Genomic DNA, 1,153,433 nt, shown 5'->3' with positions numbered 1-1,153,433 from the left:
GTAGAGATGGGGTTTCACCATGTTAGCCAAGCTGGTCTGTAACTCCTGACCTCAAGTGATTCACCCACCTCGGCCTCCCAAAGTGCTGGGATTATAGGCGTGAGCCACCACACCCAGCTACCCATTTGCATTTTGAAAGGGTCACTCTAACTGCTGTTTGGAAAGGAGGTTTTAGGGGAATGGGGATAAATAAAAATAGACCAAAGAGAAGGCTAATCCAGACTAGAGATGGTGGTGGCTTGCATTAGAGGGTAGGGTAGCAGGTGAAATGATGAGAAAGGGTCAGGTTCTTACTCTATTTAAATAGTAGAACCAAGGGGATTCTATTTAAATAGAGTACTGATGGATTGGCTGTGGATTGTAAGTCAAGAACGGCTCCAAAGGTTTTGGCCTAAACAACTAGAAAGATGGATATGACTCTAATTTAAAAGGGGGAAAACAGAGAGAAGCAGATTTAAAAAGTGAAATCAAAAACGATTTCCTGGAATATTAGCTTGTGCCTGCTAGACATCCAAGTGTCAAATTTGAATAGGGGTTGGCTACATGTCATACAAGTCAGTTCAGGGGAAGAGTCAGAGCTAGAGATACGTTTGGGAATCTGCAGCTTCTTCCTAATATTTGAAGCCACAGAAATGGATGAAAACATCTAGGAAGAAAATGCAGATAGACAAGAGAGGGAGTCCAAGGACTGAGGCTTGTGTCATTTCAATCTTTAGAGGATGTATAGATGAAAATCTAGCAAAGTAAACTGAGAAAGAGGAGCCAGAGAGGCAGGAGAACTCAGTCCAGTGAGGTCACTAATAACCTGAAAGAGAGAAGTCCTTCAGGGAAGGAATTATCAATCACCTACAATGCTACTGTTAGTTCCAATACAATGAGCATGCAACATTGACCATAGAATTTATTTCTTCTTTGTTTGTTTGTTGAGACTGAGTCTTGCTCTGTCAACCAGGCTAGAGTTGCAGTGGTGTGATCTCGGCTTGCTGCAACTTATGCCTCCTAGGTTCAAGCGATTCTCCTGCCTCAGCCTCCCAAGTAGCCAGAACTACAAACAAGCATCACTATGCCCGGCTAATTTTTGTATTTTCAGCAGAGACAGGGTTTCACCATGTTGGCCAGGCTGGTCTGGAATCCCGACCTCAGGCGATCTGCCCACCTTGGCCTCCCAAAGTGCTGGGATTACAGGCATGAGCCACCATGCCCTGCCATAGGATTTGGCATCTCAGCAGTCCCTGGTGATGCCAAGAAGAGCCATTTTGGCAATGTGTTGAGTCAAAAAATTGAAGTGAGTTTAAGAAGAAGGGGAAGTGGAAACAAAGTACAGACAAACCTTTTGTAGAGTTTTGGGGTGGTATCTAGAAGGGGGTATAAAGTCAAGGAAGATTCTGCTTTTTTTTTTTAGGTGGAGTTTCACTCTTGTTTGCCCAGGCTGGAGTGCAATGGCGCGATCACGGCTCACCGCAACCTCCGCCTCCCAGGTTCAAGCGATTCTCCTGCCTCAGCCTCCCTAGTAGCTGGGATTATAGGCATGTGCCACCATGCCCAGTCAATTTTGTATTTTTAGTGGAGACGGGGTTTCTCCATGTTGGTCAGGCTGGTCTCGAACTCCCAACCTCAGGTGATCCGCCCGCCTCTGCCTCCCAAAGTGCTGGGATTACAGGCGTGAGCCACCATGCCCGGCTGCTTTTTTTTTTTTTTTAATGGAAGAAATAACAGCATGTTTGATACTAATGGGAATAATCCACATGTGCCTATTTAAATTAATCAAAATTAAATAAAAATTTAAAAATTCAGTTCCTCAGTCAGATTAGCTACATTTCAAGAACTGAAGAGCCACAAGTAGCTAGTAGCTGCCATATTGGATGGCACACATAGAGCACATTCCCATCATCATAGAAAGTTCTACTGCACAGAGCAGTAGAAAGTGAAGAATTCATAATGCCTGAGAGAGGGAAAGAGAGAGAGAGAATAAATTGAGTAGGCAACAGAGGATGGAATTCAGTTCAAAAGTGATGGGTTTGCTACAGTTAAGAATGCAGACAGTCCAGTCATTGTCACAGAAGGGAAGACAAGGTACATGGGTACAGACATGTTACCAAGGCTTGTAAAGGTAGTGAATGAATGAATGTTCTTTTCTAATTGCTTCTAGCCCTGAAATCATTAATCCCCAACCAACATTCCCTGTGTTGCTATATCAAGCTTCCTCTTGAAGTATGGAGCAACTACTAATGAAATTTTTCTAGTCATTCATTTATTCACTATTTAATGAGCACCTACAACCTGCCAGGCAGTGGGTTAAATGCTACAAAAAAATAGGGTGGGCAAAAGCAGGAATGGTCCTTACAGTTATGGAGCTTATATGCCAGAGGGCAAGGCAGATATTAGTCAAATAATTACCCTAAATGAATTTTACATAGATAGAGGTTTTGAAGGAAAGGCATGTTTCCATTAGAGTATGCCTCACCTAGGGAGTCAGAAAGGCTTCTTAGGAAAGGGATCTTTAGGATGAGGTCTGAAGGATGAAGAGTTGTTAATGCATGCAAGGTGTATGCACACATGTGTATGTGTTTGTGTGTGTGTATATAAGAGAGAAAGTGTAGTTTGCTTGTCTTTTAGTTAATACTTCCCAGGCTCTTCTCAGATTTCTTTAGACATACTCCAGAAGCAGGCTCCCTCAGCTTCTTCTGAACTATAAAATGGATTCAGATGTTGTTTAGAAACCAGAGATCCCTGTCCCAGTGAATGAAATAGCCCCTGAAAAGAATCTTACTATGAAGAACAGCTTAGAAACTAGACTTTGCAAAAATACTTAAATGCTTGGTTTTCTTATGTGTAAAACTGTTGATATTTACACCTTCCTTCCAGGATTTTTTGGGAACATCAGATAAAATAAATGAGGTATTCACCTTACCAGACACATTGGAAGCTCTAAAAAATAAAGTAGCTATTTTTGTTGTTTTGTTGTTGCTCCTTTTCATATTCAAGTCTAACCTGATAAATTTGGGTTCTTCTCCAGTTTCTCCTTAGGGACTGATTTTCATGAAATAGTAATTAGTCCTACTGCATCACCGCATGTGATGCCCTTGGATATTTACTAATCTATTTTCTTCTATTTTATTTGTTTGTTTGTTTGTTTGCTTTTTGGGTTTTTTTGAGAGAGAGTTTCGCCCTTGTTGCCCAGGCTGGAGTGCAATGGTGCAATCTCGGCTCACTGCAACCTCCACACAAATGTGATTCTCCTGCCTCAGCCTCCCAAGTAGTTGGGATTACAGGCACCCACCACCATGCCTGGCTAATTTTGTATTTTTAATAGAGATGGGATTTCACCATGTTGTCCATGTCAGTCTCAAACTCCTGACTTCAGGTCATCCACCTGTCTTGGCCTCCCAAAGTGCTGGAATTACAGGCATGAGCCATTGATGCCTGGTCTACTTTATTTTTTGAATGTTGATTTATCTTAATTTAAGCCAGCTATTAGAAGACATTTTTTGAGACACTCGAAATTTGATTATGGATTGTATAGTGTACAATACTAAGAATTATTGCTAATTTTCTTTTCTTTCTTTCTTTTTTTTTTTTTAGACAGAGTCTCACTCTGTCACCCAGGCTGGAGTGTCGTGTCGTGGTACAATCTCAGCTAACTGCAACCTCTGCCTCCTGAGTTCAAGCAGCAATTCTCCTGCCTCAGCCTCCTGAGTAGCTGGGATTACAGGCGTGCGCCACCTTGCCCAGCTAATTTTTGTATTTTTAGTAGAGACAATGTTTCACCGTGTTGGTCAGGCTGGTCTCAAACTCCTGACCTTGTGATTGGCCTGCCTTGGCCTCCCAAAGTGCTGGGATTACAGGCGTGAGCCACCGCACCCAGCCTATTCTATTTTGTGTGTGTTTAAATATGTTCACGAAGAAAAATAATTTAAATGCTGGTTATATTTTGATTTCACTTCTCACTAATACAGCATGACTTGGAGTTTGAAAAACATCGCATTCAAATAGCCAATACAAATGCAAAGTAGACAAAAGCACCAGCTAAACAAATGTACCAGACTGTACCCTGAGAACTGGAGACCTGTTCATGGGAACATGATTAATTGACTTCTCCAACAAATAGTAGCTCAAACATCAAAACTTGCAGTTGTTGCTGAGCCATTTTACATAAAATATTAAATCTCCAAGGTTGTAGCTCTTACAATCTAAGAAAAAGATTTGCATTTAAGACCAAAGTTTAAAAAGAAAGAAACATTTAACTTTGAAATTCTGAGCCCAAAGTATAGTACTCAGCACCCTAAATCGGAAGCTTACAAGGCAGGTGGCATTACCCTTGTTTCTCTCAGATCAATTTCTTTCTTGCCTCCTAAAAATTTTTTATGACTCACAAAGAATCAGAAAATAAAACTGATTCTTCATAACTGTTTGTCAGCCTTTTTGGAATCTATTCCGATTTTGACACAAGTACATTCAGAATAGTGTGAGCAAAGAACCAAGCGATTGCCTTAAGTTTAAAAGCCTGTTTTGCTCAAAAGACTTAACGTATTTTAAGCAGCAGATTTAATGTTTAGCTGTGATTATGTTTTCTCTTAAGGCAACTTGTCTGATGAATCAAGGGCTTCTCCCATCTGTGACTACATTTTTCATATCCAAATGTATTCATGTATGTAATTCCCAATTATTCAAAAATTATCCTGCTCAGACCTTTGCACACAGCTTCAAGATTCTCACTACAAGTGGAGGTCCAATTTGCCATTGTTACACCCCTCAGCAACACTTCTGTCAAACAGTGATTCTTTCAGAAGCTTACAAACCAGCAAGACAGATGCAGGGTCATTTACTGTAACAAAGTAACTAACGCTGGCAACAAGGAGTTGTTGCTGATATTTTCCCAGTGTTACCATGTGTGAAGGCTGAAAAGTTTATGTGTTTCCCACAGGGCAGATAGTGTCTGGATAAATCAATATAGAATAGTAGTCAAACATAATTGGCATTTCAACGTACTATACAACTGAGTCCCTTTAAGACATAAAATGGATATAATTCTTCATTACTGAAAATAAACTTTAGGACATGTTTGTTGAACAATCATTGTTAATACCTAAAATGTAACATGGATCTCTTAAATTTCCTCGTTAATGGATGGTTTCTGTATGTCTTGTTTTGTTTTTAAGGAACTAGAAAATGTATTTAATTTTCTTTGAGCGGTGAATAATGTGGAATTTCTGTTTTAGCTTGTGTCTCTCTGAAGTCTGAAAAATGATTTACATTGAACACTTTTATGCAACTTGCCTTCCGATCATTTCAGTTTAATTGGGAGAGGGAGGACTAATAGAGTTTACTTGGGCTAGTACATTATGGATTTTCCGGCTGGGTGCAGTGACTCATGACTGTAATCCCAGCACTTTGGGAGGCCGAGGCAGGCGGATCACCTGAGGACAGGAGTTCAAGACCGGCCTGGCCAACATGGCGAAATCCCCTCTCTACTAAAAATACAAAAATTAGCCGGGCTTGGTGGTGGGCACCTGTAGTCCCAGCTACTTGGGAGGCTGAGGCACGAGAATTACTTGAACCTGGGAGGCAGAGCTTGCAGTAAGCCAAGATCAAGATCATGCCATTGCACTCCAGCCTGGGCAACAAGAGCAAAACTCTGTCTCCAAAAAAAAAAAAGAAGTATGGATTTTCCATTTCATTAAGTTGCAAGACACTGATGTGGCTCTTGTTCTTGGCTTCCCATCTTGCTTTTCTTTCTCTTTCTAATAGATCCTACCTCTGAGCCCAGAGATGGACACATGACCAGGCCTGACTAGTATATCACCCTGGTCACAGTGATGGTTCTGTAACAATCCTAGAGATGAGACCCAATCTACCCCGAACGACGTTTTTCCCTTGAACTAAAGGAGCTAGTAGGGAGCGTGTTTTGGTTTTTTAGGTCATGGAGCTTGAAGGAAGTGAAGACCTGCCTGCAGACAGCCTCTTTGCCATGTGAAGACAGCCCATTTTCTGTTTTTTATTTTGTTTTTTTTGAGACAGGGTCTCACTGTGTTGCCCAGGCTGAGCGCAGTGGCACCATCATGGCTCACTGCAGCCTCAACCTCCCGGGTTCAAGTGATCCTCCTACCTCAGCCACCAAAGTATTTTTTTTTTTTTTTTTTTTTAGATGGAGTTTCACTCTTGTCGCCCAGGCTGGAGTGCAATGGTGCGATCTCGGCTCATTGCAACCTCTGCCTCAGCCTCCGGAGTAGCTGGAATTACAGGCATGCAACACCATGCTTGGCTAATATTTGTATTTTTAGTAGAGATGGGGTTTCACCATGTTGGCCAGGCTGGTCTCAAACTCCTGACCTCAGGTGATCCACCCACCTTGGCCTCCCAAAGTGCAGGGATTACAGGCATGAGCCACTGCACCCGGCCTATTTTTTATATTTTTTTGTAGAAACGGAGTCTTGCCACGCTGCCCAGGCTGGTCTTGAACTCCTGGGATCAAGTGATATGCCCATGTTGGCTTCCCAAAGTGCTGGGATTACAGGTGTGAGCCTTCACACCCAGCCAAGAACCCATTTTCAATGGAAGATAAAAAGGTCAACATACAGAAGGATACAGATAAGAGAGGGAGAGAGAAAAAAAGAGAGAACATTCTGATGACCTACTTTGTTCCCCTAGATATAGCAGGACCTGAATTCCATTCTTGGATTCCCCAGTAAAATGAGTTAATAATTTTCTGTTAATTCATTCACCTAACTTGAGTAGGCTTTCTGCTATTTGCACCTGAAAGAGCCCTGACTAATTAAAAATTGGTAGGAAGAAATAGAGTGGTACAATGTGCTTACTAACGCTAGAGTTTCAGGAAATTTTTTAGAGAAAAATATCAGGATAGTAGTGTGTGTTTGTTTGTTTGTTTGTTTGTTTTTGGCCTTCATTAGCATTCTGGAGGATGGGAACAAACTTCACTCCACGCTAAATCAGGAGAATGGCAACAGCTTTGTTGAGCAGTCCTCTCTCCAGTTGCCTCAATCTCAGACCACTGACAGATAAGCTAGGCCTTGGAGAATTACCAAGGCTGAATTCTGTGCTTGAGCTTGCATTTAGTGTGAACAAAGTCAAGGAAGTGGGCATCACAAGAGGAGATTACTGGGTTCCAAGAGGGGTCAGAAAAACAGGGGGAAGCCTTAAAATTCAGGTTGCTCCCAAACCCTCATTTTCTGTACCCATTACCTGATAAAAGCAACAATTTCTCCATTCGTAAAGCATCATCCTCTAAGGTTCATCTCTGAATCAAGTGACGGGTCCATTATTATATTACCAGTTTATAGTTTGGGTTCACAGGGAAACAGAGTCTAAGACTCAAATTTGGGCCCAGGAGGTCTATTGGAGAGTGCTGTAGGGAATCATATTTGAGGGATGAGGGAAACCAGATTGGGCAGAGAGAGAGATCAAATTACGATGCAGTTGCAACTGAGGCCTCCCTCAGATCCTACAGAGAACTTTGGATCTCAGAAGACCCTTCAAAGTTATTCTGCCTTCAGCCGAGGCCGGCAGATTACTTGAGGCAGATCACAGGAGTTCGAGACCAGCCTGGCCAACATGGTGAGACCCCTTGTCTACTAAAAATACAAAAATTAGCCAGGTGTGGTGATACATGCTTGTAATTCCAGCCACTTGGGAGGCTGAAGTGAGAGGATTACTTGAACCCAGGAGGCGGAGGTTGCAGTTGGGCCGAGATTACGACACTGAACACTGGCCTGGGCAATGAAGCAAGACTCTATCTCAGAAAATAAATAAATAAATAAATAAATAAATAAATAATGTCTCAATTACATTCTACACTACACACTACCACTGTCTCCCCAGATATAATTAGTTGCTCTAGAGGCCTTAGTTTCTTCAACTTCCACAGATCCCGTAACATATATAACATATATATGATATGAACTCCCCAGGTGATTCTGTTGCCCACTGAATTACAAATTGATTGAGCATATTATGCAAATTAATTCATGAGAGTTTTATAACCCGAATTCTATTACCAACCACTTTTTACACATGAGGAAACTGAAGTACAGAAAGGATAGGTTGCTCAAGATCACACAGCTTAAGTGGCTGAGCCAGGTTTGAAACCTCGGCAGGCTGGTTCCAAAGCCAATGGGTTTAATCGCTACCAAGTACCGTTTGGAAATAATGGCCTTAATGCAAAGGCACAGCACTAATGGTGACAACTGCAGGTAGGCCAGTAGAAGACACATTTGGGTTCATTTGGGGTCGTTCGTGTAATATTTTATTAGTCCCCCTTTTATTCAGTTAGTCCGGCCTTCTCAACTATATCAGAGCTTCCTGAGAACACAGGTCCAGTTTTACTTCTCCCCTTGCTTATAACACCCCGTGCAGTACACTGTTAGGTGTTGGCCAGATTTGGAAGTGCTCAATTGGCTTCAGAAATCTGTAAGTTGACTGGGCGTGGTGGCTCACACCTGTAATCCCAACACTTTGGGAGGCCAAGGCAGGTGGATCACCTGAGGTCATGACCTCAGGTGGAGGGAGTTTGAGACCAGCCTGACCAACATGGAGAAACCCCGTCTCCACTAAAAATACAAAATCAGCCAGGCATGGTGGTGGTCGCCTGTAATCCCAGCTACTTGGGAGGCTGAGGCAGGAGAATAGTTTGAACCCAGGAGGTAGAGGTTGTGGTGAGCTGAGATAGCGCCATTGCACTCCAGCCTGGGCAATAAGAGCAAAACTCTGTCTCAAAAAAAAAAAAAAAAAAAAAAAAAAAAAAAAAAAAAAAAAAAAAGAAAAGAAAAAAAAAGGAAAGAAAGAAATCTGTAAATTTTAGATTCATTGGGACCTAAAATAATGAGATTTATATTACATGTGATCAGTTCCTACCTTTTTGCAATTTTAGATGTTTAGCTAGATACTTTCTTCCTTTAGTCACATCAGATATCCTTTTGTTGATGTGCATTAACCAAAATTCACATTAATTTTACCAATCAAATTGGTGCAAGAACGTTCCCTTCCTGCAGCTGAAAGCAGTTCTTGAAAGATTTTTCTTTTGAGAAAGCTTCCAACAAGCTCTTTGCTCTTTGACTTTTGTTTGCTTCCTAGAAATGCACATGCTGGGACAAAATTACTTTATCCAAATGCCAGTGATTGAAAAGACATTCTAATTATCTGTTGATGGTAAATCGTAAAAGTTGTTTGGAAACCCATTTGTTGAGCTTGTGAATGTTCAGAGAAAAGAATGTTCTACCTAGTACCTCTGAAATAAGTCTGGTATTTGTAACTGCTGTAGGCTTGATTGCATTGAATTATAAATTGAATCATTTCTAACTTCACCTCTGGGAGGTTTCCAGTGATTGTTTTATTCAGCTTTACCGACTATGCTGCCCATCACAACTCTGGCAATGATTCCCCTAGCAGTACGAAGGGGCTGCCCAGCCCTGCTGCAGAAATTCATGACAGCTGCATTTGCCCGCAGAATTTGGAAGGATCTAAGGTCTTTGGAGACTCGGAATGTGTTTTTTCCTTGTCTTAACTGGCAGTGTGAGCCTCTGGCATTTCAAAGTGCAAGTCATTAGTATCCACCAGGGTGATGTTAATCTGTCTGTGTTTCAGTCTCAGGACATTTTCCAGTTGCTTCTGCCACAACAATCTCTGCCATCTCAGTGCTTTTGATGCCCCTTGTGAATTCTGGAAGTTCCGCAGCGCTGGCAGAACTTCACAAAAACTAGTTACTGACCGATATTTCTCTTCCATCTTTCCTTAAGGAAGCCTTGATGCTTACTTAAAAGGTGGGGCTTTTGTTGGACATTTAAAAATATGAGCTGAGAGAAACCTGTTGTTGTTTTCAGACAGTCTCATTCTGTCACCCAGGCTAGAGTGATGTGATCTTGGCTCACTGCAACCTCTGCTTCCCGGGTTCAAGTGATTCTCATGCCTCAGCCTCCCAAGTAGCTGGGATTACAGGTACGCACCACCACGCCTGACTAACTTTTGTATTCTTATTAATAGTAGAGATAGTTTCACCATGTTGGCCAGGCTGGTCTCAAGCTCCTTACCTCAAGTTAGCTGCCCACCTCGGCCTCCCAAAATGCTGGGATTACAGGCATGAGCCACAGCGCCTAGCCTGTTGTTGTTTTTAAATTCTCAGGGGAAAGGAGACTTTTTTGTTTTGTATTTAGGGCTTGAGTCATGTAGTCTGGGGAAGTTAAGCTGATGTTGATCACATTCAGGAAAAATATAATACTAGAGGAGAAATATGTGGGATTGCCAGAAGTCAAACAAAAACAAGGTGCTTGAATAGTTGGAAGGGACTCAGGAAAGCCAGAGGGTCCAGGTGACACTGAAAATGGGTGTGAGGGGCAGGAATTGCCAGGACATCCTTTCTTCCTCCATCTTCCTGGCACGACTGAGCTAAACCTCCTGCTGTCTGAGCTGTGGTTTGGTGGGGGACTGAAAGCGGAGAGAGTGCTCTTCTCCTGTCAGATCTTTCCAGACTCCCCAGTGTGTTAATATGACATGAAGCCAAACCAAGCCGAAGAGCTAGCTGGCAATTGTGAAGAGCCTTGGCCTTTTATTTAATCATCAGAAAAACCAAGGCTTGTAAGTGCTGGTAAAGTGCCAGATTAATTATTCAGAAATGAGTGCCTGAGATTGGACCAAGTATTGTCTCATTAGCATGCAGTGTCCATGCTGGAGTCTGGTTAGAAAAGCCACAGAGACTATAGGAGGGGTCGATGGGAAGGGAACCAGAAGAAAAATAAAACTTTCTCTTTATTGTACTGTGAAATCTCACACTATTAGAATAGTCCCCTGCCCCCAAATATAGGGTACTCTCCAGTAATGTGCCTTGGCCCAGACCTTGTTCTGGAAGATGCAAGACAATTATCCTCCCAGCCCCTTGCATCTGTGCCCATAAACTTGGCCTTCTTTCCTCTTATAATGCATTGTGTTTAAGGCCAGCGCCCCTCTCATTTACATTCAGATCTCACCTCCTCCTCTTGCCTACTGAAGGACATACTTTGCTTCTGAAATTCTCTTTCTCCTGCACAATTCATTCCTCCTCTTTGTTAAATGATCTCCATCAGCATGCATTCTCATTTTCTATCTTTAAAAAACCTCTTTAGCTAGGTGCAGTTGCACACCTGTAGTCCTAACTACTCAGGAGACAGGTCAAGGCAGAAGGATCACTTGAGCCCATGAGTTCAAGGTTATAGTGTGCTATGGTCACACACCGCACTTTAGCCTGGACAACTCAGCAAGATCCCACCCCTAAAAAAAATAAAATTTTAAAACTCTTTAGACTCTACTTCTTCCTCTAGAAACTCTCTTTTTCCCTCTTTACAATGAAAGTTCTGAAAAGAGTTTTCTATACTGGTTTATCCTCTGCTTCCACTCAGTCTTTTTTTAGGGGGTGGGTGGTGGGAGACAGAGTCCCTCTGTGTCGCCCAGGCTGGAGTGCAATGGCACGATCTCAGCTCACTGCAACCTCTGCCTCCTGGGTTCAAGCGATTCTCCTGCCTCAGCCTCCCGAGTAGCTGGGATTACAGGCACCTGCCATCATGCCTGGCTAATTTTTTGTATTTAGTGGAGACAGGGTTTCACCATGTTGGCCAGGCTGGTCTCAAACTCCTGACCTCAAGTGATCCACCCGCCTTGGCCTCCCAAAGTGTTGGGATTACAGGCGTGAGCCACTGCACCCGGCCACATACATGGCTCTTTCCTTCTCCCACTTGCCCCAAGCAAAAACCTAAAAATCATCTCTTTCTTCCCTCTCTCACACCCGGTGCATCCTATTCTTCAGTCTGTCAACTCTACCATAAAGACACCATTCCATTCCAAAACACTTCTCACCATCTGATCATCATCTCCCACCACTGTCAGCTCTTACCTGGACTCCTGGAATAGCCCCTAACTGCTCACCTACAGTCCGTTTTCCATATGGCAACCAAAGTCTTGTGTTTTGTTTATTTTGAGATGGAGTTTTGCTCTTGTTGCCCAGGCTAGAGTGCAATGGCATCATCTTGGCTCACTGCAACCTTGTCCTCCCGGATTGAAGCAATTCTCCTGCCTCAGCCTCCAGAGCAGCTGGGATTACAGGGACTCGCCACCATGCACAGCTAATTTTTTTTGTATTTTTAGTAGAGATGGAGTTTAACCATATTGGCCAGGCTGGTCTCAAACTCCTGATCTCAGGTGATCCACTCCCCTCGGCCTCCCAAAGTGCTGGGATTACAGGCATGAGCCACTGTTCCTGGCCCAAAGTAATATTTTAATTACATAAATTTAATTATTTTACTCCTCTGGTCAAAACTCTTTTTTTTTTTTTTTTTTTTGAGACGGAGTCTGGCTCTGTCACCCAGGCTGGAGTGCAGTGGCGCGATCTCGGCTCACTGCAAGCTCCGCCTCCCGGGTTTACGCCATTCTCCTGCCTCAGCCTCCCGAGTAGCTGGGACTACAGGCGCCCGCCACCTCACCCAGCTAGTTTTTTTGTATTTTTTAGTAGATACGGGGTTTCACCGTGTTAGCCAGGATGGTCTTGATCTCCTGACCTCGTGATCCGCCCGTCTCGGCCTCCCAAAGTGCTGGGATTACAGGCTTGAGCCACCGCGCCTGGCCTGGTCAAAACTCTTTATGGCTTTTCCATCACACTTGGAACAAAAAGTCCTCACCTAGGTTGCATGAGATGCCACGTGATGTGCTTCCTGTTCATTTCTCCATTCTCATCAACTTGCTAGCTGTTGCCACTTCTTCTTACTCACTGTAGCCTTCCTGTGGTGTCTCCAACACTTAAAGTTTTTCTATCAGATGACATAGTATCAGTTTTCATTTATAATAACAGCATACTATTTGTTGAGCTTCAACTACATGCAAGCCACTATACTAGGCATTTTACATACATAATTTTTAATCCTAACCATGAGTTTTCAGTGTAGACATTACTATCTCCTCTTTGCAAATGAGGAAACTGAGGCTCAGAGAAGTTAGGTAATTTGTCCAAAGTAGCAGAGCTAGACAGACAGTGGTAGAGCTGGAATTCACATCTATGTGTTTGTGGTTTTATTTTATTTTATTTTATTGAGACAGGGTCTCACTCTGTCACCCAGGCTGGAGTGCAATGGCATGATCTCAGCTCACTGCAACCTCTGCCTCTTAGGCTTAAGTGATCCTCCCACCTCAGCCTCCCTAGTTGCTGGGACTACATGCATGCACCACTGTACGCAGCTAATTTTTCAGTCTTTTTTTGTAGAGACGGGAATCTCGCCGTGTTGCTCAGCCTGGTTTTGAACTCCTGGACTCAAGCAATCCACCCACCTCAGCCTCCCAAAGTGCTGGAATTGCAGGCATGAGCCACTGCGCCCAGGCTTGTGTTCACGATTTTAAAGTCTAAACTCTTTCCATTGCATTATACTACCCGTTCGTGACCAGGATACTGACTTAATCCTCTCAGGAAAATTTCACTTTTTTCTTTCAGGATTGGGGGCTGGGCTTATGTCCTGGTGCTCACCATAAAGCTGACCTACAAGCTCTTGAAAGAGGTTGCTGAGGTAATTGATCCTGTTTGTAAACTCCTTGGATCCCCAGGAGAGAATGTGGAGGGAAGTACAGCATCTTCCCACCTGAGTGATGGGGCCTGCAGGACTTGGGAAAACAAGCTCCTGGGGAACAGCTGCATTGAAGGCTCTCTTTTGTCTCTAAATGCTAATAGTTCTGGATTCAAAATCTTTTTTCTTTTTGACTGGACCCAGATATAATAAAACAAAAACCTTACAGCATATAATTTGGCATTTTACTGGTATGGTAGGCTCATACAAATTTTGTTCTCCCTGACAAGGCTCAGCTAATTCTATCAAAATAAATCTCTGAAGGAAAAAAGCTTTCTTTTAAAGTCAATGAGAAGCTTTTTAAAGAACAAAAATAACACTTAAAAACTGATATTCTATGTATCTTCTTTTTCTTCTCTTTTTCAGAAGAAATTCTGCCCTTTTTGATAATAGAAAATAAAAAATGTCCGGGAGAAAAATGTCAAAATTTGGCATGCTATGAAGAGTGGAAATTTCTTCCAAAATTACATTTTGAATTTTAAAGCATTTTGAGCACAGATTATGTAGGGGTCAGGTTTCCACAACCACATGTATCCTTTGTCAGTGACCATGCCCATGAATGGCCTCACAGTATTTTTCACTCACCAGACCTTGATTAAGAACAAAACCATTATGAGAGCCAAGTATTTCAGCATCTTCTCCAACTGGTCTATCTTATGTTTGCTCTCTCAGGCTTCATGGACACTTCTCTGTCCTAAATGTGTTTGATCAGAGATGTTTTTCCTACAGGTGAATCGCACAGCAAAGTTGAGCAGACAAGCTGAATTTTGTATTTCAGTAAAGCCACATTGACTGTGTATGTGTTCAACATTGTGCTAGGTGGTATAGAGGCTACAATGCAGAAGAGGAAGATAGCAAAAACACATTTATTAAGAGTCTGTTGTGTGCTAAATAATTATATATATATATAATTTCATAACATATTGGGCAAACATTATTCTTCATGGTTACAGAAGAAAGGAAGCTGTGACAAATTAACTCACTCAAAGGTAAGCTAGAGTAAGGGGAAATGGAGGAGCTAGGACTGAAATCTAGAATAGCCTGATACAAAAACACCCCACGCTTTCCATTATACTACATTAGTACAAAATTTAAGTTGAGATTCCCTTCCAAATGTGCTATAGTCCAATAAAATTTTGCCAAATGTGCCAAATGCCATTGATAAAGTCTGAAGAAAATTGGAAAAGAGGAAGACACAACATGTCTGGATTTCCAAGGAAGGTTTCATGGAGGAGGCAGGGTAGGGGCTGGGCCTCAAAATCTGGCGGGGCTTGTATGAAGAGGGAGGAAAGTCATAGAAGGGGAGGGGAATTACAGGCTGGGAATCAGAAGGAGCCAAGAAGTAGAGAGGAATTACAGTGGCATGGGAAGAGTGAAGAGGTCATTGCTGTCACTGCTGCTGAGGGTGTGTGCTGAAAGCAGTTGCAGATAAGGATATGCAGGTATTAGGATCAGATTGCAGAGCACTTTCAAAGCCAGGCAGTTTTAAGTAGGGATATGGTGGAAGGTAGTGCAATCAACTGAATGACTGTGTAACTTGCCAATTCGTATGTTGAAATTTAATTCCCAATGTGATAGTACTTAGAGGTGGGGCCTTTGTGAGGTGACTAGGTCATGAGGGTGGAGCCCAAAAGAATGAGATCTATACTCTTTTTTTTTTTTTTTTTTTTGAGATGGAGTCTCGCTCTGTCGCCCAGGCTGGAGTACAGTGGCCGGATCTCGGCTCACTGCAAGTTCCGCCTCCTGGGTTTACGCCATTCTCCTGCCTCAGCCTCCTGAGTAGCTGGGACTACAGGTGGCCACCACCTCACCTGGCTAGTTTTTTTGTATTTTTTTAGTAGAGATGGGGTTTCACCTTGTTAGCCAGGATGGTCTCGATCTCCTGACCTCGTGATCCGCCCGTCTCGGCCTCCCAAAGTGCTGGGATTACAGGCTTGAGCCACTGCGCCCGGCCGAGATCTATACTCTTATGAGAAGAGGCCAGAGGGCTGGGCGTGGTGGTTTAATGACTGTAATCCCCGCACTTTGGAAGGCTGAGGCAGGCGGATCACCTGAGTTCAGAAGTTCAAGACAAGCCTGGTCAACATGGCGAGACCTCATCCCTACTAAAAATACAAAAAATTAGCCAGGTGTTGTGGCATGTGCCTATTTTCCCAGCTACTCCAGAGGCTGAGGTGGGAGGATCTCTTGAGCCCAGGAGGCAGAGGTTGCAGTGAGCTGAGAACATGCCACTGCACTCCAGTCTGGATGACAGGGGAGCTCTATCAAAAAAAAAAAAAAGAGAGAGAGAGAGAGTCCAGAGAGCTAGCTTGCCCCTCTCCACCATGTGAGGGTATTGTGGGAAGTTGGCAGTACACAACCCAGAAGAAGGTCCTCACCAGAAGCCAACCATGCTGTCAACCTTACCTTAGAACTGTGAAAAATACATTCATGTTGTTTATAAGCTACCCAGTCTATAGTACTTTGCTATAGCTTCCCAAACTGGCTAGGGTGTATAGAACATATGCCTTTCAGAGGGGAAAGTTTTATAATTAACTGGACATGATAGAATTCTCAGTGTATGTGAATCTTTTACATACATTAGAATACATATATCATAATTTTGTTTTGTTCTGCAATATAGTAAAGTTATTTTTCAGATAGAATATAAAATATACACAACTACGACCATTTTTACATAAGTGCTCAACAGAACCTTCACCCCATTATCACCCGGGTCCCAGAGTTAAGAGAAACAACTGTGTCTACTTAGCTGATGGTGATGTGTCAGCACCTTGGACAGCGATGCAGTAGCGATAAGCTGCATCTGCAGGCAGAGGAATTTAGACTTCTGTAAGGTAGTAGGTCTTTCACATAAAAGCAGTGGAATGGAATCTTTCAGTGAATTTCAAAGACTAATCTTTTTCCCAGGCTTCCCTTTCTTTGGATTCCCACCAAGGAAAGGAGAACTCCACGTGTGCTGACTGAGGATTTGGTGTACAGATGCATACATGTGAACATGCTAGTGTGTGTACACGTGCAACTGAAAGCTTTCAACAAATTGAAACAAATTCATTTTGCAAAGACTAAGGACCCTGGAGGGAGGAAATAGATTTTAAATTGGCACTTTTGCCCCCCCCCCCAAACACAGCCTTCCCTGAATACCAATGCATGGAAACAAATTGGCCGTGATGTTGAGCATCCTGAGATCAGACAATTCTCCCTGGTTTGAGGCCCCCAGCTTGCCTTTAGCTGAGGCCCAAGATGGAAAAGGACAAAAACAAAACAAAACAAAACTGCAGAGGTTAGGTGGCCTATTTTTTGTTTGTTTGTTTGTTTTTTTAGAGATGGAGTCTCACTTTGTCACCCAGGCTAGAGTGCAGTGATGAAATCTTGGTTCACTACAACCTTCGCCCCCTGGGTTCAAATGTTTCTCCTGCCTCAGCCTCCTGAGTAGCTGGGATTACAGGCGCCCCCCACCACGCCTGAATAATTTTCGTATTTTTAGTAGAGATGGAGTTTCACCATATTGGCCAGGCTGGTCTCGAACTCCTGACCTTGTGATCCACCCACCTTGACCTCCCAAAGTATTGGGATTACAGGCATGAGCCACCAGGCCCAACCTTTTTTCTTTTTTGTTTTGGTTTCTTAAGTCTCATTTGCAAACTTCTCGACCAGGCCTAGCTTGAGGTTGAGCCTAAAGAACATCTCAGGGCTGGAGCTGGAGTAGAATAGTATTCTTCCTTGAATTGTGTAAAATAAAAGGATTTGAGGCCAGGTGCAGTGGCTCACTCCTGTAATTCCAGCACTTTAGCAGGCTGAGGCAGGCAGATTACTTGAGCTCAGGAGGTCGAGACCAGCCTGGGCAACATGACAAAACCCTGTCTCTACAAAAAATACAAAAATTAGATGAACATGTTGGTGCACGCCTGTAGACCCAGCTAGTTGAGGGGCTGAGGCGGGAGGATAGCCTGAGCCCAGGAGGTGGAAGTTGCAGTGAGCCAAGATTGTGCCACTGCACTATAGCCTGGGTGACAAAGTGAGATCTTATATCAGAAAAAAATAAAAATGATTTGAAAGAGGAGTGTAAAGTGATTTACAAGCTACAAAAAGGCATCTGCAGCACATCTCCTTAAAACTTAGGGCGGGGTGGACAATTCTGTCACTGAGGGCATTACCAGTTCTGCTGTTGTTGAAGATATTAACACAACTATGATAGGACCACTTTCTGATAATAAACCCTCAGTGGATAATGCAGTCTTACTGTTTTAAGTCTTTAGCATGGCATTCACGGGCTATTGTTCCAGTCTTTGTCTCCAGGCTAGCCTCATACCCATCAGAAGGTTCTACTACTTTCCGCTAGAGCTTTGCCCCAATCAGACCTTATGGGCCTCCATGCCATAGTTCTTTCTTTTTTCTCTTTTTCTTTCTTTCTTTCTTTTTATTTATTTTTATTTTTTTATTTTTTTAGATAGAGTTTTGCTCTTGTTGCCCAGGCTGGAGTGCAATGGTGAGATCTTGGCTCACTGCAACCTGCGTCTCTTGGGTTCAAGCAATTCTCCTGCCTTAGCCTCTTGAGTATCTGGGATTACAGGTGCCCACCACCTTGCCCAACTAATTTTTTGTGTTTTTAGTAGAGATGGGGGTTTCACCATGTTGGCCAGGCTGGTCTTGAACTCCTGACCTCAGATGATCCACCCACCTCAGCCTCCCAAAGTGCTGTGATTACAGACATGAACCACCTTGCCTGGCCATAGTTCTTTCTCTTTGGCCCCTTTGACTGGCATGGTCTAAATACACCACACCTTTGTCTCTTCATAAGGGTTTTACTCATCTTTTAAGCCTTTTGTTTTCATATACTTTTACTAATCCTTCCACTAAATCAGGAGTTTTAAGGCACCAGTAATACATAGCTTTGCATATTGGTACTTTGTGCATTTGAGTTACACTAGCACTAGATTGTTAACTCTTCAAGAGCAGTAATTGTGAGTTATGTTGTATGTCTGTTGGGAAAGTTCTGTGTATCAAGCTCCATGTTCATACCAGTTGTCCAGTTAGACCTTCAACATAGACTGTGAAAGCTGAGAACTTCTTAGAAGTGAAGGAAAAAGACAGGACCTGAGTGGATTGCCACCAGTCACCCCCGTCTTTCCGCCTCTCTTGAATTCCTTTGTAGCAAAAAGAATGCAGCGTTGGCTTCCTCATTTAATCATTACTGTGGTTTTTGAGGCTCTTAAAATTAACTTTACCCTAATGCTTTTCTAAAATGCCACTTGACAACAGTGTACAGGTATTTTACATAACTACCGTATACTGGAGGTATCTTCAATAGAATGTAGTGATCAAAATCCAGATCATAATTATATCCCGTCAGTGTTTCCATTCTAAGCTCCTCTCCGGAAGGGTTTGTTACTCATTTTTAAATTTGTATCAGGCTCTAGCCTGACATGCAAGTTCTCAGTTCTGCTATAATGTAGGAATCCTTTTCTGCCTCAAAATGTATATTTTAATCACTACTGCAATTCCACATGGAATGCTGTGTTTTTTTGCCAGGGAAGCCAACCCAATCACCCACACCTTCTAGGGGCAACTTTGGTGGTCAAGGCTGTGGGACTGCTCAGGATCCCCTGTGAGGCATCCTGTGGGTTGGATGTCATCCTTGAACCCAAGTGACTCAAGGCCTCTCAGCAACGTGAGCCACATGTGTTTCTCACCCTGAGTCCTCATGGGTTTGTTTTTTGTTTTGTTTTGTTTTTGTTCATTTTTGGGTTTGTTTTGTATTCTTTTTCAAAACAGGGTCTCACTCTGTCACCCAGGCCAGAGTGCAGTGGAACTATCACAGCTCATTGCAGCCTTGACCTCCTGGACTCAAGCCTCCTCCCACCTCAGCCTCTTGAGTGTCTGGGACTACAGGCGCACACCACCATGCCTGGTTAATTTTTAATTTTTTTTTTTTTTTTTTTGTAGAGATGGGGGTCTCACAATGTTATCCGGGCTGGTCTCAAACTCCTGGGCTTAAGCAATCCTACCACCTCAGTCTCTCAAGTAGCTGGAACTACAGGTGCATGCCACTATGCTTGGCTAGTTTTTTCTTTTTCTGTTTTTTTTTTTTTTTTTGTAGACACAGGGGTCTCACTATGTTGCCCAGGCTGATCTCAAACTCCTGGGCCCAAGCAATCCTCCCACCTCGGCCTTCCAAAGTGCCAGGATTACAGGTGTAAGCCACCACGCCCAGCTGAATTCGCATGTTAAAGTGCTAAAGACAAGAGACCGCCAGACATTTCCTGGACAGGAGGCCTGAGCTCTTCTCTTTTGATACCCGCTGACCTGGGTTAGCAGTGGACCCTCAGGAAAACTGGATGCTCTCTGATCCTTACTCCAGGAGTCAGTCTTTTCTTTCCTCTAGGCTTTTTTTTCGATGGTGGGGGGCCTTTGAAGACCGAAGTTTATTATCCCTTCACTCCTCCTAATTCTGAGAACTTTGTCCCCAGCAGGGTCAGGGAGTAAGGAGGGAAGTGCTTGCTCCTCATAGGCCTAGTTTAGGGTCAAGGACATTTCCTGTACCTCATCTTCTCTTTTTCCCCAATCCCTATTCCCTTCTGGTATTCAATTTGTTTTTAGGTATCTCTAGGGGATTTTCACCTTCTTTATCTTTACGTTGACTTTCCTGGGATACCTCTGTGGTATCAGAGGGTAGAGAGAGGCAGGGATTGAAAGAATAGATGGGCCAGTTGCGGTGGCTCGGACCTGTAATCCCAGCACTGTGGGAGGTTGCGGCAACAGATTGCTTGAGCTCAGCAGCTCAAGGCCAGCCTGGGCAACATGGCGAAACCTTCTCTCTACAAAAAATACAAAAATTAGTCAGGGGTGGTGGCACGCACCTGTAGACTCAGCTACTAGGGAGGCTGAGGTGGAAGGATTGCTTGAGCCTAGGAGGTGGAGGCTGCAGTGAGCCATGAGCACCTCTCAGCACTACAGCCTGGGTGACAGAAGAAAAAAGGAAAGAAAGAAGAAAGAAAGGAAGGAAGAAAGGAAGAAAGGAAGGAAGAAAGAAAGAAACAAAGAAAGAAAGAAAGAAAAAGGAAGAGAAGGGAAGGGAAGGGAAGGAAGGAAGGAAAGAAGGAAGGAAGGAAGGAAAGAGAGAGAGATAAAGAAAGAAAAATAAAGAAGGAAAGAAAGAAGAGAAAGAAAGAAAGAGAAAGAGAGAGAGAGAGAAAGAAACAAAGAAAGAGGAAGGAAGGAAGGAAAAGATAAAGAGAGAAAGAGAGAAAGACGAAGGAAGAAAGGAAGGAAGGAAAGGGAAAGAATAGAGGGAAGGTAACATTGGCTCTATTGGCCGGGAGTGTTGGCTCCTGTCTGTAATCCCAGCACTTTGGAAGGCCGAGGCAGGCAGATCACTTGAGGTCAAGAGTTTAAGATCGGGTTGGCCAACATGGTGAAACCCCGTCTCTACTAAAAATACACAAACTAGCTGGGTGTGGTGGCAGGTGCCTGTAATCCCAACTACCCAGGAGGCTGAGGCAGGAAAATCGCTTGAATCGGGAGGCAGTGGCTGCAGTGAACTGAGATTGTACCACTATACTCCAGCCTGGGTGACAGAGGGAAACTCTGTCTCAAAAAAAAAAAAAAAAAAAGTTGGCTCTATTGATTCTTACAACACAAGCCTGCTGTGGGAATTTCTATATTTAGAGGCTTCTTGCTTTGGGAATTTTATTCAAAGACTAACTGTATAGCTAAGGCCAATTACTTACTTGCTTTGTTTCCTCAGATGTCATGGGAGGGGATTCATTATTCGGTGCACTCAACAAACATTTATTGAGTAAGCAAGATACAGACCCTTTCCTTATGCTGCTCACAAGCTAGCCATGGTAATAAACAATTGAACAAACATTGACAATACGAAAAAGGAAGGATAGGCCCAAAGGGAAATGTAACAGGGGCTCTGACTAGAAAAGGTTTAAAGGTGTTTTCCCAGAAGAAATATCATTTTAGCTAAGGCCTGAGGATGAGTGGAGATTACTTGGCAAGAAATGGGGGGAAAAAATTGAGGCTGAGAAAGTCTGTTCTGTGGGGTGTACTTAGTGAGTTGGGTATTCAGAGCAGTTTCTTTTTTAAATGCCCCCTTCTCTATTCAACAAAATTATTTGGCAACAATCATAAGATAAAAGAAAGAAAATAATGGCTAGAAAATATGAAAATAGTGAAAAATTTCTTTTATATAATATCATATATATATAATGATGCCTGTAAATTTTATTTATTTATTTATTTATAGAGACAGGGTTTTTTTTTTTTTTTTTTTTTTTTTTTTTTGAGACGGAGTCTCACTCTGTCGCCCAGGCTGGAGTGCAGTGGCCGGATCTCAGCTCACTGCAAGCTTCGCCTCCCGGGTTCACGCCATTCTCCTGCCTCAGCCTCCCGAGTAGCTGGGACTACAGGCGTCCGCCACATCGCCCGGCTAGTTTTTTATATTTTTTAGTAGAGACGGGGTTTCACCATGTTAGCCAGGATGGTCTCGATCTCCTGACCTCGTTATCCACCCGTCTCGGCCTCCCAAAGTGCTGGGATTACAGGCTTGAGCCACCGCACCCGGCCGAGACAGGGTTTTGCCATGTTGCCCAGGCTGGTCTCAAACTCCTGGACTCAAGCGATCCACCTGCTTTGGCCTCCCAAAGTGCTGGTATTATAAGCGTGAGCCACCGCACCTGGCCTGTAAAATTTAAATAAAGAAAATAAAATAGATACTATGACACAAAAAGGAAAAGAGTAATAAAACGATGTTTAAAATTTGTAATATATTTTTTGAAGGGGAAAAACTTGTACCTACATATCGTTCTGTAGCTGAATAATAATATTATAATTTCTGTTTTTGAGATTTAACTTCTGCAGATTTATCAATAACTGTATCAAAACTGGTTTTATTTGCATATTCCCATCCAACAATCAGTATAGCTAGATTTTTCAACCCATCTTCACTCATAGTTGATCAAAGAACGTTTTTATTGATTTTAATTTTGAAAAGTTTCTTTCGCATGAAGCAACAAAAATGCAAATAGGGTAGAGATTCATTAAAATTCCACTTCATGCCGGGTGCGGTGGCTCACGCCTGTAATCCCAGCACTTTGGGAGGCCGAGGCGGGCGGATCACGAGGTCAGGAGATCGAGATCACAGTGAAACCCCGTCTCTACTAAAAATACAAAAAATTAGCCGGGCGCGGTGGTGGGCGCCTGTAGTCCCAGCTACTCGGGAGGCTGAGCCAGGAGAATGGCGTGAACCCGGGAGGTGGAGCTTGCAGTGAGCCGAGATCACGCCACTGCACTCCAGCCTGGGCGACAGAACTAGACTCCATCTCAAAAAATAATAATAATAATAAAATAAAATAAAATAAAATTCCACTTCATGATAAATTCCACAAGGTGCAATACTTTTCATGTCTTTTCCCCTCTGACTCTAGACACTTCTGAACATTTCCATTTGGAGCTTTTGTGTTCAAAATTGTGTTTCTTAGACTTGACAATCACTGTGCTGTTATTGTTATTTCAAGTCTACTGGCAAGAGAGGTTGGTACTTCGTACATGTGGACAATTTCTCCTTCCACTAGAATATGTAGTAAGATACATATTTCCAGAAATATGTAGTATGCCGGGAGCTGAAGACTTGAGAGCAAGAATGATTCCAAATGGTTATAAACTTACTCTTGAGACAAATACATATAGCTGAGCTCATATACATGTGACTTGACTGTGTACTTGAGTGTTCCAAAGTACCTTTTTGTTTTTTTGGTTTTTGTTTTGTTTTGTTTTGTTTTGATAAGGACTCTCGCTCTGTCACCCAGGCTGGAGTGCAGTGGCCCGATCTCGGCTTACTGCAAGCTCTGCCTCCCAGGTTCACGCCATTCTCTTGCCTCAGCCTCCTGAGTAGCTGAGACTACAGGCGCGTGCCACCACGCCAGGCTAATTTTTTTGTATTTTTAGTAGAGACGGGGTTTCACAGTGTTAGCCAGGATGGTCTCGATCTCCTGACCTCGTGATCCTCCCGCCTCGGCCTCCCAAAGTGCTGGGATTACAGGCATGAGCCACCGTGCCCCGCCTCCAAAGTATCTTTTACAAAGACTGCAATGATAATTATTAAGAGGTAAGTAATAAAATTGGGCTAATTTGAAAGTTTTGTATATATATAAAATATATATATATAATTAAAATTAACAGTAATTGCAGCAATTGCTTAGTACTTAAGGCTTATAAAAGATCTGTTGTTTGTGTTTTATCAATTCCCTTCAGCCAAAAATGACAAAGGACACAAATTAGCTGGGCATGATGGTGCGCGCCTAAAGTTCCAGCTACGTGAGAGGCTGAGACTACAGGCACGCATCATCAGCTAATCTGTAATTGAACAAGTTGGGTTTATTATTTGTTGCATAGAGGGAGGACACATACCATGAGGACCCATGAGATGTCTCAGAAATAGGATATTAGAAAAAACCTATTTGGTTTGGATCTGGGCTTCGGTTGGGTAATTTGCAGGAGGGTCTAAGGAAGCAGGGGTTTACTCTGGATTGGGTGCCATTAGAAAGTGGATGCAATTCTATGATTTGACATTTTAATAAGTCTTATAGTGGGAGAGACTAGAGACCAAAGCTGTAATTGATAAAGAAGCTGAAGAGTGGGATATATGGTGCTCTGTGTGGCACAGTGACGATGTCTGAAGTGGATGTTCTGTGAAACAGTGCATCCCATTTCTGCCCTCACCCAGGCAGACTGCTCTCACCATTCCACTCTTGGTTCACCACTGCTGGTCTGTTTGAAAAATGGATTAAGAAAATGTGGCACATATACACCATGGAATTCTATGCAGCCACAAAAAAGGATGAGTTCATGTCCTTTGTAGGGACATGGATGCAGCTGGAAACCATCATTCTCAGCAAACTATCGCAAGAACAGAAAACCAAACACCACATGTTCTCACTCATAGGTGGGAATTGAACAATGAGAACACTTGGACACAGGAAGGGGAACATCACACATCGGGGCCTGTTGTGGGGTGGGGGGAGGGGGGAGGGATAGCATTAGGAGATATACCTAATGTAAATGAAGAGTTAATGGGTGCAGCACACCAACATGGCACACGTATACATATGTAACAAACCTGCACGTTGTGCACATGTACCCTAGAACTCAAAGTATAATAAAAAATAAAAAAAAATTTAAAAAAAGAAAAATGAATAGTTTCTTTTGTCGGATCAAGAGGTCAAGGAGATGGGGAAGTAGATGACAGAAATTGGTCATGAAGGGCCTAGTCTGTCAAATTAAGTCAATTAAACTACATCTAAAAATAATATGGAACCATCAGAAGGTTTGTGAAGATTATTAGATTAATATTTTAGAAAAATCCCTCTCTAAGGAAAATGGACTGGGGAGGAGGTTAAGACTAGAGGAGTCTTTTCTGCAATAATCCAGGCAGCCAGGTGTGGTGGCTCATGCCTGTAATCCCAGCACTTTGGGAGGCTGAGGTGGGCAGATCACCTGAGGTCAGGAGTTTGAGACCAGCCTGGCCAACATGGTGAAACCCCGTCTCTACTAAAAATACAAAAAAATGAGGTGGGCATCGTGGCACCTGTAATCCCCGCTACTCGGGAGGCTGAGACAGGAGAATTGCTTGAACACGGGAGATGGAGGTTACAGTGAGCCAAGATCACGCCACTGCACTCCAGCCTGGGCGACAGAGCGAGACTTCATCTCAAATCATCATCATCATCATCATCATCATCATCATCATCATCATCATCCAGGCAAGAGATAATGATGAGTTGAACTAAGATGCTGCAGAAATGAGGACAGATTTGAGAGCTGGATGATGGGTAGAATGAAAAAGCCTTAGTGGCTGGCAGTATATAGATTTGGGGGACCCAAGGATGACTCCAACCTGAGCAACAGGTGATTGGTGAGTCTGTTTTCCAAGCCCTGGAACACTGAAAGAAGACACGGTTTGGGCTGAGGTGGGAGAAATGATGAGTTCAATCTTGGACATAAGTTTAAAGTTCCCATGAAGCGTTTAAATAGAAGTAGGCAGTAGGTAACAGAGCCAGGATATCAGAAGCCATTTCCCAACTGGAGAAACATTAATTAATATGACAACTATTTTTTTTTTGCATTTACTATACTATATACCACCCACAGTCTTGATAATGACACAGCAGTAAACAAAACAAAATTCCTATCTTTATTGACAAATAAGCAAATAGGATGTCAGATGGTGATGGAAAAAGAAAGCAGAGAGAAGGGATAGGGAGAATTAGTAGGATATAGGTCTGAGAAAGAAGTTTAGAATTAGTTCAAGAATTAGTGAGAAATACAAATTCCGATGACCCTCAAGAAATGTCAGGATCCAGTCTCCAGTGGCATGGTCCTTTCTATTTTGATCCATAACCGGGTCCACTCCGGTGTTTGCCAAACTTCCCAGATCATAAGAATCACCCAGGAGGCAGAGGTTGCAGTGAGCCAAGATTGCCTCACTGTACTCCAGCCTGGGCAACAGAGCAAGACTCTGTCTCAAAAAACAAACAAACAACAATAACAAAAAAACCTAAAGTGGCTTGGAAATTGCCACATAGTGATTGGGAAGATCCCAGGAAATATTAATTTTTAGGAATATGACATATTCTCTTCGTTTCTTTGTCACAACCCCAAGTAATTTGGCAAAAAATTCTTCCTCCAGGCTAGATCCTATGGTTTGCAAGAGATCATATGCTAACTGCCCTCACATAACTTACAGTGTAGTTGGGAGAAATGACTTCTGCACATGAAACCAAGAGCAGAGCCTAGATTTAAAACAAAAGTAATCACACTTGGACATTGCTGAGTTGTCTCAGTTCCCAGGGGGATTACAATGAAGTGCACCTGCTCCAGAACTAAATGTATAGGACTGAATCGATGAGACCAGCCATCTAGAGACAGACCTTTTAGTCTGAAGAGGGGTGGCCAAACACCCTCAGATACCCTCAGCCTGAAACAGAATCTGCAGAAAAACATTGGGATAGATAGAGCCAATCAAAAAACAACAACAAAAAAGAAAAGCAGTGATTCTCCTGGAATCTGGAAAATGGGATGAGGAGAATGGAGGATATAAAAGATAAATAAATTCTTACCAAGTGCCTACCAAAAGGCCAGGTTTGGGACTACTAGGCAACTGATGTCTGAACCCACGACAAACTGGTGAGGCTGATTGTGCCTTTCTGCTTTACAGATGACGAAGCCACCACAGAAAAATTAAGTAGCTAACCTAAAATAAAGAACTTGCTTAAAGTCTATTTGACTTCAAATGCCAAGGACAAGTAGGTAAGACTAACTCAAAAACAAATTTTTAAAGCTATAAGTCTTTTGTCTGTGATAGTTTCTCTCTCTCCTCCCACCCTCAGACTCTTTTACATATTTTTATTTATTTATTTTTATTTTTTTGAGATGGAGTCTCACTCTTTCGCCCAGGCTGGAGTGCAGTGGCGATCTCAGCTCACTGCAACTTCTGCCGCCCGGGTTCAAGCAATTCTCCTGCCTCAGGCTCCCAAGTAACTGGGATTACAGGCGCCCACCACCATGCCCAGCTAATTTTTGTATTTTTAGTAGAGACGGGGCTTCACCGTGTTAGCCAGGATGGTCTCCATCTCCTGACCTTGTGCTCTGCCTGCCTTGGCCTCCCAAGTGCTAGGATTACAGGTATGAGCCACTGCACCTGGCATATTTACTTTATTTTATTTTATTTGAGATGGAGTATTGCTCTGTCACCCAGGCTGGAGTGCATTGGCGTGTTCTTGGTTGACTGCAACCTCCACCTCCCAGCTTCAAAGGATTCTCATGCCCCAGACTCCTGAGTAGTTGGGACTACAGGCATACACCACCACGCCTGGCTAATTTTTGTATTTTTAGTAGAGATGGGGTTTCATCATGTTGGCCAGACTGGTCTCAAACTCCTGACCTCAAGCGATCAGCCTGCCTTGGCCACCCAAAGTGTTGGGATTATAGGCGTGAGTCACTGTGCCCAGTCTCTTTTAAATATTCTTGATAATCTTATGGCATCTGTTGACAGGCATGCACTTGCTGTGGGAGCAATTCGGAGCTAGGACATGCAGCAGACAGGTTTTCCGCCATCTGAGTTGACAGCCTGGTGGACCCACTTTTCCCATTTGTTTCTGTGGGACCAGTAGCCGTCAGAGACCTCCACCTCAAAAGCGTGACTTCTCATAGGATGAGGCTGCCAGGAGTCAGATTTTGAGATGAAGTTTCACAGTGAGTTGATTGATTAAGGAGTGCTCTCATGATCAGTATTTACAGAAAGAAGGAGAAGAAACTGGGATTGGGTAGAAGTCGTCGAGTTGTAATGCCATCCCAACAAAGGCCTCAGTTGATGTCATGGGGAGCTCTTTAAACACTAGGATGACCTTTCAGAGTTGTCCCAGCTTGGGCTGATCTTAATACCCCACACTGATAAAAAAAAAAAAATCCTGGCAGGAAGTGTGACCTTAGGAGAGGCAATTTTGTTCACTCAAGCACAATCTTCCTAGGGGACTAACAGCTGAGGGCCAAGTTCCAGTAGCACTCCCAGTGGTTGGGGGAAAAAGACCTTAATTCCTGGAGGGGAATCTGGACCATGCATTACAGCATTCACTACAACTTGCAAAAATTGTAGAGGATCGGCCAGAGTTAAGACTTTAGCCCAAATGACTGTTGCCCCTTTCCATCCATTTCCCATCATTTATCAGTTCATATTTGCCCATCTCATTTTATTTCAGAATCAAAGCTGATTTTCATTCCTATGCTAAGAGGAGAGGTGTTGTCCAGAAGAATAAACCATCTCACTGAAGAGAAGGGTGAAAATAAGCGGAAACTATACAAGACTGACCTCATTGTTACGGTTGATTGGTTTACAGTGGCAAGACATCAGAACCACATGATGGGTCCACTTAATGGCTGGGTTATTGAGAATGGCTGGTAAGCGGGTGCCACATTAGTTCTGGGTCAGATTGAAAGGTCATGTCTAGTTCCTTTTCCAGCCACTGTACGACTCTTTTCAAAATATTGAGAAATCATTGGGGGGAAAAGCAGAGAACACACCCTCACACCGTGACCATTCTCCCAGCTGATTGTCAGGGTCCCACTTTTCTAACGACAGGGTCTCCAGTGTAAGCCCAGAGATGAGAGAGAGGAAGAAAATATCTTTTTACAATGATGGTAATAATTCCCCATCTCTGCTCACCCTGGAGGCTTATTTTGAAAATCACAGTGATTTAACTTGTTAGCAGTTTAATTCACTTTTAAAAGATTAACCAGACTAATTATTCATCAGATTTCACCATCTTTGTCAGCCTCAATAAGGATCTTTTGTTACAATGATTAATGTGTTTTAATTGTATCTTCTCTCAGAGCAATAATTCGATCGCACAGTATTTGCCGAATCTATGGAAATCTTGGAAATGCTTTGACAGCTGAGCTATTCTTGGGAAATGAAAGTAAAGGAATATATGTAACTAACAAAAAGTGTTTTATAGCATATCATTAATATAGATTTTCTTCCTCTCTGACAGAGACCTTGCTCTACCAGCTTCAGTCCCTGAAGCTGCCTGCTGTTCCGTCAATTTGCTATTCAGGGACATCAGGAGGTATAGATCAATTAATACAGGTGACTAAACTGTCTCCAGTTGGTGTCTTCAAATATATGCTAGTCATAGTAATACTCAGAGCAAATATATCTAGGTCACAGGGAAAGTCAATCAACTAGCCAGTGTCCATAAATAATCATCCAACTAAGAGACTGGATCCTGTGTTGACCATTTTATTTTCTACCTAATGCTTCATTCTCATTCATTTAACTGGTGGCTACTGCCCAAGTTAAGGGTTTTTAGAACAGCAAAAAGGTTGGAGAACCTGATAGAGAGATTAATTATATGTGGCCAATACTAATTTCAAACTTAAAATGTGTTTTAATATTACTATAATTTTTATTTTTTATTTTTTATTTTTATTGAGATGGAGTCTCCCTCTGTCACCCAGGCTGGAGTGCAGAGGCCCGATCTCAGCTCACTGTAAGCTCCACCTCCCAGGTTCACGCCATTCTCCTGCCTCAGCCTCCCGGGTAGCTGGGACTACAGGCGCCCGCCACAACGCCCGGCTAATTTTTTTTTTTTTTTTTTTTTTTTTTGAGGCCGAGTGTCACTCTGTCGCCCAGGCTGGAGTGCGGTGGCCGGATCTCAGCTCACTGCAAGCTCCGCCTCCCGGGTTCCCGCCATTCTCCTGCCTCAGCCTCCCGCGTACCTGGGACTACAGGCGCCGCCACCACGCCCGGCTAATTTTTTTTGTATTTTTAGTAGAGACGGGGTTTCACTGTGTTAGCCAGGATGGTCTCGATCTCCTGACCTCGTGATCCGCCCGTCTCGGCCTCCCAAAGTGCTGGGATTACAGGCTTGAGCCACCGCGCCCGGCCCCCAGCTAATTTTTTGTATTATTAGTAGAGATGGGGTTTCACCGTGTTAGCCAGGATGGTCTCGATCTCCTGACCTCATGATCCACCTGCCTCGGCCTCCCAAAGTGCTGGGATTACAGGAGTGAGCCACCGTGTCCGGCCAATATTATTATTTTTTAAAGCACAGTGGTTCTAAGAGGCTTGGAATCAGATCTGAATTTTATTCTCATCACTACCACTTATTAATTATGAGAGCTTGCTGGAAATTAGCAGGACCTATCCTTCCTGAGCCTTGGTTTCCTTATCTCTAAAATAGGTATAATAATGCCCACCTCATAGTGAGAATTAAAATGAGGTGTTACATGTAAGACCTAGTATACTTCCTAGACTACAGTAAGCATTCAATAAATTGTTTTTGAAAAAGTGATAGGCCTTCATAGTGCAAGACAATCTTATGTACATGAGCATTTCAGATAACAGTTACCCTGAGACCAGTAGGAAAGGTGTGCTGTTATTGTTTTTGTTTGTTGTTTTCAGGAAAACTGGGCACAAAGAGATGTGGTAATCTTTGTAAATTGGTCATGTATGTTCATCAATAAATTACCTGATCAAGCACAAAGCATGCTCTACAACCCACAGATGCTGACTTCCGTTCTCGCTTTTTCAGCTGCAACCTTGGAGGCGCACCAAGGGCTCTGAATGAGCAGAGTGGTTGAGAACAGAAGTAATTCATTATTCGTTGACAGACTTTAGCCCTGCTGTTGTGATTACATGAGTCTAGTAATGATCGACAAAATCAGGCATAACCTCACTTAACTCATATGGCAAGCCAACGAGGTAAGTATCACTCTTCCCCAAATCCTTTGACAGCTGAGGATTCCGAGGCTTAGAGATATTTAGTAACGTGCTTTGACAGATTCAAACCCAGATCTGTCTGACTCCAGGGTCTGTTTTAACCATACACTATTTTGCCTCCTGCCAGTCCCACTTAACAAAATGCAGTTTTAAACAGGGTCTAACTGAGACCTATGAGGTCTATAGAGTAACCAATGATCATTTTTTCAATTATTGTGCTAGTGTTTCAAATACTATGACTCAAAATTTTCTTTTCTTTTCTTTTCTTTTTTTTTTTGAAACAGAGTCTTGCTCTGTTGCCTAGCCTGAAGTGTAGTGGCACAACCACAACTCGCTGTAGCCTCATTCTCCCAGGCTCAAAAGATCCCCCCACCCCAGTCTCCCAAGTAGCTGGGATTACAGGAGTGCACCACCATGCCTGGCTAATTTTCAAATTTTTTGTAAAGATGAGGTCTCCCTGTGTTGCCCAGGCTGGTCTTGAACTCCTGAACTCAAGCAATCCTCCTGCCTCGGCCTCCCAAAGTACTGGGATTACAGGCGTGAGCCACCACACCCAGCCTAACATTTTCTTTAATTTCAGGGCCGGAGGTTGGGAAACCCATTGTTCCCTCACTTGGGCATCAGCACTGTCTGTGAAAAAGGATTACATGGTCAAACATCAGAAGGTCAATTCTTCCTTAGATATTTGTAATACACATTTGCATAGTAAAGGCTCTGAGAAATACTGTGATTAAAACAAATTGTGTCGGCTGGGTGCGGTGGCTCATGCCTGTAATCCCAGCACTTCGGGAGGCCGAGGCGGGTGGGTCACAAGGTAAAGAGATCGAGACCATCCTGGCCAACATGGTGAAACTCTGTCTCTACTAAACACAAAAGTTAGCCAGACATGGTGGCGGGTGCCTGTAGTCCCAGCTGCTTGGGAGGCTGAGGCAGGAGAATCGCTTGAACCTGGGAGGCGGAAGTTGCGGTAAGCCAAGATCGTGCCACTGCACTCCAGCCTGGCAACAGAGCGAGACTCCGTCTCAAAAAAAAAAAAAAAAGGTGTTAAACCTGATTCCTCAACTTATTTGACCACAAATAAGTTGTGGTCATAACTTATTTTTAGTTATAATAATTAAGAACTTATGGGAACTCACTAGATTCATTTAAATAAAAATCATGGCGAAATTTATTTAGCACTAAGTATACCCCAGACTGCTCTCAGAACTTCATATGTATTAACTCATGTTATAATACTCTTAATGAGGCAGGTATTTTAAAAATAATCTCATGAGGTAGGTATTTTTATTAAGCAGCTTTCCCAAGATCACCAACTAGTAAGTGGCAGAGCCAGGACCTGAACCGAGGTTGCCTCTCTCTAAAGCCTATGCTTCCTCAGCTTCCATGGAAGAGCTGAGAAATAGTTATACGCAAAGGTATGCTGTGTTTTTTCCTACTTTAAATCTGGGATAAATACGCTACACCAAATTACCATCTGATCACATGGACCCAACTAAAGGTGAAAAAAAACAGGCAAGACCACTTCTCTGAATCGGATACTCAAAACCATCCAATTTGTCCGTTTGATTTTAATAACGACATTCTCCCCCTATAGTGTTGTGTAATTCTTAAATACTTTTCATTTGTTCCAGCTATAGATGTCTGCTTATATTTTTGTAGATGTATTTTGAAGCAGAGGTAACACCCTCTTATCACTGTATCTTTTCCTGGGTAATAATCACTTCACTTTTCCTCCAGGCCAAATGGACAAAGATCAGACAGATAAAAATTCTTAGTTAGAAACAATCAGGCGATCACCCATCAGAATTAGGAAAGATATAATTTTCTACAGGAAGGCAAAAGGCACTAGAATCGTCCTTTCTTTTCTCTTCACTCCTTTTCCTTTTCTTCCTTTTCTTTTACTTTATCGGTTTCAGGTGGAATAATACCGTGAGGGATGACAGAGTTTGGGACTCACTCATTTAACAGAAGGTACCCCAGCCTAGAAGGAGGACCAGGAGGAAAGACAGAGCTCCAAAAGGGACAGAACACCCCAAGAAAGCTTTCAAGTACTATTGTTGCCTTTTTCTTTGGATCCTTTCTCCCCATAGAGTGGCTTTTTTTTTTTAAGTGTACTTTTCCAAGTTGTTACATTAACAAATTTGCACTGGTTTCTTTATCCTTGTCATCTAAAAGACCACCTTGTCGGCGGACGGTGAACTTTTTCTTCATGCCAGGCCTGCTGTACTGTCTAATGTCACAAGTGTCTGCTCACATTAGCTCCTGGAGACTGGAGAATATTCCATATGGGGCCTTTCCAGCAAGTTGATTTGACAGAATGAGTCCCCGTGCTAGCTCATGGCACTTATCAGTTAGTCAGCCTTCCGCAGGGACGGGAATTTAGAGTGCACCATATTCCGTTTCCAAATCAACTGCTGTCCCCTCAGGAAGCTGGGTGTTGCATTATTAAAAGAGATGCCTTCAACCGCAGGACCATACTTAAACATTCATCCACATTAAAAAAAAAAAAAAAAAAAAAAAAGTGGAGAGTTGGGGAGAGACAACACAACAATTCCCCAAACGCTTCGCCGTGTTAACTCTTTCCCTCCAGGGTTATGCCTCCCTCAATGAACAGTCCTGGAACTTTTACTAGTGAGCATGAACATTTGTAATATTGTGAATGTTACCTTTATTCAGAAGGAGTGCTTTTGCATTACTTTGGATGGCTACGAAACATTCCCTGAAATTCTGAGATCTTGGAGGTGAGGTCCCCATCATCTTTGACTTCTCCTTTTTGCTGAGCTCCTGTTGCAAAGTTAAATACAAAAATGCAGCTGCAAGAAACAGCAGTGACTTTGATTTACTTGTTACCTACTTCTCCTGGTTCAGATAAAATGAGGGAATTAGTTCTTCATTGAAAATCAACAGATCTAAAACTCAAACTTTAATAATTAAAACTTCAGATCTTTCTAATATTTAAAAACTAAAATATGTGTCCATTTGACCTTTATCTTTCCAAACGAGAAATTGATGAGATTGCTGGAGAAAAAGAGAGATCCTTTTTAAAGCTGTATGTTGATATAAATATGAAAATGGATTAAACTCTGCTTCCAATTTCCAAACATGTGTACTTCAATGAATATTAAATGGCAGGCCCCTATCACCATCATGACTTATTTACTCACTGGAGTTTTTATCAAAAAGGGACTGGAGTTGCCTGTGGAGCGTGAAAGTCTCCTGTAATTGAGTTTAGAGTGGTAAATCCACTAAACAGGCCATGGCCCCAGAGACACCCCCGAAACCCACCTGTCAGCTGGTGTTAGATCACAGCTCAAACAAGGCATGGCTGCCTGCTCCTGCTAAATACTGCTGTGGCCCAAAACAAAAAAAAGAGACGTCATTCCCCAGGGGATGAAGGAGGGCTGGGGGAAGCCATGGGGGTTGGGAGGGCAGGCGAAAAACTCTCATCTAACAGCTGCCCAATGTCAGCTGGAATCATGATCTGAAACTCAGCTTGGGAGGGGGACAGGCTAGGGCCTCGTTTGGTGAGGTGTCATTTCTTTATTTCAACATCCGTTATGTGGGGGCGTAATGGAGTGGACAAGAAGCTTTTTTTTTTTTAAAATCATGATTGAGCCACAGAAATCAAAGCCCAGAATTTCAATGGGGATAAAGATAGAGCAGGCTTAAGACTCGTGCAGAAAGGTTCACATCGGGAAAGGTAGAGAAGCCCCGAATGAAGACATGCTGGGTCAGCAATGTTCAGCTCAAGAGTATGAACATTTTAAGCTAAAGAACCATCATTCGCCCAATAAACATTTATTAATTGTTTACTAGTGCAGATTACTGTATCAGTTGCTGAGTGTATCAAGATAAATAAGACATAGTCCTTGCCCTGAAAGAACTTAAAATGTAGTTGGGGAAAACATACAGGTTAGTCAGCTGAACAATAAAGCGTCAACGACTGTGGGAACAAAACTGTGTGCTCAGGTTGGTAAGTTAGGAAGGCTTCTTGGAGGAGATGGCATCTTTTATTTTATTTTATTTTATTTTATTTTTCTTTTTTTTAAGATGGAGTCTCACTCTGTCTCCCAGACTAGAGTATAATGGCACAATCTTGGCTCACTGCAACCTCCGCCTCCTGGGTTCAGGCGATTCTCCTGCCTTAGCCTCCTGCGTAGCTGAGATTACAGACCCATACCACCATGCCCAGCTAATTTTCGTATTTTTAGTAGAGATGTGGTTTCACCATGTAGGCCAGGCTGGTCTCGAACTCCTGACCTCAAGTGATCCACCCCCTTAGCCTCCCAAAGTGCTGGGATTACAGGCATGAGCCACCACACCTGGCTGAGGAGGTGACATCTAAGCTGGGTTTTTCAGAATGGGTGGGATTTTGCCAAGCAAAGGAGAAGGGTAGGGTGGCTGTGGGGATGGCGACAGGAATGAGAAGCCCTTACTGTATAGAAAAGACATAATACGAAAAGGGATAGAAGCCAGGTATGATAGCTCACAGCTGTAATCCCAGCTACTCAGGAGGCTGAGGCAGGAGGATCATTTGAGCCCAGGAGTTCAAGACCAATCTAGGGAACACAGTGAGACCTTGTTTCTAAAAATAAATAAAATAAAATAAAATAAAATAAAATAAAATAAAATAAAATAAAATAAAAAGGATGGAGTATGGTGCCCTTACAGGACTCTCAGAGGCTTGACATGGCAGGGGCATAGGCGATGGGTATGCAATACAGCCTCAGGGAGATGGGGCTAGAATGGGAGACAGAGAGATGTCAAATGATCAAAGGCTTTAGCAACCTGGCTAATACATTTGAGGTTTATTCTGAAAGCCACACGGAGCAATGGAAGGAGGTAAAGCAGAGGAGTGACATGATCAGATTTGCCTGTTAGGAAGGCCCATTTACCTGCTTTGTGAAGCGTGCTGTTAAAGAGGCAAGGCTGGAAACAGGAAGGCCAGGCAGGAGGCAACTCCAGGAATCTGAGAGAGAGGATGATGGCCAGAAGCAGTGATGGAGGGGAGGGGACAAATTGAGAAATATTACAGAAAAGAGTCAGTAGAACTTGGAAGGCAATTGAAAAGGGGAAAAAAAGGAGGAATCCAGATGGCTCCAAGGTCCCTGGCTTGCCTTAGGATTGCTAGATTTAGCACATGAAAGTATATGCAATATTCGGGACATAACAATACTAAGACATTATTCCTTGTTTATCTGAAATTCAAATTTAACTAGGAATCCTTTATTTACTCTGGCAACCCTACTTTGGTGACTGGTAAATGGTGGGTCATTTGTCAAACTGGGGATGGCAAGAGGCAGAGTTGTGGGAGAGGGGGCCGAGAAGATCATTTTACTTTTATTTATATTGAGTTTGTGGTATCTGAGGGATCTAGTAGACATCCCATTATCCCTCAATACCTTCCTGCCCTTTTTCTATAATGATGGTTTTAACTGCACATGGCCACTCAGCTAAAGACTACTTCCCAGCCTCCCTTACAGAAAGTGTGGCAGTGTGACCAAACTCTGGCCAATGGGATGCAAGAAAAAGCAATGTATGCTTTGCCCTTAGAAGAATTAGGCACAAGCTCCTTTGACCTTTTTCTCCTTTCCACTGGTTGAAAGACAAATCAGAACTAATGCAGCCACCTTGGGCCTAGGGATGAGAAGCACACGTTGAGGATAGCAGTGTCATCTAACTTGCCCTGGGCCACCTACCTCTGAATTTTAGAAATAAACTTAGCCTGTACCCTAACTACAATAAAACATCCGAGAAGAAATGTCCAGTAGGCAGTTGGATATACCAGTCTGCAGCTTAGGAGAAGGCATGAGCTAGAGACAAGGAATTGGGAGTGATTTAGTACGTAGGCACTGAGTGAGGCTTTAGTTTCGATGGGCACTCCTAGGAGGAATGTGTGGTGTGAGATGAATGAAGGACAAGAAAGCCAAATACTATCATCTTTTTTTTCTTTTGATTTTTTTTTTTTTTTGAGATAACCTTAAACTTTATCCTCAAGTAAATACAGATGTTCCAGGAATACTAGAATGATTTTTGAGAGTTTTGTTTTCATTTCTAAAGCCCTTTCCTCTATATAGCCACGCATTAATATTCAGTGCTACTGAATTCATTTGTTTGTTTGCTTGTTTTTGAGACAGTCTCCCTCTGTCACCCAGGCTGGAGTGCAGTGGTGCGATATATATATATACACTTGAGACTAGTCACCTGCCTTTAGATGGTTATAAGCCACAGGGGAAACTCTTTGAGTTCCCACCAAAAACCATTTGGCGTAGAACGACTTTCAGCTGTTTCTAAAAATAAACTCCACCCTGAAATCAGGGTGGTTTGCTCTCACCTCACGATGGTGGGGAGGAGGTGGGCAGCAGTTAAATATGTTGTAGGCTGAGCGTGGCCAACACGACCGTGCAAGGAAAGCTCCTTTGTCCCTGCGTGGCCCAGGCTGGGACGCTAGATGGCAGGCTCACCTTCTAGATGGAAGCTTCTGGCTCCTTCTAGAGGGAAGCAGCCAGCCCTGGCAGCCCTGCGTCTGCTGGCAGTAGCCACACACTCCTGAGAAGTTCCCAGGGGCCTCCAGTGGGCTCCCCAGGGAGGGTGTGACCGGTTCTCAGTAGGAGGCCCCAGAGGTGTCTGATGTGAGAACGGGGAACACCTGCCTGTCTCCTGCAGCTGCAGTGGGATCAGGGTCAGGGCCCACTTGATCCCAAACCTCATGGCTTGTGTCTAGGGTGACTCCACTGGGCTGCCAGCCACACCCTCCTCCCACCTGCCTGTGCCCGTATGGGGCTGAGAAATGTCTCCAGCTTTCTTGGGCTGGCCCAAAGTTCAAGGTCTTTCAGGATGTCCGAAACTTGAGGTTATGCTTTATGCAGCCTGTTATCAAATAGATGGTGTCCAGCGGGTTGTGGTGGCTCATGCCTGTAATTCCAGCACTTTGGGAGGCCAAGGCGGGCAGATCACCTGAAGTCAGGAGTTCTAGACCAGCCTGGCCAACATGGTGAAACACTGTCTCTAGTAAAAATACAAAAAATATATATATATAGCAGGGTGTGGTGGTGTACACCTGTAGTCCCAGCTACTCAGGAGGCTGAGGCAGGAGAATCACTTGAACCTGGGAGGCAGAGGTTGCAGTGAGCTGAGATCATGCCACTGCACTCCAGCCTGGGTAACAGAGTGAGACTCTTTAAAAAAAAAAAAAAAAATAGAAGGTCCTACTCTGGGTGTGGGCATTGCTGAGTGCCAGGAAAGAAATATGCAAGCCTGGGCTGACCACTGGGCTTGGGGTCTGTGGTTTCATTAACGTTCAAGCCTCACAGCATTCTTCACCCTTCTTATTTTGGCTGCCCCTGCCTACCTTCCTCCCACCCTATCCAGGGTTTACCAGTAAGTACAAGTTCTCTTAAAGGGCAAGAACCTTCAAGGACTTGCTTCTGGATTCCTGTGCCTGCTGCATGGTGAGGCTCAATGAATGTCTGCTAAATGAATGATTGATTGAATAAATTAAATGTGGGATCCAGAAATCATCTGGCTTAGCCTCCTAATTTTAGAAAGGGTACCAACTGAATGGAAATGTATTGTGTTTTCTAGGATGCCTGCTTTCATCTTTACCCTCCTTCCCCTCTCCCAGTTGAGATTCCACTCCCAGGATCTCCATTTGGGAGTGCCTGAACCTTTCTTACATGTAGCTGAAATCCCACACACTGCAATTTGAGATGGATCTTTTTGGCTCTGACTTCAGTGTAAGTCAATGATGGAATCAGGGAATAATATTGTTATGAGCTGAACTGTGTCCCCTACAAATTTTTTGCTGGGAAATTTGAGGTACTCCCAGTATCTCAGAATGTGATTATATTTGGAGACAGGGCCTTTAGTTAAGTAAGGCCATTAGAATGTGTCCTAATCCAGTCTGACTGATGTCCTTATAAGAGGAAATTGGGACACTAAAAGATACCACAGAATCACACACACAGAGGAAAGACCAAGTGAGGACACAGCAATCGGGTCGGCACTTGCAAGCCATGAGTGGAGGTCTCGGAAGAAACCAAACCTACTGACACCTCAACGTTGGACTTCCAGCCTCCAGAACTGTGAACAAATAAGTATCTGTTGCTTAAGCACTCCCCTCCCCAAAGACTGTGGTGTGTTGTTAGGGCAGTCCTAGCAAACTAATACAAATATGACATGCTACATGATTATACATGATACCTGATTATAATAGAAGGATACATGATTATAATATAATAAAAATGCTATGATACAGAATACTTTGCCCTTTCGTCAGCATGTCCAGCATCTATAGAGCTATTTTCCAGCTGATGTGATGGTGACTGAGATTTCCACCCCCACCTCTGGCTCCTGGCTCTTGCCAGACAGGCAGAGAGGAGGGAGAAACACATCTTAAGAAAGGAGAGATGTTCACAGCTTTAGTCGGCGTGGGCTGACTGCCTGACTAGGTTGTTTTTTTTTTTTTTTTTAGAAAACCAGGCTCAAATGTGATGAAGAATAGGTTGGTATGGCTCCCAGGAGAGGGAGTTACCAAGTAGGACAAAAGTCAAGCTCCCCAAAGAGGTCAGCACAGCCTCAGTGGCCCAAAGGTTGACACATCAAGATAAATTAGGTTAGTCAGAGAGAGAAAGGAGCAAAAGAGGCTGCTTGTTGGAGATTAAACTAGAGAAGATTGTGTAAAGGCTACACAACCTGGGGACTGAGGAGACAGGATGAAAGAGGGAGGGCACAGGGTTGGCTGAGGAAGTGACAAAGAGAAGCTGAAACTTTGAAGCAAAATCAGCCCAGTGAACACAGAGCGCCTTGGGGTCAGAGATGAGCCAGGGGAAAGCTGTGAACAACAAGGCAATGTCTTTCTCCTACCTGGGTCACATTTAAGTGGTAGGATTTGGTCTTTTGAGAACTGACTAAAAGTAATTGACTCTCTTTAAGGTGGAAATTTTTTTTTTTTTTTCCAGACAGGGTCTTGCTTTGTTGCCCAGGTTGGAGTGTAATGGCGCAATCTCAGCTCACTGCAACCTCTGCCTCCCAGGTTCAAGTGATTCTCCTGCCTCAGCCTCCCTAGTATCTGGGATTACAGGTGCCCGCTACCACGCCCAGCTAATTTTTGTATTTTTAAATTTTTTTTGGTAGAGACAGAGTTTCACCATGTTGCTCAGGCTGGTCTTTAACTCCTGACCTCAGTTGATCTACCCAGCTCGGCCTCCCAAAGTGCTGGGATTACAGGCGTGAGCCACCGTACCTGGCCTAAGGTGGAAATTCTGGAGCACACTGAGAGGGAAGGGGGAGGATGGATGGAGAAAGCTAAAACTGAGACTCTGCTCTCCTGGACATGTAGCCACAAAGACATTTCTGGGGCACAGTCAGACCCTCCCTTTCCCTATGCTTCCAGAGACCATCTCTCTCCTCCCGTAAATGTCATAGTAAGATATCATGGGGAAAAAGAGAGAACTTCCCCAACACGAGCACATGTAGAGGTGAGACCATCATCCACAGACTGTCCCCCACCTGGCACAGACCTGCAAGAAGGAAATCAGGGACAGGGGATACAATTTAGATGTCCCCTTTGTCCATCCTCTCTCCTCTGTCCCCAATTTCCAACATAGCCTGGCTCAGATGAGGAAACAAAGAATGGACCTTGGCTCTGCCTCTCAGTGCCCTTGGTCTCTTGGTCCTGGATTTAGAGAAGTGACGACACTCCCACGCCCCATGCCCTTTCCCTCCTTCTCACCATATTACTCACTCAGGGTAAGGGATGAAGGAAAACCTGGTTTTGCAGCTCCAACCATGTGTGCATGGGTAGCAGAGTTGGGAGGTTCCACTTTAGTTTTAGTAACACTTGGGTCCCTAAGGAAAAAGAACAAATCACGAAAAGCTTAGAGATCATCAAAATAACACCCACATTTTCTTGATAAAGTTGTCCATTTTCACGCTGCTGATAAAGACATACCCAACAGTGGGTAATTTAAAGAGAAAAAGATGTTTACTGGACTCACAGTTCCATGTGGCTGGGAGGCCTCACAATCACGGTGGAAGATGAAAGGCACATCTTACATGGTGGCAGACAAGAGAGAATGAGAGCCAAGCAAAAGGGGAAAATTCCTTATAAAATCATCTGATCTTGTGAGACTTATTTATTACCATGAGCACAGTATGGGGGAAACTGGCCCCATGATTCAATTATCTCCCACTGTGTCCCTCCCACAAGGTGTGGGAATTATGGGAGCTACAATTCAAGATGAGACTTGAGTGGGGACATAGCCAAACCATATCAGTTGTTGAGACCCACAATGGGGAAAGGACCTACCGAAGGTCACACAGGACCGATCATATTGTCCAATAGGTTTTCCTGAATATGTCAAATAAATGTAGGTCATTTAAAAACATGTCTGATAGAGGTCAGGCACTGTGGCTCACACTTGTAATCCCAGCACTTTGGGAGGCCAAGGTGGGAGGATCACTTGAGCCTAGGAGTTTGAGACCAGCCTGGCAACATGGCAAAACCTCATCTCTAAAAAAACAAAAAAAAAAAATACAAAAAATTAGCCAGGTGTGGTGGTGATTGCCTGTAGTTCCAGCAACTTGGAAGGCTGAGGTGGGAGAATCAACTGAGCCAGAGAGGGCAAGGCTGCAGTGAGCCATGATCGTGCCACTGCACTCCAGCCTGGGCGACAGAGTGAGAGCCTGTCTCAAAACAAACAACAATGACGACAAAAACCCAACACCATGTCCCATAGAGTAAAAGCTTAAATCCAGTCTATTTTCAAAAGGCCAGTCCTTGAAGCACATTATAATCCCCATAACTACTTTATGCCAACTAAAATTGTAACATGCCCATGAAAATAGATGGAATCTGCTCCCATGTAACTGCATCTGGGTGAATGTTCTCTTCTGGGCCTTGGGTTTTATAAGGGATATCAATGTGGGAGATGAGGGATGGGCTGACTATGGTGGTGAGGAGTTCAGAAACTAGGTCATACGAGAACACAGAGGAGAAACTAGGGAAATCCAGCCTGTAGAAGAAAATACGAAGAGAACCATGACAATGAGCTGTAGCAGGTGAAGGCTGAATGTAGGAGAGCCATGGCAAAACTAGAAGTCAGATTTGGATCAAGAGTAAAGAACTTTCCAGGTTAGAGTGAGATAGAATGGGATTTTCTTTCTTCCTCATTCCTCTCTGGAAAGGAAAGAGTCTTTGGTAAGATGTAACTGATATTCACAAGAGAAAGGCTGTGACTTTGTAGATGATTCCCTCTGAGGGACACAGAGGCACCTCAGAGACCTCAAGGAACTGCGGTCTTTCCATGGTGGAGCCAGCATTGTGTGCAGAGGGCAGAGAAGGAGATGGCAGAGGAGAAGAGGAGTGGAGAAAGAGGCGCTCCAGAATGTGTGAGTGCTGTGGTACTGCTGAAGCAGTGGGAGCTGGTGGTGCAGTTCAGCCTTAGCTGGAGGTGTGCAGTATGTGAGTGCTCTGAGTACAATGACGTTCCAGTGATCTCTGTTCAGGGACATGGGAGCCATTTTGCTGGGCACATAGATCTCAAGGTTGGATTGTGGTTTCCTTTGTGCATCACGGTTGCAAATGCAGCAGTCAATATCACCCACAGAATATTTTTGAATGGGTTGATGGGGGTTGCACATTGAGTGCCCTCAGCCCTTTTCAGTAGAGTAGAGTGGAGAGGGACTCAGTGGCAGTAAAGGCAAGGCCACCGTTGGGGAAAAAACACCAAGTATTTGCACTGTCATTTTATGTACGCTCTCTTTTGCCTTGAAGCCTGGCTGCAGCATATAGTTGTGTAGGTTGTGCACTGCATCACTCCAGGAGGCATTATTTACAACCTGTGCAACTCTAACTGGCAGGGACTATGCAAAAGTCAAGAGCCAGTCCCAAATTGCCATTCAAAAAGACACATTGCCTTGAGGGGGACAATTAACCTTTTCACAGACATTGGGATGACATTAACAAGATTCCACCCACACCTCTGATGAAAGAGGAGTAGCCCTTCCAGTTATTTTCCCACTGGAGACAACCTTCAGGAAAATCACAATGTCAGTTGTTCTCAAGTTCTAATTATTTTATTTTATTTTTTATTTTTTGAGATGGAGCCTCACTCTGTCGCCCAGGCTGGAGTGCAGTAGCACAATCTCAGCTTACCTCTGCCTCCCAGGCTTAAGCAATTCTCATGCTTCAGCCTCCTGAGTAGCTGAGGCTACAGGCATGCACCACCACGCCTGGCTAATTTTTGTATTTTTAGTAGAGACACGGTTTCGCCACGCTGGCCAAGCTGGTCTTGAACTCCTGACCTCAAGTGATCCACCCTCCTCAGCCTCCCAAAGTGTTGGGATTACAGGCGTGAGCCACCGCCCCCGGCCTCAAGTTCTAACTCTTGATATTTTTATTTCATTTTTTATTTTCAACACTCAGAAGCGACTTAACCAGTATGATATGCAGATGGAAAATGTTGCAGATTCGGATCCCAAAGTATAAGTTATAGGCCTAATTTTAGCCTAATGTGATTTGAAATGGGAAACCATAGTTGCAAATAACCCTTAATGTGATTAAACCCCAATGGGGGTTGGAAATGACAGAGACATGACAGATCCCTCACAATAGCTCACCCCACACAATAGGCTAATGAAATTATGTGCCCGACACACAGTGTATTTTCTGAAAACTGAAAATGCATCTCTGCAGTTCATATGCTGGGTATTCTTTTTTCCTATGGAGAACATTAGATGTCTAAAAATTACTTGTTATATCTTTTTAACTTGCTAGGAAGAACTGATTTGCCAGTTCTGTTTGCTAGAGAATATAGTTCTCCAGAAAAAACGTCTCCCTTCCTTCACAGGTTAATAAGAGAAATCTGGAAGGAAGAATGATAAATTGGCCAGGATGATGGGGAAGGAGAAAGTTCAATGTGGACAAAGCCACAAGACTGGGATTAAAAGAAGGCATAAGCTGGCCTGGTTTTCAGAGAAACTAGGGGTGGAGATTCCTTCAACCACTGAAAGCTCAAGAGTAGACTTAATTTTGGTACAACCCTGACATATTGTGAACAAATGTGTTTTGAAGACAGTTTTTATACCCCATTTTTTAAAAATCCTTTTTTAATCCTACTACTTTATCTCATTGATCTGTTTCTCTGTATTGCAAAGTTTCTCAAAAGTTCACTATTCCTACTGAAACTACTTCAATGCAAGCTTTTGCCTCTACAAGTTCACAAAAACCATGCTGCCTAAGGTCACCAATGGTCACCATGTAATGGAATGTGATAGTTCTTAGTCCCTCTCTTCCTTTTCCCATCTTTTTTTTTTTTTTTTTTGAGGAGTCTCACTCTGTCGCCCAGGCTGGAGTGCAGTGGTACCATCTCGGCTCACTATAACCTCCGCCTCCCGGGTTCAAGTGATTGTCCTGCCTCAGCCTTCTGTGTAGCTGGGATTATAGGCGTGCGCCATCACACCCAGCTAATTTTTGTATTTTTAGTAGAGATGTGGTTTCATCCTGTTGGCCAGGCCTGCCTCAGCCTCCTAAAGTGCTCAGAGACCAGCACAGTGCCTAGTGGGGTGGACATCTGATCTTCATGTTGGGAAATGCCTAGCAAGATAGATTTGGGTCAGATGGTGGAGGCCCTTGAATGACTGTCTCAGGAGTCTGGCCTTGATCCTGCATTTTCCAGTAGGCTTGAGCTTAAGGGGAGTGGGAGCAACTATGAAATTCACTTAGCATAGTTATCTCAGCTGCCTGCCAAATAGTCTATTTAGTCCAATTCACAGGCAGAGCTTTGTTGAGCGTTGAGAAGTCACTTGCTCCATGTGAATCCAATCACCACGGCAGGCACACCTCAAAGAGGGAACACACAGCCGCCTCTGAAAAGCCTGCCCCATACTCTGGCAACTCAATTCATGAATATGCTTTTCCAATGTCTGACGCTGCTGCTTAGCAAAGATATTATGGGACAAATCCTTGATTTGACCTTTTGTATCTCTATCCATCCCACTGTGCTAAAAGCAATTATGTGCATCTTGTGTGTGGCTGTTGGAATGGGGAGTCACTTAGCGACGGGTCCTTTTCACACTCCAACTGTCCTCTCGCTCATTCCTTTCCCTCTCTCAAGCTGGCCCGCACAGCAGGCCTCCTCGGCTGCTTGGCAGAGTCTAAAATGGCATCAGAGGGAGGCGAGCAGGGATGTAAACAGGTGGAAACAGTTCCTGTCATGGTGATTAGCATTCTTCTTGGCCAGGCACAGCTATGGATGAAAGAATGGGGCCACAAGGGGGACAGGGAGGAGAAAGCTGGCTGGGGAGTGGGAGACAGAGGAGGGATGAACTCTTTGTCAAAGGCACAGGCAACTTCCTGCAAAAACTTCCTAGGAAAAAAAGCAATCCCAGTGTCAGGGTGTGTAGCAGTGGTCTCTGCTGGGGACAGATCACTTGTCACTGTCTTCTTTGCCTGCACTAAGTAGACTCATGTATGCTTATGTCTGTGTGATTAAATACGAGGATTGACGTCTGTGTATGTTAGAATGTACAGGTATGTCTGTGCATATCTTATGTTAATAACAATGTTTGAATGTCTGTATACTGCCTGTGTGTTATATATTTATATACTGTGTCTATATACTTATATGCATATGATGCCTATGTCTATATACTTATATGTATGGGTGCCTCAGAGAGCTCCTGTTGGTGTGTGTCTACATATGTGTTGGGGTGTGTATATGGAGCATGCACGCATGACTGTGCACATGTCATTTCCAGATGTGTGAATTCCTTTGTGTATGCGTGTGCATGGGTGTGCATGCTGGAATGAAGTACGAGAAAAGGTCTGAGTGGGAAAGCTCCCCTATCCTCTTGCTGGAGCGGTTCAGCATGACTACAGAGGCCACTCCAATCCTGTCCAGAGAGAGGAGCCCTGATCCTGCTAAACACGCTGAGGGTCTGGTTCTTCAGGAACTGCTCTACTTTACTCAGTTCCCCACTTCCCTCAAATCCAGGTCTAAATGTAGTGGGAAGATGCCAAAGCTAAAGAAGATATCCAGCAAGACAACAGAGGGAAAGAGTTAAAATGTTGGAGGCAAGACTCTGGAGGAATTGGGAGATCAAGGATTTTTTCTGAGCTTTTGAATATAAATAATTTACTATGGGAAAGTGAGCTGGACTCTTGGGCAAGGGGTAAATGCAGGCAATGAAATAATAGTGAGTAAAGTGATCTGCTCTCAACTGAGGCTCACTCCTGATTGAGTTGAGACTTGGCTGCAGAAGGAGAGTAAATGAAACCGGTGCTTGGTGGGGAGTTATCTGAGCTGACCTAGACCATCGCTGCTGTTTGAAAGAGCTGAGGACACAGCAGTTGGTCCCAGGTAAAGTCACCTGATGGAGTCACCATTGACTCTGGAAACTAGGGCGGAAAGGAGAAAATTAGCAATGTCTACACTCAGAACTATTCCTTGTTACCCAAAAAACTTCCTTGGCCAAGAACTCTGGGAGGCTGAAGCGGGTAGATAACTTGAGCCTAGGAGTTCAAGACCAGCATGGGCAACATGACAAAACTCCATCTCTATAAAAATACAAAAATTAGCCGGGCATAGTGGTGCATGCCTGTGGACCCAGTTATTGGGGAGGCTGAGTGGGAGGATGAATTGAGCCCATAAGGTCAAGGCTGCAGTGAGCTGTGATCACATCACTGCACTCCAGCCTGACAGAGCAAGCCCTTGTCTCAAAACAAAAACAAAAACAACAAAAAACCTCCGAAGCACAGCAGATTTTACTGCAATTGGCAGCTTTCTACCACTCCAACTTCCAGCCACATGTGACCTGGCATGATCTTACCACCTATTACAGATCACCTTTGGGCTGCTCAGGTTATTCTCAAGGTAAGAAGGAGGTGATGAGTCTCCAGGGTCAGGCCATTCACTTTCAAAATCATCCTAGAGGCTCATTCAGACAGGCCTTTTATGATCACTCATTGATTGCCCATTGTATACACATTAAGAATGTAGATAAAAAATAAAAATTATCCATGAGTGCCTGCAGTCCCAGCACTCTGGGAAGCTTAGGCGGGCGAATCCCATGAGGTTAAGAGTTCAAGACTAGCCTGGCCAACATGGTTAAACTCCGTCTCTACCAAAAGTACAAAAATTAGCTGGGCATGGTGGCAGGTGCCTGTAATCCCAGCTACTCGGAAGGCTGAGGTGGAGGTTGCAATGAGCTGGGCTCACACCACTGCACTCTGCCTGGGCAACAGAGCAAGACTCTGTCTCAAAAAAAAAAAAAAATTATCCATGAGGATACAACCTGGAAATAACCAACATTTAACATTCTGACAGATAGTTTCCCAGGCTTTTTCCCACCTTTCTTTGTTTTCTGTGTATATAGCTATTCACATGTATATATACATCTATAAGCTATAACTTATTTTCTTCACTTATTAATATGTCAAATATCTTTTCATGTCAGTACAAATATACATTATATTTAATTTATTTTATTTTATTATTTTAAGACAGGGTCTCACTCTGTTGCTGAACCTGGAGTGCAGTGGCCCAAACACGGCTCGCTGAAGCCTTGACTTCCAAGGCTCAAGTGATGCTCCCAGCTCAGCCTCCTGAGTAGCTTGAGCTACAGGCATGCACCACCATGCCCAGTTATTTTTTTAATTTTTAGTTTTTGTAGAAACAGGCTGATCCTGAACTCCTGGGCCCAAGTGATCCTCCTACCTTGGCCTCTCAAAGTGCTGGGATTACAGGGGTGAACCATACACTGTCAGTTTATTTTATTTGTTTGTTTGTTTGTTTATTTATTTATTTATTTATTTATTTTTGAGATGGAGTCTCCTTCTGTTGCCCAGCCTAGAGTGCAGTGGTGCAATCTTGGCTCACTGCAACCTCCACCTTCCGGCTTCAAATGATTCTCCTGCCTCGGCCTCCCAAGTAGCTGGGATTATAGCTGCCTGCCACCACGCTCTGTTAATTTTTGTATTTTTAGTAGAGATGGGGTTTCACTACATTGCCCAGGCTGGTCTGAAACTTCTGACCTCAAGTGATCCACCTGCCTTAGCCTCCCAAAGCGCTGGGATTACAGGTGTGAGCCATTGTGCCCAGCCTTATATACCGTCATTTTAAATGGCTGCTAAATGTCTCATTGCATGGGCACATTATAATTTATTTAACAGATCTTCATTTGTTAGATATTTACGGTTTTTTCTTTTTATTTGTCTGGATTTTTAAATTTGTGAATCATGATAATGAATAATTAAAAAAGAATAGTTCTTTTATAGTCCCCTATGTGATACTGGTGGCAAAGGTGACATTAGAAGCAGAATGTTTGGGGTTTTATCACCCTCTCCTCACCTTGAGAATAATCTAAGGAGGTCTGAAGGTGACCTGGGATGATGATAAGATCATGCAGCTCCCATACTACTAGCTTGAAGCTGCAGTTGCAGGAAGCCGCCAGCCGCCATGCAATCTGCAGTGTTTGGAGGGTTTCAGAGTGATGGATCTTATCTGATTGCAGGCACTGCTACCTTTCTCTAGGAAGCAGCCTTCTTGTTCTGGTGCCAGACACAATGGCAGCATCATTGAGAACCCTATGGAAAACAACCACTCTCTGCCTTCAGCCCTTGCAGACAGCAGAGAAGGCCAGGGCACAGAGCAGAGACTTCAGCAGACTTGCTCAATCTCAGCGAAGTTTCATATAGAGGGTGTTTTTCCTGTTCTGAATCAGTCTGGTTGCTATTTCTACCTGGATCTCCTGAAATTTCTTTTGCCTGCTTTGGCCTTCAAGTATTTTCTGGACAGAAGGAGGAAGCAGAGATTAAGAGATACCACAGCTCTCACTCTTCCAGACCCAGGCAAATGCCTCATGTCTCCATAAATCCTCCCAAGCAGGGGGCAGGACTTCTCCATCTCGGCTCCCACATCACAGCCTGTACTGCTCTTATCACAGGACTGTCTGCACCTGAGGCTGAGAGCCTCTCAAGGCCAGGGACTAGATTCTACTTACCTCCTTGCACACAACACCTGGCCTAGTTTCATACACATGGCACAATGCTTAACAAGTGCTGAGAGCAGATCACTCATGCACCAGGCATAGTGTGCAGTAAGTGGTGCCAAGAAGTACAAAGACAAATCAAGACCCAGAAGTGTGTGGTCCAGCTCAGGAGTTCAGACATCTCCACTGTAAATGCACATGGCACCACATGGCAGTGTTGAGGCTCAACAAATGGATGGCTGAGACAAGCAGGGCTTTGGGTGCTGTCTTCCAGAAAGTTTCCTGGAGGAGACAAGACTTGAGGAGGTGTATTATTCCGTTCTCATGCTGCTATGAAGAAATACCCAAGATTGGGTAATTTATAGAGGAAAGAAGTTTAATTGACTCACAGTTCTGCATGGCTGGCCTCAAGAAACTTACAATCATGGTGGAAGGCACCTCTTCACAGGGCTGCAGGAGAGAGAATAAGTGCAAGTAGGGGAAATGCCAGATGCTTATAAAACCATCAGATCTCATGAGAACTCATTCACTATCACAAGAACAGCATGGGAGTAACCACCCCCATGATTCAATTACCTCCCACCCGGTCCCTCCCATGACACACGGGGATTATGGGAACTACAATTCAAGGTGAGATTTGAGTGGGGACACAGCCAAACCATATCATTCTGCCCCTGGCCCCTCCAAAATCTCCTGTCATCATATTTCAAAACACAATCATGCCTTCCCAACAGTCCCACAGAGTCTTAACTCCTTCTAGGCAGGGCACAGTGGCTCACACCTGTAATCCCAGAACTTTGGGAGGCTGAGGTGGGCAGATCACCTGAGGTCAGGAGTTTGAGACCAGCCTGACCAACATGGTGAAACCCCATCTCTACTAAAAATACAAAAATTATACAGGTATGGTGGCAGGTGCCTGAAATCTCAGCTACTTGGGAGGCTGAGGCAGGGGAATTGCTTGAACCTGGGAGGTGGAGGTTGCAGTGAGCTGAAATTGCACCACTGCACTCCAGCCTGGGTGACAGAGTGAGACTGTCTCAAAAAAAAAAAAAAAGTCTTAGTTCATTCCAGCATCAACCCAAAAGTCCAAGTCCAAAGTCTCATCTGAGACAAGGCAAGTCCCTTCTGCCTATGAGCCTGTAAAATCAAAAGCAAATTAGTTACTTCCTGGATACAATGGGGGTACAGGCATTGGATAAATGCACCCAATCCAAATGGGAGAAATTGGCCAAAACAAAGGGGATACTGGCCCCATGCAAGTCCGAAATCCAATAGGGCAGGCATTAAACCTTAAAGTTGCAAAATAATCTCCTTTGACTCCATGTCTTACATCCAGGCCATGCTGATGCAGGAGGTGGGCTCCCATGGCCTTGGGCAGTTCCACCCCTGTGGCTTTGCAGTGTACATCCCCCCTCCTGGCTACTTTCACAGGCTGGTGTTGAGTGTCTGTGACTTTTCCAGGTGCGTGGTGCAAGCTGTTGGTAGAGCTAACATTCTGGGGTCTGGAGGATGGTGGTCCTTTTCTCACAGCTCCACTAGGCAGTGCCCCAGTGGGGACTTTGTGTGGGGGCTCCAACTCTACATTTCCCTTCCTCACTGCCCTAGCAGAGGTTCTCCATGAGGGCTCTGCCCCTGCAGCAAACTTCTGCCTGGACATCCAGGCATTTTCATACATCCTCTGAAATCTAGGCGAAGGTTCCCAAACCTCAATTCTTGACTTCTGTGCACCAACAGCCTCGACACCACATGGAAGTGGCCAAGGCTTGAGGCTTCCACTCTGAAGCCATGGCCTGAGCTGTACCTTGGCCCCTTTTAGCTACAGCTGGAGTGGCTGAGATGCAGGGCATCAAGTCCCTAGGCTAACACACAGCAGGGGGTCCCTGGGCCTGGCCTAAGAAACCATTTTTTTCCTCCTAGGTCTCTGGGCCTGTGATGGGAGAGGCTGCTGTGAAGGTCTCTAGCAGGCTCTGGAGACATTTTCTCCATTGTCTTGGTGATTAACATTTGGCACCTTGTTACTTATGCAAATTTCTGCAGCTGGCTTGAATTTCTCCCCAGAAAATGGGGTTTTTGTTTCTATTGTATTGGCAGCCTGCAAATTTTCCAAACTTTTATGCTTTGCCTCCTCTTGAGTACTTTGCCGCTTAGGAATTTCTTCCACCAGATACCCTAAATCATCTCTCTCAAGTTCAAAGTTCCACAGATCTCTAAGGCCAAGGCAAAATTCCACCAGTCTCATTGCATAGCAAAAGTTACCTTTACTCCAGTTCCAGTTCCCAAAAAGTTCCTCATCTCCATCTGAGACTACCTCAGCTTGGACTTCATCGTCCTTATCACTATCAGCATTTTGGTCAAAGCCATTCATCAGGTCTTTAGGAAGTTCCAAACTTTCCTACATCTTCCTGTCTTCTGAGCCCTCCAAGTCTCTAAGAGTAAAAGGAGTGGAGAAAGGGGAGGTGACACCAAGGTATATTGACCTGCAGGTGATAAGAAGTCAATATTGATTTCTAGTGGAAAGTTTTACTGTGAATCAAAATCCAAAGTAGAAAAGAGTTGTTTGATGTTTTCTATCACAATGCAGCTCACTGACAGGTAGGCTTGGCTATAATTTCACTTTGCCTCCTGGGGCAAAGTTTATAACAAGCACATTTGAAAGCAGAAACATGTTCTTTTCCCTAGGTGGATTCTTCTTCTTCTTCTTTGTCCTCTTCTTCCTCTTCTTCCTCTCCTTCTCCTTCTTCTCCTCCTTCTCCTTCTCCTTCTCTTCTCCTTCTCCTCCTCCTCCCTCCCCCATCCCCCTCCCTCTCCCCCTCCCCCTCCCCCTTCCTCCTCCTTCTTCTTCTTCTTCTTCTTCTTCTTCTTCTTCTTCTTCTTCTTCTTCTTCTTCTTCTTCTTCTTCTTCTTCTTCTTCTTCTTTTTCTTCTTCTTCACTTAAAAGTAAACTTTAATGTCAAAAATGCAAACTTGGGGAGGACAGAAAGATCACACACAGAGCTGCCACTTCACACTTGGAGGGTTGCACAGCAGCTGGGCAGAGGCGCTCCTCACTTCCTAGACAGGGTGGCCGTTGGGCAGACGCGCTCCTCACTTCCCAGAGGGTGGGTGGGGCGGCCGGGCGAGGCACTCCTCACTTCCCAGACGGTGCGGGGGCCAGGTAGAGGCGCTCCTCAACTCAGAAATAAGCCTTAGAACCAGTCTTTCTCTGTTCTTTCCCCCAACCTCCCTGTCACTCCGGTCCTCTTTCCCGAAGAAGCACTAGAAGGGTTGGACCCTCTCTGGAATTCGCTTATCTGACTTCTAAGAAAGCTTAAATGCAATTGTCTTTTTTTTTTTGAGACGTAGTCTTGCTCTGTCTCCCAGGCTGGAGTGCAGTGGCACCATCTCGGCTCACTGCAAGCTCCACCTCCCAGGTTCACGCCATTCTCCTGCCTCAGCCTCCCGAGTAGCTGGGACTACAGGCGCCCGCCACCACGCCCGGCTAATTTTTTTTGTATTTTTTAGTAAAGACTGGGTTTCACTGTGTTAGCCAGGATGGTCTGGATCTCCTGACCTCGTGATCTACCTGCCTCGGCCTCCGAAAGTGCTGGGATTACAGGCGTGAGCCACCGCGCCCCGCCTGCAATTGTCTTAAGACTCCCTCCCTAGCCAGCTCATCAACTAACTAGGAATGGTCAACCATGAGAGAAGAGACTCAAGTCATCACCATGCCAAGGCTGAGTTTTCCTCTTCTTCTGAGGGTAGCTCCAAGAGATTACCGGGGGCGGGGGCCTTTAGTTGTATAAGACAACCTTTGTTCCTGTGGAGCAACCTCTGTTCCTTACCTTTCTGTACTGGTGGCCTCCCAACGCCATTCGTTGTGGCTAATGGTTTACTACCCCTTCAAAGAATTGTCTACAATTTCCATCTCCCCCCTCCCTTATGAAAAAAGGGGAGCTTCTGAACCGCACTGTTTTTTGAGTGATCATTCTGTAATTTCCTCCCATTCATGTTAATGTTTTTATGCCTTTTCTGCAATGAATCTGCCTTTAGTCAGTTGGTTTTCAGTGAATTTTCAAACACTTCCCTGAGGGAGACATGAGGGCTTTAGGTGGCAACCTAGGGAGGTTACAGGGAGCTGTTCTTGGCAACTATAACTGTAAGGGAGTAAGGACTAAGCAGAGAGAGAAACTGAGCTCTGGCACTGTTAATAAAGGCCTCCATTGATCCCGTGGGGAGTTCTGAAGCTGGGATAGTCTTTTAGAACTGTTCTAAAATGGCCAGGTGCGGCAGCTCATGCCTGTAATCCCAGCACTTTGAAAAGCCAAGGTGGGTGGATCGCTTGAGGTCAAGAGTTCAAGACCAGCCCTAACCAACAGGGCAAAACCCCATTTCCACTAAAAAATACAAAAAATTAGCCCAGCATGGTGACATGTGCCTGTAATCCCAGCTACTTGGGAGGCTGAGGCAGGAGAATCGTTTGAACCCAGGAGGCAGAGGTTGCAGTGAAACAAGATTGCAGCACTGTACTCCAGCCTGGATGACAGAGTGAAACTCCATTTCTAATTAATTAATTAATTAATTAATTAATAGTTCCGAATTGAGGCAAGGGAGCTGAATCCTTGTATCCCTATCTGACCACTCATTCGATGCATTCCCCATCCCCCGCCCAGGAGGGGTATACCTAAGAAAGAACTCAGCTGTACGCCGTCTGCACCCAACATTCCTGGCAGATCTAGGTGGTGCACTGCAGTCTCTTCTATGAGAGTCATCATGGAGAGAGAGGTACAGAGTCACCTGTAGAGGAGTCCAAGCTGGTGACTGGTTGGGAATTGCAGCCTGACTTCAGAAGATCTGCAGAACCAGCATGGGCAGAGGTGGAGCCAAATCACTATGGAGGAGGGGGCAGCGCTCCGGGGGTAATAGGGCTGTCCATTTCCCAAGCGAAGGGAACACACTGTGCTTCATGCCACCCATGATGCCTCAGCAGCAGAGGCAGAGAACCAAAGACAATGCCCAGAGATAAGTAGGAGAAGGGGAGAAGGCAGCTCAGCTGGAGGGCACATGTGTAGCAGCAGCCCCGCCCACAAGGCCATGAGGCTCTGTAGGGCCTTACTGTTCCCAGCTACTATCTCGGGAGGGAGGAAGGGAAGCCTTCTCTAGAGAGATTTTAGGGGGTGATTGGAAGACTGAGCAATTTACATTTGAAAGACTGTAATTTCTCAGCAAAAACTGAGTTAACAACTCTCAATCCTGCCATTATTTTAAAGCTAGATGCAATGGAATTAGCTTATTTATTTATTTATTTTTGGAGATGGAGTCTCACTCTATCAGCAAGGCTGGAGTGCAGTGGTGCGATCTCAGCTCAGTGCAACCTCCACCTTCCGGATTCAAGTGATTCTTCTGCCTCAGCCTCCCAAGTAGCTGGGATTACAGGTGTGTGCCACCACACCTGGCTGATTTTTGTATTTTTAGTAGAGATGGGGTTCACCGTGTTGGCCAGACTGGTCTTGAACTCCTGACCTCAGGTGATCCTCAGCCTCCCAAAGTCCTGGGATTACAGGTGTGAGCCACCGCATTCGGCCAGAATTAGCCTCAACTGGGAAGTTTAAGTCATCATCTCACCCTAACCATTAGAGAAATGGGGGGTCTTTTTGAGTTTTCGCTCTTGTTGCCCAGGTTGGAGTATGATGGTGCGATCTTGGTTCAACGCAACCTCTGCCCCCTGGGTTCAAGCGATTCTCCTGCCTCAGCCTCCTGAGTAGATCAGATTACAGGCATGCACCACCATGCCCAGCTAATTTTTTTGTATTTTTAGTAGAGACGGGGTTTCTCCATGTTGGTCAGGCTGGTCTCAAACTCCTGACCTCAAGTGATCTGCCCAGCTTGTCCTCCTAAAGTGCTGGGATTACAGGCGTGAGCCACTGCACCTGGCCTGAGGAATGGAGTCTTGAGAGAAAGATAAAGTAACTTACAAGGAATAAAGAAGCAGGCCTGGTGCAGTGTCCCCCACCTGTAATCCCAGCATTTTGGGAGACTGAGCTGGGAGCATCCCTTGAAGCCAGGAGTTTCAGACTAGCCTAGGCAATGCAGAGAGACTTTGTTTCTAAAAGAAACTAAAGAATTAGCCAGATGTGGTGGTGTGTGCCTGTAATCCCAGCTACTAGGGAGGCTGAGGGGAGAGGATTCCTTGAGCTCAGGAGTTCAAGGCTGCAGTGAGCTATGGTTGTACCACTGCACTCCAGCCTGGGCAACACAGCAAGACCCTGTTTGAAAAAAAAAAAAAAAACAGGCCAGGCACAGTGGCTCATGCCTGTAATCCCAGCGCTTTGGGAGGCGAAGGCAGGTGGATCATGAGGTCAGGAGATTGAGACCACAGTGAAACCCCGTCTCTACTAAAAAAAAATACAAAAAATTAGCTGGGTGTGGTGGCGAGCGCCTGTAGTCCCAGCTGCTTAGGAGGCTGAGGCAGGAGAATGGCGTGAACCTGGAGATGGAGCTTGCAGTGAGCCAAGATCGTGCCACTGCACTCCAGCCTGGGCAACAGAGCAAGACTCCGTTTCTATAAAAAAAAAAAAAAGGTGAAGAAGCTAATTTTTACCCCCAGCTGAATTCTAATATGTAAATTTCATCCCTCCCAGTTCCCACTTTCCCTCAAGCCTTATCCTAAACAATTACTTCCAAAGTTATCTTTAGGAAACACAGGTTTGATCGTGACGCTTCCCTGGTTAAACCATTGATGGCACTCCAATTGCATGTAGAAAACTACACTTGATTTTAGCCAAAAGGCTGAGTAGCAAATTGCCTATAGAATAAAGTTTAAACTGCTAAGCATACCCTGTCTCTTCCCACCTACCATTTCCAGAGATATCAGCCCTTTGGATCTGCTGTTCAGTTGTTCTGGAATGCCTTTCTCCCCCTTCTCCTGCTTCAAGACCCAGCACAGTTTGTTTGTTTTGGGGGACATTTGTTTATTTGTTTGTTTTCTGAGACAAGGTCTGGCTCTGTTGCCCAGGTTGGAGTACAGTGGTGCTATCACAGCTCACTACAGCCTTGATCTCCCAGGCTCAGTTGATCCTCTCACCTCAGTCTCCCGAGTAGCTGGGACTACAGGTGTGTGCCACCATGCTGGACTAATCTTTATATTTTTTGTAGAGATGGGGTTTCACCATGTTGCCCAGGCTGGTCTCAAACTCCTGGGCTCAAACTATCTGCTCACCTCAGCTTCCCAAAGTGCTGGGATTATAGGCATGAGCCATGGTGCCCAGACGGTTTTTTTGGAGACAAAGTCTTTCTCCGTCACCCAGGCCGAATCATAGCTCACTGCACCCTCGAACTCCTGGGTTTGAGTGATCCTTCCTCCTCAGCATCCTAAATAGCTAAGACTACAGGCATGCGCCACCACGCCTGGCTAACTTTTCTTTTTTCTTCTCTTTTTTTTTTTTTTTGAGACAAGGTCTAACTCTGTTGCTCAGGCTGGAGTGTAGTGGCATGATCTCAGCTCACTGCAACCTCTGTCTCCCGGGTTCAAGAAATTCTCCTGCATCAGCCTCCCAAGTATCTGAGATTACAGGTGTGTGCCACCACACCTGGCTAATTTTTTTATTTTTAGTAGAGGCAGGGTTTTGCCATGTTGGCCAGGCTGGTCTTAAACTCCTGACCTCAGGTGATCCGCCCACCTTGGCCTCCCAAAGTGCTGGGATTACAGGCGTGATCTACCGTGCCTGGCCTTGGCTAATTTTTCTTTAAATTTTTTGTAGAGATGAAGTGTTGCTATGTTGCCCAGGTTGGTCTCAAACTCCTGGACTCAAGCAACTCTCCAGCGTTGGCCTCCCAAAACACTAGGATTACAGGCATCCTACGCCAACCACACCTGGCCCTAGCACGGTTTTTTTTTTTTTTTTACCTCCCTCTTTTTTTTTATTTCCCTAAACTGCCTATAGGATTCACTGCTCCCTCTACCATGATTCTATACTACTTTGTAAAGATCTGTTACAAATCCTAACACACTAAGATCATTTGCTGTGAAGATGCCTGCATCTGTACTTACCCTTAGATTATGAATCCTACCCATCCTTCAAATCCTCAAATCCTCACCTTCTTTTTCTAGTTTTGTTGTCTCCTGAATGACTCTGCTGTTCTTCTCATGTTCCTTGTCCTTACCTTGGCAAACTTAGGCAGGGGAGCAACAGAGTCACTGTAACTGCTATGGGATAAGAGAGTTAATTCCATAGAGTAAAGAATTCGAATTTCCAAAAGAGCTGGGGAAGTGAAGATCCAGAAGAGGAAGTTAGAGAATCAGAGAAAGAGTCACCCACCTGTCCATCCAAAGAGCCAACTATATCTAGTCACCGAGGTAGAGGCATCCATGGGAAGCTGTTGCCTCTAGGTAGCTACCCTCTTTGTCAATTCACAACCAAGAATTTTGTGTTGGGGAGGGGCCACTGTTGGTCATTGGGGCCAGGCTGATCACAGAGAGAGGGAGAGTGAGAACAAGCTGGAAACTGCTGGGTACCTTGTGTCTGTTGGTCATCTCATCTTACCATCAAATGACTCTCAGAGAAATGACTACTCTTCCAAATCTCATGCAAGTTATTTCGCCCAACTTTAACCCAGAACCATACAGAGAAGGAGACCCTGGGAACACCAGTTTAACCAAGTTGACACAGCACAAACCACCACGATACTGCATTATAGCCATCATTTACTTCCGTCTGTCTGCCGCTCAACAAACCTGAGAACTCCCCAGTGTGAGAAAGAATTCACTTACTTTTTTTTTTTTTTTTTTTTTTGAGACGGAGTCTCGCGCTGTCACCCAGGCTGGAGTGCAGTGGCCGGATCTCAGCTCACTGCAAGCTCCGCCTCCCGGGTTCACGCCATTCTCCTGCCTCAGCCTCCCGAGTAGCTGGGACTACAGGCATCCGCCACCTCGCCCGGCTAGTTTTTTGTATTTTTTTTTTTTTAGTAGAGACGGGGTTTCACCATGTTAACCAGGATGGTCTCGATCTCCTGACCTCGTGATCCGCCCGTCTCGGCCTCCCAAAGTGCTGGGATTACAGGCTTGAGCCACCGCGCCCGGCCACTTTTTTTTTTTTTTTTTTGAGACTGAATCTTGCTGTATTGCCCAGGCTGGAGTACAGTAGCACAGTCTCGGCTCACTGTAACCTCTACCTCCCGGGTTCAAGTGATTCTTGTGCCTTGGCCTCCTGAGTAGCTGGGATTACAGGAGCGCTCCACCATGCCTGGCTAATTTTTGTATTTTTTTGTAGAGACGGGGTTTCACCATGTTGGCCAGGCTGGTCTCGAACTCCTGACCTCAGGTGATCCGCCTGCCTTGGCCTCCCAAAGTTTGGGGATTACAGGCATGAGCCACCACACCCAGCCTGTCTTCCTTTTTTAAAAACTTTTTTTTTGGTGTAGTCAAAACCTAGGACATTATCGGCATCGTTGTAGACTAGATATCAATGGCTATTTTTGGAATTAAATTCAAAATGAAATGCACTGAATTGAATAGGCAGCGACTGAGTCTTATCCTTGTGTCTACAGCTTGGAGTACAGTACCTGAGGGCTCAAGCTTCTCAATGGCAAGTGTCAAGTGGATATTTGTTAACACATGGAATTGCCCAGAGAGGTTGTTTCTGAAGGAAGATGGAATACACTTTAAGTGGAGATGAATCTGAGGACAAGTTCCAGCTGTTTCTATTGTTCATTGTTTGATTTTTTGATACTAACCAGTTCTATTAAAAGAAAACATAGGGGATATGCTTCAGAACATAGACTTTTTTCATTCAAGATTAACAGAAGACATGGGCAGAGGGGTATGTGTGTGGGGGTGGAGGAATTGTGCCCTTTTCCATGGAAATGAGAGAATGTGGAGAATGGTGCCTTGTGCAGAACAGAGTTCAGGGAAGAGAGAGGTAATGGAAACACCTGGTGACGTCAAACCTTCATCTCAAGATTTTCTTATTGTCTAAGCTCATGTTTAACTTCCTTTTGGTAATTTGCCTGGGAATCTGCCTCCACGGCAGTAGTTTGTCCACTTAAGTATATCTATATAAAATCAGCAGTGCCTTGTTGTTCTAACAATCTGTTTTACTCTGCCAAATGAAAAGCCAGATTTTCACAGATTCCTTCTTGTTGGGAGGATGTGTGCTGCTGTCTATCTGTAGAGATGGAGAACTGTGATTGGTGTTTTTTGTCTGTTTGTTTGTTTGTTTGTCCCTACAGTTAAGTCATGCTCCTGGCTTAGGAAGGGCAGGAAGCCACAGCGTCTTGCAGCTGCTCCTAAAGACTTCTTGTCCGGGTGTGGTGGCTTACACCTATAATCCCAGCACTTTGGGAGGCAGAGGCAGGCAAAGGCTTGAGCCCAGGAGTTCGAGAACAGCCTGGGCAACATAGTGAGACCCCCATCTCTATTAACAATAATAATAATAGGCCGGGCGCGGTGGCTCACGCCTGTAATCCCAGCACTTTGGGAGGCTGAGGCGGGCAGATCACAAGGTTAGGAGTTTGAGACCATCCTGCCTAACATGGTGAAACCCTGTCTCCACTAAAAATACAAAAAAATTAGCAGGGCATGGTGGTGGGCGCCTGTAGTCCCAGCTACTTAGGAGGCTGAGGCAGGAAAATGGCGTGAACCCGGGAGGCAGAGCTTACAGTGAGCCAAGATCGCACCACTGCACTCCAGCCTGGGCAATACAGTGAGACTCCGTCTCAAAACAAATGAACAACAAAAAATAAAACAGTAATAATAATAAACCAAAAAACTTCTCATTCTGGGTCTACCCTATACTTCCCCTGACCTGCTGTGGAGCTTTCTTCATCTAGGGAAGCAAGATGTCAAAGGCAGAGGAGAGGTCGACTCTTCCTGAAATCAGACTTTGTCCTCATACAGCAACTCTTGCCAGGCCTAGAAGAGAAAAACCTCTCAAATTTTATCTGCAAAAAAGGGAGAGAAAGAGTAAGAGAAAGTTTACTTACACTGGAAAAATGCATGGTTAGCAATGACCAACAAAAGCTCTTCCTGGATTAGGAGTGCAGACCTAGATACTTTGGCCTGACCATTGATTGAAATCTCTTTAGTCTGATCTCTTAGTACACACACACACGCACACACACACTCTCATACTAGATACATAAGAGTATATTGGCCAGTTGCAGTGGCTCATGCCTATAATTCCAGCACTTTGGCTGAGGCGGGTGGATCACCTGAGGTCAGAAGTTCAAGACCAGCCTAGCCAACGTGGCAAAACGCTGTCTCTACTAAAAACACAAAACTTAACTGGTCAAATAATAACAGGCATTGGTGAGGAAGTGAAAATATTGAAACCTTCATATACTGCTGATAGAAATAAATGGTGCCATCACTTTGGAAAACAGTCTAACAGCTCATCAAAAATTTAAACATAGAATTTGCATTTGGTCCGGCAATTCCACTCCTAGTTATATACCCAAGAGCAATGAAAACAGGGCCGGGTGTGGTAACTCACACCTGTAATCCCAGCACTTTGGGAGGCTGAGGCAGGTGGATCACTTGAGGCCAGGTGTTTGAGACCAGACTGACCAACATGGCAAAAACCTGTCTCTACTAAAAATACAAAACTTAGCCTGGCATGGTGGCGCATGCCTATAGTTCCAGTTACTCAGGAGGCTGAGGCAGGAGAATCACTTGAACCTGGGAGGCGAAGGTTTCACTGAGCCGAGATCGCACCACTGCATTCCAATCTGGGTGACAGAGTGAGACTTTGTCTCAAAAAAAGAGAGTATGTTGCCCGTGTTATAAGAACCAGCTGTACTTCTTAAAATAGGCTTCAATTTGCATTTCCTGATGATTAGTAATAGTGAGCATTTTTTCATATGTTTGTTGCCCATTTACATGTTTTTTAAGAAATGTCCATTTCAGTTTCTTTGCCTATTTTTAAATCAGATTATTTGGGGTTTTTTACTGTTGAGTTGTTTGAGTTCTTTGTGTATTCTAGATACTAGCCACTTGTCAGATGAATCATTTTGCCCTACTCTACAGGTTGTCTCTGTACTTTGTTGATTGCTTCCTTTACTATGCAGAAGCTTTGCCATTTAATATAGTCCCATTTGGCTGCTTTTGTTTTTGTTGCTTGTGCTTTTGAAGTCTTAGCTCAAAGCTTTGCCTAGACCAATCTCCTGAAGCGTATCCCCTATGTTTTCTTCTAATAGAATGGCTATTACCAAACAAACAGCAACAAATACTGGCAAGGATATGTAGAAAAGGGAACTCTTATATACTCTTGGTGGGAATGTAAATTAGTACATCCATATGGAAAAGAATATGGTGGTTTCTTAAAAATAAAAAAACAACGACTAAAAATAGAGCTACCATATGATCCGTCAATCCTACTACTGGGTATTTATACAAAGGAAAGAAAACCAGTATATCAAAGGGATACCTGAAACCTCATGTTTATTGCAGAACATTCACAATAGCTATGATAGGTTGGGACAGTGGCTTATGCCTGTAATCCCAACACTTTGGGAGGCCAAAGTGGGTGGCTCACTTGAGGTCAGCCTGGTCAACATGGTAAAACCCTGTCTCTGCTAAAAATACAAAAATTAGCCTGGTGTGGTGGTGCATGCCTATAATCCCAGCTACTGGGAAGGCTGAGGTACGAGAACTGGAACCTGGGAGGTGAGGCTGCAGTGAGCCGAGATCACGCCATTGTACTCCAGCCTGGAGTCAGACTCAAAAAAAAAAAAAAAAACTCACAATAGCTATGATATGCAATCAAATGACCATCAACAGATGAACGGATAAAGAAAATGTGGTATATATACACAGTGCAATACTATTCAGCCTTAAAAAAAGAATGAAATCCTGGCATTCACAGCAACATGGATGAGCCTGGGGGACATTATGTTAAATGAAACAAGGCAGACACAGAAAGATGAATACTGCATGTTCCCACTCACATGTGGAAGCTAAAAAAACTTTTTTGAGTTCATGAAAGTAGAGAGGAGATTGTGGTATTAGAAGTTAGGAAGGGTAGAGAGAAAGGAAGGATGCAGAGAGGTTGGTTAAAAGATACAAAATTACAGCTAGTTAGGAGGAATGAGTTCTAGCATTCTTCAGCACTGTAGAGTGAATATAATTTATTGTGTATCTTCAAAAAGCTAGAAGAGAGGATTCTGAATGTTCACAACACAAAAGATGATAAATATTTGAGATGATGGGCATGCCAATTACCCTGATTTGATCATTATACATTGTATACATGTATCAAAATATCACTCTGTATCCCACTAATATATACAATTATTGCATGCCAACTAAAAATAAAGGGAGCGGGGAAGAGCTTTCATTTATAAGGCACTTTTTGCAAACATCATCTTGCTTCATCCTCACATGAGATAACCGAGGGTCAGAAAATAGCTTGTCCAATGGCACACAGATGTCAAGTGCTAGAGTCTTTTTACTCCAAAACCCATGCTATTTCAGCACCTCAAAGGTGCCTCACATACACACAGGGAGCCAAAGCCACTGGAGGGTTTGTAAGAGGAAAAAAATATTAAAATTATATTTACATGGTTGGGCGCAGTGGCTCACGCCTGTAATCCCAGCACTTTAAGAGACGGAGGCAGGTAGATCACCTGAGGTCAGGAGTCTGAGACCAGCCTGGCCAACATGGCAGAACCTCATCTCTACTAAAAATACAAAAATTAGCTGGGCATGGTGGCGTGTGCCTGTAATCCCAGCTACTCGGGAGTCTGAGGTAGGAGAATCACTTGAACCTGGGAGACAGAGTTTTCAGTGAGCCGAGATCACACTGCTGCACTCCAGCCTGGGCAACAGAGCAAGACCCCATCTCAAAACAACAAAAACAAAAACAAACAAGCAAAAAACTATATTTATAGCTGGGCATGATGATTCTGTGGGGCCTGAGACAGGACCATTTGAGCTCAGAAGTTTGAGGCTGTAGTGCCCTATGATTGTGCCTATGAATAGCCACTACGCTCTAGTCTGGGCAACACAGCAAGACCCCAACTCTAAAGAAGTTTTTTTTAAACTTAAAAAACAATATGCTAGGCCAGGTGTAGTGGCTCATGTCTGTAATCCCAATACTGGGAGGCCAAGGCGGGTGGACCACCTGAGGTCAGAGTTTGAGACCAGCCTGGTCTACATGGTGAAACCCCATCTCTACTAAAAATACAAAAAGCCAGATGTGGTGGCACATGCCTGTAATTCTAGCTACACTGGAGGCTGAGGCAGGAGAATCGCTTGAACTTGGGAGGCAGAAGTTGTAATGAGCCTAGATTTCGCCACTGCACTCCAGCCTTTGCAACAGGTTGAGACTCTATCTCAAAACGCACGCGCGCACACACACACACACACACCCCTACTCACACAAAACTATATTTATAGCTGGCCATGATGATTATGTGGGGCCTGAGAAAACAAAAAACCCACTATGCTAATAGTGTGACCTTCATCTGTATGAAAACATATTTATGTGTGTACATGCACAGAAAACAGGAGGGCACAATACATTGAAATAAATGGGTATATTGGTGACTTTTGTTCTCTTTGACTCTCAGTATAACCTAGAGCAGCAATGTCCAATGGAGCTGTCTGCCATGATGGAAATCTCTGTGTTGTCCAATATGACTAGCCACTAGTGACATGGGTTTACTGGGCCCTTGATGATGTGCTATATCTGTGAAGTACACACTGGGTTTTTAAGACTTGGTCTGAAAAGCAAAATGTGAAATATCTAATTAGTTTTTTTTTTTTTTTTTTTTTTTTTTTGAGACGGAGTCTCACTCTGTCGCCCAGGCTGGAGTGCAGTGGCCAGATCTCAGCTCACTGCAAGCTCCGCCTCCCGGGTTCACGCCATTCTCCAGCCTCAGCCTCCCGAGTAGCTGGGACTACAGGCGCCCGCCACCTCGCCCGGCTAGTTTTTTGTATTTTTTAGTAGAGACGGGGTTTCACCAGGTTAGCCAGGATGGTCTCGATCTCCTGACCTCGTGATCTGCCCGTCTCGGCCTCCCAAAGTGCTGGGATTACAGGCTTGAGCCACCGCGCCCGGCCTAGTTATTTTTTATATTGGTTAAATGTTGAAATAATAGTATTTTGGATGCATTGGGCTAAATGAACCAGTATCAAAATTAATCCTATTTATTTCTTTTTCCGCTTTTAATGTGGCTATTAGAAAATTTTACATTAGGGCCGGGCGTGGTGGCTCACGCCTGTAATGCCAGCACTTAAGGAGGCCAAGGCGGGCAGATTATGAGGTCAGGAGATCGAGACCATCCTGGCGAACAGGGTGAAACCCCATCTCTACTGAAAATACAAAAAATTAGCCGGGCGTGGTGGCGGGCGCCTGTAGTCCCAGCTACTCGGGAGGCTGAGGCAGGAAAATGGCGTCAACCCGGGAGGCGGAGCTTGCAGTGAGCCAAGACTGCCCCACTGCACTCCAGCCTGGCAGACAGACTCCGTCTCAAAAAAAAAAAGAAAAGAAAAAGAAAATTTAAAATTATATATGTGGCATACACAGTATATTTCTATTGAACAGCACTGGTCTAGAGAGTTGTTTTTTGTTTTGTTTTGTTTTGTTTGAGACAAGGTCTCACTTTGTCGCCCAGACTAGAGAGCAATGGCATGATCTCAGCTCACCCCAACCTCCGCCTCCCAGGTTCAAGCAATTCTGCCTCAGCCTCCTGAGTAGCTGGGATTACAGGCGCATGCCACCATGCCCGGCTAACTTTTGTATTTTTAGTAGAGATAGGGTTTCGCCCTGTTGGCCAGGCAGGTCTTGAACTCCTGACCTCAAATGATCCACCCGCCTCCGCCTTCCAAAGCACTGGGATTACAGGCATGAGCCACTGCGCCGGGCCTAGAGTGCTTTTTGTTGTTTTTTCTTTTAGTCAACTGATCATATCTCGTGGTCTAGAGTTTAAGTGTATGAAATTTGAAATCAGACAAACTGGAGTTTAATTCCCAGTCTTCACTTTTCTAACTAGGTGACCTTGAGCTGGTTACTTAATCCGCAACCCTTGTTTTTTTTTTTTTTTAGTTGTCAAACAGGGGTAATGACTGAATCTAACTCAGATAGTTCTGTGAGGATTAAATGAGTCGCTCATGTAAAGGCCCTACTACAGGGAATATCTGCCATATGTTAACTGTTCGATAAAAATTAATAGTTATTCTGGTTTCTGAATTTTCTATAGGGAATATGAATTTTTTATGTAATAAAGAGTAAAAAGAAAATCGAAACAATTAAATTTAATATTAAAGCATTTATTTTAAACCACAATCAGAAGATAAATATGTTGTTCTAAAGCTGTGTAATAATGTTTGCTTTGTCATGTATTGGGGGGGTGTGTGTGTGTGTACAACCCTTGGACGGGAGTGGAGTTGGGGACCGTGACAAGTGACCATTTATTAGGTAATCCCATTCTTCCCTCTGACCCTGGCCCTCTCTATTCCATCAAGGGGAGGGGGTAATTGCATCATGGCTCTCCCTGGCACTCACAACACACCATGTGTTCGCCTATATTTAGCCAACATGAAGTCACTGAAACTCTATGCCCACTGGAGGCAATTTGTGCTTTGTTGTTTGTGGCTCACATGGCTTCTGTCCTGACTGGTCTGCATAGTTTATGTCCTTAGATGAATTTAAAGGACTGAAAACCTTTTGTTGGTGGAAAAACTGTGTTTGGGGAGTAGAAACTGAAATACCAAATCAATGAGATCCTTGAAAGGGCCCCTGAGATGAATACCTGATGTTTCTTGCAAGCCAGGGAGACCTCAATTATCCTCTCCTTTGACAGAAGGAGAAGGACCAGGGTGAGCAGGCTGGGGAGGGAGGAATTGTCTGTATTCCACTCAAATGGTAAAAGCAGCAGGTCCATTCAGTGGCTTCCCATAACAGTGCCAACTCTACTCTCCTTCCAGCAATTAGAAATGACACACGGAGGCCGGGCACAGTGGCTCATGCCTGTAATCCCAGCCCTTTGGGAGGCTGAGGCAGGTGGATCACTTGAGGCCAGGAGTTTGAGACCAGCTTGGCCAACCTGGCGAAACCCTGTCTCTACTAAAGCACAAAAATTAGCTGGGTGTGGTGGCGCATGCCTGTAATTCCAGCTACTCAGGAGGCTGAGGCACAAGAATCACTTGAACCTGGAAGGCAGAGGCTGCAGTGAGCTGCAATTGCACCACTGCACTCCAGCCTGGGTGACAGAGCGAGACCCTGTTTCAGAGAAAAAAAAAAAAAAAAAAGGGCTGGACGCAGTGGCTCATGCCTATAATCCTAGCACTTTGGGAGGTCGAGACAGGTGGATCACTTGACGTCAGGAGTTTGAGACCAGCCTGGCCAATAGGATGAAACCTTCTCTCTACTAAAAATATAAAAATTAGTTGGGCATAATGGTGCACACCTGTAATCCCAGCTACTCAGGAGGCTAAGGCAGGAGAATTGCTTGAATTGCTTGAACCTGCGAGGTGGAGGTTGCAGTCTGGGCAACAGATTAAGACTCCGTCTAAAAAAAAAAAGAAAAGAAATGACACACAGAATGCAGACACATAGCAGCTCAACAAGGCTAATGTTACAAGAGGACAAGAGATGGAGGGGCTGCCCATAAGGTGTGGTTTCAGAGTTTCAACCTGTTGGCTGTTACTTGAATTTTACTCTCAGTGTCTCCTTCCTCTAGCTTGAGGCTCTGAACTTGTGTGTGTGTGTGTGTGTGTGTGTGTGTGTGTGTGTGTGTGTGTGTGTGTGTGTGTGTGTGTGTGTGTGTGTGTGTGTAGGCAGGTAGACATTGGAAACCTCAGCTTAGTATCTCAATTCTCAATTTTTTTGTCTGTCACTTTGGATAAAAATTGTAGAAGAGACTTACTCCTATCAGAGAATACAGTTTTGTTTAACAAACAAAATAGCTCCAAGGGAGTGGGCAAAGAAATAAGGCAAACACTATTATATATATTTTTGAGACAGGGTCTCGCTCTGTCACGCAGGCTGGAGTGCAGTGGTTCCATCATAGCTCACTGCAGCCTCGACCTCCTGGGCTCAGGCAATCCTACCGCCTCAGCCTCCCAAAGTGTTGAGACTGCAGATGTGAGCCAGTGTGCCCAGCCAATAAGTTTTAAATAGTCATTTAGTCATTCATTCAACAAATATTTATTGAGTACTCAGTGTTAATAATACTAGTTACATTTCACTTGTGTCATTGCTTTGTCTGTTTTTATTAATCACAATTCTATTTATTTATATATTTTTATTGCAAATTAACAATTTATAATTGTATATCTATGGGGTTCAAAGTGATATTATGATTTATGAATACAATGTGGAATATGTAAACCAAGCTAATTACCATATCCATCACCTCAAATATTTATCATTTTTTATAGTTAGAACCTTTGAAATGTACTGTCTTAATTTTGAATTAATTATACTCTGTATAGTTTTACTAAAAAACATGTTTCCAGTCTCATTCTTCCTCACTTCCACTATAGATTTGGTAAGCTTATTAAAAATGTATTTTTGGGTAACATTAAAAAGAAAACAAAAACAACCATATAAGCTCAACTCACTCACAAGGCAATTTGAAGAAGGCCCGGCTTTAATGCTGTATCATTATATCCCTATAGGCTGTAACAAAGAGGTTACGGACAATTACCAGCACACCTGTTTTCTCTTACAAAGGAAACAAACAAATAAGAGTCAGGTGAATTCATTTCAGGAGAAACAGTGAGTTAACTCAGATTTATTAAAAAGTACATTATTTCAAACGTCAGCACTTTATTATTAGTAACAAGTTAATTTCCACATACTTCACACTCTAATGAGAATGGCTGTGTTGGACAGCAACCAGTCATCAACACCTCAGTGTGAATGAGGATCTGAAAGTAGATTGTAACAGGTGGAGTGAGGCACAGAAAACAGTGGGTCCTCGGAGTAAGGAGTGGGCAACCTGGGGACAAAATGTCTCTACCTTCCTAATTTTGCACAGGGACCTTGTCTCAGGAGTAACTTCCCTATGTCCTCGTCCTACTGGCCTCAAAATCACAGAAACTGAGTTCTTTAAAATTGTGGTTTATATTTTCCTGCCACTAATTGCTATGATTATCGCTACTAATTACTGTGATAGAAAAGGAAAGTCTGCTTTTTCTGAAGCTTTTATACATTGACAGTCATTATAGTCCCCACTTACGGTAAATTTTTGAATGCTTAAAATGGTTATAGTGGGGCTGGGGGTAAATACTGTTACTATGTTTTTAAGATATAAATACATAAAAATAATAATTCCATTAGTACAACAGTTTAAAATGTGCCACAGTATAATTGTCAATAGCTTTTACTGCTATAACTGCCTAACAGGGTACTTTTTCAAGAATGTTTTGTAAAGATGATGTATTTCAAATCTGTGTAAAAAAACCAGATTATTCATTAAATGGGGTACCCATCTGAAAAAGAAAATGAAGGTGAATCTCTATCTTGATCCTCATAAAATACATTTCAAACAATATATGATTTAAAAATAAAATAATGAATTCTAGAAGGTAAACTGAGTACATATTTTTATAGTTTTAGAGTAAGGACGTTCTTTTAAGCCGAAATCCTCAAGGAAGACTGTCAATTGGGGCTTTTCTTTCTTTAAGTGGAAATGTCTTCACAACAAAATACGTAAACAAGGTTGCATCAATGCTGGAGAAAATATTGCAATATTTGTGACAGAGGGATATGATACAATATACATAAAATATTTACGTATAATGACCACAATAACTTTTACATATAAGAACAAACAGGCCGGGCGCGGTGGCTCAAGCCTGTAATCCCAGCACTTTGGGAGGCCGAGACGGGCGGATCACGAGGTCAGGAGATCGAGACCATCCTGGCGAACACGGTGAAACCCCGTCTCTACTAAAAAAAATACAAAAAACTAGCCGGGCGAGGTGGCGGGCGCCTGTAGTCCCAGCTACACAGGAGGCTGAGGCAGGAGAATGGCGTAAACCCGGGAGGCGGAGCTTGCAGTGAGCTGAGATCCGCCACTGCGCTCCAGCCCCGGCGACAGAGCGAGACTCCGTCTCAAAAAAAAAAAAAAAAAAAAAAAGAACAAACAATCCTGGCTGGGCGCAGTGGCACACACCTGTAATCCCAGCACTTTGGGAGGCCGAGGTGGGCAGATCACTTGAGGTCAGGAGTTCAAGACCAGCCTGGTCAACATAGTGAAACCCTGTCTGTACCAAAAATACAAAAAATTAGCCAGATGCAGGGCCGGGCGTGGTGGCTCACGCCTGTAATCCCAGCACTTTGAGAAGCCAATGCGGGTGCATCACAAGGTGAGGAGATCAAGACCATTCTGGCTAACACAGTGAAACCCCGTCTCTACTAAAAATACAAAAAATCAGCCGAGTATGGTGGCGGGCGCCTGTAGTCCCAGCTACTCGGGAGGCTGAGGCAGGAGAATGGCATGAACCTGGGAGGCGGAGCTTGCAGTGAGCAGAGATGGTGCCACTGTAGCCTGGGTGACAGAGTGAGACTCTGTCTCAAAAAAAAAAAAAAAAAAAAAATTAGCCAGATATGGTGGCAGGTGCCTGTAGTCCCAGCTACTCGGGAGACTGAGGCAAGAGAATTGCTTGAACCTGGGAGATGGAGATAGCAGTAGGACAAGATCCAGCCACTGCACCCCAGCCCAGGCGATAGAGCAAGACTTCGTCTCAAAAAATTAAAATAAAGAACAAACAATGCTAAAAATAGGTGGGGACAGGTGTAAAAAGAAAAAAAAAATCCTAAAAATAAATGGGCAAGGGGCTTGAATAAGGAGTTTGCGGAAGTACAGTGGGCCACAAACTATTCAGCACAGTAAGATGTGAGAGCCAGAAACACTTGTGATGAGCAGCCTAACCCACTGCTTTACCCAGGAGGAAACTGAGGCTCAGAGATGTTTGGTGATGTGCCTCATGTCACCTCACCAGTTGGTGCAGAACTAATTCAACTTCACATTGAAACAGTCTACAGGATCTTTACACATCAAATGTGAGGAAAAGCAGATCTAGTTGCAACCCCCACATTCAGACTTCCCTGTGTCGCCCTTGGAAAGCATCAGGGACAACACCAGGAAAGAAAACGGAGATTCCCAAGGCCCTGTTTGCACTCTTGGTTGCAGAACACATGAGATGTGAGCTCATTTGGCCTGGGCCGTTGGTGTAGCAGCTTCAGAGGCTGGGATGTGGGACGCTGAGTTAAAAAGACATTCCAGGTCAGCCACCATTTGTTTGAATAACAGCCTCTAGCCCAGCTCTGCTAAAGGTCACTACCTGCAGGGCAAGGCTTTGCTGACAATGAATGCAAAGACCTGGTTGGGAGTCCAGGGTTGAACACTGATACAATCTGAATGGAAGTCAAGAGGAAGGCAAAGAAAGCAAAGGATGTGTCATCCTAGTGGCTGTCACTATCACCCACGTCAGGGGTTCCCCAAGTCTGACCTGCACACAACTGAGGGCATGGGAAATAATTATTTTAGGTAGCACCCAGATACTTTTTTTATGGCCTTGTATTTACTTCAATGTGTATGAAACCATAACTGGAACATCAAAATCATTATTTCATATATATGGGTTTTTGTGTTTTGTTTTCTTCCTTCCTTCCTTTCTCTCTTTCTTTTTTTTTTTTTTTTTTTTTTTTTATAGAGGATGAGCCTGCAGTAAGTATTTAGGTTAAAAAGTGACTTTATTTAGGCCAGGCATGGTGGCTCGCACCTCTAATCCCAGCACTTTGGGAGACTGAGGTGGGCAGATCACTTGAGGTCAGGAGCTCAAGACCAGCCTAGCCAACATCATGAAACCCTGTCTCTACTAAAAATACAAAAATTAGCCAGGTGTGGTGGCACATACCTGTAATCCCAGCTGCTCTAGATGCTGAGGCAGGAGAATCACTTGAACCTGGGAGGCGGAGGTTGCAGTGAGCCGAGATCGCGCCACTGCACTCCAGCCTGGGTGACAAATAGAGACTTTGTCGCCAAAAAAAAAAAAAAAAAAAAAAAAAAAAGTGACTTCATTTAAAGAACAATACCAGGCCAGGCAAGGTGGCTCATGCCTGTAACCTCAGCACCTTGGGAGGCCAAAGCGGGAGGATCATTTAAGCCCAGGAGTTTGAGACCAGCTTGGGCAACATAGGGAGACCCCAGCTCTACAAAATAAAAAAAAAAAAAAGTGAGCTGGGTGTGGTGCCATGCACCTCTAGTCCCAACTACTCTGCAGGCTGAGGTGGGAGGATCATTTGAGCCCAGGCTGTAGTGAGTTCAGATCATATCACTGCACTCCAGCCTGGGCAACAGTGCAAGACCCTACCTCAAACAAACAAACGACAAAATAAAGAACAATACTAAGTAATTAATGGTGCAGGTGTTATTTGAATATGGCCACAATTGTGAATGAGGTATGCAAATGACTGAAGTTTGGGAAACACCGATATAGTCCATTTTGTGTAATTTCTCTTTTTTTTTTACCAGCCCTGGAAAGAAATACAGTTTTTGTTGTTGTCGTGGGTTTTTTTTTGTTTTGTTTTATTTTTTGAGACAGAGTCTCACTCTGTGGCCCAGGCTGGAGTGCAGTGGTGCGATCTCAGCTCACAGCAACCTCTGCCTCCTGGATTCAAGTGATTCTTCTGCCTCAGCCTCCCGAGTAGCTGGGACTATAGGCACACACCACCACGCCCAGCTAATTTTTGTATTTTTATTAGAGACAGGGTTTCACCATATTGGTCAGGCTGGTGTAGAATTCCTGACCTCGTGATCTGCCTGCCTTGGTGTCCCAAAGTGTTGGGATTACAGGCGTGAGCCATTGCACCTGGCCAAGAAATACATTTTATAATGCCTGCCAACCCATACGTACATACATGTATGCAGGGGTAACAAAGCTTTTGTGAAACAACATTATTCCTATTTGTGTGATGCACCCTGGACCCTAGATGCGTTTGACTTTCTCTTTCCCTTTCTTTCCCCTTCTCCTCACATTTAATTGTTTCTAAGTCCTTTCTGTCAGTTCTGCCGCTGCTGTTTTTTTTTTTTTCCCCTGAAAAAGAGACTCTGTCGCCCAGGCTGCAGTGCAGTGGCGCGATCTCAGCTCACTGCAACCTCTGCCTCCAGGGTTCAAGAGATTCTCCTGCCTCAACCTCCCAAGTAGCTGGGATTACAGGCACACGCCACCCCGCTTGGCTTTTTTTCTTTTCAGAGACAGATTCTCATTCTGTCGTCCAGGCTGAAATGCAGTGGCGCAATTATGGCTCACTACAGCCTCGACCTCCTGTGCTCAAGCACCTCTGCCTCCTAAAGCACTTAAAATTACAGGCATATGCCACTATGCCCAAGCCAGCTCTCCTTCTAAAAGGTCTTTATTCACTCTCTTTCTCATCTCCAGTGCTTCAGTGCTGGTCTATGCCCCATCACCTTTCACCTGGACTATATCCTAACTCATCCTGTCACTTCCAATCCAATTTTTCCCCTTCAATAAACCCTCCACACTATTGCCAAAAAGGTCTTTCAAAAACTGTGATTTGGTGGGCATGGTGGCTCACCCCTGTAATCCGAGCACTTTGGGAGGCCGAGGCAGGCAGATGGCTTGAACCCAAGAGTTCAAGACCAGCCTAGGCAACATGGTGAAACCCCATCTCTACAAAAAATAAAAACATTAGCCGGGCATGGTGGCACATATTTGTAATCCCAGCTACCCGGGAGGCTGAGGTGGGAGGATCGCTTGAGCCCAGGAGTATGAGGCTACTGAGATCATGCCACTGCACTACAGCCTGGGCAACAGAGCGAGACCCTGTCTCAATAACAAAAACACAAACTCTGATTTGATCCTGTCATGCCCCAAGGCACAGGACAAAGTCCACGCTACTTGGTAAGACTTTAAAGGAATTTGGTTGTTGGTGCCTGCTGACCTTCCCAGACTCAAATGCTGGCACATCAGGACTAGAAACCTTTCCAGATTCTTGAATCTAGTGCTTTTCTCAACACGTCATACTGCCTCCTCAAAGACGCTCTCCCTGTTCTCATTCCACATATGATACCTGCAGAGGTGACTCCTGCCTCTCTGGCACAGGGCATTTTGAGTAAACCCCGTTCTGAAATAAACAGAATGTCACAAAGTAGGTTGGACATGGAGGGTATTATGTCTTTGAACACATAATATAATCAGTGGAGGCCACAGAATGAACTAGTGATCAAAGTGAATCAAAAGGAAATTAAAAGTGGACTGGGCGCGGTGGCTCACGTCTGTAATCCCAGCACTTTGGGAGGCTGAGGCGGGTGGATCACCTGAGGTCAGAAGTTTGAGACCAGCCTGGACAACATGGTGAAACCCCGTCTCTACTAAAAATACAAAAACTAGCCAGGTGTGGTGGCGGGCGCCTGTAATCCCAGCTACTCGGGAGGCTAAGGCAGGAGAATCGCTGGAACCTAGGAGGTAGAGGTTGCAGTGAGCCGAGATCCTGCCACGGACACTCCAGCCTGGGTGACAGAGCCAGAGTCCATCTCAAAAAGAAAAGAAAAAAAAAAAAAAAAAAAAAAAGGAAATTAGAAGAGTTTATTAGGCAACACTGCACTCACGCTGGAGCCAGCCAATACTGCACAATGATCCGTGCCAGCCCCACTGTGCAATTCTCCCACAAGAAGCCAATGTCTCCAGGGAGGAGACAATGACCCACCGCTTAAATTTCAGTCTGGATTAGTTCACAACTGAGCTGTCACTTCCAGCAGTCTTCTCTGGGGTTTGATGTGCCCCCTTGCCAAGGACAGCAATGTGTGAGTCCTGAGATTTTTGGCCCACTGCTGTCCCAGAGGCCTTGGGCATTTCTGGTACAAAGGGTAAGAGTGTCAGAAACCTGTGAGATTGAAAGACCTTCAACTGCTTTTATTAAATGTTTGCTTATTCATTTATCTAAATATTTATCCAGCATATACTACATGCCAGGAACTAGACCACATGCGAAGAAATAATGGTGAGCAAGACAGGTGGGGTCTGGCTTTCGTACTCTTGATGCTTCTAGTTAGCTTAGGGTTTAAACAAGTGATTGTCATAAATCATGATTCCAGCTTTGATAAGGGACCTGTAGGATGGTATGGAAACACAGTGCAAGAACAGCCAAAGCCAGGGGGCTGAGTCAGTAACACTGAGGCCAGGAATTTGAGACTGCAATGTGCTGTGATCACCCATATGAATAGCCACTACACTTTAACCTGGGCACCACAGAGAGACTCTTTAAAAAAAAGTTAGGGATGGGTGCGGTGGCTCACTCTTGTAATTCTAGCATTTTGGGAGGCCGAGACAGGCAGAACGCTTGAGGTCAGGAGTTCGAGACCAGCCTGGCCAACATACAGGCTGGTCTCTACTAAAAATACATGTGCCTGTAATCCCAGCTACTTGGGAGGCTGAGGCAGGAGAATCACTTGAACCCAGGAGACAGAGATTACAGTGAGCCAAGATCGCACCACTGCACTCCAGCCTGGGTGACAGAGCTATACTCTGTCTCAAAAGTGGAAAAAGAAGTAGGAAAAAATATAACAAAAGAATAGTTAACCCAGTGTGGAAGGAGTAAGAGGTGGCTTCCAGGAAGAAATGATTCTTAACCTGAGACCTGAAGGATGGTGTGTAGGAACTCATCAGAAAAGGATAGCGGCAGCTATCCTAGCACCAGTAGAGGTGCTAGCATGTGCAATGTGCAGAAATTGGCCGCCAGAGAAACAATTTCAGACTGCATATCTGATGATATCAACCTACAACCTCATAGTGCACACTTTTTGCTGCCTCTCCAAAAGACCATTTCCTTCTCCCTCCCTCCTTGCTAGCAGAAACCTCCTTCCATAAAACAGGCTCCCTTGTTCCTCCAACTAGGCCTTAGGCACATAACCTAATTTCGGCCAGTGAGGCTGACATAAACTCTTTGCTTGGCCAAACTCTAGTCAGGCTTCTGAACTTTCTCCTAGGCCTATCTGTGTACTTCCTTGTAAAATCCAGTTTTAGCAAAAACCCCGCTAAGCCAATTTGGCAAGAATAACCCCCTCTCGATGTCTGATACACCTTTAATATCTGACTGAGTTCCTCATTCTCCATCATCTTCCAGATGATAATTGATAACCGTCGGCTGCCTTCAACAAGAATTCTGTCAAGTCAGTTTAGTAAGAATTTCCCTTAACCCACCTGGATGCCTTTCTCCCTCCGTCCTTCCCTCCCTCCCTCCCTTCCTTCCTCTCTCTTTTCTTTTCCTTTCTTTTCTTTCTTTCTTTCTTTCTTTCTTTCTTTCTTTCTTTCTTTCTTTCTTTCTTTCTTTCTTTCTTTCTTTCTTTCTTTCTTTCTTTCTTTCTTTCTTTCTTTCTTTCCTTCTTTCTCTTTCTTTTCTTTCCTTCTTTCTTTCTTTTCTTTCTTTCCTTCTTTCTCTCTCTCTTTTCTCTTCCTTCCTTCCTTCCTCCCTTCCTCCCTTCCTCCCTTTCTTCCTTCCTTCCTTGCCTTCCTTTCCTTTTTCAGGGTCTCACTGTTGCCCAGGCAGGAGTGCAGTGACGTGATCGTAGTTTACTGTAACCTTGAACTTCTCGGCTCAAGCGATCATCTCACCTCAGCCTCCTGAGCAGCTGGGGCTACAGGCATGCACCACCATATCCAGCTACTTTTTTTAGTTTATGTATAGATGAAGTCTTGCTACCTTGCCCAGGCCAGTCTTGAACTCCTGGCCTCAAGCCTCCCATCTCAGGCTCTCAAAGTGCTGGGATTACAGGTAATAGCCACTGTGCCCAACTTATGTTTTCTCTTAGTAATTTTCCATCCTCTGCACCCGCACTACGACCCCACTTGCTGTTGCTGTCAGAGTTGAGCTCAATCTCACTTGCACTGGAAAAATCCCATTTCAGTAGTCCCTACACGTATGGCAATGGTCCTGAGTAAAGTCTTCCTTACTGTGCTTTAACAAGTATCATTAAATAATTTTTTTCATTAACAGGGCCTGAGGGCAAGCCTGTTTGGGGATTTCTGGGAAAGGCTTTCCTCCTTTGTAAAAAGTTGCAAGGGAAAAAAATTTAACTTTCTTTGGCTAGATGGAGTCATGTCTATATGTGATACCGGGACTGAAGCAGTTACTTTGTGGCCATAAGGTAACAAACCTACGCACAAGTCCAACAGGCTAAGGATAGTGAAGATAAAAGGATCCTTCATTACAATATTGACCACCCCAAACTACTCTGGAAGCACTTGTCTTTTGTTTTTTGTTATATGAGATAATAAATATCCTTATGTTTAAGTCACTTCTAGTTGGGTCTTCTGTTATATGTAGCTAAAAAACCTTCTCACCAATACAGTCCTTAAATAGTTGGCTGGGCGCAGTAGCTCACGCCTGTAATCTCAGCACTTTAGGAGGCCGAGGCGGGTGGATCACCTGAGGTCAGGAGTTCAAGACCAGCCTGGCCAATATAGTGAAACCCCCATCTCTACTAAAAACACAAAAATTAGGCCAGGTGTGGTGGCTCACGCCTGCCATCCCAGCACTTTGGGAGGCCGAGGTGGGCAGATCACTTGAGGTCGAGAGTTTGAGACCAGCATGGCCAAGATGACAAACCCCGTCTCTACCAAAAATACAAAAATTAGCAGGGCATGCTGGCGGACGCTTGTAATCCCCGATACTCCGGAGGCTGAGGCAGGAGAATCACTTGAACCCCAGTGACAGAGGTTGCAGTGAGCAGAGATCCTGCCACTGCACTCCAGCCTGGGCAACAGAGTGAAACTGTCTCAAAAAAAAAAAAAAAAAAGAGTGTGTATTTATTTATTTTAGTAGACACGGGGTCTCAATACGTGGCCCAGGCTAGTCTTGAACTCCTGGGCTCAAGCAATCCTCCCACCTTTGGCTGCCCAAGCCCATTATTTTTAGAATGAAGAAGGAATTCTCCTGTGACTCACAAGGCCCTACTTGATCCCTGGGAAGTGTGCTCTTCCGCTTTCCCCGCGCTCCAGCACCACTCGCCTTCTTTCACCGCCCTCTCCCCTGCAAGAAGAAGGCTTTCATACCTGCCGCTCTCTCTGCCAGGAGAACCCTTCCTCCTCCATTCTTCTACCTGGTTCTCAGCACTTTGAGGTGGTTTGTAACGCAGCAAAAAGGATCCAAAAGTAAAGTGAGTTTGTGTTTGTTTTCATCCAGTTAAAAACCAACTCATTTTCCTTTTGTGGATCATCTGCAGGGGAAAAGCAATAATGCGCAGTTGACCTTCCCCGACCCCGGGCCCAGCGCATTTCTGGGGCATCTCCCAGCATGCTGCTTGTGTCCTGCAGAAAGCTCCGCAGCCGCCTCCTCGCGTTAGCCTGACGGGAAAGTAAATTAGGGCCATTCCACCCCTGCACTCCCTCCTCCGCCCCAGTCCCAGCGAAGCCCGAAGCAAAACCCCAAATCCGGTAGCCCTCTGCGATTAGCCTAGCTATTCCACTGCTTCTCCCTCCAGGACTGGAAATCTGGGAACTGCTTTCATTAAGGGTGCCCAGCCTTGGGAATTGTGTACCCACTCACTTTTAGCCAGAAGTTTTTCTGGCGAGAGTTCACGGTGTCTGACTCCTTTTATAAAAAAGAATGCTCCCAGGATTCAGAAGCCAGCCGGGACAGCGCAGTAACGCCCAATGGCCCAGATTACTTAGCCCTCGTTTTCCTCTAGCTGAGATCACCGAGGAGCTTCTTGCCCCTCAGTGGGTTTCCTCCCTTCTCCGCGCCTTCCCAGCGCCCACCAGTTCCCCTCCGCCCCCGATTTCCTTCCAGCGGTCCCAGGTCCGCTTTCCTGGGCCCGGAGCCGCCGCGCCATTGAGGACACTCTCCTCGAGGTGGCAGTAGAGAGCCGTCCCCGGCCCAGTCCGCTGACGTCACCTTGTTTACCCGGCTCCGGGTCATTTTTAGATCTAAGATCACAGGATGTTAATGAGGCCAATGATTTCCCATTCGTTTTGGCAAAAGGTCTTCCTAGTGGGCGTTCAGACAAGTATGATGTCCTTCTTGATACATTTTGCTGCGGGGAGTATTTATTTGCAAACACTTGCAGTTTCATCTTTAGGAGATGAGAGTGCTTCCAGTGGCTCCATGCTTTTTAGCGTCACTTGAGTTTTGGAGCCTGAATGAGGGTGGCATTAGCTGGGGAGAGAAGGAAGGGTAGATATTACAATGGTATTTGGGGAGGCATCCTTAGAGCCAGCAGAGAGCCTCCAGAGGGAATCTGCCTTTTTACTTCCCCTTCCACTTATAAAGTAACCACTGTAGTCAGCAGGAAAGCCTTTGGACTTTGGAACTTGGAGGGAAAATGAAAGCAGCTGATTTGGCCTAATTGTGTCCTGATTCATGGTGGGAAGACACCTTGTAGTTTAGGGGCTAGGAGGCCCCTGCTTTGGATGCTCTCACCCAGGAATTAGATCTGAATGCCTCAGAGCCATAAATCACACGTTTCGCACGCTGGAACTTTTCATCCCAACCGCAGCAAGCACACACTATTTCTTACGGGTCACTCCCAGCTACCCAGCTGCGGATGAGGAAAGGTGAGGCACACAGCAGCTAAATGGCCGAGCTCAGTCTCTCATCTCCAGGCCCTGCCTAGTTTTAGCAAAACTAAAAACGTCAAAAGCACCGGGACGCCTGCTCTTCCAACGCCATTTTTGGTGGGTGGGGAATGGAAGGAGCTGGGAGTTTGTCTCTGACTGTTCCAGAGGCAAAATAAGCAAATACAAGCAAAAAGGATCAGCTATGAGATCCTTTACAAGAGAGTAGAAACATCTTATGCTAAGGAGAAGAAAGAGAAAAGCTATAATGTTAAAAACAAATGAGCCTTAAAAGTTTTTAAAGTGCCTGCTCCTTCCTCTCTACCTCCCATCCCCCATCCCATCTTTTTTTTTTTTTTTTTTTTTTGAGATTTTTGAGATGGAGTCTCGCTCTGTCGCCCAGGCTGGAGTGCCGTGGCGTGATCTGGGCTCACTGCAAGCTCCGCCTCCCGGGTTCACGCCATTCTCCCGCCTCAGCCTCCCAAGTAGCTGGGACTACAGGTGCCCGCCATCATGCCCGGCTAATTTTTTGTATTTTTTAGTAGAGACGGGGTTTCACCGTATTAGCCAAGATGCCATCCCACCTTTTTACGTGCTGCTGCAGCTGCCATGTGAAAACCAACTCCCAGAGAGGGCAAAAGTGCCCTTCCTAGTTTGCAGTCCGCTGGAGTGATCAGGCGAGGCTGAAGAGATAGATGGTTTTCATGCAGGCAAGAAGAGAAGGAAAATTCGATTCAGTTCAATTCAACAACCATTTCTGGAGCTCCTATTCTGTGTCAACTACTCACACAGGCAATATAGCTTATGAAAACATGGAAAGATACCATTTCTGCCACTGTGGAACTTTGAGTCTTGATGAGTGTATAAGCATGGGGAACTTTTCGTTCCCTTGGTAAAGCACAGGATGAAAGAAAGATGGAGAGAGACATTACATTGCAATAGAAAGGGAGAATGCCAAGTGAATGGCTTCGAAAAGCATTTCTCCACTCTGCTGTGGCATCTGCTTAAAAGTAGTGTTGAGGACAGAACCTGGAAACAGTGGGAGAGCTGCTTGGCAGAGAACAGGAGTTTGACATTACAGGAACTCGGACCTTTAAGGAGGGCTGAGAGAGGCTGAAAAAGAAGAGAGGAAGCCACTTGCTCGGAGATCAAACTGGACATTGAAGGGCAGGGATTTTGGCAAAAGTCAAGAAGCATCACAGAACCATGCAAGAAAAGTACAGGGGTGTGGAGCATCCCCTATAGCTGTCCCAGGCGTACGTTCAGGAAAAGCATTTAGACCCAGCCGGAGTTTCTTGCATCTGGGAATAGGAAGAAATATGTGACTAGGAAGAAGTAAGTGCCTCCAGGTCCCCTCGTCACCAATAATATCATCTTTTCAAAGGCCTTTTGTCGAGAACCTGGTGATAATTCAGGTCCATCCTAACCACAGGGAACAGCAAACAGGGAGAAAGCAGACAATAAAAGTTTTTATTTTTCATGGTTATATGAAATTTTGAAAATATTTCTAAAGCTCTTAAATTGTTAAATATAAAACAAATACAGACAACAGCATAAAACAAATACACAGCTTCCAAATGCATAAAGCAAATACTCTAGTAACCTTGTCACCACCCATGAAAAGAGATAGGACCATGTCAACCACCCCAGCAAGAACTTTGTAAACCACCGTAACTGCTGTAGGCTCCAAGACTGGGCGGATTACTTCCAGGATGTTACGAAGCCTCCAAGGAAGGAAAGGGCCTTTCAACCATCAATCAAGCAACATGATCAAGTGCATAAAATAGTGTCATATACGAAGTGTAGGACCCTATCCCGACACATTTACCTGAGAGAGGTGAGGAAGGAAGAGGATGAAAGAAGACAGGAAGGAAAGGAAGGAGAGAAGGAAGATGAGAAAGGATTCAGTATTCATCGAGTGCCTACTATATGCTAACTGCTTCACCTACGTTATCTCTCTTTTAATTTTTAAGTTTTAATTTTTTTTTTTTTTTTTGAGACAGAGTCTTGCTCTGTATTTCAGGCTGGAGTGCAATGGCATGGTCTTGGCTCACTGCAACCTCCACCTTCTGGGTTCAAGTGATTCTCCTGCCTCTGCCTCCCCAGTAGCTGGGATTACAGGAGTCTGCCAGCACAGCCGGCTAATTTTTGTATTCTGGGTAGAGACGGGGTGTCACCGTGTTGGCCAAGTTGGTCTCGAACCCCTGACCTCTGGTGATCTACCTGCTTCAGCTTCCCAAAGTGCTGGGATTACAGGCATGAGCCACTGCACTCGGCCTCTATGTTATCTCTAAATGAGATAAACGAAACATTAATCCTCACTACAGTCCTGAGGTTGGTGTTGTTAGGCCCACTTTACAGATGAGGACACTGATGCACAGAGAGGTTAAGTAACTTGTCCAGAGTCACATGGCAAGAACGGGTCAGAGTCACTCCAGAGCTCCAGTCTTCCTCCCCACTCTAAATAGTGTTATGTATTAGCACTATTAGTGTTAGTTACATTAGTTAGTGTTAGTTAGGTTAGTATGCTGGATACTTCGGTTTGCCTTTCTAAATCCACTCTTGATTCTTTTCCGCTCTGCCCTATGCCACTCACTGTATCAAGGGGCTTAGTTACTCTTTGGCTTCTAGTTGGGTTTAGCCAGTGGGTATCCTAGGCAGGAGATCAGAGGGAGGAAAAGGTGTGGGAGCTCTGGAGGATCACCTCTGGGCTGGCTGCATCCTTTGATGCATCGTCACAGCTCTTGCCAGGTGCCCCTAAACATGCAGGGCGTACTCTACAGGTTCTGGTGACTGCACCACCCTTGACCCCTTGAGGCCTGGGGTGGCCAAGAAGCTGTTACTTATTGCACTACCCCTGTGGTTTCCCTACATCCTGCCCGCACCTTTGTAAATAGCCCCTTTATTCAACTCTCCTCAAATTACCCAATTTGAGTGTGCCATCTGTTTCCTGCCCAGGTCTGGCCTGATATAAATAGAAAGTCAGTAAAGCAGCAGCCCAGAGGCCTCCCCGCTAAGTGGGCAGCATTCCTCCTGGGTACAGGACCAGTCACAGGTGAGTCAAGACACCCTCTCAAGTGAAGGCTTCAGGATGTGCTCTGTCTCTCTATTTCTCTCTCTCTCTCTCTCTCTCTGTGTGTGTGTGTGTGTGTATGTGTGTGTGTGTGTGTGTGTGTGAACACATCTTCTTTGGCTTCCATGTAGGCCTAGATATCCTCCCACTGTTCCAGGTTTCTCAATGTTATGCCAAGGAGCTCTTGGGGTGTCTGTTGTGCAGAGATTCATTCATTGATCAGGTCTTCACAGTGTTTCAGGAAACGTGAAGAAACTTCCATCTTTGGGTGACCATTAGATGCATGAGACTGATAAGAATTGGAGAAGGAAGAGGTGGTAAGCCCAGGATAAACACTGGACATGGTGCCGGAATGGTCTCTAATCTGTCTCAACCAGCAGCTCTGGGAGTTTATGGCAGTTGTCTCTGGGTTTTTATGGTCAACTGCCATGGTTGTTTTACAAGAGAAGAAGATGGAAGCTGGAGGGTATGGGATTTATTCATTTCCTTAGTCAAGGCCAACAAGGAGAGGCAGTGCTTGCTAGAGGCAGTGCTTGCTAGGAACTGAAGAAACCCCTGCACTTTCCTACCCGTGTCCTGCAGGGTCTCCAGAAAATAATAACATTCAGTCTATACCACCTTCCAAGTTTTTATGAGAATCGGTCCTGTCTTGAGCAAGCCAGGATTAGAATAGGACCAGAGCTCAGTCCCAAAAGCTTAGTACCACCATTCTCTGTCTTTACTGGGCAGCACGTCTGTGTGTTTTGGGGGAAAGTATCTGGGGAGATGATGGGGAAGGGAGAGGCAAACACAGGAAACAGCTCTTTTTCAGCTTGTCTGCAGAGACTGTATTATGAATATGAGGGACAGGATTTCCCTCAGTGAGAAATGCTTGAGAGAAGCCAGTGTCGGAGTTTAGCCTTTACCAATTCCAAATGCCATGGCAGGGTTTGCAGGACCAATCCAGAGCCCCCGTATCAAAATGTCCAAGGGTGTTTCCTATTTCTCCTTCTTGCTTAGAAGCAGCATCCAGGACCTCTGATGAGGACAATGGCTTCATTACCCATCCAGGCAGTTTCAGGAGATGGGATTTCTCCTTTTTGCTCCTTCTATGCCATACCATCAAACCAACTAGTCTTTTTTTTTTTTTTTTTTTTTTTTTTTTGAGATGGAGTCTCACTCTGTCGCCCAGGCTGGAGTGATCTCGGCTCACTGCAACCTCTGCCTCCTGAGTTCACGCCATTCTCCTGCCTCAGCCTTCCGAGTAGCTGGGACTACAGGCACACGCCACCATGCCCGGCTAATTTTTTTTATTTTTAGTAGAGACGGGGTTTCACCATGTTAGCCAGGATGGTCTCGATCTCCTGACCTTGTGATCCGCCCACCTTGGCCTCCCAAAGTGCTGGGATTACAGGCATAAGCCGCCATGCCCGGCTCCAACTAGTCTTCCTCAGTATGCTTGTCCTCATTTCTTCCATTGTGTGGAAGCTAAGAATAGGCAGAATGTAGAGAAAAACATGGAGGCAGACTAGATCTGGGTTTGAATCTGTGTTGCAGTACATAATAGCTGGGTAACATATAAATTTGCCTATGCTTTTAGAGTCTCAGTTTCCTCATCTGTAAATAGCAAATAATAAAAATCACCTCAGGGAGTTATTGTGAGGATTAAAGTCAATGTTTATATGGTCCTGGTGCATGATTGGTGCTCAGTAAACAGTATCTGTTACAATAAGGTTCCCACTAAGCTGGCCTTTCACCTAAATCCCTCCTATACAAAAAGATCTGGTTAACTAATTTTGTCAATTAGGATGCTTTCAGCTATAAGAAACAAAATATCCAACTGAGAATAGCTTAACAATAAGGAACACAGTATTTATTTAGTAAGAAATCCAGAGGTAGCTTCAGCGTTGGCTGATCCATAGCTTAACAATATCATGGATCCCACATGTTCTTCTGTCTCTCTGCTCTACATCCTCAACATGTCTACATTGTCCCCAGGTAGTCTTCTTGTGGTTTCAAGATAATGGGCACAGTTCTAGGAGTCACATGGAAACACACACTGAAAAGCAGAAGACGGCTGTCTCCCTTTCTTTCTTTCTTTTCCTTCCTTCCTTCCTTCCTTCCTTCCTTCCTTCCTTCCTTCCTTCCTTCCTTCCTTCCTTCTTTCCTTCTTTCTTTTTTGACAGAATTTTGCTCTTGTTGCCCAGGCTAGAGTGCAATGGTGTGATCTCAGCTCACCGAAACCTTCAACCTTCAACCTCCTTGGTTCAAGTAATTCTCCTGCCTCAGCCTCCTGAGTAGCTGGGATTACAGGCTTGCACCACCACACTCGGCTAATTTTGTCTTTTTTTTTTTTTTTTTTTCTGAGACGGAGTCTCGCTCTGTTGCCCAGGCTGGACTGCAGTGGCTGGATCTCAGCTCACTGCAAGCTCCACCTCCCAGGTGTACGCCATTCTCCTGCCTCAGCCTCCTGAGTAGCTGGGACTACAGGCGCCCGCCACCTTGCCCGGCTAGTTTTTTGTATTTTTTAGTAGAGACGCGGTTTCACTGTGTTAGCTAGGATGGTCTCAATCTGCTGACCTCGTGAACTGCACGTCTCGGCCTCCCAAAGTGCTAGGATTACAGGCTTGAGCCACCGCGCCCGGCCTAATTTTGTAATTTTAGTAGAGACAGGGTTTCTCCATGTTGGTCGGGCTGGTCTCGAACTCCTTACCTCAGGTGATCCACCCACCTCAGCCTCCCAAAGTGCCGGGATTACAGGCATGAGCCACCGCACCACTGCAACCCGCCCAGGGCTGTCTCTTTCTATGTCTACCTTTTTAAGCAAGGAAATCCTTCTGGGAATCTCCCCAGCAAACTTTCCATCTTATCTCATTAGCCAGAATTACCTCATTTAGTTATGTTTGATAAAGAAGAATATGATTACTGCAATTGATTGTTTCTATCAGGTTTTATTGCTGAAACAGGGAGCATGATTATTAGATACAAAATGCTAGGGTTTGAGTGTGTCCTCCAGAATTCAAATGCTGGAAATTTGGTCCGTGATGGGGAAGTGTTGGAATGTGGGGCCTTAAGAGATGATTAGGTTGTAAAGAGGGATTAATGCCATTCTCACAAGACTGAGTTAATTCTTGAAGGAGCAAGTGAGTTCTGATTATCACAGGACTGGGTTTGTTACTATGAAAGTGTGTTGTTATAAAGTGAGGCTGCCCCTTGTATGTTGCCAATTTCTTCTGTGCCCACTTCTGCTGCTTCTCTGTCATGTTATGATGCAGCACAAGGCCCTTACCAGAAACTGATCACACATGGTCACCCTGTCTTGGACTTTCCAGCCTCCAGAAACATGAGCCAAAGCACACCTCTTTATTTATAAATTATACAGTCTGTGGTATTCCACTATAGCAACAGAAAATGGACTAAGACATCATTTAACCAATGATCTGCTCCATCATTTGTCTACAACATCACCACCCCCAAATTTATTGAGCACCTATTATGTTCTCAGGCTTTGGAGGTACAGATATAATAGTTTAATGTCAACCACTGCAAATTTAGAATCTAAATACTGGATTTTGACTCACAGAGAGGAGGCTCCCAGAAATTTCCTATGAAGCAAGGAGCTAAAGGGCAAGGCTGAGGTGCCTGGGCCAAGTTCATAAGTATTTATGGCCAGGCAGCTGCAGTTTTGGAAGCATGGCTTGCTAAGGAGGTGAGGAGCTCCCAGTGTTTCAAGCTGGCACTCAGCTCCCAGTTATGATTCCAGAATTATTAGCTTTGATTCTGTGAGAAAGGAACACATCAAAGCCAGAATCCTATGAATTAAAACGTTGACTAATAGAGCTAATTATAGTTCAGTCATCTGAATTTTCACACAATGAGCTGAGTTCTCATGAAAGCCTTCTCTTGGGCAGGAGGCTTTGATGATGAAGTAGCTATTTATGTCCCAGACCTAGTCCTCCTCACTCTGGCCAGGGGATCTTCACTGAAGTGTCTTTGGTCAACTCAATCCCTTTATGAGTTCAGCCCTAGGGTTTCTTTTTTTTTTTTTTTGGGGGGGGGGGCACAGTGTCACTCTGTCACCCAGGCTGGAGTGCAGTGGCCGGATCTCAGCTCACTGCAAGTTCCGCCTCCCAGGTTCATACCATTCTCCTGCCTCCGCCTCCTGAGTAGCTGGGACTACAGGCGTCCGCCACCACGCCCAGCTAGTTTTTTGTATTTTTTTAGTAGAGACAGGGTTTTACCGTGTTAGCCAGGATGGTCTTGATCTCCTGACCTCGTGATCTGCCCGTCTTGGCCTCCCAAAGTGCTGGGATTACAGGCTTGAGCCACCGCACCCAGCCTAGGGTTTCTTAAAAGCTAAAGCAAGCACAGTTGAGGTGGAGTTTACGAAGATGTTGGGACCAAGACTCCCCTCCCTGGAGAAACATCCAACCAGCATGTCAGGATGTCATGATAGGATTCTTTTCATTTTCAATTTTATTCCAGATTTTAAAATACTTAGGTAATTTACATTGCCTAATTGTACTTTAGGGAGAACCTTCTCACTTAACATGTCTCAGTTATCAGATGCAGAGTGGTATAATAAATTTTAATCATTGTTTAGATGTTCTTTGCTGCAGAGTTAATAATATAGACTAAGCCTAAATCTTTGATGAACTAGAATAGGAGAATTCCAGATATAAGGTAGCTCTTCCAAGAGAGAATTCACTAATTTTAAGCATCAGTTGGGTCTAGAAAAAATGATGTGTTAAGGAGTGGTTCTCAACTGGGGAAAATTTTTGTACCCCTCCTCCCTTTACCCCTTGTCAGGGACATTTGTCAATGTCTGAAGACAGTTTGGGTTGTCACAACTGGGGAGGTGGGGGAATACTATTGGCATCTAAAGGACAGGGATGGTGCTAAACATCCCCCCAGTGCATAGTTTAGGCCTTCACAATAAAGAACTGTCTGACCCAAAATGTTGATAGTGCCAAGGTTGAAAAACCCTGTGTTACAGGGTGAGAGTTTTCTACTCAGCTTTAGTCATACATTAAGGTGACAGCATCTTTGCTTAAATGGTGTTACATGCCACCAACAGATATATTTGGGTAGACTTCTTTACATTTAGCATTTCTAAAAGAGAGCTAAGAATAAAGAAGTGGGTTGAATACATGACTATCACAGTCTTGAGTCTTATGGGAGATGATTAATTCTTCCTACTCAATATGCTTGCTCTTCAGGTAGCCTGTACTCGATGAATGACAATGATGTCTGTTTATGGATGCACAGGCCCACTGATTAGGCATTCTTCCTGTCTGGACAATTTTAAAAGTAGATATAGAGAACATGATCCACCCAGTATATTTCTGTCCCCAAAATACCTCTTTATTAAGGAAGTTTTTATTAATCTCTATTATAAATATAATATATAAGCAACAAGAAGGTTTAAAATCACGCAAGGCCTAGGTACAAATAAATACCCTTGCAATTAAACTCAGCTGTTATCAAACTGTGCCTACATCAACCAAGAAATTTTTAGACCTTAAAATTTCTATTCCTATATTCCTATATTATCCATTGTATTTAGAACTTGAAGTTATTTTGCTTTTCTACACATTCTTAACTGTAAAGACTGTTTTACTTAAAAATTGTTTTAATAAATACGTAAATTTAATTTTAAAAGTTCAATAGTATTAAAAGACTAGACTAGTGAAATTCAGCTGTTTCCTTTTTTATTATTTCTCCCTCTCCCCAGTCTTGTTTCTTCAGGCATTTACACATTGCCATATGTTAAATAATATGCATGTACTATTCTCTTTTGATTAGATAATTTACATGTATGGTTTTCCTATTATGGTAAATGAGAATTTAGCACTCTTTTCAGCCATCTCTTCTGTTTTCTCTCCCTAATTCTCCCTACATAATTATATTATAATTTTTGGTTAATTCACTGTGTGTTTACATTATCATACACACGTAAAAAAAGTGGAGCATTGTAGTGTATTATGATTAAATTTCTTTGTTGCATTTTGTTTTTCCTGAAGTTAATAATTGCCTTGTGTTTTCATTGGTGACTACTTTAAATTTCTTCCTTTGCAGTCACTTTGATCAAAAGTATTGTACTGGTGGGTGCAGTGACTCATGCCTGTAATCCCAGCACTTTGGGAGGCTGAGGCAGGAGGATCACTTAAGGTCAGGAGTTCAAGACCAGCCTGGGCAACATAGGGAGACCCTGTCTCTTCAAATAATTTTAAAAATTAGCTGGACATAGTAGCACATTCCTGTGGTTCCAGGTACTTAGGAGGCTGAGTAAGGAGGATTGTCTCAGCCTGGGAGGTTGAGGCTGCAGTGAGCTGCGATCTTGCCATTGCACTGTAGCCTGGGTGACAGAGTAAAATGTGGTCTCAAAAAAAAAAAAAAAAAATTGTACTTGTCACCTAATTTCTCTTTACCTAGCTGACATTTAGCTAACATTTTAAGGTTTTGGCCCCTGAATGTCATCTCCCTCATGAATCACTAAAAATAGACTAATCTAGAGGCACAGCCCATTTGCCATATTAGCTTTATTTTCCTGAAATGGGTCATTCTTCAATCAGAGGTTTTCATTGCCATTTAAAAACCTACCTCTGCCGGGCATGGTGGCTCATGCCTATAATCCCTGCACTTTGGGAGGCTGAGGCAGATGGATTGCTTGAGGCCAGGAGTTCGAGACCAACCTGGGCAACATGGCAAAACCCCATCTCTACAAAAAATACAAAAATTAGCCGGGTGTGGTGGTGCATGCCTGTAGTCCCAGCTACTCAGGAGGCTGAGATGGGAGGATCACTTGAGTCCAGGAAGTTGAGGCTGTGGTGAGCCATGACTGAGACACTGCATTCCAGCGTGGATGACAACAGGAGACCCTGTCTCGAAAAAAAAAAAAAAATAGCATTAAAGAAGTAGCAACCCTCTTCTGGCTTCTGTTTTCATTGAGAATGGTCTATCACATCCTCAGGATTTATTGCCCTATTCCTATAGTCTGCTCTATTATGATCTATGCTGTTGCCAATATCTGAACCCCAAGCTGGTATTCCTGGCCCCAAGTGTGAGAGGATCTGTCACAGAAGATGAGAACTCCAATACTGGGGAGATGGAACCTCACTAAAAATAGGCATGGTTCAATTCATCCGGAGAAAAGGCCTCATTCAGCAGAATATCTCCATCAGAGGAGCTCCTCTCCTGAAGTATGCTGGCCTCTCATGGTACGGATGGCAGCTTCCTGACTTAGCTGATTTAGCTCTGATCTGCCCACTCTTGGAGAATGCCTGATCATGGCAGCTTCCTGGTGATAACTGGCCTTAGTCTGCCAAGTCTGTGTCTATTCCTGTACCCGTTCTTTTGGAATTTCTTCCCATCCAAAATCAAGTAGTTGAGGGAGGAAGTCAACCAGTCTACCTTATAAAATTTTATAGCATCCAGGTCTTCCCCCAAACTCAGTCACCCTTGCTTCTAACAGAACGATAGGCTCATACACACTCTGACGCTCAGTAACACTATCTTTTCCTCAGCGACGACCCTGGCTTTCTACTTCTGTGTCTCTGCTCACTTCTCAACACAGAACAAAGGGATTTTTGTGGGGGCAGATACACCCCACATTCCTAGTTTACAGAATTTATTTTTGGCCAGAGCTGCATTTAGAAATATATGAGCAACTCTACTAGTAATAAGGAGAGGAAGAAGAGAAGGCGTATGTGTGGATTTATCTTCCTAAGGCTGTGTGGCTCAGGTTAATATTTAAAACGGTCTCGCGTTCTCTGAGCACACACTGACTGTCTGATGGGGGAGGTGATGAGGAGAGGGACAGGTGGCCTGGGGAAAGCTGACCTAGGATTAAAAATTAATTGCGCTTTATTTTCAAATTAGATCATTGTAGGCAGATGGCTATGAATTTTAATGTGATTTCATGTTTAACTTTTTTTTGAGGAGGTTTAAACTCTATTATTCACTAGCTAGGCAATTTATGAACTCACATTTCAGCTTTAATTCTACCTCATCACAAGCAGAATTATAGGGCTGGAAAAACTCCACCAATCATCCTCTGTTTGAAAGAACCACACCCAAAGCCAACCAAGGCAACAGGGATCCCTAACACATCTTCTAAGCCTTCTAATTTAAGGTATTCCACAGCCAGTCTCCCTTAGGAGCAAATTCTGGTGTTCTACTTTTCCATTCTGTCAGCCTCTGCTATGTTCCTTCTTCCCCTGCTCCAAGCAGCTGGGTAGACAGAGAAGGCTTCCACCCACCCCAAGGCTTCATCAGTTTCAGCCTCAGCCTTAACATCTGCATGGGGCCTGCCATCCTGTTCTGTGGGCTGTGAAGTCAGGCATGCTGAATCAGGCCACAACTCTGCGACAAACGGGAATGAGAGTAAACAGGGAGAATCCTGCCCACTTAGGGTATAGGACTTGGGCTGGAAGGAACGAACCCAATCCCACAGACTGGCCTCCAATAGAACTTGGTGTATTCAAGATGTGGTACCCAAAGGGCAAAGAAAGCTTGGACAAACAGTGATATTAGAGGGTCCTGTTTGGATGGTGGTGTATAGCAGGGAGAGATTCCAGGCAGCCGCAATAAGGCAGGAATTAGATGCAGCAGAGTTGTGGTTGTGGAAGAGCTGAACACTCGTGGAGTATACCGGCAAGTGGATGAGGGCACAGAGAGAAATATGTTTTTTGTTTTTAGTTTTTGAGACAGAGTCTCGTTCTGTTGCCCAGGCTAGAGTGCAGTAGTGCGATCTAGGCTCACTGCAACCTCTGCCTCCCAGGTTCAAGCTATTCTCCTGCCTCAACCTCCCGAGTAGCTGGGATTACAGGCGCTGGTCACCACACCCACCTAATTTTTGTATTTTTAGTAGAGACGGGGTTTCACCATGTTCACCAGGTGGCTCTCGAACTCCTGACTTCAAGTGATCCGCCTGCCTTGGCCTCCCAAAGTGCTAGGATTACAGGTGTGAGCCACCACACCTGGCTGAAATATGTTTTCTTTAAGGAAAAGAAACTGGCAAGAACAAGGCAGGGTATCAGGGCCCTGAATAAGTAAGCAGGGGATCAAAATAGCCTGCAAGCTCTGGAGGGAAAGTGGGGCCCCTTGGGGCAGTCATTACAGATGCAGTGCTCCTCATCCTGCCTACTCTGCCTGAGTGCCTCACTACATCATTGAAGTCGCTGACCTCCAGGATAACTGCCTTTTTTACATCTCCAGTCTAGGCCTCTTCCTGGACTTCAGACCTTCATATCTAGCTGTCCACTGGGCCTTTCACTTACATGTCCAAAGAAACTCACTCGTTTTTTTCCAACCTGCTCCTCTTCCTATACTCCTATTTTTTTTTTTTTGAGACGGAGTCTTTGCTCTGTCACCCAGGCTGGAGTGCAGTGGTGCGATCTTGGCTCACTGCAAGCTCCGCCTCCTGGGTTCACGCCATTCTCCTGCCTCAGCCTCCGGAGTAGCTGGGACTACAGGTGCCCGCTACCACGCCCGGCTAATTTTTTGTATTTTTTAGTAGAGACGGGGTTTCACCGTGTTAGCCAGGATGGTCTCGATCTCCTGACCTTGTGATCCGCCCGTCTCGGCCTCCCAAAGTGCTGGGATTACAGGCATGAGCCACCGCGCCCTGCCCTCTTCCTATACCCTTTATCTTTTTTTTTTTTTTTGAGATGGAGTTTCGCTCTGTCACCCAAGCTGGAGTGCAGTCCCACGATCTTGGCTCACTGAAACCTCTGCCTCCCAGGTTCAAGCAATTCTCCTGCCTCAGCTTCCTGAGTAGCTGGGATTACTGGCGTGCACCACCACGCCCGGCTAATTTTGTATTTTTAGTAGAGACGGGGTTTCACTATGTTGGTCAGGCTGGTCTCAAACTCCTGACCTCAGATGATCTGCCTGCCTCGGCCTCACAAAGTGCTGGGATTACAGGCGTGAGCCACCATGCCCGTCTACTCTTAAGAGAAGGAGTCATTCTTGTCTCTTCCTTCTTCTCACCCACTATATTTAGTCTTTGGTTAATTTCAGTTGCATTGGCCTCCTAAATTGCTCCTACTTCCCTTGCCTCTCTCCTATTTCAGTACTAATGTCTTCACTCCAGTCACCATTACCTCTCACTAGAATTTGCACTACAACCTCTTAACTGTTCTCCCTGCCTCTAGTGGTGCATGCCCTTTGCCAGTCCTTCCTCCTTAATACAATTCCAATTTGATGTCTCTTTTGCTGAAACTCCTTTACTGTTACCCATTGTCCCCAGGATAAAGCGCAAAACATATTAATTAATTAATTATTAATTAATTAAATTTTTATTTATTAATAAATTAAATATTAAAGTGCAAAACATAGCATGACTTAAATGCTCATGACCTGTCCTTCTTGCCTGTCCATCTTCACCTCTTGTCCCTTCCTACACCCTCCACGTCATTGTCCAGCCATGTCATTGTCTAGTAGGTCCCTAAAGAGCCTTGAAGGCTCCACAGCTGTGCACCTGGGGTTCTCATTGTCTTCATCTGGGCAACTTTTACTCATCTTGCGGGATTCCATGCAAAGGATTATCTTCCCTAGGAACGCTTCTCTGGATAGAGCACCTCCTGTGTGCTCCCATACCTGCTCAGTCTCCCTCTGACCTCATGCCTGTGTCTATCTCCCTGACTAGACTGGGAACACTTTGAGGTAGAAACCAGGTTTTTTTTTTTTTTTTTTTTTTTTAGTTGAGGAGCAGTTCTGCAATGGGGAGACGATGGCCTTCGGAATCAACCAGATCTGTGTTTGAAAACCAAATGTAGGTTAACACCCCCTGGGCATGAGTGTCATCTCAGGATCTCTGTCTCATTAACTGTGAAATAATAACACTTCCTCCTAAGCAGTTGTGAGGATTAAATGTGGTAATAACACAAAGCACTTGGCATTGAGCCTGACACATCATAGATGCTCAATATTGTTGGATGAAAAAGTGCAGGAGGAGAAGCTCCAAATAGGCTTATGGGCTTGTGGTCAGTCATGAGAGAGGCTTATGTGGGTCACCATGGCCTTGGCCAGCAAGGCGGAGAGACAGCAGAGCTGGGTGGAGTTGAGGTCAGAGCCTTTGTCTAGGGAGGAAATGCTAACTGAGCAGGAGCCAGGCAGCAACCAAGACTGATGAAGAACAAGACGGGGAAGATAGAAAGTGAACGCAGGAGGCCTCAGTGAGATTGTGTGGCAGCATCTGACTGGGCCCTTACTGAAGTTTCATGGCCCAGCTCATAGGGGCAGACTTGCCAAGTGTCTTAAGCCAGCATTGGGTATTAGGAAGCACATTCTCACCCTCAGTCTTGAAGCTTTGGCAAACACCCTTGCCTGATCCCCATCTTCAGAGGTTTGGTTTCATGTGCTCTGAGGTAGGCCCAGGATTGGGCATTTTTACAAGCTCTTCAGAGAACTCAGGTGCTTTGAAAGCTAAGAATCATCACTCTAGAGGGAAGGCAGCCTTGTACAGATTGGGGAAGGAAGCACCACATCTGAAAGGCTATGTGGTCACTGGGTCTGCCCCTGGGCCTCTAGGCTGTTTTCACTGATGATAACTGAGAGGATCGAGGGTGGAAGGTGGCTGCTACTCGCTTACCTGCCCTGGTGAGGACTAGCTTAGCTAGATCAAGTGTAAGGGAGCAGAGGAAGACAGGGAAGAAACAACGAGGCTGGGATGAATGCACATTCTTTCTGATCTCAGAATCCCAGCCTGCCTTCGCAGCCCCTCCCCAGAGGAGACCAGTCGCTCTTTGGGAGGTAGGAAGTCTTTGGGAGGTGATGGGGGTGGAGAAACACCTTCTCTTTCTTCGTACTTATTCCAGTGGTAGAGGGGGCGGCTAACAGGGAGCTGCTTTTACTTCTCCTGGGGAATAGCTCAGAGATAGCAGTTTAGAACTCCAGGCCATTCTAAGAATTTAAAGAATTTTTTTAAGATAAGAAATGAATCCCCAGCCAGATGCAGTGGACTTTTAGTTTGAAGAGGTCATAAAACAGAATGAGAACAAAGTTTCATTAGAAAATTAGAATCAACTGACATTTATTTGAGAAATGCCTACTTCTCTGCTCTGTGGGTTTCTACAATCTGTATATCTGTTCTTTTCAAAACTAATCCAGAAGATACATATATTATAGTTCACAAGGAACAGACCCACTAAGAAGTGGCATCACACAGTAAAGCTGTCCTTTATTCAACCACCTTGGTTCTCACTAGACCCTGCAAATGTTTGATCATGCAAACATGCAAACACGATCAAACAGCATTGATCATGGGTCTATGCAATTCCAGCAGTCTCTTTCTCAATCCCAGCCTAGGAAAGATGAAAAGGATGGCCACGAATCAGTAAGAAGTACAAGTGGGCCGGGCGCAGTGGCTCATGCCTATAAGTCCAGCACTCTGGGAGGCTGAGGCAGGTGGATCACAAGGTCAGGAGTTCAAGAACAGCCTGACCAAGAGAGTGAAGCCCCATCTCTACTAAAAATACAAAAATTAGCCAGGCGTGGTGGTGGGCGCCTGTAATCCCAGCTACTTGGGGGGCTGAGACAGAGAATTGCTTGAACCCGGGAGGCGGAAGTTGCAGTGAGCCGAGATCACGCCACTGCACTCCAGCCTGGGCTACAGACTGAGACTCCATCTCAAAAATAAATAAATAAATAAGAAGTACAAGTGGGCTGGACATGGTGGCTCACGCCTGCAATCTTAGCAGTTTGGAAGGCCAAGGCAGGAGGATCACCTGAGCCCAGGAGTTCAAGACCAGCCTGGGCAACATAGCAAGACCCCATCTTTACAAAATTTTTTTAGAAATTAGATGTGATGGCACACACATGTGGTCCCAGCTCCTTGGGAGGCTGAGGTGTGCGGATTGCTTGGGCCTGAGGGGTCGAGGCTGCAACTGTGCCACTGCACTCTGCCTGGCCAACAGAGTGAGATGTGTATCAAAGAAAAAAAAAAAAAGAAGAAGTACAAGTGGCATCCCCTCCCATCAGCTGTCAGTGGAGAGGCAAAGCCCTGAGCAGGAGAGCACATGAAATAAAAAGTAACACAAGGTGTGAGGTCTACTTGTTTCTAACTTCTATGTGTGTTTCCATCTCCCCAGCCCTCTACCCTCAATACCCCTCACCAATGTACACCTATATAAACACCCGTTCCTCTACCTCCTTACACTAAAAACTCTTCTATACAAGAACTATAGGTTTGTGTCAACAAAGCATTCCACCTCTACGCCAAAAACAAACAAACAAACAAAAAAAACCTTAGAAATTTTGTCATGTGGTTCATAATCTTCCTGGAACTTACCTAATTGTAAAAAGACCCGAAAGTGAAAGGACTTCTGTTCCCTGTGGGCAGAGAAGTGACGTAGACTATTTTATAGTTCAATCATCTCTTCCTTTCTGGAAATTAACAGCTCGAGTCTCTATTGATTTAACATGCTGTCCCTGTGATACAGTGGGGGGTTCACACAAGTAATGAGGACAGGCCGTTCTGTGATTATTGAACCTTTCTCGTTCTTTGTTTTGTAATTTTCTCTACATGATAACAACTCCAATACATGGAATAATCTACTAAAGGGAACGAGACCAACATCTGCGTGTCCTCTCGTACTTTAAAGATATAGATTGAAACATACTGTAGAAATAAGAAGGTTTCAGTCTGTGTCATTGCACTGTGCTTCTGAACCACAGATATTCTCATGAAAGAGCAGGTTCTGCAATACATTAGGACAATAAGCAAGTGCCTGGGCAGGAAATAGAGGGAGAAATGAATATATTCCTTGATTTTCTTTCCTGGGTCTCTGACTCTTTGTTTCAGAAGTACTCCGGGGCTGTGTTTGCTGGGGATGATATCAACTTGCTGTGGGTAGAAATTATGACGGTGGCCTAAATTAGGCACCATGACTTCAGTGTTGGGATAAAGAGGAGGAGGGAGGAGAGGAGGCCGGAGCTGCTGTTTAAAGTACAGTAAATGGAGTAACGGTCAGGATCAATCAGTTACTTTGTACCAAATTGAATCTTCAGGGATGATTCTTCCCTTTGTTTTGAGGAAGGAAGAAGCAAAGTCCTTTAGTCCTCATGATTTTAAGGACAAGGAAAAGTCTTCCAAATTGTGAGAGGGGAGAAAATTAAAAGAGAAGCCTCATTACCCTGACCACTTAGCAAATGTTCGATGAGCATCTTCTATGGGCAGAAGCCTAAGCCGGCAGTGCAGGAGAAGCCCTGTCTCTGCTGTGGAATGGGGAATCATGTGGATGGAGGGGTCACCATGACATCCTGGCTTGTACCATGTTTGGAGAGTGTTTCAGTCTCACACACTATTACAAGTCAGTAAAATTGATCTCCGCAATCCTCCTCCCCATGCCTATCTCGTCTGGTGTCATCCCTGTGTGGTATTCAGGTTTTGCCCCATTGCCTCCCAACCTGGACTCTCCCCTTTCATTGTCCCGTCCCTGAGTGCCCCATCGTTCTTTCTCTCACTTAAACTCTGAATGGGACGGTGGAAAGAACATCAGTCTGCCCTCACTGGCTAAACTTTGATAAGTCATTTCATTTCTTTGAGACTCAATATTTCCTGTAAAGAACAATAGCAGCACTTGTATTGTGAGGATTACATGAAATAATGATTGTGAAATTCATTATAGCTAACATTTTTTTCACTTTTTTAACAACAGGCCTGGCACAGTGGCTCACACCTGTAATCCCAGCGCTTTGAGAGGCTGAGGCAGGAGGATCACTTGAGGTCAGGAGTTTGAGACCAGCCTGGTCAACATGGTGAAACCCGGTCTCTACTAAAAATACAAAAATTAGCCGGGCATGGTGGTATGAACCTGTGGTCCCAGCTACTTAGGAGGCTGAGGCAGGAGAATCGTTTGAACCCGGGAGGCAGAGGCTGCAGTGAACCAGACACCACTGCACTCCAGCCTGGGTGACAGAGTAAGACTCTGTCTCAAAAAAAAAAAAAATATATATATATATGTATATATATATATAGAGAGAGAGAGAGAGAGCGCGTGAGAGAGAGACTCACCATATTGGCCAGGCTGGTCTCCAACTCCTGAGCTCAAGTGATCCTCCCACCTTGGCCTCCCAAAGTGCTGGGATTACAGGCATGAACCACACTGCACCAGGCCATGACAGTTAATCTTTACGGAAAATGTGGCACATGTAGACATCATGCTGAATGCTCTATGTACATTATCCCATGTCATCCTCCCAACAGTCAGTAATGCAGGCATTCTCTTCCACATTTACAGTGAGGAAACTGAGGCTGAGACTCAGTAACTTTCTCGAGTCACACAGTCAGTCTGTGGAAGTGTCAGGATTGAATCAGTTTATGTCTTACTCCAAAGTCCATGCTAGTAACCACAATACCACACTGCCTCTGTAAATGACCCTGTAAAATGGTATGTCAACAGAAGATAATTTTACTAGAATCACAGCTAACACTAGTACCATTCCTTATTAGACAAATTTGAATGTACCAAAGATCACATCATTTACAGATTTTTTAAAATGCAGGGCAATTAATTTACATACAACCACAGGCTTTTATGGGTGAAAGGGACCTCTGAGATGATCTAGGCTTGTGGTTTTGAAATTCTGCTTCTCAGAGGCCCCACATCAAGCTCTTCTTTGATCTGTTTTAGAATGCAGTGTTATTTGTAAGCAGCATTTTGTCTGAAGAATGGTTCTATAGCTTATTCTTTTCTAATTCACACTATTGTTGTACAGTGGCCTTTTTTGTGGCATTTTACTGAAACCTTTAAAGAGAAAAAGAGGCTCAAGGTTTCCTGACTTCTGATCCAGGAGTCTCTCCATTACTCAGCCCTATCTGTTGACACACTGTGCCCAGTGCAGTAAAGGGTTGAGAATATTAAAAATTAACAATCAAGAGGGACTTTTGGAAAGAAATCTCTCTCTCTCTCTCTCTCTTTTTTTTTTTCTTTTTGAGACAGAGTTTCACTCTTGCCCAGGCTAGAGTGCAATGGCGTGATCTCAGCTCACCGCAACCTCCGCCTCCTGGGTCCTGGTTCAAGCAGTTCTCCTGCCTCAACCTCCTGAGTAGCTGGGATTACAGGCATGCGCCACCATGCCCAGTTAATCTTTGTATTTTTAGTAGAGACAGGGTTTCACCATGTTGGCCAGGCTGGTCTCGAACTCCTGACCTCGTGATCCGCTGGCCTTGGCCTCCCAAAGTGCTGGGATTACAGGTGTGAGCCACCGCGCCCAGCCCAGAAAGAAATATCTTTTTTTTTTTTGGAGACGGAGTCTCGCTCTGTCGCCCAGAGGCTGGAGTGCAGTGGCCGGATCTCAGCTCACTGCAAGCTCCACCTCCCAGGTTTACACCATTCTCCTGCCTCAATCTCCCGAGTAGCTGGGACTACAGGTGCCCGCCACCTCGCCCGGCTAGTTTTTTGTATTTTTTAGTAGAGACAGGGTTTCACCGTGTTAGCCAGGATGGTCTCGATCTCCTGACCTCGTGATCTGCCCGTCTCGGCCTCCCAAAGTGCTGGGATTACAGGCTTGAGCCACTGCACCCGGCCAAAAATATCTTAAGAGAGCAAATAGGTCTGGCTGATCTAAGTAAAGGCAGTGTAAGTCTCAACCGCAAGAAAATGAGGCATGCTAACGGGAATAAGAAAAAACGATTTTGAGGACGCTTGGAAATGATGGCAGCAATGACTATTATGGAAGTTGTGTCCCATGAGAATAAACAGAAAAATACCATTTAGTTACAGGAAAAAGGTCCAGGTCCAGACCCCAATAGAGGGTCCTTGGATCTTGCGCAAGAAAGAATTCAGGGCGAGTCCACAAAGTGAAAGCATGTTTATTAAGAAAGTAGAGGAATAAAAGAATGGCTACTCCACAGGCAGAGCAGCCCTGAGGGCTGCTGGTTGCCCATTTTTATGGTTATTTCTTGATTATATGCTAAACAAGGGGTGGATCATGTATGCCTCCCCTTTTCAGACCTTACAGGGTAACTTCCTGATGTTGCCATGGCATTTGTAAACTGTAATGGCACTGGTAGGAGTGTTGCAGTGAAGACGACCAGAGGTCACTCTGTGGCCGTCTTGGTTTTGGTGGGCTTTACTTTAGCCAGTTTCTTTACTGTAACCTGTTTTATCAGCAAGGTCTTTTTTTTTTTTTTTTTTGAGACAGAGTCTCACTCTTGTTGCCCAGGCTGGAGTGCAATGGCGCGATCTCGGCTCACTACAACCTCCGCCTCCCAGATTCAAGCCATTCTCCTGCCTCAGCCTCCCGAGTAAGTGGGATTACAGGCGCAGGCCACCACAACTTGCTAACTTTTTGTATTTTTAGTAGAGACGGGATTTCATCATGTTTGTCAGGCTGGTCTTGAACTCCTGGCCTCGGGTGATCCACCCACCCAGGCCTCCCAAAGTGCTGAGATTACAGGAGTGAGCCACCCCGCCCAGCCTATCAGCAAGGTCTTTATGACCTGTATCTTGCGCTGACTTCATATCTCATCCTGTGACTTAGAATGCCTTAACCATCTGGGATTGCAGCCAGTAGGTCTCAGCCTCATTTTACTCAGCCCCTAGTCAAGATGCAGTTGCTCTGGTTCAAACACCTCTGACAATTTCATGAGGCCCTTATGTTCATCCATTCATTCCACCACCATTTATGAACCGTCTGCTGTATGCCAGGCACTGTGGTAGGCAGAGAGACCACAAGGTGAATAAAACAGTGTCCTTGGCTGGGCGCGGTGGCTCACACTTGTAATCCCAGCACTTCGGGAGGCTGAGGTGGGCGGATCACCTGAAGTCAGGAGTTTGAGACCAGCCTGGCCAACATGGTGAAACCTTATCTCTATTAAAAATACCAAAAATTAGCGGGGCATAGTGGCGGGCACCTGTAATCCCAGCTACTCAGGAGGCTGAGACAGAAGAATCACTTGAATCCAGGAGGCAGAGGTTGCAGTGAGCCAAGGTTGAGCCATTGCACTCTATTGCCTGGGCAACAAGAGTGAAACTCCATCTCAAACAAACAAACAAAAAACAAAACACTGTCCCTGAGCTCACAAATGGGTGTGGGGTTGGCCATGAGGCTGCGGGGTTGTGCAGTAAAACCAATGATAGAGATCTACTAAGAATCTTAGAGGTACTTAGAGAAGGAACATCTCATCCAGCCATTGGTGGGGAGAAGGTGGTGGTCAGGAAACGCTTCCTGGAGGACAGAACACCTGAGAGAATTCAAAAGGAAAGGAGATGCACGTGGGTGAGTAGCCTTGTTTTGGCCTTAGGTAGAACAGAATTTAGTTTCTTTCTGCTTTCTCTGATGAGGCAGAGATGGGCAAGATAGCAAGACGCTTGACTACAAGTCACAAACTGATAAACCCAAACCACATTGTCTTAGGGTGATTGCTCACTAGAATTTCTGCTTTCGGCCAGGCACAGTGGCTCATGCCTGTAATCCCAGCACTTTGGGAGGCCGAGACAGGCGGATCACGAGGTCAGGAGATCAAGATAATCCTGGCCAACATGGTGAAACCCCGTCTCTACTAAAAATACAAAAAAAATTAGCAGGGCGTAGTGGCGGGCGCCTGTAGTCCCAGCTACTCGGGAGGCTGAGGCAGGAGAATGGCGTGAACCCTGGAGGCGGAGCTTGCAGTGAGCCGAGATCGTGCCACTGCACTCCAGCCCGGGCGACTGAGCGAGACTCTGTCTAAAAAAAAAAAAAGAAGAATTTCTGCTTTCAATTACTAAAAATAGTTTCTTCTAATTATTTTTTCTCACAGAGATGAAAACAGCTATTCCTCAGAGTCAGAGCTGGGGGTTATCTTCCTCGGTGATCAATTAGATCTTAGCCCCTTTGGATGGCTTCTAAATAAGTGTATGCTGTGGTAGCTACACCGCATATCTATGGGATGCTTGCAAGAATACAAAAATGAACTTTACTGGTTATGAGAGACTACATTGCTGAAGCTAACGGACTCTAAAGTACAATGGTTCAAACCCAGTAGAAGTTTATCACACATAAAGCAGGGTGAATATTCCAAGTCAGCAGCAACGGTTGTCCACATGGAAAATCATGACTGCAAGCTCCTCCATCTGAGATTCAGCTTTCCTAAGGTCTTGAAATTTCTTTAGTCCAGTTAAAGGAAGTGGGGTGGGGAAGGAAGGTGTGGACACTTTCCTAAAGGGCTACGCTAGGGACTGGTGCACCGTATTTCCCCTTGTATTTTATTGGCAAAAATTAATCATATGGCCACAGATGGCTGCAAGGACTGCTGGGAAAGTTAGTTCCAGGTTGGGCAACTGCTTCCAGTCATAACTCTATTGCCATGGACGAGGAAGATCTTGGTGAGCAGCTGTGGTCTTCCTCACAAAAACTGAGAGAAAGAAAATGGATAAAATGGATAAAATGAATAGACACAGAAAATCTAAGTTAAGTCACCAATTAAAATGCCTCTCCGCTCCAGAATATTTTATTATTATTTGCTTGGTAATATCAATACCTGACCAGAAATACCCTTCTTAAAAGCTTCAGATAGAAGCCCATCCATAAATGAGCAACAACCAGGTGATTATATATTGTTCGATAGTTAAAACCCTGGTTCATTTTATTTAATTCGAGAATCTGATAGTAAGATAGGGTTCACAGCAGGAAGTCATGGGAAGCTGTCAGATTTTTCTAATTAGAGCAATTTAAAAATATAAACAAATATTTTTCAATGCCTTTTCTACACTAAATATTTTGGGGTAATAGTTTTAAAAAACACTGACATAAATATATATATTTATATACATACCCACACAATTAAGACTGAAATACAAGTGGCATAACTCAGTGATATTACTGATTGACAAAGGGGTTGTTCAGAAACAAATGTAGGTCAGAAGGCATGGTGAAAGGAAGATTTGTGCAAAGCCTTGAGCTATGCGTAAAATGTTGATAGGTATAATGGATGGTGATATAGATTGGATGTTTGTCCCCTTCAAATCTCATGTTGGAGGTGGGGCCTGGTGAGAGGTGATTGGATCACAGGGGCAGCTCCCTCATGAATGGTTTAGCACCATCCCCTTGGTGGTAAGTGAGCTCTTACTCTGAGTTAACGAGATACCTCGTTGTTTAAAAAGTGTGTGGCACCACCCCCCTCAACTCTCTGTTGTCACCACTCTCACCATGTGAGACGTCACTTCCCCCCTTCACCTTCCACCATGATCAGAATCTTCCTGAGATCCTCACCAGAAACCAAGCAGATGTTGGTGCCATGCTTATACAGCCTGCAGAATTGTCAGCCAATTAAACCTCTTTTCTTTATTAATTATCCAGTCTCAGTATTCCTTTATGGTAACACAAGAATGGCCTAACAGGGGGATGAAGTCTTTACATATATCAAAGTTTCAGAAGCAAATGAGAACAAAGCATACGCAGGGCAGAGGGGACATCATCATCATGAATGCGGAAATTGGTAACAGTGACTCATTATGATGGAGATTTTCCATGAATGAGATGAGGGTGGGAGAACAGAGTTAACTTTCTATTTTCTAGGTGAAGATGAGGCAAAAAGTAGTATGTGTAGCTTAAAAACAGAATGATGACATTCCGTTACTGTCTTCATTGAAACATTTTGAAACATCAATTTAAATATGTTATATTTAATCATTTATTGAAAATGTTTGCTGGGCATGGTGGCTAATGCCTGTTATCCCAGCACTTTGGGAGGCCAAGGTGGGCAGATTACTTGAAGTCAGGCATTCGAGACCAGCCTGGCCACATGGTGTAATCGCGTCTCTACTAAAATAACAAAAACTAGCTAGGCAGGGTGACACGTGCCTTTAGTCCCAGCTACGCGGGAGGCTGAGGCAGGAGAATAGCTTGAACTCGGGAGGCGGAGGTTGCAGTGAGCTGAGATTGCACCACTGCACTCCAGCCTGGGCAACAGAGTGAGACTCCATCTCAAAAAAGAAAAAAAAAAAAAAAAAAGAAAAAGAAGAAAAAAAAGATTTTACTTAAAAAAGTTTCTTTAGCCTGCGGTAGATTTCAGGTTTGAAGCACCTGAAACAACTTTCAGATGAAACATAAAATTCTGGCTGGGCACGGTGGCTCACGCCTGTAATCCCAGCATTTTGGGAGGCCGAGGAGGGCGGCTCATGAGGCCAGGAGTTCAAGACCAGCCTGACCAACATGATGAAACCCTGTCTCTACTAAAAATACAAAAATCAGTCAGGTGTGGAGGTGCGTGCCTATAATCCCAGCTACTTGGGAGATTGGGGCAGGAGAATTGCTTGAACCTGGGATGTGGAGGTTGCAGTGAACGACGATTGCACCACTGCAGTCCAGCAGTCCAGCCTGGGCGACAGAGGGAGACTCCATCTCAAAAAAAAAAAAAAAGAAGATTCCATTTAGTATAACTGTGACTGATGTGATGTACTTAGTAAAAGGCCAATAAATAATTGTTATTTAATTGATAAACATTGACAAGCACCTTAAGATAGATTCATAGAATCTATGTAGTAGGCAGAATTTTAAAGGTAGCCACTAAGATTCCTATGCCCTGCCTCTTCAACCAAGCACAAATCTAGGCAATGCTATGAAGCAATTTTGCAGGTAAAATTACAGTCCCAAGTTAGCTGACTTTAAGATATGGAGGCAGGGAGTTATCTCTGGCTGAGAGCAAAAGATGATGTCAGAGAGATCGACAAGGCATGAGAAGAACTTATTGGACTATCCCTGACTTTGAAGATAGAGCAGACCACATGAAAAAGAATGTGGATGGCCTTTAGAAGCAGCAAGTGGCCTCTGAGTGACAGCCACCAAGGAAACAAGACCTCAGTTGCAAGGAACTAGATGCTACCAACAAGCTGAATGGAGTTGGAAGATTCTTTCTGAAAGCTTTCACATAAGAGCGCAGTCTGGCCAACACTTTGATTTCAGCCTTGTGAGACTCTGAGCAGAGAGCCCAGCTGAGCCCCTCCAGACTTCTGACCCACAGAACTATGAGCTAATAAATAAATGTTGCTTTGAGCAGCTAAGCATGTGGCAATTTGTTACATAGCAATAGAAAACTAATACACACAGATATCTGAATGAGATTCAAGCAGATGGCCGGATGTGGTGGCTCACACCTATAATCTCAGCACTTTGGAAGTTCAAGGCAGGGGCATCACTTGATTGAGGCCAGGAGTTCGAGACCAGCCTGGCCAACATGGTGAAACCCTGTCTCTACTAAAAATACAAAAATTAGCCAGGCGTGGTGATGGGCGCTTGTAATCCCAGCTACTGGGGAGCCTGAGGAAAGAAAATCACTTGAACCCAAGAGGCAGAGGCTACAGTGAGCTGAGATTGTGCCATTGCACTCCAGCCTGGGCGACAGAGAGAGATTCTGTCTCAAAAAACAAACAACAACAAAAAAAAAACAAATTTAAGCAGAGTGTGGTGGCTCACGCCTGTTATCCCAGCACTTTGGGAAGCTGAGGTGGGCTGATCACTTGAGACCAGCATGGGCAACATGGTGAAACTCCATTCTCTCCAAAAAATACAAAAATTAACCAGGCCTGGTGGCACATGCCTGTAATCTCAGCTGCTCAGGAGGCTGAGGTGAGAGAATCGCTTGAGTCTGGGAGTGAAGGTTACAGTGAGCCAAGATCACGCCACTGCACTCCAGCCTGGGTGACAGAGCCAGACCCTGTTAAAAAAAAAAAAAAAAATATATATATATATATATATATATATATGTGTGTGTGTGTGTGTGTGTGTGTGTGTATGTGTGTGTGTATATATATATGTGCAGAGATTGTACAGTTCAAGACCCAGTTTTAATCTTCCGTGAAATCCTTCCTGATCACCCCAGAGTGATCCATTTCTCCCCTCCACTTTTATAGGACTTAGCTTTTTATCATTCTGGAATCAGATATCACATATTACCTGGTACTTTGTGTACCTAACTTGTTTTATCCCCCCAGACGATGAGCTCCTTGATGGCGAGAATCAAGTCTTTGCAATTTGTGCTTCTAAGAGTTTAAGATTATAGGAGGAGGTGGTATGCAAGCCAGATTTTCAAGAATTTTCTATCAAAGAACACAAATGAAATGTTCTTGAGGATGAGCAAATGGCTATTGATTTCTCTCAATAAATAAGAACCTGAGACAATATTCAGTTGCTAAGATAAATGTTAAAGATCTGTGAGTGCTAGCCTGACCAGGGTGCTATTGCTACATAATGGGCAAACCAGAATGACTGGTTTGACTCATAAAGATATAATTGAGACCCTCTTCCAGTTATGAGTCTGTTTTATTCTTAGTGCCAGTTATTACTCCATAACCATGGTTTCACCCTGTTCCTGTTTGCTGCTGAAGCTGTGATCATGGCAGGGTGTTAAAGCCTGGCTTACAAATTCCAATGTTTTTTTCTTAGGTAATCACCTGAAAACAGTCCTACCAGCCTCTAGATGCAATATCATTTATTTCCAAGAAGCTCCTTAATTCACATCTATTTAATGCACATCTATTATAAGTGGATTTCATCCATGTACTTTTTATGCATGAGCCACTAATGCAAATAATTTTAATTTTTTTTAATGTCCTCATGTTATAAACTGGTAGAGGGATTCTGTAAAGGACTGGCAATGCGGCCAGGCGCCGTGGGTCACGCCTGTAATCCCAGCACTCTGGGAGGCCGAGGCGGGCGATCACGAGGTCAGGAGATGGAGACCATCCTGGCTAACACAGTGAAACCCCTTCTCTAATAAAAAATACAAAAAATTAGCCTGGCATAGTGGCGGGCGCCTGTAGTCCCAGCTACTCGGGAGGCTGAGGCAGGAGAATGGCGTGAACTCGGGAGGCGGAGCTTGCAATGAGCCGAGATCGCGCCACTGCACTCCAGCCTGGGCGACAGAGCAAGACTCCATCTCAGGAAAAAAAAAAAAAAAAAAGGATTGGCAATGCACTCACATAGTTCTGCAAGGAGTGTGAGGGCCTGCTTGGAACAGATAATTCATTTCTTCTTCCTTCCCCCATGGGTAGCAAAGGAAGAATTAGCCCTTTTGAGGCACCCTGCAGTGATAAAGGGAGTGAGGGAGTGATCAGATAATCCCTGAAACAGATTTTGCTTGGAACCAGTGGGGGTGTGTGTGTGTGCTTTTTGTCTTTTTTTTTTGGAGACAGGGTCTCACTCTGTCACCCAGGCTGGAGTGCAGTGGTGCAATCTCAGCTCACTGCAACCTCCAGCTCCTGGGTTCAAGCGATTCTCCTGCCTCAGCTTCCCAAGTAGTTGGAATTACAGGTGTGTGCCACCACACCCAGCTAATGTTTGTATTTTTAGTAGAGATGGGATTTCGCCATGTTGGCCAGGCTGGTCTAGAACTCCTGACCTCAGGTGATCTGCCTGCCTCAGCCTCCCAAAGTGCTGGGATTACAGGTGTGAGCCACTGCACCTGGCCAAGGACCAGTGTTTAACCTGAGGTTAGAATGCCTGGCCAGGCGCGGTGGCTCATGCTTGTAATCCTAGCACTGTGGGAGGCCCAGGCGGGCAGATCACCTAAGGCAGGAGTTCGAGACCAGCCTGGCTAACATAGTGAAACCCCATCTCTACTAATATACAAAAATTAGCTGGGAATGGTAGCGTGTGCCTGTAATCGCAGCTACCCGGGAGGCTGAGGCAAGAGAATCACTGGAACCCGGGAGGTGGAGGCTGCAGTGAGCCGAGACCGTGCCACTGCACTCCAGCTGGAGTGAGACTCCATCTCAAAAAAAAAAAAAAAAAGCCTGATTTTAGGAAACTGTCATGGCATTCAATGGTGACTGGACCTGGTAAGTTTAGGAACAAAATCAAATGTGGTTTTCTTTTTCTTTTTTCGGTTAAAAAAAGATTTTAAAATTTGCCAGCAATATTTTTGCTGGATCCTCAGCCTCAAGTGTTCTACTTTTAGACTAATCTATTCACCCCTTTTCCTATTTTGTAGTAATTCAGAAATTATCTTAAAGCCCTACTCAGTCCCTTCCACCACTGTCATATTCAAGTACGTATTGAACAAATCCAGGATATTCTACCTCCAAAATATCTTTCTTTCTGTTTTATTTTTATCTTCTTCTTCTTCTTATTATTATTATTATTTTTTTTTTTTTTGAGACGGAGTCTTGCTCTGTCACCCAGGCTGGAGCGCAGTGGCCAGATCTCAGCTCACTGCAAGCTCCGCCTCCCGGGTTTACGCCATTCTCCCGCCTCAGCCTCCCGAGTAGCTGGGACTACAGACGTCCGCCACCTCACCCGGCTAGTTTTTTGTATTTTTTAGTAGAGATGGGGTTTCACCGTGTTAGCCAGGATGGTCTCGATCTCCTGACCTCGTGATCCACCCGTCTCGGCCTCCCAAAGTGCTGGGATTACAGGCTTAAGCCACCGCGCCCGGCCTTTTATTATTATTTTTTTGAGATGGAGTTTCACTCTTGTTGCCCAGGCTGGAGTGCGATGGCACAATCTTGGCTCACCACAGCCTCCATCTCCACCTCCCGTGTTTAAGCGATTCTCCTGCCTCTACCTCCCGAGTAGCTGGGATTACAGGCACGCACCACCACACCCAGCTAATTTTGTATTTTTAGTAGGTACAGGGTTTCTCCATGTTGGTCAGGCTGGTCTCGAACTCCCCACCTTAGGTGGTCCACCCGCCTCGGCCTCCCATGTTGGGATTACAGGTGTAAGCCACCGCACCCAGCCTCTCAAAATATCTTTCAAAATCATTCTCATGTCTCCATCTTCATCCCTCTCCCTTAGTTAAGGTCTCCTGTCTCCTGGCCTTTCTTCCCTGCAAACTTGAGCTGAAATGATTTTTCTAAAACATCAACCTAGTCATACCTCTCACTGTTTTGCTTAAAATCCTCCATATCATTTCCATCAGGGTATACTTTAAACTCATAAGCTAGACAGACCATGTCTTTGCCTGCTTCGCCAGCCTTATCTCCTGTCTTCTCCCGCTTCTTTTGCTTCAGTATTTCTCAAAATATAGCTTTGGACCATCCCCAAAAGAATGGCCACTTATTAAAATTACAGCAGTGGCTCATGCCTGTACTCCCAGCACTTTGGGAGGCCGAGGCCAGTGGATCTCTTGAGCTCAGGAGTTCAAGACCAACCTGAGCAACATAATGAGACCTCACCTCTACAAAAAAATTAAAAAATTAGTCAGGTGGGTGGCATGCACCTGTGGTCTAGCTACTCAGGAGGCTGAGACAGAAGATCATTTAAGCCCAGCAGGTCAAGACTGGAGTGAGCCGTGATTGCACCATCACACTCCAGCCTGGGTGACAGAGGAAGGCCCTGTCTCCAAAAACATTAAGTAGCCAGGAGCGGTGGCTCATGCCTGTAATCCCAGCACTTTGGGAGGCCGAGGCAGGCGGATCACGCAGTCAGGAGATTGAGACCATCCTCACTAACACTGTGAAACCCCGTCTCTACTAATAAATGCAAAAAAAGAAAATTAGCCAGGTGTAGTGGCGGGCACCTGTAGTCCCAGCTACTCGGGAGGCTGAGTCAGGAAAATGGTGTGAACCCGGGCGGCAGAGCTGGCAGTGAGCTGAGATCGCACCACTGCACTCCAGCCTGGGCAACAGAACTAGAGTCTGTCTCAAAAAAAAAAGAGAGAGAGAAAAAAAAACGAAAACGTTAAGTAAATACATAAAATTACAGATCACTGGGCCCTGTCTGAGGCCTGTAGAATCTGAAACCATGAAAGTAGGATCCAGAAATCTTTCTGGTTAACAAGCATCACCTCTGAATTGATTCTTAGCAACATGAAAACAGAATAGCTGATAGAAGCTACTTCTTCAGTGCCTCACATTCTGTCTTCCTCTTGCCTTTGATGGGACTGAAAATATGCTTCCTCAAAATATGGCACCTTGTCATTTAACCAAACAGCAGAAGCAGGCCATAGAAACTAGAAAGAATTCCCTCTGCCCCTTCTTGCCTGATGTGGGCCATAAAACCCAGCTGACCTTCCCTGAAAATAGGTCATAAAACCTCATTCCAGATATTCTGTAGATAGGCCCATCCCTATACCCGGAAGAGAAGACTATCCTTACTCTGGAAGACACACAGAGATGCCAAGAAGACTCTGAGCAAACAGGCCTTGCTTACCTCCCCACAGTGCATTGCCATTGGCTCATACCTTCTGTCCTCTGATCATATTTCTGCACCACTGTCCATAAAAATACAATTTTTCCTGTTTCTTTGGGTCTTCATTTCTGAAGGCTTCTGTGTCACATAAATTTATATTAAATAAATGTGTATGTTTTTCTCTTGTTAATCTGTCTTGTTATAGGGGCCTCAGCCATGAATTTTGTGATGGGTGAGGAAAAGCTATCACTGGTCTCCAATACCTTTCTTTGCCTGGCTGACTTTGGACTGTGATTCTAGAATAGTCTAAATCCTCCCTAAGAGTCACCTCGGGAGGCCAGGCACAATGGCTCATGCCTGTAATCCCAGCACTTTGGGAGGCCGAGGCAGGCGGATCACCCAAGGTCGGGATTTCGAGACCAGCCTGACCAACGTGGAGAAACCCCATCTCTACCAAAAATACAAAAAATTAGCTGGATGTGAAGGCGCATGCCTGTAATCCCAGCTACTCAGGAGGCTGAGGCAGGATAATCGCTTGAACTTCTTTTTGTCGGGAGGTAGAGGTTGTGGTGAGCCGAGATCGTGCCATTACATTCCAGCCTGGGCAACAAGAGTGTAACTCCGTCTCAAAAAAAAAACCAAAGAAACAAAACAAAAAGAGTCACCTCGGGAAGCCTTCCCTGACTCTGCTAGGCTGTCTAAGGAACTAGCTTCTGTATTACACTTATCACAGAGTATTGCTATTTGTTTTTGTTGGTGATAATTCTTTTACCACCAGATGAGATGCTTATAAGTGGGGACTGTTTCTTTCATCTCTGTCCAGAGTTCTGCGGATGTTGTGGTTCCTAGTAAGTATTTGTAAATGTGTGAATGAATAAATAAATATACAATTTTCAGATCTTAGTATCTTCAGTATCTTCACATACTTTGATACAAGAGGAAAAAAATTAAGAGTTTCTTAAACTTAGGGAATTTTGCTTTTTTCTAGTAGACAATCATTGATTGTAACTCATAGCATCAATAATTCCAATAGTGATCACTGGTAGATTATACTTTTGTAGATAAAAATACCTGTTTCTCTGAATTTTTCATTTTTTCCTGGGATGCCCTGAGCTCTGATGTACTGTGCTATAGGAAAGACAGATGGATCTGGGAGTTAGACAGTCCTGGATTTCAGTCTCAGCTCTGCCAAGCACTAGCTGTGTGACTTTTAGCAAGTTAAATTTCTCTGAGTCTGTTTCCTCATTATGTGAGTCAGAGAAGCCTTTCTACACATGCACAGAAGGAATGATAATATGCAGTCATAGAGGGAAAATAGTATGGAACAAAATGCAGTGTGTGAGACAATAGCAGGTAGTGAAAAAAAAATCATTCTCTTTTCTTTACAGTAAAAAAGGAACTTAAATTGTTACTGTTGTTTGTTAAGTGTTTTGTTAGATATTGGAGATGGAAGAGTAATGGGAAAAAATAGAGAGATTATATACTTTCTAATTCAAGAGATAGTATTTTGAAAGAGCTTATAAGGTATTGAGCATTATAAACAAATTAATAAACCAATTTTATTAATTTTTATACCCAAAAAAGTCTCAGCTACAAGGAGACTGGCAGTTGTCCTCTAGAATCCTTTCTCTCCTTCTTCTACAGTGGTGGAATCCCTAACTTTATTTCATTTTATTTATTTAATTTTTTTTTGAGACGGAGTCTCGCTCTGTCGCCCAGGCTGGAGTGCAGTGGCCGGATCTCGGCTCACTGCAAGCTCCGCCTCCCGGGTTTACGCCATTCTCCTGCCTCAGCCTCCCGAGTAGCTGGGACTACAGGCGCCTGCCACCTCGCCCAGCTAATTTTTTGTATTTTTAGTAGAGACGGGGTTTCACCGTGGTCTTGGTCTCCTGACCTTGTGATCCGCCCGTCTCGGCCTCCCAAAGTGCTGGGATTACAGGCGTGAGCCACCGCGCCCGGCATGGAATCCCTAACTTTAAGCCAAGTACATGGCCACCTGCAATAAAAAGGTTACAGTTACATGTGACTATATGTCTTACTTTTGGCTAAAGCAGTATGAATATAATGTAAGGAAATTCCAGGAAGCATCCTTAGAGAGCAGAATGCTGTTCTTCCATTTTCTTATTTATTTATTTATTTATTTAAGACTGAGTCTCACTCTGTCACCCAGGCTGGAGTGCAGTGGCTCAATCTCAGCTCACTGCAAACTCTGCCTCCTGGTTCAAGCGATTCTCATGCCTCAGCCTCCCGAGTAGCTGGAATTACAGGCACACGCCACCATGCCCAGCTCATTTTTGTATTTTTAGTAGACACAGGGTTTCACCATGTTGTCCAGGCTTGTCACGAACTCCTGACCTCAAGTGAGCCGCCTGCCTCAGCCTCCCAAAGTGCTGGGATTACAGGTGTGAGCCACCTCTCCCGGCCCCATTTTCTTCTTTTTGTTGATAGATGATGGACTTGATAATTGGAGTAAGAAAAGTCATTGGGGCCGTAATGTAGAAGCTATGTGTTGAGGATTGAGAAGCAGCAAAACTCAAGGAGCTTGGTTCCTGATGGTCTCATGACACCATCATATTAGACATATATTGCCTATTTTTATTTGAGAGAGAAATAAACCACTGTTTGGGGGCTTTCCATCACTCATAGCTGAAGTTAATCCTAATACAAACTAACAGGTATTTACAAAACTTCAAGCTGCCTTTCCAGTCTGGTCTCAAACTCCTGGCCTCAAGCAGTCCTCCCACCTTGGCCTCCCAGAGCATTGAGATTACAGGCATGAGCCACTGTGCCTGGCCCCTTTTTTTTAGTTTTTAATGCAGAAAAGCTTATGTCATAATGATGAGTTAAAACAATGCAGGAGACAACATTGTGTGTGCAAAAATACATAGAAGACATATAGGAAGGAAATATACCAAAGTATTAATTTGTTGGCTTAAGATAATAGAAAAATGGGTAGTTTTTTTTTCCAGTTTCATATTTCTCTATTCCCCCCAGTTTTTAATTAAAAATTATATTTTCCATTTTTTTAGTGGATATACATTTCAGTAGTCATTGTACACATCTCAGTGCTTTTGTTATCTTGTAGTTCTAAAAACTTGACGTCATTTCCTATATCTGGAGTTGATCACAGCAAAGTGGTTGAGAGCATGACTCTTGAGTCAGCCAGTCTTGGGTTCAGTATTGCATTCTCGCTGTTTGACCTCTGGCAAGTTACTTATCTGGGTTGGGCGGTGGCTCATGCTTGTAATCTCAGCACTTTGGGAGGCTGAAGCGGGTGGATTGCTTGAGGCCAGGAGTTCGATACTAGCCTGGCCGAATGGTGAAACCCCATCTCTACTAAAAATACAAAAGTAAGTCAGGTGTGATGGCGGGCACCTGTAATACTAGCTAGTCAGGAGGCTTAGGCAGGAGAATTGCTTGAACCTGGGAAGCAGAGGTTGCATTGAGCTGAGATTGCACAACTGCACTCCAGCCTGGGCAACAGAGTGAGACTCTGTCTCCAAAAAAAAAAAAAAAAAAAAAAAAAAAGAACTCAGACAAGTTACTTTTCTGGACCCCAGTTTCTTTAATCTGTAAACTAGGCATGATAATTTTACCTATTTCATAAGATTATGGCCTGAATTAAATAAGGTAATGGGTATAAAAACTGCTCAGCACCATGTGCATAGTAAGCAGTCAATACATCCTGCATAATATAGTTGTTATATCTATTTCTATGTGTCAGTAGAGTCTACTTACTGGCATTTTCACCAGCCACATAAAGTCAGTATTTTATAGCTTGCTTAGCTGTGTCCTTACTACTAGAAATGGATGTTGTTTTCAATTTTTCATTAGTAGATGAAATAGACTTGAATTATTCAAGAGAAGAAGCTTTTCCTAGCCAGAGAGTTATGGGTGAAAGCTAAGGTGACTATCTATGATCTGCTAATAAGAAAACTGCAGCATTTAAAATCAGGACTGTTTCAGAAATCCTGGAACATTATTACTAATAACAATTTAGCAAGTGGTTAAAAAACAAATGGCATGGTGTTCCAATAAATATGTATTAATTTGTTTTACATAAAAAATTGTTTCAGTGAGAGCAAAAAAAGCCTTATTTTCAGAGAAGTAAGATAATAGGCTAAAGAAGGGTGTGTGCGTGTGTGTGTATGTATGTGTGCGTGTGTGTGTGTGTGTGTGTAGTGGGAGAGGTGGGGTGATTATTGAGGAAGGATCTTGAAGGGTAGTCTGAAGAGTTTGAATTAGATACAAAAAGAGTTCTGAGCCAAGTATGGTGGCTCACGCCTATAATCCCAGGATTTTACGGGGTCAGGTCAGGAAGACTGCTTAAGGCTTGGAGTTTGAGACCAGCCTGGGCAACATAATGAGACTGAGTCTCTAACAGCAATAACAACAGAAGTGTTCTGAAATAAATATGAATTCAACTAGTAAGTTTTTCAGTTTTTTCTAATGTTCCCCCTCAGGGTGGTCAAGGGTTTATTTATTTTTATTAGAAATTATATTGTAACAGAAGTATAAAGTAATACATGCTCAATTATAAAAGAAAAATCATAAAAGAAACATCAGGAGGGTTAAAAGTAAAACAAGGAAAGAAATCAGCATGTATTCTTTTGAAACAATAAAAATAATTCCCATTCATTTTAAATTAAATATTAATAAAGTCTTGCTTTCCATAAAGGGATAAATAGATCTGTTACTATTTTTATTAAGAGACAATCTGGATGATTGGAGAGCTATACTTATTTAACCAGATCCTAAGATAAACTAGTAGTTGTTCACCCAGTATTTCATGTTTCCCAATACTTCCCAGCCTCCTTATCAGTTTAGGTCCATGTCACTAGTCCTTCCCGGTAGACTGTGAGCAGAAGTGATTATGTTTGGGCCACTACACTTAAGCCTGGGCAACACAGCAAGACACCATGTCTTTAAAAAAAAGATATACAAGACTTTTATTCATTATGAATACTTTATCATATATATAATGAATTTCCTCCATTTTATAGAGTACAGAGAAAATTTATTGAGAACTTAATTCAGTGCCAAGCCTGTTAAAAATATACCATTCTAATATAGTACATTAAACTCTAAGTGAATTATATGTATTAACATTAACTCATTATAGCCTTAAAATAACCCTACAAAGTGGATGCTATTATTATCCGTTTTACAGATGAGGACAGTAGGCACAGATGGGTTAAAGACTTGCCCAAGAGTACACAGATGGTGAATGGTGAAGCCAGAATTTGAACCTAGGCAGTCTTTCTGGAGCTGCATGTACACACAGCCTTTGCTAATTCCAAGCAACAACGTTTTGAATCTATGAATTTTCTGGTTAGATTTTGTGATTTGCTTTTTTTCCCCTATGTCTTGCATGCAGTGCTTAAGTCACGTTTCCTCTTTGATGCCTTTGAAAAGTGACTCTTTGGTTTGGAAACCAGTTAAAATTCTTGCCCTAAGAAATGATATATTTCAAAACATGAGTAAACATAGTATGAGCTGAGGATCAGTGCTTTAATTGCAACCAATTCAATTCAGCAAAGTATTTGTTGAGTAACTACTATGTGCCAAGCTCTGTATTGTGTACTGCGGGTACGATAGAGATGCTATCCTTGCCTCATAGGACCAAACCACCATTACTGAGGGGTTTATGGTATTTTCCTCAGGTGTGTTAGTGAGGAAAAAAAAAAAATCAGGACCACGATGTTTTCTATCTATACTAAGCTACTAAGGAGGAACTTAGAAATTAAAACTGAGAATTTAACAATGTTTATTTACTCATTTAAAATACTAATAAATCAGCCAGGTGTGGTGGCTCACACCTGTAATCCCAGTGCTTTGGGAGGCCAAGGAGGGTGGATCACCTGAGGTCAGGAGTTTGAGACCAGCCTGGCCAACATGGTGAAACCCTGTCTCCACTAAAAATACAAAAATTATCTGGGCGTGGTTGTGCATGCCTCTCATCCTGGCTACTTGGGAGACTGAGACAGGAGAATCACTTGAACTCAGGAGGCAGAGGTTGCAGTCAGCCGAGATCATGCCACTGCACTACAGCCTAAATGACAAAATGAGACTCCATCTCAAAAAAAAAAATCAACTTACCTATTATGCTTTGAATAAGTATTTCACCACTGCATGATTGTATAATATCACACATTGTTCACTCAGAAAATATTGGTTTATTGAGTTATACAGATCTTCCCAATGTTGACACATCTCACTATACAAAACCCAGAAAAAATCATATTCATTAATATCACCACCAATCTCATTGGAAAGGTCTTTAAATACTGTGAAGCTGTCAAGTTCACAGTAGCAAACACAGGTTTTCTAAAATTCAGATTTTTTACTTGAAAGCTCCAATTCCATCACTGGTAAATTTGGAAATACTGTCAATTGTTTTCCTTGAAGTGACAGGCCCACTTTGTTCATTTTTGAAAAATATCTGCCAAATACCCAAGCATGAATAACTGTAATTTGTCCATCCGTCATGGTTTTAAATCAAAATGGTGTTCCATTAAAAAACAGTTAGTTCACCTGGCGCCTCTAACCACAGGTGCTTTTCCTCAAGATACGTCCCTAGTTCAGTATGCAGCATGAGGGCTTGATGTGTGCTTCCCATTTTGTCACCCAACACATTAAAAAGACATGTATTTTAGGACCAAGGTTTAATAAAATCGAGAATTTTACTGCTTCCCCAAGTACTTTTTTTTTTTTTTTTTAGAGACGGAGCCTCGGTCTGTTACCTAGGCTGGAGTACAGTGGTGAGATCTCAGCTCACTGCAACCTCCGCCTCCCAGGTTGAAGTCATTCTCCTGCTTCAGCCTCCTGAGTAGCTGGGATTACAGGTGCCCACCACTATGCACGGCTAATTTTTGTAATTTTAGTAGAGACGGGATTTCGCTGTGTTGGCCAGGCTCGTCTCAAACTCCTGACCTCAGGTGATCCACCCGCCTCGGCCTCCCAAAGTGCTGGGGTTACTGGCATGAGCCATAGTGCTCAGCCCCCCAAGTACATTCTTAAGTAAAATTTGTATTTTAAATTTAATTAATTGTATTTATTTGCTACTAGTGCTTGGCAATAAACAATGTAATGACTGTTATTACAGTTTGGGACAACTGCCTTCACTGGTGCTAAGGCACCAGCAGTTTTACCCACCATTGGTTTGGTACCATCAATGTTAATATCAACACGATGAAAAAGGCAAATAATGTTTTAGTATAAAGAATAGTTTTGACTTCATGGATTTCCTGAATGTGTTTTGGTGGCCTCGAGGGGGATGCATACCATATTTTTAGAACTATCATGCTGGAAAATAATTGTATTTCCTCACAAAGACTTTAATATCTGAAATAGAACACTGGGGTAGGTCACTATTCATTATACATGCCCTTTTAATAGGATAAACACCATAAAATCACAGACATAAGAAAACAAAAGGATTTAGTACTCATTTAGCTTTTCTAGTGGATGTGCTTAGAAAGCAAACTTAGATTCAAAAGTTTAGAGACTTTAGGCTGGGCACGGTGTCTCATACCTGTCATCCCAGCACTTTGGGAGACTGAAGCAGGTGGATCAACTGAGGTCAGGAGTTCTAGACCAGCCTGGCCAACATGGCAAAACCATGTCTCTACTAAAAATACAAAAAGTAGTTGGGTGTGGTGGCGGTGCCTATAATCCCAGCTACCTGGAAGTCTGAGGCAGATTGTAAAAGTTTAGAGAGTTTAAATTTAGATTAGTTAATTCTTTTTGTTTTTTTTTTTTTTTTTTTTTTTTTTTGAGACGGAGTCTCGCTGTGTCTCCCAGGCTGGAGTGCAGTGGCGTGATCTCGGCTCACTGCAAGCTCCGCCTCCCGGGTTCATGCCATTCTCCCGCCTCAGCCTCCCAAATAGCTGAGACTACAGGCGCCCGCCACCACGCCCGGCTAGTTTTTTGTATTTTTAGTAGAGACGGGGTTTCACCATGTTAGCCAGGATAGTCTCGATCTCCTGACCTCGTGATCCACCCGCCTCGGCCTCCCAAAGTGCTGGGATTACAGGCTTGAGCCACCGCGCCCGGCCAATTCTTTTTGTTTTTAAGCATTAGAAGATCTATTATTGAAATGGTTTTCTCTCTCTTGTTACTTGTTCTCTAAAAAATAATTATATTAATGAGAAAGGATCTGAATGGACATTTCTCCAAAGAAGATATATGAATGGTCAATAAACATATGAAAAGATGCTCAACATCACTAATCATGAGGGAAGTACAAATCAAAACCACAATAAGATACCACTTCCTACCCACTACAATGGCTAGAAATTATAAAGTCAGATAACAGTAAGTATTGGTGAGGATGTGGTGAAATTATAATCCTCATACACTGAATACGTAATAGTCTAGCTACTTTGGAAAGCAATTTGGCAGTTCCGTAAACATTAAACATAGAGTTACTGGCTGGTTGCAGTGGCTCACATCTGTAATCCCAGCATTTTGGGAGGCTGAGGTGGGAGGATTACTTGAGACCAAGAGTTTGAGACCAGCCAATCTGGTGAAACCCCATCTCTACTAAAAATACAAAAATTAGCCAGACGTGGTGGCACATGCTTGTAATCCCAGCTACTCAGGAGGCTGAGGCAGGAGAATCACTTGAACCTGAGGCAGAGGTTGCAGTGAGCCAAGTTGTGCCACTGCACTCCAGCCTGGGCAACAGACCAAGACTCCATCTCAAAAATAAAATAAAATAAAAATAGAGTTACCATATGATCCAGCAATTCCATACCCAGGTACATACCCAAAAGAAAGGAAAACGTATGTCCACATAAAAACCTGTATACAAATGTTTATGGTAGCATTATTCATAATAACAAAAATGTAAAAATAACCAAAATGTTCATCAACAGACAAATGAATGAACAAAATTTGGTATATCCATTCAATGAACTATTATTTAGCCACAAAAAGGAATGAAGTACTAATATATGCTACAACATGGATGAACCTTGAAAACATTACCCTGCCTGAAAGAAGCTGGTCATAGACCACATACTAATATGGTTCGACTCATATAAAAGCCCAAAATAGGGAAATCAGTAGGGACAGAAAGTAGATTAGTGATTACTTCTGAGTAGGGTGGCATGGGGCATGCGGGAGAATGTGTTAGCTAAAGGGATATGTGGTTTCTTCTTGAGGTGATTGAAATGTTCTAAACGATCTAAAAGACGGTTGTACACATCAAAAAAAAAAAAAAACCATTGCATTGTATACTTTAAATGGGTTAATTGTATAGAATGTGACTCATATCTCAATAAAGCTGTTAAAACTAATTACAGTATAGAAAAAATTAGCGATAAATTTTTTTTTAGAGAAACTTTTTTTTTTTTTTTTTTTTTTTGAGACGGAATCTCGCTCTGTTGCCAGGCTGGAGTGCAGTGGCGCTATCTCGGCTCACTGCAACCTCTGCCTCCCAGGTTCAAGCAATTCTCCTGCCTCAGCCTCCCAAATAGCTGGGACTACATGTGCATACCACCACGCCCAGCTAATTGTTGTATTTTTAGTAGAGATGGGGTTTCACCATGTTGGCCAGGCTGGTCTCAAACTCCTGACCTCATGATCTACCCGCCTCGGCCTCCCAAAGTGCTGGGATTACAGGCGTGAGCCACCGCGCCTGGCGAGAAATCGTTTTATAGATGGGAAGATTGATCCCCAGAGAGATGAGGGGACTGACCCAAAGTCACAAAAACCTGGGAAAAGAACCCAACTTTATTATTTTTTTTGAGACGTAGTCTTGCTCTTTCGCCCAAGCTGGAGTGCAGTGGGGCAATCTTGGCTCACTGCAACCACACCTCCTGGGTTAAAGTGATTCTCCTGACTTAGCCTGCTGAGTAGCTGGGACTACAGGCGTGTGTCACCATGTCCAGCTAATTTTTGTAGTTTTGGTAGAGACAAGGTTTTGCCATGTTGGCCAGGCTGGTCTTAAACTCCTGACCTCAGGTGACCCACCCACGTTGGCCTCCCAAAGTGCTGGGATTACAGGCGTGAGTCACTGTGTTCAGCCAAGAACGCAGGTTTCTAATTCCTGTAGTAGAGTACATTTCCTCCCCCAGAATGGTAATACAATGCCCTTTCACTCCTACGGTGAAAATGACAATGATCTTACCAAATGCATTCAAACTGGAGTCAGCCTAAGAGGTGAAAAGAAAGTATCTATAAGTACTCTATCTACAATTCTGCTCTGAACAATGTCACTCTTTGTGGAAAGACATAGGAAACTGCAGAAAAGCTGAGCAGAATAAGAGAGGGGGAAATGAATGTCACCTTCTCACTTTCAACACTCAACCACTTATGGGTGGTCTTATAAATGTTGTCACACCAGTGGCATCGGCTTTTCTCAAATCATTTAAAAATAGCCGTCCATAAAAATAGTAGACAAAATACAGCACAAATATTTTGGTACATCCACTGGGCTAGTAAGTATCAGACCCACTCATGTTCAAAAATATGAAGGACAGCAATAGTGCTTTTCTCACAAATGCTTGGGTTGCAATGCTAATCGGAACCATGGTAATACCTCTGATGTATCATACTTTGAGTTTCAACTTACTTTTACACAATCACATCTGACGCTCAAAACAGCCTTGTGAAATCAATAGGGCAGGTATTATTAGCCCCATTTTGCAGATAGGAAACTATTTTTAGGAAAGTAGGACAAGGTTTATTACCATCCTCATTTTATGAATGAGGAGACTTATTTTACATGAGCAACGTGCTTTAAATAGGAACAGGAGAGAGCTTAAACCTGTAGCTGGTACATGAAAGTTGGGGAACTATTTAAAACTGGAGACTAAGAAAACAGAGTATGCAGCTGGGATACTCATGAAAATGACAGGTTTATTGCTGCTTTTTATTTATTACATTCCATAAACTGCTTTTAGGCAGATCAGAACCTGCACTTCCAAGCCCTGGTATGATAGAGAATGATTGACAGGGCTCTGCCTTGCATAACTTCAGGGGACAGCATTCAGATGAGGTAATGCTATCCCCGTAGCATTTGTTTCTCAAGTGGAGCCTTGACCCTACATCAGAGATGCTATATAGATATCTCAGACATGAATCAGGAAAATCTCAAGACCCATCACAAATTGCTCCTCCTCTGTGAAATTTCTGATAACTTTTCCTGTCCTAACAGAGTCCATCGTATGCATCATATATTTTGGTATTCAAGTATATTCCATTTTAACTAAAATTTATCTTTTGTATTATTCCTCAACGTTTCATCTTTATTTGACTTGTAGTACAAGTTTTATCTTCTTCAAAGATTCTAACTCTGAGGGCAAAAACCATGCTATTTTCCATTTCTTTATGCTTCAAATTTTCTTCTGCCTAACGATAAGCACATTAGTTAGTAATTCAGTTGAACTCATCAATTTGCCTTCAACAATTTAGTCATTTGATACTATAAATAATGTAAAAGAATATAAGTAAATCTAGAACTATATCAATTATTCCATCAATAATATTTGCCTTTGAATTTACTAATTTATTTATACTTCATGTGTATAGCTTTCTGGTGTTTAGATTACTGCCTTAAATCTTTGTGCCCTTATTGGTGAACCATATGGACAAGCAAATTTGAATTCTATTTACTAATGCTATTAAGTTTCAAGAGCCAGCTGCTGGTAGAACAATTACCCAGTCATTCAAAGATATATCTGGATTGCATTTTCTAAGTAAGGAGATGTACATAGCTTATAATTCCACATAGCTTATCTAAAAGCCATGACTTTAAGGAAAAGTCTAAATTAATTTAAAACAAATAATTCTTTCTAAAAAGTGTATCAGCAGCTGGGTGCTCTGAGCCACCACGCCTGTAATCCCAGCACTTTGGGAGGCCAAGGCAGGTGGATCATCTGAGGTCAGGAGTTCGAGACAAGCCGGACCAACATGGTAAAACCCTGTCTTTATTAAACAACAAATTTAGCCGGGCGGGGTGGTGGGCACCTGTTGTCCCAGCTACTCCTCAGGAGGCTGAGACAGGAGAAGTGCTTGAACCTGGGAACCGGAGACTCCGTCTCAAAAATAACAGCAGCTGGGCTCAATGGCTCAAGCCTGTAATCCAGGTATTTTGGGAGGCCATGGCAGGCAGTTAGCTTGAGTCCAGAGTTCAAGACCAACCTGGGCAACATGGTGAAGATCTGTCTACAAAAATTAGCCTGGTGCCATGGCATATGACTGTAGTCCCAGCTACTCAGGAGGCTGAAGTGTGAGGATTGCTTGAGTCGAAGAGGTCAAGGCTGCATTGAGCCATGATCATGCCACTGCACTCCAGCCTGGGCGACAGAGTGAGACCTCGTCTAAAAAAAACAGAGAGGCCAGGAGCGATGGCTCACGCCTGTAATCCCAGCACTTTGGGAGGCTGAGGTGGGCAGATCACTTGAGATCAGGAGTTCAAGACCAGCCTGGTCAAGATGGTGAAACCCTGTCTCTACTAAAAATACAAAAAAATATTAGCTGGGCATGGTGGCGGGCACCTGTAATCCCAGCTACTTGGGAGGCTGAGGCAGAGAATTGCTTGAACCCGGGGGGCGGAGGTTGCAGTGAGCCAAGATCGTGCCACCCCACTCCAGCTTGGGCGACAGAGCAAGACTCCGTTTCAAAAAAAAAAAAAAAGCTGGGCGCGGTGGCTCACACCTGTAATCCCAGCACTTTGGGAGGCCGAGGCGGGCGGATCACAAGGTCAGGAGATCGAGACCACGGTGAAACCCCGTCTCTACTAAAAATAAAAAAAATTAGCCGGGCGCGGTTGTGGGCGCCTGTAGTCCCAGCTACTCGGGAGGCTGAGGCAGGAGAATGGCGTGAACCCGGGAGGCGGAGCTTGCAGTGAGCCGAGATCGCGCCACTGCACTCCAGCCTGGGCGACAGAGCGAGACTCCGTCTCAAAAAAAAAAAAAAAATAGAAAAACAAAACAAAAAATGTATCAGTGAGAGATTGACTTCAGCTGCATCTATTATAAATTTGACGGGCCGGGTGCGGTGGCTAATGCCTGTAATCCCAGCACTTTGGGAGGCTGAGGCGGGTGGATCACCTGAGGGTGGGAGTTCGAGACAAGTCTGACCAACATGGAGAAACCCTGACTTTACTAAAAATACAAAATTGGCCGGGCGTGGTGGCACATGCCTATAATCCCAGCTACTCGGGAGGCTGAGGCAGGAGAATCACTTGAACCTGGAGGCGGAGGTTGCAGTGAGCCGAGATTGTGCCATTGCACTCCAGCCTGGGCAACAAGAGTGAAACTCCGTCTCAAATAAATAAATAAATAAATAAATAAATAAATAAATAAATTTGATGACACTGGTAATCCTAACCAAATAAGGTTTTAGTGTTTTCAAATAACAAGATGTCTAGAGGCAGACAGGGTAGCCAGCTTTAGGAAATAGAAAGCAGTGAACCCAGTTAAATTTGAATTTCAGGTAAACAACAAATAATTTTTTAGTATAAGTGTGTTGCACATACAAGTTTAACTGGGCAACATGCATTTTATCTGGCAATCCTGGAAGCAGGCATGGCTGGTGCAGCTGTTCAAGGATGTCTGCAGACTTTTTTCATTCTATCCTACTGTCCTTTCTTTGTGATTTTACCCTCATTGTTGCAAGATGGATGCTCTACCTTCACATATCAAATTCGTGTTTTAGGTGGGATGAATGGCAAAAGAAAAATGGGAAGGACAGTAGAAGTAAGCCAGGTTTTCTGATCCCAGAAAATAATAGATTCTCTGGAACTCTCTTTGAATCAGGAAAATGTAGCTTCTCTGAAACTCCATGCAATAGACATCAACTTACATTTTATCTGCTGGAACTGGGTTGCATGGCCACTGCCAGCTGCAAAGGTTACCAGGGAGGTAAATATTTTTAACTGGGTACTCTGCCAATCTGAACAAGTTGAGTTTCCATTAGGAAGGAGGAAGAGAAGAGTAGATGGGGGTAGGCAACTTCCAATATCTACAATGAAAGATGAATGTCATTTTCAATGTCCAGTTTCTAATGTTGTATTCTAATATTTTATATTTTATATACACATATATGCATTGTGAATTTTGGAAGATGAAAGACACCCCAAAGGTGGAATTTCCCATTGTTAGACTTAACTACCTTAGGACCCTCTAACTTTCTGAGAAATTATTGCCCACAGTTTTAAGGATAGTCTTGACTCTAGAAAATTTGTGGGAGGTCTGGGCATGGTGGCTCATGCCTATAATCCCAGCATTTTGGGAGGCCGAGGCAGGTGGATCACCTGAGGTCAGGAGTTTGAGACAAGCATGGCCATCTCTACTAAAAATACAAAAATTATCCTGGTGTGGTGGCACGCCTGTAATCTCAGCTACTTGGGAGGCTGAGGCAGGAAAATTGCTTGAACCCAGGAGGCAGAGGTTGCAGTGAGCTGAGATCGCGCCCCTGAACTCCAGCCTGGGCAAAAGAGTGGAACTCCATCTCAAAAAAAAAAAGAAAGAAAGAAAAGAAAAAGAAAAAGAAAGAAAGAAAGAAAATTAGTGGGAAAAAGATCTTGCTGGTAGGCATGACCCGAAAGTGGAAATGGTCTCCAGAACCATACTTCAAAGGCTGTTGCTAGGAAGATGTGTCTGTTGCCTGGAAGACATATAATAACTATGTTACTTTGCTGAAGTCTTTAAAGGAAATTCATCTAAAAAATATCAATTAGTGATTCCAAGTCAAAAATTCTTAGACTTGATAAACTGAAGTCCTCTTATCCTGCACAATTTTACAATGAGACTTTGTCCCTGATCTAAAAGTATCATGTGTATGATTTTCTTATCAAGAGACAATTAACTAACACCAGACATCAGCACCTCTCTCAACCTCTTTAAACAATTAGCATCAGATTATTTCTTTTCTTGTGGAAATTAAAAAGGAAATCACTAACAAATGCTACCCAATTACCAATTACAAGATTTTGTTTTTCCTATTTGATAGTGGGCTTACAAATACTGGTGGGTTTTTTGTTTTTTGTTTTTTGTTTTTTCCTGGTTATACCATCAGGAGTTTGACAATTTTGATGGAACATTTTCCATAACAACAAAAGTATTTGTTCACCTAATTTGACACTATCAAAAGCAGTGTCATGTGATGATCTTAGTTTTGTTTTTTTTTGTTTTTGTTTTTGTTTTTTTTTTGAGATGGAGTCTTGCTCTGTCGCCCAGGCTGGAATGCAGTGGCCGGATCTCAGCTCACTGCAAGCTTCGCCTCCCGGGTTCAGGCCATTCTCCTGCCTCAGCCTCCCGAGTAGCTGGGACTACAGGCGCCCGCCACCGCGCCCGGCTAATTTTTTTGTATTTTTTAGTAGAGACGGGGTTTCACCTTGTTAGCCAGGATGGTCTCGATCTCCTGACCTCGTGATCCACCCGTCTCGGCCTCCCAAAGTGCTGGGATTACAGGCTTGAGCCACTGCGCCCGGCAGTTTTGTTTTTCTGTACAGATAGAGAACTATATGTAAAACAAGCATATAATTTGTGCCACGAGCAATACATTACCATTATTATTACTATGTAAATAAATTCTCAAAGAAAAATAGAAAGTTCTTTTTACTAAGCGTTTGTCCATTTTGTTTTGTTTTTACAACCTGGCTGCCTGTCTGCCTTTATTAAGGTAATACCTATTCAATATCTAGTTAAAATAAAAGATTTATGTCTAACTGAATAAGCAGCATAATTATTTTGTCAGAGAGTCATGAAAGTGAACATCTTCTTAATTTTTTGGAATGGTATAGTTTTTACAAGATATCATTCAGATAAGGTCAGACCAAATAGAAGTTTTGCTCATTGGATTAAAAATAGATCAGCTCAGTGACTCAGCATGTAGCTTATTGCAGTTGCCTACTGAGAACATCCTAATTCTTCCTTGTACTACATTACAGTGGAGTACTCATGTGGCTTTATGGGGATTAGCTTATTTAGCTATTAGAAATAAGATCACAGTATATCTAGGACATTTTGTGAGACACAACGTCACTGAGTATTACGGGTCAAATTCTGGTTAAGTGTACGTAAGGGTATATTCAACCTATCTACTTAAATTCCTTTTACTGAGAGTGTTATGGGTAGCATTTTGGTTAAGTATAAGGAAACACATAGTCAAAATAATAATTTAAGCTTCTTTTAATAAATTTACAGTAACATTATGGCTAAATTAAAAGTATAAGTTGGAATCAGGTTACAGAGAGAACTTGACCGTGCTCTGATTTCTAGAGCAATGCTTGCTTTATTATTTCATGAAACTTCCTACCTGATTCTACTGCTGTGTGGGAAACTTTGGTAGGGAAAGGGGGCTTTCATATCTCTCTCTTTTTTTTTAAATACCAACAAAGGGAATCAGAATATGCCACCTCAATATGCCACTTTGGCGTAAGGACTACTTGAGTTCAACACAATTGAGACACAGCAGAAACAGGAGAAGCTCTTTGCCCTTCCCCCATCTGCCTAAAAGCAGGGCATTAAATTTTCATTTGTAAAAGTGTCCCACTCTCCCATATAAGGGAGAGGAGAATGACTCCAGAGACAACTCTTATCACCAGGGACAACTTGAATCTGCATAACAAACCTTACTGAACAACCCTTATCTACCACACATTTCCTAGTCACCTTCCCACAGTTTACCTCTCTATAACCCAAATGTCCTTTTTCTTCATCTAGTCACTTGTCCACAATTTATTGCCCTTTGTTAAAATGGTATATAAGCCCCCAGGTCTAATCACCTGTGTGGGTTTTCACTTCTTTGCTGTGAATCCCCTTGCACATAAAATAAAATTTGCAGGCCTTTTCTACTGTTGATCTGCTTTTGTCAGTTTAATTTGCATATTCCAAGTAAGGAACCAAAGAGTTCAGAGGAAAATTTTTTTCTACTTCTCTATCCACACTCAGGCAGTGACCAGCAAAAGTTATCTCTAGTCCCAATCAGATAGTCTTATGCACAAATGGAAGTTCTCCTAAAAGGAGACAACAGGAATAGAAGACCCATCCTCCCTCCAAAATATATCCCTCCAAATTATTAACTATCAATAGGGAAACATTGGGCCAAGCATGGTGGCTCATGCCTGTAATTCCAGCACTTCAGGAAGCCAAGGCAAGAGGATTGCTTGAAGCCGGGAGTTCGAGACCAGCATTCACTTAAAAATCACCTTTGGACCAGGTGCTGTGGCTCACACCTGTAATCCCAGCACTTTGGGAGGCTGAGGCAGGAGGATCACTTGAGGTCAGGAGTTCAAGATCAGCCTGGCCAACATGATGAAACCCTGTCTCTACTAAAAATACAAAAATTAGGCAGGCATGGTGGCAGGCGCCTGTAATCCCAACTACTTGAGAGACTGAGGCAGGAGAATCACTTGAACCGAGGAGGCAGAGCTTCCAGTGAGCCAAGATTGTGCTCTTACACTACAGCCTGGGCAACAGAGCAAGACTCCATCTCAAAAAAAAAAAAAAATCACCTTTGTACAGCCATCCTATGTCAGATGCTGAAGATAAAAAAGTGATGCTTCCTTTAGCTCCTGATTTATCAGATCCCTGAGTAAATAGGCAGGTAAGTTGTGATGTTAGGGAAAAAAAAAAGTATGAAGATGAGAAGTAGGAGAATGCAGGTCTTGCATAGTCCTACAATGGAGCATCGTCTTGAGTCAGCCAGGATAGCAGGCCTAGGAAGAGCAGTCTGAGGGCTCTAGAGGCTTTGAAGGGAGGGATAAAATCAACACGGGGTTCTGAGAGGGGCAGAAAATCAGCTTCATTCTCACAAAAATTTGGCCTTGAGCTAACTTTGGAAACATCATCTGGTTTAGTCCATCCTCTCTTAGGTTGGGCCTTCAACAAAACAGAGGTAACTGAAACCTATCGTTGGCAGGCAGTCTATATTCCTTTAGTACGGCTGTTTTTCCTCCAGAATTGAATTTACTGTAATTTCCTCCCACTCCCTGTCACAGGGAGACCTTTCTTCTCTGCTAATATTATTAATTGACAGCAAGAAGTTATGGAAGACTTAATTGATAAGGACTTAAAGTGAGTTCCTGCTAGTAATATTTGCATTTTAACTCTTAAGATTGTTCAAAGGAGACCCCTAAAACTGCAATCTAAAATCAGACTCTAAGGTTAACTTATAGGGTTATTCTTACTCACTATCTCAAGTCTCTGTCTTAGGTCTTAGCCCCCTAAAGTTTCATTGAAAAATGAAAAAAAAGAAAAAGAAAAAGAACAGACATTGTTAAGTAGGTAATTAGGCAGACAGGAGTAGGGCAGTAGAGAGCCTCCCAGACCCCCTACCCAGGAATGTCAGGTGACCATCAGGTGATGGTCAGGTGGTTGTTAAGCTGTCTCTCTGAAATAATAATTGGTTGCAGCCAGTCCCAGGGAAAGGCAGTCTCCCAATAGATAGAAAATACCTGAAACTGGTGATCAGCAACTCCCCGATAAGATCTCAGGAGCTGGGCAAGTGGGCTCAAGCATGCGCACTGAGGCAAAATGGTGGAGTTTAACTACTATGTGACATTCCTCCAGGAACACTTGCCTGCTAAGGGAAAGATGCTTCAAATGAGCATGCATGCAATTTCAGTAAACACACTGCACGTGCAGACAACCCACCCCAAGGGAAGAATAAGGGGAAAAGAGATGTAAGACCTCGGAAGCATATTGATGTATAAAACCCAAGTCACAGAGGTCAAAAAGCAGCCAGGTGTGGTGGTTCATGCCTGTAATTCCAGCACTTTGGGAGGCCAAGGCAAGTGGATCACTTGAGGTCAGGAGTTTGAGACCAGCCTGGCCAACATGGTGAAACCCCATCTCTACTAAAAATACAAAAATTAACTACGTGTGGTAGCAGTCACCTGTAATCCCAGCTGCTAGGGAAGCCAAAGCAGGGGAATCGCTTGAACCCAGGAGGCAGAGGTTACAGTGAGCCGAGATGGTACCACTGCAGTCCAGCCTGGGCAACAGAGCAAGACTCCATCTCAAAAAAAAAAAAAAATCAAATAGCTCAGCTGAATCTCTCAAGTCACCTGCTTGGCCCTCTTCCAAGTGTACTTAACTCCTTTTGTTCCTGCTCTAAAACTTTTTAATAAACTTTCACTCCTGCTCTAAAACTTGCCTCAGTCTCTCACTTTGCCTTATGCCCTTCAGACGAATTATTTTTTCTGAGGAGGCAAGAACTGAGGTTGCTGCAGACCTATATGGATTTGCCACTGCCAACAACATGAGACAGATTGATTAACAGGAGAAAAAGCACACAAATTTATTTAACATGTATATACGTGGGAGCCTTCCCAGTGAAGACCCAACCCCCTAGTGAGGTACAGAAGCTCATATACCATCTTCGAGTTATAGAAAGAATATGGACTCAAGAGTGTGGCCAAAAACAGATTTTAGTGGCAAGATAGGTAATGGGAAGGTGAAAGGAAAAGGCTTGACTAGTAAAGTTGGTCTCGCTATAAAGATGAAGCCTCCTAGGTAGCAGCCCTTAAAGAGAATAGATGGTAAATCTTTTTTTTTTTTCAGATTTTGAAAGGTGTCAGATTCTCAGTTAATCTCTCCTAGATCTGGGAAAGGCCTAGAAAGGAGGGCCTGGATGCAATAATGGAGATTCTCTAGAGATGCACATTTTCCCAGTGAAAAATAGTTTCCGAGGGCCACCTTAGTTGGATGACTTGGCAGCAGCCATTTCAAAATATATTTGGGGGTAAAATATTTTTATTTCCTTCAGCCTCCTAATTTTACTTCTTGCATTGTATATCAGTTAGTTTTGTAAATGACTGAAAACAAAAAACAAAAAACAGGACTCTGCTCTGTCACCCAGGCTGGAGTGCAGTGGTATGATTGTACCTCACTGCAACCTCGAACTCCTGAACCCAAATGATCCTCCTGTCTCAGCCTCACAAGTACAGGCAAGCACCACCACGTTTGGCTAATTTTTTTGTTTTTATTGTTTGTAGAGGTGGTATCTCCCTATGTTCCAGGCTAGTCTTGAACTTCTGGCCTCAAGCAATCCTCGTGCCTCAGCCTCCCAAAGTGCTGGGATTACAGGTGTGAGCCATAGAAATAGAAATAATTTTCTTTCTACCTTTCATAATTATTAACGGGGAGTCCCTGTGACAAAAGACAGACTAACAAGAGAAAATCAAACAGAAGTTTATTAACATGCATGTCTCATGGACACATGGTGGGAGCAGGGGGCAGAATGTGGCACAAAACCCCGAGAAATTAATACATCTTCAGCGTGAATCTCAAAGAAAGTTTAAACTTCAGGCTTAAATATCGTCTTTTTCTGAAACCAAGAAAGAAGGGAAAAATGAGATGGCCGGGGAAAAGCACCTTAAATAAAGGTAGTACTTATTATGCAGATTTAAATCCATGCCTTCTCCATTGTTCAAGAGCCTCTTATGATTTAGTCATCCTTTTCTTCCTGGTGCAGAGAAGGAGACAGTCTTACAAATGGAGATTTCCTTTACAGCTGTAAATTTCTCTTACAAAAGGATAACTTTTCAGAGGTACTCCTATGTCTACAGTTTCTCAAAATAATCAGTATGCTAAAGAGACATATTTTGGGGTGGCATATTCTGGTCTTCTACGTTTGTTAGACTGTTGTGTCCTGAGCCCCATGAGCTGAGTGTAAAAAAATAGTTGAGTAGGTAATTTTCTAAACTTTATTTAAAGGTTTATCTATCTAACTTGCCTGGGAACTACTATTAAGGTAAACTTAAATATATTCTCTGCTCACAAATTTTTTGGGACAGAATTGCTCATAACCTCCAAAGGGCAGACTCATGTGTTATCTTTGGACCCCAGACCCTTTCTCTTGCCTGACTCATTTGGTTGTCAATGGATTGAACTCCAACAACTTCACATTTTGTTCCTAAGTTCTTGGAGCTGAAAGCTGTAATCTTTTCATAAGATTTTCTAAGTCTTTCTTCTTGGCAAAGGAATTACAAGTTTATATAAATAGAGTTTATATCAGTCCAAGAAAATGACTTGCAAAAATTTACAAAGCAACATAAAATTAGACATAAATAAATACAGGGGGAAAAATAGCATATGAAGTAAGTCTGAGAATATTGACTGATCTTTAATGCTAGATGAAGTGTGAGAGCAAATACGAAATTTCCTTCAGTAGAAAAATAAGGAAAGAGTATTTTCTCTTACTTCTTCCTTTTCTTTTGGAGTTTATTTATCTGTCCTTGTCAAAAGTATGTAAATTATTTTAATGGCTAAATAAGCCACTGGCCAGTCTCACAACTCAGGAATGTTTCCTCAAGGACTTGGAGTCATCGCTTTGAAATGTTATCATTTAAGAAGATAACTCTCCACCTGATGCCACCCCCATCTTTCAGTTTTGTAGGAAATGATGGACCTGCCTACATTGTCACCTGATTCCAAATTGCAAAACCTGTCTAACATTTTGCATGGTTTGGGCTGTGGTTCGAATGTTTCCTCCAAAACTCATGTTGAAATTTAATTGCCATTGTGACAGTATTAGGAGGAGAGACCTTTAAGAGGTGGTTGGATCATGTGGGCTCTGCCTTCATTAATTGATTGATGCCATTATTGCAGGAGTGTGTTCCTAATGAAAGGATAAAGTTTGGCTCCCATTCCCTCTCTGTCTCTCCTCCTTGCTTGCCCTTCTACCTTCCCTGGTGAGATAATGCAGCACAAAGGCCCTTGCCAGATCCCAGTACCATGTTCTTGGACTTTCTGGCCTCCAGAATTGTGAGAAAGAAATGTCTTTGCTTTCCAATTATCCAGTCTCTGGTATTCTGTTACTGTAGCAGAGAACAGACTAAGACAGTTTGCATCCACTTAGCTACAGAAAGAGTCAAATTCCTTTCTAACTTTGCAAACCCTTTAGCAGGTTTCTTGTATTGTGCATCACATTCTGGTTTAATGCTTATTCAATAACAAAATCATTTTCTTTCTCTCTCTCTTTTTTTTTTTTTTTTTTGAGATGGAGTCTTGCTCAGTCTCCCAGACTGCAGTGCAGTGGCGTGATCTCAGCTCACTGCAAGCTCCACCTCCCAGGTTCATGCCTTCTCCTGCCTCAGCCTCCTGAGTAGCTGGGACTACTACGCCTGGCTTATTTTTTGTATTTTTAGTAGAGATGGCGTTTCACCGTGTGAGCCAGGATGGTCTCGATCTCCTGACCTCATGATCCGCCCGCCTCAGCCTCCCAAAGTGCTGGGATTACAGGCGTGAGCCACTGCGCCCGGCCTTCATTTTCTTTCTCTTCTCCCTTTATGGAGAGGTTTTCTGGATTGGGAGATTTTGTTTTTAATTGTATTTCTCTCCACACAGGATGAGCTGAGTTTTTCTGGCAGCTGTGATATTGATGCCAGGTAGTTTCAATCATGACATTAATCCTCTCTGTTTTCTCTAAGTAATAGAGAATCAGTGCAGCATGGGTGGTCAAGAGTATGGACTCTGGAATTAAAACCTTTGCCTTCAAATTCTGGCTGTGATTCACCAACAATGTAACTGTGTACCAATCAATTAGATGTTACACTGAACTGTCCCTAGTCTAAATTTTCTCATCAACTCTTCTTAGCCATAGTTTTCTCATCTCTAAAATGTTGAATTATGAATAGTGCTCACTCTATAGGGTGGTTGTAAAAGTTGGGTGAAACAGCGTATGCTTGATGCAGTGCCTGGCATACAGTAAGCACTCAAAACCATGTTAGCTGTTGTTTAAATTCTGACAAGGGAATTCATATTAATTATTGCAGTATAACTTGATGATTCTCAAAATGACATTTTTTATTCTTAAGAAAGTGTTTAGGCCGGGCGCGGTGGCTCACGCCTGTAATCCCAGCACTTTGGGAGGTGGAGGCGGGTGGATCACGAGGTCAGGAGATCGAGACCATCCTGGCTAACACGGTGAAACCCCGTCTCTACTAAAAACACAAAAATTAGCCGGGTATGGTGGCGGGCGCCTGTAGTCCCAGCTACTTGGGAGGCTGAGGCAGGAGAATGGCGTGAACCCGGGAGGCGGAGCTTGCAGTGAGCTGAGATTCGACCACTGCACTCCAGTCTGGGCGACAGAGCGAGACTCCGTCTAAAAAAAAAAAAAAAAAAAAAAAAAAAAAAAAAAAAAAAAAAAAAAAAGAAAGTGTTTAAAATTCATTTTATTATTTTTTAATTTTAATTTTTAACACTGAGCACTAGTGTTAGAAAAAGGAGTAATTGTTTCATCTGAGTAACAAATCTCTCACAGAGATCTAATTAAAAATAGAAACAAGTTTTTATAGTTTTTCCCCTTTTGTACTTTATTCTTAAAACAGGTCTTTTTTTAACACCAGGTTCTAGAGGTAACTATTAACAGTTTGATGTGCATCCTTCTAAACATGGAAGTCCAGTTCCCCACCCCACCTGGATCATACTACACATAGCAATTTGCTTTAAAGACCTAGCAATAGATCATTGATGTATTTCCATGTGAGGTGATATTGTGACTGTAATAGGTTCATTGCCCAATGCGTGGCAAGTCAATACACTGAGACACCAGGTTGCAGCAGAGGAAAGTTTCCTCATAGGGCCACCAAACAAGGAGACAGGAGGAAACCTCAAATCCATTTCCCCAAGGAGTTTGGAGCTAGGGATCTTAAGGGTTTTGAAATGGGCCAAACTGTGGACATCATTGATTGGTTGAAGAATGCAGGGTAAAGTCATGGAACAGGGAAAAGAAGAAACTGTAGTCTCATGCTGATTTAGTTTCTTTATGGGGGTCTTCAAACTGGTTGACATCAGCTGTTCCACTGGAATTCAGAATCTGGAACACATTCTAAATAGTTGTTTTTGGTTTTTTTTCCTTCTTTCTTTCTCTTTTTTTTTTTTTTTTTTTTTTTTTTTTTTTTGAGTCTCTGTCTCTTAGGCTGCAGTGCAGTGGTGCAATCTCAGCTCACTGCAATCTCTGTCTTACAGGTTCAAGTGATTCTCATGCCTCAGCCTCCTGAGTAGATGGGACTACAGGCATATGCCACAACGCCTGGCAACTTTGTGTATTTTTAGTAGAGATGGGGTTTTGCCATGTTGTCCAGGCTGCTCTTGAACTCCTGGCCTCAAGTGATCCACCCGCCGTGGCCTCCCAAAGTGCTGGGATTATAGGCATGAGCCACTATACCCAACTCTAAGCAGTTTTCAAACAAAAGCCTTATGATTCCAACATCAGACATCTTATCTATAGGAGCAATGGGGATCCAAATCATCAGTATCTAGTGCTACATGACTTTTACAAAGAAGTAGGCCAACTTGCAGCCTCATTAATGCTTAATTATAACTATATTTCTGTCCAGAATCCTTGTTAACCCTGTGAGGACAGCTTCAATATAGATAAATTTCATTCTTTATGGCTATATGGTATCCAATAAGACAAATGTACTTTGCTTTATTTAACCATTCAGTATTAACAGATATTAAGGTTATTTCCAATCTTTAGCTATTTTAAACCATGCTACTGTATGTCCTTGGAGGAGCATTTCCTTATTTTAGTTTCCAAGGCCGAGCATTTGAAACCATCTGTCAACTTTACACACCCACAAATTGTGTTTGAACAGAGTGGTTTCCCTTATTGCCATTGCTCAATCTTATTTATTTTCATTGTTGCCAATTGGAAAAACCAATAGTATCTCCTAATTTTTTAAATTTTTATTTCTTTGATTATTCATGATTTAGAATTTTTTGTATTGTTTGGGTTTCTTAATGATTTATAGGTTTTTTTGTTTGTTTGTTTTTGAGACAGAGTCTCATTCTGTCACCCAGGCTGGAGTGCAGCGTCTCTACCTCGGCTCACTGCAACCTCCACCTCCTGGGTTCAAGCAATTCTCCTGCCTCAGCCTCCTGAGTAGCTGGGATTACAGGTGCCCGCCACTAGACCTGGTCTTGAACTCCTGACCTCAGGTAATCCACCCGCCTTGGTCTCCCAAAGTGCTGGGACTGCAGGTGTGAGCCACCGCGCCTGGCCTGTAGGATTCTTTATATAGAACATCATTCATGTGTTATCTGCCCTTTAGCTCTGTTTCTGGAACTGTTACTCCCCCGACTTTGGATCTGTGCTCACTATAACTTTGCAACCTACTTCTGGTCTTCGCTTTTCCTTGCACTCAACTCAGGTTTCCCAACTCTCCCCTCTTGGACCTATTTGGGGCACTCTTTGTGAATTCCCACTCTTGATCTTACCCTTGTAGTTTTCTCACTGAGAACTGTGAAGAAGAGGGAAAGAGTGGGATTATAGAAGGTAGAGATGAAAGTACCAGGAAGGTGGTGAAGGTAGAGATTTGTAATATCTATAACATTGCTCGTGTGACTTCTTTTTTTAATGTGCTTCAAAGATGGCACTTTGTTGTGGTGTCCTCACATGGCAGAAGAGATGAACACTGTGCCCTCGCATGATGGAATGGGCAAGAAAACTTTCTCGAGTCTCTTTTTATAAGGGCACTAAATCTAATTTATCAGGGGAAACCCTCATGACTTAATCACTCCCCAAAAGCCCCGTATCTTATTACTATCACATCGGGTATTAAGTTCCAACATATGAATATTGAGGGGACACCAACATTTAGACCATAGCAGACTCCTTCCTGGAGGCACAGCCTAGAATCTGCATACAATCCCTTCCAGTATTTTTGCAAGCACTTCATTCCCTAGATTATGTTCCATTTCATGTATTACCATTTACTAGTAACGTCACCTCAATTATCTGCAAAGTAAGTCCTGATTAATTCATCCCAATTAATTCATAGAACATAGTAAGAATTTTGGATTTCATTTAGTCAAAGGATGGAAGCTTCTCTGAGGAAGCGATGCTTGAGCTGATTTTTAAAAGATACATACATGTTAATTAGTAAAATGAAAGGGGAAGAATATTCCTGGCAGAGGACTTAGTGTATGCAAAGACGCTGTTGTTTAGGAGGGAGCTTGGAGAGAGAAAAAATGGCTATAAGAAGCCTATGCAGCTGGAGCATAGAGAACGAAAGGGAGGGAGGCACAAAATGAGGATGGACAATAGGAAGAATGGGAAAGTAATAAGGGAGGAGGTAATAATTTGATCAGATTTGCATTTCGAAAATATTACTCTAGCTTTGGTGGAAAAGGAGATTGGATAGAGTCCAGAGATGGTGAAGATATATCAGTGTGTTGGAGTCTCCCAAAAGATACATGAGAAGATTTTGGATTAGCGGTTCGCTAGCAGGTGATGAAAGAACTGGATGGTTGAGGGATTTTGATGAGACTTGGTGATGAGGCCAGGCGCGTTGGCTCACATCTGCACTCCCAGCACTTTGGGAGGCTGAGGCGGGTGGATCACCTGAGGTCAGGAGTTCAAGACCAGCCTGGGCAATGTGGTAAAACCCCCTCTCTACTAAAAATACAAAAATTAGCTGGGCATGGTGGTGCATGCCTGTAATCCCAGCTACTCAGGAGGCTGAGGCAGAAGAATCGCTTGAGCCCGGGAGGCAGAGGTTGCAGTGAGCCAAGATTTTGCCACTGCACTCCAGCCTGGGTGACAAAATGAGACTCCATCTCAAAAAAAAAAAAAAAAAGACTTGGTGATGGACTGGAGATGGGAGTGAGGAAGAAGCAAGTGTTCAGGATAACTCCTCAGTGTCTAGTTTGCCAGTTGTATGGAGAGCAGTGACATTCACTGAGACAAAAAATCCCTGGAGAGCGCAGGGTTGCTTAGAAAGGAATTTTGGGCTTAAGTAACTCATAATTACAGGGGGTAATTTTTGATTTACCTCAGGAATAACTGGCTCCAAGGGCTAGAAAAATTACAGTAGAATACACTATATCTGTCTATCCCTAGGACAGGCTCTCTCTCCATGTGACAGGGACTATTGCCACCAAATGTCCAAGACATGTTCTCTCTCGCTCTTTTTTTTTTTTTTTTTTTCTGTAGAGTTGAGGTCTCACCGTGGTGCCCGGGCTGATCTTGAACTCCTGACCTCAAGTGATCCTTCTGCCATGGCCTCCTAAAGTATTGGGATTACAAGTGTGAGCCACTGCACCCAACTAAGACATGTTCTAAGAGCTTGGTAACCCTAGTGCACAGCAGAAAAGTTCAAGGTTTGCATTGTGATTGGCCTGGCTTGGGTCACATTCCCACCCCTGAACCAATCACTGTAGCCAGAGAAAGATGGTGTCCTTGACTGATCAGGCCTGGATTATGTGTTCAGCCCTTTAATGGTGGGAAGAGGGAGTTTGGGAAGGTCAGTCCTAGATGAATCTTATGGAAAGTATTTTCCAAAATAGAAAAGTAGATGGGGATGCTAGACAGGCCATAACAACTGGTGGCAAGACCACAGTTAATCTTCTACCACTCGGTGTTAAGCTCCTTGAAGGCAGGAGCTGTATCTCACTTAATAGCTTCAATGCCCAACATAGTACCTAATACTTAATAAGTGTTCAATAAATATTTGCCAAATGAATAAATAAGGAATAAATAAATATCATAGGCAATGTTTCAGAGGTCACAAAGCTGGAACAAGGAATGTAGAGAGTAGCAGTGGGAAATATGACTGAGGTATAGGTTAAGGCCATATAGTAGAAAGGCGTAAAAGGAATTTGTGGATTACTATGTAGACGGGAGAGAACCACTAAAGGGAAATAATAGGATCAGAACTAAACATTAAGAAGACTAAACCAGTAGAAGGGTCTGGAATGAATTGGTGGTGGGACCCCAACAAATAGGAAGATCTTTCTAATAGAAGGCTATGGCAATTATTTGGTTAGAGCAGTAGCTGTCAACTGGGGATGAAGATTTTTTTCCTCAGGGGACATTTGGCAAGGTCTGGGGATATATTTGATTTTCACAAGTGAGGGGGGTGCAATTATCAGTGGGTAGAGGTCAAAGATGTTGTTAAACATCCTACAATGCATGGAACAGCTTGTCACAATAAAGAATGATCTTGTCCAAAGTGTCTGTTGCACCCTACTTGGGAAAACCCTGGGTTAGAGGTAATTAGAGTAGATAACAGGAAGTGAAAGAAAGGAGCAAACCTGCATGGCACCATGGAAGTAGAACACACAGGATTTTGAATATATATAGGGCAGAGGAGAAGGCAAGATTAAAAAAAAAATTCCAAGGGTTAGAGCTGATAACTGAGAAGATGATGGTGTCAGGAACAGAAACAGAGAAATCAGAAGGGGAATCAAATCTTAAGGCGGGGCCAGGTGTGGTGACTCATGCCTGTAATCCCAGAACATTGAGAGGCCAAGGCAGGCAGATCACTTGAGGTCAGGGGTTTGAGACCAGCCTGGCCAACGTGGCAAAACCATATCTCTACTAAAAATACAAAAATTATCTGGGCGTGGTGGCGTGTGCCCATCTCCCAGCTGCTCGGAAGGCGGAGGTTGCAGCGAGCTGAGATGGTGCCACTGCACTCCACCCTGGGTGACAAGGCGAGAGTCCATCTAAAAAAATTTTAAAAAATAAAAAAATTAAATCTTACGGGAGGATGACGAATTTGATTTGAGTTTAAGATGGCAACTGGATACCCTAGCGCAGATACAGAGGCAGTTGAAAATGTACTTGCGAAGCCTAGCTAGAGCTTAATACCAGAGATACAGATTTTAGGATACACTGGCATTGAGTTATTGGACAAGGAAGGGGGAGCATATGAGAGGCTGAGAAAGAGCAAAGAGAAGAAGAGGTCTGAGAACAGACTTGTGAAACGCTGGGGGAGAAATGCAAAGATCTGTCAGTCAGTGTAAGGCAGTGACTTTTATAAAATCATATTGCTTTTCAGAATAATTCTTCGCTTCAGTGATTAATTTTTCCGCACAAATTTTTCATACTAATTAGACTACCTGGAAGTGAGTCTTTCCTAACTGTTCCTAAACTCTTGTTAAATCCATATCAAAGAGCCTCTTGTTCTCTTGTTTTTAAATCATGGTTTTATTCAATCCTCAAATCCTCTTATAAATCTCAAACATATTTTTAAGTTTGGTTCAATGGAGTAGTGTTTTTAAAGCATTCTTTTCGTTTTATTCTGTGACTATCTTTAGTATTTAAGAATTGTTTCAAAATTATTTTTAAGGTCGACCCTCTGCAAAATTGGGAAGTGGGTTATTTGATTTCAGAGCATAACAAGCCGGAGGCTTTTTTCCTGTCCATAAAGGACGGGAGGGTGAGCATGAGAGTTTCTATCTCAGCTCTGCCGCCTGTAAGCTATGTGACATTTGGTAGTTTTCAGTCTCTCTCTCTGTTTTTAAAAGCTTTTGATTGAATAATACCACACCTACAAAAAAAAATCACAAACTTTGTAAGAGAATGACATAAACATTTAATGTGGTAGTTTCCCATCACTGTGTAATTTATTGCTTGTATCTTCAGTGTAAATTCCAATGCACAATTCAGAAGCATGACAGATTTTAACAAATTTTCCAAAGTGTTTTTTGTTTTGTTTTCTCTTTTCTTTTTTTAGGTCACCCAGGCTGGAGTGCAGTGGTACAATCATAGCTCACTGTAACCATGAACTTCTGGCCTCAAGGGACCCTCCTGCCTCAGCCTACCTAGTAGCTGGGACTCCAGGTGTGCACCACCACACCCAGATAGCTTTATTTTTTCACTTTTGTGGAGACGAGATCTTGCTACATTGCTCAGACTTGTCTCAAACTCTTGAACTCCTGGTCTCAAGTGATCCTCCCACCTCGGCATCCCAAAGTGCTGGGATTACAGGTATAAGCCACTGCACCTGGCCTTACAAATTTTTTATTTTGAAAAATGCCAAATCTATAAAAAGTTGAAAACAATAGTACAATGAGTACTGATATACCATTCACCTAGACTCACCTATCATTAACTTTTATAGCATTTACTTATCTATCTGCCTCTATACATATTTTTTTTGTTAAATCCCTTGAAAGTAAGTTAAAGATAAAGACATCATGAAACTTTACCCCTAAGCACCAAGTATATACCTCCTAAGAATGAGAACATTTTACTATATAACCACAATATTATTATCTCACACAAAAAATTGCACATTGATAAAGTAGTATTATCTAATACATATTCAAAAATGTTAAATTGTTCCCAGATACCATTTATTTACTTACTTATTTATTTATTTATTTATTTATATTTTTTGAGACAGAATCTCACTCTGTTGCCCAGGCTGGAGTGCAGTGGTGTGATCTTTGCTCACTGCAACCTCAGCCTCCTAGGTTCAAATGATTCTCCTGCCTCAGCCTCCCGAGTAGCTGGGATTACAGGTGCGTGCCACCAGGTCAGGCTAAATTTTGTATTTTTAGTAGAGATGGGGTTTCACTATATTGACCAGGCTGGTCTTGAACTCCTGACCTCAAGTGATCTGCCCACCTTGGCCTCCCAAAGTGCTAGGATTGTAGGCACCAGCCACTGTGCCTTTTAAGACAGTTTTTCCCCAAACTAGGATTTAATCAAGGTTTCTGTTTTTCTAGTCTCTCTTAATTTAGAAAAGTCCTCTCTCTTTTTTTGTTTTTGTTTTTCATTGCATTAATATTTTGGAAGATTACAAACAAATTGTCTTGTAGAATGTCCCACAATCTGGATGTGCCCAGTTGTTTCCCTCTGATTCATTTCAAGTTAAACACTTTCGCAAATATACTACACAGGTATTGTGGTGTCCATCCATTGCGTCACGTCAGGAGAAACATAATATTAGTTTGTCTCATTATTAAGTGATATTAAGTTTGACCACTTAGTTAATGTAGGGTCTACCAGTTCCTTCCTTTGTAAAAGTAGCTTTTCCCCTTTTTAGTTAATAAGTAACCTATGGGTTTGTCAATTATAACTCAATAAAGAGGGGGTAAAGGGAGGAAGTAATCCATGAGTTTTTTTTTTTTTTTTTTTTTTTTTTTTTTTGAGACAGGTTCTCACTCTGTCACCCAGGCTGGAGTGGAGTGGTGCGATCTCGGGTCACTGCAACCTCCACCTCCTGGGCTCAAGCAATCCTCCCACCTCAGCTTTCTGAGTAGTTGGTACCACAGGCACACACCACCATGCTTGGCTAATTTTTTGTATTTTTGGTAGAGACAGGGTTTCACCACGTTGCCCAGGCTGGTCTCAAACCCCTGAGTTCAAGTGATCCATCCACCTTGGCTTCCCAAAGTGTTGGGATTACAGGCATGAACCATCATGCCTGGCCTTGAGATCATACTTTAGGATGGCATAAGTAGTCTATGTGGCAGGCTTGTAATTCTCATGCAGCCTAGCTTTCCGTAGTTCTTGCCAGTTTATTGAATATGGTTCACTGGCATTCTCTTAGGTACAAAATCTACCCTATATTCTTCCACTAATTTAGTTGTTTTGCTTGAGTTAGCCAGAATTTTCCGCCAAGTATCCTGAGCACTACAATGTGAGAAAGCATTCCTACCTCACTGCTTTAGGGAAACCTAGGGTAAAGGGCAACATTATCTTCAGAGTTTCTGGGGTCAAAATACTGCTTTTAGACTGTAACTGTGATTAACTGCATAAAGGCCCATCCCATCTACATGGGACTGCTACATTTATTCTGGAGAGAGAGAGATATATACATATAATTATTTTCTTTAACATTTTTTATCAGCATGGCTACCTGGTGGGCACTGGCCAGGTTTGCTTAGCTCTGTCCCTCCTTGGCCTCCTAGTTAAATAATTACAAAAGCGGTCGGGTGCGGTGTCTCATGCCTGTAATTCCAGCACTTCGGGAGGCCGAGGCAGGTGGATCACCTGAGGTCAGGAGTTCAAGACCAGCCTAACCAACATGGAGAAACCTTGTCTCTACTGAAAATACAAAATTAGCCAGGGGTGGTGGTGCATGCCTGTAATCCCAGCTACTAGGGAGGCTGAGGCAAGAGAATCACTTGAACCCAGGAGGCGGAGGTTACAGTGAGCAGAGATCATGCCATTGCACTCCAGCCTGGGCAACAAGAGCAAAACTGGGCCTCAAAAAATAAATAAATAAGTAAACAAATTACAAATGCCCACAGACTGGTCATTGCTACCTAGATGCAATGAGACTAGGCTACACATTTATGATGCTTAGTCATTACCATCATCCTGTGGACAGTACAGCAAGAGGGAGCTAGTGACTGCATAAAACATATCCAAAACCTAATTGCTGGACCCAGGTGACTTGGCTTGCTTTTATTGAGGCAAGTTTTACAGCCACGTTAGGTAATTTTGCTAGAATTTCAGGGTGACCTTGTGCTATGGTATAAATGTAAGTGTCACCCCAAATTCATATGTTGGAATTTAATCACCAATGTGATAATATTACAAGGTGAAGCTTTTAGGAGAAGGTGATGAGGTAATGAGGGCTCCATCCTCGTGAATGGGAACGTGCCTCTCCCTTACATCATGTGAAGACACAGCAAGAAGGCACCATCTTTTTTTTTTTTTTTTTTTTGAGATGGAGTCTCCCTCTGTCACCCAGGCTGGAGTGCGGTGGCGTGTGGTGCAATCTCGGCTCACTATAACCTCTGCCTCCCGGGTTCAAGTGATTCTCTTGCCTCAACCTCCTGAGTAGCTGGGATTACAAGCATATGCCACAATGGCCAGCTAATTTTTGTACTTTTAGTAGAGACAGGGTTTCTGCCATGTTGGCCAGGCTGGTCTTGACCTTCTGACCTTGAGTGATCCACCTGCCTTGGCTTCCCAAAGTGCTGGAATTACAGATGTGAGCCACTGCACCCCGCCATGAAGGCACCAACTTTGAAGCAGAGAGCAGCCCGTATTGGACACCAAATTTGCTGGCACCTTGATCTTGGACTTCCCAGCCTCTAGAACTGTGAGCAATACATTTCTGTTTATAAACTACCCAGTCTAAGGTATTTTGTTATAGCAGCAGAAATGGACTAAGACACTTGAGTGTGTTTGTTAATGTAATAGCTATGGTAGGCCAGACATAGTGGCTCATTCTTGTAATCTCAGCACTTTGAGAGACCAAGGGAGGAGGATTGCTTGAGCCCAGGAGTTCAATTCCAGCCTGGGCAACATAGCAAGACCCTGTCTCTACAAAAATAAAAATAAATCGCCACTTGGAGTTATCTGCAGTGCTGTAAGGGACTGCAGATGCCAGAGAAGTTGCAGTCACCCAACATCCCCAGGCAGATGTTTTTTGCTGTCTTTGACTTCTTTGGCCTCACTGCTGCAAACTTTCGCTTGTATTGAACATATTTATTGAATATATGTTGAGGAGTGCTACAACCTTTTACTTGAATATATGTTGATGAATGCTACATTTCATTGTGGCCTCAACTCACTCCTCTGCAAGATAACTTCAATAATTTAGAAGCATTATCACCACTTTTGTAATGTTTCTTTAGAAATGTTAAAGGCATCTATAGGTAGTCACTGAATTGTGAAGAGTACGAGATCAAATTTTAGAAGAAGCTGAGCTCAGCATGTGTCATTACGAAAGTAATCCTATTCGTCATCATATATATATACATTTTTTCGAGACAGAGTTTTGCTTTTGTTGCCCAGGATGGAGTGCAATGGTGCGGTCTCGGCTAACTGCAACCTCCTCCTCCCAGGTTCAGGTGATTCTCCTGCCTCAGCCTCCCAAGTAACTGGGATTACAGGCACCCGCCACCATGCCCAGCTAATTTTTGTATTTTTGGTAGAGATGGGTTTCACTGTGTTGGCCAGGTTGGTCGCCAACTCCTTACTTCAGGTGATTCACCCACCTTGGCCTCCCAAAGTGTTGGGATTACAGTTGTGAGCCACCGGGCCCAGCCTCGTCATCACATTTTAAAGACCCTGTCCATGTGAAAACTAAGCCATTATACCCAGTTACTCCAAGATAACAAAAGTCGTTGGGTGTCTTTCAAACATGAAGGGGTCTACTTCAGATTTCCAGAAGTATGTGTGCCCAGTAGAAAAGTGACACAGGTTTGGTGAGTAGTCAAAGGCTGTAAAAGGTTTGATAAATCCCCACTTGGGGTTTTTCCTGGAACAAATGAACAAAAAGCAATATTTAAATATTTTAAAGGTCTTCCTGACTGCTGTGTTACAAGGGAACCTACTGAGGCCTAAATTACAGTGAAAACAGGAATCCTAAGAGGTAAAGCGAGGACCAAAGATGGCTTAGTCCTAAGGTTTCTGAAGAACTCTGGAGACCTTGAGCTTCTACTCTGACGGCTGCACAGAGTTCGGGGGACAGAAGATAATACCTAGGGCCTACCCAAGTAGAGAGTCTACTACAGGATCCCCATAAAGCTGAGACCTCCCTGCTCCAAATCCCAGAGAGAAATAGACTTATCACTTAGAAGTGAACAGCAGGCTGGGTGCAGTGGCTCATGCCTGTAATCACAGCACTTTGGGAGGCTGAGGTGGGTGGATCACCTGAGGCCAGAAGTTCGAGACCAGCCTGACTAATATGGTGAAACGCTGTCTCTAATAAAATACAAAAGTTAGCCAGGCATGGTGGTGGGTGCATGTCATCTTAGCTACTCAGGAGGTTGAGGCAGGAGAATCGATTGAACCCAGGAGGCAGAGGTTGCAGTGAACTGAGATCGTGCCATTGTACTCCAGTCTGGGCAACAAGAGCAAAACTCCGTCTCAAAAAAAAAAAAAAGTGAACAGCAAACAATCTTGCCTATCTTGAACTTGACTCTGGGTAAGGAGAACAAGATAGAAAAATTCCCCCCTGGGCATTTGCTGCCACGGACTGGCCTCTAAGTGGATTTTTAGTACAATGGCATGCTCCCTGTGAGGTTTGAAAACCTAAAATGATCATTTGTATGGTTTGGCTCTGTGTCCCTACCTAAATCTCATCTCAAATTATAATATCTATGTGTCAGGGGAGGGAGCTGGTGGGAGGTAATCGGATCATGGTGGCAGATTTCCCCCATGCTGTTCTTATGATAGTAAGTTCTCATGAGATCTGATGGTTTAAAAGTGTGGCACTCCCCACCCCTGCCCCCACCACCTCCTGCCACCATGTAAGATGTGCCTTGCTTCCCCTCCTGCCATGATTGTAAGTTTCCTGAGGCGTCCCCAGCCATGTGGAACTAAGAGTCAACTAAACCTCTTTATAAATTACACAGTCTCAGGTCTGCCATATTCTCAGGTCTGAGACTGGGTAATTTATAAAGAAAAGAGGTTTAATTGACTCACAGTCGTATAGCAATGTGAAAACAGACTAATAGAGTCATATAACTTGAAGTGGTCCCAGGCTGGGTAGTTCCTTCAGTCAATAGGCAAGAGGATTGCAATTTCAACCTGGACCTCAAAGAAATCCTGCCAATAAAATGCTAAGGCAGGCCAGGTGCGGTGGCTCACGCCTGTGATCCCAACACTTTGGGACGCCAAGGTGGGCAGATCACGAGGTCAGGAGATCGAGACCATCCTGGCTAACACGGTGAAACCCCATCTCTAATAAAAATATTTTAAAAATTAGCCGGGCATGGTGGTGGGTGCCTGTATTCCCAGCTACTCGGGAGGCCGAGGCAGGAGAATGGCATGAGCTCGGGAGGTGGAGCTTGCAGTGAGCCGAGATTGCGCCACTGCACTCCAGCCTGGGCGACAGATGAGACTCCATCTCAAAGGAAAAAAAAAAAAAAAATCCTAAGGCCAGTGATTCAGCTCACAGTGAAAGATCTAATGACATAAGGAAATAAGGCACTCAATGCAAGAAATAGCCAAAACTAAACAGCAAAATTGGCTGGGCTAGGTGGCCCATGCCTGTAATCCCAGCACTTTGGGAGGCCAAGACGGGTGGATCGCCTGAGGTCTGGGGTTTGAGACCAGCCTGGCCAACATGGTGAAACCCCATCTCTACTAAAAGTACAAAAATTAGCCGGGCATAGTGGCGGGTACCTGTAATCCCAGCTACTTGGGAGGCTGAGGCAGGAGAATCTCTTGAATCTGCGGGGCGGAGATTGCAGTGAGCCGAGATCACACCATTGCACTCCATCCTGGGCAACAAGAGCGAAACTCCATCTCAAAACAACAACAACAACAACAACAAAAACCACAACTAAAAACAAAAAAAACTAAACACAAAATCAAATCTGCAAAGACTTCAGATATTACAATTGTCAGATCCAACATCAAATTATTGTTTTATATATTTAAAGAAATAAAAGGGTGGTTTCAAAATATGAGCAAGGAAAAAAAGACTATAAAAATAGTTAAGCCAATATGATAAAGAGCCAAAGAGAATTTCTAGAGATGAAAATTTTAATCATTGAAATTAAAAACTCAATAGATGGATTAAACTTCAGAATAGAAACAGCTGAGAAGAGAATTTGTAGAAGAGTCCAGTCCAGGCTTATAATCACAAAACTCCAGTTTTGTAGAGGGCAGTTTCAAGATTCCAAATGTGTTCAAAGCTAAATCTTTTCTGCTTCTCCAGCTCAGGGCTCCCTCAAACATCAGAGCCAGAGGTAGGGGAGGCAGCCTTGTCAGCCACTCCTCTCTTCCCATACCGCCTTCTGAACTTGCTAACTGCTGTTTCTGACCTCTTCACCCTGTACCAGTGGGGAAAGAGGATTAGGGGAAAAGGCAAACAGTCTTCTATACCTGGTACAGTGTCCTCCAGCATCAGTGGCCTCTGGGAATGGAGAATGCCCAAAGCTGACTGTCTCTCCCAGGTCACCCCTCTCTCTCCACCTACCCTGACTGCAGTTCCCTGATGCAGACAACACTTCTCTGGCTGTCAGCTTTTGATGACTTCCTCAATTTGGGCTTCTGGTGGTTCCTTCACTCCTTGAGGAGCGAGGAGGCAAGATTCCTCTTCAGATCATTCCAGGTACAATGGTTTGAATGTCCCTTCCAACATTCATGTTGAAATTTAATTGCCATTAATCCAGATTAGGTCATGGACTAATGCCATTATCACAGGAGTGGATTAGTTATTATAGGCGTGCAGTCTCCCTTTTCTCTCTGTCTCTTGCACTCTCTTGCTCTTCCACCTTCTGACAAGGGATAATGCAGCAAGAAGGCCTTGACCAGATGCAGCCCCTCAGTCTTGGACTTCCCAGCCTCTAGAACCATGAGTCAAATAAATCTCTTTTCCTGATACATTACCCAATCTGTGGTATTCTGTTATAGCTGTGGAAAACAGATTACAAAAATTGGTACCAAGAAGTGGAGCTGTTGCTATAACAAATACTTGAAAATTTGAAAGTGTCTTTGGAACTGGGTGATGGATAGAGGTTTGAAAAATTTGGAGGAACAGGCTAGAAAAAGTCTGGATTGCTGTGAATGGAGCATAATGGGAGATTCTGATGAGGACTCAGGAGAAGAGCTGTAGGGAAACATCTTAGAGATTAATTGATGGCTGTGATCAGAACGTTGGTAGAAACATGAATGTTAAAGGCCATTTTGATGAGGTCTCAGATGGAAATGGGGAAGAAGGTGATGGAAACTGAAGTAAAGGCCATGCTTGTTATGCAGTTGCAAAAATTGGGCAAAATTATGTCCATGTGCTAGAACTTTATGGAATGCAGATCTTAAGAGCAATGAACTAGGATATCTGGCAGGAAAAAATATCTGAACAGCAAAGCATCTGGGCTGCTATGTGTCTACTTTTAGTCACATATAGTGAGATGCAAGAGGAAAGACATGAACTTAAATTTATAATTTTTTGTTTTTGTAGATGGAGTCTCTCTCTGTCACCCAGGCTGGAGTGCAGCGGCACAATCTCAGCTCACTGCAACCTCTGCCTCCCAGGTTCAGGTGATTCTCCTGCCTCAGCCTCCCAAGCAGCTGGGATTACAGGCACATGCCACCACATCCAGCTAAATTTTGTAGTTTTAGTAGAGATGGGGTTTCGCCATGTTGGCCAGGCTGGTCTCAAACTCCTGACCTCAAGTGATCCGTTCGCCTCAGCCTCCCAAATTGCTGGGATTACGGGTGTGAGCCACCGTGCCCAGTCAGGAATTTATAATTAAAAGTGAAGCAGAATAGAAAAATTTGGAAGACTTGCAGGCTGGTCATGTAGAGAGTGAAAAGGCATTTTTTTAGGAGAGCAAACCAATGCTGTGGCCAGGCAACCGTTTTCTAAAGAGCCTACAGTAGATAGAAGGGAGCCAGGTGCTAGCTATCAAACCAATGGGAAAAATACCCTGAAGGCATCTCAGAGAGCTACAAGGCTGCCCCTTATATCACAGGCCTAGAGCTGTAGGAGGTTTCAGGGGATAGGCCTGGGACACCTCCCACAAGCTCCTTCCCAGGGCTGCCACAGGTCTCTGATCCCAATAGCCTTTCTCAGCTGCCCCAGCTATGGCTCAAGTGGGCTCAGGTGTGGCTCCACCCACTGCTTCAGAGTCTATAACTGGTAAGCCTTGACACCATCCACATGCTGCTAATTCAACAGATGCACAGAATACAAGAGTTATAAGGGCATAACTTCCTCCACCTAGATTCCAAAGGATGTCATGGACAGTCTGTAGGTCCAGGCAGGGACTTGTCATGGGGCTGAGCCACTGCAGAGTCCCCACTAGGGTAATGCCTAGTGAAGCTATGTAAGCAGGACCACCACTGAGGCCCCAGAACTGTAGAGCTACAAATGTACAATGCCAGGCTGAGAGAGTCATGAGCACAAGACTTCAACCTGTGAGACCTGCTGAGTGGACTGAGCCCACAAAAGCCACAGGGGTGGGGCTGCCTGAGGTCTTCGGGGCCAACCCACACATCAGTGTGTCCAGAATGTGGGACATGGAGTCAAAGGAAATTATTCTTTAAGACTTAATGTTGTTTTATTCTGTTGGGTTTTGGACTTGCTTAAGATCAGTTAACCCTCCTTTTTTGTCTATTTCTTCTCTCTGGAATGGGAATGTATATTTTATGCGTGTCGCACCATTGTATTTTGGAAAAAGATAATGTGATTTCCCAGGCTCACAGCTGGAGGGAATTTGCCTCAGAATGGATTGTGCCTTGAGTCTCATTTATATCTAATTTATTTCATTTTATTTATTTATTTATTGAGACAGGGTTTCACTTCTGTCACCCAGGCTGGAGTGCAATGACATGATCTCAGCTCACTGCAACCTCCACCTCCCGTGCTCAAGCAATTGTCCTGCCTCAGCTCCTGCATAGCTGGGACTACAGGCGCATGCCACCACACCCAGCTAATTTTTGTATTTTTTGTAGAGACAGAGTTTCACCATGTTGCCCAGGTTGGTCTCGCGCTCCTGAGCTCAAGTAATGCACTTGCCTCATCCTCCCAAAGTGCTGTGATTACAGGTGTAAGCCACCACACCTGGCTTTCATTCATATCTAATTTAGATGAGACTCTATACTTTGGACTTTTGAGTTGATGCTGAAATTACTTAAGACTTTTGGGACTTTGGTGATAGAATGAAAGTGTTTTGTATATGAGAACGACACGAAGTTTGAGGGGCCAGGGGGAGTGCTATGGTTTAAATGTCTCCTCCAAAACTCATGTTGAAACATTTTTTTCCAATTACCCAGTTTCAGGTACTCATGTTGAAATTTAATTGCCAGTGTAACAGTGTTGAAAGGTGGGAACTTCAACAGGCGTTAGTCCTTATGAGTTGATTAATGAAGATCATAAGAGTGGGTCTGTTATCACAGGAGTTTGACTCCCTTTCTCTGTCTCGCGAACTCTCTTACCCTTTCACCTTCTGCCAGGGGATAAAACGGCAAGACCCTCCCCAGATGTGGCCTCTCCACCTCGGACTTCCCAGCCTCCAGAACCGTGAGCCAAATAAATATTTTTTCTTTATAAATCACTCAATGTGGTATTCTATTGTAGCAATAGACAACAAACTGAGGTTGGGTGTGGTGGCTCACACCTGTAATCCCAGCACTTTGGGAGGCCGAGGCAGGTGAATCATTTGAGATAAGTAGTTTGAGACCAGCCTGGCCAACATGGTGAAACCCTATCTTTACTAAAAATACAAAAATTAGCCAGGCATGGTGGCACATGCCTGTAATCCCAGCTACTCCGGAGACTGAGACAGGAGAATCGCTTAATCTGGGAGGTGGAGGTTGCAGTGAGCAGAGCTTGGACCACTGCACTCCAGCCTGGGTGACAGAGTGAGACTGTCTCAAAAACAACAACAAAAAACAGAGACATCCAGCACTTTTTGTGAATTCCACTTTGTTCCCTGGGAATATTTTCCTTTACCCTCTGTAAATGAAAGTCCACCAGCCTGGCCGACATGGTGAAACACCGTCTCTACTAAAAATACAAAAATTAGTTGGGTGTGGTAGCAGGTGCCTGTAGTCTCCATTACTCAGGAAGCTAAGGCGGAAGAATCGCTTCAACCCTGGAGGCAGAGGTTGCAGTGAGCTGAGATCACACCACTGCACTCCAGGCTGGGTAACAGCGAGACTCTGTCTCAGAAAAGAAAGTCCAGTTTACACCCAATGTGACCTTGCAAACAGGTGAACCTTTGGCAAGGATCAGACCCAAGTCTTTCTTCCTAAAACTCCATGGGACAAATGCTGGGAGGTCTCCTTGAGGCACCTTTCCTTTGGCTTGAGGTGAGGAGAGGAGGCACCTTTCTCCCTGACCACATGTGAAAGTCAGGGGAGGAGAAAGCACTTTCTGAGACGGCGTCTGGCTCTGTGGCCCGGGCTGGAGTGCAGTGGCCGGATCTCAGCTCACTGCAAGCTCCACCTCCCGGGTTTACGCCTCAGCCTCCCGAGTAGCTGGGACTACAGGCACCCGCCACGTCGCCCGGCTAGTTTTTTTGTATTTTTTTTAGTAGAGACGGGGTTTCAACGTGTTAGCCAGGATGGTCTCGATCTCCTGACCTCGTGATCCACCCATCTCGGCCTCCCTAAGTGCTGGGATTACAGGCTTGAGCCACCGCGCCCGGCCGAGAAAGCACTTTCTAAAGAAATCCTCACTCTTGCTCTTTCTACCTCAACCTCCTCATACTTTCAAGGTCAATGATGGGTTCATGAAAGCCATAAATGTGTTTATGATCTTAACAGGTCCAGAGTGACTGTGGGAGTACTAGTCCCCAATGGATTGGTCTCAGCTTTTGAGGCCTGACTAAAACAGAGAGAGAAATGCCATTTGAGCATATGGTTCCATTGGATTTTATCCCAAATAATCAAAATCATTATGTTTTTAAAAGAAGTAGAAAAATGCAAATAAGATGTTTCCATTTCTTTGAAGTCAAAAATTCAAAGCTAAAAATGCAAACCACAGAGGAGGAGAAGATATTTACAATGCATATTACAAAGAGCTTATGTTCAGAATACATAAAGAATTCCTACAAACCAATAGAAAAATGGGCAAAATCTTGAACAGGTTCTTCACAAAAGAGAATAGTCAAATGACCAATGAACATAAAAATGTGCTCAAACTCATGAGAAATCAGGGAAAAGCAAACTTAAATTATATTGAGATATACCATTATGCACTCATTAGGATGGCTAAAGTTAAAAGCAGAAAACACCAAGTGTTGATGAGAATATGGAGCATCTGAAATTTTTCTATATCAGTGGAGTGGAAGTATAAATTCATCCAACCACATTGGAAAACTGTCAGGAGTAGCTATTAAGTCTGAACTTTTGACTTAGCAATTTCATTCCTAGGTATTTACTTAATAGGGCATATATGTGGTGTACTAAAAGACATATTCATGAATGATCATAGCAGTATCATTCATTATAGCCCCAAACTGGAAACAGTCCAAGTATTTATAGATGGATGGAATAGAAATTAATGTACTGTTACCCACTTAAATGCAAGCAAATCTCACATGAATAAAAGAAGTTGAACACAAAGTATCCATAATGCATTATTCCATTTTTTAATATATTTATTTATTTTTTATCTTTTTAATGAATGTTTCATAAATGTGCATGTCATCCTTGCACAGGGACCATGCTACTCTTCTCTGTATGCATGATTCCGTTTATATAAAGTTTGTAAACAGGCAAATCTATGGTATTAAAAATCAAGAAGGTGATTTCCTTTGGGGAAGAAGGAGAGAATAGTTATTGGGAGGGGGCAGAAGGGGAGTTCTGGGGTGCCGGTCATGTCCAATTTCATGCCTTGTTAGTGGTTACATGGTATATACACTTTGTGATAATTCATTGAGCTTTATACACTTATGATTTGTGCACTTTTGGTATCCATTTTATACTTCAATAAAAAAAAACAGTTTTTAAAGGGAAAACAAAAACCAGAACCGCTGCTATAAGAAGACAAAGATGAAATATGAGTACAGAAACAACACTGGTTTTGATTCTGTGTTGTATCCTTGCTAGATTAATGACATTAAACTTGATCAGTGTCACTGATCACTTGATCATAGTTGACGTCGCTGAGCCTCAGTTTTCTTCACTTATGAAATAGGAATGATATCACAATACTTTGTTAGAGGACTATTGTGAAGGTCAAATGAGAGAATGTGTACAAATGCGCTTTGAAAACTAAAATATTTGTTTATGAGTAGGCATGCCAAAAAAAACCTATAACAAACATCACATATGATAATACATACATTAAATGACAAAAAATTCAAGGCCATTTTTCCTTCACAATTTGTTCTCTCAAGAAATCATCTATCCCAAGCACAGTCTTTTTTTTTTTTTTTTTTTGAGACAGAATCTCTCTGTGTCACCTAGGCTGGAGTGCAGTGGCACTATCACGGCTTACTGCAACTTCCACCTCCTGAGCTTAAGTGATCCTCCCACCTCAGCCTTCCGAGTAGCTGGGACTGTAAGTGTGCACCACCATATCTGACTAATTTTTTATTTTTTTAGAGATAGGGTCTCCCAATCTTGCCTAGGCTGGTCTCGAACTTCTGGGCTCAAGCTATCCTGTTGCATTGGCTTTCCAAAGGGCCGGGATTACAGGCACGAGCCACCGCACTCAGCCCTCACAGCTGCATTTTTAAAAAGAAAAGAACTAATCTAACACCCATCTAAGAATCAGGTAACAAAGGCCTCTCATACTATTTAATCCTCATGAGTCACCAACGGATGTACTGTATAGCCATGCAGATACGTGAGTCTACAGATAAATTTAGAAGCTTTTCATGGCCGTGAAATAGTGGCATTGCGATACAACTGACTTGTCTCAATGGACAAGTGCAGGAAGCCTTTTTCTTACTTTTAATCTGGATGTTTCAGTTACAACTATTTTGGTTGCAAATAACGGAAACCAACTCAAGCTAATTTAAGCAAAAAAGAATATGGAGATGTCTCACAAAACTCAAGGGTGTAAAATAGTTGAGCTTCTGGAATCAGAAACTCTCAGCCTTGAAGAATCCAGGCAGAGCTGGCTCCTTTCTCTCAGCCCTGCTCCTTTAAGTCTCTGCTTTATTCTTCTCTCATAACTAACTGGCTCTCTCTCCTTCCCTGGGCACAGAATGGGGAAAGGTGGCCTGAAAGCTCTCTGAGTTGACAGCATTTCCTCTCAAAAGACCAGCTTAGCCTGATGGACATTTTCTTGGTCTCAAATCAAATTTCTCAGGAGAAATAAAAAACCAGTTTGGCCTGACTTAGGAAGAGTGACCACTGTGGTCTGGTCAAATGACCAGACCTACAGTGTCATTTAGTACCAATGTGTCTGTTGCAGACCCATCCCACTGGGCAGTGGGTACAATTCTCAGAGGAAGCGGGTTATGATCTGGAAATATACCCACAAAAGTTTTTTCTCCAGATTTTAACTGTAGTAGTTGCATCGATCAAGTTGCCTGCCTTCTGTGTCTTTTCTGTACTTTGAGGGTTGTTTCCACAACTCTTAAAGCCTATCAGATGGCATAGGCCTTGCTATCCAGGTGACAGCTGATTGGGCCAGGGATTAATATGTAACCCATTATAGGCCAATTATATTTTGTCTGCCAGAAATTTGGAAATGGGATGTGAAGGCTGAGTCAGTTACCCATGGGTCTTGGGTAAGGTAGAAAGTGGATGCTGGAGTAGCCATGCTGATACACATACAGAGGAGAGAAACCAGCCTCCATCTATGCGTGAGGCAGAAGCAGCTGGACAGAGAAATGGAGAGAAGAGAGACTATGTCAGCTTTTAGAAAAAGAGACTGGTTTCTGACCTCCCAGTTCCCAGCTGCAGAGCCATGCAGTCTTAATCACTAACCTGTAGTTGGGTTCTATGAAATCCTCCTGTCTGCTTATTATAGACGCCTATGTAGCTAAACCAACTTAAGTAGATTTACGCTCACTGTAACCAGAGGATCTGAATGAATTTGAAAACATCAATGCCTAGTGAGAGTCCTTTCTTTATTTTTTAGATGGAGTCTCGCTCTATCACCCGGGCTGGTGTACAGTGATGCTATCTCGGCTCACTGCAACCTCCACCTCTCTGGTTCAAGCAATTCCTCTGCCTCAGCCTCCGGAGTAGCTGGGATTACAGGTGCATGCCACCATGTTCGGCTAATTTTTTTGTATTTTTAGCAGAGACGGGGGTTCACCATGTTGGCCAGACAGGTCTTGAACTCCTGACCTCAGGCAATCCACCTGCCTTCGCCTCCCAAAGTGCTGGGATTACAGGCATGAGCCACCGTGCCCAGCCTAGTGAGAGTCCTTTCTACCCCACACAGAAATGAAGTCATTTGCTTTGAGCTCTAGCCATAGTTGTACAAAAGCAATTGCTCTTTCTGTATTTTCCTATAAATAATCAAAAGATATGAATGGGTACCTACCATGTTTAGCATAAAAAGCCATAGCCGAAATATGATACATGGTCCTAGCCTCTGAGACTACAGTCTAGTTGAGAAGAGACTACGTAACATACCTAATACAATTAGAGACTAGCACAAAACAGTATATAATTGGCCGGGCGCGGTGGCTCAAGCCTGTAATCCCAGCACTTTGGGAGGCCGAGACGGGCGGATCACAAGGTCAGGAGATCGAGACCATCCTGGCTAACACGGTGAAACCCCGTCTCTACTAAAAACACAAAAAATTAGCCGGGTGAGGTGGCGGCGCCTGTGGTCCCAGCTACTCGGGAGGCTGAGGCAGGAGAATGGAGTGAACCCAGGAGGTGGAGCTTGCAGCGAGCTGAGATCTGGCCACTGCACTCCAGCCTGGGCGACAGAGCAAGACTCCGTCTCAAAAAAAAAAAAAAAAACAAAAAACAGTATATAATTAAGTATAAAATTGCACAGCATAAAAACATTACTACTGTAGCTCAGGAAATAGAGAGGAGATCCTGTAATCTGTTGTGATCAGCAAAGATGATAGAGGAGGGAGAGAGGGGACTATAGTGAGCAAACCAGCAGGATTGAAGAAGGTGGTTCAGGTTGTTAATTGGTAGAAAATGTGCTTTAAAATATTTCTCTTATGTCTGATTACTAGCTTCCAGTTGGTGTTGAGTTCTGTTGAAGTGCTGGGAAATTATGGGACACATTGCTTTAATTGAAGTTGTTCTTCTCTATAATCTTATAGCATTTTCTATCCAATATACTTTCACTCACTTCTGCTTGATATATAGAGATTAGGTTTCCTGGGGCCATTCAGCTATTTGTCCCCATTGAGAAAGTATTTTGCAATAAACATTAGCAATCATGTCTAATACCTTATGTTGGTTATTCTATATTGTCCTGAATGATGGTGATTAATAGCAAACAAACCATAATACAGTTGCCCAAATATGAACAAACGTGCATATTCATGTAGTAACTGAAATTCACAAAAGTGCTTAACTTTATAATATAATCACCCCACAGTAAGTAAATAAAAGTAACACTGCAAAGTTATTGTAAAAAAAAAAAATTGTTTCAGTGGTTGTGTATAATTTTCTTTCTTTTTTTTTTTTTCTGAGATGGAGTCTCGCTCTGTTGCCCAGGCTGGAATGCAGTGGCCAGATCTCAGCTCACTGCAAGCTCTGTCTCCCGGGTTTACGCCATTCTCCTGCCTCAGCCTCCCGAGTAGCCGGGACTACAGGCGCCTGCCACCTCGCCCGGCAATTTTTTTTTTTTTTTGTATTTTTTAGTAGAGACGGGGTTTCACCGTGTTAGCCAGGATGGTCTCGATCTCCTGACCTCGTGATCTGCCCGTCTTGGCCTCCCAAAGTGCTGGGATTACAGGCTTGAGCCACCGCGCCCGGCCTTGTATATAATCTTCTAAAGCACACAAAGAAATATGACCAGGAGAAAGTAACAAAAATATACATATTCTTTTATGACTTATGAAATTATTATAATTATAGAATTGACCTATACAATTATGAACAATGACCTTTATTTGGTCATTTGCTATAAATTGTATGAATTTGGTATTGACAAAATCACCAAAATAGTTGTCCTTCGTGGGTAGAGACAACTATGATAGAGTTTGAAAATTATACTCAGTTTATTGGGTTTTTTGTTTGTTTGTTTTTTGAGACAGACTCTTGCTCTGTTGCCCAGGCTGGAGTGTAGTGGGGCGATATCGGCTCACTGCAACCTCCGCCTCCCAGGTTCAAGTGATTCTCATGCCTTGGCCTCATGAGTAGCTGGGATTACAGGTGCGCACCACCATGCCCAGCTACTTTTTTGTAGTTTTAGTGGAGATGGGGTTTTGCCACGTTGGCCAGACTGGTTTCAAACCCCTGACCTGAGGTGATCCTCCTGCCTTGGCCTCCCTAAGTGCTGGGATTATAGACATGAGCCACCATGCCCGGCCAGAATTTTTTTTTTTTTTTGAATCAGGATTACGCTTTGTGATTTAGACTAGAGTGCAGTGGTGCAATCATAGCTCACTGTAACCAGACTCAAGCAATCCTGCTGCCTTAGTCTCCAGAGTGGCTGTGACCACAGGTGCACATCATCATAGTTGACTAATTTTTAAATATTTTGTAGAGACTGGGTCTTGTTATGTGTGGCCCAGGCTGCTGGTCTCGAACTCCTGGCCTCAAATGATCCTCCATCCTTGGCCTCCCAAAGGACTAGGATTACAGGCATGAGCCACTATGCCCAGCCTGAAAAGAATTATTCTTTTTCTTTTTTTTTTTTGAGATGGAGTTTCACTCTTGTCGCCCAGGCTGGGGTGCAATGGCACAATCTCAGCTCACTGCAACCTCAGCCTCCCAGGTTCAAGCAATTCTCCTGCTTCAGCCTCCCCAGTAGCGGGGATTACAGGTGCCCGCTACCATCCCTGGCTAAGTTTTGTATTTTTTAGTAAAGATGGGGTTTCACCATGTTGGCCGGGCTAGTCTTGAACTCCTGACCTCAGGTGATCCACCCACCTTGGACTCCCAAAGTGCTGGGATTATAGGCGTGAGTCACTGCACCTGGCCAACAAGTATTCTTTTAATCTTTTTTTTTTTTTTTTTTTTTTTTTTTTTTTGAGACGGAGTCTTGCTCTGTCACCCAGGCTGGAGTGCGGTGGCGCAATCTCCACTCACTGCAAGCTCCACCTCCCGGGTTCACGCCATTCTCCTGCCTCAGCCTCCCGTGTGGCTGGGACTACAGGCGCCCGCCACCGCGCCCGGCTAATTTTTGTATTTTTAGTAGAGACGGGGTTTCACCGTGTTAGTCAGGATGGTCTCGATCTCCTGACCTCGTGATCTGCCCGTCTCAGCCTCCCAAAGTGCTGGGATCACAGGCATGAGCCACCGCGCCCGGCCTATTCTTTTAATCTTTAATGTCTTATTTTATCTTTCCACTTCAAAGATAATGAGGGCTATTTCAGGGCATAAGGCGGACAAATTTTTTTTTTTTTTTTTTTTTTTTTTTTTTTTTTTTGGACACAGAGTCTCACTCTCGCCAGGCTGGAGTGCAGTGGTATGATCTCAGCTCACTGCAACCTCCGCCTCCCGGATTCAAGTGATTCTCCTGCCTCAGCCTCCTGAGTAGCTGGGACTACAGGCATTTGCCACCACGCCCAGCTAATTTTTGTATTTTTAGTAAGGATGGGGTTTCAGCATGTTGGCCAGGATGGTCTTGATCTCTTGACCTCATGATCTGCCCACCTTGGCCTCCCAAAATGCTGGGATTACAGGCGTGAGCCACCGCACCCAGCCTAGCTGGACTTTTTGGTTTTGCCACTAACAGTAATTGTGTTAGTGGAGAGAATGAAAAAGTTGGAAGGAAACATTGACAAAACTGGCTAGATATGGGGAATTATATAGGAGACTGAATGGGGAAACTGTTATGTCTTGACAGAGGTAATAAACTCGAGTGAGCTTTGGGAAGAAAAAATTTGGTTTGGGGTATATCAATCAGGATGCTTTTGGTTGAAAGTAACAGAAAATTCAACCAAAAACACCAGGCAAGTGGCTCACACCTGTAATCCCAGCACTTTGGGAGGCTGAGGTAGGCTGATCACTTGAGGTCAGGAGTTCAAGACCAGCCTGGCCAACATGGTGAAACTCATCTCTACTGATAATACAAAAATTAGCTAGGCATGGTCCCAGCTACTTGGGAGGCTGAGGCAGGAGAATTGCTTGAACCCAGGAGGCGGAGGTTGCAGTGATTGGAGATCGTGCTACTGCACTCCAGCCTGGGCAACACAGGGAGACCCTGTTTCAAAAAAAAAAAAGAAAAGAAAAGAAAATTCAACCAAAAGAGGCACATGTAATAAGGAAAATTATCACACTCAATGAGAAATTCAAGAGTAGAGTGGTTCCAAGGTTGTTTAATCCAATAGCTTGACAATATCATCAATGGTTAAGGTCCTTTCCACATTTTCATTCTTTCATGCATAGTGACTTGCTCTTTGTCCTCTAGTTTGGTCCCTTCATGGTCACAAGATGACTGTCATAGCTCCAGGCATCACATCCTTACAAAATAATAATAATATAACTAAAATTTGCATAGTACTTTTGATAAGCAAAAGACTGCTCTAAGTACTTTATATATATTAATTATTTTGGTCCTTATAGCAACCCTATGAGTTGGTTCTATTATCCCATTTTACAGATGAGGAAACCGAGGTACAGGGATATTAAATAATTTGCCCGGAGTCACTAGGTAGTGAGTGGCTTAACTGAGATACACTGCAGGAATCTGGGTCCAAGAAAGGAAGAGTGGGTATCTTTTCTCATAGTCCTCATTCTTATGAGGACTATGAGGAACTATTCAGGATCCTCCACTTCCAGCATATTTCCTATCAAGTGTCATTAGCCTGACTTGTCTCACTTGCACATTCCTAAACCAATCATCCAAAAGGGGGAATGATATTATCATAGATAGCTTAAACAGATTAAGATTAATCTCTGGGGCTGAGGAGAAACTCAGTCTCCCCCAAAGCATACCTCAGTTAAGTGAGGCTCTATAGCAGAATATAAGATCGAGTTGGGAGGCTGCCAGGAAGGCAACCAACAGGAGAGAAATGCCATGGGATGTTGAAATGGACAAATCCAGTAGGTAGCTGAAGACACATCAAGAGGATGGAGCTGGTGCTCCACATTTGGGGCTCAGATGCATTGAGGCAGTAGTTGAAGTCATGAGAATGGGACACATTTCCAAGGAAGATGATATCAAAATCAGCAGGCTAAAAACTGAACCTTAAAAACATTGGTGGGAGGGATGGTTGAAGCAATAAAACAAAATGTTCATAATTGTTTAAGCTATGTGATCAGTACACAGGGCATATTATATAACACTACTGTCTCTAGTTTTGTGTGTGTCTGAAATTTGGAATAAAACGGTTTGAAAAAAACAAATTCAATCCCAGAGACTTTGCAAACTCTCTCTCAATATGAAGGAGCCCCCTGTCCTTGGTTCCTAACCTCCCAGTAGACTTGTAATTTAACCCTTGTATAAGGTTTGTATCTACCCCCATATTTTGGGAGAAGTTCTGGTCCCAGGCAGGGGAAGATAAGAAGCCCTAGTGTGCCCTCTTACTGGCTCATTTTCCAGCCGTTTTTACTGCTGGTTGGTTCTGGTAACTCAGCTGGGAGTCTCTTGCATCCTCTCCTGTAACCATCTCTAACTGGCCTCAGAGCCTGAACTTTTCAACCCTAATCTCCAATCTTCCTGTGCCCAGGTCCTGATAAGATACCCGCCTCCAGACCAGTTATAATTGCGAGGATCTCTGTTTACTTGCCAGAATTAGGCCTCTATGTAAAGGACATTAAATATGGGCCTTAATACTAAACCTTTTTTATTTTTATTTTTTTATTTTTTTTTGAGACGGAGTCTTGCTCTATCACCAAGGCTGGAGCGCAGTGGTGTGATCTCGGCTCACTGCAACCTCCACCTCCTAGGTTCAAGTGATTCTCCTGCTTCAGCCTCCTGAATAGCTGGGATTATAGGCACCTGCCACCACACCCAGCTAATTTTTTGTATTTTTAGTAGAGATGGGGTTTCACTATGTTGGCCAGGCTGGTCTCAAACTCCTGACCTCAGGTGATCCACCCGCCTTGGCCTCCCAAAGTGCTGGGATTACAGGCGTGAGCCACCACGGCCCAATAAGAAACCTTTTAAACTAATTGCACTGAAGTCTTGCATGACTCTTTCACCAAGAATTTTCCATTTGCAGGTTTCCTACAACTATATCCCTGCATGCTTGTTGAGTAATTGATTTGTGATTTTACTCCTATGTTCATCTCCTTGATGTCTGCTCCAGTCTGAATCTGCTGAGATTCTTAAGATCAGCACTGGAGCCCAGTTTCACTAGCAGGAGAAAAAGAGCTTTCAGACAAGTAAACAGGAAGAATTGCTGCAGATGTGGAAGGAACATAAGGGAAAAGTAGCGCAATGTTGCCTTTAGGTTTTTGAAGCGTGAGCAAACCACCATATTGCATGAGCAAATGGCAATGCTATGATAAAGCAAAAGATGAAGAGTTGGCAGAAAAGTATAGTTTATTGTTAAAAGAAAATAAAACATAACAAAGTGAATGAATAATGTAAATGAATTTGGGCATAAATGCTAAACTGCTTACACAAATGGCTGTTATTAGAGTTTTCCACAGCCAAGCATATTTAAACATTTAGTAGTGTTGCAGCATTTATAGTTGGGCTCCATGTGAATAGTTTTCCTGATACCACCCACTGTGTTATAATCATAATCTCAATCATCTCATGTGTATGACACTCACTTTAAAACACAAAGGAGGCTGGGCACGGTGGCTCAAGCCTGTAATCCCAGCACTTTGGGAGGCCGAGACGGGCGGATCACGAGGTCAGGAGATCGAGACCATCCTGGCTAACACGGTGAAACCCCGTCTTTACTAAAAAATATGAGAAACTAGCTGGGCAAGGTGGCAGGCGCCTGTAGTCCCAGCTACTTGGGAGGCTGAGGCAGGAGAATGGCGTAAACCCGGGAGGCGGAGCTTGCAGTGAGCCGAGATCGCGCCACTGTACTCCAGCCTGGGCGACAGAGCGGGACTCCGTCTCAAAAAAACAAAAAACAAAAAACACAAAGGAGGCTCTGGTTCTGAGGAAGCCAGTTTTGGCCTCCTAGTCTGTGTGGATTGCATGTAAGATGGTGATAGCTTGATCAACTTCCTCTCTAAGGAGGAAGTAGGGTTGGAGGACAGGCTCAGGCTTGAGGTCCTAGCACTGAGAAAAGGAAAAATGTCCAGCAAACTACTTGAGATCCTCCAAATGCAATTCAAGAAATACTTATCAAGCATCTATTGTGTATGATTTACAACAAAAGAAACGATGCCCTTGCTGAATTGGAGGTTATGGTCCACAGCAGGGGTACTACCTCCTCCATGCCTTTTTTTAAGCAAAGGGTCCCTTTGGTGAATCCTGTAGATTTCTTCTCAGAATAACATTTAAAAATACATAAAGCTCATTAAGATTACAAAGGAAAACCAATTATAATTAAAGACAGTTATCAAACTATTAAGTACATTTGTGATATGCTTTTTTTTTTTTGAGATGGAGTCTCACTCTGTCACCCAGGCTGGAGTGCAATGGCATGGTCTCGGCTCACTGCAACCTCCGCCTCCCAGGTTTAGGTGATTCTCCTGCCTCAGCCTCCTGAGCAGCTGGGACTAGAGGCACGTGCCACCACACCTGGCTAATTTTTGTATTTTTAGTAGAGATGGGGTTTTACTATGTTGGCCAGGCTGTCTCAAACTCCTGACCTCATGATATACCCACCTCAGCCTCCCAAAGTACTGGGATTACAGGCGTGAGCCACCATGCCCAGCCTATGCTTCTTTATTAATGCATGAAATAACAAGATCTAGTGATAAGTATAATAATTATAATAATTTCAAAAGAGTGGTGAGTGTAAATGACATCAAGAGAGACTGTGATGCTTGGTAAAGACTGGGAATCTCTGCCCTAAGCAACTTGTGACCTCGCAGTTCTCTAATTTTTTGGCCTCCCTTGCAGCTAAAGGTGATCATGTGATTTCCTCACCCAACTTTTTCTACATTACATTTAATATTGTTTTTATTTAAAGCTATATATTGGGGAGAGATTAGCATTAATAAGAGATTCTAAAGCTCTTCATGTGGCTCTGGAGAAAGATGTTACGATTCCCATTTTGCAGAACAAACCAAGGCTCAGAGAGCTTCGTTACTAGCTCAAGTCACACAGCTAGTTAGTAGCAGAGCACATTATGATGGTACTCAGGGTTTATGACACATTATGTTTATGATGGTAAACACCAGTTTTCTTTTTTTTTTTTTGAGACGAAGTCCTGCTCTGTCACCCAGGCTGGAGTGCAGTGGCGCCATCTCAGCTCACTGCAAGCTCCATCTCCTGGGTTCACGCCATTCTCCTGCCTCAGCCTCCCAAGTAGCTGGGACCACAGGACTCCCACCACCGCACCCTGCTAATTTTTTGTATTTTTAGTAGAGACGGAGTTTCACCGTGTTAGCCAGGATGGTCTCGATGTCTTGACCTCGTGATCCGCCCGCCTCGGCCTCTCAAAGTGCTGGGATTACAGGCGTGAGCCACGGCGCCCAGCCAACACCAGTTTTCAAAGTTGTAAATCTTGTTGGGTTTTCTTTAATGGTTTGGTGTTTTAAGCAAATAAAACATACAACAAAGTTAACTTTCGTATCTGTTTTGGGGTGTCTCCATACTTTTTTTTTTTTTTATCTTAGTGATTGAAAGTGTGAATGATACGGAATTATCAGCCCACCTAAATGGCTGAGCTTTGTATTTGTTTTTGGGTCAACCAAGGGAAAGTGAGAAGGAAGTCAAGCAAGCCAAGAAACTGTTCTCATGCCTTTCTGTGGTTGCTTGTATTCACAGGACAAGGGTCCCTAAGTGTCTTCACTTTTTTATCCTTAGCATGGTTCCCATTTTAGAAGCTGAGGTCTCAGACTCCCTTCTGCTTGCATAAGGGGTGTCAGGCAATGAAGTGTGATTTAAGAAAAAAAAATTTTTTTTTTTTTTTTGAGACGGGGTCTTGCTCTGTCCCCCAGGCTGGAGTGCAGTGGCTGGATCTCAGCTCACTGCAAGCTCCGCCTCCCGGGTTCACGCCATTCTCCTGCCTCAGCCTCCCAAGTAGCTGAGACTACAGGTGCCCGCCACCTCGCCTGGCTAGTTTTTTGTATTTTTTAGTAGAGACGGGATTTCACCGTGTTAGCCAGGATGGTCTCGATCTCCTGACCTCGTGATCCGCCCGTCTCGGCCTCCCAAAGTGCTGGGATTACAGGCTTCAGCCACCGCATCCGGCCGGAGAAAAAATTTTTTATAAGTCACTTCAGTAATACTTCCTGCTGACTGTATAATCTCACGCTGATAATAAAGGGGACAGTGGAAAAGTGAGACATATATATGTTCTCCCAACATGCAAAAGTGAGGAAATGAATTTACTTTACATCTGCCTCCATTATCCTGTGCCAGAGGGTCTCAAACACTGATTCACATAAAAATCATCTGCAGGCTGGGCGCGGTGGCTCACGCCTGTAATCCCAGCACTTTGAAAGGCTGAGGCGGGCGGATCACTTGAAGTCAGGAGTTCGTGACCAGCCTGGCCAACATGGTGAAACCCTGTCTCTACTAAAAATACAAAAATTAGCCAGGCGTGGTGGTTGGCGCCTGTAATCTCATCTACTCGGGAGGCTGAGGCAGGAGAATCGCTTGAAACTGGAAGGCGGAGGTTGCAGTGAACCGAGATTGCACCACTGCACTCCACCCTGGACATCAGAGTGAGACTCTGTCTCAAAAAAAAAAAAAAAAAAAAAAAAAAAAAAAAAAAAAATCATCTAGGGAGCTATTTTAAAATTCACCTTTCTGACCCTTGTCCCCAGAGTCTCTGATTTGTAGGCATGAGTGGACCTGGGAATCTCCATCCCAGAATCCCAGATGATTCGTAGGTTCAGTATCATTTGTGTCCAATTGATTTTATAGTAAAAGAAGGGTTGTTGATCTCGTCCGTTAGATATAGGATGCGCAGGGATAGGAGAGCAATTAAGACTAAAATGATCGCGAGCAAGACCAGTTCAAATGGTTTCTATTTCTTGAGCGTCTGTAATACTGGTGTTGGTTAGTTTTGTTGTGAGGGTTGAGGATAGGACATATAAGACTAGAAAGCTGATTAAGGATACGATTATAAAAGTGTGATCATGAAAAGCGATTAATTCCTCTATAATAGGGGATGTGGCATCTTGTAGACCTAGTTGAACTGGGTGAGCCATATAAGATATATAGGGTTTAACCTATGACTTAGCTTTGACAAAGCTATTAAATAATTTTTCTAATATCTCATTGAAAAAGTTATACAGGTTATAGGGTTGGCTTGAAACCAGTTTTAGGAGGTTCGATTCCTTCCTTTTTCGTCTAGTTTAATATAGGTTGGTTCTTCAAATGTGTGGTAGGGCAGAGGGCAACCATGCAGTCACTCCAGGTTAGTAGAAGGCTGCTCAATTAATAAGACTTTACATTTTGAGGCAAAGGCTTCTCAGGTTATATAGATTATTAATATTACCACTACTAGGGAGATGAAGGAGCCTATAGATGATAGAAGATTTCATGTAGTATAGGCATCAGGATAATCAGAATAGCGTCGGGGTATTCTGGATAGGCCAAGAAAGTGTTGTGGGAAGAAAGTTAAATTTACACCTACAAATATAATGGCAAAGTGAGCTTTGGTCTAGAGTATAGCCTGAAAATAAGGGGAATCAATGAATAAAACCCCCCATGATGGCGAATACAGCTCCTATTGACAGGACATAGTGAAAGTGGGCTACAACATAGTATGTGTCGTGTAGTATGTGTCACTATGCTGTAAGAAACACCATTCTCACACAAACTTGATGAGTAGGTTTTAAAAACCTGACTTGCAGAGGCAGAGCCGCCGCCCTGCCGCGACTTTCAGACTCCGACCATGGCCTAGCGCGGGTGGCAGTGGGCGAGCGGCTGCTCCTGGAGGCCGGCGACGCGGGCCTGGTTCCTTGAGCCTTGCAGGGCCTCCGGGGCCGCGAGCCGGCTCACAGGCGGTAGGAATTTGTTTTGTCTCAGATACCCTATTTCAGTCTTGTGAGGCATTTAACATCTGCCTGTCCAAATGTATATAGTATATCACGGTGTTATCACACAACCCTGGACAGTAAAACACACAGTGGTGAGAAATACACAGATCACCGATCCTTTCAAACTCGGTTGGAGAGACTTGAAAGGTCTGTATGAGGACATTAGAAAGGAACTGCTCATATCAACAACAGAACTTAAGGAAATGTCGAGTACTACTCTGATGGAAAAGGAAAAGCCTTTAGACCAGTTATTGGGGTGCTAATAGCCCGAGCATGTAATATTCATCATAACAACTCCCGATCCGATGTCGTTTTCACAAGCAGATTGCTGAGAAGGTTCTAGGCGGCGTCTCTTAAAAAGCATTGCTTTCTGTTAATTTGACCTGTGCAAGCCAGCCAGCGGGCCATAGCCTTAATTGCAGAAATGATCCACACTGCTTCACGATGACGTTATTGACGATGCATGTTCTCGAAGAAGAAAACACAGTTAATAAGATCTGGGGTGAAAAGAAGATACTTTTTTTGGTTTTTAAAAATCTTTCTTACCGAATTACAAGCTTTTTGGAACGCGTTTGCTTTTCAGATTTGTCTCATTAAAAAGTAAAATGTGCTTGCTCAAAAAAACAAAACAAAACAAAAAAACCCGAATTGCAATTAAGTCTTTGTTCCTGCCGTCCTTACGACGACCTGGACAATTGTCCTATTACTAAATTTGCCCTTTTCCGTAAAACATTGACAGCCCCTAACCTGAATAGCACTCTGTTGGGTCTAAGCTTAAGTTGTCTGCCCAAACCAATTTACACCGAAGTAGGAATTAGGTTTAAGTTCTCTTTTAGGACATTCAGATTATATATCCTAAGGTATTACAATACCTCTATTACACTTCTGTTTCTCGTTTGGAGAATTAACGTGGCAGCATCGTCTAATTTGATACCTGGAGGAGTCATGTCCACTTTCCCCATCGGCCTGTCAAACCCGTATCATTCATTCTTGACTCATCCTGTGACTTTGTGAAGCCTTTCTTGGTAAACCTATCCACAAGGAAGACCCTTTATGTCATCACCAGCCCTTGTGCATGTTTCAATTATAGTACCTATCATCTTGTACTGTGATTGCCTAATTTATTTTTGCATCTCCAGCTCTACATACAGTACCTGGCAAACAGCGGGTGCTCAATAACTGCGAAATGAACGAGTCCATGTGAAGAGACTAGGCCGGGAGTTTTAAAAACCAATGTTGACTGTGAAACAAAATACGGAAATGTCAAGGGCTAGTGTAAAAATAATCTCTAATAGCACAGAATCCTCCTAAAGGGAACACCTGTCCCACTTTCTCACGTTGCTTTCCAGGCTCTTCCGACACCCCAATTTCCCGCCCACTCTTCTCCCTCCGGGGGACAGGTCAGGCAGGTATCCCAGCTCGGCGGCTCTGATAGGTCGGCGATGATTTCATTGTTAGGGAACATCCGGGCCTTTCCCCTCCCCGCAATATCTCCCCAGAGCCCGGCCTTCCCAGTTTCCCACTCCCGCGTGCGCCCCACCCGCGGCTGAAGCAAAACAACTGCCTCTCCCCTGCCCACTTCTTGTCCTCGTCTGAGCCATCCCTTCCCGTCTACGCCGAAGAGAGGCGTTTATTTCCTCCAATAGGGGCCTAGGAGGACTTTCTTAGCCAATCAGTAGCCAAGCCCTTGCAATTCCGGGTGGGACCAGGCGTCCACACCTATAGCTGGACTGCTCGTTGGTCCCTTATGGCGCTTGATTTACGCAAGGCTTAGAGGTCAAATACAAGGGGGCACGGTCCTCACAGAACGGAAAGGATCCGTACAGACTCCCTGGGTTTGACCGTTTTCTAAGACGAACCAATCGCTTTTCAGATACCTCCCCGCCTTTTCCGGGTTCATTTGAAAAAAAGCCGGTGTGACGGACTTGGAAATTGGCTCAGTGACCCGCAAAGAAAGCCAGTGACTGGGGGTTCGGACCACGATTTGGACCAATAAGAGAAGGCAATCGCTGGGGCCGGGGCTTTGCTAGGAGGAGCGCAGGTGGGCGTTATTTGATTGACGGCGCGCTCTACTTATGGCTGGTATCGGGGGCTGGTCCCTGACGTTTGGGAGGTAGGACCTAGCGGAGGCGGGGCCGAATAAAGTAAATGGTAATAAAGGGTTGGGTCTCACTTAGTGGGCGGTGTTTGATGGACAGCTGACCTTGCCAATTGAAAGTAGCCACTGATGTCCAATGGGAAATTAGAAACTCAGAGGCGGGGCCGGGTGGGCGGGGTAAACTAAGTACGGAGGTGTCGAGGGAGCAGCACTGGGAGGGGGAGCGGTAATTGACAAGACTCCCAGCAAACCAGAGGCCGCGACAGGGCGCGCGGCATCCCAGTGGGTGGGAGCTGGAGGCGGGGCTCCCTGAGGGGCGGGGAAGGACTAGGGTGCGGGGAGGGGGTTGCAGAAGGAGCCGAGCGGCTTCTGCTCAATGGCGGAAAAGCCGCCAGTGCTCTGACTGCTTCGTTCCCCTAGCAGTTGCGGGGGAGTTTCCTGCCGGCGCGGCTGGAGTCTCTGATTCTCAGGGTTAGGTGGTTGGAAGATGCTCCAGAGAGACGAGGCTGCGGCGGAGGAGGTGGCGGCGGCCGAGTCGGCAACGGCGCTGGGGTGGAGAGAAGGCAGCAGCGGCGGCGGCGGCGGCGTGAGGGGCCGGGCGGTGTAAACAGCCCCAGAGGCGGCGGAGGCGGTCGGTGGTCGAGACCCCGAGGGGGAAGCGGCGGCTGAATCAGGGTCGCGCCTCCGTTGGAAACTTGGGTTGAGTACCGCGGCGGGCGCGAGCGAGGCGCCCTAGACATCTTCTCCCTCCCTTGCCTCAGGTAAGGCCGCCCGGCGCCCCGCCGGAGGGGAAGCGGCTGACTGGCCGGGCCGCCGAGGCCCCGAGCCCTGGGCAGGTTTTCCCGGTGCCGCCGAGCCGCGGCCGGGGCCTCTGTCCTTCCGAATCCTCGCTGCTTTCCCCGCGGAGCCTAGGCGGGGGCACGCCGTGCCTGGCTCTCGGGTAGGCCCCTTCCCCGGCCGCCGCCTCCGCTCAGCTGAGGACTGGGAGAGGCGCGGGGAGAGAATGGGAGTTTGCTCGAACGCCTGGACGCCAACTGATTGCCTCTTCCCTCCGCTTCAGTCTTCAAGCATCTCTTTCACACGAAAGCGCTGGGGCTACCCCAAGCCTTGGCTCTTCCTGGTGCATGCCCTCTTTGAAAACACTATCTTTTCCCTTTCATTTCCTCATCAGCTTCTGCCCTACTCTGCGCTCCACTTCACTTCCTTGTTAAATCGTCTTTCTCTGCTGTCTGTGCGTTCTACCCTCGCCTTCCCTCCTTAGTGGCTTTAAATTGTGTTTCTCTTCTCATCGTACCCCCGGCATCTCTTGTCTGCCTTCCCTAGCACCATCCTTTTCAGATGTCATTCCTAACAGCGAAGTTATTAATTGAAACTGCCACTTATTTTCAGTACCCCAAATCTACCGGAGCCCCATTAAGAGTATAGACTGACAAGCCATAGATCAGTTTTTTTATAGTTTAAGCCTAACAGCCTTAAAAAAAATTGTATTATTAAACGTAAAGTGTGAAAATAACACCTAAAATGATTTTTTAAATGAAGGACTCAGTGTTGGAAATAGTTATTTCTTCATTTTTTTAAAATTGCATGACCTCTCATGTCAGATTTAGCAGATCTAGGACGTTTGCCCATCTTATCTGGCAAAAAAAGTGCTTCCTAGGCATTTGATAGCAGCCCAAATTCATCAATATTCAATTTCTTCTAAAAACTTCTTTTAAAAAGAGACATTAATAACTAGGAAGCTGTTTTGATAAAATCACAAAGAGCTTTTAAAATAGGCTCCACATGTTTAATGTATCAAAATAAAGTTGGCAGGCATGTTGTAAAAGGATTATTTAGGAATTTGAGTAGTCTTAGTGTTATGTAGCTATTTTAGGAAAAACATTCTTTTTCTGTTAACAAACGTTTACAACGACGGTGATGTGAGAATTACTGAGGCTTATTGTGGGATTAACACAGGAACTGTCTTTATTTGAGCTACTGCATGGATGAAGAAGTGGTAAATTGTTCAGGGTAGACAGTGTAAGTCACAGTATGTTCTAGGAGATGGAGAAACATGCTATGGACACTGAATGTTAATAGATGTTATTTCATTTACTTTCTCTGTTGTGCAATAGCAAAGTTCCTATTGTTGGCCTACTTTTAAATAGAGCATTTCTAAGTAAATAGTGAGACAAGTTATTCTAATTATTATGATAGTCTTTTCCAAGTGAACAGGACTTTTAAAAATATAGCTGAAGTAATGGTAATTTTTTAAGGAAATGTTTTTGTAGGTCTGCCAAATGGACAGTGTGTTGTTCTAATCGAAATTTTAAAATTAAGTATTTAGAACAGAATATTTTAGTCAACAGATTTTCTTTCAGGGATAATCTTTATTTTGTGCTGCTTCTCTCAATGCCTTCTTTGTCTTTTTTTTTTTTTTTCTTAATGGTTGTTGTGTTTTCGCCTCTTCATTTGTTTTTGCTCTCATAAAGTCTTATAACAGTTTCTGCAGTGGTTCTTTTTGTTGCTGTGTATTAGTACGCAGTAGTAGTTTTATTTGAGCTTTCATGCTTTAAGATTTCATACTTTAAGATATCCTCTGGATTTGTTGAAATGATTATTCTCTTTGATGTGACCAGCAGAGCTTTCAACACTGTTTTCTTACACTGGGTGTCTGATTTCTGTGAAGACTCTAGGAATAGGTGAAAGGCCTTTCAGTTTAGTCATGTCAGTAAATACTGTTTTATGTTAGTAATTCACCTAATTACTAAATTCCTTAAGATTACATCATCTGAAGGAATGGTGTAGTGTCCAAGTAACTGTGCTTCTAAGAACAGCTGATTCACAGGTTGACAAGGTCAGAAAAAGTGGCTCTTGTTGAAAGTTATCTTTGCTATAACAAACATTTTTTAATGGAATCTTTTGAATTAAAATACGACGCTGATTATGTCTTGGCAGTCTTGGAATAGTAGAATTGGCCACAGTATCACTTAGTGATTGTGGTGATTTATTAAAAAGAGGCTATATAGGCCAGGTGCGGTGGCTCACGCCTGTAATCCCAGCACTTTGGGAGGCTGAGGCGGGTGGATCACTTGAGGTCTGGAGTTCGTGACCAGCCTGGCCAACATGGTAAAACCCCATCTCTACTAAAAATACAAAACTTAGCCGGGTGTAGTGGCGCATGCTTGTAATCCTATCTACTCAGGAGGCTGAGGCAGGAGAATCACTTGAACTCATGAGGTGGAGGTTGCAGTGAGCCGAGATCGTGCCACTGCAGTCTAGCCTGGGTGACAGAGTAAGACTGTCTCAAAAAAAAAAGAAAAAAAGGCTATGTTTCATGAATATTTTTGTGTGTAACTATTTTAAAGTATTTTGTGACATTACTTAGCATAGAAAGTAGTTAAGTAGTATAATTCTAACTCTCACTTTTAAAAAATGCAGCATGTAGTATTTTATATTTTCTGTGAAATATGCCTTTCACAATTCACTGATTTTAATAAAAATTAGTCAGCAAACAAATAACCAATGGCATCAGAATAACAAAAGTTTTTTAATCCAAAATTATAATAGCAAAATTTATTCAAGTAATAGCATAAAATGTGAAATCATGATTAATGGTAAGATAATTTTTGGGAGTATGATATTCCTGGATTTTCAGTTATTCTTCACATTGTACCTGATTCTTTTTGTTTTTCCCTTACTGAACTAATTTCAGAATTGGAATGAAATGGAATACTGCTATTTATATGAGCAGCTTTGAAGTTTTATTGTAAAATGTATCTTATATATTATTTTAGGAGAATTGATGGTTAAGAGTACTGACATTTCACTATCCTATACTTAAACATTGATGGTAAAATAGTTTTGGGAAATATTTAATTTTTGTAGTTTGTTTTGGCTGTCATAAAATTTGCAGAATGACAACTTTTTAGCTTCTAGTGGCTGATCTAACAAGAACAGGTGAAGAAAAAGATACGTGAGCTTCATAATCTGTATTTTTTCTTTGTTTTTGTTGGTGATGCTTACTTACATCAAAACATTGAGTTAAAAAATGGGCTTTCATCTTTTGGACTAATTTAAGTATGCTATTATCTTTGATTAGCCATTTTAGAATCTTTGCAAGTAAAATGTTTCTAGGCCAGGCACAGTGGCTCACTCCTCTCCCAACGTTTTGGGAGGCTGAGGCAGATGGATTGTTTGAGATCAGCCTGGGCGACATAGCAAGACCCTGTCTCTACAAAAAATAAAGTTAGCTGGGCGTGGTGGTGTGCACCTGTAGTTAGCTACTTGGGAGGCTGAGGTGGGAGGATCACTTGAGCCAGGGAGGTCAAAGCTGCAGTGAGCTGTGATTGCACCAGTTTACTGTAGCCTGGGTGACAGAGTAAGACCATGCCTCTATTTTTAAAAAAATTCTGATGTGATTTAATCTCTTTGTGTCCATTTGATTTAAGATGATTGACACTTTGGAACATTTCCATCTATATTCCTTTTCTTAAAGACTACGTAGAAGACTAACAAGTGTGGCCAGGTGCAGTGACTCACGCCCGTAATCCCAGTACTTTGGGAGGCCAAGGCGGGCAGATCTCTTGAGACTAGCCTGGCCTGACTAACATGGTAAAACCCTACTACAAATACAGAAATTAGCCAGATGTACTGGCTGGCCAAAAAAGACTGTTAGACCAGATAGTTGAATGAGCGTTATGATGAAAAAGAACCCTTTACTAAATTATTAATGATGTTATGAAATTTTCCAAAAGCGTAATCTATATAGTGTACTTATTTTTCAGAGTATTTAAAGATTTTGAGAGTTAGTTTTTAGTAGCATATAACATCCTAGGAAACATAAATACTGTACGATAACTTACATACTTTTTTCTTTTCTGTTTTCTTTTTTCATTTCTTTTTTGCCCCTCAAGATCTCACACTTTGTAGTTTTCATTCAAATTACAGGGTGCTTTATTTCTCCCCTTCAGGCTAACTTTAATAACAACCATAAACACTTTACTGAATTATGGTAAATCATGACACAAAAGAGTGCTTAAGTATATTTTTTCTTTTTGTTTTACTATAACTAACTTGTGATCACATCTACAATATCTTGTTATTGCTTGGCATAACATACACCTTTTTAAATAATACTCTTCATGGCCGGGCACAGTGGCTCATCCCTGTAATCCCAGTACTTTGGGAGCCCGAGGTTGGTGAATCACTTGAGGTCAGGAGTTCGAGACTAGCCTGGCCAACATGGTGAAACTGTGTCTCTACCAAAAAATAGAAAAATTAGCTGGGTGTGGTGGCACATGCCTGTAGTCCCAGCTACCCCGGAGGCTGTGGTGGAGAATTGCTTGTACCCAAGAGGTGGAGGTTGTAGTAAGCCAAGATCATGCCACTGCACTCCAGCCTGGGCGACAGAGTGAGACCCTGTCTCAAAACAAAAATAATAATAATACTCTTTGTAATAACTTGTTTAACCACAAGAACCTTGTAGCTTAATCAATTGTAGTGTTTTAATTTGTTAGTTCATATATTATACCTTTGACGTGGTTTATAACATTTAAAACATATTTTACTAATTTAAAACTTTTGATTTATCACATAGTTTAATATTAAGTTGCTAAATGTAAAATGGATTCAAAGTTTTCTCTTGGAGAATGTTGAAGTATCATAAAGATTGTATTTTTTAGCTTTAAATTGATTCATTTCTTGAAAATTAAAAATCTTGAAGTTTAGAAACATAACACTTCTTGGAAAATTGTTTTACATCCTTGTGAAAAGAAGATCCAGTTAAATCCGATCTCAGAGGAGACAGACAAAAACTTTGGAAGCCATCTATTGACTATTAAGGAACTTGTCTTTCTCTTAGAGATGGTACCAATTACTGGTAGTGATACAGGGAGGATAAGGCCTGTCTCTAGGATTGCTGCGATTATTGTCTACGTAGCATGTCCTTCACTTCAGAATCTCTTGTGAATGAAAAGTACATTTGTGTGCTAGAAATAGGAAAAAACCTTGTCTTTTATAGAAAACTTTTAAAATGCGATTATGTTATCAGGTAGATTCAAACGTATAATACACAAGAAAATAAAACAAATGAGTAAGTGTTGTTTGCCTGAGAGGAAGCGGATTTGATAACGAATATGTAATTTGTAAGAGTTTGAAGGCTTGCGAAGCGCTTTTAAGCTTGAGAGTAATGTCACTGATTCTTAAATCTAATTACATTTTATTTTTTTGATGTATAGGTATTAAGAGCACTCCTCGCATTGAAAAGGGATAGTTAATAGATGCTCTTATGAGTAGTAGAATCTAGGAGTGTCAGTATGGGTGTTTAACCTATTTGGGCAGTGTTTTTCTTTTCCCTTGTTCTGACTAAAGCATTTATCTCTGAGATGGGGAAATGGCATTATCTGTTGAAGACAGGTGGCCCTTCTTAGTCCCTTAAAAAGAGGACATGGCTGGGCGCAGTGGCTCACGCCTGTAATCATAGCACTTTGGGAGGTCGAGGCGGGCGGATTGCCTGAGCTCAGGAGTTCAAGACCAGCCTGGGCAACACGGTGAAACCCCGTGTCTACTAAAATACAAAAAAATTAGCCGATGTGACGGCATGTGCCTGTAATCCCAGCTACTCAGGAGGCTGAGACAGGAGAATCACTTGAACCAAGGAGGTGGAGGTTGCAGTGAGCCGAAATCACACCACTGCATTCCAACCTGGGCCACAGAGTGAGACTCTGTCTCAAGAAAAAACAAGAAAGAGCAGGGGGGACATAATTAATTCAAAGCACTACAAATGTTAGACTATATAGGAGATTTCATTTAGGTTTGGGAGTCTTTCTGCTTTTATTTACTCGGAGCTACCAACCAACTGAGAAGTAAAGAATTCAGAATAGTCTAATAGTATTTAGTCTGTAGCCCTCCAGCCAATTCTTATGTTCACTGAGTGACTTCTGCGTGCAAAGGGACCATTTCATGCTAGTATCTGAACAAAACAGACAAAATCCCAAATCCTTGTCCTTGACGATCTTGCATTCTGTTAACCAACAACTCCCAGTTTACATTACAGCTGAACTCCTTATGTGGCTGGCTTAAAAACTTGAGTGGAGAATTTGGGGTGTGTGTGTTTTCTACACTAAACTTAAAAGCTGTGATTACAGCTTTACTATTTTTAACAAAAGGAAAGGAAGAGGTTTTCTGTAATTGGATAAAAACTAGACTGAAAAGAGGAAAGGGGAAATAGTGTTGTACCTTAGAGAAAGACATTGGTTTAAGATTAAAAGATGACCCAAAGAGAGAAAAAGAGATCCCTGCATTAGACAGAAGTGAGGGAAATCTGGGGGCTTCAGGTGTTTCCATTTACTGTACAACCTTGGATAGATGAGTTCCTGGAAAGGAGGGTGGGAGTAAAGGTGGAACAATAGGAGGAGGGTGAACAGGATTTTTTAAGTCTGATTTAAATAATTGGGATGTACCTATAAAATGTATGTTGTCATTTGTGTTTAAAAAACTTTCTGTTCTTATGTGAGTATAACTGAAGGATTAGTGACTGACCAATAGGGCCTGGTAATATTGTCACTGATTTTAATGGATACTTTTGTGCTGTTAGCAAACATGGCTAATGGAGCCAATTTGTTTCTTGGTTTATTGTGCTCAACTTGGTCTGTATATTTATCACTGCTTCTCCTTCCATAGCTTTGTTGTATTACTTAACGTTGTGCTTTTGCTTTTTCTGCATATGAGATTGTCGCGTTGCACTTAGATGCGTGAATCAGGTGCTTAATTTTTGCTTTCTGTTCTATTGCTTTCCTTTTGAATCAGTTTGGTAAAGAGGTCTCGAGTTTATACAAACATTGCAAACTTAAGCATAAAAGATCTTTCATCTTTTTGTTCTTATTTTAATGCTTGGTGGTCTTCTGCTTTCATTTATGAGTCAGTTTCATTTGATCTTCATTGCTAAAGTGAATCAAAATTGATTTTTTTAATTTTAAAGCAAATCAACTTGCATTTATGTCAGTGCCTCAATATAAAAATGAATGTTCTATTTATGACTTGAGTTGCCTCATTTATTATGCCCAAATACGCCTTCAGATTACTAGTGTATTTGTGTGTGTGCATGTATGTGTATTTTTATTATGTATTTATTTATTTTTTGAGACGAGGTATTGCTCTGTTGCCCAGGCTGGAGTGCAGTGGTGCAATCTCGGCTCACTGCAGCCTCCACCTCCCGGTTCAAGCGATTCTCCTGCCTCAGACTCCCAAGTAGCTGGGGTTACAGGCCTGTGGCACCATGCCCAGCTAATTTTGTATTTTTCATAGAGACAGGGTTTCACCATGTTGGCCAAGCTGGTCTTGAACTCCTGACCTCAGGTAATCTGCCCACCTCAATCTTCCAAAGTGCTGGGATTATAGGCATGAGCCACTGTCCCCAGCCTAGTTTCTTTTTTAATGTATTTTTGTAACTCTGTTACTTTATCAAAATGCTGATGTGCAAGAGAACTTGAATTTTTAGAATATATTAAATTTAATACTATAATTCAGAACAGATTCATTAAGTTGTTCAACATTTGGCCATCTATCTTAGATTTAAAAATAACCAAAAACAACCTTACTTGAATTTTAAAAAATTATCTCTTATAACTGGTTTTGTTTATATAATCTAACATTTTATTAAATCTTTGGTGGTTGCTGGTCCTAAACTTAAGGAAATTGAGTTTATTTCTATTCAGCTGTTCTGGAGTATTTTGAATTGCAATGTGAAAGTGAAATAACTTTTTTTTTTTTTGAGACAGAGTTTTGCTCTTGTTGCCCAGGCTGGAGTGCAATGGCACAATCTTGGTGCACCACAATCTCTGCTTCCTGGGTTCAAACAATTCTCTTACCTCAGCCTCCCGAGTAGCTGGGACTATAGGCATGTGCCACCATGCCTGGCTAATGTTTTATATTTTTAGTAGAGACAGGGTTTCTCCATATTGATCAGGCTGGTCTCGAACTCCCGACTTTAGGTGATCCGCTCGCCTCAGCCTCCCAAAGTGTCAGAATTACAGGCGTGAGCCACTGCGCCCGGCAGTGAAATAACTTTTAGCTTAATATGTAATATATGTAGTCGTTTTCAGTTATGCCCCTCCCACCCACCTTTTTAATAAACTCTAACTCTAGTTAGTAAGGGCATGTTTGGAAAGATGAGTGATGATGTTGACTTGCCTTATTATTCTTACTCTACATCTTGAATCTTCTTCCCAGTGATTATATTTAAGTTTAGGTTACTTACTCTTCAGTTTGCTTTTGCTTTGAGTTACTTTTTCTGCCTATGTCTTTGCTTACTTGATTTTTAAGTACAGGGTGGCCACCAAGTTTGTATACACAGGTGGCTATACAGTAATTGTATATTGATGTTGTGTTACAGAATATGAAAATAATATCTATGGCCGGGGCAGTGGCTCACCCCTGTAATCCCAGCACTTTGAGAGGCCGAGGCAGGCAGATCATGAAGTCAGGAGTTCGAGACCATCCTGGCCAACATGGTGAAACCCCGTCTCTACTAAAAATACAAAAATTAGCTGGGCGTGGTGGTTTGTGCCTGTAGTCCCAGCTACTCGGGAGGCGGAGGCAGGAGAATTGTTTGAACCCAGGAGGCAGAGGTTGCAGTGAGCCAAGATTGCACCACTGCACTCCAGCCTGGCAACAGAGCAAGACTCCGTCGCAAAAAAATCTGTGTTTTCAGACCTTATGACCACCCTACAGAGGGCAGTTCATGTAGCTGGGTCTTTTTGTCTTTGTTCAGGTTTATATTGCCAAATTACGGAGTCAAGTATAAGGCATATTTGAATATAAAGGAGTAGTGATAATTATAGAGAACGTCTGGAATCACATTGAACCTATGTTTTTAAGAGGATTGAAAACAATCTCAAGGTAAAAATAAGTTTGATATTTCGTTGCTTGTCAGATACTTTGGCTAAAGAAAGTTCGGGAGATGCTAGACAGCAGTAGTTTCAGTTGTGTATTTGAAAGATGGACGGCTAAAGAGGCTGTCCATATGGTAATGATAATGGTATTATTTCTCAAATGTGGATAAGGTATCTTCTCAACAGATTTAGAGAAATATTTCTGAATTGTTGCTACTGTGTGCTTGCAGGTAATGCTGTAGGATGCTTAGCACTGTTTATAAGTGTATAAAGTATAAGAAGCCTTTATACTTAGTGTGGGTTATGTTTCTGGAAAAAGGAGGATAGTGGTTGGGAACATTGACTCCAACGTCATATTCTTGGATTTGAATCCCTGCTCCACCACGGGTAGGTTACTTAATGTTTCTAAACTTCAGTTTTCTCATTTCTAAACTGAGAGTGTTCATAAGATTGTTGGGTTGGGATAATCTATGTAAAGCTTTTAGCATAGAGACTGGCACATTATAACAGGTAACCTTTATTGAATGCTTTCGATTGCTATTACTACTATTAATACTACTACTATTATACTGCTAAATGATATATGGTAAGTTGAAAGAGTACTGAAACTTGGAAACAGAAGACTCTGTTTGTGGTTCCTACTCAAGCTTTTAATGGTTCTGTGGCATGTGTACTTACTCTTTCTAGGATTTAGTAGCCTTAACCTTCAATCTTAACATTTTTATCAGGGTTAAGGGAGAGGCCTGGACCATGTGATATCTTGAGGTTCTTTTGACTCTAAAATCAAGAGTCCTGTTCTAAGATTCTCATTTTCTACCAGAGCATGAACCACGTAAGGGCAATGACTGTGTTAGTTTTGTATGCTGATCTATCCGTGTATCTATATTGTGTTCTACAAATTTTAGCTGAATAAATGAGTAAATAAGCTAAACAGCATCTTCTAGGGAGAGGAAAGGAGTAGTGCAGAGGTCCCCAACCTTTTTGGTACCAGGGACCGGTTTCATGGAAGACAATTTTTTCCACAGATGATGTGAGGGTTTCAGGATGATTCAAGCACGTTACATTTGTTGTGCACTTTATTTCTATTATTATTGCAATGTAATATATAATGAAATAATTACACAGTTTTTCATAATGTGGAATCACTGGGAGCCCTGACCTTGTTTTCCAGCGACTCGATGGTCCTATCTGAGGGTAATAGGAGAAAATTACTGATCATCAGGCATTAGATTCTTATAAGGAGCGCACAACCTAGACCCCTTGCGTGCACAGTTCACAGTAGGGTTTGCACTCCTGTAAGAATCTAATGCTGCCACTGATGTGACAGGAGGTGGAGCTCAGGCAATAATGCCAGCCATGGAGAGCAGCAGTAGCTTCACTTGCTTGCCTACTGCTCACCTCCTGCTGTGCAGCCCGGTTCCTGACAGTTCATGGAGGGTACTGGTCTATGGCCTGGGGATTGGGGATTCCTGGATTCGTGGGTAGGGAGAGGGAAAAGGATGGTTGTTGAATGTATGAACAGGCGGAGGTTGTAGTGAGCCGAGATCGTGCTACTGCATTCCAGCCTGGGCAACAGAGTGACGACACACTGTCTCAAAATAAAATAAATAAATAAATAAACACAAATTTCCTTCTATTCATTTTTGTTTAATAAATATTGTCTATAGGCATTAGTCGCTTTGGAGAACAATGATAATTCAAAGTATCTTGTGATTTTTGCCTTGTCCTCACTTTTAGAAATCACGTGCTTAAAAGGAAAAACATCAGGGTCATGAACTTTTGGAGAATTTATTTTGGGTAGATTTTGATATTTAACCTTGAGGACTCTGGGGGAAACTTAGGACCACTTTAATATTTGGGGGGAGAGTAACAAATTTAATAAATTATAAATCATTTCATACTGGATTTTTTGCTTTTTAATATGAAAAATTTTGATGCTGCAAAACATGATAGTAGTACCCTGAGTGTCTATATACCAATCACCTAAATTCAACAGTATTTTGTATTTTTGCCTGTCTTAGTTCAGGCTGCTGTAAAAGAATACCATAGACTGGGTAGCCTATAAAAAACACAAATGTATTTCTTACAGTTCTGAAAGCTGGCAAGTTCTAAAATGAAGGTGCTGGCAGATCTGGTGTTTGATGAGGGCTGTCTTTCTGGTCTGCACATTTCCATTTTGTGTGCTTACATGGTAGGCAGAGCTAGAGAGCTCTTTGGAGTCCTTTTTATAAGGGCACTAATAGTATTCATGAAGGCTCCAACCTGATGACCGAATTACCTTCCAAAGGACCCACTTCATATCACATTGGGGGTTAGGATTTTAACATATAAATTGTGGGGGAGGGGTGGACGCAGATTCAATCCATAACATTGCCATATGAGCCATTTAGAAATTACAGAGATGTCATGTCACTTTACTCCTAAATACGTAAGTATGAATCTCCAAAAAATGATTTTCCTCTATACCTGCAAAATTGTCTTACCTGACAAAATTAATTCCCCAATTCATCTGATCCACAATCCATATTCAGACTTCCCCAATTGGGTTAAAAAAAAAGTCTTATGTAGCTTTCCCCCCACAAACCAAGGTCTTTGAAGATTGTACATTATATCATGTTTGTTATTGAGCCTCTGTTCTCTTATAAATTTAAACACTCAAATGATTTTCTCTTTTTGAGGGCACCAGTTGTCTTGTAAAATGTCCTATATTCAGAATTCATCTGATTATTTCTTTGAGATTTTGTTTAAAACTTATTTCTGTGTCTTCTTAAACTATTAAGTTAGATCTAATGACTGTTAAGTTTAGGTTAACCATTTTGGCCAGGATAGGTTATAGGTGATGCTGCTTTATGTTATATTGCATCAGAAGCACAAACTGCCTGACTTTTTTGCTTGTTTTTTTGTTTGTTTGTTTTTGAGACGGAGTCTCATTCTGTCGCCCAGGCTGGAGTGCAGTGGCGCAATCTCGGCTCACGGCAGCCTCTGCCGCCCATGTTCAATCTATTGTCCTGCCTCAGCCTTGCGAGTAACTGGGATTACAGGCACCAACCACCACACTTGGATAATTTTTGTAGTTTTTTAGTAGAGATGGGGTTTCACCATCTTGGCCAGGCTGGTCTTCAACTCCTGACTTCGTGATTCATGCGCCTTGGCCTACCAAAGTGTTGGGATTATAGGCATGAGCCACCATGCCTGACCAATGCCTGAATTTAACAGTAGTAGTGGTGCTAAGTTTGATCACTGGGTTAAGGGTGGTGGTAAGTGCTAGATGTCTTTGTGGAGAAGGAACATTTTCTCTTTTGTAATTATCAGATGATCGTGGCATATACCATTACTATGCAAATCCATTTCCCTTTCAGACTTTCACTTAATAGACTTACTGATACCTTTTTTAAAGGTGGATCTAGACAGGTGTCATCAAACTGTAACCTCTCAGCCCAATTTGGCCTGCTGCTTCTTTTTGTAAAGTTTTATTGGAAGATAGCCATGTTCATTTGTCTATGGCAGCTTTCCCATTACTAAAGCAGAGTTGAGTACTTGAGAGAGAAACCATATGGCCTTGCAAACCCAAAAATATTTACCCTTTTGACCTTAAAAGAGAAAGTTTGTTGACTCATGATCTAGGATGTATGTTTTGTTCCCTTTTTCTCATTGTAGTGGTATACAATTGGTATTTATATATTTGGTGTTTATATTTTTGGTGTTTGCTACATCTCCTGTACTCTGATGTTATTCAAGGGATAACTGCTTTTATCATGGTTAAAATTGTGCAGTTACTGTTTCATTATGTCCCCCAAACCATAAAGTATACCCAGTTAGTGCTACACATGGTATGTAAAATCTTCTGTTAAAAGTTTGGAAATATTTCAGACATAGAGTTAAAAATATTGAACAATGAAGTACCCACCACCCAGCTTAGTTTAGGTAGTTGAAGCTTTTCTGTAATCTTCCTGAATTCCATCTTCTTTCTCTGTCACTATCCTAAATTTCATGCCTGCCTCATAGATACGATCTTCATACATGTATCTGTTTCTTTTTTTTTTTTTTTTGAGATGGAGTTCCTCTTGTTGCCCAGGCTGGAGTACAGTGGCATGATCTCAGCTCACTGTAACCTCCGCCTTCAGGTTTTAAGCAATTCTCCTGCCTCAGCCTCTTGAGTGGCTGAGATGACAGGCACATGGCACCACGCCCAGCTAATTTTTGTATTTTAGTAGAGACGGGGTTTCACCGTGTTGGCCAGGCCGGTCTCAAACTCCTGACCTCATGATCCGCCCGCCTTGGCCTCCCAAAGTGCTGGGATTACAGGTGTGAGCCACCGTGCCTGGCCTACATGTGTCTATTTCTAAATAGCATATAGTACTGTTTTAAGAGGCTTATGTACATGATCATATACAAAATGTTTTTTTTTTTTTTTTTACAATTTGTTCTTGTCACTTAATATTTTTGCAGTTCTTTTTTTGTTCTAGTCCCTTTTTTCCATAGTATTGCATATATATTGCATAGTATTCCATTGTATGATTAGAACAGTTCTTTTTTTTTATTTTTAATAAGACAAGGTCTGGCTCTATTGCTCAGGTTAGAGTGCAGTGGCTCAATCTTGGCTCACTGCAGCCTTGACCTCCCAGGCTCAAATGATCCTCCCACCTCAGGCTCCCAAATACCTGGAACTACAGGTATACACCACCACATCTGGCTAATTTTTGTGTTTTTTTGTAGAGATGAGGTTTCACCATGTTGCCCAGGGTGGCTTCTAATTCCTGAGCTCAAGTGATCCACCTCCTTTGTCTTCCTAAAGCGTTATGATTATAGGTGTGAGCCACCACATGCAGCTAGAACACATTTTGTCTAGTCTTTTTGGAAGGACATTTGGATTAATTTTTGTAATTTTAATCAATGGTCTAAAACTATTTACATGCCATATATACATGCGAGAATTTCTCTAGGGAGTAAAATTGCTAAACTGTAGGCCATCCTTATAGCCCTAACTAGATATTTCCAAAATTCTCTCCAATGTTGCTATACCAATTTATACTCCTGCCAGTGGTGTCTATATATATATATATATATTTTTTTTTTTTTTTGGAGACAGAGTTTTGCTCTTGTCACCCAGGCTGGAGTGCAATGGCGCAATCTTGGCTCATTGCAACCTCTACTTCCTGGGTTCAAGCTATACTCCTGTCTCAGCCTCCTGAAGTAGCTGGGATTACAGGCACCTGCTGCCACGCCCAACTAATTTTTTTGTATTTTTAGTAGAGATGGGGTTTCACCATATTGGCCAAGGTGGACTTGAACTCCTGACCTCAGTTGATCCTCCCACCGTGGCCTCCCAAAGTGCTGGGATTACAGGTGTGAGTCACTGCGCCTGGCCTGTTTTTTTTGGTTTTCGTTTTTTTGGTTTTTTTTTTTTTTTTTTTTTTTTTTTTTTTTTTTGAGTCTTGCTGTGTCACCCAGGCTGGAGTGCAGTGGCATGATTTCGGCTCACTGCAACCTCCACCTCCCAAGTTCAAGCGATTCTCCTGCCTCAGCCTCGCCTCAGCCTCCTAAGTAGCTGGGATTACAGGCGTGCACCACCACACCCGGCTAAGTTTTGTATTTTTAGTATAGATGGGGTTTCACTATGTTGGTCAGGCTGGTCTTGAACTCCTGACCTCATGAACCGCCCACCTTGGCTTCTCAAAGTGTTGGGATTACAGGCATGAGCCACCGTGCCCAGCCAAAAGTTTCTGTTGTTTTAATTCAGTGCTGTCCTATATAAATATAATGTAATTTAAATTTTTCTAGTATACATTGTAAAAAAGAAACAGGCGAAGTTAATTTTAGTAATGTATTTTATTTAATCCAGTAGTTCCAAAATGATTCAATTTGTAAACAGTGAAGTTAATTAGCTATTTTGAATTCTTTTAATAAATATTAAATGATGTGATTTGGCTGTGTCTACACCCAAGTCTCATCTTGAATTCCCAGGTGTTGTGAGAGGGACCCCGTGGGAGGTAATTGAATCATGGGGACAAGTCTTTCCTGTGCTTTTCTCATGATAATAAGTCTCATGAGATCTGATGGTTTTATAATGGGGAGCTTCCCTACACAAGCGCTCTCTCTTTGCCTGCTGCTATCTATGTAAGATGTGACCTGCTCCTCCTTGCCTTCAGCAGTGATCCTGAGGCCTCCCTGGCCATGTGGAACTGAAAGTCCATTAAACCTCTCTTTCTTTTGTAAATTGCCCAGTCTTGGGTATGTCTTTATCAGCAGTGTGAAAACTACTAATACATTAAATATTTAAAATCCATTGTGTATTTTACACTTACAGCAAATCTCTGTTTGCATTAGCCTCATTTAAAATTCTTACTAGCCCTGAGTGGTTAGTGGCTACTATACCAAACAGCAAAGCTCTGTATTCTTGTCTGCATTTGGTATTGAGAGTCTCTCTCTCTCTTTTTTTAATCTAAGGAGAGAGAAATGGTGTTTTATTTTGACTTTAATTTCGCATCTTCTTGTTAGTTTTCCTGATGACAAAGTAAAATCTTACAGGCATAAATATGGAATTACTTTGCCATTAGAATGCAGGTGTTTATTTTATTAATTGTGTTTAAGAGTTTTTAGATATTAGATATTATATTTAGATGTTAGATAATGTGTCTATAAAATGATGGTGCTAATTAAAAACTAACCTGGCCGGGCGTGGTGGCTTATGCCTGTAATCCCAGCACTTTGGGAGGCTGAGGTGGGTGGATCACCTGAGGTCAGAAGTTCAAGACCAACCTGGTCAACATGGTGAAACCCCCGTCTCTACTAAATGTACAAAAATTAGCCAGGTGTGGTGGCGGGAGCCTGTAATCCCAACTACTCAGGAGGCTGAGGCAGGATAATTGCTTGAACCTGGGAGGCAGAGGTTGCAGTGAGCTGAGATCGCACCATTGCACCCCAGCCTGGGCAACAAGAGCAAAACTTCGTCCCCATCCCTGCCACCAAAAAAAAAGACTTTAACTTCAAGTCAACTCTAAAATATTACCCAAAATGTGTATTTGGATTGACATGAATGCTTGGAAGGATGGTACTTGAATGGTAACAATAGGGGTAGGGACAGGGCAATTGGGTAATACTTAAGGCAAACAATCCTTTGTATATATTTCTTTTCCTTCGTATATTTCTCCCTCTGTTTTGCTTAATCTTCATCTTTCTTTCCTCAGCCCTACATTTGAAGACCTTTAGGAAGAGTTGGCTGAATAGATCTGATCTAGAGCCAAAGATGTTCTCAAAAAGGGCTACAGGGCTAGACTGACTTTGGGAGTTGGGGATACTCTATGCCCATCATCAGGAAACACACCAAGTAATATAAATTCATTAGTGTGTCCTTTGTCCATAGTAAGTTGGTGTAATTGGCTAGGTGCTTTAAATGAATCAGCAAAAGTAAAATTGCTGGAAATCAAGGACTGCTTGTACTTAATAAATGTTATAGTGGATAATAGAGGTTAATCAGCATTCCAGTAGATTTTTAGGTTTCTGCCAATTTAATATTTCTGGGAATGTTGAAATAGCTGACTAGGACATTCTTTCTTGAAGAAGGATCTTTTTAAATTACTCTTTTTTTTTTTTTTTTTTTTTTTTGAGATTGTGTCTCACTCTGTTGCCCAGGCTAGAGTACCAGGGCTGTGATCATATCTCACTGCAGCCTCAAACTTCTGGGCTCAAGCTATCCTTCTGCCTCAGCTTCCTGAGGAGCTAGGACTACAGGCATGGGGCACCATGCCTGGCTAAGAAGTGTTTTTTAAGTTAACACATATTTTATTTAGTACCTACTAGATGCCAAGGTCACAAATTAGGGTAGGAAAGGAGCTAAGAAGGGCAAAAATGTTAAAAGGAATCCAAATGATTTTATAGGAGTGGTGAGATGGTGGTAGGAAGAGTTGGGATGACATGAAGGAGAAGGAAGTGTTTTGTTTTGTTTTGTTCTGGAGACAGGGACTTGTTCTTTTGCCCAGGCTGGAGTGCAGATCACAGCTCACTGCAGCCTCGATCTCCCAGGCTTAAGCAGTTGTCCCACCCCAGCCTCCCAAGCAGCCAGGACCACAGGTGTGTGCCACCATACCTGGCTAATTTTTAAATTGTTTGTATAGACAGAGTCTCACTATGTTACCCAAGCTGGTTGGCCTCCGACTCCTGTGCTTAAGCGATCTTTCCATTTTGGCCTCCAAAAGTGCTGGGATTATAGCCATGAGCCACCATACCCATGATAGGAAATATTATTTCATAGGCACCTTGAAGGATTTGGCTAGCTAAATAAAATGAAGTAGGAAAAACTGACTGTGAGGTGGGAGTGACCATGATGAAGTTGGGCTGTGTAGAGCCTAGGCATGACAGATTAGAGAAGGTTCTTGATAAGGGTGTAAAAAGCCACTACGTCTTTTAGGGACATTTAAGGTGTGTTTTAGGGAAAAACATGATAATCTGTAGGTGGATTAGAGGAAAATGAGATTGAAGTCAGGGAAATCCACTAGGAATAAGTTAGATAATCAACGCATTATGTGATGATGCTGAAACTTAGGGTGATAGGATAAGAGAGACACTGAAAAACAAGATTGATGGAACATAGTGATTTAGTGGTGGTTGAATATATATCAAAAGATTTATGGCTTCTGTCCTGGATTAATACTAGAGGAATGCTCTTACCAATACAAATAGGTAGGTAGGCATATGATGGTGGCTTGGGTGCACAGTTGAAGTTTTTGATTATGTTGTATTTGAAGAGAGAGGTAGCACAGCTAAGCTTTATGTTTAAAATCTAGACTAAAATTCATCTGAGAAGTCAGTGTATACATAGCCTAAGCCATGAGATTGCATCAGAGGGCAGATACTGTGTTTTGGGTTGAAGGTTAAATATTATTTTGGGACCCCACTTCCCTCTTTCAGAGGCTACAGAAAAAAGAATAAAGGCAAGTGATTTGAGAGTGTTTTGAAAGTCAACCCAAGTGTTAAGAGTTTCCAGAATGGAGGAGTTACCAATAGTTTGAAGTGCCACAAAGTACCTTATTTTGAGAAGCCTCTTCTTTTTTTTTTTTTTTTTTTTTTTTTTTTGAGACAGAGTCTCACTCTGTCACCCAGCCTGGAATGCTGTGGCTGGATCTCAGCTCACTGCAAGCTCCGCTTCCCGGGTTTACGCCATTCTCCTGCCTCAGCCTCCCGAGTAGCTGGGACTACAGGCGCCCGCCACCTCGCCCGGCTAATTTTTTGTATTTTTTAGTAGAGACGGGGTTTCACCGTGTTAGCCAGGATGGTCTCGATCTCCTGACCTCGTGATCCGCCCGTCTCGGCCTCCCAAAGTGCTGGGATTACAGGCTTGAGCCACCGCGCCCAGCCCGAGAAGCCTCTTCTTAGGACTGATAGTTGGCTAATTCTACCACACAGGACATCAGTGTTCGAGCTGTTTTGTCAGGAATATTGGTGTTTTGGGTACTGAAATGGCTGTATATCGTGAGAAACATTCTCTATGCATGATACTCCATACATACGGGAAATGCTAGTAGTTTCTTTTTTTTTTTTTAATTTTTATTTATGTATTTTTTTTGAGACAGAGTTTTGCTCTTGTAGCCCAGGCTTGAGTACAATGGCATGATCTTGGCTCATCGCCACCTCCGCCTCCCGGGTTCAAGTGATTCTCCTGCCTCAGCCTCCTGAGTAGCTGGGATTACAGGCATGCACCACCACGCCCGGCTTTTTTATATTTTTAGTAGAGATGGGGTTTCTACATGTTGGTCAGGCTCGTCTCAAACTCCCCACCTTAGGTGATCCACCTGCCTTGGCCTCCCAGAGTGCTGGGATTACAGGAGTGAGCCACCGCCCCGGCCGATACTAGTAATTTGTTATAATTACTTTGTTCTTGATTACTTGATATTTAAGTTTTCTAATTGTGATTTGCTTTTCTTGTTTTACTTTTCTCTTTAGTTTGTTTTGAAATATTAGGTTACAGATTTCCTCTCTTTAATAGGCACTTTTTTCCTAGTGTGCTTTCTTTGACTCTAGGGACTTTAGTTTTCATATTCTTTTTTTTTTTTCTTTCTTATAATTACTTTGTATAGAATTGGACTGTGATATTTTCCTGAACTTTTAGGAAGGTAGGGGGTGTGTGGAATTTTTAGATTTTCTTCTTAGCAGTTTTTTAGTGTAGAGCTTTGTCTAACAAGGGAGCGTTTATTTCAGAGTTTGTAGGCTCTAGATTGCTCCAGCGCTATCAGATCTTATTGTATATTGGTCCCTTTGCATGACCTCAGCAGTTGGGTCTTGCAGAATTCCTTTTCAGTTTTAGCTGTTACTAGATTGTCCTGTCACACTTTTCAGTGAGTAGCTATTTGTGATGTTGGAGTTTCTCTCATCTCAGGATCTTCAGAAGCCTGTTTTCCTCTTGCTTCCTTTTGCACAAATGCTAATACCACTTGGGTCTTACAACAATTTGTAGCTTATGGGGAGATAATACCTTTGTTGTTGGATTGCCTTGTCTGTGTGAGGACATTAAAAACTTCTGCTGCTACCACCACTGCCATCTTAGACTGTCCATGTGCATGTTCTTAACTACCGTGTTGTATTACTTGCCAGGTGATATTCGATGAAATCAGGCCATTTAGATGAGGAATATACACATTTTGCCTTGAATATTCTTCCCATGTGATTTTGGAAACAAATATCTGGATAGAGTAGGATAAGTAAGATGGAATAATAGGTATTTAACCGGTGGGAGAGTCGGTCTCCAGAATCAAGTACAGCTGGATACTGGGATAAGGTTTACATAAGTTGTTGAGTAGGCCTGAATGACCTAAAACCAGAGGAATCCAAAAGGCCTGCTGCCTCATCACCACCCAGTAAAGCCCAAAGCTTCAGCTTCTTTATTACTTAAGTATATTGTATATTGAAGGACATACCAGTGAGCCCCAGGAGGAAGGGAGAGAATTAGCCAGAGAGCTTTTTGACCCAATTGTGAGCCTGAAGATGAGATTTGGCTTTGGAATTGGACTGCATGGGTTAGTATCTTAGTTTTACCACTTGATAGTTGTGTGTCTTTGGCAAGTTCTTAACCTCATTGTATGTTTCCTCATTTGTAATGTAGTGATTATAATAGTACTTTCCTCATAGGATTATTGTGAGGATTAAATGAGTTCATGCCTGTAAATACATTGAAACAATTCCTAGCACATAGAAAATGTCTGCTGCTCTAATAGGTATCCAGCGGTTGTTCTTTTTAATAGGACATTGACTGAATAGCAGCATTTGACACAGTTGATCACTTCCTCTTCTGTAAGGGCATATTTGTCGTCAGGGGTACCACACTGTTGGTTTTCCTCCCACAACTCTGGTTACTGATTCTCAGTAACTTTTACTGCATTTTTTTTCATCTCTTGACCTTTAAATGTTGGAGTGCTCAAGAACTTAGTTCTTTAGTGTCTTCTCTTTTTAAATTATATTTACTCTGTTCTCAAGGGGTTTAAGTGGAGACTTAATTACCATATAAATGCCCCCAAATTTATGTCTTCATTCTTGATCCCACTCCTGAACATCTATTTCTAGATCCACCTGCCTGCAGTATCTCCACTGGACATGTAATAGGCATCTCTAACTGAACATGTTCAAAACTGACTACTTGATAGATTATGCCTGCCTTCTTCATTCTTGAACCCACTCCTGAATGCTTTATTTCTAGATCCACCTGCCTGCAATATCTCCACTGGACATGTAATAGGCATCTCTAACTGAACATGTTCAAAACTGACTACTTGATAGATCATGCCTCCCTTCTTCTCCCCTAAGTTGCTATTGGCACAGACTAAATCAGGGATTCTTAAGCTGGAGCCCACAGACTCACATAGAGATCTATCAATAAAATTCAGGAGGATCATGTTTTTATTTTCACTAATCTCTAATTGAAATTTAACGTTTTCTTCAATTATCAATGTAGTATAGCAATACTTTTTTACATGTCTTCTTTAGAAGTCAGATGTTTCTATATCATATTATAGTTGTTGCAAGTATCTTAAAATATTACTAAACTCACCACTACTTCAGAATTATGACATTTATTAGACCTGCCACTAGATATTATTATTGTGTTAGTGAAGAAGACATGTATTACTACGTCAGATTTTAAAAAATATTTTGATAACGACTTTAATATTATTGGGTTTTATAGTAATCCTAATTATTGTATGCATTGTATGCTTACCTGGCTTCTAACCTGTTATATTAGTTTTGCCTGTTTTTACATTTCATTTAAATGGAATCATACATTGTATACTCTTTGATTTCTAGTTTCTTTCAACATTGTTAATGAGATTCATCTAAGTTCCTGCTTATAGTTGTGTCTTGTAGAATTTGAAAAAGCATGACAAGTGATGCTAAATTAATTCTTGTATGATATCTTGCCCTATGTTGAGAACTGCTACTTTAAAGTTGATTAAGTGGTAATTTTCTGTTTTTGATATAGCCTGAATATATACTTTTCATAGGTCTGCATGTAGTTTGGTTTTTAGAGCACATTGTACATATTCAGTGTGATAGATTTTTTTCTCAGATTAAATTTGTGACTAAAGCAAAATACCACTGTCAACAAAGCTATTTCCATTTTATGAACTATATTTTTCTTATTGAAAGGCTTGGAGAGGGATAAATTATATTGTTGTCCTGAGTTTGAAATTTCTAGCTGAGCTTTTGATTTAGGACAAGAAAATCTAAATTATTCTTGTATCTGGGGTCTCTCAATTATAATTTCAGAGAATCTGATTTGCTGAATAAATTTGTTTTCATAATCTTGCTCTAATGTAGAGCTGTAGTTTCCAGCTTTTGGAGAATTATTAGACTAGCCTATTTTTATCAGTAACATCTCCTTGCCATTGGACCTGGGTGTGGTCAATGCCAATGTTATTCAGCAATTTTAATGAAAACTGTAAAATATCTCTTAAACAATTATTCAAGCCCTTTTGAATATCAGTTATATTTTGAAAATTCTAAGCGAATGTCACTGATAGTACAGTTCATCAGAATTGATTTGGAAGAGGAGAGGACTTAAATAATTTAATTCTGAAAATACTAAGAATTGGAAGAAAGGATGCAAGCTACATGTTCTGTTTCTGTGAGTTTACTGATGGGGTGTAGTTGTTTTTCTTTCGCTTCTCATTCAAGCAGTGTTTAGTATTTGATGCAGGTGTTTGTGAATGAGTATGTTCTGTAAGGTCCTGGAATGTTGTTAGTAGTATGTGACTTTTCAAACATCTCTTTGAACATAAGCTGATTGTTAGATTTTATTACTACTATCATTTATTTTAGCAATGTTTTATAATAATGAAAGCCATTAATCTACACATTGTCTAGGAACAGGCTGGAAGTGAAGAGTACTTGGCTATATCATAGAAATATTTCTTGGTAACCCTTTGGAATATATGTGGCATCAGTTAAATTTTGAAGATAGAAGCATATTATTTTAAGTATTTCATGTGTACAAGCTTTTTTTCTTTTGAAACAGTCTCACTCTGTCATCCAGGCTGGAATGCAGTCATATCATCTTGGCTTACTGCAGCCTCCACCTCCTGGGCTCAAGCAATCCTCCCACCTCAGCCTCCCAGGTAGCTGGGGCTACAGGCACACACCACCATGCCCGGTTAATTTTTGAATTTTTTAAAATAGAGATAGGGTCTCACTATGTTGCCCAGGCTGGTCTCGAACTCCTGGACTCAGGCAATTCACCCGCCTCAGCCTCTCAAAGTGCTGGGATTACAGGCGTGAGCCATTGCGCCTGGCCTGATTTTTAACTAAAAGGTTTATACAACTATTAATGATTTTGCATTTAGACATTATCATTTGATTTTCTGCTATGGAATGTCAAAGAAATTTTCTGTGGTCTAGTTTTGTTGATGAGAAGTCTCGTGCTATTTGGATTCTTCTTTTTGTGTAGATGACTTTCTAACTACTTTTACCCCCAAAAGCTTAAATAAAATGTAATTGTAGTACAAAAAGCACATAAAATAACATTACCATCTTAACTGTTTTTAAGTGTACAGTTCCTATCAGGCCATGGTTGCTGCAAAAAAGAAAAATAAGCATACAGTTCAGTAGTATTAAGTATATTCACATTATTATGCAACAGATATCCAGAACTTTTTCATCTTGCAAAACTGAAACTCTATTCCCATTAAACAACAGCTTCCCGTTTCCCCTTCTACCCCCAGTCCATGGTAACTATCACTTTACTTTCTGTTTCTATGAATTTGACTGTTTTAGATACCCTATATAAGTGGAATCATGTAGTATTTGTCTTTTTGTGACTGACCTGTTGTCCATGTTGTAGCATGTGACAGGATTTCCTTCACTTTTTTTTAAGGCTGAATAATAATTCATTCTATGTATATACTACATTTTGTTTATCCATTCATTTGTCATGGAACATTTGGGTTGCTTCTACCTCTTGGCTATTATGCATAATATGGGTACTATGATCATGAATGTACAAATAGAAATGCCTCTTTGAGATCCCACTCAATATTTTTGGATACATACACAGAAGTGGCTTGCTGGATCATATGGTTGTTTTATTTATAATTTTTTGAAGAAGCGCCATACTGCTTCCAAAAGCTTTTAAGTTTTTTTTAATTCTTGGCCATCTGAAAGTCCATAATGATCTGTCTAAACATGGGATCTCTCCCCTGCTCTGCCTCTCCGCCAAGCAGTAGGCTTTGAGTCTGAGTATTTGTATCGTCCCTCAGCTCTGAAAAATTATTTTTGTTTTATTGTTTCTTTGATAATTTCGTTTCTTCTCTATTTCTGGAATATTTGTTTGGTCCAGCATTGCATTTCCTGGATTGAACCTCTGTGATGTTCACCTTTAAATTTTTTTTTTTTTTTGAAATGGAGTCTCGCTCTGTCACCCAGGCTGGAATGCAGTGGCGCACTCACTGCAAGTTCTGCCTCCCAGGTTCACGCCATCCTCCTGCCTCAGCCTCCCTAGTGGCTGGGACTACAGGCGTGTGCCACCACACCTGGCTAATTTTTTGTATTTTTAGTAGAGACAGGGTTTCACCGTGTTAGCCAGGATGGTCTCGATCTCCTGACCTCATGATCCACCTGCCTGGGCCTCCCAAAGTGCTAGGATTACAGGCGTGAGCCGCCACGCCCGGCCTTTACCTTTAAATTTTTAAATTTGATATACAGTCCAGGAGATTGCTTTGGCTTACTTTAACTTCCAAAAACCATCAAGAATTTTTGGGTTTTGTTTGTTTTTAAGAAGGGGGATGGATTGAGGCAGTCATGTTTAAATCCGAAAGGCTGTTTTTTTGTACTATGTTCCATTTGTTAACATCCTGTTATTCTATGGAAGCAAGATGAAGTATCTTTTTCAATCTGAGGATTCTGATTTCTGATTTAAAAGAAAAAATCTTTTATTTTTTAAGTAGTTTTTTCCTTCTCTTCTCCCACTGTTTATCATGCCTTTAGTGCTGCTCCTTTCCTTTCCTTTCCTTTCCTTCCCCTTCCCCTTCCCCTTCCCCTTCCCCTTCCCCTTCCCCCTCCCCTCCCCTCCCCAGGGTCTTGCTTTGTTGCTCAGGCTGGAGTGCAACAGTACGATCATGTTTCACTGCAGCCTCAACCTCCCAGGCTCAAGCAGTCCACCCATCTCAGCCTCCTGAATTGGCTGGGATCACAGGCACGTGCCAACATGACTGGTTAATTTTTTGATTTGTCCTAGAGACGGGACCTTGCTATGTTCCCTAGGCTGGTCTTCAACTCCTGGCCTGAAGCGATCCTCCTGCCTCAGCCTTCCAAAGTGCTAGGATTACAGGCATGAGCCACTATGCCCAGTTTGCCTGCCTGCCTGCCTGCCTGCCTGCCTGCCTGCCTTCCTCCCTCCCTCCCTCCCTCCCTCCCTCCCGCATCCCTCCTTCCCCCCTCCCTCCCCCCCCCCCCCCTCCCCCCTCCCTCCCCCTCCCCCTTTCTTTCTTCACATGCCTCATTATCCTTAGCTGTTTATACTTATTCTTAAATATGAATAGAGAATTCATGTTAAGTTTCTTGAGAAAAGACAGAACACTTCTGCTTTTTGTCTGTTTGAGGGGAGACTGGGGTTGATGGTTCTCTATAACTTAGTTTCACCCTCATTCTTACTTGCAGGCATGATCCTATTTTCCTACATCTGTGAACGTACTATGTCTGAGTTCTCAACCTGTCTAAGATTCCCTCTGCAGTTCTAACTTGCTAAGCTGCTGGTCCTTCCATTCTTTTTTATGTTTATTTATTTATTTATTTTCGAGAGTCTTTGTTACCAGGCCGGAGTGCAATGGCGCAATCTTGGCTCACTGGAACCTCCGTCTGCCAGGTTCAAGCAATTATCCTGCCTCAGCCTCTCAAATAGCTGGCATTACAAGGTGCCTGCCACCACGCCTGGCTAATTTTTTGTATTTTTAGTAGAGATGGAGTTTCGCTATGTCGGCCAGGCTGGTCTTGAACTCCTGACCTCAGTTTATCCACCCGCCTCGGCCTCCCAAAGTGCTGGGATTACAGGCGTGAGCCACCGTACCCTGCCCATTGTTTTTTTATTAATCACTGCTTCTATCTGCTTTATCGTTTCCAAAGGCTTTTGATACCTCTACCAATTGATGTCATACCTCTTGCCCCCATTTCCTGCTCTTAATCTTTCATTGCTTCATGTTTTACACCTTTTTAAAAATTTTTTCTTTGCTAACATTTTGATGGTGTATTGGGAGGGATTAGAGATAAATGACTTTGTTCCACCTGTCTTGAACTGGAAACCCTTTTATCATATGGATTATAGTGTATGAATGTGAATATTTTCATTACAAAAATATTTCACAAAAGATTAGGCTACCATTGGGCATTTGTGTATAGATTATTGTTTGATACGAGTAGAGAAATTTAAGTATATTTGATTTTTTTTTTTTTTGGAGACCGTCTTGCTCTGTTGCCCGGGCTGGAGTGCAGTGGCCCAATCTCAGCTCACTGCAACCTCTGCCCCCGGGTTCAGGCGATTCGCCTGCCTCAGCCTCTTGAGTAGCTGGGACTATAGGTGCCCGCTACCACATCCAGCTAATTTTTTTGTGTATTTTTAGTAGAGATGGAGTTTTACCATGTTGGCCAGGCTGGTCTTGAACTCCTGACATCAGATGATCTGCTCGTCTCAGCCTTCCAAAGTGTTGGGATTACAGGTGTGAGCCACTGTGCCTGGCCAAGTATATTTGATTTTGAGAAAATATTGAAACTTTCATGTCTTTTTTTCCTATATCACTTTTTGAAGCTTTTCACCCTTTTGCTTGTTCTCACTTTTTAAGGCATTTTTTTTCCATTTCTTTTGAAAGTAATTTTAAAGAACTCTCAACAAATTTAGTAGGCAGATACATTTAAATGAGTTGATCTTTTATTTGTAAGTGTTAGACCAGGCGTCTGTTAAAGCAGAAGTGACATTTATTTTGGCTAAACAGTTTCTGTTCTACATATGTGTTTACATAGCATTTTCACACTCCATAAATTGAACAGAGCAAGTACCCATATTTTTGTTGACTAAGTTTTACTGTAATATTTGTCAAGGAAATGGGCATTTAATGACCATTTAATAATAAAAGAAATTGTATACAATTATTGTATTGAAATAAGATTTTACTGAGACATGAACTGTTATATCAGTGTTGCAGCTTATTTGAATAGTCTTGCAGCATGAACATTTTTGATTCTTAACATAAGGATCCATGTTCTCATCACTAAGATTTAACAGACATTAACATTTTGCTGTTTGCTTCAAATTGATCTCATAGAGAAATGTTAACCAACTTCAAATATTACCACTTCACTATTTCCCTAGAAGTAAGTACTGTCAAGTTGGTCTCAGTAGTTTTAGTGTTTGTACTACTCAAGCATGTTTTTAAATACTTTTGCCACATATTCATGTATGTGAACTAATCTATTGCTTTGTAAATTTTATAATTTTGCATAATGACATCACGCTGTATGTATCATTTTCCAGCTACTTTTGTTTTGATTTACTCATGGGGATACAAGTTAATGTAATCCATACTTTTAAATTCTGTGGAGAATTACATTGTGTCAGCATCATTGTATGCTTCTGCTTGTATATATGTGAAAATTTCTCTAGGTGGATACTCTATAACCAACAATTCTCCAGGAAATTATATGCATTTTTATTCTACCAAATATCACTCTGGAGATTTCTCATGCTGTTCTGGTTCCTAATTCTTTATGTTTGACTTATTTTTTCCCCTTTGTTCCCTCTGAGAAATTTTAGGTTTTATCTTTATCACCAGTGTTTTGAAATTTCAGTTGCTTTTTGTGTCTCTGTGTGTGTATGAGGTTGATTCCACTTTGAATCTTGACACTTAGGGTGTTTAGTTCTCTTTCCTTTTCTTGTTCTTTCTGTAATAGCTATTAGTTTCAGGACTGATCCTGCAGCTTTCTTAGTTTTATTCTTTACGAGTTTGAGTCCATTTGGTTTTTGTGAGGGGGAAGGGTCTGGGGGATTTTACTTTGGATTTTTTTTTTTTTTTTTTTCAGTTTGATTTTCTGACCTTTTATTGAAAATTTTGTCATTTTAATTTTAATTTAATTTAATTTAATTTTGTTTTGTTTTGTTTTATTGAGATGGAGTCTTGCTCTGTCGCCCAGGCTGGGGTGCAATGACATGATCTCGGCTCACTGCAACCTCCATCTCCCAGGTTCAAGCGATTCTCCTGCCTCAGCCTCCCGATAGCTGGGATTACAGCCCACAACCATGCCTGGCTAATTTTTGTGTTTTTAGTAGAGATGGGGTTTCTCCATGTTGGCCAGGCTGGTCTCAAACTCCTGACCTCAGGCGATCTGCCTGCCTGGGCCTCCCAAAATACTGGGATTACAGGCGTGAGTCACCGTGCCTGGCCTGTCATTTTTATTTTTAAAATGTTTTATTTAACTTGACATTATAATCTTACATATTTATTAGGTACAGAATGATGTTATAACATATGTATGCAGTGTAAATGATTAAGTCAAGCTAATGAACATACCTGTCACCTTAAATAATTATTATTTATTCCACCTGTCTAACCACAACTTTTTATCCTTTGACCAATATCTCCTCATTTTGCACCACCCTCCCAGCCTCTGGTAACTACCATTCTACTCTGCTTCTGTGAGTTTGATTGTTTTAGATGTCACGTGCAAGTAAGAATATACAATATTTGTCTTTCTATTCCTGGCTTATTTTACTTAGCATAATATCCTCCAGGTTCATCCATGTTGTTGTAAATGACAGAATTTCCTTCTTTTTTAAGACTGAACAGTATTCCATTGTGTATATATACACCACATTTTCTTTATCCATTCATTCATTGATGGACACTTAGGTTGATTGCGTAACTTGGTTTTGGTAAATAATGCCACAGTGAACACGGGAGTGCAGATACTTCTTCCACATACTGAATTCAGTTCCTTAGGGTTACCCAGAAGTGGGATTGCTGGATCATACGGTAATTCTGGTTTTAGTTTTTTGAGGAATAGATAGTTGTCCAGAATGACTGTAATAATTTACATGCCCACCATCACTGTACAAGGGTTCTCTTTTCTTCACATCCTTACCAATACCTGTTATCTTTATCTTCCTAATAGCTATTCTGACAGGTGTGAGATGATATGTCATTGTGCCTTTAATTTGCGTTTCCCTGATGATTAGTGAGGTTGAGCATTTTTTCACATATCTATTGGCCATTTGTATGCCATTTTAATTTTAAAAAGCACTTTTCTTTCCTCTGAATTTTTTTATTTTGAATTTTTTTCTTTTTAGAGACATGTTCTCACTCTGTCATGCAGGCTGAAGTACAGTGGTCCATCACTACAGTCTTGAACTCCTGGGCTAAAGCAATCTTCCCGCCTCAGCTTCCCTAGTAGCTAGGACTACATGTGCTTGCTACTGAACCCAGTTAATTAAATTTTTTTTTTTTTTTTTCCGAGAGACAGAGTCTTGCTCTGTTGCACGGGCTGGAGTGCAGTGACATGATCTCATCTCACTGCAGTTTCTGCCTCTCAGGTTCACGTGATCCTCCTGCCTCAGCCCCCCAGTAGCTGGGATTACAGGCATGTGCCACCATGCCCGGCTAATTTTTGTATTTTTAGTAGAGATGGGGTTTTACTGTGTTGGCCAGGTTGGTCTCGAACTCCTGACCTCAGGTGATCCACCCGCCTCGGCCTCCCAAAGTGCTGGGATTACAGGTTTGAGCCACTGTGCCTGGGCTAAAAAAATTTGTTTTACAGAGACAGAGTCTCACTTTGTTGCCCAGGGTGGTCTTGAGCTACTGGCCTCAAGCAATCCTCCTACCTTGAACTCCCAAAGCGCTGGGGTTGCAGGCATGAACCACTGCATCACCCAGCCTGGTTGGTTTGTTCATTTGTTTGTTTTTAGTATCTCTTTGGTTCGTGAATACAATACTCTCTTATTTCTCTTGAGGATTTTTTTCCCCTAGTCCCTGCATGATTTTTTCGTTCGGGTTCCTTTTTCTTTGTTTGATTTATTTTGCTTTTCATGTTGTATGTTTCCTTTCAGTATCTGGTAATCTTTGCATAGCTCTTCATATTTAAGTGTAGCCCTGACAGCCTTGACAGGGATGTCATTTGATAGGCCTCACTGTAGGATGATTGTGGAGACTAAGCATTTTATGGAGTATTCCTGTGTGTAAGTAATGTGTGGGTGCTTTCTCTGGGACTATTGAATTTCCTCAGAGAGCAATAGAGCTGTTGCCTGCTTGTGATTTCTTTGATTTCTGGGAGTTGGTAAAGAAGGCTGAGCATATCAGCATTCATTATGCAAATTTATAGTTTAAATCACTGGTTTTCTATAAGGCTTCTTACTCTGGCCCTAAGCTAAATCTGCTGTCTCTAAACCCAGAGTCTCTATAGTTCATCCTTTGCAAGATAAACCTCCAGTCTTTTGCTTTTTTTTTTTTTTTTTTTTGGAGACAGGGTTTTATTCTGTCACCCAGGCTGGAGTGCAGTGGCATAGTCACTGCAATCTTCACCTCTCGGGTTCAAGTGATGTTCCTGCCTCAGCCTCCTGAGTAGCTGGGATGACAGGCGCCTGCCACCACACCTGGGGTAATTTTTGTATTTTTAGTAGAGACAGGGTTTCACCATGTTGGCCAGGCTGATCTCGAACTTCTGACCTCAGGTGATATGCCTGCCTCGGCCTCCCAAAGTGCTGGGATTACAGACGTGAGCCACCCCACCTGGCCTTTCTTATTTTTTTTCAAGAGACAGGGTGTCACTTTGTCACTCAGGCTAAAGTACAGTGGCATGGTTATAGTTCACTACAGCCTCAATCTCTTGAGCTCAAGTGATCCTCCTGCCTCAGCCTCCCAAGTAGCTGATGCTGCAGGCGTACACCACCATGCTAGGCTAATTTTTTCCCCAATTTTTTTGATAGAGATAGGGTCTTGCTATGTTGTCCAGGTGGTCTCAAACTCCTGGCCTCCAGCGATTCTCCCACTTAGGCATCCCAAAGTGCTTGGATTCCAGGCATGAGCCACCGTGCCCAGCCCAGACGTGTATTAAAACTACCAAACAGGCCAGGTGTGGTGACTCACACCTGTAATTCCAGCACTTTTGAGGTGGAAGGATTGCTGGAAGCCAGGAGTTCAAGGCTGCAGTGAGCTATGATTGTACCACTGCACTCCAACCTGGGTGACAGAGCAAGATCCTATCTCTAAAAATAAAAAATACATGTCTGCAAGTTATTTAGTAATCTTCTCCTTTGAGAGATGGGGTCTACGTTCCTTTATCTTCAATCTGAACAGAACTTAGTGACTTGATTGTAACCAGTAATGCAGCAGAAGTGACTTCTGATGGTGGGACAGAAAATGCCATGTAGCTCTGCCTGGGAAACCAGGTGACATGTAAGAAGCCTGACAGTGTTGAGATCCTCAAACTGGAGAGGCCACATACAGATAATCCTTGGGACAGTCTCAGCTAAATTCCTAGCCAGCATCCCTCATCAACTGCCAATCATGTTAAGTGAGCTTTCAGGTGACCTTCTCCCCAGCCAATATTTGTATGCAATAATATGAGAAAACCGAAGTGAGAACTACCCACTTGAGCCCTTACAATTAGTGAGCCAATATTGATACATTGTTAACTAAAGCTCATCATTTATTTGCATTTTCTTAGTTTTTACCTAATATCCTTTTTCTATCCAAGATCCCATTAAGGATGTACCACGTTACGTTTAGTCATCATGTCTCCTTAGGCTCCTGTTGACTGTGGCAGTTTCTCAGGCTTTCGTTGTTTTTTGTCACCTTGACAATTTTGAGGAGTACTGGTCAGATATTTTGTAGGATAGCCTTCTATTGGAGTTTCTCTAATGCTTTTCTTATGATTTGACTGGGGTTATTATGGATTTTGTTTTGGAGGAAGACCACTGAGGTAAAGTGCCTTTCTCATTAGGTTATACCAAGAATATGAACCGTTGATGTCAAGTTTGATTACCTGGCTGAGGTAGTGTTTGTCAGGTTTCTCCACTGTAGAGTTATTCTCTCCCTCGTTTTTATTTTGTACTTTTTGAAAAGAAGGTAACTGCCCAGTCTACGCTTAGGGGGTGGGAAGTTGTGCTTGACCTCTTTGAAGGTGGAAGATCTACATAAATTATTTGGCATTCTTCTGCATTAAAGATTTATCTGGTATCCCCATTCATTTACATATTCAATCCTTTATTTTTATCAGCAAAGACTCATGAATATTTGTAGTATGGGTTATAATCCAGTATTACGTTATTTTGTTGTTCAGATTATTTATCCATTAAAAAAGAAAACGATCTGTCATAGACCAAGAGTGGTTATAACATCTCAGAAATAGAATCACTGGATCAGAGTTTCCAATTATTATATAATCTTGGTATTTTTAGGATACATTTCTAAGCCACCTAGCATGATTGGCAAAATCACAGGTGGAGAGATTTTCCATAGCCAGCCTACCTTGCTTCATCCAGCACTGTACGTGGAATGACTTAACTGAAGCTTACCTTTTAGTTTTCATTTTTTAAATAAACTTTTAATGTTGAAATAATTTCAGATTTACAGAAAAGTTTGCAAAGGTAGTACAGAGACTTCCCCATCTACTCCCCACCCAGTTTCTACGTTAACTTTTTTTCTGAGACAGGGTCTTGCTCTGTCACCTGTCATACCACTGGAGTGCAGTGGTGTAATCAGGGCTCACTGCAGCCTCAACCTCCCAGGCTCAGGAGTTCTCCCATCCCAGCCTCCTGGGCCACCATGTCTGGCTAAGTTTTTAGTTTTTTGTAGAAATGGGGTCTTATTATGTTGCTCAGGCTGATCTCGAACTCCTTGGCCCAAGTCATCCTCCTACCTTGGCCTCCCAAAGTGTTGAGATTACAGGTATGAGCTACCACACCTGGCCACTAATGTTAACTTTTTACATTTACTGTAGTGCATTTATCAAAAATAAAAAGACTTAACATTACTATTCTGTTAACTAAACTCTAGTCTTTGGATTTCACCAGTTTTTCTAGTAATTCTGTTTATCTGTGTCAATATCCAATCAGGGATATGACACTGCGTTGCCTTTTGAGCCCCTGAACATTTATATAACTATTATTTATTTTTTAAAAGGAAGAAAAAAGCTTGTAATACATTAGCCACTGAAGCCCAGAGTTTGAGAATGCAAGGTCTAGGCTAGTCTTAATAGGTTCGATTTCTGATTTGCCACTTAGTTGTGTTGTCTGGATACCCCAGGTATCCCAGTTTTCTCGATGGTAAAATGAGAATATAAATAGTTCTAACCTTACCAGGTTGTTTTTAGAATTAAATGATACAGTGTATATCAGTATCTTAGTGTAGTGCCTGACATATAGAACTCATTAAAAAATGAGGCATTGTTATTGCTATTTATGTTACTTTTCTAGTCAAAAGAGCAACATACTAGCCTTCAGAAACCTTTGGGAAAAATTTTATCCATGAGCCTGAAGCATCCCTAACACCACCTCATTTTCTTTGATAGGAAGCAGATGGGAATGACAGATTGTGCTGTTCTTAAGCAAGGCTTGCCAATGTCCATGTACCCCCTCTAAAAAAGTGTGCCAACTGCAGTAAGGAGGAGAATTTTGAAATATTTGGTTGTCTTTTTTTGAAGTTTTATCATTTCTTGTTTGTTTGTTTTTGAGATGGAGTCTCGCTCTGTTGCCCAGGCTGGACTGCAATGGCATGATCCTGGCTCACCACAACCTCTACCTCCCAGGTTCAAGCAATTCTCCTGTCTCAGCCTCCCGAGTAGCTGGGATCACAGGCACCCACCACCATGCCTGGCCAATTTTTTTATTTTTAGTAGGGACGGGGTTTCACCATATTGACCAGGCTGGCCATAAACTCCTTGCCTCAAGTAATCCACCCGCCTCAGCCTCCCAAAGTGCTGGGATTACAGGTGTGAGCCACCACGCCCAGCCTAAAGATTTTTTTTTTTTTTTTTTTTTTTTTTTGAGACGGAGTCTTGCTCTGTCTCCCAGACTGGAGTGCAGTGGCCGGATCTCAGCTCATTGCAAGCTCCGCCTCCCGGGTCCACGCCATTCTCCTGCCTCAGCCTCCCGAGTAGCTGGGACTACAGGCACCCGCCACCTCACCCGGCTAGTTTTTTTTGTATTTTTTAGTAGAGACGGGGTTTCACCGTGTTAGCCAGGATGGTCTCGATCATCTGACCTCATGATCCACCCGTCTCGGCCTCCCAAAGTGCTGGGATTACAGGCTTGAGCCACCGCGCCCGGCCAAGTCTCCCTGAGAATTGTTTGCTTTTTTGATATTTGTTTTTCTAAAGAGTAGAATTTAAATAAGTTAATGTTTGTGAAGCATTTAAGACAGAGCCTACCACAGAACAAGCACTACAGAAGTATTTGCTTATTCCTTAGTCCCTCAAATAAGATAAAAGCGTAACATAATGTGCCTCTGGTGCAAAAATGAAATAATAAGAGGTACGAGGGCCATTAACTCTCTCAGATTACTTCCCTGGTTGTCTCCGCAGGGGCTTGGTTTCGGACCAGACCTCTCTGCAGTCTGCCCCATCATGCTCTTAAGACTGTTGAAGATTCTTACTTTTGGTCATACGGCTGGTAAAAGTGCAGGTAGTGTCAGCATTTGTAATTACTGGGGAATAAAGGGAGTTTGAATTAGTTTAAGCAGTTTTTTCACTATGTATTTTGCAGTTTAAAATTTCTTTACAATCACAAGTATTCCATATATGACTACTAGGAAGAAATGGTCCTGGCCAGGCATGGTGGCTCACACCTGTAATCCCAGCACTTTGGGAGGCCGAGGTGGGCAGATCACAAGGTCAGGAGATCGAGACCAGTCTGGCCAACATAGTGAAACCCCGTCTCTACTAAAAATACAAAAAATTAGCCGGGTGTGGTGGCAAGTTCCTGTAATCCCAGCTACTGAGGAGGCTGAGGCAGGAGAATGAATGACATCAACCCGGGAGGTGAAGGTTACAGTGAGCGGAGATTGTGCCACTGCACTCCAGCGTGGGTGACAGAGCGAGACTCCATAAAAAAAATTGTTATGGAAAATGTCAGACATACATAAAGGTGGAAATAATATATACTGAACCTCTGTGTACCTATCAATCAACTTTAACAATTATTGACACAGAGCAAATTGAAGATAATATTACTGAGTGTGTAAACTTCCATAACATCCTCAGTCTCACAGCAACCATTTTGGTTTTTGTATATTTTCTGTGTGCAGATTTTCTATTTTAAAATAAGAGTACAAATATTTTTGTTTTTCTTTGTATTATTAATAACTGCTTTGTGTTACCAAATACAACGTATTTTTTGTAAGTAGTATTAACGATAATCCATCATTTTAGTGGGGGATTGAAATTTCTATTTTGTACTCCTTATCCATCCTCTCTTTGTTCATTTGTTCTTTTTTTCAGCTCTGTTCTAACTTTGGCTTGTAAAGGGCACTGTTGCTTTTATGATGCAGTAGATACCAAGGTGATGCATCTTGGTTTCCATGTATTTATAAACAATAGATATGCTTTGATATAGAGGTATCATGGGTTTTGCTTTTTTTTTTTTTTTTTTTTTTTTTTTTTGAGACAGGGTCTTGCTCTGTGGTCCAGGCTGTGTGCAGTGGTGCAATCACGGCTCACTGCAGCCTTGATCTCCTGGGCCCAAGAGTTCCTCCCACCTCAGCCTCCCAAACAGCTGGGACTACAGGCCCAAGCCACCATGCCTAGCTAAAATTAATTTTTTTTTTTGTAGAGACAGAGTCTTCCTACGTTGCCCAGGTGGGTCTTGAATACCTGGATTCAAGTGGTCCTCACACTTCAGCCTCCCAAAATGCTGGGATTACAGGCATGAGCCACCACATCTGGCCATTTTTTTTTTTTAATCCTTCGTGAGGTCAGGTGGAGAATCAGCATGTAAGTTTTAAGATGTTGAGTGATTGAAGGACAACTATACTCCAGTTTTGGGCTTGATTATACCCCTTCTTTCAGTATCCCTAATAAATAATCTTCTTAAAACACGTCTTTAACGTTAACTAGATAACTCATTTTTAATGTAGCATATTTTATGCCTTTTGCTTAATGTAGCAAATATGCCTTTTATCCATTGTTCTAGATCTGCCTTCTGGAACAAATGAATAAGTCATTTTCTTCTTTTAGAAGAATTCAGCGTTCACTATCAGCCCTGTTAGGACTTAATACCACCTCTATTCTAAGCAGTCCCAGCGTCTTCAAACCTTATTTATAGAATGTGTTTTTTGAACTTTATGCTCTTCTCATTGTTCTGCTTTAGGATATATTTTAGTTTTGTCAATGTCAGTTAAAATGTGATTCTCAGAACTGAATATGGTGCTTTATATGTTTGGCAGTTCAGGGAGCTTATATTAATTTAGACTGAAGTGTTTATATTTTCCAGCTTTAATGAGCTTGAGTTGATAACCTTGGTTTACTCATCTTCTAGTGGGCCTCTGCAATGTGAGTGGTAGTGAATGTGTATTTTTTTATAGTAAAATGGATATTTCATTTGATGCTCATTTGTTCATTTATTTGTTTATTCCACAAATATTTATGGAGTGCCTACTAAGTGCCATGGTAATTTTGTTAATATGATAATGAACAAGACAGATGCCCTTCTTCTTCTCATAGAGCCTACATTCTGATCAGGGTATAAAAGCAAAGAATTTGATGAAAAACAATTTCAGCAAGTTATGAGCAAAATAAAAACAGGAAAATGAGATTTGATGGTGTTGGGAGAATAGTCTGGAAGGTTTCTCTGAGTTGACATTGGGGCTGAGATCTAAATGTCAGGAAGGAGCTAGCCATGCAGCTCTGGAGGTGGAGGGATGAGAGTGATTCTAGGAAGAATAGAGCAAATCCAAGGGTCTAGATATGGGAAACAAGTTCGGTATATTGGGGGAATAGAAGGGCCACTGTGGCTAGAGAACAGTAAATGGTAACTGAAGAGTTACAGGAAGTAAGGTTGAAGAACTAAGCAGGGGTCAGATCATAGAGAGATAGATGTACTAAGTTTGAATTTTCTTCTAAATTCATTGGGATGTCTGGAGACATGATTCCATTATGCTTAAGAAAGGTCACTCTAGAGAATGAATAGAGAGGCTAAAGTTAAAGAGGTTATTGTAGTAGATCATAACAACTTTGACTGAAATGGTGCAGCTACTGATTGAGAGATGTGGACCAATTAGGGCTATATTTGGAGGTAAAATTGACAGAATTTGCTAATGAAATACATAGTGTATGTAAAAGAAAGCAGAATCAAAGCTCTTACCTATAAATACATATATATTTGTTCAAGTGAAGAAACAGAGATTTGTCTCAACTCTGGAGGAAAAAGGCTGGCATACTTTTAATATTTACCCTTGTGTGTGTTGGTGGTGGTTAAGTGCATCACCTCCGGAGCCAGACAGCCTGCGTTAGAACAGCTCTGCTACCTACTCAGACAAGTTGCTTAGCCTTTCTGTGACTCAGTGCCTTCATCTATAACATGAGGACAGTAATAAACCTTTGAATATTGTTGCAAATGAATTGATACACATGAAGTTAATGTAGGTTCCAGTGCCTGGTTACAGTAAAGAGACTGTAAATGTTAGCTTTTATTGTTTCTGGAGTTTTGGCAAGGGTAATCTTGAGTCTACATATTACCCATAAGGAAACTTTGTTTTGTGTTTTCCTGTAACTGTATGTTGCTACATAAGAATCTCCAATAACACATTTGTATCAAGGCTCTTTGAAGTATGCTCATACTGCAGTGTCTTAGATTGAAGAAATGTCTTCAATTACTAGACATGTTGGATTTTTTGCTATTATACTTCAAACTGTAGCATTTATATTGTTGTCTAGGGAAGTGTCATTAATCCTATTTCTATAAAGTTATAAAATTTATCACAAGAAATTTGTTCACTTCATCTCTTACAGAATTGCAATTCAGTTAGGAAGAATTTGATGCTTTAGCAGCATTAAATATTTAGTCTTGTTCTACATTTTTTCCAGAAAGGAACTTTTCCCTCAGTTACTGTGATAATATACATCTCTTTTATATGCTTTATTAAAGTTTGATGCTAACTTAACAGAGGCCATTGCATCCCAGTTCTTATTCTGCCTTGAGTGTAGAATTCATGTGTTTTATTTATTATGTTTTTAAGTAGAGTTCACCGATGAATTTACTTCAAGGAAATGATATTCATTTTTAAAAACAGGATGTATATGCTGAGTCTTAATGGCTCATTCACTGTTCCAGTGTGAGTGATTGTTTCTTTGATTTGTTTGCAGAAAAAAAAAAAATTGGGGCATTGATATATTGATATATGATTTTGATATAATTCTTTAGATTTTTATAGATTGTAGCTTCTGATTGCTAAAAAAAGATTCACTGAAGCAATTTTCCTAGTTGAAATAATATTCACTAAATGATCTTACATTCACAGTTTAAAATGGAAAGGTACAAAATTGTATATAATGGAAGGGTATCTCTTTCACTCCTGTCTCTTATAGCCTTCTTTTCTTCAAAATTTCTAGTTGTGGATTAATTCCAGAGAAGGAATACAAATATGTACACACATATAAATAAACAAGTGTGTGTGGGTGTATATATATATATTCTACAAATTGTAGCATATGATGTTTTATGTTAAATAGGTATCATAACATCCTATTAATCAGTTCCCAAGTGAGTAATACAAATATTGTTTGATATGTTTACTTTTGCTAACAGCACTGCAGTGAATAGTTAGTTTGTACAGACAGGAGTAAACCTGTGGGCACATTTTTAGAATTTTGTTAAGTGATATGTGCAAATGTAATTTTGATAGATTTTTATTAAATTAATTTAGCTTTCCGCTGAGATTCTGCCAGTCTGTTGTTATCAGCAATATTAGTATGTTTCTATATAACATCACCAGGAGAATGATTACCAAGCCTTTGATCTTTGTCAGTCTGATACATGAAAAGTGATATTTTGGTATAGTCTTAATTGTCATTTCTCTTATTAATGTAAGGTTGGGCATAATTTAAGATGCATTTGTGAGGGTTTTTTTTTTTTTTTTGGTTCATTTTTGTGTCATGTTTGCTGTTTGCTTATTTATAGGACTGTTTTGTTTATTTTTATTGATAAATGTTAGATGTGTATATTTTCAGGGGACATGTGATAATTGCATACATTAATATAACCAAATTGGAGTTACTGGGATATTGTTTTACTTTATGCTTTTTAAAAATTTAGTTTTTTTTCTTTTAAACTAAAATAAACATTTTCATAATTTAACTAAATGATTCTACAAGACTTGGTGGTTTCTGCACTCTTCTTCTTGGAGAACTTTCTTCTGAAACAACCATTTTGAACTTTTTTTGTTGTTGTTGTTATGGAGTCTCACTCTGTTGCCCAAGTTGGAGTTCAGTGGTGTGACCTTGGCTCACTTCAAGCTCCGCCTCCCAGGTTCATGCCATTCTGGCGCCTCAGCCTCCCGAGTAGCTGGGACTACAGTTGCCTGTCACCACTCCCGGCTAATTTTGTTTTTGTATTTTTAGTAGAGACGGGTTTTCACCGTGTTATCCAGGATGGTCTCAATCTCCTGACCTCATGATCTGCCTGCCTCGGCTTCCCAAAGTGCTGGGATTACAGGCGTGAGCCACCGCGCCCGGCCTATTTTGAACCCTTAACATCTGATTCTTTTGGAATTTATCTTCGTATCTCTAAATAATGTGCTTCTGGTACTGCTTTTTGATTTTTCAATTCTGGGAATTATCTATTGATCTCCCATTTTGGAAGGTGAGAAGTAGGTTCTTTCACTTACCCCCATTACACGTACACACGACAACCCCCACCAACACATTCTCTCTCTTAATCTTTACACTCAAGATTACTTACTAAGCAAGTAATTGTTTTAAAGAAAGTAGTATAGTAGAGGGCATTTGTGAAATAAATGTTTGGAAATGATTTAATGATTTCATGATTTTTGTTGGTGGAAAAAAGATAATCTTTATTACACTGTCAAATTTGCATTATATTGTCTGGGAACACTCATACGTTTGCACCAAGGTTGTTCAAAAGAGCATTGTACATTAAAGAAAAAATGAGAAATATCTTGAATGTTAATTGATAGTAGAATGGATGATACGCACGTACAAGGGAATACAGTGAATGAGCTACAACTCTGCATCAATGTAGATGAATCTCAGAAATACAATGTTGCCCAGGAAAAATAAATATTAACATAATAGTACATACTGCACTTTGTATCATTGAAAAGTGCCAAATCTATAAAACAGAACAACCACACATTAATATAGTTAAACTACAAGGGATACTAATTACAAAATTCAGGATTGTGACCACCTTGGGACAGAGAGGGGTATGATTGGAGAGAGAGGCTAAGTAGTAGGCTTTATAATGTTCTAGTTCTTAAACAGTGTGGTTGGATGCATGTTTGTTTTATTACTCCTTAACTATATAAACACATTAAACTCTTACATGTGTGATAGTTTATAATATTTAAAAAATAAAATCATTATGGGACAACCCCAGATTTAAAATGAGATCAATGTGGAACTTTAAAAAAAAAAATTACCAATTTGCAAAATAATGGAATTAGTGATTCAGCCAGAAGGTGTGCTGGTGACATATGCTTAGTCAATTAGGTGCCCGTTCCCAGCACTTCCCAGGACTCTGCGTCTTGAGCAAGTGACTTTCAGAGAGAAAACCAAATGTAGGAGTCTTTACAAAGATGAGCAGTAGGTAAGCAAAGCCATTGTTGGTGTAACCTTCATTCGGTTTTGCAGCCTAGCCTCAGGGGCTCTTTTGTTTCCTGATGGTTTTCCAGTTGGCCTTCCAGGCTCCCTCCCATTCTTAGAGACCCTAATAGCTTTCTATTGAAGACCCCACCTTCCTTATCTCCTTTATTTTATTTAAAAAAAATTTTTTAAAGTTCTAGGGTACATGTACAGAATGTGCAGTTTTGTTACATAGGTATACACATGCCATGGTGGTTTGCTGCACCCATCAACCCGTCACCTACATTAGGTATTTCTCCTAATGCTATCCCTCCCCAGATGAAAAACAAATTTGGAAATTGAAATTTCTAAACTTTTTAAAAAACTTCTGAATGAAGAGTTCTTGTGGATTTTGAACCTGCTTGTTAAAGTGTAAAAGAGCAGTACCTTAATTGCAGAAGCATCAGGAAAGATGAAAACTGCAACAAAACTTTTTCCCATAATTGATAGATGGGATTGAAAAGTGATTTAAGGCTGGGCACAATGGCTCACGCCTGTAATCCCAGCACTTTGGGAGGCTGAGGCAGGCAGATCACTGGGGGTCAGGGGTTTGAGACCAGCCTGGGCAACATGGTGAAACCCCTTCTCTATTAAAAAATACAAAAATGAATTTGGCCAAGCGCGGTGGCTCACGCCTGTAATCCCGGCACTGAGGCAGGTGGATCACAAGGTCAGGAGTTTGAGACCAGCCTGGCAAATATGGTGAAACCCCATCTCTACTGAAAATACAAAAATCAGCTGGGCGTGGCAGCGGATGCCTGTAGTCCCAGCTACTTGGGAGGCTGAGGCAGGAGAATCACTGGAATCCGGGAAGTGGAGGTCGCAGGGAGCCAAGATCTCACCACTGCACTCCAGCCTGGGTGATAGAGCGAGATTCCATCTCAAAAAAAAAAAAAAAAAAAAAAACTGGGTTTGGTGGCATGTGCCTGTAGATCTGTAGATCTCAAAAAAAAAAAAAAAAAAAAAAAAAAAAAAAAAAGCCGGGTATGGTGGCATTTGCCTGTAGTCCCAGCCACTTGGGTGGCTGAAGCAGGAGAATCGCTTGTGAACCTGAGAGGCAGAGGTTGCAGTGAGATGACATCACTCGACAGAGCGAGACTCCACCCCCACCAAGAAAAAAAGAAAGAAAAGTGACTTAATAAATACAGCCAACAATTCTGTTTCATTTTCATTTAAGTATCTTTTAAAGTTGTCTTTTCAGATGAAATAGCCTATACAAGCAAGCATATAAAAATGTACTTAGATCTAGGCTTTAAAATCTTTGTATCACAGAGAATTAAACCAGCACGTTCAAAAGTAATCAAGCATATTCTGTTACATTGCTCTCAGTACAAAATGCGACATTCTGCTGATAGAATGAAAAATAATTTTTACATGATTTTAATCTTATCCTTTCAGGACTCCTTTTCAATAAATACATTTGTAATTTATTAATACAGTATTATATATAACCCAGGAAAATTATAAAACTGATATATAACTTATAAATATTTACATATATACATTGAGTGGTTCATCAGATTTTTTAAAATGGGGATATGTAATTTTATTTTAAAGTTCAGTAATGATCATACCTGGAAAAAATCTCACAAAGATACCTAGACCTGGATGGAGGTAAATTGATGTAGACCAGTGTCTCTCAAAACCTTAAATCACCAGCATGCTTTTTTGATGATTCCATCTAAGATCTATTGAAAATAATCCTTAGGTGTGGGAATAGGGCTATGGAGTCTGCATTTTGAGCCGCCATAAGAGCAAACATTTTATGGTGTTTATTGTGTTTTAAGTGCTGTTTTAAGCACTTTACATTGACTCATTCTTCACAGCATCCCTATGAGGTATAGGTACAGGTGACTAAGAAATTTGCCCAAGGTCACCTAGTTAGAGTGTAGGGTCAGCATTGTATGTAGAAAACATACCAGATAATTTTTTTGCATACTTTTGGGAACCATTAGTCTAAGTCATTTGAAATTGAGAAAGCTTTATTCAATAAAATAGTAAAGTTGGGTAGGTGGGGAGAGGGTGATGCATAGTAGTACTTTCCAGTTCTGAAGATTTTAAGTCTTTGTCAGTCAACACTGGGTAGCTACTTCATGGATTATAAGTTCAGCAATGTGAAGTCATTTTTTAGCACCAATGTTAAAGGTATGTTTTTAACAGAATCCAAGTAATGATATGGTTTTCAGTTTTGTAGATACATAGTAAAAGTGGTAAAACCAAATGTGTGTAGAATGGAGATTTTTATGTTTTAATTGAATTTTGAGGTTGTCTTCAGGTTCACTGGGAGGAGAAATCTTGATTTCAATACTTGCTTTTGAACGTCTTCTAAAATATATTAGCATATCTTTTTACCTTGATTTATTGAACAAGATGACTCACTGTTTTGAATATTCTCATTGTCCAGTGTTCTATAAACTTACATGTCGAACCCTGGACTCACCTTGTAAATTAAATCAGAAGAAAATTATTAACAAAGTTTTATTTCTTGTTTTTCCTTTCTCCTAGAACAGCGGTCTCAACGTGGCTGCACATACAAGTCACCAGAGAGGCTTTTAAAAGATGATACCTGTGTCCCGTCCCTAGGGTTTCTGATTTAATTAGTCTGATTATTATGTTAGGGCTGAGAGACCACTGTTCTGTAGGATGTAGGGGAGGAAATTTGTTGGGCTTTTGCTGTTGTTCCTGTAAATTAGAATAATACTAAAAAAAATCGAGATAGGAGTTACTAGACTATAGAGGGAATATTGTAGATACACTTTCTGTCAAATTTAAACATTTAACACCTGCATTTTTTTTCCAGATTTATTGCTAAACATGGGTGCATTTTTGGATAAACCCAAAACTGAAAAACATAATGCTCATGGTGCTGGGAATGGTTTACGTTATGGCCTGAGCAGCATGCAAGGATGGAGAGTGGAAATGGAAGATGCACACACAGCTGTTGTAGGTATTCCTCACGGCTTGGAAGACTGGTCATTTTTTGCAGTTTATGATGGTCATGCTGGATCCCGAGTGGCAAATTACTGCTCAACACATTTATTAGAACACATCACTACTAACGAAGACTTTAGGGCAGCTGGAAAATCAGGATCTGCTCTTGAGCTTTCAGTGGAAAATGTTAAGAATGGTATCAGAACTGGATTTTTGAAAATTGATGAATACATGCGTAACTTTTCAGACCTCAGAAATGGGATGGACAGGAGTGGTTCAACTGCAGTGGGAGTTATGATTTCACCTAAGCATATCTACTTTATCAACTGTGGTGATTCACGTGCTGTTCTGTATAGGAATGGACAAGTCTGCTTTTCTACCCAGGATCACAAACCTTGCAATCCAAGGGAAAAGGAGCGAATCCAAAATGCAGGAGGCAGCGTGATGATACAGCGTGTTAATGGTTCATTAGCAGTGTCTCGTGCTCTGGGGGACTATGATTACAAGTGTGTTGATGGCAAGGGCCCGACAGAACAACTTGTTTCTCCAGAGCCTGAGGTTTATGAAATTGTAAGAGCAGAAGAGGATGAATTTATCATCTTGGCTTGTGATGGGATCTGGGATGTTATGAGTAATGAGGAACTCTGTGAATTTGTTAAATCTAGGCTTGAGGTATCTGATGACCTGGAAAATGTGTGCAATTGGGTAGTGGACACTTGTTTACATAAGGTATGTAAATTTTTTTGTCATTAAAATAACATGTTAATTTTGAAAAGGTACGGTGGGTAAAGTTAAGCAAACTTAAAATTTTAAAACTTAATATTTTCATAGAAGCTGTATGTTTTGAAATACTGTCTTTACCAGAAATGAAACCATTGTTTTCTTTGCCATCCCTGTCTGTCCCAACCTTCTAATTTGAAAATTAAGCTTCATAAATTTGAGGCATTTGTTGTCATTTAAGTACTTTATGGCTTGTTGCTGTAGCAGAAGCATTTACACAGAATTGTGACTGTTTCTTGACATTGGCAGTAACCATCTTACGCCTGATTATGAAGCAGCTTGATAAAATATGTATATAGTAGAATTCTGTACTAGATATTACTAAAAGATCAAGAGCCATGTAAAATATTGGCAGATGTACTAGATGCCTAGCCTATATAAAATTTAGTTCTGAGTCTTCTAGCGGTGAAGACAAAAACTGAAATTAAAATATGGGTTGTATATTTCTCATTGTCTTCTAAAAGCAGCTCTTACCTGGCAGTACAATCTAAAAAGGATTTACATGTGGCTCTCTAAGTAATACATGACTTGATGGATACTATCTTTTGTAGAAGACAAAATTCTTTTCATACAGATGTTTGTATTATTTCTGATTAAAAACCAAAGGCTCATATAAAATGTAATCTTGTGAAAAATTCCTGTGGAACACTGAAGTTTATTTAGATTTGTAATTTTCTATGAATCATTTGCTTGATACAGTAATAGAAAAAAAGTCCAGAGTAATAGATAATTGGCAGTCCTTTGAATGTCTTTAAAATACTCAGTTGTTTCAAGTGGGTTTTTGACAGCATCTATATATAATTCAATTAAAATTTGAGTTATCTGGCCAGAGTGTCTGGAGTAAGTATTCTCTAACAAAAGATATCAAGATAAAACTGACCTTTAGTTATATGAAATAAATAAAGGATTTGACTTATTTATTCTGTCTAGATTAGAACCATTCTATCTCCCTACTCCAAAATTTACTGTGGAAGGTAAGGGCATAACCAGACAGTTTTTCAGAAAGGATCTCTGGGTCTCTGGAAATGCCCAGATTTTGGTTAAATACCGATTTATTTTTAATAGAATGGAAAGAGACAGTTTCAAAAACAAAAAATTTAAAAGCTGTTCTTGTCAGTGGACAGCCTTTTTCTGAAAGAATTTTAATGATGGTACCTCTAGCTCCTCTGATTTTTATTTTTAACACACTGTATCTTTTTACTTCTGGATGAGTTAAGTAAAGAAGTATCGATGGTTGTTGGTGATCAAATAGTAAGTGGGTCTAAAATTAATATATTTGTCTTTGAAATCTAAATGAAGCGATTCTGACCTGTAGATTTTTGAGACAAGCATAGGCGTATGTTTGTTGCCTAACTGATGAAAACAGCGTTTTCCCCAATTATATATATATAAAAAGTCTATACTTATTATTGGGAAAAAAATCCAGATGATACAAAAAATATAAACAAACACTCAAAATTTTGCCATTCACCTAAGTCAGCTACTTTGATTGCTGCGGTGTATATCTTTCCAGTCTTTTCTGCCTGCCTGTGAGTGTGTGTATTTTTATAAAACCAAGGTGATTATACTTGTTATTCTACAGCCTGCCTTTTCCAACAATATATTGTAGAGAGATCTCCATGCCTATAAGTATTGATCTGTATAATTTTTCTTGACTGCATAGTATTTTATTGAAAGAATGTGGTTGTGAGGGAATAGCCAAAAAATCTATTAGGTCTGTAATTTGGACTAAGGAAAGAAGTTTGTATTAGTAGATTAACTCTTATCCATTGAAAGGATGCTAGTTTTTGAGAATTTTGACTCAACCCTTTTGAATGAGGTTTAAATATTTCTGGTGGTATATCTTCACTTGATAGCTTTTATCAATTTAGAGTGATTAAATGGTCATGTTGATGATGTTAAAAGATTCTAGATGGCATCCTAGAATCTCAGAAATGAGGAATGATAATAACAGACAAGAGGTTGGGGCCCATGATTCATTCAGTGTTAATGGAAGCTGACCATCATAGTTCCTTCTAATGGAGCTGCGTTCAAATTGAAATCAGTTTGGAGGTTTGAGTTGAAACAAAACAGACTTAAAATTATTTTTGAACTATTGAAAGTTACTTATGACAACCTTCATTTCTGTTTAACTTCATAATTTTGTCTTTCCATTTATTTGTATTGTAAAAGCAAGGGTTAGCAATAAGATCAAATATAATTACTTTGAATTTATTCAGAAAAATTGTAAGTTAAAAATTCATGGAAAGCACTTAGCGATTGCTCAGTAGTTACCTGCTTTAAGAGGAGCGGAAACATTAATAAGTAGATGTTTCCCTGATAAGAGATTTAAATGAAGTCTTAGTTCTTTCTAACATTTCCATCACTTGTCATACCTTCATAATTTATAAGTACTTTCATCTTAACTCATTAAATCGTGGGAGGTTATCATAATCATAATCATGATAGTATTAGTAAATTGTTGCTTTCTGTAAGCCAAACGCTGTTCTAAATATTTTACACATTTTAACTCATGTAATTTTCACAACCATATGAGGTAGTCAGGATCGTGAGGTCAGGAGATAGAGGCCATCCTGGTTAACACGGTGAAACCCTGTCTCTACTAAAAAATAGAAAAAATTGTTCGGGGCCAGGCGCGGTGGCTCAAGCCTGTAATCCCAGCACTTTGGGAGGCCGAGACGGGCGGATCACGAGGTCAGATGATCGAGACCATCCTGGCTAACACGGTGAAACCCCGTCTCTACTAAAAAATACAAAAAAACTAGCCGGGCAAGGTGGCGGGCGCCTGTAGTCCCAGCTACTCGGGAGGCTGAGGCAGGAGAATGGCGTAAACCCAGGACGCGGAGCTTGCAGTGAGCTGAGATTGCGCCACTGCACTCCAGCCTGGGTGACAGAGCGAGACTCCGGCTCAAAAAAAAAAAAAAAAACATTTTTCAGGGTTGCCAATTAATATTAAGCTGTAAGTGTTGGCTTGGTGAGGTATTATCCTATTTAAATTAGGTATTTAACTCGAGGGGAGAATGGTAGCTAAGAAAGCAGCCCTCATTTTATTTCCAATGCTGGCATTTATGGTGTTTACTGCCAACTAACTTCGGGTTATATAGAATATGTAACTGCTACTTGCATAGCTTTTCATAACTTGTAAATTATATGTACTTATTAATCCTCATAGTAACTTTCTGAGGTGAACAAAATAGAAGTTTTTATTTTTCAATTTGCAAGTAAGGAAATGGAGGTTGTTTGATATTAAAAGATATCCATAAGTCATATACTTGATGAGTATTGAGGCTGAGACTAGTTTTCTGACTCAAGTTTAGTATTTTTGTTAGCAATATTTCCCAGAAGGGTCTGACAAAGAAGTGTGTGTGTGTGTGTGTGTGTGTGTGTGTGTGTGTGTGTGTGTGTGTGTGTGTGTGTGTGTGTGTGTGTGTATGTGTGTATGTGTATGTCTGTGTGTGTGTGTCTGTCTCGGTTTTCATGGTCTGAAAAATTTTTCCCCAAGGGAAACATTGAGACTAAATATTTTTTTTGTAACAAATACAAAGATGTTTGAAGTAAAGTGATTCCCCTTGATGTTTCTGCTTTCCAGTCTCATCCCCCTTAGGGAACCACTGCTTATGGTTTGCTGTGTATCTTTCCAAATAGTTCTCTGTGATTATTGATAGAAATGTATAAACATAAAATAGGATTTTCTTTTTTTCTATTTTACTGAAAAAAATCATGCTATGCTTGTTACTTTGTCATCTGCTTTGTTTTTCTTAAATCATAGAAGTCAGTATTCTTTTAAATTGTTCTTTTAAAATATTATTTGATTTTCCAAAATTTCATTTATATACTATCTACCAGAAGCCTATTTATTTTAAAACATGAGATAATACCTCATAGTTGGATAAAATTGAGGGAATTATTATTTTCCAAAGGCAATATCATTCTGTAATAATTTATATAACAGAAAATGTAATCCCCTCAATAATGGTTTAGTTCTAAACTCAGGAGAATTGCTTGAACTGAGATCATGCCATTGCACTCCAGCCTGGGCGACAGAGTGAGACTCTGTCTCAAAAAACAAAAACAAACAAAAAACTATATCAGATTATTTTCTGTTTAAGTTTAGGTGCCCTTATTTATGGCAGGGGCACTGACTTCTTTGATCTAGTACTGTAATTATTGAGCGTGTTAACCGCTGTGCTGTTGTAAAAAGTAAAAAGAACATGTAATGAAATAATCAATTTTTATATGCAGAGCTAATTTCTTTAGTTATCCAAACTGGATTTAGAAAAAAAAAAAACCATGTTTTATTTATGGACTTAGTGAAAACTTTATACTGGTTATACAAGGATGATTTGTCTCTAAAAAACAGAGTGGCACAAAGGAAAGGACCTTTTCTGTTGCTGTATAACAGCTACTGAAACATATTCATACTTGCTGTTTAGGGGAAAGCCATCTTTACCGTAGAAATAGAAGTAAGCCAGGCAAGGTGGCTAAGAAGCAACATCATTGAAATCACACATGCCTGAGGTGTAAATATAAATTATTTCCATTAAATATCTTTGGAGAGCCATAAACTTATTGGAACTCTCTTTCTTTTTTTTTTTTTTTTTTTTTTTTGAGACGGAGTCTCGCTCTGTCGCCCAGGCTGGAGTGCAGTGGCGCGATCTCGGCTCACCGCAAGCTCCGCCTCCCGGGTTCACGCCATTCTCCTGCCTCAGCCTCCCGAGTAGCTGGGACTACAGGCGCCCACAACCGCGCCCGGCTAATTTTTTATATTTTTAGTAGAGACGGGGTTTCACCGTGGTCTCGATCTCCTGACCTTGTGATCCGCCCACCTCGGCCTCCCAAAGTGCTGGGATTACAGGCGTGAGCCACCGCGCCCGGCGGAACTCTCTTTCAATTAATTTTCCAGAAGTATCTGTATTTTATAACTTACAAAAACCTAATGGAGATTAGATAAGGAAATGTTCAAGAATGCTCACGTTGTTGTTACCATAACTAAAAAGGGTTAAAGAAATTAGATTTCTAAAAGTGCAAGGCATTAATTCTGTTTATTCATAAAATTGCTTTATAAAATGTAATTATGCTTGATTCTTTTTTGTTGTTGTTTTGTTTTAGAAATGGGTGTCTCACTATGTTGCCCGGGCTAGTCTCAAACTCCTGGCTTCAAATGATCCTCCTGCCTCTGCCTCCCAAACTGCTGGGATTACAGGCAGCCACCATGTCCAGCTGTTTGATTCTTGAATATCCATGGTGTACTTTAAAATGATTTTTAATTAAAAATTTTTGCTTGACCTGCCCTTATGACATTTATACAAGTATATTCATATAACCAAATACGTACAGTATTTCTAATATAAAAGTTTTGGTGGATTTCATTAAGGAATGAGATTAATTTGGCCAATTTGGAAATTCTTGGTTTTCCAGATAACCGGTACTCTAATGAAATATACTCTTGTTGGTTCCTTCTTCCAAAGCACAACAATCTGTGGCAAGTTAATTTATTTTGAAGTCTTCTGAAGACCCAACCTTCACTGCCTTCAGACTCTACTCCCATTGAATTAGGAGGTGAAGGCAGAAGTTATTCAAGGCCACCTGTCTTTTGGGCTGTGTCATGTGGGTTCTGAAAGGCACAAGTCTGAACCAAGCCATGCCTGCCTAGATTCTGACCATAATAACTGAAAAGACTAGAATGGGTGTGGTCTTGGTTTCTTTCACTTGAGTTGGCAAATTTGGCAAACTCCACTGTCAGACAAAATAGCCTACCACCTCCATTGACTTAGTTTTTTAGAGTGAACAGAAAAAGTTTTTTAAAAAAAATGCATTGTTCTAAGAAGAGTTTCATCTGTTCCTGCTCTTAGAAACTCAGTTAAAGTAATATACCTTTAGAAAAAGTAATGAGAAGATAGTTTTAATTTATTGCACACAATCTCATGGTACTAGAGTAGTATGTGCTTGCTTTCTTTTTTTTATTTTTTGAGACAGAGTCTTGCTCTGTTGCCCAGGCTAAAGTGTAGTGGTGTCATCACGGCTCACTGCAGTCTCCACCTCCCAGGCTTAAGTGATCCTTCCACCTCAGCCTCCTGAGTAGCTGGGACCTGGGACTACAGGTGTGCGCCACCAAGCTCAATTTTTGTATTTTCTGTAGAGATAAGGTTTTGCCATTATGCCCAGGCTAGTCTGGAACTCTTGGGTTCAAATGGTCTGCTCCCCGAGGCCTCCCAAAGTGCTGAGATTACAGCCATGAGCCACAGTGCCTGGTTTTTTGCTTTTTGCTTTTTTTTTTTTTTTTGAGACGGAGACTCACTCTGTCCCCCAGGCTGGAGTACAGGGGCACAATCTCAGCTCATTGCAACCTCCACCTCCCAGGTTCAAGTGATTCTCCTGCCTCAGCCTCCTGAATAGCTGGGATTACAGGCGTGTGCCACCACGCCTGGATAATTTTTGTATTTTTAGTAGAGACAGGGTTTCACCATTTTAATCAGGCTGGTCTTGAATCCCTGACCTTGTGATCCACCCGCCTCAGCCTCCCAAATTGCTGGGATTACAGACGTGAGCCACCCCGCCTGGCCTGTGCTTCATTTTTAACGCAGGTAATTTGTGAGGGTGTGGTTAAAAGGGAGAAATAAAATATGTCCTTAAATTAGCTATTTTAGCCACTTTGTAAAGACTCTGAAACTATTTGCGACTATACAACAATCTGATGTCTTTTCTTTAAAAGTTATTATATGACTACAGTTGGATCTCAGTTGTCCAGTTACAGTCCACTGTTGCTGTGCCCTTTGAATTGTTTCTTGTATTAATAGTTGTGGGGCTGGGTGTGGTGACTCACGCCTATGAATCCCAGCACTTTGGGAGGCTGAGGTGGGTGGATCACCTGAGGTCAGAAGTTCAAGACCAGCCTGGTCAACATGGTGAAACCCCATCTCTACTAAATATAAAAAAATTAGCCGGACATGGTGGTGGTTGCCTGTAATCCCAGCTACTCAGGAGGCTGAGGCAGGAGAATCGCTTGAACCCGGGAGGCAGAGGTTGCAGTGAGCCAAGATCGTGCCATTGGGCTCCAGCCTGGGCAACAAGAGTGAAATTTTGTCTCAAAAAATAATAATAATTGTTCAGTTTAGCATTTTGGGTATTCCACTGGATAACAAGTTTCAGCTATGTTAAATTCACAGAGTCGTAGCATTGCTCTGATGCAGTTTAAAAGCTAAGCTGGAAAACATTTGCATATGTGTTTGGGAGGATCCATTGTGGACTTAAGCCAGTTTGGGAATAGACAGTTTTGAGTGGGAAATAGTTTAGAAGATTTAATTTGTATTGAAGATATCTTCATTTCTCAGACTGGAATGGTGATGGGAAGAATAGTTCACCAGAATTAAAAATACAAAAATACTTACAGATCTACCCATATATAGACACCTTGTTTCTTCAAGTTGTGTTTTCAGTAGTTCATTGGAATAAAAATGTGTTGAACATAAACGTTCTGGATGATTAAATAAACTATAATTGCTTAAAGTATTTTGAAGTAAATGATAGTTGATAGACTGTAGAAATACAATTTTTTTCTTTTTTTTTCTTTAATATACAGGGAAGTCGAGATAACATGAGTATTGTACTAGTTTGCTTTTCAAATGCTCCCAAGGTCTCAGATGAAGCGGTGAAAAAAGATTCAGAGTTGGATAAGCACTTGGAATCACGGGTTGAAGGTAAGACAGATGCTTTTTAAAAATATAGACAGGCCAGGCATGGTAGCTCATGCCTGTAATCCTAGCACTTTTGTCACCTGGGTAACACAGCAAGACTCTATCTCAAGAAAAAAAAAAAAAATTAGAGAGGGAAAGTATTATTTTTGTTTATCAAATGATTATTTTACAATTTCCTGGCCAGGCGCGGTGGCTCACACCTGTAATCCCAGCACTTTGGGAGGCTGAGGGCTGAGGCGGGCAGATCACGAGGTTAGATCGACACCATCCTGGCTAACATGGTGAAACCCTGTCTCTACTAAAATACAAAAAATTAGCCGGAAATGGTGGCACGCACCTGTAGTCCCAGCTACTCAGGAGGCTCAGGCAGGAGAATTGCTTAAATCTGGGAGGTGGAGGTTGCAGTGAGCTGAGATCATACCACTGCACTCCAGCCTGGGCGACAGAGCGAGACTCCGTCTCCCCCCCAAAAAAATTACATAGGACAAAGAAGTATTTCAAAACAAGTCCTTGAAAAAACACATCTGTCTAAAATTTACTATCTTGGACCAATGTGTGGAGATTTATTGACAGGGAGAAGACAAGTATGTCTGTTTCACCACCAAAGAGAAACATAATTTGAAGGTAGTTGGTTAGAGCTTGCTGGGTTTTTTTTTTTTTTTTTTCCTTCTTTCCCTGCATACATTTCTACTAGTAAGTGGAGAATCCACTGAAATTTCCCTTAACAATATCATGAAAACCAAGTACTCTAATTCCACTAATATTAATTCTCCCTTCCTGGTTTAATTATCATTGGAATTCATTACGGTATCCTTTCCCTTTTATTGATAGAGTTAAGATTAGTGGTTCAAAAGATTATTTTACATATTTTTTTAAACTTCATTTGGCAATAATTTTTTTATTTTTTTGAGACAGGGTCTTGCTCTTTTTGTTGCTTAAGGCTGGAGTACAGTGGCGTGATCTCGGCTCACTGCAGCCTGAACTCCCTGGGCTCAAGTGATGCTCTCACCTCAGCCTCTCCCAAGCAGCTGGAACTACAGGCATGTGCCACCACAGCTGGCTAGTTTTCTTTATTTTTTGTAGAGATGAGGCTCACTGTGTTTCCCAGGGTGGTCTCAAATTCCTGGACTCAAGCGATCCTCCCACATCGGCCTACCAAACTGCTGGGATTACAGGCGTGGGAGCCACCACACCCAGCCTAATAATTTTAAACACACAGAAAAGTTGCAAAAGTATTACAGGAGCTCCCATATACATGTAGTATTCTTTACCTAGATTCCTCATTTGTTTATGTAATACCACGTTTGGCGCATCTCTATATATACTTTCTGTAACATTCTCATTTTCTCTCTCCCTCCTTCCTTCCCTCTCCCCCTCTCTCTCCTCTTACTCCCCTGCCCCCCCCATGTTACTACCTTTTTCCTGAGCCAAATCAATTGAAAGTTGCAAATGTGATATATCAGTACTCCTTAATAAAACGAAGATTACATAACACTACATAACTGTAGTACATCCATAAAAATTAGGAAATTGGCCCGGCACGGTGGCTCACACCTGTAATCCCAGCACTTTGGGAGGCCAAGGTGGGCGGATCAGGAGGTCAGGAGTTCGAGACCAGGCTGGCCAACATGGTGAAATCCCATCTGTACTAAAAATACAAAAATTAATCAGGCCTAGTAACGGGTGCCTGTAATCCCAGCTACTCGGGAGGCTGAGGTGGGAGAACTGCTTGAACCTGGAAAGCGGAGGTTGCAGTGAGCTGAGATCATGCCACTGCACTTTAACCTGGATGACAGAGCTAGACTCTGTCTTGGGAGGGGAAAAATTAAGGAATTAATGTTGATACAATATTAATATGTAATCCACAGATCTCATTTAAATTTCCCTGATTATCCCAGTAATGTCATATGTAGGTCCAGGTGCAGTCTGAGCATGTGTGTTGCATTTAGCTATCATGCCTCTTTAGTCTCTCCCTCAATGGAAAAAGTTCTGTAGTCTTTTTTTTATTTCTATGGACCTTTACATTTTTTAAGATGACAGGTTTGTGGAATGTGCAGCTTGGGTTGGCTGATGTTTCCTCTTGATAAGATTTAGGTTATACATTGGCAGGATTACCGTGGAAGTGATTGTAGATTGTTCTCAGTGCATCACAATCAGGGAGGCATGCGATGTTGATTTATAATGTTAACATCTTTTGTGACTTTCTTGGGTTGTTGTGTTTCAGGTTACTTAATTAATAATTATGTTATACCTAATAAGTATTTAATAAGTATGTTATATTTACTCATAAGTATTCTATGGGGATATACTTTTGAGATTGAGATTGTTAATAACCTATTCTCATTAAGATTTCAGCAGATAGTTTTAGCATCCATTTGTGATTTTTGCCTGAAGAATGATAGCCAACTGGTGATTTTCTGATTTAGTCATTCTTTTTTTTTTTTTGAGATGGAGTTTCGTTGTTGTTGCCCAGGCTGTGGAGTGCAATGGTGTGATCTCAGCTCACCGCAACCTCCGCCTCCCAGGTTCAAGTGACTCTCCTGCCTCACCCTCCTGAGTAGCTGGGATTACAGGCACGTGCCACGATGCCTGGACAGTTTTGTATTTTTAATAGAGATGGGATTTCTCCATGCTGGTCAGGCTGATCTCAAACTTCCGACCTCAGGTGATCCGCCCAGGTGATCCGCCCACCTTGGCCTCCGAAAGTGCTGGCATTACAGGCATGAACCACCGTGCCTGGCTCAGTCATTCTTTTTATATGTGTTAGCATTTTACTGCAAGGAAAAATTTTCTTTTCTACCTGTTTATTTATATGAGCACAGACTCACAAATTCCTGTTCTATTCATTGTATTATAAACTGTTTCAGCCAATGAGAGCCTCTTAAAACTTGTTGCAGCATCTTTTTGTCCTGCCCGCAACTGTACAGTATTACAGGGTTTATTGTAGTTTTCTCCCTTTTCATATTTATAACTCTCTTCTATCACGGCTAACCTTCATGCGTATGCCTTCCTCACTCCACATTGCCCATCCCTGTAGCCATCCTAAAGCTATGCTTACTGTGGTTAGCCTTGAATATCCCATTCTGGACCAATTTGTGGCCACTATTTCCCCCTCCACTCCCTGAAAGATTTGTTTTGCTTAACTAAGCAAATCTAATGGTGTTGGACAAAATTATTCAGGAACGAGAGAAGGGAGAAGCTAGTCTGTTTATCTTTAATGTAATTGCTGGTATGTTTGAGTTTAAATCTGCTGTCTTTCTTGTTTCATCTATTTTTTTTTTTAATCCTCCATTCTTGCCTTCTTTTAGATGTATTCCAGTTCATCCTAGGATTTGCTTATTAGTTACACATTCTTTAAAAAATTCCATTTAGTAGGCTGGGCACGGTGGTTCACGCCTGTAATCCCAGCACTTTGGGAGGCCAAGGAGGGCAGATCACGAGGTCAGGAGATCGAGACCGTCCTGGCTAACACGGTGAAACCCCGTCTCTACTAAAAATACAAAAAGAAATTAGCCGGGTGTGGTGGCGGGTGCCTGTAGTCCCAGCTACTTGGGAGGCTGAGGCAGGAGAATGGCATGAACCTGGGAGGTGGGGCTTGCAGTGAGCCGAGATCGTGCCACTGCACACTCCAGGCTGGGTGACAGAGCAAGACTCTGTCTCAAAAAAAAAAAAAAAAAAAAAAAAAAAAAAAAAAAATTCCATTTAGTTAAAAAAAAAATTTAGTGGTTACCCTGATAAATTGAGAATGTATTTTTCAGTCTTAAGGCCCTTTTCTTTTTTACTTTCAACCCTGAGAAGCTAAGTATCATAATCTTAATATAACCTTTTGATTTTATATATGCTGTTTTTAAGATATGAAATTACTTTTTATAAAGTTAGATTGTCAGTCTTTTTTCTTTTCTTTGCGGGAGAACTTTGATATCATACCAAGCTCTTCCACTCAAGGTTATGTAGTTACCTGTATTTTCTCCTAACACTTTTATGTTTTGATTTTTTTTTTTCTTTTTGGGGAGAAAATACATTTGAGTGATATAACTTACGATGATGGTGTAATGGGCTTGTTGAATTTGGCCTGTTGTGAGTCATTTTGTATATAATAGGCCACAGTAATTGGTGAGAGTTTTGAACTGTGAAGATCTGTGATTTCTAATATATAATTACAATTAAAAGTATAAAACCAAGGAGAGTCTTTTGCAAATTTGGAGAATGGGGATTTAGCTTTTCTGTCTCTACAACTATCTAGCTATGCACCCTAAACAATGTGCTTAAAGTTTTTTGTGGGCCTACAATTTCCTCAGCCCTAAATGAATCTTGTTTTTAGGTCTCAGTGCTTTTGAGTCTCAGTGAGTCCTGCTTTGAGGGTGATGGAAACGTGAGAAACATGTAAGAACACATTGAAGATTATGTCAGATACGGTCATATTCCTATTGATAATATTATTAAGAGGAGCTATTTTTATAGGAGTTAATGTTTAATGATAAATTGTAGTACATTGGGGTTGTAGATTGCTGACTATAGTTTATCAGAAGATGGGAGGAATTCTCTTAGTTTCCTTCTTCCTCATTCATAAAGAAACCGGGTAGTTTTTATTTTAGGAAGAACTCTCAAGTTTGGTCAGCTGCCTGTTATGTGATCTTATCCAACTTGCTTAACCCCTCAAGGCTCCAGTTACGTTATTGGAAACTAAAGATAAAAACACCAACCATAGAGGGTTCTTTTTGTTTTTTTGTTTTTTGTTTTTTTTTGATACATAGTCTCGCTGTGTCCCCCAGGCTGGAATGCAGTGGTGCGATCTCGGCTCACTGTAAGCTTCACCTCCCGAGTTCACACCATTCTCCTGCCTCAGCCTCCTAAGTAGCTGGGACTACAGGTGCCCGCCACCACACCCGGCTAATTTCTTTTTGTATTTTTAGTAGAGACGGGGTTTCACCGTGTTAGCCAGGATGGTCTCGATTTCCTGACCTTGTGATCCACCCACCTTGGTCACCCAAAGTGCTGGGATTACAGGCTTGAGCCACCACACCTGGCCCCATAGAGTTTTTTTTTTTTTTTAATAGATTGTTGCAGAAAAAGCTTATTGATGACAATTGTTAAAGATGGTAAGGCAGATATTTTTTTCAGGGGGGCCATGGCAGTAGATATAGGGACCACTATGATAGAATCTTGCAGTGACAGAAAGCAATTAAACTCAACTTGGGGTTCCATAAAGATAAGTGGAATTTATAACAAAGGAGCTGAGTGCTGGAAGGGAGTGTCAGTGGGTGAAAAATTATTACTAAGAGAAAGCATCAACATAAGGAAGGGGTTTCTGGCTAAACTGACTTGATAGGATGGCAGGCCAGGCTGAAATATCCAGAGTGGTCATATACCAAGTATGTGGGGGTTTTCAGTAAACTGACTGAGCAGGATTCTCAGTCAGCCTGGTTTCTACAAGCACAGAGAGGGAGCCCAAAGGTCTCTTAGTCAGAAAGAACTCAAGAGTCTTGCTGAAGGTTTGGTCCAAGGAAAGAGTTTTTGTCAAAATAAATGAGAATTTTGTTTATTAAGCACCTATTATGGTGCCTAGCATGTAAGTCCTCAGCAAACTGTAACTTGTATGAACTCTTAGCTTCTGTAATAGCCACATTTTAATTTCTTAAAGGTGTGGTCAATTCAGTTTAACATGAGTTAATAATATTAATTTTCTTTTGCATAGTTTGTAACTTTCCAAAGTATATATTATATAGGAGAGATAACAAATATGTTATATGATCTCTAGGGCCTGTAGCAAATAGTTATTATTAATCAGGAAACAAAATTGTTAGCTCGGCAGCCACTACAAATTAAGTTGGTACTTAAAATGTAACTTCACAGTAGCTACACCTATAATCCTTGGGATGCCGAGACAGAAGGATTGCTTGAGACTAGGAGTTCAAGACCAGCCTGGTCATCATAGACCTACAAAAAAGTTTTAAAAAATAGCTGGGCATGTTGGTGCACACCTGTAGTTCCAGCTGCTGGAAGACTGAAACAGGAGGATCGCTTGAGTTCTAGGAGTTTGGTGTTACAGTGAGCTGTGATGGCACCACTGCACTCCAGCCTGGGCCACAGAGGAAGAACATGTCTTAAAAAAAAAAAAAAGTAACTTTTTATTTATAAAGCAGTGTTCTTCAGGAGCATTGTGTTTCTTCTGGGGTTTTAAATCATGTAATATGACTTTAAATTTTGTGGTAACTTGGTAAATCTGTGTATATGCTTTTAGTGATGACTGGTCAGGTAGGAAAGGAATAATACTAAAATAAACAGGAAATAGTTCACCTAAATTGATGAATTGTATATTTAATGATTGCTTTCTACATATAGATTTACTCAGTGTTTATTGAACACGTGTCACTGAGAATATAGCAGAAAAAGAAATCTCATGGAATTTGTATTCTAGTAAAAACCTATTTTTTTAATAGAGAAATAGAGTAAGCAGAAAGCAGCAAGGAATATTGGTTAGGAATGTCTCTGTGAGGAAGGACATTTGAGCAGAGACCTGCATGGAGAGAGAATATCTGAGGGAAGAACATTCCAGGAAATGAGAACAGCAAAGACTAGGAGGGAATGTTCTTAGTGAGTGTAGCTGTGTTAGAATGAGCCAGTAGAAAACTAGAGGAAGATTAAGAGGTTTGTAGGAGGCATATCATGTAGGGTTCTGTAGACCAAAGTGAGGACTTTGGACTTTATTTGACTTGTGGTGGGAATTCATTGGAAGATTTTGAGTACAAGAGTGATTTGTTCTTTTTTTCCAAATGATCTCTCTTAGTTGCTGTATGGAGAAGAGATTGTATAAAGGGGAAAAGAGAAGGCAAAATACCAATTAGAAATTAAGCGTTAATACATGGTAGTGGTAAATTGGACTAGAGTAGAGGAGTGTGAAAATGCCTGGAGACATTTTTGGTGTCATAGCTGAGGGGGTGCCACTGGCATCTAGTGAATGGAGGCCAGGGATGCTGCTTGATACTCCACAGCGCACAGGACAGCCTCCACAACAAAAAAATTGTCTGGTGTAAAATGTCAGTGCTGTTGATGTTGAGAAGCCTTATACTATAAGACACAGACTTAAGGTAGAAAACTTAGACCTGCCTGTAATCCTAGCTACTCGGTAGGAAATGTTAAAGTCAATGTAAGGGTCTTGTGAGGCATGGTAAAACAGTTTGGATTTTGTATCTCAAGGGCTGCTGAAGACACTGCCTTTTTTTGTTTTAAAAGTAAGGCCTGGGCTGGGTGCGGTGGCTCACGCCTGTAATCCCAGCACTTTGGGAGGCCGAGGCGGGCGGATCACTTGAGGTTGGGAGTTCGACACCAGCCTTACCAACGTGGAGAAACCCTGTCTCTACTAAAAATACAAAATTAGCCAGGCGTGGTGGCACATGGCCTGTAATCCCAGCTACTTGGGAGACTGAGGCAGGAGAATCGCTTGAACCCAGGAGGCGGAGGTTGCGGTGAGCCAAGATCGCACCATTGCACTCCAACCTGGGCAACAAGAGTGAAAGTCTGTCTCAAAAAAAAAAAAATGCTGTAGAATGTAACTATTTCAGGTAAGTAACAACCTGTAAAAATGATTTTTAATTTCTCCCCTTTTTCTTACAATTCTTATCCAGCTAAACTTTTGTTATCCTTTAGTAATGGCATTCATAACTTTTATATTATTTTTAATATTAGATCAGAAGTATTTTTCCGTATAGCTGTTTCTGTATTCATCGAGACACCTATTACGTAATTTTTAGTGATTATAGACCATTTCACTCAATGGCTACACCAAAGTTTTTTTTAACTGTCCTCTTGTTGCTGAACATTTAGTTTGTTCCAGTTTTTGCTTTTATGAATAATGCTGGAATGAACATATATGTGCAAATAACTGTGTTTTCCTTTTTTTCCCTGCATGACAATGTTTCAGTCAATAAGTAGCTTCTTGTATTACTTTTAAAAAATTTTTTGTGTGCTAATGATAATTTTTTTTAATATATTTTAAAATAGGTACTACCAAATAGTATTCTTGTTTCACTTCTTGGTGAGTACTGGCTTATCACATTAATTTAGGAACCTTTTTTAAAAACCTACAGAGATTATGGAGAAGTCTGGCGAGGAAGGAATGCCTGATCTTGCCCATGTCATGCGCATCTTGTCTGCAGAAAATATCCCAAATTTGCCTCCTGGGGGAGGTCTTGCTGGCAAGTAAGTAGAACAAAAAGAGCTAATTTTGAGTTCGTTTATAATTAGTAATTAAATAATTTGGGGTAAGGAAACTTAAATCAGAAGTACATCAATTATCTAGAGGTGAAATGGGTTAGTGTTTCTTATGCTAGAGAAGAACTCTTAAAACTTCATCCAAAAACGATTTTTTAAAAAATCTATCATACTCTGAGTATGAAGGTCCTTCTTTCCTTGCTAATGAGTACAAATGGATTGTGCAAAATCAGATTCTGAGAGTAAAGTGTAGAAAGTATGTTCTTGACAAGTATAGAGTGTAGCAGTTACTTTTTTAGTGTAGTCAGGATGAAATATTGAGATATTCACAAGCTTAAAATTCTATGTAATCTAATAAAACTAAAGCATGATTTTTTTTTAGGCGCAATGTAATTGAAGCTGTTTATAGTAGACTGAATCCACATAGAGAAAGTGATGGGGTAAGTTTTATTTTATTTCATAAGCATTTGAAGTAATTTCATAATATAAATACTAAATATGAGTACATTTACATTAATGAAGTCTATAATAAATTATAGTCTGTAGTAAATTACTACTGCTTTTCATTTTAAGGTGTCAGTTAAAGTTTAAGAAAATGTATTGAAGGTAGAGATAAAATTTTGTTTTGTGGATAGCTTTGTTGTCACTTTCTGGGCATCAAATGACCTTTTTTATTTGCGCTGTCTTTATTCTCTATATGTCTGCTTTTCCTTCTTCTCCTTTAAACCTTAATTTTGAGGCAAGAATGCTCTTTTAAATATCTCAATTTCTCCTCCAGCAGGCTGCTGCCATCACCAGAAGTTAGCGATAGTGAGTGAGTTATTATTTTATGACCAGACCTTTCAGTACCCCTGTATACCCACTTGGAATACCCGAGGATAGTTTTTTTCTAATATTATTGTTGTGTTATGGGTATATGAGCGTTGAGCTGAGATAACCGTTTCTGTTGTGCCTTGCTGTACTTCATCAGAGCAAGACTCTATGCCCTTACCTTTTATTTTGCTTTCCTTCAAAATGTCAGCGAGCTGCCAGCTGCTGCTCTATGTTGTTTTATTTTGTTTTAGTACTATTACCATGAGACAGAAGTCTCTTTTTTTTTTTTTTAATCCAAGTGAGTTCAAATAAGTATTTTTCTCTTGGGTTTTCAAGTTTTTATGTCTAAAAATAAATTACTTAATTTTTAATATATGTGCTTCAAAGCTTTAAGGGAGCCAAACTTAGAAACGAAACTGATTGGGAGCAAGAGCTCCCCTCCAGTCTCCAGCTCCTCTTGGCAGATTGAGAGAGACAGTATCCATTGGCTAGAAATCATATATCATCTCAGTTGTATTATTTGCTAGGATTCATTATTGCATAGCAATATAATATAGTTTCTTTTCCTTAACAGTAAAAGTATCCTGGCAAAAAGGAAAATTTAACAATTAATATAATTTTAGTGAGTCATATAAAAGTGATGCTATATATTGCTAATTATAATTTATATCTTGGTCTAGTGCAGTAATTCTGAGTTTTTTTTTGTGGCAGGTACCTCAAAGTATTAAGAATTATACCCAAGGCCGGGCATGGTGGCTCACGCCTGTAATCCCAGCACTTTGGGAGGCCGAGGCGGGCGGATCACCTGAGGTCAGGAGTTTGAGATCAGCCTGACCAACATGGAGAAACCCCGTCTCTACTGAACATACAAAATTAGCCGGGCATGGTGGCGCATGCCTGTAATCCCAGCTACTTGGGAGTCTGAGGCGGGAGAATTGCTTGAACCCGGGAGGCGGAGGTTGTGGTGAGCTGCGATCATTCCATTGCACTCCAGCCTGGGCAACAAGAGCAAAACTCCGTCTCAAAGAAAAAAAAAAAAAAAGAATTGACCCAAAGCTGTGAAAATTAATTTAAAAATACAAATATTTTATGTGATCCATCAGAGAACCCTCAAAGAAATGAGTGTAGGATGTTGACATGACTAAAAGGATGGTGGTAATTTGGAAGGTTGAGAGAAGAGAATCTTTCCTTTTCAGCTACATTATAGATTCTACAGGGCATCTACTACCTTGATTAGAGGAAATAAGCCCTCAGAAGACAGTTATTGATTCATTATTAGCCGTAGAAGTACTCCCATTTCCTCAGATGTTTCAAAGTACAACCCTCATGTGTAATCTTAAAAAACATATATATATACCTTGCTGGATTTTGGGGTCCCTCAAGAAAATAGTCTGTTTTTACTCCAAACAAGGTTTTCTGTTTAACATATACCAAGGGTAACCTAAATTTTTTAAAAAGAAAAAATGATTACACATAGTAGCTACATAAACAGGGAGTAAATAGGCAACGGAACTATGAAACTAGGAGGAAATGCTCAATATATAAACCTTACCTTAAATAGATTGTTCTTTGGCTATAGAAATGGGATATATGTACTTAATTACCTTCATACATAAATGTTCTGTTAATATCAGCAGATCAAATACTGACAGTGTGTCATATAGTGGATTCACAGAGGGAGAAGACTAGAAAACATAAGACATGACCCCACTTGTGTGCTCAGTGCAGCTTACACTGTAGTTATAAACACACCTTAAATGATCAAAATATTTCACATAGCTTAGTAACAAATAAATGACAAAATCCAGAATGTGACCATTGCCATGTGAATTGGACAGTGATTGCTGTGAAAGTTCAGCTAAGTAGGGGGAAAGTCAGCTTAGAGAAAAGATAGGATTTGAAGAATGATTTGAATGGTAGAAATGACATGAGGATGATGATCTTTCAAGTGGACTGGAGAGGCATGGACAAAGTATAAGCTGTCTTCAAAAGAAAGGACATCTTTTTTGGCTAAAGCAGAGAACTGCTGTGGTGAAAAATAAGAATTTAGGTTGCAGAGGTATTTGCTAAGAGACTAGCCTTTTGAACATCATTTTAGGGTAATGAACCACCTTATGTTTGGAGCATAAGAATGATAGACTCAAGAAAAATCTGTGGTATTTTAATCTGTTAGAAACATTTACCGTATTAAAGAGATGCAGGCAGTCAGGTAGTTGTGAAATAATTACAGAGACCAAATGGTAACTGTAAACTTATTATCATTACATAGATATATGGATTAAAGGAACTTCCCTTGTTTACTATGAAAACTGACTTTGCAGCCTAGAATTCTAAATGGGGAAATATATGCCTTTCACAATAATCACTAACTTAGAAAAATGTTGAACTATAATTGCAAGTAGCAGAAATGTGCTGAAAAATACCGCAGAAGGAGAAGGCATGAAGAAAATACAGACATGTGATTACATTCTCAGCTCTTAACTTGACCCACTGTAGCAAAAAGCTAGCCACAGAGGTGCTCCATAAATGCTTCTTAACAGTGTGGATGATGTCGCCAGGAGCTGGATATTAACTTGCGGGGTCAGAAAGATGAAAGTATGGTAGAATTACAGAAGAGGAGAAAGTTGGAAGGTATTATAAAAATTAAGTGTTTTTTAAATAACAAAAATTATTTTTGTTTAGATATTTAAACAAAGAATTCTAGCCAGAGTTAAATCGGAGGGTTTTTTTAGGCTCCTGAAATGTCTGCTTTATATCGGAGAGAATTGTTCTGTTGTAAATGATTATAAGTAGTACCACTAGAAATAGGGATTCATTCATTTTTCTTATAATTAAGACAAATCTTTTAAATAAATATTTTTCAGAAAGCAAAGTCAGAAATTAAGTAATTTTAATATATATTCAGAAAGGTTACTATTTAGGGGAAACTTCTTGTTTACTAAATTTGTTTTTTAGTCTGTGTTCCATACTAAACTAACTTTTAAGAATGTGTTCCATCTTCTTACCGCAAGCAATATTGTGGTATTTTCCCAACTTTTAAAATGCAAATTTGTAACAAAGAGTCTAGCAGGGATTCTTAGTCTAGGGATGCACGAATCCCCAGAAATCTTTTGGAAAATCTCCGGCAAAAGCAAAACTACATTTTGCTGCAAGTTGTGTTTATATTAGACAGGGCTCTGGGGTCACACTCCTTCCCTTTTTCTAAAATGCTAGTTTGTGTTTTATAACTAGAATATAAATTTTGTGAGATCTGGGACTTTATCTGATTCATTTATGTCTGTAGTCCAAGCGCTTACAACAATCCTGGCATACTGTGAAAGCTCAGTAAATATTTTTTGAATAGGAAATATTTGTATTTATTCATTTCTAGTAATTTGCTTAAGGCTGTCCTTAAGTCATATATTTAAAAATTAATTTGAGGTTACTAATTGGTATGAAAGTCTGTATTTATAGCGTTTTATATTTTCATGCAAAACGTTCTTCCCTTGAAAAAGACTCATAATGCTTTTGAATTAGTATGCCACTGATCAAGTAGTTGCATAAGTTGGTAATTTTCCAAGGGTAAAGTTGCAAAGGGGGGTGACCTGTATTTACCCAGCTCCTACTTGTGCCAAGCCCCTTATTTATACACACACAGAGTCATAGGTAATCTTCTCAGTACCTTTCTTTTACAGATGAGACTTACAGAGATGAGGTAGCTTGCACAGGTCACAAAGCTAAATAAATCATGCAGCCAGAATTTGAATTAGGCTGACTCCAAAACCTGTTCTCTTTACATTATTCCATGTGGCCTTTTTAAGGTAGTTAGAGATTATGTATGTCTGTACCCCACCTTTGTCTACCATCCAGGAAAAATCATTTCCCATTCTTTCGTAAATATGTTTAATAGTCTTAAGATACTCTGTTTTATTGATTGAGACAGGGTCTCGTTCTTTGTCCCAAGCTGGAGTGCTATGGCACCATCATGGCTCACTGCAGCCTCAACCTCCCAGGCTCAAGCGATCCTCCCAGCTCAGCCTCCAGAGTAGCTGGGATTACAGGCACACAGCACCACACTTGGCTAATTTTTTGTATTTTTTGTAGGGACAGGGTCTTGCTTCATTGCCAGGGCTAGTCTTGAACTCCTGAGCTCAAGTTACCTTCCTACCTCAGCCTCCCAAAGTTCTGGGATTACAGACATGAGCCACTGCACCCAACCACAAGATAATCTGTTTTTAATGGTAAATATTTTATAAAGTTGTTGAAGCAGTCAAGCCCAATTCCTTGTCAGTTATTTTTCATTTAAATACACATATTTATCCTAATCCAAAAATGGTTTAAGGCATTTTGATCTTAGAGAAGGGGAGAAAAAAACAGGACAGATTAGTCTCTTTTTGAGCCCAAAAGAATCTCTGTATTGTTTTTACTTTATTAAATTTTGCATGCATTTTTCTGTTTTACTTCAAACAGATAAATGCAATACCCATAACTGCTTTTACATTTTTATATCACAGTTTTTAGAACTATGTGAATATTAGTTTTTTCATGTTTACTTTTTATTCACTTGTCAAAGCATTGCCATAGAGAAGACCTATACTGTTTGAAAATGCACTAACATTAGTCACTATGTTTTTAGGGTATGATTGATATAACACTTAGCTGTGTGGTCTTGACCGACACCATCTAAAATTATTCATTAAATTTGACATGATTCTTCAAGTAACATCTAATTTATTAGAATCTTCATTCGTTATCAATTGTATCACATTTTGTCATATTCGAGAATTTTTAGTTTTAAAAATTTTTTGTCTGACAAGCAGCGCATAGGACTCCACAAGAAATATTTTTACTAGTGTTTACTTTTTCTCTACTGTTATAAGTAGTCATTTTAAGAATTTTGGTTATGGGCCAGGTGCAGTGGCTCACGCCTATAATCCCAACCCTTTGGGAGGCCGAGGCGGGCAGATCACGAGGTCAGGAGATCGAGACCATCCTGGCTAACACGGTGAAACCCTGCCTCTACTAAAAATACAAAAAATTAGCCAGGTGTGGTGGCGGGCACCTGTAGTCCCAGCTACTCGGGAGGCTGAGGCAGGAGAATGGCATGAACCCAGGAGGCGGAGCTTGCAGTGAGCCAAAATCGCGCGACTGCACTCCAGGCTGGGCGACAGGGCGAGACTCCGTATCAAAAAAAAGAATTTTAGTTATGAGAGCTGTGTTTCAAGAGATAAATAATTGCTGCAAATAAATATTAGCTGGTTAAACTTTATTTTTTTAAATGTGCTTAGATTACCTTCCTTCCCCCTCTTATTACTACACTCTGCTTGATTTATCTAATTTCTATGTCTTATTTGGTGTGAGTTAGTGTTTTCATTATGAGAGATTTGATTTTTAAGCTGTGTTAGTCTAGCTGATAGTAAAACCTTAAAACCTAGGGTGGATGGGAGATGTCCTAAATTCTCATTTCAGTAATTGCCTTCAATTTACTTTACAGAATAATTGTAAACATCCCATCTGATATGATAGTTTAATCAATATAACTAGAGTTCTATGGTATTATTAGTTTTACTATATTAAGGAAATATAAAGTTCAATATGAAATAACCTGTGGTGTTCTATAATTCACCAATATTTCTTTAGTAAGAGTCTTACCTATATGAGGTACTTCATATGCAAAAAATGTTACTCGCCATAGTGTATTCAACAGAGCATAAAGCTAGACATTGATCTTAATTATACCTGTGCACAAATCAGAGCTCTGCCACTTACTAAGATTGTCACTCTGACAAATAACTTAAATCTCTCTGAGCCTTAGTTTCCTCACTTATAAAAATAACTGGAGTTCTTACTTTCTAGGGTACCTGTGAGGATTCAGTAAGATTATGTATGTAAAGTTCTTAGCACAAATATTATTTTTCCTTCCCTAGATGATAGGAGGACATAGAATGGAATATGAAATTGTCTTTACTCTCAAAGAGTTTGCAGTCTAAGTGGAGAGTCTTGTGAACCGTTGCAAGGTAGAGTTAATAGCTATAATAGATGTGTAAAAATAGGTGTGCTATATCAATTGTATGAGTTCAGATAGAGAAAGTGCAGGAACCTAGATAATAGGTTTCTCTTCTAATATTAATGAAAGCCCATGAGAGAGTTATGTAACAGTGTTTGGAAAAATCAAATGTAATGGCTGGGGAAGAGATTTCAGTCCTCTATTGTCTATCCAGAGTGATGAGAAAGTGCAATTTGCCATAAGATAAAATGACTTTTAAGTGTGGTCATTAGCTAAAGTTCTTCTCAATTTAGTGATTCTGTAATGTCAGCATTGCAAATCCATCTCTACTTGATTTATTGGTTTGGTTTTCTTTTGCTTTTAATTTTTTTATTTTTCATTTTTTGAGACCAAGTCTCACCCTGTCACCTAGGCTGAAGTACAGTGGTGCACTCTCGGCTCACTGCAACCTCTGCCTTCTAGGTTCAAGTGATTCTCCTGCCTCACCCTCCCAAGTAGCTGGGACTGCAGGCATGCACCACCATGCCTAGCTAATTTTTGTATTTTTAGTTGAGATGGGTTTCACCATGTTGATCAGGCTAGTCTCGAACTCCTGAACTAAAGTGATCCACCTGCCTCGGCCTCCAAAAGTACTGGGATTACAGGTATGAGGCACCATGCCTGGCCATGGTTTAGTTTTAGTATGCCTTTTTTTTTTGAGTTGGAGTCTCACTCTGTCACCCAGGCTGGAGTGCAGTGGCACAATCTCAGCTCACTGCAAGCTACGTACCTCCTGGGTTCACGCCGTTCTCCTGCCTCAGCCTCCCAAGTAGCTGGGACGACAGGGGCCTGCCACCACGTCCGGCTAATTTTTTGATTTTTAGTAGAGACAGGGTTTCACCGTGTTTAACAAGGATGGTCTCGATCTCCTGACCTCGTGGTCTGCCCGCCCCGGCCTCCCAAAGTGCTGGGATTACAGACCTCAGGTCAGCCACCGTGCCTGACCTAGTATGTCTTTTAAAAAGCAACTTCCCTTCCCAAACTATCACTGCTATGGCAATTCACAGAAATACAGGTGATTAATAATGAAAGTGTCAGTTGGAAAGTGAGAGGTACTTTATATGTTGAACTTGCCAAAACTGACCCAAATACGACAAATAGAACAACCTTTCATCCAACCTTATTAATAAGTCCACCTCCAAATAGAGTTACGCCATTTAGTCTACATCAGTGATTTTCAACCCTGGCTGTATATCCGAATTGCCTGTCAGGCTTTAAAAGAACAACCCAAATCCACTGAATCTGTGTATTTTGAAATAGAACTTTGACGTGTATGCAATTTTAAAAGCTCCACAGGTAATTCCAATGTGGAACAAGGGTTGATAATCACTTCTATGTGTAAGTCTTTGAAGCAGATTTTGTTTTAATGTCCTGTAATGTTTTAAAAATAAAATGGTAGGTTTTTATCCTTTGTTTTTTTCTTTTTTTTTTTTTTTTTGGTTTGGGGGTTTTCTGGGGGAGAGGGTTGTAGGCCCTGCATTAAAAAGTCTTTGTGATATACCATAAAGTAGAACATTTCCTCTTAAAGACTGACAGGTTTATCATTATACTTATCACATTGTTCCATCTCAACGCTTCCTGAATAGATTGAAATGGGAAACTTTGTATTTATTTATTAATGAATGAATGAATGAATGAATGACAGAGTCTTCCTCCATTGCCCAGGCTGGAGTGTAGAGGCATGAACATGGCTCACTGTAATCTCAACCTCCTGGGCTCAAGTGATCCTCCCACCTTAGCTTCCCAAGTAGCTGGGACCAGAGGTGTGTGTTGCCACACCTAATTTGTAAAATTTTTGTTTTGTAGAGACGGGGTCTCCCTATGTTGCCCAGGCTAATCTCAAACTCCTGGGCTCAAGTGATCCTTTCACCTTGGCCTCCCAAAGTGCTGGGATTACAGGCATGAGCCACCAGCCCTGGCTGAGAAACTTTATTTAGGGAAACATGTTTTAAGTCCACATAATAAATTTTGCAAATTAAAAGACAGCTAATATGCTTGTTGTGCAAAATTGGAAAATTCAAAGAAAATAAAGTATCTGAACTCCCTGCCCATTATCATTGTATTGCTGTATTTCCTTTCTTTTCAGGTATTTTTACATATGCTAACATGAACAGATACACAGACGTATATGTACCCAAAAAACATGGGCGATACACAGTATCATCTCTTTTTTTTTGGGAGATGCCTAGACTGGAGTGCAGTGGGTGTGATCTTGGCTCACCGCAACCTCCTCCACCTCCCGAGTTCAAGCGATTCTCCTGCCTCACCCTCCCGAGTGGCTGAGATTATGGGTGCACACACCATGCCTAGCTAATTTTTGTATTTTTAGTAGAGATGGAGTTTCACCATGTTAGCGAGGCTGGTCTCAAACTCCTGACCTCAGGTGATCCACCCACCTCGGCCTCCCAAAGTGCTGTGATTACAGGCATGAGCTACCGTGCCCGGCCCAGTATCATCTCATTTTTTGCCATGAGGACACTTCCCCGCCCCGTTCCCCCCTCCCCACCCCGCCACATGTCTGAGGCAAGAAAACAAGCACTTTGTTGTTGTTGTTGTTGTTGTTGTTGAGATAGTCTCATTCTGTCTCCCAGGCTGGAGTGCAGTGGTATGATCTTGGCTCACTGCAACCTCCGCCCTCCGAATTCAAGCGATTCTCCTACCTCAGCCTCCCGAGTAGCTGGTATTACAGGAACCTGCCACCGCGTGCTGCTAATTTTTTGTATTTTTAGTAGAGGCAGGGTTTCACTATCTTGGCCAGGCTGGTTTTGAACTCCTGACGTCATGATCCACCCACCTCAGCCTAACAAGCACTCATTTGTTTTTTTGTTCTTTTTTAAGAGGGTCTCACTCTGTCATCCAGACTGGAGTTCAGTGGCATGATCATGGGTCACTGAAGCTTCAACCTCCTCGACTTAGCTCAACCTCTCACCTCAGTTCCCAGAGTAGCTGGGACTATGGGCGTGCTCCTTTTAAACATTTTTTGTAGAGATAGGGTCTCACTGTGTTGCCCAGGCTGGCCTAGAACTCCTGACCTCAAGCAATCCTCCTACCCCTGTCTCCCAAAGTGGTGAAATTGCGGACATGAGTCACTGCTCCTGGCCAATGGGGACAACTTTTTAAAAAATAACATTCATCTGCTCTCATTTTTCTAATAAAACATTGCCATTTATTATATGGCTTTATTAGTGTTATCTTTGTTCTAAAAGTGTAGTATAGTGTCTCTAAAGAAGGTTAAGAGTTTGTGTCAGATCAACTGCATCAATAACCTATTTTGTATTTTATTTTAAGATGAAAACTTCCAAATGTATTCAAAAAGGGGATATGATATGTTGGAACAGCTGTACATTGTCTGTCTAGATTCAACAACTTAACATTTTGCCATAGTTGCTTTGTTTTTCTTTCTGTATCTATTGTTTTTTTTCTTTTTTTGACTGAACCCTTTGAGAGCAAATTGCAGACATCATATTTTACCTGTAAACATTTAAGCATGCAGCTCTTAAGAATGAAGACGTGTTTCAACCAGGCGCAGTAGCTCACACCTGTAATCCCACCACTTTGGGAGGCCAAGGCAGGCGAATCACCTGAGGTCGGGAGTTCAAGACCAGCCTGACCAATATGGAGAAACCCCATCTCTACTAAAAATACAAAATTAGCTGGGCGTGGTGGCACATGCTTGTAATCCCAGCTACTCGGGAGGCTGAGGCAGGAGAATCACTTAAATCTGCAAGGTGGAGGTTGCGGTGAGCCAAGATCACGCCATTGCCCTCCAGCCTGGGCAACAAGAGTGAAACTCCATCTCACAAAAAAAGAATGAAGACTTTTTTCTATATAACCATAATACCATTATTATACCTAAGAAAATTAATTTTTTAAAAATTTATTTGTAATTTTTGTGGGTACATTGTAGGTGTATAAAATAATAAATTTTATAATATCGAATATCAAGTTTAAATTTCCCTAGTTGTCCCCAGAATGACTATTGTAATTGTTATTTTGAATCCCAGTCTAATCAAGTTTATCAGTCAAGCACATTAAACAAGTCTTTAATCATCAAGCCCCTCAGCTGTTTTTTTCCCCTTGACACTGACTTTGAAGAGCCTGAGCCAGTTTTTTGTAGTACATTCTGCATTCTGAATTCATATGATTGTTTTCTCATGTTGTGCTATAACTTGATCCTCTATTCACTTTTTCCCTGTAAACTGGGAATTAGCATTATTAGATTCATTCTAAACATTTTTTGGCACGAATACAGGACATGACTGTATAATGCATCATATCAAGAGGCACATAATGTAAGGGTATCTTGATTTTAGTCTGTCAGCTTAACTGTGATCAGCTTGGATGATTAGAGCTTGTTCTGTACAGTATTAAAGTAATTACTATTGTAGAAACCTGTAGATTTTCCAACATTTACTAAAATATGAAAGGATTGAGTAGTTTATTATTCATACTTAAAATACTTAATTTATTTTTATCTAGAGATGTTTTTATCAAAATAAGGGCAAAAAGTAAATACAATTTTTATCCGTGAAAACTCTAAAGTCTTTCAAAGATCTGTTTAAATCTATATAGTTTTATGTTTTGTATTTCCTACTTATCATTTAGCAGAAATGATGAAGAAATTGTTCTGATGGCTTGCTTTTCTGTCCTTTTCCTACTGCTTTAAACATTAATTTTCTTTTGTACTAAATCGTATAGCCAATTATTGTTTTTTTTTTTTTTAAGTCAGTTTTAGGAAATGCTTGTGTTGCTGTTGAATTATAAAAGCTGAGTAAATTTCAGATTAAATTTTAAATGACTGTGAAATAAGACATAAACTAGTTAATGGTAATTTGCTTAAAATGACTTGAGATATTATAATTGGAAGTTTTTATTGATACAGGTAAGAATCGATATTTAATAAAATGTTCTCATGCTTAGACTATATTACTTTTCAGTAGAGAAATTAGTATTTTGCTGTAATGTGTTATGAAATACATGTGATATCCTAGTTTGTCTACTGACACTGGGGTCTTGAATCTTAAAAAAAGGCCTCCGAGGAAGCAGAGGAAAGTGGATCACAGGGAAAATTGGTGGAAGCTCTCAGGCAAATGAGAATTAATCATAGGGGAAACTACCGACAACTTCTGGAGGAGATGCTGACTAGTTACAGGCTAGCTAAAGTAGAGGGAGAAGAAAGCCCTGCTGAACCAGCTGCCACAGCTACTTCTTCGAACAGTGATGCTGGAAACCCAGTGACAATGCAGGAAAGCCATACTGAATCAGAAAGTGGTCTTGCTGAATTAGACAGCTCTAATGAAGATGCAGGGACAAAGATGAGTGGTGAAAAAATATGACTTTTCTTTTTGGTAATATTTTTGTGATCTTTGATGGTTTTTAACTTAGGAAGTGTAATGTATGCATTTATATAACCGTTTTGTTATTTGAATCTTGGAAAACTAGTTTTATTATATTCAGATAGCCTTGTTTTTTAAAAAGGCCTTTGCATACACCTTTATGAGATAGTGTAAAATTGACTATTTATATTAATGAAATTATATGTCATTTCACATTGTATGCCAGAAATTAGGATACCAATTATGAATTACAGTCAGTAGTTAATACTAGATAGGATTAGAAATTTTGATTAGAGAGATTACACTATATTATGGAAAAACTTGTTAATGTAGAATTATACTGCTTCATATTATTTTACCTATTAGTACACTCATAGTTAGCTTTGTAATAAATTTATGTTTTCTTTAATAATTTTAGTTCTTCAAAAAATGGCTGATGCTGGCCTGTAATTTTTCTTTCAAGGATAATAATTTGTGTGTTGTTTGATTTGTTTATATTTTACATCTCTGTAGTTTTATTTTTAGAAGTTGTGAGATACTGGATGTGTGGCTATTTTTCCTTTCTCTGTATTCTTTATGAAACATAACTTTTGAAAAACCTATGTATTATTCATACAGCTTTGGTTTGTATATTCTGTATAGCCTAACTACACACATCAAAATGTATGTCAACCAAGTGTTTAGAATGAAATTATAAGTGTTTAAGTCCAAATAAAGCATGTGATGTGGAATAATCTATGCATGTTGTACTTATTTTTGAATTAATTTTTTAAAAACAACCAAGTTTGGTATATTGGAAGAATACCCATTAGAAATTCATTTGTATTTATATAACATTTAGAACACTTTTGGCTTACCTTTTTTCATTAATAAAAAGGAAAGAAGTTTAATGTTAAAATATATGTGTTACATACTTAAATCTATTCTTTTTCTTATCCATCTTTTGTGGTACAAAATATTAATCTTTGGAGATTATGGGCACACATAGACATGTGAGAAAATTGCCACAGTGAGCATTTTAAAGATTGCAGAATTGTCCATTTTGTTACAAATTTTTATTAGTTATTAATAAATGGAATAATTATGGGCTGTTTTTAAAATAGTGGCAGGTGAGAGTTTTTGTTTAAAGGGATTTTTAAATTATAGATTATTCACATGGGGGAAATATTTAAAAAAATTTTTTATGACTGTAGAACATTAACTTTTCTTCTTTACGTTTATATTTATATCATGTGTCTGAAGTTGCTTTAAGTTACCATAAATTGAAACTTTGGAATCTTTGGATGTTATAGCTGATGTTTTGATGTATTTTTCCAATGCCAGAATATTCTTAAGTGCTTTGAGAAAGGAAGGCATTTGATGGAGAGGGGAGGAAAATAACCCAACCCAGTTATCTATCTATATTAGATACACGTGTACACACACAATATACAATACACAACATCTCTCTGTAAAAGTACCCTTTTCAGACAAAGAAAGGAAGGTAACTTGTTCATCAATTTTGTTTTCTTTTGAAATTCAATCCAGTCTGGAAGTGGTATAGGTAAATAATAATATTCTTCCTTTTCTCTTCCTGTAGGGTGCTGGAGATCTAGAAGACCCATGGTAGCCTTAAAAACCTTCTAAAATGCTTTTGATTCTGAAAATTGGGGGAAAAAACTTTTAATCACAATTTTCTTCAATACAAGGGGAAAATATTCTTGTGGATTCCCAACGTTTTGTGATATGAGCAGAAAATCATTAGCATTTCCCATCATTTGTTCATATTTGTGTTTTCTGACAGTTGCCACTTGTAGCATTGCCTGTACTACAGTATTTTTTGCCAACCTCAGGCATACTCATTACATCTGTATTGAACTTTTGGCCCTAGAAACCAGTGGAGTTATTTCACCACAAATCAACAATGTGCCTGAGGTGCATGGGAAATATAGTTAGCTATACTCTGAAAATACATTATGTTTTTTTCTTTAAACAAAACACACAACATGTAAGCATGTAAGAGTAAAGAATTGTATGATATGTTCCTTTTTTCAGTTCACCAAGTTGGAAGCCTTTTGCAGCTCTGTGGCTTGGAATTTCATTTGAGCAATTTCTATAGGATATGTATTTATTATTGGTTGTTATTTAATTTTTTTCCAATCTTACCTGTATTACCAAACTGGGTTCTCCAATAATGTCCAAATTGTAATGTTGCCTTGCTTCAAGATAAAGTGTATTTGGGAATAATATTATAAACCCTTACAAATTTTATGCATGTATCTACTGCATCCTTCAACTCTCCCTAGAAAATCTTTTGAAACCAAATGGATTAATTTATGGCTATTTATAATTTGCTTTGACATTTCACTGTTGGAAATTTTTTAAAGATGAGATTTGTCTTTATAATGTAAATTGTGATTTTTGTTTTACATGTGGGTTTCTATAGTTTTAATTTTTTCAGCTTTTAAGATACGAGTTTTGTGTAATTTGGTATTTTTAATCATTTATGTTATTTTAAAAGCTCAGAATATCACATTGAAATTACTATAAATACATTTAAAATTATCTATTTTAGATCTAAGGAAATATTACAGAGATATTTTCATGGGTTCAGTAACCTTTCATTTTATAACATTGGGCACGGTACAGAGTGGCTGTCACATAAGGTACTTGAAGATTTATTAGTTTAATTCTATTTTTACAGTAACCTTGAATTCTTCTGAGTTTTGCATGTATTAAATTCAATTAATGCTGAATATGAAGAGTAAAGTATTTATCTGAAAGAAGTTACTGGGTTAGGAGAAGTAATGAATGTATCCATTTGTACATGGTTTACATGTTGTGGATGCTTTGTAAACATTTTCTTATATGTTTAAATTGTGTTTCAGCAGGATGTAATTGCCCTTGTGTATAGTTAAAATGAGTCATCATCTGGTCCTGTGTGAAATGGAATTCATGGTATTTTCTGTAACATTTTCCTGAAGCTGTTTCTGGAGAGCCACACATTTAAATACAGACAGCTTTCCTGATCATTTGATTTATTGTGCACCTGATTTTTGGTTTAAAAGGAATTATTGCCACAATATATTTTATTTATTCTTTAGATTTTAGCCTTGTAAGTTAAAGTGCTTTACATGATGATGTGAAAAGCTGTTTGTCCCTTTACTGGGTTTGGGGGGTTGTTAAAAGATAGGGAATGAAGAATGCAAAATGGTTTATTGTTCAAACTGTCCACTCTGATCCAACCCTGTACTGATAGTACTTTCCAGTATGATATTGTGATGTTTCATACAATGCAGTGAACATAACCAACTTGTTACCTAAATAAAGAATTGATAAAAACAGTGTGACATATTACTATTTGGTATGATTCAGTTTTTAATGTTATTTTAAACTTCTTATGTGGTTGGCATACTTGTGAAAATTTAATTCCAAATAGGAGTTATCCAAACTCTACAGGACAATATTAACCCCTTCTCTACTCCAGAAATATTTATACTCCTTTTTGAAATACTTGCCTTTGGCCGGGTGCGTTGGCTCTCGCCTGTAATCGTAGCACTTTGGGAGGCCAAGGCGGGTGGATCACAAGGTCAAGAGATCGAGACCGTCCTGGCCAACATGGTGAAACCCCATGTCCACTAAAAATAGAAAAATTAGCTGGGCGTGGTGGTGTGTGCCTGTAATCCCAGCTACTTGGGAGGCTGAGGCGGGAGAATTGCTTGAACCCAGGAGGCAGAGGTTGCAGTGAGCCACGATCGCGCCACTGCACTCCAGCCTGGGGACAGGGCGAGACTCCATCTCAAAAAAAAAAAAAAAAAAAAAAAAAACCTTTTTCATTGGGGGTTACTGGTGCTTGAAATAGAAATAATGTATGAGTTAGTAAAAGAAAAACCAATGTTCAGTGTTTACTCATCTGAATTTCCTAGCCTGGGTATTCTCAAGTATTTTGGTCTCAGGACCCATTTATACTCTTACAAATTGTATATTCCAATGAACTTTTGCTTTTGTGGGTACTATTGATATTTACTATATTAGAAATTAAAACTGAGAAATTATACACACTGTTTTAATTTGTTAAATAAAATGATTACATGTTAACATAAACTATTTTATGAAAAATAATTGTCTTATAAGTTAAGATACAAAAATGCAGTGTAAAAAGAAGGACCAGTTTTCATTTTTGTGAGCCTTTAATATTGGGCTGAATTCTTGTTTGTGCTTCTGCGTTCGGTCTGCTACAGTGTGGTGCGGCCCGATGGTTGAAGTATATGAAGAAACCTGGCCTCACACAGATAGGTAGTTGGAAAACAGGAGTATTTTAGTAACTTCAGATAATTGTAGATATCAAAACTTGACAACCGATAGTTTCTTGAAGGTTGGTTGCAATGTGAAATCGGAAAGTTTATTAGAGGACTTTTCTTAGTTTGTTATGTTAAAATCCACTGGGTCTGTCTTGCATTTTTAATGGACCTTCTGGCTATGCATGATTTTGTCACATCATGAATTGGTCATTTGGAAAAGACTGGTTCACTGAATTATGCCGTTCTTCTAAATACGAATCCATTATTCTGCAGTGATTAAAGTTTTTTGTTAAGGGTGGGCATGGTGGCTCATGTCTGTAATCCCAGCAGTTTGGGAGGCTGAGGCAGGCAGATACCTGAGCTCGGGAGTTTGAGACCAGCCTGACCAACATGGAGAAACCCTGTCTCTACTAAAAATACAAAATGAGCCAGGCGTGGTGGTGCATGCCTATAATCCCAGCTACTCGGGAGGCTGAGGCAGAAGAATTGCTTGAACCCAGGTGACAGAGGTTGCAGTGAGATGAGATCGTGCCATTGCACTCCAGCCTGGGCAACAAGAGCGAAACTCCGTCTCAGAAAAGAAAAGACCACTTAGCTGAATGTTGTGGTAGCTTGTGCCTGTAATCCCAGAGGCTAAAGCAGGAGGAATGCTTGAGGCCAGGAGTTTGAGACTCACCTGGGCAATACAGCAAGACCTGGTTTCTACACACACACAAATTTTAAGTACTCTAGCATGGTGTCACATGCCTATAGTCCCAGCTACTTGGGAAACTGAGGCAGGAGGATTGCTTGAATTCAGGAGTTCAAGGCTGCAGTGAGCTGTGATCCAGCCACTGCACAGCAGCCTGGGCAACAGCAAGACTCCATCTCGAATTTTAAATATATGTCCCTTTTATATTGAAAAAATTATCTTAAATTTTAAAATAACATTGTGAATGAATAAACAATCTAAGCAACAAATGCTTCCAAGCTGCTTCACCGTTAGTTTATTAACCTGAATAGAATTTACCACCAAGAGTCATATTTCTTAATGCTAAAGTAGAAATCCATTGGGAGTTGCATTGTCACTGAAAAAAATTATAATGAAGGCCAGGCGCAGTGGCTCACACCTGTAATCCCAGCACTTTGGCAGGCCAAGGCGGGCAGATCACTTGAGGTCAACGGTTCAAAATCAGCCTGGCTAAAATGGTGAAACCTGTCTCTACTTAAAAAAAAAAAAAAAAAAAAAAAAGTAGCTTGGTGTAGTGCTGCGTGCCTGTAGTCCCAGCTAGTCGGGAGCTGGAGGCAAGAGAATCGCTTGAACCTGGGAAGTGGAGGTTGCAGTGAGCCAAGATCGTGCCACTGCACTCCAGCCTGGGCGACAGAGGGAGAACCCGTCTCAAAAAAAGTTATAATGAACTGGTCTCCCTATATGAAAATAATGGCACTGCCTTGCCAGTTGTCATTCTTTCTATCTAGGCTTTAAAATGGTTTTTAATAACAGGAGAAATAGTGTTAGTTGGGGAAAAAAATGTTTCTGTAATCATATTAGCCTTACATTTGAGTCAGGAATTACAGCCTCATTAGTTTACTTTTCAAACTGCCTGATATATTTTCCGAAACCTTGGAAAATGCACAAACCAGAGCAATATATGGTGCCCGAGTCTTTATCCAACTTCAATACTTGAAATTAACCTGAACATGTCCATCAAATATCTTTTGCTGGCCAAATATTGTTCTTCCTTGTCTTGAATTTAAGGTTATATTTTTTAAATGACATCTCACACTGACATTTCCTCTTCCAAATTGTCTTCATTTGTGTTTTGAAGTTCATCTGGTATAAGTATTAAGGGAAAACGTGGTAAGATTTCTTGTGGAACACGTTTTGAGAAGCTAAACAGTATTTAGTGAAAAATAGCAAATTGTGATGTTTTTCACATATTAGAAAATTCCTAGTTGTGCAAAAAATCCATTGTATATGTAAACTAGTCAAATGCTGACATAATTGTTAAGATGAATTCAAGGGATGATTTAATTTCAAAGCAATTCTGAAGTTACTTTTTAAATTCTGTATTAGAAAATGCACTTAAATGAAGTTACTTGCTTTTAGTTCATAATGGGCATTATAACAATTTGCACTCTTGTTTTTATGCTAAATTGCTTTTAAGTTTTTTTCTATTCAACTTTGGGAGTTATTTTGTGAACCCTAAAGAAAATGCTAAACAAGTGTTTGTGTTTGCCCATTGTTTTGATGATTTGTGTATGTTACATTATGGTCTAGAAGTAATAAATGTAGCTACTAATAGAGAATACATTGCTTTTCAGGCAGCATCACCGCCGTTTCTCACTTCCTGCTGGCTTTTCTGGCTGTGGTATTTTCTCCCCCTTATTTTCTGTTTCCGTTTTATTTTGCCTGCAAACACCTCTAACTAGCATACTGTTTTGTGCTCAGATATAACTGGTAGATATGCTCTTCTAATTCGGAGGTGAGGGGCACTTAGTGTTAGGAAGTTAGTATTTCTGTTATCTCATAAGTATCCACAACTCCAGTGGGACACGAAAGAGCCAGACCTTTTATGTAAGGGTAGAATGAAAGATTGGACTTTACTTCTTTTTCTTAATTAATAAGCCTAGTCTATAATATTGGCAACAGTGTGTTTTTAATGAATAAATCTGTACAACAAATGTATTCTTTCCATGTAACATTCACCTATCATGAAAACAGTTTTGCATTTGAGATGAAGAGGACCAGTACCACCCAGGAGTTATTCTAATAGTGGGTCTGATACCTTCTTTCCCTCTCCTGAGTCGTTTACACTTACTTTTTTGGGCAGTGATTATGAAGAGGTGGTTTTGCTTCATTCCTAAGTCTTGAAGTTATGAAATGCAATTTATTATTTATTATTTGAGATGGAGTTTCACGTTTGTTGCCCAGGCTGGAGTGCAATGGCACGATCTCGGCTCACTGCAACCTCCACCTCCTGGGTTCAAGCAATTCTTCTGCCTCAGCCTCATGAGTAGTTGGGATTACAGGTGTCTGCCACCATGCCCAGCTAATTTTTTTGTATTTTTAGTAGAGATGGGATTTCACCCTGTTGGCCAGCCTGGTCTCGAACTCCTGACCTCAGGTGATCTGCCCGCCTTGGCCTCCCAAAGTGCTGGGATTACAGGCGTGAGCCACCGCGCCCAGCCCGAAATGCAATTTATCTTAACAAAATTCCACAGTAACATGATATAGAGCACCATGGGGTTTATTTTCATGAGATTTTGCCTATGAATAATCATAATAAATCGATACAGTATAAAGCTTATTTAAAATATTTAATATTTGCTATTAAAATTGTACTTAAGACTGCTTATAATTGATATGGCACTTTGGTTCTACTGAAGTATACTCTTTTTTTTTTTTTTTTTTTTTTTTGAGACGGAGTCTGGCTCTGTCGCCCAGGCTGGAGTGCAGTGGCCGGATCTCAGCTCACTGCAAGCTCCACCTCCCGGGTTCACGCCATTCTCCTACCTCAGCCTCCCGAGTAGCTGGGACTACGGGCGCCCGCCACCTCGCCCAGCTACTTTTTCTGTATTTTTTAGTAGAGACGGGGCTTCACCGTGTTAGCTAGGATGATCTAGATCTCCTGACCTCGTGATCTGCCCGTCTTGGCCTCCCAAAGTGCTGGGATTACAGGCTTGAGCCACCGTGCCCGGCTGAAGTATACTCTTGAAAGTTTCTGGGTTCAGGCCGGGCGCGGTGGCTCAAGCCTGTAATCCCAGCACTTTGTGAGGCCGAGACGGGCGGATCACGAGGTCAGGAGATCGAGACCATCCTGGCTAACATGGTGAAACCCCGTCTCTACTAAAAATACAAAAAACTAGCCGGGCGAGGTGGCGGGCATCCGTAGTCCCAGCTACTCGGGAGGCTGAGGCAGGAGAATGGCGTGAACCCGGGAGGCGGAGCTTGCAGTGAGCCGAGATCACGCCACTGCACTCCAGCCTGGGCGACAGAGCGAGACTCCGTCTCAAAAAAAAAATAATAATAATAAAGTTACTGGGTTCTGCCGGGCACAGTGCCTCACGCCTTTAATCCCAGCACTTTGGGAGGCCGAGGCGGGTGGATGACCTGAGGTCAGGAGTTAGAGACCGGCCTGGCCAACCTGGTGAAACTCCGTCTCTACTAAAATTAGAAAAATTAGCTGAGGGTGGTGGCGGGTGCCTGTAGGCCCAGCTACTCAGGAGGCTGAGACAGGAAAATCACTCCAGCCTGGCGACAGAGCTAGACTCCGTCTCAAATAAAAAAAAAAAAATTTAGGGGGAGCTTGAACTATACATAAACATTCTTAAGAGTTCTAGTTTACTTCTGACTGTAAGTAATTTTAAAATGTGAAGTCTTCATGAAAGTTCTGTAGGCTCCTAAAGATCCTATACTCCAGGAGTTAATTAAATCCAATAACTTAAAAACATATTTTAAATGGTTGTAATAATATATTTTACATGTATGATCAGAAACCTTAATGTAAACTGAAATTATGTCACTAAAATTCCTAACTGAAAAAAGGAGGGGAGAGGAGGAAGAGGGAGAGAAGGAGAGAGAAAGGAGGAAAACCAACAGAAAATTTGGGTGGTGTGCACCTGTAGTCCTAGCTATTTGGATGCTGAAGCAGGAGGATCCCTTAAGCCCAGGAGTTCAAGTCTGCAGTGAGCTACAAATGCGCCACTGCATGCCAGCCTGGGTAACAGAATGAGACCCTGTCTCTAATGCAAAAAAAAAAAAAAAAAAAAAAATTCCAGTTGGATAAGTATGAGATAGTATTATATAATTTGCATTTCTGATTACATGTGAGAAGAACATCTTTTCTATATATATTGGCCATTTGAGTTTCCTCTTTTCTGAATTGAATGTTCACACCTTTTGTCCATTTTTCCATTGGGCTTGTCTTTTTCTAATTTATTTGTCTGTTTCTATATAGTCTAGATACTAATCCTTTGTTATGTGAGCTGCAAAACCTCTCAGACTGTTTTGTTTGTTTTTCTTTGTTTATGCAGTCTTGCTATTTGTCTTTTTTTTTTTTTTTTTTTTTTTGCTGTGTGTTTTTCTTGTTTAGGAAATCATCCTCATCCCAAGTTCATATAGTCTCTAATTTTTTAAATTTATACATTTTCATTTTCATGTCACATGGATAATGTAACAAGGCTGAGGGGAGGCACATCTCACACATAAGTGTGAAAACCCAATCATCATGCTTGTGAGCTACAGAAGGATCTGTAATGTTACCTTCCAGCCATTTTAGAAATCTTCTACCTCCCAAGCACATATGCTTGGTTAAGTTTTTAATCATTCTTGAATTTCTTGTTACATAGTGTATGAACTAAGGAATCTTTTTTTTCCCATCCAGCTAACTAATTGTGCCAACACCATGCCACCCCTGTCAAATTCCCATTCCCCAAATATGTGTGGTCCATTTGTAGTTTCTTCTGCTCTATTGTTTTTTTGTCTAACCCTGTGGAAATATCACATCATTTTGATTACTATAGCCTCATAAGTGCTAACATCTGGCAGGTATACATTGTCTTCACTATATTTAAATTTAGTTCCTTTTATTTTTTATTTTCAAGACAAGTTCTCTGTTGCCCAGGCTGGAGTGCAGTGGCATCATAGCACACTGCAGCATCGAACTCCTGTCCTCAAGCAATCCTCCTGCCTCGGCCTCCCAAAGTACTGGGGGCACAGACATGAGCCACCGCAGCTGGCCTAAATCTAGTTCCTTCTAATAGAATACAACTAATAATCCACATACTAATATGAAGAGCTTGCATCCATTTGGGGATGTAATATTGAAAATTGTTCACCCTACCTATAATCATTTTGTGTGTTTCTGTTGTACATTTACATTTTTAATTGTACTATGGGACCACGTTGCTCACTCATTTTTATCTATCACTTCCTTTCCTCCCCCTATAAAACAGGGTTAGTAACTACCATGCCAAGCCATGTGGGAGCCTAAGGCAAATGGAAAACTCTGTAGTGATTCTTTTTTTCAGAAGAGCGTAGATTGTCTTATTTAAAAATTTTATATTATGTTCATCATTTTGCATTAGTTTTGATTTTTTTAATGTTGCATTAAAATATCTAAAATTTTAAAAAGTAAAATATTTATCTCGATTACTTGCCATTCCTTAAATTTTGTCCCCAAAGCAAGTGCTTCACCCTAGTCCCAGATGATACGTGAATTCCCGGGCCTTTGAAAAGACCATTTTCCTGATTTAAGGCAGATGTTACCAAGAAGGAATAACTCCTTAGCCTACTAGTACCCTTTAGCATGAAACAGCGTTTTCAGGGGTGGCTCAGTAAAATGGAGGGAGCGCTAAGATAAGAGAGTCCCAAGCTCCAGCAGCAGCCAGTTGCTGTTGGCTTCCTTAGGCAGTGTGCTGTCTTTTAATACTCTGAAAACATGACGCTGAGAGAAACAAAGCAAGTTATAAGGGGATGTCTTGTAAGTAAATTTGTCTCCAAAATTAATTCCAAAACACACTTCATATTTTAATGTCTTTAAAATTGGGAAGCATCTTTATTTTTTATTTTTCATTTATTTATTTATTTTGAGAGGGAGTTTCACTCTTGTCACCCAGGCTGCAGTGCAATGGCGCGATCTCGGCTCACTGAAACCTCCGCCTCTGAGGTTCAAGCGATTCTCCTGCCTCAGCCTCCCAAGTAGCTGGGATTACAGGAATGCGTCAGCACGCCCGGCTAATTTTGTATTTTCAGTAGAGACGGGGTTTCTCCATGTTGGCCAGGCTGGTCTCCAACTCCCGACCTCAGGTGATCTGCCCGCCTAGGCCTCCCAAAGTGCTGGGATTACAGGTGTGAGCCACCGTGCCCGGCCAGGAAGCGTCTTAAATCAATGGCATCTTAACAATTGTCATTGACTAAGGCAGCCATCATGACATAGTTGCACCAGCTTGGTCTATCTCAATTCACAATTGGGTTTTGTACTGTGTCGGGAATACATGTATTATATTTAAGTGCTGTTTAAAATGTCCTCAAGGTCAGGCGTGGTGGCTCACACTTGTAATCCCAGCACTATGGGAGGGTAACGTGGACAGATCACTTGAGGTCAAGAGTTCAAGACCAGCCTGGCCAGCATGGCGAAACCCCGTCTCTACTAAAAATACAAAAATTAGCCGGGCGTGGTGGTGTGCACCTGTAATCCCGGCTACCTGGGAGGCTGAGGCAGGAGAATCGCTTGAATCCAGGAGGCAGAGGTTTCAGTGAGCTGAGATCACGCCACTGCACTCCAGCTTGGGTGACAGAGCAAGACCCTGTCTCAAAATGTCTTCAAATGATTATATTATGATTTGGTATGTAACACAGAAATAACAGCATATGTGAGATTAAAAAAAGATCTATCCTAAAACCCTGTTATAAGTATGAGAAAATAATCTTAAATGTTAACCAAACATTATTTCATAGTTTAATTGGCAGCATTTTTTCTTAACATATAAAAGAATGGGGCCAGGCGCGGTGGCTCGCGCCTGTGGTCCCAGCACTTTGGGAGGCCGAGACGGGCGGATCACGAGGTCAAGAGATCGAGACCATCCTGGCTAACACGGGGAAACCCCGTCTCTACTAAAAATACAAAAAACTAGCCGGGTGAGGTGGCGAGCGCCTGTAGTCCCAGCTACTCGGGAGGCTGAGGCTGGAGAATGGCGTGAACCCGGGAGGCGGAGCTTGCAGTGAGCCGAGATCTGGCCACTGCACTCCAGCCTGGGCGACAGAGTGAGACTACGCCTCCAAAAAAAAAAAAAAAAAAAATGGTACATAAAATAATGGAATCTTAGAGTTTATGAAATATGATAGGTACAATTTATGGATATGTAATATGTACATATAAAAAACACATGAAAATAATACACATTAACTTTAGAACAGTGATTACTTTTTTAAAGGCATTGGGAAAAGTGAGGTTTTTATTTTCTCCTTAAAAAAGGTAAAGATGTCAAAATGTTAAATCTGGGCAATAGGTAAAATTGTATTATTTTCTCTAATTTTCTGTATGTTTGAATTTTTCATAAAATCTTGAGTTAAATAAAATACAAAAACAAAATTCAGTGTCCTAAATTGCCTTTCAAGAAGAGGGTACATACACATTTACAATCTTAATAGTATACAAGAGTACCCATGTTTTTCACTTTCTCACCAATGTTGCACATTGCCAAGCTGCTGGGTAAAATATTGTAACCTACATTTTCTTGATTTAATCCCCACTTACTTGATTACTAGTGAGTGAAAATGTTTTTCTCATATTTGGTTATTCTTTTATGATAAGCCTGTTCACACATGTTAATTGGCAGCATTTTTTCTTAACCTATGAAAGATACTCTGTTTACACATTTTTAATTTTTCTTGAGTTGTGAGAGCTCTTTATATATGTAGGATTTTAACCATTATTCTGTTACATATGTCATGAATTATTTTCCCGAGTTCACCATTTGCCTTTCAATACTGTAATATTGTTTATGGTTTGTTGTTGTTGTTTTTAAAGAAAGATATTCACAGATTGGACTAAGAGCAAAGGACATCTAGCCATACTGAAATCACCTAATTTTTGAAAAAGCCACAATCTCAACCTCATAGGGTTTCCCCCCTCAAAAAAATCACGTCATGCAACTTCTGAGATTTTTCTTACACAATAACTTTTTGTTTTGATGCCAGCTTTTCCTACAAGCAGAATGAGGACTTTCTACTCTCTCTGATTGATGCGGTGCTAGAGAGGGTTAAGATGCTCCGAGCTGAAGAGTCTAAGAGAACTCTTCTTGGTCAAAAATATTCCCTTTTACCCTTCATATACCTTTTTAAATCAAATAGGGTTTATTTTATTTTACATTAAAAGAATTGAAAATTGACGTACAGTAAACTACAAAGACCTTTTGTGTTAAATTTGATATGTTTCAAGAAGTGTCATACTTTTACATTCAGAATTTTCAGAATTTTATTTAACAGTGTCATCAACCTTCAGTTGCATACAAAGACAATTTTTTATATCCTAAGTAAATATTTACATATATTTTCTTTTAAGACATTGGCGTTTTGAATATTTGTACTTTAATACAACTGGAACTTATTTCTGAGGTAAAAATCTAATATAACATTTTCCTATAGATTTTTCCATTATCCCCTTATACCAGCTATTACATAAGCCAATCTTTTCTCATTATTTGAAGTTGTCCTTTATTATATATTCATGTATATGCTTGTATTTTTATAAGCATTCTATTTTATCATTTTGTGTTGTGTGTCAGTACAATGTCATCTCAATTATCATAGTTTTATTATACATTTTTTATTATCTGATAGGGAAAATGCCCCTTATTATTCTACTTTTACAAAAATTGAATGTGTTTATTCTTCCAGATGATTTTTTCAATAATTTGGCCAAGATTTCCCTGCCAAATAAAAATCTCATTAATGTGTTGATTGAATTGTTATATGTGTAGATTAATGTAGGGGTCATTGGTATCTTTAGCCAAGGTGAGTTCCACCAGGAAGATGCTACATCTTTCTATTTATACAAGTGTTTTTAATGTCCCCAGTACAGTTTTGTAGTTTTCTCCGTATGGTCTACACCTTTCTTAAATTAATTCCTTGTTATTTTATATTTCTCATTGCTGTGATGAATGAACGCCCCTCCCCAGTATATTTTAAATGTATACCTTCTTAGACAACTAGTTTTATTTACTTACCACCCCCAATCATGCAAGAAAAAAAAAAATTATTTCAATTTCTATCATTTCCACCAGATGGCAGTCTTGGGCACATCCATTTGTAAACCTGCTGAGAGCTCTGGTGACAAGAAAGGCAGTGGCTGGCAGACCTTCCAAGCACCCAGAAGCACACGGACAAAAAGGTTGCTTTGTAAACCCGAACGAAAAATAAACCCAGCATTATATAATTATAGTATTTGTACTGTTGTTAACCTTTAATCTTATAACCCATTAGTGGAGACAGAGAAGAACTGTCACTGTGACCTTCAAAATCATATTTTTTCCTGTCCATGTGATAAACACCTGTGGCTTCTTGGCAGCACTTTTGGTTTGATTCCAGGGACTCTTATGGTTAAAGGCAGGCTTTAATCTGGCATTGTTTTCCTTATCCTAAAAGCATCATTTAAATCAGAGGTTACTGGATTTCTAAATGGTTAAGACCATCTTCCGACTGGTTTTTACCATTCCCAGATCTCTTCCAAAAGGAGGTGGTGTGCATAGTTAATATGAAAGGAACTGGCTTGTTCTACGTGAATACAAATCTGAATAGCTCTTCTATATTAGACCTTTTTTTTGGCTTTAGTGACTTCTAATATCTATATTTAGAAATGTATAGCGAATTGAGATATATATGTGTGTGTGTGTGTATAGCTATGTGTATATATATACACATATACATACTATTTATTTTGGGGGCTTTTGGCTTTTTTAGGGTGGGACACATGAATCTGGCAGTTGAGACAGAATGTTTCCTATAGCGGTGTAATAGTGTACAATACTAAACTAATGAAATGTCTTTCACCATCAACAATTTACGTATCCATGCTGATTGTTTTAACACTAGAAAAATATGCCAAAATAAACTACATTTTCTAATCTGCTTTCACACCAAAACAACAACACACACACAGCTGCTTGCCCATTTGAGAACAGCCAATAAAGCAAACTCTTTGAATGATTTGTGGTTTTGTGTCCCCAAAAGTTTTAACATAGTAGTTCTGAAGATTTATCGTGTGTGTGTGTTTCAAAGATAGAGTAATAAATTTTATAGCTGGGCAGATCCTTAACGATATAGTTATGAAATCTCAAAGTTGAGAAAACGCTGAATGCCAGATGATCTTTCAGCAGCCTCTGGTCTGAGTGTCAGGAATGAGTTCATTTCCATCTTTGATCAGCTCTGCTTGTCCTATTGCATCTCTGCTTCTTCTACTCAGTTGTCTTATTAGCCCTTGGGGCTATGAAAATAAATATTTAAAAGCTCCTGGAACCCACAAAAAACACTGAGCCTTGAGAGAGATGTAGCTGATCTGAGTCACATATGGTAACAACTTTTTATTTCCCTGATTATTCTTCCTGTTCTGTACAATGACTAGAGAGAATAAAACTACATCAGGTACAAAAACCACCTGCCTTCTTAATTAATGACCTTTGTTATAGATTAACTTCTCCTTTGTTGTCCTGCTTCTCTTAGACCAGATGACAGAAAACCCAGATGACAGAAACACCCTCTGTAAAAGGTGTTCAGTGTACCTTTCCCAAGAGAAACACTGCCTGTAACCAAATTGCTGTAACTATGTGCCAACCTTGTAAGAAAAATGTTGCAATCCTGCCAAAAACTCCTGTCTCTGCCTACGTAAATGGAACCTTCAGCACGCTGACTCCATTCCTTTGGAGCTGGTGCTCCTGGGTGGGCTGTCCTCAAACTCTGCGCTTGAATAATCTCTGTTTAAATTAGATTCTGACCTTTTTGATGATTTTCAGTTGATAGGGCCAAAATTTAACCACAGCTATTAGGATGACTCCCAGCATATTCTTTTTTCTGTCTCACATTATTTCTTTGATTACCATTATATATCCTAACTCCAACTGTCTTCACCATCCAGGACCCTTTTCTCCCAATGTGCTCTCATTTTCTTGATCATTCTTAAAGTATGCAACCCAGAACTGAGCATTTATGTGTAGCCGAACTGTCTCATCCTTTATTCTCATTAATACTTTTCTGTTCTTCTATTTAACACCCAAATATTGAACTAGATTTTCTGGCAACAGTAACTGCATGTTACTGTTTGAGTCCTTCAAGCTTATTTTTACTGCCTGTAAGCAATCTTTTTCCATTCCATACTTGTGTGGTTGGTGTTTTGGTTAACCTATTTTGCAGGACGTTTATTTGTTCCTATTAAGTTTTCTTGGGTAAAATTCATTAACCTTTTGAGTTGGTTGTGGATTTATCTAAGATATCTAAATATCTAAGATATTTAGCTATCTTCTTTCCAGTTACTCAAAAATTTCATACGTAAACCTCCCATACTGAATGAAACAGGTCCAAGTACTCAGGCCCTGTGGGAGGCCTCAGAAACTTCTCTTCAGCAGGATGCAAGTTGACCAATCTTTTACTCAATACCCATTAGGTAAGAATTTCAGCAATGTGTTGATCAACTTATCTGCTCATATTTCTCCAGTGTATCTACAAGGATATAATAGGATTTTACATTCTTCACAGAAGTCACTTGCATATAACCCAACTTATGTGGAGGTTTCACTTTGACCTATTCCTCTAGGTCCTTGCAAATTTCTGGTGTTGGTTTCTGCTTGTGGTATTGCTTGCGTTATTTATGCATTTTAAAAACTCTGAGTTTGTTATAATTCTTTCTGTGTAATGGCTGATTTCTTGGTTTTGTTTTTATTGTTGTTTTATTATTTTTAGGTGCCTCTGCCTTTTTATTCTGTATGTTATACTTCAATTAAAATATTTTTTAAAATATCCCCGATGCATTAAAAAAAATCAACACTACAAGTTGCTCTGCAACCTGAAGGCCAATTGTAGCAGTGTAGGTTGATCAAGGTAGAACAGTGCCTCACCCACAGACACCATTCATATCACAGACATGTGGACTTAGATGCAACCACTCTCCAGCAAGTAGCAGGAAAGTGTTCTAATTCTAATAAAACTAGTACAGTTATATTGCAACAAATACCTGACAGGTGGAAGTAACGTGACTTGCAAAAAAAAGTGCTTTTTTTGGAAGTGGTTTTTCCAATTTACCAAAGACGCCACATGGGCCAGCAGCAGCCCTGGAGCCTTGAATTCCTCTGGGAGAGGAGACAAGATAGCTCTGCACCCTACATTCTCTCCTACCTGATATATATCCTCTTTCTTTAATTAAAAAAAAAAAATGGCAAAAGCCGACACCATAGGACTGTGGCACAGGAATTAAGCAGCATCTGAGAAATCTTAAAGGACCAGCTTTAGTTTCCTAGGCTGGAGTTCAGCCTTTTTGGAAGGGCCTGTGACACACTCAGTATGTCCTTCTACCTCTTATTCTCTTGACTTCCTCAGTCACCAGGGATGAGAAAATAGCAAATGAGAAATAGTGGAAAGGAAGGGAATGCCCCAGATGTAAATAACATTGTAAATTTCTGCAGATATACATATTACGTATAATGTGTATATAGATAGTGTATATTTTTGTGCACATTTCTGTATATATGCTATACTTCATTAAAATTTTATTTTAAAGAACCTTGGATAATGCAATACACCTTCATATATATTTATTTATATGAGGTTTCTGTTAGTGGAAAACATGGAAACAGTTGGATAGGCCGGGCGCGGTGGCTCAAGCCTGTAATCCCAGCACTTTGGGAGGCCAAGACGGGCGGATCACGAGGTCAGGAGATCGAGACCATCCTGGCTAACACGGTGAAACCCCGTCTCTACTAAAAATACAAAAAACTAGCCGGGCGAGGTGGCGGGTGCCTGTAGTCCCAGCTACTCAGGAGGCTGAGGCAGGAGAATGGCGCAAACCCGGGAGGCGGAGCTTGCAGTGAGCTGAGATCCGGCCACTGCACTCCAGCCCAGGCTACAGAGCAAGACTCCGTCTCAAAAAAACAAAACAAAACAAAACAAACAAACAAAAAAAAACAGTTGGATAGATGTGGATATGCTTTGGAGAATATAAATTAAAATATAGATTACATGTATGAAAAAGTCACTTTCAGGGAAGGAGGGTACACCTTCCAAGAGACAGGCAACAGTTTCGTCAGGGTAAGCTAAACTGCTATAACGGAACCAAATCTGTAATGTTCAGACATAATAGAAGTTTATTTCTTGTTCATCTATAGACCAGGCTAGGTGTTCCAGGTCAGAGGCTTCTTCTCTTCTGGGTGGTGACTCAGGTTTGAGGCATTTTGCATCTGGTGGCTACCTATCACCCAGGGCCTTATTGTTATGTATATCCCACCAGCACAAGGGGAAAGAGAGTAAGGGAAGGGGACCCCAGCTTCTTCAAAGCCTCAACCTGAAGGTGGTGCACTTTATTTGTATTCACACTTCATTGATGAGAACATGGCCACACTTAGCTGTAGGTGCAAGGTGTGGGGCTGAGAAACTGTATCCCTGGTAGGTAGCTGCATCACAGCCATTCTTCAGAGCAGGTAAACAGGGTCCATCACTTCAGAGAGATGCGGCATACATATTAAGGCACTGTGAACAGAGAAAACAAATGATTCAAACACAAGCTTCAAAAATGAGATACCTCCACACGCCCACCAGAATTACTAAGATTAAAAAGACTGATGATACCATATGTTGGCAAAGGTGTGTAACAACCAGACCTGTTGGCATTATTGGTGGAAGCATAATGACATAATCATGTTGGGAAAAGTTCTGAGGTTTCTTTCTTTTTTTTTTTAAATTATACTTTAAGTTCTAGGGTACATGTGCACAACGTGCAGGTTTGTTACATAGGTATACATGATGTACCATGTTGGTTTGCTGCACCCATCAACTCATTATTTACATTAGGTATTTCTCCCAATGCTATGCCTCCCCCTTCCCCCTACCCCCCAACATGCCCCAGTGTGTGATGTTCCCCGCCCTGTGTCCATGTGTTCTCGTTGTTCAACTCCCACCTGTGAGTGAGAACATCCGGTGTTTGGCTTTCTGTCCTTGTGATAGTTTGCTTAGAATGATGGTTTTCAGCTTCATCCATGTCCCTTCAAAGGACATGAACTCATCCTTTTTTATGGCTGCATAGTATTCCATGGTATATATGTGCCACATTTTCTTCATCCAGTCTTTCATTGATAGACATTTGGGCAGGTTCCAAGTCTTTGCTATTGTGAATAGTGCCACAATAAACATACACGTGCATGTGTCTTTATAGCAGCATGATTTACAATCCTTTGGTTATATACCTAGTAATAGGATTGCTGGGTCAAATGGTATTTCTTATAAAACAAAACATACACCTGCAATTGTCCCATCATTTTCATGCCTGGATATTTACCTAAGAGAAATAAAAACATATGTCCTGCCTAGTGCAGTAGCTCACACCTGTAATCCCAGCATTTTGGAAGGCCAAGGCAGGCAGATCACTTGAACCCAGGAATTTGAGACCAACCTGGGCAACATGACAAAACCCCATCTCTACTAAAAATACAAAAAATGAGCCAAGCGTGGTGACACATGCCTGTGGTCCCAGAGACTCTGAGGTGGGAGGATCACCTGAGCCCAGGAGGTCGAAGCTGCAGTGAGCCATGATTACTGCTTTCCAGCCTGGGCAACAGAGTGTGACCCTGTCTCAACAAAGTAAATAGGCCAGGCACGGTGGCTCACGGCTGTAATGCCAGCACTTTGGGAGGCCAAGGTGGTGGATCACCTGAGGTTAGGAGTTCGAGACCAGCCTGGCCAACATGGCAAAACCAACCCCATCTCTACTGAAAATAAAAAAAAATTAGCCAGGTGTGGTGTTGGGCACCTGTAATCCCAGCTACGTGGGAGGCTGAGGCAGAAGAATCGCTTGAATCCAGCAGACGGAGGTTGTAGTGAGCCAAGATCACGCCATTGAACTCCAGCCTGGGTAACAGAGCGAGACTCTTGTCTCAAAAAAAAAAAAAAAGGAAAGAAATCAACATATGTCCACAAAAAGACTTGTACAGGAATGTTCTGAGCAGCCCTATTCCTAACAGTGTCAAAAGGAGGACAGCCCAGCTATCCATCAGTAGGAGAATAGATCACTGCAGTATAATCACAAAATGGAATGCTACTCAACAATAGAAAGAAAAGAACTATCACTCTAGGCAGCGGCATGGATGAATCCCATAACATTAAGCTGAATAAAAGGAGCTTTACACAAAGAGTATACAGCATATGACTATGACTACATGACTTTCTAGAAGAGACAGAACTATGACGAAAAAGAATCAGCATGGTGGCTGTCTCAGTTGGGCAGGGGAGCTGGAGGTTGACTGGGAAGGGGCATGAGGGAATTTTCTGGGATGACTGGAATGTTCTGTATGGTGATAAGAGGCTTGGGCTATACACGTAGATGCATTTGTCAAAATGTAGCACATGTTCACTTAAGATGTATTCATTTCATTGTATATAAATTTTATCTCAAAGGATAAAATTTATAAATGAATTTTAATCATATGCTTGTTGAAGTATTTAGGGGGAATGCACTATTACTGAAATTTATCTTGAAACGCATAAAGAAATAAGAGGGCTGGGTGGATAGAGGGATGCATAGATGGATAGGTCTGTGATAAAACGTTATGAGACATCCAGACTGCTCAAAATGGAGAAACAGGAACTGGATTGAGTCTTTCACATTATGCAAATAATGTGAAGGCAGGCAAAGGCCGGGTGCAGTGGCTCACGCCTGTAATCCCAGCACTTTGGGAGGCCGAGGCAGGCAGATCACGAGGTCAGGAGGTGGAGACCATCCTGACTAACATGGTGAAACCCATCTCTACTAAAAAAATACAAAAAAATTAGCCAGGCGTGGTGGGGGCGCCTGTAGTCCCAGTTACTTGGGAGGCTGAGGCAGGAGAATGGTGTGAACCCGGGAGGCAGAGGTTGCAGTGAGCCGAGATCACACCACTGTACTCCAGCCTGGGCGACAGAGCGAGACTCCATCTCAAAAAAAAAAAAAAGAAAAAGAAAAAAGAAAAAGAAAACCAGGCAAAATACGTGAAACAAAGGCTTATAGACACTGGGCTATAGGCAATATGAAAATGAGATTGCTGATAGAAGGTTAAAAAATGAAATGTGCCCTTTGGTTTCACCAGCTTCCTGTCTAGAAGCAGTTTCCAGGCCATAGCACAGAGTATGTGAACCCAGACAGAACTGGGTAGTCTTACTGAGTTAGCAAAGGGAAATCTGAGTTTAGAGAGCCCACAGTGCTATATTTCAGCCAGAGAGCAGTGAGCTGCATGGAGAGAAAGGACCCTAGAAACCTGCAGAGGTTTCCTTCAAGTTTTTACTTTTTGTTTTGAGATGGAGTTTTGTTTTTGTCACCCAGGTTCAAGTGCAATGGCACAGTCTCAGCTCACTGCAACCTCTGCCTCTCAGGTTCAAACAATTCTCCTGCCTCAGCCTCCTGAGTAGCTGGGATTACAGCTACCACGCCTGGCTAATTTTTTGTATTTGGGTTTCACCATGTTGGCCAGGCTGGTCTCAAACTCCTGAGCTCAAGCAATTCTTCTGCCTTGGCCTCCCAAAGTGCTGGGATTATAGGCATGAGCCACCATGCCCAGCCTCCTTAAAGTGTGGCTGAGTACTGAGATCCTATACGGGTGAGAGAAAACCCCACCCAAGATCTGAAACAACTACAGGCAGACCTTGTTTCAAACTTCACTTTATTGCACTCCACAGACCCTGCATCAAGCAAGTCTTATGAATGAGCAAAGAAAGTGGTTTCTTGAGATGGAATCTACTCCTGGTGAAGATGCTGTGAACACTGTTGAAATGACAGCAAAGGATTTAGAATATTCCATAAACTTAGTTGATAAAGCAGTGGCAGGGTTTGAGAGGACCCATTTCAATTTTGAACATTTTACTTTGGGTAAAATGCTGAGAGGTGACAACATGCTAGTAGCCCTCGCTCTCGGCACGGCCTTGGCTTTGGCGTCCACTCTGGCGGCACCTGAGGGGCCCTTCAGCCCGCCATGGCACTATGGGAGCCCCTCTCTGGGCTGGCCTAGGCCAGAGTCAGCTCCCTCTGCTTGCAGGGAGGTGTGGAGGGAGAGGCACAGCAGGAACTGGGGCTGCAGGTGGCTCTCGCAGGCCAGCTGGAGTTCCGGGTGGGCGTGGGCTCGGCAGGCCCCACACTCAGAGCGGATGGCTGGCACCGTGGGCCCCGGGCAGTGAGGGGCTTAGCAACCAGGCCAGCAGCTGTGGAGGGTGTGCTGGGTCCCCCAGCAGTGCCGGCCCGCCAGCTCCGCACTGGAATTCTTGCTGGGCCTCAGCTGCCTCCCCGTAGGGCAGGACTTGGGACCTGCAGCCTGCCATGTCTGAGTCCCCCCTCCGCAGTGGGCTCCCACGTGGCCCCCCGTTTCCTGGCGCTCGGTCCCATGGACTGCCCAAGGGCTGAGGAGTGCAGGTGCTCCTTGGGACTGGTGGGCAGCTCCGCCTGCAGCCCCGCCTGCAGCCCAAGTGCGGGATCCACTAAGTGAAGCCAGCTGGGCTCCTGAGTCTAGTGGGAACTTGGAGAATCTTTATGTCTGGCTAAGGGATCGTGAACGCACCAGTCAGCACTCTGTCTAGCTCAGGGTTTGTAAATACACCAATCAGTACTCTGTGTCTAGCTCAAGGTTTATAAATACACCAACCAGTACTCTGTATCTAGCTAACCTAGTGGGGACTTGGAGAACTTTTCTAACACTCTGTGTCTAGCTCAGGGATTGTAAACGCACCAATCAGCACTGTGTCTAGCTCAGGGTTTGTAAATACACCAATCAGTACTCTGTGTCTAGCTCAAGGTTTGTAAATACCCCAATCAGTACTCTGTACCTAGCTAACCTAGTGGGGACTTGGAGAACTTTTCTGTCTAGCACTCTGTGTCTAGCTAAAGAATTGTAAATGCACGAATCAGCACTCTGTCAAAACGGACCAATCAACTCTCTGTAAAATGGACCAATTAGCTCTCTGTAAAATAGACCAATCAGCTCTCTGTAAAATGGACCAATCAGCAGGATGTGGGTAGGGTCAGATGAGGGAATAAAAGCAGGCTGCTCCTGCCAACAGCAAGGGGCTGTGGTTCAGTTCCACCAGTGGAAGCTTTATTCTTTTGCTCTTTGCAATAAATCTTGCTGCTGCACACTCTTTGAGTCCAGTGCTGCGTTTGTGAGCTGTAATACTCACCGTGAAGGTCTGCAGCTTCATTCCTGAAGCCAGCGAGACCACGAACCCACCAGAAAGAAGAAACTCTGAACACGTCCAAACATCAGAAGGAACAAATTCCAGACACACCATCTTTAAGAACCATAGCACTCGCCGTGAGGGTCCACAGCTTCATTCTTGAAGTCAGTGAGACCAAGAACCTACCACTCCCAGACACACTACCAAACAGCATTGAATGCTACAGAGAACTCTTTCATGAAAGGAAGAGTCCAATGATATAGCAAACCTCATTGTTGTCTTAGTTTTAAGAGGTTGCCACAGCCACCCTAACCTTCAGCAACTCCCACCCTGATCACCCAGCAGCTGTCAACATCAAGGCAAGACCCTCCACCAGCAAAAAGCTTAGGATTCACTGAGGGCTGAGATGATTATTAAAATATTTTAGCAAAAAGCATTTTTAAATAAGATGTACTTTTTTAGACATAATGCTATTGCACACATAATAGACTACAGCATAGTGCAAACATAACTTTTATATGCACTGGGAAACCAAAATGTTTGTGTGGCTCCCTTTATTGTGATACTCACTTTCTTGTGATGGTCTGGAACTGAACCCACATCTCCAAAGTGTGTCTGTATTTGAAAGGAGTAGGCAGAACAATGAATAAAGTATACACAGGTCTAGGAGGAGTTTGTGTTCTCATAAATCAGAGTGAAACAACTTCATAAGACAAGCGGCGTCGAGAAGAATCCTTAGAAGAGCGTGGACTTACTAATGGGATGAAGTTAGCCCTAGACTAAGTGTATCTCTGGATTCATCCTAACAATTCCTTTTTTTTTTTTTCTTTCTTTCTTTTTTTTTTTTTTTTTTTTTAGACGGAGTCTTGCTCTGTCACTCAGGCTGGAGTACAGTGGTGTGATCTCGGCTCATTGCAACCTCCGCCTCCTGAGTTCAAGTGATTCTCCTGTCTCAGCCTCCCAAGTAGCTGGAATTACAGGCATGTACCACCACACCCCATTAATTTTTGTATTTTTAGTAGAGACAGGGTTTCACCATGTTGGCCAGGCTGGTCTCGAACTCCTGACCTCAGGTGATCTGCCTGCCTCGGCCTCCCAAAGTGCTAGGATTACAGGCATGAGCCATCACGCCCGGCAGACCCATCCTAGCAATTCTTAAAATCAAGTCTCAAAAAGTTCAAACCACTGTGAACCAGAACCAAATCTAACACTATTTAAAGGAATACAACAAAACCCAGTAACTACCAATGTAAAAGTCTCCATTTCTGGCATCCAATAAAAAACAACCAGGCATGCAGAGAAGCAGAAAAAATATGACCTATAAGCAAGAGATAAGCTAGCCAACAGAGACTGAGAAATGGCAAAGATGATGGAAGTATCAACAGGTAAGTTAACACGGCTACTATTAAATATGGTCCTTTTGTTCAAGAAGACAGAGGAAAATATAGGCATGATGAGGAGAGTTGCAGAAAAATTTTTTAAATACAGCATTAGAAATTGTAAAGAAAAATATAATATCTGAAATAAAAATCTATTGGAATGAATTAACATTAGATTAGATACTGCAGAACAAAAGATTGGTGAGCTTGAAGAAATAGCAGTAATTATCCAAAATGAAGCACAGAGAAAAATGATAGGAAAAACAAAACATTAGCAACCAGTGAGAAGAAAACATTAGCAACCAGTGAGAAAATATCAAGTGGTTTAACGTATATGCAGCTGAAGCATCAGAAGAAAGGATGGTGAAAAAATAAGGCCTAAAATTTTGTCAAAGCTGAGAACTATAAACCCTCAGATACGAGAAGTCCAAAGAACCATAGCTGGATAAATAGGAAGAAAACAACACCACATCACATCATGATCAAATTGCTAAAAACCAGTGATAAAGAAAGTCCCGTAAAAGACAGTGAAAGACATTATGTATAGAGAACAAAGGAAAGCATGACAGTATATTTCTCACTGGAAGCTTTGCAAACCTGAAGACACTGAAGAGACATCTTTAAAGCCCTGAATAATCTGCCAGCATAGAATTCTTTACCCACCAAAAATAACTTTCCAATGTTATTTGGACAAAGATTCTTTCAGCTAAACAAAAGCTTAGAAAATTCAAAAACTTTATAATTTTTCTCATTTTTTATTATTTAAAAGAAAATTCTTTGTTCAAACAAAAATAATATAGGTTGTATAGCATATTTATAAGTAAAATGTGTGACAAAAGATAGGAAAGAGGAAATGGAGGTATGAGATTCTTACACAATACATGAAGCTGTATAATATTATTTAAAGGTGGAATGTGATAAGACAAAAGTGTATACTGTAAAATTCAGAGCAACTGATTAAAAAATAAAGAGGTATGGCTATATGGCATTTAATGAAGATAAAATTAAATCATACAAATCAATTCAAAAGAAAGCAGAAAAAGGAAAAAATAAAGAGCAGGTACAACAAATGAAAAACAAATAGATTCATAGTGGGCATAAACCCAACCATATCTATGATTAAACCCAACCATATCCATGATTAGACCAAATGTAAATGGTCTAAACACTTCTGTAAAAGGCAGAGATTATCACCTGATGCAGTGGCATATCCTGCGGTCCCAGCTACTCAGAGGCTGAGATGGGAGGATTGCTTGAGGCTGGCAGTTCAAGGCTACAGTGTGCTATGATTGTGCCAGTGAATAACCACTGCATTCCAGCCTGGCTGACATAGCAAGACCCAATCTCTTTAAAAAAAAAAAAAAAAAAGGGGGGGGGCAGAGGTTATCCAGTTAGATAATATAATCATTTATGGAAAGTTCAACTATATGTTACCTACAAGAAAACTTCTTTAAAAATAAAGACACAGATAAAGTAAAAGGATAGGAGAAAATGTACCATAAAAAGTACTAATCAAAGGAAAGCTAGAGAAGACCAAAATTGAAGGACTCATGCTTACTAATTTCAAAAACTTACAAAGCTAACAGTAATCAAAACAATGTGATACTGATATAAAAATAGGCATATAGGCTGGGCGTGGTGGCTCACGCCTGTAATCCCAGCACTTTGGGAGGCCAAGGTGGGTGGATCACGAGGTCAGGAGTTCGAGACCAGACTGGCCAACATGGTGAAACCCTGTTTCTACTAAAAATACGAAAATTAGCTGGGCTTGGTGGTGTGTGCCTGTAGTCCCAGGTACTTGGGAGACCGAGGCAGAAGAATCACTTGAACCCAGGAGGCAGAGGTTTCAGTGAGCTGAGATCATGCCATTGCACTCAAGCCTGGGAGACAAAGGAAGACTCCGTCTGAAAAAAAAAAAGCATATAGATCAATGGAATAGAATTGAGAGTCCATAAATAAACCCATACATCTATGGTCAATTGATTTTCACCCAGGGCGAAAGGGCCATCCAATGGGGAAACAATACTCTGTTCAATAAATGGTGCTGGGACAACTGGATATACACATGCAGAAGAATGAAATTGGATTCCTGTTCACATCATATACAAAAATTAACTCAAAATGGATCAACTTAAATATGAGAGCTAAAACCATAAAATTCTTACAAAAAAACATAGGGGCAAATCTTTATGATCAAGAATTTGGCAGTGAAAGACAGGACATCAAAACACATGAAACTAAAGAAATATAGATCAATTGAGCTTCATCAAAATTAAATACTTTAGTGCAACAAAGGACACCATGAAGAAAGTGAAAGAATCTACGTAATGAGAGAAAATATTTGCAAATCATATATCTGATAAGGGTCTAATATCAGAATATATAATTAATGCTTACAACTCAACAAAAAGACAAAACAGCACCATTCAAAAATGGGCAAAACCCAGTTAAAAGTTTGAATAGACATCTCTCCAAAGAAGATAGTAAATGGCCAACATGCACATATAGGGATGCCCAACATCATTAGTCATTAGGACAATGCAAATCAAAACCACACTGAGATATCACTTCACACCTACAAGAAAGGCTATAATTGAAGTGGGGAAAGTGTTGGAGGATGTCTTAGTCCATTTGTGTTGCTTTACAGGAATACTTGAGGCTGGGTAATTTATAAAGAAAAGATGCTTATTTATCTCATGTTTCTGCAGGCTGTACAAGCAGCACAGTGCCAGTATCTGCTTCTGGTGAGGGCTTCAGACTGCTTCTGCTCATGGTGGAAGGTAAAGCTGAGCTGACGTGTGCAGAGATCACATGGAAGCAAGAGAGGGGGGAAATGCCTAGTTTGTTTGTTTTTGTGTTTGAGACAAAGGACAAGGTCTTGCTCTGTCATGCAGGCTGGAGTGCAGTGGCATGATCACAGCTCACTGCAGCCTTGACCTCCTGGGCTCAAGTGATCCTCCTGCCTGAGCCTCCTAAGTATCTAGGACCACAGCTGCACACCACTATGCCCAACTAAGTAAAAAACAATTTTTTTTTTTTAGAGATGGGGTCTCCCTATGTTGCTCAGGCTAGTCTCAAACTCCTGGGCTCAAGTGATCCTCCGGCCTTGGCCTCCCAAAGTGCTGGGATTACAGGCATGAGTCACCACGCCTGACTCCAAGTTTTTTTTAACAACCAGCTCTTGCGGGAACTAACAGAGCAAGAGCCCATTCATTACTGCAAGAAAGGCAGCAAGACATTCATGAGGGATCCGCCCCTATGACCAGAAACACCTCCCATTAGGCCCCACCGCCAGCACTGGGAATGAAATTTCAACATGAAGCTTGAGGGGACTAACATCCAAACCGCAGCAGGAGGATGTGGAAAAATTGGAACCCTTGCACATTGCTGATAGGGATGGAAAATTGTGCAGCCACAGCAGAAAACAATGTGGCGGTTCTCAATAAGTTAATCATAGAATTACCATATGGCCCAGCAGTTGCAGTCCTGCACGCTTACCCAAAATTGTAGAAAACATTTTGGCTATTCGCAATAACCAAAAAGTGGAAATAATACAAATTTTCATTTACTGATGAAGGGGTAAACAAAATGCAGCATATATATATATGTATATATATATGTATATATATATATACACACACACACACACACACATATACACACACACACACACAAACAATGGAATATTATTCATACATAAAAAGGAATAAAGTACCAATATGTGCTACAACATGGCTAAACCTTGAAAACGTTATAAGTGAAATGAGTCAGACACAAAAGGCAGAATTCTGTATGATTCCATTTTTATGCAGTGTCCAGAAAAGGCAAATCCATAAAGATAGAACGTGAATTAGTGCTTGCCAGGGGAAAGGGGAGTGGGGAAGGGGAGTGCCTGCTAAAAGGGTAGGGGGTTTCTTTTTGGTGTTATGAAAAGATTCTGGAACTAGATAGTGGTGGCAGGTACACAACATTGTTAAAGTACTAAATGTTACTAATGGTAAATATTACATATATCACAAGAAAAAATAAAGCTAGGTAGCTATATTAATATCAGATGAAGTAGATATTAGGACAATGACTGATACCAGGGAGAAAGAGAGACATATCATAATGATAAAAGGCTCAATTAATTGGCTGGGCACAGTGGCTAACACCTGTAACCCCAGCACTTTAGGAGGCTGAGGCAGGCGGTTCACCTAAGGTCAGGAGTTCAAGACCAGCCTGGCCAACATGGTGAAACACCATCTCTACTAAAAATACAAAAAGTTAGCCGGGCATGGTGGTACACACCTGTAGTCCCAGCTACTCAGGAGGCTGAGGCAGGAGAATCACTTGAACCTGGGAGGCAGAGGCTGCCGTGAGCCAAGATTGCACTACTGCACTCCAGCCTGGGCGATAGAGTGAGACTCCATCTCAAAAAAAAAAAAAGCCTCAATTAATCAAGAGGATTATAAATATAAACATGTATGTATCTAATAACAGTTTCAAAATACACAAGGCAAAAGCTGATAGAACTAAGAAGAGAACTGGACAAATTCACATTTATAATTGGAGGTCTCAACACTTCTCTCTCAATAATTGATAGAACAAGTGGACAAAAAATGGATAAGGATATAGAAGACTTGGCCAGACACGGTGGCTCACGCCTGTAATACCAGCACTTTGGGAGGCCAAGGCAGGTGGATTATGAGGTCAGGAGTTCAAGACCAGCCTGGCTAACATGGTGAATCCCCGTCTCTACTAAAAATACAGAAATTAGCCGGGAGTGGTTGTGGGCCTGTAATCCCAGCTACTCGGGAGGCTGAGGCAGGAGAATTGCTTGAACCCAGGAGGCAGAGGTTGCAGTGAGCCGAGATCGCACACTGCACTCCAGCCTGGGTGACAGCGAGACCCCATCTCAAAACAAAACAAAACAACACCCATGAAATATTAAAGAAAAATTTAACAAAATATGTGCAAGACCTGAACCTGGGAAACTACAAGCCATTTTGAGAGAAATTAAAGAAGACCTAGATAAATGAAGAGAGATAGCATGTTCTTGGATGTAAGATTAATATTGTTAAGATGTCAATTATCTACAAATTGATTTATAGATAAAATAAAATTCTTGAGAGAGTCTCACTCTGTCACCCAGGCTGGAGTGCAATGGCATGACCTCAGCTCACTGCAACTTCTGCCTCCTGGGTTCAAGCAATTCTCCTGCCTCAGTCTCCCAAGTAGCTGGGGTTACAGGCACCTGCCACCACCCCCGGCTAATTTTGTGTTTTTAGTAGAGACAGGGTTTCGCCATGATTGCCAGGCTGGTCTCAAACTCTTGGCCTCAAGTGATCTGCCCGCCTTGGCCTCCCAAAGTGCTGGGATTACATGAGCCACCACGCCTGGCCAATTTATAGATTAAATAAAATCTAATGAAAATTCTAGTAGCCATTTTTTTGGGGTAGAGTTTGACAAGCTGATTGTAAAATTTATTTTAAATCTTAACTAATGCAAGTGACCTTGAGTAGCCAAAACAACTTCAATAAAGGGATTAAATTGCTGGATTCATATTACTGGATTACAAGAATTCCTATAAAGTTGTGGCAATTAAGATAATGTGGCTTTGGTGTCAGGATCTATATATCCAGGGAACACAATAGAGAATCTTGAAATAGACCTGTACATATATGGTCACTTGAGTTTTAACAAAAATGACATGGGAATTCGATAGCAGAAAGGAAAGTTCTTTATTTTTTAATTTTTGAGACAGAGTCTTGCTCTATTGCCCAGGCTGGAGTGCAATGGTGCGATCTTGGCTCACTGCAGGCTGGACCTCTGGAGTTCAAGCCATCTTCCCACTTCAGTCTCCCAGGTAGCTGGGACTACAGGCATGCACCACCACAGTGGCTAACTTTTGTATTTTTTTGTAGAGATGCATTTTCCCTATGTTGCCCAGGCTGTTCTCAAACGCCTGGGCTCAAGTGATCTGCCCACCTCGGCCTCCCGGAGTGCTGGGATTACAGGTGTGAGCTACCACGCCCAGCTGAAAAGTCTTTTTAACAAATGGTTTTGGAACAAATGCATAGCCATATGCAACTACAACAGTAACAGCAAAATCAACCTTGACCTTCTTATCTCATGCCACACAAGAATTAACTAGCAATTAATCACAGACTTAATGATAAGAGCTAAAACTAAAATTTCTAGATGATAACAGCAGAGAAAATCTTTGTGACCTTGAGTTAGACAACACTCAGATAAGATACAGAAAACATAAGAATAAGTACCATAAAAGAAATTACTGGTGAATTTGATTTAATAAAAATTAGAAACTTCTACTCTTCAAGAGAAACTGTCGAGAAAATTAAAAGGCAAGCCTTAGGCAACACATATCTAATAAAGGACTCATACTTAGAATAAACAACTTTTACAACTCAGTAACAAAAAGCAGAAATAGATAAAAAATACTGCAAAATTGAATGGGCATTTCACTAAGGAAGATATACAAATGGCAAATAAATGCTAATGTTCAAAGTTATTGGTCTTTAAGGAAGCACAAATTATAATTTTGCTCACTGGAATGCCTAAAGTTACAAAAACTGGCATTGCCTATTGTCAGCAAGAACATGGAGCAAATGGAGCTTTCACGCATTGTTCGTGGGAAGGTAAAAAAGTCCAACCATTTTAGGAAAGAGTAAGGAGGTTTCTTGTGAAGTTAAACATTATACTATATACTGGCCTTATGACCCAGTAATTCTATTCCTCAGCATTTACCCAAAAGAAATAAAAACATAGAGAGGCACGGTGGCTCATGCCTGCGATCCCAGCACTTTGGGAGACCGAGGCGGGCAGATCATTTGAGGTCATGAGTTCGAGTCCAGCCTGGCCAACATGGTGAAACCCTGTCTCTACTAAAATTACAAAAATTAGGCAGGTGTGGTGGTGGGCACCTGTAATCCCAGCTACTTGGGAGGCTGAGGTAGAAGAATGGCTTGAACCCAGGAGGCGGAGGTTGTGGTGAGCCGAGATTGTGCCACTGCACTCCAGCCTGGGTGACAGAGTGAGAGACTCTGTCTCAAAAAATGACTCATGCCTGTAATTCCAGCACTTTGAGAGGCTAAGGAGGGCAGATCACAAGGTCAGGAGTTCAAGACGAGCCTGACCAACATGGTTGAAACCTGGTCTCTACTAAAAATACAAAAAATTAGCTGAGTGTGGTGGTGCACACCTGTAATCCCAGCTACTCGGGAGGCTGAGGCAGGAGAATCACCTGAACCTGGTAGGCCGAGGTTGCAGTGAGCCAAGATCACATCATTGTACTCCATCCTGGGCAACAGAGCAAGACTCCATCTCAAAAATAAATAAATAAAAACAAATAAATAATAAAACATATGTCCATACAAAAACCCATCTGTACATAAATGTTCACGAGACCTATTATTCATAATAGTCCAAAATTAGAAACACACCAAAAATCCATCAACAGGTGAATGAATAAACCACATCTATAACAAGGAATGCTATTTAGCAACAAAATGGAATCAATAACTACAATAATTAATTCAACAACATGGGTGAATCTCAAAAGCATCATACTAAATGAAAGACGACAGACAAAAAAGACTACATACTATTTGAATCCAATGATCTGAAATTCTAGAAGAGGCAAAATTAGAGTGACAGAAAGCAGGTCAATTGTTGTCAGGGGCTGGATTTAGGGGAAGGACATGAGGAATCTTTGGTTGGGGGTGATGGCACCATTTTATATCATGATTGTGGTGTGGTTACATTTATCAAAACTCATCAAATTATATGCCAAAAAATGGTGAGTATGCATTGTATGCCTCATTATCGAAGAAGAGGAAGAGGAGGAGGAAGATGTTAAGGTAGATGTTGGATTTATTGGTATTTATTGTAAAATTCAAATCTGCTTTATATTTGGTAATTTTTATTTCAAAATACGCCAAAGCAGTCAGGATGGCCGAGCTGTCTAAGGCGCTGCATTTAGGTCGCAGTCTCCCCTGAAGTTATGGGTTCAAGTCTCACTTCTGACAAAGCTGAATTTCCTGCTGGGTGGGGTGGCTCACGCCTGTAATTCTAGCACTTTGGGAGGCCACAGTGGGCAGATCATTTGAGGTCAGGAGTTGGAGACCAGCCTGACCAACATGGAGAAACCCTGTATCTACTTAAAATAATACAAAAATTAGCTAGGCATAGTGGTGGGTGCCTAGAGTCCCAGCTACTTGGGAGGCTGAGGCAGGAGAATGGCTTGAATCTGGGAGGCAGAGGTTGCAATGAGCCGAGATTGTGCCACTGAACTGCAGCCTGGGCAACAGAGCGAGACTCCACCTCAAAAACAAAACAAAACAAAACGAAAGCCAAATAATATGAACTTGAGATGAAACCCACAAGAGAAGAATACTCCAAATTTTATGCCCTGAGTTACTTTTCACATGAGCACCTCTAAGTGACCTCCTTAGGGTAAGTAACACAAGAGAATTATTATTAATCTATGTATTTACTTAGTACTTATATACATATGTGTGTGTGTGTGTGTATATGAATGTAAATATTATCTGACTTAATCATTTAATGATTTTCCTGAACAACTGCTGGGGTGATGGTGGTAATGGAGTAAGGAGGAAAGCTAGTATAAAATACTTTGCCAAGTAATCCATTTATATAGGTTGAATTATGTCATATGAAATTGATCAAGCCTGATTTTATTTTATTTTATTTTATTATGTTATTTTTTGAGACAGAGTCTCGCTCTGTCACCCAGGCTGGAGTGCAGTGGCACAATCTTGGCTCACTGCAACCTCCACCTCCCAGGTTCAAGCAATTCTCCTGCCTCAGCCATCCGAGTAGCTGGGACTCCAGGCATCTGCCACCATGCCCGGCTAATTTTTTTGTATTTTTAGTAGAGATGGGGTTTCACCATGTTGGTCAGGCTGGTCTCCAACTCCTGACCTTAAATAGTCAGCCACCTCGGCCTCCCAAAGTGCTGAGATTACAGGCATGAGCCACTGCGCCCGGTCAGCTTCTTTATTTTATAATCCTATCTAATACCCTCACCCAACAATCGGGAAGACCTATTAATAGAATCTTACTTTGGAATGTTGTAAAAGTTACTAAAGCTTTATTGAAATCCGACTATAGAAGATGCTTGTTCTTTTTATTTTTGTTTTTTGTTTTTTTGCTTCTCAAGATCACAGTTTTGTAACCTTTTAGAACAGTCTCTTTTGCATGGCATTCTCACTAATGCAACTGATGTGGTTCGGCTGTGTTCCCACCAAATCTTGAATTGTATCTCCCAGAAATCCCAGGTGTTGCGGGAGGGACCCAGGGGGAGGTAATTGAATCATGGGGGCCGGTCTTTCCCATGCTATTCTCCTGATAGTGAATAAGCCTCAGGAGAACTGATGGGTTTATCAGGGATTTCTGCTTTTGCTTCTTGCTCATTTTTCTCTTGCTGCCACCATGGAAGAAGTGCTTTTCGCCTCCTGCCATGATTCTGAGGCGTCCCCAGCCATGTGGAACTGTAAGTCCAATTAAACCTCTTTTTCTTCCCGGTCTTGGATATGTCTTTATCAGCAGCATGAAAACAGAATAATACAGTAAATGTTGCCAAAGCCATGCACACTTTCATTTGCTACTTACAAGGTGTAGAGTGCCTCCATTTTAATTTCGACTTCTATTTTGATGCCACTTCAAGCTTTAGGAAAGCAGGCTTCTACCTTTTAAGCAAAGATGATTACCTTTCTGGTAAAAAGGGATGCTATAGGCTTAGGATGGCATCCTTTAAGGCTCTGAAAATAGTAACATTGTTAGTAATGATCCTGTAATGTATATGGTTATTGTTCTTTATTCTATGGATCAGAGTCAACAAACTTTGTAAAGGGCCAGAGAGTGAATATTTTAGACTTTGAAAGCCATGTGGTCTCTGTCTCTCAACTCTGCTGTTATGACAAGTAGCCATAGACAACACATCAACAAATTAAAGTGCTTGTGTTCCAATAAAACTTTATATGCAAAAACAGGCTTGGAGCTGGATTTGACAGTTGCTGACGTTTGTTGACCCCAGCTGTAGATTGTAAACATCACTGAAAACAAATGTGCAACTTGTTATGATAGACTGTTTATACAATGAAATAACATAGGGTGCTTTTATGAAGAGAACCAATACTGAATAGTGAAATATCCATCAGGAAGTCCCCATATCCGAAAATTAGGGTCTGCATCTTCTGGGACTCTGCATGATTAACTGGCATGCAAAAATCTCTGATTTATAGAAAATATAAATTTATCTAATATAGTTTAGAAATGTTTCACAGATTAACCACTTTGGTTGCTAATTGAAGTATACTTTAGCTACAAATGTAAAATTCAGAGTAGGTTTTACTTTTACTTTGTCTTTCTAAAAGATTATACTTTTTTATATTTAGCAAGTAATATAAGGTGACAATTATTCTTGTTAAAACATTCCAACAAATCAGATTGACTCCTATTGAAGATTTAGCTCTGCAATTTTTTATTCTTGGCTGTAAGGAGTAGATAAGGACACAGATACCATCTATGACTAGAATTTATGCAATTTGCCGTGTTCCCTTGTACTAAGATCATTTCTCTTGACTTAAAGCAGAATTATTAAGAACTTCTGAACAATCATGATTTGAGCAAAGGCACTATTATTAAATTGAACTTGGGGCCGGGCTCAGTGGCTTACGCCTGTAATCCCAGTATTTTGGGTGGCTGAGGCAGGCGGATAACAAGGTTAGGAGATCGAGACCATCCTGGCTAACATGGTGAAACCCCCTCTCTACTAAAAATACAAAAAAATTAGCCGGGCATGGTGGCATGCACCTGTAGTCACAGCTACTCAGGAGGCGGAGGCAGGAGAATCATTTGAACCCAGAAGACGGAGGTTGCAGTGAGCAAGATCATGCCACTGCACTTCAACCTAGGAGACAGAGCGAGACTCCATCTCAAAAAAAGAAAATAATAATAATAATAATAAATAAAAACAATTAGCTGGGCATGGTAGTGTGCTCCTGTAATCCCAGCTATTTGGGAGGTTGAGGCAGGAGAATCACTTGAACCCAGGAGGCAGAGGTTGCAGTGAGCTGAGATTGTGCCACTGCACTCCAGCCTGGGCGATAAAACGAGACTCCATCTCAAAAAATAAAATAAAATAAATAGAACTTAGAAGAACTAAGAGTCTTTGTCCTCACAGTCATATCAGTTATATTAAACAAATATATTTTAAAGGATGGAAAGAAGGAAAGAGAAACAAAAAAGATATTATGGTGAATATATAATGTTTTGTTGTTCTAGTCTCCTCTTACTCAGTGTTTACTATCGAGTAAAACTAGTATTTATTTCTTATTTAGTGAGATAATTTTCTAGCTGCTTTTTGGGATAAGTGAGGATAGAAAAATTACTTCCACTAGGTGCTCACACCTGTAATCCCAGCACTTTGGAAGCCCAAGGCGTGAGGATCTCTTGAGCCCAAGAGTTCAAGACTGGCCAAGGCAATATAGGGAGACCCGTCTCTACAAAATCAACCAACCAACAAACAACAACAACAAAAAACCAAAAACAATTAGTCAAGCATGGTGGAGTACCCTGGTTGGACGATCACTTGAGTCTAGGAGGCAGAGGTTGCAGTGAGCCAAGATTGCACCACTGCACTCCAGCCTGGGCGACAGAGCAAGACCCTGTTAAAAAAAAGAAAGGAAAAGAGAGAAGGAAAGGAAAGGTAACAGGAAAGGAAAGGAGGAAAGGGAAAGGAAAAGGGAAAGGGAAATTACTTCCAAGGAGATCATTCTTATCTTGTAAAGAACAATTTGAGATGTTCCCTTTAGTTCTGTAAATGTAGTGAGTAGACCCCATTGTCCTGAGATATAGACCTTAATACTAACTGTAATTTTATTATCATACTTATTTTAACAATGACAACTTTTATCCATGATATAGGCCTTGCTATGCAACGCTCTTTGCTGGTGAGGGAGCTGACCAATTTTTACAAGAGGAGCCCGTTACCACTGGGAGGTAGTTTTATGTGGTATTTTATTTAATCTTCATAACAACCTTATAAAATAAGTGTAACAGGCCAGACGTGGTGGCTAATGCCTGTAATTCCAGCGCTTTGGGAGACCAAGGCAGGTGAATCACCTGAGGTCAGGAGTTTGAGACCAGCCTGGCCAACATGGTGAAACCCCATCTCTACTAAAAATACAAAACTAAGCCAGGCGTGGTGGCGTGCACCTGTAATCCCAGCTACTTGGGAGGCTGTGGTAGGAGAATCACTTGAACCCAGGAGGCAGAGGTTGCAGTGAGCTGAGACCAGGCCATTGCACTCCATCCTGGGCAACAAGAGCAAAAATCCATCTCAAAAAATAAAAATAAATAAAAATAAAGTAAGTAACAGATGAAAAAAAATAAAGAGACCGAGTAACTTATCTAAGACTACAAAGCTCGGAAGTTGCTGATCTGAGATTCATACCCATGTCAATCTGGCTCAAAACCTGTACTTTCCTATTTCAACATGCTGAGTGAAGATGAATTATCATGAAATTATAACTCCATCAGCGAGAGCACAGGGAGCACTAGGCTATGCCCTGAAAGCATGAGACTCCGAGCAGGTCATGGAATCTTTCTGGTCCCACTTTTTCTTACCTGTCAATAGGATGGCTCTGATAATCAATGGTTCCCCAAAACCAGAACTTGGGTCAAAGTTTGCACATGTCCATCATACAATTAGAAAAGTAAGGCCTGCCATGTGTGGTGACTCACGCCTGAAATCCCAGCACTCTGGGAGGTGGGTGGATTCCTTGACCTCTGGAGTTCAAGACCAGCCTGGCCAACATGGCGAAATCCCATCTCTACAAAAATACAAAAATTAGCCAGGCATGGTGGTGTGCTCCTGTAGTCTCAGCTACTGGGGAGACTAATGGGTTGAGTCCAGGAGGTAGAGGTTGCAGTGAGCCAAGATTGAGCCACTCCCAGCCTGGGAGACAGAGCCAGAGTCTTTCTTAAAAAAAAGAAAAAAAGGAAATGTAGATTTTCCATAAAGCTACCATTTATTCTACTTAAAAGAGCTATCCTTTGATGTAAGATTATATTTTTTTCTGCATGTTTTATAATGTCCTTCACAAAATAAGATACTGGGAGGAGATGAGATATTATTTTTATTTTATTTTATTGTTATTGTTATTGTTTTTTTGAGACAGAGTCTCGCTCTGTCACCCAGGCTGCCTATTAGCTTACAGTGTTCCAAATACAAAATTTCATTTTCACATGTCTTCTAAGCCAGGCCTAGAATTCTCTTCTATATAAATTCCTAGATTCCTATATAAGAGAATGGGGAAAAAGTCCAAATTTAGCAAGTTCAAAAGCAGTCTGAGAATGGAAAAAAAGACTCCTCAAATATTGGCACAAACTTACCTTCTGTGTTGCAGCTGTACTCTTTCTCAGACCCTGTGCGCCAACATTTCTCACCCTTATTTATTTATTATTATTATTTTAGAGATGGAGTCTTGCTTTTGTCGCCCAGGCTGGAGTGCATTGGCACGATGTCGGCTCACTGCACCTCTGCTTCCCGGGTTCAAGTGATTCTCATGCCTCAGCCTCCCAAGTAGCTGGGACTACAGGCGTGTGCCACCACGTCCAGGTAATTTTTGTATTTTTAGTAGAGATGGTGTTTCACCATGTTGGCCAGGCTGGTCTCGAACTCCTGACCTTGTGATCCTCCCGCCTTGGTCTCCCAAAGTGCTGGGATTACAGGCATGAGCCACCATGCCCAGCCTTTTTTTTTTTTTTTTTTTTTTTTTTTTGAGACGGACTCTCGCTCTGTTGCCCAGGCTGGAGTGCAGTGGCATGATCTCAGCTCACTGCAACCTCCACCTCCCAGGTTCAAGCGATTCTCTTGCCTCAGTCTCCCAAGTAGCTGCAAGTAGCTGAGATTATAGATGTACGCTACCACACCTGGCTAATTTTTTTTTTGAGATAGAGTTTCACTCTTGTCACCCAGGCTGGAGTGCAGTGGAGCAATCTCGGCTCACTGCAACCTCTGCCTCCCGGGCTTAAGTGATTCTCCTGCCTCAGCCTCCCAAGTGTCTGGGACAACAAGCGCCTGCTACCATGCCTGACTAGTTTTTGTATGTTTAGTAGAAATGGGGTTTCACCATGTTGACCAGGCTGGTCTTGAACTCCTGACCTCAGGTGATCTGCCCGCCTTGGCCTCCCAAAGTGCTGGGATTACAAGCGTGAGCGACTGCGCCCAGCTAATTTGTGTGTGTGTGTTTGTGTGTGTGTGTGTGTGTGTGTGTATATATTTAAATTATTATTATTATTATTATTTTTGAGACAGAGTTTCGCTCTTGTTGCCCAGGCTGGAGAGTGCAATGGCACGATCTCAACTCACCGCGACCTCTGCCTCCTAGGTTCAAGCAATTCTCCTGCCTCAGCCTCCTAAGTAGCTTGGATTACAGGCATGTGCCACCATGCCCAGCTAATTTTATATTTTTAGTAGAGATGGAGTTTCTCCATGTTGGTCAGACTGGTCTTGAACTCCCGACCTCAAGTGATCTGCCTGCCTTGGCCTCCCAAATTGCTGGGAGGTGTGAGCCACCACGCCTGGCCAATTTTTGTATTTTTTAATAGAGACAGGGTTTCACCATGTTGGCCAGGCTGATCTCAAACTCCTGACCTCAACTGATCCACCCGCCTCAGGCTCCCAAAGTGCTGGGATTACAGGTGTGAGCCATCACACCCAGCCAGATTATTTGTAAATATCTTTATTGAGCAAAATAAGATGTAGGCACCCTACTTTGGCTTCTAAAATATTGTTGGACTTTTTTGGGAATTTTCCTTGCCTATGAAATCCCAAAATTTGGGAACCATTGTTCTAATTGAATGCACAAACTGGCTGGGCGTGGTGGCTCACGCCTGTAATCCCAGCACTTTGGGAGGCTGAGGCGGGTGGCTCACCTGAGATCAGGAGTTCGAGACCAGCCTGACCAACATGGTGAAATCCCGTCTCTACTAAAAAATACAAACATTAGCCAGGCATGGTGGTGGGCACCTGCAATCCCAACTACTCGGGAGGCTGAGGCAGGAGAATCGCTTGAACCCGGGAGGCATGGGTTGCAGTGAGCTAAGATCATGCCGTTGCATTCCAGTGAGACTCTGTCTCAAAAAAAAAAAAAAAAAAGGCCGGGCGTGGTGGCTCACGCCTGTAATCCCAGCACTTTGGGAGGCCGAGGTGGGCGGATCACAAGGTCAGGAGATCGAGACCATGGTGAAACCCCGTCTCTACTAAAAATAGAAAAAATTAGCCGAGCGCAGGGGCGGGCGCCTGTAGTCCCAGCTACTTGGGAGGCTGAGGCAGGAGAATGGCGTGAACCCGGGAGGCGGAGCTTGCAGTGAGCCGAGATTGCGCCACTGCACTCCAGCCTGGGCGACAGAGCGAGACTCCGTCTCAAAAAAAAAAAAAAAAAAAAAAAAGAACACACAAACTAGCAGGTTGACTATTGATAAAGCCGCAGATTTTTTTTGTAATTAATTTTTTTTTGTTGCTGTTTGAAGAATGCTGTTGTATAAATAAACCCTGGTATAGAGAGACAGTTATAACCTCAGAAGAGCAAAGACTCGGAGTATTATTCCATCACACAAAAGGTCCTTTAAATCAAACGTGGATTTGAGTGAATTGTGTGGAATTTTACTTGTTAATACAGTAACAAGTAAAACATTTAAAATGTGTGGAATTTTACTTGTGAATACAGATTTGCAGCTTCCCTAGAAAAATTAGATCTGGCCATCTTGAGCCCACATGTTGCTGGAGCACAGTGGCTGTGGCCCTGTGGGCATGGCATGAGCCTCTAGTTTGCCATCATCCCCACCATTTTCTACTGCATCTCACCCTGCCTGCTTCATTCATGTGAGTGTGCCATCCCAATCCTGCAGGTTTTTATGTTTGCAACCTCATGCAAGTGCAGTCTAGGGACCACAGCACTGATGTCACCTGGGAGGTGGTCAGAAATGCAGAATCCCAGGCTCCACCCAAAATCTACTGAATCAAAACCTGTGTTTTAACAAAATCTCCAGGAAAATCATATGCACATTACAGTTTGAGAAGTCCTTTGAGAAGAACCTGGAACCTCAAGATCCTTTCCTCAACCAGATTCTGTGACCATGGGCAAAGCTCTGAACTATTCACTGTGGCAACAGGTACAACTCACAGTGCCTAGGGTGGGAAGACAGAACAAAATCATATATTAAAATAGCTACTGCTGGGCGCAGTGGCTCACACCTGTAATCCGAGCACTTAGGGAGGCCGAGGCGGGCAGATCATGAGATCAGGAGTTCAAGACCAGCCTGGCCAATATGGTGAAACCCCATCTCTACTGAAAATACAAAAATTAGCCGAGCATGGTGGCTGGCGCCTTTAGTTGCAGCTACTCAGGAGGCTGAGGCAGAAGAATCGCTTGAACCCGGGAGGCGGAGGTTGCAGTGAGCCAAGATTGTGCCACTGCACTCCAGCCTGGGTGACAAAATGAGACTCCGTCTCAAAAAAACAAACAAACAAACAAACAAAAAACAGTTACCATGCCAGTCGCAGTGGCTTACGCCTGTAATCCCAGCACTTTGGGAGGCCTAGGCAGGCAGATCACCTGAGGTCAGGAGTTTGACACCAGCCTAGGCAATATGGTGAAACCCCGTCTCTACTAAAACTACAAAAAAATTAACTGGGCGTGGTGGTGTGCGCCTGTAGTCCCAGCTACTCAGAGGCCGAGGCAGGAGAATTGCTTGAACCCGGAGGCGGAGGTTGCAGTGAACCGAGATCATGCCACTGCTCTCCAGCCTGGGTGACAGAGTGAGACCCTGTCTCAAAAAAGAAAGAAAGAAAGAAAAAAGCTACTATTATAAGAATGATTGTACAAATATATGACTCAGACTGGGCTGGATCAGTGTCTGCTGGACTGATGTTGGTGGTAGGGGGATGGAGGCTGGAACTGGGCCTCAAATACAGGAGGGAGAAAATGTCCAGAATGAGGTGCTCACGTTCTGTAGTGAGGGACCCCTCGGCAGCACTGACCGGCTGGAGCACAGAGCCTGATTTGGAAATACTAAGAAAGCAATAAGATTGGAAATATATTTTGAGCATAAACTGTAGCTTAGACTTCTAAGCTAAGATATTGGCATTTGTTCTCTTTATAATGAGAAGCCATTGATAGCTTTAGAAGTATGAAATGAGTGTTTTGAGGTTAATAGTCTGACAGATTGTGTAGGGTCAGTGGGTTTTATTTTAAAGACACACATTCAGAATGGTTTTACACACAAGCCTAGATGTGGGTAAAGCAAATTCCTAAAGGTATGACACATTTTGTGTCTTCCCAACCTGTATTGGCATGCGTTTCTCTGATATGTGAACTCAGAGTCCCTGACCCAGCACCCATAGCCATGCTGAATCTTTCCTGGCCTTTTGTCAGGCCTTGCCATGAGAGTGACCATTAAAGGTCAGAGAGTCATACGGCCTCTCCCAGGGATACTGGACTGGCCTGGGAATTGAGGAATTCACTCCGCATCCAAGAACCACATTTCCCCAGCTGTAAGATGGCAGAGAATAATGTTTGTGTCCCGATGAAGTTCTAACACACAGTGTTCTCAGATGACTGGCAGCATTTTGAAAGTAACATGTGACTGTGTAATTTATGCTCTTTGAATTTGCAGTGAGACTATTCGTGGCAGTACAATGTCTATCCATGCTCCTAATTAGAAGTTTTCCAGAACAGCTCATGTATCTGAATTAGAAATATTTGTCACAGGGCATTAAATGTGGCATTTAGCTGTTGGGTGATTTTTTCAATAGAACTTTGTTAAAGACCAGATATAATGTGTCATTGTTTCTTTTGTGATTCTGGATTCTTTTTGAGAACTAAATGTTTAAGCAGTAAAGAGCTGAGACACCCTATGGGTAAGATCCTTTATAAACCAGCCCATTACACCGTGAATTCACTTACATTGTTGGCCAATGACGTCATGTAAGGATCAGATTATGCTTTTCTGTTTGGGTGTGTTTTGTGTTGATTTGTCAAGCCTGGAGGGTTGGCCACCAGGAAGAAGTTGAAATGGCCACTGAAATCCCCTAGCTGTGATTGTCACAAACTTGGGTCTGAGATACACAGAAACACTTGCTTGTCATCAGGCTGAAGCTTTCAGCTCAGGCTGTACCAGTGCCTCTTGGAAATATAAATGAAAGCATTTTTACAACTCAGCAACAAAATATCCAATAGCCTGATAAAAAGATGGGCAAAGGACTCGAACAGACATTTCTCCAAAGATGATATCCAAATAGCCAATGAGGACACATGAAAAGATGCTCAACATCACCAGTTTCATTAGAGAAATGCAAGTCAAAACCACACTGAGCCATCACCTCACACTCATTGGGATGGCTACTATCAAAATACAAAACAAAACAAAACAAAACAGAAAATAACAAGTGTTGATGAGGATGTTGCAAAGTTGAAGCCCCCATGCACTGTTAGTGGGATTGTAAAATGGGGTAACTGCTATAGAAAACAGTATGAACAGTCCTCAAAAAATTAAAAATAGAACTACCATATGGCACAGCAATCTCACTTTTGAATATATATCCAAAAGAATTGAAAGCAGGGTCTCAAAGAAATATTTGCACACTCATGTTCATAGCAGTGTTATTCACAATTGCCAAAAGATGGAAGCAAACCAAGTGTTTGACTGATGAATGGATAAACAAAATGTAGTATATACATACAATGGAATATTATCCAGCCTTGAAAAGGAAAGGCCAGACACAGTGGCTCATGCCTGTGATCCTAGCACTTTGGGAGGCCAAGGCAGGAGGATTGCCTGAGGCCAGGAGTTTGAGACCAGCCTGGGCAATATAGTGAGACCCCCATCTCTACCAAAAATAAAAATTAGCTGGATGTGGTGGTGCATGCCTGTAGTCCCAGCTACTTAGGAGGCTGAGGCAGGAGGATCGCTTGAGCCCAGGAGTTCAAAGCTACAGTGAGCTGTGATTGTGCCACTGCCCTCCAGCCTGGGCAACAGAGCAAGATCTTGTTTATTAAAAAAAATAAAAAGGAAAGAAATCCTGTCACATGCTACATATATGAACCTTGAAGACATTGTGCTAAGTGAAATAAGCCAATCACAAAAAGACAAATGCTATAGGATTGCACTTATATATCTACAATGGTCAATTCATAGAAACAAAGTAGAATGTTGGTTACCCTGGGCTGAGGGGAGGCAAGGGGGCCTTGTTTAAAGGATATATACAGTTTCAGATTGCAAGATGAAAAAGTTCTGGAGATTGGTTTCACAGCAATGTGAATATACTTAACACTCTGAACTGTATACTTAAAAATGATTAAGATGATAAATTTTATGTGTTTCTACTACAATAAAAAATACACAACAGATAATTGCATGAATAGCCCAATTTGTAGCCTCCTGTATCTATGCCCTTGGCCTTGTAACTTCTTTTTTTTTTTTTTTTTTTTTTGAGATGGAGTCTCGCTCTGTCGCCCAGGCTGGAGTGCAGTGGCCGGATCTCAGCTCACTGCAAGCTCCGCCTCCGGGGTTCGCGCCATTCTCCTGCCTCAGCCTCCCGAGTAGCTGGGACTACAGGCGCCCGCCACCTCGCCCGGCTAGTTTTTTGTGTTTTTTAGTAGAGATGGGGTTTCACCGTGTTAGCCAGGATGGTCTCGATCTCCTGACCTCGTGATCCGCCCGTCTCGGCCTCCCAAAGTGCTGGGATTACAGGCTTGAGCCACCGCGCCCAGCCGCCTTGTAACTTCTTAGTCCCTTCACACACTGTCTCTGGGCTTGGCACATAAAGTACAGTCAAAAACAAGCTATGTAAGTTCTGAGGCTAGGTCACAAAAAGGATATCGTTTCTGCCTTGCCTGCTGTCTCAACTGGGACACTTAACATTTGGTACCAAGCCAGCATGCTATGAAGACGCCCACAGTAGCCAACATGGAGACTACATTGAAGCAATACAGGTATTGAGAACAGAGACGCCCCCAGCCCCACTCCCCACCCAGCTGGCTGCCAGCATCAGGTCCACCAAGGAAGACATATGGATGGCAAATAAGCACATGAAAAGATGCTCAACACCATTAGTCTTTAGAGAAGTACAAATTAAAACCATAATGAGACATCACTACCTACCTACTAGAATCACTGAAATTAAACAGACAACAAACCATGTGCTGGCCAGAATGTGGAAGAATTCACACTCTCATAGGCCAATGAAGGCGACACAAAATGATACTGTCACCGGTAGAGGGTCATGGCTGCAAATTGTCCAGATTCTTGGCGTTTTGAACAAAGAATTGGACAAAACGCCCAGCAAAGAAAGAATGAAGCAACAAAAGAACGAAAGCAGCTGTCTTGCCTTTCGGCTCGGAGGAGGCCAAGATGTAACTTTCTTCGTCGTCCCAAATCCGGGTTCATCCGACACCAGCCGCCTCCACCATGCCGCCGAAGTTCGACCCCAACGAGATCAAAGTCGTGTACCGGAGGTGAAGTCGGTGCCACTTCTGCCCTGGCCCCCAAGATCGGCCCCCTGGGTCTGTCTCCAAAAAAAGTTGGTGATGACATTGCCAAGGCAACAGGTGACAAAGGGCCTGAGGATTACAGTGAAACTCACCATTCAGGACAGACAGGCCCAGATTGAGGTGATACCTTCTGCCTCTGCCCTGATCATCAAAGCCCTCAAGGAACCACCAAGAGACAGAAAGAAACAGAAAAACATTAAACACAGTGGGAATATCACTTTTGATGAGATCGTCAACATTGCTTGTCAGATGCGGCACCGATCCTTAGCCAGAGAACTCTCTGGAACCATTAAAGAGATCCTGGGGCCTGCCCACTCTGTGGGTTGTAATGTTGTTGGCGCCACCCTCATGACATCATAGATGACATCAACAGTGGTGCTGTGGAATGCCCAGCCAGTTAAGCACAAAGGAAAATATTTCAATAAAGGATCATTTGATAACTGGTGTAAAAAAAAAACAAAAAAACAAAAAAAAACCACGAAATCAGGGATTTATTGAAAACGAAAGTACACTCCACAGCGTGGGAGCAAGCCGAGCAGCGGCTCAAGGGCCCCGATACAGAATCTTCTCCGGTCCGAATACCCTCTAGAAGTTTCCCATTGGCCACTTCATGCTCACCTCAGGTAAATGAAGTGGTAGCCCACAATCAGTCTGTTAGGTTGCAGAAAGCAGCCAACCAGAGGATGACGTGGTTACAAAAGTTACACTCCTGTGCAAACATATGATTGGTTGCAGAAAGCAACCAATCAGAGGCTAGGGTGAAGTTACAAAGTTACACTTCTATGCAAACGAAGACTCGGCCCACAATCAGTCTGATTGGTTGTGGACAGCAACCATTCAGAGGCTGGAGTGAAGTTACAAAGTTGCAAAGGAAGACTTCACCCACAATCAGTCTGATTGGTTGCTGACAGTCAATTTCCCATGCCTGGCAGAAAGGGTGGGGGATTTGTAAAGGGAGTAGCCTCTGGTTTTTGTGATTTAGGCATGGAAAATTAGGGTTTTCCTTTCAGTTTAGTTCTAGGAACGCTGAGTGAAACAGCCTTACGTTCCCTGCCTTCAAACCCTATTCTCCTGCCTCAATACAACTACTTACCAAAACAGTTTGGCAGTTTCTTAAAAATTAACTATACACTTACCATATTATCCAGCTATTTCACTGCTAGTTGGTTCCTAAGAGAAAAGGAAGCTATATTCTTAGAAAGAGTTGTACGTGATTGCTTGTAGCAGTTTTATTTATAATAGCCAAAAACAAACGAAAAAAATCTCACATGCCCACTTATAAAGTATGGTGTATATTCTTTTTTTGTTTTGAGCCTCACTCACTCTGTCACCTAGGCTGGAGTGCAGTAGGGTGATCACAGCTCACCGCAGTCTTGACCTCCTGGGCTCAAGCAATCCTGCCTTAGCCTCCTGAGTAGCTGGGATTACAGGCACAACCCTCCCCGCCCAGCTAATTTTGTATTTTTAAGTAGAGACGGGGTTTCTTCATGTTGGTCAGGCTTGTCCCCAACTCCTGACCTCAGGTGATCTACCCGCCTTGGCCTCCTAAAGTGCTGGGATTACTAGGCCTGAGCCACCGTGCCTGGCCAGGAGCAGATGTTTAATAGCAAAAGAAGGAGAAAGAGAAAGGAAAATAGCTCTCTCTTTAGTGAGAAAGAAGGGACTTCCAAGAGGAAAAGGTCAGCTGGTGGTGGACACGCCAGATTTGATAGTCCAGCTTGAGGAGGCCATGTCAGATTTAGGTAGGGCTCACAGGTTTTTTGGGTCAGGTGTGACATTTACATAGCACAAATGGAAGGCTGGTAGCCCCACCCTAATCCTATTATGCAAATGAACTCTCCCCTCCGCTGAGGCCATCTTGTCTGCTCCTTACTGTACACGTGGCTGGCAGAGAAGGGGAGATGGAGCCGCCATTTTGAACATGTCTAGGCCCAGGTAGTTCTTTCCTGTGGCATCCACCTGTGCAAGCTCCCAGTTTGCTTGTCTATGTCTGCAGCTTGACTTTACTGGCTGCTCTTTGTTAGAAAATGATTTGGTGCCAGGCGCGGTGACCCACGCCTATAATCCCAGCACTTTGGGAGGCTGAGGCGGGTTGATCACCTGCGGTCAGGAGTTCCAGAGCAGTCTGGCCAACTTAGTGAAACCTGTCTCTACTAAAAATACAAAAAATTGGCTGGGCATGTTGGCGGGCACCTGTAATTCCAGCTACACAGCAGGCTGAGGCAGGAGAATTGGTTGAACCTGGGAGGCAGAGGTTGCGGGTGAGCTGAGATCAGGCCATTGCACTCCAGCCTGGGCAATAAGAGTGAAACTCCTTCTCAAAAAATAAAAAATATTCAGTGGGCATAATTAAAAATAATGAGAGGTATCACTGAGTGCATTCAATGAGCCAAGTATTGGGATTTACTCATTTTTAAATATAATTTGTCCAAGATTAAGTAGCTCCTTCCTCTGTACCTCTATACTATATAGTGCTTCTAAGCCACTCCGCAAAAGAAACACTAAGATTAGGGCCCCAGATAACTATCATCATTTAAAAGAAAAAAAATCTCATTATCAGATCAAATGATTCATAGAGCTGTATGTGCTCCTGATGAGAGGGACATCTTAAATCATTACATTCAATTTTGTTGTTGTTGAGACAGAATCTTGCTCTGTCACCCAGGCTGGAGTACAGTGGCGTGATCTCAGATCACTGCAACCTCTGCCTCCTGTACTCAAGTGATCCTCCTACATCAGCCTGCCTCCTGAGTAACTGGGACTACATGGGAGCACCACCATGCTCAGCTAATTTTAAATGTTTTTCTTTTTTTTTGGGGTAGAGATGAGGTCTTACTATATTGTCCAGGCTGGTCTCCAACTCCTGGGCTCAAGCTATCTTCCCACTTCCTCTATTTAACCACGTATAAGAAAAATAATTTCCCCCCAAAGTCATTTTTCTTATGCCTGGCTAAATAGAGAAAGCTTTAAGCTTTAAAAAAAAGTTGTGGTAAAACATATATAACATTTCAGTGGCATTAAGTACATTTATACTGTTATGCAACCATCACCACCATCCATCTCCAGAATACTTTTCATCATCCCAAACTGAAATTCTCTGCTCAATGAACAGTAACTCCCCATTATCCCCTTCCTCCAACCTCCAGTAACCCCGTTTCTATTTTCTGTTGCTATGAATCCGACTACTCTAGATACCTCATCTAGGTGAAATCATGCTTGTTCTTTTGTGTCTGGCTTATTTCACTTAGCATAATGTCCTCAAAGTTCATCCATGTTGCAGCATGTGTCAGAATTTCAGTCCTTTATTTATTTATTGGAGACAGAGTCTCACTCCCATCACCCAAGCTGGAGTGCAGTGGTGCTATCTCAGCTCATTGCAACCTCTGCCTCTTGGATTCAAGTGATTCTCCTGCCTCAGCCTCCCAAGTAGCTGGGATTACAGCAAGTGCCGCCATGCCCAGCCTTTTTTTTTTTGAGACCGAGTTTCACTCTTGTTGCCCAGGCTGGAGTGCAATGGCATGATCTCCACTCACCGCAACCTCCACCTCCCGGGTTCAAGCAATTCTCCTGCCTCAGCCTCCCAAGTAGCTGGGATTACAGGCATGCGCCACCATGCCCGGCTGTTTTGTACCTTTAGTAGAGCCGGGGTTTGGCCATGTTGGCCAGGCTAGTCTCCAACTCCTGCCCTCGGGTGATCTGCCCACCTCAGCCTCCCAAAGTGCTGGGATTACAGGCGTGAACCACCATGCCCGTCCCGAGATTTTTTTTTTTTTTAAACCTTTGTACTTTTTACCCTTTCTTCCTTGGCTGGACTTTGTCCAGCCAGGTTTATTTATAAACCACACAAAGTTCATTAACAAGACCAAGCATTCAGGAAGCCACTCTTCTACCTCCCTTACTGGAGTAAGGCACTCTGAAGGCATAAGTCAGTGAGACATGGCTGAAGATAAAAGCAAGAGAGACTCCATCGGGATGAATATGAAGGGATGCCAGACAAACAACGGGTTTGTCCATAATGAAGACATTCTGGAGCAGACCCCGGATACAGGTAGCTCAGCAGACAACCTGCAGCACAGCACCACGAGCATCCTTGGCTCCCAGGAGCCGGACTTCAAGGGCGTCCAGCCCTATGCGGGGATGCCCAAGGAGGTTCTTTTCCAGTTCTCTGGCCAGGCCCGCTACCGCATACCCCGGGAGATCCTCTTCTGGCTCGCCGTGGCTTCTGTCCTGGTGCTCATCGCGGCCACCGTAGCCATCATTGTCCTCTCTCCAAAGTGCCTAGACTGGTGGCAGGAGGGGCCCATGTACCAGATCTACCCGAGGTCTTTCAAGGACAGTAACAAGGATGGGAACGGAGATCTGAAAGGTACATGCCCAGAGATTGTTCAGGGTGGGTGCCAGGAAAGATGGGTTTATGGTTCTTTCATTCCTCGGAACCAAATTATGCCTGGGTTGTTCAGTAAGCACATTCCATTATGAATGGTCATGCCAAGTTGCTCCTTGTTTATGATATTCTTAGAAAATCACTCAGCAGAAGCCAGCAGTTCTTTTACTAGCTGAAAGGCTATTTGCTGAAGGCCTTTGAGCCAAATGAGTTGTTTAATTTATTGCCCACTAAGTACATATAGTTGTTCAGTCATCAATTCTAACTTCTTACATAGAGCAGCCTTCTTTCTAAAATCTATGTCCTGTTTCTGGGAACTTTATAGTTGAATATGTCAGGGTGGCAGTTGGGAATTGCTTTCCCAGTATACGATGTGGCTAGTTTGGCTGTGTGGCTGGGAGTTTATTAGTGAATAGAGCATAAATAATATTTTTTTAAAAAATCAAGTTATATCTGTAAAAAGTACAGGCTGAGTCTTAAAGTTTAAATTCTAAAAAAGGGAAGGAAAGGAGAAAAGGTGTAGCAGTATGCATTCGTCATTACTTGAATTAAAGATTGTTTAAAACCATGTCCATATTAGTATGAAACTGAAGTAAAGAATTAACCAGGGGTAGTGGTACATGACTGTAGTTGCAGCTACTTGGCAGGCTGAGGTGGAAGGATTGCTTGAGTCTAGGACCTTTCAGCCAGCCAGCTTAGGCAACATAGGAAGACCCTATCTCCAAAAAAAAAAAAAAAAAGTGAAAAATTATTTTTTAAAAAAGCTAAGTTAATAATTTCTTGGGGGGGGGTTATATATAAAACATCCTTACAATACATTGCTCAAACCAGAACATACCTAAGGGTAAAATTATGCCAGATGGCAGGCATACACTGGGAACTTCTGAGCAAATTGGTTAGTATGGTCACTCTAGTTCAAGGCAACAATACGAAACAAATTAGGAAACTAACAAACTAATGTTTTACAATGATAATTGGTTTGAAGAAAACAAAACAGGATGATATGAATGGGGAAAGTAGAAATGGGCTTAATGTATCTTTAAAATGTTACAAATGAACTCTTGAAACCTGCAACTTTCCTTAATCACTAGTAGAAGGATTTTCTTTTTCACACTGGTCTCATTCTCTCTCTCTCTCTCTCTCTCTCTCTCGCGCTCTCTCTCTCTCTCTCTCTCTCTCTCTCTCTCTCTCTCTCTCTCTCTCTTGAGACAGAGTTTCACTCTTGTTGTCCAGGCTGGAGTGCAATAGCATGATCTCAGCTCACTGCAACCTCCGTCTCCTGGGTTCAAGCAATACTCCTGGCTCAGCCTCCTGAGTAGCTGGGATTACAGGCATGCACCACCATGCCTGGCTAATTTTGTATTTTTAATAGAGACGAGGGTTCTCTATGTTGGTCAGGCTGGTCTCGAACTCCTGACCTCAGGTGATTTGCCTGCCTCAGCCTCCCAAAGTTCTGGAATTACAGACGTGAGTCACCGCATCCGGCTGTATCATTCTCTTTTAAAAAATTGTCCTGCATTGTCACTCATTGAAGAAGAGTGTATCCATCCTTCACGGTGCAGCTCAAACCCATTGCCTTCATTACTCTTTCTTTAGCCTCCCTAATCAGACCATGGGCTCCCCACCCCAGACTCTTTGGCTTTGGATGTGTTTCTAGCATCCTTTAATCCTGCCTTGAATGACTCCCTTTCCCCGACACATGACCTATTACCTGCTGCCTTTTGCACACAGCAAAAGCAATGTTCTGACTGAATAGACCTAAAGCCCTAAATCCAGAGATACACTTACCACTTCCTGGCCCTGCCTTCCTAATAATCTCCTTCTAGATAGGTCCAACATTCCTATAAACATGGTGGTTTCCCTTTTTTTTTTTTTTTTTTTTTTTGAGACGGAGTCTGGCTCTGTCGCCCAGGCTGGAGTGCAGTGGCCGGATCTCAGCTCACTGCAAGCTCCGCCTCCCGGGTTTTTCACGCCATTCTCCTGCCTCAGCCTCCCGAGTAGCTGGGACTACAGGCGCCCGCCATGTCACCCGGCTAGTTTTTTGTATTTTTTTTAGTAGAGACGGGGTTTCAACGTGTTAGCCAGGATGGTCTCGATCTCCTGACCTCGTGATCCGCCCATCTCGGCCTCCCAAAGTGCTGGGATTACAGGCTTGAGCCACCGCGCCCGGCCAACACGGTGGTTTCTAATCAGCTCTGACGTTTGCCATTTCCAATACCTGTTCTTGGAGAAATGTTTTACTTCCTGCAATCCATAGGCATTTGTCTTTGAGGTTGAGAGGATTTCGTTGTTGTTATGATGAAGATCCCATTCCAGTTTTGAGTCTGGTTTTACTGATTGCCCTCTCTCCCCCTAAAGTGTGGGGTGGGATCCCTTGTTTACTTTCTCTCTCTAGCCACTTTGTTTTCATCCTCATGTTCCTTTGTGCCTCATCATAAGATACATTGTGTTGCTGTGCTGGCTGAGATCAAAACTCTTTTGTTGCCTGTTGAGTCCCAGCTACTCGGGAGACTGAGGCAGGAGAATGGCATGAACCCGGGAGGCAGAGGTTGCAGTGAGCAGAGATTGCACCATTGCACTCCAGCCTGAGCGACAGAGCGAGACTCCGTTTCAAAAAAAAAAAAGCAGCCTGTTACAGGGGAAGAGCCCAGATCCTAGGTGTGGAATGACTGTGCTTTGGAATTAGTGACCTTCAGCCTGCTGTGTGGCCTTTGACAGTTTGATTCTAGGAAGCCACATCAGGATTATACAGAAAGTTACTGGAGATTGAATACTAGACTCAAGTTGCTGAATATGCATTTAGGACTCTGAACTAGAAGGAGAAAACACATTATCTGCTCATTATCCTACAAAGTTCCAAATACAAAGTTTCATTTCCACATGTCTTCTCAGCTAAGCCTAAAATTCTCTTCTGTATAAATTCCTGGCTTCCTATATAAGTGAATAAGGGAAACAGGCCAAATGTGGCAAGTTCAAAGGCAGTCTGAGAGTGGAAACAAAGACTCCTCAAATACTGGCACAGACTTACCTTCCGTGTTGCGGTTACACTCCTCCTCAGACCCCGGGCGCTGACAACATTTATCACCTTTTAAAATTAATTGATATATTTACTTATTTATTTATATTTATTATTATTATTATTATTTGAGATGGAGTCTCACTCTGTCACCCAGGCTGGAGTGCAGTGGCATAATCTCACCTCACCGCAACCTCTGCCTCCCACGTTCAAGCAATTCTCCTGTCTCAGCCTCCCAGGTAGCTAGGATTACAGGCATGCACCACCGTCCCCAGCTAATTTTTGTATTTTTTAGTTGGGATAGGGTTTCACCATGTTGGTCAGGCTGGTCTTGAACTCTTGACCTCAAGTGATCCACCTGTCTCAGCCTCCCTAAGTGTTGGAATTACAGGTATGAGCCACTGTGTCCAGCCTTCTCACCCTTTTTTAGACATGCCCTGTCTATGCTTGCTCCCTTCTTTCCTTTGCTGTGCCTGGAAGCCCTTCACTCTGATCCCTCTTGCCCGCACCATCCTGGGCCTTGTCTGTCCTTACCCTCAGGGGTCATCAGCTTCCTCTGCCCCTGGGGGCCAGGGGCTAATGCCCTGATGCCCTTAAAGCACTTTCTGCAGCACTTCCTTAGCTCTTCTCCAGTCTCGTCGTCATGCCACCCCTGCCTGCAGACGCTTCCGAGACCAACACCACCCAAAAGAAACACAATGGGAGTCACATAAGAAATTGTAAATTCTGTAGTAGCCACATTAAGAAAAGGAAAAAAGAAGCAGGTGAAATTGATTTTAATATGTTCTGTTTAATCCAATGTATCATTTCAACACATAATCAGTATAAAAATATATACATATTATTATTATTATTTTTTATTTGAAGACAGGGTTTTATCATGTTACCCAGACTGGTCTCGAATACCTGAGCTCAAGCAATCTGCCCACCATGGCCTCCCAAAGTGCTGGGATTACAGGCATGCGCCACCATGCCCGGCCCAGTATAAAAATATTAATGAGATTTTTACATTCTTTCTTTTTGTACAGGGTCTTCAAAATCCAATACATGTTGTTCCCTTACAGCACAGCTCAATTCCAACCAGCCACGCTGCCCGTGCTCAGTAGCCACATGTGGCACCTGGCTGTTAGAACAGCGCAGTGTAGACCACGTGACCGATGGGGCCATGTGTTACTCTGCTCTGTTCCTTGACACTTAGCTCAGCAGCTGGCATAGATTAGCTGCTCAAAAACTATGTGTAGAATAAATGAACAATACCATAGTCTTGGTTTTAAATATAAAATAATGAGTAAGTCACAGATTTTTGTTAATGCTATGTTAAATATTATCGATTACTGCTAGGTAACTAATTTGATTTTTTCTTTTCTTTTCTTTTTTTCTTTTTTTGAGAAAGGGTCTTGCTCTGTCGCCCAGGCTGGAGTGCAGCGACACGATCTTGGGTCCTTGTAGCCTCCACCTTCCGGGTTCAAGTGATCCTCCTGCCTCAGCCTCCCAGGTAGCTGGGATCACAGGCATGTGCCACCACGCCCAGCTAATTTTTGTATTTTTAGTAGAGACAGGGTTTTGCCGTGTTGGCCAGGCTAGTCTTGAACTCCTGACCTTAGATATCCTCCCTCCTTGGCCTCCCAAAGTGCTGGGATTACAGGTATGAACCACGACACCCGGCCTAATTTGATGTTGTTGTTTTTTTATAGAGCTAGATCTTCCTATTTGAATTATACTCAAATTCAACAAAATTCTATGTATTTTTGCCTTCATGTAAATATTTCCATCTTAGGCATATTTGTTATATTTTTTGTCCTTTAACTAAAACAAAGTAGGATTTGTTCATGACTTTGACTTTTTTCTTCAGGTATTCAAGATAAACTGGACTACATCACAGCTTTAAATGTAAAAACTGTTTGGATTACTTCATTTTATAAGTCATCCCTTAAAGATTTCAGATATGGTGTTGAAGACTTCCGGCAAGTCGATTCCATTTTTGGAACGATGGAAGATTTTGAGAATCTGGTTGCAGCCATACATGATAAAGGTAAGTTGAATGGAAAGTGGGCAGCATGGGGGTGAGGGTTGAGAGAAGCACTTTTTCAAATGTTTACTTAAAGCGTTTCTTCCCTTTAACTGTCGTGTACTATTTCTTTCCCTCCCTCCCTCCCTCCCCCTTCCTTTCTTCCTTCCTTCCTTCCCTCCCTCCCTCCCTCCTTCCTTCCTTCCTTCCTTCCTTCCTTCCTTCCTTCCTTCCTTCCTTCCTTCCTTCCTTCCTTCCTTCCTTCTCTTTCTCTTTCTTCCTTCCCTTCCCTTTCCTTTTTTCCTTTCTCCTTTCCCTTTCCTTTTTCCTTCCCTATCTCCTTTCTGCCCCCCCCCACTCCTTTCCCTTCTTTTTTTTTTTTTTTTTTTTTTTTTTTTTCCAGACAGGGTCTTGCTCTGTCTGCCAGGCTGGAGTGCAGTGGCGTAATCATGGCTCACTTCAGCCTCCACCTCCTGGGCTCAAGCAGTCCTCCCACCTTAGCCTCCCAATGTATTAGGGTTACAGGCGTGAGCCACTGCTGTGCCTGGCCTGTCATATGTTATTCTAATACAACTTTTCCTAGCATTTGAAATTTTTTTTACTCATTAGGTTTAAAATTAATCATCGATTTCATACCAAACCACACCAGTGATAAACATACTTGGTTTCAATTGAGTCGGACACGGACAGGAAAATATACTGATTATTATATCTGGCATGACTGTACCCATGAAAATGGCACAACTGTTCCACCCAACAACTGGGTAAGTATCAACCTGTCTGATTTACAAAGCGGTAAAAGGCAGATATGCAGTGATTGAACTGGTTTAGTAAAACCCTTTTGAGGAAAAAATTAATGAATATAGTTTATGGGAAGGGGGAAGTTTCTGAAAGAAATAGACGTAAGGCTTCCAGTTATTATTTACCCAGACCTCCAATTATTATTTAGGTTTCTGATTTCATCATAGAGGTGATGTGTTCTAGCAAATTCAAACCTATATTCTCTCCTTCCACTCTTGCTTCACTTCCTACCTGATCCAACTTGGATTCCATGTCCCATTAGTTTGATAACCATGTTTCTACTATCCATACCCCTTTGCTTATTTATTTATTTTTTCTTGAGATGGAGTTTTGCTCTTGTCCCCCAGGCTGGAGTGCAATGGCACGATCTTGGCTCACTGCAACCTCTGCCTCCTGGGTTTAAGCAATTCTCCTGCCTCAGCCTCACCAGTAGCTATGATTACAGGTGCATGTCACCATACTCGGCTAATTTTTGTATTTTTAGTAGAGGTGGGGTTTCACCATGTTGGCCAGTCTGGTCTTGAACTCCTGACCTTAGGTGATCTGCCCACCTCAGCCTCCCAAAGTGCTGGGATTACAGGTGTGAGCCACTGCGCCCCTCCCCCTTTGCCTTTCTGACTTTTTGTCTCCTCTGACAAAACCCTAGCCATGAATGAACCCAATTATCTACTTTCTTTTTGCCTAAATCCTGGTAGTTGAGTCTCTGGAGATATCACACCTTCATTGTCCCCACCTGAACTGAGCCATCCAATCTTCTTGGGAATTTTGCTAATTCCAACTGATCAACTTTCCTTCCCTCCGTCTTTTCAAACATCGTATTTGCCTCTGCCCCGATCACTCTCAGCAGCAAACTCGACTTCACAGAGAAAACAGAGGCCATCAAGCCTGCCTGCCCCATTCCCAACCTCTTCCTACTCACTCCTTTTACAACAGAGGCCACATCCCTCCTTTCTGGGGTGACCAGATTTAGCAAATAAAAATTCAGAATGCCCAGTTAAATCTGAATTTTGGATAAGCAGTGCATAAATAGGTTTTTAGTGTGGACCATACCTTCTTTTTTATTTTTGTTTTTCAGAGACAGGGTCTTGCTCTGTCTCCCAGGCTGGAGTGCAGTGGCTTGATCATGGCTCACTGCAGTCTTTGCCTCCTGGGCTCAAGCAATCCTCCCAGCTCTGCCTCCCAAGTAGCTGGGACCACAGGTGTGTGCCACCATGCCCAGCTAGTATTTTATTTTTTTGTAAAGAGAGGGCTTCACTATGTTGTCCAGGCTGGTCTTGAACTCTTGGGCTCAAGTGATCCTCCTGCTTCGGTCTCTCAAACGGCCGGGATTACAGGTGTAAGCCACTGTGCCTGGCCGCATGAGTCATGCTTATACTCAACAATATGTGTTGTTGATCTGAATTCAGATGTGACTGGGCATCCTGCACTTCATCTGGCAGCTCTGCTTCTGTCCCAGGCCAGAGCTTCCCCTTGCTCGGGTTTGTGTTCTCTCCTGCCTTTATTCTGGATCATCCCTTCCTCCTTCAGTCCTCCTTCTCTCTTCTGGACCTTCTCCATAAATATTTAAACGTCAACTTTTAGGTGACCCAAGGACACTCAGAATTGACACATTTCCAGGCCGACTTTGTGATGTGTGATCTTCTCCCTACCTTTCGTCTCCAGGTTCAGTGAATGGTACCACCATGCAGCCTGAGGAACAGGCTGTCAGCAAGCCCTGGCAGTTTCACCTCTTTAATCTTTTCCTCCAGTTCACTGACTTGTTGAAATTGCAATGACATTAGCAAACATTTACAAAATACTAACTCTGTTCCAGGCTCTGTGCTAAGTGTTTTATATTCATTAATTTAGTTAATCCACTCTATAATCCTATGAGTCAGGTGTAATTCCTGTTTTGCAGATAGGCAGACTGAGGTTATTCAGCTAATAAATGACAGGGCTAACGATGGGATCTAGTCATTCCAGCTCCACAGTCTGCTTTTAAAAATTGCTGCTATGCTCAAACCGTATCACTTCTTGCTTATAGAATGGTCACAGCTGCCTTTTTTGTATCTAGTTTTTCCATTGCTTTGTTAGTTGTTCACTATAGTCAGGGTTGCATTTTCTAATGTAATAGTTAATATGTTCAAAAATACGTATCTGTATATGATGGATAAAAACCTTGTAGTATAAAGACTTCGACTCTAAAAAAATTATTTTTTAGTTTCTTCTATTTTGAACTTTATGAAAAGTATCACGCTAGGTATAGTCTTCTGTAACTAACTTTTTCACAATTTATTCATGTAGCTTCAGGTAGCTCATATATTTTCATTGTTGTATATTTCACTGTATGAACAATCCATAGTTTACTTACCCACTCTTCAGTTGATGGGAAGTTGGGCTACTTCCAGTTTTGTTTTGGTTATTTTTTAATGAACGATGTTACTATGAACACTCCCATTAATCTATCTTGGGGTACATGTGCAAGGTCTTCTTTTTTCTTTTTTTGAGATGGAGTCTTGCTCTGTCACCCAGGCTGGAGTGCAGTGGCGTGATCTTGGCTCACTGCAACCTCTGCCTCCCCAGTTCAAGCGATTCTCCTGCCTCAGCCTCCCAAGTATCTGGGACTACAGGCACCCATCACCACGTCCGCCTAATTTTTGTATCTTTAGTAGAGATAGGGTTTCGCCATATTGTCCAGGCAGGTCTTGAACTCCTGACCTTGTGATCTGCCCACCTCGGCCTCCCAAAGTGCTAGGATTACAGGCGTGAGCCACCGCGCCCAACCAAAGGCTTCTTTAAGGTAAATAACTAGGAGTAAAATTGCTGTGCAGGATGTTGCATGCTCAGCTCTGCAGGATAGTGTCAAATTAATTATCAAAATGGTTGTACCAATTTATATCCCCCACAGAAGTATTAAAAAAATACATGTTCTCATTAATTCCTGGTATTGCCCAACTTTGTAATATTTATTTAAAAATTATTATTATCATTATTTTGTGTCAGGGTCTCACTCTGTTGCCCAGGCTGGAGCGTAGTGGCTCAATCATAGCTTACGGCAGCCTCGAGCTCCCGGGCTCAAGCATTCCTCACTGCCTCAGCCTCCTTAGTAGCTGGACCACAGGCACGCATCATCATGCCTGGCTGAGTTTTTTAATTTTTTTTGTAAATATGGGGTCTCACTATGTTGCCCAAGCTGGTCTTGAACTTCTGGCCTCAAGCAGTCCTCCCGCTTCAGCCTCTCAAAATGCTGTGATTACTGGCATGAGCTACCATGCCCAGCCCCGACTTAAAACAATATGGCATTGAGATCTTAATTTTATATTTATTTAATTACTAATGATGTGTCTAATTCTTAATACAGTAATTATCTAATTCCTAATGATGTTGAACATCTTTTCCTACATTTATTCACTTGAGTGTCTATTTCTGCGAAGCACCTGTTTATGGTTTTTTTCCCCTACTTTCTTTTGGATTATTTATCCCTTTGAAATTGCTTTCTTCAGTTCTTTTTGTATTCTGGATACTGATCTTTTATTGATCATGTACACTAAAAATCTCCTGCCCTGGTTGTGTCCAGGCGGGCTGTGTGTTGAACTGGAAGGGGCGCATGTCCTTGAAAGGCAGCAGCTGCTACTCAGCATCTGCCTCTTGTTGCCATGGACATGTGGACCCAGCATAACTACGTCTTCCAACTCAAAAAGATTTATGTGAAACCTCTCAGTTTTTAAATGTTTTCCAGATGTTCTCTTTAACATGAAATGGACAAAAGGCCTAGGACAGAGCCCCATGAAGCTCTCACATTCAGGGGCCCCCCGCGTTGACTTAAGGAGTGGTCAGAGATGTGGGAGGGCAGCTGGGAGAGTCACGCCTTGGGGCCATACATGTGAGCATTTCCAGACAGAGGAGACCAGTGACAGAGTCAACTATTGCTGAGTACCAACACTTGAAGTTGCTTTTTATTCTTGGAGACTGGTAGAGATTTTAAGTGAAGGATTCTAATACTTTTCTGGGGATACAATTTAAATATTCAGTCTATCTGGACTCAAGCTCCAAGATGAGCAGAATGTGTCTTTCTTCCAAATTGACTACCATTTTGCTTCTCTTCACAAACAAGAGTTCAGACCCTGTACAGAAGATTCAAGAAAATACATTATTAATGTCTGTTCCTTAAGTTGACCTTGTCTTGGATTTGAGAGCGCTGGTTTGCTGTTGCAGTTGTTACAAACGGCCTCTACTATAAAAATACATTGCAACTCTGTTTGTTCGGCATTAGGCCAACGGGGTGGGGAGTATTTGGAGGGGTTACTTTAACCTGCTGCTGTCCATAGAGGAAAACTCTCAGGATTTACATACTCTGCCTGCAAAGGATCAGGGAGGACAGTGATCTTTATTTGCTGGCAATACCATTATGTGTAACTGATGTGCTGTTTTCTTTGTTTGCCAGTTAAGTGTATATGGAAACTCCAGTTGGCACTTTGATGAAGTGCGAAACCAGTGTTATTTTCACCAGTTTATGAAAGAGCAACCTGATTTAAATTTCCGCAATCCTGATGTTCAAGAAGAAATAAAAGTGAGTATAGATACCCACACAGACTTCTCCATTAATGGAAGTTTAGGTAGTTATTAAAACACTTTATATTGCACAGTAATTGTGTAGGCAAATCAAGCCTTTAGTTATTTGAAATACTCTATAGTTATTTGAAACACTTTATATTCCACAATAATTGTGTAGACAAAAATCAAGCCTTAATTAAATCCAGGATTCAGCTGTCTGGTGCAAATGTAGACTCTCAGACGTGTTTGTGGCTCCTTCCTTCATCTAACCCAGAGTACCCTAAATGGAAGGAGTCAGAAACACCTGCCACCCGAGCTCCAAGTTGCCCCGCCACCTGTGACAGTAAGCTGTGCGGTGTCTGTGACAGTGAGCTGTGCAGTGCCTGTGACAGTGAGCTGGTGCAGGGAGGTGGGTCATTTGGGGTCTGGCTCCTGCATCTGCAATGGGCCTCTTGATGAGTTATTTGACTTTCATGTCTTAGCTGTCTCATCTATGAAACACAGTTGGTGGCAGTATTTGTTTCATAGGGCTGTTTGGAAGAATAGATGGGATAACCCATGCACAACACTTCTGTACTCATTCAGTAAATATTAACATATTGCCTTCTCCATGCCAGGCCCTGTCCTAAGCACTAGGAATGCAGCAGTGAATAAAAGAAGCCTTACCCTCAAGGAGTCTCCAATGTACTGAGGGGAAAGCAGGCAATTAGCCACTTATATATATATATATATATATATATATGTAAATGTCAGGTGGTGGTGAATGCCGAGGGGAAGGGGCATCGGAGTGCCAGGTAAAAGTGGCTCTTCTGTATAAGGTGTGTAGGAGACGCCTTCTTATGATGAGATGCTGTTTAGACAAAAACCTGAAGTGGGAAGGGAACCATGAGACTATCTGGGGGAAGAGAATTTCAGGCAGAAAGAACCAATGCAAAGGTCCCGAGGTGAGAGTGTAGTTCGTGTGTTTCAGGGATGGCATGGAAACCAGAGTGTAGGGTTGCCAAATTTAGCAAATAAAAATACAGGATATCCAGTTAAATTTTAAATGAATGATGCAACATTTGAGACATACTGCTACCAAAAAATTATTCATTGATTACCTGAAATTGAAATGTAATTGAGTGTCTTGTATTTTATCTGGCAACCCTACCAGTATCCTGGAGTGAAATGGGTTAGGGCGCCGAAGTAAGCAGTGGGGGCTGATCAGTTCTCACAATACAATTCACAAAACGTAACAGCTATGTCCTTCTTCTTGTTCTTGCTGCTCCTATGGCTACAGTGGCCAGAAACTTAGGTGAGTAGGGGAGTCCTCTGAGCCAAGTAGGCGGGGAGGAGACCTGAACAGAACAGGGAGCAGTGGGTGCCTTTCCACAGCTCGCCACATCAGCCAGATAGAGTGGATGTAAGCTGTCATGTTGGAGTCACTAGGGGCACCTAGAACCCTTGGTTTAGTTTAGTTTTATTTTGAAATAACAGTTTAATTGAGATATAATTCACATACCATAACATTCACCCCTTTTGAGTGTGTAATTTAGTGGTTTTAGTATATTCACAGAGTTGTGCAACCATCACTACCAATTTCATCACCTTTTTTTTTTTTTTTTTTTTTTTTTTGAGACAGTCTCACTCTGTCACCCAGGCTGGAGTATAGTGGCACAATCTTGGCTCACTGCAACTTGTGCCTCCTAGGTTCAAGCGATTCTCCTGCCTCAGCCTCCCGAGTAGCTGGGACTACAGGCATGTACCACCATGACCAGCTAATTTTTGTATTTTTGTAGAGACAGGGTTTTGCCATGTTGGCCAGGCTGGTCTCAAACTCCTGGCCTCAGATGATCCACCCGTCTCTGCTTCCCAAAGTGCTGGGATTACAGGTATGAGCCACTGTGCCCGGCCTAATTTCAGAACACTATTATCTTCTCAAAAAGAAACGCCATATCCATCAGCAGTCACTCCTTATGGCCTCCTCCCTTTCTTCCCCCACCCCCTGGAAACCACAAATCTACTTTCTATCTTTTTACCCACCTAAGCCTCAGTTAGATAGGTTTTGCCTATTCTGGCACTTTATACAACGGAATCATGCTGTATCTGTGCATCCCTGGTAGGTATCTATATCTATGTTTATTTGAGAAACTGCCAAGTTGTTTTTCAAAGCAGCTGCACCATTTTACATTTCCACTAACCACGCGTACAGGCTCTAATTTCTCCACATTCTCACCAACACTTGTGACTGCATGTGTTTTTTATTACAGTCACCCTGGTGGGTATGAAGCGGCATCTCACTGGTTGTATTTGCCAAATGCCTAAAGACGTTGATCATCTTTTCATGTGCTTGTTGTTCATTTGTATATCTGCATTGTAGTAATGTCTATTCAAATCCTTTGCCCATTATTATTTTATTTTATTTTAGATAGAGTTTCGCTCTGTCACCCAGGCTGCAGTGCAATGGTGCAGTCTTGGCTCACTGCAACCCTAGTCTCCCAGGCTCAAGTGATTCTTGCACCTCAGCTTCCTGAGTACCTGGGACTATAGGCACGTGCCACCACGCCCAGTTAATTTTTGTATTTTTTGTAGAGATGGAGTTTCTCTATGTTGGCCAGGCTGGTCTCGAACTCCCGGTATGGAGCAATCCTCCCTCCTTGACCTCCCACAGTGCTGGGATTACAGGTGTGAGCCACCGCACCTGGCCCTTTGCCCATTGTTAAATAGGGTTGTCTTTTTATTATTGGGTTGTAAAAGTTCTTTACATATTCCTTTTTTTTTTTTTTTTTTTTTTTTGTGACAGGGTCTCACTCTGTTACCCAGGCTGGAGTGCAGTGGTGTGATCTCGGCTCACTGCAACCTCCACCTCCTGGGTTCAAGCAACTTTCTTGCCTCAGCCACCCAAGTAGCTGAGATTACAGGTGCATATCACCATACCTGGTTAATTTTTGTATTTTTAGTAGAGACGGGGTTTCACCGTGTTGGCCAGGCTGGTCTTGAACTTGTGGTCTCAAGCAGTCCTCCTGCCTCAGCTTCCCAAAGTGCTGGGATTATAGGCATGAGCCACTGCACTTGGCCTCTTTATGTATTCTTGATACATGATTTACAAATAATTTTTCCCATTCTGTTGGTTGTCTTTTTACTTTCTTGATGGTGCTTTTTGAAGCACAAGAGTTTTTAATTTTGATGATGTCCTATTTATTTGTTTTTTGAGACAGAGTTATGCTCTTGTTACCCAGGCTGGAGTGCAGTGGTGCAATCTCAGCTCTCTGCAACCTCTGCCTCCTGGGTTAAAGCGATTCTCCTGCTTCAGCCTCCTGAGTAGCTGGCATTATAGGCATGTGCCAACACGCCCAGCTAATTTTTTGTGTTTTTAGTAGAGACAGGGGTTTTATCATGTTGACCTCAGGTGATCTACCCGCCTTGGCCTCCCAAAGTGCAGGGATGACAGGCATAAGCCACCACGCCTGGCCCAATTTATTTATTTTTTTCTTTTGTTGCTTGTGCCTTTAGTGTCGTATCTAATAACCGTTGCTTAATCCAAGATCATGCAGATTTACTCCTATGTTTTCTTCTCAGTTTCGTAGCTTTAGCTCTTACATTTTAGGTTGTCTGTGATCCATTTTTAAATTAATTTTTATGTAGGGTGTGAAGGTAAGGAGTCCAACTTCTTTTTTTTTTTTTTTTTTTTGCATGTGGCTATTCAGTTATTCCAGCAATATATGTTTAAAAATACTATTCTTTCCCTACTGAATTGTCTGGCAACTTTTGTTGAAAATAAATTGACCATAAATGCATGAGTTTATTTCTGGACTCTCAATTCTGTTCCATTCATCTATCTGTCTGTCCTTATGTCAGTACCACACACTGTCTGAATTACTAGCGCTTTGTACTAAGTTTTGAAATCTCGAAGTGTGAGTCCTACAACTTTGTTCTTTTTCCATATTGTTTGACTATTCCAAGTCCTTTGGATTTCCATACGAATTTTTGAGTCAGCTTGACAATTTTTGCAAATAAGGCTGCTGGGGTTTTGATAGGGATCGCATTGAATATAGCCATCTTATATTAAGCCTTCCAATCCATGAACGTGAGATGTCTTTCCATTTATTTACATGTTCTTTTATTTCTTTCAACAATGTTTTGTAGTTCTCAGAGTACATGTCTTGTACTTCTTTTGTTAAATGTATTCCTACAGACTACTTAGTTTTAAGCCTTTTTTTTAAAAAAAACTATATATGTTTGGTGATTCCAGAATTTGTATGAATTGTTTTGGAATCTGTTCCAGAAGTAAGCACCATGAGTGAGGGCACCTTGTCTCCATGGGGTTGTGGGGTGTAAACATGGTCAGCAGACTAACTAGGGGTTAGTTTTAAACTTCTCTGGTAGCCTGTGGACTCTCCTCTTCTTCATCACCCAAACTCCTTTGCATACCCCCCACGCCTCACGCTCTCCCCACACATTCTATGTGCTAAGTGCTGTACCTGGATAGATAAATGCTCAGAATAAGCCTAATTTACAAGGTTTTGTGATCATTTTACAGAGGAGAAAATTGAGGCTTAGATAGGTAAAGTCACCATCCTTGGGAGTCATGGTGCAGGATTGAAATCCAGACACTGGGACTTGAGTTCATGCTCTTAACCACAATCCTACACCTGCTTTGTATGTGCAGGCAATGTATGTGTTTCCTTCTGCATGCTTCGCTTTTTCTGCACAGTTTTTTCAAGGAGGTTTTCAGTTATAAATTGATAAATGTGAGTGTAAACCAGCTGTTTTACAGTTGGTTTATCAGGCAGTGGATTTTTCCAGTCTCCTTGTGGCAACACTGATGAATTGTCTGGGGATGTTTAGACAAGTGTGATAAATTCTGCCAAAATGTGCCAGCCAATACATTAATTATTTTTTTGACTAACCCAGCTGTGCTCTTCCAGATACCCAAGACTTGGAGTGTGTGGATAGGATCCTTATTTACTGGTCCTCTGGCTGAAATCCCTCATGTGATGAATCATTACTGCCTCCGGTTGAGAGATTAGACTTTATTTGCAAGACTGGTTTAGAAGATTTACTGTTAGAAGTAAATAAGAAATGCTGAGAAACTGAGAGGAAAGCCTCTTTGCTCCCGGAAAGGGACCTTTGGCATGAAGGAGACTTCTGTCACCCTCCTCCCCACCTTACCCCCAGCAGCGCTTGTTTCTGCAGTAGAGTTAAGCAGGTTAATAATTTGCAGCTTAGAGGGTTTGTGTGGAGGAGGCATTTGGAATGACTTGCCTGCATACCAACTTGTACTCCTGGAGCCTGAGCCCACTTCCTCCCCGCTCCTATGAGATTTTGCTTTATCTGCACAGTGGGAGGCTGGCATGCGGGGACATTACAGCGGAGAGCACCCTCTGCTCTCCGTGTCTTTCTCCTCCCCTTTGCACTGGCCATCAGGGGACTTGGCTCTGCTCTGAACCTCTTAGGGCTTGAGTGCTTTACCTGAAGAAGTCAGAAAACCTTCTCTGAGGTATCAGGGCTGTATATTTGTATGCTATTTTATACTTTTCCAATCACTTTGGTTTTTACTGGTCCTCCAAATTTCTTATTTGACAAATGAGGAAACTGAGGCACAGAGAGGTGAAGTAACCCAGCAGGTTAGCAGCATGGCAAGGAAGAGACTCCAGATGGCCTGGCCTCATGTCTGGGGTTTGGAGTGATCCTAGACCTGCCATATGGGAATGCTGAGCCCCACGGTAGGGACTGCTAGGGAGACCCAGCTGAAGAAGGAACCCAGAGCATAGGTGTAGGCTCTGTTCTTTCCCTACTAAGCATGATACTGCTGGAGGCAGCAGCTCAATTCAAAACACAATTCACTCACTACCTGCTTGATTATCTAGCTCTATGCTTGATAATAATACTTGTGCCATTTATTGCACCTCCTCTATGCCAGGCACATTATTATAATAATTCACTCATTTAACAATAGGTATTGTGTGTCTTGACCACGTGCTAAGGGTGTAGGGGCTGGTAAGATAGATACCTTTTGTGGCCATCCTGGGGCTTATATTCTGGACTGGGAGGTGGACAATTAAACAGGCAATTACAATAAAATGTGCCAAGCGGTCATGACAGTAGGAGGTAGGCATACACAGGGCAAGCGTCTGACCTGGACACATTTTGCAGAGAAGGTGAAATACCTGAGGAACAGGCATGAGCCAAATGAAGAGGCATGGGTGGGAGTGTTTCTAGCAGAGGAAAGCATGGATTATGACACATTAGAGGTGCTGGGAGTTGTCCAATATCACTGGGATGTGATATATAGAGCAGGGAGTGACCCGATGAGACTAGAGAGGTCACCAGGGTCCAGGTCAGGAGCACCACTGAATGCCCTGGTAAGGATATGGGTTTAAAAGGTCTTAGGTATGGACATGTTTTTGTTGTTGTTTTTTCATTTTGAGAAATCAGTCTGGTTTTGGAGAAGGGGTTTGAGTAGGGCAGGTTTTGAGGCTTTGGGGCCAGGGAGGAGGATGGTGCAGTAATCGGGAAAGAAACTCTGGTGGCTTTAGGCCAGTGATGGAGGCATAGAGGTCCTGAGAAATCATCAGGACTCTGAGAGGAGTCCCATGTGAATCCCAGGTTTCAGATTTGAATATGGGGTGGGTGACAGGACCATTTTCTGGGACAAGAGACACAGGAAGAGAGAGGGAAGTATCTTCGGTATGGAGAGTTGGAGCTGCCTGTGAGACATCCAAGTGTTCAGTGGACGGTGAGATATAAGGACACTGGGCTGGGCACGGTGGCTCACACCTGCAATCCCAGCACTTTGGGAGGCTGAGGTGGGTGGATCACGTGGTCAGGAGTTCAAGACCAACCTGGCCAACATGGTGAAAACCCATCTCTACTAAAAATACAAAAATTAGTCGGGCATGGTGGTGGGCTCCTGTAATCCCAGCTACTCGGGAGGCTGAGGCAGGAGAATCGCTTGAACCCATGAGGCAGAGGTTGCAGTGAGCCAAGATCATGCCACTGCACTCCAGCCTGGGCGACAGAGCAAGACACTGTCTTGGGGGAAAAAAAAAAAGATATGAGGACACGGAGCTCAGGGAAAAGTCTGGTCTAGAGGTAAAACTTTGGGACTTGTTAACATGGCTGATGTCTACAGAGCTCAGGCAGGTGTTTGGTGAGAGAAGTAGGCTGGGTAAGGTGAGCAAGAGGGTCAGCTGCAACTTAGCTGGAGCAAATTGCTCACGTGTGAATGAGGGCCAGGTGTTGGTAGAGCTTCCCATTAAAAGAAAAAACAAAGGAAGCCAGCCTAGCAAATAAGTCAGAGTGCCCTACAGTTGCAATTCTGCTGCCACCACTTACCAACCATGACCTTGTCAAAGGCACATCATCTTCCTGAGCCACAGTTTCCTCACTGGTAAAGGGGGACAATAATGGTATGTACCTAATGGGGTTACGTGAAGATTAAATGGTTTAACCTTTGTAAAGCACTTAGGATGCTGTATTTTTTACTGTATACAGTACTTGTTAGTCAGTAAATTGATAAGTAAATAAATACTATTGTGAAGTGAAATGTCCAGAGGGTGTAAGATCGAGCCCCAAGGAGCACTGACATCAAAGAACGGCAGAAGAGACAGAGAAGGGAGGCAAACCAAGGGGCAGGGTGTCACAGAGCTAAGGTATCTGAGTGTTTCTACAAGACGAGATTGGTCAACAGTGTCAAATGATGCAGAGAGACTGGGTAACATAAAGACTGAAAGGGGTCCGGGCATGGTGGCTCATGCCTGTAATCTCAGCACTTTGGGAGGCCGAGGTGGGTGGATTACTTGAGGTCAGGAGTTCGAGACGAGCCTGGGCAAGATGGTGAAACTCCATCTCTACTAAAAATATAAAAATTAGCCAGATGTAGTGACAGGCACCTGTAATCCCAGCTACTCAGGAGGCGGAGGCAGGAGAATTGCTTGAACCCGGGAGGCAAAGGTTGCCGAGCTGAGATCACACCACTGTACTCCAGCCTGGGTGACAGTGAGACTCCATCTCAAAAAAAAAAAAAAGAAGACTGAAAAGTCAATTGACTCTGGCAGCAATACCTTATTTACTCCATACAGAAACGCTCCATACTGTGTTATTGATGGAGACACTGAGCCTTAGCCGGTCTTGCAGATGCCCTGTGTCATGCAGCTGGACAGCAATAGAGCTGGGTTGTACCCAGAGGGTCAGATTCTGAAGTCCTTGATCTTTCCTCTACTTCCTGCTTCTGGAGGAGTTAGCAAAGAATTTTTCCAAGGTTTCTGAACATGAGTAGGGTCAGTTTTCTTTCTCTTGTCTCTAAGTAGAGGAATAGTTTCCCCTGTACTCTGAAATACCCTTTCTCATTCCTTCTTGAGATGGACAACCTGGGATTGATGACATTTTCAAGAGGATGTCTTCTGTTTGTTTTTTTTGTTTTGTTTTGTTTTGTTTTTAAGTAGAGACAGGGTCTCACTTCATTGCCCAGGCTGGTCTTGAACTCTTGAGCTCAAGCGATGCTCCCACCTCGGTCTCTGAAAGTGCTAGGATTACAGGCATGAGCCACCATGCCTGGCCAAAGAGGATGTCTTCTCTATCATCACATGTAAGAGTAGACAGGGCTTTTCCCAAACATGGCTTTTAAGGTAAACGGGCCCCCAAATGTCAGCCATCTGAAAAGGAAAGGCTTGGCTTGAGGTTCGGTGCATTTGGATATGTTAACTTGCTTCCTTAATGTTGACTTGCTTTCTTTTCACTCAGAGCAGTGAGTTATTTAAAGAGAAGAGTTAAAAGGTTCCCAGCGGAAAAATCAGGAGTGTGTGATGTCATGGGAGTCAGACAGGAGTCAAGGACGTAGTGTACAGTCCAGTTCCCAGAGTCCACGGCACCTATGTGGGTCACTAGACCTAGCCGACGCAGGCTCTGTGCCCATTTTTGCATCTGGAACCCTGGGAAGACCTTCACTGGAGTAAAGAGGGTTAACAATTAAAATCTGAAGCTCTCTTTTCTCTCCTGGTTGAGAGAATAAATAACATGAAGCAAATATTTTTCAAGAGCAAATTTTGGATTATCTTGGTGATAATCTGAATTATCAGCATTTAAAATGACTTTCAGAAAATGTCCATCAAGCTTTTACTGTTTTGTCTCATTAAACAATGATAATATTTTCGATTATGCCAGGACCATAAACCATCTGTGGGGTACAAGTTTCTCATGTTTAATGTCGGGTCAATATTTCACAGTGCTGAGATCTGGACTCTGTAAAGAAAAGGACTGGCTTTATTTTAGGAAATCAGTGCCCAAAAGCTTGATGTTTACACAGAATGGTGCTTCATGTTTTCCCACATTTTTGTCAGAGGCTGCTTGGATGCCTTCAGTTATTCGTGCTCTGCCCCAACCAATGTTCACACTTTTAAAGAACAGCACCACCTGGGGGTGGACCCGGGTTGCGTGGGGTCTGAAGCTCATAGTAATTTAGGGCCTTTTAAAATAGAGCACAAAATTAAGTACAGAAAAGTTGGCATTTATTTAGAATGAGCAAAGAAGGGGAGTTAGATGGGTGAAAGTGAGAGGTCTTGAAGCTTAAGTTTGGTTAGCTTCATAATAAGGTCACTCCTGAAGCCACTGAAAACCTGTTCTAGAAATGAGGTGCCTTGCTTTGCCCCAAGACTTCTCTAGCCCATTCTCTGATGAATGGCTGCCACTTCCTGCTTGCCAGTTGCAAACCCTCCTCAGGGCGAATTGCTGTTTTACCCTCTTGTATTACCATGTTTCTCTTCTTTATCTCAGCTGTGATTTAAATATTTTTGTGTTGCTATTTGTCTAGCTGGAGATTCTAAAATAATCCGGGAGACCTAGGGCTGTGTCTGTTGTATTTTGCTTGTGGTTGTAGTTCCAGGGCTTGCCTAAGTGCCTGGTATATAGTAGGAGCTCAAATATTTACTGAATGGATGAATTTGGTAAAAGAGAAAGGCACTACTAAGAACAAATTTGTTTTTTATGCCCCAGAGAAAAATTCCACTGGGTAGAGATTACTGGAGGTTATTTGGGTCACCTGTGCCCATGATAAGAGTTATTCGCCCCAGAACCTGCTCTTAGGTATAAAAAATTGATTCGAGCTTCACTGTTCAAAATCTCAGCTTAAAGTGAATTGACGTGAGCAGTATTAACCCTTGCATTTAGCTGTTGAGACCCTTGACTTGAAACCTCCATATTCACATGCAGATAGAAGAAACGCTTCAAGTCAAAACAAGTTGATATGGTTTGGCTGTGTTCTCACCCGAGTCTCATCTTGAATTGGAATTCTTATAATCCCCAGGTGTCATGGGAGGGAGCAGGTGGAGATAATTGAATCATGGGTGTGGTTTCCTCCGTCCTGTTCTCGTGATAGTGAGTTCTGATGGTTTTATAAATGGGAGTTCTCCTGCACAAACTCTCCTGCCTGCTGTCATGTAAGATGTGACTTTGCTCCTCATTCGCCTTCTGCCATGATTGTGAGGCCTCCCCAGCCCTGTGAAACTGTGAGTCAATTAAACAGCTTTACTTCACAAATTACCCAGTCTTAGGTATGTCTCTATTAGCAGCATGAGAACAAACTCTAATACACGAGTGAACTGTAGGATAGTTGTCATTTGGGATCTGTGGCTCTGTTCCCCTCCACAGGTGAAAATTGGTTGTTTAACTCTAGTACTTTACTGATGGTTCTGCTCTAAAACGATATATACATTCCTGTGAAACCTTCCATACAACAAGAGATGAGCCAAGAGAAAAGTAGGGAGAGCCACTGTTCCTTTGCAGAGCTTGTGAGCAGGTGCTAGAGCAGGCCTCGCTGGGAGGGGCTGGCTGGGGGGTTGAGGCGAGTAGCTGAGGCTCAGGCCCTCTGCTTTTCAAGGTCACCTGGTCTTCCCACCTGTCCCAGTACAGGCCAGGCCAGCCTCTGCCTCCATGCTTGGCTCATGTTGTCCCATTCCCACCCTCCGTTGAAATCCTACCAGGTCATCTAGGTCAAGTTCAAGCTCTAGCTCTTCCTTCTCCTGTGGTGCCCACCCACATTATTTTGAAATGTCTTGAAGCTCTTGCAGCCCTGTAGGCAGAGGTATCTACGCTCATGAGGACCTGCATTATTAGGTGACCATCCCTTGTCCCACATGTCCCCAACTATTCTGTAGACCTGAAGCCAGGGAACTTGCTGTACTTCTGTAATGTTTGGTTATTCAGGCTCAATACGTCATTCTTTCATGCTACAATTGGTTCACTAAGTACCAGGTGCTGTGTCAGAGGCCTACAGATGTGTACCACCACGCCCAGCTAATTTTTCATTTTTTGTAGAGACAGGGTTTTGTCATGTTGCCCGGCTGGTCTAGAACTCCTGGGCTCAAGCGATCCTCCCACCTCAGCCTCCTAAATTGCTGAGATTACAGGTGTGAGCCATCACACCTGGCTAGAAAAATCTTTTCAAGGTTCGTCCATGTTGTAGCATGTGTCAGCACATCGTTCCTTTCCAAGGCCAAATATTCATCATATGGACAGACCATTGGGGTGGCTTCCACTTTCTGGCTATGATGAATAATGCTGCTATGAATATTTGTGAACAAGTTTTTGCGTGGACATAAATTTTCATTTCTCTGGGGTATATACCTATGCGTGAAATTGCTGGTTCTTATGGTAACTTGATGTTTAACCTTTTGGGGAAATGTCATACTATACAGTTGATTCTTCACACATCAGATCTTTAAAAAATGTAAGTCAGCCCACAGCCTTTTCTGCTTAAAAATCCCTCCAGAGGTTTCCTATCACTCTCACACAAATCCCAGATCTTTCCTGTTAGCTACAAAGCTGAGCATGATGAGCTAGTTCTCTTTACCTCCTTCTATTCACTTACGCTCCTCTGGCCACACTGTCCACCCCCTACCTCCGCCACTGCCCTTTTTTTTTTTTTTGAAACAGGATCTCCTTCTGCCACCCAGGCTGGAGTGCAGTGGCATGATCTTGGCTCACTGCAACCTCCGACTTTCAGGTTCAAGCCATTCTCATGTTCAGCCTCCCAAGTAGCTGGGACTACAGGTGCATGCCTCCATGCCAGACTCATTTTTGTGTTTTTAGTAGAGACGGGGTTTTACCATGTTGGCCAGGCTGGTCTCAAACTCCTGGCCTCAAGTGATCCACTCACCTCAGCCTCCCAAAGTGCTGGGATCATAGGCGTGAGCCACCGCACCCGACCTAACCACTTATTTGCACCAGTCTTCATCTCTCTAATCTTTGGCTTCAGCATTAAAAATGCCTGGGAACCAGGCAGGCCACGGTGATGTGCTCAGGAGCAGGTGAGGCATGGGAGAGGCTGAGCAGGCAATGACTACCTTCTCTCTAGCAAGGTGTGTTGGGAGAGTAGGGCAGGAGAGGAGAGAGAGCCAGGGGCATTCATACAATAATTGGATTTCCAGCACACACCTTAGGAAGAAATTCTGTCACCAAAGAATAAAATGCAATGTATGAGAACCTGGATTTTCAGGTTTAACTATTTTTGCTTGGGATCAATTTTCTGTGAAATTAAAGCCAGTGGAATAATGTACGTTTCATCTTTTTTAAGAAGGAATTTTGCCCTTGTTGTTCAGGCTGGAGTGCAATGGCCCGATCTCGGCTCACCACAACTTCTGCCTCCCGGGTTCAAGCGATTCCCCTGCCTCAGCCTCCCGAGTAGCTGGGATTACGGGCATCCGCCACCACGCCTGGCTAATTTTTGTATTTTTAGTAGATATGGGGTTTCATCATGTTGGCCAGCCTGGTCTCAAACTCCTGACCTCAGGTGATCCGCCTGCCTCAGCCTCCCAGAGCGCTGGTATTATAGGTGTGAGCCACCGCACCTGGCCTATTTCATCTTTTATTATCTGAGTGTCTTCGAGACAACACTTGTATCTGAGTTTTACCACAGGATCATCACTATTCTTAGTTATTTACTCGGTTGATGGTTGATTCTATTTTGTTTTGTGTTCCTTCCATATTACTCTTAGCAGGAGATCCTTTAATACCTAAGGACTTCACCTCTCATTCGCCTTCCTAGTAAGGACTGAAATATTTAACTATTGAACAATGTGTTATTTTCTTTTAAGTTTGCAGTGACACTTAAGGAGTTGGGCATGAGGGAGATAAGAAACTTTCCCAGTTTATCCTGAGTCCTATCTTTTATTATGGTTTCATTCTTTCATTTCTAGTGGATTCTCTAAGCTTTGGAAACATCCTCATAACATCCATTACAAACGTAACTAATTGTAATTCTGAATTCAAATATGAAGGAGGTGTGGGAGTCACTAAATGCAGTTACTTGAGAGTACATTATAGTAAGGCAGTTATGCTAAATACATAAAAAATAGGCTATGTGAATACGTGAATACTGTGCTTGTTCTATATGTAGATATCTATTTTATGATGCCAAGTCATTAACAGTCAAAACTTTTATGAAACATTGTGATAATAAAGTGTAGTTAATGTAACCAAGCATTTTGCTTCTTCATCTTTAGGAAATTTTACGGTTCTGGCTCACAAAGGGTGTTGATGGTTTTAGCTTTGATGCTGTTAAATTTCTCCTAGAAGCAAAGCATCTGAGAGATGAGATCCAAGTAAATAAGACCCAAATCCCGGTAAAGTTTTATTTTAAACGTTTTTCTTTTGCCTTTTCTGAAAATGTCATCATGAGTGTTTTCTTTCTCAGCCTGAGATACCAATTACAAAGATGAGTTTTGTCCTGTGTCTAGCAAGCACCTCGGTTCATTTCTTTAGGAAATGCGCAAGAGTTTCAAATGCATATGCACGAGGTGTTTTTTTTCCACTGGTTCCCTCCAGAGCGAGGGATCCCTTGGCGTCCTTCAGTGACAAGGGTTCTGAAGACATGGACAGTGTGGCCTCTACCAAGGGCCACAAAATAGAGGACATTTACTCCTGCAATTTTGTCATCTGACATAAGTTCAAGTGAGGAGGCCTTGGCTTGTATGAGATGTTATCTTTTGATTCTAGGAGATTATTGTCATCCTAGAAAGACATAAAAATGAGACATTGACTTAGAAATCCTACAAAGATATAGAAATCAGGAAAAGTTTACTGAAACCCTGAGAAAAGTATAACAGTAAGGAGAAAGGATAGTGGTGGCAAAGAAACAAATTTAAGTGCATGATGTTAATATTTTTGTGAGCAGATAAAGTATAATAATGAGCTCTATAACCACTAAGATCATTTTCTTTGTCTTTAAAAGTGTCTGAAACATTTTGACAATTACATGTTGAGGAGGACTTTGTAATCAATGTTTTGCTTGGTAAAATTTATTTGCTAAAATGGGTGACAGTTTATTAGAGAAATATTGCTTAGTAGATTTATAAAGTTAACAACTTGAGCATCAAATGAAGTATTCTTCTCCATCCACAAAACCATGTTTGAGTGTGTGTCTCGCTTGGCTTGAGCCCTTTGAAGAGGTTGTCTACATTCACATAGAGCCAGCTGTGGGCATGCGATGTATGAAATGATAACCATGTCGTCCTGGTTTTCAAAGGACACGGTCACACAATACTCGGAGCTGTACCATGACTTCACCACCACGCAGGTGGGAATGCATGACATCGTCCGCAGCTTCCGGCAGACCATGGACCAATACAGCACGGAGCCCGGCAGATACAGGTGACCACGGCACATGCTCTCATTCTTCCCAGGCTTAGTGTGTGATCTGCAGTGTATCCCTCACAACCAAGTGTATTTGGAGGTTCAAGTAATAATGTAACAAGCCTGCATAATTATGATTGATTACAGTTTGGTTATACCAGGGCCTGCCATATTCCTTTCCTGTTTGCTTACTTTGCTGACTTTCAGTTTCCTCTTTTGTAAAATGATGCAGATCGATCACACTACTACTTCACGGGAGTTTTGTGAAAATTAGGTTAATTAAAAAGAGATTATATTAGCTAAATGTTAACCATGAACCATTGTTTTTTTCTTTTTTAAAAACCAGCTCCAGGCTGGGCACAGTGGCTCATGCCTGTAAACCCAGCACTGTGGGAGGCCAAGGCAGGCGGATCATGACGTCAGGAGTTCAAGACCATCCTGGCCAACGTGGTGAAACCCTGTCTCTACTAAAAATACAAAAATTAGCTGGGCCTGGTGGTGGGCGCCTATAATACCAGCTACTTGGGAGGCTGAGGCAGGAAAATCACTTGAACCCGGGAGGCAGAGGTTGCAGTGAGTCAAGATTGTGCCACTGCACTCCAGCCTGGGCAAGAGAGTGAGACTCCATCTCAAAAAAATAAAAATAAAAAAAATAAGAACCAAAAAAACAGAACCAGCTCCAGCTGGGTGCAGTGGCTTATGCCTGTAATCCCAGCACTGTGGGAGGTCGAGGCTGGCGGATCACCTGACGGTGTTTGAGACCAGCCAGGGCAACATGGCGAAAACCCTCCTCTACTAAAACTACAGTAATTAGCCAGCCATGGTGGCGCATGCCTGTAATCCCAGCTACTCGGGAGGCTGAGGCAGGAGAATTGCTTGAACCCGGGAGGTGGAGGTTGCGGTGAGTGGAGATCATGCCATTGTACTCCAGCCTGGGCAACAGAGCAAGACTCCATCTCAAGAAAAAAAAATAAAATACCAGCTCCTTCTCTGTAGTATTATTTTTATCATTGTTATTGGATATGTAGTTTCCTTGTACAGTATGAATCCATATGTTTCAGCTAAAGTACCAGGACCACAGCTTTGGAATCAGGTAGGCCTGAAGGAGTCCTGCTCTGTAGCTGTGTGATCTAGGGCCAGTTAATTAACATAAGTCTCAGTTTTCTCATCAATAAAAAAGTGATAGCAGTAACCTCTATAAGGCTGTTGTGAGATTAAATTAGATAATGTATATAAAGTACTTAAAGTAGTGCCTGGATCATAATAAATACTCAATAAAATTACCCATCATTAAGTTTATATAGATCACCCAACAGAATCAATAGGAATTAAATTAAATTCATCTCCTTAAAGTAGGTACTCCGATTACTGTCTCCATTTTATAGATAAGGAAACTGAGGCTCTGAGCATGCAGGTAATGTCCACAGGTAGGAGTGGCAACTATGGGATTTGAACTGAAGCAGTTGGGCTCCAGAGACCATGTACTTATCCATAAATATGCTGCCTCACATAGCTAAAGCCAGCATTTCAGGTGAATGGGTCTTCACCAAACAGCGTTTTGCTTTCAGCAATTGAGAGTGCACACCAATAATAAGGAAAGACTTTATAGGGACTCAAATACAAGGGGAAGTTCTTTTGGAGAAAATACCTCACCTTATTTGCAGACATAAACTTCAGATTCTAAATGGAGTGATGAGAATTGCTAAAGAAAGTCTTCATGGATGTCAATGAGTTTTAGTGTCAGGATGTTACTGATTTTTGATTCTAGGAGATTATTTCTCCTAGGATTTTCTAGGTTTAGAAAGAAAAGAACAGACTGGGCATGGTGGCTCACGCCTGTAATCCCAACACTTTGGGAGGCCGAGGCAGGTGGATCACTTGAGGTCAGGAGTTTGAGACAAGCCTGGCCAACATGGTGAAAGCCCGTGTCTATTAAAAACACAAAAAAATTAGCTGGGCTTGGTGGCGGGCGCCTGTAATCCCAGCTATTCGGGAGGCTGAGGCAGGAGAATCGCTGGAACCCAGGGGGAGGTGGAGGTTGCAGTGAGTCGAGATCACGGCATTGCACTCCAGTCTGGGCAATGAGAGCGAAACTCTGTCTCAAAAAACCAATATAGACTGAGATCCAAATTTTTTTTTTCTTTTTTTTTTTTAAGACGGAGTCTCACTCTGTTGCCCAGGCTGGAGTGTGGTGGCACGACCTGGCAGTCAAATGTGTTTCATTTTTTGAGGGGGGGGGATTTTTCTGCCTTGCATTTTTTATTATTTAAGTTCTAGGATACATGTGCACAACGTGCAGGTTTGTTACAGAGGTATACATGTGCCATGTTGGTTTCCTGCATCCATCAACTTGTCATTTACATTAGGTATTTCTCCTAATGCTATCCTTCCCTTAGCACCCCCACCCACTGACAGGCCTCGGTGTGTGATATTCCCTGCCCTGTGTCCATGTGTTCTCGTTATTCAACTCCCACCTATGAGTGAGAACATGCAGCATTTTATTTTCTGTCCTTGTGATAGTTTGCTCAGAATGATGGTTTCCAGCTTCATCCATGTCCCTGCAAAGGACATGAACTTACCCTTTTTTATGGCTGCATAGTATTCCATGGTGTATATGTGCCACATTTTCTTAATCCAGTCTAACATTTGGTGACAGCTTGATTATGCTTTCTAGAAGGTGCTAGTCCTATATGGTTAATGGTGTGCATTCAGCCCCTACATCTTGTACATGCAAGATAAGCAGCTGTGGAGTACCTTCCCAGTCTTCTGACAGGCCCTGATGACACCGAACCTTGTCAACTCTTACAGGTTCATGGGGACTGAAGCCTATGCAGAAACTATTGACAGAACCGTGATGTACTATGGATTGCCATTTATCCAAGAAGCTGACTTTCCCTTCAATAATTACCTCACCATGCTAGACACTGTTTCTGGGAACAGTGTGTATGAGGTTATCACATCCTGGATGGAAAACATGCCAGAAGGAAAATGGCCTAATTGGATGGTAAGTCCTCATGCCAGCACAGTACATAATGTGCTGCTGTTGCCTTTGCTGTCTAGTTACCTCTAAAATACAATGGACCTTTGTCTCTAAGTGACCATCACCTCTGTCTTATTTCATGATTGTTCAGTGGCCAGGCCTGTCCCAGCCTCTGCCAGGTTCTTTTTGTTAAGGGAGAGACACTGCCCACTGAATGGAATGGATATTGAAGGAGTGCTTGTCTATGCTCAGAACACTGCTAGGCTTTTTGGGGCTGGATATCAAAAAATAATTTCTCCCCACATATCCCAGAGTTTATGATGTCAATGGGAAGAAAGAGGATTTCAGGTGTGGAAAGAGGTACAGTGCAATTCAGGGCAACATAAAACTGTGACAAAACACCCATTTGTGGGGTAGAATGCACTGCAAAAAGCATTTAAATTACAGAGATTCTCAGAGAAAGAATTTCTCCCCCTTCTGCATTAGACTCTTCAGAACAATTTTTGTTTTTTTTTTTTTTTTTGAGACAGGGTCTCACTCTGCACCCAGGCTGGAGTGCAATGGTGCAATCATGGCTCACTGCAGCCTCAACCTCTGAGGCTCAAGCAGTCCTCCCACTTCACCCTCCTGAGTAGCTGGGACTACAGGCGCATGCCACCATGCCTGGCTAATTATTTTTGTTTTTGTATTTTTAGTAGAGGTGGGGTTTTACCATGTTGGCCAGGCTCGTCTTAAACTCCTGACCTCAGGTGATCTGCCCACCTTGGTCTCCCAAAGTGCTGGGAATACAGGCATGAGCCACCATGCCCGGCACTAACATTTTTCAAGACTGGCAATATATTACTTCAGTAAAGAACAAAAGATACAGTGATACATACCTGGGGTAACAAACCAGTATTGTCACTTCCACACCTGTCCGGGTTGCTTTTCCTGATCTGATCTTTCTGTCTTTGGGTTTGAGTTAGAGATCAACATTAGGCCCCTCTGTAAGATGTTTGTAGTATTACAGATGTAAGCCCTGCTGCTTCAAAGTCCCACGGTAACAGTGGTTGAAACAAAATGGAAGTTTCTTTCTCTCATATAAAAGACAACCCTCCTTTCTTTTTTTTTTTTTTTTTGAGACGGAGTCTCCCTCTGTTGCCCAGGTTGGAGTGCAGTGGCGGGATCTTGACTCACTGCAAGCTCCGCCTCCCAGGTTCAAGCAATTTTCCTGCCTCAGCCTCCTGAGTAGCTGGGATTCCAGGTGCACACTACCATGCACAGCTAATTTTTTTATTCTTAGTAGAGACGGTTTCACCATGTTGCTCAGGCTGGTCTTGAACTCCTGACCTCGTGATCCACCCATCTCAGCCTCCCAAAGTGCTGGGATTACAGGCATGAGCCACCACTCCTCGCCCTTCCTTTAATATATTATAAATGTAAATTCTAAAACACCTTTTTAGTCTTGATAATCTTCCATCTCTCTGTATCTCTACCACCTTAGGCTGTTTCTGTGGTCTCATCCTTTAGGTCTCAGGTAAGTGTCAACACAGGAAGCCTTCTGGAGCCCCCAAATGAGGTGTCAGGTCTACCTACTGTATACTGTAGCACCCCTTCATTCCCTTTCCTTGAAGTCCACACACTTCCATGATGTCTGCTTTCCCCACTAGACTGTGCACTGGTTAAGGGCAGAGGCAGGTTCCCAGCATCCTAATACGGTGCCCACCTCACACTGAGGTGCTCAGGCTCAGGGTTTGTTTGTTGCTGGTGTTGTTATTCTTATGCAGTTCAGCAATTTACCAAAGGTGTGCCTTCTCTCATATACACAGAGAGTTGCTCTCGTATAGCGAGTTGCCTTACACTAGTCAATATCTTCTGTGGTACCCCCACAAAACTTGTAGGTTTGATCTGAGCCCTGAAAAGTGGTATGATTTTGATACTTTATGCACAGATCCTGCCAGCTATCTTACACAGCCTGATGAAAACCTGAAAGGATAAAGGAGAAAATGCAGCCTAGGCAGAAAAACACTGGCAGAATCTGTGAACCATGATTAAGCTTATTTCAATCTTTTCTGATGCTTTAATTGGCAGGAATGTGTGTTTCCATTGCCAGAGCCTTTCTCCGTCCGGTGAGGGGAAAGAGGCTCACATTTAGCCATGGTAAAAGCTTTAAATTTAAGTATTAAAACTATACCACAATTTTAAAATAACAACTTTGTTGAGATACAATTCACATACCATAAAAATTACCATTTTTTTTTTTCGAGATGGAGTTTTGCTCTTGTTACCCAGGCTGGAGTGCAGTGGTGCGATCCCGGCTCACTGCAACCTCTGCCTCCTGGAGTCAAGTAATTCTCCTGCCTCAGCCTCCAGAGTAGCCGGGGTTACAGGTGCATGCCACCACGCCCAGCTATTTTTTTGTATTTTTAGTAGAGACACAGGGTTTCATCATGTTGACCAGGCTGGTCTCGAACTCCTGACCTCAGATGATCCACCCATCTCGGCCTCCCAAAGTGCTGGGATTACAGGTGTGAGCTACCGAGCCCAGCCAAAATGTACCGTTTTTAAAGTATATAATTAAGTGGATTTTTGGTATATTCACAGAATTATGCAACTATCACCAACATCTCATTCCAGAGCATTTTCATCACCCCCAAAAGAAACCACATATCCCATTAGTAATCACTCCGCATGGCCCCTCCCTCTCTGTCCTCAGTCTCTGGCAACCACTCACCTACCTTCCGTGTCTATGGATTTGCCTACTCAGGGCATTTCATGTAAATGAAGTTATACAATATGGGCCTTTTGTGTCTAGCTTCTTTAACTTAACGTGGTGTTTTCAAGGCTTATCCATGTTGCAGTACGTATCAGTACATCGTTCCTTTTTATGGCTGAATAATAACTTCCATAAAGCACATTTTGTTTATCCATTCATGAATTGACATACATTTGTTTTCACTTTTGGACTCTTATGAATAGTGATGCTATGGACATTTGTGTACAAGTTTTTATAAAAGCATGTTTTCAGTTCTCTCTGGTATATATCCGGGAGTGGAACTGCTCCACTGGGCATATGGTAAGTCTACATTTAACTATTTGAGGAACTGCCAAACTGTTTTCCAAAGTAGCTACACAATTTTACATTCCCACCAGCAATGTTGCGAAGGTTCCGATTTTTCTACATCTCATCAAGCCTTGTGATGATGGCCTTCCTGCTGAGTGTCAAGTTGTTATCTCATTGTAATTTTTTTTTTTACATTTCTTTGATGGCTAATTTTGAGGGTATTTTCATGTGCTTGTTGGACATTTGTATGTCCTATTTGGAGAAATGTCTATCCAAATTATTTGCCTATAATTACATTTGGTTGTCTTTTTACTGTTTAGTTGTAAGAATTCCTGATATATACTGGATAGGTGATTTGCAAGTATTTTCTCCCATTCTGTGGGCTTTCATGTCACTTTCTTGATAGCGTCCCTCAAAAAGCATAAAAGTTTTTAATTTTTATGAAGTCCAATTGTTTTGTTGTTGTTACTCATACTTTTAGTGTTATATTAGAAACCATTGCCTGGTCCATCTATCCCAGCACCACATGCTAAAAAGGCTATTCTTTCCTTCATTGGATTATCATGGAATCTTTGTTGAAAACTCAACTGATTGTAGGCTGGGCATGGTGGCTCACACCTGAAATCCCAGCACTTTGGGAGGCTGAGGTGGGAGTTGAGCCCAGGAGTTCAAGGTTGCAGTGAGCCATGATCATCACACTACTGAACTCCAACCTGGGTGACAGTGAGAACCCATCTCTAAATATAAAACAAGGCCGTGCGCGGTGGCTCACGCCTGTAATCCCAGCATTTTGGGAGGCTGAGGCGGGTGGATCACGAGGTCAGGAGATCGAGACCATCTTGGCTAACACAGTGAAACCCTGTCTCTACTAAAAATATAAAAAATTAGCCAGGTGTGGTGGCGGGCGCCTGTAGTCGCAGCTTACTGAGGCTGAGGCAGGAGAATGGCGTGAACCCGGGAGGCGGAGCTTGAGTGAGCCGAGATGGCGCCACTGCACTCCAGCCTGGGCGGCAGAGCGACACTCAGTCTCAAAAAAAAAAAAAAAATATATATATATATATATACACACACACACACACACACACACACACATATAAAACAAAACAAAAAAAAATCAGTTGATTAGATTTCCAGACCTCAGTTCTGCTCATCTATATGTCTGTTTCTGTGCCTGAACACCCTGAGTTGATTGGTGTAGCTTAGTAAGTTTTAACATAGACAAGTATGGGTCCTCCAACTTTGTTATTTTTCAAGATTGTTTTAGCTGTTCTGGGTACCTTATATTTCCATGTAAATTTTAGGATTTCCATATAAATTTTAGAATAGCCAACTGGGATTTAAAAAGCCAACTGGGATTTTGATAGGGATTGCATTGAATCTGTTTATCATTTTTGGCAGTCATGCCATCTTAACAATATTAAGTCTTCTAATCCATCAACACAGATGTATCTTATTTAGGTCTTTCGATGATGTTTTGTATTTTTCATTGTATAAGTCTTACACCTTTTGTTCAATTTATTCGTAAGTATTTTGTTCTTTTGATATTGTAAACTGAATTGTTTTCTTAATTTCATTTTTGGATTCTTCATTATTAGTGTATAGAAATACAATAGATTTGTGTATATTGATCTTGTATCCTACAACATTGCTGAACTTGTTTTTCATTTCTAATAGTTTATTGTGAATTCCTGAGGAATTATTATTTTTTTGAGGCAGTCTTGCTCTGTCGCCCAGGCTGGAGTGCAGTGGCGTGATCTTGGCTCACTGCAAGCTCCGCCTCCCGGGTTCACGCCATTCTCCTGTCTCAGCCTCCTGAGTAGCTGGGACTACAGGTACCCGCAACCACGCCCCGCTAACTTTTTATATTTTTAGTAGAGACGGGGTTTCATCGTGTTAGCCAGGATGGTCTCAGTCTCCTGACCTCATGATCCACCCACCTCGGCCTCCCAAAGTGCTGGGATTACAGGTGTGAGCCACTGTGCCCGGCCTCCTGAGGAATTTGTTGTTTTAAAATTATGGCAAAATATGCATAAAACATAATTTTAAACATTCAAAAGTGTGTAATTCAATGCATTAAATACATTCAAAATGTTGTACAACCATCACCATCCCAAACAGAAAATCTGTACCCACTAAACATTAATTCCTCACTCCCACCACTAACCCGATATCCTCCATTCTGTTTTCAGCCTCTATAAATTTGCTTATTCTAGGTACCTCATATAAGTGGAATCATAACAATATTTGTCCTTTTGTGTCTGCCTCATTTCACTTAGCTTAATGTTTCCAAGTTCCCTTCATACACACAATAGCATGTATCACATCTTACTCCTTATGACTGAATAACATTCCATGGTACCTATGTAACACGTTTTCTATTCATCTGTTGGTGACATTTGTGGTTTTGCCTTCTTTTGGCTACTAGAATAATGTTACAAACCAATGGTGTACAAGTATCTGTTTAAGCCCCAGATTTCAATTCTTTTGGATCTATACCATGGAGTGGAATTGCTGGATCACATAATACTTCTTTCTTGTTTTTGTTTTGTTTTTTGAGATAGAGTCTCACTATCACCCAGGTTGGAGTGCAGTGGTATGATCTTGGCTCACTGCAAACTCCACCTCTGGGTTCAAGTAATTCTTATGTCTCAGCCTCCTGTGTAGCTCAGATTACAGGCGTGTGCCACCATGACTGGCTAATTTTTGTATTTTTAGTAGAAATGGGGTTTTGACATGTTGGCCAGGCTGGTCTGGAACTCCTGGGCCTCAAGTGATTTGCTGCCTTGGCCTCCCAAAGTGCTGGGATTACAGGCATAAGCCACCGTACCCAGCCTTTTTTTTGGAGACAGGGTCTCACTTTGTCACCCAGGCTGGAATACAATGGTGTGAACATGGCTCACGGCAGCCTTGACTTCCTGGGCTCAAGCAATCCTCCTGCCTCAGCTCCCACCAAGTAGCTGGGACTATAGGTGCATGCCACCATCTCTGGCTAATTTTTGTATTTTTTGTGGAGATGGGGTTTTGCCATGTTGTCCAGGCTGGTCTTGAACTCCTGAGCTCAAGTGATCCTCCCGCCTTGGCCTCTCAAAGTGTTAGGATTGCAGATGTGAACCACTGTGCCCAGCCTTGGAGCATATAATACTTCTCTGATTTTGAGGAACTACCAAACTTTTCCATAGTGACTTCTCCATTTTACATTCCCATCAGCAATGCATGAAGGTTCCAATTTCTTTTCATCCTCCCTGACACTTTTCTGTCTTGTTTTTAGAAATTATGCTCATCATAGTACATATGAAGTGGTATCTCATTTTCTCATTACTGAATAACAGTTTTGCTGGATATAGAAATCTTGGTTTACATTTCTTTCTTTCATCAGTTCGAATATATCATCCCATTGCCCTCTGGCCTCTATGGTTTCTGTTAAGTCAGTTGCTAATCTTATTGAGATTCCTTACATGTGATGTACCAATTTTCTTTGCTCCTTTAAAGATTGTGTCTTTCAACGGTTTGACTGATAGTGTCTAAGTGTGGGTTTTTAAAAATTTTGTCCTACTTGGAGTTCACTGAGGTTCTTAGATACACAATTTTAAAAAAAATCAAATTTGGGAAGTTGTTGGCTATTTTTTCAAATATTGTTTCTGACCATTTCTCTCCCTTCTCTCCTTTTGAGACTCCCACTTTGCATATGTTGGTATGCATGATAGTATCCCACAGGTTTCTGAGAGTCTGCTCTTTTTTCTGAGATAGGGTTTTGCTCTGTTGCCCAGGCTGGAGTGCAGTGGTGTAAACATGGCTCACTGCAACCCTGACGTCCTGTACTCAAACAATTTTCCCATCTCAGCTTCTTGAGTAGCTGAGACTACAGGTGCATGTCACCATGCCTGGCTAAATTTTTAATTTTTTGTAGACATGGGGTCTCACCATGTTGCCCAGGCTGGTCTAGAACTCCTGGGCTCAAGCAATCCTCCTGCCTTGGCATCCCAAAGCACTGGGATTACAGGTGGCAGCCACAGTACCTGGCCTCATTCTTCTCTATTTTTTCTTTCTGGTTCTCAGGCCAGATACTCTCAATTGACCTGTCTTCAAGTTTTCTGATTCCTTTGCTAGTTCAAATTTGTCAAGTCCCTCTAGTAAATATCTCACTTTAGCTATTGTACTTAACTCTAAAATTTTAATTTTTTCATAATTTCTCTTTATTATCTATTTGATAACTGTTCATATACTTTAAATTCTTTAGACACAGCTCTTTTCTTTGAATATCAAAATATTAGCTGGTTTAAAGTCTTTGTCTAGTAAGTCCAATGTTTGGTCTTCCTAAGCAACATTTGCTATTGACTGCCCCCACCATTATATGAGCCATATTTTCCTGTTTTCTTTCCCTGTTTTGTATATTTGTTGTTGTTGTTAAAAACTGGACATTTTAAGTAGTATGACAATTCTGGAAATCACATTCTTCCTTTCCCAGTGTTTGTTGTGCTCTATGTCCAGAAGGCTTGAGAAATCAAAGGGTTTCTTATCAGAAGATCTCATGATAGAGAAAAGAATAAAAAGATGGAGGCAAAAATTGACCTAATTTTCTGGCCATAAATATCAAAAAATACTTCACAATGGTCTATAAAAACATAAAGATCATTTTCATACATCCTAGGAAGTTAAAAAAAAAAAAAGCAACCTCCTATTTCTTGAATTGTAGCAATTAAGTCTTATCCTAAGACTCAAGTTCAAATGCTAGTTCTGTCTCATACTACTACTTGAATAAATGATGCAATTTCTCAGAGCTTGTTTCCTCATTTGTAAAATGGAGATAGTACTTGCACTGTTGTGTGAAGGAGGGAAATATAGGTGTGAAAGTACTTTTTAAAAAGTAAAATGCCATGCTCAGCCTATGCACGTGAGGGTTTGAGTTGTGGGTAATGGAGAGTTGTCAGGTGATTTAAATAAATTCTTATTTAAACAAACTCTTATTTAAATAAGGGCTAGAACATTTAACATGGAAATATATTTACAAATAGAAAACACTTTATAACATTTCATCTTGGACTATGTAAATTCTTTCCAAAAGTTGATTTACTTTAAAAATTTTGTCTGAATAGTTCATAAGTCAAAACAATTTTTTAAAAGAGAACACATCAGAAGTCTCTCATGCCCGTCCTTTCACCTTGTTCCATTGTCTTGCTCTCTGCAACAGTTTTGTTTCCTTTCCTGTCAATATTCTCTTATCCAGATATGAGAAAATATGACTATGTATGTACCCTCTGAGTTTTATTTGCAATATCATTGTAAATTCTTACCACTCTTTTCTTGCTCATCAGTGGCCAAGATAATAAATTGGTCAGTTACACAGCAAATAGCAGGCCTAGGACTCAAGTTCAGGCTTGCTAGTAACAAGGTACCATATCTACTTTGTTCTGCTACCTGGTGAACTTTCTGTGAAATAGGGTAAATCTTTCAGAAAACTGTGTTATAGAGCTGTGTTCTTAAAAATATCTGCCTTTCAGATTGGTGGACCAGACAGTTCCCGGCTGACTTCTCGTTTGGGGAATGAGTATGTCAACGTGATGAACATGCTTCTTTTCACACTGCCTGGAACTCCTATAACTTACTATGGAGAAGAAATTGGAATGGGAAATATTGTAGCCATAAATCTCAATGAAAGCTATGATACTGTAAGTTGAATACAACTTGACTATTCATCACAGCTATAAAACCAAGTATTCATTTTTTATTTTTTGCCAAATCAGAGAACTTACTATCTCTCTATTCCATTGTTGAAAATCATGGTTACTTTGCTTTTCTTTCTTACTGTTAGTAGGAATTCTCAGCTTTCTTGGTGGTTTGAGAGCTTATTTTAAAAATGCTTTTGGAGCCACACAACTAAATTTCTTGGGTAGGGCATTTTAAAGATGTTTTCTACCTGACAGGCACATTAAAATTAATTAATTAATTTATTTATTTATTTGCCGGGAATACTGTGTTGAGAGGCACACTAAAATTGGAGAACCAGTGGTTTAGTTTAGAATATTATTCATTTCCCTCTACTTGAAATGTGGAGTTAGGAACACTTATTTCTTTAGTTCTCATTTGTCCTGTTTGGTCTTGGGTGACCATAGCACAAAGACCCTTTCTTTTCTGTTATCATGTGCAGTGCACAGCCTCAAAGTCAAGCATTTTTTATTTTGTAGCTATAGATTTCAGAATGGTGTTGCTGTGTAGATGACTGTCTTGCAACTTTAATTTGCCTGGTTAGCCTTCAATTGTATGAGATCCAATTTCCCTAATATTTGATTAAGGTGAAGCTTTTTTTTTCTATTAGCTCCTACATTTGTGTGTGTGCACTCATGAGCAGTAACCAGGCTGAATAAATGAGCAGAATAGAATTCACACTCACTTGTACATGGCAGTGTTCTTAAATTCACCATCACTGTACCACAGAAGTCATGTATATTGGTAATAGCACACTTTGAAATCCTATATTACTGATTTTTAGGAAAAAGCAAAGATTTCAAGCATGTATTAAAGTTCAATTTGTATTGTCTATTCAAACTCAAAATGTTAAATTAGTATTGTCTATTCAAACTCAAAATGTTATTAGGTACTTTCCAGTTAAAAGTGTGAAACTGGTTTATGTACCTATTGTTAAGGCCTTTTCATCACAAATGCTAATGAGTACAGACACTAGCTAAGAACTATAGGGAATTAAATAATTATGAAGTAAATCAGGACCAAAGTACATTTCTTTTAATAACCAAACCACTGTTTTCCCTTTCTGGTCTTTTGATATAGAATACCCTCCGCTCAAAGTCACCAATGCAGTGGGACAACAGTTCAAATGCTGGTTTTTCTGAAGCTAGTTACACCTGGTTACCCACCAATTCAGATTACCACACTGTGAATGTTGATGTAAGTATGAGTGAAAATTTTATGTTGATTTTAGAAACAAGAAGTGGGTTTCTACTGAAAGTACACACTCACCCTGAATGTGTCTAAACCTTCACAGATACTCTTTACATCAATCAAAGACTTCCCTTGTAGTTTTCAATTTGTAAGGAGTTTGTAAATCATGCCTTTGTGAAAATACAAACTGGTAGAAATCTACCAAGTGAAGTGAAGTATCATACAGAATATACAAGTCTTCATTAGAATGACCTTTACTAAGGCCTTTGAGCTATGAAGGAAATTTTATAGAAGTTTTTTAGTTAGCCCAGCTACCCTTCCTCTTCTCTTCCCCTCAAAAGGTGGTGAGAGAGGCGTGTGGGTGGATAGGTAGCCACACAGGCAGGAGGGAGATCATCAACCCAGAGCAAGGCTCAAATCCACACTACTGTTCTGAAGAAACAGAAGCCATACATGATCCTTGAAGTGGTTGCTCTGGCATACTAATACCACTTTGGCTTTTGCCCTTTTTTCTGTTCCCACAATGATCAAGCACTAATATCATTCAGTAGCCAAAACTTCACTGGAAAACAAACTAAATCAATTTAGGGGAAATGAAATTATAGATGCCACATGGAGATGCTTAAGAAATGCATAGCACAACCCCCACCCCCCTGCTGCATGCACACACACACACCATGCCCCATCCCAGTCTACTGAGTATCCCCAGGATATTCAGATATAGAAAGCCACACAAACCCTCCTGCTCCCACAGCTCCCTGCTACAAACACCACTGAGAATTCCTGGACAGTATAAGCTTTGTTTTATATAGCTGTAGGTCTTGAAGACACAAAAAATATATTTAACATTTGTGTTTTGGGTTGAATGCCTCTTGATTTTCATTATGTCTAAAATATTCCCATAGCCAATCTGAATACAGTATGTAGGAAATCCTACATATAAAAATCCATACCAGCAAAGTTGGAGAAAATGTAAATTAAAACTGAAATTTTTTCTTTTTATTTCTTTGAGATGGAGTTTCACTCTTGTTGCCCAGGCTAGAGTGCAATGGCGTGGTCTTGGCTCACTGCAACCTCCACCTCCTGGGTTCAAGTGATTCTCCGACCTTGGCCTCCCAAGTAGCTGGGATTACAGGCGTCCACCACCATGTATGGCTAATTTTTGTATTTTTAGTAGAGACAGTGTTTCACCATGTTGGGCAGGCTGGTTTCAAACTCCGGACCTCAGGTGATCCACCTACCTCGGCCTCCCAAAGTGTTGGGATTACAGGCATGAGCCACCACGCCCAGCCAACAATGGCACTTTTTTCTATCAGATTAACAAAGTCTTTAAAAATGATCATGAGTGATGAGAGATACTAAGTCATAAATCCCAGACAATGCCATTTTAATAAAAATACATCCAAATGACCCTGGAAAGGAACAGAAAATTTACGTAATTTCTAAAATATATAAAATAAACTTAGGGCTGGGCACCATGGCTGACACCTGTAATCCCAGCATTTTGGGAGGCCAAGGCCAGAGGAATGCCTGAGCACAGGAGTTTGAGACCAGCTTAGGCAATATAGTCAGACCTTGTTTCTACCTTCCCCCACCCCTGCCAAAAAAAAAAAAAAAAAAGGGAAATTTGCTGGGCCTGGTGACATGTGCCTGTCATCCCAGATAGGAGGCTGAGCCCAAGAGGTCAAGGTTGCGGTGAGCTGTGATTACCCCACTGTACTCCAGCCTGGGTGACAGAGTAAGACTGTCTCAAAACAAAACAAAAAAAGAATAGAAGGGGGAATCTAAAACACACAGGAGAAAAACAGTTCTAATGGAGAGCAATGTAGGAATTTCCTGAACTCCTGCAATTGGCCGTGGCATAATTTCCCTAAGGAAAAAAAAAATCCCGAACTGTTTGGTGATCACATGCATGGGAGAATGAGTAGAACAAAGCCTGAAACTTCTACAAGTGCATCAAGAAAGAAAAGAAGGAAAATAAGACCTAACTCTAGCGCTGTCCCCTGGCGAGAATTCACTGTGGAATGCTCTCAGAAAGGAGAGCTTTTACTACTCAGCTCAGAGTCAGAGGCCAGGAGAAAAAAGGTGGGAATCTAGCAAGCTTATCACCTTCAAGTAGGAAAAGAACCCAATGTCCCAAAGACAAGTCAGACCCACATCCAATTTGGCTTCTCATTATGAGAGGCAGGAAACCAAAGACAGGCAAACAAGGAAAGTCAAAACACAAAAGCAAACAGATCAAGAATCACACAGTATCTGGGAAAAACCAAGACCATGAAAGGGAGACACCATTCCTGACAGAACATTGTAGAAAGCAGAGAAAATATCGCAAACATAAGACTTAAATATAAGTATAAATACCCCCAGTAGAATGTTAATGGAGCTCCTTGACATTCTTTAAAGAAGTGATTAGGTATCTCAGAAGTGTAGAAGACTGTCAATGAAATTAAAAAGAACATAAGGGCTAATTAGTGTGCTGAAAAATTGATCCAGAGGCTTGTCCAGAATGCACTGAAAAAGGCAAAGAAATAAGAGCATAAGAAAAAACTGGGATACATGGAAGATAGATACAGAATTCCAACATGCAGCAACAATTGCACAGGAGAACAGACTGGAGGAAACGTACAAAGAAATAAAACACATAACCCAGAGATAAAGGAAGACTTTATCTTTCACAACAGCTAGGATAGAGAAAACTCCAAAACTACTCAGAAAGAAACCAAACCTGAAACTAGATTGCCTGAGAAAAGGGTTGAGAATTGGACTAGCATCAGACTTCTCAATTGGATACTACAGCACATTAGAACTCTATCTTCAAAGTTGTAATGGAAACTGAATTCTAAACCTAGATACTCGATATCCATTCAAACTAGCATGTAAGAGAGCAAAACAGATTGAAAAGCAAGGACCCATATTTTACCATGCATGGCCACTTTCTGAAAGAACAGTCAAGGGACTATCCAACAAAACATAACAAATCCAAAACAGAGATACAATGTATTAAAGGAAAAGGAAATAATATAACTTGATTTAAATAATTTTTGATACATAATATAAAACAAGGTATTCTGGAACAAAAATCTTAGTGATCTGATTCTATATGGGAAATATTAGCAGGGAGGGTGTATGGGTGGGAGAAGGCACACAGGAGCAAGCAAGACAGCAGTGTTTGCTTTGCACAGGCAAAAGTAACTAGATTTGAGCTGTTCAGAAGCCATTAACCACTGTGACTATTACATTAAATAAAATTAAACATTTAGTTCCTGCTGAGTATAGTGGCTCACACCTATAATCCCAGCACTTTGGGAGGCCAAGGTGGGAGGATCACTTGATCCTAGGAGTTTGAGACCAGCCTGGGCAACATAGTAAGAACCCATCTCTTAAAAAAAAAAATTACCTGGGCATCATGACACACACCTGTAGTCCCAACTACTCAGGAGGCTGAGGTGGGAGGATCACTTGAGGCTGCAGTGAGCCATGATCATGCCACTGCACTCCAGCCTGGGCAACAGAGGGAGATTTTGTAAAAAAAAAAAAAAAAAAAAAAAAAATTCCGTTCCATGTCATACTAACACTTCAAGTGCTCAGTAGCTGCCATAGCTACTGATATAGAACATTTCCAGCCTTACAGAAAGTTCTATTGGCCAGCATTGTTCTAGATGTTGAGAAAAATTATTTTAAAGTGGTCATAATTTTAATGGTAAAATTAGGACATAAAAATAATTTTCGAAGAATTATTTTCAAGGAACACTACACATAAAATATAAAAATTTTCAAATTTTCAAAACACTAGAAGAAAATTATAGTCAATCCAGTAAAAAGCTTAATAGAAAAAAACCCAAACAATATAAATACAAATAAAATAGGGCTTCAGAATTATGTCTAATTATACAATAATTACAAATATGAATGGGTTAAATTAGCCTATTAAAAGATAAAACCACTCATAACACAGACACAAGAGACACTGCTAACACAAAACACAAAGAATTGAAATGAAGATATAGCAAATAGAAAGCTTGCAACCCAGCTAGTTATGAACACAAAAAATGGTTATCTTTTGACCTAATAATTCCATTCCTACATACTTGTATTTAGAAATATGTGAACATGTGCACAATAAATATTCAAAGGATCTCAACTATAACACTTTTTTTTTGAGACAGAGTCTTGCTCTGTCACCCATGCTTGAATGCAGTGGCGTGATCTTGGCTCACTGCAGCCTCCACCTCCCAGGTTCAAGCGATTCTCCTGCCGCAGCCTCCCGAGTAGCTGGGATTACAGGAGTACATCATTATGCCTAGCTAATTTTTGTATTTTTTAGTAGAGATGGTGTTTCACCATGTTGGCCAGGCTGGTCTTGAACTCCTGACCTCAGGTGATCTGCCTGCCTTGGCCTCCCAAAGCGCTAGGATTATGGCCTGAGCTACCTCACCCAGCCTGCAACACTTGTTTTGAATAGAAGACGTGAGAAATGATTTAAATATTTTATCAACAGAAAACCAGTTCCATCAACTATGGGCCCAGTATGCAGCTTTTAAAAATGAGAGCTGTATATACATTGATATGAGACCATTTCTAACATGTATTCAATAAAGTATAGAATGGCAACATGTCACCAATTGTGTAAAGAAAAATATGTAAACATATTTGCATAGACACAGATACATAAAAACAAAAGAACATATAGTTATAGTGCCTGTCTCCAAGGGGAACTGTGAAGCTATGGAAAGGTGTTGAAGAAAACCTTTTATAGTATGTATTCTTCTTGTAATTGAATAAAAAATAAAATTACAAAAGTCAGGCTTGGAAATATTTAATAGCAGACAAAATATAGTTCAATATGAAAAGCATTATATGAGACAAAGGCAATTTTCAAAAATTGATAAAACATTCCACTAAAAATCATGAATACGCATCTAACAGCTTCAAAATATAGAAAATACTCAAATGCAAAATAGACAAATCCACAATTACAGAAAAAGACTTCAACATACTTCTAGAAAGTAATAACTCAAGTAGACAACAATAGCTAACACTTACTGGGCACTTCTTATGTGAGTGGCACTGAAACATGTGCTTTCATGCATTACCTAAGGCTAGAGAAAATGTTAACTTTGACAAGTCATATACATGTATCATAAATATCTTTGTACCTGACAAACAGAACAAACATTTTTTTCAAACACCCATTATTAGATAATTATTTAAAGACCACATATTGGGAACCCACCCCTAAAGAACAATAACAACCACAATAACAACTACCACCCCAGTAAACATGGTGGCAAGAATACAATTAAATGAACATTATCACTGATTTGGCAACAGCTCTTATGAAGAATAATTTGGCATTGTGTATCAAGTGCCCGTACTCTTTGACAAACTGTCTTTCTGATAATCTATCTTAAATAATACAAAAATGGGGGTAGGGGAATAAAAATAGAAAATATTAGAAACACAAATGTCAAATTGAAAGGGTGTGGTTAAGTATGGTACAACCATTCAACAGAATATTGTCATTTGTCAATGTTTATGGAGGCTATATTATGTAGGCAATAAAATAAATGCACGAAATGTTAGCAGTACATCATCAAATTAGGTATGTTTTATATAGCTGTAAAATAAACCCAAATCATCTTTAATGAACACATACTATTATGGTAAAAAAAAAAAAAAATCTACAATTTCTAACTTTCACCTAAGGCAGCTTTTTATTTTGCATCCTTTTTTCAACTTTCTCTTCTATTAGCTGTGCAAGAAATACATGCCTGCTAAAGTTACGTGATCTTCGCACAACAGCAATCTATACATTATTCTACAAAGGGGAACAAACCCCAATTCCTCAGAAGTCCACTGTTGCTTTCCTTCTGGCCATCTGGCAGTTACAATGCAGCACAGAGTGACTTTACACAAGTTAAATATTCATCATCTTAGACGTGGACATTTGTTTTGGGATTCCTAAAGTGGAGTCAAATTTGGTCTCTACAGAAACTCTACAATGTAGCAGAGCACTGTGTGTACTTATTGACTCCCAGACAAGCTGAAACTCTGAATTTGTCATTTCTATTAGTTTTTATATAAATTGTTCTTACCTACTTATTGATGCTTACAATTTGGCAATTATAAGGGGCAAAATTGAAGCAAGTGTTTTGGGTAAATAACTCCTTAAAATATATTAAAAATGCTTACAAACAATTCTTAGAATCAAACACTTATGTAAATACTTTTTTTAAAAAATAGGTCCAAAAGACTCAGTCCAGATCGGCTTTGAAGTTATATCAAGACTTAAGTCTACTTCATGCCAATGAGCTACTCCTCAACAGGGGCTGGTTTTGCCATTTGAGAAATGACAGCCACTATGTTGTGTACACAAGAGAGCTGGATGGCATAGACAGAATCTTTATCGTGGTTCTGAATTTTGGAGAATCAACACTGTTAAATCTACAGAATATGATTTCAGGCCTTCCCGCTACAGTGAGAATAAGGTTAAGTACCAATTCTGCCAACAAAGGCAGTGAAGTTGATACAAGTGGTATTTTTCTGGACAAGGGAGAGGGACTCATCCTTGAACACAACACAAAGAATCTCCTTCATCGCCAAACAGCTTTCAGAGACAGATGCTTTGTTTCCAATCGAGCATGCTATTCCAGTGTATTGAACATACTGTATACCTCGTGTTAGGCACCTTTATGAAGAGATGAAGACACTGGCGTTTCTTTGGGATTGTAAGCATTTGTAATAGCTTCATGTACAGCATGCTGCTTGGTGAACAATCATTCTTTGATATTTCTGTAGCTTGAACGTAACTCCTTTAAGAAAGGTTCTCAAATGTTTTGAAAAAAAAGTTTAAAAGTAAATTATCGCTTATAGGAGCTTATAACTTTATTGAGAGAGCATCAATCAGGGATGACCAGAACACATTAGGACCCCAGATTATTCAAAAACTTTAACGAATTTTAAGCGGAAGAATTTTATCTTTTCCCTTAAAATGCAATCATAGAAATTAGAGGATGACTCACTGCCACAGTGTCTAAAAGCATTTGCTAGCAAAGAGGCAGGACACTGATGTGTAAACTGCTCAACTGTTCTGACTGGAAGGGAGGCCTAGAGTTCTGCTATCACCAATCCTTCCCTTCCCTCTACTCCACGTCCTTCTAAGGAGCATGATTTAAAAACTACTTTCCTAGGTTAATGGGCATGTGCATCAGTGGAGAGAACAGTGTAAGCAAGTAAGATGTAGACTAAGCAAAATTTAGATGGAGAAGCACATTTTAAAAAATTAATAACTTAAAAATCTCAAGTTATTAATTTTTTTTTTTTTTTTTTGCTACCTCCAAGACTATGAAATACTTCAATATCCAATTCCCAGTTGAATGTAGTGTTTCAGAATTTCAGGTATTTCTTAAGATCCTCGAAAACACTGGTGCTGTCAAGTCCAAGTTCCTCGTACAGGAATTTAATTTGGGCTGTAATCTAAAAGAAACACATTAAAAAAAAAAAAATAGAAGGCCTTTGTAGTAAAATGCCACTGTTTAAGCTTCTCTTTATCCATCTTTACCTAACCCCGAAGTCAGCAATTTATGGCAAGAATACTTTCATTTGGGGCAGAGGCAGAAGGCATCCAACAATTAAGATTATTTTCTTTAACAGAGCTCACTTATCAAGTACAGGAGAGAGACATTTCTCTTGAATGACATTGATTGACACAGTGTCCCTCCCTCCCCTCCTGGGTCTCACCCAGAGATAGGACATTTGTGAAGTAGCTTTGTCATAAACCCTGCTGCAACCACTGAAAACTTGAAAACAACATATATCTAGTTCAGGAATCTGTCCACTAAGAGGGCCTTGATAACATACCTTTTTGTGAGAATCCTCAATTACATGATTGCCTCCAGGCTGAATATCTAGAATAATATTAGGGGCCTGATAGCCTGAAAGAGTTAACATGTAGAACAATTAGAAGACTGTACAGGATCTTCTTTGGGATCTTAGACTGAGACCCATTTCTCCCCATTTCTTTGAGTACTCAGTTCAAATAATAGTAAAGGAATAAAAAGCAAAAACCATCATCATCAACAAAAAGATGGGAGGGGACAAGCAGCAGAAGACAAACTTCTGACACAGGAAAAGCAGGAAGAGGCCATATGGAACAGACTATATGGTGCCACATGGAGAAGGTTGAAACCCAGGAGATCAACCCGCCCTGTGGAATCTGAGAGTCTTATGCCCTGAAAACACCAACTACAGCAATGGATGGGAGGGACAAATGGAGATGAATACAGGGAGACTGACTTGGCATGTAGTTTCAAGGCAAAAAAGAGAGAGTCTTATCTCATAAAGCTGAAACAGCTATCTAGAGGAAATTCAAGCAGCTAAACAGTTCGGGCACTGATGGCCCAAAACAAAAATCTCAGAATCTGTCTTTTAGAGATTCCCAAGAATAATGGCTCAATAAATATTGTTAAATAAATTAATAATTGTATGGCAGTACATCTCCAAGTTATATTTGATTCTTAAATTTCCTTTTTTCTTTGTGTCCTGCCTATTTTAATACTGTCCTTTGAAAAAGAGGGGAGGCAGTGTACGTATAGTTATGTAGTTACATACACTTTAAGCTGGGAGTCAACATAGGAAAATAATTGTTTGCCCTAAATCCTGGGCAGATGATTTGGCTGCAGCCTGAATTATATTCCTCTGAGCCAGTGTGCTGTGGGTAGTAGTCTGACCATGATCCCTGCTTCTAGGGGGTCTCCTACCTTCACCTGTGTCCTTAGCATGCTCCGAGATGGCTTCCTTGAGTTTCTCAGTATAGCTTACAATTCCTTTCAGAGGTACACGTTCATCGTTTTCATATGCCGTTATGTGAACTGAAGGATAATGCTGAAAGAAAATACACGCACAAAGAGTTTACATTATTTCTTATGGTCCCTTTCCACTATAGAGACCATGAAAAATAATTACCTCCAATTTTTCCCTCTAAGTGCTCTATGCTTTTTCTCACTTGCTATCTTGAGAGCGCCTCAGTATTACAGTAGTGACTACTTGTTATCTGGAATAGCCTTTTCTTGACTAAAGGACCTTAGCTAATTTAGTAATTAAGGCATGATGATAAGTCTATTCCCCTGAGGTATTAAACATGGAGCATGAGCAGAGATGGTGCTGAAGATATCTGGGCATCAAAAGTAGAAACATCCCTAAAGCTCCTACTATTTTTGCTTCAGCTGGGATGTTATTTTTTTATTATCTTCTATGTAAATTCAGGATAGTCTAACACAATTGTCTTTCACTACCTGAGGTTTAATATTTTGATAGGGACAGTAACGTTTTATGTAGTTCTTGTGTTTTTCATCAGATGAAGGATTCCCCCATTCTTCTAATTCTTCTAATGTCAGAGGAAGTGTAGTGTCCATCATGGTGTTGAGAACATCCAAGAAAGGTGCCTAAAAAAAAGGCAAAGAAACTTACACTTCAAGTAAGAGGTTGGTAAGTGAGTTTCAGAAAAACATTATATTTTATGAATATACACACTGATATGAGAGAAAATAAGAAGCCATGTAGATTCCCAGGAGCTAGAATACTCAGTCCTTAACCAGGGCCTGTAATTTATAACCTACTTTTAAAGTCTTCAGACTCCTTAAATGATACTTATATAACAAGAAATGGTTTATCTTCTAATTTCACAATATTTATTTTTAGCTTAGTACCTTTTATTCACTTATATAAAAGCAATACATGCTACTGTCTCATACCAATTAGGATGGTTAGTCATTAAAAAAAAAAGTACTGGCAATAATGTGGAGAAACCTGATACACTGGTGGTTGGAATGTAAAATGGGGCAGCTGCTACGGAAAACAGTATGGTGGTTCATCAAAAAGTTAAGCTTAAGATTACCATATGATCCAGCAATTCCACTCCTGGCATAGAATCCCCAAAACGGAAAGCAGGGTCGTGAAGAGATCTCTATACCTATGTTCACAGCAGCATATTCACAACAGCCAAAAGGTGGAGGCAACTCAAGTGTCCATTAACCGAAGAATGAATAAGCAAAATGTGGTATACACACACAATATTACATGGAATATTATTCAGCCTTAAAAAGGAATAAAATTCTGATACATGCTACAATATGGGTGAACCTCAAGGATATAATCTAAGTGAAATAAACCAGTCACAAAAAGGTATATTTTGTATGATTCCACCTATGTGAGGTGTTGAGTAGTCAAATTCACAGAGACAAGAGGTTGTGGGAAGAAGCAAATGGAGAGCTGTTTAATCGGTACAGGGTTTCAGTTTTGTAAGATGAAAAACGAGTTCTGGAGATTGATTGAATAAGCATATGAATGCACTTACCACTACTGAACTATTCACTTAAAAATGGTCGAGATGGTAAATTTTATGTTATTTTACCATAATTAAAAACTTTTAAATGAAAAAAAACACAACAAGGAATAAAGTCTTTTTCACCAGTTGGACATTTTATATTAAAAGTAAAAAACGCTAAGTAAAAAACTCTGGAAAATATCCAGGTGAAAGAAAAACAACCCATTGGCTTATAATTAGTGTTACAACATTTAATAAAACGAAGGCTGGGTCGCACATGGTGGCTCATGCCTGTAATCCCAGCACGTTGGGAGGCTGAGATGAGCAAATCACTTGAGCCCAGGAGTTTGAAACTAGCCTGGCAACATGGTAAAACCCCATCTCTACAACAACAAACCACAAAAATTAGCAGGGCATGGTGGTACATGCCTGTAGTCCCAGACACTCAGGAGGCTGAGGTGGGAGGATGTGTGAGCTGTGTGAGCTGTGTTCATGCGCCACTGCATTCCAGCCTGGGTGAAAGAGTAAAACTCTGCCTCAAAAAAAAAAAAAAAAAAAAAAAAAAACCCACAAAAACAACAAAAATGAAGTCTTTATTTTTCACTTAGCTTTGTTTTCTTCTGTTAACATGCTTTTAGCTTTCCCTCGTATTAACATTAACCAAGTATAGTGAGTCATCTGTAATTCTTTTTGGCTGCCTACCACCTGAATTTTGCATTTGAAAAACCTCCGACCTTGTCAGCTACAGCCTACCTCTCACTGTAGAGATATTAAGTGCTAGACATTCTCTTTCCCATTTTTCCCTGCAGCTTGGGAGTAGCTGTGTGACCCATGTGTGACTCTGGTTGGGTCTACCAACCAGACACATGTGCTCTACACTCTGCATGGGAAGTCGGTGATTCAAAGAAGCAGTGATCACAGATAATTTATTCTGGCAAAAGTGCCACAGCTATATCCAGCTCTAGAAGTTGCACTGGTAGTGTGAGGTGATTTGTGCTTGGCAGAGGTGGCAGTGATAGTTTCATTGGGCCAATTCTATGCCTCTGGCTGTGTAGCCTCTAATACTGGTCTGAACATACCTACATTTCCCTAATGCCCTTTAATCCCTTTTCTGCTTAAAGTAGTCAGGGTTGATTTTTGGTGCTTATAATTAAGAATTTTGACTTATACATGTATAAAAGGTTGTCTCCTATTCTTTACTATAATAAGCAACCTAGGATAAATATCCTTCTCATTATTTCCCTTTAAATTTCTAAAAGTCAAAAGCTAGTTGCTTAAACTATAAATAATTCTGTCATTATTATATTTGTGCACAGGTTTTTTTCTCCACATTTTTCTGTTTTTAAAAAATAGACTTACAGATTACTACTACTATTTAACACTTATTTACAAGCCCACAGTATAAACTCCCCAAACTCAAAATAAAAAATCTTGAAAATAATTTACTCTCTCCCATCTCAGTCACGGGAGTATCTAACCAGGAAGTAGGAGATATTTTTCAGAGCATCTAACCAGGAAGTAGGAGAATGATAGCAGTGAAACCAATTGCTCTAATGTTACTTCATAATTTTTGACACTGGGAAAAGATAATCATTTTCAGAACAGGGTAAGATATTTCAATTAAAATACAGAAAAACTATGCCCAAACGACCATTAAGAATGGACTATCTAAAAATAAAGAGCCTATAAATCTAGGACTGAAATGTTGATAGGCAGTAGCCTGTCAAGGTGACCAGGAGCCAAAGGACTCAGTGCCTTCCAGAGTCACAGCATGCTCTGCCTGGCTTTCTCAACTGGGACTCATATGCTTCAGTGCTTTTTCACCAATTCTAAAGGTGCTTACAAATACAAATGAGCAATGGAAATAGTCATTAATTATCTTTCAGTGGAAATCCTTAAAAATAATAAAGAACACTGTCAGAGAAGAATAAGGGTTAATAGTTGGATTAAAATAACTTCAGAAGTTCTCCTCAAGCTATAATTCTGAGTTTAAAACTTAAAAGCTTTATTATACTCCTATGCTATGGTAAAACTGTAACAGAAATGTTTTTCTTTCCTTTTTTTGACACAGAGTCTTATTCTGTTGCCCAGGCTTGAGTACAGTGGTTCACTGCAGCCTCAGCCTCTCAAGCCATCCTCTTACCTCAGCCTCCTAAGTAGCCTCCCACATACTACACGTATGCGCCGCCACCAAGCCTGGGTAGTGGCGTTTTTTTTTTTTTTTAATTTATTTTATTTCTTGCAGAGACAGGGTCTCACCATGTTGCCTAGGCCGGTCTTGAACTCCTGGAAAGCAATCTGCCTACCTCAGCTTCCCAAAGTGCTGGAATTACAGGCATGAACCACTGCGCCAGGACAAAAATTTTTTTCTTAGAGTAGCCTATGGCTTCACACCTCCCCCATTCCATAAACAGTAGAGACAGAGCATACTCACCTCCAAAGTCACTGCTCTCAGCAGCTCTGGATTACAATTACACAATGCTCCCGCAAGCACCCCTCCAGCACTGAAAGCAGTCAGGGTTGTTAGACTTGGCTGAGAAAAGCCTTGGCCATGAAGCGTCTTAATGCAAGCCTCTAAGTCAGCAAGGCCATTGAGTTTTTTAGTTAGGCGGCCATCAGCGTGCCACTGGAGGCCTAACTCACCACCACCCCTGAAATTGAAGGGCAAAAAAGTTTTAGAGGAAAAAAAACGTTAATGATGTAGGCTGGGGTCAGTAAACTATACCCGGAGGCCTGTTTTTGTGTGGCCCTGGAGCTAAGACTGGTTTTTGCTTTTTAAAGGTTGGGTGAAAACAAGGAATGTGCAACAGAAACTGTATGTGGCCTACAATGCCTAAAATGTGACTATGTAGCTCTTTAGACAAAAAGGTTTGCCAACTCCTGATATAGGCAATCCAGAATTGATTCAACAAATAGGTTTTGAGTGCCTGCCCGTTTATTAGGGATTAAGTACAGACCATAAAAGTAGAAACAAACGAAAATCCCCTACCCTGGAGAAGATAGTAATTTTGTGGGGTAAGAAAACAATGACTTCCCCAGCAATGTGGTCACTGCTGTAACACAAATGTATTTAAGGTATTATAGGAGCAGAGGAAAGAATATCTATCTACCAGGTGAGGGGTACATATACGAGTCAGGAACACAAATGCTTTTATGGAGATGATACCTAAACTGAGTTGTGAAGGAAAAATTTGAGTTTCCAGAGGGCAAAGAAAAGGCATTAAGACACAGATACGACACAGCGTGTGTAAGGGCAAGGAGGTGACAAGCATGTCATTTAAAAGACATGACTTCGGGGGCCGGGCACAGTGCCTCATGCCTGTAATCCCAGCACATTGCGAGGCTGAGGTGGGCAGATCACTTGAGGTCAGGAGTTTGAGACCAGACCGACCAACATGGTGAAACCCCCGTCTCTCCTAAAAATACAAAAAATTATCTGGGTGTGATGGTGTGTGCCTATAATCCCAACTACTCGCGAGGCTGAGGCAGGAGAATTACTTGAACCTGGGAGGCAGAGGTTGCAGTGAGCGGAGATCGTGCCACTGCACTCCAGCTTGGGAGACAGAGTGAGACTCCGTCTCAAAAAAAAAAAAAAAAAAGACAAAATAAATAAAATGAAAGGACATGACTTTGGAAGGCCAAGGTGGGCGGACTGCCTGAGCTCAGGAGTTCGAGACCAGCCTGGGCAACATGGTAAAACCCTGTCTCTACTAAAATACAAAAAAATGAGGCTGGTGCGGTGGCTCATGACTGTAATCCCAGTACTTTGGGAGGCTGAGGCGGGTGGATCACTTGAGGTCAGGAGTTCGGGACCAGTCTGGTCAACATGGTGAAACCCTGTCTCTACTAAAAATACAAAAATTAGTTGGGAGTTGTGGCAGGCACCTGTAATCCCAGCTACTCGGGAGGCTGAGGCAGGAGAATCACTTGAACGCTGGAGGCAGAGGTTGCAGTGAGCCAAGATCACGCCACTGCACTCCAGCCTGGGCGACAGAGCGAGACTCCATCTCAAAAAAAAAAAAAAAAAAAAAAAAAAAGTCAGACGGTGTGGTGGTGTGTGCCTGTAGTTCCAGCTACTCAGGAGCCTGAGGCATGAGAATCGCTTGAACGGGAGGCAGAGGTTGCAGTGAGCTGAGATTGTGCCACTGCACTCCATCCTGGGTGACAAAACAAAACTCTGTCTCAAAAAACAAAAGGATATGATGATAAATGCCAGTACAGAGATCAGTCAGACCATTAGGAGTATTATACTGGGGAATCTGGACTTTGTTCTAGAAATGGGGAGGTGGAGAATTTTAAGCAGAAATACAAAATAATATTTGTGTCTTGAAAACAGCTGAAATAAAATGGAAGTTAAATGGAAAACAGTTCAGATTTAGAGGCTACTGAAACCTAAATTCAGGAGAACTGAATGGAAATAATAATGTTACTAAGTAAGTATAGAGTCTGGTACATCTATGCAAAAATCCTAACAACCTATCCTTTTGCTTTTTGGATCAACTAATCTGTTACAGAATCAAGTTTTACCAGCACTGGTTTAGGAATACACAAATTGAGTAATAAAAATGAAAATATTAAATAAGCTTTTGTTCCCTGATACATTGCTATTCTTGACATCTGTCAAAATGGTCTAGCACTTACATGCCAGGTAAAATATACTGACTCACCGAACATGGCAGTATGCTAATATCCATCCATCATCCACCAGGACCCGCCTCTCAGGCCTGAAATTCATTTTCAAATCCATTCCATAAGCTCCATATACATGTATCAAGAGAGGTTTCTTCTGCAAGTCCTCAGAGTCAGTTTTGTGGAAAACAGTCATTGGCACTAATTTTCCATCCTAGAAATGAAGAAGTACTATGTATGTAAAGAAGAGTCTTTTATAATAACATTTTATCTCAATTTAAAATTCACTGAGGTGCAGTGTCCCCACTTATGTGCTACCTATTGATATTGAGCACAAATTTGTTTAAGAAAAAGAATGATGGTCTCTAAAAATACATCATGGCTTTTGGTTTCAGCTACCTTGCTGTCCTATAGTATTAACCAGAAAAGAGCAGCAAGATTGGCCTGAAAACATTTTATTAAATGCAGCTTTTCATGACAATAATGTAATTTTAAAGAGTTCTTCACCACCCACTATAACTCTAATTTTAAGTTTTCAGATGAAACCAAAATACTTACTAAGGTTAGAATTCCTAGTATAGCATTTTTCCTATGCCTAGAGCTAGATATTGACATTTCTCACTTTTGAGTATCTGACTTTAGTCAGCATATTTGTAGATACTCAATTTTTTATCCTCTGTAGTCAGAATTCTCAACCATTAAGACTTGAAATCTTACTGACGTTACTGATAACTACCACAATCCTCTTCAAAGGCCCATTTAACTTTATTTAAAAAAAAATTAGGCCAGGCGTGGTGGCTCACGCCTGTAAATCCCAGCACTTTGGGAGGCTGAGGCGGGCAGATCACTAGGTCAGGAGATCGAGACCATCCTGGCAAACATTGTGAAACCCCGTCTCTACGAAAAATACAAAAAAATTAACTGGGTGTGGTGGTGGGAGCCTGTAGTCCCAGCTACTCGGGAGGCTGAGGCAGGAGAATGGCATGAACCCAGGGGGGTGGAGCTTGCAGTGAGCAGACATCATGCCACTGCACTCCAGCCTGGGCGACAAAGCAAGACTCTGTCTTAAAAAAATAAATAAATAAAATAAAAATAAAAATAAAATAAATAAAAAAAATTTAAAGTGCTTTTAAAATTTTTAGGTAAAATTCTTTGTAGGGTTAAAGTAAGTTAAATTATTTGTGGAGGTACTAAGTTACTTGTAGGCTATGTAAGCATCCTCCAATTAGCTCAAACTCATCAATTCCAGTTGATTGAAACTAGGCAGTCTCTGAACAGACAAAAGATCTACCTTCCACAGAAAAAAGATAAATTGGTTTTCACTCTGCTTAAACTAATGAAATAGCACTAGTTTACATAAAGAAAATAAATAATATAACCAAGCCACTCTCCGTATTTTCATTCTCATTTTGAAAACTTCACTTTGGGGCAATAACTGGAGACATCAAAATATTATCAAATAAGGAGGAAATCCTCCTCTCATTCTTCTTTAAAATACCCACGTTGTTATGACATTGTTAACTGTCACTTTTAGTAAGATTCACTTTTATAAAACTTGATGTAGATTAATTTCTATAAAACAATATGGGTCTTTTTGCCCCTTACCTCTTTCCCAACTTCAATTATACAATCAGAAAAACTTGCTTGTTGAAAACTTTTGAAAGGAAGAGGTAAAAGAGTAGCTAGTCCTGTGATGGGCTGGATCTGGGTTTGCCAGCAGTACTAAAATGCCTGTGGAAAGGTACAGCAGCTTCCATTCAGCAGCTGCTTCTCTTCTTCCCTCTTGGCTCTCCAAGAACATGGCGCTTAACTGTTCTTTCCATTTCGGGTCCAACAGTTACAACATTTTGATAGACTAGTATAATTCCATGTTTGTAAAACCAAACAAAACCTTATGTAAAAGATAATACACTAAGTGGCTAACAATGATTATTTCTTTTTTTTTTTTTTTTTGAGACAGAGTCTCGCTCTGTCACCCAGAGCTGAAGTGCCGTGGCGCGATCTCGGCTCACTGCAAGCTCCGCCTCCCGGGTTCACGCCATTCTCCTGCCTCAGCCTCCCAAGTAGCTGGGACTATAGGCGCCCGCCACCACCCGGTTAATTTTTTGTATTTTTAGTAGAGACGGGGTTTCACCGTGTTAGCCAGGATGGTCTTGATCTACCGACCTCGTGATCCACCCGCCTCAGTCTCCCAAAGTGCTGGGATTACAGGCGTGAGCCACTGCGCCCAGCCATAATGATTATTTCTAAGAGGTGCAGCAAGCAAATGGTACTGAGAAGCAGTCATTTAAGATTTATTTGTTCTGTATTTTTGCATCTGTTTCAACAAGCATGTATTGCTTTTGTAATATAAAAATATTAATATTTAAAGATTTTCAGAGAAAAACAAATGAATTAAAGAAAAAAATTCCTAAGAATAAAAGGCTTGTGTTGTAATTCATTGTGTCAGCACACGTGAAATTATCTGATATATGATATGCTAAAGTCTGATGACTCCTTAAATTCAAGGCTATAGTTTATATATTAATTTTTTCCCTACTTGCACAAATTTATAAATTCTATATATTGAGTATACCTGGAATATGGATATTTGTTATTTCCTTTTCTATGTCTCTTCTCTCTCTACTCCTCACCCTGCCAATCTTCCCTCTTTTACTTGATTTTGACCATAATGGCCTCCTTTATATTTGATTTTTTCTGAGACAGGATCTTACTCTGTCACTTAGGCTGGAATGCAATGGCGTAATCACAGCTCACTGCAGCCTCAACCTCCTAGGCTCAAGCAATCCTCCCACATCAGCTTCCCAAGAAGCAGGGACTACAAGCATATGCCACCATGCCTGGCTAATATTTTTGGTTTTTGTAGAGATGTCTCACTATATTGCCCAGGTTGGTCTCTAACTTCTGGGCTCAAGTGATCCTCCCAGCTTGGCTCCCCAAAGTGTGGGGATTACAAGTTTGAGCCACTGTGCCTAGCCCTACACTTCTTTTTTTGTTTTGAGATGGAGTCTCGCTCTGTTGCCCAGGCTGGAGTGCCAGTGGCAAGGTCTTGACTCACTGCAACCTTCGCCTCCTGGGTTCAATGGATTCTCCTGCCTCAGCCTCCCGAGTAACTGAGATTACAGGCACCTGCCACCACGCCCAGCTAATTTTTTGTATTTTTAGTAGAGATGGGGTTTCACTATGTTGGCCAGGCTGGTCTTGATCTCCTGACCTTGTGATCCACCTCCCAAAAGCATTGGGATTACAGGCATGAGCCACTGCACCTGGCCAGTCCTACACTTCTTGAATTTTATAATTTCTCCCCAAATTCAGGGCCTCTGTACAAAATGGAATCCCCTGTCTCCTTTCTAGTTTACTCTTAACCATCCTAGTGGTCTTACCTGAGACATAACTTCCTTGGAGAAAACTTCCCTGATCTCTCTAGACTAGGTAAAATCCCTTTGCTCTATGCTCCCACTGTACTCAGTATGTCTTCCTTTGCAGCAGTCAGTACGTTATTAATGACTTTTTAAACATGTCATCTTTCCTGCTAGATGTAAGCTCCATGAGGGCAGGGACTGTATCAGTCTAGTTTACTCTAGCCACCTTCACAATTTTTACCATAACTACATACCAACTCTGACTATTAATTTTTTCTTAAAATCAACTTTAAAAAATCAGACATAAACAACATGTAAAATAAAAAGCTTGACATGCTATAAATTTTCTAATCCATGTTAAAACAAACATGAGTATTAATGTTAAAAAAAAATTCACATACCCCTAAAGTCATTTGGGTATTAACTATGGTCTAAGAAATCTACGTTAGGAAACCGTGCTAATGTAACTCCAACAATTGCATAGCATCTGGCAAACAGTATGCTTTCGGTAAATGGGAGCTGAAAGTGAAGATTACAAGACCTACCTTGCTTTTGGCTTCTAGGCGTAAAACACGACTAGTCTTTGTGATTGGGTCTTCATGCCCAGTTTCCTCAAACAGTTTGCCTTCTGCAAACTTGTACGTGTAATATTTTGGGGGACGTATTGGAGAGCAGAGTTGAAAGGGGCAGTTCTTTGGGTCAGAATTTGTATCCATTATGAATCCACAGGCCCAAGGAGGGAGCTAAAGAAATAAAACAGCTATTTTTATTCTTTATTTAGGCCACCAAGTATCATTAATTAAATTTCTAAGTCTTCTCCAAACAAGATGATGTGGATATGTAGTTTACTTTTTGTTACCACATGATGCCTCATTCAAGGATTACTTTATCACAACAAAGTATATTTCAAATAAAAAACAAAACTGTACATTAATGACCAATAAAATAAGACAAACTGTAGGAAAATGATTTATCATGATTCTAGCTTTACATGAAATTGGCTTTAACATAAAAGTTTATTTTGGGGTATAAGCTTGGATAATAAAATAGTAAAATGGAAGAATAAGAGCAAATCAAATAGTAATTCCAGAACCTACCGACACTGCCAAGATCTCCATTCTCAAAGAACGTGAAATCCCTCACATGAGTATGTTTTTCATAATTTACCCACCAGTTCTTACCCTGCTGCCTGGATAGCCACAGTGATGACAGTTATTATTTCAGGGCTATAAACGGGCTCAGCAGCATTAAGGCATTTGCAATTTGTTTCTAACTTTTAGCTCCTAGGCTAACCATTGTGCAGAACAAAACCTTTTCTGGCACATCCACTCTGAGAGACTCACAGCTATTATACTCAAAGTTCTTAACTTTAAGAAAAAAGGAAAGGAATCAAAATTTATTCTCTTAGAGCAGCAGGGTCCAGCTTCAAGCCTTCCACTAACATCCCTCTTACACCTTTTAAAGAACTCTGGTAAGCAGGTTGACAGAGTGTTAGAAATGGTACCGAGAGGCAGAATATTAAAAGAAAATTGCCTTTCTTTCCCTGAGTAATTGTAGAAAGAGCAAATTCCTTAGAAAATCAGAGGCACAGAAACATCACTGGTGGGCACTATTGAAAAAGGGCAGCCGGGGATTTGTGCATAAAGAGGATACCATTCCACCTGCAGCAACTGCAGCCAGAGTTTACGTTCTCTAAGCAAATTTCTTCTTCTTAATAGAAAAAAAAATCTATTTTCATGAAACACATTAGTTGCAATCTCTAAAAGTTCCTAATGTATGCTTCTCACATTGAGGGTTGTTTTAAAGGATAACTTTTAAAGGCTTTAAAGGATAAATTTAAGCCATAACTGGAGAGTAAAATGTAAACAAAAATTGAGAAATCTGGTAGCAGTTATAAGCAAGCAAACTGAGACTTGAGAGGGAAAAAAAGGAAGCACTGCTACAAACCTCATAACCAGGCCTCAAAGTGAGGGTACAAGGTTCCTTAGCCCATGGAAGCTCAAGTTTTTCTGCCCTTTGGTGAGACTTCAGGACAGTCTCTATGTGACCCATGTAGTAAGCTGTCTTAGCTTTAAAACAAGTGGTTCCAGTAAACCAAAAAGTATTTTTGGTGTTTTTCTAAAACTAATGGGACCAACGTTAATGTTTTAATCATAATAAAAACTGTTTCATGGCTATGGACTTTTAAAAGTTCATCCAGCTAATGCAGATATAAGTATTAACTAACTCAAGGATATCTTAAGTTAGTTTCCTATTGAGATAAGCCTGCAGTGTATCTGTGTATATTAATGGACAGCACCAGAGAGTATGTAGGCCAGGAGAAAGGGAGACATTCCTTAGATACCTGACAGAAACAGGTTCAGTTTTAGCATTCTAACAGCAAACTATAGTTATTTCATCAAAAGAATGATTAAGATATACATGCCAAAAGAAAAGTGGCCTGAGTATGCAGATACCTCCTCTAAATAAAACTGATGTTAGCATACAGCAAAAAACGTCCCAACTGGCCTCAATTAAATATCATAACTTCTTTTTGTGACCAAAAAAAAAAAAAAATACTTCCAGAAAATACTGATGGCATGATGACCAAGGATAGGAGGCAAGTACGTGAAGGGTTTTACATTTCTATTGCTAAGACAGAATTTATTTATTTATTTAGAGATGGAGTCTTGCTCTTGCACCCAGGCTGGAATGCAGTGGCGTGATCTCGGCTCACTGCAGCTTCCACTTTCCGGGTTCAAGCAACTCTCCTGCCTCAGCCTCCAGAATAGCTGGGACTATAGGCGCCTGCCACCATGCCTGGCTAGTTTTTGTATTTTTAGTATTTTTTGTATTTTATATTTTTTGTATTTTTAGTAGAGATAAGGTTTTGCCATGTTGGCCAGGGTGGTCCTGAACTCCTGACCTCAGGTGATCCGCCTGCCTTGGTCTCCCGAAGTGCTGGGATTATAGGCTGAGATTGAATTTAAAAAGATCTTTTAGTCAAGTGCCCACTAGGCAGAGATATTACATATAGAAATATTTTATAATGCACTCACACTTTGGTTAAATATTTTGTCTTTTGTGTATGGCACTATCTGTGGATATTAATTAATATTATCCAGGTTCATAAAAACGGTCTGATCTATAAAATTCTCTTTATTATATACCAGGTACTAACCAGAAAGATCAAGTAATATTTAATTCCACTTGATGATGACTAGAACATTGTACAAGTCATAATAGGTACTATCATTTGGGAAGGGTCAGAAAATGAAGAGATAGAAGATACAGAATAAATTAAAGGCATAATGTTTGTTCTAATGGAATTTAAAACCATGGAAACTGGTGCATATCTTTAAAATAAGAATACAAAAAATATAAAAGGTCATTATTTACTTAGAAGTCAAATCATATAGCAGAGTAAACTCCACATGACATTTCTAGCTTTCCTGACATAGAATTTTGTTGTAACAAGTGCATTGCTAGAAATTATATATCCTCTCCCATTCCTATTCATACAGATTGAAATAAGAATAGATGCTCCACCAGTTTCCCAACTGAAAATGTCTAAATTTAGCACCAGTTAACATGTAAATGGTTAGCCATAGGCAGAAGATGGAAAACTGGATCCCTTCCTTACATCATATATAAAAATCAACTCAAGATGAATTGAAGACTTAAATGTAAAACCTAAGACTATAAAAACCCTTGAAGAAAACCTAGGAAATATAATTCTAGACAAGGGCTAAGATTTTTATGACAAAGATGCCGAAGCAATTGCAACAAAACCACAAATTGGCAAATGGAAACTAAAGAGCTCCTGTACAGCAAAATAAACTATCAACAGAGTAAATAGACAACCTACAGAATGGGAGGAAATATTCACAAATTATGCATCTGACAAAGGTCTAGTATCCAGAATTTATAAGGAACTTAAATTAACAAGCAAAACAGACAAAAACAGAAAAAAACCCCACCACCATAAAAAAGTGGGCAAAGGACATGAACAGACATTTTTAAAAGAAGACATACATGCAGCCAACAAGCATACGAAAACAATATGCTCAACATCACTAATCATTAGAGGAATGCAAATCAAAACCACAATGAGATACCATCTCACATCAGTTAGCATGACTGTAGTTACAAAGTTAAAATATAACAGATGCTGGTGAGGCTGTAGAAAAAAGGGAAAGCTTATACACTGCTAGTGGAAATGTAAGTTCAGCCACTGTGGAAAGCAGTTTGGGAATTTCTCAAAGAATGTAAAACAGAACTATGATTTGACTCAGCAGTCCCATTATTGGGTATATAACCAAAGGAATACAAATCGCTCTACCATAAAGACACATGCACACATTATGTTCATCACAATAGCAAAGACATGGAATCAACCTAAATGTCCATCAGTGATAGACTGCATACAGAAAATGTGGTACAGATACACCACAGAATACTACGCAGCCGTAAAAAAGAAAGAGATAATGTTCTTTGCAGCAACATGGATGAAGCTGGAGGCCATTATCCTAAGCAAGCCAACAGAGGAACAGAAAATCAAACACCACATGTTCTCACTTAAAAGTGGGAGCGAAACATTTGAGTCCATATAGACACAAAGAAGAGAGTAACAGACACTGGGGCCTACGTGAGGGTTAAAGGAGGATGAGGACTGAAAAACTACCTATTGTGTACTATGCTTATTACCTGAGTGACAAAATAATAGGTATATTAAACCCCTGTGACACACAATTTATCTATTAAACCAACCTGCACATGTACCCCTGAAAGTAAAATAAAAGTTAAAATAAAGAAATACTATCTAAAATAATAATATTAAAATTTTAAAAATTAGCAAGTGAAAAGAAATACTTTGCACGCCAGCAGATGAAGACAATAAGGAAATACCTCAAGTCAATCACCATTTTGGTTTTAGGATACTTACATAGTGTCCTAAGAGACCAGACATTACATTTGATCTTCTGATTTTAGGGAGTAGTTGGAGAATTTCAGTTGTTTCAGGTCCTTGTTATATCTTATTTATACCAATAAAACAATCTCAAAACTAGCTTCCTGTCGCTTACTTCTTTTTGGTTTAGTGTTTGCTCAAAAACTTCAAATGTTACCTTTCATAATTTGTTAATAAATTCCTCAAATTGACACTCACAAAAAGTCAAATCATGGCTTCATCCCCCAGAAATGTATAGCGCTTTAATAAAACAGAACAATTAACAGTTCCCCGAACATTTTCTGAATGTCAGAGCATAGCGCTTCATTTGATGGCTTTCTCATCTTGGAATACCATCCCCTCTCTACCTGTCAAAATCCTATCTCTCCTCTTTGGTTTATTTCACATTCAACCAACTTTACCAAAAGCTTGCCTGGGCCTTCTTTCTCTAGTTTGAGCCCCACAGCACATTTTATGTTTTTGATATTACTTATTTAAATCCATGATATACTTGACCTTTGTGTACTAGTCTAATCTTATTAACTATATCCTCCTTAAGGCTAGGATATTCTACTTTAACAGCTTTCGACTCTATAATGCCCGATACAGTATTGTGCACATAAAAGTTCAATAAAAAGCCACTGAATTGATTGAAATTGCATTTTGACAGGAGTTTTAACAATACTGGAGTTAGGGACATATAAGTGGTCTATGCTGTTTGCTCATCAACTGGCTCAATAACTCTTTTCATATCAAACAAAATGGAAGCCATCCTCTTCCCTTCAGTGCCTACTACCTTAACTCACATGTTAATGCTGCTTTAAAACTAGGCAATAAGGTTGTCATTCACCAATTTTAGGAAGTTCACTTGTGAAGGCAGGTTATCTTTCCTGGTAGCCACAAGCAGTATCAACTAGTCAGCTTGCCAAGCAGTCTTGCCACTATTACCCTTCTGTGCTGCTGTAGCGATCACTGCTACTCCTACATTGAAAGAAACCAAAGTTTGCTCGCTGCATTCCCCGTGGATAAGAAAACTGGCAGAGAGAAGATGATGCAGACACAAGCATGTAGTGGCTAAAAACACAGTGGGTACCACTACTGTCCCTCTGGGGATGTGGGACGGGGGAGCAGCAGTCAGTGTTTAGGCACTAGTTACCAAGTTTGGCCTGAGTTATTGCTATACCTAAAGTTGCAGAGATATATGAGGTATAGAGAAATACAGAAAGAGAAATATTAGCACTTAACTCTACTTCTGAAGTCCATGCCATAAGACACTGTTTTAAGTAAAACTGCATAAAAAGCAAGATCCTCTAAGTAATTCTAAGATAACCCTCCTAAACCCAACAGTGAGTTTGCTAAATTCCATTTAAATTAAATTCCTTTTAAGAAAAAGAACACTGCTGCCACTATTCAAAATGTGATGTTCTGTTAAACTAAACTGCATATATATTTTGATTAATAGTATTAACTTCTGAAAATTAAACATACCTTTAGAGACCGAACTGAATCATCAGCCAGACCAATCACATTAACATAAAGGAGATTGCTGTGCTTCAGAAATAGAACACAGTGATCCTTAAACATGTCCAAGTCTATCACTTTTGTATTTCTCTTCATTGTAAAAAATAAATCCCAATTCATAATTGCAGGGGTATCAGCTGCTGTTCTCATTAGCTACATGGAACAAAGTTAGAAGACATACAGGTAAGAAAACATGAAGGCTACAGCATTCCAGAGATGAAATCACTGAGAACTAGACCGTACTAGTCCTCACTATTTTATGAAGAGCTGAAGGAACTAACTCTACATCAGGGATAAAATGTGACCATCACCATATGAATGAGTCCTAACTAGCCTGCTGGGTGGCGAGACAGTATGACTCAGTGCTTAGCCAACCACTGGACATTTGAGTGAGGGCATTGACAGCTAGCTGATTGACTACAGATACATCAGTGAGCTTAGCTGATACCAGCAGAAGAACTGCCTAGCTGAGATCAATCCAAATTGCCAACTCATAAAATCACGAGTTTATAAGTTTGCTCTTTTAAGCTACTAAGTTTGATTTTGATAACATAAACTCAGGACAGAATATGTTTTATTTACTAACTTTTTAGGCACAATGAAAATATGTAGAAGCATTAGCTCAAGGGAAAAGAAATGGGATTGGTTATACATAGGAAAGTGGCATCAATTTATAAAACAATGAGCTCTGGGAGCAAGAAATGTTGTTGATCAAAGTGTGATACTTCTTAACAGCCCAAATGGGAACAAGGAGCATCTAGGATTACCTTAAATTCTGTAGGCTCTCCAACATTAGTGAGAATGTATAATTCATCATCTCTGTGTTCAACATAGTAAAGGACCCCATGTATTCGCTTCTGAATAAGCACTGGTGGGTCCCAAGGGCTCAGGCCATCTATCAACCACACTTCAGAAGTAGTCTTGTTCATAATATTTATGGTGAGGAAACGACTATCTTTTGTAAGATAAAGGAAAACAAAGTAGCTAGAGAGAGAGAGAGAGAGAGAAACATGAGATCACAGTTTATTTCAGATGCATGCTACCTTGTTAAGGACAGTATCTCAGAGGTGGTCGGTATACATGTTGATTTACAATGCAGATAGGAAATAAAAATAATTCCTTAGTGAATATCACTTGTAACTTTAACAGTTAGCTATTATTTTTCTCATTTTCTCCTAAAGGGCATTCAAAATCATTTACTTCTAACATTTTATCATGAATGTTTTTCAAAAATACAGAAAAGTTGAAAAAAACCATCTCAATTCCATCATTGCTAACACTTTGCTATATTTTATCACATATCTATGCATCTATTAATCCATCTTTATTTGGATGCATTTCAAGGTAAACTACAGACGTCATATCTCAATCACAGGAGTAGATAATACAGCTTTTTGCTGAGAAGAGGAGATAAAATTTCTATAGGAGACACAAATAGGGAATAAAAGAGACACGGAGTTATTTTTATTTTCTTCTTTCTCTGTATGCATCTTGGATGGTTTTTTTCCTTTCTCCCAGTTTTCACGACAAAATAGAATAGGAAGAAAACCCCTCACAATCTTACTAATGTAACACATTTAAAACATTAACATAGCTATTTTACTTTTTATATTTTTCCTTCTAAGGTATATTTATATTTCATGCATGTCTTTAAATAGATGTAATTATAATATAGATACAATTTTTGATTCTGTATTTCTTATTTCATATATCAATTTTCTCCCTATGTGAGTTGAAAGTCTTTGTGATTATTATTTTTAATGGCTACCTAATATTATAACAGGTTTAATGGCTACCTAATATATGTGATAATTCTTAAAAATTTAGATTTTAATGTTTCATTATAATAAACAATACAACAAGGAACATATTCATGAAGATATTTTCCCCTTCCATGATCTTCACAATTATTTTCCCAGGACAAATTTTTAGAAATAGAAATACTAATTTAATAATTAAGTGTATTTTTATGACTTGATGAATATAATCAAATAATATCCTAGAAGCACTATACTAACGTACTGGGTGGCTTTAAATGTTATATTTATAGTTTTCCTTATTATAAAAGTAATTTATACTGAAACTACTGAAAAATAGAAAGAATCCCAGTGTCCCCAAATAACAGCTGCTTATAGTTTGGTAAAATTTCTTCTGTATTGGATCACATTACCATGTTTATTTGTCAGTCGTATGTCTTTTGTGAAATGTCTGTATCTATTTTAAACTTGGAATGTAGCTTAAATTATTAATATGTAAATAGTTCTTTATAAATTAAGAATATTGGCTGGGTGCAGTGGCTCACACCTGTAATCCCAACACTTTGGGAGGCCAAAGCAGGCAGATCACCTGAGATCAGGAGTTCAAGACCACTCTGGCCAACATGGTGAAACCCCATCTCCACAAAAAATACAAAAGTTAGCCAGGTATCGTGGCAGGTGCCTGTAATCCCAGCTACCTGGTAGGCTGAGGCAGGAGAATCGCTTGAACCTGGGAGGCAGAGGTTGCAGTGAGCTGAGATCGCAACACTGCACTCCAGTCTGGGCAACAGAACGAGACTCCATTTAAAAAAAAAAAAAAAAAAAAAAATTAAGAATATAAACTTGTCTTTTTGTTGAAAACACTTTCCTCCATTTTGTTATCTAGATTTTAACTATTTACAATAGTTTTTGTAGTTTTTGACTGGAGTTTAATATTTTAGGTAATCGAGACTGCTACTACCCTTTGTAATTTCTTATATTGATTTTATGTTTCAAAAATATTCCAACCAAGGTGAGTAAAAAGCTTATATTTTCATCTAATTTAAAAAATTATTTTTCTCAATGGATTCTTTAAATCCCTTAGGAATGTATGCTGACATATGCAATGATGAAAATTATTTTTTTCCAAATAGTATTTCCCATTGCATTATAAAATAACACCCATTCGTTTTTCATTAGTTTGTGATGCCTTTTATCCTATAAAATTTCATATATACTAAGATCTGTTTTAGAGTTATTTATTTAGGCTCTGTTATTTGTCTATCAATTTTTATTATTTTTACTGTTATTGCTTTATATGCTTTAATATGTAATTGTAGGGCAAGCCCCCTACCCTACTTTGCTCTTTATTTTCAACACTTTCTTTGCTGTTTTTATATATTTTTGTTTATATATATTTGATCACTATGTGATCAAATAGTCGGTAGATATGTGGTTACAGGAAGTGAGAACACAAGTGGCTCTAGGGTAAAATGTGTCTAAAAGAATATAAGAAATGTAAAGAACTAGATGTTAATCTTTTTTCCAATTATTTCTATTGATACTTATTTTTAAATTTAAAATGCATTTTCTCTATGATTATAAAAATAATAATGCTTATTACAAAAAGGAAAGTAGAAAAAAAAAACCATTGTTAGTGCTTTGGGTATATTTCCTTTCAATCTTCTAAAAAATGCATCTTTTTTCCTTGATATCCAATTGAAACCATAACATACATTCAATTTTTTCACCTAGCACAATAATACATTTTTGAATTTTAATTTATAATTTAGTAACAACACATACTTTAAATTCTTCTATATATTACTAAGAATTTAATGGTTAAAAGGTACTCAACAATCATCAGGAACAAGGGTAAAGTTTTAGTTTGAAAGAGAGATGCCTATCTAAGTATACCATTTATTTAAGCAATAGACACTGACTAAATAGCACTATACAAACCTGGCACCCTTATCAATTAACATGCTTATCAATTAACATGCAAAGGTGAAATAGACTCAGTCTGTTCACAATCTAGCAGTTCTAGGTCATCATGAATTTACATGAATGAACTATGTTGTAATTCACAAAATCAATTTCAGTTTTTAATAAAATGGTGGTGACATATTTGTATTTACTCTGATTTTGAATATTACCAGACTCCAATTTTGAATACAAACAACTAATAAAAGAATGATCGTTTTAGCCTTATTATTCCTGGTTCCAACCAAAATAAACATTTTAAGTCAACCAAGGTCAGTACTTTAAATAACTGGAGAAATGTTCTGGAGAAAAAGATTTAATTATATTACTTTAGTACCTTGGGTCTTTTTCTGTGTAAAAACGTTCATTACGTTTGTTATCACCAAAAGTGGCTCGATATACGTCATGACAGCGAAGGTTCCTCTGGAAGGTGTAGAATAAAACATCTTCATCTTCCTCATCCTTTACCCATTCTGAAAGAAAATAATGAGAGAATTATACGTAATCACCTGCATACCATTTAAAAAAAAAAAAGGCACAGCACATTCTAATTCTGAACGCCAATGAGAACATGTACAAGTTTATCCCTGGAAATCTAAATATTTGACAGTATCTAATCTGTGCTGTATATAAGCCAGAGAGCTTTCCTGAGAATAAACCACTACTACACCATTCCAAGGTTTCAAGTAGTTATCAGTCTCAGGGTACTCAAGTTTCTAAATAAGAGCTAAATGCTCAATATTTAGCAAATACATTGATAAAGTCACATTTGCTTTTAGGAGGTGAATTCCCTTTCAATCTACAACTTGAAACTGTAAGTCTGAAGAAATACTGCATCTTTCTCTCATGTGTAAACCACCTTCTCTGTCTGCTTTCAAGCCACAGGATATCTCCAACTACCAAACACAATTTTACGCTGATTCTTGATCCCACCAGAAGCTGTCAACAGAAGTTTGCACACAATTACATCATGACTGCCACCTGGCTGACAGTGATTGTAAATCATTGTATAATATGCACCGTGATTTCACAAGTTAAAATGTACACAATATATGTCTTAGAATTCAATAGTTAGGGTATAATTTCAATTCACTGCAATAAAATTTAAACAATGGAGAAAATGATGGCAGAATATGAAAAGAGAGGACAAAATGTAACATATGTACCACTCGATGCTAAATTTAAAGTTAGTTCTATTACTAAAAATGTCACAGCTTCCATTGATAAATAGGTTAGTTTAACACATACCAAGTTCTTTGGGCAGTGACTTTGGGCAATTTGCTGTTAACAGTTCTATAAAATAACATGAAATTGAAAAAATATATTCAAGCTTAAAGTTGAATAAAATATTAAGATGCGACTTACGTGTAAAAATTTATTCTAGATAATAATTTGGCAAAGAATTACTGATAAATCAAAATGCATTGTATGACATGGACTCTAATTATAACTCTTTCAAAAACACGAGTATTTCAAAATTACCCATCTAGATATATAGTTAAACAAGGCAAGGTTTCCTGAATAAGAGGTACATAGGAAGATGTATAGTGCACAGGGATATGTGGATCAGGCATTCACCTTCTCCCTCACTCACATGGGCCAAAAAAAATGTTTCAAGTGTTACTGTCGCCTTTCAACAGAGAACTATTTGGTTGGTGGCTTACCAAAACTGGACACATTTGGGAAAGAAGCTTCCATTACAGGCTGATCGCTGAGCTTTATAATTACACAGGTAGATGCTTCAGAATCCTCAGTTCTTATCTTGGCAGCCACATATTTTTCATCTGGAGCAACTCTGATACAATCAATGAAGGGCTGGTCTAACTTAAGTTCCTCCAAATTGAATAAAACTTCATAATTATCATTGTCTGCTGCATAAAGAAAAATATGAAAGTGATACTTTCACAGGATGTACTTTAAAAAATTAAAACTGTATTTTAATGTTTTAAATTAGAATTCCCATTCTGTAAGAGGTCATATCCTAGCTTCTTTCAACAATGGCAGCTTAACTTGCACATAAACTGACAATAAGTTATTTAATATTACCTTATGCTATTCAATATTATTCCGTGCATCAACCTATGAGACATTATTTGATATTGTTATAGTCTAGTTTAGTATTTACAGACCATACAGAATCTAGAAAGTGAATATAAATGACAATCAATAATATATGTCAAGTGCCTAGCATAGTACCTAAGACACAGCAGATGCTCAAAAAATGCTAGATGCCGTCTCCATTCTCCCTGCCAAAGCTTCTGAGTCTGTATCTTACACAAACCCAGAGATTAAAAACTAGTCATTTAAATAAATTCAGAAATAATCTTTAAAAAAATCTTTTCTCTATCTTTGAGAAACTAATAAATTTCCTATAAAAATATGAAATCTGAAAATTAGAGCATGTAAAAAGAAAAACTGTGGTGTACCTTCTTCATCTTTGGAACGAACCAAGCAACAACCTTCTTGGTAATAAACAAAACCACCATGTTTAACCTGATGATAAAAGAAACACGCAATTTACTTAAAAACAATTTAATTAACCTTTTCATGGTCTGACTATTCAAGATGAAGATGAAATGAGGCCTCTTACAAAAACAGACCTGTTGAAGTATGTGAATAAATACATATGAAATATAAAATTGACCATTTTTACAATATAGTTGATAAGATATGGTTTTCATATGTTCATGACCACTAGCGGGGTTTTTAATAGATAAACAAGAGGCAATAAAGAAAAGGTATAACAAAATCTATTAGTTCTCACAATTGTACAAACCACTTCTGCTATATTTTAGAAACATCTGATACCTGTACAGTGGGGGTCAATTAACAGAAATCAAGTGGCATCTTTAAGATAATCCAAAATGATGCAGATGAGGAAACTGTGGCTCAGACTAGCCTGAAAACCCAGTCAATAACTTTCTGAAACTCTTTCCTTTAAAATACGCTGTCACCAACAACTATACACAGTCTTGATTTAATACAAACTATTTCATCTGCTGTAGGGTGACAAATACAATTTGAAATTGAGAGAATGAATATTACCAAAATTTAAAGAGTATTCTTGTCTAATGCCTACATATTAAATGTAATTGATTGGTTGATATGATTTCAGTGGCTTACAACACATTTATTATCTGTTAGCGGCATAATTTGAACCTGGAGTTCCTTATTCTTAACCTACTATTTCTATTCTATTATGTATGTGATTTTCACCTATTGTGGTTCTATTTTCCAATCGTATTGAAAATTCAATTCATTTCTTTCTTTCTTTTTTTATTTTTTTTGAGACAGAGTCTTGCTCTGTCACCCAGGCTGGAGTGCAGTGGTGCAATCTCAGCTCACTGCAACCTCCGCATCCTGAGTTCAAGCGATTCTCCTGCCTCAGCCTCCCGAGTGACTAGGACTACAGGCACCCGCCACCATGCCCAGCTAAGTTTTGTATTTTTAGTAGAGATGGAGTTTCACCATGTTGGCTAAGCTAGTCTTGAACTCCTGACCTCAGGTGATCTGCCCACCTTGACCTCCCGAAGTGCTGGGATTACAGGTGTAAGCCACTGCGCGCCGGCCCTCAATTCATTTTGATTGAATATTTATGATTGTGATAACCATAAAATGGTTAAACAGATACTTGGCTTTCATGGTATTATACTACTTAAAGTGAATTCCTTTTATTAAAAAATTTAGACAAAACAATCAAGTAATTTTCAAATAATAACAAAGTATGAACTAGTTTCATTTGAACTTCTCCTTAGAATCATTAAAAAATTCTTAAATCAGGGCTGGGCATGGCAGCTCACACCTATAATCTCAGCACTTTGGGAGGCCGAGGTGGGAGGGTTCCTTGAGCCTAGGAGTTCAAGATCAGCTTGGGCAACGTAGTGAGACCCTGTCTCTTAATTTTTTTTTTTTCAATCAGAACTGATTGTTTGCAAAAACCAGAATTAATATATTACAGTTGAAAATTCATCTTAGTTTCGATCATTACATTTATTGAAAGATGTAAAGGATCACATTGTGTGATCACAATCTGTGAAGTCTTTGCTTTTTAAGTTTTTCAGCACATTTTAAAGGCCAAAAGTAGTATAATCTTGATGTAGATTATGTCTCTAAACCACAAGGTATCTCATTTGCATCGATTGGTAATATAAAAAAATTTTTTTAAAGACATGAGATATCTTACTTCCACATTGATGATTTCATATTCTTCTTGTGGCTGTGTTTCTAATTTTGTTCTCACTTTTTCAAATGCATCCATGTTTTCTGGAAGGGGTTTTTCGTTTTCTTGTTTAACAGGCTGAAGATCCTGGAAAAAGTTTTGTTATGATCAAAATATTTCAAACTAGGGGAAAAAAACTTTTGCTTTTTAAAGATAAGGTCTATGGTATAGACCTAATATTGTACAAAAAATAAATAAGATTAAATAGTATGCATTTCACAGATTTTAAATGTTCTTTCCTAGGCTCATCAATAAAAAGATCTCTTTTTCATTAAAAAAAGTAAACAAAGGAAATAAGATAGACATTTGATGGTTATACGATTATTTTAGATGAGTAAGTCTTTAAGCAGCAGGAATACTAAGAAGCTCAGAAAAATGTTCAGAAATACTATGGGGAAAATTTATACACAATTAAGGAGAAAATAAAATTCCATGAACTTTTACATATTTAATAGGAAAGTCAGGTAGATAACAAAATATTTGGAGTTTTATAAGTACTGAAGTACCTCCTAAAGGAAGGGAAATATCAAAGAAGTGGAAGACATTATCATTACTAGTAAATGTTCACTATTATTTTATTCACAGCCAGAGTGGTAAGAAATAGTTTCCTACTTCATTAACTATAATTTTTTACTTTTTAAATTTTTAAAATTTAAATGGGTCTGAGAACCAAGGGATATAATTTTCTTTTCTTGTGGGAATAACTAACCCCCAAAACAGAACTGTTTATCAAATCAAAAAGTGAACTGGCGAGGCGCAGTGGCTCACGCCTGTAACCCCAGCACTGTGGGAGGCCAAGGAGAATGGATCACTTGAGCCCAGGAATTCAAGACCAGCCTGGGCAACATGGTGAGACCCCATCTCTATAAAAAATACAAAAAAATTTAGCCAGGTGTGATGGCACATGCCTGTAGTCCCAGCTACTTCGGAAGCTGAGGTGGGAGGGATCACCTGAGCCCGGGAGGTCGAGGCTGCAGTGAGGCGTGATCATGCCATTGCACTCCAGCATGCAGAGTGAGACCCTGTCTCAAAAAAAAAAAAAAAAAGAGGAATTAATGCCTAATGAAACAGAGCTCCTTTTACAGTTTCTTTAAGGAAAAATAGTATGTTCACTTTATGAAAGGAAGAACCAGGAAAAATAATACAAAATTAATGAACATGAGTGGAGATATAGATGAAAGCTAAACAAGCATTCACTGTGTCTTATCAAGAGTGACTAATAAGCTAAGAGCTTTATTTGAGTTCTGGTAAGCAAATAAATATCATATAAATCATTACAACTTGGATAAAGCAAAACTTCAGTTTTCAAATTTAAAAACTGTTCAATAATTCAACACTCCAATGATTTGCCTTGTTTAAGCAAAAGAATTCTGGCCAAGATTTTTTACTTCAGCTTTTCTGCCAAAGATGACAATTGTACAGTGATTTGTACAGAGTGGGGACTTAAGTCTTTGGTAAAGACCTCCAACAGCTGGAAAGTATTTATTGCATAAATATGTCCAAGATACTTTACCAAAATTGTAGAGAATGTAAGCTATAAATATAGTTTATATTACAAAGAGTGTACAATCTAAAATTAAACACAAGAATATAACAGAAAAATCACCAAAATAAATTAAATGGAAAATAATCATTTTCACACAGGTTTTCCTTTTAGATTTTTTTGCGATACATTATTATTTGAATTAGATTAAAATTAGCAATAATGGTTGTTATGATAGTCTCAATCATTTAGCCTCTACTTACAATCATATAATATTCTGAATTTTTTTTAAGAGACACGGTCTCACTATGTTGCCCAGGCTGGACTCAAACTCCTGGGCTCAAGCAATCTTCCTGCCTCAGCCTCCCAAGTAGATGGGACTATAGGTGTGTGCCACCTCATTCCATACAGTTAATTTTTTTGAGTAATTATTCAAAGATTAAATATTGGAAGCTTATATTTTTATTTTTCATTCATTTTTTAAAGCATTTCTACAAAATCTATGGTTGATCTTTAAAGTGGTGAGACATGATATCTATATCAATAATCCCCTCATATCACCATCATAAGTCAGAAGATGACTAGAAATCTATCCTGAAACTGTAAAATAGCAATAGGAGCTGCCTTTGCATTTCTAGATTCGGCATTGTCTGTTCTGTAATCTCCATTAAAACTTTTGAAGTAGAGTCAGGATTATCTCTTTACTACCCTGTAGCTTTTAGCACATTCTAGGTCATGGAGCTGGGTTCTGTCACTTTTAAATACTCATTCTTACTGACAGCCAGAGCCAACACAGAGCCAAAAGCAACAGAGCGGGCTCCAAAACCCATCTTCTTAACTTTACATTCCTGATTAACATTTTTTCTGTCCTAAATCCAAATAAACTGAGCTTATCTGAACCAAAATAACTCTGAAAGCAATAGGATTTTTGACTGCCTTAATGAAATTCAAGCAGAACTCAACAGCTTTCTAAGTAACTCTTCCAAAGGAATTACTTCCATGGAAACTGATATTTTATATAATATTCATTAAGTACTCCAAGTTACTTTTGGTTTTTGTTCTGTCCCAAGGACACCTGCTAAGTGTTTTAAGCTTTCATTTCAATTTCAGCTAGCAATATCATTAGGGTACACAGCTAAAGCCATCCATTTTAGCCAGGTATCTTAATAATTTAAGCAGTCCAGTTGTTTCAAAGGCATGTACTACCCCCCAATGGAGCTGAGGTAAGGATGGCTTTACCTTCAGATTTTAAGAAGGTTACTGGTACACTATCACTCCATTACTGGTTAAAAGAAGCACTCCTTCCCACTTCCCAAGTGGCCCACCACTAAATCATTTTAACAATGAAAGCTGTTATAAAATAGGAGAATGTTATGTGTTAACTTTATCATGGCAAAGATGCTGAACTCTAAAGACAGAAAAATGGTGAAGTAGAAAGACAATGGACAGCCCTTCAGTAAAGACTAATTAGCCATTAGTAATATGGCTAATTCTAAGGCTAGGGCAGGGAGAAAATACATGGTAGGTTTGGGAAATCTTATGCCAGAAAATAAGGAGTGCTCAAAGTTTAATGGAGACATGTCAAAAGAATACAAGTGTCAACTGAAGGAGTTTCTATTGGCCACATTTTGGACAATTTGAGCATCAAAAATAATAAATAATAAACAAATAATACATTGAAAAAACAGAAATCCACAGCAATTGAAAAACAGAATGCAATATGAAGCATTTCAATTTAGGAAAACAGAAAAAGAGTAAATCTTAAGGAAGTAGAAGGAAAGAAAAATAATTTTTGAAATTAAATTGATAACAAAGATAATCAAATTAAAAGTTGGTTCTTTTAGAAACCTATTAAAAACAATGCAAAACTGATAGTCACTAACTCTTAAAGAAATTAAATGGTAATTAAGTGTCCCCTTCTTGAAAGAGACACCAAGCGCAGATGCAGAAAGGTAGCTTTCTTGGATCTTCAAGAAACAGCTAATCTTTTCATATGTCAACTATTTAAGAAAATAGTAAAAGAAGTAAAACTACTCATTTTATTACGCTAATATAACCTTGACATCAAAATTAGACAATGATGATATGAGACAATTAAAAAATCAATCTTATTCTAAAATAAAATGTGATAAAATCAATTAATTTTAAAAAGCACAAAATAAAAACAGTAATAGTAATACTTATTAAACTTTATGTGACCAAGAAGGATTTTCTTCCTAAGAATGAAAGGATGGTCCAACATCAGAAAAAAATCTATCAATGTAATCTAACACAAATAAAGGAGATAAATCTTAGAGCCATTTTCAATAAATGCAGGGAAAAAATAAAAAATAATCACCATGCTTTAAAAAAATGATGGCCGGGCGCGGTGGCTCAAGCCTGTAATCCCAGTACTTTGGGAGGCCGAGGCGGGTGGATCACGAGGTCAGGAGATCGAGACTATCCTGGCTAACATGGTGAAACCCCGTCTCTACTAAAAATACAAAAAACTAGCCGGGCGTGGTGGCGGGCGCCTGTAGTCTCAGCTACTTGGGAGGCTGAGGTGGGAGAATGGCGTGAACCCGGGAGGCGGAGCTTGCAGTGAGCCGAGATCACGCCACTGCACTCCAGCCTGGGAGACACAGCGAGACTCGTCTCAAAAAAAAAAAAAAAAAAAAAATAAAAATAAAAATAAAAATAAAAAAAAATAAAAAAATGATAAAACCTTAAATTAGGAATTGAGAGGAACTTCCCTGACTTAATAGTTTCTGTCAGTTATCTTACACAGAAATATACTAAATCTGTAATCAAAATGCCTGAAATCAATTCATATTAGCATACATGGTATTTAGCAACCATGAAACAGCAACGAGATTTCCAAAATTTTAATTATATTCATGTAAAATAACTAATTGTATTTGCTGTTAACTCACTTTTTTAAAAGCAACTGTTAAATGAAGGAAACTTGTTCCTTTCATCTTCTGCCTCCAATTCTTCTCCTTACCCCCTTTCTCTAGAGCCCAGACTTTTGCCCTTCTTATGCCACTGACTGCTCCTGTCAAGGTCACTGAATGGCTACCACATTGCAAAGTGCAAAAGTTAATTTTCAGTATTCATATTACTTGACCTATTAGCATCATGATACAATTGATCACTTCCTCCTCTTAAAAACACTTTTCTTTACTTGGCTTCCAGGACACCTCATTCTCCTTGTTTTCCTCTTATTTCACTAGCCCTTCCTTCTCGGTATCTTTAGCTGGTTCCTTCTCAACTCCCTGGCTTTTTTTTTTTTTTTTTTTTGAGACAGGAGTTTTGCTCTTATTGCCCAGGCTGGAGTGCAATGGCGCAATTTCAGTTCACTGCAACCTCCGCCTCCCGGGTTCAAGCGATTCTCCTGCCTCAGCCTCCCGAGTAGCTGGGATTACAGGCACTTGCCACCATGCCGGCTAATTTTTTTTTTTTTGGTATTTTTAGTAGAGATGGGGTTTCACCATGTTGGCCAGGCTGGTTTCAAACTCCTGACCTCAGGTGATCCACCTGCCTCGGCCTCCCGAAGTGCTGGGATTACAGGCGTGAGCCACCGGGCCTGGCATCTCCCTGGCTTTTTAACACTGGCAGGGCTCAGTTCCTGCACTAAGCGCTTCTCTTCTTTGCAGTCTGCACTAATTCCCTTGGTGATCTCATCCAGTCATGACCTTAAATACTATTTATATCCTGAGGACTCTCAAATTTACAGCTGTAGCCTGAACAACCCTGAACAAGTTGAACTTGTATATCCAACTGACTATCCAACATTTCTACTCAGATGTCTGATATGCCAAAAAATGTCCAAATCTGAACTTTAAATCTCCCCATATATCCCTTGCCCTATTAAAAAACAAACAAACAAACAAACAACAACAAAAACCCTGTTCTCCAGGCAATCTTTCCAATTTACATAAACGACAAATCTGTCCTCCCAGTTACTCAGGCTTAAAAGCATTAGAGTTGGCTTTGTCTTTTTCTCTTGCCACAAACAAGTGGTCTGCTAAACCCTGTCAATTCTACTTTCAACATATATCTAGAATCTGACCACTTCTCACACTTGGACTGGACTACTCGGCTAGTACCGTCATCATTTCTCCCTTGGATTACTGCAAAAGCCCAAAGTTTTCTCTGCTTCTGCACTTGCCTCCCAGTCTATTTTCAACAAAGGTGCTTATGTGAGCCTAAAGTCAGATTACGTTACTCCACTCAAAACCCTCCAATGGTTTCCCATCTTGCTCAAGAGGAAAAGCAAAAATTCTTACAATGGTCTACAAAGTCCTAAAGAATCTTGTCCCATTACATTGCTGATCTAATCTACTACTACACGCCAAGCCCGCTTATTCCAGTTAATCCATACTTGATGTTTCTTGAACATATCAAGCTTGCTCCCATATCAGTTTCTTAGAACTTAGGCCCTATGCCCAAATATCTCCTTAAAGCTATTGCTCAAAAGTCATCTTCTAAGTTAGCCCTTTCCTAACCATTTTACTAAAATAACACCCCTCTCTATCCCCACACTGCCTATTCATATCTTCTCTGTCTTTTTTTTTTCTTCTTCTTCACCATACCTATCACTTCTGACATATTTTGTATTTCATTCATGTAATACTTTTTATTTTTTTGAGAGATGAGGTCTCGCTGTGTCACCTCAGTTGGAGTGTTGTGATCTGGGCTCATTGCAACCTCTGCCTCCTGGGCTCAAGCAATCGATCCTTGACCTCAGCCTCTCAAGTAGCTGGCTAGGACTACAGGTGCTACCATGCCCAGCTAATTTTTGCATTTTTTGTAGAGACAGGGTTTTGCCATGTTGCCCAGGCTGTTCTTGAACTCCTGAGCTCAAGCAATGAGCCCACCTCAGCCTCCCAAAGTGTATTACAGGTATGACCCATTGTACCTAACCTTGTTCATTTAATTCTTTACTCTTTCTCTCTTCCTTTCTCAAGTAGAACGGTAAGCTTCACGAAAGCAGGGATTTTTGTTTATTTTGTTCAGTGTTATATCTCCAATGCCTAGAATGGTGCATAGTAGGTGTTCAACAAATATTTGCTGAGTTGAATAAAATTCAGACAGCACAAAACATAAAATGAAAAAAACAAAAGACATCATAAAGTGAAAAGAAATATTAATAGGACAAACATGGAGAAGATATCTACAGCACATGTGAAAGACAAAGGACATGTAACGAAATCTTATGAATCAGTAAGAAAAAGATAAACAATTAAAAGAAGGTCAAAAGGGGTGCGGTTCGAAGATGGCTGAATAGGAACAGCTCCAGGCTACAGCTCCCAGAGTGTGGACAGAAGATGGGTGATTTCTGCATTTTCAAGTGAGGTACTGGGTTCATCTCACTGGGGCGTGTCAGACAGTGGGTGCAGGACAGTGGGTGCAGCCCACCGAGCGAGAGCCAAAGCAGGACGAGGCATCACCTCACCCGGGCCAAGGGAAACCATGACACACAGCACCTGGAAAATTGGGTCACTCCCACCCTAATATTGCGCTTTTCCAAGGGTCTCAGCAAACGGCACACCAGGAGATTATTTCTCGTGCCTGGCTTGGAGGGTCCCATGCCCACGGGGGCCTCCCCCATTGCTAGCACAGCAGTCTGAGATCTAACAGCAAGGCGGCAGTGAGGCTGCAGGAGGGGCGCCCGCCATTGCTGAGGCTTTAGTAGATAAACAAAGTGGCCCGGAACCTCGAACCGGGTGGAGCCCACCACAGCTCAAGGAGGCCTGCCTGCCTCTGTAGACTCCACCTCTGGGGACAGAGCAGAGTCAAACAAAAGGCAGCAGAAACCTCTGCAGATTTAAATGTCCCTGTCTGACAGCTTTGAAGAGAGCATTGGTTCTCCCAGCGTGGAGTTTGAGATCTAAGAACAGACAGACTGCCTCCTCAATGGGGTCCCTGACCCCTGAGTAGCCTAAGTGGGAGGCACCCCCCAGTAGGGGCAGACTGACACCTCACACGGCTGGGTTCCCCTCTGAGACGAAGCTTCCAGAGGAGGGATCAGGCAGCAAAAATTGCTGTTCATCAATATTCACTCTTCTGCAGTCTCTGCTGCTGATACCCAGGCAAACAGGGTCTGGAGTGGACCTCCAGCAAACTCCAACAGACCTGCAGCTGAGGGTCCTGACTGTTGGAAAGTAAAACTAACAAACAGAAAGGACATCCACACCAAAACCCCATCTGTACGTCACCATCATCAAAGCCCAAAGGTAGATAAAACCACAAAGATGGGGAAAAAACAGCAGAAAAGCTGAAAATTCTAAAAATCAGAGTGCCTCTCCCCCTCCAAAGGAATGTAGATCCTCGCCAGCAATGGAACAAAGCTGGACAGAGAATGACTTTAATGAGTTGAGAGAAGAAGGCTTCAGACGATCAAACTTCTCCGAGCTAAAGAAGGAAGTTCGAACCCATCGCAAAGAAGCTAAAAACCTTCAAAAAAGATTAGATGAATGGCTAATTAGAATAACCAATGTAGAGAAGTCCTTAAATGACCTGATAGAGCTGAAAACCATGGCACAAGAACTACGTGACAAATGCACAAGCTTCAGTAACCGATTCAATCAACTGAAAGAAAGGGTATCAGTGATTGAAGATCAAATGAATGAAATGAAGCGAGAAGAGAAGAGTAAAAAGAAATGAATAAAGCCTCTAAGAAATATGGGACTATGTGAAAAGACCAAATCTACGTCTGATTGGTTTACCTGAAAGTGACAGGGAGAATGGAACCAAGTTGGAAAACACTCTGCAGGATATTATCCAGGAGAACTTCCCTAACCTAGCAAGGCAGGCCACTGAACATTCAAATTCAGGAAATACAGAGAACATCACAAAGATATTCCTCAAGAAGAGCAACTCCAAGACACATAATTGTCAGATACACAAAAGTTGAAATCAAGGAAAATATGTAAGGGTAGCCAGAGAGAAAGGTCAGGTTACCCACAAAGGGAAGCCCATCAGACTAACAGCGGATCTCTCGGCAGAAACTCTACAAGCCAGAAGAGAGTGGGGGCCAATATTCAACATTCTTAAAGAAAATAATTTTCTTTTTTTTTTTTTGAGACAGAGTCTCGCTCTGTTGCCCAGGCTGGAGTGCAGTGGCGCGATCTCGGTTCACTGCAAACTCCGCCTTCCGGGTTCATGCCATTCTCCTGCCTCAGCCTCCCGAGTAGCTGAGACTACAGGCACCCGCCACCACGCCTGGCTAATTTTTTCCATTTTTAATAGAGACGGGGTTTCACCGTGCATGCCAGGATGGTCTCGATCTCCTGACCTCGTGATCCACCCGCCTCAGCCTCCCAAAGTGCTGGGATTACAGGCGTGAGCCACCGCACCCGGCAAAGAAAAGAATTTTCAACCCAGAATTTCATATCCAGCCAAACTAAGTTTCATAAGTGAAGGAGAAATAAAATCCTTTACAAACAAGCAAATGCTGAGATTTTGTCACCACCAGGCCTGCCTTACAAGAGATCCTGAAGGAAGCACTAAACATGGGAAGGAACAACCGGTACCAGCCACTGCAAAAACATGCCAAAATGCAAAGACCATTGATGCTAGGAAGAAACTGCATCAACTAACGAGCAAAATAACCAGCTAACATCATAATGACAGGATCAAATTTACACATAACAATATTAACCTTAAATGTAAATGGGCCAAATGCTCCAATTAAAAGACACAAACTGGCAAACTGGATAAAGAGTCAAGACCCATCAGTTTGCTGTATTCAGGAGACCCATCTCACATGCAGAGACACACATAGGCTCAAAATAAAGGGATGGAGGAAGATCTACCAAGCAAATGGAAAACAAAAAAGGCAGGGGTTGCAATCCTAGTCTCTGATAAAACAGACTTTAAACCAACAAAGATCAAAAGAGACAAAGAAGGCCATTACATAATGGTAAAGGGATCAATTCAACAAGAAGAGCTAACTATTCTAAATATATATGCACCCAATACAGGAGCACCCAGATTCATAAAGCAAGTCCTTAGAGACTTACAAAGAGACTTAGACTCTCACACAATAATAATGGGAGACTTCAACACCCCACTCTTAACATTAGACAGATCAACGAGACAGAAGTTAACAAGGATATTCAGGAATTGAACTCAGCTCTGCACCAAGTGGACCTAACAGACATCTACAGAACTCTCCACCCCAAATCAACAGAATATACATTTTTCTCAGCACCACATTGCACTTATTCCAAAATTGACCACATAGTTGGAAGTAAAGCACTCCTCAGCAAAGGTAAAAGAACAGAAATTATAACAAACTGTCTCTCAAAGTGCAATCAAACTAGAACTCAGGATTAAGAGAAACTCACTCAAAACCGCTCAACTACATGGAAACTGAACAACCTACTCCTAAATGACTACTGGGTACATAACGAAATGAAGGCAGAAATAAATATGTTCTTTGAAACCAATGAGAACAAAGATACAACATACCAGAATCTCTGGGACACATTTAAAGCAGTGTGTAAAGGGAAATTTATAGCACTAAATGTCCACAAGAGAAAGCAGGAAAGATCTAAAATTGACACCCTAATATCACAATTAAAAGAACTCGAGAAGCAAGAGCAAACACATTTAAAAGCCAGCAGAAGGCAAGAAATAACTAACATCAGAGCAGAACTGAAGTCAGAAACACAAAAAAAACCCTTCAAAAAAATGAATGAATCCAGGAGCTGGTTTTTTGAAAAGATCAACAAAATTGATAGACCGCTAGCAAAACTAATAAAGAAGAAAAGAGAGAAGAATCAAATAGACACAATACAAAATGATAAAGGGGATATCACCACCGACCCCACAGAAATACAAACTACCATCAGAGAATACTATAAACACCTCTATGCAAATAAACTAGAAAACCTAGAAGAAATGGATCAATTCCTGGACACATACACCCTCCCAAGACTAAACCACGAAGAAGTTGAATCCCTGAATAGACCAATAACAGGCTCTGAAATTGAGGCAATAATTAATAGCCTACCAACCAAAAAAAGTCCAGGACCAGATGGATTCACAGTCAAATTCTACCAGAGGTACAAAGAGGAGCTGGTACCATTCCTTCTGAAACTATTTCAATCAATAGAAAAAGAGGGAATCCTCCCTAACTCATTTTATGAGGCCAACATAATCCTGATACCAAAGCCTGGCAGAGACACAACAAAAAAAGAGAATTTTAGACCAATATCCCTGATGAACATCGATGCAAAAATCCTCAATAAAATACTGGCAAACCGAATCCAGCAGCGCATCAAAAAGCTTATCCACCATGATCAAGTGGGCTTTATCCACGAGATGCAAGACTAGTTCAACATACGCAAATCGATAAACGTAATCCAGCGTATAAACAGAACCAAAGACAAAAACCACGTGATTATCTCAATAGACGCAGAAAAGGCCTTTGACAAAATTCAACAGCCCTTCATGTTAAAAACTCTCAATAAATTCGGTATTGATAGAACGTATCTCAAAATACTAAGAGCTACTTATGACAAACCCACAGCCAATATCATACTGAATGGGCAAAAACTGGAAGCATTCTGTCTGAAAACTGGCACAAGACAGGGATGCCCTTTCTCACCACTCCTATTCAACATAGTGTTGGAAGTTCTGGCCAGGGCAATCAGGCAGGAGAAAGAAATAAAGGATATTCAATTAGGAAAAGAGGAAGTCAAATTGTCCCTGTTTGCAGATGACATGATTGTATATTTAGAAAACTCCATCGTCTCAGCCCAAAATCTCCTTAAGCTGATAAGCAACTTCAGCAAAGTCTCAGGATACAAAATCAGTGTGCAAAAATCACAAGCATTCTTATACACCAATAACAGAGAGCCAAATCATGAGTGAACTCCCATTCACAATTACTTCAAATAGAATAAAATACCTAGGAATCCAACTTACAAGGGATGTGAAGGACCTCTTCAAGGAGAACTACAAACCACTGCTCAGTGAAATAAAAGAGGACACAAACAAACGGAAGAACCTTCCATGCTCATGGATAAGAAGAATTCATATACTGAAAATGGCCATACTGCCCAAGGTAATTTATAGAATCAATGCCATCCCCATTAAGCTACCAATGACTTTCTTCACAGAATTGGAAAAAACTACTTTGAAGTTCATATCGAACCGAAAAAGAGCCTGCATTGCCAAGACAATCCTAAGCCAAAAGAACAAAGCTGGAGGCATCACACCACCTGACTTCAAACTATACTATAAGGCTACAGTAACCAAAACAGCATGGTACCGGTACCAAAACAGAGATATATACCAATGGAACAGAGCCCTCAGAAATAATACCACACATCTACAACCTTCTGATCTTTGACAAACCTGACAAAAACAAGAAATGGGGAAAGGATTCCCTATTTAATAAATGGTGCTGGGAAAACTGGCTAGCCATAATGTAGAAAGCTGAAACTGGATCTCTTCCTTACACCTTATACAAAAATTAATTCAAGATGGATTAGAGATTTAAATGTTAGACCTAAAACTATAAAAACCCTAGAAGAAAACCTAGGTAATACCATTCAGGACATAGGCATGGGCAAGGACTTCATGTCTAAAACACCAAAAGCAATGGCAACAAAAGCCAAAATTGACAAATGGGATCTAATTAAACTAAAGAGCTTCTGCACAGCAAAAGAAACTACCATCAGAGTGAACAGGCAACCTACAGAATGGGAGAAAATTTTTGCAATCTACTCATCTGACAAAGGGCTAATATCCAGAACCTCCAAATAACTCAAATTTACAAGAAAAAACCAACCCCATCAAAAAGTGGGCAAAGGATATGAATAGACACTTCTCAAAAGAAGACATTTATGCAGCCAACAGACACATGAAAAAATGCTCATCATCACTGGCCATCAGAGAAATGCAAATCAAAACCATAATGAGATACCATCTCACACCAATTAGAATTGCGATCATTAAAAATCAGGAAACAACAGGTGCTGGTGAGGATGTGGAGAAAGAGGAACACTTTTACACTGTTGGTGAGACTATAAACTAGTTCAACCATTGTGGAAGACAGTGTGGCGATTCCTCAAGGATCTAGAACTAGAAATACCATTTGACCTAGCCATCCCATTACTCGGTATATACCCAAAGGATTATAAATCATGCTGCTATAAAGACACATGCACACATATGTTTACTGCAGCACTATTCACAATAGCAAAGACTTGGAACCAACCCAAATGTCCATCAATGACAGACTGGATTAACATGGCACATATACACCATAGAATACTACACAGCCATAAAAAAGGATGAGTTCATGACCTTTGTAGGGACACGGATGCAGTTGGAAACCATCATTCTCAGCAAACTATCACAAGAACAGAAAACTAAACACCGCATGTTCTCACTCATAGGTGGGAAATGAACAATGAGAACACTTGGACACAGGAAGGGGAACATCACACACCGGGGCCTGTTGTGGGATGGGGGGATGGGGGAGGGATAGCATTAGGAGATATATCTAATGTAAATGACGAGTTAATGGGTGCAGCACACCAACATGGCACATGTACACATATGTAACAAACCTGCACGTTGTGCACATGTACCCTAGAACTTAAAGTATAATAAAAAAAAATGATCAAAAGAAAAGAATAGGCATTCAAGAAGAAAACCCAACAGGATCAATAAACATAAGAAAAGATGCTCACTGGCCAAGAGTGGCAGCTCACGCCTGTAATCCCAGTACTTATGGAAGCTGAGGCAGGAGGACTGCTTGAGCCCAGGAGCTTGAGACCAACCCGGGCAACACAGCAAGACTCTGTCTCTATTTTAAAAAAAAAAAAAAGTTTTGGATTTTAGAGCATTTCGGATTTTGGATTAGGAATGCTATACTTGTACTACAAGATATTAAAAAAGAAAGGTACTGTGAATTAGGCTACCTTACATCTACTTCTGACTCTACTAGTTTTCTTACTTAACTTTAGACTCTGTGGCTTTAGTTTCTTCATTTGTTTAGAAAGAATTCACATACTTCCTGATTTTAAAACTTATTATAGGCTGGGCGCAGGGGCTCATGCCTATAATCCCAGCACTTTGGCAGGCCAAGTCGGGCAGATTACCCTGAGGTCAGGAGTTTGAGACCAGCCTGGTCAACATGGTGAAACCCCGTGTCTACTAAAAATAGAAAAAATTAGCTGGGCATGGTGGTAGGCAGCTGTAATCCCAACTACTCAGGGGACCTTGGCAGGAGAATTGCTTGAATCTGGGAGGCAGAGGTTGCAGTGACCTGAGAAGGTACCACTGCACTCCAACCTGGGCAACAGAGCGAGACTCTGTCTCAAAAATAAATAAATAAATAAATAAACTTATTACAAAGCTATAGTAATTAAATGTGTAATACTGGCCTAAGGACACACATATAGAAAAATGAGATAAAAGTTAGAGTCCAGAAATAAACCATCGAATTTATGGTCAGTTGATTTTCAGAAAGGATACCAAGACAATTCAATGGAAAAAGAACAGTCTTTTCAACAAATGTTGCTCAGACAATGGATATCCACAAGCAAAATAATAAAGTTGTACCCCAATCCGTTACACTGTAAACAAAATGAACTCATAATGGGTCATAGGGCTGGGCATGGTGGCTCACGCATGTAATCCCAGCACTCTGGGAGGCTGAGGCAGGAGGATTACCTGAGCCTAGGAGTTTGAGACCAGCCCACAAACAAAGTGAGACCCTGTCTCCACCAAAAAATAAAAATAAAAATAAATAAATAAAATTAGCTGGGCATGGTTGTGGTCTCAGTTGCTTGGGAGCTAAGGCAGTAAGAGAGCATGAGCCCAGGAGGTTGAGGCTGCAGTGAGTCATGTTTGTGCCTCTGCACTCCAGCCTGAGCAACAGAGTGAGGCCCTGCCTTAAAAAAAAAAAAAAAAAAGTATCAAAGGCCTAAAGAAAGAGCTCAGATGGGATGATTTCTGGGATATGTTTTCTAGCAATAAAATTTATGGTTATATGAAAAAAAATTCATTAACTATTAATTCATTCTATAAACACTTATTGCTTATCTACGATGTGGCAGTCATTATGTTATGTGCTGGCAAGATGTGTATTATAAAATTCTTGTCTTTAAGGACCTCCCAAAATAATGGGGAGACAGAAAAAGTTTAAAATGATGTAGTAATAGCAGAGAGGTAAATATAGTGATATGACTCCTATGGCTTCAACTTCTATCCATATATAACAACTCTCCCCAAATTCCAGACTCAAATATCCAACTGCTACTAAAATCTCCACTTTACTAGTGAGTTACATTTATCCTTTCTACTTCTTCATCTTTTTTTTTTTTTTTTTTTTTGAGATGGAGTCTCGCTCCCACTGCACCAGGCTGGAGTGCAGCGGCACCATCTTGGATCACTGCAATCTCCACCTCCCGGGTTCAAGTGATTCTCCTTCCTCAGCCTCCCGAGTAGCTGGGATTACAGGTGTGTGCCACCAGGCCTGGCTAAATTTTTTTGTATTTTCAGTAGCAATGGGGTTCCGCCATGTTGGTCAGGCTGGTCTCGAACTCCTGACCTCAGGTGATCTACCCGCCTCAGCCTCCCAAAGTGCTAGGATTATAGGCGTGAGACACCACGCCTGGCCTTCTTCATCCTTAAGATCTGAATATCAGTAAGGTTACATACATGACTGTGAAATAAGTCCATCTGAAACATAAAGATAAACCAGATGTGTTTTAGAATTTTGAGATTTTTGGAATGTTAACTGGGTACCTTATCTCAGTTTACAGGGGAACAACACTCTGTAATCAAATGCAGTAACATTTTAGAGCTAAACATCTACTGATTGAGATAAATAAAGATCATAATAGCTTTGCGTCAGTTTAGGTCAGGTTTTGCCCATTCTCAATATTCTCCAATCAGTTAAAAAAAATCGTTTGTTTTCTAAGAGGCTTTTGGATTTTAGAATCCAAAGAGATGAGGAATTATCACTCAAGTTCTTCTAGTCTTCCATTAAGATGCCTCAAATAAAATGTAATCAGGGCCAGGTGCGGTGGCTCACGCCTGTAATCCCAGCACTTCGAGAGCCGAGGTAGGTGCATCACTTGAGGCTGGGGTTCCAGACCAGCCTAGCCAACATGGCAAAACCCTATCTCTACTAAAAATATAAAAAAATTAGCTGGGTGTGGTGGCACATGCCTATAATCCCAGCTGCTCAGGAGGCTAAGGCACAAGAATCACTTGAGCCTGGGAGGTTGCAGTGAGCTGAGGCTGTGCCAGTGCACTACAGACTGGGTGACAGAGTGAGACACTGTCTCCAAAAAAAAAAAAAAGCAATCACCCTGTAAAGACTCTCATCTTCACTCATCTGAGTTTCCGACAAGGCTTCCTACTTCCAATTTATTCTCTATTCTGTCAGAGTGATTCTTCTAAAATGCAAATCTGATTGTGCCGACATTTTTCAATAACATACTATTGTTTAAAAGGATCCAGCTCAAACTTTGTGCAAGATATACAAAACTACCTATACATGATCCCGCCCAGTTTGCCTCTTTTGGCTCATCTTCGACCATTTTGTTTTGTTTGTTTTCTTGAGACAGAGTCTCACTCTGTCGCCCAGGCTGGAGTGCAGTGGTGCGATCTTGGCTCACTGCAATCACTGCCTCCTGGGTTCAAGTGATTCTCCTTCCTCAGCCTCTCCTGCCTCAGCCTCCTGTGTAGCTGGAGTTATAGGTGCACACCACCAAGCCTGGCTAATTTTTGTATTTTTAGAAGATACAAGATCTGAATATCAGTAAGGTTACATACATGACTGTGAAATAAGTCCATGGTTTCACTAAGATGGTTTCACCGTGTTGGCCAAGCTGGTCCGGAATTCCTGACCTCAAATGATCCACCTGCCTCGGCCTCCCAAAGTGCTGGGATTACAGGTATGAGCCACCGTGCCTGGCCATCTTTGACCATTTTGGCTCTTCTAATTGTAGTGATGTCCTCCTCAATTCTGAGCTTTTACACATGCTGCTCCCTCTGCCTAATTCCTTCTCTTACTTTAGATCTTGATTAAATGTTACCTCCTAAGAAGGGCAATTCTGACCATAGTAACCAAAGTAACTTCTCAGCGGGTAACATTTAATCAAGACCTAAAATAGGAGAAGGAACTAATCAAGTAGTGGTGAATAGGATTAAGGAATAGTACACAAAGGTCCTAAGATAGATGGGAAAGAGTCATGTTCTTCAATCTGGGAGATGACCATTGAGGCCTACCCAAAGTAAATGGGGGCAATTTGGCATGAAATGAGAGAGGGGTGAGATTGTGCATGGCCTTAGGAGACATGATTAGGAGACTGGATTTTAAGTTTCTGTAATAAAAGTTTCCGTAATAAGTTTTGGAAAGTTTTAATTTGGGAAGTGACATGATTTAATTTATATTTTAAGATCATTTTTCTGATGATATGGAAAATGGGTTGGAAAGGAACAAGAGGGAAAGCCAAGAGCCTGGTTAGGAGTCTTTACCAGTGGTCCAAGTAAAAGATAGCTAGAGTGATGATGGTAGAGATGGAGAAATATGGACAGGTTCAATATATATTTTGGTTAATACATGTTTCTGAAAATATGTTAAACATGATGACATGATGGTATACATAATTTGGGGTGTATAAACATTAGGTTATAACTAGACCATCAAATTAGTGATTTACTGATTATGAATTGTTTGGATGAGACAAATTGATTAAAGCAGTAGACTTGGTGGTATGGAGACATGGCAAAGATCACAAAGCTAGTTAGGGATACACTGTTAATGGACATGATGGCAGGACAGCAGTGTTCTAGCTTGAACAAATGAGTAAATAGCAATGAAATAAAGAAGAGCTGAATCGGGGCTGGAGAAGTAAAGTTCAATTGTAGATAGTTTGTTTGAGAAGTCAGTGAAACGTCCACCTGGAGATTGTTAGGTAAGCAGCAAAATACTGTGTAGCTCAGAGGGGATTCTGGGATGATGACAGTAGCTGCTATGTCCCTTCAATCCACGGCTATGGATAAGATTATTTAGGAAGAAATTGAAGAGAGAAAAAGGACCAGGACCAAGTGCTGAGAAACCTCCAAATTTAGAGGTCAAATGGAGGAAAAGTTTGAAAAGCAGACTGAGGAGAATAAGCTTCTAAGGTAAGAGAAAAGTCAGAAAAAGGTGGAGTCATAAAGCCCAAGGAGAAGAGTCTTCCAAGGAGGAAATGGTCAAATATGTCCAATTGGCTGAGAGAGCTTATTCAAGAGGATGAAAGAAAAACAACCACTGGGTTAAAATATGTAACACCTTGGGGTGACACTGACAAAAGTTTTAAGGAAGGAGTGGAAGCCAGACCCAAGCAGGTTAAAGAATAAATGGAATGTGAAGAAGTAACTAATAATGAAGTTGTACCTGTAAGGTAGTCCCACTCTGAATTATTATGAATTATTATGAAATGAATTATTATGAATTATTATGAAAAATTAATGAGACTACCATTTATTTTTCTTTCTGGCATTCCTGAGTTTTTTTTTAAAATTTTTCTTTCCTCCTTCTTTCCTGACAATGTTTTGAACTTACTAGTTATAACCAGTGGTTCTTACAAGTCACAGATCATAGTGAAGAAGCCAGCTGTCAACCAATCTATTTAAGAGCTTTTCAACCTGAGGAAACTGATTTAAGAAAAAAACAAGATACCCTGTATATATATGTGTATATATATATATATGTGTGTGTGTATATATATGTGTGTGTATATATATGTATGTATGTATATGAGACTATTGCAGAAGCTGCTAATCTCTATTACAGAAATAGGCAAATGACATGTTTGACCAAAGGATTTAGTCTTCTCTCTTAATTATTCAATTTCTTTTTCGTATCTTGTTCAAATTATCACTATTAAAGATTTTGGGAATTATTTTCGTAGGCAGAGCAGAGCAGGATGATGTGGAAGATAAAGAAATGTGATATCTGGATGGATGCTAGTCTTTGAATATCACTAGCTGGCTTGTAAGTATAATGGAGTAAGTTCATCTTGCCATCTGGCTAATGTAAAATGGAAAGCTGAGGTACTTGCCAATAAGAACTGTAGAACTGAATGAATTCAATAAGGTTTAGATCAGCAACACTTGATCATCAAACATTTCCAGTTTCTAAATACAGGTCCACTGTCAGTCAAGCTGTGAGTTCCAGAATTACTAACTTCAAAAAAACAGATCTGGGGCCGGGCATGGTGGCTCATGCCTGTAATCCCAGCATTTTGGGAGGCCAAGGTGGGTGGATCACCTGAAGTCAGGAGTTCGAGACCAGCCTGACCAACACGGTGAAACCCCATCTCTACTAAAAAATACAAAAAAAAAATTAGCCGGGCATGGTGGTGGACGCCTGTAATCCCAGCTACTTGGAAGCTGAGGCAGGAGAATTGCCTGAATCCAGGAGGCGGAGGTTGCAGTGAGCCGAGATCACGCCATTGCACTCCAGCCTGGGCGACAAAACAAGACTCCGTCTCAAACAAACAAAAAACAGATCTGTAGGCCTCAACCATAGAGATTTTCATTATGCAGATGTGAGGTGAGATCCAGGAATCCGCATTTCTAAAAAAGCTCCCCAGGATTTCTGATATACAGTTAGACTGCAGCAGTTGATACTGAAGAGTCCCCAAACTTATAGGCAATAATTTGTTGCTAAGGTAAGAAGACAGAGGTATAGAATCATGAAATTTTAGCACCTGGAAGACTTTCCAGAGAATGACAAGTTGAAACTTGCTTTTTTTTTTTTTTGAGACAGGGTATCCCTGTGTCACCCAGGCTAAAATGCAGTGGCACAATCTTACTGTGCCTCAACCTCACTGCAGACTCAACCTCCAAGGCTCAATCAATCCTCCCACCTCAGCCTTCCAAGTAGCTGGGATTACAGGCGTGAGCCACCATGCCCAGCTAATTTTTAGTCTTTTTGGTAGAGATAGGGTTTTGCCATGTTGCCAAGGCTGGTCTCAAATTCCTGAGCTCGGACAATCTGCTCACCTTGGCCTCCCAGTGTTCTGGTATTACTGGTGTGAGCCACTATGCCTGATCAGAAATCCCTATTTTTTTCAGTCAGGAAGATTAAGAGTCCTGATTAGTTCACAGTCACACCAATCATGGCTAGATCTTTTGCCTTCTAGCATTCCCATTACACATGCTACTTTCTGTTCCTTAACTTATATTAGGTAATAGCTCTTTAAACAGATATATTTTAATTTACATAAAAGCATTAACTACTTTTTCTACTTTATTGCACCCTATAAAAGCGGATAGAGTTGGAACTCAGTGAATGCTTGCTGAAAGAAGGAAATGTGCATTCTTGTCTACAGGTGTTTTCACAGCTGCAGGGACATTTATAAAGCTTCCCCAGGTCTCAGTCATCAAAAAAGATGAAGACCATGGCTTTTATATTACATCATTTCTCATAGAGGGAATGCTTGATACATGACATGCGAAAGCAGGATCACTGTCTCAGGTAAAGGAACTACTAAAAGAACTATGAATACTTGGAGTCACTGAGTCAGGTTAAAGTTTCCAGGTAGTGGGAATCTATAAAAGAGAACTGAAAAGTTGCTTCAGGGACAAATGGAGGGAAAAAATAGTCAACCTTCCATTTAGAACGTGAGCTAACATCACAGCTGTTACTCTGATGGTAATTCCTGCCTACTATTTATACACTGAGTTAAGACAAAGTACAACATGACAAAATGTTCTAAACACAATGCAAAATGAAGTTCAATAGGTGAAATTAAAAATTTTCTTTCTAAAGTAGGAAAGATGTACAAAAACCACAAAAATGAAATAAAAGGAAGATATAAAGAATTTCTAAATGAGTAATTAAGTGCTAAACTAAGGCAAGACACTATGAAAAGGAAAAGAATTTCAAAGACTAAAACATAAAGGGTAAAAGTCTAGGAAGACTAGAGGTCTAACATATAAAAAGTTAAAAGCAAAAGAGACACACACACAACACCTAAATAGGTATCAGCTAAGATAAGTGCAAAAATTGAACAAAAACTAGAAAAACTGAGTAAAATTAGATTAAAAAGTTTCTAAAATGAGAAGAATCTGCCCAAGTGTCCATCAATAGAAGAATGGATAAACAAAATGTGGTTTATACATACAAAGGAATATTATTCAACTATAAAAAGAAATGAAGTTATGATACATGCATACAACACAGATGAACTTTGAAAGCATTATGCTAAGCCACTGAATTGCATACTTTAAAATGGATCAAGTGGAAAAATTTTGTTATACATATATTTTATCCAAAGAAAGGAGGAAGTCAAAACATACTAAAAGAAGAATCAGTATGCGACAAAACCAGAAATTAAAATAAAAAAATAAAAAATATATTAAAATCATAAATATGTGAAATTATTGCAAGAATACCACCCCCAAATATCATTAAGGAACCTAAGGAACACAAGAAGTAAAAGGTAGGAGAGGGAAGTCAAAGCAGCAGCAGCACAATTAGATAATTTAATCTCAAGTAAGTAGGATGACCATATAATTTACCATCCTAACCAGGACATATTTGAGAGGAAAGGGGACACTATTAATAATTACACAGGGACAACAGGTGTAGGCTGGAGCTGTCCCAGGCATAAGTGGATACGTGGTCACTCTCTATATAAGGGCAATCAGGTCCTCAAGGTTGAGTTCACGCCCACAGCTTGGGGTCTGGCAGAAGTACAACACTCCGACAGTGTCTTCCTGAAGGACTCAAGTGGTCAAAAACGCAAGACTGGTTTTCATTTTTTTACAGAGAAATAAAACACAATTCATGGCCTTTACTGAAGTGTACTGATTCGTGATTCATAAAACAATGGGCATATCATGAGATTTTATTAAGAGCTGTAATTTAGTGTTCTTGAAATTTTAGAAGGCTGAATTATACTTTGAAATGCACTGGCAGGCATACTAAGGAAGTCCTGAGGTGAATCATTTTATATAAACCTACATTTTTATATATTACATTAGAGCCCTACAAATATATGTATACACTCTTTTTTTTTTCTTTTTTTGAGACAGAGTCTCCCTGTCACCCAGGCTGGAGTGCTGTGGTGTGATCTCAGCTCACCGCAACCACTGCCTCCCTGGTTCAAGAGATTCTCCTGCCTCAGCCTCCCAACTAGCTGGGATTACAGGTGGGTGCCATGACGCCCGATTAATTTTTGTATTTTTAGTAGAGACAGGGTTTTACTATTTGGCCAGGTTGGTCTCGAACTCCTGACCTCAGGTGATCTGCCTGCCTTGATGGATATACTCGTTTATACTTACATTTGACTAGAGACAACTGAGACTTGATAATTTGAAAAATCAAGTTAGAATTACTGAGAAAATTAGTAGCTCTGATGTTCTACCCATTATTTTTAAACTAAAATTAATCTTAATGACCTACAAATAGGTTAACTTAAACAGTCCATACCTTACATGAGAAGCTCCGACTTGGGATGTTTCTTGCTAACTCTGATATCTTGGGTTTATTCTGAAGACACTTGGTTAGGTGATATTTTTTCAATTTTATTCTATTGTAATAATGATCAGCGAAGTTATAGTGATTCAAATGCTGTTTCTGCATGCATTTTCCAAGGTGAGGAATACTATACTTCAAAGCTTGGAGAAATAATTTGGTCTTCTGCTGCATGATACCAAAGTCCCTGGTTTATGCTCCTTTTGGGGCTGCCAGCACACGAATGATTTTATAGGTATGATTACAGAGTAGTGGGTTCTCAGAGTATCTAAGATCAGCAGTTCTCATTGCTCCTTTTCAGGGCCATGCCCCGCTTAGGTTATGAGTAACTTCAGACAGCTGATAACTTAGGCTAACTAAATCTAAAAACGTGTGTAAGTTAAAGTTTCATTCAAATCATACTTCTTGGCAGATGTGACTTAAATGTCTCATTTGTAAAATTAATCCTATCAGGCTCAAACTATGCAGCACTGATTCTGGCACACATAGGGGCAAACTAAAACAAAAAACAAAACAAGAAACAAAATAAAAATTTGCAAATAAGTACACAGACTTAATGGGATATCTCAGGAACTCAGGGCTGTAAAAGGTAAAAAGCCTTTGGTCTTACATAATTATGAACATATCTTTGGTATGTATGTGGAAGATAAACTGGAAAAGCCTAATTATTTAATAAAGGTGGGGGAGGGAAGATTAATTATTGTTGAGTGTTAACTAAGTGCCAGGTGCTTTTATCTTGTCTAATTTAAATTTTATATGGACTTGATAAATTAGATACTACAATGCACATTTTACAAGTTGCCAAACTGTGGCTGTGGGAGGTTCTAAGCAACTGTTCCAGGTCACTTGGACAGTAAGCTATACAGCAAAAATTCCAATTTGTTTTGGTTCCAAAAATTGGAAAACTCAACTATAGATTTTAACGTTAAAAAGGTATTTAGTGCTTTAATTAAAAACAACAAAAAAACCCTGCAAGATGCACAAATAAAATGTGAGGCCATCTCTGGTTTGTCAGGAGGTAGCTTTTATTAACCTTGAGAGCTAATAAGTAGTTAAGAGTCAGAGAGACCTGGGTTGAGGTCTTAGCTCCAACACTTAACTGTGTCTCTGGGCCTCAGTTTCCTTATCTGCAAAAATGAAATGACAACATTTACCTTCTAGGGTTGTTGTTGTAAAAACAAAATGAGGCAGTTTAATGTTAAGACCATACAGTGCCTGGCACGTAGTGACCACTCAATAAATGGCAGTTGCTGTGATTTACGTCAGGAATAATCTAGGTCTATTGCACACAGCTGAACGTCATTATGGACGTCTTCCACAAAACACCCCCTGGTATCAAAGGTAGAAGGCTGCGTCAAATTTACCATAGATCAGATGCGCTACGACGCCCCCGCCCCCTTTAATCCCTTTCCATGTCGCAGCAAAATAATGGGTGATTGGGGGTAGAGAAGCAACACTAGTTTACTAGCCGACACTAGTAAAAAAAAAAAAAAAAAAAAAAAAAAAAAAAAGGGGAAAAAAGACCCGAATAACAAGGGCCTGCAAAGGTCCTACATCACCACGTCCCCACAGCCTTTATCCATCCTTCATCCTCAAGGAGAAGACAGTATGCAAGGCTAGGATGGGGGTGGGGTAGATAAACGGGTGTTCTCGGGAGAACCTATTCGTTTTCCCCATGCAACTCTCCACCCCAGGGATGAGGCGATCTGAATGCAACAGGGAGAGGGACCAGGTGACACGCACGCAGTGCTGGGCCATGAGTCAAAAAGCGAGGACCTGGGGACTGAGGGGTGGGTGGCTGGGTGTGGGGAGGAAGGGGAGAAGGGAAGAGACCAGTACACTCCCCATACATACGCAAATTGAGAGAATCAGTCCGGCTCTGGACACAAACCAGTGAAGGCAGGCCGGAGAACCTGAAGCTCTCAGAGAGGACCAGATGTCACCGCAGGTACGTCCAGCCGAAGTCTGCGTTCCGCAGCCCACAGAACGACAACCTACCCAGAGCCGCCTAGAGCTGGTTTGCAGCACGCCGAGCTACGTAACCTCAGTCTACCACGAGCAACAGGCAGATTTCGCCATCTTTGTTGTGGTCAAGGATTCTTCTGGCGTTCCTGGGTTCTTTAGTCTCAAAATATATAAGACTCTTTGTTCTTTGCTAGTCGTCTGAGCTCGAGATGAAGCAGAGAAGACTAAGACAATGAGGAACAGCGTTCCAGTAGCCCTGCCACATTTCTCTAACCCTCTGGTCCGCCCTCACTCAAGATGGCTACCAGCAAAATGGTGCAATGACGTGACAGCGCGGCCCTGGTTGCCAAGGAGATGCGAGTACCGGAAATGCGGAATTCGGGGAGGGCGCGCATGCCTGGGTCGTTGCGGTGGGGGGGGCGGGGGGCGGGCGTCACAGGTCCTGACAGGGAAGAAGTTGGCAGGTCCTGGCAGGGGACGAGCTGCGGTGGCGGCACCTCCGGGTATGGAAGGCTCCAGTGAGATGGAGTCGCGAGTCGCGGACGCTGGGGCCGGTGAGACTGCGAGAGCAGCGGGCGGCCGTCCGGCAGTTGGCTGCACCACTCGGGGGCCCGTAGTCTCGGCGCCCCTGGGAGCCGCCCGGTGGAAGCTCCTGCGGCAGGTAGGGGAGAACCTGCTCGCCTCACCTTTGCCTCTGGTCACTCCCCTCTCACGTACCGGGGGAGCGACCGTTCGCAGTTCTTTCCTCTTGGCAGTTCTGGGAGTCCCTTCTCAGTTTGCCGGGAGCCACCTGCGAAGCTCCCCCTCGCTTCACCTAAGTGTCCCATCCAAGAGGAGGAATAGGTGGGGTTGGATGAGGAGGAAGACAGCCAAGGCTGAGCTCCTGGGAAACTCAGATCGAAGTAGAGGAACCCCTTCTGTACATTTTTGTGCGTCTGGGGGACTTTTCCCCTTCTCGCCAGTCTCCGGTGCGCCCGCCGCTCCCCACTGCTCTTTTCCTGCTTCTGTTTTGCCTCCTTCCCCAGGTTTCTTCTAGCTTAACTCCCAGCCTGGTTCTAGTTACTGATGTTCTTCTGCACCCTCTGGCCCCGTCTTTTGCCCAGCGTGGTTGACTGTGCCGGGACTGAGGCGCGGCACGCGTTCCCTTGGCATCTTCCGTACAGCGGAGCGTGCAAGGAGTAGGAAGAGCTGACCTCCTCTCCCACCGAGGTCTCAAAGTTCAATGATTATCTTGTAGTTTGAAGTGATCAGCGAGATTCTCCGTGTCCAAAGTGGTTTAGTCAAAATGTGTTCGTTTGTTGAATGATGGTATCTTCTGGTACTTCAAAGTTTCTGCTGTTACTTAGAACTTCTCTCGTGCAAGCTTGACGGAAGTTCTGATTTATGATCACTCACATTCTTCGCTCACTTCTTGAAGTTAATTTAAGTCTGGTTATTGTTTTTACATACCAGTGTTATGCCTCTGCCTGAAGTTTTCTGCCTAAAGCTTTACTCAGGAGGACATTTTTCCATTTCTGACAGTTGTGTTTGGAAGGGTTTCCCAGCTATTGCCACTTTACTTGAGATTGTGCTTTTAGTATTTTGAGGGTCACTTTGTTTGCAGTTGCCTTGAGTCACCTTTTCATACAGTGGTCTTTTAGCGCTTTTGGAGTTATGAGTTAAGTAGATCATCAGAGTTAATTAAAATTTATTTGCTGATGCATTGACAGTCTTTCCAGACCAGTAATGATCTGGTTTTGCTATTGTTACAAATGGTATTACAGGATAAGAAAATGCATGTCCTCACAGATCATCATAGGAAGTACCTATAATAAAGTAAACATCTGATTTTTTTTTTGTTTTTAATAGTGACCACTGAAATGAGATCTTGGACTCAACCCTCCTCCTCGCACCCCGCCCCCCCGCTTTTTTTTTTGAGATGGAGTTTCGCTCTTGTTGCACAGGCTGGAGTGCAATGGCTGCCATCTCGGCTCACTGCAACCTCCGCCTCCCGGGTTCAAATGATTCTCCTTCTTCAGTCTCCCTAGCAGCTGGGATTACAGGCATGCACCACCACACCTGGCTTTTTTTTTTTTTTTTTTTTTTTTTTTTAAAGTAGAGACGGGGTTTCTCCATGTTGGTCAGGCTGGTCTGGAACTCCCGACCTTAGGTGATCCACCCACCTCGGCTTCCCAAAGTGCTGGGATTATAGGCGTGAGCCACAGTGCCCGGCCCCCTCCCGTTTTTTTTGTTTTGTTTTGTTTTGTTTTGATACAGAGTCTTACTATGTTATCCAGGCGGGAGTGCAGTGGTGCAATGTTGACTCTCTGCAGCCTCTGCCTCCCTGGTTCAAGCAATTCTCCCTTACTCAGCCTCCCGAGTAACTGGGATTACAGGCGCTCACCATCACACCCGGCTAATTTTTGTATTTTTAGTAGAGACGGAGTTTCGCCATTTTGGCCAGGCTGGTCTCGAACTCTTGACTTCAGGTGATTCACCTGCCTTGCCTCCCAAAGTGCTGGGATTACAGGCCTGAGCCACTGTGCCTGCCGCGCCCACCACCCCCCCGACTTCTTTTTTTTTTTTTTTTTTTTTTGAGACAGAGTCTTGCTCTGTTGCCCAGGCTGGAGTGCAGTGGCTGGATCTCAGCCCAGCCATTCTCCTGCCTCAGCCTCCCGAGTAGCTGGGACTACAGGCACCCACCACCTCGCCCGGCTAGTTTTTTGTATTTTTTTAGTAGAAACGGGGTTTCACCGTGTTAGCCAGGATGGTCTCGATCTCCTGACCTCGTGATCCGCCCCTCTCAGCCTCCCAAAGTGCTGGGATTACAGGCTTGAGCCACCGCGCCCGGCCTTTTTTTTTTTTTTTTTTTTTTTTTTTTTTAAATAAATGAGCTAGGGTCTTACTTGTTGCCCAGGCAGGTAACTCCTGGGCTCAAGCAATCCTCCCACCTCATCCTCCTGAGTAGTTGGGATTACAGGGGTATGCCATGATGCCTGGCTTTCAGTGATTCTTAGTGTAGTAAAAGCTACAGCATTTACGTTCATTATAAATTGCGGTCTAAATGAGAACAGTGACAAGTTTCAGCTGTGGCTGTTACATGACCTCCCCACACGTTCTGACATTGAGACTTTTGGTATACATCTGCCTGCTTGGAGTCTTTTTATCTTCTCTACTTGGTGAATGATTGTTCATTCTTCACACTTCCATTTCAAACTACTCTTCTGTGAAGCCATCCCTAATGCCTCTGGGCTAAGTTAAACCCTCAGCCCACTCTACTAGTGAGCCCCTTATATTATTTTATGATCATGTGATCAGGGTCTCTCTTTATTACTAGAACGGGCATTCTCCCTGGGAAAAGGTGATGTTTTATTAGTTTATATCCTCTGCATCTAGCACAGGACCTGGTTAATTGGTTTTTAGTAGATGTTGTTAAGTGTCTGTGGAAAGCCTGAGAGTAAGGTCAGTCTTTAAATGGCGCATAGCACCTAGTCCTTAGTGTATTTTATCAGTAAGTTATTGCTCAGTAAGAACCACAACATCACAGTGGCATACAGCAGTTAATATTTGTTTTGTTGGTGCATGTGGGGACCACCTGGGAGCTGACTGACATAGGCTGTAGTCACCTGGGTATCTCTATGATGCACATGTGGTCCATATGTCTCTAATCTTTGGACTAGTGGGCTAAAGTCCTCATGGTGATAGCAGAGGTATAAGAGCAAGCCCAACCACAGAAACACATTTTAAACCCCTGCTCACATCATGTGTTTACTTCCTATTGGCCAAAGTCAAGGGGCAGGGAAATACAACTCCTTCCTTGGAGGTGACAAAGAGGAAGTGAATCTTTTTCTATTATAATTTAATCAATCACATATATTAAACATTTACAAGCTCTTAGTAAATGTATTTCAAATGAATGAACCATTCCTATCTTATATGCATCTAGTACTGGAAAACTATAAGGGATCTAAGCAGTGCTAGAGATATATGACTCCTTTTCTCTCTCGTGGGACATCTGCAGAACATCTGCTCTGTCTGCTTGTTTTTTCCTTTACAATTCTGTCTTTCCATTACCCTATAGAGCTCCAGTGCTGTCTCATGGCCTTTTACTTTATGTTAACTGTTCAGTATTTTCTGTGTTTTGTAATTAACAAAACACAGGTTTTGAGAGAAAACCTGGTTGACCTAGTGCATCATTTGGTTCCAGGTTACCTGATAAATTGCCAAAATTTGAGTCAAGCGAGTACTTAAATTAGATGAAGTCTGGAAGTTTATTAATCAATATCAGTAGAGGTTATGGATGTTGTTCTATTTTCCTCTTTGTTGAGTCTCATTACATGTTGACAAAGATGGCCACTGGCAACTCCAGACTTTCATATCCATCCAGCTAGTAATCCAGAAGAAATAACTCTTTTCCCCAACATCCAAATCATTTCCTCCAAAGGACTCTGATAGGCCAAGGTTGGACCAATTGCTATGTCCAGAATGGGGCACTTTGGCTAACCTGGGTCATCAACCCACCCTGTGGCAGGTAAGGTGTAACAACCTCACTAGAATTACATAGAGTGAGGGAGGGGCAGTTCCTAAAAGGAGGTGACGTAGGGCAGATGGAAGAGTAGCAATGACTGTTACACGTGTATTTACAAACCACCTACCGAATGAAAAATCTTGCCTAGAGGTGTGACTACCTGGCTGAAGAATCTGATTATGGAATATTTCACAGTACAATTTATATCAAAGCAGGATGCTTTTACCTGGATTGGCTAATTGAAAAAGTTGGTTAAGAGGTGAATTGTAATAACAATACATATTCCAAGTGAAGTTATTTTCTGAGTGTCAAATCTTTCTAGATATTTATAGTTCTTCAAATGTTTGTAGTTGGCTTCCAATACCTAAATTGATAGTAAACTTTTAAGCAACTTACCTTTATCTTTCTAAAACATTCAACTTGGCTTTTAGGGTAGCGACAACTCCCTTTTAGCTCTATGTTATTAGTTTTGTAATATTTAATTAATGACAAGTTAAATATTTAATTGATGACAAATTTAATTTATTTAATGACAAGTTAAATATTTCATTGATGACAAATTTAATTTGTTATTTTGAAGAACAAGTAGAATAAAAAGGTTTGTGAAGAAGCACAGTTAACTTGGCAAGCATACAACTTGACACTGGCATCAGATGCATCTAAATCTTGATCCAGTCCTAGGTCTGCCACTTGCTGTGCGCTCTTCACTGATCTGTATCAAGTATTTAGATTGTTATGGAATGTATTTTTGTTTCACCTTTATTCTTGACTTTGTTTTATATCCTTACTTTTGCTTTCTTTTTTTCTTTCTCACCCAGTTTTCACAAATGGTATCTTGTGCTGTTCATCTTTTTAAGCCATCTTAAATCCTTTTGGTAATAGGTGTGATGTAAGTCTTCTGTAAGTTGTCGGAATTTGGACAACTTTTTACTTTTCTAACCTCAGTTTTCTCTACACTTAATGGGAGCAATAACATACTTTGGAGGGTTGTTTTGAGTATTTGACATAATATTTGTAAAATGCTTAGCTTGGAATCTGCCACGTCATAGACTCACCATAAATAGTAGCTATTATTATTATTATTATTTGAGACAGAGTCTCACTCCATCACCCAGGCTGAAGTGCAGTGGTGTGATCCTAGCTCACTGCAACTTCCATGTCCTGGGTTCAAACGATTCTTGTGCCTTAGTCTTCCGAGTAGCTGGGACTACAGGTGCACACCACCACGCCTGGCTAATTTTTGTATTTCTTTTTTAGCAGGGATGGGGTTTTGCCATGTTGCCCAGGCTGGTCTCGAACTCCTGAGCTTAAGCATTCTGCCCACCTCAGCCTCCCAAAGTGCTGGGATTACAGGTGTGACCACCATGCCTGGCCTGTTGCTGTGTCTTAAAAATGGGAAACAATATAGCTTCTGCATATAAAGGATAAGGTTTTCTGGTTTTTACTTGCATCCCTGAGCATAGATTCATATATAAATATAGGGATCTGTTTACTGTTCTCCTAACTGTAGGGTAACTGGAATTGGCCATTTTTGTTGGGGGGATCCCAAATGTCAGTATCTACAGGTCTTTTTTTCTTGTTCCAGTATCCCAGAAAGGAAACCAGGTTAAGCATCCGTAATCCAAAAATTCAAGATCTTAAATGCTCCAATATCTGAAACTTTTTGAGAGCCGACATGTTGCCACGAATGGAAAATTCCATGCTTGACCTCATGTAACGAGTTGCAATTAAAATACAATCAAAACTTTGTTTTGTGCATAAAATTATTTTAAAAATTATATAAAATTGCCTTCAGGCCATGTATATAAGGTATATATGAAAAATAAATGAATTTCATTTTTAGACTTGGGTCCCATCCCAAGCCTTCTCTTTATGTTTTGCAAATATTTCCAAATCCAAACAAATCCAATATCTGAACAAATTCAAAATCCAAAACACTTCTGGTTCCATTTTGAATAAGGTGTACTCATTCTATATTGCAATCTCTCTGGCAGATATGACTCGCTGCCTATTATCTAGAAGCTAAGCGAAGGAAAAGGATATTGATCAGAATGAAGAGCCTGTTATACTACTTTAAGCTGTACTTGATGTTTAAGATCAGAACTGTCACTCATCTTCTCTAGAAATGTACCTATCAAAGTTCCATTGTGGGGAAGTGTAGTTGCCTGGTGTTGATGATGTAATCAGGGCATCTAGCTACTCTTCTAAAAGTTTTTCAACCAGTACTTTTGTGTTTAGCCTTACTCCTCTATCCCACTGCTACATCTGGTCTTCATAAGTGTTTCCGTATAGTTATGATCAGTTTAGTTAGTTCTGAAGTAAACAAACATTTCAGGTTAATAAATGGGTCTTCGACTTCCATTGTGTTCAGTTTCATACGTTGTTTACCTAATGGGTTTAGGGACCTTAGGACTTGATGCCTTTTTTTTTTTTCTTCTGATACTTAATCTTTTGACATGAACTTACTTGGCATAGCATTGATATTTGACTAAATGGCTTATTGACTTACTTAGGAGAATGAGAAAATGCCTTGACTAATTCCTTCACCCCAGATAATTTCATTTGAATATTATTTAATTATATAACATGGGTATTTGAAGGAGGTCTTCTAAAAGTGGTAGATGATAAGGTTATAATCTACCTTAAGGTTAACTTGATGGGAGATTTGAGTATCCTCTCAGTTCATAAAACTACAAATATTATTGATGGCCTTAAAATAACTGTATCTTCTTTTTAAAGAAACATCAAAAGTAATTTGACTTGATCTCCTATTGTAATTACTTTTACCTAACATGGATTATATAAATGTCTTATTTGTTCTAAATATGTTGCCTGTTACTTTCATTGAATATTAGCTTGTTGTCATATTGTAGATCATATAGATCATGCAGATCATACTAAACTATGAAAGCCCCTTCCAGTATTATACATGTGGTAACTTAAATTATTTTTTACATTAGTGGTTTATGGTGCCATTACCTTGACATCAGAGTACCTTGGTGCCTTTACCTTGACATCAGAGTAATTTAGACTATAAAAAGGTATTTACTGTTTGGAGTTTAATTGGGCAAGATTGAAGACAATTTATAATATCTACATTTTATATTTTTAAAAATTTAATACTTTGTTTTTTCCTAAGAGTAAACTCTGTTGAGTAGTTTGTTTTTCTTCCTGTTGCCCATAGTTGACAGACAATAATAAGACCCTATATTATTATTATTATTATTATTATTTTTAAACAGAATCTTGCTCTGTTGCCCAGGCTGGAGTACAGTAGTGCAATCTGGCTCAAACAATTCTCATGCCTCCTGTGCCTTCTGCCTCCCAGGCTCAAGCAATTCTCGTGCCTCAGCCTCCCAAGAACCTGGGATTACAGGTGCATGCCGTGCACTACCTAATTCTTGCATTTTTAATAGAGATGGGGTTTCACCATGTTGGCCAGGCTGGTATTGAGCTCCTGGCCTCCAGCGATCTACCCACCTTTGCCTCTGAAAGTGCTGGGATTACAAGCATGAGCCACCATGCCTGGCTAGGACCCTGCGTTTGATTAAGGCTTTTAAACAATTAAAAATAAATAAAACCTTCAAAGAGAGGCTACCTTTTCTGATCCTCCATTTAAAAAACTAACCTTCTGGCCGGGCGTGGTGGCTCAAGCACTTTGGGAGGCCGAGACGGGCGGATCACGAGGTCAGGAGATCGAGACCATCCTGGCTAACATGGTGAAACCCCATCTCTACTAAAAATATAAAAAACTAACTGGGCGAGGTGGTGGGTGCCTGTAGTCCCAGCTACTCGGGAGACTGAGGCAGGAGAATGGCGTGAACCCGGGAGGCGGAGCTTGCAGTGAGCTGAGATCCAGCCACTGCACTCCAGCCTGGGCAATAGAGCGAGACTCCGTCTCAAAGGAAAAAAAAAAAACAAAACTAACCTTCTAAAACTTCTACATTGTATATAAAATTTAAACATATTTTTCTTATGAGATATATTCATACTGATATATTTTCTCAATTGTTTTGATCTCAGTTTGCCCTTCTACACATAAGAATTATGCATTGTTGGAATAAGGGTTCCTTTTTAGAAAATACAAACCACTCTAGCTACTTTAAGCAGAAGGGGGTTTAGCATAGTGAATTAAGTGCTTACAAAATCATTGGAGAAACAGTCTAAGAATGAATCCCAGAACAGCCGAGTCCCAGCACAGTATAAAGCTGAAATTGGCCAACCGAGAGAAATACTGCCTCTACCACAATGAAGAACCTGAAGCTGTCTTCAGGATTACATCACTTTAGCTGTGATCTTTGATGAACAGGAAGCTGCTGTGCCATGACTATAGATTCTAGAAGCATACCTTGCTTCTAGATCTGTACCAGGAGAGGTGATGCCACTTGTGCTTCCTCTCACTCTCCATTAAATTAGAGTCAACACTGGGACCTCTGTTAAAGCTGCTTCAGAAAAACCAAGTATCTTTACAACTATTCTAACCAGCACAAGTTGGTGAATTATAGTTAACACCATCTTTCCTCCTTTCAAATCTCATGTTAGTGCATCTGAATAGTTAAACCAAAATCACACCTGAAACTCTGGCTGCTAAGGATTCCGGGAAATACAGTTTCTAACTTTCCAGCTCTATAAAATAGAAAGGTGTCTTGGAAGCTGGAATGGATAGGTGATGCCAGTTTATCATATTCTGTACAAGCAGAGGTATTAAGAGTATAGGGTCTGTAGTCAGGCAGCTTGTATTTTAACTTTAGGTTTGCCTCTTGTGAACTCTCCGATGTTGGGCAAATTACGTAACTGCCCTGTGTTCTAGTTTTTTCTCTCACGTAATGGGTATCTATCCCATAGTGATGTTTGAGTATTTAATGAAGAATGTGGTAAGACTTGCATTAATTCTTACTCAGACATTTCATATAATTTTCTTGTGAGCAATCTGGGCCTGGATTATTCTTTGTGGTAAGGTTTATATGTATGAATTCAGTTTTTGAAATAGTTTAAACTATTGGGATTTTCCATTTCTTCTTGTGTCAGTTTTATTAGTTGTGTTTTTCTAGAAATTTGTCCATTTCATCTAAATTTTCAAAGTTAGTTTTCATAAATATCCCTTCATTATTGTTTTTTAATGTCTACAGGATTTATATTATAGTAATCTCCCTATATCACATTGATACTTCTTCCTTTTTTTCTTATTAGTCTTATTAAGGATTTATCAATTTTATCAATCTTTTCAAAGAAACAACCTTTGGTGTTATTGATTCTCTCTCCTATGTTTGTTTTCTATTTCATTAACTTGTACTCTTTCAGGGATCTAATTTGCTTATTTTTCAAATTTTTGCAATGAATGCTTATTAACTTTTGACCTTTCCATATTTTTTTCTATAAGCCTGGATTTAGCTGCATGTTATATGTTTTGAAATGTATTTCTATTATTCAATTCAAAATTACTTTATAATTTTCTTTGTTTTTTTTCAGAGATAGAGCCTCACTCTGTCACCCAGTTTGGAGTGCAATGGCTTGATCATTGCTCACTGCAGCTTCAGACTCCTAAGCTCAAGCAATCCTCTTGCCTCAGCCTCCTGAGTAGTTAGGACTACAGGCACACACCACCACATCCTGCATAATTATTTTTATTTTTAAATTTTTTTGAGACAGAGTCTCGCTGTTGTCACCCAGGCTGGAGTGCAATGGCGCAATCTTGGCTTACTGCAACCTCCGCCTCCTGGGTTCAAGCGATTCTCCTGCCTCAGCCTCCCTGTTAGCTGGGATTACAGGCCTGCGCCACCACGCCTGGCTAATTTTTGTATTTTTAGTAAGGTTAAGGTTTCACCATGTTGGCCAGGCTGGTCTCAAACTTCTGACCTCTGGTGATCTACCCACCTCGGCCTCCCCAAAGTGCTGGGATTACAGGCATGAGCCACTGTGCCCAGCCTATTTTTATTTTTTGTAGATATGGGGTGTTGTCATGTTGCTCAGGCTGGTCTGGAACTCCTGGCCTCAAGCAGTCCTCCTGCCTCAGTCTTCCAAAGTGTTGGGATTACAGGCATGAGCCACTGCACCTGGCCTATAATTTTTATTGTGTGTTATTTTTCTGGTTCATAGGTTATTTATAAGTACATTGCCTAGTTTCCAAATATATTTGGCTTTTTAAATATCTTTTTATTTATTTTTGTTTGCTTATGAGTCAGAAGTTATTTTATATCTAAGATTTTTCTATCATGGGAAATGTCAAACATGTATAAAACTAGAGAGAAGAATATAATAATCATTCAGGTACTGATAAGCTTCAGCAGTTTTAACTCATGAACAACGGTGTTTAATCTCACTTCTCCCATTGCCCCCCACACCATTATTTTGAAGCAAATCTCACATGTCATTTTTTTCTTCAGATGTTTCATTATGAACTTATAAAAATGACATTAAAAAATCACAATACCACATCAACCCAAAATAATTAATTGATGTCATGAAAGATCTGATCAGTTTTCAAATTTTTCTCATTTTGTCATAATTTTTCTTTATAATTTGATTATTTTAGAATAGGATCCAAATAAAATCCAAACGTTATTATTGGGTTATATCTCCCACACTTTAAAATCTGTCTTTCAGCAACACCAGCAAAATTATTCATTATGCTAAAACATACATACCTTGCATACTCAATATATCTCCCCATTCCTAGGTAAGTTTTGAAATTCAATTTTTCTCTCCTAGCTCCATAGGCTATTAAAGATGCAACTAATCTTCTCGATTCTTTCTTTTGGAATTGACAAATATCCCCAGGAGAAAAGTGGTTGCAAAAGTCAGAGTAACCTTTGTAGGTTTTCTCCTTTTAAAGATATCAGACTGCGGGCGAGGTGCTGTGGCTCACACCTGTAATCCCAGCACTTTGAGAGGCCAGGGTTGGAGATCACTTGAGCCCAGGAGTTTGAATTCAGCCTGGGTAATATAGGGAGACCCCATCTCTACAAAAAATTTAAAAAATTAGCCAGTCGTGGTGGTGCATACTTGTAGTTCCAGCTGCTAGGGAGCCTGAGGTAGGAGGATCGCCTGAACCTAGCTGGGTGACAGGCTGGGTGACAGTGAGGCTGGGTGACAAAGTAGGATCCTGTCTCAAAAAAAAAAAATATATATATATATATATCAGATTTGTAAATCTTCACTATCTTTGCTCTGTGATGTCTTCAAGTAATGTTTTAAAATATTTTGTTCATCTTTTATAGTTATCTTCAGTAGGAGATATATGTGAAGTATCTAATCTGTCATTATTGGAAGGGAAAGTCCCCTTACCACTTAAATTTTGAACATTTTGAACACTTAACTTACTATGTGTTTATATAACATGACTGCAATATTTGGTTTTATTTCAAAGGTTCTGAAGCAAAAACACCTGGATGATTGCCTGCGACATGTATCTGTAAGAAGATTTGAATCATTTAATCTGTTTTCAGTAACAGAAGTCAAAGAAAGGGAAACTGAAAAGGAGGTTGGTGCATGGGTCCAATATACAAGCATCTTCTGTCCTGAATACAGTATCTCCATAAGGTAACCATTATTCTAGTTAAGATTTGTAAAAACTAGATTTCTCTTGGATGAGAAAAACAATCTAATAAGAATCTCATTATTTATTCTATTGAGTTTATAGACAATCTTTATCAGAACTTAGGTTTTACAACTTGTTTTAGGAAATCCTACTGTTTTAACTGGGTCTTGCTGTATTGTCAGACTAAAGAAAAAAATCCTCACGAATATAGTGTCATTTGAAGATAAGGTGGTTGCAAATCAAAGGGTTCATTTAAACATTCTGTCATAGCATATGTTTATGACAAAAAGCCGTGTTTGTTTTGAGGCAAAGAAGGCTGAAAGTGAAAACAGAATTTTTCCAAACTACCCTTCAAGTAGTAATCTGAAAAATCAAGCTTTGGTATTTTTTCCATTTATTTATTTTTATTACTTTCAGAATAGAATCAATCTTAAGACTAAAGGAGAAAATTCAAGTGAAAACACTGATATTATAAGAAGCATATGGACTGTTCTGACTTTAAAAATCATTAGAAAAGAGACAAGAGAGTTGCAGACTGCAGTAACGAGATACCATTTTACTGAATTAATTTTGTCTCACAGTTATATTCTAGCATGTTGCAATATTACTGTAGGTGTTTGATTTTATAAAATCTGCCTTTTCTGACAGGATTTCACATTTTGAAAGGGAGGGAGGAGCACATTTACAGTAACTGTAAGAAGAGCAAAAAACATTTTAAGTGGAAATGTGACTGAATAAGGTTTAGGTGAGGCTAGGAATAATTTTAAGAAAAAATTTTCACAAAGGATGTCTATTTATAGTATATGTTTCTCGAGCTATTTTAGTTTAGAATATCTAAGTTTTAAAAGATATAATAGCTAAACATTTTGGATTTGGATAAAAATTGACTAGGATGGGCAGGAGAGAACAATTAGAATCTGGTTTTATAATATTATTTTACTGAAAATGCCGAGTGGGTACAGTAGCTCATGCCTGTAATCCCGGCACTTTAGGAGGCCAAGGCGGGTGGATCACTTGACCCTAGGAGTTCAAGACCAGCCTGGGCAACATGGCAAAACCCCACCTTTACAAAAAAATACAAAAATTAAATACAAATAATACAAATAATAAAAAATACAAAAATACAAAAAAAAAAAAAATTGGTAGCCTGTAGTCTCAGCTACTCAGGAGGCTGAGGCAGGAGAACGGTGTGAACCTGGGAGGCAGAGCTTGCAGTGAGCCGAGATCGTGCCACTGCACTCCAGCCTGGGTGACAGAGAAAGACTCCATCTCAAAAAAAAAAAAAAAAAGCAAAGCAGTTGGGACATCCTAATTAGAATCTTATAATGAATGTACAGGTATACCCAAAAATCTGTAAGTTTGTATCTTTTATTTGGCATTTTCTTTACTTTTATTTGATTTCTTTCTTTTTTTTTTTTTTTTTTGAGGCAGAGTGTTCCTGTGTCACCCAGGCTGGAGTACAATGGCACAATCACAGCTCACAGCAGCCTCAACCTCCTGGGCTCAATCAATCTTCCCACCTCAGCCTCCAGAGTAGCTGGGATTACAGGCGTGTGCCACCACACCTGGCCAATTTTTTTGTATTTTTAGTAGAGATAAGGTTTTACCATCTTGGCCAGGCTGGTTTTGAACTCCTGAAATCAAGTGATCCACCTGCCTTGACTTCCCAAAGTGCTGGAATTACAAGTGTGAGCCACCATGCCCAGCCTACTCCAGGTTCTACTAAGGGGCTAAGCATTAGAGATGTCGGGCTGGGCACAGTGGCTCATGCCTGTAGTTTCAGCACTTTTGGGAGGCTGAGAAGGGTGGATCACTTGAGCCTAGGAGTTCGAGACCAGCCTGGCCAACCTGCTGAAACCCTGTCTCTACTAAAAATACAAAAAAAAATTAGCTAGGCGGCCGGGCGCGGTGGCTCAAGCCTGTAATCCCAGCACTTTGGGAGGCCGAGACGGGCGGATCACGAGGTCAGGAGATCGAGACCATCCTGGCTAACACGGTGAAACCCCGTCTCTACTAAAAATACAAAAAACTAGCCGGGCGAGGTGGCGGGCGCCTGTAGTCCCAGCTACTCCGGAGGCTGAGGCAGGAGAATGGCGTAAACCCGGGAGGCGGAGCTTGCAGTGAGCTGAGATCTGGCCACTGCACTCCAGCCCGGGCTACAGAGCAAGACTCCGTCTCAAAAAAAAAAAAAAAAAAAAAAAAAAAAAAAAAAAAAAAATTAGCTAGGCATGGTTGTTCATTATAATCCCAGTTACTCGGTGGCTAACCCATGAGAATTGCTTGAACCTGGGAGTGGAGGTTGCAGTCAGATGAGATTGTGCCACTGAACTCCAGCCTGGGTGACAGAGTGAGACTGTCTCAAAACAAACAAACAAACAAACAAAAAAGACACTGGGGATGTTACCGTAATTGTAAACCCCATTTTCACTTTCTCAGTTCTTACCGCCTGAGATCACCTGCCGCAGCTTAACAGAGAGAACACACACAGGGTGATCAGTACTTGTTATCAATACTTATTAGTTTTGTCTATCTTAAACTATTGCTACCCACTAATTTGTCTCCTTAAAGTTTTATTAGAGTTGAAATGAATACCCCCAAGAGGGTTAATACCTAGGTATTTGTGAATTCAAAATACCTACTTGTATCTTGTTTATATAAGCAGTGGCCTTAATAAAAACTTTGACCATTATTTTCTGTCAGCCTTATATAATGATACTTAAAATGAAGGAATAATTTTCCCTTAGTGACTTTTCATCTGAAGCTAAGGTTTGAACAATGTAAAAGTTAGGTTACAAAATTCCCAAGGATTGTTGTCGTCTTTGTCTACCTGTGGATGGTCCACTCTTTGTTTCAAATTAAATGTTGAGAATTTTAAAATGAAAATCCATGGTATGACTCCTGGATTTTGTTTATTGACAAAATATTCTTGCCTTTCTGGTTCTTTCTTTCTTTCTCTTTTTTGAGATGGTCTCACTGTATTGCCCAGGCTGGTGTGCAGTGGCATGATCATAGCTCACTGAACTCTTGACCTCCCAGGCTCAAGCAATCCTCCTGCCTTAGTCTCCCAAGTAGCTAGGACTACAGTTACATGCCACCATGCCCAGCTAAGTTTTGTGTATTTTGTAGAGATGGAGTTTTGCTGTGTTGCCCAGGCTGGTCTCAAACTGCTGGGGTCAAGGGATCTGCCTGCCCTGACCTCCCAAAGTGGTGGGATTACAGGCATGAGCCACTATGCCTGGCATTTGGTACTTTATTTCTTAGAACTTTGTAGAAGAGGCTCTTGTTATTAGATGGATGCAAGTTTATAAACGAAGAGATACCAGGAAATGTTTATACTAAAATTCTTTAATTAAAATTTTCTTTTCCCTGTCTCATAAACTGTAATCTATTGTATAAAGCTTGCTGTGTAGACACAAATTGTTCCTATCTCCCGTATTCCAACTTAATTTCAGCACAGCAGGAGTTTGCATATTCTGGAAGCTTTAAATTACTTCCATTATATATGGAACCATATAAGTGCCTGACTTATTCATTTATAAGTGTATGCATGTCTTAGGTATAGAAAAAGCTGAGAGGCCTGAACTGTCCTCCTTTGTTTGAATAAGACTGCTGTTGCTATGGTAATTGCTGAATTAGAAGGCTAGAACTCTTGACTTTTGGCTTGTCCTGGGAACTTAGAATGGGCAAAAAGTCAAGAATGACTTTGTCTTTGACTGTGTTGCATCTTTCTGTTATAACAAATGCACTACACCGAGATCATACCTTCCATTTCTAGGGAAAGAAAAAGACCAAACCCTCACCTCATTATTTTAGTTACGTAGCTTGTGAATGTTCAGTAAATAAAAACTAGTGATTAGATGGTTTGCTTATGAATTAGATGTATGACATATTATTTTTGTATGTGTGGTATAACCTAGGTGCCTATATAGAGCTTGGCAAGGCTGGCATCTGAGACAAATATGAATACTGCATCTATATTTAAAAGCATAGTTTTAATGTTAGTAGAGATATTAACAACAGAGCTGAGCATTAGTAATAAAACAGCGTTTTTTAGGACCTGTAAAATATGATCCATACTTTCCAGAAAACTGTGAATTCCATTGTGTCACATTTTTATGGATCTTAAATCATAGATATGGGCTACTATAACTTAGTTTTCTAATTTGTTTTAAATCTCATCACAATTTTTTTACGTAGTGTGCTTACATATAAATATACTGTTTCAGTACATTGAAATGTTCCCTTAAACATTTTCCAAATTCCAATATAGTACATGTAGAAACCATCTACTAATTTCCTACAACTCATAGATATAAGACTGGAAAACATCTCTTTAGCTATTTATTTTTAAAATTTTTATTTTTTAACCACTTATTTTTGAAAGAACTCCAAAGCATCTAGAATTAAGTTTATTTGTTTGTTTGTTTGTTTATTTTGAGACAGAGTCTCACTCTGTCACCAGGCTGGAGTGCAGTGGCATGATCTTGGCTCACTGCAACCTCCGCCTCCCAGCTTCAAGTGATTTTCTTGCCTCAGCCTCCTGAGTAGCTGGGACTACAGGTGCATGCCACCATGCCCAGCTAATTTTTGTATTTTTAGTAGAGACGGGGTTTCACCATATTGGCCAGGATGATCTCAATCTCTTGACCTTGTGATCCACCTGCCTCGGCCTCCCAAAGTGCTGGGATTACAGGCGTGAGCCGCTGTACCCAGCCTAGAATTAAGTTTTTCAAACCTTCTGAAAACCTCTCCTCTTTGTTCTTCTGCAGCCTTTTAGGACGCATTCTACTCTCTGGCTTACTTTGTATTTTTGGATCAATTTTCTTTTACTCACAATACAATTTACATAACAAAATTTACTATTTTCATCATTTTAAAGTATGAAATTCAGTGGCTTTAAGTATATTTACAATGTTGTACGGCCTTCATCACTATTCCAGAACTTTTTCATTACCCTGAAAAGAAACCCCATATACATTGGCTATAACTCCTCATTCTCCTCCTTCCCCTAGTCCCTGGCAACAGTAATTGACTTTCTGACTCTATGTATCATCTGTTCTGGACACTTTACGTAAATGGAATCCTACAATATGTGGCCCTTTATGTCTGTCTGCTTTCACTGAGCATAATATTTTTAAATTTAAGATTCAGCCATATTATACCACATATCAGTGCCTCATTCCTTTTTTATGGCTAATATCCCACTGTATGGCTAATGTATTTTGTTTATTTTTTCATCAGTTGATGAACATTTGGATTGTTTCTACTTTTTGGCTATTATGAGTAATAACACTATGAATATGCATGTACAAGTTTTTGTGTGAACATATGCTTTTAATTCTCTTGGGTATGTACCTAGGAGTGGAATTGCTGGGTCATATGGTAACTCTATGTTTAACTTTTTGAGGAATAGCCAACTATTTTTCATAGCGCTGTACGATTTTATATTCTAGGAATGTATGAGTGTTTTAGTTTCTCCCTATGCTTATCAGTGAAGCACTTGTTAATTTTTCTTCTCTTTTAAAAAAATTATAACCCTCATAGTGGATATGAAGTGATATCTCTCTGTGGTTTTGATATGCATTTCTCTATTGTCTAATGATGTTGAACATCTTTTCATGTGCTCATTGGCCATTTTTTTTTTTTTTTTTTTTTTTTTGAGAAATGCCTATTCAAGTTCTTTGCTTTTTTTTTTTCCTTTTTAATTTTTTATTTTCTTTCCAATGGGACTTTTGCACTCCTGTCTTTATCTGTTTTTAGTTGAGCTGTCTCTTTTTATTGTCCGAGTTATTTTTATATATTCTGGATATTAGACCCTATCATACATGTGATATTTGCAAATGTTTTCTCCTAGCCTGTGCATTTTCTTTTCACTTTCTTGATATGTAGTATCTTTTGATGCACAAAATTTTAAATTTTGATGAAGTCTAACATATCTATTTTTTCATTTGTTACCTATAATTTTAATGTCATATTTAGCCATGGCTTGCTTTTAACCTCTAGTTTCACCCTCTTGACACATTTAGGCTTCAGACTTTTCCTCTAGCAGCTTTTCTTTTTCCCTCTTCAAATAATTATCTGCCCCAGTGACTTGTTCCTCAGTCCTTACTCAGCAGGCCATTTTTAGGAAGAAACTCAAAGTTCCTCAATTCTAGGATAGCTTTAAGTGCTTGTGAAAAAAATTGTTAGGCCCTGGGGAGAAGAATCTGGCCATTGGTAATGGTTTGGGATAAAGCTTTGAAGTTTAGGACAAAGATAGAGTGAACTTTTTATACTCTGAATATGTTGGCAAAAAATTGTCATTGTTACATAACATTAATTACAAGTATAATGCTAAGACTGAAGTTTTTAAGGATTTAAGTTTGAGAAGTTTCTTTCGTCATAGGCATTACTATGGAACCACAGAGATCAGACAGGACCTAGGTAAATAGCTGAAAAACTAAGACTAGACAAGAGCTTATAGAGTTGATGCTTGAATAAAATAGATGGCTCAGTGAAAAAGAACAGTCCTTAAGTTTGGAACAAATGAAAGGGAACTTGAAGTAACCAAACTGAATCTTTGTCATACTACATTGATAGCAGTTTTCATATAAGGAGAACTAACTTCTTATAGTTTTGAAAATAGTGATTATTAACATTATTCTTTCATAAGATGCCATCTTCTAGGGTTTTTAAACCCTGATAATTTCATGGATAATTGATTTTATTTTTATAAGTATCTTAGAGGTATAGGATGAGGTTTACTGTTTCTCCACTGCCTACCCCCTTAAAAAGGTCATAGGGTAAACTTTCTGTTTCTTTGCTTTGAGAAATAATGCTTTTGGCCGGGAGCAGTGGCTCACGCCTGTAATCCCAGCACTTTGGGAGGCTGAGGCGGGTGGATCACGAGGTCAGGAGTTTGAGACTAGCCTGGCCAACATAGTGAAACCCCGTCTCTACTAAAAATACAAAAATTAGCCAGGTGTGGTGGCAGACACCTGTAATCCTAGCTACTTGGGAGGCTGAGGCAGGAGAATCACTTGAACCGGGGAGGCAGAGGTTGCAGTGAACTAAGATCGCGCCATTGCACTCCACCCCAGGCGACAGTGCGAGACTCCGTCTCAAAAAAGAAATAATGCTTTCAAGAATGACAAGTTTTGCTTCAGTGATAAGTCTGGAAATCAAATTTTTTATTATGAATAGTGTTTTTAACTTTTAAAACATGTACTTCTATTATCTCAGTTTGTTTTTTAGAAATATAAAAAAATTTACCATTATTACAAAATATGTGCATGTTATTTATACTTGTTGCAGATTTAATTACAAATATTTATTTCATCCTGATATTTGAGAGAGAGAGAGAGAAAGAGAGATGCAAGAGGAAGAGAATATTCTTATTAAAATTAGGCCACAAACAATTCCCCTTTTAGCAATTTATCTTAAGTAAACAATCAGAAATAGATTTGATGTTTTCCACAAGAATGTTCACTGCAGCAATGTGCACAATAGCACAAAATTGGGCACAATCTTAAAATCTAACATAAAGTTCTGGTTCAATAAATTATGGTGCAGACATCCATTGAACTTGGAGCCATTAAAATCATGTTATGGGATATTACTTAACGATGTGGGAAACTGTTTATAATACGTAACATAATAAAACTGTTTATAATTGGTGAATAACAAATTGCAAAACAATATGGACGAGTGCTTTCAGTTCTTTAATAAAAGGAATATGTGAACATAGAATAAGATTTGAAGGCTGCGTACCAAAATTCTAATGTTATCTCTCCATGTTAGGATTATGAGCAGTTTTTTTCTTGAAGGAACCACATACTGCTTTTGTATTAAAACTTTTTTTTTTTATTTCTGTACTGTATTGTTGATAATTTTAATAGTTTCATCTTACTTTTTTTTTTTTTTTGAGATAGAGTTTCTCACTTGTCACGCAGGCTGGAGTACAATGGCACCATCTCGGCTCATAGCAACCTCTGCCTCCCAGGTCCAAGCGATTCTCCTGCCTCAGCCCCCTGAATAGCTGGGATTACAGGTGCCTGCCACTACACCTGGCTAATTTTTGTATTTTTAGTAGAGATGGAGTTTCACCATGTTGGCCAGGCTGGTCTCGAACTCCTGACGTTAGGTGATTCTACCCGCCTCGACCTCCTAAAGTGCTGGGATTATAGACGTGAGTCATCTTGCATTTTGGAGGTTAAATATTTTGCTCCTTTTCATCTTATCTCAGTATTTACTGTAGTTTTCCATATTAGTGTAAATAACCTCATCTATATGTAGAATCTTATAGGCCCAGAGAAGACAAAGAATTATTAAGTTATTATGATTGTTTTATTTGTGATTGGTGACCTTGTTTTTTTAGATTACAATACTTTGGGGCCTAGTGCTTATTTGGTCAGTCAGATTGCAAATAACTTTTTTCATCTCATTTAATCACCCTGTCAAAGAACTGGGCCTCTATGGCAGAAATAAAGAAAAGCTCTATTTTTATGGAAAGGGTAATACAATATACACATATTCTCTTACTATGTTTTAGTTTGCTGGGCTGCCAAAACAAAACACCACATACTAGGGGGCTTAAACAACAGAAATTTAGTTTCTTGCAGCTTTGGGAGCTAGAAGTCTGAGATCAAGGTGTTGGCAGGTTTGGTTTCTTCTGAGGCCTCTTCCCTTGGCTTGCAGATGGCCGCCCTCACACTGCCTTTTCAGAGGCCATTCCTCTGTGCGTGCATGACCCTGTTGTCTCTCTCTGTCCTACCTCCTCTTTTTTTTCAGTTGATAATTTATTTTGTTTTATTTTATTTTTACTTTTTGAGACAGAATCTCCCTCTGTTGCCCAGGCTGGAGTGCAGTGGTGCGATCTCGGCTCACTCGATCCTTTACCTCCCAGGTTTAAGCAATTCTCCTGCCTCAGCCTTCTGAGAGGCTGGGACTACAGGCGCATGCCACCACACCCAGCTAATTTTTGTATTTTTATTAGAGATGGGGTTTCACCATATTGGCCAAGCTGGTTTCAAACTCCTGACTTCGTGATCCGCCTGCCTCGGCCTCCCAAAGTGCTGGGATTACAGGCATGCGCCACCACACCTGACCCCTTTTAAAAATTTTTAATTTTAATTTTAATTTTTTTCCATAAATTATTGGGATACAGATGGTATTTGGTTACATGAATAAGTTCTTTTGTGGTGTTTTGTGAGATTTTGGTTCACCCATCAGCCGAGCAGTATACAGTGTACCATATTTGTTTATCCCTCGCCCCCCTCCCACTCTTCCCTGCAAGTCCCCAAAGTCCATTGTATCATTCTTATGCCTCTGCATCCTCATAGCTTAGTTCCCATATACCAGTGAGAATATATGATGTTTGGTTTTCCATTCCTGAGTTACTTCATTTAGAATAATAGTCTCCAATCCCATCCAGGTCACTGCAAATGCTCCTAATTCATTCCTCTTTATAGTATTCCATTGTATATGTATATACCGCAGTTTCTTTATCCACTCGTTGATTGATGGACATTTGGGATGGTTCCATGATTTTGCAATTGTGAATTGTGCTGCTATAAACATGCAAGTGTCTTTTTCGAATAATGACTTATTTTCCTCTGGGTAGATACCCAGTAGTGGGATTGCTGGATCAAATGGTAGTTCTACTTTTACTTCTTTAAGGAATCTCCACACTGTTTCCATAGTGGTTGTACCAGTTTACATTCCCACCAGCAATGTAGAGGTGTTCCCTGATCACAGCATCCACGCCAGTATCTATTGTTTTTTGACTTTTTGATTATGGCCATTCTTGCAGGAGTAAGGTGGTATCGCATTGTGCTTTTGATTTGCTTTTCCCTGATCACTAGTGATGTTGAGCATTTTTTCATATATTTGTTGGCCATTTGTCTATCTTCTTTTGAGAATTGTCTATTCATGTCCTTAGTCCACTTTTTGATGGGATTGTTTGTTTTTTTCTTACTGATTTGTTTGAGTTTGTTGTAGATTCTGAATATTGGGCCTTTGTCAGATGTTTAGATTGTGAAGATTTTCTTCCACTCTCTGGGTTGTCTGTTTACTCTGCTGACTGTTGCTTTTGCTGTGCAAAAGCTCCTTAGTTTAATTAGGTCTCAGCTCTTTGTCTTTGTTTTGTTTGTTTGTTTTGTTTTGGTTTGGTTTTTGCAGTTGCTTTTGGGTTCTTGGTCATGAAATCCTTGCCTAAGACAATGTCTGGAAGGGTTTTTCCAATGTTATCTTCTAGAATTTTTATAGTTTCAGGTCTTAGATTTAAGTCCTCAATCCATCCTAAGTTGATTTTGTATAAGGTGAGATGAGGATCCAGTTTCATTCTCTGCATATGGCTAGCTAATTATCCCAGCACCATTTGTTGAAAATGGTGTCCTTTCCCCTACTTTATGTTTTGTTTACTTTGTCAAAGATCAATTGACTGCAAGTGTTTGGATTTATTTCTGGGTTCTCTATTCTGTTCCAGTGGTCTATGTGCTTATTTTTATACCAGTACCACACAGTTTTAGTGACTATGGCTTTATAGTATAGTTTGAAATCAGGTAGTGTGATGCCTCCAGATTTGTTCTTTTTGCTTAGTCTTGCTTTGGCTCTGCAGGCTCTTTTTTGGTTCCATATAAATTTTAGAATTGTTTTTTCTAATTCTGTGAAAAATGATGGTGGTATTTTGATGGGGATTGAATTGAATTTGTAGATTGCTTTTGGCAGTATGGTCATTTTCACCATATTGATTCTACCCATCCATGAACATGGGTTGTGTTTCCAATTTTTTGTGTCATCTGTGATTTCTTTCAGCTGTGTTTTGTAGTTTTCCTCATAGGGATCTTTTGACTCCTTGGTTAGGTATATTCCTAAGTATTTTATTTTTATTTTTTTGCAGCTATTGTAAAAAGGGTTGAGTTCTTTATTTGATTCTCCACTTGGTCGCTGTTGGTGTATAGAAGAACTACTGATTTGTGTACGTTAATCTTGTATTTGGAAACTTTGCTGAATTCTTGTATCAGTTCTAGGAGCTTACTGGAGGAGTCTTTAGGGTTTTCAAGGTAAATGATCATATCATCAGCAAACAGTGACAATTTGACTTCCTCTTTACTGATTTGGATGCCCTTTATTTCTTTCTCTTTGATCACTCTGGCTAGGACTTATGTTGAAGAGGAGTGGTAAAAGTGGGCATCCTTATCTTGTTCCTGTTCTCAGAGGGACTGCTTTCAGTTTTTCCCCATTCAGTATTATGTTGGCTGTGGGTTTGTCATAGATGGCTTTTATTACATTAAGGAATGTCCCTTGTATGCCAATTTTGCTGAGAGTTTTAATCATAAAGGGATGCTGGTTTTTGTCGAATGCTTTTTCTGCATCTATTGAGATGATCATGTGATTTTTGTTTTTAATTCTGTCTATGTGGTATATCACATTTATTGACTTACATATGTTAAGGCATCCCTGCATTCCTGGTGTGAAACCCACTTGATCATGGTGGATTATCTTTTTGGTATGTTATTGGATTCGGTTAACTGGTATTTTGTTAAGGATTTTAACATCTGTGTTCATCAAGGATATCAGTCTGTAGTTTTCTTTTTTGGTTATGTCTGTCCCTGGTTTTGGTATTAGAGTGATGCTGTCTTCATAGAATGAATTAGGGAGGGTTTCTTCTTTCTTTATCTTGTGGAATCGTGTCAAAAGGATTGGTACCAATTCTTCTTTGAATGTCTGGTAGAATTCTGCTGTGAATGCATCTGGTCCTGGACTTTTTTTTTATTGGTAATTTAAAAATTACCATTTCAATCTCGCTGCTTGTTATTGGTCTGTTCAGGGTATCTAATTCTCATGCTTTACTGACTGGGCTAGCTGGGTGCCTCAGGGTATCTAATTTTTCCTGATTTAAGCTAGGAGAGTTATATTTTTCTAGGAATTTATCAGTCTCTTCTAGGTTTTCTACTTTGTGTGCATAAATGTAGTAGCCTTGAATAATCTTTTCTATTTCAGTGGTGTCAGTTGCAATATCTCCTGTTTCCTAGTGAGGTTATTTGGATTTTCTTTCTTTTTTTCTTGGTTAATCTGGCTAATGGTCTATCAATTTTATTTATCTTTTCAAAGAACCAGCTTTTTGTTTCATTTGTCTTTTGTATTTTGTAGTTGTTGTTTCAATTTCATTTAGTTCTGCTCTGATCTTGGTTATTTTCTTTCTTCTGCTATGTTTGGGTTTGGTTTATTCTTGTTTCTCTAGTTCCTTGAGGTGTGACCTTAGAATGTCAGTTTGTGCTCTTTCAGTCTTTTTGATGTAGGCGTTTAGGGCTATGAACTTTCCTCTTAGCAGAATCTTTGCTGTATCCCAGAGATTTTGATAGGTTGTGTCATTATTGTTATTCAGTTTGAATAATTTAATTTTTGTCTTGATTTCATTTTTGACCCAGTGCTCATTTAGGAGCAGGTTATTTAATTTTCATCTATTTGCATGGTTTTGAAGGTCCCTTTTGGAGTTGATTTCCAGTTTTATTCCACTGTAGTCTGAGAGAGAGTTTGATATAATTCCAGTTTTCTTAAATGTATTGAGGCTCGTTTTATGGCCTATCGTATGGTCTGTCTTGGAGAAAGTTCCATGTGCTGTTGCATAAAATGTTTATTCTGCAGTTGTTGCACGAAATGTTCTGTATATATCTGTTAAGTCCATTTGTTCCAAGGTATAGTTTAAATCTATTGTTTCTTTGTTGACTTTCTGTCTTGATGACCTGTCTAGTGCTATCACTGGAGTATTGAAGTCCCCTACTATTATTGTGTTGCTGTCTATCTCATTTCTTTGGCGTTAGTAATTGTTTTATAAATTTGTGAGCTCCAGTGTTAGGTATATATATGTTTAGGATTGTGATATTTTCCTGTTGGACAAGGCCTTTTACCATTATATAATATCCTTCTTTGTCTCTTTTAGCTGCTGTTGCTTTAAGGTTTATTTTGTCTGATGTAAGAATAGCTACCCCTGCTAGTTTTTGGTATCCATTTGCATGAAATGCCTTTTTCCACCCCTTTAAGTTAAGTATGAGTCCTTATGTGTTAGATGAGTGTCCTGAAGGCAGCAGGTAGTTCGTTGGTGAGTTCTTATCTATTTTGTGGTTCTGCGTCTTTTAAGTGGAGCATTTAGGCCGTTTACATTCATTGTTAGTAGTGAAATGTGAGGTACCCTTGCATTCATTGTACTCGTCGTTGCCTGAGTACTTTGGTTTCTTTTGTTTTTGCTTTTTCACTTGTATTTTTGTTTCCAGGATTTGTTTCAAGATTTAGAGCTCTTTTTAGCGGTTCTTGTGGTGGTGGGTTGGTAATGGCAAATTCTCTCAATATTTGTTTGTCTAAAAAAGGCTGCAATTTCCTTCATATATGATACCTACATATATGATGCCTAGTTTCACTGGATACAAAATTCTTGGCTGGTAATTGTTTTGTTTGAGGAGGCTGAAGATAGGGCCCCAGTCCCTTCCGCATTGTAGGGTTTCTGCTGATAAATCTGCTGTTGATCTGATAGGATTTTCTTTATAGGTTACCTGGTGCTTTTGTCTCAGAGCTCTTAAGATTCTTTCCTCCATCTTAACTTTGGATAATCTGATGGCAATGTGCCTAGGTGATGATCCTTTTGTGATGAATTTCCCAGAGCTTGAGCTTCTTGTAGTTGAATGTCTAGGTCTCTAGCAAGACTGGGGAAATTTTCCTTGATTATTCCCTCAAATATGTTTTCCAAGCTTCTTCCTCAGGAACACCGATTATTCTTCAGTTTGGTCGTTTAACATAATCCTAGACTTCTTGAAGGCTTTGTTCATATTTTCTTATTCTTTTTCTGTTTGTCTGTGTTGGATTGGGTTAATTCTGAGATCTTGTTTTTGAGCTCGGAATTTCTTTCTTCTACTTATTCAATTCTATTGCTGAGACTTTCCAGAGCATTTCACATTTCTAAAAGTGTGTCTGAGGTTTCCTGATGTTTTGACTGTTTTTTCTTTATGCTATCTATTTCCTTGAATATTTCTCCCTTCACTTCTTATATTTTTCTTTTGGATTTGCTTGCATTGGGCTTTGCCTTTCTCTGGTGCCTTCCTGATTAGTTTAATAACTAACTTCCTGAATTCTTTTGCAGGTAAATCAGGGATTTCTTCTTGGTCTGGATCCATTGCTGGTGAACTAGTGTGATTTTTTGGGGGTATTAATGAGCCTTGTTTAGTCACATTAACGGGATTGTTTTTCTGGTTCCTTCTCATTTGGGTAGGCTCCGTCAGAGGGAAGGTCTAGGGCTGAAGGCTGTTGTTCAGATTCTTTTGTCCCACTGGGTGTTCCCTTGATGTAGTACTCTTCTCCCCTTTTTCCTCTGGATGTGGCTTCCTTCCTATGAGCAGAACTGCTGTGATTGTTGTCTCTCCTGGGTTCAAGCTACCCAGTGAGTCTACCTGGCCCTGGGCTGGTACTGGGGGTTGTCTGCACAGAGTCTTGTGATGTGAACTGTCTATGGGTCTCTTAGCTGTGAATACCAGCACCTGTTCTGGTGGAGGTGGCCGGGCAGGGGAGTACAATGGAGTCTGTGAAGGTTCTTAGCTTTGGTGGTTAATGCTCTATTTTTGTGCCGGTTGGCCTCCTGCTGGGAGGTGGCGCTTTCCAGAGAACATCAACTGTAGTAGTATGGAGAGGAACTGGCGGTGGGTGGGGCCCTAGACCTCCCAAGAAGGCCCTTTGCCTTCAGCTATCAGGGTAGGTAGGGAAGGACCATCAGGTAGGGGCAGGGCTAGGCATGTGTGAGCTCAGACACTCCTTGGTTGGGTCTTGCTGTAGCTGCTGCTGTGGGGGATGGGGGTGAAATTCCCAATACCCCCTCTTCTTATAAAGAAACCAGTCACATTGCTTTAGGGCCCACCCTAATGACCCTATTTTAACTAAATTACCTTTAAAAGTCCTATCTCTAAATATAGTCACCTTTTGAGGTACCAGGGTTAGGGCTTCAGCATAAGAATTTGGGGGAAGTAGGAGGCACACTTCAGTCCATAATTCTATATATCATTTATGACAAATTGTAAATGACAAAGTGAATGTTGAAGTAAATGTTTATGAATTATCAATGGTTATTACAAACTTTTATAACATTCTAAAGAACTCCAGCTGGGAGAGAATGTAGAGGATTGTAGATAGATTAGCACTAATTTGTTTTTTCCCTGAGAAACTCAGACTCTATGACCTATTGCACAATTGAGTCTATTTGTATATAACAAAGAGTATTTTTTATAGGTATTAATCAAATATCAATGTCAAGTCAAATATTTAAGAGTTAAGTGAAGAGGGATTAGAATTAAAGGTGTTAGAATTCAGATTAGTGGGCAAAAGATACAAAAACTTTGCTCACTGACATTCATAACTGCCTGTAGATGGAACAGCAGACCTGAAGATTGGCTATTTCTTTGTGACTGAAGTTCTGAATTTTTTGTGCTGTTATAGAGTAAATTTATGTATTGTTGAGTGTGGTTCTGGAAGGTGATGATTTTTCAACTTGAAGATTCTCTATACTGTGTGGGTTTTTTGGCTTTAAAAAGGTTAAGAACTTCCCTTTATATAATGAAAACACAACAAGTAAATATTATTTGTTAGTACTTTAAGATGTAGATTTATCATTTAAAAAGTCTTTATGTTAAATATTCTGAGGACCATACTGTTTTTCTTTTCCTTCTCCCTCTAGTGGGCAGAAAATATTCTTAAAATATAGCATGGAATAATTTATTGCTATTGGATGTATCATAATATACAGTCTCAGTCTCAGCTTTTTTGAAAACTAAAAATGTTAACTTTTCAGAATCATTAAAGCAAACGCTTTACTTCTTTCTAGGCATAATAGTGGATCCTTGAATGTTGAAGATGTCCTTACCAGCTTTGACAATACAGGAAATGTTTGTAAGTTACACATTCACTCTATATAAATATATTTAGTGTTTTACAAAGTGAATTTATAGTTGATGTTTTCTTCTCACTAATATTTTTTATGCTCACTAAATGTATGCATATATATAAAATAGAAAGTTTTACTGTCTTCAGCTGAAAAATATGTCTTTTATAAGGTACACCGACAAAATGGGATACTGCAGTTTTTACACTTTGCAGGTGTGTGTGTGTGTGTGTGTGTGTGAGAGAGAAAGAGAGAGAGAGAGAGAGAATGTAGGTCAGAAAGGACACTGGACACTGAAGTACTGTCCCTTTTATTTTTGTTTACATTTTGACCTCAGTGAATTCAATAGTGGGGCTGTTTCTTCTTTCTTTGCTTTGTTTTGGGTTCTTTCTTTGCCATTTCTTGCTTGTTTACTTTCACTGTAGAATAAACCCAGAACATATTTTTCTTGATGCTACTATACATTAATACCAGAGTGCTTTTGTTTGATGCAGTATTACAATATTATAGAATATATTGCCTTTTCATCCAAGCTTCTGATTAAGTGGTGATAGATTTGTCCACTGAGAAAATCACTTAAATATTTCTTATAATTCTTGTAATTAATTTCATGTGATGAAAGAAATCAGCCAAGAATACCTTTATGTCACTGAGTTAAACGGAATACCATCGTAAGAGCTATGGACTTTTTATGTTTTTTGTATAGGACATTTCTCTTAAGATAGTGAATTGTCAATGAAATATGACCATTTTAAATGTGAAAATAGTACTTATACTCTTTTTCTCAAAGAAAATTTCGGAAAAGTTAACTATTGTCTGAATTTAGGTAGTGTCTTTGGCTTAACAATGCAGCTTTATCAAATGAATAGATTTGTGTAGAATTATGTTCAGTAATACTCAAAAGTACTTTTGTTCTTATGTCCACATTATGATAAGCTTTTGATTTTATAGAAAAATGCTTGTGATTCACTAAGGAATCTATAAATGTCCTTAAATTATCCTAAATACCTAAAATAATATAGGTTTCTTTTTCATGGATAGTGACAGATGTGCCTTTTTAAAAATTTTCTTTCTTTTTTTAATTTTCCAAACACCAACTTGAACCAGAATGCCTTTTAGTTTCTCCATGTTGGCATTTAGTGAATTCTTTCCCACTTAGGCATATCTCATATTTTTATTAGGTCTAAGCAAGGACTGGGCAAAGCATATCAATGATGGTTGAGGATACATACTCTTTTAGTTCTGGGGTAATGTTAAATATCATTAAGTTAGCCTTACACATATGTAATTTCAGAAAATGATTCTAGAATGTTAAATGTGGAATTTCTGATTCAGTAATGTAAAAGTCAAGTATTGTTCCCAGTTGACTCAGTATGAAATAGGGCCCCTAGCTGGCAGCATTATGTAAAATAAAAATTTCCTAAAGGCATCGATTATTATTTTAGGCATGAATAACTGTCTTATCCTTCTCTAACATTTTTTCCTGTCAACTTGTTCCATACCCCGTGTTGTTGTTGCATGAACAAACGGAAAGGTTGCATATTAAGGGTGTTTTTTTTATTGTTGTCTGTTGTTTGGTAGAAAGGTTTAAGACTTTGGAATGATACCCACCTGCATTTGACTTTTGGCTCTGAAATTCATCTTAAGCAATTTGTGTCATCTCTATGAACCTCAACTGTTTTCATCTTTTAGGACTGGCTATATTATAAAGAAAGTACATAACATACCGCATGGCTCAGAGTTGATATTCAATAAATGGAAGCTATTAATTATTAGTGGCGATGAGTACCTATATAACCTCTTTTGGTTTTTTTCTAATAAAGAAGATAATATTATTAGGGTTATTCTGTTTTATACTATTTTAATTGAACTAACAAGGCAGAAAAATTAGATAAAATTAGCAAAATAGCTGTTTATTAAAATGCCTCATTATAAATATTGTCTTAAAAACCTGAATATATTGTTAAGTGATAGAAGTGGTGACAAAAATAAGACCTATTAAAATATGTTGGTTTGTGTACTTTTTATGTTTACTCTTTTTATTTTAATGGAAAAATCTATATGTTCCATTTAATGATAAATTGGTAAAGTCCTGTTCCAATAAAGTAAATATTGATTATGACTTTTATATAATCTTGGACGTAAAGTAACCATGGACTGAAAAAGTAATTTTTCACTTCATGCCTCAAAAATTTGATTTTCTTATGCCAGTAGTGATATTGGGTTTGTGACTAGAAAACCCAGCAGAGGGCGCCACAATCATAATTCTTTGTCATAGCCCAATATAATTAGGATAAATATCTCAAATAATAACCCTAAGCTTTTACCATGTCGACATATGAAGATGTGTCTAAATATTTCTATTTGATTTATTTCTAATCTAATCTATTCAGTAATTCAAAAATACAAAAATATAGATTTTTCCTGGCTGAGTTTTTAGTTTAATTTTTAAAAATAACAGTTTAATTTTTCTACTTCTAGCTTTAAATAAAGAAGTACTTTTGATAGAGAGCTAAAGTTCCATACAAGAGTATCAGTTTGGAAATCACCACCATGGTAGTACATTAAAGGACAATTAGAATGAGGAAAAAAGTTTCTAATAGATGAGAGAACTAATAGATGGAATTATCTATTTATTTTAGGAATTTGTTTCTAGGTTAATAATGCTTCCTAGTAATAGAAAAAACAGCTTAATTAAAACATTTTCTAGTCACAAAAACCTGATATGTGTAGATAAAGTAAAAACGGTATGGTCATGGTTTAGTAGAACCATTAATTTCAATTTTAAATTCATTTTGAAAATCGGAATGGTTGTATTCATTGTAAATTTTCAAAGATGAAAATATCAGTCTTACCTTCTGAATTGGTTTATGCTCTAAGTGAAAAGACATGGAAAAATCTCTTTAATTTTGGAAAATAAATGAAACCTCTAGATAGCTTATTTCCTATTAGAAAAGATAATTTTTTGTACTTACTTTTTTTGTTTAGAAGTTTTGTGATTGTAAATGTATGAATTGCAAAGTGTTTTATATTTTTGAGGTAACTTTTCATTGCCTGAATTTCCTTGAATGTTGTGGGAAGAAATTAAGAGGAATCTCGTACAGAATGAATCACTTCTGCGTATTGATTTATTGCTGTGTGATATACGACCCCAACCTTCTTTTTATGTATTTATATTTACTATGGTGGAAAACAAACCATTTTGAAAGTGCTTACCTTTAACTAGGAATAGGTATGTGTATTTCATTCTTTGGTTTCTACTACTTGAGAACCTACTTTCTTTTGAGATATCAAAACTTCTTGGTCAGGAGGTTGTATCTACTATTGATTCATTGTGCCTGGAAAGACATGCTGGCAGGCTACCTAGGGAAAAGTATAGGATGACATCTTTCACCTCAGATGAGATACTGGCTGCTTCTGTGTTTCCTTTGATATGTTGCTCGGATACCTTGGATAACAAGGGAGTGCTCTATAAGCATTGTAGCAAATTTCTTGCTTCTGCTTTTTCTGTGGGCACAGGCTCCTTTCTAGCTAGTCCTCTGACCTCTGGTCAAAGAAGCTGCACCATGCTGTCTCTTCCAAAATCATTTTCCTTTTCTCCAAAGTCATTTCTTTCCACTACTGAAAGGAATTTTTACAAATGTAATTCTCCACAGTGCTTACTTGATCCAAATTTGGATATCATAGTATCTAATATAACTATTTGTTATTTATAACATCTCATCTTATGCTTGGGTCTGTAATAGATTCATTTGAACATTTTTAGCACATCCTTCGTTTAGTAGTATGAACAGAAGTGTTAGTACTTCATATAATTTATTATAAACGATGTACAATATAATATATATAATCCTGTAAAGGATAGGAGGTCAGTAGTTACATCATTTCAATAATTATCATTGTGAAACAGGATTCCTGGCAAATGTTGCAGCTTAAGTCTGGGGGATGTATTTGTAAAATTTCTCCACTATTCTTTGAAAACAATTTTTTTTCCTGGTTGAGCTCCATGGCAGGACCCTGTGGTAGTTGGTGTCGCTTTATCTCCTGGAGGAATTTGTAGACCCTCTGCCATATATTACTCTACATGTGACAATGATGATTTTTTTTTTTCCCTAGTGAATTCTAAGACTGACCGGATTTTTTTTTTTTTTTTTGAAATGGAATTTCACTCTTGTCCCCCAGGCTGGAGTGCAATGGTGCATTCGCGGCTTACTGCAACCTCTGCCTCCTAGGTTCAAGTGATTCTCCTGCCTCAGCCTCCCAAGTAGCGGGGATTACAGGCGCCTGCCACCATGTCCAGCTAATTTTTGTATTTTTCGTAGAGACGGAGTTTCACCATGTTGGCCAGGCTGGCCTCCAACTCCTGACCTCAGGTGATTTACCCACCACAGCCTCCCAAACTGCTGGGATTACAGGCATGAGCCACTGTGCCTGGCCTGACCAGGATTTTTAATGCACACAGCTATAGACTTTGCTTCCTAGTCGTCTGATAGCAGGATCTGTTTGTCTGTTTGTGATGTATCTAAAACTGATCTCTTTTGGGGTAGTATCAATTATTATTGAAAGAGAGACTCATTAAAATAAAAGCCAGGTGTGGTGGTATGTTCGGGTAGTCCCAGCTACTCAGAAGGCTAAGGCTGGATGATTGCTTGAGCCCAAGAATTTGAGGCAAGCCTGGGCAATATAGCAAGACTTTTTCTGTAAAAAAAGAAAATCAAATATTTATCTTTCTGGTTTTTCTAGAGGAAAAAAAATTATATGTTTTCACTTTTTACTTGTATTTAGGAAGCCAAAGGTAATAGTTTATTTGGAAATATGGTCTAAATTTTTAGTTTTTCTGTTTCATTGTTGTTACGTTATAAAGTTAGGGTTTGGAATGTTGGTGAAATTATCAAAGCTTCAAGAGTGTCAGCTTGGATTTTCGAATGTTATTCTTATTCAAATAAAGATGTCTATATATGTAGTGCATATGTATGTATATATGTATAAGTAGATATATAATGCATATATGTAGTATATGTGTACACATATGCATTATATATCTACATATACATATATGCATTGTATATCTATATTTATATACAGATATATACATGTACACAGTAAAGTAGTTTGATTAAAAAATGAAAAAGTTGGGTTTTTATGGGTCATTGCTCTGTTTTTAATTTAGAGTGGTTATGGAAGGTACATGGGGTATAAAGTTCAGGTTTTAGCTCTGCTGGTTATTAGCTATGTAATTGTAGACAAGTCTTTGTACAAATCTTAACCCCTTATGTAAAATTGAATAGGAAACAATAACTACTTTATAGTGAGGTGAATATAATATTAGATAATGTGAAAGTACAAAGTAAACTGTAAATAATATTTGTATTTTTTATGGTTAGTAATAATATCATCTGTCTCATTCTTGAGTTTCAGTACCTTTGTTATCGGAAAATAATACAAGATAGAAGATGTTTTTGATGTGTGCCATTCTGCTTTAATATCGTACATTATTTTGTTATGTGAAAACAGTGTAAAGCTACATAATTAAAATAGCGTGGCATTATTGCAGAAATACACATATAAATCAATGTTTTAGAATAAAGGGTTCACAAAGACCTAAATATATGTGACTTAACGTATGATGAAGATACAATTTCAGTAAGAGAGGAAAGGATGAATTCTTCAATAAATAGTATTGGGACCATTGCCTAGGAATTTAGGAAACTAATAAAGCTGACTCCCTCCTATATACTATATGCCAAAATAAATTTAATATGGGTTAAGTATTTAATTAAAAGTCATAACATTCTTAGATATTTCAGATGAATAATTTTAATATATTGAAATCAAGAAGGTCCTTCTAGGTGTGAGTTAAACACCATGAATGTAAAGATTAATAGATTGACTAAATTAAGATTTAAAGCCCATTTATTCAAAAAGCAACATCAAGGCCGGGCGCGATGGCTCAAGCCTGTAATCCCAGCACTTTGGGAGGCCGAGGCGGGCGGATCACAAGGTCAGGAGATCGAGACCACAGTGAAACCCCGTCTCTACTAAAAATACAAAAAATTAGCCGGGCGCGGTGGCAGGCGCCTGTAGTCCTAGCTACTCAGGAGGCTGAGGCAGGAGAATGGCGTGAACCGAGGAGGCGGAGCTTGCAGTGAGCCGAGATCGCGCCACTGCACTCCAGCCTGGGCAACAGCGTGAGACTCCGTCTCAAAAAAAAAAACAAAAACAAAAAACAAAAAACAAAAAGCAACATCAAAAAAGTTGAAATACAAATTACACACTGGCAATTATTATTTATGACATATATTCACATGAAGATGTATTTTCTTTATTTTGTAAAGAGCTCTCACAAATCCATAACAAAAAGACAATCTGAAAACCTGTAAGATAGAGAAAAACATAGCCAAAAAATTAAGAAGAGGTATTTCACAAAAGAAATAGCAATGTTGTATAAGTACATCAAGTGGTTTTTTACTAGGAATTGAGGGAGTGAATTTTAAAAGTGAGATAATTTTTGCTTATCAGGTTGGTGAAGATGAAAGAAGTTAAGCAGTAACCAGTACATTGTAGGGAACTGGGTATTCTCATACACTATTGGTGGGGAGGAGGTAAAAATAATTCTGCTTTTCCAGAGGCAGTCTGATTGTATCTTTCATAATTTTAAATATCCGTATCTTTCAACGAATAATTCCCCTTCTAAAAAAAGAAAAAAAAAATGAAACCAGGAGGGGCGCAGTGGCTCACACCTGTAACCCCAGAACTTTGGGATGCCAAGGTGGGTGGATCACTTGAGGCCAAGAGTTCGAGACCAGCCTGGCCAACATAGTGAAACCCCGTCTCTACGAAAAATGCAAAAATTAGCCAGGCTTTGTACTCAGTTTGGAAGTTAAAGAGTAGTTTTTCAAATGAAAATAGCATTATTTTTTTCCAGTTATAAAAGGAATACACGCCAATCCCTCCTAGGTTCAAGTGATTCTCTCTGCCTCAGCCTTCCCAATAGCTGGGATTACAGGCACCTGCCACCACGCCCGGCTAATTTTTGTAATTTTTAGTAGAGACAGGGTTTTGCCATGGTTTTTTGTTTGTTTGTTTTTTGACACATTGTCTCGCCGTGTTGCCCAGGCTGGAGTGCAGTGGCATGATCTCAGCTCACTGCAACCTCTGCCTCCCGGGTTCAAGCAATTGCCTCCCAGGTTCAAGCAATTCTCCTGCCTCAGCCTCCTGAGTAGCTGGAATTGCAAATTACAATGTGTCAAAAAACAAACAAACAAAAAACCATAGCGAAACCCCGTCTCTACTAAAAATTACAAAAATTAGCCGGCCGTGGTGGCAGGTGCCTGTAATCCCAGCTATTGGGAAGGCTGAGGCAGAGAGAATCGCTTGAACCTGGGAGGGATTGGCGTATATTCCTTTTATAACTGGAAAAAAATAATGCTATTTTCATTTGAAAAACTACTCTTTAATTTCCAAACTGAGTATTTTTTTTTTTTTTTTTGACTGAAAGCTATGATAAAATCTCAAATTGCTTAGGACAGCATTGTGAAAAAAAGGAGCAATTCATTTTACCAGTGAAAAAGTATACAATATTGACTGGGCACAGTGGCTTACGCCTGCAATCCCAGCACTTTGGGAGGCCAAGGTGGGCGGATCACAAGGTCAGGAGATCGAGACCATCCTGGCCGACATGGGGAAACCCCATTCCTACTAAAAATAACAAAAATTAGCTGGGCGTGGTGGCATGTGCCTGTAGTCCCAGCTACTCGGGTGGCTGAGGCAGGAGAATCGCTTGAACCCAGGAGGCGGAGGTTGCAGTGAGCCGAGATTGTGCCACTGCCCTTCAGCCTGGGTGACAGAGCGAGACTCCATCTCAAAAAAAAAAAAAAGAAAAAGTATACAATATTTTGTTTTAAATAATGCTTCTCTTGAAGGAGCTCACAGCATGTTAGATGTTAATGTTATTAGTCCCCCATTACGCGTATGAGATAATCAGGGATCAAATCATTTTAGCCCTTTTTTAGGTTGGGAAAGTACAAAGAGGTTAAAGTCAGTCAGTGGCAGAATATTGAACTTTGGGCCTAGAACATTTAAAAGTTGTGTTAGAAAATAAATACATAAGGTCATCAATGCATTATGTGGTTAGAACGCATGGGTAATGGTCAGCAGCCCTGGGATCATAGTGGACCTGAAAGCCAGTGGAGCGCGGATGTTATGCAGCACAGCACTGGATTCTTAGTCCCTCTTTAGCATCATAATGTACATGTAGTCTTTGATTCTTAGTCTGTGTTAGAATTTCTGGAGGTTGGCTTTGGTTGCTAGATGGTAGTTTCCCTAGCCATGTGTCTCCAACTTCTTAGTTCCACACTTGTCAGGACAGTTTTTTCTTTTGGCTTAAAATTGGGTAAGCGTGCCCCTAATTCGTAAACAGAGCCCTACACATTTGTTATCAATTATCAGAGAAGGAACAAGAAGTCTCTTTTTAATGTATTTTAAAAATTTCTATTTGAAATCAGAAACCGCAGAATTGGAATGGTTCTTTGACAATAGAACTTGTTGCTATCGTGGGAACTGACTGAAATAAACCCTATAATCCTTTGTAGATTCATATGCCTTAATCAGTGCAATAAAATAGAGAGGTAGTCCATGTCTTTGTCATAAACCTGCTAGTTTCTCCCTCCTTTAAATATCTAAAGGGATGTTCCTAATATAGGTACTTCCAAGTTTTAGCACAAAATATGCCAACAAAGTCTTTTTATTTTTCCCCTAAGCAAAAATACTGAGTAGTTTTCCTTTGTCTGTCTTTTAAATAGCTACCATTACTTTTGCATCCTTTGCAGTATTTGTCAGGAACTTTGTAAGTACTGTCCCGTTTAATAATCTTAATGACTTTCCAAGGGGTGAGGAAACTGATATCCAGAACAAGGTAATTTGCTTAAAGATTTAGTAGGTGGTGGCACAGGAATTTAACTATTCTACTTTATTTCTTAAAGGCTACATTTCTCCAAAATGGAGAGAAATGAAATTTAAAAGTTTGTGATGGGAATTGAAACTGAAAGTGGTAACTTGAAGGGCCAGAAAATAACTTTGGCAAATGGAATTCCGTGCAGCAGATTGTGTCTCAGAGGAGACTGATTAAAGGTCAAGGAAAAATGGGCTCTCCAGGGTTTCTGCAAGGTAGTTGACAATCTAATGGAGTAGGGATTTGGGGAGAAAGAATGCGTTTTCTTTTAATAGTCTTAAACCAAATGCGGGCTTTGTTTTACTTCAGTTTCTTTCTTTTTTTCTTTTCTTTTTTTTTTTTTTTTTGAGAAGTGCTGATTTTTGTAACGGTAATACAATAATAATAACAAGTGATGTTTTAACATAGCCCCTTCTCTAAGGTATGTCTCAAACTTACGGCTGTGTATTTTAAAAGTGCTTACATATACGTAAATCACACAAAGAGCTCAACTAAAAGGATATTCTTGATTTTAACCAAGTTGTTTGGATTGTGGATAGTCTTTCCACGGAGAATTGTTATATTTGGACATTTATATGAACTGTGTATATTGCACTACTTTTGTCAATGCTTGATAAGAACAAAATATTTGATGATTGAATGAATTTAGTGTTTGTGTGTATATACTCCATGTTAAAAACATATTCTCTTCTCTGAACTTTTACTCTCCACTCAGCCCTGAGTCTGAATATTTTCATTATATTCTGGGAGGTGGGAACAGTTTGCAGGAAGGAATAAGGAGAACTTTCCAATCATTCTGTGTGTATGAGATTGAAAAGGTGCATGTTTTATGTAATTATAGATATGCCACATGCTCACAAAATGCTTGTCCTAGTATGCTGGATCAGGTGTAGTCTTTGCTGTGAATGGTAAATTCATAGTTTGTCTTTTTTTTTTTTTTTTTTTGAGACGGAGTCTCGCTCTGTCGCCCAGGCTGGAGTGTAGTGGCCGGATCTCAGCTCACTGCAAGCTCCGCCTCCCGGGTTTACGCCATTCTCCTGCCTCAGCCTCCCGAGTAGCTGGGACTACAGGCGCCCGCCACCTTGCCCGGCTAGTTTTTTTGTATTTTTTAGTAGAGACGGGGTTTCACTGTGTTAGCCAGGATGGTCTCGATCTCCTGACCTCGTGATCCACCCGTCTCGGCCTCCCAAAGTGCTGGGATTACAGGCTTGAGCCACCGCGCCCGGCCCATAGTTTGTCTTAAGCCTTTGTCCTTCCAGGGTGTTGAAGATCAGACTTCTGTATCACTTAATTTCTGACTGACTTTCTACAAAAAAGTATTGTTTTTAATTGTGTGATAGTCAAACACAGACAAATGATATTTTGGTTAATCCTGGACTTTGTTTTTATTTTAATATTTGGCGACTTAATCAGAATTTAGTAGGGATTGACTGGACTGCCATTAGATACAAGTAAGAAATGATATGTGTGGGATGAAAACCACAAGTTCTTCTCTGCTTGTGCCTATCCTCTGAATTTCTTTAACAGAGAAATTAGTATAACAAGAAATTTGTTGGGGGAGGGGGCATTGATTCTTATTGCCCTCTTTGATCTTTCTTTTATTTCCCACAGATTTGTTACCATTTCCTTTTTCCCTCTCTTATCTACTGCCATCTCACATTGCTGCTGGTTCTACTCCTCTTAAATACAAAATAATCAAGGAAAAAAAATACTAAGAAAACAATTCTAACTCTTGTATCCATCATAAGAAAATTCTTGTCATCCATTTTATCCCCTTTCCTTCTGATTTTGTCATGATAGAACTGAGGAAGAAGTCTGTCAAGGTAGGATTTTTCTTGCAGGAGGTGAGCCTGGGGTAGGCAAACTGGAGGAAGAAGAGACAGAAACAGACCAAGTTCTTTTAGTTAGGGTGACTATACAGCCTTGTTTGCCTGGCATAGTCGCAGTTGTTCTTATCATAATTATTAACAATGCCTACTTTCACTACCAAAAGTGCTCTGATTTGGATGATAAATTATATGTGTATGTTTAGAAGACAAGGAAAGAGAAAGATTCGAAGCTTAATTATTTATATTCATTTATACCTCTTTATCCCAGCATAGTACCTTTCACAAAGCCTGACCCGAGTGGTATTCAGTAAGTATGCATTGATTCATTTCAATCCCAAGTCATACCCAAACAAATCTGTTCATTCTACACAAGTGTATTTATATTTGATATGTTAATATATTCTCTATAATGGAGAGGTAAATCTAAGTTTCAATTTTAGAGGACATATAAGACAAGCCCTATAAACTAATAGAAACTGAGTTTAGAACACATACATATTTTATTTAGGTAATACAATAATTTTTAAAAATCAGAACCAGGATTTAAAAATCAGAAATATTCACATAAAAACGTCGATTTTTCAGTTTCTTTTAGAGAAAAAAAAATGATCTAGTGGCCTGAGTCTAAGCTTTCATGGTAATCATTATCTGGAATGAGCAGCGTCTTTATTTTGCCTTGGCACTCACCACTCTACCCAAGGACATTCAAATTTGCAACTCCTGATTCATATTGTATATTTGAAAACATTTAAGATGTTAAACTTTGTATATTTAGTTATCTACTTAAGATGAGCCAGTTCTCATTAGTCATTTTGTTTATCAAAGCTATTTAAATGAAATACTTAAAAATTTTTTTGGTGATAAACCTTTTTTTAAAATTCAACAGGTTAATCATTAATCTTTGGGAAATTTTTTTTTCCCATACTATCCTTGAATGGCAACAGCTGTTAACAAATATTTATATTATTTTATTTAATCAAAAATAAGCTAACACTATTTTAAATATTTTTCAACAGCCAGTACCTTCAAGAAAGCATATTTTTGAAACATACTCATTTGAGTTAAAATTGTGAAATGCATTTAAAAATTGAAATTGAAAGTAGAGCTACTGGAGAAGTTTTAAATATTTGTGAGTATATGTGTGTATGTGCATGTACACTTATATGTGTGTATATATATGTATGTATATAAAATACATCGTTAACTTGATCTTCATTTGGTTCTTGTTTATTTATAGATTGGAACAGAAAGAGCAATCTCAACAAGTGTTTATTAAGTTCCTATTATGTGCTGTCCTGCATTTTCAATTCCCAAATGATTTATCAACTTTGAAGTACAAAGGAATAAAACATTCTTTCTACACATGTTGAAGAAACTACTGCATGTTAAATTTGGATAAATATCTCAGTATCTGATGCATCCAGGTACTTGGATGATTTCTGTGAACTATATCTGAAGTCTCACCAGCAAAAACATGTTTTAAAAATAATGCAAAGACTGGGCGCAGTGGCTCACGCCTGTAATCTCAGCACTTTGGGAGGCCTAAGTGGGTGGATCACCTGAGGTCAGGAGTTCAAGACCAGCCTGGCCAACATGGTGAAACTCCATCTCTACTAAAAATATAAAAATTAGCCAGGCATGGTGGCGGGTGCGTGTAGTCTCAGCTACTTGAGAGGCTGAGGCAGGAGAATCTCTTGAACCCAGGAGCCGGAGGTTGCAGTGAGCTAAGATTGCACTGTACTCTAGACTAGATGACAAAGAGAGACTCCGTCTAAAAAAAAAAAAAAAAAAAAAATTTCAAATAGCTACATTGCTTCACCAATGAATAATTTACCCTGCTGACAATTTTTAGAATTTTGGCAAAAAAATGGCTTGACTAACTACATTAAATGTGAATGTAATGGCATGAACATATTGTCTCAGGACATGATTTTATTTGTACATTTTCAAGGTTGAATATGTTTTCAGTTAAAATTATATGTAGATCAATTTCTTGTTCTTGGAGTCTTTTCTGAAGCCTTCTGACCTCTTCCAGTTTGGCCTCTACACCTGCAACAAACATCTTGACATCTTCCTTCACTATCATCTTGAGTATTCATTTCATTGCTTTTGTTTTGTATCTTGTTCTAAATTCCATGGCTTCCTTTTTGTTTACTCTGTTGTTTTGGAGGATTATAAACTCCAATAGCTTCCTGAGAAAGTAAGGGGAAGTAATTTTTTGAGAACTTGTGTTACTTTGGTTGTATATAAAATGATAGAATTTAAAACAATTTCCCCTTCAAAGTTTTACAGTAATGTGTCGTAGCTTCTAGTGTTGCATTTGAGTAATCCAATGCTATTCTAACTTATCTTTTTTATGAAACTTGTTAATTCCCTTTGATTGAATCTTCTGTTATTCCCATTATTCCAATAGTTTATGATAAAGTATCTTTGTGTGGCTCTATTTTCAAACATTGTGTTGGACATTTCTTGGGCACTTTCAATTTAGAAAGTCATATTTTTCAGTCTGGAAAATTTTTTTGAATTATTCTTTTAATGACTTTCTTCCCTCTGTTTTCTCTGTTTCAGTAACTTCTATTTTGGAATGTTGTACATCCTGGACAGTTCTCTAATTGTCTTTTCATCTTTTGCATTTTTTTTTTTTTTTACTTTTTCTATACTGTCTTTTAACCTTTCTGTTGAGTTTTTTATTTCTATTTTATGCTTTTTAATGTCCAAAAGTTCTTTTTTTCTTTTCTTAGATTTTCCCCCCATAGCATTCTTTTCACATTTCTTAATTGCCTTTCTTGCATTTTTTGAAGATATTACTGAAAGTTTTTTTTTTTTTCCCTGTCTTTATAGTCTTTGTTTCCTTTAAATCGCTTTGTCTGTTTCTTTTCTTTGGTCTCTGTTACAGTAGAGGCTTTCATTACATTTCTGGTGATCCTTAAGAGTTGTGTACTATAAAACTGGCTGGAAGGGACACTGATATTACAGTTTCCTCTGTGGGATGATCGATTAGGTTGTTTCTTGGGGAACCCTGGATGTCCATATGGTGTTTCCCTTGAGCTGGCCAGTTTATCAGAGAAAACACTTTTGAGCTTGCTGCTTTGGGAAGTATGTATACCTTAGCAGCTAGCATTTTGGAAGATGGATAGGAAGAAGAGTCCGCAGTTACTCAACCCCCCAATCAGTTACTCAACCCCCAATTAAAAAGTATTTTACCTTCCCTACCATCAACCTCCTTGAGCTGCACAAATGCCCTCCAGTCTGGAGAGACTAGACCCGAAGACATCTGACAGGATGGAGCAGGGATGGTTGCACATATCTTTGGAATAAGAGATGAGATTTCAAGATCTAATTGTTTTGTAAGTAGATTTTCAACGAATTCTTCTGTGTTTAGTCCATCCTTATCCCTACTCATAGACCTGTAACTCCGGTTGCTTCTTAGCTTCTCACGACTGCTGATTTAAGATTCAGCTTTTTGTGCCTTTATGAACCTTCATTTTGTTTTTAAACGTACTTACTTTTATTTTAGGTGGGGTATCAGGAAGAGGGGGAAGCTGATATGTAGATTCACTCTAACATCTTTAGTTACCTCTTTAACGCATATACACGTATGTGCACTCATGTACATTAATTTCACATAAATGCTATAACCACTTAAAAATAAGGTAATAAAATTTTTAATACTTCATTTAATTAGACTACATATGGTTCTTGTCAAATCTACACTAGAACAGCATTTCCAGTTTACATGTATTCAGATAAATCACCAAGGCTTTGCATAAATGTTAGAAATTCTTTCTTCCCTCATTTCTGAATTCTTCAGCCTTCAAGATTCAACTCAAATGTCACCTATAAAGCTTTTCCTGACTCTCCTAAGCTACAGTTCATCGGTCCTTTCTATGTTTACCTGTAGACTTTTTAATTTAATATACCATTAAAACATATCACATTGTGTTATAACTATGTCTAAATCACTTACTAGACTGTAAGCTTCCAGAAGGCAGGAGTGATGTTTTGTTTTTACAGTGCCTGGCATATAATGAATACTCAATATATGCTTTGTGGATTAGTGAACTTATTATTTAAAAAAGGAAACCACACTTTAAGTAAATAAATTAGGATATGATTATTTTAGAAAATATTCACCGTACAAAATAATTTACAATGCATTTAAAATTTCATTACATGGCTTTTTTCCCCCCTCCAAGAACATGCTCACATTAGTGTCACTTTTGCATGTATGTGTACATATGTATGCATTTTGCATTGTTCTTCTTTAGTAGGGATGTTACTCATCTTTTAAAAGACATGTTATTTTTAAAATGTTACGTATTGGCGATATTTTCCCCGCCAGATATCTTTTGCTAGGAGAGCACTAAGTTGCCATTCATCTAGTCTTTTGATCAGTGCAATATATTTTAAGCAACTAGTTCAAAAATACATTCAAATAGCATGCCCTATTCCTCATGAATTGCTATTTCTTTGCTTAAATTTCCCACTCAGACCACCAGCAATCCCTTAAGTACTTTTCCTACCAGCTAATGCTAGCTTTTAAAAATCTACTTAATGTTTCTCTTTTCTTTCTCTTTGTTGCCTCTGTCACTTAATATACCTGTGTGCCTGCCTGATATTGTTCCTTCTCAAGGTCTTTTTATGCTTTTAGGATGATCTTTCCTAGTTTCTTTTTCTACTGTCTTAGATGCTTTGATTCTGCTGTTTCTCCATTGCAAAGAGCTTAGTGGGAGCAGAAAGTGAATATTAAGAGTGTCTTTTAAAAAAAAAAAGTTATGTATAATATTAAAGAGAATATAAATGCTGGTGGTTACTATATAACGAGTGCTCCAAAAAGGATTTTGATAAACTTTTAGAGTCTTTCATGGAGATAGAAATACTAAAACGTGTAGTGTTTAAATTTCTTAGACAAGGGGAAAAGGGAGCATTGAAATTTGGCAATTGTAAAAAATGAACGATAGATAAATGGGAGCTAATTAGTTTCTATTCTCTGTGTTTTTGTGCATATTAAAATCTATCTAAATACAAGGTTTAAAAGAGGTTAAGTATCATTTTTCATTTCTTTTGACCCAATAATCCCACTTTTAGGTATCAGTCCTCTAGCTCGTAAAGACATATGAGCAAGGATGTTAAATATAGCACTATTTGGATTGGAAAGGAAAATAACTTGGGAACAGTCTGACAGCTATACTTCCATTACTAATGGAATTGTTGGAAAAATTATGGTGTGTCCATACAATGGATTATTATATAGCAATCAAAAAGAATGGATTGAGTTATATGCTGTATTCTGGAGGGATGTCCAAGATGTATTTTTAGGTGTTGAGTAATGCATAAAATGTAATTTCATTTTAATAAAAAGAAACTCAATGAATGTGCAAAAAGCTGTGAAGACATATATACCAATTTATCAAAGTTAGTTATTTTAGGAAATTGGAACTTGAAGGAATGGGGTAGAAGAAAAATTAACTTTATCTCTATTAATCTTTGTACTTAATTTGTTTCAAGTATGTGTTACTTTTGGGGAAAATGTAATGAAGATTTAAAAAAAATGTAAAAATAGAATATTTAGAAAATGAATGTCAACTCATCCAAGATAATAATAACTCATTTTTAAAGCTGTAAAGAGACACAGAAAGTGATGTGCATAAGAAACCAAATGATGAATTAGATCATAATTTGCCTTTGGAAAGAAGGAATTGATAGCTCATGCCTATGAAATATATATTGAACTCTGATTCTGTTCCCAAACTTCTAACAGAAATTGCTGGGTAATAATTAGAAAGAAGACTTTGGCTTTTTATATATTAATTCAGTATTGTCCTAAAATTTTTGCCTAAACTTTAAGCCTTTTTTGTTGTGGTAACTGAACCAATCAATTTCATAGTTAAAGATGCCCCATTTTCAACAGACCATATTTAACTTGGAACCAGGGGCATCTAGTTATATCAGTTAGTGTTCTTTGGTTGTGAGCAACAGAAACTGAGTCTGGCCAACTTAGACAAAAAAAAATGTATTGGAAAGATACTACGCAGGTAATAGAATTCATGTTTCACCTGACAGTTGGGCATTTCATTTTGTGTTTTAGTATGCCTCTAATTATATTCTCTGCTTTCAATTAGAGCTTTGCTCCAAATGTTCCTAACCAAGTGTCTTTGTCATTTTGCCTTAAGTCTGTTTTTTAAAAACAATTACCATTTTTTAAAAGGGAAATTTATGTAACAGCTATTGTTTAAATTGTGCCCTAGTAAATGATGAGTTTAGAGTTATAATAAGTTTGATTTATTATAAGAGATATTCCTATTCAGATACTTACAGATAGTTTCAACCTACATATTTTATTTTAGAATTGTCACCTTTGAGTTTCTCTTTAATACCACCCCAGTGTCTTTGTGTGTGTGTGTTTAGCACATTTGTTTTGTTTATCTTTTTTGTTGTTGTTGTTTTAATGGTAAGTTTTCTGGGGAGATTAATTGTAAAATGTTTATTAACATTGAATTATTATTATTTTTGAGACAAGGTCTCACTCTGTTGCCCAGGCTGGAATGCAGTGGCACCATCATGGCCTACTGCATCTGCAACTTCCTGGATCCCTCAGCCTCCCAAGTAGCTGGGACTATGGAAGCGCACTACCACACCCAGCTTGTTTTTTGTATTTTTTTTGTAGAAACGAAGTTTTTCCATGTTGCCCAGCCAGGCTGGTCTAGAACTCCTGGGCTCAAGCAATCTGCCCACCACACCACATCTTCCCAAAGTGCTGGGATTATAGGCGTGAGCCACTGTGCCCAGCCAAATTATTTTTTTATACCTATGCTATTCCTTATAATTTCTGTCTACTTAACTGGAACAGTCTCTTGTGCTTTTTAATTGGATTCCAGACATTGTATATAAAAGGACAGCAGGGACTAAGGTAATAAGAGTCATGCCCAAAAGTGGGCATGCCTCTTCTGTTAGGTCATTAGTGTAGGATATTAAGTCAATTTAGTCAGTAGTGAAACTGAGTTTGGTTTTGTTGTTGCTGTAGTTATCTTCAGTTGTTCTGGTGGGCTATCATTACCTTGTGCTTAGTTTAGAGCCTGGAGTCTTAGAGAGTTTTTCTCAATAATTTTGCTCCCTTCACAGCTTTCAGTAGGCTTGGCACTGCATATGACAGCTCTCTGTGCTCCTGAGCCTCTCTAGAAGTAGACTGTTAAGTTGGTTCAAGGCTTGTAGTAGGGCCTGGAGGGCTCGTTCTTGGCCACACCCTGTGCACCTGAGTCTCAAGGGTTAGACTTTTTCAATGTTCGTGCTTCTTCCCAGATGGTAATACACTTTTGCTTTGTATTAGTGCAGGATCATTGGCATGAGTAGGTTTTCTCCCCTTTTACAGCAGCAGGTGTCTTTTGCCTAGTGTCAGGGCAGGGTAAGGATGAGGTGGAGATTGCCTTGGCCAAGTTTACCTTATGAACCTCTGCAGTAAAATGGAAATGATACTACTATCAGGTGTAGCAGTGAAACATGTAGTGTACTTTATTTGGTACTATACAGATGTTTGTTAATTAGGTAATACTTAATGCAGAAGGGATAGATTGAGCCATGGCTAAAAGGATTAGGACTTAGATGGACAGACTGAAGACATTAGGGCATGTTGGGTAGATTAAGATAAAACAATGATAGGCAGCTGCAATTTGATGTGAAAGTATTTTTTCTTAAATCAGTTGTTCTATACCTCAAAATGTCATTCATTCATTCAGTTAGTCAGTCATTGTCTCTTGCTGTGCTTTACTAGAAGTTGGGACTTCAGAAGCATGTGGCTCAACTGTAACAGCAAGTTGTACTAATAGGTTTCCCAGTATGCTGGGAATGATCAGGGAAATTTAATTGAGGCCTGGTTGTTGGTTTGGAGGCAGAGGATGACAGTAGAACATGTCTTTTTTTTTTTTTTTTTGAGATGGAGTCTCACTCTGTCCCCAGGCTGAAGTGCAGTGGCATGATCTCGGTTCACTGCAACCTCCACCTCCCAGATTCAAGCGATTCTCCTGCCTCCGCCTCCCAAGTAGCTGGGACTACAGGTGCACACCACCACACCCAGCTAATTTGTGTATTTTTAATAAAGATGGGATTTCACTGTGTTGGTCAGGATGGTCTTGATCTACTAAACTTGTGATCCACCCACCTCGGCCTCCCAAAGTTCTGGGATTACAGGCGTGAGCCACCGCGCCTGGCCATTTTAAGTAAAAATAATGACAATGATAGTAAAATGATAATAGTAGCTCTAGTTTGTAGAAAGTTTTCTTGTTTTTTATTGTGTGTTTGTTTTTTTCTAGGCATTGACCTCTTTTATTAAAGGCCTGCAATACATAAATTATTATTTCCTATTTATTTCTTTACTTCCACAGATGAAGAAACTGTATCTCAGAAGGGTTAAGTGAGTTGCTCAAAGCCACTCAGCTAGTTTAAATTAGAGCATGACTTTGACCAAGGTTAGTCTAACTTCAAAGTCTGAACTCATTTTGTTTTATTACTCTGCCTCCCAAGACTCAGAGATCTCGTAAGGAAAGCTAGTATTCAGAAACATCCAATCAAAAAGCTCCTGTATTAAATTTAATTAATTAATTAATTTTTTTTGAGACAGGGTCTCACTCTGTCACCCAGGTCAGAGTATAGTAGCATGATCTTGGCTCACTACAGCCTCAACTTTCTGGGCTCAAGCAATTCTCCCACCTCAGCCTTCTGAGTAGTTGGGACTATAGGTGCACACCGCCACACCTGTCTAATACTTGCATTCTTTATAGAGACAGGGTTTTGCCACATTGCCCAGGCTGGTCTTGAATTCCTGAGCTCAAGCGATTTGCCTGCCTTGGCCTCCCGAAGTATCAGGATTACAGGCATGAGCCACCACACCCAGCCTGCTTCTGTATTTTTTTAGTTGTTATTTCAGCCAAGATATATATATCTCTCTCTATATATTTTGCTACATAAAGACAACTAGCCAAAATTCAACGAAGTATCTAGTCAGTCCTTTATTATGAATCCAGCATTCTTGCAGATAGGTATTGTCTTAATAGTTAGTTGACATTTAGACTCCTAGAGACAATCATGACTGACGGGTAATATCTACCATGACATTTGTTATGTTCTTCAGGCTCAGAAACATTTATACTTTCATATCATGTGGGGTTATGTTATTTACAAATTAGATATTGACTGGTTTTTCATTTCCTCTTGAAATTTCACATGAATCTTGGTTTGATTCTAAAAGTAGATGTTATTGTGTTATCTCAAATAAGTAAATTTGGAATTCTGTCAAGTTTTTATATACTTTTTAGGCCCCAAAGCATATCTTAAAGCCATTTTATAGTAAGGCTAGCAACTATTATAGTGGCACGTTTGGATGGCTAAATATTAAAAAAAAATAGAAGACTTGTCATTGTTGTAAAAATGTGAGATCATACATTATGTCTTAATATGGTAATAGAAAACACTTTATCTTTAATTGTGGAATACTCTGTAATTTATAGAGATTTTAATAAAATAATTCATATGGAAAGTCACTGTTTTTTTTAATTGTTGTCAAAATGCAAAGAAGCAATCTGATGGAGATGTATGTAGGGACTGGGTCATTTGTTCATTCAGTAATTCAGTTAACCAATATTTACCATGCTAGACAATCTGTTAGGTCCTGGGGCATAAAGAGAAATATTGTCTGGTCCTTGTTCTCAAATGGTTTAGAGTTTAATGAAATAGATGAATAATTTGATGAATTTGATATGTTTTAATAAACGTAGGAAATAACTGCTGTGGAAGTATAGAGAAGAGCTGAGAGCTGTGTATAGTTTTTAGTACGTTTTCTTTATGTAGCATGGTTTTTGTATTTCTGTACAAAAGTCTGAAACTGGTAGGGAGTATTTTTCAGCAGTTTCTTACCATGTACTACCAAAGAAGCAGAATGTAAGAAACAAGTAATCCAGTAGTAATATGTGTATCCTTACAAACTTAAGTAATTAGCTGAGCATAAACCATAAATGGAAATGTCATCAGTTCAGTAGATTAGTAAATACGAGTCAGGTATCAGTATATTTTACAAGACTCTTTTTGTGATTTATCAGCATACTTTCATGCCAATGTAAAATGTGTAAGATCTTAAAATTGAGAGCTACAATCAACCCTGAAATTCCAAGTCTATTCAAAGCCCAGTGTAGACTCTGATGACTGTCATTTCACCTAAAGGGAACATACTCTAATTAATTCAAAGCAATGTGTCAGTTGCCTGTTCTTTAATATGCTAAAAGACAGGTATAGTAATTTGGAGAAATAACTTCATTAACAAGTGAAGGATTGCTGAGGCAAAGAGTAATTGTCTGATACTAATGGGATAGCAATATACCGAGAGATTAAAGAGTTTTAAGAGATTAAAAACAAACAAATTATGTTTAAGGATTGGTGAATTTTAGCTCCCCACCCCCGCTCTGAAAATGAAGCAATTACTGTTTAAAATGAAATATATCATTATGTATGAAATTAATTTTTAAAAGTAATTGATAGTTCTAAAGTAATAAATAGCTTTTGGTTAAGATGTTCCTATTGGGGTTATATACCTTAGTAAAGGAAATGTAATCTTTTGAATACCCATCTTGAGTGTTAACAGAAATGGCCTAGTCACTGTCATACCCATTGGTTCCTACTTGTAGAATTTCTAAAAGTTGAAAATTGGATTTAGTTTTTTAAAATACTTCCCTTGTTTGAGCAAATATAATTTGCTGTCTTCGTAGACAAAACCTTGTACATTATACTGCTGGGCATCCAGATTTGTTTGGGTAGGTATTTCTGTGAGTAATATTCTGGCTAGCTGAGCATTCATTCGTTTACTCATTACATATTTGAGTAACTACTGTGTGGCAAGTACTAGGCTAAGCACTGGGGATACAAAGGTTAAAAAAAAAGACATGGTCTTATAGAAGAGTCACATTTGGTTTATAAAGTTTCTGAACTTTAGACTCCAAGGAAATGTATAATTTATACTCAATTGCATGTATTAGAAAATTTGACCTTGGTCGTATGATATCTCTAGATTTTAGCTCCCTCATTTATGAAGTGAATGCATTTGGATTAGGTAACCTACAGATTCTCAAAGAGATTTTAATAGTCTGTCAGTGCCTCATGATTCTGAATAAGGGTTAAAATTAAAAAAAAAAATCCTGAGTACCAGACTTTTTTTCATATTTTATTCATTAGCATATTGAATATGCAAATACATATTGCCTTGGACAATGTAACATTATTGCCTTTCTCTTATATATTGTATCCTTTCCCCAAGTTTTGTCTCAAGTAGTTTTGTAAAATTCCATTCATCAAACTATTTTTTAAATGGTTTCCACCAGTTGCCTTAGTTTTTTTAAAATCATCATTCAAGGTAGTCTTTTTAATTTTTTTTTTAAATGGTCATCCTAGGTGCTTCAATTTCAGCTGAATCTTTAACCTCTCTTTCATTGTTGATTCATTGCCCAAAGTATCATTAACATCATCAAGAAACTTTGGCTTTGGATACGTAGCCAATTAAGACTTAACATGACCATTGTTTTCAATTTTTTTTTTTTTTAAAGACAGTATAGATTTGCACTGAATCCTCCATAATTCTTCTGCCAGGACTCTCCAAGGATAAAGACATTATCAGAGAAAACACAGCATATAAAAGTAACCACAAGGAGATGGAACTGCTTGTCATGAGCGTTATGTTTCAGTGGATTGACTCCAATAGCTGGTGATAACCCACAAACAGTCTGTCCATTTGTTCTGTACATCCCCTGCAATGCCTACTCTACTCCTGTACATACAATGGGGCTTCAAATATGTGTTAAATGAACGAGCAAGTAACCAAAATAATGGCTAGCATATCTTTGACACAAATGGTTTTTGGGCCATTATAATGTTTATTTAAATTTTTTTTGTTTGTTTTTTGTTTTGAGTCTGGCTCTGTCGCCTAGACTGAAGTACAATGGCACCATCAGGCTCACTGCAAGCTCTGCCTCCCAGGTTCAAGCAATTCTCCTGCCTCGGCATCCCAAGTGGCTGGGATTACAGGTGCCTGCCACCACGCCCAGCTAATTTTTTGTATTTTTAGTAGAGACGGGGTTTTACCATATTGGCCAGGCTGGTCTTGAATTCCTGACCTCAGGTGATCCACCCATCTCGGCCTCCCAAAGTGCTGGGATTACAGGCGTGAGCCACTGCACCTGGCCAGGTGAATCTTTTGAATCAATACATTGCATTGAATTACTTACAAGCCTTCTAAAACTATTTTGACACTGAATAAGTAAATAAGCACTAACTTGAGCAATAGGAAGCATCCACAAAATATCCTAAACATTCAATTTGGAATGTAGTTTAAAAAGAAATTAAAGAGGCCGGGCGCGGTGACTCAGGCCTGTAAGCCCAGCACTGTGGGAGGCTGAGGTGGGCAGATTACCTGAGGTCAGGAGTTTGAGACCAGCCAGATCAACAAGGTGAAACCCCGTCTCTACTAAAAATACAAAAATTATCCAGGCATGGTGGCATGTGCCTGTAATTCCAGCTACTAGGGAGGCTGAGGCAGGAGAATGGCTTGAACCCAGGAAGCAGAGGTTGCAGGGAGCCGAGATTGTGCCACCACACTCCAGCCTGGGCAACAGAGCGAGAGTCCATCTCAAAATAAAATAAAATAAAATAAAATAAATAATAAACTAATGGTGTTATCCATTCTGTACAGTTCTCTGGAGGCTGATTACAAGTGCTGAATGGCACTATAGTCTCTGTTGTTTTTCACTTGAGTGATCCTGTACATTAAAGTCATAGCGTACACTGTTTCTCTGCTTGCTTTCTCCTCATCTCAAAATGTAAGGTCAAATGAAAGAGGTAGGTAGATATTTAGAGAAGAGCATTTTGATCTAAATATAACCATCATGTAGTATTAGTAAAGAAATTAAGAGGCTGTGCGTGGTGGCTCATGTCTGTAATCCCAGCACTTTGGGAGGCCAAAGTGGGTGGATCATGAGGTCAGGAGTTCAAGACCAGCCTGAACAACGTAGTGAAACCCTGTCTCTACTGAAAATACAAAAATTAGCTGGGCAGGGTGGCATGTGCCTGTAATCCCAGCTTCTTGGGAGGCTGAGGCAGGAGAATCGTTTGAACTCGGGAGGTAGAGGTTGCAGTGAGCCGAGATTGTGCCACTGCACTTCAGCCTGGGTGACAGAATGAGACTCCATCTCAAAATAATAATAATAATAAATTAAGAAATGGATCCATGGGAAATATATACATTTGTTGAATTGAAAATTATAGCACTTGGCTCGTATCTACTGTGTTGTTCACTTAAAAAGCAGACAAAATGAAGATGATGCTTAAAATGAGTTATAGTTAGAAATCTGGAACTACCATAGTGTTCCAGAAGACTTGATTTCATATTTGGTCATGAGTTACACAATTAATAAATTTTAGACCTCATTAAATATATTTTCATGCCTGATTTATCCTTGATTGAGAACTAAATACAGGATTCACAGTAATATTTTAGCTTTCTAGACAAGATATTTAATAGCCGGGCTCAGGATGGCATTGTATTGGTATGCCAGTTGGTAGGCCTTTTGACTATATGTTGGCAGGATAACTTGAATGATACCCTCTCCCAAACCTGACCCACATCCTCATATCTCTGGCAACTCTATTTTAGAGTAGTTAGCCAGAGGTGACTGCTTGTAGGGGAATATAATGGCTATTTTCTGGTTGTTCCAAAGGAAAGAAAATATTATCTCCATGTATTATTTATTGCTATATAGCACATTGCCCCAAATTTAGCAGCTTAAAACAAATATTTATTATCTAACGAAGTTCCTGAAGATCAGGAATTTGGGTATGAATGATTCCTATGGTTCTGGCCCAGGATATCTTATCAGGTTGCAGTTAAGCTGTCAGCTGAGGTTGCAGTTATCTCAGTGCTTGACTGGGACTGGAAAATCTTTCCAGGGTCACTCACATTGTTGTTGGCAGGCCTCAGTTTCTTGCTAACTGTTGGTTAGATGCTTCAGTTTTTCACCCTGTGGGCCTTCCATGAGGTTCGCAATTTGGCAGCTTCCACTAGAGTGCAAGATCAGAGAGACAGAGAGTGGACACCCAAGATGAGAGTCATAGTCTTTTATAACCTAATTTCAGCAGTGACATACCATCACTGCAGCCATGTGGTGATCATACAGACCAACCCTAATCCCCTGAGAGAGGGGACTACACAGTGTGGAAATATGAAGATGCAAAGATCATTGAGGACCATCTTGGAGGCTGGCCACCAAACTCCTCGTGATGGATATCATCATTGGTGGTTCTCTAGCTGGCTGGCTGTAAGTCTCCAAAGCCACACTTGCACTGTCTAGCATTTAGATTACTACAGCTAGAGGAGCTAAGTTTGAATTAAAAAAAAATTAGCCAGGCATGGTGGCTCATGCCTGTAATCCCAGCACTCTGGGAGGCCGAGGTGGGCGGATCATGAGGGCAAGAGATCGAGACCATCCTGGGCAACATGGTAAAACCCCGTCTCTACTGAAAATACAAAAATTATCTGGGCGTGGTGGCGCGCCTGTAGTCCTAGCTACTCGGGAGGCTGAGGCAGGAGAATCACTTGAACCCAGGAGGCGGAGGTTACAGTGAGCCAAGATGGTACCACTGCACTCCAGCCTAGTGACAGAGTGAGACTCTGTTTCAACAAAAAAAATCCTGGGTATTATTCTTATTAGATAGGTGTCAGATTATCAGATCACTTGGTGTTAGGCCTGGTACAACTGAGTTGCTAAAATATTTCATCAAGTAGGTAGGAGATATTTAGGAAGAGTACTTAAAGAAAATGACTTGTTTTTAAATTTTCCTTCTTTATAGGCCTCAAGTTTAATTCACTACAGAGGATAATTTTGTTTGCTTTGCAAGACAGCCAGACTAGAGGTTAAATGTTTTTTTTGACAGTTTGTGGTTACAAATCAGTCTTGCCGGTCCTATGTTAATTAGTTATTTCCACTGTCTCCAGACTCTGGTGATAGTGATACAAATTAAGATAATCACAAGAATAAATTAGTGGCAATAATTTCTTTGAGTCTTTTTCTTGGCCTTTAAGTCGGTCACTTTGCATTACTTGTATACATTTCTGATGTAAACAGAGAGAGCAAATTGTGTGTGTGTATATGCACATGAGTGAAATCTATAATGAAATCACAGTTTAGAGAAGGAATTATACGTTTAAAGTCTTCAATTTTATGAAAACAATGATTCCACATTTCTTCAAGTGGCTGCCATAGAATGGAAATTGAAATCCCTGGGTGGGAAGTGTGCTAGAAATCATAGTATTCCTTTTCAAAGTATTTTGCATCCCCTTATACATATATTCAGTACTTCATTTCTAACCCCTACACACTAAATCATGCTGTGATTCATAATACTCTGTTATGTTTTAAATTCAAATATTGTTTTTAAAGGGAAATTGCTACTAATGTTGGCTAAGCTCTACATAATAGTTTTGTAAATGGTTGTAGGTTTGATTCTTCTCATGTCAATCTAAATGTGAACTAATATTATTCAAAATCCTTTTAAGATACTGAATAATTGTTTCAGTTAACTAAATGCTTCATCAAGTAATATCAATTTATGAAGTATAGTTGAGTTTAGGGCATTTATTTAAAGAAAAAAAAATAGGTACATGTCTACATAACAATGTTAATGGATATCTTTTGAGTGCTCATGTGTTTGAAGAAAGAGGCATTTTAATATCTTAACAGAACAAGTAAAGTATAGATCATTGAAAAAATTTAAAAGTAATGTATGATTTAGTGTACTCTTTAATTTGTTAAAATATCAGCTTTATTGAGATATAATTTACAGAAATAAAATGCACCAATTCTGATGTACATTTTGATGAGTTTTGAAAGTTTTATACACTCATGTAACCTATGGAACATTTCTGTCACCCCAGATGTTTTCTTCTGTTTTTTTCCAGTCAATTACTACTTCTCGGGTAACCACTGATCTACTCTCTGTCACTTCGATTAGATTAGACTCTTAGTGTTTCATATAAATGCATTCTTATATGTTCTCTTTTTTTTTTTCCCTAACATGTTTCACTAGCATAATTTTTTTTTCTTTTTTGAGATGGAGTGTTGCTCTGTCGCCCAGGCTGGAGTGCAATGGTGTGATCTTGGCTCACTGCAACCTCTGCCTCCTGGGTTCAGGTGATGCTCCCTGCGTCAGCCTCCGAAGCAGCTGGGATTACAGGTGCCCACCACCACACCCAGGTGATTTTTGTATTTTTAGTAGGGACGGGGTTTCGCTATGTTGGCCAGGCTGGTCTCGAACTCCTAACCTCAGGTGATCCACCTACCTTGGCCTCCCAAAGTGTTGGGATTACAGGCATGAGCCACCGTGCCTGGCTGGCATGATGTTTTTGAGATTCATCCATGTTGTGGTGTGTATCTGTTGTTCTTTTCTTTATTCTTTTCACTTTTTTCAGAGACAGGGTCTCCCTCTGTTGCCCAGGCTGGAGTGTAGTGGCCTGATCATGGCTCACTGAGACCTCAAAATCCTGGACTCAAGTGGTCCTCCTACCTTAGCCTCCTGGGTTGCTGGGATTACAGACATGTATCACCATGCCTAGCTTTGTTTTCTTTTTATTCCTGAGTAGTATTGCATTGTATAAATATGCTCACACTTTGGGAGGCTGAGGCACGCAGATCATGAGGTCAGGAGTTCAAGACCAGCCTGACCAACATGGCAAAACCCCGTCACTACTAAAAATACAAAATAAATTAGCTGGGCTTGGTGGTGCACACCTGTAATCCCAGTTACTCAGGAGGCTGAGGCAGGAGAATTGCTTGAACCTGGGAGGCAGAGGTTGCAGTGAGCTGAGATCGTGCCATTGCACTCCAGCCTGGGTGAAAGAGGAAGACTTCATCTCAAAAAATAAAAACTAAAAATAAAAAATAAATATGTCCACAATTCATTTATGCATTTATCTATTGATGGACATTTGGGTTGTTTCCGGTTTTTGGCTGTTTTGCATAAAACTACTGTGAACATTCATATACAAGTTTTTGTGTGTGTATAGACATGTGTTTTTCTTTCTCTTGGGCAAATACCTAGGAGTAGAATTGCTAGATTGTATAAGTGTACATTTAACTTTGTAAGATATTACCAAACTGTTTTCCCAAGTGGTTGTACTATTTTACATTACTACTAATAATGTATGAGAGTTCCAGTTGCTTCACATTTTTGCTAATGCTTGGTACTGTCAATTATCTTTAACCATTCTGCTAGGTGTGTAGTATATCTCATTGTGGTTCTATGCATATTCCTGATGACGATGACGTTGAACATCTTTTCATGTGCTTATTTGCCATTCATATATCTTCATCTGTGAAGTGTATGTCAAATGTTTTGCACATTTTAAAATTCGGATTGTCTTCTTAATAATGAGTTGTAGGTCGGGCATGGTGGCTCATGCCTGTAATCCCAGCACTTTGGGAGGCCCAGGTGGTAGATAACCTGAGGTCAGGAATTCGAGACCAGCCTGACCAACATGGTGAAACCTTGTCTCTATTAAAAGTACAAAAAGTAGTTGGGCGTGGTGGCATGTGCCTATAATCCCAAGTACTCTGGAGACTGAGGCAGGAGAATCGATTGAACCTGGGAGGCAGAAGTTGCAGTGAGCCGAGATCATGCCATTGCACTCTAGCCTGGGTGATAACAGCGGAACTCTGTCTCAAAAAAAAAAAAAAAAAAAAAAATTGTAAGAGCTCATTATATACTCTGAATACAAGTCCTTTGTCAGGCATGTAGTAAGAGTATTTCCTCCTTTGTGTATCCTGTCTAAAAAAATATGAATTTTTTTTTATGTGTTCTTCTGGAAGTTTTATAGTTCTTGCTTTTACATTTTTAGTCTGTGGTCCATTTTGAGTTAATGTATACATATAGCATGAGGTAGAAATTTGGGTTCTTTTGTTGTTGTTTTTCGCATGGGTATTTGGTTGTTTTGGTACCATTGATTGAAAACACTGTCATTTCTCCATTAACTTACTGTTGCATCCTTTTTGAAAATCATTTACCCAAATATGTATCGTTCTTTTGTAGAGTCTGAACTCTGTTTCATTGATCCATCTTTTATGCCAACAGCATTATATCGTCATGATTATTACAGCTTCATAGTGAGTCTGGAAATGGGATAATGTAAGTACTCTGAATTCGTTTTTGTTTTTTCAAAGTTGTTTTGGCCATTCTAGGTTCTTGCATTTCCATACAAATTTTAGGCTAAACTTGTCAATGTCTACTAAGAAGTCTACTACAATTTTGATTGGATAGCACTAAATTTGTGGATGAATTTGGGGATAATTGACCTTTTAACAATATTTGGTCATCCAATCTATATACGTGATATGGTTCTCTCTTTATGTAGGTATTCCTTAATTTCTCTTAGTAAAGTTTTGTATTTTTCATTTTATAGGTCTTGTATATATTTTGTTAAATTTATTCCTAAATATTGCATTTTAAAAATAATATTTTAAATAATCTTTTAAACATTTTAATTTGCTGATTTCTGTTGCTAGAAATCAGTTACCAAAACAAGGAAATATATTTCAAGCTAAATTATTAGAAAAAGCTCTCTTGATTTAAAGTATGTGCTATTTATGAGATCTGAAGAAGCAGGGAAACTTAAACTACTTTTCCAGATTCTGTTGCAGCTAAGCTAAATATGAATTAGGTTGTACCACTTAGATGCACTTAGATGAGATTTGAAATGTCTTGGCCAGCTCTTTCTGCTGGAAAGCACAGTGGTGGACATGTTGAATGTTTCTACAAAAGCATTCCAGTGTTTGGTCATTAGTTTCATGGGTGAAAGTGGAAGGCAGCTTCCTGATCCCTAAATCTCAGGTATGTATTCTTGAACTCAGCAGTTCTAGTGGTGGCCTCCTATTCCCCCATCTGGAAGAGGAAAGAAGGGAGCAGTGAGCCAAAGGATGTTTGCAGCTTCTAGAAGCTTGTAATGGCAAGGAAATAGATTCTCCTCTAGGCCTCCAGAACAGATAGCAGTTTGCATACATCTTGATTTTAACTCACTGTTGTTGTTAAGAGACAGTTTCGCTCTGTCACCCAGCCTGGAGTGCAGTGGTGCAGTCATCACTGTAACCCTAAACTTCTGGACTCAAGTAATCTTTCTGCCTCAGCCTCCCAAGTAGCTAGGACCCAGGCGCATGCTGAAAATGTTATTTTTCCAAGAGGCAGAGGCTTAGGTAGGAGGATCGCTTGAGCCCAAGAATTCAAAGCTGTTGTACACTGTGATCACACCTGTGAATAGCCACTGCACTCTAGCCTGGGTAATATGATGAGACCTCACCTCTTTAAAAAAATTTTTTTTTCTTCTATGGTTTGTAATATCTTTTTTAAAGTGCAAAGAGTCATCTCACAGTCATTAGACACAATAGATGATGTAATGCCATCGTTTCCTTTTTTCGTATTTAGAGCTTTTTGCCATCTGAAAAATACTCATACAAGATCCCAATTCGCCCAAGTTTAGGTGAATACTCAGGAGAGGAAATTACACAATTATTTTAGATAATTATATGTAAAGATTTATTAATTGTATAAATGTAATGTGAGTTTAATAACAGGGTATAGCTTAAATCTCTGGCTTCTATCTGAAAAATTTCTAAGGATCACATCCAGGCATATGAAATAAAAAGATGACATGTTAATCTGTGTATAATTTGTATATTTCTGTACAATTATATGGTCAAGTCTCAGACTGTTTTCTAGTTTATATTTACTGTTGCTTTCATATTGTTTTTATCTTTCTTTAATCTTAGAATCCAACCAATACTTTTCCCTACATTGCTAGAGAGGGAATATATATGTAGAGATAAATAATAAAGTTGACTCTTGAACAATACAGGGGTTAGGAGTGCTGACTCCTCCCTAATCAAAAATTTGCATATAACTTTTGACTATTAGTAAACCTACAGTTGACTTTTATTGATGAAAATCCATGTATATGTGGACCTGTGCAGTTCAAACATGTGTTGTTCAAGAGTCAACTGTATATATCTATTTTTTTCTCTTCCTTCTGTGAAAACTGCCCAGGAGTCAACTGTGTATAAAACCTGGGAGCAGTGAGGCACCTCCCAGATAATATCTGCATTGTTACTAAACCCTAGAAGATAGTGTGGCTAATTTGGAGCTAAAATAATTTAATTATATTTTTAAAAATATTAGTTGATAGGGTTGTACCCAGGCCTGTCATTCAAGATAGAGTATCATTTATTTCATAGCCTATATTCCACTAGTAGAAGCTTACTTTTTTTTTTCCCTTGGGTAATTTTTTTTAATTGTCTAAGGGATTAACTATTACCTCATTATCTTCGTTAATCACTTCCAGAGCTTTTTGCTATTGTTCATCACAGTAGTCAAGAGGATCACAAAGGAAGTGCTAAATCTTTATTTACAAAGAAAATTGATTCTCAGCTTTGCTTATATCTGCTATATATTTCCTCTGAATATTTGTTAGGGTAGCAATGGTTAAAATTAAATATTTATTGAGAAGTGACTTTTAATGTTGTGGGAAAAGATTTTATGTCAGAAAAATATTGAATCTCAAAACCATAGAAAATAGAAAAAAAATCATTATGAGACTTGACTAATGTCTCCTCAGCATGGTTTACAATATTCTCCTATTCATTTACTTTCTTTGTGAGCAGTGTTCTTGAAAGTTTTGAAGAAAGACTTTTGTCTTTTGTTAAATACTTTGGAATTTTTTTGGCAATATGAAGAAATCTTATTTACATGCTTGATAAGAACATCCATGGACTTCTCTTTTAAAGATAAAAAACTTCAATATGAAAATTGAAGTTATAAACTAAAGATCCTCTCTCAGCTAAGAATTCCTTTTTAGAAATGTATAAATACAATTATCCTTTAATAAACATATCTTCAAATTTTCTCAGTAATGTGTCACTGAAACACATTAAAAGATGACATTGCTGCTCACAATAACAGTACAAAATGAAGAAAATAATTGAAACATAGATCAAGGATGTTAAAGATGGGTGAAAAAATTATCTTGCTTTTTATAACTAAAGTTTGTTTAATATTCATAACAGGCTTATAGACTTCTTAATTGTTCCAGGTAAAATACCTAATTTTCTTTGTTTTGAAAGCATTCTCTTTTTCTTACTAGATCAAAAACAGAGAAAACTTAAGAGTACACGAATCAATTATGGTTTTTAGAACAACAATGGATAAGAATGTTTTAAAGATTTAGGAGTCTTTTAATCTCTCTGACTTTTCATCATTTCCATTCTGTGTCGAGTTTTTGGTTGCAAAGTAATAGAAACTGATGTTGAATAACTTGAGTAGAAATAAATTCACTGGATATCAAGCAATTCTCAGAGTCTATGGTGAAGGCTGGAAAATGGGGCTTGGGAAATAAAGAGGAACCGAGGCAGGCTAGGCCCAGGAACCTCTACACAGATCAAACTGCATGATATAGTTTGGATATATGTCCCTGTCAAATTGCACATTGAAATGTAATCCCCAGTGTTGGAGGTGGGACCTGGTGGGAGGTGTTTGGGCCATGGAGGTGGATTCCTCATGGCTTGGTGCCATCCTTGTGATAGTGAGTACTTGCAGAATCTGGTTGTTTAAAAGTGTGTAGTACCTCCCTTGCACTCTCTCATGAGTAAAAGCTCCCTGAGGCCTCACCAGAAGCTGAGCAGATGCTGGTGCCATACTTATACAGCCTGTAGAACTGTGAGCCAATTAAACCTCTTTTCTTGATAAATTACCCAGTCTCAGATATTTATAGCAATGCAAGAATGGACTAGCACATTAATGTTGACTAACTTTTGTAGAAATAAGTTTACTGGATATTGGGCAATTCTCAGAACCTGGGGAAGGCTAGAAAATGGGGCTTGGGAAATAAAGAGGGAGACCCAGCCAGGAACCTCTACATGGATCAACCTGCAGGATCAGTCTTGTAGGGATGCTCCTCTCAGACATACATCAGTGCTATCACTACTGGATTCTTAATGCTACTTCTGCTGTTGCTGCTGCAAATAGTTTATCACCTGCATCTGTATTTTGCCTTACTCCCTCAAGATTCAAAGTCCAGAATTGGACTATCCATATATATTGGTCATTAGTTGGAGCATAAATTTCTTTTTTTTTCTTTTTTTTATTTCAAACATCTCAGCAACCAGATGGAGTATAAATTTTATCTTGTAGGTCAGTGTTTTACTCTCACAAAGTTTTGTCTCCCAGTTGACATTCTAATGGAGTTTCCAGTTCAGCTTCTCTAAGAGGTGAGCTGCTTTTTGATGAAGAGATACATAGAACTAGTGAATTCCCTGGGTTATCAGCCCATGGCTTTATTTTTATCACTGTAAAGTGAGCTCCTTGTTCAGAATCAATGTGGTATGGTTTACCAAATGTCCATTACACCTTTAGTCTCAGCTTTTCTTTCCTTCTCATCTTCACTCTATATCTTCCACCTGCAGCAGTAATAAAAGTATCACAAACAATTATATTTTGGAATTCCTCAAGAGGAATAATATTTATTCTACTGATCATCCTGGTTTCAATGGAATTATCCTAGGAGTGAACAGTAATCATATGCACAGATTCAGACCTCAGGACTCTATTTTATTTTATTTTATTTATTTATTTTGAGACAGAGTCTCCCTCTGTCACCCAGGCTGGAGTGCAATGGCGCAATCTCGGCTCGCTGCACCCTCTACCTCCTGGGTTCAAGTGATTCTCCCGCCTCAGCCTCCTGAGTAGCTGGGATTAGAGGCATGCACCACCACTCCTGGCTAATTTTTGTATTTTTAGTAGAGATGGGGTTTTACCATGTTGGCCACACTGGTCTCGAACTCCTGACCTCAAGTGATCCACCCGCCTGCCTTGGCCTCCCGAAATGCTGGGATTATAGGCATGAGCCACCGCGCTGGACCAAGACCTTTAACTCAAATAGCACTTCAAGCATCAGTTCCCTGTCTCCTTCCTTTCTGTTTTCCTGTGCTGCAGAGATGCCATCTTATTAATAATTCTATGAGCTTAGTTATCACAATGAATTCTAATTTTGTTTTGTATATCATCTTCCCCATGGACTATGAACTGCTGGAGAGTAGGAAGTTTTAATTTGTCTTGGTGTTTTCTGCACTTAACACTACAGTTGGGACACAGTAATGGCTCAGTTTTTAAAAACAAAGTAACATGTACATACGGTTAAAATAAAATATATTGAAGCTTTATAATGAAAATCAACAGTCTCCTTTTCTAACCTGTCCTGCTTCTTAGAGGCCAACATTTTTAATTTCTCTAAGTAGTCTTCTAGCAGTTATTTCCATATTTCTTTAAAAATATTTTTTATCATGGTATTTCTTTTTTTTTTTTTTTTTTTTTTTGAGACGGAGTCTCGCTCTGCCGCCCAGGCTGGAGTGCAGTGGCCGGATCTCAGCTCACTGCAAGCTCCGCCTCCCGGGTTCACGCCATTCTCCTGCCTCAGCCTCCCCAGTAGCTGGGACTACAGGCGCCCGCCACCTCGCCCGGCTAGTTTTTTGTATTTCTTAGTAGAGACGGGGTTTCACCGTGTCAGCCAGGATGGTGTCGATCTCCTGACCTCGTGATCCGCCCGCCTCGGCCTCCCAAAGTGCTGAGATTACAGGCTTGAGCCACCGCGCCCGGCCATATCATGGTATTTCTTGATTCATCAATTTTAGAAAATTTATTGACCACCTGCCAACATTCCTGAGATATGTACGTATGTATGTGTGTATATATAGCTGTTTTTGTTTTTATGAATAATTAGCATGTATATTATTTTAGCTATGCAAATTACATTCATTACAGAGCCAAGCAGTGTTTTGTAATTATATTTTCTGTCTTATACAGCTTTCTTTTCTCATCCTCTTACACTATTTGCTATTATATTTCCCTTCTTGTACCACTTCTGTACCTTATATATTATCTAACGTTTCTGTACCATATGTATTTCTTAATTTTTTTCAAGCCCTCCTGTAGCAGGACCAGTCACAGACAAAACCTCCTGGATACTGGTTTTAGGAAGGAATGGGCTTTAATCAGCTGGGAGCATAGGTAGACTCGTGTCTCAAGGTCCAAGCTCCCGGAAGTAAAGATTCCTGTCCCTTTTATGGGCTTACAACTCTAAGGGGTCCACGTGGAAGGGTCGTGATACATTGTGCAAGTGGGGGCTACATGATTGAGGGCTACATGCATCAGTGATGGGGGCTAGCAGAACAGAACAGAAGATTTCACAATGCTTCCTCATACAATGTCTGGAATCTATAGATAACACAAGCGGTTAGGTCAGGAGTTGATCTTTAACTGCCAGGCCTGGTTTTTGGCACCAAGCTGTTTGGCTATTGATCTCATTTCTGCTTCTTATTAACTTTTTGCTTCCGTTCTGAAACAGGAGACAATGGGAGAAGTGGTCTCCTTCCTTACTCCAGCACTATAGTTTTTTAACGAAATTAAAAAAAAATTTTCCTCCTGTTCTACCCTGGACTAGGTTTTTTCTTTAAGGCCACACCATGGTTAGTAACTAGGACTTCCTTTTATTTTTCTGTGCTGAATCTCATAGTTTTCTTCTTGTGGTCTGTGTCTTTCTCCTTGTACTCCCTTGTTTTGTGGAAAAACATCCTCAAGTAACTCCTTAAGAAAGAAAGAAAAATTTTCTGAAATCCCTGTGTATCTGAAGAAGTATTCAACCTTCATACTTTATTTGACTGGGTATAAATTAGTTAGAAACTAATTGCCCTTTAGAACTTGAAGGCATTATATATTCGCTCTAGCACTCAATATGGCTAATGAAAAGTCTGTTGTTTGTTTTATAGAAAATTTTTAGGATTTTTTTTTGTTCATGGTCTTCTGAAATTTCTCAGTGAAATACTTAGGTATGTATTTTCTGTTGTTAATTCTACTGGGTATGGTTGAGTGCTTTTAATCTGAAGAGCCATATCCTTCACTCTGAGAAATTCTGTGTATTACTCCCTTGGGCATTTTCTCATTTTCATTTTTCTCTGTTCTCTCTTTTGGAACTACTATTAATCAATATTGCAAGTCCTAGGTTGATCCTTTGTTTCTTATTTTTCTCTCTGCCTTCTGTGTGAATGCTGTAAAAATAAAAATAAAAATAAAGTTAAAACAGTATTAAAGAGTGTACAGTGAAAAGTTTTCGCCCCCAATGTCATGTAGCCTAGTTTCCTGAGGTAACCCTATACCGTTTTCTTTATTTTTTATTTTTTTTATTTTTTTATTTTTTTATTTTTTTTGAGACGGAGTCTCACGCTGTTGCCCAGGCTGGAGTGCAGTGGCGCGATCTCGGCTCACTGCAAGCTCCGCCTCCTGGGTTCACGCCATTCTCCTGCCTCAGCCTCCTGAGTAGCTAGGACTACAGGCGCCCGCCACCGCGCCCGGCTAATTTTTTGTATTTTTAGTAGAGACGGGGTTTCACTGTGGTCTCGATCTCCTGACCTTGTGATCCGCCCGCCTCAGCCTCCCAAAGTGCTGGGATTACAGGCTTGAGCCACCGCGCCCGGCTCTTTATTTTTTTTTTTAAGTCTTCCTAGAGGTAGTCTATACATATTGTGGCAGAGATTGTATGCCAAAATACTAATAGGGATACAAAATAGTCCCTCTGTTTTTGGCCCTGATCTTACTCCTCTTCCCTTACTTCTGATACATCCATGCCTAGAAACTCTCTAGGATTCTTAGGATACATTGTCTTCCTTCTTCATTTTTGGGCTCTTTCACCTTGCTTCCCTGTTTCACTCTTCCATCTGCTTTCCATCTTCCATAGTATGGCAGTCTTTTGCACTATCACATAAACTCCCTGTTTTTCTTTGGTGTGTTGATTTGTACCTTTTAACTCCTCTACTATCACTTTAGTGGAACCTCTAGAGGGAGAGGAGATCGGATATAAATGTGTGCTTTCAGTGTTCCAGTTTCTGCTCTTCACTGCTGCTGCACTTTATGTGCAAACTTTGTAGCTTGTTTGAGTAACAATCCCATCAAAAAGTGGGCTAAGGACATGAATAGACAATTCTCAAAAGAAGATATACAAATGGCCAACAAACATGAAAAAATGCTCAGTATCACTAAGGATTAGGGAAATGCAAATCGAAACCACATGGCGGTACTGCATTGTGATATCACCTTACTCCTCCAACAATGGCCGTAATAATAAAAAAAAAAAGATGTTGGCGTGGTTGCAGTAAAGAGGCAACACTTCTACACAGCTGGTAGGAATGTAAACTAGTACAAACACTATGGAAACAGTGTGGAGATTCCTTAAGGAACTAAAAGTAGAACTACCATTTGATCCAGCAATCTACTGGGTATCTACCCAGAGGAAAAGAAGTCATTATACGAAAAAGATACTGGCACACACATGTTTATAGCAGCACAATTCACAATTGCAAAAATGTGGAACCAATCCAAATGCCCAACAATCAATGAGTGGGTAAAAAAAACTATGATACATATATATATACACACACACATATATATACATGTATGTACGTATACATATATGTGTGTGTATATATATACATGATCTAGAACATTAAACAAGAATGCACCCCTTTTGATAAATAGTAAGATTTCATATCCTCCTGTAATATTCATAATTAGAACACATTCAATGTTGTGACTCAAAGTTAAAGAATAAAATGTTGCATATTTTCAAATTGCATGGGCTCCTTTAGAGATTCTGAATCAGAATAATAAAATAATTAAAAATAAACATAAAGAATAATGAAAAGATAAAGCTATCTAACAATAGTTAATGGTCAGGTTTTTAAATGAATAAAACATTATCGTATCATTATCTTACCAAAAGACAACAATACTTCAAATCTACTTATGAAGACATTAATGATATGACTATGTAGTGTCTACTAACCATTATTATAGCAACCATTTTGGTGGAGATTTACTACATTGTTAGAAGAATATCATGATTAAAAGAAGAGAAATAGCAATTGCAAGTTATCCTAAATGTATAAAGACAAGGTCATTATAGACTGATAGTTAACAGAGCAATAAAAAAATGACATTTGACATGAACTGTTTTGATTACAGAAAAGGCTATGACTCATTTTTACATTCATATATTTATAAGAAAATTCCAGGTTTATAAGATTAATCCTTCAATTATTTTTTTCTTTTTTGTAACATACAATGAGTAATTGATGTTACATTTTTCAAAGGGCAAAAGAATTGTTAAATCAAAAACTGTATGTATAACATGGAGACTATTTCAGGGAGACCAGTGTATTATCTTTCTGGTTCTATATAGGATTGTATCTTTTTTTTTTTTTTCTGAGACGGAGTTTCACTCTTGTTGCCCAGGCTGGAGTGCAATAGCATGATCTTGGCTCACTGCAACCTCCACCTCCCGGGTTTAAGTCATTCTCTTGCCTCAGCCTCCCAAGTAGCTGAGATTATATGCATGCGCCACCATGCCTGGTTAATTTTGTATTTTTAGTAGAGAGGTGATCTCACCACGTTGGTCAGGCTGGTCTCGAACTCCTGACCTCAGGTGATCCACCTGCCTCAGCCTTCCAAAGTGCTGGGATTACAGGCGTGAGTCACTGTGCCCAGCCAGGATTGTATCTTTTAAGCCGAAAACTTAATAGCTTTGTTCATGACTTTAAAAAAATACCATGAGAATCACTTTACCAAGTAATTTACTTTATACAAATAATTGGAAATTATGCTATCACTAAAACATAGTTTAAATATTTTTTAAAATAACAGTGTTGTTATAAAATAGAATTGGAAAAGGCAGGTAAATCAACAAAATTGGTAATGGCAGAAGTTTCGGGCATTCCGTCTAAGAACTGGAGCAAGACAAGGATGCCCATTCTTACCACTCCTATTCAGTATAGTAGTACTGGAAGTCCTCGCCAGAGCAATCAGGCAAGAGAAAGAAATAAAAGGCATGTAGATGGGAAAAAATGAAGTTAAATTCTCTGTCTCCACTGACCATGTGATATTGTACCTAGAAAACCCTGAAGTTTCTGCTCAAAGACTCCTAGACCTGATAAATGACTTCAGTAAGATCTCAGGATACAAAAGCAATGTACAAAAATCTGTAGCATTTCTATGCACCAATAACATTCAAGCTGAGAACTAAATCAAGAATGCAGTCCCATTTACAATACACACACCTAGGAATACTTCTAACCAAGGAGGTGAAAGATCTCTATAAGGAGAACTTAAAACAATGCTGAAAGAAATCATAGATGACACAAACAAATGGAAAAAGATTCCATGCTCATGTACTGGAAGAATCAATATCATTAAAATGCCCATACTGCCCAAAGCAATTTACAGATTCAATGCATATTTCTATGAAATTACCAATGTCATTTTTCACAGTATTAGAAAAACGATTCTAAAATTCATATGGAACCAAAGATGAGCCCAAGTAGCCAAAGCAAGCCTAAGCAAAAAGAACAAAACCAGACGCATCACATTACACAATTTTAATCTAAACTACAGGGCTACAGTAACCAAAACACCATGGAACCGGTACAAAAATAGACACGTAGACCAATGGAACAGGATAGAGAATCTTGAAATAAAGCCACATACCTACAACCAACTGGTCTTCCACAATGTCAACAATGGGGGAAGGGTACCCTATTCAATAAATGGTGCTGGGAAAACTGGTTAACCATATGCAGAAGAATGAAATGACATCTACCTCTGACCATATACAAAACTAACTTAAGATGGATTAAGGATTTAAATGTAAGATCTTGAACTATAAAAATTCTAGTAGAAAACCTAGGAAATACTCTTCTGGACACTGGCCTAGGCAAATAATTTATGACTAAGTCCTCAAACACAAATGCAACAAAAAAATTGACAGTTGGCTCCTAATTAGACAAAAGAACTTCTGCACAGCAGAAGAAACTATCAACAGAGTAACAGACAACATACAGAATGGGAGAAAATATTTGAAAGCTACACATTTGACAAAAGACTAGTATCCAGAATCTATAAGGAATTTAAACAAATCAGCAAGAAAAAAAAATGCCATTAAAAGGTGAGCAAAGGACATGAACAGATACTTCTCAAAAGAAGACATCCAAGTGGCCAAACATGAAGAAATTCTCAACTTTGTGAATCTAGAGGGATGCACATCGAAAACACAATGAGATACCAAACCTTAGCACCCTACAATATACTCATGTCACAAACCAGCACAAGTATCCTCTGAATCATAAAATATGTATATGTATTTTTTTGTTAGGCTTCAAATGTAAATTAACATGGAGTCCAAGAGGCCAAAAAACAGCTGCTACAAAATACAGTAGATTTGTATTATAATGAATTTGTGGCCCAAAGCAGACCATATATTTTCCTGCCTGGTAAAAATGTGATAGTGAGATGGGAGAGTTCCTTTGACCCTCTCATGGGACTTGCGACAGGGGTGGCTCATTTGCTAGGCTGCCTTACCCAAATCCCTTGTGGGAAAGGGAGCGCATAGGTGGGGGGGGTGCAGTCTCTGAGGTGAATGCCTTTGGGCACTGGCAGGAACAAACCTCGTACTGGCCTGCAGCAGCCTCTAGGGGTTGCCCACAACCTCTGGAGCCCCCAAGGGTGTGTGTTACAAACAATGCTCTTTTAGCATTTGCCGTCTGCAGTTGGCTAAGCATTAACCAGCTCAGTGGAGGGTCAGGGTGACAACTTTTTACACCCTGCCCTCTTGGTACCCAGTTTCTTGTCTGGTGTCCAGGAAGAATCAGATCACACAGACTTGAAGGATAGTGAATGCGGAGATTTCATTGAGTGGTGGAAGTGGCTCTTAGCAGGATGGAGAGCTGGAAATGAGATGGAGTGCGAAGATAATTTTTCCCTAGAGTTCGGTTGTTCCCAGCCCAACTTCTCTCTGACCAGTCTCTGATGTTCAGCTGCCTCTTCTCTTCTCGATGTTCAGACACGTCTTGTCTTCTTTCTTTCTTTGTTGTGCTGCTCTGCTCCTCTGCCAGTGGAGGTTGTGGTTTTTATGGTCACATGATAGGAAGTGTGGGGGGCGGCAAAAAGGCAACACTCGGGTGGGAAAGCAGAGATGTGAAGTTCTCATTTAGGGCCGAGGGTCCAGGCTTGAGGGACCCCACCCTTTTCTACTCAGTATTTCCCTGCCTCCTGTCCATATCAATAGGGTTTATAGATGTTGGCAGTTCTTTTAGTTAACATAGTCCAAGGTTTTTCTTGAATTTTTGTATGTTTGTATATATGTATATTTTATATGTATGTATGTATGTATATATGTCTTCAATTTTCTCAGGCTTCATAACCATAATAACTCAAATTCCACTGGCTACAACTCCAAATGTAAGTTTATGATGACTCCATGAATTTGTAAAACTGTTACAGACTTTCAAGGATCTCAAAGCACAGGCAGCAGGCATTTGTTTCTAGGCAATGTGCTCTGCCTGTTGGAGTAACACATTTGAACAGAGCAAGAAGTTATTTTGCCTTTTCCTGCCATTTCTCCATCCATATGGGGGCTTTAAGAGTGCTTCGAATCTAAGAAATATTTTTGAAATATAGGTTGTAATCATCTTTGTTCCAGTCATGTTGAACTTAAAGCTCATGTCAAAGAGCCCAACACTTCTTACAAGACTGCTTGAGCCCCACCAGTGAAACAGGTTCTTATCTGACCAGCCTAGACATACCAGGATCTCACTTAGACTCAAACTGACATCTCAACCCTACAAGCTATGAAGCTGACTTTGAAGCAATGTGGAATGTGTTTGCTTTGGTGACTCAGGAGGTTTTATATATGTGTGTGTGTGTGTGTGTGTATATATGTATGTATGGATATATATGTATATATGTATGTATATATGTATGTATGTATACATATGTGTGTATATATAAAAAACCTCCTGAGTCATATATACATATACATATATATGTCTTATGGATGGAGAATTATACTGTTAATTCAAACTAATATTTCTAGATAATACATATTGTCATGCGCGTCTGTGTGAAGAGACCACCAAACAGGCTTTGTGTGAGCAATAAAGCTTTGTAATCACCTGGGTGCAGGCGGGCTGAGTTCCAAAAGAGATGAGGATGGGGCCGTTTTATAGGATTTGGGTAGGTAAAGGAAAATTACAGTCAAAGGAGTTTGTTCTCTGGCGGGCAGGAGTGGGGGTCGCAAGGTGCTCAGTGGGGAGCTTTTTGAGCCAGGATGAGCCAGGAAAAGGACTTTCACAAGGTAATGTCATCGCTTAAGGCAAGGACCGGCCATTTTCACTTCTTTTGTGGTGGAATGTCATCAGTTAAGGTGGGGCAGGGCATTTTCACTTCTTTTGTGATTCTTCAGTTACTTCAGGCCATCTGGGCTTTTACGTGCAAGTCACAGGGGATGCGATGGCTTGGCTTGGGCTCAGAGGCCTGACACATATTACATTCCTACTACTGTTTCCGTTTGTTCAATCTGAAATAGCCCTAGCTGGACCTGTATCTCTTTGCTTCTTTCCTGATCTCTGTGTTATCATACTTACTTCATTTTCATTTACCATAATGGAGCTACTAATGACTCTTTCAAGGTTTTTGTTGTTGTTTGAGAGTGTTACTTTAATGGGACCAAAAGAAGAACATATAAGACAAAAGAATAAAACCTATCAGAGTTAGGTGCTAATTTACCCACGATTATGTAGGGTTCATTATATGATCTTGTTAAATAGCTTGTGATAGTGATTATATATATGTGTGTATATGTATGTATTAAGACAAAAATCTCTAAATAGTAAAAATAATTAGTCATCAAGGACTCTTTATAGAGAAGCTCTCTATAAAGATGAGAGAATTTTTTGGGGGAATTATGGCTTCTTGATATTTTCAATGGGCTTTCAGCTATGAAGGTTTGAGATTCTTTCTCATGGTGCTGGATTAAGTCAAAGTATTCTATCTAAAACAGTGGTACTCTTGGTGGAAGCTAAGGAATAACCTGCCTTGTAGTCTCTGATGTTACCAAAGAATCTGCTCAAACATATGATCTCCATCAAATGTAAAGTTAGGGCCTGGAATCACACCTTTCATTTTCTTTTTGTCTCCTTTAACAGCCCTGAAGAGTTTTCACCAAATTGCAAACTGAGTCAGGTAATAATGTTTGTTTCTGAGCTTTCAGAGGACGCTGTTTATTTTAGTAGGCAATTTTCATGTGTGATGAAGTGAAATGTTGAGAAGGCAGCCTCTCATCAGTGGACAAACAATGCCTAAGAATTTAGCTAATGGCCCCCCTTCAGTGCAGAGAATAGATGGCAACAATTGTACTTGCATACTAGACCCAGAGCTACTTGTTTGGCTGCTAGGTGTTAATGCAAATTTGTTCTTCAGCTCATTCAACCCTGGGGCTCCCATCCTTTGATTTAATTAAATGTAATTGGTTACATTGCTCCTCCCAGGCCCCTGAGGTGTTTTTGTTTATTGCTTACTCTTTGCAATAAAGCTTCAATTCATGGCATAAAATGCTGGATAAATAAGAGTCTTTTTTTCCTGTGTTGGATTTGCTGGGAGATTATTTCCTTCAAATACTTTGGCTTTGCTGTTAAAAGTAAATGACCAGTGAAATAAACTCATTGGGTGGCAAACGTAGCATATCCAGAAGCAAGGAATTAAGTAAGGTAAATTACTTGAGATTAGGAAAAGATATGAAGTTGTAATGTTAAATTAGTAAAGATTTGCAAAAGTACTATAAGAGCTATCAACACTGTAAACAAAGCTTTAATAAGTGAGATTATCATTTTTGTAGCACATTGTTAAAGTTACTTTAAAATTTCAGTTATGAAATACTCGTATTTTGTAATCATACATAATTTTCTTACAAATATGCAGGTGGCATTGGTTCAGGATAAAAGTGAGAATAATATTTATTTAAAATAAGTCAGCACAATTAACCCATTATTTTTAATGAAATTTTTTTTTTCCTCTGCATTAAGTATATATATATTTTCTACCTGAAGATATTATAAATAACATTTTTTGGTAAACCGATACTTTTTTTCCCTTTCAAGTTTTCATCTTAATTTGAGAAATGGGATAAATTATCTTCATATTAACTTCTGAGGAACAACTCAGAAACTTAGGAAAATTAAGAAAATATTATTAGCACTTCCCAATTCAATTTTAAGTACCAAATTGTATAAATGACTTTTTCCCTTTTTGTTACTGTCAGTGGGATAAAATGGCCTCCAGAAACTGCCATTTATTATAGTGTTGCCTGGTTAGTTCCTTTATTGCTTTCTTCTTTCCCTGGTCTTTATTTTTCCCTTTTTTACTGTAGAGGTAACATCAGTGACATTTTCTTTTTTTTTTTTTTTTTTTTTTTTTGAGACGGAGTCTCGATGTGTCTCCCAGGCTGGAGTGCAGTGGCGTGATCTTGGCTCACTGCAAGCTCCGCCTCCCGGGTTCACGCCATTCTCCCACCTCAGCCTCCCAAGTAGCTGAGACTACAGGCGCCCGCCACCACGCCCGGCTAGTTTTTTGTATTTTTAGTAGAGACGGGGTTTCACCATGTTAGCCAGGATAGTCTCGATCTCCTGACCTCGTGATCCACCCGCCTCGGCCTCCCAAAGTGCTGGGATTACAGGCTTGAGCCACCGCGCCCGGCCGCATCAGTGACATTTTCATTAGTGCAATAGACTTTCTAGATCTTGCTGTGTCACAGGCCTAACTCATATCTCTTCTGATGGAAAAAATGAAAAATTCATGATAAGAACCTAGGTATTCTCAGTGCATTATAAAGCTTCAGTTTCCTACAATAGGATTGTTTTGCAGACATTTTTTTTTCTAGGCTCCTCCCACATTCTATTGTTGAGGTACTGGGCTTTTAGGCCTACCATCTTGTGCTATCTGGTTAGGCCTTTCTTCTGGTGGATGCACCTGATGAAAACCAAGTGGTAATAGACAACTAGAAAACACTCCCGTTGGGAAATGGGGAACTAGTCTAAGATGTTAGCTCTAGTCTAAGATGTTAGCTCAATGGTAAGTGTTCAGAGAAGAAATCAAGTACCAAATTTACATTCTGGAAATGAGCTGTTAAAAAGGCTGTGCTTCACTTTCAGAGAAAGCTTTGTTTAGCCCCTACCAGCTCAGGTATAGGCAGAAAACCCAACTGTGGTCCTGGGTCCAAAAATCTTGGATGGAAATTACAGGCTTTCTTGACAGCAAGACCAGGATGATTTAACTTCTTGGCTGGTTTAGTCACAGCTTAAAATAACTCTTGCCCCACATACAGAGAAATAAGAACGTTTAAAATATTATAATGTCGTGGTTACTGAGGGTTTCTTTTGTAAATGGATGTAATGTCATAGACGCAAGAGAGAGAAATGTTCCAGTGGTCTTTTAGATAAAACCAGATACTCTTGTACTTGAGTAATTTTCCTCCCTGCACACGGGTAATAATAAGCCCATTGCCCATCCCCTGACTGTGACTCGCCTGAATCCACAGCTTTGATTGGAAACTCTCAACCCCTGACCAGCCTTGGAGCACTGATTACGAAGGCACCCCACATACTTCCTTCATAAACATTTGGCAGATCAGGAAGTGCTGAAAAGCAATGCCCCTGGGTCTCAGAAGAGAATACTGGTGGGAGAAGAAATAGAACATTTTCCCTCTTGCAGCTGTCAAAGAGTGATTATGTCAAATGGGTTTTCAAGGAGCCACGAAGTAATTACAGGGTAACTTCTTGACATTATTTTCCAATGTTTGACTCAGCAGATGATGATTAATTGATGCGTATTATTTTATGGCTCTCTGAAACTTTGTTTGATACTTCAGATAGAGGCAGGGCTAAGTCTTCACTTAGGCTAACATAACAAAGTTGCCTTAAATTTTAACATGTTAACTCTTTCTTTGTAATAGATGATTTCCTAAACTAACTGGTCTTCTGGTTGCTAATAGAGACTATGTTTGAGCTAACTTTTCATGTAAATTTTAAAAATGTCATGTGCTTTCCAAGTAGTGTTTCATTCTTTTACTAAGATGTTATTGTTAATTTTCTGTGGCTATTGTGAAAATTAAATGAGTTAAATAATGAAAAGAGCTTACTAGTTGGCACATGGTAAATGCTCAGTAAATATCAGCTATATTAAAACATGACATAGTAATCATTAAGCTCAGAAAGATATTTTTTGTATTCTATCTCAAATGTGGTCCTTTTGGCAGAGAGGAATTTGAACACCCAGCTCATTTTCTTATGTAGTTATGTTACATTAGTGCTGGTCTATCTATTGATTTATATCTTTTTACAAATTTTAGTTCAAGTTAAAATAGTTGGGAGTAATTAAATACAGTTGGGGACTTGAAATACATATGTATATATCCTTTTCCAGGGTATATTTTATATATGAATGTCTGTTATTTGATTCCAAGCAAGTAATTGATTCAGGTAAGCCAAGATCTGGACATTCATGACTGATGCAATAGAAATGAAGAAAGATTAATCAATATAGTAAGTAATACATATCGTGAAACTTTTACTGAGTTTGTAAGCTTTAAGAGTATTTTTTTTCAAATCCAAGTTGTCAATGATATGTTTCGTGATCTTAGGGTTTTCATAAGTTTATATACGAAAAGATGTTTTGTAGCCAGAATGTTTCTCGTAAGAAAAATGGAAGTGTCTGACATTATGGGAATTTGTAACACTTTGTGCTTAGCCTAAATTAAAAAACAGTCTTAAGTTTTATTTTTGCCTTTGTTTCATGCAAAGTAAGTTGTATATGCTGACCCTAAACTGTTCATTAAAAAATAATTATACTGAGCATGATAATGTCATATGAATGACTTGGTATAGCATGAACCACTAATATTTGATTAACTTTTGAAAACATGCTTACATATAGCTTATGCAAGTAAGTGCTTTTGAGTAGAAATTTTTTAAAATTCAGGTATCAATATTTTATTCAAAAGTATTATTTTTCCTAAATTTAAGAGAAATCTTTTAGAATCAAAGATCTTGCTATAGTGGGATCCCACCATGCCCTTTTACATACCGAATGCATTCATCTGTCTGGTGGTGTGTCTGTGTGCCGTGGTTTGTAAATAAATGTGTGTTTTGTAAACAAATGGAGTAGGTGAGCTGTTTGTAAGCTGTGCTGCTTCTGCCTGCCAACTAGATATATTATCAACATTCCAGGTACAAAAGATGTTTAACCAGTTCAACTAAATAGTCCTCCTTTGTCTCCACACGTGTTTCACAAAGAAAAGATGCTGCTGCTCTCATGGTAACAGAAGGATGGTAGTCTAGGGTTTGCAGTGCCATCTTCATTATGTGTATGCTGAATGAAAAGAAACCAAGTATTCAACTGTGGGCTGCTGTATGGTTGTGAGGGTTTTTTTTTTTTTTTTTTTTTTTTCTGGTGTTGGTTGAGGTTTCCATTGATATAATATTTTAAACTTTCAAAAAACCATCTGTTTATCGGAAGCACAGGGAGTACATCCGTCTGTTGACTTTAGTAAATGTATTGCAAATAGCAGATGGCTTAGCATTAGGTTTGCTCTTCTGTAGGAATTTGTTGCTTCTAAAAGTAACAACTTCATCTTTCAATATTAACTCATTTAGGACATTTGGACTGAGGTTTGATTTCATTCTAAAATAAAGCTTTCATTGGCAGTCTGACCTAAGCTCTCCATTTATACCCTAATTCTAATATTGTCCTATTGTATGGTAATTATCTGCTTACTTGCCAATGTCCTTAGCAAACAAGGTAGTGACTTCGTCTTATTCATTATTGCCTCCCCAAGATCAATTAATACAAGTATGTTGAATGAATGAAGTAGTTGTGTGTGTGTGTGTGTGCGAAAATCCAGAAGAAACATCCAGAGATGCTGTAAATTCCTCTGATTTAAGGATTGGTGAAATTCAGCTGTTTTGTGAAAGCTCTCCTCCCATTTTTAAATAAAGGTTGCTAATAGGTTTCCAACAAAAAAGGTCAGAAACCTAGACTGCTAATTTACTGTTTATGTTTGCATATATTAAACTAGGACCCTAAATGAAAATATCAGAGTAGCATGTTAATCACAATTTGAGGTCAAGTCAATTAGAAAACATTATAAGTAAGTTTGCTGTTATTTCCAACTTCATATAATGGCATCATTGTCTCTGGGGCACGTATGTTTTCAAATATGAGCATCGTTAGGTTCTTTTGAACAACTGTGTACCATCTAATGAATTTACATACATAAATACCACTAATTAACATTCGGTTATTATTTTGCATTTCACTGCTATTTACTAACAGATTTCAAGACAATAGACAATTTTGTAACCTCGATTTTATAAAAACCACTAGTATTTTTGGTCCCTAGCAACCATTTAGTATGTAAATTAGGTATTCTCAGGCTTAATGTACTTCATTTTTATAAAACAAATACATCATTAATCTGATTAAGTTCTTGGGTGGGAGTGCTGTCCTCAGATCATTGTGGATCATTTATTGTTGGGCATGCATCCAAAAAAAAATTTCAAGCATGGCACTTACAGTCTAGATTTAGGAGAATTGTTGAAACCCCCTAAATGACATTTTCCAGAAGAATAGAAAGGCACTGCTTACTTACAATTGCCAGCATTACCTAAAACTTAATGTTCTTATCCTTAATTACAACTCAGTTTGATGATGATTCAGTGCCTGAAATTATGCCATGTTTTGCTTTGATGTTATAAAATGTATAATGAAATAAAGGTGATCCGAGTGAATCAAAAATAGATTCTGGCTTTCCAGTAGTGACTTAATCACTATGTTTCTGAATTCACAACTTGCTTGACTGTCATGGCTATTATTTGGTATGTCTTTAGCTTTTAGTCAAATTTACTACTTAAGAAGTGAGAATGTTTAATTTTAAGGTTAAGGAAAGTTCATGATGTTTTCATTCACATAGCAGAAGGACCTTTTAAAGAAAACTGAAAATTATTTGAATTCTGCCTTTTTAGTTCATAGTTTACAAAGTTGTATATCTTCCTTTTGGAGGTAGTCTTTGTCTAATGGAGCACAACATAATAATGGTTTTCATTTACTGAATGTCTCCCATAGTACCTCATTCTTTTGCCTAGAAATCCTGTGAAATTGGTTATGTTTATACCCATTTTGCAAATGATTAAACAAAGGCTCTGTGAGGTTAAATAGATACCCAGGGGCATTACAGATAGCTTGTGCTTAATCTAGGAATCAAACTCAATTCTTTTTTTTTTTTTTTTTTTTTTTTTTGAGACAGTCTCCCTCTGTCACCCAGGCTGGAGTGCAGTGGTGCGATCTCAGCTCATTGCAACCTCCACCTTCCGGGTTCAAGCGATTCTCGTGCCTCAGCCTCCTGAGTAGTTGGGACTACAGATGTGTGCCAACATGCCCGGCTAATTTTTTTTATTTTTAGTAGAGGCAGGGTTTCACCATGTTGGCCAGGCTGGTCTCGAACTCCTGACCTCAAATGATCTGCCGGCCTCAGCCTCCCAAAGTGGTGGGATTATAGGCGTGAGCCCCTGCTCTGGCCAAACTCAATTCTTACTCCAGAGCCTCTGCCTCCTCAGATAGGGCAGATAAAGAAAAAGGGGACACCAATTTCCAAGGTGTGCTAGGCTGGGATCATTTCAGACAGGGATTCGGAAACTTTTTCTGTAAATAGTAAATATTTTAGGTTTCAAGGGCCACACGGGGTCTTTGTCAAATATTCTTATTTTTAATTTTTTTTTTTTACAAACTTTAAAACCACTCTTAACTCCAGAGCCATACAAAAACATTCTGAGGGCCAGATTTGACCAAAAGTCCTTAGTTCACCAACCTCAGATTCAGGACAGTGTCAGTAAGCCCTATAGCTATCTATTCTCTCAGGACTATGTGATTATAGTCAATAATAAAATAATTTATATCCATAATAGTGACTTTTAAACACTAAGAAAATGAATAAATTATGGTTCTCTATGCCCTATTTAAGAAGGCTTTCAAGTATTACATCTTAGATTTTCATCAAAAAAATAAAAATAAGGTTTTAGTGTTTATAATGATATTTTAGGTACCTGAAAGATCCAACTTTTTGAAACACTTCATTTCATAACAGATAAAATGAAAGGTATTATTACAAGTGGATTTTGACAGTTACAGAATTTATAACATACCATTTTAGTTTCATACCTGAGTGTTTCTCTAATTTTATTTTTAAAAATCTTACCTCCTTGATATTTGAGTGCTTACTATTTTGTCCACAGATTTTTGATATTGCAGACTGTTGGTTCCTTCCCCCAACCCCAACAGTATACATTTTATTGAAGAATACAAAGGAATAGCTGAGAAAATGGTTCTTTATCCTTCTTAAGAAAAAGTATTTTATAACAATAGGTATCAGTTATCTGAGATTTTTGCTGATAGATTAGTGTTTATATACATATGAATGTTTCTTTTTCCAACTCCTTAATTCATTAACAATGTATTTTTGACAGGCTAAAGTGAATCAGACTTCTGCTTCAATCCCTTTGCTTGAGGCCCCAAGCAGGGTTTCTGGCAGATAGTTGTTCTGTTGGGGAATAGGGGATGGCAAGGGACACGGGGCCGTCAAACCAGTAGTTGAAAATGTTTTTTATTTAATTCCTTTATGTCCATGTTTTTCTAGTTTCTTTGTTTTTCTTCAAGCCATTAATAGTGTTCTTTTGAAAAAGTTAGTATTGGCTGATCACGGTAGCTTACGTCTGTAATCCCAGCACTTTGGGAGGCCGAGGCGGGTGGATTATTTGTGCCCAGGAGTTTGAGTCCAGCCTGGGCAACATGGTGAAATCCCCGTCTCTACAAAAATTACAAAAATTACTTGGGTGTGGTGGTGCATACTTGTAGACCCAGCTACTCGGGAGGTTGAGGTGGGAGGATTGCTTGAGCCCAGGAGTTTGAAGCTTCAGTGAGCTATGATTGAGCCACTGTTCTCTGGCTCAGGCAACAGAGCAAGACCCTGCTACCAAAAAAAAAAAGTATGATCAAACAGGATTCAGATTCAGAGAACTACTACCTTCTCTGAGTCTTCTTTTCCATGTTAGCTCCTCCAGAGATCCACCAAGTAATGTGTGTTTTTTTTTCCTGCCACCTCTATTGGTTTTTTAATAAAGTAAAAAATATAGACAGCTTCTTGTTGAATTGTTCTAAGCTCTTTACATGTATTAATTTACATTAGCTTGGCAGGAACTCTTTGAGGAAGGTACTTATAGCCCCATGAGGAAACTAAGGCACCAAGAGGTTAAGTAATTTCTTAACTAGATCAAGGTCACTGAACTAGTAAAATGGGGAACTGGGATTTGAACTCAGGCAGGCCGGCTCCAGTGTTCATGCTCTTAACCATTCCTCTAAACTCTCTCTCCAATATAACAGTAGACTTGCATCTTCCTACTATTAAATTCAATATCAGTGAATTCGTTTCAGTAAAACAACATTATTCATTACATTACATTGATGACTTCAGTTTGAATTTAACTGGTTTTGAAATTTCGTTTGTGTTCAGTTTGTAAATTTGTTTTGGTTTCATGGTTTATATAAAAGCTATAAATTTGAGCAAGTGTTACTTGTGTTTGTACATAATAATTATAATTACAAAAATAATAAGAGTTAATAGAGTAGTCCTCAACAATTATAAATTTTTTCCTATTCATTTACATAATATTACTTAAGTTTAGGAAACACTAGTCTGTGACATAAAGTTAGACTCTTAATACAGTACAGCGTTCCTTAAAGATATGCTCCCTGCCTGTCTTCAGTTTGATTTCTCACCATTTCCACCTTTATACTTCTTGACACTGAACTACTCAGGTGTGCTTTTTTTTGTTTGTTTTTTGTTTTTGTTTTGAGACAGAGTCTCACTCTGTCGCACAGGCAGGAGTGCAGTGGCATGATCAAGGCTCACTGCAGCGTTTGCCTCCCAGGTTCAAGTGATTCTCCTGCCTTAGCCTGTGAAATACCAGGTGTGCTTTTTTGTTTGATTGTTTCAACTCACCCTTGCATAGGACTGTCTCCTTTTATCTGCCCCTCCTTCTGGGAAAATGGACACGGCATCCCCTTAACCCCTTGCCTGAGCTTGGTTGGTGCCCTTTTTTGGTAACCGCATAGTGTCCTGTGCACCCTTCTCTCATTTTACTCAATACATTGTTTTGTAATTGTTGTACCAGTTTTCATTAAACTGATGACTTGAGCAAAGGGACAGGTACAGAAGAAACAGCTATAGTGAAAAGTAACCATACTTTCCTGTCCAGTTGGTTTCGTTTTCTTGAAGCCACCATCTTTTTTTTCTCACTGTCTTTTAGAACCCAAATTGAAACCACCATCACTTGTTATTAAAACATTAAGAACTCTCATTGGGACACAGTTTATTATACTACATTCTTTTTTGTATGCCTAGATCCTTCTCTTACCACCCCAGTGACTATCCTACAATTAATCCTCTCTCTCTCTCCTACATCCTTAATTCCTCCTTCTCTGTAGAGTCATTTCCATCAGCAAACAAACATGTAGTACTTCCCTTCTTAGAAATAATTCTCTCTTGACCCCATTTCCAATCTAGTTGTTGTTCCACTTCCCTACCAGCCACCTCCTCTTTTGCTTCCTTTTTATAGAAAAACTTTTTGGTAGAGTTGGTTTTGTTGCGTCCCCTCACATTCTTTCTGCTGATGCTAGATTCAAGAAATGCCAATATGCTGGGATGACTTACATCCATCTGAAAACTTTTCCAGGGCTTGTGAGTGCTATAAGTCAGGAAATGTCAGGAGCCAACAACAGAGTTACTGAATGAAACCCCTGAAGATAAACATTTTCTACTTGGAGACAAAGGTCTCATTGGCAGGCTCAAGCCCCTCATCTTTTCTGACAGTGCCTCCATCTCATGGGATATGGCTTCTTATGGCGCAGGTCAGAATGAGAAAGGAGAGTGCTTAGAGGTAAAGAGTATTGAATTGGAAAGGGTTTTGTTTGTTGTTGTTGTTGTTTGTTTTTACTTATACAGGTCTTATAAAAATGTACTCATTTGAGCTGGACTTGGGATGCTGCATCCTCTAGTCTCAAGATTCTAGTGCAGCCCGTGATTTCCTTGAGTTTCCTGAGGTTCTGAAAGCCAACTTGGGCTCTTTATGTAACCTTGGGACCTCAGGGAAATCACACAAAGAGTGGGTCTTGATAGCAGTAATAGAAAATACAGTCTTATTTTATTTTTTGAATGAAGAACCCAACATTCAGGTTGTCCCCAGGGCACCATGCTAGTAAATACTAGTAAATGTCAATGCTGGCATTTGAAAACCAGATCCTACCTCATAGCATGTGCTCTTCCCACACTTCTACCTATAAAAGATACAGAAACACTTGAAGTCTTAAGCTGCACTATCCAATATGGTAGCCACTAACTCTGTGGCTTTTTAAATTCTAAATTTAATGAATTATGATAAAATTTAATTTAAATCAAAATTTCAGCTCCCCATTTCACATTTCAATGCACATTTCAAGGGCTCAGTAGCCACATATGGCTACTATATTGGACAGGAATGATATAGAGTATTTCTATCAGAAAAATATATTAAGACAGTGCTACTTCCCTTCTAAGACATTCATTTTCCACAGAAGTATCACATACTCTTAGAATTCTGTGCTATCGGTATTGATTGTAATTATAGAACCTTTTATCCCTTTTTAAAAAATTATCCATTTTGAATATCTTGGCATTATTTTTCACAGAATCCCTCTTTTACTTGGTGTAGTCAGAATTCTCCATCTTCTTAGCTTACATTTTCTCTTTTCTTAAAATGGCCTGTTTTGAATTAGCCTTGCCACCCCTACTAATTTGAATTCCACATCATGAAATGAAAGTTCATACTTTGTGCTTACCTGGCCAGCACCTGAGGGAATTCACCTGTTAGATCATATTCTTCCCCTTAATATATTCCTTTGGTTCCTCTTCCTTAACATTTTTTCCCCCTAACTTATTTGGTGTCTGTTAAATATCAGAACACTTTTCCTGTGACTCAATATATGTTTATATGCAAGTCTTTTTTTCAGTTTGAGGTGTCTGGATACTTGAAGTTCTTGCCTTTTCATTTGACTTGCTGGAAAATAGTTATTCTTTCCCTGCATCATGAGTTTTCAGGATTAGAAGGTTTTTTGACCTTTAAATTATGACTAATAATTTGCCTAAATCAGTATTGCTGGGTGATAACATCTAGGATAATAAGTGAGTTACAGGTTCACAGTGATGACTCGGAATTAATCCGTAGCCTGTGTCATCAAGCTTGCAAACAGAGGAGTCTTTAGAACTAGGACTCTATCTGCTTTCTCTCATGGCACACGGCATAGTACCAAGCATTTCATCTTGTGCACTCAATAGATGTAGATGATTAACTGTATAAAAAGGCTGCACTATCTTAGGGTAGGGTTAACTATCTCTTGATACTTCTTTTTTTTTTAACCCAACACAGAGTGAATAATATAGTGCCTTTGAATATCTTTCAGATTAGTTCATTGATATGTATAGATATAATTTCAAATTTAGAAAGTGCTTAGTCTTCTGCCATATCACTCTGTAGGTATGTATTCTCCTTATATAACTAGTTGTACTGTGGAAGGTGATTTGGAGCCTTACAGCTTTAAATCGTTCTTGCCTTTTTTCATGTTTATTCTATAAGGAACCACAGTTTTCTGTGCATTTTGACATGGTAACTTTTATACTTGAAATAATATAATGGCAAGGAAAATACCCTCTTTTATCTAGACTTCTAAGGTTTAAGCTATGTTTTTTGTTTTTTCATTTTCTTTCGGCACCTGCAGTATGCAGCTATATACAAGGCTGATGGAGAGCAAAATAGGCTGCCCTGTAGCACTTTAAAGAAAAGATACTGGCCGGGCGCGGTGGCTCACGTCTGTAATCCCAGCACTTTGGGAGGCTGAGGCGGGCGATCACAAGGTCAGGCGATCGTGACCACGGTGAAACCCCGTCTCTACTAAAAATACAAAAAAATTAGCCGGGCGTGGTGGCGGGGGCGCCTGTAGTCCCAGCTACTCAGGAGGCTGAGGCAGGAGAATGGCGTGAACCCGGGAGGCGGAGCTTGCAGTGAGCCGAGATCGCGCCACTGCACTCCAGCCTGGGGGACAGAGCGAGACTACGTCTCAAAAAAAAAGAAAAGAAAAGAAAAGAAAAGATATTGGGTTGGTCTTCAAATTGGCCCTTGAGAAGCAGATAGCTCCCTTGCTGCTAAACAGATGTGCTGGTAGCAGCTTGGGAATAAAGAGCATCAGCAGAGTCTGACCCAAATACTCATCTTTACCCGAGCAAGACTCCAGTCTGAGAGAAAAAGAACTGCTTAGATAAGGTGAATGAAAGAGACGTATGTATGACTCAGTTCTTTCATTTGCCTTGCAAACACATCAGTGGCTCTAGTGGAGCATAGGTCAGAAGCCCAAGAGCATTGGTTATCATTTCCTATGGAGTTGTGTGTGTGTGTATACACACACACACACACACACACACGAAGCAAAACTATATACATAAAAATGATATCTCTCTCTCTATACATACATATACATATACATATTTTACGTCTGCTCATTTTGCTTTGTTAGTCTAATGCCAAGTTTTCTTTGAGTATGGCACCCTTGTAGTCCTTCACAGAACAGACTTGAAACCTGTGATTTCTAGGCACTAAACATCATCTCTTGCTACTAAGCCATATTATATCCCTTACATTCTCAGGTCAAACCTTTTGATAACTCCTTGCATTTCCATATAATGTTACCTCTGCCTTCAAGGTCTCCTCTTAATTCTCTCACAGACTTCTACTAATGTTTCTAAATACAATTGAAATGCTACTTTCTTGTTAAAGCATTTCCAAATTCCTTCAGGCCAGTGGTTCTATCCCTTGTGCTCCCAAAGTACTTAGTTTGTCCTGCTGTTACAGCACTAGGCACCTGCTGTAATTGTCACTTTATTTTTCTGTCATCCCTCTCTCTGATGAGCTGCTGGAGCAGGGATTGTTTTCATATCCTTAACATCTAGCACAGACCTAGACTTTGTAATAGGTGCTCAGTAAATGAGTGACTGCAAGAATAAATGAATGAATAAAATATACCACCTCATGTTTGAAACGTGCTTGAATTCTTCCAACCAGCCTTTTCTTTTGTGCTGCTTTTCTTTATCTTCTTCCTTTCTGCACGTTCTTCTGTCGTACCTGGTAGATTTTAGAGCTTAGGAAATACGTGTTTGAAGATTTAAAATATAGTTCTTTGAACTCCTTAGAGGAAAAGTCTATGAATAAATAATTAGACTCATTTCAAATCAAAATCTAAAGTGTGAAAAAATGTTCGTATCATTTGGTGCTTTATTCACTTGTATGGTAATCTAATGGCATATCCATTGTTAACACTGAACTATACTGAAATATTTTACTCTCGGGGCTTTTCATCTGACAAAGGAGGCTTTTTGAAAATGAAAAAGCACAGTTCCTGTCCCTGGTATGCTACAGGGAAATTTATTAGTTTTGTAGTGCATGGGTTAATATTACCATGTTTTTTTATATTGAATATTACTTGAAAAAAATTACTATTAATATCACTGCAGCATATATATATATATATAAGTCCTGTCATCTTTGGGGTATGTAAATCAGGAATGTTGCTGAAGAACTACTTAGCATTTTCTTGGGGGTGAAGTGCTTAGTTTTGGAATTTAATTGTAGGTTTTACATTTAAGCTGTTCAGTATTACTCTTCTAAAGGTTCTATAAATTTCTTGCTTTGTAGTTTAACAGGTTTAGTCACCACAGTTGAAAGGCATCATCCTCATAATGAAGCCAGAGAAGAATAAAGGTTGATCATGCAGGGCTGGCTGGCTGTGACATTGAACAATAGAGCTTGACTTCTTCATGTCTGTTAAATTAGACTATGGGGTGTGCTTATCTTGCTGCAATGATACTGAATTGTAACAAGAAAATGTTATGTTGTGCAGCTCTGCGAAGGGGGTGCATCTGTTCTCACCTCACACGTATGGCAAAAGCTTTAAAACACTACTGAAGCTGCCTAGTGGGCTTAAAGTCTAATGGCACAGAATTGGGCATAATAATGAAACAAAAATAAAGAAAAAGTGCAAAGGCCTTTAAAGGTCTTGTAAAATTTTATTTATAGCGGTCTTTTAAGGGTCTAAGGCAGATCACAAGAAGGGTGTGCTGGAAAAATTCCATCTTGAAGAGGTCTTTGAGGGAAATAAGTGTTACGGCCTGAAGGAAAAGTAAGAGGATGTGTTGCATAGGTGAGTGATTTATTCTAAACTTTTCTACACTTGTACTTGATACATACAACTCAATTATTTAAATATTGATAAAATACCTATTATGTTCCCAGCACCATGTTGGATACCATAGGAGATTTTGAAAGAGCATTAAATTTAGTTTTGCCTTGAGGAATTTAGTATTTTTTGAGGAGACAGAAGTGAAATCCATGAAATAATTTCTTAGAATTGTTGGATATGTGAATGACAGTATTATAAGCTGTCAAGATCATGTAAAATTTTGATTCTGTTATTATATGTATCATTCCCAGATGTGTCACATGAGCTTTTGATAGGCATACCTTTTATGTTTTTAAGTCTCTAATAAAAATGTTGAAAAGTCAAGGCCATGGTTAGGTTAGGGGCAAGAAAGAGCCTTCTGACACTTCCCATACTTGTTCTTCACACATGCTTTTTGTCTACTTTGGAACCTGCGTTATTTTCTAAATGTGTATAAGCCATAAATTAGTAATCTGTTACAAAATTTTATTGTGGATGTTAAGCTACTGTTCAGGTTATACACACACACATACATGTGGATTAATATTCTAGTTCTTTCAGAGCAATTATCCTGCAAATCCTGCCAGGTGATGGGAATAAATAGGGTGCCCATCACCTAGAGATTTCCTTTTTGAGAAAGTAGGAGCATGGGAGCTAACCAACGCCAAGCACCATGTACCAAAATCTTAGCAAGCATAACTATAGCTACCAGTTATCTGGGCATGTCACAAGACATCCAAGGAGGACTCAATTCCACAGCTTCACCTTAGCATTCGGCTTATGATAAGGAGTCCATGCAACCCTCCAAGACACATTTTTGCCCCAAATTCAATTCCAAGCTTCGGGCCAAAGCCCTAGGAAAGAAAACTGGATCTAAGGGATCCAGAGCAGATGGTGATAGAGGTTCAAAGGCACAGTGCAGGTGAGCATGGCTAGTTTCTGCCGATTAAGCCAAGCCTCCCATTTCATAGCTATAGGTCAAGCTAATATCCATGGCATAGATGAGGTCTCGGGAACTCCAAGGCTACTGACAGTAGCAGGGATAGAGACATAGGTGAGAGCAGATAACTCCTATTCTGTAGGCCCTCCCTGCTTCATGGGTACAAACTGCTTTGGCACCCATGAGTGGCACCTGTTGTGGTTTCCAGCACTCGGGGATACAAGGATGTAAGAGGGAAAAAGGACTCACTTCCTTCTCTCCCTCACATACCCCGGGTCTTTGCTAGGAAGAAAAGGGAACCAGGGATGCCTGCTCCCCTTTTTCTAGATGAGTAGCCATTCATCTTCAGTTTTCACCCCTTTCGAATGCATCCTGAACCCCTGGGACTCCCGTGAAAAATGCCCTCTTTTTTCTTTTCTCCTCCTTGGTTCTCTCTCCACAGAGAGGTAATTGTGTCCTCGTACTATGGGACATTCCCCTAAGATGCACCCTCCAAAGTAGGAAGAGTTAATTTCCCAAACCTTAAACTGGTTGGCTTAGGATTGGGCTCAGGGGAAGTCCAACATGTTGGCAAAAGGGTAGTTTTTTAACCAGTTGGGCTTTTGGTCTTCTTCTCCCCATGCAAACTGGTAAAAGGCCTCAGGATTTTTGAGCTGTTCTCAGCCCCCTCCTCTTGTTTAGTTTTAAATACATGTTTTCTAATAACCCAGTTTGTCTCTTTTCACCTTCAGACCATCAAACTCCAAATGGTCTTGCCCCCGAAGTCTTGAAGTCTGGGACAATGACCCCTTCTGTCAGGAGCGCTTAGATAGGCCTCCGACTGCCGTTTTCCCCAAAACAAGACCCTCTGTCAGCAGGAAGCAGTTAAGCTCTGTCTTCATCCTTATCTTTGTCCTTATTCTAATGTCAGTTAGATGTACTTTAGAGGGGGGAATGTGACAACCAAGTATAAAGGGGTCCCTGGAGAACCTCTGGGACTACAGGTGTGTGCCACCATGCCTGGCTAATTTTTTGTATTTTTAGTAGAGACAGAGTTTTGCCATGTTGGCCAGGCTGGTTTCAAATTCTTGACCTCAGGTGATCCGCCCACCTTGGCCTCCCAAAGTGCTGGGATTACAGGTGTGAGCCACCGTACCTGGCACCTGGCAACAGATATTTATTGAATGCCAGTTATGTGTCAGGTTCAGTTGTATTGATGATTCACTCTCAGAGCCTCCCAGAGTTGGTCTTTCCGCTATACACACACACACACACACACACACACACACACACACACACACACACACACATTTTTTTTTTTTAAAAACAGAGTCTCGCTCTGTCACCCAGGCTGGAGCGTAGTGGTGCAGTCCTGGCCCACTGCAGCCTCCGCCTCCTGGGTTCAAGCAATTCTCATGCCTCATGCACCCAAGTAGCTGGTATTACAGGCACATGCCACCATGCCCAGCTAATTTTTGTATTTTTAGTAGAGACAGGGTTTTGCCATGTTGGCCAGGCTGGTCTTGAACTCCTGGCCTCAAGTGATCCACCTGCCTCTGCCTCCCAAAGTGCTGGGATTATAGGCATGAGCCACCATGCCCAGCCTCTTCCCTTATACTCTCATTCACTTCAACAATGTAATTTCCAACCCAGAGGCCTCCATCTCGGTCTTCCACCACTCTGTATACCTTGTTGTGCTGCCACAGGGTTTGTGGTGTCAAAGCAGGCATCTCAGTCCAGCATTGAGTCCTTTTATCATCACAGTCTTTCTATCTAAAGTTTATCTTCTGTCATTCCTCATTATACCCACAAGATCTGGCCATACCTGTGTCATTACCTTTTTTGTTGTTATACATACACATAGTATGATTTACATCTGGGCTTTTCCTTATTCCTTTTCCACATTAGCATTTATGAAGGCAGTCTATACTTGGTTACCCAGGTATTCTTTATTTAATGTAACTCATATTCCTGACAAGCTTATGTACACAAAATTTTGGTACATTGGACCATTTAAGACAAGAGTAAATAATCAATTTTAATTTATCTTTGTTTAAAGTTGGAGTTTTATTTAGTGGAGATATGATGTATCTATATATTGCTTTGTTAATGTTCAGATAAGGAAACTGAGATTCCTAGTGGTTAAGAGATTGGCACAGGACATTTGGCCAGTAAATAGAGAGAGGAGGATTAAAACTCACATTTTATAACTCATTGTCGAGTATGCTTTTCACTAAAGTAGTTGATTCCTTTTATTCTCCTCGTTTTATGTAATTCTTTTATAATATCCCTAAAGGTAAAAGCTGTATTTTGTATCACACCCCTTCTCCAAATATTTATAACATTAGTGCATATGGTAGTTTTGGATAAACAGATTTAATTGCCATGTAGATGTATGTGAATATATCAGTCATAGTGGGATAGGTTATGTTGCAATAATAAACAGCCCATCCCCCCCAACCTCAGTGGCTTACAACACTAACATTTCTTTCATGTTGCATGTTTATTTTGGGTTTATTGTGGCTGTGTTTCATGTTGTCTGCAAGCGGCAACCTGGGATCAATAAGCAACTTCTTGAACACTTGTAGTGGATAGAAAAATGGCACGATAACCCATGTACTAATTCTGAAACAATAATGTTTTCACATCTTATTGGCCAGAACAATTTACATGGCGAAGCCTGTTGTCAGTAGAGCATAAAAGTATAATCCTTCTGTAGGTAGGGTCAGCAAATATTTTTGAAAAATAACACTCCCCCCAAGAAATCTGTGATCTTAGATACAGAGTGTTGAGCAACTTGTATTTTCCAGTTTATGGCACAGTATCATCATTGGTCCCTGTCTGGCCACTTCATTTTTTAATTCATTTGTCTATTTGTTTTAATGTGTTCTTATAAAATGCATTCTATTGTTTGGGATATGTATTTTAATTTTAAATTTATAAGTGGTATTATGCTAGAGATTGTATTCTGTTTCTTGATTTTTTTTCACTTAACATTTATTACAAGATTTATTCATGTTGCTGCATATTCATCCAGTTTGTTGCATCTGGTGAATATAGTTGTCTCTTGGTACATGTGGGGAACTAACCGGTTCTATACCAAAATCCACACACAGTTACGTCTGAAAGTTGACCCTGCAGAAACTGCCTATATGAAAAACACCCCACCACCCACTGTTCCTTATGCACGGGTTTGCATCTGGGGAATATTGTATTTTCCATCTGCCTTTAGTTGAAAAAAATCCACACATAAGTGTATCTGCACAGTTCAAACCTGTGTTGTTCAAGAGTCAGCTGTCTATAGTATTGCATGATAAATATCCACTACACTTTACCTGTCCACTTTCTTAGAGGGTGTTCAATTCTGTGCTACAATAAATGGTGCTGTGCGAGAATTTCTTTGGGCTGTACACCTAGGTATAAGATTGCTGAGTCATGGGACATACATATATTTAACTATTTAAGTATTGCTTTCTTAATATTTTTACTAAGTCTTCAGAGCTTTTAAGCCTTATTATTAGAGTTTAGTAATTATGTATTCTATCTTGTAAGTTAACCTTACTAATTCTGTAAATAAAGTCTACCCAACTAAGAATATACATGTAACTAATATGACATCTAATTCACCTCTATAAACAGATTTTTCACTAATGATTATGTATATGCATAAGTTATCAACTGTTATTCTGACGCATTATTTTGTATTGCTATAAATCAGTGAATGGATAAGCAAAATGTTGTATATTTATTCAATGGAATATTTTTCAGCAATAAAAATGAATGAATTAATGATACAACTTGGATGAACCTCAAAAACATTGTGCTAAGTGTAAGCATCCAGTCACAAAAGACTATTTTAAGATACCATTTATATGAACTGTCTAGAACAGGCAAATCTGTAGAGACGGTAGATTAGTAGTTGCCTCGTGCAGGAAACTAGGGAGTATGGACGGAATGGGGTTTCTTTTTGGGGTGATGAAAATGTTGAAAAATTGATTGCGGCGATGTTTGCACACCTGTGTAAATACACAAAAAACTATTGAGTTGTACCCTTTAACTGGGTGAACTTTATGGCATGTGTGAACTTTATGGCATGTGAATTATGTCTTAATAAACTTGTTAAAAACAAAACAAAACTTCAATCAGATCATTTTCCAAGAAGCAGGTTAGAAATGAGTTAAATGTTGACCCCTTCATGTAGGGGGAACATTTTCTCCCCTTGTGAGAACCTGAAGGGGAAAGATTGGGGCAGTTTTATTCCCAAACTCTATTCTCAGGTTATTTGAAAATAAACCCATACATGTTATTTCAACTAACCATCTCTGTGCTGATTTACCCTCAGCCCTGATAATTTGTTTAATTGTTTAGTTATCGTCAGGATATTTTTACTTGTTTAACCCACCACCAATTTTCTTCCCAGTTATCCAATTTCTGCTGTCCTTTTGGTTTTTATATCTCAGTAGTTTATATCTCAATAAATCTTGGTGATCTCTTTTTTCTCATTTCTAGATCAACCTTTTATCATGTCATATCATATTATCTTAAAATTATTTTTCAAATGTGCTTCTTTTTACTCATTAGATTTTACACTGCCCAAAAGGAGAAAATAATTTCTTTCTTCAGTGTTTTAGAAACAATAGCATTGGCAGATGTATGGTAATTAATACTTGCTTAAAAACAGCAAGGAAATTTCTTCTTTCAACACTATTAAGGATCTGACATGAAATAACACTTTCATGAGTAAAAGAGATTCTGATATTTTATGTTCCTTAGTAAATCTTTGGAGGGGATTAGTACTAGAAATTTTTCTGCTGTGGAGGACTGGTAAATTCAGTTCTACTTTTTACATTGTTTTACATATGTCCTTTCATGATTTCTATAACATTTGTGTTTATCAAATAAGTTAAACTATAGTAGTTTTTAAGTTAAGTAGCAAAATCCATGATAACCCAGGATGCTCAAGTGACTTGAATGCTTCAGCCTGAGATGGGTCAGCTTTAGGGGTGAAGTTGTGAAGAGAAAGCCATCACACACACTTCATCAACACTGTGGAATGAGGGACCAATGCTTTTACTGAGCAGTGGATTTCCAGTGAGCATATAAACTAATTGGTGGGTGAACATGCCCCAGGAGCAATGATTTTAAGGTCATAGCAGGCTCAGTGAATAATGCTGACTTACACTGCATCTCACTGATAGCTGATCTTACCAATGAGCAGTTTAGAGGCATTCAAGCCTGAGCTCTCTTCCATGTGCCTTGAATGGCATGTCAGTGGTCACTGTTTTTGACATCCTTTATGTTTGTCCAGTCAGCTCTAAATCTTTAAGTTCAGCTTCAGAGTACTCAGGAAAGAAAAGAGAGAAGCAATTATTTTCAGTCATTGAGTTTTGAAGATCTTAGCGTTAATTATGCCAAACATTGTTGGTTCATCAACAAATACAAACCTTAAAAGGGGTTATGAAGCATTCTAAACTTGCTTAAACATAGTTTATGGTGATTAAGAGAATCTTGTTGACACTAATATATTTTTAGGTACATTTTCACCCATATATTTTCATATATAGTTTCAAAACCAAATATTCAAATTAAAGCTAATTTCAATTTTGGTTAATAAATTTTGAAAAGCTTATTCACTTTTAATTAGCATATTCTTTCGTATTTGAAAAAAGAGGAATAAAAAGTGCAATTCACTACTTCTGTGTGGAGTCCAGAGTAATTTTGGGTGTGAAAAATATTTCAATAAAACAAAAATCACAATGTCATAGCTCTAGTAATGCTTTTAAAAAATTGATTTAATAGTGGGCTTTGAGATTTGGAGATATTCTCCCACTTAAATCTTTAATTTATCAAAGATTATTTGAGCATTAAAAATGTGCTTTGCCTATTGTTTTCCAACTCTCTGTGCTCTCTGACTTGTTGAAGTTTTGCAGGAAGTACCCAATCAAAGGATTTGAGGAAGCAGTACTGAACATTCTTTGGAAGTGTTCATCTGAGAAAATGAAAGTTAGAGGCTAAACTGGTATTCTTGTTTGCAACTCAAATTTTAAATCTAATTTCCCATGTAAATAAAATGAGCGAAAAGCACAAAGGATGTAAACTTCCTAAATCTGCCAGAATCTTGTGTGTTAATTAAAAAATAATTTTACTGTAGCAAAAGAAACACATTTAGTTCCTAAGGAAAATACCATGGGTGGTATTCTTTTGTTGTAGTAGAGGTTTGAAGTAGAATCGTTGTTTCTCATAATGTACATGTATTACAGTAGACACGATGTTGAATTTGAATAGTTTTCATTTCTGATACATTAATGATTAGAAAAATCATTGCCCTAATCCTTTTTTTGTTATTCAAAAACAAACTGAAAAGGTTTTTGTTTTTTGGAGGACCTGTTCTTTCCAAGAGGCTGGTGTGTTTCTACCTTTACTGTCCTAACCTTGCCTTTCAAATTAAGATATAGTAGTTAGAATCTACTGTAGAATTAATTTAGATTCAGTTGTCTCTATTAACAGAAAGTGATAAAGTTTTAAAAAATGCAGATGATCATTTATGAGAATCTGGCTGTAATCAAAAGCAGTAACTACTATCCTTATAAGTTCTTTATTCAGTAAAGTATTATCCTCTTTTTGCTATTCTTTGTTTCATTTATTCTTGTGAAATATATTTACCTTTTTATCAAAACTTTCTATTTTACATGGATAGATATGTGATAAAAGAAGCATGGTAAAATGTTAAGGATAGAATCTAGGTGGTAGGTATATGGGTCTTGTAAAATTTGCTTCTCTCACATTTGCTGTGTGTTTGAAATTTTCATAATAAAATTTTAGAGAAAAAAAGCTTTCTATTTTGATTGTAATAGCCCATAGCCAAAAACCTTATTCCATTTTTGAAAAAAAAAAAAAAACCTAGATATTTTAATTTTCTTTTACTTATCTAACAATGAAAATACCATATAACATATATTGATAATATCACACATTTAGTGAGTTAGAAAATACAAAACTGGTTTTTAATTGTTAAATATGTATACTATATACCATTCATATTTTAGCTGGTGGTTTACAAAGCTAACTTAGGCATTATTTAAACTGAATTAGGGTAATTACATCAAAAGTAGATTCTTAGCCAGAATAATTTTCCGTTTTGTTAAAGGAGCCACGATGAAATGAAGTGTTTGGAGAGTTTTAGGAATAAAATGTGGGTGTGTATTCTTTAACATAGAATGAATATGCTTTCCAGTGGACTTTGGAATGGGAAAAGTATCAATAAATAATGCCTATTAAGCTTCTAACCAGGCATAGTACCTATTATCTCATACTTGAGAGAGAATTTTTTCCTTAAATAAAAACAACCATTGCATTTTGGGGGTGCTTTTCTTATTGTTTTCATTCAACTGCTTGCCACATGTGTGCCTGATATATTGTTGAATCATAGAAATAATGTTTAAATATATGTGGGCTCTCCACCCACCCACCTCCTTTTTTAAAAAATAGATATTAAACACACAAAAAATATTACTATTGTTTCTTCCCTGAAATCTTTCATGGCAGCCTTGGCTTACAGAGTTTAATTTTGTTGAAATAGGAGTTTATAAGTCATTTTATCTTTGATATTCCAAAGTTAGAAACCTAGAGATAATTTTTAAGTAAAATTTATCTTTAACCTTTGTATTATAATCTCTTTTTACATGACTCTGCAAGTAGCCTCTCTTTATTAATGAAAGACTAGTGGAAAAAATTTTACAAATCATTAACCTAGTTCTTGCATTCATTAGATATATTTACAAGTCATCTGTAATCAGTTTAGTTACCATTCCTTTGATATCCTGCAGCCATTATTGGATGCCTTTGGGGTTATGATATCATGCTGGGGAAGAATGGTTCAGCTGCAGGTTTTATGTGTCTTTTTATCGTTGTTCACAGTATCCCATGCTAAATCATATGATGAATTATTATACATTAGCTAGTTTAAAAGATGTCTAACTGATTTACTATGCTAAAATATCAAAGACTATATGCTGCAGGAATGATGCTTCCAGTTAACAACTTATCATGTATTCATGGAGACAACAATGCTTGCTCACATATTGGCACTATTGTCTAATTTGGTGTGCCTTGTGTTGTAATTCAATCATCTAGTATTAAAAGTAGATGTGGCTATAGGGAGCAAAACCACATACAAATCCATAAACATACATATGTGCATGTTTACTTATACTCACATATATGTTCAATAAGTTTTTTGTTTTACCTGCTATTAATGTTTGTACTAGTGAGTCATAAATGGAAAATATCTATTAGCTCTAAGGTAAAATAAAATAGGTTTTGATTTAGTTCAAGTGAACCATCTCATTTAAAATTAGCCCAGGGGTCTTGTAAAGAATGCAAGTAATCTAAACATAATAATGCACATTGCCCAATTGCTTCTGTGTATGATACAGGTTCAGTGCTGTAGTGCTTTGACAGCCCATTACTGAATGTAATGAACAGCTATTTTTAAACAGAAGAAATTCAAGTTGACAGCTTGGCAATGAAATTCAGCTAGTGGGATAATTTTTGTCATCTTTAGTATAGAGAATGGATTCAGTTTGGTTTAAGCAAATTTGTATCATGTAGTTTATAGGGCAAACATTTTTATTAAAAGATAATTTTATTGTCCATTTTGCAGAGAGGGGCAGATGTTACTGTTAAGAGTATGTAATCAGCTTTTAATGAATATTTTAATGAATTACTGAAACATCATTTCTAGAACCTAGGTTTAAAATGAAATTTCTCATTTTTCTTTCCTGCCATGGGTGAAATAGTCTAATAAAACGACTATAAGATTAACTCTAAGAGGTGTTTTTCAATGCTACTTTTTAGTCTTTCAGAGTTTAAAAGAAGTAGCTTTTAAGAAATAAGATAGTCTTTGGAAATGGATATAAAGCTTGAGGCAGTGTTGTCTTAATGGAAGTAAGAATTAGACAAAATAACATTGAGGGAGGGAAGGAAAATGTCTGCCTGACTATATTTTAGAGAAATTCTTTTACTAGGAATAAGGAGATGGTAACATCTGATTTTGACAACTCTGAAATAAGTTGAAGAAGCTTCGTCTGCAATTCTTAAATAAAACATATATTTTTAACTCATACTATAAAAAATAATAGGGTAAGTCAGAGTGAGTTATTTCATTCTTTTCTGTTTACAGCAGAAATTGTTTGAGAATTCTAATTGCTATTTTTTCTAAGTTGAGCTAATTGCCAGGGCTTTTGAAATAGAGACTTCAGGTTCAACATTGTGCATTGTGTTAAATGTGGCTTGAAAAATACGTTACTCAATGAAATCTGGGTGAACAAAGTAAGTAAACTGAGTACCGAATATCCAATAATGTTTCTGACCCTACCAGTAAAATGAACTAAATATATAGCGGTGGTGAAAATTTTAAAATTATCAGAAATCCCCTTCCAAATGCATTGCCAGAAAGCTTTGTTCATGGGTCTTCATTACCCCTTCATGCTTCTAGGGCACCTCCTCTGGGTTCCAGGCACTGGGAACTTAAGAGTTAGCTTTGCTTAGTAACTATGCCTTAAAGTAGGATAATAAAACAAATCATCTTTAATAGCCAATAGATTTTTTCCATTTCTGATCTGTTTCTCTATTTTACTTATCTCTTGGAAGGCATAATGGCCCAAACCTAATATAGCAATTAATCTGTGTAGAAGTCAAGCATTTTTGGAGAGGCTTTCATGTTAGGTCACTATTGTACTCTTTAGAATTGTGTTGTATTAGTGAATCAAAAGAATTTCTTGGCATGAAAGAATTGGTACACCTCTATAAACATTTTATTTAAACCTAGAGAGGATATTATTTATCTAACAGAATCCAGCTTATTTCTAGCAACAGTGCCATCAGTTTGTAGCCTGGTCTTTGAACTCTTGATTTTGTTGTGAAGTGACCCTCTTGAAATCTTAATTTACCCATGGATAGAGGACGTTGTATGAGGCAGAAGGGCATCATCACATTAGCTCTGCTTCTCTATGGCATCATGAGATGCTAGGATAAGTCCTTGAAAGGTATTTTAACTTTCTTGATCTCAGAATAGCTTGAGAAGAAATTCATGGTACCCACATACTGGGTTAACAAAATAATTAGTTGCATTTGGTTATTTGTGAGGAGGAAACTGTGAAAAGTGAAAGTAGAACTGGGGATTTCAGAACCAAGCCTAAAGATAGATTTTTTTTAGAAGGAGGCTTATTTCTGAAGATGGGCAAGATGAAAGAATTCACCAGCAATTCCAGTGGATGCTTTCTGTTTTATGTGACTTCATTTTCCTTTCTGCTTGTACTTTGAACTTTGAGGTCTGAGCAGTGCAGGAAGAAGAGAAGAAATTGCGTTGCCATGATACACTGTAAGGGCTTCAGGAAAATGTGATATGGCAGTGGTTTGAAAGATACTGAGAATGTTTCCAACCCAATTGTCATTCATTGCAGCTGCAAGAATTTAATGGGATATGGTCTAATGAAGCATACCCATTGAAAAGTTCTCAAACTAGTGTCTTGAGAGTCAAAATTGTTTGCTGGTTAAGACACAGTCTGTCTGGAGCTTGACTGCCTGGACTTAAGCCCTATCACTAGCTGTATAACTTTGACCAAGTTATTTAACCACTTTGTGCCATCGTTTCTTTATTTGTAACAAAAATCAACTCCCAGGGTTAGTATAAGTATCATATGGGTTAAACATTTAAAATTCTTCAAAAGCTATTTTTTAATGCAAAAAGAGTTTAATTTGTGTAATCTATTGTTGTGTCAGAATTAATTGTAATTGGAATGCTGTGTGTCAAAGACCTTGGTCCTTAATTGAAGGTTAAAGTTATCGGGAATCCTAACTTTGAAAAAGGAAAGTCTAACTGAGAATTCAGTTCCATTTGGTTAATATTTATCAATCATAAATATTAAGTAGCATGGGATGGGATTTATAATATGTTGAAATCATAGCTTCTACCCTACTAGTAAACTCTTTGAGGATAGGGAACATGCTATATGCTACCAGTCTTGTAACCTAAATGGTGTCTTGTGTTATTCAAATATTTGTTCAGTAAAAGTCAGGTCAACATAAATCCAAATATATTGCTAGTACATATTAGATACTTAATATGTAACTTAAGTGAAAGGATTTATTTATGTGTGTGTGAATATGAAAATAAGTGTTTATTATTTTCACTAGATGAAGGACTTAAATTAGAACAAAAGAGTTATAGGTTATAAATAGAAATAGTCTGACTATAGGGTTGGTAAACATCCTAGTTCTTTCCTAAGAGAAATAACAGAATCTATATATTGTAAAGAATAGGTTACAGGTGACATTTGACTGTCTTTATTTGTTGTAGAACAATATTTAGGTCTTTTAGCCCTCTTACCCTCTAATTCTCAGAATTATTATATAAATATGTACATTCTTGTGAAAGAAGGAACAAAAAGACCTTGGAATGAAAAGCTTTAACTACAGCCAAGTTTACCTTTTCTATACATGTCATCCTTTCTCTTTTAGGGGAAGCAACCGGGGGAAAATGAAGATATCACCATCAGTAACTTTCCCTTTTTTGTTTAAATGGTAAATATGCCTGAGGAGATGGGACTTATAAGAAAAGATATTTTGGCCAAGGCAGCCTACCTCTCCTTGTCTTCATGATCTTGATTACAATCATAGCAGAAATCCTCATGCTAAATGTTTTTCTTTTTCTTCTTTTCTGGGAGATCATTAATCAGCTATCCTATTTTCCTATTTTATGATTTCTCCTTCTCCAGCCCAGTTATGTTTTCTACAAAGCTAGTGTCTGGGATACTAACTCTTTTCTTTTTGTTTGTTTGTTTGTTTTTTTTGAGACAAAGTCTCCCTCTGTGGCCCAGGCTGGAGTGCAGTAGCGCGATCTCGGCTCACTGCAAGCTCCGCCTCCCGGGTTCACGCCTTTCTGCTGCCTCAGCCTTCCAAGTAGCTGGGACTATAGGCGCCCGCCACCACGCCCAGCTAATTTTTTTGTATTTTTAGTAGAGACGGGGTTTCACCATGTTAGCCCGATGGTCTCGATCTCCTGACCTTGTGATCCTCCCGCCTCGGCCTCCCAAAGTGCTGGGATTACAGGCGTGAGCCACCACGCCCGGCCTGGGATACTAACTCTTAACTCATTCAAGCAAGCTTCTCTGCTATATCATTACAATAAATTCTATTTAAAATACTTAGTGAAGTACAGTATTCATAAGCCAGTTATTGCTTTAAGTGTAGCTGCAGTGACACTAGTTAGCATTCATCTTAAAGATAGTTGAATATGATTTATTTATATTTGTATGTCAGTATATGTATTTTGAATATGTAGTATGCTCATATGATTCAAAGTTCAAAATGGCCTCAAGAGTATAAACTGTGAAAAGTCTTCTTCCCATCTCTGTCCTTCATCAACCCAATTTCCCTCTCCGGAAGTAACCGCAATGACTAATTTCTTTTGTATTCTTCTAGAGTTATTTTCTGCATACAAATAAAAACATGTATGGTTGCATATATTTCTGTATACTTAAAAAATGGAGATGACTTTTTTTTTGGTTAACATCACTTTCTGGAAGGCAAAAGATCATAAATTTGCTCTCTTCTGAGAGCACCAACTTGCCAACTTGTCTTAAGTCATATTTCTTTCTTTTTCTTTTCTTTTCTTTCCTTTTTCTTTTTTTGAGACAGAATCTTGCTCTGTCACCCAGGCTGGAGTGCAGTGGCATGATCTCGGCTTGCTGCAATCTCCACCTCCCAGATTCAAGCAATTCTCCTGCCTCAGCCTCCCGAGTAGCTGGGACTACAGGCACGTGCCACCATGCCTGGCTAATTTTTGTATTTTTAGTAGAGATGGGGTTTCACCATGTTGGCCAGGCTGGTCTTGAACTCCTGCCCTCAAATGATTCGCCCGCCTTGGCCTCCCAACAGTGCCAGGATTACAGGCATGAGCCACCGCACCCGGCCCTTAAGTCATATTTCTTAAAATTGCCTAGTGTATAAGAGTCTTTGAAACTAGAAATAAGTAAGAAGAGAAAGCAAAGATGGATTAGAAACCCTCAATATTTGTTTTCTTCTTTTGGAAATTCTCAACAGAAATTCCAGATGTTACAAAGTTGAATTAGCTAGTTCCTCTGTGGCTGCTGATGGATAAGCCATTCCCCTGCGAATGAATAGTGAACCCTCAGATTCTCTTGGAAGCATGGAACAGCCTGCACATTAGTGTAAAGGGCATCCCCCATTTTGGAGTCAGATTAATCTGGGTTTGGAGACACAGATCTAGCATGAGGACTTTGCAGCTTTGTGACTTTTTTTTTTTTTTTTTTTTTTTTTTTGAGCCAGAGTCTCGCTCTGTCGCTCGGGCTTGAGTGCAGTGGCGCAATCTCAGCTCACTGCAACCTCCCCCTCCCCGGTTCAAGCCATCTTCCCACCTCAGCCTCCCATGTAGCTGGAATTACAGGCATGTGCCATCATGCCTGGCTAATTTTTGTATTTTTGGTAGAGACAGGTTTTCACCATGTTGGCTAAGCTTGTCTTGAACTCCTGACCTCAAGTGATCCGCCTGCCTCGGCCTCCCAAAGTGCTGGGATTACAAGCGTGAGCCACTGCACCCTGCCAGCTTTGTGACTTTTAGCAAATGTCTGAGTCACCTCATGAGACTCTGTAAATAGAGAATAATCAAACCAAACCTGTGGTATATTTCAGACGATTAAATGAGATCATGTAAGTGAATATTATCTGAAACAAAGTAGGTGCTCGATAAATGTCAGCTTCTTTATTCGCCATTCTGCCAGTACCTTCAAGATGAAAAGGTCTACTTTCAGAGGTTTGTGTTGTTCAGTCTTACTGTGCTTCTCAGAATTGAAAACAGCATTTAGAAAGACGTTTTTATATAATCATTCATCTTGTAAGGATGCAAGTGTCAGAATCTATTTTTAATCTAAAAACCAGCTTTTCTGTAGCGTTTTAACAGTTTACAAATGTTAACTTTCCATTCTCTCTCTAGGGAGATGAGAGAAATCGATGAAAGGTGATTGCAGATGAATACTTCTATAGCAATACTTGATAGATTAAATTATTTAACAAAGTGTTTATTTTTCTTCTTCCTCTTCTTCTAGTTGCAGTAATACGAGGTTTCTAAAGGCCGTACATAACTATGTACATAGAGAGGAAAACTACTTGGGATAGAAAGACTCTCAGATTGGGTTTTAACTTTTTAAGTATAAAAATAAGACAAGTAGGCAAAAATATCACATTCTGAAGTTTTAAGTGACAGATAAATTGAAAATGCACCACCAACTTTCTGAGTTTCAGGTACACTAACTTATTGTGGGATCTGGGCCAGCTGCTATACCTCTGTAGACATTTCTAAGTGGGTAAAAAAAAAAAAAAAAAAAAAAAAAAGATTTAGGAATAGTACCCTTTTCAGATTCTCTCAGAATTATAGTGTAAGCACTATGTAAATTCATAGAAAATAGTTTTGAAGACCAGCTTTAGAATTTCAATAGTTATTGTATATTCAAAACAGCTACACAAGCACTTTATTTTCATTTTAAAGATTTACAATTAAAGTGATTTTGTGTATACCTCACATGCCTGATTATATACAAACCCATTACAGGGTTTATACACACATTAAATCCCTTCTTACTATGGGGTTTTGTGCACATTAAATGCCTGGTTGTTATAGATTGTTGTTTTTCTTCTTACCATTAAATGTAACATTTCCCTAGGTGATGAAATGTATTATTATTTGGAACATTTATTTTAGTGTGTGTTCTGTATTTTAAAAGAGAAAGGTATTTAAGCAGCAAAGATGTAACTGTTATGAAATTTATTTTTATAAATAGCTTTCAGCAGAAATCAGAACAGTGCTTTAAAATTACAGTTAAAAAATCATTTAATCATCACACTCCTTGATGGCTAATAGAGTAGTAAGTGACTCCCTCATATCCCCCACAATAGGCTATTCTTGATATACTCACTAAGTGGTCCTAAGAGTACTAGTATATTTTATGTCAGCAAGCCTTGATAGCAAAGTGCCGAAAGTTCAGGGGGCATTTGTCTCCTTTCTCACAAATTCATTTAAGTCTTGCTGGAGCTTTAACTGGGGCAGACAACCATACAAATGACTTGTGATAAAATGAAAATAATGGACTGAGCTGGGTACTGGGGATGGTGGTTATGCTGAGCACACAGTAAGCTTTGAGTGTGATTCTATGCTAATGCAAGCCTGATAGATCAGCTTTCTCTTTTAGCCTGGAGGACCATTAAGCTCTGGAAGCTGAGTCAAACTGATAGAGTTGGCAAATATAGTCCATCAGTTAGCAGCAATAGTTAACTGACTGTGATTCCTAATATGCGAAACTAACATTGTTTAAAAACCCTCCATGATCAGGACATAGATCAGAAAGGAGATAATAGATTCTGCTTTAATTTGCATAATCAAAGCTTCTCATTTTCCCACCTATAGTTAACATAAGAGGGAAAAAAAAAAGCCATAGCTACTTTCATTTTGTTGTTAGTCTTGAATCATAGCAACTAATTTTCATAAAAATGTAAATAACTTGTTTCAAAATAAAAGAGTATAATTGAAAGATTCTCTATGTTATTTCTTTGGAATTAAACTGTAGGCACAGTTACACGGGTTGGGTAATAAGTGTCTTGGGGATATGAAATGTAACAAAGTTTCAAAAAATTGTGTGTCTTTTTAGTGATCTGATTATTTTCATATATAATTTATAAAGTTCTATGCTTTTAATTGAGGATATTGGCTTTGCAAACTTATCAAAAACATTTAGTTCAAATTTTGTTGAATTCATATTTTTGTGTTGTGACGACTTTCTGTTCATTTAAAAACATTTCTTGAGCACCCATTTATTTCAGGCACTGCGTTGGACACTGGTGATGTGGTTGTCCTCTTGGAGCTTAGTTTTTTTTTCTTAACAGGGGAGGTAATAAACAAGTAAACAAAGACATAATACAGTTTTAGTGAGTGAGTGATTCTTTTTTTTGTTTTTGAGACAGAGTCTTGCTCTGTCACCCAGGCTGGAGTGTACAGTGGCATGATCTTGACTTACGGCAACCTCCACTTCTCGGGTTCATGTGGTTCTTCTGCCTCAGCCTTCCGAGTAGCTGAGATTACAGGCACGTACCACCACACCTGGCTAATTTTTGTATTTTTGGTAAAAATGGTGTTTTGACATGTTGGCCAGGCTAGTCTCGAACTTCTGGCCTCGAGTGATCCACCTGCCTCAGCCTCCCAAAGTACTGCGATTACAGGCATGAGCCACCATGCCTGCCCTGAGTGATAGATTGTTAAGTAGAGCCTTCTCCATCTGAGAGATTCTACTCTGACCATGTTTTTGCCAAATAGACTAAAACATTAAATATGCTGTTTTCAATCACAGGTTTCCAGATGGTCTCAAAAATTTCTAAATGTAAAGAAAATAATAAATAAATTTGTGTTGAAGAAAAATTAAGGGCTTTTGTGTATACCTCGTTGTAATCCAGACCGACATCTCTGTGAAAAACCTAACAAAAGTCTATATGCATGGATTTCTGAGTGTTTAATATGTGCTGGCTCTCTTCTAAGCAGTTTACTCATTAAATATCTCATTAAAAAAACCTCTACAGGAGGTACTATTATTCCCAGATGAGGAAATCGAGACAACAAATGTTAAATAACTTGCTCAAAGCTATATAGCTAGTAAGTGGGTGAGGTGGGATTAAAACCTAGGCAGTTTGGCTCCAGAGTAAGTGTTCTTAATTGCTGTTACTCTGTGGCAACCTGAAGAAATTTGTTTAGCTGAAAATGTATTGCTACTTTAGAATGCAAGGTTTGAGAGGACAAGGAATGCATCTGTCTTGTTCACCTCTAACTCTGCACTTAGCACTGAATCTGAGCTATAGAAGGTGGCCAATAAATATTTGTTGAATAAGTGAGTGTGAATGACTACTATTATATGTTTAAATTGAAAGTAATATTTCATATGAATTCTTTTAAAAATTTATTTTGCTACATATGTTTTGCTGGTGCCCTAAATTAGTGTACGCCTTATGTGTATAATACAGCACCAGTTAGCATGATAATATGATCAATTCCTATGGATGGGGTAAGGGTAGGGCCAGAATTCCTTGACCTACCTCAGTTCCATAGCCTATCTACCCTAGGTATATGGGATTTCTTGGTGGATCACATCAGATTGAGCTCATATTGTGTTCTTGTATAATACCTGCTACCCTTGGTTCACAGAATGTTTCGTGTGATATCAAGTAGCAAATGCTTACATATTTCTACTTCCAATTATGTTTCCTTTCTCCTTGTATCTTTGGAGAAGACAATAACATTATTCTGTATCAAACTGATATTAAATGATTGAATGAATGGGGGTTTCTCCTGTACATGGGTTGTTTTTAGAATATAAAAATGAAAAATAATTTTTCTAAATGTAGTACACAGGAAATCTCATGTAGAAAATTCAAATAATAAAGCAAATGATAATAAAGTAAAAAATCATATTCTCATTACTCAAAATAATTTATGTTATCACTTAAAGGTATTAATTCTCAGTTAACATTTTGGTAATCATCCTTTCAGATAACTCTATACATAGAGACTTACACAAGATTTTAAATAAATGAGTTTATAATATGTATATAATTGGATAACCTGCATTTTTTTCACTCAACAATGAAACTTGGAAAAATTTTTTTCATGTCAATGAACATTATTATAGTTTTTAACGACCTACTCTGTTGTTTGGATTTATGATTATTTAATTGGCCTTATAATAATAAATCTAAATTCCTTTTTTGCTTTTATTTTTGAAGTCCCAAACAAAACTGTAGTGACTACATATTCATATATCTATATGAATTGTTGCTGGGTCAAATGTTATATTTTGTGGGTCATGTATAATCTGACAGTTTAAAATTATACAAAAATGTGCTGAAGTTCTTGCGTTAGTTGCTTAGGGAGTATCTGTGTGCAAGAGGAACATTATATGAATGAATAGAAATATAACTTAGGTCTCAGCTATTTAGAAAAAAATGCTTCTTAAGTCTCTTAATGTAAAGATTTCTTCTTTATCTCCTTTTGCTTTTTCTCCTTGCATTTTGTTAAAGAAACTATTTGTTCTGTAGATTTTCCTGTAGAGTCTGAGTTTTGCTGATTGCATCCCATATTGTCATTTAACATGAACTGCTATCTTCTGTATTTCCTATACATTGATAGTTAAATCTAGAGGCTTGAGACAATTCAAGTTTGATTTTATTTACTTATTTATTCAAAGCTACTTCATAGGGAGAGTTTTTCTTCTCTGCCAGAAGGCCACAGTATCAGTCTTATTGTAATATTGTAGTATTTACAGGCATTCTTGATCAATGCCATCGATACCTACGTTAATGTCTTTGCAGTCTTTTAAGTTGTTAGAGTTTGGATTTGCATAACATACCACTTCAAAACTTAATGACTTACAGTAATGTCAGCAAGAATAGGAAACCCTAGACCTTGTTTTCCCACAAAGACACTGACTTACAACAATATATGACGCAAAAACGTTTAGGATAACTACAGGCGCCAGTTGTGTATTCACAGCACCCTAGGCAGGATCAAAGCCATGAATAGTTTTATTGAAAGAGATAAGAAAAGTGGTTTCATTTTAATGATGTCAGCCCCTCTCTTAAGCCAGCGTAGCTCATAATAGGGAGGAAAAGCCCAACTCAAGGCTTCTGCCTTGAGAGGAAATAGAAAAGTGAAATGTACATGCAATACACTAGCTTTTTAGGGGGTGAAAAAGTAAGTGTTTGGGTGGGAGTTGGGCTCCCCAGAATGTTGATTTCAGTCTTGCCTGACTCAGAGTGCTAGCTGAACCAGCATACCTTGGATACCTGGGGTCTGCAGAGAACAAAAGAGAGCTTAGTAGCTTGTTGCAGCACCAATAACTCTAAGTACCACAGACAGGCACAAGACGGAGGAAGAAATTATAAACTGAAAAAGAAACTGACAAACTTCTCTAATTGGGAATTTACATGCAGAGGACGAGAGAAGACACATACCCATAAAAGGATTGAGAGGCTGTCAGATTCTCTGGCTATGCTGTTTGGTGAAGGTCTTCACCTTTACAAAGACAGTATGTAAAGATTGGGAGAGGTGGCTGTTTTTCAAATTCAAAAATCATGACAAAAAATAACAAGGCACACAAAGAAACAGGGAAATCAGTCAAAGAAACAAAATAAATCCCCATTAACTGACTCCAAAGAAATAGAGATCTATTAGTTACCTGAAAAAGAATTTAATAATAATCTTTAAAAAGCTCAATGTGTTACAAGAGAATATAGACAGACAGCTAAATGAAATCAGGTAAAGCATGAACAGAATGAGGATATGAACAAAGATACGCAAACTATAAAAAAGGACAAAATAGAAATTCTGGAACTGAAGAAAACAACTGATTAGGAAAGTTCACTGTAGAAGACCAGCAAGAGCCTTGATCAAACAGAGGAAAGAATCAGCTAACTCAAAGACAAGTCATTTGAAATTATCGAGTCAGAGTAACAACAACAACACAAGAATGAAGAAAAGTAAAGAAAGCCTAAGGGACTTATGGTATACCATCTGGCTGACCGTTATGTACATTATGGGAGTTCTAGAAGGAGAAGAGAGAATAGGACAGAGCGCTTATTTGAAGAAATAATGGTCAAAAACTTCCAAAATCTGAGGAAGAAAATGGACATTCAAACAAAAAGCTCAACAGACTGTAGATATGATGAATCAGAAGAGGTCCACACTGAGACACATTATGAACTGTTGAATGTCAAAGACAGAAGCTTCAAAGCAGCAAGAGAAAAGCAACTTGACACATACAAGGGAGCTCCCATAAGTTATCAGTGGATTTCTATCAGAAATGTAACAGGTCAGAAAGAGTTGGAAGATATACTAAAAGTGCTGAAAGAAGAAAAACTGCCAATAATAGTATATCTGGCAAAATTATCATTTAAAGATGAAGGAGAAATAAAGACCTTCTTGGATAAACAAAAGGTGAGGGAATTCATCATTTATCACCACTAGACCTTCCTTACAAGAAGTGCTAAAAGGAATCCTTCAAGTTGAAACAAAAGGATGCTAGACAGCAACACAAAAACATACGAAAATATAAAGCTTTCTAGTGAAGGAAAATATATAGATAAATACAGAATCCTATAATCTGTTGTGGAGTGTGTAAATCACTTAATTCCAAAGTGATTCCAATTTAAAATTGGATATTTATCTTTTAAATTGGATTATCTTTTAAATTCCAATTTAAAAGATAAAAGCACAGAAAATAGCTAACTATAAAACTATGTTAATGAATATAAAATATGAAAAAATATGTAATTTGTGACACTGGTAACATAGAGGGAAGAGATGTAAAGGAATGAAATATTTATATGTGATTTAAGTTATCAGTTTAAAAGAGATCATTATAACTATGTTTTATGTAATCCTCATAGTAACTACAAAGAAAATACCTAAAGAAGATGCACAAAAGAAAATAAGAACAGAATAAAAGCATGTCACTAAAAAAAAATCAATGAAACAGGCTGGGCACGGTAGATCATGCCTGTAATCCCAGCACTTTGGGAGGCCAAGGCAGGTGGATCACTTGAGGTTGGGAGTTCTAGACCAGCCTGACCAATATGGTGAAACCCTATCTCTACTAAAAATACAAAAATTAGCTGGGTGCTGGCACATGCCTGTAATCCCAGCACTCTGGGAGGCCAAGGTAGGTGGATCACGAGGTCAGGATATCAAGACCATCCTGGCTAACACGGTGAAACCCCGTCTCTACTAAAAATACAAAAAATTAGCAGAATGCGGTGGCAGGAGTCGTGTAGTCCCAGCTCCTCGGGAGGTTGAGGCAGGAGAATGGCGTGAACCCAGGAGGCAGAGCTTGCAGTGAGCCGAGATTGTGCCACTGCACTTCAGCCTGGGTGACAGAGCAAGACTCCATCTTAAAAAAAAAAAAAAAAAAAAGAATGAATGCTATTTATAAGGCACTCACTGTAGATATGAAGACTTAGATAGGCTGAAAGTGAAAGGATGGAAAAAGATACTCCATGCAAATAGCAGCCAAAGGAAAAAGCAGGTTAGCCCTACTTAGACAAAATAAACTTTAAGTCAAAAACTGTCACAAGAGACAAAGAAGGACATTATATAATGATAAAAGGGTCAGTTCTTCAGAAAGTCAAAACAAGTATAAATATATATGTATCTAACAGCAGAGCACCCAAATATATGAAGCAACCACTAACAGAATTGAAGGAATAAATAGTAACACAATAGCAGTAGGATATTTAAATATTTCACTTTTCATAAGGGATAGATCAACTAGACGAAAGATCAGAAGGAAACGGAGGACTTCAATAACATTATAGTTCAGTTGGACCTAACAGATATACAGAACACTCCACCCAACAACAGCATAACACACATTTTTCCCAAGCACACATAGAACATTTTCCAGTGTAAGTCACGTTAGGCCATCAAAAGCGGTCTTAACAAATTTAAGAAGATTGAAATCACTTTATGTATTTTTTCTGACCACACTAAGATGAAACTAGAAATCAACATCAAAAGGGAAACTGGAAAATTCATAAATATGTGGTGATTAATCAACACACTCTTGAACAACCACTGTGAAAAAAAAAATCACCAGAGAAATTAGAAAACACCTGAAGACAAATGAAAACTAAAACACAACATATTAAGACTTATGGAATGCAGCAAAAGCAGTACTAAGAGGAAAGTTGATAGTGGTAGACACATTAAAAAAGAAGAAAGCTCTCAGATTAACAAAATAACTTTACACTCAAGGAACTAGAAAAAGAACAAACTAATTCCGAAGCTAGTAGAAGGAAGGATATAATAAAGATTTGAACAGAAATAAGTAAAAAGAGAATAAAAAATGATTTTAAAAAATCAACAAAACTAAGATGGCTTTTAGAAAATATCAACAAAATTGACTAGCCATTAGCTAGACTTAAAAAAGTCTTATCTTTAGATAAGACTCCAATAACAAAAATCAGAAACGAAAGAGCAGACAAAACAACTGATGCCACAGAACTAAAAAGGACTGCAAGAGACTACTATGAACAATTACACAGCAACACATTTGATAACCTAGAAATGGACAAATTTCTAGAAACATATAACCTACCAAGACTGAATCACTAAGAAATAAAAATAGGCCAGTCACAGTGGCTCACACCTGTAATCCCAGCACCTTGGGAGGCCAATAGAGGAGGATTGCTTGAGTCCAGGAGTTTGAGATCAGCCTGGGAAACATAGTGAGACCCTGTCTTTACAAAAAATTAAAGCAAAATTAGCCAGGCATGGTGGCACATACCTATAGTCTCAGCTACTCAGGAGGCTGAGGTGGGAGGATTGCTTGAGCCTGGGAGGTCAAGGCTGCAGCAGTGAGCTGTGATCATAACACTGCAGTCAGCCTGGGCAACAGAGCAAGACCCTGTCTCCAAAAACAAAAACAAACAGATGGCTCATGCCTGTAATCCCAGCACTTTGGGAGGCCAAGGCAGGCAGACCACCTGAGATCAGGAGTTTGAGACCAGCCTGGCCAACATGGTGAAACCCCATCTCTACTAAAAATACAAAAATTAGCCAGGCGTGGTGGTGGGTGCCTGTAATCCCAGCTACTAGGGAGGGTGAGACAGGAGAATCCCTTGAACATGGGAGCCAGAGGTTGTAGTGAGCTGTGATTACACCCCTGCACTCCAGCCTGGGTGACAAGAGCAAAACTCTCTCTCCACAAAAAAAAAGGAAAAAAAAGAAAAAAAAAAAAGCCAAATCAACAAACAAAAACTCATCACCAACAACAAAATATACTACAAAGTGATAGTCACCAAAACAATATGGTACTGGCATGAAAACAAACATGTAGACCAATAGAATACAGAGCCTAGAAATACGTTTGTGTATCTATAGCCAACTGATTTTTGACAAAGGTATTATAAAAATATGTTGAGGGGAAGGACAGTCTCTTCAATAAATAGTGGTGGGAAAACTGGATATCTATATGCAGAAGAATGAAACTAGACTCCTAGTTCTCACCATGCACAAAGATCATCTCAAGATGGATTAAGAACTCAGAAGACCCGAAACTATGGTACTACCAGAAGAAAGCATGGGAGAAATACTTCAGGGCATTGGTCTGGGCAAAGATTTTATGGCTAAGACCTCAAAAACATAGGCAACAAAAGCAAAAATAGACAAATAGTATTATATAAAACTAAAAAGCTTTTGCACAACAGAATAAACAATCAATAGAGTGAAAAAACAATCTGAAGAATGGGAGAAAATATTTGCAAACTATCCAACAAGAGTTTAATATCCAGAATATACAAGGAACTCAACAATTCAACAGCAAAAAAGCAAATAATCTAACTTAAAAATGAGGCTGTAATCTGAATAGATACTTTTCAACAGAAGTCATAGTAAAGTCCAACAAGTATATGAAACAATGTTCCACATCACTGGTCATTGGGGAAGTACAAATCAAAACCACAATGATATATCCTCTCTTACCCGAGGTACAATGGCTGTCAACAAAAAGACAAAAAATAACAAATGCTGGTGAGGATACAGAGAAGGGGGAGCTCATACACTGCTGGTGGGAATGTAAATTAATACGGCCATTATGGAAAACAGTATGGGGGGAGCTCATACACTGCTGGTGGGAATGTAAATTAATACGGCCATTATGGAAAACAGTATGGAGGTTCCTCAGAAAACTAAAAATGGAACTATCATATGATTCACCAGTATCACTACTGGGTATATATCCAAAGTAATTGAAATCAATATGTTGAAGAGCTGTCTGCACTCCCATGTTTATTGCAGCTCTGTTCATAATAGCCAAGATGGAATCAATCTGTGTTCATCCAGAGATGGATAGATAAAGAAAATATGAGACCAGGTGTGGTGGCTTATGCCTGTAATCGCAGCACTTTGGGAGGCTGAGGAGAGAGGATTGTTTGAACCTAGGAGTTTGAGACCAACCTGAGCAACAAAGCAAGACCCAGTCTCTACAAAAATTACAAAAATTATTTGGGTATGGTAGTGCGTGCCTATAATCCTAGGTACTCAGGAGTCTGAGGTGGGAGAATTGCTTGAGCTGGGAGATTGAGGCTGCAGTGAGCCACGATTGCTTCATCGCACTACAGCCTGGATGGCAGAGTGAGACCCTGTCTCAAAACAAACAAAAAACAAAACAAAACAAAACAACAACAACAAAAAAAGGAAAATAAAGAAAATGTATGCTCTCATGTGTGGAAGCTAAAAATGTTGATCTCAGGGAGGAAGGGAATAGGAGACTAGGAATAGTAGGGTGAAGGAAGGTATTGGGAGAGGTTGTTTAATGTATACAATATTAAAGCTAGATGAAAGGAATCAGTTCTAGTGTTCTATAGCACTGTAGAGTGACTATTGTTAACAAAGAAATGATATATGTTTGAGGTAATAGATTATGCTAATTGCCCTGATTTGATCATTACACATTGTACACATATATCAAAATATCATGCTGTACCCATAAACGTGTACAATTACTATGTGTCAGTTAAATATAATAATAATTTTTTAAAAATTAGCTTATTTTTTCATTGAGTGTCTTAATCTATTTGGCTGTTGAATCTTATTAAACCTGATTTTTTTTGTTATAAATAATTTGGTCATGTTGTCTGAATATCCAAAGATTGTGGTTTGGTGTGTGCCCTTTCAATGTGTAGCTTTAAGTATATTTCTTCGTTTATAAATTTCAGAAACATTTTCTTGGATGATAGTTCCACATTTGTTTTAATCCATTACTTTTCTTTTTACGTCCCTCCTATATGTGTGTTAAATCTTCTTTGTGTTTCTATATATGTTACTTTATCTCATGTTTATAATTGCTTTCTTAATTTCTTTTCTTTCCAAGTTTTTTATTGTGTTAAAATGCACCTATCACAAAATTTACCATCCTAACCATTTTTAGTATTTAGTGGTATTAAATACATACAAAATGTTGTACACCTCTCATCACCATGCATCTGTCTCCTCTCTTTTTCAGTTTTTATTTTATCTTTGATTGTCTCCTTTTCATTTTCTATTACTTTTAAGGTATTATCAGTTACATTTGTTTGCTCTCATGTTCCTTCTGGTTTTGTTTTCATTTTTGAAAAAAAAAGTCTTTCATTTCTAATTTTTTTTTGCATTTTATCACCTTATTTCTGAGTTTTCTAATTCTGATTTGTGTATTTAAATATCTTGTATTGCTTTCTTAATTTCTTCTAGCTTGTTTGTACATAATAAGTTAGGTTTTCTATATAGATATTTTCTGTATCTATCCATAGATATTATTTTTATTTTTATCCTTTTTTTTTCTCTCTAATAGGAACTTTCCATGAGATTCAACTGTAATATTTCCTGCGGCTCATTTTAATGTAAAAGTAGTTATTCTAAATATTTAGGTAGGAGGGTTGCGTCAATATAGCTTTTGTAACTTTCGAGTTCTAAAATTCTCAATTCTGTTTTTAAAAATACGGCCTCATACTTTGTGAAGTTTCCTGGGTTTTCTCCTCTCCCATTTTTACCTGGGTCGTTTCTTTTCTTTAACTCTATTGCCCCATCTTGCCCAATTTGCTTTCCACTACCAGCCACTTGTCCTTTGTGAGGGCAGCTTCAGACCCTTTATACTCTCACCTGTGAGTTGGAATGGGCAGTGTGTCTCTCATTTTCAGTTGCTGTTCTCAAATTGACCCTCCATGCTTCTCAAGGAATACCTTGGAAGGACTTTGCAATTTGGAGGTGTCAGTGGCTTCTTCCCACCTGTTTGTATTTTGTCATTCATGGAGATACCTTGTTATAGCTTTGTTGTAGATTATCAAGGGGGTTTTGGTTTTTCAACTAAAAAAGCATGTTTACTGTCTTTATTTAAGAAACTGATTATTGAATTTTGCTATACATTAATAAAATGATGTCCAGACAAAGTCATTGCTAATATATATGCATGTCTGCTTTTTCCTTCTCCAACAACCTTGGGTATTAGCTCTCTTTTGAAATTGTCAGTTGGCAAAAAGTAATACCTTATTGAGTTCTTATTTACATTTATTGATTACTTATGAGATTAACCACTTTTCATGTATTTGTGGTACACTTGCATTTTTTGCTATTATAAATTAATTGTTCTTTTGTCAGTTTATCTGCTATGTTTATCTTTTTCTTTTTGGATTTTGAGAGCTCTTTGAATATTAGGAATATTAATCTTTTGTTTTTCATATATTGTTAATGTTTCTTCTCTCTTTTTTTTTTTTTTTTTTTTTTTTTTGAGACAGAGTTTCGCTCTTTCACCCAGGCTGGCGTGCAATGGCACGATCTTGGCTGCAACCTCCGCCTTCTGATTTCAAGCGATTCTCCTGGGTCAGCCTCCCGAGTAGCTGGGATTACAGGCGCCCGCCATCGCACCTAACTAAGTTTTGTATTTTTAGTAGAGACGGGGTTTCACCATGTTGGCCAGGCTGGTCTCGAACTCCTGACCTCAAGTGGTCTGCCTGCCTTGACCTCCCAAAGTGCTGGGATTACAGGTGTGAGCCACCGTGCCCAGCTCTAATGTTTCTTCTCTAGCTGTTTGCTTTTGGTACTTTAAAAACTTGTTTTATAAAATTTTATGTAATGGTCAGGCACAGTGGATCACTTGAGCCTAGGAGTTTGAGACCAGCCAAGGCAACATAGCAAAACCCCATCTCTAAAAAAAAATACAAAATTCAGCTGGTGGTGGCAGTGGGTGCCTGTGGTCCCAGTTACTAGGGAGGTTGAGGTAGGTGGATCGCTTGAGTCAAGGGGGTGGAGGCTGCAGAGAGCCGTGATTGTGCCAATGCACTCTAGCCTAAGCAACAGAGCAAGACCCTATCTCAGAAAACAACAAACTAACAAAAGAAAGAACATGACTTTGAAGTCAAGTAGTTAGATGTATAGCTGAAGCATTTACTAGCTGTGTGAGTTGAGTCAAATCACTCTTCTCTGATTCTTGATGAAAAGTACAGAGTATCACTCTGTCGCCCAGACAGTCTGCAGCCTCCACATCCTAATTCAAGTAATTCTTGTGCCTCAGCCTCTATGTAGCTGAGATTACAGATGTGTACCACTACGCCTGGGTAATTTTTGTATTTTTAGTAGAAATGGGGTTTCTCCATGTTGGCCAGGCTGGTCTCGAACTACTGACCTCAAGTGATTCGCCTGCCTGGGGCTCCCAAAGTGCTGGGATTACAGGCATGAGCCACCATGCCTGGCCTAAAGTACTATTTCAAATAGTACTTTAAGGGGTTGGTATAAATATTTTCAAAAGAATTATTTATGATTCTTCCTAAAAGAATTAAATGGGCAATTCTTTTTTTTTTTTTTTTTTGAGATGGAGTCTCGCTCTGTTGCCCAGGCTGGAGTGCCGTGGCACAATCTCGGCTCACTGCAAGCTCCGCCTCCTAGGTTCACACCATTCTCCTGCCTCAGCCCCCCGAGTAGCTGGGGACTACAGGTGCCCACCACCACACCTGGCTAATTTATTTTTGTATTTTTAGTAGAGACGGGGTTTCATTGTGTTAGCCAGGATATTAAATGGACTTTTTTTTTTTTTTTTTTTTAATCAGGGCATGAAATTTACTTTGAAAGTTTATTTGAATGATTATTTTTTATTGTGAAGAATAAATGAGATAATGTATATAAAGTACATACCATAGTAGTCACCTAATAAATGGTAGCTATTACTACTGTTGCCATGAGGCTCAATCTAATAACTTGTCTAAGGTTTGAACTTTTGCATCAGTCCCCAAAATCCTGTTTGTACTAAAATATACTATCTAAAAATACTCATAATACAAATATTCCATATATCCTTTCATTTTAACAAATATTTATGGATGATGCAATGTAAGCAAGAACCTGAGGATACAAAAAAGTAAGACTTGGTTCCTGTCACCTAGGAGCCCACAGTTGGTAGAGAGGACAGGCAGATATAGGAAAGAAGAAATTGCTTTTCCTAAATTATGCATCGAGAAAATAGCATTCTGGAGTGTGGTTTTGAACAGAATTCTATTCTGCAGATAGCAACACATAAGTTACATGTTGATGAGATTAAATGTCCAAATCAAGTAATGAAATATATTTATTTAGATACATTTAATGTCTTCTTATATAACTATCAAGTTGCATTTTTTTTCTAGCTGCATTTAAATCTATGTGCATTTCCTTTCTACTTCTCCTGAGATTGATATGCAGCCAGCCCATTTCAGTTGCCAGCATGAGGAATAAACCAGGAGAGAGGAAAGATAGTGAAGCAGCTGTCTTCCATTACAACATGTCTAAATGGATAGTTCTACCATGATGTTTCTTTCAATTCCTTCTGGGTTTGGGTGAGAGGGGTGGAAGGAATGTTTCCATTGGTGAAATGGTAGCTGAACTGCCAAATGCTGTGACCTGCTATCAACACTACTAAAAAGAAAACCAGAGACATGGATTACTGTTGGCCAAAATATGTTTTTCTGTGGGCATTTTCTTTGTGTTTCATTTTATGAAAAATGATAGGTATCACATTAAAAAATCAAGTAGTTTATAATAATTGGAACCTCATTAGTAGAGTTTACATTTTATGTACCAAAATGTTAACAATCTATGTTTTAAAAATTAAACCTCGAACCACTAACAAATTAGAGCTAAAGAAATGAACCCATTATTGGAGAAGGATCATTGTGATAGATTGAGTACCGGATTTTTTTTAAAAAACAGTGCTATGTTTAGTACATTTTAGAAATAATTCCATAAAATGGTATATGTTTTATAAGCATGAATTTAGAGATAAATTATCTTGGGAAGGTGTAAGTTAACAAACACAAATTCTGTTTAATATGTAATTACCCACTCTGGACAATGAACCCTTTCCATCCATGACTTTACTCTATGTGGAATTTTTTAGTAGATACCTGAAGTTACAAAATAGAAAAACAATCCTCTCTCCTTGGGGAATTTACAGTTTAATGTGGAATAAGTAAACTCCACATTTAATGTAGATTAAGTATGGTAGAAACCCAATTGACAAAAGTTAAAACAGTTTATGCAGTGAGAATTCAACTACCTAGAGACTTGTGGACTTTCTAGAATCATTGTCTTCTGTGCCTGATCTTTGGTTATTACTGGGATACCTGTCATTTATCTCTGCCCTTCTTTTACAAACCTTTCAATCAGCAAACTGGGACCAGTTGTTCTATTTAGAGATTACCCATGAGGCACCATCCAAATTGAATACTACTAAGCAGTAATTACATTATTTATAGCAGAGATTATTTGGCTATTTGCAGCACAAGGCAAAGAAGAAGGAACATAATCTCCATTCACATATACCTGTGTGTATATACATGATATATGTGCATCATAATAAACATCACAGTTCTTTTTTGGAATTGTGAAATATCCTCCGAACTTAATAGAAATTTAGTAAGCATTGGGCCGGGCATGGTGGCTCACACCTGTAATCCCAGCACTTCCTGGGAGGCTGAGGCATGCGGATCACTTGAGGTCAGGAGTTCATGACTAGCCTGGCAAACATGGTGAAACCCCAGCTCTACTAAAAATACAAAAAATTAGCTGGGCGTGGTGGCAGGTGTCTATAATCCCAGCTACTCGGGAGGCTGAGGCAGGAGAATTGTTTGAACCCAGGAAGTGGAGGTTGCAGTGAGCCGAGATCGCGCCATTGCGCCCTAGCCTGGGTGACAGAGCGAGACTCCGTCTCAAAAAAAAAAAAAAAAAAAAAAAAAAAATGTAGTAAGTATTGAGAGGTAAGTAGTGAGAGAGAGAGAGAGAGAAATAAAGAGAGAGAGCGAAATGCTGGAGTAACTTTTTTCAAAGGAAATATAACGAAGTCAACATGAAAATCATTCTGTTACTATTTAATTCCTGTATGTCTATCAACCCAACTAGACCTATAATCTCTAAGGCAGTGACTGCTTCCTTTCAGACTCAAATTCAGCAAACAACTGTGTTAAATGTTATTCCTGACCTTCCTCACTATGCCAGACCAAATGCTTCTCTCTCTACTCTTGCGTGATATCTCTATTAATTGCACTAACAACACTGTAAATACATTGAAACCCTGTATATTGAAATTCTCTATTTCTGTTTTTCTCTCTACTCTGCTAAAATATAAGCTCCTCAAATGAATAACTTTTTTTTATCCAGTGCCTGGCATATAGAACTGAGTAATATTTTTGACATTCGGTGTGAAAGACTGTCCGGGCACAGGAATGATAAGACCTGAGACATAGTGATAGATGAAACTCGAGAATGTATTATTATTTGAACAAACTTGATTCTAATATTTACGAAAATGATATAGTTGAAAAGTGTCAAAATATAATCTTTCTATAGCATGTGACTTAGTTTAATATCCATGTTCTATTATTTCTTCGGTATCCTCTTGAGTATTTAATAAATTTTATTAATATCTGATTTAAATTTTAAAGTAGATAAATTAGGCTTTAATAAAAACAAATGGAAACTTTTAGTAAGTGGTTGGACTTGTTCTGAGTAAAGGAATATAGAATGGACCTTATTTGAAAAGTTGAAGTTTTTAAATAGTAAGAATATAGGTAGAAATTTTTTTTGAGATGAGTCTTGCTCTGTCACCCAGGTTGGAGTGCAGTGGTGTGATCTTGGCTCACTGCAACCTCCGCCTCCTGGGTCCAAGTGATTCTCCTGCCTCAGCCTCCCAAGTAGCTAGGATTACAGGTGTATGCTACCACACCCAGCTAATTTTTGTATTTTTAGTAGACATGGGGTTTCACCATGTTGGCCAGGATGGTCTTTATCTCTTGACCTTGTGATCCGCTCGTCTTAGCTCCCAAAGTGCTGGGATTCCAGGCATGAGGCACTGTGCCTGGCCTATAGTTAGAAATTTTTGAAAGGAGTAATTGGCGTGGCCAAAGTAGAGCTAGCAACATGGTGTATATTACAAGGATGGCCTTCAAAAGGCAGAGGACTGCTGGATACCTCACTATTTTAAAGATAAATTTTATTTAAAAAAGAAATCTTATGCATGATCTCATTTCAGTTTTGATTTACTAGAAGCATATGATGGACTTACGAACAGGACCCTTCAAATCAAAATGCACTGTTTAGGAATATTCTGAAGGGGAAAGCCTGTGACTGCCTTCTCTGAGAACCATCTTCTGCTCACCTACTTATGTCCCTTAAAATTGAAGCTTTAGGATATCCTTTGAAACCTTTTTGTTTCTTATAATATAATGTATAGTACCATAAATACCATTGCATTTGATTTTTGTGTGAAGCAACAGTAAATCACTATTAAAAAGGAAAGAATGAGGTTATCTTGCTGACAATTTAAAGAAAAGACTTCTTCATAATATATTTACGACATCTAAAATGCCTTTTGTCCTCAGGGTAGCACTGTAGTTCTTTGGTGCTTGAGTTGATACTGCAATTTAATACTGTACCTACAAAGAAAATTACAGTTTTTAAGCTGTTTATTCCAAGTGCTTTCAAAATGAAGACACTACTAAAGTGGTGAAAGCATGTAGTTGGAAAAAAAAGTAGGAGATTATTAATGTCTTAAAGGTAAAGAATATTGCAAATTCAAAAGATCTCACTCATTATCAATATGGGGTCCTTCTACAGTTTTGCATATTACAACATATTCTTAAAATGGGATACATAGTGATTTTGTAGCATCAACTATTTAAATTTTCTAACTCCTGAGTCCTTTTCTTGCTGTGAAATGTGTTCATTTTATTGTGTGATATTAACATATATCAAGAATATAAGTGAAATATTAAAGCTTGTCACATTCAGGGTTTTAGGGTTCTTAAAAATGTATAAAGGTTTTTTTACGACTGGGCGCAGTGGCCCATGCCTGTAATCCCAGCACTTTGGGAGGCCGAGGCGGGCGGATCACAATGTCAGGAGATCAAGACCATCCTGGCTAACACGGTGAAACCCCGTCTCTACTGAAGATACAAAAACTAAGCCGGGTGTGGTGGCGGGCGCCTGTAGTCCCAGCTACTCGGGAGGCTGAGTTGGGAGAATGACTTGAACCCGGGAGGTGGAGCTTGCAGTGAGCCCAGATCGCGCCACTGCACCCCAGCCTGGGCGACAGGACCAGACTCCATCTCAAAAAAAACACAAAAAACCAGCTTTATATATTTGTAAGATTTTGAGTTACCTAATTTTATAAACTAAATTATTTTGTGAAAAAAATGCTTAGAGTCGTACGTTCCATGTAGCAGTTGCTCAATATTTTTTTCTGGAATTGAATTAAATTATATCTACAGTTGCTTTAACAGAAAGAGCACTTAATTTGTAATCCACAGACCTGGTGGTCTTAGCAAGTCACATAATTTCCCTCTCTTTCTATTTCCTCATCTGTAAAATGGGGATAGTAACTCAAAGGACTGGTCTAAGGATCAATGCTTTTGAATAAAAAGCACCTAGTACATGACACATGGTGGGTGCTATATCCCAGCTATTATTATTATTATCCAAATGGCTTATTACTAAAGTAATGAAGGAAAGCTTTTATACAGTTATATCAAAGGTAGTTCTGGGTTATAGACTCAGAGACATCATTACTATGAGGATATAGAGAATTTAGGAAAATTTTAAAAATTATTTAAACAAAATTTGAAAAACACTGTAGGACTGTATTACCACATAGAATTATATCTGCCTACCTATGTATTTAATCACTATCTTTTAGAAAACACACAATAAAAGTTCAATTTGCTATAGTTCATTATTGAGGTAATAGGAGCTTGGAGATTTGATCTAATAAAATGCTCTTGATAGTAAAGCAAACCCATGATGTTATCAGAACTTTTGGAGAAGCCCAGGATTGGGGTGTGCATATGTACCCACCCTGAGAACCAGTGGAACTATATAAGTCTGGTGTAATGTTTTCAGTACAATGATATTTATATACAACTATGTATCAAATACATTTGCTAAGCCCTATTATAAATTAAAACTATTTTAAAGCCATATTTCCTGACCCTGGTTTGGAAATTGATAAAACAGTTTAAAGCTGAAAAACATAAACTATAATGATTCAATAAACAATTTAAAAATAAGTTGTATAGGTAGCTGGAAAAGATTATAAATCTCAAAAGTATAGATTTAAGATAAAGCCCAGTTATCTAGAATTGTAAGGTTATAGTACATTTTTGATTGAGCACATTTAGCTTTTTCTGTTCCTCCACTTTGCCTAGCTGCCATTTCTTAACTATGAAAGGAATTGAAAAGTCCATCAGAGCTTTTGTTCGCAGCAAAGAATAGTCATTTGAAGAAAATAGTGCCAGGCCAGACATGTAAAGATATATAAAGAAAAAAAGGAAGGTGATAGGCCTAAATTCCAGACTATTAGCATATTCACAATGGTACAGGTATAGGCTAAGCCTGGTCACAGGTGAAAGGCAGTAGTGTGAGAACTCATGGAATTAACAAAGCTACTTCACACAAAGGGACGGATGGTACTTCCTCCATGTACATTCCCTTCTAAGATTTCAGTGACAAACAGCCTATGTAAGGCTGCAGTGACAATTTATTTCAGTGGCCCTAAAAATACCTATATGTACCTAGATTTAATGTGTAAAATTAAAAGCAATGTATATTAAATATTTCCTAGGAACCTGTGATTTTGTGACCAAATGTCTGAATATACTTAAAAACAAATCCTAATTTTTTCTAAAGAAACATGATAAATATCTGGATAGCTGGCTACATTTTGAAATATTCACCCAATATTTCTGGAATAGTCAACATTTCAATAATAATTTTATTTGCTTTTTCATGGCTTTGAATTTGGTATTATTTTGTTTCTTTGTGTTGTCCTAAGTTTATATATTTTTTTTCTTGCCACCATTTGCTGTGATTACAGATAGAGGTTTAGAGTTTAGCCTTTGCAATATCATCAGTTGATGGCATGTCTATAGCAGTATAGTGGATAATATTTTTTATTTTCATATATGAGGGCTACTTGACTCTGAGTGATTTTCTGTTACAAGATTTTCTTTGGTTTATAGGCCTGCTTTACCTTGGCTTCTGAATATGCTGAAATCCTTTACTTCTGCCCTTGGTTATAACACCTTTTATTTGTTAACATTTTAAATGCTTTCAAATCTTTAACAATAATAAAGGCATTAGTTATTTTAATTAATTTGTATAGATGGAATAAAACCAAAGGGAAGCTGTCATTTTCTGGTTACAATAAAAAGATATAAAAGTTAATTGCTTTTCTTTTCTAAGAAAATTATGCTAACATCTTTGGTACATACTGCTATTCTTAAAGGTTTGAGTTTACTAATCCTCAACAGTAAATCTTTAAAAATGTATAACCTTGCTTAATATTAATTCCTAAGAATGCCACAAGAAACTAGCATCTTTATAGTTACTTTATATTGCAGAGTGAAATAAATTCTAGAAAGATGGGACTAATTATGGTAACTGACATTCTATACTCAATAAAAACTTTCCTTAATTTCACCCCTATGCAGGGAGTCTCAGCAGAATACCTCGCTTTTGTGTCTTGGTTGGTATGGCATAGCACTAAGTGACATTAGATTAGCAACTGGGGAACGACTTTGTGAAACTGTGTTTATGGAAGTGAATTTTCAGAGTTCAAGGTTGTGGGGCTTTTTTTCCTATCTCAAATCACCTAGCAACTTTAGATTCAGGCAGAAGTTGGAGTTTATTTTACAAAACATGAAAAAGCTTTTAAACCAACATCTTTGAGGTAAATCTGTAGCAAAAGTGAGGCCACCTGCTGTTAAGAAAAGTGCCTACACATTCAGCACATTTCTGTCTCCAATAGAGGGTACTGCTGAGTAAAACACTGCCATTATTGTTCAGATCCTATAGGTGGCAGCAGTTCCTGCAGTTTCAGAGCATAACAATGGCTCGATTTGTGGGTCTAAGAATAAAGCTGTCATGAACTCATGGGATCTTTATACTGTAAGGGCTCTTCTTTGAAATGTGATACATGAGAAAATTACCATTAATTTTTAGTTTCCCTTTTAAGATTTAAGTAGCTTATCTTTCTTTTAAGTTCCATTGTGTATTTGAAATTGTGTCCCCAAACAAGTATTGACAGCCATAATTTTATGGTGTTAAATTATGAAGTATAAATTTTTAGGTAATCTCAGGGAAAGATATGATGTAAACTTTTTTTTCTTTTCCTCCCCCACCCCAGCCTTCCACCCCAATTACAAGAATAATCCATTGTTAATTTTGACTGCTGCTGCAATCTTGAGAAGGAAATCCTAGTTGCTATACAAGCATAATTTTCTTCATATTCAGGAGCTGAGTGGTTAATGGTTTTAACATTGCCATTCAACTTCTAGGAGGCTTTGAACCAAATTGTAGCACCTATCAAAGACAGGTTTTGTAACTCTCTTTAAGAAAAAAGAGATTTGAATCATACTGTAGTTTCTGTCAGACGACACAGAACTGAGGATGTAAGTACTGTACTCTTAGAGCAACTCACTTTTTGCCTCTGACAAGCAGCAGAGTCGCCGTTACTTCAGTTGGTCACTTGCACACACACACACACACACACACACACCCTCCGCCCATCCAGAATAAACTCCATATTAGGTATAACAATTGTAATTCATTCAGTTTTAATGGTCAAATGATCATTAAAAAATTTTTCCCTGCTAATTATTGTGTTTAATTCAGAGAGTTGCAAAATGCTAAATAAAACTAGTTTTTTGGTTCAAGTCAAAATAGAGTTAAGCCTACCTCTAGGAATGTTTATTCAGAAATTCAGCAACCCTTGTCTTACTGCTCAAATTAATTATCCAGAGACTTTATTATGATCGTTTCCTCAAATTATTATGAAAATCTGAGAACACTATCTTTGTTTTAAATTCAAGAAAGACTAGATTCTCTTTATCATTTAAGATAACAAAGTAACAAACTAATGGCAATGTATGAGTATCTTAGCATATTTTGAAGGGAATAGGTTAAACTATTATTCTTTTGGAGCTGATCTCTTTGTATCCATTAGGTACATTTGTAAATTCTATTGAACCATATTTTTGGAACTAATCTAAAGCTATGAAATGAATACATTATTTCAAATTAAAACATACATATTTATATGTATTATACATGTCATACATAGAGATGCATATATATATTTATTGAAGATAAAGGAAATGTAGGTTTTAGGGTTGCAGAACATTTGGATCATGTAAGTAGGAGATACATGCCTATACCTTCTATCATCCATATATGTGTGTGTGTATGTATATATGAATACATTTTTTCAATTGTGTGTTCAGAATGATGTTTTTCATAAAGAATTATTAGTGTCACATATAATTCCATTTCCCATTTGGTGGATATGGAAAGGAAACAGAATTATATAAGCAAAAAAGTTTGCTAGGAGCCTTACATGCTCTTAGTAATTATTTTGTGCATTGTCTGCTACCGAACAAATTATTTGGTTTTAAAGGAACTACTAGGAACAAAATACAAATCAAGTTATTTTTGAATACTTCTAATATTATATGTTTATATAAAATCTATTTTTGATGGCATAATGACAGTTTAATTATGTGCAATTTTTTTGTCCTTGCTATTGTTTTTAGCATATTTATAATAGCTAGCTGAATAGGAAAAAATCATCACTTAAGGCAAGGCTCTTCAGGTCATCTGTGAACATTGTGTCTGTCCTTTCTTTAAAAATATTTTGAACACCAAGATATTATAAAATAAATTCCATTTTTATATTTGCAATTCTCTTTCAGAACCTTATGTTAAAATTAATTTCAGTTTATATTTTCTTATGTAAATTATGAACATGTGAGGATGATCACTTCGCTCTAATTTGTAAATTTTTACAAAGTATTTTAGTAAAATGACATATGTCCTTCAGTGAATTCATATTGCTATTTAACAACATATTCCCTAATGATAAAGTTGATATTTATGTTTTTTTTTTTTTTTTTTTTTTTTTTTTGAGACGGAGTCTTGCTCTGTCGCCCAGGCTGGAGCGCAGTGGCTGGATCTCAGCTGAATGCAAGCTCCGCCTCCCGGGTTCACGCCATTCTCCTGCCTCAGCCTCCCAAGTAGCTGGGACTACAGGCGCCCGCCACCTCGCCCGTCTAGTTTTTTGTATTTTTTAGTAGAGACGGGGTTTCACCGTGTTAGCCAGGATGGTCTCGATTTCCTGATCTCGTGATCCACCCGTCTCGGCCTCCCAAAGTGCTGGGATTACAGGCTTGAGCCACCGCGCCCGGCCTGATATTTATGTTTTGTAAGTAAAATCATTTCGATGAATGACAAAGCTTTTGATGAATCAGGTACTATCAAAGTTTGGAGTTTTCAGAAATTCAGTGTATGTAGGTTTAAAAAATAAACTAAAACTTATTTTAGGTATCATACATATGGGGAAAAAATGAGATATATAGTTAAGTTTGAACAACAGCTTAGACTCATTTAAACGCGGATTTTCGAAATTTCAATTCCTTAAAATTAAAAATTCTGTTGATCTATTTAAAACTGAGTATGCATTTAACTTTCCCATATTTAACAATAGTAAATTTTAATATTAATAAAATATTACCTAAAAGATGTTCACAGAAACTGTTGACATGTTTGAAAGGATAGGATATGATTAACTCATGCATTTTGAGGGGGAATTTTAGGGCTTAGAGAGTTACGTAATAGACTGATAGGGAAAGACTTTCAGGAGAGGGAGCACAGTGACTGATATGCCTGAATTTGAGAAAGCAGCAGATACAATAAATGCCTGATTCTATGTAATGAGTAGTAAATGGAATTTCTCACTAATTGAATTTTTCTGTTTAACTTAGTGTCCATATGTACGTATTGTACATATGACTAGTTTTGTAAGCATTAGAATATAATAAACTTAATTTTAAACATACACCCAAAACAATTACTTCCAAAAATTCTTCAGGAGGTCTGTTGGAATCTTTAGTTTGAATGATTATCATTGTGAGCATCTATTGCTATTTTAGAGTCTTGCGTATGAGGAAAAATAATTTGATAATGATTGGGCTTTCTGATTACTTGGGTACTAGATAAATAAGAGTTTGTTAACACTAATTCTGTACATTTAGGTAAATAGATTTACTTATAAACATTTAATAAAATATTATTATTAAACATAGTTCTATTTTGAGTAATAAAATGCTGGGACCATAAGCACCTTTTTCTCTGAGTGGCCTTCTACAGATTTCTGGGCCCTAGAAATGGCCTTATCATTCACCCTAGGAGGCCCTTTTTTTCACAGGCCTGAAACTCTGTAGAATCCATGTTGGATATTATTAATGAATATGCTTCTTTTTGTAGAGGGGAGAATGATGATTGAAAAGGTAAATTAGTATCATAAACACTTCAGAAATTTCAGCATATGGGAGAAATTATTCTATCACTTCATGGAATCCATTGTCTTCGTGTGCATCTAGTTTCATGACCTGCAAGAGGGGACTTCTGAGCCATGGGCATGTACAATCAGGTTCTGCTTAAAGCCAACATTTCTTATAAAGACACCATCTGTATTATAAATAATTATGATGCCAATGCTGTAGCTTTGAGTGCTCTCAAATTGAATCAACAAGTACACATAGCATGAATGTTGTGGGCAAGACATGTGCTTTGCACGATATAAAAATACAGTAAAGGCTCCTACAACTGACGTTTTCCCATTCAGGCCTGACTATTCAACCCTATCTACTCTCTTACCTAAATAGATATGTCACTCTCTGTCCATGTGGGGAGAATAAAGCTGAATGTGAAATTTAGCTTCCTTAACATTTAAAGTCAACTTCTCATTTAACTCATTTTTTTTTCTTCCATGCTTTCAGAAAAACAATGATGAGATCAAAATTAGTTACTCATTAGTTACCACAATTATTAAACTTTACTATTTTTGAGGTATAGGGATCCAACAGTACCTGTTCTGAAGTTCATTTTAGTCTAATGGACTTTATTAGCCTTAAAGATGTCATCTAGTTAATGCAATATATTATACATAGGCAGTGTAATTGCTCTCCTCTGTTTAGAGAGTGTATATGAGTAGTCATAAATTCTTGATGGCATAACCCAAACTGGTATCCTAAATCCTTGACTTCTAATTTTAGACCATTGTACTTCTAAAGTTTGCTTGTAATTTGAGTATTAAGAATTTAGAGGACAAGAACGTACAAAGGCCATCATATAGCTCAAAGTCGAAGGGAAAATAATGCTGTTTCTGTTCTCAATATAAAAAAAATAATTATATGAGAAATTATTCATTCTGAAAACTGATCTTCAGGTAAAACTGGGCATAATTAGAAAAGGAGTAACCCCTAAAGACCTTTTGCGTTGTAAAATTCTAGCAATGTTGTGATTCCCGTTGATTTTAAAAAGTGATATGAATGGAACTTCTGAATATCCCCTGAGATTTTAGAAGTATATGATACTGGCAATTATCACAAAAATATATTTCTAGAGAAGTCTGAATAATTGACTCTTTAAAAATTATGTTTTCTTGCAAAATCTCTAAGGAACTGAAGAAGTTTCTTAGAATCACAGGCATGCTCTTAAAGCATTACCATGAGCCTTTACTCTGAACTACCTTATATTGGTACCTCATACCTTCTTTGCAGAAATGAATGCCTAAGTCCTAATGGGGAGAAACATACTCCAAAATGATCTGAAGCCATTGGCAGGGAGACAGAAGAGATACTATTAGCAGAGCAGAAACACAAATAGATGGATAGAGCCAATGGGTTTTGTTTTTTTAATTGTAGAAACTGACCAATGATTTTAATATTTATATGAAAATGTAAAGAACCAATAATAATCAAAATCATCTAGAAGAAAAGGAAGAAAGTTGGAAGATTTACACTACCAGATATCAAGGCTTATTATAAAGCTACAATATTAAGATAGCATGGTATTGGTGTAAGGATTGATGAAAGTCAAATAAAATGATATGGAGTCCAAAAATATACCCACATATATGTGGAAACTTGATTTTATAACATAGGTAGCACTGCAAAAACAATGAAGATAGATGGTATTTTTAATAAAATATTCTGATCCAACTGGATAACTTCATGGAAAAAAATTGTGGTCCTCTACCTCATACCATTTACAAATATCAATTTCAGATTTCTATTTAGACTATAAATCTAAATATAGAAGGTAAAGCAGTAAAGTGCATAAGAATATCTTCCTTATCCTGAGTTAGGTGAGGATATCTTAAATAGGACAAAAAATAACTGTATAGAAAAGATTGATAAATTGGTCCATGTTATAATTAGGAATTTCTATTACTGAAGGATACTATTTGAAAGTAGAAATGTAAGTTACAGAGTAGGAGGAGATATTTGCAATGCATATAACTAAGGACTTATTTTCAGAATATATAACAAATTCTTACAAATCAACAACAACAAAAAAGAACCTAATTTCACAAATGTGAAAAACATGAACAGGCACTTCCCAAAGAGTATATCCAAATGGCCGATAAACAGAAAAAGACACTAAACCAAAATAGTCACCAGGTAAATACAAATTGAAACCAAAATAAGATACCAACATATTTCCAACAGAATGGTGAAAACTAAGACTGACAAAACCAAGTATTGATAATATCGTTGAGCAATTGAAACTCATATACACTACTATTGGAAAAACCATTTTGGAAAACTGCTTGACAGTACATCTTTTTTTTTTTTTTTTTTTTTTTTTTTTTTTTGAACAGCTGAAAGGGCTGGATATGCGTCCAGTCACTTCCTGGCAATTTCATTCTCACAGGCGCCCGCCACCTCGCCCGGCTAGTTTTTTGTATTTTTTAGTAGACCACTGTGTTACAGGATGGTCTCGAATGTGTGCACCAAAGTGCTGGGATTACAGACACCACCGCAAGACATCTTAAAGCTGAAAGTATATGCGTCCTGTTTCCTGGCAATTTCATTCTCAGGTATAGTAGACCCTACAGAAATGTGTGCACCAAAAGACACATGCAAGAATGTTCATAGTATTTTTCATAATAGCTAAACATTGGACATAACTCAAATGGCCATCAACATTAGAAAAGACAAATAAATTGTGGTTTATACATATAATGGAATATTTTAAAAGCAAAGAAAATGAATCAACTATTTCCATACACAATATCCGGTACAAATCCCACAAACATAATGTTGAGCAAAAGATGACAGACTCATAATACATATAGTCATGCATCACTTAACAATGGCAATACGTTCTGAGAAATGTGTCCTTAGGCAATTTTGTTGTGTGAACATCATAGAGTGTACTTACTCAAACCTAGATGGTATAGCCTGCTGCACACGTAGGCTATGTGGTATAGCCTACCACTCTGAGGCTACAAACCTGTTCAGGGTGTTACTGTACTGGATACTGTGGGCAACTTTAACACAATGGTAAGTATTTATGTATCTAAACATAGGAAGGGTACAATAAAAAACTGATAATCTGAAGGGACCACCATATATGTGATCCTTCACTTACCAAAACATCCTTATGCAGCAGATGACTATACTATATGATTCCATTTGTATAAAGTCCAAACGATGGCAAAACCAATCTGTGGTGTTAGAAATGCTTACCTCTGGGGAAGAGAGAAAGGGAAAAAGGGAAGCTTCAGGAGTGCTAGTAATATTCCATTTCTTAAACTGGGTGATGACTATGTGGGTGTGTTCACTGTTTTCATTTTTATTTTTTGAGATGGAGTCTCACTCTGTCGCCCAGGCTTGAGTGCAGTGGTGCAGTCTTGGCTCACTGCAACCTCTATCCCCTGGGTTCCAGCAATTCTTATGCCTCAGCCTCCTGAGTAGCTGGGATTACATGCCCGCACCACCACGCCTGGCTAATTTTTGTATTTTTTTAGTAGAGATGGAGTTTCACCATGTTGGCCAGACTGGTCTTGAACTCCTGGCCTCAAGTGATCCGCCCACCATGGCCTCCCAAAGTGCTGGGATTACAGGTGTGAGCCACCATGTCTGGCCTGGGTGTGTTCACTTTGTGATCATTCTTTCAGCCATGATCTTATTTTTTCACTTTTCTGTATGTACGTTGTACTTCGGTAAACAAGTTTAATAAAAAAGAGAGGTAACAGAAGCTGTGTTTTGCTGGTTGTTTGTTTGTTTTTTAGCCTTTCCAATACAGAGCTGAGGAAAAGCAGCCTGGAATGTGGATAAGGAGCTCTGGAAGCTTTTTCTGATTTGAAAGAGGTGGTTCACAGATGAGAAAAATATTTTTAACTTAGCCACAAACTCATAGTGTGTACTGATGTTGGTCATAGAATGCCTTGATGTTGCAAGGTTCTTTGGACTGTGGTTCCTTACCTACATAGGATAGTGTTTATGAACCTGAATATTGTTAAAGGAACTTTAGTCAGAGAGCTGAAAGCCATTGAACGATATGTTGCTCAGCACAGATACCACTTCTTACAGAAGGCCTACCCAGGCCCATCAGTTTGGGCCAAGTGCTTTCATCCTATGTTCCCACAAATCCTTGGTGTAACTCCCAAGAAACTGTAAGCTTCCTGAGTGAAGTTGTCTGTCCTGAGAGACATTGTCTGTATTGTTTATAATTTAGATTCCAGTGCCTAACATTGTGCCCAGTACTGAATAAAATAAGTGCATGAATGAATGTTTGTAAGTCAGTCGTTCATAACATGGAATGTGCTTAATATGTGTTTAACTATTTTATAGATAGATTCGATCATTTTGGAACATGTAATTCTTATCAGCACTGAATAGTAGGATGAGGAATTTGGGACCCTTTTGTAGGCACTAGCCTTTTGTTATTGTAGTTAAATTTTACAATAAACTAAAACTTGAGGACAAGTTGTCAAAATAATAAAGAAAAAGTTTACGATAAAATAGAAACTTACAAAGGCCTGGTATTCCCGATTTTAGAACAAACTACTTTTCTCAGAGTAACAGTGTGCTCATCTTGAATTACTTTATAAAACTGTAAAATCAGCTTTTTTTCCTGATAAAATAGTGCTTAGTGATATTTTGAAGTTGCTCTTAAACCATCTACAGCTTAAAAAGAACTTTCTAGCAAAGTCATTATAGGTAATGATTTCTCAAGTGTTTTGTTTGAGTTTTTCGTATTTATTATATAAAGTTGAAATATGTACTATCATGATAATTATAATCAAATAGAGAAGTCAGACTTGAATTTTGTATTTCTACCACTAATATGCTTTCCCGTCCAATTAACAGGTTTTTTAAAAATAAAGTTTTGACACTGGATTCATAAGGACAGATGTCTGTATCATACTACAAATATAAACTGTTTAATTTAGTGACAACGCCTAAGCCAGGCAACTGGAGTGAAGACAAATGAAATTCTTCCTTTTGTACTGGTCATTGTGTGAAGGCAACCATAGACACAACCTGTGTCCTGGGACGGGATATGTGAAATGGATACACATCCTCAAATGTTACCATTTTGTGCATTCAAATGGATAGTCAGAAGACCCATAAGTTCCCTAATTTAGAAATTCCCACAGTTCTCAATAAAGTGACTTTCCACTAGTTTGAGTTGTCACCTTTTCCAAAGGCTTTGACACCACATCTTCCTCAATGAAGTAATTCTGCTTCAAGCAGGTAGATTTTCATATTCATGGCCTACAGGCCAGATTGCAAAAATGCTCTTTAGTATTTTCTTTATGTCATAGCACACTTGGCTTTAGGGTAGTTTCTGCCTCATTTTCATACTAGCTTTGTAAAGATTTCTGTAGTATGTAAGATAACTCTAAAATTGAGGCTTATGTAATTAAATGAGACATATTTTAGACTTATGGAAGAATGGCATGAAGTATGTGTCTCATACCAATATCAATGGCATTAAGTCTCCATATGTATCAGTTGTCTATCTTTAGGGATATGAAATGTGTAAGTTTGCCAGTATATAATTCAGTAATATTTGAGTGTGTTGGCCGGGTGCGGTGGCTCACGCCTGTAATCCCAGCCCTTTGGGAGGCCAATGTGGGTGGATCACCTGAGGTCAGGAGTTCGAGACCAGCCTGAACAACATGGTGAAACCCCATCTCTACTAAAAATACAAAAAAAATTAGTTGAATGTGGTGGCGCCTATAATCCCAGCTACTTGGGAGGCTGAGGCAGGAGAATCGCTTGAACCCAGGAGGCGGAGGTTGCAGTGAGCTGAGATTGCGCCATTGCGCTCCAGCCTGAGTAACAAGAGGGAAACTCTGTCTTAAAAAAATTTGAGTATGTTATTAATAACTTACTTCTATACAGAAATGAGCCAGGCATGGTGGCGCGCACCTGTGATCGCAGCTACACAGGAGGCTGAGGTGGGAGGATCACTTGAGCCCAGGAAGTGAAGGTGGCAGTGAGCCAAGATTGTGCCACTGCACTCCAGCCTGGGTGACAAGTGAGATCCTCTCTCAAACCAAAAAAACACCCACCCCAAAAAACCCAAACTTATTTGTAAAGTGATGTTCAGTTGCATTGTTACAAAATATGAACTCATAATTTTCTTAAGCACAAGGATACTTATTAAATATTAGAAAAGCCTTAGGGGGTGGGGGTGGGGGTGTGTGTGTGTGTGTGTCTATGAAATGGAGTCCCTTTCCGTTGCCCAGACTGGAGTACACTGGCACAGTCATAGCTCACTGCAGCCTTGTCCCCCCTCCTGAGGAGCTGGGACTGCAGGTATGTACCACCATGTCCTACTAAATTTTAAACATTGTTTTAGAAATGGAGTCTAGCTGTGTTGTCCAGGCTGGTTTCAAACTTCTGGCCTCAAGCAATCCTCCTCCTGCCTCAGCCTCCCAAAGTTCTGGGATTACAGGCATGAGCCACCAACCCTGGACTTTTAATTTTTGTCATTTTTTATTCTTCCTCTAGTCTAATGGTTTTCATATTTATTTGTCCATGGAATACTTTTTTTTTTTTTTGAGACAGAGTCTTGCTCGGTCACCCGGGCTGGAGTGCAATGGCATGATCTCGGCTCATTGCAATCTCTGCCTCCCAGGTTCAAGCGATTCTCCGGTCTCAGCCTCTCGAGTATTTGGGATTACAGGCACTTGCCACCATGCCCAGCTAATTTTTGTATTTTTAGTAAAGACGGGGTTTCGCCATGTTGGTCAGGCTGGTCTCGAACTCCTGAACTCAGATGATCAATCTGCCTTGGCCTCCCAAAGTGCTGGGATTACATGTGTGAGCCACCGCGCCTGGCCAGAATACTTTTTATATTCTGATGTCATGGAAGAACTCCAAAATGAAGTAATGAGGTATAATAGGATATTGCAATACTTGGATTACAATTGACAGAAAAATAAAGCCTTGTAAACTAATTGCTGTGAGAAGTAGCAGTTGTGATTCTTATGCTTTGAAAACTTTAACAGAATGGAAAAAATAATGGTAACATATTAGAAACATTGGATTATTGTAAAAAGAACAAGAAAAACCTAATTTAAAATGAAATTAAAAAACACTTTCAATGAGAGCAGTGTTTTTATGTTTTATCCATATGCATTTAATATAAGGAGAACTACTTATTGAGTTCCATGTTCACTATTTGGGTGAAGGGTTCACTTGAAGCCCAAACCTCAGTATTATGCAATATACCCATGTAAAAAACCTGCACATATACTTCCTGAATCTAATATATATATATTAGATTCACATACACACACACACACACACACACACACAAATGGGCAATGTTTCACTGTTGGATCTGCATACCAGATGCAACATCCAGTTATAGTATTATATATATTTTTAATGCAGACAAATGCAAAAATCCTTTTCCATACAGATATGTTAGAAATGTGTATAGACTTTTACAGTAGTTAGGTACTCTTGAATCAGACCATTCCAAAGTGTTTAATTATTTAATTTTCAGTAGCTCATTTGTCATTTTTCTTTTTCTTCTCTTTTCTTTCTTTCTTTTTTTTTTTTTAGATGGAGTTTTGCTCTTGTTGCCCAGACTGGAGTGCAATGGCGCGATCTTGGCTCACCGCAACCTCCACCTCCTGGGTTCAAGTGATTCTCCTGCCTAAGCCTCCTGAGTAGCTGGGATTACAGGCATGCGCCACCACTCTCAGCTAATTTTGTATTTTTAGTAGAGACGGGGTTTCCTCATGTTGGTCAGGCTGGTCTCGAACTCCCGACCTCAGGTGATCCGCCTGCCTCGGCCTTCCAAGGTGCTGGGGTTACAAGCGTGAGCCACCGCACCCAGCCTTATCATTTTTCTAGAAACTAAAATCTCCACATATTTGTCTTCATTTTGAAGTATTCTGGATTTCAAGTACATGAATATTATAACTTATGTTCTGAGAGCAGCATTATACTAGATGAACAGTATTTATTTCTCTCCATTCCAGCCTAAATAATTCAATAAGATCTAAATTCAGCTTTACTATTTTCTTTATAAAAGGCTTAAAATTTAACAAACAGGAGGAGAAAAAGGAAGAGAAGAAAACAGGGATGAAGCCATTTAGGAATGATAAGCAAATGCGGCCAGGTGAGGTGGCTTTCACCTGTAATTACAACACTTTGGGATTCCGAGGTGGGTGGATCAGTTGAACTCAAGAATTTGAGACCAGCTTAGGCAAAATGGCGAAACCTTGTCTCTACAAAAAATACAAAAAATATTAGCTGAGCATGGTGACATGCCTGTAGTCTTAGCTACTTGGGAGGTGGAGGTGGGAGGATGGCTTGAGCCCAGGAGACAGAGGTTGCAGTTAGCCGAGATCATGCCACTCCACTGCAGCCTGAGCACTAGAGCCAGACCTTGTCTGAAAAAAAAAAAAAAGTAAATGCAGAGTATTCCAGAGATTGTGACAAACTCTTAGCCATTTCTATGTTTTTGAGATTTCCAGCAAAGTTGTGCCAATGGAGGGGATAGAAGAGGTGGTCCATTCTAGGGCAATGAAGTGAGTTAATTTTTTTCAAAAAGTAATAAAATTGAAAGTTGTTCTGCTTTTAATTATCACCATGTGCCTAAAAGTTTTTTTAAATGCCAGTGGTAAAATACCTCTCCCTATTCCTATTCATGTAGAGCACTCCTACCATGCCCTGCTTTTGGTACACCATTGGCTTCCAGGATGTTTAAAAAATGAAGAAAATGCCAAAAACAGGGTTAAAAAATTTTTGGAATATTTTAAATGTTTTAATTTAATAAAGTAACTCTTTGTACAAAAGCAATTTAATTGAGCTATTCATAGGATAATTATATAATATAGAAATATTAACTTACACTGTACTATGATGAATGCCTGACTTTCAGCACTGTCAGGGTATCTCTTGTGACTATATATCTGACCTTTTTTTGATTTTCTTTATGGCTGTGGGGCCAGACCATACACTTTTCTTGTTGCTGTTCTTTTACCTATTGCACCCCCTTAACCAGAATAGGCCCTTTTTAATTGGTAACTAATTGCCTTAAAGGTATGTTAAGAATATAGCATTCTTTGAAGCTATCAACAAATTTATAAGAAAAGTTTGTAGAGCATGAAATTCAGGAAATGTTTTCTTTCTTTCTTTTTTAATCAATTAAGTAATTAGATTTAGTTCTACTAATATTACTGATTTACCTTAAATCCAGATTCCAGCTGATAAACTTTTTGAAATGTGATGCACTGGTTAGGAATTTGAGAACTACAGATGTGAGACTCATCTAGATCTTAGTTATGATTTTATTGTTCACTTCATTTGAAGGACAGAGAAAAAAAGGCAGGGGTTAAACATAAATCTCAGAGACTATATGAGGATTAATGAAATTATGTCCCTTATAAAACATTTGAGTTATTTTTTAGTAGAATGCCAGCATGTGAGAATAAAGGAGGATATTCACCAGTATCTTCTCACATTTAAAATGTTACCAGAAGCAGATCATATTTGAAAATGAAATTTAGTCTATGGTTAATAGTTTATTTCCTCTTAAAATTGTTATCAACTTCCATAAATGTAAATTATATAGTTTTATTTTCATATTTTTTGATGGTCAGTACTTGTTTCCGACATGGACAATATTAAGCTGTAAAGTTTCTGAGGTACTCCAGTTTTCTCGCATGTTCTTATTTCCAGGTAAGAATAAAAAATGTAAAAAACATTTTAAAAGTTAAAAAAGTCATATTGGAAGTAAGCAGTGTAGGTAAGGTGATTTGCATCTGAGAGTGCGTTTGCCCAACTGAACTAATAGGGCAAAAACACTATTGTGTTGACATCTTTGACAAATCTTTCTTGGACCCAGTGTCACTGATGATATTGGTTTGTGGGTTGGGCCTTCTTCACTGCTTGGTTTATCTTCGGTGTCAATCAGTGATGATGATACAAGCCATGACAAAGTATTTTTTGTTGAATACTTATGGTCACTCAAAATGGGATACAGTTCTTTCTAAAGATAAAGGCTTTCTCCTAAGGCATTTGTTCCTACTTTAAGAATTTATTGTAGCAGAATATGCTTCTTGGATTTTAAGTTATCCAAAAAGATAAGTTATCTGATCTTTTGGGGACATATTGTATCTTATTTTATTTTATTTTTTTCTTTTTGAGACAGAGTCTCACCCTGTCGCCCAGGCTGGAGTGCAATGGCACGATCTTAGCTCACTACAACCTCTGCCTTCTGGGTTCAAGCGATTCTCCTGCCTCAGCCTTCTGAGTAGCTGGGATTACAGGCACGCACCACCACGCCTAGCTAATTTTTGTAATTTTTTTTTAGTAGAGACGAGGTTTCACCATGCTGGCCAGGCTGGTCTCGAACTCCTGACCTCGTGATCCACCCACCTCAGCCTTCCAAAGTGCTAGGATTACAGGCATGAGCCACTGGACCCGGCCTTAATATTTTGCTCTGTTAAACACTGGTCAACAGGAAAAAACATGAATTTGCTTTGAATCCTAAATAAGTTATGACTTCAGAACTAAAGTCACCTGTGCCGGGTACCTGAGGCCTCAGAAACAGATATCTGCCTGTATACTGTATATCTGAAAACAAAGTAGCAAAACTTTTTGTTTTTAAGTTTTAGTTCTGGACTTCTACTCTTTCAGCCCATTAGAAATCATTCTGTCTCTCTCTGTCTCTCAAGTCTAAACAACCCCAGAGGATGTACTGTTCTTTTTATTTGCTTTATGAAGTGCTAATCAAACTATTGATGGTTTAAAAATTATTTGATAATAATGATTTTGCTTTTTGTTTTTATTCTTCTTCATGAGATGTTTTTTTCCTGGGGCAAGTTGATGAAGACATTTTTGGCCACCTGATTTTTGCCTGTTGCCATTGACTTTTCCTTTTTGAAGTGTGACTAAGCTTTGAGAGCTCCTTCTTTGGTAATTCATAGAAGAAAAAGCCTTGGAAAAAATATTTGTACTTGATTTTAAGGGGTAACAAAATTTCTTTGTTGTTTGTTTTTTGGAATTGTGTTAAAGAAAATTATGAAATTGTAATGACTAAGTGCATATTTTTGAAGGGTTTTACTTTGTTTATTTCCTTCATCAAAAATATAAGCAAACCAGTAACTGTTAACCCTAAATTATTTTTACTCTTCAAGTGACATTACTTTTAACTGGCTACATTTGGATAATAAAAGCCATGGATTTTAAACCACTTAGTAATTTGGTTTCATTTTTAACACAAATAACACCTTTTCATCCATTTTATATAAACTTCAAACAACATATGTTTTAACTTACTGCCAAATAAGAAGAAATGTGTTACATTAAAGTGCATGTTGTTTGCCTGCGCATTTGGAAATACCATTCATTTTATAGCAATTTTGAGTTATTTTTCTGTCACTTTGTATTGCTATTCAAAGAGACATACAGAAACCCTCACTCAAAACAACTCCCTTAGGGTTTACTCTTGGATGTCAGTAGACATGAACGGGAGGTACCGCATACAACAAGCTTAGGTCATGGAAATGTCAACTCTTGGTGACTTGCATTTATTATTATCCTTTGAATTGTGTCCTCTTGAAATTTTGTGAGTGGTATTTTAATGTATTTCTTTTATGTTTTAGGTGGGCAAAAGAGAAAGACCACCTCACTTTTTTTCCCCCTCTTCCCTCTGTTTATGTACAAAAATGAGATACTCTCATTCTCTAGAATTTGATCCAAATTTTAAAACTGTTGCTAAGGGATAATGGTCATACAGAATGTGAAATGTTAATAACATAAAAAAACTAAGACCTAAAAATGGAAACATTTTCAGTGCTAAGATGCAATTCAAAGTGTTGGATTGTTTTTAAATTAATGAGGAAGTATTTTTTAAAGCCCTTTTTCTTTTTTTTTTTTTTTTTTTTGAGACGGAGCCTCGCTCTGCCGCCCAGGCTGGAGTGCAGTGGCCGGATCTCAGCTCACTGCAAGCTCCGCCTCCCGGGTTCACGCCATTCTCCTGCCTCAGCCTCCCGAGTAGCTGGGACTACAGGCGCCCACCACCTCGCCCGGCTAGTTTTTTGTATTTTTTAGTAGAGACGGTGTTTCACCGTGTCAGCCAGGATGGTCTCGATCTCCTGACCTCGTGATCCTCCCGTCTCGGCCTCCCAAAGTGCTGGGATTACAGGCTTGAGCCACCGCGCCCGGCCTAAAGCCCTTTTTCTTTAGGATCTTAAATTTTACCAAGAGAACGTGGATTCTTTTAAAGAACACAGGTTAGAGTTAGTTAAAACCTACCAATTAGCATAGGAAAGAGAGACTTTATTATGACAGGTAAGGTTTAGATAGAATTTATAATTAGTAAATTGGAAAAATTAAAAACATCCCCAGGAAGCTTTCTCTGACCTCTCACCACCTGTCCTTGTTGGGTTAGGTGCCTGCCACTCCGTGAAGCTGAAGTAATCAGAGCACTATGCTTAGCACATCCTCACTAGTCCGTGAGCTCTTTCAAGGCAGGTACTGTATCTTATTTGGCTTAGTTTTCTCATCCATCTCACACAGTATTTGCTCAGGAAGTATCTGTTGAATGAATATCAGGTGTAGAGTGATGATGGATAGACCCTAATTATGTCCACATCCATGTAATAAAATGAGCAATATATTTAGGTTTGAAAATAATCTCACTACTTTTTTAAAGAAATAAATGCCTCTGCAGTCTTTCTGAAATAATTGATTTTTATTTTTAGACAGGTTCTTGCTCTGTCACCCAGGCTAGAATGGTAGTAGCGTGATCATAGGTCACTGTAGCCTTGAACTCCTGAGCTTAAGCAATCCTCCTGCCTCAGCCTCCTGAGTAGCCCGGAATACAGGTGCATGCCACCTGCCCAGCTAATTTTTAAAATTTTTTTGGTAGTGGTGAGGATCTTGCTATGTTGCCCAGGCTGGTCTTGAACTCCTGGCTTCAAGCAATCCGCCTGCCTTGGTCTACCAAAGTGCTGGGATTAAAGATGTGAGCCACCGTGCACAACCAATAACTGATATTTATTTTGAGGACTGATTAGAAGTTTTAAAATTTAAAAAAATTCATTGCAGTTTTGTAATATGTGAAAAAAAATCATGAAAATATATTATTAAAAATGTCATCACAATTCTGATAACCTAACTTTGGGTTTCTAAAAGCTTTTGTAGTGTTAATGTTAATACTGTCCTTTATTGGTGGCCAAGGATGTCAGTTGGAAACAATTCTTACTGCTAGTTGTTGGCAAGTTAAATGAGCAAGGGAGATTTGGACCCAGGCTGAAATCTCTAGTCAGGCTCCATTCTTTAGCAGCTGTCACAGTGTAGCTCCAGCAGTGGGATGTACATTTCTTGTTCCGCATTATGAGCCCACAAAGAAAGCCACCAGTGAACAGGACCAGCTAAAAGTTTTATTCTCCTTCTGTTGGGTTGCTTTTGAGTAGATCCAGTTTCATTTTTATTAGTGATTCAGTTTCTTCCATGTATAATCACATATCTTTGGCAGAATCTCTTACTTTCTTATGAAATCTAATACCTACTAACTCAAAGTAAAGAACAATGAATAATCCTTAAATACAGAGGATTTAGTTTTTTCCCTCCTGCATTCAGAATAAGGCCATGGTTGCACTAGGCCATACCCAAGTTAATAATTTGTAAAATGCCAAAGCATTTGAAGCTTTTCAGATTTCTGTTGTAAAAGTCCTCAGTACAATTTTACACTATCCTTTATATTGACCAACCTAAAGATTTGACTATTAATTTAACCAGCATTATTGTACTTTTCCTCTGGAATAAATCAGGGCTTTTTAAATGAATTGATCCCTTACTGTCTTATAACAATAAAGCATATTCAGCAGTCATATTTTTCCGATACTATTGCACAATATTGTCAATACTTGAGGAGAAGAACAGCTGTTGTCTAGGCAGTGAAGGTTAAAGGTAAACACTTCCTACCGATTCAAAGAAACACAGGCACCCTATTTATTATGTATTTGTAAGTAGAGCTCAGCAGAGTTTTGCCACGTTTAATGTATGTTTCATAGAGTAACAAAAGGATTTTCCACTTTTGACTAATACAGTTTTTAGAGCTCATCCTCGTAGGTGACTTGTACATATGCCCTGCAGGCACACAGTAAATATTAGCTGATGATGAGAGATGAATATCCTTGCTTTTCAGTTCTGAACATGAGATAACCAAGCCTTTTAGGTAGAGTTAATTAATATCTGGTTGTCTTCTACGTTCCTAAGGGAATATGACTTTGAATTCTCTCTCTTCGTTATGATAAATGTGTAGTCACAAATGTAGTGTTTCAGTTTTGGGCTTGGAAAATGAAGTTTAAATGAATAATGGTAATCCATGGTAATAGAAATGCTTAGTTCTACTGGGTGTTTAAGTCTAATGTGTAGGCGTCTGGGGACTCTGATACACTGATTTACTTGTAGGTAAAAACCTTTAGAGCTGCTGGCAGTGTGTTTTGTTGGGATCGTTTGTTGCATTTTTAGTGTAACAGTGGACTTAGAAGTTAAATGTCAACCTTTGGCTGAAATAATCTGCTAGTCAAAGACCTTGGACATTTAGGGGTTTTTTAATTGGAAGTGGGAGGATACCCTCATTTATTATTCATAGCTACAGTATATTAGTTATTATTCTTTTGTTAAAAATGTGACAAAATTAAAGGCAAATATAGTTTTAAAGTCTCCAGAGTAAATTAGGAAACTGATTTCATACATCTCCAAAAATTTTATTAGCTGATTGAGTATTTTACCTCAATTAATATTGGAAATGTTGAAAGATAACTAGACATCACTGTTTCACTAGAAATATTTTGTGTATGTTTATTCTTTATTATCAGAAAAATAAATACTATAGATTGGACAGTGTTCATTTTTCATAAATGGAAAAGTACATTGTTCTTTTACTAGCCAGGGTTGGAAGAAAGTACTTGGGATAAGAAATAAAAATGAATGTGTACAGTTCAGTATGTGTAGTGGGATGGATTCAGGAAATTCATTCTTTCATATTTCATTTTTCTAAATGTTTTTTTATGTAGGCATGACAAAAGAGAGAGTAAAAAAATCCCATTTTGTAAAAAAGCAAACATATTTGTATAGATATAGTAAAGATATACCTGAAAGTTACATACCAAATTATTAACTGTTCTTTTGGGGGAATAAACCTCTAACCAGGGACCTTTTCTTTTTTAAAATTTTTATGCCTCCTTATTATTTGATTTTATTTTGAGGAGCATGTATTATCCCTGTAATTAAAAAAAAATTAAGGAACCAGGCAAAGAGAGAGAGAGAGAGACAGACAGACAGACAGTGTATGAAGGGCTATAGGCAGCCGCAGAAGAGCGAGAAAGGCAAAGACCAAGTGGGCATCAGAGCTGGATCCCGACATGGGGAGCAATTCAGACACCTGCTGGGCATCGGGGCAGGGTGAAGTCTTCCTACCAGAAGAGGAATCTGGAGCCCAGGCCAGCGGGGAAGTGGGGGGACCTGTGTGGGCTAGGGGGTAGGTCTGTAAAGTGGAATGTTGTGGTAGAGTAAGACTGGAAAGGTAAGGTCATTCATTATGGAGATAGTCTGAAATAAAGACATCAGTGATCATGGACTGTAGTTAGGATATAAGCATTTTGTGCAAGAGTTTGATGCTTGTTTCCTTTATATTTTTACCCTGGGGAGCCCTTTAGAGTTCAAGTGTGTGTCTATTGAGAGAGACCCATCGTAGCCTTTATTTATTTATTATTACTATTTATTAGAAAATGAGCAATGCTTAACCTCTCTAGATAGCTTTCATGCAGTGACATGACTTCATGTTGTAGAGTTTGCCAGTTATATGAACATGTAGAAATGTAGCTATTCAGTTTCTCAGTTTTGGTGTTGACCCATGTCAAATATTTTTTAAATTGTCTAATATGAGATTGGGCTCTTACACTGAGAAACTGAAGTAAAACAAGCTCTTTATTAACAGAGTAGGTTGACTAATCCTTTGCTAGAGTAAATATGAGGAGCTACATCAACACACATGTACATTCTCTATGTAAGGTTAAGATGTGTGTAGCTAAATATATTCATTAGTATCACTTAGGAGATGCTCTTTCTTTTGTCATGTTTCTTTGGCAAAAGCTAGCAGTTCTGTTAGCAGTGGTTTTGATGATAAAATCCTGTAATTCAAGAGGTTGGCTTATTCAACTAAACAACTGCTACCTTGGGCAATACTGAACCAACTGCGAGGGGACTGTTTTCTTGAGACCTGGAAAGCTGTTCTGTTTGCTAAACAAAGGAATTGTTGATTTCAGTGATTTAATTCCCCTTTTGGCTAAAGGCTGCTGAATGAAAACAGTGCTTGTTTGGGAAGGAATCTGTTGCTAAGGCAACTGATATCTCCTTAATTATTGGCCAATATTCCCAAATGAGATTGGTCTCTTTTGATTGTTGGAAATAACCAAATTATCCTGAGCACTTTCAAGTCTTGAATTTTGTGGTAATGGCAGGGGATGGGGGAGGGATTTCTCTCAAGTATATAATCAGATATCTCCCATTTGGGTTGGCATAGTGTGGGCACTATGTTTATGAGCGTAAAAATACAGATGATATTTGCAAAACCTCTTTTATTGTAAGAGACCTTATTACTTAAGACCAGTTGCAGTTCTGAAATGAGTGACCTATGTTCAATCTTTTTTTTTAAAAATGAATTCTTTGATTTCTGTAAGAAAATATAATACATCTAATCATTTATCCTCAAGAATAGGCAGATATACGGAGAAACTTATAAGTATTATTTGAATGATGCTGACAAGGACTGTCTTCAGAAGTGTCTGCAGCCATTTATTTGAGGTTCTTTACTTGAATGTTTCTAGCAGTGCATATGCTGACCTTGGAGAGTGACCTCTTTTCTGTCTATTACTTTGAAGGATCATGTAAAAGACCTATGGTTTCTTGTCTCTTGGCAGTACAATTGTTTGATCACTTAAAATTAATTGAAGCTTTGAATATAGTCAGGCTCAAGTTCTAGTGTATTCATATCATACTTTGTAATTGCTCTCTAGTGTGAAGGATATACTAAAAAATAAGTACAATTCTTACAAAATGGAAATTTGTCTTTATAATTTTATTGTACATCTTTTAAATTCTTATTGTGAATCATAGAGATCACACATTATTATCTCATGTCCTTACAACAAAACAGGAATTCACTGTTCTTTGGTACTTGTCCTGTGACAAGTCTGGTGAGCATTGATGAAATTCTTCTAATATTACTCAGGGTATCCCAGATCTTCCAGTTGAGTGAACATGAGGTTCTGAAGTGTGACTGTTTATGATTTCTGTGTTGTGGAACCACGAGAATTTTGTAGGAGTCTCACATGAAAGGCTTTTGGCACAATAGCACTAAGTAAAATCTGTTTTGTGATACTTTTGAATGGTCATAGTTCTTACTCAGGATTAGTCTTTCCATGTTTCATTCATAGAGATAACATTGGCTTTACACCTTGGGTTGAATTGAATATAAAAAGCTTTGTACTATGTACTGGAACAATACTTGAGTTAAATTTCATGTACATATTTATTATCTATTCTAGAGTTATGAAATTTCACTCTTCATTTTAAATAGCTTCAAGAAGTAAATACAAGATTCACTTGATGAAAATATTAAAATACACGAAAAGGACAATATCCTGCGAAACTGTTGACTAAAATATAGGCACAGAACCACAGAATATAAGTTCAAAGCTGTCCCTACATGTCTGTAGAGTATCATTAATCTAGTTCTCACTAGGATTTTACAGTATCTAAGTAGATTTTACACTATCTACTGAAGTTTTTCCATACCAAACTATAAATATAAATATACAGTTAAATCTGTGATACATTTTGAATTAGCCTCCCTTTTTAGAACTCTTTTGAGCTTGTCTTATTCAAAACATGTTGAAGTATGAACTATCAGACTTCAAAAACATTATTCTTTGAAAACCATTTTTGTGCTGTAATTTAAAATTCCTTGATATTTATAATTATTTCAAAGATTTTTGTTGTAGTCATCCAGTTTATGAGATTAATTTTTTCCTGGATTATTGTAGGAAAAAAACAACTTTTTAAAATAAGGCAATATAAAGAGAATTTATGTATTTACATTTGATTAGATCATAAAAATTTGACCCAAGTTATTATATATGTTAAATTCTATGAATTTATTACTTTGTTTTGTCACATATTAGTTGACTCAATTTTCCATCATTTCCACATTTTGCCCTTTTCTCAGATTCTTTTTTTTTTTTTTTTTTTTTTTTTTTGGAGTCTTGCTCTGTTGCCCAGGCTGGAGTGCAGTGGCACAATTTTGACTCACTGTAACCTTTGCCTCTTGGTTTCAAACAGTTCTCCTGCCTCAGCCTCCCGAGTAACTGGGATTATAGGCACGCACCACCACACCCAGCTAATTTTTGTACTTTTAGTAGAGATGGGGTTTTACCGTGTTGAACCGCAAATGATCCTCCCACTTCGGCCTCCCAAAGTGCTGGGATTACAGGCATGAGTCACCATGCCCAGCCTCAAATTCACTGAAGATCAAAGATATAGAGAGAATATTTTATTAGCAATTTCTTAGCTTTTTAAAAAAAATCTGATATATTTGTTTGTTTGTTTTTTCCCAGAGATTTGTACTTAGTACTAACTTCAGTTTCTATAATATATATTTATATATCCAATGTGAATAATTTATATACATACCTATGACAAATCTTAATTTTTATATACAAATATATGGCGGTGTTCTTTTTCTTTCTGCAACGGTCGGTTTTTTCCTTCAATTCAAGACTAATTCAGTATTTTATTTACCTTTATTTATAGCCATGTGTGGTATCTTTCTTTTGAGAAAGCATTGACACTCTTGCTATTAAACACTTTCATTGGGTGAGATGGAACTGTTGTTGACTGTACATTATGTGTGTGCCAGAGAATATAAAGGAACAATGGAGATATGTCCCATCACAATTTTGCAAGGGTCTATTTTAAATGCTACGTGTTTCTACTAGAATATAGAGCTGTAATTTGGAGCAGGAGTGAAGAAAGAGACTTGTGGAATTTAAGTTTCCTATCTCCTATCTCCTGACCCACTGGGAGGTTGGGTCTTCATTGTGAAGTCTCTCATGCATACCTGTTAAATGAATTTGTATATCTTTTGTCCTATAAAAAATTAATTAATAAAGGACTTGGACAAATTGAAACACTGGGTCTACTCAGGGAATATTTTTATAGGCGCAGTTCAAATGTTTGAATTAGGACATAACATTAGAAAACATAAAGGAGCTGGGCATGGTGGCTTGTGCTTCTAGTCCCAGCAGGAGGCTGAGGTAGAAGTTTCGCTTGAGCCCAGGAGTTGGAGTTGAAGGTTGCAGTGAGCTATAATTACATCACAGCATTCCAACCTGGGCAATAGAGTAGGGGGGTGGGTTGGAGGCGAAACAAGAAGAAAATGATACAACAAAAACAAAAAAGCAAAACAACAAAAAGAAAATGTAAAGGCTATGTAAGTCTTGCCTCAGGCAAAAATGATCAAATAGGCCAGGCACAGTGGCTCACACGTGTAATCCCAGCCTGGTCAACATGGTGAAACCTGTCTCTACAAAAAATACAAAATATTAGCTGGGCATGGTGGCAGGTGCCTGTAATCCCAACTACTCAGGAGGCTGAGGCAGGAGAATTACTTGAACCCAGGGGGCGGAGGGTGCAGTGAGCCGAGATCGCACCACTATACTTCAGCCTGGGCAACAGAGTTGAGACTCTGTCTTAAAAAAAAAACAAAAATTACCGAATAAATACACATTTATCATTAGTGTTTCCCAACTTAGATTTGAATTGTTTCATCTCTCCCCTAACCCCTGCCCTGTGCTCTTGTGTGCCCTGTGACTGATTAGTATCCTTGTCTCTGTCACTCCAGGTCTGCTCTTTTTCCTTTTCCCTTTCTGCACTTCAAGCCTTCCCTACCTCCCATGCCCTTGTACCCTTTCACTTTCTTTAAAAATGGCCAGTGCTTCATTTCAGTCCCACTGTGTCCCTTCTCCAGAAATTAATCTGATTTACTAATCACCATTAAATTGATAATGCTTGATAATGTCTTGCCTTGATCTGGTTTGCCATTTTAATTAGAATTTTAACTTAGCTTTTTAGAGAAGAGCATTTCAAGACATACCACCTTGATTGTTGGACCTGGGTTTCGATAATATTTCAAGCTGGTTCATAAAGGTGTTTATTTTAAAGGAAAAAGAACACTGAGAGCCCAGCATGCATATCCACCTTCAAGATTTAATAACATGAGATTTCAACTGTCCCTTAAGGAAAGCTGATTTTAGAAGAGAGAAGGTAAAACTATTCAATAATTATGATCCATAATAAAATATATTACAGTTCCTTATTCTTAGCCAATTAAAGGAAAATATTATATATTAATAGGATCTGTAATTTGGGGGATAGAAAACATTTTTAACTCATCTAATTATTTTTAGTTTTTGTGATGATGACTACTGATCTGTCCTGTGCTATGTGTAATTCTTTGTCACAGTTTTATTAGCATATATTATAGCCAAATGCTTGCTTGTTATATTATGAAGAGGGCATTTTTATTCTGTTCTGTGTTATTTTTCTTACCAAAAAAAGGAAACAAAAAACTAAAGTCTATTAAAAAAAAAGCTTATTTCATTATTTTAAAAAACTCTTTCCCATATTCCATATTTCTTTTGTTAGTGTAATAACCAATTTTTTTTTCCAGAAATTTAACCTCTCTCCTGCTTGTGTCATTCAGGTTTGGCCCAAAAGCAAACAATGGAAGTACTTCTGACCTACCTTTGTTAGAAACTTTGCATATCTAAATCATTGCTTGCAGGAGTGTGAGGGAAAGTAAGAGTAAAGAGGATAGAATATATAAAAGAGATTGCCTTGTCCTAAGATATTGATGGTCTATTGGGAAATCAGATAACCACATATGACACACTATCAGCAAGGCAGATTAATTTTAAGTTCTAAGATATGTGAAAAAGTTAACAGTACCAGTCTTCAGAGAGAAAAGAGAAATTACAGCAGGCTTGAGATGTCATAGAAGTTTTAGACTAAACTTTGGTGGACAGATAAAAGGGAAGAGGACCTTTGAGATGAAAATCTTAAAATATTCCTGTCAGAATTCTCAGCCCAAAGATGATACATGCAACAAACTGAGATAAAGAGAAAAAAAAATCGCTTCTAGGCTTCCTCATTTGTTCACATGAAGTCTGTCCAAACCCAGTGGACAGAGTTGTAGTTTCAAGCACCCTTGAAGTTGTAGTTTCAAGACTTGTCATAGAGCTTAGGCTGCTGTGACAAAATACCCTAAACTGGTTGGCTTAAACAACAGAAATCTATTTCTCACCCTTCTGGAGGCTGGGAAATCTGAGATCAAGGTGCCCCCAGATTCTGTTCTTGCTGAGTTCATCTCCTGGCTTGTCTTAGAAGGGCTGTCTTTTCCTTATGTTCTTATGTGGCTTTTCCTTGGTGAATTTACTTGTGGCGAGAGAGAGAGAGAGAGAGAGAGGAAAGGAGAGAGGGGAAGAGGGGGTGGTGAGAGAGAGAGAGAAAGAAAGGGGAAGGGGGAGAGAGTGTTGTCCCCTCTTTTTGTAAGGGCACGGATGCTATTATGAAGGCCCTATCTTCGTGATCTTCTCTAAGCTTTATTACTTCCCGAAGGCCCTATCTTCAAATACCATCACATTAGGTTTTAGGGTTTCAACATATCAATTTTGAGGGACACAAACATTCAGACCATAACACAACCCAGAACTCATCTGTGTTATGGCCAGTCCCACCCTTGCCTTAATTCCCTATCTTCCCCTAGTATTCTAGAAGATAAGATACACTGCTCAAATGACTTAGGACTTAGTCCAGACTTAACTTAGGGTGCTCCCTTTAGGGTCATATGTTGTATTAGTTCAGATTTCAAGTATTTATAGATATTTTTGAATTTATGTTTAATTCTTTATTCAAAATGAGCTTTTTGAGAGCTCATAATAGGCTTACCTTATGATTCCATAAAAGTGAATATTTAGCTTTAGACAAATGTAGTTTGTTTAACAACTGTTTTTTTTTTTTTTTTTGAGACGGAGTCTCACTGTGTCGCCCAGGCTGGAGTGCAGTGGCCGGATCTCAGCTCACTGCAAGCTCCGCCTCTCGGGTTTACGCCATTCTCCTGCCTCAGCCTCCCGAGTAGCTGGGACTATAGGCACCTGCCACCTCACCCGGCTAGTTTTTTGTATTTTTTTTAGTAGAGACGGGGTTTCACCGTGTTAGCCAGGATGGTCTCGATCTCCTGACCTCGTGATCCACCCGTCTCGGTCTCCCAAAGTGCTGGGATTACAGGCTTGAGCCACCGCGCCTGGCCAACAACCGTTTAATGGATGCCAATGGTGTGCTGATTTCTGATTTTTTGTGTCTAGGGGTTTGTTCAATTTCCTATACCTCTTACAAGGGCAGAATTGAGGTGGGGCCTTTGAGTTTCTCTGCCTCCTTGCCAGCCTTTGGTGTTGCTGTTATGTTTATTTTAGCCATTTTAATAGATGTATGGTGATATCTCATTATGGTTTTAATTTGCATTTCCTTAATGACTGATGGTGTCAAAGATCTCTTAATGTGTTTATTTTCCATCCGTATATCCTTTTTTGAGAAATACCTGTTCATGTGTTTTGCCCATTGTGTTAGTCTGATTTTTTGTTGCTATGCAGGAATGTCTGAGGCTGGGTAATTTATAAAGAAAAGAGGTTTATTTGGCTCATGGTTTTACAGTATGTACAAGAAGCGTGGCACCAGCATCTGCTTCTGGTGATGGCCCCCAGCTGCTTCCACTCATGACAGAAGGCAAAGCAGGGCCAGTGTGCACAGAGGTCATGTGGTGAGGGGTGGGAGGAGAGGTGCCAGGCTCTTCTTCACAACTAGCTCTCACTGGATCTAATAGACCAAGAACTCACTTATTACTGCAAGGATGTCACCAAGCCATTTGTGAATGATCCCATCCCTGTGAACTAAACACCTCGCGTTAGGCCCCACCTCCAACATTGGGGATCAGATTTCAACATGAGATTTGGAGGGGTCAAACAAACCATATCGAAGCTAGAGCACCCACTTTCTAATTGTTTTTTTTTTTAAATAATTGAGTTTAGAGAATTTGTAAATATATTCTGCATGCTACTCTTTTGTTGGATATGCAGTAGTTTGCAAATGTTTTCTCTTAGTCTGCAGCTACTCTTTTCATCTACTTAATAGGGCCTTTGCTGAGCAAAGGCTTTTAATTTTGATGAAGTCCAATTTATTTTTCTTTGCGGGTTGTGCTTTTGGCATCAATTCTAAGAACTAGTTTCGTAGCTCTAGGTCCTGAAAACTTTTCTTCTGTTTTTATCTAAAAGTTTTATAGTTTTACGTTTTATATTAAGTCTGTGATCCAGTTTGAGTTAATTTTTTATATAAGGTGCGAGTTTTTGGTGGAGATTCACTTTTTTGCTGATGTCCAGTTGCTCTATTCTTTATCATAAAGGTCTTCATCCTCATCATCTTGCCATTGAGTAGGCTGAGGTGGAGAAGGTGGAATAGGAGGAGTTGGTTTTGCTGTCTCAGGGGTGGTAGAGGTGGAAGAAAATCCATGTGTAAGTGGACCCGTGCAGTTCAAATCCCTATTGTCCAAGAGTCAACTGTACTTCCTTTTTAAAATGTGAGCTTGTTCCTGTTACATTGAGGAGAAACAAGGAGTTTATTCACTTTTATTTATTTATTTATTTGAGACAGAGTCTGACTCTGTCACCCAGGCTGAAGTGCAGAGGTATAATCTTGGCTCACTGCAACCTCCTCCTCCTGGGTTCAAGTATCTTCCCAGCTCAGCCTCCCAAGTGGCTGTGCACCACCATGTCTGGCTAATTTTTGTATTTTTTATAGAGACAGGATTTCACCATCTTGCTCAGGCTGGTCTCGAACTCCTGGGCTCAAAAAACTCATTCTACCCTGGCCTCCCAAAGTGCTGGCATTACAGGCGTGAGCCACCACACCCTGTGAAACTAGAAGTTTGAATCTGTGTTTGTTTCAAGGAAAGAAGGAGCAGATGGTAAGTGCTCCTAAGCTAAGTGGTAGGGGTATAAAAGTGAGAAAATGAAATAAGGAAAGTTGAAATTCAAGGAGAATTAGTTGAAGGCTACTTGTATACCTCATCCCTTCTACACAATATATTTATTTCTATTCGAGAATTTTTCTCATGCCTTAAGGATTTTGTAAATAAAGATAAAGGGGTGATTCTCTTCCTTGTATGTGAGACAGTTTTTCAGTGATTTTCATTTAAATATGTAAGTTATTTTTCATATTTCTTTCTGATTATACTTTTTTAAACATCTGGGGATAGTAGTGGTTGGTTTTAGTCAATATCTGTATAATTTATTCTTTATCTTTTGGGATTGATATGTTAAAATCCTGATTATGTTCTGGTCGGACAGAAATAAACACCATTTCTCACTGTAGGGGGACTCTATAAATACAGATACTGGTAAACCCAGATTTTTAGTGCTAATAATGAATAATAACATGAGATATTTCACATGGTATAAATATAGTTCAAGAAATCCATCTCCTTATACCAAATTGGATTTCTGTAATAAGTGTGCTTTACTGACTAATTTTCTTTCAAAATTAACTCTGTTTAAACCGTTCTTGCTTTTTGTCATATTTCAAAATGTGTTAGCTAATATTACTTTAAATAATCAAGGTATCATTTTTATCTTGCAAATTTATGCTGATCAAAAAATCTTCAAATTTGAAATGTTTATAAAAATGACTATGTGACAGAATGGCAAACATACTCTTTAAAACGTTTTAATTCGAAAAGCTCACAAGGCATTTAGAAAGGTAGTGCCTACAAGAATATTCTTATCTTCAATATTATTTACCTGTTCATTTTGAAATTCATAAAATTTGTGCAATCTTTTTTTTTTTTAAATTTGAATATGTGTGTCCTTATCAGAAAGGAATAGAAAAATTGAAGGCAGTTTGGAGCTGAATAGAAGTTATTAATGAGCTTAGCTTTGACTGAAATGACAGATTAATGGCTAAATTTTCTTCTATAGCAAGTCTGTTAGAACTTCTACCTTGCTTCAGTAAATTCTTTTTGTCATTACAAATTGGAGGCAAAAGGCAAAGTAGGTTTAATTTCAATTTTGAAACGCAGACCTTAAGTCTTTAGTGACCTTCACTCAGAACCAGGATTGGTTGTACTTCTTTGGAGCACTTATTTAAAAAAATCTTATGGATAGTATGCGTCATGGAACACATCACATTTTCTCCTTTTTATTGACTGCAAACAAGCACTGAACCAAATTCGTGGCCTACTTCTAATTGGTGTACTGTACCATGTAGTATGCCTTTTTTATACTGACCCTGATTTCATCTCATTTTTTCTTGTCTATTTTCTATTTGCAGTGATCTCCTCATCATTTTAGAAATCCTGTTGTGATAATAGTAAAAGTAATAATTATTCACATTTATTTAGTTCTGTTTATAAGCACCCTACATGTTACATTAAGTTTAATGTTTAACATCCCTTTGTGATAGGTCCTGTCATTATCCCCATTTTACTGATGAAGTAGAGCAGTGCTACTCAAAGCACTAGACGGAGAGGAGTTAAGCAGCTTGTACCAGAATTAAATCAACTTACTGCTTCCTTCATCAAGAAAGTCATGCTGTGAAAAAATTGTCAGCGGAACTAAACAATGTGCTTAATGATCTGCATTCTGATGCAAGAAACTTACCTCAGCACAAACTGGCAACAAACAATTCATTGTCAGCCTAGACATCAAACTTTGAGTAGCACCGTTCCAGAACAGTGTTTCTCAAACTATCTGTGGTAAAAGACTTTTATGCATGTGTTTAAATGTTTAGCACTTATGGCCTGAGACTTTCATAAAATAAAAACATTGTAGTAATGTGAAAAGTTTCTAAGTACTTTAATGTCATTACCTTGTCTTGAACGAGTAACAGTGACTTTAAGGACTGGCATAGGTAGACCCTGTTTTGAGTAGCACTGGTATAGAGTGAAGTAGTGTATCGATTGTGATTGATTCTAGATCCTAGGGAGAATCACAGTGTCTTATTCCGCATCAACACATGCGAGTGGCCTAATTTGCATAAATGTAAACCTATGGCCACATTGGTGGGGAATAGCAAAGCAAATATCTAGGTATTGATCCTGTGGCATCAGCACCTTAGGTTTATCTGGTTTGCATATAGCCAGTCACAGCAAGGGAGTAAGTAGGCTGTATACCTATAGTATAGAACCAGTCACAGGAAGGGAGTCCCCCACTACAGTGCTTAAAAATTCTGAGCTTTCATGCACAATGAAAGCATGTTTCTTTCCTTCCCTCACACTCAAAGGTTGTAAACATCCTATAAGAGACCATTGTAGACATCCACCTAGAGGTTCCAGTACTGTGGCTGTTTACCTTATCCCAAAGGAATATGTATGTGTATATGTAAGACATGTAGTAAAATGAAAGTTTGGCCTAAATAGATTGAATAACTTTCTATGGGATTTTTTTCTTTTAGGTAAATAATCGTATGATATATATATATAAGTAATCTAGATAGAATATCCTTCTTAGTTTCTATATTATTATGTTAAAGGCAGTGGAAAAAATATGATATAACTTGTATGTGGTCGGGTGCGGTGGCTCACGCCTGTAATCCCAGCACTCCAGGAGGAGTGGGTGGATCACCTGAGGTCACGAGTTCGAGACCAGCTTGACCAATATGGTGAAACCCTGTCTCTACTAAAAATACAAAAATTTGCCAGATGTGGTGGCAGGCACTTGTAGTCCCAGCTACTCGGGAGGCTGAGACAGGAGAATTGCTTGAACCTGACAGGTCAAGGTTGCAGTGAGTCAAGATCATGCCACTATACTCCAGGCTGGGTGACAGACCAAGACCCCATCTCAAAAAAAAAAAAAAATTGTATGTCTCAAATTCCTGTAGCTTTAATGTGAGAACACTGAAGCACAGAAAGGTGACAAGAGCTAATGAGGGACTGAGCCAGGGTTTCAGCTCAGCCAGGGTTTCAGCTCAGTGAACTGTCTCCAATAGCCTAATTATTTTTCTTTGTTTTTAACTTTTAGTTATTTTAGACTATTACCAAAAAAAGGTTGTTTTTGTTTTTGTTGTTTTGTTTTGTTTTGTTTTGAGTCAGGGTCTCTCTGTGTCACCCAGGCTAGAGTGCAGTCATCTTGGCTTATTGTAACCTCCGCCTCCTGGACTCAAGTGATCTTCCCACCTCAGCCTTCTAAGTAGCTGGGACTACAAGCACACGCCACCATGCCCGGCCAATTTTTTTGTGTTTTTTGTAGAGATGGGGTTTCACCATGTTGCCCAGGCTGATCTTGAACTCCTGAGCTCAAGCAATCTTCCCACCTCGGCCTCCCAAATAAAAGTTTTAAGATAAGTATAATTCCTGCTGTGGTTTGAGTATGTCACCAGAATTCATGTGTTGGAAATAGGGTCCCTGGTATGGCAGTGTTGGGAGGTGGGGCCTTAAGGTGGTTAAGAGGGATTAAGGCTGCTCTTGCAGGACTCGGTTAATTCTCATGGGAGTGAGTGAGTTGTCGTTATTGTGGAATTGAATTAGTACCAAGAGAGCAAGTTGTTACAAAGTGAGGCTACCCTTTGTGTTTTGCCCACTTCCTTTTTGGCTTCTGTGCTATGTTACAACGTGGGACAAGACTTTCACCAGAAACCAACCAGATGCGGCCACCCAATCTTGGGCTTTCCAGTCTCCAGAACTGTGAATCAAAATAAACCTTTTTTCTTTATAAATTACCCAGGCTCAGGTATTCTGTTATAGCAATAGAAAATGGACTACGACAGTTCTCAAATACTTTTCCCCGGCTTCCCTGAATGTTAACATCTTACATTACCATAGAATAATTATTGAAATCTCAAAATTGACATTGATACTGTTAACTGCTCTATAGAGCTTATTCAAATTTCACCAGAATTTTAGTTTTTCTATTAATATCTTTTTTCTGGTCCATGATCCAATCCAAGAGCACATACTGCGTTTAGCTGTCATTTTATTTTAGTCTCTTTAAATCTGTGGTAATTCCTTAGTCTTTCTCTGTCTTTCATGGCCTTGATACTTTAAAGAGTACTAGTCAATTATTTTGTAGAATGTCTGTTAATTTGAGTTCATCTGATGTCTTCTCATGATTACATTGAGATTTTAAAGTTTCGACTAGAATATTACAGAAGTGATGTGCTCCTTCTCGGTGAATCATACTGGGGCTACATGATTCTAACACGACTCTATTACTGGTAATGTTCATCTTGATCACTTGGCTGAAGTGGTGGATCCTAGGATCCTCCATTACAACACTACTATTTTCCCCTTTCTAATTAATATTAATAAATATCTTGTTGGGAGATACTTTGAGACTATACAACTATCCCATTTCTCATTATACTTTCCCTTTCAGATTTTACATTCTACTGATTCTATGGCCTACATTCTTTTTTAAAAACTTTATTTCAATACTTTTTGGGGTACAGGTGGTTTTTTGTCACGTGGATAAGTTCTTTAGTGGTCATTTCTGAGATTTTAGTGCACCCATCACCTGAACAGTATACACTGTATCCAATATGTAGTCTTTTATCCCTCACCTCCCTCTCAACCTTCCTCCTTGAGTCCCCAGAGTCCATTCTATCACTTTTTTTTTTGTATTTTTTTTTGAGATGGAGTCTTACTCTGTTGCCCAGGCTGGAGTTTAGTGGCACGATTTTGACTCACTGCACACTCCACCTCTTGGGTTCAAGTGATTCTCCTGCCTCAGCCCCCCAAGTAGCTGGGATTACAGGCACGTGCCACCATGCTCACCTAATTTTTGTATTTTTAGTAGAGGCAGGGTTTCACCGTGTTGGCCAAGTTGGTCTGGAGCTCCTGACCTCAAGTGATCTGTCCGCCTTGGCCTTCCAAAGTGCTGGGATTACAGGCGTGAACCACTGTGCCTGGCCCATTATATCAATCTTATGCCTTTTCGTCCCCATAGCTTAGCTCCCACTTTTAAGTGACAACGTACGATGTTTAGTTTTCCATTCCTGAGTTACTTCACTTAGAATAATGGCCTCTAGCTCCATCCAAGTTGCTTCAAAGGACATTATTTCACTCTTTTTTCTTTTTTTTTTCTGAGACGGAGTCTCACTACGTCAGGCAGGCTGGGGTGCAGTTTGGCGCCATCTTGGCTCACTGCAACCTCCGCCTACTAGGTTCAAGCAATTCTTATGCCTCAGCCACCCGAGTAGCTGGGACTACAGGTGTGTACCAACACGCCTGGCTAATTTTTGTATTTTTATTAAAGACAGAGTATCACCATGTTAGCCAGGCTGGTCTCAAACTCCTGGTCTCAGGCAATCTGCCTGCCTCAGCCTCCCAAAGTGTTGGGATTAAAGATGTGAGCCACCATGCCCGACCTATTTCATTTATTTTTATGGCTGACTAGTATTTCATGTCCTACATTCTTAATCATTACATTGTACTTTTGTAAATTATCTGAAAGTAAAAAGATACTTCAACTGAGGGCTGAGAGATCTGTCTCCTAAAACCATCTGGGGCTCTTGCTCCCTCCAGCTGTTCCCTCCTCCTGGACTGTTCTTCCCTCAGATTTTATATTTTGGTTGGGTCCCTCACTTCAAGTGTTTACACCAATTTGACCTTGTTAGTGAGACCTCCTTGACCACTCCTAGGGTTGGGTGATACTGCAACCCAATCTGTCTAACCTGCTTACTCTCCCCACCCCCATCTTCTAATATTACTGTACTTTGCGCTTACCGAGGCTGTCCCTCTTGTAGCTCCTTGTAATTTCAGACTTTAGAACAGCAAGGTATGAATGAAAATGTTCTGAGAACTTTCTCTCCTTGTGGGTGGAGGAAGGAGTGCACAGTGAAATTGTTCTTCCCATTGCATCTTCCTTACGTCAGCCATGGCACTTGTAGTCACCGCTGCTACCACTTCCCAAGGAACTCAGACTCCAGGCTGCCACTGCTTTGCAGGACAATATTATCTGATGCTTGACCATGTCTATGTAATTTTGTACACAAGATGAAAAAGGGGCACAAAGTTTCTGGTTCCTCCCCTTAGCCAACATTTTGACTTTGGACAAATAAGTTCACCTTTCTGTTTCTCATTTTCTTTATAAACTGAGGCTAATAAATCATAGGTTTGCTGTAGGGATGAAATAAGAAAACACATAAAGCACTTAGCATAGCACCTGGCGGGTTGTAAGTGTTCAATGAGTGGCAGCCATTATTATTATTATCTAGCTTTTATGGAAGTATTTTACACATGGCACAAAATTGTACTTTCATTTATCTCATTTTGACAGTATACCTCTTCTTCTGACCTACATGTACCTAAATTTAAAGAACAATTTTTCCTACCCTTTCATTATTGCTAGTCTTTCAAGAGTCTCCTACTTTTTTTACTTTCTCAATTCCTGTATGATGTTTCTAAACTACAATAAATTAAAGCTAGTACTTCTTCTCTATTGGAAGGCCAGCTGGTTAAAGACAACATCAAAATCTCTATACCTAAATCTGTATGAAATTTTGAAAGACATGGTGTATTATCAACTCACAATGGACTTCATTATACTTGCTTAAAATTAAATTTTTATTTGATTTATATTTTCAATGTTTTTTTTTGAGATAAATGCAAACCGACTTCCATTCTCAAAGCAAATAAAATAAATGTCAGTATTCCTAGGATCTCCTGAAGAGCTTGGAATGATATGATGTATGCTGTCCCCCATCTGTATGTATGAGGCCAGTTCAGGAAAACAAAAACAAAAAATCTGTTTAATTACATTTGGTGTTAATCTTATTCACCAGCAGTCATGCATTTTCATGGAATTAAAAAACATTCTGATGAGAGCTTTGGTAATAAAACATTCTGATGAGAGCTTTGCTAATTTGCTGTATGTGTTTATTTTCACATCTCTGCTAGCTATTGATCGCAATTTCCAAGCCATGGAGAGGGAGAAATGCCCTCAGGCCGCTCTTGTGTGTGGCCTACTGCAGACAGCCAAATTACCCCACTGACAGGCCCCTTCCTGCACCCACCCACACCCACCCAATACCTTATTCTTCACACAGAATTAGAGAATGGCCAAAGGAGAGGGGGACTGGAACACAGGAGTGTGACTAGTACATGGTAGTAATTCGATAACTGTTGTTGAATTAATGAATTAACAGATGAACAAATTATGTTTCCAGTACAATATGACTGCTAGTAAGGTCAGAGCTAAATTTGCTATTCCATTGCATCAACTAGGATAGTGTCTGATATACTTTATCTCTATTCCTAGTTGTTTTTAAATTTTTATTATCCTGTTTATAGATGCTTTAATATGATAAGCTCCTTCCCATGTTTGGACTATGAAACTTAAGAAAGATGTTTCAAGTTCTTGGTACCCAAGCAAGGAGAGCTCCTCTCAGGACCATAGGCCAGTTCCAAATGCGCCTTCTTCTAATCATAGCCCACAGAGCTTACTTCTCTTTCCCTTCTTGGGTAGGAGCACTGGAAAGGACATCTTCAATCACTATGGACGTTGACTTATTCTGACACTGTAGAGCAGTGTGCCGTAAAATCTGGGCAGACATTTCCCCCAACTTCCAATAAAGAAGAGAAAAAATTACTAAGAAAATCCTGGCCAGGAACGGTGGCTCACACCTGTAATCACAGCACTTTGGAAGGCCAAGGTGGGGAGATCGCTTGAGCCCAGGAGTTCAAGACCAGCCTGGGCAACATGATGAAACCCCGTCTCTACAAAAAAAATGTAAAAATTAGCTGGGCATGGTAGTTTCAGCTACTTGGGAGGCTGAGGCGGGAGAATCACTTGGGCTTGGGAGGTGGAGTTTGCAGTGAGTCAAGATTGCGCCACTACACTCCAGCCTGGGTGGCAGAGCAAGACCCTGTCTCAAAAAAAAAAAGAAAGGAAGGCCGGGCGCGGTGGCTCAAGCCTGTAATCTCAGCACTTTGGGAGGCCGAGATGGGCGGATCACAAGGTCAGGAGATCGAGACCATCCTGGCTAACACGGTGAAACCCCGTCTCTACTAAAAATACAAAAAAAAAAAAACTAGCCGGGCGAGGTGGCGGGCGCCTGTAGTCCCAGCTACTCGGGAGGCTGAGGCAGGAGAATGGCATAAACCCGGGAGGCGGAGCTTGCAGTGAGCTGAGATCCGGCCACTGCACTCCAGCTTGGGCAAGAGCGAGACTCCGTCTCAAAAAAAAAAAAAAAAAAAAAAAAGAAAGAAAGGAAATCCTTCAGTGCTTAGAGAAATCAGAGGGTGAATGGTTATATAGAGGCCAGCAGGAAAAGCATCATTAGAGGAGGTGAAGAATCTGAATTAATTGTCCAGGGCTAGGACCTATATCCAAGAAGGGCAAATGTGTTTAGGAGTAAGATAAAACTTAATGTTTATGCCAGATAATGTAGGAAAAATACCTTTGCCAGACCTTGGTGACTGACTAGATACAGGGGCTGACAGAGAGGTGAGCCTATTGAATGCAGCATTTTTAGTATGGCATGATATAGGGGGCCCAGAGTGTCTCAAGTTTGCCCAAGCTTTTTGCTCTCAAAGAACTAACCAAGCCTAGTGCTTCTTTGCTTTGGGAGCAGGTAGACATTGGTTTACAGTGGCTAGTTTGTGCTAGGCAGAAAGGCAAAAGAGGGAAGGCCGCACGGATTGATCAAGGATGTCCAATTCCAAAACAAAGGATGCTGAGATGACAAGAAAGGCCAAGGAAGAACTATTGAGACTGTAAATGCCATGAGAGCAGGGACCTTTTCTGTCTTGTTCACTGCTCTGTTTCCAGCTCCTAGACTAGGGCCTGACACATGGTAGATAGAGTAAGTAGGTTTGAATGACTACATTAATAGGAGAAACTTTTGAAAGATAAAATGCAAGGTCAATTATATGCAACGGTTGTTGCTATAGCAATGATATTCATGCCTAGATTCTTCCCCATATCCTTCCTGAATATTTTAAGATAATTAAGTATATATAAAAGGAATATGATGGATACTCATAAATCATAGGATATGGCTGCTATGACTTATGGGATGGGACAAATGACAACTTGGTATATTTACAAGCAAGGGAACTGCATAGCCTCTGAGAAGTTGGGTAATCCTGTGTAGATCACTCACTTATTTGTATCAGGCCAAGAGGCAAATAAAGCTGACCTGATATACTTTTGTGTCTTAATCTCTATGTTTTAACTTTAAGGAGTAGGAGAAGCCAGTGGCTAGGGAAATACAGAAGTTTTAGGATTAACATCATAATATTATCTGCAAAGATTTTACCTAGAAGTAACTGGAGCCTCATTTGTGTTATGAATTTCCGTAAGGGAGGGTTTGATCTACTGCCAGATTAGTGCTGGCTTTGGTGTCTGAAAGCTTTTTGGGAGAGTGGCTCTGGTCACTAGTAGAGGCTTTTCAGTGAGACTGGGAGGAGTTAGGTAGAACTTTGGATTTGGGTGTAAAGGGACTTGTAAAACTCGGTCAAAATGCTTACAATCTGGCAAAGGTAGCTCTTCAGGCTCCGGTAAGGGTATCTGTAACCTCTGTGGAATATCCTAGAACAGATGGGACTAGGGGAGGTAAATGATCAATGGAATAGGCAGTTCTTTCACCTGTCAGTCACAGAGATCTTACTTCTAGGGAAAATCTGAAATTGGAGGACTTACTCTGTTACATGAATCAAAGATATGACCTTGAAAAATGGGAGTAACCATGGCACCAATGAGTGAGTCAGTGATTTGGGAGGGGGAACTGGTTTGGGTAGAAGGATTATCATTTTGGTTTTAGAAATTCTGAGTTTAAAGCTACAGCACATATTGAAATTTGTAGTAGACAGCTGGGAGGAACTAATGGAAGTTGAAGTGAAAAGACAAGTTAGGGGTTGCTAGCTCTGTTTTCTTCTTTGTCCAACTCCTCTGAGAAAGCAGAAAGTAAAGATACCAGCTTTAGTCTGTGGCTACTTGGTTTTTAGTCCCTTTACCTATTTGTAGTCTAAGACTGTCAAGACATTGCTGGGATACATGAACTGGGAGAGCACAAGCAGTGGCTTCTATTTATGAGAAAGAACAAGTCTAAAGAACGAGAGTCACGGAGAAGCAAGTTTCTTTGCTATTTTTTTTTTTAATTTTTATTTTTTGAGAACTTCTCATTATTACCAAAGTTCTGTCAGGAAATATATACTAGAAGCCAAACAAAATTGTTTCATTGCTTATGGTGAAATGCACCAGGGGGGCTGATGGGCAAAAAAGAGCGCCTCATATGAAACATCAAATGTTCCAGTAATCCTGCTCCAAACCATGCCAGTTTACTTAAAATTTCTTTCACAGTTCTCGTTAGACTCATGCAGTAAATAAATTAAGTACCTTTCCCACTGTGAGTTTTTTAGAAACACTTAATGAAGTAAATGCCACAGTGTTAGGCCAGGGGGAAGCCATGCAGTTAAATTATTTTTAGCATGCATTTTCTAGTTTAATTTTTGTTGGTTTCTTTTGATCTGGGCTTGAGTCTTAGCCAGATAGTGTGATTCAGGGGACAGAGGACATGGATGAAGGGGAGGTTTGTCTTTACTGCCTAGTGAATATAACTAAAGGAAGCTTCCTTTTTTCCCCAAAGGTTAAAAAATTTTGTCCCTCTCTAAATATATTTAGGATTGCATCTCTAAATATCAAAATAATTGTATTTGGGATAGTTATAAAGAGATACTATTAACTCATTACCCTTGAATATTTAGTAAAGCTCTATATGTTTAATTTTAATTATATGACCTTTCAAGAAAAGTATTATTAAATACTATTTTTAAAATACTTAAAAACATAAGATTATTTTAAATATAGTTTAATCTTTCTAATTAAGGAAGCTTCTTGTGATTTTTTTGTCTTTTTTTTTGAGATGGAGTCTCGTTCTGTCGCCCAGGCTGGAGTACCACGGCACAATCTCAGCTCACTGCAACCCCCGCTTCCTGGGTTCGAGCGATTCTCCTGCCTCAGCCTCCTGGGTAGCTGGGATTACAGGCATGTGCCACCACGCCCAGCTAATTTTTGTACTTTTAGTAGAGATGGGGTTTCACCATGTTGGTCAGGTTGGTTTCGAACTCCTGACCTCAAATGATCCACCTGTCTCAGCCTCCCAAAGTGTTGGGATTACAGGCATGAGCCACCCTGTCTGGTCTTCTTGTGATTTTGAAGAGCTTGAATCATCATTTTGAGAATTAAATTATTATTATATTATAAATGTGCATGAGTGTTTGTTAATCAAGTTTCTGATTAGTATTTCCTTTTAAAAAAACCAGGAACTATAACCACATTCTTTTAAAAACTAAAAGCATTTGTTAAAGTGACCAAAAATAATTGTTTCAAAAATTTTTTGTTGAATGAAGACAATGCAAAAATGTATCAGAGAGGATACACTGTGTCTGGAAACAATCTGTGTCTAGAAAGAAGTCTTCAATTTTGATTAATATGTTTTATGAGCAACTTAAGAATTAATGCAATATGTTGAGTAAAATACAAGAATAATTTTTCTTCGCTAAATTGTTCAGCAGACTCTTGTAATTTTCAAGGGGTGTGCTATTGTAAGTATGGGATTTTATTCTGAAGGAACAGAAACCGAAGTCAAAAAGATGGTTTTCTTTTTGCACAGAACTCTCTAATACCTCTGTCACTATCTCAACAGGGAGTGGTGCTTCTTATTTTAACTTGAAGCCTATAGTGAGGACTGTCCAGCCTTTTTGCAATCTCCAAGTAATCAGAAAGTATTGAAAGGTGTAATGGGAACAAAGTGGAAAACGGCAGTATCCTCAAGTTACAGGCCAAATTGGTAACCCTAAGAGAAAGATTTTGACAGCCATAAATATTTCATCTCTCAAGGCCCTGATGCTACTGTGTGAGAACAATTTAGTTAGAAAGATCATCAACAATTAGGTGACATCTCTATCACACCTATTACTGAATTGAAATTTCACTGACATGAATAATAAGGGGTCTTGTTTGACATTTAGCAGTTTAATTAATTTGTTTCCTAAAGTGAATGATGTTTTACACTGTGATTTTTCAATATGCCGTCTCCATACACTTGAATTTTTTTATTTTGCTTTTCTTGGAGAAACCAGTTAGTTTTCCTTTTCACTTAACAAATTACCTACCCATCTTGGTTCTGGTGCCAGCCAGTGTTTTGTGGGGCTTAGGGGGTAGGGATAGTGTGGGGAAATTGAGGAAGTGCTACAGATCTTCCTCTGCTACTCAATTTTGGAGGAGAGATAATGTAGGAGTATAGAAAAGGAAAACAAAAACACTTTTTTTTTCCAAGAACATTTTGTACTTTTTGGCATTATTGTTAGCCAGAAATCTAAGTCTTGTCTCTCTGGTCATTCTAGTCATGGAGAATCATCAAGGAAGGAGCCATTATGGGTGGTCATTGCCTGCCATGTGGTGCAACTATTTGCGTTATTCTTTATATATTACTGACTTTATTGGTTTCTGTACACCTTCAAGATATGTTGTACATTAATGTGATTTCTGCAATGTTATTTTTGAAAATAAAACACATAATGTTTGCCAAAGGTCACTTCTAAAACAGCTGCTGTGAAAGTAGGAGGAATAATCCAATGTGACAATAGAAAGCATGAATCTACTGTGTATTCTTACAGATAAAAATAGACTTTTGAAAAATTAGTCAACTCAATTGTTTACTCTAATTACCTCTATAAAAACCCCCAAATCCCTACCTTAAGCTGCTTCCCTTTGCAGAGTTTTCTAAAAAACCTGTGTGGAAAAGCCACTTCTCTCCCACTCCAACCTGTAGGTCATGAAGGTAAATGATATTCTGTATTCTCCAGAGTACAAGTGTCCTTAACTACCTGATGATGATGTATATTTCTGATGGATGGGGCTTAGCTAGGTAGACGTACCCAGATGAAATCAAGTGAGTGCATATTCGTGACACATGTGAGTGGGAAGAATGTCTTAGAACATGTTATGCTGAAGAGACAATGCTGAAGTGTTGAAGGTTGGATATTAAAAGGGGAAGATAGGCTCCAGCTTTTGGAGGAAAGGTAGTCCAGTATATACCTCCCATATGATACTTCTTTCCCTGTTGTCTATTCTTATTTTATAACGATGTCTAAAAAATAAACAGGTACCACTACTTTACTAACCTGTTTTTGGGCCAAATATAATGAAAGTGATACAGAACTGATTTTTAACTATTGAACCTCTAGGATAGATGAACTCTTAAAGCTATCACAAAGCACCATGAGATGCTTCAGCATGATAGAGTGCTAGCAAAGTTGAAATTGCTGCTATTGTGTATCTCAGACTTGTTAAAGCTGTTCCAGACTCATGGTGAAATAGATTGCTTCCTTCTACTGGTGGAAATTGAACTTTTTCCCTCTATACATGTGTTAGTAAACAAACAGTGACATGAACTTTTCCATTGGAACATATTTTGAAGCAGAGATATGTGTTTGTAGAGAGCATTATATGTATCACTTAAATTTTTTTTTTTCCCAAAACAGGTTTCCAGGTCATAATTTTGAACCTGTATAATTTTCATTATGATTTTCCCCTGTGAACTGAAAGGCCATGCAATAAGTGAAAATATTTTATGTTTATTTTTATTAAGTACCTCTCCCTCTCTGCCTTAGTGCAAGGTGTAGCAAAGGAAGAATTAAGGATAATTTCATAAAGATAATTAAACATAAGCCTTGAGTGACTTCTTTCTATCACAAAGACTTCAGAAAGGAAAGAGTTGAATCAGCATGGTATGTTTAAAAACGAAACAAAACAAAAAAGTGTGACATAGGACACCGGAGATGTACATTACTAAAAAGTTTTACTATGTGCCAGGCACTGTGCTTCAAACTCAACATGCATGATTTCATTTGGTCCCAACAACCCAGTGAGACAGTTGTACTATCTTAATTTTGTACATGGTGGTATGATCATAGCTGAGAACTCCTGGGCTCAGGTGATCCTTCTGCCTCAGCCTCCTGAGTAGCTCGGGCAACAGGTGCACAGCATCATTCCCAGCTAGTTTTTAAATTTTAGTTGAGATGGGGTCTCGGTATGTTGCCCAGACTATGTTTCCCAGTTCTAGACTAGTTTAGAACTACTACCCTCAAGGGATATCCTCTTATCTCAGCCTCCCGATCCACCTGTCGTGGCCTCGCAAGTTGCTAGGATTACAGGAGTGAGCCACTACATCCAGCCCTCAAAGCATTTTAAATTACTATGCAATACTTCTACTCATCAACCCTCTGTCATTAACTGGTTATATCGTCATGAGTGAATTACTTAGGCTTTGAGAGAAGTAATTTCTTTCCCTGTTAAGTGATGGTCATTGTACCTTCTCCTCTTATTTCAAATGCAACACGATACAACGGAAAAGCAATGGATTTAGAGTCAGAGAATATAAATTCAAAGACTGACTCTATTAGTTATTAGTTGTATTATCCTGAATTATGCACCTAATCTCTCCGATGTGGTTTGGCTTTGTGTCCCCACCCAAATCTTCACCTTGAATTGTAATCCCCATAATTCCTAAGTGTCAAGGTAGGGACAGGTGGAGGTAATTGGATCATGGGGGCAGTTCCCCCATGCTATTCTCGTGATAATGAGTGAGTCTCATGAGATCTGATGGGTTTATAGGTGTCTGGCATTTCCCTTGCTTGCATTCTTTCTTTCTCCTGCCGCCCTGTGAAGAGGTGGTTTCTGCCATGACTGTAAGTTTCCTGAGGCTTCCCCAGCCATGTGGAACTGTGAGTCAATTAAACCTCTTTTCTTTATAAATTACCCAGTCTTGGGCATTTCTTCATAGCAGAGTGAGAACAGACTAATACACTCTGTAAACTTGGTATCTTCAGCAGGTACCATGGGAATAATATCAGCACAACCTACCTCCACAAGATTGACACTGAAGTTGAAAGTGACATAATGTAGGTGAATATGGCTTGTGGTAAATGGTATGGATTTACATTTATTACATGCTCCGCTCCAGGTAGTACTGTTTTTAACAGCATTTTACACTTTATCTCTTTTATTTTGAATGACTTTAATATTGTAGGCACTATTATCCCAATTTTTTTTTTTTTTTTTTTTTTTTTTTTTTTTTTTAAGTAGACAGAGTCTTGCTCTATTGCCAGGCTGGAGTGTAGTGGCACGATCTCGGCTCACTGCAACCTCTACCTCCCGGGTTCAAGCGATTCCAGTGCCTCAGCCTCCTGAGTAGCTGGGGACTACAGGTGTGCACCACCACACCTGGCCAATGGTTAGTATTTTTTAGTAGAGAGGGGGTTTCACCATGTTGACCAGGATGGTCTCAATCTCCTGACCTCGTGATCTGCCTGCCTCGGCCTCCCAAAGTGCTGGGATTACAGGCCTGAGCCATCACGCCCAGTCTAGTATCCCAATTTTATAGTTGAGAACACTGAGGCATAGCGAGGTTAGGCAACTTGCCTAGAATTATGTAGTTAGTAAGTGGCAGAGCCACTCAGTTTGAATGTAGTAATCTCCCTCCAGAGCCCTTGCTCTCAGCCTTCCATAAAGATAGGTTATGATGTCAGCTACTGGGCTGACTGAGATGGGAGTATCCCTTGAGCTCAGGAATTTGAGGCTGCAGAGAGCTATGGTTGTACCATTGCTCTCCAGCCTGGGCAATACAGCAAGATTCTGTCTCTAAAAATAAAAATAAGATAGAATTGTGGTAAAATACGTGTAACATAAAATTTACCAAGGTAACCATTTTTAAGTGTACAGTTCAGTAGTATTAAATACATTCACAGTTATGCAACCTCTCTTTTCTTTTTCTTTTTCTTTTTTTTTTTTTTTTGTTGGAGTCTCACTCTGTCACCAAACTGGAGTACAGTGGCACGATCTTGGCTCACTGCAACCTCCGCCTCCCAGGTTCAAGCAGTTCTCCTTTCTCAGCCTCCCGAGTAGCTGAGAGTACAGGTGCATGCCACCACGCCCGGCTAAGTTTTTGTATTTTTTTAGTAGAGACGGGGTTTCACTGTATTAGCCAGGATGCTCTCGATCTCCTGACCTCATGATCTGCCTGCCTTGGCCTCCCAAAGTGCTGGGATTACAGGCATGAGCCACCAAGCCTGACCCCTCTTTTTATTTTATATGCTATCTGTCCCTTTCTGTCTAAACTGATACAATTCCTTGAAAAATTTTGTAGGTTTACTGTGTATGTTACAATCTATTACATTCGACAAAAACCACACTCACTAATATGCCCTTCTCTCTCTTGGGCTCCCTGTAAGGCTGCTGTGGGACAATCCCCTTAAGATACTTAGAAACCCTATTGTTATCACAGGAGGTCTTCTACACATGGCCTTAAGATCTTCAGAAGTTCTTTTGTCTGTATGAAAGGGTTTATAATGCACTACCTTAAATCATTCTGGGGTCTTTGAGGGTTTTATAGCCACACTCTGAGATGCTTTCTTGATAGGACCTGGGATTTTATTTTTACCTTGAAGGCATTTCTTAATTTGAGAAGTATTTCCTGTCTGAAGAGTCTGGGAATGAGAAACAAATTTAGTTTTTTAACCCAGCAAGTCCTGGATCCTTTACATTACCTCTAAATTTTGTTTAAAATGGAATAGTTCATTCTTCAGTTCATCTTTCTCCTCTGACATTTTATTATGGGCAGCAAGAATAAGCCAGGTAGCACTTCCAGTGTTCCACCTGCAGAATTCCTTAGCTAGATCACAAATTTATTAAGTACATTTCCTTTTTTCATACTATCGCAGGCCACAGTACTACCAAATTTCAAGCTGTCACACAAGGATCTTCTTTCTCCTAAGTTCCAGTAACATCTTTGTTACATTTTTTATTTATGCTTCAGTGTTAGTGTCTAGAGTACTGTTCCAAAACTAATGCCATGTGTTTTAGATTTTGTTAGAACAGCACCAAACTTTTAGTAATGAAGTTTGTTCTGGTTAGCTTCACTGCATGAAAAAAATAAAAGCCTACCAATATTAATTGTGTAAAGTCACAACTTTTTTTTTTTTTTTTTTTTTTTTTTTGAGACGGAGTCTCGCTCTGTCGCCCAAGGTATAGTGCAATGGCACAATCTCGGCTCACTGCAATCTCTGCCTCCCGGATTCAAGCAATTCTCCTGACTCGGCCTCCTGAGTAACTGGGATTACAGGTGCCTGCCACCACACTCAGCTAACTGTTTGCATTTTTTGTAGAGAAGGGGTTTCACCATGTTGGCCAGGCTGGTCTTGAACTCCTGACCTCAGGTGATCTGCCCGCCTTGGCCTCCCAAAGTGCTGGGATTACAGGCATGAGCCACCACACCTGGCCAAGGGGACCCACTTCTAAGATGATTTCTTTGATCACATGTCTGATAACTGAGCTAGGATGACCTAAAGGTTTAATTGGGACTATAGACTAGAGTACCTATATATGACCTCTCTGGGGCTTGGACTTCTTGCATGATTGTGCTGGGTTCAGAGAGGAGCCTCCAGAGAGCAAACATTTTTTTTTTTTTTTTGAGATGGAGTCTCGCTCTGTCACCCAGGCTGGAGTGCAGTGGCGTGATCTCAGCTCACTGCAACCTTAGCCTCCCAGGTTCAAGTGATTCTCCTGCCTCAGCCTCTCAAGTAGCTGGAATTACAGGCATGCACCACCACGCCTGGCTAATTTTGTAGTTTTAGTAGAGATGGGGTTTCATCATGTTGGCCAGGCTGGTCTCAAACTCCTGACCTCAGATGATCCGCCCGCCTCGGCCTCCCAAAGTGCTGGGATTACAGGCGTAAGCCACTGCGCCCAGCCCAGAGAGCAAGTATTCTAAGAAGATCAAATACAAGTTGTATAACCTTTTCTGACCTAGCCTCAGAAGTCACAGAGCATTACTTCCACTGAACTCTATTGGTCAAAGCAGTCACAAGTCTGCCTAGATTCAAGGGATGGGGACATAGAATATAAAAAAATTAGGGGCTCATGTTTTAAAACCACTACAGGAGTGGTAAAATTCAAGGATAATATAGCCCATCTTCGTAGCCAGTAACATTACTCTCCAATCCCCCCATCCCATAACCAGGAGTTGCTTTTTCCAGGACTAACCTTGGATACTTGGAGATACTATTTTATTAAGAATGGGAACATTTCTACCCAAATGTGCATTATTATTATTGTTTTCCATTTTGCTAATGGTCTTCTCCTTTTTATTTTTCTTCTCTTCTTCCTCTTTCTTCTCTTTTCCTTCTCCTCCTCCTTTCTTTTTTTTCTTCCTCCTTGTTTCCTCTGCCATTCTTCCTCCTTCCCCTTCCCTCATCTTCATCATCAAGCAGGGTACACTGGACATCCCTTACCATCTGTTTTCATTTCGGCTGTGGTTAGCTTTAAAGACAATTTGAAATCTATAACATACCTCAAGCTGAAAAATTTGGTAAGAGGACAAGATTACAGTAGAGAAAATAAATAGAATAAAAAGCTAGAATGAATGTTGGAGAGTATTTTCATTCTGTAAGTGCACTGTATCAGTAAGGAGTAAAGTTGAAGGAAATTATTATAAAACAATATATAGTCTGCTGTTTTAACTTCCAGGGAGATAAAGTATGAGAAGCTGTTTGGACTCCCCAGTTTCCCAAGGGTAGCCAGTACACAATATTTCTGGTACAAATGAGAGAAGGAAACTGCTAACTTCACACAGATATTCTTTCTGTATCAGTGGAGATCATTTAAAATGTAAATAGAATTGAGGGAAGTGTATGGGCCAGAAGAATCTGTGAGTGTTCTATAAGTATAGAAAAACATAAATTTATACTACACCTTCCTTGAGCTCCTAATGGAGTCAGTTGTCAACCATGCATGCTAATGGAGGATTATAGTGGCATGGATACTAAAAAAAAAAAGAAACCTTCGTTTTAGACTACATGAGGGTTATGCTTTGCTTGCTTTACATTATTCAAGCCCATGTCAATTTATAGTGTAAAGAGTAAACTAGGATCTGTCTATATAGCAAGTAAGTAATCAGTCATCATCTTAATATTTAAAACTTTAAACTGATAGTACAATTAGTAGATTTGCTCACAGAAATCCACAATAACTTATTAAATAGTTAATTAACATTATTTATTTATTTTTGAGACAAGATCTCTCTCTGTCACCTAGACTGGAGTGCAGTGGTGCAATCATGGCTCACTGCAGCCTTGAACTTCCGGACTCAAGAAACTAGGACCACAGGTGCACACTATCATGTCTAATTTTTAAAAGTTTTTTTTTTTTTTTTTTTTGTAGAGGTGGGGGTCTCCCTAAGATGCCGAGGTTAAAAATCCACAATAGGCCAGGCGCGGTGGCTCATGCTTGTAATCCCAGCACTTTGGGAGGCTGAGGTGAATGGATCACTTAAGGTCAGGAGTTCGAGACCAGGCTGGCCAATATGGTGAAACCCTATCTTTACTATAAATACAAAAAACTACTTGAGCATGGTTGTACACACCTCTAATCCCATCTACTTGGGAGGCTGAGGCAGGAGAATCACTCAAACCCAGGAGGCAGAGGTTGCAGTGAGCAAAGATCACGCCACTGTACTCCAGCCTGGGTGACAGAGTGAGACTCCATCTCAAAAAAAAAAAAAAAAAAAAGAAAGAAAGAAAAACTACTCCACAATAATTTAAAATGTTAATGCAAATGTATTGTCTTGAGATTTTTCTGCCATCTACTCTCATTAACGCCCATTATGTCCTACTGTAACACTTTTAAGACATTAATGTAATTATTTACATCGCCTACTTTCCATGTTATACTGGAAGCTTCTTGGGGGCATTAGGTCTAACTTGTTTATCTCTGTATCACCAGCACTTGTACATGTTTGGTGAATAAATGAACTAGACATGTAGACTTGAGAATTCTGTCCTTTTCCTAATCATTACCACTCCATGGTGCTGAAGGATTTCTTAGTTTTGCAGTTAGCTATGCCTTACTTTATGCTCCAGAAATACTTTTTATATCCCCTGTTAGCCTTTATCTCATTCTGTTGGAATTATTTGCGTATTTACCTGTATGTCACAGTAACTGGGACTCCTGATGGGCAAAGGCCATGTCCTGTTCATCATTAATCCACCAGGCCTTGGCACACTACTTGGAATCCAGCAAATGTTTTTGTAATGGTTAAATCATTGAATGATTTTTTTTCTGCCTGCCTTCTATGCAATAGAGATTATGCCTCTATACAATAGATATATTAAGATCTTTTCTTTTTACTTTGAGCAGTTTAAGAGCCTCTCCATAAGTGCAAAGTTCATAAACAACCAATTTTGCTTGTTAATCATCCCTTTGTATTATTTTCATTAAATATTCATTTAAAGCCTTTTATTTTATATAAGGGTAAGTGAGATTAAGATAGCACACATTAGTAGTTATAGTAGTAGTAATACTGGAAATTTTTCAGGCATTTATATAAATGTTATAGGTTAGATGACACACAATATATAGCAAATTAGATTATTATTTTAGAACTGTTCATGTTTAGCTTGTTGATGACTGAAATCCAACAGTAATTATTATAAAATTGTCCTAAAAATACTAAAGAGATATTCTTTTTGTGTGTGTGTGTGTTTGTGATGGAGTCTTGCTCTGATGCCCAGGCTGGAGTGCAGTGGCGTGGTCTCGGCTCACTGCAAACTCTGCCTCCTGGGTTCAAGCAATACTCCTGCCTCGGCCTCCTGAGTAGCTGGGACTACAGGTGTGTGCCACCATACTCAGATAATTTTTCGTATTTTTAGTAGAGACAGGGTTTCACCATGTTAGCCAGGATGGTCTCGATCTCCTGACCTCGTGATCTGCCCACCTCGGCCTCCCAGAGTGCTGGGATTACAGGTGTGAGCCACCGTGCTGGGCTGAGATATTCTTTTCTTTTGAAAATATTACTATACATTTTCACAGAATAAATTTTAATGATTTCTAGTTTTTTGAGTATAAATTGGTTTATAACATCATATATCATGCAGTTCTTATCATCATCTTATTAGGTGGGAATTAGTGTACTTATTTTATAGAGGAGAAACTGAGGCTGGAAGACAATTCATTTGTCTGAGGTCAACAGCTAATAAGTAGCTGAGCTAAGATTCAAATCTGGATCTATCAGACCCGAAAGCCTCTTAAGCAATATGCCTCTTTCCCAAGATTTCTTAAGCAATATGCCTATTTCCCAAGATTTCAAAGTGAAATTTTGTCCCAATAAATTGAATATAATCTGGATAATTTTATGAAATTAATAGTTTGCCTAGAAGATGTATAATGCTAAGAGCATTCACAAGTAATTTCCTGGTTTTATACATGTAGATATAAAATTTCTATTAGGATTCTCCAGAGAAATAGAACCAGTAGAGTATATATAGACAGATATACAGAAAGAGTTTTATTACGAAGGCTTGGCTCAGGCAGTTATGCAGGTGGAGAAGGCACAATCGGTTGTCTACAAGCTGGAGGCCCAGAAAAGCTGGTCGTGTAGTTCCAGTCCAGGCCCGAGGGACCAAGAACCAGGGGGCCAGCAGTATAAGTCTGTAAGTCCTGGTCTGAGTCCGAAGGTCCAAGAACCAGGAGTCCTGTTTGAGAGCAAGAGGACGGATGCCCCAGCTGAGGTAGAGAGAGAGCAAATTCACCCATTCCCTGTCTTTTCCCTCTATTTGGGCCCTCAACTGATTGGACGATGCCCACCCACACTGGTGAGGGCAATTTTTTTTACAGTCTACTGATTCAAATGCCAACCTCTTCTGGAGGATTCCCAGGCACACCCAAAAATAGTATTTTATCAGCTATCTGGGAATCCCTTAGTTGATGCATAAAATTAACCATTACAAAAGCCCCCAAATATTTTCTTTGTTATAAGGACTTTAGTAAGATATAGTTCATACATATACCATACAATTAATCCCTTTAAGGTGTATAATTTAGTGGTTTTTAGTATGTTCCTAAGGTTGTGCAACCAGTTTTAAAACAATTTTACAACCAATTATAGAGCATTTTCATCACCCAAAAAGAAACCCTATACCCATTAGCAGTCACTGCCCATTTTCTCTAGCCCCCTTATTCCTTGACAACCACCCCCAGTTTTTGTTTTTGTTTTCTTTCTGAGACAGGGTCTTGCTCTGTCACCCAAGCTGGAGTGCAGTGGTATGATCACAGCTGACTGCAGCCTTGACCTCCTGGGCTCAAGTGATCCTCCCATCTCAGCCTCCCTAGTAGTAGCTGGTACTACTGGTGAATGCCACCACGCCTGGCTATATATATATTTTTTTATATATATATAGGTAGAGATGAGGTCTCTCTCTGTTTCCCAGGCTGGTCTTGAACTCCTGGGCTCAAGCCATCCAGCTTTGGCTTTTCAATGGGATTACAGACATGAGCTACCACTCTTGTTTAATGTCAAATCTTTAATATCCTACAATATTTTAAAGATTTACTCACAGAGACAATAATAGAGCTTTAAGAAGCCACAATAATAGAGCTTTAAGAGCTTACAGCCACACTGTAAGAATCACAGTGTTCTGATTTTGTGCAACATGTTCATGAGTGTTTTACAGTTCCTTTTTTTCCTTTTAAAAATACTTTACTTTTTGGAACAGTGTTAGGTTCACAGGAAAATTAAACACGAAGTACAAAGCATCCTCATGACCCCCTCCTCCCACATGTGTACAGCCCCCCCCATTATCAATATACTCAATGTTTGTTACATTTGTTACAATTGATGAACCTACCTTGTCACATTATCACCCAAAGTCTATAGTTTACATTAGGGATTACTCTTCTTCTTTTGACATTCTGGGTTTTGACAAATATATAAATGACATGTATTTGCCATGATTGTATTGTACAGAATAGTTTCAGTGTCCTAAAAATCTTCTGTGCTTCACCTATTCATTCCTTGTAGTTCTTTTAAAAACTACAGAATTAGAGAAATTCGTCGTGGAAAGGTATTGAGAGATTATTTGGTGCAGCAAACCAGTTGGGAAGGATGTAGTCAAAATTCTCAGTCTCTTCAGCTGAACTTGTCTCTTGCTTTCTTTTGTTGATTGTCATAAATATAAACTTTCTTTTCTTTTTTTGTAGTTTCCCCCTTCTTACCACAAAGGGTCATTTCCTAACTTAGAATGAGCCAGGCAACACATTTTAGAATTTAACAAGAAAACAGTATTTCCTTAGTTATTGTTTTATGAAAAATAAGTTATTTATATTAGCAAAATTTAAAAATATACAAATAGTAGAGAGCACAAAAATAGCTACTCATTCCCCAGTTACCAACACTTGGCCAATCTCTTTTCATTTATCCTTCCACTCGTTGCCACCCCCTTAACTGCGTTATTTCAAAATGATTTATAGACATACCATTTTATTTGTGTGTATTTTAAAAGATACACTTTAATAGAAAACCATTATCATACTGTAATACTAATTCCTTAATATCACCAAATAGTTAATCATTATTCAAATTCCCCCAGTGCTTCATAACTTTTTCTTTATTGTCAGTTTGAATCACATCCAAACAATATCCACACATTGCATTTGTCTCTTTCAATCTACAGCTTCCCTCCCTTGTTTGCTTCTTCTGCCTTACTTCTTATTTGTTGAAGAAACTGGACTATTCATCTTGTTTCTTGCACTCAGGATTTGCTTATTGTATCTCTGTGGTATTTAATGCATTTTTCTCCTGTGAATTGGCAGTTTACTTAAGAAGCTTGATCTGATTCTGGGTTTTTTTTTGTTTTGTTTTGTTTTGGTAAGAATACTTCATTGATGGTACACTGCATTTTAATTTCTACTAAGTTTCTGTTTGTCTGTTTTATGATGTTAGTGGCCATTATTTCATTAGGGGTTTGCAAAGTGGTGATATTCTAATGTGTTTATCTTTTTTCATTTATTAGTTGGACTATTTTTATAAAGAGAAACTTTTTATCAATAACCTGAGGCATAGTTTGTATAGAAAAGGCAGATTAAATGCTTGATTTCTTTCCCTTTAACTACTAGTTTTCAGAAGAATGAATGGGTTCACAAGCATCCTCCAAAGGAGACCAATCAGGTTTTGTTTGGTTTGTTTCTTTAATATCATTATGAACGCAGATTTAACCTATTTGATGTGTTTCAATCAAATACAGTTATTATTCTACTGATACTCAAACTTGAAAATCAACATAAAATTTAAAAATTATATCAGTTAAAGGTGATTTTATTATAACACCGATAGAATTTATGAAAATGAAAAGCTTCCCTGTGTAGTTACACATGAATATTCAGGAGTATATCTACCACGTAAAGCGGGTTGAACTTTCACAGGATTTTATTTATGCATATACACTGAAATAAATGTGTTAGTGTGTATATCTAAGACAGTCTATGATACTCTAAGGAATGAATACATGTTCACCTTTACACAAGAAATCTTGTGTCATGTGCTTTGAGCTAGGGTTGCTTCTGAGGTGGCAGCCATTCTGCAGCAGCCCTTCTGTACCTTAAAAACCAGCACAATCTCCTTGGAACACATTCTTCAGCTCTGACCACAGGAGACCAGCTGGGCTAACGCTCAGTGATTTGTCAGATTTACCTGCATTTTCATAGTATTTCTATCAAAGAAATTTGTCCTAAGTGTCAAATTGCTGATTTTTCCCATGACTAAAAGGTTTCATGGGGACTTCTGTTGTTATTTACATGTATATGGAGAAAATTGCAATCTGTGAGTAATTTGAGAAATTTCAACACTTTCAGCAGTAGTGATCTAGAAATTAAATGGGTTTCAAATACAATATTCCAGTGCAGTGCCGCATATATAATGTATGTGCAGCATATGCTGAGGTCTTTTTCAAAACATTTACATTAAACCTGTCAGGTATTTATGAATAGCAAAAATTAATTTCCCCTAGTTCTGTCATCAGTTAGAGAAATGGATTTTAGCATGGAAGACTGTCAGTATTTCCTGCATACTAGAACAGCTCACTTCAATGTCATCGTATTACACCAGGTGGCCTTCTAAGAGTCAGCTTAATGTGATTTCAAATGATAGGGTAGTGAATGTGAGAGAAATTAAAATAGTATCATACTTATGATTTAAAAGCAAGTTAATTACAAGGGCTTGTTAATAAACAAAGAAAAATTCTGAATGTATTATCTGTTATATAGCATATCAATAACAAGTGTGATGCTTTGAAAACAAAAAACTCTACCACTATGTGACTTTGAGATGACTTAAAAATATTTAATTAAATTGTTGACAAATGTGTTAGTCTACTCATGGCCTTATAGCATTTGAAAGAATTTTTAGATATTCATTTTAGCTCTTAAGGCACTTCTAAAAGCATTGTTTAACTGAAAAGATTAGCTACATTGTTGGCATTTTATCCAGAAAATCACTGATGTGTTTGATATGAGTGATCCTAACAGCACTGTACTTTGTCAATGTTCAGCCAGTGCATTTTCCACAATCGGGTACTTTTAAGGTTCTTAAAGGGCCAAAGCATGTGCAATATCACTATTACTAAAACGAGAGACATTTTATTTGATGAATTATTTAGTTTTTTTTTATGGTTTTGGGTGATGTGCCTCCACAATGCTCCTGTCTTATATATTAGTGGAAAGAAAAGGGAGGCTATCTGATGCATTTTAAGAAATTATTAACATTCTGATTTTATTTGATGAATTATTTTATTGATGAATTATTTAGTTTTTTTTTATGGTTTTGGGTAATGTGCCTCCACAATGCTCCTGTCTTATATATTAGCAGAAAGAAAAGGGAGGATATCTGATGCATTTTAAGAAATTATTAACATTCTGATTTTCTAAAATATCATTGTGAAATTTTAATTTTAGAAAGTATTAAAAATGTCCACTATTAATCTGTGAAAATTTTGTAATATTTTTAAATCTAGGGGTTTAGAAACAATTATTGTTAATAATTTAATAGTGTGGTAGCCTTAGAAGGAACAAGATATGATGACAAAGATCTTCCCCATGGTGCATATGAACTTGCTGGGAGCCTGATATATATATATATATATATATATAAATGTATTAATATGAGGAACACAGGCTGATTTTTTAAATATATGGCTTATGAAAATCTCATTTTCTAGTCACAAGACAAACTGAGGATAATTCTTCCCTTCCTGGATTATACTGTTATGTAGTTAATAAACCTATTCTTTTAAAGATTATTTCAAGGAATTTTAATAGTTTTTGTTCCACCCGGTTTTTAAGATTAAAAATTAAGCACAATTCTTAAGAAGTCGCCTTTTAAATAATGGGTCTAATACACCAGGGTCACATAGAGTTCAAATCCTGGAAATATATGGCTCTACTTACACAATGTTTTATGTGGTTTTTCTTTTAAAAACTGCCCTCTTTAATATACTGTGGAATAATTTGAGTCTGTACAATCCCATTTTAAGGACTTTTTTTGTAAAATCCAGCTGTTTTAAGGTTCTTTAAATGTCCTGGCTTACAGCCACAACTAACACTGCTGTGCTGATGTGGTACAAGAAATTTCATTTGAATGAGAAGGACAGCTGACATTATATTCATAGCTTTATCAGAGGCCATAGCGTTATTAGTCATAGAAGCCAATACTTTGTTCTGGTCATGTATCCCTTTTTTCATGGGGCTTTCCACTTTATGATTATTGTTTGTTAACATTTCATCCTTTAAGTAAATAAATAGTGATACTGCAAATCTCTGTGGTACAAATCGGCATCTGTTTTACTTGAGGATTGTCTATGTTATGGTAATTCTGATACACCTTTGAATCTCATGATATTACACTTGTATTTCCTTGGTTATATACAGATTCCTTTTAAGAAAACCAAGGCAAATATTTAAAAATATATTTAAAAAGAAATAATTTTTGCATGTTTTGTCTTATCACAGTTTTAAAGTGCTATAATTCTGAGGCTTCTTCTAGAGGAGATTAAGCATTACAACACAAAAGGCAGGAAAGGACAATTTTAGAAACTATGCAACTAAATTAAAACAAATATTATATCCTAGTAATTGAGGATTAGGACTCTTGATTCCATTCCTTGTAGTGCTCTCCTATAGACCTCTGTACAGAATGTGTATATGTAGGTATGTACACGTATTTTCTGGATATGGCTACTTGCTGGTATAGTGTCATTTTAATCAACATTTTAATCTAGTTGTTACTAAAATGCTACTTACAATGTAGAGAGAGGCTTTTAAAGTGTCAACAAAAATGCTGGAACAGTCACTTTTTTTGTTGATCAAAGAATGTACAAATGTCTAGGAGATCACAATCACTATTACCATATATGGATTACGTTGACAAAATACATGGGCGTGTGAATTCAAAAGGGAATAAATCTGATGATCTGTTGATTTGCAGACAGAAAATAGTTATGGGAACTATGCAGTTGGAATGAATTCAAAAGTTAAGGAAAGTTTGAATATCCGCTTGCATGCTATAGCACTTGAAATACATTTAGACCTGTGTCACAGACATTGAGTTCCTACTATAGTCAGCTTCTGTATTTGGTGTATTAGATGAGTATGACAATTTGCTTCCCCTCAAACACTTTAAAGCATACTGGAGAAAACTGGCATGCAAATAAATAATGACAATGCGTAATAGCTGTAATAGGATGCATACTTTCCAATGGGAAAGCAAAAAGGGGCAAATTTATTTTTATGTGGAAGCCAGAAATGACTTTACCAGTGAGGCACATTTGTAAGGGAGGCACAAAATGGAAATAATGAAGCTGAAAAAATTTATGAGGACTTCATAAAGTCATGTTAAACAATTTTACTTTTATCCTGAAGGTAACTGTATGCCATTAAAGTTTTTTTTTTTTTGAGACAGAGTCTCACTCTGTCACCCAGGCTGTAGTGTAGTGGTATAATCACAGTTCACTACAACCTCCATCTCCCAGGTTCAAGCGATTCTCCTGCCTCAGCCTCCTGAGTAGCTGGGATTACAGGTGTGCACCACCACGCCTGGCTAATTTTTGTATTTTTAGTAGAGATGGGGTTTCACCATGTTGGCCAGGCTGGTCTTGAACTCCTGACCTCAGGTGATTCACCCACTTCTACCTCCCAAAGTGCTGGGATTACAGGCATGAGCCACCACTCCTGGCCTAAAGATTTTTAAACAGAGTGATAGATCACATATTTGTGTTAGAAATACAACTTTAAGATGGCAGATAACTGCATCTTTTTTCTGAGGAGCAAATCCAGTAATCTCATTAAAAAATAGTAATAATAACAGATTTTTTTTTTTGTTAGGCCAGAAACAAAACATATGTTAGGCCAGAAAACAAATCTCAACAAATTTTTAAGAATAGCAATCATATCAGTATCTTCTCAGATCACAATTAAACTAGAAATCAATAGAAATGAACGATAATTTGAAAACTATACAAATACATGGAAATTAAACAACATGCTCCTGAAAGACCATTGACTAAATGAAGAAATTAACATGAAAATCAAAAAATATCTTAAATGAAAATAGAAACACAGCATAACGAAATCTTCAGAATACAGCAAAAGCAGTGCTAAGAGAAGTTTATAGCATTCAATGCCTACATCAAAAAGTAGAAAGATTTCAAATAAATAATCTAGCAATGCACCTCAAGGAACTTGAAGAGCAAGAACAAACCAAACCTAAAATTACTAAAAGGAAAGAAATAATAAAGATCAAATCAGAACTAAATAATACAGAGATTACCAAAAAAAAAAAAAAAAAAAAAAAAAAAGTAAAAAGGATCAGTGAAATGAAAAGTTGGCTTTTTAAAAATAGAAACTTGATAAATGGCTATAACCAAAAACTGCTATAACCAAAGGGGGGGGGAGAGAGAGAGAGAGAGCGAGAGAGAGAGAGAGAGAGAGAGCGAGAGAGAGAGAGAGAGAGAGAGAGAGAGAGACCCAAATAAAATCAGAAATGAAAAAGGAGATATTACAACTGATACCACAGAAATACCAAAGATATCAGAGACTATTATGAACAACTATATTCAAACAAACTTTAAAACCTTAAGGAAGTGGATAAATTCTGGGGCATATAACCTACCAAGATTGAATCAGGAAGAAATAGAAAATCTAAATAGACCAATAACAAGTAATGAGATTGAATCAGTAATAAAAAGTCTCCCAGCAAAGAAAAGCCCAGGATTAATGATTTCACTGATGAATTCTACCAAATGTATAACGAAGGACTCATACCAATTCTTCTCAAACTGTTGCAAAAAATGCAAGAGGAGGAAATTCTCCCTGACTCATTCTATGAGGCCAGCATTACCCTGATAACAAAACCAGTCAAGAACAAAACAACAACAACAAAAACTACAGGCCAATATTCCTGATGAACATAGATGCAAAGGTTCTCAACAAAATTCTAACAAACTGAATTCTACAGCACATCAAAATGATAATACACCATGATCAAGTGGGATTTAAACCAGGGATGCAAAGATTGCTCAATATATGCAAATCAACAAACATGATTCATCACACCAACAGAATGTAGGACAAAAATCATATGACCATTTCAATAGGCACAGAAAAAGCATTAGATAAAATTCAACACCCATTCATGATAAAAACTCTCAACAAATTAGCTCTGGAAGGAACATGCATCAACATAATAAAGACCATATATGACAAGCCCATGTAACATCATACTGAGTGGGGGCAAAGCTGAAATCCTTTCCTGTAAGAACTAGAATAAGACAGGTTGCCTACTTTCACCACTCCTATTCAACATAGGAACAATCGGGCAAGAGGAAGAATTAAAAACATCCAGATTGGAAAAGAGGAAGTTAAATTGTTCCTTGCGACAAAAATAATTCTATATTTAGAGAAACCAAAGACTCTGCCAAAAAAAACTCATTAAACTGTTAAATTCAGTAAAGTTGCAGGATACAAAATCAACATACAAAATCAGTAGCATTTCTATACACCAATAATGAACTAGCTGAAAGAGAAATCAAATAAGCAATCCCATTTGCAATAGCTACAAAGAAAATAAAATATCTAGAAATAAATTTAACAAAGGAAGTGAAAGACCTCTATTAGAAAAAGCATAAAATACTGATGAAAGAAATTGAACAGAACACAAACAAATGGAAAGATATTCCATGTTTGTGGGTCAGAAGAATTAATATTGTTAAAATGACCTTACTACCCAAAGAAATCTATAGATTCAATGCAGTCCCTATTAAAATACCAACTTTTTTTTTTTTAAGATGGACTCTCGCTCTGTTCCCCAGGCTGGAGTGCAGTGGTGTGATCTTGGCTCATTGCAACCTCTGCCTCCCGGGTTCCAGCGATTCTCCTACCTCAGCCTCCCAAGTAGCTGGGATTACAGGTGCCTGCCACCATGCCCAGCTAATTTTTTTGTGTTTTTAGTAGAGATGGGGTTTCACCGTGTTGGCCAGGCTGGTTTCATACTCCTGACCTCAAGTGATCCACCCGCCTCAGCCTCCCAAAGTGCTAGGATTATGGGTGTGAGCCACCACACCTGGCCTCTAACATTATTTTTCACAGAAATAGAAAAAATAACCCCCAAATTTGTATGGAATCAAAAAAGAGCCTGAATAGGCAAAACAATCCTAAGCAAAAAGAACAAAGCTGGAGTCATCCTACTACCTGACTTTAAAGTATATTACAAGGATATAGTAACCAAAACATCATAGTATCAGTATAAAAATTGACATATAGACCAATAGAACAGAATAGAGAACCCAGAAGTAAATGCACATATTTACAGCCAACCGATTTTTGACAAAGGCAACTAGAATATACATTGGGGGACAGTGTCCTCAATAAATGGTGCTGGGAGAGCTGGATATTTACATGTAGAAGAATGAAACTGGACCCATATTTCTCTGCATGTAGCAAAAAGTCAACTCCAGATGGATTAAGGATTTAAATATCAGATCCCAAACTATGAAACTATTAGAATAAAACATAGGGGAAACAGTTTAGGACGCTGGTCTAGGCAAAGATTTTATGGCTAAGACCTCCAAAGCATAGACAACAAAAACAAAAATGTACAAATGGGACAATATTAAACTAAAAGGCCTCTGCACCGGGCACGGTGGCTCACGCCTGTAATCCCAGCACTTTGGGAGGCCGAGACGGGCGGATCATGAGGTCAGGAGATCGAGACCATCCTGGCTAACCCAGTGAAACCCCGTCTCTACTAAAAAATACAAAAAATTAGCTGGGCGAGGTGGTGGGCACCTGTAGTCCCAGCTACTGGGGAGGCTGAGGCAGGAGAATGGCGTGAACCCGGGAGGCGGAGCTTGCAGTGAGCTGAGATCCAGCCACTGCACTCCAGCCTGGGCGACACAACAAGACTCCGTCTCAAAAAAAATAAAAAATAAAATAAAATAAAATAAAAAATAAAAAGCCTCTGCACAGCAAAGGAAACAATCAACAGAGTAAAGGCATAACCTTCTGAATAGGAGAAAATATTTGCAAACTATTTATCTGACAAGGGACTAATATCCAGAATATACAAAGAACTCAAACAACTCAACAGTAAAACAAACAAACGAATAATTCCATTAAAAAGTGAGAAGGGACATGAATATACACTTATCAATAGAAGACATACAAATGGCCAGTAGGTATATGAAAAAATGTGTAAGCACGGTGGCTCATGCCTGTAATCCCAACACTTTGGGAGGCCGAGGCAGGTGGATCACGAGGTCAGGGGATTGAGACCAGCCTGACCAACATAGTGAAACCCCATCTCTACTAAAAATACAAAAATTATCTAGGCGTGGTGGCGGGCGCCTGTAATCCCAGCTACTCAGGAGGATGAGGCAGGAGAATCGCTTGAACCCAGGAGGTGGGTTGCAGTGAGCTGAGATCATGCCACTGCACTCCAGCCTGGGCGACAGAGCGAGATTCCGTCTCAAAAAAAAAAAAAAAAAAAAGAATGGCTGTTATTAAAAAGACAAAAAATAACAAGATGCTGGTGAGGATGGCGAGAAAAGGGAACTTTTTTTTTCTTTTTTTCTTTCTTTCTTTCTGAGACAGGATCTCATTTCTGTCACTCAGGCTGAGTGCAGTGGTGCAGTTATGGCTCACTGCAGTCTCGACCCCTGGGCTCAAGTGATGCTCCCACCTCAGCCTCCCAAGTAACTGGTACTACGGGCATGTGCCAACATGCTCAGCCAATATTTTATATTTCGTAGAAACAGAGTCTTACAATGTTGCCCTGGCTGTTCTTGAACTCCTGGACTCCAGCGATTGTCCTGCCTCGGCCTCCCAAAGTGTTGGGATCACAGGCATGAACCACTGTGCTGTGTAAATTAGTACAACCTCTATGGAAAACAGTATGGAGATTCCTTAAAGAACTAAAAGTAGAACTACCATTCAATCCCTGGGTATCTACCCAAGGGAAAAGAAATCATGTGAAAAAGGCACATGCACACACATGTTTATAGTGGCACAGTTCAAAATTGCAAAGATATGGAACCAATCTAAGTGCCCACCAATCCATGAGCAGATAAAGAAAATGTGGCCGGGCGCAGTGGCTCACACCTGTAATCCCAGCACTTTGGGAGACCGAGGCGGGTGGATCACGAGGTCAGGTGTTCAAGACCAGCCAGGCCAAGATGGTAAAACCCCGTCTCTACTAAAAATACAAAAACTTAGCCAGGTGTGGTTGTGGGCACCTGTAATCCCAGCTACTTGGGAGGCTGAGGCAGAGAATTGCTTGAACCCGGGAGGTGGAGGTTGCAGTGAGCCGAGATTGTGCCACTGCACTCCAGCCTGAGTGACAGAACGAAACTCCGTCTCAAAAAAAAAAAAAAAGAAAGAAAAAGAAAAAAGAAAATGTGGTTATATATACACCATGGCATACTACTCAGACATAAAAAGGAATGAAATAATGTTTTTTGCAGGAACTTGGATTGAGTTGGAGGCCATTTTTCTAAGTGAACTAATCAGGAATGGAAGACCAAATATGGTTTATTCTCACTTATAAGTGGGAACTAAACTATGAGAATGCGAAGATACAGAGTGATATAATGGACTTCAGGGACTCAGGAGGAGAAGTTGGGGTGGGGGTGATAGATAAAAGACTACATATTGGCCACAATATATACTGCTTGGGTGATGGGTATGCTAAAATGTCAGAATTCACCACTATAGAATTCATCCATGTAACCAAAAACCACTTGTACCCCCAAAGCTATTCAAATAATCATTAAAAAATTTGTTTTTAGCTTCCAACCTAAGGAAAAGTTGCATACCATTTACTTATACTTGTATGCCCTTTATAATAATACCAATTATTACATCTGCCCCATTTATACCAAATAATTGGCATACCAATTATTTGCATCTACCCTTTTTTTCCTCTCTGTCTCTCTCTCTCTCTCTCTGTCTCTGTGTGTGTGTGTGTGCGTGTGTGTGTGTGTAAGTGTATAATACTTCTCAACGGGGCGCAGTGGCTCACGCCTGTAATCCTAGCATTTTGGGAGGCCGAGGTGGGTGGATTGCCTGAGCTCAGGAGTTTGAAACCAGCCTGGCCAACATGGCAAAACCCGGTCTCTACTAAAAATGCAAAAACTTAGCCGGGCATGGTGGCGGATGCTTATAATCCCAGCTATTCAGGAGGCTGAGGCCAGAGAAGCACTTGAACCCAGGAGGTGGGGTTTGCAGTGAGCCAAGATCGTGCCACTGCACTCCAGAAATCTCAAACAAACAAACAAACAAACAAAAAAACCCAAAAAAGTCTCTGTATCTCTTTATATCTTTTAAATATATTTTAATCTATCTGTCTATATTGTTTTTCTGAACCATTTGCAAGTAAGTTGCAGACATGATATCCCTTTACTTATAAGTACTTCAGTGTGAATTTTCTAACAAGAATATCCTCTTATGTAACCACAGCACAGTTATCAAAATCAGGAAATTTGATGTTGGTGCAAAACTGTGATCTAATCCTTAAACCATACTCAGAGTTCATCAGTTGCCTCAATGATAGTCTTTATAGCTATTTTTCTTACACTAGTGTCCAGTTCACAATCATGCCTTTCCTTTGCTTGTCGTGTCTATTTAGTCTCCTTTAACCTTGAACAGTTCTTCAGTCTTCGGTCTCTTTTGCCATTGACAGTTTTGAGGAATAAAGGCCAGTTATTTTGTTGAATGTCCTTCTCATGATCATATTCAGGTTAGGCACTTTTGGCAAGTATATTACCAGAAGTGATGATACACTTTATTGGCACGTCATATCAGGGAATGACATTTGTCTCATTATTGGTGATCTTGACTATGATCAACTGGTGATCACAAAAGTGGATGACTTTCAGGTTTTCCAGTGTACAGTTACTGTTTTTCTTTTTATAACTAGTAAGCAATCATGAGGCAATACTTTGAAACTATTGAAGCATACTGTTCCTCATTAAACTTTCAGTTTTACCATACATTGATAAATAATCATGCCCAAATCAATTATTAATATAATGGTTGCCATATTGTCCCTTCTACGTTCATTAATTGGCATTCTGTTATAAGGAGAAGCTTCCCATTTTCCCTCTCATATATGTATATACATATATATATATGTATGCACATACGTTTTAGTACCGATTAATTGATTCTTGTGTTATTCAGTGGATTGAAATCTTTACTTTCATTATTTATTCTGATGTTCAAATTGTCCCAGATTTTGTCTGTGAGAACCCTTTCAAGCTGGTCCCTTTGTCCTTTTGTCTAACGATTCTTTGTATACTTTTAAACTTTCTAATACAACAATGTGTTCCAGGATCATCTTGTACTTTCTCTGACATAACCATGGAACCAGCAAGTCCTCCAAAGAACACTGATTCTTTTTAGTGGAAGGTGTTATTTAAAAACTCAGATACGAGGCCAGGCCAGTGGTTCATGCCTGTAACCCCAGCACTTTGGGAGGCCGAGATGTGCGGATCCCTTGAGTTCAGGCATTCAAGACAAGCATGGGCAACATGGTGAAACCTCATCTCTAAACAAAACACAAAAATTAGCCGGACATGGTGGTACATGCCTGTAGTCCCAGCTGCTTGGGAGGCTGAGGTGGGAGGAATGCTGGACCCTGGAAGGGCAAGGCTTTCAGTGAGCTGTGATTGCGCCACTGCACTCTAGCCTGGGCAACAGAGCAAGACCCTGTCTCAAAAAAGAAACTCAGATATGGGTTCTAGATATACTCATTGTTACTGAGATGTAATTGCTTTTAGGCCCCCACAGGGGACAAAGCTAAAAAAATTTATGTTTATATATGTGAATCTGTGATCCATTTGAAGTTTATTCTTATCATGATGTAAGATATGTGTCTAATTACATTTTTTCCAAATGGCTCTGCAATTATCCTAGCATCATTTACTAAAAAGTTCATCTTTGTCTCAATGATTTGACATGCCATTTTATTATATAATTTCCATATGTACTTTGTACCTTTTATTCTATTCTACTGGTCAGTCTGTCTATTCGTGTGCCAGTGTCACAGTGTTTTAGTTATAGAAGCTTGATGTTTTAATGTTGGTATGGCTAGTCCCATCTCATAGGTTTTCATTATCAATATTTTCCTGACTAACCTTGCATGTTGTTTTTTCATACGAACTTTAGTACCAACTTAGTTCTGTTAAAAAAAAAAAGTGGTATTTTTATTGAGAGTGCATTGAATTTATAAATCAGCTTAGAGAGAACAGACATCTTTATGCTGTTGAGTCATTGTGTCTTATAGTAGGAGATATCTTTCCATTTGTTCAAGTCTACTCTTGGGGTTTTCAGGAGTCTTTAAAATTTTTCCTCACTTAGATTTTGCACACTTCTTGTTATGCTTATCTATATTTCATTTTCTTTGTTGCTATTAAGAGGAGATTTTCTGGTTATTATGTGTGTACAGTATTTGAAGGCTATCAGTTTCTGAATATAACTTTATATCCTGCTACCTCACTGAATTTTTACTGTTTAAGGATACATATATATAAAAGCCTGGGTAACATGGTGAAATTAGCTGGGCATAGTGGTGCATCCTTGTAGTCCCAGCTGCTCGGGAGGCTGAGGTAAGAGGATCACCAGAGCCCAGGAGGTTGAGGCTGCAGTGAGCCATGAGTGTGCCACTGAACACCAGCTTGGGTGGCAGAGTGAAACTCTGTCTCAAAAAAAGAAAAAAAAAGGGATACATATATATTTCTACTAAGACTCTTACTTCAGAAAAGCTATAACAACAGCCATATTGGCCGGTCATGGTGGCTCACACCTGTAATCTCAGCACTTTGGGAGGCTGAGGCGGGTGCATCACCCAAGGTCGGGAGTTTGAGACCAGCCCGACTAACATGGAGAAACCCGGTCTCTACTAAAAATACAAAATAAACTGGGCATGGTGGTACATGCCTGTAATTCCAACTACTCGGGAGGCTGAGGGAGGAGAATCACTTGAACCCAGAAGGTGGAGGTTGCGGTGAGCCAAGATTGTGCCATTGCACTCAATCCTGGGCAAGAAGAGTGGAACTCTGTCTCAAAAACAAACAAACAAACAAAAACCCAGCCATGTCTTTGTCTCTATCAATACAGTCAGCTCAAAAAAAATCTAAGTCCTCCCCTGTGAACATAAATTATTTTCAGATACTGTTTGGTGCTTAAGTAGGCACTTAATTTCTTTCAAGTCATTTGGAGTGTATTCAGTAAGCACAGAATTGTCATTGTACAAATACATATTTTCCATATAGGTCCCTCAAAAATCAACTGGAAAATTCTCAAACCAATACTTACTATTTCCATACATAAACACTGCTAGGCATTTGGGTGTTGCAACAAAAAAAATGGAAGATGCTGACAGCAAAGACCTCCACTCAAGTTGCTTAGAGTGTAACTCAGGAGATAAGACACACACACACACACACACACACACACACACACACACACACATACTCTCTCTGTCTCTCTCTCCATATATGTATATATTTCTATACATGTATAAAGAAATTTGGCTGGCAGTTCAAGGCGTTATATAGAAAGATCTAAATGAGTTAATTGCAAAATAAGAAAGAGGTCAGAGGAAAAAGGAAGAGGGAGAGGGGAAGTTTCCTGGAAGAGGCAGAACCAGTCAGGCCTAGAAGCAGGGACAGTATTCCGAGAAACTGGGGTCTCAGGATAGCAGTGGTGGGATACTTAAGACAGGGGCCAGATAAAAGATCATGCCAGCATGGCTTCCTCTGGTGAGCTGTGTGTGGGAGATAAAATTGGAAACGTAGACTAATTTAGATCAGATGGCGGGAGATCCTGGGTGTCAGGTTAGAGAGCTTAGACTTTACTTCCCTTCATCCTCCATTCCTCATTATTATTAAGCTTTTAACAGTTATACTTACTTATTAAAATAGAAAACCGAGTTTATGTATCATATAGCTTCTTTGTTGCAAATTATCTTTTACTAGCGTCTTTAACTAGGGGAATAAAGTAGGAATAACCTGGAAATTATGTTCATTTATATTTGATTTTCCTGCTTTTTAAATTAATGCTTTGAAGTGATTGGGGCAAGCTTTCTCCCAATTAAGGAGAAATCTCAGTACTTAATGAAGACCTTAAGAGAAAAGCTGAGAATCTACAGAAGTGCCTTCTTTTAGTGTAAATAGTGGCTCATTTAGTGCCTTTTAGAGCCTCTATTTCTTCCAGTATGATTTCTGCCATGTTTTAAGTGTAGCCACCAGCACAAGTGAAGAGGATGCAAAGACATTTCCCCATATTAAAACAATGAATTAATAAAGAGAGCTCTGTTCTGGATTAGTTATGCTTTTAATTTTAATATAAAATGGTCTCTTTAGAATCAAATGCTCTGTGGGACCTATATCTAGAAGGAGGAAGAATGAGCCCCCAGGATTAAGGCTACAAAGAACTGACTGTGGTGCTCAATGTAAACAACAGCTGAGATTAACTATGCTAATGTTTTTATTAGGATTGTTATTATTTTTCTTTATATTCTGGGTAAAGAGTTTTGAGTGGTTCAACCCAACCCTATTTTTCTCATAAGCCATATTATTATTTTTTGGTGCGTAATTTTTTAGAATGCAAGGATTTTTAGCAAAGCTAGGTGGTTGGTTTTACAAGATATAAAGTTTGAAAATACCAAATTTTTACACAACATAATTGATGTAATGCAGTAATCATGTATTTTATTTCTTTGAAAATTGTATCCTCACTTGTGAAAATCAGAATACTATTTTAGTAGCATCTTATCTAATTAACTTTCATTGTCTGTTGACTGATGTATTTAGAAAATCAAAATTAATGTAGGATAACCTGGTTGAGTTAACATTGATTTTAGTTTCTGTTCAGAAGGTAGCAAATATTGGTTAAACCAAAGCTCAGGAAATAAGATAGGTCAAATGAAGTTTATGAGATTCCATATGCTTTCTGGACAAAAATCTACTAGGCTACTGTTGGAAAAATAATTTGAAAAAGACATGTTTTTGAGTAGGCTTAATGTCGTTAATTTAGTGCTCCCCAAAAGAAGAGTATGAGAAAAACATTTAAATTTTGTTATTATGTTAAATACATCCCATGTTTATACCTAAAATAGTCAATGAAATTATTTTCCTGTGTCAAAGATTATTTCAGTGATTACCTGGACATTTGGGAAAGTTAGCAATTAATGCCAAGGGTTATTTATTTTGTCACTGGTTCAAAAATGCCTGTTTATACAAATCAAGACTTCCAGCAGCTTGAGCCTTCTTTTTCTTTTTCTTTTTGAGCTGGTAGAGTCAATGGTTAAAGGACAGAAATTCTACAATTGATTGAGTTACAAACGAATACAGTGTTAATTAAGTCAGGCCATTGTCTTTAAAGTGGAGTCAGTACATTGCAAGTCAGATTTCTCTTGCTGTTTAGTCAAACTGCCTAAGGCTGCAACTGCTTCCTTATTAGGTTACTGGCTTTGGGGAGATGTCATTGTTTGCTGCTGTAGCTAGGCTTTCTGTTAAAAATCACAGCATGAGGCTTAAACTGCTGCAACCATTATCCAGTGCTAACATGTCACTAAAGGTCGGCTAATAGAACAAGAGGAAAAATATCAATCTTTAATTTTAGATCAGCTAAGTAACCTGTAGCACCTGTTCATTTTCTCTCATCAACCCATTTAAAACAAGACTAGAGTGATCCTTTGATGGGCAGGCTATAAGACTGTAATATTTTTTTGCCTTCTCTTATTGGAGGAAAGACTTTAAGAGTAAAGAATAGAAAAAATAAACTATAAGTACATTTCTTTTAAAAATTGTATTTAGGAGGTAGAATTATCTGAAGTAATCCAATGATGACTAGGTTATTATAAGTATTTTTTTAAAGAATAATTTTGTTTAATTTTCTGAAATTTACTTTTTAGATAAAAACTAATCAATGAGGACGTACTACAGTGGTCCAAAAAGCAAATTTTCCGTAGAGAGCAGAAACTCTTTCAAGCTTTAGATGACAACCAACTTACATTTACCTATTCAAATATAATAAACAGAATCAGAACTTAGCAGCTGCTAGCTTTCCCTTATATAGAGCTCAAGGCTCTGTCACAGTCTGGGGCAAAATTAAAGAAAACATCGTGGCCTGCTCTTAGGAGAGGTGAAAGGAAAGGATTGCTTCTGCAAACCACCATTAGCAAAACATTCCCAGTGATGCTAGACCAAGTACTACACTTAGCAAATAAACATGTAATAATAAGAGAAACATAAAATTTAGTAAACCTTTACAGTCCCCAAGTATATCCATCTTTTATTTAAATTAAAAAGTAAATTACTACTCTGAGGCCTGTCTCTTTACTAGGCATTGAGAACATCAAAATGAGTCATAATATGTGTGTACCCTGCTCTTCCTCGTGGAACTTATGATCTATTATTGATCCTCTGTATAAAACCTTTCTCAGAGCTGCTACACATGCAGTTTTTGTTTGTTTTTGGTTTTGTTTGCTGGTGAGGGAGTTGAGATACAGGGAGGTTGTGACTTGTCTAAGGTCACAAGATAAGTGGCAGAGTAAGGATTAGAAGAATCCAGTGTTCTAACTTAAAGACTCGGTCTTTTTTTTTTAAACTGTATCAAGATGAAGATACCAGAGGGGAGAAGGGGATTATGAAGGCACAGTTTTAATGGACACCTTGTAGAATAATACAAGCATGGAGTGACAGTGTGGGAGCCTTTGATTAAATATTAATTCTAATGATGAAAATCCAGAAGCCAGATATAATTTAAGTATCTTCAAAAGGAGGGATCATCAACCCATTTAAAACAGGACTAGAGTTATCCTTTGATCGGCAGGCTATAAGAGTCTAATATTTTTTACCTTCTCTTATCAGAGGGAAATTTAGACTTTAAGTAAGATTAAAGAATAGAAAAAATAAACTATAAGTAAATTTCTCTTAAAAATTTTATTTAAGAGGTAAGATTAGCAAATTGTATCTTTTATATAGAGAGTTATCTTTTGTCTATAACATTCATCAGTATCTGATCATATTCTTTTGGATCTGGCTATCTTAGACTGCTAGGACACACACACACACACACACACACACACACACACACACACGCTCATACCCCTACACCTATGACCAATTTCACATCTAAGATCTGACATTTAGCCCTAAAATCTCCTTCTTTGCCCAAAGCCGCTGTTGGCCTTGTCCTGGGCATTCCAACTTTTAGCATTTTCTTCAGTGGTCACTTGTGTGATGTGTCTCTCCTGAGGTCTACATCAGAGCAGGCTCAGCCTCATTCTGCCACGACCATTTCCATCATCACAAGTACTTGATCTGTTTCACGTTTTATGGAATCGATAAATCTCATCCCTAAAGAGTCCAGCAGGCCTTTGATTCCTGACCTGACATTTGCTAATGCTATTCCTGATGACCTGCCACCACGGATCTGCAGCACTGCACTCTGTGTTTGACAACACTCATAATATGAATCAATATTCAGCATTCAGTAAGTGAGCTGGGGAGTCATTTCACTGCTGCAAAAGGCTGCGTTGCCCCTGGGCAGCTGTCAGAAATGGGTAGTTATTAATAGCCCTCTCTTTTCACTTAGCATAGTCAGTAGGGGTCAGGCATGAAATGATTTAATCAGTTTATGATATCTGTGACAGAGAGCACTTAAAATGTAATCACAAAATTTAGGTAGAAGTGTCCCTGGGCTGTTGTAATGTTTTTCTCACTTAATTTTCCCTAATGCTGATACAGTGTAGTGCACACTGAGAGACTGACCATACCACAAAATGACATATGACTTGGTGTTGGTTTCATTTCTCCCTCAGTAAAGTTGCCTTTTTAGTGACGGTTTTTACTTTACAACGTAGACCATAAATCCCTAAGGGTGAGTGAGTATAAATCCCTTGGGTTGGCTTGCTTGGCTCTGCAAAATGTGTCCAAAATGTGTTGAGGGGTCTTGAGGGTTGAGAAGAACTTGATTGAGCAGAAAAATCTCAAGCTCACGTTTTTTGTTGTTGTTGTTTTCTGTATCCTCAAAGAAAATGTGAATGTGCTAGGATTCAGAGGACATTGTCCAGGTACACAAACCTCTAGTAGAACATTATCTTTTTGGGTCTTATTGGGTCCTCTAGCAATCACTTGGAAATAAGCTCAGCGGAAGTAAGAGTGAAAACTGTTCTAGGCTGGTAGTTGGAAAGACAGTACCTCAGCAGGGATTGGTCAAGCTGGGAATTCAGGGTTCAAGTAAGAGAAGTGACTCTACAAAATGTTAGATGATGCTGACGTGGTGGTGCATGCCTGTGGGGCTACTCCGGAGGCTGAGGCAGGAGGATCACCTGAGACCAGGAACTTGAGGCTGGAGTGCACCATGATCAAGCCTGTGAATAGTCACTGCACTCTAGCCTGGGCAACAGAGCAAGACCTCATCTCTAAAAAACAAGAAAGATATGATAGGTGAAAGATGAACCTAAACTTAAAAGACAGTGAAAAAAATCATCATCACAGGTGTAAAAGTTAGCAATGTATGGAACAAGATTAGTACAATGTTTGGGTCTTGGAATCTGGAATACCCAGGTTCAAATGCCGTCTCTGTACTATCGTTTCCTCATTTGAAATAATACCCATTTCATAGGGTTATTGTGAGAATTAAATAAGAGCTTATGTAATGTATCTGGCACATAGAAGTTCAAATAATATTACTTCTCCTTCTCTCTTTCCTTGTCTCTAATGGCCTAAATTTGGTTAATTATAATGCAAAAGGGAGGGCAAGTTTTGAGCTGAAGTGGCAGTGCAAAGGGATCATCACGATAGCTGTCCTTGACTGTCCCTCCTGCAGTACTGTCTGCCACTGGCTGCTAGGCCACCAGAAGCACACTAATCACTCTAAATATCCTGGTAAAGGAGTGGGGAAAAACTTGGCCCTGGACATCTTCCTGCAGATTTAGGGAAACTGAAGAAAGAGAAAAGCACAGAATATACTGAGTTCAGATTTGTGATTCTAATGTTAATTAATGCTTGCCTTCAGATGGGCTTAGTTCTTTTATTCAACAAGTATTTCCTTAGCATCCTACTATGTGCTTTCTGTGTGTTGGCAAAGTTTATGGGGACAACCAGCTCGAAGTCCCCTCCTGCCTCCTTCCTGACTCTGTTGGGTGGCATAGGATGAACGTTAGACAAAGACATGCCCCTTCTATATTTCTCTGTGAACCCAGAACCTTAAAAGCTCTGCCGTTGTCCAAGACCCACTTATCTGTAAGTGCTTTGGTTTATACTGGTTCTTTGTCTATCTTTCTAAGCTAGAAAGCCATGGTCTCACATGAAACCACAAGCCCTGACAACAGGTGTCTCCTGTGGTAGGCAGGATTCTAAATGGCCCCCAAGATTCCTGGCCCTTCTGTACACATACCTTGTCCCAGGTATTTAGCCATACAATATCTAGATACTGCTTTGGAAAGATTTTGCAGATGTAGTTAAGGTCCCAAATCAGTTGACCATAAAGCAGCGACATTATCTGAGTGGATCTGACCTAATGATGTAACCCCTTTAAATCTGGGTCTAGAGGTCAGAGACAGGAAGTCAGAGACTGGAAGCAGGAGAAGGATTTTCCGGCTTGAAGATGGAGGCAGCTATGTAGCAAGGAATTTTTTTAGCTGAGAGTGGCCCTTGGTTGCCAGCCAGCGAGGAAATGGGGACCTCGATTCTACAACTACAAGGAGCTGAATTTTGCCAGCAAGAATGAGCTTGGAAGCAGAATTTTTTTGGAGCCTCCTGATGAGAACTCAATCTGGTTGCCACTCTTATTTCAGCCTTGTGATTCCCTGAGCAGAGAACTCAGCCATGCCATACCAGACTTCTGACCTACAGAACTGTGAACTAATAAATGAGTGATGGTTTAAGCTGCTAAATTTGTAGTGATTTGTTATGCACCGATAGAAAACTAATACATCTTTGTTTACATCTTGCCTATTCCACATTTGTTTCCTCCGAGATCAGATGGAAACATGGTCCCCTTTTTCTATTTTCAAATCTTATGTCTCTTTCTGGTACATCAGCTAAGCTCTTCTTTCTGTTGGAGAAAAATGTTCTCTATTCATTTGCCAGAAGAGATGATTGCAATCTTCTGAAGCTGGTGAATGCCTAAGGCTCTCTCACTAGTTTTCCAGCTCTGTCCACTTCTTTGGGCTCTCTTTGGTGACTAATCACTCAAGCATCCACCTCCCCAACCCCCAGGGGAATTCTCTGCCAAATTACTATGATTATAGTTTTATAATCCTAAAAAAAAAAAAAAGACCTGAAAATGTACAGAGTAGCAAACATAATTCACCCCAAGGGAAGAGAAGAACCTCTCTCACACAGCAGGAAGACTCAGTTTTTCCCATCCAGTCACTTGCCACAATCTCTTGAACTAAAAACCACAATTACTTTTGCAACAACCTAAAATGTATATATAAATTTTTTTTTCTTTTTTTCTTAGAGACAGGGTCTCACTGTGTTGCCCAGGCTGGAGTGCAGTGGTGATCATAACTCAGTGCAGCATCGAACTCCTGAACTGCTCATATATTTTAGAAATACTTCTTGGCAGAAGATTATGATACTTTTGCTTATTTATTGGCTTAGGGATCTCCAAAGTCTCAGGCTTCAGTAAGTAAGCCTATGTCCTACATGATGTCCGTAAACTCCGCTCCCTCTTGGACTTACATCCTAGAACAAGGACATTCGGGGCTTCTTCAACTCTGGTCATACATTTTTGTCCCAGACCCAGCTTCATTTTGTTAAAAGTCATGGTGTTATGTGAAGAGCGTCTTTATCCATTCTTCTGTCATTCAGTGTAGAGTTCTGATAGACTTTAGATTCTAGGATTTTTGAAACAGGATAGATTCATTCTGACCTGCCTGAATTGAAGGTCATATTAAAATGTGGGCAGGGAATGGGGAAGGGAACTATGGAGAAAAGGAATGTGTGTGTAGTCATATTCACAGAAATACACTGCTAAAGAGCCAATACCAGCACAAAGAACATCAGCATATATGTTTTTAAGACTGACAGCCGCCGGGTAGGGTGATTCACATTTATAATCCCATCACTTTGGGAGGCCGAGGTGGGTGGATTGCTTGAGCCCAGGAGTTTGAGACCAGCCAGGGCAACACAGGGAGACTCCGTTTCTACAAATCATTAAAAATTTAGGCAGGCCTGGTGACACATGCCTGTCGTCCCAGCTACTCTAGAGGCTTAGCCGGGCCTGGTGACACATGCCTGTAGTCCCAGCTACTCTAGAGGCTGAGGCTTAAGCCTGAGAGATTGAGGATTCAGCGACCTATGGTGGTGCAGTGGCACTCCAGCCTGGGTGGTACAGTGACACTCCAGCCTGGGGGACAGAGTGAGACCCTGTCTTAAAAAAACAAAACAAAACAAAACAAAAGACTAACAGTCATATAAAAGTACATTTACATATAAAATGCATAAATAGAATATTTCTTATATGAAGATGGATGGATAGTAAAGGAATTAAATCAATTACAGAATGTCTACCATAAAGTTATCACTAAGCTGAGCTCTTAGGGAGACACCAAACCCAGGGAATTTATAGGCTCCTTGTATCTTTTTTCTATTTCATGTGGTATGAGAGAAGTCAGTTACCAAGATCTATTGACCATCTATCCACTGTTTTCTGAACCAAAGGCATACTCTAAAAGCTTGCAGTGACTGGATGAGTCAAATTCTGTAGGTTCCTCTTTACCAGTTGTTTTGTGATGATTAAACCAGTGATACGTTGTATCATACATTGATTGAGGAGGCATTTAATACTTAAAGTGAGAACTGTTACAAGTTATCAAAGGAACTGTGGGTATTCTGTATATTCTCTGTATATCTTCATAGAGACTGCCAAGAATGGGGCTTGAGACTAAAGTTTTAAACAACTCATTCATGAATGTTCATCTACCTAAACTTCTGTACACAACGTATGACAACTTACAAGACCTGAAAACCAACTGTTTTTAAAATCGTTTTCTTCAGTGTTTTATTGCAAAAAGTCTCATCTATTCTACTTAGCCACATAATTCCAGGTGGTGTTCTAGGGCTCAGGGTAGAGTATGTGGCAATAATGTAGTCACAAGATTATGCAGTCCTGTTTAATTGGGGCAGAAACCCACATCTGCAAGATCTTTATTCTCTCAGATTGCTGAGACAAAGAACTGGATATAGGGCTTTACAGAGTGTCATGCAGTGGGTGGGCATGCCTTATATGTCACATTAATTGTATTTATAAATTTACTCCAGAAACCTGAGCATGAAGACTCTAAATTCTCATTGTTCAGGTGACTCTAAGCAGATGGCTTATGCATACGATTGGAAGGATTGGAAGTTCTAAAGGGAATTGTGCCTGTTGCCCTTTGTGTTCCATAGGCCATTACCAACAGGCCTTGAAACTCCCTGGAGTTTTATGCATAAGAAAGAAAGATGTCAAATTTGCCTTCTTGAGTAGTTTTATCAGGGTCACCTATGATCTGTATTTAATATTTGGTTGCAAGGGAGAGTCCCCACCAAAAAGATGCTGGAACACAGCCAGTCCATTAGCATTGAGGCCATGCTTTCTTCAAAACATCCTGGCCGGGCTCTAAACCAAAGAATGCTTTTTAAATGGCAGCAGTGGAAAAGATTTGTCGAAAACTCATGTCACTATAGATGAATTTGCTCTGAAGAATAGAGATCATTATCAGCCCAGTAAACTTTGGGACATCAGAGTAAAGCACTGTAATAAGTGCTTTTGTACATGTCACCTCACTTCATCTTTGTAATCATCCTGAGAATCACACAATTATTATTCTCATTTTACACAAGAGAAAACTGAGGCCTATATATGACCTACTTTGTATACCTATGGAGAACTTTCCTTTGTTGGCATTATACCAGAACCAGTTTAGCTTACTCAGGGTGAAGTGTAATATGGTTTTCTAACATACGTTGTTTTTTTAAAAATTTTCATTTTTTAATAGACTTAAGGAGTACAAGTGCAGTTTTGTTACATGGATATATTGTGTAGTAGTGAAGTCTGGGTGTTGAATGTAAGCATCACTTGAATAGTGTACATTGTCTTACCCATTAGGTGATTTCTCATCTCTCATCCTCCCCTCCGAGTCTCCAGTGTCTATTATTCCACTCTATGCCCGTAGGTATGCATTATTTAGCTCCCGTTTGTAACTGAGAACACTAACCTACAGTTTGAATGTGTGTTCACAGTGATATACAATGATATTTTCACTGTACTAGTTACTACTTTTGAATCTTTTAAATAAAATTGAGAAGATAAAATTTTTTTTATAACTGTGGCTTTCTCATTAACAAGACAGGCAAACTGAACCAAGTCACTTACCTATTTAGTGCTTGACATGGATGATTTAAGAAATCCTAGAAATGATTTCTAAAATGGAAGATTTTACTTGGTGATCTTTACAGTCAATAACAACTCCAAAATCCTGGAAGTTTATGCAAATGGAGTCCTTTCATACAAAATACAAAATACTGTGGCAGTGCTTAGAATCTGGTGTGAGGTCTGAGGTAACCACTCACCTCCATATTTTCCATTTATTGAGCATTTATGTTTCAGGAACCATGCTAAGCAATTTACATACATCATCTCATTTAATTCTTACAACTGTTCTGCGAATATTGTTTCCATTTTACATATGAGGAAACCGAGATACAGAGAGGCTTAAGTAATTTGTCTAAAGTTGCATGGTATCTGATGGTAGAGCTGAGATATGAAAACCAGCCTGTTTGACCACCAAGCTAGCCTCTTACCATTGGGCTGTTTACTTTATTTATTCAGCCTTAGGGACAGGATAAGTTTATGTCATTTAGTCAGGACCCTTTCCCCTGATAATCATTGGACAAATCAGCAATAATTTTAAAAGAAAGAGACAAATATTTTAGAGGAAGGGAATAGAAGAATTGGAAAGAAAGTAAGTGGGTACTGTGAAAGTATACATAAGGCAAAAGGAGGCTTAGCCAAAGAGTTCAAAGTCAGAATGCTCCCTTGTGACAGAAATGAAGTACTAGATGTGTGCTATGATTTAAAGTTTCATGGCACATTAAAGTGTTTTGTTGAAAAACCTGTAACATCTTCAACAAGTAGTAGACACTATTTAAGTACCTGTAATTGACCAATATGATACCGTACTACTGGCGCTGTGTTCACTGTTGACCCAGAAGGTCACATGTGTAGATAGCATATGAATCCTCTTCATTTTATACTCTGTTCTCTCATACAAGTGCTCTAAATTGACTTTTAATCTCTGTTATATATAGTTTTATCCATTAAGAGGATATGTATGACATCTTTTCATTCAGAGTGAGACACTTTTTTTTTTTTTTTTTTTTTTTTTTGAGACAGAGTCTCACTCTGTCACCCAAGCTGGAGTGCAGTAGTACAATCTTGGCTTACTGTAACCTCCACCTCCTGGATTCAAGTGATTCTTGTGTCTAAGCCTCCTGAGTAGCTGGGGCTATAGGCATGCACCACCATGCCCTGCTAATTTTTGTATTTTTAATAGAGATGGGGGTTTGCCATATTGGCCAGGCTGATCTTCAATTCCTGGCCTCAAGCCATCTACCCAACTCAGCCTCCCAAAGTGCTAGAATTACAGTTGTGAGACACTGTACTTGGCCATGTTTTTGTTGTTATTAGAAATGTGCTCTGAGAATGGCATTTCCTCTCTGTGTCTAATCAACATTGGATGGGAAGATATTCAACTGTTGTATTCTTTTTCTCTCTATTCTAATTATTGTCATGGCTCTAGTAGAATTTCTAACTGTAATTTTACCACTAAAATAAGAAGAATAATTTATCAAATGAAGCTATTTTGGTGAATTTAAAATGTATGACATCATCGGGAGGCTGAGGCAGGAGAATGGCGGGAACCCGGAAGGCGGAGCTGCAGTGAGCTGAGATCCGGCCACTGCACTCCAGCTTGGGCGACAGAGCGAGACTCCGTCTCAAAAAAAAAAAAAAAAAAAAAAAATGTATGACATCCTTCTCATAAGGTAGCTTGGATTGGTTACTTTTATTGTTTTGTTGAGTATTCTGGTTCTATAAAACAGAACATTTTACAAAGAGGTTGTAGGCATTAATATTAAGTGACGTGCAAATAAAGAAGTATGGAGAATCTTAGGAGGTGGCTGCCTGTTTGTCTCTTTCGAGAACACAGTTTTAGAAATGTTTGCTTTATCCATTATGACCTTTTGCTAACTCATTAATGCATTCAGTAGACATTTAATGTCTGTATGTTCAGTTGCAGTTCCCTGGGGTAAGAATTACACATTCAAAGACAACGAAGATAGAGTTTGTACCTTCGAGAAGCTGACTGTTTTGTGAGCGAGATAGACAAGGGAGGAGGTAAATCCAGTAGTTAGTTAAACATTATGATAGAGGTATGTACTGGACAGTGTGTGAGCACAAAAGTCTTCCTAGTAACCCAGATTGCCTAGGTTCAAATCCTGGCTTTGCCACTTGTTGACTATGTGGTCTTGGACAAGTTACTTGACCTTTCTGTGCTTCATGTTTCTTTTTTTTTTTTTTTTTTTGAGACGGAGTCTGGCTCTGTCACCCAGGCTGGAGTGCAGTGGCGCGATCTCGGCTCACTGCAAGCTCCGCCTCCCGGGTTTACGCCATTCTCCTGCCTCAGCCTCCCGAGTAGCTGGGACTACAGGCGCCCGCAACCTCGCCCGGCTAGTTTTTTGTATTTTTTAGTAGAGACGGGGTTTCACCGTGTTAGCCAGGATGGTCTCGATCTCCTGACCTCGTGATCCACCCATCTCGGCCTCCCAAAGTGCTGGGATTACAGGCTTGAGCCACCGCGCCCGGCCGGTTGTGCTTCATGTTTCATACAGCCCTTAGAACAGTACTTGATAAACAATAAATATTCGCAGGACACAGTGGCTCATGCCTGTAATCCCAATAGTTCGGGAGGCCAAGACAGAAGGATTGCGTGAAACCAGGAGTTCAAGACCAGCCTGGGCAACATAGTGCGACCCTGTTCCTACAAAAATTTAAAAAATTGGTTGAGTATAGTGGTACATGCCTATAGTCCCAGTTACTTGGGAGTCTGAGCTGGGAGGATCACTTGAGCTCAGGAAGTCAAGATCAGCCTTGGCAACATAGTTAGAACTTGTCTCTACAAAATAAAAAATGAAAAAATTACCCAGGTGTGGTGGCATATACCTGTAGACCCAGCTATTTGGGAGGCTGAGGTGGGAGAATTGCTTGAGCCCAGGAGGTCAAGGCTGCAGTGAACCATAATTGTACCCTGCACTCCAGCCCAAGTGACAGAGTGAGACTCTCTCAAAATAAAATGAAATGAAAACACAATAAATACTGCACTAGGGTCTGTTAAATAAGATATTTAAAGGAGAATGGATGAATAAGAAATAACCAGATGAAGGGAGTTTTGGTTGGGGTGGGATTAGGGAAGATAGGATGGTTTCGAGGAAACTGCATATATGGAAGACCTTGGCAAGAGGGATCTCGGAACTGCTGAAAAGGGTAGAAAGGGGGCAGCAGCAAGAGAATAAACAGGGGAAGTAAGTAGAAACCATATTACACAGTCTTGTCTGAAAGCATGGCAATAATTTACATTTTTCATTCAGATTCATATTTTTACAATATTTTCATGGAGGATAGATTGGAGCAGGGTAGCCAGTCAGAAGCTGTTGACGTGGTTCAGATAAAAAGAAGATTGAGACCTTAAACTAGGGGTATTGGTGGTAGGGATAGAGAAAAAGGAAATTGTTTTGAAAGCTGTCGAAAGTGTGGGATAAGGGACAAGGGACAGGTGGGAGTCAGATGTGAGTCACGGTTTCTGGCTTGTTTGACATATTGCTGAAGCAGGGACTACAGGAAGAATGGATTAGGGTGAGGATGGGGAGGGAGGATGGGTTCCAATTTAGATATTTTTGAGTGGGTGGAGCCTGTGGGACAGTTAGAAGAACTTCCCCAATAGGCCTTTGGCTATTGAGAAGGTCTGGGGATCAGGAGAGTGTTCTCATCTGTAGAAATTGATTTGGAAGTCGTCTTCAAATGAATTTGAGTTGAAGCCATGAGAGTGGGTGAGATTAAGAAGAGGAATAAAGAAAGAATGTAATAGAATTTAGGATAGATTCCTGGTGATCACTAATTTGAGGATTGGGTATATAGACTGAAGCAGACTGAAAGGGAATGCCCAGAGAGGAGGAAAATCAGAAGTTGTTGTCATAGAAACCAAAGGAGGAGAAACTTTCAAGAGCAAGAGAGTGGCCAACCATGTCAAATCCTGCAGAGCTTTTGGTTAGGATGGGGACAGAAAAGTGTCCATTGAATTTAGCAACAAAGAGGTCATTATTGATTTTGGCCAGAGAGGCTTCCAGCAGGGAAGAAGGAGTGGCAGCCAGATTGCAGTGGGCTAAGAGGTGAGTGAATGGGAGGAGCGGAAGTATAGCTTGTCTGTAAAGGAAAATCAAGACATGGGTCAGCAGAAAGGGGAATGCAGGGTTGTACCTGTCTGTGTTATAGGTAGAATCTTCATTGCAAAGTGAAAGGCTATTTTAAAATACCTACAATTTATTTTTTATTTTTATTCATTTTTTTTTGAGACAGAGTCTTGCTCTGTCACCCAGGCAGGAGTGCAGTGGCGCCATCTCAGCTCACTGCAACCTCCACCTCCCGGGTTCAAGTGATTCTCTTGCCTCAGTCTCCCAAGTAGCTGGGATTACAGGTAGCTGCCACCACACCTGACTAATTTTTGTATTTTTAGTAGAGACAGGGTTTCACCATGTTGTCCAGGCTGTTCTCGAACTCCTGACCTCTGGTGATCCACCTGCCTCAGCCTCCCAAAGTGTTGGGATTACAGGCATGAGCCACCGTGCCCAGCCAGTTTTTAAAATTTTTTTTTAAAAGGACTAATCTGCTGGGCGCAGTGGCTAACGCCTATAATCCTAGCACTTTGGGAGGCCGAAGCAGGAGGATCCCTTGAACCCAGGAATTTGAGACCAGCCTGGGCAAAATAATAAGACCCCATTTCTACAAAAAAAAAAAAAATTAAAAATTGATACAAGTGAGGATGATGTAAGTTTATTTCAGGGAGAAAATGCACAGGAACTACCCACTCTCTGCTGGAATGCAACAGCATGCAAAACTTTCATCTTTTTTACTTTTGCCTATGTGGTTTGCTTCAACTCTTTTCACTGAGGTAATGCCTTGTTTATTAACTTTTCTAGACATAGGATTCATTCATAATTAATGATAATGTGGTTTCCAAGGATCATTTGTCAGAGAAATGTCCACTAGAAATGATGTTGGTACTAACTGTGTCCTCTTTCTGCCATCACTTTAATCTTACTCCTAGCTCTGTGGGAGGATGGAGCTGAAAGATAAACCTCTGGTACATTTTCTACTTTTGTTTCTGGCTTTTTTTTTTTTCCATTTAAAAATGTTAATACATTCTCTTATTTGAGGAAATAAGACTTAACACATGAAACAAATAGGAAACAAAAATAAGCAGTGCTTGAGAAGGTAGTTAATTTTGTGGTACTATAAGGGCAGGCCTTTGGTTGGTTTCTTTGTTGAGAGGGCAGTCCTTTTTTGAGGAAGGGGAATATTAGTGGAATGGTCTGGTGGTGTTGCTCCTCATCTTGACCTGAGGGAATGTCTTGAACAAGTCAATTAACTTATTTCTTCCTTCTTTCCTCCCTCCTTCCCTTCTTTCCTTCCTCCCTTCTTCTATGTGTGAAATAGAAACAGTAACAGCAGTAATAATCTCTTTAGAAAAGCTTGAGAAAAAAAGTTTCTAAATAAATAGAAGAATGGTTAGCACCATATTTCTGAGTCCTTGTCCATTTTCTTGTTACCAGGAGGTGATCACTTTTTGTGGAGAAATTATTTTTAAGGCACTTTGTATTATTTTCTACATTTTTCTAATTTCATGTTGCTATTTTTAAAATATAAGGAATAGACAAAGAAGGAAGTTTAAAATTAACCATTGCTCTCTGCTCTGTATCAATTTAGGTTGGTCTCCCCTCCCCACCCCACATGTCAGTCAGTTTGAAATATCTGTTATCAGGACCCTGATTGGTATTAAAAAAAACTTACAAATGAGTTTCACCCAGGGATGATCAACTGCAATACTATTGTGAGTTTTATTTATTTATTCATTCATCATTTGTTCATTCATTCATTCATTAATTTGATGAGATCTTGCTCTGTCGCCCAGGCTGGAATACAGTGATGTCATTATAGCTCACTGCAGCCTCAAACTCCTGGGCTCAAGTGATCCTTCTGCCTCAGCCTCCTGAGTACCCACCACCACACTCAGCTAATTTTTTAAATTTTTTGTAGAGATGGCATCTTGCTATGTTGCCCAGGCTGGTCTTGAACTCCTGAGCTCAAGTGAGCCTTTTGCCTTGGCCTCCCAAAGTTTTAAGATTACAAGAGTGAGCCACTGTGCCTGGATAATTGTCAGTTTTCTAAGAGCTCTATTGCATTGCCCCAGCTTCCTTGGTACTTGCTAAGTTTAGACCTTGGGTGGACCAATTTACATATATGGGAATATGCAGGGAATGCTTTTATCATCTGTTGTAGCCTCGAAAGATAGTTCCTAAGGCAGAAGTCTGTCTTCAATAGATAGAGTTCAGAGAGACAAGTTAATTAATTCTCAGAGGTGGATTGGATAAGGAAAATGTGGTACATATGCCCATGGAATACTATACAGGCATAAAAAAGAAGGAAATCATGTCCTTTACAGCAACAAGGATATCCTAAGCAAATTAATGCCAGAACAGAAAACCAAATATCACATGTTCTCACTCATAAGTGGGAGATAAACATTGAGTGCACACAGACTCAAAGATGAGGACAATAGACACTTGGGACTCCTGGGGTGGGATGTGGAAGAGAAGTGAGGGTTCAAAAACTAACTATTGGGTACTGTGTTCACTACCTTGGTGACGGGATTATTTGTACACCAAACCTTAGTGACACCCGAATTACTCATGTAACAAGCCTGAATACATACCCCCTGAACCTAAAATAAAAGTTTGAAAAATGTGTGTGTGTATAGATAGATAGATAGACAGACATTATCTATCTGTCTATCTATCTGTTTATCTATCTATCTATCTATCTATCTATCTATCTATCTATCTATCTATCTATCTAGAATCCAAAATAAAATTAATTCCCAGTTTCTACAGCAGATGATTCTTCAAAGGCTTAGAACCGCAAAAGCGATCCAACTTGAACACTACTGGATTAGGGACACAACTTAGTGGTGGTGCTGTTTTAATTAGGACACACTATTTGCAGAATCACGAAATGATGGTGTTGGAAGGGACTGTATAGTCATCTATTGCAGCTTCCTCTCCAGTTGAGGAACTCCTCTGAGAGCATCTGTCACAGACTTGTGAGCATCTTCACTAACAGGAAGTGCATTCCTTTTGAGGTGGTCCACAGTTAAACTGTTGCAGGTGTGAAGACATGTTCTTCATCAAGAGCCAATATGTTCCTCTCGGTGACAGTGTACGTTCTTTGCTCTGCTCTCTAGAGCACCACCTTATTTTCATGACAGTCTTTCAAGTATTTCATGACAACTCTCATGACTTTTGTAAATCTTTATTCTTTCAAACTAAGAATTTCTGTTTTACCTAACCTATTTTTTTAATGTGGTCTTCAGATTTTTTACCCTCTTCTCTACCAAATCTGTTATCCTTTTGAAAGATGTGTCTTACATGGGGTCTAGTTGAGCAGACTAGTATGTCTGTAGAGCTAACCCCTCTATCTACTTACTGGAGGATAATTATGGAGGAGGGAAAAGAGTCTAGCCCAATGCCTGAAACAGTTAATGATTTAAATTTACATAATTGGTTCATGATAAAGTACTTTATAACTATTCAAAATCACATTTTTTATTTGAACTGCTAACAAACTAGGTCTCCAATTTGTACATGGGACTTAATTTTTGTTTAAGATAAATAAGCTTCTCTGTTTTGACCTTCTCAATTTCATTTGACTTTGAATAATATTGGTTTTTAAACTCATTTTATGCCAATCAAAGTCAATTCAAATCTTTATTCATCATCTGAATTAACTAGCCCTCTTGCTTTGGCTATTGGGAAATGTGTAAGTTTGCCTTTGAAGTCTCTTTTCAAGTTGTCAATAAAATATTTAAATAGGCTAGAGCTAAACACAACACACTGAGTTTCTGTTAAGAAAAACTGACATCCATCAACTGACTTGGCCAGTTTTTCTTAGTTTTGTCTGTAAGAATCTATCTGAGGCTTAGCTAAATGTCTTCTTGGAACTAAGAGATACTCTAACATACTTGTTTTTTAAAATTTATTTATTTTCTTTTAGAGATAGGGTGTCACTTTATTGCTCAAACTGGAGTGCAGTGGCATGATCATAGCTCACTCCTGGGCTCAAGCAATCCTCCCACTCAGCCGCCTAAGTAGCTAGGACCACAGGGGCATACCACTATGCCCGGCTAATTTTTTAATTTTTTTTTTTCTAGAGACAGTGTCTTGCTATATTACCCAGGCAGGTCTCGAACTTCTGGCCTCAAGCAATCCTTCTGCCTTGACCTTCCACAGTGCTGGGATTATAGGCGGGAGCCACCGTGCCCAGCAGGTGGCATCCTTCTAATGATAGCCTGATTGATCAGTCTAAAAAGAAAAAAAGCATGCTCTCATTTATTAATATCTAATATTATATAGTTTGAGGTGGTATATTTAAGCTCTTTGGACAATAGTTAACCTAATTTAATTTTATCCTTAAAAATCATCTGAACAAAGCCTATGCCCATCTCCATTTTCCTGGCAGCTCCCCCGTTCTTTGGGATTTCTCAAAGTTACTAATATTGATTTTGCACACTTGCTCTCAAGTTCTTTCAGTACCCTGGGGTGTAATTTGTCTAAGCTTGAATTCACTTGAAGTGACTTCATGCTGTTTTCCTACTAGCTTATACCTTAGATGGGTCTTTGGGTCTTTCTTTTTGATTCTTGTTCTACCATTTCCAGAGAGAAAATTAAATCTAAGCAAAACAGGAATTGATAAGTACTGCTGCCTTCCTGTCACCCTTTATTATTATGTCATATGGCCTGACCACTGGTTTTGTAATATTCTTGTTTGTCTTCTTATTCCAAACAACCTTCTTAAAATCTTTATCATTTTTTTTTCTTTCTTCTTGCATGCCTCAGCATTCTGGAATTTAGCCTTTCTGACACTGTGTTTTGTAGGTTCCTACCAACTTGACAGCATACACCGGGTGAGGTGAAGCTCCTCAACATTACTATATCTTACCAAAATGATGGTTTTGTATCTAGACTTAGAAATAGATTATCTGAATTCTCCATCTAGCTGGTGGTTTGTAGTATACATACTTCCACAAGACTACCATTACTGTTTTCCTTTCTTAATCTCCACTTTTTCTTTCCTTCTTTGTGTTTGATTTTTACGTAGATAAATATGTTTTTAACATACAGTTTACTTACTATTCATCACTATGAATTGATATATAAGCATGTGACTTTCTTTTCCTTGTTGCTTTCACTTGGGATGACCTGGTGACATTTCCTAATATAATTCTTCTAAGTCATACTTGTAGGCCCTTTTATTAATATTCCCATTGACTCTCAATCAATTCAGCTAGTTTTTTGTCAAACATGTTCTGCTCCCTTTTCAGGAGGTGAATGATATCTCTCATTAGGAGTTTTTTGATCTGCCAGCTTAAGCTATAGATAGACAGAAAGCAATATTATGGGATTTAGAGCAAGTGGTACCTACGACATTGATGAGGGACCTTAAGATCTGGTCACATTGGATCCTCTCACTCATTTCTGATAGAGAAAATAAAGTAGATCTGATACTGCTGAATGGACAAGGAGGTGGAATTATCTGTAAGAGTCTTTGAGGACATGGATGGGTTGGGAAAAGTTGAGGAAATCACTAGGCGATGGCCAAGTAGGGAAGTGAGCCCTGGACAGTGCTGGAGAATATAAGAGGGAGAAAAAAGTGAGCCTCCATTCAGAATGATGGTGGTGGTGTGAAGCAGCTGTGGTGGTGGACTTGCTTGTGACAGGTGGTGAACTTGTACAAAATGAAAATAGAAGATCAAGCTGATGCTTGGAAACTGGGTAGGAGGTTTATTGGGGTATTCTGCCAAGGGCTTTGTAACTTGCCACCCAGCTGCTGTCTTTGAGTAGAGTCCTCTGATGTGGTGAGCCAGTGAGAGGGGCTAACAGCCATGCCCCCCTTCCTATTCTACTCTGTGTTCTACATCAGAATTTCAGATCCAGGGCAGTTTTTGCAAGAAACAAATTCTATTTTTCTTGGCACTATCCACAGTCTCTGTTTACCCTTCTTCCTTTTCTAATCCATTTACTTAATATTATAATTATTATTACAACAGAAGCATAACCATTAACAACAATAATAGCTAACACTTTATGAGCTTTCATTATATGCCAAATACAAGTATTAACTCGTTTAATTCACACAACAGCCCTGGGAGGTAAGTATTATTATTTCTATTTCACAGATGAGGAAACCAAGGCTTAGAGAGGTTGGGTTACTTGCCTAAGGTCACATAGCTAATGAGCCGTATCTTCAAAGCCATACTCTTCTTCTTCTTTTTTTTTTTTTTTTTTTGAGACGGAATCTCACTCTGTCACCCAGGCTGGAGTGCAATGACACAATCTCAGTTCACTGCAACCTCCATCTCCTGGGTTCAAGCAATTCTCCTGCCTCAGCCTCCCGAGTAGCTAGGATTACAGGTGCCCACCACCACACTCAGCTAATTCTTGTATTTTTAGTAGAGACAGGGTTTCAGCATGTTGGCCAGGCTGGTCTCAAACTCCTGACCTCAAGTAATCCGCCCGCCAGTATCTTCCAAGGTGCTGGGATTACAGGCGTGAGCCACAGTGCCCAGCCCAAAGCCATGCTCTTAATACCATATTCCCATCTGCCTCCTCTGCTTAAGAGGACCTTACTGTCTCAGTACTGGTGGTATTTGTGGTAAGATATGGAGAAAATGATAACTAAGTATGTATTTCACAATATGTAAAGGTTTTTTCTTTTTTAACAGACATTACATTACTTGATCTAACCAACAATCCTGTGCCATAACTAGTATTATTCCTATTTTATAGAAGAGAAAAATAAGGCTGAGTGATTAAATTAAAACTTACAGGGCTTACTTTTTTTGAATTAATTTTTAAATTGTTATTATAAAAATCATCCTACAATCCCACCACTTAGAGGTATCTACTCTTATCTCTTTGGGATATATTTCCCATAGGTGCATATAAAAATTTTTGTTTCTTTATTAAAAAATGGATTATACTACCTGTACAGTTCTTTAACCTGACTTTTGTTTACTTCAAAATATACTATGAATATTTTCAGTGTGATTAAATTGTCTTGGACAATATTATTTTAATAGTGTTATTGTTTTGCATTATGTAGATATTACCATTTGTGCTTCTGACACTGTCTTGTGGGGAAAAACAATAAAGATGATAATATTAAGGGAGAGTATAGAGTCATTAGTTTCTTTTTTAAATTATTATTATACTTTAAGTTCTAGGGTACATGTGCACAATGTGAGCTACAAAACAAAATAAAACAAAACAAAAAAATGATGCCTGGAACCTACTCAGAGAATCTGATCTAAGTGACCTGGAGAGTGGTCTGAGTCTGGAATTAAAAACAAACAAACAAACAAACAACTCCCTGGGTGATTCTTCATGGAGCCAAAACCACTGTTTTAAAAGGTTTCCCTTGTCTTATTCACAAGTGATCAATTACTGGTCTTGCCCCAGGTATTACTATTTTGACCCTAAAAATAAGTAGGAAGGCTGACTGCTCTAAAGTTGATGATGCTATTTCAGATCTTTTCACACAGGTGTCGCTTGCCCTCCAATATTGTTTTGTTGTGCCACAACACGTGTTTGTGTAACCGCACATGCATGTGTACGTGGCTTGTAAATCTGTGGGGTAGATTAGATGGCGCTGAAAAGTAATTGAGGATTACAAATTATCTCTACCAGCTGTTGAATATTTTATGTCAATTAAACATTTGCAAAAACCAAGTATAGTATTATGATCTACTCATAACTATTACAAGACTGGCACATCTCCATACAGCAAGAGCCATTGCTAAGGCTACTGTACTACTCTGGCATGAATTGTAATAAATTGGGATCCCCCTGGACATAATGAACAGTAATATAATTTTGTAGTTATTCTCCTAGCATGATGAAGCAGCAAGCCAAATTGAGTTTCTAGATAAATTTTGACATATGGGTCTTATTCCTAAAGAAAAAGAGCTATTGTTGCTTTGGCTTTGTTCCAGAATTCTGCAGAAATCCACATGGTAGCTTATTGTTATATTACAAAAAGGTACTGCAAGTATTTTTTTATGAAAAAGAACAAATTGCTAAGTTCAATTAGTCCTTTGGGGCAGAATTTGGAATTTCTTTTCAGTCAGGCTGCTGGATCGTATGTGAACTATTGTTTGACTCACACAGGGGCTGTCCTAAAGGCCTATGAGCCATAAGGCCACCGTGGGGGCTTCTAGTTGATGGTGGAAGGATCTAGCAGCCCTCTTTGCCACAGCAGCGAAACATGATGTTAGCATCTTTTTTTAAAAAAAATTAGCCATAGGAAGGAGGTTAAGAAGTTGTGGCAGAATTGAAACAAATCTAGGCCTCTCAACTGACAAGCTGCGAACCCTGCTTGACATTTATGAGTGGATGCGTTTGAGGAATTATGTAAGAATAATAAGTTAAAGGAAGCTTTTAATTAAAAAAAATTAAGATAACCTGAAAACACACCTGTAAAAACATTTCAGTTGACACAGTCTCTTATGCTTATAAGAAGGATTACTGTTAATGTGTTTTTGGGGAGTTGGGCTCTGATCTGTAAATATTTCTCAGGGAGATGAGAGTCTATGGTTAAACTGGTTAAAAAGTTAAAGTAGTTGTAGTAGTAGTAGTAGCAGAATTCGGGTGTCATTGTATAGCCCAATTCAGAAGCTTGGGGGAAAAGAATAGCTACCATAGGAACCAGTATTTCAGAAGCAAGTTCTGCTTATGAGAGTTATCAGTTGACTAAGGGATTCCTGTGTAGGTTTGTAAAGAATGTCAGATCTAGCATTCTCAGTATGGAATTACTGGCATGATGTAATGGAGGAACAGCAATTTTTCTGCAGTTCTTTCAGTAGTATTGGTTCGGCCTTGGGTTATCCAAATAATGCTCAGATTGTCCTAATTAACGTTAATTCACTCCCTCTGTCGGGCTTATGTCACATATGCAGTCCAGCCATCAGTCAGTGGCAGATTAAAATGCTCTCCACAGGACCACAGAGCAGTGGGTGACCTCTGCATGGACATGATCTTTGCTGAGCAGGAATACTCATATTTCTGCCCTAAGCACAGAGCAACAGCTATCAACTATGATAGAAAAATTATGTTCATTCAAGAGCCTCTTGAAACATCTTGCTTCTCTCCCATGTCAATCCTTTGTAACAGAGTAAGGGAAAAGCACATACACTTTTGAGTAACAGTTTTCATACAAATGCACTGATGAAAGTAGGGTCCCATTTGGAGCAAGCTCAGTTCAGGGCTCAGCTTGTTTTCTGGAAGCAAAAGACTGCTGTTTGACAGAGACAGATATGGGAAGGATGAGAATTGAAAGAAGATAAAAAGAGAGGCTTTTCCTTGTCGGGTTTCTTCTGCAGTTATGTCTGTTGCCCTGTCACATCCTGCTAGCACAACTTTTGGCAGAATCCAAAATTTGGGAGCCAAACTAGGCATTAACAATGTGTCTTCAACAGCTCAGCCATAGAAGCTGATTTCAAAGTTAACAGTAACTGCTCTCTTTGGATCGAGAGTCACTCATTCAGCAGGTATTTATCGAATGCTTACTTAGCACTGGGGAAACTGGTGAATGAGAGAAAACGCTATTCCTGCTCTTATTTACAAGTAAGTATTGGGGACCAAGGTTAATTGTTTACTTGCAGTTATGATAAGGGTCGCTCTTAGAGCTTATAATAAGGAGCTCTAACTTTGCCAGGGGCTGGGGTGGGGGTGGGTGATCAAAACATGCAATCCTGAGGAAGTAACAGTTGAGCATAAATCTGAAGGACGCACTGGAGAGAGAGATGAAGAAGTAGGGCAAAGTGTTCTAAACAATGGGAAGAGCATAGGCAAAGTCCTGAAATAAGCAAAACAAGCAAAACAAGCTGAGCCTGAATTGAGCTTCCTCCAAATGGGACCCTACTTTCACCAGTGCATTTGTCTGGAAACTGTTACTCAAAAGTGTATATGTGTTGTGTATTTTCCCTTACTCTATTACAAGGACTTCCATAGGAGAGCAGCAAGATGTTTCCATACTCTCCTGAATGAACATAATTTTTTGATCACAGTTGATAGCTGTTGCTCTGAGCTTAGGGCAGAAATACGAGTATTCTTGCTCAGCAAACATCATGTCCATGCAGAGGTCACCCACAGCTCTGTGGTCCTGTGGAGAGCATTTTAATATGCCACTGACTGATGGCTGGATTGGACATGTCACAGGAGCCTGACAGGTAGCAAGGAGATTGGTTTTAGAGGAACTGAAGGTCTAAAAGGGCCACCCTGGCTAAAGCAGGTCAGCATAACAGGAGAGGAAGGAGAAGGGGTCAGACTGTGCAGCACCTCATGGACATGGCAGGGATTTTTTACTTTATCCTAAAAACAATAGGAAGACATTGAAGGTACAAAGCTGGGGAAGTGACATGTGCAGCCCCTCCTTACAGAGGGCACAAAGACTAGGGTTAGAATAGGGTGTGGGCTCTGAGAGGCCCTGTGGAAGCTAGTGCAGAAGCTCAGACCAGAGAACAGGAACAAGGGATATGGCAGTGGAAGAGAAGTGGGAGCATGCAAGCTACATTTCCAAGTTACAAGGGTCAAGTCTTGACTTAGATGCAATGGCAGTGATTGAAATGTCAGTCTCTAGGGCAGTGTCAGAATTCCACCTGACGGCTCTGGCCACCACTTCTCAGTTTCTGGATTGTTTGGGTTAATGCTAGACAGGTAGAGCCCCAAACTTAAGTGTGTGCTCTGAGAGACTCTGCCTCATGAATAAAAATCATGCTGTCCTGTGATTTTTATTCATGGAACAATTGTACCTAGAGACAACTCAATAGGAAAACTATTAATAACTGGTGATAATATCATCTCACTTCTTCAAAATAAATGTTTTTCATTTTCAAAAGTTCTAAGTTCAGTTACTTGCAATATTTCTGCTTACATGGTAAAGGTCTATAAATCAAGATGCAAATATCGTGGGCTTCTTACAGCATATTATAGGAATGGCTATTTTCTAGGAGTTATTTCACTAAATTTGCATATGTAATCCAATGGAATACATTCATTGCAAATGATTCTGAAAATCATTTCCTTTTTTTTGTTTTAAAAATGAGTTTTTGTTTAATAACCTTACATTTCCAATCTGTGTACTATTACTATTGTCATTCTCCTTCAGTAGTTCTGTGAAATGTCTTCCAACTCTCAGATTCCATGATTTTCCTTTGTCCCTGCCTCTCTTATTATCTCTCATTCCCTCTCTTTTCTCAGTGTCCTGTCTTTCTCTCTTTGTGGAGGTAGTAGCTGGCATGATAGATGGAAGTTAGAATGCTCAGGAAGGGTGGTTATCAAGGGAAGCTTGGGCCCTAGTCATCGCCAGTCCTCTGTCCTCAATTTCCTCTGTGCATTAGCTTCAAGTGCAGTCATTACTCATTTAGTCCTCAAATAAAATGCTCTTTGTTGCAATGACAATTTTTTTCTAGTATAAGGCAAAATGGCATATCAGTCTGATGATGTGGATTTTATAGCAACTGGCAGATTTTATTTGTGTAAGGAGTTTTTATAGTTGTTGGTTGCCTTTTTTTTAAGTTGCCATTTGGATCAAGGAGGATTTTATTTCTTAACTAGGATTATTCCTTTATCGGATATTAACTTAGCCTTTTTTCTCTAAATACCAAATTCATAGAGATGCTACATAGTTAATTTTTTTCTTTTTAACTAGATTATCCCCATATCAGGTATTTCATAAAGCCAGGATAAATGTATTTAAGAGAAAATATCCATCTTATAAGTAATATTTCCCCCAAATACAATGAGGTCCATTTAAATGAATGTCTGAAATAAAAATAATCCTAATGATAGATCTAATGCACTTTGTATCAGACCCATTGAGTTTCTTTAAACTCTCTTCAATAAATGCCTGATTAATAAATAATCCTGTTAAACGAATAAAACCCCAGTGTGCCAAATGGAGACATACAAAGCAATCATGATCAGACTTGTTATGGGAGAATGATAGATGAATAAATCTACTGTGCAATTAATTTATGACTGAACTATGATGAAATCCCAGTGGCAATACTAAATCTGTTAGAGGAATAGATTTATCATCTTCTTTCAAACAATTACATTCCAGGAACTTTACAAAAATACTATTATCTGAATCTTATCATAACAGAGATATCTATTCATTTACACGGGGAAGTATTCCTTCTGTGCAGTCAGAAATAAATTGGTGTTTATTATTTTTGATACTAATCAAAACAGAAACAATGTAGGACAGAAACTACTAATGCAGTTAGCTATTCTTATCTGCTTCTGTTTCTTCAAACTTGATCAAAATTGCCTAATTTTTAGACAGTTTTTCTGTTTGAATAATTTTACTTTTTAAAAGATGAAAAGCAAACCAATAAAAAACAGGTTATAGGCTATTTTGAAAGCACTCTGTGTTATGTATATTGTGGCTACATGTAGGTTATGAAAGCACAAATTTAGGGACCGTGTTTTAAGAAGATCATTGGGGGATTGGTAGTATTTCAGAGTGTTGTTACATATTTTAGCTTCAAAAGGCAGTCGACTGTATTTTAGTGCTGTTGTTCTTTTAGACAGGCACTTATTGATACCAAAAAACACCACAATAAAGGAAAACGGAAAACCCAAAGGACAAGAAACATTTTGATTTAAAGGTTAGATAATCTGAATTCATGAGAACTTAGATTCAGAGCATGGCAAGGTTAAAAGAGATTTTATTAGGATCAAGAAACAAACCATGTTGAATGCAGTCTTTTTGTTTTGGGGAAACTAGAGCTGATATTTTAAATCTAGTCATTTTTACCAGTGTAATGGAATTTAAGAGATAAAATTTGAATAAAAAGGTAAGATTTGTATAGTAATTACAAAGGTGTGGTCTTTAACTGAGGGTTTTGTTTTGTTTGTTTTCCAGACAGAAGAATAAAGAATTTGTAAGGGTGAGGTAAAAGAGGAGTCTCCTTAAAAGAGGAGTCTCCTTGAGAGAAGGAAAGAATTTGTCCCATTGTAGTAATATTTGAAAACAGGTTTTATTAATGTTTTAATATGTGTTCAAGTAAATGATGTATGCGAATTAAACTAGAAACTTCTTCGTTTAAATCTAGTCTGCTCTTTACAGTGTTAGTGGCTGGACATCATAAATTTTTTAAATAAATGTAATATTGATAAATAGCAATCCTGTATGTTCTCTTATTTCTCAGACTTAATAACAAATATTTTATAAATCCACATATGTAGTGGGTTTCACTTGTTTGCACGTTATTCATGACCAGTATTATGTACATAGTATTATTCTAAGGCCTTCTTTGATCTAGTCTTGGGTATAAAGAAACAAAAACAAGCTGAGTGAGGTGGCCTATGCTTGTAGTCCCGGGTGCCCTGGAGACTGAGGCAGGAGGATTACATGAGCTAAGGAGTTCGAGACCAGCCTGGCGGCAACGTAGTGAAACCCTGTCTCTAAAAAATAAAAATTAAAAACTAAAAAATGAGACAAAACAAAAGTTATTACTTGCAGAGCTTATACTTGAGATGATATTAACATATGAAATAATAAATTCAAACACTGACACATCACTCATTTGTGAACTACCTTCATGAATTATTACCAAAAATCCTCCACTATTTTAAAATATTTTTTATCATGGTAAAACATATATAATGTTTTATGTATTTTAAGTATAAAATTCAGTGGCATCAAGTACATTTATATTATTGTGCAACCATCACCACCATCCATCTCTAGAACTTTTTCATCTCCCCAGACTGAGACTCTACCCATTAAGCAGTAATTCCACAATCTCCCCTTCTCCCAGTCCCTGGTAACCACCATTCTACTTTTGTCTCTATGAATTTCGTTTTTAAAAAATTTAATTCTTTTGTAGAGACAGGTTCTCCCTGTGTTGCCCAGGCTGGTCTTAAACTCCTGGGCTCAAGCAATCTTCCCATCTCGGCCTCCCAAAGTGCTGGGATTACAGGCGTGAGCTGCCATGCCTAGGCTCTATGAATTTTATATAAGAGGAATCATACAGGGTTTGTCCTTTAGTGAATGACTTAATTCACTTAAAATAATGGCATCAAGATTCATCTGTGTTGTAACGTGTCAGAATTTCATTCCTTTTTGAGGCTGAATATTATTCTATTGTGTGTATATATTAATACTATATTTTGTCAGTCCATTTATTAACTGATGAACATTTAGGTTGTTTCCATCTGTTGGCTGTTAGGAGTAATGCTGCTGTGGACACAGGTGTACACATGTCTGTTGGAGTCGCTGCTTTAATTTTTTTGGGTCTATCTCTGGAAGTGGAATTGGCTGTTAAGAGTAATGCTGCTATGGACACAGGTGTACACATGTCTACTAGAGTCTCTGCTTTAATTTTTTGGGGTCTATCTCTGGAAGTGGAATTGCTGGATCATATAGTAATTTTATGTTTCATTATTTTTAGGAACCACCATAGTGTTTTCCACAGTGGCTACATCTTTTACATTCCCACCAGCAGAGCACAAGGGTTCCAATTGTATCTCTTGTGGTTTTGGATTTGCATTTTCCTAATGATTAGGAATGTTAATCTTTTCATGTGCTGTTTGGCCATTTGTATATCTTAGTAATAGTAATCTTTTCATGTGCTGTTATCAGTAATAGTAATCTTTTCACGTACTGTTATTAGTAATAGTAATCTTTTCATGTGCTGCTTGGCCATCTGTATATCTTCTCTGGAGAAATGTCTATCCAAATTCTTTGTCCAGTTTTCAATCAGGCTTTTTTGTTGAGTTGTAGGAGTTCTTTATAATACTACGAATAGTAATCTCTTGTTAGATATATGATTTGCAAATATTTTCTCCCTTCCTGTAGGTTGCTTTTTCACTCTGTTTTTTTCTTTTAGTGTATATTATCTTTTATTTACCTATGTAATGACTTTAATCAGTACTCATTATTTCTTTGTGTGGATTCCATTCACTCTGTTGATAGTGTCTTCTGATGGACAAAAGTTTTTAATTTTGATGAAGTTTAATTTTTTAATTTTCTTGCTGCTTGTGCTTTTGGTGTCATATGTATTTTTCATTTTGTAGTTTCCTTTAAGTCTTCTGGCTTTTGTGTTTTGTTAGGGAGGCCATCTCCATCATGAGATTATAAAAATATTCTCTTAAATTTTCTTCAAATACGCCTGTAATTTTTTTAAACATTTGGTTCTATAATCTCATCTGGAATTTAGGTTTGCATATGATGTGAGGTAAAATTCCAAATTTATTTTTTCTATATGGATATTCATTTGTTCAAACCAAATATATTAAATAGTTTATTTTTTCTTCATTGTTCTGAAATACAACCTTTACCATATACTGTATCCACATATGTAAGTATGTCTATTTCTGAATACTCTATTATGTCTCACTGATTTGTCAGTTTCTGCTTTAATTATTTTATAGTTATGTTTTGATTTCTGATAGGGCAGGTCCCTTCTGATTATTCTATGTAAATTTTTTTCTTGAATGTTTTTATTTATTCTTCCAGATGAACATTTGAATCTACATATTGGATTTTTAGAAATATAGTAGTATATTACAGTTTACCCAGGATTTGTTTTAATCAGGTTTGGTAAGTCATGAAGACATGGACATAATTATCATGAAGGAAATGTTTAGACTTAACAAATCCCTAGAAATAGCTGTTACACAATGCCACTCAGAGCCACATGGGGAAGACCAAGATTGGGCAAGAGGCAGAACCAGGCAGCATGGCCCAGTGCCTTTATTGGGGTTTTCACAGGATTGAATGGGTGAGGCAGGGTAGGTAAGTTGAATAAGTTTAGGATTGGAGAGTTTGAGTAATTTTGGTGGGCTCTGGGTTATAGCTGTGGCCCCTAGTTATCTGATATCTAGCCCTTGGCAGATTTAGGGGCAGCGGGAATATTGGCTTGGTGTGTGAGAGTTAGATACAGGAGATGGTTGGGCATGTGTGCTCTGGATTGGTTGATTTAAGTATCAGAGGTGTACTTGCAAAGAAATCCTTTGTCTTCTGTAGGAATTAGCTAGCCCTGAGAGGGACAATCTAAGATGAAGACTCCACAATGCCAGAGTATCAAGAATACGGGGGAAAAAAAAGTCAAAACAAGCTATGATTTTTTTTTGACTGAGGTTGCATTGACTTATAGAGTAATTTGATAATGAAATGACATCATTACCACATAGAGTGCTCCCATCTAGGAAAATGATATGTCTTATTAATTAATAATTTATTTATTGAGACAGAGTCTAGCTCTGTTTGCCAGGCTAGAGTGCTGTGGTGTGGTCTCAGCTCACAGCAATCTCCGTCTCCCAGTTTCAAGCATTTCTCCTGCCTCAACCTTCCAAGTAGCTGGGACTACAGGCATGAGCCACCATGCTCAGCTAGCTGGCTATTTTTGTTTGTTTGTTTTGTAGTTTTAGTAGAGACGAGGTTTTACCCTGTTGGCCACACTGGTCTCAAACTCCTGACCTCGAATGATCCACCCACCTTGGCCTCCCAAAGTGCTGGGATTACATTGTGAGCCACCACGCCTGGCCATGTCTCTCCTTTTATTTATTTTTTATTTTATTTTATTTTTTGAGGCAGAGGTACTCACTCTGTTGCCCAGGTTGAGGTGCAGTGGTGCAATCTCAACTCACTGCAACCTCCATCTCCTGGGTTCAAGTGATTCTCCTGCCTTCCTGAGTAGCTGGAATTACAGGCACATACCACCACTTTCGGCTAATTTTTGTATTTTTAGTAGAGATGGGGTTTTGTCATGTTGGCCAGGCTGGTCTCAAACTCCTGACCTCAAGTGATCCTCCCACCTCGGTATCCCAAAATGTTGAGATTACAGGCATGAGCCACCGCACCCAGCCCTTCTCCATTTATTTAGATATTCTTTTATATTTTCAGTAACATTACATATTTTTCTTCATATGGATCTTGCCCGTTGTTGTTATTCTTATAAATATTCCTAAGATTTTTATTGCTATTCTTTTTTTCCCTATGGCTTCACCAAACATGAAACCCTTAGAGATCTTGTTCAATATTCAATCATTCATTTATTTTCCCAGAAAATGTTTGTTGCCAGGTGCAGTGGCTCATGCATGTAATCCCAGCACTATGGGAGACTGAGGCAGGTGGATCTCTTGAGCCTAGGAGTTTGACACCAGCCTTGACAACATGGCAAAACCCCATCTCTCTACCAATAATGCAAAAATTAGCTTGGCATTAGTACCAGCTATTCAGGAGACTGAGGTGGGAGGATTGCTTGAGCTTCGGAAGTCAAGGCTGCAGTCAGCCATGTAATTGCACCACTACACTCCAGCCTCAGTGACAGTGAGACTCTGTCTCAAAAAAATTTAAAAAATTGTTAAGTGCTTGTAAAGTATGAGTCAGACTCTAAGGTAGCCACTAGGCAGTCCGCTTCCTAGTGACTTATTATATCCTGAACTGGGAGATGCTGAACATAGAGAGGGCACAGGTGGTGAAGTTGGTCTCAGAGAAGTTGAGAACACATGGGTTCAAAAACACAGGTGGGAGGCCGGGCGCGGTGGCTCACGCCTGCAATCCCAGCACTTTGTGAGGCCGAGGTGGGCAGATCACCTGAGGTCAGGAGTTCGAGACCAGCTTGGCTAACATGGTGAAACCCCATTTCTACTAAAAATACAAAAAATTAGCCAGGCATGGTGGCACACGCCTGTAATCTCAGCTACTCAGGAGGCTGAGGCAGGAGAATCACTTGAACCCGAGAAGCGGAGGTTGCAGCGAGCTGAGATTGCGTCATTGCACTCCAGCTTAGGCAACAAGAGCAAAACTCTGTCTAAAAAAAAGAAGAAGAAAAAAGGAAAAAAGAGAAAAAGAACACAGGTGGGAGAAAGGAGAAAAATCAGAAGCAAAGAAAGACACAGGGAATCTGAAGTAAAGAGTATAGAAGTTGTGAGACATAGTGTTCAGTAGCCTCAATATATTTCAATAACTTGGGAAGCAGTCATCTGCTAAAAATGAGAGGGCAGGTACAAGTCTTCATGGTGGGGAATAATTTGTTGTAATAAAAGCCACTTTTTGGATTACATGAGGGTCCAGCATGAATGTGATCAGTGGTCAAAGTCAATGTGATTTTTGACTTACACTGATAGCATTCAGCAGTCACAGGAGCAGGTGAGGACAGTGGTTGGTGAGATTATTCAGGTCTGAGGAGTGGCATGTTAGGATTAGTTAGAGAAAGGTCAAAAATAAAAGTAAGTGCACTGTTGAGGCTAGAGTGCTACCATTTGCTCAGAAATAGCCTCACTTGCACAGTTTTAAAAATGCAACTCAAAAGATAATTATTGACAATTACATAGCCCCATGGCTTCAACACTAATCATAACAAAAAAAAAAATACTGCAAGGAACGTTCATTCATTCCATTTTTTTTTGTGGAAAGAATACCTGTGTTAGATACTAGAACTGTTTTCAAGTAGCTCATTTCTAAAAAATTTACTTTCTTGGACCATTTATCCAAAGAAGAAATGCCGTTTCTTCAAAGGTGTGTATTATTCAAATCTGCACTATCTTCTGCAAGCATTCTGGTTAAATAATTCCCCGGGATAGGAAAGTCACTTTGATGCTGGTTGTACAAGGGAAATGCCATGAATTCCCAGATGCTCTTAAAATACAGGTAGGTTATAATGACAAAGGTAATGCAACTTTTTGAATGTCTTATTTTTAAATTATAACTTTCAAAGGAGTGAAGGACTTGCCATCCCAAAATATGTCAAACTGGTACATTAATTATTTTGAAAACACTGGAGAATTGTAGTTTCAGAAAGGGGTAGCTGACCTGCATGCAGCAAGCCATCAAGCTTCTTCTGTGGCTCATGCCTATAATCTCAGCACTTTGGGAGGCCAAGGCAGGAAGATTGCTTGGGTTTAGGCATTAGAGACCAGCCTAGGCAACATGATGAGACCCCATCTCTACAAAAAATATGGAAAATAGCTAGGTGTGGTAGTACATGCCTATAGTGGCAGCTACCTGGGAGGCTGAGATGGGAGGATCATCCGAGTCTGAGAGGTCCAGGCTGCTGTGAGCTATGACCACACCACCACACTCCAGCCTGAGAGACAGAGTGAGACCTTGTCTCAAAAAAAAAAAAAAAAAAAAAAGAAAAAAAGAGGGGAGGGGAGGAGAGGAGGATGGGGAGGTAGAGGGAGAGGGAGAGGGAGAGGGACACAGAGATGGAGAGGAGATGGAGAGGGAGATGGAGAGGGAGACGGAGAGGGAGAGGATTCCTCTGGATGAGATCCTCCCTTTACCAGAGCCAGGAAATCGCTCTTATCACCAGAGACTGGGAACTGGGGGCTGCAGTGGACCCAAATAAATACATTTCCCAAAGTAACTCTTATCTTCTATTAGTTTTACACTCCCCATATATCTCCTAGTGACTCCCCTAGGAATTTATTGCCCCTAGACAGATAGCCTTTGTCCTATCATTTCTTCTTAAATTTATTACTCTTCATCCAAAAAGTATAAAAGTATCTTGCTTTGGCCACTTCTTCAGTCTTCACTCTCTTGTGAAGATCCCCATGTACATGTAAAACTAATAAAATGTGTATGCTTTTCTCTTGTTATTCTGCCTTGTGTCAATTTGGTTTCTAGATCCAGCTGAAGGGCCCACATAAGAGCTCAGGGGGGTTGGAGGTGATCTCTCATTACCTACATGTTATATAAATTCAGCGTATGAATAATGCTTGAGGGTAAATTAACATTGTTAAAAAGAATACACCATAACATAAAGTACTTTAACATTTATAATATGAGACCATTTATTAAAGAAAATACCATTATATAATAATGAGGCTAATAATTTCATATGGAAATAATACTGTATTAATTTGATGTATTCATACTAACAGTGAACATGATATTTTAAATTTTGCTGTCACATAATTATGCTGCTGCTTTATGAAATGTTACACTGTCACCTAGAAAAACCCTTATTTGAGTGTAGATCTGCGATCTTCAGCCTCAGATGGCAGGTTGTAATGTGTTACTGAGGTATTTTTAAGTGAAGAGGTGGGAAAAACTCCTGGCTGAGTCATAAAGATGAGGATTCTTTCTTTCCTAATCTGCCTGGAGCAAAGCCGTCTAGGATAACACTGGCCTTTAGCAAAGAACTGAAACCCTTTCCTAGTTCTACAAGGCAAATTGGGTAATGGGATGTGGTATTGGGTAATGGGATGTGGTGTTAGGTTTGGAATGAGGAGATATCTTAAGGTTGTGAGTCATGGTCTGTATTATTTTTAAGTTGTTGCTTAAAAATAAAAAAGCAACAAAAAGCAATCAAAGGGAAAGTGAGAGTTAGAAGTTGAAGACCAAATAATTTTGTACTGGTCAGCAAACAGTAATATTATGACTACAAATGACTATTTGGTACAGGCATCTTAGCTCCTCAGCTCTGTTAGCACTGATTAAAAGTGGAAAAGTTGATTCATTGTGCATTGGAATAAATAATGTCTCAAAATTTACGCAGTGGTGGAAGTGAAACCAAAATACAAAGCTCCATTTGTGACTGAAGTTTGCTAACATTTCAAGAAGTAGGTTGAAGTGACAGTGGGTAATAGGAAAAGCAGACATATTTCTTGCCATGATATTTTATAACTGTCATTGGCAGTGTGTTTTCTTAAACTGCTATCAGCTACCATTTATACACTTAGAATTTCTGGTCAGATTAGGGCAGAAGGTTGTGGTACCCACATATATAAAATAGTATAATAATGTTCTAATTTTTTGGAACAAATTTGTTACATGAAATGTCAGATGAGTCATTTTGCTCATGTCAGATATTTAAAAGTAATGGAAAGATGCCAACGTGGAAGCCCAGTAATTCATGCACTGGTGTAATGGAGCAAATGAAATGCAAAGCTCTTCTACAGGTCCAATTTCAGCACCAAACGCTTACCTGTCAGTCAGCAAAATTGTCCCTGAATAAAAATGAACCCCATCTGAGAGGCAAAGCATTTTAATATACATCACATTCTTTGACTCTATTGCGAGGTGGAAGCTGCATGGAAAGAAAGAGAATGCTGTTGAAAAAGACATTTAACAGCAACCTCTGAGCATGCTGAAAATCTTGCTCGCACTACTGCCCACAAAAGGTTTTTGGTTTGCCCTTTCTCTCTTGAGCTATTGACAAACTCTTCAGCATTGCTGCCCTCCCTGGCTCTGTGTCTTTTATCTACATGGAAAGGCAGCTGATTTACCCCAGACAGTGAGAGATTTGGCCACTCAGGGATGTGGAGACCAAGTTTTAGACAGGTAACTTTATTGCTGTCTGGGTGCAGCTGGGGGATGTATTTATGGACGTGACAATTAAAAGTGTATGTCGCACAAATTGCAAGTCAGACATACCCTCGTAGAAATGATTATTGTGGTCCAAAGTGACTGCCATTCTTTTGGAAAGCCTTTCATTTGGAATCAGTTCCCACTTTTCTATATGAGCGAGCATCTTACGGAAATGAGGTGTCCTAGTTTTTTTTAGACCCAATTCCTTGTGGTTTTTAAAAAGCAAATGGGAAAGTTAAGAATTTGTGTGCTTCAGTGCCCACGCACCCAGGGATTCTTGTACCCTACCTCTAGGAGTCATGATTTGTTCTACCTTTGAAATGTCTGTTTTCCATTTCTGTGTTTTAAGACTCTAAGTGCTTATAGGAACCCAAGCAGCTATTGAAAACCAGTAATGACTAGTTCTTCTAAATGCTAATGATTGAGAATGAACTAGCAATCAGGGCTCAAAAATAAAATAAAATAAAATAAAGTGTGCTGAATTAGAAACGATAATAATTAAATCAAGCCAAGGTGCCCTATACTTATGACTGCACTAATGCTTGAAAAATTATGAGTACAGAGAAAATTTACATAAATCCTCTTTAAATGATGTATGTGGAAAAAAAAGAAAGAAGGAAAAACCATGGTCACAGGACTGAATTTATTTTAATCCCCTGGTTCAAGTGGTCCTAGAAATAATCATACTTGTATCAATCTATATTGCATGACTTTGTAAGATGTGAAAATAGTGTTTTTCACTAAATTGTCACTTATTATTGTTCATTTAGGGCCACTAACATAGAAAAATTTCTCAGCTACAGTGTCAAAAGAATAGGGACAATTTGATGTTTTCTTTTGATGCTGTTTGTTGATATCTAGACCACTGTAGCTTGATTGCCTAACATTAAACCTATAATAACAGTGCAATCATAGCAGTATCATCATGAATGTCGTTACAATAGAAACAACATTTACACGGCTTCAGAATGGTAATTATCAAACTTTTTGTCATGAAGCGCTTATTTGCTAGCATTGATCTGCCCCGGTCAGTTGTTAGCTCTTCTCATCTGAGGTGTATTGATTGTATAATCAGTAGATAGAGGCTGTGGGCAGATGAAATTCAGTGTTGTTGGGCAAATTATCGGCTGCTTGGCTGTTGACCTGGACCCTGCTGGTTGTACCTTAGATGCTGGTGGGATTATTACTCATTTCAGTGACCCTACTTTATGACAGAGCACTCTGTATTATTATAAAAGATAAATGCCATCCTGCTTGCTGTGGTTGTGGTTGACTACACAAATGTCAGAATAGAGCTAGTCTGCAAACTAGGCAGTACAAGTATGTTTCAGATGAGATAAAAAAGAGAAATTTTCAAAGACTTTACCTTTTCAGAATTTGTCTCTCCATAAGAATATAATAATAAAAAGCCTATGTGTATCTAGCTGATGATAATAATGAAACCTTTATGTATACAGCACTTTATCATGTGCTCAGGATTATGACAAATCACTTAATATTTTGTTTTACCAGTAAGAACACTGAAGCCTACATTAAGCTAAGCAAACGGGCTAAGATCACATGTCAATGAGCAGTAGAGCTTGGAATGAAATCTGTTTCTTCTGAGTACAAGTCAAGTTTGTTATGTTCTACTGCTCTGTCTTATTAGGTTATCCAGGCTGACCATTAAATATGTGTGTACTGAGAGATCTAAGGTTTCATCCAACTGGATTGAAAAATAAAGACCTCAATGTTACTTAAATAAATTATTGCATTGGGTAATTTTTGAGACTATTTGAACTATTAAATAATTATAACAATCCAAAGCCCAAGGTCTAACATGGGATTATTTTTACAGACAAAATCTTTTTAAAGAGCAATGTAAGTTTTATAGCTGGTGGCTGTTTTTAAAAAATCTAGATGGTTTTGGCCGGGCGCAGTATCTCACGCCTGTAATCCCAGCACTTTGGGAGGCCAGGGCGGGCGGATCACAAGGTCAGGAGTTCGAGACCAGCCTGGCCAATATGGTGAAACCCCATCTCTACTAAAAATACAAAACTTAGCCGGGTGTGGTGCCACGCATCAGTAGTCCCAGCTACTTGGGAGGATGAGGCAGATGAATCTCTTGAAACCGGGAGGTGGAGGTTGCTTGAACCCGGGAGGTGGAGGTTGCAGTGAGCTGAGATTGCACCACTGCACTCCAGCCTGGGCGACAAAGCAAGACTCTATCTTAAAAACAAAAACAGAAACTAGATGGTTTTAACAGAATGTTTTGTTTATATGAGAAAATTCTTAAACGTTATTTATGTTACCATGTCCTATTTTCCTTGCACTTTAGGATCATTCTATCCATCGTAGGTAAGTACAGGATGGCATCACATCCTAATACCTAAACTGGGCCTTTCTGATACTACATGGAAGAACAGAAAGAATGTCTTTAGTCTATTTTGACATTCAGATTGCTTCACAAATACATATATGTGAACTTGACAGTGTTCATAGTGGCGTTTTTACTCTTTCTCTCTGAAAAGAAAAGAGCATAAAAAGGATGTACCTCACTAACAGTGCAATGCCATAAAGATATTAATGTTTTGGTGCTGATAATTCAAATTCCCAAATAATAAAATAGATGAAGCAATACTTAAACCTAATTCTCCATTTCTAAATGCACTCAGTTGTGCCTGGTAAGCTATCTCATTCTTTCTGCCAACTTCTGGACCATTGTTTTATGAAGGTCAGTGGTTACCTGCTCATTGTATTTTAAAGGCACATTCACAGCAGATAGTCCAATAAGCAAGTCCAGCAGTACCACATTCCTCTTTGGTCTTAAATTCTGCAGCTGTTGAATCATGATTGGGCAATGATTTTTTTCCTCCTAGTGAGCTACTTGATGTTCTTACTTTTAAAAGACTAAGTGACTGATCTCTTACCCAAAATATTGGAGGAGATAATGGGTGGAGTACATGAAAGTTACATGTAGAGGTGGCTTAGAGTTGAGATATTTAGTAGTTTTCCTCTTTGTGAATATGAAAAAACACAGCTGTTTGAGTACTCCCTTAACGTTGCTTACCTAATCTGGGCAAATAACTAAGAAAGTGACTCCCAGTTTCTAGCATTCTAAGCTTTTTGAGAGAAGCCTAAATTTGTGTGTATATATTCCTTTCCTTTATCTTTTGGCTGCTGAAATACATACTATTAGCATAGTATTTCAACAAAAATGATGATCTTTTTTGGAAATTCGAATTGTTCTGACACTCTCCACAAAAAAATGCTAAAATACATATAATACATAATAGTCATTGTTTGGGTACTGATCCTATTATATGGTTAGCTCTTCATATCTGACCTATTTTAGTATTTCCTGCATTGCTTATTACTATGCTTTGTGTATAGAAGGAACTTTATTGATTAAAATGGACTGGATATTCATTCAACAAGTACCTATTGGATGCCTACTAGATGTGAGGCTTGGTGGGAGCCATCAGATACAGTAATCAATGAGCAAGACACACACACAGCCCCTGCTCTCAAAGAGCTCATGATTAGAAAGATGTAAGACAGGCATTAAGTGACCAATTGCATAATTTTTAATACAGGTTTTACTTTAATATTATATGCTTAAACAAAATTCACAATGTTAGAGGTTTCTTCAGTAAGAAATCAGATCAAGTTTATGCTTCTCCAGGACAGGGACCGTTAAAAATCAACACTTAAAACTCAATTTTTTACATTTAAAAATAAAATGAGGCCGAGCACCATGGCTCACCCTGTAATCCCATTACTTTGGGAGGCTGAGACAAGAGGGTTTCTTAAGACCGGGAGTCTGAGACCAGCTTAGGCAACATAGGGAGATTCTGTCTCTACAAAAAATTAAAAATTAGCTGGGTATGATGGCGCATGCCTGTAGTCCTAGCTTCTTGGGAGGGCGAGGGGGAAGGATGGCTTGAGCCCAGAATTTCAAGGCTGCAGTGAGCTATGTTTGAGCCACTGCACCACATCCTGGGCAACAGATCAAGACCTTGTCTCTGAAAAGAAGAAAGAAAGATAAAAAGAAGGAAGGAAGAAAGGACACAAAAAATAAAATGCACACATTGCAAGTGTACATTTCAATGAATTTAGACAAGTGTATACAAATATCCATATATAAGTGACTGTATTATATAGGTAGAGATGAATATATATATATGTATAAGCATATACATATATAACTGTACACATGCCGACACATCCCCTCATGCAACATATAGGATGTTTACATGACCCCAAAAAGCTTCCTTTGTGCTCTTTCCCTGAGTACAACTCATGATTTTCCCCAGGCTCCTAAATTTCTTTTCTAGAGTTTCAGATAAATGAAATCACATAGTATGCACTCTTTGTGTCTGACTTCTTTCACTCAGCCTGATGTTTCTGACATTCATCCATGTTCTTATGTGTATCACTGGTGTTTTCCTTATTATTACTGATTAGCATTTTATTTTATAGATATACCACAGTTTATTCATTTATCTACTGATCGACAAAAATAAACCTTAATCTATTGCTCATAAGGTAAGATGAAAGTAGTGATACATTTTTATTTGTGAGCTGTGAAAATGTACCAGAGGACCTGGGATATTACCTTATATTCACCACATATGAATACTGTTGGCCCACATTGAAGTAATTTTTATCCCCAAATGAGTCTGTTATAAAGACATGTCCTACCTGAAAAAACTATTTCATTGATAATTTATGGATAATATTAAGTGCTTCCTAAGTTGTTGAGTAGAATGCTGAACTAACATGTAAAACACTGAAATTAATCTCATTCTGTGTATTGTGGGCTACTTACAGAATGCAACAGTTATTTTTGGAATTCAAATTAAAGTGAAACAAATATTTGTGAATATCTGCTATACATAAAGCATGGTATTCAGTTCTACAAGGCAATAGAAGATAAGCAAGATGGAGTTCCTTCCTTGGAGGTCCAGTGATCTAAAGTGGTAAATTGGGTGTCTGCATGAAATTATTAAAAAAAAAAAAAGTAGGCCGGGCGCAGTGGCTCATGCCTGTAATCCCAGCACTTTGGGAGGCTGAGGCGGGCGAATCATGAGGTCAGGAGATAGAGACCATCCTAGCTAATACAGTGAAACCCCGTCTCTACTAAAAATACAAAAAATTAGCCGGGCGAGGTGGTGGGCGCCTGTAGTCCCGGCTACTCTGGAGGCTGAGGCAGGAGAATGGCGTAAACCCGGGAGGCGGAGCTTGCAGTGAGCCGAGATCACGCCACTGCACTCCAGCCTGGGCGACAGAGTGGGACTCTGTCTCAAAAAAAAAAAAAAAAAATTGTAAAAAGGCTTGTTGATTAAACCAAAGTAGTTTTAGTGCCCAGCTTTTTAAAAAAGGAATAAATTATACCTCCTGTAACCCAGTCAAGTTAATTTTGATACCTTTAAAGATTCTGCGCTAGATGAAATCATTGAACAATCAATTAGTCACCACATAGGAGAGCATGAAGCACTGGGTAGTCACTGTCTTGGCTTTGCAAAGAGCAAATTGTACCAGATCAATTTAATTTCCTTCATCAAGAGATTGACAGGTTATACAGACATTTAGGAAGCAGGATATGTAATTCATCTGAACTTGGGAAAGGATTTGGATTCAGCCACACATGGCATTTTAGCACTAACTCAAAGGATGTGGTGTAGTCCAGACCATATTCCTGCAGGAAGGGGACTGCTTCTCTGAGGGGTTATATTTGAAAAGTGTTATGAAGGGCTTAGTGTCAACCATGAATCTTGTTTCATAAATACATATCCAAATGCTGGAGTTATTCTGAGTTTCTGTGTCATGGATACATAATTGAAAATAAACTCATATGTTGGCAAAGGAAAACCTTGATATGAGTACTCTGGAAGATTGTTATAAATTAAATGAAGTGATCTTAAACCATAAAAGTGACAGTTGTATACTTTATGAAGGGCTGTACGATCAAGTTCAAGTAACATGCTATAGTGATCCTAAGCTTTACCAAAGATAGATGCAAGATGGGAACAGCTAGGCCATAAATAAGACAACAAGAGACTTAGGAGTCATAGTGGAATTCAATCCATTATATTACTGATCAATTCTGTGTTATTATTTATAAACAATGCATAATTTTAGAGTGTGTAAAGAGGAATATGATTTGCAAGCATATGGAGCCCAAAGGTCATTATTCTGCAATAGTCAATTTTAATTACAACTCTCAGACTATTCTAATTTTACACTACAGGGAAGCTAGAGGGTCCAGAGAAAAACATTCTAAATATACAAGAAGATAAATAAATGTTTCTTTAAAGTTCAGACTAGAGAAGAGAGACCACTCTTCAAATTGTACAGAGGTATCATTTCATTTCACAGTCATTTATTGTGTAGCCAGCTGTATCTCAGCTTGTCATGATAAGTTTATGGGGCAATTGTTTTTTGTTGTTTTAATTTTCATAGCGAAGAATATAGAGCAAACAAGCTTAAATGTAGCAAGACTTTAGTTAGGTAAAGGAGGAACTCTTACTATTGAAGTCATTAAGCACCAAAACATGTCATCAAAGAGTTTCTGAAATGCTTTTTCTTTTCTTCTTTTTTGTTTTAGTAGAGATAGGGTTTCACTGTGTTGGCCAGGCTGGTGTTGAACTCCTGACCTCAGGTGATTCACCAGCCTCAGCCTCCCAAAGTGCTGGGATTATAGGCGTGGGACACTGCCCCCGGCCCTGAAATGCTTTTTCTTCAAAGCTGTTTGGAAACAGAATAGGCAGCCCTCTGCCCAAGGTGGCATAGGTGTTAAAGGCTTGGTTTAGTTTGAGGGTTCCAAAATCTGATAGGGTTTCAGGATCACTTGGATAGAATTTTTTGAAACACAGTTTTACTGAAGTATAATTGATTCACTATACATTGCACGTATCTCAAGTGTACAATTTAATGTTTTAACATATGTATACACCCATGAAACTTACCACAATCAAAATACTGAACATATTTATCACCCCCAAAAGTTTCCCCCTGCTCTTTTGTTGTCCTTCCTACCCTTCCCTAGGCAAATATTACCTGCTTTCTCTCACTATAAATTCTTTTTCATTTTCTAGAATTTATGTAAATAGAAGCAAACAAATTGTATTCTTTTTCATCTGGCTTCTTTCACTCAGCATAACTATTTTGAGCATACTTTCACTCAGCATAATTATTTATATTTGATTCATGCATATTGTAGTGTGTTTCAGTCGTCCATTCCTTTTTTATTGCTGAGTAGTATTCTCTTGTGTGGATTTATATGCAGTGTATTTATCCATTTATCCACTGATGGACATTTGGGTTGTTTCCAGCTTGGGATTATTATATATAAAGCTGTTGTGACATTTATGTACAATCTTTTATTTAGACATTTGCTCTTATTTTTCTAGAGTAAATACATAGGACTAGAAATGCTTAGATCATATGATAGGCATATGTTTAATTTTTAAAGAAACTGCCAAACTGTTTTCCAGAGGGGTGGTTCTATTTTACATTCCCAGCAGCATTGTGGGACAGGTCTGTCAACACTTGGTTGGTGAGTCCTTTCTGTTTTAGTCATTCTAATAGATGTATTAGAATCTCAATGTGGTTTCAATTTAAACTTCCCAAACGATCATCTTTTCATTGCTTGTTTGTCATCTATGTATCTTCTTTGGTGGAGTGTCATTCAGGGCCCACTTTTAAATTTGATAATTTGTTTTCTCATAATTGAATTTTGAGAGTTATTTAATCTGAATACAGGTCCTTTAGCAGATTCTGATGAGAATTACATTGAATCAATAGCTTAATTTGGGAAGAAGTGACATCTTAACAATATTGAGTCTTCTAGTCCATGGACATGGCAGATTTTGCTGTTAATTTAAATTTTAAACTTCTTTCAGCAATATTTTGCAATTTTCAAAGTACAGGTTTTACGTATCTTTTGTCAGATTTATCCCTAAGAATTGTATATTTTTAAATGCTATTGTAAATTTTATTTTTTAAAAAATTGAATTTCCAGTAGTTTGTTGCTGGTACATAGAAATACAACTGCTATTTGTGTATTGATTGACCTTGTGTCCTGCAGCCTCACTCAACATACTTGTTAGTTCTAGTCAGTTTTCTGTACATTCCATCAAATTTTCCACATGGATGGTCATGTAGTCTGCTAATAATGGTGTTCCTTTCCCATCTAGATGCTTTTTATTTCTTTTCTTCCTATACTGCATTGGCTGGAACCTCTAGTATAATGTTTAATAGAAGCAGTAACAGAATATCTGTCTGTGCGGGATATTGGTCTGTAGTTTTCTCTGATGTCTTTGTCTGGTTTTTGTATTGGAGTAATGCTGTCTTCATTAAGTAAGTCGGAAAATATTCTTCCTTTTCAACTTTCTGAAAGAGTTTGAGAAAGAATTGGTGTTATTTCTCCTTCAATATTTGGTAGAATTCACCAGTGAAGCCAGCTAGGCCTAGAATTGTCTTTGTGGGAAAGTTTTTAAACTATAAATTCATTTTCTTTAATGAGTACTGCTATATTCAGGTTATTTCTTCTTGAATAATCTGTGATAGTTGGTGTCTTTAAAAGAACTTGTGCCTTCCATTTCACCTAAGTGTCAAATTTATTGGCATAATGTTATTTATAATTTTCCTTTATTATCTTTTTACCATCTCTAGAATCTATAGTGATACCATCTTTCTTATTCCTTATATTGGTCATTTTTATCTTTTCTGTAGCTGTCTTGGTTATCAGATTAATGGTCCTCAGTGCTTGGGTTCAAGTAACCTTTATTTTACTTAATAATGGCTCCAAAGTGCAAGAGCAGCGATGCTGGCATATTGTTATAATTGTTCTATTTTATTTTGCTATTGTTAATCTCTTACTATGCCTAATTTATAAAGTAAACTTTATCATAGGTATATAAGTATAGGAAAAAACATAGTGTATATAGGGTGCAGTCCTATCTGCGATTTCAGGCATCCACTAGGACCTTGGCATGTGTCCTCCAAGGATAAGGGGGGACTACTGTACTTTGTGATCAGAGAACATATTTTGCATGGCTTAAATCTTTTTAAGTGTATTGTTTTGTGGCCTAGAATATGGTCTAGCTTGGTAAAGCTTCCATTGACATTTCAGAATACTGTATTCAGCTCTGTTGGGTGGTGTGTTCTATAAATGTCAATTAAGTTGGTTGGTAATGTTATTCAAGTCTTCTATGTCCTTATTGGTTTCTGTATAGTTGTTATATCAATTATAACATGCTAAAATCTCTGACTATAATGATAAGTATTTATAATAAATATTCTTGAGTTTTGAGAAGCAGATATGTTACTGGGAAACAGCTTGATCCTTTCAGATCTTGCTTTTAAGATTTGTTAGGTGGGACCAGCAATATTTATGTAGGATAAATTTTTCCACCCCACTGAGGCAAAACTTTTTTGTGTACTCAACTCAACGTTCAATGAATTAAGAAGTTTTTCTTGTCAGACTGGCAGAAACCTGCACAATTTCCAGTTCTTTGTGAACACTGGATACTATTTCCTCTAATCCTTTCTGATAGGTCTTTCCCTGGCCTCCTGTAGTTTTCTCAGATACATATGCTTATCAATACTCTGATGAATACTCAAAGGGAGGCACTTTTCAGATCTGCTGGGTTCTGTCTCTTTGCAGCTCTCTACCCTCTGATACTCTGTCCTTTGAACTCTAGCCATATTGTTTTTTCCAGACTTTCAACTCTGGTACTCTGCAGGGCTCCACTTGGGTTCCCTGTCCCAGTGCCACAGCCCAGAATCTCTCTTAAACTTGAGACAATTGTTGGGCTCACACACCTTATTTGTATTCTGTCTCCCAGGGATAACTGTCCTTCATGCCTGCTGCCCACTGTCTTGAATACTATAGTTTAATTTATTATGTTTGATTTGTAGTTGTTGACGGTGAGGGAGTAAATCTGGTCCCTGTTGCTCTATCTTGATTAAAAGTAGAAGTCTCCCTGGGGAACTTTTGAAAAAGACAAATTCTTTTTTTTGAGATGGAGTTTCGATCTTGTTGCCCAGGCTGGAGTGCAATGGTGCTATCTCGGCTCACCGCATCCTCTGCCTCCTGGGTTCAAGCAATTCTCCTGCCTCAGCCTCCCGAGTAGCTGGGATTATAGGCATGTACCACCACACCCGGCTAATTTTGTGTTTTTAGTAGAGACGGAGTTTCTCTGTGTTGGTCAGGCTGGTCTCGAAATCCCGACCTCAGATGATCTGCCTGCTTCAGCCTCCCAAAGTGCTGGGATTACAGGCATGAGCCACTGTGCCCGGCACTTCCTGCAAAGAGAATAAAATACCTAGGAATACAACTTACAAGGGTCGTGAAGGACCTCTTCAAGGAGAACTACAAATCACTGCTCAAGGAAATAAGAGAGGACACAAACAAATGGAAGAACATTCCATGCTCATGGATAGGAAGAATCAGTATTGTGAAAATGGCCATACTGCCCAAAGTAATTTATAGATTCAATGCTATACCCATCAAGCTACCATTGACCTTCTTCACAGAATTGGAAAAAACTACTTTAAATTTCATATGGAACCAAAAAAGAGCCCGTATAGCCAAGACAATCCTAAGCAAAAAGAACAAAGCTGGAGGCATCACGCTACCTGACTTCAAACTATACTACAAGGCTACAGTAATCAAAACAGCATGGTACTGGTACCAAAACAGATATATAGACCAATGGAACAGAACAGAGGCCTCAAAAATAACACCACATATCTACAACCATCTGATCTTTGACAAACCTGACAAAAACAAGCAATGGGGAAAGGATTCCCTATTTAATAAATAGTGTTGGGAAAACTGGCTAGCCATATGCAGGAAGCTGAGACTGGATCCCTTCCTTATACCTTATACAAAAATTAACTCAAGAGGGATTAAAGACTTAAATGTAAGACCTAAAACCATAAAAACCCTAGAAGAAAACCTAGGCAATACCATTCAGGACATAGGCATGGGCAAAGACTTCATGACTAAAACACCAAAAGCAATGGCAACAAAAGCCAAAATTGACAAATGGGATCTAATTAAATGAAAGAACTTCTGCACAGCAAAATAAACTATCATCAGAGTGAACAGGCAACCTACAGAATGGGAGAAAATTTTTGCAATCTATCCATCTGACAAAGGGGTAATATCCAGAATCTACAAAGAACTTAAATTTATAAGAAAAAACCAACCCCATCAAAAAGTGGGCAAAGGATATGAACAGACACTTCTCAAAAGAAGACATTTATGCGGCCAACAAACATGAAAAAATGCTCATCATCAGTGGTCATTAGAGAAACACAAATCAAAACTGCAATGAGATACCATGTCACACCAGTTAGAATAGCGATCATTAAAAAGTCAGGAAACAACATATGCTGGAGAGGATGTGGAGAAATAGGAACACTGTTACACTGTTGGTGGGAGTGTAAATTAGTTCAACCATTGTGTAAGATAGTGTGGCGATTCCCCAAGGATCTGGAACTAGAAATACTATTTGACCCAGCAGTCCCATTACTGGGTATGTACCCAAAGGATTATAAATGAACTCCCGACCGCAGGTGATCTGCCTGCCTCAGCATCCAAAGTGCTGGGATTACAGGTTTGAGCCACTGTGCCCAGCAATTGCTACAAAGACAATAAAATACCTAGGAATACAACTTACAAGGACCTCTTCAAGGAGAACTACAAACCACTGCTCAAGGAAATAAGAGAGGACACAAACAAATGGAAAAACATTCCATGTCATGGATAGGAAGGATCAATATTGCAAAAATGGCCATACTGCCTAAAGTAGTTTATAGATTCAATGCTATCCCCATCAAGCTGCCATTGACTTTCTTCACAGAACTGGAAAAAGCTACTTTAAAGTTTAAAAAACTACTATAAAGACACATGCACATGTATGTTTATTGTGGCACTGTTCACAACAGCAAAGACTCGGAACCAACCTAAATGCCCATGAATGATAGACTGGATAAAGAAAATGTGGCACATATACACCATGGAATACTATACAGCCATAAAAAGGATGAGTTCATGTCCTTTGCAGGACATGGATGAAGCTGTAAACCATCATTCTCAGCAAACTAACACAAGAACAGAAAAACAAACACCACATGTTCTCACTCATAAGTGGCAGCTGAACAATGAGAACACATGGACATTGTGGGGGGCATCACACACTGGGGCCTGTTGGGGAGTGGGGGACTGGGGGAGGAGAAATACCTAATGTGGATGATGGGTTAATGGGTGCAGCAAACCACCATGGCACGTGTATACCTATGTAACAAACCTGCATGTTCTGCACATGTACCCCAGAACTGGTATAATTTTTAAAAATAAAGAAAAGAAAGAAAAAGACAAATTCTTGGCTGGACGCAGTGGCTCACACCTGTAATCCCAGCGCGTTGGGAGGCCAAGGTGGGTGGATCATTTCAGGTCAGGAGTTCAAGACCAGCCTGGAAAAATTAGCTGACATGGTGGTATGTGCCTGTAGTCCCAGCTACTTGGGAGGCTGAGATGGGAGAATCACTTAAACCCTGGAGGCAGAAGTTGCAATGAACTGAAAATGTGCCACTACACTCCAGGCTGGGTAACAGAGCGAGACTCTGTCTCAAAAAAAAAAAAAAAAAAGAGAGAGAGACAGAGAGAAAGAGACAAATTGTTAAGTCCACCACAGACCTATTGAAATTCAGTCTATGGATGAATCCAGAAATCTGTAACAAGCTCCCCATCTGATTCTGCAGTAGAAACATTTTAGAACCACTGATTTGATCAAATGTGATCTCTTAAAGTCCAGTCCAATTCATCAAGCAGCCAGGGCAGTGGCATTTCTCAAGAGACAATGAGGTCGTGATCAGTCTCTCAGTTTCAACTCTGAATTGTGCTTGCATCATCACAGACCTACACCAGTGAACCGTGGAAATCTCACCCCAAGAAAATCTCATGCAAAAAACTCTGTCAGGAGACTACTGGTTGTAAAAATTCTAAGGTTTACTCAGTCATTAAAATTATGCATATATAATAGATTCCTTTCTATTTTCACTACCAACAGAAAATTGAACATTTGCTTCAACCTTCATGAAATCAAAACTTTTAGAGAAAAATGATCTTTTTATAAGGAAAATGAGTTGTTCCATGTTACCAATTAGATCTTAGCTTTAAATTTTGGAATGATTAAAATCCTTTTCAATAATTGCAAAATTTCCTTTGATTAAGTCACCCTAGAAGTTGATTATGCAGTGTAGTTTCAAGTTCGTCATGTTCTCTTCTTGGGAACAACTTTCTGTCTGGGGTTGTCAGTAGTGGTAATCCCCTAAGTGCATGTTGGTTGTTGGGTTGATGTAGCCATGAAAGATTTGATGAACTGTGATTTGACTGTCTTTACACAGGTCCAATTTCCACATAGACCAGTTAACTCTCTGTATAACTAAGTTCCGTCCCGTCCTTGGCAGATGGATTATTTTGTGAATAATGAATTTCCCTTAGCTACCTCCATACCTCCATTTTGGTTTACTAAATATAGAATCATTTAAGAAATCTGTCCACAATTATTTGCAGTGAATCCACAATCAATAATAGCATCAGCCAGTGATATACCAACTTACATAGGGAGCATGTCACTTTCTGAACAACTCTTTGTTAATCCTATTTTACATTCCAGTAAAAATGGAAACATAATATTATGTGGTAGATGGTGTGTAAGTATGCATATTATAATCCCTTTAGCTCAGAGGTTCTTAATCCTTGCTGTGTCACGAGCCCCTTTGGTATCTTGTGATTCTGCTTATGGATCCTTTCTCAAAATAATGTTACAAGTGTGTTAAATAAAATAGAAAAAACCAATTACATTGAAATACAGTTATCAAAATATGTTTAAAATACAATTGTGGTATGGTAACATATATGCTTCCTTATTATTTTTTGTTTGTTTGTTTGTTTTGAGACAGAGTCTTATTCTTCACCCTGGCTGGAGTGCAGTGGCATGATCTCGGCTCACTGCAAACTTCGCCTCCCAGGTTCGCCTGCCAAGCGATTCTCCTGCCTCAGCCTCCTGAGTAGCTGGGATTACAGGCATGCACCACCATGCTGGGCTAATTTTTGTGTTTTTAGTAGAGACAGGGTTTCACCATGTTGGTCAGGCTAGTCTTGAACTCCTGACCTTTTGATACACCCGCCTCGGCCTCCCAAAGTGCTGGGATTACAGGTGTAAGCCACTGCACCTAGCCTATGCTTCCTTATTAATGCCATAAAATAATAAGATCTAGTTGTAGCTCTAATAATTATTATAATTTTTCATTAAGAATGAGCTACTAAATATCATTTCCAAATAAACAATGGCAAAAATTATAATGTTACATGAAAATATTACTGTTCATAGCCTATACTTGTAACATAAGGAAATGCTAAATTTGGTTAGTTTGGTAAAAATAAGAATATTTTTTCCTTGCAAGTTCCCGAACCCCCTGAATTCGTTCTATGAATCCTAAGAACCTCTGCCTTCCTTCTGTTAATTTTTAATGAAAATTTAGATTTTAGTCACAAAAACCAAGTTATAAAAGTAGATTATGAAGGAATGTGGGAGAAAAAAATGAAGTTCCAGTTTTCTCATGGAATTGGTTGAAAGAGTTTATTCAACATTAAGATATATACACTGTGCATTTTTTTTTACATTCCATTACTTCCTGCTGGAATTAGCATTGTCCTCTTCAATGAGTCACTAATGAACAGCCTGACAAGTATGACTTAATCATACAGCACTTTTAATCTATGAAACCTACTCAGAATGTTAGCACAAAGTAGAAATATAATGATATAAGGCGAGACTTATATACTATAATGAAATCTTAGCTCAGAAGAACCTGATTGGCAGCAAGCTTAGGACCTTTAAAATCAGAAGTCCTTTGGGTCTTGTCTTAGCAACTTACTTGTTAAAGGCCCTGGGTGGGGAGGTGGTTGTGAGGAGATACAAGAAAATGAAAAGAAGGAATAAATAAAGTCATGGATTTCACAATGTGAAGTTCAAAAAGGCTATACGCTATCACAGGTGTTCAATACATATAGCAAACCTCATATTTACAAGTTGCTAACTGGAATTGCATGATTAGATTGAGTAATTGCACGTGTCGGTAAAAAGCTGTGATTACCTAAGAAAAATATATTCATTTTTGTCTGTGTAGGGCTCACCTATTTCGTATATCTTTAAAACTTTGACCAATTATAAGTCTGTTAGCAAGGTAGAGAGTAAAATCCTATATTTTCTGTGGATCTTGACACATGTATGTTCCTGATCGTTATTTACTAAACAATTAGCTTTAACATGTAAGATGGAATGGGAAAAATATTTAAACCTAGTGTGAATTGCCTAGGTATGAGAAGCCTTAGAACTGTTAGAAATTTCTGTTTTCCATTTCTCAAATACTGTGACCATAACTCGTAGTTTATTTATAAGTGGAAAGTAACACTTCATAATACCTGGCAGCGCTTTCAAAACTAGATTATATCTGTCTTTGCCTGAAGGGCTCTAGTAACACTATTGTACAATATTTTCTTCTGACCATCTGGCAGTTCTTAGGAACCAACCTCTGTCAACATTTTATAGCTACTACACTGGTTACAGCTAATCCTTTCAATGAATGAGCTGGAAAAAATGTAGATACATCAATATCATGTTCCTTTAGAGCCCATTTAATCCATGCCCTGTTATTATTTTGTTTAATAGGGCCATTATCTTCTGTGAGAATGAAAAGTAATTTGTCAGAATCGTTTTTTAAAATTTAAAGATCAATCTATGTAAATTTTTCTTAAATAAAAGACACCATAGTTTTTTTAAAAAAAGAACCTCAAACATAATCATTAAGAGTCTCAGAAATGGGAACTTAGGGCTTAGATTCCACACACATTTTTAGGTATTGTTTTCTAATCTTTCTAACGTGTTTAGTCTAATAACCAAGCCTGGATTGGGCTATTTCTGAGAGTTTATGTTAACAGCGGAGTTGACACCTCAGCAAGGTTAAAAAAACAAACAAAAAAAACAAAAAACTTGTATGTTTCTCTTGTTGTTTGCTTTAAGAAACTAGGAAGCAATTCATTCCAATGAGGGATTTTTTATGATTTTTTCTTCAAAACAATTTGGTACTCTATGGACTTTGAATAACTAATGATTTTAAAATACTTTATTTTGTAGTTAATGAATAAAAGTTGTGGAAAGTTTCCAGTGTTCTCATTCTAACCTATCTTTATTTCATAAAAACTCGTGTTGGCTGAAGAATTTTCTTAGAAAGGCTGTTAGTTATTTCTACATTCTGAAATTTACATTTATCATTGAATTGAAATGGGAAAAGATATTGATCTTTTTTTCAGATTCAGAGTTTAAAACTCTGCTCATAATACAAATGATAAAAGAGATTCTCCTCAACTTCATTATTCCACTACACACCACCACTATCATGAGACCAAGATTTTTTTTTTTTTTTTTTTGAGACAGGGTGTCACTCTGTTGCCCAGTCTGGAGTCCAGTGGCACCATCATACCTCCCTACACCCTCGAACTCCTGGGCCCAGGTGATCCTCCCACCTCAGCCTTTCTAGTAGTTGGGACTACAGGAGCATGCCAGCACGCCCAGCTAATTTTTGTCTTTTTGATAGAGAGACAGGGTTTTGCTATGTTGCTAAGGCTGGTCGCAAACTCCTGGGTTCAAGCCATCCTCCGACCTCAGCCTCCCAAGTGCTGGGATTACAGATGTAAGCCATGGTGCCTGGCCAAGATCAAGTTTTTGACAGAAATCTTTTCTCTGTAAATGTTTTGCACTTTCATATTTAGGTGCTTCAACTTGGGCAAGGTTGTTCAGTTAACATACACAGATATAGACACACACACATATGTGTCTGCACAAACTGTCCCTAGGTTGTTGGATGAAATTAATTTGTCATCCCCATAGTTTTTTGGTAACAAAATTAATTTTAAAAAATTCTTTAGAGAGTTTTATGGTGACTTTTAGAAAATATTTTCCCTTTCTTTTCTATCAGATGGAGATTAAAACTACTGTAATTATAGTAGAATGTTGAGTAGACTCGGGAATTTGTGTAAGATGTGGCTAACAATTTCGATAACTGTACATTAGAGTGTGTTAAGACAATGAGCCTTCTTTGATATTGTCTTTTCTTCTTCCAATTACCAGGTTTCTGTCATATCCTAAATTTAGGCAGGGAATAATATTCATCTCCAAATTAAGTATAACATCTGGCTATATTTTGGTACTTTTTAATTGAAATATATAACTGGTATCAGTTTAAAAGTACCAAAATATAGCCAGATGTTATACTTAATATATATAAAGGTATGCCATTACTCTTAAAAAAAAAAAAAAAAAAAGTCATATAGTGGCTCACGCTTGTAATCCCAGCACTTTGGGAGGCCGAGGTGGGCAGATCACCTGAGGTCAGGAGTTTGAGACCAGCCTGACCAACATGGAGACACCCCGTCTCTACTAAAAATACAAAATTAGCCAGGCATGGTGGCACATGCCTGTAATTCCAGCTACTTGGGAAGCTGAGGCAGGAGAATCACTTGAACCCTGGAGGCGGAGGTTGCAGTGAGCCAAGATCATGCCATTGCACTCCAGCCTGGGCAACAAGAGTGAAACTCTGTCTCAAAAAATAATAATAATTAATAAATAAATAATAACAAAATTTTAAAAAGTCATAAAATTGGAAGAAACCTAAAGAGGTCGCTAGTATAATTTATTTTCTTGGAGATACGATGTTTCTGGAAAGAGGAAAGCTATAGCCTCTCTTCTAACATGTAGTGACTTTTGTTATCAAATAATTCCATATATGTAAATAAACTCTTTCTTACTATTCTCTAAATTCCACTTATTATCTTATTTTTTTCTTGCTCTAAAGCATTGAATATCTTTGTTTTTCTTTAAAGTTATTTTTAAAACCAGAGGATTTAAACTTACTATTAAACATTTCCTCTCAATTCTCTTAATTACTTTTTAATTTTTCCTATTAAGAAGGACAGTTTGGAAAACACAAAGCTAGAAGGAAAAGTAATTGTAATTCCATGTCTAGAAGTAATAGCTTAGCCTATGTCCTTTGTTTCTTTTTTCTCTATATCTGTACTGTTTTAAGTTGTGTTTTACAAAAGTGATACCATATTGCATATACTATATTGTAGTTTGCTTTTTAACATTTTATTTATTTATTTATTTTTTGAGACAGGGTCTCACTCTGTCACCCAGGCTGGAGTGTAGTGGTGCCATCTCAGTTCACTGTAACCTCCACCTTCCAGGCTCAAGTGATCCTTCCACCTCAGCCTCTCTAGTAGCTAGGACTACAGGTGCACACCCTGACACCTGGATAATTTTTGTGTTTTTTATAGAGATGGGGTTTCACCATATTGTCCAGGCTGGTCTCGAACTCCTGAGCTCAAGTGATCTGCCCACCTCAGCCTCCCAAAATGCTGGTGTTACAAGTGTGAGCCACCATGCCTGTCCCTGCTTTTAGAAAAATTTATTAACCAATTTTGTTAATAAACATTCCTTCACTCATTATTTTTAATGACTACCTAGTATTCTGTAGTGTGAATGCACCATAATTTACTCAACCTGTTTTCCAACATTTTTTTAAGAGAACAACAAAAATGTTAAAATAATTTTATGGTAAACACACATATATCCACCATTTAGATTTTACAACTAACATCTTATTATGCTTGCTATTAGTCTGTTCTCACACTGCTATAAAGAACTACCTGAGACTGGGTAATTTATGAAGAAAAGAGGTTTAATTGACTCACACTTCCACAGGCTTAACGGGAAGCATGACTGGGAGGCCTCAGGAAACTTACAATCATGGTGGAAGGTGAAGGGGAAGCAAGCGCATCTTACTATGGCAGAGCAGGAGAGAGAGAGAACAAGGGAGGAAGTGCCATACTTTAAACTATCAGATCTCAGAAGAACTCCCTCCCTAACATGAGAATAGCATGAGGGAAATTTGCCTTCATGATCCAGTCACTTCCCACCAGGTCCCTCCCCTGACACCTGGGGATTATAATTCGACACGAGATTTGGGTGGGGACACAGAGCCAAATCATATCACCTGTTTTATCACATACCAGTCAAACTAGCTATCTCTCCATTATTTTTTATGTATTGCCAAGTAAGTTGTAGACATTAATATACTCCCCCCACCCAAGTATTTAAGCATCATTAATTAGACTTCAGTATATGCTTATGTACTGAGCCTATATATATATACACATATGTATATATATACACATATATACACATATCTACATATATATATATGTATGTTTGTTTTTTGAGACAGAGACTTGCTTTGTCACCCAGGCTGGAGTGCAGCAGCATGATCTTGGCTCACTGCAGCCTCTGCCTCCTGGCTTCAAGCAATTCTCGTGCCTCAACCTCCCGAGTAGCTGGGATTACAGATATGTGCCACCACACCTGGCTGATATTTTGTATTTTTTTACTGGAGACAGGGTTTCGCCATGTTGGCCAGGCTGGTCTTGAACTCCTGATCTCAAGTGATCCACCCACCTCAGCCTCCCAAAGTGCTGAGATTACAGGCATGAGCCACCAACTGGACCCCCAACCTGTATTTTAAAGGATTCTTTTACATTTATTAATTATATTTATTTATTAATATAACTGGATCAGCTATATATTGCCACACAGCAAAATACCCCAAAATTTAGTGGCTTAAAACAAACAAATACTTTATTTGCTTTTGATTCTGTGGGTCAGCAACATAGGCTAAGGTCAGCTGAGTGATTTTTCTGCTGGCCTCACAAGAGTTTTTAATGCAATAATAGTCATCTGGCTGTTTCACTAAGGCTGGATGGAGCAAGATGGTCTCACTTGATAAATTCCTGGAATTGGAATTACTTAATAAAAAGGTATACATACACATAGTCAAATTGCCCTCTTTAATTAATTAAAATGTTTTCCCCTACCCCAGATGCTATTTGCATTCTTTCCACTCAAAGTCAGGAATTTTTTGAGATGCTGGCTGGATTCATTTTAATGAATATATTGAGTATCTCTTGGCTAGGTGTTGAGAAGGATACAAGAGAAAGCAATACAAGATATTGTCTGTTCTTCAGGAATTTATAATCTAGTTGTATAGATAACACCAACACTAATAAGATAGTCAAATCGAATTGTAAGACCTGGTACAGTTGTCAAATTGCTGACCTCTTTCTCCTCTTCTCACAGGACAGGCTATATTAATTACTTGACATCTAATAAGTATTCAGTAAATAATTGTTTAGTGTTTATCACTGAATTTAAGAGAAGCTCTGAGTTAAAGTCCTCTAGATATGAGGGATTTTGTTAAAGAGGTAGGCCTTGATATGGCCCTTGAATTAGAGGTACAATTTAGAATTAGAACAAGGAAAGGCATACAGATTTAGTAATCATTTACTTTAAATCTGTTTTATTTTGTATGTATGGCTAGAAATTACCTTTCTTGTTTGTTTACTATAAACACAAGACTATCTGCTAAATATTTCCCTACTGCATTCATAACTAGGATTGCCAAAGTACCATTTTTAATTTCTGACCATCCTTTATCATACAAGGTGTGACTAGAAGGGAAACAACCCATTTTCTCAAACAAATTCAGAAACCCTTATCTGAAAACTCCATGTAGTAGGAAGATTTTCAACATATTAGAGGAAATAGTTAAGGGAGGGTTATGGGTATAAGCAAATCTATGAAAGCCAATCTAATTTTTTTTTACATTTTTTAAAGTAAAATATCAATTTGGGCACCCTAAATACACATAGTAAAATAGTTACAATGAGATTCTGAACCATTAGTATACATTTACTATTTTTTCACTGTAAACTTTCAGGCTGTGTATCTTCCTTGATTTCCACTCTGCGCTTAGAAGTTCAGGTTGCTTTTTTGTTGAGGGTGCTTATACTAAAGGTTTTTGCTTTTTTTGCTGAATGTAATTGTCAATCCTCCAGAAAATTTTATGACACAGAGTTGTTGACTTCCATTGTCTGATTCCCACCGTGGTCTCAGAGACAAAGAAAACTGAACAAATAAGCTATTTGTGGCTCACTGTCTTTAACCATTGAACAAGTATTTCTTTCTCCCCATTTCAATGTGTTATTTTGCCTTAGTTCCAAATGGAGTGCCATCAGTCCCTGATGAACTGAGCTAAAAAGTTGAGGACATGCAATTACAAAACCCTCATATACTTCTTCTCACCTTCTGTCTCTCTTCCAAAAATTTGTGGTAGTAATTCTGTTCTCTTCTCCTTTATTTCCCTTTTCTTTTTCGTAATTATTTGTGTAATAGGGAGACAAAAACTCTTGAGGATGAAGAAGCCACAAATAAAAGTGAATTTCACTAAGGGGAAATCAAGGTCGAGAAATTATTATTATCTAATGGCACTTCTCCATACAAATGAGTGTTGCCCTCTTCACATTTTTTATCTTAGCCCAACTCTGCTGCTGTTACTCAAAGTATGTTTTTGTTATGGCCTTTACAAACTGTAGCACAGTTTTTTTGAACATACTTGGTGGTGGCACGTCTTTCGTGAGGGTGAGTTTTGTTTTGTAAACAAGTTATTTACTATCAAAATTGGTGATTTCGGCAGATGGAATCATGCTGCATAATATGTCTACACATAAACACATTCATATACGCACAGGCATATCATCACACATATGTAAAGTAATGAGAATAACTCAGAGTTTGTCTATCATTGAAAAAGTGCCATTTCCTAAGTGTTTGGGGACAACATTTTTTATTTTTAAGAATCAAAAAGAACTGAAACAGCCTTGGAGGTCATTTATTTCAATACCCCAAGGAAACTACGACACAGAACAGGAGAATGACTTGTCAAAGTCTCATGGGCAGTGATTGAGAACTCCTTAGATTTCGGTTTCTTTGTTGATGATCACATATCTTGCTTGTCCTAATTCCTTTGAGAGTGAGTTCTGAGGGAATACAGATTAGAGTCTTGCATGTAGAGATTCCTAGGAAATTATGTTGGCATAGAAGAAATAAAACCACTTATACATAGAGGTTCTTTAAAATATTTTAAAAGCTCCAAATTTTATTGATAGAATTATAATAATCTATAGGCAAAATTTCCTTTTAATCAGAAACATATTAAAGAAAGTAAGAATTCTATATAATTCATGAACCATTTGAGTAATCTGAGCCTGCACCTAATAATTCATGAGTATTGTTCAAAATTAACTACTCCAGGAACATCAGTTAAATGTTTTTGTGTTTTGTGAGTATTTGTAGCTGTGTTTGCAAGCATATTTCTTTTACAAAATCAGCTGTCTACTACTTTCCCCAAACTGGATTTCTAAAATAGCCACTAAAGTATTAACCAAAAGTGATCCCCATTGCTGTCATAAACTATGTATCTAAAATACCTATTTTGTTTGGAAAAGAAAACAGCTCGTGAGGAAATTAAATGGTAATATATGATCATTCAGAGAAATGGATTGGCTGAAACAATTACCTCTCAAAATGACAAATATCTTTTTCCATATAAATAACCTAGTCAGTCTAACATTTAGAGAGTCAAAGGTCTTTTAGACCTTATGATTCCCAATCAATGTTGGAAGAGGCTGGAGTAATGGCATTCAAACACCAGGTCCACAGACTGGTACTAGCCTGTGACAAGGCGTCTCTGACAGCATTTTAGCCTATCAGTAGTGAAATGAGGAAAAAGAAGATGATATAGTGAGCTTATTAGAAAACTAAATATATCCAGCTTTTTATTATTGAAATATCATTTTTGAAATGGTAGTGATAATAGATTTTTTTGTTGTTTGTTTTTATCATGTTCTTACCTTAGCAAAGTTGAATCCCCAAATTTAAGAAGTCATCCAATTCAATGTTCTACCCTTTCAGAATATAAACAAAGTGCCTGCTACAGAATTTGAGTTATTTTATAAAAGTAGAATAAATGACTTACAAGTTTCTTAATGTGACACCCCCCCACCAAGATTACTGCGAGAGTTCAGTTTATCTATAGTTTATCTTTAAAAGTTTACTGCAGCTGGTTCTAAGTAATGATTCCCTACTCCCCTTCTATTTTCATGACCATCCTGAACCTTTCATTGAAGCTCAGGCTGCTTATATAGAGTCTGAATTGTTTTGTCAGTATTAGTAGCTCATAATTAACATTGTGATTTGTCACGTAGCACCTCTTACTGCACTATTCTGTGGTTTCAAGAAGTTATTTTGGTAGCAGTTCCTTTATGATCAGAAGGAACATTTTGCTACAATAGGAAATGCATTCTGTGCAGACAGGCTGCAAATTCCCATGACAGGGCAGGCTCATCTGTCAAAGAATATTTTTTATTCCCATTTACCTCTTTGATTACATTCAGAATGCCCCAGTAATGCTGATGAGATCATTCTAACTCTTAAGAACATTTTCCTCATGTTTTCTATCATCTCCAATAACATTAAAATGTTTATCACAGTGGAAATGGTAGAGAAATCTGTTTTTCTCTTTGGGAAGCTAATTTGGGGAAGGAAGGTTGGTATATGAATGTCTAAAAAGTATTTTTTAAATTATCCGTACCGGTGTTTATTATTTAACTGAACACTAAATTGCTCTTGCATGTATCACATTTGCATATACTATGGGTTCTAGTAGTGAACGTAAAAGCTCCAGTGATTTACTCAAAAAAAGATATTTTCAATTCTACCTATACTGTAGGCGAGGAAATACTATGAATTATTGATACCTTTTTTAGTGAAATACGGTGTTTTATGTACCATAATGAAAATCAAAATAGGTAAACACGTGGTTACAGTGATTTGAGTGCAGAAATGTGTAATTGATGCAATTAGGTGCTTTATTGGCATTTTAAATGAAGTCTGTATTTGTGCATATGTAATTATAATTTGAATATATTCTGATTTTTTGTCCTCTACTTTTTTCCAAGTTATAGTCTTATATATGCTCAGCACTTTATTTTTAAAAACTTTTTATTATGAAATGTAAACGATTCAAAAAAGTAAAGAAAATAGTATAGTGAGAGCAATGTACCCATCACCCAATATACCCATTAGCATGACTGATGTTATTCCACTTATATCTCCATTCACCAACCTTCTCCCACCACTAGATTGTGTAAAATCACATACCGGGTATCATTGTATCCTTAAATACTTTCATATATAAACTATATACCAACAGATATTTAAAATATATTTTCCTTTTTTGTACTTTTAAGTTTTATTTAAAAAAATTGACAAATAATAATTGTACTTATTTACGGGGTACCTGTTGACATTTCAATATCTGTAATGTATAGTAATCAGATCAGGTATTAGCATATCCATCATCTCAAACATTTATCGTTTTCTTGTGTTGGGAACATTTAGTGTCCCTTTCTAGCTATTTGAAACTATATAATGTATTATGAAATATATTTTCTTCATACCATCAAATATTCAAAGAGTTAAGTTTTCCTCCCTCTTGATTATCTCTCTCTCTCTCTTTCTCTTTTCAACAATTTGTTTCAATTTAGATCCAATCAGAATCTATTGTATTTGGCTGATATTTCTCCTGAATCCTTAAACTTAGGTTTCCTCCTCCTGCCTCTTTTATTTTCTTACCAGTCATTTTTTAAGAAAACAGGGTCATTTGTCCTGTAAAATTCCCATATTTTGGATTTTCCTGATTATATTCCCTTGTGGGTATTGCTAATAGGTGCCTCTAAGCTGTTAGTTTCAGTATTTTAAGATTATTTTCCAATTTTTATTTTGAATGTAAATCTCAACATGTCTTCATTTTTCTATTCAAGTAATTTAAATCTCTATTCAAGTCTAATCCAAAATCTACCTTTTTCTTGCCATACCAGTCAATCACATTTGCAGTATTTTAAAAGAAGATTGCATATGAAAAGATTGCTTTTCCACTTGTTCCTAGACCTCAGAGAGATTAATTTAAAGACATATACTGTATGATCTCCCTCATATCCTAAGAAAGTTGATCTCACAGAAGTAGAGAGTAGAATGGGGATTGCCAGAGACTGGGGTGGTTAATGTGGAGGGAGAATGGGAAGATGTTGGTCAAAGAACACATAATTACAGTTAGTTAGGAGGAATAAGTTCAAGAGACATACTGTACAGTGTGGTTACCATAGTTAATGATGATATATTGTATTCTTGAAAAATGCAGAGTGGATGTTAAGTGCTGTTATCACAAAAATGGTAACAATGTGAGGTAATCCATTTGTTAATTAGCTAACCATCCCATAAGGTGTATATACACAATTTTCTGTCAGTTTTTTTTAAAAAACACTTTTTAACAGAAAAAAATAGTTTAATCAATAAAAATTTGAGTTTATTAAGTTATGCCACATATGAGTGGCATAAACTGCTACAAGGAATACAAAGGCCATTTTAATCCCTGTGAGTAAAAGTCTTCAAAACTGACTCCTAATGTGGTCATAAATTCTTCATTACTAAGTGCTTCTTGACCATTGTAATTTTATAGGATTTGATTTCTGAAATTACGAACTTTGTTCTGATGAACTCATTCTCTCCTCTTCATAACTTCTAATTTAGTGTTTTTCTGCTTGCTAGGGAGGGATGGAAGAAAAATGGCTCATTTCCAGAAGGGTGGATTGGAATCACTCATAGGGCTCTTAACGCCTCCTGCTGAATTGATGATTACTGTTGGAGTGACCCACTGCTACTAATGGAATTATAAAACATCTTTCAGATGTGCTGGGGTGGAAAAACAGTTGAAAACCACTGTCAACAGTCTAAGACTTTCATGAGAAAGTTGCTGTATAAAGTTATAATACACCTAGTTGACTTTCAAAGGCATCTTAGCCTAAGACATTGACTGTTAAGAAAATAAAAAGGTCACAGAACATAATGAACTCTTTTTCCCCACTAAGGAAGCAGATTTATATTATATTCCTAGATTATTAGGGAAGAGGCCACATTTCTGAATATAGAAATGTGCTCAGTGAGAAGGGATTTCTTGAGCATCTATTTAATTGCATTGTGTAAGTCTCTGAGGAAAAAAGGAAATAAAAGTGTAAAGTGTCTCTTGGTTCCATGAGAGCTTATAGTCTATTCATAGTTGAAGAGAAAGGCATATAGGGTTAAAAGAGTTAAATAAAAATGAAAGATACGATTAGATTAAGCATTAGAATTTGGGATGATAAAGTCTTAAGGAAGCAAAATAAAGGGAAGAATAAGGACCATAGAGGGTTTCTGAAGAAGTCTGGGGTCTCTCCTATTTGGGAGGTGGCACTTTTATCATGTGGAGTGAAATGGGTGACCCTGTCCAAAACCTCTAAGTTTCCTCCATATTTGTGATTCATACTAGAATATTATCAAAATCTAAAGTTTCAATGGACAAAAACTGTCAGTATGACCAAAATAATGTAACCTTTCAGTTAAACTGACAAGCTACATTTGCAACATATTTGCTAAAAATAAATGAAATATCTCAAAATAAAAATAAGTATCAGCAGTAAGCCCCAACTGTGTCATTATTTAAGTGAAGTTAAAAACATATGAGTTCTTAAACTTTTTGTGTTGAGTCTGTAGAGAATTGATGAAAGATATAGAACTCTTCTCCTGAAAAATACTTATATTTACGTACAGAATATTGTACATATTTCAGGGATTCATGGACCCTTTAAAACTGATCCATTTACTCAATTTTTGAGAATTTTGACATATAAGAATAAAACAGAACCAAACTTTCTAATCTCCCTCAAGTGGTGAGAACAGAAGGGCTTAACGCTATAGACATTTAACAAATTGGGCCTAAGAAACAGTGTTAGTGGGCAGAATAAAGAGAAGTAGGTACAGAAGGGCTCATCAGAGCAAAAGCAGGAGTGGTCCAGGGAAGGTAATAGTCTCAAGATAGTATCTGAGATTGGGTTTTCTTATTCCCGATTTGCTCTTGAAGGCATATTTTATGATTAGGCTGAGTCCATTTAAAGAGTTTCTACTCAGGGCGGGGCGCGGTGGCTCACGCCTGTAATCCCAGCACTTTGGGAGGCCGAGGCGGGCAGATCACCTGAGGTCAGGAGTTTGACACCAGCCTGGCCAACATGGTGAAATCCCATTTCTACTTAAAATACAAAAAATTAGCTGGGTGTGGTGGTACAGACCTGTAATCCCCCCTACTCGGGAGGCTGAGGCAGGAGAATCACTTGAACCAGGAAGCAGAGGTTGCAGTGAGCCAAGATCGCACCATTGCACTCCAGACTGAGGGACAAGAGCAACACTTCGTCTCAAAAAAAAAGAGTATCTACTCAGATACTTTAAGGAGAATATAGAACAATTTTGACTACAATTAATAGTGAAAAAATGAAAAATTACAAAGTAAGTCACACCATTCCTAGCAGTTTTAATTTAAGAACTTATGTTCTGGAGCACCCACAAAAGGGAGTTTAAATAATATTTTCTTCAGCCCTTTAAGCATGGTGTATTAGGCCATTTTTGCACTTCTATAAAGAAATACCTAAGAGTGGGTAATTTCTAAAGAAAAGAGGTTTAATTGGCTCATGATTGTGCAGGCTTTACAGGAAGCATGGTGCCAGCATCTGTTTGGCTCCTAGAGAGGCCTCAGGAAGCTTCCAATCATGGTGGAAGGCGAAGGGAGAGCAGGCACATCACATAGTGAAAGCAGGAGCAAATGAGGTGGGGGGAGGTGCCACACACTTTTAAATGACCAGCTCTTGTGTGAACTCAGAGCAAGAGCTCACTTATCACCAAGGAGATGGTCCACGCCATTTGTGAGGGATCTGCTCCCCGTGATTCACACACCTCCCACCAGGCCCCACCTCCAGTATTGTGGATTATGATTCAACATGAGATTTCAGTGGGGAAACATCCAAACTGTATCATCTGGATAACTTTCTAATAAACTATGTATGCGATGTCCTCTGTAATTATCATATGTAATTTTAAAAGCCTTTTACTTAATTTTTATGCACTGGAATTGTGTTTTAAACCTAACAGGAAGCTGTTATCATTAGAATGATCAAAACCTGATAATATTAAACAAAAGAGAAAGTTAATTTATGGGAATAATCTCTCAGGAAATAGAATAACCAGCATATATTGCTGTCTTAAAGAGGAGTAGCTGTCAACATGTGTTACCAATAAAGGTTTCCAGAAAATTTTCAGTATCTCCCTGCCAATCAATAAAGATAGCATCACACTCATCACCATAGCTTTAGTTGTCAGAAATGATGTATTTATTGACTAAATGCAGCACTTTGAAATGGCAAAAAGGAGAGTTAACTTTGAGGAAGTAGTGATTACGGAATTTTAGTAGTAGTAATTTCCTCTCACTCTGAATCATATTACACTTATGGATATTTACCTACTCTTAGGACTAAATACTTATTTAGTAGTTATATAGCTTTGGAAATACAGCACAATGCTTTATTAGTTCCTATCATTAAAAGGTCCATGAATAGAAAATGGCTTAGTTGGATTTGAACCAGCCCACCAAAAAATCAGTTATAACATTGGCCAAACGCAGATGAAAGGTTGATTCTGGAGTTTAAAATGCAAAGTTTATTAAGTAACATGTTTATTAAATTGTAACAGGGACTCAAAAGTGATATAAAAACTCATTGAATAACTAGTAAGACTATTTTAATTATTGTTAAGCTTACTTTTCAATCCCCCCCTTTCCTTCCTCTTTTTCTCTCTCACTCATTGATGTCACTGACTTTTAAAGCCTAGGTCAAGATTTTCTCTAGACTTGAATAAGTGTTTGCCAGTCTACAATTTCTGTTGTCTGCATACACATTTCTTCCAGATACATTGTCTGGCAATATGGGTAATGGTGAAAGGAAACGATGAATGGGTATAAGAATATAAAGAATCTATGGTACTCTCTTAAATTTGCATGAGATTTCAATGAGTCTTTTGGGAAGCAGTAAAAGATTTCTGTATTTGACATTATTTTGATAACATGGAAATGTCAATGACAGAAAATTTTAACTCTTATGTTTGTTTTTTATGTATGGAATTAGCATTTGAGTGTCTACTATATGCAGCAGTCAGCTGGTATACAGCAGAACAAGGATACCAGTTGTTAAAATATTGAAATATTTCTATACTGGTAGAGAAATAGCACTTTCTTGAATGCCATACCCCATCTCTCATTCTCTGGAAGTCCTAGATTCTCCTCCAGAAACCTCCAGATCTCCCTATGACCCAGAAAATAAAAGGAAAATGGACAGCACAGCAGTGGGGCTTCAGGACCCTCATCTAGTGCCAGGGCAACGTCATTCTGATTGGTCAGGACTCTGTGCTGTGCCAGTTGTTAAAATATTTAACATTTAATATTACCTTTGGCTAGATGCAAGGCACTGTGCTTAACTCATCAGGGAATAAAAAGGTGAATAAGTCACATCCCCTGCTCTCAAGGAGCTCACAGATGAATCAGTAGTAATAATTATACCAACGGCTGACATTTACTGAGCACTTACTAGCAGCATTGTTCTAAGCACTTTTCATATATCATCTCATTAACCCTTATGATATCCTTAGGAGTTTATTTTATCTTTTACAGAGGGGAAATCTTAGGTATAGAGAGATTAAGTCCGTATCAGCCAGTCTGACTCCTTAAAGAGTATTGGAGGAAGCACATGGAGTTCTAATTTGTCACTAGTCATGTGATCCCCTTGATTTTACGTCCATCCTCTATGGAATGAAGAGGTTCAATTACATGATGTCTAACAGTCTTAAAAACCTATGATTCCATAAGAGTAATAAGACAAATATTAATTAAGGGCAGAAATCATAAGCATAACTCAAGGCAGAATATGAAAAGCCCTATAAAATAGATGAATACAAATGTAGAAGGGGCTATACATAATTTGTTTCCAGAAAACCTATAATGCTTTTCTTTCTCCCATTTCTCCTTTTCAATTAAAATAATTCTTAGAAAAAAATCACCTATAGTTTCTTGTAAAAGGTCGCATTTGGACTAGATATTGAAAGTGAAACACAGAAGAAAGGCATTTTGGGCAAAGAGGATAGCATGAACCAGTAAGTGTTTCACAGCGGAAGAGAGAGATGGGTTTATGGAAACTTGAGTGTCTTTCCTGTGCCAGGGACTGTGTTAAGTGCAAGGAACACAAAACTGACTGAAATACAGTTCCCTGTCTGGTGAGAATGACAGAGAAGTAAGCCAACAGTAATGATACTGTGACTGGGGAAAAGTTGCATTGCATTCTTCATATTTGTTGAAGGCACATATTTATTGAATGTGCCTGTTTTCCAGGCACATGGAAGATGTTAGAGATATACCAGAGAACAAAACAGACCAAAATCTCTGCCTTCATGAAGCCTATATGCTTATAAGCAAGATAAGCAGAACATAAATAAATAAAATATAGAGTATAACAGATGGTGATAAGTGCATTGGAGAAAAACAAGTCAAGGAAGGGGATGAAATCTGCTGGAGTTGGGAGAAATGAGTTGCAATTTTAAATACGGAGGTCAAAGAAAAGCCTCATTGAGGAGACATTTGAATAAAATGCTGAAATCCACAAAGAGGTAGCAAGTCCTGTGACTCTAGAGTGGAAGATGTTCCAGGCAGAAAGCTGTGTCCCCTCCAGAGTCTTGTCTCAGTATGCTTCACACACACCAGCAATTTGCTCCTTTTTCTTTTGCATCATCAGTCTGCTACTACTGTCCCATACACCACCCAGTCTGCTACTACTGACCCCTATTCACTCTAACCAGCAATTTGGTCTCCTTGCTTTTTTTTTTTTTTTTTTTGAGACAGGGTCTTGCTCTGTTGCCCAGGCTAGAGTGCAGTGGTGAGATCATAGCTCAACTGGGCTCAAGCAATCCTGCCATCTCAGCCACCTGAGTAGTTGGGACTACAGGTGCACCACCACACCCACCTGGCTAATTTTTAAAAATTATTTTAGAGATAGGGTCTTGCTATGTTGCCCAGGCTGGTGGCAAACTTCTGGGCCCAAGTGATCCTCCAACCTCAGCCTCCTAAAGCACTGGGATTACAGGTTGAATTACTGTGCCCTGCCTGGTTTCCTTGCTATTCTATGAACACGCCCGATGACTTTCACATCAGGGAGTTTGCATTTGGCTGGTAAAATAGAGAATGAATTAGAAAGATGTAAGTCCAAAGTCAGAGAAACCATTTGGGGTCGGGGAAGAGCAATAATCAAGGAAAATGATGATTAGGAACTGAATTATGGCTATGACTAAGGGAATCAAGAAAAGTAGACAGATTGAGAGAGATTTAGAAGAAAAAAAATTACTAGAACTTGGTGACTGCTTGGATATGGTAACCAAAGGAGAATGGAGACGCAAGGTAATTCCTGGGTTTCTGCCTTGGTTAGCTGGCTAGATGATGATGCAATTCACTGAGAAGGATACAATTTTGGAGGCATTTAGGTGAGATGATGAATGTGGTTTGGGGAATATTACATTTGAGGGGCATTGGGCATGATTTGGGTTGGTATACCATACAGATTAATTTCTTGTCAATATTTTTTAAGTATTGTAATGTGTTTTTTTAACCACACCCTATAATTTAAGTAACAATAGGATCTTGAGAATGAGAATAATAGGGGGGACCCATTCAGAGATGGCCTCTCAAAGGCCTTTTGGTGGGATCTGAAAGATGAGAGGTGCCAACTGTGCAGTTAGGGAAGACTCCAGGCAGGGGCACAGCAGGCGTGCAGGCACTCATCCCATGTCACCAAAACATCCAGTATATTTTCAGCAAATGCCGAAAACTGAATTTACAGCCTATTCTGTGTCCCTTGCTCTCCCTCTAGTTTCCCTAGATCAGGGTGGAAACCTTCCATCTAGCCAACCGTGCACTTCAAAAACCCAGAGCCTGGACACCTCTTCTCCCCCGACCTCCAGTCATAAGTCCTGAGGATTGTCCTTGAAATCTGACTGTCACTCTGCCTCCATCCTGTCCTAGCTGCCATCTTCTGTCTCTTGAACTGTGCAGCAGCCCCCTGCTGGTGCCCTGCTTTCATTCTTGTGCACTTCCAACCCAATCTCCATATTCAGCTGAGTGATGTTTGAAAAACACAAGTTTGCTCCTGTCATTCCCTGTGGCAATGTATTTTTACAAACATATCCTAAGATAGTTAGTCACGTACCAACTTTTAGACCTTTAAAAATTGCATTTATCTGCCAAGCAATTGTTCCCCATGGAAGAAGAGCTCTAGTGACTACTTTGTTCTTTTGTTGTCTCTAATTTTAATATTCCAAAACCCACATTTTTTTTCACAATTGTCATTTGATTTAGACGAGTTAAAAGCTTTTTATTACAAGCCATATATATACTAATAGAACAACCTTTAACAACATTTTTTTTATTCACCAGAAAAGGTGATCATTTCTTGATCACAAGCAGTAAGGTTTCTTGTCCTCAGCTCAACCTCATTATAACTATATATTTGAACAAACTAAGATATCCTCTGAAATGAGTCACCTCATCCCAGGGTTCAACTGACATGGGGAATTACCTTATTTTAGTCAGAAAACCTTAATTAGATTAGGTTGGCCTTTCTGAACTTTATGTGTTGCTACATACAGGAGTTAAAAACCTTGATCTATACATATCACACAAATCAGGAGAAAACAAATGAAAGCAGAAATGAACTCATGTTTCTATATGCAGCTTCTTTGATGAAGACATTTCAAATAGAAACCAGAAAACCAAAAGCACAAAACTGAGGAGATAATAGCCAATGAAGGGGAGAAGTGATTAATTCAGATCAGGAGAAAAAGCTGCAGAGTTCAAAGAGACTATGATGAAATTATTAGGGGCTGTTGGAGATGTAATCCATATCTCCTTGTCACATGTGTCCTATGTGATAGTGCCATGAATGTCATGGGAGAAAATTAGTGCCTTACAAAATAAACATGTTTAAACTTTGTGAAAAATACCCACACAAGAGACTGATATACATACATTATGTGATAGTGCCATGAATGTCATGGGAGAAAATTAGTGCCTTACAAAATAAACATGTTTAAACTTTGTGAAAAATACCCACACAAGAGACTGATATACATACATTCAGAGGTGGACACATTTGTCCCTACAGGGAAATTCATCTGCTATGTGGTGAGAGCAGCTGATAATCAGGAAACTCAAAGTCACATTCTAGTAGAACCTTTTATTAATATTGACCTGTAATTGTGGCGCTACAGGAGTTTTTAATCTCATTGTATTTATATAGTGTCTTTTGTAATATGATAACACATTTCAAAAGTATTATTGTTGAATTGCCAACAAAATGCATCCTAAACACACACTCCTTAGGTAAGGGAAGAGACCCCATGTATGCTGTTCTCTGCTATTGGAAACAAGTGAAAAGGAGTTATCCAATCATCTTTTTCTTAAAAACAGTCACAAGATCTTGATGATATTGATTCAATTGTAAATTATTTTGGAATAATTCAAACTATAAAAGGTCTAATCTTCAAGATGGCAGGCTTGAATGTGGGAATGTAAGCACAGATGTTTCTCTAATTTTATCCAATAGTTTTTACTGCACAATGGGCTCACTGAGCTTTATTTCCTCACTTTGAAGTTACCTGGAGTTCTGCCTGGTCACAGCCTTGCCTGGTGTATGTGAGTGAGCAAGGAAAAACACTTAAATGAAGAGTGTGGCTTTAAAGAATATAGTGCATTTTCTCTGAATGAGCATTCATGACTTTCTGCAGGAAGGTACATGGCATTGGACAACAGATTACTTTGTTTTGGTTGAAGATTGAATTAATATTACAACACCAATGCTTTGTCTGTTCACAGGCAACAAATAAATGAGTGTGTGACACTGAAATGAAAAAAATAGGATATAGATGGCTTATATAAGAGCCAAATATAGCAGAAGCATACAACTATCAAATTTTATTCAGACATCAAGAAAGCATCATATCTGAGCTATTTTTTCATCTCCTTCCTGTTTCTTTATATACACTTCTAATAGTTAAACTAATTTTAATGGATGAATTTTCATTTAAAAGTAAAAAAAGATGTTCTCTGCTTCAAGCAGCAGGTGTGTTTTTAATCTTTAATAGGTCACCTTCCCAAGTGCAAGCAGGCAAGCTGTTATTGATCAAAGAGGTTTTGTTGGGTAGCTCTCAGATTATTGAGTGACAAACTTTATTGAATTTGACTTAACAGAAGTCAGAAGACAGCTGAAGCATAAGAGCCTGCACTGCCATCAGAGTCATTTTACGACAGCCAGGGAGCAAAGCTCAGAGATGGATACTGAGCTCTTTGCTGGCCCTTGGAGATTAACTGAACAGCCTTCCTACCAATTCCCAAGCCTGTCAGCAGAACCAATTAGATTTTCAACCAGTAGACAAGAAGGGTGGCACTTGGGGACCTTTTTGCTTTAGGTCGAAGGCTTTTCAGACTGCGATGAGATGACATTGATGATGACACGTTGAGCATTGGTTGGTTTTAAGACAAGTTAAATTAGCAGTCTTGAAATGATTCCAACTGTCTCCTGACTTCTCACTGTTGCCATATTCAGTGGATCCTGTCAGGAGCAAGTTGATGACTTAATAGTCTTTCTTGAGTGGATTTGAGCACTTTGGCTGTGTGTTTATGTGTAGTTGTCATGCTTAAAATATTCATATGAAGGTTTGAAATATTTATTTGAAGGCGCCTTCTGCAGAGTTCAGCAGTAAGCCTCTCAGTGCTTCTACCTACTTTTTATTTTTTATTTTTTGCTTCCCTAAGCAGTTATTTTGTACAACTACCTTTTATTCTATTTCATGTATAATTGATGACAATGTTTCATGTAATTATTGATAACTTCATTTATGATAAACTTAAAAAGCCTTTCTGACATCATGCATTTCTCCCAGACTAGTGTAAATTCAGATCTACTCATAAATAGTTTGGGAATCACTGGGGATTAGGAAGGGCACTATTGTTTTTATTCTGTGACCTTTGGTCCAAGAAGACTGAGGCAGATTTTCATGGAAGGGATATAAACAGAAGGATGGAAACACAGATGTAGTATAAATACATGTAAGATTGCCTTAAATGATGGAAACAGGATATCTTTGAGAAGCTTCATTTTTGGCCTTGAAAAAGTTCTACAGGATACTTATTTGAGGTATTGAAAACACTCAAGTCTGCATTTGAACTTAAAGATTACTGAATAGTCTTAACATCTACTAATATCAGGAAATTGTTATGAGTGTACTTCTACATTACATAAATAATTGAGATTTTAAATTCTCAAATTTAAAGTTTTTGGTATTAAGCAGGGTTACCTGGTATATAACTTATCTATAGTAATGTGTAATTCACTGCACCTCCTCTTGTACATTTTTATAAGTGAGAATAATTTTAGCTGATTATGTGTATATATATGCATCTGCAAACACATATGTGTGTATATATAAATAATTCATGTTTTGTAACAAAGTTCTATATTTTCTACAGTTACATGCTGGTGCTATCACTTGGCAATTGCTGATCCTTCAAAAGGCATGAAAATGAAAATACTTTACATGTATAAATTCTTTCAGGCTACTAGAAAATACTTTTTGCTAAACTAGACTTGAAATATTATAGCTAGCTCCTTGGCAACCTACAATGGTTATGTCCTTTTTGAAGAGCTTGATTTATAAACAGGGCATTCTTGGTGTGTGCACTTAACATTGGATTTAGAATTCTGACCCTATGGTTTCATACCTATACAATGCTGTGGATAGCAATGATGATATGTAGGAAATAAATATTTCAACATTAGAATCATGTTTTCACAGTGGATTCTTCTAGATGCTTTTTAAGATAGCCACATTTGGCCAGAACCCCATGTAATCATCACCCAGTCCCAACAAGCAACAACCCATGGCCAATCTTGCCCATTGAAAATCCCATTCAGTACTTATTTTATATTGTTTTGGAGTAAACCCAAGATAATCATATCATTTTTTCCATAAATATTTCATTGTCTATCTCTAAAAGATAACATAACCACAATACCATTAACACATCTAAAAAGACTAATTAAGGTAGAATTAGTATTCAGATGTTACTTATTGTTATTCAGAATTACCAGTGGTTAAGATTTTGATAGATTTTTTTCTAAACACACCTATTTTTCCTCCCAAATCTGTTATCCTATTGTCCTTTGATACTTTTTTTTTTAACTCCTTTTCATCTTGCCCAGCCAGGACCCCATTGTTGGGCATTTCAACCACACTCTTATCACTACCTTTAATTCTTTCACCCCTTGATCCTCTTTTATGCTTACTCATCCTATCGTTAACCCTATATAAAGCTAAAATTGGTTTTCTCTGCGTCTGGGCTGCCAAATGCTATTGAAGAAAAATGCGTAACTGTTGATGGCACACATTTATGGTTTTCAGCCTCAGGTGGCCCCTTTGTACCACCTGGTGGTCATTTTACCCATTCCCCACAGGAACTATTTCAAATCCATACCTCTTCCTTTAATTCCTCAACCTAGCCTCTAGCCAATTTCATCAGGCATCATAGATGACTTGAACTTCTATTCCGTGAGAAAGGACAATAGTTGTGAGTTATTTCAAATTTCTTTCTTCTTCTATATTTATCTTTAATTCCTACCCTCTGTTTCAAAACAAACTTATTCTTTCTTCCAAAAAAGTTAATGTTTACTACCATGGATTCTGGTGCCAGATTGCCTGTTTAGAATTCAGGCTCCACCCCTTCTTAGCTATGTGTCATTGGGCAAGTTATTCAACTCCTTTGTGCTTCAGTTTCCTCATGTGTAAAATGACAGTTATTCCAGTTCTTGTCTTTAGGATTGCTAAGAAGATAAAGTGGCAATATATGTGAAGTTCTTAGAACAGACCCTGGAAGGTAAAAAAGCACAACCCATGTAACAGTTGTTGTTACAGTTACATTTCCAAAACTCTACTGGTGTTCCTGACTCAGGGTCTTTCCAAGGCTCTACCTGTGTTCTAATTGTGAAAAGTAGCATACAACAAAGGCATGGGGGAGGCTGCTTCACATTGGATGACCTGGCAGGCTTCTCTGAGGAAGTGACATTTGAACTGAGGTCTAAAGGATGAGAATAGACCAGTCAAGGGGAAAGCTGGGAGAACATATTCTAAGCAGAGGAAACAAATGCAAAGGCCCTGAAAGAAGGAATTTGTTTAGTATGTTTGAGGAAATGAAAGGAAACTAGTTATGGCTGAAGTGTAGCAGGAAGGGTGAGAATGGTTCAAGATGAAGTTGGGGAAATTAGCTGGGTCCAGATCATATATTGCCTTGTAGGGCAGAGTAAAGTGTATGGATTTTATTCTTAGTGCAATGGAAAGCTACTGGGGAGTTTTAACCAAAGGAATAGCATGATCTAATTGATATCTTGTGAAGATTATTCTTTTTGCTCCATGGAAAATAGATTTTTAGGACAAGAGTAAAATGGGGAAAAGTTGATAAAAGACTACTGCATTATTCTAAACGAGAGATGATAGTAGATTTGGATTGTGGTGGTTGGCAATAGTAATGGATTGACACAGATGAATTCAAGATGTAATTTGGAAGTAAAAGGTAGGACATGGTGATGGATTAGATGTGAGGGATGTTGAAGGAAAGATAAGAATCAAGTATAACTTATAAATTATTGGCTTGAACAATAAGGCTGATAGTGGTTTAATTTACATAAATCATTCTCTAGGAGAGTCAACAATGTCCAGGCACCCAAAGGTATTTGGTAAGGAATAATACAAGGTCAACTACAAAGTTACTCATTTTGGTTTCAAAATGGCCTTAGTTTCTCATTCCTCACAGGTTGGTAAATCTTGAGGAAGACTTCCACTTATTTATTATGTCTAGTGTCTTTTTAGCTTTTAAAAAATCAACTCCATAGAGGTACAATTTGCATATAATCAATGCACCCATTTTATTTTTTTACTTTTTATTTACTTTTTAATTTGAGATTCTGGGGAGTATATGTGCAGGTTTGTTACAAAGGTGTATTGCATGATGCTAAGGTTTAAAGTACACTTGAACCCATCACCCAGAAAGTGAGCATAGTACCTAATAGGCAGTTTTTCAACCCCTGTCAACCTCCTTCCCTCCTTCCTCTTCTATTCCCCAATGTCTGTTGTTCCCATCTTTGAATCTGTGTGTGCTCAATGTTTAGCTCCCACTTATAAGTGAGAACATGCAGTATTTGGTTGTCTGTTCTTGCATTGATTTGCTTAGGATAATGGCCTCCAGCCACATCCATATTGCTGCAAAGGACATGATTTATTTTTTATGGTTGCATAGTATTCCATGGTATATATGTACCATATTTTCTTTATCCAGTCCATTGTTGATGGGCTGGTTTGATTCCATGTCTTTGCTATTGTGAATAGTGCTGCAATGAACATAGAAGTGCATGTGTCTTTTTGGTAGAATGATTATTTTCCTTTGAGGATATATCCAGTAATGGGATCGCTGGGTCAAATGGTAGTTCAATTTTCAGTTCTTTCAGAAATCTCCAAACTGCTTTCCATGATTGTTGAACTAATTTACATTCCCACCAACAGTGTATAAGCATTCCCTTTTCTATGCAGCCCCCACCAACATCTGTCATGTCGTTTGCCTTCTTCTTTTTTTTTTATTTTTTTATTTTTTATTATTATTATACTTTAAGTTCTAGGGTACATGTGCATAACGTGCAGGTTTGTTACATATGTATACTTGTGCCATGTTGCTGTGCTGCACCCATCAACTCGTCAGCACCCATCAACTTGTCATTCACATCAGGTATAACTCCCAATGCAATCCCTCCCCCCTCCCGCCTTCTTAATGGGGTTGTTTTTTCTTGTTGAATTAAGCTCCTTATAGATTCTAGGTATGAGGCCTTTGTTGGTATAGCTTACAGATATTTTTCTCCATTCTGTAGGCTGTCTGCTTACTCCGTTGATGGTGTTTCTCTTGCTGTGCAGAAGCTTTTTAGTTTACTTAGGTCCCATTTGCCAATTTTTGGTTTTGGTGCAATTGCTTTTGAGGACTTAGCCATAAATTATTTGCCAAGGCTGATATAGAGGAGGGTATTTCCTAGCTTTTCTTCTGAGATTTTTATAGCTTGAGGTCTTGTGTTTAAGTCTGTAATCCATCTTGAGTTAATTTTTTTATATGGTGATAGCTAGGGGGCCAGTTTCATTCTTCAGCATATATGATTAGCCTGTTACCCCAGCACCATTTATTGAATAGGGAGTCTTTTCCTCATTGCTTATTTTTGTCAACTTTGTTGAAAATCAGATGGTTGTAGGTGTGTGGCTTTATCTCTGTGTTCTTTAATCTCTTCCATTAGTATTAAGTGTGCATTTTAATGAGTTTTAACAAATGTATATACCGGCGTAAATACTACTCCAATCAAGTTAGTGTTTCTGCTGTATTACACTGAAAAGTTCCCTCATGTCCCTTTTCAGGCAATCCCCAACTCCACCCCCAGGAAACTACAGATCCATGTATTGTCACTGTAGTTTAGACTGTTATAGAATTATATATAAATGGAATTATACAGTATGTAATATTTTGTGGATGCCTTTTTTCCCTCAAATCATTAATTTTTGAGATCCATTCATGTTCTTTGTTTTCTATTAGTAGTTTAGTCTTTTTGAATTTTGGAGTAGTATTCCATTGTATGAATTTACCATCACGGATTTGTTCATCCATTCAACCCAACTGTTGATAAAACAAAAATTGGCAAGTGGGACCTAAGTAAACTGAAGAGCTTCTGCACAGCAAGAGAAACACCATCAACAGAGTAAGCAGCCTACAGAATGGGAGAAAAATGAAAACTACTGTTGATAAAGAGTTGGGTTGTTTCAAGCTGGAAGCTATTGTGAATAAAGCCGTTAGGCACATTTGTGCACAAGATTTTTTGTGAATATACATTTTCATTATTCTTGGGCAAATATCTAGGAATGGAATGACTGGGTTTTATGGTATGTATGGTATATGTTTGACTTTGTAAGAAACTGCCAGACTGTTCTCTAAAGTGATTGTACCATTTTACATCCCCCTAGCAGTGTATGAGAGTTTCAGTTGCTTCACATCCTTACTAACACTTGATATGGTTAGTCTTTTTAAATTTAGCCATTCCAATGGCTATGTAATAGTATCTTACTGTGATTTTAATTTGCATTTCCCTAATGAATGTTGATGTTGAATTTTTTTCATGTGTTTATTGACCATTTGTATATATTTTTTGGGACATGTTCAAATCTTTTGTACAGTTTTTAGTTGAATTGGATGCCTTCTTTTTATTAAATTGCAATAATTCTTTAAATAACCTGTACAGATATATTTAATAAATGATTTTTTTTCCAGTCTTTGGCTTGTCTTTTTATTTTATTAATACTATCTTTTTAAGAGCAGAAGATTTAGTTTTTATAAAATATAAGTTGTCTTTTTTTTCTTTTATGGCTAGTGCATTTTGTGTTCTAAAATTTTTTGCTCACACAAACATCATGAAGATTTTTCTCCTATGTTTTAGTCTGGATATTTTAAAGCTTTAGCATTTATGTTTAGGAATGTGATATATTTGAATATTATTTTTAATATAGTGTGAGGTAAATGTCGAGGTTCATTTTTTTCCACACTGATACCAGTTGTTCTAGCATTATTTGGTGAAAAGACCATCTTTTCCCCCATTGAATTACTTTTACATATTGTTGAAAATTAATTGATCATAAATGTCCAGATCTCTCACTGGAATCTCTTTTCTATTCCCTTAATCTGTATGTCTACCCTTATGCCAATACCATACTGTTTTGATTACTGTAGATTTCCAAGTCTTGAAATCAGGTACTGTAAGTCATCTAATTTTGTTCTATTTTTTCCACATTGGTTTTGGATATTTTAGGTCCTTTGTATTTCATATAAATGTTAGAATCAGCTTGGCAACCTCTAAAAAATCAAAAGAAGAAGGCTGTTGTGATTTTAATTGGAATTGCATTGAATTCATAGATGAATTTAAAGAGAAGATAATTCACATCTTAATAATATTGAGTCTTTTGAGCCATAATAATGATATCTCATTCCGTTTATTTAGGCCTTCTTTAATTTCTATTAGAAGTGTTTTGTAGTTTTCAGTGAACAGGTCTTGTACACCCACTCCGATGTGCATAATTATTCCTATTATTTTGTTTACTTTTTAAATGCTATTGTGAATGGTATTGTATTTTTATTTCATTTTCCAATTGTTTAGTGCTAGTATATAGAAATACAATTGATTTTTATGCTAACCTTTAATGCTGTGACATTGCTAAATTCACTTATTAATTCTAATAGCTTTTTAAAGGATTTTATAGAATATTTTATGTATAACAGTGATATAGTCCAGTTGGGCTATTATGTCAAAATACCATAAACTGCGTAGCTTATAAACAACAGAAATTTATTTCTCAATTTTGGAAGCTGGGAGGTCCTCAAGGCACCAGCAGATTAGGTGTCTGATGAGGGCCCATTCCTTCTCAACTGTATCCTCACATGATAGAAGTGCTAGCTAGCTCTTTGGGGTCTTCTTTATAAGGGCACTAATTCCATTCATGAGAGCTTCACCCTCATGACTTAATCACCTCCTAAAGGCCACACCTCCTAAATTCATCATTTTGGGGGTTAGGATTAACATATGAATTTTGGAGGGACACAACATTCAGGCGAGATCATGTCCTCTATAAATAAAGACAATTTTACTTCACCCTTTCTAGACTGTATGTCTTGATTTCCTTTTCTTGCTCTATTGCACTGGCTAGGAGGTCCAGTGCAGCACTGAATAGAAGTGTTTACAGTGAATATCCTTGCCTTGTTTCTGATCTTAGGATAGGGATTTAGTGTTTCATCATTAATTAAGATGTTAAGTATAGATTATTTTTTTTTTTTTTTTGGTAAATGTCCTTTATGAGAGAATGTCCTTCTATTTCTAGTTTGTTGAGAAATTTTTTCATAAATGTATGTTAAATTTTGTGAAATTATTTTCCAGCCTCTTTTGAGATGATTGTATAGCTTTTCTCCTTTACTTTGTTAATGTGGTAAATTACATGATTTTCTAATGTTAATTCAACCTTACAGAATAGGGATTAAATTCTATTTTATCATAAGGGTATTATCCTTTATAGATATTACTGGATTTGATTTGCTATTTTGTTTAGGATTATATTATTTTGTTAAGGATGATGTCATCTATGTTCATACTAGTTACAATTTTTTTTTTAAAAAAGTTATTATAGTTTCTTTTTGTCTGGTTTTGGTATCAGAGTATTGCTGGACTCATAAAATACATTGGCAAATGTTCTCCCTTCTTACCTTTTCTGGAAAAATTTACAGAAGATTGCTAATAATTCTTCCCTAAATGCTTGATAGAATTAATCAGTGAAGCCATCTGAACCTGGAGTGAGTTTGGGAAAAAAATTTCATTGACAGATTCAATTAAATAGACATAGACCTCTTCAGATTTTTGACTTCTTCTTGTGTCAGTTTTTACAATTTATATCTTTCAAGGAATTTATCTATTTCATGCAATTTTTCAAACTTATTAGCATAAACTTATTTATAATGTTCCCTTTTTATCCTTTTTTTTTTAGATGGAGTCTCACTCTGTCACCCAGGCTGGAGTGCAGTGGTGCAGGCTCAGCTCGCTGCAAACTCTGCCTCATAGGTTCAAGCGATTCTCATTCCTCAGCCTCCCGAGTAGCTGAGTCTACAGGTGCATGCCACCACACCTGGCTAATTTTTGTATTTTTAGCAGAGACAGAGTTTCACCGTATTGGCCAGGCTGGTCTCTTAACTCCCAACCTCAGGTGATCCACCCACCTTCTCGGCCTCCCAAACTGCTGGGATTACAGACATGAGCCACCATGCCTAGCGCCTTTTTATTCTTTTAATGTCTATAGGAACTGTAGCAGTGTTCCCTATTTCAGTCCCAACAGTGCAAGTAGCTGGGACTACAGACACATGCCACCATGTATGGCTAATTTTTATATTTTTTTTGTAGAGATGGCATCTCAGTATGTTACCCAGGCTAGTCTCAAACTCTGGAGCTCAAGCAATCCTCCCACTTTGGGGTCCCAAAGTGCTGAGATTACAGGCAGGAGCCACCGTGCCCATCATTAATTTGTGTTTCATCTCTCTTTTTCTTCTTGAGCAGTCTAGCTTCTAGCTTAAGGTTTATCAATTTTATTAATTTCTTCAGAGAACTGGCTTTTTATTTCATTGTTTTTCTCTGTTGTTTGTTTTCTATATCTTTCTTTTCTTTTATCTTTTTCAATTCCTTATTTCTAATTACTTGGGGTTTAATGTAGATTTTTCTAGCTTCCAAAAGCTAATTATTTGGGGCTTAATGTAAATTTTTCTAGTTTCTGAAAGTGAAAGCTTAGGTCATTGATTCCAAACCTGTTTTTCTAAGATGCAAGGTCTCACTATGTTGTCCAGGCTGGTCTTGAGCTCCTGGGTTCAAGTGATCCACCTGCCTCAGTCAAATCTTTTTTCTTTTCCTTTTTTTTTTGAAACGGAGTCTCCCTCTGTTGCCCAGGCTAGAGTGCAGTGAGGCGATCTCTGCTCCCTGCAAGCTCCACCTCCCGGGTTCACACCATTCTCCTGCCTCAGCCTCCCGAGTGGCTGGGACTACAGGCGCCCGCCACCACGCCCGGCTAATTTTTTGTATTTTTAGCAGAGACGAGGTTTCACCGTGTTAGCCAGGATGGTCTGGATCTCCTCACCTCGTGATCCGCCCGCCTTGGCCTCCCAAAGTGCTGGGATTACAGGCGTGAGCCACCGCGCCCAGCCGTCAAATCTTTTTTTTAATGTAAGCATTCAAAGCTGCAAATCGACCCCGTAAGCCCTACTTATCCAACGAATTTTGATATGCTATATTTTAATTTGGTTCAACATATTTTTAATGTTTCTTATGATTTATTCTTTGACCTATACATTTTTAAAGCAGTATGTTGTTTATCTGCCAAATATTTGAGAGTTTTCAAGACATCTTTTTTGTTATTGATTTTCAACTTAATTTTAGTTTGGTCAGAGAATAGAGTCTGGATAATTTTAATCTTTAAGTTGTTGGAGAATCGTTATATAGCCCATCATATGGTTTATCTGGGTAAATGTTTCATGTACACTTGAAAAAAACTTATATTCTGCCCTTGTTTGAGGTACTGTTTTGTAAATATCAGTTAAAACAAGTTGGTTAACAGTGTTATTGTCATATTCTACATCCTTGCTCATTTTATGTCTACTTGCTCTGCCAATTACTGAGAGAGGAGTGGTGAAATCTATATAACATATATGTATGTGTCTATATTTCTGTTTATTTCTGTCAGCTTCTGCTTCATGCATTTTGAAGCTCATATTTGTTGCATACATATTTATGATTGTTATGTTGTCTCTTTGATGATTTGACTCCTATGTCTTTATGAAACATCTCTCTTTATCTTTGGTAATATTCATTCTTTGAAGTCCACTGTGTCTGATCAACACAGCTACACTAACCTCATGATTAGTGTGCCCATGGCATATCTCTTCCCGCTCATTTATGTTTTACCTACCTATCTCATCATATTGTGTATGCATTTCTTTCTTTTTTTGATTTGTTTTGTTTTGTTTTTGAGACAGGGTGTCACTCTGTCACCCAGATTGTAGTGCAGTGGCCTAATCTTGATTCACTGCAACCTCCACCTCCACAATCTTGGCTCAAGCGATCCTCCTACCTTGACCTCCCAGGTAGCGGGGACTACAGGTGCACAACACCATGCCCGGCTAATTAACAATTTTATTTTATTTTTTATTTTTGTAGAGATGAGGTCTCACTTTGTTGCTCAGGCTGGTCTTGACCTCCTGGGTTCAAGCAGTCCTCCTGCCTCAGCCTCCCAAATTGTGATTAGTGTCATGAGCCACTGCTCCCAGCCGTGTATGCATTTCTTGTGGACAGTTGTATAGTTGGGTCTTGGATTTTGAGCCCATCTGACAAATTTTTCTTTTTAATTGTACTGCTTAATTGAATTGAATTGAATTATTGATATGGTTATGTTTAAGTTTTCTATCTTGCTATTTGTTTTCTATTTGTCTTATTTGTTCATTGTTCTTTTTTCCTCTTACCTGTCTTCTTTTGTATTATTTTTTATTTCAGTTTTCTCTACTTTTGGCTTAGTGGCTATAACTCTCTGTTTAGAATTTAGGGGTTCCCTAAGGTTTAAACTATATAACTTTAACTTATATTCACCTTCACATAATATGATACCATTTCACATATAATATTAGAAGCTTTAAGAATGTACTTCCACTTCCCCACCCTCTCCTTTATGCTGTTATCATACATTTTACTTCTACAGATGTCACAAACCTCACAATACACAGGCATTATTCTTTCTTTAATTTTCCTTGAAAGCAACTTAAAAAAAGAAAAATGTTTGTATTTACCCATATATTTACCATTTTCAGTGCTCTTCGTTGATTTATATATATACCTGAGTTTCTATGTAGTATTAATATCATTTTCCTTTCACTTGAAGACCTTGTTTAATTATTTCTCCCTGTGCAAGTCATAGTATCATCTTTTGTTTGTCAGGAAAAGTTTTATTTTTTCCTTTATCATTGTAGTATCTTTTCAATGAACATAGTACTGAGTTGATGTCATTTTTTAAACACTTCTCTGGATAAATTATTTTTTATTTTTTGAGGTGTTAGTAAGTTTATTTTTCAAAATAAATTTTATTGTATGTATTTGAGGTTTACAACATGATGTTATAGATACACAGATAGTAAAGTGGCGACAATAGTGAAACAGATTAACATGTCTATAATTTCATATAGTCACTTTTTTGTGTGTGACAAGAGCAACTAAAATTCTACGTCTCTAACAAAAATTCCTAATACAGTACAGTGATGGTTAATACTGAGTGTCAACTTGGTTGGATTGAAGGATGCAAAGTATTGATCCTGGGTGCGTCTCTGAGGGTGTTGTCAAAGGAGATTAACATTTGAGTTAGTGGGCTGGGAAAGGCAGACCCCCCCCTTAATCTGGTGGGCACAATCTACTCAGCTGCCAGTGTGGCTAGAATATAAGGCAGGCAAAAAAAACAAAAAGACTAGATTGGCCTAGCCTCCCAGCTTACATCTTTCTCCTATGCCAAATGCTTCCTGCCCTCGAACATCAGACTCCAAGTTCCTTAGTTTTGGGTCTCAGACTGGCTCTCCTCGCTCCTCAGCTTGCAGGTGGCCTATTGTGGGACCTTGTGATCATGTGAGTTAATACTTAATAAACTCCCCTTTCTATATATATTTAGCCTATTAGTTATTTCCCTCTAGAGAACCCTGACCAATACAAGTACAATTTTATTAACTGGATAAGGAATTTACTTTGTTTTTTTCCTTTAATACTTGAAAATTTTCATTCCATGTCCCCTGGCTTCTATTATTTCTGACGAGAAGTCAAAAGTACACTCATTTTTGTTATTTTGAATGTACTGTGTTTGGGGAGTGGTGATTGTAAAATTTTCTCTTTATCACTGGTTTTCAGTAATTTGATTATGATGTGCCTTAATGTTATTTTCTTTGTATTTACTGTGCTTTGGGTTTGCTGGCCTTATGTATCTTTAGTTTTCTGATTTTCACCAAGTTTTGGGCTTATTCCTTTGAATATATTTCTGTGCCATTTCTTTCCCCGTTCCTATGGGGCATCAATTATGTATATGTTAGGCAGATGTTATCTAATGTGCCACCAAGGCTCTGTTGTTCTTCATTTTTTACCCCTTTCTCTCTCTCTCTTTCAGTTTGGTTAGTTTCTATCACTCTTACCAATATTTTCATCTGAACTAACTAATCTGATGTTAAGCCTATCCAACAAACTTTTCATTTCAGTTATTATATATTTTTTACTCTAAGAGTTCGTTTTCTTTCTTTTTGGTTTTCACTTCTCTTTTCATTTTGTTTCTATTTTCCTTTAATCTTTGAATATGTTTGTATTATCCTTTTATATACTTGTTGTTCTGCTAAATCCATCATCTTTGTCACTTCTGAGTCTGCGTCTATGGTTACATTTTCTTGAGTTTCTTTTATCATACTTTTTTTCTTCTTTAAAAGTCTAGTAAGTTTTTGAGGATGCAGGATATTGTGAACATTACATTGTTGAGGGTCTGAATTTATTTTTTGTTTTGGTAGTCAGTTAAGCTACTTGCGGATCAGTTTGGTTCTTTCAAGGCTTAGTTTTGGTTTTGGTTTTTGGGGTTTTCTTAAGCTTTTGGGGGACATGTCTAGTGTGACCTTTACTTTATGCTAGTTTAACCCTACTCTTAAAACCTTACCTTTTGGTGTTTTCACTGAATGCCGCTGTTATTTAATAATATCTCTCCACTATGGCTAGAAGGAACTGGAACATCTTACAAACTATTGTTTTTCTGCCTAGCCTCATGGAGTCTCACACTGCAACACACAGCTTAGTGCTCGGGCAAAGATTCAAGGAGGACTCTGTGCCAGTTTCTGAAACTCTACTTATGCATAGCTCCCTATTCTCTGGAATTGTGCCCTGAAAATTTCAGCCACCTCAGCCTCCCCTAATTTCATCTCTACCTCATCAACTTAATGAGTCATCCACTTTCTGCTTGGAGTGATCTTAAGGCTCACTTCACTTGTTTCCCTGTTATCAGAGATCACAGTCCTTTGCTGCCTGTTGTCCAATAGCTGAAAACAATGGTTCCATACATTATGTCCAATTTTCTAATTGTTTATAGTTGGAGGTCAACTCTAGTACCAGCTTTCAGTCATCACTAGAAGCAGAAGCATTTTATTGCCTTTTAAATATAATAGTTTATTGTTTAGAAATTTACTTATACATCATACTGCAGTGATTTATTGAGTACCTATGATGTGCTAGGTACCATGTCAGGATTTGGGGATACAAAGGAATAACTCTTTCTATCTTCAGGGAAGCTCACGGTCTATTAGGGAGGACAAACATGTAATATAAATAGTTAGAAAGGTGTTTGGGAGCTCAAATGAGGTCATAAGTAACTATATGGGTGTGGGGTAGAGGTATTTATGAAGCAATTAGTCTGGTGTTATAGGTGTTCTCCAGGCTGAGGGCTGGCAAAAAAAAAAAAAAAAAAAAAAAAAGCCATTCCAGTTAGAGCAATAAATGGAAAGATACAGAGTTATAAAATAGCACAGTGTGTTTATAGAGCTAGTTTCTTTAATCATTCATTTAATAAATGTATCTGTAGGGCTGGGTGCGGTGGCTCATGCCTATAATCCCAGCGCTTTTGGAGGCCAAGGTGGAGGATCGCTTGAGCCTGGGAGTTTGAGGTTACAGTGAACTATATTTGCACCACTACATTCCAGTTTGGATGACAGAGTGGGACACTGTTTCAAAAACAATAAATAAAACAATAAATATTAGATGCTGTGCAATGTGTTAAATGTTGGGCATCCAAAGGGGGAGTAAGATGTTCATGACTTCTGCCTTCATAGAGCATACAGTCTACTGTTTAGTATGAATGGAGCATAAGGTGCCTAGATAAGGATGGAATTTATGGACAAGGTGGCAGGAATGGCTAGTTCAATGCAGATCGTAAGCTACCTTAATACTGTCCTAAGGGGCTAGTTATTGTTCTGAAATCTACTGGCCTCCATACAAATTTCACATATTTACCCCAACATATGTATATATTTATTAATAAACTCTATAATGTATACTACTGTACTGATATATACACTGTAAAATATACAAAAAATAAATATAAATGGGATAATTTAAATGTAAATAGACATGCTAGTGTTCTCTTCCTGCATTCTGTGCGCCATCTTGCATATCCTGGGTTCACGCACCTTACTTTGTAAACTAGTAGGAAATGGGAAGCATTCAAGCTTCTTATGCAGCAAAAGGATTTGATCAGAATTCTGATTCATAAAGATTCTGAATATGACTTTTAGTTGTGCTGAATAATGTTTTTAAAAGCATAGGAGAAGCTAGGCTCACATGATTCCTTCCAGTTCCAGAGTTTTATAGCTCGGGGTGCTCCTTAGAAGAGGTTAGCAATCTAACCTAGTGTTGTTGATTAGTTGTGTTATTAAGATACAGTACACTAAACTAACCAAGTGAATTAAAATAGACTCTTCAGTATGGAGTTGGTATTCCCTGCAGAGAAACTGACTTTGTTACTTGTAAGCCACCACTTTATAAATAAATGAGTCACAGCAAACAATCCAACTGGTTTCCTATATAGATATTTCAGTGGGATAGGTCTCAGTTTTCATAGATATGCTATACTTTTTTTATGAAAAAAAAAAAAAAAAAACAAAAACAAAACCGGCCGGGTGCAGTGGCTCATGCCTGTAATCCCAGCACTTTGGGAGGCCGAGGCGGGTGGATCACGAGGTCAGGAGATCAAGACCATCTTGGTTATCACGGTGAAACCCCATCTATACTAAAAAAAAAACAAAAATTAGCCGGGCATGGTGGCGGGCGCCTGTAGTCCCAGCTACTCAGGAGGCTGAGGCAGGAGAATGGTGTGAACCCGGGAAGCGGAGCTTGCAGTGAGCTGAGATGGCGCCACTGCACTCCAGCCTGGGTGACAGAGTGAGACTCTGTCTCAAAAAAACAAACAAACAAAAAAAAAACCAAAGAACTTGATTTGTATAAGGCAGTGCTTCTTAAATGGAAGTAATAAATCTGACAGAAATATTTTTTTTCCTAAACAAACTTTGGCAAATTACTTTTTGATTCATCCATATTATACCTAGAAGTGGAGAAATAAAGGTGGGGCACAGTATCCAAAAAGCTGGACTAAGGGAGCAGAACTGGGCAGTTTTAGAGGTTCCAGAAATCCATGGTACAGGGTAGCAGGCAAGTTGCAGTAGGGCAGCTGAAGACATAAGGCAGATGAGATGCCAGGTTGTTTAGAAGGCTAGTAACTGGGAAGACAGAATTAGGACCAGTTACTTCCAAATCAGGAAGACACAATTACCAGAGTTAGGACCCAGATGTGCAAGAGTTTGGAGAATGCATGTAAAGAATCAGCCCCAAGGAAAACCTCAATGACTGAAGAGGCGGCTTGCTTCAGCTCAGCAGGTCTCTGTGCAAACACTAAGGCGGTTACCAGGGTAACTTAGGTGCAGCTGAGAACCTGACTGGAATGGGACACAAAAAGGCTGAAAGAAAGATGGTTTGCAAGTAGTCAGTGTGCCCCAAATTCATCTTCCTAATGAAACATGTATATTACTTATTTCTGAACTTCCAACAGTTCTTTTATGGTTTTAAAAATATTCTCTCATAGAATAAAGGGAAGTGTTCTTCCTAAATTATATGAGAATGTATTAACTGTATCTTTATATATACATTTTCTGTGCAGTTTAAGAGCAACAATACATAAACCATTTTACCAATTGGAAAACTATGACAAGAAAACTTAGGTAGGAGAGGGTTCGGTTTGTTTTTGTCGGTTTCCCCCCAGCTTTGATTTTGTTCCCTGCCTAAATACTGTAATTGCTTTGTAGCACATGCACCTTTCTCTTGCCCCACTTTACCTCATCTCTCTCAAACAACTGAGGTTACATCACATCACAAGCCAAGAACATTCTCATTCTGAGTTCACTTGGCAGTAGATAGAACAGTACTCCAACTTGACAGCCATTGTAGCAGGTAAGAGGGAAAAAAAAAATGGGTTACCAATTTGACACACTGCTGTTGAAAGCTGTCCTAAGGCTAGTGGGTGTTCGCTAAAACCAAAATGGGCCATGGCTAGAGGCACCTGTAGAATAGTTAATGACAGTCATTTAGCTTTCATTCATTTTCCAGTTCAAATTATTTTAGAATACTTTGTTAGTTCAAACATGTTTGCTTAAGTCATTTTAGTAGTAATGCTTTTCTACAGGAGGCAATTAGGTATTCTTCATTTTACAGCTCTTGAATAATAGCCGAGAAAACTGCAATTGCACAAGCAAAGTGCAGATAAACACCAGATTATCATATTAAAGTTCTTATTAGTCTGTCAGAAGAATTTTTTTGCACTGAATGCTTTTTAGTTTATTATCCATTTTTTTTTTAAAGTCAGACTTTTCCCCAATGTTAGTTTAGTTTTAAAGAAATTAATCAGTCTACATTTTTACTAGGAAACTAGTCTTTACTTCACGTCCCTGCCACAATTAACTTCAGCCTAAAATAGCAAATTTCCCTTTAAAATTTTAAAAATATGTATAATTTTAATTTTTTTTTCTGGGCTACCCCGTGGCTTCTCTACTACAAGCTGTATTAGAAAAGGTGAACCTCTTCCTATGTCAGATGTGACTGCATTGTTAAGAAGCCTATCAGTAATCCCAAACCCAGTATGACAGTGATTGTTTAAAATAATTGTAAGTTTTCCATGTGTTTGCAGAGTTTCCTCGGTATTTGAAAAGCCACCAGGCGGGCCCAGTGGCTTACGCCTGTAATCCCAGCACTTGGGGAGGTTGAGGCGGGCAGATCACGAGGTCAAGAGATTGAGACCATCCTGGCCAACATGGTGAAACCCCGTCTCCACTACAAATACAAAAATTAGCCGGACATGGTAGCACGCGCCTGTAGTCCCAGCTACTCGGGAGGCTGAGGCAGGAGAACCACTTGAACCCAGGAGGCAAGAGCTTGCAGTGAGCTGAGATCATGCCACTGCACTCCAGCCTGGGCGATCGAGCGAGACTCCATCAAAAAAAAAAAAAAAAAAAAGAAAGAAAGACAGAGAGAGAGAGAAAGAAAGAAGAAAAACCCCCAAATTAAAGTATTCTTAAATTTACATGGATATTTATGTTTTGCCTATCAAACTACATATGCTTTCTTTTCAACTGTGGTTTTGTCTTCTGGAAGGGAGAAACCATGTCTTTGGCAACTATTTCTCTTGTTTCATTCAACATTCAGGGAAGTGTTAAGAAAGTTGGACTATCAGTTAATATTGCTCAGTTTCTATTTGAAATAGGGTGTTTTTTCCCCAAGATCTGAAGAGAATACACAGAGATTCCCCCTTGTAAAATCTAAAAGCTACCTTCCCTTTGTTGCGGGCATTATTGCAGGTTAAAAACAGAAGGAAAGAGACTGAAGTTACCTTCGAGTGTCATAAAAAATTACCAAGAAGTCTAAAATCCTGCCACCTGCTTTACGTGAAAACTCTCCTAGTGGGAAACCAAAGCAAAAACAGTGTTTCTTCTATAATAATTCCTCAGAGTATCTATTGTCTTTCAAATGGGGCCAAGGCCTCTCAAGGGAAAGGAAATACTCTAAAATTGTAGGGTGCAACATAATTTGTGATTTGTTTTCTTTTATAAGTAAAATTACATGGTATTTTTGCCACCTGTTTATAACTGTGTGGGTCCTCGCATGAGGAATATTGTTGGGTCCAGAAGAAAAATAGACAAGTAGGAGGCATGCACCACTCTTTCAGATACCATCTGATTAATTGCCTCTGACATTCCGTGACCTTTGTCTGCTCCAGCACGTGTGGTCAGTGACAGAGGCCTTGGACTGCCAGTTTTGCTATCTTCACTGGCAGAGGGGTAGAACCGACACTTTTGTAGCCACTGGCAAGACTAAGCCTTCAAGTGGGGAAGAAGATTATTTCTGGGTTGTCTGAACTGCCAAGTTAGCTCCCCAAATGGTTTGTGCCACAGCAGGTTTGATCTTTTCATTACATCCTGAGTTACATTGATTTCCTTTGGCTTTTTGACATGGAGAAAACAAGACACAAGAAAATGAACCAAGACCAGTTCTTTAGTATTTAAGAACTATTCCAATCAAAATGAAATAGTTTGGGTGTATTGACAAAGCTAGCTTGGAATATTAACAAAGTTAATTCAGGTCAGGATACCTGACAGAAAGGACTAGTCAGTGGGCAAGGAATTAATTTATTGTGTTCATCTGAACTTCCAATGAGCTTATATCAATATAACCAGATTATGGTTTGTCTGTTGCACAAACAGCAAATGCCATCTTTCAGATTTCCTGAGGGGTTATATTCAGTTCTTATGGACAGCTTAGCATAGCAGTTAAGAGCACAGATGCTGAAGTCAGACTGCATAGGATTCAATTGCAACTCTGCCACTTTCTAGTAAATTTGGGCAAATTACTTAATCTATGTGCTTCAGTTTCCTTATCTTTAAAATGGGGATAATTGTGGTACCTACTTCCTAAGGTTGTAGAGAGTTATAATCAGTGACTTGCTAGGTGTGAAAGCACTTTAGCATAGTGCCTGATATTGGGAAAGCACTATACAAGTGGAGTGATAGCAGCGGGTGGTTTATATATGACATACATGTCATTGCAACAACTTTTAGCACCAGCTCCTATCTTTTGTGGTTGGATATTGGATATTTTGAGGACATTTGGGGAGTATGTCAAGCCTGGTTTCTTTTATTCTATTCAACCTATTTTTCAGGGTGCCTTATTTAATAAAAGTTGATTTGGTGCTTTGGAAATACAAGCTAATTTTATGAATTATATAAGGACATCAGGGTAACTTAAAAGCACATAACGCATTTGTAAATATTTGGGATTGGTTTATGTTTTGGATTGTCGGAACAGCTACCCTTGACCCCAACTTGGTTGACCCAGTGAATGCATGTGAATTTATAGCAGTCTTGGGTTTTTGCCCGGCGGGAAGCCTCTATCAAGTACCCAGCAAATACTCATTTCCCTCCTGCTTGAAAACAGCTTTTCTTGTGGAACACATATTCTTGCACTTAATACCTGGGTTCTGAATATTCACATTAACAGACAATTTGAGTTATTTTACTATTGATGTGTCATCAAATATGAAGATGACTATCAATAATATGACTTTTGGTTAAATGGAATAGAAGGAGTGCTTTAAATAGAAGCATCATTAGAAAAATGAACAGTGGTTCTTAATACTTAAAAAATACCGGTTTTAACAATACAACACAAAGAAATATCGCCTATGATTTTGTTCCCCTTTTATGTAGAGTGTTATGTTGAAACGCCCCATTTTGAGTATTTGAGAGACTGAGCTCTTCTGCCTGGATAACCTCCAGGTGCAAAACATAGGAATGTCTGTGAATACACGCTGGGTTGCACATAATTTAACAGCATGGGCTTTGGAGTTACGCTGCCTGTCCTCATATCCTGGCTTTGCCACTCTCTGGCTGTATGGTTTGGCCAAGCTACCTAACCTCTGTAGTCCTCAGTTTCCTCATGAATCACAAGGTTGTGAGAATGAAATCAATTAACAATATAAATGAAGCACATCACATACCGCCTAATTGTTAGTAAAAGTTAGTTACTGCTACTGCTACTTTACTATTACTATTATTGGTGCTTTGCTGTTACTATTACTACTAATAATAATGTCATCATTCAACCCAGGTTTCTTTCCCTAACAAAATCACCAAGAAGTACTGTGTGGAGAGCATGCCCCCTGTAATGTTGCTATTGAAAAGATTAGAGATATTCTCAAGCTTCCTTTAATACCTCAATGTTAATCCACCAGCCATGATTTTCCCAAAGCCTTTTTGAACATCTGAACATGTCCAGCTAGTGCTGCCTCTTGAAATCATGAGTTCCAAGATCTTCCTGGGCTATGCAGAAATTGACATAGAGTGACCAAGGCCACTTAGTTCCAGCATCATGAAGTGGTGCCTCCCTCCTTTTTATGTTACAGACTTGGTGAACATATCACTTTTGATCTCCTTCAAACACACTGAGAGTGATTTTTTATACATCCCTGTTGCCCCCCTTTTATCCCACACATTATCTTCTAAGCCTAAAGAATCTTTCAGGTAATGGTATAAATATATAAATATCTTCTTAAATGGCAACTTTTTCCCCAGTAAAATGACATTCAAGAGTAAGGCAGTGGTTGTTTCTCTATCATCATTTCTAATTTTTCTAGATTCTAGCATAGATAACCCATAGTTGCCTATTCTTTTTCTAATGTACATCTTTTCAAGCTCCTTTCAAATAATTATAGAGAAAGATGGTCTCTTGCACCCATTCAGTCTGCCCCTGACTTGGGCAAACATGCCTTCTATGTATTAGGAACAGCAGTTTTCCCAGCTGAGATGATAACACAGTCCTAGTCTTGCAAAAACCCAACCCCAGACCTAAGGCAGTAGACTCAAACACATGCATGTGACAGTCATTTGTTGTTGCTGTTATAGAGCCAAGTTGCATTGTTCAGAATGTTTATGATATTATATTTTTATATATATATAATTTTGAGACAGGGTCTCACTCTGTCACCCAGGCTGGAGTGCAGTGGTGTAAACTTGGCTCACTGTAACCTCCATCTTCTGGGCTCAAGCAATCCTCCCACCTCAGCCTCCTGGGTAGCTGGGACTACAGGCGCACACCACCAAACCAAAATAACTTTTGTATTTTTGTAGAGATAGGGTTTCGCCTTGTTGCCCAGGCTGGTCTTGAACTCCTAGGCTCAAGTGATCTGCCCGGCTTAGCCTCCCAAAGTGCTGGGATTATAGGCGTGAGCCACCGCACCCAGCTGTGATATATTTTTATCTGATCCCCAGCATGAACCAGGACTTTAGAAGAGACATGCCATCCTTGCACCGATATTAACTATTACATTTCCCAGCATCTACTGAGCTGTCTTCACTCATCTTGCCACCTGACATCCTGAAGTTTGGGTGAAAGTCTTCTCTGGCTTACTATTCTGAAAGGCTTGGATTGTTTCCAGACCCCTTACCTTATTTGTTTGTATTTTATCATACAGACATAGTAAAATGGTAATGACTATGCTATTTTATATTTTTTCTTCCTATATAAAAATAATTAGTGGAAACTATTTGTAAAGGAAGATACATTTACTTTTTTTGGCTAAAAGTTATCTTGATTGCCAGTCTGAATAGTGCCATGGATGGTATAGGCAGGCCTGGGGCATAGATGGGAACAAACCTAAAAGATAAGCAAAGAATGGGTGGAGAGAGGATAAGGGTGCAGAGAAAACAGAGGCTCATCTGGTAGAAAGAAATAAAGTGCCCTCTGAAAGTGTCTCAAGTGCTTCCTAGTGGCACTGGTGCCATAGGCAGCTGTGTTGAGTCAAGCTGAGTATCTTCCTGATCTCCACTACTTCCTGCGGCTGAAAAGGGCACAGGTCTAGCATACACATTTATTGTAATTTAGGGAGTGAACACGGTCCAGGTATTTGAAAAGAAGACTGGTTGTCAGGAAGCATTCCTTCTGCTTCTCTGGATTGTGTGTCTGTGATTATGTGTGTGACTTTAAGAGTAGTATCCAACCTTCTCTCTACACAAATCCTCCTGCTTGTGAGATAAGGTGTGCCCTGGCTGGGGTGTTGGCAAGCCCGGTGAACATGTCTGAACTACTCTGAGGGAGAGAATTGTGAGGGTGGGGAGGGGGTGCCCCTGGGTCCAGCCTTCCCAGAGGATAAAAAGAAGTGACACCTCCCTGGGATCCAGCCACTCTGAGGCTCAGGGAGGGCTTGGTAAAGGACTTCATCCAGGGTATGAAACAGTTAATTTTTCTTTGTCTGAATAAAGATAGAACATACAATTACCCATGGATGATTCTCAGGCAAAGGCTCATATTGAGTGTCCGCTGTGTTTATGGCATAGTTGTAAGCCTAATGGATAATTAAGAACACCTAATCCTCACTCTGAAGGCAAAGACAGTAAAATAGGGGAGGGGGGAGGCAGACTGACAGGAAACACATACATAGAACCCTATAAATCAGTATTATAATATCAGTCAGTGACATGTCTCACTACATTACTTTTGTTTAGCATGCATTATACTTTTAAAAAAACTCCCAATTAAATTATTTTCTATGAGTATATTGAAAGCTCTTCTATTTTATTTGTAAGAGTTTGGCTATTTAATATTCCTTCGGAAACATTAATGAAAATAAGATTTTCCAATTAGTCAAGTAAATTCAGGAGCACTATGTAACGCATGGAGAGGGTGAGAGATGAGGGAACTCAAATTAATTTATTAAAACATTAAAGAAACAGTATGGAACAACTAACAAATAATATGAAAAGATATATAAGTCTATGCAAGTATAATGAATGGACTATATTGAAGTTATCCAAATGAATGGAATATTGTGATAGGTTGGAAAAGTGAGAGAGGTCTAGATGGAGGAAAAAGGGCTTGAACAGCTCTTAAACGACAGGTAGGAGCTAGATGGGTAAAGATGAGATGAGTTTTCTAGCTAAAGGAAATAACCTGTAAAATTGTTTTTAAAATTTTGATAGTAAAAGCCATACTCATTCTTACTTATTACTTGTTGGGAAAGAATAAAATATTTCCAAAAGAATCTGGGTGTTTGAAAAAATTGTAGAAATATTCTGTATTTTTCTCAGAAAAAATTTAAATATTCTATTTAAAAGTGACCTTCAGCCTTTCTGGTGTGAATCAGAAATGTTTCTGTATTTAAATACCATTGCAACTTTAGTTACATCTTTTCCCTATGATCCTGGAAAGATAAGATGCTAATGTTCTCACTCATAGGTGGGAATTGAACAATGAGAACACTTGGACACAGGAAGGGGAACATCACACACCGGGGCCTGTTGTGGGGTGGGGGGAAGGGGGAGGGATAGCATTAGGAGATATACCTAATGTAAATGACGAGTTAATGGGTGCAGCACGCCAACATGGTACATGTATATATATGTAACAAACCTGCACGTTGTGCACATGTACCCTAGAACTTAAAGTATAATAATAATAAAAAAAGATAAGATACCTGAGATCAATTAACATTTTTATAGTGTGTAGATATGATTGATATTAATACATTATAATAAAATAGACTAATTAGAGTTAGCGGCAAACTGTTGAGATGGTGGTATTGATGAAATATCTCTGCCCATTGCAGGAGAGTTGCAGCAATCCACTCATAGAGTGATTACCCCTTGTGACAAAAGGCAATATCTTCATATTTCTTCATTTTAAGTCAAAGCATAAATGTAGGCAGAGATGTTTTTAACTAACATGACTATGATCGTCTATGTGCCATTATCTAATTGCTCACAGAAATCAAATTGTACAAGTGCCGAGGAATCTGAATCCAGTCTTGAGCTGTCAGTGGAGAATGTCAGTCATTTCAGTAAATTGCCCCCTTAGTGTCATCCTGTATAATTGTTTAATTTTAGGCCTAAAAAACTATGAAGGAAATTTCGTGTAAAATGTACCAAAAGAACTGTCCCATTTAAAACATTTTATGCCATGCTTAGAAATGAAAATGGACCCTACAACAAGTAAGTCTATACGTTGTTTTATCAAAGTACTCAGATGCAATGGTAACCACTTGGCTTCTGTGTTCTCTAAAAAATTATCACATGTTTTCAAATTATGCATTTAACCTGTATTAACATATGGAAGTTTTGACATAGTTTCCTTTCTCAATCAACTCCGAAGAGTCAAAAGTGATTATCAAAGCTGAAAAGGCTCTTTGTATTTTCTTCAAATGTTAAAGCCATGTGTGTGAACAAGGCTTATGAATTTGCTGTTTTATTTCGTTGACATCTTAATTCAAAATGTAAACTGAAGTTTCTTTTCATTTCTTTGCACTGTTAATATTATTCTGTTTTTGGTTAGCTTGGGTAAAAACTGTTCACTGGTGTCATTTTTTATAATTAGCCTTTTATATCTTGGGGGTTTTGGTAAGCAAATAAATATTTTAAATGTAATTGGTGCAATTACTGTATGTGCATTGAACAACTTTATATTGAGCTTCATGTCATGTCACATTTTTATGCTAGTGGTTTTTTATGATTTTTTTAATTGTATGTGGTATTCTTCTGAAATATATAATTACCAACTCACCCTGAGTTGGAGAAGCAAGAGTTCTGTCGTTCTCTCAAACAGACTTGTATTGAAAGATGTAAAAAAGCTTGCTTTATTCTAACATTCTTTCCCCATCGATAAAAGTGGTTCATGTCTATGTTATTTTCACATCTTGTACAATCCCAGCATCACACTGTTCTAGTGGGAGTACAAGCAGATAACCCAAGCTTAGTCCAGATTTGATTTGGGAGAAACTAGAAGGCTGGGAAAGGAAGATGGAAGGTTGTGATGAGTAGGAGCCCAGGGGTAAAAGCAGAAAGAAATGAGAATAATGTAACCATTAGCTAAACATGTAGTTTTACCCCTGGTCCTGCCTTCGTGGCATCACATAACATGGAGAGCTTTAAGACGGCATATTTGTTCTAGCTTCACCTTTTCTCAGAATGCCACCCAGCAGCACTTTCAGGCCACATACAAACCACAGCGGAGAGGCTAGGGCAAGGGTTAGTGTGAGGGTGAGCCCAAGGAGAAGGGGAAGGTAGCACAGCCCTGGGCTCTAGGAAGTTTTGGAGAGGTTTTAGAATGGCAGGATGAAAAGTAGTGTCAAACAAAACCAAAAGGTCCTTATTAATATCCATTAGCAAAAAGAATCTAGACTGGGCACAAAGGCTCACACCTACAATTCCAGCACTTTGGGAAGCTGAGGCAGGCAGATCACTTGAGGTCAGGAGTTCAAGACCAGCCTGGCCAACATGGTGAAACCCTGTCTCTACTAAAAATACAAAAATCAGCTGGTCATGGTGGCGGGTGCCTGTAATCCAAGCTACTCGGGAGGCTGAGGCAGAAAAATAGCTTAAACCCGGGAGGCGGAGGCTGCAGTGAGTTGAGATCATACCACTGCACTCCGGCCTAGGCAACACAACGAGACTCCGTCTCAAAAAAAAAAAAAAAAAAAAAAAAAAAAAAAAAAAAAAATCTAAGAGGAGTCAAAGTCTAAGTCTAAGATAATCATTTAAAAAGCGGAAAAATGTTGGACCCCAAATACTCTCTTCCACAGGGTATTAAGACTGACTGTGATTGGAAGACAGTGTCCTACTGAAGGGCCAGAAAAAGAAATTATCTTTGCTCAGTGTTGAACTATTCTGTTATAAAGCATTGTAAACATTATAGCAACACTTATGACCATTATAATCCTACATGTGTTCCCATTGCATGTTTAATAATTTCTCTACTTAAAAAAAATTGAGAACTAGACTGAGAAGAAAACTGATTGTAGAACAGTCAGAGAGCTTCATGCTGGTGAACATTAATAGTGATATAGTAGTCTGCCTAAATTATGATGAAATCTCTGGAGGCATCAAGGCAAAAAACAAATCAAGGGGAAGCTATTAACAGTTTAGCCCTTCTAGTTTGTGTGAGAATATGGATTCCAGCTACCAGAAGAATACTTCAACTCAGGTTGGCTGTTAGGCATTGCTAGAAATCTTTTTTTTTTTTTTTTCCGAAAACAATACTGAATTCTATACTGGTTCTGAAGGTCACCTTAATAGGAGGGCGACTTTACCTGTCTCATAACGTTGTAGAAAAATATGAGCCTGAGGGAAAGAGAAAGTTCAACAAACTTCTTACAATTCCATCCAGTGATTCTGAAGCTGAATTAGTACTGACTGCAATAAAACCTGGTAGATTATTTCAAATCTTCTCTGCCTAGGTGTGCGAAGTCCTGTCAGAATCTCTTCACCAATCTGTGCACTTTATACTAAGGTGAACATTTGCCCAGCCTGTTCTTTAAGCTAGCCTAGAACATCTTCCCACAAGAAACTTTCTTTTTTCCCCAAAACCATGAATCTCAATAATCTTACGTTGATTATAATTTGGAAACACTTTATTCAAATTGCTTCAAAGAAAACCACTACCAGGTCCCCAAGTTTCCCTAGTAAGAGGCCAAAGACTTTAGAGACACTAGATTCTCCAGGAAGGTATATTAGTGCTTTTTAAAGAGCACATTGTCTCTGGTTAGTAAACTATGGTTAATGTCTTAGATGAGAGAAGGCTGAGAGCCAATGGGGTCTGTGCTCTTCTCCAGTTGGAAGGTGAAAGTGACATGAAAAGGCTATTAGGGAAAGTATATTTTTCTGCTTACTTTTCTTATCAATGGTATATTTTAAAAGTATTCCTCAAGTTCTCTTATACTTAATTGCAATGAATAGCTTATCTATACATATCATATTACTGCTTCATGCCTCTTACTGTGAAAGTAAATGATATCCACCATTGGATTTTGGTTCAGGAGGATTCCCACAGCTTTTGCCTTGATAGAACAAACCTGAGCTTTGGGGTCAAATAGACCTGAGTTTGGGTCTTAGTGCGCATTTTTAAGCAAAATCTGACCTTGAGCACTTAATCCCTGAGAGCCTGACATTCCTTATCCATCAAAAGGAGAAAGTAATACTAACTGAAAATGTTTAGAGTTTAAAGCTAAATGATATATATGTACACATCTAACACAGTGCCTAACTCAATAGTCTTTTTTTTCTTTTTTTTCATTAATTTCATGGATATTATTAAGCATCTACTTAACACTGGACACTGTACTGGATACCACACATGGGATGGAGCACATAATCCAGCCCCTTAGGAACTCACAGTGTGAAAAGTGCTACAACTGAGCGGTATCCAAAAGGCCATGTGAGCACAAAGGAGGACGCAGTTTCCTTGGCCTGGGAAAACTGGGAGAGACTATAAAGAGGTGACACTCAGGCTGTGGGTTTAAAGGGGTGAGTAGGTGGGAAAAGTTAGAAAGGCATTCCAGGCAAAGACAGACTTAAAAAGGGCCAGTTCTGTGGGAGTTAAAGCATACAGTTTGGGTAGAGGAGTAGCAGAAGAGAAGTCTGAGAAGTGATGTTTGGTCCTGGGATGCCATGGATTTTCAAACAGTGAAATTACTTCATCAAATCCAGACTTGGAAATCTCCCTCCATTGAACATATGGAGGACAAATGACAAGGAAGCCTAGCAGGGAGGAGTCTGGTGAGGAGGCTGTCTCCCCAGCCCAGAGCAGAGGCTGAGGCCTGACCTGAGGCAGGGCAAAGGGAATGAGATGAGAGGGTCTCAGAGACGGAGCCACTAGAGCTTGGTGGCTGGTTAGAAGGGGATGCGAGTCACAGATGACAGCAGCTTGGTGGATAGTGATGCCATTTGTTTATAAAGAGAATATGGGAGACTATGAAGGCAAGATGCATTCATTCTGGACTAGTTAAATTTGAGGAGTTTAGGATACTTTGGTGGAGATGTCTTATAAGCACTTGGAAGCTTTTGTTCTGGACTAGAGATAAAGCTTTGGCCTTCACTGATGCAGAAATCATAGTCAGATGTGATTATTACACACTATATGCCTATATCAAAATATTTCATGTACTCCATAAATATATACACCTATATGCCCATAAAAATTTAAAAAAAGAAATCATGGTCAAATCTTTGGAGAGGATGCCTTTATTTGGGGAACACATATAGAGTGAGAAAGATGGGGTCCTGGGAAGCACACTACCCACCTGGAAGCCAGTAGAGCACAAAGCGACGACCTGGCCAAGACAGAAAAGAGAGAGAGAGAGAAGAGCAAAGAGAGAATAAGAAGACGGAGCATGGTAACAACCATGTGAAGAGGAGAAGCAGCAAAATTCTCTCAGAAATAAAGGAGGGAGAGAATTTGAACCTACAAGGTGTATAGAACAACATCATGTGCTGCAAATAATTCAAAGTAGAAAGAAGACTGAAAAACGGCCATTAGATTTGGCCCTTGGGAGGTCACTGATGATCTTAGTGTTTAATGCAGAGGTGAAGGTAGAAAGCATTCCTTTGAGTGAACCTGGAAGTGCAGGCAGCAATATGATAACTGATCTAACATGACTCATCTTTTATAAAATCTTTACGAAATCACTGAGACTGGAAGAGGTGCCCCAACACTAAAAATGGGCAAATGTTTTCTCAATTTTTGACAGCTAATGGAAAGCTTAAGCTTCATGGCCTCTTCCAGGCTCTTAGAAGGGGCCCATGCATGTGAAGGTCCATGAAGCTTAAGCCTCAAGAGCTTAATGGAGAGTCTAGTCTCTATCTAGGAGAATTAGATCCATAACTGCTTAGTACTGTGGCTCAAAGATGCAGTCCCAAAAGTAGACCTCAGTTCAAATCTAGATTCAACCTCTTTCTTGCTTTAGGATTTTTATTTGATTGATTGATTGAGACAGGGTCTTATTCTGTCATCCAGGCTGGAGTGCAGTGGCTCAATGTAACTTCTAACTCCTGGGTTGAAACAATCTTTCATCTTTCTGCCTCAACCTCCCTGTAACTAGGGCTGTAGGCACGTACCATCATGTTCGGCTAATTTTTTTTTTTTTTTTTAAGAGACCAGGTCTCACTGTGTTGCCCAGTTGGTCTTGAACTCCTGGCCTCAAGCAATTCCCCCTCCTCAGCTTCCCAAAGTGCTGGGATTACAGGTGTGAGCCAGTGGGCCTGGCTGTTGTAGGATTTTAATGAAGGTCACTTAATATCTGTGAGCTTTAGTTTTCTCATTTGTAAAACAGAAATAGTAAAAGTATCTGTTTCATAGAATTGTTGTAAAGATTAAATCATACATAACCTGAAAACCATTAGCACAATACTTGGCATACGTTTTAAGTGTTGAGAAATGGTACCCACAGTGAATATTACATTATTAGTTATTTTTGTATTACCAACTAATTACTGTACCTGGGAGTGCTGAAGAGAGGATTCTTGCATTATGTTTTACTATATCTTTCATCCTGTTCTAATTTAAAATTTTATTAATGATGATTTAAAAATATATAGGTCTTCTCACCTAACATACAGATAATAAGAAAACGCATTGGTGGGCAGAACCTGAATCCCAGATTAGACAGTGGAGCAAAGGACTAAACATAATAAGATTAATTAAATTTTAAAAGCCATAAATATAAGGCCTAAAACTAGGGCCCCTAGAACTGACTATTTTAGTACAAGATAAATACGTGGTTTTATAACAGCATGGGTAAAATATTGAAGGGTTTGAGGTAACATGTCAAAAGATAACAGCATTGTAGCTCTATTAATCAAAGTATTAATCTCAGAATCTTTCTTTGCTGTTTTGTCCTGGGTTAGCTCTTAAGAGTATGGTCTTCACTTCTGAGGGCCATACCTCGAGAGAGAGATAGATAACCACTTTCAAAGTTTCTTGACTAGGGCAGTAAAAGGACTCAATTCCATGTCACTTGGCAAGCAATATTAAATTCCTTGAGCTACAGTTTTTAATGATATGGACAAAAGGAGACTATGATACCCCGTTTATATAGTTTGGATCTGTGTGCTTTCCCAAATCTCATGTAGAATTGTAATCCCTAGTGTTGGGTGTGGGGCCTGATGGGAGATGATTGGATCATGGAAGTGGTTTCTCATAGTTTAACACCATCTTCTTTGGCGTTGTCATTACAAAAGTGAGTTCTCATGAGATCTGGTTGTTTAAAAGTGTGTGGCACCTCCCTGCTCTCTCTCTCTCCCTCCTGTTCCAGCCATGTGAAGTCCCTTGCTTCCCCTCTGCCTTCCACCATGATTGGTAGCTTCCTGAGGCCTCCCTGGAAGCAGAAGCCACTATACTTCCTGTACGGCCTGCAGAACTGTGAGCCAATTGAGCCTCTTGTCTTTTTTCTTTTTTCTTTTTTTTTTTTTGTTTTGAGATGGAGTCTCACTCTGTCACCCAGGCTGGAGTGCAGTGGCATTATCTTGGCTCACTATAGCCTCTGCCTCCTGAGTTCAAGCGATTCTCCTCCCTCACCCTCCTGAGTAGCTGGGACTACAGGCACACGCCACCACTCTTGGCTAATTTTTGTATTTTTAGTAGAGACAGGGTTTTACCATGTTGTCTAGGCTTGAACTCCTGACCTCAAGTGATCCACCCACCTCAGCCTCCCAAAGTGCTGGGATTACGAGTGTGAGCCACTGCACCCAGCCAAGCCTCTTTTCTTTATAAATTACCCAGTCTCAGATATTTCTTTATAGCAGTGTGAGAATGGACTAATACACCCCTGGATGAGAATACTACTTAGAGGACAATCTGACAGTACCTATCAAAATTAAAAATGCACACAGCCTTTGACCTAACATTCCACTTCTAAGAATCTATCCAACAGAAATTTTCACATTAAATGTCCATGAATGTAAGTACAGACTATCTTCATTTTCCACGGTAGTGTGGGACTGTAAAAATGACAGTGCCAATTGAAACTGTGCAAAGCAATCTTAATAATCAGTGGAAAAATTATGATTGTTTTATGATCTTTAAACATTTTTGTCAAAAACATTTAAAACTTTCTTACTATTGGTTATAAATGTATAGGAAAGTGGGGAAAATAGTAAAACTAATATTTAGTTTGCTGAAATTTAAAATATTAGAAACATTGAAAATGAAAGTATTTTATCTCTTTGCAAAAGAATTATCAAGAGCAGTTTAAACAGGAAGGGAAGGGGGAAGCAGAAGGGTGAAAACAAGTTGGCTAATGGGTACAAAAATAATTAGATGGAATAAATGCTAGTATTTGAGAGTACAGTAGGGAAATTACAGTTGACAATAATTTATTATATATTTCAAAATAGCCAGAAGAGAAGAATGGTAATGATCCTAACACAAAGATGAATGAGGTGATAATATCCCAATTGCCCTGTTTTGATCATTATATATTGTATACATATATCAAAATATCACATGAACCCCCAAAATATGTAAAACTATGATATATCCATAAAGAGTACAAAAATATCTAAAAATTAAAAAAGAGTAGTTTGAGCAATGCTTGCCTTTAGAGTCTCATCATATAGCTTACCATATAAAGGAAGCATCTTTTCTGTGCCTTAATGAATTATCATACTCCTGTCTAAGTTTCTATCAGTTTCTAACATTTTATCCTTTGCACTTTTGATGTTGTATCTTCAAGAATTCTTTTAATGCGAAGTTTTTCACTGGTGTTACTTCCTCTGGGACCTCTTCATCCTTTCTATCACAATCACTTTCTTCTTTTATGTTAATAAGTTTGCCTTTACTAAGTTCCTCTAGCTACATAGCTAGCTAGAGTCTCCTCAGTGGCAGCAATTGTCAACATTCCTTTGGTCAACTACAATAACTCCACTGACATTCAATTCAAATTTTAATTCCACTGTTATCACTTTTAGTTTCTTTGTTGTACCTCCCTTTTTGCTGGTCAGTTTTCCTTTTTCAGTTACCCCTTTTTGTAACGTGTCACGTTGGTTTATCACTGGGAGACAGGGAACAGCACAACTACATTCTTTGCTCTCTGTGCATGGACTGAATAACAGATGTGCAGTGAACAATCACCAACAGACTTTGAAGGAAGTGATGTGATTGGTCACTGATCATGATGTGCATGTGTTATTTACATAGCAATTTGTGGAGACCAAGCAGTGAAGTTTGTACTTTATGCAGTTACTCATATTAACATACTGTAGTAACTGAAACTTGAACTGCATTGCTGGGGGAACAACTGTGATAACTGAAATTTGTGAATATTGAAACCATGAACAGCAAGGATTGCCTGTATAAGGATGTTCACTACACCATTCTTTGTATTAGCAAAAAGTGGAGATTAAAAACCTGAGTGAAGAAATGGTTAAGTAAAAGTTAGCACATCTACACTATGAAATTGTTAAAAAGAATGAGGTCAATCTTATATGTATTGACAGGGAAGGGTGTCCAATGATGTGTTATGAAATGAAAAAAGCTTGTTGGAGAACATTATGTATAGTATAATACCACGTATATAAAAAAGAAATATTTATGTATATTTGTTTATTTTTATATTTGGATTTCATAGAAAAGGCTGTGGAAGGCCCACCTAATTGTCAGCAACACTCACTTCTGAAGAGTAGAAATTGAGGACTGGAGTTTGGTGGTGGGCAGACTTTCACATTGTATTCTCACACTTTTTAATAATTTTTTCCCCAATAAATGCATGATTATTTGTTAATTTTTCAAAAAATGTACAAAAATTTAAAATCTCGTATGAGGAACCATTTAAGATGTTTTGCACGTCATGGAGAACATGATGTCATTCTTCAAACATTTGAAGGGCCGTCATTGGAAGAAAGATTACATTTGTTCTGAAAGATATTGAACAGCTGAAATGGGACCAATGGATGTAATAAACTCATTTCTTAAACTATAAGAAATGTAAAATCCTTATAAAGACCATACACAGGGCTTTCAGTCAGACTGCCTGAGTCTTAACTCCTTCACCATCACTTACTAACCTTGGGTATATTTCTTAACCTTTCTAGGTCTCAGCTTTTATATCTGTGAAATGAGTAATCAAACTAATGCTACCTTTGAGAGCAGTGATATCTTCAAGGTGGAGTTAGTGTTGCTTCATAACCCTTCTATGAGCTCCATCAGCTTTCTCCCCTAGACTACCCCCAAATAAATATACAAGCTAAGTAAAAAACAAAAACAAAAACATGGGCCAGCTAGGTGAACACAGCTTCCAGACAAGTACTATAGTCATCCACTTCTAATCAAATTACTACTGTAAACCCTTTCTTTATAAAAAGTCATCTAGAGCTGCCACTGCCTCAGAAGGTATTGAGAGGATTAAATGAGATAATTAATATAAGACTTATAGTGTGATGCCTAGCACACAGTAAATACTAATGAAACAGAAATCACACATACACATAAACCCACTAAATCATGTTATAAGTGAGATGACATTTTAACCGGGGGTATATTGAACAGGTTTTCCTTTCAGTGAGTAGGGGGAAAATGGTTTGATAATTAAAAGCCTAGTACACTCTTGTTGCTCTTGGATCCTGTTTCCTTTCAGTTTTCCTGTCCTTGAGGTTCAGTGACTTTTCTCATTCTTTTGTTAATTCAGCCACCATTTATTGAGTACCTACTGAGTTCCAGGTTCAGTCCTAGGTGCTGGCAGCACCAAGATGAAAAAACAGGGACTCTGTGCTCAGATTGCTCCAATCAGAAAGAGAAGGAAGTTGGATAATTGCAATATGATGTGATCTGGGTTAAAAATAATAAAGGTCTGTAAATGATATTAATGGAGCAAGCAGAAAAACATACTGAGGTCAGTCTGAGGGAGCCAGAGATAGCATCCTAGAGGAAGAAACGTCTGAACTGGAGCTCGAAGGGAAGACAGGCATCTGCTGAGTAGAAATCCTCTGTCATGGGATGTATGCAGACGCTGCTTGATGTGGGTTGTGAGATTTTCCATGACTGTTCGTAAAGCTGAAATGACAGTAAATTTGGGCTTCTCTTTTTCCCAACATTTGACTGTATTTATGGAAAACCAAACAAGTAATTATTCAGATATGTTAGACATGTGATGACACAAACTCACCCATTCCTGCTCTCGTGTCCTTACCCTGTGGCTTTCATTCTTAGTATCAAGCGGGTCACCACTGTACCTTTAGCCAAGGCCTTCTCCCTGTGAAGCTTTGTAATTTTATTGGGAAGGAAAGTCTTTCCCCCAAATCTTCCACTTATGTCTCATTAGACAGAATGGTGTCATGCAGTCACCATAAGTTGTGAGGGAGGCTGAAAATTAATCTAGAAAACTACAGTTCCTGCCAGAGCAAGAAATACAACTTCTCCATCATTCCTAGTTTGGTCTTATTTTTATAGTTGTAGCCATTTGTTTTAGTTCCCTGGGGTTTCTGTAACAAAGTACCACACACTAAGTTGCCTAAAACCACAAAACGATTCTTTCACAGTTCTGGAGGCTAGAAGTCCAAAATCAAGGTGCAGAGCCATGCTCCATCTGAAACCCCTAGAGGAGTCCATCACTGCCTCCTTGTAGCTTCTGCCGTCAATCTTTGGCGTTCCTGGGCTTGCAGCTGCATCACTGCAGTCACCACCTTTGTCGTCACCTGGTACTCTCCCTGGGTGTCTCTCTGTCTTCACATGGCCAGTCATATTGGACGAGGGGCCCACTGTACTCCAGTGTCACCTCATCTTAACCTAACTAATGATATCTGCAGTGACCCTGTTTCCAAATAAGGTCATATTTTGAGGTATTGTGGGTTAGGTAGAGGGAAGGAGATCAATCCATAATATCATTGCTTTGCACTTAGTGTGTAAACAAGAAATGCTCTATTTCCAAGTGATGTTTCTTTATACCTAGGATTAGTAATGAACTTTTAAAAGCCTTATTTTTATTCCTAGTTTGAGAAACAATTATTTTAACCACAAAACTGTGGCAATAGAAAAGATTACTTGATAAACCATTTTCAAATAACTGGTTACAAATTTAGAAGAAAGTTTAAAGATCCAGACTATACTGTATGCCAAAAAAAAATGCACAAATGTGTTAAAGAGTTAAATATTTTATAGAATTGCAGGAATTGGTCTTTTGAATATTTGTGTAGTTATAAGAATCAGTAAATATTATAAAAGATTCCTAAGTCCTAACTGTATAAAGATATAAAACTTATTGCACAAGAAAAAAAAAAAAGCAGTGGAGAAATGACAGACTGGGAACATTACGACGAATAATTCAGACAATAGACACGAACAATTCATACAACTGTTAAGACCCCAATAGCTAGATGGTCAAAGAATGTGACCAATCTAAAAACACCATGTTTGTTAAACAAGCATATGGAAAAATGTTCAGTAATAGTTTAAAAGTGCAGTGTGACTGATAAATTATTATATTGCTGATGGTGATATAAATGGATATAATCCTTCTGAAAAGCATTTGGCAAATACATGCAGACCTATAAAATAAAGCTATAAAATGTTCATTCAATTGATGTTTCTGGGAACTTACCCTAACTAAATAGGCCAAAGAAGAAAAAAGCTGTGTTTATGAAGCTGCTAATTGCAGAATCATTTGTAATAAAGTAAAAACTTGGGAGCAATCTAGTTATCTGAAAGTAGAATAGTCAACTGACTTATGCATCCTTTTGTTGGAATATGCAGACATCAAAAGGTCTTGTAATGACCTGTGGGCAACATGAAGAAATACCTGTGTTTTAAAGTTGCATGCTTTTTAGCCAGGCACCGTGGCACATGCCTGTAATCCCAGCACTTTGCTTGGCCAAGGCAGGTGGATCACCTGAGGTCAGGAGTTTAAGACCAGCCTGGCCAACTTGGTGAAATGCTGTTTCTACTAAAGATACAAAAAACGGCACTCTAGCTTGGGTGACAGAGTAAAACTTTGTCTTAAATAAATAAATAAAGTTGCGTATTTTTAAAAAGTGGCATCTATGATTGCAATTATGGTAAATTTAAAAGTATGCATGTGGAAAAAGTCAGCAACAATGAGATAGTGATGTGTGTGGAAGGTATTAGGGAGCCTGGAGTTGTGTTAAGTTGAATGATTACGAATCCTTTTCCCAACTTTCGTATAATTTTAAAAATATTTAAATGTATTCAACTTACAATGAGTTTAAAATCCTCCTGTACTTTTTGCATGTTAATGAAACCATTAGAAGGAAAGAAGAATTTAATGAGCTTTCTGGGAAAAAAAAATAATTTAGCTCACAGTAGTATTGTAAATCACACCAGATGTTTTTCTGTCATAAAAAAAGTCTGTACTAAGTAGTGGGATTATTCTAATGTGAAAAAGTGACATTTGAAGAAAGCTTTTTAATACAGTATATGTGCATTATATGATTAATGGTGATGTTTTTGACTGGTGAAGTAATTATTTTAATCCTGTCTCATCATTCACTTTAGTTTTGGTTTTGTGGTTGAGATTTTAAAGCTATGTTTATAAAGAAAATAACTCTACCCATAGGCTGGAGAGTAATTGTTTTACTTTCACCACGACAAATTATCTCTTCTAACTTTCTAGTTATGACTTAATAGTGTGGATTTAATGGTAGGTAATCAATGTATTGATACTATTTTAGCAATCTCTTTTACTTATGTTCTTATAAAGAGGACTTCCCCTCGCTTCTCGGAGGCAGAGTTTATAAGAACTGTAAAAACATGATCATTAGCCCTGTTCCTTGTTCCTGGTGGGGCACCCCTAGGATGTTCCCTAGGCTTGCTGAACTGCTCAGCATCCCCAAGGGAACACAGGTGCTGACTCTCTTCGGGGGTGTGAGAAGTAACCAGGGATGACAACCCCTCTGGGCTCTCCACTGGTAAGGCTTGATTATGCCTCTATGGTTGACTAGGCTTTGAATTCACTGGTCTGAATTTACTATCTGAATATTAAGGTTGGGTGGTAGTGCATCTCACCACCACTGCCTTTCCCTCTCCAAAGGAGCAAGCGCATGCACGCACGTGCATACAGACACACGCTCTTGCACACAGGTTTAATGTGAAACAATCAACATATCCTTTAAGAGAAAAGGTGGTGTCTAGTGAGAGGACTGTGGGAGTGGGAGTGATGATGGAAAGGAGTTAATCCGTGTCTCCAAAATAAAGGCTAGACAATGAGGAGCCCTGCAAAGCAGTCCTGGACAATTGACATCTACTGACTCCCTAGTGAAATGCAGCCTGCCCTCAGTTATTCACAGACCGATCATCTAAAGTGTGGATTATCCAGGCCATATGCTTCTCCTCCTTTGCCATCTGGCCAGTTGCCTGCTTCCCTTCTTATTAACATGGAAAATAGTCAAAATACCTCAGTCCATTTCTGCCAAACCTTTTCTATTACCTCTATCAGTCCTCCCTTTAAGCTTATTCTGTGCACATCCTGGTCAAATCTGGTCACTTGGCATATTCTGATTCCTCCCAGGACACACTGGTTAGTTTCTAACATACAGTCTTGAACTTGTTGATCCTGGCTTCATAAGAGTCTTTTTTTTATTATTTATCACTTCACTAGCTAGTGAGCTCCTTTAAAGCAAGGGACATCTCCTCTGCTTTTAATATCCTCTTCAACTGGCCCAGAGAGTTCCTCTTCACAAGGCAGGTATGGGACAAGTGTTGTTGGCTGAGTACTATTCATTGTCATTTCAAACAGATAAGGAATGAGAAAGTCACAACAGAGAGGAGCAGTAAGCTGAAGTGCTATTTGCTGTAAAAATCAACCAAAAGAGAATCGCAGACTTTTAGAATTGGAAGGAACATTAGATATAGTTTTATCTCGTTGGAGTAAAGTAACTTGTCCTTGGTCACCCAGAGCATTTGTAGCAGAGCTAGGACTAGACTTCACCTCTTTAGAGCGCATTTCTCTTATACTACAGTCATCTAAGGATTATACAGAAATGGAGTTATGCAGAAGGTATGCAGAAAAGGAGTGGCTTAGGTTAGGTTCCCAGGAGGAGGAGTCTATATTAGTGACTGGTGACTAACCAAGATTAATGAAAAATTGTATCCCCCTTTTAAGTAAATTAATCTTTTGGGATTATAGATATGATAGCAATAATTTGGAGTTATTTTTATTCATTTTAATGACTGATCTAAAACAAGAATTGAAAAGATCTCATGGAGTGCCTAGAACAAAACTGACACGTAGTAGGCATCAGTTAATATTTGTTGAGTGAAAGGATGAAACCAGAACTGTCACATTTTAGCCTAAAGACTAGGAGTATTGTTCAGTTCCAGTATAATCAAACCCATTTATGAAAACCATTAGAGTCTTTCTTTGAATGAAAAATTTCTTAGTTTGCCGTGTATTTTAATTGACTCTGGATAAATAATTCAGCCATTAATTACAGTGAACTTATAAATACCTGTTTGTGGATGCTGTAAATTACCAGAGAAAGCTAGTGCCCTGTCACTTACCAATGAAATGTCCATTGAACATTTTATGATCTTAGCCTGAACATTTCAAATAGGATTCATGTAAATTTCCAAGGCGAATCTCAAACATCAGATAACATTTCCAATTCCGGTTGTGGGGGAATGTAATTCTATGTAACTTACATAGAATTTAGGTTTAGAATTCTGTAATTCATGAACCTTTACATGAAGGCAAAATTGAATTCTATTGTTTTCTTAAGTTTTTTACATTACTCAAATAATACATATTCATGGTAGAGAAAAATTAGAAAATATAGGTAATCGTAAAGAAGAAAAAAACCACTCTTAATCCTAGGAACCAAAGATTAACTGTTAAGAATTAGTTGTGTAAACTTCAGACCTTTTTCTACGCATATTCATGGGGTCATGTGCTACACACCATTTTTAGTTTTTGTTTTTTTGTGAAACAGAGTCTCGCTGTGTCAGCCAGGCTGGAGTACATTGGCACTATCTCGGCTCACTGCAACCTCCACCTCTTGGGTTCAAGCAACTCTTGTGTCTCGGCCTCCCGAGTAGCTGGGACTACAGATGTGCGCCACTGCGCCTGGCAAATTTTTTGCAATTTTTGGTAGAAACGGGGTTTCGCCATGTTGGCCAGACTGGTCTCGAACTCCTGGCCTCGACTGATCCGCCTGCTTCGGCCTCCCAAAGTGTTGGGATTACAGGTGTGAGCCACTGTGCCTGGCCTACACGCCATTTTAAAACGACTTTTTTCATGTCTTAGGAATATTTCTCAGTGTCAGTAAATATTTCTAGGAACCATTCTTAATGGTTGCAGAGTATCCTGTTACGTACATGTACCATAATTTGTCTAACCCCTTGCTTTTGGATATTTAGGTTATTTTCCATTTTTTGCTATTATAAATGCTGCTGTGATGAACTTTCTTATTATACATCTTGACTCACGTGTTGAGTGATATTCTTAGAATGCATTCTGAAGAGTACAATTGCTGAATTTAAAATATACCCAGTATTAAGAGTGGAAAATAGGAATTTTTAGGTCAAAGAGATCACTTTTTAGTCAAAGAGATCACTTTCATGTAGACTTTGAAATGCAGGCTTTTAGAGACTTAGTACTTAATTTTGGCTCTTCATGGCAATAATAAACACATTTTTATTATGCATTAATACAATTGTATTTAATAAATGATAAGCTCCCAAATGCATTGTTTTAGATGGTTTTTAAACATTTAAATGCTTTAAATGGTGGTATTCTTCTAGTAATAATAATGATAAATTATGCTGATCAGTTTCCTCATTATTTTCAAAGCCTGGGTGCTTTGTTTGGCTAGTTGACATGAGGCAGTTTCTTGCTGGAGGCAAAATGTCATTGGACCATGCACTAATCTCCCTTCCCCTTCCCCATTTTACCCATTTCTAGGCTGATTATATAAACAATGTGTTGTCTTTTTAATTAAGTGAAAGTGACTCATTTACAGGTGCTTTTCAACTATCTGAACTTATCTCCTAAATAGGCTTTGCATTATCTATACCCAAATGAGAATATGGTTATTCAGGCAAGGCCACTCTAGAAGAGCATTTAAAGCAAGGAGCAGAGAGTCTTCTCCAGTTTTGCACGCAATAGGATGTAAGAGCAGGGCTACCCAATTAGGAAAGGCGACAGGGTAAGTGGGGAATGAGGCCATGCTTACCAAGCTTGTTCAACTTGATGACGTTACGGTTTTCATGATAAAGTCTACAATAACCTTTATCTTTTTATATTCAATTTAATGGCCTTGGAATCTGGAGAAGCCAGTAGGACCTCATTTACCATGTAGCAAACATCAGCCTCTTCTGGTACAATATTTTGTGCTAACTAAAAGAGACATGAAATTAAAAATAGGTCAGAAGGCTTTCCGTTCCAGTTTTGCTGATTTAAGTGGGGCAGTGGGGAGGGTAGGCAAAACATTAGTTTCTTTTAAGTGGTATTATGGAGAAAATAATCTATTAATAAGTAAAAAGAGATTGCAGCACTATGAGAAGAGTAAAGATTATGTTTTGTGAGAAGAGCTCTTTCTGAAGCATCGGAGAAGCATAATTCCCCAAATAATTTCAAGTTATCTACAAGTAGTTTTTGCTTGAAGAAAGGAAGGGAACGTTATTTATTGGTAATATTTTAATTGTCTTTATGCAAGGCTGTGATGAAAGAGGTGAATGTGTGTTTTACCAAATCATTTCTTCATTCATAAGACAGTACATTTAAATCCTCTGAGAAACTTTTCTCAAAAGGAATTATGTTTTTCTTTAAAAAAAAAAAAAAGATGAACAAAAATAATGGTACTTCTGAAAGTATGTTTAGAAGGCCCTGGCTTCGCAATAAGAGTGGATAAGGAATGTAAACTCAGGTACATTACAGCTTTTCTCAAAAAGAATTTAATAATAAGAATGTGGATAATAAATGTAAATTCTGGGCCATGGCTGCATGACTGCAATGAAGCACATTATATAAATACAAATAGCTGTTGACATTTGAGGTGAGTTATTTCTCCCTTCTCCATTCCACTGTGACAGTCGCTCTGTTTCACTGAGCACGCTGAAACCCATTGTGCCCTCTAATTATGACACTAAAGGCCTCTGGAAAAGGCCCGCCCACCCCACCTTTTTTTACTTGGTCACTAACAAATCCCTCATTATTACTCCCAAAATAAGAAAAAAAAACTTATGGCAAGAGTGAGATGGGCAGAGATGACCTTCTGACAGAAAAAAAAGTTCCTATTTTAAATGAGGTAGCACACTTAAACTTATATTCGAACAATGTGATCGCTGTTAAATACACTGGATAAATGTTTTTCTGACACTGCAAGCAGGAAGATAAGCATCCCCTTATACACCAGGGCCACAAGTGCTCTCAAGAAGCACCTACTATCAGAAAGAACCACAAAACTAAAATGATTGATTTTTGACAGGGACATTCTGACATCCAGACTGGGTGACATTAATGTGTTTAATAGGTTGTTTCAAATATCCTTCAGATATCTGAGGATACAGGCAGTTGCTAATTTGTTCTAATTGTGCTGGTCAGAGTGCAGCCCCACTTGAAATCCAATTTGTGTGAGAGCCATATGAAGGCCATCCTGTGGAGAGGTCAGGACCTCTTGGAGTTGAATTTTAGAAGATTCAGACAACTTCTTCAATTTGAGGTGTTCCTGGTATATTGAAGAACTAAAGAAATACCAGAAGAGTGTTGCACAAGTTAATTGATTTTCAGTGTTTACATATGTCAATGTCTAACCTGACTCATTTGGAGAGGGCTTTAAAAGTCTTAGCACTGAGGATTCCCATGAATATTGTGAACCCAAAGTCCAAAATGACTCTTCCACCCTCCCTATGAAAGGATTGGCAGATCAGAAATTTGGTTACATGTACCATCAAGATATTTCTGGCCAAGGTCATGCCTTCCATACTTTATGGTATGTAAGTCTGGAATTAAACTAAGTCTTTAAGTTCACGAATAGATGAACATGGAGCTTTTTTCTGAACAACTATGTCCTGACTACAAGTGTTCCTGAGGCCACTTCTGAAAGCAGCTTACCACTTCACTAAAACAGCAAAAGCAAGGCAATTCTGTTTTTCAAACTACATCTTTGCCAGGTACATGCAAAGATACAGGTACATGCCAGGTACTTTGTAGATTTTTAGGACAAAAAAAAAAAAAGCTTCTTTTGGTAACAGAATAACTGACAATGATGGATTCTCAAGCATTTCTGCTAACCAAAGAAGGAAAATGAGATTGTACCCCTTTAGAATTGGAGTCCAAAATAGTATGGCATACTCAACATTTATCTAACATCTTAGGTGTTCGTGTTAAAATTCATATAAATGTCTCATTTTCCTCCATACTCTGTTTTTATAGAAAATAATGGTGTCTCTCCTCAAATTATTTTTCACACAGATTTACTGTCCTGAATTTTCCAGAAATGTAGATACTTTTAAATCAAAGGAAGATGGTATTTTGTTTTGTTCAGAACTTTTCTATTCCAGAAAATCATGTCAATTGACAGCAAAGCCATTTGTGGTCACTGAGCCTCCTGTGTAAAGCACCGATGTCATTCTGTAGTTGTCATCACTGTATTCAGAGTGATTCTACATATAGGAGTGAGCATGCAACTGCTTCCATGTCTTCTAGTGCTGCTGAGAATTTGTATATTAAGATACACATTATTTATTATCAATTACTTTCCTGAACAATGTTCGTTTAGGGCACTAAAAATATCTTTGTAGGTAGTTGATATTACTTATGAATTTTATTTCAGGACAGCAAAGAAAAATACGAGATAGTTGTTATGAAAAGGGGGCACGGGGTGTGCTAGAGTGGCTCACCACCGCCTTATGGAGTGGGCTAGTTGGCTGTAGAGTAGAGCTGACTCTTTGCACAGTTGCATGTTGACCCTCTGAAGAAGTTTTTTACAAAAATATGATGTCATGTGAAGACCTTGACAGAATTAGCAAAGCGGTTGAGATGCATACTCTGGAGTCAGACAGACTCCAGTTCACATCTTGGCTTTTATACTTACAGCTGTATGACCGTAGACAATCTATTTACCCTCTGGCAGACCCCATTTCCTCAATTATAAGATAAGATAACTTGTGAAATGCCTTCCAGAAGGTTACTATTGCATTTATTCTCGTCACCACTCTTAATGAAGAGAGTCTTGTAACAGGTAACTCTAATTGTCTTCAGAGTTCAGGTCCCCAAGAATTATGCCTTCTAAAAGCTAGTCTATTTCCTTCCAGTGGGAGCCATTTCATTCATGCTGCTCTACTCTTCACTTGGACTGCTAGCAAACATGGAGCTAAGTACTCAAGCTTAATTGCTGTGGCTTTCCTCAAGTAGGGTTTCAATACTGTAGTTTGCCCTCACTCCATTCCCTCCTCCATTTCCCCCTTACTACTAAATTTTGGTCTTTCATCCCATGTTGTTAGCTGTTGGTCCTGGTGATTCTGTGGTTTTATTATAAAACCGCTTTTGTGTGTGTGTGTGTGTGTGTGTGTGTGTGTGTGTGTGTTTTGGTCAAATGATTATCTCAAATCATTTAGAAAACGTAGGTGAGGCTGAGCGTAGTGGCTCACACCTGTAATCCCAACATTTTCAAGGCCAAGGCAGGAGGATTGCTTGAGTCCAGGAGTTCAAGATCGGCTGGGGCAAGATAGTAAGACCTTATCTCTACAAAATAAAAAAAAAAAGAATTAGCCGGGTTTGGTGGCTACACACCTGTAAGCCCAGCTACTTGGGAGGCTGAAGTGGAAGGATAGCTTGAGCCCAGGAGGTTGAAGCAACAGTGAGCCATGATTATAACACTCCAGCCTGGGCAACAGAACAAGACCCAGTTGCAAGAAAGAAAAAGTGGTGGAGGGCAGAGTTCAGTGGGTCATGCCTATAATCCCAGCACTTTGGGAGGCTGAGGTGGGAGGATCCTCTGAGCCCAGGAGTTCGAGACCAACCTGGGCAACATAAGGAAACCCCATCTCTACAAAAAAAAAAAAAAAAAAAAGAACAATTAGATGGAAATTAAATAAGTAAAATAAGAAAGAATAAAGCTCCATTCTCTTTATGGTACTTTATAGTATTTATTTCTGTAGGTGGCAAAGTTACTTTTTTCCCTTAATTTATACTGTCTGTTCATGGTAGTATTAGATCTTTACTGTATCACTTACTTGGGGAAATATGACAATAACACTAAGATGATATTTTACCTAAAATACTCATCTATAGAGTTATTTCAACATAAATTATTTATTTCTATTTTCTAGCAAAAATCTGAAGAATAGCACACATTGCTGTCTCTCATCCTATTATTATAGAATGGTAATTCTCAAGCTTTTTGATCCCTGGACACCTCTTTGCACTTTTAAAAAGTGCAAAGACCCAAAAAACTTTTGTTTATATGAGTTATAGCTATCAATATATATTGTATTAGAAATTAAAACTGAGAATTTTAAAAATACTTACAAACTCATTCAAAATAACATTAAACTCATTATATGTTAACATAAATAACATATTTTTATGAAAAGTAATTATATTTTCCAAAACAACAATTCTTATAGAAGAGAGTCATTATTTTTACAAGCCTCTTTAATGTCTGTCTCAGTGGAAGACAGCTGGACTGTCATACCTGCTTCTGCATTTAGTCTGTTGCCATAACATATGTTATGTGACCTCATGTGAGAATGAGAGTGAAAAAGGCAAATATGTATTATTATTATTATTGTTGTTATTAATATTGTTAACATAGCTTGGACCTTATAGGTCTCCTGGAAGTGTCATGGTCCAGGGTCTGGACTACACTTTGAGAACTGCTGCTGTATTATAGAAGATAGCCAATACATATTGCAAGATAAGAAATGGAAATAATATTTTGCTCACATTTTTAATTTTTAGTGGTTTCAATGAGCTACTAAGTTTTAAAAAATATGCCTCTTAATCCTTCTTCCAAAGTCTGTAGAAACATTAAGGTCGAACTATGGTTGACAGGAATGTTTAGATTTTTTCCTTGAAGATCTGGCCAATATATTTTAGTTTTGTTTGTTTGTTTGTTTGTTTGGAGACAGGGTCTCACGCTGATGCCTAGGCTGGAGTACAGTGGCACAATCATGGCTCACTGCAACCTCAGCTCTCAGGTGATCCTCTCACCTCAGCTTCCTGAGCAGCTGGAACCATGGGCATACACTACCATGCCTGGCAAATATTATGTATATTTTGTAGAGACAGGGTCTCACTATGTTGCCCAGGCTGGTCTCGAACTCCTGGTTTCAAGTGATCCTCCCATCTTGGCCTCCCAAAGTGCTGGGATTACAGGCATGAGCCACCACACCTGGCCAGGCCAGTGTATTTTGAAAGGTACTAGCAATATATGGCATCAATGTTATGTTTTTGGGAATAGTTTTTTTAAAAATATATGTATTGAACAGGGATGATCCTTTTACTTGTGGTATATAAGAAAACTTAGCTTTTTTACCCTTCCAATCTATAGTGGTAAAGCTAGCTTTATTAAACCATTATTTTTATTTGTGTGTGTTGCTTGTTATATCATCTTTATACCATTCAATAATGAGAGTAGAACAAATTGATTTCTTATTCCTGCTGTGAGATGGTTCACAATGAAAGGTAGATGGCTTGCCTAATTTACAGAGTGGCATTAGGTTCAGAATGAGTTAGTACAGAAGAATAACACATTTTATTTTGCTCTATTTTATTTTTCTTTATTTAGGTAATAACAATAATGGTTGTGAGCAGCATTTATTTATTTATTTATTTATTCATTTTTGAGATGGAATCTCACTCACCCGCTGAGGCTGGAGTGCAGTGGCGTGATCTCAGCTCACTGCTACCACCGTGTCCTGGGTTCAAGTGATTCTCCCATCTCAGCCTCCCTAGCAGCTGGGATTACAGGCACTCGTCATTATGCCCGGCTAATTTTTGTATTTTGTTAGAGACAGGGTTTCACCATGTTGACTGGGCTGGTCTTGAACTCCTGACCTCAGGTGAGCAGCCTTTAAGCCTTGGTATTGCTATAAGACTAAGGATAGCAGCTCCACTTTCAGTGTGTTAGACTCTCCATTACAGTGTGATTTTGCTAGTTTCGTTAATTACTTGTGTTTTCTGTTTCTCTTTCCATGAAAGAACAGTCTTAAACTATCAAGCACTTCCCCAGGAGAAAATGGATCACTTGCCCAACAGTGGCATTAGAGTTAGGTTTAGGATATTTTGAAGTGGCAGAGGTATTAAGTAGTCTTAATAGAAACCTAAATTTCTTTGGGTTTCAGACAGGTGGTGGTAAAACAGACAAGGTCAAGAAGTATCAACTACTATCTCCAATGACAACATGAGTCCTTGCTGGGCCCTGCAAATCTCCTTTATAACACATCAGACTTTTCATGGAAGATTAGATTATGCCTTCACCTAAAAAACAGCTTGCCCATATGAGTCTATATCTATCACTGTATGCAACCCTCATGATTTGGGACAGATGCAATTATTGGGAAAGCTTTGTTCCCAACTTAATCAGAGACTAACAGATACTGTTGTCCACACTAGTACCTAAAATGTTTGAAGACAGTTCTCATGTTTTACTCTTGTATCTGCATGAGCCTTCTCGTCTCCAGCCTCAGCTCTATTCTTCATATGAAAATGTTGCCAGTCCCTTTCCTAACCTTGTTCTCTCTCCTGTTGTCCTGCTCCAGTTTTCAGTGTCCATCTTAAAAGTATGATGGCTAGAATGACACTCAGTGCTTCTGATGTTGAACGGCCATAATAGAGGAGAGTGGGGCCAACTACTTCCTTACCGCCGTTGTCTGCTAATGAAGCTGAAGATCTGGCTTCTTTGGCAGTTGTATCACAGGGACTTATACTGTGTTTACTGTCAATGGAAATTGTGTCTTAGTCACATCAAACTATTAAGCTATATTTTCCTCATCCTGCATTTGTGCAATTGGACATGCACATTCAAAACTGAATCCATTGAAGTTTCATGAGAAGGTGTTCTTTTTTGTTTTCTGTTTTTGTCAGTGGAAATAACATTTTATTTAATTTTTTTAGATATGGGAGTCTCACTCTGTCACCCAAGATGGAGTGCAGTGGTGCCATCATAGCTCACTGCTCAGGTGATCATCTCACCTCAGCATCCTGAGTAGCTGGGACAACAGGTATGCATCACCATGCCAGGTTAAATTTTAAATTTTTTGTAGAGATGGGATTTTGCCATATTGCCCAGGCTGGTCTTGAACTCCTAGGCTCAAGCGATCTTCCTACCTCAGCCTCCCAAAGTGCTGGGATTACAGGTGTGAGCTATTGTTCCTGGCCTAACTTTTTATTTTGCTGTAATTTTAAATTTACAGAAAGGTTTCAAGAATAGTTCGAAAGATTCCTATATGTCATTTGCTTTATCATTCTCTAAATGAATAAATATAGATTAGATACACATATAAATAGTTACATATAAGTTTTTTTCTGGATAATTTGAGAGTAAATTGCAGATTATCATGCCCTTTTAAATATTTCAGTTTGTTTTTACCAAGAATAAGTACATTTTCTTGAACAGTCATAGTATAATTATAAAATCAGGAAATTTAACATTGGTATGATACCATGATCTAATCCACGATGCATACTCAAGCCTCACCAATTATCCCACTAAGGTCCTTTATAGTGTTTTTGGAAGTGACAGGTCCAGAATCCAATCTAGGATCATGCATTTCATTCATATACCTGCTAATTTCTCCACCTGAGAAGAGATGTTCTTATCCTTCAAAAACTGGATAGTAGCTGTGGGGATTTCCCACTCCTTTGTCCATAGCTTCTACATCATTGATTTGCAGACATTCAACTACCATCTTCAAGCAAAACAAAAACAAATAAATCAATCTGTTCATCTTTGAGCTTCCCCTTCTGTGAAATCTTGTTTAGCATCTTGACTGTGGACATTTCAATGTGGACATCAGAGAACAATAACTTTTAAAAGGTTCATTACTCTCCACTCAAGTTCATTTTCAGAAGCTTTGCATTCAGTTAGCCTTTCTTCTCCTTCCTGCAGATGTGGCATGGCTGTTAGATTGTCCTTTTGCCCTGAGGCTCCCATGTCAGTTATGCCCCGATGCCTATTCTCATAGGGTTTTAATTGCCTATAACATTTTATTGTTCACCCTCTTCAGCCTCCTAAACTCTATTTATTTCTCAATGTACCATCTTGTTCATGAATCTTTCCATTCATTCATATAACAAATGGTCACCTTCTAAGTGGTAACATTGTTCTTAGGTGCTGGGAGTACAGCAGTGAGCAAATCACAAATAGTCTTGCCTTATAATGCTTACATTCTTGTGGGGGAAGATAAATAAGATAAATAAAATGTATGGTAAGTGAGATGGTAATAAGTCTGAGGAGAAAAAAAAATAGTCAAGGGAGATAAGGAGTCATGGGGGAGGTACGGTTTAAGTAGGGTGGCCAGGGAAGGTTGCATAAGTCATTACTGCAGCAAAGCCTCTGAACTCTGATTTCTCTAAATTCTTCAGTCTGTAAGTAGTTAATCTCAATTAAACAATTGGGTGATAATTGTTTCATGATAATCTGTTTATTAAAAGCAGAGTGGAAAGCACTCAGGTTCTGAAATTAGACATAAGTTTGAATATAGATTTAGTTGCCATGTAAACTTGGATAAAATATATAACCTCTCTAAGACTATACTCTTATGATCTATAAAATGAAGTTAATGATGCCTTATAGGTTTGTTAAGAGGATTAAATGAAATAGCAAAAATGTAGCATCTAACATTGCTTGGAATAAATGTTAGAAATTTAACAAATGTTAAATTTAACAAATGTTAGAAATCCTATTGTCTCCTCTATGTGGAATCCTATTGTCTCCTCTTAGTGTCACCCACAGGAGCTAGTTCAGTGCTGGGCATAGAATAGATGTGTAATAGACATGTTCAGTAATCAGTGTCCTATTATTGGTTCAGCTTTTATTTCATTAATTTATTCACATGACATTTACTAAGCACTTTCTGTATATAAGGTGCTATGAATATTAATACAACCCTAAGGTGTTTATAATTTAATAGAGGAAATAAAACAAACACACAAATTAAGCTAGAATGTAAAGATAAAAGTAAAGACAAATACAATAAGAGGCAGGCACAAAGTGATATTGGTATTCACATGAGATTGCCTCCTCAGTGGAGAGAAAGTTTTAAGAACAGGTGACATTGGAACTGTGTCCTAAATTTCTGAAAGAGTTTTAAAGGAGATTTCAAAAAAAAAAAAAAAAGAGCAGACAGAAAATGAGCAGAAACTAGTGGATGGAAAATAGCCTTCAGAACTCAAGAGACTGGCAGGTGGTTCAGTGTGGGTCACAGTGACTCTCAGCTCTGGCTGTGGAGTAGATACTGGAGGCCCTTTAAAAGATACTGCTATTCATTACTACCCCCCAGGAATTCTGATATAGTTGGTCTAGGATGGGACTTAAATATTGTCGATGTTAAAAAGAAGAAGAAGAAGAAATTCTTAAAGAGGTTTTTGTTGGTTGGTTGGTTGGTTTCGAGACTGAGTCTTGCTCTGTCGCCCAGGCTGGAGTGCAGTGGCGCGATCTCGGCTCACTGCAACCTCTACCTCCCAGATTCAAGCAATTATCCTGCCTCAGCCTCCTGAGTAGCTGGGATTACAGGCACCCACCACCATGCCTGGCTAATTTTTGTATTTTTGGTAGAGACGGGGTTTCACCATGTTGGCCATGTTGGTCTTGAACTCCTGACCTCAGGTGATCCGCCCGCCTCAGCTTCCCGAAGTGCTGGGATTACAGGCGTGATCCACCATGTTGGGCCTCAAAGAGGTTTTAATGTGCAGCCATGGGCTGAGACCTCCTGGGCCAGAGTATAGTATAGGGGAGAGGTTCAAGATCAGCCAAGAACCATACATTGAGGCCATATTGTAGAGGCCTTGTTTCAGATTAAGGAATTTGATTTTAATTTAGAAAGTCATTGCCCTTGAATCAGGGAATGATAGCTGGACCAGTTCTGAGCTTCCGGGATGGTTGATCAGACTTTTAAGGCATTTGTTCCTCAATGCTGCTGTCTTCATTGTATTACTGTGATTTGGGTACATTTCTTATATGCCCTATAAGCATACCAAAGGTGAAAAGGGGGTTGTACTCATCTTTCTGTCTTCTTCAGTACCTAACATCGTCTTACATTTATATACCCTATAAGTGTTTGTTGAATGAGTGAACGAATTAGTCAAGAATCAGAGCTGCAATTTGATTTGGGGTCCATACATCAAATCAGGAGACTGTTGCAATATGAGCACCTGAGTAAGAACACTGGCATCAGGGCTGGGGAGAAGACACCCATAATACCTTCTGCAGAAGAAGTGGTTCTATTTTGTCCTTTAAAGGTGGCCAGATCACTCACCCGTCAAACTGACTCAGAGTTAAAGCGGACTAGGAAAAACATGGAGATAATGAAAGAAATAGGCAAGCCATGTGAATTTAGGAGAAGATAGATTTTAAATTGTTTGCATTGAAACTTCAGAGATACATCCAGATTGAGCTGTTTCTCAGGCAGATGGAAATGTAGGTTTGATCTTTGGAAAGAGGTTAAGAGATTTACATTTATAACTTAAGCATAGATAAGGAAAAAATGAAATGTGAGGGAAAAAATTGTTCGACCTGAATAGGGAGATGGAAAGTAGTGGTTCTGAGCAGAATTTCAGACAGTTTCATCAAGTCATTGATTTTCTTAAAAATAAATACTATAATAATTTGGGGCTTTCTATTGTTCTTTAGCTGAAATATAACTAAATTCTGCTTTTTCTTTATCAACATTTTCCCACTGCACTATCTGTTCACAGCTTGATGAAAAATTCCGGGACCTCCCTGAGCCCTTTGGCCCCCAGAATGTGATAAGCAGCCTAAGCCCAGCCTGGTGTCCTTAACTTCTCCTCCTGCAAACAGGGTGAACAGATAGACCCCAAGATCTAAGTTCAGGAAGGAGAAGCCACCACATTCTCCAGTCCAAATTTTTTAGTAATAAAACTGAACTTCTATTTTGATTTCCTTTTGGCTCCTGGAATCTTTTTTTTTTTTTTCTGAGACAGAGTCTGGCTCTGTCATCCAAGCTGGAGTGCAGTGGCATGATCTCGGCTCACTGAGCCTCCACCTCCTGGGTTCAAGCGATTCTCCTGCCTCAGCCTCCGAGTAGCTGGGAGTACAGGCGCGCGCGCTGCCACACCCGGCTAATTTTTGTATTTTTAGTAAAGATGGGATTTCTCCCTGTTGGCCAGGATGGCCTTGGTCTCCTGACTTCGTGATCTGCCCGCCTCGGCTTCCCAAAGTGCTGTGATTACAAGCGTGAGCTACCACGCCCGGCCATGTTCTTAATTTGTTAAGAATCCTTAGAGAAGGAGAAGTAACCAATTTGCCTACCCCCAAACCTTCTGTACTTATAAACCTTAAATCTTTGTACAACAGTCTGGTCATATATTGAATCTAAAGATATAGCCATACTCATCTAGGGATTTGATAAAATGTTCTGAAATGGACATTTTAGCTGCAGGGAGGCAAAACCCCAGAGACCTTTGCATCAGCTTGTGTTCTTGGAAAGAGAGCCTCCAATTCAGACCACCCATCGCTGGGAGCTTTAGGATCCAACAGTTCCCTAAGGGGCCTTAGCTCCTAGCTAAAGTCTCCTGACTAAATGGATTGATTTCCTATCTTCCCATAAGGGACTGTGTTGACTCATTCCATCCACCCCGTATTTACCTCTATCACCAGCAGATGGTATCCCCATCCAGCTCTCTCCTGAGGACCCTGCTTCCCCCGCAGCCCTCTCAGCAGCTGAAGAGGTTTCTTTCATCCTTCCTACTGTGGCTCCACATTGCTACCTTCACACATTTCTCCTGTCTCAAGAACTGTAGACCCTTTAAAGCACAAGTTGCTATTACCCACTAATGTTTAAGACACTCCTTATTTGCTGAAGATTTTAGAACTTGGCTCACTATCTTCCTCTTTGTCATTATTGTCAAAGTCTTCAACATCCACGTAGGTAGATCATCTGTCTGTAGTTGATTATTCCTCCACTTTATCTCCATAGTTCTTTCCCTGCACACCCTCTTAGCTACCTACCCCCATAGTCCTACCCTAGATCTTGTCGTCACCAACAACCACACCACCTCTAAAATCTCCAGGTCAAGTGTCCCATTCTCTGATCCCCACCTTCTTTTTCTACAGCTCAGATACTGGGATAGCTCCACTCCACCAGTGTTTAATTTTGGACCTCCACTCCAACACCCTGTATGTTTTTCATTACCCATCACTCCCTCCTCCCTGCCCGCCTCAGGTTCTCATTTCTCTTCTTCCCTATTTATGTTCCATGCCCATGACTAGGTATTTCACCCTCGACATTCAGCCTCTATGCCCCTTCCTCTCTCACTTCAACAGTCCAACTCTAATTAAACTCTGAGCCTGTCCCTGAGCAGCTGACTGTGGCAGTCAACCACACTGACTGGCTTTGGTTTGAATAATGACCACAGGTCTCAAATCAGCATTTGAGAAATCTTGCTACATTTCCCTGGTAAATTTGTTCTTCAAACTCTCCAATATCTCCTCTTCTGTTATTCTCAGCTGATGACCTGGCCGATATTGCATTGAGGAAACAGAAGCAATTACACTAGAACTACTTCATTTCTCATCACTAGAGCCACCTGTCCACCTGTGTCTGTGTCGTGTCTCCTCCTTTCCTTTGGTAACAGTTTATGAATGGACCACCCTTGCTCCTCTCTAAGGCTAGGCATTCTGCTTATGCTTCAGACCCCAGCTCTCCTCGCCAGCTTAAGTATTTTGCTCCCAAAATTATTCTTTCTTTCCCTTATTACCAAATTCCTCCCTCTGCTGATTGACTCCTATCACCATAAAATCATGTGGCAATATCACTCATCTTCAGAAAAGGAAAGACAAGACCCCTCTTGACTCCACAGTGCCCTCTAGCTATCTTGTTTCTCTGCCCTTTTTCACAGCAAAGCACCTCGAGTTGTCTATAGTGTTCTATTGCCTCACCTCCAGTTCACTCTTATTTTTCTTCACTTTTTTGAAATACACGTACAAGACAGCATATATAATTCATAGAGTATTACCAATGTTTTTAACACCTTGTGCATCCTTTCCCAGTAGTGTGCCCCTGCCTCCACTGCTTAAGTAACCACTCTCTTGAATTTGTGCCATCATTTACTTGCTTGTCTTTTCTTTCTTTCTTTCTTTCTTTTTTTTTTTTGAGACAGAGTCTTGCTCTGTTGCCCAGGATGGAGTACAGTGGTGTGATCTTGGCTCACTGCAACCTCTGCCTCCCAGGTTGAAGCAATTCTTGTGCCTCAGCCTCCCAAGTAGCTGGGACTACAGGTGCCCGCCACCACACCTGGCTAATTTTTTTGTATTTTAGTGGAGGCGGGGTTTCACCATGTTGGCCAGGCTGGTCTTGAACTCCGGAGTTCAGGCAATCCACCCACTTTGGCCTCCCAAAGTGCTAGGATTACAGGCATGAACCACTGTGCCTGACCCCCACTTGCTTTTTTTTTTTTTTTTTAAAGTAATTTTACAATATATGTATGTATCCCTGAATACTACATTTTTGTTTTGCATGTTTTGGACTTATCTATATGGAATCTTATTATATATTCTCCTATGACTTGCTTCTGTTGCTCACCTTTAGATTTTTAAAAAATTCATATTGTGTATAATTCATTTTCACTGCAATATGGTATTCTACTGTATGATATTACAGTTTATTTTTCCATTGTATTGTTGATAGACACTTTGGTCACTTCTGGATTTTTTGCCATTACAGACAAAGCTACTATGGACATCCTCGTACCTGGCTCCTAGCACATGTGTGCAATAATTTCTGTAGGGCATATACTGAGGAGTGGAATTAGTGGGTTGCCTTTACTTGACGTTACCTAATTATTCTCTGAAGTGTTGTATCAATTTATACTAATAGAAGCACTGGATGAAAGTTCCCATTCCACCATATGTTTGTCAAAACTTGGTGCTATCTGACTTTTTAAAATTTTGCTAGTCTGTTAGTTAATTAATGGCATCTCATTATGGGTTTTTATTGTTGTCGTTGTTGTTTGTTTTGTTTTCTTTTTCTTCAGACAGGGTCTCGCTCTGTCACCCAGGCTGGAGTGAAGTGGCACAATCCCGGCTCACTGCAGCCTCAACCTCCTGGGCTTAGGTGATCCTCCCACCTCAGCCTCCCAAGTAGCTGGATGTTCCCCCACATCTGGCTAATTTTTGCATATTTTGTAGAGGCGAGGTTTCACCATGTTGCCCAGGCTGGTCTCTAATTCCTGGGCTCAAGTGATCTGCTCACCTCAGCCTCCCAAAGTGCCAGGATTACAGGTGTGAGTCACTGCGCCTGGCTCATTATGGTTTTAATCTGTATTTCCCTATTTACTAATCAGCTACTTTTCAATAATTATAGACTTACATGTTTTCTGTCTTGTGAAATGCCTATTTGTATTTTTGGCCCATTTTTCTATTGGGCTAATTGTCTTTTCCTTATTTATTTGTAAGAATTTCTTATATATTCTGAATACTAATCCTTGATCAGTTATATGTTACAATTATCTTCTCCCAGTTTTTAGCTTGTCTGTTTACTGTTGTTATGGTGCCTTAATGAACAGAAATTTCTTGAACTATAAGAAACTACTTATATGTGATCATTTTGACTTACACAGACTATTCCATGTGGTTCCTGGAGAGCTCATTAAAACACAGACGGGGCTGGGGCTGGTGGCTCACACCTATAATCCCAATACTTTTGGAGGCTGAGGCAGGAGCATCACTGGATGCCAGGAGTTCAAGACCAGCCTGGTCAACATAGGGAGACCCCCATCTCTACAAAAATCACTGGAGTGCAGTGATTGCACTACTGCACTCCAGACTGGGCAGCAGAGCAAGACCTTGTCTCTAAAAATAATAATAATAATAATTAGCTGGGCATGCTGGTGCATACCTATGATCCTAGCCACTCAGGAGGCTGAGGTGGGAGGATCACTTGAGCCCCAGTGTTCGAGGCTACAGTGAGCTATGATCATGCTATGATCATCCTATGATCATGCCACTGCACTGCAGCCTGGGTAGCAGTGAGACCCTGTCTCTAATAAATAAATAAATAATAAAAATTTAAGAACACAGATTGCTGGACCACACCTCCAGAGTTTCTGACTTGGTAGTTCTGAGATGGAGCCTTAAAATTTGCATTTCTAGAAAGTCCCTAGGTTATGCTGCTGATCCAGGACCACACTTTAAGAAACCCTGCCTCGACCAGGTCTGTCTTCTGAACATCTTTGCCAATCCTCTCTGCATGGTTCCTTAGAGATTACACTCTGTTGCCTAAAACATAATCCACCTCTTCTGCTCTTGACCTATCAATTTTTGGGCCCTGGGTCACCTTAATTGACTTTTTACCAGGTCTTGTCAGTCCTGGGTACAGATAGCTAGCTGCCTAAGGAATGCTTGCAATATTAATAAATGCTACCTTTTTGTTCAAAGTTAATAGGTAGCTTTTAAAATGGCCTAGTATTATTGATTAGCTGACTTTGTAGTCTCCTTTAGGAGTATAAGTGTGCTGAAGTTATTCTGATACAACGTTAAGTCATGAATCAAACTCATTGTCCTGCCATGCTCCAGTACCTAGTCTCCTTCCCCAAAACCCTACCCGCTTTTTTCCTTCAAAATTGCACTTCAGATCTGCATCCTTTCCTGTCGTCAGTTAGTCCCCTACATCCCCATTCCTATTTGTGATACCCATGTATTTTTCTGGGACATGAATAACAACCTCAAACATCTTAATAATAAAGCCTCAGATGGGTAACAGGAATACACTGTAAAAATTAAATTACAATATTTAAGCCTTCCTTGTAGTTTATTTAGAGCCAGGTTTCCCAGCAGTGACACTGTTGGCCTTCTGGGTGGATGATTCTTTGTTGTCTGGGCCTGCCCGGTGCACTGAGGGTGTTCAGCAGCAGCAGTGGCCTCTACTCACCATGCCAGTGGCACTCCACCTCACCCCGTGTGGCCATCCCAAATGTCCTTTGAGGACGAAAACCTCCTCTGGTTGAGAACCACTGATTTAGAGACATCTCATGCCTTACTTGAATTTTCAGGGTTTTTTTTTTTTTTTTTTTTTTTTTTTTTTTGGTGGGAAATATTGTCAGCTGGTTTGGGCCTTTTAAAATTTCAACTCCCCAAGCCCTTTTAATCTTCTCCTCCATCACTTTTTTTATCATATACTTCTCTTTGTTTCTAGCTAAAAGAGGGCATTGTATTTTCATGATTTTTTTTTTAAACTGATTCTCCATCACATTTCTCCAAGACAAAGGGCAGCTCCCACCAAACACAGGGAAGCAGACCCCAGGACACACTTCAGATTCTTTTCCTGCCCTTCCTGCAAGTATTACTCTCACCATAGGATGGTGGTAGTTACTGTGATTAATATACTTTTAACTGTAATGCGATTAGAGAAAATCATGCCAAAATTGCTAGAGCTAAAACTTGACCTGCCCTGACAGGATGATGAAAACTCAATACCCTTCTCCCTGACCCTCCCCACCCGCCTCACTCCCCAAATAGTCTTGCTTCTTAATGAGTAAGAGTAGTTTAAGCTGCAATTATTTCCTCTTACACTGACTGTCCTTTTCACCCTCATTACTCTTTGGATGTATAATGGGGAGATAGCTGCTTGCAGACTAGCAAGGAGGTCTGGTGAATGGCAGCAATACAGACGTACTCGGGAAGAGTGCATTCCACTCTCAGAACAACCTGCCCAAACTGAATGCGGCTCACAAGTGGAGTGGGCAGAGCTTTTTACAATTTCAGTTTGAAATGCCACTTTTCTAGTTTTTGTGGCTAAAATAGTAAATAATTTTGTGGGTTTTTTTTTTTTTTTCAGCTGCTCTTAGTTTGACATTTGCTGAGCCCTTCTTGAATTTACTTTTGCAGAACAAGACTATTTGTACCCCAACCATTTGGACCATTAGGCCACTGCTCCTTTTTAGTTGCATTTAGGGACCTTCTCCAATTCAATCTCTTTCTACATGAGCAGAGCACCTATTCATTCAAAGGGAACACCATGACACAGCCGGAGACTATGCCTCTGGAGTGTAAGGAGCTTTGTGTCTGCTTCCTAATTTCAGAAACTCGGAGTTGCTTATTTACCAGATATCAACCAAGCTCTGGGTACCAGGCACTTTTGTACATTTCTAATTTTGTCTTAGCTGAGATAAATACCAACTACCCTGAAGTACTGTAAGAGGTACAAGTACCTTATTAATCATCCAAAAAAAAAAAAAAAAAAAGCAAAAAGCCTAAGCAATAACAATGTTTTGTATTAGTTTGAGGATTAGATGAATTCTATTTGTAGCTATATTTTCCTAGGTAGCAGTTCTTATAAATAGACATTTCATAACCACTAATCAAAATAAGTCAATGCCTTGGTTATCTGTAATTTTCTTTCACTACAAATTTAGACACTGGAATAGCACTGAAATAAGGAGTAATGATCTTAATTGTGTATTTCTTGGTAAATGACAGAATTCCTCCATATATATGATTTTGTTTGATTTTTTTTAATTGGCACTATGGGCAAAGGAAGAAACTTTGGGGCAATGAATGGTTTTTAAAACATAGGCTGGGTGAAATGGCTCATGCCTGTAATCCCAGCATTTTGGGGGGCTGAGACGGGAGGATTGCTGGAGGCCAGAAGTTTGAAATCGCCCTGGTCAATATAAGAAGACCCCATCTCTACAAAAATTTCAAAAAATTAGCTGGGTATGGTGGCATGTACCTGTGGGTCCAGCTGCTTGGGAGGCTGAGGTGGGAGGATCACTTGAGCTTCAGAGGTCAAGGCTACAGTGAGCAATGATTGCATGCCACTGCATTCCAGCCTGGGGGACAGAATGAGACCCTGTTTAAAAAAAAAAAAAAAGGGAAAGAAGAAAGAAAGAAAGAGAGAAGGAAGGAAGGGAGGGAGGGAGGGAGGAAGAAAGGAAGGGAAGAAAGGAAGGAAGAGAGAGAAAGAGAGAAAGAAAGAAAAGGAAGGGAGGGAGGGAGGGAGGGAGGAAGAAAGGAAGGGAAGAAAGGAAGGAAGAGAGAGAAAGAGAGAAAGAAAGAAAGAAAAGGAAGGGAGGGAGGGAGGGAGGGAGGAAGGAAGGAGAGAAAGAAATCTATACACCCAAAGACCTAAACATTATCCCTGACGAGCGTGACCACCTTGCTTATCAAAAGGAGAAGAGAGGTTCTCATTTGGTGGCGGTAGCTATCTAAACCAAGGCACTTGCTGCAAAACCTAGAAACCTGGGGAAATGACAAATAAAGGAGCCAAGCAAAATCAGCATTAAGGAAAGGGGGAAGAAGAAAATATAAAGACTGGAAGACAAAGAAGGGAGATGATTGGAAAGAGAAGTGAAGATTTCAACACTGATGTGAGAAAGTGACAGCATACGTTACAAAGAAATTGGGAAAAATTAAATACTTCTTCAGGGTGGGAACAGGCCAACATAATGGAACAGTCTTTTAGGACACCCAGCCCTCAGAGCTCCAGACACCTCACTTCATACCAGTTCATACCCAGTAACTGCTCTTCATAGCAAATCTCCTTCTCGATGAAGAAAAGTTTGAATCATTTTTGCTATTTTCATCACCCAAACCTCCAAAATTACCTAAAGAAAAAAAGAAGTTTGCTTAATTTTCCCTGTAATGAAAGTCTGTGTGGAATCACTCACTGTCTGACAGGGCTCACTAAATTTGACGTTCCTGTCCCGGATTTATCAGGATACCTCATTACTTCATCATACTATATGTAAGAGTCAACTAGAATACAGTCAACTCATTATTGTTTGAATGATGTAAAAAGGAGAGGTTGATAATCCAAAAGGGTATGCAACCCTCTGTGATTTCTACTTGGTTATTTACATTTGTATTTTGATACTATAAACTTTCTCCTTTGTATTACTATTTTTTTTGTCTTTTTTTTTTTCTTCCTTTTTGTGGAGAACGAGGTCTCGCTATATTACCCAGGCAGGTCTCGAACTCCTGGGTTCAAGCTATCCTCCCGCCTCTGCCTCCCTGAGAGCTGGGATTACAGGCGTGAGCCACCGCGCCCGGCTCTCCTTTGTATTATAACAATCTGTTTACCCATCGGTCTCCTCCACTAGACTATCAGCATCTTGACTGCAGGGACCATCTTAGTATCCAAAACCTAGAGCACAGTCTCTGGCACGTAGCTGGGGTTTAAAAAATGTTAGATAAACGATTGAAGAAAAAGATGTATCTGATCTGAGAAATCACTGCAAACAAAGTAATGCCTCCACACAATGAAAACACTCAGTAACACCTGGAAAGCTTAACTGCTTGTCTCTCAGACTGCTGCGAAGCCCCCAACCTCAACCAAAGTGCCCTACTGTAAATCTTCTCCCAGAATAACGGAAGTGGTTAAGTGTTCAGGTGTCAAAATGCTACCCTGCTGGGCTGCAGGCCACATACAAAGTTATATTACATTGAGTTTGAAATGCTAACAAAGCAAGTAATTAAGCTGAGTAAGTGCTAACTTGCTTGAAAGCAAGATTTGAAGCTGATAAACCAAAATGCTGATAATTAAGAGTTGATTATACAGCTTTGTTGTTTCTCTACCCTGCTAATAGCCTCTTATTCTTGGCATGTAATGATTTCTTCCCCACAAGGGAAACACACACACACACACACACACACACACACACACACAAACTATCAATCTTCTCCTGTCTCCCATCCTGAATAAGGTGTGACTCCCTTTCTTAAGCTAAATCCTCTCCCTGTGGTCTTGATCCTTTTCTCTCTCTTCTATCTATTACATCTTTTACCTCTCCCTCTCCATGAATTTCTTTTCCGTTTACACACGTGCTCAGGATTTACCAACCTTAAGGAAAAAAAAAAAAAGGCAAGCCAGCAAATGATAGTAGGAGAATCTTCCCTTACTCTACATTCCCTTAATTCTCTCCCATCTTTCTCCTCTGTATCCCTTAACCTCTTGGAAAAGGAATCTGTGTTCCTTGCCTCCTCAACTTGATGACTGATTGCTATTTATTCCCTTAAACACTTCTCCTGGTTTCTCCACTCTAATGAAGCTCTTTCAGAAGCTATAAATAATTCTTAATTGTCAGATTCCAGAATCTTTATTTGCCTCCATCTCTGCAATCTTTCACATGGTTGACCTGCCCCTTTGGTAGAACTATACCCTTTTGTGACTTCCATGACATTTTACCTTTCTGGTTTTCTTCTTCCTTCTCTTATTACTCTTCTCACCCTCCCTGTTCTCCTTCTTTCTTCTCCTTCTTCCTTTCTAGTAAGAGAGGAAAAAAAACTAATATTTATTGATATGCAAGACAAATTATATGTCAGATATTGTGCCAAGTTTTCAAACATCTTTTATTCTCACATCAACCCTAGGATATAGATATTCTTATCTCCATTTTGAAAATTATTTTTAATTGTGGTAAAATACACATAATGTAAAATTTACCATACGCATCATTTTAAGTGTACAGTTCAATGGTATTAAGTACATTCACATCATTGTGCAACCATTACCACCATCAATTTCCAGATCTCTTTTCATTTTCCCAAACTGAAACTCTGTCTCCATGAAACAATAGCTCTCCATTCTTCCCTCCTCCAGCCCCTGGCCACCGCCATTCTACTTTCTTTCTTTGTGAATTTGACCACTCCAGGTACCGCAAATAAGTAAAATTGTACAGTATTTGTCTTTTTGTGGCTAGCTTGTTTTATTTAGCATGATGTCCCCCAAGGTTCATCCATGTTGTAACATGTGCCAGAATTTCTTTCCTTTTTAAGGTGGAATAATATTCCATTGCATACACATACCACATTGTGTTTATCCACTCAACTTACAATCATCCCCATATAAATGGTGAAACTGTGGCTCAGACTAGTGCAGTCAACTCATTGAGATTGCACAGCTTTTCCTTATGGGGAAGCATTCTTCTAAATTCTATCCTTAGTCTTATTTCCTCTTCCCCTCTCCCTCTCTCTCTCTTCCCTCTCTTTGCTGATCTGCTCCCATATTTTTAATTTTAATCTCCATCCATGTGGCTGTTTCTTAAATATATACCTCAAATATATCCTTGGTACTGAATCTAGTTCCCTATTTCCAGTAGATCCAACAAGAATATTCCCCTGTTGCTTTCAACTCACTATGTATAAAACCCAAGTGCATCATCATCTGATCCTCAAAACAGGCTTGACTTTCTCACACCCCTATTGTTGTTAATGGCACCACAAATTTCCCAGTCATCTGGACCCTAAACCTCTGAGTCATCCTTGAACCTCTTTCTCCATATCTCCCAAATTCCATAAATCCTAAAGTCAGTCCTGTCAGTTGGGTCTCCCTAATCATCTTCATGCCCATTCCAGCCTTGCTGTGCCTGCAGAAGCGGTCCTACAGTCTGTTGGGTCTAAGAGCTTGGGCTGGGTTTAAGTCCCAGCCCAGCCACTCGCTGGCATGGAGAGGACAGAAAGTGTTCGGCTAGTCACCTGACCTCACTGAGCCTCAGCTTCCTCATCTGAGGGAGAGAACCTAATGAACAAGGTATATTGATCATTAAATGAAATATTATGTATGAATAGTTCAGCACAGTGCCCAGCATTTAGTAGATGCTAAGTAAATGGTAATTCTTTCTTCTTTTTAAAAAAATTCTGTCTTCCTTCTTCTAATTCACTAGCCTTCTTCCTTCATGAGGATTTTTTCTCTCTCTCTCAGAATTCTCTGCCGGAAACAAACCACTGTGTTTTAGCATTATGTTTTATATTATAATGCCCTTGATTCTGTGTACGAATCAGAGGACAGTGACTGTGTTGACCCTTTATATTTGTGTTTCAACCATCTTGAAGGGAATTATCATCTCCTGAACTGCTTTATGAATATTGTTTTATAAACAACAATTGTGACCTGCAAAATTTATTGAGCCCAACCTCATTTTTTAAAGGACAGCTATAAAGTCAGTGGAATAGCATTTCCATGATTAAGAGCAGTTGGAGGGATTAATGGAGAGGCAGCATGAGCTTATTCCTAACTTTGAGTGTGTCAGGAGTTTTAACTGGGATAAGTGGAGTCACCAAACATCTCTTCCCTGTCCCCCGTATTATTTTGCAAGAAGACAGGCAAACTTATACATTTTTCAGCAGAAGGGACATCTGGGTAGAAGAAGATTGCCTTCAGTTCGTGGAGTAAGGGCATGCAAGCAATTAAATCCCAACTTCCTCATCAGCAGTCTGTACTCGGGGGAGCTGTCCAGAGTAGCCAGGCCACATCCAGCCACATTGGAGATAGGAATTCCATGTATGGATCCTAAACTAACTGTGTTCCTTCCCTAGCTGGGTTGCTGTGTTTCTGAAAACCCATTAGCAACAAAAACAATAACAATAAAACCCCAAACAATCTTTATAAGTAGGTTGGAAAAAAATTTTATAATGCATGAAAAAAGTAGACTTGTGATGGTGCACTTCAGATTAATTCTTTCTGTTAACATTTTGAAATGTTAAGTAAATAGGTAGTGAAAATGGGGATGGCACTAGTTCTTCATCTTGTGTTAGACATCCAGGTCTAGCCATGTCTGTACTTCTCTAAACTTGACGTGTGTATTCACTGAGATTGCTGCTGAGTCTACCTGAGATCATGAGGCTGCTTACTCATCAGTGAACAGCATGACCACCCTTGGTACACACTCCAGCTTCAAGCTAATGGTTCGGGCATATCTAAAATGACCAATCTCTCCAAACACTTGGGTTGAATTCATTACCCCTGCCTCATTCCTGAAGTGCATAATCAAATTCTAAAGACCGATTGCTTGATATTCATATTTCTTTTTCCTACAGCAGGTTTTACTCAGCAAAAAATGGACAGTACTACTCAATGGGTAACTTAGCGGTTCATAAGCCATGTTATGTTTTGTGCTTGTTGTATTTTTATCTCATGAGTAAGACTATAATTGTGAATGTTTGCATATTGTCTTCTGAGTGTTCTCTTCTCCTGATAGCCTTCCTTCTCATCTTTTCTCAGTCTGTCTCTTATGAGTCCTGTAAATAGGAGCCCCTGGTATTCCATGTACATGTTTTGTGAAAATGGCAGACTCTGCTACTCACTTTCCTTTATTCATAATTAACTATCTTGGCCCAAATCCTATTTTTCTCCCATTCTAATTGAGAATTTTGGTTCTCTTCTCTCTACATTGAGTTGAAAGTCCCCAGGAACCCAGTAGCAGACTGGTTGTTAACTTGGTTTGGTCCCAAAAGAACCTTAACAAAATCTTCTTTCTACTCTTATGAATCAAATTCCCCAAACTCTTTTGAATAAACCATCCCAGTTTCCTCTGAGCTGACTGTTAGAGTTGGGTCATGGAGTTCAGGGTGAACGTATTAACTCAGAAAGTCAAACTCCAGTGTTTTGGGGGCTGTGGGTGAATTGATTCTTGAAGAATATTGTGCCCATTTATTTGCCTATTCTCTTTTGTCCCTGCCCAGCACCTCAACATAGTGATATTAAATTTTATAAATGTGGCTCAAAATTTGACAATTATTATATTTGATATTGGACTGCAGCCATCCTCTCAGGCATCTCTGCCCTCACTTTTCTCCACTCTGAGTACTTGCCTCCGAGTGAAGGGTTCAAGAATAAATGCATTACCAAAAAGAAGGGAAACAGTCTTTGAACTTCTGAGTGGAGAACTGTAAAGTGACCAAGAATTTGATTACTAGTCAGGCTTCTAGATGGTTTATTAATGAAGCAGTGCATTCTCCACGAGGGGAAAGAAATGCCATTAATGTTACACCCTCGGCACGAAAGTTCCTATTTAAGGAAAAGTAAATGCATAGCCTGTGCCATGTCAGAAAACTAATTTTAATGTTAACAATGAGTTGAGTATTCTTGTCGTTATGAGAAAATATTCCAGCCTTCATTGCCTTCCACAAATAAGTTGCTGTAAGTAAACGAGGTGTGCTATTTCAGTACCAATTTAGCAATACCTCTGCTCTATTATCAGCAACATGCACAGTTGGTTCATGGCAGAATGCAAGCCACTCTTGTCTGTGAATAAGCATCAGGCTGACTGTGCAGGATGATAATTGCTCTGCCTGCACTTCCTTTGGCACCTACTGATCTCTGCTAAGTGGTTAGTAAAACATATTTTTGAAGGAATGTCAAGCACTTCTAAAAATTTGAAGGACTTCGTTTGTGATTGTTCTTTTTCTTATGTTTAAGTTTGAAGAAAGTTCACGCCAAGCCATTCCACGACTGCCGTTACTCCTTGCAAATGTCTGAAATAGCAGGGTGCCAGTGTGTCTGTGCTTGGCATCTTTTAATCAGTGGTGTTTTCTTTTGCATGATACTGTGACACTGGCTGGATGTGTTGGGATATCAAGTGACGGACTTCAAATAGATGGCAAATTCACTAAAGTGAAAATGATTGTGATAGTTCCCTCATTTTCCCCCGCAGTGTATGTAAAACTGACTTTTAAAGTGTTTAGTGGATAATAGATCATGTAAGGTCAGTGCTAGCCATGGCGGCCATGGCTATTATTTTCCCTTTTCATGGGAGTGTGCTCAGCAAAATGAGATTGTCACACTCTTTTTTTGAGAGGACAGCGACAGACAGTTAAAAGCCTCTTCATGTAAGGATGTTATTTCATAAAGACACCAGTACTGGATTATCCCCTTCACTTTAAACTTCTGCCAGCTTGTACAAAGAGATAAAACAAAATAGCCCTGGTCCCAGGGGTGGGGAAGTGCTGGCCAGCGCAGCCTGGGTCCACAGGCTTTCATTTTGATTAGTCACATGTGAGGAAAATTCACTTAGGCTGAGAGGTAAATTTAATACCAGTTATGCCCATGCTGTTCATATCACAACCATTTTCACATGATGCCACTTAATTCCCTAAGAAGCAGAAAGGTAAATCGGTGGCTGGCCAGCAAAGGTGTCACAATGCATTAAGACCAGGACTCGCTGCAGGGGATAATGGTTCTGATTGCTGTTGACTCATGTCTCCACCAACTGCCTCATGTAAAATAAGTGACATTTAAAAGACATCAAGATGTGAGAAGAGGTAAGGGAGAGAGAAAGAGAGAGGAGGGTAAAAAGTATGCGCTACTAAACTTGCCACCCGAATGTGCAGTTTCTTTTCCACCCTAAGTGGTAGGAAATGATAACTCGACATGCCATGGGTGACCTGCACTGAGCTTTTAACTTCCTGTCTTGTGTTTTTAGAGAAAAATCTGTAAAATTGCTTCTGGGAACTGCTCCAACATGTTATCATTTATTTCCAATTTAATTTTTTTTAAACTCTTATTCTTTTGCCCTCACATATCAGTCTATTCATCTCTTTAAAAGCTTTAGGCTGAAGCAAGTTAGGCAGTGGTAGACAACAAGAGGCAGTCTACTTTCTGAAGGCCCATTTATGTCTATTTTTATAAAGAGAATCAAATTCCAGTTTACAGTAAGCATATGCTTCAGTTGACATCTGTTTCTAAGACTTGGACGCTTTGTTTGCATAACAGTCACCAATAAATGGCCTTGTTTTAAGTCTGCTCACTGAGTTGTATGTGGGTTGTTCAGCTGGGGATTTTAGTCGCAGCTGATCCCCTACCGCTCATAGCTGATAGGAAGGGGGAAAATCCGAGAAGCCCAGTCCTATTTATTAATGCAGATTTTAACATTCTCAATGAACCACTTATCCAGTGTGATTCGGCAACCAAATCCTTATTTGCTCAGGCAGAGGAGGGGGTGTTCTTAAAGTGTTGAATTAAAGCTTTTACCAGCTTTTTTTTTTTTGGAGGGGGAGGGGAATGGGGAGGAAGAAGCAAGAGCAAGGTCCTTTCTTTAGCCAGTCTCTGATCATTTGGAATATAATGAGATTGAATCTTTAAACAGGACATCAGAAACCAAGCTTATGTTTAATGAATTTGTTGTAAACTAAGACGATCAGATGTTTGTAGAGCCCTAAATGTTGGCCCTTTGTGCAAAGTCTTGATGATTTTATTCAATACCACTTAAATATCAGTTTAGAGTTTGATAGAACAGGGTTATATTTCCTTCATTTATCTGGTTATCTGGTTTTTGTTTCATTTTAAAGCATATCTGATTCTGCATGCGTGGGAAACGGGCACAATATTAAAATATTTCAAGATGTACATGTGACTGTCTTTAGAATTGTTACTGCTAATTAAAGAAGTTACTACTTGTGTTAAGCAGCTTCAAATACAAAGCTAATCCTCAGTCTCGATAAGTCTGCCCTTTTTTTCTCTGCCCCTGAAAGGCATGCCAGCAGTTAAAAATATTAAAAGTCCAAAGATGGGGTCGATGTGCCTTAGAGAGTAAACCTGATTAATAGAGGGCTTTCCTTTAATTCCCTTTTTTACATAGAGGAGATCTAACTGTAATGTATTTGAAAATACGTGTTCACTGACTTAAATACACTGAACTTTTTCCCCTGAATTATTGTGTAATATTCAGTAATCGCTTATGAAATGTGTAACATTTTTCAAGGGGATTTACATATCAACTTTTCCTAGTGGAATCAACAACAGTAGCATGAAATGTATCTACTCCATTTACTCTTATCCAGTGCTCCTACTTTCTTTTTCCCTTTAATTTTTATATATGGTAAAAATTTCATTGAAGAGAGATTTTAGATGACAGGACTGTAATTTTAAACCCAATAGAAGAGGTGTAAGCAATTTGAGCTTAGCTGAAGCATAATCTTAGGTTGTCAAGAAGAAACCCATTCTCCCTATGCTAATCAATCAGTGTATCAACCAACCAATCATCTCTTCAGCTTAGCATATATCCTAAGGTTTGATATATCTATTAACTGCCCATCATGCAGCTAGTCTCTGGATGATGAGATTCCCCCTATCTTGGCATTTGGCGGCAGACGACCAAGCTATCACAGCCTCAGATAAATACCAAAGTGGAGATTTCAATCCTGTTCCTGAATGCAGAGACAATCCAGAAACGTTGAAAATATTCTTAGAAGAGAATACACAGAAAATTACATTTCTCAACACTGTTGTATGTGAAAATTGTATGTATTACATGATTCTCCCTCCCTAGACACAACAATGTAAAATAAAATTACTCTTTTATTATGATTAGAATGCTGGTGATCAAAAGAATTGTTGAAATCTGCTACAAACTCTTAATTGCAAGACAAATTACATGTAGACATTTGAATAAGTAAGACTAATGACCGTGTAGATGATAAATTTCCTGAAAACAAACAGAAGCCCAATTATATAAAGCAAGGCACACAATCATAATTCTAGAGAAGGGGGTCACTATTTCTAAATATTGTATGTTGCTTCCTGGCCTCGGTTCAGAGATTCTGATATTAGGTAAGCTGTGGTTGAATGTATCTGTAGCCTCTTCCACCAGCCAGTGTATTGGAACTTGGAAAGGAGGCACGGTTTCTATAAAACTGTTTATTGAGAAATAGAAATTTTTTAAAAAGATTTATATTTAATTGCTAAGCATCTGTGAATATGTTGAAATTGGAATGAGTACGATTCATTTCTTCAAACGCTGATTTCCACCTGGAAGGTAAAATCTCTCCACAAGATGCAAACTCAAATCATGTCCTTCCCACACTATAGTTCAAGTCTCATACTCTGAAAAGAGAACCATAGTGAGGTATTAGGGGACTGAGGTTCTAGCCCAAACTCGGCCATTAACTAGCTAGCCTCTGTGTGCTAAGCAAGCACCTGGATCATTTAGACCTTACTTCATAAATTGCAAGGTCTCTAAAGCACCTATGAAAAATAGTAACGAATTAGTCTCCTGATGAGTAAACACGATTTCATATTCTTCCAAAAGGGTATTGTTTTTCATGTCACTAATGGTATGAATGTAGACTTCTACCATAGTTTTGCTCAGCCAAAATCTCTTCAGTGCTGCTGGGCAGCATAAACAGATGAGAAACATATTCTAGCCTAAATACAACATTCTGGGTTTGAAGCCATTGTTTCAATCATTTGTTGAGGGTGGGGCCAAGGAGGAGAAATGATGGAGTTCACAATAACATGAACCCTTTACTGCTGGAGAGAGAAGGAAATCTGTTTTCTGTCCTGAGAAGTCCAGCATGAGTCCATAGAGACCGTGATGACTTCTCCATTCTCAACAACTCAGCCCGTGCACTTTGATCTCAACTTAAGAACACTCGTGTGTCCTGGTGTGAAGGGGCTGATAACAATATAACAGCTCTAGAATTTTTGTATTTTTCCCAACAGAAAGATAATTGTGGTGTCAAGTTCAGAGCAATAGTTCGGTTTAAATAGTGTATTTTGAAAACCTTTCTCGAGGAGTTGTGATTCTAAGAGAAAACAATTTTCTATATGGGTTAAGGTTACAAATTTTATCATAGCAAAGAGAAAGAGACCAAAAAAAAAAAAAAAAAGCCAGACAGAATCATTTCTCTCTCATAAGTCACTTAAAGTGACCATTCTGGGACTCATTCCAGGCTCCTATGATTAGAGACCTGCATGTTTGTAGATATCCCCAGATAAGCCGCAGATATGAGCACCCATGGCATGGGCTCTGCTGAATGAAGCAAAAGGATTGATTTAGAGAAAGATGGCCTATTGAATGTGAATTCTTCCATGTTGCTGGCCTGGAAACTGGTAAGCATGCACCTTTCAGGCCCAGGGCAGTCCTACTCCCCAGAGGATCTATCCTGTCTACTGGTGATAATTGTCCTGCCAGGTCTACAGATTGTGGATATAGATAAGAAAGCCAGTGAAAGTGGATTGAGTGCAATTAGAAACTTATCCACACAAGAATTGACCTGTGATTGCATTTATAGGTAGAATCAGGTCTGGAGTAGAGACAGCATATAAAGCTCAGCAAATAGATCTTGCAAAAGAAGAGGGATTCATTTTTTATTGCTGTGAGTTCTAGGTTTAGAACAATTTGTTGCTGTTCTCCATGAATGCAGCATGACTTCATGTGTGTCGTGTAAACATGCCCCCGAGAAGAAAACAATGAGGTCCCTGTCCTCAAGCAGTTTATGTTCAAAAACAACATAAAGAAAGGGATCAAAGTATTTTAATGAAACCTTGAATGTGGGATCAGCAAATTTTCTTTATCAAAGTATGATTGATTTTTGCGTTTTAAAAGAAAGGTTTGCTCTTCTGTTATGAATTCTTTCAAATAGAAAAAGTGGGCACTAAAACGGGGGCGGGGTGGGGTGAAAGTGAAAAGAAGGAGAGAGAATGAGATGGACAGAGGGGAAACTGAAGGAATCAAGGGAGAGAGAAAGCAATGGGCAAAGTGAAGGGAGGGAGTTCTTTCAGCTTGGAATACATTGGGGATGGAGTGGGAGTATTCACCCAAACTTCAGGCACCAAGGTTTGACCACCAGTTGTAGCTAGAGGGAATCTTCCCACAGGTGTCTTTTCCAACTTGCTCTTGGAGAGACCACCATTAACCAGTACAAAGCCCATGAATCTCTGCAGGATTCTGGAAGCATTGTGCTCAGCCATTAAAACAGTGTGGCAGACAAGGGAAGAAAGCAGGCACAGAGAGGAGAGGGAACATAGTGAATGCTTTATAAACACTCTAAATGGGGGGAAATAATGACCTCTGACTTCTTTGTGGTTCTTAACTCATGCTGCCACAAGATTGGTTATAAGGTCCATATCACACTGTGATATGAAAGTATTAATTGAATAGGGGCAATCAGGATTTCTATGTGAATAATGACTTAGAAATAATATTCTGCCCAGTTCAACAATGGAATGGGGAACCAAGGCTTCACCTGGCTACACAGTTCTTTTGATGAGGTCAGATTTTTTTTAAACTCTGAGGTATATACATTTTGTGTCCTGTTTTAACTCTTGAATCTGATATGAATTTCTTTAGAGTAACTTAAGAAGATGGAATAAAATTAAGGGAAGGCAATATATGATGGACGATAGTATTGTCCTTTAAGTTCGAATTATGACTTTCTGACAGACACCTTCATCAGCTCTCATCTGAATAGTGACTCTTCTATTAAAAACAAACCGTTTAGTTCATAGTAATGAACCAATGTCAGTTTCTTAGTTTTGAGAGGTGTAAGATGTTAACAATGGGAGAAACTGAGCAAATGCTAGGAACTCTCTACTATCTTTGCAACTTTTCTGTAAACCTAAAATTATTCCAGAATAAAAAGCTTATTTAAAGAAAAAAACCCAACCATGTATATGGGCTTTGCCGTGAACATGTTTGAATAAGGGAGCCCTCAGTGCTACATTTATGGGAGCATTGTCTTAATCTTTCTGGAAATGAATGCTCATTTAAATTTGATATCCTGAGAAGCTGATGAGTAACCCTATGCTCATGTATACCACCAGACAGGTCACTAGTTGATCAGGCTGAAATGCTCACTTATCCGATGTTGAGTCAGAAAGAGAGGAGAACTTAAAATTAGCTGACTTCTTGGACTGGTACCCAGCACTAAAATAAAATAATCCCTTAGCATGCTTACTAGCCAAAACGTACTGTATCACATTGTAAGTTGCTTTAAAGTTTGTATTTTCTATTAAGCTTACTGTGTGGTGTGTTCCCGATCATGTAAAAGTGTCTAATGGTTACTGTAAAATTAGAGGCTGTCCAAACAAAACTTAAAATCCTAAAACTTTCTCTCCAATGTATGATATTTCTTGGCTACACTAGTAAACAGTTTGACATGTGTTTAAACATAATTCAATTTTTTTATCAGATCGTCTTTTCTTAAATGTATGTCTAATGAAGTGTGTGACTGTATAATAGAGGAGACAGTATTTGATTTTTAATTTTTATGTTAAATGGTTTCCACTGTTGTATGCCCATTTGAGTTTTTACAATAAAAGACAAATATAAAAATGTGTGTCTGTATCACTGTGCTTACCATATTGTTTTACTGATTTTTTTTGTGTTCATCTTTTCCCTTAAAGAGTGAACTCCTTGAGAGTAAGGGCTGTGGTCTTAGTATCTCACCCAGTGCAATATATAGTAAGGATTCAGTAAATATTTGTTTGGATGAATAAATGAATGAAATCACATTCAAATGCATTATTTCTCCTTTGAAGGGAACCAAATAGCTGCCAGTCAATTTGCTCTCTTCACTGCCCTTGTTTTAGGGTGGCCTCACAGTTTGGACTGGTTTTTATCATTGCTATCATTCAGCTACATATACTAACCTTTCAAATCTGTAAAAAGTATTTAAAAAAAAGAGAAATTGTTCATGTTTCAAAACCTATTATAATGCATTTTCAAATATGTCAGACACATCTTTGTTAAAATTAAACCAGGGATTGGTTTTGAGCGAATAGCCCTATATCCTTACAGATGCTGTGGATGGATGCATCTAAGCTGCTTATTATATTGATGGGTTTTGCTGCTCTGCAGCAAATGAAAACAGGCAGCTGCTTCCTCCATCAAAGCAAAAAGCAGCCTGAGTTTTTATTAACCGAGTGTTCATTTCTTCTATTGCCAAAATTCTTACACAAAACAAAAGAGCAGTTTTAGCACATTATTGCTTAACTAGACATGAACAACTGACAGCAAGTGATAAGCCTGTCTGCTTTTCACAACTGGTAATCATTTTTGGAATAGATGTTTTAATATAGTTGAATATAAATTTTGTAATTTACATCTACAATGGTACGTAAATTTATAGATCCAGTTTGTTGCAGGAGAATGAAGGCTATAATCACAAAAGGCTTTTCCCGGTGTTGTTTAATTTTTAATGACTATTTGAAAACTGGGGAAGGAAAATGAAATCAAATTCATTTCTTAAAAAAAAAAAAAAAAAAAAAAAAAGGTGTTAAAGACAATCATACAAGTTGGTTGGAGACATTTGTAGATGGCCCCGACAGAGCAAGACCGCTGTGTTTACAGCCGGGACGTGCTTAGCACTACATTTCCACATTAGTTGCAATGAGCTGTCCAAGTTAGTGCAGCAGCAGAAATTTCTGGAGAGCAGACTGTCATGTTTCCTTCATACCAGTGAATAATGATGAGTGGAGATACAGGAAGGACAGAGTCCTGGCCATTTTGCACAGCTGAGATTCTCAGCCAGCTCTCATACATATATATGTGTATACACACACACACACACACACATATATATATATATTAGCAATCTGAATGTCATACATTTACTTTCAGATGGCATGGCAAAGTGAGGTTTGTTTAAAGTAGGTTTAGACTGAACCTCAATGAGATGTTGCCCTACTTACCATGTCAATTTGCTGAGTAGTGTTTTATCTTTTGGAACTTGCTAATGGCAATTCCTGCTGTAAGAAGGGGAGGCAGTTCTCCTCCTTCCCTCTTCCCCACACAGAAATGATTCTTTCCTCAAGACCTAAGAGAGGGAACTTGGAATAAAGGCAGTGTGATATGCTGGGACGCGCACCTTCCAAACAACATTGCTAAAATAAGTTATGCCACCTAACAAGCCTGATACCAGGACTGTTTAATAAATGTGTTCTGTTCTTGCACCTGGAACATGCACCTCCTAAATACTATTAACTCTCCAGGAAAGCTTGCATAAATGTGTAGAGCATGCATTCCACATGGAACACGTGGCTTTCCATTTGTTTGGAATTTAACCATAGTGTTTACCTGCAAATGAGATAAAGCTGGACTCCAAGGCAGGAAAATGCTTTAGAAATCAAATTCATGAATCACAGGTAATGCCAGGGAAGAAGCTCACTTTTGCTATTTTGGTATGCCCTGTAACAAATATGTGTCTGTGTTCAGGACGTGGCTTAACACCTAAGACAGGGAACAATAACGGTTATTCCTAATACTTTCTTTCTTCCGATCCATTTGGCACATTGCTGCTCTTACATGACTTTTCAAACAGGACACAGTGCTATTTTATTTATTTATTTATTTAGAGACAGAGTCTCGCTCTGTTGCCCAGGCTGGAGTGCAGTGGCGCGATCTCCGCTCACTGCAACCTCCGCCTCCCAGGTTCAAGCGATTCTCCTGCCTCAGCCTCCTGTAACACAGCACAATTTTAAAAGGGAAAAGGGTGATCTCATCAGAATGATGGCCTGATCATCTCACCCTGAGGACACTCAAGCACAACAGGGCCTTGAGGGAAGGCATTGCTTCCCCCAAGTAAAGGAATAAAACTGACCATGAAAGTCTTCCTTTTTCTTCTTCTTCTTCTTCTCTTTTTTGTTTTTCCACTGTGGGAAGGACATGTGGTGTTTCTGGGGAAATCCATGTCATGTTTTCCCTCCTGCTAGGAACTCTCTGGTCTGATTTCCTGGGTCCACCTGTCCTGGACATATTTCTTCTCACTTTCTGACATCCTCTCTGACCAATGGAGATGGAGCATGTTCTCACATAGGCCCAGATAGCTCATATCGGGAGATGTTCTTCCACCTGTGCTTTGAGACCTCAGGAACATCTCTTCTGCCCTTATGTAGTTTGTTACACTGAGGAGAAGGAAATTCTTCTGAGGAAAAAAATATAGCAGAGAGCTATGCTCAGTATTGGAGAGGGAAAATCATACTTGAAGATGTTTTCTGTTATTCATATGCTTAAATAAGCATTCACATCTGGTGTATATAGATGTAGAGCAGTTAATTTCTGAAGCTCTGAGATTTCATTAACAAATGTAGTTCTAATTCCATCGAAATAGACATGTAATGAAGATTTAACTTCTAGGACCATTTTGAAACCCATCTAAAATATTTCCTGGTAGAGGTTTAAATTTGAGATTATAGTGAAAATAAAATATTTTAACCAATCTAATTTCTTTAAAATGTCTCAGGCTAGAGCCCACTTGTAATTTTATAGTTTTCATTTGGAAGTGTACACATATAATGATCTCTAGTCATTGGATTTAGGGTTGAAAGAGGCCTCAGAAATCAATTCAACTCTTCCATTTTTATTCTTGAAGTGAGAGCCCAAATATGATTTGTCCAAAGTCCCCAAATTAGTTATTGACAGAGCTATGAGAACTAGCAACTAGTTCTCTTGATTCTAGGACCAGCCATCAGGGTTGGGGCAGAGAATGTAGTGATGAGAGACTGGGCTCTAGAGTTAGAGTGTGTGGGCCTAAACCCTGGCTGTGCTGCTTCAGCTCACTGTTCTGTTTATGCTGTGTTTCGTTGTGCCGTTTAGCTGGTCATAAGGATAATGCATATCTTATAGGGTTGTTTTAAGGATTAAATGTGATCGTCCATGTAAAGTACACAGCCCAGTGTTTGACAAGTAGTAAGGGTTCAACAAGTGATGCTGCCACTGCCAATAATAATAGCAGGGCGCAGTGGCTTACGCCTGTAATCTCAGCACTTTGGGAGGCTGAGGCGGGTGAATCACCTGAGGTCAGGAGTTTGAGACCAGCCTGATGCCTGACTAACATGGCGAAAACCCGTCTCTACTAAAAATATAAAAATTAGCTGGGTGTGGTACTCGGGAGGCTGAGACACGAGAATTGCTTGAACCCAGGAGGCAGAGGTTGCAGTGAGCCGAGATCGCCCCACTGCACTCCAGCCTGGGCAACAAAGTGAGACTCCATCTCAATAATAATAATAATAATTTTAAAAATACTAGCAAACACTAACTGAGCACTTACTAGCTCCTATTCTGATTAATCCTTAGTCTATAGTATGGAGTAGGTAGTATTATTACTTTCAGATAAGGAATTGGGGAAGGAGAAGTTAAATGACTTGCTGAGGTCACAAAGATAATAAGTGTGAGAGGTGTCTTCCAAGTTCATGTCTTCACCCTCTAAGCCACTGCGGCGATGGCTATGGCTGCCGTGCATTCCTTTTTCTCAGCGGTGCTTCCATATCTTCTGGTCCTGTCTCCATTTCTCATCTGTCACTCAGCTGCTTTCCCAGCATCTGCTGGAAACCTGACCATCAGTCCTACAGCCAGGGCCCCTGGGGAATGTTGCCTGAAGGCTGTCTTCCCCTCCCTGCTTCAGTGTCAGGACACGGCTGGGACCTTGTCCATCTTTTCTTTACCTCCTAACCGTCACATTAATAGTCTGAATTTAAATGGACATTTTAAATTTTAATGCATTTTTAATCAAATCAAATCAAATCATACCCATAATAAACAGGCCATCCTATAGTCCTAGAAGAATTTATTGTTGGAATACTTGAGTAATTTTTTATGTCCCTTCATTTCTTCTGCTTCCACATGCTCCTTATCTGCCTTTCTCTCAGCTCAGGTCAGTTGGCTTCTCCAGGAGCAGGGGAAGAAACGACATTGAAAAACAACTCATTTGGACCCTTGTTCTTGTAATCTAGTGAGAGGCAGCAGAGCCCAGAGGTTAAGAATAACAGGTCTAGAATCAGATTGCCTGGGCTCAAATTCCAGCTCTGTGACCCAGTATCTGTATGACTGGGGAGGTTTCCAAGCCTCCCCGTGCTTTGATTCCCTTCTCAGCCTCATAGTCCCTGGGCAGCATCAACGTTCCATAAATGGTAGAGTGTCACAGGGCAGGCCTCCATCTGCCCACCATTCTGGAATATTCAGACCTTCTCTCCTATTCAGATGTTCTTTGTGACCTGGCTCCACAAACACAGGGAGGCCTACATTTAATCATATATTGTACAGAGTGAGTCTGCTCATGGGTCAAAGCAGGAGGACAAGCATAGAACATGTATTGTTCATACACATGTAATGATTGTTTAGATCGATTTTCAAAGCTCCCATAACAAGGGCACATTTATCCAAAGTTCATTTTTGTTTTGATTTTGTGGGTTATCAATGAGGAATAATAATATCCCTCAAAGTACCATAAAAATGTAATTCAGGTTGATAAAATTCCCTGAATAGAAACTTGTCACAATAATAATAGTAATAGCAGCAGCATCATTTCTATTTTTAATAGTAAAAAAAAATTACTCTATGTTAGGCACACTTCTGAATGTCTTACATGCATTATCTCATTTAATCCCCAAAACACACCATGAGAAGGTACCTTTATTGCTTGTACTTAACAAATGAGAGAACTGAGGCATTACCCAACAATCTGGCCAAAGTAGCCACCTCCCACTCCCATAATTATTCTCTATTTCATTAACATGTTTTATTTCCTTCACAGCACTAATCACTGTCTGAAATTATCTTATTTGTGTCTATTTTCCCTATGAAAGTTATTTAGGCAAAGTCCTTGTTTTAATCACTGCTGTATCCCCAGCTTCTAGAACAGGCCTGGCTGCCTTGATAATTGTATGTTGCATGAATCAATGAGGCTTAAAAAGTTTAAATACCTTGCCCAAGATCACAGAACCATAAGAGCCAGTATTCAAGCTGCACTGTAACTCTGGAGGACGAGAGCTGGTTTTCTACTGTAGCTTTTTATAGTTGAAGACCCCCTAGACATAATCTAACCCAACGCTATCATTTTGCAGATGAGGTTACTGAAGCTCAGAAAGGGTAAATTATTTCCTAACATCTCACAGTTTGTTAGCGGCAGAGCCAGAATCAGACCCCAGATCCCTAGGTAGTGTTTTTTTGCACCATGAATTCAGCCTCTTCATTTCATATAAAATTGAAGGAAAATCCTATATGCGTCTGCTGTACATCATCCGCCCACTTATTCATGCCATAAACCTAAGTCATACTTGACACTTCCCTCTCCCTTACCACCCCCTTCATCTAATTAACTAGTAAGTCTTGTCAGTGTACCTTCTAAATATATCTCAAATCTTTCCACTTTTCTTCATCTCTGCTAACCATCACCCAAGCCACCACCAGCTCTCATCTGGGTATTAGTAGTAGCCTCCTGCCTAGCTTCTCCCTGCCTCCTCTAATTTCTTAGAGTAGCCAGAATTATCTTCTAAACTGTATTATAAATCTGGTCATACCACTATGCTGCTTAAAACATATCATTTATTCTAAGGTGTGACTTAAAATTCTTAACATGGCGTCTGGGCCTAGGGGGTCTGGCCCCTAACCACCCCTCCTCCGGTCTTATCTTGTATTACTCTCTTCCTTTCTCATTTATTCTAGAGCTCCACTGACCTTATTTCCATTCCTACAAAATTAATCCCTCTTCATAAAACTTTGTTTCATGGAGCTCCTCTTCTATGGACCACTTCTTCCACTCTGTCCTCCTCTTCCTTCTCTATTGGGCTCTTCCCCACTCTGGGTCTCAAACTAGACTGAAGCCGCAGTGACCACGCTATCTCCATCCCTGTTAATCCAAAGGTCAGAAACACTGTAGATGCCAAATAAATATTTGTGGAGCGTTCTGTAGTCCTCTTGTGTATTTCTGCACTGGGTTGACACATCAGTGACAAGACAGAAATATGAGTTGGATTGAAGGAAGAGACAGGGTACAAACACTGAAACAAGCCCAGGAAGTTTCCATACTCATTCCAACATGAGCAGCTTTTCTTTTTAGTAACATCTACCAGTGCATTTCTTCTTCCAGGAGGTTTGATGGCTTAGCTAAGTGTGTGTTGGCCTCTCCACCTGAGTCTCAGATTTGAGAGAGGCCTCTTTTTTTTTCCTGACTTCTGTGTGATAGGCTTGATCACTTACTTTGAGGGAGCTAGAGAAAGGTGCTGCTTCGATGGACATCAGCTGATCACAGAAAAGCCGTATGTCTGCTGTGAGAGCTGGGTGTGTTGTCATCATGCAACAAGTACAAGCAGTTCGTGGGGAGAAGGGAGCCAGCGGTGCTACTTGTAGGATGCTGTTGATCAAAGCCTTAGGACTGCCCTCCAGGACAAGCTAGGAGAAGTGAAAAGCTCACAAATGGAACTGATCTAGAAGGCCCCATGCTTAGCTGGATCCTCAGGTTACTGAATTTTAGGATTTGCCCAGTCTTCAGATTAATCATAGTTGTGTTTTGTTTCCACATTGACTATGAAACTTGACATTTAAAATAATTCTAGGCCAGGTGCGGTGGCTCATGCCGTAGTCCCAGCACTTTGTGAGGCTGAGGCAGGAGGATCACTTGAGCCCAGGAGTTCGAGACCAGCCTGAGTAACATAGTGAAACCCTATCTCTACCAAATATAGAAAAATTAGCTGGGTGTGGTGATGCACACCTGTAGTCCCAGCTACTCAGGAGAGAATCACCTGAGCCTAGGAAGTCGAGGCTGCAGTGAGCCATGACAGCGCCACTCTACTCCAGCCTGGGTGACAGAGTGAGATTCTGTCTCCTAAAATAAAATAAAATAATTCTAAACTTGCTACTTCACTAACAATAAAAACAACAAAGTGGTTGCATACATTAAGTAGATCACATTGCCAGTTTTCCACCTTACTCTTGCTACACAGACAGCTAACTTTTCCTGTTTTTGTGTTGACTGGCTATAGGCTTTCTGGAGTCTGATGAGTTCAACAGGCCCAGTTCTGACAGAAGCATCTGCAGGGAAGCAAGCCTTTGTTCAAAAGAAAATGTGATGAAACAAAATGACCATAGATATGCAAGTACAGTGTAGTACTCTTCCGTTTCCAGACAGAACTCTTACCTAGCCAGTGCTTTTATGAAGGCCCAAAAGATGAAGGAGGCCTTTCCTCCTATGAAATAAACTCATTTGATTTATACAGAAAGCACTAAAGAATAGGAAATGATATGCTTCTTAACAACTTTTATAGCATGTATTTACAGAATACTTTTCTAGAATAAACTATTAATTTAAAAGTTTGGGGATGCTTTTTTTAGATTAACACTTTAGCTACTATAAATGCCACTTTGGGCATTCTGCAACGCTTCATTGAGTGATGTCAACAATGTAGCAGAAGTGCTATAATTTTCGGATAAAGCATTATAATCCATTTTTTAAACTTTTAAGTGCAGGGGTCCATTGCAGGTTTGTTATATAGAAAATCTGCATGTCACAGGGGTCTAGTGTACAGATTAGTTCATCACCCAGTTAATAACCATAGTACTATAATATTATTAAGGGAACATAAGAACCTTGGGATCTCACCATTAGTGTTCTCATCTTGTACGTCCTTCTAAAAATTATTCTCACCACCTTTCCAATGAATTTCTCTCTAGTCTAGGAAGTCCCCCTACTCACTGTTCTTCCAGAATGAGTAATGAAATCCCACCACTCTGAGCTTAAAGCGTTGATGCTAAAATGTACTCTGGAAGAGATAAGAATATGTCTTGGATTCCAGAACTGTCCTACAAAGCTATATTCAAAGGACCATACATTTCTAGGTTTCAGGTAAACTTGGAGACTGATCAATGCATTCCTTTAAGAACCCTCACTAAACCTCTATATAGGGATGTTTTTAAGGCATAAACCCACATGAATGACAGAATGGCCGTTTTAAGGGGCAACACGCAATAGCAATAAGATTTCAGAAGCTGGAAGGCAAATGCATGAGAAGTCATTGACTTAGCAGATATGAGAAAGCCAGCAGTTGGAAAAGCTGCAAATCAACCCAATTTAAACTTCTGAAGCCTTGAAAGGCTCAAAAATTGGTGGAATCAGATGTAGCCGTTTCTCCATATCCATGGGTTCCGCATCTGAGGATTCAGCCAACCTGAGATCCAAAATATTCTGGGAAAAAAAAAAAAGAATACTAAAAGTAACACAAAAGTTTTTATTTTATTTTATTTTTTGAGACAGGATCTTTCTCTGTCACCCAGGCTGGAGTGGAGTGGCACGATCTCGGCTCACTGCAACCTCCACCTCCCAGGTTCAAGCGATTTTCCTGTCTCAGCCTCCCGAGTAACTGGAATTACAGGCATGAGCCACCGCACCTGTCTAATTTTTGTGTTTTTAGTAGAAATGGGGTTTCACTGTGTTGGCCAGGGTGGTCTTGAACTTCTGACCTTAAGTGATCTGCCCGCCTCAGCCTCTCAAAGCGCTGGGATTACAGGCGTGAGCCACTGCGCCCGGCCAAAATTTAAAAAAAAAAAAAAAGTTATAGCAAATATTTACATAGCACTTACATTGGATGTGCATGCAAATACTACATCATGTTATATAAGGGACTTGAATATCTGCAGATTTTGGTATGGAGTGGGGGAGTCCTGGAACTAATCCCCCACAAATACTGAGGGGCAACTGTACTTCTAAAAGAAGGAGTTGAAGGGGATGAAACTAAGGAGAATTGATTGAGAGTTGTTTAAGAAGCAGTTATATCCCCATTTCAGGCCACTGGGCAACTATTCCCCCTCTACTCTGACAGAAAACTGGAGGTTTATTCTTCGGAGAGGGTTAAACTGGGGGTTTAGGGGTTGGGAGACACCCGGCACAGTTGAAAGCAGAGAATATGAAAAGCCAGGTGGAGTGACTAAGGGAACATATGCAGACTGAATGCTGAGCCCCACACCCTCACCCCACTCACCTACACTCAGCCTTCTTTACTTCCAGAATTACCAGATACCTGAGGAAAGCTTTTAATGTGACAGATACCAAAAACAAGAAACAGAAAAAAACAACTTGAAGAAAATACACTTTATAAAGATGAGAAAACTTAAAAGAAACTATAATTAATATTTTCAAATAATTAAGACATTGCATTTCTGAAACAGGAATAGGATGCTATATAAAAGAAATATTCAAAGAATGACCATCAATAACAATAGCATAAATTAGAAGAACAATAAAAAGGTTGGAAGATAAACTTGAGGACATTTCCAAGAAAGTAGAAAACAATAAGAGATGCAAAACAAGAAAGAAAAGATTTTTTTAAATAAAAGGATGCGTTCGGGAGATTCAACACCCAAATAATAACAGTTCTAGAAGAACAGAACAGGAAAATATGGAGATAAGAAAATAATCTATGATACTTCGTAAGAAACTTCCCAAGGACTGAAGAACATGGAGTTTCTGGATTGAAATTACCCACTGAATCATGCAAGTTCTTAAACATTCACCTCTCATACCCCCTTTTTCAAGAAACTACTGGAGGATGTGTTACACTAAAATGAGGGAATGAACCAAAAAAGAGGAAGACAATGGGTAGAGGAAACAAGAGATGGAACCCAGGAGAAAGGCAAAAGGAGCTTGGGATGGTAGTGAAGACTAGGCTGTCAGCTGTGTACCAAGCATAAAGGGCATTCAGTCCAAACTAAGGCAGGTCAGAAGATACCAGGAGATACTTCCTCATAAAGTTGATAGAACACCCATTGTGAATGAATGTATCGAGAGGAGAAATGGACGCATTTAAGGTTTTGTTTGAGGTTGCATACAAATCTTAGCAAATGAGAGGGGGAAAGACCTTTTTTTTTTTTTTTGAGACAGAGTCTCGCTCTGTCGCCCAGGCTGGAGTGCAGTGGCCGGATCTCAGCTCACTGCAAGCTCCGCCTCCCGGGTTCACGCCATTCTCCTGCCTCAGCCTCCCGAGTAGCTGGGACTACAGGCGCCCGCCACCTCGCCCGGCTAGTTTTTTGTATTTTTTTAGTAGAGACGGGGTTTCACCGTGTTAGCCAGGATGGTCTCGATCTCCCGACCTCGTGATCCGCCCGTCTCGGCCTCCCAAAGTGCTGGGATTACAGGCTTGAGCCACCGCGCCCGGCCGGAAAGACCTTTATAAACTCCAGAGAAAACAAAAATTTGTGCGTGAAAGAAAAAAACAATCATAGTTTACTACATAGCTCATATTTCATAGTCATAATAAAATCAACTGGGGAGTGACCTTACCAAAATTTTAACATTATAACTATTATTGTAATATTAAAATATAATATTAAGCAGGTGATGTGGGGTAGATAAGGGGCACACATGTGTGATGTGGGAAGAGGAATAGAGATAAAAGCAAAAAAATGCTAATTTTGCACAGTGGGTGTTCAATAGATATTGCCTGAAACTGAAAAATCAAGAAGCTACAATACAAACATATTATGTGGAAATATAGACACAATTACCAGAAGAGTTAGCTAAAAAAGTTGAAAGTAATAGTTTCTGTGGAAGCAGAAATACTGGGGAAAGGGGCTGGGTACTGTTCGTCTTAACCATTCTAACAGATCCCAATGGCTCTTTAAACCATGTGTCTGTATAACTAATTTGAAAAGAAAATGTTTTAGAAAGGCCATTTTATTCCCACAAACAAGAATGAGAAAACTTTAAAAAGTAGCAGCTTAGCCGGGCGCGGTGGCTCACGCTTGTAATCCCAGCACTTTGGGAGGCTGAGGTAGGCAGATCACGAGGTCAGGAGATCGAGACCATCCTGGCTAACACGGTGAAACCCCATCTCTACTAAAAATACAAAAAATTAGCCGGGCGTGGCGGCAGGCGCCTGTAGTCCCAGCGCTACTTGGGAGGCTGAGGCAGGAGAATGGCGTGAACCCGGGAGGCAGAGCTTGCAGTGAGCCGAGATCGTGCCACTGCACTCCAGCCTGGGAGTGACAGAGGGAGACTCCGTCTCAAAAAAAAAAAAAAGAAAAGAAAAAGTAGCTGCTTTATTGAGATATAATTCACATACCATACAATTCATCCAGTGGTATTTAGTGTATTCACAGAGTTGTGCAACTGTCACCACAATTTTAGAACATTTTTGTCACCTCCAGAAGAAACCTTATACCCATTGGCAGTCATGCTCCATTTACACCTAACCATCATTAACCTAGGCAGTTACCATGCTACACTCCATCTTTATGAATATACCTATTCTGAATATTTCATATAAATAAAAACATACATGTGGTCCTTTGTAACTGGTTTCTTTCACTCGGTACAGGCATACCTTGGAGATACTGAGGGTTTGGTTCCAGACCACTGCAATTAAGTGAATGTCACAATAAAGTAAGTCACACAAATTCTTTGCTTTCCTGGTGCATATAAAAGTTATGTTTGCACTATACTGTAGCAATAAGTGTGCAATAGCATTATGTCTAAAAAAATGCACATACCTTACTAAAAATACTTTATTGCTAAAAAATACTAATGATCATCTGAGCTTTCTGTGAGTTGTAATCTTTTTGCTGGTAGAGGTCTCGCCTTGATGATGGCTACTAACTGATCAGGGTGATGGTTGCTGAAGGTTGGGTGGCTGTGGCAATTTCTTAAAATAAGACAACAATGCAGTTTGTCACATTGGTTGACTCTTCCTTTCAGGGAAGATTTCTCTGTAGCATGCGATGCTATTTGACAGCATTTTACCCACAGTAGAACTTCTTTCAAAGTTGGAGTCAATCCTCTCAAACCCTGCCACTGCTTTATCAATTCAGTTTATGTAATATTCTAAATCCTTTGTTGTAATTTCGACAGTGTTCACAGCATCTTCACCAGGAATTGATTCCATCTCAAGAAACTACCTTCTTTACCCATGCATAAGAAGGAACTCTTCATCCTTTCAGGTTTGATCATGAGATTGCAGCAATTCAGTCACGTCTTCAGGCTCCATTTCTTATTCTAGTTCTCTTGCTATTTCCACCTCTCAAAATCATCCATGAATGCTGAAATCAACTTCTTCCAACTCCTGTTAACACTGATATTTTGACCTCCTCCCATGACTCACAAATGTTCTTAATAGCATCTAGAATAGTGAGTCCTTTCCAGAAGGTTTTCTTTTTTTTTTTTTCCAGAAGGTTTTCAATGGACTTTGCTTGGATGTATCAGAAGAATCACTGTAGTTGGCAGCTATATCCTTAAGAAATGTATTTCTGAAATAATAAGATTTGAAAGTCAAAACTACTCCTTGATCCAGGGACTACAGAATGGATGCTGTGTTAGCAGGCATGGAAACAATATTCATCTCCTTGTATATCTCCATCAGAGCCCTTTGGTGACCAGGTGCATTGTCAGTGAGCAGTATATAATATTTTGAAGGAAATTGCTTTTTTCTGCGCAGTAGGTCTTAGCAGTGAGCTTAGAATGTTCAGTAAACCATGCTATAAACAGATGTACTATCATCCAGGCTTTATTGTTCTATTTATAGAGCACAAGCAGAGTAGATTTAGCATAATTCCTTTTCTCTTCTTCTTCTTTTTTTTTTAAGAGACAGGGTCTCACTATGTTGTCCAGGGTGGAGTGCAGTGGCTATTCACATATTCAATCATAGCCCACTACAGCCTCGAACTCCTGGGCTTACTCAAGCAATCCTCCTTCCTTCCCCTCCTGAGTAGCCCAATAGGCACCTGCCACTGAGCCCGGTTAGATTTAGCATAATTCTTAAGGGTGCTATGATTTTCAGAATGGTGAATGAGCATTGGCATCAACTTAGTCACCAGCCACACTAGCCCCTAACAAGAGAGTCAGCCTGTCCTTTGGATCTTTGAAGCCAGACAGTGAATTCTCTCTAGCTACCAAGGTCCTAGATGGCATCTTCTTCCAATGGAAGGCTTCCAATGTTTGTCTGCATTGAAAATCTGTTGTTTAGTGTAGTCACCTTCATCAGTGATCTTAGCTACATCTTCTGGATAACTTGCTACAGCTTCTACATCAGCACTTACTGCTTTGCCTTGCACTTTTATGTTACAGAAATGGCTTCTTTAAACATCTTGAACCAACCTCCACTACCTTCAAACTTTTCTTCTGCAGATTCCTCACCTTCAGCCTTCATAGAATTGAAGAATTAGGGCCTTGCCCTGGATTGGGCTTTGGCTTAAGGGAATGTTGTGGCTAGTTTGATCTTCTATCCAGACCACTTAAACTTTCTCCATATCAGCAATAAGGCTGTTTCACCTTCTTATCATTCATGTGTTCACTAGAGTAACACTTTTAACTTCCTTCAAGAACTTTTCTTTTACATTCACAACTTGTCTGTTTAGTGCAAGAGGCCTAGCTTTCAGCCTATCTCAGCTTTTAACATGCCTTCTCCATTAAGTGGAATCATTTCTAGCTTTTGATTTAAAGTGAGAGACATGCAACTATTCCTTTCACTTGAACACTTAGAGACCATTGTAGGTTTATTAATTAGCCTAATAATAGGGAGGCCTGGGAAGAGGGAGAGAGATGAGGGAATGCCAACTGGTGGAGCAGTCAGAACACACACAAGATTTATTGATTAAGTTTGCTAGCTGTCTTATATGGATGCAATTCATGCCGCCCCAAAGCAATTACCATAGTAACATCAAAGGTCATTGATCGCAGATCACCATAACAGATATAATAATAATGAAAAATTTTGAGATATTGTGAGAATGACTGAAATCTGTCACAGAGACACTAATTGAGCACATGCTGTTGGCAAAATGGCACCAGTGAACTTGCTCAGTGCAGGGCTGCCACAAACCTTCAATTTGTAAAACTGTAGATATGTGGCATCTACAAAGCAGAATAAAGAAAGCTGCAATAAAATGGGGTATTGCCTGTATGATGTTTTCAAGTTCCATCTATGTTGTAGCATGTATCAGTTCTTCTTTTATTATCAAATAATAATCCATTGTATGGACGTACCACATTTGATTTATCCATTCATCAGTTGATGGACATTCGGGTTGTTTCCACTTTTGGGCTATTAAGAACAATGCAGCTATGAGCATTTGTGTACAAGTTTTTGTTGGACACATTTTGATTTCTCTTGTGTAGCAGTGGATTTGCTGGGTCATATTATAATCTACATTTAACCTTTTAAGGAACTGCTAGAATATTTTTCAAAGTGGCTACATAATTTTATATTCCCACAAGCAGCACATGAGGGTTCCAATTTCTCCACATCCTCACCAACCCAACATTCGTTATAATCTGACTATTAGATTGTAGCCATCCTAGTGGGTGTGAAGTGGTATCTCATTTAGGTGTTGATTTTCACTGAGATAACTTTTAAAAACTTAGATTAGCAAAAATTAGTATGTTGAAAAAAACCCTATCTGGGCAAGACTTTGAGGAAACAAACACTCTGATTAGGAGTGTAACTTGGTACACATTTTATGGAGGTCAGTTTGATATATTAAAATGTGAAATATATGTAACCTCTGACCAGATATCCCATTTCCTAGTATTTGACCTAAGGAGAAAACCATATGTTGGGAAAACATGTATTGTCATATTGTTCTACTGTTGATGTTAATGGCAAAAACCACAATTACTTTTGCACCAACACAATAATCTCATTATATCAACAACTTTGAAACTAACTTAAATATCTATCAAGAGAAAACTGGTTAAATGAATTCTGATGCACACATAGAATATCTAAGCAATCATTATAAATGATGATGCAGGTAAAGTATATTTTTATTTTCATGTAAAGCTATCTACCACATATTGAATGAGGGAAAATCAGGTTATTGAATATCTTCATGAAAAGATCCCACTGGTGTAAAATACCTGTTTGCCTAGAAAGATCTTTTGAGATGATGTCCAAAATGTTAACAGTGATTATATCCTAGTGGTCAAATTTTACATGATTTTTTTTACTTTGTTCTTTGTATTTAATTTTGTTGAAAATCAGCCTCTATAATTTTTTGAGACAATTATAAAACTATTATAAAAGACTGCATTTTATAAGTTACATTTTTGTACTTAATCAAGGCTTAAATTTTAGTTAGATACTCTTTCCCTATCATTTCTTTTTAAACCTCAAGCTAAACGCATAAAGAAATTCACTATAGTAGTGATTATATTCACTTGGTGTAGAGCATTGTCTTATGCTCTTCCTTCAGAGACTTTTATTTATACTTTGGTCTTTATAGAGTTATTTTTATGTGGAGATATGACAGGTATTAGGATTTGGGGTTCCAATAATAGGAACAGGTCAAAATGGTTTTCCATCTTTCTGGTTATTGGGATAACCATTTTGGATTCACATATTCTCTCTTCCACTCTTCCATCCCTCTTTGCTGGAGAATAACATTAGCAACAGCTTTCTTTTTCTTTGAGTTATTATGTGTTAGGAACCATTCTAAACATAGGCATGTATTTTACTCATCTAACTCTCAGGCCAATCCTGTGAGGTTGACAATACTGCAGTGATATTTTACAAATGAGGAGCGTGAGGGATAGAGAGGGTAAGTAACCTGTCCAAGGTCACTCCACAAGGGAATGGCAGAGCTGGCACTGGAGCCCAATAAGTCTGGTTCCAAAATATCTGTGATCTAAACTGCCACACTCCACTGCCTCTCTGACTTTCCTCCTAAATATGACTCCAAACACTTCTTGGGGGTTTTCCTTGTTTCTCCCCCAAGCTGTCATTCCTACCAGAAATGCCGGAGAGGCTGAGGTAGTGTGTACACCTGACTGGGCTTTCCCGCAACAAACGCTCTATGGAGACACCTCTTTGCTGTTTATATATTTACCCCCTGAATTTCTTAGGAGTTTACTTAACATTTCTTTGACATCCTCTTCTCTGAAACGTTTGGATTTCTTACTCCTCAAAGTTGGAGGATCATCTAGGGGGAAAGAATTAAGCCTTTTTTAGATGTTTCAATCTTGCATTAAGAGCCATCAGCAGAGTGCTTGGTGCTGAGTCAGAGAACATTTGCTACCTGTGCCCAGGACTGCATGGTGCTCTCAGCCTCAGGAAGTGCAAGATGCCTGGTGCTCTGCCTGATCTTTGGGTCTGATTAATTGGGGGAAAACATAATTTTTATAAGGTTACAATTTATTCTAAGTATAAGGGTAATATAAGCTCATTGTAAAATTTTGGAAGATACAAAAAGGCATAAAGAAAAAAATTAAAAACACTTATAATCCTACCATCCTGTGATAACAACTAGAAACTATAATTTCCAAGCACGTTTATCTTCTCTTTAAGCAATTCATATCCATTCATGAAGACTAAGTATTTGAAATCAGTGATTTATGGATGCTAATTTTAGAAAATGTCCATCCATGCAATTTAGCAGGTAGAATTATTGCTAAATTTAAAGATGTACCAAAGTTGGTGAAATTAAAATTTCTTAATCTTATACTCCAGTTTGATTTTATTTAACTGAAGAAAGACATAATTGTGGCCAGGCGTGGTAGCTCACACCTGTAATCCCAGCACTTTGGGAGGTCAAGGTGGACAGATCATGAGGTCAGGAGTTCGAGACCAGCCTGACCAACATGGTGAAACCCAGTCTCTACTGAAAATACAAAAATTAGCAGGGCCTAGTGGCGTGCACCCGTAATCTCAGCTACTCAGGAGGCTGAGGAAGGAGAATTGCTTGAATCCGGGAGGCGGAGGTTACAGTGAGCCGAGATCTTGCCATTGCACTCCAGCCTGATGATAGAGCAAGACTCTGTCTCAAAAAAAAAAAAAAAAAAAAAAAAAAAAAAAAAAAAAAAAGAATTGTGCATGTTTAAAAATATTAGCATGGAATCAAACAAAGAAATATAGTGACTTCAGTGGTTTTATTTGCTCCTGTGTGTGATTGTCCCATTTATTTTTGCCTAATATGGGCTGCATATATAAGTAAGTTTTCAACTGATACCAATTAATTTTATGTGCACAAGATGAAGATCTATTTGAAGTACCATCAAAATTTAACTTTTGATATTTGTGATTTTGGTTGTTACTGTTTTGGCTGTCTTGTGATCAAAATTTAGTATAATTTATTTAGGATATTTTTCTATTATCCTGGGGGAAAGAGTTATAAATCTCACCACTATAAAAATAACAACAATAAAAGACACTCATGACATTATTGTAATAACTATGTTGTTTGATTCAAGTTGAAATAGCTTGTACTGAACATTATTTTTAAAAGCCATTTCTTAAAAGAATAACTTCTGTAATGAAAAGGTTTATCCTCTTGTGTTTTCTAGGTATCTGGCCATCCGAAGAGGTGTTGGCTTACTACTGCCTCAAGCACAGTAATATATTCAGGTACAGAGCTGCACTTAAGATATTTTTTAGCCCATCACGGATATTGAATGAACATATTAAAAATTGCCGTGATTACATTCTTCAAATTAAATTGTTAGAAAAAAATAAGAAAAAGAGAAAAGGAAAACAGAAAGGAAGAAAAGGAAAACAGAAAGAAAGGGGGAAAAGTTCACAGTGAACACATGTTGCTTCTCAAATGAAATCTGAATCGCCTTGGGTACTAATATTGCACAGCAAGATTTTTGCTGTATGTCAAAGGCTTTTGATTTCCACTCAAGGCATTTTATTTCACTTTGATTTGGGGGAAACAAAAGTGAAGCTCCAATCAATCCTTACTGATTGTGAAGGTCAAAAAAAAAAAAAAAAAAATACAACCAAAGACATTCTTTAAACTTCTGCCAGGGAAGTCACTACAGAATGTCTGATAAATAAATACCTCACAGCTATTATTTAAAGATGCCATCCCACCCCTGGTTTTAAAAGTATTTTTATATATCTAACAATATGTATTTGTGAACTATAAATTAGCATTATGGATTCATGCTACAGAAATAAGTGTTTTCAACTGTTAGTGTGCATTACAGATCAAACCCATGGATGGAATTCAGGAAAAAAAAATCATTTGAAAATTCTGAAGATGTTTGGTAGACCCAGAAAATATAGGTTTTTCATTTTAATTATCATTTTATAGAAGTCATTCAATATATACTTCCTGAATAGCCCATTATTATTCCAGATAAGTCACTAGTGATCATAGCGTGTGTTTTAACAGTATGTACTTACAAGATTGGGTCAGTAATATGTATTTTTTTAAGCTCTGTGGGTCCATATTTACCAACCAGTCTATAATTGCTTTGAACAACCAAACACTCATTAAGTGTGTTTTGAAATATTAATGTCCTTGCTTGGCTCCTTCTCCTCCCTCCTCCCTTTCCCCCTCTTCCCACCTCTCCCTCCCTTTTAATTTTGCTGTTTTTCTCCTCTTGAGGTAATAAACTTCCCAAACTGGGAAGAGGAAACAGTCCTAAGAGTCTAAGCATATAAATAAGAACAGGGCAATTTTGAATGTGGGCTGCAGAGCTGCCCTGGAAGTCTGGCGTTTGCTCATCTCGCTGTGCTTAAGCTTGACTGGAGCTCCAATCAGCGAGCAGTGGGCCAGGGCGAGAATGTCACACGTTGAGGGCTGATATTTAGGCACAAAGGGGAAGGTAAGTGCAGAGTGCCCCCCTAGACTGTCAGCTTTAACTCTGAGCTGCTCTACTTTTGAGCTGTGAAGTCAGAGCCCAGTCATTACTTTAGCCTGGGTTTGCTGGCTTAACCATATTATGTCCCTGCATTGTTTATTCACTGTGTTGTGTTGGGGTCAATTGTAATTTAAGTGTTAATTGCTAAATACTCTTTGTGTAATTGTTCTTTATGGAGACTGTTCAGCTTTCCAAAATGTTTCAGTTTGTTTTAGAATTTTTTTTTTTTAAATTCAGGAGTGCATCTATTTATTTTGTGTGTGTTGTGTGTATGTGTCTATAATATAGGTATATACACACTCACATATATTCTTCATTTACTTGTCTAACTGTTTTTGAAGGAATGAATGTGGATTAACAGTGTTATCCTTTCCTAACAATTATCTTTCGCTACTCTAGCTAGTTTAGTTCTAAAAGACAGCGCCATTGACAAGGGAAAAAAAGGGAACCTTCTCAGATTTTTCAGCTCAGCGGTGGTAATGTTGCAGTGAACACTAATGAGGGAACCCCCACTGATTTGCCTGCTTTGTGACTTTTCTATTTCATAATTATTTTTAAAACGCAAAACGACATGAGGTAGCCTAGTCATGTCTCTACAACTTCCTGGTAGCGCCGTTCTTACTGCAGATGGCAATTTGTTCTTGTAACATATATCTCTCTCTGACCATTTTCATCTAATTTGTATGGGTTCTACCATTTCTTTTCTCTCTTTCAGGGCCCTTGCTGTGTGTGAGCTAGGGGGTGGCATGACATGCTTGGCTGGGCTCATGGTAGGTCTTTTCTCCATTCCAATCCCATTCAGAGGGAGGAACAAAAGGAAAAATGTTCCAGGGCCTCCAACTGCTGGGTCAGAGAACCGTCAACAGCATCAGCTGCGGTCAAGCTGCCGGGTCTTGAGAGACCTTCTAGATTGACTTACTTTCGGATCATATTGATTTTATGGTTGCCTCGATGAGCAGAAACATTTTACCTCAGTGTAGTCAATATTGCTTGTTGTGACATTCCAGGCCTCGCACAGTCTTTCTTTGCCATAGCGAAAGCATTTTTTTTTTTTTTCAGATTATAGTCCCATTTGCTAAGATACAGGAATAGCCCGGCGAATCACAGTTGGAGCACCATGATATAGCTGCTAATGTTTTGCCTGCATTATTACACCAACAAACATGATCCAGAGCGCTCAGTAATTAGATTCTTTTGAATTAGATTGGCCATTCAGGAACGTCGTTCCCCATTCTCTGGGTTCTGAGTCATGTATTCAGGAGATATTATGTAGCAGCACAGTGCATTAGACAAGTTTTTATGTCTCTACAAATAAAAGCATATTGTTACACTGATTGGCATTTGACAAACCTGTCGCTCTTATACAATGTGTCGAGGTTACAGCCCAATGTGCGAGCATGTCAAAGCTCACAAAAAAATTACCCTCACAAAGCCATCTGCCTGCAATGCAAAGTTATATGAAGGGCATCAGGCAGTCAGACAGAAGCAAGCTGAAAGGCAGAGTGACAGCCTTGTATGATGGCTCTACTAGATAAACAGAAGCCCACAAATGAAAGCCTCTCAGAATACCATCATCCGCTGTCACAATGCAATTACCGAACAGAATGATAGCAAGATAGAGGCTCCCGCAAATGGAATGATAAAAGTATTGACTGATTTGATTGAATGATTAAAATAATGCAGACATAAAATGAAAAAAGATTGAAGATTGTTACAGAGAAATAGGTGAGGAAGCATGATACTGAAGGCTTGTCACTCCTGTCTTCACTTCCACACAGACAAGCATATTTGCTCATTGTTTGCTGTGCTCCCTTTTTTTTTTCAGGTTGCTATTTCTGCAGATGTCAAAGAAGTTCTGTTAACTGATGGGAATGAAAAGGCCATCAGAAGTATCCTTATTCAGATAGAAAACGGGTTTGTTGTGCTCATTCCTTTTTCCCGGCTGAGTAACAATTGATATAAAGAAAGACAGCATGGGGTATTAAAAGAGAGCTTCCTCCCCCACATACATGATAAGTAATTAAGAAAAAGTAGAAATATATGAATTCCTTGCATACGACTCCGTGGGTTTTTTTCTTTCCATGGATTTTTATAGACATCTCTCATTAAAGGGGCCTATGTTTTGTGGACCTCCCGAGGCAAGAAGAAAAATTGTTTCATAATTTCCAAGCATTCTTGTTCTTTTATTTCCATTGGAATTTGCCAGTGTAAAATAAATTATTTGGTATTTATTGTATTTGGATATTGCTGGCAAATATTAACTTCCAGCTTCATGTTTGTTATTACCTTTATGCACTTGATATTGTATGTACTGTGTAATATTGTGCCTGCTCTAATTGCTGAGGGGTTACCTATATCCCCCACTGGAAACAGCTGTCAGTTCTTCATTATTTCCTTTTATTTGGGACTTTATTTAGGATTATACATGCTATCTCTGTTTTTCTGCTATGCTATTACAGTTCAAACTCCATTAGATTATGCTTTGCTAATATGTACACAGAGTTCATGAAAATTGAACTGTACTTTAAGAAAGTAAGCATAATTTGTGGCTACTTTAGCAGTGGAGCTGATTTGTTCAGGGGCAGTTAACAGCTGTTACAAACTGAGAGGAAAAGTGGAAGATATGTTTGCTTTGGATTTTTTTTTTTTTTTTTTTTTTTGGTGTGCCTTACATTTACATTATGAGGGAGACAATCTACTGATTTGAATTTTAAGCTCCTAAACTGCCAAAGCAGTTTTGATTTCTGTGGCATCTTACATACAATCTATTTCGGATTTTCTTTTTCGACTTCTGCCATATGATTTTTTGAAAATATGCAGCAGCTTCATCAAGCTGCTCAAACAGGAGAAAGGAGGTACGAGAAGCACAGTAGCTAATATTGTTCAGTAACACTTGTATGCTCTACCGAGCCCCACCCAGCTAATTGTCTGACAGACTTAAAAAAAATTCAGGAAGGAAAAACAGCCAATCACAATCTTGGCCTTTCACACAAGGGAAAGAGATCACAAAAGGTGCTTCCTTTTTTAAAATGCAGGATTTTAATCACGTTCTTGAGACTGTCTCAAGTTTTTCAAAATATTCCTGAAGATGAGCGGATGTTGTTTCATTCACTCTGCTTTATTCTGAGTTATTTCATGCACGTATCCATGTATCATTTCACTGTGCTCCTCCTCCTTATGTCAGGGAATACAGAGCAAGAGGAAGCTCAGGTATGCCAGCTCAGCCCCAGCGCATTTTTAGAGGGTTGGAGGGAGCAGGATTATTGGACAAGAGAAGATTATTTTAGCCACAGAAACTTTCAGCTTGGGCCCAGTAACCTAAGGTTTTTTTCAAGTCAGCAGGTGTCTTATTTAATAGCATCAGAAACCAATTAGAACTTTTATCAAACTATGGGAAACATCTGTAGTCAGTATGTAAATCTGTTTGTTCTAAAATTATTATTGAGCTAAACTACAGAGCTTCCAAAGAAAGGAAGCAATGCTAATGTCATTAATTAACACACCTTTGCTTTAAACAACAAAGATGCCATGCCAGCTTTTGAAATCAGAGAGGAAATCTCAGATTCTGTATTCATTCTGCCGGCCTTTCAAAGAAATGACTGGTACAGCCCCCTCCCAAGAAAATGGATTTTTAACATTTGGTCCTCAGAAGCTCAGCCCTGAGACTGCTTTATTGTCCTGGGTTTTACAATGGGTTTAATATAGCGGGGTGCCAAAGGGCAGGAGGGGAAGAACTTTACAAAGTAGATAAAGTAGGTCTTTTCAGGATGCAGACCAAAATTGGTAGTGTGTTTTATTTCATCTCTTAGGACTTTCCTGATGGAGTTCAGTTTTTACCATGCAGTTGTTAGAACATAGAACACTATGTTTGTGTGCCTTTTTCTGTTGTAACTAGATCTAATTTTTTTTAATTAAGAGAAAAAGCATGCATAAAGCCTTAAAATTGGCAATGTGTTTTTCCTGCTTTTAATACTAATGCTATTCTTGATTTGCTAACAGAGCTTACAATTGGTATTCGTTGTCATCTGTTTCACTGACTGAGGTTAATATGAATGATTTTTTTTTTCTATTTGCGTGCCCACTTTCTGTAAGAATAACTAATTCACTGAATCACATACTATTGATGCTTATAGATTGAAACAAACTTATTTAAAAATTACTGTTTACATCTTTCCTTTAAAATTTTAGGAAGCCTAAATTATATGGCAGTTGTAGGATATTATTCAAAAATTACTTTCTAAAAAGTAAAAGTGGATGTCAACAAAAAAAGGGGGAGAAACATTGCCAGAAGCCAGAAAATCTCTTAGTAAAGCTGCTAATTATTCTTAATGGGCAAGATGAGCACATTAAGAAACAAATGAATACATCAGTGAAATGTAATTGAAAATCGACCTGGCAATGGCATATCACATCTGAGTATTGGCCTGTATATTATTCTTATCATTTTAAAAATTGTTTTTGTTTGTTCTTGGCTTCTGTATTTAATGAATCCAACTGAATCTTCTCAGTCTCTTAAGCTTCTAAGATTCTGATTTTTACCTCTTCAAAATAGCATTTCGTGATATTTCCTTTTAATTTTATATTATTTCTATTTGTTTTAGTATGTGAGGCAATGAATGGATTGGTTCTGAATCTTTATATCACAGAAGCATGTCAACCAGTTTTGAGGTTATTTATTATTTCCCTAAAATATATCAAATGGATTGCCTATGTCTTCTTGAGTTTTCCATCTTGATTCTGAAAAGCTAGATATTGATCTGAGATTTATGAAACAGAGATGTCTGGAAAGATATTAAGACTTGAGGTAAAAATGAATTTTTTAAGTCACAAATATTTTCTTAGATTCATGGGTAGTTTTCCCTAAGGTCTCCTTGGTCTCCTTAAACTGCATTGCTGGGTCTATGAACCCAAAGCCCCCACACCTGAGAGCTGCTCTTCCCTACAGATTCCATTTTCTCTGTACCCCAAGAGAACAAAGGATAAATTAGAAACGGGATCATTTCGTTTGTCCAGTTGTGAAATTTATTCCAAAATAGTGTGAAACGTGTTTCTTTCTTTTTTTTTGGTAATGCCCCCTTAGTGTCAAGAAAGAAATCTTCAACAGCCCACATATAATAATTACTCCATAAGGTTTGTAGCTTGTGATAACAATGACCTAGGAATAGGAGAGACACATGGTATACTGAGCTATTATTGATACTAAGCCTCTTCTAAATTATGATGAATAAAAGTAGAACTCCTGAAGGTGAGCATCCCTCTCTGGCTACAGTCACTAATGTGCCCAGCACAGGCGCCCTGCCTTAATAAACATCTGGCAGTTCTATGCAGAAGATTCCAATGTTTGGTGACCCATTTCTCTGTAAGCATCTTATCCCCATAGTATGCACAGTGTGGGTCACAGATCTTGAACTTAGGATTCTCCAAAAATGGGTAAATCTCCTGTGCTTTTTAAAGGAGACACCCCTGGTTTAACATTATTTTTATTTAATAGAATCCCTGACTTGAGTAACTAATGAGTGAAGCTTCGTGTGGACTGTACAGCCTGTACTATAGATGGTTGACAACGTGGAAATCCCGGGCCATCTTCCTGTGTCCAGGCTTCTTCTTCCAATGCCGGCTGTACTTCCATCTACTGATGAGTCATAAGTAAACTCTATGTGCCTCACATTGGGTAGCAACTCAACAAATATCTATTTTTGGAATTAAATTAAAATTAATTCAACCAATATTAATGGCATGTCATTACAGGTGCTAAAGATACAATAGTGAACAAGATAGGTCTAGTACCTATCCTTGGCTAGAATACATTTATACACATGAAGGGCAGAAGTCCTTTGATAACTTTGGTTATTTAAATTCTACAGTATAAATGTTCACATAATTAATTCTAACTTTTTTTTTCTTTTTTCTCCTTTTTGTGGAGAATGGGGTCTCAGGCAGTCTTGAACTTCTGGGCTCAACAGGCATGAGCCACTGTGCCCGGTTAAGGTAATTAATTCTAAGCAGCATGGAAAGAAAATAAAGTGTAACTGCCAAACCTCATGTTAGTTACTTTACCAGCCTCTTCATCCTACCAAAGCTTTTGCCTAAATTATACACTAAGGTAATGAATTGACATGAATTGGGCACCTACTATGTGCCAGGCCTATCATATGTAATACTCCATTAAGCCTAACAAATAGGTATCATTATTTCTGTTTTAGAGATGGAGCTCAGAGAGATTAATTTACCCAAGGACACACAGCCACCGAGTATCAGAACTAGCACTAGAAGCCAGGTTCATTTGACTTCAAAGCTTATGTTTTTTCCACTTAAACCATTCCGGGTCACCAAAAGCTAAAATGATTTGGTGAACCTCATCTTGCATTTTCTTACCATACTCTGGAAATAAAGGCCTCTCATCCATAAACATAACAATTGGCATTGCTAACAGAGTTTATAGTACCTCTATGGCATCTTCTCAATTCATGTGAGTAATAAGCACATTTAAGAATATTTTGCAGCCTTAAATTAGCAAATATTGCCACATTAAGCATTAAAAAGAAAAACCTTGAGAGATCAAAATGAATAGGGTTTATATTATAATCTCATAGTTTCCTACCCTCATTTTTGGTTTTTTGGTATTCCAACGAAAATAAAGATAACATAAACCAAGAAAGTGGTGCTTTATGAATCACAGTGTTATTTTTAAAATATTTTCTTGCTTAAAGAACATGACAACTCTCAAAATGTATATATAACTACTGGTAAATAATTGCTAATTGCAGGAGGAGGCTGATATTTTTAACAATATGATACATACATATAACATGTATATAATTTATTTAAATTACTATTATATAAAACTATTAAAAATCAACTGAAACAAAATTGAAATGGAGCCCTACCTCTGAACAGGGCTTTATTTGAGAAGAAAACCTAGAGATAGAATTCCGGTTTCCTTTTAGCCACAAACATATATCCTGTAGCTCTGGAAGTCCAGTTGCCTAGACAAGGGGATTGGAGGCAACTACTCTGTATTCATTTAATCAGAAATCACATTGAGGCTTTCTTTGCACCCAGTCCCTCCCACTGAAGTGCTCCAGAAGGTGGGTGCGGTTCAGAGAACACGATTTGGCCTGTTGTGTTGAACACTATCCTGGACATATTGACTCAATGTGATGGGATTTCCTTTATTACCCTGAGGTGACACAGAAGAATGATAAAATCTATTATTGGACACAGTGCCATCCAGAAGAACCATCAAAATCTGACCTAAAGTAAAGGGTGGGGAGCAGGAGATCTGAGTTTATCTCTTAAGGTAATATTTTAAAATACTGTTGACATTTTTTCTTCTCATGCTCATTTTAATATTTAAAAAAACCTCTTAAACCACAAAACATATTTCCTGTCCAGTTCTAAAAATAAAGCAGCCTAAATACTGCTGTGGATTTTTTTTTATTTAAAAAATTGCTTCTAGAATATAAATACATATGTTTGCTTCAGCCTGACCACCTGGAGTCACAGGTTTATATATTGTATAAAAGTATATAGTGTTAAGATGTTTACTAAAAATTATTAATAGGTTTTCTGAGTTATATAATTTAACTTCCCTGAGACTATTTTATAAAAAGTATTACCTCCACTAACAAAATAATATGTTTTGCTTGATAGATTAGTCATGTACTCATACGACTCTACAGGTGTACCGGGCACATTATGGCATGCGGTTGGATGCCATGGAAACTCTAAGGAGGGTGTGGCCAGAGTGTGGGGGAACTTAATCAAAAACAGTTGTCAGCTGACTCTTTACTAATTTTGTTCTTCTCAGAATAAAGATGTCAGCTGTCCTTTTCTGCAAGACATTTCATTTAGAAGACTTTCCTGAAATACTTTCTTCCTGAAATAGACAGAACTGTAGGCCGATGTGTCATTTTAGTTAATCAAAACAAGTAGGCAAATTAGTCTCTTTTATTTTTTTAATGAATGTAATTTAACGGTATTTAATTTGCATACAGGAAAGTTCACCCAGGAAAAAAAAAAAAAGTCTGCATTATAGCACTTTTGTAAACCTCAACAAAGCCCTTCATTAGGAGACCTAATTGATTTTTCCTACCCACCCCTGGGGGAAGAAAGCTATCACAGTACCTGCTTATTCACTCAGAGAAGAAATGGGTGTGCCTGGTGGTTCAAGCAGAGATTTGGGTTAAAAAGTCCTGTGGCTCTGTTTTTGCAGGGAGATCTTGGTCAATGCTTGCTTTGAGCATGCAGGAAACCTGTTTTTCTGAGCAATAGGAGAACATCGCTTGTCTGCTTGGTGTCCTCCCCATGGTCCCAATTTAGTTCAGCTTGTAGCCTTCACTGGAATTATTTTATTTCTTGACTATTTAAACCTGCCTTATTCCAAAAGAGGGATTTTGAGGCTTGTTACCATGACACATAGAATATACCATATAAAATGAATAGGAAAGTGAGGGCAGTTGGAAATTGGAAAGCCAGGAAAATATGATGAAGCCAGGAATAGAGGTCAGTAGAGAAAGTATATGCAACAGGGTCTCTTGTGGTTGTTAGAGTTAGGCCACACATTTGGCTCTGAGTTGCACAGGTGCTGGAGCAAAGAGAAAGAGAGGATCAACTCTAAGAGTTATCATGCCGGGAAGTGGAAGCAACATCCCTTGATCTGCAGACCAGCTTTTCCGAGTGCTGAAACCTGACAATTTTTTCCGATGGGCTCTTGTAAATATGGCGCTGGGTGATGTAATGAACCAGCTCCCGAAAACATGTCTTCCATAAATATGGCTCTTTTGTACAAGTCTTTCCATGCCAAAGGCCATAGCGTAAGTCTGTAAAGACAGTTCTTCAGGGGACTTTTCACTGAACTGACTTTCTTCAGTAATTCATTTTCTCTCAAAGATTCTCCAAGATTTTCTCCATCTTTTTCTACTCACTTCCTCCCAAGTCTCATCCTGCTGCTCCTCTCCACCCCTCCCTAGTAGCATTTAGGAGATTGGAAATACTTCACACTGGAAAGTCTTGGGAGACTGACATTGCCCTCCCTGCTGACAGAGAGGCTTGCCTTTGGACTCCTTGCCCTTTTAAGCAAGTAGGACATGGCACCTATGGGACAGTCATTTCCCATCAGCACTCATAACTCTGGGGCTTGCCATGATGATCCATCTCAGGTGATAAAATGCAGCCCAGGGAAGCGAAAGAGCTTGCCTGTGGCAAGTCAGCATCCTGCTTCCCACCCCACATGCAGCTCTTCTCCTTTCACAGTACTCATCCCATGCATGATAAAAAGATCGGCCAGGCGCAGTAGCTCACGCTTGCAATCCCAGTATTTTGGGAAGCTGAGACAGGTGGATTACCTGAGGAGAGGAGTTTGAGACCAGCCTGGCCAACATGGTGAAGCCCCATCTCTCTAAAAATAGAAAAAGTAGCTGGGTGTGGTGGCTCATGCCTGTAGTTCCAGCTACTAGGGAGGCTGAGGTGGGAGGATCACTTGAACCCAGGAGGTAGAGGGTGCAGTGAGCCGAAATCATGCCACTCCAGCCTGGGCAACAGAGCGAGATAAGAGTTTCTGGACCTTTTTTTTTTTTTTTTTTTCAGTCAGTTCACGATCACTGCAGACATTTTCTTAACTGTGTCCTGTAGATGTGCAAGACATCATCACAAGGAATCAGAAGGCTGGTGTTTTTAAGACCCAGAAAATATCAAGCTGGTAAGATACCTTTCTGCATTAAAAAAAACTCTGATTGAAATTGTTTTTCTTGATACTATGGATGGTTATGAAAAATAAAAACAGCTAACATTTATTGAGCACTTACTGTGTGTCAGGCACTGTTTTAAGTACTTTACAAGTATTATCTCATTTAATGTTCACTAGAATACTATGAGGCAGACAAACACTCTCATTATCTCCAATTAAGAGATGAGAAAACAAGATAAGTATATTAAACACTGGGTAGGGGATGATTTATGATTAGACAGTATGAGGTTGGGAGAAGCCAGGCCTGGGAACTCCTTAAATGGCTCTCTCCCAGTGAGTCTCAGCCTAGGAGCAGTTTTGTCCCCAAGGGGACTTTTGGCATTCCCTGGAGACATTTTTTTTGTTGTCATGACTTGGTAGGAGAGCGGGGAGTGTTGCTACTGGCATCTAGTGGTAGAGACCAGGGATTCCACTGAACATCCTATGTTGCATAGGACGCCCCCATACAACAAAGAAACATCTGGCCCAGAATGTCAATAGTGCCAACATTGAGAAACCCTGCTCTGTTCCATGATTTTAAAATAGTCTAGGTGTCCATTCCCTTTTACGTTCTGTTAATTCTTATACAAACTAGGAGGAATGCTTGCTCTTAACCAAAACAATGGTGTGTACTATGATGCTACATTTTATTTTTGCCCTGTTGGTAATGGATCTAGAGAAGCGAGTAATCATTTCATAGTTTTCACATGAAATATCTGTATTTGTGTATTTTTTCTCATTCATTTAACCACAGACATTATTAGAATAACTCCATGTTAAATTAACTGTTTTCTTTATTACTGTGAAGCTGTCATCCTTTGGTAGTTTGAATTTTCCCTATTGTGAAGACACTTTCCCACCCCAACTTCCCAGTTTGATTTTTTTTATTAGTTATATAAACTATTCATTAACAGACAAGGCCTACAGACTTATTTCTCTTGGACACACCCACAGTACAGCCCTGGCGGCCAGTGGTCTGGGTGTGCTGGCCTCAGAAACGAAAATAGCTACAATGCTTAAAAACCAAAGTGACGACACATATTGGTGTGAGGCTATGGAATAGCAATAATTTTTTTCTCTTATATTAATTGGTGAATGTAATGAAGTGTCCATATATGTATTTTTAAATCCTGCTTAAAATGTTGGGAGTAGGCTGGTGGCACAGGGGACAGCATATTCTGTGTTTCTCATATAAATGAACAAACCACTTTTGTTTCCCAGAAAACCTGGGGTAGGTTGAGAGAAAGAGAAAGGGTCTGCCGTTACCTGTGGGGTCCCCGTTGTTAGGACGGCCTTTCCTTCATAGTGCAGACGGCCTTATCCTTCTGGAGAGGACTTCATTTTTGGACATGATTTTCAACCTGGTCTTTTAGTTATCAATCAAAAGTGCATTTTCTGTGTTGTCCTCATTTACATTTATTTAATGTTTAAGGTCATTTGTGACCATCTGAGTGTATTTCAGCATATGGAATCAGGGAATAATAGATTTCAGCTTCATGCTGTGAAGAGAGATTGTGTTTTTACAAGACATAATGTTGTTTACTGGGTGTTAATAATCACTAATTAATAAACATATCTAGACTTCTAAAATGTTGCATTTTGAGGAATAAAAATGTCAAGTGTTTAACTTATGGAGTGCAATAGTATTTTCTGTCATCTCTTCATAAAATAATTAAGTTACATAAAGAAGCAAAATGTCATTGTTCAACAAAGGACATATCCCAAATGCTTAATACATGACCTTTGTTTCTATTTTTCTGTTCTCAAAACTGCTATTTCTAGATATATTGTTCTGATATGTACCTGGACATATAGACTATGTGACAATAATAGTCATATAGAAACCTCCAAGATAAGGGTGGGTTTTTTCCCCCATCTTTATCTCATACTAGTTGCGGTCAGTTTCTTTTCTTTTGAACCCTGCAAGCATTTTGTTCAAAGTCTACCAAAGCACTTTCTAGAGAATAGATAGATTGAGTTAGTCCTTGAAATGCCTTGATCTTATATTAAGGAGCAACTTGATCACTTAACTGTCAAGAAGCTAAGAGAAACGGCCAGCCACTGATGTAATAGTCAGTATTCTCCCTCCATCCACTGCCTTCCCACCCATAACCAGTACAATGTGATGAAAGTATTCGTTCCACAAGAGAAGAAATAAAAGGAAGCCATTCACAAAAGTGCTAAGATAGAGTTCAATACTCTTTTTTAGTACCTCAATGCATATGCAGAATTTCTCCTCCACATTGGAGGTGTGGAATAACAGGAGCGACAGATAACTAAGAGGTATTTACCATAGCTATACAGCCCACACGTGAGCCAAATATTTCTGCTATTAAAAAGCACTTCAAAGCTTGACATGAAGTTTGTAACAGCTGAATGTCTCTTATGACTTCATTTGCAAAGATGTATAAGCTGAAAGGAAAGTCATGATATGAGAACTATGAGCCTAAGAAATGGTATATATATTTAAAAAAAAAAAAAAAAAAAAAAGCTGCCCAGAAATTTGATTGGCATCCAAGCTCCTGTTCCCACTACTCCGATGATGTTCTCCATAACTATCAGCATTTCTACTACTACTGACCTCTTCCTACCTCTTACACAGGGGCAGACCCAGGTTGTGTGGGGCCTGAAACTTATTTTGAGGGCCCACTTAAGAAGAATGAATTCTATTATACCTTACTTTGATAAATTTTACAGAAATATATGACCATGTGAACACATTACTAGGGCTTCTCCAAGGGCCTTGGAAGGGCCCTTGCAAGAGGCCCTGACGCTGAACCTTCATTAGCTTCACAGTCAATCCACCTCTGCTCTCATAAGCACCACCATCCTTGCCTAGGGTAACTCTTCTCTTAGCTACCAAACTTTCCTGCTCCCTCTATCTATTTTAATCATAGTCTGATTGTAGCTAAATGTGAAAGACGTGTTGGTGAAAGTCTGGAAGCCTTAGCCCTGGCTGAATCTAAGATCCACTTATATGAAGCATTACATTCATTACTTTTCAGCTTAATACAGTTATTTGGTTTATTTGTTGTCCATCCATGCAGCCGTCCATTCACTTAACAAATATGCCCAAAGTACTCTGCTTTGGAGAATATAAATATGCAGTTATCAAAAATAATTCTTGAACAAAGGAAACCATGCTACTAAATATAGCTAGAGATTGATGAAAGAGCAAGGATATTTACAGTATCTCAATTGTTGGGTTTATCTAAAGCTGTCTTCAAAATTGTGACTGTTTAACAAAGAACCATTTGGAGCTTTTGACATCTATGTATTTCTAGTTCTTCCAGAATTAGTGAATAGCGTCATTCTCTGGTTAATATTAGTTGAGAATTACTAAAAAATATATTAAATTTACCCTGCTGTGATGATGAAAGTAAGTTTCACTTAACAGTGTATGTATCTTTGTGTGAAAGTTGCTAGTGAATTCAGGTTTATGACCTTTATTATTCTTTGATAAACCATGAATTTTAGTAAACTATGGAACTTATGTTAAGACTTTTTTTATAACCCAAACTTTACCTTTATGTAGGCCCCCAAGATTGGTTTTTGGTCGCATTGCCCTATTGCTTTTTAAAGATTTATACCTCCTCTGAGACTCAGTTTCCTTTAGAGGTTAAAATGGGGATGCGGAAAATGATTTTTGAAAGGTACGTTCCGACCAAGTGGAATCCAGTGGCTGATTTTCCTGGGCCTTCTGCAGTCTGCCCTTGTATCCACATCTCATCTAGCTGCCGCCTCCTCTTTTGGTCACCCAGGCCCCCTCGCTTGCCTCTGACAGATATGATCTCTTCATCTCTCGTCTTTGCCATTCTTGTTTCCCTCCTCTTCTTCATCTAAATCCTTCCTTCTAGGATGGCACCACTACCATTTTCCCCCTGCCTTCTCAGAGTATCTCAGCCTACCCTAATATTTTTAATTTCTGCTGCTCTTAGAACATTGAATACAGTTGAACATGGCATAGTCTCTTATTGTTCAAAGCATATTGGCTTTGTTTCCATGTTCACTGGTTTATCAACTTGTTGACAAATATTTTGATCACCTTCTGTTTGCCAAGTCCCATTATAGATGCTAGAGATGGAGTGGTAAACAAGATGGAAAAGGCCATGCCTTCTTGGAGTTTATGTCCTAGGGAGGGAAACAGATTGTTTTCTTGAAGGCAAGAATTCTGCTTAGTATGTTTTTGTACTCCCTGAAGCAGTTAGTACACTTTATCCTTGGTATATGAAAGCTTTTAAAATTGGTATTTAGAGAATATTTTGAAAGACATGAATCCATAAAGCTTATGGAACCAAACCATTTTTAGTAGAGGAAAGTCAAGCTCTAGAGAATCAGACATCCGTTTCTACATCAGATAGCTGACTTTCATTTCAGTGTTGGCCTCTTCTCAGGCATGCACATGTAATGTCTGTAGACAAACTGACAGTGTGAGTAGGCATTTATCTGTTCTTTGTCAGGTTGAAGAGGAAGGTTAGTAGAAGGTAACTGAGATAAGGAAGCTGAGGGCTCTCTTTAAGAAACTTTCTGATAAAATATACCTGTTAGTGAATTTTGCTAGAATTATAGTAACAGAATCCTGAAGACCGCTGAGAATTCTAGAGATGCCACACTCCTGTTTCCTTCTGTTGCTATCTTGGCTATGACAAAATGAAATTATCATGTGTACTTTCTGTTACTAACATAACACTGTTGATTTGCTTAACAAGTTTATAGATGGGTTCATATCCCTACTATTTAGTGTTTTGCACTGAAGACACCAACTCCCATAAGATTAGCGAGTTTCAGCTATTTTGATAGAGTTATCCTTTTTGTATTAAAATGAGCCAGATTTTAAAATAGGAGGATGCTGTATTTTTAGGGACCCTCTTAAAGTACAGTCAATTAAAAATTAAGGCCTTTTATTTTAGAATAACATTGTATTGATTCTTTGGATTTGCCCACTTCTATTTTTTACCAAGGTCAAAATCTCACTACCAAAAATAGGCCAGGTTCTGTATTGATAGCTAGGTATGCAAGTCAGACTAATGTATTCTCTGTGAAAATGTCTTCTGGTTTTAAGAGAGAAATCCTTCTCCCTTCCCAGAATTGTGTATCACAGAAGTACATATCAATAAAAATATTTTTGTTTTCAAAGGAGTTCTTCACTTAAAAATAGAGCCATCTTAAAAAAATTTTTTAGAGAACGGTCACATGATAAATCATTGTTAAACAATCATTTAGTTTTTACCTTAATAATGGACATTAGTTTGTTTTTGATATTTTGCTATTATAAACAATGCTGCAGTGAGACACATCTTTACATAAATTATACATTTGCAAGTGTGTCTATACAACAAATTTTCAGAAGTAGATTGCGTCTATTTGTACAACCCTACCAAACTGCATATTTTTTGTCAGTATAACTTTGTAATATATTTTCATATTTCATATTTACTAACACGACATTTAACAAACTTGGAGTCTTTCTATGCAAGAACAGGTGTTCTCTTTTTAAGTTTTTTAAGGTGTTTCACCAGCATTTTTATGTCTCTTAAGTTTATTTTTAGAGATTTTTTATTGGTCTTACAAATAAGATTTTTTCTTCCATTATATTTTCTACTTCCATTATGTTTTACTATGGGGTTTGGTATAGTAAATGTGTAGTCACCTCAGTGGGTTATTGTTTTGAATATTTTGCAGGTTTATCCTCTTGAGTTTTCTAAGCAAACAATCACATCATCTGCAAATGATGACAACTGTAACTGCTTTCTAATTCTCATACCTCCTTTTTCTGTCTCTTGTATAATTTTATTGGATAAAAATTTCCACAATGATTATTAAATAATAGGCATCTTTGAGTCTGACTTTGTTGGGAATCTACTAAATTTTCACCCCATTAAGTACGCATTAGCTTTTGAGTTGAGATATATATGATATTTTTTATCTTCTTAAAATTTCTTAAGAGATGTTATCATAAGTAAATATGGAACTTTAGCAGATATCTTTTCAGCATCTATGGAGATGTTCAAATTGCTTTCCCTATTTTATTTATAACTATGACAAATTATATCAACAGGTTTCCTAATATTAAAACATCTCTGCATTTCTAGTAGTTACTTGGTCACAGTATTTTAATTCTTTTAATATGCTTCTGTGTTCTAACAACAAATTATCTGAGATTTTTAAAAATTACAACTTTATTGAGATATAATTCACTTACTATACAAGTCACCCACTGAAAGCATATATAATTAAATGGCTTTTAGTATATTCACAGAGTTGTGCAAGCATCACAATCATTTTAGGGTATTTTCATCACCCCCAAAAGAAAGCTCATACTTGGCCAGATGTGCTGGCTCACACCTATAAACTTAGCACTTTGGGTTGCCAATGTGGGAGAATTGCTTGAGCCCAGGAGTTTGAGATCAGCCTGGGTAACATAGTGAACCCCATCTATTGAAAAGAAAAAGAGAGGAGAGGAGAGGGGAGGGGAGGGGAGGGGAGGGCCTCATACTCATCCCCCTTTCTCACTCCTCCTCCCTTCCAGGGTTAGGCAACCACTAATCTATGTTCTGTTGCTATGCCTTTGCTTATTCTGGACATTTCACATAAATGGAACTGTATAATATATGGTCTTTCACATCTGGAATCTATCACTTAAAATAGTGTTTTTAAGGTTATTCATGTATAGCATGTATCAGGACATTTGTCATTTTTAGTACTGTTCCATTGTATGGGTAGACCACACTTTATCCATTCATTAGCTGATGGACATTTGAGATGTTTCCTTTTTCTTTTTCTTTCTTTTTTTTTTTTTTTTTTGCTATTCTGGATAATGCTGCTATGAACATTTGTGTACACATTTTTGTGACAAGTTTCATTTCTCTTGGGTTTGTATGGTCACATGGTAACTCTATATTTAACCTTTTGAGGACCTGCCAGACTATTTTTCAAAGTGGCTGAACCACTTTAAATTTTCTACCAAAAAGTATATGATGTTTTCTGAGCTGTTTGCATTGATATTCATCAGTAAAATTGGTCCAGAATTTTCTTTATTGTGCAAACTTGTCCGATTTTAAATAGCATTGACGTGATAGCTATTTAAAATAATTTGGAAGTTTTTCTTATCTTTTGAACCACCTCTTAGTGGGTTGCCCTACACTAGATCATAATTCTAGATCAGAACAATTTTTACCCCATTATTTTGTATGTGATATTTGGAGATATAGTGGCAAGAAAGAACAAAATTACATTAAAAAATGCACTGCACTTGAAAGTATGTAAGTTTGAAACATTAAAAAGGAAGAAAAATAAATGAAAACACCAAAAAGCAATAAATAATTTTGTGATTTCATCTGAGACAGTATATAATTGTAATTTCTAGTCCATTCATTCTAATATTTTGTTGCCACTTTGTTTTGCAACTGTGTAAGTTAATCAGCTGTCATAGGATCAGAGATACTTGAAATGGAAAATACAGTTAGTAAAATAATTAGTACCTTTCATTTCAAGGTCTTGAAACCCTTTCTAGTCTTCTTTAACCAGTGTAGAATATACTGGTCCCCAACATGAAGGGGGTCTGAATGTTAGGAAACTATCCCTCTTTTGGACTCTGAAATAAGTTCATTTCTGCTAAATTCCAAACAAAAACACAGAGCTGGGATCAGTTTTAAAGTCAGTCCAGAAAAATATAAGTGATATGCTGTAACAACAGTTCTCAAACTTTGTTCACAGAATCATTTGTATAGCTTCTTATGACACACATTCTTGAGCCCCACACCCTGAGAGACTGAGGCGGGCCTGGGGTTTTGCATTTCTAACAGGTAACTCTGATGTCTGGTCTGGAGCCCTCACATGGGAACCACCAAACTAGAATTCTCTCTGATATTTTCTCATTCAATTCTGCAGTGTTCCATAGATTTAAAGTTGTTCAGATTTTCTTGCCGGGCATGGTAGCTCATGCCTGTAATCCCAGCACTTTGGGAGGCCGAGGTGGGTGGATCACAAGGTCAGGAGTTCGAGACCAGCCTGGCCAACATTTTGGCCTCTACTAAAAATAGAAAAATTAGCCAGGCGTGGCGGCGGGCGCCTGTAATCCCAGGTACTTGGGAGGCTGAGGCAGGAGAATTGCTTGAACCTGGGAGGTGGAGGTTGCAGTGAGCTGAGATCGCACCACTGCACTCCAGCCTGGGTGACAGAGCAAGACTCCATCTCAAAATAAATAAATAAAATAAATAAATAAAAAATAAAGTTGTTCAGATTTCCATTCAGTAAAGCCACTTCCATTCACTGTATTTTCTTGCTTATTTTATTAGATTTTATGCACTTACAAAGAAAGGAAAGGACCTGACTTAAAGTCAGCTCTCAGATCAGCATTTCCATCTCTTCCTGATTCGATTTTGGGAGACTGTGTGCTTCCAGGAATGTATCCATTTCCTCTAGATTTTCTAATTTGTATGCATAGGGTTGTTCATAGTAGTCTCTGAGGATCTTTTCTATTTCTGTGGGATCAGTTGTAATGCCACCTTTGTAAAAGGTGACCTTTGTAATGTCATCTTTGTAAAAGATCCAGAGATCTTTTACCTCCTTGGTTAGCTGTATTCCTAGGTATTTCATTTTCTTTGTAGCTAATTTAAGTGGGATTGTGTTCCTGATTTCACTCTCAGCCTGGACATTGTGTAAAGAAATGCTACTGATTGTTGTACATTGATTTTGTATCCTGAAACTTTACTAAAGTCATTTATCAATTCTAGGAGCCTTTTGGCAGAGTCTTTAGGATTTTCTAAGTATAGAAACATATCAACAGCAAAGAGAGATAGTGTGACTTTTTATTTGGATACCTTTTATTTCTTTTTCTTTGCTAATTGTTCTGCTTAAGACTTCTAGTACTGTACTGAATAGGAGTGGTGAGACTGGGCATCCTTGTCTTGTTCCAGTTCTCAAGGGAAATGGTTTGAGCTTTTGCCCATTCAGGATGATGTTGGCTGTGGGTTTGTCAGAGATGGCTTTTATTATTTTGAGGTATGTTCCTTCTATGCTTGGTCTGTTGAGGTTTTTTATCGTGAAGAGATGTTGGAGTTTATGAAAAACTTTTTCTGCATCTATTGAGATGGTCATATGGTTTTTGCTTTTGATTCTGTTTATGTGGTGAACCACATTTATTGATTTACATATATTCATTTGTTTTTTAGAGACAGGGTTTCACTCTGTCACCCAGGCTGGAGTGCAGTGGTGTGACCATGGCTCACAGCAGCCTCAACCTCCTGGGGTCAAGCAATCCTCCTTCCTCAGCCTCCCAAGTAGATAGGACTATAGGTGTGTGCCACCACACCAGGCTTTTTTTTTTTTTTTTTTTTTTTTTTTTTTTTTTAATTTTTTGTAGAGACAGGGTCTAATTTTGCTGCCTAGGCTGGTCTTGAACTCATGGACTCAAGAAATTCTCCTGCCTCGGCCTCCCAAAGTGCTGCGATTACAGGTGTGACCCAGTGCACCCGGCTGTTTTGTGTATGTTGCACCAGCCTTGCATCCCAGGAATAAAGCCTACTCGATCATGGGGTATTAACTTTGTGATGTGCTGCTAGATTCAATTTGCTAGTATTTTGTTGAGGATTTCTGTGTCTATGGTCATGAGGGATATTGGTCTGAAGTTTCCTTTGATCTTTGTGTCTTCGCCAGAGATTGGTGTCAGGCTGATGCTGGCTTCATAGAATAAGTTAGGGAGGAGCCCCTCCTCCTCAATTTTTTGGAATAGTTTCAGTAGGATTGGTATCAGTTCTTCTTTGCATGTCTGGTAGAATTCAGCTGTGAGTTCATCTGGTCCAGGGCTTTTTTTGGTTGTAGGTTATTACTGACTTAATTTCAGAAGTTGATATTGGTCTGTTCAGGGTTTCCATCTCTTCCTGATTCGATCTTGGGAGACTGTGTGCTTCCAGGAATGTATCCATTTCCTCTAGATTTTCTAATTTTTATGCATAGGGTTGTTCACAGTAGTCTCTGAAGATCTTTTCTATTTCTGTGGGATCAGTTGTAATGTCACCTTTGTCATTTCTGATTGTGCTTATTTGAATCTTTTATTTTTCTTTGTTAAGATAGCTAGGGGGTCTATCAATTTTTTTTTTTTTTTTTTTTTTTTGAGAACCAACTCTTGGTTTCATTGATCTTTTGTATGGATTTTCTATTTCTTAATCTGGGTGGTGGTTAGAAGGGTGTTTGCCTGATAATAATTAAGGCATGTATTTATTACATGTGGTTTACTGTGTCTTATTTCACAACACAACATGTCTTTTGTTTTTTTAAAAAAGCCATTTCAGTAGTTTCAGAGAGAGAAAAAGAGGTAGCCCTGACCTGAATGAGAGTGGAAAACGGTGAGCAAATATGGGGTCATTCCAGAGAAGTGACTAGATGCAGGATGTAAGATAGAGGCAGAGTAAGAGATAGCCATTCGGAAATTTACATTTGAGGCGGCAGTAGAACAGATATGTGACGGCAACTACTAGAGGTTAGAAATAAAAGTTCAATCTCAGAAAAATATTCTGCTAGAAGATTTGGAGATCAAAAGCAAGTGATCAGAACATAACTATGGGAATTGGAAAGTCAGAAGAGAAGATGGCCAAGGACAGAATCTTAAAAAATGTCTGTGTGTCAGGAGCAGTAAAAAGAGCCAGAAAGCGATACTAAGAAGGGACTGGAGAGCGAGGTTGATGGCTTGGGGTGGTATGGTATAATACCACTTCTTGTTTTGTTTTGGTTTTTTTTTTGATACAGAGTCTTGCTCTGTCACCCAGGCTGGAATGCAGTGGCTTGATCTCGGCTCACTGCAAGCTCCGCCTACCGGGTTCATGCCATTCTCCTGCCTCAGCCTCCCAAGTAGCTGGGACTACAGGTGCCCGCCACCACGCCCGGCTAATTTTTTGTATTTTTAGTAGAGACGGGGTTTTGCTGTGTTAGCCAGGACGGTCTCGATCTCCTGACCTCATGATCCACTTGCCTTGGCCTCCCAAAGTGCTGGGATTACAGGTGTGAGCCACTGCGCCCGGCCAATACCACTTCTTAATGGAAGAAATCCAAGAAAGCATTTTAAGGAGAGTGTGATCAGCTGCTGCAGATTACTGAAGGTAGGTCAGGCAGATTGCAAAGCAGTCCAATGACTGTCGGAAGAAAGGTCACATCACAAGAACATGACCTTAATGGGAGCGTCCACTCCCATAAGAATGTTGGTGGCAAAGGGAGAGAAGTTGTGTGTGTGCTAAGGGGAAGCTGGGGTGGAAGAGTTGAACATGTGACCAGGCAAGGCCAGTACAGCCAAGAAAGAAGAAAGAAGTGGAGACAAGAAAGGGAGATGTTTGATGAGGCAAGGATCTAGATCAGGGCTTCTCAAAGCGTGGCCCCCGACCAGCACCGTCAGCATCAGTTGTATACTTGTTGGAAATGCATATTCCAAGGCCCCACCCCAGACCTACTCAATCAGAAACTCTGGGGTTGAAGCTCAGGAATTTGTATTTCAACAGACTGTCTAAGAATTATGATGTATGCCAAAGTTTGAAAACCACTAGGGAAGAGGAAGGGGTGGTTTTATCCAGCACACAGATGGAGAAGCTCTCCTTAATGAGAAGAGTGACCCAACTTCCTTTTAGACAAGAGGAAAGGAGAAAAAGAGAAGAAGAGGAGAAAGATGGTATCAGATAGATAGCCTCAGGCTTTCTGTAAGGTCACCTGCTGAGAACAAAGACTTGGGATATTTGGGGAGCTTAAAGTGTGAATGTGTTCATTTCAGCCTCCAAACCCTAGCTTCTTCTTTAGGCTTTGTCTAATATGTTCTCTTGCTTCTTCATTCCCCATCCAGATCCTGCCTGTAAGATCACATGCAGTTCTATCTTCTTCAGGATACCTTCCCCAACTTGTCCAGTCCACAGTGATTACTCCCTAATACACAGGGCCATCTGTAATTCTTTTGTTTCATTTGAATGTCTTGTCTTCCGAATACGATTGTATGTTCCTTTTGACTATTATAATTTTGCTACTCGAGGAACATGTCCTCGTTGTACTGCTGCTCACAGTATCCACTGAGGTTTCAATAACATTTATAGATAAATGACTCCCAAATTAGAAAGTTAACAGATCAATATCCCCTTTCATTCTGAGTGGTCAATTCCAGATTTAGATGGTGTCCTTTTCTCTAAGTGTTTAAAACATGTTCTTAGAGAGGCTTCTACGATATGGAAGTTTAAAACTCTGTAAAAGATAAGAAAAAGCAGAGGAGAAAGTGGCAAATAGGAAATCATTTGAAAGAAGAGAAGTGATTCACTGGTTTGGGTAAACACTGTAAACGACCCTCTATAAGAGTGAGCTGTGCCAACATAGACTTTGAGAAGTGACATAAAAGAAACTGGGAAAGGATACTGGAATCCTCTGTAAAGAATGCCTATAATATCCATGCAAAGAGCATGGCTGCCTGCCTTCCCTACTGCTGGTAAGATAGCTTGTTTTCCAGGTTCATTACATTTAGCAAGCATGAACAAGAATTCTATCAGTGCATTTCTTTCACAAATACACAAGAAACTACCTTTTTAATAGCAGAGTTTAAAACCAGGACTCAGCTGGGTACAGTGGCCCATGCCTGTAATCCCAGCACTTTGGGAGGCTGAGGCGGGCGGATCACTTGAGGCCAGGAGTTTGAGACCAGGCTGGCCAACATGGCAAAACCCCGTCTCTACTAAAAGTACAAAAATTAGCCGGGCATGGTAGTAGCACATGCCTGTAATTCCAGCTACTAGGGAGGCTGAGGCAGGAGAATTGCTTGAACCCAGGGGGCAGAGGTTGCAGTAAGCTGAGATTGCACCACTGCACTCCACCCTGGGTGACAAAGCGAGACCCTGTCTCAGAAAACAAACAAACGAAAAACAGGACTCACTCCCCTACAACCAAGAGTCTGAAAATATAAAGGTAAACAAAGAATACTAAACATGAGAATATGAGAAAATAAATTCTTTAAATCTCTATAGGGAGAGTTATCTGTGATCACTGCAATGAAATACAAATTAGGGTGAATCCGTTTGACATTAGTTTTTATTACAAACTTGAAACAGAGACTATCTGTTTGAGAAATTCTTTTAGTGTGAGTTTTGCATCACAGGTAACATCCTATCCGAAACTGACTTGGTTTTGGTTTTCAGATTGAAACCCCAAACTCAAAACCAGAATGAAATGATATAAGTTAGTGCAAGAATAAGGGAAGGGAAACTAATATTTCTTGAGCACCTATAATGTGGTTTCATTTACTCCATCTCATTCAATTCTTAATGAGACCTGTGATGCAACTCTTACTGTCTATTTTTTACAGATGAGGGCAATGATACTCAGCATCTCTCATCTTCACTGGCTTGTGTTTGAACTCAAAGCTATCTAGCTACAAAGCCCATGTATTCTTTCTGCTATACTATACCTGTTAAACTTCGCAGGTTTGGCATGTCCATAGCTGTTACAATTTTTCTTTATTTTTAAAATTAGAGACAGAATCTTGCCTTGTCATCCAGGCTGGAGTACAGTGGCAAGATCATAGCTCACTGTAACCTCAAATTCCTGGGCACAAGTGATCCACCTGTCTCAGACTCCTGAGTAGCTAGGATTAAAGGTACATACCACCACAACTGGCTAATTTTTAAATTTTTTTGTAGAGAGAGGAGTCTCGCTATGTTGCTTAGGCTGGTCTCAAACTCTTAGCCTCAAGCAGTCCTCCCACCTTGGCCTCTCAAAGTGCTGGGATTACAGGCATGAGCCATAGTGCACAGCCAAGATTTTTCTAAAACATGGAGAATTCTATAGTGATTATTAATTGTGTAATATTTCTGCCTACAAAATTGTATTTCACCTTGTAATGAATTTTGAATGGAAATAAGATTTTAATATTATGATGAAATAAAATGGAGAAAATATAAATTTTACTTTGGTGTCAGTATAATTACAAGCAACATGTTGACGTGATTTGATGTCTGGTAGAACCATCCTTTACGTGTCTTCACACATGAATGTTATGCCTTAGATGGTAAAACTTATATAGGTAAGGGTCCTACTTATATGTGCCCTGCTCTTTTTCAGAAAGCATTTTCTGTTTAGTTTGTTTAAAAAACAGTTGTGTAGCTGGGACTATGCCCAGCTTGGAGTTTTAATTTGAATTTCCCTAGTGACTAATGATGTTGAATATATTTTCATGTACTTATTTGCCATTCACATATCTTCTTTGGTGAAGTGTCTGTTCAAATGCTTTGCCCATTTAAAAAAAAAAATGGGTTGCTTATTTTTCTTATCATTGACATACTCTGAGAGTTCTTTATATGTTCTGGATATAAGCCCTATATCAGATACTGTATATGATTTGCCATTTTCTCCCAGCTGATAGCTTGTCTTTTCATTCTCCTCATAGGATCTTTCAAAGTGCAAATGTTTTTAATTTTAATAAAGTCTAATTTACCAATTTGTTCTTTTAAGGATCATGACTCTTGTGTGTGTCTGAGAAATCTTTGCCTAACTCAAGGTTACAAAGATTTTCTCCTGCATTTTCATCTACAAGTTTTATAGTTTTAGGTCTTACATTTAGGTTTATGACTCATTTTGCATCAATATTTGCATATGGTCTGAGATATAGATTAAAGTTCTCTTTAAAAAAATGGAGATTCAATTGTTAAAACATCATTTCATCCTTTGCTCACCAAATTGCCTCTATTTACTTAGGTCTTATTTAATTTCTCTCATCCATTGTCAGAATTATCTTAAGTGTTTCATATTTTTATGCTATTATAAACAGAATGGTTTCTTAATGCTGTTGTAAGTGGTATAAAATTGGAAATTCCAACTTCCAATTATTTATTGATTTTATGAAGAAGTACAACTGATTCTTGTACATTGATCTGGTATCCCACAATCCTACTAAACTCACTTATTAGTTCTAGAAGCTTATTTTTGTATATCTCTTTATACAAAAAGGGACTGTAATTTCCAGTGCAGTGTTGAAGAATGAAAGAAAACATACTTTTCTTATGCCTGATGTTAGGGAGAAAGCATCAGGTCTTTCACCATTAAGTATCATGTTAACTATAGGTTTTTCATAGATGACTTTTTTCAGGCCAAAGAATTTCCTTTCTATTTTTAGGTTACTGAAAGTTTTTAGCAGGAATAGACCTTAAACTTTGTCAGAAGCATTTTCTGCCTTTATTGAGATGATCATATGTTTTTTCTTTTTTGGCTTGCTAATATAGTAGATTATACTGATCAATTTTCAAATGTTAAACCAACCTTCTTATATTCTTAAGATAAACCCCACTTGATCATGATGCATTGCCATATATATGTTCATATGTATTTTATGGACAACTTCGGATATGTTGTATTAGTATTCCATAAATATTATCCTCTTAATATTTATGGAATCTGTAGTGATGGCACATCTCTTATTAATGATATTGGTGATTTATATCTTCTCCCTTTTTTCCTGATAAGTCAGGCTACAGGTTTATCAATTTTACTGATCTCAAAGAATCAGTGTTTGGTTTCATTGATTTTTCTTTATTATTTTTCTGTTTTATTCACTTCTGCTCTAATCTCTATTACTTCTTTTTTTCTGGTTAAGTTTAACTTACTGTTCTTTTTCTTGTATATTTAGCTAGAAACTGAGTTCAATAATTGAGACCTTTCTTTCCTAATAAAGGTATTTAGTGCTATTAATTTCCTCTAAGTTTTTATCTCCTGCGTTAGTGGCATCCCATAAATTTTGATGTATTTTCATTCAATGCAAAATAATTGTCAATTTATGTTTTCATTTATTCTTTGAACCCCAGGTTATTTAGAAGTACATTATTTATTTTCCAAATATTTGAGAATTTTACAGAGATTATTGATCTCTTTTTTTTTTTTTTTTTTTTTTTTTTTTTTTGAGATAGAGTCTCGCTGCGACGCCCAGGCTGGAGTGCAATGGTGCAATCTCAGTTCACTGCAACCTCCGCCTCCTGGGTTCAAGCTATTCTCCTGCTCCAGCCTCCTGAGTGGCTGGGACTACAAGCACGTGCCACCATGCCAGGCTAATTTTTGTATTTTTAGTAGAGGAGGTTTCACCATATTGGCCAGGCTGGTCTCAAACTTCTGACCACAAGTGTTCCACCCCCCTCAGCCTTCCAAAGTGCTGGATTACAGGCATGAGCCATCATGCCCAGCCAGGGAATATATTTTTTGTATGACTAGAATCATTTTAAATTTATTGAGACTTACACTATGACCCAGAATAGGCATATATTGGTAAATTGTCTACTTGAAAAGAACATCTATTCTGCTATTGTTGAGTGTATTCTATAAATATCAATTAAGTCAAGTTATTGATAGTGTTGTTTAAGTCATCTATAGGTTTGCTTATTTTCTGTCTACTTGTTCCATCAGTTACTGAGAGGGGAGTATTGAAATCCCTGGCAATAATTTGGTTTTGTCTGTGTTTTTTTGCAGTTGTACTTATATCCATTTCAGCTTCATAAATTTGAAGCTCTGTTATTCAATGCATGAATATTTAGAATTGTTATGTCTGCTTCTTGAACTGACCCTTTAACATTGTAAAGTGATCTTCCTTATTCCTAGTGCATTCTTTGCTCTGAAATCTACTGTGTCTGATATTGATACAGACATTCCAGGTTTCTTTCGACTACTGTTGCTTGGTATATCTTTGTCCATCGTTTTACTTTTAACCTATTTGTATTTTTATATTTAAAATGCATTTATTGTAAGCCACGTGTACTTGGATCTAGCTTTTTGTCTAGTCTGACGCACTCTGCCTTTTAATTGGAGTGTTCAGACCGTTTTTGTTTAGTACAATTATTGATGGGGTTAGATTTAAATCTGTCATTTTACTATTTGTTTTGTATTTCATCTATTCTTTGTTCCCCTTTTCATCTTGTTCTGCTTGCTTTTGGATTAAATGAGTTGATTTTCTTTTTTTTTTTTTTTTTTTTTTTTTTTTTGAGACGGAGTCTCGCTCTGTCACCCAGGCTGGAGTGCAGTGGCCGGATCTCAGCTCACTGCAAGCTCCGCCTCCCGGGTTTACGCCAATCTCCTGCCTCAGCCTCCCGAGTAGCTGGGACTACAAGCGCCCGCCACCTCGCCCGGCTAGTTTTTTGTATTTTTTAGTAGAGACGGGGTTTCACCGTGTTAGCCAGGATGGTCTCGATCTCCTGACCTCGTGATCCGCCCGTCTCGGCCTCCCAAAGTGCTGGGATTACAGGCTTGAGCCACCGCGCCCGGCTGATTTTCTTATTCTATTTTATCTCCTTTGTTCGCTTATTAGCTGTAACTCCTCGTTTTTTTATTTTAGTGGTTACTTTAGATTTTATAGTATATATTTTTAACTTATCACAGACTATCCTCAAATGATATACCATTTCATGTATATTATTAAAACCTATGGCTGGGCATGGTGGCTCACGCCTATAATCCCAGCACTTGGGGAGACCAAGGTGGGTGGATCACTTAAGGCCAAGTGTTTGAAACCAGCCTGGCTATCATGATGAAACCCCATCTCAACTAAAAAAAAAAAAATTAGCCAGGTATGGTGGTTGGTGCCTGTAATTCCAGCTACTCGGGAGGCTGAGACAGGAGAATTGCTTCAACCTGGGAGGCTGAGGTTGCAGTGAGCTGAGATCGTGCTATTGCACTCATGCCTGGGCAACAGAGCGAGACTCTGTCTCAAACAAAACAAAATAAAACCTTACAGTAGTATACTGCCATTTCTCTCTAAGTCTGTAAGTCTTTATGCTACTATTGTCCTACTTTTTATCTATACATATATTATCACCCCACAATACTTGTTTGTTTAACCAATTATATTTAGAGGTTTAAATAATAAGAAATAGTCATATATATATTTACCTATGTAGTTACTATTTCTGATTCCTTCATGTACATTTCCATCTGATATCATTTTTCGTCTGCCTTAAGGATTTCCTTTAACATTTCTTGCAATGTAGGTCTGCTGGTGATTAATTCCTTCAGCTTTTTGTATGTCTGAAAACATCTGTTTCACCTTGTTTTGAAATACATTTTCACTGGCTACACAATTCTAGGTTAACAATTGTTTTTTATTCCTTGTAGTACTTTAAAGATGCTGCTCCACTGTCTTCTGACTTGCATATTCCTCACAAAAAAAAATATGCTGTCATCCTTATCTTTATTTCTATATAAAACATCTTTTTCCTCTGGGTGCTTTTCCGATTTTCTCTTTATCACTACTTTTGGGCAATTTGATTATTATTGTGTGCCTGCTAGTTTTCTTCATGTTTCTTGTGTTTGGGCTTGTTGAAATTTCTTGATCTCTGAGTTAACAGTTTTCCTTAAATTAGGACATTTTTCAGCCATTATTTCTTCAAATATTTTTTCTGTTATCTCCTCTCTCCTATTTTTTGAGAAGTCCAGTTTCACATGTATTGACCACTTAAATTTGTCCTGCAGCTCACTCTTTATTTTTATTCCTTTTTTTTCCTACATATATTTCATTTTAGATAGTTTCTATCGCTATGTTTTCAAGTTCACTAGTCTTCTCTGCAGTGTCTTACCTGCTGTTAATCTTATCCAATGTATTGTTCTTCTCAGGCATTGTAGTTTTCATCTCTAGAAGTTTGATTTGGGGCTTTAAAAGATACCTCCCATGTCTCTACTTGATTCTTAGAATATATTAAAGACCATTATGGTAACTATTGTAATGCCTGTGTCTGCTAATTCTGACATCTTTGTCAGTTTTCGATTGAGTTCCGTTGTTTGATTTGTCTTCTCATTATGGTTTTTATTATTTCAATTTTTTATATGTCTGGCCATCTTGGATTGTATACCAGGTATTTTGAATTTTACTTTGTTGGGATCTGAATGTTTTTATATTTCTGTAAATGTTTTTGAGATTTTGTGTTTGTTTGTGTTTGAGACAGAGTCTCACTCAGTCATGCAGGCTGGAGTGGAGTAGCACAATCACACCTTACTGCAGCTTCAACTTCCTGGGCTCAAGTGGTCCTCCCTTCTCAGCCCCCCAGGTAGCTGGGAACACAAGCATACACCACCATGCTCATCTAATTTTTGTACATTTTGTAGAGATGGGATCTTGCCATGTTTCCCATGCTGTTTTTGAACTCCTGACCTCAAGCAATCCTCCCACCTTGACCGCCCAAAGTGTGTTTTTGAGTTTTGTTCTGGGATACAGTTAAGTTACTTTGAAATCGTTTGATATGTTTGGGTCTTGCTTTTAAGATTTGTTAGGCAGAACCAGAGCAGCTTTTAGTCTAGGGCTAATTATTCCCTACTACTGAGACAAGACCCTTCTGAGGACTCTATACAATGCTTGTAAATTCTGCGGTTTTCTAATCTGGCTGGTTGAACAGGCACTATTCCTGGCTCTGTGTGAGCACTGACTCACTCCCCCTCAATTTTTTGACATGATCTTTTCCCAACTTCAAATAGTTTCTTCACACACATGCATGAATCAGTCATCCACAGAATATTCTAGGGGGACCATCCACAGATCTCCAGAGTGCTCTCTCTCTCTGTCTCTCTCTCTCCAGTGCTCTCCTATTCAGTATTTTATCCTGGGAACTCTGACTACCTTAGTTTCCTTAGACTCTCAGTTCCATCTTCTTCTTTTTTTTTTTTTTTTTTTCTTGAGATGGAGTCTCGCTCTGTTGCCCAGGCTGGAGTGCAGTGGTGTAATCTAGGCTCACTACAACCTCTGCCTCCCAGATTCGAGCAATTCTCCTGCCTCAGCCTCCCAAGTAGCTGGGATTACAGGTGCCCACCATCGTGCCCAGCTAATTTTTGTATTTTTAGTAGAGACAGGGTTTCACCATCTTGGCTAGGCTGGTCTCAAACTCCTGACCTCATGATCCACCCACCTCAGCCTCTCAAAGTGCTGGGATTACAGGCGTGAGCCACCATGCCTGGCCCTATCTTCTTAACTCAGGCAGTCCACCTGCTTCTATCTCATTTCCCTCCTCTATGCCATGGCCTAGAAACTCTCCAGGCAGTAGCTGGGGTAAAGGTAGGGCTCATTTCATTTCTTTCTCTCTTCTTAAGGATTACTGTCCTGTGTTGCTGATGTTCAGTGTCTTGAAAACTATTGTTTTATATGTTTTGTCTAGGTTTTCTGTTGTTGTTTCAGACAAAAAGCTAAATGGGGCCTTGTTATGCCATCTTTGCTGGAAGCAGAAATCTTTGGAAAACATTTTAAGTGGCCTTCATGTCTAGCTAATCCACACATTCTATTCAGAGAGCAATTTAACAATAGAAACCTCTATTTCTTGAGGGCCTTCTGCGTGCCAGGCACTGTGCTAGGTACACTCACACACAATTCATCCATATGGCATATTTACTGAGCAGCTATTAGGTGCTAGGGACTATTCTAGGCACTGGAAATACATCACTGTACAAAACAGATTTTAAAAATCTATATCCCTGTGGCACACATATTCTAGTGGGGAAAGAGAGAAGAAACAAAATCAATAATCTAGTTATATAGCACATTAAAGGGTAATAGCTGCTATAGAAAAATAAAGAGCAAGATAAGGGGGTTTTAGAAGTGCTGGACTGAAAATAAATGATTGCAGTTTTAAAGAGGATGGTCAGGGGAGGCCTCCCTGAGAAGGTAAGACATATACAGAAAGACCTGAAGGAGGTGACAGAGTGAGCTGTAGCTCTAGAGTATCTGGAGGAAGAGCATTTTGGCTGCTCAAGCAGCCAGTATTAAGACCCTAGAACAGAACCATGCCAGTGTATTCAGGAAAGCATAAGGAGGCCAGTGTTACTAGAGCAAAGAGACCAAGGAGGAGAGTAATAGGAGATGAGGACAGAGTAGTAACCAGGCCCAATTGTATAAGGGTTTTCAGGTCATTGTAAAGACTTTGGCTTTTGCTCTGAGTGAAGAGAGAAAAGGCTCATGATCTGATACATGTTTTAAAAGAATCACTCTGGCTGGTCTCTTGAGCAGAGATTTTTGGGTGACAGATGGAAGCAGGGAGACCAATTAGGGGCCTATCCAATAATTCAGATGAAAGATGATAGTAGTTTAGACTGGGGAGGGCAGTAGAGATAGAGAGAAGTGGTTAGATTTTGATATATTTCAAAGGTAGAATGAACTGCACTTGTGGCGTATTCAATGTGGACTATAAAAGGAAGAGTCAAGGATATATTCAAGGTTTTTGGCCTGAGCAACTGGAAAGATGGAATTACCATTAATGAGATTTAAAAAAGACTGAATGAAATGAGTTTTGGGGAAAATGATTGGGAATTCAAATTTGGACATGTTAAGTTTGAGATGTCTAGTAGATGTCTAAGTGGAAATATTAAAATAGGAAGTTGGATATATGAATCTAGAGTTCATGGGAGAGGTTCAGGCTGATAGATCAAGTAAGATAAAGACTAAGAACTGACCTAAATTTAGCAATGTGGGGATCTTTGGTGAGTTTGACAGCAGCATTTTTGGTGGAACGGTGGGGACAAAAACCTGGCTAGAGTGAATTTTAAGAGAATGAGAGGAGAGGAACTGGCAAGAGAGTGTCAAACAATTTTCTCAAAGAGTTTGTTGCAAAGGAGGAATAGAGAAATGGTGCAGTAACTGCCAGGAGAGGATATTTTACAAGGGGGGAAATAACTCCATGTTTGGATACTGATGTAAATAATCCAGAGAAAAAGAAGAGAGCTGATATAGGAAAGAGAAAGGAAAATGCTAGAGCATGTCCTAGAATAGATCAAAGGGGCTGGGTCTAGGCGGCATAAGAGAAGGTACTGGCTGTAGATAGGAGTACAGATAGTTCATCTATGGTAATAGGCAGGAAGGCAGCATATGCAGGTTCAGATGCTATTAGGAACATAAGTGTGGTGGTAGGAGTTTATGGAAGTTCCTAACTGACTGCCGCATTTTTTTTTTTTTTTTTTTTTTTTTTGAGAAAGGGTCTCATTTTTGTCACCCAGGCTGGAGTGCAGTAGCAGATCACGGCTCACTGCAGCCTTGACTTCTTGGGCTCAGATGATCCTCCCACCTTAGCCTCCAGAGTAGCTGAGACCACAGGTGTGCACCACCACACCCAGGTAATTTTTTGTATTTTTAGCAGAGGTGGGTATCGCCATGTTGCCCAGGCTAGTCTCAAGCTCCTGGGCTTAAGCAATCCACCTGCTTCCGCCTCCCAAAGTGCTAGGATTACAGGCATGAGCCACCGTGCCCAGCCTGATTGCTGCAATTTTGACAGTAAAGAAAGAAGCAGGGTCATCATCTGAAAGTGAGGAGGAGGGGAATAGTGTCAGAATTTTGAAGAGAGAGTAGAAAGTGCAAAATAATGACCCAGGATAGTGGGAGGCTAAATGGGCAAAGGAAATGTAAGTATAACTGCCAGATGTCATTAAGAGTCCACTTGAGGCTCATGGTCATGAATTCAAAGCAAAGCCAGTGAGGATGCTTGTGTACTGTCTCTAGCCACATTCAGGTGCACGGGTGCAGTCATGGGCCAGGCAGAGAGCTGGATTTAACAAATATAAGGAAGTAAGAGAGGGATGAGGAAGTTGAGGGTGTATGCAAGGGAGTAGTTACAATGATAGGCCATGGAATTTAAGCTGAACAAGAAAGAAAGATAAACATAGGGAAGTGGGACAGTGACATGGTGATAGGATCAGTGTGGGCCAGTGGGACTAAAGAGTACCTTCTAGAAAGAATGAGCTGTGAAAGATAGGAGGGCTTGGTCGGAGAGTGGCTAGAGTTGCAGTAACTGGTAAAGATAGGTTTGGAGGAGTGCTACTCAATGAGTAGGCCATGAACTGGTGCCAGTCTGTGAACTGTATGTTACTGATCTGCAAGGAGATAAGTTCAGAAATTGAAAATAAATGTTTAGAAACACTGCTGCGACATCCAAGCATATGATCAGTGGACTTGTATTGGGAATGCCTTTGTGTTTTTAATCTCATTTGTCTATTCCTTTGTGACTATATTTTACAAAAGCATTGGTCTGCAACAGATTAGATACAAACAAAGTCTGGTCCTTCCCCATAGTGGAAGCACATGCTCTCACGAGCATGCATGGGAGTGTATCTCCAAAGGTGGAGGACAAGGTCATGGAGGAGAGGAGTGAACAGTGAACTCCCTATCATCTCTAGTCTTCCAAGATAGCAGGCTGCCTGACTGCACAGCTCCAGGAAGCACCATTCTCATTATATGTTACATGAACAATACAACTCCAGGTACTGTATGAATGGTGCTCTTAGAATGTTCAAGGAGAGAGCTAGTGTTATCCCCATTTTACAGATCAGAAAACAAGCTCAGAAAGGTTACATAATTGCCCAAACTCATACAGCTACTAAGGGGAGGAGCCAAGATTTGAACCTAGGTCTGTCTGTTGTGCTAAAGCTGAACTCTGTCCACAATACCACTCTCTCTCTGTCACATGCTTATAGCACAGCCATAAGCCTCATGAGAACTGGGGAAAAATGCCTTTTGGGAATGTGTTATGGTCCATGTGACCAAGCCGGGCATTTCAATTTATTTTAGAGTCATGACTTGTTACAGCTGCTGTGGGAATCCATACCCAGTGGCTGCTTAGATACCGATCTCTCCAGTTTGTCTTTGTTGAACCAAGGGGCTGAAGCACCTCAGAAATACAACATCCACCATCACCGCAGGATTTCCTGCAGTCTGCTCTTGTGCTTTAGTAATTGCATATGTATTAAAAGCAAATTCTGAAGAGACATTTGTGGAATGGTAAGATTATGAATATTTTAATACTTTAATCTTTTTTTTCAAGATTCATGTGATGGGCCGGGCGCGGTGGCTCAAGCCTGTAATCCCAGCACTTTGGGAGGCCGAGACGGGCGGATCACAAGGTCGGGAGATCGAGACCATCCTGGCTAACACGGCGAAACCCCGTCTCTACTAAAAACACAAAAAATTAGCCGGGCGAGGTGGCGGCGCCTGTGGTCCCAGCTACTCGGGAGGCTGAGGCAGGAGAATGGCGGGAACCCGGGAGGCGGAGATTGCAGTGAGCTGAGATCTGGCCACTGCACTCCAGCCTGGGCGACAGAGCGAGACTCCGTCTCAAAAAAAAAAAAAAAAAAAAAAAAAAAAAAGATTCATGTGATGGATGGATACATTACTTTTCTGATCTGAGAACGTCTAGTATAGATGTATACTTTAAACCATCTTGCTCATGGTTCAAGTCTTAGACTCTAAGACTCAGGGCTCTGATGAGGGCTGAGCAGGCCCCATCTCTCACTGAGCCTGAGTCCCAGGTACACTGGGAGCCTCAGCATTTCCAGAGAAGTTGGTGTTGGTTGCTTCTGGCTCTCCCCAGGTGCATGGAGTTTCTGAGAAATGCGTAAACAAAGTAAGCATTGATCTCTTAGGGATTTCCTAATTTCCTTCATTTCTTGCCTATCCAGTAGGCCTCAGCAAGTACAGCAACACTAAAGTTAATTTGTAAAGCTTATCTGGGTATTACTGGACCTGTGAACACTGAGGTAACCCACAGCTTCTGGAAAGCCCTCCCATGCTCCAAGTCTGTATACTCACCCAATACATAGGATACAGCATAGGAATTGGGGGTTTATGTGTCCATATGGCCCATCAGGCTGCCCCTGTGAAGGCATGGTCTATGGCACAGTACAGGACCTGACACACAGTGAGGAGTGGCTCAGTAAGAACGAGTTGGACAAGTCAATGAACAACTGCTGCCCAGCCTGTGGAGGTATTTTTGTGGTGATGTCTTTAATCTTTTCTACCTTGAGAAATTAACTGGCATTAATGTATATTAATGTATTGTATATGAAAAGATAGGCCGGGCGCGGTGGCTCAAGCCTGTAATCCCAGCACTTTGGGAGGCCGAGACGGGCGGATCACGAGGTCAGGAGATCGAGAGACGATCCCGGCTAACACGGTGAAACCCCGTCTCTACTAAAAAATACAAAAAAATAGCCGGGCGAGGTGGCGGGCGCCTGTAGTCCCAGCTACTCGGGAGGCTGAGGCAGGAGAATGGCGTGAACCCGGGAGGCGGAGCTTGCAGTGAGCTGAGATCCGGCCACTGCACTCCAGCCTGGGTGACAGAGCAAGACTCCGTCTCAAAAAAAAAAAAAAAAAAAAAGAAAAGATCTTTTGAGCTAACTAGTATAAGACTTATTATTATATTCAGACACATGACTTTTCACCTAGGGAAGATGTAGAAGAAATGAATCCACCAAAACAAGCAAATATAACTGGGCAGGGTAGGACATGTTCACTCCGGTTAGGTCTAAAGAATCAAAATAGAAAATAGGAACAGAATTTTACTTTGAAAAATAGTACTGTAAATCACAGTTTTGGTGCTGTGGTAAGATGAATCATTAAAAAACTTGAATATGGTAAAATGCTAATCATCACAGTTATTAATTGAGAGTAACTAACAACCTCTGGTTGGCCTCATAAGCATTAAATACTAAAGTTTTCAAATGCATGTTACTAATTATTGTTATTAATGTGAAGTTTTAATCCTGATCCCCTTTGGAAGACTAAGTGTCAGTGTGGGTGAATTTTTCACTATGCCTAAAAACCAATAACTACCAAAGGAAATTTGACTCTTCTTTTCTTCCATCTTGCCAAATTGCTCATTTCATCAATACGAAAAGCAACTGAGATGCCAGGCAGTATAGATATAAACTGTCTCACATCATTTATTTTTATAAATTTGTATTCCAGTCAAATGTGGAATACTTTGGTTTCAATATGTACCTCATTGATGTTAAGGGTCTAGAATCATTATAATGACTATGGTAAAGATAACATATTTTTCTCTAGTTTGTCTACAAAAACCTATAAAAACTAGCAAAAAGGTTAACTATTGTATTTAAGTAGAGAATTCTTCTTCTAGACTTGAATACTAAATAAAACACAGAAGACGGTTACATCCTATTTTTTATCATACCTTTTGAAATAATCTGTATATACCTTTTAAATAATTTCAAGTGCCACAAAAAATAATGTTAATAGCTCAAAATCAAAAGTTAAAAAAAAAACCCTATGTATAATTTTTAAAATCTTTTTCTCCTCAAGCGTTTTACGATGGGATAATGAGACAGATGTCTCTCAACTGGAAGGACATTTTGACATTGTTATGTGTGCTGACTGGTAAGTACATAAAAATCATAAAACTCTTGTTAGAAAAAAATAGCTTTGCTGGAGTAATTGGGCTGTGCTGCTTTGCTGACGGCTAAGCAAAGTCAACAAATGAAGCACAAAGCCACCTTAACCTCAACAAATTAATATTCATCTCCATGTGACAGTTATAAGGTAGTCTTCTATCACACAGTAACTTCTACCACATTATTTCCCAAAGATTGATTTTGAGAAGCATTTCCATTTTCTGGAATTGCCTCTGTTTCATGCTTGACGTATCAGTAAATGGACGACTTAGGCAAATTGCAAATAATTATGGCTCGGAGAGGAATAGTCTGGAGAAAAAGGAGTTTATCAACACAAACAGCTCAATTAGCTTACTTCTTAGGAGAGATCTGACTATTGATATAAGGGAATATATATGTGTGTGTACACACACATACTCTCTAGCAAATAAACATATCTGTGGAATATCTTTGGGGAAATAGCTCTTCTTAAAATATATGTTTGCTATCTAATGTTTTCAGTGTATTCAATTATAATATTTAATTATACATAAAACAAAAATTTTAAAATTCCATTTTATTCTTATGCAGATAATAACATGACAATCTCTGTCAGGTGCCTGCATTTTAAAAATAATTTACATTAGGTATTTTGCTTTCTATTTTAGCCCAGTCTACTTATTTGTTAATGAAAGTCTGATCATAAGTTACAGGATAAATATGCATCAGACCTTAATAATTATTTCAACTAATCTTATGTATTTCTTCATGCAATTTGAATAATAATTATTTCAGCACCTGATGTAAATGACGAGTTGATGGGTGCAGCACACCAACATGGCACAAGTATACATATGTAACAAACCTGCACGTTATGCACATGTACCCTACAACTTAAAGTATAATAATAATAATAAATAAATAAATAAATAATAATTATTTCAGCTTATGGGAAACATTGACAATTCACAAGTATTTTCCCTGTTAAGAGTAAGATCTTGTTTGTAGTTTTATCATGATGTTTATCAGGACACTTTAGATTTTAAAACACATTAAGTTCAGATTCTGAAGAACTTCTGTTACATTGATAGGGCCAATCATGAGATCCAGAACTCAGAGAAGACTTTCCCTAGAGGAGAGTTGAATGAAATTTTCAGGAAGTGGGTTTCGTTATTATTATTATTATTTTAAGATTTTCAATGGATAACTTTTTTGCAAAAGTCATTGGAATTAGGTTTGCTTTTTTTCTTCAGAAAAAAAAATACTTCTCCATGAAAAATAAATATTTTGTTCTATTGTTAGCTGAGAGTTTCTAGTTTTTCAGAGCCCTTTTAGTCTTTTTGCACCCAGTTTCAGAAAATCTTGTTCCAAAAATGGGAGAAACCTAGATTTCTGACTAATCATTGATAATGTGCCTCAATGCTGCAGCCATCATCTTATCAAAAATAAGGAGCTAAAACCTCACGGTATGATTCGAGCAAGTAATTTAGTAAATGCCTTTCCTCACCAAATATGAGAAAGAATCCTCCAGGTTTCATTGCACAGATGAAGATAATGCTGGCAGGATTAGATCAGATTAAGCATGAAAGTCAGATCAGAGAGCAGCGGCAAGAGGGAAGGGGCAGCGTCTTCCTGAAGCTTTAGAAGAGGGTCACACGCGGATAGGCTCTGATTATATGGGGAAGGCAGGTCTGGCCAAGAGATTTAGAGTTAAATTTGTCCCTTACACAAATATCAAAACAGCCTGGCTTTGTCATACCTTGTGTTATGGACACTCTCACCATGTCATCACCATGTCATCCTATTTGTACCAGAGGGAAAAGCAGAGGAAGTAAGATTTAAGCTCTTTTCTGATTAATGTTCTCAGGTTAAAAATAGCCACACAACATGTTTGAAAAACAGTCTTTTTTCCCTAGCCGACAACAGGGTCACGTCCACTGATATACATAATGCATAGTCAGTTTAAGACTTACATTACACACACATAACATAATACAATATTATATGTATACACACACAAATAGATACATATCTGGTAGCTGTGTGAGAATTTATGGCTTCAAATGAACTAAATACACCAGGCTTCATTTTATAAATGGCTTTTCCATGCATGAATTGTTTTTTTTTTTCCTCTGGGTGTTGTAAATGCCAGAATGTCAGCCTGTTTATAATTTCCCATTTGTAAATGTGAAACATTAAGCTACTCTCACTGCGATGCTGATAGTATTTCCAAAAGAAATGCTTTGGTAATGGTCTCTCTTCATATTCGTGGGGATGGGTAAGTTGCTTAGAAACTTAGAAAGTACAGTAATATTTCTAATATGCACGTTGTGCATGTAGCAGTGAAGCACAGGATTCCACAAGTTCTTTACGTCCTGTTGGTGTGGTGTTTCTCTGTAAGAGTTATTGCATGGATGCTGCTTCTAGGGGCAGGCAGGCAGGCAGGCAGGCAAACCATGCTACATTTTTTTAAGAATGTCACAGGAGAGAAAAGAAAGCTCTCTTTAGACACCACCTCCAAGACGAAACCTGAAATCCTCAGTGTCAGAAAGAGGTACCACACATAAACAGATCACATTAAGTCTCACACCATCCTTTGGTCATTGTCAGCAATGAGATCTGGATTAGGCCACAGGAATATGAAGCAAGAGTCGGAGTTCAAATATTAGGTACATGGATTAAAATCTTATTGAAGCATTTCCAGCAAGGGTGGCATTGTCTGATTCACTGAATAGCTAACCAGTGGTACTGCTTGATCCCATTTACATGAAAACAAGCTCTATTCACAAACCTATTCCAAACCCACATTGTGGTTCAAGTAAAATGCACATGATTACAACAAACGGTGATATGTTTATGTTCTTAAATCATTCATATATTCAGATATTTACATTCAAACATTCAAAAACCTGTAGGCAGTGGGGGAGATAACTTATTTCCCAGAAGAGACAGTCTGTTAGTTCACAACTAAATTTAGTAGCTCAACTAGATTATAAAATAAAGAGGCAAACTGTGAAAGCTAGTCATTATTTCACCATTCAGCATTTTTGACAATGAAAAATAGTTTCATGGTTCAACAGTTCCTAAATAACTTGTAAAATGTCAACTTTGAAATAAACAGAAGGAAAAATTGAGGTGCAGCCATACCTGCAAAAGGATGCTGTTGACAAACATCAAAATATTAGAATATTTAACCACAGGTGTAGAAAAAAACCTGCCTATTAAGTTCCTCAGTTGACTTGTTTAATGTTGAGTTTAATATAAGGATTTCTTTCTGCTGGAATGCAGTCCAGCCTGGTCCTTGCTGAGTTAGAATAGTGAGTGATTGTTAATTTTAAGCCTGCCTTTCCAGACTCCTCTTCAATCACAATATAATCTAAGGGTCTGGAAGTAAGATGTTTTTTATCCAATGAACGCTTTCATTCAGTGGTTGACGGCCCTCCAGTTTATTGTAGCTCTGCAAAAATAGAAATAACTCTGTGCATTTGAATTCTCAAAAGGCTTAGAAAGCATATCTGAAATGCCACCCATACCCTGACCGGCCCATTGAGCTGGGTATGCAGGGCGATCAGCACATCTGTGTGCCTGCAGCCCGAGACTTTGGAAAGAAATGGCGGAAAGTACACTGGCCTGCAGCAACCCACCCCGCTTGCTCTCTCAGCAGTTTCGCGCTTGCTATACACTCTAAATTGTTTCTCTTTTTTCAGTCCTTTTTACTTTACTCTAAATGATGAAAAATGTTTGATTTTTAAGCTGATTTTGTGAAATTTTTTTCCCCTCAAAATGGAAATACTGTAGGCTCTAGAATTTGTTTTCTTTCAGATGCTGTGATCATGGATAGCTCCAAATCACAACTCACAGATGTTTACATCTGAAAATATATTTAGCCCAAATATAGTCAGCCCTTTCACCTGACACCCGAAAAGACTCAGTCCCAGAGAAAATACATGAATCGCCCACGATTGCTCAACTAAAGGGGTAGAGCCAAGTAAAATTAGAATATGGCATCATTCTGAGCTCTCATAAAAATCAGTTGGTAAATACTGAAGGGTCATTCCTTTGCTGAAGTTAAACCTAAAACAGTGACTTTAACTCAGCACATTTCACCTTGAAAATTACATAGGGGTCTTCCTTTCTGTGGCTATTGACAGAGAAAAATGTCTCCTTGTTCTCTGCACTAATTAACTTCCCTATGAGAGGAATTACAGATGCTCTGCAGTCTGCATACAACTCTGATTCTAAGGGAGGTGACGAAAATGGTCTGGCACCTTTCCTTTGTTGGAAAATCTGTGATTCTGATCAATGGAAGAAAGCAAGTGTTGATCCACAAGTGAATTATATAGAGGTGTGTGTGTGCATGTCTGTGTGTGTCTGTGTGTGCGTGTGTGCACACGTGTGCATGTGTGTGCGTGTGTGTGCATGTGTCTGCATGTGCATGTGTGTGTGCACACGCATGTGTGTCTGTGCATGTGTGTGTCTGTGTGTGTGTGTCTGTGTGTGCATGTGTGTGTCTGTGTGTGTGTGTGCGCGCCCTTTCATGGTCAAACTAGACTGCCAATGTATTTTGATCAGTAACTAAAGGGAGAGTTAAAATGGTATCTCCGTCCCCATCACTGACCCACTCAGCCTTTTTTAATAGATCCACTTAAGCTACTGCTGTTCTCTCAGCCCATTAGGACTTATTTGAGGGGTGAATTTTCAGGAGATTATATATCATTCACACTAAAACACATTGAAATTGCTCAGATGACATACTCTACAAAGTGTTATAAATTCTGCATCAGAGCTAAGTAGCAAGTGAGCTTACTTGGAATAAAGATCTATTAGGGAACTACAAAGAATTAATTTTGAGACATTTGATCTGGAGACTTGGAGTAGACAGCATTACCTTTCAAATAACTGTGTTTGGAATGTGTGCCGTGTGTTAAGCTGTGATGTTAACATCTTTGTCACCCTGACCAACTTTAAGGAGAAATAGCACTTCATAAGGGTATGTTTGAAGCTAAATTCTTAAGGTGCTATTTATTCATTTTTTTCTAACAATCTTACCAGTTTTAGGATGCACAGATATAAACCGAGTGTGGTCCTTTGCTTAAATGCTGCATGTCCCAACCAGCCAGGTTTCCCGTAGGCTTGGGTATTTTCCTACAGAGATATTTTCCTACAGCCATAATCCTACAGAGATATTTCCTACAGAACCGGGGAGGTGGAGCTTGCAGTGAGCTGAGATCGCACCACTGCACTCCAGCCTGGGCGGTAAAGCGAGACTACATCTCAAAAAAAAAAAAAGCAACCTCAAGATATTATTACCTCACTAAGGAATAAAATAGAGAGTCCTGAAGAGTGAACATTTTAAAGACTTACTTATAGTTTGATTCATTTCTCATTAATTCTTAATGGTTATTAATCACTGTTTAATATGACTTAATGGCAAATTTCTGTCGCACTTAATTTACATACATTCTGTGCTCCAAGATTTAAGAATGTAGTTTTAGGAAAGGTAAAGTCTTTCCATGGGTAATACTCAGGTCATCCTGAGTGATGGATGGAATGGGATGAGGTTCCATTCTGGACATGGTTTCTAGCCTATCTGAGGATTATTTTTCCATTGCTCAAAGCAGCCTTCCATAGAAGAACCTTCCATAGAAGAACCTTCCATAGAAGAACCTTCCATGGAACCTGTGGTAACCAAAGAAACTCAAGCAATGACTTTTTGGAAACTTCTTATAAGCTGCTCTCCTCAGAGGAGAAAATCATCAAATTGGAAGAGAACCTAGTCTGGTGAAACATCCTACCTGAAAGTGGATTCATCCTTGACAATATCAGTTCAAAGGAGTATGTGCCACCCACTTTAGGAACATTGAAACTAACACCCTACATAAGCTCCTCGATTCCAAGGACTGTGATGATCTGCCAGTCAGTCCACAAGTAACCATGTATTGAGCGCCTTCTGTGTGTATGCTGTGCTGGAACTATTAATAGTAAAGCAAAATGAAGACAGAATGAAAGCTCCTTGAGGATGGGAACTTTGTCTTATTCGTAGCTAATCCCCAGTGCCTAAATTTGCCCTTTGCATATAGTAGATGCTCAACAAATATTTATCAACTAACATATCTTATTAATTTCATGTCCACATAGTCATATAGGTGGGTGCTTACTGACAAGGAAACAGGCTTCACATGAAGTGACCTGCCCAAAGTCACATGGCAGTAACATCAAAGCCAGAACTTTAAAACCCTGAACCAAGCTCCTCCCTTGTCTGAAGTGTAGCTCCACACAGCAGCCCCCTCTGATTGAGGACAGCAGGCCTCCCACTGACAGCTGATACTCACCGTTAGCTAAAAAGAATGATGCAGGGCCCTAGAGTAGATAGTACTTACTGCTGCTGTGTGAAGAGACAGGAGGCCAAATCAGAGGGGACTGTCCTGCAGCATTAGAAATGGGAGTAGGGGGCCTTGCTCAGGCCCCTCATGGAGACGGCTGATGCACAAGGTTGCTGAGTGTTCTAGCTTAAGGTAAGGGACCCACTGTTAGAGAAGAAATTCAAGTTGTGAATGGAACAGTTTTCCATATTACTTTCGAAACAAATGCATTTGAAATGGTGTTCTGAGTTCAGAGGTTTCAAATGTAGTTTTGCTGTCCCCGCTTTTTTTTTTTTTTTTTTTGGTCTCTCTGAGACAAAGTCTCACTCTGTCGCCCAGGCTGGAGTACAGTGGTGCGATCTCGGCTCACAGAAGCCTTCTCCTCCGCCTCCCAGGTTCAAGCGACTCTCCTGCCTCAGCCACCCAAGTAGCTGGGATTACAGGCACATGCCACCATGCCCGGCTAATTTTTGTATTTTTAGTAGAGACGGGATTTCACTATGTTGATCAGGCTGGTCTTGAACTCCTGACCTCAGATGATCCGCCCACCTCAGTCTCCCAAAGTGCTGGGATTACAGGCGTGAGCCACCATGCCCGGCCTGCTGTCCCTGCTTTTTAAAAAGACATAATTGTCCATTTTTATTAAGTAGAAAACAGTCCTTTTATTTATTTATTGTTTTGCAAAAGACACAGCCTAGAACTGATGGCTGTAAAGCTGGAGATGTATGTCTCACACACTTCTCAAGCCGTACACTGTCACCATAGTGACTACCTCTACAGCACGGCTGTTCTTCCCCAGGAATCAACCTTTTCATCTACTATGTCCTCAGCTCTTTTCCAAATGTTGTGAGAGAGGAAAAGAAATGCAGAGATGAGGCCGGGTGCGGTGGCTCACGCCTGTAATCCCAACAATTTTGGAGACCAAGGTCGGCGGATCACCTGAGGTCAGGAGTTTGAGACCAACCTGGCCGACATGGTGAAATCCTGTCTCTACTAAAAAACAAAAATTAGCTGGGGGTGGTGGCAGATGTCTGTAATCCCAGCTACTTGGGAGGCTGAGGCAGGAGAATCGCTTGAACCCAGGAGGTGGAGGTTGCAGTGAGTTGAGATCACGGCACTGCATACTCCAGCCTGGGCAACAGAGTGAGACCCGGTCTCAAAAAAAACAAAAAACAAAAAAAACACACACACACACAAGAAAGAAACGCAGATGCTGTCTGCCTTCAAGAAGCACAGCAGCTGGATGAGAGGACAACAATGAAATGCAGGAACCTGGGAGAACTTCCAAATGCTCTCCTTGTACTGAGCTTGGAAAAAGGAGAGATCACTATGGATGCAAGTAAACAGGGATGGCTTTCTTGACCAATCCCGCCTAACTCTAGTCATCTGATGACCTCCCCCTTTTGCCTAAACTGGTCAGTGCTCTCTTCTGTGCATTATTTCATGCTTAAGAGTAATTACAATTAGATGTGAGAGGCGGTACCGAGCAGTGGCTCAGAGCACAGACTCTGAAGTCAATATGGTACAGAGGTGAATCCCAGCCCTGCCAATTAGTAGCTGTGTGACTCCAAACCTCTCTATGCCTCTGTTTCCTTAGCTGTAAAATGTGGGCAATAATAATAATAATGCTAACAGTAAAAGCTACCTCATAGGATTGATGTGAGGATTAAATGAACTATGAAAAGCTCTTAGAAGATATCTGTTACCTAGTACTCAGCTCAGTGAGTATTAACTGTTTTGTTATTAAAACATGTGTGTTTCTGCCATTTGTATTTAACGTATGTCCTTGTGCCTGGCTCACCTCCCTTTTATACGGTAACCTCCATAAGGACAGGCATAGTGCCCCCTTCTTCCTTACCTCTTTACTGCTTGTATTAGTCCATTTTGCACTGCTACAAAGGTACACCTGAGGCTAGGTAATTTATAAAGAAATGAGATTTAATTGGCTCATGGTTCTGCAGCCTGTACAGGAAGCATATGGCTGGCATCTGCTTCTGCTTCAGGAAGTTTCCTTATGGCAGAAGGCACAGGGGAAGCAGGCAGTCACGTGGTGAGAGAGAAGGAGCAATAGAGAGAAACAGGAGAGGCTCTTTCAACCAACCAGATCTCACGTGAGCTCATTACCACGGGGAGTTCACCAAGACACGGATGAAGGATCCACCCCCATGACCCAATACCTCCCACTAGCCCCACCTCCAACATTGGGGATCCCATTTCAACACGAGATTTGGAGAGGACAAGCATCCAGACAGTATCACTGCTTTTCGGTGTTGTATATACAATTCGGGCCCCATGGTTTCGGCATCCTGGATATTCCAGTACTGTTCAGATTTCAAAGATTCAGCTGTACTTTCTAAGCTCGGTTATTATGACCTCAGTTCATAGTTACTATGTTGGTGCAAAAGTAATTGCGGTTTTTGCCATTAAAGGTATGGCAAAAACTGCAATTACTTTTGCACCCACATAATATCAGATCATGTATCCCAACATGGGGTTCAGAAAAAAAGTCCCTATCAATAGCTATCATCGGCAGCCTCTAGCAGCTTTGCTTTCTCTTGACAGAGTGCTCTAGCAATGCCCGGAAGCCCTTCTACAGAGGCTGGACAACTCCCCTGGTGTTTGACAGCCGGCTCTGTTCTGCGTGCCTTCGGCACTAAATGCTTACACCTGTCCCCACCCCAACCCCACCCACAGAATCCTTTCCTTGGTTTTAATAAACATCCAGCTGTCTTCGTCCATTTTCTGCTGCTATAACAGAATACCACAGATTGGGTAATTGATAAAGAACAGAAATGTACTTCTCACAGTTCTGAAGGCTGGTAAATCCAAGATCAAGGCACTGGCAGGTTTGGAGTCTGGTGAGCATCTGGTCTCTTCTGCCAAGATGGCACCCAGAATGCTGCATCCTCTGGAGAAGAGGAACGAGTGTCCTCACATGGCAGAAGGCAGAAGGGGAAAAAGGAGCCAAACTCCCCACCTCTCAATACTGTTGCGTTGGGGATTAAGTTTCCAGCACATGAATTTGGGGGAAACATTCAGACCATAGCATCAGGTATGGCCAAGTTAAGTAACTTGCCACCTACTGCCAAGCAACCCAAACTCAAAGGTCTGGGACATGCAATTTCAGATAAGGAAAATGTGTCCCAAGCTTCCAAGATAATAACCGGTGAAGACAAAGTCAGACTGACCCAAGCAAAGGGGTGACAGGCAGATCTGCATGAACAGAAATTCTCTAAAGATCAGGGATGGAAAATGAAAAATCAAAGTGAACTATAAAAACATTAACCTGGGTTGGGTACAGTGGCACGTGCCTGTACTGCGCACACTTTGGGAGGTTGAGGCAGGAAGACTGCTTGAGCCCAGTAGTTCAAGACCAGCCCTGGCAACAGAGTGAGACCCTGTCTCTACCAAAAAAAAAAAAGAACTAGCTGGGCACGGTGGTGCACACCTGTAGTCCCAGCTACTTGGGAGGCTGGGGTGGGAGGATTGCTTGAGCCCTGGCATTCGAGGCTGCAGTAACTGGATGACAGTGCAAAATCCTGTCTCAAAGAAAAAGAAAAAAGAAAGAAAGAAAAGAAAAAAACAAAAAATCAATGTGGAGGCCCAGAGAGGAAAATCCAGACTTGCCATGGTCTCTGTGATATATTGTCTGAGTTTATTCTTTGTTTTTGTAGCTGTTCACTCCTAAGTCAGAGGTTGAGCCTAACCTCAGTGCTGTTTCTAATCACTAAACTCTGTTACCTCCTGAGATATATTTCATGGTTTGGGTGTCATAGGGCTGGTAGTTTGTTGTCTGAGGGCAGCCACACAGCACCCTTGGTGGGCAGAGGGCCCAGGTCTAAGGGAGACTAGGCTCTAATGACAGGAAGTGGCCAGAGTGCTTCATCTCAACCAGATGGCTATCCCCAACAGCAGTTTGGAAATTGTCCCTGTAACATTAACACATGGCCCAATCACGTGTGAATCCTGGCCCATTGCATGTTGACAACTTGGCTTTAGTTGGATAACACTGACCACAATATCTTCTCCCCTCCCACCCCCTCCAGTGAGACCCTTGAATGGTAGGAAACAATTTCTCTTTTTTAGCGTTGGGTAAACATGTGTAATTAGCCTTGTACTTATCTCCATTAGTATCATTAGACTTGAAAACCCAGTTTAATCTGGATTCTGCTCTCTTCTCAATGTCAGCCTGTTTCTGGACCAGTACAGAGCCAGCCTTGTTGATGCAATAAAGAGATTACTCCAGCCCAGGGTAAGTATGTTTCTATTTTCTCCTGAACACTGGCTACAGAATAATTAGTCTGTGTACAAAGATGGAGAGAGTAATGGAATGGCAGGATTAATGTCATGTAATACTTTAATACTTATTATGTCCAACTTCAATTGGGTCTTCTGATCTATTAGATTCTTTCCTAATCATAACTAGGAAACTTCGTACCCTTGGCCTTCTGATAAGAAACACAGTGGGTAGTAAAATAAATGCAACCGCTTCAAAGATAGTGTGAGATTATTTTTATCAAAGAATTCCTTGAGTCTTTTCCTTTGATAACAATATCTTCATATTAAAGTTGAAGTATGATATTGAAAGTTTTCTGTTGACTTCTGTCATTTTTAATTCCTTCAATGGCAACCTTTCTCGTTGGTTATTTATTTATTGCAAAAGAATACTTTTTTCTTTTTATTTCTGTTTATATTAAAGAAAAGGACTTCAGATGAATCTGTATATTAATAGTTCTTTGCTTTAAAAGGAAGCCATTATTTACATATTATAAACATTAGGTCACAATGAAACCAAGCATGGCATAAAAGATTGTGCACATTTTTACATTTATATATCCATTTATGCCTGTGAGTAAATTACAGAGTTTGTATCCACTCTTATTTTGTTGGACTGTTAAACTAAGCTGGGAGGTCCTGCAGCCTAAACGGAGAGTTAATATACATCTATTTAAAGTAAGAAAACGAGTTTAAAGCTCATGCATTAAAAAAAAAAAAAAAACCTTCTAACTATGTAAGACTCTTGCTGTGCCATAGGAATTTAAAATAGGTTAACAATATTAATATAGTCGAAGATAGGAACGCATATTTATCTGAGAACGCTGAAGTGTGTGTGTGTTTCTGAAGTATTTTTTTTTAAAGGTCCGCTCTAGTCTTCTGACTCAGTGAGACTTACAGACCAATACCTTTCAACCTTTCTTTTATATCTTTATCATAACCTTCAGTTGTTCCCAGAGCAATCTGATAATCATCCTTTGCCGTACACTGTTGCTTTTTATTTTTCTATCTCTATGTAGCTCAGAAACTTAAAATAGGTCCCTTGGAGGAGTAGCCATAGCTTCCTAAGTGATAGTCAGTCCAATTCAATTGGCTTCCTCAGTTCCCCCTGTGAACTGGGCAGCAGATCTTGAGGCAAGGAAGGGGCATGTTCCAAGCTATTGATGGCCACTGCATGGCCACCCAAGTTGATGACCAAAGAAGGAATTTTGGGTGTCTGCATCCCCCCGACCCCTGTTGGCCTTGGGTGATTCTTGTGGGCATTTGCAAGACCAGGATTTTCAGGGATGGCTCAAGGTTCTTGAATATGAAAGCCTCTATGAAAATGTATCATACATAAATATAATGCTTTCAAGGACTCCGGATCTCACACTGCACAAACAGTACTTCACTCATCACCAATACCCCTTCAAAGCCCATTTGTGGCAAATACTCCATTTTGCAGCAGATTTGCATGATTTACCTAGGATCCACTGTAAATCATTTGCATGATTTACAATAGAAAAGTGCCTAAGCTATGAATAGATCTAAACGCAGATTGGACTGGAATCCAGCAGCTCTTCTGTACCCTCTAATAAACCCTGAACACGCTCCCTCTGTCTGAAGTGTGGCCACACGCGGCAGCCCCCTCTGAGCAAGGACAGCAGCCCTCCTACGGACAGCTGATACTCACCCTTATCCTAGAGAAGGTTGGGGCAGGGCCCTAGGTGAGGTGGCACTTATTCCTGCTATGTGAGGAACAATGAGGCCAAGTCAGAGGGGTTCACACTAACCTGTACCATTAGAATGGCAGTGGGGGGGCCTCACTTAGGCCCCTCTTGGAATGGCTGATACCCAAGGCTGCCAGGTATTCTAGCCTAAAATGTAAGGAGCCCACCACCAGAGGGGAATCCCAGTTGTGGATGGCACATGGACTTACCAAAATTACCACCCAGGAACCTCATCCCCATCAAGAGGTCTGGGGAGGTGAGCACTTGTCCTCCCTGAGCCTCCACCCAGATGGACCACAGAAGGATCATGTGGGCTTGCCAGTGAAGAGCCCAGTCCCACATCCTGTGCTGATGGGCTAGGAGGCTAGGAGCATGGGAGTAACCAGAGGACAACTGGACTTTTCTTCTTAGCTTTCAGGGCTGGCTGTTTGGCTTCTGGAGGACCTCCCGCTGCTGAGTATACAGTCCAAGACTAAGAAAATGGTCAAGGTTTTATTCCATTACAATTAGAGCTGGTTTTAGTGTTCTTTTGAGCCCAGACAACTCTTCCATGGTTTTGTGGCCCAGAGGCTGAAGGTGTCACAAGAAGCCCACAGAGAAACAACATGGGGGGCTACATAGTGGACCCTGAATTCTTGATGATTCAGTGCAAGATACAGCAAGTTCTCCATGCACTTCCAGCAAATGCAAACACTGCACTTCCAGCAAATGCTTCAAGTTCATAGCGTGGCCCCGGTTTCTGAAGGTCTAGTGTAGCGGGTGGAAAGAGTCGGAAAAATCTGCATACAAACCCCAAGTCTACATTAACTACCTTGCCTCTCTGAGCCTGAGTTTCCTCACCTGTCAAGAGGCAAGACTAATGCCCACCTTGTGGGCTGGTGTGAAATATTTACATATGTAAATCCTTGGTCTGTGCCTGGCTTACAGGAGGTGCTCCTTAAGGGGAGCTGCTTCTCTTTTATTGCTGTAGAACTTATCAAGGTTAATCCACATGAGATGTTTATCCAGGGGGATGCTGGCTTGGCTGATGGGACACCTGAGTTCCAAGCCCAGTGTGGCCCTAACAGGCCCTGGAATCACCTCTTGCTCCATTCTCCCCAAAGAGGGAAAATGAGGGAGTTCACCCGTGCTCTCATAGAGTTCTATCAGCTCTGAAATCCTACATTCTCCTCGCAGAGAGAAGGTATACATGGGCCGTGGAGGCAGAAAGCTTAGGCCCAAATCTGGTCTCTGCCATTGACTGAATTAATGTCTGGAAGTCTCAGTTTCTCATCTGTAAAATGGGGAGTGAAAAAGCCAATGCACTGTAATGCACATGATTGGCTCTGAGTATCTATTCGAGGTTAGCTCTGGTTACTTTGGGAGATACAGACTATGGGGGCCTTTGTTTGTTTGTTTGTTTAGATGGAGTCTCGCTCTGTTGCCCAGGTTGGAGTGTAGTGGTGCAGTCTCGGCTCATTGCAACCTCCACCTCCCGGGTTCAAGCAATTCTCCTGCCTCAGCCTCCTGAGTAGCTGTGATTACATACATGCACCACCACGCCTAGCTAATTTTTATATTTTTGGTAGAGACGGTTTCACCATGTTGATCAGGCTGGTCTTGAACTCCCGACCTCGTGATCTGCCCGCCTTGGCCTCCCAAAGTGCTGGAATTACAGGCATAAGCCACCATGCCCGGCCTTATGGGGGCCTTCTTCCAAGCATTTTCCTGGAGAAATGCTGGTGGGAGGGGAAGACATGATTCTCTTGACTTGGACTTTGAAACTTTCTGCACATAATTGGCACACGGCATCTCCCCTGCACATATATCCTGAACACCTGTAGCAGGCCCTGTACTGGTTCTGGGAGGATTGTCTACCTGGACGAAGATGACACTTTACTACAGAGAGTCCCCACCGAGTGGGGGAGAGTACTCTACATTGGTAAGACAGAAGTAACTGCAAAATGAAGGTTCAAGTGTCAAGCTGTGGGAACAAATGAATTCTGCCATTTAGGGGAGTACGGTTGATTTCTACCTTGAGCAAATCAGTTGTCTGGGGTCAGAGGGTCCAGAAGCAAAGAAAGTAGATGGAGAGGGGGAGTATCCCTGCCTTTCATTTTCTATACTGGAGCTCTGAATGAAAAGAGGTCCCCAGAGAGAGCTTAGCCACCTGGGTGGGCTCCTCGCTTGGCCCAGGGGTGATGTCACATCCCAGGCTGAGCTTAGATCCTCAACCAAACAGCCACCTGTGCCTGAAAAGTCTTTACAGGAGGCCCCAAATTTTAGCAGGGAATGTTTGTTACCACCTGAAATGCAGGCTTTCCTCAACCTGCTGGTCTAAATAAACTGTAAAGATAGTTAACTCCTGTCATAACACTACAAGGGACTCTCCAGCAAACTTAATAGATGAAAACAATAGAATAGGTGTGAAAAAGGAATGAAATCAGCACATTTTATCCATTCCAAGAAGCAATCCCCAACCCCCCCCCCCCCCCCACGGCCCATGTATACCTTCTCTCTGTGAGGAGAATGTAGGATTTCAGAGCTGATAGAACTCTATGAGAGCACGGGTGAACTCCCTCATTTTCCCTCTAGTGAGTGGCTCCTTGTTACTGATGATTGATAGGGTGACTCACTGTCATTGTATTCCTTAAAAGTCCATGACAACAGCAGTGTCCAGTATCAGAGGACCCAAATGTAATTTAAAATACAGGCACAGCAGCCTGCAAGTTGAACTTTCGTCCAGAAATGACAACCAACAAATGGTATCTACTAATATTCCTCTGAAATGGCTTTGGGTACAGGGAGGGGAGCCAAGCCAACCAGACAGGGTGAGTTTACTCAGAGCCAAAGGACAGAATATTGACAGTAATCCAGCTTGTTACCACTGCTAACCAACTGTCAAGAATTCAGAAATATCACTGTAGAATTCACTTAACCTTCTTCAGAAATTGGCCCTAACCGACCACCAGATTCCCAGAGTCCTGCCTATATCCAAGGTGTGCTATCAATGTAAATCATAAACTCTCATATTAGAAAAGCAATTTTTTGTTGGGGGACAGGGTCTCACTCGGTCACCCAGGCTGGAGTACAGTGGCACCATCACCGCTTACTGCAGCCATGAACTCCCAGACTCAGGTGATCCTCCTGCCTCAGCCTCTCAAATAGCTAGGACTACAGGCATGCACCACCATGTCTGGCTAATTTTTGTATTGTTTTAGAGATGGGCTTTCATCATGTTGCCCAGGCTGGTCTTGAACTCCTGGGCTCAAGCAATCCTCCTTGGCCTCCCAAAGTGCTGGGATGACAGGCATAAGCCACTATGCCCAGCCAAGTTCTTTTTGCTGAGAGACTTTCTCATCTTTTTTTTAAAAAAATCTAACATCTCTGCCCACCTCCGTACAAACCACTTTGTTTGCTTGTTTCAAGGAAGTTGCCTTGTATATATGGGATCAGTACTGTGAACTGAAATGATGCTGAGACACTTGGGTTCTTATCTGCTTACTGAGTCAGAGACCCAGCAACTCCTCATCAGTTCTTGGTGAGAAGTTAGCTCCTACGGTTGTAGGATTGCCCTTGACACAAGGGTTGTAGTTTATAGAGAGTCCTCAGATGGTTTTAAGACCCTCAGTGCAGGGGCCCAGCCCTGATAAGTCCTTTTCTAATATCTACCCAGATGCTGTTCAGCATATACAGTACTGTGTGCTTAGCAGAGAATACCAAGACATGAGGTAGAATCTCTGCCCCCAAAGATGTTGCAGTCTGGTTGTGGAGATGTAACAAAAACACAGATAGAACTATAGCAGACACCGTAAAATACAGCCCGGTGCTATTTTTATTTGTTTTGTGAATCTTTCAAATTTACGCCTTCAATAGAATGAGAGATACTCATTCTACTGAAGCACTGAGCTCCCAGGAATTACGATACAATATGGTGGGTGCCAGGAAAGAGGCACCAGGAGAAAGCACCAAGATCGACTGCCTGAGGAAGGTTTCCCTAGAGGCAGTGGTGTCTGACTTTGGTCTTAAATAGTAAGAAGGGCACTTTGAGTCTGTGGAGTAAGAAAAATCATGATGTGTTTTGGGATCAACAGGAAGTTTGCTCTGGCTGGAGTGTAAGAGTGTCTGTGGTTTTGCGGTTAGGGTTGGGGAAGGGCAGGAAGATGAAGTTAAAGAGTTATGAATGGCCATCGAGACCATGCTGGTTAACACGATGAAACCCCGTCTCTACTAAAAAATACAAAAAAACTAGCCAGGTGTGGTGGCAGGCGCCTGTAGTCCCAGCTACTCGGGAGGCTGAGACAGGAGAACGGCGTGAACCCAGAAGGCAGAGCTTGCAGTGAGCGGAGATCGCACCACTGCACTCCAGCCTGGGTGACAGAACGAGACTCCATCTCAAAAAAAAAAAAAAAAAAAAAAAAAAAAAGTTATGAATGGCCAAGAATACTGTGATGAAGAGACCAGCCTCTACTGTATGGCAATGGAGAGCCATTGAAAGTTTTTGAGCAGTGGTGTGGTCAGGTGTACCTTCTAGAAAGATCACTCTGCCCATAGCATAAAGGGTAGATTGGAGTAAGGGAGAGCTTGAAAGCAATGAAGCTCCTCAGAGGTCCAGTGTGGATCAATATCCACTTGGAATCATCCATTTAGGAGTTAGTGAAGACCTGAAAATGGAGAAGAGGACATCGAATGGATATTCCCTGAGAGTTCCATTCAGCAAACATTTATTGAGTGCCTCTCAGATGCCAGTCACTGTGCCAGGCCCCCGGGATAGACTGAGATATGACCTAACCCTGCCCTGGAGGGGCTCACAGTCTAGAGACAAGCAAGGGACGATCACCTGGTGGTGTGTGATTGGCACAGCAGAGGTGTGGGCAACCCTTGGGGGCAGGGAGTGGAGGCGGCTCACTGGGGAGGAGGCACAGTATGGAGGCCAGAGAAGTCAGCAAAGGCATCACAAGGGCAGGGAGTCTAACCTGGGTGCTGAGGGATGAGGAAGACTAACCAGGCAGACAGAGAACTGGAGGTGAGAGAGGCACTCCATCCCAGGGGAGCATGTGCATGTTTGAACACACAGGATACATAAAGGAACAGATGGGGGCTGTGATGAGGTTGGCCTGACTAGAGCCCAAGATGTGTATGAGGGAGTGGCAGGAGATGAGGCTGCGATAAAGGCATGGGGTAGGTCACGCGGGGCTTTGCCTGCCGTCCCAAGAAGGTGGGACCTAAGTCAAGGTTTTCAAACCCTGTTTAAATGGCAGAATGCTTTGGTCAAAACTTTTTAGCCAGCACCCCAATTACAAAACAGGTAAAAATGATACAGCTTTAAACTAAATGTGAGACTGGTACTTCCTCTGTCTTGGTCTTCCTCATCCCTCCAGGCCACCCCTGAAGCAATGCAGAACACAGTTTGAGAACCACCTGCAGCAAATGAAGCAAGTGACAGTGATGCAAGTAGGGGGATGTGGCACTGAGAGGTCTCGAAGGGCAATGCTGTGGTTCCCAAGCTTCCAGCTTTATTTCGAAAGTGACAGATACGGAAGTGCTTGGTACCTAAGAGGTACTCAGCTTGCGTATCTGAGTGTATGTGTATGTGTGTGCTGCATTTGATGGGTACTGCCCTGGGAAGGGCAGGGGTTAGCAGTCAAGAATATTGAGTTTTATTTTGGACAAAATGGATTAAAGGTATTTTCAGAATACCCACATGCAGAGATGTAGTAGGCACTTGAAAATGTAGGTGTGAGCCCTGGGCAGTGGTGAAAGCTATAGTTACAGACTTAGGAGTTATTGGTGTATAGGTGATAGCTGAAGCCATGGACATCAGTACAATTGCCTAGAATTAGATGGAACATGATGAAAAAGTAGGCAGAGCCCTGAGGACCACTGACAATTAAAAGACAGGTCAGAGAAGAGAAGCTACAAAAGGAGACTGAGAGAGACTGAGAGAGATGCCAGGAGAGGAAGCAAGTGAAGGCAGAATTTCAGAAACTAGGTAAAGAAATAGAAAATAGGCTGGACACAGTGGCTCACATCTGTAATCCCAACACTTTGGGAGACCAAGGTGGGAGGATCACTTGAGACCAAGAGTTCAAGAGCAGCCTTGGGCAGCATAACAAGACCTCGTCTTTATAAACGACAACAAAGAAATAGAAACTAAGCATACGCTTAAACATGGAATTGGTATTATTAGTTTGGTTGCCTGGAAATGAAAAAGGAATAAACTAAATGTGAGAATAGTGCTTCCTCTGCCTTGGTCTCCCTCCCCTAATGCATTTTGTTGGCACAGCATATTCCTTTTAAAATAAATCTGCAGCATACCAATTTTTTTCCAGAAGTACAATCCCTTTAATATATAAGTATAGATTAGTCTAGCAAAATAACAACAACTGAGCTCACAAGGTAAACAGTATCACTGTTGTTTAGTGGAACTTCTTCCTCTTCTCTCCAGAAATAAATGAATTCTCTGAAATTTCTGCTCATCAGTCAAAGTGTTACATTCAATTGAGTATTCATTCTGAGTTTAAAATAATTCTGCAATGGAATGCTTAGAAAGTTGTGCTTTGGCAAATTGAAAATAATTTTTCTAAAGTGATGAGCTAATTTGAAATCCATATTCCTTTTCTTGTTTTGATTTGTGCAGCTGAAATTGTAAAGCATATTCCTCTGATTGTACTGTTCCACCTGTGACGTGTTCTCTCCCCTGGGGATACTGGGGTCTTCTAAAACCATTCATTATGGGGAGGGGGAGATGCTGGCACGGCTCAGTGAATGAATGGATGATGGGCTATTTTCCATCCTAACTATTAGTCCACATCTTAAAGGTGTCTGTATTCAATGAACTGAAAAAGAAAACAAACTCCCGAGTAGTTAGAGATTAAAACTACTGCCCAGTCTTTCTCTTTCTCGTGGGTACAGTGTTGTGCACAGAACGCTGCTCTCTAAAACCCCATCATAGCAGCTGACTCTGTAAAAGCTTCTTGGGAAAATCTTTTCAAATGAATAAGCAATAGAACATGGCTTTTGAATTCCCAAAATCTCAAATTTTTTAGATTACTCAACTTCTGGATTTAGTTCAGTGTCTCATCAAATATTGACTCGAGTGCTTACTATGTGCTAGGCACTGAGAAAATGTAGTGAATAAAACATTAGAAGATCCTGTTGTCATGGAGTATGCATTCCAGCCAGAGAAGACAGGGCAATAACAAACAAGGATACAGTGTGTGTCCCTGGTGATAAGTGCTAAGAACAAAAATGAAGCCCAGCGAGGGACTGGAGAGTGATGGGACAGGGGCTGCGTTCTGGACAGGGTGGTTAGGGAAGGACAGGCAAACTGAGAGCTGAAGGAAGAAAGGGATGTTTAGGCAGAGAGTGCTGTCACATGCTTAGCTGCTGTCCCTTACAGCTCACCCCAACCAAGGCATGTGGAGATGCATTGCTTTGTCAATGCAAGGATCAGTCCAACCTAGAACCCTGTAGCCTTGTGAACATGATGATATGCAGCTTAGACAATAGCTGTTAAAAACCGACTCTTCAGGTGTTACTGTGAGACAATTTTTTGCAGGTGACTTTTAAATAAAACAGCTTCCATTATTCAAAAATCCAGAATGGCAACCAGCTCTTAGAAATGACTAAAATGGGCCGGGCGCGGTGGCTCAAGCCTGTAATCCCAGCACTTTGGGAGGCCGAGACGGGCGGATCACGAGGTCAGGAGATCGAGACCATCCTGGCTAACGCAGTGAAACCCCGTCTCTACTAAAAAATACAAAAAAAAAAAAAAATAGCCGGGCGAGGTGGCGGGCGCCTGTAGTCCCAGCTACTCGGGAGGCTGAGGCAGGAGAATGGCGTAAACCCGGGAGGCGGAGCTTGCAGTGAGCTGAGATCCGGCCACTACACTCCAGCCCGGGCGACAGCGCGAGACTCCCTCTCAAAAAAAAAAAAAAAAAAAAAAAGAAATGACTAAAATGACCTACCAGCATTCCCTGTTGTTGTCGTTTTTTTTTTCTAATGGAGACTTCTGCTGTCCTGCTGAGACCGTGTATTATATCTAGTTTCACATAAAAATGAATTTTTGCTGCTAAGTTTGAAAACTGCCTGAAAATAGCAATTAATATTGAAAAAGCTGACAGAACCTTAAGTGTAGTGGCATGATTGGTGCTGCTATAATTATGTGCCTGCGTGTGTACAGGCCGATGTAAACACAGTATAAAAACACACTTGATGCCCAGGACAGTGTAGCCGCATATTTTCTTACAGGTAAGTGAGGGCGAAGGGGAGAGGGAGAGAGGATTGATAGAATTTTTAGAGCACTGTTAGGTGGTGTAGAGCTTTCTAATCTTACATCAGTATAATCTTTCTGATTATTTTCACATTCTGCATTTGATCCTCACAATTTGTTGGGGGGGAAATGGCAGGGCAGGCTTTGTTCTTCCCATTTGATGGATGAGATAACTCAGTGGATCAGTGAGGATGGGTTAAGGTTCTTATCTACAAAATGGAGAGATTGGACTACATTATCTCCAAGGTTCCCTCTAACTCAAAAGTTCTATGATGATTTTCAGATTGTCCTGAGGTGACACAGCTGTTTAATGGTGGAGACTCCCCTTAAATCCAAAGTCCTTTCTGCCACAGTTCCTCCTTATATTCTTCAAACCCTTCACTGCATGTTAAGTCATCTGTAAAATGCAATGTCTACTGTACAGGGTTGTTGAGAAGATCGTTGAGGGGATTAAAGGGAGGACTTGTGAAGCACCTAGCACAGTGGTAGCTATCATTATCATTGTCATCACTGTTACTAATAAGGAGACATGTAATTAGTGGAGAGAGCATTGGTGCTGGGGCTTCTGATCATTCACTGACAGAGTTGATAATACCTACAACACAGGGTGGTTCAAAGACTAAAGGAGGGTTGGGTGTGGTGGCTCACACCTGTAATCCCAGCACTTTGGGAGGCCGAGGTGGGCAGACCACCTGAGGTCAGGAGTTCGACACCAGCCTGGCCAACATGGCGAAACCCCATCTCTACTAAAAATACAAAAAAAAAAAAAAAAAAATTAGCCAGGCGTGGTGGACTGTGCCTGTAATTCCAGCTACTCAGGAGGCTGAGGCAAGAGAATCACTTGAACCCAGGAGGCAGAGGTTCCAGTGAGCCAAGATCACGCCACTGCACTCCAGCCTGGGTGACAGAGTGGGACTCTGTCTCCAAAAAAAAAGTCTAAACGAGATGATGTTTATATGAATGCCTAGCCCAGTGTCTGACTACACTATACCTACAACATAGGGTGGCTTAAAGACTAAAGAAGAGGATATTTATATGAATGCCCAGTGTCTGACTACCAGGTGCTCAAGAAATGGCTGGCTGGTGTGAATGATAAACCACCTTTCATAAGAAACTCAGATATATTTTCATGATTCCCTCAAAACCTAAAGAGGCATTTCACAGAGGTGAAGTGTAACCTTGAGAGTAACAGAAGCATATAGCCATCTTTATTTACAAAAAAAGAAAAAGAAAGAATATTCTGAAGTTTGGCCATTCTGTACACATCTGAGAGGGAGGAAAAATCCACGTGTGTCCAATAGTTAGCAAATGGTCATTGTGAAGTTTCATGTCAGATGGTCTTCTGAAATCCAGTACATACTTTATTCAGGTCCTCCCATTCTCCCCACTGCAACAATCACATAAGATTGTGTGGATTATTTAGAAAAGCCTGTTTACCCTCATTATACCACTTTCTTTGAAAAGCAATCATGTGAATACTATGGGGAACTGCTTTGCTATAGTGATGACCATTATGAAGGATTCAATAAAGTTGGAAACCAAGATCCTGGAGCCTATCTCTGACAGCATGGTCACAGAAAAGGCTAGGGGCAGGACTGAAATGTGAAAACTCTCCAAGAGAAATTATGGTTACTTGTCTTTATGAAGGATTTCTTGGTACTGAATTTTCAGGGCACAATAAACTAGCAGATGTAAGCATCTGTTGTCACATGCCCCGGGACTGTGTTGGGGAAGTGTTGGCATGTGCTAAGGAGTCACAAGGTGAGTGGCATTGCCCTGAACCAGTTATTCTAAAATCTAGTCAATGGCTTAACCCTTGACTTGGCTTGACCCATTGGACCTGAGACAATGCATATTGTTCGGAACACCAGCTTTCAACCACATTTTGTTTTTTAAAAGCATTATTTGAAAAAGATAAAACACAGAAACTGGCCATTTGGATGTGAAATCTATTTTTTTTTTCTTATTTGATATATATCTCTCCTGGAAATTTTTCTCATTGTGAATGCCCATCCTGCGTAGACATCTCAAGAACAATCGAGTTTTTCTACTTGACGGCAGTACATTAAATGCTTTGACCAATGTCTGTTATGTTTGGTTACCTTCCAGTTTTAAAATGTGTGAATTTCCTTTTTACTGTTCTAGGGGAAAGCAATGGTATTTGCCCCACGCCGAGGGAATACTTTAAACCAGTTTTGCAATCTAGCTGAAAAAGCTGGTTTCTCTATCCAAAGACATGAAAATTATGATGAACACATTTCAAACTTCCACTCCAAGGTTAGTTTTCTGCTTGTGTTAGATAACACTTTAATCCGCATTGCATTTTGAAGAGATCATGGTCTTTTTGGCAGGTAACCTAAATATTTGATTAAAGTACTCCTTAGGTGTGTTGCTTCTGAACAGCTATTTGTATCTGATTATTTTGTGTGGTAAAGCCATCTTTTATCTTTGCATGTCTAGAAGGATTTTACAGAAACCGTTCCTGTTTACTCCTTTCTCTGAAACAAACTAATCTTTTCATTCATAATAGACTAATTTGTAGGATGCAAGGGGAGGTGACATAGAATGAATGATAAACATGCATTTATATTTTAATGAAAAACCTTCAGCTTTTAAGTAGGTTAAATGCTTAGCTGCACTGAAATAAATAGAAGGTGAATGTCTAATTGTATCATGTTAGACTATAAATCTTTATCTCTGTTTGCTTTATAGCTGGGTCAGTTGGCAGTTTGAGACTGTTAAATCTCATACAGAATTTCACAGTTGTGGGGTTATATGTCAGATCGAGGCGCTACAAGATTTAGGTCAAAAGCACTTATCTGAGAGTGATTTCTAAGCCTGCTTACATAAAGCAATGTTATCAGCCTTTTTATTATTTATAGGTATAGAGCAATATAGGACACTGAGAGGCGAGTATTTCACTGAAAACTTTTTAGGATTCTCACGTTTGCTAATACATATCACAGTGACTAGTATAATATGTATTATTTCAGTAATTTTGTGCCTTACGGATATCTCCCTTCACTGAGCTAGTCTGACCTTGGCAAGAGACTTTAACTTGTCATGATTTCACAAGTTGTAACTGCAGAAAAATAAAGGCCTGACCTTAATTTTCTCCTGGGACAATGTGAACAGCATCCTTTATTGCCCAGGACTATAATATAATGTAGAAGTGAGTTGGCTTTTGGAAAAATATATGCAAAATTAATCTGATCTTCCAAGCAAGAGAAAGAAATTCTCACTTTCTGGAAATGAACTTATTTATTTGAATCTTTAAGGTTCCATTTAGTCTCTGGGGGAAAATGGTGCTTTGTGAACTGAAAGAGTTAAATCACGTCCTCTCGCTGGTGGAGTCAGGCCCGTTGCTCACAATCAGAAAATAAAAACAGAACGGTATGTGATTCAGATCTTAGCGGCCTAGAATGATGTTTTCCCCTTTTCAACCCCTCCCCCTAAAAAAAGCGGGGCTTTACCTGGTAGGGAAAGGGTCCCTCCTGGCTCCCTGGACTCCTCCACCCAAAGGAATAATGTGGCTTTCTCTCCAGGGTCGGGCTGGAACTACAAGGATCAGCTGACAGCTGCTTCAATGTCGTGCCATTCACTTTCCCCCTAGAACAACAAATGCTTTTAGTTTCCCAGTGACAGCTCAGGAGAGCAAAGGCGTGGGTTTCTCCACCAGCAAAGATGTCCAGCATTGTGCCTGATACCCTCTGTCTCCTCCCTGAAAGATCTGAGAAGTGTTGGGACATGCCAGGCACGCCCATCTCTCCTTTGTCTAGAACTTTAGAGTGTTAGCGCCTGGTGGCCAGCACACCTCCTCTTTTTATTTCCAACGTTGTACACTACCCCTGCTAAGCGAAGCACATACATCTGGTCATAATTGCTGAAAAGTCAAATTCACAGTTTGCTGACATTGGTACATCGGTCTAAGAAATAGTTCTCTTCATTGTTGGGGGTGGGGAGAGTGTAGAACCCTTGGAGAATATTCTGCAGAGGTGGCATATCCTGGATAAAAGGTATAAACGGGCGCCCAAGATATATATATTTTTAATAACGAGAGCTGTTTCAGCTGGTGTGGTATTCTGCTTCCAGCAAAAGAATGCCTCTGGTCCCTCCTGTGCCTGCTTCAACAGCAGGGATACTGTGTGCTGACCGGGCTGGCACGTGCAGTTGTGCTCCTTTGCAGGAGAAGGAGCTCGCCCAGAGGCTGGAGCAGTGAGCCGCGGGCCACGCTGGAGGGAGCGGGCAGCGTCGCTGCTCCTCGCCCAGCCCCATGCCCTGCAGCAGGGCGCGAAGGCGGAGGCCCAAGGCAGCACCCCTGCCCACTCCAGCCTTGCCCGCCCGCCCGGGGCTCCGGGACGCGGCCGCCGGGAGCCTCCACCCTGGCGGCTTTTGTTGGCCGCGTGCTAATAGCCAGGGCTTAAAAGTTTTCCATCTTGAGCGGCAATCAGCTTTCTTCCTCTCCATCTCTGGCCAAAGCCCCCTCGTCCCTGGGACGCGCTGCTCCCCAATGGAGGAGCGGCGTTTTCCTTCAGGCTGCGTGTTATCCTCTTAGCCCTACTGTGTTGGAATAGAGCGTAACCAGCTGGAGGACTGTAAGACGCCTGATAATGCCGCTCTTTTCCGCTGTCCCGTCTTAATCTTGTTACACAAATGGTCGTGAAGAGATTCATGAATTTTAATTTTGCCCTCTGCATTAGTGCCTCGCGTCACTCATACACAGCTGCCTTCGAAGCCGAGTTTTTCACTCCTCCTCTTACAACAGGGGAAAAAATTAGTTACTTGGCAGTAGTGCAAGGTAAAAAAAAAAAAAAAATCTACAGATTTAGGCAACCACCCATGAAGCTGATTAACAGTCAGTGATCAGGAGGAACAGCTTTGCCTCTTAAACTTTTCACCTCTCATTGTTAACTGTGAAATTTTATTTCCGTTAAAAAGCAAGCCTGTAATCAAAACGGTGCCATTCTGCACTTTTCTGCCAGTGCTTTTGTTAAACTGTGCCCACACCATGCAGCCAGTGTGCTCAGGAACCAGGCAGCCAAAGGTGTAGTATGTTTTAAAAATATTGCTTTTCAGTCCATCCTTGCAAGGGGAGAAAAATAAAACACTTCCCTCTCCTCCCCAGCCTTTTGGTCTCCTCAGGGCTGAGAATGAAATTCATTGCCCTCATAGTGTGGTTCAAAACCTTTCGGATAGTTAGATAGCAAATCGTTTTGTAAGGTAGAGATGTGACTTCGAGATTACAGCTGGCTTGATGCTAGTTGGTAAAAATACTCTCATTCATGCAAATGTTCTTTGAAATATAATTTTACATGCCGTGGTTTTTTTTTTTTTTAAACTTTCGCAAAACCACCCTGAAGTGTTTTTCTGTATTTTTGTACATTGCTCTGAAAATAGGCTTGGGCTGGGCTGTGAAGTCAGTACATTGTGTTAAAAACACGGCCATATTGCACTTCTCCTTATCTATTCAAAATGCCACATTACAAGTGGCTGGTGCTTATAATCTGTGTGGTGTGCTGTTGATAATTGTGGATACTGTAAAGGGTAAACAGTCTGAACTCCACTCCTGCTGCTGCTGTTCACACCGTAGTAAGGCTGAGCGTGTTACATCCAATTATGAAGTAAAGCATAATGCTACTAATAGCAGCTATATAATTTAGTTTAGTCCTCAAAGACCCTGTTTTAACCTATGAAATTGAAAAATTGTTTTATTCATGATTTGCTTTTTGTTCATTTTCTTTCAAGGTGCCTTTTGATATTTGTTAAAATCGTAATTATTAATTGGGCAAGGAAGTACAGCCTGGGTAAATGGAATTATTCTTAAAGCTCATAACATTCCCCCATCGAAGCAAGTATTGGCTAAGCGCTTTGTGTGTGCTCAAGTACCCTCACGTAACAGACTTGCTTGATTCCGAAATGATCTGGGGCTGGGTTATAGTGTTGCCTTTGAGGGTTGTCAGCTCTTCCCCATTGTGGAAAGGTCTCACAGGCAAGACGCGGCTGGCCCCTGGCCCCTTTCAGCAACGAAGCCTCTGCTTTGGCCTCCAGAGGTCAGCACAGAATCCAAGTTAAAAGTGATTTCTAACCCATATTTACAGAAGAATTATTTATCCCACATATTACCTCAGGGACTTTATAAAGAGCTCATTTGAGTCTCTGTATATTAGTGCATTGTGAGTGAGTAGGTCAGCTGACTGCCACTGAGTAATCAACTTTCCCTTATCCCCAATCCCTGAGGAAAGAATTGAGCTAGCTTGGCCCTCTCTTCCCTCTATAAAATACTTCAGTGGGCTCCCTCTATCACTAGGGCAACTGGCAACAAAGGTATGTACAGTTGGGAAGTCCCGGTCAGTGGGTATGGACGGGGAAGTTGGTGAAGCCATTTTCTCGGCATTTTCTAAAATTAGACTAAATAGTAAGGTTGGAGGACCTGTGTTTAGGCTTAACACTCTCACTACTTTGGTAGCAGCAAAAATCCACAAGGATCTTTCTAAATAGACAACAAATCATCTGTACACAGAACAAACTCCATCTAAGAAAACAGAATGAAGTCACCTCAGTGACTGTACCCCCGTCAGTTCTTGGGAGAGTGGATTAGAAAGTAAAGGCTGAATTAGCTTTACGTTCCCCAGCGGAAAAGGGGAAGTGGGCTCATGACTCCTGTCCTTAATAGTGACAGTCTGTCCATGTCACGGTTTGGGAATATGATTCAGAAGGAACGTGCACTTCGAAAAGATTCAAGTTAACATGCCCCAGAGGGACCACCCTGGGAGAGTGTGATGTTGAGGCCATTCATTTTGCTTTAGGGTGGGTGGGGTGGGTGGTGTTTGACTAATTTAAACAATAAAGGAATTGGCTCCATGTATAATTAAAAGAAATATTTTTTATTATTATAATCTAAAAAGGAGTTAATTGGCTCATGAATTCCAACTTCAAAAATATTAATTTTGTCTTTATAAATAGCAAATTATTAGTTGCTAGGATAAATGTAAATATAACTTTAAAACTATTCCAGCTGAATGAAGAAAAAGTGTACTTTAGACGTGAGAAACCTGACTGGATTTTAAAATCACAGAAAGATCCTCAGAACCTCCCTGCGCAGTATCGACAGGAATGTCACTAGTCTAATTGTTGGAATATGTTCTCCTCAGAGAAAAGAATTTTTGAGTGACTTATTATTAATGTTAAAACCCCTAAGAAGCACCTGGAGAGCCTTTGCAGTGTCTTGGGCCCCACAAGCCTTTGCCTGTGCCCAGATGTTGCCACAGACTCCAGGCAGTGATGTGAAATGCCCACCTGCCTGAATAGTGTGGCATTGGTCAGAGGCAGAGGGTACAGAGAGCAGAAACTTCTGTGTCAAATGACCACTCAGGTGACGATGAATGAGCCCCAGCTCTGCCTTCAGTTAAGTGCCTCACAGTTTATAGAGGTCAAAATGCAGCTGGGGTATTTATGAAAGAACGCCCTACCCACCCCCACCAAAAACAATCCCCATATTAATGTATAGAATTGTGACACTAGTGCCACTGAGAACAACTTTGAGTTGCTTTTCTGTGATTTATTTTTCCAGAACTATATATTTTGGTGTAAAAGTCATGATACTCAACATGAATAATGACTGGTAAAGATCCCTAATTGGAGTCCCCTTACCTTTTTTCTTCCCATTATTGTTTTCAGTTGAAAAAGGAAAACCCGGACATATATGAAGAAAACCTTCATTACCCGCTTCTGCTTCTTTTAACCAAACACGGATAGAAGATTAAGCTTCTCAAAGACGAAGAAAAATATCAAGTGCACAGGGAATATTTTTACAAAAACAGCAATCTGTAATGGGTATAATCGCCTGCCTGCCCCCTTTGCAGCATTTCACGTGTGGGCTATGGCCTCCACCTGTCCTCACCCACGTTATTCCCCAGCTGCCCTCTCCAGCTCCCTCCCTGCCTCTTTTTACACTCTGCTTGTTGCTCTTCCTGCCCTAAACCTTTGTTTGTCTTTAAATATGTATAAGCTGCCTATCTGTGACTTGAATTTGACTGGTGAACGACCTATTTTTCCCTCTAATTGAGAGAGAATTTCTTTTGATAATACCCATCCCTCCTTAAATTTTTTTTTTTTTTTTTTTTTTTTTTGGTCTTTGTTCTGTTTTGGTGGTGGTAGTTTTTAATCAGTAAACCCAGCAAATATCATGATTCTTTCCTGGTTAAAAAAAATAAAGCATATCTTTTTATCTCCCTCCAATTAATTGTATTAAATCTGCCATCCCGTTCTCTATCCCTCTCTCTCCTTCTTTTTTTCCTTTTAAACAGTATGTTTTTTTTCCCTATAGATGTATAAGAAATGACTACATCAGCCCAAAGCCTCATAAACTGACCGTTTGTCCTCTGGACACAATAGCGTGGCCAGCCCTCTGCTCCTCCTCCCCAATTATGTGTGATTAGTCTCAGTGTGCTGTGTCAAGGAGGGGGAGTGTGCTGAGTGCTTATTATCTGTTTAGGTACAAGAAGAGCACATTTAGGCTCTGACTATGAATGAAAAGTGAGCCTTTATCAGGGCTTAAATCTGACTGCTGCTGTTCTCCAGGCCTCTTTCAAAATAGGTCCTTCCCAGAGAAATTTTGAATAAATGGTTGATAAACTAGATTGCAACCAGGGGGAGTTTTTTAAAAACTCAATCACACAATTATCTTATTTAAAGTAAGTATATATTGTTATATGCTGTGATTCAACTGTATGGTAAACATTTAATAGGTGCTACCTAGGATTAAGAGAGAATGACTTTTCTGCAGGGAACCCAAGCTTATCCTTGCCTAGTGCATCCATGAGATGCTCTAATGCCTTTTGTGGAAATTCAGATGTTTATCTGTAAAGAATCATCTGTGCCCACTTTAGCAGTAATGTCATTAGTAGGTTAGCTATATATCCTCATATCTTTAGAAGAGGCAAAAACATGTATTCAGTGTGATACAATTAAAGTGATAGGTGAGAGACTGGGGGTCCATCCTTTTGCATGTTAAACAAACTTAGCTGTCATAAAAGCAGCGACTCTCAAATGTCTTCTCTGCTCACTTCTATCATCAAACAAATTTTTCACCATCAGTTTGCATGTCCTTGTATTCACCACTTTTTCTGCTCCATTAGAGCACCTAGATGGATCTCAGAAGGCATAGGTCAAGTCGCAGTTAGATCATACATTTCTTTCTCACAAAAACTTGAATTGCAATGCCAAGTGATGGGCTAACATCACAATAACAGCAATTTATTCCTCTTTGGATAAAACAGCAGTCTATTCTCAGTGCTAGATAAAGACCAGGGCAATGCAAACCAGCCATTTAGCTGAGTAGTTCAGCTAGTGGCAGCTCTCCTTTGGCGACTGTATAGGTTGCACACTGGCTTCATATTTTCTTGTTTAAAAATTAGAATTTGGCATGTTTTAAAAGGCAACACAAGCCATTCCATTTATACTGGTGAAAATACAGCAAAAATATTTCCTCTGTAAAACCTGCAACTAAACCTGCCAGACAAAGAAAACGCATCCCTGTAGTAGCACCTAAGATGGTCTATTCTTTTTTCTTTTTAAATATGGAACAGCAGGATTATGAGAATATTTTCGTTTTCTCTGAAGAAAATACACGAATTGGCAAGAATTCAATTTGCATTTGTGTGTTGTGGGTGGAGAAATCCAGTGTTTATGTCTCTGGGAGATACTATATTTTAAAAAGTAAACTAGGAATGCATTTTTTTTTAATATCTGAGAACAGTGTTTCAGAATTGAACTGTTGCTACCAAGAGATACCTAGTAAGGAAATTCACTTATTATGTAATTGAAACCTAGAGAATCTCCTACACGATGTAAAGGGTTTCATAGATCTGTTCTTCATGGGATCCTCACCTGGAAATATCTCTAGACCAGGTTCTTTGAAAGTTTGTAAGAAATGTTCTATATTATTGAATAATTCTACAGTTTTTATTTTCCCAAAGTTTAATGGAATGCCAATATTGAAAAGTGAAATAGACCAGCTTTAAAAGTTTATCCATTTACATTTCTTTTGAACTTTATATTTCTCTGTGTCAATTGCAATTGAAATGGCCCATTCCATAATTGCCTATGTAATTATGCATGTGTTTGTTTCCGAAAGGAAGCCTGTCTGCTTAGGAAATCCTAAGAATAATGATATTTCTCTTCTTTGTGTACCTTTATCTTCTGATAAAACTCATGATTTTCCTTTGTCATACTAAGTAGATTTGGTTGGATGAACAAATGTTTCTAATATTGCCGATGGTCAGTTCTAATGTGTGAGATGAATAGCTACATACAAGTTGGTTATAAGAAATACATTTTACTTTATAGCAAGACATATGCTGTGAATTGGGATAAAAGTGCTAGAAAAGACTACCTAAGAGGTTGATGCTATTTTGTATAAATTGTGTATTTTGTTGGCTTTTTGACTGAGCATGAAAATGTAAGTTCCATTAGGGAAGGGTAATTTAGGTGCTCAGTATTCAGCAGAAAACTTGTCAGGGCCATAAAAGCTTTTCTGGCTAGTTCCTCGGGTGTTTTCAGAGAAGAGCTGCCCGCCCCTTGCTGATTTTCCCTTTGGCTTCAGTATGGGCTGAATTTACCACTGCATACCTGTTGAATCAAATTGGGGGATCCAGCAGTTAACTGAGTGAATGGAAGGATTAGTTGCCCTCCGGTGCCCTATTTCAACAGCCAGGTGTCTGTCCTAAACTAGTTAACTGCTTTTGACAGCTGAAGAACCTGGTTTTAATACCAGAGGCAGGAGGTGGTTGTGTTTTTTCCCATCTCTCCACTACCAAAGTGGGACATACCTTCTCATGAGGGTTAGGTGGTTTTTGTTTTTTAATAGGAACCCAGCTTCCATGGATTTTTGTCTTTGTGCTTAGTCAGCATTTGACTTGTTTCCAATCTATGCCAGACAATTCATTCACATTGTCCGGCAAGAACCTTTCATTGGACTCTGCAGGGGTGGGGCAGAATGCCCACATAGGGGAGAGAGTCAAAGTATATGTACAAACATATACACACACACACACTCACAGGAAACATTAAGCTATTTAGATCCGAGATGTGGGCTCCAGCCCCCAGATTCCAGGTACATCCCCATCCCAGATCAAAATCCCCTGAGTTCAGGCTGTATGAAACATAATTATGTTGAGTGTATGCCACAGAGAAAAAATGGATTTGAAAGTCAGGCTGATTTTAGGCAGGGTAAATATGTTTTCCTGAGTGGACTATTTCCAAATTAGGAAGGAGCCTGTTAGTGTTTATCACACCATTAAGCCTGAAATGCCACTTTTAATTCTCAGATTTCATTTTACCCAGAGAGCTTACCTTCCAGGCTGTGGCTAAATGCTCACAGTGTTCTCTGCCCTGAAAGTCTGTGCATTTGGAGTCTGTATTTTGCCTTTTTTGTCCCCCTGACTTTTCAATTAATACATTTTTTAATAGATAAAACAGATCATACCGTGACTTTTAAAATGTCAACAAGCTCGTAAACAGAAATGTAATAAAATGGCTAATAGGAGATTCAATAGTTAATAGAGGGCCTGAAGTGTGAGCAAATACAGTAGCTGTATATTGGAAACTGTGCAAGTGAAGATGGCTTTAGTATTGCAAACTGAGGAAGAAAATTGTTTTTAATTAGCACCTTCATAAGAACTGCTGATTAATACTGTTTTGTTTGGTGAAAAGCTTTCAGCTGAGTAATTTGTACAGCCATTACAACAGTTTTGTTAGAGCGGGACTCCTGTTGTTAAACACAAACAGCAGATGATAATGGTGGAAGATGAGTTTGTCATGTAACAATTTACCTTATTGAAAAAAGCTTTATATAAAACCCAATACAGTAGGTACCAGCAGAAATCACATATTTTAAATCCTTCCAAAATTGCAGTGTGCCATGCTTATGGTTTTTTTTTTTCCTCAGGGCTAGAAGCAGATTTTATATCATTTATAAAATTATATACACAATTTAAAGGTGGTGTAGCGTGGACAGACCACTTTCTTAGCAGCAGTTTACATTGGAGCAGTAAAGTGGCCGTGTATTCAAACATTTGCTAACTACACAGAGAAGGTGGAAAAATGAAAGCCTAATTAAATAATGTTACTCAAATGTAAATTTGCATTGCGACTGGATGCAGGGAAATAAGAACTGGTGTTTCTGCCTTAGGTGGGTTTAACATATATAGGATCTTAAAAAAAAAAAAATCTCTCTCAACAGAAGTTTAAGTAACTTTTTTTTTTTTTCTGGTGATGTTTTAACTGACCCAGAGGAAACTGCTCATTCAATGAGACCTGACCAGGGAATAAGAGGCTGATTTCAGTGAACTCCCATAAAATGGATATTTTGCTAGCCAGAAGCATGGGAAATTTTGTGTGTGTGTGCTTAAAATAAAATCCAATGGTAAAGCATATTTGCATTAAAATATTATGCTAACCAAGGCTGGTAAGAACTGTAAATTATTGGAGTGGCGTAATAGAGCATGAGATTTTTTTTTTTTTTTTTTTTTTTTTTTAGACAGGCCTTCGGGGTAATAACAAGGGTTGAGGCTCACGACAGTGCCAAATAAGCTTTAGACAGCATAATAGTCTGCAAAGAAAGCCACAGAGCACTAATGTGAAGGAAGAGCTGTCCACCACATGCAGCAAAAATCACCAAAGGTCATTTTATGGTAGCAATTGTGACATAAAATTGGTGGTCATGCTACATGTCTAATACTCAGCACAGCTTTATAAATGATGGGCCCCTAGCGATGGCTGTCATTAAGTGCTTTCATCATAATAAACTTTAAACTGTTGGCTTTATGAATCGCCAGCTAGCTTCAGCTGTTCGTTGGATGGAGCTTGCAGTGCCTTAAGTGTGACAAGACCTATTAGGAATTGCAACCATGTTTCAAGCGTACTTGGCTTCCCCACTCCTGGGGTGATTGCTGCCTATTAAACGGCGTCTGGGAAGATTTTCCTCCAGCAATCTCTGATCAAGAGCTTTTTTGGGCTTTGACCTGCATTTCCTTCAAGACTTTCTCTGAGGAGTTTTATAAGAGCAAAACTCCAGAGGATTTATAGCCACTTCTGATTAATACCTTTCCAGTTTTTCTAGCAACTCTCCCACTGCTGCATAGAGAAAAGCTTTCATTGTTCCTGAGGTGCTTATTTGTGACCTTTTTTCTGCTTCCTGATTCCCTCTAACGTGTTCGCTCAGTGAAATCCTCGGGGTGGAACCCAGACAGTTGGTGAAGTTGTTACAGCTGGAGAGACAGAGAAGGAAAGAGAGAGGCTGTTATATTTTTAAAGGATTACATGCAGAGCAGCCTGGCCCCGCCCATTTAAATACTCATGTGACGTCACCTGCCGCCCGCTGTACCAAACGCATCCTTAATGAGCCCTCGGTGTAAACTGAGCCGACACATAAAGATTTCATGATTCAAATTACACTTTCATTAACCTTTAGCATGGGAAGTCTTTTAGTTTCTATAAATCTTACAGTGGCTTACCGTCTGTCCTACTGATGTGAATAATAGATGTTTGGAGAATCGCTCTTTAAAAACCCAGGGTTATTAAGGGCTAAATACATATTTCAGACTCACTTAGCAGGAACTTTAATTACTTCTTGTTGCTTATTCTGACTTGGAGGCCACCCCCCATCCTCCCACCCCGTTTTCTTCTGCTTGACTCAGATGTTTTGGAGATGGTAAAAGCTTTCAATGTCTAAGTCCCTGTCTTAATACTCTTATTTGTCTTTCTTTTAGGCTAAGTAGTGTCCTAAAGATAGTTCAGGGAATGTCTCAGGTGTGGACCATTACACAATTAAATTAGCAAACCTCAGAGGGCTTGGATTAGAACCCGGCAGGGAACACTTGGGGATTCGAGGGCAGAGCCAAGCTTTCTGAATGGCAGCGGCTCTCCCGGGAACAGCGAGGGTCGGCCCGCTTGGTAGTCTCAGTCACAGACTTGTCTTACCAGATAAAAGTAGTGCAGGCTAAACTCTTTTTTTCCTGGGAGTGAACAGGAAATACATTAGTGAATGTGTCAAGCCGAAAGGAAAACAGGAGTTGGAGGGCTCGTGGCTTTTCACATACAAAGGCATCCGCCATCCCACCACGGGAGCCGGCCAAGGGTGGACAAGTGCATTTTGAGGCTGCTGCCCAGGTGCAAGGGGAGGGGGCGGGGCGGGCCGCAGAATGCCCCGGAACAAAGGCGCCTCCAGGGGCCTGTGCAGAGGTCACCTGCTGCCTCCAGGGCAGATTAAGGAGGACTGCAGAGGGCATTTGGAGGAAATGGTGCTGTGCTTCTTTGGGAAATCAATTCGTCCCACCCTTAATAGGGCATTTTGCCCTCCCTCTTTGGGAGTCCCAGGCAAACGTGCTTCCAGGTCTCAAAATCAGTTATAACAGACCCACGTTTGAAGAGGCGGCACCTTTCCCTGCCCGCGCTCCTTCAATAGCCTGTGCGCCCTGAAAATATCTTTCTGCTCTCTGCAACATCTCACTTCCCTTTTCTCTCTTCTTTGGGCTCTCCCGCCCCTCTCTACCCAGGCCTCTTTCATAATTAGGCTGAAAGTGGAACTTTCCCCCACTCCCTTACTTTGAGATTTCTTTTTTCCCAGTGACCTGGGCTGCACTTTGCCCCCACTCCCTGCCTGCCAATCTCTTCAGGGTTAGGGCCTCTCTCTTTCCATTCTTGCCTCTCCCCCTCCTTGAGAGCTCCGGGAGGCCCAGCCTCCCTGAATCCGATCGGCTTCCAACACAGCAGCCCCCCTGTGGAGGAAGGAAGAGGCCTCCTCAGAATGAATGGCCGGTAAGGAGGTTTTTAATTTGTCTGGAGCTACAAGAAAAAGGCCTCAGAGCAGCGTTCCCTCCCTCACCTCTGCCGCCCACGCTGGGCCACTCTGCCTTCCCGGTGGGCATCGAGGCCGCACCATCCCAGGCCAGGTCCACGGTGAAAGCTGGGCGGTGGGATCTGAAAACGTTGGCTTGTTGTCTGGGCATCACCTGTGCAATCTAGAATAAGGACTCGGCTTTGTATATGAAATTCTATTTTTTGATGGTTTGCAGCCTACCAATGTGAGAAAGGTGGAAGTTGAACACTATGTGACTGTCAGACTAGGTCGGAAAGTGAGCTCAGGCCATCACTGTCTTGATCTGCAGTCTGCCTTCTGATGGCCGAGCTCTCCTTGAGCTTGAGGGAATGTCACCATGCTATTCCCAACCCAGAAGGCAGTACATTTAAAAGCTTTGCCCACCTGACCTATGGTTCCACCTCCAGGTACATTAGCCTTCATTTTCCTCCACAGGCTTTATTTTTAGGAGCAGAGGCCGCATCCCTGATCCAGCCTACATTTTGAGTGGATCTCTCGCTTTCCCTGTCTCTCTCTCAAACAGCATCTCATGATGCCAAGTATGAAGCAGCTCGGAGGAGAATGAAGACACTCACAGCTCCTGAGTGTCCAGAGATCTTTCCTCTCTCCAGGGGTACTCCTGGTTGGCCCACCTCCTGCCCCATAAGATGAGAACCTCGGCTCTGGGCTGGGTGACAGAGGTTTTGAGTCTCCAGCTTGCATTTCTGCCAGCTGTTAGTGGCTTTCCCTCATCTCACAGCCAGGTGCTGTTTCTGGGTCCTCTCACACACACCCTCACCCCCAAGAAACTAGATAAACCATCAGTGGTTACAGTAATCTCAATATGAATATGATACTGTAGGTATTTATCCAGCTTTACCCTTATGGTAGATTTGCGGGGTGGGGGTGGGGGAATAGCAACAGTGCTTTCCAGCTCCTCCCATCAAGAAATGGAATCTTTCTTCACTCCTTGATTCTGAACTTCACTTGGCTTGCTTTGGCCAAGGAGACATTAGTAAACATGAGTACAAGCGGAGGTTTGGAAATCACTTGTGCATTGAAGTTTGCCCTGTCTTGATGCTTTTGGAACCTAGCTACCATGTGAAAAAGCCCAGGCTGTGCTGCTAGACAGTGGAGACATGTGGCCCAGTCACCCCCATTATTCAGCCATAAGCCACTCAATGGCAGTGGCTCTCCCAGGAATGGTGAGGTTGGCCCGCTTGGTAGTCTCAGACTTGTCCTAACAGATAAAGTATTGCAGGCTAAACTCTTTTCCTGGGAGTGAACAGAAAACCAGGACCAAACAGCCCCTGGGAGATGCAGTTCTGGCTGCAGCTGTGTGAGTGGGCCAGGTGAGCCAGCAGAAGAACTGCCCAGCTGAGCTCAGCCCAAATTGCCTACTGACAGAACATGAGCTAAAAATGGTGGTGTTTTTAAGCAACGACATTTGGGGCAGTCTGTTAACTAAGTGATGAGAAATTGATAACTCATGCAGTCCTAGATCTGTTCTCTGGAGGTACTTTTCTGTGGCCTTAAGTGTAACTTCTGATATAATGTTTTGCCTAAAATGTGGTGAGTTACATAGTGACTAACATTTCAAAAACACGAAAATAGGATGCAGGTACCTCAGGCCTCATTTACCCTTCAGAAATTCAGACTATTACAGCAGCACATCACTCTCAGGCTATTGGGAGAGGACACCAGAGAAAGTGGGCTACAGGGGAAAGAACAATGAATGCTGAATCAGAATACCTAGTCCAGCCTGGACTCTACCAGTACCAAGCTGGTGATTATAGGCAAGCTGCTTAATCTCCCTGGGCATCAGTTTCCTCTTCTGTAACATAGGAGAGCTGAACGACATAATTTTATTTCCCAGTTCATGCTAACTTCTGAAGTATTTGAGATTAAAAAACAATCTATTATGAGGACCAGAGATATTGGCCACCTCAGGGAGTTAGAATTCTCTGGTACTGTCAGAGAGTTGTCAGACATTAGCTTGGCCCTAGAGAATATGTAACACATCACAGGGGTCTTTCTCCCATGAGGTTCTGGGGTGGATCCCAATGTTTCACCTTCCTCTGTCCCAGGCTAAACATTGCAGGGCTACCTCAGGTACCACTGCAGGGGAAGGGAGGAGCAGTGGGGGCCCAAACTCCTCCATTTGTATTCACTGACCTAATCAATACAGACAGACATACCTCATTTTATCACACTTAGGAGACAATTGCATTTTTTTTCTTTTTTCTTTTTTTACAAATTGAAGGTCTGTGACAATTTAAGCAAGACTATTGGCTCCATTTTTCCAACAGCATGTGCTCAGTAAATGTCTTTCACATTTCTGTAATTCTCACAATATTTACTTTTTCACTGTTAAATCTGTTACGGTGATCTGTGATCAGTAATCTTTGATGATACTATTGTAATTGTTTTGGGGCACCACAAACTATAGCCAGATAAGATGGCGAACTTAATAAATGTTCTGGGTACTCTAACTGCTCCAGTGGAAGGCTGTTCCCTGTCTCCCTCCCTCTCCTGGGGCCTCCCTGTTCTCTGAGACACAACAATATTGAAATTAGGCCAGTTAATAACCCTGCAATGGCATTTAGCTGTTCAAGTGAAAGGAAGAGTTACATGTCTCTCACTTTAAATCAAAGCTGGAAATGGTTAAGCTTCATGAGGAAGACGTGCCAAATGCTGAGACAGGCTGTAAGCTAGGCCTCTTGTACCAGGTAGCCAAGGTGTGAATGCAAAGGAAAAGTTCTTGAAGGAAATTAAAAGTGATACTCCAGTGAACACAGGAATGATAAGAAAGCAAAATAACCTTATTGCTGATAGGGAGAAAGTTTGAGTGGTCTGGATAGAAGATCAAACCAGCCACAACATTCCCTTAAGCCAAAGCCTAATCCAGAGCAATGCCCCAACTCTCTTCAGTTCTGTGAAGGCTGAGAGGTGTGGAATCTTCAGAAGAAAAGTTTGAAGCTAGTGGAGGTTGGTTCATGAGGTTTAAGGAAAGAAGTCATTTCCAGAACATAAAAGTGCAAGTAAAGCAGCAAGTTCTGATGTAGAAGCTGCAGCAAGTTTTCCAGAAGAGCTAGCTAAGATCACTGATGAAGGTGGCTATACTAAACGACAGATTTTCCATGTAGATGAAACAGCCTTCTATTGAAAGAAGATACCATCTAGGATTTTCATAGCTAGAGAGAAGAAGCCAATGCCTGGCTTCACAGGACAAGCTGACTCTTTTTTTTAGGGGTGAATGCAGCTTTTGGTGACTTTAAGCTGAAGCCAGTGCTCATTTACCATTCTGTAAACCCTACAGCCCCTAGGAATTATGTCTACTCCACCTGTGTTCTGTCAATGGAACAATAGAGCCTGGATGACAGCACATCTGTTTATAGCATGGTTTACTAAATATTTTAAGCCCACTGTTGAGACCTACTGCTCAAAATGAAGATCCCTTTCAAAATACTACTGTTCATTGACAATGCACCTGGTCACCTGAGGGCTCTGATGGAGATTAATGTTTTCATGCCTGCTAACACAACATCTATTTGGTAGCCCATGGATCAAGGAGTAATTTTGACTTTCAAGTCTTATTTCAGAAATACCTTAAGTAAGGCTATAGCTGCCATAGATAGTGATTCCTCATGGATATGGGCAAAGTCAATTGATAACTTTTTGGAAAGGATTCATCATTCCAGATGCCATTAAGAACATTTTTGAGTCATGAGAGGAGATAAAAATATAAACGTTAACAGGAATTTGGAAGAGACTGATTTTAACATTTATGGTGACTTTGAGGGGTGCAAGACTTCAGTGGAGGAAGTCACTGCAGATGTAGTGGAAATAGCAAGAAAACTAGAATGAAGCTGTGACTGAATTGCTACAATCACATGATGAAACTTGAATGGATGAGGAGTCGCTTCTTAGAGACGAACAAAAGTCATTTCTTGAGATGGAATCTACTTCTGGTGAAGATGCTGTTGAATAATGACAAAGAATGAAGAATATTACATAAACTGAGTTGATAAAACAGGGGCAGGATTTCAAAGGATTGTCTCCAATTTTGAAAGAAGTTTTACCACGGGTAAAATGCTATCAGACAGCATTGCATGCTACAGAGAAATCTTTCCTGAAAGTAATAGTCAACTGATACAGCAAACTTTATTGTCTTATTTTAAGAAGTTGCCACAGCCTCCCCAACCTTCAGCAACCACCACCCTGATCAGTCAGCAGCCATCAACATCGAGGCAAGACCTTCCACCAGCAAAAAGACTGTGACTCACTGAAGGCTCAGATGAATGTTAGCATTTTTTAGCAAGAAACTATTTTTAATTACAGTATGTACATTTTGAAGACAATACTATTGTAAACTTAATAGACTACAGTATAGTGTAAACGTAAGTTTTGTGTGTGCTGGGAAACCAAAACATCCATGTGACTCACTTTAATGTGACATTGACTTTACTGTGGTGATCTGGACTCAAGCTCACAATATCTCTGAGGTATGCCTCTATCTGTTGTGTGCTAGGCACCCTGGGGGGAACCTAATACTGAATACGAAAAACCCTATTACATGTTAGAGCCAAGTGAGAAAGACAGAATGACCGCCCATACATAGCTTACATTTGAAGCAATAAATGTGCCAGTGCATTTATAAAATAATTATAAAGTATCAGCCAGGTGTGGTGGCTCACGCCTGTAATCCCAGCACTTTGGGAGGCCAAGACAGGTGGATCACTTGAGCCCAGGCATTTGAGGCCAACCTGGGCAACATGGCAAAACCCTGTATTTATGAAAAGTAAAAAAATGTTCTGGCTGTGGTGGCGCACGCCTATAGTCCTAGCTACTTCAGAGGCTGAACTGGGAGAATCGCTTGAACCCAGGAGGCAGAGACTGCAGTGAGCCGAGATTGAGCCACTGAACTCCAGCCTGAGCGACAGAGTGAGACTCTATCTCAAAATATAATAATTATTACATTAGTAAATTCCATGATAAATTCTATGAAAAACAGGTAAGGTCCTATTGGTAGAGAATAATAGTGGAGCCTACTTCAGACAGGATGGTCAGAGAAAGCCTCCCTGAGGAAGGTCTCAACTGGTGAGAAGGAGCCAGTCCTGTGAAGAGATGGTGGCGGGGGGAGGAGCCCAGACAGACGGAGTAGGCGGTGGAGGCCCTGGGGGAGCTGAGTCTGCTGCCTCTGAGGCATGGGAAGCCGGCCAGGGTGGTGGGGGCCCCATGCGGAGGGACTTGAGATGGGCAAGCGCCAGAATGTGCAGGATTTAGTGAGTTTGGATTTTATTTGGAGGCTGAGCAGCCATTGAAGGGTTCATAGTCATGAGAATGACATAATGAGGTGCACATTTTTTAGAGGTCACTCTGAGTGCTGGATGGAGATTGGGGTAGAAGTGGAGAGTCCAGTTAGGAGGCTCCTATCATGTAGTCTTGGTGAGAGAAAATTGTAGCTTGGACTGGCGACGTGAGTGACAATGGGGGAAGGGGCGCAAACTACTTCCAAGTGTGTGTTTGACCCCAAAGTAACAGGAGTTGCTGGCGGTTCCTCATAAAGTTTCCGGTGAAGATAAAGTTGGTCAGCCTTGTCTGCACCTAATGCTGTAGGAATTTAAGTCCCTTTGCCTGTGATCTGCCTCAGCCCAACCCACCCCGCCCCACCTTAAGGCCTGGGATAGGCAGAGACGTGAGAGGATGGGCCCTGGAGAGGGGATGGACCCTCCACATGCTTCCACTTCCTGCTGCGCGAGCTGCAAGTTCACAGCACTTGGGAACATGGAGTGTGGGGGGTCTTCGTATCCTATTGCCTTCTTGATCCCCCAGACAGGCCCTGTCTAACATCCTCTTATACTCTCGGAGAGGAAGGTGGCAGTGGCTAAACAGGTTGGGGCCACAGGATAAGAAGTCCATTTCTGCTCTTTCCATAGATGGAAACCCTACGCTTTGATTCACATTGTTTTTCTGGGCATCCAGCACTGCAGTGGAAATGTCTGCTCTTGGGGTTTCTCAAGGAAAGACCCACAGAGGTCAGAGCCAGCCTCTGTCCAGGTCGTGGTACCCCACAGAGCTGGAGAGATGCAGAGCAAGTACTTGCTGATGTGTCAAGATTTCACGAGCACAGGAAAGCTCTTGAGTGGGAAAAATGTGTCATTGATGTGAAAATTCCACCAAGAGAACATCTGCCCCTTAGCTCTAGTGAGAGGTTGCTGTGAACTAGGCTCTCCTCAGGAGAGGTAATACTGTCATGGTGCACACGAGCTGAGAATAGGCCTCACTGTGGGGGAGGGGAGCAGAGGACACTGGGAACCCAGATGAAGTAAAGGGACCCCAAGAACTGGCAAAGGAACAGAAATGGGAGAATTCTAGTGTCAAAAAACCACTGCTGGCCGAGCGTGTGACTCATACCTGTAATCCCAGCACTTTGGGAGGCCGAGGCAGGTGGATCATCTGAGGTTGGGAGTTCAGACCAGCCTGACCAACATGGAGAAACCCTGTCTTTACTAAAAATACAAAATTAGTTGGGCGTGGTGGTGCATGCCTGTAATCTCAGCTATTTGGGAGGGCTGAGGCAGGAGAACTGCTTGAACCCAGGAGGGTTCAACCCTGCACATACCTTCGTTCAACCTGGCACATACCTTCTGCAAGTCCTTCCTGCACAAAGGAATGAGAGAACAAAGCAGGTGGAAGGCCCTGCCCATGTGGTGCTTATAATCTATTAGGGGAGACAGAGCATGTCCTCAAATATGCCAGATCAATGGAAGAGGAGGGGACTGGCCGAGGATTGTTAGAGATCAGAAGGAGCAACTACCTTATGGGAGAGGAGGCAGAATTGGTATTAGCCTTCGAATGTTGTGGAAGTGGAAAGAAAGGGGCATGGAGCTCATGAGGTGAGGCTCACGGGAAGATTTTAGGAAATGTTCAATTTGGCAGGAAGGTGAGGTTCAATGGGGTAAAGATTAATCCATTCACTCATCTCACAGATACTCCCTGAATGCCTGAGGTATCAGTCAGAAGAGAGCAGTGAACAAGATGGACAAAGTTCCTGCTCTCAAGAAGCCAACATTCTAGTAGGGGGAGAAAGGCAACAGAAATGTAAACACATAAGACTGGTTCAAATTGGGATAGAGGCAGCAAGGACAATAAAACGAGGTGATATTTTAGAAAGTGACTGGGCTTCCTTTGGATCCGAGGTCAAGGAAGCTCTCTCTAAGGCAGCAGCATTTTAGTTGAAACCTAAATGACAATGAAGTCAACCTTTCAAGATTGAGGGGAAATGCATTCCAGGCAGAGGCAGTGGCAAGTGCAAAGGCCCTGAGGCAGGAGCAAACCTGCAGAAACGCAGGGAGCAGAGCAAGGCATCTGCCAGGGAGTGTGCAGGCCCAGTGATGTAAGACCTTGTAGGCCATGGAGGGGAAGCTGGACTTCATTTCAATGGGACGCCACTGGAAGATCCTAAGAAGGGGAGTGGCATGGTCTGATTCTTATGTTTACTTTTTATTTTATTTTTTGAGATAGAGTCTTGCTCTGTCACCCAGGCTAGAGTGCAGTGGCATGATCTCGGCATACTGCAACCTCCACCTCTAGGTTCAAGCGATTCTCCTGCCTCAGCCTTCCGAGTAGCTGGGATTACAGGCACCCACCACTGCGCCCAGCTAATTTTTGTATTTTTAGTAGAGACAGGGTTTCACCATTTGGCCAGGCTGGTCTTGAACTCCTGACCTTGTGATCCACCCACCTCGACCTCCCAAAGTGCTGGGATTACAGGCGTGAGCCACCGCACCTGGCCTGTTTATTTTTTTGAGACAGAGTCTCACTCTGTTGCCCAGGCTGGAGTGCAGTGGTGCGATCTTGGCTCATTGCAACCTCCACCTCTTGGTTCAAGTGATTCTCCTGCCTCAGCCTCCTGAGTAGCTGAGATTATAGGCACATGCCACCATGCCCAGCTGATTTTGCATTTTTACATGGCCCAGCCTGATTCTTACCTTTAGAAGCTCACTCTGGCTGCTGTGAGGAGAATGGGTGAGGAAGAAGGCCCAGTGAGAGGCTGTTCCAGCCATTCTAGCAGGTAGTGGCGGGGACAGGAGGACCCACAGAGCTAGCTGAGGGCTGGGGAGTGAGAAAGGAGAGTGAGAGGGCTGGACTTCATTTGGGAACGGTGGGGGCTCTGGGGGCTGCTAACCTGATGTGACCCATCCAGGGACCTGGAGTGATGATGCTCCTGCGCTGGTGGGTGCAGATGTGGAAGCAGAGTCCTAGGTCTGTCTTTGGTGTGCGTGCCGAATGCAGGAGTGAGGGACTTTCCTAGGGCTCTCTGCTGGATCTAGAGAGCCCCAGGCCGATGTGCTGCCCCTGAGGGTGGGGGCAGTGCCTCACTCGCTGAGGTGTGGCAGCACCTGGCACCTGGTGAGCAGTCCGTACAGCATGGCTGACTGGTGGGAAGGCCAGAGGGAGGAGGCTGGACAAGTGCCCACTCAAGACATATCTCCGGCTCCATCTCTACACTCTTTTCTGAGCTGCATTCTGGAGTTGGTGAAATGTCACAAGCCTGCTAAGAGCAACTCTAAAAGTTGTCTTCGGAGGTCACATTTTTTATAATCATGGGACTATTTAAAGGACAGAAAACACTGGCTGAGGATTGGAAGGACCCCAAGGGAAATAGGAGCTCAGATTCATTGGCACCTAACTGTATTAAATCAGGAAAATGAAGCTCAGAGAGGCGAGGCGACCTCCCCAAGAGGTCAGTTGGCTGCCTGACCACCTCTGCCCAGATGAACCCTGGCCACTCTGCCTGTGACCTTCTTGCCCAGAGGAAAGGCCCACCTAAAAAGAAGGCTTCCAGGTGAATTCAAATACAAAGGAAAAGAAGGGCAGCATCACCCATGCTTGGTTCTCAGCCTGGTAGCGCCATTAAAAAGTTGAAAACTGTGTCTGAGCAATGAGCCCTTAGAGCTGGGGATGTGATGTGTATGAGTTGGGCAGATGTGAGACAGTCTATCCCACCAGATGCAGGTACATCTGGGTGTCAGCCACCATCTAAAGTGGCGTGCCAAGCCTTTATTCCCTGCCTTACACATGATGCTCATGCACACACACACCCCCACACCCACACCCTGCCTGAAAAGGAGCTTTCCCTGGACTTTAGGCTCTGGCCTCCCAAGACCCCAGGCAGTAGCCAATGGTTAGGTGATCCTGGTGGCCATCTCTAAAATCACCTTAAATGTCCCCTTTGCCTTGGGACTTGATTGCCAGCCCCTGAAATAGGTGTTGGGAGCAGGTTAGAATTTCTCCTGTGACATCAGCATTACCCCAGCAGCTGCACCCACCCACGTGGGGTCACTTGTGGCCTGCACAGTAGGACCAAGGTAAGGCTCTAGAATCTCCAGGACAGCAGTGCCAAAAGATATTCCTTTCCCATATTTCCTTCCATTCTTCATTGGCAAGGTAGAAACCAAATTTTTGACAGAGAAATTAGATGTGTCAGTGATTCACCCCCTTACAGTGTGATTAAGCTGCTTTTGATCATCTGCACTAGATGTAAAGACTACGAAAATTCAGGAAAACAGAAGTGTTAAGGAAATAGGCCAGCACATCAACATGTTAGGACTGATTTCCATCTTTGGGAGGACAGAACAAAAGATGGGTCTTCACCAGGAAGCAAGGGACAAGAAGAAGCCCAACAATTAGCTGATGTGCTGTGAGTAGGGACAAGAAAGGGCACAGAAAATCTGCAGATAAATTATTCCTGGGTAATTCTGACTCTTGATGCAGAGGAGCCCACACAGAACTCTGTCTCACAGGTGCTGGTTGCCTGGCTGCCTGGTTGCCAAGTAGAGAAGGAAGATACAAAAAATTCTGTTCCCTTACAGTGCACTTGACGTCACTACAGTAATTTTTTTTTTAAATCAAGCACATTTAGACATTTCTTCCTTTTAGACATTCTCTTTGAAGAAGCAAAGAGGGAGGAATTTGGGTGCAGTGTGAGGCAGCATACAATTCTCAGAGGACCTCTGGGCTGCCCTTGCATCGTGAGCAGTGGGCTGAGGAAGAGAGCTCCCTCCCATCCTAAAGGCTTTGTAGCTTGCAGGGCTCAGAACAAACAGATTTTAGTACATTGCTTATCTGATCAGTATTCACTTCCAAGATTTTTTTTTTTTTTTTTTTTTTTTCCAGTTAGGACTAACATTCTTTATTGTCAATTGAATATTAACGATTTGGAATTTTCCACCTTTAATACTGGCAGCGACGGGGGCTAACCTGACATCAGTGACCCAGGACTCTTCCTTGAGTTTGCTGCAAGAGGTCCCCAGAAAGGGGCTGATGGGAGTGAGGTGTTTACCCAGCTCCTTCCATCCCAAATTAAATATTCAGATTGGGTTTGTTCTGGGGTATTGTTAAGGCTTGAGCTTTAATTTAATGGAAATGGCATTGTCCCTGGAAGAAAGGTTTCATTAGGCCAGCCCGCAAACTTTTCCCATTATCCTCTGGAGGAAACAATCTGGGTGACAGCCTGCCCGTCATAATCCCCGCTCCAGATTTATGGTGACAAAAGACTCTTAATACTGAAAATGTTCAGGGGGAGGAGAAACACTTCCCAAACAAGAAGTCTCCCCCCTTCCAGGCCAGGTAACAAAGGGTCAGGAGGAATTTGGTGGGGGCCTCCTGGCCACCTGCCGGTTAAGCCCATGGTCAGTAGATTAACTGCAGCTCTGACTGAGTGTTTAGAAAGGCAAGTTACATGGCAGAGCAAACAAAATTCAGACTGTGCTTTACACATGGTAATCCCAAATTTAATAAGGCTTCACCACTGGGAAGCCAGAGCCCAAAAGGTAGCTGAGGTGTGGGGCTCTATTGTTCTCAGCCAGGGATGTCGCCATTGGTTGTCTGAGCAGCCTCTGGGCCCACCCCCCTGGGGGGTCTGTGGCCTCAGCTAAGAAAATACCTCCTGGCCCCTTGGGGGAGTCTGTTGTTTTCCGTCCTGCCAGGCTTCACCGGCCTTGTCCAGAGACAAGTCACAACTCTGCCTGAATAAAGTCCCTGCAGAAGGCTTGGGTGGTCAGAAGGCCATATGAGCTGCCAGCCCTGTGGGCTGCACCAGAATCCGCCTCCCTGACCTGTGGGCTCATCATGGATGTAGCTGAGGCTTCAGGAAAGAGTCCTGGGAAGTCTGTGATCCAGCCCTTGGTCAAAGCTGCTGAGGGCCCAGATGTTTGTGCCCTGTTGAATTTCAGGCCTGTAAGGTGGGGGGTAGGTGGGGTAGGTGTGAGTTATTTCTGAAATTATAATGAGCTGAAGGAATGTTTCTCTGTGGCCATCTTCGTGATTGTATTAGTCCATCTTCACACTGCCAGTGAAAACATACCCAAGACTGGGTAATTTATAAAGAAAAAGAGGTGTAATGGACTCACAGTCCCATGTGGCTGAGGAGGCCTCACAATCATATGGAAGACAAAAGGCACTTCTTACATGGCAGTGGCAAGAGAGAATGGGAGCCAAGCAAAAGTGAAACCCCTTATAAAACCATCAGATCTCATGAGACTTATTAACTACCATGAGAACAGTATGGGGGAAACCGCCCCCATGATTCAATTATCTCCCACTGAGTCCCTCCCATAACACATGGGAATTATGGGAGCTACAATTCAAAATGAGATTTGGGTGGGGACACAGCCAAACCATATCAATGATCATTCTTCATTGAGAAGCTATTTAACAAGTACCTGCTATGTGCCAGGCACTGTGTTCAAAGACTCAGGACATTAAGGTGAAACAGAAAATAGACATGATCTTGCTTCACAAGGACCACAAACTGAGCTAAGTGCTGCAAAGGAGAGAATAATTATCCATGACCCCATACAATAGAGAGACTTCACTGAGTCAAGGGGAACAGGGAGAACTTTTCTAAGGAAATGAACAGCAGCTGAGATCTGAAGGGTACCGAAGGGCTAAGCCAGGCTGATGATGGGAGCAGAAGGGAATGCAGGGTGAAGGGAAGCCCACCAGTATGGTAGAGTGTCTCAACAAGATGTGTATAAGTTTTATACAAGGAAGCTGGCCTCCTTCATTCTGACTCCTGTGGCTCACAAGCCTGCACAAGAAGAAATGTGGGAAAAGCAGGGAATCTGGGAAAAACTAAAAATACAAAAATTAGGTGGGCATGGTGGCGTGTGCCTGTAATCCCATCTATTCGGGAGACTGAGGAAGGAGAATCGCTTGAACCCAGGAGGTATTCCTAGTTTATGTGTATCATTTGTAAGAGGGCCACGGGATGCTGAGAATCTGTAAACAATTCCTGGGGAAACCCTAAATCTCAGGTGAACCTCCTGGACCTGGGCACCAAGCTGCTGAAAGATGAAGCAATTAAAAATGAAAAAAAAAAGTTCAAAAAAATAGTTTTCTGAATCTCCTTATTGTTCAAGATGGAAACCCAGTACACACATTTGGCTCCCATCTTTCCAGAAATCTTGCTGAAATAGTTTTAGAATTACAAAAAGACATAAACCCATAATACTAAGGAGAGGAGGAGGAGGTCACCCACAGATAAGAGATATAAGCAGATTCTGGAATATGTGAAGTGTATGGGAGATGTTATTAGAAGAAACAGCTGATGACGGCCACATAAAATGCCCTATGGTGGGGCAACAGAGAAGATGGGAGCCGGTTTACCCAGGAAACCTCAGAAAGATTCAGGGAAGGTATGTACACAATTGCACAGTAAATCCACACCATCTATAGTGCTTTTATATTCTAAAATTTGGATTTACTGTGATGATTGAGGAGGCATATATGGAGAAATGAGGAGAACCATTTGCATGATGAAATATATGAAAATAAGCAGTTACCCAGTGCAGTGGCATGTACCTGTAGTCTTAGCTATTCTGGAGGCTGAGGCAGGAGAATCAATTGAGCCTGGAAGTTTGAGGACAGCTTGGGCAATGTAGCAAGACCCTATCTCTTTAAAAAAAAAAAAAAAAAAAAAAAAAGCAGAAAAATATCACTCCTGGGGAAACAGAACTTAAAGAATAGATTACTCAAAATTTTCTTCAGAATTCTCAAACAGAATTGGGAAGATAATACATTCTAAAAACGGGATCTTGAGAACAAAATGAGCTCTTGGAAATTTAAAATGCAACTGGTGGAATAAAATAGTAGAAGGACTAAAAAGTTGAAATATCACAAAGCATAGAGCAGAAAAACAAAATGGGAAAATACAAGGGGGAAAATAATAAAAGACATATGGAATAGTCCAAAATCTAAAGGGCATTCTAGAAAGAAAAAAAAAAAAGAAGTAATTAAAGGGGAGAGAATTCTCAAAGCACAGAAGAACATTTCCTAGGGCTGAATAAGAATAGTCCTATGAAAAAGAGCCACAACTAGACATAATCCTGGTAAAATTTCAAAACAGGAAGTAAAAATAATAGATTGTAAAAGTCTCCAAAGCAAAAGAGCAGAACACCTACAAATGAGCAGCAGTCAGAATGGCATCAGACTTCTCCTCGGCAACACTAGATGCTGGAAGATAATGGGTGCCGAGGGAAAATGGTTTTCAGTCTAGAATCCTATACACAAACTATCCACCAAGTAGAGGACAACAGAAGAGTTTTCAGACAGACAGGAGCAAGTTACTCCAGCAAAAGCAGGACATAGATGGGAGAGAGAAGAAAATCTGAGATCAGTATCGTGAAAATGGCCATACTAGCCAAGATAATTTATAGATTTAATGCCATCCCCATCAAGCTACCAATGACTTTCTTCACAGAATTGGAAAAAACTACTTTAAAGTTCATATGGAACCAAAAAAGAGCCCGCATTGCCAAGACAATCCTAAGTCAAAAGAACAAAGCTGGAGGCATCACGCTACCTGACTTCAAACTATACTACAAGGCCACAGTAACTAAAACAGCATAGTACTGGTACCAAAACAGAGATATAGACCAATGGAACAGAACAGAGCCCTCAGAAATAATGCCACACATCTACAACCACCTGATCTTTGACAAACCTGACAAAAACAAGAAATGGGGAAAGAATTCCCTATTTAATAAATGGTGCCGGGAAAACTGGCTAGCCATATGTAGAAAGCTGAAACTGGATCCTTACACCTTATACAAAAATTAATTCAAGATGGATTAAAGACTTAAATGTTAGACCTAAAACCATAAAAACCCTAGAAGAAAACCTAGGCAATACCACTCAGGACATAGGCATGGGCAAGGACCTCATGTCTAAAATACCGAAAATCTGAGATTGAACCTAGGAAAGCCATAAAGAGTCTCAAGGGGACAGCTGTGCAGCACCCTGGAGGGCAGCCAGCCATACTGCAGTGGGATCACAGAAGACTTAGAGGAAGAGGGGAAAGGCAATTCTCAGTAGATTAGAGAACACAATTCATTTAAAATTCAGATTTAAAATAACACAGAGCCGAGCATGGTGGCATGTGCCTGTAGTCTCAGCTACTCAGGAGGCTAAGGTGGGATGATAGTTTGAGCCCAGGAGTTCAAGCTCAGCCTAGGCAACATAGCAAGACCCTGCCTCTAAAAAAGAAAAGAAAACAAAACAAAACAAACGTAATAGCAAATAATGCAAGCAAGAATAAAGGCATCTGGAAACCCTATGGAGAAAAATTGGGTTAAAAAAAAGCTCTGAATATGAAGCAAACTAGGAGACATGATATGAGCAATTGACAAAGTATAAGGAATAAGAATCCATTTGACTTGGTGCTGGAAATACACTCTTTTTAGAGGTCCAGGGATCATGACACTGAATTTGAAGAGCAGGAAGTATAATCCTAACATTACTATTAATAAGTAAGAATTACATAATAATACAATGAAGCCAATGTGATCAGTTTCCCATTTTAAGACTCAACCTTTAGACAAAGCTTAGAAAACTAGGGTGTGTGCATCTGACAAAGGGCTAATATCCAGAATCTACAAAGAACTTAAACAAATTTACAAGAAAAAATCAACACCATCAAAAAGTGGGCAAAGGATATGAACCAACACTTCTCAAAAGAAGACATTTATGCAGTCAACAGACACATGAAAAAATACTCATCATCACTGGCCATCAGAGAAATGCAAATCAAAACCACGATGAGATACTATCTCACACAAGTTAGAATAACGATCATTAAAAAGTCAGGAAACAACAGGTGCCGGAGAGGATGTGGAGAAATAGGAACACTTTTACACTGTTGGTGGGACTGTAAACTAGTTCAACCATTGTGGAAGACAGTGTGGCGATTCCTCAAGGATCTAGAACTAGAAATACCATTTGACTCAGCCATCCCATTACTGGGCATCTACCCAAAGGATTATAAATCATGTTGCTATAAAGACACATGCACACGTATGTTTATTGCGGCACTATTCACAATAGCAGAGATTTGGAACCAACCCAAATGTCCATCAATGATAGACTGGATTAAGAAATTGTGGTGCGGCCGGGCGCGGTGGCTCAAGCCTGTAATCCCAGCACTTTGGGAGGCCGAGACGGGCGGATAACGAGGTCAGGAGATCGAGACCATCCTGGCTAACACGGTGAAACCCCGTCTCTACTAAAAAATACAAAAAACTAGCCAGGCGAGGTGGCGGGCGTCTGTAGTCCCAGCTACTTGGGAGGCTGAGGCAGGAGAATGGTGTGAACCCGGGAGGCGGAGCTTGCAGTGAGCTGAGATCTGGCCACTGCACTCCAGCCTGTGGGACAGAGCAAGACTCCGTCTCAAAAAAAAAAAAAAAAAAAAAAAATTGTGGTGTATGTACACCATGGAATACTATGCAGCCATAAAAAAGGATGAGTTCATGTCATTTGTAGGGACATGGATGAAGCTAGAATCCATCATTCTGAGCAAACTATCACAAGGACAGGAAACCAAACACCGCATGTTCTCACTCACAGGTGGGAATTGAACAAAAACACTTGGACACAGGGTGGGGAACATCACATACTGGGGCCTGTCGTGGGGTGGGGGATGGGGGAGGGATAGTATTAGGAGACATACCTAATGTAAATGACGAGTTAATGGGTGCAGCACACCAACATAGCACATGTATACATATGTAACAAACCTGCACATTGTGCACATATACCCTAGAACTTAAAGTATAATAAAAAAAATTTAAAAAACTAGGATGTGTGGCAGGAGAAAACAGAAACTTTAACAACCTTAATAATGTGAAAGTACAACTATAGTGGCAGAAGGTGGGATGTAGAAAGGAAAAGAAAGGTTAGAGGAGAGGATATTTGTAATAATATCCTCAACTTGCAAAGCACTAGTCAAGAGGCACTGGGGAAAGTTGATGGATCCATAAATATAGGTTTAAATATTTGATTAAAGTTGCAAAGGCAAACCATAGAAGAAGGGAATATCTAAATATTGAACATTGAAATTCACACTCAGAATTCCACAGATACCTGAAAAATTGGTAAATGAAGAAGTAGAGATAAAAGTATATCACAAATATAATGTGTGTAACTCTATATGTTATATGGGGAAATCCACCTAAGGCCAGATAAAATACAATATTATGCAGTATTTGGGACATATCTATTCATTGTTTTCTGAAATTTGAATTTGACGGGGCATCCTGTATTTTTTTTTTTGTCCTAAGTCTGGCAACCCTAGATCCACTAGAGGAACTAAAAATCAAAAGTATGCCGGCTGGGCGTGGTGGCTCACGCCTGTAATCCCAGCACTTTGGAAGGCCAAGGAGGGTGGATCACCTGAGGTCGGGAGTTTGAGACCAGCTTGACCAACATGGAGAAACCCCGTCTCTACTAAAAATACAAAATTAGCTGGGCAGGGTGGCACATGCCTGTAATCCCAGCTACTAGGGAGGCTGAGGCAGGAGAATCGCTTGAACTTGGGACGCGGAGGTTGCGGTGAGGCTAGATCGTGCCATTGCACTCCAGCCTGGGCAACAAGAGCAAAACTCCGTCTCAAAAAAAAAAAAAGTATGTATATACTACTTGATCTGTAACTGTAGGTTTGCATTATTTTGATAAGAATAAAAAAATTCAGATATGTTCAGTACATGTAGGAAATCAATCCCTTATTTTAAATATATAGGAAGAGTCATATTTATTAAATCAGCCTTGCCTTGCCCCACTTGGTACATTTTAAGCAAGTATTTAAAGAATATTAGTTTGCAGGGATTCCATTTGTAAGCCTGTCAGGCATCCACAAGACTTAGGTACTTTGGTCAAGTATGTGCCAGATGCTGTGGGAGGTGGCTGAGTCTAGGAACTTGAAATTTAGATGAAGAGGCAAGATATATATTGTGTACAGAACAGCTAACTCTTTGAGGGAGGTTGGCTTCTATTACTTGAAGTCAGATGATTGGGGGAAATGGTGGTAAAGGTGATGACTGCTAAGTGCTACAGGGGCTGAGCTGAGGGAGCAGGAGAAAAGCTGAACAGGGTTGGTGATGAAGATGAGACTTAAGAGGAAGAGGAAGAGGAGGAGGGTTTGGAAAAGAGGGAGGAATTCCAGTGCCTGCTTTTAAAGACTCTGATTTAAACCACACCTTAGGGCTGGGCGTGGTGGCTCATGCCTGTAATCCCAGCACTCTGGGAGGTCCAGGCAGGTGGATTGCCTGAGCTCAGGAGTTCGAGACCACCCTGGACAACATGGTGAAACCCTGTCTCTACTAAAATACAAAAAATTAGCCGCACATGGTGACGCTCACCTGTAATCCCAGCTACTTGGGAGGCTAAGGCAGGAGAATCACTTGAGGCCAGGATGTGGAGGTTGCAGTGAGCCAAGATCACACCACTGCACTGTAGCCTGGGTGACAGAGTGAGACTCCATCTCAAAAAAAAAAAAAAAAAAAAAAAAACCAAACACCTTAGCAAAGGATTAGCTGTCTGCCTGCCCCGAACTTCTCCCAAATGCACCCCAACAAGCACCCACTTTTTGTGGGTCTCTAAACCTTCAAAAGGCTACTCAGCCAGTGGATGTCTAAGAGCCCTTCCAAAGTGATGAATCAATGGTCAAGAGGTGATGGGAAACCACTGCTTTGGCTGGGTCTGAGCAAACCCTGGCTAGAGGTCTCCCAGGCCTGGTGGGCTGAGAGGATGAGCCTAATCCGTAGGGAAAAGTCACTTCCCTGATCAACTCAGTGGGAGATGTTAACCTTGTTCGAATCCTGAATTGAAACACCATCTGCCAGAGTTCATTTCTAAGCCAACTGAGGAAATTTGAACATTGCCTCAATATTGGTGGGATTGAGAAACTACTGTCAATTTTTTAAAGTAATGAACTATGGTTGTGTTTTTAAAGGAGACTTTAAATATTCTGAAATACTTACACCTAAATATTTGAGAATTAATTTAGTATAATCCAATGCTGTCTTGTTGCAGGAGGTTGTGTGTTAAAATTATTGGCTATACATTCTTATACTTTTAGTATGTGTTTAAAATTGTCAATAATAAAATTCCTCACTTAATAGTCCTTGCTCTCTCTATAGGTAACAGTCCCGTAGACTTGCTTAGCATGTACGGTTTACCTTTACATCAAATTACCCTCGTGATCCCTGGAATACTCCAGTTGGGCATTTAGGAAGTTTTTACTGATGAGGAAACAGAAAGACAAAGGCAGACGCAGGGCCTGACTTGGAGAGAGGTTCTCCCTCCTCTCTCAGGAGTTTAGGTGGCAGGAAATACCTTCATGGCTTACAAAGTATTTTACCTTTCTGAGCGCTCAATAGTAAGTACTTCTGGCACCACTTTGTTTCTTTATTCAACACATAGCTGTTGAGCATCTGCTGTTGGTCACACTTTCCAGGGTGGCAGAGATACGATACCAGATATTTTTCCTACTTCCAGTTCTTCAGATATTTTTCCAAAATCAGATGGGATATTTTGCCCCAAATCTGAAGACCCTTTAACTAGAAACTCCCTAGAGAGACAGAAACCACAGGCCTAGCCCCAGCCCATACCCAAGAGCCTTAGCTCATTCCTAGATACCAAATCACAGGGCAGGCCCCCTTGATTCTGACTCCTGGAATTCCTGTCCTTTCCTCTGGGGAGAGACCCAGCAGGGCAGGGAGGAACCTATGCTTGGGACAAGAACATCTTCCCCATGACCTTCACTGGAGGCCCCCAAAGCAGAACCTGAGTACCCCCTTGGTCTGCTGCTGTCTTCCATGTGGCAGTACCCCATTGCCCGAGGGCAACAAGCACTCTAGGACCTGGCCCCTAGGCACCTGACAGGCGGCCACCCCGCCACTGCAATGGTCCCAGCTCCCACTTCCCTGGGTTGCTGGAGGGTTTCTTACCTCAGCTAGGTTCCTCCTCCCATCCCGTAAACACAGGCCTCTCCAGCTGTCTCTCTTCCTTGGATAGCCTCCTGTCAGCCAGGCATTTTGTGGTTCCTCCTCAGCACTCAGCACCTCAGCACAGTGCCACCCTCCTCCTCCTCCCCATGGGGCTGAAACAGCCATGGCTGATGTCTCCAGGGAGCATCTCATGAAGAGACCCCATGATGGGTGGTGCTTAGCCATTGTTCCTACTCTGGCTTCCTCAGCCTGCTTTCCTCCAGCCCCGCATACTGTTCCCCTTCCCTTCCCTCTGTCTTCCTCGGTCAGTACCTCCCTTCTGTCCCCTCAGGCTGGCCAATGACTTCACTGTCCTATCTCCTCAGGGCTCACTCTGGAAGACCCTCTCATAGCTGAGGGGGCTGGCCTCCGAGTCCTCCACAAGTGGCGGGCTCTGGCCCTCTTCCCGCCATGTACCAGCTTGTTAGCTTGTCCTTTGTCTCTTCCTTCAACTTAGCTTGAGCCAGCTCACTGAGTAGGGACAGTCACATCCAATTCAAGGCCTTCCCACTGTTCATGTTTCTTTTCCTGGAACCAGGGTTTTAAATTTGAGGTGGATTTATTGGGCATTTGCTATATGCTAGGAAATGTGCTAAATACTTTTCTACATTATTTCGTGTAATCTGCCAAACAATGAGGTTTTTAAATTAAATTTCCTCCAAGACATCCAAAGATACTATTATCTTAGGCTTAGAGAGGGTAAGGAGCTTGCAGAACCAAGGTTTAAACCCAGGCAGTTGATCTCCAGAGAGGGCCTGAAGGCTGAGTAAAGCGAGTAGCAATTACATCATAAATAGAACCACCCATGGACATAAGGAGATCCAAACTCTACTCTCACCTCTGCCACGAAACAGGGCAAATCATTTAATCATTCTGAGCGTCACTTTTTTCATCTTCAAAATGTGCATTGGAGAAGCAGGGATAACAGATACTCTCTCGTGGGATGCAGTGTAACACAATGATTAAGCATGTGGATTCCAGTGCTAGGTTGTCTGGGTTCAAATGGTAGTTCTCCTGTTCATGAATTATGTGACCAAATTGCCTTGTGTCTCAGTTTCCTCATCTGTGAAATGGGTATGATAACAGTACCTATGGCATAGCATGGTGAGAACTAATTGGTGCATATCCAGTAGAGCAGTGCCTGGCATACAGCCACCATTAACATCATTATTATTATAACGAATGGTCTCTTCCATCAAAATTCTATGATTTTAGGATGTATTCGAAGTTTTTTTTGTTTTTTTTGTTTTTTTTTTTGAGAGGGAGTCCTGCTGTGTCACCCAGGCTGGAGTGCAGTGGTGTGATCTCGGCTCACTGCAACCTCCTCCTCCCGGGTTCTAGCGATTCTCCTGCTTCAGTCTCCCGAGTAGCTGGGATTATAGACGCCTGCCACCACGCCCAGCTAATTTTTGTATTTTTAGTAGGGATGGGGTTTCACTGTGTTGGCCAGGCTGGTCTCGAACTCCTGACCTCAGGTGATCCACCTGCCTCGACCTCCTGAAGTGCTGGGATGACAACCATAAGCCACTGCACCCAGCCTGCATTCGAACTTTTAGCACCATTGTTAATGTAGCCAGAGTTTTCATGTTTAGAAATCAGGAGTTAAAGGCTTTTGTCTTTAATAATAAGAAAAATCCTCCCACTTACACAGTAAGTCACTCCCTTCAAAACACATGCACATATAATCTTACATTAGGACCTCATAATTCTGGTAAGTCAGCAATAAAACTGTACATTTGTGCAGCTCTTCACAGTGACTGATGCATGTGAACCACTTCCATTCACTTTGGTCTCACCCCACACTATGAGGCAGGCAGGATAGGCAATGTGCCCACTCAGGGAGGAGGAAGCCTTCAGTCAGATGTAGTAGGTGACTTGCTCGAGGTCCCACATTAATGGGCAGCTGAACCAGCCTTGATGCTGAAAGATCCTAATTTCCAGTCTAGAGATCTCTCCAGAAAGAAATCTCTGAGTGTTCTGCAGGGTACTTTGCGCTTGTCTGTTGGGTCCCCATAGACCTGAACCAGAACGTGGGTAGAATGCATCCGTGGCAAAAAGAGCTCCTCTCCTGTAACCACGGATTTAACCAGTCTTTATCTAGCATGGAATCCCCTTTTCGACAGATTGTAGGTACCTAGGGTCACTGTTACATCACAAAGGGTGGAAAAAATGTGGAAAAGGCCCTGGGCTCAGAGACACCCCTGTTCTCATTCCTGCGCTGGCACTTGATAAGCTTTGTGGCCTTGGGCAAATCATGAGAGCTGTCTAAACTCTCTGAGAAATGTGGACGGGCACAACCACTTTGTCGGGAAGCTGAAAGAATCAGCAGTGACACACAGTAGGCATCAAGGAGGCGTTCAATAAATTGTAGTTTAAAAACAACAACAAAACTCCTTTCTCCAAAAGGCCGGTATGGCTGACAGACCAGCATGTGTCCTCACTCCTGCCCTTGGAGATGCTGGCGCACAGAAAGGCAGCAGGCAACGCAGACAGGTGACTTTCAGTCCTGAAACATATATTCTCACCTTGGGTACCTGCTGTTTTTAATGACTAATTTTTTTCCCCTGATACAGCCATCATTTAGCAAATACCAGGGCTAGTTATTAATTTAAAAACATCTTCAGCTTGTGTTACAGAAACTGCCATTTCCCCCCTCGGGAATGAGTTTTTCGTTATGTTTTTAAAATTAGCTGGCGCTTGAATTTCATTTTCCATCCAAGCTTCCCTGTTATCTGTAAGGTCACAGAAACACGTAGGCCGCGGACAGTCCAATCCCAGATATTAGGCTCCCGGAATTAAAAGCTGGAATAAGTAAATAAAGAGAGAACGCCCAGGGATTTTTCAGAGCAGAAAGCCGGTCCCCAGCGTGACGCGGAAGCCAGGTTCCCTCCTCAAGTGGCTCTTCCCTTATATTTGGAGGCGAAGGCTGAGGAAGAGGAGGCGACAGAGAAGGAAAAAGGCCTGTGCCCTATATCGCCAAGATCTGTTTCTTCTCCGCTCAGCAACGTAAAAGAATCAGAATGCATTCTGGACGAAGAAGGAAAAAAAAACCCACAAGCGCTGATTGTCCCTTTAAGCCATTTCAATCACAGGCTCGCAGTTAAAATAATGCTCACCTACTGCGCTTCCAACTGGGCCATCTACCTTTTCCGCCGGGTCAGGCCCAGTCAAGCCAGAGGAGGCGGCTGCGGTCCTCGTGAGCCCCGCTCTAGGCCCGGCTACACCTGTTTATCACCAAGTCGCTTCATTTCCCTTCCCCTCCTCCCTGCTTGAAAAGGAGCATTAATTAAACCGGTAAACAAGCCGGCTCCCATTCTAAATCAGAGCTGCAGGCAAAGGAGAGATAACTTAGGCTCCGGAGAAGAGGGATTTTCAGTTAATTTATGGAATCCACCGTCACTCTCTCTCCGAGCAGCCCGCTCCCCGCTTAACGGGGAAATTGAAGCAGACAGCCTTTGTCTAAACACTTCTTTTGCCCAGAATATCTTAATTTTTCCATTTGAATGTTTAATAAGGTTTGGGGTACTGCAGCTTCCTTTTAATTGTGACGGTGCGGCCGCTTGGGCGTGATCCCTTGGCTGGAGCTGCAGGGGGCCCGTCCTCCTGGGGCGCGGAGGGAAGGACCAGCGTTTCCAAGACGGGCTCTAGCCGCTGGCGCTAGAGCGAGGCCAAGGTCTGGGGGCAGTTAGGGGGACCCCGTAGTCGGGGCGGCCCAGAAACGCTTTGCCCACAGCCACCGCCCTTTCCTTTGTAAGTTTCCCCAAAGCCGTCGGTGCGACCCGGCGCCGACTCTCCTCTTCTTCCCCCTGCGAGCGCCCGCGCCGCCGGGGCCCAGTCCTGGGGGATCCCTCGGGGCCCAAGGGCTGGGCCACCGCCCGTCTTTGGCTACTGCTGCGAAGACGGGCGCTGCCTAATTTCTCCTCTAAGGGGGCTGTGTGTGCGTCTCCTTCCCAACTGATGTCTGGAATTTCAGTGTTAAGTGGGACTCCCACTGAAATTGTAGTTTTCCTAAGATTACAGACAGTCCAAGAAAAACAGCTCGGTACTCTTTGTCATTTCCTCTGTAAACCTTCAGGAAACAACACAGGAACGTCTTACACAGACTTCAAGTCAGCCTGCTTTTCCGGGTGGCGTATCCAGTAATCATGTTGACAAATTAATGGTAGAGAATTAGTTGTACATTAAAGATTTAAATTATATTATGCAGCACATTGTCATAAAGTGATATAAAACAATAGGAAAATAAATGTAAATGAATTCAAGTTACTGACATGTAAAACGCCAGACTGACATCTGTACACTTAGCGACTCGCTCAGCCGCGGTGGCGGGGCCCGCGCGGTCCCTCCGCAGGCTCGCGGGCCGGGGCCGGGGGAGGCCCTGCTGCGGCGCCGCGGCGTACCAAGGGTTAAGCGGCGCGGCTCGCAGCCCTCCCGGCTCCCCTCCCCTGCGTGCTGATTTTCAGGCCCACCGAGCCGCCCGAGAAAGTTTTCAATTCGACGAGGCTGCAGCGTCTCAGGGGCTGAGCTCCTTAGAAAGCTTCGGGGGCCCCCGAGGGCCGCCTTGCGGGGAGGGGGCGGTTGCCCCGTCCGGGACCCGCTAATTACAGGGATTCGGTTTCCCCGCTCTGAAGGAATGCATTACCTGCAGCAAAGGAGGCGCGGCCTCTCAGGAAGGCCCCGAGAGGAAGCTGAATGCCCCAGTGCATTCCAGCCCCATCCCTAGGTTTATACCCGCAACCTCAGCCCATGCTGAGAGACTAATCGCTGGGCCATTGTCAGGGCTGTTGTCCAATCAGCCCCTGAATAGCAAAACTTCACAATGCCGAGTATGAATTAGAGGGGAACAAATGTGGATGCAGACTTTTTTTGCAACAATACCTAACTGAGCCTTTCAGACAGGACAACGGATGCACAAAAGCTCGACGGAAATTGGAGTAACTTTTGGAGGCCCTTGTAGCTGCCGTCAATAAGCGTCAGCCCCATAATGGCGGCTGGGCCTCCGCCACCAATTCCGCCCCCCCAACACACACTTTTGTGTGTGTGTGTGTGTGTGTGTGTGTGTGTGAGAGAGAGATGGATCAATTGTTCATGGGGTGGGGGGAAATTGTCATAAAAATTGGGCATTTTTGTTGTCCTTGTCTTGGAAACGGTGGCTCTCTGTTGAACGCAGCCAAATGGATTGTCTGTTCCTGACGTGGATTGTAGATTTGGTCATTATCTAGCCCACATAAAGTACTGACAATGTCCCCTCCCTCCGTCTGCCCACCCCCAAAAGAACAGAATAGCTTCTTGAGCTATACAAATGTCAGGTCTCTGTTTTAAAATTTAGCTTTGTTTACCCAACAGAATGGAATTCATTACTGTGTAAAAGTGGCTCCATTTTCTGATCTTTTTATTCAAAATGTTGAGAGTATCAAAAAGCTCATTTGAAGGTCACAGGTTTATGTATCTATTCTCTTAAGTGTTTTAGAAATTCATAGGGAGGACACAAAAGGTGGAAAATGTGAAAACATACTGTTCATTGTTTATCCTAACCTTGCCATGGTTATTAGATAAATGAGTGTAGGGGAAAAAATGGCATTAAAAGCCATTGTGAACTGGGAATTTTTTTTCCCCTGAAGACTGTTAATTTTAGCCCTTGATCTGTAAAGGTCAATTTCTAATTCTTTTTACTGTGCAGTTTATATAACTTCTGCATTTCAAGTCTATAAAAAGCTTTTGCAGACTTTTCATAATGTAAGTAGCAATTTATTTCATTACGGACTGAATTTTTTATGTAATTCCTATGGACATTCTGATGAAATTGTCAGGCTTAAAAGCTGTAGTGCTTTTCATTTGGGGATATGTGGACTTTTTTTTTTTTTTTTTTTTTTTTTTTGCTCCGATCCATTCTTGCTGGATAATTTAAAATTAGTAAGATTAATCAGTTCAGTGATTTAAAAGACCACACTTTGGTTGGAACAAGGTCTGAGGCAAAATCATTTTTTTTATTAGTAAATGACTTAAAAGGTCTTTTCAGCTAGTTATCTGAAGCTGATATTTAACTGTTACTTATTCCACTAATTTCTATCTTTTGTTAAAAGAACTTTCCAGCCTAAATCTCCTCGCTCTGTCCCATGCTAATTGCAGCTTACATTATATAAATGGCTTTGTAAAGAAAACTATAACTCCAAACCTTGAAAGTTGCGTGTTTCTATTTGCTCAAACTTGATGCACTTGTTTGAAGAGGGTCATTGCAGGGAGAGCTGTGTAGCCTGTAAGAATGTCCTGGATAACAAGCTTAAACAGAACCTTTTGTTGTGCCTAGTATTCTCAGGACTCCAAAATGAGGCCTTCTTTTTCTAACTGCGGGCTGAAGTGGTTCATTACTGCTGTTTCCTCCGCCAGGCCAGGGCTCAGCCATTCCCACTACTGAAGGTCTGTAACTTCCTTAAAAAGGAAGAAGGAAAACATGGCCCAGAAAGGTCTTGTTAGCACTTCCTATGTGAAATTAGCAGCTTTCTAAAAGGTACAACTCCAATTACCTCACATTGTGGAGGCGAGCACAAACTCAACAATATGCACAGCCTAGCAAGTGACATTCTGTCTTTCTAGAGTTACTTCCCTAATTAGGAATGAAGAAGCTCTATTCTGCTGAGTGCATCTATTTACAGTGGCCACAATGCTTTAACTTGAGCATCCTTCTCAAAGACCAGTGTTAAAAAACACAAGTGCTCTTTTCGCCGAGCAGGCTATGGTGAGGCGACACATTCCTAACGGTTACGCCCTCAGGGGAAAAAAAAAAAGTGTAGCTGCTTTGGCAGGATTGTTAACACTTCAGGATTCATTTTCCACAATAACGCCCCTGCCCAGAGAGCTCTGGGAATTACAGTGGACAATGGGGAGGCATTCTTAGGAGGGTCTAATGATGGAATAAAAAGAAAAATATTTATTGCTTTTGACAGTTCCACAAGGGGCAAAAATCCTTGTCGTGGCTAAAGTTTCCCTAGCTGTTGGAGGAAGGCGGCTCACTGGGACTCAAACAGTTCCACTTCCTTTGTTAGGAGGCTGAGTACCAGGGCCAAGCTGGGAAATTAAAGATTAAGTTCATTAAGGTAAGATAATTGTGCGGAGGCATTGTTGTTGATACAGGTGGAGTGATGGGGGCTGGGGTAGGAAGCCCATTTACATGTAGGGACAACCCATTAAACAGGCTTAACAGACGTGCGAGGCAAATATGTTTATTATTTGCCTGATGGCTGACCTACGCTTTCACTGTTGCATTAGTCAACGGGCCCCCCCCAAAGGAGGGCCAGGACTCCCTGCCGGGAACCAGGTGGAAGAGAAGGCAAAACAGTCCAGTGAGTAAAGATACAGTCCTGTGGGCCCTTGGGGAAGACTGGCCTTTCTTCTCTCTCCAACGCCCTGTTCCCCTGCCACCGGAGAGGACCAGCGCCCCTCTAGCTAAGGAGAGGAGACAGTGCTCTCCCACCTGAGGGGTGTCTTTAAATCCTTCTGACAGGAAATAGTTGTGCAGAAGCGCCCATTGGATGCCCTTAAAGAAGACCTCACGCTCTCTTTTCTCCCTCTGATAGGAGGGAGATACCCTGATTTTCCATCAGGGAGCTTCTCAAATGCTTTCTTCCCCGGTGTTACTGACCTCAGAATCTGACTTCGGGAATCTGGGCTGCCTATCTTCCATTTCATTCTTCTAAGAAAAATAAACCAAACATCATTCCCCCTCCCTGCCCTACCTGTCCCGCATGCACAGATCCATCCTGCTTTGTTATTGAAAACTGGAGTTTGGCTTTGTTGGGAAAAGCTCCACCCTGCCCCTTCCCAACTTGGAGACCTATAAATACGGAGAACTTTAGAAAAACAAACACACACAAAAAATTATGGGCTGGACGGTGGAATTTTGGGGAGCATGGGGGTCTGTCCTTGCGATCTGTCCCAAGGGAGGGAGAAGGTGGAGAGAGAGGTGCCCAGATTGTGCCCAAGTGGCTGAAAATGTGCCCGGTGCAGTGTTCAAGAAAATTATTTCTTCACGAGCACTCTTACTTTTGCTGTGTCTTGGGCAGGAGGAGAAAGATCCGCATTTACTTTTGGTGGGGTCACTAGTTCATCATCTCTGGTGCCTCCACTTATTTTTTCTATTTCTGGTGAGGAACTGAGAAACACAGTTAAGAGTTGGAGATGTCTTTGATAACAGATATCCCGAAAGAAATACACTTGTTTATTTGCATGATACGGTCACCTCTTACACAAAAACTCACCTGCTGTCCTCTCTTTCCCCTCCTGCCCCTCCTCCAGGCCCCCTGTGAGGAAAATAAACAGTGGCATAATGATTTTGGTAAATAGAATTCTTTTTAAAGCCATCTGATCATGGGGAGACATTCTGAGAAGACCCTAGGATTTAGTTAGTGCTGATGTGTTAAAAAAAAAAAAAAAAAGACTTAATTTCGAAGAGGTTTTTAAAAAATATATGTAGATACAATCACATAGTGAGAAGAGTTTCAGGAGTTAAGAATAAACGTATTTTGATTCATTCAGATTCTATGATCTCTCTCTACTTGTTGCTGCTGTTATTTTCTCTGAACGGAAAGATTGTTGATTTCCTTTAGCCCACCAGGCATCCATATTGTAGAGTGATGCAAAGAGTCCTTTGGTTATTTTCATAGATTATATCAGAGAAGTTTTTGAATGAAACATTTTCAGTAGTATGTATCTGTGGGTTTGAGTAGAACTTGAAGTAATTGTCAAGCAAGCAAGCAACATTTACCAATGTTTTTCTCCTCTTGTGTTGATGTCAGGAGTTCTTTTTATTTATTTCTATAAAGCGTCCTTTGTCCTTGAGAATGTTGAATAGACTTCTTACAAAAGTTATCAGAGACCAGTCTGATAAATCAGACGAGAAATTAGGAACATCTGAGTTATTTTCTAAGATGGGTTAATGAAGAGATGAGGATTTGCATTTTCTTTTAAAGACCTAAGGAGGGAGGCAGGCTCCTCGGCTGTCACATTGTGATTTATCAGAAAGCAGAAAGGAAAATTTCATACAGACCAGATTCCAGGCTGCAGGTTACTCGGAATGTATTAACTTTTTGAGAACAAGTGTGTAATCACTGGCCTTTAATGACTAAAAATGAAGCTTGAAAACCTTGTACAATGTCCTCAGAATGTTTGTGTGCAAGGAAACATTTATCTCCATAAACAGCCCTTTAACGGAAAAGAAAAACTGTTTTGCCAATAATCGGAAACGAAAAGATTGCTCTCTAAACTGGAAGAAACGACATTTATGTTTTCAACCCTACTGAATTGAGATTGTTAAGAGGCTTTTTCTTTATTGCATTAAAAAAATAGCCTGTCATCACATTGTCATAAAAGGAGGGAAGTCTCGTTTTGGAAATTATTTACAAGTTTGACGTCCTCAGAAATACCACCTTGAATCTGGAACTGTGATTAAAGTTAGTGAAAGGATGGAGTGGAGGGACCGCACGTCTGTCTCCTGGCACTTGGAACATTTCTCGGATGGGGAAGAAACCCAGAGACTTCTTTCTCTTCCTTCCCTTTACAATGTGATGGAGACGTGGCAGGGGCACAAACTGGAGCAGACAGGGAGGGGTCTGCAAAGCCCTGTAAACACCTCTCACTAAGCCATGAGTGCTTTACATATTTCAGGCTATTATTTGCATCACAATTTCTGGAAATTCTGTTGTAACTTTTAAATTTTATCTATTAAATACTGGTTTTCGTTTTTAAATAAAAAACTTCCTACTTTATGTTTTTTAAATTTTTTTAAATAAAAAACATAAAAATGTTTACGGGCTCTTTTGTACTTTACAGTGGATATGAAAAAATGAAAATATACCTTGTTGAATTTAATGAAAGGTTGCTATTTGCTAGTCTGTGCAGTTCTTTTAAAAATGGAGGTGAAATTTACAGAACATCAAATTAAACATTTCAAAGTGTACAAGTCAGTGTTATTTAGTACATTCACAATGTTGTATCTGTAGTTTAGTTATAATTTTAGTTACAGAATCACCAACAAGTATTTGTAGAATTGTTATTAAATATTAATATTCATTCAACAAACATTTATTGAGCAAATTGTTACAAGAGTGCCACTAGGCTAAGCCCTGTGGGGGTTATAAAAATGAAAAAGGACTATCATATCCTTAATAATTTTTTTTAAAATCTATGAGAGGTTGTACTAAAGGCATCAACAACTTTAGTCTGGGAATATTTATTGAATTTATTAATAAATATTATTCAGCCCCATAGAGTCTTATCATTCTAAAACATCACAATATTGCTAAATATTTCTCAGCAACAATAGCCAATATAATTAAACTACCTACAAAGGGTTGAGAATATTTACTGTATTATATTTCTCAGAGTGATTTTGTTTTGTCTGATACATTCCAGAGTTTTCAAAATTTATAATATGTAAGTTGGACTTGGTTCAGTATGTTTGCTTTGATGGGCATTGACTTTGTTTGGGTAGGTCTATTATTCAAAGTGAAATTTTCTGTGTAGTTTTTTTGTCAAATTCCAGCTTATGTGGCTGGAAGAGGGTAGCAGGAGACTCCAAGAGGATATAAGTCACTTAACTTTGCTGGAAAAGCCATGCATGTTTCTCCAGGGACTCTAAGGCAAATGGTTCAGCACACTAGAAGGATAGTAATATAGGTAATGAACCCAAGAATGTGTTTAGCCACAACTAGTTTTTAAAGATTGAAATTGTTTAATGTTAAAAAAAAATGCTGTATCTGTTCAAGCATTTATGTTTTCCTTGAAAGTATCTGTCCTTCAAGTAGAATCTGAATTTTGATGATGGTGATGATGATAGTGGTAGTGGTGCTGGTCCTGAGGTAAGGGAGTTGGCACAAAGGAAACATGACAAAGACCTCATCTCATTCAGGCTAGTTGATACAACTCTGTGTGATCGGTTAGTGAAGGGTCTTCTTTGGCCTCTAATATAGGAAGAAAGTAACAAATGGACAAATATTAATTGAGTCGTCTTTCAGGAAAAACTGTGCGCAGCTTCATTTGGGGGAATAAGCGCAGTAGTGAAAAGAGCTTGGTTTTGGGGATTCCAATCCTAGTTCTGCCACTTTCTAGTTGGGTACTTTTTGGCAAATTACTTATCTGCTCTCAGCCTCGATTTCTTCATCTGGAGGGACAGTAATAGCTGCTTTGCATGGTCCCCTATGAGGATCAGCAGTAGTATGATGCTAAGTACATCCTCTGTTCTCAATAAATCAGTAATTGCTGAAACAAATACACACACCAGGTCTGCTTGCCATGCCTTTCAACCACAGAACAAAGTAGGACATTCCACCAAGACAGACGAAGTACCCTTTGGTGTGAGTTTTGCAAATCATAAAACATCAAATTAATTTCTCATAGTGTATATGACTATGAATGGAGGCACGGAGGCTTCAGAATTAGTATTTTGAATGGGAATGTTAGAATCTGTACCTCTGTTGAATACCATCTCTTGCTGCCACTGAAAGCTTACAAATACCACCTGAAAAATTACATCAATTTGCCATCAGACTGGAACCATCAATTTATACCTGAAATGTGTCAAAATGTTGGGTATTTCTATAATGATAAAAATGATTGGAATTGCCATGTTTAATTAAAATGTTAATCCACTGTCATCTTAAATGATCTCTATTTGCAGAGAATTTTCTGTTTGATGTTAAGATGTTTTATTATTAAACGGAAACATTGCTGTTTAGCCAATGCCTGACACAAACTTAAGGAAGAGGTGACAACCTTCCAGTAGTGGGGAGAGGTGACCCTTTCATCAGGAGAGTGTCTCTTATAGGTTAGAGGAGGAGTGACTGCTGCGTGGGAGCCAGAAAGACCACCCTGGCTCTCAAATCCTCCCCAGCCTGCTCCCTTATATTCAAAATCTTTTAACAGTAGAGTTGACTGAAATGCAAATATTTTTGGAAAAAGGAACACCAAAGTTTGAATTTGCAAAAGGATGTAAGGTGCCCAATACCAACCCCTTTTCTGGGAATGAGGTTGAGAGGTTTGAGGGTTACAAAATGGGAAGAAGTCTATCTGCAGAATTTATAGTTGGCTGAAATGGACCTGAATCGGAGGAAAACTAGATTTCCTGTGTGTGTGTTGGTGGGTAGGTGTGTGAGTGAGGAGCAAAGGGCACTGAAACTTTGCCCTTTTTTTTTTTTGAGATGGAGTTTCGCTCTTGTTGCTTAGGCTGGAGTGCAGTGCTGTGATACTGCCTCAACGCAACCTTCGCCTCCCAGGTTCAAGCGATTCTCCTGCCTCAGCCACGTGAGTAGCTGGGGTTACAGGCATGCACCACCATGCCCAGCTAATTTTGTATTTTTTTTTTGTAGAGATGTTGTTTCTCCATGTTGGTCAGGCTGGTCTTGAACTCCCAACCTCAGGTGATCCACCCGCCTTGGCCTCCCAAAGTGCTGGGATTACAGGCGTGAGCCACCTCACCCAGCTGAAACTTTGCCCTTAAGGAACTGATATTATCTCTGCTTTCTGGCCCAGGGGATGGCTGGGCACAGGAGCAATCTCCCTTGAAGTACAAGAAGAGATCCAGAAAGAGATGTGGGAAGAGATTTGGAATAATTACAAGGGTCCCTGCTTGGTGTGACCGTCATCTTAGATTGGATGCAGTCCATTCTGCCTGGGTTACTCTGTCCAAGGACCCTTCCCTTGTGACTCTTCCAGAACTTGGAGGATGTCTCCACTACACTGCGCCTTCCTGCACCTTCCCTCCCTCTCCTGTTGGCCACACTCCCTACACACCTTGGTTGAAGCAGCGCCCCCTCCCACCCCCAGGTGGGCTGCTCTTCTGACTCTACTGGACTCACTTCCTCCTGTGATTTGCACTTCCCCTCCCAGCCCATTGCCTCTTGGGGTGGTGGCTCCATGATGGGACACCCTCCACCCACTTCCCACTCAAGCCCCATGTTACTCTTTGCAGCGTCCGCACTTTCTTCCTGGCCTGCAGGACAGCTCCACAGCAGGTGGCCATGCAGCCGCTCAGCCTCAGGCCCACACATCCCTTGCTCCCTTGCGTCTTCTGCGGAGCTACTGTGCCTGTGAGGCTCCTGGAGCCCTGCCCTTCCTGCTCTTAGCCTATTCTGCTTAAAGTTCTTCCTCCATCTTCCCCAGCCAAATCCTACTCAAGTCATACCTCCTCCATGATACCTTACTTGACCTTTCCAGCCTTCTCTGGATGACAATCATTTTTCCGAAATTGCGGTAAAAATACGTAACACAAAATTTAGCATTTGGAAACCCTGTACCCATTAAACACTTACATCCCCTCCCCCAAGCCCCTAGTCCCCTCTAATCTGCTCTCTGTCTCTATACATTTGCCTATTCTAGGGATCTTATATAAGTGGAATCAAAATATTTGTCCTTTTGTGTCTAGCATATTCTTTTTTTAAAACAAATTGAGACAGGGTCTCACTCTATTGCACAGGCTGGAGTATAGTGGTGTGCTAATGGCTCACTGCAGCCTCGACCTTCCAGGCTCAAGTGATCCTCCCCTCAGCCTCCTGAGTGGCTGAGACTGCAGGCTCACACCATCCTGCCCAGCTAATTTTTAAATATTTTGTAGAGATGGGGCCTCACTATGTTGCCTGGGCTCGTCTCAAACTCCTGGGCTCAAGCATTCCTTCCACCTTGGCCTACCTGAGTGCTGGAATTACAGGTGTAAGCCACCACATCTGGCCATGTATTTCACTTAGTATAATGTCTTCAAGGTTTATCATGTAGCATATGTCAGAGTTTCATTCTTTTTTAAGGCTGAATAATATTCCTTTGTATGTATGTACTACATATTGTGTATTCATTCGCATGTGCTGGACATTTGAGTTGTTTCCATCTTTTGGCTGTTGTGAGTAATGCTACTATTAACATTGGTATACAAATTTGAATCCCTGTTTTCTGTTCTTTTGGGTATATACCTAGGAGTGGAATTGCTCCATCATATGGTAATTCGATATTTAACTTTTTGAGGAGCTTCCAAACAATAATCATTTTGAGAGTGAACAATAGTTCACATTCACATGGCACCTTATGGTTTACCAAGTGCTGGCTGGTCCATTGGCTTCTCAGAACAAGCCTGTTTGACAAGTACTGTCATTAACATCACCTTTACTCAGGTGAAGAAAGTGAGGCTCAGAGAGGTTCAGTGACTTGATCAGAGTCACAGAGCACATTGATGGGGACTTTCCCTCAAAGTAAAATTGTGTGACTGTGCTGCCATAAGCTTTCCAAGGCTGCATGCTACCGTATAGTGTTCCCTCATTGCTTTATCCCAGTACTAGAGTGACCCTTAAGTCACCATGTTTATGAACGTGTCTTGACTCCCTTGCCAGGCTGTCAACCTCAAGGACAGGGGCTGTGTCATGATTATTTGTCTCTCCCATACTGTGCAAGGGCTGATACATAATAGGCTCCCAATGAATGTCAGTTGAATGAATAAGTGAATGAGTGGGTTCTTGATGGAGAGGGAGGCGAAAAGAGGGAGGAATGCCCCAGAAGGCTTCATGGCACCTTTCTGTTCCACCCCAGACAGAGAGGTGGAGCTGCTCTCTGCACCCGCAGTGACCTCCGCCACCAGTGGGAAGGTTGTCAGAGAGAATACAGGGCTCCCCGTTACACTTGAATTTCAGATAACCGATGAATAATTTTCTTTAGTATAATACATGCTTATATAAAAAATGTATTCATTGTTTACCTGAAATTCAAATTTAACTGGGCATCCTGTATTTTTATTTGCTATACTGGCAGCCCTAATCACTAGGTACTGATTACTTACTGTCACGTCACCAAAATCCTTAGAACTGCTGAGGAGGAATAGGAAACTGGCTTTCCAAAGCTGAATTGCTAACTACTTTTTAATTTACAAAATGCAAATGGTGGGGGGGGGGCATTTTCTCCTAAATGGAAAATAATTCTACACCTGCAGTGATTTAATTCCCATTTGAAATTGCAGTTTCTGCTGCCTCCCAGATAGCTCTGCTCTGGTGGCAAAATAGTGTCTGCCATGCTTTGGCTAATTCTGGCACCCAAGCCATTCACTCTGGGGAGGTACCTGCTTGTGGCTATTTGGGACATTCCCTGAAGGCTGGCACACAGGGGTCCCCCTCCACTCACTACTATTCTGATGTGTGGAATTTATTACACTCCAATTTCTGCCAGATCTTTTGGGCTTGTCTGTTCCATAATCCAGAACTTCCTGACCAAGACTTAATTAGAAACCTGACTCGGTTTCCCCATAAGCCTGTTTCAAATTGTGGCACTGGCCGGAGCCGCCGCCTAATCTCCCTGAGGGTCCTCTCAAGTTCACCTGAGACCCCTGGCATCAGTTCTTCTCACCGGATGTGTCTTAGACATCTAGGAAGGAAGGAAGTGAAGGGATCCAGGTGAGGTGCACAGTCACTGTTGCTTTGACCAGGTTGGTGTCTTTGGGGGTTGGGGATCTAAGGGGCTGAGACTCAGGGTGATGGCAGAAAGGGTTGTCAGGACGACCCAAGGGAGGAAATGAGACTCTTGCATTGGTGTTTACTCAGGGAGTATCCTCCTAAGTAGTGAATGATCGCTCTTCCCTGCTGCTTTTCTAACTCGTCCAATTTAATATTGCCAGGAGGCAATTACTTATGCGTCTGCTGATTTGGGGACTTTATTTTTTAAACATTAGCTTTTCAGACTTAGAAGCAGCTGGGCTAGTGAAAAGTCACACATTTGGGGTGGGGGAGTGGTGGAAAGAAGGTGGCAGTGGCTCACCCAGGGCGTTGTGAACAGCAGCCAGGTGAATGGAGTGGCCAAGAGCATGGATCCAGCAGACACTGCAGCTGCTCTGCAACTCAAAGGCACTTTCAGAAGTCTGGGGTTCCACCCAGAGAGTGGTGGGGTGGGGACAGGGCAGAGAGGTCACACAACCTGGGGATGTCCCTGTTATTTAACATCCAAACTTGGTGTCTTGATCTTAGGAAGTTCCTGGGCTAAGGGATTGAGCTAAGGGATTGAACTTCCAGGGCCTCAGTTTCCCTTGTGCTCCGAGTGTAGAGGATAGTCTTCCATTGTCATCTGGCCAGGGTGAGGGGGCACGGCAGGAACTGCAAGAGGGTCTGGCATTTTGCATATTTAGCAAGACAGGTATCATCCAAAGTAGAGTTGGAATAGGTCCAAAGTGAACAAGGTGGAGAATGCCCTTCCAGAGCCATGCATGGGGTGGGGAAGGCCAGAATGTACAGTGGTGCTGTGAAGGGTGAGTTATTCTGTGAGAGCTCTGCTCCCCTCTGAAACCAGGAAATGGAATTTGCCTCATAACTTAAAATCCCAGCTACACTTGGGCTGTCACTCATTTGAGGGGACCTGGTGGGACCTGGCTGATGTGGGGCAAGACAGTCCAGAGAAATTAGCTTGCCCTATGGGACTTGTCACAAAATCCCTAAATGTCCCAAACAGCAGGGCTGAGGCTGAAGCAGAGCACCCCATGGGGAACTCATCACCTGATGCCCCATTCCATCCCATCTCTGGAGGGGACAGTCATCTGGGGTAAAATAGCCCTGGGCTGGTTTTAGAATCTATGACTGAAAAAACTAATTTTGCTATCATGAGAGACCAAAAAAGGAGGTCCATGGAGATTTCACCCCCTGATTACAACCACTTATGGGATTACATAGAAGACCTGACATGTGAGCTGCCCCCTGGTTACCCAGTCAACAAGGCAGGGGCAGAGAGGAAGAGGGAAGATCAGTAAGAGGGGAGATGGCAGGGTAGGGTCTCTGGGGACTGTTAAGCCCCACAGCCCTTGCCCCATCAGGAGGGGCCTCCTGGTGGACACACAGGAACCATCGAGAGACTTCTGAACCCTCAGGAAGGGCCAAAGGATGGACCAGGTCTCAGTCCTCCAGAAGCCTGAATCCAAAAGACAAACACTGTCCTCTTCCGGGACTTCAGGGTCCCTTCCCAGCCAGGACCCTCTCTGACCGGATCAACGAAATGTGATTGTTTTGCAAAGGTCTAAGAAATCAGATGATGAGGTTTTACAATCCCAACTGTTCCATTCTCTTCCCTTTGTGGAACGTTATGTTCATTCCAAATTAGTATCAGGAGTGGGTTTGCTGGTGGCCTATGGGACAGAAGGTCTGGCTGGTATGGAGGGGGGCTGTGAGCAAGCCACGTTTGTGGCTGGGGGGCCACCTGTGTGAGGTGGGGTGTGGTCCCTCAGGATGCCACTGTGAGTGGAACTGGAGAGGAGGCAGGGGGCTGAGGAAGGGAGCAGATCCCTCCCTGGGGTCTCCACTCCTCATTCCCCTCAGCCCAGGCCTCTCTCCCGGGTCCCCTTATTCCTTGCCACTTGTGCACTGATGATGTGGGGATGGCCAGAGGGGAGCCAGTGTGCTGGCCTCTTGTATAATGTGATAATTGGCCATAATCTGTGTACGAAATATTTGGAGATCTGCCTCCCCATTAACTCTTACTAGAAGAATGATCACATCTCCACATACAGGCCTTTGGGCCAAGTTTTCCCTCACATCTCTGAAGTTCCTATCACAGCTTCAACACTACCCAGGATTTTTGTAATTGCCCACACCCTGTTACATTTTTAACTTTTACCACACATTTTTAAAGAAATAATCTTCAAAGAGAAGGCCCTCCGTGGATGTCTTTGAGTAAACATGGGAGTATTAATAAAATTCTTTTTTTTTTTTTTTGAGATGGAGTCTCATTCTGTCACCCAGGCTGGAGTACAGTGGCATGATCTTGGCTCACTGCAACCTCTGCCTCCCAGGTTCCAGTGATTCTCCTGCTTCAGCCTGCTGAGTAGCTGGGATTGCAGATGTGCGCCACCATGCCTGGCTAATTTTTTATTAGTAGAGATGGGGTTTCACCATGTTGGCCAGGCTGGTCTCAAACTCCTAACCTCAGGTGATCCACCCACCTCGGCCTCCCTAAGTGCTGGGATCACAGGTGTGAGCCACCATTCCTGGCAATAAAATTCTTAGAAGCTGACAGAAAGGGGGTCTGTTAGGTAGAGCGTGCATATGCTCCATGGGACCATAAGAGGGTCTTAGTAAGAATCCTGGGCGTGGGGGCAAAACATTGTGTGTGGGGATTTGTGTTATAGGTGTGGAAGGACAGCAATGCCTTCAGTTGTCATGGCAACAGCACATGGAGGTTGTTGAGATGTGGGAGGGTCGGGTGGCCAGCCTGACACTCTTTCTGGGGTATCCACAGCAAGCCAAGGACAGGGGTGCATGTGGAGACGCTGGTCTGGAGCCCCCTTCTCTGGGAGCTGGCCTCTGAGTCTGCTCTTGGTGTGGGAAACCACTCAAGGACAGGAGAAGAGCAGAAGTGAGGACAAGAGGGACTAGGGACCCTCTCAGGTGTTCGGGGCTGGCAATGTCTGTACAAAGAAAGCTTTTCAGCCCCTCAAGAGCTCCCCAGGACAGAAGGAAGCAGCCCGAAGCAGGACAACCCCAGTGGGTTTGAATCAGGCTGGAACAGCGTGTTGAGTTGATGCTACATCATTGTGTTGATGTATTGATTCATTCAGTCAGGGCTGGCTTTATAGGGCAGGTGGACTCTAGGTGGTTCATAGTTGATATTCAAGGGGAGGGGGGTACCAAAAGAGTCCTTCTGTTCCCAAATTTCCCTCCGGCACTCATCAATGTTACCATCTGAGTTTTATGCCTTTGGCTGAAACACATCCTTCCTGGGGCTCTTCCTCTCCATTGCAGGCTCTCCAGGAGGAGCCCCACAGTGAGTCACTGCAACCTCTTGTGGACTAGTTTATCAAATACTTTGGCAGGACCAGAGCAGCCTGGACTCTCAGGGACCCTGGCTTGGAGAGCACGTGCTGGAAGAAGGGAGAAGGATGAAGAAATAGGAAGTGAAACTTTACAAAGGCAAACTTTTCCATTATCCCAATTTGTCCATCTGTCCCTCAAGGCCTTGGTGGGCAGTACAGATGCTGTGTGCATGGCATTGCCTACAGTTCCCGGACACTTCTCTTTTCTGCCATGTTTGGCTTGTTCGCTCAGGAGGTTGAGAGGAGGCTGCTCTGAAAGGAGGCCGTTGCTACCCAGGATGTGTGAGCTGCAACATCCCAAGCACTAGGAAGGATCTGCTCTGGTGCCTCATTCCAGATGCTGCTGCTCCTCTCTTCCTGAGCTTAGCCCGGGATGCCCTGTGAGTAGGTTTGCCAGATTAAATACAAGATGCGCCATTACACTTGAATCTCAGATCAACAGCAAGTGAGTTTCTAGTATAAGTATGTCCCACATATTGCACGGAACATTATTATTGTTTATCAAAAATTTGCATTTAAGTGGGTATCCTGTATTGGCATTTGCTGAATTTGGCAACCCTAGCTGTGAGCAGCTTGGAATTCCAAGCTGCTCTTTTAAACTGAGGCTTTTTAAACTGAGGCTTAAAAGAACCCCTACAAATCAACAAGGAAATGATCTACAATCCAATAGGAAAGGAATTTTCAAAAGGATCTATAAAATATGGTACCCATCATATAAAACTTTAAGCCTGTGAAAGCAGCATATATTTTTATGCAGAGTTTCCCCCAACTTTTTGGCACCAGGAATTGGTTTCATGGAAGACAGTTTTTCCATGGACCAGGGGGTGGGGGGATGATACAAGCACATTACATTTATTTCACACTTTATTTCTATTATTATTACATTGTAATATATAATGAAATAATTATACAACTCGCCATGATGTAGAATCAGTGGGAGCCCTGAACTTGTTTTCCTGCAACTAGATGGTCCCATCTGGGGGTGGTGGGAGACAGTGACAGATCATCAGGCATTAGATTCTCATAAGGAGTGCACAACATAGATCCCTTGCATGCACAGTTCACAACAGGGTTCACACTTCTATGAGAATTTAATGCTGACACTGATAATGTGTGTGATACTCATGTATGATACTCATGTATGTATGTATGATACTCATGTATGAACTGTGCACTCCAGTTCCTAACAGGCTATGGACTGATACTGGTCTGTGGTCTGGGGGTTGGGGACCCCTGGTTTTATAGATACTCACATATGCAGTAAATGTTTTTCAAAATGCACTGGAATAATAAACACCAACTTCAAGAAACTGGTTACCTTTGGAGAGGAAGGAAGGGGAAGAGAAGAGGATTATTTTAGCTAATTGTTAACCTTTCATTTCTTCTTTCAAAAAAGGGTGATAGGAAGTAACTATATAATGAAATGTTTATGTCTTTAATGCTGGTGGAAAATACGTGAGTACCTCATATATAAATGTAAAGATTATATATAAATACTTGTTATGTAGTTCTCTGAAATATTTTGTCAATACACTGAGACATTTTAAGAAAAAAGAGATTAAATAACCTCTTAAAGTCACCCAGCTGGGAAGAGGCAGATTTCAAGAGGTTGGATTTGAACTCAAGTCGGTCAGACTCCAGAGATAAACTCATAACCACACACCTTATGTCGCCCTTAATTTATTGACATAAGTATTCAATTAATGGTCTTTCTCTTTGTGTCTCATCTGCGAGTTTATAAACAAGAGTAGAAGTGAGTCCCTGGGACCCAGTGTTCCCCACAGGCCCTGCTGGTGCCAGGCAGTTTCACTCAGCCAGTCCTCAGCAGTTTCCTGGCTTCTGTCCATTCATGTACAGAAGAGGACTCAGGACTGCCCCCAGGGTTCACTGACACCATAGGGTCCATCAGATGACACTGCAACAGCCAGGTGCGGTGGCTCATGCCTGTAATTCCAGCACTTTGGAAGGCCGAGGCAAGTGGATCACCTGAGGTCATGAGGTCGAGACCAGACTGGCCAACATGGTGAAACCCCATCTCTACTAGCTGGGCATGATGGTGGGCACCAGTAATCCTAGCTACTTAGGAGGCTGAAGCAGGAGAATTGCTTGAATCCAGGAGGTGGAGGTCGCGGTGAGCTGAGATTGTGCCACTGCACTTCAGTCTGGGTAACAAGAGTGAAACTCTGGTCTTGGGGGGGAAAAAAAAAGGCAACGTAAGATGCCTGGCAAACAGAATATGACAAGATGCCTAAATGTAACCTTGACATCTCAAGAGGCCTGGTATGAAGACAATGGCCTAGGGTCATGTGGAGGCATGGGCTCCATATGGGTCCTTTTAGACTTTGTGGAGCCACCCAAGAAGCTTCCAGAAATTTTGTTTTCTGAGTCCTCGTTGAAAGAGAGTATTTTCCTCTCGTCTCCCCTTCAAAATGGCACCCACCAACCATTCCTATTATCCTTGTCCTCTCAGAAGAGTGGGGAACCAAATGGGAAACGGGGCTCCTGCTAGTGCACACAGACCCTGGGCAAGCCCTCCTCCCACCACACCTCACCTCGAGGGCCATGACAGTGAGGCCCAGGACAGATGGGAGTCAGTGTTCCTGCCCCTAAGCCCTTACTCTCCCCAGCACCCACATGCCTCTCACTTCCAGAAATGCCTTCTCTTTTGTCTCCTTTGTCTGTTCTATCCATCTTTTAAGGCCTATTTAAAAGCCCACCTCCTCTAGGAAGTCTGCCCAGATCTTCAGCCCACAGTGGCCTCTCACCTCAGAACTCCCACAATATTTGTTATTCAAAGCTCTCAAAGCTCCTGATGCATTGCTGGGTTCTGTACTCTTTCCCCTCTGCTAGTTTGGCCTGTGCGTGACTGCAGCTCAAGGCCTGGGCTTCATTTGTTCTTTCTCATGGTACTTGGCACAGTGCTGAGCACACCGTAGCATTCAGTAAGTCTTTGCAAATAAACCGATGAAGGAAGAAACGAATAAAGCATATTTGAAGAAACTCTGGGAATTTATTCCTAATGAAGGAGACAGCCCCAAACCAGGTCAGGTGAAAGTCAGCCCACCCCGGTCTGGCTTCCAGGAAGACCTTGGACACCCTCTGTCTGGGGGAGGAGCTGCTGGCCTTGGAGGGGCAGGGGAGAGAGAGAGAGAGGGAGGCGCAGTGACCAGACTGGATGCGAATGGAGTAGGTGCAGGGGTCACTTTGCGGGTTTGAGGGGAGACTTTGGCATTGACCTCCCCTCATTATATTTTTGTTTATTTTTCTGTTTTTGCCCAATTACCTCAGACAATGCCCCCACACAGGCTAAGATATGTGAAAACAGCTGAAGAAGAAATAAAGCAAAAGAGAAAAACAAGGAAAAGGGTAAACAAAGAGAGAATTCACCTTTCACTTGCCTGCAAAGTCCTCCGTTGGAGAATGAAGTTAAGACACAAAAGCTTAGCAACAACAACATTGTGGGGGAAGGCACGAGAGGGAAGCCGAACAGCCATTAAAGCAATTAAGAAAAGATTAAGGTCGCTGGTGGTGGAGAGAGAGAGAGACCCATTAATCAATAGGCCAGAAATCGCAGCAGGCTACAAAATTATAAAACTAGGCAAACTGGAGAACCACAGAGGCTCACCTCCACCAAGATGCCTGAGTAACTCAAAAACAGAAACATTATATTCATTTCTCAAGCTTGGGGAGAAAAACAGGTCTTAGAAGAACCCTTTCCTTTTAATCAGCTAATGGAGACTTCCTGAGGTGGGGGTGAGATCCATGTTGATTTCAAGGCAAATTCTAAAGCGTCAAGGTCTAAAGAAAAATTTGTAATAATGAGTGATAAACAACGTTACTGGGCTGAGGGGATATCATAGCAGAAAGCTGTGCGATAATCTTAGGCAGGGTCCTAAAACGCCCTAGGGAAGGTTACATTATTGTTCACAAATATTTGCCGCCCCTGCCTGGGGAAGACATACATCCTGGCCCCACTGACAGTCCACTTGGCTCTCTGATGTGCTTTGGCCAATGCAGTGCATGTCCCTTCCAGGCGGAAGTTTTTAAGAGCCAGGGGCTCCCCGCATGGTTTGCCATATGCTTTTTGTTGTCCCTTTGCAACAACAGCACAGCAATATTCTAGATCCAACTTGTCCAACCCGCAACTGGCTGGCCGCCTGTGACCAGCTTTGAATGTAGCCCAACACAAATTGATAAACTTTCTTAACACATTATGAGAATTTTTTTTTTTGGCGATTTTTTTTCTTTCTGCTCGTCAGCTATCGTTAGTGTTAGTGTATTTGTGTGGCCCAAGACAATTCTTCTTCCAGTGTGACCCAGGGAAGCCAAAAGATTGGACAACCCTGTTCTAGATAGATTTCCCAGACTGAAACTAAATGGGGCAAAGGCTCAGCCGACAGACAGAGGACCTGAAACTTGAGCAAGAAATAAATTTTGTTGGTTTAGTACTGAGAAATGGGGGAGGAGTGTTTGCTCCCCAACCTATCCTGATTGATACATTTCCTTGTGACATGACACTGCAGCACAGAACCTTCATCGGCTCCCTGTTTCTTACAGGATAAATCCTGAACTCTTGGTCTTGGTATCAAGCCCTACTCCCTGCACCCATTCATCTTAGATCCTGCAGTTCTCTTTGTGTCTTGATTGACTTGTTTCCTCACTGTGCCCCACACATAACTTTTTGGGCAAGTGTTAATGAAGTTCTCCTGGGCCAAGAGATCCAAATTGTGCAGGCCTTTGATCATGCTCTCTCTGACACCTGCTCTGTGAAGCCATTTCTAATCATCTCCAGCTCAAGGCTATTTCTAGATCATTCCAGCTTATGATATCTACCATTCAAATAACACTTATTTTTACTTAAAAGACACATCACATAGTGCTTACCAAGTGCAAGACACTCTATTCAGAGCTTTAGTATTAGTACATTTAATTTAGTACATATATTTGTACATTTAATTTTCATATAACCTTGTATTCCCATTTTATGGATAAAGAAATAGAGGCCCAAAAAGCATAAGTAAACTCATAAAGCTGGGAAGTGCAGAGTAGAGATTCAAACCTGGGCAACTGGGCTTTGTGCCCTTAACCTCTCAAGCACATTGCCCACCTGCTTCTGCACTCTTACCCATGATCAGCCTTATCTCCCTAACAAGATGGTAGAGTCCCCAGAAGGCTCTACCACTTTTATCTTCCCTGGTATTTAGCCTCATAGCTGGTCTGTCAGCTCCAGGCCAGTATTTGTTCTCTGATTTAAAATCTAATGAATCAGTTGACTTCATGCATTCCCTTGACTCCAGGTAAAATAGAAGCAAAGCCATCCATTATAGGGGAGGCTTCCTGAAATGTAGCTCAAGTCTCTCCTGCTGCAACATTGACTTGTTTTTGTTTGTTTATTTTAGGCTTTCGTGAAGATGGATAGCAGATGAATAGATCTTTCTTATGACAACTATCACGTCCAAAAACTATTATTTTATTAATTCCTTTTGAACTCTGCCTTGTTCCAAAAAGGATACAGCATGGCTAATAAGAAACCATGGGCCGAGCATGGTGGCTTACGCCTGTAATCCCAGCACTTTGGGAGGCTGAGGCGGGTGGATCACCTGAGGTCAGGAGTTTGAGACCAGCCTGGCCAACATAGTAAAACCCCCAGCTCTACTAAAAATGCAAAAATTAGCCGGGCATGGTGGCACATGTCTGTAATCTCAGCTACTTGGAAGGCTGAGGCAGGAGAATTGCTTGAACTTGGGAGGTGGAGAGGTGGAGGTTGCAGTGAACCGAGATCGTGCCATTGCACTCCAGCCTGGGCAACAAGAGCGGCACTCTGTCTCAAAAAAAAAAAAAAAAAAAAAAAAAAAAAACCACAAAATACAACAGAGTATACGTATAAAGAGTGGGAAAGAAACAAAACAAAACATATTGTTACATTAATAAAAAGCACATTGTAAAATAATGCACACTGTGTGATCATGTATACAACTCATAGAAAAAATATACCCACAGATCTCTATAAGCACATAGAAATGTTTGTTACTTTAAAAGGAAATATTAGAACCAAACTTAATAGTGTTGCTGCCGGGTTGGTAGGGGTGTGGTGGAATAGTTATAGAGGGAGACAGATGGCATTCACGTAATGTTTTATGGGTTTGAAGCAAATCAAATAGTAATAGTTGTCCATTTTGTATGGCAGCGATCAAGTATAGTATTATTTTGTATATTGGAATTTGAAAAGTTTCTCCAGTTTGAAAACAAAGGGAAAGAAGTAGAAAAAGATTTGAACAGATATCTCAAAGCTGTATTTATCTGCCCTAGGGAGTCACTCATTTGTCTCTAAGCTGTTTTTTTGTTTGTTTGGTTTGCTTTTTTGAGACAGAGTCTCACTCTGTCGCCCAGGCTGAGTGCCATGGCACAGTGTCGGCTCACTTCAACCTCCACCTCCTGGGCTCAAGCTATCCTCCTGCCTCGGCCTCCTGAGTAGCTGGAACTACAGTCACATGCCACCAAGCCTGGCTAATTTTTTGTATTTTTGGTACAGATGGGGTTTTGCCATGCTGCCCAGGCTAGTGTTGAACTCCTGGGCTCAAGTGATCTGCCTGCTTCAGTCTCCCAAAGTGCTAGGATTACAGGCATGAGCCACTGTGCCTGGCCCTGTCTCTAAGCTGTCGAACAGTCAATATAAAGGAAGGAACTGGGTCAGTTATATAATTCCCAGGGTCAGGTCATGCGTGTCTTCAGTGTGGAAACAGATCCAGGCGTTGGGAGCCTAGCTATCCTGGTACTAAGAACCCCAGAAGCAATGGCAGCTCTAGAATGTCCACACAGGAGGGTGTGAAGCCACCCCCTGGGCATTGAGGAGTATGTGTGCATGGAGGACGGGGCTGTGCGTTAGGAATCTGCATTTGTGTAGCTCTTCACCTAAACTTGTTTGTAAGAAAGGCTCAGGTGAGGGCCACCTTTGGTTCTGCTGCTGTGTGACATCATGAACAGCCTCCCCTTGATAGCCTTGCCACCGACCAGTTTATTTAGATGGTATCCAGCAAGGCTCAATCTCTAAAGCCTGACTGCTGTAGGGCAGACCCCCCAGCTCTCTGCTGAGCTAGCCTGGCCCGGGGGTGGCCTTTTGAGCCCCTGAAAGAGTAAAGACGACATGCATCCTTAAAGCAAATACAAACAAGATATCCCTCCTTTTGGCTGAGCCTGCCACAGAGGCAGAGGAGTGGTAAGCTGGGGGGCTGTGCTGCCTGGCAGGCACCTGGGAGGTAACCAATATCTTCTTCCCCTTGTAAGATAAGACAGCCAAGTTGGGAGCAGGCTTGGCTGCACCCTTGTGAAAGCTCAGGAGACTGGGGACCTGCCTCTCTAGACTGCCATCCCACCGCCTCTCAAGAGGAGCCCAGGGAGACTCACAGCTCTACCAGGTTTATCTTTGGGAAGCATGTGGAGTTGGCTCTATCCCACAAACACACGGTGACGGAGGCACCTGGGGTCTACTCCAGGACAGTCTAGCCTGAAAAATGTTTAAGGCAGGCGTAACCAGATATCTACCCCCACCCCCACCGATTCTGCCAAAAAAGAATTTGAGAATGTTTGCCCAGATGCCCCACTCTTCCTGGTGTGTCCCCTGGGTGCACTGCTTGGGAAATGAACTCCACTGTGACAGCATGAGGTGTGAAGCTGACGTTTGACAATCGGTTTATGTGGCTTTCAGAAGAGTTGCTCTATTTCCTTTCCCTGTGGCAATAATTAACAAAGAGAAACAACTGCCTATTGAGGCCTGGCCCGCCCGGAACACTTATTCTCTAAATAGCTGCTCTGCAGAGCCAGGGTTCTGGAGCCAGAATCCAGCCCTGCCACTTCCTAGGTGGCAAATTACTTCAACTTGCTGAGCTTCAGCATCCTTATCTGTAAAGGGGAGATAATCATGTACTTGCTTCCCTAGGTTGTTGTGGAAAGTACGTGAGTGGGCTTGTGCTAATCATAAACATTTACTGTTATTATTATTTATGTGGGTGGTAGCATTTCTACCATCGAGTTCTTCCCTCTGCCTTCTGCCCTCCAGACAAATCTCAATTCCTTTGTGACTCGACCCTCCAGGCCTTGAAATGCTTTCCTTGATTTGATACTGGCAGCATGTCATTCTACCTCTTCATGGCAACACCAGCTCAGACAAACCATGCTTCAGTCTGGCCCTTAAGACAGTTTCCTGGGTCAGATGGTCTCTGGGGTTCTGGGGTTTGTGTCATTGAGCGGAGGTGGAGTGGGGGTTGGCAGCGCCAGGCCCCTTAGCCCAGTGGAGGCTTTCTGACAAGGGCATCCCCTTTTCCCTCCCTCCTCCTCTCCCACTCTCCCCACCATCTCCAAGGGAGAGTGAAAATTGGGATTCAGCTAATCCTGAAGAAAACTTCCCTCAGCTCTTTCTTTGGGAAAAGGGTCTGTGAGCTGAGAAGGTCTGGTTGCTGGATTGGCCAAGTTGTGTGGAATGAGACAAGTAATTTCTGAGGTGATAAGAGAGACTCATGGGCCTCCTCAAAGTAAAAAAAAGGAAAGGGCTGCCGGACATTGCGGGGAGGATGCTCAGGGGCCCTCGCTAAGCTCCCTTCTGCACACAGCTGGTTTGCCCGCATTAGCATGCCGGTGCTGAGGGCCGCTGGGAGCCACACTTTATGGATTATCTGGAGCTAAGAGTAATCCCAAAATTCACGAACACAGGACCCAGGAATAACAGAGAGATGAAAAATGGGCGGGTAGGGTGAAGGGGCACTGACTCCTGGCAAGCAAATAATATTATATTCCCATGAAAAGATTCTCAAACTTTTAGGTTTCAGGACACCTTTTCACTCTTAAAAATTATTGAGAACCCAATAAAATAAAATCAAGAACTTTGTTTTTATGGGCTATATCTGTTGATATTTACTGCATTAGAAAGTGAAACTGAGAATATTTAAAATATGTATTTATCTACACTAAGAATAGCTAAATAAGCCTGTTACATGTTAGCACAAATAGCATATATTTATGAAAAATGACTACATTTTCCACAGCAAAAAAAAAAAAAAAAATCAGTGAGAAGACTGGCATTGTTTTGCACTTTTGCAAATCTCTTCAGTGTCTGGCTTAATAGAAGACAGCTGGATTCTTCTACCTGCTTCTGTAGTCGGTCTTTTGTCATACTGCACATTGCATAGCTTCTGGAAAACACCAGTGTATACTCCTGAGAGAATGAAAGTGAAAAAAACAAATAATATCTTAGTATTATTATGAAAATAATTTTGATCTCAGGCCCCCACCCCGACCCAGGAGTCTCCAAACCACACTTTGAGAACTGCCGTTCTAGTGAATTCTGGAAATAACTCTTCCACCCTTCTAAGATTCCAAAAGTTTCTTCTAACTTTGTAGCTTCCTTCTGTTTTATTCTTTCTCTAACCTTGGTTGGCATCCTAGACTGCTGGGCCATTGGAGAATCTCAGACGGGGAGGCTGAAGGCTGAGAAACGGGAGATTTGAACCATTGTCCAGGTGCCAGCTCTATGTAGCCTGAGAAGTAACAGTGGTGGCTGGGATTCTGTAGCACCTCCAGTGAAGCACAGAGATGGCCCTGTTGGGACCCTCTCCATATGCTGTGATGGGAGAAGGCTCAGGACAGCACCAGACTGGAAGATGTGTGTTTTGCCTGAGTTCCTGGGTCAATCAGTAGCAGGACCAATATGAGAACCGACATTGACTGGTCCCAGCACCTCATCCGCCAACCCGCATTACTCAGTTTCCCACCTATAAAATGGAAATGATCATGCTGTCCATTCCTAGAATTTGATTTTGCCCTTTTTGCTTGGGTCGTTGATCATCTGTTTTAATACCATTATTTTATAGATGCTGAAATTGAGGCTAGAGATCAAGTGACCCATCTAAACTCACATGGCCAGTACTCAAGCTCCCGGTTTCTGAATCTAAGGCCAATTTTTTTTTTTTTTTGAGACGGAGTCCTGGTTTTTCACCTAGGCTGGAGTGCAGTAGTGGCACAAGCTTGGCTCACTGCAACCTCCGCCTCCTGGGTTTAAGTGATTCTCCTGCCTCAGCCTCCTGAGTAGCTGGGATTACAGATGTGTGCCACCACACCCAGCTAGTTTTTTGTATTTTTGGTAGACACAGGGTTTCACTATGTTGGCCAGGCTGGTCTTGAACTCCTGACCTCAAAGGATCCGTCGACCTCAGCCTCCCAAAGTGCTAAGATTACAGGCATGAGCCACTGTGCCCGGCCTTAAGGCCAGTATTCTTTTCACTGCATGGCTCACGCCTGTAATCCCACTACTTTGGGTGGCCGAGGTGGGCAGCTCGTTTGAGCTCAGGAGCTGGAGACAAGTCTGGGCAACATAGTGAAAACCCATCTCTACAAAAAATACAAAAATTAGCTGGGCGTGGTGGCACATGTCTGTGGTCAGGAGGCTGAGGTGGGAGGATCGCTTTAGTCTGGGAGGCAGAGGTTGCAGTGAGCAGAGATCACATTACTGCACTTCAGCCTGGGTGACCGAGTGAGACCCTGTCTCAAAAAAAAAAAAAAAAAAAAAGGGAAAAAAGAAAAGGAGGGAGGGAGGAAGGGAGGGAGGGAATATAAAATGAGACAGTTGGACAAGAATAATCTTCAAGTCCTTGCCAGCTCTGGAGTTTAGCAAATCTCATTTCACTTGTGCTGAATGCTGGCCCAGTTTTCTGGAAAAGTTCTTGGTCATCGTGTCCTAAGTGAAGTGTTTGCTGCATGTTCTGTAGACAAAGCAGCTTCCCTCTGCGGATTTCCCACGGCATGATCCTAACCGAAGAACAGAGACCCCACAGATACTGCTAACAGTTACAGCGCTTTCTGAAGATATGGCTGGGGGAAGCTTGAAAACTTCTCTGTAATGAAAAAAGAACCAGAAAACGAGATGCTTCCTTACCCCGGTGAGACCGTATGCCTCCCCACCACTGTTGTTTCTCTTTCTGCTGCTTCATCCCTGCATCCCCGAGAGCCAGGCAAGACCCCAGGAGTGGAGAAGGCTCCATGGCGGCCCCTTCACATCTCCTGGTACAAGGTACAGGAGCACCTATGATCAAATGAGTAGTCAGTGGTACATAAAGGAGCAAAATAATACATTATATCCAAGAATAATCGGATCAAGCAAGTGGAGGGGGGAGATTAATGAATTAGGCAGCAAATGAGAGTGGATGGAGAGCCTCAGAAGGCTGGAATGAGGCTGATTGAAAATCCATTTCCCATAAATCAACTGCCTTCTCTGCGGAGGCTCAAGGCTGTGTGGACAATAATATGTAGATTGGCGGGAAAGCTATCCTCCTTGCAAGCTGGACAGAGACGGTGTTTTTTGTGGCAGTAGATAAGAAAGAGTGGCATAAAGAGAGAAACAGATCAACGGAACAGTGGGGGCCATTTGCTTTTCCACTTCGTTCCGTCTGCTCTAGGTTCTGGGGTCTCTGATTAGCTCTGTGGCTTGCTGGGTGATTTAACAGATTTTTTTTCTGACTTACTGACAAGGAAGCTCCAAACTTCCAATAAACCTGCCACGGAAGCCAGCTGGGACCCAAGGAGAGAGCCACAAGGGTGTTTAAAAACACCTGGCTCTCTGGGGAAGCTGCTGAGATGCAGGTGTTAGTAATTCTCTCTCCGACTGCTTCTTGCTGCAGGCTGGCCAGCCTTGGCTCACCCCAGAGGGTGACAGGGACTTTGACCAGAAGAGTCAGGGAGGGAGACAGGGGTGCAACCGGGGTGAGACCAACCTTGATCATTGTAGGATCCCAAACCCTCAGAGTGGGGCCAGGCCTCTGGGGGAGGCCCACGGTCATGGGGCCTAAGTTGCAGGAGGACTCACTTGTTATTGGACACATCTGATTCTTCAGCAAGATAGACTCGTGCCCAGAGGAGAGCCATGACTTGCTAGGACTGGAGTCGATTCCCTGTCCACACTCACCTCTTCTTATATGTGTGTGATTCTTCAACCACTGTTACATGGGAGCAAAGATGAAACATTGCCTCTGGTATGAGAATACAGACCTTCTTACACTGCTGCAAAAGTATGAATTGGTAAACTCTGGTGGGGGTTAATATGGCAATATATGACAAAAGCCTTAAACAGGCAATGCTTTGCCCCAACAACTGCATTCCCAAAAATATATTCACAGGAAATAATCAAACAGCATTTGAAAGTGAATGTACGAGGGTGCTTTTGTATTGTTCACTATAACAGCATCAGAACACTGGGAAAGCTCTCGACATCCACGAAAGTGTATATGTGTCAACACGGACACATATTTACAACGTGTTGGATTTTAAACAGCCAATTACAAAACAGCATTGCATGATGTAATTCCTCTTGTTTTAAACAAATAAATATCACACATATACACGAAAACAGTCTGAAGGATACCTATGACCTGCTGACAGTGGTCATTCAACATGCTAGGGTTTCAGATGGTTGTTTTTCTTTTTGCAAGCCCATTCTATATAATAAGTATATATTTACTTGTGCAGTGTTTAAAGGGTAAGGTGGGGAAAACCTAGGTCTACTGCTGGTCAGGTCCTAGCTCTGCTGTTCCTCATTGTTGAGCACAGCAAGGCAGGGCTCAATCTACCTTCCCGAAAGACCATCAGGAGACACAGTCTCATTACATAGTGCAGGCAGCTCTGATAGAGGGACCAACCCAATTCCAGAAAATCCTCAGGGGCTCTGAGCCATCCTCCCCTTTCCTCTAGAGATGGAAAAAGTCCACCAGGGCAGAGGTCCTGAATCACTTGTTCCCCTGCCTTCAGGGGAAGCCAGGAAGCCCTCCCAGGCTCTCACCATGCTGCCCAGGTCATGGGTAGGGGAAATGTGGGAACAGCAGGAGGGAAAGAGAGAATAAATGGCACAAACTAAATTTGTCTGATGTTCCAGCACAGAAAATCTTGTGATGAAACTGACAAGCATTAAAAAAAGTTTTTGCGTACAACAACAAAATATTTTGATCCCAGTGCCTCTGTTAACCTTTTCTTTCATCCACCAAGGAATAACCAAGACAGAAGTCTCTAAGGCATCTCACCTTTTCACTTGTGATAATTTAGGGGTCGTGCAGGATAAAATCATTGGTGAACAAATGTATAGTTCCTTTCCATGTGTATTGAATCTTTAGATGCTGGGCCTCCCAAGCATATTAGAGTAAATGCCTCCTTTCTGAGGTTCTGATAGACCGAAAAGTAGCCCAAGGACTAGTGACCAGTTGTGAAACAAAGTGTGGCTTTAAGAGTCACTGGGCGGGTCCAGGCGCGGTGGCTTATGCCTGTAGGAGGCTGAGGTGGGCAGATCACTTGACGTCGGGAGTTCGAGACGAGCCTGGCCAACGTGGTGAAACCCTGTCTCTACCAAAAATACAAAAGTTAGCCAGGCATGGTGGCCCATGCAGAAGGATCACTTGAACCCAGGAGGTGGAGGTTGCAGTGAACCAAGATTGTCAACCTGGGCGACAGAGCAAGACTCCATCTCAGAAAAAAAAAAAAAAAAAAAAAAAGGAAAGAAAGAAAAGAAAAAGAGTCTCTGGGCCAATACTGGCTTCCCCCAAAACAGGGCTCTAACAAAAGCAGGGCTGGAGAACATGGCCTTAGACTTCCTGTCAAAGTGGCAGCTGCTATTCCTTTTCCCCAAACCTCTGCCTATTCTATCCGTAGAACCCAAGGATGTGGTGCTAGGAAACTCCAATTTGAAGCACACTTGCTAGAGAAAAAAGAGCAAGGCGAGACAGTAAACACGTCTATGCCTCCAAAGTGGAGCAGATAAGCCAGCTGGGCTACCCAAACACCATGGCCAGGCAGATGCAAGGCAGGGAGAGAAACAGGAAGGAGCAAAGTGGTCAAGAGCCTTTCATGTACAGTGACAGTTCGTCTCTGGCAGCCTTTCCTCCCCCTGTAACGAGAGACCCCAGACAAGGGAACATGAATGGTTTCCCAATACTCACCCCATGGGGGAAGAGGGCTGAGAGAAGTTCTGTCTTCCATACAGACAAAGGCAGAAACATGGGGAGGAGAGGGAGAAGTTTCCTCTCTCAATAGCAATGCCACACCAGATGGAAAGAAAAGGACTGAAAGTCAGCCTTGAGACACCCTCATTCATCCCACCTTGTGTCCAGACCATCCCTAATCTCTGCTGTTCTAATTGACCTGCCTTGACTTGGAGAGACCTTCCCAATATCTTCTTCCTGCCTGTAGACCTGCTCGGCCTTGTCTCTCCATCTCCCTAGGTTGACCTGTCTGTGCAGCAGGGACTCTGCAGCCACTCCCTGGGAAGCCCTCAACCTGCTCAGGAGACAATGGTTCTTGGTTGCCAATCTTGTCACACTTCCTGAAGTGCTGATGAAAGACAGTGAGGGCCCAGGCGTGGTGGCTCGCACCTGTAATCCCAGCACTTCGGGAGGCCAAGGTAGGCGGGCAACTTGAGACCAAGAGCTCAAGACCAGCCTGGCCAACATGGCAAAACCCCGTCTCTACTTTAAAAAAAAAAAAAAAAAAAAAAAAAGTCAGGCTTGCTGGCACGTGCCTGTAATCCCAGCTACTCAGGAGGCTGAGGCACAGGTATCACTTGAACCCAGGAGGCAGAGTTTGCAGTGAGCCAAGATCACGTCACTGCACTCTAGCCTGGGCAACAGAGCCAGACTCCATCTCAAAAAAAAAAAAAGAAAAAGGCCAGGCTCAGTGACTCAAGTCTGTAATCCCAGCAGTTTGGGAGGCCTAGACAGGCAGATCATGAGGTCAGGAGATCAAGACCATCCTGACTAACACGGTGAAACCTCGTCTCTACTAAAAATACAAAAAAATTAGCTGGGTATGGTGGCGGGCGCCTGTAGTCCCAGCTACTCGGGAGCCTGAGGCAAGAGAATGGTGTGAACCCAGGAGGCGGAGCTTGCAGTGAGCCAAGATTGTGCCACTGCACTCCAGCCTGGGTGATAGAGCGAGACTCCATCTCCAAAAAAAAAAAAAAAAAAAATTTATACCCAGGACACAGAACTAATTCCAAAGTCAAGTTTCATAAATGACCTGCCCACTCTCTCCTTTAGACAATAAGCAACATAGATGATTAAATAAAGATCCCTAATAACCAACCAGAGGACTGCCTCCTATTTCAGAAAATGGCCTTAGTTATGAAATAACCATAGATAACATATTTGGAGGGCCGGCCTCCTTTTCTGGGAACTAAGTTCTGCTCATAGTCCCTTAGCAGGGGTAGGTTTAGATGGCCATGATTCGTCTTAGGTTATTTTCCCCTCCCCTCCAGCTGTAGTTGATTGGACCAGGAGTGGTCACCTGATTTCAGAGAAGCTTATGTAAGTTGGTGAGTTCAGTCAATCAGATTCTCACTTGCATATACAAACTAACAGTATTTGGTGGTGGGCATTTGAGAAGGGCCTCACAGAATGGAAGTTGGAGTTAATGCCAGGGAAAATCCAAGCCACATGCAAGACAAAATTGGAGGGGAGAGGGTGGCCAGAGGAAGTGGATCAAGATGGTTTGCAAAGAGAATAAAGCAGACCAGGCAAGAAAATCCAAAGATGAGGAAAAATGGGAAGCGAGGAGAAGGGAGAAAGAGGATGGAAAGAAGGAAAGAGAAATGCAAAGAGACAGAGAGAGACATGGGAGGTGTTGGAGGAGGGAAATAAATCTTTCTGGCTTCTTGTGGCATCTCCATTACCAGCTTCAGTTTCTGAACGGTGTGTCTTTATTTCTATTTCTGTAACATGATTCCATATCCTTTTAGTAATCATCTGTTTCTTTAAGTTTCTGTTTCTCACAACCATTGAGCTCTGACTCAAACTATGATCTTAGCCTTGTAGCAGGAGTTGGAATCTGCCACTGGACATTCTCTGTCAAGTGGAACAGGCACTGGAGGGACACAGCCAGTTGCAGGGACTAAACAAAATTGGGGGCAGTTTCCATATGGAAATCTGGACAGATGAGCAATCGGCATCTGAAAAGAGATTGTCAGAGAACTGGGTCCTGGGCTGAGAGACAAGAAAGGGCAGGAAGGGAGAAGGGAACTGGTCAAGTCAAAGCTGGGTTCTTGTTCTGGACATACTGGGTAGGGATTCACCCAAATGGATCCCATAACCAGAACCGGGGGCCAAGAGCTTGGGCCTTATCTTTTAAAGACTCTTATGGGGGGAAAAAATCTCTTAAAAAAAATAAATAACATCTTTGTAAGTGTCTCTAAAGGCACCACACAGTTGGTGTCTTTATTTAAAGTGGTAGCTAATGCCAAGTCATTTCCTGCAAGCTTTGGAGGACTTGAACTCTAACTGCAAAGTGCCTGGGGCCTCTATCTCACTCCACAAATACTTCATACTCTTTTAGTTTATTGTTGTTATTGGCAGTAGCTATATTCTATAAAGTTGCCTCCAATGCTGAATTAGCAAACACTAAACCATTGCTCCCAGGAGAAATATAGGGTTAGGTTCCTATATATAGGGCAGGCCTCTGGTCACATTTTCACCAACAGGTCTATACATAACCTTATTTTGTGTGTGTTTTGCTTCAAGATGTCTTATTTAGTATATATTGTTGCCTCATTAACAGTGACTTCACAGCCAACAATGCAATAACTCACCTGAACAGTTCATCTAATAAATGTATTTTCTCTAGAAGACCCCACTAGACAGCCCAACTGAACATTGAGGACTCCTGCCAATTTCTTGTACTCTCCTATGCTTCTGAGCCTTGCTACTTGTTATTGCTGCTTCTCTGAGTATCTTTTCCAATCCTCCCTCCCCACACTCTTTCTACAACTTGCCCTGCCCCCTAATACCCTGAGAGCTGGTGAACATCTACTGATTTTCCAGCCTTGCCTCCAGCACTACCTCCTCAGTGAAGCTTTTGCTGAAAATCCAGAGAGTCAGTGGTTCTCCCTCACTATCTGTTTCTGTATTAGCATTAGAACACTTACCATGCTAGTGGTATAATTCCTTACAAACGTGTTCCTCCCCAAAAGAATCAGAGTCCTTTTGGGGAAGAGAGCGTTATTAATTATTAGTTCTTGTAGCCATAGTGCCTAGCACAGCACCTGGCTCCTAAGAGTCACGCAATAAATATCTGACGAAAGAATCATCCAGGCAGGGAGGAAGCCCAGTTTCGAGAGTCTGTGCTGGGCTAATAGTAGTGGGAACTGTATCTGATTCTCAGTGAGCTTACCTGCTGATGAGACTTGGTCCTATCAGACGCTGAGCTTGCAGGAAGGGATCCAGCTGAGAAGAGAGGAGTCGACACCAGGTAGGACCTGGAAGCATTCATCATTGCAGACAGGTGAGTACAGGCCACCATTCGCTTTCAGTTAGAGGAGCGCTTATGTGCACTCACAGTTCTAGGCCTTGGAGGATCAGGCTGAATTGGTGGAGGGATCAAGGAGATGTCGCAGCTGGAAATAAAAAGAGATATATGTATTATGCAATTGCACTTACTTACATGAAAGTACTGAGAAGTCATTTGCTTCATTACCGTGCTACTAACACTGCTAGTTGTCACGCTGGGTCAAATAAATAAGTTATACAAAAAGCCATATGTACAGATCATTGCTTTCCTAACTTTTTGTCTCCCTCCTTTTATTAGTTTACCCCCTGACCTCTATATTTTAAAAGATACTGTCGTCCACCAGAGAAGTGGCATTTTTAGTAACTCCTTTTCCATTATTATTAGAGATACAGAACTGCCAATCAAGCTTCTGACCACCAAGAAATGCCACTTGGAGTTGCTCTATTCCAGCCAAAAGCAAAGAAGCTTGCTATTTACTCTTCTTAAGGTGCTTAAATATATTATTTCTACCTGGCTTTTAAAATATTGAAATACGGTGGGGCGCAGTGGCTCACGCCTGTAATCCCAGCACTTTGGGAGGCCGAGGCGGGCAGATCACGAGGTCAGGAGATCGAGACCATCCTGGCTAACATGGTGAAATCCCATCTCTACTAAAAATACAAAAAAATTAGCCGGGCGTGGTGGCGGGCACCTGTAGTCCCAGCTACTTGGGAGGGTAAGGCAGGAGAATGGCGTGAACCCGGGAGGCGGAGCTTGCAGTGAGCCGAGATCATTCCACTGCACTCCAGCCTGGGCAACACAGCGAGACTCCATCTCAAAAAAAAAAAAAAAATTGAAATACACTTTGGGAGGTCGAGGCAGGCAGATCGCTTGAGCCCAGGAGTTTGAGACCAGCCTGAGCAATGTGGTGAAACCCCATCTCTACAAGAAAAAAAAAAAAAAAGCTAAAATTAGTCTGGAGTGGCGGCATGAACCTGTAGTTTCAGCTTCTCGGGAGGCTGAGGTGGGAGGATTGCTTGAGTGCAGGAGATAGAGGCTGCAGTGAGCTGAGATGGCACCACTGCACTCCAGCCTGGGCAACAGAATGAGACCTTGTCTCAAAAAAAAAAAAAAAAAAAATTGAAATAACTTCCCTATTACTCATTACTAAGAGTGTCATGTGCCTCTTCAGAAACCTTGGGTTGAGAAAAACTGAAATCGATATCTGAATTCACCAGTGGTTCATGACAGTGGCGTAGATATGTAAAGATGCTACTTGGGTTTTTGCCCATGACTCACCCAGCCCAGTTTGAGAAAAACTGAAATCGACGTCTGAATTCAGCTGTGGCTCATGACAACAGTGTAGATAAGTGAAGATGCTACTTAGGTTTTTGCCCATGACTCACCCAGCCTGGGTAAGGTGACTTTCAGCCTCTCTCCAGTGCTTTGTTCTCAATAGATCCACACGATCCTCCTTAGCTGTCCCTACCCTTGGCATGGTAGGCTGTGATCTTTGGTTTTTCCTGTATTTTCCACAGCTCCCAGCACAGTGCCAATCAATGTTGATTGAATGATCACATTTTCAATGGTGGCTGCACAGCTCCCTGTGGTAAAGCATAAAATTCTCTTGTCTAAGGTCCCTCTTTTGATGTTCCTAGGGTCTCTGGGCCCTTTTTGCTGAGAAGATGTACAAGAAATGGCCAACCCTGTGCTAGAGAGTTCAGAAAAAGAATTCCAGGAAAGCTGTGGGGCACAGCGGAGATGGAGCAGGCTGCCATCTCATTGTCCCTGCACCAGTTTGAGGAAGTGAATTACATAATTATATGTTTGAAAGCTTTCATAGGCGCATGAGATGAAATTCCTTGGCAGACCACTGTTCCTTTCCACAGGGAGAAGTTCCTGAGGTCCTTCTGCTTTGTGGTTGACACTTGCCAGTTGGACATTCCTGTTCCCTGAACTCCTTCTCTGTCACCTCCTGGTCACCTCTTTCCTGCTGCTCAGAGTAGCCTGTCAGCTCACCCAGGCTGGGCCTCTGAAGATCATGGAAATACCTTTGGCCGAGGTGCCAGTGAGGCCTGGATACTGATTCTAGACGGACAGAAAGCACTGAATTGGGAGGCAAGGCCCTAGGTTTTGCTTCAGCTCTGAAATTTACTTATCTGTGGGGCCTCAGTTTCTCCACCAAGGGTTGTCTGCTCTGGAGAAATGCAATCCCCTCTTCCATGGTCCCGTGAATCTGGCTGGAGCAAAGCACACAGCCACACTGACTGGCCTCACTTTCAACTCCTCACCATTAGTCTCAGGTAGGCACTCAGCACTGTCTAGAAGTCCTCACACATTTCTCCACGGGAGTTCCTCTCCCTTCTTCCAAACGAGTGCCCCGTACCTTCTCTGCTCTCCTCAAACCTTAGATCCTATCCCCTTGCTCATTAGTCTCGGCTAATATGATATTGTTTATTTCACTGAAAAAAGTGGAAGCATCAGAAGGGAACCACCTTTCATCCTGTCACCAATCAGCCAACCCACTCACATCTGCGTCATCTGCTCGGCCTCCCCCATCCCTGCATCCCAGGTCTCTAAGGCTGAGCCTCCAGTACAGCGACCAATCTCTCAGTTTGCTTGGGTCTGAGGGACTGTCTGGGAGGTGGGACTTTCAGAATGGGCAAGTCCTGGACAAATGGGGACGAGTTGGTCACCCTACCTTCCCCTGTGCGCTAGATTCTACCTCATCGTGGAATCGGGTGCTTGGCTCCTGTAATTGTGTCTTCTCGTTCCCACACCACCATTTTTTCTTTCTTGTCTGAATGAGTCTCATTAGCACATAGACATGCCATGAATTTACCCATTTTTGGAAATCTCGGGAGAATCACTTGAGTCCAGGAGTTTGAGACCAGTCGGGGCAACATAGGGAGACCCCCAACTCTACAAAAAATACAAAAGTTAGTCAGGCATGGTGGTGTGCACCTGTAGTCCCAGCTACTCGGGAGGATGAGGTGGGAGGATTGCCTGAGCCTGGGAGGTCGAGGGTGCTGTGAGCCATGATCAGGCCACTGGACTCCAGCCTGGGCAACAGACTGAGGTGCCAGTCTCAAAAACAAAAATGAAAATCCTTCCTAGGCCCCACTTTCCCTTCAGCTCCTGCTCCATCTCTCTGCTTGTCTTTAGAGCTAAACTAGCAGTTGGCCAGGTCGTACTTTCTCTACATACTGGCTTCCCGGCCTCCAGCTTCAGCACTGCGAGCTGGATGTCATGGGCCTTAACGCTGACTCCTAATGTGAGCCAGTGCTTCCCATATTACAGCTGGGGGTGCCAGGGGCCTGATGAATTGGGCTCAGTCCTTTTCACCTCCGGCTATGAACGCCTTGTTGCGGGGCCTTGCTCTGCTCATCTCTGCATGCCCATCGTCTAGGATATTGCCAGAGACATAGTAGGAGCACAATCACTATCTGCTGAGTACATGACCAAACACACAGGTAAATTTCAGGCCCAGTTCAAAGTGACCACTTTGGCCACACAGGCCTTGCCCTCCTCTGAACTTCTGGAGCACTTCTTGCCCTGGCTCGGTAGGTGACACTTAGCCACACTTCCGTGTCACATTATCCCTATTCCTATGTGGCTGTTTATCTCCAACGGTATACTAACTCGCAGGCGCCAGGTTTAGCCTTCCTGCATAAAGCTCGCTAGTGCCTTGTAGGCAGCCTGTGCCTTCCATGGCATCCACAGCAGTCAATAAATATATGTGGCATGGCGGAATGCATCCGTCCACTGGTATAAATTGTGAAGTATTCGAATTGGTACACTTTTTCAGGTACAGTGGGCTATTCCAACAAAAGACATGGCTATTTCTTGTAGGAGTTTGCACGATAAAAGAATGAGGGGTTGGATAAAGAATGACAGAGGCCTATTGTTGCCTCATATGAGCCCACCTTTTTTTTTTTTTTTTTAATTTTTATTTTACTTGAAGTTCCGGGATACGTGTGTAGAATGTGCAGGTTTGTTACATAGGTACATGCTTGCAATGGTGGTTTGCTGCACCTCTCAACTCGTCATCTAGGTTTTAAGCCTCACATGCATTAGCTATTTGTCCTGATGCTCTCCCTCTCCTTCCCCTTACCTGACAGGCCCCGGTGTGTGACATTCCCCTCCCTGTGTCCATGTGTTCTCATTGTTCAGCTCCCACTTATGAGCAAGAACATGCGGTATTTGGTTTTCTGTTCCCGTGATAGTTTGCTGAGGATGATGAGGAGCCCACCTTTTGACCTACCCCAGGGCTCAGGAAAAACAGATATTTGGGGCTCTGGGGAGAACCAGCAGCCTTCAGTGAAAAATCACTGAACAATGCTTGGGAGATGGGCTCATCAGGCTGCCTGGTATATCTTGGAAATATAATAAATCTGACCTCAGAATACATCACCTGGACGGGCCTGCTTTGAGCGCATTCCCCTAAAATGCTTTTTCGTCTTGTGTTTGGAATGTTTGGTTGTAGTTATAACAGCAGATTTCCCACCAAAGAAACATTTCAGTCCCTGCTGGATGAGGTTGGTTGTCTCTAATTTCCTCTCTTCAAACACTACCCTCTCCACCTGCGACTGCCCTCCTCCCCACAGTCTCCAAAGGAATACCCACTGAGGCGCTTGGGTGCCAGCCTCTGGCAGCCTTTTAGCTCTTCTCTTCCACGCCCTCCATTTTCTCCTCCCCTGGAAAGGCACCTGCAGCCCTAGCAAAAACATGGAAGTCAATTTGTGCGGCTGGTGCAAGCGTTTTAGCATATTGAGTGGTCCAAATATTTAAATATCTATGATATAGGAAGCGTGGAGAACATTAAAAACCATTTTCTCCCTGCTGATTGCAAGAGAAGAAATACACACAGTCCTGCTCTCCTGCACAGTTGCAAAACTGCTGGCCTAATCATATTGCTTATGTAAAGAACCTCTCCTGCCTCCACGAGTCTGGCTTTAGGTTGCATTTACGGTAAACAAAGATGTATTTTGGTGGGGGGGGGGCAGTTGGATTGAGTTTATTGTTTATGTAAATCTCTCAGAATGTGACATAGCAAGATAGCTTCCTATGTTGTGTTGATCCACATTTTAGGCCAACAGCCAGAGTATTTTATCTTTTCCTTCATTATAGTGATCTTCCAATTAGCCGTGGTCTGTAATACCCTGATTTTGGTGGCAGTGGTTTGGACAGGATTGTTTGATAGTTCTGCTCGAGAGGCAAAATAAGGGGCCTTATTATAGAAGTGCAGAGGTTGTGCAGGAGCTGAGTTCTGTTGCAAAGTTTGCCGATAAGGGGAAAACCGGCCCTTAAGCGTCCATTCTGTTCTGTATATTAACACTTCTAATCTGCACTGCTGATAAAACTGCAAGCCATTTGCCTTTGGAGGAATTAGTTCTGCCTCACTTGTGTAACCAGGCGATGGTGATTAACCTTTAAACTGTCCAATATTCCCAGCAGCCTCCTGCTCCAGATTAGAAACTATTTAGTTATGACCAACTAAATTAACAACACTCCCTCCTCTGAAGAATGAGATTTGGAAGGTGGATGCATTTTAAGGTGGAATTGTGTTTTGAATTGGTGATCCATCCTTCTAAGGTGTTTATGTCCTCATCCTTAAAGTTCAGGCTGCCACACTGGGCATGGAAGGCTCAGCCGGGGAGTGGGAAGGTAAGTAGAACAGGAGGGAGACCAGTTGTCCTGGCTGGATTTGTAGACACAAGGCTTTACGGGCACAAAAGAAACCTGTCTTGGGTTCAGATTTCCTTCCTTGTTATCATCCCAGGTGAAAAGGGGACGTTAGCTCTTCTGCAAGACCCAAACCGTGCCCACAGTGGGACTGAGCCGTTGTTCCTAATGGGAAGATTAAGGAATAAATAAAGTAGCTCCCTTACTCCCAATTTCTTCCTGGAGTTGAATGTCAGGAAAAGAGATGCTAACTAACTTTCATGTTCCAGACATAGGGATATGCCCACCGCAGGTGGGTCTACCCGGTTGAGCTGCAGCCTGCAGCCGTGCTAACAATCCTGGTTCAACCCTTTCCTATCTGCCCATTTCAAATGTGTAATTTATCAGTTGAAACATACCCTCGGTGGTGAGGGCCAGGCAATTATGTAATCGTGTCATGCCTTAAATCCCCAGATTGTTGGTCCTCCCTGGATAACAAATAAAATGGAGCAGCAATCCCCACCACCAGTACCCCACCACCACCCAATGCTGGTAGCGACCTTTTCTGTTTTACCAGTTTCATATTAGCTACCTCCTTAAGAACTGCTAATCTAGATACTGCATTAGCAGGATGTCAGTCAAGCCGTAGTCCACGGCAAAGCCTTCTTCATATACCAATTTAAATCATTCATGGTCTTTTCTTTGGCATTATTCAAAAGATCATAATAATTTTCTTGTGCCCACAGCACAAAAAAATCAATTATTTCCCCACAAAGACTTGAAAGTACTTAGCGAGTGCGGCAAGAAAAGCTGAGGGTGATATCAAATTGAAATTGCACTCATTACATACAACACAATTAGTTGCCACTAGCCTGGCCGGGCTTTAATTCTGAATGGCATATCTTTATTATTACAGAAACAAGCATGCAAATGGCATTGTTCAGGATTTGCCGAAATCAATAGGATATAGTGCTGTGTGTTTGGTGGCCACTGTCACTCACGCTGCTGTGGATGCGAGATAATGTGTGTGTTTGAATTAATGAAGGGAGCAGGCAACATCATAAGTGACACCCAAATAAAAGAAATGGGTACATGATATTTGTAATTATTCTACTTGTGTTTTTGTTGTAAATACTTGTGCTTTTTGTTTTTTAATCAAAGGATTAATTGCATTTTAATAAGGCATTATGATTTGCAGAGCTTTAGTTAATTAAAACTTGTAGTATATAATTATGAAGTGATGCTGAGATTTTCTAAAGATCACCCATATGTTTAGAATATGTATAATTTTTCTGTTAAGCAGTGGCAACCTCCCCTCCACCCCTTTTTCCTTGGTCCCTCCCCCAGCAACGGAAGACATGGATGACTTACATGAAACATTGGTGAATTGACAATTCTAGGTGGATCTCTCTAAGTGGCAAATAGAACCCAATTTAGTTTATTGCACAAACTAAAATGACTCTGAAGTAGCACTCATGTGAAAACTATAGCAGAAAACTTTCTCCTTGACACTTGCCTTGCAGCTAATCTTCCGGAGATGTAGCACTACAGAGGTTTGGGATGTTGATGTGAGTTTTAGAGTGCCAGCATTGAGATTTTAGACCTGGGTGAGGTGATCTCACTGAGTTGGAACCTGGTTAGTTCTCTGCAGCTAGGCCAAAACCCTGGTAGAGTCACCAAACCCCAGCTTGTCCTCTGTGACACACAAGAGCTTATTTAGGAGGAATGGGATGGGGAGAGGGGATGCTGAAAGTCAAGGGAGCTTGGAATTCCCTAGTGTTAACACATTAGTAATTCACAATGGAATCCAGCCCAGAGATGTGTAATTGCGTTTCCTGTAGGTGTGTATTATGTGAAGACTGATGGATTAATTGCTAGATAGATGGAATAGAGCTAAGGTAAAACATTATTAAAAAGTTTTAAAATCTTAATGTAACATTTTGAAGTTTGCTTTGGGGATTATTTTTCAACTCAGTCTCCTACTTTTCCATTCTCTCTGGGATCAGGAGTCTTAGTTGTCTTTGCAGAAGGAGGGGTCCATTTGTTGGGAGCTCAGTATGTCCTTTATGAAGGCTAGGTGGCCCTGTGAGGGCAGGTGGATGTAGGAGCTAGGAGCTAGGATCTGGATCTCGTGCGGCCAGTGACGTGACAGGATGAGCTGACTGTAAAAGCCTGGACTCTAGTTACCCTTTGGGGGTATTGCCTGGCCACCAAGGGCTAATTATTCCCTCCCTGTAAACACCCAGATGCTGCAATGAGTAGTATCAAAAATCCCTTCTACCCCCCACCACCCCCTGCAAAGCAAAGTGAAAGATGAAGTTGAAGGGAACATCCCGCGATGTTCATGCCCCAAGCCTGGTTCCCTGGGATGCCCACAAGAGTGCTCTAAAGTAGGGTGGCCCAAAGCTGATTTAAAATCTAATATTCTTAGGTTGGTCATGGCTTCCTATTTTAACTCCGAAAACCTAGAGCTTGAAAAGGTGGTTCATTCAAAGCTTGCTAAAATATTTGCTCAGCAGCACAATGGTGTCTGATGGAAAATAAACTCTTGTGGCTTGCTTCATCCTATCAGCCGCAGCCTGCAGCAGGGAAAGAATGAGGGGAGGTCAGTCAATTATGTGTGGTAATCACCGTAAGCATATTATCTGAGACACAGATGTCTTCTATGACCCCACACGACATGGCTATTAACCTTGGAGCAATATAAAAATGGAGTGGGCTTGGGGGGAGGTGTGGAGGTAGGCCAGACTTTCAGGCTAGCGTTGTTCACAGGCTCAGAAAAAAAAGTTGTGGACACGAAGACTATTTTCAGAAACCTGTGCAACAAACTGACCCCGGCTCACCGCGGCCGGATCCTCTCACCCCACCTTGCCAGAGACCTTTCTGTAGGCCTAGTCATGTGTTTAAGTACTTGCCTCATCTGAAAATGAGACTTACAAATTGACTTGGGAGATATCTCGTACACACAATGGCCCCGGAATGCTACTTTCTTTTCACCAGAGAAAAGGAGAGAGGGGAAAGCAATTTGGGTGTTTGTGTGTGTGTTTAAATAAGTCCCCCTCCAATTGTGGATGTGGGTGGTGAGGGAGGACATTGGGGTCACCCAGGCATGTTGGGGGTTCCCAGTGAGGCTGCCCAGGGGACACGGACTCTTGGAAGTCAGGGTTGTTGTGCCTAATGGGCTTTTACCCCATATCTAGCCCTGATTTTGTGGTCTTTCCACAAAGTTCATGCTAGAGCCTGGCACGGGACTGGGCACAAGGGGATGTTCCATGAAAGCTGTTGCTGGTTTGGTGACTGGCCCCGGATGCACACATTTAGGTAAATACTTGCCCTCTGAAACACCCTGGAGCAGGTACTGAGGACTCAAAAATAAATAAACCTGCTTCCAGTGCCCCAGGAGCTTAGAATGTACAGGGGTGAGGATGGAGGAAAGCCTTGAACATAAATGAGTGTAAAAAACATGTGTCAGATGGTGGAAGAGGCCTATCCAAAGGGTCCATGTAGAAAAGAAGAAAGGATTGTTCTAGCCACAGGGCTTGGAAAATTTCCCTAGAGATGATACTTGAGCTGGCATGCCTGAACTGATAATAATAACCATCTTTTTGGAGGACTTGCTAGGAGCAGGGGACTGTCCTAGGCACGTTCCTTGTGTATTGTCTGATTCTCACAACAATCCCGCAAGCAGCATTGGACCAATCAGGAAGCTGAAGCTCCAGGGAGGTAAAGCTACTTGCTCCAGGTCTCATAGCTGGTGAGCAGTAGAGCTAAGATTACAATTGGATCCCGTTGGATCTAAACTCCACTAAAAAGGACAATGTGTTTGCCTGTTGTGCAAGAGGGACAGCATTTGAGGTGAAGGGAGGAGTGCAGATAAGAGTTGGAGGCATGTCCTAGGAAGTGCAAGAACCGTTGGGGGTTCGAATAGGCAGGTGTGTGACCAGCAAGCCAGCGAGGTAGTCAGACCCAGTCGTGGGACCATTGGCTTAATTCTGTCAGCAACAGAAGGACAGCATGGTCAGAAGCATGTTTCTAAAAGGGTTCTTTGAGAGTTGCAGGGCAAATGAATTGGAGGGACTGAGGATTGGAGACCAGAAGCCAGTTGGGGGGCAATTGCAGCTAGTACCACTGCAGGTGGTGAGCAGGACGATGATGGAAGGCAGCGACGGAGGCCCAGTGTGTTAGAGACGGGCTGGGAGAGCTTGGCAGCTGACAGGATGCAGTGGGGAGGGAAAGGGAGGAGTCCAGGATGACTCAGCCCCTTATGTGTCATTCAGTGGATGCTACTTTCACCTCTTTTTTTATGATAAAGAAATCAAAGTTCAAAAATGTTGAGTCAATTGCTCAAAGTCAAGTAACTTGTCTTTTCTCCAAGTCAGGTTTGTAACCAAGCCTCTGGCTTTGTAGCCAAGGCTGGTTCTTGCCCACTATGCTCTTCTGTCTGTGTGCGTGTGTGTGTGCGTGTGTGTGTGTGTGTGTGTGTGTTTGCGGGGCGGGGGGCAGCAAATTACTCCTTTAATCCGTGTCCTCCTGCCCTTTCATGTGCCTCCTTCTTTCTTCCCTTTCCCTAAACTTTCACCACTGAAAAAGAATTTGGGTGGCATATTATCAAAACTGCAGTGGCAACCCCAGCTACTTTTATAGTTAAAAGCTGTTATAAGAAGGCGATATTGCCAAATGGACTACAGAAGATATTGTGTTGTAACATATTAGAAAAGTAACTTAAAATAGCTGAATGTACTCCTGCCATGGTGAGCTTGACTTGTAAATGACCCTATTGAATTTACTCTTACAAAGTCATAGCAGACATGCTTGGGGGTCTTTTCAGCATCCTCTCTACTACCTTCCATCTCCCTAACAGAGATGATTTGGTTGAGGTGTCCGCCTGACTCAGTGTGGCCTTCTGCTTCTGGGGAAGTTGGCTCGGGTCTTAGCCTCAAAGGGCAAATCTTGATTGGTTCGAGCTAGTCGTATGGTCCCCTGGGCCTGGGTGGGTGATGTAATGAAATGGTCAATAAAACATGGATAGATATGCTGGCATCCTTCTGGGAAATGTTCCCTGTTTCCTGAGGAAATACCTCTGTCTCAGTCCATTTGAGCTGCTATTTAAAAATACCTTAGACTGGGTAACTTATTAACAATAGAAATGTATGGCTCACAGTTCTGGAGGCTGGGAAGTTGAAGACCAAGGTACCAGCAGATTCGGCCCATTCCTCATAGATGGTGCCTTCTATGTGTCCTCACATGGTGGAAGGGCAAAAGAGCACTAATTCTGTTCATGAGGAGGCCCCATGACCTAATCACCTCCCCGAGGCCTCCCCTAATACCATCACGTTGGGGGTTAGGTTTCTTTCTTTCCTTCTTTTTTTGGAGATGGAGTCTGGAATGCATTGGCACAATCACAGCTCACTGAAGCCTCAAACTCCTAGGCTCAAGCAGTCCTCCTGCTTCAGCCTTCTGAGTAGCTGGAAATACAGATGCATGCCACCATGCCTGGCTAAATTAAAAAAAAAAAATTTGGCTGGGCGCAGTGGCTCACACCTGTAATCTCAGCACTTTCGGAGGCCAAGGCTGGCAGATCACCTGAGGTCAGGAGTTTGAGAGCAGCCTGGCCAACACGCTAAAACCCTGTCTCTACTAAAAATACTAAAAAATTAGCCGGGCATGGTGGTGTGCACCTGTAGTCCCAGCTACTTGGGAGGCTGAGGCAGGAGAGTCACTTGAACCCGGGAGGCAGAGGTTGTAATGAGTCAGGGTCATGCCAACTGCACTCCAACATGGGCAATAGAGTGAAACTCCTCAAAAAATTAAAAAATTTGTTTTAGAGATAGGGTCTCACTCTGTTGCCTAGGCTGGTCTCGAACTCATGGTCTTAAGTGATCCTCTCAAAGTGTTGGGATTACAGGTGTAAGCCATGGCATAGGGGGTTAGGTTTCATCATAAGAATGTGGGGGAGGTGGGGGAGGAATAAAATTCAGATCATAGCATCCTCTTTCCCCAGGAGGAAAGGGTCTCTTTTACCTCTATAATGTGTCATGTTTGGGTGTGATATCTACAAATGCAGTGTCCATCCTATGATCACAAGTAGAGCAAGATATACACTCAGCAAAGGCAGAGCAGAAAGATGAAATGACCCGAGTTGTCGATGAGGTAGCCACCAAGCATAAACTATGCGGTTGGACTACCTGTGGACCTTGCGTGAGGTGTGATTATTTTAAATTTCCCTGGTAAGTCATGTTTGTTAAAAATTATGGTAAAATATACACATAACATAAATTTTACTATTTAAACCATTTTTAAGTGTATAGTTCAGTACTTTAGTAAGTACATTCACATTGCTGTACAACCGTTACCACCATCCATCTTCAGAACCTCCACCTTCGAAAACTGTAATTATGTACCCATTAAACACTAACTTCCTATTCCCCCTTGCACCAGCTCCTGGCAACCACCATTCTATTTTCTCACACTGTGAATTTGACTACTCTAGGTACCCCAGATAAAAGGAATCTTACAGTATTTGTTCCTTTGACTGGCTTCTTTCATTTAGCGTCACGTCTTCCAGCTTCATCCATATTGTAGGACGTGTAAGTCACTTTGAGATGGGTTTTCTGTTACTTGCAACTGAAGGCATCACAAGTCATAAACCCATCAAATCAAGGTTTAAATTTGGTCTTGCCATCACTGACTCTCAAGTGTAATGGCTAAGAGCATGGACTCTGGAGCCCAAACCCCTAGGCTTACATCCTCACTTTACCACTTACTAGCTGTGTGAACTCAGATAATGTGCTTACCTCTCTGTGTGCCAGCCTTCCTAACTGTAAAATGTGAACAATAGTATTTATTGTGGCATAGGGTTGCTGGAGAACTGAGTTATTACATATAAACAACCAAGTGGGTGGTGGCTGGCACATAGTTCCTCCTCTCTTTTTTTTCTCCTCCTCCTTTTTCCTCGTCCTCTTCCTTCTTCCTCCTGTTCCTTCTTCTTCCCCTTCCCCTTCTTCTTTGGCTTCTTCTTCCCCTCCTCCTCCTTCTTCTTCCTTCTCCTTCCTGTTCTCCTTCTTCTTCCTTCTCCTTCCTATTCTCGTTCTTCTTCCCCTTCTCCTTTTCCCCCTTCTTCTCCTTTGTCTCCTTTCTTCTTCTTTGCTATGAGCAGGCAGCCATTTTAGCAGCTTTCTCTGAATGGCCTGCATGAGTTTGTCCTACACCCAGCCTACCTTTAGCATATGGAGGGTCTGGAATTGCTCACCTCTGCTGTCATCCATTGTTGCTCTGCCTGGAATGAAGATTCTGGGCCTTCTCAGTGTTTCTTACTTGAGTCTTTCTGCTCCCATCTGAGCAACATGTCCAGCATCCTCCTGTTCCCCATTCAATTCTGGAAGGACCAGCCCAGAGGTCTCAGGTCCCAGAAGCCTAGAGGTGGCTGGTGCTGGGGACAGAAGACTGGGTGGGATCAAGGAGGGAGGTACTGGAGTCATGGTGTTGGACGCAGGTGCATGGATGGGAAAGAGCAGAGTGAGCCTGGCCCCTTGCCCGCCTGTCTGGGAATCTGAGGAGATGAGATGCAGCAAGAATCTGGTGGGTGAGCTAAGGGAGGATCAGCAGGCACAGAAAGCTCCAGAGACTGGGGTGTAGACCCAGACACACTTGCTTTGCCTCTAGCGGCTCTGGGAAAGGGTCTAAACAGCCCACTGTTGTCACAGTGGCGCTACAGATGTGACTAAGGAAGGAGGAGAGGATAAGAAAATTGCCTTAAAGAGTAGAGGGTAGGAGTTAAAGAAGCAACTCTAGAGGTAGAGAGAGGGGTGTGTGTGTGTTGGGTTGAGGGGGAGAGAGAGAAGAGAGAGAAATGTGTCTCAATTTCTCCATCTGCATCAAGAGGATTAAAAAAATGGCTGCCTTTCTTATATTAGGAGGATTTTGCCAAGAACAAATTCATGCATTAGAAAGTGCTTTGCAGACCAGGTGCAGTGGCTCATACCTGTAATTCCAGCACTTTGGGAGGCCGAGGTGGGAGGATCACTTGAATCTAGAAATTGGAGACCAGTCTGGGCAATATAACGAGATCTCATCTCTACTAAAAATAAAAAAAATTACCCCAGTGTGGTGATGCATGCCTGTGGTCCCAGCTACTTGGGAGGCTGAGGCAGGAGGATTGCTTGAGCCCAGAAGGTCGAGGCTGCAGTGAGCTGAGATTGCACCACTGCACTCCAGCCTGGGTGATAGAGCAAGGCCCTGTATCAGAAAGAAAAAGGTGCTTTGCAAAGAACAAAGGCTTTAAAAGACGTCATTTGGACCTAACCCCATGGTGATGGGAGGAAATCTGCACTTTGATGTGGTGAGGACACCACCTTGTTTGTGCCACATTTAGCCGCCAGTGGAGGGAGGCACAAAAAGGCATCTTAGGAGACCTACATGCTGATTTTTCCCTATCTCCTCCACAGAAACAATTTTGTCTGCAGAGTAGGCTCTGGAGTGCCGGGTTGGGCTGTAACTCTTGGGAAACTCAGTTGCACAGAAGGGAAAGCAAACTCAGATTTTATGAGTAGGAGGGAAGCCAAGAGGGGCAAGTGCCACTAGATGCAGGGTGGCCGCCTGATAAAGTGTATATTTGGTGGAGGGACAAGAAGGAGATAAAAGATTAAAAATGTAATAGAAGATTTGCTTACACTTCTTGGAATGGTAATTAAATTTATTTATAGTTATGAAAACTTTGGGGAAGGGAGGAAAAGCAATTTAAATGCTGAGTTTTCACAGGGCAGCTGCAAATGGCTTGCTTTAACGGTGCCTCGGAAGGTTAACAGAATGGCAGGGAGGTCAGACTGAAGTGCATACGATAAGTGACAAGTGTTAACATGGCAAATCATGTATTTAAAATTACTCTGAGCTTTATCAAATGTTTCCTCTCGAAAATAAACTATCCTGGAAGGAAAGGTTAACAGAGGAAAGAGTATTACTCTAATGTTCTCGTGATGACCTGGGGGAGGGGCTGGAGATTCTGTAATGTGGGAGAAGTGATGATAAATATAAATAGGTTGTTATGTTATTAACAGCAAAGAAACAAAAATATTCAACTTACAGTGCACTATAAGGAAAGGCAAGTGAATGTTCCTTCCCCTCTTATTCTTCCCTGTCTCCATTAGCTAAGCAGCTTCCCAGCCAACCCTTAGAGTGGAAAGGAGACACACAGCCGATGAGATACTAAAGAAAGAGTAATAGCCAGTGCTTCTGCAGCTGGAACTGTCCATGGGCAGCTTTGGCCATTAAGAGGAAGTCATCGGATTCTCTGAAGTCCTCCATCCACTGCTCCTCTCACCTGGTCTCCATCTCTCCCAGGATTCTCTCTGCCCCTGTCTGGAGGAAGGGCTAAGATGGGCAACAGAGCAAAGCAGAGTCATGCCTGCAACCCAGCCTGGCCAATGGGACAAAGTTATGGAGTGTTAATGAGGGTCATGGACTTTGCCACCATCTTTTCCTCTTAGCCTCAGTTTCCTCCAACTTACTGGAGCAAAACCTCAAGTGGTTGGATGAAGCAGTAGGAGCAACCTCCTTTAAAGTCAAAAACAAATCAGAGGCCGGGTGTGACAGGTCATGCCTGTAATCCCAGCACTTTGGGAGGCCAAAGCGGGCAGATCACTTGAGGTCAGGAGTTCAAGACCAGCTTGGTCAACATGGTGAAATCCCGTCTCTACTAAAAATACAAAAATTAACTGGTAATGGTGGTGCACACCTGCAGTCTTAGCTACTTGTAAGGCTGAGGCAGGAGAATCGCTTGAACCTGGGAGATGTAGATTGCAGTGAGCCAAGATGGTGCCACTGCACTCCAGCCTGGGCAACAGTGTGAGACCTCTGTAACAAACAAACACACACACACACAAACACACACACAAGTCAGGGATGGTCTTTTTGATTGCCATTAGTTAATACTGTCCCGGAAGAACTGTCCAGCACAATGAGACAAGAAATAAATGAAATTATCATTTGTTTTACTTATGTTGTTATTTTTTTTTTACAAGAGGGACTAAACCAATAAGACAATCAACTAAAAAACTGCTACAATTCAGTAACATAGCTGGTTATAAAGTTAATTATAAAGAAATTTATGGCATTTCTAAATAAAAGTTAGAGATAATGCAAGAAATGATACTATGAATAAACCAAGGAAGGTTCAAGAGCTGGATCATTTAAAATGCTAATGAATGGCAACATAAATCAAAAAAGATGTGAACAGACAAACCCCATATTCTTGTAAGGAAAGATTCAACATCATAAAGATGTTAATAGTCCCTAAATTAATCTCTAAATCCCAATGAGTTTTGTTTTTGTTTGTTTTTGTTTTTTTTGTTTTTGTTTTTGTTTTTGTTTTTTTTGGCTAGGGCAAGGAAAGTTACCAGACAAGCAGACACTAAATTTCACATGGAAAAATAATCAAGTAAAAATAGCCAAAAAAAAAATTATAAAAGTGATGAGGCGAAGTGGCCCAGACAGATATTAAAATATATTATAAAACTGCAAAATTAAAGCAGTTAAGTACTGGCACATAGACAGATCAATGAAACTATGTATAAAAATTAATTTGTACTCCTGTCTTAGATCTTAGACTTAAAGATCCAGATATCCAGATAGGTCAAAGATCTTACAAATAAAATTTAAAGGAGCAAGAAGGAAGCAAGAGCAAGTTTTTTAATGACCCTGGAGTGAGGAAAGCATCTTCAGGTATGCCATGAGACCCAGACACTATAAAAAGAAAAAAATTGATAAATGCAATTGTATAAAAATTGAAGTTTATGCATGGGAAGAAACACCACAAATAGTGTCAAAAACAAACAGAAAGCTGGAAAAAAAAGATTTGCAACTCATATCTTCTAAACAAAGGACAAATTACCTTTTTTATTCTTATTGTTATTTGTTTTTAGAGATGGGGGCCTTGCTATGTTGCCCAGGCTGGTCTTGAACTCCTGGCTTCAAGTGATCCTCCCACCTTGGCCTTTCAAAGTGCTGGGATAACAGGCATGTGCCACCAGGTTCCACCAACTAATTACCTTAATATGAAAAGTTTCCGTAAGTCAGAGAGCAGAAGACCAACTAACAAAAAATAAAATATAAATAATTTTTAAAAGTGAAAAGAGGCCTAATGGCTCTCATAGTAGAAGAGATACAAAATGAAACAACCACAAATTACCATTTTTCACTTATCAAATAGGAAGAAAATTGAAAATGTATTGGAAAAAGTTTAGGGAAATAGAAACTCTGCTGATGGGAGTAAAAATTAATATAATCCTTATGAAGAGCAAGTTGGAAATGTCTATAAAAAGTACAAATTGAACATTCTCTTTGACTCAGGAATTTAGTATCTAGGAATTTATTCTATTGATTTCTTTGCACAAGTATATTTAAGAATATTTATTGAAGTATATTTGTAATAGCAAAAATGGGAAATAACCTAAATGCTCATCCCTGACATTGGTTGAATAAATTATTGTTCTTTCATGCAGGGCTGTGAAACAATCTCCAAACTGTATTTGTAAGTGAAAAAGAGTGAAGTGCATTCTATTCAACATAAATGAATCCTAAGAATATAATATTCTGCAAAAATTTAAAAAATAAGACCACAAAGAGTACATAAATATGATTCCATTAATATAAACTTCTAAAACAGGTATGGCTAAACTTTATTGTTTAGAGATACATTCAGAGGAGGCAAAACTGTAGAGAAAAGCAAGGAAATTAATATCACAAAAGTCAAGATAAAGCTCTATCTGCAAGGAGGGAACCAATGAGAAGGAAGGGCAAACAGGAAGCTTGTGGAGTGCTGACAATGTTCTGCTTCTTAATCTGGGTGCTAGCTACATAGGTGTACACTTTTTAGTTATTAACTAAACTCTACATATATATTTTTTGCATTTTATGTGTGCATTATTTTCCCCAATAACTTTTGTCACAAAAAGACGGTGCAGAACTATGTATATTGTGTTATATCATTCATTTTCTAAAATAAGATAAACATATTTGCTTACCTATGCTTTAAAATAACTCTGAAAGACAGACACACAACTGATAGCAGAATTTGCTTCTGGGGAACTGAGCTACTTGAGGACAGAGATCTTTCTATAGAAAGAAGGGAAACCTACTTTCCATTGTGTACCCGTTAGTGCCTTTTGAATGCTGAACAGGTGCATCTATTACCTTTTCAAAAACAATTTTAAAAGCACTGAATAAACTTTAAGATGATCCATACTAAAGATAGGTAAACATTTTTAAGTGGACTTTTACAGAAAGGGAACTAAAAACATAATGTACCCTGATTCTAGGGAAATAGCCATAAAAACAACTTCATCTATTGGTTAGGGCATTGTAGGGAACGGAATTCACTGTAGCAAGTTCAATAGAAAGGAGTTTCTTGGAGGGTATTAAATAGCTCACAGAATCATTGCACTAAAGAAACAGACTCGAGGTTGAGCTTTCAGAAACAGTCCCCAAAGTCACCCTAAATTGGGCCACCAAGATAGCTGCTGCCTCTTACATGATCTGAAGCCATCATGATCAGGAAGCTGCCCCTTTGGTTTACATCAGCCAAATGGATTCCCTGTACCCTGAAGACAAGTGACCAGACCCTGGGACCCCAATAATGCTGCTGCAGAAGACAAATGCCTCCAAAACTGTGTTAGCTAGCAGGTGCAACCCAAACCAAAATGATAGAAATATTAAAACCAAATGGACAGCAAAAGGTATACAAGACAAATACTAATCAAAATAACCATGTCAGACAAAATATAATTTAAGGCGAGAAGCATAAATATGATGAAGTGGGACATTGCATAATGGAAAGAACAATTCACAAATAAGATACAATTATCGGGGTGGTTCCAAGATGTCCAAATAGGAACAGCCCCAGGCTATAGCTCCCAGCGTGAGTGACACAGAAGATGGGTGATTTCTGCATTTCCAACTGAGGTACCGGGTTCATCTCACTGGAGCGAGTTGGACAGTGGGTGCAGGACAGTGGGTGCAGCCCACCACCGAGCTAGAGCCGAAGCAGGGCGAGGCATCACCTCACCCGGGAAGCGCAAGGGGTAAGGGAATTCCCTTTCCTAGCCAAGGGAAACCATGACACACAGCACCTGGAAAATCAGGTCACTCCCACCCTAATACTAAGCTTTTCCAAGGGTCTTAGCAAATGGCACACCAGGAGATTATATCTCCCACCTGGCTCGGAGGGTCCCACGCCCACAGGGCCTCCCTCCTTGCTAGCACAGCAGTCTGAGATCTAACTGCAAGGCAGCAGCGAGGCTGGGGGACGGGCACCCGCCATTGCTGAGGCTTGAGTAGGTAAACAAAGTGGTTGGGAAGCTCGAACTGGGTGGAGCCCACCACAGCTCAAGGAGGCCTGCCTGCCTCTGTAGACTCCACCTCCGGGGACAGGGCATAGCCAAACAAAAGGCCGCAGAAACCTCTGCAGATTTAAATGTCCCTGTCTGACAGCTTTGAACAGACTAGTGGTTCTTGAGAACAGACAGACTGCCTCCTCAAGTGGGTCCCTGAATCCCGAGTAGCCTAACCAGGAGGCACCCCCCAGTAGGGGCAGACTGACACCTGACACGGCCGGTTACCCCTCTGAGACGAAGCTTCCAGAGGAACGATCAAGCAGCAACATTTGCTGTTCAGCAACATTCACTCTTCTGCAGCTGATAGCCAAGCAAACAGGGACTGGAGTGGACCTCCAGCAAACTCCAACAGACCTGCAGCAGAGGGTCCTGACTGTTAGAAGGAAAAATAACAAACAGAAAGGACATCCACACCAAAACCCCATCTGTACATCACCATCATCAAAGACCAAAGGTAAATAAAACCACAAAGATGGGGAAAAAACAGAGCAGAAAAGCTGAAAATTCTAAAAATCAGGGCACCTCTCCCCCTCCAAAGGAATGCAGCTCCTCGCCAGCAACAGAACAAAGCTGGATGGAGAATGACTTTGACGAGTTGAGAGAAGAAGGCTTCAGAGGATCAGACTTCTCCGAGCTAAAGGAGGAAGTTCAAACCCATTGCAAAGAAGCTAAAAACCTTGAAAAAAGATTAGATGAATAGCTAACTAGAATAACCAATGTAGAGAAGTCCTTAAATGACCTGATAGAGCTGAAAACCATGGCATGAGAACTACATGACAAATGCACAAGTTTCAGTAACTGATTCGATCAACTGGAAGAAAGGGTATCAGTGATTGAAGATCAAATGAATGATCTACAATTCATCAAATGAATGAAATGTAGTGAGAAGAAAAGTTTAGAGAAAAAAGAGTAAAAAGAAATGAACAAAACCTCCAAGAAGTATGGGACTATGTGAAAAGACCAAATCTACGTCTGATTGGTGTACCTGAAAGTGATGGGGAAAATGGAACCAAGTTCCATTTTGCAGGATATTATCCAGGAGAACACTCTGCAGGATATTATCCAGGAGAACTTCCCCAACCTAGCAAGGCAGGCCAACATTCAAATTCAGGAAATACAGAGAATGCCACAAAGATACTCCTCGAGAAGAGCAACTCCAAGACACATAATTGTCAGATTCACCAAAGCTGAAATGAAGGAAAAAATGTTAAGGGCAGCCAGAGAGAAAGGTCAGGTTACACACAAAAGGAAGCCCATCAGACTAACAGCAGATCTCTTGGCAGAAACTCTACAAGCCAGAAGGGAGTGGCGGCCAATATTCAACATTCTTAAAGAAAAGAATTTTCAACCCAGAATTTCATATCCAGCCAAACTAAGTTTCATAAGTGAAAGAGAAATAAAATCCTTTACAGACAAGCAAATGCTGAGAGATTTTGTCAACACCAGGCCTGACCTACAAGAGCTCCTGAAGGAAGCACTAAACATGGAAAGGAACAACTGGTACCAGCCGCTGCAAAAATATGCCAAAATGTAAAGACCATCAATGCTAGGAAGAAACTGCATCAACTAACAAGCAAAATAACCAGTTAACATCATAATGACAGGATCAAATTCACACATAACAATATTAACCTTAAATGTACATGGGCTAAATACTCCAATTAAAAGACACAGACTGGCAAATTGGATAAAGAGTCAAGACCCATCAGTGTGCTGTATTCAGGAGACCCATGTCACATGCAGAGACACACATAGGCTCAAAATAAAGGGATGGAGGAAGATCTACCAAGCAAATGGAAAACAAAAAAAGGCAGGGGTTGCAATCCTAGTCTCTGATAAAACAGACTTTAAACCAACAAAGATGAAAAAAGACAAAGAAGGCCATTACATAATGGCAAAGGGATCAATTCAACAGGAAGAGCTAACTATCCTAAATATATATGCACCCAATACAGGAGCACCCAGATTCATAAAACAAGTCCTTAGAGACTTACAAAGAGACTTAGACTCCCACACAATAATAATAGGAGACTTTAACACCTCACTGTCAACATTAGACAGATCAACGAGACAGAAAGTTAACAAGGATATCCAGGAATTGAACTCAGCTCTGCACCAAGCAGACCCAATAGACATCTACAGAACTCTCCACCCCAAATCAACAGAATATACACTCTTCTCAGCACCACATTGCACTTATTCCAAAATTGACCACATAGTTGGAAGTAAAGCACTCCTCAGCAAATGTAAAAGAACAGAAATTATAACAAACTGTCTTTCAGACCATAGTGCAATCAAACTAGAACTCAGAACTAAGAAACTCACTCAAAACCGCTCAACTACATGGAAACTGAACAACCTGCTCCTGAATGACTGCTGGGTACATAACGAAATGAAAAAATAAAGATGTTCTTTGAAATCAATGAGAAAAAAGATACAACATACTAGAATCTCTGGAACACATTCAAAGCAGTGTGTAGAGGGAAATTTATAGCACTAAATGGCCACAAGAGAAAGCAGGAAAGATCTAAAATTGACACCCTAACATCACAATTAAAAGAACTCGAGAAGCAAGAGCAAACACATTCAAAACCTAGCAGAAGGCAAGAAATAACTAAGAGCAGAACTGAAGGAGATAGAGACACAAAAAAACCTTCAAAAATCAATTAATCCAGGAGCTGGTTTTTTAAAAGATCAACAAAATTGATAGACCGCTAGCAAGACTAATAAAGAAGAAAAGAGAGAAGAATCAAATAGATGCAATACAAAATGATAATGGGGATACCACCACCAACCCCACAGAAATACAAACTACCATCAGAGAATACTATAAACACCTCTACGCAAATAAATTAGAAAATCTAGAAGAAATGGATCAATTCCTGGACACATACACTCTCCCAACACTAAACCAGGAAGAAGTTGAATCCCTGAATAGGCCAATAGCAGGCTCTGAAATTGAGGCAATAATTAATAGCCTACCAACCAAAAGAAGTCCAGGACCAGACGGATTCACAGCTGAATTCTACCAGAGGTACAAGGAGGAGCTGGTACCATTCCTTGTGAAACTATTCCAATCAATAGAAAAAGAGGGAATCCTCCCTAACTCATTTTATGAGGCAAATATCATCCTGATACCAAAGCCTGGCAGAGACACAATAAAAAAAGAGAATTTTAGACCAATATCTCTGATGAACATCGATGCAAAAATCCTCAATGAAACACTGGCAAACCGAATCCAGCAGCACATCAAAAAGCTTATCCACCATGATCAAGTGGGCTTCATCCCTGGGATGCAAGGCTGGTTCAATATACACAAATCAATAAACGTAATCCAGCATATAAACAGAACCAAAGACAAAAACCACATGGTTATCTCAACAGATGCAGAAAAGGCCTTTGAAAAAATTCAACAGCCCTTCATGCTAAAAACTCTTAATAAATTAGGTATTGATGGAATGTATCTCAAAATAATAAGAGCTATTTATGACAAACCCACAGCCAATATCATACTGAATGGGCAAAAACTGGAAGCATTCCCCTTGAAAACTGGCACAAGACAGGGATGCCCTCTTTCATCACTCCTATTCAACACAGTGTTGCAAGTTCTGGCCAGGGCAATCAGGCAGGAGAAAGAAATAAAGGGTATTCAATAGGAAAACAGGAAGTCAAATTGTCCCTGTTTGCAGATGACATGATTGTATATTTAGAAAACCCCATCGTCTCAGCCCAAAATCTCCTTAAGCTGATAAGCAACTTCAGCAAAGTCTCAGGATACAAAATCAATGTGCAAAAATCACAAGCATTCTTATACACCAATAACGGACAGAGAGCCAAATCCTGAGTGAACTCCCATTCACAGCTGCTTCAAATAGAATAAAATACCTAGGAATCCAACTTACAAGGGATGTGAAGGACCTCTTCAAACCACTGCTCAATGAAATAAAAGAGGACACAAACAAATGGAAGAACATTCCATGCTCATGGATAGGAAGAATCAATATCATGAAAATGGCCATACTGCCCAAGGTAATTTATAGATTCAATGCCATCCCCATTAAGCTACCAATGACTTTCTTCACAGAATTGGAAAAAACTACTTTAAAGTTCATATAGAACCAAAAAAGAGCCCACATTGCCAAGACAATCCTAAGTCAAAAGAACAAAGCTGGAGGCGTCACACTACCTGACTTTAAACTATACTACAAGGCTACACTAACCAAAACAGCATGGTACTGGTACCGAAACAGAGATGTAGACCAATGGAACAGAACAGAACCCTCAGAAATAATACCACACATTTACAACATTCTAATCTTTTACAAACCTGACAAAAACAAGAAATGGGGAAAGGATTCCCTATTTAATAAATGGTGCTGGGAAAACTGGCTAGCCTTATGTAGAAAGCTGAAACTGGATCCCTTCTGTACACCCTATATGAAAATTAATTCAAGATGGATTAGAGACTTAAATGTTAGACCTAAAACCATAAAAGCCCTAGAAGAAAACCTAGGCAATACCATTCAGGACATAGGCATGGGCAAGGGCTTCATGTCTAAAACACCAAAAGCAATGGCAACAAAAGCCAAAATTGACAAATGGGATCTAATTAAACTAAAGAGCTTCTGTACAGCAAAAGAAACTACCATCAGAGTGAACAGGCAGTCTACAGAATGGGAGAAAAATTTTGCAATCTATTCATCTGACAAAGGGCTAATATCCAGAACCTACAAAGAACTCAAACAAATTTACAAGAAAAAAAACACAATCCCATCAAAAAGTGGGCAAAGGATATGAACAGACACTTCTCAAAAGAAGACATTTATGCAGCCAACAGACACATGAAAAAATGCTCATCATCACTGGCCATCAGAAGAATGCAAATCAAAACCACAATGAGATACCATCTCACACTAGTTAGAATGGTAATCGTTAAAAAGTCAGGAAACAACACGTGCTGGAGAGGATGTGGAGAAATAGGAACACTTTTACACTGTTGGTGGGACTGTAAACTAGGTCAACCATTGTGGAAGACAGTGTGGCGATTCCTCAAGGATCTAGAACTACAAATACCACTTGACCCTGCCATCCCATTACTGGGTATATACCCAAAGGAGTATAAATGATGCTTCTATAAAGACACATGCACACGTATGTTTATTGCAGCACTATTCACAATAGCAAAGACTTGGAACCAACCCAAATGTCCATCAATGACAGACCGGATTAAAAAAATGTGGCACATATACACCATGGAATACTACGCAGCCATAAAAAAGGATGAGTCCATGTCCTTTGTAGGGACATGGATGAAGCTGGAAACCATCATTCTCAGCAAACTATCGCAAGAACAGAAAACCAAACATCGCATGTTCTCACTCATAGGTGGGAATTGAACAATGAGAACACTTGGACACAGAAAGGGGAACATCACACACCGGGGCCTGTCATGGGGTAGGGTGGGGGAGAGGGGTAGCATTAGGAGATAAACCTAATGTAAATGATGAGTTAATGGGTGCAGCCCACCAACATGGCACATGTATACATATGTAACAAACCTGCATGTTGTGCACATGTACCCTAGAACTTAAAGTATAATAAAAAAGAAATTTTAAAAGGATATGATTATCATAGAATTGTATGTGCGTAAGATAGCCTCACATAAATATGTAAATTATTATATATCAATAAAAGAGAAAAAAACCTCAAAATATATAAAGGAAAAAAATCAGACATAATTACAATGAAAAATAAATCCAAAATTGCAGTGGGAAATTTTAGTATACCTCTGTCAGATGAATAGATTAAGCAGAAAATAGAGTATTTAAATAATAATATTTGGTGGTAAAAGAGGACATAACTACAGATGCAATGGAAATGTTAAAATCATAATCTATTGGCAATTTATGCCATTAAATTTGAAAACTTAGATAAATAAAAAATTATTGAAACTGGGCTAAACATGGTGGCTTACACCTGTAATCCCAGCACTTTGGGAGGCTGAGGTGGGTGGGTCATCTGAGGTCAGGAGTTCACGACTAGCCTGGCCAACATGATAAAACCCCCTCTCGATTAAAAACACAAAAAAATTAGCCGAGCATGGTGGTGCTTGCCTGTAGTCCCAGCTACTCAGGAGCTGAAGTAGGAGAATTGCTTGAACCCAGGAGGTGGAGGTTGCAGTGAGCCCAGATGGTGCCACTTGCACTTTGGCCTGGGTGACAGACCAAGACTCCATCTTAAAAAAAAAAATTATCAAAACTGACTTAGGAAAAACTGATCATTTTCAGGGCCCTGTAATCATAATCACTGTTAAATAAATTAAAGCAGTACCTAGGTCCATTATCAAAACAAACTATACAAGAAAACAGAAAATTAGGAAAAGCTAACTCATTGAATAAAGTTAAGTTTCACCTTGGTGCTAAACCTGGACAATGATAGTAGGTTAATAGAGAAATCATATGGTAATGTTACTTATGAACATAGATGTAAAACACTGAATTAAATTAAACTCAGAATTGTTTAAAGCTAATAACATGTCCTGACCAAGTAGGATTCTTCCCAGAAATCGAAGTATCACTCATTAGCAGAAAATAAATCAATGTAATTGACCATTTATCAGATTAAAGGAGAAAAAACATGTCATCTCAGTAGATGCAGAAAATATTTGATAAAATGCATTACTCTTCCATAACTAAAAGAAAGAAAAATGCTTATTCAACTGGAAGTAGAAGGGACTTCTTTTAATTTGATAAAGAGCAGGATCTAAAAATCTACAATAATGTCTTTCTTAATTTTTTTTTTTTGACACAAAGTCTTACTCTGTTGCCCAGGCTGGAGTATAGTGGTGCAATCTTGGCTCATTGCACCCTCCACCTCCCAAGAGATTCTCGTGCCTCAGCCTCCTGAGCAGCTTGGATTACAGGCGCCCACCACCACACATGCCCAGCTAATTTTTCGTATTTTTAGTAGAGACAGGCTTTCATCATGTTGGCCAGCATAGTCTGGAACTCCTGGCCTCAAGTGATCTGCCCACCTCGGCCTTCCAAAATGCTGAGATTACAAGCATGAGCCACTGTGCCTGGCCATTAATGTTTAAATTTTAGCAAGATTTCCTTTAAAGTCAAGAGCAAGACATGAATGCCCATTATTACTCCTCTCCCACAAGATTATACTGGAGGTCCTAGAGTACGCAATAACACAAGGAAAAAGTAGATAGAAGGAAGGAAAGAAAAAAATTATTATTTGCAGAAAACATAATTATCTACATAGAAAATCCAAAAACATATCCGAGTATGGTGGCATGTGCCTGTAATACCAGCTACTCAGGAGGCTGAGGCAGGAAAATCGCTTGAACCTGGATGGCAGAGGTTGCAGTGAGCCAAGATCGTGCTACTGCACTCCAGCCTGGGCGATAGAGTGAGACTCCATGTCAAAAAAAAAAAAAAAAAAAAAGAAGGTGGCATCCAGCAGAGCACAGGGTGTGTACAGCTAACAGCCCATGACAAACTGGAAAGCAGAGTTTGGAGCCCAAGCCACCCAGAAGCACAGACCACACTGAGAGCTTTTCCCAGGCATCACATATAGCCTTCCATGTGAATGAAGACCCCTTTCCCCACAAAAACAAAATCCCAAAACCAAACTCTTAAAACTAATCAGAGCATTTGGCAAGGCTGCTGGATACAGCACCAATATACAAAAATTCTAGACACAAATAATAACCTATTAGCCAATACTTGATATTCAATGTAATTTCAAAGTTCAAAAGGATGTTTTACAGAACTTAATCTGATCAAAACATAAAAGTATAAGGGCATAAGTAACCAAGATAAATCTGAAAAAGAGGAAAGATAAAGGATTCACTCTATAAACTATCAAGACATATCATGAAGTTGACCAATTCGCCAAACACCAATTTGTCAAATGGCCAACTGAATGAATGGCCAATTTGACAAAGGCCAATTTCCCAAAAGTCAATTTGCTAATGAATTGACTTCACAAATGACTGATTCACGGAATTTACAAGATGTACTGTATAGCTACAAATGTGTTTTAAGAAATATTATTGACTTCTAGTTATTCTTTAGTTAAAATTCTTTTTTTTTTTTTTTTTTTTTTTTTTTGAGACGGAGTCTCGCTCTGCCACCCAGGCTGGAGTGCAGTGGCCGGATCTCAGCTCACTGCAAGCTCCGCCTCCCGGGTTCACGCCATTCTCCTGCCTCAGCCTCCCGAGTAGCTGGGACTACAGGCGCCCGCCACCTCGCCCGGCTAGTTTTTTGTAGTTTTTAGTAGAGACGGGGTTTCACATTGTCAGCCAGGATGGTCTCGATCTCCTGACCTCGTGATCCGCCCGTCTCGGCCTCCCAAAGTGCTGGGATTACAGGCTTGAGCCACCGCGCCCGGCCTCTTTAGTTAAAATTCTAAGAAAGAATATATTCAACATAGTAGACAGTCAAGGATCTATTCAAGACTGTATACTTCAAAATATATTCTTCGTGAATACAGTAATGTGTCATATAATGACATTTCAGTCAATGATGGACCACATAAAATCACAATACCATATTTTTATTGTATCTTTTATTGTTTAGATATGTTAGATACAGAAATACTTAGCATTGGGTTACAACTGCTTACAGTATGCAGAGCAGTAGCATGCTATACTGGTTTGTAGCCTAGGAACAGTTTGCTATTCCCCATAGCCCAGGTATGTAGTAGGCTATACGACCTAGGTTTGGGTAAGTACACTCTATGGGTTTGCACAAGGATGAAATTGACTGATTCATTTCTCAGAACTTATCCTCATCATTAAGCAACACATGGCTGTATAACCAATGACTTCATAATAAGATAGTCTTTATTAACATATTCTTATAAGCAATATACATGATCGAATATATACATAAATATATTCAAGACTACATTAGATATATTCTGAAGCATATTCTTCATAACTCAACCTTTGATAAATTATTTGTTCAGTGCTGCTAAGAAAAATGCAAGTTAGAATATATATAACCTATTTGTGAATATGGTCTTAAGAATATTGTCATGCTTCTAATATATTCAAGAAGGCTGTGTTTTAAAATTTTTGATATGTTAGTAAATTTAATAACTTTAGCAAATTGAACATTAGATAGAGTGACTTAAAACTGGCTTTTCACAGATGCAGAAGACCACATAGTGTGCGATTCCATTTATACGATTTGTCTAAAAAAGGCCAATTTATAGAGATGAAAAGCAGATCAGTTGTTGCTTAGGGCTGGGGGAGGGGTGAGAGGAGTGGAGATTAACTGCAAAAGGGCATGGAGGAACTTTATGGGGTGATGGAAATGTTCTAAAACTGAATTGTAGCAATTGCAAAACTCTATAAATTTACTAAAATCATTGAATTGCACACATGCAATGGATGAATTTTATGGTGTGTAAAGTATAACTCAATAAAGCTGTTAAGAAGAGAAAAATTGGCTTTTAGTAAATTGATTGCTAGCATATTAACCTAGGACTATTATTACAAAAATATAGTAATTAAGACAGTGTGATGTTTGTACAGGAGTAGATGAAAAGAACAATAGGGTAGAATAGAAAGCTCAGAAACAGACTCAAGTATGTGTAGGATCTTGATCTATTAACGAGATAGCATTAAACAGTAAGTGGGGAAAGAATAGACTATTCAATAATTGGTGTTGTACCACTTGGCTAACCATATAAAAAAGAAAATAAAATTTTATATCTTTATTACATTAGACACAAAATTAAGCTCTAGATTTATTAAAAAGCTAATTGTTAAAAATAAAACTAGACTTCCAGTTTATAGCCTAGTATATAAAGAGCCTAGAAGTCTTTACTTTATCCTAACTAAAGTAAAAACTTAATGAAATATCAACAAATCTTTTTAGATCTGTCAGAGAAGTGATGTCACAGGGAAACCATTGCTCCCAAAATTGGAAAGACAGACAAGTGGATACAGAAAATCACAACTTACTTGAGCCAAAATTTATGAGTGGGAACTTCTGAGGGAACCAGTACAGGGATAGAAACACGTTAATTGTAATTGACAAATTGCTGGAGGCTCAGTGTGGACAAGCTTAAGAGAGAAAAACTCCAGGTGGACCCGGTCACAGGGGAAGCCTCGCACTATTGAGTTTTGCTTGCAAGAGCTCTCCCAGGTCCTCATAAGTAAATACCAGAAAAAAATCCCTTTGTGCTTCTGGCAGTGGGGAGAGGAAAAGGAATCATTTTGAAACATGCCAGCATATTCCGTTCTTTGTAACAAGACCTGCCCTCAAGAGAAATTATTTTAACAGAACCTAACCTGCTGGGAAAGGAAGATACACAAATCCAGGTGACTCTAGCCTTTCACATGGTGCAAGAGAAATCCCCAACTCTAGCTCCCTCTAGACTTCCACGTAGGGGAGGAGAGTACACAACTCTAGTCCCCTTCTGCTATCTGTCCCACCTAAGTAGGGAGTACTGAGGAACACTAGTGAAGTTGGCAGTCCAGGGGCATAGGCTCACCAAAAGACTGAGACCTAATTATACACATATAAAACACTTTTTCTTCCCTAACACCTTACCATTTCATTACTAAAAGTCTGCTTACTAATGTTCTTTTTACCCAATACATCCTGTCTGCCTTTCAAGAAAAAATTACATGCATATTAAAAGGCAAAAACACGCTTGAAGAGACTTAACAAGCATCAGAGTCAGATATGGCAGCAATGCTGTATTTTTCAGACCAGGAATTATAACAATTTATGATTACTATGTTAGGGGCTCTACTGGAAAAAATAGTCAACATGCAAAGACAGATGGATAATGTAAGCAGAGAAATGGAAATTCTAAGAAAGATTAAAGAGAAATGCTAGCAATCCCAAACACTGTAACAGAAATGAAGAAAGCCTTTGGTGGACTTATTAGATTGGATAGAGTTGATGATATGACAATAGAAACTCCCAAAACTGAAAAGTTAAGAGAACAATGACTGAATAAAAACAGAAAAGTCTATCCAAGAACTGTGGGAAAACTACAAAAGGTGTAATGTATGCATGATGAGAATCTCAGAAGAAGGAGAAAGAGAGAAAGGAACAGAAGCAATATTCCAAGCAATAATGATTGAGAGTTTCTCCAACTACTGTCAGACATCAAACCACAGATTCAGGAAGCTCAGAGAACACCAAGTAGAGTAAATGCAAACAAATCAACAAACAAAACCAAAAACTACACACAGGCATATCACATTTCATATAGTTTGGATATGTGTCCCCTCTAAATCTCAGGTTGAATGGTAATCCCCAATGTTCGAGGTGGGGCCTGGTGGGAGGTAATTGGCTCAAGGAGGGGGGGATTTCTCATGAATGATTTACCATGATCCTCTTGGTGCTGTCCTCATGATAGTGAGTGAGTTCTTGCAAGATCCGGTTGTTGTAAAGTGTAGCACCTCCTTTCCCAATCTCTTTCTTGCTCCCATTCTTACCATGTGAGATGCCTGCTCTCCCTTTGCCTTCCACCATGATTATAAACTTCCTGAAGCCTCCCCAGAAGCCAAGCAGATGCCAGTACCATACTTCCTGTAAAGCCTGCAGAACCATGAGCCAATTAAACCTCTTTTCTTTATAAATTACCCAGTCTCAGGTATTTCTTTATAGCAATGCAAGACAATATTCAAACTTAAGAAAATCAAAGATAAACAATCTTGAAAGAAGTAAAAAAGCCCCTTACTATAGAAGAGAAAAGAATTGGCTGGGCGCGGTGGCTCAAGCCTGTAATCCCAGCACTTTGGGAGGCCAAGACGGGCGGATCACGAGGTCAGGAGATCGAGACCATCCTGGCTAACCGGGTGAAACCCCGTCTCTACTAAAAAATACAAAAAACTAGCTGAGCGAGGTGGCGGGCACCTGTAGTCCCAGCTACTCGGGAGGCTGAGGCAGGAGAATGGTGTAAACCCGGGAGGCGGAGCTTGCAGTGAGCTGAGATCCGGCCACTGCACTCCAGCCTGGGCGACAGAGCGAGACTCTGTCTCAAAAAAAAAAAAAAAAAAAAAAAAAAAAAAAAAAAAAAAAAAAAAAAATTCCTCTATCAGATCATCATTAAGGACATAATTGAACTCAACACCACCAATCAACTGGATATAATTGACATCTATTGATTACTTTATCCAATAATAGCAGAACACACATTCTTCTGAAATTTACCTGGAACATTTACCCAGATAAACCACATTTTGGGTGATAAAACACATCTTAACCCATTTGAAGTAATAGAAATCATACAATGTCTGCTGTTAGAACACAATGGAATTCAACTAGAAATCAATAACAGAAAGAAAGCTGGAAACTCACCGTATGCTTGGAAATAAAAATAGCACACTTCTAATCAACATATGGGTCAAAGAAGAAATCTCAAGAGAAATTTTAAAATATTTGAACTAAACAGAAATGAAAATAAAACTTATCAAAGTTTGTGAGATGCAGTGAAAGCAGTGCATAGAGGGAAATTTATGGCACTGAAAACGTGTTAGAAAAGAAGAAAGATCTGAAATCAACGATCTAAACTTCTCCCTTAGGAAACTAGAAAAATAATTAAATGCAAAGTGAGCAGAACAAAATAATAATAATAAGATTAGAAATTTATACAATTGGAAACAGGAAATCAATAGAGAAAATAAACAAAACCAAAAGCTGTTTCTTCAAAAAGATCAATGAAACTGGTAAGACTATACCTGTGTAAGAAAAAAATAGAAGGATGCCACTGCACTCCAGCCTGGATGACAGAGTGAGATCCTGTCTCCAAAAATAAAGAAAAAAAAAACATGAATTATTCATATCAGAAGTGAAAGAGGGGGCATCACTGTAGATCCCATGGACATTGAAAGGATAATAAAGGAATATTATGAACAACTCTATGCCTACAAATTTGATAACATAATAAAATGGACCAATTCCTTAAAACACACGGTCTGTCAAAAATGCACACAAGAGGACATAGATAATCTGAATAGGCCTATTTCTATTAAATAAATTGAATCAATACCTAATAACCTTGTAAAACAGAAAGCATCATGCCCACACGTGTTCACTGGTGAATTCTACCAAAAATTTAAAGGAGAAATTATACCAGTTCTCTACAATCACTTCCAGAAGATAGAATCAGAGGGAGTACTTCCTAACTTATTCTATGGGTCAAAGACATTATAAGAAGGGAAAACTACAGACCAATATCTCTCATGAACATAAATGTAAAAATACTGAATAAAATATTAGCAAACTGAATCCAGTGACATATGAAAAGAATTATATGCCACAACCAAGTGGGATTTATCCCAGGTGTGCAAGGCTAGTTCAACATTCAAAAACCAATTAATATAATTCACCGCATTGGCAGATAAAAGAAGAAAAGTCTCATGATCATATCAATAGATACAGAAAAAGCATTTGACAAAAATCCAACACCCAATGATTTTTAAAACTCTCAGAAAACTGAGAATAGAGGAGAACTTTCTCAAGTTTATGAAGAACATGTACAAAAACCCTACAGTTAAAATCATACTTAATAGTGAAAATCTTGAAGCTTTCCTGCTAAGATCACGAACAAGACAAGGATGTCGCCTCTCACCACTACTTTTCAACATTATACTAGAAGTTCTAGCTAATGCAACAAGACAAAAAAGAAGGAAATAGAAAGTATACAGATTGGAAACAGATGGTATGATTGTGTAGAAAATCTGAATCAATTTTTAAAAACTCCTACAACTAATAAGAGATGATAGCAAGGTTTCAGGATGCAAAATTAATATATGAAAGTCAATCACTTTCCTATACACCAGCAATAAACAAGTGAGATTTGAAATTAACAATGCATTATGATTTATATTAGTATCCCTCAAAATGACATACTTATGTATAAATCTAATAAAATATGAATAAAGTATAATTTATTCTTTATATTTTTGGTAGATTTCACCAGTGAACACATGTAGGTATGATGCTTTCTGTTTTGCAAGGTTATTAGTTATTGATTCAATTTATATAATAGAAATAGGCCTATTCAGATTGTCTATGTCCTCTTGTGTGCATTTTTGGCAGACTGTGTGTTTTAAGGAATTGGTCCATTTAATTAGGGGAACATCCTTGTCTTGTTCCCGATCTTAGCAGGAAAGCTTCAAGTTTCTCACTATTAAGTATGATTTTAACTGTAGGGTTTTTGGTCATGTTCTTCATAAACTTGAGAAAGTTCTCCTCTATTCTTAGTTTTTTGAGAGTTTTAAAAATACGATCATGAAAACTACAAAACTCTAATCAAAGAACAACAGAATACATGGGAGAGATATTCCATGATCATGGATAGGAAGACTCAATATTGTTAAAATTTCAGTTTTTCCCAATTTGATCTATAGGTTCAGCACAACCCCAATCAAAATCCCAGCAATATCCGTTTTGTGGATATTGACAAACTGATTCTGAAGTTTATATAGAGAGGGAAAAGACTTAGAACAGGCAACACAATATTGAAGGAAAAGAACAAAGTTGGAGGACTGACACTACTTGACTTCAGGGCTTACTATAAAGCTACAGTAATCAAGACAGTGTGGTGAAAAAAATAAACTAATAGATTAATGGGACCTAATAGAGCCCAGAAATAGACCCATGTGAACACAGTCAACTGATATTTGACAAAAGAGCAAAGATAATACAATGGAAAAAAGACTGTCTTTTCAACCAATGATACGGGAATAACTGAACATCCACAGGCAAAATAAAATAATAATAATAATAATAATAATAATAATAAAAAAGAATCTAGACACAGACCTTACACGTGTCACAAAAATTATCTCAAAATGAATCACAGACCTAAATGTAAAATACAAAACTATAAAACTTTTAGAAGATAAGAGAAAATCTATATGACCTTGGGTATGGTGGTGACTTTTTAGATATAACACCAAAAGCACAATCCATGAAAGAAATAAGATGAACTTCATTAAAATTAAAACCTTCTGCTCTGTGAAAGGCAATGCCAAGAGAATGAGAAGACAAGCCACAGAATGGGAGAAAATATTTGCAAAATATATCTGATATAGAACTGTTAATCAAAATATACTAAGAACTATTAAAACTCAAAAATAGGAAAATAAACAACCCAATTAAAAAAGTGAACAGATACCTAAACAGATACCCCAGCAAAGAAGAGATACAGATGTTATGTATATTAAAAGATATTCAGCATTATTCATCATTAGGGAATTAAAAATTCAAACAGCAACAAGATACCACTACACGCCTATTAGAATGGCCAAAATCCAAAACACTGACAGCACCAAATGCAGGTGAGGATGTGGAGCAACGGGAACTCTCATTCATTGCTGGTGGGAATGCCAGATGGTACAGCCATTTTGGAAGACAGTTTGACTGTCTTACATAACTAACATACTCTTAGCATATAATCCAGCAATCATACTTTTTGGTGTTTACCCAAATGAACTGAAAACGTATGTTCACACAAAAACCTGCATGTAGATGTTTATAGTAGCTTTATTCATAACTATCAAAACTTGGAAGCAATCAAGATGTCCTTCAGCAAGTGAATGGATAAATTGTAATATGTCCAGACTATGAAATATTATTCAGCACTAAAAAGAAATGAGAAATGAGCTATCAAGCCATGAAAAGACATTGAAGAAACTAAATGCATATTACTACCTGAAATAAGCCAGCTTGAAAAGTCTACACACTGTATGATTCCAATAACATGACATTCCAAAAAAGGCAAAACTATGAAGACTTTAAAAAAGATAGTGGTTTTCAGGAGTTAGGAGGAGGGAGGGATGAACAGGCAGAGCATAGAGGAGTTTTAGAGCAGTGAAACTATTCTATATGAAACTACAGTGGTGGGTACATGCCACACATTTGTCATAACCCATAGAATGCACAACAACAACAGTGAACCCTAAGGTAGTCTATGGACATTGGGTGATAATAGTGTGTCAATGTAGGTGTGATTGTAATATATGTACCATTCTGGTGCAGGATGTTAATCCTAAATGAGGTCGTGGGTGTAGGGGGACAAGGGAGTATATGAAAACTTCCTACATTTTGTTCAATTTTGCCATAGACCTAAAGCTGATCTAAAAAAATAGTTTATTAATAAAATATAAAATAGAACACATTTTTTAATTATTTAAAGAAAATATAGGTAAATACATTTATCTAACTCAAATAAGGAGTGATTATTATCAGACAAGATCTGGTGCGAACGTTCAGGGTGGTATGAAGGTAGACAGGAGTGATTATTTTCAAAGACACACACACAACATGGAGAAATCATAAAATAAATCATGAAAGAAAAATTACAAAAAAAAATCAAAATTGAAAGCTCTGTGGAATAAAAGACACCATAAACAAAACTAATAGCCAAGTGGTAGACCGGAAGAAGGCATTTACATCATATGTAACAACCAAAACATTACCATTCAGAATGAAGCATTACTAACAACCAAATAGGAAAATGCGTGATTCATGTAAGAAGAAACCTGGATAGCCTAAAAACACTCGGTCTCACTGGAATCAAAGCAGCGCTAATTAAAATCACAATGAGAGATCACTTCACACACATAAGATTAGCAGAAAATAAATTCTGATTGTTGGAAAGGATATTGGGAAACAGAAGTCTTGCACAATGCTGGTGGGAATGCAAATTGGCATAACCACTTTGGAGATCAACTAGGCAATATCTAGCAAAAGGTGTAAAGTGCATATCCTATGCCCCAGCAGATCTGTCTCTAGTCAAAAACCCTAGAAAACACTCGCACATGCATTCAAGATGTCACAAGCATATGTGTTCAAGAAGATGTTATAAGAATGTTCATTTCAGCATTGTTTGTAATAGCAAAAAACCAGAAACAATCCAAATGTCCATTAGTAGAAAAAGGAATAATTAAATTGTACTACGTTGAGTTAAACAACTGTGTATAATAGGGCCAAAATTCACTGACTGTATTTAAAAGTATCAACATGGATAGAAAAAAATATAGAGGAAAAAAGAATCTTGCAGAACACTACAAACCATATACTTTCATTTAAGTAAATTTTAAAAAATATAAATCAATATGATACTGGTTATGACTTTACATGTATGTAATAAAACATACAATTATTGTGGAAATCCTGTCAGTTAGGATCTTTTAAATACAAGTAAAAGAATCCGCAGCTCAAGATGGCTTCAATGATGAAGAGATTTATTATCTTGACATAACAAGAGATCCAGAAGTAGGACAGTTCCAAGGTATTTAATCCAGCAGTTTAAACATCTTACCAAGGACTTAGGATTGTCCATATTTTCATTCAGCAATTTAAAATGTGTTCTCCTCAGCCTAACTCCTCTTTTGTACACCATATGGCTACCATAATCCCAGGCACCACATGCACAACAACAACGTCCAATGAAAGAGAAAAGAGCACTTCTTTGCTGTACATCTCTGTCATAAAGATCTCTTAACCAGACCACCCAGTAGACTTCCCCTCTAGACGTCTCCATTGGCCAGAATTGTGCTCCCAAACCAATTACAAGGGAAACAGGATCACCAGGACTGGCTTAGATCATTGGGTTGCAATGGGGAAAAGGTCAGCAGAACAAAATTGGGGCTCCTTACAGAAGAAGGGGGAAATTTTGATGCATCGGCCAAGGATTAGGAAACAAAATCTATTGTAGATATTCAACACAGAGAAATAGATGCTTATGAAATCTCTGGAGGGTTGAGGGAGCAGGCTATGGGTTGAGCCTCTAATGACTTCTAGAACATCATAGTCCAGTTGCTACTACCTCTGTCATAAAAAGGAAAGCAGGGCATCAGGCAGCCACCGGAGAGTTCTTGATTCAATAATACACAGCCACAGCTATGATCCAGGAATCAGGAAGCTTGTATCCAGAAACATTGTCCTAGTCACAACTGTCAGCTATCACCAACTTTGCAAATATCTTTCCATACTGCCAACCCCCACCACATACACACACACACACACACACACACACACACAATGGATCCTGGACCTTGGGATCTCTACAATCTTGCTTGCCAGGAGAAAAGGAAGGGGAACATCACACACAGGGGCCTATCATGGGGAGGGGGGAGGGGGGAGGGATTGCATTGGGAGTTATACCTGATGTAAATGATGAGTTGATGGGTGCAGCACACCAACATGGCACAAGTATACATATGTAACAAACCTGCACGTTATGCACATGTACCCTACAACTTAAAGTATAATAATAGTAAATAAATTTAAAAAAAAAAAAAAGAAAAGACTAAAATAGCTTGGAAGATGGGTGCTGTTTTGGAATTATTTTCTAAATATCATGTTAAGTGCATATAACTGGTAGAACTTAATTTTCATGCAGAACCCTAACTGCAAAAGAGTCCTGGAAATTTAGTTTTAACTTTCCAGCCTTTGCAGTAGAGGATAGCATGTGGGAAGAGGTGAGGATGGATGCTGTGTATCAATCGATTAGTCCTTCACGGCAAGAAATAATGTCTACTACAGTCCATCCCTTTGCCTACCCTTACATTTAGCATAAAAAATGCTCATACCTACATAATATACATTCATCCCCCTCACAAGAAAGAGATGACTCAAAATCTCCTTCAGTTACAGCATCCAGATCCAGGTCCAGGATCTCTGAGTGGGGTAAATTCTTGTCCATCAAGTCCCAATATGGTGGGACCAGATGGTACTAGGGGAGAGGAGATTGGAAAACATTTGCAAAGTACGTTGCATCTGAATTCTGTCTACCTTCCAAACAGTTGTGACTATGGTCCAATGATATCCGTGTTCAAAATACCCAAAATAGAATAAAAACTCCCAATCAGAAAAGGAGGGGAAAAGGTAGACACACATGCACATGCACAGTAATCACTGATCCATGGTCCACAGCATATATCATCATAGTCTGCTGGGCTCCATGTGCTGTAAATGTTGTAAGATCCTTTGTCAGCTAATCTGGCAGCCCTCAGTTCTGTTCCCTTGGAGAATCTCTCTTGTTCTTCATCCTTACGGCCACATCTGAGATGGGCATTAGGGAGAGTAACTCTTTATTGGGGCCACACAGTTTTAAGAACACATTACTTTTGGTGCCAGATCAGGAGCTTAGGGATTGCCTTAGAGGCTGAACAGTCATGGGTTGCCGTGAGTAGTCTTGGCATTTCTTTGGCAATACAGTTTTTTTAGCAGGTTTCTCGTGTTTTTGCTTCAGGGAGTTATATGGGCCAATAATCTTAAGCCAAAATCTTGTCTGGACACAATCTTTGGTCCTGATAATACCTTTTTCTAGCCATGTCCAACCCCTGTCCTTCTATCTATTAAGGCCTCTGTCTTAATTGTCTTAAGGCAATTCTAAACAGTCCTGAGTGCCAAGACCCAATGTGTCAGGAGAGGACTGGGAGCTTTGTGACCCTTGCTGAGTCTTCCTCTTTTCTCTGCTATAGGGATGCCTGTGGCCATCTATATACTGGAGGACTTTACCAAAAGCAGTAAGCAGTAGCCAACACGCATACCATGATACTGAATTTTTTCCTAATACTACAGCCCCTATAGGTACGTGGCCTAAGTCCCAAGGAACAAGGAGGGACGCTTGTTACAAATCAAGGGTCTCCAGCTTCCCAGCCTCCTCTTTCCTACCACCTCCACTCAACCAATTCCACGTTTTAGAGTCTGATACTTGCAGCACCCACTTCCTAATAAAAAGAAAAGGGAAGGCCGGGCGCGGTGGCTCAAGCCTGTAATCCCAGCACTTTGGGAGGCTGAGACGGGCGGATCACGAGGTCAGGAGATCGAGACCATCCTGGCTAACACGGTGAAACCCCGTCTCTACTAAAAAGTACAAAAAAAAAACTAGCCGGGCGAGGTGGCGAGCGCCTGTAGTCCCAGCTACTCGGGAGGCTGAGCCAGGAGAATGGCGTAAACCCGGGAGGCGGAGCTTGCAGTGAGCAGAGATCCGGCCACCGCACTCCAGCCTGGGTGTCAGAGCGAGACTCCGTCTCAAAAAAAAAAAAAAAAAAAAGAAAAGGGAAATTATTTTGGCATAGGCCAATAAAAAACACACACACATGCACACACACAAATTATGAAAACATTAACTGGATGCAAACCAAATTCATTATAGTAGTTGCCTACGGGGAGGATGAAACTGGAGAGGAACATAGGAGAATCAATGTTATATGGAAAAAATTCATCTTATTAAAAAAGATCTAACATGGAAAAAATACAAAATATTTTACTGTTTGGGGTGACATGTACCACCATGGCAATGCATGACAGAGCATTTGTTATATTATCCTCTATGCTTTGCTGTGTATTTTATGGGCAAGTTGGACAGAGTCTATGACCCATGGGCAAAAATTCAGCAAAGTGATTAGTCTGGCACAACAAGCAAGGAGCTGGCAGCCAAGAAGTTGTGCCCTCTGCTCTGCCTATCTAAATCCTGGTTATCTTTTCAGGCCCGGCTGAAGTCCCGCTCCTCAAGGAAGCCTACCTGGACTATTCCAGCTCACAGTCACCTCTCCCTCTATTGAACTATCAGAACCCCTCAAGCCACTACTCCCCTAGCGTCTCACTACTTCTTCATTTTGTGAGTTTTAGGATGGGGACTGGTAAATGCATCATCTTACTTAGCTGGGGAACACTGAGGAGAGTTACTATTTCTGATTGGACCTGACTTTTTCCTGTTCCCCGCTGGTGAGTATGTCTAGGGCCTCCCTCTTGCTCCCCAAACCACAAGCCATTACTGGCAGGCAGCCTCAGACGTCACCTGGCTGAGAATGTGCAGCTGGCAGAAACAGGCCCATTTGCCACAATTCATCAGGTCCAGCTCTCAGCTCGGAGGAGCCCCGATCCCCTCAGAACGCATTTTCCTTTTGTGTGATGTATGTAAAACACTCCTAATGTGAGGATCCTCAGAGAGAGCTCACACTGCCCGGCTAAGTGTTTTTTAAAGAATCAAGCTCTTACTTTTTAAAATTACACCAGGGTGGTATTGTTCAAATATGTAAGACTGACTACTCCAGAAAGCGGCAACAACAGGATACAATGCACTAATTTTACCCCACTTTGACTTAGAAAATATAATCGGTACTTAGAAAAATTGTAAATACTAAAGAATCAAGGGAATAGGATTATTCTAAAATAGGGCGCTAATACAGCAAGCAAAATAGCTTTTGCTAGTCTTAACTGAGGGCCATTATCTATCAGAGAAGATATACCTCTGGCCTATAATGTAAAGAAACACAAATGACTGAAGAAGCTTGCCAATATTTCTAGGAGGAGGAGGAGAGGAAAGAGTCTGTAATAAGACAGAAACTTGGAAAAGCCAAGAGATTCAACAGGGTAGGCAAACAGCCTCCAGTGTGCCTGAGACGGGGAAAGCCCCAGCCTGGTTCGATTCCCATCATTTCCACAGAGTCTCTTTCCTTCTCCTCTCTGAACTGCTGTGGCTTTCACACAATCCAGGACTTCCTTATCCTTGGCGGTGGTATCCGATCATTGCATGTATCTCCCCAACTAAAATACAGCTCCTCAGGGTAGAAACTGTACCCTATATTTCTCTCATATATCAGTTCATATCATCCTACTTTCCGGCCTGCAAACCTAGCACAGATTGGCCATCCAGTGGCCTTGAGCCTCAGGGCAATAGCCTACTTTCTTCCTCTCCCCGCCTCCCTTTCTGTGATAAATGGAGAGGATTTTGAGACAATCCTCCCTGTAGCCCTGGTAGCCAACGTGGTAGCCACGTTGTCTTCCTGCAGGTATGAAGAGGTTAGTAGGAGGCATTTAGCTTGGACAAAATTCCAAGATAGAAAGGTGGGATATTCTAAAAAGAAAAGATTTCAGCTGTCAGGCGCTACTGAGGTACAGCGAACATTTTGTGTTTAGAAGATAAGAGTTTCATTACAGTGGGGATCAAAACTGATGGAGAGTTGATGGATAGGTGTGGGGAGAAGAGAGCCCAATCTCCTTGTTGGAAACTGGAGGCTCGTTGGTAATGACCAAGCTATGCACAGCGTGTCCATTTTTATTAGTATCCTCACTCAAACGGGCACCACCCGATCTCCTCGGTGGCCACAAAATCCATCCCCCTGATGCTACATCTAAACTTAGTTCCAAGAACATGAGGTGGAGCAAACCAGTACCCACCATACTTTTTGTGCTTCTAACTTTTTGTGTGATTCTCAGTGGAGGAATCAAAAATGAGTAGAGGAAGCTTTCACTTCACATTGCATATGTATTATATGAGTGTGTGTCTTTGTCTCTGTGTGTGTGTGTGTGAGAGAGAGAGAGAGAGAGTGAGACAGCGAGCATTCCTTTTATTTTTGTTTTCTATACCAAATCCAGGTCATTTTTATCCAGGGGCATCCAGATGGGTCTACATGTTTTCTTTTCAACAATCAGATGCAACATATTTATTGGCTCTTGATTCTAAAAGAACACCAAAGCCGCGTGTGGTGGCTCATGCCTGTAATCCCAGCACTTTTGGAAGCTGAGGTGGGAGTATTATTTAAGCCCAGGAGTTCAAGACCAGCCTGGCCAATATAGTGAAACTGCATCTCTACAAAAAAATGTAAAAAATATTAGCTGGGCATGGGGGCACCCACCTTTTGTCTCAGCTACTTGGGAGGCTGAGGCTGAGGATCCCTTGAGCCCAGGAAGTTGAGTCTGCAGTGAGCTGTGATCGTGCCACTGCACTCCAGCCTGGGTGACAGAGTAAGACCTTGTCTTAAAAAAAAAAGAGAGAGAGAGAAAGAAAAAAACCCACAAAATCAAAATTAATATTTGCTAAATTAAATATCTATGTCATATTTCTTATTTGTCATTGTTAAATTTACTATTCATAAAATATTATATTTGAAAATTATTCATAAAATAGATTTGCCCCTTTCCAGAATTCCTGGGTAGACACCATATTGCCAGACATAATTGACATATTAATTGTCAATTATGACTTAATGAAGTTATTCTTAGTCAGTTAAGTTTAAAGGCAAAAGTTTAAAAGTATTAAAAAAGTTTTGTGAAAAATGTTTCATACACAAAACACACATGTGTAGTGTGAGTGTGAGTGCATTTTAATATGCTGGATATGATGTGTGGTGGGACTCCAAATTAAAATTGTCTTTTGTCTATGACAGTTTTAGGATGACTGATGGTGCCAGCTTGGTCTCTATGAAAAATTGCTGCCTTGGTTTCAATGAAAGAACTTAATGTTTCCATTTAATTTGTGTGTGTGTGTGTGTGTGTGTGTGTGTGTGTGTGTGTGTGTGAAAAACATATATAACATAAAATTTGTAATTTTAGCCATTTCATTTACTTTTTAAATAAATACAAAATAGTATTTAAGTTGCCTGTATCATTCTTTTAGGCATTTGATCATTCCTGTTCTAGGTTGTTCTGTAATGGATGTTTCTAGTCTTTCCTCTAAGATAGTAAGCTTTTCAAGATAGAGTAAGTGGCTTCTTTCTTTCATGAGTTATAGGGTTAAGAACAGAACTGAGTACTTAAATGGAATTTAAAACATACCAACTGAGTGAATTAATATGTGAATAAATAACAGAAATTTCGATGACACACTTGATTCAAGGCTGTGCAGTGCCATACTGGTTTTCAAACTCTATTTCATAAGGGAAAAGCCAATGTATCTAACTGATTACAATGGAGAAGCTCTGAGTAATCCAGGGTGGAGGAACTGATACCACCTCTGCCTCTAAGTTTCTGGAAGCCTCTCTAAATCATTCCAGACTGGAGAATGTCTTATTTAGGATCTAAGCCCCCCTAAGAAATTCAAAGGACTCTCCCAGGCTACTGGGAACTTCTGCTTGTCTAACTTCCATCTATGTCCCCGTAGTAAAGAGATGGCCACAAATCATAAGACACTCCCTTTCCTAGGACAAGTAATTCCCATACATTTACCTTTCCCCTTGATGTTCATCTTAAAATCATTAAGAGACATTGTCCGTCTCCTAACTCCTTCCCTGGTTCTCACCATCTGTTTGCATTCTGGGACCTGCATAAATTCACAGATAAAGACTGAAACTGAACTCATGACTCAGCATCAAGTACCTAGAGTCAAAATTCTAGCTCGGGCACTAGCTGTGTGACTTTGGACAAGTTACTTAACTTCTCTGGCCCTCAGTTTCCTCCTTTGCCAAGTGGACTTGGTAATATAACTCACAGCTTATGGATGAAGTGAGATAATGTACTTGAAATCACCTGGCACCTGGTAGATGCTCAATCACAGTTGTATGTCTTAATGTAACTTAGTTATTGCTTCTGTTTCTGGTTCTCCTGCTTTCATCGGTCCCTTCTGGTTCCCTGTGATTCTTGCTGAGCACACTGGTAGTCCCTGGTCATTTCATTAACTGCTGCACGTAGTTTTGAAATTTTTATCTATCTATTTGTTGCCCCTTTAGAGATAGAATTAGAGGTGGTATGTAGATTTATGCCATCTTCCAAAGAACTCCTTGTGAACAAGCTGTAAAATTAACTTGTCTGACTCGGGAATATGTTGTTTTTGCCTTGTCAATTGCTCTCAACGGAGTCCTCCCTTTCTTCTCTGTGTCAGAGGTGACATAATGGCAGATATGCATGAGTTCTCTGGAGAACAATGAGGGACTTCACAGAGCTCAATTTGGGAGAACACACAAGTGTTGTTGTTATAGAGTGATAGTCTCGTCACACTTGCAAGTGGAAAATGAACTGGATACCAGAGGAAGTGAGGGAATTTTGGGGGAGAGAAACTTTCCTCCAAAGTGAACAAAACAAAAAGGCCTGCAGCCAGGCAGAACTGGGCAGAGAATTCTATAGATGGGATGTGCAGGTTAATTAACCATCCACCCCCAACTTCTGACACTGCCACCTTGGCCACCACTGTAGATGATTACTCTGAACTCCTGAGGGCAAGTTTAGTTTACTTGGAACTTATTTTCTTTTCCTTATCTTTTTTACTTCTTTTTTTCCCTCTCTTTTTTGGTTTAATTTAGGGGTGGGAGTCATAAGTACCTCAGTCCTTGAGTAGCTTTCTAGGGATCAATAATTCTTCATTCAGCAAACATATATTGAGTAACTGTATGAAATAGACAGATCCTGGTTCACCCAAGTAGTCAGCCTTGAGGGTGACAAGCCTATTTCCTGATGGGTTGGAGGGAAACTCTTTTCTTCTACTTTCAACCTTATCCACGTTTTCTTTTTTTTCTTCAGGTACTATGGTGAATACATCAGTTCCAAATTCCAAGTCGGTCCAATTCATTTCCAAATCTTGTGTGAGTGTATCTAGTTAGGCAGAACCTAATTCAAATCCAGAGCCGGGCCAGGCACAATGGCTCACTCCTATAATCCCAACACTTCGGGAGGCCAAGATGGGCAGATTACTTGAGCCCAGGAGTTTGAGACTAGTCTGGGCAACATAGTGAAACACGATCTCTACAAAAAAAAAGAAAATACAAAAACTTAGCCAGGCGTGAAGATACGCGCCTATAGTCCCAGCTACTGTGGAGGCTGAGGTGGGAGGATTACCTGAACCCAGGAATTCGAAGGCTGTAGTGAGCCATGATGGTCCACTGCACTCCAGCTTGGGCAAAAGAGTAAGATCCTGTCTCAAAACAAAAACAAATCCAGAACTCTACTTGCAGGAAAATTTCATAAATCAATTTTAGCTTTTGAATCTCTCAAACTACAAGGAGGCTGGAGGGAAGGCTGAGTGAGCCACTCCAGAGTGTATGGCACAGTAGTGTACCCCGGTCTTATGAAGAAGATGGGCTTTGAAATACACCTCCGAAATGTGTAGGATTTGCTTTAAGAAGGACTCTTTTAGGGAAGAGAATTCCTGGTGGGTAGAGAGGAAAATTAAATAGGGATAATAAGAACAGCTTAGCTGAACTGGACTGGAGTGGGCATGCTGGGAGGGCATGAGGAGGTTGGGAACTGAGAGGGCTCTTTAGCGGAGACTGAACTTGATCTTCTAGGCAGGAGAGTGGAGGAGATATTGAAGTTCATAAAACATGGGAGTTTGAAGATTGTAAGTTAGTGCTACCATTCCTATTATCTTAATCAGTCTATACCTATTAAGTGGTGATCTCTACTGTTCAACTTTTCTCTAGTTCTTAAAATCTATCAGTAGGTTACTACTATGATAATCACAGATATGAGTTTCCTGGATGAATATATTGAGTTTACTGGTTTCATATATTTAGAATTAGTATGCAATCCTGAGAAATAGAGAAATGCTTGAAAAAGCTAGAGAAAAATGATTTCTACCCTAGAATTCTATACCTAGCCAAACTATCAATCAAGTATATAGGTAGAATAATGACATTTTCATTCATATGAGAGCTCAGAAAAAAATTCACCTCCCCCTTATCTTACATATGTTTTTACCATGATGCTTCTGAAAAAATAAAGAAAAAAGAAGACATTGTTTGCCAAAAAACAGGATATCTAATACAAGAGAAAAGCTGACAGAATCACCAGAATAATCCCAGGAACAATCCCAGGACAATAACTGTACAATAGCCTAGGAAATAACCTGTCCAGACTGAAGCAGGAGCAGAGAGAGCTATGAGATGCAAGTCTCTAGGAAAAAAATAAAATAGATAAAATATTTTGAACATATTGAGAGAAGATTTACAACATTTAGGGATGAATCAGTGTTAATTTAAGTATATTAGAAAACTGAGCAAAAGGCAGAAAATTATTAACTCTACTGGAAACAAAGAAAGGAAATATAATCATAGACTACACACAGCTCCACAGGAAACGATATTTTCATAATCATAGCAATATAAATGATAAATATTGACTCTATGGGAAATTAGGATACAACTATGTTGTAAGCACCAGGCCAGAGAGAGTGTCGGTAGAGAGGGAGCAGAGGTGAATGGGATGGCAGAGGGATGTAAGAAAGCCAACTCCTCATCTTCCTGAGTAGGAAGCTAGTAGACAGTGTCTAAAATTGGAAATTCTAGAAATAATAGCACAAATATGTCAGTTAGCTATATGGAAGTAAATAATAGAAGAAGCTGCTAAAAATGTGAAATGGTGGCTTCTGGAAAATGTGAAAAAGGAGTTGGGTAAATCCTTCTAGAATCACATTTTTTTTTTAACTTTTAAACTACGTACTGTTTAGCTTTGATAAAAATAATATTTTGCAAAGGTTTACAGTAAATGCTCAAGCTTAATTCTCCAATCACAGTTTTCCTGTCACCAATCCCTGCGAGTCCCCAGACCCATTTATCTACTAGCTACCAGCTACTTGCTGGCCATTTCTATCAAACCACAGCCTCCCGCTGGCAAATGGGTAGCTCAGACTTTGTTGAATTCTGTATTTGCTGCAAAATCAGAAGCTTCAGGAATCTCTTAAAACATGACTATTACCAGTGACCTCAGCTTGTCGCGTGCAGCCAAGGGATGACAAAAAATGGCATGAAGAAAGCAAGCCCACAGTAGTAACAGATGTTTTCCTTTTAAAGAGCCGCTTTGGTCATTATATACCTTAGCTGGGGACAAAGCACCTTAAGAACATTGTAAATGTGGGAGGAACAAAGACATAACACATTCTATAAATTAATTTGAGTCTGTGGCATAAAATGATGCATTCTATCCCTTCAAAACAGGCTGCAAAAATAATGGGTAATTGCTCAAGGAAACCAATAAATAGCTGCTCCTGGGTGAAAAATCAGGAAAACTGTGTCATATTGTCAAACCTTCCTCTAACTGTGTTCTATCTTTCTGTAGTTACCGCAGGTTACGTGGCTTTTGGAAGAGGGGTAGAGAATCATTGTTGTTCAGGAGGGAGGGAAAGCTATTTGTTCAATATCAGAAATTTAGAAAGTGTTTCATTTTCTGAGCTCCTAGTTACTAATGTATTAAATTCTCTGAAAAATTCCCTTCATCATTTTCTGCGATTTTTAAAATGCAGCCTAAAGCTCCAGTAGAAGGCAAAGATATTTGCTTCTCTGAATTACTGCCACCATGAAATAGATTGAAAATATATATCATTTTGTATCAACCAGTAGCATCTCCGTCCACTGAGAGGTGTCTCCTAAAGCCATCAAGATAGTATCAGGGTATTAATCATTTCTGGGACAGTGAGAGCCCCAACACCAGCCAGCACCCACAAAGACTGCAACCCCAGGGCCAGCTGCAGCCACCTATGACAATCTCGGAGCTCTGTGACCATGAGCATGTGCTGACTGGCTCCTGATATTTGACTAAAAGGCTACTGCCAGGCACTGCAGCTGAGTGGGTCCCAACCCCTCAAAGCTGGAGACTCACAAAGCCCTGGTCATTGCTAACCATCAGGAAGGCTGGAAATGGCCAGAGTGGGACAGACACGTGGGATTACTGCAAAGATACCCATATACCATGCCAGTGTGCACTCATCTGCATAGTCAAATATCTCTTTTGTGAATACACACTTTGTGCAGGCTGGCCTCACGCGAAGCTGTAAGACGTAGTGGTAAAGAGCGCAGCTTTAGGGTGAGTGGTTTCAACAGTCAGCTGACAGTTACTTAACTGCTCGAAGCCCGTTTTCTCATCAGTATAAAAGGGATAATAATACTGCTCACCTCTGAGGGTCTTGTAAAGATTAAATGAAGTCCTGATGCCCCGAATAAAAGTGATCCAAGTAGGGGAGTCTCTGATTGAGTTGTTTCATTTCCGTGGGGAAAACGTTCAGTGTTCCACTCTCCCTGCCTCCTGCCAGCCCCAGGGAAGATTCTGGAAGAACCCTCCCAATTCATTCAGAGCCCAACCATGGTTCCCTGAGGTAGTGCTCTCTTGCCTGCCTGCAGCTCACTGTGTGGCCAGAGCTCAGGGGCCAGTGGTGTAGGGTGAGAGATTTTCTTTTCTGTGCCAGCCGACGAAAGAGACTTTAGAATCCAGCAGCCCCTGGGAGGAGGTAGTTATTTACCATCAAGTCGGAAGTCTTTCTCATCCCTTGTTATCATTGAATCCCTACATCCCACACTTTGCAGGGTTGGGGTTATTGGCCTCATTTTACATAAGAGGTTAGGGTTATGGGATATAAGGTGACACAAACCAGTTAAGGTGATGCAATCTCTCAGCTTCTTGGCTAGCAGTTTTCCCACCATTTGGACCAAGATATATATCCGGACCCTTTCCCGTCACAGGCAGTCTGGGCTGGGATTGTAAAATGAATTCACATGTCGTCCCTGCCATCAGGCAGTTTGCAGTCCCCAGGTGAAATAAAACACACATATGTTAAAAGACAACTGACCGGCCGGGCGCGGTGGCTCAAGCCTGTAATCCCAGCACTTTGGGAGGCCGAGACGGGCGGATCACGAGGTCGGGAGATCGAGACCATCCTGGCTAACATGGTGAAACCCCGTCTCTACTAAAAAATACAAAAAAAAACTAGCCGGGCGAGGTGTCGGGCGCCTGTAGTCCCAGCTACTCGGGAGGCTGAGGCAGGAGAATGGCGTAAACCCGGGAGGCGGAGCTTGCAGTGAGCTGAGATCCGGCCACTGCACTCCAGCCTGGGCGGCAGAGCGAGACTCCGTCTCAAAAAAAAAAAAAAAAAAAAAAAAGACAACTGACCAATTATTACTCGGTAAGTTATTGGAGTCTCACACAAATGATATGTCACTGGGGATACAACAAGCGCCACTGCTCTGCCCTCAGGAGTTCTATTATTAGTTATGTTCTAAATTATCCAAAGAAGGCACCGCACGCAAGTGTGGAAAGAGGGTCAGATGGTGGACAGGACAGGGCACAGACAGGGCCTGCAGGAGGTGGGGGAGTCAGGAGACAGCACAGTTTGAACTGGGCTTGGACTAACAGCTGAGTGGAAAGAGGCCTTCTGGGGTTGCAGACGGGAAGAAGATAAGTGGGTGTGGTGAGCCACGGGTCCACCTTCTGGGACCGGAAGGGTCCTGTGAGGAAGAAGTGGATGATGAGTGAGGAAAGGTAGTTGGGGCCAGACTATGGAGGTGACAGAGAGGGTCTTGATGTTTGTCAGCACGAGAGTGGAGTAGAAGGAGGACTCAGAAGATGACGGCGGCACAGAGGCCAGGCGTGAAATGACGTCAGAGGAAGGAGTTGAGGAGACCCTCGCCGAGCAAGAGCCGTGGTACAGTGGAGGTAAAGAAGAGGTGAGTTTATGCTTGGTAATGAAGAGATAGACCCGAGTGGCAACCCCGAGTGTGATCCTGGGCAAGTTACTTTACCCCAGGCGTGACCCCAGGCAAGTTACACTCTGAACCAGGTACATACCTGCCTCAGAGGGCTGCTTTGACATTTACATGGGACAAAGCACACTGAGTGCTCAGGACAGTGCCTGGCCTGTTGCAGCTATTACTATTGCCGGTACCACCGCTATTGTTATTATTACTTTTGTTAATGTGGGGACAGGCAGAGGGTAATGACATGAGACTAAGAATCTGTGAGCCTGAGAGATAGGAGATGCATGGACAGGATGGTGGCTGGGGCAGAGATGGACAGTCTCAGTGTGCCCTGTGGGGAGGTGTGGTGGGGTTGAATGTTCCCCAGGCCAGAGCCCTTGGGTTCTCCTCTGCAGGGTAGAAACCCCTCCCCGGTCTCAAGCCCTCCTTTCTCCCCTTCCGCATCCCACCTGCCTCCTGCTTCTAGAAATCAGGCTTCGTTCCCAGTGGGATGAGCATGTGGCTTCCTGGGGAAATTGAATTCTACCCGGAAAGGCTTCACCGTTTCTAACTCCTTCTCCCCACTCGAGACTAGGGGTGGGCAGGGAGGGAGAGGATCAATGAAACAACCTGCACACTCAGAACCAAGGCAGCCCCTCGCTCAGCAGCGCCGCGCTCAGAGGCAGATGGAGCGCCAGGCCGAGGGCTTTCCCTGTGAGAATCAGTTTCAAATATGAGGTTGATTTTATTTTCCCCGGTTGCAATTAACTGAAAAAAAATTTCAAAGCTGTATAATTAAAGGCCGGCATTTTATTAGGGTTTAAAATAGTCGCTATGAAATTTGCTCCTGCCATTGGTAATTACAACGTACATCTTAATATCCCCCTGCTTGCCAGCCCCAAGATAACAGCGCTGTGTGTGCTGCATTTGGCTTTGCAGAGAAGGTAAAATCCTTATCTTATCTCCATCTGCACACAACAACCAGCCTCTCTTCCAATTCAACCCTAATCTTCTTAGTAAATAATACTGATATTTTTCACCATAACAAAATGGAGCTGGTGCCAGATTCTCACTGATAACACCTCTCGTTTACACACCATTCTCTGTCAAAATCGGCCCGATTTTTCTTAATCTCTTTAACTTATCACAAAAAAAAAATACTTTTTACATTTGGCCATAGTAAGTTCTTTTCTACCAAATAATAATATTATAAATAAATCCCTTTGCCTACAGCTGACTCACTGAAAAGATACTCGGCCTCCTCATTTTCTTTATGAATGGAAATTGTTCTGCTCTTCAATTTTCCTCCCAATTTTGGGGTTCACACCAAGGGAATTGCTCCCAGGCAGGCCCTGAGCCATCTTTGTATCTTGCACGGGGTCGTCTTGGTCCAGGATATGCATGCTTGCTCTTTATTTTCATTGTCCTGGACATGTTGGGCTTCCTATACCCCCACCTCCAACTCTTGCCACCCAGGGAAAATGCAGAGATTTAAGGCAAATCCTAGCAGGCTCTTCCCCCACCCTCTAGACGCCCCCCCGCCGACACACACACACTGGTACAGGCTTTTGCTTGCTTTAGACCCCCCCACACACACACTGGGACAGGCTTTTGCTCGGCACCCCATCTTGGCAGAAACCAGGAGCAACTGCCTTCTCCTGCCGCCTTTCAATGTGAGTTGCAGAATTGTCACACAACCAGAGCAGGGAAAACTGAGAAGTGTTCAGCACACAGCACGTGTTTATTTGACCAGCCTTAGCCTGGTAGGGATTCCAGAGATGGAAAGCACAGTTGTGGCCGGCCAGGACCACATCACATGTAGGTTCTCTCCAGGCATGAAGAGAACTTCCAATGGAGGAGGACTGAGGTTTAAGGAATTTAAGACGTTATAGGAAAAATAGGATCGGGACAAGGAGGTTGACAATGAACCCTTGGAAGCCTTTTGAATATTTGTGTAATCACTAAGATAAAGCAGAAAGAAGACAGTAACAAAGGCACTATCAATAACATTTTAGACAGTTCAAATTAATAATCATCAGCACTGTACTGGGAGATTCCAATTTCCATTTCCAATTTCCTTGTTCACTAGAAGCTTTCTATGATTTCCCTCTCCTGCAGTTTCCATAATATGCTTGTAAATTTGCTTGACTTTGTTGCAGATAATGCACACCTAGGAGGGGTTTTATTTTCTGCATCTGTCCTCCTTCCAAATGTCCGGAGTTTTCCTATTTGAGGACTCTCCAGTCCTTGGCAGCTGCCTCCTATCTCCGGGGCCTTGAGTCCCCTGAGGCGGGAGTTCCTCTCCCTCCCCCAAGACTCCAGTGGATCCAGATCCTTGAAACAGGAAAGGCAGGGAGTGGGGGGTGTACCCTGTGTTTAAGCATTTCTTAACTCCACTTGGCTCCTAAATATTCAGAACTATCAAATGTGGACTCTTCACGGTACCGTCTTGCCAAAGCACATGGCACCAGTTCCTTTGACGCCTGTGCCCCCTGCCCTTGCCTTACAAGCTAAGGATGTGTGCTGCTGCAGCTGTGTTTGTTCCCCTTATCTTCCTTTATCTTTCCCAAGGTACCATTAAAAACTCTTCCATTCTTTCCTTATCCATCTGACTTATATGCCTTTTTTATTCCCAGTACCCAATTGCCTCGTTATCTAGGGGGCAGGAGGATGTAGTTATTAAGGATGAGAATCAGAATCAGAATCAGACAAACCTGAATTTTAGTCCTAACTCTGCCACTTGACTGCTGTGTGACTTTGATCAAGTTACTTAACCTCTCTGTTTCCTTATCTGCAAAAATGGACATAATAATGGGATCTATTTCATTGGACCGATGTGAGGTATTTTATGAGATGATTTAATAATCTCTCTATGTACTTGATCATAGTAAAGGCTCAATAAATGATAGCTATGTTAACAAAGCTGTTAATTGAAACTCAGAGAAGAGAGATATCAGTGTGAATATCCTTGGTTGGGAATCTATCCGTAGTCAAAGAGCATCTGTGAGAGCTGATCATAGAAGACTAGGCTAGCTCTTTAAAGAGGCCTCTTGGCATTTTGCTTTGGGAACATCTTCAGAAACTTGGTGTTTTCTGGACCCACTCACCTCTCGGGAACAGCATGAAGAAAACAGACAGTTCAATAAACAACTTTGTGCCTCAGTTGATAATAATAAAACAAGAAAGGTACAAAATGTGTTTTTTGAAATGAAGTTCTTCCTAAGCATTCCAGGAAGTCAGTTTAACCCAAAGTTTGTCTGCAAAGCTCTCCAGGGTCTTGAAGCTGCTGCTGACACGCACCTCTCAAGTGGTTGTTGTGCAAAAACAACTAAATAGAGATGAATGAGGGTGCCAGACCCGCCCCCTTCTCCATCTTCCTGGGACACTCATCCTTCAGTCCAGTTGCCCTCGTGTTTCCACTTCCAAAGCCCTTTCCAGCTGCTCCTCTGAGATTCCTTCCTCCTTTCCTTGCACACTCAAGGTTTAAGCAGGAGATAATCCAATGTGTCAGTCACTTACTAGCAGTCCTGTTGGGATGTGTAGTAAGTGCTCTGTCTATCCCAGGCACTATGCTAGACTCTTCACATATGCTAGACTGTTCACCTCATTCAATCATCCAACAACCCTGTTAGACAGGTAGTGTTATTATCCCATTTTACAGATAAGAAAACTGAGACTTAGGAAGATTAAGTAATTTGCCCAAGGCTAAGGGGCTAGTATTGACAAGCAAGTTCAAAACCAGTTTACTGCAGCAAAGACGGAGCCCCTATGTGAGGGGTAAAAAAGGAAAAAGAGATTCAGACAAACAAACAGGAAAACTTAGACATAACATTATATACTTTCAAGGTGACACCTTACCAGAACACTGCACTCAAAGATGCAAAGCTTGCTTAATGAATTAATTTTCAAGGAAAAGGTCCTCAGGTCACCCGGCCCATGAGAAAGTCCCACACAGAAGACCTTAGCAGCATTGTGGGAACCTCCTAGGGGTGCCGTCTGTCAAAGGGGAAGCCGCCTCCTCATGGCAGCCCTGTCTCCATGCTGCTGCCAGGCTGGGACCCATCTTGTCTCCCCCTTCTATAGGAACCTACGTAGTTCCCTTGCTGTCCTTTAAAAGTCTCACTCCTCAGCCTGGCTTGGTGCCTCTCTATGTGACGTCTCACTCCTCCCCCAGTACCTGCTGGCCTCACTGTCCTGCTGTCCTCACCATGCCCCCAACCCTCATCGAGCATGTCCACCTTGACTCAGCCTTCCACTGGTCCTCTCTGGATATTTTTCTCCATCTTTGAAGGCCCCACCATGTCCCACAGACTGGAGAAAAGCGTTTTAGGCCTTCTCCAACCGCCATGGTGTCTCCCTCCCTGACCTCAGGTCTCTGTGACATTGTTATTTCATTGAGAGGTATGTGTTGTGCTTTTGTTCCTGCAAGATTTTGAGGCCCCCTTGAGCGTAGATCAACTATGGAATCATAGACCACTAGGGCTAGCAGTCTTGTTAGGCATGATTTCATCCAACACCTCATTTTGTAGATGAGGACACTGAAGGCAGTCCAGGTGGAATATGTTTTCTTTTGTATCCCCTGCGACTTCCTGCATAGGATGAGTACTTAGTAAATGCTCAATAAATACCAAGCTCATCTGTTTGGATCTAGCCCTGCTCCATCATTTACTATGAAATCTGTGATACAAGCTTTTGCCAAGAACTCATTTTAATTGACCGTATTAACAATCAACACAAGAGAAATTCCACTTTAAGAAAATCTAATACGCCAGCTTCCTAAACCAGATGAACTAACATGAATTATTCATTCTAAAAAGCTGAGCTCCTTTAAATAGCTCCTATAGTTATGATAAGATTGGATTTGAACACTTTGAATGTAAACTGAACTTTTCGGCCACATTATGAAACTGTAGAGAATAGGGTGTTCTTGTACCTCACTTGCCTTACAAACAAAATGGATCATTTTAGGAGCTCAGAGGCCAACAGATTTGTCTTTGAATCTGAACTGTACTTGGTGAGTCATCATCAAACCCAGGCTGGCCAAAAGCATGGGCTGCTAGAGGTAGCGATGTGGACCTGAACGCTGGGGAACTGGGTCTCCAGATAAAAAGGTGGGAGGCAGTTGGGGCAGAATGGGGCCCTACTCAGCCGGGGTACGGCTCCCGCACTTGCTCAAGCATTGCAGCAGCATGATTGCCTCCACAAGGGAGGCTCCGGCTGAACACGCTCCCCACCGCTTTCCTTGCCTATCTCTTTTGCCCATCCTGGTCTTCCCTGGTGTCCTCCTTGCTCTATTCCCAGGCTCTCTTCTCTTTTCTTCTCCCTCTCCCTTCTACCCTCCTCTCCATCACCCTCTCTCTGTGACTATGTATGGGAGATGGGAAATGGCCATGTAACAGTGTTTAACATAGATTTTCTATTAGTTGGGCAGTTGTTAAATGTTCATGTATGTATTTTAAAGGCCCTGGCCCCTTTAAGAAGTCAGGAGGTAAATATTGGAAGCTCTGGCAAGCAAAGATAGAACAATTCTGAGAAGATTGATTAGAAGTAAACTGCTGACACAGGGATATTCAGTGCCTCTGTGAATTTCCTGCCCTTCTCAATCATCCACCCTGGGAGAAAGCCTATTCTATTGGGCCAAAGTTACCGTAAATAGTCTCCACTGTTGACAGGACTGTTGGAGCCACAGGGAATAAATCTGCCCCAGAGGCTTCCCAACCTTTGCCAGTGTCTGGAAATGACCAGCACCCTTTAGGATCTGAAACAAAGAAATTCTTACGTGAAACCTGCCTCTTCCAGGCAGTGTTGGTTGCTCAGCCCCACTTTCTCTCTGTGAACCTCCTTGCATATGAATGTTTTAATGTCTTGCATTTAATCCACACTTCACTGTTTAGCATTTGCTGCCATGTTGTTCCATGATTATTCACTCCTCTTTCATGTGGTTATATTTCATTTATTTACCCAACTAGACCATGAGCTTAAGAATAAGAAGAGCAAACATTTATTAAGTGACTCTTACGAACTGTTCACTGTGCTTAGCTCTTGGCAAATATAACGTTATTTCATTCTCAGACAATTCATAAGGTAAAGATGATGCTCCCATTTTACAGATGAGGAAACTGAAGTTTAGAGAAGGTAAATAAATGTCTGAGCATGACACTATACCTTTGTCCCAGCTCTCTTCGCTTGCCTTTGACCCTGGACTGTGCACATCACACTCATTTTGCAAGACCAACTGGGAGTCAGAGTCCCCACCCCAAGCTTCCAGTCCTGGGGCCTCCAAGCCCAAGTTCATGAATATTGAGACGTGTCTTTGATGGCTGTGTTGTGGAACTCGGGGCCTGGGCATCCCTCTGCCCTGCTCCTTGCTTACTTGCCTGCTGCAAGTTCTGGGGTAGTTAGGCTTATTGCACGATAAAGTGGCAGCCCAAACATGCCTGGAAAGTGACGTCTGCTCACACAGAAGAAGCACTTTCCAAAATGTGAGACTGAAAAATGGCTGGAGTTGTGACTGTTGTCTCGGTGGCAGAGGCAGCTGTAGCAGCCCCCAGCCTGGGAATGCTGGTGAGGGTGCTGGGGACACTCTCCAAGTCAAGGGCAAAACCTTCTCAGCATGGCTTTCCCTGCCAAGTACGGACCCGCCCTGCATGTGGCAGCCTTAATTGGACCCTCGTTTATTATTGTAATGAGGATCCCTTTTCTAATGTGTTTTCCTAGCCCTCATGTGGCTGAACTGTTATTTTTCTCACTTGACTTTTTTTGCCTATGAAATGTTTTCGATAAATATGCAGCTGAAATGGCTTGTTACTAACTGTGTACATTTTCGGTTGAATGAAAAGTAAAGAAATACAGCATTTCGCATATAAAATATTCCGTTAATGTTATATAATTTGGCTGCAGAGTATCATTTTGCTTTTATGAAAGGGTCTGGTGAAACCCTCAGGAATAGCAGATGGCTAACATGTAGTAATTATCGGTTACTAAATATCACTTATATCACACTGATCTATTCATACAAGTATAACCACATTACATGTATATTTTTTGAAAAGACAATCCATAGTGTGAATGCTTGAAACAATGGTGGGACCTAAGTAAAATGGAGGAACTAGTCTAAGGTGTAAGTGATTTTAGGAGCCTTGTTTCAGTGACTGTGCCCTCCTTCCCCCCAACCCTCACCCCATCTCATGTTGCCCTGTGTTCTGGGTTTTCACAGGGAGCTGGTCTCTGCCTGCCGACAAACAGCTGGGCAGGGCGGGAATATGAGGAATGCAGTGTGGAGGTCAGCACTTGAGCAGATGTTTTGAATTCTCTGCCTGGAAGCTGATGTTTAGGACTGGCCATGACTGCTGTTCTTGGCATCATTTCTATTTGGCTGTGAGTCGTCTGCGTGATGCATGGTCCACAGCTGATTTTCATTCCCCAAGCAATCCCCGTCGAAGTTCACACAACGTCCAGTTCTCCTGCCCTTATCTGTCACTCTGTTTCCAGAAAACGAAGACCCAGTCTAGATAAGTCACTATCATGTTGGGAAAGCCACACTGCTCCATACAGTAAGTGCCTGATCAATGGTTGCTGCCTCATTGTCACAGAGAAGGGACTTCAAAGCTATATCAAAGTGGTTTTAGGTTGCCTGTTGGTTTCAGATGAGCAAATCCCAGGGTGGCAAGTAGGTTTTAAATCTTGGACCAATTTGGATCATTCAGGAGGGACTTCTTGGAGTACTCTTCTTCAGGTATCTGAAGTTGAGTCCCGATCGGAGAAAAGGGGTGCCATAATCAGTTAGTGATTTCTGCTATGGACATCACTAACTGGGCATGAGGGAACAGCAATATATTGAGAATGCAGCTCTGTTTACCCTTAAATCTCACCTCAATGGTCACCTGCTCAGGAAAGCCTTCCCTGCCTTCTCAGCAACGTAGCCTGGGTTTTGAAAGCACAGGCTCAGGGTCCACCATCAAGGCTTGAATTTTGACCCTGTTACTCACTAGCTTTCTGAACTTGAGCAAAACATTTCACTTCTTTGTGCAGCAGTTTCCTTATCTGTACAATGGGACCAAAAATAGCACCACTTCATGGGACTATTGTGAATATTAAACACGTTGAGACATTGATTAATGTCACCTACAATAATCAGACACAGAGGTAGGCCCTCCTTAAGATATACCTAGCTAGTATTACTTCCAGGCTAGCCCAGGGGCCACTATTGTCCTGTTGGAAGAGTTCTCTCTCCTTGATTGTACTAACCCAATGGTATTTTTCCATTTGTAGTGTGAGTGTTTGGTTAACGTCTGCTTCTACTCATCATTGTATGACCAGTGCCTGGCACTGAGCAGTGTCCAGTAAATATGTGTTGAATGAATGGGTGGTCTCCTGGGTTGGTTCACTCATCCAGCATGGGAGAAAGAACTGATGGCTTCTGGGGGCACCCTAAGCCCTCCTCAAGATGATTCTCTATTCTAACTTAAGATTGTGCCAATGTTGCTGCAAGAGAAAGATCTCAAGATCTTTCCACAAGATGGTGGGGAAAGAAATGAGGTAGTGGGGAGGAGGAGGAGGATGGGGAACAATTTGTAGAAGTGAGAAAAGAAAGCTAGAGATAGAGAGGAAGGAAAGGAAGAAAAAGAGAGGGATCATGTTTTAAAATATGGGAAACAGGAAGGATGAGAAAATTAAATAAATGAGGAGAAGAGGTGAAAGGAATAGATGGAAAGTTACCAAATGCCTGAGGCAGGCAAATCTGTTGATGAAGGTGACATATCAGCCCAGGGAACAGGCAACCAGAAGGTTCCAGTGGACTGAGAATCTCCTTGGCCTTGGGACCAGCTCTCTCTGGAGGGAGCTGCTTAGAGGCTCTGGACTTAGATGCCTGAGTTTGAATCCTGACACCCCCACATACTGCCTGAGTAATGCTGGTCAAGTCACTTATCTGAGCCTTGGTTTTCCCTCCTATAAAACTCTGATGAAAATTGCCTATTTCATAAAATCATTATATTATTGAGATAATCCATATCAAAATCCTAAAGTTGTTGGCACATAGTAAGCTCACAATGAATAATAATAATTGTAATTATTGGAAAATGCCAGGTGGGCAGGAGGGCCTCTAGTCAGTCCTCCCTGCTTTATGGTTTGACCTCCTAGCCATGCTTTGGCTAAGACCTCTGGAGCACTAAGCTTGCAGCACCAGAGGTTAGCTCACATCAGCACCTTTTATTGAGGACCCTTTGGTGTCATGTTCCATGATGGGCCCTGGGGATACAGGAAAGGCACCAGGGGACACTTTGGACCCTTGACAGGTCCTGAAGCCCATTCTTAGCTTCCATCTCCCTGGTGACTTTGGACCTTCTCATTCTCAGGATAAGTCTTCACCTCCAAAGTGGAAGGTGAGGGTCAGAAGCTGTCAACTGGCTGTCAGACAGAGGACAGCCCAGGAGAAGGAGGGAAACGGGCTCACAATCAGAACGCCCAGATTCCCTCCCCAGCACCTCCCTGGTACTACCATGAGACCTTGAGAGAACCTCTCCAAGCCCCACTTGGTTTGCACTTTAGTAAATGGAGGAAATAATGCCTGTTGTTCATAGGATCAAAAGGAGTTTGAAAATAGCAGGATTCACTCAATGCCCAAGATTTTTGTTATTGTAATAATGATCTGTTCTCAAAAAGATGCTAAAATTTCAAGCCAGGATAGAAAAATCATTTTGGGGAGCTTTTTTTGGAGTGGGTAGATGGGGGATAGAGGCCTTGACTGCCATGGAAAAACATTACAAAGGGGGCTCAGGTGGGTGGAGGGAATGAACTCTCAGGGGAGACGTGCTTGGGGCACAAGAGGGTGGCCGGATGGTCTGTAAATATTGAGACTGGATTGAACCTTTGCCCCTCTCTGAACTTCCTCCTTTAGGGACTGGACAGGAAGACAAGATCCTGAAATACCATAAGAATGGTGTTTCTCATTCCTCTCCAGTCCAAACAAGGAAGCCGGGAAATCTTGCAAGGGCACGCTTTAGTTCAAAGGCCTCAAGTCCAAAGAGCAGAGTAAGTTCAGCTGGAGTCAGGAACCAAGGCCTGGAATGTTTGAATGATCTAGCCCTGGGCCTCTGGGTCTTCCCAGACACCTTAGCTTCTGAGAAGACTGTGACTGGATCTCACTATTGAATCTGAACCACTAATTTTTTGATTGACTCAAGTATCAATCAAAGTAGTGGCTGGTCAGCAAATTATTTGTCTCACTATAAAGTTATATGAATAATTAAAAAGAATTCATTCATTCATTTGTTCTTTCAACAACTATCTGCCAATAAATGTTATAGAATTTCAGAGGCTAATGATTGAATGAATGTTAATAAGAATACTGGGCTTCTCTCACAGCCTATGCTTATGTGGCTACAGTGAAATCTTTCTTTAAATATGAAACCACAGAACTAGAGGGACTGTTTGGCTACTTTAAACTTATTCCATTTCCAAATTACTTTTCAGAAAGGCAATCATATTTATAATTCAGTCCCACAAAAGCTTCCCTCATGTACCCTTCCAATCGATACTGCCCCTTACCACCAAAAGGTGACCTCTATCACCAAGAATTCATTTTTTCTGTTCTTGAGCTTCACATAAATAGAATTGTACAGTATGTACTCTTTTCGTGTCTGCTTTCTTTCACTTAACAACGTATCATTGGATATATCAGTAGTTCTTTTTCATTGCTGTGTAATACTCCATTGTGTGAATACATCACTTTTATGTACCCTTTCTACTGTTGATGGACATGTGGATTGTTTCCAATTTGAGGCCACTATGAATACAGTTGTTATAAATATTCTGATACATGTCTTCTTGTTCACATAAGAACTCATTTATGTCAAGTGTATACTCACTCAATGTTAACTTTATCAACCTGAAATGGGCCTTTGTGGCCACTTAATTCAAGCAATACCTATATTCCCAGGTGAAGGCAAATACCTTTGGATTCCACAAGTTTTACAGTCTAGTACCTGAGCAGCCATTCTGCTCAAAGACTTCACATGTTTCTTCTATTCTATTCTATGTATCTGAAACCACAACCAATTTTTCATAGGCATAATAGTGCCCAGCATATACTCAGGAAATGTGTAGTCTACCTCACACAGTCACATTCAGAATTCTGAGTCTCTGTGCTGTATCAGACTCAGCGCCATTTAAAAATCAGGGCAGAAAGTCATTTTTCACACTGAGATTTAACTGGCCTGCTAAAACCAACTTTTGAATGTGACCCACAAAATCCTGAGTGGATAAAAGGAGATCAAAGCTGAATAAACCCTCACTAAGTTGATGCAGGTGGAGAGCAAGGTGAAAGCAGTGGTTGACCTTCTTCCCCCTGGAGCAAGGCCCTCTTTTATGTTTTATTATTATTATTAGTGAACTCATTGTGGTCACTGTCCTAAGCAATTTTTCAAGGGCAGAGGCCTCATGAACAGCCTAATGCCCCTGTGTTATCTGGTCTGTAGTATCCAAAGGCAGAGGCCTCATGAACAGCCTAATGCTCCTGTATTATCTGGTCTGTAGTACCTAACATGACTTGATATGAAAAATCTTTAATTATTAATTATAGACATGTCATTGTCATTTTTGTCTTCTGTTCTATTAAGAGGGAATTTGGACCAGAGTTTGAGAGATGAGTAACAGTAGTAATGGAAGCACCATCCTTTACTAAGCATGGTCACTGTGTAAAGTATCTCACATTGCTTACCTGCAGTCTTGTAGCTCCATTTTCATAAATGTGGAAACTCAGTCTCAGAAAGGCTAAGTAACTTGCCAAGGGCCAAACTGGTAGTGTGTTAGTCTGTTCTCACACTGCTATAAGGACATACTAGAGACTGGGTAATTTATAAAGGAAAGAGGGTTTAACTGACTCACAGTTCCACATGGCTGTGGAGGCATCAGATCTCATGAGAGCTCACTTACTATCATGAGAAAAGCATGGAGTAACTGCCTCCATGATTCAATTACCTCCCAGCAGGTCCCTCCCATGACACATGAGGATTATGGGAACTACAATTTGAGATGCGATTTGGGTGAGGACACAGCCAAACCATACAATTCTGTCCCTGGCCTCTCCTAAATCTCATGTCCTCACATTTCAAAACACAATCATGCCTTCCCAACAGTCCCCCAAAGTCTTAACTCATTCCAGAATTAACCCAAAAGTCTAAGTCCAAAGTCTCATCTGAGACAAGGCAAGTCCCTTCCACCTATGAGCCTGTAAAATCAAAAGCAAGTTAATTACTTCCTAGATACAATGGAGGTACAGGCATTGGGTAAATACACCCATTCCAAATTGGAGAAATTGGCCAAAACAAAGGGGTCTACAGGGCCCATGCAAGTCCAAAATCCAATAGGGCAGCCATTAAACCTTAAAGTTTCAAAATGATCTCCTTTGACTCCATGTCTCACATCCAGGTCACACTGATGCAAGGGGTGGTCTCCCATGGCCTTGAGCAGCTCCACCCCTGTGGCTTTGTGGGGTACAGCCCCCTCCCTGCCCCAGCTACTTTCATGGGGTGGCATTGAGTGTCTGTGGCTTTTCCAGGCACACAGTGCAAGCTGTCAATGGATCTACCATTCTGGGGTCTGGAGGATGGTGGCCATCTTCTCACAGTTCCACTGTATTGGGGCTCCAACACCACATTTCCCTTCTGTACTGCCCTAGCAGAGGTTCTCCACGAGGGCTCTGCCCTGCAGTAAACTTCTGCCTGGACATCCAGGCATTTCCGTACATCCTCTGAAAATCTAGGCAGAGGTTCCCCAACCTCAATTCTTGACTTCTGTGCATCCTCAGGCCCAACACCATGTGTACTCCACCAATGCTTGGAGCTTGCACCCTCTGAAACCATGGCCTGAACTGTACATTGACCCTAAGCTATATATATGTTGCTCCTTTTAGTCATGGCTGGGCCTTCCTACTAGGCCTCCATGCCTGTGATGGGAGGGGCTGCCGTGAAGGTCTATGACATGCCCTGGAGACATTTTCCACATAGTCTTGGTGATTAACATTTGGCTCCTCATTACTTACGCAAATTTCTATAGCTGGCTTGAATATCTCCTCAGAAAATGGGTTTTTATTTTCTATCACATTGTCAGGCTGCAAAATTTTCCAACTTTTATGCTCCACTTTCCTTTTAAACATAAGCTCTAATTCCAAACTATTTTGTGAATGCATAAAACTGAAAGCCTTTAATAGCACTCAAGTCATGTGGTCACTGTCCTAAGCAGTTTTCTGAGGGCAGAACGCTTTGCTGCTTAGAAATTTCTTCTGCCAGATACCCTATATCATCTTTCTCAAGTTCAAAGTTCCACAGATCTCTAGGGCAGGGGCAAAATGCTGCATCTTTTTGCTAAAGTATAGCAAGTGTCACCTTTATTCCAGTTCCCAACAAGTTCCTCATCTCTATGTGAGACCACTTCAGTGTGGACTTCATTGTCCATATCACCATCAGCAATTTTGTCAAAGCCATTCAACAAGTCTCTAGGAAGTTCCAAACTGTCCCACATCTTCTCTTCTTCTGACCCCTCCAAACTATTCCAACCTCTGCCTGCTATCCAGTTCCAAAGTTGCTTCCACATTTTTGGTTATCTTTATAGCTACATCCCACTCTCTGTGGTACTAATTTACTGCATTAGTCCATTCTCATGCTGCCATAAGGACATAAACGAGACTGGGTAATTTATGAAGGAAAGAGGTTTAATTGACTCACAGTTCTGCATGGCTGGGGAAGCCTCAGGAAGCTTACAATCATGGCAGAAGGGGAAGCAAACATGTCCTTCTTCACATGACAGCAGGAGAGAGAAGTATCAAGCAAAGGGGGAAAACTATTATAAAACTATTATAAAAAAAACTCTTATAAAACTATTAGCTCTCATGACAACTCACTCACTGTCATGAGAAAAGCGTGAGGGTAACCACCCCCATGATTCAATTATCTCCCACTGGGTCCCTGCCACAACAGGGGAGAGTATGGGAACTACAATTCAAGATGAGATTTGGTTGGGGACACAGCCAAATCATATCACTTAGTAATCTGTCACCCCGGGATTCAGGCCCAAAGTGCCTCCTAAAATACCCAAGCTCTCTCTACCTCAAGATGCATTTATATGTGACTTTCCAATTTGCCAAGCACTTCTTTAGACATTTGTGTCATTTAATTTTAATTACAAAAGATATTTGTGTCATTTAATTTTCATTACAAACACTTAACAGTGTCACACAGCTGGTGAGTGGCAGAGTTGAGATTTGAACCCAGGTTGCCTGGCACCAAATCCTGCTCCTTTTCTACTATACCACAGCTACCTTCCAATAAAAACCTTCTTCCAAAGTGCCTAAAACAAGTATTGTTTCAACACACTGCATTTGATGACAATCCAAGTTATCTAGAAAGTAAGGACAGAAATTTCTTGCTTTAAGAGTATGGTGCCTTAAGAAAATTTTAGGCTCTCAGCTGTGTTGAGGGTTGGTGGGTGAATATCTCCACTGAGGTCACGGAAAACAGAGTACTGGCATAATCAAAAGGACCAGGGCTGGAAGTAAATAAGGTGATCAACAGAATAGATTTCCCTTCCTCAAGAGAGATGTTGAACTGTTAAGAAAGAAAGCCCAGGATGCATGTATTGCTACCCAGTCTCCTTACCCCAGTCAAAAATTATTCCTCTGGCACACTGTTCTGTTCTCATTCTTTGAAAGATATTATGTGTTGCTCATTGAAAGGTGCTTGCTCTTTGAAAAGTACAATGTTCCATATAAATACAGGGCAGTGGTGTCTTTATTGTTATCATGATTATTTCTGCAGGGGAAGAAGAGGAGGAGCCAGGGGAGCTGAGGTTCCTTCCCCAGCGCCCTCCCTCCTGCCGTGTCTGCTGACTGATCGGCAGGATGCCTCTGCTAGGTGTCGATAGAAGAGTCAGACTGAAAGTATTGTCTGAGGACATCACGAATAACGCAGGCAGAATGAATCAAAAAGAAATCAATGGTCCTAAAAATAGCAAAGAGACGTTCCCAGAATAAAGTCTTAATGGGAAAAAAGGGGGTTGAATGATGTGTTATATTATAAAAAGTCAAATGTTTTAAAAGTGTCTATATAAAAAGATGAGTGATCAGCTTATGATAGAGTTACATCCAGGCTGAGAGGATCCTGGACTCCAGCCTGGGAAGGGCCCACTGGGAGAGAACTTGCCCTTCTTCTGTTAGCTGCAATTTCTTTCTAGTACCTTGGGGGAAAAAACCATGGGGAAGGTGGTCATCTTCTGATAATAAAAATCACCTAGGGCCTAGGCTCAGTGGCTCACACTGTAATCCTAGCACTTTGGGAGGCCAAGGCAGGTGGATCACCTGAGGTTAGGAGTTCAAGGCCAGCCCTGCCAACATGGTGAAACCCCATCTCTACTTAAAAAAAAAAAAGAATTAGCCGGGCATGGTGGCAGACACCTCTAATCCCAGCTACTCAGGTGGCTGACGCAGGAGAATTGCTTGAACCTGGGAGTTGGAGGTTGCAGTGAGCTGAGATCGTGCCATCGCGCTCCAGCCTGGGTGACAAGAGTTAAACTTCGTCAAAAAGAAAAAAAAAAATCACCTAGGTAATAAGCAGCATGCAGCCATGACAAGGTTTATTTGTGCACACACACACACATATGCACTCACCTGCTCTAGTTTTTATTGTTGGGTCCATTGTATTGTATTACGTTGTGTTGCATTGAATTGTGTGGGTTTGGCTGGATTTCATTGAACTGTGCTGAATTTGAGATTGTCCTCTATGTGGGTGTAAAGCAGGTGGATATTCCCATTTTCAACCAAAGAGGGTGAATCTTCAGATAAGAATCTTGAAATTTAAAGAAGAGCCTGTTTGCCAAAAGTTCTTTAGAATTCTTTCTGGCCTTGTGCTCTTGGGTAACGACTCAGAAGCTTAGAGAAAACATTAGCAAGAAAGTTCTCTTATTCCTGAAGATAATATTATTGTTGCCTAGCTTGCTAAAATAATGGACCTTTACTGGTGTTGGTAACCTAATGACCAAACACAGTTGGTATTTTTATTGGCAAGGTACAGGGGATGTGGAGGCCCATATGGAGAGTTTTTAAGGTGTAACATGGGATACCTTCATATCCATTAGTAAGCTTTCAACTTCGAGTAACAGAAGATCTAGCAGTAGTTTAATGATAACAATGTTTATCGTTTATTTAAAATAAGTCCAGAGGTTGGTGGTCCAGGGGTTGTTTTAACAACCCAGTAGTGATATCAGGGACCAGGCTTTTGGCATCCTTTATTCCATTGTCTTGAATATCTTGGTTTTTTTCCTCAAGTTGTTGCCTCATGGTTACAAGATGGCTACCACTGCTTCTTAAAACAAGACATGCAAGGAAAGGAAGGAAGGGATCAAAAAGGTTTCCTCCTTGTGCTGCTCTTTTGCCAGGGAGGAAATATTTTCACAGAAGCCCCAGTAGATTTCCCTCCACATCTTGTAGAGACAGGGGAGAGGACAGACGTTCTGAGGTCAGACTCATATCCAGGTTCTTATTATCTGTGTGAACCTGGGCAAGTTCTCTGTACCCGTAAAATCATCAAAATAATAGTATCTATCTCTAAGGTTGCTATGAGAATTAAAGGGCCAATATATATGAAGGTCTTAGAACAGTGCCTGGTATATAGCAAATATACAATACATGTCAGCTATTATTTTTAGTAATGTTTTCACCATTCTCATTATCATTTTATTGGCTAGATCTGGGTCACAGGTACAAGAGTGTCTCTCAACTCAAAGGCTATGAGGGTAGATATATCAATAAGGATTCAAGTCTTTCAACCAAATATCACAAGCAAAGAACATCTTAAGTGTTTGACTTCTGATAGTTTATTTTATTTTATTTTTTTCTGAGATGGCGTCTCGCTCTGTCGCCCAGGCTGGAGTGCAGTGATAGATCTCAGCTCACTGCAAGCTCCACCTCCCGGGTTCACGCCATTCTCCTGTCTTAGTCTCCCGAGTAGCTAGGACTACAGGCACCCACAACCACACTCAGCTAATTTTTTGTATTTTTAGTAGAGACGAGGTTTCACCATGTTAGCCAGGATGGTTAACATGATCTCCTGACCTCATGATCCGCCCGTCTTGGCCTCCCAAAGTGCTGGGATCACAGGCGTGAGCCGCTGTGCCCGGCGACTTCTGATAGTTTAGTCCAATAATTTGATGCTCAAATAATTTTCCCAGGTAGCAGCACACTGGGAACTAGGCTGGAGGATAAGAGATGAAAGAGAAGCCCATTGGAGGCAGAGATCTGAGGGCATGGATCTCAGACAAAAGCCATGCCATCAAACTTGGCCAGCTTTACAGTTCTGTCCAAAGTAAAGGAAGTATTCAAAGGGTATACTGTTACCAACTTCACATATGACTATCTTCTGCAGAGTTACAAGGACAATACAATTCTAACCTTGACATTGACCCAGAAGATTATGGAGGCCATGGAGACCCAAAGATAGGATTCCCTGGAGCCTCACTGGCATAAATCTTATTATGCCAACCAAGCTGAGTTCCTTCAAAGCAAAGATCAATGATTTCTCATTCTTCTGCCATCCCTACAGCACCTTAAATAGTACTAGGCACAGATATAATAGTGTTCAGTATTTACCAGTTGCTCAGTGTCCATATTCCTCCAAATGAGAGCAGGTGTCCTGTATTTCTAACAGAGGGTAACTGGTGCATTAAAGGCAGCCAAATAATGTCAACAGGTTGGCACCCATCTTGATCCCTTGGAGAGTTGAGGAGAGATGGTTAAGAAACACCCAATATGCCAGACACTGTTCCAGGTCATCTGTGACCATTATTTGTTTATTTCTCACAGCAATCTTATGAGCTAGGTACCATGATCCCCTTTTGTAGATAAGGAAACTGAGGCTTAGGAAACTTGTTATTTCATAATTAGATTATGAGGGTAGATACATCAATAAGGATTCAAATCTTAAGTGGCTGTGTCACTTAAGAGATTTAAGATTTAACCTCAGTCTACCTTGCTACAAACACAGACCTTCTCTGTGCTGTTTCTTGCAGGTGATCCTGGGTGAAAAAGGAAGGAATCTCAAGTTCAACACTGGGGTGCTACACATAAATTGAAACCTGTGCTCCTGTGTCCTGATGTCATATGTGTTTCTGGCAAATGGTGGCCAGGACACAAGCTGTCTAGGAACCCCATGAACTTAACTTTTGACTCTGTCTCCCAAAACCAGCCTTATCCATGAACAGTAGATGGCAGTCCTGCCCCTGACGCCCAGGCACAGGTCTGTAGTTGTTCACGTTAGGCTCAAAGTGCGGTTCATGTGCAGCTTGGTTCCCAGGCCTGCAAGATTAAACCCAGTCATTGTTGCATTCACATCCAAATTCCACCCCTCCCCGGTGGGTAACACACAAACCGATTGGGTGAAGTTGACTCCATCCGCAGCACAAGGAGTTCAGAGGACAGCAGGGCTAGGTCAGACCTCAACGGTTGGTTAGGAAGTGGAAGTAATTCAATCAGAGAGAAATTCCGAACCTTTGCGTGGTAAAAGCTACCCTTTCTTTTCCCTGGAGTGAATGAAGAGTATATTGCCTTCCTTGTTCCTGCAGACATCTTATGGCCATCAGGGTAGCCAGCCTATATACCACACCCACACAAAGAGAAGGATAAAGCCCAGAGAAATGCAGATAAATGGGATTGAAGCCTTAATCAAAGAATATCTAGGCCGGGTGCAGTGGCTCACACCTGTAATCCCAGCACTTCGGGAGGTCAAGGTGGTGGATCACCTGAGGTGAGGAGTTTGAGACCAGCCTGGCCAACATGGAGGAACCCCATCTCTACTAAAAATACAAAAATAATTGGCCAGAGTTGGTGGCAGGTGCCTATAATCCCAGCTACTTGGGAGGCTGAGCTAGGAGAATCACCTGAACCTGGGAGGCAGAGGTTGTAGTGAGCCGCGATCACACTACTGCACTCCAGCCTGGGTGACAGAGTGAGATTTCGTCTCAAAACAAACAAACAAACAAAAAGCAAACATAAAAATCAAAGAACATCTAAAGCTCACCCGCTCTGAGCTTTATATTAGACAATAAATCCAAGTCATTTTTAAGCTAGTTCTATTGGCTTATTTTTTCCACTTGCAACCAAAAGGCATCCTAGCTGATATACCCCAGCTTCCAATGCACTTACTTCTGGGTTTCACCTGAAGGATGGGTCATTTCTGGCTGGCAACACCTAAGGAAGAAGCATAGCTATCCTATGGAAAAATGAAGAGATGGGCCTTACTTGGAAATGTGAAAGAGAAAGCTATGTTGGCTGTTTAGCACTTTGGGAGGCTGAGGCAGGTGGATCACAAGGTCAAGAGATCAAGACCATCCTGGCCAACATGGTGAAACCCCATCTCTACTAAAAATATAAAAATTAGCTGGGCATGGTGACATGCACCTATAGTCCCAGCTACTCGGGAGGCTGAGGCAGGAGAGTCGCTTGAACCTGGGAGACATAGATTGCAGTGAGCCAAGATTGCGCCACTGCACTCCAGCCTGGCAACAGAGCGAGAATCCGTCTCCAAAAAAAAAAAAAAAAAAAGAAAGAAAGAAAAGAAAGCTATGTTGGCTGTTTTAATTCCTTACACTTTCTGTGGTAATTTTCATTTTGTCCTCTTCAAATTTACTAAAGTCTTTAGGGTGCTTCCCTGACTCAGATATGCTAAGGCGTAGAACAGAAGATATATGGTGAATTGCACAGCATCCATTCCTGTTTCTTTCTTCACAAACTGGAGAAGCTGGAAAACCAAAAACAATAGATTTCTTTGCTCTTGGGGTTCTGGGTGTCAATTCCTTTCTGCCAGTTATGTGCACTCTCGTGAGACACAGAAGATGAAGTGGCAGGGGCATCTTCCGTCTTCCTGGCACTAGCAGGAGAGTGAGAGGCAGCTGGGTTGGAGGGTTCTCCCTGATTCCTGGATCACACCTTGGTGACGTGTTCTTATGCTGATTCTGGTGCTGGCTGCCAGATCCTCCACCTTCCTGATGTGCAGAAGCAGCAGCTCCTTGGTGGGTCAGTTCGGTGATGGTGTTCTGGGAATTGATCCTGGAGTCCAGGGTAGTGCCAGCTCCTGCAGCCCTTCTCATGGTTTCGCAAGTGCTTTGTGTCATACTCGGCTTAAAATATATAAAATGTCTAATTTCTCGTGTAACTCAACTCTGCCTGATAGAGGAAGTAAAGGTGAACATAACGTTTCTGCTGAAGCAAGCATCAAAGGACAGAAACATTCCTCAGTGCCTACAAGGAATTCAGTGGGAGAAAATCAGTGTTGTGAGACCAGCTGGCAGATTTTCCTTCCTAGACCACATCCACGGAAGGTCTGGACTTTGTTTACTAAAATCGGCATCCCCTTACAGACAATAGGGACACGATTTTATACACCTTGTCATTTGTGTGGCGTTTCATCTGCATGTCCCCAATCAGTCATCATATTCTGTAATTCTGACAGAAGTTAAAACACAAGCCTGATGTTACAATCCCCATTTTACCAATTAAGACACCACTCTTCAGAGAATATGAGCCAAGGGAACCTGACAAATATCTCACCGGAGTCCAAAACGTCAGATCTTTCCGTGTCTACCAATTCCACCATTGGAGGCTCATTCCTCTGGCTTAAGCACTGGTCTCTACAGGTTCTTCTTCTAAAACCAGTTTTCTAGGTACAAAGACCATACATCGAGTTCCTAATAGGCCACTATCAATGAGTTTATGATCTTGTCCTTGATAAAAGGGATGTGGCGTCATAGAAGCACTCAGTGCCTACAGAGTAGGTGCGGGGTGAGTTTGAGAAGACTCTTGCTGAGAAATTTCTATGCCATATTTCTTGGATGCTCTTCATAACTTTTCTAAGGGCAAATCCTGCTGTCATTCATCTTCCTTCTTCAGGATGGAGAATGTCATGGATCTGCTACAGGGACTGTTATGGCAGCTGGGCTAGAGGACTCAGGGGTGGATTTGAGAGTGTGAACTGGCACAGGAGCCTGGCTCCTTCCTTTGCCAGGAAGCTTGGCAGAATTAGGCCCCTAGAAAACCCTGTGTGGTCCAGGGCTTGCCAGGGACCCTGGAGCTGGAAACAGCTAAATTACCAGACTAGGTAAAGAGGCAACGGCTGGGGAGGATTGACTTGTCAACAGTTTGTTGGAAGATTTCCCCATCCTCAGACCAGGTATCCTTGGGAGCAGCCTCGTCCATCTCCAGCAGGCCTCTCCTTTCTGGCAACCTGCAAAGCAGCAGTGCCTGTGGTCACCTCCTACCATCCTGGCTGACAAAGAGAACTCACGGGGGCCTGCCCAGCACCAACTGGTAGATGTTGCCTCAGGAAGATGTAACTGCAGAACACACTGCCTGAGTGAAGCCAGCTAAAACTTCAATTTCCCCCTTTATTAACATTTTCCAAAGAAGGCTCCTGACTCAGAGGTGGCTCACAGAGGAATCTGATAGGAAGATGTGACACCTCATCTTAAATTTCTTCACCACATTTCTGAAGTTGACGGAAGTGTCGGGAAGTGAGGCTGATAAAGTCCGCTGTCCCTTCCAAGTAGACTAATCAGACGTGAAGTCTTGGCAAGAGATAACCAGATTATAAGAGAGCCAAAATGACATCGCATCAACTCCATTTCAGATCCTGTACACACCAGTGCCTATCACCGCTCCAGGTGGCTGGCATCTTTGATGCACAAGAGGTATTTTCAGACTAGGATGTCTGTCCCCCATTACCCTATAGCTGTCACTCACTGGTATGCTGGGAACCTGTTTGTCACTGTGTGTAAAGCTGCACACATTAAGGGGTGGCCACTCTGAGGGTGAAGCCTGCTTTGTACTGCCCTGCTCCTCTGCCTGGGCATTTGTGACAGAAAGACCCTTGCCCTGGGCATCCAAGACAGAGACCAAGGATTGTGCCTTCCTGAGTCCACACACCCAGATAATAGGATGGGCTTTCCCTCTGAAGAGTTATTCACATCAATAATGAATTTTGAATAAGTTATTCACGTCAGGAGTAAGTGGTTGGCATACAATCCTTGCCACTGGTTTGTGGAGATAATTGATTTCATGTCGTTTAAAGATGGCGAAAAGAAACAAATGACAACTGGAACGGGTTTGGAGGCAATTGTGAACGCCATATCAGTTTAATTATAGCTCCATCTTTGGCTGACATGGGTTCTTTCCTCTTCGAATTAAAATATCCAAGCAACTTGAAATGTAACAGTGATGAATTTTTCATGTTCTGCTCCCCACCTTGCATCCTGGCTCAGAGTACTGCTACAAGCACACTTCGAGCTTTTTTCAATAGATAGTTAACGTGACATGGAAGAGTCGTCTGCGTGACACAGATAACTCAGGGGAACAGCACAAAGTAAATGAGATGCATTAGTGTCTGGATGGGAACTTAAGATAGAAGTTCTCAGAACTTCTTGTTTAATTTATAGAAACGGATTTTCCTCCTGTGCTTAAGATTTCAAAATAGTAATCATATTCTGAAGAGGAGATGTTCCCACTCCAGGTGCTAATATCAATATGTAAAAGAAAATCATTAACTGGATGTAGCTCTCAGCAGCACCTATTATATGTCAACAAGCTAACTGAGGTGATAAAACAAACCGTTAGTGGAAATTTAATTACTAGCCATTGAGATTTGGGCAAGGAATGGGGATTCTAGATTCATTACTCTGGCACCGGAGGCTGCTGGAAGCAACCATCCGCCCGGAACGAACATTTTTAATAGGTGTTTTCCTTCCGTCTCAAAAATCAGAGCACCAAAGGCCAATCAGGAACTTCTCAAATTCGGCTCCTTGGGGATGGCAAGGGCAATGTGGAAATGGAGGCTTACATAAAAAATAAATGAGAATGAAACTGCTTCCAACCACAAATCTCGTCAACTTTGGGGATGCTTGGGTGCCTTTCAGTTCATTTTGTAAGTGATTTCTGCACATTTAATTATGTCAGATTTCCTGACCAATAGCCACTTTTCAAGCTGGCATGATTTATGACGTATAATGTGAAATAAAATGGCGTCCTGCTCTCTGTGAATCTAGCTAAGCCTGTTTCCTTTCTCCAGAGGTCCCATCTGTGCAAACCTAGCTACCACCAGTCCTGCCCCTACCCCAGTGAAGCGCTTAAGAGTACCTTCTCTGCAATAACTTTGTACTCTCCACCACCCCCACAGTCTTCATCCCCCTAGGAAATGAGGGTGAGCACAAAGTCTGACAAATAGCAGGTGTCCAATAAAAGGCTGAGTGTGTGATGGATGTCAGTAGTGTTACCGACTGAGGGTAGTTGTGCAGGTTCTTGGCATTTTAAACAAAGAACTGGACAAAAACGCACAAAACAAAGCAAGACAGTGAAAGCAGACATTTATTTTAAAGGAAAGTGCACTCCTCAGGGTGGGAGCAGGCTGGAGCAAGCCGCTCAAGAGCTTTGGTTACAGAATTTTCTGGGATTTAAATACCCTCTAGAGGTTTCCCATTGGCCCACGACCAGTTTGATTGGTTGTGGGAGGGGACCAATCAGAAGTACTTTCATTTTTCAACTGCTGCACAGAAAAAGGAGGGGTTGCAACTGCCAGCAGCAACAGCCCTGCAGAAAAAGAAGGTGCTGAAAAGGGGGGAGCCTCTGATATCTAGTCAGCATGAATCAGGCTTAGGTTCTCTGCTTCCAGACTCTTTTCTCCTTCCTCAGTAGGGCTCAGCTGTCACCTGGAGCTGCCTTGCTCCAGGGTCTAAGATAATAATGGCATCAAACCACACCAGGTCCACCAACTCCAAAGCCCTCTTACAAGATATCTGCCAATTCTTGGGGAGCTTATCATCTCAAGGGCCTTTCAGCCTCAAGAGATGTGCTGGTATCCCACACTATTTCAACCCTGGAATGAAACTCACCTGTTGAGTTTTCCAAGGGAAAAAAGTTATTCATATCAAGTGTTTTTTGAATTAATGGACTTCCATGAAATTAGGGGAGTCATTAATTGTACACTGTCTGTGGAGGGACGACAGGCCCCATCCTCCACTGTTTTGTCTCTTCACTCCCTTAGCTCCTTCCTGTTCTCTCTCCTGAAATGCCTGGAAGCTCATCCCTCCTTCCATTATGCAGAAGAACTGAGCCAATGTGGGTGGGCAATAATAGGGTGACCAACCTTCCTTATTTGGCTGGGACTGAGAAGTTTCCTGGGGCATCGGATTTTCCATGCTAAAACTGGGACAACAAACTAGATTGGGGTCACCTGAGAGGTGACTATCCCAGCACAGATAGGGCAAGATATAAAGAGATGATGTTGTCTCCTCCATGTAATATCAGCGCCTTCCTCCCTTGCTCACTTGGAAGAGTGCTTTAGAAATCATTGCTCTCAACCTTAGCTGCACCTTAGAATCATCTGTGAAGATTTAAATCATCTTGGTGTCTGGTACTGATCCTGGAACAACTGAATCAGGCTCTGTGGAGGCGGGACCTAGGCAGCAGTGCTTTATACATTTCTCCAGGTGCTTCCAATGTGTTCCCAGGGTTGAGGACCAGTGCACTGGAGAAGGGATTTCAAGGAGCTCTTAAGGTTGGGCTCCCTTTGGGTGTGTCTGTTCAACAGCCTGAGCTATCTTAGATGCTTCAAAGGAAGTCTGTGTTTTGGTAAAATGAATGATGTAAAAATGTGCTGTGTTTCTTTTTCTTCTTCTTTTTTTTTTTTTTTTTTGAGATGGAGTCTCTCTCTGTCGCCCAGACTAGAGTGCAGTGGCGCGATCTCGGCTCACTGCAAGCCCCGCCTCCTGGGTTCACGGCATTCTCTTGCCTCAGCCTCCCGAGTAGCTGGGACTACAGGCGCCTGCCACCACGCCTGGCTAATTTTTTTTTTTTTTAATTTTTAGTAGAGACAGGTTTTCACTGTGTTAGCCAGGATGGTCTCGATCTCCTGACCTCGTGATCCGCCCACCTCAGCCTCCCAAAGTGCTGGGATTACAGGTGTGAGCCACTGTGTCTGGCCAAAAATGTGCTGTGTTTCTAACTGAATCTACTGACTGCATTTTTAAGGCCTCATTAAAATAACTAGACTGGTTTTATTGCTCCCTTTTCTCCTCCTTAAAGGTAAAAAAAAAAAAAAAAAAAAAAAAAAAAGTCTTAGGCTTCTAACTTTCTTGGCAGGTGGCTAAAACTGATTGACATCTTAGGCAATCCGAATGCAAATGACATGAAACCCTGAGGCCCTGCAGGGGACCTTTTGTAAGGGGAGGTAGGTGATGGCTGCCCTAAAAATAATTACCTGGCTACCTGGATGACCTTGACAAACCCAGGTAACTCTCAAAGCAAGGCCAAAGTCTTGTCAGTCTCTTCCTGTGCAGAACTTGTGAGGTCTGGGGTCTGTAAATTCTCTTTAGGAAATCCCACTTAGATCCTAAGACTGGAAATCCCTGACTAAGACTTTTTAAGCAGAGAGAAATGTCTACTTTTGTGTCTGTTTCTGAAAACTTGATTGATGCTTCTGCTGCTGCTGTGGATATAGGTACCAAGAGACTTTCCCAATTAAATCAAATGAGTCTGGGTAGAGACTGTAAGTCTGTTAAATTCTCTGTGCCTCAGTTTCCTCACCTGATATATGTTACGATGCTAGGAATGAATGTGCCCACTTGGAAGTAGAGTTTGAGGAGAAGGGTTGTGATGGAGATAAAGCTGTCTTTCACATGTTAATTCCACAAACATTCATTGTATCTTTAGTATGTAAATAAACATGAGTAAGAAATTGTGCCTGCCTTCAAGAGTCTTACAATCTAGTTAATGTCTAGTAAGAGCTATAAAAGTACTCAGCACAGTGGAATGTGCCATATTAAGTTGAGATAGTGGTGTCCTTGAAAGGAGACCTTAGGAAGCTGATGTAGCCACTAGAACAATTGAGTTTAATCCAGGTGAACAGATTAGATTGGCTTACCCTTTTGCTATCTTGGTAGTGTCATTTAAAATAGGAAATATTTAATATTCACTAAGTACCTAAAGAATCTGTAACCCCTTGCTGATACGGTTGGATAGCATATCTCTAGCACTTTGCAACTCTTCAGGGGGCCCACAGTCAAAAGTGTCTATAGGCCCGGTAAGGTGGTTCATGCCTGTAATCCGAGCACTTTGGGAGGCTGAGGCGGGTGGATCACCTGAGGTCAGGAGTTCGAGACCGTCCTAACCAACATGGTGAAACCCCATCTCTACTAAAAATACAAAAATTAGCCAGGCATGGTGGCAGGTGCCTGTAGTCCCAGCTTCTGGGAAGGCTGAGACAGGAGAATTACTTGAACCCAGGAGGCGGAGGTTACAGTGAGCCGAGATTGCACTGCTGCACTCCAGCCTGCACAACAGAGCAAGACTCCATCTCAAAAAAAAAAAAAAAAAAAAAGTGTCTGTAACAGTGACTGACAACCATTGTGTCAATTTCATAGATGGGAACACTGAACCAGGAGTAAAGAAAAGGTGGTAGCCTGGGAAAAGAGCTCCAGAAATAAGTTCTAGCTTTTCAGGACAATATGTCCGTGCTTCACAAGAGAACAAATTCTTCCTTAGCTCCTTTTTTTCAATCCCCGGAGACCAGAAAGACCTACAGCACTATTAACTTGCTGTCGTTTTACATTTGCACCTAGCTCTTCCTTCATTCTTCTGCCTCTTCTTGACATTCAAGCAATTTCTTGATATTCAGGTCTTAGCTTAGCTCAGATATCACCTGCTCACCTGTTTGCAGGTTCAATTAGCCTTCCTGGTTTCTTTCTATCAAATCATTCTGTTTTATTGTTTCCAGAGCACACACTATTGTCTGAAGTTATCTTGTCCATTTACTTGGGTATTGTCTTCTTCTAAGAAAATGGAACCTCATGGCTGGGCATGGTGGCTCACATCCATAATCCTAGCACTTTGGGAGGCAGAGGCTGGGGGATCACTTGAGCTCAGGAGTTTGAGACCAGCCTGGGCAACATGGTGAAATCCCGTCTTTACAAAAAATACAAAAATTAATCGGATGTGGTGGTGCATGCCTGTAATTCCAGCTACTCAGGAGGCTGAGGTGAGAGGATTGCTTGAGCCCAGGAGGTCAAGGCTGCACTGAGCTGAGACTGCAGCACTGCACTCCAACCTGGGTGACAGAGTGAGGCCCTGTCTCAAAACCAAACAAGCAAACAAACAAACAAAACAACAACAACGAAAGAAAGAAGGAAAGAAGAGAAAAGAAAAGGAAAAAAAGAAAAGGAAACCACTACAAGATTAGGACTTTGTCTCATTCACTGCTGTATCCACAAATAGCTGGTACATAGTAGATGCCCACTGAAAATTTGTTAAATTATTTAGTATGTTCATACTCTCTGAGATGCCGATGACAGGAGGGTCAGTGAAAAGAGAAAGGAAGTGTGTGTCCCAGCTGCTACAGCGAGGAAGCCTGCAGCCAGTCTGTGCCTCAGCTTTCTTTCCTGTAAAATCGGACCCAGCAGAGGATCTGAGAAAAGAGGTTCTGAGGACCAAATGAGAAAATGGTGGTGAGAGTACTTTGACAAGTGAAAATGCAAGTTAAGTGGGAGATGTTATTATCTTCCGCCATCTGCTTTACTTTAATCTTTTTTCCTCAGTAAGCGGACCTATTGATTGTAGCTTGCTGGAGGAAGCTCTCACTGTCTAATTACTGCCCCAGCTCAGCCTGTCACTGTGTCCTCTGCAGTCAGCACGTCCTGACACTGACCCCTGATGCCTCAGCCCTTTGCAGAGCAGCCAGCCCTGGCACTTGGCACCCAGCACAGAGGGGCAGGTCTCCTCGGCGCCGTGGGAGGGCTGCTCTCCTCTCCAGGGAGCTGAAGCCCCAGCAAGGCAGGCAGCCCAGCTAAGGAGGTGCAAGGACACAGGTGCTGCTGCAGCCAGAGACGGCAGGAATGCGATTCTTCCCTGAAGCCAGAGCCTGCCGCCAGACAGGGATGTGTCCTGTGATGACACACAGTTGTTTTTTTTTTTTTGTTTTTTTTTTTTTTTTTTTTTTTTTTTTTTTTGACGGAGTCTCGCCTGTCGCCCAGGCTGGAGTGCAGTGGCGCAATCTCGGCTCACTGCAAGCTCCGCCTCCCAGGTTCACGCCATTCTCCTGCCTCAGCCTCCCGAGTAGCTGGGACTACAGGCGCCCGCCACTGCGCCCGGCTAATTTTTTCTATTTTTAGTAGAGACGGGGTTTCACCATGGTCTCGATCTCCTGACCTTGTGATCCGCCCGCCTCGGCCTCCCAAAGGACACACAGTTTTGAGCATTCTCAGACCGTGGCTTCCAAGAGAATAATCCCTGCACTTTTTTCTTCTGGCCTGGGATATCATGAGTGGGGGAGAGGTTGAGAATAAATCATTTCTTTTTCTTTTTGAGACAGAATTTTGCTCTTTTGCCTAGGCTGGAGTGCAGGGGCGCGATCTAGGCTCACTGCAACCTCCGCCTCCTGGATTCAACGGATTCTCCTGCCTCACAGCCTCCTGAGTAGCTGGGATTACAGGTGCCCACCACCACGCCCGGCTAATTTTTTTTTTTTTTTTTTTTTTTTGTATTTTTAGTAGAGACAGGGTTTCACTATGTTGGCCAGGCTGGTCTCGAACTCCTGACCTCAGATGAGCCACCCACCTCGGCCTCCCAAAGTGCCTGGATTACAGGCATGAGCCACCATGCCTGGCTGAGAATAAATCATTTCTAATACTGGGCAATAATAATTCCCTGACTGCAAATTATAGAAAGTTTCCAAATTTCCACGTTACTCTCATCTGCATTACCTCACCTGACCCTCACAATACTCCTGTGATTAGTATTCCTGCTTTATAGAAATAGGATGTGTGGTCTTTGGAGCTGAGGGGTGTGACTTTCCCAAGCTCAGATATCCAAGTGGAGAGGGGAATTAGAACATAGGTTTCCTAACTCTCAGTCTAGGCTGTTTAAAAATGCTAAAGGAACTAAGACTTTTTTAACCAGCAAAGGAAATGAGGATGTGCTAGAAAATACACGTTAGAGGCCGGGCGCGGTGGCTCACGCCTGTAATCCCAGCACTTTGGGAGGCTGAGGCGGGCAGATCACGAGGTCAGGAGATCGAGACCATCCTGGCTAACACTGTGAAACCCTGTCTCTACTAAAAAATACAAAACCAAATTAGCCAAGCGTGGTGGCAGGCGCCTGTAGTCCCAGCTACTCGGGAGCCTGAGGCAGGAGAATGCCGTGAACCCAGGAGGTGGAGCTTGCAGTGAGCCGAGATCGCGCCACTGCACTCCAACCCGGGCGACAGAGCGAGACTCCGTCTCAAAAATAAAAAATAAAAAAAGAAAGAAAATATACGTTAGTTTCATGTCAATCCTTTAGAAGAAAAAGGCTGTATAAGCAAACAGCACAAGATTTATTTTTTTAAGTTTAAATAAACCATAATTTTGTCTTCAATTTAACACCTCTGGAAACAATTGAACCAAGTAACCCCAGGCTAGGGAAGTGCCACATAGAAGGTGCTTGGCAAATTCTTGTTGAGAGAATGGCTGAATATTGACCTGAATTATAAATCGCCTTTGCTGGCTTTTTTCACTCATCTTAATGATGAAGAAAATATATTTTAACATGACACAGTTTCACAAAATGCTCTAATATTGGTATACTGCTATACTTTTTAGTTCAAAAGATCTTTCCTTTGGGAGGCCGAGGTGGGCAGATCATTAAGTCAGGAGTTCAAGACCAGCCTGACCAACATGGTGAAACCCCGTCTCTACTAAAAATACAAAAATTAGCCAGGCGTGGTGGCGGGCGCTTGTAATCCCAGCTACTCAGGAGGCTGAGGCAGGAGAATCGCTTGAACCCGGGAGTTGGAGGTTGCAGTGAGCCAAGATCGCACCACTGCACTCCAGCCTGGGCAACAGAGAAAGACTCCATCTCAAAAATAAATAAATAAAAATAAATAATTAAAAAAAAAATAAACTTTCGCATGGAGCATCTCAATTGATCCTCAAATGACCCTCCAAAATAGACAGTTTTATAGGTGAGAAGACTGAGGTTTGGAGAGATCAATTGTTTGCCCAGGGTCAGAAACATAGTAGGTGAAAGAACATTTTTAAATGTACTAATAAATTGGAAAGAAACTAAGAAATACTCAGAATCCAGAAGCTAGATGAAAGTGAAAATCCACAGAAATAAGTGGAGCACTAAAGTTCACCTTGGTCTTGAGGATATTTGCCAAACCAGGTAAACTTTAGTTTTTAGTTTTCACAAGTTCACAAGGCCAGAGGGAAAGGAGAAAAAGCCTAGTACATACCCAAGGTGGGGAGTATAGCTGATATTCCCTATCCATAAAGCTGACACTGGCCAGGCATGGTGGCTCATACCTATAATCCCAGCACTTTGGGAGGCAAAGGTGGGAGCATAGCTTGAGCTCAGGAGTTTGAGACCAGCCTGGGCAATATAGGGAGACTACCCTCTCTACAAAAAATACAAAAATTAGACAGACTTGGTGGCATGCACCTGTAGTTCCAGCTACTTGGGAGGCTGAAGTGGGAGGATCACTTGAGTCTGGGAGGTTGGGCTGCAGTGAGCCATGTTAGCGTCACTGAACTCCAGCCTGAGGGATGAGGCAAGACCCTGTCGGCCAGGTGCAGTGGCTCAGGCCTGTAATCCTAGCACTTTGGGAGGCTGAGGCAGGTGGATTGTCTGAGGTCAGGAGTTTGAGACCAGCCTGGCCAACATAGTGAAACCCCGTCTCTACTAAAAATACAAAAAATTAGCTGGGTGTGGTGGCAGACGCCTGTAATCCCAGCTACTAGGGAGGCTGAGGCAGGAGAATCACTTGAACCCAGGAGGTGGAGGCTGCAGTGAGTCGAGATCGTGCCATTGCACTCCGGCCTGGGCAACAAGAGCAAAACTCCATCTCAAAAAACAAAACAAAACAAAACCCTGTTTCAAAAAAATAAATAAATAAAATAAAAATAAATGATAAATATAAAGCTGACATCCAAAGTTATTGCACTATCAGTGTAAAGATGGAGGAGAAATAAACCAGACTGTACTCTCATGACAGGGACTATAAAGAAAATCATGCCTCTCCGACTTTCACCCTAAATAGAGGAAGACAATTATTCTGACAGTTTATAACCATAAACCAGCCCTTCCATGGGATTGCACTCAAATTCATACTCCCTGGGTCCAAGAGGCCTCAAATTAAGAATTTGAGAAAGTGAATCTCTAAGTTAATAGTAGGCCCAGGTACCTAGGGGATAAGGTGCTATCTCTCTGAAGGAACTTTAATCCAAACCTCAAAGAGTTCCCACAGATAAAATTTCAAAGATATGAACTCATAGTCAAATATCCTAAAGCACTCAAGGAAGCAAAGCACCATGAGCAAGAGCCAGCAGACAGCAGAACTGGATCCACAGTAATGTCAGGTATTGAAAGTATCAGATATAAATATAAAATAATATGTTTAAAATAAATTTAAAGAAATAAAAGGATTAAAACTATGACTAAGAAAAGTCTATTGAGCTGGGCACTGTGGCTCACACCTATAATCCCAGCTCTTAGGGAGGCAGAGGTGGGAGGATAGCTTGAGCCCAGGAGTTTGAGACCTGCCTGGGCAATATAGTGAGACCCCATTCTCCACAAAAAGGGGGAGCGGGGAAAGACAAAAAAAAAAAAAAAAAATAGTGATAGGTGTAAGAATAGTCTCCTAAGGAGATTGGGAAATGATTCAAATGGAGCTTTCGTCAATAAAAAATATATGATCATTGAAATTAAAAATTCAATAGATGGCTTCAACAGAAGATTGGACATACTGAAAGGATAATGAACTAGAATATAGATCTGAAAAAAAATCCAGAATGCCACTCACAGCAAGACAAAGAGAGGGAAAATGTGAAAGAAATGTTAAGAAGCATGTAGAATACAGTGAACATATCTTACATGCATCTCAAGAAAATCACAGAGGAGAGGAGAGGAAGAATAGGGCAGAGGTGATGTTTTAAAAACAAGAATTTTTCACAGATTCTAAAGCCTCCAAAATGCCAAGAAGGATAAATGAAAGTTGAAATTAGATGGCAGAGTAGGCTCTACAAATTAGTATGACCTACAGAGATATTTGGGTTCTGACCTTGTTCAAGTCTCACATCGCGTTTAAGACCAAGCTGGGAGTGATGAATAAGAATTGTGTTCATGCACAAGAAGACTATATTATACTGTACTGAACTTTGTGGTCGTATTACATATTGTATAGCACCAAGATTGTACACAAAATTGGTCTTAGAAGGGGAAGATGGTTTTCTAGAAAGTCTAATATGACCTTTGCTCACTTAGAAATTGTCATCCACAACAGTGTACTCCTTTGTGAAAATTTGGTTCCAGAAAGTATTAGTCCGTTCTCACTGCTATAACGAACTACCTGAGACTGCACAATTTATTAAGAAAAGAGGTTTAATTGACTCACAGTCCCACAGGTTTAACAGGAAGCATGACTGGGAGACCTCAGGAAACTTACAGTCATGGTGGAAAGGCAAAGGGGAAGCAAGCAGTGTCTTCACATGGTGGCAGGAGGGGCAAGGGAAGTGCCATACACTTTTAAACCATCAGATCTTGTGAGAACTCATTCCCTATCATAAGAACAGCATGGGGGAAATCTGCCCACACGACCCAATCACCTCCTACCAGGTCCCTCCCCCAACACAGGGAATTACAATTCAACCTGAGATTTGGGTGAGGACCCAGAGCCCAACCGCATCACAGAAGCTTACACCTCTGTCTTTCTCTGCTGTGTACTCTCACTATACTGACTCCTATCTGTATCATGTAGATAAGCAAACCTCATCTGAATTATCTGTGTGATGTACACGTCTGGTTTTTCTACCAATTTGAACCCACTGCTGATGTCTTCAATTCAGGGGCCATGTACATGCCCATACACATCACAGTGCAATTGCAGAACACAAAAGACAAAGAGAAAATCTGAAACACAGCCAGAGAAGGCTGGGTGCAGTGGCTCATGCCTTTAATCCCAGTACTTTGGGAGGCCAAGGAGGGCAGATCACCTCAGGTCAAGAGTTTCAGACCAACCTGGCCAACATGGTGAAACCCAATCTCTACTAAAAATACAAAAATTAGCTGGCCATAGTGGTGCACACCTGCAATCCCAGCTACTTGGGAGGCTGAGACAGGAGAATTGCTTGAACCTAGAAGGCGGAGTTTGCAGTGAGCCGAGATTGCACCACTGCACTCCAGCCTGGGCAACAGCAAGACTCTGTCTCAAACAAAAAGCAGCCAGAGAGAAAAAAGTATTATTTTCAAAGGAATGATAATTAGAGTAGTGACTGCCTTCCCAGCAGCAACAATGGAAGCCAGAAGATAGTGGAAAAAATACCTTCAATGTGCTGAAAGAAAACACTTGGCAACCTGAAAGTCTATACTTAGAAAAAGTATATTTCAATGCATTTCCGGACAAACTAATTTTTTTATTTCAACAGAATCTCACTAAGAAAAATTAGAAAATCCTGAAAGATAAACTTCTACGTCTCAAAAATTGTGAGACACAGCCAAGGCAGTTCTTAGGAGGAAAATTCTAACCTGAAATGATCATATTAGAAATGAGCTAAGGATCTGACTCAAGGAGGTGGGCAAAGCAAGGGATCTGACTTCAGCCTGAGTCCTTGCCAAAATCTGAGATAACTATGTCTGAGAATACTTAGAGGGGTTGGAGCATAAGTAGTGACAAACTGATGGAAGCCCACACAGTAAGAGATGACACTGTATTTTCATGTTCCCCAAACATTTTGGTTCTGGGAACTGGAGTGGCAAGGATGGACATAAGGAGAACCTGAACTTGAAAAATGGGGGCAGAAGTAGAACTCTCTTGGTCTTCCCTCAGGGTGAGGGGCCCTTAGATTCTGCCTGTGTCCTGGCCTCTCTGAGTCCAGGTGTCCCGCTCTGCGGGAGCCAGCAGAGGCCCATGAGAGTGGAGGCAGAATGATTCAGAACACTCCCTGAATGCAGGGTACAAATATAAATGAGGCACAGTTCCTAAAGGGTGAAATTCCCTTTTTGAGATAAGGATTGCACATAAGGAAACTAAACATCTTTTCACTACACTCAAGAAAACATCTATCTACCTCTGGTCCTTTCTAAAGAAGGATGTGACTTTACTGTCTGCCTTTGGAGGGAATCCACGAGTGGATGGGAATCATCCTGACGTAATTCACAACGTCTGGTGGCCAGAGTTGATGGAGGCTATTTGTTTAACACCCACTCCCCTGGGCTCCTAAATCTTGTGTCTGACACTGATTGACCATGTGATCTTGAAACAAATTGCAACACTTCCCTGGGACTCCCAGTCTCAGTCTGGCTGATGTTGTAACTATAATTGAGCTGGAAATGTGCTTTGCTGGGAAGGTTTATGAAATACAGGATGCTGGCCAGGCTGGGTGGCTCATGCCTGTAATCTTAGCACTTTGATAGGCCAAGGCAGGCAGATTGCCTGAGTTCAGGAGTTCGAGACTAGCCTGAGCAACATGCAAAACCCCGTCTGTACTAAAAATTCAAAAAAAAAAAAAAAAATAGCTGTGCGTGGTGGTGTGCACCTGTAGTCCCTGCTACTTGGGAGGCTGAGACATGAGAATCAATTGAACCCGGGAGGTGGCAGAGGTTGCAGTGAGCCGAGATCATGCCACTGCACTCCAGCCTGGGCAACAAAGAGAGACTCTTTATCTCAAAACAAAATTAAAAGACAGAAAACAAAAAGCAAACAAAAACCATGATGCTGTTCGTCACCAAAGCCTAGCCTCCTTTGGGAGCCTGGCAGAAAGCCCCAGCTCTCTCCTGGCGTCCTGCAAACATTCCTTCCTGTCAGACCCAATGGTCTGATCCAACAATTTGAAAAAGGAGTGAAGTTAGGAAAATGTAATTCTTTGTGACCTGAAAGAATTCACATCCCTCTGAGTCTCTGAGTTGCAGTTGTTTTGCTGATTTGTTTTGTTGTTGTTGTTTATGTTTATCCCCTTTCTCCATAAAAATAAAGCGTTTGGATCAGAGGAATAATTCTTAAATTCCACTTCATTTACAATCACCTGAGAGACATTCAAATGCACTGTTGCCTGGGCCCCTTCCAGGCTGGTTGAATCAGAATCTCTGGGTGAGGGGCCCTGGCTCTGGTATTTTTTATAAGCTCCCCAGTGGATTCTGATGCATGGCGAGGGCTCAAAACCCCAGCCTGGGGGATGTCTGCGGTCCTTTCCAGTTCTCTGATTCTGTGACCGACGTATCTAGAAGGCTGCAGCCTGTAACCCGTTGGGATGCAGCACAGATGAGTTGTGTGAGTCACACCACATATGCTGTGAACACAATGCACTCACTTTGGTCAACATTCTGAGAGTCAGTATCCCAGACTCCCTCAATCTCTACAGAATTGCCCTCTGGTGCCCCTAACTAGAGTCAGAATCCTGACTTATAAGGTCACTCTGGTGTTTTAAGGCACAGGAAAACCAGACCTAAACTAATAACTGAACAACTGCTATGTACCAGGCACATACATCTATAATTGCTAATCCTTACAACCACCTTCCAAGACAGGTTATATTATTTTCAATCTACAAAGGAAACAAGGGGTTCAGGAGGGTTAAGCAACTTTAATAAAGCAGTAGCTGGTGAACTAGGGCTGAGATTCAAGCTCAGGTTCTGGATCCAAACCCCATGTTCTTTCCATTATACCCACTTGGCCAAAGCTAGGGCCATGACTTGGCCAGGAGAAGACAGTGTTACCTAAGGCAAAACCACTGGGTTCAGCTGCACCACTGGCTATTAAAGGTCCGAAGACCCACAGTCAGGTGTGAGCTGGGTCCCATGGCCCGCTCGGCTCCAGGCCTCCCTGTGAGGGGAGACAGTACCCTTGTCTAATACACATCAGGCTGCCAGCCTCAGTTTGTATTTTTACAGTCCACTAATTAGGCCATTTTAACTAATTTGTTTGCATTTTGTATGAGCAAGTTGGGCTTTTGGATTGACTAATGTAATTGCAGCTGGTTTCTGCCAAATACAAATTACTCAGTCTAGTGTGGGCTAGGGAGAAAAGCAAATATTTAATAGACATCAATACCCTGGTAGCTTTTTAGTGGAGCCTTTTTTTTCCCCTATGGAAAGTTGAAGTAATTTCTCCAGCACCTGATTGAACTTTCATGTTGGGGAATTACTTTTTAATCATTTTTTAAAAAATAATGAGGCAAATGCTTTAGTGGCTCTGTTGGGGTTTATCTCTGATCCATTTGCCCCTAAGCTTGGGAAACTCACGGGACTTTTACGCGTCCAGCCCTGGATCCCCACAATCCCTTTCTGCGTGGGCTACTCCAGCAACTGCCCATCGGTCTGCATCACAAATTGTCACAGCCGAAAGGGGCCTGAGAGATCATCTAGGTCAGTAGTTCTCGAAGTGTATTCCTGGGCCGGAAGCATCGGCCACACCTGGGAACTTGTCAGAAATGCATATTCTCAGGCCTACTGAATCAGAAGCTCTGGCGGTAGGGCCCAGCAACCTGCGTTTTAACAAACTCTTCAGGTGGCTCTGCTGGAGGCTGAAATTTGAGAACCACTGATCTAGTTCAAGCATTCCATTTTACAAATGAGGAAACTGGGGCCTGGCAAGAGTCTATGCTTCTGGTCACAGCAGGAACTGTGCCTGTTTCACTCATTGTGCATCCCCCAAGTTCAGCACAGGGCCTGGCTTGTGGTAAGCACTCAGTAAATCTTTGCTGAATAAATGAATAAGGGAATGAATAAGCCAGAACTAGAAACAACATCTCTGAATCCTAACTCACTCCACCAGAGCTTTCTCTTGCCCCAGGGAAGGATGGAGGCATGGGGGAAGAACTGTTTCTTGGTTCTTGCTTTGTAAGAGGCTTGAAACATTGTGTCTGTGGCCTGTCCTGTTGGAGGATGGCAGCTCTACCCCTACGATCTTGCTCCCGAGCCATGGACCAGTCTGGTTCACTGTCCCTTCACCAGTGGTTTCACCAAGCCCATGCCCCACTAGGAATTGTGTCTGCTGCTTTCATAGATCCTGTCATTGTGTGAGGCATAATCAGGCTCCCTGCCTGGGTCTTAGATTCCCCGACCAATAAGCTCAGCTCAGAGAGTGAATGGGGAGAATTCAAGTGAGATCCAATTCATCGAAAAAGAGATTTCTAAGGCGAGGGTCCTAGGAAGGTGGGTCTTCAGGTTCGGTTACTAGGTCCTGTGAAGCCATGGAAGTGGGGGTTGGGGGAGGGAGAGAGAGAGGGAGAGAGGAGATAGAGACAGACAGACAGACAGACAGACAGAGAGAGAGAGAGAGAGAGAGAGTCGGTCCTCAAAGATTGCATTTGCAGACGTGTAGAGCCATGTTGCCTGGATCTGGGTGAGGTAACCCTGGCTGCCTCGGTCCCCCAGCCCTGGCCTGCTGACCCTTTCTGAAATGAGAAGAAGGGGAAGGCAAACAGTGTTCAAGAGTTTTTGAACAAAAAAGGAGATCTCCCAGGGCATGAGTAACAGGCTTCTGAGAAAATTCCTGGGTCCCTGATCCTGTTACATTCTATGAACTAACTAAGCAACTGAAAGTATCAATCCACATGGATCCAACCACTAAAGGAGCTTATGTTCTTTGAACCTCAAGTTCAAATGGCTCTCATGCCATACAGCTACCCAAGTCCCTTATCTTTGATTGTCTACATGCCTGTAGACCCCACAGAAGAGCAGGGTGATCTTTCCAATGCTGATAGCAAACTCTTTGGATACTCAATGCCTTCATAGTTATTGCCACACTTCCGTGAGACCTATCCTTAGGAAAGAACTTGATAAACTCATTCACTTACAGGTGGTAGACACCAGTAAAAGCTGCGATTTCCACCCCCTTGGAAGATTTAAGCTGATGATTTTGTACCTTAGTGCTAGCTGTTAATTCCTAACTTGTGGTTGACTAACCCACACCTTCTTCTCTGGGCCCTGCATATTTTGTATTTTTATCATGCTCTTTGGGGCTCCCAGTAGAGGGATAAAGAGATTTCTAGTTGCAGACAGATTCTTACTTTATGTGTTCTTGAGTTAAAGAGTTCTATTGTAAAGGATAACTTTACTAACAGAAAATTATTGGGCACCTACTGGGGCAAGGCAGTGTTCTAGATGCTAACGGTGAAAAAGACAGATGAGGTTCCTGCATCCCTGGGTTTACATTCTAGATCAAGAAAATGGAAAATAAACAAGTTAACAAATAAGTGAAGAACATAATTTCCAAAGGCAAGAAGTGCTGGGTGATCTGAAGTAGAGTAACTTAGGAGCCAAGTTAGATGTGTTCCTCAGGGAGAGCCTCTCTAAGGAGGTGCCATTTGAGCTAACTGAACAGGAAGGAGCCAGCTCTGGAATGTGAGGGAAGAGCATTCCGTCTGAGAGAAGGGCCTGGGTAAAGCTCTGGAGTCAGAGGTGGACTTAGTGTGTTCAGAAACAAAGGCCTGTGTGGCTAGATGTGCATGTCCTTGAGAAGAACAATCTTAGGGGAGGGTTGGGGGCAGGCGGCAGACTGTGACGACATCCTTAGTTCTCTGGAATTGTTTTATGATGAAGGGAAGCAGGTAAATGGGCTGGAAACTGGAGGGGGTCATCAAGTTCAAGGGAGGAATCTGTTGTGGTGATCTGGTTTGTGTGTGGACTTTTTTTTTTTTTTTTTTTTTTTTTTTTGAGATAGAGTTTCATTCTTGTTGCCCAGGCTGGAGTGCAATGGTGCGATCTCGGCTCACCACAATTGCCGCCTTCCAGGTTCAAGTGATTCTCCTGCCTCAGCATCCCGAGTAGCTGGGATTACGGGCATGCGTCACCACACCTGGCTAATTTTGTATTTTTAGTTGAGACGGGGTTTCACCATGTTGGTCAGGCTGGTCTCAAACTCCCGACCTCAAGTGATCCGCCCGCCTCAGCATCCCAAAGTGCTGGGATTACAGGCATGAACGAGCGCAGCTGGCCAGGTGTTCTTATGGAAGCGGGGTGGATGTTGATAGGGATGATCAGCACACATTCCTATGTGAGAACTCCCAACCATGACCCTCCTACCCTCTGCGGAAGGGCCAGGGAACTGATAAAGACCCCCACCTACTGCTCCTTCATCCCTGCATGCTGCCTATGCTGGCAGACACTCAGAGAAGACTCTCAACCCCCAATTCGTGCTGACTGCACACCACCTTGAGCTGCAGTAGATACTGGGGTCGTCTTGGAGCCCCAGTCCTTCCAGCCTGCTCTCTGCCGAGACTTTCCCAGCTGAATCCCATTATGTCTACATGTCCTTACCAACCTGGTCAACCCCAGGAGTTCAAGCCACCCAGTCCCTTTCCCAGATCTCACCCAACACAGCTATGTACATCCTAACCTGGCTTAGGTTCTACCCATGTCTTCCAACCCTCTAAACCCTTCCACTTAGGCACACTGGAAATCAACACAGCTCCTACTGCTTCAGCAACTTCCCTGCATGCTTTTCTCCTCTTCTCATATAACTGAAGCCCATTTGCTCTGAGGACTTGCCACCCTGTCAGGTGGAGGTTATTTTATCTCCCACATCTCCTAAACCAGTGGGTCTGGAGGTGAGATGGGGCTGTCTTGTTCCCATTACTACTTCCAGACCAATCTCCTCTCTCCTTCAGAGTCCTTAGCTATTGAGGACCTAGACCTCAATCACTTCCTCTCCACGGTATAGACCGTCACAATCTGGGTGGCCTCCCAGTGTCTTAGCCCCCTTGACTCCCTCACTTATCTCAGCCTTCCTCTCCCATAGTCCTGCCCCCAGACCATGCCATTACCAGAAACTGCCCCATCTCTGGAATCTGGACAGCAGGCACCTCACTGTCTGAGCTCCTATCTTTCGAGCTCTCTTATTCTCCAAAAATGCTTTGTTCTTAGGGAGACCTGCAATCCATTCATTGACCCCACCACATTCTCCCACTGTCCTTCACCTTCCTCTTTCGTTACTACCCTTCTCACCAGCTTCAATTTCATGACTCACCATTATCATTAGTCACCCCTTGCCTACTTAAGTCCACTACCTCTCTCTCCCTTTATCATACTTGCTTGGCAAAACCCCAGCAATGATTAAACCCAACCTCTGACTCACTCTATGCTTGCACCAGAGCCCACAAACATTGATGAAGAATGTCACACCGCGGTGCTGCTCACTGCATGCGCGTTAAATTCATGACCACAGCACTGCCCAAGCATCCTAACAAAATGTCCTCGTTCGCTCATTTCCCCGCTCTCTACAATTTCCCCTTGGTCCTTAATTCTCCATTACTCCCCACCCAAACTTTTAGCTTGTTTCACACTTCATTAAGACAAAGCTAATAGAAACAATGGGTAGGAAACCGGGTGCAGTGGCTGACGTCTGTAATCCCAGCACTTTGGGAGGCCGAGGCGGGCGTATCACCCGAGGTCAGGAGTTCGAGACCAGCCTGGCCAACACGGTGAAGCCCCATCTCTACGAAAAATACAAAAATTAGCTGGGTATGGTGGCACATGCCTGAATCCCAGCTATTCGGGAGGCTGAGGCAGAAGAATCGCTTGAACCTGGGAAGCAGAGGTTGCAGTGAGCTGAGATGGTATCATTGCACTCCAGCCTGGGTGACAAGAGTGAGACTTAGTCTTTAAAAAAAAAAAGGGGGGGGGGTAGGAGGTAGAAATGCCATCCTTTTCCTGCCTGCATTTGTTCCCATTTTCTGCTTTACTGCTTGTTACAGTGGATGAAGTGTCCTCACTCGTGAAGACCCATTCCTTCATTTGTGTTCTGGAACCTGTTGCCTGCTTCCTCCCAGTGGATTTCGTTCCTGCCGTCCCCGCCTTGCCCCTCTAGCATTAGAATCATCAGTTTGTCATCTCTACTGGACCATTCAAACATCCCCTATAATCTCAAACAGGGATTAGCAAACTCTGTAAAGGGCCAGATAGCAAACATTTCAGGCTTGATGGGCCACACGGTCTCTGTCGATCGGCTTTGTGGTTGTAGCAGGAAAGCAGCTATGGATAATGTGTATAAATGAATGGCCATGGCTCTGATCCAATAAGACTTGATTTACAAAACAGGTAGCATGAGAATGAATTTGTTCCATAAGCCATAGTTTGCCTAATCAAGTGTAGTATGTAGCCTGTTACTGGGTTAAACAACCATGTGCTCTGTCAATAAAATTATGATGGAGGCTGGGTGCGGTGGCTCACGCCTGTAATCCTAGCACTTTGGGAGGCCCACGTGGCAGACTGCTTGAGCCTAGGACTTTGAGACCAACCTGGGCAACATAGTGAGACCATGCCTCCACAGACAATAAAAAAAATTAGCCAGTCGTGGTGGCGTGTGCCTGTGGTCCCAGCTAGTCAGGAGGCTGAGGAGGGAGGATCACTTGAGCCCAGGAGGTCAAGACTTCAGTGAGCCAGATAGCTGGCAGGGAGGGAGGTGAGAATGTACAGGGTCCAGGGTGATTTTTGACCTTCAGACATCGATTGCATAATCAATGTTCATTGATTATTGTGCTTTCATTGGGTCACAGCACAGACACGCACAAATCAGCCAGCTCTTCCCTGACTATGGTGGTGGCCTAGTCCATTTGGGCTGCTATAACAAATATGTTTTTATTTTCATGAATGTTTTGTGCATGTCCATAAGTTATTTTGGATATAAATGGCAAAATATAGGAGATAGCCGTGTCCTATTTTTATTATTGGCTGTTCAATTGGCTGTTTAATTTTTTCCATTATTTCTTTTAAAAAACGCTTGAACAGTTCTTTCCAAAATTGGTGGAGATTCTGCTATCTCTCACGTGATGATCACAACACCTGGATTAGGGGTTGGACTCCAGATGAGATCTGTGACTGTTCGGTTCCCTGGGATAGGGTTGGTTTTGTGTGTGTGTGTGGTGTGTGTGTGAGAGAGAGAAAGTGTGTGTGTACATGTGCAGGGGTGCTCTGCAAGGGTCTCACCCAACAAATAAAACAGCCTTCATTTTTAGCCCATAATTACAGTCTGCATGCAATAGTTAATGCAAGGTTGCCTTTAAAGACATTCTCATACACTCTAGACAGCTCTCTTTTACTTAGCCATTTCAGAGCACAGATTAGGAAAAGCTTCACTGAAGTCCCTTTGGTTGAATATGTTCTCTGCTTGGGGAAACCATGGCCACTATGAATAGAACCCTGTTTGCTGCCTCTTGTCACTCTCCAATAGTATCTCCAGGGCTAAGACACTATGGTAGAGAGTTGACATGTCTTCTCTTCTGTGATGTCTCGACCTGCTGAGAACAATTGGTGCAGGTATCCCAGGGCCTGAGTTAATCCAGGATCCGTCTCATCTCTAGGTAGTTAACCTGGGGTCCTCGGCACTCTGCCCTTGCAGGGGTAGTGAATGTCAACACTCTTTCTGCCCTACCATGCCTGGCCACTGGGAGTATAACTGATTTCTTTTCTTTATCATATCCCTTCTGGAATAACTAAAAGATTTCAAAAAGAACTCAAAACTGAGACACAATAAACACACACACAAATTGTGGCATTTACAATTTTAGATTATTAGATTGTTGAGTCTCTGTGTGCCCAAAGACCTGTACAGAGGGCTTTGGAGGGGTCACAGTAGGCCAGGAGTCAGAGCGGACGGTTTCTCAACCCAAGAGACAGGAGGTCAAACCTAAAAGAGAAGAAAAGCCAAGGATGATGTTAGAAAAAAAGAAGAAAAACAGAAGGGAGCCTGGGAGGGGCCCAAACTAAGGTGTCTTGAAGGAGATATCAAAATTAGAGCTTGAGTGGGGCTTAAAGAGCCAGAAGTAAAACCAACGCATCTCAATCTGTAGCATCTTGTGAAAGGTAAACCTGGCTGGCACAGTTTTGGGGAGTACAATGCTTTTCTTTGGCTTCAGGAGACCCCCTTTCCCAACTCCTTCGACCTTCAAACATCGATTGCAGAATCAATGTTCATTAATTATTGTGCTTTCATTGGGACACAGCACAGACACACACAAATCAGCCAGCTCTTCCCTGACTATGGTGGTGGCCTAGTCCATTTGGGCTGCTATAACAAAACACCTTAAACTGGGTGGCTCATAAACAACAGCAATGTGTATCCCACAGTTCTGTGTACCGAAAAGTCCGAGATCAAGGAACCAGCAGGATCAGTGTCTGGTGAGGGCCCATTTCCTGGTTCACAGATGGTGCTTCACATGATGGAGGGGGCAAGGCAGCCTCTTTTATGAGGTTCTCCCTCCATGACCTAATAAAGTCCCAAAGTCCCCACCTTCTTACACCATCACATTTGTGATTAAGTTTCAACATATTAATTTGGGGAAGACACAAACATTCAGAACATAGCTGGTGGGCAAAGGCCGAGTCCCCCTTGGGGCATGGACCAGGGGATTGAGAACATTTGGAAAGGGAGAACTGGAGTGAACAAGTCATGTTGAAGGGTGAGTGAGTGCCCATAAGCCACCATCCTGTGAGTAGCATGGCAGTGGACAGGCACACAGGAAGAAACTGGCAGGTCTTTCCAGTGGTGATGTGAAACTCAAAGCCATTGGAAAGATGGCCATGTGTTCTGAAAATGAATCACCAGGGAGAAAGGAGACTCTTCCACCCAGACATATGAGATACCTCTCACCTTCCCAATTATGGCCGATATTTGGGAGTCAGCTCCCCCCTCCACTGCCCCCCGCGGGGGAGAAGTCATGGTGATTTTGAACCTTGGAGGAAAAGAATAAAGCCATTACGGAGAAAGCTGGGTGTATGAGTAGATTATAGGCCTGCATGGTGGCCTGGTCACAGATTGCTCATACCTCAAATATCCTGAGTAGGAAAGGAAGGAGCAAAAATGGAATGATGATGATGATGATAATAATAATAATAAAGAATTAGCTGATATCAGATGTTTTCTCCTTGGTTTCTGCTTGCCCAGGTCTGACTGGTGCAGCTTATAATTAGTCTCTGCTTGCAGATGTGTGGTTCCAAAGACTTGTGGATTAAAGAGAAACTCTAGAATTTCTCAGTACCTGACAAGTTGTAACGTGAAAAGCTACACTTAGTCCATTAAAGATTTTTCACAGTGACATTTGAGTGCAGCTTGAGAAATATGCCACCTTGCCATTTATCATTTTCAGGGCATGGGTGTCGGAAAGGAGTTTGCTATGAAGAATAAAACAAAATGGATTGCATGTGTAGAGAGGTGAGCTGGCGAATACTGATAAATGTACTTCACTGAATGTCAGCAAATGTCACTTGAGAAGCCATTTGCAGCTACCGTAACAGCCTCCCAAACCCAACAAAGAGTAGCAAAAACGGGCAAAATGAACTGGGCGTCTTGCTTCCGCATGAATAAGCAATCAGCCCTCTCAGAAGTTACACCAGAAAGTTGTTAAACTTGATAGAAGCAGCTTTTTCAACCATACTGACGCATACTATAGATTGCTACAGAGGGCTGGAGACCTTCTGAGGACGTCAGCGCTGTGACTCTGGGCAGAACTTCATAACCCCTTCTCTTCCAGGTAGGTGCCTTCCTTTTGTATGTGCAGCCACTGGCTGTCTCTGAGACATATTTTCTGGGTTTTCCTACACCAGCTTGCTGCTTTCGCTGTGTCTGCAGACCCCTCTACTCCCTATCTACTCCTAATCTACCCTCCCTTGCAGTGTAATCTGGGAGTGGCTGCAGATGTGACCTGGGATGCAGTCCTCACGTGCCATATCAAGAGAAGACCCAACAGAAACACCCTTGAGCCAAAATTTCAGTCTCTCACTCAAGAAAATAATTTTCAATGTGTCTCCTGGTTAATGTGAAAATTGGAGTAATGGACTCAGCTTCTGGTTCATTCTTGGTGACCTGGCCGAAACTTTCCCTCTATGTGATTTAGGATTTCTGGAAGGTGGGGGCCAGTGTTCTTCAGAATTCAGCTTGGGTTGAGATGTTCCCCTCTTCCTCCTCTGGAGACTTAGTGAGTCTCCAGACTTTGCTGCAGAAAAGTAAATGGGAAAGAAGATCATATTCTCAGAAAAGCTCTCCAGGGAATGTGAGACTAATTAAAATAAAATTCCAGCTCCTCTTCATTTTCTAATCTCTGGGAGCTCCTCCTCTTCTTTAACACATACGAGGTCATCCAATACTTTTTTCCTCCATTATACCAAGAGACTTTAACAGAGTAGCCTGAATTTGTCTAGCCTTGTGAAATATACCACACACATGCACGCACGCACGCACGCACGCACGCACATACACTGCCCACACAAACTGAGGTCAGTTCAGCTTTCATTGGTGCAATGCTGTGGTACAGGACTCAGATACAAGAAGCTCTTTGTTGAATGTACATCTCAGACTGTGTCCCTGAATGTGCTAATGGACACACTTCCCTCTTCACACTGTTCTGCCATATGTTTAGCCTGTGTACATTGGAAATGAACACATTTACAACCAGGAAAAGATGGGCTCTTGGGAAAGTGAGCTTCCCTCAGATGAACTCGGAGGGGTGGTGCAGGAAGGAGGGGTTGGAAGCTAGCTCCTCTTCAGTCAGACTCCTTGCAGAGTTCTTAATTCTCTTGGTGTTTCCTCCTTTCGAATTAGGTGCTTCCCATGGAAGGGCCTTTACTTGGGTCTCAGGAACTCACGAGCCATCTGCTTATTATTGAAATTGAATTACCCTCAACTTGTTGACTTTCACATCAACAAGTTTAGTTTAGGAAGAAACAGTGGCATGTTTAGGAGAGAAAAAAGGAGAAGAAGATGAAAGTCAGATCTCTGGATCAGCGGTGGAGGTGAGGGAAAAGTGGAAGAGATCCTCCAGGGAGAATGAGATGTGCAATGTTCTGCTTGAGGCAGGACCCATAATAGAGCCTGGCAACACTTTACTCAGTTAAGGCACTTTCTGAATAGCAAATCTCTGCTGTGTCCCAGTGTGGATTGCATGTCCCAGACCCAAAAAGCTATTAAAGCATAAAAACATGTTCTAAAGAACAGACAATGTGGGTACAGATTTCTCATTGTGCCAGTATTCTTTATTTTCTTAGTTGCTGTAATTTTAAAATTTGTGTTTTAAAGCTCAAGCTAATAAGCATCTGTTCCCTGGTGTGAAAAGAAACTGTTCATAATTGATTAATATCACACGAATCCTGTAATTGCTGGAGGCTAGAGCTATGTAAAATCCTACCTTCCTATTGTTTTGTCTTTAAAGAACAAAAACAAAAACCTTGTCGTATAGACAAGGGTAGCCAATATTGTCTCTGTCTTTCAGTGAGAAAAAGCAAAGCTGGTTTGGGTGAGGTACTTTACGCACTAATTAGTGGCAGTAGCAGGTTTCCTTGTTTTTAATCCAGAAGCTGTTTACAGTGGATTCTTCTCTGCTCTATTTAAAAACCTAACAAGCCCCCTTTAACCATTTTGCATTGTGGGATGTTTCAAACAAAATGTTAAATTGCTACCACAAGAGGAAGATTTGTTAAAATACAAAACTCCTTAGAATTGCAGTAATCCCCTCATTCTTGCAAGAATGTAAACAGGACATCAGTTCAGGGAACATTTGCCCATGGAAAAGTCTCCTCTGAGCAAGAAACTTCACCCACTGCATGGTAGCAATGGGCATCATTTAATCGGCTCTAGACATTCCCATCTCAAACTGAGCTCCCCTGTCCTTGAAAGAGTGGAAAGATACATTAAAGTGGGAGATTAATAAGCAAATTTCAGGTTAACGCTGCAGGCAGGCCATCCTAAGGAGAAATGTTGAGAGGAATTTATTATCAGACTTCCATGTAACATATTCATTCATTCAAGTAGGCACTTTTAAATGCCTACCTTACGTCAGACCTGACATAATATCTTACCTGGATAGCAAGTTTGTTTAGAAGTCATACTCTTTGCCATCTAGAATCACACTCTCTATGCTCAGCTCAAACCCCATCTCTTCCAGGAAGCCTTCTAAGATTTCTCCCATGGTTGTGCCCAACCAGGACACCCATAAAACAGCATTGTTCTGTGCTGTCCTGAACTAGGTACATCTTTCTCCCCAACAAGTGTTAGTTCCTTGAAAAAAGGGTCTCTATCTTATCTCTGCATCACTGAGATAGTCTTTCCTAATCTACTCTTTAAAATGAGATTTAAGGCACTGAAAACCGGGTTATCTCTCACTCACACTGAGATCTAAACCACTTTGGTGTGAATACATGGGAAGCAGCCTTCTCCTCCTTGGCTACTGATAGTGTCTGGATTCAGTATTCAATGAAGGTCGTACCAACGATGTAGGTTGGGAAGGAAGTGGATGGGTCCATCTGGATAATCTGGGTGCCATGCAGGAAACATCAGACTGGTTAATTTGGAGGAATAGGAGCTGAATTATCCAAACAATTGTGTAGATGCAGCCTTTGCTGGCAAAGCCATTTTCCCCACCTCTGTATCAAATATGCTTTAGAGATTTGGGAGTTGACACCGCATCCAGATATAGTGGGAGAGAAACGGAGAACATTCACATTTTGCTCTACAGTTGCCAGCCTTGAGGCATCCAAGCTTATTTCCTACTAAAGTAACTTATACTATTTCCCAGTGGGAAGAGTTTGGTGTAGGAATCATTACATCTTCCCTCTCTTGTTTCTGCCCAGGTAGTCACAGGGGAAAGAATACCTAGCCTCACCAACCCCATACAGCCAATTTTATTGAAATCTAAGATTTTGCATGAGATCTGCACATGTTAATGACTTGTGATGAAGAGATTTTCATTTTTAAATCAGGGATTCAGAAATTCCCTTCCTTCCTTGTGATGCCAATTATTTTCATGTGGGCCTTTCAGGGAAGAATCTTTAAAAGTTTCAATCTTTTAATGCAAAGAGTCCCCCAAGCAGGCAGAATACATCCTGTCAGAGCCAAATGTCAGGCCAGAAGAACCTGTGCTTCGAATCACTTGGCAAATGCACAGAGTTTAACAAGCTCTATTTTTTTCCCTTAAAAATACACAAAACTCACTTAACATAATTCATAGTAACCCTTTCTTATTTCAAATATTTCATTTCAGTTCCTTAAATTGTTGCCCTGCCCAATTAGGGGGGAAAAATCTGCTTTCATTTTAAGAAGCAAAATATAAAGTTTCTAAAAGTAAGGATAGCTGAAAAGTTTTTTCCCCTCTTAAACTGACATTCAGAAAAAATAAATTTCTATATTCATTTACTTCTGATGTGAGAGCAGCAATGCCACCTTTGTTCAAAGAAAGTTTTTGAAATGATACAAATCTCTATGTGCTTGTTTCTAGAATTAATATCCATCTGTTCACTGTAGCGGTGGGATTTTCTACTAGGGGAATCCGCATTGGGAGAAGTATCCCCGCCTTGGGAGCATTTAAGGAAATTTTAATATCCAAACAAAAGCAGTATTACCATCACTACCCACTCCCTCCCTTCGAGGAAAAACAATTAATAATTTGCATATGCTCATGACACAAATTAAAGACAAAGGGCCCCTCACAGGCTGTGGGCACTACACACCACTCCGCAGGCTGCAGAGTCCCAGCGCCGAACGGTTGTAGCTTCCGAATGAATAGCATTAAGCTGCACCACTAAAGCGAGGTGTTCTGGGCCCCCATTCCCATCAGAGAATCGAGTTTCCCCAATCAGAAACATCTCCCAATCTTTCCGTAAGCTTTTAGGGGGAAAAAAAGAACATATAGTTCCAAGGGGGGAAAAATACATATATACTTTGCCCTTTTTATTTTAATAGCCAAACATTGTAATGCTAGCTAAATAGAAATTCTTGTCTGTTAATAGGTTCCTTTAGTTTGTAATAAATAGGAATGCTAATGACTAAAATTTAGTATTTGGTATGCATTAGCTTTTGTGAGCTTTTCTTTACCGTCCTCATTGACATGCAATATGGCAAGCTTCCTTTGAAACATATTTATAAAATAACTACAGTATAATTAAACCAACAAAGCCATCTTTTAAGTAAGCTTAATAGCACAGGTTTTTTTTTCACCTCCGTAAAATTTACTTTAAAAAAGAAAAATAGTTATGCCTGAATCCCACTGTATATTTTATTCTGTGCATCTAATATTTCCTTTGCATCTACAATCTATGCATATCTAATTCTTTCTGACAACTATGATTATTAATAAAGTGCTTGTGAAAGATATGCTTCATAGCTTCTTCAACAAGAATAATGTTTTTTTGTTAATGGAAATTGTAACATATCTTGACAGATACAATATATAAGATGTGCTTTTTTCTTAATTGTTAATATTGCTGTGCTGAATACACAAGGAGCAGATCAACAGATATGGCAGGTAATAATCAGAGTGGATGCCATTTTATACAATGTAACTAAAAATATTTTAATGATATAAAAGCAATAGATAAATAAAAGCAATTATGTTTAATTTTGCTTTTGGTGTGCCGGCAATTTTTGGTTGTTGCTGCTGTTGCCAGTGCGTTCAGTAGAGTAGGAAGCTGGAAGCGCAAAGCAACCGGACCGAGGCGGCTCTGCCTTCTTGCAGCCTAAGGGTCCTGCAAGCCGCCCTTTCTCTCTCCGCAGCTTCAGCGATCCAGGCTCGCAGGGCCCGGCTGAATGTTAATTTGGGATACACAGGAGCTCAAGTTCACTGAGTTTTCCGCAGTTTTGCAAATCCTTTTCCCTCTCCCTATGCCTCGCGGTTTAAGACCACGCGATTTCCCAAAAAGAAAAACTCAAAAGATGCCAGGCCCCGGGCTGGAGTCACTTAGAGCCAGCTCTGGCTGCTCCTCCGCTTCCCCGACCCCGGCCGCCGCTCGGCCCTGCCCCTCGCGCCTCGCCCCTGCCCCTCGCGCCTCGCCCCCTTCTCCAGAAACTCCATCCTCACCGCCTTGCCCCCAACCCACCCCCCGCGTGGAGAATAAACACAGTTGACATCACTCTTATAATCTTTATTTAAAACTGTTTCCAAGGTTACAAATTGCCGAGCCTCGTATGCAACAGGTTCCTCCGAAGCGGTATCATTACAGATTAACTGTAATGTGTAGGATTAGAATAAAAGCATAAGGGATTAGGTAAAGGGCGACGCTCGAGACATAACGCCCGAGCGCATCTCGACTGAGTCAGCCGAGGGAAACCGGGAAGGCGCAGGGTGTCAGGGCGCCATGGCGCCGCCAAGCCGGACTCGGTTCCTCCGCTCCCGCTCCCAGCCCCGGCCCCAGAGCGGTCAGGACGGCGGCGCTGGAAGGGCCAACGCGGCCGAAGGTTTTGCAGCCAGGCTTCCCGGGCGTCAGGGGCTAGGGACGGGTCCCCGGAACTGGGGAAGATGAGGGGCTGAGAGGCCGTGGAGGCGGAAGGCGCGGGCACGCCACGGCCCGGCTGGGAGCTTCGGGAGCGCCGCGCCCGGGACGCAGTCTCCGAGCGGTATGAAGCGCAGGGAAGGCGGCGAGGGGACCCGCACACCCGCACGGGGCACCGGATTTGTCCATGTGGCTGACACTGCCTTCAAGGCCCAGGGGTGATGGGGCCCTTCCGGGCGTCCTCCTCACCCCCACTCCGCCGCGCCTCCCCTGTCCGGCTGGGGCTGGGGACAGCGGCAGGGGATGGGCAGCCGCGCAGGCCGCCCGCACCCTTCCGAGCCCAGGCCTCGGGCCTTCGCCGCCCGCCCAGGCCGTGCGCCCTATTGGACCACCTTCCCGCCGGCCTTCGCCTGCCCCTCTCGCGCCAGGAAGGCCCTGGAGCTCCCTCTCCCCTCACACCGCTTCCTGCAGGGCCAGGGCTCGCCGTGCTGGCCCCATTTGGACTCAGGCCTGCCCTGGGCCACGGCCTCGGGCCGCTGACGCAGCCCCGAGGGCTGTTTGCGTGTCGGAGTGGAGGGCGCGGGGCTGGAAAAACAAACAGGGCCGGGGCGCGGAGGCTCGAGGTGGGGGCCGAGGGGGCTGGAAGGAAGTGCGCAGTGTGGCGAAAGCGCGAACAAAGCCCTCTCGGGAGCCTCGTCACCCCTCGGTGACCCCAGGCCCGTCCCGCTGAGCCGCAGGGCTCCCGGGCCTCGCCTCCGAGCAGGCCGCACCGCTCGGTGGGCGAACACCAGGCCTCCGCGGCCGCCCGGGCCCGTGCTCCCCTCGGTCCCCACAGGCCGAGCCCACAGCCCGCCCCGAAGGCGCGAGGGACAGCGCGGCCGGCGGTGGAGCCTCACCCAGCCACGGAGCCCACAGAGCGAGACTGAGGAGGACTCCATGTTATTGTCCGTCGGGAAACCGGGCTACTCTGGGGCGCGCTGGAGCCACCACTCTGCCAGCAGCCGGGGAAGGGCCGATAGGGCTCCCAAGTGGACGGAAGTGGGCGACCAACTTCGCCGCGACTCCTGCTTCCTAAAGAAGGGCCTTGGTTGAGGAGGCGGCGGGAGGGGACTGTTGCAAACAGCTGTTCCTCATACATATTTCATTACACAATCAGATAATGCGTCCCACCACCTTCTCAATTATTCACAGATAAACATTTTCAAGACGTTTTGACATCTGTCTTAGTGCCTGCTATTAATTTAGTAATCACTGTAGTTAAAAATGTATGGGATTTTTGCCGTCGGAGCACCTCCTATCCGGCGCGCGGGCCCAGTGTGGGACTGTGGCTGGGAGCCCGGGCCCTCCGGGAGTGAAGATACCTTTGGAGGTGAGACGGCCTCTATAGCGCGTTGACACTGTTGATGGAAGGGATTAAAGGAGTATCAGGTTATTTTAATTTATTGTTGAAGATGATGACTGCCCCCACCCCCACCCGCATACCCTCCTCACTTTCCCACCCCAACCCTAGACCCGACAACACGGTTCAGCCCTTTGCCCCGGGCAGCGGAAATGGTTAGCTTCATCTAGGAGTTTGTGCTGAGGAAGGCGCAGGCAACCCTAGTCGGCGTAGACAGAACCGCACGCAATCACTGAGCACGATTTCTCCCAACAAAAAAACTAACAATAATAGCGACCCACGCTCAAGAGGTCTCAAACCTCCGAAGTTTTGCCCCAAGCCTTGTGGCCCTGGCAGAAGTGACAAGGGCATTTGGGAAAGACAGAGAAAAATAAACTCGCTCCAGTGGCTGTACACGGGGCATTTGGGGCTATGAGAAAACGAGTTGCTTTTCTGCTTGAGTGATAAATGTTGCAACAGGCATAGCTATGTAGACGCAAACAGTTTTTAAAACCAGAGAAGCAGAGTTTGAAGAACCTTGTAAGGCTGAAAATAATAGCAAACATTTCCAACTTCAGGATGTTGTGATTGTTGGGAAAACTCTAGATAAATTACCCACACGGGGGAAATACTCAAAGGTAAACGAGTTTGTGTTCTGAATCTCAGCTGCCGGGAATGAAAGTTACACTTTGAGTTTGAGAGTGATGTCTATTTGTTTCTCTTCCTTCTGTCACAGTCTCTTTCCCAGGTGAGTTAGCTAAGGTGGACTTTGATTTTTAAAACAAGGAATTTGGGAACAAGGAAAAACAAATCTGGTGAAAGAAAATGGCCCTGGAAGAAACTGCCCTTCCAACGAAGATTTAAGTGACTCCAAAGTGATTTTCACTCTTTATTGTTCAAAATATCCACAGGAACAAACTCGCTAAAATGTCCAGGAATTAACTATCTAGAAAAAGAGAAGGACATAGTGTTTGCCCCCAAAAGAGAAGAAATTCACACCCCCATACTCTTCTGTTTCTAGGACAACTACATCTGCAGAAACATGTCCTCTTGTGGTGTTTTCCGGGTGGTTCATTTCTTCTTCACAAAGTGGACCCTCCTCTGCCCCTTGGAGGGTGGTCATCCGAGTTGCTGGCCCAGAAAGTCCTTTTCTTCCACCTTCTTTGTCTAAATGAATCTTCTGGGACTTACATTCCACTTTCAGATGAGAGAGGGAGGCTCAGAAGATGTGCTCAAAAGAGAGAAAGTTGAGACGGGAGGTGAAGTGGAAGTGAGGGCACCCCTGCTCCCAGGGAGGCTGCCTCTGCTGCAGGAAACCCGGAGGTGGCCACTAGAACTGGTTAGGCCAAGGGAGCTCACAGTAAAAACAAGCCTATGTAGAGTAGTTTCTCAGGCCTTGCCCAAGAGCCACTCTGGAAACCCCTCTCTGCAACCCCCCACCTCTGCCCTGGACACGGTGCTCAGCCAGAGACCGGACAGCAGGGGGTGAGGACTTCCCAATATATCACATAAAAAAAATTTAAAATGAACTATGTAATTTGGTTGACTCTTAAGTGTGTTCTTTTGCAAATGTATTTGACATACAGGGTACTGGGGTGGAGATGGGGGCAGGAGGGTGTGGATCCGTGTGAATGATCAAGTTTAGGATAAGAAGGGTGAAAGGGGCAAAATAAGGGCCCTTCAGCTTCTCAGGGCATGGTTAGAGCTAAATGTTCCTATTAAGAATTATGAATCTCCCAGCAGTGAGTGAGAACTTGCATGTGCTCCACCCAAATCCTTTTTCAGAATGCAAACCCCTAGGTCAAAAATAATAAATAAACAATAAAAACAATCTCGGTCAAAATGAATCTTTCCTGGATTGTCCTTTTCTGGGTATCTCCAACAGAGCTGAGAGGAAGGCTAAAAGGTTGGCTCTGGGTGGATAAGGCCTTGGTTCTTTCTAGTGGCCAGGACTTGACCTGAAACCTTTCCCCCAGTCGGCTCAACAAAGTTTCTCCCTCCGAGCCAACGTCCCTCTAGCAGGAAGCCCCCTTGGCCTTGCAGCCTGCGTCCTCATTCTGCGAACTCTCCCCGTTCGCGGCTTCCTGTACATCTGCCCTTGTGGTTGGGGTCACTCCTCGCGGGCACTGTGGTTTTTGTCTGCATCTGGACAACTGGGTGTGCACCCGTTCATTCAAATAATTATGCCTGTGGACACTTTATTCCTCAAATTCCTCTATTAGTGTTCCTTTAATTCTCCGATGTGTATTCGGGTACAATTGCCTGTACGTTCCAGGCATAGTCAGGTGACTCAGCTTGAGTCTGAGCTCAAACGTGCGCGACCCCATGTCTGCATGGGGAGGAGGAGGTGTACACGTGCAAATGCGGGACTTTGGGTGGAGTGTGAGGTTGATATGGCTTTCGGTCCCAGGGCGCTCTAGGCCCCTCTTAAATACTTTCATCTGCCCAATTTCTTAACCTTTCAGGACAAGGAGGGAGACCCTCCGCGATCCTGCGCCCTGCCACCCTTTGGGAAGGATAGGACCATCATCTAGGACGTCTCCAGGTGGACTGTGGCTGGGCTGGGCTGAATGGGCGGGCGGAGGTCTCCAGGTCTCCTCCTTGCTCTCGATTGCCCCCATCACCCAAGCCACCTCGAGGTCGAGTGCGCCCTGGGGCTCTGTCTGGGGAGGTCATGGCGTCTCGAGGCGAATGATATGCACGTTTTGGGGCAAAACTCTCCTAGGCCTCCCAGAAGCAGCTGTATTTGTAACTTGGAATTGGCCTGGGCCCGCCTCCCTTGGCCCCTCCTCCAGCCCCTACCTCAACAGGCAGCGCTCAGCGGGCTGCCAGAGTGCGCTTCCCGGACCACCCCCAAGCACCCTGGGACCTCACCACCCCTCAGGGTCCCTGGGGCATCCTAGGGGCCTGGATCTGGAAGAATGGGGGCCAACAAGAGTGGCCAGGGCTCTCCTGGGGGCGGTTTTGCCATGTATTCCTCCGCTAGAATTAGCCTTTCGGGGCCGCGCGCCTACAGGTTTCAGAGGCCAGCGGGAACGCTGGCCACGGGTGTGTGGGGGTGAGGGGTGTGGTGTGTGTGCACGTGTTCGCGCGCGACTGGAAGCGGTTCCTTGTGCATTTCTAGAATCTTGTAGATGTGTTTTCTCGTGAGAATGATGCGGACTTACTGCTAACTTCAGGTCAGTTTGTTTGGAAAGGGAGAATGTCAGTCCGATGGTCGGTGGTTGTGTCTCTCATGAGCATTCGTACGTACAGAGTGAGGCCACCTCCCCTCCCCCATGCAGTCTCCCAGACCTGGTCAGAGGACCCAGGCCCCAGGTCGCTGAGGCCCTTGCTGTGCGCCCTGGTGCTCGCCTAAGCTACGCCGTGCCCACTTAGGGTCAGGGTGGAAAGCCTACGCGGGAAAGGGGAACCTGGAGAGCTACCCCCACGTCCATGGCAGGGTGGAGTCCCGACCTTGGCATATTGGGCCTACCCACTTGGCATCTCCCTGCCCCGACCCCGTCTGGGATCCGTATTGGCAGTGCCAAGGGAGGGAGGAATGGTAAGGGAGTTGGGTCGGTACAGGACGGAAGTGAAGATGGAAAGAGAGAAAAAATAAACAAAACTAGGTAGGGACAAGGAGATGGGTGAGGCTAGGGTAGGGGTGGAGTTGGTGCTGCCTTGGAGAACAGCGGCTTTTCACCCTGCTATAGGGAGTTGTGTTTGGCTGAGCTGCCCCCCCCCAATAAAGCTAATGATGTAGTAATTTAGGAGGGGGAGAGGGGCTGGGCAAAAGGAGAGAGGGGAGAGGATGGGGAAATGCGCGCCCCAAGAGCGAAAGCAAACAGCTGTGGAGGCGCTGCCCGCGACTCAGGCTTCCCAACAGGTTAGCTATACTGGGATCCACCCGGCATTTCGCAGGAAGGGGTGGGGGGAAGACAGAGCGAGAGGGGGAGAGAGCCTCACAAGAGGACAGAGGGAGGGAGGGAAAGAGAGCTGGGAGCCAGAGAGCGCACCGCGCGGCTTAAAAGGAGAGACTTACTAATGAATATTTATCCGCCGCTGCTCGGTGCTCCCGGCTTCCCTTACCTTTCTGCAGGTAAGATCCTCCCTGTGCCCCAGCCCCGGGGGCCCTCCTAGCTCCTCAATCGGGGTGCCTGTGGCTGGGCGGGAGGGCTCTCCGTCAGTAGGGGTGGGAGGGCGGCTCTATTCTGCGTTCACTCTGGGTGCCCGGGCATGCGACCCTGCACGACTAGGAACCGCGTGCGTGGGCTCCTTGTGTGGAATGAGCGTGAGCATGTAAGAGTGTGTTTGTGTGTGTATGCGAGAGAGAGACAGACTATGCGCCCGCAAGCAAGCGCGCCTGTTTCTGGCGCGCTCTGGAAACATTTTCCGACTTTTCACTCGGACGCCCTGGATTTCTCGCCTTTGCCTTTCTCTGCTTCCCCTCCCCCTTCTCTCGCCCTCCCCTCCCCCACCCCGGTCTACCCCACCCTACCCCACTCCTACCCCGGCTGCTGAGGCGCTCTTCTGCCGGCTATTGTACGGCTGGCGCGGGCTCCCCTGGGCCGCATCCCAGGCCTCTCATACAAGATGAATAGTTCTGTTTCCGCCGTAAACCCCCACACAAAGGCTGCCCGGCCACCGGGTCCCCTGTCCCCCTTCCTGGGGACTTCGGCTTTTGAGGTGCTGCGGCGCGTTGTTTCTCCCTCCCTCAGGGCGCCAGGGCCCAGACCAAGGAGCTAAGAGTGATCGGGACTTGGGGGTACCGGGTGGAACTCCTTGGGGGCCGCCCGCCAGGCTTCCTGGGCTGCAACTCGGAGCCCAGAGACCCCCAGGGGAAGGGCGCCTCTTCCCCCACCACCACCCCAGCCTTCGCCTGCGGGAGGAGCACGGAGAACCCGGCCCAGCCGAGGGGGAAAGAGGGAGGGGAAAAGGAAGAAGGTCGGGGTGGGGCTGACCTTATAACCAGAATTCTTTAAACGGACTTACCCGGCCACCTGTTGAGAATCCATGTGGGGTCGGCAGGCTCCGGAGTTGCGCAAGGTGGACAACAAAACCAAAAGCCGGAGTTGGAAAAAGAAAATTCTTTTTCTCACCGGCCGTCAGGCTCTCAGCTCCGCGCTAGGATCGGGTGGCTGTACAACCAAGATCGACTTTACCCTGTCCCCCAACGCCCCCCTCATCCCACTGCTCCACGGCTGGGAGGCTCGGGACTCAGAGCTCGCGGACTTGGCGCTCAGAGCCAGCACCAGCAGCTCGGCTTAAGCCGGGGCAGGCTCTCTAAGCCCTGCTCAGAAGTCAAGAGCAGCAGCTCTGCTGCTCCTCGCCGCCTTTCATGCCGCGGCCGCTCCTTATTCTTGTGCCTCGGCCTCTCCCGGCCCCCTCGGACAAAACCCCCAGAGCCCGGCCACTCTCTTCCCGCTAAATCCCCTTCGGGGTCAGTGCTCTACCAGCACCGGGCCGCGCGCCTCTCCTGCCAGCCGTGTGGCTCTTAAAGAGCTGCACCCCTCCTCCGCCCTGCGCGATCCCCCGACCCCCGCCTCCCCTCCCCTCTCCTCCGGATCTAGCCCCCCACGCCGACGCCTGAGGTCCCTGCTGCCCCGACCGATGCCTGCGGACTCCCAGCCCCCTCCCCTCGCCTCCTCCCCTGAGCAGCCGGTGGGCCTGGCCTCGAGGCCACAGGGCTGAGTTCTACCCTCGCCTCAGGTCCCCTTTCTCACCAGCAGCGCCCACCCCTCTCTTCCCCGCCCCTACTTTAGCCCTCTGGGTCGATCAAGGCCCGGGCACCGCCTGTGCCCAGCTCAGAGGTGATGCCTAAAGATTGCCAGTTTAGGGTTAAGTTAGGGGGTTATGGGATGGGAAATGGGGCAGGGCATGCTAGTGGAGCTAGGGAGAGAAAAAGGAAGAGGAGCAAACGAGATGCCCTTGGAGGGCCCTCCGTATCCCAGGGCCTACCTGGCCTTTTGGCTCCTTCCCACGACCTCCAGAGATGCTCACGCTGGCATGGGGTCCTGAGGTTACCAACCTGACCAGGCCCACTGTATGTCTGAAGGATCCTGGGCATGTTTGTGTTTGTGTGTTGGGGGATGGGGTCCAGAAAGTCCTGAATGTGGATCTGGAGCAGCCTGCTTCCCAAGCCCAGAGCATTAATTCCCCCCAAAAGTAACCCTTAAGGGCCCAAGAGCTGTGTATGCAAGGAGGGAGTGAAGGACCTTGACCTCCAACCGCTCCGGGAAAAGGGCATCAGAGGAGAGGAGAGACAGGAAGGGAAGGAAGGCTACTCTTCCTGAGCACTGAAGCACAGTTTCTAAGAGGGTGTCTTAAATTTACGGGCCAGCCATGTCAGCTGCCCCACTAAGAAAAGGTGAAGTAGATGACTGCTTTGGTTTCCCTTGCTTCCAGAGCTCTGGCTCTCTGCCTCTCTGCCAGGCTGCCAGGCCAGACTTGCAGGGTGGTCCTGCCTATAGTACTTTTTTTGCTAGGCCTCCCTGGCACTAGAAGCCAAAGAAGGGATACCTCTGTTGAGAGGGAGTGCAGGACAGGCTGTGGTCCCCTGCCTTCCCTACTGCCCCTTGTCATAACATGCGACTGGGCTCTGTGAATGGTGGAGGCAATGATGGGTTAGGGAGGGGAGCTGCCCACCCTTTCTCAAATCCAAGTCCTGGCACACCAGGTCTGGCTGTTCAGAAGGGGAACCTTGGGAAGAAGTGTGTGGCCTCTAGGTAGTGGAAGCCAAGGAAACTTGAGGTGATAGGAGGATGGAAGGCTGACCCTCAGCCACCCCATTAGTCCACCCCATTAGTCCAGATGCACCTTTAAGGAACTGGAGTGATTGATTTGCAATTGGTCCTCTTGGGAGAGGTTGACAGTGCACTCCCTGGATCCTTAGACAGCAAAAGCCTCTCCCGCCACCAGCCACCCTCCCCGCACTTCCCCCAACCGGTACGGCTCTCACCTCCCAAGTCTCCCGCCCCTCTTTCTTGGGGCTGGGTCACTGCAGGCATCTAGGCTGGGTTTGTGCCCATCTTCCTGGGCCTGGCAGTGGGAGGTGCCGTGGTTCAAGACAGAGTCAAACTTCCCTTGTTTGAGAATGGGGGGGGGGTGGGGGTGGTGGAAGGGCCTTTAGAGGGCGGCGGGGCTCATTAGGCGGAGCAGGGTGCGGAGAGGTGCGCGCCGCCGGCCCCTGAGGCCGCCTTTGAGCCGTCGGGGCGGCTTCATTAAGCTGCGCTAACAAGGCGTACAAATGCCGAGCCCAGCAGCTTTCTTGCAATGCCCGGCCTTAGCAGGGCGCCGGACTAATGAGGGTCACTCAAAGGGGCTGATCAAATATTCAAATTTCCCCGCACGCCAGGAACTTTTATGCATGGAGAAAGTTGAGGCAACTGAGCTGTGTTTACTGTCCGGGGCGACAATTGCTTGGAGCGCCAGTCCCCGGAGGCTAAGGCGGGGGGCGGGGGTGCGGGGAGGGAGCCGTTGTTGTTGTTGTTTTTCAAAGGAAAGTAATCGGGGTCCTTGAAGGGCTTCGCTGCCTCCCCGCCTGCGTGCTGCGCTCCCCTGCGCCCTCCCAGGCCGCCCGCGCCAAGCGCCTCAGTTTGCAGCTTGCGGGGAGGCCCAGACTATGGGCCACCCGGCCAGCCCCCGCCTCCCGACATCCTGGGAGCCGGAAGGGGCGTTGCCCCCACAGGGCAAACCTTCCCCCGGCCTCCTGGGTCGACTGTTTAGAGCCAAGCAAGGCCAAGTGGGTGCAGCTGCCCCAACCCTCCGGATCCTCCTCTCCCGGAGGCCTGCAGACCCGTTGGCTTTCCCTGTAACCCAAAACAAGGAGAGAGTGGGAGGTCTCTCGGGCGTTTTCCAGATGTGGTTCAGACTTTCCCAGTGCTGGGATTGCGGCTGACATTTGTAAATAAATGCCAGTAGGTCCGGGTACAAGGAGAACACTCTCTAAACCCCAAAGACATCTTTTCTCCCTGCCCCACCTGAAGGGATCTTTTCGATCCCCGAGGCCAGGATTGAAGCGGGGATGATGGCAGCAAATTTGTTCTGCACAGGTGACCCGGCCTGTACGGGCGCCAAGTCCCAGATCCCGCAGAGTGGCCAGAGAGCAGAGAAGAGACGTAGGGGATCTGCAAGCTGACCTATCCACCCGAGACTCTCCGCTCTGAGCGACCCAGGGTGCAGGCACCCTCCACACGCCACCTTTTCTAGCAGTCCCCCAGGGTGCCTTCCCAGTCCTCGCACTGCCCTAGAAGTTGCTTGGTTCCCAGACCAGCGAGGAAGGCGGCGTGGGCCCTGGAACCCAAGGTCCCTCTGCTTCTGCTCCACTCCCCAGTGCCCAGCGCCGGGGAATTTGGGAGGGGAAGCTCTGGCGCTCCACAGCCCAGCTTCCCACCCAAACACACACTCAGAACCCCTCGACTGAGACCCTATGGAGCCTGCGCCCACAGCCCGGCCAGGAGCCAGTACGGCCCTCCGCTCTGGGACCAGCCGCCCCGCCTCCCTGCCCTGCTCTGCGGACTCTCAACTTACCGGCTCCAGGCGGCGAGAGTAGTGCTTCAGGCCAGAGTCGAGAGGCGCTGGCGGCGGCTGGACCGCGAGGTGGGCTCGGTGGGCGGCGCCGAGCTCGGCTCTGCTGGGAGGCGCGGACAGCGCGGGATGCCACCCGCCCCACCGGGTCCCGGCGCACAAAGCTACACGCCTAGCTGCAGCCCTCTGCCCTGCTTGGCGCTCCGGAGCCGCGGTCACCACCCGAGCAGGCGGGGTGCGGCGGGGCGGCAGGCTCTAGGGCAGAGGCTGGGGGGGGGCAGTGGGGGTGTCGCCAGAGTCTCAGCCCCACTTGCCTCAGTTCTCCCTGAGTGGCGATGGTTTTTGATTTCAGCGCTTTCGCAGAGCCCGCAGCACCTGCCCAGCCTCCCTCCGGGGCTGGCCCGGCAGTGGCAGGGAGAGGCCAGGTCGCCCCCACCCGGAGGCGGGGGTTTCGGGGACGGGGAGGGGACTGACCGGGTTCACCCGCCCGCCCGGCGCCTGGGTCCCTGGCTCCGGGGGATGCAGTTTCGGGGTCACGAGCTGCTTTCAAAAAGTTGAACACAATATTCGGAAACCCACCCGTAGGAATTCTCCCCCCACACGCGGCACAATACCCACTCCCCTCCCCTTTTTCATTCCTTCCTCCCCCGCTTCCTCCTCCTGCCCCTTCCCCCTCCCACCCTTCAGCCTATAATCCTTCCCCTACGAGAGAAAGGGATCGGGAAGAAAACATGAAGTGTCTGTTTTTGAGTCCCAACCTTTGGGCTCTTTCTGGGCCCTCAGTGAACGACCGCCCAGAGCTTCTCAGCTGCATTGGAGGGGGACTCATGGCCGGGAGGGGAGGAAATATATGTGGGGTGGAGAGAGCACTGAAATGGGGCTTGGCAGGAGTGGAGAGAGCACTGAAATGGGGCTTGGCAGGTCTTCCCTTTGGAGGAATATTTTTCTGCCCCAGTCGTCGTGTTTAAGACCTGCTACCTCACGGCTGCCTCTGGCTAAGTGAGCCAGTATTGGCCCCTCGCCGGTCCCAGGGCCTCCCTGCCGCCGGAAGCCTCCAAGGAGGCTTGCACTTGCCGGCTTGCTCTTCCCCTCGGCCCTCAGAGGCCTGGCACTGCGGGAGTCAAGGCCTAAGCAGGGCTCCAGCTCGGAGTTTAGGGGCTGGGACACTCGCAGCCCCAGTCACGTTAGGTTTCCCATTTAAATTCTCTCTCAACCTCTCTTTCTCTCTTCCCTCATTGAGATCACCAAAGTGGTGTGGACCCGGCGCCTTGCCCCCAGATCTGCATCGGAATGCAGAAAAGATCTTTAAAAAAAAAAAAAAAAAAGTTTTGAATTCCTCCATGATTTTTCTTCTGGAAAGGCAGCTTAGGATAATTATTTCAGCTTTATTGAGGGCAGATTAGTTGAAGTCTGGGCGCTGCGTTTCAATACGCGTTGTACACGGGCCGACAATGTGGTCATTGTTGGCTACTGTGTGTGAATCTATTCAACATATACACTTTTTAACACCAAACCGAGTCCTGTCTAAATATACACAGCGCTCAGGGAAAGACGTCTCTGACCCCGACAAATCTGCGTAAATCACACTTCCATAGTTACAGAAGCCTCACAAAGGGAGGCCCGGCTCAAGATGCTGATTACATCTTCTTAAAAGCAACATACCTAAGAATAAATACCCATGCCTGGCCTGGGGGCTGTAGTGGCCAGAGACAGAGAGGGCCCTCTGTGTTCTATGGGCCTTTTGGGGTGTGTTTTAGGCTTTCAATGTTACTTTCCCTAGAAAAATTAGGCAGTTTTAAAATAATAATGGTAATTATTATTATTTTACAATACGAGCAAACAAGCAATTTCAGGCCTTATTCACTTCATCCGGGTGGCTGGCCTCCAAAGTTTGAGTGCCCTCTGGGGCTGGCAGGCAGGACCAGAGATCCTTCTGTTGTGTGGTGAGGAGTGGGCATCTGTGGGACTTTTCCGGGTCCAGAGGGCTCTTGGGCTTCTCGGCTCCCGCAGCTCCTCCACCACTCCTCACAGAGGCTGCTGAATTCTGGGAGGAAACAAAGAGTTGAGTTGCTTCTTAAGATGGAAAGAACTGTACTGTTTGGACTATTATTTTAAAATGGGTGGTGGGGGAAATCGAGGCTCCTTGGCTGGGGAGGGAGTAAAGAGAAGCCTAACTGATGAAGAGGGAGCTGAGGTGAATGTGGTCCATGGGCACCGATTGGGGAGGCAAGAGCGGCCTCCAGCACCCTGGGAACTGGGCTTAGGCTCCCTGGCGCCAGATACCCTCGGAATCCGGGATCCCTGGCTGGCGCCACGGCCCGCTGGGCCAAGGTCGGTGCTTGGTGGGCCCCATGATCTCATCTCTCCTTTCTTCCTTGCCACTATTAGTGCTCACATAGGCAGAAAGAGGCGACCCGACGTGCAAACCATGTGCAAACCGCGCCCGCTGGGCTGGTCAGCCGTCTTTCCTTGCCCGCCGACCTGGCCTATGTGGAGCCTGGGGGACCCTCTTGCCTCCCAACAAAATCCCCGCTCTAATTGCACATCCCATTCAACAACTCTGTGCCCAGGGCTTTTCGAATTTCTGGATCAACTTCTTTGGGGAAAAGGGAAGAAGGCGGCTCAGAGACAACGATAGAGAAAAGAAGAGAGAGAGGAAGAAGAGAGAAGAGAGAGAGAGAGGTGGAAGTAGCGAGATTAAGAGTTGCAAAGATAAAAAAAATTCTCTTTATCCCCCCCTTCTCCCTCCTTCCCTGCTCTCCCCCTCCCCCCGCCCTCTGGCTAAGTGGTAAAACCGTCCTTACGTTCTCGGTATTGATTGGCAGGGCTGACAGTGATTGGCAGTGGTTGCCGTGGCAACGCCACAACGACACGCCACAGACCAATAGAAAAGCGAAACAAAATGTTTCAATGCTGCACTCACTGTGGATTTAGGGGAGATATTATGAGGCTGTTGTCATTAGGGCGATTGCGGTGGAATCGCTGAATCTTGACTCGGCGGTGGTTGGCTCTCCCTCTCCTCTCTCCCTCTCTCTCTCCGTCTCGGGTTCTCTCTCTGCGCGCGCGCACCGGGCCGCTCTCCTTCCTCCCTCTCTATGTGGCTGCGCGGGTGTGTGTGTGTGTGGATGTGTGTGGGGTGTGGGTGTCCTTTACGCCCTTCCTCCTCCCCCTCCTCCTCCTCCTCCTGCTCCCCCCTCCTTTCCTTCTTCTCCTCCCCCCTCTCCTCTCCCTCCTCCTGGTCCTCATCGCCCCTCTCCTCCTCTTCCTCCCCTCTCTCTTCCTCTCCCTGAATTTTCTCCTCTCCTCTCAGGTCAGTCCATGGTATTCCGCTCCCCCCTAGACCTCTATTCCTCCCACTTCTTGTTGCCAAACTTCGCCGATTCTCACCACCGCTCCATACTTCTGGCGAGTAGCGGCGGCGGGAACGGTGCGGGAGGCGGCGGCGGCGCGGGAGGCGGCAGCGGCGGAGGGAACGGTGCGGGAGGCGGCGGTGCTGGCGGAGCAGGCGGCGGCGGCGGCGGCTCCAGGGCCCCCCCGGAAGAGTTGTCCATGTTCCAGCTGCCCACCCTCAACTTCTCGCCGGAGCAGGTGGCCAGCGTCTGTGAGACGCTGGAGGAGACGGGCGACATCGAGCGGCTGGGCCGCTTCCTCTGGTCGCTGCCCGTGGCCCCCGGGGCGTGCGAGGCCATCAACAAACACGAGTCGATCCTGCGCGCGCGCGCCGTGGTCGCCTTCCACACGGGCAACTTCCGAGACCTCTACCACATCCTCGAGAACCACAAGTTCACCAAGGAGTCTCACGGCAAGCTGCAGGCCATGTGGCTCGAGGCGCACTACCAGGAGGCCGAGAAGCTGCGCGGCCGCCCACTCGGCCCGGTGGACAAGTACCGCGTGCGCAAGAAGTTCCCGCTGCCACGCACCATCTGGGACGGCGAGCAGAAGACGCATTGCTTCAAGGAGCGGACTCGGAGCCTGCTGCGGGAGTGGTACCTGCAGGACCCCTACCCCAACCCCAGCAAGAAACGCGAACTGGCGCAGGCCACCGGCCTCACTCCCACACAAGTAGGCAACTGGTTTAAGAACCGGCGGCAGCGCGACCGCGCCGCGGCGGCCAAGAACAGGTTAGTGGCGGGGCCCGCGGCCTGGCTACAGCCTCAAAGGCCTGGGAAGGGGAGAGGGGTTGAGAAGGGGCTAGTGGAGCGGCCGCTGAGCGTCAGGGAAGCCGTGATTCCTGGCCAGTTGGAGAAAGTTTCCGCTTGTCCTGGGCGCGCGGAAGAGGGGGCGGGCGGGCTGTGGGTGTATTGATTGCTTTGACCAAGAGGGGCTTTCGTCAGGGCGGAGAGTGTGTGCTTGCGACCCGAGTGCCCGCAGCCCCTGATCCCGGCCCCTGGGAGCCTTAGCCCTGCGCTGCACCCGTGCCTGCCTCCTCAGCCCTGTCGCCAGCTCGGCAATCCTCTGGAGCCTGGAGACAGGGAGGGAAGGAAAGCACTCCTTGCCATCTGGTTCTTATTTCTGTGCATTGCAAAACCCCGAGAGAAATCCAGGAGCGTCAGAGAGAGGAAAGTTAACCTGGGTCCCTATCACAAGGGGAAAAGGCCGGAGGCCACTGCACAGCGGGCCTGTTTCCCGCAACGCTGCACTTTGCCTAACCGGGAGCAGGAGAGCCGGGCTGGGAGCGGAGAGGCCTAGTGTGTGTGCGTGTGCATGTGTGTGTGCACGCGCGTGTGCATGTACTCACCCTCCTGCCCCAGCCACGGAGAATGCCTTTGGTCCTCTAAGTTGGGAAGCGGGCAGGAGCAGCCTCGTTGCTGGCAAGTTGGCCACAAAGTCACAAAATTGTATAGGGCTTGACCAACATCACAGGAGTTGGGCCTGGGGGAAGGAGAAAAAGAACCAGAGGGAAAGAAGTGGATAGGGGAAAGGAGTGGGGGGAGAAGGGAGAAGGAAGAGAGGAACTTGGGTGAAAGCCCTGATGTGGAGCCTTGTCTCTATCCAGCCAGGAAGGCCCAGGGCCTGGTGTACCTCAGGGAGCAGGACCCCCAGCTGCTGACAGCTGCCTGTGGGTGGGGGGTGGGTGTGAGTTTCTGGAGGTGTGTTCGAGTTTAGGCGGCCGGGACCTGAGCCCATGGCCCTCTCACCCCTGCTGTGGAGCTCACTTTTCGTCTGATGAGGGGAGCGCCCAGGGTCAAGCCAAGGCCTCCTTGTGGAGATAATTCCAGACACCAGGTCCAGGCAGAAGGTTCCCGGTGGAGGAAAGGGGCAGCTGGAGACTGCTCTGTGCTCCTCTCTTGCCTTCTCTTTTGCCCCTTTGCTGTCTCCCTGCTCTTTCCCCACTTTTCCACCGCCAGCTTTCTTATTTTCTCTACCCTCGGTCCTGCGCTCTGCGCTGGGATCCAGAGAGCAAAGTATACGGTTCTACCCGGAGACGGGCCGGCCAGTGAGGAACCCGCAGCTCCGGGTGTGTGTTTGAGGGATCAGGGACGGGGTTACTGAGGGAACTCGACCGGTCGCGGGGTAGCCGGCTCAGTCTGAAGAGCCCCAGGGACTGCGGAGGGAAGAAGCGCCTGGCTCTCCTCCGACTTCTGCTGCTCCAGGGCTTGCAGTATTTTGCCGCTTGCACCCAGGCCTCCCTAGACTGCCGGGCTCGGGTTCTGCCTCTCCTCCGAGGCCAGTCTCTATCTGAGAAGACTTGGGACGCTCCCGAAAGCGGAGTCGGGAGCGGCGGCTCGGGGGAGCCGGGTGGCGGGCCTCTGTGTCAGGGCGGGCGCGGCTCTCTTTCTCCCGCAGGCTCCAGCACCAGGCCATTGGACCGAGCGGCATGCGCTCGCTGGCCGAGCCCGGCTGCCCCACGCACGGCTCGGCAGAGTCGCCGTCCACGGCGGCCAGCCCGACCACCAGCGTGTCCAGCCTGACGGAGCGCGCGGACACCGGCACCTCCATCCTCTCGGTAACCTCCAGCGACTCGGAATGTGATGTATGATAGCCAAGGCCGCCCTCCTCCCCCTCCTTCCCCTCCTCCCCCACTCCTTCCCCTCCTCCTCCTAGCCCTCCTCCTCTTCCTCCTCTTCCTTCTCCTCCTCCATCCCCAGAACAAACCGAAATCAGGATACCCAACCATACACACATACAAGTCCACACACACTCCCACCCCAGCCAAAAATATATTAAAAAACAAGAAAATAACAAATTAACCACAAACTATCAACAACCCCCAACCACCATCTACCACTACGGCCACCCCAAAGGACCCCGACGCCAACAGACAGTCAAACGCTGATGTTGCGGGCAGACAACATAAAAGAGGTGACAATTGTATACTTTCTAGGACAAGCACGGCTTCTCCTTTCGGTTCCCATGGACCCGGCACCCCACCTGCATGACGATTTATTTGTATCTGGGAAAATATTCTCTCTAGTTAAAAATGATTTAAAGAGTCGACTATACAAAAACCAATCACCACCACGAGGACAAGAGGACAAAAGCAAAACAGACAAAAAGAAAAAAAAAATCGCCATCTCCGTTCCGAATTTGTTAAAAAAAAAAAAAGAGGGGGGGGGGGGGAAGAACTCCTGGAGAGGGAAATAGCAAATGTTTCTCGCCTTTTGTTGCTCTCTCTCTCTTTTTTTCTCTCACTCTCTTTCTTTCTCTTCCTCTCTCTGTTTTTAAGTCCAAGTATTGGTCAAACAAAATGCAATCTTCTGTTTTTTGTTCAGCAGACAATCATTTTCTTCGTAAGCACCTTTTTCTCTCCACTCTGTCACTGCCTGTGTGGGTACTGGTTATAAATGTGGAAAAAGAATAGTTATGACTGTAACAGATTTTTATTTTTATTTCAAAATTTTATATGAATTATGTATATCTTAATGATCGGTCATTTTCCCAGTTTGTAATATATGTGTAGAAATTGCCTGTATATGATATTGCTTTTTTCTCCTCTCCCTTTCTCTTTCTCTCTTGTCCCTCTCTCTGTCTTCCTCCCTGCTCACCTGTCTCTTTTCTTTTTGGGATTCTCCTCCCACTCAGTGCTCCTGGTGTCGTCTTGGCAGTCAAGAAGAGGCATGGTGGCCTGGGTTAGGAAGAGGGACCCCATCGCTAGCAAAAGCGGAGAGTGAGATTGTAGTATTCTTATGCAAAAGCTATTTCCAGTATTTCTTAGCAGCTTCAGAGGTATCTCTCACTCCCTGTAGGGCGCTTTTACTGTTATCTTAAACTGCGTGTTTATCTATATGTAAAAACTTTCTAAAGCAAATACAGTATTCTCCATTTTCTTATCACTCCCAGAGACTGGTGTTTTTGTCCGCCCCTGGCCCGTAGCCGCGGGGTGCTCGGCCTTCACTTCCACTGCTGCTCACCTGAGCTGGGGCAGAATTTCAAGGCTGGATGTCAGCCTTTTTTTTTTTTTTTTCTTCCCCCGAGGGCATTGGGAAGATCAGAACAGACCCTCCGGAAAAGAGCCAAAGCTGGATCCTGAGCAAAAAAGCAAAGAGGGTTCGAGGGTTGGGAGCGGGAGGCTACCGCCAGCTTCTTCAGAGTGAGATGCCAGACTCACTTCACCGCAGTATGCATTCAGCCGGAATTGTAGCCTGCCAAGACCCTGTGGGTCTTTGGGGGTGTGCTGGGCATCTTTCAGTTGTTGTTGCTTTGTTTTTTAAAAGAAGAAACATACAAGGTCGCCAAACCCCAGCATCCATCCCGAGTAGAGCTGACAGGTTTTGTCGTCTTTTCTGGGGGTGGGGTGGGGGCGGGGGACAGTGGCCTGAGTGGGGAAGGCAGGAGGAGTGAGGGAAGAGGCCTCTTGAGAGTTTAGGGCCTGGAATCAGGATGGACTCCCCTCCTTACCTCCTGAGTGTGTGTCTATGTGACAGTGTGATTTGCCTTACGACTCTCTGTCTCCCTGTAATTTCCTTCCATCTTTGGGGTTCAGCTGGAACCTCTTGAGCCCCTAAGACATTTCAGAGTTGGTTTACATTTTAAAATGAAAACCAAAAAATCACCACCTCTTACTAACCATGTTCCCACTGGCCCCAGGCCTCCAAGCCCTGGGCAGGGCCCCCACAATTCCCTGGGATGGCTTGGCTGGCCGTGCCTCTGCCGCTCTGGGCCAGGGTGGCCTGCACCCAAGGAGGAGCAAAAGAGGTAATTTCAGAAAACTTGCCTTTACTTGAAAGGCCAATTTCCAAAGCATGGAGGATTAGGGGGGAAACGTGCCTGGAATTTTGCATCCATTTCCAAACTAATTTTGACTTCCGATTTCCTTTTGTCCCCATCCCCAGCAGCGCCAGGGGGTTTAGGAGGGCCAGGCTGGGCAGAGAGGCTGTCTGGCCCAGAGGTGCCCTGAGTGTTCCAGTGGGACCTTGCATGTCCGGGGCGTGCATTTGGCAGACAGGGAAGGTTCCTGAGCGCGCCCCTACTTAGAACCAGAGCATCCAGCTGACCTTCAGAGCTCCCAAGTTCTGTGGCCTGGCACATGGTGTCAGAATCTCTGTGTGTGTTCACTGCTTGGGAAAATGTTCCTTGTCCTGCCACATTTCAGGCAATATTGACCCAGGTGGTAGGAATTTGGGAAAAGGACTGCCTGGATTCTACCCAACTTGAGCCTCTGTTCTGGGATGAGGAGCTCTGTCACCCACCTTTGCTTTTAGATAATCAGTCACATACTTCACACAGAGCTTGGGCCTAGAAGCCCAAAGAAGTGCCTGCCTCAGTGGGGAGAGTCTGGATGGACCCTGCTCAGCCAACTGACCAGAACTGACGGATGAAAGGCAAGAAGTGGCACTGCTGGAGGGTGACTCCTGGAAGGGCCTGCCTAGATAGAGGACATCAGGGAGCAGGTGCCTCTTTGTCTAAGGGACAGGAGACAAGCATGGAAGTTAAGATGATTTCCTATCTCAACACACAGTGCAGAGAAAGCAGATTTGGGGCATCCAGTGCCCACTCCTTCTGCATTGCAGGAAACTGTCCATCAGACTCCACAGCAGCCTTTAGTTTGGAGGGCCTGGGCCTTACTGCGTGTCAGCAGCCTGTTGTCTGTCTATGTTGCTATCTATCATGTATCACACTCTCATCTCCTGTGTTTCCATCCAGGTCTGCACAAATACCAATACTCTATGCTTTGTACTTTCTGACCTTGCATATAGGTTCCCTGCAGGAAAGATGCGTGTGTGTTGTGGGTGTGTATATGTGTGCAATTCTGGATGCTGGGCTTTCAACAGTCAAGGTCTGCATACAAAAGGTTATGTGTGTGTGATGTTTGGTATAAATGTGTGTACAGTGCATTGGTGTGTGTCCAGTATGTTTTCATGTATATTGCATAACATAGGTATTGGTGTATGGCTTAGGCAGTTTCCCTGTCCTTATTTCTGCAAGGAGTGCATATTGGGGGGCTCCAATACACCTACAGGGTACTTGGGCATGTGTCTTGTGGGTCTTGGTTCTAGTGTAGACATATGTGGGTTCCCTTGTTCTAGGCTCTCCCTAGATACGACTGCCAGGCTGCCCACCTCTAACAGGCCTTCCTGTCCCTTTAAGACACAAGGGATCTCAATGGGTATTCATCAGCTAGAGGGCAGAGGGGGATTGGGCTCTTTGGCTATCCCAGTCCATCCTTTATTCTGTTTGATTTACTGGGGATATTATGGTTGATTTGGCCTCTGCTCCTTTAAACATTGGAGTGAGAGAACAGAGGCCGCTTTCTGGCCAGATCTTGCCTTTTACCAGCTGCTGGCCTAGTCTCTTTCTGGGTCCCTCAAAGCCCTGGCCGAAGCGGTCAACACCCTACAGGCCACTCAGACAGAGCTTGAGGGCAAGGCCAGGCTGAAGTTCCACCTGCAGAAAAGCCATCTCAGTCACTGTGCACAGCCCCCACCTCCTGGGAATGTCGCAGGTTGTGCCTCGGCCAGGAGAATGTGTGCATTGGTGTGTGCTCTCTCGTAGGTCTTGTGAGCCTGGGTCAGGCCCAATATGCAGGCCTAAGTGCTAACCATCTGTCCCCTATGTCTGGGCCATGCAGCAGCCAGTAGGCTGGCTTCTCTGCTTCTGGCCTTCCAGTGAGTCCTCACCCACTACCCTGCACGCAGCACACTTCTGCCTGGCATCCCAGCGGAGTGCTCTGGCTCGGAGCCTCCCTGCGTGCTTAAGCCTCCTGTGTACCTGAGTCACCTACCCTAAGTTTCGAGAGGCTTGAGGAATAATAGCTAACTTGGCTGTTTTCTCAAAGAAAAATAATGACAATCCAGGATTTGCATTGGAAACCTGAACAGGCAGAATGGGGTGTGAAACTGGGCAAATCTGTATCAAAATCCTTGACCCCTAGAAGTGCCTGCCTGAGGGAAGAGGCCCGTCTACCCCTTCTGGCTTGCTCACTGTCCCCCCACCCAGCTCTCTTCCGTCCCTGCCCCCAGCCCTGGCCCTGAGCCCCCACCTGGCCTCTCTTCTTGCCCTCCTTGAATCCTGCGGAATCGACTGCCCAGTGCCAGTGCAGTTGATTATCCCCGGCGAGACACACAACTGATTAAAATGAAATGACCCGGAAGCTGCCACGGCGCGGGGCGGAGATGCCGATCAATAGTGGGGCTGGAGGCACATGAGTCTGGCCAGTCCCGGCTGGGAATGGGGTTGAAGACGGAGGGCCAGCCTGGGGGGTGCCTGAGACTTTGGGCGTGGAAATGGTTCAGTGAGGCAGTAGGAAGGCCCGTGCCTGGGCTTGCCGAGGGGGCTGTGATGGTGGAGTGGCCCTCAGGTTCTTCTGCAAGGAGAATGGGACAGCTGGTACATTCTCGACCCAGCGCATCACCCGGGCCCCCGGAGCTGGAAGCCCAGTCCCAGGCCTGTGGCGCACTGGATGCACTCGGCCTCTTGGAGCAGTCTCTTCTCCCTCTCTTCTTCCTCTGCCTCTGTGGCCCTGTCAGTCCCGCCTAAGCCTTTGTGTGGCCGTCACCTGGAGCACCGGCTGTGCCTTGGGCTTTCCCTGGCCGTTCCCTTGTCCTCTCCGTCCCCCCAGCGCTGGGGCTGAGATGCCCGGCCCGCCGGGACGCTCGACCTCCCGGTAGGCGCGCTGAGGCGCCCACGGCTTCCCACAGCTCCGGCCCTTTCCGGCCCCAGCTGAGCCGAAGCTCCCTGGCCCCAGTGTGCGGGCCCCGGTGGCCGTCTGGCCCGAGGGAGGGCGGGGGCAGGCGAGAGGGAGCCATGGAGGAGGGGAGCAGTACTAGTCCGGCTCCGATTTCTCCGGTCAGCTGAGCACAACTTTCCATTCGAGTGTATTCATGCAGCGGCTGATTGAGCTCCACTGTGCCGGGCGGGGCTCGGCGGGAGGGGGCAGGCACAGCCAGGCTGACAGAGGCTACACACACACACACAGACACACACACACACGTATGTGCAATTCATCTCATCTACATAAACATGCCTTCCATGTTATATCACACCTCACCCCCCAGCGGTGCCATCATAAACACAGCCGAGCCCCTTCCTTCAGGCACCTACCTGCCCTCAGAGCAGTTTCCCAGCACCCACAGACCTGCTTCCCTACACAACATAAGGCCTGCCTTTCTGATTTCCCCCTTTTGGATTCTACACCGGTCCTCAGATACAAACACAAGAATCCTTCATCTGCCTCTCCTGCAGGCACACGCTCCAGGATGCACGCACTCCAAATCTGCAAGACGCACGCACAAAATGCCCAGGCTCACAATCACACCCTCCTACAGAGCTACCCAGATTCACACAATAGAAATACACATCTGCATAAAATGGCATTAGCACCAATAGACATTTAGTGCACAGCCTGTTGTACATACACAGTGTGCTGGGGCTCACCAAAAGTTTACACACAAGAAACGGAGCAAATGAACAATAAATCCAGTCAGAGAACACAGCCACTACACAGTCACCACCACAAACACACAGAGGACAGACAGAGGAAAGCTTCGGGCACACACACATACCTGTGAGCCAACCCAAAGACATGAGATATGTCACCCAGAGGCATGCCAACCTCCAAACCACAGAGTTTGACTCTAGGGACTCAGAGACCACCCATTCATTACACGTGCGTGCACGCATACACACACACACACACACTCACACACACACACACACAAAGCTAGGGCCCCAAAGATAGGTAGGGAACTAGATAAGCATCTTGACAGAAGCATGCCTGCTGTTGGGAGTGAGCAGGTAAACAGAGGCCTCTGTGTTACAATCCACCCCTAAATGCCCATGATATGCTGCTTTGCAGAGCAAGAAGGGAGAGTGAGGAAGAGGGAGATAAATTATAGAGTGGGGATAAAGGCAAAAAGGAAAAGCAGAGAGAAAGGAGAGGGGAGTTGAAACAAAAAGTGAGGAGAGGAGAGAACAGGGAAGGGGCGGGAGCCGGAAGGGTCTGAGGGAAGATGGGGAACAGCTTCCCAGGCTTCGGTGAGGGAGGGTCAAGGCTGGTTGAGGAGAGGGTGCCACTGCAGCAGGAGAGTAATTCCTTCTCCAAGAAAGTGCCTAGGGGAGCACATTGACTTGTGGCTGGCTGGACTTGGGAAGTTAGCCGAATACTGGGGGTGCACAGCAGCTTGGGGCTCAAGAGCACCCATTCCCCTTGTGGGCTGGGGAGGTCATGCAGCTTCCTCTGCACAGAAGAGGCCCACTCAAGAAAGCACTCACCTTCCCATGCCTCCCTTCCCTGGACTCAGCGGCAGCTTCTCCCCTCACACTACACACTCTTAGAGATGCCCCCAATACAATTCCATTCATAAGACACACATAGTCACCGCTCTGCGCGCGCGCACACACACCTCTGCCTTCTACAGTGGGCACAGGCAACCACCCCCTACTGCACAGGGATGCAGTAAGGGACAGAAGCACATCTCCACTCCTAGCAACAACTCCCCACTTTTTACAAATGAACCCACGACTCTAACTGGTTTCTACACACACTCTTTTTGGAAAAGAAAACGACTTTAACCTGCAGGAGTCTAACCCGTCAAGACGTCGAGGACTTTACAGAATGTGCTGGCAAGAAAGGAGGGCACAAGCAAGTCACACACACACGCATGTGCCAGGCTCTGCCTACACTCCAACCCCGCCAGGCTGCTCACGGCGGGCTCAGTCAGGGTGGAGCCCCTCTCTGCCTGAGGATGGAAATGGCTGTATGGCTGAAGGAGCTACAGACCAGTCAAGCACTGGCTGTTCTCTCTCTCTCTCTCTCTCACATCTCTCTCTCTCTCTCTCTCTCTGTCTCTTTTTTGAAAAGATGAGGCTTGGCAAGAGGGGCGAGTTCCCTGGGGACTTCTCGGATCCCTGAAGGTGAATGCAGGAAGAGTGTGCGGGGCCCAGGAACCGAAACAGGAGGTCCGAGGGACCGACGCAGGGTTCAGATGCGAGAGGGAGCGCGGCGGGGCGTGGGGACGCGGTCCCCGGGGCAGGGGTCCAGGATCTGTGGACGCGGCCCGGTGGGGCGCGCGCCCCTTGGTCCCCGCTCCGCCCTCCGGCCTTCGCGGCGCTCTCTCCCTGGGCCTTTGTCCCCACCTCTCGGGCTCGGACTCCGTCTTTCTTCTTTCAAGCCGCTGGGAGGCGCTGTGGCCGAAGCTCCGGCCTCTCCCAGCCTGATGCCCTGGTCCTCCGGCCGCGCTGTCTTTCTCCGAACCCGGTCCCCCGGGGCTGGGCTGCCTCAGGCAATGGCCCGGCCTGTGGCTGGGGGCGGCCTGGAGCCCTTACAGGCCCGCACTGGCTTTAGTTTGTTGAATTTTGCGATACTTACCATCATAATTAATTTGCGACCTTTCAACAGAATTTCTTAGCAAGGCCCCTTAACGACTGGACGCGCTGCTAATTCCCGGCGTGTGCACCTCTCCCTCTGCAGCCCCGGACAGGTGCAGCCGCCTGCCCCTACCTCGCCCAGGACACACTGGCGCCGCCCCGCCAACCTGGACTGGGAGGAAGGACAGAGGACCGACGGACACGTGTACATGTGCGGGCGCACGGAACTCAGCCCCGGCCACCGCTGCCTTTCCCCTGTGTGTCTGAGCTGAAGCGGCTCCGCTTATATCGGGAGGTGAAACGGAAGCTCAGAGAGGGCCATAATTTGGCCACTGTCACACAGCCAACCTTCACCTCCACCCGGCTACACCTGCACACTCGATGACCCTCTCTGTCTTCCTCGCCGTGCGCTCCCGATAGCCGGGGAAATACTTTCCTGAGATGCCCCTCTGGGCGCGCAAGATGAGGCAAAAGCGGGAGAAGGGAGTGGGATAGGGTGGGGAGCGGGCGGCCCTAGACTCTGCCCTTCTGGGCGCGCCATCGCTCCCACCACCAGCACTAGGACTTTGCAGGAACGCGCCTCCTTCGCGCTGCCTAGGAGGACCAGACCCAAGAGAAGCGCTCAGCAAGCAGCTACATGCAGGTGCCCCTACCAAGCCCGGAGAAAGAGCGGGGATTTCAGGGGCCTCCCCTCCCACAGCGGACAGGCCTCCGCTTAAACCACCAGTGCTTCCCAGTGGGCTGGGAATCGAGGATGTGAAGTGTGTGGATACATGTGAACGTTGTTGAGTGTGCAGTGAGATTGTTGTGCATATTCTCATGCACTGCAAGAGAAATGTTTACCTTGTACGGATGACGCGTCTACCTACAGATGAGCCTGGGGGCTTGTCCAGTGCTTGTGGGCGTGATGCAGAAATATCAACTAAGTTCTCGAAGAATGGAGAGGAGAGGGACAAGCACAATTTAGCCCTGTCCTCAAGTTTCTCATGAGCCAGTGGGAGGGACAGTTGAGGTCACCACTTAAAAACAAACCAACCCCGTGGAGTTGCACACAGTGTTTCCCGGTGGCGTGGCAACTTCGCAATTAATTACTACAACTTTGGCGGTGGGGATAGAGAGGGCTCCTCTGAGCAGATGGCACTGACCCAGAAGGATGAATGGGATTGAGTGGAGGAGATTCTAGGCAGGAATGGCAGGCGGGAAGGCATGGAGGAGGTGTCAGGTCCAGTGGGGAGCAGTGCAGTGTGGCTCCACCGCCCCCAGAGTACCGTAGTATGCGGCCTATGAGTTTTTGAGAGGTTGCTAATTGATTCTGAGGGAAGAGGGAGTAGGGATTAATTACAAGATCAGGCAAGTTGTGTGGCCTTGATCCCAAGGGTACTGGGGAGTCAAACAAAACTGTATGAAAGTGGTTGGGTGCGGTGGCTCACGCCTGTAATCCGGGGACTTTGGGAGGCCGAGGCGGGAGGATGACGGGGTCAGGAGATCGAGCCCATCCTGGCCAACATGGTGAAACCCTGTCTCTACTAAAAATACAAAAATTAGCTGGGGCTGGTGGCGCATGCCTGTAATCTCAGCTATTTGGGAGGTTGAGGCACAAGAAGCACTTGAACCCAGGAGGCAGGGGTTGCAGTGAGCTGAGATTGCTCCACTGCACTCCAGCCTGGAGACAGAGGGAGACTCCGTCTCAAAACAGACAAACAAACAAACAAAAAACTGTATGAAAGCTTGAATGGGAATATCCAGCGTCCTGCTGAAGGACTTTAGCTGGGGGCAGTGAGGCTGTAGACAGGAAAGCCCTTAGGAAACTATTCCAATAGGCAGGACTGAGCTAAGGCACCAGAACGTGTTAAAGGCATTTCCAAGGAGAAATGGTGAGGACTTGATGACCAGTTGCAGACCTACAGGCTGCCCTCCGATGACCTGATTTCAGTATTTGTCCCCTTTTCATGGATCTGTGACTTGGCCCTAGATTCCATTCTCTGACCTCAATTCCTCCAGAAGCATCGTGACCTCCAGCTTCACGTGCGCTCACAATTCACATGCTCACACGTGCTCCTCAGAGGGGTCTGTCGGTGGACGCCGCGAACCAATAAAACCCATGCACTTTGTTCCAAAACCCATTCCCTACCAGAATGGGAGTCCTGTAGGGCCAGGTCTCCTCCCATACCCACCCATTTCGGCCTTTGTTCTACTGCACAATAACAGCTGGCACTGGGGTGCGGGAGGACGGTGAAAGCTTGAGTCCCAGGCCGCAAGTCCTCCAGGAGTAACGGGGGTGACCCGAGGAGAGCAGCGTACTGGGTGAGTGGGAGCGTGGCCCTTGAGAAGGGTACCGAGGGTCAGAGGTGGTGCAAGGGACCCAGGACGCACGCGCCTCCGAAACCCTGAGTATTCGTCCGAGCGCCGCTGCAGGCTCTGCGAAACTTCAACGCGCGCAGCCTCCTGCACATCGTTTTCGCGCGACCTCTTTGCCTCGGGCTCCAGGGGTGAAGCCAACCCAGAGCGGGAATGTTCCATTTGCACTATTGGGACATTCAGGGAGGCTTTTACGGGCTGCCGCGGCGCTTCCACGCAGAGGAGGCGACGGCTCCCAGGCAGCTTGGCGATCTTGTTATTGGACATGCGAGGGTTTAGAGACCCAGGGAAATGGAATGAGTCAAAGTCAAACTCAAGTTGCTCGGCCCCTAGTCCTGCGATCCTTCCATTTCACATTGCACCCCTGGGCCGCCTTTCACATCCGCTCGTCGCGAGCTTGGGGTGTAGGTGCGACCACCAGTGCGTGTCTGCGTGCGTGGCCTCTGGGTGATTCCACGCCCGCAACTGTCTCCGAGTGTGTGGGAGCGTGTGTGGCAGGTACTCGGGAGCAGGACAGGGAAGGAAGCCTCAGCTTCCAGACCCGTTCTCGGGTGCTGGTGGGAGCGGTGGGTAGGAGCAGAAGGAGGTATGTGGGGAAGGATTGAGACAGACAAGGGCTCTGCGCCAGCAAAAGAGTCCAGGACGCGACCCCGCATGCCGGGCCAGCGGGAAGGCAGGAGAATGGATCACTTTCCCCGGGGATGGGAGAGCAGAGGAAGGCTGCAGGTCGGGTAGCTAGATTCCATGATGCCCTCAAGAAGTTGCCAGACGCCGGTTGGGGAGCTTTCAAGAGCCAGAGACCCAGGGAAGTCCCCTCTTCGGCCTCCGAGGACCCCGAAGCCTGGCCGCAGTGCTCAGCCTTGGACCCAGCGGTTCCGCGGCCGGACGCCCCTCGGCGCTGGCTGTGCGCACCCAGGCGCAAAGCACTGCAGGTTGGAGGCGGAAGGCAGCGCGCTCTGGGCTCATTGGCGGGTTTTTGCTGCCACCTCGCGGCGGTGGTGCGTAGCATGCCAACCCTCCGCGCCGCGGGCGTTTGCCATGTACGCGGGTGGTTTGGGGGGCCTTGCCCTGCCGCGCTGTCCTTTTCTGCTCGGGTTTTCACAACACTTCTTCCACCAGGACAGCCTCCTTCTCCTCTTGAGGTCTGCGATGGACTGCGCCCTGTCTTATGCCAAAGTCCACCATTTTGCGTGGGTAGGACCCTCCATCCTGGCCTGTGGGATTTAGGGTCACCTTTCTAGCTCCTTTCTCTTGCTTTACTACTTGATCCCATAGCTGTCCACCTGGACTTGCAACAGGTCTCATGCTAATATTTCCCTTCTGCACTATTAACTTCCTGTCTTGCAGATAGATGCCTCCAGATCTCCTACAGAGGGCGTATGGGGCTGTCTTCCACCGTGATAGGCTGTCCGTGGGAAGCCATGCCACGCTAGCGCCCTCTCCTCTCCACAACCGTCTACTGAAGGCCTTCCATGTGCCTGACGCTGCCACACCTTGGAGACAGCCAATGGCAGCCTAGACCCTGCCCCTGCGATTATAGTTTAGTGCAAGCAGAGAAACACAATACCCACATTATCACTGAAGCTGCCATATGGAAGTATGGACAAAGTGGGAGCCCGAGGAGGGCCTTTGAAACAGATCTTGATGGATAAGTATGAGTTTTCCAGGCTAGTGAGGAGGGAAGGACAGTCAAGGGACTGGGAAGTGTGTGTCCAAAGACACTTGGGTACAAAAGAGCATGGGGTGCTGAGAGAGACAGCTGTTTCCTGGGGTGCTCCACAGTCTGATGGTGAAGACATTGCTTTGCTCTGGACAGCATAGCCAGCCAGCTTGGGCGAATGTATTGATAAGTGTATCAAGTGGCAGCCGTGAGAGGAATATTTGGAATTGCTTCTTTTCCCATTTAAATAAACAAGGAAACCAAGACTCTGGCTAAGTCTCTGTCCTTAAGTACACAGCTAGTTAGGGGGCCGATCGCTCTATAGAGTCCACCATGGTGCCTAAGGGAGGCTGGGTTCCAATGCCAGGCGGTCTGGAAAGAGGAAGGTGGTGGTGGTGGGGAGGGGGCAAGAGGAGCCATCACAGGCTATTTTCCTTTTCTCAGCTACAGTTTTGCTTGCCTGCTTCTCTCTTAGGCAGCATAAATACTAACCCTTACTCTCTTCTCTACAGATGCAATCATTCTAAAAGCTTTGGGGTTTTTTGTTTGTTTGGTATATTTGCTGCCAAAACTATTTGGCAGCAAACCTGACCTAAACAGTATGAAGCTATTTATAGTCTTTATTTATCCTGCTTGGCATAGATATCAGATGTTTCACTGCAGAAATGCTGATGTGTTGGATTACAGGTACTGCTCTGGACCCTCTTGGGTGGTATCATGTAATACAGAATATACGGACCATTATATCTACCTTTCTAAAATCTCCAAAACTATGAATTTCCCAAAGTTTTTGGAAAGGGATTGTGGTCCTTTGGGATTGAGCCTGGATTGTCTTTTGATAAAGAGGTTCGTGGTGGGAGAGGAAGTCAGGAGAGAGTGGGAATTTAAACAATGTAATGAGATAAACCATGATCGGTAGTTTGCAGAAAGAGTAGGTCAAGTTGGCTGTGGGACAGGGTCACAGGGCCAGCCCAGCAAAGCTGCTGGCATCCTGGAGGGCCTCAGGGCCTAGGGTCTTAAATTTCTTTTTTTCTTTTGAGACAGGGCCTCACTGTGTCACCCAAGCTGTAGTGCAGTTGTATAATCACAGCTCACTGTAGCCTCACCCTCCAGGGCTCAAGCAGTCCTCCCACCTCAACCTCCTGAGTAGCTGAGACAAAAAAGGTGCACACCACCATGCCCAGCTGATTTTTGTATTATTTTAGAGACGGGGATTCACTATGTTGCTCAAGCTGGTCTCAAACTCCTGGGCTCAAGCAGTCCTCCTACCTTGGCCTCCCAAAGTGCTGGGATTACAGACATGAACCACCGTGCCCAGCCCTTAGATTTCTACACAAGCTGAAGAAGGTAGATAAGATCCTGGCTCCAGGCATTTTTTCACGGCCATTCTCTCCGAGAGTCAGACTCTCCCCTTGATGCCAGAATTCTCCCTTTCTCCAAACCCAGGGAACATCTAACTCCACCTCTCCAGGTCAGTCAGGTAGGGGCAGCCAGATGCTCCCTCTATCCCCTGGAAGCCCTGGGGGAATATCCATCTCTATCAGAAAGCCACAGGTAAGTGCCTAAAATGTGAAAACTTTACATGAGAGAGGCAGCTGCGAAGGAGGAAGAAAGTGAACATTTATGATTGAATGCTTCCTAGGCATCCAGCAGTGCCCTAGGTTCTTACACCAGCTTTTTTTTTTTTTTTTCATCCTTGCAGCATCTTGGGAGATCAGTATTTCCATCCTCATTTTTATAGTTGAGGGAATTGAGGGCCTGTGAGGTTGTAGGATCCTTGCTAGTCCTCCTGCTCCCCCTGAAGTCCCCCTGCGGTAGGGTAAGGAGTTCTAGTCCAAGCTTTCCTCTTTTCCACCTTCCGGGACAGTGGAGAACTGGAGCCCTGGTAGTGTGTGTTGGAGGGGAGAATGTGGGTCCCTTGGAAGGGGGTGGCTGGGGGCCCTGAGCTCTGTGGGATAATCTAGACTAACCCTGTGGTGCTCCTTTCCCAAAGTTCCATCACAGATGAACAGAATGGTGACATATTCCCTTGTCCCTCCAGGGAAGGCTGCTCCCTTCCCAGTGGGGCTCACCTCCATCTGCAGCTGTTCAGCTCTTCCTTCTGTGTCAACACTCCCCCCTTGTCTCTTTGTGAGAACTTTGGCTGTATTGTTGTTGTTGTTTTTGAGATGGAGTCTCCTTCCATCGCCCAGGCTGGAGTGCAGTGGCTCCATCTCAGCTCACTGCAACCTCCGCCTCCTGGGTTCAAGCGATTCTCCTGCCTCAGCCTCCTGAATAGCTGGGACTACAGGTGCACGTCACCACGCCCAGCTTATTTTTGTATTTTTAGTAGAAACAGGGTTTCACCATGTTGGCCAGGCTGGTCTTGAACTCGTGACCTCAAGTGATCTACCTGCCTTGGCCTCCTAAAATGCTGGGATTACAGGCATGAGCCACCGCACCCGGTCGGCTGTATTGTTTTCTATGTTTATTTAAAGTATTGTAACACTAAAAACCTGCAGTGATGAGAGTTTGGAACTGCACGCCTCAGGAACATCTGGGCTCCTGAGTCACTGGAGAACAGCTTAGAGACAGGGTGGGGACAGTAAGCTGAGCTGGGAAGAGTGACTCAGAGATACCAGCATCATCATGACCTGTCCAGAAGTAGAGGAAACAGGGACCCTGCAGATGGGCCAGAGGGAGCTGGGAGTTTTCAGGTAGCAGGAGGAAGGATGCACCTCAGGTGGTGGGGGAAGTTACAGTGCAGAAAATGATGCCCTCATGGAGCTATCCTGGCCACCAGAGAGCCCCACACCACATTCTGCCTGGCTTTACTGTGATTGCGGTGCACGGGTTATTTCTCCTGTTAGACTGGGGATGGGACTGTGTTAAATGCACCTTTGTATTGCCCACAGCACCTAACACAAAGCCAGACTCTGTTGAATGGATGGGTGAGTGAATGAATAAGCACCATAGGCTTAAAAACCAGGCAGTGCTGGGCGCAGTGGCTCATGTCTGTAATCCCAGCACTTTGGGAGGCCGAGGTGGGCGGATCACGAGGTCAGGAGATGCAGACCATCCTGGCTAATACGGTGAAACCCTGTCTCTCCTAAAAATACAAAAAAGTTAGCCGGATGTGGTGGCATGTGCCTGTAGTCCCAGCTACTTGGGAAGTTGAGGCAGGAGAATCACTTGAATCCAGGAGGCGGAGGTTGCAGTGAGCTGAGATCATGCCACTGCACGCCAGCCTAGGTGACAGAGTGAGACTCCATCTCAAAAAGAAAAGAAAAGAAAACAAACAAACAAAACAACAACAACAACAACAAAAACAAAAACAGGCATTACCAGCCTTCCACAGAATATGCCTACAGAAATCTACAGATGACCCTGATGGGGCATGCAGAACCCAGAGCCATGGAAATCACCTAAAAGGAGGGGATGGGAGAGAACCTGAGCAGACTGTCTGTTGCCTGGAGCAACAGGAGGACTCTCTGGGGTCAGCTGAAAGGGAAGCAGTCAGGGAACTTACAAGGGGGGAGTACCACTTGGGCAAGGGCAGGAGAATAACAGGCAGTGCCCTGGAGGAACACTGCATGCTGCAGAGGAAGGAGGGCGGCCTTGGTGATGATGTCACCATGAAGCACTTGGAATTGAGACAGAACATTCTCACTTGGGGTCAATTTGTACCCTAGTACTGAAAGTTATTCCCTGGTGCTATCTGTACTCATCATATTTTGACAAACTTTAGAGTAACCCTTCCATCTCTCCCTGCTTCTTTTTGATTTTAAACATCAAGCATTTGAACACGAGTCTTCTTGTCTATTTATCTCAGTGTAAAGAGGAACAACTGGGCCGGGTGTGGTGGCTCATGCCCTCTCTTGGTACTTGATGTAGTCAGTTGCCTGACTGCAAACACAGGCCTACCCTGAGTAGAAAGAAAAGAGATTTGTGACAGTTGCCTAGAAGATTTCTCTGTGGAAGCAGCAGGTGTTTTTCTGAGTGGAAACTTTGTGGAGGGAACTAGCATTTAATTAAAAAACAGGCCGGGCATGATGGCTCATGCATGTAATCCCAGCACTTTGGGAGGCTGAGGTGGGTGGATCACTTGAGGTCAGGAATTTGAGACCAGCCTGGCCAGCACGGTGAAACCCCATCTCCAATAAAAATACAAAACATTAGCCATGTGTAGTGGCCGGCACCTGTAATCCCAGCTACTTAGGAGGCTGAGGCAGGAGAATTGCTTGAACCTCGGAGGCAGAGGTTGCAGTGAGCCAAGATCGGGCCACTACACTATAGCTTGGGCAACAGAGTGAGACTCCATCTAAAAAAAAAAAAAAAAAAAGGAATAACTGATGTGATCAAGTTGACCTTCCCATGTTCTCCACATAGACACATGCTCAACAACTGCCTCTAGAGAGGAAGCAGGCCTGGTGGTGGCAGCTGTGGAGTGGGGTGATGGTGGCTGGGATGGGTGTGGAGCTAGGGAGTGGGAAGCCAGGGGTCTGTCTCCTGCCCATGGGCTCCTCCTATCTGGCCACATGGTAGATGAGCCCCTTCTCCTTGCCTTCGTTTCATTTCAGGATTCCTGGCCATTCTCTCTGGTTGCCAGTCCCACACGAAGCCTCCCAGACATTGATTCTCTGCTGCTCTGTGGCACAGAAGACCACAGTGATGGGCTCTGCAGACTTCACCTTGGAGTCCCCCTTTCATCCCTGCCCATTAGTCTCCTCCTTGGTTGTTTGGTTGCATTTTTTCTAATGCCAAGGGGTAGGGGCAATGTACGGTATCTTCGCTTTTTTACATCTAGCACGACTCTGGCTTCCCCTCCTTCCCCCTTCCTGCTGCCTTGTCTTTTTATCCATCTCCCTCCTGCTCACAGGATGGACACTGCCTTGTCCCTAGCAGCTCCAGCAGCCCCCTTCTCCAAATGCCCCCTTTCTCTGGGTGGCCCCTTCCATCTGTCCTGGCCTTTGGATGTTGGTTCCCATAATGCAGATGAGAAGGTGGAGGCAGAGAGAGGGAAAGAAGCCGGCCAAGGCTGAACACTGAAGCACCCTCAGGGCCAAGGCAGGTATTCTCCTGCGGGAGCGAAGGGCCCCTGGGAGACCCGGGATGTCCGTGAAAAAGGTCTCCATCCCTGGGGCCCTGCTAAAGCTTCCCCGCAGGGGCCACATCTCTCCCGCACGTCTGGGGCAGTGTTTCCCAAACTTATCTGAACATGAGGGGCACCTGAGGCTCTCGTCAAACGGTCACGGTTCTGAGTCCTTATTGCGTTGGAATCCCCAGGTGCTGGAGGTGATTCTTATTAACAGGAAGGATGGGAAAATACTGCCTGAGGGCCTTGTTCTTCAGTGCAAGGGTGAGGGAGGGGTCCTGGAAGCGCTGGTATCTCTTGGGTACTCTTTAGAAATGCATTTTAGAGTTTGAGACCAGCCTGGCCAACATGGTGAAACCTCGTCTCTACTAAAAATACAAAAATTAACAGGCGTGGTGGTGCTGGCCTCTAGTCCCAGCTACTTGGGAGGCTGAGGCAGGAGATTTGCTTGAATTTGGGAAGCAGAGGCTGCAGTGAGCCAAGATTGCACCACTGCACTCCAGCCTGTGATGACTCCATCTCAGAAAAAGAAAAAGAAAAATGCATTTTAACAAGATCCCAGGTGATTTGTAGGAACAGGGGCATCTCTGGGTTGGAAATTCTTCAAGGTAACACTGTGCATTGGGGGGAAACGCAGGCCTTGTAACCTTGGTCCTGTTATTCCAGCAATCTGAGCTCTGGTCTTGCTCCTCTCTGAATTCGTGGTAATAACAGTTGGCACTGGTTGTGATAACCAGATTGGTTGTGGGGCTGGAAACATTTCACCAAGTTTAGAAATGTGGACTGCCCCTGGTGTCTGGCCCTTGTCCTTGGCTACTACTCCTTTCACTCTGGCCACCCCAGGACTCCCTATCCCGTCTGTCTTCTCACAGGTGCTGACCTCCCCGCCAGCCCCGGCCGCAGTGCTTAGGCTGGCTGCCTGAAGGTAGGGCTCTTCAACTCTTGCAGATAAACTCTTGAGAAGATGGCCAGCCTCTGGGGGGGTCTCCGCCTTGGCCACAACCACAGCCCCTCCTTCCCACCCCCACCTCTGGTCATGGAAACCAGATGCCCCAATCACTCAATGGACAGATGCTGAAGAAGAACTTGGAGAATAATCACAGACAGAGCCCCCTTCCCAGAGGGCAGACCCATTGCCAAGGCCTCAGCCCAGAGGGACTGTGCTGGTTCCAGAAACAGCCCACGTAGAAATGGTTTGGGTGATGGCCTGGCCTTGTTAGGGTGGCTGGACAGGGGCCAGCTGCTAAAACATCATGGGGGTGAGGAAAGATGCCTGGAACTAATGTGTATAGATAGAAGTATCATTGTGCCACTGGGCCAGGCATTCCCCACCCAGCTGGCCTGACTTGCGGATGAAGGACAAGATGAGGCTGCTGCCAGCTTCCCCAGACGCCCAGACCCCATAGCACTTCCTGGCCCCAGACAGTTCCTCCTCTATGCAGATTTGTCCAATCAGAGCGGCCCCAGGCCTGACTCTTTCCATTTTATACTGCACCTTGTTTGCTTCCATAAATATCCTCCTGTGTGTCAGATCACATGTCCCCCCTTTTTTTTGGTCTCAGAAAATAGGATTGTTATATTTACATTACTTCATTGAGTTTTATTTTGTGGAAGGCAGAGGTAAGAGCATAAGTAATGAGTTCGTTGGGCCTTGCTTTCCAACCCGTTGTAGATTTCTTATTTTTTCTTTTTTTTTTTTTTGAGACGGAGTCTCGCTTTGTCGCCCAGGCTGGAGTGCAGTGGCACCATCTTAGCTCACTGCAAGCTCCGCCTCCTGGGTTCATGCCATTCCCCTGCCTCAGCCTCTGAGTAGCTGGGACTACAGGCACGCATCACCACGCCCGGCTAATTTTTTGTATTTTTAGTAGAGACGGGGTTTCACCATGTTAGCCAGGATAGTCTCGATCTCCTGACCTCATGATCCACCCGCCTCGGTCTCCCAAAGTGCTGGGATTACAGGCGTGAGCCACCGCGCCCGGCCCTATTTTTTCTTTCCTGTTGTAAATATTAATCAATCTATGATCATGTATAATAATAATGCTTATACTTTCACTTAGTGGCTCTGAGTTCTACTGACTTAAGTCCCATACACTCACCAGCCTGGAATTCCTTCCAATGGGGATACCCCACAGCTTTCTGGGGCACAGCCTTGCTTTCTCTCACAGTCTTGCTTTCTCTCTTAACCATGTCACTGTTGAAAAGAGCTGACATCATCTTGTTGATTCAAGTAGGCCTCCTGGAAAACATTATTCTGAACAATCTCACAAAGATCTATAAAGAGGTTTTTTTTGTTGTTGTTGTTGGATTCTCTTTCTGTCACCCGGGCTGGAGTGCAGTGGCATGATCTCAGCTCACTGCAACCTCCACTTCCTGGGTTAAAGTGATCCTCCTGCCTCAGCCTCCCAAGTAGCTGGGGCTACAGGTGCCCGCCACCATGCCCGGCTAATTTTTGTATTTTTAGTAGAGATGGGGTTTCACCATGTTGGCCAGGCTGGTCTTGAACTCCTGGCCTCAAGTAATCCACCCACTTCAGCCTCTCAAAGTGCTGGAATTACAGGCATGAGCCACCACACCCAGCCAAGAGTTTTCAAAAATTGTGAACCAAAAACCCAGCACCTTAAAGTATGTGAGAAATTTAACATTCTACAATTAGACCACCTGATCGCCACACGGGGGATACTGTGATCCTGGGAGAGCCTTGCCTGGGAAGCCTGGATTGTTCTAAACCTTTGAAGTGACATCCCAGGTCCACACTGTAGGTTTCCTCTCAGCTCTGGGTCTGGGGGCCTTCGTCATGGCTGCAACTTGGCTGCAACTTGCAAAGAGGTGTCTTAGGACTGGGATGCCAGTGGCTGAGGCCCTCCTGAGGGTTCTTTTTCCCTTTCTACAGCCACACATTGGATTCTCTTTTCGGGGCTTGGCAAGCTCTTCCCTGGCTACTTCCTCTCTTCCTCCTCTCCCCTTCCTTCTTAAGTCCCTACCCTCTTCATCTTCCTCTTTTCCCTTTTTCTCCATTTTCTCTTCTGTCTTTCTTTTTTTTTTTGAGATGGAGTCTCACTCTGTCGCCCAGGCTGGAGTGCAGTGACATGATCTTGACTCACTGCAATCTCTGCCTCCTGGGTTTGAGCAATTCTCCTGCTTCAACCTCCCGAGTAGCTGGGATTACAGGCACACACCACCATGCCCAGCTAATTTTTTTTTTTTTTTTTTTTAGTAGAGACAGAGTTTCACCATGTTGGCCAGGCTGGTCTTGAACTCCTGACCTCAGGTGATCCACCCATGGCGGCCTCCTAAAGTCCTGGGATTACAGGCGTGAGCCACCGTGCCTGGCGTTCTTCCCTCTTTTCTTGCCCTTCCCTCATCTGCCTTTCTGGAGGGCCCCACCCAGTGTTCCCTCTCCCTGGGGTCTGAGTTCCGTGTGACAGCCCCCTGCAGGTGGAGGAGCCAGCTCCCTGTGTCCTCGCCTCCCCGGTGCGCCAGCCTCCCTGCCTGGCTCAGCCGCCTGGGCAGATGCAGGCACCCCCTGCATTGTTTCCCGTCCTGAAGACGAGCAGCTGCCGCACTAATTGCCACCAGCAGGGGGGCCGGGCTGTGCTCGCACTCCTCCTGCCGATTAGAGGGCGACCCGGAGGGGGGACAGTTTTCAGGAGCCGAACGAGCCGAGCCAGTGTTGAGCATTATTCCAGGAATTTTAAACACTCGTTAAAGGCTTTGCCATGTCTCACTTCAGTACACATCATGCTCCAGTTACTGCTCGGAACTGCGGGGGCATCAGCCCGGGCAGCACTTATCAATATTTTAGCACGAGAAAGGCAAATGATGTTGAAACATTGAACTATATTTCCATCTGTTCAAACTGAAATGGAACAAGCTTAGCTCAGGAAATGGGATCTCTCCTCCCCAGCTGCTTTGGAAGCAGCAATACCCACCGGCCTGGCCTTGGCCCTTGCCTCAGTTTCCCCTTCACTGCTCTTCTCGATTAGTCCCCAGTGTTCATACCTTACGGGCATGATATTGAATAGGTGTTAGGTTTGCCGGTAGAGCAGGAGTGGCGGCACCTCAAAGAACCTGAGAGGGATCCCCACTCTTGTTAAAATGTGCCTTCCCCATCGACTGACAGAGAACAGTGGGGTCAAATGCGATCTGTCTTAGTGCCAGGGGACATCCTCTCTATCTCCTGCACCTGTTTCAGTGCCTCCAGACTGTCCGTCCTGCAAGTAGACCCAGGATGGCTGGCTGGATGTGAAAAGGAAAACACTGATCATACTTAGGTGGACGAACACTATAAATACTGCATACAAATAAAGCATTTATGGTAGACTCCTATTTCCCCTGGAACAAAACAGAATTTATTGGCAGGAAAGAACCTCAAAAATTTTGGCATTCAATTGTCAGAGAAGAACAGAGAAGTTTCCACAGTGTGGAAAGCAGGGTGGCTGATGTGGGTGGAGACGAGTCATCTCATGTGATTTAGAGGACAGCCCATGGGATGTCTCCAGCAGGGCCCCCAAAAGGCCTGTGATTAACAGTATTCAAGGAAGAAGGAACCCTTTTGTCCCCAGCCCTAAAGCAGAATGGGGATTGCTTCTTCCCATTTCCCCTCAGACTGTCTTTTGGCAACCTCTCCCTTTGAGGCTGTGCAGTTTAATTTGGTTCATCTGCAGGGAAATAGGGGTGGGGTGGGGGAAGGTCATGTGGTAAGAGATGAGCCCAGAGCCTGCATTCCCCAAGACTCACCGTGCTAAGAGGGGTCCTGGGAGCTGGTCTCAAATCCTAGAGTGTGGGATATATACTTTTTGTTTCTGGCATCAACTGAAGAATAATTGCAAGACATTCGTCACCCAGGCCCCCATGTGGGCAGCCAGGCTGGTGACAACTTGCTTTTTGGGGAAGAGGTTTCCACTGTGACAACTGTAGCAGCAGCAGAGAGGCTCTTGTCTGTCACAGGAGATCAAGGTCTGCAAAAGCCTAAGAACCCACTGATTTCATCCCTCTCTCTGTTTGCAGACAAGGCCACCTACATCCCAAGCCAGCTGGAGGAGCAGCTTCCAGTCTTCAGAGATGGGCCCATCGTCTTCAGTTGGCCTTGGTAGTCAGGACAGAGGACAGAGGGATATATTGTAACATATATTGTAAAATTGGAGCCACATACACGGGATAAATGACATCACAAATAATCATCTCCGAAAAGAAATCTGACATCCGACGACTCAGAGGCCAGAGCCATTGCTGACGCTCCTGGAGACTAACATTCTTTGCAAGCATTTGAGCCTCAGTGAGGGTGGTGGGGAGCCAGCAAAGTGATGGGCTCTGCAGAAATCTAGGGGGCTGCCTAGATGATGTACAAATGCAGACCCAGTACATCAATAGAAAAATGTGATGTGTTCATTCCTATCAAGGGGGAGTGCTTTTTAAATTCGCCATTTCTGAAAGACTCAGGATTAATGTCAAAAACTGTATGAAAAGACCCAGCCTCTCACCTCTCTTTCTCTTGACCATAGAATGCGGGTCTAGTGGGGAGAGAGCAAAGGGGGCACTTCAGAAGAATTGTGAAGCAAGCACAGACAGGGTCACAGAGAGCCCTGGTATAGCGGAGGTCAACCCCCACCCTGGTGTCCTCATACACATTATCGCACTAAGGAACTAGGCAGAACTCTAAGAAGGCCTGGCGAAAGACAGAAGACACGGAGAATCAGCGCATTGGCTATGCTGACATATGTGAGCCCGAGTTGGAAGACGGCATGAATTAAGACTGAAGCCAAGACCCCCTCCCTCAAAAACAGCACTTATAGATGTTAGAGGGCAGAAAGGCAAAGTCAGAGGAAGCCTAAGGTTAAGTGAGTACTTACCCTGCACCGGGCGCTATCCAAGGTACTTGACGTGAATTCTTAAAGAGCTTCTGAGATATAAATATTATTATAAAACCCATTTGACTAATGGAAACCTGAGGGTCACAGAGGTTAAATAATGCACTAAATGACATACTTGAGGTCACTGAGATAGAGAGTGGCACATTCAGAATCGGAAGCTAAATCTGTAACACCAGCACCTCCCAGGCTCATGTTCCTTTTATGCCACATGCCATGTGTAGCCCCAATGTCAAGGGCTAGGGGTGGGGAAAAAGAGCAGACAGAAGGCAGGATGAGACTCCCTAGAGGTCTGAGGGAAGGAACATCCTGGTGTAGGAATGTTGTGCTGGCAAGGTTGCTGAGACATGTCTGTCCACAGCCTGGTGAATCTGAAAGTGTTGAATAAAGGGTTTGTTGTTGTTGTTGTTGTTGTTGTTGTTGTTTTTAACAGGAGCCAGAAACCAGAGGGATCCCTAAGAGGGCCAAGACAGCTGCAGAGCAAGTACAGGTTACCCTGAAACTGAAGGTGTGAAGGTGCAAGTTCAGAGCGCAAACCCAAAGGCCACCACACAGATGGGGGACTAATGGGCCACCAACGTTCCTGGGACTCAGTGTGAGTGTAGGCAGCATGGACAGGGAGTGACAACATACAGTGAAGGTGGGGGCAGGCCATGTCCTGGCTTCATGAGACAGGCTAATGTTGTTTGCATGCCCAGCTATTTACAGTCAGGAGACTGAACAAAGGTTCTTTAAACTGTGACTCTGCAGAGGCTTATACCAGCTATGTACAAGAGCCCTTCTTCTTGTATGCTCTGCCCACTGTAGACACTCGTGACTGAAAAGATCCCAGGTAAGAAGGTAATGAGGGAGACTAGGATCCATCTAGCAACCACATGTGCAGAAATGACAAAGAAAACAGGACCTAGAGATTGGAGAGAGGGTGGGTGGGGTTCTTTTGACTTCTCAGAGTACAGAGTCACATGGTTTCCCAGAAAGCAAGTTTCACAGGATGCATGCGTATGGACATGAACGCAAGAAGAGTCTTGATCATAAGGCTGGGCCTCCAGGAACCTGAGGAAAGCTGCCCAGCCATGCCTCATGGAGACTGGAGAGTGAATGTTTAAAAATCAGAAGGTCATTCAAGACTGAGGACATCTCTGGAACCAGGTTTTAAGGCTGTCCTCTTAGCAGGTGGGTTTTGTCCACTCTTCAACTCCACCACTGACATCATCAGACTTTTTCCTGTAGGCACCAGAGTCGCAGGGCCTATGACAATATTTCAGATCTTGAAAATACGTTATGGGTTCAAATATGAAATGAGAACTATAAAAATCCCATTGATACACATTTTATTAGTATACCCAAAGTTTGTTAATTTAATATTTGTGCTGGATGTGGTGGCTTACACCTGTAATCTCAGTGCTTTGGGAGGCCAAGGTCGGAGGATTGCTTGAAGCCAGGAGTTTCAGACCTGCCTGGGCAACACAGGGAGACCCTGCATCTCTACAAAAAATAAAGATAAAATTAGCTGGGCGCAGTTGTGTTTGCCTGTTGTCCCAGCTACTCGGGAGGTGGAAGTGGGAGGATTGCTTGAGCCCAGGAGTTTCAAGTGCAATGAACCATGATCCCTTCACTGCACTACAGCCTGGGCAACAGAGCGAAATGCTGTCACTAATAAATAAATAAATATTTAATATTTGTAAAATATTTGAAATCAGATTGTAAGTTAGGATCTCATATTTCCCAAATATGCCTAATGATTGAGACATCAAAGCCAATCATAAATGAAATGTGTCAAGATTCTATAGACAGGAAATTGTAAGCGGGAAACTTAATGTGAGTGTGGTAACAGCTTAGTGTGTTTGATATGCAGCCTCTGAAGCTCTTCAAATTGGCCTGGAGGAGATTCAGCAGCTTATGTGAGTCAATTCAGCATTGTTTATTAAGCACCTATGATGTATCAGGCATTGTTCTAGAAACTTGAGTGACATCGATGGACCCAAAAAAGATGTGTCCTCATCTCTAAAGAGAAACATGAAAAGGAAACAAAATCAATAAGTAAAACATGTAGTGTGTTTGAAGGTAACAAGGAATAATAAAAAGTGAGGTCAGATAAGGGGACCAGGAGAGGTGGGGTGGGGGAAAGCGGTGGCAAGAAATGGAGTTGTCAGTTTAGGCCTCTGTTAGAAAGTGAGATGTGAGAAGAACTTGAAGAAGGTGATCCAAGGAAATATCTGGAAGGGATGTGTTCCAAGAAGAGAGAACAGCTACAGTGAAGGCCGAAGATATGCCTGCTGTGCTTGAGGAACAGCAAGGGGGCCAGCGTAACTTGAAGCGCGAGGCACAGAAACCATGTTGGGTCAGGGTGCGGTCCCGCCAAGCCCTTCAGGTCATCACAGGGAATTGCCTCACACTCAAGGAAACTGGGGACCCTAGGAAGTTCTGAGCAAGTGGAATGTGGGAGCTGCCATTGGCAGAAACTGGGAGAGCTGAGGGTGAGAGTGAGGCATGTTTGGGGTAGGAACAGGAGCAATCAGGATTTCAGGTTGGACATGTTGAGTCTGAGCATCTGTGAAACATCCAGATAGAGAGGTTGAGTGGGCAGTTGGGCCTATGAGTAGGAGTTCGGGAGAGGTGGACAGGTTTGAGTTGTCGGCAGATTTTATAGAGATGATGTTTAAGACCACAGAGTGGGATAATCTCACTAAGGGAGAGTGGAGAAGGAGAAAAGAAAAGGAACAAGGCCGGAGCCCTGGGCACTCCAACTGTTATGGGCCGGGGAGAAGAGAGATGAGGAACAACCAGCAAAACAAGCTGACACGTGACCGGGGACGCAGGAGGAAAACCAAGAGAGTGTTGTCCAAGAAGTCAATGCAGTACAGGAAGGCCAAGGGCTGCCATGATGAACATACAGGAATGCATGTGCAGGGATAACAGGTTTGGACATATGAAGAACTCAGCAAGTGATAACTTTTTTTTTTTTTTGAGACAGTGTCTTGCTCTGTCCCCAAGCTGGAGTGCAGTGATGCGATCACGACTCACTGCAGTCTTTACCTCCTGGGCTCAAGCAATCCTCCTGCTTCAGCCTCCCAAGTAGCTGGGACCACAGGCATGTGCCAACACACCCAACTAATTTTTAAATTTTTTTGTAGTGATGGGAGTCTCACTATGTTGTCCAGGCTGGTCTCAATCCTCCCACTTTGGCCTCCCAAAGTGCTGGGATTACAGGTGTGAGCCACTGTGCCCAGCCATCATTGTTATTTGAATTACTGTATGAGTAGTGTTATGTGAGCACTGCATGAGCGGAGGAAGGTGGAAGGCCTGGCAGAGAAATGAGCTGTTTGCTAATCAGATTATCATGGCTAAGAATCTACAGTTAACCAGAGTCTGATGGAGGGGCATCCTTGCTTAGCTACTCACAGATTAAAGCAATTCTGCCCTGAGGAAAAGGTCCCAGGTTTAGGGACAGGACCTTTCTGCTCCTTTCAGCCCCCTGCATTCCCCACGGTGGGGAATCTGCAGGCAGGACACAGTTCTGCTGGTGCTCGGTATTGTTCCCCGGTTTGAGCTGTCAGATGATTCCCTGGACCCCTTTTGACCTCTGCCTTTGACCTGGGGATCAGGTGACGTGTGACTGGAGGCAGGTCTGCGCATCCTCTGAGGTGACACCTCACTTGAGCTCCCCCTTGTCTCTGCCTGTCACCAGGAGAAAACAGCCCCTGTTGGGTTTTCTAAACACTCATCAGCTTGGGCGGTGACCCAGCCACAGACATTCAGACGGGCGTAGACACCGAGGAGCGGCTGAAGCAAGGGGAGGCAAAGGTTCCAGCAGCGCCTGGGGAGGCGCTCCCAGAAAGTCAGATTCTCCCCTGAGGCCATCTCTGGAGCTTGGCTGCTGTGTGGTTGTCTGCCAGGCTCTGGGGACCCTGCAGTGGTGACTCATGGGCCATTTTTGGGACCCAGACAACTGTAGAGATCATCAGACGGTTTGCTGGCTATCTCACGAGGCTGCGGGCAGTTCGCACATGCCCGTAAGTGCTCAATGTGGGATGCCTATGAAGCCAGGCACTCACGACTTTCTCTCACTGCCACCCGATCCTTAACCCTGTCAGGCAAAAGCTCCAGCAGGGACGGCGCTCTCTCCTCTCAGCTATTGTTCCTGGATATATTCACTTGCTATAGGATTTTGTGCTTTTACTGAGATGCTCCTTGAAGCAAGGGAGCTTCACAGTTAAGAGTCTGTGTTTTTAACATGCCTTGGAGGTGATTCTCATGTGCAGCCGGTTTGGGACCTTCAAGTGTACCCAGACCTTCCTGCCTGTAGTCTAAATGAGTCCCCAGGTGGGACAGGGAGCGAGGTGGGGTGAAAAAGTGCCAGAAAACCCCTCTGCCCCCAAAGATGCCCTCATCTAACCTGCCAATCCCACCTTCAATCCCACCATGAGGGATCACTCAAGTCTTTGGGGCTGAGTGCTGTCCTCTCCAGAACCTCTTAGAAATGCATGGTGGTTCACCCCTGTAATCCCAGCACTTTGGGAGACTGTGGTGGGAGGATCACAAGGTCAAGAGACCAAGACTGGCGGGGTGCGGTGGCTCACGCCTGTAATCCCAGCACTTTGGGAGGCCGAGGCTGGCGGATCACGAGGTCAGGAGATCGAGACCATCCTGGCTAACACGATGAAACCCCGTCTCTACTAAAAATTAAAAAAAAAAAAAAAATTAGCCGGGTGTGTTGGCAGGTGCCTGTAGTCCCAGCTACTTGTAGTCCCAGCTACTCAGGAGGCTGAGGCAGGAGAATGGCATGAACCCGGGAGGCAGAGCTTGCAGTGAGCCGAGATCGCACCACTGCACTCCAGCCTGGGCGACAGAGTCAGACTCTGTCTCAAAAAAAAAAAAAAAAAAAAAGAGAGAGATCAAGACCATCCTGGCCAACATGGTGAAACCCCATCTCTACTAAAAACACAAAAATTAGCTGGGTGTGGTGGTACGCACCTGTAGTCCCAGCTGCTTGGGAGGCTGAGGCAGGAGAATCACTTGAACCCGGGAGGCGGAGGTTGCAGTGAGCTGAGATTGTGCCACCGCACTGCACTCCAGCCTGACAAGCGAGCTAGACTGTGTCTCAAAAAATAAAAAATAAAAAATAAATGAAGCTCTCTCTGTAGAGTCCATTCTTCTGCCCCAAGGATAGAGGCTGCAAAAACTGCCCAGGTCACCTGGGCCAGGACACATCCTGCCTGTGAGGTGGGCTGACCTCATACCTGCCACATACTGGGAGCCCAGAGTCCTCCCACTCCTGCCCAGCCCAGTCCAGGGCCACCAGCTCTTAGGTTCTGAAGTAGCCCTTTGAGAGGGAGAGGGTGACATGCCATGTCTCTCTGTGCCCTTCCTCCTGCCAGTCTTCTCTCTACCCTAGCATTTAAGGCAAAGGAACAGAAAGCCATTCTGTGCCCCCACCTGGCACTTTCTCCAGGCAGTGTCAGGGAGTGGGCTCTGCTGCCTGGCCCCTCATGCCAAGCAGGATGGAAGGAAACTCCAGAATGGCAGTTGGGGATTTTCTAGTGTTCTGGGCCAGATAGTCTCCCGCGAGGACTAGTGGCTTCTTTGAAAAGCAGCGGCCACTCCTTTACACAATACCTCCTCTTCAGGGCATCCCCTCCCACTCTCCTATACGGAGGTCTGAATCTGCAGAGGACAGCTTATCTTGGAAAACCTTTAGGGTGGGAAACTCATCACCTTTCAAGGAAGCCCAATCCATTTGCAGCTGTGTTAGAAAGTTCTTCCTTCTACCGACTCAGAAGCAGTCTGCTTGCTGTTTGTTTCCTCCTTGTGTCACGGAGCAAAGCCTGGGCTTTTTCCAGGAGTGGTGGGGGCACCAAATATCCTATTGTCTAAGTACCCAAAGAGTGCTTACTCTAGGGTCCTGCTCCACGAGAACTCTGTAGCTGCCACTGACCACAGGATGCCCATTTAGACAATGAAGCCCCTTTCTAATGGGAGGATATTTTCAGGATTGTTGTCCCTAGTGAGCTTCCTACTCCTCCCCTTCCTGTTGCCCCTGGTTTGCCCTCAGGCTCCCGGCAACTTTACTGCTTCACTCAGCCATCACTCCAACTAGCTTTCTATAGCTCCGTGCCCCGGTGTTCAGTCCTAAGTGGGGCTACTGGATATTTGAGCCTCTCACTCAGCAAGCCTTGGAGCTCCTTCCCTTAAGCCCTACTAGCACCTTTTCCCCCATGAACATAGGGCCTGGGGCCTGGCCACAACTGCGGGCACTGGGGCAGGGAGTGGGCAGTGCACAGGTATCCATGGCAAAGGGCCAGCAGGCTGTGTCTGTGGAAACAGAATCTGTAGCCTCCCTCACTGATCCTCTCTGAATCTCCCAATTCTGGAGGGTGTAATTTTTTATCATGAAATATATACAACATAAAATTTGACATCTATCTTAGTCCGTTTTCTGCTGCTATATCAGAATAGTTGAGCCTGGGTGATAAATAAAGAAAAGTTGTGTATTTGGCTCACAGTTCTGGTAGCTGGAAAGTCCAAGATCAGGTCTCTGATAAACCAAGGTGACACCAACCAGGGAGCCTGGCATTTTGCAAGAGACACTGTCTTAACCCAAAGCAATGAATCTATAACTGGGGAATGTCAGGCATCGGTAATGGACAAAAGAGAGATTTGGGGTGAAGGGTCCTCAAATCATACCTCTTGGTAGCCACCTATTTTGATAGACTCAGAAGCCCCAGATTAGGGAAGGTGAAAGTCATTTACTCTAGTCCCTCTTCCAGTCCCAAATCCTCTTGAGCTCACCCAGCCTCTGCCTGATCATCTCCAGTGACTGGGAACTTGCCACTCCCAAACCAGCCCAGCCATCTCTGGACTCACCTCTGAAGAATTCTTTCTTCCTGACTCAAAGTCTCTCCCTATAGCGCCCTCTATGTGTCCCTTATCTACCCCTGGGGCTTCCCTAGGATGAATCCCATCCCATTCCTAGAAGTAGTGAGGTACTCCTTGAATTGGAGACCAGCATTCAGTCACTCTAAGGCATTCTCTTTTCCAAGTGTAACATCCTGGCTTTGGAAAATCTTCCTTCTAGAACTGCGTTTTGGTCTGAGGTGTCCCTTGCCTAGACCTGACCACAGAATCTCAGTCCAGCCACAGCCACAGCCACAGCCACAGGGGCCTGTTTCGCCAGAGGTGGCTTGGTCCTTCTCCTCTCCTAGTCCCAGTGCTGAGCCCCAGTGCTGAGGAGGGTGTGGGGGAGGAAGGGAGAAACACCAGCCTCTGTTGAGTGCCGGCAGTTGTGGAGTTATGTTCTGTGCTAGGCTTTTGCTATGGTCTGAATGTTTGTGAACTCCCCAGTTTCTTTCTTTCTTTTTTTTTTTTTTTGAGATGGAGTCTTGCTCTCTCACCCAGGCTGGAGTGCAGTGGTGCGATCTTGGCTCACTGTAACCTCTGCCTCCCAGGTTCAAACGATTCTCTTGCCTCAGCCTCCTGAGTAGCTGGGACTACAGGTGTGTGCCACCATGCCTAGCTAATTTTTTTTTTTTTTTTTTTTTGCAGCTTTAGTAGAGACGGGGTTTCACCATGTTGGCCAGGCTGGACTTGAACTCCTGACCTCAGGTGATCCACCCACCTTGGCCTCCCAAAGTGCTGGGATTACAGGCTTGAGCCTCGGTGCCTGGTTGACCTTCCCAATTTCATCTGGGAAAGCTAATCACCAGTGTAATTGTATTAAGAAGTTGGGACTTTGGGAGGTGATTAGGTCACGAGGACAGAGCCCTCATAAATGGGATTAGTGCTTTTATAAAAGTTACCCCAGAGAGATCTCTTGCCCCTTCCACCACGTGATGAACCACAAGGGATCCCTCACAAGACGTCGAATCTGCCAGCGCCTTGATCTTGGACTTCCCAGTTTCAGAACCCTGAGAAATACATTTCTGTTGTTCGTAAGGTTGGCGTTTTGTTATAGCAGCCTGAGGGGACTAAGATAACTTTTTGCATGTATTATCCCATTTAAGCTATTAGTCCCACTTTACCGATGAGGCTGAAAGAAGTTAAGGTTCTAGGACGCTTGACAAAAGTTTTGTGTAAACAAGAGTCGCTACAAAAATCACTTTTCTAATAGCAGCAGCAACAGCTTCCTATTTGCTCAAACTGGGAGGTAAAAGCAGAGGGAGAAGATGGTCTTTATATTCAGTTACCTAAGGGACTTCCTGAGCTGGGAGCGGGTGAGAGGGATTCCAGTGCTTCAGAGGAGCTGCTGGGCTGTGGGCAAGACCCTGGCTGCTGTGGATCTATGCAGTCCCCAGCCCTGGCTGAGCCCCGCCTCTCAGGCCCTGGAGGCAGAAAGCTCCTCAGCCTGGCCTCTCCTGGATTCCGGATCCAGCTGTCCTGGTTGCTGCCTAACTTTCAGCCCTGTGTCCAGCGTATCTGTGAACTGATCTGGGGCCAGAGCTCAGGGAAAGTCAGAGGTAAGGTGTGGTGGGGACCTCCCCAACCCCTACACACACATGCACGCACACACACGCACAGCAAGACTCCTCCCTGGAGGTGGGAGGTGGAAGTGGGGGTGATGTCAGGCTCCCAGGCTTGCCTATTGAACCCGGAGAGTTAACAGGAGAAAGAGCAGTAGCCGGGGGCAGGGGGATGTTGAGGCTCTTCTCTGTTCCCACCTCTTCACCCTTTCTCCATCCCCCTTCAGTAGTGGGTCAGGATCCTGGCCTAGACATGAAACTCCCTAATCAAGTAGGAAGAGGGATCTAAATAAGCGAAATTGGGGTGGGAGGAGCCAGGCCAGTTCTGATGAGGGAGAGGCCGCCTCCTGCTCCCTCAGCTGCCTCCTCAGCCTCAGTGCTTGTTAGCGGCTCACACACCCTTGGTGAGGCGGACGAGGGCCTGCAGCCTGGGCCTGCTCAGCTGTGGACCTTGATTCTTTCTTACTAGATGACCTGTTTCTCACTGCTGGAGCTGCTGAAGATCACAGCCAATTTGGGAAGGACAGGCATAGTGACCGTTTGGCCCATGGTGGCTTGTAAGGCTGTGGTCATTAGCTGGGAGTAAACGGAGTCTGGCCCACCTGGCCCGCCAGGGCACCATGTCGGGATTTGGGCACATAGTGATGTGTGATAATGAGCTTGTTACACATTCCCTTGGTACTTCAGTTTTCCTGTCTGTAAAATGAAGGCAACAATATCCACCTTATGGGTTTGTTATGAAGATTAAACAACAAATCAAGACACCGAGAAAGTGCCTGGCACTTAGTAAGTTCCCAGTCAATGTAGGTTACTATTGTTGTTATCATCATCATTATTACAAAGATTGTGGTTATTATTCTTGCTTGTCCTTTGGGTACATACTTCCCTCAAGAATGCATTGGAGGCCAGGTGCGGTGGCTCATGCCTGTAATCCTAGCACTTTGGGAGGCCAAGGCAGGCAGATCTCCTGAGGTCAGGAGTTCGAGATCAGCCTGGCCAACATGGCAAAACCCCATCTCTGCTAAAAATACAAAACTAATTAGCCAGGTGTGGTGGCACATACCTGTAGTCCCAGCCACATGGGAGGCTGAGGCAGGAGAATTGCTTAAACCCAGGAAGTGGAGGTTGCAGTGAGCTGAGACTGTGCCGCTGAACTCCAGCCTGGGCGACAGAGTGACACTCCATCTCAAAAAAAAAAAAAAAAAAAAAGGCAAACCTGCTTCTCCTCCTGAATGCCCCAGTTTGGTGAATGGCACACTATCCCCTAATGCATGGCGTCCCCTCCATATCCTTCCCTTCCCTCAGCTCACTGTGCTCAGCTAGTGTGCAAATCACATCTGGGCCCAGCTACCTGACTCCAGGAGGAGTCAGTCACTCACTCACCTGCACCTGGAGTGCTTTTCCATAAGGCCAGGGTAGTGCTTGTCACATATGCTGTCATTTTTGTTTTTAAGCCTATCTTGCCTGTACAGAATGCCTAAGGGTTACGCTTTCTGTTTCTTTTATAAGGCAGGTATCAAGGACGGCTGGATAGGAAACAGGATGTGGGGAAACACTGTGAATCTTGGATCTAGTGACATAGCTATCATTCTCTCTAAACTTTAATGACCCCTCCTTGGGGTGCTTAAACTGAATCTGCTCTTGCTCTTTCTAGACACTCAGGAAAATGAAGCAACCATTCCCTCCCTCCACCAGGATATGTTGATCCTAAGCCCAGAAAGGTTAGGCAACTTGCCTAAGGATGCAGAGCAAATAAAAGGATTAACACATTTGAATGCAAGACATTGAGGTGTTGACACTGCCGGTTCCTCCCACTTCTTAAACAAAGCGTCAGTGTGCTTCTCTGGCGCCATCCACAAAGGGTGGGTGGGTTGAGAAGGGGGAAGATGCAGAAGTATGGGGGTTGCACTCAAAGCCACAGGTTTAGGGGACTTGTCTCAACACACACAGGAGAGTGGAAGGACAAAGTCAAAACAAGTCCCAGACTTTTTGTGGCTAAGAAATATGCTAGAAAGATTTGAACTGTTCTAGGGAAGCCTTGCTGGAAGAAACCATCTCTCTCTTCTGACTAGGCACCCACTCCTCCGTTCAGGCAACAACCAGCAGCAATCTTTAAAGGAGACATAATCGGGCCCTCTTTTGCATAGCTGGAGATACCGAGTGAGCTATACTGAGATGCCCAGTCCTGGGAGAGTTAGGAGATTTAGGGGTAAGCAAGATTGGGGTGACTTGGAAAAGGAGGGAAGAGAAGTGTGGCCAGGCCAAAATGACAGGCATTGACAGGGAAGTAGAGAGACGGTGCTGGTATGGGGCCACTGGAGCAGGGGAAGGTGTAAGAGTGATGGCCACTGGCATTTACTAAGTACCCACTGAGCACCACAGCGATGCCAGGGGGATGGTAAACTCATTTTACAGAGGTAGAGACTAAGGTTGGGGAGGTTGAGTAAATAACCTGGAATCACAATAGCAGAATCAGCAGTGGAACTCAATTCTCTGACTGCAGATCCCAGGCTCTTTCCTTTGTTCACATAAAAGAGAACTTTGGGGTTGCGTCTAGGGACCACAGGGACAGGGCTTGTTTGCCTGAAGGGGTAAAGAAGGACTTCATGACGGGGGCCATCTCTCCCAACTCTCTCCACCAGACACACACACACACACACACACACCCATTCCTTCAACTGGCTGGAAAGTGCAGGATTTGGAGTTAAGAGATCAGGTTCATCTCTGAATTACTGAGTGGATAGCCTTTCTATCTCTGCACTTCATAAAATCATGACCGCTGTCAGGCCAGGCACAGTGGCTCATGCCTGTAATCCCAGCACTGCGGGAGGCTGCGGCAAGTGGATCACTTGAGCCCAGGGTTTTGGTATCAGCCTGGGCAACATAGCGAAACCCCATCTTTACAAAAAATACAGAAATCAGCCTGGTATGGTGGCATGCACCTGAAGTCCTAGCTACTCTGGGGGCTGAGGTGGGAGGATCGCTTGAGCCCAGGAGGTCAAGGCTGCAGTGAACTGTGATAGCACCACTGCACTCCAGCCCAGGTGACAGAGTGATGACCTGCTTCACAAAAAACAAACAAACAAAATCAGATCTCCCAGAGAAAATGTATGATACCCCTAAGTCCTTAATAACCATATGGCTCCTGATAGAAGTTCATATTTAAAATATTGATGCTATAGTTGCTATTGCCACTGTTCACACCAAATTGAGAATTGAGGGGTGGTGTTTGTTTGTTTTCTCTTGAGACAGAGTCTCACTCTGGCCCAGGCTGGAGTGCAATGGTGTGATCTCAGCTCACGGCAACCTCTGCCTCCTGGGTTCAAGCGATTCTCCTGCCTCAGCCCCCCTCCGGAGTAGCTGGGATTACAGGTGCCCACCACTACACCCAGCTATTTTTTTTTTTGTATTTTTAGTAGAGATGGAGTTTCACTATGTTGACCAGGCTGGTCTTGAACTCCTGACCTCAGGTGATCCACCCACCTCAGCCTCTCAAAGTGCTGGGTTTATAGTCGTGAGCCACCACACCCTGCCCTAATTTTTGTATTTTTAGTAGAGACAGGGCTTCACCATGTTAGTCAGGCTGGTCTCGAACTCTTGACCTCAGGTGATCCACCCCCCCCCACCTCGGCCTCTCAAAGTGCTGGGATTACAGGCATGAGCCCCTGCCCCTGGCCGAGGGGTGGTGTTTTAAGAGGCCTGACCTAACCTCTTGTGAAGAGCACAGGGAAGACCAAGTGGACCTTTCTTGCTCTCCATTCATCACTGAGGTAAAACAATCTGGCCAAGTCATCCATCCCCCTGCCTCTAGGCTATCTCCTTGTCCATCCTCTCCTCACTTATCCAAGCATTATCACTTCTTTTAAACTTTTCCTTGAAGGAAGTTCTGAGTTTTTCTTGAGGATTAATTTAATACCTTTAGAGCAAGATTTTTACACTTTTTTTGTGTGCCATGAGTCCCACTTCCCTTCCCCCCTCCTCCCCAGGCAGTCTGAATAACACTTTCAAATGCACAAAAGATAATACATAGGACATCAAAGGAAACCAATCATTTTGAAATACAGTTATCACAATATTTTTAAAGCAGTGATATAGTAATATGTGCTTCTCCATTAATGGATTAAAGAATAAAATCTACTGGCAGGACTAGTAACCACTGGAGTTTTAAAACATGGATGAGCATAGATGATATTTGCAGAAACCTGCCACTACGTAATGGGATTGGAAAATATCTGTTATCACTGCTAATACTACTGTGGTCTGTTACCTACATTCATCATTTTTTAAAAAGCTAAATTTCAGTTGGAAGTTAGTGAAGACAAAGATGTAAGCCTTTTCCTAACCAAAGTCATGGACCCGTTTGAATTCTACCTATTAATCTCTTGGTGAAGGGAAGGGGGTGTCTGTGGAGTCCAAGTTAAAAGCATTTGTTTTAGAACAGCGTTTCTCGCAGTGTGGTTCCAGCACCAGCAATAGTAGCATTATCTGGGAAACTGTCAGAAATGTAACTTCTTGCCCCCCACCCCAGCAGATTTACTGAATCAGAAACTCTGGGGTGGGGCCCAGCAATCTGTGCTTAAATAAGCCTCCAGGTGAGTCTGCTATGGGCTCAAGTTTGAGAACCACTGTCTTAGAGTTGGGTAGGATACAACCTCTGAAGCAGAATGCATGGCCAAGATGACCCCTTCCCCCAAAGCGCCTGGAGAATGATCTATTGCCTATTTTCCTGCTCCACTTTCTTCAGACTAACTCTGAATCTGGAGTAGACTGTGGTTTGGAGTTTAAAAACCCGAGATCCTTGTTAATGCGTAATGAAGTGCTACAAAGCAGCTTCTGTCATAAGGGTGGTATAAAATACAGCTGCTGGGACAGCGGTTAAAGTTTCACTCTTTTATGGACATAAAAAATAATTGGCCTTCTAATTATCTCCATAAAAGTGAGAAAACTTGCCTGGCTTATTGGCATCTTTATAAGCACTAGGAAATAATTAGACACCCTTAATAGCTTTCTAATGATCCCTACAGGAGGGAGCCAGTTTCAGGGCATCTGCTGCCATGATTGGGTCATTATGGAGCCCTTCAGACCCGGTCTACACAGAGTGGAGCGCTTGCACATTCATCAGTGTCCGTACTGGCTTTGGATCTCTGATGACTCATGTGCCAGGAAAGGCGTTCATCTCTCATGGACCCATGACTCTTCCCGGAACCTCGGCAGCACCTGTCCCTGGTCTGGGACGATGACCCTCACTATGGTGGGCTGACAAGGGGGGCTGATTATTTACGAATAGGTGAACCTCCTCTGGTCCTACCTTTTTAAGGGGCTTGGAGCATGTTTATTCTATACCAGTCTCCTTTGGAAAAGACGGCTAGGCTTGTAACATTGCATTTCTCAGACCCCAAAGCACAAGCTTTGAAAAACTGAAATCATATTGGTAAGCAGGACAGTAGTTTTCCACCTGGTTGGTACATGGCACCCTTGAGGGTTTGGGGGTCTCTGGACGCTTGAGCTTTAGGGCTGAGTGTTAGGGAGGAACGGAATCTCCAAGTGAAGGGAATCCGAGCCTACATTTCTCCAGCAGGTGGCGCCATAACTTTACCTTCCGCGTCTCCGTGGCTTGCGATGGAAGCTGAGTTTGCAAGCAGGGATGTGAGGCAGCTGTCTGGGAATCCCCTCCTTTATATTTAGGGCTTTAATATCTCATAGAAACCCACATCATCTTTTCTCCAACTGACCTTCTCCATGCCACTTTCCTCCTCAAACCTTCGACATTTCTGATTCTTTATCTGAGCATCGTGAACAATCCTTCATAAACATGTCAGAAATACTGACGGTGCTTCCAGACCTGGAACACTGCGGAAGAGTTTGGGCAAGTCGTAAATGATGCTCTCCACCACTCCCACACTCTGGGACTGTCCCCAGACCCTCAACCTCCTCTCAGAGGTCTGCCATCAGGATCTGCAGCGTCTATGATTTGCTTACTTTGTCAGCCTCATCATAAGGTAGCTTGCCTGGCCAACCCTCTCATCTCTCAGGGGTTAGGTAAAGCCGAAAGGCAGATGCTCATGTGGATTTCACTCTGAACAGTCTTTGGAAAGATGGAATCTGGACCTACACGGTTGGAGGGTGCGTGTGCGCGCGTGCGCGCGCGCACACACACACACACACACACACACACACACACATATATATTTTTTGGAGACAGAGTCTCGCTCAGTCGCCCAGGCTGGAGTGCAGTGGCGCCATCTCACCTCACTGCAACCTCCACCTCCCGGGTTCAAGCGATTCTCCTGCCTCAGCCTCCCGAGTACCTGGGATTACAGGTACAGGCCACCATACCCATCTGATTTTTGTATTTTTAGTAGAGACGGAGTTTGACCATTGCCAGACCGAGAGCATATATTTTTACACGTTTACACCTTACTACATGAATTAGGACTGATCCTGTATTTATAGAATCCCAGAGTTCACTTACCTAATTCAATTACTCACCCAATGCAGGAATCCTTCCTGCAATTTGACAGCTTGATAGCAGCAGGGTCCCTTCCAGTTTGCAGATGATGTTCATATCTCTTTAATGCTCACTGCAACCCTGTGAGGAACACTGGTGAAGTGACTCACCCAAGGACTCCTAGCTACTAAGTGGCAAGATTTACTAGTGTCATCTGACTTCAAGGTCGGCACTCTGTGCAACACAGCTACCTCCCCACCACCCTTGGTAACTGTTTCTCCACTTCTTTTTTTTTTTTTTTTTTTTTTTTTGAGACAGAGTCTCACTCTGTCACCCAGGCTGGAGTACAGTGGTACCATCTTGGCTCACTGCAGCCTCCACCTTCTGGGTTCAAGTGATTCTCCTGCCTCAGCCTCCTGAGTAGCTGGGATTACAGGCATGCGTCACCACCCCCGGCTAAGTTTTGTATTTTTAGGAGAGACGAGATTTCACCATGTTGGCCAGGCTGGTCTCGAACTCCTGACCTCAGGTGATCTGCCTGCCTCAGCCTCCCAAAGTGCTGGGATTCCAGGCATGAGCCACGGCACCCGGCCCATCCAGTTCTTACTGAATACTCACACAATGGCCACAATTACTCCCTCCCAAGGTGGTGTGTCCCACTGTTTGAGACCTCGGGTTTTGAGAAACACTTTCCTTATTGTCTAGTAATCCTCTGCTGCATAACAACTTACCCCAAAACTTAGTGATTTAAAACAACAGGCTGGGTGTAGTGGCTCACACCTGTAATCCCAGCACTTTGGAAGGCTGAGGTAGGAGGGTTGCTTGAGTCCAGGAGTTTGAGACCAGCCTGGCCAACACGGTGAGACCCTATGTCTACAAAAAGTAAAAAAAAATAGTGGCCGGGGGCGGTGGCTTAAGCCTGTAATCCCAGCATTTTGGAAGGCCGAGATGGGCAGATCACCTGACATCAGGAGATTGAGACCATCCTAGCCAACACGGTGAAACCCCATCTCTACTAAAAATACAAAAAAATTAGCCGGGCGTGGTGGCGGGTGCCTGTAGTCCCAGCTGCTTGGGAGGCTGAGGCAGGAGAATGGTGTGAACCCAGGAGGCAGAGCTTGCAGTGAGCCGAGATCACGCCACTGCACTCCAGCCTGGGTGACTGAGCGAGATTCCATCTCAAAAAAAAAAAAAAAAAAAAAAAAAAATAGCCAGGTGTGGTGGCACACACCTGTAGTTACTTGGAAGGCCGAGGTAGGAGGCTTGAATCCAGGAGATTGAATCTTCAGTGAGCCGTGATTGCGCCACTGCACTCTAGCTTGGGCAACGGAGCAAGACCCTGTCTCAAAACGAAAACAATCACAACCAAAAAACCCAAAAAACCAAAACCCAAACCTAAACAACAACCCTGTTCTTATAGCTCATGATTTTGTGCGTGAGGAATTCAGAGAGCACTCGCCCGGATGATTCTTCTGTTCCATGGGGCATTTAGTTGGCCAATGAGCTGGTCTGGAGAGTCCAAGACAGTGTCTCTTGCACACCTGGTGCCTTGGCAGGGAGGGCTGGAAGGTTGGGCTGGGCTGGAACTATCAACTAGAGCACATCATGAGCCTCAGGGCAGTTGGGCTTCTCTCAGGGAGGCTCAGAACTCCCCGTGTGAGCGAGTGAGGGTTCTAGTAAATGAGGTGGAATCTGCATATCCTTTTATGACCTAGCCTTGGAAGTTACATAAAACCACTTCCACCACATCCTAATTGTCAGAGGCCTGCCCAGGTTGGAAGAGAAGGAAGATAAATTCTGCCTCTTGATGGGACAAGTATAAGAACTTTTGCCGCCATGCTTTGAAACCACGTTATTTAATTGAAGTTAGCTTTTCTGTATCAGCCTCTAGCTGTACACTTTCTAAATCTAGTCTTTCTTCTCTATTCAAAACCTTTTTGTCAAGGTTCAAGGGAGCCTCTCTAGATACCTAAGGTCGATGACTCAGTCCACAAAATGATGCCTTGGGGTGAGACACAAAAATAACGGAACTTTCATTCATATTTTATTTTTACCTATAGAATGTAAAGTGAGCCTTTACTAATGTTTTATATAAGATTTGACACTGGCACCCACCTTCAGGCTGTGTTTCAGGTGGGTATTTGTTACCTGCTATATACAAGCTATGCCAAGGGAAGAGGGGGTGTCCCCAACAGGATTGTAAGTGGGGACTTGAGCCATTTGTGTGCCTCATGTTACAGAAATGCTTGAGTTTATGGGTGCCAAGACAATGGGATCTAGCTTTAGTAAAATTACCCATCCCCAAATGGTTAAGAAACTTTCAAGGATTGTTGTAAACAATCTTTAGATTGAAAAACTAGACAATTAATACAAGCAAACGATGGGGAAAAAGATGACAGAGTAGGCATTTCAGCTCCTGACTTGGACACTTCATCTATCATGTTATGAGATGAAAACAATAATACCCTGATCAGATCAGACAAGGCCAGACCAAAAAAATAATCAAAATTATGGAGGTTATTTCAAATATGAATTTGCATCTACTATTGTATTACTGTTAAATTTGCATCTACTATTGGTATTGCTGTTAAAAATAAGATATTAAAATGTTAGAGCTAATTTTATACCTTATTCAATTTTAAGAATTTTTATGTGGTTTATAATGTACATAATATCATATACTATATATTTAAAATACACATATGGGTCATGCTCAAATATTCTTTCTGATTCAGCATATGAACAAAAACTTTGGAGACCAATGGAATCTATTTCCATCTTTCCATTAATTTAGCAAATATTTATTAAGCATGTACTATACGAATGTATGTAATACACTAAATATTAAAGATACAAAAATAAGTAAGGTCTTTGCCTTCATGTATTTTGGAAGATATGTTTTTTTAAAATTACAGCTGGATGTGGTGGCTCGCACCTGTAATCCCAGCACTTTGGGAGGCCAAGGCGGGTGGATCACCCAATGTCAGGAGTTCGAGACCAGCCTGTCCAACATGGTGAAACCCCGTTTCTACTAAAAATACAAAAATTAGCCAGATGTGGTGGCACACACCTGTAATCCCAGCTACCCTGGAGACTGAGGCAGGAGAATCGCTGGAACCCAGCAGGCAGAGGCTTCAGTGAGCCGAGACCACACCACTGTACTCCAGCTTGGGTGATATAGTAGACTCCATCTAAATAATAATAATAATAATAATAAAATAAAATAAAATAATAAAATTACTTGAAATAAAGTGTCATGATAGAATTGTTCACAAAGTATTGTGAAATACTCAAGTAAAAGTAAGTCAATTCGGGCTGGGCGTGGTGGCTCACACCTGTAATCCCAGCACTTTGGGAGGCCGAGGCGGGTGGATCACAAGGTCAGGAGATCGAGACCACCCTGGCTAACATGATGAAACCCCGTCTCTACTAAAAATACAAAAAATTAGCTGGGCGCAGTGGTGGGCGCCTGTAGTCCCAGCTACTTGGGAGGCTGAGACAGGAGTATGGTGTGAACCCGGGAGACGGAGCTTGCAGTGAGCCAAGACCGTACGACTGCACTCCAGCCTGGGCGACAGAGCAAAACTCCATCTCAGAAAAAAAAAAAAAAAAAGTAAGTCAATTCCACCTGGGGGAATCAATCGTGGAGGACTTCACAGAGGAGGTGACATATGTAATAAGTGCATGGTGGCAGACACTTGCCCTCTTGTTCTTCCTCTTATTTGGACCTTCTCCAGCTCTGTTATGGTTTCCTTTGAGCATAGTGATCCATTTTGCACACAGTGTTTCAGAGAACAGGGAAGAAGAGTATTTCCAAACCCCTTCCTGTTGATATTTGGAAATAGGCTATGCACCCCATGATGGCAGACCCCATGTTATGCACATATTTGCAAACTGGCACTGAGTATGATGCCTGGCACATCATAGACTCTTGATTAATGTTTTTTTTTTTTTTTTTTTTTTTGAGATGGAGTCTCGCTGTGTCGCCCAGGCTGGAGTGCAGTGGCCAGATCTCAGCTCACTGCAAGCTCTGCCTCCCGGGTTTTTACGCCATTCTCCTGCCTCAGCCTCCCGAGTAGCCGGGACTACAGGCGCCCGCCACCTCGCCCGGCTAGTTTTTTGTATTTTTTAGTAGAGACGGGGTTTCACCGTGTTAGCCAGGATGGTCTCAAACTCCTGACCTCGTGATCCGCCCGTCTCGGCCTCCCAAAGTGCTGGGATTACAGGCTTGAGCCACCGCGCCTGGCCTGACTCTTGATTAATGTTGTGCAATTGAATTGCATTGGACTTCTTGACTACATCAGTTCATTAGTTAACGTCTTTGGAGAATAACTAAGAATAATCTCTGTGCCTTCACCTTAAATTCCCAACTCACACATTTAGGTGAGTTATTATCCATCTCCAGTCTGGCCATTGCATACCTCAGTTTACCGGTCTTTTGCTCATGAACCTTTGTGAGATCTTCCTGAATTAGTTTACATCGTTTTGGTCCTTCACCGCCTCAAGAGCATAGTGTCATCTGAAAATCTGGAGATTTCATCATATTCTTCCAGATTATTTATAAAAATTAGGTAAAAATATTTCTGGTACTGATTCATAGGCTGGGAAGTGGAGAAATTAAACTCTCTCTGTTTTTCAATAGCTTATCACCTCCTTAGCTATGAAAAAATAACAACCATGGGTTTTAAACATACCTCTTCTGCTTCTTGGCTCTTCCTGAGAGAGCCAGCCTGATAAAAATCTGAACTAAAAGTGAGAACATCTCTGGAAGCCTCCTGAGTTCACACAGATTCATCTAGGGATCTATGTGGCTTAATACTTCCTGCATCCAGTGCCTATCTGTACTGCTGGAACTTACCTTTCCATAATACCCTCTGGTGGGAACAGCATGCACTGGGAAACGAGGCACTGCACCCTCTTGGCTAAGCTCATTCATTGCCTTAGGCTGTACGTTCAACTGAGTCATATAATTTTTCTGTCCTTTTTTGAAATAAGAATGATCAGACTTAATACTATACCCCAAGGAAATATTAAGAGAATGAATGCAAATTACACACATAAAAGGACTGTAGGGTTCCAGGAATAAAGATTATGCTTTTTGAATATGGAAAAGTAGTTTTGAAGTTAGAATTAGATGCAAGCACATGTGCCAGAAAACCCAAGAAATTGGTAACTAAAATAAGATCAGAGTTTATCTCTTTTACTTAAATGAAGTCTGGAGTCAGAAGTGTAGTGCTAGATAGCTACTCAAAACCATGTAAGTGGCCGGGCGCGGTGGCTCAAGCCTGTAATCCCAGCACTTTGGGAGGCCGAGACGGGCGGATCATGAGGTCAGGAGATCGAGACCATCCTGGTTAACACGGTGAAACCCCGTCTCTACTAAAAAATACAAAAAATTAGCCGGGCGCGGTGGTGGGCGCCTGTAGTCCCAGCTACTCGGGAGGCTGAGGCAGGAGAATGGCGTGAACCCGGGAGGCGGAGCTTGCAGTGAGCTGAGATGCGGCCACTGCACTCCAGCCCGGGCGACAGAGCAAGACTCTGTCTCAAAAAAAAAAAAAAAAAAAAAAAAAAAAAAAAAAAAAAAAAAAAAAAAAAAAAAAAAAACCATGTAAGTTTCAGGCTCCTTCTGTCTGGCTGCTCCACCAACTTTAGCATGCTGCCTCATGGTCCAAGGTGTTTGTGCAAGCTCCAGTCATCATATCTGTATTCCTATCATCAGGACAGAGGAATGGAGAAGAAAGGAATCTCCTTCCTTGAAGAACACTTCTAGAAATTTGCATACAACACTTCCAATTATATTTATTAGCTGAAACTTAGTTACATGGTACATCTAGCTGCAGGGGAGGCTAGACAATGCAGTTTTATTTTGAGCAGCTTGTACCCAGCTACAAATTGTAAGTTTTATTATTAGGAAAGAAGTGGAGACTAAATAAAGGGGACTAACAGCAGTCTATGAGGTGGGAAGGTGCAGTTCATTGCCAGAAAGAAAGTCATACTAATAGCCTATCAAGCACATACACAAAGTACTAAGAAATATGAAAATTATTGCTTTTCCCCCTTGTGTATTAATCCATTTTTGCACTGCTATAAGGAAATACCTGAGACTGGGTAATGTATAAAGAAAATAGGTTTCATTGGCTCACGGTTCTGCAGGTTGCACAGGAAGCGTAGTGGCTTCTACTTCTGGAGAGGTCCCAGGAAGTTTCTAATCATGACAGAAGGCAAAAGGGGAGTAAGGTGTCTCACATGGCAGGAGCAGGAGTGAGGGGTGGGGGTTCTACACACTTTTAAACAAGAAGATCTCATGAGAACTCACTCATTCAGTATCATGAAAACAGCACCAAGGAAATGGTGTTAAACCATTCATGAGAAATCCACCCCCATGATCCAAGCACCTCCCACCAGGCCCCACCTCCAACACTGGGGATTAAAATCTGACATGAGATTTGGGCAGAGCCACAGATCCAAACCCTATCACCTTGGGTCACCTAATGGGTCTATACTGGATTCACCTTAGAGGAGCATCAAGAAGTTTCTTCTTTCTGATCTTTTATTTTCTTCCCTCCTCATTACCACTCCCCCCCCCATCTTTTTACACCCTGCTTTTTCTCTCAGAGTCTTAATTCTTCCTCCTCTTAGCCTCTAGCTCCAGCTGTCAATCATCACTCTGGCATAGGAAATGCAGGAAGACAGCCCTTCCCAGGTCAGCTTCATAGAACACAGCAGCAAAACAGACTGCTATGTTGCTAATACTGATTGCTTCTTAGAGAACACTATGATAACTGAGCCTCTATCACTTTTTTCTTTTCTTTTCTGTTTTTTTTTTTGAAATGGAGTTTCACTCTTGTCACCCAGGCTGGAGTCCAATGGCATGATCTTGGCTCACTGCAACCTCCACCTCCTGGGTTCAAGCAATTCTCCTGCCTCAGCCTGACGAGTAGCTGGGATTACAGGTGCCCGCCACCATGCCAGCTGATTTTTGTATTTTTAGTAGAGATGGGGTTTCACCATGTTGGCCAGGCTGGTCTCGAACTCCTGACCTCAAGTGATCTGCTCGCCTCGGCCTCCCAAAATGCTGGGATTATAGGCATTAACTACTGTGCCCAGCCTCTGTCACTTTTTTTTCTATCTCATCAAAGATCTTCTGTTTTCCTGATTTGGAGATAAAGTAATTATCCCTGCTCAATTACTGAGAAACTAAATATCCCACATGTGGATTTTCCAAGTCCTCATTTGTAAGCAATGCCCTCATTACACATCATATGGTATCTGACTATAGCACATTCCAGAAGTGGGTAGGATATTTATAAATAATGGGCATGGGGGCAGAAGCATTGCCTAGGAGGGCTCCAGGCTTGGGAAACTAGCTGGCAGGCATAGAGCTAAGAATTCAAGTGATCTTGTTCTAGGATAAAATTCCCTGTTTGCCGTTGGTATTTGTTTGAAGCTTCACCCCCAGCACTCTGCAGAGGGTCAGCCTGGGTAAATTAAACCCCTTTCATTGATGAAAGGAAATATGGGATAAGGGTCTGTGATTTCTGACAGGATTGATGCCAGTGGAATGTAGTGTCAGTAGGATGCTTTTGGTCCCAAGAAACAGAATATCCAATGATTGGAAAATGTTTTTGGTTCACATGCATGCAATATCTAGAGGTAGGGCAACCTTCAAGTGTAACTGGATCAAGGCTATGGCTTACTTTCTCCAGAATTCTCAAAAGTCAGTCCTCCTCAGTGTGGTGGCCCTGCCCTCAGGCTATCTTCCCTCTTGGTAGCAAAATGACTGCAGCAGTTCCAGATCACAAACCTCATATCACTCAGTCAAAACAGAGAGAGAAAGCAATCTTCTCTTCCTTTAATGGACTTAGGTCCATAAGTTCTGCACTTCTCTGTGATTTAACAAACCTAAACCAATAATGACTGCGTGCAGACTGCTATGCTGATCTAGGCCTGGGTTACATGACCATCCTTTTAAGCAATTACTGTGGCAAGAGGGGTGGAGTCATATTGCTGGTATTAAGACAATCGGGATCCTCCCCTGAAGCTGGGGCTGGGGTCAGTACCAGCCAAACCTACGTGGGCGCTATGCAAGGGGGAGAGATGGGTAGTCAAAGGAAAATCTGTGTGCTGTTAGGAAGAGACAGAAGTCAAGGAATGGTATCTGGTATAAATGACCCTACCAGGGTATCTTATTTCTGGGTTCTACCCAAATCAAAGGATTGTCAAGAGGGAAGAGAAGAAGTCCAGATGAGCAACAAAACCAGGGTAGTGGCCTGAGGCAGCTGTGGGGCTCTAGATTGGAGGATGAAGCCAGGTGGGCACAGAACCAAGAAGGTAGCAGGGAATATTGTAAGGAACGATTTTTGAAGTTCTGGCAAAATTTTAGCTGTGTTATAAGAACAAGGGTAAGGCTGGGCATGGTGACTCAACGTCTGTAATCCCAGCACTTTGGGAGGCCAAGGCAGGTGGATTGCCTTGAGTTTGAAACCAGTCTGGGGAACATGGCAAAACTTCATCTCTACAAAAACATACAAAAAATTAGCTGGGCATGGTGATGTGTGCCTGTAGTCCTGGTTACTTAGAAGGCTGTGATGGCAGGATCACTTGAGCCCTGGAGGTGGAGGCTGCAGTGATCTGTGCTGGCGCCACTGTGCTCCAGCCCAGGCAAGACTCTGTCTCAAAAAAACAGAAACAAAACCAAAAACCAAAACAAACATAGAGTTTATTGCTGGGCCAGTGTCAAGCCCTGAATTGGCCCTTGGAGCTACCGTGATAGTGTTAATCAGCAAAAGAAAGTATAGACGGATGTGGCCAGGGTTCTGTGAGCCAAGACCCTGTGCCACCAAGAGATTCTACCTCTCATGTTGACCTCTATATTTCATGGTGCAAAAGAAGGTGACATTTCTTTGCAACTTCTCTGAGGTATGGGAATGTGGCATCTTCAATTTAGGAAAACTGTGAGTTGATTATGGATAAATCCAGGTATCCCTGGGCTTCCTGACTCCTCACTTTGACTCCTCCTACATCTTCCTTTCCTTCCTACCTTATATTCCTTTTGATTCCTCTTCTGTCTTCTTTTTCCTGTAAGCCTTTTCTTTTCTCCTTTCCTTTTTTTGTCCTAGTCTCTTCATTTCTCGTCATTCTGTTTTTTCCTTCTCTGTCTTCATGTTCTCTTCTCTCCATCTCCTTTTTTCTTTCTTCTGATATTTCATAGATGTCTGACTAAACTCTCTCTTCTATATAGATTTGAGCTTGATTTAAAAAAATGATTACAGAGGGTGGAGGAAGGAGAGGTCTACAATGCCTGTGGAGCCAGGACAACCAGCCACCTGGGTGGGTTCAGGAAAGTCACTTCATCTCTCTGAACCTTAGTTTTCTCAACTGAAAAATTGAGAGGTGGATTATATGTTTGTTTGTTTGTTTGTTTTTCCAGGGCCCTTTTATGGCCCTTTAGGACATCTGGGAAAGGAGTATAGAGGCCAGTCCCTCTGAATCTAGCCCTGGGTTTGTTTTTATTTGGGGTGAGTGGGGGCAAAAGTGGCATCTCTAATGGTGGAGGTGAAGATTAGTGACTACTAATTGGCAGTTCAGGAAAATGACCGAACTGAGGCCCATGGCCTTTACCCATCCTGGTAAGAGAGTCATGGTTTTGTAAAATAGTATTCAGTGTAAACTAGAGGCTCATTTGGTAGCACTTGAGAATACTGTCAGATAGCAAACTCACTTTACCTGGGAATGTCTAATTTCTCCTTCATTTCTGAAGGATAGTTTTGTTAGATGTAGAATCTCAGTTGAGAAGTGTTTATTTTTCTTTCTTTTAGCACTTTGAATATGTCATCCTACTGTCTGTTGGCTTCCATGGTTTCTGATCAGAAAGCAGCTGTTAATCTTATTGAGGGTCCCTTGTACATGATGAGTTGCTTCTTTGTTGATATTTTCAAGATTCTCTCTTTATCTTGCAACACTTTGATTATAATATGTATCATCATGGATCTCTTTGAGGTTTTCCTGCTTGGAATTCATTGAGTTTCTTGGATATGTACATTTATGCTTTTCATCAAATTTGGGAAGTTTTTGTTCATTATTTCATCAAATGTTCTTTTCCTTCTTTCCCTTTCTTTCTCTTCTCTCCTTCTGGGACTATCATTATGCTTATGCTGGTATGCTTGATGATGTCGCACAGATCTCATAGGTTCTGTTAATTTTTCTTCTTTCTTTTTCCTTTCTGTTGCTTAGACTAAATAATCTCAACTGACCTATCTTCAAGTTTGCTCATTCCTTTGTCTGCCAGATCAAATCTTCTGCTGTATTCCTCTAGCAAAACTTTTCAGTTACTGCATTTTTCAACTTCAGAATTTCTTTTTTTGTTTTTTTGACAGAGTTTTGCTCTTGTTGCCCAGGTCAGAGTGCGGTGGCGCCATCTCGGCTCACTGCAACCTCTGCCTCCTGGGTTCAAGCAATTCTCCTGCCATCAGCATCAGCCTCCTGAGTAGCTGGGATTACAGGTGCCCATCACCATGCCCAGCTAATTTTTTATATTTTTAGTAGAGACGGGGTTTCACCATGTTGGCCAGGTTGCTCTTGAACTCCTGACCTCAGATGATCCACCCACCTCGGCCTCCCAAAGTGCTGGGATTACAGGCATGCACGCCCGGCCAACTCCAGAATTTCAATTTAGTTCCTTTTTATAGTTTCTATTTCTTTATTGCTATTTTCTATTTTGGTGATACATCATTCTCATGCTTTCCTGTAGTTCTTCTTTTAAAAAAAGTTTATTTATTCATTTGTTTATTTTTATAGAGATGAAGCCTCACTATGTTGCCCAGACTGGTCTCAGACTCCTGGGTTCAAGCAATGCTTCCAAAGTGCTAGGATTATAGGCATGAGCCACTGTCCCTGGCCTCCTTTAGTTCTTTAAACAGAGTTTCCTTTAGTTCTTTGAACTGATCTCAAAGTCCTTATCTAGTAAGTCCAATGTATGGGCTTCTTCAGGGTCAGTTTCTATTGATTCTATTTTTTCTGTGTATGGGAAATTTTTCTTATTTCTTTATGTGCCTTGTAATTTTTTATTAAAACTGGATACTTTGAATATTATGTGGCAACTCTGGAAATCAGATTTTACCCCCTCTATAGCATTTGCTATTGTTGCTGTTTGTTCAGTGACTTTTCTAATTTAGTAAATTCTGTATTCTTTGTCATATGTGGCCACTGAAGTCTCTGTTCCATTAGCTTAGTAGTCAGCTAATTAGACAGAGATTTCCTTAAACACTTGGAACACTAGCAACGACAAAAACACCCAGTCTTTGCAGAAGGATTAGGTGTGGATGTTGGGCATATCTTCAACACTCAGATAGGAATTTAACAACACTGCCTTTACATTCTGCTTGTGCACAGCCTCCAGGTCAACCAGAGATAAGAGCTTAGAGCCTCCTCAGGTCTTATCTGGGCATGCACACAACTCTGGGTGGTCTTCTAGATTCCCAAGAATATATTGAATCTTTACAAAGCTCTTATTTCCCAAAGCATCTTACTCCCCAGCCTTTCCTCCCAAGCTTTTGGGTCACTCTATTGTGTGCCCAACTGTTATCCATTGTCTCAGGCAGCAGAGACTAAAACATTTGCCTGTAACTGTTATTGATAAATGCCCTTTGGTAGTGACTTTGGCATAAGGCAACTTTTAGTCAGGCTGACAAGATAAAATCAAATCTTTTCAACAGGACTTCCGGGAGCCACTACCATCAGCTAAGGACAATTTGTAAATGAGGTCCGTCTGCTCCCTCCTGAATTAGTTCTGAAGATGTGGGTTATTATTTTCAAGGCTACTGCTGAGTTGGTGAGCATGGGATGGGACTAGGGGTAAGTCAAAAGGCCACAAAGCTGTTTGTTCTTACTGAGATTCAGCTGGCTTCTTGAATAAGTGCTACCTGGGTTGCTGCAAGTTTTATCTAGTTTCCAGAGTTTTAGAAAGGTTGATTCTGACAGTTTTTGCTAATTAAAAAACTTGCCTTTATGGAAGGGTGGGCTTTGGGAATTCCTTTTTCTGCCATTTTCACTACCATTAAACCGGAGGATTTTCCCCAAAAAACTCATTTTAAAATCCCAGCACAGCAGTTCAAAGACAGTAGGTTTAACTAATTATCCTCCAACCCAGCATTTAGTGTGTTAGTGTGAGCACTGCTCTACTTATGTGACTTCTAAAGGACCAATGCTTTTATCCATGTGATCATTCTCAAGGTCTTTCTTCCAAAGATTTTAGGTTGCTTTCCATGGTGACCATATTTCCTCTGTCACATCTATGAAATAAGAGGCTATGACAGTCCTCTTTCCCATTATTATCAGGGAACTGAAGTTCACAGAGTTTGCTGACTTGCTTAAGGTTGCACAGGAAGGTGAAGATGGAGGTAAAATTCCAGACCTCCTGGTTCCCCATCTAGTGCTCTCTCCATGAGATAAAAATGGGAGATGTGTGCAGGTTGCTCTGTGAGTAAATCAGAATTTCATCTTTTCCATTAGCCTTAAGTGTTGGCCTCAGTTGATCTCTCCCTATACCCACTTCCTCTTTACCCCACTCCCCCATTTCCATCGATCATGAAGAAAAGAATTCCTAGGACTCTTTGACAGGCTGCTACCCTCTCTGGCTTTCAGGAAAAGAACATTCTCATTGAAAGCATCGACTCCAGAAGAGTTTACTCTTTTAGAGTCTGCTGCCTGCTGTGGTCTATCCCAGAGAATCACACATGTTAGAGTTGCAAAGGATGCCTTTCCACTTTGTAAATGAGGACACAGATCCAGTCAGCTATCTACGTTGGAGACTCTCTGCCTCGAATGCACATCACATTTATCTAGTTTATTAATTTGGCTGTTGTGCTCCAGGGGCAGATAAAGCACAGTGTGAATGGTGCCTACTGGGGTTGGTGATACTCTGGAATTGAATTAGACTAAATTACTGTAGCAAATAGATCCCAAAACATGTTGGCTCAAACACAAAAGCAGTTTGTCCTTTATCTGGGACAGCTATCCCAGGCTGCGGGAGGGGGGTCACTCAGTTCTCTACTCCATGTAGTAATTTAGGGACCCAGGCTAACGATAGTGCTGCCATTTTCAAAGCATGACTTCCAAGGTGACTCTGGTTTTTGCCATTCAACAAGGAAATGGAAAGGGAAAAACACCATGGGGAAGCACAGGTGGGAGATCTTATGGGCTGGGTCTTGAAGTGGCTCACATTGTGTCCACTCACATTTCTTTAGGAAAAACATAGTCCTAGGGCCACACTTAACAGCAAAAGAGCCTGGGAAAGGACATGTAGTTGGTCAGCCATATGCTAGGCTATAGTTGTTTCCAGTGAAGATGGAAAAATGATGTTTATTTCCTCATATCTGGTACTGAGCAGACAAGTACTTAGAAAATATTTATTAAGTTATGGGATAGATGAACAAGGGAAAGGTTGAATAAATGAATGAAGGAGTGGGGTGATTTTTCCATGGGTGCACAGCTAGTTAACAGGAATTTTTCTGCAGACTTTACTATTTTATTAGCAATGAAAGAGGTTACAGATCCTCCCCAATATTTGTCCACATTTGCAGAAAATATTGTCACATGAACGCATGGGAAAATAATTAACAATTGTCCCACTCGAAGGAAATTCAGTGGATAGAATTCTGAAACTACATTATATATATTTGGAGATATTCTTTTTGATGTGATTTTAAACTTTACAAATAAAGTAGCCATTGGTTATTGTTAACAAATTGCTGTAGTGCTGTGTTTTTTTTTTTTTTTTTTTCTGAGATGGAGTCTTGCTCTGTTGCCCAGGCTGGAGAGCAGTGGCTGGATCTCAGCTCACTGCAAGCTCTGCCTTCCGGGTTTACGCCATTCTCCTGCCTCAGTCTCCCGAGTAGCTGGGACTACAGGCGCCCACCACCACGCCCGGCTAGTTTTTTGTATTTTTTAGTAGAGATGGGGTTTCACCGTGTTAGCCAGGATGGTCTCGATCTCCTGACCTCGTGATCCGCCCGTCTTGGCCTCCCAAAGTGCTGGGATTACAGGCTTGAGCCACCGCGCCCGGCCGTAGTGCTGTTTTTCTAAGCAACTTTTTAAAATTTGCAATTTGCTATTGTTTTTGTTGTTTGTGTTATTGGTTTTATAGAAACTCAGAACATCAGTAAAGGTCCTTGGAGATAACCAAGTTCAACTCCCAATGAGTTCAGACACAATGTTCTTTCCTTCTTCAGCAATAGAACTGCTGGACTTCAGTTGTATTAATACATAGTTGTCCCAGATAAAGCCCATATTTCACAGTCTTCCTGTAAGTGTAGTGTGATCCTGTGGCTAGGTTCTGGACAATGGGATGTTTTATGGCAGCTTCTAGGAATCTTACTTAAGAGACACTGCATGTGACTTTACCTTTTTCTTCAGTCCTTCCTAGTGCCATCTTGGGACATGAGATTGAGGTTATACACAGTGGAGCAACTAAGTAGGAGGAGCTTGACTTTGCACCAAGCCTAGATTGCCTACCTAGACTTTAATGTGTGGGAGAAATAATCTTCTATTTTGCTTGAGACCTCTCATTAGGGTTTTTCTAAAAAAATTACTTCCAGCTGCAACTTGCCCAAATTATTATACTATGCAACAATGAGGAAATGAAATGACTTGTGGTCACTTGTAGGAATTGGATCTCATGCAGTACCTCTACGTACATTCTTCACTACAGAAAAAGCAAGATAAGAAAAAAAAACCCACCCCAAAGCAAAACAAACAAAATACAATCCCCCAAACACTGTGCAAACACCATGATAGTAAAAACAGCAACACCAATAACTACACATGCATAGAAAAAGGAAATTTACAGAGCACAGTTGCTTCTGTTCTAAAATCTCTGAGAACTGACTAACATTTCATACACACTCAGTAAATCCTTTTCCTGGGATGTTTTTCCTTGGTCACACAGGTAGCTCCATTTTCCAGTTTCCCTTGCAGTTGGCTGGTCATGTGACTAAGCTCCAGCCAGTTGAATAAAAGTGCCCTTTTCTTGGCCAGGGGCGACGATTTGACCCACATGCAGGGCATGATGGTGGTGGGTACAGGCACTTCACTGGCGATCTCCTCCCTCCTGTCCCTGCCGCTCTTCACTGGGATGCAGATGTGCAGCCATCAGCTGGCCTCCACCGAGTGGCTTACCATCCAGGACGGCCTGCTTGGCTCACGTCTCTTCGTGTTCTCCCTCACTGCCTTCAAGATTCTGGAGACTCTTGTGTTTGGCAAAGGATCCCAAGCAAAGACCTTCCCTGAGATTCTCCTGTTCCTTCTGTTGGCTCTCTTTGCATCTGGCCTCATCCACTGAGTCTGTGTCACCACCTGCTTCATCTTCTCCGTGGTTGGTCTGTGCTACATTAACAAGATCTCCTCCACTCTGCATCAGGCAGCAGCTCCAGTCCTCACACCAGCCAAGGTCACAGGCAAGAGCAAGAAGAGACATTGACCCTGAATGTTCAATAAAGTTGATTCTTTGTTAAAAAAAAAAAAAAAAAAAAAAAAGAGTAAAGTGTACCACTTCTAAACTGGCCCCAACCTCACACCTCCCATGCCTGTCCTCCACACGCCTTACTTATCCAGTAACTGAGTGCAAAGGATTCTAAGGTCGTAGGTGAGGATGGAACCATTTGCTATAAGAGCCTGGGTCCTCGAATCTCCCTGTGGGAAGCCACCTGCTGACCGGAAGCACTCCTTTAAACTTTTGGGTGGGTGATAAATAAGCTTTTGTTTTGGAATTTATTTGTTACAGTGATACCTTATGTAGTCTCTTTTCCTGTTCTTTGCCTCAGCTGCATCTGGGTTGGAAGCTGACCTGTGTTGGGCAGATTTTGAGTTCTAGATAGGTTTTTGTTGACATGCTACTAGGTATGGTGGGATTTTAGTCTTTCCTGGTCTCTGGTTTGGTGCCCAACACATCTTAGTTGTCTGTAGGGGATGTGGTGCTACACGTTTGTGCCTTCCCTGGCTCCTTCCTGGTCTCTAGGGAGGAAAGTGCTGCCGGCTAACACCTGCCTGACTCCAAGTTTGTGTCTTGGCTTCAGATATCCTGGACTCTCACCTCCTTCACCCTTTGTCATCACTCTAATCTTCACTCATTCTTTGTCCCTAATTCCCTTCCCATTGCCATTGGATATTATTCGCCTTTCAGGGCAATTGATTTACCTACTCCTTTAACGAATAATAAATACATTATAGAGTGATTCTCAGCTGGGCACAGTGGCTCACACCTGTAATCCCAGCACTTTGGGAGGTGGAGATGGGCGGATCACCTGAGGTCAGGAGTTCGAGACCAGCCTGACTAACATGGTGAAATCCCATCTCTACTAAAAACATAAAAATTAGTTGAGCGTGGTGGTGCATGCCTGTAATCCCAGCTACTCAGGGGCCTGAGGCAGGAGAATTGTTTGAACCCAGGAGGTGGTGGAGGTTGCAGTGAGCCGAGATTGCACCACTACACTCCGGCCTGGGCGACAGAGTGAGACTCTGTCTTTAAAAAAAAAAAAAAAAAAAAAGTGATTCTTGACTTCTACACCTAAGGCTCCAGACCAACATCAGGGTCTAATCAGGGTCTAGGCTTTCAGATTAAACAAAAGCCTTGAGTCCCTTCTTGTTTTCTCCAGTTACAAAACCTATAGCTCTTTGGGCATCACCTACAAAACTTTCGCCTTCTAAGAAAATCTCTGGCTCCAAGCTCATTGGCTGAAAGCTTTAACTGACAGGTCTCGAGTCCAGTGACAGAACAAAGCTCTGGTTCTCAGTTCTATCCACTTCCCCAAGCTTCCCTTGTATGGAAATGGCCTGAGGCATTCCTTTTAGCTATTTCAGAGGCAGACTGTTCTGATTTTGAGATACTTTTACTTTAAGTCTCTGTGGCATCATCTAGACCTCCATGGTGGCTGCCATCTCTCCACATCCTTCCCCCAATCCCAGGGGAGCAATCTTTATTTGTTGGGCTGGTTTGGTATCTGCTCTTTCCCCAAAACTTAACAAGTCACCTCAACAATAGGGTGTAGAAGAAAGAGCCTCCATTAGCTCTAGGACCTCAGGAGAGGCACACGTTACATCTTGAGCCTCAGTTCCTCATCTGCCAAATGTGGATCAGAATTACTTTCCTGCCTACCTATATAATTTGAATATTAAGTAATGAGAATTTTGTGAAACCATCGAAATTCTTCAAAGTACCATATAAAGAATGCTAGGAGCTATTCATATTGCTTTGCTTTTAGAAACGATTCAGCTTCACCTTCTCTGCTTTTCTAATTCCCTCTGGCCACCTTCCCCACCCCATCAGGGCCAGGGCTCTTCCCTGGGAAGGAAATAGGAGGAGTACTCACACTTCTGGGTTTATCTCCTTAAGTTTAGCTCACTTCCCTAGACTTGGATGGGTGACCTCCTTCATCGGTTCGTAGTGGCTTTCCAGGGTCACCAAAAGCTTTGCCTCACAGGACGATAGCCTATTTCATACACTTTATTTTAAAACTGATAGAATCATCTAGCTCTGGTGAAATCAGAGAGCTTGTACCACCAATATCTCTGCAGGTGGAGAAGGGGATGAGGGCTTCCAGTGGGGCCTGTGTGAGGTTGGGGGAGCAGAGATGGCCAGCTCTGTTCTGGTCTTTAGAGAGCAGGGTCTGGGTTCCTACTCCCTCCCTGGCCTCCTTGCTCTGCAGTGGTAAACCAGAGTGACTGGAATGATGCTTTAATATAATGGCCCCCAGACAGAGAACTTTGTCCCCAACCCACCAGTGTGGGATTAATGGGGTGCGGTGGGGCGAGGAGGACATCCCACAAGGACTAATGTCTCAGCCCTCAGGGTCCTTGTATCAGCCTCAGCCTCATCTTCCTGAGCTGAGTGGCTGAGACCAGGCAGGGGTTGAAGAAGGAGGGCAAAGAGGGAGACAGCAGCAGGCTGCCCCTGGGGTTCCACGGTTCTACCTTTACTCTGGAATAGCCAGCACTGGTAGAAACCACCTCTGGGCTGCTGGACCGTGAGTCACGTCTACACAGTAGAGGGCAAGTGAGGAAACAGTAATTTTGTCAATTGTTGAGGATATAAACTCTTTCACAGGATTTAAGCTATTTAAGCTGATCACTGAGGCTGTGAGTTCTGTTACCACCACTCCGTCTACGTTTCACATGGCCCGGGAGCTGCTGGTCGTTGCCTTTTTCATTGGCCAAAACTGTATTTCCTATAAGGACTGAGGATTGAGTAGCCCTGTGTTCTCTCCCCACACCTAAGAGCTGTCCGATCCCCCCACCGCCACCGCCCCGTGAGAGTCACCACATGGTGATAGCTCCCTGCTATCCAGAGCTCCTGGACCATGTGAGGGTCCAATCTCAAGCACTGGGCTCACTCACAGGCAGTCAGCATGCTGGGAAGAAAGTGGCTGCAAAGTCTGAAACTGAGTTCGAATGTCCGCCCTGCTGCTGTAATTAATGTGTAACTCCAGCAAGTTCCTGAACCTGGCACCTTCATTTCTTATACTGGTAATAATAATTTCTTTGTATGGGCTCTGTGAGAATTAAACAGATACCAGGTGTCTAAAGTGCTCTATGCACATAGTATATGTTCAATAAATGGTAGTTATAGTCCAGGTGCAGTGGCTCACCCTCATAATCCCAGCACTTTGGGAGGCGGGCAGGAGGATTGTTCGAGCCCAGGAGTTCAAGATCAGGGTAGGCAATGTAAGGAGACCCCATCTCTACAAAAACTAAAAAAATTAGCCAAGTGTGGTCACGCGCCAGTAGTCCTAGCTACTGGGGAGACTGAGGCAGGGTGGATCATCTGAGCCCAAGAGTTTGAGTGAGCTATGATCGCACCACTGCACCTCAGCCTGGGCAATAGAGCAAGACCCTATCTCTAACAAAAAAGAAAGAAATGGTAGTCACTATCTGTTACTCTGGGGGTCCAGAAGTCACCAATGAGCAGTGTCTTTATGGCCCATAGCAAGTTACTGGGAAAATTCCTGCTGACAATGAGCTTTTGAGCAAGCGAGAGCACCTTGCTGGGCGGACAGACATGGGTTCTTGGTAAAGCCCTGGAGGAAGGAAATCGAGGGCTGGCAGCTCTGAAAGGTCCGCCCTGCGGCTGCTCTTACCCTCCTGCCCCACAGACCGGTTACTCTTTAGACGATCTCGAGTAGCTTAAATCTGACTCTCGGGCTGGAGCAGCCCAGACAGCGCTCCCCCGCGGGACCACAGAATCCTGGATGTGGGCCTGGGGGCCCTGGATCGGCAGTGGTGGAGTCTTCTGAGCCTAAGGGCTACGGGAATGACAGAGTTGTAGATGGCTTTGTCGCCCGCGGGGCGGCTCAAGTGTCCTGGGTCCCAACCTCTGTCCTACGGCCAAGCTGTCGGCTCAACGGGCGAAGGGAATCGGGCTGACCAGTCCTAAGGTCCCAAGCTCCCCTGACCTCAGGGCCCAGAACCTCGCATTACCCCGAGCAGTGCGTTGGTTACTCTCCCTGGAAAGCGGCCCTCGCCGGGGAAAGTGGGAGTTGCGGCACTGCAGTCTTTGGAGGCCTGGGTCGCCTAGAGCAGGCGGAGCCCTGTATCCCTCCCGGAGCTGGCCTGCGGTGAGGTCGGTACCCGGTACTTAGGGAGGGAGGACGCGCTTCGTGCTCAGGGTAGGCTGGGCCGCTGCTAGCTCTTGATTTAGCCTCATGTCCGCCTTTGTGCCAGCCTCTCCGATTTGTGGGTCCTTCCAAGAAAGAGTTCTCTAGGGCAGCTGGGGACGTCTCTCGGGTCTGGCGAGGCGACAGGCCTTCTTCGGACCCATCGCCAGCGGTGTTACAGAGACTTTCTCCACTGCAGGGCGGCCTGGGATGGGCATGTGCCAGGCGAGGGAGCTGCCCTGCCGCCGAGATTGTGGGGAAACGGCGTGGAAGACACCCCATCCGAGGGCACCCAATCTGCCTCTCCACACTCCGATTCCATCCTGCAACCCAGGAGAAACCCTTTCCGAGTTCCAGCCGCACAGGCACCCGCGGAGTTTCCAAAAGAGACTCCCGCGAGGTCGCTCGGAACCTTGACCCTGACACCTGGACGCGAGGTCTTTCAGGACCAGTCTCGGCTCAGTCACCTGGTTCCCGATTGCCGCGACCGGGAGTTCCTCCTTTCCTTTCTGCTCACCAGCCGGCCGCCGGCAGCGGCTCCAGGAATGGGCACCAACCCGCGCTGGGGTGGATTCAGGCGGCAGGAATGCAGAGGCTGGTCCTCCTCTAGTTCCGGCGCATTCACTTAGGTGCCTGAGCCCTGAGGTTCAGCCTGACTTTCCCGACTCCGCCGGGCGCTTGATGGGCTCCTGGGCTTCTGGGCTCACCCTTACACCTGTGTACTAAAGCACTGCCGCCCTCCTGAGGTGCACATCCACCCCCTCGGCGCTCATCGGGGCGTTTTTTCACCCTCTCACGGTGCACGCGTTTTCTATCACGTCAGCTCACATCTTCCAGTACACACCCACTGTGTCTACCTGCCCCTCCAGCGTTTCCTAGGCAGCTTTGAGGGCCCAGAGGACTGAAGTCTTAGTGCTAGGATGGGAACACGATGAAAAAGGAAGGGGCCCAGTCAAAAGTCCTCTCCTCTTCGGTTTTTCTTCAACTATCCCTCACAAAAACATTTACTTCTGTCCCAGCGCCTTGGCGGATTTCGGCAGAAGATGGGTCCTAGGGGGTTGTGGAGGCCAAATTCCCAGGATGCTGGTCCTGCCTTTTTCATTCACCAAAATTGTATTTCGTACAACGACTAAAGATAACCAAGCATTGAGTAGCCCTGTTCTCTCACCAGATTGCCCTGGCTCTGTTTAACTTTTCCTGGTGCAATGCGATGTCACCACCTGCTCCCCAGGCAGGCATCACTCCCTCAAGGTACAATTTGGGGTAGGGATTTGAGTCCTGGAGAGGGTCAGCAGGGCTCTGGGGTCGGGGTGGGGAGGAGACTGACAGGGATACACTGCAAGCTCCACATACTCTCCTCTGCCCCCTGTAGCCCGGGGCTTTAATGACCCCAAGCAGGTTTCCCTTCTCTGGTCTAGCCAGAGGCCCCTAGGGCTGGATTTTATTTCTTCATGGGGTTTTGCCCTGAAGGGCCCCATGGGCATGGGACCTGGTTGGGAACAAATGAAGGGTGTCTTGTAGCAAACACAGTCAGAGAAGCAGAAAACAAGATTGGGCACTTCCAGTCACTTGGTCACTTGAGGTGGCTGGAGCAAAACTGGTGGCTTCTGTGACTGCTACAGGGTGAGGGGGGTGGAGGGTGGCAGAGAGGTGACAAGCCACTGGGAATCCTATTCAGTGGGGACACCGGACAGGGAGGGGTTGTCATCACCAAGCAACATCTGTGCGAATAGGTCAGGATAGCAGCTCGGTCTTCCCAGGTGAGGAACTGAGGACCAGCTTGTATAGATTTATGCAGTGGGTGAGTAGCTTTCAAATTTATTTTCAGAACTTCCACGTAGTACCCGCCTCTCCGTTTAAACATTTTAAAAATGTTATTTATTTAAGTATTTTTGTGGTTAGCTTTCCAAGAGGGAGGAAAAGAGGGGAGTTGCAACAAGTAGCACCCCTATGCTGGGATTCATTTTCCACAGTAAAGCCTGGGACAGGCACCCTGTCCCCTACTGGCAGGTGAAAACTCCAGGCAGACTCCTGAGATCCCACCTGGGCTGGCTGAGAGAGTGCCTGGGGTGCATCCCTCAGCAGCTGCCACCTCAGCCCTGGGACCATCTCTTTCTCTGGGATCAAGCAGCCAGGTGTCAAGACCTTCCCAGCAATCCATGCTGCACAGCTGGGTCTTGTCCTAGCAGGTTGATGGGCAGGGACTGGTTGCTTAGCCAGGGCACCAGTGTGTGGCTGTGGATTTGTGTGCTTCTGTGGAGAAGCATTATGTGTATGTGTGTGTTTGGGGGCACAGGCATGAGGAAGGGTTCATTTGTGCAGGTATCTCCCGTATATATCAGTGTGGGAGAGTGCCTGAGGATGTGTTTGTGTGTCTGAAAATGGGCAGAGGGTCTGTGTGCTAATGTGTGCAGGGGTGAACATGTGTGTGACAGAGTCTGTGTGTTTCCCTGAGTGGTGGCTGTGTGAGAGGGTGAGGGGATTTGGTATTGTCTACCATGCCTGGCACATAGCAGGCTCTCAAGAATCTTGAGTTTCATTAATGTTAAATGTGTATGTTCCCATCCTTGTGAAAGCTGGTATAGAGCCTGTTTTCCTGTGAGTGTGAGATTGGAAAATGGGGGATGGGCAGGGGTGAGACAGGATACGAGGCTACCGTTTGCTTCCTCCCTAGAAGTAAGTACATAGAAGAGTTGGCTCTGGCACCTCACGGGACATCACCAAGTCCTGTGTGACTGGCTAGGCTGTCCCAAGGTGGCTTCAGGCATCTCTTGAGTCTTTGGGGACGTTCAGGCAGTAGCCTGCCATTCACCCTGTCAGTCAGCAGAAGTTGGGCCCACTCAGGCCTTAGAAACACAGACCAGTACCCGGGAGGACCTGAGCTATCCGCGAGAGCAGAGCTTCCAGTGGAGGCCGCAGGAGCTGCCTTGACTGGAATTCCTCTTGGGGTGCAAAGGTGGAGGGGCACATTGTGCGACCCCAGGCGGAGGACTGCAGCCACTCCGTGCAGTCCCAGCCTCTCGGGTAGCCCCTTGACCTCCAGGCCTGCACAGATCCAAGACCCAGGTGCAGGCTCTCGCGCCAAGTTAGCCGGCCTAACAGCCTGCAGCCGCTCCAGTCTCAACTAGGAAGGAATTCTTGTTGCTTACAAAGTCCAAGCGAAAGGGTGTTCTGCTTTTATCCCGGTTTTACCAGAAAACGCTGAAAGGAAAAGCCCCTAGAGGACACAGTGCTTTGGGAACTCGGGGCGCCACGAGCAACTCATCCCCTTCCTTCCACCCAGCCGAGGTACCCTGGTTGCGGAGGGACGCGGTGAGTACCTACAGCCACTGCGACCCGAGAAGGGAAAGCCTCAACGTCTTCCTCTCGGAGTCCTGCCCACTCCGGATCTGCCCGGACTGGCTCAGATGCGTCGTTTAAACAGGGGGCTGGCACTCCAGAGAGGAGGGGGCGCTGCAGGTTAATTGATAGCCCCCGAAGCACCTAGGCGCCCCATGGGCGGAGCCGGAACCGCCAGCTCGGTCTGACCCCTGTCTTTTCTCTCCTCTTCCCTCTCCCACCCCTCACTCCGGGAAAGCGAGGGCTGAGGTAGGGGCAGATAGACCACCAGACAGGAGGAGAAGGACAGGGGTACAGATGGAGAGACCAGGACACAGAGTACAAAAGATTGGCAGGAGAGGAGAGAAACAGAGAGGGACAGAGAAAGGGAGAAACAGGAGAACCGAGGCGCCCGCCGGCCTGGCCGCCCAGAGTCCGATTTCCCTCCTTCCCTGACCCTTCAGTTCCACTGCAAATCCACAGAAGCAGGTTTGCGAGCTCGAAGACCTTTGCTCCACGGCCACACACAGCACCGGGGCTGCGCCTTGGGAGCTTAGGTCCGGGGGTCTGAGCCTGGGACCGGCAAATCCGCGCAGCGCATCGCGCCCAGTCTCGGAGACCGCAACTCTCGGAGTAAGCGCAGCAGGAAACTTCTGCTGCCCAATTTCTTCCTCAGCTTTGGCATCCCCGAAGGCACTACCTGCCCTCGGCACAAGCTCTCTCGTCTTCCACTTCGACCTCGAGGTGAAGAAAGAGGCTGGCAAGGGCTCTGCGCGTCGCTGGTGTGGGGAGGGGAGCAGGCTGCCCCTCGCTTCTGCAGGGAGTTTTCCCAGCCAGGAAAAGGGAGGGGGTGGGGGGTGTTTCAGGAATTTCGGTGCCTTCACCTAGCGACTGACACACGTCGTGTGTGTGGGAAGGCGTCTCGCTGTTTTCGGGACTCACCAGAGAGCATCGCCAACCAGAACGGCCCACCCAGGGTGTCGAGTCTTGGTAGGGAAATCAGACACTGCGGCACTCCCGGCCCGCGGGCCTTGTGGCATATAACAATTTATATATTTATGATTTCTAATTTTATTATAAAATAAAAGCAGAAATATTTCCCGAAGAACATTCACATGAGGGCATTATGGGGAGACGGCAAGTCGGCGGCTAGGGGGAGGGGGGCGCGCTCAGCCGGGAGCGCTGTGGCCACAGTCCCGGGAGGAAGAGAGCGGTGTGGCGGGGCCTGGCAAGAGAGAAGGACGAGGGGCGGACGACGAGGCGGCGTTTAGGGGCTTCTGTGGCGCTGCCCTTTCTCTCTCACTTAAGTTACTAGGCGAAGAGCTGACACCTGCAGCTCCCACTGACCCACAAGGGTAAGGGAAAGGGCCTCTGGAGATGGCCTAGGTTCAAAGGACCTTTCTTTTCTCTCCTCTTCCCTCTCCCACCGCCGACTCCGGTAAAGCGAGGGCCAGAGGTAGGGGCAGATAGACCACCAGACAGGAGGAGAAGGACAGGGGTACAGATGGAGGGACCAGGACACAGAGTACAAGAGACTGGCAGGAGAGAAGAGGGGAGAAACAGAGAGAGAGAGAGAGAAAGGGAGAGACAGAAGGAGAGAGTGAACGGTGGCAAGCCAGAAATCTAGAAGAAAAGAGAGAAGCAATACAAAGAGAGGGAGAAAGACGGAGAGAAAGCAGAAAAAGGAAAGGAAGAGGAAAGGGGGAAAAGGCAAGGCAAGAGAGGGGAAAAGAAAGGAAGAGACAGAGGGAGAGAGAGAATGACAGTGGTATATAATTTATTCCCTTCTGTGGTTTAAGACCCAGTCTCCAGCCCCAAAAGGATCCCAAAAGTAACTTGTTGAAAATAAATCCCAAACAAGGACCAACATAGACAGCTATCCGCCCTACCCGGTTGTTCTACCCGCTCAGCCTACAGGTCTTTCAGTACCTGGTGGGGCCGCAGGGGCGGGGTGCCCCTGGACACTGCCACTCTCAGGTCCCCAGTGTCAAGCCGCAAAAGGCAAGCTCATCAAGGCAAACGGGTTCTAGGAGCCCAGGTCCACGAGGTTGGCTGACATGGGGTTAAGGATGGAGTCTTGCAGGCCATGGTGGTGTTGCAGCGGGTCCGCTCCACCTCCGCCTGGCACCGGCACTGGCACTGCGCTGGGTCCCGGAGGGTGGCCCAGGCTGTGCAGGGACGGCAGCCCAGGTGGCGGCGGGCTGAGCAGCAGTGCCGGGCTGGATGAGTGGTCTGGCGTCCCCGATGGAGTCTTCTCGTCCTCCGAGCTGCCTAACACGGACTTGCCGCTGCCATTCAGCGGGTTGTGGCTGTTAGAACTGGAGTTCTCGTTGTTCTCCCTGCAAGTGCGGGAGCAAAGCAGCAGGGTCAGCAGGGACATCGAGACCACCCAGAGCCATCTCAGTCGCAGTCAGAGCCAGCCACCAGCCTCAGGAGACAGATCCCAGGCTTGTGGCCTGCGGGTGTTTTCGGTTTCTACCATTTCCTCGATCTGGTCTGGGTTCTTTCTGCCCATTCTCTTCATCTCTCAACACCCAATTTCTCTTGCCCCTCTCCCCTTATCGTCCCCACCTCTCATGCTCTCAATCTCATCAATATCTTTTCTGTATTTCCTCTTTCCCTCCTTCCCAATATTTCTTTTCAGGAACAGAGGGGCAGGGGAACAGGGTTCCCTGAAGTTGTGGGGTGAACAGGGAGGAGGAGAAGATGCCTGGATTTTCAGATCACTCTAGGCTCCTCAAGCCAGGTTTGCTGAGTAGACGTGGGGCTAGGAGGTTAAGGAACCCTGGATCCCAGGTCAAGGGATTTAGGGGCTCTCACAAGCCTTCATTTGCCTTTGCTTTTTCTGCCCGAGGGAGACCCCTGGCTGGGAGATAGGATCCTGGGGCTAAGCGTCCTTTCCCTGTAGCTCCAAACTGGGCAGCCCTGTGAGGGCTCTCCTTGCTGGGCCTAGAGACAAGGGTCCAAGGATGGAGGACTCCCTTTCCATGGTGGTACAGTGAAAACATCAGCTGGGGGACCAGAAGCTTGAGGGATAAAGGGCAGCCCCTGGGAGAAGGCTGAGACTTTTCCATTGTAACCAGCCACTCCGGGAATCTGCAGCTCTCATCTGGTGCCTGGTCTGAGAACCCAGGTTTTCAGGAGTCTGAACACATGCCAGTTTGCATGGAGGGGGACCCAGCAGAGAGAACCCACCTCCTTCTACGCCTTTGACTGACAGCTCCTCCCCAGATTTGGATATTTAAAATCCTGGATATGATCTCTCGTCACCAGCATCCAGGAGGGCTTTTCTTTCTGCTTTCCTGGGAGGGAACTTCCCACAGGGCTGGCAGCTGAGACCTCACCACTGTGGATACTCCAACCTCAGGGTCTCAGATACCTGGGAGTATCTGAGCGGGCAGCACTCCCCCTAAGATGTTTCTGGTTCAGCGCCCCCACCTCTGACCCTGATCATTCAAACTCAGGGTGGAACACACCCCATATCACCAACCCCAGGTGTCCTGTTTTCCTCTTACCCCAGTCTGGATTCTGTTCCCATAATCAGTTCCTCTCCAGATTTGGGGTCCTGAGGGGTTATAGGACAGGTAGTGGCAAGGGCCTAATGATCAACCTTTAGGCTGGTTCAGGAAGTCCTGGTTTACCTGAGGACATCCAACTCCCAGCCCCTCTGTGGCTCTCAGCTCACCGCAGACATTCTGACCTATCCATCAGAGGTAGGGCCCAAGGAGAGAGGCATCAAGGGCCTGGAGCGCCAGGGAAGGGCGGCTATCTCTAGCAAGGCAGAAAACACGGCATGGTCTCCTCTCCCAGAACTGACACTTCCTCCCTTTCACCTCTGGATCCTTTCTAAGGGGATAAAGGACCCGCTATCAACTCCCACATCTGACAAGGAAAATTCATGGCCAGGCTTTTCCCCATCCAGGTCAAACTAGGGAAGTTCCAGTCCCAGCCCCAGTCCCGACCCCATCACACTTTGGTCTGGAGCTGAGTAAGGCTGGGGGGAAATGCCGGGAAGCACCAACAGCAAGAAATCTGCAAAATCTGCTTTCACCTGGGCCCAAACCCCTCCGTTCTGAGGATGACCAGACCTACTGTGCCTGCTTCACAGGGGATCCAGGCCTACAGTCCTGCGCTGCCCCGAAGCTCTCTGCTTCTCCACCCTTTTCCTGTAGCGACCGAGTGGTTAGTTGACAACTTCCTGAATTGCTCTGCCCGCTTTAGACAAATCCCTGCTCGCCGGGTCTCCGGCATAGAAAGGCCTAAGCATCGTCCGAGTCAGGCCGGGCTGCAGCTGGGCTGTGGCTGGGCCTGGGGGCCCAGTTTAGGCCTCTTCGGGGAACCGGCAGAAGCCCTGCGAACCCCTCCCTTGTGCCCCGGGGAGCCGGCGCCGAAGAAGGTCTACTTACTCGTACCTTTCCTTGGCCTCGGCCGCCCGGTCGCGCTGCCGCCGGTTCTTGAACCAGTTGCTGACCTGTGTGGTGGTGAGGCCCGTGGCCTCCGCAAGCTCGCGCTTCTCGCGGGGTGAAGGGTAGGGGTTGTGCGCGTACCACTCGCGCAGCACGCTGCGACTCTTTTCCTTGAAGCAGTAGCTGGTCTCCTCGCCGTCCCAGATGGAGCGCGGCAGCGGGAATTTGCGGCGCACGCGGTATTTGCCCACCGCGCCCAGGGGTCGGCCGCGCAGCTTCTCCGCCTCGATGTAGTGTGCCTTGAGCCACAGCTGCTGCAGCTTGGCGTGGTTGTGCGGCGAGAACTGGTGGCTCTCCAGGATCTTGTAGAGCTCGCGGAAGTTGCCGCGGTGGAAGGCCACCACGGCCTTAGCCTTGAGCACGCTTTCATTCTTGTGGAGGTGCTCGCAGGCGGGCAGCGACCACAGGAAGCGGCCCAGTCGCTCGATGTTGCCGCCCTGCTGCAGCACCTCGCACACGCACGCCACTTGCTCCTGCGTGAAGCCGAAGGTGGGCAGCATGGACATGGTGCCGGCTGCGTCCCCGCCCGCCCGCGCGCGCCCTCACCGGGCCGCGCGGTCCCGCATGGAAGCTTCCCCGCCGGGCCGTCCGGGCCGAGAAGCGGGCGGGGCGGGCCCCGTGGCCCGGCGCTGGCCCCCGGTGAACCCCGAGTCACTGTCGTACGTCCCCGCGCCGGCCGCGGGTCCCGCGCAGCTCCGCGCCCCCACCACCCGCGCGCCTCGCCCAAGCCCTCGCCCAAGCCCGGGGGCCGCCCGGGGCGCCGCTCCGCATGCTCCGCGCCCGCCCGCCGTTCCCTCGCTCGCTTCTCACTCGTTCTCCCTCCGGTCTAGCTCGCTCGCAGCTTTTTTAATAATATTATTCTAAGCGGGCATGAGGCGCGGCGGCCCGCGCCCTGATTGGTCCGGTTATCTGACCCGGGGCCTGCCAGTGCCAGACAATAGTCGGAGTCAAATTATTCGCCATAGAGACGCTGTCAGTCACTGGTAACCCGAGCCTCGGCGGGCCGGGCCGCTCCCCCCCGCCGGCTCCGCTGACAGATCGCCCCGCTCCGCGCAAAACGGAGGGCGGCTCGACTGGAGCCTGGGGCGCTCTGAGAGCCTGGGAGGCGGAGAGGGGCCGGGTTGGGGCCGGCAGCGGCGGAGATTGACGGGGCGGATGCCCAAAGAGGGAGGGAGGAGGAGGACAGGAGAGCGGTGGGGGGAGGGGGGGGCGGGGGGGTGGGAAGGGGGGAGCGGGCGAAGACGAAAAGGGGTGGGTCGAGGTGGGGAGGGAAGAGGAGAGCAGGGAAGGCGGAGACCGTTTAAGGGGGTGTCCGGGAGGAAGGGGAGGGAGAGGGGTGGAAGGACCCTCCAGGGGAAGAAAGTTTGGGCAGCTTTCGCTAGGAGAGGGCTCTGCAGCCTCACCCAGGCCCTGCCGGGTTCCTCTTCTCCCCAGGTCGCCGCGTCCCTCCCAGGCTCTCTGTTCACCGGGCACATTCTACCCTGGCGCAGGCCAGTGGGATTGGAGAGTTTGGACGTGCTCGGGTGCCGCCCAAAGACTTGGTTTTTTCTGCTGACAGCGCCCCACCCCCCATCCTAGAAACTCTGGACCCAGCGGTCCTCGAGGGAAAAGGGGAGGGAGTAGAAGAAAGAAGTGGGGAAGATTTGGCAGTGGCCGCAGGCGGACGCCGGAGAATCGACTTCCCGGAGGATCCCGCCTTTCCTCCCTTCCTAGCACCGCTGGCTGCCTGGCGGCCTGTACCGCCCCAACTCTGCGCTCTCTGCTGCTTGCCGGGCGGGGACTCAGACTTAACCCCACGGGTCCCACAGCCCGAGGAGCGCCAGGCGGTTCCGTGTGGCCTCTATGGAAGCTGACTCCGGCTGGCAGCTGCGACGCAGAAAGCGGGACGGCGCAGACCCGCAGTCTGCCCACCGGGGCGTGGGAGAGGGGCGAGGGCAGAGACTCTAGGACGGTAGTGGCGCTTCCCCGGTGGGTGGTCGGTGAGGAGAACGGAGGCAAGATTTTCAGTCCTCCCGCTTCTCCGCTGGGGCTCGGCTCGGCGCCTGGCCACGCCAATCTGGAATGAGGTGCTTTAAAAGGGGGTCCTGTTTTTCTGCTTCTGTCAGGGAGCCAGTGGAAACATGTGGTGCTGATCCTGTGGGAAAAGGGCTCGCACAAAGGTGGGAGAACTGAGGGTGGGGGTGTTCTTGCTCTACTTTTTGAAAAGCCCGGGGCTTAGCTCCTTCCCGGACATGTCCTTTCCACGTCAGTTTCCTCCTCTTCCCCCCTCAGCTGCTGCAAGCCAGGAGCTCCCAGGGCCATTCTCGGTGCCGAGACCCAAGCCCGCACAAATCCTCTGCTCTGCTCTCAGCCAGCCTGGGACTATGTAACTCGAGTCTAGGCCAGTTTCTTCTTTCCCACCCTTTTGTACTTTCTAGTGAGTTTGTGCTAGGAGCACTGGAATGGGAGTCTAGAGCCCTGGGTTCAACTTTTGGCTTTGCTTGGTGTCTATGGTAAGGCATATATTTATTCCTTTGTGTTCATTTCCTTCTCTGCAAGATTTCAAAAATTTTCCCTCTGCTCCAGCATTCCGGAAGTCCTTTGGGAGTGTTGTAGGCATGAGAGAGTGGAACCCTGGGACTCCCCTTAAGACTTTAGCTTCCAGGGGCCTATCCCCGCATGTTGAATGAGGCCACAGGGCTGATGAAGTAGGTCCAAGGCCAGTGCGGGTGCAGAAAGGGGCAGCTTTCTGCAGAAATCCAGGTGGCATCTTTCAAGTCTGCATCTGTAGGCTGGGAGGGGGTCTGCTGTGTCCAGGACACCCTATCCAGAGTCCTGTGCACTGCCGCACAGGGGCTGCCCCAGAATTGGATCTAAGGACCCTGGGAGACATGGAGAAGAATTTACCCCAGACTGTGATGAGGTTCAAAGCCCACTTTGCTGACCTCCAACAAAAGTGCAACTTACTCTTTTCAGCTCCTCTTCTTCAGCTACTTGGTTAAAAGGATTCAGCTGACTGGCTGGGCCCAGCCCTGGCAATGGCCATCTTACATCTTAGCGTGCTTAGGCTGGGATTGTAGAGGAGCATCTTGGCCTGGTGTGGGTGAGTGAGACCAGGCAGTCACTTCCTGGTTTGAGACCCTGGACCAGTCCCCCGTCCACTGTTCTTCATTCTCTTCCAGTATTAGATTGAAGCCTGGGTAACCTCTTAAGTTCCTGCTGGTTCTGGGCTGGGGTGGGTCTAAGAACAGTAACCTTGAAAAAGCGTACAATCTCTGCAACCTCAGCCACAGCCTTCACCATGAATGTGCCACTCCTCCGACCCATGGAGCTTTAAGATTAAACTTCCCCCAGGACTGGGTCCCGCCCATGTTCAGTGAAAGCAGATTTTTCTGGAGCTTCAGACTCACTGTTCCTCCAAGTGCTGCCCTCTTTGCAGCCTCTGGGCCCTAAGCCCGAGTCAGACCTCCCAAGAGCCTCCAGGCAACGCTCAGCAGCACAGGAAGAACAGAACAGACATAGGGCCTGCCACCGTGGATAACAGTGTGTGTGCCATATGAAAAGTCATTACCGAGAAAGCACTGAAAACCTGGAGCACCATTACCTGATGTATGGGTGTGTGTCAATATGCCCCTAGTTCTCCTCCTCCCCCATGTATGTAAAAAACCGGTTCCAGCAGGTGTGGGCCAGAACCTCTTAGTAGCAGCAGTAGATGAGTGCCTGCCCTAAAAAGGTTACATGCTGAATGAGGGTCTCCCCACACTCCCCAGCCCCTTCCCTGCCTGGCCCATTCCCCAGTAGTCTTTGCCACAGAACAGAGTACTTGGGAGGTGTCTGGATGAGGATTTAATAGCCAATGACAATCTCAGCCCTCTAGTTGCAGTGCCCAAAGCAGTTGCTGAGAGGCCTACGGTCTACCTCACTCCAATCTCCGGAATCCCTGTCCTCCTTCCTGTTCCAAGACCCATTCCCAAGAGGCTTGCACTTGCTTTTTATCCAGCACAAACGGGAAAAACTCCATGGCTAGGGGGAGAAACCTTTTCGGAACCATGGAAATTTGGGCTTTACTGAAACGCCTCCTTTCACCTCCAAGCTTCCCTGAAGTCCCTGGGAGGATGAGAGTTTCTGGAAAGCAGCAGCAGCAGGGGTGGGTGGGTGCTCCCCAGTGATCTCAGGCTGATGGACTAGCTTTATCTCAGATAAATTGTCAGGGACAGTTTGGGGTCTTTGTGCCTGGAGTTGGGCAGGAAGCTCCCAGGACAAAGTCCGAAGGCACCTACTGTCCGGTGCCCATTGAGCAGCCCAGGGCCGGCACACCGTGCCCACCGGGGGCATTTCTGGGAAAAGGGAGAAGGCAGCCCACTGGCCTCCCGAGGGCTTCCCTGGTTTTGGGATGGGGCTGTTTCGGAAAGAATAGGGTAATCTAGGAAGAAGGAGCTGCTCTCTGGCTATTTCCAAGGCCAGCGGATGGGAAGGCCTTTGTTCTGGGCAAACCAGAAACCTTGTTTGTGACAGAGGGAAAAAGAGAAGGGGGCGGGTGCCCGGTGCCAAGTCAGGGAACCAGAGTGTTTTTTTTTTTTTTTTTGGTTTGCTTTTTATCTTTATTTTTCCAGCCTATAAAGGCAGCAGAAATCCCCTAGGCAGACTCCGGCCCTGGCGCCGCCCGCCTCGGGCGGTCCATGCAGCTCCGCACCTCGGGCTCTGGGATGCCCCGGCCTGGGTGGAGGCTCTCCGCCCTCTCCCGGCTCCGAGCGCCCCAGCCGGGATGGGCCGGGCGCCATCCCCAGACAGTCCCCGAGTTCTCTGGGCCTGGGCGACGCGTTTCGTTGAAAGCGGGCAGGTGGTGCCTGACGGGGCTGCGCTGAGGCTCCGATGCCTCCCCACCCGCCCCTCGCACCTGCGGGGTCTGACTCGCAAACCCTGCACCCGCGGTTTTCCGTGTTGTCCTACGAGGGGCAGGTCAGGGTGAGGCCAGTCGGCTCACACGAATTCTCCGAGTCGGAGAACGCGCCCCGCGGCGCCCCGAGCCCGGGCAAGGTTGCGAGGCGCTGGGCTCGGGGCGGCCGCACTCCTGGAACCGCGCGAACAGCCGCGTCGCCCGCGCCGCACGTGGCTGGCGCAGTCACAGGCCCGAAGAGCTGGAGCAACGGAGTCCCTTGGGGTCATCGTCACCCCTCTGCCCTCCGGGCCTTTACCTTGAGACCCACACGGCAACCTGGAGGACCCACACGATACAACGGTTTAGAGGCCGCGGGCTCACGGAGGATCTTGTTCAAACGAAAATAATGAGCACCGGGGCTCGGGGCCAGCCTGGAGACCCGCAAAGAGGCGAGTCGGCCCGGGCGGCGCCGGGACCAGGCGGGATTTGGGGCGGGTATCTGGGTCCGGGCGCTGGCAGCCTTCCTGCGACCCCCGGCCCTGCGTCCCCGCCCGCGGTCCCGCCTTAGTCCTGGAGTCCCTTCCTGGGCCCCTTCGCCCGAGTGCGGAGGGGCGCGAGCGTGGCGGGCAGGGCCACGGCGCGAGGGGCCGGGCTCACGGCTTTGGGTTCAGGGAGCCCCTGAACTCCACCACCGGGTTGTTTTGCAGCGGGGCAGTGGAGGGGCTGCGCGTCCCGGGCCCCGTAGCTCCACCAGGTCTTCAAGCCAGCGCCCCCACGCGGCGGGCCCAGAGTTCAGGCCGGAGGGAATGCGCGCTCTGCTCCCCGCAGGCCTGTAGCCCAGGAGGGAGAGGACTGGGAGAGGGCCCGCTGTTCTTCGCTCCTCACCCCAGCACTGACCCGCCTGCGCTGGCACGGAGGGTTCGAAAAGCGAGGCGCGCCCGCGAAGAGCGAGACCTCGGAGACAGAAACACACAGAACCCAGAGGTGCACTAGGTTGCCAGACGGTCTGATCACAGGATTATTCGGGGGATAGACGCTGGCTTTTCTCCATCTCACGTTTCCCCTGCAACGTCTGGGTGCCCAGGAAATGTTTGAATGGATGCCTGAATGACCAATCGGGTTTGACTGACAGCAACAGCTGGGAAGTGACCAGGCCAATAGGAGAATGGCCCTCTTCCTCCTCTTTCCTCCTGCTCTTCTCTCCCAGCCTCCCCTTCCTTGGAGGGTAAGTCTCAGAGAGTGGACGCTTTCCTTCAACCAGGAGTCCTGGGTGCTGGAGTCTCCCCATGGCCCGAGGAGCTACAGACTGAACTCACTGCCCTTAGAAATTCCAGGTCTAACTGCCTATAGCATCACCAGGTTCCCATGGTCCTTGACCCAGACCCACCACTTTCTGCAATAAAGAAAGTTTTCTAAGTAGAATTATTCTAATTTTTCTAGGGCTGCCGTCTTCCGTTGCATTTCCTTAGTTACTTTACAAAAATCCTCTGTAGGCAACGAGTAGATCAGGTTTCCTGTTAGAAGTGACTTTTTTTTTTCTTCTTCTTCTTTCCATTACCTGAAAGAAACTCTATCCTGTCGTAGGGATTCCTGGCTTGGCACTTCTCTCTCTTGTGGTATCTATTTTTATTACCATTAATTACAATGCATCAGCCCGACTCATCAGTGATACCCCCTCCTGTCTGGCTGGTGACTGCCGTTGGCTCTACCCATTTGGGTAGCGCCTGGGCAAGAGGCCACTCCCACCCGGCCATTGGAGGCAGCCACAGAAGGGTTTCTCCGAGTTCTACATTTTTAAAGGGAACCTAGAAAAAGCCAGCATTGTTCTTAACTTGGAAATCCAATGCTTTACTTTGTCATCTCTGAATTAAAGGCTAAAACCCAGGGGCTGTTTCTTACAGAAGAATATGTGCTAATTAATTTATGCACAGTGCTGTGAGAACACTCTAATGAAGTAGGTAGAAACAAGATACAGCCCTCCTGGGGCGGGCAGATTGCTCAGGGAAACCTGTGCATGAGCCTGCTGCAGTGGGACCTGGTCAGAGCTGCAAAGAGGTGTCTTTCTGGTAGTGCTGTGGTATTCTGGTTTGTGGTGACAAGTATGGTCAGCTCTCTTTGTTCCAGCTCTTGTAATATAGTCACGCTATTATAAATGCTCACACGCACAGAGAAAGGTAGGGTGAGTAAAGTGGAGAACGTGGGGTTTGGTGTGAGGCAGGCCTGGGTTCTCGACCCAGACCCACCCCTTTTGTAAGTTACTCAATCTTGGAGCCTTATTTTGTGCATTTGTAAAATGGGGAGTTTAGAGCCCAGTGTTTGGCACACAGTAAGCATTCAATAAATAGAATGTTGAATTGAATATAACCACTTTGGGGATTAGAGAGAAAGTTTATGAAACATCTGGTAAGTAGTAGATACTCAGTAATTGACGCTATTGTCACTAGGGCTGTGATCATGATAGTGTGTTTAGAGTTGCATACAATTAGTGTTATTTCAGAAAGCACCTGACTTCAATGTCAAAAAACAGATGGACTTTCAAGGTGAAAATTATTATCAAGACTGTATTATATGCCCAGACCTGGACTAAGCACCCTGGGAAATGCTGAGATACGTGACTGGAGGTCCTTGGGGGCAGTTGGAAAGACAGGAATGGGTACAACAGGAGACCACCTTGGCATCTATGGTTCACCATCCACAGCAACCGTGGAGAGAGTATGGGCTTTGGAGTCAGGCTATCTGGGTTAAATACTGTCCCTGCCACTTAATAACAGTGTGACCAAAGGTAAGCGACTTTATCTTATGGAGTCAGTTTCCTGGTCTTGATAGATGGGAGAGGAAATAAAAGTAGATGTAACTGGCGGGGTTTGGTGGCTTGTGCCTGTAATCCCAGAACTTTCTGCGGCAGAAGCAGGCGGATCACTTGAAGCCAGGAGTTCAAGACCAGCCTGGCTAATATGGTGAAACCCCGTCTCTGCTAAAAATACAAAAATTAGCTGGGTGTGGGGGTGCATGCCTGTAATCCCAGCTACTCGGGAGGCTGAGAATTGCTGGAACCCAGGAGTTGGAGGTTGCAGTGAGCTGAGATCACACCCCTGCACCCCAGCCTGGGTGACAAAGCGAGACTCTGTCTCAAAAAAAAAAAAAAAAAAAAAAAGAAAGAAAAAAGAAGCGGTGTAACCAACACCTTGCTTCCAGGGGTTTGAGAAGAGGAATCAAGCTAATGTATGTGAAAAGGCTGGATTCCCTGTTTGGAGACAAACTGGAGAACTTCAGCTGCCATCATGTTTTACATTATCTGATGGTATTTCCAGAATTTTGGTCACATTAGAATAATTCTCAGAAAGCAAAAGGCAGCTACATACCAGTGTGGCATTGCATATTTCGATGGGGTTGAGATGAAGTTTTCTGCTTCTATTGTGTTTGTTCCCGGGACTGAATACAAAGCAGAATTCATACTGAAGGCTCTGTAGGTGTGTGTGGACTGTGATTGTGCCCAAGAGAAAATAAAGTGACTCCTCTTCCCTTCCCTAACTCCATCCTCATCAGACCCTGAGCCTTCTGAGCCTTGAGATAGAGCCAGCTATATCTGTTGAAATAAAAAATAGCTTCCACTAATAGAGTATCTTCTATGCACAAAATGGTATACTAAGGTAGAGTGGGTACAATAATCCTGTCATGTGGATATTATCAGTCTTTAAGATGAGGAGACAGGTTCAGAGAGGTTAAGCAACTTGCCCAAAGTCATACAGCTGGTTAGGAGCCTCTGGAATTTCAGTCTTTGATGCCAGAACACATGGTGTAGACCGTGAGCCTTGCTGCCCTTAATTCCTCTGTAATAGCAAAAGTAATGATAGGAAGAAGTTACTGAATGCTTATTATGTGCTCGGCATTGTGCTATTTCACATAATCTCAAATACCGGTATGAGCTGGATGTGATTAGCATCTCCATCTTATAGGTGATGACGCTGGGGCTCATAGAGGTAAAGTGTAACTCTGGCAGCTATGCCAGAGCTGAGTTCTCGAACCCAGGCCGTGTGGCTGCAGAGTGCATGCTCTGACCTACTGCACTGGGGCCTGCTTTTCTACCAAGTTCTCCTCCTTCACCCTTAAAGCCATTCCTCTCTCTGAGCTTGGGTTCCCAGACACTTCCAGCTTCCAATGCTTGAGAGTTCCTTCCAGGTATCAGGAAGTTAGGTCTAGGTTCTAGGAAACGCCATCCCTTGTCCTCCTCAAGTCTCAGCCCCCCAGGCCCTGAGATTTTCTGAGACTGGTGACCTTCAGTCCCTGTTTTCTCCTGCTGAGAAGGAGCCCATGTGACCAGGGCAAACCATCCTGCAGCATCCTTAGCCCCACAGCTGGGAACGTCTGGACATGCTCATGGCCCCATTGAGTTGGTGTCCATTATGCCTGGGGTGAGCCTGGGGGACTCAGAGAATTTGAGTGTCTTAGTCAACGTACTTTGAAGCACAAGTCATAGAAATCCACTGAGTCAAACAGAAGAAACAAAAATAAATTTATTTTAAGGATTCATGGGTAGCACATGCATTCAAGAGTAAGGAACACCATTGTCCTTAAGAGAGGTGGAACAGAACTTGGGAAATAGTTGGAAATCGAGGCAGGCACACTTTCCCCAAATCTGGATGGGAGAATGGTCTCTTTTCTGAGTTCCCTTCCAAGCGTCTTTGTTCTTCTCTCTCTGAAGAGCAACTTGTGCTGGCTGCTTCCCTAGTCTTTGTGTGTCCTCCTGGTTCAGACACTCCAGAGGCACTCAGAAATCTCTGCCCTTGTTCCAAATTCCTGAGGGAGGGGACGGGGGTGGACAGAAAGAGAATCTTATAGGCTCCTCTTGGGTCAGTGATTCCCACTCTGATCAGTGATATTCAGGTAGGTGGATGGGAGGGATTCTATGGCCCACTGCCCAATCAACAGTGACTGTGAGCCCAGACTTGGAAGAATGAAGTGACTGTACCACTGCGATTCATGTCTGCTATCAATGCGAGAATCTAGTGCTTGCTACATAAGAGGTATTCAATAAATATTGATTTCCTTTCTTTCCCCTTCCTCCTCACTCCCTAATGTCACTCCTTTTCCAAGTTGCCCATCACAAATCAGCCAGAGCAACCAATTTAGGGCACAGATAAGATTATGCCACTCTGTCTTTATATTCCTCTAATGGCACCTATTAACCTCAGGATGGAATTTAGCCTCCTTACCATGGCTAATGGGACCCTTTGCTATTGGACTTTGCACATATGAGTAGCCTACCTCTCCCCACTGCCTACTTCTTCCTCAAGGCTTCGGTCAGCCTGAATAATTTGCAGCTCATGAACTCTTCCACCCCTTCTGTAGTTGTGCATCACCACTACCTATGCTCCTGTAGAGAAGCAGAAGCCCCAGCCCCATTGACTCTGGGCTCAGTTGTGTGACAGGCTTTGATCAATGAAATGTGAGTGGATGAGCAGAAGCTTTTGGAGACATTGCAAGTTGCCACCAGACCCTTCCTTCTTTGTCATCCATACCCCAGATAGGTGCTGCTCCAGCCTGTGTCACAGAATGAAAAGGAAGGTGGCACACAGCTCCATCCTGAGGCAAAGTCACAGATGCCCTGCAGCCTATATTCAATATGAGGGAGGAATAATGTGTATGATTTTAACCTCTGAGGTTTGGGGGTTGTTGGTTAATATGGCAAAGCTGAGTAATGTATTTCCCTCTCTCCCCTCAAATCTCCCTGGAAATGTCTCCCTCTTTTCCCAGTCTCTTAATCTTTCAGGACTCAGATTAGATGTTACTTTCCCTGGAAAACTTTCCTGACATTCTTCTTCCCCAGGTCAGGCCATGGCCCTACTCTAGTTCCCGTATCACCTTCCTGTCCTCAGCCCCAGCATTGCACTTCCCTGTCCTCACCCCCAGCATTGCACTTATGTCACAGTGCTCTCACCCCTTGATTTCACACCTGATGGCACCATGACTGGGAGCTCCTTGAAGGCAGGGACTATATCCTTCTCATTCCCCACTTCTCCCCTTTTGAATTCTCAAAAAATATTTGTTGAAAAAGGAATGAACTTAGTTGTATGAGTAATCTTCTACCTGTGTGGTAGATTTTATTTTCTAAAGATGACTACGACATCTCCCATCCCATGTGCTTTTCTTTTCTTTTCCATTTTTCTTTCTTTCTTTTTTTTTGAGACAGAGTCTAGCTTTCTCACCCAAGCTGGAGCGCAGTAGCTCAATCTCAGCTCACTACAACCTTTACCTCCTGGGTTCAATTGATTCTCATGCCTCAGCTTCCCAAGTAGCTGGGATTACAGGCACACACCACCACACCCGGCTAATTTTTGTATTTTTTAGTAGAGATGGTGTTTTGCCATGTTGGCCAGGCAGGTCTCAAACTGCTGGCCTCAAGCGATCAGCCTGCCTCAGCCTCCCAAAGTGCTGACATTACAGGTATGAGCCACCGCACCTGGCCCCACATGCTTTTCTTTTAATGTGACTTTGACATTGCTCTAGTTGAGGGATGTGTGTGTGTGTGTGTGTGTTTCCCTTAAATCTGGGTGGGCTTGTAAATATGGCAGAAGTAACACAATGTGACTTCTGAGGCTAGGTCATGAAAGGCAATGCAGTGTCGGCCTAGTTCTCTTGGGACACTTGTTCTTAGAACGAGACACCATGCCGTAAGGAAGCCCAAATAGCCTGTGAAGGGGCCCATATGCAAAAGAATTAAGACCCCTTAGGCCTGAACTCTCAAGCAAGCACCAGCACCAATTTGCCAGTCATGTCAGTGAGCCATCTTGAAAGGGGATCCTCCACCTCCAGTCAAGGTGTCCCAGTTGATGCCACAAGGAACATCCTGGCCAACATGGTGAAATCTCGTCTCTACTAAAAATACAAAAATTAATTGGGTGTGGTGGCATGTGCCTGTAATCCCAGCTACTCAGGAGGCTGAGGCACGAGAATCGCTTGAACCCGGGAGGCAGAGGTTGCAGTGAGCCGAGATCGCACCATTGCACTCCAGCCTAGTGACAGAGCAAGACTCTATCTCAAAAAAAAAAAAAAAAAAAAAAAAAAAAAAAAAAAAGTAAACAAACTCAGTTACTTGTTTCCTCCTTCTCAATAGCTAGCATTCTTAATTGGGAAAATCTGTAAACTCAATCCATTATAATCTTTGTAGCTACTGTAGCACGTGGCTGGGGCTATGGTCATTCACAAGGAATCTATAATTTCTACTACCTTCTTTCTAGCCTATATTTAATCTGAGAAGTTTCTAGGAAGTCATATGTCACCTACATCAGTAGTTACAATGCCCGCCAGCAATTCAATACTATCTAATCTCATTCCATTCCAGTCAATGGACAAATATATACTTCTTTTCCCACAGTATAAATCTGAGGAGTATTTACACTGTCTTTATACCCAGCTCTGTATTAGGCTGTCAGGGGGAGAAGTCTAACTGGTCAACAAAACCCACCTGGTAAAGCAGAAGAGAGTAAGACCACCCATCACCCCTCACCACCATGATTGGGACACAGGTGTGCCTAGGTGGGCAAGGAAGGCTTCTCGGATGGGGAAGGTGGTCTTGGTCTGGGGTTCAAACAAGGAGAATTAGGATAGAGGAGGTGTGCCTCTGAGGCTGAACGGGTCTGGGCGAACAGGAGGAAACCATGCTATTTCCTTTCTCAGCTCAGAGACCAGCCACATCTCGGCCTTGTGTTTGCATCTGACTTTGGATCAAAGGAGACAGGGAACCCCAGAGTCTCCTACTTAAGACTATAAGCTCCATGAGGTCAGGGTGTGTGGCTGTCTTGTTCATCGTGGGGTGCCCTGGGTCTGGCTTGGTACCTGGTATGTGGCTTCCTTGCTTCTTCTCTTCTCCACAATTCTCCACCGCAGCCCCAGTGACTTTCACAATGTGTCACATTACTTTGATGTTTAAAATTATCTGATGGTTCCCCACCACACCCAGCACAAACTCCCTACGGAGATCTCCAAGGGCGAGGGTGATCCAGCCCCTGCTTCTTTCTCTCACTGCCTCTGATGCTCTTTCTCTGTCTCTTTGCTCATTATGCTTCTGCTGCCCTAGCTTCCTTCCTGTTCTTCAAATGTGCCAAACTTGTTCCCACCTCTAGGCTTTTACCTTGAGTGTCTCCTACTCTCTCCACTATATAATTATGTTTTATCTTCACATTTACCACCATCTGAAAGTATTGTGCTTGTCCGATTATCGTTGATTGTTTCATTCTTAGAGTATAAACCGCATGGCAAAAGAGACTTTGCGTGATGGACTCATGGCTATATCTCCAACATCTGGAACAGTACATGGCACACAGTAGGTCCTCAATAAATGTTTGTTGAAGAAAGGAATGACTAGCAGTATTATGGTGCACAATGACTTGTAAATGACTGCAGGCTTCAGTTCCAGTCCCTGGGTCAGGTGAGGAGGGACTGCTGCCTTCCTGACCTACCTTAGCCATACCTGAGAAAGCCTCCTAGGCTTTGTGTTTGTTGCCTATCTCCCTCCAGGTGTCCAAAGTGAGAGATTTCTGGGAAAAGCCAAAATATATAGAAATATTCAGAGTCGACCATACACATTTACTCTGGTCATATCAGATGATGGTGACGGATGGCAAATACAGACTGGTTGAAGAGAGAGGACCGGTGCTCACAATATCATCTGAGAATCATGCTACACAGGATGAAGTTAATCCATAGAGCAGTGGTTCTAAACCTTCTGAGGTCAGGGACCCCATTGAAAACATGAAGAAAATGTGTCTTCCCAAGCAAATTCTCACATGCGCATAGCCATGAAAGGCGGCCTTCAATGCAGGGACTCACAGACCCAGTGTCCCTCCACGAGCCCTGAACTCATCCCTGGATCCGTGATGTGGGCAGGCTGACAGAGCTCCTGGATCCGCCAGTAGAAGGCCTTCTGCTTCTTCCTTGGGAGTCCTAGCATCCCTTAGGTTCCAGAACAGGGTGTTTGTGTCCCTTCATAGCCACTAGTATGACAGGCATGAGAATGGGAAAGAATCTTTGCACTCACTCACCCCATCCTACCACATCAGGGGCCTCCCATCTCATCTAGGGCAGATGCCATTCTTAGCCTTTAGTCAATACTATTGGTCTCCTCAGACATCAAACACTTTTCCTCTCTCATAACTGTTCATAATTTACTGGATTAAATAATTTCTCCCTCCCTTCCCTTGCCCAGCCATAATGAACACAGAAATGGTCCAGCATCTAGCATGGCAACTTGTACCCAGCAGAAGCTTTTAAAAAAGTCCTTTCATTAATTTATAAATAGTAGCTGTCTTTTATTGAGTGTTCACTATGACACTGAACAAGGGGCTTGAGAAGAAGAATTTATGACTCCCCTGACAACTCTCTAAGGTGGAGACTGCTATTAGGCCCATTTTACATAATGGAAAGTGGGTACTTGGGGTGCAGGGAGGTTAAACTAGGGACAGGGAAGGGAGTTGAAGCAAGGTCTGCTTGCAGAATCTGGACATGTGGCCACTGTCCTGTATTGCTACCCTGAGCAGCAGGACTGTTGAGTTCATGTTGAACGCACTGACCATACTTTGGATTTGGCAGGAGCAGGAGGGAGGAAGGGGGAATCCAGGTGCTGCCTGGTGGCCAGGTGGGCTAGTCGATGCCCACATGACTGAACCAGGCTGCCAGGCCAGGACGCTTCTCCCCTCCTCCTGGCGGGTCCTGGAGCTCGGGCCACCTGATCTGGGATGCAAGGACGAGTGGATGTTATGACGTCTTGCTGGTATTCTTTTCTTTTCTTTTCTTTTCTTTTTTTTTTTTTTTGAGATGGCGTCTTGTTCTGCCGCCCAGGCTGGAGTACAGTGGTGCGATCTCGGCTCACTGCAAGCTCCATCTCCCGGGTTCACCATTCTCCTGCCTCAGCCTCCCGAGTAGTTGGGACTACAGGCGCCCGCCACCTCGCCCGGCTAATTTTTTGTATTTTTAGTAGAGATGGGGTTTCACCATGTTAGCCAGGATGGTCTCAATCTCCTGACCTCATGATCCGCCTGCCCTGGCCTCCCAAAGTGCTGGGATTACAGGTGTGAGCCACTGTGCCTGGCCTGCCTTGCTGGTACTCTATATCAGTGGTAGCCAGGGCAGGAAGGAAACCGCCTCACTGGCAGAACTGGCTCATTCTGGAACGGAGATTGATTTCCCAGTGTCCTTTCCTGCATCTCCGGAGCTGGTTGGTGTCAGAGGGAGGATATTTTTGTAAGGATGAACTGTTCTTGAATGTTTTCTGCAGCTGCTGGCCCAGGTCTCCCTCCAGCAGTCACAGGGCCTGTTATCTACACCTTCCTCTGCTTCCCAACATATTCAAATGAGAAGAAGGCCCCTCTCTGAAGAGCCCCTGGCTCCCAGGAGCCAGCGGGATGCAAGAGTGGGAGCAGGCGCGGTGGCTCCCCACCAGCCACCTGTGGTGTGGGGGCTCGAGAGAAGCTGTGTATTTAGAGATTCTTCCTTTAAGATAGAGCTGCAGCTGTTTTGAGGAAGAATTAATTTTCATCTTTCACCTGCTCAGAGAGGTCCTGGGCAGACATCAGGGAGAAAGAGTGACAATTTGGGGAACCCTAAGAGGTTTTGATTTATCTGGTCTCAACTTTCTCATCTATAAAATGGGGTTGTCAAGTCCATCAACAGGAGGTGCTCTTTCTCCATCCCTGACTGGTTAGAAGGTTGGCAGAGCAGCTCACAGTTCAGGTGCCCAGATTTGACATGGCTGGGCTCTGAGCCTGGCACAGTGACATCACAAAGTCAGCTGGACCCTCTGTGCTTCCTGCATGACAGAATGAAAGTGGCTTTTTTCCCTTTTTTTTTCATTTGGGATCCAAGATGCTGAGTCATTCACCAGCTCAGAAGAGGAGGTTTTGTTGTAAAACAATCCAAAAGGCCCCTCCCCACATCCCTGCCCAGCACTCGGGCCTCGCCCCAATGTTAATTCTGAGGGGATGCCTCCGGGAAAGCATGACAGTGGGTGGAGAGGGCGGGGCTGGATGAAGTAGATTCTGGGAGGAAAACCAAGGTTTCAGAGTTTCCTAGTGGTGAGCCCAAGCCAGGCATGTGTCCTGGGGACCACGTGTACTTACTTTCTTCAGATACTGTGTTATTCTTAGAGTCTTTATTCATCATCTATTGTGTGCCCAGCCATGTGCTTGTCTATGGGGGCCCTGAAAGGGAATACAGTTCCTAACCTAGATGGCCTGACCATTTAGCTGAGGGTAGGGGAGACAAGTGTAGCTCACCAGATACCGTGCACCTCCTGAAGAGTATGTGCTCAGTGCCTGGTGTGTGTTACAGGCAGGCCCGGAGAGGGTGGGGAGAGCAGGATGAAGGGAGAGGGACTTGGAGAAGAGGCAGAGGGCACAGCAGAGGGCATTCCAGGAAAAGCTGACAGTCTGAGCAAATGAGTAGGAATGGTTTTGATTACTAGTGGTGTTAAGGACACTGTGATGAGATTAACCAGGACTGAAGCAAATGGCAAACACTGGAGCAGTGTAGGGTATGGATTATGGAGGACGGAATATCCACCGAAGACTTTTGAGCAGGAGAATATCTGAATAGAGTTGATTTTGGCTGCATAGCAGGCATGCAGGAGGGTGCAGTTCCCCAGGTTTCTGAGTCTAAGCCCTAACTTAATCCTGAGTTGTTGCTCTCCTGTCTTTCTAAATGTAGCAACCATCCATCTATCCATTCATTTATTATCAGTCTATCTATCCATCTGTTAATTACCCATCCATCTATTTATTCATCCACTCGTTCCCTTATTTTCCTCCTCACCAGCCTCTAGTGTAAGATCCTTCTCTAGGGCAGAGACATTATGTTCTCTGCCATATTCCTGGTTTCTAGCATTGTTCCTGGTACATAGTAGGCCCTCAATAAATATTTTTGAGCAAATTCTCTCGCTGAGTATTCACTCACACATGTACACTTTGCACAGGATATTGAGTCCATTCTGCTCTACTCTTTGGGCGAGCCATAGCTGGTTATTTGAGAGGGGTCCCAGAATGCTTCTTCAGTAACCCAACGAAGTCCTAGAGAGATCCTTTCTCTACTAGTTTAGACAACAGCCTTGAGCTTTGAGAATGGAGACCTGGAGGCTAGTCCCAGGCTAGTTTTGCAAAGACAAAGTATGTGGCCTTGAGCACTATCGTTTTCCCTTTGTTTCTTTGGCACAGAAATGAATATGCTTGGGACAAGAGAGCTTTGAGAGTCTTCAGACTCTGACAGGTCATAATTCTATAACCCTGATCCTTCCCATTATAGGGCAAATAAAACTATGTTAAAAAACTGTTTGGAGGCCAGGCAAGGTGGCTCACACCTGTAATCTCAGCATTTTGAGAAGCTGAGGCAGGGGGATTGCTTGAGGCCAGGAGTTCCAGACCAGCCTCGGCAACAAAGTGAGACCCTGTCTCTACAAAAAATAGAAAATTATCTGGGTGTGATGGCGCACACCCATGGTCCTGGCTACAAAGGAGGCAGAGGCAGGAGGATCACTTGAGCCGGGGAGGTCGAGGCTGCAGTGAGACAGAGTCTCAGAAACAAGAAACAAAACAAAGCAAAAACCAACAAACCTGCTTGGATTCAATCAAAGGAAAGTTTCCCCAAATTCAGCAAGTTAATGTGTTTCTCAGCAACACGGAGTCTCCATAGCTGAGTAGCTAAGCATTATTCAGCTCTGGAATAGAATTCTGTTCTGGTAGTCCCAGTATGAGTGCATTACCCCATTCATAATTGGGAGAATCCAGCAGTGCCCAGAAAGCAACTTAATTGCTCTGAGACTGAGTTCCTTTTCCTGATTAAGTCACTTAATAAATGACCACATCAAGTAGCCTGAGGCTGGGTATTTCCAAGGAGGACCTAAATCCCTTTTAATTTTCAGGGCTGTGTGCTTTCCTTTTGCAGCCTCGAGCTGCTGTGCCCAGCCTGTCATCTGAGAAGCATTTCTTCAAGGTGTCAAAAGGACGTGCCATGCATTTGGAACGAGGGCTAAATTAAAACACCGTACAACACATAGTTATATAAATTGAAGTATTTGGGCGTTTCCTCGAGTATAAACTCATTTGGCAGTTTTTTCTGGAGCAGAAACACAATGTGCAATGGGACACTTGCCTGACGTTTACACCTCCCCACGTGCACACACATGCATGAGTGTACACATATGCACAAGTGCACACACAGTAAGGAAGGGAAGGGCAGGATCCCCTGAATTGAACATATTCATTTGGCCATAAGGATTTTGTTGCTTCAGAAGAGGCAAAGATTGGTGGCTGATAACTTGGCACTGCTAATTTTCATGCTTGCTTCTGAGAATGGCCCTGGGACTTGGTCCCCTTGCCTCTTGAGAGACTTGGATTCTGTGATGAACTCATATATCACGTTATATTTCTTACTTCTATTGTTATTAGTTTTTGAGACGGAGTCTCACTCTGTTGCCCAGGATGGAGTGCAGTGGCGCTATCTTGGCTCACTGCAACCTCTGCTTACTGGGTTTAAGCAATTCTCCTACCTCAGCTTTCTGAGTAGCTGGGATTACAGGCATGCGCCACAACGCCTGGCTATTTTTTGTATTTTTAGTAGAGACAGTGTTTCACCATGTTGGCCAGGCTGGCCTCGAAATTCTGACCTCAAGCGATCCACCCTCCTTGGCCTCCCAAAGTGCTGGGATTACAGGCGGGAGCCACTGCACCCAGCCATGTTATATTTCTTAACTCAGAGGGGAGAAGGAACTTAAGTGATTTAATCCAACTGCCTCAATTTTAAGATGAAGACACCAGTGCCCACTAGTGCATAGCCCGAGAAAGCCGGAGCCAGTGCCAGGCCCTAGGTTTCTCGGTTCTTTATACCGCATTCCCTACCCACCAATGTTTAGAGGGCATCATTTGCACCAGTCAGCAAAGTGACTCTCCTTGTTGCTTCAGCTTTTGCTTTGCCTGGCAACTGGGCTGATGGGCACAGCCCGAACCACACAGCAAGGGCACTGTAGTAGCTAGTCTCCCCCAAAGCCCCTCAACCATGGGTCAGCCCTCCCAGAATTCACACCAGTCTCTCCTACACTAAATCTGGGCTGGCCCTTTTAATCATCAGAATGCAGCAAAGTAATACTTTGTGACTTCTGAGACTGGGTCATAGACAGCCTTGGACAGGAGTTCAGGGAAAAGCCACTACTGTGTAAGAAGTCTGATACTCCAGACCACCATATCATGTGTAAGAAGTCTGCTACTCCGGACTGCCATATTGTGAAGGAGCTCAAACTAGCCATGTGGCAAGAATGTGTGGGATGTGTGGGGGCCATCATCTAGTGTTCCTACTATCCCTGCCCAGGTGCCAGACATGTGAGTGAAGAAGCCTTTTGGGACACCCAGCCTAACCGAGGCTTCAGATGTCTTCGGCTCCTGCTGACATCAGAAGAGACCCGAAGTGAGAACTGCCCAGCTGAGCCTATTCAACCCCCAGAACCATGTGAAATGTATTTATTTAGTTTTATTTTTAAATTAAAAAATTAAAAAATATTTTAAGAGACAGGGTCTCTTAAAATTCTGCTGCCCAGGTTGGAGGGCAGTGGTACAATCATAGCTCACTGCATAACTCAAACTCCTGGGCTCAAGCAGTCCTCTTGCCTCAGCCTCCTGAGTAGCTAGGACCAAAGGCATGTGCCACCACACCCAACTAATTAAAAAAATTTTTTCTTTGGGAGGCGGAGACGGGCGGATCGCGAGGTCAGGAGATCGAGACCATCCTGGCTAACACGGTGAAACCCCGTCTCTACTAAAAAATACGAAAAACTAGCCGGGCGAGGTGGCGGGCGCCTGTAGTCCCAGCTACTCCGGAGGCTGAGGCAGGAGAATGGCGTAAACCCGGGAGGCGGAGCTTGCAGTGAGCTGAGATCCGGCCACTGCACTCCAGCCTGGGCGACAGAGCCAGACTCCGTCTCAAAAAAAAAAAAAAGAAAAAAAAAAATTTTTTTTGTAGAGACAAGATCTTGCTATTAAAAAAAATTTTTTTTGTAGAGACAAGATCTTGCTATTAATTTTTTTTTTATAGAGACAAGATCTTGCTATTAATTTCTTTTTTGTAGAGACAAGATCTTGCTATTAATTTTTTTTTTTTTTGGTAAAGACAAGATCTTGCTATGTTTTCCAGGCTGGTCTTTAACTCCTGGCCTCAAGCTATCCTCTCACCTCAGCCTTCCAGAGTGTTGGGTTTAGAGGCATGAGCCACTGCACCAGGCTAAGAAATTTAAATAAATTGCTTTAAGCCACTGTTTTGGGGGTGATTATTACACAGCAATAGACACCGGAACTGGCACGAACACATGCCATGGTTTCTCTGCTGTGTCCTGCCTCTAGTCAGGGCCCCCTTTTTCCTTTCCTTCTGTCCCCAGTTCTCCTCTCCCTCATCCTGGAGTTATCCCAGCTCAGATAAGCCACAAGACAGAAAATTGAGAGCAGACTGCCTTGGCTGCTGATTTTACCCGAGGGAGAATACAAGTTCTGCGGCCAGCTGAGAAGTCCCAGCTGCTCAGAGCATGCTCTGAACCTGTGGGCTCTGGAGAGGCTGGCGGCTTTGCTTCTACTTCATGCTGGTGAGAGACTACCTCCACCACCTGCCAGGAGCTTTCAGATATGTTGCCATTTGCATTTCTGCTCTTTATCTAGTTCTGAAGGTTGTTTTTTCCTTTTCATTTAAAAAAGGCACTGTTTTCTCCAATTTAACTCTCACTGGGTGGGAGAGCCTAGGGCCAGCCCTTCTGAGACAAATGAGGGTGAAAGAGCTTCTGAGCCAAGCTCAGGTTCCAACCCAGGAATGAATGAACCTCTGGGGAGAAAACCACCAAACCTCCTGGGCCCTTTGCCCAGACTCAGTACCATGCTCCGTCAACCTGTTCCTGGCCCTATGGGGTGGAGGGACCATCTGAGCTAAATGGACCAGGAGTTTACCTCTGAAAAGTCTGGACAGTGAGAGACCCTAGTAAACAGTTTCTGGGCACCCATCACTGCCAGGTGCTGAACTGGTTGCCTTCTCCTTAGGTATTTAACTGAAGGCTCCCTGAGATCAGGGGGCACCTGGCCCTGGATTGACCTCAGGCTGAACTTTGGAATGCAGCAATCACTCTTTTTCCCAATGGGATCCATCACAGTCTCTCGGAGATGCCTTCCAGCCCTGCCCCTGGGGACACCAAGGCTCAGACGGGCTAGTTGTAGAGCTCCTGAGCTCCGAGGGCTGCTTCCCCTGCTCCCATTCCTGTGTCACCTATAGGAGGGTGGTAGATGTGGCAAATAAAAACACAGGTCACCCAGTTCAACTTGAATTCAGATAAACAAATACTTTTTAGTATAAGTATGTCCCATGCAATGTTTGGGATATACCTATGTTCAAAAAAATTATTCATTGGTTTACTTGAAATTCAAATTGAATTGGGTATCTTACTTTTTTTTTTTTTTTTTTTTGAGACCGAGTCTCATCCTGTCGCCCAGGCTGGAGTGCAGTAGTCCGATCTCAGCTCACTGCAAGCTCCGCCTCCCGGGTTTACGCCATTCTCCTGCCTCAGCCTGCGGAGTAGCTGGGACTACAGGCGCCCGCCACCTTGCCTGGCTAGTTTTTTGTATTTTTTAGTAGAGACAGGGTTTCACCGTGTTAGCCAGGATGGTCTCGATCTCCTGACCTCGTGATCCGCCCGTCTCAGCCTCCCAAAGTGCTGGGATTACAGGCTTGAGCCACCGCGCCCAGCCGGGTATCTTACATTTTATCTGGGAAGTCTAACCTATAGGGTTCTGCATAATTCTTCATCTGACTAAAGGGATTGTGCAGAGTAAACAGACAGTTGGAAGTTACTGATTTAGGTCAGCCCAGTTACTTTATTATTTTCCAGGAAAACTCAGAGAAGGAAAGTGACTTTCCCAAGCTCACCCAGGGAGCCAGTGCAAGTTGGAACTAGAAGCTGCTCTATTTCAAGTCTTTGCTCCAATGTCACCTTCTCAATCAGGGTACCTCTGATCTTCTCAATTTAAAATTGCACATCCCCCATTCCAGAGGACCTTCCCTGTTTTATTTTCTCCATATTTCCTTCCTTCCTTCCTTCCTTCCTTCTTTCTTTCTTTCTTTCTTTTTCTTTCTTTTTTTTTTCTTTTTTTCTTTCTTTCTTCTTCTCTCTCTCTCTCTCTCTCCTCCTTTTCCTTCTTCTTCCTCCTCCTCCTCTCTCTCTCTCTCTCTCTCTCTCTCTCTCTCTCATAATCTCTATGATGGGAGGGATCTTACTTGTTTTGTTCACATCTGTGTCCATAATGCCAAGAAAAGGGCCTGGCCCTGTGTTGACTCGAAGTACATATTTGTTGAAGGAGGAATGAAAGAACCTGGAGCTCAGCTCACCGCAGGAGCTCTTCTTCTAGGAGCCCTTGGCTTTCCCCATCATCTCCTCACTGCCCAAATCCGCCTTGGGGAGAGGGAATTGTTTGCAACAGCTTCCTTGGGGACCGTGTGAGGATGAGTTTTAGGGTGGAGTGAGGAAGGGCCGCCCTTGGAGTTTGCCCTTAAATCCCAACCCCTCCTGCCGTCCTTCTTGGTGCCCCAGCTGCTCTGGGGGCAGGCAGGAGAGTGAGTAGATGACTCCCAGGAGGGGAGAAGGAAGGGAGGAGTGTGTGGAGCGGGAGCTCTCTCTGCGGTAATGAGAACTCAGCCAACTGCAGTTTCTTCTCACAGCGCTGCTGTCTGCTGAGAGTAGAGAGGCAAATGTGTCTTGGAAAGAGGTCTGGACTAGAGTTGGAAAGAGTTGATGGGGAATTTTCTCTTACTTCTCATGCTTGGGAGTCATTGCTGGCTTGGCGATCTCACACGGGGAGGGCTGAACCCCTTCTGCCATCCCCACCAGCTTCCAGTGGCACCGGACATAGTTCCCAGAACTGCCTTACCGCCTACCCCATTGAACTCACTGCGAGGTGAACCTTCTGGAGAGCACATCTCACAGGTTGGGGAGCCAGAGCATGGGGCCTATTCCTTCTCAGTCCGAGGAGGTTCCCCATTCCCTTCTCTTAGCTTCCTCTCTTGGAATCAATAAAAATAACAACAAGGCCTGGTGTGGTGGCTCACATCTGTAATCCTGGCATTTTGGGAGGCCTAAGCTAGAGGATTGCTTGATGCCAGGAGTTTGAGACCAGCCTGGGCAAAATGATGAGACCTTATCCCTGCAAAAAATTTTAAAAAAATTAACCAGGTGTGATGGCACATGCCTATAGTCCCAGCTACTCAGGAGGCTAAGGTGGGAGGATTGCTTGAGCCCAGGAGGTCGAGGCTGCAGTGAGCGATGATCGTGCCACTGCACTGCAGGCTGGGTCAACATCCTGTCTCAAAACAAAACAAAACAAACAACAAACAAAACCCCAAAACCAAAACAAATTAAAAAAATCAGCATCTCCCTTTTACTGAGTCCTGGCAGACAGCAGCTATAGTGCTAAGTACATTGTATATATTAGTTTATGTATAATTCTAACAGTAGTGTGAGGCTAATACTACTTCCTATTTCCACCTAATAAAACAAGGAAACAGAGACCCAGAGAGATCAAGTTCCTTACCCAGAGTCACACAGAGAAGTGCCTGCACCTGACTCTACTCTTGTGGGAGGACCTCATCTCAGGGCAGGACAAGAATTCTACTTCTCTTTTTCTTTGCTACTGAATGACTCTGCTGTGACTTTGCAAGAGCTTTTCTAAATTCTAGCCTCATTAGCTTAACATGAAAACAGATACCAACTGAGCTTTGCAGCCAGGGGTCCTGATTTATTCTGTTAATGTTTCCATTTATCAGCAGCTTTATTAACATGTTCTCTGAACATCCAGATTACAAAATTCATGAAGACTAGAATTCTTATGGAAACATGTCAGGGGATTACAGGTGAGAGTCGGTTCATTATCTTTCCTTTCCAAATGGAAATTGACCTTAATTGTGAAATATTAATCCACTTATTTTATGCATTACATGAAACCTTCATTTTTGGCATGCAGAGCAAAGAAGGCAGGTCTGTGGTTACATAATTGTTTTTAATTTAAATGCATCAGTTAATTAATACTTGCAAAAAACCCAAGGTTTTTCAGGAAATGTACAATTACAATCAATTTAAATGTACAGCTACATTAATATGGTGACAAGTCCAATAATAAAACCTAAATGATTGCAGGCAAGTGCTGAACAGATGTGTGAATAGGCGTGCAGGCTTTGGGTTGAGTACAGATCATAGTGGAAAGTGGGGCAAAGACTTCCACTCCTGGGCCCCTGCCTCCAGCCCCCAGTCCTAGGCCCCAGCATTAGCTCCAGCCCCTAGCCCCATTGTATGATTGGATGGCTAGCCCCCTGAAATAGGCCACAGATACACCTGCTCTCTATGTTTTGATTAATACACAACACACATATCTGGCACTAATCTCCTCATTTTATTTACTTCCTAGCTATCACAGAGAGTGATTTCTCAGTGCTGAGAGGGTAGGTGCCTCTCAAACTGTCTTTAGAGCCCAAAATGGTTAGAGGGGTCCAAGGAGCCCACCAGAGCAGAGATGACATGGACCAGGAAGGGTCCCTTCTCCTTCTCACCTCCCTTCTTCTTGGCCCTGCTGCCACCTTTCTGTAGAAATCATCAAGGTATCACCCAGCAGGTGCCACATAGGAGAGTAAACCCTGCACAGGAAATTGGGATTACTTCTGACTTGCTGTTTTCTTGGCAGCTGCGTGACCTTGGGCAAGTTCACTTGCCCTTTCTAAGCCTCAATTTTTCTATCTGTTCAATGGGGAATCATGGCAATTTTAAAATATGTTGTGCAAATTCTTGGGCACTCTTGCCATTGAGAGGTGGAAGTCAATGTCCCTCATCCTTGAATGTGGGCCAACCTTAGTGACTCACTTGAAACCAATAGAGTGCAGTTGAAAGTGACACTGCATGACCTCAGAAACTAAAATTAGAAAAGACCACACAGCTTTTCCCTGGTTCTTCTGGGATACTCACCTTCGGAGCTTCACCAGGGAAGAAGTTCAAATACCCTGAGGCCGGCATGCTGTGGGGAAGCCCAAGCCACAGGAAGAGGCCATGTGTAGGTGCTCTGGCCAATGCGCCCAGCCAAGGTCTCAGTTGACAGTGGGCACCAACCAGTAGGGGACTCCATCTTTTAGCTGAGGGCCCAGATGTCACGCAGCAGAGTCAGGAGTATAATACCTTCATTTCCAAATGTGCTGGGTTGCTGTGAGGTACAAATGCAACTATATACAAGAAAGCCTTTGAAAAGGTGATATAAAGATAGTTATTATTTTTGTGGCTATTTTTACAATCAGGTTTAGTCCTGCATTAGGTTATATAAGGAGAATACAAAAAAGAAGAGATAAGGTCTTTGCTCTCAAAGAATCTATTCTAGTTGGAAGGGAGAAGACCAAGAAACAGAAAATAACAGCAAATAGTACAGAATATGGCTAAAAGGACCAGGTGTGAGGGGCAGATTAAGTGCTGTAGTTGTTGGTGGGAGGAAAAAGGGGATGGATGGACTGAGAAAGGTTCCTTGGAAGATGTGTGCACCTTGAAGGATGGGAAAGATTTGGGTTGCAGGAGAGGAGGTGGGGGAGGGGGAGAGGTCTTGGGAAACCACTTGAGCAAAGGCACAGACAAGGAATGTCTTGTCATGGTGAAGAGAGGGCTGCAGATTGAGGGAACCTACGTGTTAAGCCTGGATGAGGTCCCCAGTGCCAGCCGGGAGTCAGGGAAGCTTTCCAAGTGTTTTCTGAATCCCTGTAAGGAGGATTTCACAGCTCCTCTGTCTTGGCCTTCCTGATATCACTGTGGACCTTTTCTCGGAGGCAAGGAAGCAGCCTCCTGGCTCAATGACCCCCTTCTCTAGAAACTTCTTCCCTTGCCCCTTCTTGGTATCTCTATCTCTGCTCCTGCCCCTGACCTGCTGGCCAAGCTGACTGACCTTGGGATTACACCCAATCAAGCTGGGATAGTCTGATTTTTCTTCCCCAGGAGTTTTGTAACTTTGATCCACTGAAGCCATAAGTTGGCACCAGGTGCCCTGGAAAGTCCACAAATCCTGCTGCTCAGGCCCCACTGCCCTGCTTCCTTTTCACCCGGGGTGCAGCTTTTTATTGCATTCTGATAGTTCTTCTAGAAATCTTCTAGTAAATATAAAATATTCTCCTTGCCTTCTGGATTGTTTATTTTCTTATTTATTTAGCCAACCACTGTTGGTGTCCGGTACTAGTGACCACAATCACCTTAACCAATACCAGCCACAATTGAAGCATGGCTTAGTGCTGAAGACGCCAAGCCTGCACTTGAATCTTGCCATCACACTCACCAGCTGTGTGACTTTGGGCACATTGCTTTTTCTCTGAGTCCCAGTCTCCTTATCAAAATCATGAAAATAAGCCCCAATGCATAGATTAATTGTGTAGATTTTTGGAGATAATCTATGCTTGGCATGCATTACATTCTGAAAAAAACAAAACAAAACCACTAGCTGCTGTTATATTACAATTTGAGTTTAAAGGGTTGCAAGTAGGCTCCCTGGAACTGGGAGTTCCCATTTACCATGCTTGGTGTAGCACATTGATAACAAACACAGACGACAAAGGGGGCTACGCTGATTTTTAAGTGGCCTTTTGACATTCAGTGAAAGGCACTTGACCTCTGACAGCAGATTAATTTCTAGAACAGCGTCCCAGGCTTGGTGTCCATTCTGGATTATCCAGCTCTTTACATCAAAAGGGGAGTCATGTGGGCTGGCCAGCTCTGTGGACTGGAGCGGAGTCTGAACTGATGAGGTCAACGCTTGAGGATACAAGCTGAAGAAGTACTTTCTAGGCCATAGAATGCACCCTCCTTTTAGCCATCCAGTATGTGCAGTGAGGATGCAGTCAATGGCCTGGAAAAGTATTTCTCACCTGGAGGAGAGTGTGGTTGGCTCCATGGAACCCCTCACCACTGCTAAAAGAGTCCAGAATGTTTGCCCCTAGCTGAGTGTTTGGCAGGGGTTGTTAGTCCACTGGGGTTTCAGGTACTGAGGTGTCTGGGGTATGAGACTTGGAGATAGTGTGAGAGAATTTTGCTGCTTGTAATACAATAAAACTCCAAGTAGATTTAGCTCTGCAAGGGCTTTCTTGATGTGGGAAAAACAACTGGGACTAAGCGGCCCTTGTGTGTCAATGCTAGTCATTCTTGGGGCTTGCCACCACCCACCTCACTGCCACCCCTTGGCTTCCGCTACCTTCCTAGGCCCAGTGGCTAAGGTTGCTATTTTATTCTTTTTTCTTTTTCCTCTTTTTCTGGGACAGAGTCTTGCTCTATTGCCCAGGCTGGAGTGCAGTGGCACGATCATGGCTCACTGCAGCTTGGAACTCCTGGCCTCAAGTGATGTTCCCACAGCAGCTTCCTGAGTAGCTGGGACTACAGGTGTGTGCTACCATGCCTGGTTTTTTTTTTTTTTTTTTTTTTTTTTTTTTTTTTTTTAGTAGAGACAGGATCTTACTATGCTGCTCAGGCTGATCTCAAACTCTGGGCTCAAGCAATCCTCCCGCTTTGGCCTCCCAATGTGCTGGGATTACAAGTGTGCCCCACCGCACCCAGCCCGAGGCTGCACTTTCAATGCCCTGGTCCCACTGGGCACAAACCCTTTGTCTTATCTCCCTTTAGCTCAGCTGTGGCAGCTGGAATTTCTCAAAATCTTCTGGAAATCTTGAGGACCCAGAAAATCAGAGTAGAAGAAGAGTAAAAACCAGACTGGCTTCAGGAGAACGGGGACCTCCTGCCCACCTGTTTTATTCCCAGAGGGTCCCAAGAAAAGATTTATTTCTCCCTTCTTGTCCCAAAGGGTTGGGCCACCTCTGCAGGCGCTTGCTGGCTTTCCTTCTTAGCTTCCTCTGGGCTTTCTCCAGGGAGTGGGCACTAAATCACCATCCCTACCCAGGCAGCCTCTCCTTCACAGCTTAGCCCTACTAAGTTCTCCCTTCATGTGTAAGGTTGGAAGGACCCCAGGAAAAACCTCGGCTCTTCAGAGGAGGCTCTGTCTCCCACAGACTGGAGGCAACCCTGGCTCCATGCAGGTCTGCTGTTGAGGCAGCAGCTATCTAAGTATTACCCACCAAGTCCAGAGGGCTGTTTTCTCACAGAGGTTTTAGGTGCATGTTTCTTTCATTGGAAAACTAAAATTCAAATGAGGTTAAATGACATGCCCAAGGTCACTGACTGATGTTGAAATTAGGGTTCAATTCATGTCCACCGAGGGCAAGCCTTGTTCTCTTTACCTTATACATTCACCCTGAGATTGTATTGTTTCATGCCTGTCTTCCCCACTTCTCTCTCCTCTCTTCCCCCAGAATTCACTGTCCCATGACCAAAGTTCTTGGAACTACTTTGATTTACAGACGGAGGAAACATTTACAGAAACTCAGTGGACACTCAATAAGTCTCAGTTGAATGACATTGACAGAAAGAGTTGTTGATAATCGTAGAGATAATAATGCCACTAAATGATCCATTTTAAAGGGGGCAAAGTCTTTCTGAAAAGGAATAGACAGCAGTGATTTAAAATCTGATGACTTTGTGGGCCCAGGGTAATTTTTCCATGGTATTACATTCTGGCTTCTGCAGTGACTTTGGTAAGGGGACATACCTATTTCACAAGAGTGGAGGATAACATAATAATTAATATTAAACATTTTTCTTTGAAGGTTCTGCAATTGAGTAACAAAAACCAGCAAAGGTTTAGTGTGAGAAGCCAGGGAATCATGGCCATAGGAATAACGTTCATATTTAATTGATTTAAATGACAGCCTCAAATACAATGCGATTAAAAGAAATACAACAAACATGTGGTGGAGTTTAGAGCATCTGGGTCTGTTTAAATTGCTCTTGTTTCTCAAGATCAAGGGTATTACTGATAAAAACAAAAATCTTTGTAATCACTAAATTTAATCCAACTAACGATGATGAGAAGACCGTTGTAAACATGAAACATAACTTGGGAACTAAATCTTACATATTTTCCTTGTTGGGAAAGGCATGTTTTCAGTCACTTGCACTGGAGAACGCTGCAGGATCAGCAAGGCAGGGCTTATGGGCTAATCAGTTGCCAGAGAGAGAACCCCAACCAGCTGGCACTTCAGAAGGATGGAATTGTTAGTCACAGCAACCCTAAACAGTGGCAGGGAATTACCTCTGGTATCATAAAACCTGTAGGAGGAAAAGAAGCAGCTGTGCATCTTTCCTTCCTTCCTTCCTTCCTTCCTTCCTTCCTTCCTTCCTTCCTTCCTTCCTTCCTTCCTTCCTTCCTTCCTTCCTTCCTTCCTTCCTTCCTCCCTCCCTCCCTCCCTCCCTCCCTCTCTCCTTTCTTCCTTCCTTACTCTCTCTTCTTTCTTCCTTTCCTTTCTCTTTCTCTTTCCTTTCCTTTCCATTTGCTGAGGCTGGGCTCACATGCTCCTCCTGCTTCAGCCTGCTGAGTAGCTGGGACTACAGGCATGTACCATCATGCCCAGCTTCAACCTCAGTATTTGTTACATTTTTCCTTTGCATCCACAGCAAAGCTGACCAGTCTTTTCTGAACCCCATATCCTAATATGACCACAATTTCCCTGAAACTTCAAAGCACTGTGTTTCCTCCTCTTTGACACACACATCTGTTCAACTTTGTACTGACTTAGTTGTGTTTCTTACATCCTATTTAGGTAATACGCTCCTTGAAGTCAAGGGCTTTCTTACTCTTTCTTTACTTTTTACCTCTGCAAATCTTGCACAGGGCCTCACAGTGATAAGTGCTCAAATTGCATACTTGTTGGATTAACTTGGATACCAGACTTCAAGTGCAATGCATTGAGATGAGCTGAACTTTGTCCCTGCCACTGCTTCTGGTTTGGGGGTCCCCATTATACCTGGCTCTCAATCTCTGGAGAGGCCTGAGGAACAGGAAGATGATCGTTAGGTTCTGGTGGTTGTAAGAAACGGAGACTCACTCAAGTAACTTCAGGAGAAGGGAGGATGGCCCAGACCAGAATGTGATGTAGAACCAAGGAAGCTGGCATAGAGTTTTCTCCCATAGGTGGCCTGGTCTCTTTGTATCCCCATGTTTCTGCTGCTTTTTGTGTGTTTTTTCCATTCTCCTTCTGGTAACTCTTTGAGTCTAGCTTCTGTTTACTTATAATAATTTCTGTTCCCATGTAACTTTGGCTTTTGCTAGATTATCATGGCTTCTTTGGTTTCTTCATCTGTTACAAATGTTCTGTTTTAGCCTCATTGGTGATTACATCCTTCACTTGGCATACCTTGGTTCAAATACTTTGGAAAGAGACTAGGATGGGCACAGCTCATCTTTGGGCAGGTGTCTGCCCCTGGTCCAATCAGCAATTCCTGGGCTCAAGATATGGAAAGGGCAGGTCATTCAGTGCAAAACCATAGCTTCTTAAAGATTATGCATAACACAAGTAACTTCTTTCAGAATAGCATTGAGGGTGTGGCAGGCATTCTGAGACTGGGTCTGTCCAGTTTTGGGATATCCTCCAGGGCTGTCTTTTGCTGCTATGTTGGGAACCAGAGCACAAGTAAATGCAGGAATGGTCAAGAGAAAGAACCTTCTAGTCATCCGGAATCTGTATCATCTCACAACATCACATCTTCCTTTCCCCAATACACACCCTCACCAGAGTGTTTCCTGACATGAGATGTGTAAAGAGGGACAAGATGGAAGAAAATCAGCAAACCGAGCAGACTTAATATAAATGTGAGGAAGCGCTGTGTATTTTACAAGTGAGAACATCAGTCTCCACTAGGAAGATCACAAGGAGAGAAAAAGAAGATAGACAGAGCCATGAACTCAATTCCTAGCCAGTTCAGAGGGTGAGAGAAGCCAGGCCCTTAGGATGCTGAAAGGAGAATCTAATAAAATGGCAATTGGTGTAACCAAGAGTACCTACAGCTTTAGATGTGAGAATGAATTTTAAAAGGCTGAGTACTGATTTTCCAACACTAGTACAGTGTTGACCAACAGAAGGGACACCATCCAAGCCTTTCCATTTGCAGTTTCAAGTGAATTTCATAAATTACCAATGAATTGCTCCTTTTTGCAATGCCTGAATTTTCTCTGGATATGTATATGGAGATATTTTAAAAGGAAAAAGCAAATAGTTATAGATCAACCTTTATTCTGTATTTAGAAGCGACTGCAAAGTCCTTCCTTCCTTTCTTCCTTCCTTCTTCCTCTCCTCCTTTATTCTTTTTCCTTTCTTCATTACTTCTTTCCTTCCTCCAATATTTGTGAACATCTCTTTTGTGTAAGTCAGAGTATGCATAAATAGAATTTTTATTCAACAGCATAAGAAATACAAATATATACAGTAGTACAATAAATCCAACATTTATTAAAGGCTTTCTGTGTCCTAGGTGCTATTCTAAGCTTCTTACATATATCAGAGTTAATCCTCTCAATGGCCTTAAATGTGAGTACCAATATTATCCTCTCTTGTAAAAAAAAAAAAAAAAAGTAAAGGAGTAGGTGGATCAATGACTTTCTCAAGATCATTGTCTTAATCTGCTAGGGGCTACCATAACAAAATACCATAGACTAGGTGGCTTAAACTGCAGGCATTTATTTCTGGAAGCTGAGGAGTCCAAGATCAAGTGCAACTGATTTGGTTCCTGGTGAGGGCTCCCTTCCTGGTTTGCAGACAGCTGCCTTCTAACTCCATGCTTACATGAAGTTTCCTCAGCGAGTGATTTCTCTCTCTCTACTTACAAGGCAACTAATCCCATTTTGACAGCCCCTTCCCATGACTTAATTTAATCCTAATTACCTCCCAAAGGCCTCATTTTCAATGCTGTCACAATGGAGGTTAGGACTTCAGCATATAAATTTGGGAGGGAGAACACCAACATTAAGTCTCTAACAATCATACAGTCAGAAAAGCGGAAAACAAAACAATCAACTTCAATGTTAGTAGAACCATAAGCAGTGTGAGTGGACCACTCAGGCCATTGTGGGATGTGGAGGAGAGGAGCTCAGGGGGAAGGAGAAAGAGGAGGAAGAGCCTGCATGTCTGCTCACAACTGACCCAGAATGGCTTTCTGGAGGGAGAAGTTTCAAGAGGAGAGTACGGGAGAATAGTCTACCCGGGAGAATAGTCTACCACAAGCACGGGTCATTAAGGAATGTGGAGGCTATTAGGTTCAAGCCCTGAGCTTGAGTCCTGCCTTTACTACTTCCCACCTGAATAACCTTGGGCAAGTCCTTTATCCTCTCTTTCCGCAGTTATGTAGACCATTTGAGGAGGCATCTTGTATACTGTGAAAGGCCATTTGGATATTTCATTTGAAATGGCCATAGCCAGGTGAGATATAATTTGAGCAAAACTGATTTCTGTAGCAGTGGCCAGCCCTTGGTCTGCACTGTAAGCGCAGGCCTGGACCACAGTCCGCAACCAAACTGTGTCTACTTGTGTCAACCCATTCCCTTTGATAAAGCTGAGTCCCCATAGGTCATGGGGCCTGGACCAGCCACTGGAGGAACACTCAGGAAGAGAGAAACCAATGGGCTTCCTCAGGAGAATTTGCTCCAGGACTGTTACCATTTCTCCCAGACTAGTGACTTCTAGGCCTTCTTAAGAAATTAGTGAGGCAAGCCTGCTTGTGGTAAGATAAAAGAGAAGGAAAGACAGTCACAAAGGACCACATATTCTATAATTCCATTTACACAAAATAGGCAAATCCACAAAGACAGAAAACCAATTTGTGGTTACCAGAAGCTGGGAGAGAGGGAGTCATTGCTGTGGGTATGGGGTTTCTTTTTGGAGTGATGAAAATATTCTGGAATGAGATTGTGGTGATGGTTGCACAACCTTGTGAACATACTAAAAACGATTGAACAGTACTCTGTAAAAAGATGAATTTTGTGATATATGAATTAAATCACAATTTTATAAAAGTTAAGAGAGGAGGCCCCCAGCAAGGTTCCTATTGTGGGAGATTTCCTTATTGTGGATGTCCCTCTGAGTGGAGGGGACACTACAGGGACCCAGAGCTTCAAAGAAGGTAACCCTCTGCAGGGTATGATGGGGACAACTCTGAGGGGGATTCACAGACAGGTCCCTGGCACAGACGGCCCATGGGAAGAGAGGCAGATAGGCCTGAGGCCAGGTCTCCCCTGAGCAACAGTCCCCAGAAGACCAAAGTGATGTCAGTGTGGCAGAGGGCACACGGGGTGGGGGGAATTCCTGCCTCTGAAAGTCCACCCCAAGCACTTTAAGATGGGCATTGGAAGAGGAAACCATGACCCAGACTGGGCACGTAGCTTGTGGTTTGGTGGGAGGAAGGGCACCGTGCTCGTGTCAGCCCCAGTCTAGTGTGGAGGACTTGAAAGGCTGCCTGGACGCTTTGCAGCTTTGCTTGTGGCTTTACCTACAGCACACGCACACCCTCTCCTCCCTTTAGTGGAGGTCTTGGGAGGAGAAATTTTGTATTTTTTTTTAAAGAAAATATAGCAAGTATTCATCGTGATCTGCGAACTCAGGTACACACACACACAGAAATCACTTTATATATTTTCATTAAATCAACTTAATTCCAACTCTAAACCCTTATCCGGTGGGCTGGTGGGAAATCCATTATGGGCTCCACCTACCACCTGGCCTTGGGCAGCATGAGGATCTAGGAAGTTTATGTGGTGTCTGGAGAAGAGGAAGTGCCTCCAACCCTTAGTGAATCAAACTCCAGGCATGAGTGTTCCCTTGAAATCTCACGGCATGGGGCAGGGGTCTTGGATAGGGCAGGGACTCTCAGTTTTCCCTGCTGAGATCTTACCACCTCCCTGGGAAGTTGCCCTGAGCTACGTGGGAGACCCCGCTGCCGCAAGACACACCATGGCCTGTTTTATCCATTAGATACTAAAGCCCGAGAGCTTTGCAAGGGCTTAAAAAATGTCTGATCATTGGAAGAAAGTCCATGGGCTTCAAAATTTAAAAAGAGAACTGCAAAATGGAAATAAACACATGCTTAATTGTGTTTACAAAATCTAATACTGTCATCTTCATTAATTGTTAAACTTAATATTCTTGAAAACATCATTCTATTTGAAAACAATTTGTTAGTTTATTTCACTTTGCAAGAATTTCTGAGTATAATAATATTGGCTAAGGGGTCATTCTTGGTCAGGAAAAAAAAAAAAAGCAACACCAAGGAACAACTTCTGGAATAATGAAGAAATGATATTCAAACTATGCCAGGTTTTTTTTTTTTTTTTTTTTTTTTTTTTGAGACAGAGTCTCGCTCTGTCGCCCAGGCTGGGGTGCAGTGGCCGGATCTCAGCTCACTGCAAGCTGCGCCTCCCGGGTTTAGGCCATTCTTCTGCCTCAGCCTCCCGAGTAGCTGGGACTACAGGCGCCCGCCACCTCGCCCGGCTAGTTTTTTGTATTTTTTAGTAGAGACGGGGTTTCACTGTGTTAGCCAGGATGGTCTCGATCTCCTGACCTCGTGATCCGCCCGTCTCGGCCTCCCAAAGTGCTGGGATTACAGGCTTGAGCCACCGCGCCCGGCCTATGCCAGGTTTCTTAAAGCAGGGCTTCTCAGATACTAATATGTGCCCATGAGTCACACAACCTGAGGGTCAAGTTAAAATGCAGATTCGGATTCAGTAAGTCTTAGGTGAGGTAAAGCTGATATTAGTAGTCTCCAGACCACAGTTTGTTTAGCCAAGTTCAAAAAGTGCTTTCATTTACTGCTTTTATTCAAGAATGACAGTACCCTCAGCTGACCTGAGGGTTAAGCAGAGTCCTCCGGCCCCATTAGATAATGGCACTTAGATACTGACCCCTCTTTCCACCGGGGTCTCACTGACCTTCTGTGTCAGCATGCTTATTCCAGCTCCCAGGCCTTTGCTCCGGCCATTTCTCTGCCTGTAAAGAATGCCCCCCGCTTCTAATCTCTGCCAAGTGAGAGCCCACCCACCCTTCAGTATCCAACTCCACTGCTTCCTCTATGAAATTCGCCCCAAACTCGCAGCCGGTATTGCTCCTGTCCTTCCCTGAATTCAGCATTTGTAACCCTCAGTTTGGCTCTGATTATACACTCCGTCCTGGTTTTAGATAACCCTTTTGAAGATATCTGTCTTATTTCTCCAACTAAGGTGTGAGGCCCTGGCGGACAGTGTTAATGTTTCCCACTTTTTCTGCAGTCTAGACGTGGCCCTGCCATTTATTTGCCACATGATCTTAGAAAAATCACTTCCCTTCTCTTGGGTCCTTCATTTGTAAAATGAGTCAAACTAACTTGAGACCTCTGAAGGTCTGTCTGCCTCTAAAATTCCTTGGTTCCATATGGTTCTGACTGCTACACGTTGCCTAGGACATGGTTGACATTCAAGAACACACCTAGTAGATTTAATTAAGTTGAAATTTCCAGCAAGGAAAGGCTATATGTCTCCAGAGAGGCCCGGGATGAATGGCCCCGGGCAAGGCAACACATTGTGGTGCGGGAGGGGCTCCTCCTTCCCGTGCCCTACCCCGCTTCTCCTAGGCCTGTCTTCGGTGTCTGGAATTTGCCATTTCTTCTCAGTACCAGGCTTTCCCTTCTTGTGTTCTTTACCAGGAGCACAAAGAAAACAAAATATGATGAGGGAAATGTGGGCCCAGGGGTGTGAGAAAGGCGGGGCCGGGGGGCGGGCGGGAAGGAAGGACAAGAACAGAACCCGAGGTCATAATCTGGAGGAATCAGACATTTCAGAAATCATCTGTCACAGCACCCCGGCCACCAGAAGATGTAAATAAATTAAGGTGGTAATTCCATCTCAGATTTGCGGTGATGTGAACAGCCCTTCCAAGCCCAGCTCTCACGGTGTGTGTCACCCACATGCCTTGATGGAATTAGAGCCCTAATTTATTTATGGTTGGGGATATGCTATTCCTTATGGCATTGCAATTGTCTTTATTTTATAGGCTGCTTGAAGCAATTTAATATGGTTGGATCCCGCAGAGGATGCATACTGACAGAAAGTCAACAAGTGAGAGCTGGCTTGCTGGGGGCACCACAGCACTCACGCCTTGTGGACAGCCTGCTGCCCAGGGCCGTGGCTGGCCCACCAGAATCAGGGTTTTCTTCTCATCTCCCTCAGGGAGCAGGGAGCTCTCCCGTGTGATAATGAGCAGCAGTCGCAGTGGCGGCATTCTTCACAGAGACCTGGCCAGAGCAACTCGGAAACCAATCCCCGGCAGGATCAAAGAGGGTCAGACTTCAAGAGGATGACTCCATGCTCACAGTTGAAGCAGGTCTTTGTTCAAACTATTCCACACCTGAAAAGAGGACCTAGAGCATCAAGCGCTGTGGAATAGTGTAAGGATTTGGAGTCAGGATTCCTGGGTGCAAGTCTTGATTTTGCCACTGTGTTGTCCTGTGCAACTTACTTAGCTAAACCTCAGTCCTTAGGGGTAAAATGAAAATAATGTTATCTACCGCAGAAGGTTGTTGGGATGTCCAGATGACAATGCAGTAAAGGGTTGGTCATCTCTGAGTCAGCTCCTAAACTCCCAAGGAAACCCAAACTCAAGACAACGAAGTCCCCTACTGCTACCCTGCATCCCTCGCCCCTGAACCCATGGTCATGATGGGGACTGACTGAGTGCTGACATTGCACTTCTCCTGGCTACAATGCAGGGGGACCTTAGACTCTTTATGGGCCAGGGTTCTCTCCTCCCTTGTAACCTCTCCTTCCACCCCTCTTCCAATAGAAGTAGCACACATTTTATTTATTTCGTGGTTTCATACCTTAATTCGTCTTTCTTGAGTGCACTGTAAACACTCATTATGTCTTGGAGCAATATACTTCTTTTTAGGCTCCAAGTTTCTAGTGTGTTCTGAGGTCTCACTGGAGGAAGAAACAATGAAGTGCATTAAGAACTGTACACTAAGAGTTAGAAAACCTACTACATCCTAATTGCTATGGCTGTGGCTATGTAAAGAAATAGTCAAATGAAAAATAAGTAAATAAATATTACACAACTGTCCACCTTAGCATACGTGGCAATTTCTTCACCTATGAAATGAGGAGTTTTGACCAAATGACTCTGACAGGATAATATTCTATAGATGTATAGTGTATTCTATCATAGGCAAATATGTTATATAGGGTCCACTATCTGTAGCAGACACCATTCATTTTTTTTAAATTTTACGTTAAGTTCTGGGATACATGTGCAGAGCGTGCAGGTTTGTTACATTGGAATACATGGGCCATGGTGGTTTACTGCACCTATCAACCCGTCATCTAGGTTTTAAGCCCCACATGCATTAGGTATTTGTCTTAATATTCTCCCTTTCTTTGCCTCCCACCTCCCGACAGGCCCTGGACACCACTAATTAACCACAGCACTGTTCTCCTGTGCTTCAAACCATCCCTTCCCAAATCATGTTACCACATAAGATGAAGCCCATTTGCCACCTAGGTATACTCATTCAATCATCAAGCTATTGTTTAATAACCTTCTTTATTTTCTTCTTTAAACAGTTCATTTTTCCATCTCCCCTATTTCCTTAGTTTCCCCACTGACTGTTACCCTGAGGGAAGTTCCATAAGAAAACTACAAAGTGCAGTGGATAAAAATATTTTTGGATGAAGAATGAGGAATGGCATTATGGAAAAGGTGGCTCTTGAAATATGATTATTTAAACAATACTAATAACCACTTCCATGTAGCAGACGGCTTGCCCCCTGCCAGGTACTGAGTCTGCCCGTGAACTTATCGGTGCTGACAACAACATTTTCAGGTACAGTAGTTGTTATTTTTTCCATCTTACAGGTAAAGAAGCTGAGACTCAGAGGAGTTAAATCATTTGCACAGGCCAGGCACAGTGGCTCACGTCTGTAATCCCAGCAATTTGGGAGGCGAAGGCAGGAGGATCTCCAGAGGTTAGGAGTTCAAGACCAGCCTGACGAATATGGTGAAACTGTCTCTACTAAAAATACAAAAGTTAGCCAGGCATGGTGGTGTGTGCCTGTAGTCCCAGCTATTTGGGAGGCTGAGATAGGAGAACTGCTTGAGCCCTGAAGGCAGAGGTTGCAGTGAGCTGAGATCATGCCACTGCACTCCAGCCTGGGTGACAGAAGTGAGACTCCATCTCAAAAAAAAAAAAAAAAAATCACTTGCTCAGGGTCACACAGCATGTCCGTGTCAGAGCTGGGACTTATCTTTGAAACCATGGTGGATTTTCAAGGTAGAAGTAGAGGGAAGGGCAGAAGAGGACCCAGAAAAAGGAAAGTATTTAACTGTTAATTTATTTCTCTTTCAATTTTTATTTTAGGTTCAGCGGGTACATGTGCAGGTTTGTTATATGGCTATATTGTGTGCCACTGAGGCTTGGCGTATGAATGACCCTATCACCCAGGGAGTGAGCATGGCGCCCGACAGGTAGTTTTTCAATCCTTGCCCCCTCCTATCCTCTCCTCTCTGGGAGTTCCCAGTGTCTACTGCTCCCATCCTTATGTCCATGTGTGCTCAATGTTTAGCTCCCGCTTGTAAGTGAGAACATGCGGCATTTGGTTTTCTGGTCCTGTGTTAATTCACTTAGGATAATGGCCTCTAGCTGTATTCATGTTCCTGCAAAGGACATGATTTTTTTTTTTTTTTTTTTTTTAATGGAGTCTTGCTCTGTCACCCAGGCTGTAGTGCAGTGGTGTGATCTCTGCTCACTGCAAGCTCCATCTCCCGGGTTCATGCTGTTCTCCTGCCTCAGCCTCCCAAGTAGCTGGGACTACAGGCGCCTGCCACCACGCCTGGCAATTTTTTTTTTTTTTTTTTTATTTTTTAGTAGAGACGGGGTTTCACCATGTTAGCTAGGATGGTCTTGATCTCCTGACCTCGTGATCCACCCGTCTAGGCCTCCCAAAGTTCTGGGATTACAGGCATAAGCCACCATGCCTGGCCAATTTTTTTTTTTTTAAATCACACACACACACACACACACACACACATTATCTTTATCCAGTACATCACTGATGGGCATCTAGGTTGATTCCATGTCTTTGCTATTGTGAATACTGTTGTAAGTGAATGTGTCTTTTGGTAGAACTAGGTAACTGTTTAAAACATACCGTAGTTAATATGCTGTTGATCTATGCATGAGATGAGCACACAGAGTAACTGGCCCATTTGAAAGCAGACCTGTGTATCCCAGAGCAGAGAGAGTCACCTAAGGTCACTGAGTGCTCACCCAGGCCGTGAAGAAGAATCAAGGAATCCCCAAGGAAACTTCTGTAGACTGGAAGGCCAATGCCTCAATTTCTGCATTCTTGCTACAGAAGGGGGCAGGCCTCAATGCAGGGCTTGTGTGCTGCCTCTGCTAGATGGGTTTGAGGACCAGCAATGTCCAGATAGGCAGGTTCCAGGATGGAAAAAGGGCTCACCATTTCACGATGCGAAGAAGGGTCCTGCCTCTTTGTGGTCAGAGTAGAGAATAGAATGCAGAGAGGTTGGTGGTGTCCTGGTGGAACCAGGGATGTGCTAGCTTTAGTAATGTCGTTCTCTGATCTCTCCAGGTCAGAAGCTGAGAGGGGTGTCTCATTCAATGGCCCGTAAAAGTCCAGCTACTAAGAGGTGAGTTGGTGTGACCAGGTCAGGCTGAGCCAAGTTAGTGGGAGATAGAGCCTGTTCTGCAAAGTAATTTCCTGAGGCAGCTCTGAACATTGCGGGCAGGGGCTAGGGGATAAAGGACAGTGTGAAATTCTACTGGGAAATTACTGAGCAGGACAACCCCGTAGTGTTCCTTCCAAATGCCTGAGGGGACAGGGGGCAGTGGTGGGTGGTCCCATGAGCAGTGGGTAAAGAAATTGGAGGCCACTTCCAAACATGTCGCTAAGAGCATTTCAGGGCCTTCTGCATGAAGGGCAGAATCAGAAAATGGCTCACCAATGGCTGCCCAGTGTGGATGACTGGCCAGTGGTTGTCTGAGATGATGGCTGGTACCCTCCTCTGGGGAAGATGAGGATAAATGGCTTATGTTCCAGTGAAAGAGATTTGAGAGGTATCCTGAGAGTGAGAAGCCTTGTTCCCTGAGTACTCCCCACCCTGGCTCGAGTTCCTGAGGGCTGCACATCCCCTGTCCCTTGAGTAGAACACAAGCATGGACTTTTTTCCCAGGTGGATTTCAGGCTTCTCGAAGGACCTCAGCCCCAAGTCCCTCTTGACTTGGAGATGTGGCAGACCTTGCGTCCTTTTCTTTTTCCCACCCCACCCACCTATGCCTTTCCTGTTATCCCTGTGTCCAGGCCCTCCTTGATGGCCAGCGCTCTCCAGGTAGACACACCTGCAGGTCTAGCCACTCTGAAGGTTGCTTCGTGTTCACTATGCGTAGAATTCCCGTCTGTCTCTTTGTTCATTTATTTGGCATTTATTGAGCATGTCTGCTATGTTCCATCAGGCAGGCATGTCATATGGACACCCTCGTGTAACACAGGGGGAAGAACAGCCAGAGTGATTGCTTTAAAACTTAAGTCAGATCAAGCCATTCCGCACGCCCCACTCCCAACTTCGCCCATCCCTGCAATCATCTCACGCAGAGCAAAAGCCAGAGTCCTTAGGCACCTGCGAAGCTGTGCACTCTGTGATCACTCCTGCTCTGCACGGCCTCCCCGACGTCCCCACAGTGTCTCCTCACTCTGCTCCGGCCATGCTGGCCTTCTCAGTGTTTCTGCAGCTTGCCAGGCACTCCCCTGCCTAAGGGCCTTTTTGCACCTCAGCCACATCACTCACCCTTTCACCTCCTCAAAGCCTTTGCTCATATGCCACCTTCCTAGAAGACCTTCCCAGCATCTGTTGTCAAAAGGTCTCCCCCAAAACCCCCTTCCTTCTAACACCCTCTTCCCGGCTTTAGTTTTCTCTGTAGCACTTTTCAGCATGTGATGTGCTATATATTTTTGCTTACTTAAATTGCTGATTGCCTGCGTCAGGCCACTAGATGTGAGCCACATGAGGGCAGGCATTATTGCCTGTTTTCGTTCAGTACAGCAGTGCCTGGCACACAGTAGCATTCAATAACTAGTTGTTGAGCTGGAGACTTCGGCTCTGATCCTGAATAAGGCATTAACTAACCATGTGTTATTGGGCCAATCAGTTCCCCTCCCTGGGCCTCAGTTTCTTCATTTTAAAATGACACATGGAATAGGTAACTCCCCTGCGTTCCTTCCCACTACAGAGTTGGTCCTGTGAGAAGCCGCACAAAGTCCTTGTCTTTAGGGAACCTGGAATGTAAATAAAGAGGCTCAAGACAGAACGTACCAGTCTGTAAATGTGTTGCATAGACAGTGAATGTCCGGGCAGGGTTGGGGGGTGGTGGCGGTGAGCTGGGGAGGCCAGTGAAGGCTTCCAGAAGCTCTGAGCTGGGGCCTGGGGGCTCAGGGCTCAGGCCAAATTGCACAGAAGCCTCTTATTGGGAGCGAGGTCAGACTCTGACTGTGCTTGTGAGCTCTTCCCCAGGCCCACAGCCACTGGTGGCCTCTCCCACTTCTCACAGTTGGGCGAGGGGCCCAGGTTGGGAGGTGGGGGAGGTAAGAGAGGGAGCTGCTGGCTCAGAGACCCCACCCCTCGTGAGTGCCAATGGCTTCCCTGCCTCTTTCGGCCACAGAGACGCTAACCTGCAGGCCCCAGAGGTGGCTCAGCCCACATCTTGAACTCATTTTCCAGCACGAGGGAGTCTGGTTTTATGTCACAGTCCAAGGCACGTGTTTACTCAGCTTCTCTGCTCCCCATCCCGAGGAGAGATAACTGAACTTGATGGATAACCACTAATTGGATCATTACCTTCATTTTGAAATGATTGCCCCTAGCCACTGGGGGCATTAGTTCCGAGCTGGGGCCCCGCAATCCGGCATGCTCCATCAGCCCAGACCCCAGCAAGATTGTAACCCCACAAGGGCTCACAGCTGTGCTCCTGTCTAACTATAACCTCTAACCAGCCCCCTCCCCACACTCTCCCAACTCAGTGTCCAGCCGGTCATTGTGCACCTTGCCCCCACCGACTCTCTCCTCTGGAGTGCCCTCTTTGTTGCCAGGGCTCCCAGGAACACCAGTTCCCACCACGCCCTCCTCTCTGGCTACCTTTCTGTTCTCTGATTGTCTGATAGGCATATAGTTTGCCTCTCCAGACAGAGAACAGGGTCCTTGAAGGCAGGGCAACCTCTCTTCTTCCAGATGCTCCAGTATTGCTGGCACGAGGCTGGGCACACAGTGGTGGCTGTTGGTTGATTGATGTTATGAGGCAGGAAGGAAGGGCCGGAAGGGAGCGCGATTGATTCCAGCTGAAGGTGGGGAGGCAGGCACAGGCAGAGGGTAATGATGACCGGGGGTAGGGGCAGGTGGGTCAGGAGCTCCGCAGGACCCACCCCCACCCCCACCCTACCCTTGTGACTCTGACGTGGGAGCCTGAGTTTAAAAAAATAGTTTATAGAATAATCCCTCTGAGAGTGGTTAAATAAATTACCATAACTCCTGAGATGAAATATTACAGCCACTAAAAATGCCTTGAAGAATATTTAACGATCTAGGGAAATGATCACACTAAAGGAGTGAAAAAAAGTTACAAAAAGTAATGCACAATATGATTCCATTCAAAAATGTTGCAAAACACACATATAGAAAAATAGCAGGTGGCGTTTATTGAGCTCTTACTGCATGCCCTGCATTGTGCTACGGGTGTCCTGCGTATCATCTCATGCAATCTTCATATCGATCCCAGGAGCTGGGTTCTTTCTTTATCTCCATTTTACATGTGTGGAAACTGAGGCCAAGAAGGGAAATGATTTTCCCAAGGTCATACAGCATAATCTGTCCCCCTTAGTGCTGAAGTTTGCACAGGTTAAAGTCTTTGAGCTCTGAACTTCTTACGCCGTCAGAAGGTCCCTTAGGCAAGAGGAATCAGGTCAAAACTGTGTCAAAATCACGTGGTAGGGAGAGTAGCCAGAGGGCACGTGCACCTGCTCTGTGCACTAAGGGCTCTGGAGCCCGAGACCACATTTTTCAACATGTCCTACCAAGGGTTACCAGGGCAAGTTCAAGCAGTGAAACAACCTCCTGGAGAAAGGGCATGCTTACCCCAAACAGTGTTATCCTGGGGTTAAACACTGTTATTGACCGGGGGTTGGGAGATTGGGGCAGGGAGATGGAGTCTGTTCTGGCCTTCCAGGGCCTCCTGAGATGTTGCATAAATCTGGCCACGCTGGGACTGGGAGGTGTTACAGGGGTGGGGTGGTAAGGGTGGGGAGGTATCATCTGAGGGAGAGGGTCAGAGAGTCCACTTACAGTTTTCCGGGCAGTTCCCTGACTTTGAAGAGGGACGTTGGGATGAAAAATAAAGCTACATTATCCCTGCACTAGGTGGGGTCTGGTAGCACAGTAGATCCTTGAACATCAGGGTTTGAATTGCCTGGGTCCAATCATATGCATTTTTTTTAACGAAACATGAATGGAAAACACTGTATTTGAGGGATGTAAACCTGTGTATATGAAGGGGTGACTTTCTGTACACTTGGGTTCCACTGCAGGTCTTGAGTATATGTGGGAGTCCTGGAACCAATCCCCCACACATACTGAGGGACAACCACATATGAATCAACCTGTCTTGATTGCCTACTAATTGAGTATCTGGTGTGTGTGTGTGTGTGTGTGTGTGTGTGTGTGTGTGTAGACCTGTGTGTGGGCACATGTTTGTGTGTGTGTGTTTGAGGCATGAAGAGAAGGCATGACTCCAATCTGGGAATAAGACTTATCCAGGAGGGGACTGTTCACAGTAAACTCGAAAGGCTGGATGCCACACTCTGTTACAAGCAAGGGAGACAAGAGTTGCTTGCCTGCCTGAACTTACGTTGAAATTTAATTGCTATAGTAACGGTGTTAAGAGGTGGAACATTTAAGAGGTGATTAAGTCATGAGGGCTCTGACCTCTTGGGTGGGATTAATATCTTTATAAAAGGGCAAGTTCAGCCCCCTTTTGCTTCTTTGATCTTCTGCCTTCCACCACGTGAGGATGCAGTGTTTGAGGCACCATCTAGAGTCAGAATTGCCAACCCTGCTGGTGGCTTGATCTTGGACTTCCCAGACTCCAGAACTGTAAGCCAATAAATTTCTGTTCACTATAAATTACCCAGTCTTGAATTTTTTTCTTATAGCAACACAAAACAGACCAAGACACGTGCCCTCAGATGTAGAAGGATACGTTGTGAAGACTCTGACATGTTTGAATCCTGGGTAAACTGGCCAACTCCTTCCACTGAGTTGCTCGCCTTCCACTTCTCCCCACCTCCTGTCTTCTTTTTTTTCCCTTCTTCCCTCAACTTCAACCTGTGAGGAAACACTCCTCTTATTCTGCCCTGTACACAGAGTTGTTTTTCTTTTGGGGGAGATCTTTGCGGGGGGGCTGGGGAAACTGGGAGGTGGCATTTGCTTGTATTGAACACCTACTATGGGCAGGCCTTTGTGTTAGGCACACCTGTGGGGGACAGAAGGTGAGTAAGACATGGTCCTTGTCTTCATGGAGCTCATGAGTGACACATCAGAGCCACAAGGTTTAAGGTGATGGAGTGTAGGGCTTGTGGGCAAGTGTGGGGAGGACTCAAAGATGGCAATAAGGCCCCACACCTGGAGACTATGAGTGCCTGAGCAGGGGTAGGGAGTTTGATGGATGGGGGACAAGGATGAGGACAAGGTGATGATTTTGGGGAAAGTGGATCAGGGTTTGCCTAGGCTGACTTTTGAGGGTGAGCAAGCATCACCCATGGTTAGGCGAAGCAAGATGGCAATAAAAACTTCTGTCCAAGCCCCTGGAATGTTTGATGTTTCTCATGTACCCTGGTATGGTCTGGTCAGGTGAGGGTGCAGCCTGACATCTATTAATAACTAATTCTCTGCTTCCCCTGCCCTATCTTTCCCTGACATCTGACCGTCTCCCCTGGACTTCTTCGGTTAGTTACCATGGGGCTCTGTGGGAAGCGTCCAGAATGCCAGCATACCCAGGATGCCCACCCAGGTGGTGCTGAGAGCAGAGGGAGGCTCTGTGGACTGACCTAGCACTCGTCCTTGCTCTTCCCCACTGAGGAGTTGCCCCCTAGATGTGAGGAGAATGAACCTGGAATGGCTCAGCCTAAACAGGTCTGAATTTGATGGCCCCTTGGGCCCATTTGATGTGGCCCAGTGCTAAGCAGCACGCACTTCCTCATGTCCTCTGACGTGGCCTGTCCTTCTGGATCCTGGATTTTCTCCCCTTGTCCTGACATTGCTTTCCTCCTTTCCTCAGAAGTCTTGGGTCAGGAGGAATTAGTTCATTTCTGGAGTTTGTATACAAACTCCCATGGACTTTGTATACAAACTTTGATAATACCTTCTCTGAATTCACCAGCTTGTCTCAGCTGCAGAAAACCAGTCACTTCCAGCTTCCATACTCTCCTTCAGGCAGCAATAGTCCCCCTCGGGTTAAGTGGTCCCCTGACATTGCTTTACTGGGATGATTCTAATTTTTGGCCACTCTAATCTTGTTGACCAAGGTGGCAGCTCCCCATCACACAAAGTCTCTTTAGCCCTTTTCCCTCCCTCTCCCAGCTCTTTCTTGGTACCCATCTGGAGAAAGGAGGGAAAAACACTCAATACATATTAGACAATGAGCTGGGTGTTTGACCATTTTTTTTTTCTCTTTTAAGCCTCTCAATATCTCTCCTATGTATTGTTATGCTTTTCCACATAGAGAAGGAGCCTGAGTTTCAGATAGGTTATCTCAGTTTCCCAGGGTCTTCAGGGTGGTGGACCAAGCAGGATTAGAAACACATCTCTCCGGCTCCGGAGTTTCTGCTTGGTTTTTGTTGTGGGTTGAACTGTATCTCCCAAAAAGAAATGTTGAAGTCTTAACCCTAGTACCTATGAAAGTGACCTTCATCAGAATTAGGGTCTTTGCAGAGGTAATCAAGTTACGATGCAGTCATACTGGATTGGGGGTAAGCCCTAATCCCATCACTGATGTCCTCATAAGGAGAGAACGTTTAGACACAGAGCCAGTGGCACAGGGAGAATACCATGCGGAAATGGAGGCAGAGATTGGTGCGATGGCTCTACAAGCTCAGAAATGCCTAGGATTGCTGGCAGCCACCAGATACCGGGCGAGAGGCATGGGATGGATGCTCCTTCTGAGCACCCAGATGGAACTGCCCCACCCAACAGCTTTATTTTGGACTTCTTGCCTCTAGAACTGTGACAGAATAAATTCCTGTTGTTGTAAGTCACCTGGTTTGTGGTAATTTGTTATGGCAGCCCTGGGAAAATAATACAGTTTCCTATCCCTCACTGTATGAGTCGGGGTATATATACATATACATATAATCAGGGTATATATACATATACATATACCCTGACTAATACTTAATAAACTCTCTCTCTCTATATATGTATATAAATACTTAACAAACTCCGTATATATATATGTATATGTATATATATACACACACACAGATACACACACACATATATATATGGAGTTTGTTAAGTATTAACTTACATGATCACAAGGTCCCACAATAGGCTGTCTGCAAGCTTGAGGAGCAAGGAGAGCCAGTCCAAGTCTCAAAACTGAAGAACTTGAACTCTGATGTTTGAAGGCAGGAGGCATCCAGCGTGGAAGAAAGATGTAGGCTGGGAGGCTAGGCCAGTCTCACCTTTTCACTCTTTTCTGCCTGCTTTATATTCACTGGCAGCTGATTAGACTGTGTCTGCCAGATTAAGGGTGGGTCTGCCTTCCCCAGCCCACTGAGTCAAATGTTAATCTCCTTAGGCATTGCCCCCACAGACACACCCAGGATCAATACTTTGCATCCTTCAATCCAATCAAGTTGACACTCAGCATTAACCATTGCATTCACTTTATTGTAAGAAGAATGTTTCTTTTTCCTGGCCTAAACAGGGGACTCTTTCAGAAACCCACTGGTTTCTTCTCTCTGGGACCCACCTGGATTTGGTTAAGGGGGTATTGTATGAATCCATCTGGGAGCTGCCTCATGAGGCAAGAGATGATCTTGCCTCATCTCTTGAGGCAAGATGATCTTGCCTCGCCTCATGATGAAGAAATGATCTATTCTTCTCGAGGCCACCAGAAAAGACTTATGGAGGCGGAAGCATGGCAGAAAACAGAAATTGGAAATGTAGGATAAAGACATAATTTGAGGAAGACGGGAGAACAGCACATGTCACAGCACTTGGCATGATAAAGCATGGTGCCTATCACATTGTAGATGCACAATTAATGTCAGTAACAGAACGTTAAAGAGTGCAAGATGCCTTAAAAGCAGTGTAAACCATCCTATTGCATATGAACCAGTGTACATTTGCTGGATACAAGTTTTAGGCAAGAGCATTGTTACCTAAATTGGTTTGAGTGAATTGTCAAAGGTATATATCTGATGCATTGGGGGAAACCCAGGCTCTGGCCTCAGAAATCTGAGTTCTGGCTTTGACTCTGTTGGCTCCTATTTGTGTGACCTTGGGACCTCATTTGCAAAGTGGAGATAATAAATTTCTTTTTCTTTGCGGAATTGTGGAGATGAAATGGTAAAGAATTTGAAAGTTCAAAGCATAATATGAACATTAACTGCAAAGCACAATGTGAACATAAAGAATTATTATTGTTGTTGTTATTATCCATTGGTCAGTCTCTTTACTGCTCTGTGAATGCTCCATAACCATTTGAGACTTTGCTCCAGGTCTTTTTATGCACTTGGAAGTCTCTCTATGTAAAGTTAGGATTAGGTTTGTATCCAGTTAACAAAAAACTCAAAATGACAGTGGTGTGTTTCTCTCCCATATGCTAGTCTAGATGCACTCCAGGGCTGGTAAGAGTGACCCAGGATTCTTCTATCTTGATGTTCTGGTGTGCCTAGTTGCCATTTCCAAGGTCACCTTATGACCCAAGATAGCTGCTGGAGCTGCAGCCATTACGTGCGTATTTTAGCAAGGAGAAAGGAAAGATAGATGGCAGGCTTCCTGTCTTTAAGGACATTCTCTGGGAGTTACATATGCCATTTAAAAATATATCTCATTGGTCAGAACTTAATCATATGAACACAAAGAAACTGGCAAAAATGGTTTTTATTCTGAGTGGTCATGTGCCCAGCAAAAAATCAGGGTTCTGATTCATAATCATTCTTCAAAATCAAGTTCAGTTTATCTGCAAAATAGTTTGTATTAGGCAAATACATAGCTTGTCCACAGTACGGCTTCATTATGCCAGGAAATGAGTGAAATGTTTATGTGGATGATCTCATTTAAACCCACACCCCAGCCCTGTGGGCTAGACACCATCATTGTCTCAGTGTTCTAGATGAGGACATACGGCTCGGAGTTGTAAAATGTCACTGCTTAGGTTTCCTGTGAAGCAACTCTGAGACGGAAATTAGCAATGAGTAGGCAGGATGTGTATTAGAGAGTGCTTTGGGGGATTAATACCTGCAAAAAGGAGGAGGGCATGGAAGCAGGATTGGGCAGAGGGAAAAGTTGAGCTTCCATTCATTTCAAATAAGGGTCTCAGCTGACTCCCCAGGGACCTCTGGAGCTAGGATTGCCTTGCAGAGTTGTTCCAAGGCACGGGGGGATCCCTGTGCTGATCACTCATTGGACACGAGCTGTCCTGGAAGGGAGCCTGACCCTGGGCAAATCACTCTCTCAGACTGAGGCAATCCCTCTAGGAGGCTGACAGCTGAGGACTTTCTGCAGGCAGCTCTCCCGATGGCTACAAATTTAAGTCCTTCCTTCTTGAAACAAAATCCTGTAGGGATCAGAGAGCCCCCCACATGAAGCCATTTGACTAAGCTTGCACTAAGTAGCAGGTGACAGAGATGGGACTAGTACCCAGGACATCTGACCCCAGCAGTTGGGATCTTCCTGCTGTGCTGAGGCTTGCAGTAGTTAAACAGCTTGCTGAAAGTCACCGCTAGCAAGTCAAATCCATAATCCCAGCACCCTCCTGTGGGTTCTAAATCAGTTTACTACATCATCTCCCTAGAGTCCCTGTTGGTACTTTCTCATGGGAAATCTACTCCCCTGTTTCCTGTGTTCCATCTTCTTTCTTCTCTCTAAACAAGGTCTGGCAGTTAATAGAGCTCTGATCTCCTAGGGGCTCAGCCCTCTACCAGGTGGAATGGGGTTCTGAGGGCACGGTCCTGCCTCAGCAGGATTGCAGGCCACTTGGCGAGCCAAGGTTATCACCAACGGCAATGTTGGTGATTGCGGCAGACAGGGGAGTACTGGGTACTGCCTTGTGAGTCCTGTCTGGATGTGCTGTGGGGTTCAGAGGCAGGAAAGGTTCACCGAGGCTGGATGAGAAGATCTGTGCTCATGCCAGCCCCCTCCTGCTCCCACCACACAGACTCCAGAGGCTGGAGTCATGTGTTCTCCTCTTTCAGAACCCTTCAAGTGTTCAATACACGGAAAGGGATTTTAGAACCTTAGAATTGGAAGAAGATGGTCAAGTTTCTTAACTCGGAGATAGGAAAATAGAGGCCCAGAAAGCAGCATGACTTGCCTAAGAGAACACAGCCGGGTGGCAGTAGCATGGCTGGCTTGAGAACCTGGGTTTCCCAACTCCTGGCTTCTCCACTACCATAAGCTGTCCCTACTGAACAAGGACCATTCAGATGGGCTGGACACAGATTCCAGGCTGGTCCCTGCTTTCAGGCATTCTCAACAAAGCACTCAGGATCATCACTGTCACAAGGAAGAAAGAAACAAAATGCCCAATGGTAACTAGATGGCTTGTGGAAACACTCCGCAGAACTCTGTAACTGATTTCTACCAGGCCCCACTGTCTCCTTGTTAGCCCAAGGCAACTGCTCCAACAAAGAGGGATGGGGGAGAAGAGTAAAAAAGTTCTTTCTATTTTGGGCTTATCACCTGGGACTTCCGACCAAGGCGAGTCTGCTGAGAAGATTTAGGAATGATTCTATTGGAAGTCAGAGTGTGATAAGCTTTAGATCGACAGTTCAATGCGCAGAAAGCTCCTGCCCACCGCCCAAGAGAGGCTTCCTAATACACTGTAACCTGCATCTTCCTCCTAAAACATCTTAGCTCCATGAAGCAATAAAACAGTCTGGCCTAAGTTACTGAGCTTCTTTGAAGTCCCAGAGAGGCCCATAAATAAGGTAGGTACTTTGGAAGAGGGGCACTCATTTTGAGGGGTCCCCACGCAACTCTTTCAGAGCCACATTGATTTGTAGCTGCCTCTAAGTCAATTTCCTGGGGCTCATAAATCTTGATTCGAGCAAAACTAAAATGTCATCAATATTTATTTGATGCATTTCTTGCCACTCCATAGAAAAAGAAAAAAAAAAAAAGTCAGCATTCTCATCCGCCACCCTGGAGAAGGTATGGAACATAGCCATCCCCGGCTCCTCACAGACCTTTTCGTTGTGAACCATAAACCCCACCCGGGTAACAAATGTACCATTTCATGGTCAGCAAGAGCGGTAACTGTCACTAGAGAAATAAAACTGAGTTATTGTTTCCAGTTTCAAAAGAACAGCAACAAGTATAAAAAAAACCTGTATGTGATCCCTGTCCTCTTCCCCTCAGACACCTGCAGCCGTCTAATGTTTCACCGAATCCTGCCACATAAATGCATAGCTTCACTCACTAATCCATATGGCTCCAGAGACCACTGTTACATGAGAACTTAAACTGATGGGGCCAGGCAGCCCAGGGCAGCTTAATCTTTTTTAATTCAAATCGACTGAGTCCCATGTGGCCCGGAGATGATACCCTATATGCTGCAATCAGACTGACCTAGACTTCTTGTGCTCTAAATGATTAATGAAACTGCCTCGAGTTTGTTTCTATGGTGATTGGAAACCCGACCCGGACAGAGGAATCTGCCATTCACGGTGAACAGAACGGAAAGGGGGGGACGGGGGACCCTGGCTGCTGGTGCTGGCCGTGAAGAGAAGATGCCCAAATGCCTCAACTCCTCCCCCAGGCCTGCTGCTGTGGGCTCAGAAATCGAAGTGAGGGGAGAGGACGAAAATGGCCCTCCTAGGGAACTTTTAACTCAACCAAACTGCAGAATTATTTTATTCTTCCAAAGTATTCCTAAAGCAAATGACCAAAGAAGAATTGAAGGAAGTTAGCATTGAATTCACATTTGGCTTCCTAAAATAAATACATGAATAACTGAAATAAAACAAAACCATGAAATCTTTGATTCCTTCTTTAGAACGATGGCTTCGTCTACTATGAACATGACAAGAGCTGCCGAGTATTTTGCATGACCTGTTCACTCTCCGGTTCTATGTAGTTTTATTTGTTTCCCCTCCTTATTTAAAATAGGCTGAATTTGGGCTTCATGCAGCAAACCTTTGCTGTCAGAACCATCAGAAGCCAGCTCAGTGGAACTCGGGGGGAATTACATGCAGCTGGTGGAGAACAATGGATGTGAAGAGTTTGTGCCGAGGGTCACCTGCTGCCATCCACCTGGCAGGACAGTTGGGTCCTGCTTCAGGTTGGAGTTGATTCTAGCTTTCTCAGCAGAGCCTCCAAGCCCTGCCAGGTGCTCAAGTGCCACAAAATATGGAACTTTTAGAGAGGTCTCATACAGGGAACACCAAAGGACATATGTCAACATTTGAAATCTGAGGCCTCGTCCAATTGCTATTGACAGAGGGATGGTGACTATGGGAGTTCTTGGAGGCATCACTTCCTGCTTTCTTCCCTCCTGCTCACCTACCTTTCTTCATTTCATCTCTAGCTACTTCCTTCAACACTCAGTCCCCCTTCACATCAACCTGTGATGCCTTGTATTTCCCACAGAAGAAACTCCAGACTTTTGTAAGACACATGCAGGTACCTACAAGGTTCTGCCCACCTTCCATCCCAGCTGCGTCTCCCACTCATCTCTGCTGACTGACTGTTCACTGCCTGACCTGTGTCCATGACTTGCCAGTTCTCTGCCTTTGTTTGCACTATTCCCTCTGTCTGCAATGCCTTCCCCTCTCCATCTGTTGGAAGGCTCCTGTTCCCCAAGTTCTAACTCTGATGCTGTCTCCACAACAGGCATCTCAGCTCCTCAGGCACAGGGTCTCTTCCCTGCCTCTCTTCCCCAGCGTGGTATCTTTTATAAGAAACAGTACCCTCAGCTCTGCCCTGCATGATGGGAAATCTCGCTCTTGGTCACAGAGCTTGGCACATAGCGCATGCTCAGTCTGTGTTTGCCAACTTGAATTTCTATTTCAACCTTACTTCTAGCTGGTAGGGTCATCTGGCCACACTATCTGTTATCCCCATGATGGTCACTGCTTGCTGTCCCTGGGTGAGCAAAGGCTTCATGACTTTGTGGCTCAGTAAACAGTGAGGGATCCTTCTGGGAAGGTAACCAGGAACTGCTCCACTCAGCTCTAAGCCTCTCTTCCGATCAAGCTGGAGTTCATCTTGCCTAAGTTACTGCACATTGAAACCTTCCCTGTTGAAGGCCTGAGTGGTCTCAACCAGAGCTGAGTGGTGTTCAGAGTGTCTGGCCAAGCCCCATCTCCCATCCTGGCCCCTCTGTGGCAGCTGGCTGGGCCACACCTGTAGGGCAGGGCCCTCCCTCTGCCCTTGGCAGAAGAAGGAGAACCTGAGTGGGAACAGGCCTCAGCCAGTCTCTCACCCATCCACTTAGACGTTTTTGCAAGCCACCTCCTGGCGAAGGATCCCTTTGCCTTATCTGACTCCCTGATGGAAGTGGATATCATGTGTGCCTGCTCTGCTCCCTGAAGACACAGGTGATAAAACTTGGGTGTGGGGCCCTGGCAGGGAAGGAGTGGTGTTGAGATGCCTAGGAACAGATATTTGTGTGAGCAGAGTAGAAGGGAAGAGTGTGTTAACACAGGGTGACTCTCTGTCCCGGCAGGTAAACCTGGTGGGGGGGGTTACGTCCCCAGCATAGTGTCCACTTTGCCAAATTACAGACCCTGCCCCATCCTGCTCACCTGGAGTTACCCCATGCTGCAGCACAGAGCTCAGAGAAGGCCCCTTACTCACTGTTCTGGCCGCTGCTGCTTCATTTGTCCAAAGGACAAGCTTGCAGCCCCTGCATCTGTAATACTTTGTGAGTGGTAAAGAATCTCTCTCCCCTGTTCCCCTTCATCTCCCCTTGCCAACACCCTCTCTGCCCTAAATGCGACTTGTCATGGCTATTCGTTTTTTCGGATTGCATTTTATTCTGAAGGGCTCAGAAAAGCCCCTATCCTTCATCCAGAAGGCTCTTTCAGGGATGCCAAGAATGCTGTGCCCAGGCCTGGCCTGGCGAGTGGACTGGTGGGTGACCCCAGACAACGTGGGGACTGAGTCAGCTGCTGTGGGGAGGAAAGTGAGACTCGCAGGAGACACCGGGAGAGGGAAGTGAAGCCATGAATATTTAGACAGAGGGAGAGTGGAATTCAACCTGACACTGATACACAGGAGGATTGGATTGATAGCAATAGCCTAAAATTAGAAGCGGTCTACGGGGGAGTTCAGAGGTCAGGCTGTAGAGACAGACTGGGTGAAAAACTCTGAGTCGGCCACTTACCAGCCCAGTAACCTTGGGCAAATTACTCAACCTTTCTGTGCCTCAGCTCCCTCGTATGTAAAGCAGAGATAATAATGGACTTCCTCTACGGGACTGTTGTGAGGATTCAGTGAGTTCTCGCGACAGTGCTTGGCACATGGCAAGCACATTCTTGCTGTGTTATAACAGAATAAAGATCCTGTCTTAGATCTGTTGGGATCTTTCTTTCATCTAGAGTTCCTTTTGCTGCTTTCCAAATCTCCCTTTCCAAATCTACCTTTTGCTGCTTTCCAAATCTCCCTTTCCAAATCTACCTTTTTATTTGTTTTGGAGGAAAGAAGGGTGCCATGGGCTGTGGACTGAAAGTTCATGTCCCCCCAAAAATTCATACGTTGAAATCCTAACCCCCAAAGTGACAGAATTAGGAGGTGGAGCATTTGGGAGGTGACTGGGTCATGAGGGTGGAGCCTTCATGCATGGGATTAGTGCCCGTATCAAAGGGACCCCAGAGAGCTCTCTAGCTCTCCCTCTGCCATGAGAGGACACAGAGAAGTTAGCAGTCGGCAACCCGGAAGAAGGCTCTCGCCAAAACCCGGCCATGCTGGCGTCCTGATCTTGAAAGCCCAATCTCCAGAACTGTGAGAAATAAATATTTGTCTTTTAAGCCACCCAGTCCATGGTAATTTGTTAAAGCAGCCCAAGAGGACTGAGATAGATGGTCTAGATCAGCACTGTCCAATAGAAATATGCAAAACACACATGAAATTAAAAATTCCTAGAAGTCACATTAAAAAATAAACAGGTAACATTAATTTTAATTACATATTCCACTTAACTCAATATTTCTAAAACATCATCCTTTCAATATGTAATCAATACAAAGATTTGTGAAAGAGATACTTTGCCTTTTTTGTTTACTAATCTTTGAAATCCTGTGTATATCTTACTTATAGCACATTTCAATTCAGGTACTAGATTGCCATCTGAAATACTTGATCATATTTAGATTTCATCAAATTGACAGTTGAAAAGGTAGATCCATATACCCAAGCTACGCCATACAACTTCCCAGTAACTGAAACTAGTATCAATTTTTAAAGTAAAATAAGTTAAAATTAAATGAAATTCCAGTTCTTCAGGTGCACCAGCCACATTTCAAGTGCTCAGGAGACATATGCAGCTACTGTGCTGGACAGCGCAGGTCTAGAGGTTGCTGTGGTGAGGACTTAGCATGGAGAATGGTGTCTGGCTGTAGGAATCTCAGGCACAAGGAACTTACAAGAACAGAGATTCTGGCAACATCCTCAGCTTGTTTCTATTGTGGTGGGAGGCAAGTAGGGTGGTGTGGGGACAGGTGTGTACAGAGAATTGCTTGTTCCTTCAAGAACAAATGCATACCAGTACTCACTGTCTACCAGCTGCTGCCCTGGGTGCCAGGGATGCAGTGTGAGTTAGTAGGGAGGAAAGGGACCAGACAAATCCAAGTATTTACTGGAGATATTGATGGAAAGACAATAATCCCAGCCCTTGGCATTTGTCTATTATGAGAAGCCTTCCTGGCCACCATCTCTTTTGGATCTTCATAGCAGCTGAGACTTAGGGAGGGCTCAGGACATCAAGTGACTTGTCCATAGCGTGTGTAGAGAAAAACAAAGGGCAAAGTGCAGGGCTTCTGAACCCAGGTGCAGGCTCTGTGACTTGCTCTCTTCACTCTGGACAAAGGGCTGAAAGGCCTTGTATGATTTGTAACCATGGTAGTGAGGGGGTCTTTGGGGAGGAAAACAACTTCAGCTGGGCAGTGGAGGCCTCCCATCCGTGATGTCCCCTTCATCTAGGGTCTTTTGGGGTGCACAAGGCCTGGTTCCTGCCTCAATTTGTTCCTATGGTGAAAGAGTTATAACTGGAGACACAGAGAATAAAAGCTGAAGGAAAAATGAACAAGTAGGGCTCCTTCAGGTGCCCCTGCAGAAGTGCTTCTGGTTTCCATCTCCCTTGCCCTTCCTGCTGCCTCTAGGTGCATTCTGGAGAGCTGTACCTTCTGGGCATGGCTGTTTAGGGGGCAGCCTTTGCTTACTCAGTGTTGTGCTGGGGCTGGGATAAGAGGAATTTGGCACAAGGTGGTAATCATGTCTCTACCACAGGACCTCATCAGCACAGTACAGGGTGTTTGCAGAATAAGTGGGTGAAGGAAACAGAGGATTGCCCCAAGCTCTCCATCTAATGAACCTAAGCAGATCACTGAAATTCTCTAACCGGTGACCCTCCCTACATCCTACTGGCTGGGCAGTGGTCTCCAAGCCAGGCAAGACCACTGTCCCTCTGCTTTCAAGATGTCTGGCTCTGATTTACCGACTCATATTAGGCCTGTCCTTTCCTCCTAACAGAGCCTAGACAATAAAGTTTTCTCTCATTCCCTCTTTGACCTAGGACTTCATTCGAAAGAGGCCACAGAGCCCATGTGCTGACTTGGTGAACACAGCATCCCGAAGAGACTATGTGACTCTAGGCAAGTCAACCTACCTTTATGAGCCTCTGTTTATTGATCCACCAAAAGAGGATGATGGTATTTATACCAGACATTGCAAAAGGCTGTTATGATGAGCCAATAAGATACAAAAAGCACCACAAAAACTTATGCACACGCAATATTATTTTAATATCTCATTAGTAAACACATACCCTCTGTCAGGTTGCTTCAAAGTGGACAAATGTGTTTCTCGAGCACAATGTGGTATTAGCTTAATATCTTATTAATAAATTAAACCATCTCTGTTATTTCATTTGATGCTCTTAAGGGATTTTTTTATTGGGGAAAAAAAATGACAAATTTTATAGACTAAACCAAAGATGGGGTTTGGGGAACAGGAAAGGTGTGTTTTGTTCAGGAACAGAGTATTGTGGAAGGAGGGAACATGAGAACAGTACAGAGTGTGGAAGGGGTGTTAGAGCATGAGAGGATGGGCCACTTGTGGATATGAGGTCAGCAGTGGCTACAGGAGTGGGGTGGGGTTGAGCTGCAGCATGGACACAACACATTTAGGGTAAAGGTCTGGGGAAATGTCTCTGAGCAGTTCGAGGAGATGAATTTCAAACCCGAAGGACACCCCTCACCGCCAGGTTCTCCAAACCCAGCTCTGGTCAGCTCACCCAGGCCTGCAGTGAGCTCAGAGGAGCTAGAAGGTGACCTGGAAGTAGAGACTGAGAAAAAGGGGAGGAGAAGACCACCCTCAAGAGCAGGGGGAGGGGAAGCCCCTTCCTCTCAGGTCCTGGGGGGCCCTCTGCCACCTGACAAGGGCTGGAGCCTGCCAGGGTATGGACCAGGGACCCAGTCATGTCAGATTTCTAGGAATGGAGCCTGACTCAGGTGGGTACCTAGGATTTCCACTTCATGCTAGCCACCATTTCAAAGTTTCCCCAGAAAGAACTGAGCCCACAAGATGTGGAAGCGAAGGCCTGCTCCATCTTTGCCCAATCGGCATGGAGGGGGTCGAGGAGGGAGCTCCGGCCCTGTTGTCTGCTCATTTAGAGGAAAACTGAGAGCCCAGCCCTGCTCTGAGGGCATTTCTAGGTTAAGAGGTGCCAAATCACAAGAGGCAACAAATGGTATGGACTAGGGAAAAGGATATTTGTCTTTTGGGGTTTGGCATATAGACTAAGGAGCCAAATTGCCCAGGTCTAAATCCTGCTTTACCATTTAAGTTATTTAACTTTGTCCCTCAGTTGTTCCATCTGGAAAATGGGGGCAATAATAGCACCGATTTCAAAGGGCCATAAATGAGGCTAAAATAAATGAATCTTGAAGAGTATTTAGTATGGTGCTTGTCACATATGTTTGTTAAATAAATAAAAATTTTCAAAGGGGCTACTGACTATTTGATTCACTGCAGTATTCCCAGCCCCTGGCAGGTGATCAATAAATATTTGTGGAATGAAGGAAGTGCTCTCAAGGAGGGCTTCGTAACCAGTTAGAAGGAATAGTTTGATAAGCCACAAAAGGCACCTGCTTCAGTTGCAGCTGGCGGTTGCTATCCTGTCTCTGGGTGGTGATGGTGGCTACGAGCAGTGGTGGCAGCATCTGTTCACTGCAGATCTGTTGATTTGCGGAATGGTGGGGGGTGAGACTGAGCAGTGTTCCCTGCCTTTCACACACTGCTCTTGCTGTTTCCTCCAGACGTTTAATGAATATTTAAGCCACCAGTTTCAAGGAATGCCTAATGTGAGCCTGCCCAGGACACCTTGTCTGTCTGAGCCTGCCTGTTGGCTTTGTCTGCTTCTGGGTGAACCTCGGGGAGTGGCAAAGACTAACTGGGTGATGAAGGAGACTAGAGCTAGGAGTTTGGCCAAACTTCATCACATCAGGCAAAAGCTCCTTCTAGATGGTTAGACTAAGGAGACCAGTTCAGAAACACAGAGCATTCCCCCACGGTCACAGGAATTGAAGCCACATTGAACATCATCCACCACCATGTTTGGGGGCATGTTGGGCCACGGTGGAGGGTGGGGTTGCATAGAGAGAGCAAGGATAAAATGAATCTGCAAGCTAGGCCCCAGAGCTGGTGGTTGGTTTGGAGGTGCATGCATGGCAGGTGGCATTATTTAACATCTCATATCCATGTGGTGTCTGGAGTGCTTCTGAGTGCTGGCCCATCTATCATTCATGCTTCTGTGAGGCTTACGATAGCACCCATGTCACTCTCCTCTCCCTTCTCCCTGCAGCATGGACGCCTAGGAGGGTCTCAGGAAATACCTGCAGTTGGGCGGACTGATGACCTATGCAGGCGGTCAGCTTGCTTTATAAAGTTCCAGATTGATCCCATTCTGCCTAGGTTATGAAGTATCCACCAAGGTTCTGCTGTGTCCACTTTTGTGCCTCAGACAGTGCAGGCCACTGTGGAAACATTTGTGGAAAAATAATTGCCTTGGACCCAGCCTTGATAGAGCTCTCTGACACTGCGCTGCTCTTTCTTCTGCTCCGACTGGGTAAGACGAAAGGCTTTACTCCCTCAATTAAATCTTTATCAATCCATCTCTATCCAAATAGACGGTGAAACTATTTCACCACTAAGCAAATTAATAGCATTAATAGTACCTAGCACTGTGAACATTTATGGATCACTTACCACGTGCTGGACATGGTGCCCAAGTGATTCATATGTGTCATCTCGTCTAACTCCTACCACAGCCTGTTGAGGTAGATTCTGCTGGAAAGACTGGGGTGTGTGGAGGTTGTAAGTGCCCACACTTTGCTACTGGGCAGCTTGGGTTCACCATTTCCAGCTATGTGATTTTCAGCATGTGCCTTCACAGAACCGTAAAATTGGAATGCTAAGTCACAGGATACTTTTGAGAATTGAAGACGATGATGCATGAGCTTAAAAATGTGCATACTGCATTTTAACAACATTTTAGCTGTTATAATGAGTCCCCATTTGATAGATGAGGAAGTTGAATTAGAGTAATTGAGTAGCTTGCACAAAGTCACAGTAAGTGATACGCTAAGATTTGAACCCTGCCTGACCTCCAAATCCTTGTACGTAATCCCTATACAACACTACAGTGAATACAAGTTTAGTCTTCTTGGCCTCAGGCGCTGTGCTGGTCAGTTTGCAACCAATTATCTCACTTAATCTTCCAAATAATTCTATGAAATGAGCTAATCTCCTGGCCAGGGCCTGGGCAGGGCTGCCAGCTGGGCCAGTATGTGGAAGGAAGGTCCCTCCACGATGTGAAAGGGTCACCCCGTTAGATCCACCCAGGGAGTCCTGTCCCACATGCAGATGCGGAAGTACAGGGCCACAGCATTTACAGAGGAGGGGCATTCACACCGCTCAGGAGGTCAAGTTTTCTGAAACAGACATTTCACCTAAAACTATTATAAAGTCAATGAGAACAGGTGTTTTTGTCTGTTTTGTTCACCAGTACATACCATTTCTCACACAGTACCTGACATATAGTAGGTGCTTAAAAAACATCTATTGAATCAATGGAGAGGGAGCTCTACATTGTGGTTCTGGGGTGAGAGGGCCATGTGTGCAAAGGTGCAAGGTGGAGGGGGACAGCATGGCCCGCTGGAGGTATAAGTTGGTTGAGCCTATTCTAAACCATGAAAACGATGCTCTAATACACGTGAATGCTCCTGCTGGGACAGGGCACGAGCTGAAGGCTAAGCAGGGCCCAGTTCACCTAAGGGTCTGGGATGGACACGTGAGGAAGAGATGAAGAGGACTGTCCCTGGGGACCTCAGGCACAGGCTGGGTGGTGAAAGGAAGCAGATGGATAGGCAGCCATAGTGAGGTGGTGAAGGAGCCAACTCCCAGCTCCACAGATACAACGTTCATTAAAAATTCAGGGAAATAGCAGAAGTGCATATCCTAGAGGGTGGTAACTGTCAAATGAATGTGAAAGACACAAGGGTTTTTTTTTCGGGGTGGCATCGGTTGAGAGGAAGTTCATCCAAACAAGTCCTTCTTGATTGCCTACTGGAAAAAGACATACAGTGAGGCCCTCTTCACCACCCCCCTCCAAGCTTAATCTCTCTTCATTTAATTTTTTAATTTGTGCGCGTCCCCTCAAAAACAACAGAACTAAACAGGTAGCCACTGTTATTAGTTTCTTGTATATACTTCTAGAGATTCAAAAATATATATAAATCCAAGTAATTTTTTAAAAATACAAATTATATCATTCCATATCCATTGTTCTTCATTTTGCTTTTCTCCCCCCACGACCCATAATATATCCTTGGACTCTTTCTATATTAGTACATAAAGAGCTTTTTCATTTTATTTATTTATTTATTTATTTATTTGGAGATGGAGTTTCCTTCTGTCGCCCAGGCTGGAGTACAGTGGCACAATCTCGGGTCACTGCAAGCTCCGCCTCCTGGGTTCATGTCATTCTCCTGCCTCAGCCTCCGGAGTAGCTGGGACTACAGGCGCCCGCCACCACGCCCGGCTAATTTGTATTTTTAGTAGAGATGGGGTTTCACCATGTCAGCCAGAATGGATTCGATTTCCTGACCTCATGATCCACCCGCCTCAGCCTCCCAAAGTGCTGGGATTACAAGCGTGAGCCACGCCTTTTCATTTTATTTAAAAATTACATCGCATTCCATTTCATGGTTGTATTATATTTAACTGGTACCCTATTGATAGATATATTTAAGTTGCTCCCAGTCTTTTGCTATTACAAGCAGTGCTATAATGAATTATCTGATATTTAAGCAACTGTAAATATGCTTCTAGAATTCTTACTATAGAAATAGCATTTCACATGCAAATCAAAACCAAAATGAGATACCATCTCACACCAGTTAGAACAGCGATCATTCAAAAAGTCAGGAAACAACAGATGCGGGCGAGGATGTGGAGAAATAGGAACGCTTTTACACTGTTAGTGGGAGTGTAAATTAGTTCAATCATTGTGAAAGACAGTGTGGCGATTCCTCAAAGATCTAGAACCACAAATACCATTTGACCCAGCAATCCCACTACTGGGTGTATACCCAAAGGATTATAAATCATTCTACTGTAAAGATACATGCACATATATGTTTACTGCAGCACTGTTCACAATAGCAAAGATTCGGAACCAACCAAATGCCCACCAGTGATAGACTGGATAAAGAAGATGTGGCTCATATACACCACAGAATACTACGCAGCCATAAAAAGGAATGAGTTCATGTCCTTTGCAGGGACATAGATGAAGCTGAAACCATCATTCTTAGCAAACTAACACAGGAACAGAAAACAAAACACTGCATGTTCTCACTCATAAGTGGGAGTTGAACAGTAAGAACACATGGACGCAAGGAGGGGAACATCACACACCGAGGCCTGTTGGGAGTTGAGGGGCAAAGGGAGGGAGAGCATTAGGATAAATACCTAGTGCATGTGAGGCTTAAAACCTAGATGATGGGTTGATAGGTGCAGCAAACCACTAGGGTACATGTATACCTATATAACAAACCTGCACGTTCTGCACATGAATCCCAGTGCTTAAAGTAAAATGTTTTAAAAAAGAAACAAACAAACAAAAAAAGAAATAGTATTTCATATACACACACACAATTCTTTACAGTTTTGTTTTTTAAATTAAACATTTTATGTTGAGATAATTATAGATTCACATGCAGTTTTATGAAATAATACCCTTTACCCGGTTTTCCCTAACTGGGTGCAAAACTATGTATAATAATAGCACAACCAGAAAATTAATGTTGATACAACCCACTAAACTCATTCAGATTTCACCACTTTTCCGTGTATTAAGTTCTGTGCAGTTTTGTCACGTACAGAGGCTGTAGCATCCATCACCACAGTCAAGTTAGAACAGTTCCATCATCACAAGGATCCCTTTTCCTGGCCTTTCGTAACCACACTCACCTCCCTGCTCACCCACCCACCAGCTACCGCCTCCATCCACCCCTACCCTGTCCCTAACCTTTGGCAACCTTGGAACTTTGGCAATCTGTCCTAATTCTCTGTACTTTTGTCTTTTCAAGAGTCTTATGTAAATGGAACCATACCATACAGTATATGATACCTCCTGGAACTTGATTTTTAGAAATCAGCATAATCCCCTTGAGATTCATCTAGATTGTTGTACGTGTCAATAGTTTGCTCCTTTTTGTTTCTTTGTAGTCTTTCATGATACAGATGTGCCACCGTTTGTTTAACCATTCACTCATCGAAGGATATCTGGGGTTCTTCCTGTTATTGGCTATTAGGAATAAAGTTGCTATGAACATTTATATAGAGGTTCTTTGTAAACATAAAACATTTCATTTTCCTGGGATAAACCCCCAAGGGTACAATTGCTGGTTTATATGGTAATTGCATGCTTCGTTTTATAAGAAATTATCAAACTTTTCCAGAATGGCTGTGCCATTTTATATTCCCACCCACAATGGATGAGTGATTTGCATCCGTGCCCACATGTAGTGGTGTCACTATTTTATATTTTAGCTCTTCTGATGTATGTGCGTGGCTTTTAAAATTTCTCACCACATTCTTCCAGCTTTAAGTCTCTGGCTTTAAATCCAGGACTTCCTCAATAATAATAACAGTTGCCCTTTATTGAGCTTATGCCACATTCCAGACACTGTTCCAGGTATTTTACATATACTGTCTTATTTAATTTCATTTATTCCTCAGTATTAGCCTGGCAAGTAGAATCTGGCTGTTCAGCACAGGCTCAGTCATTTCTGAAATGGTTGGTGAGCTTTAAACCATTTGCCTCTCAGTGTATCTTCTTCTACCTCCCTTCTCGTCTCTCAGTTTACTGTTTTGTCCTCTCCTTAGGGAAAAAGGAACCGGGGATATTCAGGACTTCACTGTTGCCTTTGAGACAAGTGCCAGATGGATGGGAACAGGCAGGAGAGCCAAGGGGCCAGAGCGTAGAAGTGATTGGTGGGCTTCCGGTGCCCCCCACTTCCTGGTTCATGACTACGGACTAACCAGTAAAGCTGGTGGGCTGGGGAGGAGGACCGGGAAAGAGGGAGAAAGGGTATTCTTCCCTGGTTGCCATCTTCATGCTCAAGCCCTGAATTTAAAAAACCTATGGTCCTTCATGTGGGACAGGGTCCTGCTCACTTGCCCATGATCTTCCTGTGGCAAATGAAAACCCTTGACTGTCCCCAGTCCATGAGTTGAATCCAGGCCCATACCCCAGAGCAGCAGGGAAGGGAAAATACACAGCAGACAGCCGAAAAGTCCCAACAAAAGCTCAGGGGTAAAACTGGAAGCAACTCTAGCCTCTGAGCTAACAAAAAGCCTGGAAACCAATTTGGGTAAATAGTACTGCAATCAATTAAAATTAATACACTTTTTCCTGCACCTTCTGTGTACAAAGGTCTTCTACAGCATGTTTGGGCTGGAGGGGACCGTAGGGACATCTCCATTTTCTCCATTTTGCAAATAAAGAAACAGAGTCCATCTGTGAAGAGACCAAGAGTAGGGATGGGATACTTGTATTTACCCCAAATCTTCTCTTTTCCAGGCCATTTCATCAAACTGTGAGATTGTTCCTGTTTTATTTTAGTTTTGGGACAAGGAAACTGACTCAGAGAGTATAAGGAACTTGTCTACCGTCTCCCAGCAAATTAGCGGCGCCACCAGCCACTAGCATTTGAAAGGAGTCCCCAACCCTGATCTGCTTCTTACAGATGCATCCAAGCTACGGTAACAACCGCAGCAACAAACAATAGAAGGAGGTGCTGTATCAAGAGCTCAGGTCTCGCCGTTAACTTGCTGGGTGATCTTAGACAAACCACTGACACTCCTTAGGACTCGGCTTCTTTATTTGGGAAACAGAAAAGATAGAGATAGCCCTTCCAGCTCAAAAACATTGTGTGGCGGGGACTTAATTAAAGAACGTATTACCTGTTGATTGTCCAGCGAGGACATCTACAGTGTGCAGCTCCCAAACAGTGGAGACCATCATGATGTGCCTCTGAATTCTGGAAGCCCCACGAGGGCAGGTGGCATAAGAAAAGTACAGGGAGATACATTTCGAGGATGTTTGGGTTCTTATCTCATCTAGGGTGTTCATTTGTTCGGCTAAGAAACTAAAGACAGCTTAAAACCCCCGAGCTTCTAAAGCGCTTGGTTTCCCACCCACTGCCAACACTGATTTTATTTCCCATGTGTTCTGTACCCAGCTCTTCATTCGGTTCTGCATCAGCCGCACAGCTGCACACAGGCATACATTCAGGCCCCAGACTTAGACACTTTTGGCTCCCGTAAGTAGCTTTGACAGAGCTCAGCGGTTTCCTTGGGTAGAAGCTGTTTTCTTTTAAAAAACAGATGTTGATGACAATAAAGTCTAAAGAGAAGACTGCAATGTAACGGAATTTTAAAATCACTTCTATTTAGAGGAATCCACAGGACATGTTTTAAGAAAATACACCCTCCCACATTATTATATTACTAGTTTCATTGATGAAAAGGCTCAGCCACATTTGACTTGACATCTTTCATACAAAGGGGCACCTCAAAACACATTTCCAGGAGAAAAATGGTATAGAGTTCTTGTCCTTTTCAATTAGACCTTACTTTCTATCAATGGGTTTCCCTTGTTACCTCTTTTTCCTTTTTTTAAATTTTATTTTACTTTAAGTTCTGGGATACATGTGCAGAATGTGCAGATTTGTTACATAGGTATACATGTGCCATGGTGGTTTGCTGCACCCATCAACCCATCATCTAGGTTTTAAGCCCCGCATGCATTAGGTATTTGTCCTAATGCTCTCCCTCCCGTCGACCCCACCCCTCGACCAGCCCTGGTATGTGGTGTTACCCTCCCTGTGTCCATGTGTTCTCATTGTTCAACTCCCACTTATGAGTGAGAACATGCAGTGTTTTGTTTTCTGTTCCTGTGTTAGTTTGCTGAGAATGATGGTTTCCAACTTCACCCATGTCCCTGCAAAGGACATGAACTCATCCTTTTTTATGGCAGCATAGTATTCCATAGTGTATATGTGCCACATTTTCTTTATCCAGTCTATCATTGATGGGCATTTCATTGGGTCCAAGTCTTTGCTATTGTAAATAGTGCTGCAGTAAACATATGTGTTCATGTATCTTTATAGTAGAATGATTTATAATCCTTTGGGTATATACCCAATAAAGGGGTTGCTGGGTCAAATACTATTTCTGGTTCTAGATCCTTGAGGAGTCACCACCCTCTTTTTCCTTTTTCAAAATTAAGAAAAGCAAGTAGTCTTTCATTTATGAGAAAATTTAAAAAAAGAACCAGAAAAGAAAACAAGGATTTTATTTGGATATTTAACTATTTTTTAAACATAGAAAACATATTAATATGATTAAAAGGCCAAAAAAGTCAGAAAGATAATCAATAAAACTCTCCCTTCCACTCCACTCCACAAACACACAGTTCCCCTCCCCAGAGGCAATCCGTGTCTTTACCCTTCCAGAGGTATGTGGTGCATAAGCAAACACACACTCCTGCCTATTATTTTTTCGTTTTACCTATTATATCACACACACTGTCTGTTGTTTTTTCATTTGCAATATATCCTGGGGCAATTCTCTTTCACTATACGAAGAGTTTTCTTTTCAGCTCTTTAATATTTTGTTGCAATTTATGTAGTAAGTCCCCTACTGATAGCTATTTGGGTTGTTCCCAGTGTGTTAAGATTACCAAAAGGCTTCAGGGAAGTACCTTTTATATGCATATCCTTACACATGCTTGGATTGCCTTACAAGAAATTCCTTGAAACAGAAGTTTAGAGTCTACAATATTAGCCGGGCGTGTTGGCGCATGCCTGTAATTCCAGCGACTCAGGAGGCTGAGTCAGGAGAATCTCTTGAACCCGGGAGGCGGAGGCTGCAGTCAGCTGAGATCACACCATTGCACTCCAGCGGGGGCAACAGGAGTGAAACTCTGTCTCAAAAAAAAAAAAAAGTTTAGAGTCAAAGATATGAGCATTTGTAACAGTGATGACGAATTAGACTTTCATTTTATTTATTTATTTATTTTTTTGGACAGAGTCCTGCTCTCTCAACCAGGCTGGAGTGCAGTGGCATGATCTCGGCTCGCTGCAACCTCCGCCTCCAATATTCAAGTGATCCTCCCATCCAGCCTCCTGAGTAGCTGGGATTACAGGCACGCATCCCCACACCTGGCTAATTTTTGTGTTTTTTTGTAAAGACGGGGTTTTGCCATGTTGCCCAAGTTGGTCTCAAATTCCTGGGCTCAAACAATCTGCTGCCCTGGCCTCCCAAAGTGCTGGGGTTACAGGCATGAGCCACTGTGCCTGGCCTACACTTTCATTTTAAAATCACCTATAATCCTTTTTTCAGTGTTAGTCATATTAACATTTTTATGTATAATTTTCCAAAATCACTCATTTAACAAGCATATATGAAGTCCCGAGGGGCTATGTGTTCTAATAGGCCCTGAACACAACAGTGCTGCACAAAGCTGGCTTCTAGAATGGAGGGATAGGCACCCAGTAGACAAGAGAAACTGTTAGGAGTTGCTCCACGTCACTTAGGTGTGAAATTTTCTCCCTAAATCCCATCAAATCTGGATCTCAGCTCTACCCTTGCCAAAGTCTGCACTAACTTCAACATTAGCTGCCAGGGTCGTTTCCTTTCCCACAGATTGTAGCAAAATCCCAGGGTTTTGTAGCCAGAAAATAGGAGGCAGCTCTCACATCCTCAGCCCACAGCTGTCACAGTTTCTGGGGTTGTCCTTGGTGGACCTGCTCCCTGGGGGGCTGGAGAACGCTTGCTCAAAGCCCTCTTCTGTTCTATCAACCCCCAGGTGGGTTCCCAGGAGATATCTGCTTTGCACCCTCAGAGGAAATCCCTGCTCCCACTGAATTCTGCACCCAGGAGTTTACTCAGTTTCCTGGTGCAGTATTCTTTTTAAAAACACCAGCTTCCACTCCTTCCTTCCCTTGCCCAGTGCTAGCCCCTTCCCCAGAAACTCACCAATACCTGGGAGATATGACCCTCCCAAAGAGCCTAGACTGGTTAGACCACAAAGGTTCAGCTGCTTTGAGAATTGGGAGAGGGGAAATTACATTTTCCTTCCTGGGGTTTCTGTATCCATGGGAATAAAGCAAAAATTAATATCTAAGTGATTGATCCCACTGCATAAAGGAGTAAATAAAAATAAAATGACAAGCTCTGGTAAGCCTTGTTTTGTTTACTGCTGTATTCTCTGCACCTAGAATAATGCCTGACACATAGTAGATGCTCAAGAAATACTTGTTGGCTGAAACAATGAGGTGTTAGGAGGAAAAAGAGTGGGGGAATGTCTAAGGGAGAACATTGGAGCTAGTGGATGACTGCTTTAGACTAGGTGGTCAGAGATGGTTTTTCTGAGGAGGTGACATCTCGATGGGTTTTTGAGAATCAGAAGGAATCAGCTCTGTGAACTGTATTGGGAGGAGCCATCCAGGTAGGGGAGAGCATGGAGGGCCTTGGAACTGGAAGACAGTTTGAGGTGAAGTGAGCCCAGAAAGAAGCCTTGGACAAAGGCAGCAGGTTGTGGGGTACCTTGCAGGAGGTGTGAAGGCATGTGTAGAACGCATGCAAACCGCGATGCAAAAACTTTCAATGACTTTAAGCAGGGGAATAAAATGATTTTTTAAAAAACTTCTTTACATTTTTAAAGGATCTTCCCGGCAGCTGGTTAAGAGTAGACTTGAGCAGACAAGTGAGTAAATCAGATCTGTAGAGAGGTTACTGCAATTGTCACTGAGATGACATGGCTGGAACGGGGTGGGGTGGTGCTCGGGAACATGGAAAAGTGTGGGTAGATTTGAGATAAATTTGGAGGCAGACAAAACTCAATTATGGATCCAAGGTGGGAGATGAGAAAAAGAGGGAAACTATAAGAATTATTTCCTGGCTTTTCCCTCAGAAGAATTGCAACCTGGCCATCACTGCGGTGCGAAGTGAGGGTGGGGCAGGCTGAGGAACGCAGGCTGGGGAGTTTGTGATCATTGTCTACATAACGCTGGTGTGGTGTTAAGAATGGGGGAGAGCCAGATAGCAAGGTACTAGTCCGGCCTGTGCCAGGGCAACTGTGAGATAATGGGCAGGTTACCCAAACTCTGTGCCCAGGTTCCTCATCTGGAAGGAAATAATAATAGTTCCTTTCGAAGTTTTTATAAGGATCAATGGAGATAATCTACATAAAATGCTTACAATAGTGTCTGTCACATAGTAAAGTATCCAATACAATGTAGCTCTTTTTCTCATTTCTATACTGGCATTTAAGATGGATGTACAGTGTTCCATTTTATGAATCAAATATTTATCCAAATCTCCATTTGTATTCTTTTCAGCGTTGCAGCTTATTAATAGTAGCACGGTGTTAAAAGCACAGACTTAGGAGCTAAACTCCCTGGGTTCAAATCTTGACCCAAGCACTAACTAGATGTATAACCTTGGGCAAGTTAACTAACCTCTTGGTGCCTCAGTTTCCTAATCCATAAAATAAAGATAGTAACAATAGCACCTACTAGTACAATCTCAGAAGAGATTCTATTCCAATTAAATCACTACACTCATATATTACACTCATTAAATTAAATGAGTATAAAGGTTTAGCTGTCTTAGAACAATGCCTTAGAACTCGAATATATTAAACATCATGTAAGTATTAGCTTTTATCATTATGTGTCAGCTACTCTTTTACATGTGCTATGTATATTTCCATATCTAATATTTATAATACCCCTATGAAATAGGTATAACTATTATGCCAATGTGATCAATCAGAAAACTGTGGTGCAGAGATTTAAGCCTAGACTCCAAAACCCTTTGCTTTAACAATTACTACTTATGGCACATCATTTTATATGTATTTTTGCTCATCATATGACTATTTCTTTAGGATAAATTCCAAGAAATGGAATTTCATATTAAAAAAACCCTATTTTAAGGCCTTTGGTGCATATTAACAAATTACTTCCCAGAGTTTGTAGCAATTTACAATCCCTTGAAAGCAATATAATAGCTATGCTTCCTCACAGAATTGCTTTCTTTGTAGTTAAGTAATTCTTATTAATATTGCTATACCAGTTCTTTTTTGGTTAGTATTTGCATAGTATATAGTTCTTATATTCCTTAATTTTAATATTTCTGTGTCTTTCTTTTTTAGATTTACATCTTGTAATCAATGTGTATCTAGATTTTGGCTTTTTACTCATCTGAATACTCTATCATAAAAAGAAAACTTAATTCAATTACTTTTACTTTTACTTTTACATTTACCGACATAATGGGACTTTTGTCCCGATACATAATTTTGCGTTTTTAATTTACAATACTTCTTTCTTTTTCTTTCCATCTTTTTAGTCCTCTAATGGATCCATTGAGTTTTCTTTATTTCTCCCTTGGTTTCCTTGATTAGTTTGAAATTGTATATTCTATTTCTATTTTTTAAGTGATTGTTCTTACATTTTTAATATGCTTATTTAACTTAACAAATTCTGTCTTCGTCCCAAGCGAGACTGGCATCTTTATGTGCATTAATTGCAAATGATCTGTCCTTCACTCATCTATGATAATATTGCTAATAGACTAACTTTATTAATACATTTCTCTCTCTCCAATTATTCTTTAACAAATATTCATGCAGGACTTCTGGCTGTGGCCTAATGAGGAAACTGGCAACGTCTCTTCCCATAAAACCAACTATGAAGCCAGACAAAAATGGATAAAAATAACCTTTTCAGTATTTTGGAAACTGATCAAAGGCAGACCACCTGAGAAGCTTTTATGCTTGAAAAACTGCTGAACTTCGGGTACGGACAGTGGGAATCTGTAACGTCTTAGCCTGAGGCTGCTCCTCTCCCCAACTTAGCTGATGCGAAGTTTGCCAGGCCTGGGCAGGTTAGGAATACTGGCAGCTTCTCTGAGAGGATTGTAGGGAATTCACCAGATTTAGAGCAGTGGGCAAAGCCCATAACCAGAGGCATTGTTGGTGAAGTGACCATGCCAGGCACAGGTGAGTGGGTGGGGACAGTGGCCTACTAGCCTGAGGTTGTGTGGTTGGGGCCAGTGTATTCCCAGCTGCGGCTGTGGGTATATACAGCAGGGAACGAAGAGGGCTCAGAATCCCACCTCGAATTCCCACTCAGAATTCCATTGTCAGGTCTCCCTAGTATCTTCCAGTCTGGGTTAGTTCCTCAGTCTTTTTTTCTTTTCATGGCCTTGACACTTTTATTTTTTTTCTTTTTGAGACAAAGTCTCACTCTGTCGCCCAGATTGGAGTGCAGCGGCGCAACCTCGGCTCACTGCAACCTCCGCCTCCCGGGTTCAAGCGATTCTCGTGCCTCAGCGTCCTGAGTAGTTGGGATTACAGCTGGGTGCTGCCAGGTGGACTAATTTTTGTATTTTTCAGTAAAGATGGGGTTTCAATATGTTGGCCAGGCTGTTCTCGGACTCCTGACCTCAAGTGATCTGCCTGTCTCGGCCTCCCAAAGGGCCAGGATTACAGGTGTGAGCCATCACACCTGGGAAGTCTTGACACTTTGAAGAGCACTATTGAGCAATTTGTAGAATGAAGGCTCTGCAACTTGTAGAATGAATGCTCTGCAACTTGGAATCAGACAAGGATAACTATTAGGAATGTGTTAGAGAATGTGTAGAAAAAGATGGATAGAATGAGTAAAGAATTATATGGGAGTATTTCAGAAAAGAAATGGAAGCACTACTATAAAACCCGGCGAAAATTCTGGAATTGAAAAATACAATATCTGAAATCATGTCTTCGGATGGGATTCATAGCAGCTGGGACACTGGGGTATTCCGAATGACGGATCTGTGAATGTGGAGATGGGGCAAAATAAATTATTCAAACTGAAGCAGAATGAAAACAAAAAATTTTTTTAAATGAACAAACTGTCAGTGACATGTGGAATAATATCAAGTAGTTGACATATGTAATTGAAGTCACAGAAGACAGAACATGACAGAAATAAAATGAAAACAAAAAGGATGGCTGAATATTTCTTAAACTTGATGAAAAACATCAATACACAGATCCAAGAAGTTTGACAAATCCCAAATGGGATAAATACAGACACCTAGGTACATCATGGTCAAATTGTTCAAAAAGATATGAAGAAAATATTAAAAGAAGCCAGAGGGAAAAAATAAAAATTATATACAAGGTAACAAGTATTTGTATTGCTGTTGGTTTTAAAATTAGAAACAACAGAAGCCAGAAGACATTGGAAAATCATCTCTAAAGTGCTGAAAGAAAAAAACCTTCAATCTTAAATCTTAGAGCCAGTGAAGTGATATATCCTTAAAAAATTAAGAAGGCCAGGCGCAGTGGCTCACACCTGTAATTCCAGTACTTTGGGAGGTTGAGGTGGGCAGATGACCTGAGGTCAGGAGTTTGAGACCAGCCTGGTCAATATGGTGAAACCTCATCGCTACAAAAAAAACCCCAAAAATTTACCAGTGTGGTGCCACACACCTGTAATCTCAGCTTCTTGGGGGGCTGAAGCATGAGAATCGCTTGAACCCAGGAAGCAGAGGTTGCAGTGAGCTGAGATTGTGCCACTACACTCCAGCCTGGGCAACAGAGTGAGACTTTGTCTCAAAAAAAAAAAAAAAAAAAATCAAGGTGAAATAAAGACATTTTCAGATAAGCAAACATTGAGAGAATTTACAGCCAGTAGACCTTCACTACAAGAAGTGCTAAAGGGAGTTCCTCAAACCTAAGGGACACTATGCCAGATAGAAATACATATGACCAGGAAGAAACAAAGAGTTCCAGAAATAGTAAGCATGGGGATAAATAGAAAAGGCTTTTTTCTCTTTCCTTAATTTTCTGAGTGTGCAACTGACAATTTAAAGCAAATGAATGATAACAATATACCATGGGGTTTATGACATATGTAAAGTAAAAGATGTAATCATAACACTACAAAGTACGGAAGGAGCTAAATGAAGTATATTGTTGTACAGTTTTTATTACATGTGAAGTAGCATAATATTAATAAATTGTAGTCTGTAAAAAACTAAAGTTGCATATTGCAATCTCTAGAGTAAGAGCTACAGACAAAAAAGAGGCACAACTAAAAATCCAATGAAGGAGATAAAATAAAATACTAAGAAATAACCCAAAGAAAGAAAAGAAGAAAAAATGAACAAAAACGGGGGAAATAAATAGGAAACAAATACCATGACAGTAGATGTAATCTAAGATAATTATTTATCAATAATTACATACATGCAAAGAAGCTAAGCACTTAAATTAAAACCTCAGCGCCTTGAGCACATATCTGGTTCTAACTTCATGGTCAATTTGGTTTTTAGTTGCCTTTTACTGCTCTGGTATTAGCTTTCTTTTTCTACTTTCTGGTACTTGTGGATTTCTTTTGCATATTTTTGAGATAGGCTGAATATGAATTGTTTTTAAATAAATAAATAAATAAATATATAATATTTACATAATTATATATACATATATAGTATATGTATGTATACATACGTATGTATACATATATATGTATCATACATGTACTATATATATGTATATATGTATGTATACACACACACATATATATAAAAATCATGGCTCACTGCAGCCTCGATCTCCCCAGGCTCAAGTGATCCCTCCACCTCAGCTTTCTGAGTAGCTGAAACTACAGGCACACGCTACCACACCCAGCTAATTTTTGTATTTTTAGTGGAGATGGGGTTTTGCCACGTTTCCCAGGCTGGTTTCGAACCCCAGGGCTCAATCAATCTGCCTGCCTCAGCCTCCCAAAGTGCTGGGATTATAGGCATGAGCCATAGAGCCTGGCTTTTAATATATATATTAAAGCATAACTTTCATGTGTTTGGAGGTAAGGTAGGGAATCTGGGAGCTTCCTGCAGCAGTTCAGTCTATGATATTGGCAGCTTTATTTAAAAAATGTAAATAAGCCTGTATCCCTGCACTTTGAAGATGGGCGGATTTCGAGAGACGATCCCGCTTTAAACCCCGCTACTAAAAAATACAAAAAAATAGGGGCGAGGTGGCGGGCACCTGTAGTCCCAGCTACTAAGGCTGGCGTAAACCCGGGAGGCGGAGCTTGCAGTGAGCTGAGATTGCACTCCAGCCTGGGTGACAGAGCAAGACTGATTGGCTCATTGCCCTCATTTGTTAAACAACCTAGCCTTCCTCCACTGATTACAAACATTTGGGTGCATTGCTGTATTTCTGCTCTGTCACCATGCTTATCTGTTTTTGCATCGGTAGTACAGTCTTAACATTATTTCAGCTTTACATTATTTCATTCAGTCTTAGTGTCCGCAGGTAAAAGCCTGTATTATCACCCCTATTCCAGACATCTTGGCTATTCTACTTAGATGAACTATAGGATAATTTTGTCAAGTTAAAACATTTTCTGTTTGGATTTTATTTGGGATAATGTTAACGATGTAGTATTACTTGAGGGAAGAACTGATATCTAAGTGGTCTTAGATTTTCCCACCCAGAAACATGACATGCTTTTTCATTTATTCAAGGCATGAATGTCTCCCAATAAAGTTTTGCAGTTTTCTTCCTGCAGGTTCTGTCCATTTTTTCATAAGGGTATTCCTCCATCCCTCTTCAGTAACTGTTTTGCTGAACAAGATCTCTTTATCATATATATAGGTTTTCTTGTCTTGACCTTGTATTTAATGAATAGAGTATTAAAAAGATTTTTCTTTTTAAAAATTCACTAACATGGTAATGCATTAAAATTCTTTTTCTTTATTTTTATTTGACTGTTTTGTTTTGTTTTGTTGAGATGGAGTCTTGCTCTGTCACCCAGGCTGGAGTGCAATGGTGTAATCTCAGCTCACTGCAACCTCCGTCTCCCTGGTTCATGCAATTCTCCTGACTCAGCCTCCCAAGTAGTTGGGATTACAGGTGCCTGCCACTACGCCCGGCTAATTTTTTTGTATATTTAGTAGAGACGGGTTTTGTATTTTTAGTAGAGATGGGGTTTCACCATGTTGGCCAGACTGGTCTCGAACTCCTGACCTCAGGCAATCCACCTGCCTCGGCCTCCCGCAGTCCTGGGATTACAGGCGTGAGCCACCATGCCCGGTCTGTTTAACTATTTTTATTGAGGCATAACATAAACTGTGCAAGGGTACTGATCTTATGTGTTCATCTTGGTGAATTTTTGCATCTGTATAATCAGGTCAAGATATGGCTCTTTCCAGTACCCCAAAAGCCCCCCTCATGTTTCACTTCCACCCATACCAACACCTGAGGTAACTAGTGTGTATTTCTATCAACAGGGAATAGGTTAGCTTGCTTATGACCTTAATATCAATCAAATCATGCAGTATGCACTTTAGTGTTTGGATTCTTCCATTTAATATAATATCTTAAGGTTCACTCATTTTGTTGCACTTATCAGTACTTTGTACCTTTTATTGTTTTGTAGTATTCTATTGTATGCTTGTGGGTGCATATGTGTGTATGTATTTGTGTGTACACATGCATGCAAATATTTACGTATACACACCTATATTCCATGATTGATGTATCCATTCTCCTGTTGATGGGTCTGTGGGTTGCTTCTAGTTTTTTGCTATTACAAATAAAGCTACTATGAACATTCTTGTACATGTCATTTTGTGTGTGCCCATATGTGCAGTTTGCTGTTGGGTGAACACTTGTTGACTTTAATAGATGTTACCAAATGATATTCAAAAGTAGTTGTGACATTTTACATCCCCACCGTCAATGTTTGAAAGGTCCAGTTGCTTCCTACCCTCACTAGCATTTGGTAGTATCAGCCTTTTAAATTTTAGTCATTCTGGTGGGTGTATAGTGGCATCTCATTATGGCTTTAGTTTGCGTTTACTTGATAAGTAGTATAATGTGCAGTATTTTTTCACATGCTTGTTAGCCATTTGGATATTCTCTCTTTTTAAGTGAAATATTTTTACACATTTTAAAATTGGTTTGTCTTCTCATTGATTTGTAGGAGTTGTTCATATATTTCAGATACGAGCCCTTTGTCTTATCTGTACAAAGATATTTGTCTCGTACTTGCTTTTTTATTCTCTTAATTATTTCTGATGATGAACAGAAGTCTTCAATTTTAGTGAAGTTCAATTAATCAGGTTTTTGTTTTTTAAATTTAGGGCTACTGATTTATTGTGTCCTAAGAAATCTTGGCTTCCTCCAAGGTATTGAAGCTATTCTCTTACGTTTGCCTCTGGAAACCTTGTTGTTTTATCTTTCATATTTAAGTCTATGATCCATCTCACATTAATTTTTGTGCATTGTAGGAGGTAGGGGGTCATGCTTAGTTTTTTTTTTTTTGTTTTTTTTTTTTTCCTATGTAGATATCTCAAGTTTCAGCACCAGCTTTTGAAAAAATAATTCTTTCCTCCACTGAATTACATTGGTATTGTCTTTGTGAATCAGGTGAGCATATATGTGAGTCTATTTCTGCACTGCATTTTGTAACACTGATCTACTTATCTATCCCTTCATCAATACTGTGCTTCCTTAGTTACTATAGCTTTATCATTTTTGTAAGACTCAACATTTTGTACTGTCAATTCTCCAATTTTGTTCTTCAAGGCTGTCTTAGCAATTCTAGGTCTCTTGCATTTCCTCATAAAATTCAGAACCAGCTTGTCAATTTCAACAACCATAAACTTTCTGGGATTTTGATTGTGATTTCATTGAACTTATATATCAGTTCAGGAAGAATTAATGTCTTAATGATATTGAGTCATCTAATCTGTGAACATGTGTGTCTCTCATTTATTTAACTCTTTTTAAATTTCTCCCAGTAATTCTGCTGTTATTGTTGTTTTTTCAATATACAAGTCTTGCATATATTTTGTTAACTTTATTCCCAAGTATTTCATAAATATATATTTTTATAAATATATTATTTTATAAATATATAAAATATATTTTATAAATATAAAAAATATATTTTATACATATATAAAAATATATATTATATAAAAATTTATATAAAAATATATAAAATATATTTTTATAAATATATACATTTTTATAAATATATACATAAAAATACAAAATTATATTTTTATAAATATAAATATTATGTATATATTTAGAGACAGGGTCTCACTCTGTCACCCAGTCTAGAGTGCACTATAACCATAGCTTGCTGTAGCCTTGAACTCCTCAGCTCAAGCCATTCTCTCACCTCAATCTCCCAAGTAGCTGGGACTACCACCATACCCAGCTATTTTGTTTTTTTTTTAAATTTTTGTAGACAGGGTTTCACTATGCTACTCAGGCTGGTCTTGAACTCCTGGCCTCAAGTGTGTTCGTCCTGCCTTGACCTCCCAAAGTGCTGGGATGACAGGCATGAGCCTCTGGGCCCGGCCTATTTTACATTTTTAAAATCCATTGTAATGGCATAGACCTTTAAAATTTTTCCTTGCCAATTGTTTGTGGCTATTTTATAGAAATGCAATTTTATAGGTTGAGTTTGTATTAATGTACTTATTAGTTCTAATAGTTTTTTAATAGATTTTTTGGAATTTCTACATACAAAATTAGGGCATCTGCAAATAAAGACAGTTTTACTTTTTCCTTTCTACTTTTTATGGTCTCTTATTTTTCTTTAAAAAGGACTTCCAAATATTCTCTCCGTAGACTGATGATCCTAATTGAAGTCATATGTAAAATGGCTATAAAAAGTGCCAGGACAAGGAAGGCTTCTCTGGAAAGAATATTGGATAATTTAATTGAAGCAATGATCTGAATATGATTTCTCACTGAATGCCGCTGTTGATAGAAAATGTTTACACACAAAAATGTATGTAATGTACATACATAATAAATATGTATATTAACAACCACGTGGTGAATCACCTTCATAGCAAATGCAAAAAACAAACACACACACACAAACAAACCAAAAAAAAACCCCCAAAACCAATAACTTTGCCTGAAGGAAAATTCTTTTGGAGTTACCGCAAAATGCTCAAGAGCTTGAATGCCGAAGTCTTAGAACAAACTTTGCCTCTATCAAACTTTGCCTCTTTATGTCTCAGGACTTTTTAGACAGAAATTTTCCCTGTATTTATCCACATAAACACACAAGATAAGGGTAGGATCTCTGTCTTCTATTTCTAAGTTGCACTTTGCCAATTAGGTGTTCCATGGACGTTCCTTGAATGAGTGAATGCATGAATAAATGAAAAGAATGAATGAATGGATGAGAGAGCTCAGCCCCAATCTTCAGTTCTCTTTGATAACTCACCCTACTGGACTTAGAATTTATTTGTAATTTTTTTTTTTTTTTTTTTTTTTTTTTTTTTTGAGACGGAGTCTCGCTCTGTCACCCAGGCTGGAATGCAGTGGCACAATCTCGGCTCACTGCAAGCTCCGCCTCCCGGGTTCACGTCATTCTCCTGCCTCAGCCTCCTGAGTAGCTGGGACCACAGGCATCCGCCACCACGCCCGGCCTTATTTGCTGTTTTCTATATGCTGTTCAGATAATCTGGTTTCCCATTTACAATTTGATTCCATTAAAGGAATGTTCCCAGCAGTAATAAACTGTTTTGAAAGATTGTGCAACAATCTCTTTGCCCCCACCTCCCATGTCTACCCTATTTCTCAGAGGTTACCCCTAGTAATAGTCAAACAGATAATTAGAAAAAGTAGATTGGACAGAATTTGACTTTTTTGTTTTTGAGACAGAGTTTTGCTCTTGTTACCCAGTCTGGAGTACAATGGCGCGATCTCGGCTCACTGCAACCTCTGCCTCCTGGGTTCAAGTGATTCTCCTACCTCAGCCTCCCGAGTAGCTGGGATTACAGGCACCCATCACCATGCCCAGCTAAATTTTTGTGTTTTTCTTTAGTAGAGACGGTTTCACCATATTGGCTAGTCTGGTCTCGAACTCCTGACCTCAGGCGATCTACTCACCTCGGCCTCCCAAAGTGCTGGGATTACAGATGTGAGCCACCGTGCCAGGTTAGATTTTGACTTTTTAAAAAAACTAAATTTGGTCGTAGCAATCTTTATGCATGCATTGTACAGTTATGGTCCTAGAAGTTATGTTATAATTATCATGCAGCTTCAGTCCACCATCTACCTGCTCTGACCTCTCTACCCATTGCCCCTCCATCTACATTGTGACAGGTGCTCCCACTGTGTCTGCACTCAACAGTCCTGCCAATGTCTATCAGCCCTCTATTCCCATAATAGTTTACTCACTCACCCGTGTACATGATCGTCTCTCTCTATAATTTCCCTAGACCCCAAGGGTCCCAGTGTAGTGCTTTGCAGAAAGTAGAACTTTAGAACAATACTTGCTAAATGCACAAAGTAAAAGAGGAGATGGACAGATGCATAAACATCAAAGATGGGATATAACCAATACACACTCAGTGTTACAATCAGCAAGGTATAGTATACACACATTAAATTACATTGGATTGTTTCCTAGTAATTATGGTTCTGGGTTTATAATGGTTTTGAGAGCGGCATTAGCAATTTCTACCTTGGATTAGTCACAATGTTTAGTTTTCTGTCGGAAGGCACATTATTTATTTAATGTCACAATACTAAAATCATTTCATTCTGCAATGTTCAATAAACAGAAAAAACCCGCCTAGCCTAACGTCTATATTAAATTGTTGCTAAGAAAGTAAACATTTCTCCCCCTGTTTTCTCTGAGTTGATTAAGCACCAGTATATTTAAAAATGTTTCCCAAGCCTGAGAAGGCTCCCCTCTGTACTTACAACTATTCAGTGTAGAATGTTTTTCCTACCACTTGATTACAATTTGGCAGTAGTTTCTGAATAATTTACAAATTTTAAATTTCTCTGCCCCAAACACACATGTGTTTGCAGCTAAACAGACTTGAAAGAATATGCAAATTGCACTTTTATGTCAAAAATGAGTGAATGCAGCTTCATGCAGAAAAAAGCTAACTGTCACCCTTGTGTTTTTGTTTAGACTAATCTGTGTGCTGTCGCCCCCACATCAGACTGCATCAACATTTTCTTTGGGATATTAGACGTAAATGTTTATGGCTGCAAAGAGCCTAGGAGGGATTGGCACTTATTAAAAACGACCCTGGAGTATTTTCTTTGCTTTCCACATAAATATCCCGGGGAAGCGTTCAATGGAATGAGACTGCCAGGTAGAAGGAAATGAGCATTGCAGCAGGGCGCTGGGGTCTCCTGGGTCCTGTCACTTGAGAGGCCTCATCCAGGAGTGCAGCAAAAAGGCTGAGACCAGAGAACTGGGTGGAGCTGGCTTCTTCTCACTGTAGAAGATGACGTTGCTGCTGATGGGAAATGTCTATCCCTAAGGCATGGAATTTCTGCTTCCCCTGCCCCTCCCCAAAACTTCAATTTTAAAGAGTCATCAAAAGTCTAGATACCATATGTAGATTTCATCCCATCTTCAACTGTGGAGGCCAAGCCTTGGTGTGTTACCAAGATGGGGCAACCTCCTACACTCCACTCAGTTTCATTCACAGGGCGAAGTAGGCAAGAGCTCACCATGCCTTCTCAAATGTTCTGAGTTGGTTCCTGAAGTTGAGGCATGGAGATGTCCTTTCTTGATTTTAGAAAAAGCTAAGAATCTTATACCAGCATCTCAGACACTGAGGATGTGATTCTAGTCCTCTCTGATTCAACCAAAATGTATAAAAAATCCGCTATACAAAAGCCCATTAAGTTCTCCTGATATTAACCTCTCCAATGTAATCACTGTCCTCTAGCTTTTACCCCTAGACTGCCCAAAATTTAGGTAATGTCATTGCACTCCCAATGGTCTTCACCTCATGTCATCCCACTATAGTAGCTATCACCAAGGTCACAAAAAACCTCCACAAAACCAAACAAAATGAACATTTTCCAGTTTCCATCTCACCTCTCACCAGTATTGATGCTTTTGATCACTTCCTCCTTTTTGAAGCCCTTTTTTCTCTTGACTTCAATAACACCACACTCACTTTTTCTCCCTCCTATTCCTGGCTGCTCCTGTGTTTTTTTGCAGGCCCATTTCTCTCTACCCTGTCTTTAAATGCTGACAGACTAGAAACCGCACAGTCATCTCAAGAGGCACAGAAAGAGCATTTAACAAAACTCAACATTCTTTCGTGTTAAAAACACTCAATAAACTAGAAAAAGAAGGGAACTTAACCTGACAAAAGCAAGGAAACGGAACCTGCCCTAGAGCCTCCAGAAAGGAGCAGATCCCTGACAACACACTCCAATCTAGCCTGGTGACACCATGTTGGACTTTGAATCCATTGCACTGGGAGATAATACATTTATGTCATTTTAAGCCAATTTATCATAATTAGTTATAGAAGCAATAGAAAACTATTATAATACAGCCATCTATGAAAAACTCTAATAATACAGTATAATAATACAGCCGTCTATGAAAAACCCACACCTAACAACAATTTAAGGGTGAAAGACAGGATATTTCCCCCTTAAGATCAAGAACAAGACAAGGATGTCTAGTCGCAGCACTTCCATTCAACATCTAATTCAGGGTATCTAATTCATGGTAATTAGGTGAGAAAAAGAAATAAAAAGCATCCAGATTGGAATGGAAAAGTAAAACTAGCTCTATTTGCACATGAAATCATCTTGCATAGAGTAAATCCTAAGAAAATCACAAAAATTGGGCATAATAAATGTGTTCAGAATAGTTGCAGGATACAAGATCAATATGCAAAAATTAATTGTATGTCTATAACTAGCAAGAACAATCAGAACATAAGACAATGATTTAATCTATAATGACATCAAAAAGAAGAAAGTACTTAGAAATAAATTTAAAATAAGTTCAAGACATATACATGAAAACAATAAAACATCACTGAAAGAAATTAAAGAAGACTTTAAAAAATGAAAAGTTGTTCTATTACCATTGATTGGAATATTTAAAATATTGTTATGATATCAATACTCCCCAAATTGATCTACAGATTCAGGGCAATCCCTACCAAAATTCCAGATGGCTTTTTTGTAGGTATTAGTAAGCTCATTATAAAATTCATGTGGAAATTCAAGGGACCCAGAGGAACCAAAACAATACTGAAAAAGAACAAACTTGGAAGACTCACACTTTCTACTTTAAAAACACAAAGCTATAGTGATCAAGACTGTGTAGTATAGGCATAAAAATAGACATATAGATCAATGGAATAGAATTGAGAATTCAGGAAAAAAAACTCTTACGTTTTTGGTCAATTGATTTTGACATGGGAGAAATAGTATTTCAACAAATGTTGCTGAGACAACTGATATCCACATGCAAAAGGGTGAACTTGGATTCTTATCTCTCTATGTACAAAAGTTAACTGAAAAGGACCAGAGACCTTCACTTGAGAGCTATAAATACAAAACTTTTAGAAGAAAATATAGATGTGAATCTTCATGTCCTCAGATTAGGCAATGGTTTCTTAGCCATGACACCAAAAGCACAAGTTACTAAGAAAAATGTAAATTGCACTTCATCAAAATAAAACACTTTTGTGCTTCAAAGAATATAATCAATAAAGTGAAAAGATAACCCACAGAATGAGAGAAAATTTTTGTAAACCATACATTTCACAAGGGACTTGTATCCAGAATAAAAAATGTATACACAACGCTATAATAAAAAGACTAATAATCCAATTTGAAAATGGGCAAAAGATTGGAATAAGCATTTCTCAAAAGAAGATATATAATTGGTCAAAAACACATGAGAAAATACTCACATTGTTAGGGAAATGCAAGTCAAAACTGCACTGAGATGTCACTTCATGTCCACTAGGATGAATATAAAAAAACAGACAATAACAAGTGTTGATAAGGATATGCAGAACTTAAACCTCATACATTGCTAGTAGGAATGTAAAATTAATGCAGCTGCTTTGGAAAAACAGTTTGGCAGCTCCTCAAAAAGTTGAACATAGGGAGCAATTCCACTCCTAGGTATATAAGAAAACTGAAGACCTATGTCCATACAAAAACTTGTATATCATTGTTTATAGCAGCCTTGTTCATAAAAACCATAAAATGAAACAACTCAATGTCCATCAATTGACGAATGGATAAACAAAATGTGGTATAGCTATACAATGGAATATTATTTAGTGATCAAAAGGAATAAAGTACTAACACATGCTACAACATGGATGGATCTTAATATCATTATACTAAGAAATCAGACATAAGAAGTCACATATTGTACAATTCTACTTATATGAAATGTCTAGATTAAGCAAATCCACAGATACTCAAAGTAAATTAGTGGTTGTCAGAGGCTAGGAAGATGATGAAATCGGGATGAATGCTAATGGCTATGTGATTCATTTTTGAGGTGACAAAAATATTCTGGAATTAGCAGTGATTGCTCCATAACCCTGTGAATATATTAAAATACTGAATTGTACACTTAAAAATGAATTTTATGTATGCAAATTATATCTCAATAAGGTTTTAATATATTAGCAAGACAAAACAAAACAGTGGATGGGCCTCAAGTTTTGGTCCCAAATCTATTCTTTTTCTGCATTTTCCCTGGGCAATCTCTTTGACTCCTACAGCTTCAGCTATAACTGAGGTTCCTGTCAATCTCAAGTTTTTATCTGCATCACAGATCTCTCCTCTGAGTTTCTCTGAATTTCCTACTTGAAGGTTTCAAAAGCACCTCTCATTTGACATAACCCAGGCTAAAATTTTGCTTTCTCTTTCTCCACCAAAGTCTGGTCTTCCCTCAGCGTTGCCTGTTCAGCAAGTGGCACCACCACCCACTGATTTACCAGAGTTGGAAATGGGAATCGCACTTTCTTGTTCTTATGCCCTGTTGGTGTTGAGGAGGTACAATAAATGACAGTCCCTTTCCTCTGCTCAAGTTGATATTCAATGATGTCAGATTGATATGGATGAAGATCTTCTTGTCAGCTTTATCACTGATAAAGCCAGTAGTGGAAAATATGGCTTAGTTGCTTAGTACCAGGTGATTTCCCAACACTGAGCCCCAGATGTAGACACACTGAACACTCATTCATAAGCAGAACCAACAGCTGCAGCCTCCCCAAAAAGGGCCCTGTCTCTGCCTAACTTAGGGCAAAGAGGAGCAGACAGGGATATGCATTTTCGGTGGTCAGAAAGAGGAGGGATCTGGGAGAGAGATATAAGCTTGGAATTTGTGGATATCTCAATTGTAGTTCAGCCATAAGAGTGGGAGATTGCCTGGGGAGAATATAGAGAAAGAATAGGATTCAGGACTAAGGCTTGAGACTGGTCAACTTTAAAGGCTGCATAGAGGAATATGAGCTTTTGATGGAGACAGAGCACCAGCCAGAAAAGGAGTGAAGTAATTGTGGTGTTGTGGAAGTCCATGGAAGAGAGTGTTTCAAGAAGGAAGGAGGCATCAAGCATCTTTGCGCCTGTTGTTCTCAGCTGAATGTTCTTCCCCACCTTTTTAGCTGCTTTAATTACTACTCATTTCTCCATCTAAATGGCATTTCCATGGGGAAACTTCCCTTATTCCTGACTACCAGGCCTGGGTTAATCTCTGTCCCCCTTTACATGCTCTTATGACCCCTGAAAATTTCCTGCAACCCCTTGTGTTGGCTGAAATGTCATTAATACAAATGTAATTTATTAATTGAAATGTAATTAAATGCATGGGCATCATTCATGTCCCCACTTCACTGTTACTTCCATGACAGTCTATTCACCTCTCTAACCCTTTGCTAAAAAATATTGGTGAGTATACACCAGTTAGAATGGTGATCATTAAAAAGTCAGGAAACAACAGGTGCTGGAGAAGATGTGGAGAAATAGGAACACTTTTACACTGTTGGAGGGACTGTAAACTAGCTCAACCATTGTGGAAGACAGTGTGGCAATTCCTCAAGGATCTAGAACTAGAAATACCATTTGACCCAGCCATCCCATTACTGGGTATATACCCAAAGGATTGTAAATCATGCTGCTATAAAGACACATCTACACGTGTTTATTGCAGCACTATTCACAATAGCAAAGACTTGGAACCAACCCAAATGTCCATCAATGATAGACTGGATTAAGGAAATGTGGCACATATACACGATGGAATACTATGCAGCCATAAAAAAGGATGAGTTCATGTCCTTTGTAGGGACATGGATGAAGCTGGAAACCATCATTCTCAGAAAACTATCGCAAGGACAAAAAACCAAACACCACATGTTCTCACTCATAGGTGGGAATTGAACAATGAGAACACTTGGACACAGGAAGGGGAACATCACACACTGGGGCCTGTGGTGGGGTAGGGGGAGGGAGTAGGGATAGCATTAGGAGATATACCTAATGTAAATGATGAGTTAATGGGTGCAGTACACCAACATGGCACATGTATACATATGTAACAAACTTGCACGTTATGCACCTGTACCCTAGAACTTAAATATTTTTAAAAAAAATGGTGAGTATATAAGCAAACCAGGGAACCATTGTAACAGTTCCCCATAATAAGGGGTAGGTTTCAGGCTCATGTATGGGTGTTATTTTTGGAAATAGTGACGCTCAGTAGAAAATGCACTTGCCTACTATGATTCATATTTCCTACTAAAGAAAGATAGGTAGAGAATAAAATGTATTTGGACTCGAGGCCTGAATTTCAGTGAGCTTTCCTTTCAAGAGGCACCATGGAGATTATCCTGCAAACTGTTGACCTTCCTGGAAGATTCTGAAAACCCACACCTGTGAATGGGAAGACCCTTTGTGCTTCATGAGTGTTTGGTGAGTGACACTGAGTGCTTGACAGTGGGGAGGTCTGGGCTCTTTTCCAAAAAGATTTTATGGCAGTGACAATGGGATGAGAGCATTTCTCACATGCAGCAGAGCAGTTTGTCTCATGTAGCTCTCCTGTGCTTGCAGCAATGAACCTTTGATGATAGTCCTGCTATCTTGCACACCACATATACCTTCTTGTGCTCATTTGTACATCTTTTTAGTCTTATTGGGCTCTCTCTAATGGAGAGACTCAGTGATCAGTGTCACAACTAGGTATGTGGTCATAAAAAACTCATGAGCTAAAGTCCTCTGATGTTTGCAGTTTTCCTCCTTCACTCGTAAAGGTCAGCTTGAAGTTGGGTGATTCTAGTCACCCATTGGGTGTGAGCTGGGCTCCTATATGGACCATGTCTGGGACTTCTTAGATGTACTGATTATTGGGTGATGATGGAAATTTGGGCCTGGTCACCCTTAAGACCTGTGTTAGCCCTTCTTCACATTGCTATAAAGAACTACCTGCAACTGGGTAACTTGTAAACAAAGAGGTTTAATTGACTCACAGTTCTGCATGGCTGCGGAGGTCTCAGGAAACTTAGAATCATGGCAGAAGGTGAAGGGGAAGCAAGGCATATCTTACATGGTGGCAGGAGAGAGGGAGAGGAAGAGGGAGAGGAGAGGGGGACGGAGGAGGGAGAGGGGGCAAGAGGGAGAGGGAGACACGGGGAGAGGGAGAGAGGGGGAGAGGGAGGGAAAGAGGAAGGGGGGAGAGAGAGAGAGAGAGCGAGAGAACGAGCGAGAGAGAGAAAGCAAGCGAGAGAGCGAGCAGGGGAAGAGCCATACACTTATCAAACAAGCAGATCTCGTGAGAATGCTATCACGAGAACAGCAAGGGGAAAATCCACACCCATGATTCAATCACATTCCACCAGAGCACTCCCCCAACATGTGAAGATTATAATTTGAGATGAGATTTGGGTGGGAACACAGAGTCAAACCATATCAAGAACTATCTGTGCTTAATATGCCTCTGCTCATTATTGGGATTTAACTCAATGACAGTATAAGTTACTGCGAATATTTGCTGAAAAGCATAATCTACTGACCTCTGCAGGGACATTAAAAGATATCCCACCAGAACTCACAATTTTGTCTTTCTTTCCAAAGCTTTCCTGGAGTAGCCTTTGACTAGGGGTAGAGATGGAGAAGTACAGAAGAATGCATTTTGGAGAAGAATCATTTTCTCCTCTCTTCTTTGACAAGGATTGATGGGTGTCTGGTTAAACAAGTGGCATCCTGTACACCCTGACCTTGGCCCTTGCCACTACCTCCTCCTTCAGAGCCTTGGTTGTCCCATAGTAGCTACCTGTACCCACCTAAGGCCCCTGCCTTTCATGTGGTCCAACTCACACTGTTGGGGACCAAGAAAAATAAGCTTAGGAGCCAGACAGACTTGGGTTTGAATACTTGGTGACCTTGGGCAGTTACTTAGCTTTTCTGGAGCTCTGTTTCCTCACCTGGAAGACTGAGATAATAGTACCCACTGCCTCATGAAGTAGTTGGAGGAATAAATGAACTAACACAGACAAAGCAGAGTGCCCGGAACATCAAGTTGTCCAATAACTGTCAGCTATCATCATTGCTGTCATCATCATCATCATTATATCCATCAGTAAATTTTAGTTACAAGTGACAGAAGCACAACTTAATTTAAGCAAAGAAAGAAAATAGTTTGGCTTGGTTAACTGAAATGTCCAAGCACAGGCTTAATCCAGAGGTTCAACAACATCATCCATGCTCAGTCTGTCTCCGAATCTCCCTTTGCTTTTTTTTTCTATCTTGGCTTCATCCTCCAGCAGGTGGACAAAAGGATAACTGAAGGACCCTAGCCCACAGAGGCCCAGCCTCACTTCTCCTCCAACCACAAGGCCTGTGTATATGCATGGGGACACTCCAACCCATGTGTCCAAGCTCCAGCCACAAACCCATCTCCCAGAATACAGCCTCCCCTTGTTCTCAGAAAGGCAGACTGTGGAAGAGGCTTCCATGGGCCCTGAAATAGGCTCAAGGCTCTTTGGGATGGAATTCCAGGGTCCTGGGCATCAGGAGCATAGTGTAAAAGTGGGAACGGAAAGGATGCAGGCTCAAGATGGGCATGTTCACTTGTTCCCACAGAATCGTCACTCCATCGGGAAGGGTAGGGCCAGATGAGGGCCAGAGCAGAGCTTTTTAATGTGCAGGTGCCCTGGTTCCCAGATCTAAGAGAGGTATTTATTTACTAAATAGCATATTTATTCACATAGTGATTGCTGTGAAACAGTCTAACACAAAGCAATCCAGGATATGATTACGTGTTGTGGAGGTTTTAGAGAAGAGAGGGATGGATGCCAACAGGAAAGAGGGTCTTGGAGGATGAAGAGATTGGGATAGGCCCAGGGTATAGAGAAGGCATTCCAGGTGAGGAGAGCTACGTGAACAAGAGGCGGAGAGATCACATTTGTCTGCCATTTGTCGCCACAATGGGGAGCCCAGCCTAGTAAGACAGAAGGTGTGTGCGAGAGAAACAGGAGAAGGCTAGGGGATGGGGGTGGGAGTGAGGGGGCTGGAGGAGGCAGTTAGCAGGGCTCTAAGGGGGAGGCCAGCTCCAAATCTGTTACCATAAGAATTAGGGAGTCTTTGAAGTTTGTAAATAGAGGATGACGGTTGGAAGTGGTGATTGAGAAGCTGGAGCTGAAAGCATGATGCTGGTGGATAAAATGGCTCAGAGCTGAGATCTAGGCTAGTGGATGAGGAACCAGACAGGGGCTACTGTGAGGATGACAAATTAGGGGGAAGTAGAGAAGGAGGAACACTCATACATAGTCCACAGAAGAGGCTACACTAACAAAGTGACCATATCCAGATCTGATGTCCCCAGAAGAACCAAGTACCTAGCACCAAGCGAGTTGCACACGAATGTGTTGCCAAGTTCAGCTGTTGCAGTAGATGGGATGGACACATGCCCAGTCTTTTTTGGTGGTTATGATGACCATCTTAACTGCATGAGGTGTTTGCTTTTCAGTATTATTCCAGTCTTGTGATGGGCAAATTAAATTCAGTGACTCCATGGGGCTTGGCCTGGCCAGGGTTACCACCTCTGTGTGTCCCATGGACAGAGCTGGCACCTTGGGCTCAGGCCGATGCACTGGTGAAGTTCCTGTGGCCAGAATGGAGGACTTTTCTCTGGCTGGCTTTGCTGGGCGGTTTGTAGGGCCCTGTTTGCAGGTCCAGGTGGGTCCTGCCAAAGCCGTGGCTCCTACGGCATGGGGCATACACAGGGACTCAAGGGTATTCCTGGGAATGAGAAAATCATGCACAGCCATGTGTTGCAGTTCTAGCCTTTAAGGGCAATTTACAATTACATGGTGTCAGTCAACCCATAATTGTTTATTACCATATACTTTGCATTGTGTTGAATGCTGCATGAGATACAGAAGAGATTCAAAGGACTTCTAAAGAGTCTAGAGGTTTTGGGTCAGAGGACTTTGGTTCAAGTCCCAACACTACCATTTACTGGTTCTGTGGACCTTAACAAGTCTTTCAACAGTTTTCTTATCTGTAAAATTGGCACAGAAACACAACATATCTGACAACATTGATAGAGAAACACATGAGATAGCCATAATGATACCATAAGCTGACAGATATTTATTCTAATTGAATACGTGGAGACTAACAAATGGATAATTTTGTAATGTTTAATAATGAAAATCCTCCAGCTCTATAATTCAATAGTTCTATGAAACTTTTTCTTTCTCCTAGGAAACATGTCATCTGACTGTAGGAATAAAACTGAGACACATGTATAACAGGAATGAATACAGGAGAGAAAATATACCATGTTTTATGAAACAGAGCATAAGAGCCATTTGGTATTTTCTCAACTTTGGTGTCATTTTTTTCCTTCCTGGTTGTCACATCTCTAGAAGTATCTGGTTTCTCCATAGGCTCCTGAATGTGGAAAGTATCTGTAGCTAAGAGACAGTCAGAAGCTACTGTCTCCCCAACCCCTGTTTGCAGATGGGATGACCAAGGCTTGGGGAGGAGAGGAGTCCCGCATTGCAAAGATGGTGCCGTTAGGAAGTGGGAGGACCAGGACTTGACCTCGAAACTTCTGGTTCTTTCCAATCTACTCTGCTGCCCACTGGCCTAGCAGTCATCCACAAGGTGTGAGATCTGGGTGATGAAGGGGCGCCTCCCCACTTCACTGCAGGCCACTCTTTGCTTTCCTGTCCTGGGTGGTCCCTCATATATAACCATGTCTTTATAATAATTTATTTTGGCATGAAAACACACACACACACACACACACACACACACACACACACACACACACAGAAGAAAGAGAATTTTCAAGTAGGAAATAGGTGGGGAGACAGGTAAGCTAGCCCTTAGCACTTCTGTTCCCCAGCAGGGTGCGCTTCCCCTGACCTTAGACCTTCTAGGCCCACACAATCCTCATCTCAAGGAAGGATGGCCCATAGCTGCTACTCTCTGTGCAATCCCTGACCAGAAGAGAACGGACCATGAGATCCAGGAGAGAATTTACAAAAATGCCTGACTCTGACCCTATGAGCTGGAATGGAAGAGGAAGGCGGGGCCCCCAGCGCAGTTGCAGCAATAAGAACTTGCTTAGGTGCTTTGGTGCTGGTGGAGGGGAGCAGTTGTCAGCCTCCCCCGGAGCTGAGCACTGGAGCAGGGAGCGTCCAAGTGCTCTTCTTGGTTTTGCCATTTTCATATCTGGCAGGAGCTACTAATCCTTCATTACTGAAAACAACTTCTTTATCCAGGACCCAATCACCGTGAAACCTCATATTACCAGGATGCTGTTTCTTCAGTTTCTACGGTAACCTATTTTCCTAATGATGTCCCTGAGGCCCTGCAACACCCTGGAACACCTTCCGAATCATTGAGGGAGTATGCGGTTGTGTTCAGTCTAGTTTCAATGTGAAGGGATTCTTACTGTGTTTTTCTAAAGCACGAAATAAATGGCAACTCATGGGAACTACTGAAATGCTCTAGAGAAACAATAGACACCTGTCTATGGAGTGACAGTATGGACCTGTCATTTCAGCCACTCTGGATGGCCTGACATTCATGCTAATCTATGCAGGGATACATAGATTATATGCATCATATGCATATGGTGAATCTATGTGTATCTACCTCAGCTCTGGTTCTATCTATGATGTTTTGTGTTTGTTATCTGGGGTTTGAGGACATGCATTGTTTGCTTATCCTGCTTTGCTCTTTGACTGCAAACTCCTCAAGAGTATGAAACATCCCTCACTGGTTCTCCATCTTCCAAACATGCTCCACTGCTGATGGTGGTCACCCAGGTACTAAGTCCATGGAGCTGCTAAGCTCACTACAGGGCCATCTCTAGCCAGAAAACTGCCAGTTCCCTCTAGATAAGTGTCATCTGCAGAAAAATAGACCTACCTCCCAAAAGTGATCAATCTTTGGGTCTGAATTTCCCAAGTACTTTGGCTCTTTTTCCTGGAAGTCAGTCTGCCAGCAGATCTCCAAGGAGAGCTATCCACGCCAGTTTCTGCCTGCTCTCCTCACATATTGCCTTAATTACATTATTGCCTCCAGGGACAGGAGGTGGTGAACTGAATGGGGGAAACAGCAGGCAGGGCAGAAGCAATAAGGAAACTTTGGCAATGATATGATAGGGGGCACAGATGTGGCCTTGCATTCTTTCTATGAAGTGACCTCTATAACTCAAGAGGACAAGAACCTTATGTGTCCAGTTCCCCTTTATATTCTTAGCACTGAGGTGAGTGCTCAGTTTATGTTCAATAAATATTTGCTGAAGGAATGACACTTGGCTTCCAAGCCAGTTCAGCCCTTCATGAACTCTCTGGGTCTTTTGCTTTTCCTCATCTCTAAACTGAGAGGGCTGCTGCTGTAGTTCATTTACACTGCTGTGTTATATTCTACTGCATAGATCTCAGACATATCATGTTGAGTGGGAAAGAAAAGTAAATATTAGATAATGACATGCAATATTAATTACCATCTTTCAAAGCTAAAAAAAAGCAAAAGTAAACAATATGCTATTCAGGGATACATAGTATACCAGTCAGTCATTACCACAATAATGCTGCCTAACAAATAACTCCAAAACTCAGTGGCTGACAACATTCATGTATTCTTACTCAGGTGTCTGTGGATTGGCTTAATCTAGGCTAATCTAGTTGGTTAATCTAGGCTGGGCTCAGCTGGGCTTAGTTCTAACTTCAGATTGGATCCAGATCTTCCCCACAGGTCTCTCATCCTCTTTGGAGCAGCAGGTGACCTGAAGCACGTTTTTCTCATGGCAGAGGCAGAAATACAAGAGGGGAACGTGGAAACAGGTGATTCCTCTTAAGGCCTGGGCTCAGAATTTTCACCCTGTCACAGCCTGCAACATTCTACGGATCAAAGAAAATCTAACATCTTGGGCAGAGAAATGTATTTCACTTCCAATGGGAGGAACTGCCAAATTATACGTCAAATGAAGGATATTTAAAGAACTCAGAGCAATAATGCAATCTACCATGCTAACATATTTGGCAAAACTATACAAATCCCTTGGCGGGGAGCTATAAACATAAAATCCAGGATAGTGGTTATTTCTGTGGGGGAAGTAGGAGGGACATCAATTGTAATGGTCTGGTTCTAAGGTTGAGTGGTGGGATGACAGGTTTTATTATTATACTTTATAATTTGCATACATATTATCCTGCACATATCAAACATTACATAATTAAAACAATCCATTTAAATAAATAGGTAAAGGGTGTGATCCAACTATATGAGAGGTCTTTTTCAGTGGTAACATGTGTTCTACAGTTCTAAGGTAAGCAGGAACTGAGAGCTCACCTCTGGAGATGGAAAGCTCCTGATGGTTCAGCAGGAATCCTGGCCACCCAGCACCGAGGCTCAGACAGAGGCCTTTCTTAGTGGGGAAGGTGAGAAGATGTATTCCCTGACTAGAGAGCTGCGAGAAGTCTCTAGGAAACAATTCAATTCAGATGTGAGATAGCACAGACAGTCCTTGTTTCAACTGCCGACTGACTTCGCTGCACATCCCAATGGAGACTCTGACCTTGGGAGAGTTAGGTTAGCCTCTCAGTCTGTTTCCTCATTCACAGAGGAGAGGCTGCTATGCTGTATCTTGGAGGATGGCTATGAATCTTAGAATGAGCGAGTTTCTAGTTGATTTCTGATGTTGAGCAGAGAGGCCGTGAGGCATATTATGTTGCAAAGTTGAATACCTGTGTCTGAATCTGATGGTGCTGCTGGTGAGATGGGGATGGGTTTTCAGGCAGTAAGTTAACTTTTCCAGTTCTCCATTGCCTTCTGTAATGTAATGACACGTGTTCTGTGGTTGAAATGAATGCTATGTGTTATGCACCTGACACATAGAGGGGAGGGCTCCATAAATGTTAATCCCTTTCCCCTCCCACTTCCATCCTGTACACAGCTTCTTTCCAGCGATGACACAAAGATGGTCGGGGAAAGAAGTCAAGTTCATGACCAGGTGTCTTCAGAAGGAGATGGTGTGGATGTTGAATTCCAGCCTTCTTGGTTGAAAGGGTAAGTGTCTCAGGTGTGGGTACTGGGAGGGGGGTTGGGCCTAGGGAAGGATTATGTTTTCCATTATTCAAACATCTCAAATTTCAGCCTCCAATTTGGGGAAGCAAAATAATTTTGGCCCCCCAAGCAGTATCTGTCTCTGGAACTCATTATCTGCTTTGTTAAGTTCAGAGGCATTCTGATAAGGGTAATTAAATTAGGCTTCTCAGGACTCCTACAAGCAGGCTGGCTGCCACAGTAGGGGGTCTTGCTGTCCGGGCTTCTTGACATGCAGGCTCTCCCTCCACTGCTCTGCTTTGGAGTGGGCCCTCCTGGGGGTCGCAGTGCCTTGGGCTTGGCCTTTGAAGATCTTTGCATTGCAGGGAAGCCTCTCTCCACTCCAGAGGCTCATCATGCTTTCCAGGGTCCTGCTTTAAATCTCTTCCCAGCCCACTTTGGAGGCCTCTGGAAGTGAGGGGGGCAAGAAGTCTTCCTTTGAGATGGAGGAATTTCTGGAGGTCAAGGAAATGTCCACCCGGGGACAAAAGAGCAAAAGGTCAAGGTTCAAATGATATTGACCTAAATTTTTCCCAATTCCAGAGGGTTTTTTTTCCTCCCCCACCCCCGCTCAGGGAAACTTGCTTCCACCCTTCTCACAGATTTGGCAGGACTCTGCCACCTGAAATGACAGAAGCCTGGTCATTTGGAGATATTATTATGACAGCAGCCACTCAAGTTTTCAAACACCTGCAATAAGAGTTACATGACCCCCATCAAAATGTGTGCAGACCAGGCCCCTATTTCTCACACCTTGGCCATGGTCTCTATACTCCCATCCATTCTTCTACTTCTTGTGACCTGGCACTAAAAAAACTCATCAGGCCTGCTTGCTACACACCTCTTAGGAGTCGTTTTCTCTTCCTCTCATCAGAGCACGGTCTCATGGAAACTCAGCATAAAGGGAATAGTAACTATGCAGTGTGCCCTTCAAGGTCAGAGCAAGGCCTTTCAGTTCCATGAATCTGTTAGTCCTGCCTCATTTCTCCAACCTCTGCCCACCAGACCACCCTATGTATCCATCCCCTGATGAGCCCACTGAGCTCCCATCAGTATTATAAGCAAAAGTAATGCATTTCAGAAACCACTAGAACAGTTGGGGTTCAAGCCCCAACTCTAGAATTTACTACCAGTGTGACATTGGGTAACCTGGGAGGATTACCAATAATGCAAAGGCTCCCAGACTTTCTCAGTTCATAGTGTCTTTAGCCTCTCAGTAATTTTTCACAGTGTCTCTAGGCCTTAAGAAAAATGTGTTTCATTTATCAAGAAGTTAGAACCAAACTATGTAATAGGAATTTATGTCCTGACAAAGTAATTACATATAAATTGAAAGAAAAAAGTAATAGTTTGATTTTATTTATTTTTTTGAGAAGGAGTCTCACTCTGTCGCCCAGGCTGGAGTGCAGTGGTGCGATCTCGGCTCACTGCAATCTCTGCCTCCTGGATTCAAGCAGTTCTCCCGCCTCAGCCTCCCGAGTAGCTGGGATTACGGGCAGGCGCCACTGCGCCCAACTGATTTTGTACTTTTGGTAGAGACGAAGTTTCACCATGTTGGCCAGGTTGGTCTCGAACCGCTGACCTCAAGTGATCTGCCCGCCTCGACCTCCCAAAGTGCTGGGAGTACAGGCATGAGCCACGGCGCCTGGCCGATTTTATTCTTAAGTAGCAATGATTGCTTATTAATGGGATGCAGACACCTGCTGGGCACTGGACGACTTCTCAGACCTTGGAATCTGACTGAACGTTGCTTCCCTCGTCTCCTGTTACATAGTGACTTTCATAGGTCCACAAAGATATGACATCATCAAAAGGAATGCAGTATGATCTAATGTTGAAACTGTGAACTACCTTGAGCTGGTAGTTTGTACAGTGTCTAACAGACATTCAGCATCATGATATTTCCCTCAAAAATGTAAATTAACCCATTATCTCCCTATAAACTTGCGTTGGCATCCAGAGTGGGGACTGTAGCGAATAGTGTTTGAAAAGTACCGAACATATTGTAGACATTTAAAAAATGGCAGCTACTATGACTTCTCTTTTAAAGTCATGGTTAGTTGCCCTATGACTGAATTGCCATGCCGCCAGGCTAGACTACAGTCTCCCTGAAGGTTGACTTATCTGGGTATCCCCTATGAATGGAGCAGAGTATGTGTTGGGTAAATGTTTCTTTAATGGTGGATGGATGGATGCCTTTTGGACCACTCATCTTTTGGTCCATCTGTATTTACAAGCATGTGTGCATCTATCCTTTATTGCATCTACGCATCCTATAAGCAGTGGAAAGTTGACTTCTTTGTCAGTTGAAGCTGCCTCTCAACCCCCGTCCCATTCTAGTGGATAGTGTTGGCTCCTCTTCCCCTTTCTGTCTACCTCATGTTGCCTTGAAGAACCATCATCCTTTGGGCGTCAGCTCTAGGATTATCTTTCATGCCTGTAGCTTGTTTTCTCAAAGTCTCTTCAAATTCCTGTAGGATAGGCAGGCCTAACTCGCCCATGAATTCCTGTGTTTTCTGGTGTGGAATGTTGCTTACAGGGCTGACTGTAGACTAGGTGCTCAGTAAATACTTGCTCAATGAATGACTTGATTTATGTTGTGGTTTCATGCAGAAACCAATGTCAACATTTTGATAAACTTGTCTAGTGACTCATTAATTACAAAATATGCAGCAACTGAGAAGCCAGTACAGCCTCATGGCTCAGTGAAGGAAAGAAGAGTCAGGACAACTTCAGCAGGCAGCGAGGGCTTCACTGAGGAGGGGGCCGCAACTGGATGTTGAATGGTGGGCAGGATTCAGAGGAGCCAAAGGAATTGAGGCAGGCATTCAGGACTGGGGTAAATAGAGCACAGCAAGAAAAATGGCCTGGAGGAAGAAATGGGCTGGGTGTGTGAGGGCTCGGAGAAGCAAAGGGCTTACTTGGATAGAGAGAGAATGAGATGGAATTCCAAGGAGTAACGTTGGCTAAGAAACTCCTAAGATCTTGAAAGCTAGGAGGCAGCATTTTAAAATGTGAACATTAGCAGTTAACCGGAAGGTATGCTACAGAGTTGGCCGCATAAAGGTGGTTCCACCATATTGAATCACTTTACCTAGGGAAAGGGGACGAGCGGTGGAGGGAAAATTAAAATAATCTGTCCAGTTACAGGAGAAGTCCAAATGAAAACATTTTGCTTGGGTTTAACTGGCCATAGGTCTGATGGTTTTCTATCCACCACACAAGTAAATAGCTCAAGGGCAGGCTGCCCGCCAGCATAAGCCTTTGTGTGGAAAATACTGCCAGTGTGGCCATGGAAAATGCCCTCTTGCTGACCATAATTATACAGAATATGTGCAAATAAAAGCTGAAAGAAAACCTTTTTGCAGAAGCATGGTTTTTTTTCTGTTATTTTGACAGAGTGGAAGAGAAATTCACAGACCATTTTCTCATTCTCCCAGTTGGGGCAGAATGAGCTCATGCTGCATGGCTAGGCTGGGGGTTGGGTTTCAGTGAGAGACCTGAAAACTAGTTTCTCCACAGAGGCCTACATTTATGGGTCTTTCAGTCCTGAGATGGCTTGGTGTGGGGATGAGGGTCATTGAGGAGAAGGCTGCAGAGGCCGTTTCTTTGTTTAGCTCTGATTAACCAGAAAGATTTGATCTTCTTCAGCCAAAGGGAGATGGGTGAAGTTGGGGGTGTTTAAAGCATGATATCTACTTTTTAAGGTGAACTTCAGTGGAAGGTAATTCTTCTGTGTCCCCAACTCTTTCATGTGGTTCCCATCAGAGACAATCTCTGACTCTAAAGAAGCCCAGAGCATAACAAATGTCTCCTAGACCTGGATTACCTGGTCCCATCAGGACTGGGCTCCAAAGTGCAAAGAGGCAAAGGATGGACAGCTGCTTTGGTCCAGCTCTGAGCTGCAAGGAGAAGAGAGCTACACTCAGGGTCCCTGCAGTTGTAGAAGATTTGTTGCAGGGCACATGTGCAGTGGAGCTGGAAATGGTCTAGGAACTAGAAAATTAGAAGAATCCAAGGCAGCCCTGGAGATCAGTCCTCTTCCCAACGTCTCTTGGTCTGTCTGCCTGTCTGGTTCATTCTCTCTACTTACTCATGGGTTCTTCACTTCACCTTGCCTAGGGCCCATCACAGCTGCCAGCTTCCTTCACTTCAGCAACTCTCTGTACAACTTTTAGCCTCTATCCCCAATGCTATCTGGCTGTTTCTCAGTTTCTTTTTCTAAGATGGAGTCTCGCTGTGTCGCCCAGGCTGGAGTGCGGTGGCACAATCTCGGCTCACTGCAACCTCCACCTCCCAGGTTCAAGCGATTCTCCTGCCTCAGCCTCCTAAGCAGCTGGGACTATAGGCATGTGCCCAGCCTCAGTTTCTTAAGAGAAATATAAAGGGCTCAACTAGCCTTGATCATTTGGAGGGGCAGGGTCTAATGGTCTGGTCAGCTCATGGTTTGATTGCCCTTGTGTTAGGCACCCACCCAGAGGGCAGTTCACAGAGGGGTGGACAATACAAGGAGCACAGGTTATGAATTGGGGTGTGGACAAAGCAAGGACCACTTGTCATCTCTATTACAATAATCATTCTGAACAGCACTGATGGGGAAGGCTGTGGTGAGACTACACACATCGTTTTGATCAGTTTAGCTGACATTTATTTCAAATGTAAAAAAAAAATATTTTTTTTTTGGCCAGGTGCAGTAGCTCACACCTGTAATCCCAGAATTCTGGGAGGCCGAGGCGGGTGGATCACTTGACGTCAGGAGTTCAAGACAAGCCTGGCCAACATAGTGAAACCGTGTCTCTACAAAAAAATACAAAAATTAGCCAGGTGTGGTGGCACATGCCTGTAGTCCCAGCTACTTGGGAGGCTGAGGCAGGAGAATCACTGGAACCCAGAAGGTGGAGGTTGCAGTGAGCCAAGATCATGCCACCGTACTCCAGCCTGGGCGACAAAGTGAGACCCTGTCTCAAAGGAAAAAAAATTTTTATGGGAAGAAAGCACCTGATAATGAATACCAAGTGACTGTGACGTAGTCTAAGACACATAGGTATATTTGTGCCCAGTAATACCCAAATAACATGATAAAGAATCTACACATCTCACTTCAACTCTTTTGTGTCATGTTGGCGAAAAAACCTCATATTCCATCAGAAACAAAGCAAACCTTATTCAACTGGCTGTTTGAATTTTTAATATGTGTTTTGTTTTTTAAACATATCATCTATTCAAAGGAAACGAGAGAAATTATAATGTTTAGGTTACAACCCTCATTTCTTTTTAAACTTAACTTTTTGGGAAGACAACCCTACTTTGTCATAACCAATGCCGCAGGATATGTAAGTGCAACCGTGACCTGCCAACATGTATTTAGCATATTCTGGACTCTGTGACAGGTCCCCTTAGTGACAGTAGATGTTGTACTCAGGCATGGCAGAGGGACATGGGAAAGTTTGGGTATATAATTTAGGATTACATTTTGCTACTAGTAACACATATCCAAATAGCACTAGATTAGACAAAGAAGTTCATTTTTCTCCCGAGTCAAAGTTTAGAACAACCCATGGCTTTGCTGTGTTCATTCCAGCCTTGGGAACTCCAATTCTCAGGGGTGGTCCTCCTCCTCCTGTGGTCCAAGACAGAGCTCCACCTGTTGAAACTGCTCTCAGTTTCAAGCAGCAGGAAGGAGGAAGAGGGAAAGAAGTAGCACAGGGCATGTGCTAGCTTCGTCTTAAGGAAAGTCCTGGCCAAGCAGAACTTTGGGAGGCCAAGGAGAGAGGGTAGCTTGGGGCCAGGGGTTCGAGGCCAGCCTGGGCAACATCATGAGACCCTGTGGCTACAAAAAATAAAAAATTAGCTGGGCATGGTGGTGCATGCCTGTAGTCCCAGATACTCGGGAGGCTAAGGCGAGACGATCACTCGAGTCTAGGAGTTTGAGGATGCAGTGAGCCATGTTTGTGCCACTGCACTGCAGCCTGGGTGACAGAGCAAGACCCTGTCTTAAATAAACAAACAAATAAAACTACAAAAAAGGTCCTTAGATTGTGCCACATGAACTTCTGCTTATACTCCATTGGTCAAAACTTAGTCATATGCCACGCCTAACTACAAGAGACAGAAACATAGTCTTTATTCCAGAAAGCCACTTGCCAGCTAAAATTCTGATTACTATGTGTGTGAATCAGGGTTCTCTAGAGAAACAGAATCAATAGCTTGTGCAAGTCTTTGGAAAGAGACTTATTATACGGAACTGATTTACATGATTATGCAGGTAAGCAAGTCTAAAATCCGCAGAGGGGGCTGGCAGGCTGGAGAATTCTCTCTTGCTCAGGGGAGGCAGGTCTTTTGGTTCTATTCAGGCCTTCAACTGATAGGATGAGGCCCACCCATCTTATGGAGGGCAATATGTTTTATTCAAATTCCACCGATTTAAATGTTGTTCATCTCATCCAAAAACACCCTCACAGAAGCAGCCGGAATGACATTTGACCAAATATCAGAGCACCCCAAGGCCTAACCAAGTTGACACATAAGATTAACCATCGCACATACAAGAAAGGAATTAACCTTTACATTATGGAAGAAGTGGAGCCGGATACTGGGGACAATAGCAGTCTCTATCACACTGGGGACCAGCACCCTCTTTTTTTTTTTTTTTTTTTTGAGACAGAGTCTCCCTCTGTTACCCAGGCTGGAGTACAGTGGCATGATCTCGGCTCACTGCAACCTCTGCCTCCAGGTTCAAGCGATTCTCCTGCCTCAGCCTCCTAAGTAGCTGGAATTACAGATGCACGCCATCATGCCTGGCTAATTTTTGTATTTTTAGTAGAGACGGGGTTTCACCACATTAGTCAGGCTGGTCTCGAACTCCTGACCTTGTGATCCACCGGCCTTAGCCTCCCAAAGTGCTGGGATTACAGGCGGGAGCCACCACGCCCAACAAGCAACCTCTTTTATAAGCAAGAACGTAAAATATCTGAGGGCAATGACTGTCGCCATCATAATCGCAATTTTCATGATACTTTGCGCAATAATGGTAACCAACAAATATTTGTTGTGTTAATAAAGACCATATTCAGTGTGCAGAGATGATTAAAATGAGCTGGAACCACATATGAGAACAAACTCAGTGAACTTTTTCTAACAAGGATCAGAAAGCACAGATTTTCAACTTTGTGGGCCATGTGGTCTCTGGCCCAGCTCTCCAACTCTGCACTTGTAGGTGAAAGCAGCCACAAGATAATATGTAAATGAATGGATGTGGCCAGATTTGACCCAAGGGCAGCAGTGTGCCAAACCCTGGACAAGACTATCAAACTGGGACGGATCTAGCCTCTCATTTTATAGGAAACTGGAGCAAATTGTCTTGCTCAAGGTTACACCCGGTCAGTGGCAGCAGAACCAGGACTAGATCATAGGTCTCCTAACTCCTTGTTCAGTACTTAAGACTTATCACTCAAAAATTAATTTTTGAGGGTTAACAATGTGTAACGGACAGCTCTTGTTCCTCACTCAATTTTAGAGACCTTAGAAGAATAGATGTGGTGTGATGTGTCTGTGTGTGTGCATGTGTATGTGTGTTAACAGCCATGGGGAAGGATCATTGTTCCACCATGGGCCTGAGAGGGCACTGGTGTTCCATGACAACATCACATCTGCCTCCATGGATTCCTTGTTAGAGGAGACAGAGCATAGTGTGCCGATCCCACACCCATTAAGACCTCCTGAAGTCATTCATGCCTTAATGGGGGGCATAGACTGAGACCTGGTCCTATCTGTCATCTGTCAAACTGGACAGGATACCATATGAAAAGAGGATGCCAGGGCAGGTGCATGCTGGGAAAAAGAAAAGCTGGGCCCACTTTCCAGAACCTGAGATGCTATCTATATAAAGCAACTTCTGCCACTGTGGCGGCCATCACTACTCTATGGCTGTCCTGTCCAATGTGGTAGTGTGTATACCTGTTGGGTACTTGAAATGTGGCTAGTGTGACTGAAGAAGTGAATTTCAAATGCATTTCCTATTAGTTCATTTAAGTTTAAATGTAAAAACCTAATACTTGATGAAGTCATTAGAAAACCTTTAAGTCTGTGTGGAACAACCTGCATATGTGAATCTACTTTTTCAATGGGATATTTTATGAAATCTACATATGGATCAAGTTTTTCTGATGCAAATTTAGCATATGAGTATTAGATTTTAAATACACAACAGAATCTCACAGTGTTAATGAAAAATAAATTTAAAATATCTCAATAGTTTTGTATTTTAATTACATGTTGAAATGATAGTTTGTGCCTCAGAAGAAGGAGCCAAAAAAAAAAAAAAAAAAAGGCTGGGTGCAGAGGCTCATGCCTGTGCTCCCAGCATGTTGGGAGGCCAAGGCAGGAAGATCACTTGAGCCTCGGCATTCAAGACCAGCCTGGGCAACATGGCAAGACTCTGTCTATTCAAATTTTTTTTTTTAAAGGAAATGATAGTTTGGATATTTTGTGTTAAATTACATTATTAAAATTATTTTCAACTTAAAAAAAACTTTTTTGTGGTGTAGCTGCTAGAAAATGTAAAATGACGTAAGTACCTCATGTTATATTACTAAGGGACAGTGCTCCTGTGGGGACACTAGCCTCTCATCCTCAGGAATGACCTGGTTTGCTCCTTGGCCTGCAATTTCCCTCTTAGCACCTATAGCAAATTTTGTCTAAACCACGCCTCCACAATCTCTGCCTAGTCTCTAATTGTTTCATAAAATCATCTTTCTCTCCTTCCTTGTTAAAAGTGGAAGGAGGGAAGAGACTTGTCATCCTCAACAGAGTATGGTCACACTAAGGATGTAATTGGAATGACTCTTGAGCTGGGGATCTGAAAACTGGGACTTTGCACCAATTTCATGGCAATCATGAGACATGCCTGTTAGCACACATGACAGTTAATACATGAGAAAGCTGCTTTACCTCTCTGGATTTCAGATTCTCCACCTACAAAGTGAAAGTAAGATTTCTCGCCCTCTTCTTAGGGTTATTTTAAACACAAGAATTAATATCCGTGGAGAGCTTGAAAAAATGAAAGTGCTATTCTAATGTGAAATAATTTGCATTCACAAAGTGGAGAGATTCTGCTCTTTCCCACCCTCCTTCTCTCCTTCTATCCATTCAGTAAATGTTAAACTTCCCATGGGCCAGGCTGCCCTTGGCTTCCCTGTGCATCACAGAGCATCTTCCTTACCTGGCCCCATTCTATCCTCTTCCTGCCAGGAGAATCCTGGTTGTCTAAATGGCTCACTCCTCACCTCCTGTAATCACCTCCCGTTCGCAAACACAGACTTGGGGCCAACAGTGGTTTATCCAATTTCATCTTCATCATGAACCCTCCATGAATCTCTGAGGAAGAAATCAGCTCACACACTGTGTTTCAGGCGCACCATTACTCTCTGCATGATGAAATGTACACAGAGACCCTCAAAATTGGTGTTAAAAGCACATAAACCTCTCGGGTTGTTGAGATTCTAGCTGAAGCAGGGAGAATGTGTAATATCACTAAAAGCAGGTATGATGGATAAAAATGAATGATGGCCCCTTCTAAACATAAACGGAGCTGCTCATCCTTCAGGGCTGTTTATAAATAGAGGGGAGTCCATTTGTTTGGGATCCCGAGGACAGGCCGGCACTCCATTTAGATAACGACCACATTTCGTGCCCAGCCGCCACTCTCTGGCTTGTAAGGTGGCGATTAATCAAACAGTGTTTTGGTTTCTCCCGATACACATCTAGTTCTTCCGGTTGAGGGTGAGCTGAAGATGGCTTCCACAGTTTACAGAACAGCTGGGGCCTGTACATTACAAAGCAGCCAGGATGAGGGCTCATCAGGCTGGACATTCCAGTTGGAATTTTTGGTTGGGAGCAGCTGCATGGATGGGAATTCCAGAATTTTAATCTAGTGTCAGCCTGGCCTTCTGGGACATCACTGACTTGTGCTCAGTCCGAGTGAGGGAATAACCCTTCTCATTAAGATAGAGACCTTGAGGTGAAGGAACACCAGAACTGGAATAATTGGAAGACATAACATTTTTCTGATAAGGTCATTTGTCAGACATATACCAAGGGTAGCAGAGTGTCTCCCCTGGACTCCCCTGCCTCCATCAGCAGGAGTAAAGAGGAGTCCCAGTGTTCTGGGTGCTTGTGCAAGACACTCCCACCCCAACACTCCCAGGCTTATGACCACAGTTGGCCTTGCAGGCCATCAAAGCTTATTCCATCATACCCCTTATTCTGCTTATGTCCATCACCCCAAGAAGCCCAGGGCTCCCAGATCATCCTTTACCCCCTAACTTTCACCTCCAGACAACTCCATGAGGCTCCTAGTCTTCATCTCATGATCCACGGTCCATCTCATGGTCCATCAGAGGTAGAATACTTGCATCCACCGCCTCCCCTGAATGCTCCCTCTGCCTTCTTGCTGTAACCAGATGCTGGCTTTCTAGCAAGGATACTGCTTCCTCTATAGCTCTTTCAAGTGGAGGATGTTTCTTCTCCTCTTTCCCTCATGCCACTAAGTCTGAGGCTGGGGTAGGGTCTTCTCTGATACCTCAGTGCTGCTTGGGGACCATTGTCCATCCACCCTCTGCAAAAAACCTGCTTTGAAGCACATGCCATCAGCCTACAGTCCTGCAATAGCCTCCCTTACAGTTATCTACTGAACCCTGGCTCACTGTACTGTGTTCCACGCTCTTCTGTTATATTTCTTGGTGGCTTCAGTATTCATGATGACAGTGCTTCCAACATATGGACTTCTCTGTTCCTTGACCCATCTCTCCTCCAAAGACCTTGTCCTCCCAGCTATCACAGACACTCACACCTTGTAACCATCCATGACCAATGACCAATGACCAATGTTAATTTCATCTTCACTCTAAAGTCACCCCTGCTGTCTTATAGCTCAACCCTCTACCTGGCCCAAACAGTTCTTTGACTCAAGTTGTCATGAACAGTTGTGCATTTTGTGTACTGCACAAAAGTCCTTGGCCAGGGATAAGTGGGCCCTGAAACTCACCTCAAGTTCTAGGAATGACACTGGTTCTCTGCCTGGCTCATGGATTCATCCACCTAGAGGAAGAGGCAGCTTTTTCTTTGCACAACTGCAGGACTGCATCACCTAGAGGGGAAGCATTTATCTATTTCACTCAAGACACTCTGGACCAGTGCCAGCTCTGACTTGGCCCCACTGGGACCTATGACTCATTGCTTTCGTTACCATTCCAATCTCCTCATCCCCCTCATGCCCTTTCCTCCTTTTCTATCTGACATTCAGTGTTCTATGATTAGAATCTCTCCTTTGCATATACTTTCAAACTCCCTGGCTCCTTCCTCCCTTCTTTGGCAAAATCATTGTTCCTTTTAAAATGTAACCTTCTGTCTACTTCATGCCTGCACCCATGCAGTGGAATACAGCTGGAGTAAAACAGACACATTTTACATTCCCATTCATGGCAGCTAACTTTAAGTGGACCCTTACTTCTGCCTGGTAAGCCTCGTCTAGCTACTCTTTTGCTCTCTCAGACACCAATCTGTCAGGATACCCAGTAAGAACCCACTTCTTACTTATCTGAGAGAATACAAGCAGTCAGAAGAGAACTTCCACATTCTCACAGCACCATTGTCACCCATGTATCTGCCTCTGTACCTCACATGCTGCCTTCCCCCCATTACCGTGGATGAACTGTCCCTGCTCTTATCCAAAAACAACCCCTCCCTTTATATATTAGATACCATCCCTTTTTCCTATGCAAGGCCTCTGCTGCACTAATAAGCTCTCCTCTCTCCTGCATCATCATCACTTTTTCCTCTCTCTACTGGGTTTATATCAACACATTGATAACTTGTAATATTTCTTCTATTTTGAAAAATGCTTTCTTGACTCTATGACCCCTCCAGCTACTACACCATTTATCCGCTCCATTTTATAGCAAATCTCCTCTCAATAATAGGTTATCCTTGCTGCCTGTTCTCCCATCCCCTCCTGAACTCACTCCAGCCAGGCTATTGTCCTTATCACTCCACCAAAACTTTTCTTGTCAAGGTTACCAATGAATCTCATGTTGCTAAATCCATTGGTCAATTTCCAGTCCTCATCTTACTTGTCCCAGCAGCTTTTGACACAGCTGACCACTCCATCCTTCTTTACTTGGCTTCTAGGATTCCACTTGGTTTCCTTTTACTATGTTGGTCACGCCCTCGCAGACCCTGTGCTGGTTTCTCTATGTCTCCTCAAGCTCTGAGCTGTGACACAGCACTGGAAAGTTCTTGGACCTCTTCTCTATCCACACTCATCCCCTCTCATAGCTTTAATTATCATCTGTATAATGATGACTCCCAGAACTCTAGAATCACATATCAACTGCAAACACAGTGTCTCCATTTGGATATAAACAGGACTCAAACCTAGTGTGTCCAAAGAAGAGCTTCTGATTCCATCATCCTTGCCAACCTGTGCATCCTCCATCCTTCCCTATCTCAGTCAATGGCAACTCCATCCTTCCAGCATCTAGGCCAAAAGCCTTGGAGTCATCCTTGATCTCTTGATCTCTCTCTGGCTCTTTCTTCACTTATGAATTACCAGCAAAGTCTGTCAGTTCTGCCTTTAAAATTGATCCAGAATCCAACCACTTTATACCATCTCCATTACTACCACCAACATCCGAGTCACCACTATCTCTCATCTTTGTTTCCTGTAGTAGCCTTGACTGGGGATCTCAACTGGGGCTGTGATCAGAACACCAACATGTAGCCTCTTCACAGTGGCCTGAGCTTCCTCACAACATTGTGGCTGGTCTAAGGGCAAGTTTTTTTGTTTTCTGTTTTTCTCGCCAAGGCTGGAGAGAAATGGCATGATCATAGCTCACTGCAACCTCAAACTCCTGGGCTCAAGTGACCCTCCTGGTTTAGCTTCCTGAGTAGCTGGGACTACAGGTGCCTTTTCTGACCTAGAACTACTAAGTGACAGATACTACATTAAGCACTGAAGACATAAAGATGAGTAAGAAATAGTTCTTGGGTTCAAGGAGTTTATAGACTTGAAGGGGAGAGGGTCAAGGGAACTCCATGTGTTAGAACTTAACATTCTAAATGCTGTTACAGAATTAAGCAGAGGGTACCTTGGGAAATGAGGTGAAGGGGGATAAATTGGCTGGGAATTTGAATTGGAATTACACTATGGAGGAGAAGGAAGGAGTTTCTGCATGATGAAAGCTGCACTTATGCTAGGCAAAGAGGTTAAAGAGGCAGCTATGAGGTTAACAATGGACAGGCCATGGGATGAATCAGAACAAATTCAAATCCTCCCTCTTACACTTTCTAGTTAAACATGAGGAAATTATGTAATCTCTCTGATCCTGTTTTCTCATTTATAGATTGAGAATTACTCTTCAGACTTGAGAAAATTATCACAGTGTCTAACACTTCATAGGCATCCAATAGATGATGATTTTACAAAAATTAGTTGATTCACATTGTCTGACGTAGGTTTTTTTTGCAGTTTTTTTTTTTCTTTCATGAGCCCTATTCCAATAGGTCCAATAGGTCCATTTAAGAAATGAAAGTAGAAATTTTAGGGGCAGAGAAGCAGAAAGATTACTTTTCTGCAGCTTCATTACTTTTCTTCATCTTCATCATCAAAGCTGCAAAGACTGATTTGCAATATCTTCTTGCCTTTATTTCCAATGCAAAAACTCCTTGCAGCAGGCCTTGTATTTGATTCTGGGGCTAATCTGGGAATGTTGTCCCAGGATATGGACTGGCAGATGCGGCAATATCCGGGTCATGTTACCTTCTGTGTTAGCTGGGGCAGACAGAGAGAAAGGAAAAAAAGTGGAAATAAAAGGTTTCTTTTTAATTCGATGTTGAAAGTCTATGCTGTTGAGAATAAAGCACATAACATCTGGTCCCTGCCTTAAGATTCTTATATTAAAGCTGGAAACTGAAACCTAATAATCTTGAGTCCAGAGTTGGTTCCTTCCGGTGGGTTTGTGGTCTCACTGACTTCAAGAATGCAGCCATGGACCTTCGCAGTGAGCGTTACAGTTCTTAAAGATGGCATGGACCCAAAGAGTGAGCAGCAGCAAGATTTATTGTGAAGAACGAAAGAACACAGCTTCCACAAAGTGGGAGGGGACCCAAGCAGGTTACCCCTGCTGGCTGGGGTGGCCCAGCTTTTATTCCCTTATTTGTCCTTACCCATGTCCTGCTGATTGGTCCATTTTACAGAGTGCTGATTGGTCTATTTTACAGAGTGCTGATTGGTCCATTTCACAGAGTGCTGATTGGTCCACTTTATAATCCTCTAGCTAGCTATTGAGTGCTATTTGATGGATTTTTACAGAGCCCTGATTGGTGCACTTTACAAACCTCTAGCTAGCTACAAAGTGCTGATTGGTGTGTTTCTACAGAGTGCTGATTGGTGCGTTTTACAATCCCTTTGTAAGACAGAAAAGTTCTCCAAGTCCCCACTTGACAGGAAGTTCAGCTGGCTTCACTTCTCAATCTGAGTTAGAATCATAGGATATAATCAAGTGCTTCAAATGGCAGAATGGAAGATAGAGACACAGAGGCAGGGTAAAGATGGGAGACCCCTATCCCCGCTGCAGTGGCAGAGGAGCCCCTAGCCTGTTTTACCAAGTCTGGCACTGCCAGGGCAGATGGTGCCTCTATACAATCACCGACATTTTTTCTCAGCTGTTCATTCCAAGACTGCAACTTTCTAGAAAAGAAGTCTCAGCTGGACCCTAAAGCCATTAGGCCAGATCCACCAGAAGGCCTGTCCCACATGCTTTGAGGATTAGCATTGGTCTTATTTAACAATCTAATTAATGTTTTGATAATTTAACAATTTTGTATGCTTTTTGGAGGGCTTTCGAGAGAAGCGACCTTGGCAGACAAAGCCACATTTTCTTTCGTTCTTAGAGGGATGCCTTTTCTGAGCCTATTAATGAGAAACACCCTTCCTGTCTGTGCTTGGCCAAGTGAGTAAGAAGAGGCTTTCCCGCAGTTGGGAGGGGGTGAAGGATCCCCAGCAGCTGAGCCAGTGAGGGGTGGGGAGGTGGGAGCTGAGCACAGGAAAGCAGCAGCCGTATCCTTAGCCCTGTCACACCAGTGCCATGCAGGTTTCCAGCTGTAGCTCTACCAGGCAGTGTGGTGCTGCAAAAGGTGCTTCAGGCGCTGCATGCAGACACCAATTTCCTGAGTTGCCTTGGACTAGGCTCTTCCTTTCCCTGACACTCAATTTCTTCCTATTTCAAATGGTCATGGCAGTCTTTATCTTACCTGCCTTCATGACTGATGAGCCAACCCATTCATCAGCAGTATACAAGGGATTCCTAAATCATTGGGGGAAAGGGAAGGAAGTTAAAATTAGACCTAATTTGAAGATTCCATGTAACCTAAGGACAAGAAACGCAAGGAGCTGCAAAAGCCCCTTTGCATGATGAGGTGTGCTTTCCAGGAAAAGACACAACTACCTTTCTCCTTCCAAATCCAGACTCAGTGGAGTGGCAGTCAGAAGTGCAGGCTCCTAGGTTGGGTAAATGGAGTTTCAAGTTTTGCTCCATCACTGCCTGGCTGTGTGCCCCTGGGTGCCAGTTAGTTGGCCTCCCTGAGCCTCTTGATCTATAAATGGGTACAATAATAGCAATACCTTCATTCTTTGTAAAGTTACCAAGACAATTAAATGAGATAAAAAGCAGGCAGTCTCCCTTGGCATAGTTCAAATAAGCGTGCATTTCAGTTATCGTGGTTTAGTTCAATAACCCTGGTCCTCAACAACATACTTCGAATTTCAGTAACCATGTGCATTACCTGTGAGTAAACACATAAGAGTACAAACTTCTCTGCTAGCTCTCCAATCCACAAATCTCTGTGTAGATGACACAGGCACATCATGATCAGTGACCAATTATATCACTTACTGTGCATCTGCTATTCATTTAATGCACAGACAGCAAAGCATGTAGCTGTGTTGCCTCTTGTGTCCCAATAATGAACTCACATGATATTTTACAGAAAAGAATACTCCAAAGAGAGAACTGGACAAGAAAGATGAAAGTGTAGCAAAGAAAAAAAGTTATAATAATGGAAGTAAAAATTTAATCCAACATTGAAGGAGTTTATAGAATAAATGACCATGGGAATATTGACTTTGCCATTATTTGAAAGACTCTGTATGCAACTGAAGAAACTCAGTGAAGGTGAATTTAGTGACATAAATGAGAGTGGTTGTGATGAAAAGGATGATGATATCTGTCTTAGTCCATTTTGTGTTGCTATAATGGAATACCTGAAGCTGGATAATTTATAAAGAGGTTTGTTTGGCTCATGGTTCTGCAGGCTCATGGTTCTGCATTGCACCAGCATCGGCTTCTGGTAAGGGCCTCTGGCTGCTTCCACTCATGGTGGAAGGTGAAGGGAGCCAGATGTGTATGAAGATCAGTTGGCAGGAGAGAGGAAGCAAGAAAGAGAGAGGGAGAGAGGGGAAGTGCCAGGCTCTTTTTGACAACCAGCTCTCCTGGGAACGAATGGAGGAAGAACTCACACATTACCTTGAGGACAGCACCAAGCCATTCATGAGGGACCCACCCCATGACCCAGACACTTCCCATTAGGCCCCACCTCCCACGTTGGGGATCAGATTTCAACATGAGATGTGGTGGGGTCAAACAAACCAAATTATATCAATGTCCCAGAGGAAGTGACACCAGCAAAAATCTTCCCATGAAAGGAAATCTCAGAGATTCTTTACAACATTGAAAGCATAAATAAGAAAACGTTGGAAATGTATCCAAACTTAGAGGATACATGACAGTTTGCAAGGCATATAAAAGGGGCTTACTCTGTATCATAAGTTCTGCAATGAGAAGCCAGCAAGCACTGTCTACATTTACTAGGTTTTTTTAAAACAAAGAAAAAAACATTTTAATTTTTATGTTTTTAATGTTTTAAATTATAGTGTATTGAGTAAATATTGGTTTAACTATAGTTTTCATTTCACTACACTTTTATAACTGAGGGTAAGAGAGTTTTTAATGTTTGACAAAAATTGTAAAGGTCACAGAACAGTTATAATTCTCCCCCATGATTGTTAAGATTGCCTTGCAGGGTTTCAGCTTATACTTCATTTTTACAGTCCCCCACTTCCATGCATATCGAGGGCTGTCTGCAGCTAAAGTTAGATACTGCTAAATGGTTGCTGCCTTCATGATTATATTGGCTCAGGAAGTCCAGAGACAGAGCAAGAGAGAGGAAGTGACCGAGACCAGGGAGGTACCAGGCTCTTCTTAACAACCAGTTCTCATGGGAACTAATTGATCAAGAAGCACCAAGCCATTCATGAGGGATCTGTTGACTCTTCCATTGCTCTTTTTCCTCACCCATCAGATGAGAACCTGGCTGAAGAAAGTCTGAGACAATAAGGGAAGGGAAGGTCCTGAGTTGGCTGGCCTCACCCAAAGAACATTCTACCTGGAGCAAATAAATCTGCAAACAACAGGCAACATGGCTGGTGGAAATTTGCAAATGCTTTCTTAGCATCTTCAAATGCTTGGCATTTGGTGGAATCTTTCAAATCCCACATTGAACTTGACTGACAGTAGAAGAGACAGAAAGTTTCTGGGCAGGTTCAAGATCCTGAAGCGAGCCCCACCCTCATCTTACTCTCAAAAGAAGATTTCTGCAGAGGGTGGTCAAAGGCTTACAGCAAGACTGGTTCTGAATTTCCAACTGTCTTTCATTTCTCAGGTGAACAAATCAATCTAAAGCATTTATTTTATGCACAACCTGGGCAAAATGGAGGTGTGTGAGTTAGGGGGAAGCTTCCTAGCTGAATGGTTTATTGTGTTCTGTGTTTATTGTGTATTATGTTTATTATGTAGCATTGCAGTATAATTTGAAGTCAGATGATGTGACACGGGGGGTGCAAATAGCTTAGGAGGCAAGCTCTGCATCAAACTGCTACCATGAATCTGCGGGACCCTGGTTACTATCCAGAGTTACCATCCTGCTCATGCCTCAGTTGCCTCATTTGTAAAATAAAGATAATAATATCTACTTACACAGTGGTGAGGGCCCACAAGTCATAAGCTATATAAAGCCCTTTGCAAGTCTCTGGCATATACTGACTTCTCTATAAATGTTTGTTATTAGAAAACAATTAGTGGGTGGGGGGAGGGGAAGTATTCACATTCATGCAGAAAGTTCCAGAGAATCAGATTTTCACCACTATCTAAATAAATGAATTCAATCCTAAATTGTGCAGTACAGAAATTTGTGTTGGCTGCTAGTATAAAGAATTGAACATCAAAGACATTATTGGTCAGCAGACCTCTATGCCCAGCGGACGCTTTAGAGGACCACCTATCTGTGGGCTCCCACTTCCTCCTCACCAGAATTAATTCTTCTCATCTTCATGAGACACCAAGGAGTTAATTATTTGTAATAACAAGGAGCTTCCTTTCATCTCTCTTCACCAACAGGGGGTACATTGGTGGCTATTTTATTTATAGGGATGGGGGTATTCAGATCCTCTCCCAACCCTGCTCACCCTTGCTTCTTTTTATTAGGAGAGCGCTTTTGTGAGAGGGCTGGCTGGGGTTAAGGGATGATCTGTGGGAGGAGTTGGAGAGCATGGCCTTGTCTGTGAAGTTCTGACTGCCCCAGCCCACAGTGAGCTCTTCCTTCCCTGGTTTCTTGACCACCTACCACTAGCTCTTGTTGGCACTCAGCATGTAACACGACTTTACCTGCCAACCCTTGTCCCCAAAGGCAGACGTTCCCTTCTGTGAAGGTACAGCACCATCCTTTCCTGTCTTACTGCTCACACAGTGGGCTCCCCATAGCTGTAAGCAGAAAGAACCTACTGAATGATTGAGAGGAGGGACCTCTTAGGGAGGTGGGATTAAAGGTCTTGGGCTGGGAATATCCCAGAGGTGAGGGTGCAGCTTGCATACCTAGAGCCTGCACCTAACTCACCTTTATCCCTGTAACTGGCAGTCTGGACAGAATTTACCACTTCCCATAGGGTCTGCCTGGGAATGTGTCTTGGGTGACTTCATGGTTCTATGAAAATGAAAGTTGGAAATGGCAGGGGTGCTTTTTTTGAGATAGTGGGAGGAAAGAGCCTAACCTCTTTTTTTTTTTTTTTTTTAATTTTAAGTTCAGGAGTACATGTGCAGGATGTGCAGGTTTGTTACACAGGTAAACATGTGTCATGAGGGTTTGTTATACAGATTATTTTGTCACCCAGGTATTAAGCCTAGTACTCATTCACTATTTTTTCCTGATCCTCTCCCTCCTCCCACCTTCCACCCTCTGATAGGCCCCAGTGTGTGCTGTTTCCCTCTACATGTCCATGTGTTCTCATCATTTAATTCCCACTTATAAGTGAGAACATGTGGTATTTGCTGTTCTGTTCCTGCATTAGTTTGCTTAGGATAATGGCCTCCAGCTCCATCCAAGTCCCTGCAAAGGACATGATCTCATTCCTTTCTATGGCTGCATAGTATTCCATGGTGTATATGTACCACATTTTCTTTATCCAGTCTATTATTGATGGACATTTAGGTTGACTCCATGTCTCGCTATTGTGAAGAGTCCTCTAATGAACACACACATGCATGTGTCTTTATAATAACATGATTTCTATTCCCTTGGGTATATACCCAATAATAGGATTGCTGGGTCGAATGGTATTTCTGTCTTTAGGTTTTTGAGGAATTGCCACACTGTCTTCCACAATAGTGGAACTAATTTACACTCCCACCAAAAATGTATAAGCATTCCTTTTTCTCCACAACCTTGCCAGCATCCATTAGTTATTGACTTTTTAAATAGTAGCCATTCTAAGTGGTATGATACGGTATCTCATTGTGGTTTTGATTTCCATTTCTCTAATGACCAGTGATGTTGAGCTTTTTTTCATATGATTGTTGGTTACATGTATGTCTTCTGTTGAGAAGTGTCTGTTTGTGTTTTTTGCCCACTTTTGAATGGGGTTGTTTTTCTTGTAAATTTGTTTAAGTTCCTTTTAGATGCTGGATATTAGACCTTTGTCAGATGCATTGTTTGCAAAAATTTTCTCCCATTCAGTAGATTCTCTGTTTACTCTGATGATAGTTTCTTCTGCTGTGCAGATGCTCTTTAGTTTAATTAGATCCCATTTGTCAGTTTTTGCTTTTGTTGCAATTGCTTTATGTGTCTTCGTCGTGAAATCTTTGCCCGTGCCTACGTCCTAAATGGTATTGCCTAGGTTGTTTTCCGGGGTTTTAATAATTTTATGTTTTACATTTAAGTCTTTAATCCATCTTGAGTTAATTGGCATAAGGAAGGGATCCAGTTTCAGTTTTCTGCATATGAGCCCAACCTCTTTAAGGATCAACCACACAGCAGATCAGGCCAGCTGCATAATCTGTGGGACCCAGTGCAAAATGAAACTGTGAGGCTCCTTGACCAAAAATTGTTCAGAATTTTAAGATGGTGACTGTAGAGCATTAAGCCAAGTGCAGGCCCATCTGAGGGTGGGGCCCTGTACTGCCCGGGCTTCATGTCCTTGAAGCTGGCCCTGCAACAAATCCAGGATCTCCTCCTAACTTGGGCATGGCACATCAACTCACCACTCATACATCTGAACTCCTCAGTGCACCTAGGACTCAGGGACAGGGGAGGAAGGGAGGCATCAGGCTAACAGCAGCGTGGGAAGAAGGCTTGCTGGCAGGACCTGCGTGTGTGCCCTCAGGGGAAGCCCACCACCCCCGGATGGAAATGTTCAACACAGTCTGTGTTTATTCCACCCCATCATCACGGAGCGTGACTAAGACCTGCCTGCAACTCTACACTGGGTGTGCGCAGGAGGAATCAGCCTTGCCATGACAATATTTATTTCACTGTTGCCCTGGGGAGCTCTACATTCTGAGAATGGCAGGGCTTTATTTTTCTCGATCTTTACCCTCAGGAGCAGCTTCTTTTGTCCACTGAGAGTGTTCTGGTTTGAAACAAGAATGGGGTGCACCCCAGTGGGAGAACACCCAGGGAGACCCAATACCTTCAAACTTTTACTGTGTCCAAGAACGGGGAGAGGAAGAGGATACTTATGCTGGTTCCATTTGCCCAAGAGCATTGAGCTCGTGAGTGTTTTGTGTCTCCCCTGAGCTCTTTGAGAGGAGAGCAGGGTCCACACCTTGTCTTTCATCTCTGCCCCTCAGCCTCTGGGCCATATGAAGGTGCTCAGTTTACAGAACAGAAGAGGAGGGGAGGAACGGAGGCCAGGAGGTCACTCTCTTATGCTAAGTACTTTGGGCCTTAGGAGTTGGGCTAGAGGGTGGTGAGTGACCAGGGCCCGGGAGAATCTGCTTTTCCTGAGACCCATTCATCCTTAGCTCCTCCAGGCAGACCCTGCTGGCCGGAATTCAGGTGTTGACTTTTGCCAAATACTTTAAGAGGAATAAGCACTTAACAGCTTTGTGAAGTTCCCCCAGAGGCACCAAGGTTTTCCTAAGGATTCAGTCTGTCGTGAGTGCATAACACCTAAGAAAACTCTGCTTTTGAGGGTGATGGCCCAAAAAAGCCAGATAAGACAGGGAGATGAGCCTCCTGTTTGCAGGAGCCTAGAAAACATAGTGTCCTTTCGCTGCATGTAGATACTTCTATTCCCTTCACATTCTATTCCCTTCTATTCCCTTTGTGGCAATACATTTCCTTTGATGTGATTTCTGTATGTCAAACACATCAACATACAGTATTGGAATTATTGTACAGGTTTTACTTTGATAACATAAACTGACATATCTAACTTACATAAAGGAGGCATAACAAAGAAAGTAATTTGTTATAAATTGAAATACTATTTTATTCTATGTAATACATATGTTATATATTGTCATATATGTCATGTGTTAAATGTCAATGTTGTATATCTTATATATTAATAATATATTTCACATATAATATAATATAATATATTTCACATATATGGTATATATGTGAAATATATTAATATATACGATAATAGTTCATTGATTTAAGTTACTTAGAGATAACTTGGATTTCCTTTTTCCAGAGTTTCAAATACCTTCTGTCCTGATCAGTGCCTTGATGTCACAGGCACCCACTGAAGAAGAGAGGTTTAGTTTTTCAGCTGGTGGCTTTATCAGATCACTAGGCATTCTATCCCATTTTAAGGTGACACAATTACATAACAGCATATGTCAACAGATTATCATTTACTCTTTATCTTTGCAAATAGCTTACCAGTACTCATTTCATCTGTAAGGAAGATTAGCTGCAAAGTACTTCATGTCTTTATGGACAGGGCAGGTAATGGAACACATATGCACAGCAGCCAGTGTCTCAGGGGTGACCACAACAATCGCAGCCATCTCCATGGTTTTAGCCAATTTATAGAACTGAGTAGTAAACAGAACTTGGTACAGGACCAACTTGATACCCTTTCTTTCTTTCTTTCTTTCTTTCTTTCTTTCTTTCTTTCTTTCTTTCTTTCTTTCTTTCTTTCTTTCTTTCCTTCCTTCCTTCCTTCCTTCCTTCCTTCCTTCCTTCCTTCCTTCCTTCCTTCCTTCCTTCCTTCCTTCCTTCCTTCCTTCCTTCTTCTTTCTTTCTTTCTTTCTTTCTTTCTTTCTTTCTTTCTTTCTCTCTCTCTCTCTCTCTCTCTCTCTCTCTCTCTCTCTCTCTCTTTTGACAGGGTCTCAATCTATCACCCAGGCTAGATGCGGTGGCACAATTTCGGTTCACTGCAACCTCTGCCTCCAAGGCTCAAGTAATCCTCCCACCTCAGCCTCCTGAGTAGCTGGGACTACAGGCCCGCACCACCATGCTCGGCTAATTTTTGTATTTTTAGTAGAGATGGGGTTTTGCCATGTTGGCCAGACTGTTCTCAAACTCCTGACCTCAAGTGATCCTCCCACCTTGGCCTCCCAAAGTGCTGGGATTATAGGCGTGAGCCATCACACACCACACCCGGCAGATACTCTACTACTTTCTGTCATGACTTTACTTACAAGTTTTCAGGTTTGGAGGGGTTGGGGGATTTTCTTCAAACAAGGCACTTAGTATCCATAATTCCCAACCTATCCCCCACCTCCACCCACCCCACTACTTCTGAAATTTGTTTTCTCCACTGTTATCACTCATCTCAAATTAGAGATATCCTCTACATACAGAAAGAGGAGCAGACTCTCGGTGGCCTCTCCAGTATCACCCCCTCCATTGCTTCCTGGTGAATAGTGCCTACCTCCCATCATGAAGGTTCCATGCAGCAGTCTGGGCCTGGACATGTGACCCAGTCCTGGTCGTGGGACCTGAGAGGAAGTAGGCTTGGGGCTTCTGGGAAAAATTTCCCCCTTCAAAAGAATAGCAAGGGGAAACGACAATTCCTACACTTGGATGTAGAGCATGGTGACTAAGAAAATGCACAGACCGAGGATGATGGAGCAGGGAAATGGCAAGAGCCTGGGTCTTTAATGTTGTACCAAGTCTCTGCAGTGCCCACTCCTGCTCCTGCCCTGCCTCTCCACTTCTTGCTGCGTGAACTCCTAAATGCCCATGTTGTTCAAGATGCTTTTGGCTTTGCATTTTGTTTTTTTGTTTTTTTGGCTTTGTTTGAGATGGCGTCTCACTCTGTCACCCAGGCTGTAGTGCAGTGGTGTAATCTTGGCTCACTGCAACCTCCACCTCCCAGGTTCAAGTGATTCTCGTGCCTCAGCCTCCTGAGTAGCTGGGACTACAGGCGCGTGCCACCATGCCTGGCTAAGTTTTTGTATTTTTAGTAGAGATGGGTTTCGCCATGTTGCCCAAGCTGGTCTCAAACTCCTGACGTCAGGTGATCCACCCGCCTCAGCCTCACAAAGTGCTTGGATTACAGGCATAACCACCACACCTGGCCTTGCATTTTGTTTTAAGAGCATCCCTCCCAACGAAGAGCATCCACTAATTAACAACATACAGAGTAGATGAAGGACTTTGTATTGGGTACTAACAGGGGGATTAAAAGGAAACAGAAAACATTTATTTCTTTCAATGAGATAATAATCTATTGAGATAAACAAGATATACCTACAAGTGCAACATGAGAATGACTGCCCAGTGTCACATGTTCATGTGCAAAGTGCCACATAGTATAGGCTAAATAGCAATGTCAAAAATATCTGCGGTATTGACTTAGGTTGTCCATTTTCATCAGAATGTTTTCACACTATCAACACTATTAAGAGAGCACCAAAGAAAAATTAAATATAAAATGCAACTCCCGTTTCTTGCATGAATCTGCTTGAAAGTTGACATTGCTATCTTTGAAATCAACTACTCTGATATTGTTTTAGGAAGTGCTGGGACATAAAATAGTTCTCAGAAATAGAAATTCACCCATAAAGCCTACTGAACACATACACGATTGCTGATGTCAGATTTGCCATCACTTTCTCTATTTAAGAATTTATTGCCATCAGATTCATGATCTCCACCTGACATGTAGGGAGTACATCATAGGTACCTTCATGGTTTTGTTTGTTTGTTTGTTTGTTTGTTTTTGAGACGGAGTCTTGCTCTGTCACCCAGGCTGGAGTGCAGTGGCGTGAACTCGGCTCGCTGCAACCTCCGCCTCTCGGGTTCGAGCAATTCTCCTGCCTCAGCCTCCTGAGTAGCTGGGACTACAGGCGCGTGCCACCACCCCCGGCTAATTTTTTGTATCTTTAGTAGAGACGGGTTTTCACCGTGTTAGCCAGGATGTTCTCTATCTCTTGACCTCGTGATCCACCCGCCTCTGCCTCCCAAAGTGTTGGGATTATAGGTGTGAGCCACCGCGCCCGGCCCCTTCATGGTTTTTTAAACTTGATCTGTGGCTGAGTGGTTAGTCAATGTTAGCACAAATGCAAATTTGATGGTCAAAACTAAAAATTTCATAGATTTCCATTTTCCTGGAGGCCACTTCTATTAGGTGTGCTGTGGAAATGGTACCAGAGTATAGTTGCAGGTTTGTGTTACACAGAAGCAATTATGGTGACAGCTTTGGCTCAAGCTTTCAAAGTTTGGTGAAATAAGCCTCATTTGACCTTACCATCTTCCCAGAAATACCATGAAATAGTACTATGACCTAAATTCCCCTAGAGGAGTTGCAAGGAGACTGGCTGCTGGAGCGCAGCTCTACACCAAAGAGCAACAGGACTTGACCAGACCCCTGTCTGGTGGAGAAGGAAGTGAGAATAACAGGAGGTGTTTTACAGATGCTGGTATTTACACTGTGGGCACACAGACTAGAAGGGGACTCAACTGTAGAACACAAGACGTACGTGAACACCAGAATCTTCCACAGATCCCTTCTTCCTGCTGCCTCAATTTCAAGCCTCTCACCTCAGCTTTCTGTCTGCCCCACCTTTAATCCCATTTATCTCTCCCACTCATCCTTTGGAGGGGCATGTTCATTCCTGCTTACCTGCCTCTGCTCACGGGGTGTCCCCTGTCTGGAATGTCCTCCTTCATCCCAGTTTCCTTCTTTTATTTTTTCTTTTTTTTTTTTGAGACAGGATCTCACTCTGTCGCCCAGGCTGGAGTGTAGTGATGCAAATATGGCTCACTGCAGCCTCAATCTCCTAGGTTCAAGCAATCTTCCCGTCTCAGCCTTCTGAGTAGTCACGACTAGAGGCATGCACCACCACACCCAGGTAATTTGTTGATTTTTTGTAGAGATGAGGTCTCACTGTGTTGCCCAGGCTGGTCTTGAACTCCTGACCTCAAGCAATCCTCCCACGTCCCAAAGTGTTGGGATTACAGGGGTGAGCCACCATACCTGGCCCCATTTTCCTTCTGCACCTCTACTCTTTGCCTTTTCTTCATTGCCTAGTTGAAGGCCCTGGCTTACAGAACTATCCTGGCTCTCACTGAACTCTCTCTTCTCATAATAATAGTAATTATCATGTATTGAGCATGAAGGGTATGCCTGGCAATTTACACACACGAGTGATTGATCATCCTTGCAGTGTCCTTTGCAGGTAAGTAATCTGAAGAAGTTGAGGTCCTGAGAAGTTTCACGTGACTTGCAAGAAACCATGCAGGTAAAAAGTGGCTGAGCCCAGATTCCCAGTGGGTCTCTCTGGCTCTAGCTGTTCCCATTCCTCTACCCTGCCTCATTGCACAAGCTTCAGGGCTAATATGCAAACAGCTTTGTCTACATGGAGAGAGAAGAAATAGAAGTTTAGCCTCACAGAGTGCTCAATGCTCCTAAGTCATAAGCATACATTGTGCTGTAGTAGAGAGCATGGGTGTGGGGGTGAGTTCTGGAAATGAAAGTCCATTGTGATGGGATGGGGTTTTTCTACTCTCCATATGCTGCTTCCATCCCTCCCCACCTTAGAACCTGGTACACACTGTGGAAAGGCCCTTGGTAACGTAACTCAAGGAATGAGACAATTGGAGCTCTTTAGCAAAATGATGCTCAGGTTGTCCTGCAGATGTTCCAACTCTATGAGCTGAAGACCCGAACCTACTCAGAAAAGAATGAGATGGAAGTGA

General features: G+C 41.6%; 6 protein-coding genes, 2 long non-coding RNA genes, 1 other non-coding gene and 4 pseudogenes across 24 annotated transcripts; 6 read left to right on the top strand and 7 right to left on the bottom strand.

Moving 5' to 3' along the window:
• Positions 1 to 21,186: 21,186 nt before the first annotated feature.
• On the bottom strand, positions 21,187 to 51,634 carry LOC126934139 (uncharacterized). Of its 2 annotated transcripts, none has more exons than XR_007718846.1 (4): positions 40,616 to 51,634; positions 35,766 to 35,839; positions 33,537 to 33,654; positions 21,187 to 22,275 (listed from the first exon to the last, which is right to left on the bottom strand). It is a non-coding gene; the product is annotated as an uncharacterized LOC126934139 (long non-coding RNA). The 2 variants fall into 2 exon arrangements; XR_007718845.1 differs by lacking the exon at positions 21,187 to 22,275 and adding an exon at positions 31,984 to 33,347.
• Positions 51,635 to 150,205: 98,571 nt separating this feature from the next.
• On the bottom strand, positions 150,206 to 150,312 carry LOC126934520 (U6 spliceosomal RNA). The gene has a single exon (XR_007718985.1). It is a non-coding gene; the product is annotated as a U6 spliceosomal RNA (small nuclear RNA).
• A 16,110-nt stretch (positions 150,313 to 166,422) lies between these two features.
• On the top strand, positions 166,423 to 253,150 carry PPM1B (protein phosphatase, Mg2+/Mn2+ dependent 1B). 5 transcript variants are annotated; one of them, XM_050754606.1, is made up of 6 exons: positions 166,423 to 166,568; positions 209,791 to 210,650; positions 218,281 to 218,398; positions 226,483 to 226,594; positions 226,989 to 227,046; positions 252,829 to 253,150. In XM_050754606.1, exons 2-6 carry the CDS (start codon positions 209,805 to 209,807, stop codon positions 253,009 to 253,011), a joined length of 1,317 nt encoding a protein of 438 aa, XP_050610563.1. In that variant the 5' UTR covers positions 166,423 to 166,568; positions 209,791 to 209,804; the 3' UTR covers positions 253,012 to 253,150. The 5 variants fall into 5 exon arrangements, with proteins under 5 accessions (XP_050610563.1, XP_050610564.1, XP_050610561.1 ...); XM_050754607.1 differs by lacking the exon at positions 252,829 to 253,150 and adding an exon at positions 240,360 to 242,101; XM_050754604.1 differs by lacking the exon at positions 252,829 to 253,150 and adding an exon at positions 238,475 to 242,101.
• On the bottom strand, positions 248,201 to 248,293 carry LOC126934571 (uncharacterized; annotated as a pseudogene).
• A 30,273-nt stretch (positions 253,151 to 283,423) lies between the features above and the next one.
• Positions 283,424 to 284,409, top strand: LOC126933699 (60S ribosomal protein L12-like; annotated as a pseudogene).
• Positions 284,410 to 287,743: 3,334 nt separating this feature from the next.
• On the top strand, positions 287,744 to 343,384 carry SLC3A1 (solute carrier family 3 member 1). 2 transcript variants are annotated; one of them, XM_050754106.1, is made up of 10 exons: positions 287,744 to 288,264; positions 293,151 to 293,330; positions 293,916 to 294,070; positions 298,531 to 298,656; positions 312,119 to 312,238; positions 313,141 to 313,265; positions 316,056 to 316,251; positions 324,769 to 324,936; positions 326,054 to 326,170; positions 343,078 to 343,384. In XM_050754106.1, the coding sequence occupies exons 1-10, from the start codon at positions 287,835 to 287,837 to the stop codon at positions 343,216 to 343,218; spliced, it is 1,758 nt and encodes a 585-aa protein (XP_050610063.1). In that variant the 5' UTR covers positions 287,744 to 287,834; the 3' UTR covers positions 343,219 to 343,384. The 2 variants fall into 2 exon arrangements, with proteins under 2 accessions (XP_050610063.1, XP_050610062.1); XM_050754105.1 differs by lacking the exon at positions 343,078 to 343,384 and adding an exon at positions 332,408 to 333,024 and having other exon boundaries at positions 287,745 to 288,264.
• Positions 330,965 to 383,110, bottom strand: PREPL (prolyl endopeptidase like). Of its 8 annotated transcripts, none has more exons than XM_050754097.1 (15): positions 382,694 to 383,110; positions 380,795 to 381,048; positions 358,830 to 358,952; positions 357,073 to 357,139; positions 356,311 to 356,517; positions 354,984 to 355,119; positions 351,695 to 351,911; positions 350,895 to 351,080; positions 345,025 to 345,222; positions 341,156 to 341,331; positions 338,923 to 339,139; positions 335,458 to 335,607; positions 334,924 to 335,047; positions 334,025 to 334,098; positions 330,965 to 333,640 (listed from the first exon to the last, which is right to left on the bottom strand). In XM_050754097.1, exons 2-15 carry the CDS (start codon positions 381,011 to 381,013, stop codon positions 333,551 to 333,553), a joined length of 2,184 nt encoding a protein of 727 aa, XP_050610054.1. In that variant the 5' UTR covers positions 381,014 to 381,048; positions 382,694 to 383,110; the 3' UTR covers positions 330,965 to 333,550. The 8 variants fall into 8 exon arrangements, with proteins under 8 accessions (XP_050610054.1, XP_050610053.1, XP_050610055.1 ...); XM_050754096.1 differs by having other exon boundaries at positions 380,795 to 381,335; positions 382,694 to 382,831; XM_050754098.1 differs by having other exon boundaries at positions 356,311 to 356,514; positions 380,795 to 381,335; positions 382,694 to 382,831.
• Positions 383,111 to 383,191: 81 nt separating this feature from the next.
• CAMKMT (calmodulin-lysine N-methyltransferase) lies at positions 383,192 to 792,151 on the top strand. The gene is made up of 11 exons (XM_050754107.1): positions 383,192 to 383,465; positions 394,678 to 394,850; positions 410,690 to 410,754; positions 726,164 to 726,224; positions 728,184 to 728,238; positions 729,294 to 729,357; positions 737,102 to 737,168; positions 763,246 to 763,320; positions 773,864 to 773,927; positions 786,059 to 786,190; positions 791,591 to 792,151. The coding sequence occupies exons 1-11, from the start codon at positions 383,310 to 383,312 to the stop codon at positions 791,666 to 791,668; spliced, it is 990 nt and encodes a 329-aa protein (XP_050610064.1). The 5' UTR covers positions 383,192 to 383,309; the 3' UTR covers positions 791,669 to 792,151.
• A 153,787-nt stretch (positions 792,152 to 945,938) lies between these two features.
• On the bottom strand, positions 945,939 to 960,092 carry LOC126933637 (uncharacterized; annotated as a pseudogene). Its single transcript, XR_007718695.1, has 2 exons — positions 959,996 to 960,092; positions 945,939 to 948,380 (listed from the first exon to the last, which is right to left on the bottom strand). The product of XR_007718695.1 is annotated as an uncharacterized LOC126933637 (transcript).
• Positions 960,093 to 964,894: 4,802 nt separating this feature from the next.
• Positions 964,895 to 966,610, bottom strand: LOC126933692 (uncharacterized). The gene is made up of 2 exons (XR_007718703.1): positions 966,453 to 966,610; positions 964,895 to 965,573 (listed from the first exon to the last, which is right to left on the bottom strand). It is a non-coding gene; the product is annotated as an uncharacterized LOC126933692 (long non-coding RNA).
• An 87-nt stretch (positions 966,611 to 966,697) lies between these two features.
• SIX3 (SIX homeobox 3) lies at positions 966,698 to 970,803 on the top strand. Its single transcript, XM_050753704.1, has 2 exons — positions 966,698 to 967,650; positions 969,317 to 970,803. Exons 1-2 carry the CDS (start codon positions 966,848 to 966,850, stop codon positions 969,507 to 969,509), a joined length of 996 nt encoding a protein of 331 aa, XP_050609661.1. The 5' UTR covers positions 966,698 to 966,847; the 3' UTR covers positions 969,510 to 970,803.
• A 51,362-nt stretch (positions 970,804 to 1,022,165) lies between these two features.
• LOC126933586 (keratinocyte-associated protein 2-like) lies at positions 1,022,166 to 1,022,627 on the top strand (annotated as a pseudogene).
• An 8,506-nt stretch (positions 1,022,628 to 1,031,133) lies between these two features.
• SIX2 (SIX homeobox 2) lies at positions 1,031,134 to 1,035,634 on the bottom strand. 2 transcript variants are annotated; one of them, XM_050753701.1, is made up of 2 exons: positions 1,034,512 to 1,035,634; positions 1,031,134 to 1,032,438 (listed from the first exon to the last, which is right to left on the bottom strand). In XM_050753701.1, exons 1-2 carry the CDS (start codon positions 1,035,069 to 1,035,071, stop codon positions 1,032,126 to 1,032,128), a joined length of 873 nt encoding a protein of 290 aa, XP_050609658.1. In that variant the 5' UTR covers positions 1,035,072 to 1,035,634; the 3' UTR covers positions 1,031,134 to 1,032,125. The 2 variants fall into 2 exon arrangements, with proteins under 2 accessions (XP_050609658.1, XP_050609657.1); XM_050753700.1 differs by having other exon boundaries at positions 1,034,506 to 1,035,187.
• Positions 1,035,635 to 1,153,433: the final 117,799 nt, after the last annotated feature.

This window comes from Macaca thibetana, chromosome 13 (assembly GCF_024542745.1).
Source record: "Macaca thibetana thibetana isolate TM-01 chromosome 13, ASM2454274v1, whole genome shotgun sequence".
Classification (NCBI taxonomy): Eukaryota; Metazoa; Chordata; class Mammalia; order Primates; family Cercopithecidae; genus Macaca; species Macaca thibetana.
This window is presented reverse-complemented; position numbering and strand designations above follow the sequence as displayed.

What these genes read in the sequence shown, in the direction of transcription:
- CAMKMT (XM_050754107.1), top strand. Translation starts at nt 383,310, where the DNA reads ATGGAAGGCTCCAGTGAGATGGAGTCGCGAGTCGCGGACGCTGGGGCC. An exon ending in AAGCACAGTAATATATTCAG is followed by an intron (nt 726,225 to 728,183) that starts GTACAGAGCTGC and finishes TCTCTCTTTCAG; the next exon opens with GGCCCTTGCTGTGTGTGAGC. An exon ending in GAATGAAAAGGCCATCAGAA is followed by an intron (nt 729,358 to 737,101) that starts GTATCCTTATTC and finishes TGTGTCCTGTAG; the next exon opens with ATGTGCAAGACATCATCACA.
- PPM1B (XM_050754604.1), top strand. Translation starts at nt 209,805, where the DNA reads ATGGGTGCATTTTTGGATAAACCCAAAACTGAAAAACATAATGCTCAT. An exon ending in CTTGGAATCACGGGTTGAAG is followed by an intron (nt 218,399 to 226,482) that starts GTAAGACAGATG and finishes AAAAACCTACAG; the next exon opens with AGATTATGGAGAAGTCTGGC. An exon ending in GGGGGAGGTCTTGCTGGCAA is followed by an intron (nt 226,595 to 226,988) that starts GTAAGTAGAACA and finishes ATTTTTTTTTAG; the next exon opens with GCGCAATGTAATTGAAGCTG.
- SIX3 (XM_050753704.1), top strand. Translation starts at nt 966,848, where the DNA reads ATGGTATTCCGCTCCCCCCTAGACCTCTATTCCTCCCACTTCTTGTTG. An exon ending in GCCGCGGCGGCCAAGAACAG is followed by an intron (nt 967,651 to 969,316) that starts GTTAGTGGCGGG and finishes TTTCTCCCGCAG; the next exon opens with GCTCCAGCACCAGGCCATTG.
- SLC3A1 (XM_050754105.1), top strand. Translation starts at nt 287,835, where the DNA reads ATGGCTGAAGATAAAAGCAAGAGAGACTCCATCGGGATGAATATGAAG. An exon ending in TGGGAACGGAGATCTGAAAG is followed by an intron (nt 288,265 to 293,150) that starts GTACATGCCCAG and finishes TTTTTTCTTCAG; the next exon opens with GTATTCAAGATAAACTGGAC. An exon ending in ATGTTCAAGAAGAAATAAAA is followed by an intron (nt 298,657 to 312,118) that starts GTGAGTATAGAT and finishes CTTCATCTTTAG; the next exon opens with GAAATTTTACGGTTCTGGCT.
- SIX2 (XM_050753700.1), bottom strand. Translation starts at nt 1,035,071, where the DNA reads ATGTCCATGCTGCCCACCTTCGGCTTCACGCAGGAGCAAGTGGCGTGC. An exon ending in GAGGCCAAGGAAAGGTACGA is followed by an intron (nt 1,032,439 to 1,034,505) that starts GTAAGTAGACCT and finishes CCGCACTTGCAG; the next exon opens with GGAGAACAACGAGAACTCCA.
- PREPL (XM_050754097.1), bottom strand. Translation starts at nt 381,013, where the DNA reads ATGCAGCAGAAGACCAAATTATTTCTCCAAGCTTTGAAGTATAGTATT. An exon ending in TCGTTCCAAAGATGAAGAAG is followed by an intron (nt 356,518 to 357,072) that starts GTACACCACAGT and finishes TTCTTTATGCAG; the next exon opens with CAGACAATGATAATTATGAA. An exon ending in TTGAGGATTCTCACAAAAAG is followed by an intron (nt 333,641 to 334,024) that starts GTATGTTATCAA and finishes TGTTTCTTTTAG; the next exon opens with ATTACAGCCCAAATTAAATT.